This window comes from Drosophila albomicans, chromosome 2L, assembly GCF_009650485.2.
Source record: "Drosophila albomicans strain 15112-1751.03 chromosome 2L, ASM965048v2, whole genome shotgun sequence".
NCBI lineage: Eukaryota > Metazoa > Arthropoda > Insecta > Diptera > Drosophilidae > Drosophila > Drosophila albomicans.
The window spans coordinates 20,417,945-21,516,759 of NC_047628.2; the positions used below are offsets into that span (position 1 = coordinate 20,417,945).

General features: G+C 39.3%; 98 protein-coding genes and 2 long non-coding RNA genes across 187 annotated transcripts; 45 read left to right on the top strand and 55 right to left on the bottom strand.

Moving 5' to 3' along the window:
- Positions 1-800: 800 nt before the first annotated feature.
- On the top strand, positions 801-19,020 carry LOC117564532 (protein Wnt-10b). Its single transcript, XM_034243353.2, has 6 exons — positions 801-1,156; positions 9,835-9,982; positions 10,383-10,461; positions 15,703-16,085; positions 16,590-17,025; positions 18,532-19,020. Exons 1-6 carry the CDS (start codon positions 966-968, stop codon positions 18,717-18,719), a joined length of 1,425 nt encoding a protein of 474 aa, XP_034099244.1. The 5' UTR covers positions 801-965; the 3' UTR covers positions 18,720-19,020.
- Positions 19,021-19,231: 211 nt separating this feature from the next.
- Positions 19,232-26,637, top strand: LOC117563826 (neither inactivation nor afterpotential protein C). Its single transcript, XM_034242354.2, has 14 exons — positions 19,232-19,373; positions 20,206-20,536; positions 20,600-21,463; positions 21,720-22,657; positions 22,718-23,010; positions 23,167-23,438; positions 23,505-23,791; positions 23,860-24,009; positions 24,065-24,162; positions 24,241-24,300; positions 24,892-25,079; positions 25,143-25,558; positions 25,677-25,962; positions 26,024-26,637. Exons 2-14 carry the CDS (start codon positions 20,252-20,254, stop codon positions 26,405-26,407), a joined length of 4,521 nt encoding a protein of 1,506 aa, XP_034098245.2. The 5' UTR covers positions 19,232-19,373; positions 20,206-20,251; the 3' UTR covers positions 26,408-26,637.
- LOC117563827 (MTOR-associated protein MEAK7) lies at positions 25,964-30,669 on the bottom strand. The gene is made up of 8 exons (XM_034242355.2): positions 30,420-30,669; positions 29,256-29,480; positions 28,875-29,196; positions 28,420-28,793; positions 28,315-28,342; positions 28,176-28,254; positions 27,477-27,570; positions 25,964-27,198 (listed from the first exon to the last, which is right to left on the bottom strand). Exons 1-8 carry the CDS (start codon positions 30,546-30,548, stop codon positions 27,094-27,096), a joined length of 1,356 nt encoding a protein of 451 aa, XP_034098246.1. The 5' UTR covers positions 30,549-30,669; the 3' UTR covers positions 25,964-27,093.
- A 2,758-nt stretch (positions 30,670-33,427) lies between these two features.
- Positions 33,428-34,638, bottom strand: LOC117564359 (uncharacterized). Its single transcript, XM_034243073.2, has one exon. The coding sequence runs from the start codon at positions 34,547-34,549 to the stop codon at positions 33,554-33,556; it is 996 nt and encodes a 331-aa protein (XP_034098964.1). The 5' UTR covers positions 34,550-34,638; the 3' UTR covers positions 33,428-33,553.
- Positions 34,639-39,237: 4,599 nt separating this feature from the next.
- LOC117565460 (short-chain dehydrogenase/reductase family 16C member 6) lies at positions 39,238-43,061 on the top strand. Its single transcript, XM_034244563.2, has 6 exons — positions 39,238-39,330; positions 40,684-40,798; positions 41,149-41,302; positions 42,056-42,210; positions 42,278-42,638; positions 42,694-43,061. The coding sequence occupies exons 2-6, from the start codon at positions 40,776-40,778 to the stop codon at positions 42,955-42,957; spliced, it is 957 nt and encodes a 318-aa protein (XP_034100454.1). The 5' UTR covers positions 39,238-39,330; positions 40,684-40,775; the 3' UTR covers positions 42,958-43,061.
- Positions 43,062-43,170: 109 nt separating this feature from the next.
- LOC117563832 (rab3 GTPase-activating protein regulatory subunit) lies at positions 43,171-47,670 on the top strand. Its single transcript, XM_034242360.2, has 6 exons — positions 43,171-43,343; positions 43,406-43,712; positions 43,772-45,877; positions 45,936-47,079; positions 47,135-47,332; positions 47,432-47,670. The coding sequence occupies exons 1-6, from the start codon at positions 43,268-43,270 to the stop codon at positions 47,606-47,608; spliced, it is 4,008 nt and encodes a 1,335-aa protein (XP_034098251.1). The 5' UTR covers positions 43,171-43,267; the 3' UTR covers positions 47,609-47,670.
- LOC117563833 (WD repeat-containing protein on Y chromosome) lies at positions 47,595-51,783 on the bottom strand. Its single transcript, XM_034242361.2, has 6 exons — positions 51,111-51,783; positions 49,820-51,059; positions 49,299-49,741; positions 49,046-49,244; positions 48,381-48,581; positions 47,595-48,322 (listed from the first exon to the last, which is right to left on the bottom strand). The coding sequence occupies exons 1-6, from the start codon at positions 51,718-51,720 to the stop codon at positions 47,668-47,670; spliced, it is 3,348 nt and encodes a 1,115-aa protein (XP_034098252.1). The 5' UTR covers positions 51,721-51,783; the 3' UTR covers positions 47,595-47,667.
- Positions 51,737-52,818, bottom strand: LOC117563834 (60S ribosomal protein L7). Its single transcript, XM_034242363.2, has 3 exons — positions 52,702-52,818; positions 51,989-52,637; positions 51,737-51,926 (listed from the first exon to the last, which is right to left on the bottom strand). Exons 1-3 carry the CDS (start codon positions 52,710-52,712, stop codon positions 51,813-51,815), a joined length of 774 nt encoding a protein of 257 aa, XP_034098254.1. The 5' UTR covers positions 52,713-52,818; the 3' UTR covers positions 51,737-51,812.
- Positions 52,819-53,637: 819 nt separating this feature from the next.
- On the top strand, positions 53,638-58,540 carry LOC117564333 (large neutral amino acids transporter small subunit 1). Its single transcript, XM_034243039.2, has 8 exons — positions 53,638-53,804; positions 54,522-54,815; positions 55,451-55,646; positions 56,415-56,517; positions 56,580-56,847; positions 57,227-57,551; positions 57,611-57,735; positions 57,795-58,540. The coding sequence occupies exons 2-8, from the start codon at positions 54,604-54,606 to the stop codon at positions 58,066-58,068; spliced, it is 1,503 nt and encodes a 500-aa protein (XP_034098930.1). The 5' UTR covers positions 53,638-53,804; positions 54,522-54,603; the 3' UTR covers positions 58,069-58,540.
- Positions 58,022-61,213, bottom strand: LOC117564334 (PI-PLC X domain-containing protein 1). The gene is made up of 3 exons (XM_034243040.2): positions 59,240-61,213; positions 58,909-59,182; positions 58,022-58,854 (listed from the first exon to the last, which is right to left on the bottom strand). Exons 1-3 carry the CDS (start codon positions 60,195-60,197, stop codon positions 58,617-58,619), a joined length of 1,470 nt encoding a protein of 489 aa, XP_034098931.1. The 5' UTR covers positions 60,198-61,213; the 3' UTR covers positions 58,022-58,616.
- A 1,818-nt stretch (positions 61,214-63,031) lies between these two features.
- LOC117564951 (PI-PLC X domain-containing protein 3-like) lies at positions 63,032-64,609 on the top strand (the record flags this gene model as incomplete). The annotated part of the gene is made up of 3 exons (XM_034243905.2): positions 63,032-63,821; positions 63,880-64,138; positions 64,207-64,609. Coding segments are annotated over 3 exons (1,452 nt in total), but the record flags the coding sequence as incomplete, so codon positions are not given.
- A 90-nt stretch (positions 64,610-64,699) lies between these two features.
- Positions 64,700-67,881, bottom strand: LOC117565276 (uncharacterized). Its single transcript, XM_034244304.2, has 4 exons — positions 67,745-67,881; positions 67,577-67,668; positions 66,794-67,082; positions 64,700-66,428 (listed from the first exon to the last, which is right to left on the bottom strand). The coding sequence occupies exons 1-4, from the start codon at positions 67,750-67,752 to the stop codon at positions 64,751-64,753; spliced, it is 2,067 nt and encodes a 688-aa protein (XP_034100195.1). The 5' UTR covers positions 67,753-67,881; the 3' UTR covers positions 64,700-64,750.
- A 317-nt stretch (positions 67,882-68,198) lies between these two features.
- LOC117565484 (gastrula zinc finger protein xFG20-1) lies at positions 68,199-69,782 on the top strand. Its single transcript, XM_034244586.2, has 2 exons — positions 68,199-68,777; positions 68,844-69,782. The coding sequence occupies exons 1-2, from the start codon at positions 68,250-68,252 to the stop codon at positions 69,771-69,773; spliced, it is 1,458 nt and encodes a 485-aa protein (XP_034100477.1). The 5' UTR covers positions 68,199-68,249; the 3' UTR covers positions 69,774-69,782.
- A 24-nt stretch (positions 69,783-69,806) lies between these two features.
- On the top strand, positions 69,807-70,325 carry LOC117565485 (nuclear protein 1-like). Its single transcript, XM_034244587.2, has one exon. It carries the CDS (start codon positions 70,071-70,073, stop codon positions 70,290-70,292), a length of 222 nt encoding a protein of 73 aa, XP_034100478.1. The 5' UTR covers positions 69,807-70,070; the 3' UTR covers positions 70,293-70,325.
- A 964-nt stretch (positions 70,326-71,289) lies between these two features.
- LOC117564952 (uncharacterized) lies at positions 71,290-73,672 on the top strand. The gene is made up of 3 exons (XM_034243907.2): positions 71,290-72,518; positions 72,577-73,222; positions 73,288-73,672. The coding sequence occupies exons 1-3, from the start codon at positions 71,929-71,931 to the stop codon at positions 73,630-73,632; spliced, it is 1,581 nt and encodes a 526-aa protein (XP_034099798.1). The 5' UTR covers positions 71,290-71,928; the 3' UTR covers positions 73,633-73,672.
- A 21-nt stretch (positions 73,673-73,693) lies between these two features.
- On the bottom strand, positions 73,694-75,428 carry LOC117563638 (probable serine hydrolase). 3 transcript variants are annotated; one of them, XM_034242046.2, is made up of 4 exons: positions 75,248-75,428; positions 74,942-75,085; positions 74,824-74,859; positions 73,694-74,759 (listed from the first exon to the last, which is right to left on the bottom strand). In XM_034242046.2, exons 2-4 carry the CDS (start codon positions 74,945-74,947, stop codon positions 73,878-73,880), a joined length of 924 nt encoding a protein of 307 aa, XP_034097937.1. In that variant the 5' UTR covers positions 74,948-75,085; positions 75,248-75,428; the 3' UTR covers positions 73,694-73,877. The 3 variants fall into 3 exon arrangements, with proteins under 3 accessions (XP_034097937.1, XP_051858377.1, XP_034097935.1); XM_052002417.1 differs by having other exon boundaries at positions 74,942-75,017; positions 75,090-75,428; XM_034242044.2 differs by having other exon boundaries at positions 74,942-75,034; positions 75,090-75,428.
- A 71-nt stretch (positions 75,429-75,499) lies between these two features.
- Positions 75,500-77,360, top strand: LOC117563637 (endoplasmic reticulum lectin 1). The gene is made up of 4 exons (XM_034242043.2): positions 75,500-75,740; positions 75,803-75,917; positions 75,977-76,767; positions 76,832-77,360. Exons 1-4 carry the CDS (start codon positions 75,618-75,620, stop codon positions 77,309-77,311), a joined length of 1,509 nt encoding a protein of 502 aa, XP_034097934.1. The 5' UTR covers positions 75,500-75,617; the 3' UTR covers positions 77,312-77,360.
- A 204-nt stretch (positions 77,361-77,564) lies between these two features.
- Positions 77,565-80,054, bottom strand: LOC117563632 (UDP-glycosyltransferase UGT5). Its single transcript, XM_034242039.2, has 3 exons — positions 79,993-80,054; positions 78,619-79,533; positions 77,565-78,560 (listed from the first exon to the last, which is right to left on the bottom strand). Exons 2-3 carry the CDS (start codon positions 79,341-79,343, stop codon positions 77,636-77,638), a joined length of 1,650 nt encoding a protein of 549 aa, XP_034097930.1. The 5' UTR covers positions 79,344-79,533; positions 79,993-80,054; the 3' UTR covers positions 77,565-77,635.
- Positions 80,055-80,237: 183 nt separating this feature from the next.
- On the bottom strand, positions 80,238-82,313 carry LOC117563634 (UDP-glucosyltransferase 2-like). Its single transcript, XM_052002735.1, has 2 exons — positions 81,546-82,313; positions 80,238-81,505 (listed from the first exon to the last, which is right to left on the bottom strand). Exons 1-2 carry the CDS (start codon positions 82,247-82,249, stop codon positions 80,602-80,604), a joined length of 1,608 nt encoding a protein of 535 aa, XP_051858695.1. The 5' UTR covers positions 82,250-82,313; the 3' UTR covers positions 80,238-80,601.
- A 1,107-nt stretch (positions 82,314-83,420) lies between these two features.
- Positions 83,421-85,317, bottom strand: LOC117563636 (UDP-glycosyltransferase UGT5-like). Its single transcript, XM_034242042.2, has 2 exons — positions 84,540-85,317; positions 83,421-84,482 (listed from the first exon to the last, which is right to left on the bottom strand). The coding sequence occupies exons 1-2, from the start codon at positions 85,223-85,225 to the stop codon at positions 83,579-83,581; spliced, it is 1,590 nt and encodes a 529-aa protein (XP_034097933.1). The 5' UTR covers positions 85,226-85,317; the 3' UTR covers positions 83,421-83,578.
- Positions 85,318-86,157: 840 nt separating this feature from the next.
- Positions 86,158-87,957, bottom strand: LOC117563633 (UDP-glycosyltransferase UGT5). Its single transcript, XM_034242040.2, has 2 exons — positions 87,216-87,957; positions 86,158-87,149 (listed from the first exon to the last, which is right to left on the bottom strand). The coding sequence occupies exons 1-2, from the start codon at positions 87,902-87,904 to the stop codon at positions 86,240-86,242; spliced, it is 1,599 nt and encodes a 532-aa protein (XP_034097931.2). The 5' UTR covers positions 87,905-87,957; the 3' UTR covers positions 86,158-86,239.
- A 1,492-nt stretch (positions 87,958-89,449) lies between these two features.
- On the bottom strand, positions 89,450-91,337 carry LOC117565378 (UDP-glucosyltransferase 2). The gene has a single exon (XM_034244452.2). It carries the CDS (start codon positions 91,161-91,163, stop codon positions 89,580-89,582), a length of 1,584 nt encoding a protein of 527 aa, XP_034100343.1. The 5' UTR covers positions 91,164-91,337; the 3' UTR covers positions 89,450-89,579.
- Positions 91,338-91,810: 473 nt separating this feature from the next.
- On the bottom strand, positions 91,811-94,165 carry LOC117564447 (cytochrome b5-related protein). The gene is made up of 4 exons (XM_034243225.2): positions 93,649-94,165; positions 93,262-93,592; positions 92,455-92,837; positions 91,811-92,393 (listed from the first exon to the last, which is right to left on the bottom strand). The coding sequence occupies exons 1-4, from the start codon at positions 93,741-93,743 to the stop codon at positions 91,880-91,882; spliced, it is 1,323 nt and encodes a 440-aa protein (XP_034099116.1). The 5' UTR covers positions 93,744-94,165; the 3' UTR covers positions 91,811-91,879.
- Positions 94,166-95,289: 1,124 nt separating this feature from the next.
- LOC117564449 (cytochrome b5-related protein) lies at positions 95,290-96,930 on the top strand. Its single transcript, XM_034243226.2, has 3 exons — positions 95,290-95,781; positions 95,837-96,219; positions 96,301-96,930. The coding sequence occupies exons 1-3, from the start codon at positions 95,368-95,370 to the stop codon at positions 96,812-96,814; spliced, it is 1,311 nt and encodes a 436-aa protein (XP_034099117.1). The 5' UTR covers positions 95,290-95,367; the 3' UTR covers positions 96,815-96,930.
- A 613-nt stretch (positions 96,931-97,543) lies between these two features.
- On the bottom strand, positions 97,544-119,280 carry LOC117564445 (myosin heavy chain, muscle). Of its 33 annotated transcripts, none has more exons than XM_034243220.2 (19): positions 119,263-119,279; positions 118,223-118,521; positions 117,423-117,566; positions 116,204-116,584; positions 116,066-116,129; positions 115,898-115,996; positions 113,261-113,364; positions 111,543-111,950; positions 110,532-110,702; positions 108,929-109,518; positions 107,678-107,795; positions 105,237-105,500; positions 103,453-103,662; positions 102,299-103,185; positions 102,098-102,176; positions 100,081-101,256; positions 99,107-100,012; positions 98,215-98,279; positions 97,651-97,746 (listed from the first exon to the last, which is right to left on the bottom strand). In XM_034243220.2, the coding sequence occupies exons 2-18, from the start codon at positions 118,424-118,426 to the stop codon at positions 98,235-98,237; spliced, it is 5,850 nt and encodes a 1,949-aa protein (XP_034099111.1). In that variant the 5' UTR covers positions 118,427-118,521; positions 119,263-119,279; the 3' UTR covers positions 97,651-97,746; positions 98,215-98,234. The 33 variants fall into 33 exon arrangements, with proteins under 33 accessions (XP_034099108.1, XP_034099105.1, XP_034099103.1 ...); XM_034243222.2 differs by lacking the exons at positions 102,098-102,176; positions 107,678-107,795; positions 113,261-113,364 and adding exons at positions 101,587-101,665; positions 106,054-106,171; positions 115,533-115,636; XM_034243221.2 differs by lacking the exons at positions 102,098-102,176; positions 107,678-107,795; positions 113,261-113,364 and adding exons at positions 101,587-101,665; positions 106,781-106,898; positions 115,533-115,636.
- A 10,852-nt stretch (positions 119,281-130,132) lies between these two features.
- LOC117564450 (degenerin del-1) lies at positions 130,133-131,900 on the top strand. The gene is made up of 8 exons (XM_034243228.2): positions 130,133-130,366; positions 130,430-130,583; positions 130,644-130,847; positions 130,901-131,049; positions 131,100-131,230; positions 131,289-131,439; positions 131,507-131,620; positions 131,736-131,900. The coding sequence occupies exons 1-8, from the start codon at positions 130,133-130,135 to the stop codon at positions 131,898-131,900; spliced, it is 1,302 nt and encodes a 433-aa protein (XP_034099119.1).
- A 53-nt stretch (positions 131,901-131,953) lies between these two features.
- LOC117564451 (protein yellow) lies at positions 131,954-135,803 on the bottom strand. Of its 2 annotated transcripts, none has more exons than XM_034243230.2 (3): positions 135,710-135,803; positions 134,102-134,390; positions 131,954-133,424 (listed from the first exon to the last, which is right to left on the bottom strand). In XM_034243230.2, exons 2-3 carry the CDS (start codon positions 134,370-134,372, stop codon positions 132,325-132,327), a joined length of 1,371 nt encoding a protein of 456 aa, XP_034099121.1. In that variant the 5' UTR covers positions 134,373-134,390; positions 135,710-135,803; the 3' UTR covers positions 131,954-132,324. The 2 variants fall into 2 exon arrangements, with proteins under 2 accessions (XP_034099121.1, XP_051858862.1); XM_052002902.1 differs by having other exon boundaries at positions 134,102-134,386; positions 135,710-135,738.
- A 779-nt stretch (positions 135,804-136,582) lies between these two features.
- LOC117563343 (AF4/FMR2 family member lilli) lies at positions 136,583-147,303 on the bottom strand. Its single transcript, XM_034241620.2, has 7 exons — positions 147,133-147,303; positions 146,587-146,894; positions 146,256-146,529; positions 145,708-146,197; positions 144,363-144,734; positions 141,031-141,172; positions 136,583-140,971 (listed from the first exon to the last, which is right to left on the bottom strand). Exons 1-7 carry the CDS (start codon positions 147,171-147,173, stop codon positions 140,844-140,846), a joined length of 1,755 nt encoding a protein of 584 aa, XP_034097511.1. The 5' UTR covers positions 147,174-147,303; the 3' UTR covers positions 136,583-140,843.
- Positions 147,304-147,433: 130 nt separating this feature from the next.
- On the top strand, positions 147,434-148,039 carry LOC117563344 (U6 snRNA-associated Sm-like protein LSm7). The gene is made up of 2 exons (XM_034241622.2): positions 147,434-147,547; positions 147,607-148,039. Exons 1-2 carry the CDS (start codon positions 147,533-147,535, stop codon positions 147,925-147,927), a joined length of 336 nt encoding a protein of 111 aa, XP_034097513.1. The 5' UTR covers positions 147,434-147,532; the 3' UTR covers positions 147,928-148,039.
- Positions 147,971-150,888, bottom strand: LOC117564953 (chitin deacetylase 1). The gene is made up of 4 exons (XM_034243908.2): positions 150,514-150,888; positions 148,964-149,732; positions 148,382-148,904; positions 147,971-148,326 (listed from the first exon to the last, which is right to left on the bottom strand). The coding sequence occupies exons 1-4, from the start codon at positions 150,755-150,757 to the stop codon at positions 148,048-148,050; spliced, it is 1,815 nt and encodes a 604-aa protein (XP_034099799.1). The 5' UTR covers positions 150,758-150,888; the 3' UTR covers positions 147,971-148,047.
- Positions 150,889-151,681: 793 nt separating this feature from the next.
- Positions 151,682-156,337, top strand: LOC117563951 (structural maintenance of chromosomes protein 4). 2 transcript variants are annotated; one of them, XM_052002890.1, is made up of 5 exons: positions 151,682-153,084; positions 153,135-153,759; positions 153,817-154,127; positions 154,184-155,864; positions 155,922-156,337. In XM_052002890.1, the coding sequence occupies exons 1-5, from the start codon at positions 151,970-151,972 to the stop codon at positions 156,333-156,335; spliced, it is 4,146 nt and encodes a 1,381-aa protein (XP_051858850.1). In that variant the 5' UTR covers positions 151,682-151,969; the 3' UTR covers positions 156,336-156,337. The 2 variants fall into 2 exon arrangements, with proteins under 2 accessions (XP_051858850.1, XP_034098415.1); XM_034242524.2 differs by having other exon boundaries at positions 155,934-156,337.
- Positions 156,338-156,353: 16 nt separating this feature from the next.
- On the bottom strand, positions 156,354-157,458 carry LOC117563952 (cytosolic Fe-S cluster assembly factor NUBP1 homolog). Its single transcript, XM_034242525.2, has one exon. The coding sequence runs from the start codon at positions 157,353-157,355 to the stop codon at positions 156,423-156,425; it is 933 nt and encodes a 310-aa protein (XP_034098416.1). The 5' UTR covers positions 157,356-157,458; the 3' UTR covers positions 156,354-156,422.
- Positions 157,459-157,924: 466 nt separating this feature from the next.
- Positions 157,925-158,853, bottom strand: LOC117564003 (probable proteasome subunit beta type-2). The gene is made up of 3 exons (XM_034242593.2): positions 158,674-158,853; positions 158,377-158,602; positions 157,925-158,318 (listed from the first exon to the last, which is right to left on the bottom strand). The coding sequence occupies exons 1-3, from the start codon at positions 158,762-158,764 to the stop codon at positions 158,015-158,017; spliced, it is 621 nt and encodes a 206-aa protein (XP_034098484.1). The 5' UTR covers positions 158,765-158,853; the 3' UTR covers positions 157,925-158,014.
- Positions 158,854-159,370: 517 nt separating this feature from the next.
- LOC117564002 (serine/threonine-protein phosphatase PP2A) lies at positions 159,371-162,218 on the top strand. The gene is made up of 4 exons (XM_034242592.2): positions 159,371-159,719; positions 161,061-161,624; positions 161,687-161,877; positions 161,986-162,218. The coding sequence occupies exons 1-4, from the start codon at positions 159,618-159,620 to the stop codon at positions 162,056-162,058; spliced, it is 930 nt and encodes a 309-aa protein (XP_034098483.1). The 5' UTR covers positions 159,371-159,617; the 3' UTR covers positions 162,059-162,218.
- A 7,452-nt stretch (positions 162,219-169,670) lies between these two features.
- On the top strand, positions 169,671-170,854 carry LOC117564199 (uncharacterized). Its single transcript, XM_052002903.1, has one exon. It carries the CDS (start codon positions 169,750-169,752, stop codon positions 170,362-170,364), a length of 615 nt encoding a protein of 204 aa, XP_051858863.1. The 5' UTR covers positions 169,671-169,749; the 3' UTR covers positions 170,365-170,854.
- A 14,939-nt stretch (positions 170,855-185,793) lies between these two features.
- LOC117565093 (kinesin-like protein CG14535) lies at positions 185,794-194,906 on the bottom strand. Of its 4 annotated transcripts, none has more exons than XM_052002893.1 (7): positions 194,643-194,906; positions 192,900-193,352; positions 192,069-192,378; positions 191,421-191,702; positions 190,178-190,780; positions 188,159-189,254; positions 185,794-187,839 (listed from the first exon to the last, which is right to left on the bottom strand). In XM_052002893.1, exons 2-7 carry the CDS (start codon positions 193,299-193,301, stop codon positions 187,011-187,013), a joined length of 3,522 nt encoding a protein of 1,173 aa, XP_051858853.1. In that variant the 5' UTR covers positions 193,302-193,352; positions 194,643-194,906; the 3' UTR covers positions 185,794-187,010. The 4 variants fall into 4 exon arrangements, with proteins under 4 accessions (XP_051858853.1, XP_051858852.1, XP_051858851.1 ...); XM_052002892.1 differs by lacking the exon at positions 194,643-194,906 and adding an exon at positions 193,600-193,867 and having other exon boundaries at positions 188,159-189,218; XM_052002891.1 differs by lacking the exon at positions 194,643-194,906 and adding an exon at positions 193,600-193,865.
- A 1,060-nt stretch (positions 194,907-195,966) lies between these two features.
- Positions 195,967-199,145, bottom strand: LOC117565095 (uncharacterized). Its single transcript, XM_034244052.2, has 3 exons — positions 199,012-199,145; positions 198,700-198,920; positions 195,967-196,974 (listed from the first exon to the last, which is right to left on the bottom strand). The coding sequence occupies exons 1-3, from the start codon at positions 199,027-199,029 to the stop codon at positions 196,623-196,625; spliced, it is 591 nt and encodes a 196-aa protein (XP_034099943.1). The 5' UTR covers positions 199,030-199,145; the 3' UTR covers positions 195,967-196,622.
- Positions 199,146-204,257: 5,112 nt separating this feature from the next.
- LOC117565330 (uncharacterized) lies at positions 204,258-210,419 on the bottom strand. 2 transcript variants are annotated; one of them, XM_034244376.2, is made up of 3 exons: positions 210,195-210,419; positions 208,958-209,300; positions 204,258-204,498 (listed from the first exon to the last, which is right to left on the bottom strand). In XM_034244376.2, exons 2-3 carry the CDS (start codon positions 209,177-209,179, stop codon positions 204,292-204,294), a joined length of 429 nt encoding a protein of 142 aa, XP_034100267.1. In that variant the 5' UTR covers positions 209,180-209,300; positions 210,195-210,419; the 3' UTR covers positions 204,258-204,291. The 2 variants fall into 2 exon arrangements, with proteins under 2 accessions (XP_034100267.1, XP_034100268.1); XM_034244377.2 differs by having other exon boundaries at positions 210,191-210,419.
- A 1,541-nt stretch (positions 210,420-211,960) lies between these two features.
- Positions 211,961-213,937, bottom strand: LOC117564954 (signal transducer and transcription activator-like). Its single transcript, XM_034243909.2, has one exon. The coding sequence runs from the start codon at positions 213,870-213,872 to the stop codon at positions 212,115-212,117; it is 1,758 nt and encodes a 585-aa protein (XP_034099800.1). The 5' UTR covers positions 213,873-213,937; the 3' UTR covers positions 211,961-212,114.
- Positions 213,938-214,641: 704 nt separating this feature from the next.
- On the bottom strand, positions 214,642-221,427 carry LOC117565439 (protein spaetzle 3). Of its 2 annotated transcripts, XM_034244529.2 has the most exons (5): positions 219,698-221,413; positions 217,202-217,332; positions 216,515-216,639; positions 215,234-215,713; positions 214,642-215,174 (listed from the first exon to the last, which is right to left on the bottom strand). In XM_034244529.2, exons 1-5 carry the CDS (start codon positions 220,692-220,694, stop codon positions 215,018-215,020), a joined length of 1,890 nt encoding a protein of 629 aa, XP_034100420.1. In that variant the 5' UTR covers positions 220,695-221,413; the 3' UTR covers positions 214,642-215,017. The 2 variants fall into 2 exon arrangements, with proteins under 2 accessions (XP_034100420.1, XP_051858859.1); XM_052002899.1 differs by lacking the exons at positions 214,642-215,174; positions 216,515-216,639; positions 217,202-217,332 and having other exon boundaries at positions 215,607-215,713; positions 219,698-221,427.
- A 3,612-nt stretch (positions 221,428-225,039) lies between these two features.
- Positions 225,040-229,002, bottom strand: LOC117565272 (uncharacterized). 2 transcript variants are annotated; one of them, XM_034244300.2, is made up of 6 exons: positions 228,409-229,002; positions 228,097-228,265; positions 227,869-228,031; positions 226,187-226,320; positions 225,457-226,121; positions 225,040-225,393 (listed from the first exon to the last, which is right to left on the bottom strand). In XM_034244300.2, the coding sequence occupies exons 1-6, from the start codon at positions 228,570-228,572 to the stop codon at positions 225,123-225,125; spliced, it is 1,566 nt and encodes a 521-aa protein (XP_034100191.1). In that variant the 5' UTR covers positions 228,573-229,002; the 3' UTR covers positions 225,040-225,122. The 2 variants fall into 2 exon arrangements, with proteins under 2 accessions (XP_034100191.1, XP_051858860.1); XM_052002900.1 differs by lacking the exons at positions 226,187-226,320; positions 228,097-228,265; positions 228,409-229,002 and having other exon boundaries at positions 227,869-227,895.
- Positions 226,392-226,892, bottom strand: LOC117565273 (probable small nuclear ribonucleoprotein E). Its single transcript, XM_034244301.2, has one exon. It carries the CDS (start codon positions 226,778-226,780, stop codon positions 226,496-226,498), a length of 285 nt encoding a protein of 94 aa, XP_034100192.1. The 5' UTR covers positions 226,781-226,892; the 3' UTR covers positions 226,392-226,495.
- Positions 226,967-227,518, top strand: LOC117565274 (mitochondrial import inner membrane translocase subunit Tim13). The gene is made up of 2 exons (XM_034244302.2): positions 226,967-227,217; positions 227,292-227,518. The coding sequence occupies exons 1-2, from the start codon at positions 227,062-227,064 to the stop codon at positions 227,388-227,390; spliced, it is 255 nt and encodes an 84-aa protein (XP_034100193.1). The 5' UTR covers positions 226,967-227,061; the 3' UTR covers positions 227,391-227,518.
- A 2,910-nt stretch (positions 229,003-231,912) lies between the features above and the next one.
- On the bottom strand, positions 231,913-342,417 carry LOC117566053 (putative uncharacterized protein DDB_G0271606). The gene is made up of 2 exons (XM_034245508.2): positions 340,253-342,417; positions 231,913-237,407 (listed from the first exon to the last, which is right to left on the bottom strand). The coding sequence occupies exons 1-2, from the start codon at positions 341,207-341,209 to the stop codon at positions 234,318-234,320; spliced, it is 4,047 nt and encodes a 1,348-aa protein (XP_034101399.1). The 5' UTR covers positions 341,210-342,417; the 3' UTR covers positions 231,913-234,317.
- Positions 342,418-343,053: 636 nt separating this feature from the next.
- On the top strand, positions 343,054-344,110 carry LOC117564839 (NADH dehydrogenase [ubiquinone] 1 beta subcomplex subunit 10). Its single transcript, XM_034243765.2, has 4 exons — positions 343,054-343,154; positions 343,247-343,347; positions 343,539-343,814; positions 343,880-344,110. The coding sequence occupies exons 2-4, from the start codon at positions 343,266-343,268 to the stop codon at positions 344,005-344,007; spliced, it is 486 nt and encodes a 161-aa protein (XP_034099656.2). The 5' UTR covers positions 343,054-343,154; positions 343,247-343,265; the 3' UTR covers positions 344,008-344,110.
- Positions 344,111-344,205: 95 nt separating this feature from the next.
- Positions 344,206-346,887, bottom strand: LOC117564838 (ATP-dependent DNA helicase PIF1). Its single transcript, XM_034243763.2, has 2 exons — positions 345,829-346,887; positions 344,206-345,757 (listed from the first exon to the last, which is right to left on the bottom strand). The coding sequence occupies exons 1-2, from the start codon at positions 346,792-346,794 to the stop codon at positions 344,729-344,731; spliced, it is 1,995 nt and encodes a 664-aa protein (XP_034099654.1). The 5' UTR covers positions 346,795-346,887; the 3' UTR covers positions 344,206-344,728.
- Positions 346,888-348,238: 1,351 nt separating this feature from the next.
- Positions 348,239-354,853, bottom strand: LOC127565249 (uncharacterized). Its single transcript, XR_007954620.1, has 2 exons — positions 354,824-354,853; positions 348,239-348,619 (listed from the first exon to the last, which is right to left on the bottom strand). It is a non-coding gene; the product is annotated as an uncharacterized LOC127565249 (long non-coding RNA).
- Positions 352,148-353,208, top strand: LOC117564765 (eukaryotic translation initiation factor 4E-binding protein). The gene is made up of 2 exons (XM_034243663.2): positions 352,148-352,473; positions 352,687-353,208. The coding sequence occupies exons 1-2, from the start codon at positions 352,320-352,322 to the stop codon at positions 352,893-352,895; spliced, it is 363 nt and encodes a 120-aa protein (XP_034099554.1). The 5' UTR covers positions 352,148-352,319; the 3' UTR covers positions 352,896-353,208.
- LOC117564766 (eukaryotic translation initiation factor 4E-binding protein-like) lies at positions 354,398-355,402 on the top strand. The gene is made up of 2 exons (XM_034243664.2): positions 354,398-354,733; positions 354,929-355,402. Exons 1-2 carry the CDS (start codon positions 354,580-354,582, stop codon positions 355,135-355,137), a joined length of 363 nt encoding a protein of 120 aa, XP_034099555.1. The 5' UTR covers positions 354,398-354,579; the 3' UTR covers positions 355,138-355,402.
- A 2,407-nt stretch (positions 355,403-357,809) lies between these two features.
- LOC117564121 (phosphatidylinositol 3-kinase regulatory subunit gamma) lies at positions 357,810-366,510 on the bottom strand. Its single transcript, XM_034242778.2, has 4 exons — positions 365,998-366,510; positions 365,592-365,773; positions 364,302-365,044; positions 357,810-360,618 (listed from the first exon to the last, which is right to left on the bottom strand). Coding segments are annotated over exons 1-4 (1,626 nt in total). The 5' UTR covers positions 365,999-366,510; the 3' UTR covers positions 357,810-359,918.
- A 587-nt stretch (positions 366,511-367,097) lies between these two features.
- LOC117564123 (stress-induced-phosphoprotein 1) lies at positions 367,098-369,616 on the bottom strand. The gene is made up of 5 exons (XM_034242781.2): positions 369,316-369,616; positions 368,954-369,236; positions 367,967-368,844; positions 367,670-367,902; positions 367,098-367,609 (listed from the first exon to the last, which is right to left on the bottom strand). The coding sequence occupies exons 1-5, from the start codon at positions 369,322-369,324 to the stop codon at positions 367,537-367,539; spliced, it is 1,476 nt and encodes a 491-aa protein (XP_034098672.1). The 5' UTR covers positions 369,325-369,616; the 3' UTR covers positions 367,098-367,536.
- Positions 369,617-369,771: 155 nt separating this feature from the next.
- On the top strand, positions 369,772-371,166 carry LOC117564124 (splicing factor U2af 38 kDa subunit). Its single transcript, XM_034242782.2, has 2 exons — positions 369,772-369,999; positions 370,112-371,166. The coding sequence occupies exons 1-2, from the start codon at positions 369,956-369,958 to the stop codon at positions 370,911-370,913; spliced, it is 846 nt and encodes a 281-aa protein (XP_034098673.1). The 5' UTR covers positions 369,772-369,955; the 3' UTR covers positions 370,914-371,166.
- A 510-nt stretch (positions 371,167-371,676) lies between these two features.
- LOC117564128 (protein PET117 homolog, mitochondrial) lies at positions 371,677-372,312 on the bottom strand. The gene is made up of 3 exons (XM_034242789.2): positions 372,207-372,312; positions 371,945-372,060; positions 371,677-371,885 (listed from the first exon to the last, which is right to left on the bottom strand). Exons 2-3 carry the CDS (start codon positions 372,034-372,036, stop codon positions 371,699-371,701), a joined length of 279 nt encoding a protein of 92 aa, XP_034098680.1. The 5' UTR covers positions 372,037-372,060; positions 372,207-372,312; the 3' UTR covers positions 371,677-371,698.
- A 1,007-nt stretch (positions 372,313-373,319) lies between these two features.
- LOC117564125 (androgen-induced gene 1 protein) lies at positions 373,320-382,505 on the top strand. 4 transcript variants are annotated; one of them, XM_034242785.2, is made up of 4 exons: positions 373,320-373,445; positions 373,900-374,145; positions 381,650-381,870; positions 381,943-382,505. In XM_034242785.2, exons 2-4 carry the CDS (start codon positions 373,948-373,950, stop codon positions 382,265-382,267), a joined length of 744 nt encoding a protein of 247 aa, XP_034098676.1. In that variant the 5' UTR covers positions 373,320-373,445; positions 373,900-373,947; the 3' UTR covers positions 382,268-382,505. The 4 variants fall into 4 exon arrangements, with proteins under 4 accessions (XP_034098676.1, XP_034098677.1, XP_034098674.1 ...); XM_034242786.2 differs by having other exon boundaries at positions 373,320-373,421; XM_034242783.2 differs by lacking the exons at positions 373,320-373,445; positions 373,900-374,145 and adding an exon at positions 379,859-380,161.
- LOC117564122 (protein amnionless) lies at positions 377,305-378,979 on the top strand. Its single transcript, XM_034242780.2, has one exon. The coding sequence runs from the start codon at positions 377,349-377,351 to the stop codon at positions 378,924-378,926; it is 1,578 nt and encodes a 525-aa protein (XP_034098671.1). The 5' UTR covers positions 377,305-377,348; the 3' UTR covers positions 378,927-378,979.
- A 1,432-nt stretch (positions 382,506-383,937) lies between the features above and the next one.
- On the bottom strand, positions 383,938-388,277 carry LOC117564117 (protein smoothened). 2 transcript variants are annotated; one of them, XM_034242774.2, is made up of 6 exons: positions 387,928-388,277; positions 387,481-387,865; positions 386,938-387,419; positions 386,148-386,768; positions 385,915-386,085; positions 383,938-385,847 (listed from the first exon to the last, which is right to left on the bottom strand). In XM_034242774.2, the coding sequence occupies exons 1-6, from the start codon at positions 387,933-387,935 to the stop codon at positions 384,347-384,349; spliced, it is 3,168 nt and encodes a 1,055-aa protein (XP_034098665.2). In that variant the 5' UTR covers positions 387,936-388,277; the 3' UTR covers positions 383,938-384,346. The 2 variants fall into 2 exon arrangements, with proteins under 2 accessions (XP_034098665.2, XP_034098666.1); XM_034242775.2 differs by having other exon boundaries at positions 385,603-385,843.
- A 103-nt stretch (positions 388,278-388,380) lies between these two features.
- On the top strand, positions 388,381-390,837 carry LOC117564119 (uncharacterized). Its single transcript, XM_034242776.2, has 4 exons — positions 388,381-388,710; positions 388,808-388,984; positions 389,084-390,277; positions 390,351-390,837. The coding sequence occupies exons 1-4, from the start codon at positions 388,509-388,511 to the stop codon at positions 390,653-390,655; spliced, it is 1,878 nt and encodes a 625-aa protein (XP_034098667.1). The 5' UTR covers positions 388,381-388,508; the 3' UTR covers positions 390,656-390,837.
- On the bottom strand, positions 390,728-391,690 carry LOC117564126 (uncharacterized). The gene has a single exon (XM_034242787.2). It carries the CDS (start codon positions 391,398-391,400, stop codon positions 390,852-390,854), a length of 549 nt encoding a protein of 182 aa, XP_034098678.2. The 5' UTR covers positions 391,401-391,690; the 3' UTR covers positions 390,728-390,851.
- A 226-nt stretch (positions 391,691-391,916) lies between these two features.
- On the top strand, positions 391,917-394,079 carry LOC117564120 (protein mushroom body miniature). Its single transcript, XM_034242777.2, has 2 exons — positions 391,917-393,225; positions 393,285-394,079. The coding sequence occupies exons 1-2, from the start codon at positions 392,023-392,025 to the stop codon at positions 393,888-393,890; spliced, it is 1,809 nt and encodes a 602-aa protein (XP_034098668.1). The 5' UTR covers positions 391,917-392,022; the 3' UTR covers positions 393,891-394,079.
- A 323-nt stretch (positions 394,080-394,402) lies between these two features.
- Positions 394,403-425,702, top strand: LOC117563535 (tRNA-dihydrouridine(16/17) synthase [NAD(P)(+)]-like). 2 transcript variants are annotated; one of them, XM_052002901.1, is made up of 5 exons: positions 394,403-394,554; positions 423,873-424,299; positions 424,359-424,803; positions 424,863-425,040; positions 425,106-425,702. In XM_052002901.1, the coding sequence occupies exons 2-5, from the start codon at positions 423,885-423,887 to the stop codon at positions 425,589-425,591; spliced, it is 1,524 nt and encodes a 507-aa protein (XP_051858861.1). In that variant the 5' UTR covers positions 394,403-394,554; positions 423,873-423,884; the 3' UTR covers positions 425,592-425,702. The 2 variants fall into 2 exon arrangements, with proteins under 2 accessions (XP_051858861.1, XP_034097805.1); XM_034241914.2 differs by having other exon boundaries at positions 394,412-394,554; positions 423,876-424,299.
- On the bottom strand, positions 394,523-397,165 carry LOC117563533 (uncharacterized). Its single transcript, XM_034241913.2, has 3 exons — positions 396,858-397,165; positions 395,602-396,756; positions 394,523-395,349 (listed from the first exon to the last, which is right to left on the bottom strand). The coding sequence occupies exons 1-3, from the start codon at positions 397,053-397,055 to the stop codon at positions 394,687-394,689; spliced, it is 2,016 nt and encodes a 671-aa protein (XP_034097804.1). The 5' UTR covers positions 397,056-397,165; the 3' UTR covers positions 394,523-394,686.
- Positions 399,519-403,619, top strand: LOC117563532 (uncharacterized). The gene has a single exon (XM_034241912.2). The coding sequence runs from the start codon at positions 400,324-400,326 to the stop codon at positions 403,312-403,314; it is 2,991 nt and encodes a 996-aa protein (XP_034097803.1). The 5' UTR covers positions 399,519-400,323; the 3' UTR covers positions 403,315-403,619.
- A 199-nt stretch (positions 425,703-425,901) lies between the features above and the next one.
- On the top strand, positions 425,902-426,971 carry LOC127565248 (zinc finger protein 25-like). The gene is made up of 3 exons (XM_052002905.1): positions 425,902-426,365; positions 426,427-426,600; positions 426,666-426,971. The coding sequence occupies exons 1-3, from the start codon at positions 426,178-426,180 to the stop codon at positions 426,706-426,708; spliced, it is 405 nt and encodes a 134-aa protein (XP_051858865.1). The 5' UTR covers positions 425,902-426,177; the 3' UTR covers positions 426,709-426,971.
- Positions 426,972-427,054: 83 nt separating this feature from the next.
- LOC117563337 (ribonuclease P protein subunit p30) lies at positions 427,055-428,212 on the top strand. Its single transcript, XM_034241608.2, has 4 exons — positions 427,055-427,404; positions 427,461-427,529; positions 427,582-427,856; positions 427,912-428,212. Exons 1-4 carry the CDS (start codon positions 427,126-427,128, stop codon positions 428,201-428,203), a joined length of 915 nt encoding a protein of 304 aa, XP_034097499.1. The 5' UTR covers positions 427,055-427,125; the 3' UTR covers positions 428,204-428,212.
- A 613-nt stretch (positions 428,213-428,825) lies between these two features.
- Positions 428,826-474,360, top strand: LOC117563336 (serine-rich adhesin for platelets). 13 transcript variants are annotated; one of them, XM_052002868.1, is made up of 19 exons: positions 428,827-428,923; positions 437,664-438,412; positions 438,934-447,356; positions 447,415-447,592; positions 449,188-449,275; positions 449,480-449,633; positions 450,599-450,890; positions 451,045-451,134; positions 451,981-452,019; positions 452,675-452,881; positions 453,591-453,736; positions 454,535-454,707; positions 455,649-456,140; positions 465,250-467,614; positions 467,683-467,920; positions 468,000-468,198; positions 468,264-468,498; positions 468,606-469,275; positions 469,348-474,360. In XM_052002868.1, the coding sequence occupies exons 2-19, from the start codon at positions 438,369-438,371 to the stop codon at positions 472,157-472,159; spliced, it is 16,845 nt and encodes a 5,614-aa protein (XP_051858828.1). In that variant the 5' UTR covers positions 428,827-428,923; positions 437,664-438,368; the 3' UTR covers positions 472,160-474,360. The 13 variants fall into 13 exon arrangements, with proteins under 13 accessions (XP_051858821.1, XP_051858823.1, XP_051858822.1 ...); XM_052002869.1 differs by having other exon boundaries at positions 438,934-447,347; XM_052002861.1 differs by having other exon boundaries at positions 428,826-428,923; positions 453,591-454,707.
- LOC117563432 (uncharacterized) lies at positions 447,610-449,130 on the bottom strand. The gene is made up of 2 exons (XM_034241766.2): positions 448,448-449,130; positions 447,610-448,390 (listed from the first exon to the last, which is right to left on the bottom strand). The coding sequence occupies exons 1-2, from the start codon at positions 449,031-449,033 to the stop codon at positions 447,645-447,647; spliced, it is 1,332 nt and encodes a 443-aa protein (XP_034097657.1). The 5' UTR covers positions 449,034-449,130; the 3' UTR covers positions 447,610-447,644.
- Positions 474,361-475,701: 1,341 nt separating the features above from the next.
- On the bottom strand, positions 475,702-478,633 carry LOC117564752 (TBC1 domain family member 15). Its single transcript, XM_034243642.2, has 3 exons — positions 478,405-478,633; positions 477,395-478,295; positions 475,702-477,335 (listed from the first exon to the last, which is right to left on the bottom strand). Exons 1-3 carry the CDS (start codon positions 478,531-478,533, stop codon positions 476,212-476,214), a joined length of 2,154 nt encoding a protein of 717 aa, XP_034099533.1. The 5' UTR covers positions 478,534-478,633; the 3' UTR covers positions 475,702-476,211.
- Positions 478,634-479,491: 858 nt separating this feature from the next.
- LOC117565210 (homeobox protein Mohawk) lies at positions 479,492-482,054 on the top strand. Its single transcript, XM_034244217.2, has 4 exons — positions 479,492-479,602; positions 480,785-480,842; positions 480,924-481,631; positions 481,696-482,054. Exons 2-4 carry the CDS (start codon positions 480,799-480,801, stop codon positions 481,889-481,891), a joined length of 948 nt encoding a protein of 315 aa, XP_034100108.1. The 5' UTR covers positions 479,492-479,602; positions 480,785-480,798; the 3' UTR covers positions 481,892-482,054.
- On the bottom strand, positions 482,013-483,062 carry LOC117565211 (39S ribosomal protein L10, mitochondrial). Its single transcript, XM_034244218.2, has 2 exons — positions 482,892-483,062; positions 482,013-482,790 (listed from the first exon to the last, which is right to left on the bottom strand). Exons 1-2 carry the CDS (start codon positions 482,911-482,913, stop codon positions 482,069-482,071), a joined length of 744 nt encoding a protein of 247 aa, XP_034100109.1. The 5' UTR covers positions 482,914-483,062; the 3' UTR covers positions 482,013-482,068.
- Positions 483,063-483,647: 585 nt separating this feature from the next.
- Positions 483,648-561,056, bottom strand: LOC117563342 (protein split ends). 11 transcript variants are annotated; one of them, XM_052002875.1, is made up of 14 exons: positions 560,583-561,056; positions 560,149-560,340; positions 560,030-560,044; positions 555,339-555,874; positions 502,144-503,675; positions 501,049-502,080; positions 500,164-500,978; positions 487,615-499,993; positions 487,442-487,548; positions 487,237-487,317; positions 486,927-487,110; positions 486,522-486,860; positions 486,124-486,452; positions 483,648-486,052 (listed from the first exon to the last, which is right to left on the bottom strand). In XM_052002875.1, exons 4-14 carry the CDS (start codon positions 555,503-555,505, stop codon positions 485,765-485,767), a joined length of 17,253 nt encoding a protein of 5,750 aa, XP_051858835.1. In that variant the 5' UTR covers positions 555,506-555,874; positions 560,030-560,044; positions 560,149-560,340; positions 560,583-561,056; the 3' UTR covers positions 483,648-485,764. The 11 variants fall into 11 exon arrangements, with proteins under 11 accessions (XP_051858835.1, XP_051858834.1, XP_051858839.1 ...); XM_052002874.1 differs by having other exon boundaries at positions 560,537-561,056; XM_052002879.1 differs by lacking the exon at positions 560,583-561,056 and having other exon boundaries at positions 500,164-500,270; positions 500,328-500,978.
- Positions 561,057-561,686: 630 nt separating this feature from the next.
- LOC117564389 (uncharacterized) lies at positions 561,687-562,525 on the top strand. Its single transcript, XM_034243110.2, has 2 exons — positions 561,687-561,965; positions 562,029-562,525. Exons 1-2 carry the CDS (start codon positions 561,777-561,779, stop codon positions 562,455-562,457), a joined length of 618 nt encoding a protein of 205 aa, XP_034099001.1. The 5' UTR covers positions 561,687-561,776; the 3' UTR covers positions 562,458-562,525.
- Positions 562,526-563,029: 504 nt separating this feature from the next.
- On the bottom strand, positions 563,030-564,367 carry LOC117564388 (U5 small nuclear ribonucleoprotein 40 kDa protein). The gene is made up of 3 exons (XM_034243109.2): positions 564,154-564,367; positions 563,929-564,058; positions 563,030-563,875 (listed from the first exon to the last, which is right to left on the bottom strand). The coding sequence occupies exons 1-3, from the start codon at positions 564,259-564,261 to the stop codon at positions 563,070-563,072; spliced, it is 1,044 nt and encodes a 347-aa protein (XP_034099000.1). The 5' UTR covers positions 564,262-564,367; the 3' UTR covers positions 563,030-563,069.
- A 145-nt stretch (positions 564,368-564,512) lies between these two features.
- Positions 564,513-565,275, bottom strand: LOC117564390 (NADH dehydrogenase [ubiquinone] iron-sulfur protein 5). Its single transcript, XM_034243111.2, has 3 exons — positions 565,167-565,275; positions 564,753-564,979; positions 564,513-564,684 (listed from the first exon to the last, which is right to left on the bottom strand). The coding sequence occupies exons 2-3, from the start codon at positions 564,963-564,965 to the stop codon at positions 564,592-564,594; spliced, it is 306 nt and encodes a 101-aa protein (XP_034099002.1). The 5' UTR covers positions 564,966-564,979; positions 565,167-565,275; the 3' UTR covers positions 564,513-564,591.
- A 92-nt stretch (positions 565,276-565,367) lies between these two features.
- Positions 565,368-567,105, top strand: LOC117564387 (putative tRNA pseudouridine synthase Pus10). Its single transcript, XM_034243107.2, has 2 exons — positions 565,368-565,587; positions 565,648-567,105. Exons 1-2 carry the CDS (start codon positions 565,468-565,470, stop codon positions 567,019-567,021), a joined length of 1,494 nt encoding a protein of 497 aa, XP_034098998.1. The 5' UTR covers positions 565,368-565,467; the 3' UTR covers positions 567,022-567,105.
- A 306-nt stretch (positions 567,106-567,411) lies between these two features.
- On the top strand, positions 567,412-580,158 carry LOC117564101 (nicotinate phosphoribosyltransferase). 4 transcript variants are annotated; one of them, XM_034242747.2, is made up of 12 exons: positions 567,412-567,553; positions 568,758-569,131; positions 571,139-571,309; positions 571,388-571,514; positions 572,178-572,261; positions 572,352-572,479; positions 574,902-575,042; positions 575,097-575,268; positions 575,575-575,934; positions 577,553-577,818; positions 579,204-579,613; positions 579,677-580,158. In XM_034242747.2, the coding sequence occupies exons 2-12, from the start codon at positions 569,038-569,040 to the stop codon at positions 579,752-579,754; spliced, it is 2,031 nt and encodes a 676-aa protein (XP_034098638.1). In that variant the 5' UTR covers positions 567,412-567,553; positions 568,758-569,037; the 3' UTR covers positions 579,755-580,158. The 4 variants fall into 4 exon arrangements, with proteins under 4 accessions (XP_034098638.1, XP_051858858.1, XP_051858856.1 ...); XM_052002896.1 differs by lacking the exon at positions 567,412-567,553 and adding an exon at positions 568,329-568,453; XM_052002897.1 differs by lacking the exon at positions 567,412-567,553 and adding an exon at positions 568,614-568,700.
- A 139-nt stretch (positions 580,159-580,297) lies between these two features.
- Positions 580,298-582,943, top strand: LOC117564102 (zinc finger protein Xfin-like). Its single transcript, XM_034242749.2, has 2 exons — positions 580,298-582,495; positions 582,568-582,943. The coding sequence occupies exons 1-2, from the start codon at positions 580,997-580,999 to the stop codon at positions 582,698-582,700; spliced, it is 1,632 nt and encodes a 543-aa protein (XP_034098640.1). The 5' UTR covers positions 580,298-580,996; the 3' UTR covers positions 582,701-582,943.
- An 82-nt stretch (positions 582,944-583,025) lies between these two features.
- LOC117565224 (tubulin-specific chaperone C) lies at positions 583,026-584,703 on the top strand. The gene is made up of 2 exons (XM_034244231.2): positions 583,026-583,249; positions 583,328-584,703. The coding sequence occupies exon 2, from the start codon at positions 583,350-583,352 to the stop codon at positions 584,412-584,414; it is 1,065 nt and encodes a 354-aa protein (XP_034100122.1). The 5' UTR covers positions 583,026-583,249; positions 583,328-583,349; the 3' UTR covers positions 584,415-584,703.
- A 5,963-nt stretch (positions 584,704-590,666) lies between these two features.
- On the top strand, positions 590,667-675,801 carry LOC117565067 (uncharacterized). Of its 2 annotated transcripts, XR_004571809.2 has the most exons (6): positions 590,667-590,788; positions 628,819-628,856; positions 629,676-629,711; positions 655,728-655,760; positions 663,581-663,799; positions 675,729-675,801. It is a non-coding gene; the product is annotated as an uncharacterized LOC117565067 (long non-coding RNA). The 2 variants fall into 2 exon arrangements; XR_007954619.1 differs by lacking the exon at positions 655,728-655,760.
- LOC117565066 (odorant receptor 24a) lies at positions 609,072-611,336 on the top strand. Its single transcript, XM_034244014.2, has 5 exons — positions 609,072-609,592; positions 610,469-610,841; positions 610,897-610,995; positions 611,059-611,211; positions 611,278-611,336. Exons 1-5 carry the CDS (start codon positions 609,072-609,074, stop codon positions 611,326-611,328), a joined length of 1,197 nt encoding a protein of 398 aa, XP_034099905.1. The 3' UTR covers positions 611,329-611,336.
- LOC127565247 (uncharacterized) lies at positions 646,709-647,495 on the bottom strand. The gene is made up of 3 exons (XM_052002904.1): positions 647,250-647,495; positions 647,032-647,187; positions 646,709-646,970 (listed from the first exon to the last, which is right to left on the bottom strand). Exons 1-3 carry the CDS (start codon positions 647,361-647,363, stop codon positions 646,800-646,802), a joined length of 441 nt encoding a protein of 146 aa, XP_051858864.1. The 5' UTR covers positions 647,364-647,495; the 3' UTR covers positions 646,709-646,799.
- Positions 667,296-670,587, bottom strand: LOC117565065 (uncharacterized). Of its 2 annotated transcripts, XM_052002895.1 has the most exons (5): positions 670,322-670,587; positions 669,161-669,698; positions 668,589-669,099; positions 668,177-668,420; positions 667,296-667,833 (listed from the first exon to the last, which is right to left on the bottom strand). In XM_052002895.1, the coding sequence occupies exons 1-5, from the start codon at positions 670,563-670,565 to the stop codon at positions 667,460-667,462; spliced, it is 1,911 nt and encodes a 636-aa protein (XP_051858855.1). In that variant the 5' UTR covers positions 670,566-670,587; the 3' UTR covers positions 667,296-667,459. The 2 variants fall into 2 exon arrangements, with proteins under 2 accessions (XP_051858855.1, XP_034099903.1); XM_034244012.2 differs by having other exon boundaries at positions 668,177-669,099; positions 670,322-670,586.
- A 5,651-nt stretch (positions 675,802-681,452) lies between the features above and the next one.
- On the bottom strand, positions 681,453-789,379 carry LOC117565756 (cell adhesion molecule Dscam2). 2 transcript variants are annotated; one of them, XM_034245008.2, is made up of 9 exons: positions 787,995-789,379; positions 731,473-731,671; positions 726,513-726,773; positions 726,257-726,453; positions 701,518-703,716; positions 700,002-700,505; positions 691,151-691,519; positions 683,811-683,857; positions 683,308-683,391 (listed from the first exon to the last, which is right to left on the bottom strand). In XM_034245008.2, the coding sequence occupies exons 1-8, from the start codon at positions 788,149-788,151 to the stop codon at positions 683,829-683,831; spliced, it is 3,915 nt and encodes a 1,304-aa protein (XP_034100899.1). In that variant the 5' UTR covers positions 788,152-789,379; the 3' UTR covers positions 683,308-683,391; positions 683,811-683,828. The 2 variants fall into 2 exon arrangements, with proteins under 2 accessions (XP_034100898.1, XP_034100899.1); XM_034245007.2 differs by lacking the exon at positions 683,811-683,857 and having other exon boundaries at positions 681,453-683,391; positions 787,995-789,370.
- Positions 748,816-749,594, top strand: LOC117563433 (lysophospholipase-like protein 1). The gene has a single exon (XM_034241767.2). The coding sequence runs from the start codon at positions 748,910-748,912 to the stop codon at positions 749,552-749,554; it is 645 nt and encodes a 214-aa protein (XP_034097658.1). The 5' UTR covers positions 748,816-748,909; the 3' UTR covers positions 749,555-749,594.
- A 44,319-nt stretch (positions 789,380-833,698) lies between the features above and the next one.
- LOC117564586 (uncharacterized) lies at positions 833,699-834,248 on the bottom strand. The gene has a single exon (XM_034243431.2). It carries the CDS (start codon positions 834,189-834,191, stop codon positions 833,844-833,846), a length of 348 nt encoding a protein of 115 aa, XP_034099322.1. The 5' UTR covers positions 834,192-834,248; the 3' UTR covers positions 833,699-833,843.
- A 1,767-nt stretch (positions 834,249-836,015) lies between these two features.
- Positions 836,016-836,663, bottom strand: LOC117564570 (forkhead box protein G1). Its single transcript, XM_034243405.2, has one exon. The coding sequence runs from the start codon at positions 836,570-836,572 to the stop codon at positions 836,237-836,239; it is 336 nt and encodes a 111-aa protein (XP_034099296.1). The 5' UTR covers positions 836,573-836,663; the 3' UTR covers positions 836,016-836,236.
- Positions 836,664-837,747: 1,084 nt separating this feature from the next.
- LOC117564523 (uncharacterized) lies at positions 837,748-838,506 on the bottom strand. Its single transcript, XM_034243343.2, has 2 exons — positions 838,344-838,506; positions 837,748-838,241 (listed from the first exon to the last, which is right to left on the bottom strand). Exons 1-2 carry the CDS (start codon positions 838,402-838,404, stop codon positions 837,979-837,981), a joined length of 324 nt encoding a protein of 107 aa, XP_034099234.1. The 5' UTR covers positions 838,405-838,506; the 3' UTR covers positions 837,748-837,978.
- A 1,535-nt stretch (positions 838,507-840,041) lies between these two features.
- Positions 840,042-840,615, bottom strand: LOC117564547 (uncharacterized). The gene has a single exon (XM_034243370.2). The coding sequence runs from the start codon at positions 840,493-840,495 to the stop codon at positions 840,163-840,165; it is 333 nt and encodes a 110-aa protein (XP_034099261.1). The 5' UTR covers positions 840,496-840,615; the 3' UTR covers positions 840,042-840,162.
- Positions 840,616-856,076: 15,461 nt separating this feature from the next.
- LOC117566242 (hemicentin-1) lies at positions 856,077-987,733 on the top strand. Of its 3 annotated transcripts, none has more exons than XM_034245792.2 (9): positions 856,077-856,174; positions 858,028-858,699; positions 927,483-927,690; positions 949,355-949,615; positions 950,652-950,848; positions 965,357-967,591; positions 968,920-969,552; positions 977,092-977,526; positions 987,209-987,733. In XM_034245792.2, exons 2-9 carry the CDS (start codon positions 858,672-858,674, stop codon positions 987,235-987,237), a joined length of 4,026 nt encoding a protein of 1,341 aa, XP_034101683.1. In that variant the 5' UTR covers positions 856,077-856,174; positions 858,028-858,671; the 3' UTR covers positions 987,238-987,733. The 3 variants fall into 3 exon arrangements, with proteins under 3 accessions (XP_034101683.1, XP_051858223.1, XP_051858224.1); XM_052002263.1 differs by having other exon boundaries at positions 856,083-856,208; XM_052002264.1 differs by lacking the exons at positions 977,092-977,526; positions 987,209-987,733 and adding an exon at positions 971,118-971,231 and having other exon boundaries at positions 856,083-856,208.
- On the bottom strand, positions 890,522-892,508 carry LOC117563434 (uncharacterized). Its single transcript, XM_034241768.2, is given in 2 exon segments — positions 890,522-892,289; positions 892,361-892,508. Coding segments are annotated over 2 exon segments (1,695 nt in total). The 5' UTR covers positions 892,505-892,508; the 3' UTR covers positions 890,522-890,738.
- LOC117563435 (uncharacterized) lies at positions 895,411-900,201 on the bottom strand. Its single transcript, XM_034241769.2, has 6 exons — positions 900,035-900,201; positions 899,457-899,968; positions 898,449-899,396; positions 897,374-897,530; positions 896,790-897,301; positions 895,411-896,728 (listed from the first exon to the last, which is right to left on the bottom strand). Exons 1-6 carry the CDS (start codon positions 900,176-900,178, stop codon positions 895,777-895,779), a joined length of 3,225 nt encoding a protein of 1,074 aa, XP_034097660.1. The 5' UTR covers positions 900,179-900,201; the 3' UTR covers positions 895,411-895,776.
- On the bottom strand, positions 923,019-923,984 carry LOC127565115 (proteasome subunit beta type-6-like). Of its 2 annotated transcripts, XM_052002278.1 has the most exons (3): positions 923,871-923,984; positions 923,679-923,817; positions 923,019-923,612 (listed from the first exon to the last, which is right to left on the bottom strand). In XM_052002278.1, the coding sequence occupies exons 1-3, from the start codon at positions 923,907-923,909 to the stop codon at positions 923,176-923,178; spliced, it is 615 nt and encodes a 204-aa protein (XP_051858238.1). In that variant the 5' UTR covers positions 923,910-923,984; the 3' UTR covers positions 923,019-923,175. The 2 variants fall into 2 exon arrangements, with proteins under 2 accessions (XP_051858238.1, XP_051858237.1); XM_052002277.1 differs by having other exon boundaries at positions 923,019-923,817; positions 923,871-923,983.
- Positions 973,155-975,754, top strand: LOC117566243 (uncharacterized). The gene has a single exon (XM_034245794.2). The coding sequence runs from the start codon at positions 973,393-973,395 to the stop codon at positions 975,619-975,621; it is 2,229 nt and encodes a 742-aa protein (XP_034101685.1). The 5' UTR covers positions 973,155-973,392; the 3' UTR covers positions 975,622-975,754.
- Positions 987,734-992,055: 4,322 nt separating the features above from the next.
- Positions 992,056-1,033,300, top strand: LOC117565983 (protein cappuccino). Of its 8 annotated transcripts, none has more exons than XM_034245392.2 (10): positions 992,056-992,351; positions 1,007,129-1,007,510; positions 1,013,086-1,013,259; positions 1,014,034-1,014,612; positions 1,018,248-1,018,835; positions 1,026,004-1,026,176; positions 1,029,685-1,030,486; positions 1,031,159-1,032,211; positions 1,032,718-1,033,021; positions 1,033,090-1,033,300. In XM_034245392.2, the coding sequence occupies exons 1-10, from the start codon at positions 992,139-992,141 to the stop codon at positions 1,033,211-1,033,213; spliced, it is 4,392 nt and encodes a 1,463-aa protein (XP_034101283.1). In that variant the 5' UTR covers positions 992,056-992,138; the 3' UTR covers positions 1,033,214-1,033,300. The 8 variants fall into 8 exon arrangements, with proteins under 8 accessions (XP_034101283.1, XP_034101282.1, XP_034101285.1 ...); XM_034245391.2 differs by having other exon boundaries at positions 992,057-992,351; positions 1,018,245-1,018,835; XM_052002261.1 differs by lacking the exon at positions 992,056-992,351 and adding an exon at positions 1,002,682-1,003,263 and having other exon boundaries at positions 1,018,245-1,018,835.
- A 152-nt stretch (positions 1,033,301-1,033,452) lies between these two features.
- LOC117565987 (probable RNA-binding protein EIF1AD) lies at positions 1,033,453-1,034,129 on the top strand. The gene is made up of 2 exons (XM_034245400.2): positions 1,033,453-1,033,747; positions 1,033,805-1,034,129. Exons 1-2 carry the CDS (start codon positions 1,033,582-1,033,584, stop codon positions 1,034,116-1,034,118), a joined length of 480 nt encoding a protein of 159 aa, XP_034101291.1. The 5' UTR covers positions 1,033,453-1,033,581; the 3' UTR covers positions 1,034,119-1,034,129.
- On the bottom strand, positions 1,034,071-1,037,938 carry LOC117565985 (centrosomal protein of 97 kDa). Its single transcript, XM_034245397.2, has 8 exons — positions 1,037,780-1,037,938; positions 1,037,379-1,037,539; positions 1,036,855-1,037,312; positions 1,036,436-1,036,791; positions 1,036,100-1,036,375; positions 1,035,798-1,035,980; positions 1,035,289-1,035,724; positions 1,034,071-1,035,089 (listed from the first exon to the last, which is right to left on the bottom strand). Exons 1-8 carry the CDS (start codon positions 1,037,784-1,037,786, stop codon positions 1,034,429-1,034,431), a joined length of 2,538 nt encoding a protein of 845 aa, XP_034101288.1. The 5' UTR covers positions 1,037,787-1,037,938; the 3' UTR covers positions 1,034,071-1,034,428.
- A 104-nt stretch (positions 1,037,939-1,038,042) lies between these two features.
- Positions 1,038,043-1,039,741, bottom strand: LOC117565986 (uncharacterized). The gene is made up of 2 exons (XM_034245399.2): positions 1,039,570-1,039,741; positions 1,038,043-1,039,515 (listed from the first exon to the last, which is right to left on the bottom strand). The coding sequence occupies exons 1-2, from the start codon at positions 1,039,624-1,039,626 to the stop codon at positions 1,038,313-1,038,315; spliced, it is 1,260 nt and encodes a 419-aa protein (XP_034101290.1). The 5' UTR covers positions 1,039,627-1,039,741; the 3' UTR covers positions 1,038,043-1,038,312.
- Positions 1,039,742-1,041,072: 1,331 nt separating this feature from the next.
- Positions 1,041,073-1,050,723, bottom strand: LOC117566249 (protein chiffon). Of its 3 annotated transcripts, none has more exons than XM_034245800.2 (3): positions 1,049,950-1,050,723; positions 1,042,086-1,047,831; positions 1,041,073-1,041,325 (listed from the first exon to the last, which is right to left on the bottom strand). In XM_034245800.2, the coding sequence occupies exons 2-3, from the start codon at positions 1,047,810-1,047,812 to the stop codon at positions 1,041,218-1,041,220; spliced, it is 5,835 nt and encodes a 1,944-aa protein (XP_034101691.1). In that variant the 5' UTR covers positions 1,047,813-1,047,831; positions 1,049,950-1,050,723; the 3' UTR covers positions 1,041,073-1,041,217. The 3 variants fall into 3 exon arrangements, with proteins under 3 accessions (XP_034101691.1, XP_034101692.1, XP_051858219.1); XM_034245801.2 differs by lacking the exon at positions 1,049,950-1,050,723 and adding an exon at positions 1,047,944-1,048,028; XM_052002259.1 differs by lacking the exon at positions 1,041,073-1,041,325 and having other exon boundaries at positions 1,041,440-1,047,831.
- A 540-nt stretch (positions 1,050,724-1,051,263) lies between these two features.
- On the top strand, positions 1,051,264-1,052,665 carry LOC117564622 (uncharacterized). The gene is made up of 2 exons (XM_034243478.2): positions 1,051,264-1,051,420; positions 1,051,493-1,052,665. The coding sequence occupies exons 1-2, from the start codon at positions 1,051,372-1,051,374 to the stop codon at positions 1,051,831-1,051,833; spliced, it is 390 nt and encodes a 129-aa protein (XP_034099369.1). The 5' UTR covers positions 1,051,264-1,051,371; the 3' UTR covers positions 1,051,834-1,052,665.
- A 638-nt stretch (positions 1,052,666-1,053,303) lies between these two features.
- LOC117564621 (protein disulfide-isomerase A6 homolog) lies at positions 1,053,304-1,055,089 on the bottom strand. The gene is made up of 2 exons (XM_034243477.2): positions 1,054,922-1,055,089; positions 1,053,304-1,054,837 (listed from the first exon to the last, which is right to left on the bottom strand). Exons 1-2 carry the CDS (start codon positions 1,054,941-1,054,943, stop codon positions 1,053,540-1,053,542), a joined length of 1,320 nt encoding a protein of 439 aa, XP_034099368.1. The 5' UTR covers positions 1,054,944-1,055,089; the 3' UTR covers positions 1,053,304-1,053,539.
- Positions 1,055,090-1,062,964: 7,875 nt separating this feature from the next.
- Positions 1,062,965-1,064,637, top strand: LOC117564229 (juvenile hormone acid O-methyltransferase). Its single transcript, XM_034242921.2, has 2 exons — positions 1,062,965-1,063,619; positions 1,064,207-1,064,637. The coding sequence occupies exons 1-2, from the start codon at positions 1,062,965-1,062,967 to the stop codon at positions 1,064,452-1,064,454; spliced, it is 903 nt and encodes a 300-aa protein (XP_034098812.1). The 3' UTR covers positions 1,064,455-1,064,637.
- Positions 1,064,638-1,098,815: the final 34,178 nt, after the last annotated feature.

The window sequence follows — 1,098,815 nt, forward strand, 5'->3', positions numbered from 1 at the left end:
TAAAAAATATAAAATACTTCAAATATGTTAAATATATTAAAAAAATGTATGAAAATATATTAAAAAAACCCAGAAACCATTTGAAAAACTTAACCAAAGAAATTAAACAAAGTTAAGAATTGTTATAATTTCATACAAAATATAAAAATAGTTTAGAAAACATGCAAAAGTTAGAAACTTATCAAATCTCTGTTGGCAATAAATGTTCAATGTGAAATATAGTTATACAGCTACAATTTTCCATTCATCAAGAAAGTGACTACGAAGAATATAACAAAAGTCTACAGCGAGCAAGAAAAGCCACCCAGAAGTAAACGACTTATGCCATAAAAAAGTAAAGAAAATAAAAAAAAATTATATGAAAGAGAAAAACAAAAAAAAAGCAGCCAACTTGCCAACTGTGTGTGGACCAATCAGACCAGACTCTGGGCCAGCAATCGCAGTAAAACCGATTGTAAATAAAAAGCCCAACAACAAAAAGTAAACAAAAAGAAGGTAACAAACAAATATTACAAGAAGCAGGCACACACAAAACAAAAAAAGGGAGTTCCAGCCGGCCAGTAGCCAGAGAGCCAAAGCCCAAAGCTGAACGATCAATGTTTATTGGCGCTTTGGTCACGATCGAATCGCCAGTTGAGCTGAGAATGTAGCTCAGAGACATAGAAAGGCAAAAAAATAAAAACAGATCGACAATTGCAGCAAAGAAAATTGTGCAAAATGTGTGCAAAAATTTAGCAACCAAAAAAAAATTAACAAATTAAATAAATTCAGCTTAAATGAAAAAATGTAAAAATGTGCGAAAAGTGTTTTGCGAAAGTCTCTTCTCAATGTGTACTACAAAATGTTTGCTGTTGCTTGGCCTCAGCAAGCCAGCAACAACAAAAGAACTTGCCAACTAATTTGTAACAAGCAAAAAACAACCGACAACAGCAATGAGCAACAATTAAAAATTAGGCTTCAATTGTATGAAAATTTATGCAAATCAAAGACGAGCGATGGCTGCGTGGCAAGCAACAACAACAACATCACAGACGTGCAACAGCAGCACCAACAACAACAACAGTGGAGGAAACAACATTGTTGCCACACAACCACCGTCGCGTCATTGCCATTTGCATTTAATTGTTGTGATTATCTTGGCCTGCTGCACACGCTGGTAAGTGTTGTAGTCTTGTGTGTATCTTATAGATACATCCAATGTATCTACTACTACTACGAACCAGGTGTATCCATCAACACGCTCTCCGGCGTATGTAAAGCAAAATTCAAAAGGTGTAAATCGCCTGTCAACAAATTAACTCAAGCGTCGCCTTTTGTTGATGTGCTCGCTGTTGTTGCTGCTGTTGTCAGTGGCAAGTTAATTAATTAAACGACAAACTACAACAACAACAACAATCGTTGAGCAGCAGCAACACACGGCAGCAATAACAACGACAACAACAGCACTTCATGCTGTTGAGTCAACAGATTAATCAATTCCAAGACTTACACGTCGTCTCAACTCCGGAAAACTGTCAGCCAAAGGTGTTGGCATAATTAATATTGATCTAGCATTAAGATTGATCAGTTTTAACCTAGCGAACTTCTCAGTCTGCCTGTTCACCTCGCAATTTGTTGTGGTTTCGCTTTTAGAAAGTTCATTTAACAATTGTGTAAGATCGTTTTTAATTTGAGAATTTATTTAGAAAACAATAAATATAAAATGTGACTTAGTAATATATATTTCGGTTTTATACAGCTGAATTTGTCGATGAATTTCTAAATTCGAAAATTTTTTGGACCATTTATACTTATTAATATAAGTAAATAGATTTTCCATCTCTTTATGGACACAAATTTTTATAAAGAAGCGTATTTACTTTTCAATTGCATTATTTATTTAAAGTAAAATTAAAACAGTACTAAACAAGTAAGAAAGTTACAGTCGAGTGTACTCGACTGTGAGATACCCGCTACCCATTTTTAATAAAGGCAAAATATTGCGGTATCATTTTCAAAATATACCGAAAATACTAAAAAAATACTAAAAATATATCAAATGGTATATTTGGTATATCGATATAGTACACCATTCAAAATATACCATAAACGGCACAATGGGCCAGATTGTCGGCCAAAGCAACTCAGACCCCTAGTAAGTAGGCGTTTTTCCCATACAAAAGTATTTCCTAAATAACTTCGACAATTTTTATTTGATCGCAACCAAATTTTCAGAAGTCATAACTACTATAGTAATTATTGTATATACCAAAATTCGTAACTCTTGATTTGCGGGGGCGGAAGTGGGCGTGGCAAAAATTTGAAACAAACTTGATCTGCGTGCAAACATAACAAATGCTGTCGAAAAAAAATTATAGCTCTATCTCTTATAGTCTCCGAGATCTAGGTGTTCATACGGACGGACGGACGGACGGACAGACGGACAGACGGACATGGCTATATCGTCTCGGCTGTTGACGCTGATCAAGAATATATATACTTTATAGGGTCGGAGATGCCTCCTTCTACCTGTTACATACATTTCCTGCCGGCACAAAGTTATAATACCCTTCTACCCTATGGGTAGCGGGTATAAACATTATTGAAATATATGTATATTAATAATCACAATAATAAGGAAATACATTTCCATCATATAAACAAGTCAGAAAGCTAAGGTCGAGTGTGCTCGACTATGAGATACCCACCCTCAACAAAATCATATTCTACAAATATACTATAAAATATTACCACGGAAATACAAAAATATATCGAAAGCTTCATTTGGTATATTTATATAGTTCTATAATCAAAATATACCATAGAGTACTAAGCATTCCAGATTGTTAGTCAAAGCACAAAAGTATTTCTTAAATAACTTTTACAATTTTTATAATTTTAAAATTTTAATTTATTTTAAATAATTTGTTTTAAATAAAATAATAATCAATATACATTTTAATATTATTTTTATTTGTTTAAATTATTGTTTGTTATATTAATACTTTAAGTTATTATTGAATACCGAAACACAATTTTCATATTTTTATTTTTAAGCTCTCAACACTCATTTTATAGTCTGCTATTAAAATCATAAGCATGAACATCTATTGCCTGTCAATTGCCTTGATAGTTGACTTCAATCACCTGCATTTTTGAAATACATCAAAGTTCGCCAGCAATTTCTTAAAATAGTTTAGTTCAGTCAACAATGTACTACCAATTTCTATGCGTTTGCCAGCAACTATAAAAAAAATGGCAACTCAACTGGCTGGCTTTAGACCAAATTGCGAATTACCTGGCTGGCAAACAACAGACCAACAGACAACGCCATTTTGAACAGTTCATGGCCACATTGCTGAGCTGGTTGGAGTATCCAACCAGAGCTAACTTGCAACTGCCTGGCGACTGGCAAGTTGCAACAGCTTCGCTTGCATAGTTTGCCAGCTCCCTTTTGGCTGCTGTGTTGTTGTTCATTGGGCATATCCTCTGCATCTGCATCGCCATCGCCTTCGCCTTTGCCTCACTTTTGTGGCAAGTTGCAACTGCAGAGCAGCCTACACAATTGAGTTGATTTCAATTGCAGGGTGGTCCCTGGCACTGAGGCCTTATAATGCGCCTGGCGCTGTCAATCCGGCCTCCATCTCCGTCTCCGTCTCCAACTACAGCGTAGTCTGTGCGCAGTCAGGCGGACGAGAGTGCTGTCTGTCCAGGTCCAAGTTCCAGGTGCGGCTGACTGACTGCCTGACTGCCTGGTTGGTTGGTTCGTTGGTTCGTTGGTTGCTCGCTTTTGCCCTGCCTAGTAGTAGTTGCAGCTTGTTAATCTCGTTGCTGCTCTTGTCGTAGTTGTTGTTGTTGCTGTTGCTGTTGTCAACAAGCAAAAAAGTATGTTGACAACCCCAAGCTGCAACAACAAGGAGAGCGATGCAGTCAACTCGAGACTGCAGCAATGCAAGTTGAAGAGCAGCCTGCAATTCGTTGTCGTCGTTGTCTTCCTCGTTGTTGCAACGTCATAATTGCAGCGCATAATGAGGCAACTGCAACTGCAGCTTGCCACAATTTTTCGTTTGAAATGCAAATGAAGCACACACACACGCACACATGTGACACACCTGCCACGCCCCTCAAATGAGGCTGGTGTGGCAAGTGCAGAGCATAATGTGCAGCAGCCAAATCCTAATTGGGTGCAGCAACACACACAGTTGAAGTGTCGATTCGCCACTGCAACACATGGCGTATGCGCAACGACTTGACTTCACTTTGCTGCTGCTACTTTAGCTGCCTGCTTCAGCATCTCTTAAGCACACCATCGCAATATGCAGCCACATTTACCTCTGGCAGCTCATTTAATTACTTGTTAAATTTGTTGCATTTCCTTATCGCACGCCAGGCAACGGCAATAAACTCAACTCGATCGGCAATCAACGATCGACGATCCTCAATCGGCGAGAAAGTTGCCTCCTTGCCAAGCACTTTGATTCTTCGCTTAACAGCTGTAATATCTTAGATAAGCGTCGATAGAAGTGTAGATTAGCAATCAGGAGTTGGTAATAAATGCAATTTGAGTGGAAATTCCAGAGATATCCAGAATAATTTCAGATAATAATTGAGAAAGCATAATATGCGCTTTAATTGTTAATGAAAACCCGAATGACTTTAGAGGAAGTTTTAGCAGCCAAAAAAGCCAAATTTGTAAATAACTTACACATATTTTATCCGATCGCAATCCGAAAACCATAAATACTATAATTATTGTATTTATCAATATCTATAGATTAAAAGAAATTTCGTTCATTCAGAAAGAAAATTCCAAAACCATTTTTAGCTCTAATTAAAGTACTTATCTAGAGCTATAAAAATAATATTTTCTTATTTTCAAACGTAATTCAGTTTATATTATTTTCAATGCAAAGAGTCTCGCACGGGACAAATTCCGCCATGGAATTACCCATATCAAACTTTGTGCGCTTTACTATATAAGAAATTTATAAATTAAAATATAATTATTTGAGTTTATTCCTCCTAATGAACAATTGCAATGAAAAAAGATAAAATGCAAATTTTAGTAAATAATAAAGATCACGATCTTTCTTTTGAATTAATTTAAATTAAAATAGGTATTTTAACTAATTTAATACTCATTAAATATATTTAGTTTCACAAGCAAACACTAAATTTCTTTTGAAAACTCAACTTCGCAAAGTGGTTTCAATTCCCTTTGGCAATCGATATTACAAAGTCGCAGCTCTATCGCAAGCAACAAATCAAGCAAACAAAACTGCAATTTAAAGAGCCGCAAAACTTGTGAATTAAAAAAAAGGAAGAAAAAATCGAAAAGAGGGTAAAACAAACTTCTTGGCAAAATGCATTTTAATTGGTCGAAAGATATGCAATGCAGGGCATCGCATCGCATCGCATCGAGAGCCATCTGCCAGACGTCTTTCAGATAAAGAATTTAAACTGATGCACATTTTGTTAACAGCTTTATAAAGCGTATGGCTTTTAGTTGCCTTCTCGCTCGCTGTTATAGTTGTTGCTGTTTGCCAGTGAATTCAATAAAACTGATAAGGCAACAAAGTCAAGGAACCGACGACGATGACGGCGACGACGACGACGCTGAGTCATGCAGTAGAGCAACTTGAACATGAGATCAAGTCTTCGATCGGATCCTTGGATGCGATGTCGAAGCTGTGCGTATTTCACGCGATGCGATAGCAGACGCAATTGATTCGCTTATAAAATTTATCGATCTGTTAGCCATGGCTTAAAATGTGGCCAACACACCAAGGATGTTGGCTTATCAGCCACACAAAAGTGTTGCCACGATAAATGCAGAAATCAAAAGTATATACATATGTGCGATGTCTGCAAAAAAAATTTCAATTTAATTTTCATAATTTCAGTTTCTCACGCTCAGAGAGTTCTATTGAAATGCCATAAAAAGATTGAAATGTGTGGCAAAAAGGCTTTAGACTTTAGGCTTTAAGAGGCGCCGCCAAAAGTCGCTCTCAAGTCTGACTCCAATTCTGACTCTTTGGGGCTGTCAAACGGTAGCCCGTGCATAAATCAAGGATTTTTGTCGGTTTATGCCCCCGTCCAAGTCCACAAACTATATCAAATCAGTTAGCTATCTAAGCCAGTTAGGCATAAACATTGTTTCCCACACACACACACACATATGTACATGCACGCACATACACACACATACTCAGAGAGTCAGTTGGATAACTTTGGGCTACGGTCGACGAGACGAGACGAGATACATTCCATGCCAGGCTGGCCCGGAGCCACGGCAACAGCTAGGAATGCTTTTGATCTGTGGCGACCATTCAAAATATATATATGTAGATGTATACAGGGTGCCCACTGTATACTATTGTAGCATTCAATTTCCATAGCTCACTGTAATTAAATGAATTTATCACATTCTCTTTTTGCTGTTGCTGCTGCTTTTGACTTTTTGCGTACGCTTTAAATAATACTCGCAATAAAATGCGCAAATGTTGTGTTGTGATTCACATGGAAAGGAAATGCCTAAAACTTGGCCAAGCGCATTCAGCAAACAATTCAAGCGTTCAGCTTTAAGTTTCATCTTATGAGCATTTATCATTTAATTGCCACCACTACAACAACAACTATTCGTCTCTCATTTAATTGCTTTCACTTATCGCTTTACTGAAAATTCTGCCGAATTCGCAATTGTTTAAGCAAACATATAATATTAGAAAAATAAGTAAAGTAGCTAAATTAGTCATGAAGTTAGTGAGTTTATTTCGAAGTAAAAGCTTAGAATTTTAAAGGTCCTCAATTGATTTGATAAACTGAAGGCAATAAGTTCTCAATTAAAAGATCACGTATAGGAAGGATTCACTAAGATTCTATTAAAATTCAATATTACTCATTTATATATTATCTTCTAAAAGTTTTCTCTTATTTTAAATTCAAAAAATTTAAACTTGTTTCATAGTTCTATTGTACAAAACTAAATTAATTATTAAATTAAATATTAATATTGCAAACAAAAAGTAAATCAAAAACTCATTTAACAAGTAAGAAAGTTACAGTCGAGTGTGCTCGACTGTGAGATACCCGCTACCCATTTTAAATAAAGGCAAAATATTGCGGTATCATTTTCAAAATATACCGAAAATACTAAAAATATACCAAATGGTATATGTGGTATATCGATATAGTACCGATTTCAAAATATACCATACACGGCACAATGTACCAGATTGTCGGCCAAAGCAACTCAGACCCCTAGTAAGTAGGAGTTTTTGCCCATACAAAAGTATTTCTTTAATAACTTCCACAATTTTTATCTGATCGCAACCAAATTTTCAGGAATCATAACTATTACAGTAATTATTGCATATACCAAAATTCGCAACTCTAGCTTTAAAATTACGCTTGTTATTCGATTTTTTTGATTTGCGGGGGCGGAAGTGGGCGTGGCAAAAATTTGAAACAAACTTGATCTGCGTGCAAACATAACAAATGCTGTCGAAAAAAAATTATAGCTCTATCTCTTATAGTCTCTGAGATCCAGTGTTTCATACGGACGGACGGACAGACGGACAGACACACAGACGGACAGACGGACATGGCTATATCGACTCGGCTGTTGACGCTGATCAAGAATATATATACTTTATAGGGTCGGAGATGCCTCCTTCTACCTGTTACATACATTTCCTGCCGGCACAAAGTTATAATACCCTTCTACCCTATGGGTAGCGGGTATAAAAATCTGCAGTGAATTTACTAAATATTATATTATCTCCCATTGCTAAAGTTCGTTTTTTAATCGTATTTAGTAAATTAGACTTCGTTCATGTTTCCGAAGAATGTAAGTACTTTAAACTCACATTATTTGTTTGCATTTGTACTCGAAATTTCATTTAGCTACTTAGATCAAAAGATTTATGAAAGCCGTTAATATTGTCGGCATAAACTGGGCAAAAACTCAGTCGCAACTTGCACCTCATTAACATGGCTAAAGTGTGTCGCAACATCAGCAGCTCCATCAACAAACTGCAGCTGTTGTGATAGGAGTTTGGGAGCAGGTTGTGAGCTGAGTGATCAGTTGATCAGTTGTTCAGCGTGCAGCCATGGCAGGCTCTATGGAGTGAATGCTGCGTGAATGGCATACCAAATGATGGGCTGAAGCTACAGATACAGCTACAGCTACAACTACACAGCTGAAGATGTTGATGAGAGATCCTCAGATGTGTCTGTCGTTGGAGTTGCAGTTGAGGACGTGTGTGAAAATGGCACGTTTCTACATTTGAGTATTTTTTACATGCGCTACGTGCCCCAATTAACAACCCTCTCCTCTCCACACAACACTTCGCAACAGTCGACAAACACGCAACAGGGATTTAACATTAAGAAAGAATACATTGCAGACGCCATCGTGGAGCGCATCACGTATACGCGCGGTATGTCAGGCTGCGATCTGCGTGTCATAGATCAACGCGATGCGATGTGCGAAGCGATGCGATGCGATTGTAGATGTGCAAGTGTATGTGTGTGTGTGTGTGTGGATGAAGTTGTTCAACGTCAACGTCAACTGCCACTCGCAGCAACACTCTCAGCTCAACTCAACTCTGCTCGGTATCTGTATCTGTGGCGCAAGATCAGAACACCTCTACGCTGACCTTGACTGCGAGTGGTGCGCTCTAAATGAGTTCAATGAGAGCCACAATGAACCACACTGAACCACACTGAGCCACACTGAAATCATACTGAGCCACTCTGTGAGTTCTTTGACAGCAATCGTCGCTAGCTTGGCAAATTTGTTGTTCTCTTGTGAGTCATAGACCAAAGATTTGAGACGAGATTTATGACATTGCTGGAATTTAATTTAGCTACTGTCCGTCTGTCTATTTGTTTAGGAGCTTTGTCTTCGCGCTTGCTGATTAAATCAGCCGCAAAACTCAAATTAAATTTCACATAAACAAATAAAATGAAATTAAATTAAATTTGTTGCCAAGCATTTTGTTTTCTACTTTTTTTTAATTTAATTTTTGTTTTTTTTTTTTTGGTGTGTGTTATGTGTCTTGTCTGCGGTTATTTGGCGCTCAAGGTTAATGGCGAAGTTGTCATTGTTGTTGCTATTTCTGTTTGCTGTTCGCTGTTCGCTGTGTGTGGGGCAACTCGCTTGGATACAGTTTCGGAATTGAAATTGAAATTTGGAATTCGGTTTCGTATACATACGTATTCGAATTTAATTATTAACTGCGGTCACTGTAATCATAGCGCTAGCTGAAGAGCTGAGCTGCAGATTTAAAGCTTATATTTTGATAGTATCGAATGGAATTTTGCATATAAATTTTATTTTTTTTGGATGACTTAAATACAACATTATAAGACAATTCTTGTATAATATTTTTGTAGTTAATGAACAAAAACTTTATGAGCAGAGTCCTTTCCCATTACATAAATAGACTTAAGTTTTTATTATATATAGACATAAAAATATAACCCTAAAATCATGACAGCCCTTTGTTATCATACATTTATATTAGATCTGTTAATACACATTAAATGCGGAAAATTAATATGTATTTGTATATTAATATATAAATATCTCATTTTAGTAGTAAATTTTTCCATTCACATACTTTTTCTGCACAAAGCTGTAAAGAAGGAAAAATTGTATTAATTTCTTACAATATTTTCATCATCTTTTTTAATCAAATTTGTTTCCACATCTATTAAATATATTTTATATAGTGAGAATCAGCGAAGATAGAACATTAATATTACTTCCCTAATAACATTTAGAAAATGTTTTAAATATGTTAAAACCTCAATTACGTCTCTCGAATAAATGTCCATTCAATTTCACAGGTTGTATGGCTTGCCCGATGGACGTGCCACATGCCGCTCAGTGCCTGGTCTGACCAAGGATCAGGTGGAGCTGTGCTACAAGGCAAGTGATGTGACTGCCGCGGCACTGGAAGGTCTCGACATGGCTATCCGAGAATGCCAGATACAGGTATATATAAGCAAGCGAACGGTTGAGTCGATAAATTTCTATTGTTATCAATTGAGTGCATGTTTTATACCAATTTACATTCTACATTCTACTGCGAGTAGCATTACCAGATTTGCAACATTTGTTGCTGTTTTTATTTTTTTTACTTTTGTTAATTACTCTTCTAAGACTTTATCTGAAATGGCTTTTGTTTGTGCCATTAAGAAGCAAAACGATCTGAAATTGCCATCAAACAGTCGCCAAATTGATGCGATGTTGTTGTTGAGTGGCATTTCTGGTTCGTCAGTCAATGAAATAAGTGTAATTGTAGAATTTCAAGATTTGTTTTGCATCACTAACTAATCATTTCTTCTTCGCTTCTTTTACTATTTTCTGTTGACGTCTTTTTATGCTGATGTAGTTTCAGTGGCATCGCTGGAATTGCTCATCGCTGAGCACCAAGAGTCGCAATCCGCATGCATCGAATCTGCTCAAGAAAGGTGAGTTCCCCACATCAAGTTGCAAAGTTCCCAAGTAGCCTGGCCAAAAGCCATTAAGCTGACACTAAAATGTGCAGTAAGTGTGGCTCAGCTTTCACGCAAAACAAAATCGCTTTATGACCAACTAACGACAACAACAGCAACAAACTGTCAACGAGTTTGCGGTTATTCGTAGAGCAACGGCAAGCGGCCCACACGCAAACCGCTAGGCAAAAAGTAAAAACCTTAAAGATAAACGATCTAACGACTTGCCGCAGTTGAATTACTCTTTCCACATTACAAACTCAGGAGGTTCTCATCATGTTCTAGACATAACTGTTTGAGGAATCGGGTCAATCAGTACAATTGGGAAAGAAAGCAAAAAAGAATTTTGAGAATAAGATTTAAGAAGTATATGCAACTAAATAATTATTATATTAATAATTATTATATCATAAATAAATTACATATTTATTAAATCATAGTACATTCTTATAAGATCCTTTAATATTTTTCATATTTTAAAATACTTTTTTGAATATTTATATTTTACAAGATTTAAATATGACATTTTTTAAACAAATTAACAATAACACCAAAGAAAAACAATGGAAATAACATAATATCATAATGTTTGTGGTAAATATTTATTTAAAATCTAATTTTAAATAAATAATGTATGTTAATGTACTATTACAAAGGGACCTGCCTCTTTTTCTTGCGTACTTCATCGCATATTTGCTACACCCTTTGGCAAGGGTATTCAAAAAATATCTAATTAAAAGTGCGCAGTACATTGTATGCTCCCTCTCAACCCTATTTCCCTCTTCGATCTGCCGGACAGTGTCCGAAGCTATTAGCCGTCGCATTATTAGACACGCCATGGAAACAAAACCACAGCAGCGTCTCAATGGAGACGAAGCTGTGCTGCACCATGTACAATGTAGATGACTGACTCTCTAATGCCCCGGTCCAGTTGACGTGGTGGCTAGAGATCATGTTTCTAAGTCGTTGCAGCTAGTAAGAGTGTCGCTTTGGGGGACTTGTACTGAACGCACCTTTGTCACAGCCTAGTGCATCTCTAGTCCGTTCAGCAGTCCATCAGTCCAGCACAGTTCGTCAGTGCGGCAGCGCGAACTTTGACTTTGATATCTTAATCTGTTGTCGAGGCATTATATTACACACGACGATTCCCGACATCTAGGCGTGTGCCTTATGATGCTGTTCCAGCTGAGCGTCAACAAAGAGTTGCCGCTTTGTTAGCCGCTTTTGTTAGCCAGGTAGCAAGTAGCGGTAACTCAGTGATCACAGGCGCCGATCGTAGGACTAACAACTGTATCAAGCGACTACTGTTATGTAGCTCAGTTATAGTTCAAGTTATTGATATCTCGAATATATAATACAAGAGAGTAAGCCAAGACTTCTATATACCCGAAATTCCTGAAGGCACTTCAAAGCGATATTCCAGGTATTCATGCATTCAAAGTGAAGCAGGACAGCAGCGTCTTTAGCATATAACTAAAGCAATTGCTCAGGTGGCAATCAAGCGTTGCCTTTGGGGCTCAAGTCTGGCATGTTTGGGGCGCGTTCCCAAGCGCTTCATTAGTTAAATTATGCGTCATCCAATTGCTGTAAAAATGCCAAAACAATGGGGCGAATGGTCGACGACGACGACGACGACGAGTCAAAAGAGTCCAATGATCAAAATGGCGGCATGCAATGCAGATGCAAACGATATCTGCCCACAGTGGCAATGTTGAAAAGATTTCTCACAAATTTCAATGCGACTGCAATAACAAAGAGAGAGCTGAAGAGAGAGAAACGCAAAGAGACAGGCAAACAAGAGGAGAAGTCGATGATGATGAAGAAGAAGAAGAAGAGTTGCCTGGGAGACCGACGAGTAAAAGGGAAAGGCTAACCTCAAGTCAAGTCAAGTCCAAGTCAAGTTGACTCGAGTCCGGCGTAATTTATTTGCATTCATCGTATAAATTATATTGTAAGCAAACCACTTCATTCAATTTCAATTTAAAAAATTGTTATCTCTCTTGACGGATGCTGCCGCGGCCACTGACAACGTACTGCAAAACGACAGCGAGACATTTTCAAGAGACAAACAAAAACACAACCGAATCGCTTGAGAGCCGACATAGCTTCTCAGTGGCTGCAGCAGCCAAAGCTGAGTTGGACAAGGATGCGGACCAGTAGATATGCTGGGAAACCTTGCCCATAGCCAGCAATAATGCAACATAACAAAAACAGAATTAAATTGGCAACAACAGAAACAAGAGAGTGCATAGACGCAACACAGAGTAATAGATAATTGAAGCTCAAGATTATACTAATTCCTTAAAATGATGGGTGTTTTAATAGATTAGCCAAGTTTTTGGGAATAAACTTAAGATAAATTTAAAACTGAATTGCTATTAAACTTTATAAAGCCCGAGTTTCTAATAACGAGATTAGAAAAATACTAATTTAATAAAAAAAATATTTTGTGCGATGTATAAAGTAATCTGGTTTATCTATTATGAATTGAAGCTTTGATTGAGTTTTCTTTAGAAAGCAAGACTATCAGTATAAAATATCATTTAATAAGAAACATTTTTGCTATGCTAGAAAGTGACAAAACTAAATAAGATATAATTCTTTTAAAGCTATAAACAATATTATATAAATTAGATCATTTATTTGTCTGCTTTTTAAAATGTCTCACAGCTACGATATCCACATTCAACTTATGTGATTCTAGTATCTATAATATTTTGAAGCTTTGTCATCTATCATAACAGAAATTTAAGACACACTTAAGGGAACTTTAAAACTTCTCTATAGAGCATTCGTCGGTTTGTGGGAATGCATGCAAATGGCGAAAAAAAAATACAATGTCATTACAGCATATCTACACATAATTTGCATTTGGCCATAATCTTGTTGCTGCCATCAAGTGCGGAATAAACTTGATCGGTCCAAATGCGCGTACACAAAATGAGCCAGGTTAAAGTTAAAGCCACAGCTAAAGTTAACAACATTGGCCAATATAACAATGCCAAACCATAAATCTCCAAATGCATGCCACACCAGCAGCAGCAGCAGCAGCAACAGCAGCCGTAGCACTTCCAAGTAACTTCTCTCTTGCTGTCGTCGCTCGTCTCTCGACTCTTGGCTCTCAGGTCTCGACTAGCCTTCAGGCCTAACCAATATGGTAAACCCAAGCTTATGTCAGTGACATGTCTGCGGATCTGTCCGCCCGTCCGTTCGTCCGTCTGTCTGTCTGTCTGTTTTGTCAACCCGCCCGTTCGTGTGTCCATTAAATAAGGAAGGAAACAGCGAACTGAACTCTGCACATAACGAGAGTCAATATTGACAGGCAACAGGCAGCAGCGGCAGCAACGCGTGCAACGTTTTAGTCGACTTGGGGCGACATATAAGGGCAGAGGCAACCTGAGCAACCAACAGCAGCCCCCAAAAACGCAAACGAAGGGGGAGGAGGAGCGAGGGAGGAGGAGATCAATGATCGGCCAAGTGAAACGAAACAAATCAAGTCAGAGAGCAACAACTGACTGACAATCGAATCGGCGCACGGACAGGTCAACTATTTTGCATACATCTACTATAACTTATGGAACTGGTCGCAGATCTCTCCGAGATCGTCCGTTGATCGGTCTGGTGCGCCGCTCTCTTCTCGCTACTTCGCCATGCATTATTGTCAATCAACTGGGTCGATGGAAGCGGGCGATGGAAGAGTCAGGAGGCAGCCATGTACAAAAAGTAGTAAAAGGATTACGTACGATCGTCGTCAGCGATCGACCTTTATCTTAGTCTCGGTTCAAGCAAATGCATGTGACAACAAGCGAGCGACGTATGTCGCAAACAATTACTTGGGATTGCAACACACAAGACAGCAGACAGCAGGAAGAGGGATAGGGAGAGAGTCAGGGAATCGAAATGGGAATGGGGAATGGGAATGGGACAGAGGAAAACAGAGACAGGTCGTTGTTGTTATGTATTGTATGGGGCCAGTAGAGCGATCGCTTTGAGTCGATCGGTTGCCAATTTATGCGCAGTAAGAAGCACGTCACATGGCCCCAAGGCATTGTCAAATGTAACTCTCTGGCAATGATGTGATTTGGATTTGCAAATGGCCTGTGGGGGGAAACACAAAGCGTGCATAAATCAAGACTCCAATCGAACGATCACAGATCACAGAGATCTCGCCACAGATCGCGAATGCGAATGGCATGAGATTGCTGCAAGGCTGTGACTGTGACTGAGGCTGAGACTTGAAAATGCGACTCGAGACTGTGGAGAACACTGTAAAGGGGAGAGAGACCTGCGACTGGAGTGGAGTGGAGTGGAGCGTGGTGACTTGGCGTGGCATGGCATTGCTACTGTGCGCATTGATGCATTGATTGATGGCGTCTTAATCGTCAATCAAATGCGCGCTACACTTTTGCATTGCATCGCATCACATTGAAAACGATCGATTGGCTTTTGTAAGACGACAACGACAACTTGTCACAACATTGACATTTGCATTCGTGCGCATCCTGAGTGACAGACTACGAACGGGTTGACCATCTGACTGATTGTTTGACAGCTTCGCACACACAAACATCGACCAACAGCTACAGCTACAGCTACATCTCAACCCCATCGCCATCCAACGATCAACGATCCTCCTCCCGTGATGCAAACCTGTCACATTGACATATGTACTGTCGCCGCCGCATTGCATTTGCCTTGGCTATGCGATTTAGCTTCTCGTTTTTCCTTATTTGTTTTTTTTTTTTGCTTTTGTCTTATGCAAAGTGGCGCTGACAATTTGCATGTCAATCGATTGACAAATGTTGCCAACTTTGGCAACGCTCAATGACGTTCCATGTCGATCATGATTAACGTCAATTCTCTCGAATTTCTCTCGAATTTTGCATCATTAAAACTTGTCTGAACGTTCGATCAATTCAATCGATTCGATCGCTTGATATGTCGCTTGATCGTTTATCCACTGCTGCAAAAGCTGCTGAGTGCTCTGCCCACTTTTGGGGCTTGGCGGCTTGTCCAGGCTCATGTCAAAGCCGGCAGAATGTGCCGCACAATTCCCCAAGGGCAATTCGCTTGGGCATTCAGTGTTAAAAATAACGCCGCATAACTCTTGCCAATAGCCATAGAGCTTTACGTCTCCCTTGGGGTAACACAATCACACACACACATACACTATAGTATATAGTTTCACAACTCTAATTCCATTTTGTGCACCTTTAGGGTATCGAGAGAGCGCTTTTGCCTTTGCCATCTCGGCGGCTGGTGTGGCACACAGTGTTGCACGAGCCTGCAGTCAAGGACGCTTGATGTCCTGCGGTTGTGATCCCACAATTAATCGCAAAACGCTCAACAAAAACCTTCGCCAGTCGCTGGACAAGGAGAAGAAACAGTTTCTGCAATATCTAGAAACGAATCAGATTCTGACACCCGAGGAAGAAAAGAAATATGAACGCTCAAAGATCGCCAGTCGCTGGAAATGGGGCGGTTGCTCCCACAACATGGACTTTGGTGTCGAGTACTCGAAACTCTTTCTCGACTGCCGCGAAAAAGCTGGCGACATTCAATCGAAAATCAATCTACACAACAATCACGCCGGCAGAGTGGTGAGTAATTGGAAGGAATGTTGCTTAAATTATTATACGTAGAAAAATAAAAGTTTTTTAGCAGAAACTGTACTTTATGCACAAAAGAGAACATTCCCCTAAATATCATTTATGATAGTTAATCCACATAATTTAAATTTATTCAAGCGAATGTTTTAAAAGAGTTGTGTAAATAAATTTATAATTTAATAAAATAAAATGTTATGAAGCATTAAAAGGAATGAAAATTGATTGGTTTGATCACCTAAGAATTAACTTTGACAATTATTTACAAAATGGAGAAAGCTTAAGTGGATTTATTTATTCAAAAAAAGATTTTTGTTCAAAAAATAAAAGCAATTTTGAACTTAAATAGGATTTGTTGTTGTGTCCAAAAAATAAACTTAAAGATTTTAATATTTTTCTCATCGTAATTTTAATTAATTGCTTCTTTAAATTATACTCGCTTTATCGAATGATTGTCAATTACTTTTCCCTAATTGGCTTTCTATTTTTGCTTACCAGGCTGTCTCCAACAACATGGAGTTTCGTTGTAAATGCCACGGCATGTCTGGCAGTTGCCAGCTGAAGACCTGCTGGAAATCAGCACCAGATTTTCACATTGTCGGCAAAGTGCTGAAGCATCAGTTCCGCAAGGCCATTCTAGTGGATCAATCGAATCTTGGCAATGGCGAGCCAGTTGTGGTCTTGAAGCGATCACGCAATAAGAAATCAAATGGTGGCAATGGAGCTGGTGTCAGCTCGGATTTGGTGGCCGCCGATGCTTCGGGCATTCTGGAGGGTCGAGAGACGCAACGCGATCTGGATGCCGAGCGAGGCACGCGACAGACGAGCTCTGATAAGAATGCCGCCCGCATGGCACGAAAACTGGAGACGTCGCTCTTTTACTATCAGCGATCGCCGAACTTTTGCGAACGGGATCTTGGTGCCGATATACAGGGTAAGTTTAAGGTTTAATTAGATCATCGGAAAATGTAAGCAATTAGAAAATTATAATAATAGCAAGCGAACATGATCAAAATTCTGCCAACATATCACAATTAACAAAACTGTTTTGGTATTCTTATCAATGCCGTCAATATTTCAAAATAAGATATAAATCGAATTTATATTAATCAGAACTGCAAAAGGAAATACCACAAATAAATTGGCTAATTATGAAAAATTGCAAGAATTCGGTCACACTGTAACAAGACTCGAACTAATTAAAAATGATTTATTGGCATGGGGCTAAGCGATAAATTTGATTTGCCTCTAATAAATAAATCACAAATGCAAATTAACAGCAGCCAGGTAGCAACAAAAACAACCACAGCAACAATAACAACAAACGACGATTACAACAACAGCGATAACAGCAACAACAACTACAAAAACTGCAAAAAAAGCCATTTATTAACGGAGCTACCAAACATGCCACATAACTCAAAATGCGCGACGACAAATGTCGAGAGTTGCGCATGCGCACGGCACGTACTCAACAGCAACACACCAGCAACCAGAAACAACCACAACAACCAGCAGCCACAGCAACAACAACAATGTAGCAAACCGGCAACATGAACGTCTAACTGCCACTTGCAATTTTCGTTAGCCATTTTGTGGCGACTACTCGACGATGTTGTTGTTACTGCTGCTCGATGTTATGGTTGCTCGTTGTTGTCCGTTGCTGTTGTTGTTGTTGTTGTGGTTGCCGCTGTTGACACATTTGCAAATTATCAAAAGCCGCTGCGACTGCGGGCCAGTTTAAAGTGTTAATTACGACGCAAATTTATAATTAATCGTTGACGCGGGCTACCGGGCGGATGATTGTTGCTGCTGTTGTCGTTCGTTCGTTCCCTGCCCACAACCCCACACAGCACATCCACCTCTTTTTGCCGCCTTCCTCTAGACCGTGCCCCCATTCAACAGGGGCTTGATTCATGCGCCGTGTCTAGGCAAATGATGGCAATTAACGTTGGCAATTAACATCTAACAATTATGATACTTTGCTTATAGTTGCACTTAATTGTTTATTTATGGTTTTTTAATGGCCGCAACGTGAGTTCTCTCGCCTCGCTTCACGACGTGAGACCGCTTGCTATCGATAGTCAACACACAGACATTTTAATTTAATTAAGGAATATTTGAACTATCGATTGATTAATTGCTTGCTTCGGGCTATTATTCAATGTCAACGCTTCAATGCATTTGAATGAGACAAAAACTTTTAAAGCTAAGAAAAGAAGAGTGAGTTGTATAAACTTTTTGAAATATGATAATTTTTAAGATAGTGGGTAATAAATTGGTTGCTTAGGTGAACATAGAACTTCGAGATTCATCCGTTAATCTAATCAGTTTAATATTTAAAGTATGAAATTTTGCAATGACGCACAAATTTAATTTTGGCAACATTGCATCGCTTTAATGTGCAGCTAACCAACACTTTAAACATCTTTCATTGCAGGCACTGTGGGTCGGAAGTGCAATCGAAATACAACAACCAGCGATGGCTGCGCCTCATTATGCTGTGGGCGTGGTCACAGCCAAGTTAAGGAACGACGAGCGGAACGCTGTCGCTGTAAATTTCAATGGTGCTGTAGTGTGGAATGCGACGAATGCCATGTGGAGGAATGGATAAGTGTGTGCAATTGAGCAACTGAGAACTGGATAAAAGACTTCTTCTCTTCAAATTAACAACAGCGGCAGTTACAATTTAAAATTAAACAACAGTATTAAAATATAATTAATTAACAACAAAAACAAAAGAAATTATTTAGTTTAAACAAATATTTCATATTGAATAGGACTACAAATAACTTGTCAGCAGCTTATTGATCGATTGATTCATGATGTGTGAGTGTGTACATTATATATATGTTTAGTTTAGCAATCGATTCCCAATTTTCGAATACTTGTAAATACGAATAAATAAGAACAACAATTGGTCTGTCAATCAGCTGACTTTTATTTCATTTTTCCCTCATGATCCCCCAGTTTGTTTTGGACTCGCTGGGCACGTGAATGCCACTAATTCAATTAGCTAGGCTAAATAGTTACCCAAGGTGTCTATTTTAGCATACCCCTCTCTGGAGAGAAGGTCTAGACATGACTCGGCGACCTTGCGGGGCTTCTGCAGTCTAGTAAAAAGTCCACGAGCCCATATGCACAACTTTCAGTTGGCTTTCTGCAGCGATTCGTGCTGCAAGCGTGCGGTCGGTTCGGTATAACAACATTCAGGCAACGGAGAAGGGATTAAAAGGATAACCAAGAACTGTTTTGCGGATTTACAATTGTTACAGAGCAAAGGTCGGTACGAAAAGGATAATACTAAGTTGTTGCTGCAAAAAGCACTAATAAAATACCGAACTCTTCATAAACTCTTGCTATAGAGGGTGATGGATAATACCCTTGGTTGAGTGTAGTCAAGTTTAAAATCGTCAAATCAAAATAGAAATTATGAATCATTATAGTTGGATATCAAAAACGCAGAATCCAAATGTGTTACAATATTATTAAGGTAACGGATAATTTTTGTAATAAGGTTTGTTTAATACAACTATTAAAACAATGTTTGCACCCCAAAAAGTTTAAGATAATACTGATAATAGAGAAAAAGAAATACAAAAAAATTAAATCAAAAATATGGTAATCAAAAATAATTAATAACAAAATTTTTAAAGAGCAAAGAGTTGATAGGGTTCAAGCTTTCTTAAGCTAGGAAAACAAAATTTAATTTAAGATAGTTAAATCAATAATTGTTTTATAGTGTACACACAAGAATCTTGTTCACAATAAGTTTTTAGAAGCCAATTTCTTTATAAACTATACATTTTTCAAACTATAATCTATATACTACAAATTTAAGGGTCTATTTTTAGGTGTGAAATACTGACACATTAGTCTTCGGGTGGTATAAGAAGAGAACAAGAAAACTAAAGTCTTTCACGGTCCCATAATTTTAATATATTCACAAACCATTAGCCCCTCAACCTTCCTAGTGTTGAACCTAATTGGGTGAAGCCATTGCAAAGCACTTGACAGCTATGTTATGCAATTCTTGCTTTGCTAATGCGATTTGCAGCAATTACAGTGCAAAATAAAATAATTATATTACATTAAAAACAATAAAATACAATAGCTGATAGACTATAATATCCTGTGAGTGTCCTACGGAGTGAATCAATATGTATTTGCCGTACTCGCAATTGCCGGATCCGACGGATAAATTCGAGATCTACGAGGAGATTGCACAGGGTGTCAATGCCAAGGTCTTTCGGGCCAAAGAGCTGGACAATGATCGCATTGTAGCATTGAAGATACAGCATTACGATGAAGATCATCAGGTGTCCATCGAGGAGGAGTATCGCACGTTGCGCGACTATTGTGCACATCCCAATCTGCCCGAATTCTATGGCGTCTACAAGCTATCGAAGCCCAATGGACCCGACGAGATCTGGTTTGTCATGGAGGTCAGTAACCAAAGTCAACTGTCTATCAACTCTCTCAACTCCATATCTTGTATCTTTTTGCAGTACTGCTCTGGCGGCACTGCCGTGGACATGGTCAATCGACTGTTGAAGCTAGATCGGCGCATGCGAGAGGAGCACATCGCCTACATCATTCGCGAGATTTGTCGTGCAGCCATCGAGCTAAATCGCAATCATGTGCTGCATCGTGATATACGCGGTGATAACATACTGCTGACCAAGAATGGACGAGTCAAACTCTGCGACTTTGGACTCTCAAGGCAGGTGGACTCGACGCTGGGCAAGCGAGGCACCTGCATTGGTTCACCCTGTTGGATGGCACCCGAGGTGGTGGCCGCTATGGAGTCCCGTGAACCGGACATTACGGTGCGCGCCGATGTCTGGGCCTTAGGTATTACCACCATAGAATTGGCCGATGGCAAACCCCCGTTTGCGGACATGCATCCGACAAGAGCCATGTTCGCCATTGTGCGCAATCCGCCACCCACTTTGACACGACCCACAAACTGGTCGCAGCAGATCAATGACTTTATTTCCGAGTGCCTGGAGAAGAATGCCGAGAATCGTCCGATGATGGTGGAAATGGTGGAACATCCCTTCCTTACCGAACTCATTGAGAACGAAGACGAAATGCGTTCGGATTTGTCTGAAATGCTGGAGTTGGCTCGGGATGTGAAGACGCTGTACAAGGAGCCCGAATTGTTTGTGGATCGCGGCTACATTAAACGCTTCGAAGAAAAACCGGAACGCATGTATCCCGAGGATTTGGCAGCGCTGGAGAATCCAGTGGATGAGAGTGTGCTCGACTCGCTGCGCAATCGCATAGAGATGGGCGAATCGTATAGCTTTATTGGTGACATTTTGCTCTCACTCAACTCCAACGAGATCAAGGAGGAGTTTTCCTCTGAGGTGGGTAAAAGTAAAGGAGACCATGTTAAAACATTTTCCAGTTTAATATATGATCGATAACTAACTGCATCTTTATTATGCATTTATCTTTTCATTATACATTTATATTTGACTCCAACCTTCTAAGAATTTCTAGACAGCGCTTTATAGGCTCTACTTATCCCAAAAATATTCCTTTTTTCGTTCCAAAATTCTATCTCCTGCAAACACTCTAAATTATATTTTTGATCTAATGCAATCTGCTTTTACTTTACAGTTCCATGACAAGTACAGATTTAAGTCGCGTTCGGAGAATCAGCCGCACATTTTTTCAGTGGCAGACATCGCCTACCAGGACATGCTGCATCATCGCGAGCCACAGCATGTGGTCTTCTCCGGCGAGAGCTATGCCGGCAAATCGACTAATGCCCGACTGCTGATCAAGCATCTGTGCTATCTGGGCGATGGCAATCGTGGCGCCACCGGACGAGTCGAGAGCTCCATTAAGGCCATCCTGATGTTGGTAAACGCCGGCACACCAGTCAACAACGACTCCACACGCTGTGTGCTGCAGTATTGTCTGACCTTTGGCAAGACGGGCAAGATGAGCGGCGCCGTCTTCAATATGTACATGCTGGAAAAGCTGCGCGTGGCCACCACCGATGGAAGTCAGCATAATTTCCACATTTTTTACTACTTCTATGACTTCATCAATCAGCAGAATCAACTAAAGGAATACAATCTGAAGACGGATCGCAATTATCGCTATCTGCGTATTCCTCCAGATGTGCCACCATCCAAATTGAAGTATCGTCGCGATGATCCCGAAGGCAATGTGGAGCGTTTCAGGGAGTTTGAGAACATACTGCGCGATCTGGACTTTAATCACAAACAGTTAGAAACGGTGCGCAAAGTTCTCTCGGCCATTCTCAATATTGGCAACATTCGCTTCCGTCAATCAGGCAAATATGCCGAGGTCGAGAACACGGATATTGTGTCGCGTATTGCGGATTTGTTGCGCGTGGATGAAAAGAAATTCATGTGGTCACTGACCAACTTCATCATGGTCAAGGGCGGCATTGCCGAGCGACGTCAGTACACCACAGAGGAGGCTAGAGATGCTCGCGATGCGGTGGCGTCGACCATTTACTCGCGTCTCGTTGACTTTATCATCAATCGCATCAACATGAACATGTCCTTCCCACGCGCCGTCTTGTAAGTCCAACTCCTTTTAATACTATCTTTTAGAATTGCAAGCAATCTCTTTTTTTTTAGTGGCGACACCAATGCCATTATTGTCCACGACATGTATGGCTTCGAGTGCTTCCATCGTAATGGGCTCGAGCAGTTGATCATCAATACGCTGAATGAACAGATGCAGTATCATTATAATCAACGCATCTTCATCAGCGAAATGCTCGAAATGGAAGCAGAGGATATTGATACCATCAATCTCAATTTTTACGACAACAAGACGGCGCTCGACAATCTGCTGACCAAGCCCGATGGGCTCTTTTACATTATTGACGATGCGTCGCGTTCCTGCCAGGATCAGGACTTGATTATGGGTAAGTTTCTTCAAGGGTATTGTCCCAGATTGAAGTTTAGTCTAAGACAACAATTAAGATTAACAATTATCTAAATTTTTAAAATTATAAGGAATGGGGCTACTAAAGTTGGTCTTCTTCGATACACATTTAATACAATTTCTATTTCTTTTTTAGATCGCGTGTCGGAAAAGCACAGCCAGTTTGTGAAGAAGCACACTGCCACGGAGATATCGGTGGCCCATTATACGGGCCGCATCATCTATGATACGCGCGCCTTCACCGACATCAATCGCGACTTTGTGCCGCCCGAGATGATCGAAACGTTCCGCTCCTCGCTGGACGAGAGCATCATGCTCATGTTTACCAATCAACTGACCAAGGCTGGCAATCTAACCATGCCCTTCGAGGCCGTTCAACACAAGGACGAAACTGAACGCAAATCCTACGTGAGTTCCGCATTTCATTGACTCATTTATCTGGTTCTCCCTTAATTTTCTTTGACGCCATTACAGAACTTGAATACACTGAGTGCTGGCTGCATCTCGCAGGTGAATAATCTGCGCACCATGGCCGCCAATTTCCGTTACACCTGCCTTTCGCTGCTCAAAATGCTTAGCCAGAATGCAAATCTTGGTGTTCATTTTGTACGCTGCATTCGCGCTGATCTGGAGTACAAGCCGCGTGCCTTCCACTCCGATGTTGTGCAGCAGCAGATGAAAGCGCTGGGTGTGCTGGACACTGTAATCGCACGGCAACGTGGCTACTCTACACGGCTTCCCTTTGAGGAGTTCCTGAAGCGGTAAGCTTAATACCTTTCTCATTAAAGTATATCCGATTATTCCTTGAACCGATAAATTCCTCTTTTAGATATCAGTTCTTGGCCTTTGACTTCGATGAACCTGTCGAGATGAATAAGGACAATTGCCGATTGCTCTTCTTGCGCTTAAAAATGGAAGGTTGGGCGCTGGGCAAGAACAAGGTCTTTCTACGCTACTACAACGATGAATATCTAGCTAGGTAAGTTCAGAAGACTCCTCTTTAACCTTCGGTAAAACTTTACGTTTCCTTACAGGCAATATGAGCTACAGGTGAAGAAGGTCATCAAGGTGCAGTCCATGATGCGTGCGCTGCTCGCACGTAAACGCGTCAAGGGCGGCAAAGTGTTCAAACGTAAGTGGCATTACTTATCACCTAAGGACCACTAACCCAAACTAACCTTTGTCCTCTTTCTCTCTCTTTCTTTGTTAGTGGGCAAGAAAGGACAGGCAGCAGGACAACACGACGAGGCCGCTTGTAAAATACAAAAAGGTAAAAAAACTCAAGTCGATAGGCTTAGGGAATACGATGAGGAGCACATCGACATTAGTGAAACACCCTCGGAAGCGGATGAAATGTTTCTGGAGGCGCGCATGGACGAAGCACTTGCTGCGGTGCGCATCTCAAAAATCGAAGAGGCCTCCAATGATGAATAGTACCCTTTTAATAATCACTCTATATAGGGAGGCTTAGACAACGCCCCCTTAATACTACTACTACTAATACTACTACAACAACTATCAATAAAATATATCGCAAGTAACCGAGCCACAAGTCTACATTCATGTGGTTTAGGGTCTTCTTCTGTACAACTTAAGCCGCTTAAATAGGGCAACTACAACCCCCCTTGTCCACCCCCTTTTGCTGGAACCAATCAATCAGCTTAACAACACCTGAGACAATCGACTTGACAGAACCGCCTTCCCACTGTCGTCCCTCCCCCCTTCCACAGCGAGATGAATTATAAGTGCTGCATAGAAAATAAATGAAAATTTAATTAAATTAAGGTGACTCCTCCCCCGTCATACTGACCGCAATTCTAACCCGCTCCCTATCTCTTTCTCTATCTCTCTCCTTCTCTAGCTTTTCGTGGCTTCCGTGAACGCGTACGCTTGCCCCCTCTGGTGAATGAGAAATCCGGACAGCTGAACGAGAACACCGCGGACTTTATACGTCCCTTTGCCAAGAAGTGGCGTGAGAAGTCCATCTTCCAGGTGCTTCTGCACTATCGTGCCGCACGCTTTCAGGATTTTGTCAATCTCTCGCAACAGGTAAACGAATATTTATCAACTTCAACTCCAACTATAGGTAATTTCATTACTTTCTCTGGACAGGTTCACATCTACAATCAACGCATGGTCGCTGGCCTCAACAAGTGCACTCGGGCCGTGCCCTTTGAGCGCATCAATATGCGTGAGGTGAACTCCTCGCAGCTGGGACCGCTGCCCGTGCCCATCAAGAAGATGCCCTTCCGTCTGGATCAGATCCCCTTCTACGATACACAATATATGGTTGATCCAGCCAACTCTATATCGCGTCAAACATTCCCCAATCATTTGCTGCAGCAGCAATTCGAGGAGGACGAACCCTGGGACAGTCCGTTACAACGCAATCCCTCGATGACGTCGTGTCTGCTCACCTACAATGCGTATAAGAAGGAGCAGGCTTGCCAGACCAACTGGGATCGCATGGGTGAGAGCGATAACATCTACAATCAGAGCTTCTTTCGCGATCCACAGCAGCTGAGAAGGTGAGTTAGTTATAATGCACACATTTTTCACTTGGCAGTCACATCGAGAAAATGTCGCTTACCTTACTTAGCACCTACTTTCATCTATTTCTATTACTTTGCCTTCATTCTTCGACAGAAATCAAATGCAACGCAATATGAATGCGTACAACAATGCTTACAACAGCTACAACAGCAACTATCAGAGCAACAACAACAATTGGGGAGTCCATCGTTCCGGATCACGTCGCAACTCGCTTAAGGGCTACGCGGCGCCACCGCCGCCACCACCGCCAATGCCCTCATCGAACTATTACAATCGCAATAATCCCAGTCAGCAGCAGCGCAACTATCAACAACGCTCCTCGTATCCACCCAGCGATCCGGTGCGTGAACTGCAAAACATGGCGCGACATGAAGGCGATGTAAATGAGATCAATTTTATTCATTCAATCAATTTTCAAGTAATTCCCATTTCCTGAACAGAGTTCGGAGGATGCTCCATTCAATTTCAAGGCCATGCTGCGCAAGACAAACTATCCACGCGGCTCCGAGACGAGCACTTATGATTTCCACAATCGCCACGACGCGGACCACGATCAGCATCAGCACACATTCCAGGCGCCCAAGTTGCGTTCCACGGGGCGTCGCTTCGACGATGATGATCAGCATAATGGTGGCAGTGGTGGCAACTATGGTGTGGCACGCAACTTTGGCCAGCGGGCACCGCCACTGCATCAGATGCCGGCGAGCGTGGGACGCAGCTTTGAGGATAACAGCAATGCACGTTCCTTCGAGGAGGCTGGCTCCTATGTGGAGGAGGAAATTGCACCAGGCGTCACACTCTCCGGTTATGCTGTGGACATTTAATGTGCGACATCGATAAAGTCGAATTGTTATTTGTTGCGGATCCCACCACATCATTAAAGTGCCTTAAATACTAAGTAATTTAATCATACATAATCAATTAGCTTAACAATTGTAGCGTAATAAATTTGCGTTCAGCAATAAACAATAGATGCGATTTATTTAAGACGCGGAGAAAGTAAAGTGAAAATTTACGAGTAATACAGTTTACATTAAATTGCTTTTGGAAAAGATGTTCGGTTCACTTTTTGTTTGTAGTCCTAAAACGCAACAACAATACTCTCAGTATTACATAGACACTATGCATAATACTTATGGATCTATATACATATATACGATACGCCTCCATATATATATATATATGTATATACATATGTTATAATATGTATTTTTCTTTTTCGTTTGTATATGTAAAAACTTTAATAGCTACCCAAAAATTTGTAGGAATGGCATAGAGAAACACTGATGTGTTTCCTCACAGGACCTTTGTGTGTGTGTAATAATAGTAGAATAACATAATAATCATCATCATAGTTGCTTCGACAACGAACAAGAAGAAATAGGATTCTAAGGCTAAAGTAGATATATGTTGTAAAGGTTTCATTTAACATCACACCCAATAGAGACATAGTACTATAAATTCTTGAACATGGTAAAACCAAGCCCATCCACAACTTTAGCATCCGCCATCAATCATCCATTCCAGGCTCACGAAGTCCATCCGAGTGCATTTGCTTGCCAGCTATCTCGAGCATGGCACGATCTTCCAAATTCCCATCCAGCACAGAGCGTTTCTAAAGTTTTTGAAGTGAATACAATCAGTAGAGTAAACAAATAGTCCAAACAAGGCTGTCTAAGCTAACTATATAGTGAAATAAACAAATGCCAAAGTGTAATTTCAATGTGCAGATGAAAGTGTGAAAAAAAGAGTGAAGTGCGATTTGAACGTGCAGTGAAATAAAATTATAATTTGTAGAGCAAATAATAGAGTGCAGCTTAAAGTTTGCCTTTTAATTCCCGTCAGGTATTTGCAATGTGTCAAGTGTTGAAATGAAAAGCAAAGCGCACTCACCTGACCCTCACCACCACCTTCCTCATCGTCCTTGACTGGCAAATCGCCCACAGCCCAGACCTCCATGTTGCGTATTTTGAATTGTTTGCGTTTGCTATAAATATAAACAATGAGAAACTATATATTAGATGGAAGTTAATAAAATAAATACAAAATTCATATAATAGATTACATTTGAAGGGGTATTAATAGTACAATGGCGATAATTGCAAACGCCTGTCTGACGCAAGGAATGGTTCTAGGGTTTAATTCTATTTTAATATATAAAAGTCACAACGATTGTGCCATATATTTGACGAACTGATGAATACCGCAACTTTGTTGTGATTTTGTTAAGCTAACAAAAGGCACATTGCGACGCAATTTTAAATGTGCAACTATATACAATGCATTTAAGTTAATCCACTAAGAGCACATAAATTTCAATTTGTGATTGTCATACAATTTTATGCAATTATCTTGAAAGTCCAATGAAATTGTACTGTTAGTACTGCCAAACGTTGCTTTTTTCAATAGCAATTTCATTTAACAGAAACTTTTTCGGGCTCACACATTCATAGCGTAAATTAAATCATTTTCTAATTCAATGAATGTTGTAGTAAAGAAGTAGATTGTAATAGATTTCATTTTTAAATGAAATCCATTGCTTCTATCGACAGTTTGATAATTAAAAGGAAAACTTTCGCAGCTGTCACGCACCTTAACTGCACATAGTCGCCATATGTGGTACAGCTCTCGACGCTCTGTCCCTCGCCGAACATGCAGTCCAACCACAGACCTTTAATAAACGAAATACTTTGAGCAAATGCCATACTAAATGCTAAGCAATGTCACTTACCCCAATACTCAAATTGGCCGCCCATGCCCTGCAAATAGATTGGATAATTATAGCATTAATCAATACATATGTATATTGAGTATATGGTAAGTGGACAGTACTCACCAGGCCATTGGGCATGGTCTGTTGATTCAAATTCAGATACTGGTAATGATCGTTGTAACCCGTGGAACTAAAGCAGCGCATGGCTGGACTCAGTGTGTATAGCAATGAGCTATCATTGCCAGCAAATTGTGGACGCAATGCCCACGATTCAGGAGCATAGCCACCAAATATGTATTGATCCTCGTCCTCGATGAAGAAGAGCGTGGGACCCTTGTCCAACATTTTGCCCAGCATTGTGGAGAAGCTTTCGCCATGGATTTTCGATGAGAATAAGAAACGCCATTTGTGACGCATTTCACGCGGCAGCTGTGCATTGATATAGAGCACATGTGGCAGCTCAATGATGGGCCTATAGTGACTGTTCTGTGGTGCATCTACAAGATACGTAGCGTATGTTTGTTTAATAAATCGAGATTTACGATTGTTTTGGCTAAGAGATTAATAATCAAACATACCGCACAGCTGTGGCAGAATGCAAATCTCAATTTCCTTAACCAACGAACGCTTGCTGCTGCTGCCACCGTGACGTGTATAAAGCTGAACGAATACTTCGCGCCACAGCTGCAGAAATTGTGGGGTGACATGCAGCCAACGCTCGAGCGTCTCATTGGGCATGGTGTGCTCCAAATCTTTGCTCAAATTACGCATCAAACCCTTGGCAAAGGTGCAGGCCGAACGTTCTGTGGTTATAAAGCCCAGATCTTGCCACTCCTTAATGCTCGAACCCTTCGATGTGGTCTCCAGATGGACATAACTCTTAATAACCGAGTGTATATACTGCCAAAGTATACAATAAGAGTTAATGGAGTTAGCTAATCAGTTATTTGAAAACTTACCTGCTCCAGCTGCTTGATATTGAAATTGTCGCTGGCATTGCGATTCAGCGAGGAGAGCAGAAATTGCATTTTCGTTTCAATGCTGCCACGCTCCATGATATAGTAGGGTTCACCGAACTTCTTTAAGGGTATATTGATGCATTGCTGGCCCGGCTTCTGCGGTATAAACAGAAACTGAGCCGTGCTTTCCGCCAACGAGCGTTCGATGGTTTGCGACCATGATTCCTGTTAAAAACAAATCAAAACAAGTTAGAATGTCACATGCAAGCTTTGACTGTAATAGACCCTTCTTTTTATTGGTATACAATTTAAGCTTTATAGTTTATATCTTAATCTTCAATATCTTCAAAATTAAATTGAAATGCCACAATTTTATTGAATACTGCTAATATAAGATAATATCTTTCAAAATATGGGCTTCGGGTGTTACTATGAAATTTATAAATTAAAAACCACACAAATAATGTAAATATTCAGGTTTCTATAAATTCCGGTTTAGAGTTTCTGAAATAATTTAAAATATATTTGTATACTAGGTATATAAAAGTCTAAATACGTCGAAAATGTCTTTTGCGATTTCAACAAACCTAATAGACCCCTTTTCACAGAAGTTAAGGGTATTATAAAAGCACAGTGAAATAATTATGCGATCGTTTGCAAAAATTCTTCGTACTGACTTGTATTGTTTATTATCAATTCAATTCAATTTCAATTCATTTCGTTGCCATAATTATGAGCAAAGCCAAGCACCCTTGGAAATCACGACTAATTCGTTAGCAAGCAAATTAAAACGGAACCAAAAACAAACAAAACAACCAAACCAAACGCAAAACAGTCGCAAATGCGCAAAGCAAACAAATTAGACTGCGGCCACAGCACAATAACACATTCGTTGACAATCAATGCAAACTTTGGTTTTTCGTTTGTGATAATGCTGATAAGACATACTACAAATAGTATGACGATGACATGTCATGTGTAACTTTCACCTCAGGTATAGTTCGAGATAGTGCTCGAAATACATCAAGTCGCATGACACTGAAAACGTTTCACGCTGCTGCAGCCTTGAACTTGTGACCGGAAGGGAGTCGCAATGCAGTCTGCTGCATTGATTTTTGTTGTGTTGTGACAAGTGCATTGACCCAAGTAAAGCTTACTACGTACCACCAAACGATCCGAGGTTAATTTCTCCAATGCACCGCCGGAGGCATTGCGATATGCTGTCTCTAGAAAGCGCAACTCTTCCGATGTATACACATTGTCCGATTCCTTTTTGCCACTTGCATTGCCCATTCTACTTCACTGGCTTTTGGTATTTTTTGAATATATACAACGTGTAAACACACGTCTGACGCTTGTGATTTTTAAATTGAAAATAATGCAAACACAACAATAGAGACGCAAGCAAGCACACACAGCTGTTGTGCAGTGTGACCGCAATTCTCTAACAACGAATTACGTTGCGCATTCAATTCGCCGCAGAGCATCTTTGTAGCGTTGGTATTGTCTGCTCTGCTGGGTCAACAGATGGCGCCAGTGTAATATGTACGATGACCATTAGATGTCGCTAATAGTCGGCATTAAAAACAGTTTTTGCACTCCAAACTGCACTCTCAACCTTACGTTTGTTAAGTCACATTTTCAAAGTATTCGAATAGCAATAAAAAGATTTTTTAAAATTGTCATATAGAAAAATTCGTGTATCTAAAGCTATTAATAAATAATTGGTTTACCAAATCTCTGTCTCTAAGTCAAATCTCGCTAAGCAGTTTTCGAATTCGACTGCTTGCAAGCAGTATATATTTATAAGCGCTTGCCAACGGCGTCAACTTTTAATTGAAATCAATTCCGACGAACAATATTTATCAATGATTTTTTATTCAATCGAGTTTTTAATTAATATTAATATTCTAGTACTTGTATAGCTACTTACTTTGGTCATAGAGCACCATCTGTTCTATAGACAATTAAATAAACGCACAACTAAACACTTTACTTCACAAACACAGAACAAAAACAAAAAAAATGCATACGCTTGTATGCGTGAGCCTCCAAGTGTTGGAGCGCCACTTTCGCACCATTTCAATTCACTTACAAACACACACACACACACAAATGAAGTATGCACTCACGGTTAAAAGAACTTTACGCGCGCGCTTAGCGAATGAAAAAATAAATAGAAAGCATTGCACTTCAGTAATGCATGCAAATTGTTATTTATTGACGCTAGGACAACACGCCAATTGCATTTTTAATTACTCTCACACTTTTTTTTTAGCAATTAAAGTCCATTTTATTAAAATTTACACCGCGAAATGCAGAAATAAAAAATCACGCGCGCACGCTGCAAAACTCTGCACAATACTGAATAAATTCGCCGCGACAGGCGACAATCGAAATTAGATCAGGCGAAAATTTACACGCACAATCGACGAGCTTAATAACCGCAGCTGCGAATTCGCCACACGCAGTTGTGTTTATTTCTTTTAACGGCGCGATTAATATTGATTTTGAAATTTTCAAAGGAAATTAACGTTTATGCTGCTCTAAATAAATATTTATTTATATATTTAAAAAAAATTGTAATACTGGTAAGAAGAAGTACTCTAAATATATAAAATATTGTTCAAGTTAGCATAAAAACAAACAATAGACTAAGCAAGTCAGAATGTTTAGCATAATAATGCCACATTGGTTGCCTAAAATGGAAATTGGAAGTTCTGCTATGTAGCTAGTAAAATATATTCATAATGCTAATGTGCTCAACCGTGCGCAGTTGACATTATAATTAATGAACTTCTAGTCGAAGTGTAGCGGACCGATGAAAGCCCATCAAGGCAGAACAATGGGCATTTGAGCATTGCATTATATGTTTATATACTATAGTAGTTCTCATTCTGGTTCGATTTTCGGTACTCTACTAAAAGCAAAAGCAGTTTAGCTGCATAGCTTTAAGACTGTGCTTCTCAACTTTGCTGCTGCATATTAATATTAATGCTTTATTATTATGACCCGGTGCCTTTGTAGCTATTACCTGGACAATCTGCAGTTCGTATATAATACACATTCAGTAGTTGCTTTACTGCACTGATGCCTGGCGTGACGATTTCAATTCTTGAGTACCCTGTAATCATAAATTGTGAAGAGTAAACCATTTCAACTATTTTATCTTAAATGTTAAATATTCTGTTTCAAAGAAAGTACAAGAATATACAAAAAATATAAATATTAAAGTTTATATTTTTGAAAATTTATTTTTATATTTTTATTCTAGAGATATCTTTTAGTCGAACCTTTATCAACTACAGCTTACTTAGCTGTTTTATTATTATGTATATTGCGGCACACGACGCTGCAACAAATGACTCGTTAGCAGAGTGAAAAAAGGAGAAGTTAAGAGGGAAGTTGGTGGAGAAAGTTGGTGGAAACAACTGTCGATGCTTGAGGAATTGGAGAATATGTTGGTGGGCTAAAATTTGCATTACGAGTTGCTTGGCCAACTTGGTTTTTATGTTTGCCCTCGTAATTAGTCGCACGTCAGCGCCACCTGGCGACGAGTAGAGTTTAACGAACGGCATTGCTCGACATTCCTTGAAAGCAGACCCCTAACTTAATAATAACGGTAGTAAGAACCCCTTTACCCCAATTACAACTAACCACAATTTAGCCTCAGTCTTGGAGTTCACTTCACGGACGCGTGCAAAATTCCATTGAAAAACGGAGTTAAACTTTTTACTTTATCTGCACTCCAACTGCAATTTATTTAGTTAAAGTTTCCATTTTTTTTACCCAAACTCATATTGCATGCAAAACGTTTTGGTAATATATTTCATGTTGTATTTACATGTGTGTTTTGTATGCGGAAATAAAGTTGGACTTGTGTGCTGAAAAGTGACACGAAGTACTTACAGTTAAGGACTTGAAAGGTGTGTTTCCTTGATACTTATTAATGTATAATAAATAAAATGAAGAATATGAATTATTTGCCAATATTTGGAAATTAAAGTTTTGTTTTTGAAATAACCTTAATTGTAATCTTTCTTAAAATAGAAAGAATTCTTTTAAAATTAAATATTTATTCTTAAATTTGTATATGGAATAATTCAGAGTTAAATGGTTTTTAAAATTTTAACTGTAACTAACTTTTCAAAATAAATCACTGTTTTCTTGCATTTTATTCAATTGTTTAATCGTAGCTTTTTATTAATGCAAAAAATTAATTCAATTATTTCATTTTAGCATAGTTTATCAATATTTGAAATATATACAAAATATACACAAGCTTAGCTTGAAACTCTTCAGAAGATTGCTGAGCGACATCGACGCAATCCGACTTTATCCACCTCAGTGCGCTCCACGCCATAACCATGCCACAAAGTATCCGGGGGTTTATTCCACCTGACAAAGTAGGTTTTATGCACAGCCGCCAGTTGAGCTTTGGGTCTGCTGCAGGAACGTCGCCTGAAGGGCCAAAGGAACCAGTCCAAAGGTCCGCGACTTACTTGGAGAGCATCAGCAACAACAGGAAGAGGAGGTGGCGGTGATTGGAACGTATCCAGCTGTAGCTGCAAGGATGGGTCCGGAATTTGCCTCAAAGGTTGCGGCTGCTCCACGATCACAGACTCAGGCAAAGGTCTAGTTAATGGACTAGATATTGCCTGCAATTGCTGCTGATGCTGTGCGGAAATGATACGAGTTTGCGAGTCAAAGATCTCCACATCGTGATCGTCACTCGAGTGCCAAGTGCTGTTGGGTTGCTCCGCCTCCAGTTCCTCGAGTATGGGTGAAACACGACTGCCACGATTGCATTTGAAGCAACGCGGTAACTTGGCACCAAACTTGCTCTGCACATCGGGCGGCTTTGGAGGCGTTTTGGGCACCTGACTCTGCTGCTCCACGTGCGGCATCTTGACCAGTATGAAGTGATCGTTGAGCAGACACACATCCGACACCTTTTCGCACTTTTGTTCGGCGCCAAAGAAGGCGTCCAAATCGACACTTTGCGGATAGATGCGATATTCCTCGTTTGTCAAGGCAAACGGTTTTTGCCTTTGTTGCAACTGCAGGAAGCTGGGCGACTTTTGCAACGTCTGCAAGGTGCTGCTGCCACATTTCACAATACTGTTGGACGTAGCTGGACGCTCCACAATGGACGTGCTGTTGCCACAGATGCTGCGGTTTTTCATGAAACTCCAGTGACCATGACGCTGCTCAAAGATTCGGGCAAAGATTTTGGCTGTCTGGCGATTACATGGTTGACACTGTTGTGGTATCAATGCCGTTGACAACGACATACTGATGTGGCCAGTGAATCATAGAATCTGTTATTATTTGGGAAATATAAGTATAAGCCTTATTAACTGACAGTTTTTGCTTAGGCGAAGTGTTTTGGGAAGGGATGGAAATTCGTGATATATTTTACATATATATTTAAAATATTTTATTTAAATTTGATTATGTGTAATCATTATTGATTGTCGAAAACTGGTTTTAAATCACTAAGGATGTTAATGTGGTGCTGCCAATCTAATGACACAATGACATACAATTTAAATTTGAATCTTAAATATTCTTTAAATAATCTTTTATTTAGTTTTATTCTTGAATAATTTAATTTTAGTTTACGAACTTGATTGATTAAGTTTTAATAATTAAATGTCAGTGGCAAGACTGACAACTCGCTAACGAGGTGCTGCCAACTTAATGACACAATTGCACACAATTTATGGGCTGGCCCTAAAGGTTAAATGAAATCGAAACTGCTATTGAAAAACTGTTGCACATGTCTTAATTCGATTGTAAATTGTACGTGCGATTCGTTCGTGTACTGCATTCTCGCTCTGCTCCCCGCAAGGCAATTGAATTCGAATTCAATCAAATTGCTTGATGCAATTTTCGTGTCATAGAATGTCTGAATTGTGAACTTGACGCTGTTTCGACATTGCAACCGACTGACTACACACATTATTTTTACTATCCTCTGACTTTTGACACTGCACTTGGGCCGGAGGTTCGAGGCATGTGGCAACTGCAGACTGGCGCCAAAGGCAGCCAAGGCAAAGTAAGTTGATGTTCGGATGGGGAGGACAACGCTTCCGCATCAACCAATGCCACAACAACGGCAACAGCAACAGCAACAATAATAATAAATGTATTTGATGCGGCACTGGCAACACGAAAGTTTTATTTATTATTTTGACAGGTAAACAAATCACGAGCTCAACACAAACACAAAGGCCACACACACATACACACACACACACATTCGCACTCACGTTTTCATTTTTGACGTTCGAAATTCTTGTTTGCGCCACTTACAAAGTTCCTCGTCGCTCGACTCACCAATGACAACTGAAGCCGACTTTTAGGCTGCGCTCCTCACACAGCTCACAACTTACGTCAACGTAGCGGACAACGTAACGTAAGATAAAACGTAACGAGCACGTTTTGAATGCGGCGACTGCTTTTAGTACTGTTCTTGTTGTTGCTGCTGCTGATTTTGTGTTTTGTGTTTTGTGTTTTTATACCCGCTACCCATAGGGTAGAAGGGTATTATAACTTTGTGCCGGCAGGAAATGTATGTAACAGGTAGAAGGAGGCATCTCCGACCCTATAAAGTATATATATTCTTGATCAGCGTCAACAGCCGAGACGATATAGCCATGTCCGTCTGTCCGTCTGTCCGTCTGTGTGTCTGTCCGTCCGTCCGTATGAACACCTAGATCTCAGAGACTATAAGAGATAGAGCTATAATTTTTTTTCGACAACATTTGTTATGTTTGCACGCAGATCAAGTTTGTTTCAAATTTTTGCCACGCCCACTTCCGCCCCCGCAAAACAAAAAAATCGAATAACAAGCGTAATTTTAAAGCTAGAGTTCCGAATTTTGGTATATATAATAACTACTATAGTAGTTATGATTTCTGAAAATTTGGTTGCGATCAGATAAAAATTGTCGAAGTTATAAAAGAAATATTTTTGTATGGGCAAAAACGCCTACTTACTAGGGGTCTTAGTTGCTTTGGCTGACAATCTGGTATATTATGCCGTCTATGGTATATTTTGAATGCGGTACTATGTCGATATACCAAATATACCATTTGGTATATTTTTAGTATTTTTGCAGTATATTCGGTATATTTTGAGAAAATACCGCAAATTATATTTATTTTATTCAAAATGGGTAGCGGGTATCTCACAGTCGAGTACACTCGACTGTAGCTTTCTTACTTGTTTCATTTGCATTTTCATTATTGGTTGTTAGTTGTTGCTTGTTTGTTTGTTGCATGCCCCGCATTGCCGGCAGACGATTGACAATTAACATACATACATTTGCATACATTTTTTTAAATGTGAGTGTATGTGTGTGTCGAAATGTGTGTGTGTACATTAATAACGTAAAAGGACAGTTGACAGCATTTAGTCAGTGGAGTTGGAAATACTTAATGTGTTAATGCACATATGAAGTCAAGGTCAGCTAGAAAGCGTGCTAGCCAAATACTCTATACATGGAAAAAAAGAAATTAAATGTATTAATAAAGCTTAGATTATAATAATTAAAATTCCATAGTTAAGTGAAGTTGAAGTTAATAAATAAAAATACCAAACGAAAATACAAAAAAAAAACTATATTTATTCAACTTTTAATAAGGATTTTAAATATATTTTAAAAATATACTTTAATTCTTTGCATTAAGTAAATAAAAATACTATTATAACAGAGACCTTAATCATTTTATTTTATTTATTTCATTTTACAAAAAAAAGATGTTTATATATTGATTGTTATGATTTTCTTCATTAATAAATAATTTTTAGTATGTTCATCAAGAAATCATAATTTGTGACAAATAATAGTAAAAATCACAAAGATTATAAAAGATGTATTATTTCGGTTTATTTATAAAGTTGTGTTTATTATATTTATTTTAATATATATTTATAAATTGTACTTTATTGTGCTAGTTACAAATTCTATATTTATATGTCTATTAAAGTTATTATACCATTTTAATTATTTTTATTAAAGTATTCATACTCTCCCTTTAGATTCAATCCATTTCGGATCGAAGTGCTCGCATTATGTCTACTTATCAACCATCTCCAATGCTTATCAGCTCATTTTGTGCATGATAATTCCCGAAGTCAATCTACCCCCAAAATTCGTAACTCCATTGGAGCCCCAAACTCGCATTCATAATTGAGTTTGCTTTTGTCATTATTGATTGTTAATGCACGCAAATAATAGAGTCCTGTCACAGTCACAGGATATATATATGCATGTATATGGATGTACAACAGCGATAAGAACGGGGCGTGCTAGCAATAAAGACTGAGCATTAATTCAGCAGTTGCGTTATAAATCCCATTTGGGGAATACGAATGTTTCCATTACGTAGTCAAAGTCAGCGAGAAAGGGGAGATTTGTATTTCCGGTTCAGTTCTGATTGATTCAAGACAAATTAACCAAAAAGAGAAACAAACAATAGCAACAGACAGAGACAGAGAATGTTTGCTTTGATTTGTGACTAACAAAAACTGAAAGCAAAGTTGACTTGACAATTTACATAAATGCCATATTCTGATTTATATGAATAGATTTGTTATAATTGCTATACATGCTGAACTGTTGATTATTATTGTACTGATGGCAGATCTTAAAGCCATTGAAATAGAAAATCCATAATATATTTTTAGCTATATATCGTATATTAACAGCGATATAAAGTATATAAAGAGTAATACTATCACAACTTAGCTATTACTTCTTTATATTTTATTATGTTTAAATTTTGTGTATTATAGTTTTAAAAGGTGAGTGAAAGTAAAAATAAATGGACGAAGGAGTTATTGAATTTTGAATTTGCTTATCAAAATTTAAATATTTTTATTAGGTCTCTTTTTCAACGTCTTAACAAGTATCTACAGGGTATCAGCTCGTCTCTTTCGCTGTGTACTCTCACTTGAGTACTTGTGCACTTGCACTTATTACTTTTGTCACGTCACTTAATTAACAATCTGCAAAATTTGTGCCTCCAACAGCTGATGATCAGCTCGACAGCAACAGCAACAGCAATAGCAACGGCAACTGAAGCAGGCAAACATCATCCAAATTGACACCAATTATGTCGGCTGTGAACGGGTCGTCGATCGGGTATATGCACGTACTCAAAATTGGCGAACATTGACGATGGACGGCCCTTTACTGACCTTCTCCAACAGAGCGAACCGATAAAACATACTATAAACACTTGAAGTGGCTTTTGTTTTAGTCTTTTATGAGCGAAAGGCTGTGAAAGAGAGCGAGATAAAGTGAAGGACACATGCCACAGAACCAGAGCTGCAACTGAGAAACAACAAAGGGAATGCAGCTCATTGCAAGATGTTGATAAACAGTGAAGCCTGGCTAAAGTGAACTCAAAGATGCGAAATACTATTGAGATACAATAGCAATCAATAAATTGATAAATTTAAAATGAGAAACAGTGTTCAATCGTTGTAATCAATTTGATTTATTATTTTTAACTTTTCGCCCTGCTTTATAAGTTGACTGCAGAGTTGTTTGGCTGCTCATTATGTTTGTCATTTGCTGAACTTGAACTTGGACGCAAATCTGTTTGCTGAGTCACCGGCAATTGGTCCAAGCTTTGTCTTTGTAGACTGAAACGGTAAATCATGCAGTCACAAAAACAATAAGGTGCTAATGATGCGACGACAAGCTGTCTCTCTGTCTGTTGTTTTGTTTTTCTTCTCTTTTTCTTGTGTCGAACTTGAAGGTCGTTTTGCTGGTTTTGCATTTGTTTTGAACTCTGGCGTCCTTCACAAGGATCAAGCAACAAGCTTAAGCACTCACTCTGGCTCATTGTCTCTTTCATTTGCTCTTTTTATCACTCTCTCTCTCTCTATCTTTGCTGTTGCCTGCGCTTGGCACAGAGACTTCGTCGGTTTGCGGCGCACGCAGCTCAACTTAGTTGTTGGCGAGCAGCGAAGCGTTGCGGTTGCACAGCGTCTCCTAAATTTCGAAGTATATTCAGCTGAAAGCGCAGTGCAACAGCAGAGATTGCAACAACAAAAAGTAATTGTTTAGCCATCGTGTGGTATACTTAATAAACATACGCCGCGTGTGCTCAGCGAAAAGTATTGAAACGCACCTCGTTTTTACCAATTGGCTGCAAATATCTATTGCAACACAAGAGAATCGCCAAAGCCGAGCAGTGCAAACGCAAAGAGAGACGACAATGTCTGCTTGCAACATGCCACATGCCGCAGTCGTTTATGGGTCTTCCGACGTCTCGTCTGGCCTGGCTCATTGATTGTCTAACAGCAAAAAGACCCCACTGAGATTTGTAGAGTGTGTGTGTTTTTTTTTGGCATAGCGTAATAGTTGCCCCATTGTGTGTGTGTGTGTGCCACATTGAAGTGCAGCGAAAACGAAAGTGGAAATGTTGCATTTCAGCTGCGGCTGTCGTCACTCCCTCTCTCTCACTCTCTCTATGTTTTCTGCCGGTTGTAAAACCGAAAAGCGTTTGCAAACTACACTCGAAAAATTGGCTGAAAAGCAAAAGAAAATGCAAAGAAAACGACGCAAATACGGAAGAAAATATTGTTACTACAAAGTTACAGCACAAGCAGCTAATATTTTTATACCCGCTACCCATAGGGTAGAAGGGTATTATAACTTTGTGCCGGCAGGAAATGTATGTAACAGGTAGAAGGAGGCATCTCCGACCCTATAAAGTATATATATTCTTGATCAGCGTCAACAGCCGAGACGATATAGCCATGTCCGTCTGTCCGTCTGTGTGTCTGTGTGTCTGTCCGTCCGTCCGTATGAACACCTAGATCTCAGAGACTATAAGAGATAGAGCTATAATTTTTTTTCGACAGCATTTGTTATGTTTGCACGCAGATCAAGTTTGTTTCAAATTTTTGCCACGCCCACTTCCGCCCCCGCAAATCAAAAAAATCGAATAACAAGCGTAATTTTAAAGCTAGAGTTGGTATATATAATAACTACTATAGTAGTTATGATTCCTGAAAATTTGGTTGCGATCAGATAAAAATTGTGGAAGTTATTAAAAAAATACTTTTGTATGAGCAAAAACGCCTACTTACTAGGGGTCTTAGTTGCTTTGGCGGACAATCTGGTATATTATGCCGTCTATGGTATATTTTGAATGTGGTACTATATCGATATAACAAAAATACCATTTGGTATATTTTTAGTATTTTTGCATTTTTGGTATATTTTGAAAAAAATACCGCAATATTTTGCTTTTATTCAAAATGGGTAGCGGGTATCTCACAGTCGAGCACACTCAACTGTAACTTTCTTACTTGTTTGTATTTGTCGTGACAGCAAGCAAGACACTAAAAAACAATTTGATTACAATCAAAATAAAAGATTTTCCATTAAACACTTTTGCAGCGTGCCGACTTTGGTTGAACTTAAGGCCAAGTGGAGTCATTCGATTCTTTGAAGCACACAAACAAACGAGCCCCTTGCAAATTGTTGTCAACATGATTGAACGTGAAATTATACAGTAAGTATTCAATACTTGTAATAATACTTTATACGTGTTTAGATTAAAGACTACGAAGTGCTTCATTAGTCAAAGTTCTAGCAGCGACCCAAAACTGGGCCAAGAGTTATCGCCAAAGTCCGCAGCTTGGCGCTTGGAGATGTAGCTTGAGTTGCGTTGCATATGGATTGCATTATCATTAACATTGTTGTCATTGTCGTTATGCTCGATATGCTGATGCAAAGTCCGATGACCACTTGAACACTGCGCATACAAATAGATAAATTACACTTGTGCATTAACCATATTTGCTTGACTTTATTCAAGAGAATTGTTTTTGCTCATAAGTTATTCCATTTCGTTATTTTCAGTACCACAACTGCCTCCAAGCGCATCTTCGCTGTGGTCCAAGATCTTTTGCAATTCGTTGTGCTCTTTGCTCGTGTGCTGTTGGAGCTGATTTTGTTGCTGGCTCAAACGTTTTTGCCCAAAAAGCAAAAGGATATCAGCGGTGAGGTTGTACTGGTAAGTGACATTTGACACTACAGTGCACTCTCGATACGGTGAACCAAAAGTTTTGGATAAAATCTCATGTTCTGTAAGGTTATTAATATACAATAGAATGTTGTTAGTGTTCTAGTTTTAATAATTTTGAAGTTGTAGGACAGAATATCATGAAGACAGAAAAAGAAATCTTGAAAAAATACACTGAATGAAGCCCGAATCAGTGTTAATATATGTAAAATCCCGGAACTAAAATATTGTAATGTATTTCAAAAATTGAATTTTATTTTCTTTTTAATTTTACTGAATATGTGAAGTCTGCCCATTTTACTATTATTATTATTCAAGTAGCATGTGTTTTAATCAGTTAAATACTGCTTTATTAAATACACCTTATCACCGATTCGCGCAGCATTTCAGCCTCTAATCTCAGATCACATGAAAATTGATTTGAGACAGCTCTAATAAACCCGCTGTGAGCGAAAACACTGATCAATAGATTTTAATTGATGGAGAAGATTCGATTTAATAGACATTAAAGATCAGCTTGATGTAAGTTTAAACATCAGAAAGTTTTGTGTCCTTAGCTTTTCTAGTCGGGAAGTTCTATATGCTTAAATGGATTAAAAGATAGGCAATTAGTTGAAGAAGAGATGGAAAAACAAGCAAACAAACCAGAAGGCGTTTAATGAATTAGACAGACTATCAGTTGTCATAAGAACTTTCACTGTATTTCCCTTTTCTCTTTCCTCTCAAACTTATCTTTTCGCCCAGATAACTGGCACTGGTCATGGTATTGGCCGGGAGCTGGCCTTGCATTATGCCAGTTCTGGCTGCACAGTGGTCTGCGTGGATATCAACGAGCAGAACAATCTGGAAACTGTGCAGCAGATCAAGAATTTAAATCGTGGTGCAGTGCACAGTTTCAGGTAAGCCTTTAAGATTTAGTATGTTAATTCAATTACAAGCATACCTAATGAAAACTCTCGTTGACAGCTGCGATGTGTCGAAGCGAGAGCAGGTTTTGGCTCTAGCGGATCGCGTTCTGGCCGAGGTGGGTCCTGTGTCCGTGTTGGTCAACAATGTGGGCATTATGCCAACGCATCCGCTGCCTCAACAATCGGCTGAGGAAATCCAGCGTGTCTTTGATGTGAATGTCTTCTCGCAGTTCTGGACTATCCAGGCATTTCTGGGTCAGATGAAGGAGCTGGGACGTGGCCACATTGTTTGTCTGTCCTCCATTGCCGGACTGATTGGATTGTCCAATCTGGTGCCGTATTGTGCCACCAAATATGCAGTGCGTGGCTTGATGGAGGCGCTGCACGAGGAGATACGCGAGGGGCCATACAAGGATTTGGTAATAAATTTTGAATTCACCCGTCGAATGCGTATTTAACAATTTTCTTATGCAGATAAAAACAACCACAATTTTTCCCTACATGACAAACACGGGTCTCTGCAAGAATCCCAAAGTCAAGTTTCCATCGCTGTTGGGTCTTTTGGATCCCAAGGAAGTGGCCAAACAGATTGTGGCAGCGCATCGTGCCGATTGCCTGGAAGTAACCATTCCCAGCACGCTGCTATACATTAACAACTGGACTCGGCTGCTGCCTAGTAAATGTGGCATTATGCTTAAAGATTATATTGATAGCGGTGTGGAGTCCGATTTGATTTAATTTGTATATAGTATATTTCTATTCAATTTGTGAATGAATGTGTAAGTGTAAATTTGTATCGTAAATTATGGAATATTAAAGTTATTATTGGTCGCCAAAGGAGTTAATGAACACGCTGTGTCGTAATTTAAATTGATGCCATGTCCGCGCCCGTTAATTCAAATTCGGCGCACAGTTTTAAATTATCGAAAAAGCTTTCGATAAACTTGGGATAAAAGCTGGCCACACACTTGTTTACATGTTGCTCTAGCAACTTGCGACAGTCTGGCAACGCCGCAAGCTCACAGCTGTGTGATGACAACAAAGAAAAATGGCTTGCGAAGTGAAAAGTTTTGGAAATATTTTAGATTTTCGGAAGGTGCAAGAATACTTCGGACTTGGTCACGGTAAAATAGAGAAAATCAGTGTCCAATAAAGGTATTTCTTAAAGACTCCCATACCAATGCAGATGATAACTGGCTTAATGCCGTCAACTATGCAATGTCGCCCACTGGCGAAACAATTGCGCTGGCCCAGGGCGAAAAATTGGCTTTTCTCTCCACCTACTGGGACAGCAATGCCCAGGAGAACACATATGCGCTCACCTGGTGCGGCGAACTAGAGAACACGAATCAGATTGTGACCAGTTTACTGTGTTTGCCCATGACGCACTTGGTGCGCTCTACAGACGTGGATTGGACTTGTGTCGCCGTTGGACTTACCTCTGGAATGGTGCTCTTCTATACGGATACTGGCGTTAAGCTGTTCTCTCAATGGTAACATTAATTCTTAATCAAGTGAACTATTAAATTGTATACTTGTTCAATCCCGGCAGTTGTCAGGAGGACGCCGTGCTGGGCATCAAACTATTGTCGCCGCCACGTCACTCGGAGGCAGATGCTTTGCTCTACTTCATCTACAGCAGTTGTATGTGCTTCATCAATGGGCAGGACATATTGCCCATACTGGCCAATTGTCGCCACAATATGCAACGTGGCGCCTTAGAGCGTTCTGGAGTTCAAATTGCCGACGTTGTCGCATTCCACAAATACAAGTTTAAACGGCAGCGCGAGAGCATTATCAACGATGCTGCCATAGTGACAAATCAACGAATGCCCAGCTACGATTTCATTGTACAACAAAGCATCTCCCATGGATACTTTGCCAAGGTGCAATCGATACCAGTGCGCAGCTCCCAAGTGTTGGCAGCGGGCGCTGAACCTTACCTTGGTTTCTTTGAGGCCGAGGAGGGCTACAAGACGGTCTCTATTGGTGAAGTGGCCAAAGATGTGATAGGCATGGCCTACAAGAATCTGCTAGGCGGATTATTTCGACGCTCGCCGGAGGAAGCGCCATCGGAACAGCTGCCACCCATGCCCAGAAAGGAGGCGCCGATGCGCACCCGGTGTCGGCTCTACGATGGCAAACGTGATGGGCTCAGCATGATCATAGCACCAGGTGCCAAGCTGGCTGCTGTCACAGATAATCTGGATCGTGTAATGCTGGTGGACACTCAACAAGCGATTATATTGCGTGTATGGAAAGGCTATCGTGATGCACAGTGTGCCTTTGTGCCCATCAAAGAGCGTTCGGTGCGCGGCATAAAGTCGCATCATCGCAAGGCGCTATTTCTGGTCATCTATGCGCCGCGTCTCGGTTGCCTAGACATTTGGGCACTCCAGAATGGACCTAAAGTAGCTGCGTTTACTGTGTGCAAAAGTGGTCAGCTGATCTATAACAATCACAGTCCATTGGGCACGCCGGGTAACCAATCGCGCAAAGCGCCAGCTATTAATCATTGCCTATTTCTCGATCCCAGCAATGGAAGTCTTAAAGAAGTCATTATACCCTTTCATTATGCACTAAGTGAAACCAATTCACAGACATCGCGAGACATTGAAATGCTGCGACAGCTCCGCAACCAGTTGCGTGCTTTGGCGCATTCCGCAGGCGAGGATCGATTGCAGCAATTTGCTGCCATTGCTCGGCTGGCTGGCAAGCTGGAAACGTTGGAGGTGCGGCAGCAGTGCCTGGAGATGCTGCTGAAGAGTAAACGCCTGCAACCAGAGCTGTTCCAAAGTATTGTGAATGCCTTTGCTGAGAGCAAACCGGTTGATGAAGCATCGGAAGAGTTTCAGCATCAAATTGGCAACTACAAACGCTTGACCGATCTCTACCTGACACTGAGCAACTATCAGCAGCCAAGCAGTGATAACATCACGCCCTTTGAGCTCTTGGAGCTCTCTGATGCGGATCTGGTGACCATCAATCAGTTGGTCATCTTGCTGGACGCAGGCAGCGAGAAGCCAGCGCCGCCTCGCGAAGTCACCTTTAAGCTACAGGGGAGTCACAACATCGAAGAGTTTATCGCGTATTTGAGTATCTTTAACATCGATGCCCCAGATTGCGTCACATTATTAGCGGAGAAGCAGGACAAATATGGCTGCGTGAGCAACGATCTCTTTGGTAGATTCTTTGCGCATGGCATGTGTCTGGAGCAGTTCAAGCAGTGGGCCACAGATGCCTGCATTCCCAGCAAGGATTTGCTGACACTAGTCATCTACTTCTGGCTAGACAAGCCCTTTGAGTACACCAACTGTGATGAAGTTGTGGAGGATATGTCGCGCATTGCTGCTATGCTTCGCATTATTTGCGAACTGGCCGGCGAACACATCAATGACTATGCCTACAATGCTATTTCGCCCTGGTGGCAACAGGTGCGTGAGCTGCTGCTGGAGAGCAAACAATTTGCTGGGCTGCTAGTGGCAATTGTCTGCAAGATGGTTGCCATACAATTATGGCGCGGTCGCAGAGATGGCTCTTGCGAAGAGAGCGCAGCGGAGGACGAGGAACGCTGGGAAACCATATCACACGATGAGGCACAGTGGGGACTGCTCATCGGCAAGCTGGAAGATGTGTCTGTTTTGGGAGCCATATTATCGTAAGACATTCTATACCTTACTTTGTAGTTTGTTTATTTAAGAGCTGTTTATTTTCAGACAACCAAAGATTTGCCGCGCACCTGTGGGCGCAGAGTTGACTTACGAACCTCCCGATTGCAGCCTCAAGAACATACTCAGTGGTGGCAAAGGCATTGTGACGGAACTCACGGCCAAGTGGCTGAACTACAGTCGCATACACCCATCGCTTATTGTGGAGTTTACGCCGCCAGAGAATGAAACGGACGATGAGCAACCGGAGGGCGGCACAAAGCCGAAACCAAAATCAAAAGAAAAGGCCAAGAAAAAGGAACAGCTACCAGCAGAGGAGCCAGAGGAAAGCGAGGAAATCGAACCAGAACCAGGCAAACCTTGCGAGCCCCTCGAACCTGTCTTGGAACGCTTGGCACTGCTGCGTGCTCACTTTCCCTTCAGCCTGGAGTCGGGTGTACTCCTCAGCGTGATGGCCTGGCAGCACATGGTTCACTGGAGCAAACAGTTGGCCTCGCTGGAACGCATGCGTGTAGCTCTTCTCTGTCTAGCACAATTCCGGCAAGCGGATTGGGCTCTCAAACATGGCATCTGTTGCATGTTGTGGCAGGCAACTTTAAAGTATCCGCTACAAGCAGCAGCAAAGTTAATGCAAAAGGTGGGCCGACTACCGGTGGATAAAATGTGCCAGCAGGATCTGGACATGTCTGCGGGACTTGTGCCGGACTTTCTGGAGTTATGTCTGGAGTTCTTGCAACATTTTACCACCTCGTTGGAACATGGAAAGAGAGATCTGCGCTTCGAGCAGGCCCTAAGCGAGGGTCAGCTGCCAGTGCAGTTTCTGGCCCTGCAACAGCACAATGCGCTGCCCGAGCTGCTGCAGCTTCACACACAACTGTGCGGCGTGTTGCATTTCATAGCCACGTTTCAGCTGCGATTTCCGCGTCCAGTCACCACGTTGTTCGATGCACTGTCCAATCAGGCGATGCTTGCGGACATTAACAAAGAGCTGCCTTATGTGCTGCCGCCACCTGATTTGGTGTTGCAGGAGAAGCGCACGCAATTCTTGTGCAACACTGTGGCAGCCACAATGGATCTGATACGCGAAGATCTGGAACAATTGTACATACTCGATCATGTGTTTTACATGGCCAAGATATGCGAATTGGCAGACAGCTGGAAGCTGGACAAGCTGCCCATACTACGCAAACAGGTGAGTTAGAACTTTCAAGCTACATAAACAGATGGTCGATTGATAATCTTTTAAGGTGGTGGAGCTGTATGCCTTTGGTTACGATGCGGAGGCGCAAGTACTGCTCCATGATATCAGCGAGGATGAGGAGTTGGGCCGCCTCCTGCTGGAGATTGCCGGTCGACGTCTTAATCTGTTTGCCGATGGCTCGCAGACAGCATTCCTCAAGATTGCCTCGGTGGGTCACCAGCTGCTTGCCTATTTGGACAACCTGGTAAGTGCCTGCAGCGTTTACTATCCACAAAACTGATTCAACAGCACAACACAAACACATCATCATCATCAACCACATCATCATTTGTTGTAACTGCAGAAGGAGCCGTTGAAAGACGAGAGCATAGCTATCAATGCCAACAGCCCCGATGAAATTGATATCGCTGCACTGGACAAGCTGCTTGCCCATGCCTACAAATGCCTGTCGAAGCGTGAGAGCAGATTACTGATCACCGCCGCCCAGATGTACAATGCGGTGCGCATGCTGCACTCCTAGAAAGGATTCACTTTATAATTGCACGCGACACACAAAGAAATAATAAACAAGTTTTAGTATTAGGACGGTTTGGTTTTGGATTTGCGTGGCTTCTGCTGACTGGAGGAGGAGACAGCTCCACCTTTGTAGCGCACTTGTGGCTGCTGTGGCTGCAACGGTTGCGGTTCTCTTATATTAATCGCGGACGTATTGGGATCGACTTTTCCCTCAACGGGCATGTAATGTTTCAAATAATTCTCGGCCTTCACCTGCCCAATAATAGGCGGCGTGGGAAGATTATCCATCATCGTCGAGGGATGCACACGCAGATGCGTGTAGACTGGAATATAAAGCTGCGTTGTGTCCAGTTCGATGCGCTGCTCGATGGCACTGCGACCGGGCAGTGTAAAGTGATTGCCCAGAATGGGTTCTCTGAGCGGCTTGTCGAACATGCTCTTCAAATCGTTGGCCGTGCTCTCCTCCATCTCACGATCATCCTCTCGCTTCTCGCTGACTCGGGCGCGTTTGACCGGCGTGTGGTACTGTACGCCCGTAATGACCTTAAGCGTTGTGGAGCTGGCAACCTTCTTGATGTCTGGCGGCAGACGATAGGCGCGATTATCCTCACCGGCGCGCTCGAAGGGCGACAGCTTCGACCACGGCAGCACTGTGCCCAAGGTACCCAGGTAACGGCCGCCTTGGGTCCACAAGCGACACGAGTAGTCGTGACTGCCACTATGGAGAGGATTAAAAATTGAAAGAGAAACAAATTTATAGTGACAGCTTCACTTACGTGAATATTATCTTGGGCAAATTGATGAAACCAATGGAATTGATGGCCTTCAAATGTCCCTTATAGGAACTGACCAGCATCGGCTCCGGTTGATTTCTCACTATGCGCTTCGCTCTGGGCATAAAGACTTCCTTGCGCAGAAAAATGAACTCCAGTCGCAGTCTCGGCATGCACACGTGAATCTTCTCTGCCTCTGGTACACTGCAGAGAAGTCGCAGAATGATGTCTGAATGTCTGTCTTTATTAAGTCTCTCCTGCCTCAACTCAGTCTGCTTTGTGTTCTAGTTATGAGTTATTTATTATTATAGTTTTTGGCAAAGTTTGCTGAGCTCGGAAATTCGGCTAGACACGCAAAGTGCCTGTCGGCCTTAAGGGTTGTTGGTTTGTTGTGTAGGCGGATGGATGACACGTATACAAGCTAATATACACATGTATGATAATGAGTCGTGTCGTTAGAACCAATTTCTGTGGTTTCTTTATGCCTGCCATTGAAGCGTGTGACCTTACAGTGAACTACCGCTAACGAAGTTGCAGAAATTCTAGAGTAAGTTTACAAATTCCTTAAGATAGACAAATGAATAAGTTGACTTTTACTTCAGTCTGATATATGGCAAATGTATTATACCCTATAATGCCCTATATAATAATAATGCCTCGCTACTCACCAATAATTGACAATGTGCCAGACCTTGATGTATCCGAAGGCTGTACCAGTATATAAAAAACGATTCTTGCGATCCGTAGCCATGGTAAGCACGCAATCGCCCAACTTGTGCACTGCATAGAACTGACTGAGGATGCCGCCATGCTGATGATGCGAATATACCTGAATAATACCCGTATCTAACGAGATAAAGACACTCCCTGCAAACAGTTGAATAAATAAAGGAAACTAAAATGATAAAGAACCAGATCTACCGTGATCCTTGGTCATGGGACGCTTCTGCAGAAAGAGCACCGCCTGCACAGAGACAGGTATATTGGCGCCGTAATCTTTAATCTCATCGGGTTTGTTGAAGCTACCACCAACCGTCGGCATGCGCGACATACGCGCGATTGCCGACAACGAGGACATGCGTTTGCTGCGTCGCTCATGTTTTTCCTCATCCCGACTGAGTTTTAGCTCAATGAAGCGCTTGGGATCCATGACATTGTAGCGTCGATATGGCTGACCTGTCTCCAGTTTCCAGAAGATAATCTCACCCGAATAGGTGGCCGTAACAACGCCCTCGCCCAACTTAACATCGGCGCAAGTGATGTCGTCTGTGTGAAACTTGGACCACTTCTTGGGATCGCCATACTCACGACCCACAACATCATTGAACTCGGTAACCTGTCGATCCCAGCCCATCGCGAGTATGCTAGGGAAATGAGTACCAGTAAATAAGGAAAAAGATGCGTTTCTCTACTTTTACAAAGGTATTTTCAAGTTCACGCACCGATCTACAACCCAAATAACTGCTGTGACCTCCTGATCCGGCTGTATGCTCATGTTGCGTATCACCACTGAATTGTTGTAGTTCCAAATCTTAAGCGAACCATCCCGAGCACCCGTCAACAGAAACTGTTCCAGCGGATCAAAGCAGGCAGCCGTGATCTCAATATCAATGGTCTCACCGTAGATCATCTTCGTATGACAATTCTTCATGATGATCTTGCGCCTGCCACTCCACGGATCCCAGACTATAATATAGCTATCCAAACCACAAGTGACAATGTTTCGAAACAGACGATTATAAAGCACCACAGAGACGGGAGCAGCATGCGTATTGCCATCGGTGAGATCGACACGAACCCGCGGACAGCACTTGATCGAGATGAGCTTGCGACCCGCAACCATCAATTCCCGGAGATGCGAATGATAATAGTACTTGATGTCCATTTCGCTGTGGTGAATGATGCGCACCAGATCGCCATAGGTTTGAAGCAATGTGTGCTCTTGCAAATCCCACACCTTGATGATCTTGTGATAGTCAACACTGTATACTTTGTTCTCTTCCGGCTGCACAAAGACCGCTACGATGCCACCATTGTGGCCAGTGAGTATAGCCGATGGTTCCGATGAAACATAAACATCCCAGATGCGTACAAAAGTATCTGGGCCACCTGTGACTAAAATATTCTTAATTTCCGACACATAGAAGACGGTGACACCCAAAGGAATGCGAAAGTTGTTGCGATCATCGTTGCTGACCATGATGAGGCCAGGACAACGACCGCGATACTTCTTGGTGTTGCGATACTCCGCCGAGGCGAACAGCGTGTTCATGTGCAGCGAGTAGTAGACACATGAGATGAGCTCATTGTGCAGATTAATGTATTCCCGCGGCACCAACAACGGAATGCGACCACGTAACACATCTGCCCAGACGAGCTCGATCAAAGCAGCGCCCGGTTTGGCTTGGAATGGACCACGCAAATAAGGAGAATAGGACAAGATGCGCACATTGCCCGCATAATCACCCAGCACCAACTTGGAGTGCACTTTGCCATTGTTGTAGAAGGCATAGCTCATGCAGTAGACGGCATAGGGCAGACTACGAATGACCATGCGCAGCGTGAACGTGGAGGCAATTGTCTCATGGAACCTCAACTCACGCTCGGTGGACGAGGTGCAAACGATGCTGACGTCGGACAGCGCTTGAAGTGCCAATATCCAAGTAGGCATCTTCAAGTGAACTGCAACAGCAGGAGCTTAAGCGTTATAGTTATTCCTATTCATTTACTTACTGCTCTCGGAGACCGCACTGCGCAGCGGTTCCATGTGTGCGCTCCAGAAACGCAGCTGTCCCTCATGACTGGCCGTCACCCACATGCCCGAATTCTCAGGCGAATCTTCGCCACCAAACGAATAGTTCGTGGTCTCTGTAATCTCCTCAAGCGGCGTCTGATCGGACTTTACCTTGAGCAATGCCAGACAACAGACTGCGGATCTGTGTTCGGTTTTTCGTACCGATGGCGCCGTTGAAATCGGCATAATGAGTGCTTCCTTTTGACTGCTGGGATCCTCCTCTTGAAAACCAAAGATCAAATACGAAACAAACTCATTCCAATCGATCATGAAATCCCGATTCTGATTAATCTTAAGAAATAAACGATTATAGGTGTAATCACTAAACGTGACGTCCACATCCTCAAGCAATCTTCGCAATTCGGTGAAACCCACAACTTGATTTGGACTTGCATTAAAGGATTCGTGCAATTTCTCGAGTTGTGCCTTTGAAATCAAATCATGCAAACGCTCTGTTTGCTCAGGACTAATTTCGTTGGTAGCTGTGGAGATGGTTTGGTATTCGACGTTGGCATTGCTGTCGCCGCTGGCAAAATAGATGCCCGACATAATGATCAGTGATGTGTCTTTTTTTGAGTTTATACATACAACTATTTATTTAAGTTTTTTAGGAAAATTAAAGTCTACTAGGGTTGAAATTTTTACAGGCAACGCGCAATGACATCGTTGATGCCATTGCCACGATCTCCATATTCGCCGCCACGCTTAAAGGAGACGGAAACCTTTTTCTTCCAACCATCGCGAGGACTTGATAGCTATAAGCATAAAGTAGAAAATGAGTTATACATAATAAAAAATATGGCATTAGTTAACTTACAGAAAAGGCACACAGAAAATCATTGACTGCCGCGAAATTTGGCCCAACTGTGCAGATTTCATGTATGATATCTTCCAGGCAAATGATGCCCTTCTCGCCCAGTTGCTCCTCTACCATGGTGTTCGACTGTATGGCCGTCTTTTTGCCATCAATGCTAGCAAATCCCTTCTTAAATAGCAACTCTCGAATAGTGCTCAATGATGGATGACCGAAGACAACAAAAGGTTCGATGACGCGCAACAGCAGCTGATTCTCTTTGTTGTTCTCTAAGAAGACGGCGTTGTGACGCCTTGGCATACGCAAGGTGCGAAAGATGTTTGCGGTGGTTTTGTCGTAAATCATCTTGCCCGCATGACGCATAACCAACAGCAGTCTGGGATTTGTTTCCGCTGCCGCTTCGGCGCTCTGTTCGGTGACATTTGTGCGTAGAATTGTCCGCCGGATGCGATTGGATGTGCGCTCCGCTTTCAAGTAACCCATGACAAAGGATTCAGCGCGGCGAAACTTGTGGTGTGCCTTGGTTTTTACAATGCGTTTGATACGATCATTACGCTTTTGGTCTAGCACAGATTTGTCCTGTTGAATGCGACGCTTGCGGTGCTTGAGCACTGAGACTGTTTTTCCAGGCAATTTATTGGACACTGCATATCTGTACAGTAAAGCATTAAATTAGTAAGCTTTCTCTTGTGATTTAGTAGTTTTTGTGCACTTACTTGTCAGACATTGTGATTAAATTGTTGTTTTCTTCAAAATGAAAACGCGGAACACGTGCAAACACAATCAAAACAAAAACTAAAGGGCTGCTAACTCGCTTTCAACACCAACAGATGCGTCGCTGTTATCGACTAATCGAAAGTCAATAATAAATATCAAATTTTGCGGTTTATTCAATACTTTTATTTTGGTTTCTTACCGTTAATTTGCTTGTGGATTATAAAAATATGAAAAACTAATATCTATAGCACAAAATTTATTGGTCTACAACAAACTGGTAACATTTACGCGCCTTTTTGCAAGCGTTTTATAAACATATCAATATACCAAATTAAGTGTTACCAGATGATAATTCTTGGGATTTTTGCATTGTGGACCTCATATGTAGATTTAGAAAATTATTACTTCGGTCACACGCCACCCAACCTAGTAGAAAAGCTCTTTTTCAGAAGAAAGTAGGTGAATGTTGGAGTGAAAGAGGAAAGGAAGGAAGTAAAGCCAAATTGAATGACATGTTTATTTTTGCAATCAGGTGTCTGCACATTTTGTTTAAAATTAAATTGATCTCATCCAATGACCAAAAATAGTTTTGGCATTGATTTGAAATGCGGAACAATTTCCGGTTTTGCGCACTGGCAATTTGTCATTCACTCATTTTGATAAGGTAGTTCCCGCTCTCAGTGGAAGAGACACGCAGAAGTCTTATCAACGTGACACGAACGCAGTGCGTAAATTAATGCCATTAAATAATCAAGATTGATAACTTGTTGTCAGGCTTATCATTAATCAAGGTTGTCGTAAATTAGACAACAAGAATTACATTTATCGTTTTTTGCTACTATATTTTATAAAAATAATATTCAGCTGCGTTATGCTTCGTGAATGTTTTCGTGCTCGTGCTTCACGTTCGCCCATCACTACTACGACTCTCATAAAATAATTGTTGTGTGGGGGGATCTGGGGGTTGTTTGGCTTGCTTGGCAAAAACGCCGGTCGCGCTCTCTCTGCTGTGGCAACTTGTGGTGGTCTCCGCCGAAAACAGTCTCAACGCGTTCCTCGAGTCGGTTGTGTGTGTCGCGGAATCAACTTTCAATTTATGCTGGTAAACTAAATAAAACGAAAAATTACTATGAAATAGTGACGACATTGTAGGATACGCATAAAGAGAGTGAAAAAGGCGCGTGGAGGCAGTAATTTAATGTGAAAAATCTACATTTATCTAAAATTGTGTGCACATTGGCCTTAACAACTGGCATAAAAGCTAAAGTTCAACAATGTGCGAGCGTTGGCAAATAAACAGCAACTTACAACATAATAAACAATATTTTTTAGGGGCTAACCATAATATTGGTTGGCTACAGAAGTATAAATGTACAGTGCTTATGTGGATAAATAAATTACCAAGAAAAATAAAAGTGGCACGCGACACTTCTGACACAGGTTTCACATTGCATCAAAATTGCGCGATTATTTTACATGTGTTCCACACACACACACAAACACCAGTGCGGGAATTTATGAGTATGCATGTGTGTGTGTGTTTTTGAGTTAACCAAACTGATTTTAGCTTAAATTCTAGAAAATTGAAGTGCTACGTAGACAAGGCTAACTTCAATTTAACTTGCTGCTAGTTTTCTTAGCTTGTGTGCAGTTTTTCAATTAACTTCAACTACTTATCAGTTATACTTGGTTTCTGCTATCGCTCGACCTTCTTTAACGAGATGATAATGGGCTTGTCTGTCGAATCTTTTCTATATTGATAGTAAAAAAAGTACCTCTATATAAATTGTTTAATTTATGGATTTCCTCTTCTTTAAAGTGGCAATGTCAGCGTCGCATAATTAATTAAACCAACCAAGAAGTATTCGAAGAAGTCACAAATAAGATAATATCGCTTAACAATGCCCGATCGCTATGCTAATGGTGTGACCAACAGCTTGGTCGAGCCCCCTGTTGCCAATGGAGCTGATCGAGACGCTGTCGAGCAGGACGATAATGACAAGATTGTGCTAAAACGGAAGCTTACGCTTATCAATGGAGTTGCCATTATCGTTGGCACAATTATCGGATCGGGCATTTTTATAGCGCCCACCGGAGTTTTCTTCTATACCGAGTGAGTAAAGACATTTTTGGATGTCTCGAAACAGGTTTTTGAAACTGCATTCAAAACCAGTATTAATAATTTATCATCAATTGATTGTGAAACGTTTGAGATGACGATAAATTAACGAGTACGATATCATACTATATAGTTCTATATTCCTTTTGGTTCAATAAACAGAGCGGGTGACCCACCCACTGAATGGGTCAATATCACTATAATTAATAGTAAATTGAACAACACACTAATTGATGCGAATTGCGAAAAACAATCTTTCTCAACTTGTTCTGCCGGATGAGTAATAAGAAAATAAAGCCTGCTGCCAATTGGGCGCCCTTGATGATGATGATGATGATGATGATGATGTGAAGAAATTGCCGGCAATAATTGCATCAGCTTTTTAAGTCGCCAGATACAATTACAGCAGAAAACCATCCGAAAATAAACAATTCTCATCGATAGACACACACAAAATCACAATCATTCACACTATGGGAATGTCTCCACTTGAGCCACTTGGAGCCACAAAGTGACCGCTACTCTGCCCATTGTCCAACCACTTGCTTATTTAGTTGTACCGCATTCCCTAACACACATCGTCCGTCTCTTTTTGCCCCCCTCCTTCTGACACTCTTTCTTTTCTGTAGATCTGTCGGAAGTTCGCTCTTTGTTTGGTCGGCCTGCGGTATTCTTTCGACTATTGGCGCTCTCTGCTACGCTGAATTGGGCACAAGCATCACCAGATCCGGTGGCGATTATGCCTACTTGTTGGTGGCATTTGGGCCACTTGTTGGATTTTTACGCCTATGGATTGCATTGCTAATTATCAGACCCACTACTCAGGTGAGCCAACTATAGTTTATATCTATTAACCACGTGTTTTATTGTTTTATTGGTATAAACAACAAGCATATGCCTTTTATTGATTGTTTTAATGCTGCAAATCAATTGATTAAAGTGCTCTATTCTGTCAGAATTTAATTCAATTTGCTGAAAGTTAATGTATTTATGTCGCATAGAATATAGTTTTAGTGCTGTAAATCAATTGATGAAGTGCAAAACTTAAAGCAATTAAATTATGCTTTGAATTTCAATTGATTCAACTTTCTTTAAAGCATATATATCGACAATTTGAAGATTGCAAAACAATTGACTAAAGTGTAGTTTTCAATCACAATTTAATTCAATTTGTTGAGCATTTAAAGCAGCTCAACTTTCTCCATCGAAAGTAAAGTCAGATGCATTCAACTGGAATCCAGAATTCTAGTAATCAGCTAAGTTGCTAAGCAAGAAAGCAGTCGTGACGCATATTTATTGCTCTACCTGTTTGCTGTTGTGATATTAATTAGTTAAATTCTTTTTTAAATACTGTATCTTTCGTGAGAAAAGAGCAAAACACTCCATTTATATGTAAGTAAACTTACTCAAGCATACAAAATATGCGAGCTCTCAATTTAGCATTTGCAGCTCAAGTTTATTTCCGATAGCGATTTCATTCTCCCACAAATCAATGAAAACACATTTAATTGCTTGGAAATTTGTTTATTGAACAGACGTGCTCAAAATAGCATTCCAAAGTAAATATAAATATGAATTATTTTCCATTTCCAGACAATTGTGGCGCTAACCTTCGCACATTATGCGGCCAAGCCCTTCTTCGAGGATTGCGATCCGCCCCAGAATGCTGTAAAGTTGCTGGCAGCTGTTTGCCTCTGTAAGTAAACTAGTTTAAACTTATGGATAAACTAGTAACTCCTTTAATTTAATTTTTTATAGGTTTACTAACGGCAATTAATTGCTTGTCGGTCAAGGTGTCGATGAAGGTGCAGGATATTTTTACAGTGGGCAAACTGCTGGCCTTGGTCATGATAATACTCGCTGGCATCTACTATATGGCCACTGGCAAGCTGGACAACTTTTCCAATCCATGGGAGGGTAACTACAGTGCCCGCAATATTGGCTATGCTTTCTACTCTGGCCTATTTGCCTTTGGTGGATGGAATTACTTGAACTTTGTCACTGAAGAGCTTCAGGATCCCTACAAGTGAGCTTAATACAAAGTGGCATGAATCAGATTGAATGGGTGAATGCGTATATAGGGGAAAAGCGTATACAAAAAAGAAGCCTGTCAAGAAGACAAATAGCTGGTTGAAGTTTTGCTGAAAGCGTTTTGCGTCATGCGCAGGCGACAGCAACAAGTTGCGAGTCGCCCACTTGTTGAGCGTCCTTGAAGCGAGTGGGTGACTGGCCTGGTGTGACTGTGGAGGCGAATGCTGAGTTTGCTTTCGCCCCCTAATGAATTCAATTTACACATCAGATGCAGCAATCAATTTAAGTGCCGACGCTGCTTTAATTTCTATCCCAAAGCGTACGAAACGTGTCTAATGTTTTACATATTTTTTTCGCTTTCTTTTCCTGTCTAGAAATCTGCCACGCGCCATTTGGATTGCTATGCCCCTGGTTACGGGCATCTATGTGCTCGTCAATCTCGCCTATTTTGCTGTGGTCTCCAAGCCCGAGATGCTCAGTTCGTTGGCCGTCGCAGTTACCTTTGGCAATAAGGTATTTGGACCACTCGCTTTCATGGTGCCCATATTCGTAGCATTGAGCACCTTCGGCGGTGTCAACGGCGTGCTCTTCACTTCTGCTCGTCTTTTTGCTACTGGTGCTCAGGAGGGTCATTTGCCCAAGTTCTTCCAGTTGTTCCATGTCAAGCAACAGACGCCCATTCCATCACTTATATTTACAGTGAGTTGTCAGTCGAATTAATTGCTTAAATGCTTGCTAAAGTCAACTGTTTATTGCAGTGCCTGATGTCGTTATTCATGCTCTTGACGGATAATGTCTACGAGCTGATCAACTACTTTAGCTCGGTGCTCTGGCTATCGGTGGTCGCCAGCATAGCGGGCATGTTGTGGCTGCGACACAAGAAGTGAGTAGCACAGTTATACCCTTTTAAATTCGTAACTAAATTATGTAATTCTTTTGCAGACCAAATCTTCCACGACCCATCAAAGTGCATTTGGCATTGCCCATCATCTTTATGACCTGTTGCGTCACCTTGGTGCTCTTGCCCAATTTCGAGGAGCCCTTCAATCTGTTCGTTGGCATTGCCATCACACTCGCCGGCATTCCATTTTATTATGTGTGCATCGCCTGGAAGGATAAGCCTCGTTGCTATGGTCGCCTCTCGAATGGCATGGTGAATCTGTGTCGCGCCATCTTCAATACAACCATCATCGAGTCGAATGAATCGCTTAAGTAAATATAAATGCACGACTCGAAGCAGCAGCATTTAGTTGGTTGGATCACTCAAATTAGATATTCTTTGCCGAGCATGTTTTTGTATGATATTTTGCGATAAGACGATAGATAGCATTTCTCAAATCCACAGTGGAAACATAAGTATACAAGTAATTGTATATTAGCCATAGTTTATATTTTGTATTATCATGGTATTTATTGTAGCGATCGGCAGTCGCTGGCCTAGCTCTTAAGTTGTTGCTAATTTGATGGAGTTTTTTGAGTTTTTCATATACACAAAAAGTATATATGTATGCATCGACTTGCCTCAGTTGTGACACTTTTAGGGAAAATAAAGCATAAGCAAAACCTAGTTGTAAGCTACAAACGAAAGTATCTTTATCCAAGTTCTGATGAAAACAATCTACATATAAATGTTGTATGGAGCTTATTCAGATGAATTTATAAATGTTATTAAATGCAAAACCAATTTATGAATTGTGTGAGTCATAACTTCAACTTTCATTGATGTAAGCGTCCGATTGGCTTGTCAAAGAATCTGATTTGTCTCTAGTAGACAATCTTGCGTCTATTGACATCGATGGCAGTCTCCATCAGCGTTGTGCCGCGTATAAAGTCGGCTGCAACAATATTGGCATTGTTGCCCAGTTCATCACGATACAGCTGTGAAATGCGCCAGTTAACATTGTCGGACATCTTTCGCAGTCCTCCATGTTTGTCCAGGATAACACCCCAAGTCTCGGGCGTAAGCTCGGCCATATCAACTACAGGACGACTTGAAAAGCGTCTGCAAAAACGTATTATTGATTACTGGAGTATTTTTGTCTACTAATCTACTCACGATATGTCGTAGCTGTTGATGAAACGCAAATGGGTTTCGAGACTTGACCAGGTCTGGACATTACCCCAACGTTGTTCCACGCCGCCGAAAAGCAGCTGTGGAAATTCCTGCACCATTTGATCCTTCTCGTAGGCGAGTATAACATTCTGCTGCCGCCTCCAGATGTCGTTCAAGGTAGAGCGCCAGGTGAGAGATGGATGCACAACTACATCACCGAACTGATCCCTTAAGTAGCTGACCAGCAGCCGATGCACGCCCAGATTCTTGCCAAAGCCTGCAAACGCAACGGATTAGCCTGGGAATACAGCTTCAATGGCTTTCATCAACTTACCCACTGGAAACTCTTTGAGGCCAAAGATCACAATCTCATTGGTTTCCAGCACAAATTCCTTGACCTGTTGAATCACCTCCTGCAATGGTCGTTGTTTCGTTATACCATGGTAGATGAAAAACTTCTCCTCCGATGGACGATAGTAGCCCACGCGAATGTCCAGATAACGTGCTCCATGCATCAACTGGCCTCGTATATCATCGTCTTGGGTGAGCGCGTATTTTGTGACGATACTTTCGCGCAGCAACGGATCGAAATTGGGACGATAAGAGCCAGAGTCATGTGTGCCAGGTATGAATAGATCTCGCAGACGCAGCTCACCCAGCTTGTCGCGCATCTCAGTCATCCAGCGTGGATAGGCACGCACACATGTCTTGGCGAGAATCTTCCCAGAGGCATCGATATAACTAGCCCAGTAGCCATAACAAGAACTCTGAGCCGTCACATTGCAGGAGAGCACGTAATCGAAGGGCACTCCCGTGGTGAACCATTGCGCCGCCAGACTAGGCTTGATGGCAGCCACAATGGGCGTGTCGCCGCCATTGGCGACCCAGAAGACGTTGCTCTTACTAGGCTCTGGACTAGAAGAAGAGCTTGCAGGGGTTGTATAGCCATTGATGGGCACATAGGCCACATTCTGTTCTTCGTCAGAGCCGCTGCCTTCTTCGCTGTTGGTTTGAAACGAAGCCAAAGGTGTACCAAGTGTCGCAGCACGCTGTTCAAAGCTAAGTGGATCCTCTGCAGTCAAGAGGACATTGTCGCCTTCGCGTGATGGCGCATTTTTCCACGAGACCTCCAGAAAACGTTTGCGTGCGCTAATTGTGAGCCAGAGTTTGAGTTGTTGAGCATCTGTTGGAGGTTGTGATGAGCCTACAATATGCACTGCATCATCCGCCTCTGCCAGAGCATGGCCAGAGATGCTTAGTAGTGCCAGGAGGATGAAGGCGGATTGCAACATTTCAGACAAAATGTCTTTTTCGTTGAATTAATGCTAATTTGCTATGATTGCGTTTAAGGTTAATCAGCGCGTCGTCACTTTAACACTTGTTGAGACGAGACGACGAGCAATTGTGTGCAACACAACCCGGCAGCGCCTGACAACTGAGATCAACTGTTTGCCACAAGCTCTATGCTGCGATTACTTATTTCGAAAAGAGGCGACTTCTAAGTATCTAAGTATATGCATAAATACATATATGTATGTACATATGTATTTTAGTGTGCCTGCCACCTCCAAGTGCTGCCGATCATGTCGTATGCGTAACAATAGCTTCGTAAACAATAGAACAAATCAACTTTCCCGTCTCGATTTATGCTCAAGTTGAATGCCTCTTGTTACTCACACAAAACTAGAAATGCGTAATTCCTATTATGTTTAAATTTTGAATTTATTTATTCGTTATGTTTTAAATAAATACAGCGGAAGTTTAAACGCGTTGCAACGTTGCCAATACTCAATTAGTTCAAGCTCAGAAATAGCAACGGAATTGTAACAAGTTTTGTCGATTAGATGATATACTAGTTAGCACTACTACCGATGATAATGATGCTGATGTCGATGTTCATGCTGATATGGCATGAGAACAACACGAGCAGAACAAAGACAGACATCAAAGTCTCACACGAATTCCTATAATTTAGTTGTGTGTACGCAAACTAAATACAATCAGATAAACAACAAATTGACGTTGTAATTGTTTGATTGTTTTGCATTTGATCATAAATATTGATAGGCAATTGTGCCAATTCTTGTGAATTGTGCTAATTAAATTCTCCTATGTGCTAATTAAATAAGTGTATAACAAGTTCACTACGCAGTATTAATTCTCACTTTTTGATATATTTATCACTTTTGCAGCTTTTTTTGATATCTCTTTTTTGTATTGTTTAATATTTCTGATGACTAATAAGCGGGCAACTCGCGTGTCCAACGTTCAAGACCCGGCTTTGTTCTGCGACTGAATCAAAGTTTAGCTGAGCAATGGTTTCATGGCTTGGTGTGCGATGGGGCAATAACTTTCTGTTTGCTTTTAGCGTTGATATGTGAAATCAAGCTTGAAATGGTACAATGATGTAAATTATTGAAGTGTGTAATTTTTATTAGTTCTCATCTATTCATTTACCTTTTTGATGTGACATATGCTTGGAAATAAATTTGAAAAATAACGAATTTGAACGAACAAATTACTGTGACAGTTGGTAAAGCAAGCTTTGCGACAGTTGGCAATGCTAAAATGTTTTAGTTATGTGTGAATGACAAAAAAGCCTAGTCTTGGCGGGCGTTCAAATGAGTTTGATTTTATGAATAGCATGGGCTTAACATGTATTTATTTCAATGTATATAAGTATAAACTAAAATAAAAAATAAAAATGAAATAACAGGATTTCATGATTTCATAATTGAGTACTAGCCCAATTGTTGTTTTGGTTACGAAACTTAGATTACACTCTAAGATTCTACTTCATTTGCAGAATTACAAAATTAAACGATAAATGTAATTTACGCAGCTCTTGGTTTTTGCTATTGAACTTGAGCATAAATCGAGACCGGAAAGTTGAAGTGTTGTTCTGATTACGAAGCGCATGTTACGCATACGCCATGTGCGCAGACCACGCAAACAGTCGAACTCAGCTGCCAGACTTTGCGGGTTGTTTAGTCTCGCCACGTGCTACGTCGCGCTTAACAAACTTTATCTTCATCAGAGCAAATTAACCCAAAAAGACATTTTGTCAAAAATGTTGCAATTTGCCTTCATCCTCATGGCACTACGCAGCATCTTTGGCCATGCATAGGTTCAACATATATTTATTGTAATGTATGTAATATAAAGCATAAAAAAAAACAAGTAAGAAAAATATAGTAGAGTGTTTTCGACTGTGAGATACCCGTTACCCATTTTGAGTAAAAGCAAAGTATTGAGGTAATATTCTCAAAATATACTGAAATAGTATACCACAAACATACTTAACATATATACTATAGAGTGCTAAATATACCAGATTGTCAGCCAAAGCATATAAGTCCTCTAGTAAGGCGTTTTTGCCCATACAAAAGTAATTTGTAATGAAAATAAATTCGACAATTTTTATCTGATCGCAACCAAATTTTCAGAAATCTAGCTTTAAAATTACGCTTGTTATTCGATTTTTGTTGATTTGCGGGGTGGAAGTGGGCGTGGCAAAAATTTGAAACAAACTTGATCTGCGTGCAAACATAACAAATGCTGTCGAAAAAATTATAGCCCTATTTCTTATAGTCTTATAGGATGACGGACATGGCTATATCGCCTCGGCTGTTTACGCTGATCAAGAATACATATATAATATATACAAGTAAAATAGAGGATTTCATGAATTTCAAGTTCGTAATTCAGGGTTAGACCGATTGTTGTTTTGATTTCGAAGCTAAGCTTACTCGTCTAAGATTCTGCTTTATTTGTAGAAACACCAAATTGAAAGATAAATGTGAATTACGCAGTTCTTAGTTTGTGAAGTTGAGCAATAATCGAGACCGGAAAATTGATGTGTTGCTTTGATTACGAAGCGTTGGTTACGCATACGCCATGTACGGAGCCCATGACAAACAGTTGAGCTCAGCTACCAGACAGTGCGTGTTGTTTGCAAACAATTGTCGGAAAGATTTAACAACTCGTTACTCGCTTATTAAAGTTAAACTTTATTAGAGCAAATTAATCCAAAAGGACATTTTGTCAGAAATGTGGCATTTGGCCATCCGCTTCCTGGCACTTCTAAGCATCTCAGGCCATGCTCTGGCAAATGAGGATGTAGTGCATAATAGGGGCATCACAATCTCCACCAGATGCTCAACAACTCAAACTCTGGCTCACAATTAGCGCACGCAAACGTTTACTGGAAGTCTCATGGAAGAATGCGCCATTACGCGAAGGCGACATTATCCTCTTGACTGCAGAAGATCCACTTAGCTTTGAACAGCGTGCCAATCATAGCAGTTCTGACGATGGTTATACAACCTCTCCAAGCACTGTTTCTAGCTCAGAGTCTACTCTATTATGGGTAGCAAATGGCGGCGCCACGGGTATTAAGGGTCACATCAAGCCTAGAAAGAAGGCACAATGGTTTACCACGGGAGTGACCTTCAATTACACGCTCTCCCGCAATGCGACAACGCAGAGTTCTTGTTATGGCTACTGGGCCAGCTACATCGATGCCACGGGAAGAATTCTCGCCAAGACCTGTGTGCGTGCCTATCCCCGCTGGATGACTGAGATGCGCGACAAGCTGGGTGAGCTGCGTCTGCGAGATCTATTCATACCTGGCACACATGACTCTGGCTCTTATCGTCCCAATTTTGATCCGTTAAAGAACGAAAGTATCGTTACAAAATACACGCTCACCCAAGACGACGACATACATGGCCAGTTAGTGCATGGAGCACGTTATCTGGACATTCGCGTGGGCTATTTTCGTTCGTTGGAGAAAAAGTTTTTCATCTACCATGGAACAAAAGGACAACCTTTGCAAGAGGTCATTCAAATGGTCAAGGAATTTGTGAAGAAAACCAATGAGATTGTGATCTTTGGTCTCAAAGAGTTTCCAGTGGGTAAGTTGACAAAAGGAATTTGAAGCTGCATTCCCAGGTTAATCCGATGCGTTTGCAGGCTTTGGCGAGAATCTGGATGACCATAAGCTGTTGGTCGAGTATTTAAAGGAACACTTCGGTGATGTCATTGTGAAACATCCTCTCACCTGGAATTCTACGTTGAACGACATCTGGAAGCAGCACCAGAATGTTATACTCGCCTACGATAAGGACGAAATAGTGAAGAATTATACACAGTTCGTCTTCCAAGCCGTTGAGCAGAATTGGGGCAATGCACAGACCTGGGAAAAGTTGGAAGACTATTTGAATAGCACTTAGTGAGTGAGACAATATATATGAAATAGCTATAATAATATTTCAATAACTAATGCTTCTTATTTCGCAGTCGCATTTTAGAAGTTCCAGTGGCTGATATGGCCGAACTTACGCCTCGTGATCGCTCAACAATGTTTTTTGACACACTTGGAGGACTTCGTCAGATGGCCGACAATGTTAATTGCCGCATCTCGCAACTCTATCGAGGTGAATTGGGTGAAATTGCCAATATTGTGGCTGCGGATTATATACGCGGCACAACTCTAATGGACACAGCCATCGATATTAATCTACGTAAATGGAATTTCCTTCGGGAAAATCCGGGTTTAAAGTACGAACCAACAAGTCTATCCTTAAAAGATATATTACTAGCCAAGAAATTAGAAGAAATAGAAAAAAGAGTGAAAGAGATTCAAATGGAGGTGAAGAATATTAATATTACTTCACTTTTGTACCCATTACTTTTCAAATAGATTTTAAACCACTTTTAATATATTCTACGATTCTTATTGAGTGATTATTCTATAAACTAATTGGACTTTTCCCAACGCATATTGTTGAAATTTTTTATAAACTTTTATTGTGAACATATTATACAAATATACATAAATGGTTTATAGTGTTACTGTTTCCATGTAGCGTTCAAAGGATTGTGTGAGCAATGTGTGATCTGGAGCCAGATGCGTGTCTGCCATTACGGCCAGTCGATATTTGTCGCCAAAGCGATGCAGATTCAATGATAAGCAAGTCTTTGATTGCGGCGGTCTAAAGAGAAGCACATCCTGCACCTGTTGCCCCCAGGCAGCCTTAAACTGTGTGTCTGCCGCACCGTAAATCTCTGTGATGGTCACAGGGAAATTGTACGAGAAAAAGTTGATGAAAATCTTTGTGAGCACATGCGGCAAAAGCGCCGTCAGCAGACTGTACTTGGTCTGGCCAATGGAGGCCAAATAGATCATGATTTGTTGTCGCCTAATGCGCTCCACAATCTCATGCAGTTGATGCGCCTTCAGTGAGTCTGGTGCGCCGAGTGGGAGCTGCAGAAAGACGACGCCACCAATGTGATCCGATTTGTCGCCACTGCGATCCGTAAAGTAGCCCTTAGAGATGGTGCGACAAGTGGTATTCAATAGAGCTGGCACAGCAGCCGTTTCGGCGAATGTCTCGAAGTAATCGTGGACTGCACCCGCCAGACAGGCCAAGCTAAAGTCGGACTCACGCAGTTTTTGGCCAAACATATGCTGATGACGTTCGCGCAGCAAGGCCCCATCGATGGAGCGACTAAACGAGACAATCTTGCGTCCAGCATAGGACTTCTTGTGCAGAATATTTAGTTCCTTTGTGGGCTGCACAAAGAGCACCTCAAAGATATTGCGCGGCGCCTTGAACAGCTCATAGCAGATCTTGACCAGCTCAAGCTGAGCGTAGATCAAGAGCGGCACATAGAGATGCAATCGAGCACAGTAGGTGCTGCTGAATGAGGTCTGACCACGAAGCACAACATCGCGGAATGCCAGCAGCTCGCAATAGCAATTGTATGGCACAAGGATCACATGATGCAACAGCATTTGCCACACAAATCGTGTCCAGGCCTTTGCCATATTCATCGGTTGCAGACTATGTCCGAGAGCGGATCGTGCCACCGTCCAGTTGAGATTACGCTGCTCCAGTTCACGTAACAACAGCAGATATATTGTCTGTAGTTGTCCGACCTTATTTCGATATCCAGGCGAACGACGATTGAGCTTGCGACGCATGGAGCGAGTGCGCCAATAGTTTAAACTTACATTGACCAAGACGATGAGCGCCAGAGACAGCAGCTGACTGAGATTACGTGCATCTGGATGCGCCTTCACATCATCAGGTGTGTCCAGCGATTCGAATTCATAGATAAACTCCTGCCAGCGACAACTGATCAAGTGGAGCACATGTTGCAGCAGCTTACTGATGTGCTCTGGCTGGCGTACAAAGTGCGACAACTGATTGCTGGGCGTGGTTAGACCATCCTGTAGATTCAAGATGGACTTGCGTTCGGTGTCCTGCAGCAGCAGCATTTCGCTCACATGCAAGTCCTCCTCCTCGGCAATGATCAAATGATGCACCTTCACAAGTACATAGTAGGGTTGCGTGGCCTCCGAGTTGGGTATGACTGTCACCTGCCATTGGGGCAAATCCGAGGGAATATACTTGGCAGCCAGTTCGCTGACATACTCCTGGATGTTGGATTCGTGGACGGGGCGACCTCGATACTTGTCTGTGCCAAGCAGTACATGGTTATTGATGTTGAAGCCACTAAAATGGAGGAGTTGGACTGGTTAAATAAAGGAAATTACTTGGAAATTTTAAAATTTGTAAACTTTTTCTTTATGGTCTTGTTTTTAACGATTCTAATTAATTTCAAGTGGATTAATCAATTTCAGGCCATAATCATAATTTTTAGTCTACAAAAAAAACAATTATTTTTATTTTTGATTATGATATGAAAAAATGAGTAACAAAGACTCTAACCAAGACCCTACAAAATCATAATTTAATTAGAGAGTTAATTCAAATAAAAAAGCTTTTAGCATAATTCAAAGAAATAGTATAATCAGACTAATTCATATTATTATAATAAGAAGTATCTCTACCCTCCATGCTTGGCAACATTTACTCACCTGCTGTCATTGACCCAGGCATACTGACCCCAGCACGTGACCAGCTTCTGTCGCAGTTTCGGGAACTTCAGCATGCCCGTCTTATCCTTTAGATCAATTAACTGCTGAGCATAAGCACGCTTGATCCGTTCAAAGTCACAGCTTCCCTCCACCTGGAGCAGAAAGTGAAAAATGCCCGCATTCTTGGGGGTATCGATTAGGGTGCGAATCTTCTTTGACTTTGATATGGTTAGATTGGGATACTTGATACTAAGCACATAATTGGCCAGTTCGTTGGCAAAGTGTGCGCCTGCAACGAAAAAAGTCGAAAATGATGATGATACCACAACAAATACTGATACTGATAAGCACTTGACACTACGACAATTTCAATGGGCATTAATCGAAACCCACGGAGCGGCCTTATCAATGGCAACGTTTTTATGAGTAATTCACTTGGTCAAGGTTCAGTTTTCGTAGCTCGTCTGGGTCTGGGTTCCGCAAAGGTGCAACAGGTAATCAGTAAACGCATCATATAGTATTGTTATTATTTTCTTTTTATAAACAATGCTTATCAATGGACATAATTGTGTGTGCGTATGTGTGCACATAAAGCCTCTCAAGCAAATCGTATAATGAGTGCGAATGCATCCTTTGGCTTTGGCTGTGGCTGACTGCGCGGTTAGTCAACCCATGCCTCGTTTATTTATAGTCGGCCTCTTTGATCTGTATCATTTATTGACCTATCAATAGCATCGTATCTGGGATGGGATGGAATGGGATGGTAGGATCGATTTTACTTACACATAAATGACAGCAGCAACAATGGCAGCAGCATCAGTGCCACAACGAAGCACGCCAATGTCTTCAGGAATGATAAAAACTCTTGCCAAATACTGCAAAGTATTCACTATTAATATTTATATTATGTACGTATGTGCATTATTCCGGTTTGCTGGAGATCTTTGATACCTTTCCATGATTGATACTATATTTGCTGTTTATTATTATATGTTCTATATATGTATTTGCGTCTATAAGTTCACATTCGTATTTCACTTTTGTCTATCACTTGGCACGCCCGTTCGATTCTGTGTACTAAACACGACTGATCTTTCAGCTCGTCAAAGCTTTGATGAAGTTGCAAATTCTCTTATCAGCACTTTGATTATAGTGCTCCTGTCGCTAGGAAGATGAAAGAGCAGAAGAATGAAGAATTAAATTTTATAATTTAAATAATTATGTATATATTAAAAAAAAAAATTTCTTTAAATTTGATGTAATCTTTAACTACAATAAATTAAGACAAACGACTGAATCATTTACACTGTTTGAATGTCGCGCGCTTTAATAGCCGTTCACACGCGAATGGTAAATGCAAGCTGTGGCCACACTGTGTCAACAGCTGTTGTGTATACAAACAACTTGTCGGCTTCTTACAATTGTATCTATTGTTATTGTTGTTTATTAACGCGAAATGACTGCAATGCTGCAATCACCCATTGTGCAGCCCACGCTGCATCAACCACTTCACTCAAAAGTGTCAAATTATTTGAACAATCAACGTCGCACGGGACAATTTTGTGATCTTTTGCTCGAACTTGATTCGGATGATGCGAACTGCACTTGTAGTGTTCACTTTTGTGTTGTGGCTGCCCAAAGTCAGTTGATTGGACTGAAGCAGCAGAAGCAACAACAATTTTCGATACACAATCCATTAAAGGTTACCATACGGAACTTTAATTGCACCATTTGCTTGCACACCATCGTGGATTTCTTCTATGAAGACATCGTATCTGTGTCCAAGGAACATGAATCCCACTTTCGTGAGCTGGCCAAAATTCTTGAAGTGACGGAGCTGTTAAACTTGTATCAAATGGAAGAGTTTAGCGAAGTTAGTACTTGCATTGAGCCAAACACAGCTGGAGTTGGGGATGTCGAGAATAATGTGGAACCAGCTCAAAAGGCGGATGTTGTCTTTGAAAACCAACAGAGCTACTTCAAGGTAAGATACCTTTATTAACATGTATTTCATTCATTCATCTCATTAATTATTGACTCTTCCATGCAGTTGAAGAATCCACGTGCTGTTAAGTCCAGCAGTAAGATCAATTACTGCATTGGCTGCGATTTCAAATGCTATCAGGTGCAAAAGATGATCGATCACATGACCAGCTGCGAGCCATCGCATCTCACGTGCTCCCTCTGTGAAGTTGGATTCTTGGACTTTCGGGAATACGATGCACATTTGCGTCGACATGGCTCAGATCTGCGCAAACCTTTCTTCTGCCTGCAGTGCGATAATCGCTTCAGCACTCGAGCAGCTTTACTCATCCATCAGCCAAAACACTCGACGGAAACTCCTCATGCCTGCACACACTGTGGTAAGTCGTTCAAATGGAAGCAGGGCTTGAACAACCATATGTTGGTACACAATCCTGAGAAGCAGATGCTCTGCGACGTCTGTGGCTACAGCACCACACACATGAAGGCGCTCAAGAGTCACAAGCTGTTGCACACCGGAGAATTCTTTGTCTGCAGTGTGCCCGGCTGTAAGCATCAAGCAAATCGCAAGGAGAACATGAAGCTGCACATTGAAACGCACAAGCAAGGTCGCGATTTCATTTGTGAAATATGTGGCTGCAAATTCAGCCAGAGTAAGAATCTCAAGCGACATGCACTGAAGCACACGGAGGGCGGCTTAAATCGCTACAAGTGTCAGTTGTGTGGCTTCAGCAGCCATCGCTCAGACAAGATGAAGGAGCATGTGCAGCGCGTTCACACAGAGAAGGCTGTGCAATTGGAACTGTCGGAGACTGTAGACAGCTCATTTGAGAACAAAATGCCAGATGATTTTGATTTGCCACTGTTGGTGGATACGGCGAAAATTGTCAATGGCAAAGAGACGAAGAAAAGATCACGCAAAGTCGCAGCTGAAGTGAAGCCGGCATCGATTGTCAAACGCCTAAAGACACTGCTACCAAAGGAAACTGTTGACTAAGAAGGAAATCTGTTAGTTACCATTAAACATTTTCATGGACTTGATTATTTGACTAAGGATTGTCGAACTAATTAATGCTCTACTTGCAAATCGAAATAAAATTACGCAGCTGAGCACTTGTTTTTGAGAGTGCAGAGAAAAACTCAGCTACTTGATGAATGTGATTGCTGTAGGAGCTTTCCTCTCACACGCTGCAACGAAGTTACAGTCATTGTTGTGTCAGACATCGAGTCGTAGAGACGTAGAATTCACAAAGCTAAAGCATTTCTTGGGAACATCCGAAGAACTTTATCTACAATGTCTGAGGCGCATTTTGACGAATATGAACACTATAATTTCGATCATGACAAGCACATATTCTCGGGTCACAGCGGCAAGCAGCGATCGAAGAAAGAAGCCAGCATTCATACAAATCATTTTGATCCCTCGGGTCATTCTAGAAAGATTTTAACCAAGCTGATAAACACCAACAACAACAAAAAAGCTTCCAACAATTACATTTTGATGAATGAAAAGTGAAAAGTAACACTAGAAAGTAAATGTATTACTTTCAACAAATTTAGTAACTATTTGTAGATATTGTATTTAAAAATAAAAAGAAATTAAAAAACTAATTATAATGATTTGTATACCTCAAATATAGTGAAAAGAAAATATTTTGTTTTATAGCGGAGATAATAGATTTGGTTGCTTAATCCTCTATACATTAAGAAACTTACCTGTTAAACTACAATCTGCAGCAGTCTATAATTATAGAGTACTCTTTTGAATGTGTAGAATATTTAATAGAAAACAGGTTCACCCTAATACTTGTAGTCTTTTTTTCAATTGCTTTATATTATGTGGATGTTTATATTTGGTAAACAATGAATGAGCAGTTGATCAGGTGTTTTGTCTATGCATAAATAATTATTATTATTAACAACATTCTACATTTAATGTGATGCATTTCAGATGCCTAAATAAAAGTTGAAAGCTTTATGCCAATTTCACAATGCGAAATTCCGAACAGTTTACATATATTTATTTAGATTTATTATTTATCAATTTATTACTAACATTTCGCTAATACGAATTTATAGCTTTTATTTACACCTTCTTGTTAAACCTTACAACTTAATAGCTAATACGTTTTTAATGCTGCTACTGTGTTAATTGGTAGTAGGAATGAACGAATAGTAGTAGATTACCAAGTGTAAAATTTAGTATTATTTAAATGATCTATCATTTAAATATCTAAATAATTATAATTTCTCATTCATCTGTTTTCTACAATTCCAAGAAATTTCATATTCTCTAAGGCCGGGAAGAAACCTTTTATTACTTTCCCTTAGGTAAACAATTGATCGTTGTGGGTGGCTTTGGATCACTCGCAGCATTTTGTTGACACCAAAAGCTAACATCTTGATATTTCACTATTTTTATTGGTGGCAGATTTCTTTCTCCCGCCTTAATGAAATGCCCACGCTTCTAGTTTTTCTAGGCGTTGTATATAAATATAATATAACATGTATCGTGACAATGTGCATGGCACACGCCATGCCCCGAGATTAGGGTTGGGCTTGGCGCACGGCTAGGCTCATTGATATTAGGGCTTCCGCTAAATGCTCGGCAGATTGATATTAATATTCTATTTCTTTCCCTCTCTCTATCTCTTTCCCTCTCTGAAGGAGATCATGTTGCTCACTTTCACCGCGAAAAATAAAAAAGAATTTGAGATAAACAAGTGAAGGCACATGGTGAATTTTTGAGAAATGGAATGAATGGATCGATGCGAGTAAACGAGATGGAGATAGAGATGGATATACTTGTTAATTGGTAGTGCATTCGGTGTCGAATGAACCGTTAAATTGAAACTGGAGCAGTGGCCCAATATCGAAGTCTATGCGCTGTCCATAGATTAGCACCTTTTGGCGCTTGCTCGAGTCGAGACGTAGATGTTCTAGATACTGTATCTTTTGGCCCTGAGAAGATACATTTCTCTGGTGTTTAGCACCAATCAATCGATAGCATTTCAACTGACTTTTTCTGGACGATCACATGCGGTTCTATGCTCAGTTTGGAAGTGGATGCCCAGCCGAACGGCAGCTGTGCTCTTTGCGAAAAATAGGATAACAATACCGATAACGTGCAACTAAAAGGATACTCAGCAACCATGTTAGCATACTCCGATATGTCGACAAAACCGCAACGAAAGCGTCTAACTGGCATCTGGGCATTTGTTTTGGCCCTGCTGCTCTTCGCATTCACACTCGTTGGCGTTGCCATTCTGGAAGCTGGACGTACACATTCCCAGATGGAACATGAACCGAGTGTCGCGAATGTGTTTCTTGTAAGTCGCCTGTGGTCGCACTTTAGAACACCGGCCAATGAAACAGACGATGCGGTGACAGCCACAGTAGAGCGCATAGCGAGAGAAGCAACTAATGCCACACACAGCAATAACTACTACGAGGAGCAAAATGCTGTTGTGGTCAATTCAGAGAGTGCACAACCCATACTTGCCCAACGACAGGATGCATTTGGTCCGCCAGAAAGCAGATTGGATTCGTACGAGGCGGATCCGGTTTACAATACTGCTGAGGATTATGAACAGACGCCCGACGAGGGCAGAGCATCCCAGGCACGTCCCTATGACTCGTACTACGGCCAATGGGGCTACAACTCCAAGACACCAGCTCCAGCTACCGCAGCTGCAGCCTCAAGTGTCTACAATAATCGCAAGTTGCCGCCAACTTCCAATCGGTAAGAAATGATACGAAGAAAAAATATATAAAGACAACTAATAATTTCTTATGTACAGTTCTCCATATTCATCCTACGAAGACGATGTATATGACTATCCTATGGGCTACCAGCCTCGTCCGCTAGCTGAGGGCGCTGCGAAGCAAGTAGTCGCTTCGCAAAACACTGCAATGACCCAGGCACCAGTATCAACGGAATCAACGCTGGTGGTCTTCTTGAAGAGTTTAAAGCAAATCTGGGATCTGTATCAGGCATTGACGAGTGCTTGGGGTGCTGTATCGCAGCGTCATCAAGACAATAGCGAGAAGCTGAAGAAGGAGCGCTTGGAAAAGCAGCGACTGCGCCAACAGCAGCAACAAAAGTTGAAGGCCAACTCTAAGAAACCGGCTCGCAACGAGGGCGATAAGAACAAGAAGCCTAAGACAACTACATCTACGACAACAACCACAAGCACATCCACGACAACAGAGTCTGACGAATCCGAAGAGGAGGCAACAGCAGCACCTGCCAAGTCCGAGCCGGCAAAGGGTGCTAAGGGAGACGATGCCGCTGAGAATTCGGTGCGTGGATTGCGTCAGAAACGTGAAACGCAAGAGGAGAACACAGATGTGGGCGAGGGACGTTATATCAAGGGTGATCCGCTCAAGGGCTACTACGATTTCGTCATCACAGAGGGCTCCTATAAGTTCTGGGCCGTCTTCCAGGTAAACTAGGCTTATTTAGCTACGTTTTCTATTGATAATAACTGCATTATCGTCTTTCTTCTCAGGTTGGCACTGCGCTGTTGATCATCTACTCCACTTTCGCTGCCATCTACTACTCCAAGGTGAATCCATTGACCAGTGATTACGATTACCAAGATTACCTGGGCGCTGGACGTTCGATGACTGGCGGCGATGATGATTTTGTCGACGACAGTGATACTCCAGTCCAGGCAACTTCACCCACATCTCGTATCATGGACTGGATACCACGCACAGCGCATTCTCTGAAATTTATTTTAGATGCCATTGATAAAATACCATTAGATCATGACCAAAGAGCGGAGAAGGGTTGGTCAACGGGGAGCAGCGATGAGACTGTGTCGTCAGTAGAGTCAACAGGGGATAACTAATTTTAAATATTTATGAAAATAAAATCTCGTGAAACAAAATCCGATTGCTGCACTTTTTTATTATGAGGAAAATCTAAAAGTTTTATAAAAATAATCAAAGTATTAATATTTACGTTGGAAGAGTTAGAATAGCTACTAAATAGTCATAGTTTCATATGTTGAAATTAATATATGATTGATTCATTTAGTTAAATTTGTATTTACAATGGGAATCACACATTTGAATTAAGTTTTACGAGATATTTTTAGAGCTTACTATTAGTTGTATGACCAGGATCTTCCCATCTACTGGGTGGTCTACACTTGTTTATAAATGGTACTATCCAAGCAGCCAGCTGCTCTGGATACTCGATATGTGCATGATGTGATCCCTTGGCCAAATGGTATTCAAAGTTGGGATTATTAGCGCGCAAGATGTCAAGAACTTGAATGTTCTCGTGATTCAGCAAATTCGAGCCATCCGCCTTGATCACCAGGTAAGGAATATTCTTAATGCGTTTGTACAGATCTAAAGTAATATTATACTCAATTGTATAAGTAGTTATGTGTGAAGGTCGAAGATCTCTCGATAAGTAAAACTTGTTGGATTCTTGTGCAGCAGGCACCAGGCATCGATCAAGTAGATCTTGGGCATCCGCCTCACTGACCAAAGGAGCTGTTGGCCAGCGCATTTTTTGCAGTTGCTCTGCCGTAAACAATTGGACAGCTCGCGGTGGTCTTAACATGCTCTCCACTGACTTGACCAATACTTTGATATAATACTCATTTGACTTCAACCGTATGTTTAGCATATCAATCGAAATCAGCAAATCAACATGATCTCCTGGATGTAAGGCAGCATATAAATTACAGACGACGCCGCCTAATGAGTGACCCATTAGCGAAACACGCTTCCATTTAAAATGCAACACTACACGACGTATGACGCTGACCCAATCCTCAAGAGAATACTGCATGCCGTCCGGATAAGGTGAGGAACGTCCATGACCGGGCTGCTCAATGCAAAGCACGCCTAAGTGCTGGGGCAACAGAGGCAGGAGGCGGGCAAAGGTGCCCAGGTTATCCAGAAGTCCGTGAACGGCAAGCAGGGGCCGAACTTGACGATTGCCATACCAACGGCAAGATAGCTGCGGGTCATAAAAAACTCATGATGTTGGTTGACCAAAAGAGAATATTTGAGTTACAGCTTACTTGACCCCAAGGCACAGCTATCTCAATGTCTTCAAACTGTAAGTAGGAAATGTGATGGCATTACATTTACCATTACCAAATATTTTGTTAATTAAATTTATGAATTATGAATATTTACCTCCATATTGAAGACGCACGAGCTCTCGATTAGCTCAAAGTTTAATCTGAGCAATTTTTGATAGTGTTCTTAGACCCTTTATTTATGAAATAGCTGAATAAGAGTCTAGTATTAAATCAGCAACTATTGTAAATCGGTCGCTACCTACACGAATTGATTATAGAATTTTTATTTTGCCCTTCAATTCTATAATAGCAATAAGTTTCGTCTGTATTTTCCAACATATTAATTTAAATTTTAGAAGTAGATTGGATCTCGATATTTTCCAGACCAAAAATGATGGGTGTATTATAGTCAGAACTTAACTGTAGTTTTCTTATTTGTTTATTAATTAATAAATTTAGTTAGTTAGGCTTATTGCTTAACTTTATTTAGAACTTCGAGCTTAACAAATTCACGCAATATATTATTAATTTTCTTGTAAAGCAAATTATTGATAATAAATTAAAACATTAAAAAAATAACAAATAGAAATTTCAAACGAACTGAACTCAATGATTGCCATTCAGCATATAACGCGTGCATTAGTGACACTCACAGCAATTCAGCAGCTGATTTGACAGCTGTTTATTATTTTTTAGACGACGTGTATTTTGCATTTGTTATTAAAATAAATTAGTGAAAAATACTTCTACACGAATTTAACTGCAATTTCACTGCACAAATAACAAACAAAATGAGGTGCTTAATGCTGATATTTGGCTTAATGTTCGTGGCGACGGCGCACGAAGCCAAAGATTTTGATGATTCGGTGCTTTACAAAATTGATTTCGAAATACCCGATTTGTTGGGCCAACCGGTGAGTAAAGGCATTTACATTAGCTACTTTGTCTTAATTGCAATAATATATGCCTGCTGCAGGAGCTAAATAATCAGCTACGGTCGTTTTACACACTGGACAAAGAGAAGTATGAATGTTTGATTCCCACTTTGGAGACGCCCAAAGAGGAGGAGAAATCCAATCAGCCAGAGCTGTGTAAGTTTTTGCTGCACTATCATAACTGACGCTGCTAATAACTTTTCTATGTGCCACAGCACCAATTGGCATTCTACAGCCGATATTCTCGGGACCCACCTGCTCCTATCGCATCGAAGCCTATTGGTCATATGAGATATGCCATGGCCACCATGTGCGGCAGTATCATGAGGAACGTGAGGGTAAAAATGTGAAATTCCAAGAGTATTATTTGGGCAAATGGAGTGAGGAAAAGACTGAGCTGGCAAAAAAAGAATGGGAGGCCGAACGCAAGGCTGGCGGTGGCAAGCCCAAGTACAAGACGCTGAAAATTGACAATACTCGTTATCCGTATTTCGAAATGGAATTCAACGATGGCACCATGTGCGACATTATTGAGGCACCGCGCACAACAATGGTGCGTTATGTGTGCTACCCACATGGCAAGGATGATATTTATTCGTTTAAAGAGACTTCGTCATGCAATTATGAAGCCATCATTCTGACATCGTCGTTATGCAGTATTCCTGCCTTTCATGCCGAGGAAACTAAAGAGATTTCAATTAAATGTTTCAATTCACCAACGGAGACGCACAAACCTTTGAGTATGCTGCGTCAAGAGCTCAAGGAATGGACGGATAGTGAAAGTGATTTACTCATTTCAAAGGAGAACAAAATGCCATCCAAATTGTGGACAAAGTCGGATGTAGAGAATATTATCTTAGAGATGATGGCCAATGACGAAATTGATAGTCAAACCGCATATCAACAGCTTGTCTTATCTCGAAATACACAAGGAACAACACCAGCACCTTTAAATGATATGACACCGCTTATTGAATTCATATCCGGGAAAAACTGTCTAACTGGCGTAAGTAAATAATTATGTACTCTGTGTGGTACCTAACTAATTAATTATTAATTGTCGTTTGCAGGGCACTGGTTGGTGGAAATATGAATTCTGTTACGGTCGACATGTACGTCAATTCCATAAGGACAAAAACAGCGAAGTAGAACTGTTTCTGGGCTACTATTCAGAAGAACTGCATCGAGCTTGGTATGCTACCCAACCTGAGAAGGGGGCCCGACAAGCGGTCTCTTCGTCATTGTGGCATCACTACTCAAAGGGTACACACTGTGATCAGACTGGATTGCCGCGTGAAGTGAACGTTAAACTCACCTGCACTCCAGTTACGTCCAGCGGCACTGCAGTGTCTATGTATTTGATGGAGCCAAAGACATGCCATTATATTTTGGTAGTGGAATCGCCCATTATTTGTGGTCTTATGCAGTATGCAGATGAAAATGATCTAGTTAGTCTGGAACATTTACAAAAGATTTTGACTGTAGACAAATCAACGACACCACCCACAACAGCTCGGACTGCAGAATCCGAGGAGCAGATACGGTCTTAGATTCCATGGGGTAGTAAATTAATAAATAATATAAATACACATTAAATATGCTTTTGCTTGCATTCCTTTTTTTAAAAATATCTTTGTCTTATACAATTTTCTTTTCTAGTCTTTTGTTGAAACGTCGACGTTTTTGTGTTAATGGCAATAATAATAGCAGTTGCACAAACCACTTAGTACGGGCATGAACCTAGTGATGACTTTTGCTAACGGTTGCCAGGGCTGGCAAACATATAAAATAAGTATTCGATCCGTATACAAATTTATTTATTGACTAATTTTACATCGTCTTTATTGCTATTCGTAAAAATTTAACAACTAAATTTAATTCTTCTTGACTTTCGATTTTTGCGCATTCTTCTTAGCGCAGCGTTTACCAAAGCATTTACGACAAACGCACTTGAACAGAGCAATGTTTATGGCGATAACAATGCCAAGAGCCAACCCAAGTAGCACATAGAGATCCAAGTTGTTGCTTTCAATGGCGTTCATTCTGACCAGAGGACTCTGCATATGTGCGGCACCATGATGACGCAGCACGTAGTTTGTCCAGTAGATAACCGATTCCCGCGCAGTCATGGGACGGTCGCGATAGAGCTTGGAGAACTGCTGCAGTTTCTTAGCGAAGCTTGGATTTTGTAGCACCTCCTCGAGGGCGGCCTTAAACTCAGCTGGTTCGAGTGAAAGCAAATCCACACGAAGTCCGTAGCCCGACCGAACTAGCTTGTCAGCATTACCAGGCTGATCGGCAAACACGGGCAATGCCAGCATTGGTACTGCGTGATACTGTGCCTCGGCCACGCCTCCCTTGCCGGCGTGCGTAATGAAGAGCTTGATCTTTGGATGGGCAAGAATATCGTCTTGAGGCAGCCACTTTTTGTAGAGTATGTTGGCAGACTTGCCGGGCGTATTCTTCAAATCATCCCACTTCCAAATAACGTTCTGCTTCAGGCCCGACAACACCTTGAAGATCTTCTGAATGGTCGACTGCTTAATGTGATCGCCTTTAAGGTTGATGCCCAGACTGAAGAGTATTGCACCATGTTTGGAATTGTCAAGGAATTCCTTAATATCTTGTGGCAAAGCATCTGGCTTTTCCTTAATTTGAATTCCACCAATCTCTACAACGCCGGGCACATTTGGTCTAATAGGACCTTCGCTGATGCCATGACTATTGCAGAATATCAAAGACACATTCTTCCTGGCATCCGCATAGCTAGGCATCGTTGGATCGTTTCCGAATAGACGGCTGTAAAGTAAAGAATTCATTGTACCAAAAATGTTCACAACTTAACTTTGTAACTTACGTGTAGAATCCGGAATTTTTGTACTCGAGGAACGTTGCAAAGACACGGAAACCTAGTGTGGACAATAAGTTGGTCAAACGCTGTTTGAAGTTCATAGGCTGACCAGGCGTGACAACAACATTCATAGTGGGCACCGATGAAGTTAGAATTGGATTGCCAATCACATTATCAACTTGCTCCATTGGTGGTCCAGACCAGCTGACAATGAGGGGGCAGTTGAATTTGGCACCCAGACCAACCTGGTACATGTTGAAAAAGAAGCCCACAAAGACGGCATCGAATTTGTTGCCCTTATTTTTGTATAGCTCTGTGAAACGTTCATCTTCCAGGACATCAACCTGCTTATTGATAAGCAAACCAAGCGAACCGAACATTGTCTTCAAGGTGGTGAACATCGATGGTTTCTCCTTGGCCATAACGGCCATGCCATCATTAAGCGTCTTCTCCTCACTTTCGCTCAGAGGTATCAAAATGTGTTTGATGCTCTTGTGGGTGACCTTTGCTGGCATTGAAGATACCACCGTTACATTGTGTCCCTCCTCGGCCAGTGCCTTCATCACAGACATGTGAATAATAAGATGCGATGGACTGTGACTTGTAAACACGCCCAAGATGTTGGCACCATTCACTGTCGGTGCATGCAGCGTTGCCATCAACGCAACGAGCAGCACGCCGACAGCTGAGCAGGAAATGAGGGAGCGACCTTGTTTCATCATGTTAACCATGTTGCGTCGAGTGCAAAGTAAAACTGAGTTGTTTGCTGGTAGCCCAACAGTTTATATATATTTGTTGCAGTTATCAGTTGCCGGTTTCATCAGCAATGTCTGGTATGAAAGATAAGCCCTGATACGCAGTGATAAGAGGCGTCCAACCGAAGGCATACACGCGGATTGTCGATAGAACTGGTTGTACGCACTGCAAATGTTATTGATACTATTAATTTCATAGATAGTAGAGTAACAAACATTTTGGGTTGTTAGGCAAGTTGTATTTCGAAAGGAATGGATTAGTGCAGTCATTTGTGTTCAACATTATTGAATGTACTTAAAGTCTGGTGAAATTCTCTATGCCAATTGATCAAAGAAGAGGTGCTAGATATGCAAACACTTCGCACATAAGGTCGAAATGTCAACGAAATATTTACACGTAATGCAATGGACTTTGCCTGCAACTATTGAGTTGATCGTTTTTTAGAACAATTGCGATTACGATAGTTTGTATATTCGTATATTCAGCAGATACCCGATTAGCTCACCCGGCCATATATGTATTTCAATGTTTTTTTTTAGGGAACAACAACAATGGAGACATTAAGAATTCATATTAAATACTATGAAAGCACTTTGGAAAACAAAACAAAACTAAAAAACAAACCAGAACCAATTGGCGTTCGACACACGCAATTCCAAAGGCAGCGAGATACTGGGCTTTAAATATATTAGAGAATTGAACGACAAAAGATGCGAGCGTGACCACAATGAGAGAAGTACACTGAAAGAAATGCTGGTCAAAATACTAGCATGAGAATCTCATTCGTTGCCGTTATCAGACTGATGACCGATTACTCTGATATCTAAGGTAGGTCAAGTTAATTGGATGATGGGGTAGAGTAGTTAAATTACTAAATAAAAAATGTTCGTTCTTTAGTAATATATTGTTAAAAAACATGTTATAAATAATTACTACAGTTAGTTTTAAACATTTTTCTTTTTAAATTAATTTATAGATTACATCATTTTGGTTCAGTGTTGCACATTTCAGAGAGCGGAGGCAGAGAGTAACAATCAGCACAAACATTTTATTTATAGTCAGCGCGAGAATTGGAAACTTGTTGATGTTTTACATATATGTATGTATAATCGTCGTTGTATATATGTATGTGGGCTTGTTCAACTTGAATTTGTAATCATATAAATCGTTTAGTGTTTAATGACATTTACACTCCCCAACTCGTCGAATGCGTAACGCGTGCCAAATTGACAATTATTCTCTTTTGACCTTGAACTGCGTTTTCAATCGAATTTTTTTGATTAAAAGTCGTAGCAGAAATACGAAGAAGATCATCGAGCAGACGAGAATGAGCAGAAGAATGGCAAAAACATCGAGATTGTATCGTGCTACAAAGCCAAGTTTTACAATAGGACTTCGCAGATGGTAAGCTCCTTTATGACGCATCACATACTCCGTCCAGTAAATCACAGATTGGCGAGCTGTCAAAGGACGATCGCGATAAAGATCCGAGAATTTGCGGACATTATCCCGATACACGGGATTATTGAGCACCTCTTGAATGCCTTTCTCCAGACTCTCCTTGTTGAGCGTAAGCAGATCCATACTGATTCCAAAGCCTGATGCCATCATTAGCTGTGCGTTGCCAGGCTGATCAGCAAAGACCGACAAAGCCAGCATTGGTACTCCATGGTACTGGGCCTCAGCGACGCCTCCTTTGCCAGCGTGTGTGATGAAAAGCTTGGTATTTGGATGCGCTAGTATGTCATCCTGGGGCAGCCAGTTGTGGAAATATATGTTAGATGCGTTGCCTGGCTTGGGTTTCTGGTCATCCCACTTCCAGATGATTCTCAATGGCTGACGAGAGAGCACTTGGTAGATCGTTTCAATGAGTTGGGGTTCAAAGTACTTGAGCTTGACATTGGTGCCCAGACTGAAGAAGATGGCTCCATTAGTTGCGTTATTAAGGAATCCGGCAAGATCTACTGGCAAAGGAGTAGGCTTTTCCTGGATTTGTATTCCTCCAATCTCAATGGACTGCGGCACTGTGGGACGCACAGGACCTTCACTATGCGAATGATAATTGTAGAAGAGCAAGGAGACTCGCTGTTTCACCTCATCGTAACTGGGCATGTTGGAGTCATTCCCAAAGACCCGCCTGAAATTCAAGATGTGGAAATCAGATTAATGTTTAGAGATTTGATTTTACGTACTCATAGAAAGAATTCATTTTGTACTCCAATGCTAAGCCTAACGCTTTGAATACAAGCCATTTGCCAAAGTTACGTATACGCCAAGAGAAGCTGTGTGTTTGATTTTCTGGGTCGGCCGCCATTGTTATGCTTGGCACATAGGAAGGATCGTAGATATTGCCAACGCTGTCGTCAACAAATGTAATGGGACCTCCCGCCCAGATGAGGACTGCTGGCACATCCAATTTGGCAGCAATGCCCAACTGGAATTCATTTCCCAGATAACCTAGAACTAGCAGATCGTATTTAATCTGAGGATTTTCGTAGATGGCTTTTACTTTAGGATCTACCACAAAATCATATCCAATGCCTAGTATGGTGCCTGCATTTATCACGGAATTGTATATGTCTTTCATCATGTTAAGTTTCTCTCTTGATAATTTCTCCAGACCCTCGTTCATGGCCTTAAGACGATCGTCATTCGATGGAGCATGAATAAATGTCATATTCTCGTGCGGCGCTATTTTCAGTTTCAATGTTGTCACAATGGTTAAGTTGTGTCCTTGGTCTGCCAGCGTCTTAATCATTGACATGTGCACAATTAAATGCGAAGGGCTGAAGGTGCTGAATAATGCCAGAATATTGGCACTCCAAACCGGCGTCGCCATAAAGGCGAGCACAGACAGCAACGTTAGCGCTCTGTTCACCATTTCAATTACAATCGAATGTAGACGGCTACTTTCACGAGAATCGACTGAACTCCGATGCAATGCAAAAGATGTGAGCGCGACCACAATGAATGAGGCGAGCGTATTGTGAGTGAGTGGCACTCTCTCCGTTCCGATGATCGAAAGCACTCAGTGCATTTTCGCTCTCTTACAATGAGTTCTCTACCAAAACTCTCCACAGCAAAGCCGAGCACCTTAAGGGGAAGGACCAAAATGTTATGGCGCTGATAGATCCAAGCCCTTATTCCTCTTCATTTTTGAATAAAAACATACGCTAAGCCCTCTGAGGCCGTAGATAGTTTTGGGAAAAAGCGGCTGAGAGCACTGAGAGTGCCACTCAATAACAATGTACTCGCCTCACACAATATATTACCCTAATAATGCTATAGTTTATTTTATATATTTTTTAAGTTTAGATTCATTTATAGATTACGTCATTTTGGCTCCGTGTTGCACATTGCAGGGAGCGAAGACTGAGAGTAACAATCAGTACAAACTTTTTATTAATATTCAGCGCGAGAATTGAAAATGATTTTTAGCATATATGTATGTATAATCGTCGTTGTATATATGTATGTATAACGCGTATCAAAGTGACAATTAGTTAATTTTGGCCTTGGATTGCGTTTTCAATAGAATTGTGTTGACTAGAAATCGTAGCAGAAATATGAATATGATCATCGAACAGACGAAGATGAGCAGAAGAATGGCAAAAACATCGAGATTGTATCGTGCCACAAAACCAAGTTTTACAATAGGACTCCGCAGATGGTAAGCTCCTTTATGACGCATCACATACTCCGTCCAATAGATCTCAGATGATCGAAAGCACTCAGTGGATTTTCTTTCTCTTACAACGCGCTCTCTACGAAAACTCTCCACGGCAAAGCCGAGCGTCTTCAGGGGAAGGACAAAAATGTTATGGTGGCGCTGATAGATCCAAACCCTTATTCCTCTTCATTTTTGAATAAAAACATACTCTAAGCCCTCTGAGGCCGTAGATGGTTTTTGGCAAAAGCGGATGAAAGCACTGAAAGAGAGTGCCTATCAATAACAATGCACTCGCCTCACACAATATATTACCCTAATAATTGCTATAGTTTATTTTATATATTTATTCTGTTTAAATTCATTTATAGATTACGTCATTTTGGCTCAGTGCTGCACATTGCAGGGAGCGGAGACTGAAAGTAACAATCAGCACAAACTTTTTATTAATATTCAGCGCGAGAATTGAAAATGATGTTTAGCATATATGTATGTATAATAGTCGTTGTATATATGTATGTATAACGCGTATCAAAGTGACAATTAGTTAATTTTGGCCTTGGATTGCCTTTTCAATAGAATTGTGTTGACTAGAAATCGTAGCAGAAATACGAATATGATCATCGAACAGGCGAAGATGAGCAGAAGAATGGCATAAACATCGAGATTGTATCGTGCCAAAAAGCCCAGTTTTACAATAGGACTCCGCAGATGGTAAGCTCCTTTATGACGCATCACATACTCCGTCCAATAGATCACAGATTGGCGAGCTGTCAAAGGACGATCGCGATAGAGATCTGAGAACTTGCGGACATTATTGCGATATACGGGATTATTGAGCACTTCTTGAATGCCCTTCTCCAGACTCTCCTTGTTGAGCGTAAGCAGATCCATACTGATTCCAAAGCCTGATGCCATCATTAGCTGTGCGTTGCCAGGCTGATCAGCAAAGACCGGCAACGCCAGCATTGGTACTCCATGGTACTGGGCCTCAGCCACGCCTCCTTTGCCAGCGTGTGTGATAAAGAGCTTGGTGTTGGGATGAGCGAGAATGTCATCCTGGGGCAGCCAGTTGTGAAAGTATATGTTGGATGCGTTGCCTGGCTTAGGCACCTGGTCATCCCACTTCCAGATGACACGAAGTTGCTGGTGCGACAGCACTTGGTAGATGGTTTCTAGGAGTTGAGGTTCGAAGAATGTGAGCTTGATATTGGTGCCTAGGCTAAAGAAGATCGCTCCATCAGTAGCGTTGTCCAGAAAGTATGCAAGCTCTTGGGGCAAGGAATCAGGCTGTTCCTTGATCTGTATTCCTCCAATCTCAATGGACTGCGGCACTGTGGGACGCACAGGACCTTCGCTTTGCGAATGATAATTGTAGAAGAGCAGGGAGACTTTTTCCTTTGCCTCATCATAGCTAATCATACTTGAATCATTGCCAAAAGCGTGTCTAATATGAAAAATCAAAATTATAGATGAAATCATTTTGATAATTAATATTTCTTACTTGTACAAGAACGTCATAACAAAGTCGTTGCCAACGCTAAAAATCTTCAACATTATCCAGCTAAAAAGGTTGTGCATACGCCACCATAACCCTGTTGATTGCTTTGTTGTTTCTGTTACAAAGCTGACGATGGGTACATAGGAAGGATCGTAGACGTTGCCAACGGTATCGTCGACAAATGCAAGAGGTAAGCCAACCCAACTAAGGATTGCCGGTACTTGCAGCTTCGCAGCAATGCCCAATTGAAAGTCATTGAATAAATAGCCAAGCACCAAGAGATCATATTTAACATGGGGATTTTCATAAATATCTTTTACTTGAGGATGCAGCACAAAGTCATACTGTATGCCCAAGATACTGTAGATCAATGTTAATGTACTAAAGATGGCTTGGATGAAGTGTGGCTTCCTTTGCATTGAGTTCTCTACAAACTTATTCACTCCTTTCATGCGTTCTTCACTGGCTGGCGCTAAGATTAATGTAATGTTGTCATGTGGCGCTAATTTGGTTTTGCAATTTGTCACTATTGTTACATTATGTCCTTGATCTGCCAGTGATTTCATGATCGACATGTGTACTAGCAGATGCGATGGACTAAAGGTGCTGAATAATCCCAGAATATTGGCTCCCCAAACGGGAGACAAGAAGACGAACACAATAAGTGACAGCAGAAATTTATTCACCATTTCAAAAGTCGCGCAGTACTCAACTGAAATACAAATTCACATAGGCAAGCTCAATGAGTGGCGTCGAGAGCGAAAAGTTTAGTGCATTGGCCTCTCGTACTTATAAAATGTATTCAAATTACTTAATACAATTTTAAGTGACAACTTACGCATTTCAATTTCAATTATGATAGGCAGAGTTCAAAGTGGATTTTTAGTATGCACACGCATCAGTTTATGCTTCAATTTTTGTTAAACTTGTTAAGATCACAATGTCAATGATATTCTAATGCTTTTCAATGAATTCTATTCATATTTCATTGCTTATTGAGCGAGCTTGCGATTGAAAGATAATTACACTAACACAATATCCATGTAGCAAAACTGAAGCATACGCTTTTCGATCTGTAAATTACAAGACTTTGAAATGTACAAGTACATGTAAGCTCTCTTTGTATATTGGATAGCAGGCTTAACAAAGGCGAGACAATCTCATAACTAATAATATGGTATGTGTGTGATGTAGATCACAAGTATTATGAAAAATATCAAAGGTAATAATTACTATTAGAATCATGATAGGAAATGAAATTAACGGAACATGATTAAACCCCAGTCGTATTGTTCGTGTATTGGGGTAGGTTTAAAAAAACCTAAAAATACAGCTGTTGTTATAAGTTGTTATGATAATAATTTTATATATACTAGTATGCTTATGATACATTTGTATACGTGTTTATTATACTAATACCATCATATATTTATTTAAATTCTTTATGTTTTTTGTAGCCTCAATTGTTTACTATGGGTAGACAATAGATACTATACAGAGATAAGGCAGATAGAAAGAGTCAGTCGGTGTATTAAAAACTTGTTGATACATATACCTATATAAAATTTGTGTCTAGTCATCATTCTATATATATATATCTCGAATTGTAATCATTCAAATACTTGACTATACCTGTGCAATACCCAACGTATCGCATGCGTAATATTGCTTATAGCAATTGGATTACGTAATTACCTAACCATTTAATTTCGCTTGACCTTGGCTTTGGTTTGTTGTCGAGCTCGAAGAGTTTTGATCACCAATCGTAGAACTATTAGGAACATTATAAAAGTGCTCAACAAAATCAGTAGAATAATGGCATAAACATCGAGATTGTATCGTGCCACAAATCCAAGTTTTACAATAGGACTCCGCAGATGGTAAGCTCCTTTATGACGCATCACATACTCCGTCCAGTATATCACAGATTGGCGAGCTGTCAGCGGTCGATCGCGATAGAGATCCGAGAACTTGCGGACATTATTCCGATACACGGGATTTTTCAGGACTTCTTGGATGCCCTTCTCCAAGCTCTCCTCGGTGAGCGTGAGAAGATCCATGCTGATTCCAAAGCCTGACGTCACCATGAGCTGAGCGTTGCCGGGTTGATCTCCAAAGACAGGCAACGCCAGCATTGGCACAGCGTGGTACTGGGCCTCAGCGACGCCTCCTTTGCCAGCGTGTGTGATAAAAAGCTTGGTATTTGGATGCGCTAGTATGTCATCCTGGGGCAGCCAGTTGTGGAAGTATATGTTAGATGCGTTGCCTGGCTTGGGTTCCTGGTCATCCCACTTCCAGATGATACGCAATGGCTGACGAGAGAGCACTTGGTAGATCGTTTCAATGAGTTGGGGATCAAAGTACTTTAGCTTGACATTGGTGCCCAGGCTGAAGAAGATGGCTCCATCAGTTGCGTTGTTGAGGAACCCGGCAAGATCTAGTGGCAAGGGATCAGGCTTTTCCTTGATTTGTATTCCTCCAATCTCAATGGACTGCGGCACTGTGGGACGCACAGGACCTTCACTATGTGAATGGTAATTATAGAAGAGCAATGAGACTCGCTGTTTCACTTCATCGTAACTGGGCATGCTAGAGTCATTGCCAAAGGCCTGCCTGAAATTCAAGACAGGGAAATCAGATTAATTTGAAGAGATTTTATTTACTGTGTAAATTACGTACTCGTAGAAGGCATTCATTTTGTACTCCACTCCCAAGCCTAACGCTTTGAATACAAGCCAGCTGCCAAAGTTGCGTATACGCCATGAGAAGCTGTGTGTTGGATTTTCTGGGTCGGCCGCCATGGTTATGCTTGGCACATAGGAAGGATCGTAGATGTTTCCAACGCTGTCGTCGACAAATGTGAAGGGCACTCCAACCCAGCTTAAAATTGCTGGCACATCTAATTTGGCAGCAATGCCCAATTGGAATTCGTTCATCAGGTAGCCAAGAATTAGCAGATCATACTTGACCTGCGGATTCTCATAGATGGCTTTCACTTTAGGATCTACCACGAAGTCATATCCAATGCCTAACATGGAACCTGCATTTGTCAGAGAATTTATCATGGCTTGCACCATGTGGAGTTTCTCCTTTGATGATTTCTCCAGATACTCGTTCATGCCCTTAAGACGCTCTTCAGACGCTGGCGCATGAATAAAAGTCATATTCTCGTGCGGCGCTATTTTCGGTTTCAATGTTGTCACTATGGTTAAGTTGTGTCCTTGGTCTGCCAGCGTCTTCATCATTGACATGTGCACAATCAAATGCGAAGGGCTGAAGGTGCTGAATAATGCCAGAATATTGGCACTCCAAACCGGCGTCGCCGCAAAGGCGAGCACAAACAGCAACGTTAGCGATTTGTTCACCATTTCAATTACAATTGAATGTGAACGGTTAATTTCACGACAATCAACTGAGCTCCGATGCGATGGAGCAACTGAATTTATTGTCTCTGAGAGACCAGATATGAGTGCGATAGCCTCTCTGTATAAACAAAGTTGCTGCGGCGAGATGACGCCGCAATTTTGATCATACAACTGGTAGAACTTATAATTTCTTTGCCACGCGATTGATAAGCAATACTATGCCAAGATAACCCCTTGCTTTGAAATGATCGCCTTAAATATACCCAAGCACATGTTGGTAATTATTCATCCGAACCTATTAAACTTTACAGTTCAATAGTCACTTTGATGTTATCGCAATTATGTGTTGTAATACAAAACGAGTATATACTGTTGAAGTTTCTTAGTCTTAATATTAATGCCGTTCTTTCCATCTGTTTCAAGCACGGCAATATTGTCAATATACCCTGTTCAATCATTAACAAGCACTAAGCAAACTTAAAATAGGCCTTGTGATAAGCTGATAGCATTGGCTAGACGTGATTTGCAGAGGTCATTGAATACCTGCAATCATTAAGCTTCCTAATGTTGTGACGTATACTTGAAGATAAATGTAGTATTGAGAAATCTGCATCATAATGATTTACTGAAAATGAGAAGGAAACCTGATGAAATTGTGTTAGTAGTTTGATGCAATTTAAAGCGTATCACAAAAGCTTTATAGAGCAATGTCGTCGTTGCAACTCACCTGACCAATCATAGAATGCTAGACAGCCTGTCTCAATGAGGTCTCACAATGCCCCTCAGCATGAACGTGAAGATGACGAGACATCCAGCAACAAATGTCACCTCTTAATCAAAAAAGTGTCAAGAAATATTCATGATACTCCCTTGGAATTGCTACTCAAAGCACCTGAAATACCAGGCAATCATAATAAATTAGTAAGTGAATTCTCCCTGCAGTAATTTAGAACACTCTGATCTTTTCATATGGGAATATGAATATGTGCAATTGGCTTTTAGCATTATTGCTAGCTAATGATTTATGTTCTCCTGGTATTTTGCTTATTGATTTGACACTATTTATCTATCCGCGAAAAATTGTCCAAGAACAACTATCTAAGCAATGAGCTTCAATGTGAAACCTCTTTTTATATTATATTAAAAACGTACTTAATTCTCCACCGCAATATTCGATTGCATACTTTTAGGGGCATGCGTGCAAATTATAAAAACAAAATGAAAATCAGTCATAGTTGCCAATATCAATACCAACTCTATTGATTGACATCGAAAACACATCTTCTGGATCTAAGGGAAATATGGGAAATTTTCAAATTACAATATAACACGATAGTTACAAACACGATTTGAATGCTTTTGCATAAATATTATTAATTTTATGCTCACTCACCTTTTTCAATGAATATTTCTTTAGGTTGAGTAACAAAAATCTAACGCCAATTTCTTATTATATTGTTTTTTTATTTATTCAATAAATACTCCTTAAAGTGTGTTAGCCTAAAATTTAAGTACTGTATTCAAATTAGTTAATTAAATAAGTTGATTTTATTTTTTTTTTGTTTTCAATTTTTAGTAACAAGTTTAAAATGAACAACAATGAACTTATCTAAATTTGGCATTAAATAACATTACGAGTTGGCTTACAACTTAATTTCTTTTTTATAGATAAGCTTATCTATTGCTTCTTCACCTTCTTGCTCGATTTCTGCGATTTGCCAGCTAGCTTGCGGACGATAAAGCGAACAATGACGAAATTGAGAAGGAGAAGAAGAGTTAATACTGTCGCCACCAGAATATAAATATCTACATTTAAGTATTCCACCCAATTCAAGTGCACCGATGGACTCTGCAAGTGGGGAGCACCGTGATGTCTCAGCACATAGTTGGTCCAGTAGAGCACCGTCTGGCGGGCACTGAGTGGTCTGTCCCGATACAATTGCGAGAATCCTCCAATTGCCTTTTTGTACTTCTCATTGCCAAGCACTTCATTGATGCTTGCGCCGAAGTTCTCTTCGGTGAGTTGCAGCAGATCTTGGGCAATGCCATAGCCAGACTTTTGCATGTTATCCGCATTGGCTGGCTGATCCCCAAAGATGGGCAGCGCCACCATTGGCACGCCATGGTATTGCGCCTCAGTGATGCCTCCTTTGCCGGCGTGGGTGATAAACAGCTTTATCTTGGGATGGGCGAGAATATCGTCCTGTGGCAGCCACTTCTTGTAGAGAATATTTGCAGATTTGCCCGGTGTGTTGTCCAAATCCTCCCACTTCCAGACCACGCGTTGCTTCAACGAGGAAAGCACCTTGAACATGGATTGCACTAGCTCGGGTTTCACTGCCGAACTCTTGATGTTCGAGCCAAGAGAGAGTAAAACACCGCCATGCTCGGCACCATCCAGGAACTGAGCAATATCCTCGGGCAAGGGATCAGGCTTCTCCTTGATCTGAATGCCGCCAATTTCTGCATGTGCCGGCACAAGAGGACGGATTGGTCCTTCGCTGATCAGATGACAGTTGGTGAAGACCATCGAGATGTTGCGTCTTAATTGTTCAATGGACGGCAAGTTGGGTTCGTTGCCAAAGAGCTGCTTATAATGACGTTCAGCGCGTTGGTTGAAGATGACGCCAATAACACGGAAAAATATGTTCTTCACGAAATTCTCCAGACGTTTACCGAATGCTACCTTCTCGCCCCGTTTCATAACGGTGCCTAAAATGGGCACATATGAAATCTCACTGGGATTGCCGACATAATCATCGATGACAAACATGGGCGCCGACATCCAGGCAACAATTACTGGGACCTGTAGTTTATGGGCCACGCCCAGTTGGAAGTCGTTCATAAAGAATCCCATGAACATCAAATCGAATTTGGTTTCGTAAATGCGTTGGAAACGTGGATCCGTAATTAAATCCACCTGTGACTCAACCATTGCACTCATGCCGTTCAGCAGACGGATCATGGTGTCGTATATGGAGTTCTTTTGGTTAGCCATCTCAGTCATTTGATTCTCCATAATGGCCTCTTTTTCATCCGAAGGTGGCACCACAATCAAATGGATCGATTTGTGCATCACTTTGGGTTTCATCATCGACACGACGGTGATGTTGTGTCCCTGCTCGGCGAGTGCCTTCATCATGGACATGTGTAGTATCAAATGCGATTGACTGTGACTGCTAAACAGTCCCAGAATATTAGCACCGTAAGCGGCGGGTGCCACGGCCAACAGTAACACAAATAGAAACCGAAAGCCACCCATGTTGTTTGGCTAGTTAACGACTGTTTCACGCGACGTTTAATTGCCAACTGCTCGAACGTTTATGATCAATATGCGAAAGCAGCGAATCTATTTATATAACCGGTCTCTTATCGATCGTTATGGGCGCTCGCTTATCAGCCATATATCCGACTGTCTGCTACCGCGTAATCACGAAACTGTTATACAAGTGTCCAGATGTTAAAAATTTCTAGATAAGCACATTTTTAGTTGGTATGTCGCTGGGAGACTTGTGATGTCAACGCTGAACTGAAATCCGTTTTTGAGATTATAAAATTATTTTTATTGATTAGGTATGTTCAAATTCTAGGGTATATTGAATAACACACTAACAAGTACTCATTTGTGTAGCGTCACAATGATGCAGCACAAAACTTCATTCTCTCTCCGAAAGCAAGTTTCCTTAATTATGTTTTTTGTTGTTTAAGCTCTCTCTTTGGGAATCATTCGTCGGTTGTATGATGCAACAATTTAGTACATTTTGTTTGTTCAAATAACATGGGAAGAGAAGCTTCCAGAGCAGCGTAAACTGAGTGCAAAACTCGTGTCTCTTATCATTGGAACAAAGAGTAAGCATTTTTTTGTTGATAGCAAATAAAAGAGAGATTGTGTCGCATTAAACTGGTTATAAATTTATACACACACTCTGTATTTATAAACACTTAAGAGCCCAATGACCAATCATAAACCCTGTCTATTTAAAGAGTCTTGTTACTGCCTGGAGCAATGGGGTTTACTTCAGTGCGTAGCAACTGTTGATTTTGACCCTTGATGTGACCCCAGTGATTTATTTCCCTCAGCTCACACTTAAACTCCCTGAGGGTCTGTTGTAGCTCCGGATAGAGTTGCTTAAGCACGCCATGATCCAAAGTCGGGAACATATGATGCAGTGCATGCTCGCCAAAGTGTGTGAGCACCAAAAGATCTGACCACTTGATATCCCCGCGATCGATGATCGTGTCCAGCTGAAAGAGTCCCCAATCGCGATCACGACGAGTAGCGTCGCCATCATGGTAGATGCGTGGATCATGATGCGCCGCTGTTAGACCAATGAAGCCAAACAGGAAGCTGCACATGGCCACAATAGTGAGCCATCTGGTGAGCACAGCTCCCAGGCTCAAGTTGGTGGACAAAAAGAGGAAACTGGGCAAAACTAAAGCCAAGAGATCATGCCAGTACATCACATTGCGTTTGCACAGCGAGATGATCAAGCTGTGGTATGAAGAAATAGCAATTAGAATTGAGGATATACAAAATAACATAAACTACTAACCGCTGTATAATCTGCACGAAACACAGAGCCGTGTAAACAATGGGAGAGATCAGAATGGAGATGACGCGATGCAGTTTGCTGGCATATTCTTTGCTGGGCACAAAGCAAAGGAGGGGCTCAAAAAGCGACATCTCGAGATCATGCAGCGAATTGGGATAAACATGATGGGAGAGCGCATGTGAGACGCGCCAACCGTTGAAGTTCATCAACGAAAGATTAAAGAAATACATGCGCCAGTTGTCACGTTGATGGAAGTAATTGTGAGACGAGGTCGCCAGCCAGCAAAGCGATAATCCAGCAAAGGCGCTTAACACCAGCGAATCCAGTACTGCAGCCGCCCAGCTGAATAGGAAAACAGCGAACAAAATACCAGTGTGAAGCAGCTAGAAGAAAATATAATTCAATTTTTGCAATGTAAATTTAAATTTTGTTGTCGACTATAAAAATTTAGTAGTACAAGCTGAAGGTCTAAGTTGAGCTAGCATATATTATTGAACTATTGAATTGAAATCCAAGAGAGAACAAAGTTCGCAATTCTTACTGAATCGTCACTTCCTTATATCAAGTTTAAAATCTCAATTCTATGATTAACAGTGATAAGACTCAACCTTGGCCTTAAAAAAAGAGTAACAGTATATTTATCTTAGGCAATCTAATAATCTGTATTAAAAAAATTAGTACTTTTTCAATGCTAATCAAATGTATTAATAAAGTGAAACCTCAACTAGTTTAAAGAATTTAGCATAATACATTCGTCTATACATCTGCGTCACCTTAATCCATATCATCGCTAAAGTAAATACTTACATCGGTCTTCCGCGATGGTTGATAGTTGAGGGAGTGCAGCTTCTGCCTCACTCGCCGCTTCAACACTTTGTAGAAACCATCTTCGTGCAGCGTAAACTTGTAGTTCCTCGGCTTCGAAGCCGGACGCACCTCGAATTTGCTTAGCATGCGTGCGGCATGCTCCTCAATGTGATGCGACTCAAAGGGCTCGGTGATATCGGTGCCCTTGGTGGCTTCAATCCAAAAGGCGCCGCCCGGATGCCGTTTGGCAAAGTCCGACAAATCATAGAGTTTATCTTTGATGCGCCACAGTCCCTCGGCCTCATCGTCTTCATGTTTACCCTCCAGCCAGCTGAAAGCGTATACAAATGGGTAAAAATATTTGCGAGTTGGCTGCTCTTAACTGACCTCTCATTGCTAATGAGTATGCTCCGGCGATAGGTTGGATAAGTTCGCGATATGCCCGACACTCGCCACGCTTCCAACTCCACATTGGGTGCCATCGTTAATAAAATTGCTATCAATTAACCCTATTAATCGCTGAGCTTTAATTGCCCATAAGCTGTGTACATCCGAAGTCCAAAGCCAAATCCGAAAATAGACACTGTCGACCACTTGAGAGATATGTGGAGCCCAAATCCGTTGGCCCAGCTGCTTTGTTTACGTGTGGCGCACTAAAGTCACAACTGAAGCGACGCTTCGCTTGTGCATTGTTGTTATTAAATGCGATTAATTACGAGCGTGAAAGCTTTTCATGTTCGTATCAAAACACTGGAAGCTTTCGAGCTTTTCATTGTGATCGCATTTCAGTACTCAATCGTGCCTTTATCATGCCCCGACACCCCAAAACTGAAATGGGTCACAGTGAAACCACAGATGAAATGCACTTAAACACGAGACGAATCTTTTATGGATGCGTAAATAAAACAAACTAGTTTTCATCAGACAGGAAAAGCTTTCATTTTCTGACCTTAAAATCTGAACTTTTACTGCTCGTCTCTGCTTGTTACGCATTAAATAGACTTTAGAGCTCTATTAAAACTACAGCGTGGCAGGGGTCACAATTGCAATTCAAATGAGTCTTATCACATTCAAACTCATTGAAGAGAATTCACAAGCAAATGGGCGCCCAACAGTAGGACAGCTGTATCAAAATTGAGTAGGCAAATGGTCTTCAAATAACCTTCAGTAAATGGATCCCAATGCTGTTCTAAAGTCCCCTTATGTGGTCACACTTATAAACATAAATATGATAACAGTATATGCCACCATACAACATCGTCAGACAGCAAATGTTATCTTGTCAAGACAAGCTAATCTAACAAGCTCCTTAATACCCTTTCCAGTTCCTGATAATATGGTATAAAACATTAAAAAATGTTTTTTGAATATTTATATTACGAATTTACTTAATATTTTTATATTATTATGATGATTACATTTATTTGAAGATTTAATCATAATAATTATTTGGCATGACTCTTAAAAAGAAAAGTTCTTTTAGATTAACCCATTATAAATCGACCAACTAGTCGTATACATATTATTTGAATACCCTACCACTATTTGAATAAATCTAATGAGTGTTGATAATCCATAAACCAATTTCACTTGAGGTAATCACTTTTCATAATCATGAAATGAAATACTAAAATATAAATAGCTGCCTTCGCATCACTACCCTATATCATTGGTTTTTGTGACAAGTGTTCATTGTTGACCGCCAAGGTTTGACCCTCGGAAACTTTTTGGTAGCTGCTTATCAGCCACACACCCCCCTTGTAAGCACCATAGTGGGCGTCTCTGTTTCTGGTAGTCGAAGTGATACGATACCACGAGAACGCGAGACACGTGCGATAACATAACTTTGTCTGGGATCGATTCACTTTGCTGGGTTTCTGCCACTGGGACCAAGTGGACAGATGCGACTGGCTGGACAGACTGAGCTGATAGGGCGGCTCGTCTTTGTTATCAACGTGGAAATGTTTTTATTTATTTATGTGAATATTATGTGAGATTTCAGATTTATTAAAATAGTTGAGAATGCGCGATTTGCAGGTCAGTTCGACTCGGAGTTAGCTCCAGTTAGGATCGCCTAGTGTTTCTCTTGCTCTATAATTTGAAAGGATGGTGATTGAAAAGTGGAAGGAGTGTGGCATTGCCACCAAATTTCCCACTTACCGCAACTCGCCGCTGGTGACGGTGCACAGCTGGCAGAAGGGCAAGCGACAGGATGACGAGGCCGAAGGATTGTGGCGCATACACGATGGCATCTATGACTTTACGGAGTTTATTGATAAACATCCCGGTGGTCCCTTTTGGATACGTGAAACCAAGGGCACGGACATCACCGAGGCATTTGAGGCTCACCATTTGACCTCCACGCCAGAGAAGATGATTACCAAGTACAAGGTGCGGGATGCTGCAAAGCCAAGGATCTACACGCTAACGCTGCACGAGGATGGCTTCTACAAGACGCTGAAGGAACGTGTGAAGCAGCAGCTCAAGACCATTGACAAGCGCCCAAAGCGCAAGAGCGATGTGAGTAAAATACAAATAAAATCGAAACAGATTAACTGATAAACTGAATTGTTAGCTAATCCATCTGGGCATCTTGCTGTCCACTTACCTCTTCGCTGTGGCCAGCGTCAAGTACAACAGTCTGTTGGCTTTGGTTCTGGCTGGCGTGGCGCTCTGCTGGACGGTGATTGTGTCCCACAACTATTTCCATCGTCGCGACAACTGGCAGATGTACACCTTCAATTTGGGCCTGATGAACTTCTGCGCATGGCGTATCTCACATGCCATGTCACATCACATCTATCCCAATTCCTACTACGATCTGGAGCTGAGCATGTTTGAACCGTTGCTCTGCTGGGTGCCCAATCCACACATCAAGAGCAAAGCATTGCGCTATGTCTCGTGGATCACAGAGCCACTGGCCTATGCCATTGCCTTCTTCCTGCAAGTGCTCACGCGGTAAGTAGCTGAACAGCAGTCAAATAATCTTGATCAGTCAATCAAAACTCACACAATCAACACAAATATGTATTCGTTTAGCATCTACTACTCGTTGCGTCACACGAATATTATGTATTGGCACGATCTCTTGCCCCTCACAATACCGCTCGTCATGTATTTGGGATCGTCTGGATCGGCGGGCTTGTTGTTCTGTGTGCGCCAATGGCTGGCGATGACGTCGATTGCCAGCTTTTCGTTTTGTGTAATCGGCTTGAATGCCGCTCATCATGACCCAGAGATCTATCACGAGGGCGACAAGAACCGTGAGGATCGCGATTGGGGCTTGTTCCAGGTGGACACTATTATCGATCGCGGCGACTTGAAGTGGTCACAGTTCCTGGTGCTCACACACTTTGGTGATCATGTGCTGCATCATTTGTTCCCCACACTCGATCATGGCCTGCTCCCTGCTCTCTATCCGGTGCTCTACGAGACGCTGGATCAATTCAAGGGTGAGCTGCGCGAATGCAATCACATCGAACACATGATTGGCCAGCACAAGCAACTTCTGCGCATACATTCCAATCCTAGAGCTCCGGGTGAGGGCAAATAATTTAGCTTTAAAACTACAGCTCTATATTATAGCAAACTTTTGTATATAACAGAAATAAATATTTCATTTTTAGCAAAACATTATTTTAATAAAACACAATTTCTTTTTTAAATTGATTTACATTTATTTTGTTCCTTTTTTGTATACTTTTTTAATGTAGTTTTGATCTTTTCTTATAATGTGTTGATAAAATAAAAAATATTAACATAAGCATAAGCGCCATGTGATGCGAGTGTGTATGCTGTCTGTCTGTAGGTCTATATTCGATCTATTCGTACTGGTGTTCGGATATACAATAGTTTATATAAGACACACAATTCGATAACTAGATTATATTCAGGTGCGACATTTCCTCCCGGACACTTCACAGTGGACCTATTTGACGGGGCTCATATTTGTTGATGTTGTAATGCATGGTTTTTCATTGTTGAATGCGTTTTTTGTGTGTTTGTTTAGAAAGTTGTATAAAAATATATAAATACAATAACAGGACGTGAGAAGTGTCCCAAAGCAAATGTCGCGCTTACAAAGCTGCCACCAACTCCCTCACAAGAAACTTATGTATGTCGATCGTTGTAGTATTCTTGTCGATGTTTCTTGATCTTATTGCTATCGGGCATAACACCAACATTGTTTTGATTGGCTTCCGATAAAAAGAATTATCATACAAGTAGTAAGTATTTTTTCATGATGTTCTTTTTGCCTAAGTGCATAGTGCGTCTCCCGTCGTTTCGATATATATTTTGTTATAGTTTTATTATTTTGTTTAAATTAAGAAATTAATTTAAAATCATAAACATAATCATTATGAAATATCATTTAAAATAAATTAAAAAATGAAATGGCATTTAGAATTCGTTTTCAGGAGCAAGGTCGAATCTTGGTGGGAAAGCCAATCCGTCGAATTGTGGCCTAACGGATGTCGCACGGGGCTGTGGAAGAGAATAGAAAAGTTCCAGATAAGTAAATTGCATTAATCTTATTTAAAAAATGTGATTCTAAATGATCTATGTGATGATTGACGATGATAATGATTGACCATAACCATGCGTTGAGACGATGGACGATTGATTTTTTTTCTCAAGACAACAACTGAGAATGAGAGGGGAAAGAGCGAATATAGTCGCACGTTTTGTAGTGCACACATTGCCGGAGGGGAAATAATATACGAGTGAGCGAGAGCGCAACAAATGACGTAACGTAAGTGTTTGCTCACGAAGGGGAATGTATGAGAGAGCGACAAAAAAAAGAGAGAACGCAACTAGTTGAACGACTGTACGATTTGGGGAATGTCTGTGTATGTGTGACACAACAACACAACAAGACAACAAGACAACGGGAGCGTAAACGTAAACGAGAACGTTATCGATAACGATTACATCATGGTTATCGCCACTTACAAATGTTATCAAGAAAGTTTCTACTGCTCCAGCGCGCTCTTGCGGCCACCTCGCGACGCTGCAGGCTGCAGTACACATGTACAAATACATATATCAATAATATAGTGGAAGAATAGTTTTCTATATTGTATGCAGAATGGTTGTAGAGAAAGCAAAGTCGATTGATTTGATTTGATTGATCATTTTCTTTTTTTGATTGTGCTTACTGTTGTGATCTTCAAAAGTTATTACAAAATTGTAAAAATGAACGCATTTTTGGTTGGTACTTGATATCGCTGAACGATGATCGATGATTCTTTCTTCTTTCTTTCTTTCATTCTTTCTTCTTGAATTTCATATGATGTTTAATATTTTTTATTTTTAATCGGTTTACTTCGCCCATGTGCGTAAATGGGGATATGTTGTTGTTGTTGGGTCGCCTCTAATTACAATTCTCTGTTCTACCGAATGTCGTATGATGCATCTATATTATTATAATTGTATATTAATTCTTATAAGCTATAATTCTCTTTGCATGTTTTTGTTCTCTCATTATTATTACAAATATAATTGAAACCATTTTCAGATTTTTTCAGCTTTTTTTTTGTTTTTTTTTTTTTTGTTTTTGGTTTGATTCGGATGTGCCTCAACTTTTAGATTTAATTCTGTTGTTGTTTGTTGTTTTTGTAGAGATGATTTAATAGTGAAGAAGCAGAACGCGACCCGCAATATGAAAGGGAAGAATATATATATTTGTATATACATCTTAATTATTAAACTCTAATCTGGAGAGATATCGGAATACTAAATAATGGTAGCATTGTGTTTTACTGCTGCATGAGTAGTGCAGACGAGAGAGAGATATAGATGGGGCTAGGTATGGGATGGGAATAGAGGGAGTCTAGACACTTACCGCTGGGCTGGCACCACGACCGACAGAACCGGCACGTCCCTTGGCGCGGAATTTGCTAATGGCCTGTTCAGCCAGATCGGCACGCTCCTCAGCTTCCTCGAGCTCCTGCTGGGCCTTGCGGAATTTGGCCAAGTTGAGGGCAGCGATTTCCTCAGCCTCCTCAATCTGCCTCTTGTATGTCTTGATCTTCTGTTGCAGCTTGTCAACCAGATCCTGCATGCGCTCGTGGTTCTTGCGGTCCTCCTCAGACTGGAAGCTCAACTCCTTGATGCGACGCTCGGACTTGCGCAAGTTCTTCTGGGCATCGGCGTGTCTCCTCTGCTCACCATCCAGCTCGTTCTCGAGCTCGCGGACGCGCTGCTCCAACTTCTGGATAGCCTTCTTGCCACCCTTAAGAGCGTTGGCCTCAGCCTCATCCAGACGGACCTGCAGTTCCTTGATCTGCTGCTCAAGGGCCTTCCTCAATTTCTCCTGGGTCTGGGCATGATCCTGCTCAGCGCGGAGCTCATCAGCCAGGCGGGCGGCATCAACCATAGCCTTCTTGGCCTTCTCCTCGGAGTTCTTGGCTTCGTTGAGGAGCTCATCCAGGTCAGAGTGCAGAGTCTGGAGCTCAGACTCCAACTTCCTCTTGGCAGCGGAGATGGAAGCGTTCTGGGCGGAAACTTCGTTCAACTGTTCGTGGGCATCGGCCAGTTCCTGCTCGGCCTGGCGACGGCCGCGGTCGGCCTGCTCCAGCAGAGTGCGGGACTCCTCGAGTTCGTTCTGCAGAGCGTTGGCACGACGCTCAGAGATACCCAGCTGTTCACGGGCATCGTCACGGGCTCTCTGTTCTTCCTCAAGGGCGGTCTGGATGTCCTTGAGCTGCTGTTGGTAGCGCTTGATGTTCTTCTGGGCCTCGGCGTTAGCCTATTAGATAAATAAAAGAGTTTCAATTAGTTGCTGGCCATAATAGCAGTTTCAATAGGGTAGCCTACCTTGTTGGCATGATCCAGAGCAATCTCCAATTCGTTGATGTCGGCTTCCAACTTCTTCTTCATGCGGAGGGCCTCAGCCTTACCCTTGGCCTCAGCCTCAAGGGAGGCTTGCATGGAGTCGAGAGCGCGCTGGTGGTTCTTGCGGGTGTTCTCGAATTCCTCTTCCTTCTCCTGGATGCGGCGGTCGATTTCCTGGCGCACCTGGGACAGCTCCAGCTGGGCGCGGAGCACCTTGTTCTCCTCCTGTTCAAGAGCAGCCTCAGCTTCCTCAAGAGCAGCCTGGAGCTCGTCCTTTTCGGCTTCCAGGCGCTTGCGGGCCTTCTCGATCTCATGGATGTTGCGGCCACCCTCACCGATCTGGTCGAGCAGATCCTTGACTTCATCAGCCAAGTTCTTGTTCTCACGACGGACAGCCTCCAGCTGCTCCTGGCCTTCCTCGTAGGCGCCCTTAAGACGGAACAACTCGGTGGAGTAGTTGCGGCACTCCTTCTGGGAGGCATCGAGCTCAGCAGCCAAATCGTCGACCTTGAGCTTCCATTCGCCAATGATCTTGTCGAATGCCTTCTGCTTCTTCTCGGCGGCGTTGGCAATGGCGTTGGCACGGTCGACCTCCAGCTGCAAGTCCTCGACTTCGGTGGACAGACGCTGCTTGGTCTTCTCCAGGCCAATGCACTTCTGGTTGAGCGACTCAATGGTCTCCTCAGCCTCAGCAAGGCGGGCCTGCAGCTTCCTCTTGGCTTCCTCCAACTCCTCAGAGCGGGCAACACCATCGGATTCGTACTTGCTGCGCCAGACCTGAGCCTCGGCGTTGGCCTTGCTGAGTTGACGCTGCAAATCAGCCTTGCCCTCAGCCTCCTCCTCAACCTGCTCGCGCAAGTTGTCGAGGTCGTGCTCCAAGTTGCGGAACTTGCCCAAAAGGGTGGCACGCTCGCGCGACTCTTCGTCGGCCAGACGCTTGGTATCCTCCAGCTGGGTGGTCAAGGAGATCTTGATCTTGGACAGCTGAGACACCTGGGACTCGGCTTCCTCCAATTGGCGGAGCAGGTCGGAGTTCTCAATGGACAGCTTCTTCTTGCTGGCATCGAAATCGTTCAGAGTCCTGTTGGTCTCATCCAATTTCGATTGGACCTCGTTGAGGGTGTGCTGCAGCTGCTTGGCGATCTTCTCCTGGGCGGCCTGTTTTCATTAATAGAGGAAAACAGATTAGCAAACAAACACTCGACTGCATGATTATCTATTTTGGGTTGTGTGGCATTTTGTTTTGTGTAAAAGCTGTACAGAATTAGTAAATTGACAAGGAGTGGGCACATTAAAAGCATACTCAAAAATTGTGGGTCGTTTTAGCGGTGTGAATTTCTTATTCTTTTTTTTTTCGTTTTTACTACCAAAAGAGAATACTATATACAAACAAATCGGCGGAGATAATAATAAACGATTCAGCAAATATAATTTACAGCAGCAGATCGCAGATGAACGAAGTAGAAAATCATATATTGTATTGTATACCTTCTCGTTGGTAATGTGGTCAACGCCGGCGCGCAGATCGTTCAGCTGGCCGTAGTACTCGTTCTTCTCCTTCTCAGCCCTGGTTTAGATAGAGAGTAGAGTAGAGATACGTGTGTGGTTAGTTAAAGGGGGTTACAGTCTGTATGGGGAGAACAGCAATTGTGACTAGCTTTATTGGCAAAAAGGCGAGAAGCGAGAGCTGGGCGAGCGATCGAGTCCAAGTCCACAGATGTTTCCTCTTCTGCTAGAGATATTTCTATTCGAATATTATTTTAATATTGGGGTACCATCAGTAGAAAAAGACAGACACAGAGAGAGATAGAGTGAGACACGCACACAATTTGTACTCTTGTTGTGGTGTGTGTGACGTGTGAGCAAGAGTTTCAAGTGTGTGTGTGTTTGATTGTTGTAAGTTTTGTGGTACATGCGTTGTGAGGTGTCTATGTGTGACCCATATGTGCGACTAGTCGGGGATCCCAACTATACGCCGCATATGTGGCCGACATATTACCTTATCGCGTGCCAACTGATCGCAGGCGGTACGAGTTTGATTCAACTCGTTGTGGCAAGTCTGACGATCGTGCTCAGCCCTAGATGGCAAAAAATAAATTAAATATTATTTCGATTGACGCTCTTGATTGACGTGGCAAATTTGGCTCCTGTAAAAAGCTGGCAAAAAACTACGAAAATTCGATTAGACTGAGATACTTACTTGGCCTTCAGCTTGTTGAGCTGATCAACCTGCTCAGCCATCTCGGCGACGGCATCGTTGTGCTTCTTGCGCAGGTTAGCCAGGGTGGATTCGTGCTGGATGTTGGCCTCCTCAAGATCGCGACGCAGCTTGCTCAGCTCAGCCTCACGCTTCTTGTTGAGCTCAATCTGGGCAGAGGTGGCACCGCCAGCCTCTTCCAGACGCTCACCCAATTCCTCGAGCTCACGAGCCAAATCGGCGCGCTGCTTCTCGGCCTTGGCGCGGGCTTGACGCTCGGCCTCGACCTCCTCCTCGAGCTCCTCGATGCGGGCCTGCAGTTCCTTGATCTGGCGCTGGTGCTTGCCAACAACGACCTGCTCGTCTTCGAGCTTGGCGGTGATGGAGGACAGTTCCTTGTCCTTGCGCTGGATGGTCTGCTCCAACTCCTTCTTGTTGCGCTCCAGATCGGCAACAGCCTCCTGGGTCAGCTTGAGGTCACCCTCAACCTTGCGCTTGGACTTCTCAACATCACCGCGCACCTTCTTCTCACGCTCCAGAGAATCCTCGAGTTCGTCGAGGGTCTGCTCGAGCTTAGCCTTAACCTTGTTCAAGTGGTTAATCTTGTCCTCGGCGGCCTGCAGTTCCTCACCAGTCTTCTGGTTGCTCTCGCCCTGCATCTTCTTCTCCTTGTTCAACTTGTTGATGAGCTCATCCTGGTGGGCGATCTCGTCGTTCAAGTTGCGGATCTGGTGATCCTTGGTGGCCTTATCTTGCTCGGCCTTCTGGATGTTCAGCTCCAGATCCTCGATGTCCTTCTTCAGGCCAGAGATCTCCTGGTCGGCCTTCTTCTTCTGCTGGAACAGCTGGTTGCGGGCATCTTCCTCCTGAGTCAGGCGCTCTTGGATGTCCTACAAATGCAAAAGATGCAAACAAAATTCGATTGAATATAAAATATGGAATATATGCATATATATTTCGATGTTTCGATGAGCTCAAGTGGGTGTTGATCAATCATTCAGCTAATTTTAGCTAGGCACATCATTAGCTCGCGGATATTCTCGAAATAGCCGAGCAATTGATCCACTTGATTGCACATGATACATATTTTTTTCGCTGTGCGCTCAGATGAATAGTAGGTGATTTAATATGTATATATGTGTGTTGGGAATACTTACGCGCAGCTGGTTCTCGAGGTCGTTCTTCTGGGCCTGCAACTTGGCGTTGCGTTCCTGGAAGTCCTGCAGCTGACCCTTCTCGCCGGACAGAGAGTCCAACAGAGCGGTCTTCTCAGCCAACAACTTGGCGTTCAGAGCCTCCAATTCCTTGCGCACTTTCACTTCAGCGGCATGCAGTTCCTCAGCCTTCTTGGCCTTCTCTTCCAGACGCTGTAAGTCATTAGAAACATTCGTAGGATTACTAACTGCACTACCGCTCTCCACTGGCTGTGATTGCGGTGCTGCTGGTTCGACACTTGGTTCTGCTGCTGGAGCTTCTGCTGCTGCTGGTGGCTCTGCAGCCGGAGGAGCTGCCTCTTCAGCAGCAGCTGCTGGCTCACTGGGCGTTGTTGCCTCGGCAGCCTTTTTCGTTTTTTTGGCTTTCTTCTCGTCAGCCATTTTATTTAAATTCTAATCACAAAACTTGAACTCGAACTCGATTGAATTAATAATTGGATAAAATGCTTTTGCTTGCAGCAAGCAAAATAATTCGATTTGCAATTTGAATTGTGATTTCGATTGTTCGTATTATTCGTTAAGATTGGATAAACACGCGGCAGACCAGACGATTGGTCAAACACAACTGGAATGGCTGCTGCGAATGCACTGTGCACGATCGTTTGCCTTTTGGCTATGAAATTAGCAGCACACAGCACAACGCCCCAAAGTGGCAGGCAGCTGTTTGCTGCCCTGGCATATGTAATTGCTTCACATTCTTCGTGATTCGTTTTTTGGTTTTTTTTTTTTTTTTGCTTTGCCTTCATAATTCATAATGTGTAATTTAGAATTCGCATTGGTTGCTATCATTTCGCACTTGTGCGGTCAGCAGCAGGTGTATTCTATATTTGCGCTCTCGCTTGCACACGTCAAGCATTTCAATTAACACACACTCAAACAAATACACTCGATAATCTTTATGGATGTGGATGTGTTGCGTTAGCTGCTGGTTATTATTACTCATCATTCGAATTGAGCTGAACCAATGCGGCGTATGCGTATTAATCATACGCCCTGCTATACACCTCTCATTGCTTCACTCAAGGCGCCGCCTGCCTTTTTATTATTTAATTAGCAAAGCTAATTGGCAACTGCTCCACACACATACAGAGTGAGCGCAGCTACATTGTGCCGAGAATAGCCATCGAGATGGAGCTATAGATACAGTACCCAATATACATACGGCATACATGTAGTGTACGCACTTTTACAATATGTATTTATGGATACGTTTGAGATTTTTCTAGGCGCAAGTGCGCAATTGCCGAAGTGCTTATGTTTTCCAGTTAAATGCCTATGCTATGTATCTCCTTTTTTTTAGAGCGCAACCGACGAAATTCGATTAACACAGCATCTATTTTTGGTAGCTCGCAATTGCGATCAGGAATGATGATCATTAAGATCGATAGAGAAGAGAATGCGTAAGTGTTAAAGCATTCGTGCTGTAATCGTGGGCGTGGCTATTTTTGATCGCAATGATCAGCCAATGCGCTGAGGTATTAAGCATTTGGGGGGGCTTAATTAAGCCTAAAGAATTTTGTTGCTTGTCGCGTTAGTTGTACAAAATTATTGTCAAAATGCAGCAGCAGCTGCTTTCGCCTATCCAATTATGCACGTCTACGTCTACAATGGTGTGGTCCCAGGGCTACGCGTGATTTGCCAGCAACAACTGTTCTGTTCTTGTTTTGAGCATCGCCAAGTTCAAACATCAGACCAGCAGTTCGCATAAACAATGTATGTATACTCACGGCAATCTCATCCTCAATACGGCTGACGTTGAGCAGAGGCTTGATCTTCTGCCACAGTTTGTACCAGGGCCAGGTACGCAGCTGCAGGTATTTGCGCAGATTGCGCTGGACGACCTTGAGGGCGACACGCTGCTCCTGCAGCTTCTTGAAGCCCTTACGGGCCAGGTAACCACGAGCCCAGGCTTGCATCCAGGACATGATCTTGCCCAAACGCTCATCACGGAACTCTTCCATCTGACCCAGGACACCGGCACGGAAGAACACCTATTTATGCGGCAAGTGCAAAGTTGTGGGTAGGCAAATAGTTGGGGAAAAAATAGGTTAATTTTCGAGTCTCGTAAAAATATCGCGTGCAGCAAGCAATCGGATTTTGTCCAGTAAGACAATCCATTATATCATCTTTTTTATTATTTTTCTTTTTTGCTTAAGCAACAGCGATTCTTCAAAAACACTTTTCGACAGGTTGAACTGGGATAGAATAAAGGATGGATTTTGGTACAAACAAAAAGAAAAACATAAAAAAATCATTTAACGTAACAAGACAAACAACATATAGATGCATGATGGATTCGGTCAAAGATGAGACACATACTGATCTTATAACTAACATTGAGTGTGATGGGTGTAAGTGTGAGTGTGCGAGCTACCTTTTGTGGCAAGCCTCTGAACATCCAGTGATCCTGAGCCATGTACTAGTAGCTAAAGGTTCACTTGGATGTCAAAAGAGCTCGCCAGTTTAGGCAAAGTGCATTTGATGATTTTGGCATGCTTGAGATGTTGAATGGATAGCTAGTTAAGTATATTGTCTCTGATATACCTTTGTGTTACCCAAACGGTATTGATCTTCGGGCAGATCGATAAACTTAATGATAATTTCAGTGGCCTTTTTGTCTTTGTCAACGCCAACCAATAGCTTGGGGCACATGATTTTGTAGCTGTTTGGGTTTGAATGGTAGTTTGAATGGTTTTTGTATTAATTGTCAAGTGTTACAGAACTTGGTTGTTTTTTGGTTTAGTTTAGTGCATATCTAGATAACGATTAGTATTCAACTACGACTAGTAGGTAATGTAATATAGTATTATAGTTACGTCTATGTAAGTTAATACTACAAATCATAATAGTATACCAATCTCAGGGGGGAATTGTGGATTTATGGAGGGAGAGATGTGCGTGTGCTTGTGTTTGGTTGCTTCGACCTTTTCTGTAAAGGTTTCATAGCATGGTGCACCTCTTTTTTTATGGATATGTTGGTTGTGGTACGTATGTTTTACCAACTCCAAAAAAAAGAGAGAAAAAGAGTAGAGAAGTAGATTCAGTCATGCGCACGGAACACACAGATCATGAACCATGAGCTTTCTGCCCAGTTTTTTAAGGTCCCAGATCTGTTTTATGTTTCCTGTGTGTGTGTGTTGTGTGTGTTTTGTAAAAAAGTAATGTTTGTCTGGACATCTGTGTTGGAGCCATAGACGAGAGTGTTTTTGTTGAAGTTTTTGTAAAGAGAGCGTAAATGTATGTTGTATATAGGGAAAGAAATGTTTCGTGCCTTTGTGTTACCCAAACGGTACTGATCTTCATCTAACTCGGTCGATTCGATGAGGATTTTCGTGCATTTCTTGGGATCCTCAATACCCTTGATACCCTTAGGGTTCAGGATTTGGTAGCTATATGTTGTCGGTCACATTTAACATATATTGTGTATATATATTCAATAAAAGTAAATATGGAAAAAAACGTAACGATGTGTTTAACTACGATTTGCCAATATACGAGACAATATGTGATATATATAAAGTATGTATATTATGTTAGTATAACTAGCTTACATCTAGGGTTACATACAGTTGACCTTGAAATTCAAATACCAAAAATAACTACGATAAACTCGAACCCATGCTTAAGAATACGGGTTTATAGACTACCAGATAAATACGATCATTATTTATCTTTATTTACGGGGTTTCTTGTACGTGTGCATGTGTGGATGTGTGAGAGTGTGTGTGTGAGAGAGAGAGTGAGTGGTTGAGGGAAATTGCATCTCATATTGGAGTGAGGGGGGTTCGGGGGGAAACAATCAATTAATAATTGTGCTGAATAGCGCCCCTGACAAAGTTTTGTTTCTCTTTTTCTGAAGGGCGCCCGAAATAATGAACTTCTGCGTTCAGTTGGCAGAATTCTCAAAATGTATTGTATAAAAATATAATAAGAGAGATAGATAGAGAGAGAAATAGAAAGAGAAGAATATATACTGTATACGGATACGAGTTCTGTGTGGAATCCGTCAAGTGTACGGGAGATAGATATATAGAGAGAGAAAGAGTCGGCAAAATACTACTTGGAGGTGTAGAAAGAGGTACGCAAAATGCATAATTCAATAAATATTTGTTGGGAATGGAAAACTATGGAATATATAATATATTCGTTTTGTGGAACGCGACTATGCCTTAGTGTGTCCTATACGATACATATCGGGATCCAATGCGGTGGATTCCAATATGAGTGAGCCACACTTCTTGGGATCCTCAACGCCAACAATACCACCTGGGTTCAGAATTTGATAGCTGCAAATGTTCAAAATGTTCATTTACACATCGATCGATCATCAAAACTTTATAGTGTGTGTACACTTGCGACCACATTTCGATTTTGTTGAAAATCATATTTAGTTTTGTGTTGAATGTTTTGTTGTTCTTGTTTTGTGTGTATATTGGTTGTGTTTTGTGGGTGTGAAACTGAAGGTTGCCTTTCGCTTTGGCGTTTTTGTGGGCACCTCTCGTTTTGCGTATATGGATTATTGACTACACAGAAAAAATAAATCAAAATATAATTCTCATATGTATAAATTGAGCCATCCACTCAATAAAGAATTTCGAAATTGAAATAGCCGAATAAGCGAAATAAATTTTTGCATATGGAAGAATTAGAGAATTTAATCATGCCTTGGTATGACCCAGACGGTAGAGATCCTCATTCAATTCGGTTGTCTCAATCAGAATCTTGGATGCTTTCTTGGGATCATCAAGACCCTTAATGCCGCGAGGGTTCAGAATCTGGTACCTGTTACATAAGATGTAAAACACAAAAACATGTATTCCTGATGCATATTGCCACACATAATCAACATCATTATCATCATCATCATGCTACACTAAACACTGACATCTCTCTCGAGACAGCTGAAGACAGCACTGGTTCTGGTTCTGGTTCTGGAACTGGTTCAATGGAGTTGGAGAATACAAACAAGTGAGGAATGCGTACTGAATACAATAATACAACATTTGGAGTTTTTGGAAAGTGACTACACTAAAGATGAGTTGGAAGTATGCGTGCCTTGGTGTTACCAATGCGATACAAGTCTGCGTCCAGTCCAACGGCTTCCAAACATTTGGTGGCAGCGTTCTTTGGCAGTTTTTCGGCTGCCATGACAGCTGGTGCCAGAATCATATAACTAGAGTAGTATTAATTGCAATAGAATTGTTAATTATTGTTGTACTACAATAAAATATTCACTAAATAATTGAGTTATTGTTGCTTTCTCCATTTTGTGTATGTACAGACTTTTGTGCTATGCTAAGATCTAAAGAGTTTATAGTATAGTATAGTTATGTCTAAGTATATATAGTATCTATAGTATATATATGTGCTAGAGTTTGTAGTAAATTTGTACAAGTGTTGGCTCATGTTGTGTACTTACCGCATCTTGAAATCGGGGTAGACCATTCTGTTGGGGAAACCTTTACGGCAAATACGGATACCTTCAAGCACACCGTTACAAGTCAGCTGGTGCATGACCAAGTGGGCATCAACCACGCCAGGTTGTTTCATCTCGTTGGGAATGATGCAACGGACGAAGTGAGGCTGTGTCGAACGCAGAGTGGTCATCAAGCTGTTCAACTGCTCCTTGTAGGCCGACGAGACGGTAGCGAAGCCACCACCCTTCTTGCCACGACCGCCCTTAGCCTGTTCACCGCCACCGGACTGACCAGCATGATCAGCGAAGATTTCGATGAGCAGCTTGTTCTGCGACTTCTTGAACTGGTCGACAACAGTGTCGTTCAGAGGATCCTTGTTCTTCTCCAACCAACCGGTGATGTTATAGGCGACAACACCAGCATAATGGCCAATGGCAAAGTGAGCAGCCTGCTGGCCGGGCTTTGGTGGCTTGGGCTTCTGGAATGGAGCTGACTTGCCCAAATGGGTGTTGGTCAACTTCTCCGAGAAGGTCTGATCGGTGGCCTTGGGGAACATAGACTCTTCTTCCAGGATGGACAAGATACCCATAGGCTAGAATAACACAAATATCACAAGTTAGTATCGCTCGTCTTACATCGAGAGCTGCCAAGAAACAACGTGGTAGTAAAAAGCACGCATTAGACTGTAGAAGTAGTCGAGATAAGCGAAACATAACGCCATAATACTAAGACTAAACAAGCAAGAAAACATTACTAGACACATTAGTACTACGTATAACTTACCCGGCACGTTAGTTGATTTATGGCATTAGATCGATTAAAATATGCTGTTTTGTTGCTTTTAGAGAGGCGATCTTATGACTAGGTTAAAAGTGCAAAAAAATATAAGTATTTTATAGAATACTGATTTGTGAAGATCTATGCAGCAATTGTGTATTATAGTTATTATTATTGTATTGGCGGTCAGTTGGCTATCGTTCTCTGAGATAGTTGTGGCCCTGTACCTTTTCAATCAAATCAATACACAATTGCAGATCCATGCCGAAATCAATGAAGGTCCATTCGATGCCCTCGCGTTGATATTCTTCTTGTTCCAAAACAAACATGTGATGGTTGAAGAATTGTTGCAGTTTTTCGTTAGTGAAATTGATGCACAATTGTTCGAAACCGTTGTACTAGATTTTTTTTTTTTTTAGGAAACGGAACAATGTTTAACATAAAATAGATGGGTTAGTCAATAGATTTGGATGAGAATCAGATGTGTGTGTATATATGTTTTGTCGTGTTAGTTACCCCCTTTTGGACGTGTGCAATTTAACACGTTTTCTCAGGTGCTTGTCGACACATATAAATTGATTTTTTTTCTTTGTGGGTGTGGTGTATAGAAGGTGAGAGGTAGTTACGCTTCTGGGCGCACTTGACCTCGAGGAAAAGGCTGTAAAATATATATATTGTATATGATATAATAGTCTTAAGTATATGCACTCGAATGGTGTCATCAGTTCTAGATGAGTTACCAAAGGAGTCGGAACAACAACTTAAACATTTAAAGGAGCAATGTGCAAATAGACGTTGGAGCGTTGGATTGGAAAACCGTTGACGAACCTTTTCAATCAAATCAATACAGGCCAACAAGTCCATACCGAAATCGATGAAGGCCCACTCAATACCTTCCTTCTTGTATTCTTCTTGCTCCAAAACGAACATGTGATGGTTGAAGAATTGTTGCAACTTCTCGTTGGTGAAGTTAATACACAGTTGCTCGAAACCGTTGTACTAATCATTGTTCAAGTGAACGAGGGGAGGACGTGAAGGAGAGGTTAAACATTGTGCCACGTAACAAATACAAGTTGTGCAGTGATGGTGCTGGGGTCATTTTTGTACCTATTTCTCATGTACGCATATAGTACATACATATAGTGCATGGGGGTGCGGAAGGAATAAATTGTTACCTGTCACCTGGTTGACATTATATCCTATACTGTATATAGATCGGTGCTAGAAACACACACAACAAACAATCAAAATAGGTGCAGTTTTGTATATTGAACAAAGAGAGATTCACACAAAAAAAAATGGAAACGGCTTAAGCACCTTTTCAATCAGTTCGATACAGGCCAGCAAGTCCATACCGAAATCGATGAAGTCCCAATGAATACCCTCCCTGGTGTATTCTTCTTGTTCCAAGACGAACATGACATGGTTAAAGAATTGTTGCAATTTCTCATTGGTGAAGTTAATACACAATTGTTCGAAGCCGTTGTACTATAGATTTTTTTGGGGGGTGAAGTATTTACATATTATACAGAAGTTTCAATTTTATTTCGTGTGTGCGTGTGTGTGTGGAATGTGTGTGCGAAGAGTAAGTGCACGTAGAATGTATCTGAGAACACGGATATTCAAAGAAACCCAAGTTATCCCTTTTCCTAACTGTTGAGAGAGTTGTGTTAGCAAAGTCGACCACAATGCATCAGCCCAACCAGAAGCTAAACTTTGCATTGTTTGGCCACACCACTGCTCAACAACCAGGCAGCAAGAGGAGAAGAGATCACTCCTCACTCTTGATGCACAGCTGATGAGCCGGCCAAGTCCGTGTTCAGTTCGCGGCATACTCACGTCGAAGATTTCAAAACCAGCAATATCCAGCACACCAATGAAATGCTGACGCTTCTGCTTGGTATCCAGAGTCTCGTTACACTTCTTGACCAGCCATTTGAAGAGACGATCGAAGACACCCTTGCACAGAGCACCGATGGAGTTGGTGACCTGCTGGACGTTACGGCCCTGGGTGACGAACTCGTTACCGACCTTGATGCGGGGCTTGAGCAAGTTCTTGTACAGCTCAGCGGTGTCGCAGCCGAACAGCTTAGACACACGGCCACCCTCCTCTTCACCGTCCTGCTCAGCCTGCTCCTCGCGACCACGTTGCTTGAACTTCATGCCACCCATGTGCATGACAGCGGCGGTGATGCGGTACACATCCTCCTTCTCCTGCTTGGTGAAGCCCAAGATGTCGAAGGCTTGCTACAATTTGCGTGAATCGATTAAGAAAATGATGACAAATTAATATGTGTTGCATTTACTCGTTCTTTTTTTGTTGCGGTTAATGGAAGGTTCTTTTTTTGTAGCATTATTTTTGTGGGTATTACAGCGTTTTTTTACTTTCTAGTTTTGTTTGTTGAGTGTAGCTTAAAAGTCTAAGAATCATGCAGCATGCTGTGGTAACAAAAAATGCAACTAGTTTAAGTATATCCAAAAATATTACTTGCAGCATCAGTATAGAAGCGCTTAATTAGTAAACCTACAAGAATTTATCAAATATATAACATGATAATGAATCAGTTTTTTCGGAGGATTTTCGGTTGTCGGGTAGCTTAACTATTCCGGAATCGATAGACAGCGTTGACTTATATTTTAACAAGACCAGTAGATGGTGGGGTAAAAATAATGCGTGCTGTGGTTTCTTTTTTTATTGTTTTTGTGGGGGGATTTCTTAACCTGAACGGCATTCAAGTCGGTATGGGGCCGTTGATATAAATGTGCTGTACAAACTTATAGAAGAACTACATACAAAGGGAATAGAGAGAGAAAGAGTATATATGTATATCTCTAAAAAAAAAATAAAAAAAATTGTTTGAGCGATTTGTACACAAGTCTCACGTAATTGGCTTTCTGGTACAAATCGAGCTAAACCGGGAGAATTATAGCTAAACACACACAATTATCATATCGTAGTTACAACTAAGATATAAAGTATATAGACTAAATTGCATACACATTCCAGCAAGCTAAACACAATTCGATTAGATCAGTCCATTCGAAGAAAAATCCACAATATCGTGACGTCGTTTTAAAGTCGTCGACCGGCATTGCAGGCATTCGTATTAAATACAGTTACAGATAGGTATATAGATCTGCTACGTATAAAAGTACGACTAGTTTTTGGTTTTGTCTCACTTGATCGATGCTTTCAATGAAACAAAACCGGGATTCACACACATTTTGGGAAAATATCGTCATTCGTCATACATATCTTACGTTAAACTTTTGGGCATTCCATTAAAAAAAAAAAAAACAATTATTTATAAGAGAGACTAAGTACTGGCGATAAAGAAAGACGAAGTACTTGGTCTAGAACTTGGAACTGGAACTGGAAACTGGGTAACCAAAAACACATATATAAAATATAGTATCTGTGGGCGTGTTGGTGTGATTTAAAAGTAGAGCGGTGTTTGATACGGTTTCTTTTTTTGTTGTAATTGTCGTTCAGACAGGAACCGGAAACATAAATAACGTATACGTCGCCAACAGCAGCTAAGCTGTCTGTCACTTACATCTGCAAGCTGGAATTCCTCAGAGTCATCAATACTGGGCACAGTAACCTTGCCCTGGGATACGTTAAAGTAGTCGTAAATGTTATCAGAGAGGAAGCACATGTCTACATATAGTCGGAGAGAAGGTTTTTTTTTCGGTTTAGCGCAAAAAAATCACGAAACAAACTTATCGACTAAAGTCTGATGTGGTTTTGTGGACGGAGAGGGATACGATGTGTTTGTTCTTCTTCTTTTGCTTGTGTGTTTTTTGTTTTCATTTGTTCTGGGTGTGTGCGTGTGCCGTGTGCTGTGGTGTGCCATGTGAGTGCTCGGTATAGATTTGTGTGTGTGTGTATGTGTGTGAGTGTCTAATTGTCGATTTGTGCAATATACGAGAAAAGAGTATAGATAAAATTTGAATGTATTTGTTTTGGAGCCAGGAGCGGGCTTCTCTCAAGAACCTATGGCATTTCAATACTCAAAACATACTCGTGTTGCAACTACCCGGTGTCAAGTATGAATACGATTCGATAATTTCGGTAAGCTAGGTCTACAGAGACCTCCTGCTCCCAGCGGTTTGGGATTGTTGCAAGGTACGGTTAAGTTAACGAGGTGAAGGTGCAAAATTACAAAAGATCACAAAAGATTGAGAGAGAGAGAGAGAGAAATAGAATTACAAAAAGAGAAATTGAGAAACGCAAAGAGAGAGTGCGAAGTAGAAAGCGTAGAGTAACTCAAGATAATTCCGGAATAACACAGTTTGAAAATTAACACACTGTAATTACATATATACAATATTCAGATCTACGTTTACTTATTTTGGTGTTTTTTTTTTTTTTAATTCGGAAAGTCAGAGCGTGTTCGGATCAATAAACAACTTCAAATAATGGTGTACATAAAAAAAGTAGAATATATATAAAAAGATTTTCATAAATATTTTACAATAGTTGAGATATAGTTGGGGGGAATTTCGGTTTATTGTGAACAGATTTTGGATCACCTGCAGCACAACTTACATCGGTTAACTCAAATTCTTCACCATCGTTGACACCGGGTATCCGTGTTTTACCCTGACAAATGCCAGGATAATCACCAATATGTTGGGTAAGAAATACCATCTCTAGTTATTGATGGAGTTTTGCATTAAGTTATGTTCGTAATACTCCAATAATTCAATTGTTTTTGGGTAGAATGAGTAAGGACCTGCCTATAATCACTTGCTAACTAAATACATTTTATAAGTTTTTTAGTTGTTAATCCGGGTTAGGGTTAGGATTTTAATTTGCGATTAGCTTTTGATATTTGCTTTCGGCATTTTTGAAGCATTATGAATTTTGGGTAGAGAGAAAGACATATTTATTGATATAGATATTACGAGACGGACGTGACAAGTTAACACATTGATAGATCGAATGTATGTATGTTTGATAGAGGACGCGGAATAAAAGTATCTACACAATTGAAGACACGACACATTGAAATGACAGTTGAAGCAGTGTTTGCTTCGAAAGAGTTAACATTATTTAGATTGAGGTTAGGACACAGATGTTGTTGTTGCATGAGCACACATAGATAGATAAGTAACCATGTCTTGTATGGCCTTACATCCACGGCGACCCATTCTTCGGCATCATTAACACTTGGTATGGTCGTTTTGCCTTGTGATACAATGCGATAATCGTAAATGTTGTTCGATAGCAGACAGTAGTCTTTATATACGTATAGCAAGTACAAATATATATAGTGCATATCGATTAATCGAACAACAGTTGACGATTGTGGGGAGTACATATATTGAGAGGGTAGAGAATTTCAAAATTTAATATGGGTTGGCAATAGGTACATTTGTTAATTTGGAATGGTATGAGTTAAACAGGTACATGAGAAGGGAGTGGGGGAACTGACTAGGGGAAGGGGGGAATTATGAAAAGCCTTCGACAAATTCCAATAATCCGTATTTTGGGATGGTTTTGTTGGCAATTTGGAATGATTGTCAGCTACACAGCTAGCCATTGAAAGCAATTGTTGATTGATTGTGATATTGTGTGTATAGGCTGGCCTACGTAAACGCTACGATATACGTGTGAATAATTACGATAACGTTAACGATTACGATCAACGGCTACAGCTATACGGCAGCTATAAGCTAGCAAAAAAATAGAGTTAACCAACTATAATATATAAAATTACTCATTTTAAAATTTAGATATTACGAAAGTCTAGTGGTAAGTTCAACAAATACAATGAACAAGAAACACAGTTTTAGATCAAATAAGTGATAAGGGGAAATTACATCAGTGAGGATGAATTCCTCAGAATCGTCGATGCTGGGCACAGTAACCTTGCCCTGGGAGACAATGTGGTAATCGTAGATGTTATCGGTCAAACCACAGATTTCTAAACGGATTTGTTGAAAAAGTAAATTATATAGATATGAATACAATTTGTATTGTTAAGCCTTTTTTTCGAATGTGTCTATGTGTGTGTGTGAGTGAAAGTGTATGTGATTGAGTGTGAATTGAGTGTATTCAGATGTTGAACCTAAACCACTGCTAGAATAATATTTGTAGATCGAGACAAGTGTTGAAACTCGCTCGGGGAAAGAGAGAGAGAGAGAGGTGATCGATGAATTGGATGATAATGCTGGCGATCATATACCTTTAACACCAGCGACGGCACCAGACATGATCTGGTAGAAGATGTGGTAGGAGCGCTCCAGAGATTGCTGAGAGATGACACGAGCCTTCTCCAACAGATCTATTAGAAGAGAGCATTTCGTAAGTATCTAGCAAATGTTTCAAGTGTGGATGGGTTAGGGAAACTTACAGGTCTCAATATCAGCACCAGCCAGTTTACCAGTGGGGCCGAAGTGAATACGGATGAATTTACCCTATTCAGAGAGAGAATAAGAGAATTGCTTTAGTATCAAGAATTATAAAAAGAGAGCACAAGTGTAATACTTACGAAACGAGAGGAGTTATCGTTACGCACGGTCTTGGCGTTACCGAAGGCCTCAAGCACAGGGTTAGTTTGCACAACCTGATCCTCAAGGGAGCCCTTGTTCTTCTGGGACTCATCCTTCTTGGTCGAAGCGCCGACAGTGGCGAAGTACGCAATGACCTTCTTCGTGTTCTCAGTCTTACCAGCACCAGACTCACCGGTAATCAACATGGATTGATTCACGTGGTTGGTCAACATGTCGACGTAGGCACCGTCAGAGATGGCGAAAATATGGGGTGGCACCTCATTACGGCGCTTGCCACGGTACATCTTAGCGCAACGGTTGGTATAGACGGGGTAGCGCTTGTAAGGATTGATGGCAACGCAGAAAAGACCGGAGTAGGTCTGCCATGTTCAGCGTTGGGAGTAGAAGAAAATACAGTTGAAAAGTTAATAACATTTTTCCAGTTGGCGATTCGAATTTGTTAGTTCTACAATTAGTGGAGATTGTCTCTAAAACATTTGGTATTCAAATTTGTTGATCTTAACGCTGTTTACTTTGTCAGTAGTTTCAGCGAGTTGCATAGATCGTTGCTTTAGAGACATCACCATAAGACAGTTTAGTAACAGTTTTGTTTGTTTTTCTTGTCATTATTTCTTTTTTTTTTTGTTTTGTTTTTCTTGTGGGTCAACCAGTTTTTGGTGTTCGTTTCTGATGTGGGTAACAACTAACTACAATGTTTTTGTACTTGTTTCAAGTTGTATTTTGTTGCTGGAGAGGGGGAGATGATGATGATCTTTGTGGCATCCTTTGTGTGTGTGTTGTTGTGTGTGCGGTGTGTTTGCAATAAAAACCGTTTTCTTTCCAGTGTCACGTTCATCTGACTGGACGGCCAAAAGTTGTGTTTTCTTTTGTTCAGTAGAAGCTTGTTTTAGTGCGTACAAAATACAATTGATGTGTGTGTTAGCCATGGTTAAAAGTAAGAGCTGAATTTGTGTTTCTTTTTTGTGTAATTTGGATTTGTAGTTTCCAAAGTTTCATTATGATAAGTGTTAGCTGGACTACTCAAAAATAAATATGCATTAGATGTGTGTAAAGCCATTTTGTTTTTACTCGAATTTAATTTTGAAAATATTCTTAAAGTGTTTTTAGATGAGTTGGGGTAAGCGAGTTTTAGAAACATAGAACGTTGGTTGCAAAACGGGGGAATGCCATTGCCATACCGGTACGGCAATTACTTACATAGATGAGCTTGTTGTAGTATCTCTGCCTCAAGTTATGGAGCACAGAGGCATCGTTAAGGTATGTCAAGTTAGACATATCCTCAGCTTTTTCGTATTTCGGAGGGTTCACCTGCTGGAGCTGATCTTTCTTGAAGTCTTTGGTCTATTTGTTGTTTTTGTTGTGTGTCATTTTTCAGTTCGTTTTCAGTTGACCCATTTATCAATATCGTTTTTTTTGTATCGTAACCCATTTTGTCGTTTTTATTATTGTTGGTTAGACGTTAGAGTTTTTGATTTGTTTTTGAGAGAAAAGAGACCGAAAGAGAAGAGAACCCATACATTAGTGAGTTGTTGACTGAGTACACTTACATAGATGAGCTTAGCATAATAACGTTGGCGCAAATTGTGCAGCACGCAAGGTGTGTTCAGCACGGTCATGTCGGCCATATCTTCAATTTTTTCGAATTTTGGTGGATTCACTTTCTCCACCTTCTCGGATTTGAAATCTTTTACCTAGTCATATAGAGTATGTTTGTGAAGTTTGATCGTGTTCTTTTTTTTTTTTTTTGTTTTTTTCTTGAACTCTATAAAAGTGCGTCAACATTTCAAAGTTTCCCCCATTGGAATCTACAAAATGCAAACACCATCAACTATCGCATTGTTGATTGCAATTTGTAGTACCAAAAATTCATCAGCAAAGGGTAGCTAATGTTGATCATTTTATAGTTGCCATCACGGGTTTCGTTTTGAAATGTTGTAGCAAGGTATGAATATTCTGTGTTGACTTCAACGTTGTTGTGTTTGGCGACGTTGCATTACCTCTCCACCAGGCAGACCGACGGAGACGATATCACCCTTGGTAGCCTTGATGTCACCAAGGAGATAACCCTCCTTCTCGTCGGGCACCCAACAGTTCTTCTTCGAATCATAGGGTTTCGATTGATCGATACGTCTTTGTTCCAAAGACACGAACAGGTATGGGGTGGGATCCTCATCCTCCTGGCTAGCGGCTGGCTTCGGCATCTTGATTAAATTTCGCTTTTAAACTTAAAAACTCGAGAAATAAATTTGGGACTTTTAAAATTCTTTGTTAATCGCGTCGTGAGCCCAAAACTTCCCTGTAATTAAAGAAAAGAAATAATATTGATCAGTATATTGATTTCGTTGAGAAGAGGCCACTACAACTTTTGGATATTCTCATTTGCTTTCTTTTTATTTATTTTTGTTTTTAGATTTTATGATTTTGACCCATTTTCGAGATCAACAGCAACAGCAGCCACAGCAGAAGCATTCACATCATTGTATTTGTGTATGTGTGTGTGTGTGTTTTCATCTTTTTCCCGATTATTTGCTTTCCAAATATGAGCATAAATTGGAAATTCCATGTGAACTTCGAAAACACGTAACCGGATATTCCGAATTTCGAGCAGCTCCCCGATTCAGTTAATTAATTAGGCCTTGTTGTTGTGTTCCTATAAACACACAACAAGAACAAGAACAAGTGACTTGTGTGGGTTGTCGCCTAAATATAGATCAGTGCCATAGACTCGCATATATATCGCGCCTAACATATATAGATCTTGCGTGTCCGCGTCGCCTCTCGAATACATACATATATACGAACGTGTATGTGGGGCGTTGCTATTATTACGTAATTTAGATTTTTCCTCAGCTTTTCCTATTTTCTTTCGTATTTTATTTATTTGAAATACCAAGTGATATTTTTTGAAGAAGAAGGCAAGTTAATTGGATTACATAACGTACGAAAAACGGGAATAATGCCGCTATTTTAATTCCAATTTTTGAATTTTGAATGATTTTTGCACTCCCTCTATTATTTATGAATAAAAATCACTCACACAATCACTTCGGAAAGCGATTTCGATTTCGGTTTCGATTTCGTTCTGTCGGCTTGGAACTTCTTCCCACGCTTTCAAAACTTGAAGACGAGCGATCGATGTACCAAAAGACACGAGTTGCGAGATTGCAATGATCGCATTTGACACGATTCTAAAGGCGATGCGATATTTTTTGTGTCGACAATCGGCAAATGGAATCGGTCGGTCGAAAAAGAAAACAACGGACACTACACGATCTTTCGACGAATGCGTTATTTTTAAAATTCTCGAAATTATTTCGAATTTAAACACACGTCTGAAGATGTATATGTATGCATAGGAGGCAGATATCGTATATATGTTGTATATGTGTATTCGGTATTGGATTGTTGATGAGGAGCTTTTTCGTTTTCCTACATAATATATATACTGACTGCCGCATGCCGTTTCTAATACATTTTCATTTTCGTATTCTTCGTCTCTCTCCTTCTAATGGGTATGGGTTATTTTTAAAACATATTCGAAATATTTGGCTATATGTATCTGTAATCTGTGTAGAAATCGTTGCGACTTGTCTGTGCTCTTGGGCACACGCATATCTGAGGCACAGGTATTCATGTATGAAGTCATCTAAATAGTAATTCGAAATACCGTCTATGGAAATGCTAAAAGTTGATCAAGTAATTTGCCATGTTGTTATCTCTTTCTAGGAAATATATACAATACTGTGATAATAAATTTCACATATTTCATATTCGATTGATCGTAAAGATCTGTATATCAATAGTCAATTAAAGTTCTTATGTTTTCTACAAGTATTTTAGGAATTAATATTACTTAAATTTTCTTTTTACTTTATCCCTCTTTTAATAGTAACTTGGTTATGGTTCTTAATTGGGATCTATAAAGAAGGAATAACATATTATACAAGACGTGTATTATGCGTTTGCTCGATTCGAAACGATTTCTCATAGGTTAGATGAAGTAATGCAGAGGAATCTTTGGAGTTCGAGAGTTAAGAGTCGGCATAGGAATGAGTTAATTATAATCCAGTTGAAGGCGTTTCGTATCAGTTGTCATTAATCCAAAGTAGACAAGCGTATTATTATTTAGCAGTAGAATATCGCGATTCACTTTTCATTTATGCACTTTTTCCCGATTATAGTATTGCAATTGGGCTGAGATCCTTTGACAGGATAAGCCTCAAGACATATAGTAAATTCACACACACATACACATATATGATTTCTTATCGAGAACGATTTGAATTGGGTAATTGTTTCAAATGTTTCAGATATATATATAAATTATTTCTTTGCCTTTTGCTCGACAAAAAGGTCAAATAGTTGTACTGTCTCTTTTACACTGTTGCTAATGCTATTCGATGCTGAATCGATGTTGCTGCTGCTGTTCGCTGTTGCTGCTGATGCCGCTTGAGGAATATCCAAAAAATTAGATAGCACAGCAAAGGTGTTGCACTTACGCGCTCGAAAGCCGTTCTGAACCGTGCAACCGGTAAACTTGCCTTTTATACGTGGCAATTTGATACCCATAATCTGTGCCGCACGATCGTGAAAAAAGCTCTCAATTCCGATCGTCCGTCGTGTATGTGTGTGCGTATCATCGAATGTGTGTGAGTGTGTGTGCGTGAGGGGCTAGTGTTCGGCATGTGCTGGGCATCATCTATTGCTGTTTTTCGCTACGTCTCGGTTTTTCTTGCTCCCTTTTTCGGTCTATCAGACAGCGGTTGGGGTTGGTCCGTCGCAGCCTCCTCGTGTTTGTTGCTGTTGTTTCTTCTAGCAAGTGGGCAATACATGCCTTATGTCTGTGTGTGAATGAGTAAGCTATGATGCAATCGTGGCAGTAGCATTGCGACCAGGATCGCACATGAGCGATCAAGAGAGAGAGAGAGCGAAAGCTCTTTGCACGATGATTGCGTGAGCAATGCGCTCTCTCACCACAAACACACTCACACACAGCTGATCAGCGTCAGTTGCGTGTGTGTTTGTGTGTGAGTCAAATTCATTTCAATGACAAATTTTGCATTTGTGAAAATCCTTGTGTATATTTTATTGTGTAGTATTTCGACTACTTATCATTCTCTCCCTATCTGTGCTCTCTTTGCGCTTGTTCCCTTTCCCTGTCTCCTTTTTCATCGAGATCGAGCTTTCACCAATTCTTTTCTCTACACATGCGAGTCGCTATTTGTTTGTTCTTGTGTGTTCAGTGATCATTTTTCGCCTCTTTTGTTTTATTGTATTCTTTTCTGGTCACCTCAATGCCAATTTGATCTGCCACCGGTTTGGAGGTGTCTCTATCGAGAGCAGGGATCAGGTGTAGCATTGATCACACAGCTCTCGACGTAAATTGTTTCATAAATGATCAAAATTATCCAAAACATAAATAGTTGCAATAGGAATCTATTCTAGGATCATTTCAAATCAAGTTCATTTAATGAGAGAAATGAAAAAAATGTTGTTTGGCGTCAACTTTCTGCTGGCATTTTTACAAATCGCAAAAAAATAAAAGTCGAGAATCTTGTGAACTTCAAAAACATTGATCGCCCTGATAGACACACACACACACATACACACACACACACACACATGCAGCATAAATGGCCACAGACGCCACATCAATCGCAATCGCAAATGCTATCGCAGATACAGATACAGATGCAATTACTTATAGATACAATTGTCTACATGAACTAAGATACTGAGAAGAAGAGTCGAAATCAAATAAATGCTGTCGGCGTCCTTCAGAGCAATGCAATGCATTTTATTCAATGCTAAGCGAGAATCCACGAATATCTCATAGAATGCAGTATGTATTATAGTACTCGAAGAGCATTCGTCGTGTACTGCACTGCTCGACATTGTTCATAAGAATGCGAGTCCTTTCAACGCACCCACAATGTGTCAGATTCTTGAGTCGTTCACCAAAATGACTCAAAATACTTTTCATAAATGATTTGAATATTAAAATTAACAAAGAAAATGCAACAACAAAAAATCAACAAAAATAAAATTTTAGAAAATACAAAAACAAAACGAAAAGAAATCAACGACGAGAAAATTCTCAACAAAATCAAATGCCAAGACAAACAATTTTCAAATTTTCTAGCTTATTTATAGTTATAAATTTTGATTCGCTTTCGCCACAACGTGCCTAAAAGCCTTCTTTCATTATATTTGTGTTGGCTCATCATGCGTTGGAGAGAAAAAGGGGCTTCTATTACTCTCATATGGTACCCCAAAAAGATCATAGTAGAATGCCCCTTTATAGGACGCCACTGGTCCGCCACTGGTCCGCCACCGCCGCCAACGCTTCTTGGATGGAATCTTAAAAAAAATCTTTATAAACGAAAAACCAAACATATTCAAGAGGCCAGCGGATCGGCCATCCACATAATATGCTTTTGCGTGTGGTGTTTTTTTCGCACATCGCACATAAGATAAAATGATCATAATTTTTTTAATACACACGTACTCGTACACACATATGTATATAATAGATATTTATATTATATGTATATTTTTTTCGGTAATTTTTTTTGTATTTGTTTTCTTAGCATTTCTTGTTGTGTTTGTTGAAACACAATCTGCGACATTGTCAGAAATAATTTTACGCAATTTTCACAAAAACAAATCAAACAGCAAGAGACAAGAGCAAGAAAAATACAAAACAACAACAAAACGCTGAAGAAGAACGTCAACATCGACTATTGGGAACATCAACACAATTTCAAATAAAATTTGCAAAGATTTTCAAATCAGAACGATAATCTTTTTGCTACATAAAAAAAAGAAAAAACATTTTATGAGTTTTGACACACGATTTTATCCAAGTAGATATCTACAATAATAATAATAAATTTACGGGTACACATGCCGTATACACAATATTCATCTTAATAGCTATACAAATGAAAAACAAATTACGCATACCACCCGTGGACTGAACTATTCTAAAGCATATCATATATTAGCTGTAAATTGAAGTTGAATATTTACACAAATCAATTAAGCATAGATCAAAGCTGTCTGCCCTTGAATTTAGACCTTATTGTAATCGATTTATAAAGGAGAATAAATTAAGCACATAGTTGGGACAACTAAATTATGAGCATGGGAATTTGTTGTGTTGGTTAAACGCTATTTTAGCTGGGCTAGATAGGAAAGCAGATCCCACAAAAGCGAACAAATGGATTCGCCTGTCCCCAATTGTCTTGCTGCTTATTGTTATTGTTCTGTAAAAGAGAGAGAGACAACATTTGTGGTTTTGAGTCATTGACGCAAAGCAATTTTTGCATTTTAGTGTCAAGATATTTTGGCATGCGCATCACAAATGGGGCGGGACAGCCACAAAAGGGGAGCGGAGATGCAGGGACGGTGGCACATGCGAGGCAGCAACAATTATTGCAAGCAATGGGCTATTTCAGCGGCAGCGTCTAACAGCGAACTGAGTGATGCTGAGTGAACGGCCGTCCATCAAATGACCGCACCTGCATTGCACTGCCAACGAGAGAATAAAGAGAAATTGAAGAGAGAGATCAACAGAGAAAAGAGGGACGAAAGATGACTTTGAATGGAATGACAGATCAGATCGCGGTGTTGGGCTCAATCACAAGTAATGCTAGAGCTCTGGTTTTTAGCTTATTCTGCAGTTCAGCCAGCAATTGGTGCAGAAAATATTTGAGATGAACGGCAACCGTGACCAAAATACATACATATTCTATAGATAACTCTCGTCTAAATGCATTGGAACTTATCCAAATCGTCGATATAAAAATATCCATCGTCAGGCACGATGTTGTTGTCGCCATCGCCATCGTTGTCGTCGATGTCTTCGTTGTTGTTGTTGTTGTTGTCGTCGTTCGTTCACGTCGTGCACTCGGCCACATCTGCATCTCTCGTGCGCCTCCCGTGTGCATAGCCAGTGTTGTCCCTCCACCTCTCCTCTCAGCGCCATCCGCAACGCAAATTCCCCATCATCAAACTTTGTGCCTTAGCTTCGAGGCAGCTTCGTTACCAGGTAGCCGATGTCTTGCTCCTCGGCTCGCGTAAATACCTTTAAGTGTGACAAATGAATGAACACTTCCTGAATTACGGCATGGTATTATTATATAAGGTATTGTCAACATGACAGATACGACTGCGCGCATCTTTTAAATTCTTTGGGAGAATTCGCCTTGCAGTAATCCATCCAAATGGAGACCTCAAATTTGCACTTGCAACTGTCAATCAACCAGATGCATATCAATCACATTTGCTCTGACAATTTATGGCAATGATCCAGTTTCATAAATACAATGTTGTAGACCTTAGTGTATTATAGCATATATGTTACTAAGAATCCAAAGAACAATATTTCATTTCTTTGATTTTTGCACTCCAGGTGCTTTAAATCAACATTATTATACATTCTTGCAGAATAATGTAAACATAATAGCAACAAAATGGGCTACGAAGAATACAAAATTTAAAATCTTAAATAGTCACTTTAAAATTTACGATACAGGTATATTTTTTTAATATGTCAAAAATGTTTAGCGAAACAATTAAGAAAGCTACAGTCAAGCGGGCTCGACTGTGAGATACCCGCTACCCATTTTGAATAAAAGCATAATACTGCAATATTATTTTTAAAATATACAAAATGAATATACCGCAAAAAATATTTACAACTACAATACACTAAATTATATGTTTGGTATATCGTTGAAGTGTATTCTACATTAAAACAAGTAAGAAAGTTACAGTCGAGTGTGCTCGACTGTGAGATACCCGCTACCCATTTTTAATATAGGCAAAATATTGCGGTATCATTTTCAAAATATACCGAAAATACTAAAAAAAATACTAAAAATATACCAAATGATATGTTTGGCATATCGATATAGTACACCAATGTACCAGATTGTCGGCCAAAGCAACTCAGACCCATAATAAGTAGGCGTTTTTGCCCATACAAAAGTATTTCTTTAATAACTTCCACAATTTGTATCTGATCGCAACCAAATTTTCAGGAATCATAACTACTATAGTAATTATCGTATATACCAAAATTGGTAACTCTAGCTTTAAAATTGGGCTTGTTATGCGATTTTTTTGATTTGCGGGGGCGGAAGTGGGCGTGGCAAAAATTTGAAACAAACTTGATCTGCGTGCAAACATAACAAATGCTGTCGAAAAATTATAGCTCTATCTCTTATATTCATACGGACAGACGGACAGACACACAGACGGACAGACGGACATGGCTATATCGTCTCGTCTGTTGACGCTGATCAAGAATATATATACTTTACAGGGTCGGAGATGCCTCCTTCTACCTGTTACATACATTTCCTGCCGGCACAAAGTTATAATACCCTTCTACCCTATGGGTAGCGGGTATAAATATACCATATTATGCAAAATATGCCAGATTGTCAGACATAGCAACTAAGACCCGTAGTTAGTACCCGTTTTTCCCCATACAACATTTTTGTTATTCTTAAATAAATGCGAGCAAACATTACAATTGCTGCCAAAACGAATTATAGTTTTATCTCTTATAGTCTCTAAGATCTAGTTGTTCATACGGACAGACGGACATGCTGACATGGCTATATCGTTTTGGCTTTGACGCTGATCAATAATAAATATACTTTGTGGGGTCGCCCTTCTGCCCGTTACTTAGATTTCCTGCCGGCACCCAGTTATAAAAATTAATTTACCGTATTTAATATTTAATATTAAGTTTTTAAAAAAATAGCCAACAAAAATTTCTTTATCTGCAAGTTTAATTGTGAAATAAATTAAAAAATTTGTAATATTCATTCGAAATTTGGAATACAGTTAATACACTGTTGATAACAAAAACGTTAATTTACATTTTTTTTTTGTTTTTGCTTTTTAATATTTTCATCATAATAATCAGTTTCATGCCAAAAGTTTAATGTTTCCCTGTTGTTTGATAACTCCAGGATTATAAAGTTTATTTTCGTTTAAAACAAAAACAAATGACATATTTTCTCTCCAATAAAAGAAATTAATATAATTTCCTAGACTATGCTTCTAATTACTATATCCTCAATAGCTATTCAAAATGTAAAATAAAAGTAATAGTATATTTGAAAAAATGCTAATGTCTGCTTATAATTCATTTTCTACAAATGTAAATTTTAAAACAAAATGTATTGTTTTTATATATTTTGAACTCACATATTTATGTGTAGGAAAAATTCCCATAATAAAAAATTTAATTCCAATAAATTCAAATTCCAATAACTAATAAGCCTTTTTTAAATATCACAATTTGAAATTAAAAGAAATACAACTAACCCAATAAGCCTGACTTGAAATCGTGTCTGCAATGCCTTGCAAAATTGGGCTATCATTACACTACAAAAAAAAAGAAACTACTCATCAATTTTATTGATGTAAAATGTTACTCATAAGTAGCTATTACAATGGCATAAGGCGCTTATGCATTTGAATATGTATTGATTAATTGCCTTGGCTCAATTGGGAATCGCACACGCGTAATTCAAATATATTTCCATAGGCACATAGCTTCTTAATTAGCCAATAAAAGCGAATCATTTCGACTTAGTCATTGATGTGTAGAGCATTAACAATATTTTGGTAAGCATTTGTCACCCAATTAAATTGGCTGCACTCAGCCCAGTCAGCAGGCAACTCATCCACTAACACAAAATACAAACAGATGAAATATATGCAATGTAAATATGTAAAAACGCATAACTCAAGTGCATCCAAATGCAATAATCAATGTAGATTTGCGTATAGAAGTACTTTATTCAGACGCCCAGACTTTTATTAATGATGAGTGAAAATGCAAAATGGAAATGTTTCTCAACTTGCCACAGTTGCAGCCTCCTAATTGCCACCCCATTTGGCATCCTTATGCCACACAGCCCCCCCTTGGCGACGCCTCTGGGCGCAATTGATTAATCATATGCGAAATGCTATAGACAGCATTGAAATGACTCAGTACAGCGCACATAGACATAGAGCAACCATATGTGTGTGTGTGTGTGTGGGCTCAGTTGTACACGATGATGTACGTCTATATGCCTGAAAAATTGTAAAAATATTTTACCAAATTTATTAGTGACATGCTAAAAATATACGCAAAACATTTTTCAGACTCCAAACAGGTAAAAAGGCAGACCCGATACGGTCGGACATAGGCGAACATAATAGACACTATATGGGTCATATTTTTGGGAACTGAGCCGATTCAATTCAATTCGATTCGAATCGATTCGATTTAGTTCGCTTCGCTAACACCAGAAGCTGGCCATGTGTGAAACTGCCCCAGTCGAGGAATAATAAGCAACAACACAACATCGACAAGTACATAGACCATGAGATATATAGAAAAAGAGAGTGAGAGAAAGACAGAAAGATAGAGAGAGAGAGGGAGAGAGAGGGAAAGCGTGTGAGGCCATATACTTTGGCAATAATATATGCATACATAAGTATATGCAGGCTAGAGCTACTAAATCTAAAAAACATTCATATGCGTTTAATATAGCCGCTGCTTTGGTCTAAATTTAAAACAAAAGCTATTTAGTTGCGAAGAAGCGAAGAACTTCACACAAATGAAATTTTTCGCTGTGCAGCAGCCAAACGCCAAACGGACTGACGATGTTGTGGCCTGTGGCTATTTCAAAATACACTCGTCTATCTATACAGAAAGAAGAAAAAAACTAAATCTTAAATTTACTAGGCACACACACACAGAGTGACAGAGAGATAGGTAGACACACGAATTCGTTGGCTGTATCCTGAGCACAGCACGCATACGCCGTGTGGTACAACACAGCACAGCACAGCGACGAGGTCCGTCAATGTATCTCGCATGCTGCAGCTGTATGCGAAAAGTAAAGCAAACTCTTGCTCCCGCTCGCTTGTCGTAATAGTCAGCACATCAGCCACAACTACATCGACATCTATAGCATCAGCAGCTGAAGCAGAAGCTGAAGGCGAAGCAGAGGCAGAAGCAGCAGCATCCATGTCCACAGCCACGTCCACATCCTCGTCCCGTTAATGTTGTCTGTTGTTGGATTTTTCATCTCGAAAACGTTTCAATTTGTCTATTTTTAGTCGCAAGTTTCTTTTTGTTTATTAGTTTTGTGCCTTCTGGCTCTCTATCTATCTATGTGTGTGTGGACTGTATATAGACAATACTATATAGCGAAGTATTCATGTACATGTTTGTAAAATTTTTTTGTATAGCTAGTGGGTCGCAATCGAGTAGAGTCAAGTCGATCCGACTGATGTTTCTGCTCTCTACTTTTGCTCTACTCTGCTCTGCTCTGATTTAACGTCACAACTATGGAATGCCTTGGCCATAGGGCTTCTTCTTCGACTGGATATATCTGTGAATGCGCACGCATTGTTTGGCTTGTCTTTCATTTGTTTTTCCCACAAATTGTTATTGCTGCAAAGCTCAAGGTAGATACATACAGCAGTCGGCGGAGGTGAGTCCACCTCCACTTCCTCGTACTCTTCTACTCTAATACGTTCATATACATAACATGTGTGTATATAGCCGTATCTGTGGCATTTATCTAACATCTACTTAGCATTCAAACAGCTTAACAGATATAAGGTCAATACATCTATATCTATAGCCGTGTCATAACTTATTGACTGTGCGCCTTTACGTAAGCTAAGCAGCCATAGGTATTATATGAGTTTAAGCTATATGATTTTAGATAATTCCAAATTCTAAACGAATATTCTAGAATTGAAAAAAAATAAATATTTCAAATAGTATCTACAAGAAATAATTTGAATGGCTAGAAATATCATTTTTTTTCATTGAAGAATGTTTCGAAGAAAACAGTCCAGAATATAGCAGGAAGAACACAAAATAATTATGAACTATAAATACCATAAGCAAGATCAAAAAAATAAGAAAATCAAAAATTCACAACGATTACTAAGAATTTATAATTGTAGTTGAGCTAAAATACAAATGAATGAGAATAATTTTTACAAGTTAATATGACAACTTTGAAAGAAAGAAAATCTATGTCCCGAAATTTAAATAAGTTTTTGTATTTTAAGTAACTTACTGAAAACTAAAGTCAAACACTGTCAATTTATTTATTCGAACAGGTTAAATATAATTAAAATTAACATTATTACTAAAGCACTGGCTGCAAAGGCCTTCGGTTTATCATTGACTTTTATTTCGCAATGTGCAGGAATAATAAAAAATCCTACATTTACTCCAAATGGAAATATTTAAATATCTTCAATGACACAACGAAACTTTACCAAACTTTTTCGCGCATGCAGACGCTCAGTAAACACATAAAGCCATAAAATGTCTACTAAAATCGCAGATTTGAGATCTACAGGCTATAACGAGCTTGCAATCGAAAATCGGATATCAATTATACATACATATAAGCGTGTCCATAAACAATTATTAGTATGTATAAAAGTGTAGTGATAATTTAACGCTTCAATGTGTGGTAAACTCTGTTGGATAAACGGCTAAACGTATCGCAAACAAAGTCATAATTCAGAGAGCACCCATACACCTGTTTTGATACGGCGATTTGTACAGTTGCAGTTACACTCCATGAGTATGCTACGAGTATCTGGTTGTAAACAACTTGTATCTGTATCTGTAATTGTATCTATATCTGACTCGTTTACTCTCTCTGCTTTGATACCCGGAACTTTATCGAGTTTGTCGTTCTACTCGTAACACGGGACATAAATCAATATTAGCTTATCGTTAGCAAGTGTGGGAATTTGTGCAGACCCCAAAGATATTGCCATTGTGGGCAGAGGGTTTTGGCTAGTCCAAAAATGTCACTGACATTCATTTGGATATCACTTGTCAGCGATTAAAGATGGGCTATTGGGGGGAACTCAAATCCTGGGTCCTACGAGATCCTGCCAAATTAATACGCTACCTTGTGCTCTTTGTGTGCAGCATTGTGGTTATTGTGCAGCTCTACGAATGCTTCTCCAAGCTATCGGACCCACCCATATCAACGCATTCTTATTACAATGTAAATGAGACTATTGAAATGCCTGCGATTACGATCTGTCGTGAACCGCCCTATAAGGAGGACACTTTGACTGTGAGTTGTGTGTTTCAATGTGATTACTCAACTGTGATTTAAGTTATATGTGATTGTTTATAGAATTTGTCGAAAGGCGGCTGTCCACATCCTAAATATGCAACCTGCTGGATGAATTATCCATATGATGAGCTGCCGCTTGAAGAATTTTTCATGAACAGCACCTTCGAACAGGATCAAACCTTCTATTCATATGGACTTAACGGTGATCCGATTAGTAAGTCTAACTCCTGAAATTGACAGCAAGTGTATAAAAACTTTAATCCCTTAAACTTAGATGTGGATATCGATAGCAGCTTACACTTTTACATGGGCAGATGCTACACTTTGCGACCAAAGATAGCCATGAAAAGGGTCAGCAAGCAGGTGGGATACTCCATAGTGCTGGAGCACAATCTATTCCAATCGCTGAGTGACATAGATTTGATCTCCGGTGCAGGCTGGCACGTTTTTATACATGACAAACGAGAGAATTTTACGGGTGTGTAAAAAATTGCTAAGCTTAGTTCAATTATAAAGTATACACTTTCATAGAGATCAACATGAAGGGCTCGGGACGTGTGGAATACGTGTTTGTGAATATCAGAGAAGAGATCGAGGTCAAGCTGCAGAGTCAGATCTTCTCGAATGTGGAGAAACGCGATGAAGCCTGTTCAACGCAAGATGGTTACAGTGATCTTAAGGTAAGTATTCTTCAGTAGTGAAAGGATATGGTCAATAATTTTATCTACAGTGTGGCGAAATTTGCATTTGGAAAGATCTGACAGATGAGGTAAATTGCTCAGGTCCTTGGATGCATGATATAGATCAAGAACCTTGCAACAACAGCGATTCCATGCGCACTCTCATCTCGGATTACAGAGCGTAAAGACTTTTCAAATAATCTCGCCATCGTATATGCTATAATTACATCTTTTTACAGTGTCTATGAAGGCGACGACGACTACAACTGCAATTGTTTGCAGCCCTGCGAGTCTCGCATCTATACGACCTATATACAAAGTCGAAAGACGTTTGACCAACCTGAACCACGCACCCTTATCTACATTTACTATACAACCAAGTTGATATCGGTATGCCTATAGAGAGAGATGCTAAAAGGAGTTAACTGCTCAACTTTTTTCTTCACTGTTCTAGCAGATGATTGAAGAACGTCCCAGCTATGATACCACACAGTTTATAGCCGATGTTGGCGGTTCATTGGGCTTTCTTCTGGGACTCTCTGTGCTGGGATTAATTGGCATATTGGAGCATGTAAGTATAATGCGGGAAAGAGGCTAACTTATAGACTAATTATAATACAGTCAGAGATTTTGAGTACTCACACATCTGTTCCTCTTCTTCATTGCGTTTACTTTTATCTTTGCAGCTGACGCTGTTCTTCTGTGGCGACTGCATCAAGCGTCTGCAGCAGAAGAATGAGAAACGCGCCCAAGCTGAAAATTCTGAAGATGCGCATTCACAGTCCAGTGATGAGACGCTAGACGTGGATTCTGTGTACATTGTGGACAAGGAGACGCTGAACAAATATTGACAGCCAGCTGGCTTGGTTTGCCAATTAGTAATAGATTGAAATGCCGCACTGTGTCTAAATAAATTGCTTATATTTATTCAATATTACGCACTATGCAACTATAACTAATTATTTACGGGCACGAAATGAAAAGCACACAAAATAAAACCAATTTTCAACACAGCACGACACGAAACCGCCAAAACTGCGCATTAATTAAAGCTGCTGATTAAGTGTTGTAAAAATCTTCAATTAACTGTCGAAGCTGCTGATTGAGTGTTGTAAAATTCTTCAATCAATTATCGACAGCTCAAGATCGATCGGCGAAAATAAATCGATCGGCTATCGAACTTCAACCGCAACTTTTCAAAGTTCTTGCATTAATTGATTGTTGATCTTATGTAACTAATACTAAGTTAAATAATAGATGGAGTGGAGATGGATCTTAGAGCAGCCAGGATCGCAGGAGTAGACAGCAGGCGAGTAGCATGGCACCCAGACTGTACGTCGTGGCTCCCGCACTGCTTTTGGATGTCTTTAGCCCTGGCAATGGCTTGAGGATGTCGTCTATTCGGCTGATGATCTCTGGCAGTTTGCTGGCCACTACATTGCAGGATGTTCCAGTTATGGCATCCTTAACGCTGGCCGTCATGATGCGGAAGTTAATACTGCCGGGATACAACTCATCGTAGATGAAGACCTGCAGCTGATTGGACAAGACCCAGAGACGACGTTCATCGTCAATCTTGACATCGCTAGGGAAGACCAAGTCATTGCTGCTCGTATAAACGCGATCCTGGGACTTATAGCTGTTCGATGTTTGCCAACAGCCCACAGAATTTTGATTGGGCAGTGCATAGAATAAAACTCCCGTCTCTGCGTCCAAGCACTGAGCACCAGCCTGAGCATTGAGGCCACGCGAACCCAGCACCTTGAACTCACGATAAATGTCGGATGAAGTGGCCAACGTCTTGTTGCGCAGCACCGAGGTGCTGACAGAGAACTCCATCGTAGAGCTCAGCGGATGGAAGTAGAGAGTGGCAAAGCCATTAGACTGCGGCTTAGACAACGCGAGTCCGTACAAGCCATCGTCCCACTGGAACTCAATGCCTTGAATGCTAAAGTTGCCCGACATCGGATCCGGATGGAAGAAATGATGTTGCACACGCCAAGATTCGCGCTCTTTCCACGAATAGACCACTAGACCAGGAGCTCCCAGATCAGCCAAGTAGGCAAAGGTATTCTCACAATCACCATCATCCACAGCCAGATTGGCAAAGAACGAGCTCTGCTTGGTCTGGCCCTCAGGCAGGACATGACGACGCAGCAGATTATCATTGTGCAGATCGTAGACCGACAGCTGAGCCGGACCATAGAGTTTGGTCTTCTCCAGCACACCCGAAATACGTGAATCGAGCACCCAAAGGCGGCCACAGCGATCGGCACGCACTCGGAAGGGGGAGACGAGCTCGGGATCCGCTTCAGTCAGACTGTGGGCCACCCAGCTGGGGAATGGCGTTAACACGGGCATCGTTGTGGAGTTGTCTGTGGATTGAACGATAAAAGTGTAAACAATTTAATGACTATCAAGGTGAGTGCTCTGCTAAATCAAACGCTTAATTAGCTGATGCTAATTGGCAAAACGAATCTCAAACTTGGGTGCTTTGGGTGAATCATAGGACAAGTTTGACAAATTTGGAGTGCAATCAGCTTGCAACTTTATAGGTGTTGTAACCAGACGGCAGTCATTAAATGCAACGCCAGGTAAACATTTTTATTTTAATTACTTATTCAATTTAAAAACGTAGAAAATAAAAGTATACGGTATATTCTTAGAAATCTGTGCATATCTGCTAGACTTACTTAGTATCTTTCTCTATATATCTGTCGATAAATCTTTAACGTGTGTGTGAAATGTGCACAATTTGTTTATTATGTTGTTGTGGTTGGTTCTTTAGCTTGTTAATGACGCAAGCGAGCGGAAATATTGGCATTAATAGCGGCCAAGTGCGAACGAAACCAAACTGAATTGTTTGGATTTTAGATTCATATAGACAAAGCTATCAGATACCCCGCTAGCTAGCTGACTACGAAAATTCTACATAGACATATTCCACGTGCAAAACATGACAATGCAACTGTCGAGTTCGCAGCATAAACAAAACTGCAATTATATTCAAATTGCAATCGTGCCACCAAGGTTAACTGTGAATGCAACTTACCATTCAGATCAAAGTAGGCCAATGAGGCGGGAACACCTTCGCGCCATCTGGGCAGCGTTACGAACATTCGATTGCGATGAATCTCCAGGCCAAATGGCAGCACATTGGCCGGCTTAAAAGCACCTTTCTCAATGGCAGACCAGCGCTGTTCGGGACTATCGTATTTGAAATCCATTTCCCGCCATCCGTAGGCAACACGCAGATTATCTTTGCCGGCAACGAGGCCCACACAGAGCACAAGTGCTGCAGCCAAAGCCCAGCCAGCTGTCATTATAATTCTCTTGTCTAGCTGCAAATAAATGAGAAGATTAGTCTTGCAATAGCTGTGGGCTGTAAGCTGCTTCCGTTGAGCTGTGACCTTGACATGACCATAAACAAGCCAAGCTATAGATCAATCCTAAATACAAAATCTATTTTGATACTGAAGATTCAACTACAAAACCAAATCGAATTTAAACCGCGCCTCCATTTTGAAAGTTGTCTGGCTGCTGGCCAAATACAAAGCACTCGAAAAACATTTGTAGACAAGAGTGAGCAACTCATATAAATAGATTATTAATTGTAGACAAGAGTGAGCAACTCATATAAATAGATTATTAATTCACTGCATTGCGAATAGTGTGTGAGTTATTCAATAGCTTGTCAGCTTCAACAATTACCGGCCTTAAAACATTATAACATGCTTAAGTGTCTTTTATCATCATCATCATCGTCGCCACCATCACGATCTGTATCACAATTAGTTTAGCTATAGCTAAGCTATAGTGGACGTCTAAGGTCTTTTGCACGTAATGTAGGCTAAGTATAATATATAGACGTGTGTTTTTTGTTTTAGTTAGGTCACTCAAAAATCTCAACGCTTGTCTCACATCTCTTGCCAGGGCCATTGGCATCGAAATAAGTTAGATATATGTTATATAGTGTGTCTGACAGCGGGCACTTGAATTAACAACTCGACTCAACTCAAAATGAAGCCCGCACTTCAATTTGCTCGTCGTAATATTTCTTTTATTTATCGTCCGCACGTTCTGGACACATTTTTATTTCGTCTTTCACTTCAAATTTATTACAGGCCTGTTTTTGCGCTTGTTTTATGGTGTGTTTCGCCTTTTCAAGCCTTTTTTGTTTGTTTGGTAATGTATTCATTTATTACTGGGAACATTTCAAGTTTTTGCTTTTGGGCCTTTAGTTTTAATTAAGTTGATAGCCGCTTTTATACATTTGTAATGGGCCAAGTTCTTTTCGCTGTTGTCGCTGTGCGAATCCATTTTAGATTGTCTTTCAATTAGTCACAGGCAACTTTTTGGCCAATTACCTAACCTATTTCGTTGGCCTTATTGGCTGCTGCTGCTCAACGGCGCAAAACTGTTCATTGGCTAGTGACGGTGACAATTGAAAGTGAAGGCGTCGCAAGAGTTGCGGCACAGTTACAGTTATTTTGGGGCGTGGCAGAGTTCGAGTTCGAATGTTATGCAAACGTAGGCGAGTTTGTGTCTTAAGTCTTTTGTTTTGCTAGCAAATATTTTGCTATGAATTTGCTTCACTTCAAAAAATTGAACTGTTGCTTAACTCGTTTTCTTGGTCAGCACTTTTCAAGTCGATACGCACCTTTGAAACACGAATAAAATAACAAAACACAACCGTCGCCAGCGAGGCTCAAAACGAAACTAAAAGTCAACACAGCAAATTGCTCACCATTAAAAGCCGAACGTACCCGACACCGATCTTTGAATCTAGTTCCAGTGGCTCGAGCATGTCACTGAGCATTGAGCGGGGAGCGTGAGCGTTAGCGTTAGTGTTGTCTTTATAATTCCACTGAACTTGAATTAGTCAGTCCATCATAATTGCTGTAAAGCGTCCCCGCTCTCTTTTAACGCCGGGAATTACAGACCTGGTTTAGCGCATATTAAAATCGCAATTTGTAATAGTTCTCCCACGCCAACTCACAGTTTTTAAAGACTAATGGTAATAGTATCTGCGGTGGGTGGTTGAAAGCTGAAAGATATCGGCCCTGCAATCGACAAGCCCCTGAATTTAAACCCACACTCCACTCTGCAAAAAGGCCTATTGAAAAGACTCTCTGACGTAGCTGAAACTCACTCTTCGGACTTATCCATGCGTCATAAACAATCAAGTTTTGGGTTTTTTTTATTTTATTTCATTTATGAATTCCAGTCTGCCAGTCATTCTGAGCGTAAGATCTATTAAAAGAGAGCTTCGATGAATAGATATGATGCTAGATTGTTCCTTTAGAAATAAACTTAAACACGTTGACATTTCTATATAGTATATTTTATTTATTTAAATTCAATAAATTAATTTAAAATGAAGAGAACAATCAAAACATTAAACTAGAAATATTATCAGTATGTGATTTGGTTTTTTTTTTACGTTTAAAAGAATTTTAAACAATTGCTTATATAACTTGTTTGTCTGTAGTTTAGGTTTAAAATGTGTTGTGTGTGTGTTGTCTTGTGTATAATTTCCTTTGCTTTCAATTCTATATGTATATTTTTTTTTTTGGTTTTTCAGTAGAAACATTTCTTGTATAAACACTAATTGTAGTATTTTGGTTTTCATATACTTTACAACATTAAAAACTTTTAACATATGCATTTCTTAAAGTTTTGTTTTTGATTTTATGCATTTGCACTAAATATTAATTTGCATTAGCTAAGTATTTGTGTAATTAATTTTATTAGCAAAAAAGTAAGAAAGAAAAAAACAATTCGAAAAGTTCTTAGTTAGTAAATGCAACGCAAAAGAAATGGAGAAAAACTATCAAAGCAATTAAATTTATCTTAATTTCATTTCTTTTCTTTTTTGTATTATAATAAAGCGATTCCTTGAGTCCGACTGAAGAGAGTGTTCAATAATCATCTTTGGCAAAGGATAAACTAAACTTATTGATTTACTGAACACACCTCACTCTGTCGACTCTTAAAGCATTTATAATATATATATATTTTTCGAATATTATATGTGGGATAAAAAAATAAACAAATTCGAAAAATGTAATTTTTAATTCACAATTAACACTAAACACAACTCGAAGGGGAATTAATGAAAAAACAAACTTCTTGATTTTGGCGTCTTCGATGCTTAACTTTGTTGTGGGCGTGGTCGCCTTCTTCGAATCCTGCAGTGCGGCAACTATTAATGTAATGTGTTAATGGGTGTACATATGTGTGTGTGTGTGTGTGTGTATCAGACAGAAAGAGATAGACATGTGTGTGTGTGTGTATGTCGATATACGATACGAGTTAATTATTGTATTGGGCGCAAGACAAGGACCGAAAAGTCCAACAGTTGTTGTTGGCAACTGTGATGTGCTTATTGTTTTTTTTGTTGGCGTTCGCAGCGGGGGTTGGCCAGGGGTTGTGATGTCTTAAAGGGGGGTGGTTGGGGTAAGCACATCGCCTGCGTCGTAAGATGGGACAGGAAGAAACGGGAGGAGAGAAGGACATGCAAAGTAGAGTAAAATACACATCGATTCGATATTGGTGTATTAAGAGAGAAAGAGGGAGAGACAGGACGCAGGGAACTTTTCGCTCAGCAAAATTAATGTGACACGCTTTCGCCTGGACGAGACAGACATTTACGAATACAATGAATCTAATTGTGAGTATCAGTTGTGTGAGTGTGTGTGAGTGTCATATGAGTGTTCAAGATCCGCACATGATCCAGCTACTCGCGTGTCGCCCAGCGCAAGGACAGACTTTGATGGCTATTTGACAAGTCGACAGATATCAAAATAAAATAAATAAATGAAAGTACACCTATGGAAACCATTGAGGCTTTCGATACGTTACGTTCTGCAAAAACAACGCGTGCAACTTACTAATTAGTTATTGTATATTGTTAAGTATGGTACAATTTAACAGTTATAGATCAAAAATCAAATCATTACAGCATGAAGTGTGGACCTTCACCAAGAATAGTAGATCAAAGAACTTTGTGAGTGTGTGTATCGAAAGTCAATTAACTAAACATTTTTTGTATATTTAAACTACGAGTACTAAAAGAAGGCAAACCAAAATGGCGTCCATTTAAATGTAGAATATATTTACAGTTAGCTTTCAAAATTCGATTGTTAAAATCGCACTTAACAAGTAGAATTATGAGTACGTATTATATGCGTGTATAAATTGTTTATAGCCACCAAGAAAAACAAAAAATTGAGCGAAGTTCTGTCTGTCCTGCATTGAGGTACTCTCGTCTGAAGCACGCCGTTATAACATCCCATTACGCCCATCAGCCGAGCCGAGGGCGCAGACGAAGAACGGATGCGGCGAATATGCCAGACTCGAGAGTCCAACATCAATTTTGCGCTAAACCGAGCAGGAGATGCCGTTGAACTTTGGCTTCACACCTGGCACAGTTCTTTCACTTGTCATTGCTTGCGATTAATACTTTATATAATATACATGATAGGTATTAGGCATATAGATACGAGTAGATAGACAAATATATATATAAGACAATATATATGTATGTTAAGTATGTGATGTACATATGTATGTGTTTGGTTTCTTTGTTAGATTTGTTAATTGGGTCGGGGAATCGTTCGTTGGTTGCTTGGGTTGTGCTACAATTCGACTAGTCTATAGGCTACACTGGGTTTGTTCTCTTCAGACCCTCGCCAGGTTACAATACAAACAAAACTATGGTGTGAAACAACTTAAGCTACAGATTTTTAGGTATATATGTTCTATGTAAGTATGTAGGCTAGCTATTAGCCAATAACAAACAAAGCCTGAGCCTAATTGTGTTAGACTTTGTTTTTTTTTTCTATATTTTTGTTGCTAGGAAGCTGATTGTTTTGAGTATATTAACCAATGGAAGAGCGCTACATTAACAGAGGAATCAACTATATATGAATTTATATTTAAGTATCAATCAGAAGGAATTATGTACTTACTAACATGTGCTGTACTCTCAACTGAAAGCGTTCATTTATAAACGTCTATTATGTGTAACTAGTTTCTTTGTAGTTTAGTACAAAATACCATAACCAAATTGATCAAATTGATAGTTAACAGTAATAATAATAATAATAGTACATGTGATTTGTATAATAATAAAATAAAATGATGTAGATACCTGATACTGATACTGCGGGATGTTCGCATTGACAGATGCTGATCAAAATGATAATAAAACGTACACCAAAAGAATTGTATTTTATAAAATGTTGAGTTAACTTACGAGTGTGCTTTTTTGTCGGGCTGATAACGAACGAACGAGTAACGAGTAGCGATTAACGAGTAAGTGAAATATGACGCTTTTTTTTGTTTTTTTGATTCGTTTGAGGGAGAACATTGGGAGGACATAGATGCTGTTATATAGACTACATATATGCATATTGTATATTGTATAACAGTTTCAACAGTTTGTGGAGCATTGCAAAATGGACACAAAAGAAAGACTAAAAAGCTACGCACAGATAAAATACGAATTCATATAATAATACAATATATGTATGCTATATAGTTAATATATATTTATATGTGGTTGCCCGATTCTTACCCAAAGCGTATAGTAATCATTTCTTTCTGACACTGAAGACATGGTGAATTGGAGAAAGAGTAGAAAGGTATAGAGAGAGAGAATAGAACAACGTACGTACGTGTTGTTGTTTTGCTTTGCTTTGGTTAGAAAATGGACAGGGCGTACTTTAATGTGAGTGATTGGCCCCAGAGCTCTAAATAAAATTAAAAAAATAAAAAAAAAACATAATAAACAAAAAAATTGTAATGGAAAAAAGAATGTAAACAAAAATACAATATTATTTGCGGTATATATTAGTTAGTTATGAATTATTTTTACTAGTTTTGTACAATTACTGATATATATCTAGGAATATATTTATATATATGTATATAGTATTGAGATAGATAGAGAGAGTGAAAAATGAGAGATAAGACGCTACAGAGCAAAGAGAACGCCAGATGAGAAGCGATGCGAGGGGAATAGGGGAGACGCTTAGCAGCAATACATACAGGATGTACGTATGCTTTGTTATTGTAATGATTAGAGCAGTGTCTGTGTTATGCAAGAAGGCAGAGAATGCACAATACACACAAGTATAAAAAACAGAGTCGATTGAAGTTAGTCAAAACACATAAAAGACAAATAGATTTATAGAAAGCGCGAAGGGAAAGATGGGGGAGGAGAGTATAAAGAATTTGTCTGTCAAATAAAACCAAAAGCAAAGATTGGGTGCATATTGAAATGAACTTTAAATATACTCGATTAACATAACTACGCATCGCTGTTAGTGAGTGTGACCTGTGTATGTGTGTGTGTGATCGGTGAGTGTGGGTTGGTGTGTGTGTGTGTGTGTGTCTCAAAAACTGTTATACATTGAAAGAATAGCTTTTAGAGAATTGCGTAGCTTGAGTATGAAAACTTGCTTGCAGTTGTTGTTGTTGTGATTGCATTTTGCTTGCAACTGGATGCTGTTGTTCTTGTTGTTATAGTAGTTTCCTTTCTTATTTGGATTGGTGTTGATTTGTCGACGCTCATTGCAGCAGCCTGTGGTCTCTCTCTCTCTTTCTCTTCCTGTTTATCAATCGTGAAAGAGCAGCGGCAACGGCAGACCCACCAGCGAAGGCTGCGCCTGAGGATGCGGATGAGGCAGTGCCGTCAATGTGGCCCGCTGAAACGTGGCTCGTGGTTGCGGCTGTGGATGCGTCTGCTGCGGGGGCGCCTGCAATAGTCCCGGCGCGGCAGGCAGGCATCATCTGAAGCGCGGCTGCATCATCTGCAGCATATTCGGATGCCCAGGCAGCATCACACCCATCCCCGGCATTGGCATCGCTCCGGCATGCAATCCCGGCAGTCCAATCGCCTGCATGGGCAGCAAGCCTGTAAAATACCAGTTTATTATTACAAGTTTCCGTGCAACTCGAATTTGAAATACTCACCTGCCGGCATGCCGGGCAATGGGCCAGGACGCAACATGTTGCTGCCGATGAGGGCGCCATGTGGTCCAATGGCAACGGCGCCAGTTCGCAGCTGCATCGGTTGCATGGGTTGCATCAGCTGCATGGGCGTGGGCAGTGGCATCTGCATCGAGGATTGGCGTTCAGAAAGAAATGTAGAAGAGAGAGCATGGAAGAGAGCAAAGGATTAATCGTTTTAGTAGCACTTAGGGATGTCATATAAAATGTGTATATCGAAGCCATTGTACACAAAATTAGCTAATATGTTATTATGTTTATCTTTTTGTTTTTGGTTTTGGTTTTTCTTTGTTGGTATTAAGAATATTAATAATAAGTTGGTTTTGCGTACTTATTTCATTAAATGGATAAATTGATGTACTGTGTTCTTGTTGGTTGTGTCTGTTTTGTGTGTGTATGTGTTTGTGTTTTATTGTTGTCGAAACTTTTGCATCGCATTACAATGTTACAATGAGAGAGGTATATATATATATATATATATATATAGTATATATAGAGAGACATATAGTATAAAGAGAGCAACTTATCTCTTTTATTTTGTTTTTTGGTATTTAAATTACAAAACTATCATAAGAAATAAATAAATATAAATATTGTAAATAAATGTAGATATTATGTAGAGAAATTAAATTGTTGTTGGTTTAAAAAGAAACGTACTTACAATTCGAAAACTGAACTGACGACGGATGGGGGAGAGTTGCGGAGGAGATCGATAAAATATACACGATCTCGACCTCTAAAACACTATTTGCAAAAAAGTTCTTAAAGTGTTTTGTTTTGCATTTTGCGCATTTCTTTAAAGTCAACTTAAAACAAATTATTAATTAATGATAGATTGAAATTCAATACATACTTATTACTTGTCTTGAGATTGGCAAAAAATTCGGGGAAAAAAATGTGTTTACTAACCGGGCAGGCAAAGTTCCAATTATTCTTTCACAAAATTTCGAATCACTTAATTTTGGTTCATACTTAGCTATATTAAGATGGGCGTGGTCGCCAAGAGGCGTGAGTATATTAATCATAATTATAGATAGATATATTGCTGTGAGGTAATGTTAGTAGTGCTATTAGAATAGAGCTAAAAAAGACAATCGAAAACAATTGTATTTCAGCTCTATATTTATCGACAGTTAGAAAGAGGCGAACACGCTAAGAATGGAGCTAATAATTCCCAAATATATGTATGTATAGTAGACTAAAGCTCACGCCACCAAGTGGAATTTTAGTGTTTTTCATTGTTGCTTGGCAAATGATACCAGATCGATATTAAGTGTGAGTGTATGTATGTGTTTGTATGTGTTATATTCATAGAAAATAACTTAAGATGTTAGTCAAGACTTTCCATAGAGGTAGTAGAACACGTAAGTAGTTGTATTATATAGTTAGGTATGATATGGTATGTATAGCGAGAGAGGGATGCTCGAGCACAGAAACTTTGGATGAAACATATATATTGTATTTATAAAATGATAAGTTATGGTTGAGGTAATTTGTGGAATACGATGTACAATTTACAGATATAGTAGAGAACATTTAGATAAGATAGATTTGAGTTTGTGTATGTGTGTGTTGGTGTCTCTGTTGTATGTGTGTGAGTATGTGTGTGTGGGTTTTAAGAGATATTAATAGTCATACACAAATAGATATATATATATATAATTATATTATATATGTATGTAGTCAATGCTTTGTAGTGGTGTAGTTTTCGTGTGTGGATATGAATTAATCAATCAACCAACCAATCAATCAATCAATCAATCATTAACCAACCAACGCAGCAACCATTACGACAAGTTCAAAGTAATTTTAATAGAATTAATTATACAAAATGTACTTACATGGCTTGCATTAGTTAACAACTCTCGACATTACGTTACGTCAACGCGCTTACGTTTGACGTAAGCGTGAATGCGCTTGCAAGGCAAAGTACGTACTATGGCAACTGTTCTTTTTGTTTTTTTTTCTTATGTGTTGTTGCTTGCATTACCATTATCACTATTATTCATATATGGCATATATTCAATTATCGATCACAGCGATCAGAGGAATACGAAATACGGGATATGGGAAAAGTTGGGACTGGTGAATTATGGAATGAATTGGGTTAGTAAAATGTATTATAAGAATGCATGTTGTGGATGGTTTTTTGGTGGGTGGTGTTGTTGGTGGTTGGATTTTTTTTTTTGTTTTGTTTTGAGGAACTTGCTTAGACTACTACGAGTAATACTTGCATAGTAAGAAGAGTACAGTAAATTGTACGTAGTACGAGTACGATTACGATTACGAGTATTGTATACATATCAATATTATAATGAAATTTTGGCATTTACTTATCTTTCGTAATTTGCGCTTGCATATTTGGGCTACTTTTGGTTTTTTAGTTTTGTTGTTGTCTTTTTTTTATATAGATATATGGAAAGTGAAGTGTACAAAAATACATACTGTAGTATTTAACTGTTTTCTCGGCCCTGCAACTGGCAACTTGCTTATCAACACTCAACTGTACTGCACTGCAATTGTAATGTTAACTTTTAATTTTGTTACTGCAACATATTAGATTCAATTCAGTTTGGTTTCATTTTTTTGTTGTTTTGCTTAGAATATACATTAAATAGTAGATGGGACATTGTGCTAGAGCTGGTCTATATCTTTTATGGTGTATGAATAATAAGAAGTTAAAAACCTTAATGATGGCAAAAATAAAGAATAGCCCCAAGTACCTAAAATGGTTTGCATACGATAAAAAAAAAACAACTGACCGATAGCAGCTGCGAATATTGATCCCAAAATAGTTTATGAAAGTAAGATGGGAATTAAGATTAAACTATGGAGAGTGAATTAATGAATGATGCCCCCAAAAATATATCTACCCCCTATAATACATTTACAACTAGTTGTTGTTGTCGCTCAGCTGTTAAGTCGCGTTCATTGATGATAAAGAAGCTCTAAGCTAAGTTTAGATATCTACAAATGAATGACATTTTTTTGCTTATGATCATTGAATGAATTAAGACAGATGAGATCTACACTGGGATTATGGATATAAAAAGATAACTAATGTGGATGCTAGCCCCTAAAATTTAGCCCCAAAAACATTCTGAATGATTTGGTTTTTTGATAAAAAGAGTTGGGCACGTTATCACATTAACGTGTTGACACAACGATTTCGATAAATTCTGATTGAGATTCAGCATTGAGGAATTTTAGACAAATTGTCGTTGTCGTTGTTGTTGTAGTTGGGAGTTGTTGGCAGCGAACGCTGTGCAGCACTGTGGCCACTGTTAGACACTTACCATGCCCAGGCCAGCGGCAGCGGCAGCAGCCGCCGCTGCAGCTGCACCAGGATTGCCTGGCTGTCGCACCGCCTGAAGGCGTTGCAGCATCACGGCACGATTCAGCTCCTCCAGTTGCTTGGCTTGTTGCTGCTGCACTTGCTGCTGTTGTTGCTGCTGCACATGCTGTTGCTGTTGTTGCTGCTGGTGTTGTTGTTGCTGCTGGTGCTGTGCCGCCTGCACTTGTGCCTGCTGCTGCTGCTGGGCTGCAACAACTTGCGCCACCTGAGCCGCCTGCACTTGAGCCTGCATGTGTTGAGCATGCGCGGCTTGGACTTGAGCCACCTGTGCAGCCTGTGCGTGCGCCTGCGCCACGGCCACCAGAGCGGCGGTCTGTAAATAGATTGATTGTTTGGGATAGTGTTTTGTCTTTATAGCAAATATAAACAAAAGGTTCTCGAAGGAATGTGGAATGTCGACTGTGATTGCAGTCTCTCACTCTCTCTCTCATTTATTGTAGACCCTTCACTTTTAAACAAAAGTGAAACGGAGTCTATTCAGTTTGTAATATCTTTGCAAATTCGAAATGCGCACTCGCCGAAGCAACTGCAGCAAAGTGACCTTTTGTGTTTTTGCTGTTTGTTGAAAATCATAAATGACTCGTGAGAGTTTATGTTTTTGTGATAAATTGAAAGCCGTCGTTCAGTTTTTGTTGCCATTAATTTGTTTGTTTAATTAAAAAATTGTACAGACATATATCATACTATATGCTAAGGTTTATCTTTTTTTATGTTTTTGTTTTATATGTTTTTCATTATCTCTTTTTTTATTTTGTTTTGTTTTTTTTTTGTATAACTCCGTAATAATCCATTTTGTCGGCCGTTTTGTGGTCGCGTGCACGCATTCTTCGAAATTGCAAAAATAATTGAACCAAAAGTCTCTTCGGTACAAAATGTAATATTCAAAAATAAAAACTACAGTATGTCCAGCTTTTTTTTGATTGCGTGGATAAAAATGGAATTCATAAAAATGCGAAACAACAGTGCTTTGCAAACCACGACACAGTCTCTGTATAAAAAATTGGCAGATCTCTGAATCTGAATTGTTTTCATAATAAATTTGCAGTTGCAAGCAACTACTGCTCTTGCAACTGCAACAGCGTATTTGTTATTGTTGTTGTGTTTGTCTGTATTCTGATTAATAAGATTTATGTATGTGCAATTGAGTAAGGTTTTTTTTTTTTGTCTTTTTGTACAAGTCGAAAGTCAAAAGTCCAGTTGTCAGTTGCTGTGTCTGTGCGTTGGCGTCGTCATGTGTCTGCTCATTTATATTGACTATGGTTTCTATAACTATGATAAGAACTCACTTCCTGTGCCTTGGAGATCGCTGTGCTCACAGCGATTGCGTTCGCAGCGGCGGCCGCAGCGCTGCCTGTTGGCGAGACGCCCGACAACGACGGCGGCGGCGGTGTCGATGGCATCGATGAGGCAGCACTACCTCCTCCGCCTGATCCACCACCACCAGCATTATTATTTCCACCACCATTATTACTCCGCGGACTGTTCGTTTTGGGCCCTGCAGCGATGGTTGCCAATGCGATCGCTAGACGCGCTTGGTACTTGGGTTGACGGGCACGCAATTCCTCTAAACTTGCGTCCTCGGCCGGATGCATAATCTTTGTGCTAACGGCGGCCACTACGCCGCTGCCTCCAGCCGAATTCCCGCTCGCATTCGTCGTACTTGATAGCCGTCCCTGTTGATGAGGATCTGGTGCAGACAGCGGCGTCGCATTTGACGTTGAACCGCCGCCAACACCAGCATTATTGGTTGTGGGTGGAGCACTTATGGTGGCGTTGCTGCAATACAAACAATTTTAATTACAATCATTCATAGTCAAGTATATTATCTTCATACCTATAAGCCGGAAACGTGGGTTTCTGATGAGCCATGGCTGCGGCATGCTGCTGTTGTTGCTGATGTTGATGCACCGCGGCGGCAGCTGCGGCCGCTGATGTGGTGGCCATGGCTGGGAATATGGGACGCGGTGGCATCATGTGAGGCATCATTGGCATTGGGTATGGAGGTAAGGGCGGCATATGCTGCATCATGCCCATGCCATACTGACCCAGCATGTGTGGTGGCATCATGTTGGGAGGCATCATCATGGGCGGCGGCACTGACATGGGATCTGCATGGGAAACATTATAAGTAAGCTGCACTAATACTAGAGAAATTTGTTGCTCACATTCCACTTTCTTCTTCGCCGCTGGCTCATCGTCATCTGAATCGGACTTTCCGCCATTCTTTTGCCGCTCATGATCTCGCAAGTCCTCCGCTGGAATGCCATCCATGCCAAAGATTTCGATCTCAATGTTGGAGCGGTTGGGCAGCGAATTTGGCACCTTGTCCACCGTCTCTTTGTGCACCTGCATGCAATGAATAGAGAGTCCGGGTCCCGTGTACAGTTTCTTGTGGCATATATGACATTTGAAGTGTTTCGCCTTCTGATGTTGCACCAGAATTTTCTCATCATCGAACTCTCGATTGCAGTACCTAAATAGTTGCGTTTTGGGTTAAGGAAAGAACCAAAAGATGCGACAAATACACGCACACACACATAAACTCGACGTTATATAAATGTACAAATGTGTAGGTGTGTTTAGATGTGTGTGTGTGACTATGTGAACGTGAGTAGATACAAATTGTAATGAGTCTCGCACGCAAAGGTGACGGCGGCGGCGCTTGCAAAGAATTTTTTTTCTTTTTCATTTGTTTTGTTTAAAAAGGATACCAGCACCAGGGTTTCGATGCCTTCTTCTTTTTGCGACCCATTGTCTGAACTTTGTTTTAAGCACACGCACTTAGCGGGGCGTACAATATAAAACTATAAAAATACAACTTTTCTTTTGCAAAAAAAATAACACACAGTTCTCCAAGCGTCGTGTCGGTATCGTGAGAAAACAAAATGGAGTGTGCAGCGTGACCACAAGTCAAATTCCAAAAAAGATACCATAATTGCGACAAACGGGCACACTGAATGCGATTTATCATGTCATCGATAACCTATCGTTTTGGCAGCGAGCAGACGATACTACGAAGCGATACTATCTGCAAAGAGTTTCATGACTTATCGATAATCAAGCGTTGTGCAGTGTGTCGTTTTGTGAAACCGGCAAATCGCTATTGTGAAAATGGCTGATAAAAAGGTAAATTTAAGAATATTAAATTCATTTAAGCGCATGTTCACTTATAAAACGTCAACTAGACAGGTGGCAACAATGATGGAAACAAGGAGAAACGCCGCAAAGAGTCCATTCTGGATCTGTCCAAATATCTGGAAAAACAAATCCGCGTCAAATTCGCAGGCGGCCGCGAGGCATCTGGAATATTGAAAGGTTACGATGCGCTGCTTAATCTGGTGCTGGACAATACTGTGGAGTACTTGCGAGACTCTGACGAACCCTACAAGCTGACAGAAGACTCGACACGTAGTCTGGGACTTGTTGTTTGCCGCGGCACTGCCTTGGTTTTAATTTGTCCGCAGGACGGCGTCGAAAGCATTGCGAATCCGTTTATAACGCAATAGAGTCGGAAGTGGAGATGCCCCCGCCTAGGTTAAGGTACAAAGATTTCGAGAACTCGGTTTGCATATTAATTAAAATACAATACAATATATAAATAGAACTTACAAAACTAAACTATGTAGCTATTCTAGACCAAACTCATTGCGTATCCAAGGATACTGTGCCGGGCACTCCATACACGTGTAGAAATAGCGATCCTCCTGCAGCACACGACTGCGCACTTTGCACACATTGGGCATTTGACACACCTGTTCATGCGGCTCCAGTTGCTTGGGCAGACAACGCCACGGCTCAAATTGATGAAGCTGATTACTGGGTGTCGGTTGACGCATCCATTGAATAGCCTGCTGATTGGTCACAAAGTACACATCCGGCAACTTCTGCATGTCATCCAAGAAACGCTAAAGAAGCAGCATTTAATACACAAGCTCGGAAGAATTGTCGTTCCTTGCTCACCAGAAAGGCATTCAGATAGTCCGTCTTCTTGAACCACGTGGAGTGGAAATACAGTCCAAATGGTGCACGATTGCTCAGATAATGACGCTTGAAATTGTATGTCAGCATGCGATAGATGTCCTCGCCTGTTAAATGCGGTGGACAGCTGTCAACCATGTTGCAAGTGAATTCCCCAGCCTCCAATTGATTCATGACAAGCTCCCAGATGCCAGGATAACTGCGTGTTGGGCAATTTTGATTAGCACCCAGGCAACTGTGGGGCATCTTATAGTCGAGGGTGTATGGCCATAGCGGTGGATTCGAGTGTGGCGCCACCATGGAAGCATCGTAGACAAAACCAAACTCCTTCATCATCAGAAACTGACGATTCCAACCGACGCGCAGGAAGGGAACACGTATGCCACGTATCTCCTCCATGCGCACGCCTGCAAACTTGTTGATTATGTTCGCCTGGCCCACCATCTCATCAAACCAATCTTCAATGGTGGCATTCTTTGACCACCACAATTCCGGGCCGCGATGTCTAACAAAAAGAAGTCAAAAATTGTAATATACAATGAGAGTTGTGAGGGCAAAACCTACGTCACCGAGTGCACGGCAATCTCATGACCATCGTTCCATAATTTCTGCACATATTGATAGTTTGTGAATGGATGCGACACATAGAAGGTGCTCCTGATAGGACAACCATTGGGGTTACGACGATTTGGCGTGAAGAGCACCTTGGAAAACAGCTCCCAGTTGTCATGATTGATGGCATCATCGAACGTCAGAAGTATCATCTGCGGCACAGTGTGGGCCTGGAGATTGCCCGGTATCTGCGTGCCATCCTTGGAGCAGTGGCAATGCGGCAACTGGCACTTGCGTGGATCACACGAGCCCGCTGCATTGGGATCATGCTGCATATCACACCAGCCCTCATCGGAGCCATCAGGGCAATCCACAGAGCCATCGCAGAAGTAATCCTGTGGCAGACAAGTCCCATCGGCGCAACCCAGCTGCGTGTGATCCGCACAATCGGCCATTTCAAGCAACGGCTTGGGTGCTGGCGTCTCCGCTGTAATGTCACAATTGTCCACGTTGTTTTTGAAATCGCAAATCTGACGCACAACATCGAAGAGCAAACCCTCAGAGCACTTGAATTCAAAGACTTCGCCATCGAGGCAGAGGAAATACTTGGCACACTCGCTGTTTGTCCAAATCTTGTGCACCGGACGTTGAGCATTGCGATAGAAGCGGGCGTCTTGCATGCAATTCACCGACGTTGAGCTGGAGCGACGATGACGATGATGACTGTGTGTGTGATTGCTAGTTGTGATCGTCTCCAACTGTTGTTGCCTGGTGGCATTGTCTGCAATGCAGGTCGTGAGACAGTTTTGTTCATTTATTCATATGTCTGTAATTTGCTGGCAATACTAATTAATACGTTGACCCAAAAATGACGACGACGACTGCTCACGTTCAAGCACTGGACTGGTCTGAGCTAAGCTGACTTTTTGGGCTGCTTGATGTTGCAACACCTGCCTCGATCACGCAGTCCAAGTGGCAGTGGCGCCACGCCACGTCAAGAGGGAAGCTATTGACAGGCGCCCGCTATTAGTTTTTAAATATCATTTAAGCTGCTCCCAGAAAATGTTGTCTACGCCTCTGGGTGGCATGCCACTTTGGCTGGCAGACAAGTCAATTGCGTTTGCAACACGATTTCGCAGTAGCAAACTCTAGAGCAGATCAAACTCGTAACTCTCTGGATTGGGCAAGCGAATGCGTGTGTGTAAAATGCAAGATGCGATCGAGATCTCGAAGATTTTTCATTGCACTCGTCTGTGTTTTTGTTTGTTTGTTTGTGTGTGTATTTGGAGTGGCAGCTGCAGCGTTTAGAAAGTAACTTTGTGGCATGTTTTGGAGCTGTGTTGAAGGGAGGTCAGAAAAATTTCAGCAACTGTTGTTTGGGGTTCAATGCACAGTCGCTTGGCCCCTTGCTAGTTTTTTGGTATTATATAAGAAACAGATCAACAACTTTCACACCCAAAGCGCACACCAAAGACACGCATACACACACACACTTGATCGTAGCGAATCGAAAAAAGTCAGGTAGTAAAATTGGGTGTCAAACAAAAGCGAGGAGAAATTACCAATGCTTGTGGCATCCGACAGCGACGACGACATAATCACTAGCGTCGCCAACATGGCAACAACAACAAACAGGGCCAATGGGGGGCGTCTGCTACTAGCCTCTATTGCCTTTAGCCATGTGTGGCAGCTGCCTCTATAACGGTATTGTTTGTAATCCTCTGCAGCAACACTGGCAGCGGCGGAAGCGACGACCTTGACTGTGAAACAAGTTTGGCCATTTGAATTTTCCCTGCAGCCAAACATTTTCAACTGATTTCCAGTTTGCTTGTAAAAATAACCGGCGCGAGCACGATTTGTTACTTCTTTTTTTTTTTTGTTTTGTTGTGGCACTTTTGCAGTGATCGTTGCCGAAGACGGAGACAGACTAAAGTTGATGGAGCGCCCGACTTGGACATTTATACTGCAATATAAAGCGAATATCTTGTGCCCGGCAAGCGAGGGAGAAAGCTCTCTCAATGAGAGCAGACTAAACTGTTGCATTTATTGCTCTTTTTTTTTAATAGTTGCTTTCAATTAATAAACAAAAAAAAATAAATAAGCATTAAACGTGTTCTTATTTCTGATTATTGAGTAGATAATTAGATAAAAACTTTTGCATTTAGCTCAATGGCAATATTTGTATTTAAAATAAAACGTAAATTATTGCATTTAATAATACTATATTTGAAATATAAATGTTATATTTTCTAGTTGCGCTCAAATGAAAAATAAAACCCGTGATCTTAATTACATACATTTGCATTAAATTTACATAGTTAATTTGTATAAATATATTTATATATATGCTTTAAACGCATTGTTTACTATTCATGTAGCATAATAATATTGTAAATAAACGTGCTTACCTTAAGACATTTATCAATAACAAAAAACTTTAAAATTTCGTTAAATTTTAAAATTTCAAATGTTTTTTTAAATTTTAAATTTTTTACTATATAACTTGTATTTATTCTTAGTATTTTTTGAATTACATAAATATATTTATTAAATAAAAAAAATTATTCCGAACCATTCAAATATTTCAAAGTTTTTTACATATCCAAACTTTTAGATTGCCCCTCGCACCGACTCAAGCAATTAATATAGTATTTTCACAAAATAGGCAACGTAATCTCATATTTACGTTTAAAAACAAAGTTACCAGCAAACAACAAATAATATGTTTAGTATTATTTTTTGACGCGAAGGCAACCAGTTGAATTACTTCAATGCTCTGCTGTATATTTGAATTTAGCTTTTAAATTTGAGACCTGCAACGGTATTTCATAAAGTGGCGCTGCCAACTTGTTGAAAACTAGGTGAGTTTTAGTACCAACGCGCGTCGCCAGTGGCGCGTACCAGCGCATGCAACCGTGCACAAGCGTCATATTTTATTTTAGCGCCAGGAAACCAAGAGCTGTTTTAAGGATTTTAAATATACACTTGTGAAATAGCAGTTTCCATCTTGTTGTGGAGATGCGCCCCAGTCTGGGAACACCACAATCGCGTGGCGGTGCACGCAAAGTGCCCGGCGGTCAAATGACACAACTCCAGATGCAAAAGGCTCAACAAGAGGCCGCCGACGCCGCCGCCTTGGATGCCTTGGACGAGGCTCTGATTTTCGACGATGAAGAAGGCGGCACTCGCATTGGCGACATCTACATACCGCCCCCCGTGCCGCCGCACTGCTCCATGGAGAGCGTTGGTCCGCGTCTGATTATCAAACGTATAGTCAACTACAATTTCAAGAGCTATGCTGGCGAAGTGGATTTAGGTCCATTTCATCACTCGTTCACCGCCATCATTGGTCCCAATGGCAGCGGCAAGAGCAATGTCATCGACTCCATGATGTTCGTCTTTGGCTGTCGTGCGAATCGCATTCGTTGCAAGAAACTCTCGACGCTCATTCACAACTCCAAGAATCATCCCAATCTCAACAGCTGCTCGGTTGCTGTACACTTTGAGCTAGTCGAGGACAAGTCTGATGGCTCCGCCGTAGTTGTGCCCAACTCGCAGTTCATTGTGCAGCGCACAGCGATGTCGGATAACTCTTCATACTATCAGATTGACAAACAGCGGGCACAACTGAAAGATGTGGCCAAGTTGCTGAAGAAGCATCACATCGACCTCGAACACAATCGTTTCCTTATACTCCAAGGCGAGGTGGAGTCCATTGCCATGATGAAGCCCAAAGGACTGACTGAAAACGAAACTGGGATGCTCGAGTATCTGGAGGACATCATTGGCACACAACGCTACATTCGTCCGCTGCAGCAGATCAATCAGCGTGTGGATCAGTTGACCGATGATCGTACTGAGAAGCACAATCGTTGCAAGCTCGCCGAGCGGGAGATGAAGGATCTAGAGCAACCGTACAACGAAGCCGTAGAGTATTTGCGCAAGGAGAACGATTTGACGCGCACCAAGAACTGGGTGACCCAGAAGTACATTAGCATTAAGAAACAGAAGCTGGAGCAGTACACCAAGGAGCACGAGACCTGCTCCGAGGAGCTAAAAACGCACGATGAAGGCACCGAGGCTCTCAAAAAGGAACGTGGCGAGAAAGAGTTGATAATACGCAAGGAGATTGAGTAAGTAAGCAATAGATTATCCTTATGCTCTGGCTAACAATTTGTTTCAGAGCTTATGAAGCACTCGTGAAACAGCGTGAAGATATCAAGAAGCAACTGGTGGCCTCGGAGCGCAGCTACACCGAAGTCCAGAGCGCCATGGAGAATACGAACAAGCAGCGCAAAAAGGATAAAACACAAATCGAGAAGAATCAACAGGAGCTCGACGAGCTGCACAAATTGCCAGAGAAGAATCAGCAGGAGATCAAAGACTCGGAACGTAAAATGGAACGTTTGGATCAGGAGAAACAGAAGGTCAGCGAGCAGTTGGAGCAGAAGTTGGCCGAACTCAAAGAGCTCTCAGAGCCTTTAACAGAGCAGCGTCTGAAGTACAGCGATGAGCTGATTGGCCTTAAGGAGGCGGTCAATGTGGCCAAGGAGAAGTTGACGCTGCATGAATCGCAGCTTAAGATACTCAAGCAGGTGGAGACGACAGAGGCGCGTAAATTTGAGACTCTTAAGAGCTCATTTGAGGAATCTGAGAGAAATCTTGCGGATATGCGCGGCAAATTAGAAGAATTGCAAGTCAATATGCCGGAGATACAGCAGGAGATGGCGACTAAGGCGGGTGAGATCGATAAGCTCTGCAAAGAGGAGCGCAACATGGCGCTGCAATGCCGCAAACTACGTGATGAGGTAATCAACTTAACCCCCTAAAGAAACACATGTATTTATACTTAATTTCTGTGGTAGATCAATGAACGCTCCTCCAACATGCAAGCACAACGCTCCAATGATGCTGTGCTCAATTTTCTGATGCGTATGAAAGCAGAGGGCAAAATACCGGGTATCCTGGGACGCCTGGGTGACTTGGGTGGCATTGATGCTAAGTATGACATTGCCATTTCGACGGCATGTGGTCGTCTTGACAACATTGTGACCGACAACTACGATACGGCAACAGCAGCCATCAAAGCGCTGAAGCAGTACAATGTGGGACGCGCCAACTTTATACCTTTGAATCGCATGGAGCACTGGCGCAACAAGGCGTATCCCATACAAACGTAAGCAAGGATTACTTTTAAAAGTAATCAATTAATCAATTATGGTTCTCTTGCAGTCCGGGCAACGTGCCGCGTCTTTATGACTTGGTCCGCGTGGAGGATGAGCGCGTGAAGACCGCTTTCTATATGGCCTTACGCAACACGCTGGTTGCCGACGATCTGGAGCAGGGCACTCGTATTGCCTATGGCCGAGAACGTTTTCGTGTCGTGACGCTGCGTGGCGAAATCATTGAACAGACGGGCACAATGTCGGGCGGTGGCAATCGTCCGATACGCGGCAAAATGGGCACCGAAGTGCGCACCAAGACAGCTCAATCAGCAGACAATTCGCATTGCTCGCAAAAGGATCTGGAGGATATGCAACAGCAGGCGGAGGATCTGCAGTCGCGCATCAACTATTGCCAGGAGCAGCAGGGACGCTTAGAGCGTGAGCAGCAAATGCTGCAAAAGAATCTGGAACGTGGCGAGTCGGAACAAAAGCGTCTTGCTGTGAGCATCAAATCGCTAGAACAACAAATGGCCAGCAACGTAAAGCAAGTGGAGGCGCAGCGCAAGAAGATGCTGGCCACCACAACCGATGAAGCCGCTGTCAAGGAACACCAGTCCCACATTGAAGAGGCGAAGCAAGAGCTGACTGAATCCGAGAAGAAGGAGAAGGCGATGAGTGACAAGATTAAGAAAGTACAGGACGAATACGATGCGTTGCGTTCGGATAATGTGAAACCACTGGAGGCACAGCTCAAGAAGACAAAGAATCAGTATGAGAAGCTGGCAGCCAACATACGTACGCTAACTGTAGCCTTGACCACGGCTGAGCGGAGCATCGAGCGGCTGGAAAAGAACAATGGCAATCTGCAGGAGAATATCAAACAGGCCGAGGATAAGTTGCGTTCACTGAGCGAGGCGCGTACACAATGCCAGGAGCGCAAGGAGGAACTCGAGAAGCAGGTGACCGAAGCCGAGGAAGCTATTGGCAGTGCCAAGTCTCAATCGTCGGACATTAAAAAGGAGATTGATCAGTTGAACAAGCAGGAGAATCAACGCAACATGGAGCGCATCGAATTGGATACCAAAATGCAGGCAGCCGCAGCTAAAATGAACGAGGTCAAGTCCGATATACCGCGTTGGCAGCAGCAGCTTAAACCTCTCAAGCTCAACGAGATTCCAGGCGACACAGAACCGCCGGCACCGCTTAAAACACTGAGCGAGGAGGAGTTGGAGGCGGAGAGCTTGGAGGATATGCAGTATAAGCAAACTCTGCTCGAGGAGCAGCTGAAGAAGAAACCGAATTTGGGCTTTATCAAGGAGTTCACGGACAAGCGTCTGGTGTACTTGGATCGCGTGCGTGTCCTCGAGGACATCACATCGAAGCGTAACGAGATGCGTGACAAATATGAAGAGGTGCGCAAACGTCGCTACACTGAATTCATGGAGGGATTCAACATCATCACACGCAAACTGAAGGAAATGTATCGCATGATTACATTGGGCGGCGATGCGGATCTTGAGCTTGTGGACTCTATGGATCCCTTCACCGAGGGCGTGCAGTTCACAGTGCGTCCGCCGAAGAAGAGCTGGAAATACATCTCGAATTTGTCGGGCGGCGAGAAGACGCTTTCGTCGCTGGCTTTGGTCTTTGCCTTGCATTATTACAAGCCATCGCCTTTGTACTTTATGGATGAGATTGATGCGGCGCTGGACTTTAAGAACGTATCCATTGTCGGCCATTACATCAAGGTTAGAAACTTTATTCTCTTAAATTAATATAAACTAAAACATGCTTTAACCTTTGAGATGTCTTTGCAGGAACGCACAAAGAACGCTCAGTTTATTATTGTGTCGCTGCGCGTCAACATGTTTGAGTTATCCAACTATTTGGTGGGCATCTACAAGGTGGATGACTGCACGGATTCGGTTACCCTGAAGAATCGTCCACCCAAACCGCTGCCGCCAGCATCGCAGATGCTGTCTTCACAGCGTGAAGACACTATGCGCATTACCATCAACGGAGGAGAGAATCAAACGCAACAAGTGCGGCAGGAATTGCTCACAGAGATCTCGAGACTGTGCGGCAGAGAGACAACATTCGCCCCGCCACTCGAGAGCACGGTGTTCTCTCAAATTTTAAATGCAGCCGGCAACGATGCAACCAACAGAGCCAGCTTGCAGAGTCCGCCTCGCTCGCCAGCTATGAATGTCTCGTCTTAAAGCGACCCTCGATCATCATTAAAATACAAATTTACTTTTAATAGTACAAAATCATCCCATAATAAACGTTAACAATAATAATAAAACCTAAAAGCTAGACATGATTTTACTGCAAATGTTTGCCAATGCCTCCGTCGTCTCATTACGCATGGCCGTGATATCCTCGCCTGCGTCGCAAGCTCGCGTCACCATTGGATCTAGAGGCAATGAGCCCAGAAGTGGCACCTCCATCTCAGCGCACATCGCTGCAGCGCCTCCAGTTTTAGCCGGAAAGATGTCGGAGCTGTTGCCACAGTGGCCACAGCGAAAGCTAGCCATATTCTCGACCACACCCAGAATGGGAATACGTTGCTTCTTGCAGAAATTTATCTCTTTGCGCACATCCAACAATGCAACCTCTTGTGGCGTCGTTACAATGATGGCACTCAGCGATTCCGGAGCATCATCGTCTCGTAGATAGCTGACCACGGACAAATGCTCATCCGATGTACCTGGGGGAGTGTCCAGCAGCAGCAGATCCAAGTTACCCCAGTCCACCTCACTCAGGAATTGACGAATCATGCCATTCTTTTTGGGACCACGCCAAATGATGGCATCGTCCACAGAGCCAAGCAGAAAACCAATGGACATAAGGCAGACGTTGTCATCGATGCCCACCGGCGACCAACCGGAGCCCGACTGATGTACATTTTCGCCTAGTGCGCCTAGCAGACGTGGTTGCGATGGTCCACAAATATCAATGTCCAGCACACCGAAATTGTTGTCTGGACAACTACGGGCCAGGTAGCGTGTCAACAGCGTGGTCACTGTGCTCTTGCCTACACCTCCCTTGCCGGACAGTATGAGCAGCTTGTGCTTTACATCCTTCATGGCGGCTGCAACCAAAGCTTTGCCTGGATCCTCTAGTTTCTTGTTTGGATCACTGCATATACTCTGGTTGGGGCAGCCAGCGCAGGCGCTGACCCGACCGGCCTGTTCGCTCTCCACACCGGGACAGTGCTCTGGTGGTGGCGCTTCCATGTTTATTTTGTGTATTTTAAATTCACGTTGTGAAATCCAAAACAATAAGTGCAAATCAACAATTGCGCTGATAAGACGTCCGATATGCGTCAGAGTATTTAGTGAATGGCACTCGACTGGCATTCGGAGACATTGATCGATTATCTATCGCAAATATCGATTATGAAAATCATTTCAATTCAATTCCTTTAATGAACGTATTTGCAAAAATTTGTATGTGGCTCTACATTTATTACAAATAATAAAAAAAATTCGGGAGCGTCACATTTTGTAAAAAAAAAATATTTAACTGTTTAAAATTACGCGCATTTTCATAACCGTGTTCAATATATTCCAATCCAAAATGTGCCTAGGCGTTAAAATGTATTTTTTCAAAATTATGCTTACGGTCACATGCAAGACAAGTTTATTGCTAATATAAAATTCCTCATTAGGTTTAACAACTTATTCAATATTCTTCGCATTTGGCCTTAGAAACCTTATAATAGTCGATTGTTACTGCAATAATAGTTCTGGCCAAAATTAGTATTTTAAATACACCAGCATAATTTGAAATAATTATTTCAATATTTTGTTATACCAAAAATCCATATATTTAGTTTTATTTCATCGCAATGCTGCATTTAAAATGCTATAAAATTAGATCAATGGTTAAACTCTTAACTAGCGGCATTATAATCAGCCAAACTCTTGGCGCTGATTGGATCCAATTGGCGCACGCCGGAGCTATCGACGACCGCAACACTGAAGTTCTTCAAGTTTACAATCAAACGCTTCTGAATTTCCAAAACACACTTCTTCAGCACATCATATGCCTCCTCCTGTGAGATGTTAGGATGCCAATAGCGATCGAATATGCTGGAGCAGAACATGCTGCCGTAGCCATGACCGGCATAATTTAGGGACTGAGCAGACGCCAGATAATCAATGAAAGTCAGCTCGGGGCCTTCGACAGGGTCGTAACTAGAAGTGTATAAATCAAAACACTTGTATATTGCGAATTGTGGTTATAATTACTTACCCAGCGACAAACATAAACACTTGGTATCTTGTGCGACTGCGAAGACTTTCGGCCAAATTCTTGCGCGTAAAATGTGCCGCAGAACGAGGACTTAGGTCGTAACCATTGCGCATCTTGTACAGTGCAATGTTCTTGGCAATGAACTCGGTAAATTGTTCAGTGTCGCCAGATTCGCCAACTGTTGAAATCAACAAGTTATCCGCAACCTTATGGATCTTGTTCTCATCTAAAACAGTTAGAGGAAAAATGCTAAGTTACTTTGTTGAACCCGGTCTAAGTCAGATTCCACACATTTACCTTCTTTCATCACTATTACAGAATTTGCGTGAGTTGTGTCTGCTGCTAGCATAACAAAATCAGGTCCCTTAATACCAAGAAGAGTTTCCATTTTCAAACAGTGTTATTTATTTTACTTTTGCTGGTTGTTAGGATGACTTGATTAAATTTCTAGCTGTAGCTGTCTCACGGCTTACTGTGGCGGTCGGGCGATAGATTTTTGATAGCTTTTCGATTTTGCCTCAATTCAACCATGGGTAATATTGATAGTTGTTTAACGATGTATTGGGTAGGGTTGCCCCAATAAAAATATTGCCGCTATTTAAATATGCCTGCTCATTATGCTATTACAAATATTAACGCGATTATTTATTATTCATATTTTATATAATCAATACTGATTTGCTTAGGGAAAGAAACGGTGTGACCATTTCATGTTATTTCTATATTCGCGGAATGAAGTTAAGTGGCTTATTTTACAAATAGGAGGTTATTCCCTCCCATGATTAAAATTATTGTCTAAGGTGACTCAAATTAAAAACAAACAACACAAAATAAAAAGGCTTTGTATTTTGGAAAAATTCCTATTAGTAATAAAATGTGACCGGCCCAGTTATTTCGTATTTCTGCGGATATATATATTTCTGTAGTATATATCGTGTATTTTTTTATGTAGTGGTATATTTTAAAAATCGACTTACGGTCACACTGTACCCATCTCTACATTTTAGTCTTTCCTTCGTATTTTACTTCGTGTCGTCGTCGCTTTTGTGAACAAAAAAATACGAGAAAAGTTGTAAAAGCAACGAGATTTTGCTTCAGTATTTTGAGCAAAATTTCAAGAAAATAGTGCAACACATAGCTAGCAACTCACTGCAACTTATTTTTTTGTACCCCCGTCGTATACAAAAGCCGTCAAAATTGAGTCGACAAAGATTGACGAGACTTTTCCTTCCACAACTGCTATGGAGGATAAAGCAACAACAAAAGATCTAGATCAATGGATTGAGCAGTTGAACGAATGCAATCAATTGACAGAAACACAAGTTCGCACCCTCTGCGATAAGGTAAGGAGTCGCCAGCTTCGCCCTTATTCCCCATAAAATAAGATTTAAAAATAATTTCCATCATCATCGCGCTTGTGTGTGTCTCTCGGCTCTGCTTGGGCACTATAATTTTGCAAATGGTTGCGTGCTATATGCTCTCGCTCACTCTCATTAGGCCTCAGCTTTAGCTCATGAATCATGATGCGCTGCTTTTGCTTACTCGCAGTAGCGGCTATGGCGTCGCCATATTGGAATATTGGTAAATTCCAACAGCCAAGCGCCGCTATGCCCGCCGTCTGTGCAAGTGAGATGCCAATAAGCATTGCGTGAACGCGTGAATGAGACAACTACTGGATGCTTGCGCTCGATGCCTAGGCGAAAGATAATTTTCGTTTCGTTTTTTTGTGTGTAAATTTTATTTTCTATAGAGTTTTGTTTATTTATTGATAATGGCAAACGTGCATTGTCGTTCTCGTTGAAATCAAAATTGCAACAACCTTGCTATGTCTCGTCTGTCCCACCCTGCGTCATACGTCGTATTTTCTTTGCTAAGTAAATATTACTTAATGGTTTTGTGTGTTGGTGTGTGCTTAGAATATGTATCTATGTATGCACCGTGCCCAAATACACTTGTGCGTATGTGTTTGTGTGTGTATGTCGGAGAGGAGTGCATATGTATGTGTGTGCGTGTGTTTGTGTTTTTTCTTCTTTCCAACAATATTGAATTCAATTAAACAAATTAACGAAAAGCTCACGCGTATAGATATTTCACACCAAAGCGCATCGATATCAATTATTTTCAATTTGCTGATTTCGCCGTTATTGTCCGCTTTTTTGCTCATTGATTGCGGTGCCTATATAGAAGTGGGGTTATGTTTGCGTCACCCAAATATTTTGTTGTGCCCAATAAGTTCTATTCCGTCTGCCTTAATGAAACCCAAGGGTGACGGGAAACAAGGGAGAGAAATGTCTTCTTGATGCCAAAAACTATAGCTATATAGGATTGTCTGGCGGAAACGGCCGCAGACGCCATCGAGACAAGGTAAAAGTTGCAAAAAAAAAAAAATAAATTGGCTCATATAAATCGTTGTTGTCTTCAATCCGGACCCGGAAGTTTGTTTGTCCGCCTGTCATGTCGCCTTCATACAATTATGCTATAAATTGTGAATTAGTTTTCTAAATATGTATTTTGCAAAAACCAGAAAAAATCTCTCGTTTTAGTGCCGCCATCTATTGTGTTTTTTCTTTCTCGATACTTCGCTGCTTTAGGTTCGATAATTAGCATAATCGATTTATCGAGCAGAATTGTTTTGTTTACAAAATAAATTAATGCATATATTTCGTAAATTTTCTTCATTTTAGGCAAAGGAAATTCTCTCGAAGGAATCCAATGTGCAGGAGGTGAAATGCCCCGTCACAGTTTGCGGCGATGTGCACGGCCAGTTTCACGATTTGATGGAACTGTTCCGGATAGGCGGCAAGTCGCCCGATACAAATTATTTGTTCATGGGCGATTATGTTGATCGTGGCTACTATTCGGTGGAGACGGTCACGCTGCTAGTGTCGCTCAAAGTGCGCTATCGGGAGCGCATCACCATCCTGCGTGGCAATCACGAATCCCGTCAGATCACACAGGTCTATGGGTTCTATGATGAGTGCCTGCGAAAGTATGGCAACGCGAATGTGTGGAAGTATTTTACCGATTTGTTCGACTACTTGCCGTTAACGGCGCTGGTGGACGGCCAAATCTTTTGCCTACACGGAGGATTGAGTCCTTCGATTGATAGCTTGGATCATATACGTGCATTGGATCGCTTGCAGGAGGTGCCCCACGAGGGACCCATGTGCGATCTGCTGTGGTCCGATCCTGATGACAGGGGTGGCTGGGGCATTTCCCCACGCGGAGCTGGCTACACCTTTGGACAGGTAAGCTGTCATTTCGAATTTATAATGCCCAGTTCTAATATGTAATGTATTTTGTTTGACAGGATATATCAGAAACGTTTAACAACACAAACGGCTTGACTTTGGTCTCGCGTGCACATCAGCTGGTGATGGAAGGCTACAACTGGTGTCATGATCGCAATGTTGTCACAATATTCTCAGCGCCAAACTATTGCTACAGATGTGGTAATCAAGCGGCTCTCATGGAACTGGATGATTCACTTAAATTTTCATTGTAAGTATTCCATATGCAATGATTCACACTCATTGTATTTTATTGATAACACTACTAATCAATGCATTCTCTCTCTCTTGCACTTTTTGCTATCTGTGCCACTTGCAGCCTACAATTTGACCCAGCACCGCGACGCGGAGAGCCCCACGTAACGCGAAGAACACCAGATTATTTCCTTTAAGCTGTTTGCTCTCGGCACACGTGCAGCTTAAACATTTATACACACACATATTACATCGCATTATAACAACAACAGAAAAAATATAAACAAAACGCAAAACAGCAAAAAAATACATAAAAAAAAAAACAAAAAACAATAACCTGTAACAATTTCGATGCATTTTGTGTTGTACAATTGAGAAGCAGCTGCAGTTGCCACAAAGAAAAAAACAAAACTAAACAAAAAACAGAAACAGAAATATGAATGAAAAAAGATAACAAAATTCTTCTGCGCGAAAATTGTAAATGCATTGAATGTTGTTGAACGTGGGTCGAAAGACGCGCAACGGGGGGTGCCGAGTGTGAAGAGCAGAAGCGGGATTAGAAGGAGCAGCAGTAGCAGGCAGAAGCAGAAGAGCAGCAGCAGAGGGAGAAAGAGCGGGGCGGATAATACAATCCAATCAAACCTACCAACCAACCAACCAAGCAAGCAACAACAAAACACAACAACCAACAACAACTACAACTACTTAGCTAAATTTGTTAATTTATAAAATAACGAACTAAGCGTCGCGAGCAGCAAAAGCCAGAAATATGATGGATGGATATGGAAGGATGATGGAATAAATAGAATTGGAATGGAGTATAGAACGAAACACGGAACCCAACCGAATGAAGTCGAGTCCAGCAGCAGAGCCGAGCCAAGCCGGGATGTGGGTTGGGCACACGTTTTTTTGTCATTGACGTACAATGGACAGACAGAGGACTTTAGTAGGAGGACAAGAACATCAAAGCAAACATCGCGGGGGACAGAGCAGAACAGAAACAGAACGGAGAACAGAGAGAAGGAGATGATAGCGGGGACAGCTGGGCGGGTTCAGCGATTCAAATAAAATAAAAAAAATTATTAAGGAATACAAACAAAAAGAAATTTAATATTACTGATTACAATTAAAAAAAAGAAAAATTATTTAAAAAAAATTATACAAAAAAAAAGAGAACAAAACAAAAAAAAAGTAAATTCATTCAGAGAATGTTCCTGTCTTCACTTTTGCTTTCAAATCATCAAATTTCATATGAATGCTTTTTGCAAACGTAATTAAAAAAAAAAAACGATAAAAAGAAAACAACCATTTAATAAACCAAGTTCACATTTTTTAAATTTCGAGGTGAAAGTGAATACAGGCACAGACCTGATTATAAATTAAGTTCATATGTAACTTTAATAATAATAAAAAGGAAAAAAAAAACAAACACAAACAACGGTGAATGCGTGTAAACAGGAAGCTGCCAAATGACAAAAAGACAACGACAGCGACAGCAACAACAAACGATAAAAACTTGCAGACGAAGAGAACATGGCTTAAAGAGAGAGCGGCCCTTAAGAGAGCTTGCGATTGTTGCGCGCTCTCTGCGAAAGTGCTTCATATTAGATGTTGGCAATGCTGCGAGAGTTCAGAGAGCGCCTGAAGGGATTGCCAGTGAGTGGGCGAGCGTGAGAGCGCACACAGCTCAACCTGAAGAAGCTAAGGCGTCCTTAATTGAGACCTAGGACTTGCTCTAGCAGTAGAAGCCAAAAGTCAAAGCTGGCTAAAATAAATCTGAAATCTGAGTACAAGTATTTGTCAAAATTTTTGACACTTGAGCGCACACACACAGTTTGATACACCTAAGGACACACACACACATATGGGCACACACTTTTGAGGTATGTAGGTTGAAAATGTTTTTTTGTTGGGGAGCAAAATTCACATTTGAAAACATGTTGGGAGCCCTTTTCCCCCCGAAAAAACTTGAAAGCTACACCTACTGAGACTTGCCATCTATCATGGCCCCAAGCTTATGGACTCGGGGAGGTAATTGTCGCTGTCGGAGGGAGGTTGGGGGCTGCTGTGTTTTTGGGGGTACATGATTGAGGGGAGGGGGCAGGGAGGTATGTTGGGGAATCGTTGTCGTGTTGGCAGCGACGTCGTCGGCGACAGCAACTGCGATGCGATGTATGCGACATGGAAAATCCATTATCACGAAGTGAATTTTTACTGAAAAATTTACATACCCGCGAGCTCCCGCAACTGTTCCCCACCCCCTCGCCGCCCCCTCGACTCGGTTGCCTGCCGCCCGCATACATATAAATGTGAAAATAAATCCTGAGTGCGTGTTCGGATGTTCAGTGAAGGATGCTGAATAAATAGCAGCAGCAGTCACAACAATAATAATAACAACAAGATACGGGGCGAAAAAAAATTCAGAATTATTGGCTAGAAATAAGTAGAGCTCTATTTGATGGGCATTATTAAGTGCATATTCCAAGTTTGCTAGGTAGATTGTATTTAATTAAAGGCATAAATTCAAATGCTCCCTCCCTTCCATAGATGGGATGTGTTGGAGGAGCTGGGGGGAGCATAAAAAACAAAAAGTGAGAGACGACGATGTCGGTTCCGGAGCCGAAATATTAAAAATTTAAATGAACTGCTCACTTTTTACGATTTTGTCCTTAGTTTATGACTCTGGGATGTGGATGGATGTGATGGCATGGGATAGAGCTGAGCGAGGGGCGGGGCGGGGCGGAGCGGGGCGAGGCAACTGAGGGGGCAGTCATTGAGGCCTGCCTAAACAAACGTTTTGTATTTTTATCGTCTCGTTTTGCGGGGGTTTCGGGTTCCACACCGTATGATATGACAGCATTGGGGCAGGGATCGGGGGACAGCGCGGGGAAAGCAAGTAGTGCATGGGAGTGTGGGGAACGTATTTGGCCCGCCTGCAAGTATCTTTTACGATGCAAATTTGTTGCTATAAAATTGAAGAGTGTAGCCGCTGCTCTGCTCCTTGCCTAAATAAACTTTGCAGACTACAATGATGATGATGATGAGTTGCCTCGTCGCTTGTCTGCCAAACCAGAAGAGATTCAGCCTGATGATGATGCCTGCCTGGGAACACTGAACGCTGAACACTGAAAGCCAACGCCACGTGCCGCCTGTGCAAAAGGTTGAAAGGTCAGGCACGACACACAGCAAGCATCTTCCTTAGACGAATTGTGCTTTTTGGGTTTGGGTTTGGGTTTCGGTTTAAGCTTGGGCACAGAATTGGGTTTGAGCTGAGGACGGAGTACGGAGTATGGAGTTGGGCATGGATGCCAAATCAACAAAAATCGATTGACGCTAAATACCCAAGTTGCTCAGGAGTTAACTCAACTTGGCATCGTACAACGTGCATAAAGAAAGTTTTTTGGGCCTCTGCTTTTATTTATTTTTGTTTTTCTCCTCCTTCTCGTTCTCATTCTTTTTCTTCTACTTTATTTTTTATACTTATAAATCCCCAACGAATTGTGCACTGTCTCAGGGACTTTTTTTTTGTTGGCTCCTTCTACTCGTATCTTCGATATATTTAAATTCTTTTTCAGCCACATACCCTCCAGCTATGCTCTGCAAGCAGAGTAGCTAACGAGGCACATCAGCTGCCCGACTTTGTGTGTAACCACTGCGACGATGGCAGAGATTATTTGAACTCATTAAAACTCCTGTTAAATGTCTGAGGTATTTGGGAAGGTATTTTAATCAGGGCGCGAGATAGGAATGTCCCTTTAAAATTTTGGTCTGACGTTTATTTTTAAGAGAAGTTGACAAATTTAAATGAACACCACATGTCAATGTGATAAAAAGGAGTTACTTATTTTTGTTTGTAAAAGGGAAATATTAAAACTCTAGCCAATTATTAGAGAGTTAATTCTCAAAACAGTTGACATATTTAAAACGAAAACAATTTTCTAATTTTGGGGTTTGATTGCACAATATCTTGCCCATTATTTTACTACAGCAGATAAACCATTTTATCTTTTTGAGATACTGCAATGAATGTGCTAATTTGGATAGAATTGATAAGATTATGAGCAGCCGAAACCAATTGTAAGATAATATTATGTGGAGCTTTGAAGAAATTGCGAAATATCTTTAAGAATTTCCAACGCTTTGAGTTGACTTTTAAATGTATCATATTCATTTAGTTAATTCATTAGCTAACAACAAAGTTTGGCAACTTTAAGGCAACAATTTAAGTAGCTAATTCATTAATTAATTAGAGCTTATTAAGCACTTCAAAACAAGAGGGACTGCAAAGATAGCTTTCAGTTAAGAAGTGCAGTGTCTCAAAGATTGAGATAATGTAGTGCAAGGCTTTTCTTTTTCTTATCACAATGCTTTGCTCGTTTGTAGTTTGATTTCTTTTGATTTCATTTTTGTGTTTTCGTTTTGTTTTTTTCACCTGTTAAATTAGCTGAGATTTGGGGAGCAGGGCATTTGTAAATTCCCTCTCTCTCTCTCGCTCTCTGTCTGCCGCTGTCTCTATCTCTAGCCTCTATTGTTGGTAGTGCCAGGAAGAGCGACGAGCTTCGAGAGGCGAGTCGAGAATCGAGTCGAGAGTTTTGGGCTTGTTTTGTTTTTGTGTTTACTTTGTCGTTTGTTGTTGGCCTTTTTGCTGCGGGCATTGACTGACTTCCTTCCGCTGGATGGCAATGTGGATGTGGCAGTGGCAGTGGCACTGTCGCTGTCGCTGTGAATGTGCCACTGGATGTGGCATGTGGCATGTGGATGTGGCGCCTCCGTCGGAGCAGTTTTGTGCGTGCTTCGCTTTTGTACGTTTTCTATTGCCGCTTCCTTCCGATATTCTTTGTATTGTTGCTGCTGTTGCTGTTGCTGCTGTTGCTGTTGCTGTTGTTGCATGCCTCTCGCTTTTCCTTTACAACATTTTCTTTTTTTTTGGTTCACGTTTTTTGTTCCCATTCGTCCGTTTGTTCGTTGCTTTCGTTGTCGTTTTTCTTTATTTCGCAGTGAATTTGGTTGTCTCGCACGTGAGCAGCATAATGAAATTTGCTCTGACGGCCACTCCCAATTCTCTGTATGTGTGTGTGTGTGTGTGCCCAGCTGCTTAGCTTAATCTTATGTGTGGCCGCCTTAAAGAGATGATGATGCCCCGTGTCGATTTAATGTGCTGAGAAATCTCAGCTTCCGCCCTCTTCTCTTGTCTTGTCTTGTCTTGTCTTATTTGCATGTGCTGCGCCTAAAAGGTGACAACACAAAATGTTCAATGTGGCAACAGCACAAAGTTGAGACTTTTGGCTGCTCGCGTGGTCCATTGCCTCCAGCCCCGCCCCCTTTTTATTTGCCCAAACCAAATTGCAGCCAATGCTCGCTTCACACTTTTGGCTGAGGCTTGAGTTCAAGCTCTGGCCGCCTTCGCTTGTGTTTGTGTGCTGTCTGTGTGTGTGAGTGCTATGCACTGTGTATGTGTGTTGGGTGTTATTCGTGTGCCTCTGTGGCTGTGCTTTCAAGTGGAAAATTACTTTCGCAGCTTTATGATGCGGAAATTATATGAAAATCATGGCGAATTTGCCTCTCTTGCAAGCGAAGGAATGCCAGCCAGGACATGGACGAGGACAACGACAACGACAAGGAATAAGGATGGCGAGGTCCTTTCACACACAGAGTTGTACACTACATATCTGCATACTCGACTCTCGTGTATAACTGCGACTGCGACTTAAACTTATGCCAGGCTACAGGCTACGAGTATTTCGCTATCTATGCGGCCCGATCAAGGCGACACAGTCACAGTGCTGGGCGAGGATGCCACGCCCATGCCACATCGCCAAGTCGCAGCATATAATGAAACGAATGTTCGCACAGTTCGCACCCAGCTGCCAGCTTCACATTTCCCTCCTCCTCCTCCTCCTCCTCCTCCACAATGCTGAGACTACATCTCCATTTGCCTCGTTCTCTGATTCTGTGTCGCCTCTCCTTCCTCTTTACTTGCCTCGCCAGTGGCAGCTGCTGACTGGCTCCATTTCCATTTGAATTAGCATAAAACGAGGCGGCTTACGTCTGTCTATTGTGCGCGGGGGATTGAGCGTGGAGTCAACTGCCGCATTGCTTTGCCCAGATATCATCTGTTGCTGCTGCAGAGCTACAACTACAGTTTCTATTGCTACTGCTGCTGTGGCTGCTGCCGTGTGGCGACACCAACAACAGCAACAACAACAGCAACGACTTCGTTATCTTTTTAACTTGGCGCTGTCGTTTATTTAACTGATAATGATTTGATGGCAGCTGGCTAAGCTTTCGACAAAGCCCTCTTCCTTTTTGCTCATCTCTCGCTAACATCGACGCCATTTGCTGAGGTCAATTACACGCTTTCGATTAAATTTGCCATGGCTGTTTGTTGTTCTTCTTGGGTGTTGACAAGGAACAGCTGCCCGTAGCTGCTGCTGCTGCTGCGATGTCTGCTGACTTGCCACATCCCCTCCTTCCACACACACACACACATGCTTGCCTAGGTATGTGGCACAAATAAAGTTGAATTATTATTTTTCTTTATGCCCAGAGTGTGGGGTGGATGGAAGTGCGTGCTCGGCATGCTCAAGTGTTGCCATTGCCATTGCTTCAGAGCTTCAGCCACATCCATTGCATATCCGCATCGTTATCCATGGAAGCGCCATTCCACGCCAGCCACTGGAATGACACGAAAAGCTCTTTAGGAATCTAGGTTTTCGATTAAACGCACCCAACCTAAACCCCAATTCTGCCCAATTCAAAAAAAAAAAAGAAGCCTCCCCAACTCTGTTCACTAAATGCCAATACTATTTACAAAGGTGCTTCACCATTTTTTCTTTTATGAATTCCTTAATATTTACAGCAAAGCGGCAAGCAAAAAGTGAGAGTGAAGAGAAGTGTGTGTGTGTGTGTGTGTGTGTGCGGGTTATTCAAGGATTAGAAAAGGTTCACTTACTTTTATGTTTTTATTTAAAGCGAACACTGCAATTTCCAAGGAATTATTTAGGGAAAGCAAATACAAACAACGCATCTTTTTTTTTTTTTGCGTTGGCTTTGTTAAAGGGTTGAGCGGGTCTTAAGGGCTTTAACAGCTTATTAGTCTGGCGACCTTATAAAGGTGTTAAACTTTGGGATTTACTTTTCATTTTCAACTTTGTTGCTCAACAATTATTTCCACAATTTTTAAGCAGTGCCAATCTCTGAATTTCTTATGAGATTTATGAGATTCATAATTGTAGTGGGACGTGAAATTCTTTAACTGCTGTAATTTAATTTGACCCTTGTTTCTTTAATTTAATTTTAAGTTTCGTGTTCTTTCTTTTGCTGTGCACAATAATTTATTTTCTGAAATAATCAAGCAGGTTGTGAATACATTGCTGATGATATTCATTGATTCATTGATTATTATTATTATTTTATTGTAATAATGAATCAATTTACTTATAGCAATGAGTGACTAAGGTTTTCAGGCTCTTTCTGAGGATTTATTATCTGTGTTTTTTCCTTAAGATCAACAGTATTTATGAATGATTTAACGGCTATAAAAGTAGTCATTAAATATTTCAGACTAATTTTAAAGTTACTCATACTTTCTTTTATCCATTTAAAGTTATTTATACATTAGAACAAGTTTTTTAAATTTATCAATAACACTTCAGCTAAAACTAAACTTTAAATAACTCTAATTTACAAATGCAAAACGAATTGCAGTTTCACTCTAAAACTTTAGCTAATATGCATATAGTTTTTGCCTTGATTTATGAGTATTAATTAATGGCAAATATAGGAGAAAAGTTTAGCTCTATTTCAAATGCTTCGAATACTGTTAAATCTGACTTACTTTTAGAACTTAATCAATTCGAAAAGTCAAAATTCCTGAAGCGGCTTCGATATGAGCGAACCGCTGTCAAGCTCTGGACTTCGCATCATCTACAACAGTCTGCTGTTGGTCACCTCGGGATTGACGGCCAGAAAGCTGTCGATGCTTAAGCATCCCTTTGCCTTTGGCGCCTGTGTTGTGGGTGGAGCAGTCGCTGTGCTCGGCCTGCTGCGTGGCTTCTATGGCAACGATCGTGATCCGGAGCAGTTCCAAATGCTGCGCGACGTGAGTCACGGTGTTCTTGAGCTGGTGCCGCTGCCGTTGGTCAACATGGAGTTGTATACAATACGCCTCGGCGTGGGACCTATGGTCATCGGTCATGGCATCTTTGTGTTGCCGCTGCTGATCGATCTGCACTGCTCCGTGGTAAAGGAACGCAAGAATTGTTGGTTTGCCGAGACGCTACGTGATCTGCTGCTGTTGGGCAACATTGTGTCACTCGGCTATCTGGCTGTGAGAGAGTCGAGTTCGCTCTACATGCGCATGGCCTTCACCATGGTGGTGATCAAGTATACGCCAGTTGTGCTCGACAACATCCATGACAATACGGGCGAGGATATGCTGGTCTATGGCAGCGCATTGTTCTTCTATTTGCTTGGCCGTGCAGACGTCTTGACTGCCGATTAAATCGTGCTCATGTCTTGTGGTTAACCCGCCTCCTACTCCTACTCCTACTTCAAAAGGTGGCTTTAAGGCTTCGACCAGTCATTTCAATTCCCCGAACTCACCGGGTTCGTATTGGGTTTCAATAGACGCCTTGCAAGTCAATTGCTGTTCATGTTTTCGTAATTGCCAGCGCCACTAATCAGCTGCCAACTTCGCTCCGCTTCTCACTCTCCAGTCCTTGACCTGGTCCCTGGTTTCTGGTCCCCTTGCTGCACTTGTTTGGCTTTCTGGCTGGTGTGTCATTGTGATTACCATAGCAGAAAATTCAGCAGCAACTCCAGCTAATTTTGAAACAATTTGCGTGTTTTTTTTAGGGAGACAAATTCCAAATTATTTCCTAAATTCTTTTACTAATTAACAAGTCTTTATATTTATTTGGAAGCTACATTTATGGTTATAAATATAGAAATTATGATTCGAATTGAATAAAGAAGTGAAGCATTATTAATAAAAGATTTTAGATTTTATAGTTTTACATATTTGGAAGTTAAATTAAAGCACAAAAATATATAAATTATGATTCAAATTGTACAAGTGAAGCATTAAGAAAGATCGACTGTGAGATACCCGCTACGCATATTGAATAAAGGCAAAATAGTGCGGTATAATATTTAAAATATGCCACAAAAATACTGAAAATACACCAACGACTATTTTAGGTGTGTTAATATTGTATTAAAATATACTATAAAGTGCAAACTATACCAGATAGTCTTTTACTCAATGAGTTGGGAGTATAAAAACTCATTTCAGTAATATTATCAATTCTATGATAGAACTTCTATCCTTTAAATTTTGCGCATATTGAGAAACGTACTATAGGAAACATATACTGGATAGTTTATGTGATTTAGTTTTAAATAAGACCAAATTTAAAATATATTCTCTCGAAAGATTTATATTGTGTGTATTAAATTTATCTGAGGCAAATAAGTTGTGCTTAAAAAACAACTATGCTAAAGTAGAGGAAATTTATTTCGCTTTTCAGTTTAACAAACTGCACAACTTTTTGCTATTTATGTATTTTCAAAATCTACATAAAACCCGGGCAACTCTGAACTTCACTATAAATGGCTCAAGACCGTAAATGAAACTTGCAATGTTTAACTAATTATTGACAGTTTTGTATTTCTCTCCAGTGCATGCTCTGAGCAAACAAAATACGCTGGAATAAATGTCTATAAAGAGTGTACTTGCAATGTAAATAATGTATTCAGAGGGTTTTCTGGGTCTAGGGTATTTTAGAGTAAACAACATTTACATGTGAAACGACTGAAGTGGCAATTGGAGTCCGCAAAAGGATGCTGCCCAAAAGTGTCAATTTGTGTGTGGCACTAATTAAAGCAGCGTCTGGCTGGAAAAGGTATAGACAAATGTGAAGTAGACAAATACGAATATATATAGTTGTAGTTATATATCTCGGGAATGCGGGCTTGTTAACAATATATGTTTGAATTAACCGCCGCTGTCAAATGACAAACTCTAATTGCAAGTGGAACATATATTTTAATGAGTACACACATAGATACATACATATATGTATATAGATATGTGCTGCAACCTATATACATTTATGTATGTGCATATATAAAATATTTTGTGGCACGTTCCCGACTCTGCAGGGTGTCCCCCCTCTACCCCCTTCTCCCTTGTCGTTTGCTTTATTCAACTTGACAAGTGAAGTGAGTGTGAATATTTTTTTTTTTTTTAGGTCATGCCAAAGCTGGACGGTACCTGGTGAATGAAAATGGATAAAAAAAAACAACAAAAACAAACACAAATGGGGGAAAAAACGAAGAAAAAATGGGAAAATTAAGCGAGCGAGCGAGAAGTTGGGCGGGTGCAAAAGAAATATGGTTCGAATCCTTTTGCCATCCTGTTTTGAGGGAAATTGCAGTCAGCATTTATTTCCGCAACTTGATGAAAAATTCGAAAATAATTTGCGAGCCATAATTAAAAGGTGACAGTGCTGTCCTCGTGCCTCGAAACATTTATCCTTTCTAGCGTTATCCTTCTCCCAGTTATCCGAGCTGAGAAAGTAATGGGTAAGAAGAGGGAGGGGAGGGGAGGGGAGGGGCGGGAAAAGGGTCATAAACAATCCGCTTAGACGCGTTTTCGATTTTCGCCTCAATTGGCAACATATGGCGACGCTGTGTAACGGGTAACGAAGCTTGTTCGTTTTAGAAGCTGGTGTACTTGTAACGCTACGAAAGGTGTACGCGATCGCTACGGCTGTTGTCTGGTCGGATGGGAGTGGGCTAAAGAGAAAAAATCCTTTCCGCTACGTGCTTCCGTAGATTAATTATACTATTAGAAAATTCGCGTACTGAAGGAAGGGGGAAAATGGGGAAGAGACATACAAGGACAGTAAACAAAAGAGTTGAAAGTAAACTAGAAGAAAGACAAGTTAGGGATCTACCTTCGACTTGGAACACTTCTCCTTTACGGTGCACTCATTGGTGCAGACGCCCACCCTACCATGATCCTGCAAGGCCAATGTAAAAATCAATTTAGATGACAGGATCCCTTGGAGAAGCTCCTCGTTACTCAACCCTCCCCATACAAATGCTGCATGGTTCCAAATTTGCAAACTTACTCGCACATACTAAACATTATAACAAATTTATTTAAATTAAGAAACATAAAGAAAAGGCAAATAAACAAAAGATAACATGGACGGAATATGAAATAAAGACGTTGAAATATTAAAGCTAATTTAAATCTATTTCATAAATACTTAAAAACTAAATAAATACATAAATAGAAATAAATATGATTAATAGAAATGATTAGCCAATATTTCGTATTGCAATTTTTATATGGATCGCTAATAATAGATAGTTTTTATGCACTATAAAAACTATTTAATTAGTAATCCATATCATTATATGGCAATGGACCATCGGCAAAAGCCCAGCCCTAAGAAACTTAAGGTTTCTCAGGCGCAGCGAAACGAAGCTGCCAGCAAAACAAATGAAAATAAACTTCGTTTGGGCTATAAATTCTGCATTCAACAGATGCAATACAAAAAGCTCTAATGCGTACAATATTTCAATAAAAAGTTATGCATAAGAAAAAGCTCACTTACATCATTCTCCAGCGACGAAAGATCTTTCACAGCCGGTGATATGTGTGTGTGTGTTGTTATTGTTGTTGTTGTTTCAGCTGTGGAGCAAAAGTTTAAAGCCCTAACAAAAGCTTTATGCTAGCATGGTGATCTGAGCTTTTATGCCAGATGTTCCATTGTTTTGATAAACAAATATGACTTAATTTTTAAAAATTGCAAATCTTGACAGAGAACATAAATATTGACGGCCAAGATATATGTAGGACAACTTATTGTAACTCATGAAGTTTATTTACCTCTGATACATAGTATGTTATACCACGTAATCATAAGTAAATTTACAACACAGTTTGTTATTCAACATATATACATGTACGCAACCAATACATTAAATGAACAAAATATAATACAAAAAAAAAACGCACTAATTAAATGGCAGAAGGCCCAAAAGATATAACGTAGATATATATTAACTAACAAAGCAAAACATCTATAGGCGCGGACATCAGCTGCGCCAACTCTCTCTGGGTTGTGCTACGACACTTTCGCAGGTGGTCGCACGGTCACTAGCACCAATCCAGCATCTGTGGTGATGCTGGCGTCCTCCTTGCTAGTCCTCTCAGGGACAAATCTCAACGGAATTTCAGGTGGCGGCTGCGCAGTATCGCTGCAAAACGCTCCTCCTAATTCCTGCCAGACGCAGAGCTTGCCTTTCGCTGGTAGCTATCAGCTGATCCGCTGTAGCTTTCGAAGCGATCGTGCGAAAGCTTTCAAAGCTTTCGCCCAAACTTTTGGCTGCCGGGTGACGATGTGGCGTGGATGTAAATTGTTTGGGTGGCTTAAATTAACGCCTACACCAACAACATCCAAAAGAAAATTTTTACACTGCGTGCCGTCTGATTTTAAGAGAAAAATCAGAGCGTTAATATGATTTTTGTAAATGTTACATTTGCCGTCAGTAATATTTACCCTGCCTTATTGGACGGCACCATATAAAACTCCAAAAATTCTATCCGCCTGTCGCCGGTTGGCTGCTGGCCGAAATGGGGGGGGTGATTTCACAAATATGTATATATTATATTCTTTTTTTTACTTTTTCCCGCACTGTTCACTATTTATTTATGTATGTCACTTTTGTCTTATTTTTGGCGATATATGTGTATAATATATTTTTTTCTCTAGTTTCTGAGAACTGCCATAAAACAAATAAACAGGTGACTTGCGAGAGAATGACTAGCACGAATGAATCATCTAAGCCTTGTCAAACGGACATTAAACTTTGATGCATTCTTATCTCCCCGTTCTTTGCCATTCGCTGCCTTAAGATGCATCTATCGCGAAAATCTTTCAGCAATGTTGCTAAGCCCCACACACAGAGGGCGCTATTTAATATTTCCTAACAAAATACATATATCCTACAAGTTTATACTAACACTAAACAATTATTATACATCTAACATTTAACTAACAAAAATTGGATTATTAACATATATAAACATAACTTTAATAAATATATTACATTAACTACTATTTTCTACAACTAGTGCCGTGGCGCTGGCATGTTTTTTTTCTACTTGGCAAAAAAAACCTTTGCCTACTTTTAGGCCCAACCAATAAATGTTGGCGGTCCAAGCGACCACTACAATCCCCCCTGCCAAAATCACACTTTGGGGTCATCACTCCAAAGAGTGATACTCGCTTGGACGAATTTCCTGGCTACCCGATTTATTGTTTTATATCTTTAGCATGATATTTTCCAATGAATCGCCCTTGGGTATCTTCTAACTCGTAATAACTATTGCCAAGCTTACGCTTAATACGAGATTTTACAAAAGTTGGGGCCAGTTTTGCATTAAAGCCTTTTGCAAAATTACTTTGCTGAAAATTACGCCTATAAACTTCTTGACCAACTCTAAAATCTACTTCTCGACTTCTAAGATTGTACTGTTTTTCGTTTTGTTCGTGCTGCCGTTGTATACTCTGTTGTGCAGTTTTCCTTATTATATCAAAGGAATCTTCTCGATCAAAACTAACTGTACGGTCTTCTAGAAGTTCTAAATTTCGTAGAAGAGGATAGGTATTACCATTAACTATCATGTGTTGTCCAAAAGCAACACGATAGGGACTGTCATTGATTGCTGAATGTCTGCTGGACCGTAATGCGCAACTGATATGGCTAAGTTGCTCATCCCAATTTGTTTGATCGGGTCTAACGTAAGCCTTGATTGCAGCAATTACTGATCGATTTACGCGCTCTGACGCATTAGCTTGCGGAGCGTGTACAGCCGTATAAAAATGTTGCACATTGTATTTGGTGAGCAAAGCCTTGAACTTATGTGACTTAAATTGGACACCGTTATCTGATACAATGGTTTCAGGTACACCAAAACAATGAAATAAATCCTCTTCCATGAAGCGAATAATAGCATCAGTGGTGAATTTTTTTACAGGTTTTAAAAATGGGTATTTGGACAAATGATCTAACACTACGAATATACCAACATTTCCGGACTTACTTCGAGGATAGGGTCCCAAGAAATCAATAAAAATCTTTTGAAATATTCGCTGCGTTTCTTTTACTGGAGCTAATGGTGGGCGTAACGAACGATTGGGATGTTTGGTACATTTGCACACCACACAACCGTTTACAAATGACTTAACATCACACACTAAATTTGGCCAATAATAATATCGCCGAATTTTTTCCAACATTTTATTGATTCCACAATGAGACGCTAAAGGAGGCTCATGACTTTGTTTTAATACCTCTATCACAAGATCTTTTGGAACCCACAACTTCCAGTGCAAATCATCAGCGACTTGATCGCCGGACGCGTGCTCTGCACGACGATAAATATATTTATCGATGACTTTAACGTCAGGTAGCTGAGACGGGTTTGATTTTATTTTGTCCTTAAGCTCTTGGTACTCTTTTGACTCGAACTGCTCAGACTGTAAATCTATCAAGGTATCCACACCTAAGGATGACAAATCTTCAGTGTGCACACGTGATAAGGCGTCGGGAACAATGTTCTGGCTGCCTTTGCGATGAACGATCTTAAAAGCAAAACCTTGCAGCTTGAGTGCCCAGCGAGCCAATCTGGAGCTTAAGTCTGTTTGAGACATGAGCCACTTCAATGAAGCATGATCGGTATGAATGGCAAATTCATGCCCTTCAACATATGCTCGAAATTTTTTTACGCACATGATCGCTGCCAAACACTCCTTCTCAGTGACTGAATAATTTCTCTGACATCGATTCAATTTACGAGACATAAATGCGATTGGAACGTCATTACCATCCTTATCTTTCTGCATCAATACTCCACCAACACCTGAGTGACTGGCATCACAATGTATCTCAAATGGTGTAGCAAAATCAGGACTATGGAGTACAGGGGCCATACAAAGTTGCTCTTTCAAATTCTCAAAAGCCTTTTGCGCTTCGTCGGACCAAGTAAATGATTTTCGCTGCTTAAGGGTATCTGAAATTGGAGCAGCAATTTCTGCATAATTTTTTATGAACTTGTGGTACCACCCAGTGGTTCCTAAAAACCTTCGCACCTGCTTGCACGATCGCGGAACAGGAAACTCACGAATGGCTGCCACTTTATCGGGATCCGTTTGGATTGTACCATGACCAATAACATGTCCTAAATATTTAACCTCTTTCAGACAGAATTTGCTTTTCTCCACATTTATGGTGAGTCCGGCTTGAGTTAACCTATCGGCTAAAGCTCTCAACACTGAGACGTGTTTGTCAAATGACTCCGAAATTACCAGCAAATCGTCTAGATAAATGAATATTTCATTTCTCAGATCTGGTGGAATAACTTTGTCCATCAATTTTGACATCGTCTGTGGAGCATTGGATAGCCCAAATGGCATAACCGTAAAATGATACAGTGGTCTTCCCGGCACTGTAAATGCGGTTTTCTCGCGCGCTCTTGGAGTTAGCGGAATCTGCCAATACGCATCCTTCAAGTCGATACTTGAGATAAATTTCGCCTTTGGCAACCTACTCAAGATGCCGTCAATGAGAGGCATGGGATACGCATTTTTGACTGTTATGTCATTCACCTTGCGACTATCTAAACAAAGGCGAACCTTGCCTGGCTTGCGTACAATAACAACTGGAGAGGACCAAGGACTTTCGGATTCCTCAATCACACCAAGTGCTAACATTCTGTCAAGCTCATCATACATTAGTTTTTCGATGGCCGGTGACACTGCATAATGGCGTTGTTTAATTGGTTTCGACTCGGTCACCTCTATGTCGTGCATAAGCCAGTTCGTCTTGCCTAAACCTTTTTCAGCAAATGACGGAAATACCTTAATAGTGGATACTAATTCCTTTTGCTGCAAATCAGTCAAAGGTATTTGTAATGGGTCATCGAAATTTAACGCTGCTAACCTGTGTGCACTTGCTTTATTCATTAAAAACAATGGCAAGAGATTAAAACTTCGCCAAAAATCGATGCCTAAATATAACTCTTGAGTTAATGACGGTACGATATACACCCATATTCTCTTGGATTCACCACGAAAACAGATAGACGTGTTAATTCGACCTACTATATTTTGGCTTTGGCCATCTGCAGTTCGTACAGCTGCACGTATCGGTTTAAAACCAATGTGCGTTTCTGCCAATTCTTGCGCAAATCTGCCACCAATGCAGCTTATGGAGGCACCAGTGTCCATCAAACCACTCATGGTTCTGTCAAATATGATGACATCAGCATATGGCCGCAAATCCTTACAACTATTTACCACAGATGCCAATAGTGCTCTGCGAGTATCTTTATTTAACTTAATGAAGGTCTTTTTACGTTTTTGGTCGCGTGGCCGTGCTTTTACATGTTCGTGAACTTTCGACAAAGTCTGCTGCGCACGTTTGTGTAAGGGAATCGCTGGAATGTGGAGAAAGTCCGGGATATTTTCAGGAGTCGTTACACGATCAACTACTCCGTATTGGTCGCTTTCGATATTAGTTTGCGTGCACCTGTCAATGGTGCACGAGACCACCCGTTTTTTGACGCAGAACTTATACATTTTCTGCAAGATGGCCTGTACGTATCAGCATCACCACACCCATAGCAAAACACAGTGCGCTCGGCTTTGCAGTCTTGGTAGTGGTGACCTGGCTTTCGACAATTCCAGCAGGATATAATCACCGCCTCAACAGCAAATGATTCATCCTCTTCCCTGTCAGAGCCAGTAGCCAATTCCGCTTGCACTGAGACTTCATTAATCTGCGGGCGTGGACCAAAACGTCGTGTAGCTGGTATTGATCTAGTCGTACTTAGCAAAAATCTCTCTCGCTTCCGTACGAATTGCCGCAATTGCACTACATTATTGATTGGGACATACAATAACTCGTGCTGGACTTCGATTAAAAGATTGGCTCGCAGCACCTCTAACAATGACTGTTCAGACATGGGCTGTTCGAGCCTATCAGCCAGATTAACAATCGCCTCATAAAAATTGTCAAATGTTTCATTCGGCTTTTGTTTGCGATGTGAAATAGCAGTTCTAATTTCCAGGTCCGTTCGTCCGTCTGAAAACTGCGTTCTGAGCGCTATACTCAAATCAATCCACCGCACACGCGTTACACTACGGTGATACCTCCAAAACCACTCGCTTGCACTACCTTCAAAAAGATTGCTTGCATACCGAGCTAGCATTTCAAAATCACCACCTAGTGTCTGATTTGTTAGCGCTTCGACGCGATAAAGAAAATCCTCTACAGTCATGGACGAATGACCAGAAAAGCGTACCTTCCAGTTATAAATGGTCTGACTAATTCTATCAGGCCGTAAGTTGTGCATCTCTCGAAACTCTGCCTGCGGCGCCACCATCTCGGGCACTGGATTTCGTCTATCCACCCCATCTCTGTTAGAGATTCCAAACAGCTGCTCAAATGATTGATGCTGCTGTTGCCTGGCTGGAGACGATTGCCTAGGAGCAGAGTGAACTTGATCATTTCCACCTTGAGCCACTGAATTAAATGACATCCTGTGGAAGCCATCTTCGATCGCTTTCGACAACACATGCGTCTGCTGCGTCAGAGCGGCTGCCACCGCCTCAGCAATACTTTGCTGCAAGCTAAACATTGGTTGCACAACTGGTGCTGGCCCGGCAACCAATGCTGGATTATCATTACAACTCTGCTGTACTGGTTCTGGTATACCTGTCTGTATACTATTGCTAGAACCTGCGACTAACAGATCTTGCGCTACTGTCCTGCTCTTGGACTTTGATCGTGTTTGTATGCCTGAACTCTGAGCTGCACTTAGTTCTTCTGCCAGACTCAAAGTTGATTTGCTTAAAGCAGTCTTACAAATTGGACACACTTTACTATTTCCAGTCGCAGTACTGAAGCACACATGATGGAAATAGTGATTACATCCGGTTGCTAGCAGTTGAGCTGGATACTCTACTTCTTTTGAGCATACACAACAAAAAGTTTCTCCCGCCATTCTTTGATATAGCGGGTTAGACTTTTCACTAACGGGTCTGGCCATCTTGAATATTTATAAATTGCTTACAAAAAAAATAACTTATGAAACACAAAACAATATTAAATAAATAAACAGTACTTGAATTCAAACTCGAACAAAAAATATACCAATATAACATGAATAAATTTGGAACCATGCAACACTTATCGAAGGAAGAGTTGCTAACTAATAGTCGAAAGTAGATACTGAAAACAAAGAAAATAGGGAATCTGAAAAATTGCTCCAGATATAGCGGCAAGTTAAATAGTTCGAAACCACTTACTTGTTCCAAGCGAATATCTAGGAACAATATCCAAATACAGAAAGATTATGTGTTGTGATCAACACAAAATCGAAAAGCGGAAGAACTCCATTGTTTACTTTGCATTGATTGCTATGTTTCTGTCTATCGGCAAGTTGCATTTTTATCCGCAAGAAGACTTGGCTCCAGCTAAGACTCCACATAAGCACCAATACACTTTGGTTCGCTGACAATGTTTTCTCTCTTGTTTTCGCCATACAGCTCGTTTGAAGCTAGTATTTCTCTCGAAAGACAAGTTACACTGCAGCTTTCGTCATGAAAATTCTGCACACTTTGCCTAAAGTTTGATTGGAACCATCAGGCATCCAAGCTCAAGATATTCACAACAAGGAAAAGGAATAGGAATGAGTGAAAAAGGATAGATGGGAGGGTATTTCAAATATTACTTTTTTTTCGAAGACAGGCTAGCTACCATACAACAGTACAATAAAACAATTACGCTAACCTGGCCTCACGTTTGGGCGCCAAATAATATAATTAAACTGTAACGGGTAACGAAGCTTGTTCGTTTTAGAAGCTGGTGTACTTGTAACGCTACGAAAGGTGTACGCGATCGCTACGGCTGTTGTCTGGTCGGATGGGAGTGGGCTAAAGAGAAAAAATCCTTTCCGCTACGTGCTTCCGTAGATTAATTATACTATTAGAAAATTCGCGTACTGAAGGAAGGGGGAAAATGGGGAAGAGACATACAAGGACAGTAAACAAAAGAGTTGAAAGTAAACTAGAAGAAAGACAAGTTAGGGATCTACCTTCGACTTGGAACACTTCTCCTTTACGGTGCACTCATTGGTGCAGACGCCCACCCTACCATGATCCTGCAAGGCCAATGTAAAAATCAATTTAGATGACAGGATCCCTTGGAGAAGCTCCTCGTTACTCAACCCTCCCCATACAAATGCTGCATGGTTCCAAATTTGCAAACTTACTCGCACATACTAAACATTATAACAAATTTATTTAAATTAAGAAACATAAAGAAAAGGCAAATAAACAAAAGATAACATGGACGGAATATGAAATAAAGACGTTGAAATATTAAAGCTAATTTAAATCTATTTCATAAATACTTAAAAACTAAATAAATACATAAATAGAAATAAATATGATTAATAGAAATGATTAGCCAATATTTCGTATTGCAATTTTTATATGGATCGCTAATAATAGATAGTTTTTATGCACTATAAAAACTATTTAATTAGTAATCCATATCATTATATGGCAATGGACCATCGGCAAAAGCCCAGCCCTAAGAAACTTAAGGTTTCTCAGGCGCAGCGAAACGAAGCTGCCAGCAAAACAAATGAAAATAAACTTCGTTTGGGCTATAAATTCTGCATTCAACAGATGCAATACAAAAAGCTCTAATGCGTACAATATTTCAATAAAAAGTTATGCATAAGAAAAAGCTCACTTACATCATTCTCCAGCGACGAAAGATCTTTCACAGCCGGTGATATGTGTGTGTGTGTTGTTATTGTTGTTGTTGTTTCAGCTGTGGAGCAAAAGTTTAAAGCCCTAACAAAAGCTTTATGCTAGCATGGTGATCTGAGCTTTTATGCCAGATGTTCCATTGTTTTGATAAACAAATATGACTTAATTTTTAAAAATTGCAAATCTTGACAGAGAACATAAATATTGACGGCCAAGATATATGTAGGACAACTTATTGTAACTCATGAAGTTTATTTACCTCTGATACATAGTATGTTATACCACGTAATCATAAGTAAATTTACAACACAGTTTGTTATTCAACATATATACATGTACGCAACCAATACATTAAATGAACAAAATATAATACAAAAAAAAAAACGCACTAATTAAATGGCAGAAGGCCCAAAAGATATAACGTAGATATATATTAACTAACAAAGCAAAACATCTATAGGCGCGGACATCAGCTGCGCCAACTCTCTCTGGGTTGTGCTACGACACTTTCGCAGGTGGTCGCACGGTCACTAGCACCAATCCAGCATCTGTGGTGATGCTGGCGTCCTCCTTGCTAGTCCTCTCAGGGACAAATCTCAACGGAATTTCAGGTGGCGGCTGCGCAGTATCGCTGCAAAACGCTCCTCCTAATTCCTGCCAGACGCAGAGCTTGCCTTTCGCTGGTAGCTATCAGCTGATCCGCTGTAGCTTTCGAAGCGATCGTGCGAAAGCTTTCAAAGCTTTCGCCCAAACTTTTGGCTGCCGGGTGACGATGTGGCGTGGATGTAAATTGTTTGGGTGGCTTAAATTAACGCCTACACCAACAACATCCAAAAGAAAATTTTTACACTGCGTGCCGTCTGATTTTAAGAGAAAAATCAGAGCGTTAATATGATTTTTGTAAATGTTACATTTGCCGTCAGTAATATTTACCCTGCCTTATTGGACGGCACCATATAAAACTCCAAAAATTCTATCCGCCTGTCGCCGGTTGGCTGCTGGCCGAAATGGGGGGGTGATTTCACAAATATGTATATATTATATTCTTTTTTTTACTTTTTCCCGCACTGTTCACTATTTATTTATGTATGTCACTTTTGTCTTATTTTTGGCGATATATGTGTATAATATATTTTTTTCTCTAGTTTCTGAGAACTGCCATAAAACAAATAAACAGGTGACTTGCGAGAGAATGACTAGCACGAATGAATCATCTAAGCCTTGTCAAACGGACATTAAACTTTGATGCATTCTTATCTCCCCGTTCTTTGCCATTCGCTGCCTTAAGATGCATCTATCGCGAAAATCTTTCAGCAATGTTGCTAAGCCCCACACACAGAGGGCGCTATTTAATATTTCCTAACAAAATACATATATCCTACAAGTTTATACTAACACTAAACAATTATTATACATCTAACATTTAACTAACAAAAATTGGATTATTAACATATATAAACATAACTTTAATAAATATATTACATTAACTACTATTTTCTACAACTAGTGCCGTGGCGCTGGCATGTTTTTTTTCTACTTGGCAAAAAAAACCTTTGCCTACTTTTAGGCCCAACCAATAAATGTTGGCGGTCCAAGCGACCACTACAGCTGCCGTAGCTGAAGAAAATGAAGGCAAGAAGTCTTTACTTTGTCGTCGTCGACGTCGTCGTTTGGGGGCGTAGGGGCGAGGCAGCATTTGCATTTGTGACTGCCAACTGCCAACTGGCAACTGCGAATTGCGAAAATGCGAAAATTTAAAGTTTTCCTGATAAGAGGGTTGTAAAAGCACAAAAAGAAACGACAGCAACGACGACGGCGACGTTTTTCTTTTCACGTAGTACACGAAAAGGGCGGCAGACAAAAGACAAAGCCAGCAAACAAGAAAAATCGCTGCGGGGTGGCGAGCCTGGGCATGGAAGGGGTGTGTGCCTAGGAGGAGGGTGGAGGGTGGGAGTAAGCTCTACTTATACGAGTATTCGCATTGTACCATAGCGCGGCATTCGCCAGAAGGTGCCAACACATTTTATTGCTCCATACTCTCACCACGTGGCCAACACAACTATCGCATCGCGTTTGACTAGACGCAATTCCAATTGGAAGGGCGTTGCAATTGGATTAACTACTTAGCCATAAATTAAATGCTGACAATATTTATTGTTAGTGTTCATTACTAAATGAAAGCTGCTGCTGTTGCTGTTTTAAGTGACTTCCAATTACTCGAGCTGATTAAGCCAAAAATAACTATGAAAGCCAATCTGATTTTATTTAATTGCTGCGAAAATTTATGTTTACAATTAATTGCTACGAGTTATTTGTTTATATTGCAAATAATAAACAAGCAACAATTTTAAATGTGTTTTGTTTTCATTAGGCAATTATTTCTCTAGTTTTGTTGAAATGTACACAGAGAGAAAAAAAATATATTGAAAGGTAAAAAATCAATTTAATATCCTTTTCGATCTTTAAAAATACAATCTTAAAATAAGATTTTTATGTTATAGAAATCTTAAATCAAGTTGTTTCGAATTTTAAGATTCTAAAAATTTCATTTTAGGAATGAAATCTTGATTCAGGAATGTTTTATTCTAGATTAAAAAGTAGATTGCAAATCTCGATTTACGATGTTGGCACTCTTTAAAAATAAACAATCAATACAAATATTTATCTTTTTATTTTTCAGCATCGAATAAACCTTAAATCAAGATTTGAAATCAGACTTTTTACCATTTCGTCTAAAGAATTATTCAAATTTAGTTCAATATTATTTCTGTTTATGTGATTATTAGCAAAGTTGAGCATTAAAAAAGAAAATCTTTGTAGTTTCGTTATGTCCATTTCTATAAAAGAAAACTATTTATAAGTTTTGTTTGTTTGCTTTGAATACTTATCCTTTTTAAGTCGCATTGCAGTCATAAATGCAACTCACCTTCAAGTCATAAAATCAACTCGATTAAAACTTGGCTCTAGAGTATTCGGTTCTTCGATGTTTCGACGCAAAAAGAAGCTGGCAGTTTTTCTAGCCTGTTTTATTGTTGAACTTTCGTTTTCTCCTCCCACTGTTGTTCCACTTACGAGCAGTCCAGGGGGTTGTAGGCACTTTGAGATATATGTCCTGGCATCGCACATGTCTCTATCTATAAAACGTCAACTTTATTTGGCCAACTGATGCACACTCCTTACTCACACACGCACACACGCGCATATGTTTGTGTGATTCCCACACCTAGAGCACACAGACACACACACATACAGAGAATGTTGCAATAAAACCAGCTGTCAATTTGTTTATATTATAAAAAATAATTAGTCTGTATTTCAGCGTCGAAGTCGACGAATCATCATCATCATACACATATATGATATTGTATGTATGTATGTATATGAGTGTGTGTGTTGTTATGTTGTATCTTTGTTGTTGTTGAAAGAATTGAGGGCGTAAACGGGGGGCTGGGTGTAGAGAGGGGGTAGCGGGTAGCGGTTTGTGATTAAAGTATAGCCTTGGTGATTACTACGCTTGATAATTGGAATAATACGAAATACATAATAATGCAATACAATTAGTGTTGATTTTTCATTCTCATCTTTTTTTTTGCTTTCGCTTTTTCATTTCATTTTTTTTTTCATTTTCATTGTGGTTTAATTTAATATTCATTTATGTTTATGTTTTGTTTTCTTATGTGTGATGAATGCGACTAAAAAGGCAATGAAGGAATGTTTTATTATTATTATTATAAAATGAGAAAACAATTGAAAATGGCAATGATAATAATAATAATGATAACTCGCTGATTGATGCAAAAATTTAGCTATTATTGTATGAGAGAAACGCGCAAAAAACTGTTGCATACCTTGAGGCGTCTGTCGTCTGGCAATACGCGGCGTATGCATAATTTGTATTTGTATTTGCTGTATGTATGCATAATAATAAGAATACATAAGCGTATGTATTTAATGTATGTATATGTATATATATATATATAAGTACTCGTAATGCGTGTGTATTAGTTTATTCATTAGTTTAGTTTAGCTTCATAAAATTTGCATCTGCTCCTTAGACAATATCTCTCTCTGATAAATATACATATAATATATATATCGTTTTCTTGTTGTTTTTTTTTTGTATTTTTTTGTTGAATTTTTTACGTTTCGTTCGTTTGTTTTGGTAACATAGTTTTATTAGGCAAAAATGGCAACAAAATTGTATGTTTAACATTTGTCTACATCGAAAAAACCGTTTATAGTCAGTGGTTCTTGTTCTTCATGCTCTTCTTGCAGTTGTCCCTTCGTTTTTTGTGTTTGTGTGTGTGTATTTGTGTGTTTCTTTTAGTAGATGTATAACTTTAGCTAACTAACAATTAATTTAAACATTTTGTAACTTATAATTGGCAATAAAGTGTTTGAATAAGCAAACATTTAACATTTAGCATACAATTTTCCATCTTCTCCTATTCTCTTGATTTCGTTTTCGTTCTCGTTCTCGAATAACCCAAAATAAACAATAAATAGCTTCTTTTTTTGTTGTTGTTGTAATATTAATGTATATATATGCATGTATATATAGATGTATGTATGTATATATGATATATATATGTATATAATGCATCTCTTCTTCTTTTTAACTTCCATTTTGTTTATCATATTTTTTCGCTTGTAAAGACATAGTGATTGTGGCCTGATTAAGTTGGAATATGATTTAAATATTTATGTATATATATATAGATACAATGGGGGCACTCGTGTGCATCATTAAATTCTGCCGCTCTTAATTGTTACGAATTGATATCAGTATTAAAAACTTGAGTTCGTCACTGGAGTGCCCCCGTCATAAAATTGTATTTCTCATTATGCTAGCTGGCAACTTAAGATGCTTAAAGCCCCGTTTGAACTTATGCGTGTATTAGTGAGTGAATGAGTGAGTGATTGAGTGAATGAGTGTTGTGAATGGCGTCTCATTGATAGCATAGGTATATAAGGTATAATTAGGTAGTTGGGTTAGATTAGATTCGATTACCGATTCTTCGCCTTTTGCGAATCGATTTAAAATTGATTTTTGTTTTTGTGGCTGCCGGCGCCAAGTAAAAGTTAATCAGTCGCTGTCAATATATATGTATGTGTATAGTTGAGATCCACCAAAGCAAGTGTGTTCTCCATATGTGATCATGATGTGTGTGTGTGTTTGTAAATCTCTTTGGCCATTTGAATGCTGGACTAGCTCTAGTTACTCTTCCTATCTCTCTCTGTCTATCTTTTGGTGGGTGCGAACTTCGTCTTCTCGCTGCCAAACTTAGAAATCACTGATTTCGCCCTCAGTCTCGGGATAGGTGCAGGAGAAGGGATTGAGCAGCCAATTGCAGAGTCCTTTGTTGCCACCGCCGCTGCCATCGTGACGCGTTCGCTTCTTGCCCTGCCGCTGATAGTTGCCACCTTGGCTGCCACCCGATATGGTAATGCGATGTCGCTGATTCTTCGACATGCCCGAGGCAAAGCTGCTCTCATCCGAGTCGCGCACCGTCGCCACACTGTGATAACCGCTCTCCGCTCGCCTCGAGATCCCCGAATGCTTCGATGTACGTGGCGTCGAAGAATCGTGGCCACTGTCATAAGCCTCCGAGCTGGTGTTCAACGGCAGCAGCGGCAGTCGTGATTGCGCCGACAGTGGCAAGATGTTGGTGATCTCGTTGAGTTTGTGCTGTGCATCCTCGAGGGAGTTACGTCTACCGCCCGCCGTTGCCATCGACTTCTCCTCCAGCTCACTGATGTCATCGTGCTGCGGCGCAAAGCGTTTCTCGCTCTTGGGCAAACTGGGATCCGAGGCGCCGTCCGGTTGACGCAGCAGCGCATAGTCATCCATGCCCGCAATCTCCATGATGCCATTCAAGCTGGGCAGCGATCCCTGACTGGGACTGTGCGACGGCTGCTTGGGCGGACTGGGCGTGAGGCGATAGGCGGGCTCACTGCAGACGCTGCTCTGTCCGACGTTGAAGCGAAAGGCGGGCTCACTGAACACGCTCCCGACATCGGTGCGATAGAGTGCCGCCGAGGGCGTCACCTCGGCCATGGCCAGCTGGGAGGTGAAGATCTCGTGTAGACGCGCCAGCTGATCGAATTGATGTCTGCCAAAGGGAGGAGAGGAAAAACATATAGACAATGTTAGTTTGTAGAAGGAACAATTTTACTTAGGTTTAGATTTTTAGGTTTCTTTATCAAATTCTAGAAACAATATTTATATTGTTGTTATTTATGTTTATTTCTTTAAATTAAAATATACTATATGTAATATTCTACCTCATACATTTGACTCTTAGGCTATTAACAAAAGCACTGCATAGAAGTAAATAATATTAAATTAAGTGTGATTGGCTGAATTATTCCCTATGCCTATTGCTTTTCAATCAGTTCTGTTTTTATTTAGGCATTTATTTGGTTGCTTACCTCGCGCGTTCGCCACACTCGCTGAAGGACTCACAGGCCATGTTGAAGCTGGACACAAAGCTCAAGTTGTCGCAGTGACTCAAAGTCGCCAAGGGATGCGCTTGTTCCTTCTCCTTGTCCCGCTCCCTTTCCCTGGCCATGGTGCGAGCAATTTCCTCCTCCGTCACCTGCAGTCCACAGTCAATGCTGCGCTGCGACGGATGCTGCGAGCTGCTGCGACTTGCAGCCAACTCCGCCTCCTGCAGCTGTTCGCGCGACACATGACGCGAAAGCATGCGATGCAGACTGTCGTGGGAAATGTCCCTGGAGCCCACCAAGGGATCATCGAGCAGCGGCAACGCTGGCGGCACTTCTGACGGTCCGCTGTCCTGATCATCGCCATCCTGTGGTACATCCTGGCTGCCCATGAGCAGAGGCAGACTATCAAACTCCGCTTCCGCTTGAAAAGCAGTTCGCTCCGCTGGCAAATCGAGTGATTTTTGCTTTAGTTGCGATAGCTTCAAGTGCAGCGCCGTTGGCGAATTGCTGGCGGACGCTGTGTTCTGGAAGACTTGCGTGGTCTGATTCTCCACCCACTGACGTATCATGGTCTTCTTGTGCGCATCCATGAAGCCATAGCCCTGTGTCTGGTTGGCCGTCGGCAGATTGCCCGCAGTGAGTGAACGACACGATTGAGATGACTTCGGGCCATCTACCCAGGTCTCACACTGCTTCACGTGGTTCACCTCACGCATCAGATGCCTCGCTTCCGCCACTTTGGCGCGCGAGACACGCGGTCCATCGATCCACTGTTCCTCGGTAATCTTTCGCATACCCGCCTCGAGCTGTTCCAGTGCTGCACCTGGTGTCGGGCCGTGTGGACGCCTCAGTGGCGATCCCTTTGGCGTGGGCATATTGGATGCTTTGGAGCACATGTGACGTGGCAGAGGCGAACCTGGTGGCACCTGTTCATGTACCAAACTACTGTGTGCTGCCATGGCGGAGCTGGGTGCAGCATTGCCAGAATTATTATGGCGCTTTAGGCTGCCAGTGGAGTTCAGCGTGGGTTGCTGCTTTTTGGCTGGAGAGGAATGCGAAGGCAGGTAAGAGAATGTACCTATGATTGGGGTGAAATGTGGGTAGAAATATGTTTAGTTAGAAGGTTTTAGTCAGTTCGCTTAGTCAGCAATGTGAAAAATACACCCTTAGGAAGAAGGGTGAAAGTTCAGTCTAGGCGGAAGTCGATTATTATTGTATCGTTCTAAAAGGGTTTTATTAGTCTAGTTAGTCCTTAAAGGAGGCTGCAAAGGAAGCTGTACTTAATGTTATTATATTCCTCATTGAATAGAATAACTCATCAGTTAGTTTTGAAGCATATCTCACAAAAATACCCCTATAAAATATGAAAAATTTAGGCTGTGTGTCCTGCTACTCTATTATTACCATTTCCACAGCCTTGAACTTATCTTGATGAAATTTGTATAAATTATGTTCTTTTGATAAAGGCAATAAAAGTGTCAAAGCCAAACAAATTGGATAACTATTGCATACAACAATTTGTAAGAAAATTGAGATAGTTAAGAGAAGTGTAAATAATAGCTATGTCTTTGATAGTGTATTGTACTGCTCTGAAACCACGTTGCCTTTCACTCATTCAACAAAAAGCCTTTGCAACTTGGGTGTTCAAAAGACTAGTGAAGCGTAGACAATGTCTGGTTAAAGACAAGGCAAGCGAGCTGTGAAGCATATTCCTCAATGAATCGATCGCATTCGCATGTTGTTGTCCTTGTGCAGCTGGCAAGGACTGTGTGAAGAATACCCTGCGGTGCATAGACCTAATGAGTTCAGGAATTTCAATTAAAATCTCATAAGCAATTCCCATCAATCGCATGTTCTGCTTTTCATCTTCACTGTTTTCTGTCTTTTCCGTTGTCCTTTTCTTTTGTCTTTTGCGTTTTTTCCTCTGTTGTACTGTGTCTCGGGTTAATGAATTGGGGGGAGTGCGTTGATGATGATGTTGTTGTTGTTGGTTGTACTTACCCTTTTCGAGGGCGGCCTTCTTCATCAATGGACTGGCACAGTTGGATTTGGGTTGTGCTTGAACTGGTGGCTTCTCTGCCCCGCTGCCCTTGAGCGCCTTGCTCAGCAATCCGCGATTGTCGCCGGCACTCAACGATGGCAAATAGACAGGCGGATGTTCGCCGTCGGTGGCATCATCATGGGGTCCCATGTATATGACTGTGTCTGCTGAGATCTCCGAGCTTGATGGATCCGCCCCCGAACCAGCTGAAGAGCCACCCGCTCCAGGATTCATGCCCTGAGCGAGACCCACAGCAAGGGGCATGGGAACACGATGTTTGCGACGCCGTAGGCGATGGATGCGCGAAGCAATCTGGATGGTGGAGAGTGCATCCTGATAGCTTTGCGCGTGCAGCACATGTGCGACAATTGCCACATGGCAGGTAATGGGCGCCAGGCAATCCTTCAGCAGAGGCGTCAGCGGGTGGTCCTTGTGTGGGGGATGCCTCTGGCCACTCAATATGGCCAGCAGTATGTTGCCAATTCCCGAGAGCGGCAGACCCCCGTTGCGATTGGCACAGCCGCCCAAGTCGATGATATGTAAACGGCTGCGACCGCCAGCAACTATAAGAGTGTGTGAGTGGAGTGAGTGGAGAGTGAGTGTCGAGAGTGTCAAGAGTGTGTGAGGGGGAAGTAAAATGGGAGAAAGGGGAGAGAAATGCGACACTTTAATGGCCTGGCGTCTAGTGAAACATTTAGCGTGCCACTTGAGTGGCAACAACAATGTACAGAATTGCGACTATGATTACACTGAGAGAAAAGTTGGGAACAAAAATTAGAAGGGCTAAAAAGAAAACTAACAAACAAAACTAAATAAAAATAAATAGACGAATTTTGTGTTGCTTAAATTTCAAATGTAAATTTCAGATCGAATTTCTTTATCAATAATAGGATGGCATGAGATTGCGTCCGATACAATTTCATATATTTCATTTAAAAGAAAAACAAAATAATACAACAGCTATATCAATAGAAAAATAACCTTAAATGTGAGATACTTTATTTTAAGCATGACTAATTTATCTTCGTAGAAAATTTATTAAACACAAATTGGGGAAAAATATTAAAGTAAAATCTAAACAAAAAAAAATCATTAAATTGTATATGCCTTTTTCTCTCTGTGTGCAATTGACATTGTTAAAGGGAGTGAGACGTGATGTAGAATAGAGAGAAAGGAGCAGAAGTAAAGGAAGCTATGACTTACCACCCCCCTTGCGGGACAAGCTGTATTGGTAGACGTGCAGCGTAAAGATGAGGGCGGACTCCAGAGTCGTCGATGAGCTCGAGCTCGTTGCAGAGTTGGAATTGGTTGTGGAACTGGAGCTGGAGCTGGAGGCAGCGGCAGCGGAGTTGCCGGAACTTTTTAAGCGTCCGGCGAGGGCCGAGTCGAGGAAGAGGGCCGCACGCTCGGCGGTGGGTGCACGTAGTTCCGTTGGGCCGCCAAGGAAGTCGTCACGCAAATAAATCCCCGGGGAGTCGTCAGATTCTGTGTCGGCGTCATGGAGTGAATGAAAAGGGCATTAGGTTTTATGTGCGAATAAATGCCACTCTATGTAGTTAGCAGCCATTGGAGCAGGCAGCAAGCAGCAGGCAGCAGGCAACATTCAGCCTTGGAGCATGGAGCCAGCAGGTTAACTTTATTCAAATTGGGGGTCGCAGCCCCTGACTATCATCAGCCTCATCGCCATGCTCATCATCATCATCAACATCGCTGTGCAGCGCCATCATCAGCTGGCCCAGGGGCAACATTACACGGGACTCACGCCCACATTTTTATAACCCTGGCAACGCCCCCTCGCTCTACTTGCCCCTCAGGCAGCAAACAGGTGGCGCTTGCTTCCTTAATGCTTACCAGCGGCATGCGAGATGAGCAAATCCGTGGAGAGAGCATCCGGTTTGGTCGCGCTAACGCCAACGGCACTCACACGCACCGAGAACCGTGCTCCGCTCTTCTGTCGTCGCTCCTGGATGCCCTTGTACAGCCAGGCGATGGCACACGGCGCTGCCCCTAAAGCGCACATCCCCGAAGATGAAGATCCCAGATCGCCCAGCACCGTCTGCGGTTGCCCAGTCCCCGGGTAGCCCATGGCCAGCAGACAGCCATCGGAGCCCTCGAGTACCGCAGGTATAACCTCGCTCAAAGCTGCCGCACACACGTCCGACTGTAGGGGAAGAAATTGTATATACATTGGATATATAGTGCATAATAGAGGCTTAAGACATAACATAATAATAAATCAACAAATTATACGGGAAAAGCTTCATTTTCAAATCAAATGTAACTTATGATGTATTATATTCCTGTTTGGGTTCATTTTTTGTCGATCATATCAAGACGTCTAATTTGGAGAATGTTTTCTGAGCAACGGAGTTTTATCAAGAAATCTAACAATTGTATATCAATTATTTTCTTTATGATTTTTTACTATCCAATTTCATTAAATTGGAAAAAGTCTTAATAATCTGAACCACCTAATATTTCTATCCAATTTCTTATCTCGATTTACAATATTAATTTATTTTTTGGCTTTCATTGGAATCTACTAAATTGTATTGTTCCGTAATAGTGATTTCAACTACTCCATATTATGGTTAGGAATATTTTAAGTGCTTTACTGTTTTTTATTCCTATAAATATTTCCTATCTAACTCTCTTCTTTCTATGTTTGTAGCTTGCACTCACCTGTTTATCCTCTACACTGAACAAATTATCGAATGCAAACATCTTGGGTGCGGCAACCATGGGAGCCCTTTCCTGGGCTTGTGGAACGCAGATGTTCTTGGGATCTGTGAGGGTCACCTGACGCTTCTTCTTGTCCAGCGCCATAAAATGGGGCTCCCCCGAGTTCGTGATGGAGTTGGAAATGGAGGACGCCTTGTCCGCGACCCGTAGCATGACTTTCACTTTGCCCACGCCGTAGCATTCTCGACTGGCGAGACGTCGAGCCAGGCTAGGGGGCATTGGGGGAGGGGCACGCTGCAGTGCACCACAGAAGCCTCCATTGCGAGGTATGCTGTTGGTGGCGCCACTGCTGCTGATGTTGGTGTTCATGGCTGGATGTCGTCCGCGGTTATCGGTGTCCATGGTTATGGAGTTTGTTTCTATGATGGAAGCACTTTGGGTTCCTTTACTATCCTGGCGAGATGACAGAAGACAAAGACAGAGTGAGTATAAATCCTCAATCCTTATGAGAAGAACATAAACATCTTCTCCACTTTGTATGTTTTATGCTCGTTTGCCATGGATTTTATGGTCAGCATTCGCAGTGGCTGTCATAAATTGTGATTTTTGGCAAAAGGACGGCAAGGCAAAAGGATGCAAAAGGACGAAGCTGTTGGCAAGCCAGGGAGGGGCTATAACACTTTCTCTTTATGGTTATTACCATCTGTTTATTGGGCATATGCTTCAGCCATGCACTATTCACCATTCACTATCATCACACACTCATATGATTCACTGAGTCTGAGTACTTTTATTCACTTGTAGCATCGTCCATTAAATGCGGCAATTTGCTTTCAGTTCAGTTTTCTTCAGTTCGTGTTTCAATTTCGCATATTTGAGTTATTTTCGAGATGATTTTAAATTATTTTTCAGTTCTTTTTAAAAGGTTTATTTGCCAGTTAGTTTTAAGTGACAGTTGACAAATGTATTATTTATGTGGGAAAGAAATAAATACGAGTTTCAATTTCGCATTTTTGAGTTAGTTTCAACATATTTTTGAGTTTATTTGAAGATGGTTTTTTACCAATTAGTTTTAACTGAGAGATGATAAATTGATTAATTATGTTTGAATTTCAATTCAGCATATTGACATTATTTTTAAGTTGTTTGTTTAGTATATTTTGAGGATTATATTTTAATGCTTTATTTGCCAATTAGTTTTAAGTGAGAGATGAGAAATTTATTATTTATGTGGGGAATGGAGACCTTTCTTTCTTCTCGGTTCTTCTTGGGGGACCTTGCGACTTGATCATCATTCAAATGGGGGAACGTGACATTTTTTGCAACGTCTTTTCATTAATATTGTCCCTTTTTTTTGGTGGCACGTCTAGGACGACAACGACACTGCATGACTGGCAACTTCAGGCTTAAGTTGAACTTCATTTTTCAGACTGCGCGCACCTGCCACATGCCACATGCCACCAACTTCCTTGGCGTCCACCTTTTGAGCTTTGGCTTTTCACACAAATCGATTGGCAATGCCTTCTAATTGTACGCAACGGCAACAACAACGATGGCGAACTGAATGATGTGGTGTGTGCAAGGGTGGGGAAGGGAAAGGAAGAGGTGGTTGGGGGGAGAATGCCATGGCATTGTATGGGCAACAATATTAGCACAACACAAGAACGAACACACACACACACACACACACACACACACACACAGACACACACTTGTATAGAGAGCGTAAGACACACAACAAACCCTTTTTTTATGACTGGCAATTTCTGGTTGTTGTTGATTTCATCTTTGGCTGCGACGCTTTGGCTTCTTCTTCGATTTGCTTATTCATGATTTATATATTTCATTCAGTGTGCTCGATTCACGATTCTTCAAAATTCAGCCTGCGCTTGAACGACAAAAAACACACACAATTTCATTTTGTTCTCAAAGCACAACAACTCGCGACGCGAACGCCGAACGCCATTCGACGCGTGCCGTCAACGTTGGCATTACAATCGCAACTGAAACGCAGCGCGGCGCCCAACGCCAAACTTCCCATTCGAAAGAGAACGTTGAACTTTTGCTCTTTGCTGTCACACACGTCGCATGCGCAACTCAAAGTGAGAGAACGAAAGAGTGAGAGCGCCCACTTGCTTTAGTTTATGCTGGCAGTGCTGTGGCATTGTTGGGGTTGGACTTTCGCTTTTGGGCTGCTAAGAGAGCCGACGGAGCGAGCAAGTGCAAGCCAGAACAGAACGACTGACGACCGCTGTGCGCTCTCTTCCATACTGCCTAGTGCCGTTAGAAAGCGCAGGTAAACAAAATCAGCGAGGCTAAAACAAAAGGAACAACGCAAATGATGTTTATATTGTAGACATCAAAATGCTAAAAAAAAAACACACACACCGACTCACACATACATTGGGGAAAGAGGAGCAAAAAGCACGCACACAGACACTCACTGACGATAGTTGAGAAGCTGAAGCGTCACTTAAGTGCCGCATGGGCAACGGGTAGAGGAAGGCAGAGGCCCCAAAATGCAAACGACGTGTTTTAAGTTCGCTTACATTTGACAGCCGAGTAGAGTCCGTTGAGTGTGTGTATTTAAAAGCATCTATCTGCGAGTGGATAGAAAGGGGCGAAGGGGGAAGAAGGGACAGCGGGGATTTGGGTGGGCTTTGAACAGGAAGCAATAAGGGGAGTCCTAAAGCAGTTAAAAGTGTTGTTATTGCTGCCGACTCTGACAATATGTCTCAATTAAAGTTGCGCAACTGAAGCCTGCTCTTAACTGCACTTCAAAGTGTTTTTCCTAAATGTCCAAAACTCTGCAAAACACTTAAATGTCTGTGTCCTATAAACTGCTTTTAAATACATCATCATCATTACAATTTTATTATGCTTATATTTGATAATCTCACCACATCATCAAATATTTTATGATAGCTCCAAGAGTTCGTATTGCGTATTCCACAGTTTGGCAGGCACTGTTAACTGTGAGAAATTCCGTTATTTTTGTACACCGTATGGCAACGCTTTGAATTTTGAAAGTATTTGAGGTTATGTAAGGATAGTCAAACAGCTAATATTTATGTTAAGTTGTTAAACTTTTTATTTCACTTTTTCCATTCATTTTATACACATATACAATATATACTTGAGTATCATTCTTCTTTTTTGTTTCGTTTTGTAAATTTTTTTGTTCGTTTTTCGTGTGTTCGCATTATTTGCACACAATTATCCTCGTGCTCAACAACAACAAAAATGTACTGAAAGTAGTTCGTTAGGTATTTGCCTAGTTGAAATGCATTTGCGATGAATGTATCGTGTGTACGAGCATATATAGTATCATATATATATAGTATATATAGTCGAATATGTGAGATATATAGTCGATAAATCTTGGTATATAACGCATGTGCTTAAACAACTATGTACTTAAGATTACACAAACAAATTGAAACAAACAGCCTATTGGAGAATGTTTAGAGGTAAAAATTACATAAGAAACAACAACAATAATGAGGGGTGTATTGTGGGGAGTAATGTTTGAGGGATAATGTTCGTAGATCGTAAACTTTGTCACACGTTAAATCGTTTTTTTTTCTTTCTACTTCTTGAAATGAAACCAAAAACAAAAATAAAAGAGATGAACAAAAACCATGATGTGTAGCTTGTTTTTCAATGGGAATAACCATGATATATGGACTGGCTGAGGAGGATTCCACAAGTCCAACGCCCAACTTAGTGGGAAGGCGCACCATACGAGCTGCTGGGCGCCGAGGGAGCTGGCGGAGCGGCAGGAGCACCGTATTCCGAGGGAGGAGCAATGCTGTTGGGATATGGGCCAGTCTCCTCCTTCTGGGTCTTGTAGCGAATGAAGTAGACCTCCGGTTTGCTGGGCTGCGTGGGCGCTGGCGTTGGGATGACAATCTCGGGCTGCTCCTCTGGTTTCTTGACCAGCACATAGACCAAAGTCTTCTCCTCGTTCTGGGGGAACTGAGGAATTATGGGTGCAGTTGGTGCAGGTGGCGACGGCGCCTTGATGAACACAATCTTGTAATGCTTCTGTGGTGGCGGCACATACAGAGGTTTCCTATCATCATTGTGATCATCATAATTGGGAATAGAGAGAAAGGAGAAGGGTTTTATATAACATATGCAAATGTGAATACAACAAGAAAACAAAATGCTTATGGCCAAGACCAAAGGCCCGACCCATAGAAAACTTGTTTATCGGCTGGCTAATAACGACCTGTCACAATTACCGCCCACAGCGCTCTAACGATTACCACAAGCGCAAAAATCCCTCTAGACTCTTATATAAAGTGGTGTGTACTCTCTATGGTAATTGTGTGTTCCTGTCCCCGAAGCGGAGCGAAGCTAAAGTTAAAGCCGCCTGCACAGTGCACGAGTGCAATAATTAGCTTTGGAAATGCCTCGAATAAAGTAAAATAAAGTAAAGTAAACTTAGGTAACATTGTAGTCACGCTTTAGCTGTCTTCATCACCATATCTTTCCACCGGTAATTAAGATTACCCGACTCTCACTCACCCGACTCTCCCTGCTGAAGTAGAAGAAGAAGAAGAAGAAGAAAGACGAAGACGCTACACAAATGACAAAACTAAGCAAGTGACTACTATTAAATACTGCGCTCAACACGTGAGTGCAACAGAGACAACTGCGGGGTATTAAATAATTTACGAAGTGCCCGCATGACAAATACCGCACATTAAATTTGGAATCGAAATGGAAATTACATTTGTAATTGAAATTGAAATTCAAATAAAACCCCTTCACTGGAAGTTTGTCTGTCCGCAAATGATAATGCAAAAAACGCAATGTGGCAATCATCTGGTTGTGGATGGGGCCCTGAGCCAGATTAGATGATTAAAGTTGGGTGTTTTGCAACTGAGATATTAACAAAGTACTAACTACTTATGTATGTATTCAAACAAAAAAAAAAAAAAAAACAGAAAAAAACTCCATCTGTGTCACAGCAGCGAACCCCATGAATTGTGGGAGAATTTTCGCAACACGACAACTCATTTTGGAATAACATATAATGGTAAACCAAGCGAAATGAGTGGCATCGTTATTAAAGCGAAGTGGATTATTTGGATAACTAGTTATCTTGCAGATTATCATTATGCAGAAGCGGTACATCTATTATTAAAATGGCACAAACGTAATTAAAGACTTGCCAAAGGTGAGAAATTATAAACAAAAAACTCTTTTGATTCTATGGATGAATTGCATAAATTTAAGATTTAATAAATGCTATGGGGTAATATATAGGAAATTAAAAAAATAAATTGCAGATAATGAAGGATTATTGAAATTGATGAGGTAAATGATGTTATGAAGATGTTGCAAGATAAAATAAAAAATATTTTCATTGGAATTTGGAAAATTAGTTTGCCAAAAATATTCGCTCCTTTTAAAGAGGTTGGATTTAAAAATACTATGGAATGTTCCAAATATGGTTTAACTATAAGAGTCAAAGAATTTTAAAGACTTGCGAGTTTTTATGAAATAAATGAAAAAATATCCTTCGCTTCTTTTGAAAATGTTTTTAAAAATCAGGTTTAATAAATGATGTGGAATTACAACATTTTTGAAGTCGAATCTCCAAATGGGATATATACAATTTACTTTGCAAAATATTTTAAGTGAGAAATCTAAACTGTGTCTAAATGAGGATTATATAAATAATGGTTATAATTAAAAAAAACTCCCAAGAAGTTATATAATTGTGCAAAGATCGCTTCTACGATAGTTTCGAGCTATACTCGAGGTTAATTGGGATCGCTTGTCTCACCTGGGAGCCTGGTACTCTGGCTCTGGTGGTGGCACATGCACATAGACGTGCTTGTGCACCACTGGCGGCTGTTGAGGCGGTCCATATTGGGGTGCTGGGGCACCGTAGCCGCCGCTTGGTCCACTTGGCTGATAGCTGCTCGAGGGAGGAGCGCTGTAAGTGTCACGAGGAGGTTCGGGGCGAGCGGCAACCAACGCTGCGCTGGCCAAGACGAGCACGATCTGCATCAGAACAGAACAGAACAGATCAGAACAATATAACATCATATATCACAGAGTCACGAGGGAGAAGCACAAAACACACAGAACATACCACACAACTGGACTGCATAATGCTTAGTGATAGATCGAGTATAAGTATATATATCTATATATTGTATATCCGTTTAATGTTGGGAGTTCGTTCGTTCGACGCGGAACCTCTTACTCTTACTGCATGCCACAACGATTGTTGCAGTTTCTTTTATACGCGCCGCCGCTCTGTGGCGAGAAATAAAAATTAAGTAAAATTCAGCAGCGACGCCGGCGACAGCCGCAGAGCAAGCAGAAGACGAAGCAGCGCAGCAAGCAGTTGGTAAAGAGCGCATAACCATGAAGAAATTGAAATGTATAAAACGGCAGCAGCAATAACAACAAGCCCAACTCTGCAACAATAACAAAACAGCGTAAAACAACAAGAGCACAAGCAGTAACAGCAGCAGCAGCCGCGACAGCAGCAAACAACAACAAAACAGCAGCAACAGCAACCGCGACAGCAGCTCAGCCACCGCAACAATAACAATAACAAAAACACACGCAAAAGAGCAGCTGGCAAGTCATCTGGGTCTAGGGGGAAACTGAAGCTCAAGCCGAAGACGAAGCTGAAGACGAAGACGAAGACGAAGTCACAGCAAAAGCCGAAGCCGAAGCTGAAGCTGAAGATCACGTTGGCGCTGCTCCTAGCTGCGACTGCGACGCCAACAGCCGCAGCAGCAGCAGCAGTGACAGAGACAGAGACGTTGACTGCGACAGCAACATCAACTGACCGTTTCTTCTTCGTTTTGTTTTTTCCTTTTCAATTTTAACTGATTCGATACCCTTGCTCTACTCGTCATAGACTCAATTGTGATTAGAAAGAGGCATCTTCGATTTATATTAATTACACTTCAATATAAACTAAGCCTTGCTTTATGTGGGTCAATAGTTTAGTAGATCAATTTGTTAACTGCGATTTTTTATTGGCATGATTTCATATAATATTTTACTGAGTTACTGAGTAATGTAAAAAGAGTTGTTACAAGTGCAAGTATTTTTTACATTCACCAGGAAGTGTTCATCCCAAGTTGTCTTGCAAAATTCAAGAGTATCTTGAAAGCTGCTTGATGATTACACCATTTAGATGTACTTCTCGCTCTTTGGTTTCTGTCTTTGTTTTGATTTTATGTTACTTGTGGTATTGTATTTGTATTTGTTATATTATTACGAGCAAGTATTTTGATCATTTGGGTTTTTGGAGGATCGCATCATCGTCGGACTGACTGTTCGGATCGTGTGGCACGATTCACTTTCAATTTCAATGAATGTGGACGTCGGAGTCGTTTTGTATCTTTACTTGTCGATGTGGATGTGTTGGTGTTGCTCTTTATTGTGGATTCACACTCTGGAAAGGGGGGCAACTGGACTCGACTCTCGATTGTAACTGGACTGTTGTTGCTATTATTTCATTTCTTCATGCACTCCAATCTTTTGTTATTCCCTCTCTTTCTGTCACTCTCTCTCTCTTCCCCTGTCACTCTTTCTCTCGCTTTGGTTTGTGCAAGCTAGCTAATAATGAGCTTCACGGTCTTGTTGGGATACCATCGCCATCGCCATCGTCATCGTCATTTCCATCTTCATTTCCATTTTTTGACATAATGCAATAGTTGGCTATGAATTTCTTTAATTTAGTTTTGTATGCTCTTGCTGTTGTTGTTGTTGCTGTGTGGCTTATTCAATAATTTGGAGCCCGGCAATGACATTATTTCGACTCGTACTCCCTTCCTGCTTCCCCTCCTTTACAAAAATATGATTGGCTAAAAGTAACTTTTGTTTATTTGCTTTTTGTCGTTAAGTGGCTTTTCTTTCTCTCACTCATTTTTTTTGCTGTTGTTGTTAGTAGTTAGTTGTTGTATTTTTGTTTGCTGTCACGATCGGTCTATTGACTGCCTGGGAACTACCTTGGATTTTGGCAGACGTCTTTCGCCCCCAAGGCGTTATCCATTTCGATATGCACATAATCGATAAAATGCAATCGATCGATTTGGTAGCCACTCCTGAAAATGGGAGGGGGACAGAAGGAGGCGGTTGCCAGCCGGAATTTAATGAAATCAGCATTTTGCATTTCGGCTTGAGGCGGGAAACGAGGACGACACTGCAACTGGAACTTGCAACTTGCAACTGTGGTAACGTGCAGGTTGCCACATGCAACAGCAAGTGGCAACCGTCACTTTTCCTCGATGGCATCATTTATAATGCCGTTAGCCAAATGGCAAGTGTTTTGGCCATGTTTATTTCAGTTGTGATGTTGCTTGTTGATTTTGTTGTTCATCTGCGGCGCGCGCGCGTTTCGCATTTCCTCAATTTCCAACTCTCGAAATCCTCATCATCATCATCATCAGCAGCAGCAGCATCACCAACAGCCACAACATCAGCATATCGAATGAAGATGCTTTGGTTAGGTATAGGTATAAAATATGTTGATTGTTCCTAGGTCAGGCGGGGCAATTCCCCCTTTGCCATTGGCGTTTTCTTGAATACTCCCAAGCAGCTGCAGGCTCTGCTGCCACAAGCCGCAAGTGCCATAAACACGTTGCAAGCTGCAAGCTAACATAATTGATGAGACGGATATGGTTATTGAAATATTAGTACAAGCATCCGAACATGGTTAAACATTAATGGAGACACACAAGTATATTTTTAGATGTAGATAAAAATAAAGACATCATAATTACATGCATATCAAAAAAAATATAGTAAAAAGATAGTTCAATTATACACATTTATTTTCTAAATTAATAGAGACTTAAGTATATTTTTAAGCAAATATAATAGCAAATATAATAAAATGATTAAGAAACACAAATAAAATAAATAGATAGTTAAATTATACCTATTTTATTGACAATATTTTTAAATGCGCTATAAATAAAGTCATTACATATGAAAAATTAATAAATGGCTATTAAAAATATGTTTATTAATTGAGTGATAACTATAGTATTTTCATAATAACATAATCGATAATTAATTTATAACCACATATTCATTTTAATCATATCTTTAATCATATTTCATTTAAGTATTTAGCAATTATCTTTTGATTCACTCAAAGTAATCCTCAGCTTGCGTCGCGACGCGTTCCCGAAAACCATTTCTCATCTTTTTCATGGCGTTGAATCTTTCTGCTTTCTCCCATTGCAGAAGCAACATCATTTGGTTCGACACCTTGGCAAGCGCAGATACTAATTATTATTAAGTATCTTTCATGGGCTTTATGTAACAAACAGCAAAAGCAACACCAAAAGCAACCACAACAGAGCCGCGAAACCATTTAAATAATATCGTATTTACATAAAAAATAAAAAACAATTAAAATGCGTTTACACACAACAACAAAAAAAAAATAATGAAGAAGCGGCCGAAGGCAACGGAACTTTTGGAGTTTTGGGACCGTTGAAGAGAGTGGAAGGCACTTGTGTAAGTAAATTCAGATACAGTGACAGCCGAGCTGAGCTGCAGATACAGATACTGTATCTGTATCTGTATCTGTATCTGGATGCTAATGGGCTCGTCTCGTCTTGTCTCGTCTGATGTCGGTTGTGAGGTGGGTGCGTTGGCAATCGCCACTTGTTAGTTTTAATTTGTCAAGAGTTGCACTTGAAGACGTCGCCGTGTGGAGTAAAGAAAGTAAATTGAGTCTTGGGAAGCATTGTGACCTGTATCTGCTTCTACTCAGCATTGTAGCTGCGTATCTCACAGATACACATGCTCGCATTTATATCTCTCTATGTGTATGTGATGATGATGATGTAAAATGCCATTACATGTGTGCATTACATAAGACTTTTCCTCCCCGTTGCTTTTTGTAACTCCCCTCTCTCTCACTCTCTCTCTCTCTCTTTCTTTCAGGCGTATCAAGAGCCGAAGATCTAATTAACAAGAGGAGACCCGAAAAAAGCCAAAAAAATAAAAATAAAGATAAGTAGTATATACAATTGTTGGCATTGCATTGAAAATGATTTTTTATTGTTTTTGATCAGAAGTAATAACGATAAAGATAACGTAAGTTAACAACAATTAAATGTACATTTTGTAGTTGTATCGCGAATATAAACGGGGCTGCATCGTTATCCCAAAAATGTATATATCTCTCTATATATATCTGTAGGTATAATATACATATATATAGTATGTGTATATATATTTGTGTGTATATATCGTATATAGCTAAATGAAAAACAGACAAAACTTGCGCTGCGTGGAGGCCAAAACCAAATTATATTGTTCCACTGCTTCTTTCCTCCAGCCTCATGTTGTTGTTGCTGTTGTTGTGGTTGTAGTTTGTAGTTGTAGTTGTACTTGTTGTTGTTGTACTTGTAGCGGAAGAAGAAGAAGCAGCAGCAGAAGCGCCGCCGTCGGTCGGCATTTTAATTTGTGGTAGTTGGTGAGTAAGTAATATACTCGTAATTTATATTTATTTGCCCAGCCTTGGGGCCCATTAAAACTCCAGTTTTATGCTTTCAGGGACGGGGTTTACATATTTACAATTGACTTTTTGTTTTAAACCATGGCAACACAAGAAGCACGGCAGCCACAATACACAGAGACCATAACACGAAAGACTACCACATTTATATATATACTTCATATAGTACAACAAAGTGCAACAAAAAGATGACAACAACACAAGGGAAGTCAGAACATTGCAACCGAGTCTACGCGACCCTGTTTAACCCTGTACCCAAGTCCTTACAGTCCAAGTCCAAGTTCAATTTCAATTGTATTCCTAGATCTCCCTTTTCGTTTACTATACAAATATTTGCTTAACTTTTCATTTGTTTACTGTTCACATACTTATATTACTCACGTTAAATTTGGGTACAGGGTTTCAAAAAAAAAAAGGAAAAAAAATTTCGATTATCTTACATCGTTAATAGGAATAAACTGGGAGGTACATACATATATCATAATTTGATTCAATTTTTCGCATTTTCTTTTTGATTTTTTTGTTCGTTTTTTTTTCTACTTTTTGTTCGAATATAATCGTAAAAGTTAAAAATTATTGTTCTAATATAGGAACCGTTAAGTCCTTTAAGTTCAGTGTTGCAAAGCGCATTAAAAACCGTTGAGTTCTATATCGTTCTTGAAGAAATGCAAGCAAATCCATTAAAATTGAGGAATACTTTAAAGTTTAAAGTTAAAAGTTCGGATTAGTAAGCAACCCGAGTTTATGAATGAATGTGACTGCATATCGAAATGGTTCTGCAGCATTCCTGTCTTTGGCTTTCTTGAGGGGTCTTGGGGGGTCGTCACGTAGTTTGGGTTCCGTTTCGTTTGGTTCCGTTGTTGGGGGTCTTTAGTAGCGTCCGTAGGCACCCTCGGTATCTAGAGCGCCCATTGCCCCCAATTTCTGGAGCCAGGCGGCATTCGAGGCACGCTGCTGACCATTCAACGGATTGTTGGCCTCGTTGTGCAGACGCATTTGGTGTTGCTGTAGCGGTTGCTGCTGTTGCTGCTGCTGCTGTTGTTGGTTTTGTGGATCCTCATTGCTCAACTCCAAAATCTGCAAACAAACAACAAAAAACAAAAAAAAGAAGAGAGTTAAACTTGCAATTGTTATTGTTGTTATGGTTGTTATTATTATTATCATCGCAGCGTTATTATTGTTGTTTACATCAAGCGTAACGGATCTCTGAGATTGTGAGTTTGTTAGTTATTTAAAAAATCTGTTGAAATCTTGACTCGTATATTTATACAGCGCAACCAGACGCCCCCAACACCAGCAACCAACGCCAGCAACATTAACACCAACAGCAGCAGACGTGTGGGAAGTTTGGTCACAGCTTTTTTTTGGCGGATCATTAAATCGAATGAACTTTACTCTCAGAGCTCTCAGATCTGTAACGTTGTCTGAGGCTCAAGCTAAACCTCGACTTCGACTTCGTCTTGGAGTTGAAGTTGCTGTTGTTGGAGGCTGTCTTCATACATCGCATCGCATCGCATATGAAACTAGTTGCTGCTGTGAGCTGTGTGTTGATGATGACTGAAAATGTGTTAATGGGGGGTATTGTCGTGTAATTATCAGACGCTAGTCGCCTGTCCCCCACTCCCCTGTTGGTCTCCCACTCTATCTCTCCCTTTTGGGGAGGTCTACTCCCTCTCGGACTCTTTTGTTTTTTGGCGAACGATGTGTGAACGCAAGAAAAACCTAAAACAATTTCGCGCCAAGTAATTATATTATTGCTAATTTAAAAGATTGTTGCTTTGCCTTGCTTTGCTTTTCGTTTGCTTTGTTTATTTATCCAGCTATCCATCTCGCTTCAACTTGTTGTCATCTCCAGTTGTTTAGTTATTAATAACTTTTTTAGCTGAGACTGCAGATATTTTGGATTGCATTTAAACGTTCAGACACAAGGAAACAAACGATGCTGTTATCGCATGACATCTGGTTAGGAGGGCTAAATGTCTCCCTTCTTGCCACACTTCCCCCTCTGGCTGTTGCTGCCACTGCCATCCCGAGACAGCGATGTGGCAAGCGTCCTCACAAATTTGGACAGTTTAATTTGAGAGTTGGCGCTAAGTGCAAAGTTATGTGATTGTACAAGGAAGGGTCTTTTTATTATTTGTGTGAATTGTTTTGTGGATGGGCAACGGACGTTTGGGGGGTAGTGAATGATTTAACGAGGGTTGCTTGCCGCACTTGCCACACTTGCCACTTGCCACACGTCTGGCCATAAACACTCTCTCAACTATGTGCGCATAAACAATTACGTATCAATATTGTATAAGGGCATCATTGACTCCGGCTAATCGGCTGGGATGCCATCAATAATAATAATATTGTAATGCTAAGGTCAGACACCAATGAATATCGTTGAGTGTGTGTGTGTGTGTGTGTGCGAAATGCTTTATTCAATTTATTAATAAATTCACCGTGAAGCTGTATGAAATTCCATCGAATCATCGTGGCACAATTTGGGAAAATTAAGCGTATAGTAGTTTCATTTTTTTTTCTCATTTTTTTTGCTAACTGTCTGACCTCAGATTTGTATTACTTTTTGTCTGGCTTATGTTTGTAGAGCTTGAGGAGTTATTTTTAGCCATGTTAATTTGATTTTTGATTGCTACCATGAGCATTTTTGCCCAAATTATGATCATTGCAATTGGGCCTACATCAAATTTAGATGTGTTTATTTATTTTTTATCCGAATTATCAATTTTCATCTATAAACACTGACTTTGAATTAACAAATTCAATTTTGTATTATTCACAATTGATTGTTTTCTTGGAGAAACGCTTTGAATCGACGTATTCAATTTCGTATTAATTATAATATTCAAAAAAATTAATTTTTCTATGAATACTTTCTCAATTATTTATTTGTATTTTGCAAATATAAAATTGGTATTAAGAAATTATATTTTTTTGTAATTTTAATTTGTTTAATTGATTATTATTTTTGTCTTTTTCAAAAATTGACTTTGAAGTCAGAAATTAAAATTTTTTTTATTATTATCATTAGCAAATCCATTTATTTATTATTTATATTTATTTATTGTCTTCTGCACAAACTTTTCAATTAACTTATTAAATTTTGTATTTATAGAAACCTGTGACCTTACTAGAAAGTATTTCCCTGGCGGAAAGTTCTCATCCTACTTTGGCGCTGCGCTTCGTGACTGGCGCCGGGAAAATTGTTTTTCCCGTCACTAAGAGAAGTGAAGTGAAGTGAAGTCATGTGACATCCCCTGGCTAATTAACAATAAGCTGTGCTGTTTGCCGAGTCATGATCTCAGGTTCAATGCATTATTACTATCAAACTGACAAGTGGAATTTTCGTATTATTTTTCTGCGTGACGTCGCCAAGTCAAAGTCAACCTTCGTCAGCGGTCGACGTCGACGTCAGCATCAGCATCAGCAGCAACGCCAACGCCAACGTCGACGTCGAAGTCAACTTTGACGCGAACAACGTTCACCGCAGCAGCAGTAACAACAGCAGAAACAACAGCAGCAACTTCGCCGTCATCGTTTGCTATTTTGACATTTGATTTTCCCTCCCCCTATGCAGCACATTTGTTTGATATTGCTTTTCGTTTTTCTTTTCCTTTCTTTTTTCTCCGCTTCTTTTCTTTTCTTTTTCTGCCAATGCCACTGGCGTCGCTGTTGCCTGTGTTGTCTCTCTTTTGGCCAAAAGCATCTTTTGTGGACGTCGCAAGTCGCACGTCAGAGGTTTATCGATTTCCAAGTGCCATAACATGACTCAGATTCAAATTTAGACTTCAACTTGGACTCAAGCGAAGTGCGAGAGATGGCAAAAAATCAGAGGTTGAGATGCAGATAGTTATAAGTAAAGATTGAAGCAGAGATGAAGGTAAAAAAGTATATGTAAATGCAATTGTAAAATGTGTAGAGACAACAACAGAGTATGAGAAGCAAGAGACAAAGAGTCTGAACTAAAGGTTAAGGCAAAGGTCAGCGAATACATTAAATTATAAGCTGAAGAAGAGGTCGACTTAGATACGGTAATTAAACAATAAATTCAGGAGCATTTTAGTTTAAATTTTCTTCATTATTTGAGCCTTAAGAATACGTTCTACGATCGTGGAAAGAAGACCTAGAGCTGTCTCACAACATTTGAAATTGAGGTAGCCAACGACAAAGTGAAAGATACTCTGCAACTTGTCATAGAACTAGTTATAGACGCAGCGTAAGAACCAAGGACAAACTGAGTGTCCAACTCAAAAAGACAATCTCTCTGAAAGATTCATCGAACCAGAAGCAGACTTAACTGTTAGATGTAGACGTAGATTTGGATTTAGCAGACTTGGCAACAAATTAATGACAATATTTGTTTAGTTTTTGTAGTTGCCGATTCAGAGGCCAGAGACCAGAGACCATAAGAAGGCAAGAAGACAAGGCTTCAGACTGTGTGCAACTCATAACAGTGTGTAGCAAATGGTGGCAGTTGCAATTGCGATTACAGTTGCAGTTGCAGCTGTGTCTAAAATCGAGTGGCAAAATAATATGAAGCGCGGCACCATCGAAATATCCACATCCAACATCCACATTGAACATCCACATCCAACATCCATTAAATTGCCCCCTGGTTAAGCAGCATTTTTGTCTTTTGGTTGCGAAAAAGAACAGGAAACACCGCATAGTGCAACAAAAAAAAAAAAGAAGAGGGAAAAAAAAACATAATAATACATACCAAAAAAAGAAGTAAGTATAAGTATGAGCATAATAAAATTGTGCAAAGATGAGAGCTTGAAGCTTGGCAGCAGGTTGGTCATTGCAATGGATTGGATTGTAGCCGAGCAGGCTCTGAGCAGCAGCGTGGTTGCAGTTGCAGTTTACAGGTTGCAGGTTGCAAATTCCATGTTGTGCAGACCTCGGATGACGCCGATGCGACCGTTAAGACCGGCCAGAAAAGAAGGCAAAAGTGCAAGCAAAAAAAAAAACCAAAACTTGCGAAATATGTAAAATATTTTTGAAACGGTTGCAGACGCGCAACCTCAACAGCAACAAAGCAACAACAGCAACAATTGCAAGTAATGTGGTCAGAAGACTAAGGAAGACTTGTCTTGATATTGGTCAGGTATTGGAGTAAGTAACCCTATAGCCATATAGCCATAGCTATGCTCATTGGCCTGCCATTGATGGACCATGACGTAACTCTCTGCAAAACGTCGACAACAAAAACAACAACTGAGTGAGCAAAACAAAAACACGTTGAAAAATAAAACCTCAATAATTGGCGACATAATTGCAACTTAATACCACGCTTTGCCTCTTTTCATTTAGTTAATTATATCGCAAAAATAACGCACCAAAAACGTTGAGGGCACACACACATCGACATCTACAGACTTCGAGATATGATATGTGGGTAATGGTCTTTCAACAGGCTATCCACTTACTGAAGAACGTCGAGGGGAAGTCGTAAGGGGGAGAGAAGACCCCATTGACTTCGACTTCGACTTCATCTTCGACTACATCTTCGACTTCTTCTTCGACTTACCTGCAGCATGAGCTCACGCAACTTATCCAATTCATCGCCATGCGACCTTGTGGGCAGGTATCGACTCTCGCAAGGCTGCAGCGGCGTCGCCACCAGGAGCAGCACCATCAGCAGCAGCAACAGCATTGGCAGCGGCAACTGCAGCGTCTGGGGCAACTGCAACCTGTGTCTTGCCTGCGTCTCTGTGCTCTGAGCCAAACTCTGATTCCTGCTGCTTGTCATTCTGCCTTTAGTTGTTGATGTTGTTGTTGTTGTTTGCTGTTGTGGTTGCTGTGATGGTCGGTGTGATGATGCGCTGCTGCTGCTGCTTGGGTCACAGGTGCTGCTGGTGGCTTTTTATTGCCTGCAATCATATAAGAAAGTGTGTGAACTTTTAAATGACTTAAGAGAACTGCAAGTAAGCATCACGAGTGTATCGAGAAAAGTACAGTACTACCCGACTAAAAGGTATTGTTAAGAGTTCTTGTTATTAAACACGGTCAATTTAATATTTTGTGTTTGAAATATTATCTAAAAATTAAGTATCTATTTAAGCTATTTAAGTTCTTCTACAACTTCTGATATTATCATTATTACTATTTTTATTATCAGCTTTTACAATATATTGAAGAATTTTATTTCTACTTTTACTATATCTTTTTAATAGGAAAATTCTTTGTATGTACAAATTTATTATTTTGGTTAATTTTAAATAAAACTTGAAGATTTGAATAGAATTTATATAGTGCCTTATCTACCAAATAAACTTTATTATATCAACCAATAACAAATTAAATATTGTACTATTAATATATTGAATATGTTTAATAAATTTGAACTATAAAAGACATTAACAAATTTCAAGAAAAACTTCTTAAAATCACATTCTAAAATATATCACCATCACGTAACAAGCACTCCTCCCAAACATACTATCATCCCACTATCTAATATGAATCACAAATCTGCATAATATTAAACAATTTTCACCATAGCGCATATAGATTGTGATAGAAAGAGTTCTGCCTGAAGAGGTGGCTTAGCTTTAAAACTCGTAAATAGTTGAAAAAGGTAATTCAATTAATTAGTAATTTGCTAATGGCACATAAACAATATTAATGCAAAGTGGTTTTACAACTGAGGATTACGTGTTGACGCGACTTTTTTAAGGGGGGACAGAGGCGGGGGGTCAGTTTGCTGTGTGTTGGTGTTGCAATCCTGCCTCCAGCCTTTTTCACACGGATGCTGACTCACTCACTGGCAATAAAAACGGAGTGTACACGGAATTAGTTGTAGTCGCTGAATTGGGTTGGGTTTTAGCTTTTAACTGCGTCACGATTCTCTCCACTTATTATTATCTAATTTTTTTCGTTGTATTATTTTGCACTTTTTTCTTGCTTGCTGTTTTTATTTTATTTTTTTTTGTGCGCCGAGCTGAGCTGGTGCGATGTGCTGGACCAGGATAACAATGTAGCTTTAAGCAAAGCTGCGTGCAGACATTTGTATTTATAGCCAAAAAGCCAAAGCATCGGTCGAGATTTTAGTGGCACTTTGGCCGTGATGACACAGAACACAGAACACACAGCACAGAGCAAAGGATATATGTAGAGGAGAGATGAGAGGGCTGGCCATATGACGTCCAGCAGATGCGCTACATATAAGTCTTTACTCAGCCTTGAGGCTGGAGCAGTCGGCAATGCCCCAAAGAATTCCTTTACATTTCACATTATGCGCGCGCAGAGGCGACAACAGCAAAACCGAAAGCAACAGCAACAACAATAACCACAACAACTGCCATATCATTGTCATAATACTAACACACATTCTTCGAGTGTATAAAAGTGAGTATGTGAGTGTGTGTGTGTGTGTGTTGTCTGTGCTGTGGGCGTCATTCTGGCACGCCCCAATAGAATCTGGTGAAATGTTTTCGCTTAGCAAATTTCATGGTTAACTTTTAGTAGCTTGTTCATGTTCTTGTTGTTGTTGTTGGTAACACTCTCGTTCTCGTTGTCGTCATGGCTGCACAAGTTGTTGACATTGCCGGGCGTCAATAATGTATCTCTAGTTCCAGTTCACTAACTAACCAACTGGCCAACAAGCTGCTGGCTCTCATGTCTTTACGCTCTTCCCATGTTTGCTGCCTCCAAATGGAACCATTTGTATACCGCGCACGACCAAAAGCCCCCAAATTTTTGATATAGCGCACTTTTTGTGTGGCCATTGCTGTGATTGAATACGTGTCGTGCATAGCAACTCCAAGTCAAGGGCTTTTTTTATAACCATATACGACTGACAGTCGCACATCGAACCCAGAAACTGAAACATTGATACGAGATAGAGACTGCGACTGAGACTGATATAGAGACAGATACTGAGACAAGAGTCATAGTCAAAGTTGGAGTCGGAGAGCTGGAGATGTGTAAGCATCTGGGTTATGCGTACGAATGAATTCATTTCGAAGCGCAGTCGAATAAACGCTTTATGAAGCAGCTTCAAAACAAAGCCATAAACCTTCACAAGATATCATATAGTAAGATACAGAAATATTAAGTATGTCCTTGCGCTGCTTTATTCTTATTTTTCTGGAGTACATTCATTAGTTAGTCGATAGATATGGAAATAAAAAAATAGTTGTGTAACATATTATAATTATGTACGGATTAATTGTGTAATTAAAGAAAATTTAAATCAAACGCCTACTTCAAAAATTCATTAAATGCAGGTCTTAACCAAATTAAATTAACAATATTCTTGTCAAATTTTAAATCAAATACGAATGTTCAAAAGCAGTAACAATTATGCATACAAATTAAAATTAAAATTCACTTCAATTAAATTTCAAAAATACTTGATCGCAAGTTTTGAGCGTTTTCAATTAACTTAACTTTTTTGTTTATCAATTAACTTAACATTTTTCTTCCTTTGATATTTTTGTATGCATTAACATATTTATCCATACTTTTATCTTGTCATAAATCTTGTAACATATTTTTCAATTCAAATCTACTCAAAAAAAAATCTTAAACTGGGAAGTACCGAGTTATGTTTAAAAATAAAATTTCTTCCACTAGTTGAAAGTAACTTCACATTATTTATATATCTGAAACCATGTATTTAACGAGGTCTAAAGAACTTAATATTATTTCATTCATTGTTATTTGTAAATTAGTATTTTATATTAAGTGAAGTTCTCTGAGCTATCTAGATCTTCAGCAAATTCCATTCCCGTGATCGCATCGAACAGTTCCTGTTTGTCTGTTTTAGGAGGACGATTTTTAGTAGAGCGCAAGTTCCTATTGCCAGGCACGTCCACATGGATTGTGCTGGGCACATAACCGTTTGTGCGAGCTGATCTCAGAGCTGACTGCGAATAAAACTGACCAAAGGCATCATCACGATCCAAACTCTCTCCCTTGTTGTCGATCCGAAACAGGAAGCGCAGCATTGGCAGATCACGTATGCGATCGGCGAGTTTGATGATGCGCAAATCTTGGGCAGTCCATGGCGAGAGCATCGTTACGGATTGCTGCTCATTCACATAGGCAATGGAGATGCCACCTAATTTGCTCTCGGAGAAGCGCAACAGGAATGTTCCAGGTTCAGCGCAAAGTAACTCAAACTGAGTCCTGTGCTTGGTGATGAAGCCCGTGATAAGATTTGCCTTCCACAAGGGCATCAGATGGTCCTTGATCAGTTTCATGACGGAGTAGAACCACTCCCAGAAGGTGAATGTGCGTTCCGGCAACGGGTTTTTGCAGAAGTCATTCCATGTTATGTATGCGAAGCGTCTACCCATTAGTTTTTCATGTAGAAACGCCAAGTTGTCTGCGGTTAATTGACGCTGTAGGCAGGCTGTAAATTTTATGTTGAGCGCAGTAGATAACTCCAACCAGGTGGCATAGTGGCTGACCACAAAGGGATCGCGCAGAACATTCGCGAATGCATTGTCCCATATGATGGTAGCCCAAGATTTTGGCTCCTGACTGCTATGCACAATCACCACCACGGGCAGTGAGAATGTCCAGGTGCAAACATAGTTGCCATTCAATTTATACGTTGCATAGAAGAACAGCGTGAACTTTTCGTCCATAACACTGTTGGTGTTCTTCTTATCGGTCTTCGATCGCGTGATCTTCTTGAGCAGCATATTATTAAAGTTGGCGCAGAATATTTGCTTTGTCGGTTGATATTCCATGATGCTTGAACTGTTCTGCAGCTCTCCTGACCCCATTTGGCTTAAACGGCACTTGATCACATCCAAGTGGGGGTCTTGACAGTCCACAAAATGTTTTGCCTGCCACTCAGAAAAAATGTTACACACGATTGTGAGCGGATTCAAGCTATCGGCCGGTTGGGAACCCAGAAGCCATCGCACTGTGACTGCAAAGCGTGTATTTGTCATCATCACTTGTGGCGGCTGTTTAACCACAATCAATGCTGATCCTAGAAGATACTTTTGTGCCAGCTGCATTCGCTCGCGAAGTTCAGCGATTTCTTCATATTCTTTTGGAATGCCCTCGATAGCAGCCAGTAATTGATTGATAAAGTTTTCCAGCAACTCGAAGCAACGTTGTATCTCATCCAGATTATCTTCATTGAACTGTGCTCCATTTGCCGCCAGCGCCTGTTGACGACGCCAGTTCCTTAGCTCCGTGATGATCATCTCCTGCAGACGCTCATAGTACAAAAAGCTGCGCTCCACGAGGCACAACTTATTCGCCTTGTCTTCTATTAAAAGTGTGATGGCTGTGGTATCGTCGAGGGTTTCCTTTAGCTTTTGTTGTTGCTCGGTGATTGTGGTGGTAAAGTTCGAGAGGCTTTGCACAATCTGACGATGGATATCAGTAAGCTCTAACTTGTCCGACGGACCAGAAGCCGAATCAAAAAAATCACTTTCAGTCATGTGACTGGTATTAACACCTTCAGGATTATTCATTTTTTAATGGCAAACAAGTTTCTACGGGGATCCCAACTATTCCTGTTGCACGCTAAATGCGCAGTTCCGAAGAAAGCTCAAGAATTACAAGGAACTTATCGATACTTTCAGTTTAGATTACTAGCAGTAGATCACAATATCGATTGCTACTAAATCAGTGTACCTATTGCCCAAATTAATCTATCGAAACCTTTTGCAATACTGTGAATAAATAATATGAATACATTTTAAACTTTTTTTATTTTTCCCTCAGTGCAAAACCAACGAATTAGGATGCCACGCAGTCGGAGCGAGACAACTTCATCTCATTGCGCGCGAAAGCTTTCAGTTGAAGACGGAAGCTGTCTGTTTGCCCAACAAAAGCTCGTTGCTACAAAGGTTGGCTGAAGCTTGCTGAATCCAAGGTAAACGGTGAGTTTTGCATTGAAGCACTGCAGTGCTTGTTCGAGGTTCGTTTCCCGGATAAATTATAAATTGTACATCTCAATGGGATGTAAATTAAATCAGGTAAACAATTAATTGTATTAATTGATCTTACACTTGACTTTCATAAATACTATATAATTTAAAGAAGTTGCTTTCATTATTATTCGTCAAGCACAAAATTAGGTGCCATAAACAAAGTTATAGAATGTAGCTCTCATGGTGCTTGCCAAAATTTTGATGGCTTATGCAAGTTCATAATAAAGTTATGGGCGTGGCAATTAAGTCGTTAACTTAGCTTTAGCAATTAACCTTGACAAGTTATTATCGAAATGACTTTGTTTTGCACATTTTTATTATAATCTTTATTCAGTTGAATCGCTTTACAATTACAATTAAAATTACAAATACGAATACAATTACAATACAACAACAAATGAAGGTTGAAAATATAGCATACGATGTGGGTAGATGGGATATGGCTCGCATAAAAGTTACAACTTAAATTTGGGGCTTAACTAGAGCTGAGCTACGAGCTATGAGTAACTGTTAATGGTTATGTCTACCTTAAGAACAACTAAAATACATTCAGTGGCATTCAACGTACTTTTCGCTAGAAATCTTAATCGTTATCGTTATCGCTATCAATATCGTTTAATTCGAATTCTTTTTCTCCTCCCTTATGTTCGCATTCGCATTCGGGTCAATCATTGGCCAAATGCCTAGGGATTACATCTACAAACACAGCACGAAGGAAACAGGAACCAATCCATGAAAATGCCTTTGCAATCGTTATCGGGATCATAGGCGAGCAATCGATGCCATTTATACTTCTGTTCGCAGCCACATTCGCCCTCGCAGCGTGAAGTTTGAGTATTGCTAAAATGCGGAATTTACTCAATTATTATCTGACAATCAATTGGAGAAGATTTACTCACCTGCAAACCTCCTGATGAATTGCCTGCTCAAAGTGCTGCGTGTTGACAATCGCCCGGATCTTGCCAGCTGAATTCGATGCCCAGTAGGGAGTTACAATTTCGATTTTCGACTCACAAGCATCGAGTCGTCCTGTGCCAGAATTGGCATTCGCATTACCCGGCGGGGCATTATTGCTTGCTCTGCTTGTGCCGCCACCTCCGACGCTGCCCCTATTCCGATTGCTTGCCCCACCGGCGGCTGCTTGACGCTTCTTTCGCAGCTCCCCGAAGTAACTGTCCCCTGCTTCGCCCGCTGTGGCTGCATACGCTCCGGGTGGTATGAAGATGTCCGGTTCGTCAATAAAGCGACGCTTTCGCACCTTCGCCTGTCCGCCACCTCCTCCTCCTCCGCCACCGCCGCCTTCCATGTTCATCTCAAAGTCTCCATACATGCGTCGCATCAGCGCTTTGTTGTCGTCTATGAATCTTTCGATCTTGTCACTGTGAGTAGAAAATGAGATGTTCGTTATAAACATTTGTACACATGTAAGTAATACTCATAATTTTTTTATAAATTTAATTGGGTTTACCAAATCAGCATTTCAATTAAGTTTTTAAATCTTATAATATTTTTCAATATTTGATTTTAAAATTATTATATGAACACTTCTTTCTTAAATACACTTCTTTCCAAATACATAAATTAATTTTAAAAATCTTCAATTCTTATTTATTCATAAATTTATTTTAAATTTTGTTCTTCAGTTTAATTTATTATTATTATCCATTTTCAAATTTCTACAAATGTCAACTGCTATTCTTCAATTTTGTTTAAATTATTCATCAATGTAGATACACATTTAAATTGATTTATAATGACTAATAAACACATAATAGAATAGCACGTTTAAACTAGATAGAAAAATCTCAGATTTATCAATAACCAATATCAACTAATATAATTTGCATTCCAATATAATTATATGTATCATAAACTAGACAGAGTTTTTTGTTCTCTCTTTCAAAATATATATCTGACTAATGCTGCGGTTATCACTGAGGCAATCAGCTGTAAATTTATTATCGCGAATTAAGTTATTAAAACATTCCGCTCTAATTAAGAATAAGCAAGTCATTTTTTTCCAGTTGTGAAATTGCGAAACTCCACTTTGCCCACATATGAATCAGATTTCACCATAAAATGTTATGGCTTTTCAGAAATCCCACAAACTACCGCTTCTAAACATGAAGGACAGCTGGCCAACTAGCTAAGGGGATTCATAAAATGAATACGATACTCACATGGGATAACTATTGCCGGCCGTGGGGCAAAACAGCTGATGATATCGCTTGATGCAGGGCACGCCCTTGATCACATCGCCTCTCACGTCCAGGCCGAGAGCCACCGACAGCGCCGTCCACCAGATCTGGAGAAGTGAGATAGAGAGAGAGAGAAACAGGGAAAGAGATAGAGTGGGAGAGATAATTGGTATTAGCATTGGAATGGCGCCCATAACAATTTATAGCAGGGTGTGAAAATGACTCAAAGTAAGACATAAAATGGAGAAGAAGAAAAAACAAAAACAACTCGCAACGGAGCGACGACCAGCACACTGTTCTACACCTCCCTCCCCCTTAAGCTGGTTGGTATGCTTTGCGTTGTAGTCTCTTAGCAGCTGAGTATGATGATGATCATCATCACACCTCTTAACGAAACGAACTCGCACGACCTTCGTGAGCCAGCCAAAAAGTCAACAACAACAACAACAACCACAGCCGCAAGAAGAGAAACACACGCACAACACAAACACACACACACACACACAGACAGAAGAGATCGTCAAAGTTATTTCCGCAAATGAGCATACTCGATCGATCGATCGATCGATATACTCGATATACCCGTAATCGCTTATGACGTGAAGTGGAGGGGGGTGGTGGAGTTAAAGTAAACACACGCGTGCCCGAGTGAGTCGGGGGAGTACTTACCGGAATCTGCAAGAACGAGCCATTATTCGATTTTGGATAGGAAAACAAAGGCACCACCGGCACACTGCCGTTCTTCAGATAGATGGGACCCTGTATTGGAGTTACAGTGGGCATCGGACTCTTTGACTTGTCTGCAAAATTAAAAAAAAAAAAAACAGAAACAAGAAAGATAAGCAAAATATGCAAATTGAAAACTGGAGCTATGTATGTGAATGATTCATGGCGAGACAAGGACAGGATAACGTGCAGAGTCTGATTAGTGTGGGCATTAATCAACTGGGGTAAACCCAAGCAAACTCAAAAGAAATAAATAAAATGCAAAAATTGCAATTCTGCATACAAAATCGAAGTGCAGTTGACATATCAATTTCATGAAATGAAATGCATGCTTCGCATTTGTAATGCCCGGATCTGAACTTAACGGAACTGAACTGAACTGGATTTACATGTAAAGAGGTCTGAGATGATCTTGTCAACTTTCCCTTTCCCTTTTTTGTGGAATGCAATTGAAATGCGACAGGATTTGTCAATGGGAACAGTTGCATAGAATTTGTGAGAGTCCGTTAAGTTTTGTTTATTGAGTTACATCGTTCATTTAAGTTTCGTTAAGTTTGAGTCTGAGTTTGAGTTCGTGTCTGTCTTCTGTCTGTCCGCGTTGAACGAGACTGCGCACTTCGTAACTGTTTCAGTTACATTACATGATGGACTCGTTTTAAGCTCACGTCTTTACTTGCTGTTGTGCTCACACATGCACACAAAGGTGAAACCAAAAGACTTGAACAATGCGATCATATGTACTTGATCTTATATATGTATATTACTGTTCGTATGTGTGTGTGTGTGTGTGCGTGTGCTCTCAGTGTGGTGCACGTCTTCTTCTTCGACTTCGTCTGTGGCTGCGACTTCGGCGGCATTTAAACGTAAGTGGTTGAATGGGGCCCGACTTCTTGCATAATACTATATGTAGCTTACTAAATGTATATATAAACCCACACACAAACACACACACACACACCAACACAACACCTCCCCCTTGCTGTCCAAGTACTCCTCTAGTCCTACGCCCCTGCAATCGCCCCCAACCCCTTGTGCTAGCACTTGAGACTTGAAGTCGGACTTGGCAGGTTGCTACAATTGAGATGAGATGCGATGAGATGAGCGCCGCTGAGATGAGTTAAGATGAGTTGGAGATGAAGTGAAACAAAGAGGCGCCACGCGAAACGAACAAAGCCAAAGCCAAAGTCGAGTCACAGAGCCAAAAAGTGAATTATCAAATGCGCTGACAGTTTTGTGTCTTGGACGAGGGCAGGAACTGTCGCTATCGCTAACGTTTCGTGGCTTGTGTTACTTTTCGAGTTGGTATTGCTGTTGATGTTTTTGTTGCTGTTTATTAGAAGACGAGGAACGACAGCGACAACAACAACAACAACAACAACAGCAACAACTGATACATAAATCGTGTTGCGTGTTAGTCAGAGACAGCTATAAAAGTCAAACACTGGCCATTACTGTCTCTACTGGCCATAGGCGACCTTGTCGCCAGGTTTGTAGACCTTTGACCTTGCTCCGTCTCTACTTGTAGTATTTGTATTTATTTCTAAACTATCGCTCTCACTGTTGTTACCATTGTTGTTGCAGTTGTTGTTGTTGGCGCTAAACAGCAATGTGCAGAAGTTGCTCTCAATTGGAAAGATACACAGAAAACACGCAGTAAACAACATGCAAACAACACACAAGCAATAGCAAGAGGAAGGTGCCATAACAACGGCAACAACAACAACTACAACATCGACAACAATCAGTTATACCATGACTTTGGGATTTCAAATAGGAATTGATGATAGAGTATCGCAATATTGCGTATACGCAGAATACGTATACGTATTACAGTTGAGCTAATAAGCTAGATATCTTCTTGTTTTTTTCTCTACTATATATTCGTAGTTAATCTATCATTATTTATCATTAAGTCAGTGTTAAAGTATTTATTTCGAAATGTAGATATATATATATATAATATATATAGAAATATAAATTGTTTAACTGAAACATAATTTCCTCCAAGAGTATTTGAGCTTGAGCATGCTAAATACCATTAGCTTTTAATATAAATCTAATCTATTTATTTCTATATATGTAACTTTGTCAAAAATAATGATAATTTTTATATCTTTGTTATTATATTTTAAGCTGCATTCGAATTCGAAGTTCTCTAGAAATTTAACAAGTTTAAGCAATATTGCTAATTGTTTTATTTGAACCGAAAGTTACTCTGGGTATGTATTATAAATCAAGAGCTTCAAAGTTGTACTTTAAATTAGTTTGCTCATTAAATAAATACTATAAACATGAAATCAAAAGATAATCAAATATTTTATTGCCCTTTAAAAACAAGTTACTAATTTTTCTAACTCCTTTAAATACAGCTAATTAAAATCAACTTTTCAGTTTCGAATATTGTTCAGCACTTTGCCAAAATAAGTTATTCATGCATACCTTTATTGTGACCCTCGGCATCGTAGTACTCGCCGTCATCCTCTTCGTCCTCCTCTTCGCCCTCTTCCACATCGTAGTCGAGCACGGCGTGCACTTGAGTCCTGGAGCCTTGACCCGCCTGAACGCGGGTGAAGCCAGGAGCACGCTCTGGATAATTGTCGGGCGGAGCAACGCCATAAGTGGAGGCTGGCGTCTCCGTCTTACTTCCTGCTCCAGCTCCAGCTCCGCCTGCTTGCCTGCCACGTTGAGGTGGCAAAGGCGGCGGCTGCTGTTGCTGATGCGGTGGCTGCAACTGTGCTGGTTGCTGTTGTGAATGCGATGGCTGCTGCTGTCTGCTGCCATAGCCCGTAATACTAAAGCTGCCGCTGTTCTTGGTGAACGTTGTGGTTGCTGTGGCACTCGCCGTGCCGTGGGCATTGTAGTATTGCTTCTGTTGCTTTACCGGAAGCGCTGGCGCCTGGCCAGGATAGCGAGTGTAGGAGCCTTCGGCAGGACCCCGTCCAGCCGATTGTGTCAGCTGTAGCGTGCTCTGAGTCTGGCCAGAACTGCTGCTGGCACTGGAGCTGTGAAACGAAACCGTATTCTCGTTGGTCTCCACCTGCGTCTGTTGTGTGTGCTGCTGTTGGCTCTGCTGTGTCTGCTGCTGCTGAATGTGATACACGGAGTTGCGAGTGGCGCCACTTGGTGGCAAGTAAGCGTTGTTCTGCTTGCGTCTGCCATAAGGATAACCCTGCTGTGACTGTTGCTGTTGTTCCTGCTGCTGCTGTTGCTGCTGCTGCTGTTGCTGTTGATGCAGTGCTGGGGCAGCGTAGGGATTGTTCTTGTAGTAGTCGGGCGCCGCATCAGCGGGCGACTGCGGCTGCTGATGATCCGCGGGTGAGTAGAGCAAGTTATTCGTATTACTGGCCAGCTGATGGATCGGATGCAGCGGGGCCAGAGTGGCGCCCCATGGCTGGGCGAGGGCTCCAAACGGAAGCGAGAAGTTGGCCAAAGCCATGCCCGAATGTGTGAGCAGAAATGTGAGTCAAGTGACGAGATGAGTCGAGGTGAGACCAGAGTCGAGTTTGATTACGTAAAGTTAATTGAAGTATTTCGTCAGTGCATGATACAAAAGACTTAGGCAACAAACTTGCTGCATATCAATATCGAACAGCAATTTTTCGAAGCTGCCATAAATCGACAACAAATTAGAACAAGAACTTGAACTAGAACCAGAATTAGAACTAGAATTGGAATTGGTATTAGAACTAGAACCGGAGTCTGAGTCTGAGCTGATGAGTTTACGTGATTTTGAGGCGTTTTGTGGAGCGCGCGCGCTTAAAATGATTTATGCAAAAGCAAATTAGTAGCAACGACGACGACGACGACGGCGACGGCGACAATAGCACAATTTCAATCGCACACACTCGCACTCGCACACACACTTTAGCACACACACACACACGACACGAAATCAAATCGAACGTCTCTTGCGAGTTATGTAGTATACAATAAATATGTGCAAATGTTGTTGTTATTATAAAGTTATCTTCACTGCTGTTGTTGTTGTTGTTGTGGCAGTGGTTGTTGCTGCCTTTAGTCGTATGTAGTTGAGAGTGCCGTGTGCTGTATCGTGTTAATAACTTTGCACGGCAGTTGGCACAACTCGGACTCCGCGACTCTTGTGCTAAAAAACCATTCACGACAAGCTGACAATCGAGACTGAGCCGTTCTCGGCGTGCGCCTTTAAAAAACTTAATGGGAAAAATGTTTCAACAAGCCTCAATACTCAAAACTGACTTGAGTAAAAAAAAAACACATGCGAGTATATAAAACACAAAAAAAATAAAACAACAGTTGCTGTTGCTCCCAGCTGCTGCTGCTGACGCTCAAAGAGTGAGCGGCACTCAGTTAAGTTCAGTTCAGCGTAAGTTTTTTTGAATGGTAAATCGAAAAATAAAACAAAACCGGAAAAATATGCACATTAATCAATACGAACTTTGCATGCTCTTCCATTTAAAATGTTCTTAAAATCAATTAATTAAATTGAGTTCTTAAAGTTGTTATTCAACAACTGGAAATGATTCTATAGTTAGTAATACATTTCAATTAGAATTTATTCTCTTCAACTGAAGTCTGGACAAGTTTAAGGGCTACTCTTGCTGGGAGAGAGAGCATTTATGACCTAGGTCAATGGATGGGTGGACTCGACGCTGCAGTTTCTGTTCCATTTGGCGACTTGTTTTTTTTCATTTTCGAAAAGCGCATATTAATCACCAAACAAAATCGTCGTCGTCGTCTTGAAGGCAATGAAAAGCAAAAGTATTTTTAAAGTGGGCTTTAAAAACAGGTTGTGAAGAGCAGTCTGAGTTACACTTGCGATCCGCTTAAGAGACAAAACAGAGAGTAAGCGAGAGCGTTGTGTCAGGTATGCTCTTTTTTCCGTTGCTCTCTTTTGAGAACTTTAAAGTTGGGTGCTAGTCATTACACATTCTTCAGAGGGGTGCTGTGGAGGGGATGGTGCTGTGATTTCACAGTAATGTCGCTGTAATGCCGAGTGCATTTGGCGATGAGCTATTGTGTCGCTAATGATGATCGCTTCGCTGATAATAATGATGATGATCATCTCTAGATGAGGGCGTAGACTGATGCTGCGACTGCGCTACGATTGTGATTGCGTCGCTATCTACGTCACAAGCAGCTAAAAGCAGCTCGTTTTGGGTTCACTTTGCATATTAGCACCTCTTAACTGGATCATTGCTCCCCCTCCCCTGTTCCGTTACCCCTTCCCCTTTGCAGCTCTAGCTGTCGGGGCGAGCTCAACTTGTTGCGAATCGAGACAGTTTCGTGCGTATTCGCATTCACAGTCGCATTCGTATTCGATTTCAGTCGTTTACGGAAACGGATATTGCAACAGCTGACGACGTGCTTCTGATGGTGATTGAGATCTTTGCACATGAATGTGTCAGGGAAATACGCCCTATAGCTCCTGTTTTGTGATTCACTCGCCATGATTTATGCAAGTCGGAAAATCTGCTCATTTAATATGTGTTGATTGATTTCAACAATATGTACAACACAGTATTGGAATGTCAGTGCTTTCCGTTTAGAAAGGTCTCTGCATGCCACCTACAAGGGTATGCCAACTACTATATATACATATAGATATATGTAAATAACCTAAACTGTAGCAAATGGGTTGGCCAGCTGTCCAGTTGACCAGACCACGCCATGGCCATATCGCCACATCGATATATAGCGAGCAGGCTTTTGTTTTATGACAGACCGACAGACGGGCGGACGGACGGACGGACAACGCTGCTGACCAAGCCCAACAAATATCGCACATTTGTTGCAACCAGGGTTGGTTCATGATCCATTTCAATGGTCAGCAGTCGCCCGTCGCCAGCCATTTGCTGTGTGACTTATAACAATTAATTCAATTCATTTAATTCGCTTTGAAGCATCTTTTTATGATCGCATTCCGAACTTCAGCTTACTCATCATTCGTGAAGTACAAGTTGTCGTTTTTTTATTTCGCATTTTAGTTTTTTATAGTTTCATGGCTATTAAGGAGTCGGATGACTAAACTGCTGATTGTTTGTTATTCTGCAACCCTACAATACTTCTATGCAGCGTGTTGTACTTATGTTTTTATTTTTTGCATACAGTCGAATCACAAGAACTAGTTTAGCTGCGGCTACTCGAACACATAGTTTACCCCAACAACAACAACAACATCGAAATCTATATCCACGTCCACAGATCAAGATCAAGAGCGAGAACACAAAAGTGACAAAAGCAACAAGCGCCAATCAAGTGGTTGGTCTTTGGATTTTTTTTTATTTGCCTTTTACTTTTTATGAAACACTTCTTGGCAATTGTCTGAACTTATCTAATCCACTCGACAATTAACGAAATCAACGGACGAATATCACACACAAATAATCTTTAAATGACATTCTTCTAGCGCCTGCCGCGACTTGGGCGCCCTCAGGCCTTTGCAGCTTGCTCAACAAACAAACAAGCGATCGATCGATTGGACTGATCGACAGACTGGCAGATGGACGGACAGACGGACCGACAGTTCAACTGATCAACATTGGCAAAAACACAGAGGGAGAAAAAAAATGAAAAAACGTCGCCTGTCAAAAAATTTAAATACAAGTACAAAAACAATAAACACAACAAATAAATCTGCCTTATCGAAATGTGCTCTCAAGCATTGGCCTTAAGTCGTTAACAAAATTTAACTGCCAATCTTTTGTGCAGTCACAATAAAATATAAAATCAAATCAAATTAAATACGAGTAAAGTAAAACGCCAAACATCAAGTGTTTGTTGTTTGATGCCATTGTCTCTCTATACACAACATCACATAGCTCGGTTCGCATTTCAATTCCTTAACCAATTCAGATTCCTGAACTGAAATGACAATACTAAGTAGTGAAATAATAGTCTAATATACTTCAATACGATCAGCTCATGGATGCCATAGTCGTTGATCGATTCGATCAGCATAAGAAAAAAAATCGCTTTAATTAGAACCAATTTAGAGCGTGGACCAATTTATCAGAAGCATTTTGAAAAGTAGTTGAAAACCAGTTGAGATCAACTTCAGCGCCATGTGCACAAACAGACAGACGGATAGAGTATAGACGGGGGAGTCACAAGTGTTGAGAGAGGGGTGCGGTTGCTGCTCTGGCCTTTTTACTCCACTATAACTCAGCTATTGTCATTATTATTACGGACCTATTATTGCTGTTGTCGTTGTTGTTGTTGTTATTATTGTTGTTGCTGAACCGCGAACCGAACTCAATTCAAATTGCCTTTTACGCATTTGTTTTTCTTTGTCAATTGTCTGTGGTCCATTATACGAGGTGTGGAACCCAACACCCAGGTTCAAGTGCACACACCACTCGCATTGTTCCTTATTTACAATCACAACTACTATATAAGGCAGTTCAAGTGAGAATAGTTCAAAGAGAAGTTTAACAAAAAACTATTGAACTCTCAAGTATTTCCAAATAAATCTAAGATTTCGAATATCTTATGCTATGATGCGATCAATGAGGAATAAACTACAAAAATATTCATGATCTATATTTATATTCTACAAATAGTTTCCGATGTATGTCGAGCAACTATTGAAGCAACCCTGGGAAGTCACCGCCCAATACACTCTCGCAGCTTTACTAAGAAACATGGCAACGAGTTAATTATTTTGGTTCTTGCCAACCAAAATTTTCATTTCTATAGCGATCATTAATTACCTTTCCATTTCAGGTTGCGTTGTGTTACCTTGGTGTGAGATGTCGACGCTCAATTCCATTCGTGGCGTTCTAAGAACAGGGATTACAATGTGCGTTGTGTTTAAGGAAGTGATTTTAATTGGAATACGAGTGTGAGTATCTCTAAATGCTATCTTAGAAGTTTAACGGGTATCTTAGTATCTATCATACTTTGTCTTGCTGGGCACACCCGGCGGTTGTCCATTTCCATTTCCGGCCAGGCTTTGGCTTTGATTGTGACTGTGGGTGGCTGCCAGAGTGTACACCTCGTAATCACTGATCGTAAAGTTGTAATCGCCAAAGAGCGTCATATGTGCGGCACTGGGGCCATCGTAGGAGTGCGGCAAGTTCGAGTACGAGTCCGTGTTCACGTTACAGTTGCTCGATATCAGCAGATCGGCGCCAGCACCAAATATGGGACCGCAACTGTCGTTAGATATGCAAATTGTGATTAATATGGGCTTGGACAAACATTGTTTCTATACTTACTCTGGATGATAACAAATCGCATAAGGTTTCTTAACAATATCAAATTTGACCGGTTGCTCGCCATTTGGGGGATTCAGCATGAAGAGAAACGCACGTTCCGAGTGCAAATAGCCACCCTTGCGACTGGTCTTTGCCCAGGCCACATCTGTGTAGCCGCCGCTGATCTCGCCATGTGCTCCCACACCGATTACCATGCAGGGTGCCACACCATCGCAATAGCGATGAAATGAACTCGATCCATGGCCATGTGTTGAGGCTCGGTAGACGAGACGCCAGCTCTGCTTGGGCACACCAAACCAGCCATTGAGCACGCTTTGCAAAGCGAGTTTATCGTTGCGCAGGATTTGTGAGCCCGGAAACATATTGACGGTGAGTCTTGGTTGCAGTCGCTTGTCATTGTCCACCAGCTTATTGGGATGCAGAGCAGCATAGCGATAGCGCTCCAAGGATAGCTCCATGGGCACAGCCCCAGTTGGCTCTACCTCCTCGGCAAACACTTGGCTATCGATAAGCAGCAAGCGCACATGACCCATGACTCCACTTAAGTGCTGACAGACCCTTGCACGCTCCTCCTCCGTCCAGTGAGCGGTTGGCTGGGTGACTCCCGCCTGGTACTTGGCCCAGGCTAAAACACAACGCCAGACTTCTTCCTCCTCCAAGCAGAACTGAGTTGACAGAAAAGAAAGATTATAAGAAATACTATAGGGAAGTGCTGTTATGAATGCTTTACATAATCCGATGATATGATCTTAATCAATGCATCCTTGGTGAGCGTAAGAAACGAGTTGGTTTTAACACATTCCCCAGCATTCTCGCCAATATAGATGATGCAGCGTTCCATAAACGAAGCCGCGCACTTGGCACCTGCAATAAGAAGAAAGGTAATTTACCAAGAGTAAAAGCTGCATTTCACTGCGCCCATTGAAAGTCGACGGTTTCATATAAAATTTGTTGCATTTTATTGTGGATAAGCTTTCGGTACGATTTACAAGTAATCCCTTAATAATAACTAGAGGCAGTTTGATGTGGAGTGTAGTTTTTAATCCTTGGAGGGGCTGACATTCTGTATGAGTGTGATGTTGTCGCCCTTAAGCATGATGCGGCCAAGATTCTTGCGTTGACGCGTCTTCACATACACTTCCTCAGCATCATCCAGCACCAGGTTCATGTACTCGTCGAATCCCACAATGTGGCCCTCGATGCGTAGCGAGATGTTCTCGTATAGCCAGACTTGAACGCGGGAGCGACTTTGCAGGTAACGGAAGATCAGGTTGATGGGCTGTACCATCACCTTTTGCACCTTAGGGTTGCCCTTGAAAGACATTTTACTGGTCTTTTTTCAATTGAATTTTCCTTTCGTTGATTTTATTTTTAATTTGCGAAAACGTTTCTGTTTTTTTCTGACGCCGGCCGCCTTTAATGTGACCGCAGACTGGTTTTTAAAAATAAACTATTTTACATTGTAAAATATACTAAAACTAGTATGGTCACGCTGATAGCTAACAATGCTATCGATTATATTCGTCGTTATCGAAAGTTCACTACCGACCGGTTGCGTCAGAAGTACGACAATTTACATTTCCTTCTCAACATAAACAAATCATCATGTCGCACGGAACCGTTGATAAAGGTGAATTGATGGACCAGGTGAAGCAGCAGATTGCTGTTGCAAACGCCCAGGAATTGCTCACACAAATGACCACAAAATGTTTTAAAAAGTGTGTTGGCAAGCCCGGAACTTCACTGGATGCCTCCGAGCAGGTGAGCTTAATCAACAACTGTATAGTGCATTTCGGAAGTTTAATATATGATAAACACTTGCTTTTCGTGGATAGAAATGCGTATCCTTGTGTATGGATCGTTTTATGGATTCGTGGAATCTTATCTCCAGAACCTATGGCCAGAGGTTGCAACGCGAACAATCGAAAATGTGAGCTACATTCTACACTGCCGCTTGTGAATTAGGCTGAAAGTGGCGTGTTTTGACTAATCGTTGTAGTTAGTACTACTTAGTTCTACTTGTTAAAAAATAAATCATTTAAAACAAATTTTTCATACATAATTGTCGTTTTGCTTGACTAAAACGTGCAAAAACGATAAATAAAGTGCCGATAACATTGTTTTGCAGATTAAAATATACCAACACGATTTTGTGCAATGTGTAGTTAAAATACCAAAAATGGTACGTGATATTAAAAATCCCGAGTGGCAACTCTATCGATAGTTATAATATCGCACGCGTTGTCTCGCGAACAGCTGAATGGCAAAAGTATTGCCATAAATATATCGAAATGGCGCGAAATTTAAATCGATTGGTTAAAATTCACATAAATAAAGAATTCAATTTAACTTAATATTTCTTAATTTGTTTCAGTAAAACGAATACGTGCAATGTTTCTTGAATTAACTTACCAGCTTTCTCATGAATATCCATAACAGCAGTCAAAAATGTGCAAGCATTATCCACAGATAACGTGGAAATAACATGATCTTCACAAGCGGCGCGCAATTCAAAAACACCCATATCTTGAGCTAGTGTTAACATCTCGAAAACTCGAAAATCTTGCAACATCAGCTGTAAATGATGTTAAAATTAATGAATAACACTCTATAGGCAATTTATCAATGTTATTAACTTACTTTTGCGGTGTAGACATATAGTATGAATTGGCGAAATAGTTCAGCATTAACATGTGGCAAGCGAATCGCAGTAGGTGTCCCAGTTCCAGGTGCTGCAGGTGAAACTGTGCAGCCGGGAATGGGTATCCGACAGACTTCACCACGTTTAGCAGTCTTAAAGCTCTTGCAACTAGAATTAAATCAATCTCTAATTAAGTGCTCAATCGCAACAAATGAGCAGCACGTGCTGATGCCACAAATGCCAACGGCAGGTGCGAGTCGATACCATAAATGGACAAGAGGTCCAATCGGGTTTTGGGATAATTAACTTACCGTGCCATCAGGATGCTTCGGTGTGCGTAGATTTTCTCATCATCACGGCCACATATAAAAACGACATCGGCACTGTCCTGATCTTCGCACAATCGTTGCAGGTCCTCAATTAGTTGTGGAAGTCCAGCCAAAGCTGGATCACTGTGTGGTGCACGTGTACTCATTGTTGTTGTATCTTTTGCAGCTTCGTTTGGTTTTGTTTATTTTGTTTCAAGTGAATGTGTGCAAATATTTTTCTCTGTTTTGTTTATGTTTTCACTTCCACGTTCCGCTCAGATCGAATCGTTTCGTTTTGGGAGCGTGGCCAAAGAGCGCAGAACCGGTTTCTGCTGAAAATGCTGAGCCAACACACAAAAACCCACGCCACGAACTAAAAAAAAGAGTCTGGAAAATAATTACCTAGCACTTTGCAAAGATATCTTGGTTTTTTATTCAACCCAACCGATTTGTTCACTTAACAAAAAACATAGTTTAACTTCTAAATCATTCAAATTGAATCAAAATTCCACTTATTTGTTGCAATTAACTTGCAGCAGGTCGTTTTCATTGATGCGCACACGCCGCGACTCGATTATCTCGCACTCGTGTAGTCATCGAGACTGAAGAAGAAGCCTCTGCTGCAGAGTGAGTGTGCCAGGTAGCCTGGCCCTCGCCCTCTTTTACCGGATTCTGTTGTTGTGATTGCGTTCTCTTCGGCTTTTGCAAGAGCGGCAGAGAAATGGCCAACATCTGAGCAGCAAGCGAACCAACTCTTTTCGATATCGGTTACCTGAGAAATGGTTTTATTCGATTTTGCATTCCAACAATTTTTAAATAAATACATTATTGTGATAGCCGAAGACCTTAGTTGTCATGGCTCTTCTCCTAGTATAAATTTTTGTCTACTTTTATAAATAAAATACATAAATAAACCTTATTGTGATTCTATTCGGATAAATTTATAATTTAAAAATACAATTATTGTAATTCATTTTGTTTGAGTATTTAGCGATAATTTATAAACAATAACAAACAATAACAGCCAATATTCAGAACTAATAATAACAACAATTTACTGTGCATTTGTTATAAACAAATTAATTGAGTGCAATAATTGCAATATGTATGTCAAGTCATGATAAAACAGAGAAAAAAAAACTAAAGAATGTTAGAATAATAAAAGAAATTTAAAACCAATCAATCTAAAAGGCAGAAACCTTTTTGCTGTGGTAAGTATCAATGTCCTTATAAAGGTAAGTAAGGACGGTTTGTATTAATTAGAGTTATCCTTGTGTCAAAGGACATCACGCTCATCCTTAAAATGGTTGATTTTCGTTGATTTATTTAATTTTTTGTTTTATTTTTTATAGCATACTTTAAGGTCGCGCTAAGGATATTTCGTACGAAAACAAGCTTTATCTCGGGCATATCCTGCCGAATTTTCAAAGGACACATATTGCTAGAATCGCAAGCACCAGTTCTACCGATTGGCATCCGAAAAATATGGGGTCATCTAAGGATCCAACACTTGTAATTTTTTGGTCTGCGGCTCATGAGAATAACGAAAAAATTGCCAAGTGCAGGATATCTCGAGAACTACAAGGACGATTGGAATGTCCTTTGGTATGATGATAGCCCTCATCAATATTTCTCGTTTGACACAGGACTCGCAAGGATCAGACAGGATATGGCTGAGATATAAGCTATTTTCTGTTTTTAAAAATGTCCTTGTAACTTGGCTATTTGCAGGACATTCGTCCTTTTTAATATGTCAATCGGTTTGTAGTGATAAGAGCTATCTTTGTGCCAAAGGACATCACGATCGTCCTTGAAATGGCTGAAATACGGCGGAAATTTTGAAAATTGTGCATTTTTTCTATACCTACCCCTTGAAAAAATTTCGGTCAATTTTTTTGTAAAGTCATAAAGATCCTTGAATGCCAATCGATTGTACGTTTTGTTCTGATTACAAAACAGTATATCCTTACCAGATCCTTAAGGATTTGGTCGAGTAGTGTCTAAAAAACATATGTCCTTTTCTGAATATATGCTATATTTAGGACATTTTTTGCCGCATTTTCAAAGGACACATATTGCAGGGATCACAAGGATCAACTCTATCGATCGGCATCAAAACAATATGGGGTCATCTAAGGATCCAACACTTGTAATTTTTTGGCAGTCCCCAACATTTGATGAGGAAAAATTGACAGCCTAAAAGTATGCTGAGGAAATTTTTCATTTTTGTTCATGCAAAAGTCTGTGTCTCCGCTAAGTTTCCATTATTACATACGGCCTAAAAGTATGCCTTAGCCTGTGTTGGTATGAAACTCCAATTGAAAATTTACGCTGCCTAAAAGTACTCCATAGTTTTTGGCTATTACCGCAACCAAAAGTATGCACCTGAAAATATTCTGTATAATTGAATTGCAATTGCAAAAATGCAAAAACGTTGATGACTGAAATACTTAATATCCACACAAAATCAAAAATGAATTATTTTGAATTATTTTTTAAATATTTATTATGCATAATATTTACCGTTTGTTTTATTGTTTTTAATCTTGACTTTACATATGTAATAATTTTTCGTTTGTTGTTTTATTTTTTGTATAAGTTATGTTTTCTTTTATTTGTTTCTGCACTACTTAAATATGAAACGTTGAAGTCAAATTTGTTTGCTTTATCCATTAACTGTTTAATTTGATTAAACTTTTTATTCGCTTTGTGGGTGCATTTTACTTCCGTTTTTCCATTTTCTTCAACTACTTTACTCGTAATCTACCCAATTTGCTCCACAATTTGTACATTTTTTTGCATTCTGAATGTCACATAAATAAATAATAATAATCATAATAATATTTGACAAGACGCGGATTTGTTTTTGTATTGTTTTATGTTTTGTTAATTATGTATATGCATGCTTAGTTGTTAATAACTAATGCCTTTATTTTTTTGCTGCTTAGCCTTTGCACATTTAAATTTCAATAAATCGTAACAGTTTTAAGTCGTTTTTTAAGCAAATATCTCAATTGTATATATAGTTTAATATATATGTTGTTGGTTGTTTTATATTTTCTTAAACTGTGCATAGATCTTTGGGCAATTCTTGTAGGCGGTTTTTTTTTGTTGTTTTTGTTTTTTATAAAATTCGTTAATATATTTATTTGTTTAATAAAATGATTGTTTTATTTTAGATCTCTTTGGGTTATTAGCAAAAATGATACAAAAACTGCAAATTCTGTTCGTCGTTTGTCTCTGCTCTGATCTGATCAACTATTTTCATTTGTAAAATTTGGCCATTAATATAAAATTGCTGAAAACCGTTTTGATTAACCTTCATATTTTTGTTTTTTCTTTTTTTGTTTAATAAAAATGTATATTTCTTTTTTCAATATTTTCATTGTATAGATTTGTTCTCGTTCTTTTTCTGGTACTGTTTCTTTCTGGTTCTGGGGTTGGGAGAAATTCTCATAAATGAAACACAAAATCGACACAAAATGAATGTATAATACGAATTGTATATTGTTTTAAATATTTTTATTTTTATTTACTTTTGCATAGCAATTTGTAATTTACTCTTTTTTTTTGTTTGTTTGTTTGTTTGTTGTTGTTTTTTGTTTGCTGTTGCATATAATTTTTATAACTTTTTAAATTTGAATAACAATTGTTTATGTTTTTGTTTTTGTTTTACTTAATTTCTCACAATGTAACTCGTTTTATCTTTAAATGTATGTATACATATGCTTTAATATATTTAATTCATATTGGTTTTTTGTTTTTTAATTGGTAATTTATACAATTTTACACATTTTCCGCTGGCGACTCTTAGGGGCTAATTAAATTTTGGTTTGAAGTTGGGTTTTTAGTTGGGGGTGTTTGTTTTTGTTGTTTGCTAATTTCGAAAATCACGTAAGAGAATAAAGGAAATGGGATTTACATTTCCCTGTTTCTTTTAGAAAGTACAAAACACACAGGCATAAATAATTTATGAAATATGTTTAACAAAAGTTTATAGATTTTTGAAATCTGTGCGCGCTTTCGCTTGGCTCTTGGCTTGGGGGTTTTCTATCTATCGATCGATTCTTTCGTCATCTGCTCACCATATTCTCCATTCTTAGTTTATTTTGTATTCCTTTAGGTATACCAAAGAATATAATTCTATAATTCACAAAATGTTGGCAACGAAATGAAAAAGTACGTTACGATATACATATACCTAGATATACATATATAAATACGAGTATACGATATCGATAATTATCGACAGAAATGATATTTACAAAAATTCAATTACGAGTATTTGCCATTCATATAGTACAAAGACAAAGTTCTTATATTTGTTTTCTACAAGCTAGATCATCTTCTTCTTCATTCTTCCATTCCTTTTAATATTTGCAATTTCCATGACATTTGTTTTTGTTGTGTTGTTGTTTATAAACTATTTAACTAAATGCCTACAAAAAGCAAAGCTTACATGTGAAAACAGAAAACTACAGTTAATTAAATTGTTCAATTAGAAGCTACAATAAATATTAATGTATCGTTATATGTTTGTTTGTTTGTATTTATGTATGTACGTGTACATATGTAAATATGCTTAAAGACGAGCGCAGAATTCTTCAAAATCGCTCGTACGATTTGTATATATAGCAGATATATATATAAGTATAAATTTTGTTTTGTTTTTTGCTTTCTGTTTAGTTGTATTGTATAAATTTGTTCAATTTAACGCGGCAACTTTTCAGTGTTGTAAAATATTTATAGTACGTGTAAGTTTTCTTAGATTTGTTTTAGCAATTCGTTTTCTTATCGTTTATCTTGTTTATCTTGTTATTTACTCAGTGGTGGGTTCATTTTGTGTGTGTGTATTTTCCTCTCCTCTTCACTTCTTCGCTCTCGCTACGGTCTTTCTTTTACTTCTCTTTCTGTTTTAGCTTCCAACTTAGAGTTAGAATTAAACTAAAATAAAATAGCTACGATTACAAGTTAAGCATTAAACGTACTAATTAAATTTGAGGGGAAGTTTTTGGGAGTTGGGATCAATTGGGTCCGAAAAAAAAACCCTTAACCGCTGTGCGGACTTTTTCACGAATCAGACAGAAATTGAAATAAGTTTTCTTATGTTTTTTTTTTTTGTTGAATAATTTGCTAAAAATTTTGCAAGCCTCGCTTTGAGTTAGTATCTCTTTTAAATGTCTTCAAAGTTTCCGTTCCTTTTTTTGTTATCTTAAAATGTACACATAATCACTAATTAGAATTAGCCATTAGAATTAGCATTAGAATTAGCTTTAGAATTAGTTTAAGAATTAGAGTAAATTATAAAATAATAATTCAAACACACGCATAAATTGTGGTCTCTCAAATATACAAAATCAATTTGTTTATACTCCATTTGTTTTGTTTTTGTTTGTTTTTTTTTGTTTGTTTTTGTTTTTAAAGCTTTGGTTTCAATGTTGATAATTTCTGCAGCAAAGTTGAAGGATTACAGAAAATAAGTATAGATAAGAAATAGAAATAGAAATAGAACAGCGATTTGGAAGCCTAACAAATTTTGTGTTATACGTGAGATCAAAACAAGCTAAAATTGTTGGTAGAAAAGTTTCGAAAAGTATACCCCGTCATTGTACAGGGTATTTTCAATGTGCGTTAAGCGTTGAGCATACAATAGCTGTGGGAAGAGAGAGGGGACTTTGGGGGCAGGAGGCAGGAGGCAGGCAGGTCAGGGCCAGACTTAAAGCTAAGCAGCGAAACTTCTAGCAAGTTTCCTGCATGCGTATATACGTGTGTACGTGTGTGTAAAAGAGACGACTATACGATCTATTGGCTAACTGTTTGTTGATTGCAATGCGATCCAGGCTGCGTGAGAAGAGTGTGGACATGCTGGGGGAAGGGGTGAGAGAAGGGGTGTGTGGGCTGCTAGCTTGTGCTTAGACAATCTCCTTTTTGATTTGTAATTCGCAGTTCGTTGTTGTTGTTGGGCTTATTGCTGTTGCTGTTGTTGTTGGTAATAATGTTGTTGTTGCTGCGGTTGCTGTGGCTGTTGCTGTTACAGTTGTTGTCAGCATTGACGTCGGCGTTGGCGGCGTCTGCTTCTTGCTCGCCTTTGTCGCCATTAAAACTGGCGTCGGCAAATTCGGCGTCTCTGTCGGCGTCGCTGCTGTTGGCTCGCGTCGCGGCCGTCGCTGCTGCTGTTGTTGTTGTTGTTGCTGCAGCTGCTGCTGCTGTTGTCGCTGCTGCAGCGGCATCTCGTCATCGTCGGATTCATCGTCCGATTGCCGCTGCCTCTGTCGCTTCTTCTGCTGTTGCTGCTGCTGCTCTTCATCGTCCTCCTCCTCCACCTCTTCATCCTCCTCGCCCTCCGCTTCCGTCTCCTCACTGTTGTTGTTGTTGCTGCTGCTGGTGGCAATCTTGGCCAGTGCATGGCAGGCGGACATCTGCGCCTTCTTCATGGATGACGCATCGCTGCTGTTGCTGCTGTCAAACAACTGTCCGGCAGTTGCTGCCGAATCTGGCGAGATGGGCGTGGTCGCTGTGGGCGGCGTTCCCAGTGCTTGGCTATGCGGCGCCTGCGCTGATCGCTCTCCATGCTGCTCCTCCTCTGGCTCCTCCTCTGGCTCCTCCTCATCCATGTCCAACTCATCGTCCATCTCCTCCTCCTCTTCGTCCTCGCTTTGCTCCTCGGTGGAGCGACTGACGCCACTTGGACTCGGGCTCTTGGCGTGTCCATTCAACTGCTGCTGCTTCTCCTCCTCCGCTTCTTCGTCCTGTTGCAGCTTTAGACGCTTGCTTGCCGGTGGCTGTTGCTCCTGCTCCTGCTGCTGGTCCTCCTCCTCTTCCTCATCCTTGAGAGGCGTGGGACTGCGTCGCAAGCCATTTGGCTTGAGCTCGCCATTGTTGTTGTTGTTGTTGTTGTTATTATTATTGTTGATGTGGTTGTTGTGATTATTGTTGTTGTTGTTGGCCTGATCCTGCGTGAGCGTCTCATTGCTATCCGCTTCCGGCGAGCCAGCCAACATCATTTCCTCCTCCTCCTCTTCGTCCTCCTCATCTTCCTCCGCCTCCCCCTCCTCATCCATCTCCCGCCGCAGCACAGTCTGTGTCTGCTTCAATGGCACCACTCGCAGCTTGTCCATCGCCTCCAGCTGTCGCCGGCAACGTTGCAACTGATCGCGCAGCTCCACAATGTGCGCCTCCTGCTTGTGGAAGAGTTCGCGCAGCTGCACATTGTTGTAGCGATACTGTTGGTTCTCCTGCAGCAATCGCTGCAACAGATGCAGCACACGCTCCCGATCCTTGGGTCGAGTGTCGCGCAACGCCTCCACAGCCAACTCCCACGGCGGCAACATTGCGCTGCTGTCCGGCTCCCCATTGAGACTGTCGTCATCCGTGTCCGTGGACAACTCAAATTCGCTGCCCAGATGTGGTTTGCCATGCCCGTTGCCATTGGGTTGCTGCTGCAGTTGCAATGGCTGCTGTTGCAAGTGCAATGGTTGCTGTTGTTGCTTGGCGTGTGGTGAACTGACCACATTGGAGGAGTGCGTGCTCAGGTTGAGACCGGAAGACTGTGTGGGCGAGTAGCCAGCTGAGGACGAAGGCGTCTTGTAGTAGACGCCACTCTGAGGTGGCTGCAACACATCCCTAGTGGCTGCTGCTCCTGTTCCGGCGGCTGCTGCTGTTGCGGGCTGTTGACTCATCAGGTTCTTGTTGATGCGTATGCGACTCGGTTCGCTGTGATTGCTGTGGTGACTGCTGTGATGGTTGCTACTCGTCGGCAGCAGCTTGGCATGCTGATTGACGGTGGCAATGATGTGTGTGTTGCTGTTGCTGTGGTTGCTATGGTTGCTGTTGCTGTTGTTGTGCTGTGGCGGTGGTGTTGGTGGTGTCATCATTGTGGGCGTCGTTGTCGGCGTGGGCGTGGCACTTGGCGTCGGCGTCAACGTTGGCGTGGGCGTGGTTGTCGTCGTGGGCAACATTGGCACCGGCGATGTCGAGGAGGTAATCTCATTGCTGCCGCCCGCCGAGAACTCCTCGACGGAACTGGCGCGTGGCACGTGGCGCGCTCCATGTGGCGCTATTCCTGTTGTTATCTGGCTGCTGGGCGGGGCGGCGGCGGCGGTGACGACGGCGGGGGGTGGAGGAAGCGATGGCTTGTTGGGCATCGGCGAGCTGCTGTTCGAGCTGTGGCTGCTGTGGTTGCTGTGGTTGCTGCTGCTGCTGCCATTGCTCTGCGACTCCGCCGAGTTTGGCGGCGGCGTCGAAGCGCGCTCCTGTTTGATGTGCAGCTGCAGCTCGCCACGCTGCTGTTGCTCCTGTTGCTGCTGCTGTTGCTGCTCCTGCTGCCGCAGACGCTGCTGTCGCTCCAGTTCACGCTCCAGCTCCCGCTCCTTGTCGCGCTCCTTGCTCAGTATGCTCTTGCGCGGCGCCAGCGCCACATTCGGCTGATAGGTGCGCTCGAAACGCTCGCGATCCGTGCTGCGCACCACACGCTCCGGATTCTGCAGCTCCGGTGGCTCCTGGCAGGCGTAGGGCAACGTTGAGAGCGCATTGTATGCACTGTGCCACACCGCTGGCGTTGGCTTGCCACCTGATCTCCAGGGTTGGAACGCACTGCTGGCCACCACACGTTCTCGCTCCCGTTCCCGCTCGCGTTCTCGTTCGCGTTCTCGCTCCCGATCCCGCTCGCGTTCACGCTCCAGATGCTGCTGCTGTATGCAGTGATACATCAGGTGGTAGCCCTGGATGTCCAGCGGATGCAGTGCACTCAACGCAGCCGCCTTGTGCTTCTTGCTGGGATTCTCCAGCAGCTCAGCGGCAGCCACAACCGCAGCGGCAGCGCCTCGCTGATGGTGATGCTGATGCGCATGATGTGGATGCTGATGGGGATGATGCGGATGCTGGTGCTGATGCTGATGGTGTGCGTGATGCTTGAGGCTGGCGGGCAGCGTCTGATGCGATGGCGGCGGCGGCGCCACCAAACCCAGTGGCAGCAATACGTCCTCCATCATAATTTCCGCCTGCTGCAAGAAGAGACAGAGAGAAAGAGAAAGAGAGAGAGAGGGAGTTAGTGCGCTGTGTCTGTGGTTATTAGAAAATTGATCGGCCATAAAAATAGATGCTGCAAAACCAGTAGCCCCTGCCATTAATTTGAATTGCCAGCCTCGTCACCATCCCAGTTCCCATTCCCCCTACCCTCCCCTCCTCAGTCATTGCTTCGTGTCGCGTCGCCAGCGTCGTTTTCGAGTGGCTAATTATAAACAAACAAGTGCCCGGTAGGATCACATCGCATCGCAATGGATCGCTCGCATCTATGCCCCCTTTTTCCCCCACCCCCACCCCCCACACATCGACGAGCTGTTCCTTCGATTGCCACTTTGCAGGCTGCGATCCATTCGATTCCTCCGCAGTCAAAACGCCCCGCGGTTATGGCGCCAATTGTCATTGAGACAGCCAGCCAAGCAGCCACAACACTGAGCGAAAACTCGGGGTAGTTTTTACTTTGCAAGAATTTCGATTTTATTGTTAAGAGTTTATGTAGTTCAAAACGCAGAAATATAGACAAAAGTTGATTGATCTTTCATATTAATAAATACTTTTCAAAACTAGAAAAAAAAACAAATTTTTAGAAGACTTCGTTTAAGAGAGGGAACCGTATAAAAGAGCTCTTCATTATGCAAATTTTCACTATAATCTATTAATTACAGTTTTTATCTGACATCTATGCTTTACTTATATTCTAAGTAAGCCGATTATAATGTTTTCAAAGCCTTTGTTTAAGTTTAAGTCTATTTTTTTTTCTTGTATCTTTTACAACTTGAACAAAGCATACCCATATCTGATTCCTTGATTTTTTGATGGGTAATCAAAAGCTCTTTAGTTCTTTGTAAAAAAGTTTAATTGTTAAAATCTTCATAATTATTTCTTTTATAGAATTTGAATTCTACAGTTATTTTGTTTAACAAAATTAGTTTGGTTAATCTTCCTAATTTCATTTGAGTCATGACAAAATATCTATGTGTAAGAAGATTACTTTTCATTGATAATTGTGCTAATCAGGTGATATGATTAGAAAGATATTTGATCACACTTTAACAGAGTTATTTATTTATTTGTTGATCACAATTTTATAAAATTATTTATGTTTGGGTTATATTTAATTCCGCTTTTTCATTCAAACCTCAAAAGTAAACTCGTATTCAATTCATCTCTGAGTCAAGTTCAATTTTCTAACTATAATTTTTAAAAGTTGAAAATTTCCCCAAGTGTAGGCGACTGTCAGACAACTGGTAGCATCTTTGACTGCATATTTTGCATTATCATCAGCGACATAGCTGGAGACATGAAGCATGCACAGCAGAGGAGGGAGAAGAGCAGCAGAGAGGGGGAGAAAAAGGAGGCAGAAGCAGGCGTCGACTGGTTCTGGTTTTGACTGCGGCTTGGGCTTTTGAGTTTGGTTTTGGTTGAGGTTTTGGCTGCAGTTGCAGTTGTTGTAGTTGTGGCCATGGTTTGCTTTCCTTTCGGTGGCTTGTCTTTGGCTTCGACTTCGACTGCGACTGCGACTACGTCTTTGGCTTTGGGTTGCGTGTTTACCTAGCTGTTAAAATGATTGGCACCGCGGCCAATTATGGTCCCCGATGACTGCGCCATAAAGTGATTTTGAATGGAGGCGGCGCCACTGCCACTGCCAACTTGCAACTTGCACCTTGCAACTGCCACTGCAACAGCGAGTCGTCGCAGTGGCAGGTTGCCACTCGGTGAACCCCTCGTCGACTTGCGACTTGCGTCTTTATGATGATGCCCCATTGCTGAAGGTGTCACTGCGGCAGTTCAAGCAAATGGACATCGAACGATGCCAATAAGCACTCGCTGGAACTCTTTTTTCTTGCTTGTCTGTGTCTGTTGCTTGTTGAGGCCATCAAATCTACAAGGCAGCTAATCGCTGCTTAAGCTGATGAGATGCTATTAGCTGCAGCTCATTAGAATAGCCAAATAGTCGAAGAGCGAACGGAAAACGATTACAATCATTCGATATGAATGATGATTTGATTATCGAAGCGACGACCATGGCCCGCTTGATTATTTCGCTGACGAATATATCAAGTTGGCTAAACGTTAAGTAATTGAGAGATTAGTTGGATTAGCAGCGATAAGATCTTTTGCTAAATATGAGAACTCTTGTTGGGTGAGCAGCGATGATCTTGAGATGATCTTTAGCTAAACATTTCTCATATGTTTGCTGTCAACAATATTTGAAACTTTGATTCATTCATTTCCAGTATAATTATTGTTATAGAACATTGCAGAACTATATCATTAATTAGATAAGTACGAGCATAGAAATTAAGATTGAATAAGCTAATTGCTCTCATTTAGGCATTCAAATATTGCTTAAATCTCTGATTTTATTATTGTCAAATATATTGTCGAAGCTTAGCTGCCTTACTTTACTATCGATATTAGTATCGATTGATTTATTCAGCTCTTACCTTTGTATCGATAAATTTAGATACGTAAGAATTCTCAATTTATGTGCTTTCTATTCATTAAATACTATCTGTTTGCCACCTGAACTAGTTGCTTCGTTCGAAACTCGCCAACATGAATTGCTTTCGATAGTAAGCCATAAGCTGAACAGAGTAAACCATAAGCTAGATAGCCACAAAGTATGCAACATAAATTTGGTGATCAACAGCGCCAAAATAAAAGCAGAAAACAAGCGCGGAGGCAGTGAATCGAGAGGCGGAGAGACGGAAAGAGGTGAAGGCAACCGCGCACTAACAATGCAAACAACAAGAAGCAAACAAACAATGCAGTTAACTGAACGCTTGGTCGTAACTTGGCCAAAACGATGGGTAAACAAGTTGGCCAAAACGTTGTTGGCGACACGGCGGCGACTGGACTGCGTTATGCTCAAAAATGTTGAACAGAGATTAAGCCAGGCAGCTGCCGGATTGAGCACGAAGCGGAGGAGAAGGAGTAGATAGAGGGGGAGGAGAGAGGAGAGGAAAGGCGAAGCTTGGAGGCAGTAGACCAGAGCAACACACTTAAGCCAAGCTGGCGACGATGTTGGTAAACAAGGAGTCCAAAATGGGTGGGGATTGTGCCACGCTGAGGGGGTCATGGAAGACAAAAGCCAGAGATATAGACGCAGCGATAACAAAACTGGAAGCTAGTCACACACACACACACACATAGAGACTGAAAGAATATAGAGATGAAGAGAGAGAGAGGGAGAGCGGGAGAGCAGCACACAAATGAACCATTAAACAGCAAAATCATAAAAATCAAGAGCCATAAAGAAGTCGTCGAAGGAGCGCCAGTCTCGCATCCCAGTCTCTAAGCTTACACACAGTCTCCCAGCTCTAGAGCAGCTCTCCATCTGTAACTCCAATCCCCAATCCGCAATCCCCATTTCCCAGTTCATGGTGCACACAGTATTTTGCCAATCGCCATCGGCATGGCCATCGCAGCAGGAGCAGAAGACGCCGTCGGTTTTTAACTGTACGCAGATGGCAGCCAGCGATAGAGATAGATGTTGCAGCCAGTCGCCAGTCTGCCACAGCAACAGAGTGGGGGGGGGGGGGGGGGGGGGGGGGGGGGGGAGGAGGTAGGGAAGTGGGAGCAGGCAGAGCTACCGATAGCCTCGACTTCAGTTGAGTTGAGTTCGAGTCGCGTTTTCTTTGGCGTACGCCTCTCGTCGTCTCGCTGACGGCGCAGTGACAAATTGCCAAAGACTAAAGGCAGAGCAGCATGTGGCAGAGTTGCAACAGTCGGGGGCGGGGGCGGGGACGGATCTGGGTGCGGGTGCCGATCGGTGTACAGTCAGCGGTGTCTCTGCCTCAACTGCATCTGCTGTTGCTGCTTAAGTCCAAGGTCTTTTGCCATAACTCAACACCCAAAGATGATGTGCAGCAGACACTGCAGAGCCACATCGTGAGAGTCAAGCCACCAAACAGATCGAAGCTTGAATACTCTCGATAAGTCAAGGAAAGCTCAGCTTGCAGGTAGTTTAAAATGAGATGTGAGTATGTTAAAGTAATTATAATTTTGATAATATTGAACAGTTCTGATTAAGATTTAAATAGTTGAGCAAATTCAACTATTTAAAAAGTTGCAAAAGTTGTAAAAGATATGTGAGCATATAAATTGAATATAATTTTTTATAAAACTACTCATTCTTTTTAAGATTTATATAGTTGAGCAAATTCAAATATTTAAAAAGTTTTTCGTAATTGCTGAATGGATAACTCTGCTTGCATTGCTCATCTACAGATTATGTCAAATATAATATAATACATAAAGCAATTCCTCTACTACATATTGTATAAGCAAAGGCAAAACTTCTTTGAATAACTTTGTCATTCCTATGTAATGTTCAGTTTGCGCTAAATTAACAAAACAACAAAAAAACAAAAAAAAGATTTGATATTAGGAATTTTAAAAATATTTGTATAGAAAAATAGTTTCTCAGATTTTGCTATATTTTAAAGAACGGTACAGAATTTTAAAAGTATATATTTTATGAAAAAATATGGTAGTTTCTGAGATATAGTTTCTCAGTTCTATATTTTATAGTATGGTAAAAAATCACATATAATTTGAATATCTAGTATTATTCCTAAAACTTCAAACTCTAAAAAATAGTAAAAAGTAAACTAATCAAATATAAAAAAAATAATCAAATATTACATTTTATCATATATAATATTCATTTTATTATGAAAACAAATCAAAAATGTAATTGATATTATGAATTTTTTGAAATATTTCATAATTTACCTTGAAATATTTAATAGGGTGCTAAGTCTCAAGATATCGCACACCCAATAATTTTGCGATTACAATCTTTGGAATTGAGCTCAATCGTACAACCCAAAATGAGACTTATTTATGTAGTTGCTGTTCAAGTACGTATTTAAAGTTGAAGTCGCATAAGTTGGCCACACCTTAGCCTAGGTGATGAGCAAGTTGTGTTGTCCCCAATTGCAAGTGTAAAATAAAATAATTGCGCCCAAGTGGCGACTGCAACCAGATGAGAGACCCGAATGAAAACCAAGCAACCCAACAACCGAGAAGAAGCAACAACTAAGACGAAAATAAAAACAAAAACAAAAGCCTTGGCAGGCGACATGACTTTAGTTGACGATAAGATCATGGCAAATATTGGAGAGGAGAGGCGACAGAGTGGAGAGAGAGAGATGAAGTCAACGATGGCGTTGACAATGAAGCTTCACACACACACACACATGCATGGGTGTGTGTGTAAGCGGGGCTTGGCAACAAGCAAAACGAGAAGAAGAAATTGCCATTGATTTAGACTGGCAATTATGCAGGCAGGGATCGCGCTGCATCGATGCGGATGGGACAACTCTGGGATCGGGGATCGACATTGTCGCATGTTGTGTTGCTTGTTGGTTGTTGCTTGTCCCGCTCGCTTGCCAATTGATGAGGATGTGGCTCCAATGGAAATGGAGCAGCGACCCATATGCAACTTAGCAAGCAGCCAGACTTTGCGCACACACTGCGAAAGTCAGATTCAGATTCAGATTCAGCGTCAGAGTCGAAGAGTCGAAGAGTCAACTGCTGCTGTCAGCTTCATCTGCATTTCTTGGCGTCCGTTCACGTTCACCACTTTCCTGCTCTTCCCTCCCCCATCTATAGCCTTCTATATAGTATAGTATAGTATAGTAGTAGTCTGTGTCTGGCGCGGGCCGTAAACTTGTTTGCCAGTCGCTGCGACATTGCCATCCACAAGAAGTCGCGACATTTACAATTTTAATTCGTGTTGTTGTTGCTGATCTTGTCGCTGCAGGCAGCTAGAAAGAGTCAGCGAACGAAGGAGAGGGAGAGGCAGAGAGAAAGAGAGCGGGAGGGGAGGAAGCTCGTCAAAATGTAAAGACAGATCTAAAATAAAACTGCTGCTGTTGGCTGCTTGGCGGACAAAAGCTTTGACCATGACTGTTAAATACCGTGTAAAATGTTTGCAGTATGTATTTGCAAATAAATGCTGCATTAAATACGGAATGCTAATTAAGTGTTATTTATGTGGTATATTTTTTTAGAATATAGTATATATTATTTGTTTATGGTATATGTTTTGTATAATGCAAATAAATTCTGCGTTAAATACCGACTATGGTATATTTTTTATATTATGATGCATTAAATACGGAATGCTAATGGTGAGTTATTTGTAGATGTATGGTATATAGTTTTTATAAGATGGTATACATTACATTATATGGTATATATTTTATATAAAGCAAATAAATTCTGCATTAAATACCGAATTGTAATTAACACAATGGTATATTTTTTATATTATGATGCATTAAATACGGTATGCTAATTAAGAGTATAGTATATTTTATATATTATATTATGGCATATAGTATTTTATATTATGCAATTAAATTCCACATTAAATACGGAATGCTTATTGAGAGTTATTTATTCTATATATTTTATATTATAGGTACAAATTTATATCGTTATGAGGGAGCTTTCAGTTTTTATGCCGTATTAAAAGTTTAAAAGTTAATGTACATCTTTTATTATTCCTACCTTTAATTGTTATATTAATTTCAATGAAAAGTGTCTTTAAAACCTTTTCCCATTCTTTATAGTTTGTCTCCCAATTCTATTCAAGTCTTATAAACACATTTTCCCAGCTTAATTTGAGTTTTCTTTAACTAAGGCTACTGCAAATTGCCAAGCCATTTGCTCATTTGCTTTATGGCACCTTCGGAACATGTGAAATGTAAATAGAGGCCGCTGTTATTATTATTCATTCTCATTTGTAACATAAGTAGTAAATTTTTACGTAGTGCCTCAGTCATCCTTATCCGAATAGCTAGATTAATGACTGATTTAATTATAGAGGCGAGCGAAACGAGAGCGTAATAAAACTATAAAAAAAAGAAAAAAAAAACGGCGAGCGAAGAAACTAAACTCAATTAAACTAAAACTGTAAAGCAAAAGAAGACGCATAAAACGAAAAAAAAAAGAAAAGAAAAGAGGGAGGGAAAATGCATCGTCGGCGAACGCATTTAGAAAAATATTTAAATCAACTTTAATGAAGTTGAAAACAAATTCCATTGCCGTTCATTCTATGGCTCGCTGGCTGCATTTTTGTTTATGTTTTGGAGCCACTGCATAATTAATGAGCTGGCCAAGACGCTGACGACGATGTTGATGCAGTGGAGGGGGAAGCGGGGAGGAGAGAAGAGAAGAGGAAGTAAAGTGGGGGACAGCTGGTAAGCTGAAATTGAAACCGCGCGTAAAATAAATAAAAAGCTAATGTGTGTTGCGCACTAAATCATAGCTGCGGGATCCCCCCTCCACCCTCCTCACTCTCCCTTCCCCTCCCCGCTTGCCAGTTTTAGTGTCCAATTAGCGTGCGACGTTTTGAATGATGTCCGACAGTCAGACAATGCGCAGTCGCAACCGCGTTGCAACTTGCAAGGGTTGCATATGCGTCTAGCTACGGTTCTGAGTGCCCCTTCCCCCCTGCCTACTCCCCTCTCCAGCCTGCTCTCCCCCCTTTATGTTAATCTGTGCCGCGCTGCAACAAATTGTGGCCGCATTGCATTGGCCATTTTTTATGACAAGCTGCCGCGTAATATTTCTGAAATTTACGACTGTTCGCATTTATCCAGTGTCTTGACCTGCTCCTCTCTGCACCCCTCTGCTCCTATCTCCCCTCTCTTTGCTTTGCCTCCCATGATCTACCTTTTGTTGCAGCGGCAGCTGTGCTAATCAAGCGACTCCTTTGTCTGCTTTTCGCTTGGCTTTGCTAAAAATCAAAATTTATTGTCATTAATCATGGATTCAGCTTCGACTTCAGCTTCGACTTTGCAGTCTCAGCTTCAGATTCAGCTTCCACTTGGACATCGACATCGGCATCGAACGTCGACATCAAGCATTTTGCTGTTGGGCTCCAACAGAACTGCATTGTCATTATCATTGGTCATGGCTTTGATGGGCCAATGCCACTGCCACTGCCACTGCCACCGCTATTGGCTCAGTCACTGCCACTGCCACTGCCATTGAGATTGTGGCTTTTATTGATCGGCAACATGTTGCCGCAACATGGCAATTAAGGCTGGCTACCCAAGAAAAGCAACAGTAACAGCAACAACAACAGCGGCAGCCGCCTAGGCGATCAAGCTTCACAATTTATTTGTTGCAGTCGCAACATTGTAGTTAATCTACCCTAACATTAAAGGTATCATTACATTGTCGCAAACTCTGCTTACTTATGCCATTGTAAAATTGCTTCCAGCACATGCCTCAGTTTTAATTTCCTCTTTTTGCATTTTGCCATTTATAAGTTGGCAGAAATGCTTAAATATTACCTCAATAGGATTGTGTAAAGCAGACATCATTTAACGATTATGAAGAGAAGTTTCTGGCAAATTTCAATCTAAAATTCCTTAGCTTAATTATTTAGGATAAATCAATCAATTACCTTATCAAAAATTATAAATTTAAAATAATGTAATTGTTTAAGTTTTTTGTTCGACTATTTTGGATAAAATTATGTTAGGTATTTTGAGTTTTGTTTACAAGTTTCTATGCTTCTCAGTTTAAAATGCTATAGAATAAATATTTTTGATAAGTCTAGCAAAAAGTTTAATATACATTTTATAAAATTGTTTTAAATGTGCTTAAATATTTCCTGAAGAGGATTGTGCAAAACTGACATCATTTAGAGATTATTTAAGAGGATTACTAAGAGAAGTTTCTGGCATATTTATATGAAAAATTCATTTGTATAAAGGTTTTCATTAAACTACAACAAAATTTAATCAATAATTTGCTAAAATTGTGTTTAATATACTTAAGTATTACTTAAACACGATTGTGTAAGGCAGACTTTATTTAACGAATATTTGAGAAGACTTTTTGGCAACTTTCAATGAACAATTCTTTATTAATTATATTTTAAATGAAATTCTTCAAAATTGCTTTATGTGCAGAATATATATGAAATTTACTGTGCGTTAATATGGCATTTTATGTTAAATTAAATGAGAATAAATTTAAATCTCCAACATGTTTTATCACACATTTATCTAATAAATGTCTGACTAGAAACTGTTGTGCTATTAATTAGCTATTCAAACTTTTTAGCCTAGAGTAAAGTGCAAGTCCATCACTTCTTCGAAAGTCTTTAGAAGACACTGAGATTGCTCTACTCCTTTATTATTTATTTTTTTTAACATTCCCATTTTTTAGCCAGCTTTTTTGTTCTTGTTGTGGCACAACGTATATGGCCAAGATAAATGTTGACTTTTGTCAGTTTTGGCTTCGACTGCAGCAGAAGCAGCAGCAGCTTCATTATGGGCCATTTGTTTGCTGCATAATTGGCCCGACAATTGGGCTGGCAAAATTTATGATTTGCAGAGAAAAAGCGTTGAGTAGAGAATGGAGAGGGGCATGCAACTAGATGTGGTGGCGGTGGCAATTTGAAACGGTAAATGGCCAAGCAGCAGCAAAAGCAGCAGCAAGAAAAGCAGCAGCGAGTTAGCTTTGATAACTTCCACTTCGATACAGTTGTTGTTTTTTTGGCCTAATGAAAATCTTTGGGGCCTGGCATAGAGATCAGACTGGCATATCGTAGATGACGCCACGCCCACTGCCCATCAAATGTGGCAGGGGCGTCGCCAGCTGTGACTGCAGATGGAGACGGAGACTGAAAACTGTGTTCGTTGTTGCAGTTGTTGTTGTTGCCTCGACCATGTCATGTCATTTAAATTAAAAAGTTTAAGCACAGCACAAAATTAGAGAAAAAGCCTGGGAATGCAAGCGTATGCCACGCCCCCCTGTACAGTCGTGGCCAAAGGGGCGCAAATGGGCTGACAACGTCAGTTGTGTTCTGTTGCCTTGAGTGGCAAAGAAGAGAAGGGGGAAGAGAGGCAGTTGTGTAGTATAGTATATGCTATAGATTCTTGAGTTTCGACTAAGTCAAACTTGTCAGAACATATGAGATGCACTTGACAGACAGACAGAGAGAGAGAGTGAGTGATAGCGAGAGAGATAGAGATAGAGAGGGAGAGGGAGAGCGAGGCAGGAGGACAGCTCAAGAGCTCTTGCAGTGTTTGTCAAACTGTCAGGTTTTTGGCTTGGAAGCCTGCACTTGAAGGTGTTTGGCATTTAGCATCTCATTGTTCGACTCCAAAACGCACCGCAGTTGACCACTTGACCCGATACAGCAATCACCACAGCAGCAGCAACAGCAGCAGCAGCCACAGCAACAACAACAGCAGCACAGTTGTTTGTACAGTTAGAATGCTTGAATGGCTTTTGCTTTGGACAGCGGAACTTTGCACAAAAATGCCATAAAGCGAACGGTTTTTTGTTGCGGCGATTTATGAAAATATTCGAACCGCGCACCGTGTGTTGTCCTTCTTTAGAGAGAGAGAGATTTTCCAATGCGATTTATTTGCACAGCCAACCCAATGCCCGTAGATGGTCACAATAGATCGTTGCCGGCCTCTAAAACTTTATGATCAGTGCCGGATTTAGAGGCAAACAGCTGATTCACAATTGATCTGCAGATCCAAACATGTGGGCAAAGCAACATCCTCCACTTCGTGGCATCTTAATTGTGCACTCTCAGCTTAATTAGAAGAGGGGGCAGTCAGAGGTGGCATGCAACGGACAGCATAACTTCGACTTGACCAAAAACCATAAAGTCTCGCATTTAAATCTCACTCGAGTTGATGCTGCTGCGGGTTTCTTTCTTTGCATTTGGGGCGTGCCAAGCAGCAGCAACAGCAGCAGCAGCTGTTGTTGTTGTTGTTGTTGCGTCATTTTGCGGCAACTGGAATCTCATTTTATGGCTCGCTTCGACTGCAATGTCATTGAACCTGCTAGCAAGTGATGTCGCAATATAAAACCCTACAGGCCACAACTACGGAGTGCAGAACAGAAACCGAATAAAATGAAATAAAATAAGAAGAAAACCCAGGCAAATTCTGTTCCCTCTCTTTTCGCTAGCTATCTCTGTCTTTCGCTCGCAGCCACCAAAAACATTAATGCGAAATTTTTGTGCGCCAACCGCTGCGACACCCCATTCTTCTTCTTCTACTGAGCTACCCTACACTCTTGCTGTACAAGCAAGAGGTATAGCCGGAGGGCAAGTATGTGATGGCATTTCCATATCACTGGAAAATTGGGGGAAATTTCAAAATATATATTTAGCGCTGTAATGTGAGATTCAAGAAATTCTTAAAGGAAACTTTAGTATTTTTATATCTTAGACTTTAATTTAAGTTACCCTTAAGTTGAAGGTTAAATCGAAGGATTCAATATTGGGAAAGGTTTAAGCATTAATTGTGCTTTAACATTTAGCTGCTTAGAAATTTCTAATTTTCTATCCGTTTTTATAGTCATCAATCTTTTCATTAGCTAAGCACTAATTTATATATAATTATTATAAGAATCAATAGTCTGTTCTTCAATCTTTTTGCTAGCTTATATAATTATTATATCAAATTAAATCAACGATGTATTGCAGCATTCTTAAAAGACAAATTTACTTAGGTTTTTTAGTTAGGTTACTATAAAATAAATTATCAATAAGCGAGATATAGAAATAGGTTTATGCAAGTTAATATCTGTTACTTAATCTTCCTATAAAATAAAATATTAATAACCCAGATATAGAAATAGATCTTTCAATCTAATCTTTCCTACTTTAAATATCCGCTTAAAAGTTATCTAGGGTATCTCGAATGCAACTCTATTGTTCTTACGCTTTGCAGCGTCTTTTGTTGTTGCTGCGGCGAGCAACGAACCGAAAGTCAAGTTTAATTCATTAATAATGGGGCAACACACAATAAAAGGGAGTGTGGCAAGTCGAGTGGGGAGTGGGGAGAAATGGGCGACGCGCAGCAAGAGTTGATGTTCCTAAGCAGCGCGCCCAAAAGTATGCAATGCAATTAATATGCCCCTTGTTTGCTATGACTGGCCCCCTAAGCAGCAGTAGTAGAAGCAGCAGAAGCCGCGACGCTTTTCAGCACAAACAATGGCTCGGAAAACTCCACAATTTCCCACATTTCCGTCATGTTCATTCTTTTTGGCGGAGGAGCTTTTAGGGGGCGGTTTGGGTTACCCTTGAAACGAACGACATGCACAATGCGCACTTCACAATATCCTTCGGCTTTACTTGCTTCTTATCGCTGCCACATGCCATATGCCACATGCCTTATGCCACACCATAGCCATAGCGAGAAACCCTTCTTAAACCAAAACTCTCTCTTCTTTTCTCCCTCTCTCCCTCTCACTCATCTCCTAAGCCGCAACTTTTGCTGTTTTTCTGCTTCTGCTTCTGTGCTGCTGTTGTTTTTCCCTCATGATTTTTCTGCTCAGTTGTCTAATTAAATTTTTCCAGGCGCATGCAATTTGCTGGCATTTAAAGGCAACCCTATGCATAGCCACGCCCACGCCTCTTAACCAGCCCGCCCACCCTCGACAGCCCCCTCAACCCCTTCATGCTGCATCCCATCCACTTGAAACAGCATTGTGGCTTGCAAATATACGCGTATTAAAAAAATATGTGCTGCAATTCTTTTCATTCGTTATACCCTGTAAATAGGATAGGAACTGCCTATGGCTATTATCGAATTTAGTTTAGTTATAGTTTATAGTTTAAAGCAGAATTGCTGATGAAAACCTGCATTAACAAATTATGAAAATGAAAAAAATATATGACCAACCATATTCATTAGGAATAAAATAAATACATATATGAAAAACATAAAATATCATAATTGCAAAGAATTTTAATACTATTATCTATTATAACGGCAGAATTCAATTGAAAGATATTCAAATAAATATAGAATATATGAGGGATAAACTCTTTCCTATCTATCCTTGTTATATATAACAACACATTTACATATTTTCTACACTTCAGTTTACAGAGTAACTGCAAGTCGTTCATTAACAGCCACTACCTATTTCTGTTTGTTTATTTTCTCGTATTTTTTTTGTGTGTGTTGGAATGTATTTGCATTGCCTGCAATCCTTCACTTGGTTTTTGTTTTCTCTCTCCTGATTTTCTGCCGCATTTTGTACTGAATCCTTGCGGGATTTGAAATGAAAGTTTGCACTAGAGTGGAACAGCGTGAAGAAGAAGCAGCAGCATCAACAGCCAGAGATGAAGAAGAAGAGGCAACGCCAACAAAAACACACACACACACACATACACAAATATGTTGAGCCGAGAGTTGCAAAAATAAAAAATAAGAGAAAAAAAGTAATAAAGTCATTTAGATTTACCAGTGCTTGGGGTAGATACGGCAACAGCCCAGCAGCAACGTCAGCTCCCCTTTCCCTCTCCACCTCTTCCCTACACTCCCCTTACTCCATGCCTCGCCCCTTATTACTGTGGTAGTAAGTAGGCGCTCGGGGAGTTGCCACAGTTTGGCAGTCACTGGCACCTGGCAGCAGCGTTTTTAGCTTGATGTTAATGAACTCGGTCGCATTAAAAAAATATTATTTATTTTTTTTTTCCTGCTTGCACCACCCCCAAAACATTCACCGCCCACCGCACTCGAGTTGATTTTCCGTCTGTCGAGAGGTTTATGCAATTTCGCTTCACATTTCTGGCACTTCATTTGATGGTTGGAGTTGTTTGGAGTCCTGAGTCCTGAGCCCAGAGCCCTGAGACTCAGTCCTGGCTATCCTGAAGCGAAAGCCCAGCCTATCCTGCCTGGCACGCTCATTAGCACGGCTCAGTAGAGCAGCGAGCAGTAACAGTTCACCTCCTTTCATCTTCTCGCTTCGCTCCCTTATCAAATATGCCCCGCAGCAGCGCACAGTTTGCAGTTAGCGAGAAAAGGATTCGGTTTCAAGTTTTGCGCAATGATTTCACAATTTTCTGCTTTTATTTTTATTTTGTTTTTGTTTTTTAGATGCTTTTTTAATTGGGTTCCACTGTACGTTCGAGTGCGACTCTCTTGAGTGCCTCTTCCATGGAAATCAGTTGCGATTTTTTGCTCTTGTTCTTGTTGTTGTTTATTTTCGTATTGTGTGAGTTTAAATTAAGGCTCAGGGAAATTCAAGTGTTTGCTCTAATTGAAAGCCACGCTGATGATGATGACGATGACGATGATGATGATGATATGCTCACAGTATAATGAGCACACAGAATGCAACATAACATCGCATAACCCAACATATCTATGGATTCTATATCAAAACAGTTGCCAGCAGTTGGCAGAACTCTGGCACTGAGTTAATTTACTTAATTTAGTTAAGTAATTCCTCATTCGCTCAATTAAACTAGTGTGTGTGTGTGTTTTCTGCTCCATTAAATGCGCGCCAGCCAACAGAACTTTAAACAGCCGGCTGTCTTTGCTTTTACCCTGTACTTCTGAAGTAGTAGGGATTGATGAGGGTTTTAGAGTGCAGAGTAGTACTTTAGTTTTGAATGCAATATTTATTGGATGATCAGTGAATTCCTTAAGTATATTTGACTGTTTGATAAACTTTTGATCTGCATATTTATCAACTCTTCATTATCCATTTGATTATTCTCTTTGAACTTATGTGTGGCTAATGAACTGATTTTAATTATTATTTTACTTTAATAACTATATATATATTTTTGTTAAATTTATTCTCTGAAATCTTTATCTATTCTTTTCTATTATTTATATTTTTATTTCATTTATTCCCTGAATTCTTTATCTATTTTTTGATTGATAGATGTCGGAATTCAAATTTGAAGTAATATTGTAGGATTAAGTTTAGGTTTTATATCTTAATTTCGTATCTTTTTTCTATTTTAGTCTGTGTTTCATGTCTAAGAATTTGCAGTATAATTTCCAGCATATATCATATCACCGTAAAACCATCTCAAACCACAATTTTGTCATACAGGGCATCTCTATGTCGAGCAGTCTTCAACTGTGCGACTTGTCATCGTTTTAGGGTTCTATTTATTTAGAATGTTACATGGCTGAGGCACATCAGCATTTGATGTCAAGAGGAATGCTGTCTGCTCTTGTCAGTGTATGCATATAATATATAGGCATATATAGAAATGTGTGTTCAAGTGTGTGTGTGTGTGTGTGTTTGCGTTTGTATGTGCAGCAGCAACTTGCAACGTTGCAACACAAAGGCAAGTGTCTGTTAGGGGCGTTGCTTTGGGTGTTGTTGTTGCTGCTGAAGTTGTTTTGATGTTGTTGTTGTTGTTGCTGCTGCTATTCGCATACACAAATTAGTTTTAATTATAGCGCAAATGCGAATGTCTGAATGAGAGAAATTAATTTCTCAATTGCATTTTGCCACGCATTTTATTGTCGGCGTTGGAGGCGGCAACCAAAACGAACGCCAAGCAGAAGAAGAAGCAACGCTAACGCTAACGGGGGCGGGATGCAGGTACTTGAGACTTGCAACAGAAGAGGGGAAAACAGCATAAAGGGGGAGTTGCAGCATAATCTGTGGGTCTTTAGCAGCAACAGCAGCAAACTGTAGAGCGAAGCGTCGGCTTATTTGGTGTCTGTAATTTGAAACGCTTCTCTGACTCGGAAAAACTGTAGCAGCAAAAGCTGAGACAGAAGCAACAACAACACCAACATTTGGTTTCAAAGTTTTTCTCCTTTTGTTGTGTTGTTTTATTTTGCTACTAGCCAAAAGCGCCGCTAAATGTCTGCTGAATATTTCAAATCCACACGCAGCCAAAGCCAAAGCCAAAGTTGCAGTTGCAGTTCGACGCGTCGCTGCATTTCCGCTGCGCCGGCGGCAAAGCTGGAGAACAGCAGACGAGACTCCGACGACCATTATAAATGATGGTTATTTTATAATTGTGGAGTTGGCAGGCTGCAAGCTGTGAGCTGTGAGCGAGAGAGTTGCCAGTAGTTTGGCCAGCGCATCCGCCGCAGAGTCAAAAACGCATTTCGTGGCCATTTTTAATAGTCACAGGCAGCAACTTGCAACGACGGCAACGCATGCAGCGACTGCAACTGCAGCAGCAGCAACTGCGACGCTGAAGCCGTAAATCCATCAAAGAGTTAATTGCCACGTTTGCCGCGATTGCAACTTCAACTGACAACTGGCAGCAGCCGTAGTTGCAGCAGTAGCCAAAAGCCTGGCGGCAAAGATGCGCCACAGTCTGTGGCATGTAGCACAGTGCAGCGCTGAGTCTGCGTTGGCGGCACAGCGATGTCCGTTGATTGATTGTGGGAGGTGGGTTGACTGGGCCCACTCATCAGTCAGTCAATCCCAAATGCATCACAGTCTCTCTCTCTCTCTCTCTCTCTCTTTATGTTGAAAAATTGGACCCGAAAAAAAATTACATCGTTTAGTCGCAGCAAAGCAGAAAGTCAGGCAGAAGGCTGGACAGTTTAAGTGCTGCTGCAGCGTTTTGATTGAGCGATTGGCACGTGACAAATATCGTGACTAAACGGACGTTTTGTAGTCCATTTCACAGAAGACAAAAAAGAATGGAAAAAATCGTAAACAGAAAGTCAAAATGATCAAATGCTGCACATCAATCGCAACTAAACGTTCTTTAAAAATGACTTAAGTGAGAGATTATACAAATTGCTATGCATAAAACTAAAGTGCAAAGTTGATTAATAACTATTTGGAGAGCGATAAATAAGGCGGAATAATAAATGTTATAGTTAAACTATCTATTGGTTGTAAATTTAGATTGATTGCGAATTATTTACTTTATTTGAAGTTATTTGGAGTGTGTAGTTACTACTTTAATTTAGATTGATTGTGAATTATTTACTTTACAAGTACAATCGATATTTTAGAAGCATAACTTTCTCTACAATTGCAATTGCAATCATAATCAAATTGATTGCAGTTGCATTGTTATCAATATCTTGGCAGCTGCTCCATTATTTGTGCCTTTATATTTCACTTTCCCTGCAGGACAATTGCCATTTATATTCATTCTTTTCGTTTCTTTTCTCGGTCATCAACTGCAGCCCTTTCTCATATTTTCTTTCGATATCTTTCTTTCTGCTGCTGGTCTCTATTGATGGCACTGCCACTTGGCAATTGTATTTTTGTGGCGCTGCCCCGTCACACACTGCGTATGAGTTATGCGCCAAGCAGCGGCATTTCATGCGTCAAATGGGGCATGGCATAGAAAATGGTTCTTTGGCTCACATCGCATCGCATCGCAATGCATCGCAATGCCAATTTTGAATTTGCATTTTCGCATTTTGGACTTTGGGCCCATAAAAAGCACACTTACTGCTGCTTAGTCTATGATTCTGACCAGTGAGTAGGCGGAGGGGCGAGGGCGAGGGGAGTACGCATATTTGTGGCACCTTCGCTTTGCAATTATATTTAATGTTTATTGGCAACGCGAGTGGCGCCAAGTCGAAATGCTCAATCGACTGCCTGCAATGGACACAGTGCATAAACTGTTGCCCCCTCTCCGTATTTCCCCCCCCCCACTCTTTTGGAGAGGGGGCAGCACTTGCTTGCCTGCACCAGCTGTGCTTAGTCGAGGCTGTCGGCTTTTGTTATTTTGCTGAAGTAATTGAAACCTTTTTTGCCGCAAAAGAGTTTTCGGTGCCACTACAAAGGACTCTCTTAATGCCCCTCCATTCCCTCCAACCCCTTTCCCTTTCACTCGCCCATGCTCAAGTGGCCTTTTGTTACCACTGTTGCTGTTGTTGTTTTTGCCTAGAACGTAATTCAAGCCGTGGTCTTTACACTCCCGAGGGGAGGTCATTGACAGGCAGCGCCAACGCTTTGATGTGCTGCCTGTTTATAATTTAAATACTTTACTTGCAGAGCAGAAAAGCAGAGAAAAAAAAAACAGCGAAGCTGCAGAAAAACAAAAAGCCAGGAGAGGGAGCAAAGCGAACACAACAAACAAGTGAGGGGTAAATCAAACTAAATTATTTCACTTTTGTTGTTGACTTTTGCCTGTAATGTCATGCGGTGCGGCTTTTGCCTTTGAAGTGCGTGGTCAACAACGGCAAAGCAGGAGGCGGAGGAGGAGGTGGAGGGAGAGGGGGAATGATATTTGATATGTGTCCAGTGCAGGCTAAACCATGTGTGATTAACAACTGTTTGAGCCGTGACTGTTAAAAGGGTCAGCAGCCAGCAGAAGCAGCCAGCAGAAGGCATCGAACATCAGCGGTCACATCGCGAAAAGTTCAATAACTTGGCCAACAAAGCAGCAACGCGGCAGACAAATGCCCCAAACATGGGCAACAGGAGACAGGGCCACAAAACCAAAGCCAAAGCCAAACCCAAAGACAAACCGAAAGCCAAACTCAAAACGCAAACCGAAAACAAAAGCAAACCAAGCCAAATCAAACAAAAAGAAAAGAAAAGCAAAGCAAAGGCAATGCGAACCCAAAACTAGGTGTGTCTGGGCGCAAAGGCCACTCCATAACTGGAATGTGGCTCAGTTGTGGCTGCCACAGACGTGCGTTCCAAAAAGGGCGCAACAACGTGGAAGACGTGGACTTGGACGTCGACGTTTCCTTCCTTGTTGCTGAGTCAGACCTTGAAATGCCGCAGATGTCTGAAAGGCAGTGCCGACGCAGTCTCAGCCTCAGCTCCAGTCCCAGTCTCCGACTCGAGGTTTTACAGCTCCGGCACCGCCGTCTCCTCCAAGGCAAACCAGATTAAACAGCAAATCAGGTTTTCAGGCAACGTCCTCGAGAAAACCAAAGCGAAACCAAACAGAGAAAAAAAAAACCAAACGAATGTAAAATGGTCAAGACAAAGTCGTAAAGGCGCAGTCCAAAATGAACAAAAACAAAACAAAAAGAAAAGAAATCTCAAACATATATAACAAGTTGAAATGGCTTTGAGAAAAGCTGATCAACTTTTAGATGCCCTTTAATTCAAGTAAGTGGATGTGGGAATGTTGATGAATTAATTCATAGAAATTGAGATTAAAAATGTATACAAAAATTATTTAAGGAGACTGTAAATTTGTTGTTTTATTTTTAAGTTTAAAAGAATGACTTTAGTATATTATACTAAACTAAAATTTAAATTAGATAAAACTCTCGTAAATTTGAATTGATGAATATGTAATACCAAAAGATTCGTGCAGAATGTAAAACGAATTATATTTCGATCATATAGTAACATTTTAAAAGATTATCCTAAACAGGAAAGTTTTATTCCAAAATTAATTAAAGTGACTGTATATTTGGTATTTTATATATACCATAAGTAAACTCTTCTTCTTATATAAATCTCGTTATAAGCAAAATATATCAAAAATAAATAATTGAAGAGTCTTTTTGTATAGAACGTAAAACCATTTTTGTCTATGATCTTTTATATTATAAAAGTGGTTGATTGGTGCTATAACTATTATCGACACTCAGCAAAATAAATACATAAAACAGTTTAGTTTTAGAGTGCCAACTTTAGATACCATAAGCTTTCTCTGTTAAATTCTCGAATTTGATGAGAGAAATATAATTTCTTAATACTCAAAATGAAGTTTAGACCCAAAAGTTGTGTCAATAAAAAATCATATAAAAATAATAAATCCTATTTTAGCCATTGCCAACTGCAAATGGGGGGATACACTTTCAATTTTGGCGCATTGAGGGTATTAAAGATTGACCAAGAGGAGCCAAAGACAAAACGAGTTCTGCAGCAACAGCTCTTGGCCATGGCTTAAAGCTGCTTTGCGTGTCAGCAGAACTCGGATTCAGACAACGATGTCTGCGGAGTCTGCCCCATCTCCATCTCCTGTTGCAGCAACGCAGCTTAAGCATTTCCATTTCCAGCTGCAACTTGGTTGCTGTTGTTGTTGTTGTTGCTGTTGCTGTTGCTCCTCCATCGTCATCCACATTCACATCCACATCCACATCCAATGTTGGCCATGTCGAAATAATAAATGCATTTGGAATTAGAGACTCTTATGCCAATTACAACAAAATGGTTTCAGGCCGCATTATCCTCAAGTTATGACAGTCGACAACGGTGCCACACACTCACGCATACACACACACACACACACATATGTTTGTTGAAGTTTTTAGTGATTTTATGGCTAACTGTGACTGTCAAACTGTTGCTGAGGCGATGTTTGATATGCAGTTCGTTTGCTTGCATCTTCCCCCCCTAATTACGCTAAGTGCAAAATGCTTTAGGGGGGTTTAGCTACAACAACAGCAACGACAACTGCAATAGCAACCATAATAACAACAACAACAACAGCAGCAGCAGCAGCTAGAACAAGTGCAATGAGAGCTGTGGCAACAGAAATCTGCACGAGAGTTTTTCAAATGTCCCAGCAGTGCGTGAAAATGAAAAATTATGAAAAATCATATACACACAGCACACAACACACACACATATAGTATATATATATATATATTTATGTGTGGAGTGCGCTCTCTTTAGCTCTCACTCCAGTTTGGTTTACTCCACTCTCCACTCTCCACTCTACTCCAGGCGAGAGTTCAACGTTCTTTGCACAACATTGTGTTTTGTGCTTTCCGCTTATTTTGCTTTACCTCACTCTCTCACTCCCCCTCCCCCCTACTCGTCTTCTGCTGCCTTGTGCGTCGGCACACGCGCTGCACCTTTAAGTGTGTCTCCCCGCTCCGCCCTTGCCAGCGGCACAGTTACAGGGCCAGCGCAGGAAACCAACTGCAGCAGCAGCAAAACGGCAAACGGCAAAAACAACATAAAAGACAATTTTTTTTATTCACTTCACTTCTTTTCTCTTCTCTTCTGCCTTGCGCTTATTTATGTGGCATTGCATTTGTATCTGCCCATCGCTGTCTCCCTCTCTCTCTCACTCATCCTCTCTTTCGCAGTTTCTATTTGTCTGTTGCAGCTGCTTTGGCAGCAGCGCTGTCTGCGTTGGCGTCTCGTCGCTGCCCTTTAACTTTGACTCTTTTTTTCTCCTTCTTCTTCTTTTTTTGTTGTTCCCGTTAGCAGCCACACCTCGCACTTCGCATCTAAATCAGACCCCAATCGCAACAGCACCTGATGATGATGGTGATGCACACACACACACACACACACACACACACACACACACACACACACACACACACATACACCACTTGATGCGATCGAGCGCTGAAGCACATCGGGCATACATACATATACAAATATATGTATGTATGTATCTATCATTAGCACCTCTCCATAATAAGCATCATTGGATTTCTATTATGCATAAATTACGCTTTTATTATCGCCAGCTGCCTTTTGATAGCAATTGATATCAAAGTGCAAGATTCATCATAATTCGAAATAAGCAACTGTTTCCGTTTCGCAATTAAATATAAACATCAAGTTTGTGTTCTAAGCAATTGCAATTACTGTGATGTTCTTTATTAAATTTGCTTAAGTTTCCTTTCAATGAAATGCATCTAAATTTAATGAGATTCATTTACTTATTTTACAATTATATAAGATGTCACTTTTTCAAATTATTTGTTCTCCAAATTTAATGAGATTCATTCACTTATTTTATAATTATATTCGATTTCATTTTTTCAGATTATTTGTTCTCTAAATTTAATGAGATGTATATATAGTATTTACTTATTTTTCAATTATTTTACATTTAATTTCCTTTAATTCAATGTTCTCCAAACAACTTTTAATTGAATGTAATTATACAGTAGATGGATTTATTGTTAATCTCACGTTTCCCTTTCAAGCGCTTCGATCAATAAATCATGCTATAGATCGATTCGATCTGCGACCGATTATGAAAATTCGAGTCATAAACATTCATTAGCAGATTTGAAAGGCCATTAAAACGCGCATTTAACTAACGACATTAGCAATCTGAAAAGTGTTTAAAGGAACTTGGTAGCCAGAAATTAACTTAGATCAGATTGAAGTACGAGTTGGTACTTAATTTATGTATACACTGGACACTGAAAACATGACAAGCTTCTTAGCTGGTCATAAAGTCAGTTTATGGCTAAGAAACTTCATAAAGTTTATGGTCAGTTAACTCTTAACAGCTTTAAGGCTTGTCAAAGAATCTTAAAGAATGCCAGAATGGAATAATCTAAACACTAAATTAAATACTGTATGAAAATAATAATAATAATAATGAGAAAACGAGCTGTGGAATCAAGAGATTTGAAGCCGCTAATTCGGTTTTAATGAGATGCCAAGTTGTCACTACAAATTACGCGAGTCTATTAATAAAGAATAAATTCATTTGCCACAAAATGAAGACACACACACACACACACAAACAAACGCACACACGCTCGATCTCCAAATGGAGCACTAAACTCGAAATGATATTTTATTTTTGGGCAGACAAGTTTCAGCTTCTTTTTTTATGTTTCTTGTCTGGCCATGTGGGAGGCTGATTAGCATACATGTTGTCGAAGAAAAAAAAAACAAATCTGAAATCCAAAATCAGAAATCCAAAAAACGAGCACAAATCAAAATCTGTGGACACTTTGCAGAGGTGTTCCCCCGATTCCCGATTGAGAAGAATGGGCCCCGAGATCGGCGGCCTGCATTTTTGACACATATCATTTCTGATTTAACGATCGAAAATGAAATGCATATATCATGCAAGATCTAAATTTATACATTCAGTTTTCAGATTTCAAAAAAAAAACATTATTACCAAGTGACCCACACGATGATGAGCAACTACGACGACGACGTCGACGAGTTGACATTTGTAGGCATCGCATTTTCGACTCTATAATTTATGGGCAGTTTGGTAGGCGGCAGTGGGCCCTCTTGCGGCTTTAACGTTGGCACGTTTCTTGGAATGAATTGGGTCAGCTAGGCAGCCAGGCAGCCTCAGCAGTTCAGACCCCCGGCCACACATCAAAAGAGCCTCCTCCCAGGCAAAAACCCGGGCGACGACCTACTTCCGCGAAACTCTGGATCTAAGAAACCGCCTACAAATCTCAGCCCCAACCCTGCGAAAAAGAAGAAGCTGCTGCTGCTCTAACTACCCTTTGCCTTCGGCTTCAGCTTCAGCTTTTGCAGAGACAAATAAGACAACAAAAACCTGGCGCTGTAATTCAATCGACAACTGGCCTGGGCTATGAATGAATGGGCTGCCTCTGTCCTCGAATTCCAGGAAAACTCTCAAGTCTCATCTCTATCTCTTTTACTCTGAATCTCTGTCTCGTTTTGTGCGTAGCCTTGTTGTTGTTGTCGCTATTATTATTATTATTGTTATGATTGTTATTGCTGTTGTTGCTTTGTTTTTGCTGTGACAGCAGCAAGCGCGCCAAGAAATTCAATTCACAACGGCATCCAAGACGAAACACAATAAGCGAATACGACAAAATGCCGCGCTCCATCCAGACTATAGTACTCTTCTATATATATGTACATATATACAGACCTTAGACACCGAAAACAACAAAAGACGAAAACAATTCCCGGAATTTTTGCTCTCTGAACGAAGCAGCCCAAAGATGAAGCTCAAGTCACAGTCACAGACTTGAAGCCATCGAATAACCAAATTTGAAATCTCTCTCGCTAGCAAAAAACCCCAGACGCAGACGTTTCGAGTACTACGATTGTCATTAGAGACGTTCCCCTCCGTTTACCCCTCATTCAACACCTTTTCTCGTCTCCTTCAGTTTGGAATGCGGAGCAACGTTTTCGAAAATAGCAGCAGTCAACGGTCTAGGTTGCTCTAGCTATTTTTTCGGGTATTGCGAAACAGACAAAAGGTTCGGCTTTTCTGGGAAATTATAAGATTGGGGATGAATGAGAAGAGAAACTATAATAATTATTATCTTGCTTAGCAATACATGAAATTAGCAAATCAACATATAGTTGACTAAGCTAGAGGACCAAATGGAACAATTTAAATGCAATATTTCAATCTTTATCTTTAGAAGGTCTCAGGAAAGAAAACTTCTAATTGAATTTATCGTTATAAAAAGTGTTTCTCAAAATTTATATTATGTTAAAGATTTATTTTTAGTTTCATTAAGCTCAAAATTGTATGCATTATTTTCATTCTACAAATCTATAAGATTAGGTCCCGTACTTTCATTTTTTTAGTTTCATTAAGCACAAAATATACTTATATGTTCTGCATTTCTTTAATTTTATTAAACTGACAAAGTCAAATTACAAAAATGAAAAATTATCTTTAAAAATTTCTAATAAGAATCTTAACATATTCAAATACTAAATGCGGACTTTTATTCATTTATTCAAATTCGTTTCTGCTTCATTTCTCAAAAAGCGCATCAAATCGTCGCCTATAGCCAAAGTTAACACATCGCCTTGTTTATATGGCCAAAATATTCACACAGTTTTAATGACAGTTTCTGGCAATGTGTTAACGTTAGGCGGCTACCAACAAAAACCAAAAAAAAAAAAAAAACACGTTCGAGGAGGTCTCTGCTCTGTCCGTTGCAAGTGGAGCAACAGCAGTTGACCAGTCACGTGTGGCGTTCTTTTTGCTTTTGCATTTATTTTTGTAGCTTTTACATTCTTCATCACGATGCGACACATTCCACAGCACACAGCACAGAGCGAATGTGTCCAGTAAATTCCGCCTACTGTCAGTCGCTTCGTTGAGCTTTTCAAGCAAAGCTCATTTGCAAATTAAACGTGCGCCGTGAAAAATCGCCGCATGAGATGATTGCGACGGCGACGGCGACGACGACGATGGCGACGATGGTAACGATGACAAGCGGCGGCGACAAAGTCACACAAAGCTGACAACGGGACAGACAGAAGAGGGACAAACCGACAGGGGGACAGACAGACAGACAGGCAGGCTGACTGGACAGTCAACTTATTATGATCATCATAATGATAATGACGACGACGATGACGAGATGACGCTGTGCGTTGCCTGTCCGCTGTTTGGTTGCCGGCTTGTTGTTTTTCCCTCTATAGTGTGTTGTCTGTTTTCTGCCTGTCGCTGCTCATTCATCACGTCCGAGTCAAAGCGACATCTGCACTTGGACTTGGGCCTAGACCTGGCGATATAAACTATCTGACTGTGTGTGGTCTCCAGTGTCTTTGCTCTTCTTTTGCGACGCTTCTGGCCGGATAGATGGACGAGCAGACAGACAGACAGACGGACGCATAAAAAACGCAAACGTCGTCAACAACAACAACATCCACAACAGCAACAACAACATGGAAAAAAGTGTGAATTAGAAAAGGCACTCAAGCTTAAATGCCGAGCTGATAAAAAGCGCAGACCACACACAAAGCAGCAGCAGCAACAACAACAAAGCTTCTAGCGAATCAATTGCCATCGCCGTTTGTCATTGTCATTGCGCATATAAAGCAAGCGCAACAATGTTGCGGCAACATGCGTCACTAGCAACATGGAAATGAATTTACACTGTTGCTGCATCATTTCAACATTGTTGAGAAGCGTTCTCCATCTTGTTGTTGTTGTTGCTGGGTTTGTTTCTTTGCTACGCTTCATCAATAAAAATAGCTTTTAATGCGCCGACGCCACAGTCGTCGTCGTCACACCAGACAAACTGTCTGTGCCACACTCACTTACACACACACTCGCACACTCAATTTATATGTATGTGATTTGTGACTGCCGTCGGCATTTTTGTGTGGGCTGCTAATATATGTATGTGTGTGTGGACTGCTGCCTTCTGGCGTCTGTGTCTCAGTTTTGTGTCTTTGCCGACGAGGTCAAGATGAAGTCATGCTTCAAACACGCTCTGTTCATTCCCCGAATGGCCTAGCAACAATTAGCTGTGCGTGGCAAACACTTTTGTCAACACCCACCAATCGTTTTTAGTCTTTTTCTTCGTTGGCTGAGCGCCCATCAAAGGCAGCAGCAGCAACTGCTCCAATTACCACCCGAAAAAAGAAAAAAACAAGACCATAGCGAAAAGTTGAGCCAGGGCGTGGCATGTCAGTGGTCGGCGCTTGCCTTTGATGCTGATTGAAGTTGTCAGTTGGTGCCGCTGACGCTGCTGCCACACACTGCCACGCCCCCATACGGCGTCCCTCTTTCTCGGACTATCGAGCGACATGTAATATAAACAAATTGCAAAGCAAAAAAATACCACCCCACCAAAAAAAAGCGTATCGCTAAATGAAAGGAATACGAGTGCGCATAGATTGTTGTGGATGGGCAGAGGAAGGGGGAAGGAAGGGAAGGTGGAGAGCACAGCGGGGCAAACAAAGCCAAACACACAAAGGCATGCGAAATGGGCATGTCAGTCAGTCAGTTCAGCAGTCAGCCAGTCAGTCAGTCAGTCACTCAACTGAACTCAGATCAACTTCGTTTGAAGCGGCGGCCACTGCCCACTGACCAGGCGCAACGCCCCCGCGCCAATGTTTTGCAGCTCCATCGCCTTGCTCTGCCTCGCTTCCCCCTCTCCACCCTCCATCCTCTTCGCCTTCTTTGCTCAGCCTTTTCACAAGTATTTTGGCATGCACAAAGCGCAAAGCACAAACAAAAGAGAGATGTATGCATATGTGTGTGTATGAGTGTGAGTGTGTGAGTGTCGAGCGGTCACTGCTCGAGTGCTGTTGATGTTGTGGTTGCCGTTGCTCTTGCTGGCCTGGTAATTAAATATGCGGTCTTCATCTACAGATCAGCATTACTTTAATCACTTATGCAACTAAGTGCGTTCACACATTAAATCATCGCATACGCACAACTACTTTGAAGTCCCAACTTTTTGTTGAAGTAACTAAAGCTAATGAATATAATAAGTTAATCGCCTTAAATAATAAAAATTTAGTATTCAATTAACTCTTTGAAAGTTTGCTGGAGTAATAACAGCAAAAGAATTATTCAGCTATTCATTACTTCTAATAATAAGTAAAAAGAAAAACTGCTTAATTCCAGAATAAAATCTTGAATCAAGATTAACATATAATGTCAAAACTGACCCCTGAAGGTTTATTCTTAAATTCTACACTAGTGCTAGATTGTCCAATCTTAAAAATGCAAGGTTATAATCTTGTTTTAAGATTAGAGAAATCTCAAAATTGAACCAAGTAGGAAACATCTTAAATCAATATCAAATGTTCTAAAATTTAGATTATTTTAAGTAAATACAAGAATAAAATGGATTTATATGATTTTTTTTTTGTCTAGATCTTTTCTCTCTGTACACTTATTGATTCCATAAATACTTTTAATTTCTATTCGTTTACAGATTTCAATTCATATTCATTTGAACACATTACTTATTCTACATTCATTTTAACTACACTACATTTTAACTTCAAAATCAAAAGCATTAGATAAGTTTATTTGTTGTATAAATAATGTGCTTCATATCAGCAGAGCGGATTCTTAAAGTGTCATAGTGACTTTAAATTTATATAAATATATTTCAAGGTAAAACTTTCTTCTATTCTAAATCAATATATTCGAAACCAAAGTTATATTTTATTAAAAATAAATGAAAATGTTAAATAAATATTACATTACACCATAAATAAGTGTATTTCTTTAACATTTAATTATTTTTATTACTACAAAAGCATAAAAAAGTTATTTCCCTCCGCTTAAATTTTGTTGGCCTGCTGTTTGTGTTATCTCTTTGCAATTTGAAACAAAGTTTTGCCAAAAATAAATGTTTGTCAGTTGCAAGTTGCAACACACAGCACACAACAATGACAGCGACAACCAACAAACCATCCGCATGTCAAGAGCTGGCAAATTTGTTGCCAGCAACAATGTTGACAAGTGTCAGCAACAAAAGCAGCGGGCGTGACGACAGCAGCAGCAGACAAAATAATAACAATGCTAAAACTGCGCCAGACTTTTGTTGCACATTCTGTGATGCGTTTTTTGTTTAATTGACAGCGAAGTATTGCTGACGGAAAAGCGTTTAAAAATTTTCACCGAGCAAAACGTGACAACAACAACAAAAGTTTCAGCAAATGTTGACAGAGGATGTTGGCATCGTTAAAGCCAAGTCAGGCAACCAGCGAGGCAAATAGCTAGTCAAAGTTAAAGCCAACAAAGACATTAACATGAACAGCAACTACAAACAGTAATAGCAACTACAGCAGAAGCAGCAACAGCAACCACTACAACAACAACAGAAGCGGCAGCAACTGTTGCTGTTGCTGTCTGTTGTGAGCGCACTTGCCGTCAGTTGTTGCTGCTGCCTTATTTGGCAATCGCATTTGGCGGCTGAGCAATTAAAATTACATACATTTAAAGCTCGGCGTCTTTTGTCGGCCTCTTAAGAACAAGACGAACAAAAACAATAAGAGAAACAAAGAGACAGCGCACGATTTTCCATTTAATTAATTTATAGTTGGTTCAAAATATAATTGCCACTGGCACGATGTTGATGGAAATGCTTCAAGTTGTTTGCCAGACTGCACTTATTATTGTTGTTGTCACTGTGGTTGTTGCTTGCAATTGCTGCTGCTGCTGTGTGTGGGCTGTGGCCACTTTGCATGCAATGTCAACGACTCAACAGCAACAGCAACAACAACAACGAGTCGACGACGCGTGGGTCACACCCACATGATACCACACTGGAATCACGATAATTAGACTGATGTTTAACATGCAGATCCAGCAATGATCCACAAATCTCGCACCCTCACACATTTACCCCTTACATTTCTCCCCACTAATTCGCAGCTTACCCCGATTCCCTTCCCTCTTGACAGGTTGTATTTTTGGTTCACCTGCGACCTTCGTTTTGTGGCATGTTGCACAGTTTGAAAGGGCAACGGGTTGCGGCTTACCTGCAATGACAAAAGATTGAAGCAAATTATAGTTTAATTATAAATGTTGTTAACCATTTTGCATTGTGCATTAGTCAGACATTCAGACATTCAGCGTCATCGTCAGAGTCTGAGTGAGAAAAGCTGGCAAACAATACGAGTTGCAACAATCATGCAAATTGTTCACAAATCGAGAAACTAAAATACATAATTTGTGTGGCAACCAGCAAATAGCAACAATAAGAACAACAGCAACCATAACAAGCGAGAACCAATTAGTTGGCAATGTTATGTATATTGTTCGACGTATAAGATACCCTAGGAAAAGTTTGTAAAGCTCAAAATTAAATTCTAAAACCTTTTTACATAAAATGTATTGTATAATTTTAGACAAAAACAAAAGAAAACTTAAAATGATTTCAAATTTTAAAGAGTTTGCAAATACAGAAATCCTTTTTCTTTAAACTAAACATTTTTTTACAATCTTTTTTTTATGGGTTTGTTACAGTTGAATTTAATTCAAATATATAGAAATAACCTTATCACAAAATTGAAAAGAAAATACTATTAAAAGCTTTGTTAATTTTAGAATTTTAAAATATTTTGTTTTCAACCTTTTAATTTGTGGTTTTCCTAGAGTTAAACTTATAAAATGTTTATAGTACAATTTTTGAGAAAAAGCGCAATAGAAAAAATAAATTATTAAAGCTTAGAAGCAAAATAAAATGTAGTTTTAAAGTCTGCAAATACAGAAATGCTATTGTTAAAACAAATTTATTTTACTATCTTTTTGTAAGCATTTGCAACGCTAAAGATTTTAAGGTTTAAGCACTGCTTAATTTTCTTGTAATTTACCCACATCTAATTTGGAACTTATTTCGTAGTTAATTTTTAATTCTTTTGTAAAACTAAGGCGGAGTTCTTGATATAGTTCTTTTTCTCGTATTTCGAACTTCGTTCTACAATTGTGATTGTCGAGACCTCCAGAAAGACGCACGCCTCGAAAACAATCAGAACCAATTAACCGAAAATTGAACAATCGAGCAATGAGGCAAACGCTGAATTGGTTTGGGCCGCGAACTTTGTGCGGCTCGATACCCAGCTAATTGCCCCATCGACAACACAGCAACGAAAAGAACTGAAACTGAACAAAAATCGTTTGTAGACAGTTTGACGACGACTTCGACGTCGTAGACGATGCAGTTAGTCATTGGCTATGCAGAGCGAGCTGTTGTGTGTGTGTGCCTGGGACTGACCTCGGCATAACCCAGTTAAAGAGACAGACAGATAGATAGCCAGGAGGTAAACGGAGGGCGAGGTACAGAGAAACTGACACACATGCGAGTCCAATGCCAGGCCTTGCCATGGCGAAGACTAGTCCCTAGTCTCTGGTCTTTAGTAGACTGTGCAGTCTACACTCAGTCTTTGGCTCTTTTGTTAGTTTTTCATTGCATTTTCTTTTCTTAGTTTTTTTTCAGTTTTTCAGTTTTTTGGGGCCTGTGGCGCGCCCCCGTTGCGCTTGGGCGCATTTCTTGACTTTGAGTTTTGGAGCTTTCGGTTTCCTGCCTCCTCTGCGTGGGCGTCTGTCAAACATTTTTTGGGGCTTGGCTGCCCCCCAGTTGAAGTTGCAGTTGCAGTTGCACTGCGACGTCGTGCACTCTAACTGTTTCTGCTGTTGCTCGTGCCAAAAACAAAACAAAAACCAACCAAAAGAAGGCAGCTACAACTCGTAGACAATTATAATTTGACGTTTTGATTTGGCGGCGTGGTGCAGAGCACATGTGGCCATTGGATAGTCTCTCTGCCTGAGTCTAAGCTTTGACTTTGCATTTGGCTTTGGCTTTGAATTTCGATTTGGTTGCACTGTGTGGCTTCGAGTTTGGCTTGTGGCACGATTGCAATTGTTGTTGTTGTTGTTGGTTTTTTGCGGCTTGCAATTCATGTCATTGACAGCTGGGGCAGCAAGCAGCAGGCAACTTGCCAGTCAGTCGTCTGACTACAAAAATATTTGTTTGTTATTCTCCAATTGCACCGCAAGCTACAATATATATGAGGTTATTTTTGAGCATAGCCAAAATCATTTAAAACTCAAAACGGATAAACATTAAAAGCATAAGCAAATGATAAGCAAAGAAGTGCTTAAATAATTCCAAGTGTTCTGTCAATTTGTTTAAGAAGAAGTTTGCCACAGCATTCACTTTGCCTTAAAGATATTCATCTCAAAAATGCCAAAATTAATAATATGAAAACATTCATTCTGCCGCTGCTGCTGCTGTTTATTGGCCCTAGTCCAAATTGGCAACCGAACTGTGCTCGAGAATTGCCGTTGTCGTTGCTGCTGACAGTTGCAAATGTTGCACGAGATGCTGAATGCTGAATGCAGCAAGCAAATGTGCCCCAAAACAAAGCGCAACCAAACCAAACCACACACATAAGATATAATGTTAGAATACACTCACACACACACACACACACACACACACATTTATGGTATACACCCTCTCAGCACATCCTCAGTTGGTGCTGTTCTGTGTTTTTGTGTCTAAACTTCCGCATTTTGGGGGCGATGCAAAAGAAGAAGTGGAGGAAGTCAAAGCCGTTGCCATTTATGCTGCCTGCTTGGCTGGCCACAGATTTTTGCAAATGATATAACTTCAGCCAATATTTACATATGTTTGTATTAATATACATATACATAAGTACGTGACATGCACTGTGAGAAATTTCTGAAGAAAGAATTTCTTGAAGGGAAGAAAACATGAATTCATATTTCAACTTAAGACTTCAACTTTAGTTGCATCAACTGTTGATGAAGAAATGCTGTCTCATAAAATAAAATATCTAGATATATTGTAGCTCTAGATTATAAAAGATATTATTGATAAAGGAAAATATAAATTTATCTTTCAACTTAAGACTTCAACTTAAGTTGCATTAACTGTTGATGAGAAATGCTGTCTAATAAAATAAAATATCTAGATATATTTTAGCTCTAGATTATAAACGATTTTTTCACAATTCATCTAAATAAATTTATATAATGAAAGAAATAGATAAAGAATGCCCATAAATGCTTGATATTTATTTCTAAATATTAAACAAATTCATTCTATATTTTTATACCGGCTACCCAAATGAAAGTTTGGTTGCGAAAAGATAAAATTTTAAGAAATTGTTTTGTATAGAGAAAAACACTTTCTTACTATGGGTCTTATTAGCTTTGGCTGACAATCTGGTATATTTCGCTCTCTACTGTATAATTTAAATGTAGTATTATACCAATATCCCAAATATTTGGTATATTTTAGTATTTTCTTTGGTATATTAAGTTGGTATATTTTTAGAATAATACCGCACTGTTTTTCTTTTATTCAAAATGAGTAGCCAGTATCTCATAAATAATATTCCAGCTCTAATATTTGAAATACGTTTTCCAATCAATTTCACTTTAATTAGCATAAATAATAATATCCTTTTGAATTTTCTGCGAGTGCATAGAAAGCTCTGCATCAACTAAATGTTCCAATGTCTGTACTACAATTGCACAAGCGGTCCACACACACTCGCCACAACTGGGGGATTAGGACAACAGCAAAGAGATGGAGCGCAAGATGGGAGGGGAGGGGGGAGGGAGAGACACTTTATAAGCAAAAGCAAAAACAAGTCGTGTTGCAGCCACGACGAGTAAAATCCATTCCAAGAAATGAAAAATTACACTGGGGAGTTAATTTTTGTTCGAAATTAGCTGCCAGCGATGGCTGAGATCTGCATGCAGATGGAAGAGTTGCAGTTGCATGTGGCAATGGCTGTGGATGTGGATGTGGCATGTTGCGTAGTGGGTGCGAGTGGCGCGGGGACGGGGCAAAGGAATCGAACGAAAGGCGATCAAAATGACGGATACAAATGTGCGATTCAAATGAGAAACAACAGCGCATACACATCGCTGGCATTAGAGCCAAAAAGGGGGACACAATTCATGTGTCACACACACACACACACACAACGCTGGTGGCAAGTGCAACAGCAAAAGCAAACTACTGCCAACCCATTTCACTGTGCACTTCAGGTCATTTCAACGTACTGCTCTCCTCCCTCTCCCCCTCTCACACTCTCTTAGAATGATGACAAGTTTGTCGCGGTGATCAAATGTCGGTCAACTTCAAAGCCAAAGCGCCGAGCACTTGTCTTGACCACATGCAAATGAGTTGCCCACAAAGCTTATTAATAATTATGACAATGCAGCGTACTTTACATTGTTATACCCTCTACACATCTAGAATAGGGTGTGCTTAAAAAAATTACAGGAATTTAAGATACAATTTAATTGGAAATTTAGTGGCATTTCTTATAGAATTTTATTGAGAATTCAGTGAAAGTTTGAATCAAATTGTATTAGACAGAGTTCAATTCATATTAAAATTTGATTTAAAATGTAGTCGATAAATGAATGTTCTTAGAAATTTAGTGGAATCTATAATAAAGATAATAAGAAATGCGGTAAAATTTATAGTAAAAATTTAATTACAAATTTGTAATAAAATATGTTAAGCAATTTTTTGGAATTTGTAATAACAATTTAGTTAGAAAGTTGGTGTAATATATAATAAAACATTGTTAGAAATTAAGTAAAGTTTATAATAAACTGTTTGATGTTTCGAAATTGAGTGGAATGTATGATAATAAAAATTCAGAAGAATATTTAAGTGAACCTTTAGAAAGCTGTGAATATTCTAAGTAGCGAAGTATTGGTTAGACATATTTGTTGCCATTTGAGAAATGTTTCGTAGTTTAGAGTATATAGTAAAAATTGTATAACAATAAATACAACCCTTAAGAAAGGAAAGTGGATTAATTTAAACATGACAGTACTAATAATGAAATATAATAATTATACTTCTGTCTTTCTCAAAAAATTTACATGTTTAATAGTTATGTGCTTCAATAGTTGAATACATTACTCAACTGTAAAAAAAATTTCCTGATATATTCTAGTATTTATTTACAACTTTTCATATGGAATCCTTTACCGCATTAGAAATTTAATAAAAATATTTAATTAAAATTCTCTTTGCTGCCAGTTTTGCAGGATATTTGGCGAGTCAATCAACTGGCTGCCAAGTGTAATAATTTTCTATCGATGTTTGGCTTTGTTCTCAGGAATGTCAGGGCAGCCACAATGGCGACACTGTTCACTTTAAGCACTAAGCTGTTGTTGTTGTTGTCGTTGTTGTTGCTGCTGCCCACGATCTGTGCGAGAACTTGGGCCACGTTGTGACTGGCGATTGTCACACGACAATGTGCCACCATCGCCGTTGTTGCCACAAACTGTTGTTATTGCTGTGGTTGCTGTTGCTGCTGCTGTCTTTGTCGTTGTCTTGACCGCTTTTGATCGTGACCACCATTGTGGTTGCCGCCTCGTAAACACGCCAAGTTAGGTTTTCAGCTCACTTTGGCCAAGTTTATGCGATGTTGCATTTATAAAGTTTTCAGCTCTTATTTACGATCATTTCGGCGTCCCGGTCTCTTTCTCTCTCCCTCTCTCTCTATGGCACGTACACCGCAAGCTTGCATACAACTGTTTATGGGCGCCCCCGCATTGTTATCGATTGCAGATCTTTTTGTAGATCTAATGTTGTGCGGGTCGCTCGACCAAAACGCTACAGCTACAGCAACAGCTAGAGATAAAGATGAAGATGAAGATGAAGAGAACCGAGTTGGGTTCAAAGCGCAGCCAAGCGCTACTTCACCTGTCACTAGTTCTTGAAGGGTACTTCAATTTCGATTCGCACTAGCTAACTGATTATGGTAAGTATGCGGATTAGCATTGAATATGAATGACAGCTTAAGCAAAGAACTGAAACGTAACTGAAGAAGCAGTAAATATTTTCAGGGATTAGAAGCTTCGCTTTTGAAAAGTTCTTAATTTGAAGTGACGGATTTGTTTATTAATATATGTTATGTAAGCATGATCTTTTCATAACCTACCATAAGGTAGTTATATCAATATACCAAATGTATACATTGGTATATGCTTAGTATGTCTGTGGTCTATTACTTGGTATATTTTAAGAATTATACCATTACGTAGACATATTAATATACCAAATATATCCGTTGGTATATGCTTCGTATGTCTGTGGTATATTATTTGGTATATTTTAAGAATTATATCATTACGTAGATATATCAATATACCAAAAGTATGAGTCTGTCCGCTCTTCTTTGCTTTTATTCAAAATGGGTAGCGAGCTTCCCACAGTCGAGCACACTCGTCTGTAGCTTACTTACTTGTTTATAATATAAGAGATAAAATAAACCAAACTCAGTAAGAATAATTTGTGGCAATTTAGTCCTTAGAAAGTGTGAAACAGAGAAAGACAATTGAAGTAAAGAAAATACGAACCTAGATAAATAGATAAACACAAAAACTAATAACACTAGAAAATAAGATTTTTAAATGTGTTTTGCTAATGTGCTTTTTGCCGCGCAATGAGCTTAACCTCTTTGATGTACCCTATGCAGTAAAGGGTATTAAATTACATTTAATAGATGCACATTTGCCATCCATCCTTGCATGCCATTGTTAAAGCTGTTGGATTAGCTGCCAAAGACTTTACAAGTCATTTGGTTGTTAGGACAACGCCCAAATACCTTTTGTTGTGTGCTTATTATTATGCAGCTGTCAACGGTGGACTGACTGCTTGCTAAGCGGCTTAAAGCCGCTGCCCTCATTCACACATTTACATTCACTCTCGATCTAGCATAGACAATACATATAGTAGTTAGGGTGGGTCACATAGAGACTCTTGGCTTGGCCAAGAGCAGAACAATTGACTTCTAAGGCAACCATAAATGGCTAATTAAAATGTACAGTTGCACTGTGGGCGGCGGCGGGGGGCGCGGCCAAGCTCAGTGCCAACTGAACAACTTAATTAATGCTATTTATCGATGCGGAATATCTGCACTTGCCACTTGCCACTCCGACTCACTGTTGTTGCTGCCACTGCTGCGGAAATGCTAATTAAAGTAAATAATAAAGAACAGAACTGAAAACTGAGAGCGACTGCGAGTGCAACAAGGAGCGGCAGCAGGAAAAGTCAGTTGCATCTTCTTCTTTGGCTGCTGCTGCTGATGCACTTTTGCCTGCGGTGGCGGCGTCCTCTGTGATTAGCCAAGAGACGAGAGAGAGAGAAAGAGATCTTGGCAGGCGACTTGCAACTTGCAACTTGCAACTTGCAGCTCACCTGCCGCGTCACATACTCGTAGTCATCATTAGATGGCCTCACGGTGGGCGTGTCCTTTGTGCCTGCGGCGCTTGGCAGCGATTATGCATCGATTTTAATGAACGGCGTCGTGAACTTTACAACTTCTACTTGAGGAGATCTCTCTCGGATGCTTCTGTGGCCAGCAGCAAGATGTGTCTAGGCCATATGATTTGAATGCCGCCTTGGCGCCAGCTGCAAAGGATGCGCCAGCAGCGCAGCTGGCGCCAATCGTTGACTTGGCTAAGACCAAAGCTTGGAAGCCGCAGCAACAGGCGGAAATCGCCTGTCAAATGGGCCAAGTTAAGAGATCTCAGCACAATTGTTGGAATTGTCGCCGCACAAAACAGGAAGCGCCGCACATTGATCGGCTATCGAATTCCTAAAAAACATTGTCTCAAGCTGTTTACATTTTAATTGGCTCAGCTAGCCACAAGCGTGTGAAAAAAGCCAATTGGCGAAATGTACTAATTAAAATAATTGAGTTTTGGCTGCGGCAACAATTGTGCTTACAGCTGCCAATCAAGTGGCAGTGATGAACTGTAAGTAAGTAGAATCTGCCACGAGTTGCCAGTGATTGCTGTGGCAACCAACGAGCTGCAAGTGGCAGCTAAGCGCTGCTAAATGCCTGCCTCGAGCCTCGAGCCTGTTGTCTGTTGCCTGTTGCAAGAACAGTTCAACAGTTTGCTCCAGTTGGAACATTGTTATCATTATGCCAGATTATTATCAGTCTGCGAGTTTCAGCGAGTCTCGCTTTGGTGCCTGGCATAATTACTTTTTATTGCCGCGTCCAGCAAATACAAAACGAAGAAGAAGAGCAGCGCGGCGCGCGTTGCACAAATTAGCCCTTGCAGGCAACAAGGAGGAGCTGCTGCTGCTGCTGTTAGTTGGAGTTACAGTTGCAGTTGCAGTTCTCGCTGCTAATCCGCAGCAAGCACCTTGCTCTCGAACAAGGAAGTAAAATGGTCAAGTCGCAACTCGATCACCTTCTCCTCCTCCTCCTCCTCCTCCTTCGCCTTCTGCATCTTTCTCCTATTTTTGCTGCTGACTCTTCCTATTCTCCTGCCCATTTAATACTTGGCAATTTAATATGAAATTGTTGGCCAACTTTGGCCACTGCCACTGCCATTGCCACCATTGCTGCTGCTGCTGTTGTTGCTGCTGTTGCCACTGCAACTGTTGCTGCTGGGTGCTGATAGCCTTGTCTAAGTGCTGGCATCAGTGGGCCAGTCCATGCTGGTCATTTACTGGCTCTGCCTGCTGCCTGCTGCTTGCAACCTGCAACTGTGCCCACTCGATGTCGATGATGTTGTTGACGTTGCAACTGCAACTGCAACTGTTGCTGCTGCTGCTGCCGCAATGGCTGCCTACTTTAGCTGCTAGATAATTTCAATCATTAATTTTGATTATGAACAAGCGTGGAGCCACATGCCAGGCCAGGGGAGGCACTTTCATCCCATAGCATAGCAACCCATCCCAGCAACAGGCAGAGTCTTTGAGCCTGAGCCTCAGCCTCAGCCTTAGCTTGTGCCATGCCACACGATGCCACGCACGAGCTTTGCGGGTTGGTGTTGGTGTTGCAACTGTTTCTAATAGCAATCACAGTGGTTATGACATTGTTAAAATAGACTTGGACTGTCTGCTTTTATTACTCAGATGAACACATTCTTTTATAATGTTGTTGACATTAAATCAATTATTCTGGCATTCATATGATACTGAAAAAAATATACACTTTAATTTCACAATTATTACTTGTTAAAAGAAAATGAAATCAAAATTTAACATTTTAATCTTTATTAATACATTGATATGATTATCAAACCAATGGAAATTTCTAATGTCCAGAATTAAATTAAAAAGTTGTTGAAAAATACTGAAATCATAATTTAACATTACAATCTTTATAGATATTCTTTTCAAGCTTATCTATCTAACGATTATTCTTCACAACTAGTACAGCATTCTCTTCAATTTGCAATCTCGTTCTAATCATAGATTGCCATTCTTGCCCCACTGTGCACTGTGGTCCGAAATGAGTTCATGAGGAGGTTGCAGGCAGGCAGCAGGCGATATCGATGGCAAACTGGGCATCGCCTGCTGCTCGTTTGCAAAGTGAACGACACGTTGTTGCAACAGCAGCAACAGAGGCAGCAGCAGCAGCGAAATGTGTTGAAAGAACAGGCGACTAAGTAAGTGGGAAAGGTAGAAAGGCGAGGCGAAGGAGGCAGACAGCAGAGGCAGGCAGCTAGTTGGCCACTTGGAGAGATGCTGATAACCTGGCCGGTTTGTTAGCCACGACGAGAACAGGTGGCGTAGTCTCCACCTGCTGCTCTTTCAGCCCGTCTGCGAATGCCACATTTATTGCCATGGCAATGACTTGGCTGCAATACGCGTGACACGCACCGACAACGTGAGCAAGGGATGTTCTATGTTCTATCCGCAAATCCATTGCTAAGGGTAGCTGCCTCCATCACTTCTTCTCCTCTCTACTCGACAAACTCAAATCAAAGGTCGTTCTGTTTGCTTATCACAGTGAGAGCGAGAGAGAGAGAGCGACGGCCACTTGCCCAATGCGTTGATTGTTTTGTTTACAAGCCGCAGGCGAACCACGCAATACGCTTAGTTGTCCATGATAAGGCGCCAGCCTTCTCACCCCCCTCGTTGAGTGCGCGACTGCGGCGGCAACCTTTGCAACCTTATCACATAATACCCCACACAACGAACGTCAAATTTATTGATTAGCCAATGTATTTTGCCAATGTATTATTTGTTGCTAGTTTTTTTCTAAACACCAGTTGATTGTGCCAAGATTCTCCATGGTGAAATCAACTGCAGCAAAACAGCAATAGCAGCAACAACAACAACAACAACAACAACTCAGACAACATATTGTTATCTGTTTTGCAGTCTTCTTGGCCATGGCCAAGTAGCGGTTTTCTGGGACGCGACTCGAGGCTACGTTGGCGTCCATTTGCCAGAGATTTTGTCTGCTTTATTATAGAAATTTGTCGTAATTCACAGTGGCCACTTAAGATAAATCGAAAGGTAGGCGCACATCCAAAAGTGGGCGTGTCCATTGCCATGGTCAACATGAAAATGAAGAAGTTGCCGCAGAAGCAGCAGCTACTGAAGTAACCGCTACTGACATGATCAAGCCATGGAAAAAGTTTGGAGGGAAAATAAAAAGAGTGCTGGGAATACAAAAGTTCAAAAACTCTATCTCTCTCTCTCTCTCTCTCTCTCCCAGCACTTCTACTGATGATGCTGCAAATAATCTCGAGTGAAGTCAGGCCATAATGAATTTGCGTTTGGGGAATTATTCATGGCAACACTAGAAATTAAAAGCAGTCGAAAAGGATTCAACAACAACAACACAACGCCACAGTTTAAAAAAATAACACCCACACACAAAATACACCCTGCAAAAAGTGAGATGGAGATAGAGAATAAGAGAGAGCGAGAGATATTGCTTGGGACAGCAGCTTCCCAAGGGCCACCGCGACACTAAAAGCAACGCTGATTACCCAAAGGTAAAGTCTATAAGGATGGCAACGGCATGACAATAATGCAAACAACAATTTTGCAAAAATTAAAAGTGATATGGCTATAGCTCAACTGCTAAATACTCACGACATTAGAATGATTAATTTAGACATTTTTTGTAATTAGTAGTGGAATTGAAATTTAAAAAAATGATCAAAATTTAATTTAAAAACAAATAAATGTAAGAATAATACAAAATTAATTAGAAAATATAATCGAAATCCTTTTATCTCGTGAAATTTAATTACAAAAATAAATAAATATACAAATTATATACATTTTTTAATGAAAATTCAATTAAAATGTGAAAATAATGGAATTTTATTAAGAAAATGTAAAAATTATAAAAATTTTGATAAAAAAGTTTTTATCGAATTTCTTAAAATGGGAATTCTTAATAAGGAAATTAAGAATTATTGAGAATTAAGTATATATGTGAAATCATATTCATTAATTTGCATTTTTAATGTTATGACTGCAAACTCCTTATTGTCAACTAGCTGCAGGGTATCGGAACTAGCAGCGACAATGCGAAAGGAATAACGATGACTATGGCTATGACGATGACGCGAGGAGAACGACGTAGAGCAATGGCAGTAGACAAATAAAAATTCCACTCAAGTAGATGAAAATAGAACGGAAGTGGGTGGCGCTGGGAGGCGACGGCGACGACGACTGAGAAGGAAGCGAAAGCTGTGAAATGGGAACACGAGCATGAAAATGTAAAGTTGCCAGGCGGAATAATACGAGTGCAAGAACTGGCTGTAGAAATAGAAGTAGAGAGAAGAACCCGAGCAAGAGGAAGAATAGCACAAAACTGGCAACAGAAAGAGCCAACAAAAACATCGAAAACCAACCCAAAAAAAAAGCAGAACAAACTGAAAAGAAGCAGGCAAATAAAGCGGCCAAAGCGATAGACAGACAGACAGACAGACTGACAGAGGAACGGAGAGACAAACAGCGAGTGAGACAGACAAGAGACAGTCAGCAGAACAGTTAGAAACCGCGCTGAGAAGAAGAAGCTGAAGCTGAAGAAGAAGACAGCAGACATTGACGCAGACGTGGATATATTGCCACAGCAGCAGAGACCCCAAGCACAGGCCAGACTTCACAACTCACGCTCTTGCTCTTGCTTCCCCCTTTTCTCCACAACATCCTGACTGACAGACAGACTGTTAGACAGACAACGGGGCGTATGATGGTTGTTGGTTGGAAGGGGGTATTCATTGCAAGTCAGCTTCTTTCCAAGAATTTCAGCTTTTCCCTTCTGTCGCTGCTTATAAAACCATAGAAAATGCCAATGATTGTGGCAAGGCAGCAGCGGGAAGAGGGAGAAGGGAGGAGGGGCAGGGCAGCCAGCTATGGGCTGGGTGGCAAAGTGGAAACAAAGGGAAGCGAACTTTAAGCGAAGCGAAGGGAACGAGCGCGAAGGGCGTGTGGCATGGAATTTGAAAAGAGCCGAAGCCGCATGAAAAACTTTTTGCGCTTTTCGGTTTCAAGTTGCTCACAGAGAGAGACGACTTTTGGAATAGTGACAGGCTTGAGGGAGGCAAGCCCCAAGAGGGGGGTGACAGTACGCAATGTACACAACTTTTGGCTGCGGGGGGAAAGATTGGAAGAGACCGAAAAACTTTAATAGAGCAAAAGGGAAAAACGAATAGGAAAATGCGAATTGCGGCTCACAGCGGGATACCCTAAAGAGATTTTCCTTTACTTTTGTTAGAATTGTTGTTGTGACATTGCCATGAAAAGCAATTAGAGCTGACGACTGTCGAGGGTTCGCCCCAGTCACACACACACACACACACATATGCATATTCCAAGCTTATATTAAAGGCTAACTGCTCCATCAAACTCATTGCAATTGCGCGTAAAGTTTTCAATTCTCTTTCCTTTCCTAGATTTTTCTTTTTTTTTTTTAGGCACCAGAAATAAAATAAAATAAAAGAAAAGAAAAGAAAGAGTTAAGCAAAGTTTTCTAATTAATATCATATCCGTTTAAAGTTACCAAAAGTCTTCTCATTAACGATAGACTAACATTAACGCATTTACTTTTTGGCTAAAGTTTCGATTACTTTTCATGCACTCTCTCTCATAGTATTTGTTTTGCCTCGAATTAATCTCTTAGTTAATGGATCTTTTAGATACATTCGCTTTGTGTAGGAGTTGACATTAGAACAGTGTAGAACAATGTTAAATGTGAATCTTAAATACTAAATTGATTTAAACTTATTTCATAAGTCGATTTTATTTGCAATTGTTTAATTGCTTTCTTTTAAGTAAGGTTGATGTTGATACTTTTTGCCTTTGTTGCTCATAAATATCACTTATCTTTTATTGAACACAAGTGTCTGTCTCACGGTACATTTAAATTAAGAGAGAACAAGAAGAGAAGAGTGACCAGACCTAGCAATGCATCCGAGGCCAAACAAAGCGTCAGCTCTAAAACTGAGAACCAAAACTAGGATCTACGAACACAGCCGATAGTCACACCTTAATTCCGCATACCAAACATTCCACTGCATTTCATATTCCCTGACTTAAAATAAAATTTGTATATAAGAGATTTTCTCCTTTTTGAAATCTGACATTTGTTGTTAGTAAAGTTTATCAATAAACTATTCATGTTGACTATTGTTTTGCCTACAAACTTTAAATGCATTTCTTTATAGAAATCTGTTTAATATTTCACTTGATTTATGTAAAAGCTGCCTGCTTCATAAAAAATAAAAAAGATAACTTGAAAACATGTCCCTATTGTAGTCAGCATGTAAGACTGCAAACTGCACTGCTTAAAGCGAAGCAAAACAAAACGCTTTGTTTCGTCGCCAAGCTTGACATTAAAATGCTTCTTGAATGCAGTTGTGTTGTAGTTGCCATAAAATGCATTTGCCTTTAACCAGCAGACAGTATTCAGTACACAGTACTCAGTACTCAGTAAGCAGTATTCAGTAACGAGTCGCCAGTAAGCAGTAAAACAAACCAGTGTATGGCAACAGCAACAACCCAACGAACTGTGCGCAACGCAAGCAATGCCAGAAGCAGGACGAAGTCTATTTGGCGAAATTACTTTCATTGCACGGCACTTTCAAGTGGGTGTAACTACGTGTGTGTGCCGCTGTATGTGTGTGTGTGTGTGTTTGTATAGAAGGGCTGGCATAGTGAGGGGGAAGAACTCTGCTGCACTGGCAAGCTGAAGAGTCCTTGAGCGTCTGATTTTGTGTATAGACGCGGACGCTATTTGTTTTGCCGAGTGCCGTGTGACGACGACGCTGCAACACTCCCCCCTCCTCCCCCTTTCTGGGCGTGGCAAGCGGACAGTACACTCGCACATGTGTGTATGTGTGTGCAAGCAAAATAAATTACGCAAAAAGGAAACAAGACGAGGGGCCTCAGCACCTACAATCTCCAACCTTCCAAACACTTTTCCCTTGCCCAGGGAGCAAAAAGTAGGAAAAAAGAAAATGTGGTACAATTTTGTGCTTGCTTTTCACTCTTTTTTTTGCACTCACTATCTCTCTCTCTCTCTCTGTCTCTCTTCTTACAGCTGTTGCTATTTCAGTCTCTGGAGGGAAATGCAAAGCTTTAAGTATAAACACAAAAGCGCAAAAAAAAAAGTGAAAAACGTCATGAATGTTGCAGCAGGCCACAGAAGCGAAAAAACCTAGTGAAAATGAAGTAGGCATGGCCAGCATCAAGGATGTTGCAGCAGTAGCAGCAGACTGCCTGCTGCCTAATGAGCAGAATGGACCAGTCAGTCGTCTGATGAATCCTTCAGCAAATGCGCCTTGTCTCCCTCTCCCTCTCCTTGCGCTGTGTTGGATGATTAATGCAGTCACATGTCGAGCGATGGCGCGCTCTTGCCTGCCAGTGACATCAACTGAAGTGGAAGTCCGGCGATGACGAGCTTGATGTTGAAGTTGATGGGAATGGGAATGGCAATGGGAAATAGAGGTGGAAGTGACAGTGAAGTCGGAGACGTTGTTGGACTAACCTGAGTCCGAGTTCGAGTCAACTTCAGACGCCCGGTTTCATTTCCATGTCATTGTCATAACAAACGGCAACAGCAACAAGAACTACAACTACTCAAAATCAGAGCTGACTTTGTTGCCACCATTTGGGGCAGAGAGGGAGACAGAGCGGGACACTGGCAGTCGCATTCATTATTAGCCATTGCCAGCTGAGATTTCCCTTTGCTTGGCTCCTCCTGGTGTCAGTTGCTCTGTCTTCTCCGTTTTCGTATCTTTTTTTTTTGTGTAAGTCAAGCGAAATGAAATGTGAAAAACGTGCCCAGACCTTTAGCTGTGACATTTTCCCTTTTTCCGCCTCAAACCTTCTTCCCCGCTCACTTCACTTCTCGAATGAAACAGTTACTTCCTTTCTATTCCCTAGACTGGCATCATCAACTTTTTGCATACCGTCTAAGCTGCTTTACATGCTCTTGGGTATATCAGCAATAATTCTTGGAAAAATATTGCCAAAGCTACTGCTTTAAGTATTGTTGTATGATACTTTTTTGCAGAAAACTTTACTCACATTTGAGAAATTTTATTCAAATGGCTGTTTTAGGGATTTTTTTGTTCAAGTACTTTTTAAAAATATTCATGTGTTGCTAATATTTTATTTTAGTAGCTAAAAATAAACTTTGGCTGAAGTTCTTTGAACATTTGTTAAGCAAAAGGTATATTTAATGTCTATTAATACATTTGATGAGAGAATTTCGAAGTGTACAAAATGAAACAGTTTTACATTGAAGCAGCTTTGATTTAACTAAACAACATTTCAATCAATAATATTTCTAGAATATAGACAATTAATTTTTTATTTATGTAGACAATTCGAAAGAGATTTAATAAATGTAAAATCTATTTAAAGTGAGCTAAATATATTTTCTAAATTATTATACAACATCTTCTTCAAAACTTTCTTTTTATTTGCGCCTAAGCGTAAATATTTAATGCAATTGCGCAGTAACTCAAAGTCGTTCCATTCGCAAAAAAAATGCTAAATGCCACTTTTGCGGTTGTTGCCAAAGTAACTTGGCAATTCGCAAGCAACGTTAGCTATCGCTTTGGAGGGAGGGGAAAGAAGCATGGGAAGTAGGATAAGAGTAGGAAATATGTTCGCTGCTGACGCGGCGGTGGATTAGCTGAAAGTTGCTGCCTGTTCATGTTGTCAACTAGGCGCAGGATTTGCGCTTAAGTAGTTCTTCGGTAAAGGGAATGAGGAGTGTATATGCTTGTGTGTGTGTGCGTCTGACTTGGTCGACAACTTTAAGCAGCTGTCAGAAATATTGCGCATACGCCACGCTGAACATGCGATAAATATTTGTCTGCGTTGTCTACGATTCCAAAGCTGTGAACGCGACACGCAAACTCACACTCAAGCAAACACACACACACACATAAATACGTTGGCCAAATTGACCTTGAGGCGCACGCTACGTATACGTAACGCAACGCTCAACTCGTGTGATTTGAGCAATCAGACAGTGCGTCAGTCAGTCAGTCACTCAAGCAGTCAGTCAGTGTGTTTGCCTGTCAGTCATCCAGCTTTAAACAGCAACAACAATAAATTTGTGCGTTCGCCTTAAAGCCAGAAAAAGAAAAAAAACACAACGTGAAATCCCAGACAATTATAAACAAAATGGAAAGCAGCAGCGAGCAAGAGAGTGCGAGAGACAGAGAGCGTAATCAATAAATTATACACACATACACACACAGACACACAGAGTTGGCCAAATGGCAACCACGTGCTGGCATTTTGGTAGCCGAGCCTGCGGGAAGGACGAACAGAAGAGGCGACTTCGCATAGCCAAACAAATTTCATTTGCCGTCGCCGACGAAACAATTTTGCCACGTGCAAAGCACAGAACAAATACACACACAACCACACACATACACAGACAGAGAGGGGGAGGTAAGTTGGCTTAGTGAGAAGGAGAGGAAGGGCAAAGCAACTGAGGCAAATGGCAGACACGTTCCAAACTTATGTAACACGTGCGTGACGCTGGCGACGTCTGCCAAACCCAAAAGCCAAATGAGGCGCAAGATAAGAGTGCGAGACAAAGCCAGAGAGAGCGAAAGAGAAAGACGTAGCATGTGCGAAAGAGAAAGAGTCGAGGAGAGAAAGGAGGTAGCAGTAGACATCATCCTCATCGTCAAAGGCTCATTGAATATGCAAATTGTGCCGAAATAATCCACCAGGGGCGGCACTTGCGAAACTTAACTGAGCGAAGACGCCAGGCTGGAGAAGCAGACAAAAAGGGGGAAGGGGGAGCGAAGAAACAGCACATACAGGTGTCTATGTGTGTAAGCCCAAAGACAGACAACGCACAGTGGCAAGCAAACGGAAGAAAACTTCAAATCAATCGAAACCAAACAATTTGCAATGAAAGGAAAATTAATTGAAAATGAGAATCTGCTACGAAAACTTCAAAATACCGTTAACAATCACTTTCGAACCACTGTGCAAAGGGACTTAACTGTCTAACTGGCTGACAGACAAATGTCAGAGAGTCAAGGCGACAACGACGGCGACGGTTGATGATTAGTGCCGACGCAAAAGGATGCGTAGGGCTCAGCAGCAGCAGCAGGAAAAGGGAGAGACTTGAGACTGCAGACTTGAGCACAGCGGAAGCGACGGCTGTCAAGTCAAGAGGAACAACACAAGACGCTGGCAAATCGAAAGCCGGAGATGGCAACGGATATGCAGACGGAGACAGCGACAGACAACAGACAACAGAGCGATGGAGACAAGCGACAGACGACAAACGACAAGATACAAACGAATGACGTAAACCCCAAAAAGACGCCCAGGGCGGAGAGGAAAGCTGATTGAGGTGGAACAAAGAGTGTGTGTGTGTGTGCGGTGTTTGGCGACAAGCACCGCAAGCAAAGCGAACACCAAAAAGCGAAAGGGATACACACATTAATGTTTGCAGGCATAATCAACCAAAGCCCGCAAACGCAATTGCCTTCAGCTAAAAAGTGTGAGCAAGAGTGTGCGAGTGTGTGTGTGCATATGTGTGTATATGTGTGTCTGTGGCGTGAGCTTGTGGTTAGTTCACGAGTTAACTGCGCCTCGCACTCAGCGCGTGCGAAAGTTAAGCCAAACTTTTGACACTTGCCCACGTCGACAACGTCGCTTTTTGGGTTATTTTTTGCCTTTACCCGCAGGACATGGCGGCGGCTGCTGACGTGACAGGAAACCCTCGCAACTTCCCATATACCATCCTTTCACAACTTCAACTGCCTGCTATCCTGCATGGAAAAACACTCGAAGAAAATGCTTTCTAAGTAGGCCGCAAAAACCAAAGCGAACAACTTGGGCGTTAAGTGGAGTAAGACAACGCCCATAAGTAGGCTACACTTTAGGCTGCGATGCAAATGTTTGATGCGCAGAGCGAAACTCATTAAATAAATTGATGCAAAAGAGCATAGCTTGTGTTTGCTTATAGACAGGAATATACTTGTTATTGAAGATATCTGAATTTCTTTATAAGGTTTGCCCTCCTTCTTAAACTAATGGATTTTTCCTTTCTTCTTTGAAGCAGTAAGGTTTTCTACATAGTAAAAATCAATTTTTTCAATAGGTATAGTGTTTACAATAATGAAACTGCATTAAAATCACTTTTCACCAAATTATGTTACATGCATTTTCGGCACTTTTCGTGGTACGAAAACAACAGAAAAACAGAAGTGTGAAATAATAACTAATACGTAAATTGAATTATAAGAAAGTCTAGAGTATACTTTGGCAGACTTTACTTAAAGAACAGACCAAAATTTCATCACAATTAAATTGAATATATAAAACAGAATAAACTGCAAATTCATATTACATTTCGCAAAGCTTTAATACATTATATTCCCTTCATTTTGAAATAATTCCCTTATTACTATTATTATCATGCCCATTCTTAAGCAGAATCCCAAACAAATGTTGTTTTCCCCAGGCAAACACAATTCTTTACAGTCATCTTGCTAATTAGAAGTGACATTTCTGCACTTTTGTGCAAATATTTAACACTTATATTTATAGCATTGTAATAACCCTTAACTAGATATAGGCGAGATCTATTTCCATTGTCAATAGAATAATAAACATCATTGAGAGCGGGATAGGAGGCACTAATTCCAAATATAATTCAATTTTCAACTGGCACACGCACACGAACTGCTGCTAAGTGGCAAAGTAAAGTATCAAATGGCATTGCGCATACGACCTGTTAGCCAAACATTTCGAGTTCATTAGCTGTCGTCAGCTGAGAGTTGGGCAACAGTTGCTACTATGAATACCAAAATATTCCGAGTTAGTTAACATTGTTCTTGTTGTTGTTGAGAACTGTAAATTTAGTGAATTTTTTAGTAAATTTAGCGTTGCGTCACTTGAATGCGACCAGGCAAAACTTTATACATTTTTCAATATTTATTAAATTCCAGCAACGCAAAAAAATGTTAGTCGTCGCATAATTGTGTCTGTGTGTGTGTGTGTGTGCACAGCCCGAGGGAGCAAAGAGAGAGAGAGAGAGAAAGAGAGCTTAGTCAACATAGCAACGTAAAAATATGAAACGCACATGGCACATAAATTCCCAGCTTAGACGACGACATCGTCGACCGCCTCCCCCACTTGCCACCTTCGCCTTCTCCTTGTCGTTGTCGTCGTCGTCGTTGTCGTTGTTGTCCGCAACGTGCCAAAAAGGAAGCAAAAGCTGCAACACAAAACCAGTCAGAGGAAAATTTCAAGCGGAGCGAAGAGAAAAGAGCTGCTGGCATGTGGCAAGAATAAAAACCAAAGCAGACAAAAGCAACACAAAAAAACGCACCAAAAAAAAAAAGGAAAAACAAAAACAAACTTCTGGCCAAAACGAGCGCACGAGCCAAACACCAACACAGCTGAAACGATCAGGAGTAGGAGTAAAAACTGAAGGAGAAGCAGCGAGAGAGAGGAGAGGAGGTCAGGAAGCGGGCACAATGCGGGCCACGCTGTGTGAGCAAAAGTCCTCGTCTCCGTCTCCGACTCGTGACTGGCAACTTTATGCGCCAAAAGCAACACCAACAAAAAAATAAAAGAAAAAGAAAAACGAAAAGAGAAGGAAAAACCCAGCAAACAATTCACGAACCAAAAATCCACACGGACCAAAGCAGACAGCCGTCTGCTGCTGTCGCCGTCGCTGCCTCAGCTGCTCAGCACAGTAACGACAATAAAACGAAATGAATGGAAAAAGACTTGTATATATACAGCACACACACACAGCAGCAAAAGTATATACTATATAAGCACACAATGTCTATATACAAAAACACAGCGTGTATATAAAAGCGAAGGAAGGGAATATTTTTTGGGTACATAATCCGAAAAAAAAGAATAAAAGCGGGCGCGCCATCTGGCGGTGGCAAGCGGCACTCTAGACAGCTGTGAAAGCGAAAGAGAGAAAGAGCGAGAGAGAGGAGAGCGAGAAGAAAAGTGCAGAGCAGGAAAAAGAGAGAGAGAGTGAGAAGCGAAGAGAGTGCGCGCGCAAATGTTGGCAAAAAGAATAAAAATAAAAATAAAACTAAAAAAAATAAAAATAAAAATGACATAAAAACTGGTTCATGTCTAACCAAATTGTAGAGCGCGCTAGAGAGGGCAGTAAGAGGGGGAGGGGAGAGAGTTTCTAGCCAGTTGAGGATTGTTAGTTGTTGCGGGGTTTTGGGTTTATCGGTTGCGCTGTGGCTGCGGCTGCGGCGACTGTTTGCTGTTTATAACGAGCGACGACGACGACGACGACGATGATGTTGTTGTTGCTGCTGCTTTTCCTGTGCTCTGTCTGCCATTTTGTTGGCTGTGTGTGTGTGTGTATATATGTGTCTGCGAGTTAACGATGAGCCTGAGCCCAGCCAGCCAAAGCAGTAAACGTTTGTCGTTCTGACGTTTACGCCAGCGACCTAAAAATCAGTTACTCTTGTCGGGGAGTGAGCACACAAGTGTGCGTGTGCATGTGTGTGTGTGTGAGAGTGTGTGTGTTTGTACGGCAAAAAGGAGTGTCTGCTCTAGAGACGAGACAACAACAGCAGCAACGGCAACAGCAAAGGCAGCAAAGTAACAGCAGCAACAGCAGCTGCGCCAAAAAGTGTAGCATACATTTTAGGGCAAAGCATATACTACATGAAAATACATAGCATATAGACACGTGGATGTGTGAGTGGGATTGTGCTTTTCGGCATGTGTTGCAGAGTATGTGTACTATGTGCCATTTAATAGCCGGCAGACAGACAGCCACTGAGCCACATAGACAAACAGACCAGAGACAGTCGTAAAAGCAAAAAAGAAAACAAGAACACGAGTAGCAGAAGCAACATTTTAATGGCCAATCCCGAACTGAACTCAGCATCCATTACCTGTGAGAGGAGGAGGAGTGAAGACTACGACTGCGACGATATATAGCAGAAGTAAGGCAACACCCAAGGGCCGTAAGACAGCATTTAAAGGCAACGCCTTAAAGTCGCGCCAGCAATAAAACGAAAGAGGAAAAAAAGCATTGCCTACTTATGAGCGCACAAGATGCACTGCACCGCTAAAGTGCCCCCCCCCCTCAACGACAAATGTGTATGCGAGTGCCACCATTATATAGGTTATGTAAGTGGCATGCGGTTGTGCTAAAAGTGGAGCACTGAGCTGAGTAGTGAGTGTGCAACGGCAACGGCAACCAACCTACGACAATGCAGTGCGCATTTGGCCTGTTAATTGGGCGTGGATGTGACCGCAAAAGCGTGGGCTGTGGCGAGAAGGTGGAGGAGGAGGAGGAGGGGGCATGCAGCATGGCAGACATGCTGGCGGCCAATCAGCCAATCTTCCACATGATGACGACAATAATGATGATGATGACGATGATGATGATTGTTGCTGCTGTCGTCGTCTGATCGATGGCGTTGTGGTCACGCGAATGGCAACCGCAGCGACATCAACTGGGGGCGACCTACATTCAATTTGCTGGCGACCGCAAAACGCGTCTGACAGATGACGATTAACATTTATGTGTGTGTGTGCAGAATAATGATTACGTTGCTGATGACGTTTCAACTGCCGGACAACGAGACATAAAACCGGACAGCAACAACACCAACAACAAGAACTGCAGGGCATGGATGACATCTCGACGTACCCCAAGTGAACGACAACAACGGAAATATGATTTGACGGTGCATCTGCATCTGGGGTAGGTTCACAATGCTGCCCCATTGTTGGGGGCAGTGTCAGTGGGTCAGGTGGGGTCTATGTCGATGTCGTTGTTGCTGTCGCTTGGAAAATTGTCGTGGGTGCCGCTTTGTTGTTCAGTTCAGTTCAGTTCAGTTCTTTCACTCTTTATCTCTTGGCATTTGTTCCAGCTTTTTCCTCTATACGCTTAAAAGCAACGCAAACAAATGCGCCACAAAAGCTTTACAAAGTGAAATGACATTTTGCAAATACTTTTCACTATTTGCTTTAAATATAACCGATTTAACTGAGCAAACATTAATCGAAAATGGCGATTTATCAGTCTGAAATTTAAAGCCAGCTGCCAGACGCTTAATTATCGCTCGCTGCTTGTTAATTGTCCAGACGTGCTTGTGGATAATTTGGCCATCACATGTTCACATCTGATTGATACCAATTTGAAAGCAGTGCACAAACATCGCGTATACGCAATGTGGTCGCCTTTAGTTGCGTTTATAATGGGAGATGACAACAACGTGAGAAATGTGCACATCTTGTGAGCGAAGAATCCATGCTTTGATCTTCAGATGAGAGAACCGCAAAAGTTGTCAGAGCTTCGTCATTTGTCTGTCAGTCAGCAGCGTCCCATTTCAGTTTGTGCTTGACTCTGTCGACCAGTTTTATGTGGTTGTGTTCTGCATGTGTGTGTGTGGCAAATGTATTTGCTTTGCTTTTGCTTCAACTCAGTTTCTCGACCATACAAAGTTGTTAGTTACAATTCGGTTTTTAGCACGCCCCGTGCACCGCACACCGCACCGCATTGTACCACCGCCCCGCACCACACCGCACCACATCGCAGCACCCGCATGACCTGATTCAGCACTTCTTTTGCATTTGGTTTGGGGCAGAGAAGTGAACGCTGAAGGTCGCTGGCTTGTAATGAGAAACCAGCAGCCTGAAACCAACTTGCCTGGGCTTGGGCCCAAGAGTCCTAGTCCCACTTTGTAGCAACCACACACACACACACACACACACACACATATACACATTCACTCACACAGTTGCAGAGTGAACCACACTTGTACATCCGAGTATTCGAGGCTCTTTGCAGCCGCTGGCTAAATGGAGACCCAAGCACCACATTTTTGACGAGCACCACATAATGGAGAGCAATGCGCACACAACTACAACTACAGCTACATCTACAAATGCAAATACAAATACATTTGTATATACGTATGTGTGCTGAGTGCTCGACTATTTACAATGGAATTGCAGTCGCTTTTGTTGTGACATCAGCGCAAAATGCTTGCAACATCCTTCGCCTCCTACCTCCCTCCCTCTCACTTTCGTCCTGCTCCAGTCTTGTTCCAGTTTAATCTTTATCATCGATGACACAATGATTGCCAGCAGTCACTGTGTTTTTTTTCCTCTCCCTATCTTTATTTTTTTTTATGTGTGCACACACTTTTCAAAATGGCGACGCAGTCCATCGTCATAGCCATCATATCTCCTTCCCTCTGCTGTTCAGCTTCCTCTTCAATATTCCTCAATTTGGTTTTTTTTTTTGCAACTTTATTTGCGAGCCACCCGCTGGCTGTGTGTGTGTGTGTGTTCAACGCTCGCTTCGCTGGCCGCGTAATTCAAGCGGAACGCGTCGCTAGCAACCATAAAAGCCAAGTGCAGAGCAGAAACAACAGAACAGCATACAGACAACAACGCAACAAAATCTATATAGTTGAGTGTGATCGACTGCGAGATGTCTGCTAGTTATTAGTTTCTAAATAGTAATGAAATTTTTAGAACTTTTTCAATATGTTGTTACTATGCCAATCTCAGCTTAGTTTCTCTACCTTATAATAGAAAAAACTTGGCATTTATGTAAAGAAATTAAAGAATATTATAACTAAAGCTGATAGATTCAGCTTTCATCATCTCTGAAATAAGAATGCCTGATTAGAAATATTATATTTTTTATTTTAGGTACCAAATAGTAATACCAATTGTAATGCAATTTTAAAAACCTATTAAACATGTGATTATTATGCTGTGTTATAAATCCCTAACTCACAACAAAATAACCTTACAATATATAAAAAAAAAAGAATATTAAAGTCTGATAAGAAGCAAAAACAAAAATAATAGAATATTATACCAAAAGTTATCTGGTTAATCTTAGGACAACGATTCTAGTCTCTAGCCTTTAAGAAATTATTCAAAAATATGTAAGGAAAAAAAGAATATTATGCCGCAATTTAATGGTTTCAGTTCTTAGCATAAGAATATATAAAGTACTTGTCTATTAATTCTAAGTACCAAGAGCTTAGCTTCTAGTTTATATTAAATAGCTCAAAAAACTACATATATAAGGAAATCCAAAAGAATATTATCCTCAAATGTGTCGAAACTGGTTTTCCACATCTAATTTCAAACATCATTCCTTTCTTTTTCCATTCCCTTGTCACTAAATTATCATACCCGGCTGTCACTTGAGCGTAGCGGGTATCAGAAAAGAGAAAATGAGAATAGCGACAAGCGAAAAATAACAAGTAAGAAAGTTACAGTCGAGTGTGCTCGACTGTGAGATACCCGCTACCCATTTTTAATAAAGGCAAAATATTGCGGTATCATTTTCAAAATATACCGAAAATACTAAAAAATACTAAAAAATATACCAAATGGTATGTTTGGTATATCGATGTAGTACATCATTCAAAATATACCATAAACGGCACAATGTGCCAGATTGTCGGCCAAAGCAACTCAGACCCCTAGTAAGTAGGCGTTTTTGCCCATACAAAAGTATTTCTTTAATAACATCCACAATTTTTATCTGAACGCAACCAAATTTTCAGGAATCATAACTATTACAGTAATTATTATATATACCAAAATTCGTAGCTCTAGCTTTAAAATTACACTTGTTATTCGATTTTTTTGATTTGCGGGGGCGGAAGTGGGCGTGGCAAAAATTTGAAACAAACTTGATCTGCGTGCAAACATAACAAATGCTGTCGAAAAAAAATTATAGCTCTATCTCTTATAGTCTCTGAGATCTAAGTGTTCATACGGACGGACGGACGGACGGACAGACGGACAGACGGACAGACAGACAGACGGACATGGCTATATCGTCTCGGCTGTTGACGCTGATCAAGAATATATATACTTTATAGGGTCGGAGATGCCTCCTTCTACCTGTTACATACATTTCCTGCCGGCACAAAGTTATAATACCCTTCTACCCTATGGGTAGCGGGTATAAAAATGGTCCCAAATGGCGTCCGAGCAGCGACAACAGCAACAAGAACAACAACAACAACAAGGGCGAAAATTGCTGGCGCTTTTACATTTTGTTATTATTATTATTTTCTGTTGCTGTCCTTTCTTTTTGTCGTTGTTGTTGCTGCTGTTTGTTGTTGTTGTCCTTTCGTCCCGCCATGTCATAAAAACATGCCTCATCCACAGCACAGCCCCGCCCCGCCCAGTGCCCTTATGCTGCCCACATTCGGTAGCGAACTGCGTCGCGTCTGAGTTTTCATTTATTTTGCCGTCTTTTTCGTCTCTCTGCTTTGGCCGACATAATTTGCTAACTGAAATGGAAAACATTTTCGACAGACGCTCCCGGGCGTCGGTGTCGCGCAGGACGTGGCAGACACGCGCACCAATACACACACAAAACAGTAGCGCACACACACACACACACACACACAGACAAAGAGAAAGAGAGAGAGTATGACACACAGACAGGCTACAACAGCAAACAGGCTGGACACAGACAGGAAAAAGGATGTCGTCGCCGACATTGTGCTATATATGTATATATGTTTGCCTCTGTTTCTCCCTCTCTCTCTCTTCCTCTTTCTCTCTCTCTCTCTTTCTGCCCCTTAGCTGTTGCTGGGTCAGCCCATTGTCCATTGTGGCCCCAACTGTTTCGCTGCTTATCGATGTTGCCGGCACAGGACATAACCTGCTTCCCAGTCACACTTATGAAGTCCTGACCACCAGCTCAGTCCACAACTCATCCCAGTTTCCAGTCCTTTCACTGCTCGTTCTTACGTTCATTTTGCTTGTCTGTTTGTTAGTTTGATTCCTTTTATGCTATTAAAAGCAAATGCTTGTTGTTGTTGTCCTCCGTTCCTGCTGCTGTCGTTGCTGTTGCTGTTGTTGTTGCTGCTGTGTCCTTCACGACATGTCATAAAAGCGAACAACGACAACAAAACACGAAACTTGCATGCTCTCTTGGCATATTCAAGAAGAAATTCTCTAAGAATTCTTTAATAAAGAATATGTAGATGCTCAACAAGAAAAGCTAAAAAACAAATTCAACATTTTCTGCAAAATATTACAGATAAACAAAAAAATTATTTGAGAAGAAATTCTGTCAAGAAAAATCTATAAAAGACAAGGAACTTTTAGTTAAAAAGCAATCCATGTTAGTAAAGAAATATAATATGACCTCAAAAAATACAATCAAATTAAAGTCAATCAATTAAACACAACAAAGAAACGGAGATTAAAATAAATATTTGCTATAAGTGATAACTATTTAAGATTTGTTGAAATAGAAATAGATTTTAAAGATGATTGCTGCAATTAAATTGTGAAGCTTTTAAATCTGAATAATTATGATTAATTTCAAATATTTAATAACAAAAAATGTTAAGAAAATTAGATTTTGAATAATTTTGATTAACTTCAAATGTTTAATATAGAAATAGTATTTAGAAACTTTCCATTTCCAATGATTATGATTAACTTTAAATCTTTAATGTTGACAAATATTAATGAAATATTTATTTACTATGATTACTATAATTTAATCATTTAATAAAAATCCATCTCCTAACATAACCCATGGCAAAGTATATGTTGCCCTCAGTCAGCTTATACTCTATTATATTATAATACCAGCGAAAATGGCTGCGTGTGGAAATGGTTTATGGTCTGGGCCTGGGTCTAGGTCTGGGTCTGGGTCTGGTTCAGCGACTGAGACTGAGACTGAAAATGTTTCTGTGGAAATGGGAATGGAAATGGGTCTACTATGGCTGAGACTGGGATTGGGACTGGGTCTGAGAATGCGGTCTTGGGTTGGGCTCTGACGCCGAGTCTGAGTTCGTTGTTGTTATATTGGGGCTTGGGTTCTTGGGCTGTCTGGACGCCACATCCACCAAATGTAACGACAGTTTTTTTTGCTGTTGTGTTGTCCTTTGAATGGCGTGCCAGGCGAAAGAGGAGGCGGGCATTCATTGTGTCGCTGCCCCAATGCCCTTTCCTTTTGTAATTGTTGTACTACATATATTTTTAGGCGCAAATGAATGTCTAGCCAGGGACAAGCCAGGGACTAATTCAGTGGCGGAGTTAGGGGCAAATCTCATTACCAGCCATTGCGTAATCACATCCTTACGAATTCCCTCAACTGGACGACATTTTTTTATATTGCGCGTGCGACCCACAAAAAAAAAAACAACAGAAGAAGAAAGGAAAAAAACGTGAATAAAACAAAATGTGCCAAATTATTTGCGAGCAAATATTTCGTGTGAAATTAACGTCAAGTCGCTAATATTCCGCAATTTGGGATCTACAAAGCACCACAGCATGAAAAGCAACAAGAAAAACAATGCTAAACGGGCGGGGGCTCCTAACTAATTAAAACTCATTCGAGTCGGGTTGTTAATGAGGGCGCAAGGAAAAACATTGTGCACACGTGAGAAGTTCTCGCTCCCTCTCTCTCTACCTCTCTATTGCCAGCTCTTTCACTCCTGCCAAAGATAAAAGTAACGAGCATAATCCCCAGACAAACTATGGAAATAAGTTGCGAATGTTTTGTTTAAAGTTTTTGGTTTTCACTGTGCTTCAAATATTATGAAAATTAGCTAAACGGGTTTTCCATGCGAAAGCGGAAATTAGAATAGATTCAAAGAGTTGGTTGCATTGGCATGGAAAAATGCATATAGGAAAAGGACAGTTAAATTTGCTTGTCTGACTTATCTTCTTATTATAATATTCTACGAATGAAATGAAGACAAGTAACATACAATTATCTGCAATTCTTCTCGATAGAATTAATAGAATAAGGAAAACTGTCATAAACCAAATGATATTGATATTAAACATATCTTACTTCTTTCTCGAAGATTCTAATAATAATTATACAACCATTAAGGAAGTAGTTTGATAAATATACCTTTTAGTTATCCGTTAGTTTATTGCCATACTCAAATTAAAAACAACTAGGAAAGCTACAGAAGAGTGTACTCGACAGTGAGATGCCCACATATACCAAATACGGTCTTTGGTATATTTTAGTACTTTTGGTATATTTTAAGAATAATACCGGACTTGTTGCTTTTTGTACAAAATGGGTTGAAGTATTTTGAAGTATTGTACTAGAAATATACCATATGATAGAGGTAAAAATATACCAGATTTGTAAACATAGCAACTTTTTTCCGACACTAAGTTCTAATACCCTATATTTTGTTTATTTAATTTTCTAATAAGCTAAACCACTTTACGTAGAGTTTATACTAAAATTATATATTCATTTTTTACCATGATTATTATTTTATTATTTACACTTATCTTTATAGATAAAATATATTTTAGCTAGATATTATTCTTTTTTAATATTATAATAAATTCTTTAGAATTATAATTGTCTTCCATAATATACATTTTTATTTTATTATTATTCTAATATAATATTTTGTATATTACAGTTTCTAACGTTTTTCGTAACAATATTTTATTATTTTGTATTTCTCCGTTATTCTAATCGAGTTTGAAGCCCCATTCTATCATAACTCCGTTATTTCTTTTGTATTTCCTCCAGTTTTGTGGCACTCAAAACATAAATCTCTATGCTAACTAGTAAAAAACAGACAGACTTGAGCAGCATCTACTTGAGGAGCAAGAGCAACCTCTTTGCAGCTCTCTCATATGGCACTGACAAGGGCCCATAACTCTAACTCTAACAGAAATCAGCTTTTCATGGCCGCCAGGCTTGTGAGATGCGCCTGCAGACAAATGCGATAGATGCAACTGCAACTGCCACTGCCACTGCAACTGGCAACTTGCAACTTGTAGTTGGAAACAAGGTCTGAGCCGTCAACAGCGACCCAAAGGAAGTCGAGGTCTTCCACGTTGTTGTTGTTACTGTTGTTGTTGCTCTTCGGCTTTGGCTTTATCTTTGGCACAAGGTTTGCCTTGCAACTCTTGCAAAGCGATGGCAGTGGCCGCTGTTGCTGTTGCTGCTGCTGCTTTGGGTGTCTATTTGGCGCTGTGTGTTCAACTGTCGGCGTCGCCAGGTGATGAATGGTAATGAAAATGTTGCTGTGGCAGTTGTTGCAACGCCGCTTTGTCTGCCACGCCGTCAGCTCAGCCAACTGCCTCAATAAAAACTAATGCAGTGGCAGTTGTTGTTGTTGCTGTTGTTGCCCATGTTGTTGCTGTTGTCGGCCCGACCGATAATCATCTGCTGCGGTTGTGGCCATGGCTGCTTTTCGCCGCCGTTGTTGCTGCTGTTGTTGTTGTTGGCTTGGCCCACTTGTTGCCACCGTCAAGTAGCAGAAAAACATAAAATTTTATGCATTCGTATTTCTTGTGAAGCGCAGCGCGCACCCCTCACCTGCCCCTCGTTTCCCCTCCCGCTGTGGCTTCTCCAAACAATTGTCGGTTTTCTCTAACGTTTTTTTTTTATTTTTTGTAGTTGCTGTTGTTGTTGCTTGTTCGCTGCTTGGCTTCGTTCGTTTTGATTAATCTGACATTGTAATGCAAAAATCCATTTGGCAGCTACAAAACAAGTTATTACCAAACGCGTCGAGGGTGCGGAGGCGGAGGCGGAGGGGGCGGGCCACTGAAACACAACAAGGCTCGTGTTCAACCCAGTTAAAAGGCCAAACTTGACCTAGCCATGGAATTTAGACATCGCTCTTGCAGTTGGTTGCTGTTGTTGTTCGAATAACAAAAAATCACAGCTGCCTGGTCGAAAAAGAGTTATGGGCAAGTAGACGCCTTCGAATTTCTTTTGGCTGGCGACGCCCACGTTCCTCTCTCTGTGGCATGTGGCATGCTCCTTGGTGGCACGAGAGCGAAATAGGCAATAAAATTGCGGAAATGATTTCAACAAATTGATAGGAATCGCGCCAAAGCCTGACAAGCTAGCCAACTGCTGTTGCTGTTGTTGTTGTTGACCAACAACTGGCCAACTCAACTAAGTAATTGCTGGGCGCGTCCCCAAGAAAAAGAAAAACGTGCACAGAAATCGCACGAGAAACGCTAGAGAAACGCAAGCAAAACGCGCGCACACTTTGCAATGTGCGTGACCCGACCAAGGACACAAAAGCCAAATAAGTTGTTGTTGTTGTTATTATTGTGGTTGTTGTTGCTAATGCTGTCGCTGCTAGCAAATTGAGTTGACACCACCCGAGAACGACAAAAAGTCAGCTAATAATTTATGATTATGGCTGGCAAACTGGAGTGACATTTACTTCAAAAATAGTTTTACTCTTGTGTTCTTGTTATTATAATTATGGTGGGATGTCTTCATTGAAACGAAACGACGCCAAGAAGTTTTCGAAAAGTTAAAGAATAAATAATTGCTGGGTAGGGATATAGAAATATGCTCATAAGAAATGCAAAGCCAAATGGAATATGAATGGAGAATATAGTTAATGATTACATATAAACAGTAAAAGTTAAGCGGAACCAATAAGCATTTAAATTAAGTTTCCCAGAACAAATTAATATCATAACTATTAATATAACTATAGTAATTTAGGAAGAGTGGTCTTTAATCTTAATTATAAAACAAAAGAACTTCTAATAGATTTTACTATGTTAAAATTTGAGCAGAAAAACTAGGAAGCAACTATTCGTTAACTGAACGAAATATTTGCAATATACTTAAACTAAAGAGCAAGTAAAATATCGCTATATGAAGTTGGGTAAGTTCTTCACATTTCCGTCAAATTTCCTTATGAGGAAGTTCCACTGTACTTCCGCAAATTTGGCATCAAATTGACCCGAGTGCCTCAGCTGCCTATAAATGAGGCTGGAATACGTTTTAGCATTTTTGGGACAAGTGACAAAAGTCAGCCCCCGAAAACTAATGGGCGCCAAAGACATTAAAGTTCAGTGCACAAAACCAACCACAAACTACTTAGATAGACCCCAATTGAGCAAAACCCAGAAACCAAAAACCCACGCAGAAACACACACAAAAAAAAACCCTTATCTTAATTATGCTGTGAGAGTCGTGTGCTTAAAGCTGAGAGTGAAGCTTTAATGTGCTTGAACAAGAAACAACCCAAAAGGAAGACGAGGAAAAAGGGAACGTAAAGCATGTCTGCCAACGCCTACAGTGCCACGCCCAAAAGAAAGAAAGGCGACAACAACGAGGACTACGACGACATAAACTTGGAATGTTGAATGTGAATGTGCCTCAAACTTTTTGCTGACATGACTGTCACTAATGCCAAACACGCGCCAAAGTTTCAGACACAGACGCACACAAACACACACACACACACACACACACACACACACACACACACACACAGTGATATATAGCCATGCATACAAGCACAGAAAACGACCGACATTTGGCACAGAAAAGCACACAACAAAGTTTTAGATGAACACACACTCAAACACACACACACACACAAACTCAAGTCCGCACACAGACATAAAACTGTGTCGCAGAGCGTGCAAGACAGGGACAAAGCAAGAAAGAGAGAGTGTGGAAAAGAGACGCAAAGCGGGGCAGAGCAAGCGCGTCTAGTAATGCAGGCAAAGGCAGACAGCGTCAGACACACACAAACAGTTACTGAACACACGCACACTCAGCAAAGAAAAGCAACCCACCGACCGACCGAACGACACACTTACGAAGCCCAGCCGAACACTCAGCTTACGACTCGTCGTCCCCAAAAATACAAAAACAAAAAAAGAAGCAATTTCCCTTGGCTGTGTCGACGTCGTCGCCGTCGTTGTTGTTGTTGTCGTTGTCTCGGCAGACGCTGCCCAGCCACCCAATTAAGTAAGCCATGAGTTGACCCAGCCCACAGTACAACCTCCCACCTCCGTCTCTCTCTCTCACCCACCCACTCTCTGTACTTTCCCTGCCCGCCCTCTGTTGGCTGTCTGTAGCAACTCCATAGCCCAGCAACGCACACAACCTACAGCAACAAAATTTGTCTGAGGACGTGACGCTTTTGGCACACGCTATCTCCGTCTCTCTTGCACGCACACACAACCAGTGCTTGGCAGCGCAACCCACCCTGTGCACACGCAAACGGAACCAAACCGAACCCAACCCAAGCCACCCTGTGCCCCACCATACTCAACAACAGTCAGACGCCAGGGCAGACAAAATAAAGAAAGAATCGTTAAAAGTTCTGCGCTGTCTGTGTGTGTTCGCACACACAAATACTCACTCACGCTTGAAGTGCGTGCTGGCTGTCTGTGTGTGTATGAGTTTGTGTGTAAAAGTTTTTGCCTGCTTTTGCGTCTTTGCGACTTTCTCGCAATGACATTTTGTTGTCATATTTTGTTTATCAGCATCACAACGGGGAGTGCATGGGTTTTGTCTCAAGGGTGTTTGAATATTTGCTATAGTTACTGCTCTACGGTATACCCTGTAATCGATGTTGTTATACAACATTTTCCCTACGATTATTATTATTCAACTTGGTTTACAGGGTAATTCGTCGCATATCATTGTCCATAATTTTTGTTCGTAATTTGTTTGCTCCAGTGCCCAAAGCCCTGAAGCTGGGCTTCATCTACTCCAGTTGCCGCCTTCAATGTTTCCTGCGTTTCATATTAAATTTATCGATGGATGGCAAGGAGAGAGACGTGAAGAAAGAGAAGGCAAGTTTGCTGCTTTACATATTTGACTGCTGACCTGCTGGCAGAATTGTTGCCATCTCGCTCTCTCTTTCTCACCCTAGCTGCTGTCTCATGTTTCCAATGCTGAAATGGTGTCAGTATATTTTTTTTTTGCGCTAGCTTTTCAATTTGAAGACATTAAATGGATAGACTCAAGTTTAATAAGCCCACGTGCGTTGTTGTTGTTTTGTTGTTGCTTGTTGCTAGTTGTTGTTGTTGTTGTTGTCACTTTGGCAATTACAAATGTTGTCTGAGTGTCTATTTGCTTTTAAGTCTCCAGTCGACAACGACACGTGTTGCTGTCAACTCTTTTATTTTTTGCGGCGCAGCTTAATGATTTACGGTCACACACAAACACACTCACACACTCACACGCATGTAAACAGGTGCCAAAAGAGAGAAACAACAACAACGAGTCGAGTCGAAAACTAGTTGGCCAACAAAATAAACTGAATTCAATTCAAAACTTTGTACATTGTACATAAGCTGCTCTAATTGTTTATAATCTGACATAAAAAAGCGAAGAGAAAAAAAAGAGATACAAAATTTGAAATACATTTCGATTGGCGTTCCGGCTTGTTATAGGTATTATTTATGAATTGCGTTGTTATTGTTGTTGTCCGCTGATGTCTGTGGGCAACATCAATTTTTTTGGGCATATTACGCGATTGCGCAACATTTGTTTTCGAAGGCGGGGACGAATCCGTGTAAAGTCTATATAAAGATGCGATTCGTGTAATGGGGCTCTCGATCAATTTGCTATGCTATGGTATTTATCATTTAATAATATTTACAACAATGTTCAATGGAATTGCTATTTGTAGCCCAAGAATCCAAATAATTGTGATGTAATTGCAGCGAAAGAACGAATCAAAACAATAACAAGACATAATAATATTTGAAGTAGCATCTTTAAATAGAAAATACCTCAATAAATCCCAAATGTAAACAAAAGTGAATTATAGCATACCAAAAGTTAGGGTAACCCACAGTCGATCATAGACAATTGGCACATAGATTACAGTTGCTTTTAACGGTTCGCCACACAAATGAACTTGATTCAAACTCACCTGCAAAAGAGAAATAGATGAGGGAGAAATATAAGTAAAAAGCGAAACAAATTTTTAGCTACATACAATATATAAAAGAAAAGTTATAATGCCAGCAAACAAGAAATTTCATTTCAATACACAAAACACACATTACACACTTAAATTTTTGGTATTCTCTAATTTTGTTTTTGAGATATTTCTTATTGCGCCAAAAGCAATTTTAATTGCAGCATTGCCTGCAATTAATTTGTCAATAAAATTCATTTGGCTTTTAGTGAAAGAGAAGCTAAACACACGCAAAAATTGCATTAGCCTCTGTCCCAACAGAGGGAATGAATTGAAGTGCGGGAAAGTGGAAACAAGTGTTGGCAGAATGGGCAAAGAAAAAAATAACTAACGAAAAGGGACTGAGAGAGAAATGATCTTTGCATGCGCTTCGCTGGGCCGCGGCCCGCTTGACTTTAGTGCCAAGATTTATGTTGTACCGCATGCCAGCAACGTCAGCCAAAACGCCCCGCCCCGCTTCCCGCCCCTCTCTCTGCACTCCCGCTGCCAACAGATTGTTTGACTCGTGGCCTGGCAAATTATTTTACAATTTTTGTTGCAATTTCTGTATTATTTTCAGTTTTTTTTTTTTTTAGTTTTGCGAGCAGCTCTTTGACGTTGGGCGTTGATATTTCTAAAAGTGTTTCGGGCCAACTACCCCATCTATAATGTATCTCCATCTCTGTCTCACACACCTACACACACACACCTTTCTCTTTCATTCTTGAATTATTGCTTGTGCCTTTTTTGCCATAATGCAAAATGCAAATAAACAGTGTCGAAAAATGGGCGAAGAACATAATGCAAAGTCTCAACACACTTTATAGGGCAGCGAATAAGGAAATCATAATTTAAGCCACGAAACTATAAAAGAAAATATATATTTGTATACAAAGATATTTTATTTATTTAAAGCAGACTGTATAAAATGGTCAGCTGTATATAAAATACAATTTGTTCTTGCATTTATTATAAAGAGACGAATAAATATGGCACACAATTGACGAAAAAGAACAAATATTATGCCAGATGTGTCTAGCAGGTGCGAAACCAAATTTAAACAAGTCTTACAAAAATTATAAATTAAGACAAATAATAAAATGAAATGCCGAAGAATGAAAATAAAAAAAAGAAAATAAATAAATAAATAAAATAAAGAAAAAATCCTTGAACTTCTGAAATATTTTTTATGACAATCAAAATGTTGAAAGAACTTGTATAAATATCTTAAATTAGTTAAGTCAAGAAACAAATCCTTGAACTTCTAATGAATTATTATGATAAACAAATATTTAAAACAACTTGTATAAATATGACAATCTTAAATTAGTTAAGTAAAGAAGCCAATCCTTTATTATGAACAAAAAATATTTAAAAGAACTAGTTTAAATATGACAACATTATATTCGTTAAGCAAAGAGTATTCTCATAAACTTGTAAAGTATTCTTATTATAATAATTTGCCTCCACTTTGCACATTTTTAATTATTTGTATGTCATTTTGCACCAAAAAACATCCTTTGAAATTAAATATAGTTTGTTATTTCTGTAATTTCTAATTAAATTTCGTCACATTTTGTGCTGCACCTCAATTATTTGATGTTATAGCAGTCCATAATTAGCAGTCTAGTTAGTTAATTGGACGCCTCTAATATAGATTTAATGTCTACATTAAAGTTGTATTTTTGTTTAGAGCTCTAGGAGGGAGAAATTCGCATAGTTAGAGAAGGGGACACCACATAAATTATGGCTTGCAATAATATGCAAATTGCGTTGACTTCTTTGATGGGCAAAACGCAATAAATTAACACAATAAATTCATTGAAAAAAGAAAATAGTACAAAAATGTCAAACAAGCGCGGGGAGGGGGGAGGTGTTGAGAGAAGAGAGAGGGGGGATAGGCAATTGGCGTCAGTTTTGTTTGTGTCGCCAGTCGCTGGGCGAGACATTGTCATTGTTATTCGCGTTGCTGTTGCTGTTGTTGCTGTTGTTGTGATTGCTGTTGTTGTCGATTGTCCTTTGCGTGCGACGCGTCGACGTCGACGTCGGCGACAGCGTCAAAATGGCGTCGCCAATATGTCGCCCCGGCAATGGAATATGGCGACAGCGTCTATCCCAAACTCCGGACAAACTATTTTCCGCGCGCCTGCCTCACAACAGCCACGCCTTGTAGTTGCTGCTGCTGGCCCGAGTTGCTGGGCGCGTTAATTGCCCCCTTTGAGCTGACTGACAGCAACGATAAACGAGCAAACAGTTGGGAATGGTACATGGGGCATGCGGCATGTGGCATGCGGCATGTTGTAAGTTGTATGTCTGTCTGTCTGTGTGTGTGTGTGTTGGGGGAGCCTTTTGTGCGCCGCAACATACACACACTAATGCGTCTCTAATGTTGCTCAAATTTGTGGGCAACAACAACGCGATCATCATCATCAACATCATCGTGATCATTATCATCTTCAACCTCAGCAGCCTCGAGTTCGCTGCGTTCTTTTTTTTTTGCCATTTTTAATTTAGCAAATGTTGTAAATTTACGCTAATTTATTGCGTGTCGCCTGTGCCGCCAGTCGTGGCATCCACACAGCCGCCACACAGGGGCATTAGTCACTTGCTTGGTGGCCAGCTAATTGCCCCAAAAAGACAAAAAAAAAAAAAACAACAAGTGAATGTGAGAGAAAGACAACAAAGAAATGCAGAGACAGTCACGAGTGGCCAAGTAGACAGTGAGGCAGCCAGGACATCTTAATCGCCATTAAAAAATACAGTTTTGATTTACAGTTCAAAGGAGGCGAGTGTGAACATAATTTTACAATGTTGCAGGCTAGATAAATTATAAGCTCAACTCGGATTCGGGTTACAACTAAGAGAGAGAGAGAGAAAGGCAATCGAGGTAGCTGTGGCTAGTTGAAACAGTTGTCTCTGCATGATAACAATAAATCACGCGCTGCAGCAACCACAACAACAATTCTGCAACTGCGCGACAGGTGCAACTTTTCCCATCTCTCTCTCGCTCACTCTGTTTTCATCTTCCTTCTCTGTCGCTGCTCATCTTTACGGTCCATGCAAAGTGAGCTAATTATGAGCATGATGCAGTGACAAAAACAGCGCAGCAGTCAACAGCATCAACATCACCATCAACAACAGGAACTTTGGCCACAGGCCACAGCGCATGAAGTAAATTGAGGGAGTCTCTGCATCAAGAAATATATGTATTAAAGCGAGATGCCTAGCTAGATAGCGGATAGCGGGACAGCATTTAGTTGGATGAGCAGGCAACACAACAACAGCAACAGCAACAACAACAGCAGAGCAACAGAGTTGCCAGGCAAACATTCAGCGCAGACCACATCAAAGTAACTCTGCCACGAAAATGACTTCTAATTACAACTTGCGCTTGGCAGCATTTTCCCCCGGTGTTGTCAACAATGTCCGTGGTTCGTTGTAACCCCCTCACCCCCTTTTGCGAGTTGGTCTCTTGTCTTGCATAATTTATTGTAATGAGTTCGCGATGCCCGCGAGATACGCAATGTGGCCAAAAGACATTGGCCCCCGAGGGGGTCGACAAATGGGGCTACGGTGGGTGAACTGGTCAAAGCAACGTTTTGCTGTGACTGAAAATCGGTTTGATAAACTTCAAATTAATCGATGGCTCAATTTAAAACAAGTAAGAAAGTTACAGTCGAGTGTGCTCGACTGTGAGATACCCGCTACCCAAATTTAATAATGCCAAAATATTGCGGTATCGTTTTCAAAATATACCGAAAATACTAAAAAAAATACTAAAAATATACCGAATGATATGTTTGGTATATCGATATAGTACACCATTCAAAATATACCATAGACGGCACAATGTACCAGATTGTCGGATAAAGCAACTCAGACCCCCAGTAAGAAGGCGTTATTGCCCATACAAAAGTATTTATTTAATACCTGCCACAATTTTTATCTGATCGCAATCAAATTTTCAGGAATCATAACTACTATAGTTGTTATTGTATATACCAAAATTCGCAGCTCAAGCTTTAAAATAACGCTTGCCATTCGATTTTTTTGATTTGCGGGGGCGGAAGAGGGCGTGGCAAAAATTTGAAACAAACTTGATCTGCGTGCAAACATAACAAATGCTGTCAAAAAAAAGTTATAGCTCTATCTCTTATAGTATCTGAGATCTAGGTGTTCATACGGACAGAAGGACAGACACACAGACGGACAGACACACAGACGTCTCGGCTGTTGACGCTGATCAAGAATATATATACTTTATAGGGTCGGAGATACCTCCTTCTACCTGTTACATACATTTTCTGCCGGCACAAAGTTATAATACCCTTCTACCCTATGGGTAGCGGGTATAATTATAAAACTATAGCAAACTCTCATATACACTAAAAGTAGTAGATAATTTGGATAAAATTTAGATATAATTACAAAATTCAGAATGAATTACAAATTCAAAAGTCAGTGAAGTTAATTCTCAAATAAACTAAATGTTATAGTTAGTTATTTGACTATAATTGAGCATTAGTTACTAAGATCGATATATATCGATATAAATTTATATAGTAAACTTATTAAAAATAATCAGAATTATAAAAGTGAAGCAAATTCTCAAATTAATTAAATGTTTTGACTATCAATTGGTATTAGTTACTAAGATATACAATAAGTTTCAATTTATCGATATAAATTTAGATGGTAAATTAATTAAAAATAATCAGAATTATAAAACTCAAGCAAATTCTCAAATTAATTAAATGTTTTAGTTAGTTCGTTGACTATCAATTGACATTGTTTTTCAATATAAAATACAATATATTTATATACATCACTTTAAAAGAACTACCGATTAATCGATGTGCAATACTATCGATATAAAAATATATTAAAAACAATAAAGTTAAATTAAAATCAATCAATAAAAGAAATATGCAAATAATGTTGATCGATATTTAACACAAAAAAATGTAAACTTTCAAAGTAAAAATTCTCTACTTTCAGTTTTCAGTTTTTGCTACCCATTGCCCTTTGCTGTCGCCAACGCGTCGACAATTATAAATTTGCATTTTGACTTGACTTTTCATACGCAAATTTCGTGCATCCACAAGAGCTCTCCCCTCTGTTTCTCCCCATCGCAACTCCCACTACATTTTATCTGTCGCTTTTTACTCCCCTTTTCTTTTTTGTTGGGCACCATTGTAATTTATGATTGCGTTGTCCCATTTGAAAGTCTTCCTTGCCGCAGAATGCCCTTAAAATAAAGTCATGTGATTAATTTAAATTAATGCGTCTCGTTCGCGTTGCGCGATGGAAAAAACGCAGCACAACCTTTTTGCAATACAGCAAACAGCAAAAAAAAAAAAAAAAAAACGACGCATAAAATTTTTCATCAAGTGGCAAAAATCGTGAAAAACCCATGGCAACAAAAAAGAAGAAAAACAAATAAACGTCAAATAGGAAATGCACACACAAAAAAAGAAAAACAAACAACGAAAAGCGAAAAAAAAAAAAAATTGGAAAATGTGGCGCAGAAAATGTGCAATTATTGTGCGCCGCGAATTGCAATTGAAAAGCTCGCAAGGAAAAATTCTTAACGCTACTCAAAACAAACATCAAATGCAAAAGTCAGATCTCGCCCCCGCTCCCTTCCTCCCACCCTATTCAATCCCCTCTGCAGCCGCAGATTGTTTTGTTAGTTCAGCAACTGCACTGAAATATTAATTAGCGCCCAAGTCAAATAAAAAACGCAGCGCACTAAAAATAGCAAAAAAAAATCAACGCCAGCAAATTGCTTCTCTATATATTTTTTTTGGGGTGCATAAAAAAATGATGAGAAGGTCGCTGAGGGAGCAAGAAGAGACGGAGGCGGAATAAAACTATTCTATGGCAAATGCAATCAGGCTGAGTCCCCAAAAAAAAAGACATAACAAACGTTGGCATGTTGAGTTGAACAACGACAGCCGCAACAAAAGTTGCAACAACAACAACAACAACAGCAGCAAGGACATCGCAGCCCGCAGCAATTAAGGACATCGGCAAACTGGGAATGTGATGCAAAGCATGCGCCCAGCCTACATAGCTGGAAAATCTGTGAAAATCTGTGAGTGTGTGTGTGCCATAACAACAGCAGAAGCAGAAGCAGAAGCAAAACTTGGCCAGCAAAACCATCACCGTCATGTTCCAAATCCTGTGACTGGGCCAAGTATCCGAAGGGAGCGAAGGACGTGGATGTGGATGTGGCACTAGTGAATCGCCACAAACTGGGTCAAAATTATAAACACGTTATCATCATGCAAATGGCACAGGGACATGCTAGCAAAAAGTGGGCCACAACACAGCGGAGAAAGCAGAACAGAGAGAGAGAGAGAGAGAGAGATAGAGTTAGACAAAGCGAGAATAAACAGACAGCGGCTGGCATAGAAATTATCCTAGCCAGGCGTAGAACACATCACAAATGGTCGCTTGAGCTGCACCCATGTTGTCTGTGGCACTGAGTTATCTGTTTCATTCTCGTTGTAGTTGTTGCTGTTGTTGCTGCCAGGCCGCAGGACATGCCAAACTGTGGCATGTACCTCCTCACACACACACACACACACCCACACAGAGGCAAACATATCATCGTCTGCTCCCATTGACAATTCCCATGTGTGTCCAATTTGGCTTGACTTTCGTCGAGAGTCTACTCCAAATTTTTTTTTTTTTGGTAGAGGGAAAGCTCTTCAATAATTTTGCGATTTTAAGGATTTCAAGATTTTAAAGGAGACCTTTGTGCACTTTGCTGTATGATAAATATTTATGGAACTTTTTGCTGTTAATTAATTGCATTAAAAAATTGAATTTATGACTAAATTTATGTTCTAAACATTTATAAACATTATAAACATTTCATTATGCACAAAATAAATTTACTTTCGATTAGATACAAATTGTAGAAGTTAAGTAAGAAATTCTTGTCTTAGATTGCCAGCCAACTCTAGTGTATTTGGTACTATATAGTATATACTGTCTGTACGCTGACAATCTAGTATATTTTGTACTCTATAGTATATTTTGACTGTACGCTGACAATCTGGTATATTTTGTACTATATAGTAAATGATGTATAATATATCAATATACCAAATATGGCACTTGGTATGTTTTAGTATTTTTGCTGTATATTAATTTGGTATATTTTAAGAATGATACCGCACTATTTTCCATTAAATTCAAAATGGGTAGCGGGTATCTCACAGTCGAGCAGTCCATAAATTACAACAATTAATTAAAAATTGAGTATGAGTGATTAATATGCAACAGATAAAAGAATTTGATAGAATTTATAACTAACTCCTTTAAACTTTTCCGTAATTTTTTAGTTTTTATTCATAAAATTTTCGAAATTATTTAAAGTATCTGTAAGTCTCAAATAGTCCATTAAATAAAAAACAGATAACATACATAATTCAATTGAATTTAAAATTTAACTTATCTTTTTAATTTGTATTTACTATTTTCTTACAATTTTCGATTAAAGTTTGTTTCACTTTCTCGCAATAATATTAAATTTTTGGCAGCTCGTTAAACTTTCCCAATCATTGAGCAGACCTTGAAATCAGTTTTGTAGCTGCCAGACACAAATATATCAAGCACTGAATAAGGGGGCGTGGTCGCAACCAATGCGCTTCGCTGCCCAACAAAAGACAATAGCAACAACAACAACAACAACGAGAATGGCAAACGGACAAGAGAGCAATTTGATTGATGTAAATGGCCGCACAATTCGCACAATATAACAAGTTGTAATTGCAGCTTGCGGCAATTCAGATGCAAGATACATTTCTATCTCTATATCTGCATCTGTGTATCTAAGTATATCTATAGCTCTAGAGCTGTGGATTTACTGCTCTATGGCTCTGATTCAGACTGCAGATTGCGTGTGTGCCCAAGTCCAAGAGCAAGAGCAAGAGCTCGAGTCCAAGTGCAAGTTCGCGTTGCTGATACTGATGCCTCACTGTAATTATAAAACAACAAAAACAACAAAAACTACAAAAACAAAATTTACAAATTGCGTGAGCCAGAGGTTTCGGAAACTGAAACTGGCCACTCAGCTGCGGGATTAAGCATTTTTCCGTTGAACTAATTGCAAATGCAGACTTTAATTAAATGATTAAAATCGTTTTGGTCAGACGCAGCAAACGAATAGAAGAGAAAGAGAGAGAGAGAGAGAGAGAAATAGAGACAGAGACTGACCATCACGCAGTCAATCAGTCATTCATTTATGCACACACACACAAACAGTTCTTGGAAAATTCTCACACAATTTTCGCGCGCGCTTTTCACGTCAAAACGGAAATGGTAAACTGTACACAAATTGGCCACAGTAAACACAGGAGATGCAGTTGCAGTTGCAATGAGTCTGCTGCTGCTGTTGCAATTGATGCACATTCGTCACAGCAATGTCCAAGATTGTGGCACATTCTCATCAGCATGTAGGGAAAACGCTGCTGGAAAAGCTAATCAACCAAGTAGCCGCAAAAGCTTCTGCAGTGCATTCTGATGTCTGGACGAATATGGACCTGAGGTGGAAATTCAAATATTTGCGACATGCGATGTGGCATTGAGGATCGGTCATTGGGCATTCGTCGTCAATCGATTGCAATATCTTCAGTATGTTCTCTCTACAAATATATATTTATATATATAGGTATATCACGTAAACTGCTGCTCTCCTGTCGAGTTGTTTAATTGCCAGCTCACGTTTTGGCTTTGGCTTTTGACTTGATTGCTGCTCTGCTCTGCCTGTCGCATTGACATTTGCGCTCTGCATTCTGCCAGACAAATCGCTCAGACAGCAACAGCCGCAACAACAACAGCAACAACAACAACAACAATAGCCAAAAGAGCAACAACAACAGCAGAAGCAGCATCGACAGCACGAGCAACTGCAACAATGGCATTGAGTCAGATAATCAACAACGACGGGCAACTCCAAAGGTAATGCCAATGCAAATGCCATTGCGGCACACACACATACACTCACACACTCATACATGAAGACTTATGCTAAGTCTATGCCATAACTATGAAGAGGCCACTTAGAGATGACAGCGTGACTCACGCTAAACTCGACAGCAAAACTAAGAAAATATGCGGATAAAAAAACAACAAATGTATTAATCAAATTCAGATTTATAAAGTTCATAGTTAGGAGTTTAAAATGCGTGGCATTTATCGCTTAACTTAAAAAAAATAATTAGTTAAATAAATATCATTTTTCACACACCAAAAACTATGAACCCTTTGAATGTCGAATCAAATTGCAGTGACCTAAACAGTTTTTGGTGACGGATTAGACATAATATGACCGTAAATATAATAATAATAATATTATACGACTGGTCTAATGTCAAATACGGTCAAAAATAAACAACTAACTATACGATATAAAGAATACAAAATAGAAAAAGGATAAATTAATTTAAATATAAATATTTACAAACAAAAATTAAAAAAAAGCATTACAAAAATAAGAAAGAATATAATTAAATAAAGTTAAAATGTAATAACGAAAATCAATAAAAAAAAAGAAAGAATTGAATAACGAAAGGTAATAGAAAAAAAGAAATAAATAACACAAATTATTAAAAAAAAAATAATAAAATAAAAGAAATAAATAAAAAAAAAATAAAAAAAAAATTGAAAACAAAAAAAGATTAATAAAGTAAAAAGAAAAGAATGAAATATAAACAAATCAAAAAATAAAAATACAAAAAAAAGAAAACAATTAAATAACGAAAATAAAAAAGGAAATAAATAAAACAAATAATATAAAAAGGAAAGATAAATAAAGCAAAAAAAAAAAGAATTATATCATATATATAGTAATTGTGAACCTTTGTTAACTTTTGTATATAGCCAATTGGTCTCGCACAGGTTAAATAAAATAATCAGCAACAGCAACAAAGTGAAGTTAAATTAATCGATATATCGCCACGGCGATAGTAATGCCAATACGCCCATCTCTAGCGCTGGCATAGATGTTTTTGCTTGGCATCGATGCTTGCCGCCGCTTTGGGCTCTTTGGGGACGAGTTATGTATGCTCATGCTCAGTCTCATGCTCAGGCTCAAGCCCAAGCTCGAGTTCGAGTTTGAGTTTGAGCCACAGCACGTGTTGTTGGCCTTGGCTGTGGATGTGGCAATAGCGAAGACAACGACAACTATCGACGACTATCGCGACGCCTGCAGCTTGGTGGGTGGGCCAACGTCAAGCCTCGTCGTCGCCGTTGTCGTTGTCTTCGTTGCCGAAACGTGTTTAGTTTTTAATTGCAACTCAGCTAATAGCAAGTGCACAAGACTCCCAAGAAAGGAAAGGGGTGAAGACAGTCTAGGCGAGGGCATAACTGTGTAAAAGCCGCAAAACGCGCATTGCAACGCTCTCTGCAACATTGAAAGCAAAGTTCAAACAAAGCGAGCAGACACGCCCTTCTTTGCCTGCTCCTCCTCCTTTGGCACCCGCCGCCTCGGTTTATGCCTAACCACTGACTGACTGACTGACTGACTGAGTGAGTGAATGACTGACAGACGAGGCATGGCACATCAATTCCACATGAGTTGAGGCCGCGCCGCGTCCGCATTGCATGCCGCCTCCTCCGCTGCCTCCTTCGCCTCCTTCACCACAACCTGCTCCTCCTCCTCCGCCTTCTTGCAGGCGGTTGCCACAATTTTTTATGACCACCGTCGACGACTACGACGATGTCGTGGTCTCTGTTTGCATTTTTACATTGTTGCAGTTGCAACAGAAGTTGTTGTTGTTGCTGTTGCTGTTGTTGCTTTTTCCGTTGCCGTTGCCGCTTTAAATGTAGCGTGCAAAACTTCAGTTTTAATTGCCAACGCATGCATTGGACCGCCACCTGGCCAAGTTCTGAACTGTTGCTGCTGCTGCTGTTGCTTTGTATTTCGCTCTACCTCCCTCCCCCTCAATGTTTGTTCTTGTTGCTGCAGATTTTTTCCATAAATTTTGTCAAACACAAACACACACACACACGAATACATACGCAGACTGTCACCTGGTGCTGCGTGGGCGGAGACGCGTGTCGTTGTCACAGGTTTTCTGTGCAAGCAGCTGCAGGTGCCAACAAGGCCAAAAGCGTCCCACTATTTTCTTCTCTCTCGCTCTCTCTCTCTCTCTCTCTCTCTCTGTCTCCCTCTCTTACTCTCTGTCTAATGCCCATTATCACTGCATCGGTATAAAAATATATACATACATGTGTATATTTCGCATTTCATGCAGTTCCTTAAACAAAAATCATAAATTTTCGTTGACGTGCCGACAAAACAAAGCGTATACGTAATAAAAAAAAACCTGCACTAAAGCCATATCGCTGACAGTATAATAAATAAAAAACATAAAAGAAAATAAAATAAATAAAATATAACTAAAACGAAAATTTAAGAAATTGTAATCAAATAAATGCGAGGCAATAATACAAGTAAGTATACAAAAATACTAATAATAATAATAAACGAAAATCATAAATAAAAATTATACTAATAAAAATACTAAAAATTGAAATAATAAAAAATATAAAATTATATTAATAAAAAATTAAAAAATATATTATACTTCAAAAAATTACAACATTATTGGATAAACAAAAAACTGAAAATAAATTAACATTAATAAAAAAGTTATTGTCAGTATATTTATTTAGTATTAACAGTATTTCATTTAATATTCGAATAAAATAGAAAACAAAAACAGTATATCCTAAAATATACCAAATCAATATTCAGCAAAAATACTGAAACATACCAAAAAGGTTTTGTTTTTGACATGGTACCATTCAAAATATACATAGAGTGCAAAATATACATAGAATGTAAAATATACCATTTTCAGCCAAACCAACTAAAATCCTTAGTAAGTAGAAGTTTTTCCCCACACAAAAGTATTTCTTAAATAAATAAATAAGTGAAATAAAATTATTACAAAATAAACTACCAAAATACTATACAAACTGCATTTATTATTTGTCTAGACAAATTTATACTATATTATGGTATTTATTTAATTGCTCTTCACAGCGTGCACTATCTGCACTCATCTCTCCTTATTTATGTCTCTCCAAACAAAGTTTAGACAAGTTCTCAGCGATAGACACTCTTTCAAGAACCGCTTAGCTGAGTTTTTATCATTATTATGACTCGTAGGACAGACGCTCTTGAGTGCTCATTAGAGATTAGATGTGTCAACTCATGCTGCGCACATGTATTCAACTTCACATTCGCAATCGCAATCGCACTCATATACGTATTCGCGCATTCATAATAATGAGTATAAATACACAGATGATAAGCCCAATGATTACCCCTAACGACAATATTACTTATTATGGAGTTTTTGTGTTTGTTATGTGTTGTTTATAGACAGCACGATCCACAATTATATCAGCAATTATGCACAGGTGATGGCTTTGATGACTGCACAAAGTGACTGGCTGATTGCCTGATTGACTGACTGACTGACTGGCTGATTGACTGACTGACTTTTTGTTTGTTTGTTTTTCGTTGTTATACGCATTGTGTGCGTTTTTGTGTTTGGCTTACTTTGACTTTTTGTACCTTGGTTTACATTGGTTTGATTTGATTGCCTGCTTTGTTGGTCTGTTTGTCGCTTTGGCTTTGGCCTTTGACTTTACACCTGTTTGCACAGGTAACAAACACATTGCACACTGGACGCGGTATCCGCAAAAGCAAAAGGAAAAGCAAAACAAAGCAGCGCATTTGTTTGCTTCACTGACACCTTTACCTTTACGCCAAGTCGAAAGTTCTTTTTCGCCCACCAACTGCAGTTTTTTGCCTCAGCTCAAAGGCTCAAAGCAAGTGCCTGGCAGCTGTTGTTGTTTCACTGCTCTCTTTCAGTTTTTCCTTTAGCGATTTTCCTTTGACGATAAACTGCTTAAGCTTTTCCCTGGCGCCTTTGCGCTGCATTTTGTAAATTCCTTTATATTTATATGTATGTGTGTGTGTTTATAAATGTTTGTGGGGGAGATTGATCAATTGAAATAAACACAATAAACACACAAAAATTATATGACAAATTTATTTGCATAGAATATAATTAAATTTACAAATAGTTTGATACATTAATTTATTATCTACACATCAAAATTGAATGTATTTCATTTATTACAACATTTATTAAAGCAACATAAATCAATTCATGTAACCATTGTGTTTTTAAAGTGCGCTTCTAACACAAAGCTTATTCAACTTGACAAAGTCTTAAATAAATATTTTGAAAATGCATTTTGCCGTAACACTTTCGACTGCTTTTAAGTTCAGTTCAATGCTCAAATGGCTCAAGAGTTGTGTGGCTTATTACAATAACTATTACTCAATGTTCTTCTCGATGCTGACTCAGCGCCAGCAGCAACAACAAACACAGCAACAACAACAACAACAGCAATTGGTGAAAAGTTCGTTGTCAAACATTTGCATTTCGCTTGAATTTCTGATTGCAGCAAGCGACAAGAGTGGAGAGTGCATAGCGGAGAGCGAAGAGTGGAGAGTGGAGAGTTGAGAGCGCCAAGCAGCCAGCGAGTGAAGAGTGGAGAGTGAAGAACGAAGAGAAGAGAAGCGGGCGCCGCTGGCCACTGGCAAATTGCAGACGGCAAATTAATGCCAGCGCATTTATTTTTGTCACAAATGCAAACAACAGCAACGGCAACAGCAAGAACAACAACAACAACAACTGCAGCAGCAACAACAACAACAACTGCAGCAACAACAACGATGTTGGCGTCTGGCGCTGCCAAAAGCGAAAGCAGCGCCAAGAAATAAATAACGCAAATAAATAAGAAAAGTGCCCCAGGGCACAAATACACACACCAACACACACATAGAGCAAGAGTTAGAGACAGCGAGAGTGTGAAAGAGAGATAGCGCAAGCAAAGAGGCAATGAGCAACAGCGGGAGATGCGTCAATGTTGCAGCTGCCTGCCAGCATCCATCCCGTTGGCAACATGCAACATGCAGCAAAACGGCGGGCGCAAAGGGCCATCAAATGATGAAAAATGTTTACAAAAGATTTTTAGGCTTGCGTCACGCCCACAACGGAGGCGCGAATTGCGAAGTGCTTTGCTCGCTGCGCTGCACCAAATGACACTGCGATGCGATGCGATGCCAGGCAGCACATTTGCCAATTAATTTGAAGTTGTTGCAGCCCTCCCCCTCTCACTTCACCCCGCACTACGAGCAGCACAGTTACTGCTGCTGTCAGTTAATGCTCAACTCTTGCTGTTGCTGTTGCTGTTGTTGTTACTCTTGCTGCAGGGGCATGAAATGTTGAACAAATAAATAAAGCAACAGCTACAGCTACGGCAGCAGCAACAATAATAATATGTGACACTGTGGAAAGAGTTCGACGGAAGAGGAAAGAGGGATAGAGAGAGGGAGAGGGATCGGGGTGGCAGCTTTGACAAGCCAATGCCATGACAAAAAAACCCTCTGCAATGCTAAAAGCCACAGCAACAACCCCATTTAAAACACACACTGACACTGCCACTGCCACACTGCCCCTTGCCACCAACAAAATAAAAACACTCGCCGCAATCTGTAAATTGCAAAAGTTGCACGCGTTTCCCTTCATTTTGCATACGTTTCATATTCATGTCGTGGAGCCGCAGCAGCAGCAACAATATTGAGTTCGTTGGCCGCCCACTTGATGCCACGCCCCTTTGGTTTGCTGACAGTGTTAGCCCAGACATGGCGACGCTACCGACAACGACGCTGACGCTGACGAGTTGTGTGTGTTTACAGTTAGAACGAACGCCGGCAAATTGAATGTGCGTAAGTTGCACAAAAAGGGGGGCAACAACAAATTGCAATTTCAAATTGCACCAACAGCAGCAACAACAATAACTGTGTGGAGGCCATTGCAATTTTCAAATTAAACAAAAAAGAAAAACAACAACACTAACATCAAATGGTGAAACGACAACAATGGGAAATTGCTAAGTTTGCTGTCATATCAATTAGCATATTAAGCTGAGCAAGTCAAAACATTGTCTAGACAAAAGCGCCATCTAGCGCCCAGTTTGACCTGCTGCTCACTCTTTACATTTCGATCGTTTATCGATTAACCACTTGCACCCGTTCGCTTGACGTCACAGCCCCATTGTTATCGACGTGTGTTGATTGATTATCGCATTAGAAAAAAAAAGAAAAAAAGAAGAAGAAGTCATACGCACAGTGTGAAAGAATTGCAGATAAGTAATTAATTAGTTGCTAATTTTATTATTATGCAAATTGAAAACAATTTTATATTGATTGAAATTGTTCAGCTTAATAAACACATTTTGAATGCTCTAAATTTCATAAGCATTTATGGCAAGCTGTTATTAATATTAACGCTAAATTCGGAAAGTTCTCAGTTAGTATTCTACTAATTTCTTGTTCTTCTCTCACCTAAAAATACTAATTTATATTCTGATCGCCTTTGTCTGGCAAATTAACCTAGCTTCGAGCTGTGAAGCATGTCACATAATTGGAGTTTTGTCATTACCTCTCAGTTCCCTTTCGCAAAGTTTAATCTCTGTCTGACTTCCACCAGAGAAAAAAAAGAAACAAAACAAAACAAAAACATTCTGATTGTTGGCCACGCGCTTGTTGCATGTCTGCAACCATTTGAATTTTGGCTTTTTTGGATACATGTCACTCATTAGCGCTATTGTTAGCACCTGAGCCTGCGGCGCATTTTTTGGTCGGTGTTAATGGCGGAAAAGTACTCCGAAAAACTCAACTCGAAATGACAGACACAAAAATATAATAATAATAATAATAGAAAAATGGCAATAATTATGCGGACTGGTCTACTAGTGAGTGAGAATTGACCTTGAACGTTCAGCAGTCGCTCTATGCTTTTCGTTTATCGGTCAACGTGTCGTATGCGCTACGTATTTTGCACCGTACTCACATCTAATCTCAAGAAATTCAAAACAAAAAATGCAGTGAAAGTATGTACAATGTATATAAGTGAGCAGGACAACTATATTTGGTTTTTGTCAGTGTTGTGTAATGTCGTGTTGTGTTATCGTCGTTGTTGTTGTCCCTTTCGTTAGCTTTGTCTGCGCGCAGCGTTTTTGTGTGTTGTGTCTGTTCCTTGTCGCTGTCAGAGTTTTGCCTTTTTGTCGGTTGATGTTTATTTTAAAAGCTCTACATCATATTCGAAAATAAATTAGCAAAGCAAACAAGCAAAAATAAAACGTGAAACAAAAACACGTCGAAACACAAAATTGTCGAAAGGCAGCTCATTGTGTTACTCGGTCTGGTCTCTCTCTCTCTTTCGCTCTCTCTCTTACTCTCTCTCTCTCTCAGTTTTGTAGTCTTCTCCCGGTCGTCTCACACATTCTTTTGTTTATTTTTGCACTTTGATGGAAAACTGCGCGAAAAGAGGAGGCTACAAATCAAAAATTTCAGTCGAGTTGTCGATTGTCGATCTTGCGATCTGATCAGACAACGCGGCAGACAAACAGACAGATAGATAGACAGAAGCGAGATAGACAGAGGGAGAGACAGATGCTTTGATGTTTACATATCCGTCTGTTTGTCCAACTGTCTCTGCTTGTCTATCGAATTCAACTATCGAACACTCTGCTCAACTGTATCTGTTCGTATAATTTTTTTTTGTTTTATGTTTGTATCTGTGAGCATTACGCGCAATAGTTTAGCAAACATTTCTAGCGTCTGGGCAGCGGTTATTCAATGGCAAATTTATGGGCTAGACGTGCTGCTGAATTAGCTGACTGTCTGACTTTACGTACCTCTCTCTCTCTCTCTACAAAGCACTCCCCTTCTCCTCCCACACCTTTTGCTCATTTGACACTGCCTCCACTCCACTTTGCTTTATGCCCCCAAGCAGAATACTTGCACGCGCGCAATTTTTATGCCCTATCAATGGGAATTGCTCTGAGAGAGTTGCATAGACTATGATCATTTTTAAAAAATAAATCTTAAACTCATTCTAGTAAAGAATTTAATGCTTAACTGTGCTTTAAAACCAATAAGTTATCTCTTTAAACTATAAAATATATAAATAAATGTATATAAAGAGATCTTAAGATTAGTTCAACTTAAATTACTTATTTCATAAGTTTCATATTTTTATAGAAATGAATTTCTTATCTCGCCTCATTAATACCTCTTAAATATTTCACATTGTTCGCTAGTTTTCTTTCTGTATTTGTAATTCCATTAATGTCATTATATGGATATCTCGTTGTCTCCGCTTAATAGCCGCACATAAACTTGATTACTCTGAAGTTTATAGCATTAATTTCGCAGGTTGTCCAAAATAGTCACAGTGCCTATGTTTATCTCGTTATAAACTTCGGCACAAATATTCCCAAAAGTTTCAGTTGAATCGTAAAAGGTGAAAGTGTTGGCTTTTAACCATTTATAGTATTGTATTTTTCTAGTGTATCGCGTTTCGTATTTCCTAATTACTTTGTGTAGAGCATTGCTGTAGTCGTTGGTTTATTGTCTGGTCTTTTTATTTCATTACGGCGCTGTTACTTGTCACAGTTTGATTGATGATGAACTGAACTTGAAACTGTTATTGCAAAAATCAATGAATGCTTTGATTTTCACAGCAGCAGCAAGCGAAACTCAAACGAGTTCGAGTCCGAGACAAGTTGAGTTGCGGCGTCGCGTCGCTTCGAATTGAGTTGAGTTGAGTTTGCGTCTTAAGATCAGCAACGAGAATAGAACTGTATATTAGATGAATGTACTGTGAAGCTGTGGCAACGCTTTTGCCACAATGCGAAGGCCATATATCAAGCTGAAGTTGAATGAGAGATTGACTGACTGAAGCCAGACGAGAGGCAACAGCTGTCAGTCCGTCGGTCCGACTGATAATTGTAACGCTAATTTTGCGGCCAACCTAACAGACGTATCTATGAGTATCTCTGTATCTGCGTATCTGTGCGCTTCATATCTGTATCTATATCTGTATCTGAATCTGCATTTGTTGTGGCTGATTTTGATGAGTCTTTGCTTTTGCTTTGATTTGTTAATTGCATTCTGTGATACTTGTTTCTTTATTCACTTGTTTGTCCAAGTGCACAAGCTACAACTTGTGATTGACACTCTGAATTATAGTTGTAGTTGTTGTTAGTGTTATTGTTGCTGTGGTTGCTATTGCGAATGCAAATATTTTAATTAACTATATGCCATTTGCAATGTGCGGAAACTCAAATCAATGTCATGCCTGCAATTGCGAATTGCGTATTGTGCACACTAAAATGATATTTTGAACCTTAGATATGGTCCGCTTTTGGTTTTGGTTTGCTTGGTTTCTCTGCCACGTGACAGCCACACAATTTCGCATGCCACATGCGGCAAGCATAATAAATAAACAATGAAACACCGGCCAAGCGAAACAAGTCAACTTCCAAGTCAAGACAAGTCCAAATCAGAGTCCAACTCTAACTACAAATTCATCGTCAGTTTTGCTGTTTTTCTGTCGCGAATAACGTCGTCACCTTCTGTTGATGTGTGCAAAACTTTGTCGCTTCGCGCACCGCGGCCAATGACCAGACAATGACCCAACACAGCGAACGCCATTAGCATTATCATCGGGTCCGGGCCAGTCGACAGACAGACAAAGCCAGCTACAACCACAGCAACAACAACTACAACAACAATAACAAACGGCGTCGGCGACAACGGAGCGGCAATAAAAATTATTAACATTTAAACGCTGCTTTGAAAGAGCCACACGCAGCGACCGCCAAACGCCGCCGTCAATTGACCAAGCTCCACGGCACGCACAGTGGTTGAAACATGAGCGAAAATCAACCATTTAATTTGCAACATTTCTGTTTCCATGCAACAGACTAATTTCCGGTTCTAAAATTATAACTACAGACTATTTAAAGTGACCTCATTCAATACACAAAAAATAAATTACATTGATTGATCAGTTGCGGCTGCTTTTCAGTGTCTCATAAATAATAAATTGAAATCAATTGAGAATTAAACGTAAATACTTGCAATTCTTAATGTCTACATTACATACGACTTTATTAGGTTAGACAACAAGCTTAGCTTTTAATTAAAGGCGGCTTTGTGAAAGATAGATTAGAGAATGTCTATATTGAATCGAATAATAAATAAGAATTTCTTTGCAAACAAAAATTATATATATATTTAAAGTGATCATATTGAAATAAATTAATCTGAATAGATAATTTACATGATTAGATTTAAATATTAAATCTTAAAAATATGCAGTATTTAAAGAAACTCATATAAAAATAAATTAATTTGAATAGAGAATTAAAAAAAAATTGCATTAGATTTAAATATTGAATCTGATATTTAAATATTTTTCCTGAATTCATTTTAACTATTTTATTTATTGAAAATTAAATATTATTATTGATTATTAAATGGCTATAATGATAATTATAAAATTTAAGAAATTCAAAATATTTTGCTATTTTACAGCAACTATTTTTGAAGAATTTATTTATTTTTTATATTTGAGTTACTAACAAACTAAATGAAATATTTTCCAAGAATTAAGTTATCATATTTGACTTACTAATGCAATAAATAAATTTATGAGAACAGAGAAACTTATGTAATTTAACAAATTGACACTAACTTGTTATCATTTAAATTATTTTTAATATTTACATGTGTCGCAGTAAATATTCTCCTTATCAGAGAACACTATCTGCTTTTAATAAACTTGAACGATCAATCAATGACTTGTGCTCAATTATCAATAAATATCGCTAAATTTTAAGACACCTGTAGTTATTGTTTCGCTAATTAACACCACTGTGCCACGACACTGTCATCGTAATCATGATGTTGATGATCATCAGCAGAAACCATCAACGCTGAGGTACTTTAAGACACATGCGACTAGCCGCGGGCAAAGCTCAGTCGAAAGCAACAACAACATTTGGGTTACTAAAACAGCAAAACGACGCCGAAGAGTGAGAAAAAGAGTAGGAGAGAGAGAAAGAGAGAGAGAGGGAGAGACAAACTAAACCGAACCGAAGTGAACTGAAAACCGAATAGCCGAAAAACGAAAAAACGAAAACCGAAGCCAAAAAGCGGAACTTGTAATTTCAATTCGTGTATTTCACGTTTAGCGAGGTGTTGCTCTCGCTGTTGTTGCTCTAAGTGTTGCCATTGTTGTTGTTGTTGTTGCTGGCTTAATGAGCTAGCAGCTTTTTTTCTACTCTTTTCTGCTAGTCTCACGGCCCAATTGCAAACTAATTGCAAACGCAAAAGCTTCAGCTTCAGGAAGGGGTTAAGAGAAAGAGAGGGGAAGACAGGGGGGAGGGAGGGAGAGCAGATCTGAGCTGACAGCTGAGATGCACTTGAGCGCAAATAATGGCACACGACATGGCCCGGTGATTTGAAGATGTGGTTGCCCCGCCGTGTTTTTCGGCCTGTGGTCAAGTTGCAACAGCAACGACAACAGCAACAGCAGCAGCGGCAACAGCATCAGGCGCACATGTTGCCAATTTGAATTAGAATATTAAACGTCAAGCGTGTGTTTTGGGGCGTGGCAACAATGTGACAGCTTTTATCTTGTCTCACGTTCATTTTTAATGTCAACATAACAATTTCTGCTTATCTAATTGCAAACATTTTCAGGCAGCAACTTGCAGTTAGCTCCATCGCCGGCCAGCAAGGCAGATGAGCAGGTGTTTTGCACTAAGTGCCAGGCATGTCACAGACCAAAAAAGACACAAGACAGAAGACGACACAAGAAAAAAAGCAAACCATCGTTGAGGATGCAACGTCGTTGCAAACGTCGCCAGTCTAACGTCTTAGCTGGCGACTTTTATCTTTCACTTCGTCTTCGTCGTCGTCGTCGTCGGGCAGAAAACAAAGTTTGCCTTAATTTGACTAGACTTACGCATTTAGAACCGGAAATGTACGAGGCAACTGTCATTTTGTGCAAATGACACAAAAGACGACAGGCACAGGCACAACGGCGACATCGCGGACAGCAAGAGACCAAAAGAGAGCCAAAAGCAGTTCCTCCAACGACTGAGATTAATGGCTCTGCATGCAGCTGGCCACAAAGGGGAGAATCTACTCTACCTGGAACTTGAACTTGGACTCGTACTTCTTTTTGTATTCTTATACATACTTGTAACTGCTTTGGGATTAACTCTTGGACTGCGTTAAGCTGATTGCAACAATTGTCTACATACCTGCAATTGAAAAAGAAGACAAGAAGAATTAAGATTTAGTCGCTTGTTGTGAATACATTAATGTGTTAGGTACTACTTAGCGTATGCTTAATCAGATATTAAGTATACGAAGCAACATTGCTTAAGATGTATTCAAAATATGGAATAATTTATAAAAATTCGTATTGTATTTTAAAACTATGAAATGAAATAAATGCAATAATAGTATATCATATAAATATAACATTAAATTAAAAAGTAATATGGAATATACATAAAAAGTATGTAAATACATGTAGTAAGTATTATATGAAATAAAATATTTAATATTATAAAACATTGAACGAATTAATAAATTAAAATAATAAATAATAAATGGAATATTGAATAAAATATATCAAAATAGAGTATTAAATAAAATAATAGTATAATTATAAATTAGTACAGTATTATAAAATTATAACTAACATAAAATATAAAAAAAAAACAAAATTAAATGAAATAATAATAATAAAATATAAATAAAATAACTTAATATAAAATTCAAATAAAAAAAAATAATAAATGAAATATAATATTATATATGAAATAAAACATTCTATGTAATAAAATTGTATGTGAGATGAACTAATTTACATGAAATAAAATATATCATGAAATAAACTATTAATGGCATAAATAATAAATGAAACCGGATTCGCTTAAAATAACTTGATTCACTTATTTTATACAACATTTCGTAAAATTTCATTCATTACTTAAGCTTGCGATAATTCAACACTCATTCTGACTTTTCAACAAACGCGACGCAATTCAAAGTTTGACACGATAACAAAAATCAAAAAACTGCTTAAACATCACACTTCAGATGCAATTGGCAATTGTAAGGTGAAAGCTACTGGAAATGTCCATTGATAAGGCATTAAGTGATACTCTGCAGCACTTTATTCTTCCGCCCATTGATCTTTAATGCGCAGTTCCCCCCTTCCTGGAATTCCCCTAACTGCGACCCTTTCCCCTTGACACGCATAATTAGATTTTGACTGCGGCTGGCTGTCAGCGTGCCATGACAAAGATGCCAACAAAAGTCAAAAGAGGAGCCATGATGTTTATGTTAATGTTGATGTTGATGCTGATGATGATGCGGTCCATTTGGCAGCTCGGAGAGTGTCAACTGATGACATCTCCCGTTGACCTTCAAGCGAGCGGCATTTCTCAATGAAATGTGGATCATTAAGCTAGAAGCTTAACAAATTTGTTACGTCTGTCGTAAGTCTTGTGAGCAGCAGAAAACAACTCAAGTGAATCTTATCAACAGCAAAGAGCAACAGCAACAACAAATGAGCACATACTCAAAGATACGGCGTTCATATTTCTTATCAAGCGAAACAACACAAAATGACAAAATAAAAGCAAAGAAAATAATAATAAAACAAAAAAGAAACCAACAAAATATTAGACAAGAAACTTAGAAAATAAAACAAAATGTGGAAGAAGAAATTGGCGACGATGTCGCGACGACCAGACAAAAATAAAATTCAGCGATAAGCAAAACCAAATGAAATAAAACAGCCGCAAAAATACAACAACAAGAGTAGAATACAATAATAATAATAACAATAAGTAGACCCCAAACGGAACAGCAGCGCAAAGCAAATAGAAATGCTCTAATTGCGAGTCAAAGCGACTTGCAGATACTCTGCTTATTTAGCTGGAAATTAACTAATTAGCACAGTTTTAAAAGTACAAAATATAAGCTTGAATAATAAAGAAATTTACATAATTAAATTGAAATGATATTTAATATTATTTCTGAAGAAAAAAAGTGAATTATAATAAGTAATAATGCTCGACAAAAAGATAAAGAGCAAAAAGGCAACGACAGTAGCGCAGCAACAAAAAAAAATGTATAAAAATCATTGGCGCTTGGCCAATTGTCAGCAGCAACAACAACAACAACAACAGAACTGTCGACAGCAGAGTGGAAAAAAATAAATAAAATATATATCAATGTGTATAATATTCATAAATGTATATACTAACAAATAAGCAAGAGCGATTGTGTGTGTGCAAAATTCAAATAGAGCAAAGCAAATGAGACGCAAAAACGCCGCAGACAGAACAACGCAGCGTATCTTGCTCTCTCGCTCTCTCGTAGTGTTTTTTTTTGGAGGAAGGGGAACTGAAAAACCCAGCGAAATGTTTTAATTAAAATTGTCTTAATTTATAATTTATGTTGGCGGCATTAATTCGCAGGCAGTCCGATTGACGCGACGCCACTAATTCACAGCTGGCCCAAAGTATCTGACAGATACACAAGATAGAATTCAACTTAAACTATTCAAATTTACGCCGCACTCGAATTGAATTACTATCGATACTTGCACTATCATTACATGTAAGTTTTATTGAATTTTACACAGCTGCAATTCATCTAACTTAACTGAAGGATCATAAAAATTGATTAAAATTAAATTATGAATCATTTTATGAATTTTGTCGACCAACTTTGAATTAAGTTGCTGTGGACTCACAAGCATTCCATAAAAATGGAAAACACAGCTAGCAAAGATTAAGAACATGTTAGCTGAAAATATGCGATGATTGAAAAGCTCTTTGGGCAAAATTTTTGCCTCTATTAGCTGTTGACAGAAAAATCATAAGACAAAAACTTATCAATCTTTTAGTTTACGAGAAAGAGAGCAAAAAACACATTCACTTTAAAATCTTCCCGTTGCTCAGCATGAACTGAAAATTGGCTATAAATTGTTTGGAAAACTCAATTTTGCCGTCAACAAGAAGAAGAAGATGAAGTAGTGGAAGAAAATGCAATGAATGCATGATTTCTGTTCTGTCACGTGCCCATTCCTAATAATCTTTCGCAAAGTTGAAGTTGTAACTGGAGTTGCAGCTGAAGTTGAAATGGAATGTGCGCCCCTACGCAAAAGTGCCACCATCTAACCTTATACACTTCCATAGCAAAAAGAAAAGGATTTCAGTGCACGCTGGCGTCCCTAATGAAAACGAAGCCAGGACAGACAGAAAGACAGACAAGGGAAAGGAGAAGGAGAAAGAGCTAAAGGAACAGCAGAGCAGCATCGTTCGCTCGTTTGGTTGAGTACAACGCACTGACAATGAGAGGACGACATGTTGCCCCCCAATTTGGTGAGAAGAAGAGCGAGAACGCATTGTCATTGAAAGGAACTTGAGCGGCGAGTAGGAAGCAAAAACAACACAATGAAAAACTTGGCTGCTGAGCCATCTAACAAAAGGAAGAAGCAGCAGCAGTGACTGAAGGCGGCCAGGGGCAGCGACCGCAGCAGCAGGTTCGGTAAACGAGTTCAGCAAAAAGACGATGAGGAAAACAACGAACAAGGAAGGCGACAGCGACGACCACGGCGACGGCGACGTCATCGTGTCCTGTGCTTGGCTAAAGTCTTTAACCTTTCAAGGATTTTCTAGACATTGCCAAGTCGCATTTATTGAACATTGGTCTAACACACACAACTCTGGCACAAATGTTAGCTTGTTAGCAGCAGCCTGAGAAAAGGGGATCGTCGTTCCTTCGTTTTCTGTGTGCAGATCTCATATCTCTGGATAAATGCTGTGACGAGTGCAAAAATCTAATAAATTCAGACTTTGCCAAAGGGGATGATGCGAAAAACGAGAGAGAATACGCATAAGTGTCCCGCACAAAAGTTGATGAACTTTAAGCTAAACTGAGGGCAAACTGACAGCAAGAAAATGAGACACCAAAGACAGACAGTCATAGAGGGGAACGATTCCATGGAGATGGAGATAGAGAGATGGGCAACTGCGTAACGCACGAAAGGTAGTTTGAGCTACCTGAAAGACGTGGAAGAAGAAGAAGAGGGAACTCCTACCCTAACACACAAATGATAATAACAATGAGAATGCCCTAAGCCAAGTGCGAGTCTATAAAGAAATCATATAATATATAAATGGCAAAACTGTTCGCGAGGGAGGCACTTAAAGTCAACAATAAGTCGACAATTGCGTCTTTTAAAATATTCATAATCTTTGTCAAATGTAAACGAAAAGCGACATAAGATTATTATCTTTAATCTGAAGGAAATGATTTAAACATATCATTTAAGATTATTTTTAATCTTAGGGAACTAAACTTTTTAAGCTTCATATTATTTAAGAATATTATTTTTAATCATACGGAAACATTTAATACATTCTTTAGGATTATTATCGTTAATCTTTAGTTATTCTTATTCAGGATTATTATCTTCAATCTTACGAAAATAGTTAAAACTGTTGAAACTATATTTTATTTGCGATTATAATCTTAAATCTTATTGAAATAATTTAAAATGTTTCGGCTTTGTTTTTTTTTAAGATTATCCTAGATGATTAATTTCAACTGTCTAAACTACATACTATTAAAGATTGTTATCTTTAATTTTACATAACATTTAGAATTATTATATTCAATCTTTATTTACATAATAAAAAGTCAATTTAATATAAGAATTCAAAATATTAAACTACAATTATTTGATATGTATATATATATAATAAATAAATATTTTTAATTTTAAGGAAATAATTAAAACTCTTTATGAATATTATCATTAGTCTTGCGGAACTATTTAATACTCATTAACATACATTTATAATTATTATCATTAAACTTTATTAAAATAAACAATGAACTCACTAATATTGTGAGAATTCTGAATATTAAATTAGAAATATATTATATAAAAAATAAGTTAATGAATTGAAAGTTAATGTATAAACTTGCATCTCTCACTTCGACTAAAAGAATTTATTCCATTTTATACAACTTTTATACAACTTTAACAACTATTTTCTATCTAAGCACTATCTAAGCAATTAATGTTTAATCACTTCTCAAACAGCCCTCTCTCATTAATAGCAAAGCTATAGCGCATCCATATAGAACTACATATGTGCACACACTTATATATATACTATATATGGTATAGATAGATCCAAGCAACCCCCAGTATTCCAAGGTGTTGCTTTGTCCTGATGCTACGCATTTTGCCAAACTGAAAAGCAACGCAATTTACTTTTGTCTTTTGGGGTTGGCTTTTGTGGCTTTTGTGTGCAGCAGAAAAAAAATGAAAATAAAAAGGAGGAAAAGAAATGAGAAGAGGAGGGGAGGGAAGGGGAAAGGATACACGCACTCGTTATATTCGTATATTCCATCTCAAATGGTTCGCTTAGCTTGCCTTAGGTCAGGCGAAGTAGAGAGCGGAGAGTGGAGAATGGAGAGTGGGAAGACACGCACTTTCGTCAATATTTGCGATGCGTTTGCAATTAAAAATTTAAAAAGCTGCTAAGCAAAAAGCAGATAAAACCATCATTAAAAATTAGCATTGCCCCAGGGGAAGTGCATTGCAGAGGGTCGCAATGCATTGATGATGAACACAGAACAGAAGGAGCACAAACAGAAGAAGAAGAAGCAGAAGGAGAAGAAGTCGTATGGGTTAATTGCCTTTTTTGCCAAAGATTAATGCCCGACGATAGAGCGCTGCAAATTGCTGCAGATAAAGGATGAAAGATACGATACGGCAAATGCAGTACTGAATTTTGTCATAAAAGAAAAAAGGAGGGAAACGCTACAAAAAAGCAAGTGTAACTTGTAATATTACGTATACGTAATACAGTTATTAAAAGAACTTGTTACGTGCCGCTCTTTATTAGTATTCCATTCCACTTCTATACAGAGTAGATAGATAGATAGAATGTTTTGTATGTTTTGCTCTCACAGGCTTTTCAAATTTTTGTATTTTCGCCATTTTACACATAAATTTGATTTATTTGCTGCCTATTTTTAACGTCGTGCCAAAGGCGACGAAGACTTCGGCTAATTGTTGCTGACATGGCTAAGAAAAGCCAACACACAACCGAATGGGAAAAACAACGCCAACTGGACTGTACTTATAACTAAGAATAGAGATATTCCTACAAAAAAAAGAGGCGCGCAAAAAGCTCTCTAAAGGGTGAGAGCAAGACGTCTCTAATTATAGACTTCATTTTAATATTTTATTGACAGCGTTTTAACACTTTAAATAAATATGCTTTCAATAATTTTAATTATTTGCCTCTTACCAACCTTATCGAACTAATATGCCCCAAAATTTGTAGCGCAGCTTGAGAAATTCCCATAAATTTGAAATATTTTGCTTGTTTGCACTTTCGGCATATTTTTTCGAAAAAAAATTATTTCACTTTGTTGTTATATATTTTGTGCGAGCTCAAAATTGTTTGTCGTTTGTCGTCGACGTCGACGTGGACCACGCCCACATCAATTTCTCTGCTGTCTGTGAGTTCTTTTTTGTTGTTCGCTGTTTTTTTTTTTTGCCTCTTCTCATTGCAATTTTTGTACATACAATTTTTTTAATGAACAAAATATTTGCGCTCAAAAAGAGAAAAACCGCCATGCGGGAAAAATAATAATTTTTCAAACGAATTTCATGAGAATTTTTCTGCATAAGACATGAGGCATGAGGCATGAGTTGTTGTTGTTGGTATTGGTAATTTCTGTTGGCGACTTTAACAAACATCCCGGCAAAAGATTTTGGCAAGGTTGCCGCCTGCCTCGTTGAGTCATTCAATGAAATGAATGACAACAATGTGCTACAGCCGCCATAATTAAGTTGAGAAAACGCGGTAATCTCTGTGGCAGGAATGGAAAATTGCTTGCGCCTCGTTGTTTGTTTATTTGCTTGGCGTTTTAGTGGGTCAAATGCGTTGTGTTTCCAACCTTAGCTTACTGTCAATGGACAAAACCACTTAAAATGCTTCGACCAAAATAAAAACAACAACAACAGCAAAAACAAAAAGAATACTTGCACAAAAATTGCATAACTCGCGACAAACAAACAGCTGCAAGCCAAATGGCAGCAGTGTGCAACGTGGTGGCAGGCAAGTGGGGCAGCAAGTGGGGCAGCAGACAGACAGATTTCCATGTTGCCTTTTTAAGGTCATGGCGCAGCAAGCAGCAACTGCAATTGGCATAATTGAGCTTCGCAGCAAAGCAAGTAGGCGGCAACACATGGTTGAAATGGCAATGGCAACAAGTTGTTGCAAGCCAGCAAATGTTGCATGCAACATTTATTTATTTCAATTGTAATCAAATATTTATTAGAAATGTTTTCAACAAATAGTTAACGACAAAAAACATTTTGGCAACCGTTGATAAACCGGTTCAAAGCGGTTCAAATAAATTTGCCAACTGCGTTTCGGAAATCAAGTTCAAAACTGCAATTGATGACGACAACGAAGAAGATAATAACGATAACGATAATGATGATGATAATAATAATGTCGAGGACTTTTTCGTTGGAACAAAAATGCGATAGCAACAGTTGACGCATTGGTCGTTGGCTTGTCGCTTGCATAATGCCAACAACAAGGGCTCTCAGGGCAGACGTGTTGTTGGTTGCAGGCAATTAGACGACAACAACAACAACAACGACGACGGCAGACAACACATGGCCAACAACAACAGCAGCAATCTTGAGAGTTGCCTGTCACGTGTAAAAAGTCAATAGATTGCACAATGCGGCGTCAAGTGCGCGAGACAGAGAGAGAAAGAGAGACAGAGAGAGAGACAAGAGAAAGAGAAACAGGGGCCATAAAGAGGTCGCTCGCTTTTGCTTTACTTTGCTTTGCTTTGGCTGCGTCAATATTTCCGTAAACAACAGGCAGGCGAGCAGAAGAGAGTAAGCGAAAGAGAGAGAGACAGAGAGAGTAAGCGAGAGAGAGAGAGAGAGAAAGAAGTGAGACAAAGCGAGAAGGTGTGAGTCGAGACACTTGAGAGAGAGACAGACAAACATTTCATTAATTACAACAACAAAGAAATGTTAAATGCACGTTACATTATAATTACACAAAATACCCCCTAATGCCCACCTCGAAGCCCCCTCCCCCAAATCCCCTTTATCCCCCACAGTTTTCTGGGGTATCGTCTTCGTCGCGTTGTCAGCTTCTAATATTTCATTAGCCGGGTCGCGTGCCTCCTCCTGCCTGACTTGAAGCCGCGTCATCAACGTCACTGCGAAAGAGACACACAGAGAGAGCAAGAAAGAGAGAGGTGGAGGGTGGGAGAGGGGCTGGCTGCTCTAGGGTTTGGGGCCAGCCACGTTGAGGTTATGTGCGCGCAATTTGCGTGTGCCAATTAAAAAGAAAACTACAACAACAACAACAATAGCAATGCAGAGGTACGCGAGGCTTCTCGACATAACAAGAGGCAGGGAATTGATCAGAGAGTGGGCGGGAAGGTGTAGAGAAGGGGGTTGCTGACGGAGAGGAGGCGGAGGAGGAGGTCTAGTGCATTTGGAGGTTGGGCTGACAACAATGCAACTGGCCGCAGTGAGCGCATTTTATAGTTCAGTGCCTGCGACAACAACAGCCACAGTGGGTAAGGCAAAACCCTAAAAATCAGTTCAAACTAAACACGAATAGCAGATGCACTGCACTAAGTTCTAATCTATAGACTATAAAAATAATAATCGCTAATAGCACACATTACTTCATCACATTAGTAGGCGAAGTGCTGCATTAAGTATAATGTTTTATACTAATAATAACTGTTAAAAATCTTGCTAGATTTATGAACATAATGAAATGTTAGTTGCTAATATTATGAAGATAATGAAATGATTGTTACTAATATTAACAGTTAAATATTTTACTAAATTTAAGAACATAATGAAATATTTGTTACTAATATTAACAGTTAAAAATGTTCTTAAATTTATGAAGATAATGAAATGTTTGTTACTAACTACTAACGGCTAAATATTTTCCTAAATTTATGAACATAATGAAATGTTTTTTACAAATATTAACTGTAAAAAAGCTTGCTAAGTTTATGAACATAATGATATATTTCTTACTAATATTATTATTTAAAAATGTTCCTAAATTTATGAAGATAATGAAATATTTGTTAACTGTTAAAAATTCTCCAAAATTTATGAAGATAATGTTGCTATTATTAACTGTTGAAAATCTTTCTAATTTATGCATATTTTAAAAATACTTTTCCCTCTTAAAAATTGTATATTATGTACCCCACAGTAATTCTCATGTAATTGATCAGTTTAATATAAAACATGTTGTATTGTAAAAATTGTTTTTATATTATTCTAATGAAGAACTTTAATTGATTATCAGTTTATATCAGTTTACAGCGGCAACATTCACATTAACAGCTGCCATTTAACAGCTGTTAAACGTATGTTAAAAAAGCTTTACATATTTTAATATGCAATTTAAACTTTTAAGCTGCATAAAGATCATTAATAAAGAATGCCATAAGAAAGATTTAAACATAATTATGAAAGTTATCATTAATGTATCCTTTAATCGACACTTTTTATTAATAATAAGCGGAAAATATTATCATCATGGCAATAAAACGAAAATAATTATTATCTGTGCGTTCATTAATTTCATTGTCCAATTCAATTTATACCAACCGACATTTAATTAACAATATTAAGCATTGAATTATTGAAATTATACTCAATTTGTAAAGTCAAACCTTATGCTAATTATTTGTGCAATAAGTTAAAGCAGAGATTTAGTTTTCTAAAGCTTATTTGCTTGTTAGCACACATCTTGTGCAATTTCCGACCGAAATTAATCATTTCATTTTATGCCCAATTATTATTTTGCTTATATTTGTTGAATTGTTGCTGCTGCTGCTTTTGTTGTTGCTGCTGATTCAAACATGAATCGCATTCTTCAGCAAAGCCAAATCGAGGCGAACTGTCGCTATGCCCCAAATGTGTGTGCTTAAGTCGTTGCATTAACTAATGCAAATGTTTGTTAGTGTATCAAGCGGCAGCGTCATTGCTGTTGTCTTCGGGGCATTACATTTTGTGGCATCTACGGCGTCACCCGTAACAACAACAGCAACAAGAACAACAGCAACAGTAACATGACGGCACACTATGCAAATATGTGTACAACTGAGTGTGTGTGTTGCTGTGTGTGTTGGTGTGTGTGTGTGTTGATGTGACGACAATATCATTTACAACAGGCAAATGCCGTTGACGTGTTGCCTGAGAGGCGGCTGGCTGGCTGGCTGCGGGTGGTGTTGCAGCCGCTTTGGGGGCAGTTGTTGCTACTGCAAGCAGTGGTTGCTGTTGTTGTTGCTGCTGTTGTTGCTGCTGCTGTTGTTGCTGCTGTTGCATTTGCCGCCATGTCGCGCGAAATTTACAATTGACGTCGTTGTCGACGTTGCTGTTGTTGTTTTAGTTATTGTCTGTTTTTGTTTTGGTTTTACTTTTTGTTGTTGTTTTTGCTCTGCTCTCCCATAGCTAGACACACGGCTCAATGTTCACTCATGCGCAGTGACAGGCGGCTGCAGCAACAACAACAACAGCAACAAAAGTAACAACAACAATAGTTGCCACATTTGACGTGTAAAACGTCTAGAATTTCTCTTGACGGCTTTTGGTTCGATGCTCAACACGAGTAGCCGTTTGAAATTCAAAACACCCACCCAACAAAAAAAAACCTACCTACGACAGCAGCAACATCAACATTAACAATAGCAACACAGCTGCACACGCAAATCCGGCACAATTTTTTTTGGGAACAACAACATCGATTGTCACGTGTGAAAGTGCCTCAAGAGATTTTCAAAACACACGACATTATCAAGATTTGATTTGCCAAAAACAGTTTTGAAAAGAAAAGGCAGTTTCGAGGTGGTTTCGGGGTCAGATTGGTGCGTGAGCTTGGCTATCTCTAAATGGCCCATAAAATGCATGTGTCAGTTCTCGTCTTACAACTGCTGTCAATCAATTTGCAATTTGCCTCTTGACAAGTGCAACAGCAGTGTGTAACCAAACCCAATTGCAAACCGAAACCACACCACATACATACATATATACACACACTCACACACACACACACAACTGAGGCAATCGTTACACTTCTGACAAGGTTGCAGCTCTGTTGCTGCTGCAGACACAAATGCTTTGTGGCATTTTCCTCAAAAATTTGATCACTTATCTAGATATTATTGTCAAAAATAATGGCAGCAACAATTGAATCAAGCAATTTAACTATGATTTAAATTCAATTTATGCAAGTGTTTGGCAAAATTGTCTGGCTTTAAATGACAATAAAAAGTTGAACAGACAATTACAATTTCATTGGAAGAAATTTTATTATTTCAGTGTTGGCAATCAATCAGAAATTATTTTTCAATTCTAACAAACTTAGTGAAGCACTTGAAAACTTGAAAATAAATTAATAATGAGTTGAGGAAAAGGAAAGTTTATTTTCCTATAATGTAATAGAGCATAAAAAATATATTTATTTTGATTTGATAATATAACAAATAAATTCATAATCAGCATAAATTATTTTGAATTCTAAAAACTTGTTGAAACACTTGAAAACTTGAAAATAAATTAATAATGAGTAGAGGAAAAGGAATATTTATTTTCGTATAATGTACAAGTAGTAGAGCATAAATAATGTATTATTTTTTGTATAATTTCGTGTTTCCTTTTTCATTTGATATAATAAATAAATTCATATTCAACATAATTTAGTTTGAATTCTAAAAATTTATTATTACTTAAGAATCAAGTCAATTATTTTCAAGCTCTTGAAAACTGAATAGGAAATACAGTTAGAAGTTGTGTAAAAGGAATATTTAATTCCCTATTCTGTAGTATTTTAAGATGGATCTAATATATAATATAATATTTATAAATGGAAACAACAAAATTTCCAACGTATTTAAAAACAAAAATGATCAAACATTTTTATTCTTTAAGATAAATTCTATCTGCCATTTTTTTGCATTCGCGGATTTTTGAATTTGTAAGCATAAATCTTTTTATTTTGCGAAATAATTGCAAAAAGCATCTGAAAGATATTCGAGACTTATTGAAAACTTTGTAGAAATACTTTCATGTTTCTCTTCTGTCACTCTCAATTTCTTTCTCAGTCTCTTTCTCTCTGTTACAAGGTCATTAAATTATCAATGCTTTAATCAAAGTCGCCTCTCTCCTCATGCTTCACTCTTTTTTTGCAAACAAAAATGAAATAATCACAATAAAAATGTGGTTCCATTGTGGGCGCAATTCCGATTGTTGTTGCTGTTGTTGTTGTTGCTTCTTTTATTGCTACCACAACTCTTATCGAATAGAAAAGCAATTAGCGGCTGAATGAAATAAAAGAGGAGAAATATGTATGGTATGTAGGTAAGTATGCACATTTATTGTGCCCCCTTTGGTCTTTGGTTTATGTGATTGTATTCACTTCTTCTTCTTATTCTCCTTTTTTTGCCAATTGAAGAAAATTGAATGGGAAATCGAAATTCATATCATTTAATGGCAAATTATTAACAATTATCAAGTGTATTATTGTGTGTTGCATCTGTTGTGATTTCATGGACTTCATGGTCGATGCTCTTCTCAATTGCCTGCCCAATTAGCGATGATTGTCAAGAGGAGAGCTGCTTGATAAGCAATTTGATAAGTTTAAGACGACGTTGGAGGAGTCGTTGCACGTTGCACGTTGCACGTTGCGAGTGGCGAGTTTCCGCCTAGACGAACGAACGACCGTTAAGCAAATAGGAAGGAAATCAACAAGGTCCGAAAGCAGACAGAACTAGAACCTGAAGCCTGAAGAGCAAAAGGGAAGAGAGCGAAAGCTGGCTGAACCAGTGAAGCAAGTCGCCATCGTCATAGACCGTCACCTGTGCCAGGTGTAAGCTGTCAGATGTTGCACACCGAGGGGGCAGAGAGGCAGAGGCAGAGGCAGCAACAGCAGAAGGAATAACGTCTGACGGAAACGTTGGCCAGCGAGAAACATGGGAAATGACACTAGGAAATCGCTTGTAAACAACTCGCTCAATGTGTGTGACTCTGAGTGTAGAATGGCCAACATTATTATCATCATTATCATCGTCATCAACATCGTCATCATCATCGTGGGTTGCGTAGTGAAATGTTGCAGAGCTCAACTCTAGATTTGCGATGCTATCGCTTTAATCGTGTGGCATGCAAATTCAGTCACGTCTCTCGCGGAAGACGACGCTTAGACGTGGTGCTGTAGCTGAAGGTGCTGTCCGGATAGATATGGATAAATGTATATAAGTACTATATGTATACCGAAGCTGTGCTCTCGACAACATTCACATGCGATAAGAAACAATGTATTGATAAGAAAAAGAGAGAGAGCGAGAGAGAAGCATAAATAGAGGTAGGCAGCGATAAGAAGCGAATGCGCAAAGCGACCTCACAAGTAGTACTTTATTATATTATTATTATTATTATTCTAGCAGAAATCTTATATTGCGAGTTATATGAATTCGCCTTATCACCAACCAGCTTCAATTCAATTATCAATTATATATACTACACGATTTAGTTGAGACATTTGTAACACATTTTAAGTTTGCTGGCAACACGAAAAATCAACAACAGCAACAACAACAGCAACAACAATGAAAACAAGGTCATTGCCTATTAGCAAAATAAGTAAAAATAAATAAAAATTCCAAAGTACAATGTCAGCAGCAAAGACGAATACGCAATGCCCTACTTATCTTCAATATATTCTAAGCAAATGTATTTCAAGAATAAAGCAACAACAAAACGTTGTTTAGAACTTTTTGAAAGAGCAACAGAAATATGATTAAAGAGAAAATTTGTAGTAATGATAATACAATAATGTGAATATATAATATTTTTGAATGAAATAATAAAATAATTAATTATTAAATTCTTTTCTCTCGATTAAAGAGTAAATTTTTTCTAATCATAATACATTATGAATATATAATATTTTTAAATTAAATAATTAAGAAATTCTGTTCTCTTGATTAAAGAGAAAATTTGTGGTAATGATAATATATAATAATGTGAACATATATTATTTTTAAAAGAAATAGAAAAAGAATTCCAAAAGGGAAATAAAAGGAAAAACGATTTCTAAGCATTTTACAACAAAAATCAATTAAAATGATATATAACAGATATTATACATATTATACAGTAAGTTACCTCTCAATCAATCAATTTACTGACATAATGGCTTAATTAAGGCTTAGCTTTAAGCCAGCTATCAAGTGAGATTGTAATCAGTTAAGGGTAACTTGCTTGTTGATCAATTGTAAATCGAAAAATAAATCTCTCGACTCGACTAACGATACCAATAATAACTGCAACAATATTGATCGGAATCGTTGGCAAAATATTTACATAATAATTTTCACCTTTGCTCAACCAGAAACGACAACAACAACAACAAAATCATCAAATGTTGAAACACGTTTCGATTATTTAAATATTTTCACTAATTTGTGTGTGTGCTAAAAAAAACAAATAACATTTCTCAAGTCAATTGAACAACGAAACAACAACAACAACAAGAGCATGCCAATATCATTAGCAACAAAAGATCGAACGTTCAAGTTTAATCGTTGGGCTTAATTAAAATAAACATGAGAATGATTTTTAAACATTTGCTAAGTGGGCAGCAAAGGAGACGCAACTCAGGGCGTGGAGCGAGACTCTGAAAGACGGGTCTCAGAATCTGAGTCTGCGTCTGCGTCTCAGACTTAGTCTCAGACTGAGTCTGGATCCAGTCTCCCCAGAGGGGCCACCAATGAAACTGTGCAACAACAAGCAAACTATTTAGATTCGAGATCAGCGATAAACGACGCATAAAACTTGCTCGGCGACAGCGAAGCAAAAAAAAAAAGAAAAAAAGCTGAGGTTCAGCCACGTAGTACAACACACCTGTCTCAACAACAGCAACAGCAACAACAACAACAACAACGATAGCGAGTACTTTGAGAAGAACAACAACTTATGCAAAAAGTACTCGAAGAGTCGTAGCTAGACCTGGCCACACCTTGACAGACTTCGCCTTCGCCTAACTCTCCCTCTCTCTCTCTCTCTCTGTCTACGCTTAAGTATTTCGCATTAGCAAAAATAAAAACAAAAAACATATACATATATATAAAACTGCACGGTGAACATCATCACATGACATGATGATGCGGCGAGGAGGTTTCGGTCTCGAGACTTGCCAGCGGGCTTTTTAATAGATCAGCAGCAATAAGATTGTGGGATCAAGGGAAGCGAGTGCGGGGAGAGGGGCTGCTTGGCTAGCTAGCTGGCTGGCTGGCTGGCTGGCTTATCGCGCTTATCACATCGCCAACTGTCAGCTCTCCCAACAACAAGAGCTCAACGAAGCAAATCCCTGGGGTTAATAATCATCATATACATACACATACAATTTTCACATATACAATAACATACACACATATTTATATATATATAACTATATATTTAATTAGAACGGCAGTCATTGGACTTGGGAGCCAAAGTTCTGAGAAGGGGGATAACAAAAGATTAGATCTACTATGGGCAATTATTGCAATAGACAATTATAGAACCGCAAAAAATCCTATGCAAATCCGATAAATATTTCGAAACTAAACTACGTCACATATATTCGATTTTAATAATTATTATAATTGGAACTGAAATTTGAGTACACATAGATATATGGAAAGGTGATTAACCAAATTTGAAAATATTATATAAAAATATTAAAACTACGTCACCGAAATAATTATTTTTAAGAAAAGCTATAATCAGGACTTATTCGTGGATCGATTTCAATATAGTTTGAAAAATTTCGTTATTTGCCAACTTCAGCAATATTTTCTTAAAGTCCAAGGAAGTTGAAATTGGTGCTCATCATGACAGTCCAATTAGCTGATCACATTGCTGATCACTAATCAAATTATACGCCAAGCATTATATTATTAATGAGAGAGAAAGACCCAATGCTAAGAGAGGGACACGAGTTTGCTTTATAACGTGTTGTTTCCTCTGCTTCTTCTTCTTCTTGTTTTGTTGAATTGTAAGATTCTGTTGTTATCAGTTGAAGTCTTCATGGATTGTTCGATTAGAGTTTAGCCCTGACCAAATGAGGGGTTTTTTCTCATTTCTTTTGTTTTCTTAATTTTTTAATTTTTTGTTTTTTTATTTTTGGCAATTCACGAAACGTGGTCAAAGAAAACTTTGTGCCGACTTTATCAGGCTGAAACTGGGCAGATAAGATAAACAGCGAATGTCCAATGAATTACAACAACTCGCTAGCTTTTATGGGACGTGCTAAGCGTTAAATTTTTCGATTTGTAATTTCATGCATACAACCAGAAAAACACGATGACTGACAAACAAAAAGCAAGCAAAGCTGCGCGAAATCGAGACTTACTATATGTTGACTATATTCATACATATATACATAAATATATTTAAAACAGAGATATTTGCAAAAGATTATAGTCTTTTATGTAAATTTTCGTTAATTTTATGAGCGATAAGCACACGAAAAACTCGTTGATACAGTTTTGTTTCGTTTTCGTTTTCGAAAACAAAAACATGAAATTCCATAGGCAAAAAAACAAAACCAAAAACAAAAAGCAAAATCAAAAACAATAACAACAAAGACACTACGACTACGACATTTGCGATTCGAAATTATTCTACTTGCAGATCTCGAATGCGTTATGTAAGCAGCTGATACTGCTTTGCTGTGAGCGAGAGTGAGATGGCGGGATCATGCGCAGAGCAGACAGCGAAAGTCAACAGGCGAGGGCTGCCAACTTGATTAGTCACAAAATAGGCGCCGATCACCAAAGGCAAAAACAATAAAACCAAAATCAAAAAGCAAAATGTGCTCCGAGACAACTCTTCGAAGGGCAGGCAGAAAAATACACAATACACACACACACACACTCGCACACAAAAGGTCTGCCGACGATTGCTCAGTCAAAGTCTGCGCCTCGTGACAACGTCGTTGTTGTTTTTGTCGTCGTCGTCTATCACGTTCATTGGCATTTCAAAGCTTGTTTGTTTGCATGCTGCGCCTGTGTGTGGGGCTCTCTTTTTGAGCTTCGCCCCTCTCTCGCAAACTCTCTGTCTACTGCTATTTGCTATTGCTATTGCTGCTTCTGCCTTCGCGTCTGCTGCTGCTTGTTATTGTTATATCTATACGTACATACTCACATACATGCATATATACATTTTTATGTTTGATTGTGTACTCCTTGTTTTTTTTTTTTTTCACAAGCACCGCTGGCGTTTGCGACTGCGCGGCGCCCAAAGAGAGTGGAGAGAGAGAGAGCAAAGTACACAAGGCGCAGCAGCAGCGTCGTCAACCGGTTTTTGCGATTTATATTTGCCCTTGCTCCCTGATCAGCCACCTCTCCTCCCCTCTCTCCCCAACCAACCGCTGATCAACCATGCCCTCACGCCCTTTGCTGCTTATTATACTATAACATATTTGCTGAATATTTAACATTGAAGCTGGTGCGATTTTTTGTAGCAGCAAAAAATTGAAAGGCTGCTGTTGCTGCTGGCGCCGCAGCCAGCGTCGCTGCGACTGCGCAAGCAATACAAAATGACAGGCGAAAACAAGAGAAGATAAATTGGTGCGCAAAATGTTGAAAAGCTGTCGATGACATGTCGAATTCCGATAGCGATTTATAAATAACTACTACTACGATTTAGCGCTGTCGTAGAGTAAATTATCGATACTTTTAATCGATTTCAACTAATTAATGTGGATCACAAAAATGCTTAAAAATAATTAACGCCACGCTTCTTCTTCTTCTGCTTGCTAGTTTGCCAGCAAACAGACGTCAGCAGAGACAAGCTGTCGTCGCTGTCGCAGCGCCGCTTCTTTAGCCACGGCCACAGCAACAGCCACAGCAGACGCGCTGGCAGCGAATTGCACTGGCACGCACGCAACTAAAAAACAAAGTCTACAAAAAAATGCAGAACAAAAAACGCTTTGGGCCAAACACAAAAAAACGTTGGTTTTTATTGTAACCAACAAAAAAAAAAAAACAAAAATCGAGTGCGCTGTTTAAGCATAAAATTAAGTAGTTTAAATAAAAAAACAACAAACAGTTAAAAGAAAAACGCCAGTTGAGGGCGTGAAAGAGATGGCAAGCGCAATATTAAAAAAATATAAAATTTTAATCCATAGATATTATAATTTTAAATGCTTGTCTGCTGCGCATTTTTTATGACAGCGCTGCCTACTGCGACGCCGACACCGACGCTTTAGTCGCTGTCAATGGCGATGCCCCGCAAGTAATCTCACTCTATCTATCCATCTCACTCTGACAACCGCTATATGCGTATTTGACTTGCCTTTTTGTACTTTTATGAGATTTTAACGGGGCACAAAAAGCAAAGAGCAAAGCAAAGCGACGAAATGTCGTTAAAGAAGATCGAATTGAATGTGAATGCGAAATGCGCGAAATGTGAATGAGAATCCAGCAACAACAATAACACAAAAGTAATAACAACAACAGCAAAGACAACCAAATATGGCGCCGCCTCAGCTGCCGCTGTCGGCGTCTCTAGTGGGCGCTGCGCTGCTGCAGTAGCTTTAAGCTTAAGGTGTGAAGAAGCCGACGGCGCCATTTATTTCGTGTGATGTGTGTCAAAAAGCAATGAGGGGGGCAGAAGAGAACGTAAACTGGGAAGCAGCGGGATGCCAACTTGCCAAACGAAGCGAAATTTCTTACGCATTATTTCATTACCTATGCATATGTGTGTGTTGTTTTATGTATTTACTATATGCACATGTATGGTTAATAAGCGTATCGAACACATTTTAAAACGCAGTTAAATCTAAAAAAGTAATAAATTGCTTAAATTACATACACAAACATGCATAAGCTTATAAATATAAATTTCTTGTAACTTGTCAAATTCAACAACTTAATTAAAGGAAGTTGAAGAGGGAATTTGAAAACTTAGAATATGCTTGGCTGCATATGATGTCTGTTACGCATATTTAGAAGTAATAGTTTAAGAAGAATTAAATCATTCATTAGATTCTTTTCGTCAATACAATAATCAGAAGTTAATTAAATATTAAAATTAGTAGCTTCCAAGCTTAAGCTGTGATCATAATAAAATCGTTCATCAAATAGCTTGTCTTAAAATTTAAATAAAGAAGTCTTACCTTGCGTTTCTTGTGATCCAATTCACACTGCGCCTTGTGCATCTCCTTGAGCTCCACCTCCTTAAGCTGATCCAAGATGCGTTGATATTTCTCGCGATTCTCCACATCCAACGCCACATGCAGATAATCATGCCAATTGCGCGAATCGAAGCCCCAATGACAGGTGCGATTCTCCGACTTACGATGCACATGACCCACAAATTTCTGGGGTGAAAACCAACCATCACACTCCAGGCACTTGATGCACGTGGGCTTCTGATACGAATACATATCCGGCGTACAGATGCCCTCGCATTTGCCAAAGCACTTGTGATAGACCTGAAAGCTCAACGCACCCTTTGGCAAACACTCCACGGACACATAACTGTTGCGATCCGAATTCTGCAGCATGGCAGCACACAAACGTTCTGCATCTGTGCGTGTGATCAAGCCACTCGCCTTGACATCTGATGGCAGAATTTTGGCAGCCTTGAACTCGACAAGCTGATCAGGTGTGCATTGTGAACAATAGATGCCCAGCTCATCGAAGATCCGATTGATTTCCTCCAGTGTAAAATCGTTCAACACATTGTTGAGGAATTGCGGCAAACACAAACGCATCTCACCACCCAGTGAGAAGCAACCAATTGTTTTGCCCTCCAAGCGTGTCTCGTACAATTCGCCGCATCCCGAATCTGGTTGCGATAGTATCGGTTGCGATAGTTCAGGTGGCAGCGGCAGCGGCGCTGCATAGATTTGTGTGCGTTCGCTGCTGCCGTTGCCCACGCCTCCTGGTTGAGCACCGGCCCCTCGAATGACGGGCTGCTGATGATGATGACTGTGGAGTTCATGGGGCTCGGGGGAGCTGAGTATTTCCTTTTTGATTAGGGCCACCGCCGGTCCTTGCAAACTTTTCGTTGCGCTAGTTTGATACTTTTTCAGCACGCTGCTGATCATTGGCGTCACGTATTCGGTCATCGTATATCGGGTTATCGATAGACACTACTCTTTTGTTGTTGTTGTTATTGCAGTCACTCTTTTTTGCTTTTTGCTTTCTTTAATCTTTTAAGTTTCTATCAGTGTGATGTGGTTGTTGTTGTTGGCGACAACATGTTTGGGTTCTCAATTATGCTGCTTATTAAGAAGAATACATATTAACAATTTTTTGGCACTTTTGTCATCTTTGATTTTCGCACATTTGCCGACGGCGATGCGCTGGGGCTGCTGCTGCGCTCTTTCTCTCTTAAGCGTGAGAGCTTTTTATACTCGACTGTTAGGCGCGCGTGTTGCGCTCTGCCCGCGTCGGCGTTGGCGTCGACGTTGACGTTGCAACAGCAAAACGTATTTGTAAATTTGTCTTTCTTTCTATGCACTTATTAAAATGGTTGCCATAAATTAATTGCCACTTTTTGGTGCACAACAAATAGAATTTCCTCGCATTTGAATTTCTCGCAATTCGCAATTCTTAACGGTGCAAAAGCCAGCCACACGACGACGATGGCGACGGCGACGACGTCAGAGAGACGGCGGCAAACGAGACGAAACCGACGAGACGTCGCTGCGGCTGCGGCTGAAGACGAAGGCCGGCAGCAGACGCACACAAACACACACGCAGACAGACGCACACCGGCCGGACACCAACACACGCACACGTATACGCACAGTCAGTCGCACGCACACTAATGCAAGGCACGCCACGCACACACGAACACTTGCATTCACGCACACAGATACAGCATGGACTGAGTGAAGGAGGAAGGGAGACAGACACACGCAAGCAAAAAAAAACGCCGCCGCTGCCTGACAAATTCTTAATGCGGCTGCTGCTGCCGCCTTGTTTGTGCACTATTTATAAACTCTTTTTTTGTATTGCTTTTATTCTTATTTGCGCTTCTTTTAATAATATGCTTGTTGTGCTTGCAAATATTTTTGCATTCTTAACGATTTGTCGTTATTATTGAATATTTTTATTTCGTATTTCGCTCTTTATACTCTTTAAACACTCACACACACGATATACACGGCGTTTTGTTTCTGCTTTTTTCTTATTTTGAATGATTTTTGTTGTCGTTTTTGTTGTTTTGTGCTTCTGAATGGGAAGGCGAACTTTGACGTAGCGACGACGCGTTCGCACGTGCGAGCTTTCTGACGACCGCCACACAACTGTTCGAATAAAACGTCCGTTCGTAGCGGCAAATCAAAAGAGAATGACTTTGGGTTCTCTTTCAAAAATATAAACTTTCAGATACGGCGCGTTGTTCGTTCATACGGTACGAATGCGTATTCTCGCTCTATCTCGCTCTCCGCCATGCTCTCGCTGCCACAGACCAAAGCCAACCACCATTTGGCGCTCTGTGGCGCTTTATGGTGTCTCTCTTTCAGTGCTTTTTTGTTTTTGCACGAGAATCCTCACTGGATTAAAAGCATAAGTGGCGAGAGAAACATTGCCAAAAAGAAAAAAACAAAACTCGTTCTAGTTTTATTGCCGGAACGATATAGCGAGATCAGCGTGGAACATTAAGATATTTCAATAATTTAATGAAAAAATAATTGCAATAAGTAAGATTTAATCTCTAATATAACTAAATCCCTATTTTGTATTCACAAAAATTTAATGTGCAGTATATTGCATAAATTGAAGCAATTTTGGCGCTGACCCTCGCTATCTACATGTTGCTGCAACATGTAGCTATGCTGTCTTCGATTAGCGTAACTGTCGATATCGCTGTTTTTCAAATCGATAATTAAAATCGATGTTGTGCGCAACAATTCTCTCCCGCTAAGTTGGCTGCACGCAAAACGGAGCACAATGAGTTGCCACCTACTTGACATACTAAACGTTTCTGCTCTTTACACACTATATATTCCATCTCTTTTCACAGCCATCAGCTGTTTGTTGTTTTTAGCTGCTGGTTGAATTCGGGTAAAACACAAATTTTAATTTAAAATTGCATTTAAAATAGACAAAAGCAGTAATTCATATAATCCGGCTACTGTTCTTGTGTTCGTTTACAGTACGCAGTCAAGCTAAAAGATGCCGGAACCGCGCAGTCCAATGGCGAGCTTCGCACAATCTGTGCAAAATGCAATCGATGGTCCTGTCACTTGGTTCCGTGGTAAGCAGCGAATGCACTTTGATGGCGCAACCAAAGTCGAGATGGTTGAACACTGCTATGTCCCCAACAGCTAATACCAGCCTGTAATTGCAATTGTTGTCGGTGGCTTTGCAGTTAAAAACCAATTTGCAATTACATAATGACATAACCTCAAATTGGCTAAAGCGGTTGTTTGTGTTTTTTGTTTACAGAGACAATTGTCGAACCGAATCAACAGAAATACAATTGGTATCATCAGCGCTTCCGCCGCGTGCCCACCATTGATCAATGCTACACGGACGATGCCGTCTGCCGCTTTGAGGCCGATCAGCAATTCCGTCGGGATCGCATGGTGGACAACGAAGTTGTCAACATATTGAGACAACGCTTCGAGGATTGTATGTTGTACGAGGCACCCGATCACATGGCCAAATGCAGGCCACTGCTGGAGATCTACGAGAAGGCTGCCGAGAACTGGTTCATTAAGTGTAAGACCGCAAATCCGTTCAATTACTCCATTTTCATCGCTCTAACGCTCATCCTCTCATTTCAGATGGAGATCTCGGTGGTTATGCCAATGCCAAGACCGCGTACATGAAGCAAAAGCATCGTTTGATCTGGGAGCGTCGCCATGGCCCAGTGGGCAGTGGCAAGAAGGAGGATGAACATGCTGCTCATTAATCCCAGCTCTGCTACAATTCAAATTATTCACTATTGAAGGATTTACAAAATATATCTACACACAAGCTATAGAAACATTAAAGGATGTGCGTGTCGCCTAGTACATTGCGTCAGCTGGCGCCTTTTTTAATACATTATTAGTTTAGTTACATTCTTAAATCTAAAATAGAATAATTGTAAAGTCGACAAGGGTCTGAACTTTGAGTCTTCGTTTTTAAGCCTCAAAATACAAAGCCTTGTTATCAGTCGCTAAAGTCAAGAGCTGGTTCAAGGCAGCTCCATGAGAAAAGATTTCTATTGGAGAGCCTTGACAGCCTTTAGAAGAAACCTTCAGAGAGGGACAACTCCAAATAAAGAGCCTTGTGTTCAGTTGTTATAGAAGAGAGACATCTCAAGGCAATCTTCAAGTGGAGAGCCAAAAGGCAGCCTCAGAACTTAAGGAATAGAAACTTAAAAAAAGCAAGCATTACTTAAATAGTGGCTTGTTTTGTAAACTGTCCTTACACAAAATTTGTTTGTCGTCATTACATCGAAATATATAAAGTCCATATCAGGCTAGTTTTGTTAGCAGTCCTTACTGAACAAGTGGATAATATTGTCAGCAGTTCTAACTTAACATGTTAGTAGTCTAGTGGCTAGTATTGTTAGCTGTCCTTATATCTAAATTATTAGCAGTCCTTACATCGAAATAATTGTCTAAAGTTCAGGCTAAAATTCGTAACTAGCTTATAGAGACGAGCGGTTTGTTCATGAGACTTTTCTTGAGCTTGGCCAGCGCACTTGTGGCTGAGCCCTCGCCAGGTTTCTTGTCCTTGTTCCTCGGTCCCAACGGAATCATGTTGGTGTCAATGAGACGACGTCGGAAGTTCTTGTAGAATTGCAACACCTGAGGATTGGCCCACACCTGCTTGGCATCAAAGTCCAGAATGCGCACCGATTGCAGCGACTTGGCACGCGATAATGCCACATAAGCTTGCCCGGCTTCAAATACTTTCGATAGCGACATCTCCACGCAGTCCAATGTCAAGCCCTGACTCTTGTGTATGGAGAAGGCCCAGGCAAGTTTCAGAGGCACCTGGCGACGTGTCATGACGCCGCCGGTGGCCGTCTTAATGGTCCATTTCTCATGCTTGCAGGCATACTCCTGATTGTTCTTGAAACGGACCACCGGCAAACCCTTCTCGATGCGCACCACAACGCCACGGGCGCCGTTGACCAGCCCATTGGTTATGTTGATATTCTTGAGCAGCATCACCTGCGCATTGATCTTGAGAAATAGCTGCGATGGCGCTTGAATTTGCTGATCGAGAGTTTTGCTCATGCTGCCATCGGAATCTTCAGCACGAAACAAAACTTTGTCGCCTTGCAGATTTTCTAGTTTGGATTCGTTAATCGAGTTGGCATCGTTGGTGTGGGAACATAGCTGTGTGGCCAGAATGCCATTGCCCTCGATCTTCTGCTTTGAGGTGGACACCAGACGTGTCGAGATGTCCTCGTTGACGTGGCCAATGCGCAGATGGTTGAGTATTTTAACAAACTCTGGATCGGATTGACGATGCACCTGCTTCAGCTCAAAGACACACTGAATGCAGCTCTCCCAGGCGCTCGACTGAAAGCAGAAACGTTGTGCGCCCGACTCGCTGGCCTTAACGACCGGCGGCAGCTGCAGAAAGTCGCCGCAGAGTATCAATTGTATGCCTCCAAAGGGACGATCATTGCGTCGTATGTGACGCGCCACAGCCTCGATTTTCTGCAAATAATTAAAGAAGGAATGGGACATCAGATCACACAACCTTAAACCAATTGAACTGCCCGACTTACCTCAAAGAACTGCCCGTCCACCATGGAGATCTCATCGATGATCAAGCGTTTGCACTTGCGCCACGTTTGACCGCTCGCTGGGCGCGAGGCGAGCTCCAGGCAACGCTTCATGGTAGCATCGCCGCCTCCAATGCCCGCAAAGGCGTGCAGCGTGGTGCCACCAATCAGGCAAGCTGCCACGCCCGTGGAGGCGGTGGCCACGGTGCCATCGGGTGGCAGTGCTGAGATTATTTTGCGCAGCAAAAAACTTTTGCCCGTGCCCGCGGAGCCGGTGAAGAAAACATTTTTGCCAGCGGTGCAAGCGCGCAGCACTTCCATTTGCTCGGCGCTCAGACGCAGTGCATCCTCCGAGTCCGCAGTGGGAGCGGCAGCCAGTGGAGATTCCTGATACAGTTTTTTGGCAGCTGGCGGATTAACATCGCCACCTTTGAGCTCCTCGAAGCGACGCTTTTTAGCTGCTTGCGGCGATGGTGTTGTTGTTGTGCTACGCTGTATTAAACCCGCTTTTTTGCGCGCCAAAACCATTTCCGCCGTCGTCACGGGTGAGATCTCCTCAAAGCTGCTGGGTTTGCCCGACAGCAGATGTTCACGCAACTTCTTTTGCATTGCTGCCTCATCCTGTGAAGCGTTGCCCTCGTTGCCATTCATTTTGATAAAAAGCGTACGCAGAAAATACATCAAAGGTCCTGGCGGTGCATTGGACAAGTAGAGCGCACATTGCTCCGCTTTGAAGTTAAAGGTTGCCTTGCCCTCGGACATGAACTTCTTGTGCACCATAATGTCCTTTAACTTGAATTTGAGGGGTTTCAATTTTTCGGGCGTCACTTCCACAAACATTTCACGCAACTCGTTGCGCACCAAACGTAGCGTGGCCGTTTTGTATGCCAGCTTGCGTCCCGTAATCCCCACGCCATTGGTCCATTGTATGTTAACTGCGCACGTTAGCACAGCATCGTTGAGATCCATTTCCTTTTTAATTTATAATTAATTTATTTTTTTTTAAAACTTTCAATCCCTGGACTCGCGTAGTCTGAGTGTGTGCACACCTCCCGCCAAAAAAAAACTAGAATGACTGCTGCTCGATCGATAAACAACACGCCTCGGTCACACTAAACGTCTATCAACATTCTCGATAGGCAGCAACAGCAATAGTTAATAGTTTTGTGTGTCGGTAGATGGCGTCAGACTTACGCGCGCTTGATTCGTTCAAAATTATCTCACGCTGGCGCAAGAAATTCACATTGAATTCAAGTTTCTTTAACATTAAAATATCATTGCACCGTAAAAGAATTGTATTGTTTACTTCCTAGGTTTTTTTGTTATTAAAAATTATTAAACAATAATTGTTTGCGGTTAAAAAGTTGAGAAGCAGATTCAGCATGTGAATAGTGTTGCTTGCCGACAGATGGCGCTGGCTTATCGCGGGCATTGTTTATTTGAATTGAGCTCACGTTGCCGAGCCACTCATTTTTGTTTGACAGTTCTCGTTCGACTTTAAACCACTTCTATTGAATTGTCTATGTGTTATTAATAATTAAAACTTGCGTACATTGGCACTGACAGTTTAAACAAATTCTGATACGCTTTTGTTTTCTTAAAGTTTGCAGTTATTCTTATCACCAAACAATTAGAGTAATGTGAGATACAAGAAGAACTTTGCTTCACAAGAATTGTAAAGGTAACAAACCAGGAACCTTGTTAAGCAGAACTTATGTAAAGATGTCAAAACATGTGGGGGGAAACTACATATTACATGAGTGCAGTTCACTCTGCAATTAAATCCATAAATATCTGATGATAAGAATTGACCTTTTCCACAACATTTGTTTTGCCTTTTTTTTCCAGGAATTTGACGATCATCAAGATTAATTTAGGATAAGCTTGATCAATAACGGGGGGCTGGTGGAACTATTTGTTTGTTCAAGATATCGTCGTCATCGATTGTATTATTGCCATCAAAAAAAACAGACCAAGTTCATGAACCTCTCGCTCCCGCATTTCTCGTGTGGCTGAAAAAGTGGGAAGTTCATTGTTCGTCGTGAAGGTTTCAAGTTCGATTCAAGAAATTTCCATAGATTCTGTTTCAGTTTATTTGTTTGTTTGTGGCTTTCTTTGCATCATACTCCCCATGCATTATTGATGTGTCGCAATGCAAACATTAAAAAACGAAACTGAAAGCGAACAGATATGCTTAACTTTTTCTCATTTTTTTTTATCAAAACAATCGCATCGATTTGTGGTGTATATAAAAGAAATTGTGCACTTCCCTTATCAGTTTTGACTATTGAACTTTCGCGGATGTCTTTACTTTTATTTTAGTCTAGTCATTATGTAGATTGGAGGAATGACTTGCGTTTGCGACATGCAGTCTGGATGACATAAAAAGGGCGTCAGGATCGAGACTTTTAAAAGGTTGCAAATACTTTCCAAGTCCAAGATTGAGATCTGCATCTGCGATTACGACGAGCTGCTGACTTATGAAGGTCTATGAAATTGCGACTTTTGTTTACGTTAGATATATTCTATTTTGTTTATTTTTGCATCACGTTGGTTGTTTTTCATATTTTCAATAAACAAAGTCAACTGATTCGCTTATTTTTTCTTTTTGTGCCTTTTGGCTATGGCATTATTGCGGCGGCTTTCGGGGCCGGCGTCATCTTAAATCACATACAAACAAATAAATATATGTTTTTTTTTTTTGGGGGGTTCCAATACAGATTCACTTGAGTATGTATGTGGGTCATCGACGCGTCGACGAAGAAGTTCAACAAAATGTGTTGCTTATAATACCCTGTAATTATAAAATAGTCTACCATTGATAAGAAAGTCGCAACATCAAATTAAAATTATCTGTATGGACTAATAAACCGGTATAAACATAATCTCTTCCCAGAAAGATTTGGGTTTCTTTAGTACTTTATCATTTTTAGTTGTTTTTTTAAATAAAAAAAAAACATACAAATGCAATACAATGATTCAGTTAAAATTTGTATTTAAATATAGCAAAGAAAATAGCATATCAAATCTTGAATTTTTATTAAAATAAACTGTCGCATCATTATAAAGATATAGTATAATAGATATAGGCACATAGTATTCTGGCTGCATTGTTTATAAACAAATTATCAATCTGGCAAAAATTACAAATATGACAAATGTGAATGGAATGAATAGACGGAATTCGTCTGAATTGATAAGTGCCACAAATGCTGGGAAAAATGATAAACGTATCAATATAGCAAAAACAAAGACATTATTCAAAATCAAAACAAATAGATTGGGAATCACGACGATTCTAGGGTATTTCATAGATCGTTACTCAGTGACAACTTGTTGATTAGCTTGTTTTATTCTGGTTTTTGCCTGAGAGCTGAGAGCGCTCTGCGCTTCATTCATAACAAACTATCAACGCATTGAATAGAAACGACTAAAATTAAAGATGCTAATATTATAAAAACAGATAGACAGACATTTAAATATATATAGAGACGGATAGATAGTACTTTTTAGAGCTGCCGCAACTGAAATGTGCAATTTCATCAGCCATGCCGAATTCACGAAAAACACATTTCGATTCGAGTGTCTGGCATCTTAAGGGACAGGGGGGGGGGGTGGAGTGCGCGTGTTTTTTGTTTGAGGGACGCTGCAGACGAGACGACGTTACCTGTGTCCCCATTTTTAGAATCGTACAACAAGTATTTCCCAAGACGCATTTCCCTTTTTTTTACAGCCACTGCGCAAGTACAAACAAAAAAGCGAAATTAAATCCAAACTGGTTTACTCTCAATCTGTAGAGAGGGGTTGATAAGTCGCATAAGGAAATAGAACAACAGAGAAAGAGAAAGAGTGCGAGAGAGTGTGCGCGAGAGAGGGAAAATTAACGCATAGGCAACCTGCACCCGCATAGCACGTAGGGCTGTTTTATGCTGTGGGCTACGTGCTAGATGACACGGCAAAACAGTTGTTCGATGTTCTACGCCAACTATGCTCATGCTCTGCCTGTCTTTGGGCTTGTTTATCACCTGATTTTTCGGGGTCAGCACTTAAGCATACGCACATTTAGAGATATGGATATTCCCCGTGCTCGATTTACCAGAGAATTAGGTTAATTGCAGAGGTGTAAATGAAAAGCATATTATCTACAATTGTTTTTAATAAATCTTAAATTTATGAAAAGGAAACGATCTACTTATAATAAACATTGATTCGAATGTAATGTATTTAAAATCTTACATCTTTTATTTATGAATGAGAAGCGATAAATACTTTATTATAAATATAATAATAATGAGGAGGAAACGATGTACTTATTATAAATATATGTAATGTGTTTAAAATCTTAAGAGGAAACGATGTACTTATTATAAATATTGATTCGCATGTAATGTATTTAAAATCTTACATCTTACATCTATAATCTATGAAAAAGAAGCGATATATATGTACTTTATTATAAATATAATAGTAATGAGGAGGAAACGATGTACTTGTTATAATCATTGATTCAAAATGTAATGCGCTTAAAATCTTTATATACTTTATTATAAATAATATATATATTATTATATAATAATAATAAATATTGATTTATATACTCTATTTTAAATAGTGTTTTGAGTCCAAATACTAGCTTATGAAATCATATTGCTTGTGTTTTTTTTATTAATCTTATCCAGTAACGTGACAATTAATTGTTTACAAAATAAAAATAGTCATGAAAATTCATTTTCATATTGTGATTCACAGCATTATTCAAACGGAATCTTATCGATCAACTTTGAGAGATACTGAAATATTTGAAATGTAATTTTTAAGCCCAAAAAATGACTTTATTTATTTATTCAATTATGCTTACATTTAAAGTAATTTAAATATAAATAAAGAACTCAAAAAGTAATGGAATTCTCGAGTAATTTTTTCTATTTTATTTTTAGAAAAATTAGTAACATTCATAAGAAATTATAAAAATGATGAAAAATGCTGTTGTTATAGAAAAACAGCTAAGAAAACAAAAGCTTCCACGAATTGTTGCTGTCAAATAATTCATAGCAAACACGACTGCATGCCAATATTTTCTTTATGGATGGAAAACTTTAGTTCTTATATGTATAGTATAGTTCTATGCACTTAATTAGCTGTCCACGGAATCATCACGCATCCATTGAAATCAAGGCCATGCAAAAAGTGTCGATGCCACAGATCTGTCCGATGTTTATAATAAATTAAAGCACGTGGCATTAGTTTTGTCCTTGTTCCATAGATATTCTTAGCGTCAGTATCTGAGTTCGTGGGCGTTACGTGTGACATCTATTGTCCCACATCGACATCGACATCGACAAAGCTAGCTATAGATCTTTAAGGGGGTCTCACACGTGGCGCTATTACAGCAAAAAGATCCCATCAAGATCAACAAGATCAGCAATTAAAACACTATGGCCAATGGCCAAAAGCTGCAAACTACGTCGAATTTCGAATTCCCACGTAAATCGCAAACATTTTACATGCGTCTCTTCTCTACACTTCTCTACACTCGCAGCTTTGTAGAGAACGCCCCAAGTGTCGTCAATAGCGCCCCCGCACGTTGTGATCAATGTGGAGACTCGTGCCGTACAATTAATTGATATGCTCACTCCATACATACATACGTCAGCAGCAATTAGCCGGCGAGCAGCAGGCAACGTGTCTTTATGCTAATAAATCGTTTATTCGTCGTTCGCCGCATAATTTTTGCGAGCATGCAAATTTTTTATTGAGTCATCCATCCAATGTTCTGCTGCAGCAGGGCAGCAATCGATATCAGGCATTATCGATCGATAGACACATTTTATGGATCTTGTTGTTTGTCTCCCAAGTATTTCTAAATAACTCTTGTTTACCAATAAATACAACAGCGATAAAGGTAAACACAGTATTAGAACCGGTCAACAAAAACCCGCTCCCGCTACCGCCGCTCAAGGCTGATATCGTCTCATTTCCCCACAATAACATCAAATGACTCGAACAGTCTGGGGCTGCAACCGCGAATGATATAGAAAACAAACACAACAACAATAACAGCAAAGTATGTGGTGAAGAACAAGCACAGTTGTCGCTTTGTACTACGCAAAAATTCAGTAGAAAAACAAAACAAGCAAAAAAACAAAAACATCAGCCGACCGCTACCCCAACTAAATACAGAGAAAGAGAGAGAGAGCACAAAAGCGGAGAGAGCATTCGTACGTGCAGGTGTATGTGTGTGTTGTTGTTTTGCTTGCCCACACTGAGTGAGAGAAAAGAGGAAGAGCGCTCAGTATAAATAGAGCTGCTCATTGCCGTTGGGTGTCAATTGGACTCGCTAAGCGAAACCGAGAACGTGGTGGACAACACAAAAAAAAGCAAAACAGCTGATAAGCCAACAACGCAATTTAACTCGCGCAATCCAAACAAAAATCGTTCGATTTACAAGTGCAATAATTTTACAAAAGTAAAGCAAACAATTTTCATAAACCAAAATGTCTGCATCACCTACTGCTCGTCAAGCCCTCAATCATATGCTGCCCATGGCCATGACCAAGACCAAGAAGATTGTTATTACGGACCCCATTCAAATGCCCGAAGTCTACTCATCGACTCCCGGTGGCACTCTCTACTCCACGACACCTGGCGGTAAGTTCACGAAACACGCCTCTCACACATTGTGTGAATCAGTCAGCAAAATTTCCTATTGATAACAGTCAAGTCTAAGCGAGAGCGATCACATGTGAGTCACGCTGCCATGTGCTCGCTTATCACCTGGACTGTGATTGCGACTGCAATTGCGACTGATGCAACCCTCAATGACATTGACTAATAGTTGTATTTCATTTCTTTCACTTACAGGCACTAAACTTATCTATGAGCGCACTTTCATGAAGAATCTGCGTGGTTCACCCTTGAGCCAAACGCCACCCAACAATATCCCCAGCTGCCTGCTGCGTGGCACACCCCGAACACCCTTCAGGAAGTGTGTCCCCATGCCCACCGAATTGGTGAAGAAGACGCAATCGCTAAAGATTGAGGAACAGGAACAGTTCCAGCTTGAACTGTAACCGAGATAGCGAAAAGCATTTCCCAATTCCAAGCAGCAAACTGCCAAAACTCATTTGCGCCATACTGCAACATCACGTTATTTATCAGACACCATCAACCTAGTTGTATTATTAGTGATAATTCTCAATCCCTCACATTTTACCAATTTATCACTAAATTACTCATTTAACTATTAAGTTTATAGTTCTTCCCGTCGATAGAGGCGATTGTTTTAGTTTTTAGTCATATTGACTGGATGTGTTCTTTGTATTTTATATTATACTATTATAGTTCTTAAGAAAAACTCAAATAAACAATACTACTTAAATCAAATACACGTTTTGATTATATTCATTTTATATATTATCAGCTAATGAACCTTGAGACGTTCTCTAATAAGTTATCAAAAGAAACTGCTTAAATGATTGCCACTTTACCTTGGCTCAAATCTATATGAAAGCATATTTTTGGGGGTTTGTTGAACTTCTGGAAATACCGGCCGGTTTTGTCAATAGAGAGAGAGAGAGAGGGAGAGAGTAGAGAAAATAAAATGCGTTTTCAAAAAACTGCGCAATTTGCATTCTATTCTTTTCAATTTCAACGCCTTTCCCCTTTTCAATAAACTGGTTTATGGAATATTCTACTCCATAATTTGTAAGATTAAATGCAGATAAAAACAACGTAGTCTGAAATATTCAATTTAAGTAGTCTTAAATATTATTAAAAGAAAGAACAGGATCAGGTCCATATGCAGACATTAAAGTAAATGACCGATTATCAAAGAAATTGACGAAAACTTAAGAAATTATCTTTCAGGGACATACTATTAAGTGACATTAAAATATATGACCGTTTATCAAATCAATCGCAGAGAAAACTTAACCAATTATGCGGTTTATCTCTCAGGGTCGAGAGATTAAATGCGCAAGAATAGATTGCCTTGCCTTTCTCTCTTTCTATTGGCAAAACTTTCCTATCTTTCTTTAGAAATGTTCAAGAACAAACAATTATACTAGACGAAATAATAATGTTTTACAACATTCTCTTATTAAGGGCTTGGGTAATCAGTAAATAATGCAGACTAAACAAATTAATCACATTTCTGATGCACGAGAAATATTAGAAAATACGACAAACACGGAAAAACATTTAGAAGTTCAAGTAGTTGAGAATTTGTAACCCTAGATAGGAAGGGATTAAGCTAATAATATATATTCTAGTCGCGATCCAGATGTTGTTTACAATGATAAACACATCCATAAATACGTACTTATTATTGTCCCTTTGTAAATTGAGCTTATTGATAGTACAGGCGCACCAATCAATCGGCTCAGTGAGAGCGCGAGCGAAAGAGAGATAGATAGATAGAGAGAGATTCCAACGGTGAGAGCGCATTGCAGTTACGCCATCGTGACACACGTGTGCTTGTATATGTATGTGTGAGTGCCCCTTTTGTTTTGTTTACGCTTCGAACGTCAGCAAGAGGAAGAGCGCGCAGTATAAATAGAGCTGCTCATTGTCATTGACTATCATATTGGACTCGCCCAGCGAACCGAGAACGTGGTGAATAAACGCCAGAAACAGCTGATAAGCCAACAACGCAATTTAACTCGCGCAACCAAAACAAAAGTCGTTCGATTGCGTCTTACAAGTGCAATAATTTTACAAAGTAAAAAGTTATAAAACTCAAAAAATAAAGCAAAGATGTCTGCATCACCTACTGCTCGTCAAGCCCTCAATCACGTGCTGCCCATGGCCATGGCCAAGACCAAGAAGATTGTTGTAACGGACCCCATTCAAATGCCCGAGGTCTACTCATCGACTCCCGGTGGCACTCTCTACTCCACGACACCTGGCGGTAAGTAGCCGAAGTATTTTGGCACATTGTGAATCAGTCACAAAATGTGTGATAACTGACTGTCTAGCCGAGCATTGTTATGTGACTCACCTGCTTGCGCAACTGTCTTATCACCTGGACTGCGTCTTCGTCTGATGCAAGAATTTCATTCGGCTCTTTGACTAATAGTTTATTTTCGTCACTTTTGTTGTGCAGGCACTAAATTAATCTATGAACGCACCTTCATGAAGAATCTTCGGGGTTCTCCGATGAGTCAAACGCCACCCAACAATATCCCCAGCTGCCTGCTGCGTGGCACACCCCGCTCTCCCTTCAGGAAGTGTGTTCCCGTGCCCACCGAATTGGAGAAGAAGACGCAATCGCTTAAGATCGAAGAACAGGAACAGTTCCAGTTGGAACTGTAAATGTGCCAGCGAAAAGCTTCCAAATTCCAAGCAGCTACTGCCAAATCTTCTCATATACTTTAGTTGTAGACTGATCTTAGCCGTATAGTTCATCACATAGTCGTTAAGTTTTTAATTTTGTATATAGAGGCGATTACTGATTTAGTCCGTCTTCAGTCATATTGATTGTATCATGCTCTCATCAATTGTATTTTATACCGTAAATTTAGCACTTAAACAACACTGACAATAAACAGTAAATAATATTGATAATTATCGGAACTGATCAACTTTGCTTTGATTATTTTGCTTTATCAGCTCGAGATACTTTCTAACAAATCGAGTTATCACCAAAAAGAAAAAAGTGAAAAAAACATAAACAAAAAGCTTTCAAATCACCTTGGCAATGTGCTCCATTTGTGTATTTTTGGGGTTTGTTGAACTGCCTGGAATTACCGGCCGGCACATGTCTGCTTTGGCGCCTATTATTAAGCACAAAATAATAACGAATACAACAACTAACGCTAGTGAGGGGGAGGGGGGGAATTTGCAAATATGCGCGTGGCAGTTGCTTGGCTCATAACCCACATTCTACATACACTCATATTTATTTACATAAATATAAGAACACTTATACAGATTTATGCGAAACGTGCGAGTGTGTGCACACCCATTTATTTATATATGTATAATACATACAAACATACGAAAATACATACTCACAGTTAAGAAACCGGCAGCGTGAACACAAAAAATAGATTTTAAACAACTGCGCAGTTTGCGAGAATCGCCCCCTCAGCGAACGCGTTTCGCATCACGCATTTTCTCTTGCCGGCGCACATGGGACGCCCAAAACAAAGCAGAACCGAAGCCGAAGTCGTCTAATGCGCATAATGCAAAATCCCAACAATGTGTCAACTATTTGTCAACTTACACACGCCCGCATACTCAAATGTATTGTACAGTCAAACAATAATCAAAATTCTAAATTCTTACAGAAACTTGCTTGATGTATGTATTTCACTGATTACACTTTCTTCTTTAATTATATATTTCGAAATTGCGAATTCGAAAAATAAATAACGGCATTTCATTCAAGCTGTTGGCAGTTCGAAAAATACCGAAGAAGATCTTGGTGCTTTTAGTATTTTAATACCAAAACGTTTATTCGCTGCTTCTCTGACACTGTGCTATGATTTGTTAATTGAAAACTCATTTCATGTTAACGTTGCTGGTAATCTGCCTATATAACCGTTCCCAATCTTTAACGAAGTAAAATTTAAATGGTTTTTTCACTTCAAACATTTTATTGTTAACTTTGCTGCTACGAACTTTTAAAGCGACACGCACGCAAAAAAGTATTGCATACTTTTGAGCGACAGCTAAAATGGTAAAAAGTGTCATTTGCCCGCGAAAGTTTAAAAAATGAGACTATTAAAATGAATACGACACAAACTAAATTATACATATATCACTACCAAAGCAATAGGAGAAAATTGTTTTATAGTGGTAAATTGCGTTGTTTTGAGAGCGCCTAAATAAAACGAATTTACTTAAATAATATATTTTGTCGATTCCAATTTTAGATTTTAAAAATATTTCAGAATAGTTAATTTGCCCAGTAAGCAAAATAGAATCACGTGATAAGAACAGTTGGGGTATTGTTGTAAAATGTTTGATGAATAAACCAAAATTTGATAAATTAAAGCATACCTTGAAAATGATTGCAGACAACAGATTCTTCACACTGAAGATTCCTCCAATCTGAATATATTCCAACTAAAATTAATGAATTAAATTTAAAAGATGATTCAGCCATATGTATGCTATGGAATACACTAACATTTATGCTGGCATTCTTTTAGCTATGAGAATGATGATAATGATGGATTTGGATAGCATGAGCTGATCTCGTGTGCGATTCGGTTTAGAGTTTTTTAATGTTTTTGTTGTCATTCATTTGGGAACAGAGGGCGCGTGATATCCATTGGATTCACTGACTCGGATCGCGTTTCGTTGAGCTAAGCAGAAGCTCAAGCTCAGCTCATCGGACTGAAGTGCGACCGCTTGCTTCCATTGAAAGAAGAAACCCGCTAAAACGAAGTCCACATGGAAGAGTAGAAGAAGTGTATGGCGAATTCTGTTTATATGCTCTTTTATTTTTTCATTTCATTTTCTTTTTTTCATATATATTTTCTTTTCTTTTTTCTTTTAGTTGTTTCTGTTTCGTTTTCGTTTTCATATTCTTTTTCCATTTGTTATTTACGAACATTCGTTTGCTTGTTGTTTTTTGTTTTGCTTTTTTAGACACAAATACAAATAGATACATACATATTTAAATTGTTCTCTCTAAAATCTACTACAAAAAATTGTTGTTTCTTATTTCTTGTTTTGTTGAACCAATTTTTGTGGCAGGTTAGCTCTTAAGATACTAAAACATACGGCATATCTATCTATGAATATACGTACATATAATATATATATTTCATATAAAAAATACAACAAATTTGCAATTCGTTATCAATTTGTCGGCTTAGCACAGCGCCTATAATGTTTTTTTGCTTGCCCATTGGGATTATTTGTTTATCGTTCACATTATGTTCTTCTCCAACTTTCCATCTAACATTTAATTATGGCAAAAACGTCATCTCGTTTTTCTTCATCTTCAGTTTCACAAAATGTAAAATACAAAGTTCATTTTTTTGTTTGTTTTGTTTCGTTTTTTTTTGTTGCTTTTTTTTAGTTATTTGAAAACGCATTTTACATACTAAATGTTTAAAACTTATAAAATACTACAACGTACGAGATCCGACGAAATCTCATAGCATTAGAAATAAAAAAAAATTATTATTATAAACAGATGAAATTATGCATTACATGTTAAATAAATTAAATTACAGTATTACGAATACATATACATATTTAATATATAAAAAAAATAATAATAATATATTGTGAGTGTTGCTGTTGTTGTTTCTTGTTGTAGGTGTTGTTGGTTTTTGTTTTTTTCTGTTGTGTTGTGTATGTTGTTGTCGTGTGTATAAAACAAATTGCCTGATTCTGAAGAAAATGTTGTAACAGGAAACGTGCACCGCAAAAGTAAATTCATTTTCATTTACATTTTGCGCGCACACCGAAAACTGTTTGCCCTTTCCAAAATATATTCACACTCTTCTTTCCAACAATGACGGGATTTCACATTTCTATTACTTTCAACTGTTAAACAAACACAAATTGCACAAAACTTAATAGTTAATTGATTTTGGAAAGAGCATGTAAAAAACGCATAGCAGGTGGGTTAAATATGCATAAATATATTACAAACTGAAGCTTCTCTTTGTTTTTTGCATATTGCAGCAGATTTCGATTATGGTTTTTTTTAATTCTTTTTTTTTTTTTTTTGTCTTTTTGTGGAGCATTTTTTAATGACCATCTTGCATTTTTTGTATAAATAACAAATGTAAAAAGTTTGTTTTCTTTTTTTGCCGATTGCACTTTTGTAGCTGCACGTGTGTGTGTGTGTGTGTTAGTGTACGTGTTGGTGTTTGTGTGTCTGTATTTGAAGTTGTATTTAAGGTATGCTGTCGTAAATGTTACGTTTTTAAGTAATATAAAACACACAAAAGGCTATAGAACTATAAGAGATGGTTTACAAAAAGAACCACGCACAAAAAAAAAAAAAACTAAACAAAAAATGATTATGATTATGATAAAGTAGCAACAGACAACTAACTGATCACATCGAGTAAACGTACCATACGTATTTTGTAAATTGTACTTAAAAACTATTTCAAAATCATTTAGACTCCGTAATATAACAACAAATAATTTGGTGGTCGGATTGGATTATCAAAATCTGCAAATATCGGCTGACCGATCGACCGAATTTCAAAAAAAGTAAACCTATATTTATATAGATATAGATATATATATGTTTTGTATATATACATAAATAAATATATACATGCATATATATTTATTTACTATGAACACGACAAAGAGTTTTTCATCTTTTTGTTTTTGTTTCCAGTTTAAGTTTTTAGTATTTAGTTTTCTTTCATTTTTGTTATCAGATCCGTTTTTCTTTTCAATCGGCAGCTGTAAAGGACGCGCAGCGTGCAAAGCTTAACCGATTTGAATGGGGAATAATTAATGTTATTTTTTTAATATACGATTAGTTGCCTATTACGTGGACCGTGCCACTTAATTTACATTAGCAGTTGGCCTGACGTTATCACTTATCAAGCGAAATGCATTTGTTAATTGTTACCAACAAAAAAGAAAAATTGAAAAAAAAAACGGAAAAAACGGAAAACACGTACACATATACATTATGGAGATATATAGATAGAAACACACAGATATAGTATACAAATATATATATATATATGTATATATATGTGTGTTATAAACAACATCAACATGATCACCAAATTACTTGTTACTGTTTCGTTTTTTAACGGTATTTTGTTTTTTTTTATCGCACGGGTCGATGGGACAGTTGAACTGTTCGCCATATCAAATCCCGAGCTTGGCCACTGCCATCACACAAAGAATTGTTGCATTATACGATTAAGAGAGATACGACACATTATATAGAGGGACACTGTGTTGGGGGTTGTGTTTTGGGGGTGGGGGGAAGATAGTGGGAATCAGTTGCATCGCAGATGATGAATCCTACATATGAGAGAATATAATTAGCTGAGCCTGAGGTTTATGGCCATGGACTTGAAGCACAGGGAGATTTTGTTTTGCAGTTTTGCCTGCATGCACATGCATCAATCAATCAATGAATCAATCGCCTATTGCGATGTGCTAAAATTGGAAGGCGATGTGGACGCGGGCGGTGTTTCGGTTTCGCTGCTACCCAGCGATGCATCCACCGTGTCATGGCCGCTATGATGGTGATGATCGCGCACTCTTGTCATTGGTATGGGCGCACTACTTGGCATAGCCATCGCTGCCGCTTGCAACGATGTCACTGCTGGCGGCGGCATTAGCTCCGTGGATTCCTGTGCCAGCCGCTCCTGTTCCTGTTCCAGCTCCAGCTCCTCCTGCATCTGTGCGAGAATATGCTGTTTATTCTGCACCCAATACAAGACGGGTGTGCGCAGCACTGTGGTCAGTGTATCGTTGTGCTCCTCCAGCGAATTGCTCGCATAATGCTCGACGAGTTTCTTCAGCGATGAATAGATATTGTATGGCGCCGCAAAGCCAAAGCCCGTCTCCGTCTCATAGATGATGCAGTGATGAATGCCCGCCTTGCAGACAATCGAGAGCGCATAGTGTCCGGCATCGCGTGCTCGTATCAGGAATGTGCCAGTCGGTGCCTCCTTCAGCAGCTCCTCGGCATCGCGTCGCTTGGCATCCTTGAGGAACCAGAGCGCCTCGTTGCGATGCGGCTGATTGGAGGCCTTCTCAAAGTATTGCTTCCACTGATCGAAACCCATCTCTAGTATAACATTCAGATCGTCTTCCGTTAGACCAAAGCCTTTCAGGCGCCTGCAAAGACGAGCAAGTGCGAAATGATATTTTTAGTCAAAAGATATTATTGCAATCAAGCAAGCAACCAAAGTGTTACTGCTACTGCGATAGCTACGTGCTCTTTGTCGTCGTGCTGTCTACAAATAAAAATATATAACAAAAAAATAACAACAACTCGATTCCAGACTAAGCGGCTAGGCGACTCTAGACTAATAGGTAATTTCATCATCCCGCTGACGAAGGGAACCGAGGTGCTGATGGTGGTGTGAGTTTTGACTCAACCCCCCCCCCCCCCCATTTTTTGCCATTTGTTCACAAAAAAATGAAATAAATGCATATAGAAATATATATGTATATATACACAATGAATATCTTTCTATATGTATAACTTATAAAAAAAAAAATACTCTTATCAGCCTTTGTGATGTCATCACAGTCTTGCTGGCGATTTTGGATCAAGACAAGCGACTTTTTTTTTTGCAAAACTCAACCACCAATGGAATAGATAAAGCAATGCGCCATTGCTCAATCGACACCCCACATATGTCTTTATTCTCTATGAATATGTGCGCCAATAAAAGGGAAGGCATTATAATACTCTTCTACATCCATACATATGCATATATATATACCATATATATGTGCAATCTTATCGAACCACTCGAATCGAATGACTATAACATTCGATTGCAGACCACAAATGATGATGCACTTTAAAAAGAGGACGTTTGATAAAAAACTATAATAACTTCCTTTCAACCACAAATATAATATATATGTGTATATATGCAGTTCTCTACACATTAATCGAATGATTATAATTGCTGTCTGAATGTGATGGCAAGAAAGCTATTTTCAGCATTATTATATGCGCTCTTATCGTTTTTGATAATAATCAAACATTTATAACAGAATAAGTGTAGCTCAAGGCTGAATATATAAGACGACAAATAAATGTGCCAAGCCTAGAGGATGTTTAGTTCACAGATAAAACTATTTAACTACTATATTTTGCTAATGCAAAACTTTATCGTTTTTGGTTTCGGGAAGCCATTGAGCTTTTTGATAAGATTCTAATACTTTCTAATGGAATTACTGGGTGAAACAACATTAGTGTTTGCTCTATTTATGGGAATATAAATAAAAAGAAAAAAAAAACTGAAAGGCAATTACTTATTAGGTAAAACTCTTTCATGACAGTTCTTATAGGTATTTCTTAATGACATTTCAATTATTACTCAATGAATTCTTATCGATTACTATTTTTTTATAACTTTTCTAAGAAGTCAATAAGGTACAACTATAAATTGTATTTAGAAGAGTTGAAATCTATTTATTTGGAAGGGAGCTTCATTAATCAATTAGTTACTTTTACTAATTGATCAAAACTTCTGTAAGAATTAAGTTCATAATAAAACGAAACCTCAAAGCATACTTTGATAGTTTCTTGTTTTTTAAATAGAGGAATCAAAATTATATTTAAAAGAGTTGAAACGCAATTTATTTATAATATTTGTTTTCAACTTTCAAAGAGGTTCCCTGAGGAATTCTCAATCCAATTCCAATTTGCAATCCTTACTCAATAAAGTCTTATCGTTTCAAATATTTAAAGAATGTTTCTATTTAGAAATCTACTTAAATCTATAAATAAAAAAACTATACTGTACTATAGTTTCTTAAAGAAATTCCTTGACGAAAACTGATTAATCAATATATATTATATAAGTGTAAGTGTCGACAGCAAAACTGCATTTGATAATAGTTCTACTTAAAGATCTTTTTGGTGATACTAAAGCTGCTCAGTTAATTCTCCCACTTAATTGTGATTGAACCGAGAAGCGCACATGGGATTGCGATTCGCACATTTAACGACCTCTCCAATGTGTTATCTGTCGCGGCCAGCAAAACTATTGCATGATTTTAATCGCTTTCCACGGACGACCTAGGTCTCATATACCCAAACTGCTTATGACGCAGGAATTCATAGAGTACAAGAGAGAAAGAGAGTGAGAGAGAGAGGGAACGGGAATGGGAGAATGTCCAAACAGAAGAATGAGAAACCACATGCCGCGAATCATGTATGCCACCATAATTGAGATGGGCTCGCTTAATCTTAATTAAAATAAAGACATTAAAAGAGCACAACAAAAAATGAAAAAAAAAGAAACAAAAGGTTTGCGAATATAAAATAAAGAAATGTCAAGCAAAAGGAAAAAGCAACAACAAAAAGTAGAAAAAAATTATTTTTTTTTTAAATACTCGGCAAACAATAATGCCCGTCAGCCAGATAACGATAGTGCCTCCTTATCTGGAGCTCCCAACAGAGGTATACTACGCACAGTGCGGAACATGACAATAGAAACCCCCCAAAAAACCAAAAAAAAACTCAACTCAACTCGACTCGACTCGCAGAGCAGCTGCGTTTAATACAATCATCGATGACAAAACCTCTTTTAAAATACAATGTAGCAAAGTGTAAAGCAAATTTCTTGTTGCTAGGCAAAAAAAAAAAAAAAAAAATAAAACGTCGACGTATTAAATTGCAAAGATTCCCACAAAAGATAAGCGAAATGTGTAATAAGACTGATAAATGTAAAAACGAGGTTCGGGTTTTCCTAGAGCTTTACGACGCCCAGTAACTAATCATTTTGAAACAGATAAAATTGTAGATAGTGCAAAAAAAATCGCCATGCAAACACATACAATAAAAGATGCGTTCCTAATATGGTTCAAGGTTCGACTAATTACCATAATCTTCATCATCATTATCGATGACGAACGCTAATAAGAAAATGTCACTAGACTTGCATTTAGTATATAAATTTCAATTGATTCTCCGAGATTGTATAATAAGTGTCATTTATTTTTGAAATTCAGTTCAAGTATTTGAATTACAGTTTGAGAACCAAAATAAGGAAGAATTGTACATGCATAATTCTTATGCAATATGAAAATCGCTTCACCATAAGATTGAACATTTATTTTTAAAATTGTCAACTTCAAGTTCAAGTAATTGAATTACAATTTTAGAACCGAAGACCCGAAAAAAAAAATCAAAATAAGGAAGAATTTGGCCTGCATAATTCTTATGCAATACGCAAGTCGCAAGTTGGTACCCTGCCTCAATTCTATAAGCCATAAGTTGATCATCATCAATTGTCGGGCCAGTCAGAAGATTTGGTTTCACAAAAACACATTACATGACGGGCACGTAGGCCACAGTCAGCGTGGCGAATTGAAAGCCGAAGCCAGACGAGCGGTTCTAAAATGCGGCAAAAGGCATTATTTCTATTATATAGTACACTATATGTATATATTTAAGTATATACTTATATATATTATATATGAAGTTTTATCGGTCAAACGAAGTAGCACCAGCAGCTCATGAATGCAGCCGAACCGCGTGCAAAATGAGCCAGAACTCTGCGGGGCATTAAAATTCCTTGGCTGGCATAAAAATTGCATGAAGCAAATGAATGTTTGTCTAACTGACTAAATGACTGACTGACTGAGTGATCAACTGACTGACTCTTCAGCTTGGAGTGCTGCTCGTCTGCTGACTCGACGGTAATCAGTTTTGGCACTTCAAATACTATATACAATATAGTACATGTGCAATGTAAATGACGTCAGTTCGATATGGAACTACTTAACAAAAAAAAAAAAAAATTAAATTAAATTAAATAAGAAGAGACACTCACTCAATGTGCTTGTCCTTGCGCAATTGCAATTCCTGTAGCTCCGGCTTGGTCGCATTAATCTGTCGCTCCAGCAACTGTTCCTCCTCCTTACGCGTCTTAATGTACAAATTCAGAGTTTCCATTTTATTGTGCATGCCCTCGAGATGGCATTTCAGTTTCGCCAGATTATCCTGCATATGTTCGTGCTCCTCCTCCCACTTGGCGATGTTGCAGCCACCCACATTGTTGACACCACCACCACCCACAATACTGCCGGTGGTGCCACCAGTCGTTGAACCCGTCGTCGTTGTGCCACCGCCAATATTCACCGGCTTGATCATGAACGATTCAATCAATGCAATTTGACTGCGAAACATTTTCTCGGCATTGCAGAACACGCTCTGATGCAACTTCTTTTCGACCAGCTCTTCGCGTATCTCATTGAATGCGGTCTTCTTCTGGTCGAGCGCCTGTTCGCGTTGCAACAACAGTTGGGAACAGCGTATAAATTCATCGCTTAGCAAGCGTATATCACCCTGAGGCTGTGCTTCATCATCGTCATAGGGACAATAGATGGGATTGCTGAGCGTTATGTCCAGCGTTTTATTGTACATTTTCAGTGAGTTGACTGTGTAATAGTTGATCATTTCCACAACCGAATTGAATGGATATTTCTCCACGAAATAATAGTTGCCATTCATGTGGCATATTTTGATCAGTTTCTCGTTGCCATCCTTCATCAGGGTCAATGTGTATTCACCTTTCTGCAAGTGCAAGACAGACGGGAAAAATATATATGTAATTGTTAATCGTTATTTTTAGTTTTGTTGATTTTTATATTCGCTACAACCGCATATTGGATTGAATGGGTATTCCAAACTAAGATCCAATAGGAAAAGTATATAGTAATACCTATTTCTGACAGTATTTAAAGAAAGTATCAAATGTGTTTCAACAATTGTTCACCATTCTTAAGAAACAAAATCGAAAAGTAGACTGTTCAATTTCGGTCTACTGGTTAGTTAATAAATTTTTTCGGATAATTTCATTGTGATCGAATAATAAGCTTTAAAGTTATTGAAGTTAAATGCAGTATTAAAGTTAGAATGCAGTATTTATTGTAATGTAAATGATACAAGTGCTGTCAATTTTAGATCTTGGCAAATAGGAATAAAGGCGAATCTACAATGTTTAGCTAGGTAACTCGCAGTCGAGCATCCTTGACTACAGCTTTCTTACTGGCATTTAATTTTGTTGTTGTTTTCTGGCAATAAGTAAATAGAGCTGCTGTGTGTAGTTAATTTTAATTACCTTGGCTTGCGCATCGCGCACTAAAAAACTGCCGTCCGGCTTGCCGTCCAACACATTTTTGGCCGCTTCTCGAGTGATGTTGCCCCAGTACCACGGTGCCGTGCGTAACAAATCCTTTTTTGGATCATGCACTGGTGGTGCCAGCGGGCTCATCGTTGAATAGTGCAGCGGCGAAGGAAGCACTAAAGAGAGAGATAGCAACAACAAAAATCATATTTATACATTAGTTTTAGTGTTTGCTGCTTAACACACACACACACATGTAACGCATATACATATGCATGTATTAGTGTAGCGGCTTTTGCTTGTTGCCAAGCGCCCCCGAAACGCATTTCAAATACGAATACGATTGGAAGCAAAGTAGCGACAATTTTTTTCTCTTTTTTGATCATTTTGCCATACTCACTTTTGGATGTGCTTCAATTCCAAAGAAAATATTAGCTGAAGTATTTCCTTAACTCGCACCGAAATACAACAAAATATTGTTGAGGTATTTTATTTTATTTTTGTTGTTTTCTATATATTACTTATTTTCACGCTTACAATTTACCGAGCACCATCTTTCTATTCTCAATTTTGCGATTCAACTGAGAAACTCGGAGCACACACACACTTGTATCACACTTATATACTCGCATACAATACACCTATATAAATCATACACACACACACACAGTAGCATACATATAGAGTAACTATAGTTAAAACAATTAACAGCAGCGTGCTGGAATCTCTCGGTTATTTAGGGAAGCGTACACAAATGCTGTATTTTCGTTGCAATATACTTTTGAAATTAATCACTGCAATTGTTTTGTGGTTTACTAATGTAGTAGTTAATAAGCAAATCACACAATCAGCACACCATTTCTTTTTTATGTGGATGAAATCGTCCTCAACACTGCGCTAGCAACTGGCACTGAATAGCATGTTGCTGTAATTTCACGCTGCGCAACACTATCGCTGAAATTTACTAAAAAATGCCATAGCTTTGCAATGCCGCAAAACAGAGTTGCATTTTATAAGGTATTTTGAAGACTTGGTTTCCGCAATTTTTGTTAACGGTCGCATTTTCATCTAAATAAAAAATAATAAATATTTTAAACTAATTTAAAAAAAAAAAATAGACAATCAAAGCTACTATTGCATAGGATTTTATGCACCCAAAAATTCAAAAAATAATCTATTAGGTCAAGCAGATGCTGGCAATACTGTTGTACATACGAATTGCGCGACCTTGAGCATGCCAAAAATTTTATATTATTCAAGTCCACCAATAAAAAGATATACATACATATAAATAAGATCCAATTTGTTTCAATTTTAAAAAGTATTGTTTACTTTGGAACGTACCGTTATTAACATTATAATGAGGGTTTTAATGATCTAGTGCCGTTCTTGTAAAGCACATTGGAAATAAAAGTCAATAATAATGTATAATAAATGGGGAAGCGAGTTTGAGGTTGCTATTGGCAAAAATATAAAATCAAATATATATATTCTAATATACAATTACCGTTTTCAACTTGCATTTATTTTACATTTGAAAAACTTATTTATAGAGCTAAGCTACAGCGAATTATGTAGATTGAAAAATGTGGACCATAGCTTTATCTTTAAGAGCTGTGATCTCAACTTCATAAAAATATCTGCGTAAGTCAACTAGGCAGAAGAGTTGAATCGAGTTTCAATCTTGCGTTCTTTAGTGAGCTTGTAGTCGAGTTTTAGCGTTTAGCGTTTTGCAATATCCAATATATAGTTTCTTATTTTCTTTTGGAAATGTTAACGTTATCTCTTTTTGTTGCATAGTTTTTCTTTTGAGGCTGCGCAGCGCGGCTTAGTAGTTCAATTAGTTAATCTTATATGCATATATTGTTGGTTGTGTGTTTGTTTTGTCTCCTGAATGTTAATGGTGTGTTTTATAATGGATAAGGCTAGTGTGTTAGTTCTAATGTATCTGTATGATGCCCGATTCCAACAGCTTCATTATCTTATCGGCAATAGCTGGATTTTGTAAATGTCTGCAAAACAATTAAATTAATTAATAAAAAGAAAAATTATAGTAATTAAAATGAACTTACTCTTTGACAGCGTTTGGATCGTTTTGCATCTGCTCGAGAATCATACGCATGGCTGGGTCTTTAAGTATTTGCTGTATCTCTGGATCGGACATGGCATTCTTGAGCACCTCTTGTGGATTGCGTTGGAAGTTCATGGAGCATTGACGATAGCCATCAATTGCCTCGGCATTGTTAGGATCCAACTCAAGTGCTTTCTGATAAGCCGTAGAAGCCTTTGAGGTTTGTTGCATACCCTAAAATCAAACAGAAACAATAATTAATAGAATTCTCGTATAGTGCAAAACTTAAGGCACTTGCCTGCAGAATTTTGCCCTTTCGTATGTAACCCTTGATGAATTTCTCGTCCAGCTTGATGCAAGTCTCGCAATCCTTTAGACCGAGATCAAAGGCAGCTAATTTCGTGTAGCAGGCCGCACGATTGCTGTACAATTTAGGATCATCGGGATTGCGCTTAATGGCCTCCGTATAATGCTTCACAGCATTGCTATAATCGCCTTTCTTGAAATACTCATTACCCTTTTCCTTCTCTTCCTCGGCCTTGGCTGGATCAATGTAGGCGCGACGTTCCTCCTCCTTGATTTTCGCTTCCACTTCGCTCAACGAAGTCTTAATCTCAGGCGTACGATGCTCCGACATAGCCTTCTCGTAGTAGAACTTAGCCTGCTTATAATTCTCCAGTTTGCGATACGTATTACCAATGCGTGCCAACGATTTGGCAATCAATTTGAAGTCAGCACGATTCTCACGTCCGACTTCGATACCCTTTTCACACTGCTTAATACAAGCATCGTACTCCTTGCGCTCAAAATACACAGCTGCGATATTGTTGTGAAACGTAATGTCAGTCGGATCGTGTTCAATGGCAGCGTTATAATGTTTAAGGGCAGTTTCAAATTCCTTCTTTTTGTACGCGGCATTGCCCAGTTCCTTCTCCTGCTTGGCAAAGTACTTTTTGCGATCTTCCTCGTTCATTTCTTCGGGTTTGGGTTCAGCGGGCTTAGCGGGCTCAGCTGGTGCTGCTTTAGGAGTTGGTTTGGAAGCTGACTCAGCTGAACCGGGCTGTGGATCTACATCCATGGGAAATTCACCTTGTGATTGCATATAGTTCAGCACTGAGGCTGTGATCTCCTGACGTCCTTGCAACAGTATGGCATTCTGCGGATCGTACTTCAAACCTGTTAAAAAGATACATGAACATACACACAAACAAACACACGCACAAAGATACATGCATTAGTGAGGTTATGTCTGGCTGCAGTGGAGTTAAAGGCGCTTCATGCTTACCCTCATTGTACGCCTCAAAGGCCTTCATGTAATCACGCAGCCCAGCGGCTGCCGCTCCCTTGCGTGAATAACCTTTGGGCCAGCTGGGGTTCAGTGCAATGGTCTTCTCCGCATCCTCCAGAGCATCCTTGTACTTTCCGGCCTTGGCAAAGGCGGCAGACCGATTGCTATAGAGCACATGATTCTTGCCATCCAAGGCAATGGCTTCTGTGTAGGCGGCCACGGCCTCATCAAACTTTTCGGCATTCAGAGCTGTGTTGCCCCTTTCTTTCAGTTCGTTCACCTGCAACAAACACAGCGTGCAATACAATGCGTTTATATTTTCTTTATGCACTTATTTTTTAGTTACTTTTGTCACTCACCTTATCCATATTATTAGCGTTTCAATGTCTGATCTTTAACTAAATTAAATAAATGAATATTGCAATAAACACACGCCGCACGTTACTAAGCAAAGGTTTTCTTTCGGGAACCTAAAATTGCAATAATGCCGCTGTCGGACTTTTCTAGAAATACATGAGTTGTGTTCTCGCGTGTGCTCTCTTTCTCTCTCTCACGCTCTCTTGTCAAAATGACAAACTGCGCGCGTTGCCAGTACGATATTTTCTGTAATTAGCGTTGCCACACTGTTTTCACTGCTAAATAAATGTGCAAGACAACTCGTATTTAATTTGCTACAAATTGTAGTCTACAATTTGTTTACTAGCAAACATATAATGCAAAAGATAATAAATAAAAATTTGTAAAGACTAGACTTTGATATAACCGGCTTGCGGCATAAAACAAGTTGGCATCACCGACAAAAATTACATTTGATTATTCTCGCCTGGCAACGTCGTTTGCAAATACGACAGACGCTGCTTTTTGCGTGCGCCTGGTAGGAAAAATATATGTTTCAATTTTGTCAAAATATTGAGAAACGGCGTATAACCAATTTTGTGGCGCAACGGCTCGAATCACAGTTAATCCCAACACACAGCAGTTGATTGCAGCAGCAGCGTAATGGCCGAGTATTTGGCATCAATTTTTGGCACAGAAAAGGACAAGTAAGTACAACAAAAAAAAGACGAAAAAAAAAAACACATGCTATGACTACGATTAGACACTTCGGCACTTTTCCGTCTGAAAACATTGATTCGTTTTTGTGTTCTTTCACAGAGTCAACTGCTCGTTTTATTTTAAAATTGGCGCCTGCCGGCATGGCGATCGCTGCTCTCGCATACACAATAAGCCTACATTTTCGCAAACGGTGCTGCTGCAGAACCTCTACGTTAATCCCCAAAATTCAGCCAAATCGGCGGATGGCTCACATTTGGTTGCGAACGTCTCCGATGAGGAAATGCAGGAGCATTATGACAACTTCTTCGAGGACGTCTTCGTCGAGTGCGAGGACAAGTATGGCGAAATCGAAGAGATGAATGTCTGCGACAATTTAGGCGATCATTTAGTGGGCAATGTGTACATCAAATTCCGCAATGAAGCCGATGCCGACAAGGCGGCGAATGATTTAAACAATCGCTGGTTTGGCGGTCGCCCCGTCTACTCGGAACTGTCGCCAGTCACCGATTTCCGTGAGGCCTGCTGCAGACAATATGAGATGGGCGAATGCACACGCTCCGGCTTCTGCAATTTCATGCACCTTAAGCCCATTTCCCGGGAGTTGCGACGATACTTGTATTCGCGCCGGCGACGTAATCGCTCAAGGTCTCGTTCCGGTGGCCCAAGGCGTCGGTCGCGCAGCCGCTCGCGTTCGCCACGACGACGACGTGAGGATCGTGGCATTGGCGGCGGTACAGATCGTGGTGAGCGCGGCATTGTCGGTGGCACAGATCGTGGTGGGGAGCGTGGCATTGGCGGCGGCACGGATCGAGGCGATCGCAATAATGATCGTGATGGCAACGATCGGGATCGACGCAAAGGAGGTGGTGGTGGAGGCGGTGGCGGCGGCGGAAGATATTAAAGTGGCTATTCTGACTATTGGAATTGCATTCAATTTTGGATGGTTTTTCCAAGCGAGAGAAACGGACAAAACAAAATTGTGTGTGTACGCCAAGCAGCAAACGTGTATTTCTCACTCGCCTCATCTTTTGATTTTGTTTTTTATATATATATTAATATATTATATGATTTAGAGAAAGAAAGAAGGGGTGTCCTCCACACCACATCATATATTTGTATTGTACAAACCACCCGAAAAAATACACTATGTGAGTTACTTTATCGAGCGCCCATTAGAATTGTAATTACTTATACACACATTCGTAATAATAAAATTGAGTAATAATTATACAGATTTACACCTAAAAGATACATCTTCGAAAGCAATAGATACTCGATTGTAAGATACCTTAAAATTAAGTGTGACCGAACAGTCAAATGTTTTGCAACTGTAAAACTTTTGCTTTCTTTTGATTATTTAACTTATAACTTAATTTTTGTAGTGGACTATTTAACATCTGTGTATATACAGTTCAGTAAACTCACCTGCAACGAACATATTTAACCTTGCAAACTGTTGCATCTAAGTTAATCAAAAAGAAATTTGGCAGCGCTAGCTGAATTTAAAGGTAAATTTTTGCTTGATACTAAGGCATTAACTTTATATAAACAGTGCTCTCTTCTGTATCTTTAACAATCTTAAAAAAGGCAGTCATCAAATATGAAGTTTCTTTCAGTAATTGGCTTACACCTCTAATACTAAAATTTACATTCAACTACATATATGAAAGCTAAATAACTTTATTCTTATTCTGGGGGCTGTACAACAATCGAGTCCAGTTTTTCGGGTTTCTTGGGACCATCCTCTGTCTTGGATTCCATCGCTTTCAGCTGCTTTGTTATGTCAATCTGCTGTTGCAGTGTATATCTGTTTTCATGTTTGCGTCGTTGCTGCTGTTCCACATCGCGTATTACACCTTGATGTAGCTTTAGTCTGTCAAGAATTTACTTTAACTGAGTATTTTCATAGAAGACAAAGAGCAGAAATCTTACCGGTCTTCGGACTGTTTATAGTGGACATAACCTATAATGGCACTAGAAATACCAATTGCTACTCCCAATGTAATTTTAGCCGGCAACGACATGATTTGGATTTAGCTAAACATAAACTGCAAATTTTATTAGTTAATTTAATTTTATTGCATTTGGAATTTGATTTTAATCGCCGGCTGTTACGACACAGCAAACAAAACCAGTGAGAAATTGGAAACAAAACAAATAGCGAACAATTATTGTTGTGTCGATGTCAACGAACCTTTTGATAAGCCCTCTATGATGTGCTACGATTTGTAAGTCGTGCATATATGTAATATTGTTATTATTTCGTTAAGTTATTTCATAAAATTGTAAATTTAATATAAACAAAACAATAGAGATGGATAAAATTCCGTGGCGCTATCGATGATGCATCGATTTTAATTTTCTCATTTTTAAGATCGATTTTTATTGCAAAAAGCTATATGTTTTTTATAGTTATATAATTTATTTATTTATTTTGAAATAAATTATTCCTTAAGACAAATAAATAAGTCTTTGTTTTCACAAGTTTATAAAATATACTTTTCTACGCCGTGACTTGACTTTATGATTTATCGGTATATTTTCAAATCGCATATTAAATTAATTTGGAAAAAATATTCACGTAAAAAAGTAATATATTTTGCACTCTATATTACCATCTTCTACTGATGAGATTTCCGTTGCAATATAAATATTTTTCAAATATTTAAAGATGACGAGAAACTGTTTCTGTTACTTTTCCGTATTTTATACCAAGAAGTATTTTTTATGTCATTGAGTGTTGCTGCCAGGGTTGCGATACAACATAGTTCCTATTTGAGTGTTCGATTACTATTTCGCAATGTAGGCGCGCAACTTACCAATTCAAAAATGCATTTGTTTGTGCTCATTGTTATCTTTCTAATCTATCATTTTGACGCAGTGTATGTTGTTGGCGTTTTGTTTGTTTATCGCTATCCTTCATTCAGCCAGAATGACGCAGTTGCATAGTCGAATAGTAAAATCAGTTTATATCTTAATACTACACACTTAGCAGTTTCGGTTATCCAACAACAAGAAAAACGTTGACCTGCTGCCACAGTAACGTCTGGGCCCTAAAGGCCTCAAACCTCGGACCTGCCACACGCAAGTGAAATTCTGGACATGCGCATCAAGTTGCACGCAATGCGAAGAAGCAACAGCACAAGTACCACATACGAATGTACGGTTGTGTGTGAGCGTGTGTGTGTGTGTGTGTGTGTGTGTGGACGAAAGTAAAAGCGACAACCAGAGCAGCCAATGCGGCGTATGAGCAATATTATTTATCCAGTGCGACTCCAGTTTTCCATACGCCAAGTTGTGCGCGCCAGCAAACGGTGCTGACGGATCAAAAAAAAAAAAAAATAAAAAAAAAAGAAAAGAAAAATAACATTAACCAAAAAGGCACAACAAAAAATACAGAAAACTACTCGTAATATAAAGAAAAAATTTTTACGTGCGTTCTGTCTTGCGATTTGTTTAAAAATATACACAAAACAATCAACAATTGCGTCGACCCAGCGCAATAAAAACTATTAACATATTAACATATGTAAATTATAAACACGGACCCCAGGCGCCAGGCAAACTTCAATTTGTGGGCTTCCTTTCGTTTGCATTTCCATTGCCGATTTCCATTCATATTTCATTAGCTAGTTTATTTGAAATATTTATGTCAGTGGCGCAAATATTGATTTCAATTTTTATGAGCGCTTTTTATGTTCGCTCTCGCCCGTGGGAGTCTTTAAGTGGGTGCTAAGACCTTGCTAAGTCTACGACTTTCGTGACACCTTCACAACAACGAAAAGGTCGCTTTAGGCCTCTTGAGACTTATACCTTGCGATATATACATAGCAGATACCTTTCTTTCTTTCCTTGTTGCCACTACAAATTGAAAGTTTGCTTTGCAGTGTACTCGGACCAATAAAGAAAAGACTTTTTTACTGTGACCAAGCAAGATGACCAAAGTGGAGCTATATAAATCTCGTGTCTTTGTTACAATTATACATCTGTGTGCATTGGGACAATTTGCCTATGGCTTGTACTACAGCAGCTTTGAGGTACAGCGCAGCTATAAGCTCAAGACCAGCGTCAGTCGTCGCCTGGTTCCCGAAACATTTCCCCAGAAGCTGCGGCTCCTCAGCTATTGGTCGCTGGTAAGTGCAGAAAACGCAAAAAAGCAATCTACATATACAGAACATTAACGTAGCTCGTCGTATATCATGGTCATTATAATATGACGGAAATGCGGCCGCAGCCGCAATCGTTTCAAGTGTGTTCCAGTTCCATAAAAAACGTAAAGAGAAAATTAAACATTGGTTGGTTATTATTGTCTCCCATTTATGTGTGCCATATGTTTATGTATATACTTTTTTATCTTTTCGTTTTTTTGGCTGGGGGTCAACAACTGCCGCCTGCTGCATCCGCGTATCTTTTTGCAGATACATTTTTGAATTCCATTCCATTCAACCATTATCTCATTCATTTGTTGTCGTTGCAAAGTGTGCTGTGTGTGTGTGTGTGTGTTTGTTTGTGTTTGGCACGGAAAATAATTCGCCGTATTTATTTGCTCAGAGTGGTGAGAAAAACCTCTTTTGCTTTATTGAATTGTAAAGCTGTGCCACAAATCAAAAAAACACAAAAGGCCGAATTTTTATTGGTGCTGATAGATGCCAGATTATCTTATTGGCGTGAATGTAAATATGCCATACGGTGTGTGTGAGCAGAGGGAGAAGAATTTCAGGTCTAGCCTCCTCTGGAGGCAACACTTGTCTGTGGCATTGCTGGCAAACTCATTTACATGTCGTAAAATATTCTCAGAATTCGATCATCAATTATGGATTTTCACGCACAGTTGGCAACAGCAGCACATAAGACGCTTGTTCATCGCGGCTCATAAGAGAAGGCGTCTGCTGCCTTTTCTTTGGTATGCATAATTCATGTTAGGATTATTCCTTAATATTCTTCAAAACATACTCTCTTGATTAACTTGCTGGCTTGACAAAAGTTATCATCCTTGCATATGATGCATATTTGAGCGAGAGCATTTCTCTGTCCAAAGTGACATTGAGATTGATGCATTCGACAGTTTGATGTAGTATTGAATGCTAAAGACTATTTCAATTAGTGTAGAATATATGCATGATTTATTGGTAAACTGAAAGCCTGTCAATCTAAAACATTTATAGGGAAATTCTGTATATCGTTAGGAAATTATAGTAAATATAGTCAAACAACCACATTATTTCATTCCGTTAATTCTTGCATAAGTGAATTCTCATTAAACTTGGTGCTTAATCTACCATAATTATTATTAAAAAACTAGTAAAAAAAAAACTATGGTTCTGTGTTCTGTGAGAAACCTGTTACCCATTGCAGTATTGATTTTAAAATATACCAAATTAATATACATCAAAATACTACAAATATACCAAAGGTAGTGCTTGGTATATTGCTATAGTACACCTTCACAATATACCATAGAGAGGAAAATATACCAGATTGTGAACAACTAACCCCGTAGTAAGTAGCGTTTTTGTCCATACAAAAGTATTTCTTAAATACCTTGTAAAATTTTTATTTGATAATTAGGAATCTTAAATACTATAATTATTATTGTATGTACTGACTTCTGCCTACTACATACATTAAATGCAGCCAGAAAGTTAAAATACCCGATGGCTAGCAGATATAAAAATGGTTAAATATAAAAGTGCTCATATAAATTTCTTAACATGTTTACTGACTAGAAGAGTACTTTTTTAAACTTGAAATTCTGGGAAGAAATAAGTAAATAAACTAAATTCTATTTATAAGTGAAATAGATAAATATAAAATAAATAAGATTAAAAAACAGGAAATTGTAATAAATTAAAATTAGTTGTCTATGTTATATTAGCATCATAAATTATATATGCACCAATCATTTTTTACTTTAAACAATAGCTAGGGAAAACTACTTTAAATTCCGGCCTTTAGATGTGGAACAACACTCTCACTATTTATAGTTTATTTCCTCGAAAGAAAAACATTGTAAAGTACTTGGTACTTTTACTTGAATTCTATCTGCACATTTAGTTCAATTTGCAGGCAACTTTGATGACCTTGCGTGCCCTTGATTTATAATCTCGATACAATTAAATACTTTTGATCTTGGCGTAAAGTGCTTTATATCTTTCTTGCCTTTACTATATACATATATAGTATCTAAACGTGGGACATGAGTGCCGTTAATGCTGTAGATGCTAGATGCTATATGTTAGTTCTATAAGTTTTGTTTTTTAGCAAATATCTTTCATGTGGATTATCCATGGAATACCATGACCAGGTCATGCACACGCACCATTACCATCCGGTTGTGTTGTGTTTTTTTTCGGTTGTTTGGCATTCCAATGGCTTCCGTCAAATCCGCGCGCCTCCGTAACGCGAATTGTTTATGTATGAAAATGAAAATAAACGTTTTTCCCGTTTTTCGCCAAACAATTGCATTGTAATAGTACACAAGACTTGATTTGATTATTCAATGATCGGCATATGCTTCAATCGCCCCCTACAGATATATTCACTTATGTGTATTTCACGATTTGTCTGCTCTGGAATATGTATATATATAGTACTATATATGCTATATAGTATGTTGCGTTGGAGGCGCACGTTCGTCTTCCGTCGTTGATTTTGTGCAATTTATTACTTGCAAATTTATTAGCCAGATTTATGGAGCAGTTTGTACTGAAATCTTTTTTTCTTTCGCTAATCTGCCAACACCGAATACTTTCTTAGCTATCCGAAAGAAAAGTGTATATTTTTATTTACTCAACACTTCTCATTTCAATTCACACTATTTTTTGGCATAACATACAATTAATGTTGTGGTTACGCGTCAATCGCAGAAATTATTAAACATTTTTTAGCATTTAATAGGGATCACTTAATGCCTGATTCATTCTGATATACTTTCAATATTGTGATTAATGTTTGAGTGTCAATGAAAATTAGTTGATTTGAAAAACTAAAAATGGTCATAAATATAAATAAATTATGAATTTCCGTATTAACTAGAAATACAGAAATTTTATAATTATATTTTTCCTTCTTCTGGCAAATCGCACCACATATTGACTATACTCTACCTCAGGATTGTTTTTGCTGCTTGGCATTGAGCAACTCATTGGGCATTTGTTTAGTTCTGTCTCTGCCATTTGCTTAATTTATTTGCTTCTATATTTTTTTTAGCTTATTTTGTATTGCTTTCTCCTCGCCTCATTTGATAATTATCTGAAAACGCCCCCAAAAAAATTACAGATCAACTGAAAATTGTCGCTGTTGAATTCTTCAGTCTGTAAATTGCTGAGCTGTCATTATGTTGCAGCCGAAACACATCTCTAGTTTGTTGTTAATCTTGCTGCTGCTGCTGGAGGCGGATACAACCTCGATTAAATGGCACAGTGCTGGCGCTCCATTTGGCAATCCAGCTGCCTGGCTGGACAATTATTTGCCCTGTGTCCACGACTTGGTTGTGTTTCCGGGCAATTATCCGGCCGTGTTGCCGCTGCCGGCAGAGATCTCGGTGCAAGGATTTCAGCTGCCACGAGATGGAGCCATGTTCTTGGCATCAGATGCTACCATTAATCTGGTGACTCCCAAGGAAAGTGGCAGAGGTCTAAATCCAAACTGCGAAAGCAGTGAGAAACGCGCCTACTTAGGAGCACCGAAGACGAGCAAATGGTTTGATCCCAACAGCTGGAGCGTGAACTCAGTAGTAGGGAGCAACAGCGATAGTGGAAGTGCTCCTTATATCCCTGAGCTGGAGCGCGTACCCTGCGATGATGAGCTAGTGGTGATTCCCGCCAACAATGCTCCAATCTCTTTTGATCTGGAGCATGTTCACACGTTGCGTTTGGGGCAGCTGATAATGTCGGGATCATCGCTTTCTCGCACTTATCTGCAGGAGTTGATGAGTCGCGAAGTCGGTCAGCATTTGTTTCACAATGCTGAAGGCGTCCAAGTGGATTATTATCGCGGTGAAGTCTGCGGTTGCCATAACCAGCCCGATTTCCTAATTCAACCCGTCTGCGAGAATGTCGAGTGTCCGGTACCACATTGTGAGTCACCCATTCGACCCTTGGGCTCGTGTTGTTTGCTCTGCGGTGCCCAATTGATGGCACCCGTCGCCAATTGCTTGGAGGAGCAGCGCAAGCAAGTGTTCGACTACTTCAATGCCGCCATACTTAAGGAGGATCGTCAGGATGAACTGCAGCTGCATGTGAGCCATGTCAACAATCGTCTCCAGGTGATTCTCTTGGATCGGGACAGTTACAGTGAACGTAGCACAGCGCTAATGCATCGCCTGCAGCTGGAGTCCACCTCGAGTAGGGTGTGGAAAAAGATGCCGCAGGCCGAAGTGCGTTATGCGGGTCGTCCCTATAATCCCAATATTAGCTTCGGCTCCGTCCTGCTCATACTCTTCTGTGTAGTGCTGGTGGCCATTGTGACGGTCATTATCTTGGCCCACTTTATGCCCGAGAATCCGCATCTGCGACGTATTCCACAGTGGATCAATGATCCACGTCGCGGCAATTGGCTCTTAGCTTTGCGCAGGAATCTGATATTTAATCGATTTGATGAGGCAGTTGTTTCTGGCCCTGGCTCTGGTGTGGAGCGTTTGGCAGTGATTGGCTATGATGCCGAGAGTGGTGAGGTGCGGGAACGTTCCTTCAATAATCCCATGTTTGAGCAGGAAGAGGTGGAGGCGGAAGCAACGACTGCCGCAACAACTCCTGCTACAATCAAACCGGATATAGAAGGTGTGGGTGTCTTGTCGCCCAATGTGGAAACGGGCGAACTGGACAGCTGTAGCGTGGAGGAGCAGGAGCTTACAGAAATCCATTTGGAGTCCTCGGAAGCGGAAAGCGATGAGGAGGCGGAAACCAAAGAATAAATAAATCTAATGCATATTTCATATTTATATTTCCTTGCTTACGCACACAATAATAAAAGGTATCTATTGAAACTCGATTATACTATTCAACAAACAAACAGTGCAGCTCACTTAGCTATTTTCCCGCTAAATAAGGACAATCAAACCAGCATATGCTGATAATATATGTAAATGTTTTCTTACTGTTGACTCCATTTGAAAGAAATGATAGGGAAACCACAGATATATCGCAGTTTACTTCAATCCTTAAAATTATTTAGTTAGTTCTTTAAAAATTGGGCAAAAACATAAGATATTCCGAATATTCTAGCTTTTTCTAACATTTAGCTGGCAAAAATTGGCAGCACTACAAGGGAACGGTCCTTTTAATTTATGTATGTCAATAACAAATGGTATCGATTCCAATTTGAGTACAGTAGCCTACCAGCAAATATCACTTTCGATTCGTGGTGCACTTTAAAGCTTCGGCTTTTAATTATGCTGTTATCTCTATTGTGAAATGAGGATGTGAACATTATTTATATTTAGCGCTGCGTCAATGTGCAAGGCTATGGCCCTTGACCTTCGCAGCATTTGAAATTAAATCGATAGTTCGCATTAGTTGTGTGTGGTGAGCGACAAAGTCGATAGCTTTTGTGCTATTCATAGCATGTCCACCTGTCACCAAACACACGCACGCACAAACAGACACACATGCAATAACGGGTCAACGCTGCTGTTGTAATATTGGGTGAAAGTGTTTCAATTTTTAATGCACTCCTCAATGCTTTTGCCGGCTATATGCAGCATTTATATACTTACATATATATAATGTACGGTTGCATTATCAACACTCACCTAATCTCAAGCTCGAAGCGTCTTGTCACGGTGATAAGCAGTCTTTATCAGACGCGACCCAAGCAAAAACCGGTGTGGCTAGCCACAAACATTTAAACATGTATTAATGTATGTGTAATGCACATATAAACTACTATGTATGTATAAACTTAGATTGTGAGCAACCGCCTGTTAATCAGTACGAAGTGGACTTTTGTGCGTTAAACATGGCAAGATCGAAGTCGAAGAACAAGGGCTCCACATCGCCTGGTTTTAATCGTGCTGTGCAACTTTTGCTGCACATAACGGCAGTTATTCAGTTTAACTATGGCGTCGTCTACTTCCACAATTTGGAGATGCCATCATCAACTTTCCATCCGTTTGCTGGCAAATTTAAGTTTTTAACATTTTTGTGTGCGGTAAGTGAACCAATCGAAATTGTGCAGCCCTAGAAGATTATCGATAAGTGTTGCCTATCTATCGCTCTCGATTGGCGCACATTCACCAAATTTTTAAAAGTATGATAAGAAAAGCAGCATCAAAATGGTCGCTAAAGTTTGTTTTTAGAATTTAGAACGAACTCAGTAAGTTGAAAAAGTTCCTCTCGGATTTTAAATAAAGTTAGAGTATGCTAAATATGATCGGGATAGCTAATAAAGTTAAATGTATTTATTAATTATTTATAATAGCTTCAAAGTAAAATCTAGGGTAATACATAGTGTACACATGGCAAATTAATTTTTCAGTCTCAAAACTTAATATTTAAAAAGTTTTTCTGGTTGGAGCAATAATTTAAATTCGCGAAACAAAAATGCGTTAATGGCTCTATTTACACCTATCCATTTTTGGTTTTGTTTGTTCTTAACTTCCCGTACAGTGACTGTCAAAACTATGCTACCATATATGAGATAGTATGCCATATAAAGCCGGGTACGCAGGCGTCAAGCGACGCTGTTTGATTTCTACCACTCTAAAATCATCCCTTCTACCACAAGCAACAATATAAACTATGTTTTGTCAATAAGTCTTCTAGTATATTTAGTATTTTTAATTTGTTCACTTATGCATATATATTTATTTGATTTGTTGACTTCGCGATACTTTTGCACCCTCAATTTATTTATCAGTTGAAGTAGCCAATTGTGTTTTTAGTAATCAATCAACACCAGTGCGTTACTGCTGATGGGCTAATCGTGAATCACAGTCATTCTAACAAAATCATTTGTAATCATTTCACGCAAACAGCAATTTTGAATTCATGGCGTCGAAAGCTAATGTGGACAGTGTGCCCAAAACCTAAAAGCGGACAGGGTACAAAATCACCGCGACAGTCAACTATCGATAATTAATTGATTGAAGACCACGGTCACACTGCTTCCAAACCGTCTTCAGTTTCACTTTTATGCTGGCCGGCTGCTGCTGTTCTGTCGTTGCCGTGAAAAAATCAATTACCATACTATATTGAAAATGGCCACAGGCGCTGCAACGCACTCGCTATTGAACAGTGTCTTTGGCGCCCTACGGACGCTGCTTCACTTAACAGCGGCGGTTCAATTCACGTATGGCATCTATTATGATTACACATACGTTGAGTTTCCAAACTCTGATCCAAATTCGAAATTAATTCATCATCCGTTTGGGGGAAAATTCAAATATTTAACTTTCTTGGATGCGGTAAGCACTTGAAACGAACTTTTGGTAACTAGTCTGTTATACTTGGTAGTACTATCTTAATCGTTACAAGTACATCGTGATAACCGGTTTCAGCTTCAATGATTTAGCGGTTTGCAATCAATTCCACTTCAATTATCAAACACACTTCCACCCTCCCCAAATAATCTAACAACCCCTTGTTAAGCACACGCACACACGCAACTCTCTATTTAACCGCCATTTGCCTATTACAGATAATTCAGGCGCTCTATTACATTGTCTCCCTCGTCAATGATTTTGTGGGTACAAATGAATTGGTGCCAAAACGTCCACCAGCAATACGCAAGTTCAAGGACTGGCTGATGTCGACCCTTGCCTTCCCCGTGGCCATCAATGTAGGCGTCACCTTCTGGACTTTGTATGCCATCGATCGTGAACTTGTCTTTCCTAAAGTCTTAGACCCCGTCTTCCCCAGGTGAGTCTAATTTTGCTTGATTACCTTTTTGACATTAGAAATTACTAATGAAATTTCTCTTTTCTTTCGCAGTTGGCTGAATCATGTTCTGCATACAAATATTGTTGTCTTCATTGTGCTGGAAATGTTCACCTCATATCGTGCGTACCCCTCGCGAAGCAAGGGCTTGACTGGCTTGGGCATCTTTATGGTTAGCTATCTGGTTTGGATTCACATCATCAAGCACTATTCTAATGTCTGGGTCTATCCGGTGCTGGAAGTCCTGCAGCTGCCACAGCGTATTGTCTTCTTTGTCGCCGTGCTTGGATTCACCTTTGCCCTTTATTTGCTCGGCGAATTCTTGAACAATGTGGTGTGGGCCAAGGAGGTGAAGCTGTCGCAACGCAAGTCCAAGTAGGCTGTGTGAATGTCTTTTAAGTCTGTAGTCAATAGAATTGTCTGTGTGTGCTCGGTCTGTTTAACTAGCAACTACTTAAATCAGCAAAAGATGTCGCTTATAAATATATATTTTACACAACAATCTATTTAAATTATATAGTTGATCTAATCCTAAAAGAATGAAAATTAAAAACAACAAATTAATAATGAATAGTAATTGGCTTGAATAGCAATAAATATACAAAACTTTTGTAGCATTTCAATTAGATTGCACTTGCAATTTGTCGAACAACGTTTGGTTCTCAATTAGATGAGCATAATTAACGTTTCAAGTATTTCAATTGCATAATTCATATCAATCAAAGCACAGCAACAAACACCAACAAAAACCACTGTAATACCTGTACATTTCGATTTTAGAGTCATTGCAATTCTACAATTATTATTACAATTACAATAAAAATTAAAAGAAATCTAACTTATTAGAAACAATCGATTTTAACTTTTCAAAATGGCGCCAACGGTTATCACAATCTAAGCTAATCGATTAGCAATTCCAATTAGCAAAATCTTAAAGCAGCTGCATTTGCATATTGTGAGTGGGAGGCTGTGGTTGGTCTGCCACACCCATAGGTAACTTGTCTCGAAAGCTTCCAAAATGCAACTCTGCGTTGTCAATCAGCTGTTGGGCCATCTTGTTGTGATCTACGCGACCAAGCAAAGGGAGTGAGAAGAATATTTAATGATACTTGCTGTGAAGAAAGTGCGTATCAAAGGTAAACCAGCTGCCTCATTACCCCTCGTGCCTCTTCCGCACCGGACATTGTGTGTGTGTGTTTTGTCTTTAGCAGCCAAGTGTAACTTTTCAACTTCTGTGGAAAATGATCTAATGCTGGCGAGTTCAACGCATCTGCTGTTGATGCCCCTGTTGCTTACCTGCTGTTTTACCACCGAAACGCCCTCGTTCTGGGCTAAGGCGTTGTCATGCTACCTGCTCTATAAGTCCAGAGGTTATTTCCCAAACCTGTACTGACCTTTTTGGACTATCATCTTTCTTCATTGTTTTAATATGGTTTCGTTGAATTAAGCTATTTTCAGCTTAAACTGCAACTTTTGAATATTGTTTGTTGCTTTAGCGAATGCTTTACTACTCCACACTGTTCTATTTTTATACACCTATTCAGGGGATATTATAAAAAATGTATATAACTTGCAGTTTCATACGGGTTCACTTTGAGTTCTAGGGCAAACAAATACATACATACCATAAAGGGTGATACTTTTCCTAAAAATATAATTCTGCATAATTTTATAGTTTTTAATGAAGAAATTATTTGATAAACTTTTTCCTCTATAACATTTTGAGTCATCAGTTTATAAGTGGGATATTTAAAACCAGGTTAAGCACAACATATTTGGACAATAATTAATTTGTTTTGCTTGATCTTGAGAGTAATTGATGGTTTAATAGTTTGTTTTTGACAATAACAAACTTCATTGTATTTTATCACCAAGACATCATTTATAGTTGAGATGAAATTATATTTGTTTATTTTGCTTGTTAGACAAATGAAAATAAACGCAACGGAATTAGAACTTGTGCTGATTTGTGATGTATCTGTAATGTAAACATGTAGTTATAATTGAGATTTCCCTCTTGGTTCTAAAAATACAACATTGTAGTTGGGGATGTTTAAAATGGGATTTAAAATCGGTTTATTAGTTACAAAAATCTTAATTGTAATCATTTTTTAGGCACTTTTTTGTAACACAATTCGTTTCAGTTTTCGTTTTTTGTTTGTGTGAGTTTGCCCAATAGGGCAACTTATTTGTACATTTAAAACAACATACATAGATCCTAAAGATTCACTAGTCTAGACTGTCAATATAGCGACAATATATAGTATATATAAAATGGGTAACACACAGACAAAAGCTTAAAGATAGTAGTTTTCGTTTGAGATTTGTAAACACTTTTCAAAAACTTAATGGCTATGAGTATTCGTTAATTCGTAATTCGATGTTGTAGTGGAAGAGTAGAGTTTTTGAAACTTAAGTAAATGCATTTCGTTAAGTGGGATGCAAATTGTTGCTCTCTCTATTTAGAGGGCAGTAGCAGCATTTTAAGCTTGTCCGATTCGCTCATAATCGTTGGTTCCTTCTGATGCCGTGGTCCAAGCAGCGATTGCATTTCCGTAGCTTCCTCCGACAACAGTTCGTTGCGCTGACGACTTGCCGCATTGAGCAATCGCATCGCCTGCTGCAGTTCATCGTTTCCATAGCTGGGCAACGTGTGTGTGGCAATGTCGAAGGGATTGGCCTGTATGCCCACATCACAGCTAGTCTTGCTGTTGCGTGAATTTGGTTTGCCTGTTGAGAGTCGCGAGTACGAGCTGTGCAACATGATGTCGAGTGGAATATCGAGTTCAGCCGAGGAGCAGCTCAATGAGTCACCGTTGACATCAATTGCAGCAGCCAATTGTCGTGCATATTTGTGCTTGAAATCACTATTCGAATCCATATCGAGATCGAGATCCAACTCCAAGCCGCCGTGTTTGTGAGACTTGTTGGTAGATTCCTTATTGCGTGACTTGCGACTACGCTGCGAGTTGCGAGAATGACGATTGGATTCCCCAGACTTTTGCATGTGCTTCAGAAAATGTTCTAATGCCGCCGCCTTGTTGCCATTGTTGGGCAGCTCTTGGATTTTTGGCCCAGCATCGACATCATCATCATCGTCATCGTCGTCGCTTAACTCCTGCTTGACCACCACATTGAGATCTTGTATCTTGAACGAGGCACGCGAATTTTCTTCCTCGTCTGAGGACGTGGTCATGCCTTGATTCTGCAGAAAAGGCAATATAAACTGTCCATTCTTTTGTATGAATTCGTTGATGATTGTGGGGTCGAGGCCCCCATTGCGACGCCGACTGCTGTTGTGCTGCTTTTTGGTGCTCTGGGCAAACATGCCCACTTTGTGACTAGCATTTGGATACGTGGTCTTCTTCAGCGCAATCACTTGCGACTCCACCGAGGTGCTGCTCTCCCGACGTCCACGTCCACCGGCGCTGCTGTATTTGGTGCGTCCGCTGCTGGCCGCAATGAAATCGCGACGCCGTTGTGTGCGCTTATTGCTGCTCGAGGCGTAACCACCATGTTTTCCATGTTGTCGCGAACGTGAAGCAACTTTAGTTTTCATTTCAGCAATCTTCACTGAGACCTGCGAGTCGACTGAGTTGCGACGCGATTCCACAGACACGTGACGCACGCTCACACTAATCTCCGAGTCCAGCGAGTTTTTGCGTCCAGCCTGGCCTTGACTGGAGGAGTTTGTGTTGCCTGTTGTGACGCCAGTCAGGGCCATGCGACGTTTCACACATTGCGGCAAATAATGCACCCAAGTGGAGCTTATCTCGTTCGTTTCGGACGAGTTCAAATCGTTCACATCGAAATTTAAGCCCACTGGATCGGTGTGTGTATTGTAGAGGGTTATAGATAGTCGGCCCTTGTCCTCAAAGTCCTTGCGCTTGGCCCAAGTCTGTGCAATGACCTTGTGTTTGGGCATCTTGACTTCCTCGACGACCTCCTTGCCACACTTTCTAGAAAACAATCCATTTCAATGTTACAGAGCATACAACTGCCATCAGGGAAAGCATATGTACATACTTTTTGATGTAACGCTTCCAGGTCTCAATGGAGGACGGAGTCCAGCACCACGTGGACATTAAAATGCCCGAGCTGAATAGGCAAAGCAAGTGCAACTGAAGCACGCCGACGCTGGGACGATTCTCTATCTTACACACGCTGTTCTCATCAAACACCGAGGTGATGCGACAACTGCAAAGGGAAGAATGATTCATTAGAAGATTGCAAGTGGATTGTAGTTCGCTTTTACTTACATTATGTACTGCCTAAGGCTTTCGGCCCATTCGGTAGAGTGGCGAAACTCCGTCACATGACAGGCGATGGCAACGAGTATGAAAATTAATGTTAACAACGCACAGACGCCCATTCGCATAATAATCAAATGGATTTTATTACTAGCCGATGTCGATTTAATGTCGTTGGCAAAATGCTTTAGGCCAAACAGCATTATCATGCCACGCGTTATGAAATAGCCACCAATTAGAATGACGCCGCACAGAGGTCCAAGCAGCAAACCGGCACGCATCGAATGATTTGTGTAGCCAACAAAACAGATGCCCACAATGCCGCTGCCATCAACCTCACTCAACGCCATCGTTGTGATCGTTAGCACCAAGGGCAGCGACCAAGCCACCAGATGAAAGTATGAACCCTTCTTGTCGATGCGATCTTGCACATGGCCCATGGCCCGCCAATGCCACGCATAGGTGAGGAACACAAACCACACCATGCCGGCAGTCAAAAAGTAGTATACAAGCACAAATATCACAATACAGGAGAGATTCTCGCCGGCCGTGGGCTCCGAGTGACGCAGTGTGCCATCTTTGCGACAGACGATATCCTCGCGAGAACCCGACGTGAACTGCACAAGCCAACTGCAACGGCATAATAAATAGTTTATTAATGAAAGAGTGTTAGTAATCGAAAACATATAATAGAAATTACATGAATATGATTTTAATGTTTAAAGAAACAATGAATTATATTAAGCAATTAAAAAAGTTCAGTAATAGTTATATTGTAGTATTTTAATATTTAACTCACCCAAAACAGGAGATAAGAAAGCATAGATTGATGTAAAATACAATGACAGCTGGATATTTGTTGGCATTCTGCCAGTCAATGAGAAAAGTTGCGACCACAAACAGATTCGACAGCAGGCATAAAGTTCCACCATATCCAATGAGCTTGTGAATCTGTCTATGCTCATCGTCCGTGTACAACGGATCCTTGCATTGCACGCCGCAGCCCTCAATCCCGGGATAATAGCTCGCCGCGTTGTCGGCGGGCACCAAAGGTGCCAAACATTTGCCCGTTACATTGAATTTCATTTCGCGGGCATCATTACTGCACTTCATGGGAAACAAGGTTTCGTTGCAGCGCAGAAATTTTGGGAAAAATGTTGTGTTGTACAGCATGCGACAGGGTTCGAGGGTAATCTTGCACATTTCATACGAAGGCAGGTAGACCATGTCCTGACCATTGATTACCTCGCACTTGGGCTTGAAAACGGCGCATAAAAATGGCTGCCAAGGCAACACATCAGTTAGACAAACGGATAAATATGGTAATTGGTCGATTGCTTACCTGTATAACAGCCCAGCACTTGGGCACATGTCTTAGCGCATAGTAGACACTCAAGGCCTCATCCAACTCCTTCTCCTGGCGATAGTCCGTCAAGCCCAGACTGGTAAAGCCGTAGGGCAACTTGGAACCCAAGCAAGTGTTGTGTGTGGCATTGACTTCGAGGCATCGTGAACGACGCACACAGTGTATGTGCCGGCTGTCGAGATCAATCAGCCAAGGCTTATCGTCCTTGCCCTTTTTGCCATACAGTCGATAATTGGTTGTGCCATTGATTGCTTCTAGATCGCCTTGAGTTGAGCTCGCTGGCGTGGAGCTAGAGGCGGGCGTGGCAAAGAGGGCAGCGGGCAGAATGAAGAGCAACAGGCAGCTAGCAATGAAAGTGCTCCTAGCGAAAAACAAAAAGATATCAATTAACATTTAAATGAGTTACGTTTTTTGCATACTTACGGCATCATAATGTTGTTGTGAGGTGAATATGCCGCGATCGCTATTAATATATTATAGTTTTAAACGCAGGCTTTGTGAATATTAATGTCGAAGATGGGAAGACAGAGGCGCAATGCAAGCGCCTTCTTTGGTACCAAAAAAATCTCACAGTCAATGCATTTTGCTGTCGTTTTTGTGTATTGCTGCCTAATGCTGCTGTAGCAGCTTATGCAAATTTCAAATGTATTCGAAGCACTTAATTCACAAAAATTAAATAAAAATAAAAACTAAAAATGCAAAATGCAGAACCCGCGCACACAACGAACGAAAAAGCAATAGCAGCAACAAATGAGCGTTTTGTGATTGTTGTTTGCAGACCACCCACACAGCAGTTATCGTTAATCGTGTACATCGACCATCTATCGAAATGCAACCAGTCGCGGTTAATGGTTATCGATGTCTGGCGTTTCTTTACAACCCTGGCCGCAGTTTGGCTTGTGCAAATTTTTATGAAAAAGAAAAAGAAGAAGGGCTTGGGAATTTAAATTAAACTTGTGCGTCTATTTTGTACAAACAAAGCGGCCAAATTCTCAATTGAAGGCATGGATGCCACAGCTCCAGCCATAGCATCGCATGCTCCAAGCGAGACAAAGTTACAAATACTACAACAACCCCCGGCGACCGCGGCGGCCGCTGCGGCAAATGAAAATGGTGTACAAACAACAGCAGCAAAAAAATCGGAAACACAAACAGCAAATTTAGTTGGAAGTGGAACTGGAACTGCTGGGCCTGTGACTTCTTCTGGTAAGTATATACGAGATTAAGATAGAGGGAGCGGTATAAATGTTATTGTTTTGGGTTCCATTTACAACAACAATTTTTGTTTACTTGCCTCCCGCAGCAATGCATTCCAATGTTGAGGCTGGAGGAGAAAAAGCGCAAGAGGCGCAGAAAAATGCGAAACTAAAAACAGAGCTAGCGCCCACTGAAAAGGTATTGATTACCATATGTAGTGCGGACCGCAAGAATAAAAAGACCTTCATGTCCTTGCCCAGCCGCAAGGATGTGATTGAAAAAGGTAAGTAAAACAAAGTTTTGTTTTTAATGTCCAGTTAAACACAATTCACGTTATTCACTCTTAGATATGTGCTAATTTATGTTGCAACTTTTCTTACAGCACACAAATTTGGACTATCGGGCAGCACAATTGTGCTGGAGAGTAATGGCTGTGAGATCTGCGAGGATGAAGTGCTACTCTTTGCAGCCAAAGAAAAAATCTTGTTAATGCTGCTCGCCGAAAGCGACGAATATGTCATATTACCTCCACCCTCGCCATTGAATCGATCTGAACGCGCTGGCAGCTCCATTGATCCCAGCTTTGTTTCGAATGCCAACGATTCTACAGTGTCTAACGATGAGACACTGTCGCTTGCCAGCGTTACACCCAGCAACTCAAAGACATCGACAACGGCTCAATTCAAAGAGTTTGCGATACCTTGGACAAAGGTACCTAATGACATTATGAAGCTGTTGCGCGGTAAGACCAGTCTGGGCAAGCGTCTCAATACGCTGGCCAATCTGCTGGTAGATGCACTGAGAGAGCGTTCCGCTCACATACCTATACGCGTATTTCGTGAGGTTGCCCAGCAGGCGGCACAGAAGTACCCGGACTCGTTACTGGAAAAAGATCGTGAGGGTCAACAGATTGCAACTTCGCCACAAGCGCTCATCTCAAAGATGATCAATCGTAACAATGCGCTCAATCGTCCACAAAAGCGTGCGAGCTCTGGCAGCTCTGACATACACATCAGCAACAGCAGTAAGAAACGCAAATCTACCAATGCAGGAGGCGGAGGAAGTGGATTGGCGTCCAATGGCAATGCCAAGTCAGCTGCACTCAATCGTGACCTGGAGGAGAAAAAGGAATTACTCATTGCCAGCTATCGTGGCAGTTCCAAAGTGGAGTTGGCCACCATTGCCGAATATATGAAGGAATGTTTTCCATTGCAGCGTGCATTCTTCAACAATAGCGAAAAGATACCCGATATTACGGCTATCAAGGCCAACTGGCCGTATATTTTTAACAAAGAGCAATTGTATCAGCATTTTGAGTTGCTTATGTCAATTGATCCTCGTTTGTTGGAGCAACGTTTTGCGAGTGAACGGGAGCGCATCTTTAAATTTTTTAAGACGTCCAAAAATAAGAAAGTCAATGCACTGGAAGAGAATAATGCGAATCTAGTGCGTGGTTTGGCCTATCATTTCAATGAGGATCCCGATTACATATTCAAGCACTTCGAAAATGGACCCTTGCCCAAGGATGTGCTGCAGCACATCAATCCAACCAATGCACCCTGGGTGGCTCTAGTCAGTGAGTGATCGGAATGCTTTTACTTTATCACTCTTTATTCATATATTAATTTTGTGTTATCATCGTATTTTAGATACACCAGCTGCTGCTGGAGGCACTTCAGAGGCAACCTCAGAGGCAATGGTGTACATTGAGGGGCAAATAATGAGTACATTTGCTGCCACAGATGCCGATTTACCCGACATCATTGCGCAATTGCTCTGCTACTATTATACCTTCAACATGATGTACCCCAAGGAAGCCAATCAAACACTCGAATTTATTGTCGTCTATTTTGTGCAGCATGCGCCGGAACAGGCGCGTAACTCCAAAAAGAGCATCACATCCAACAGTAAATTCAATCAACTAATTGCCAAACTGGCCAATGCGAATGGTTGAGAGCAGACACCAGTCTAATTCTCATCTAACTGCATCGTATCGAATCAATCGTCGTCTCTAATAACAAAATACTGTTTTTAGTTTACAATATTTATTATTTTTGCAAAGAGAAAAACAATTTCACTTATACTCTCCCCCCTATGTCTAAGTTCTGATTTACATTAAAGTGTGTAGTACTTATATATGTATGTTATATTTAATTTCGAAACTTATTGTTTGGATTTATGGCATAGTTGTTCCTCAAATCGTTGATCATGAAGTCCATATCTTCTCCTTTATCATATGCACGATTCGCTACTCGTGTAAGCTTCCTGCGCATAACATTACGCTGTTTATCGTTTAGTTGCCGCTGATCTGTGATGTTTATCATAGACTTTTGTTTTTCAGAGACGTTGGGCGTCGTCTGCGCGAAAGGCTTCCCTTTGGCATAAGGCTTTCCGTGAGCGTTGAACTTCCCGTTTGCGTTCGGCTTTCCCTGAGCTTTGAACTTCCCTTTGGCATTAGTCTTTCCGTGAGCGTTGAACTTCCCGTTGACCTTCTGCTTCCGCTGAGCGTTGAGCTTCTCCTTGTTATTGGGATTTCCCTGAGCGTTGGATTCCGCTTTCGCCTTGGACGAGCCATCACCGTTGTCGTTATCATTGAAGCTTTCCCAAGTGGTTGTTTGATTACGCTGTGCTTCTATAACATTTCGCCTGTGATTCTTCTCGCGTTCTTTCAGGATATCCTTAGCCTGCTGACTGTCCATATTAAAGCGATCTGCACTGCGCGCTTCCTGTTCATCGCCTACAATGTCGTTCTTCACGTGCTGCCAGGGTTTCGCCTCCTCGGGCACTGGAGGTGGTGCTGCGCGCACATATGGCGTGGGCCTGAACTTTTGTTGGCCCCATGTTTTGGAGCGTTCTTTTATTTGATTTTTGTGTCTGTTAAAGTCACGCTGCGGATTGTAATTATTTTTTTCTATACGACATTTTCGCCGTTTATTTATTTACTTTGCCTGTCGATGTTTCGATAATTAAGCCTTTCGATAATGTGACATGCGCTATTTCAATACTTTTCGATAAATGCTGCTACATGAGAGGTAGTCCGTAAATAAAAATTTTTAAATTTGTTTTGTGAAACAAATGAAAGCTTTTCAAAGCGCAATATTAAAAAATACAAATTTAAAGATATATAGAATATCAATTATTTCAATAATGTTTTTTTTTTAATTTTTTCAAAATAATGTTTTTATTTTTAATTATGTGCAACCATTATCGGTGGATTTTTGATAGGCAATGTTAACCTGCCGCTTATATCGATATACATATTTGCTTGAAACACGTGCGAGCGGAATAAATAGTTGTTTTTTGACCCAAGGCGCTTAAGAAATGCAAGACGGCAGAGAAAGACGTTCCAGCGGCAATTGGCAGAATAATTCCGGCTCCCAAAGCTACCATTACTTAAATAATAGTGGTAGTGGCGAGCAGTTAAACAGAAGCTGGTCGGATGCGAATCGAGGCAATAATCAACGCGGTCAGCAGCAGCATCAACAGGGACCCAACTTTGGTCAAGCGAATCACGACTTTCCCAAATTTCGGGATCCCAGCCAGCAGAAACAACAGCACAATCGATTTACACAAAACCAGCAATCGGATCGAGGAGCCGGCGGTGGCGGTGGTAATAACAACAATGATGAACGCAAGCATCGTCGGGGTGGCAATCAAAAACGTGGTGGTCGCAATGGCGGGGCTGGTGATAACGGCGGTAATGGCGGCGGTGGCCGTCGCCGACGTAACGGCGGTGGTCGCGGTGGCGGTGGCCATAATAATCGATCTGGCGGCCGCGGCGATCGATCTGGTGGCGGTGGTCGCAACGATGGCGATCGACGCGATGGTGGCACTGCAAACGGACCTTGGTATGATGAGCCAATGGAAAGTGACATTTTTTATTTTACAAATGGCCATATAAATAATATGGACCAAATGGAGCCACTGCCATCAATATCCCCGGCACCTGCAGAAGCGGCACATGTGCCAACTGCAGAAGCAGCTGCAGCACCAAGTGTTGAAGCTCCCAGTGAATCGACGCCAGTCAATCCAGCAATACCACCCACCACCCTAATTAATGCGGCCAATATCAAGAAGGAGAAGAAAGATTCATTACCCAAGGCAACGGTCACAAAGCCAGCGGAAAGCAGCGAAGAGAGTTCATCAAGCAGCTCGGATGAAAGCACTGAAGATGGGGAAATTGTCACCAAACAGAAGGCAGCTGCAACTGTTTCAACGACTAAGAGCAAGCCTGCTTCATCGTCCTCTTCCTCCGAAGAAGATTCATCCGAGGAGGACACGCCGCCGCCGGTTAAAACCAAAACTGTTGCCAAGGAAGCGACAAAGTCGAGTAAAAAATTGAAAAAAGTCCTATCGGAAGAAGACGTTGTCTGCATTGGCAATCAGTCCAATAAATTCACAATATCAGATGAGGATAACGACGAGGAGGAGGCGGAGGACTCAGAAGCAAAGAGCGATGCAGAAGTCAAGAAGGATCCTGCGAATAGAAAGGGCGGCTTGATGTGCTTGCTCTGCGATAAAAAAGTAGGTACTTCTAAGAAGCGACTTTTTAATAATTGCTAATGGTCACAATATTATTACAGGGACACAGCTCGTTTGAGTGCCAAATGATTTGCAGGAATTGTTCGGGACCGTATCATAGTCTAAAGAATTGCCCACATCCGCCTAACCTCAACATTGCTGTGCAGGCATTTATGGAATTTACAATGCAGCAAATGGCCGCCCTTAACATGGACAAACGGTTTGCGTTTCCAGCTGGCGTTGTAGCTGCTGCAGCACCAGCCGTTGTGCCACCTGTGGCGGCTCCTACTCCAGTTAAGTCCAAGAAAGAAAAGGAGAAACGTGCTGCTGCAGTGGCTGCTGCTGCTAAAAAATTAAAGAAAACTCCAAAAAAGAAAATTAAAATGGAGGCTAAAGAAAGCGATGATGATGATGATGACGACGATGCAGATGATGCTTCAGAAGATGCAAGCAGCGATAACGCCACAAGCAGTGATTCCAGCAGTGAGCCACAGCAGCCGGCAGTAAAGGCGAAACGTAAGCGCAACACAGCGAAAGCAGTACCCACTATAAATCCAGCAGCGGCAGCCGCAGCCGCGGCAGCTTTTCCATTTCCCTTGCTGGCAGCTGGTGCACCATACAACTCCATGATGTATCCATATGCAGCGCCGTTCAATTTCCCTAAATAGATTTACGAATAAAATTTTTGTTTGTATATAAACAAAACAATTTCTAATATAAAACTAAGTGACGACTGCACTTGCAATTCATTAAAATCTGTAGAGATTTCTACAAACATTTTATTTTAAATGTTTATATCTTTTCATACATAAATATAGTTTTGTTTTGTATGTATTTAAGAAATAAGTCATATTAAAATTAGTGCGACAACTGGAGTTAAAATCATTGTATTATTTTGATGGTGAAATTGTTCATAATATGACCGTTAATTCAAAATTAAAGGTAATATTATATTATTTTCTTTATAAAAGTGTTGAAATGCGTAAAAATGCACTTATGCATATGTGAAAATAGGCAGATAATAATTTAAAGTTTACATTTTCTTTAGAATTGCCATCTAGTTTTTCTAATAATTCAAACTAACAATTTAAACGTTGGCGCTAATTTAAGAGTTACCAAGGTTTTAAATATGGCACATTTTGAGCAAATTGTGATTTTTGAAATACTGTATGTGGTCACACTGCAGACCAGCTGTTGCTCGTTCACCATGCTGCAGCAGTTCGCAGCTTGTTTTGTGTTTACAACGCTCTAAACGTGTGTTTCAAGTGAAAATTGATAATACAAAAACAAACGGTTAACATTCGTTCTAAATATTTATCGCACACTCATACAGTAAGTGGATACTACATATATATTTACTTACAATTTGTACTATAACACACACACTACAAAACCTGTGGATTCTGTATATGTTCCTCCTGATTGGGCGGGTAAAAATTGCGAATTGGGAGGGAATTTCACACTCTAATTTGAGCATAGGGAACGCCGTTCGCGATCACGGTCACTTCCGCAGCTAGTCGGATGCGACATGCCGCGTGGATCGATGCCAGGCTTGAGCAGCGACTGTTGCAGCTCCCAGATGATTTCGCTGGCCAGCACATTGACAGCCAGCATCAAAGCCGTCTCAAAGTTGAGAGGATTGACCGCAAAACTCAATATGCCAAAGGCAATTTGCTTGTAAAGGAAGTCTTTGTCCAGTTCGAGCAGCTCCTCACGTACCTCCATGATGCGATTCTCAAAGTGACACTGTATGGCGGCAAACACTTGTTTATCCAAGCCGACCAAAAGTTCGCGTTTAAACTTGACCAAATAGTGTTCAATGAACACCACTTGACTGCGATTCAGATGCGGCAAGTGAACTTTCTCCTGCACCACCTGGTCACCAATTTGGCTGACCACCAGCGAGGTAAGCGATCCCGCTGGCGTTGGACGGCGATCGGTGCAGGGACGCACATCAACAAACGGATGGATTTCGTAGCTACCCATGCCAATGGTGCAGGCAACTCCGCTGAATGAGACGTGCGAGACACGTGAATTATTCTTGGGTTGCATGGGAATCTTCACTGTAGTCGAGGGTATCTCCATGGCCTTGTTATCACGAGCAAAGCCAATGATTTGCACCGATTTCTGTGGGAGAAAGAAGTGAGATTTAATGTCAGTGCATAGTCAAGGGGATAAAGTGATTGCCAGAATTCTCAGGATTAAATTTGGAAAGATATTAGGGAACTTATTTGGTAAGAAACTCTGAATTCTCAAGAAAACTTTAAAGCGCATTAAATTATACGCGCTTTAGTATTTTTACCGCATTTGGGTATTTTCTAAGATTGCAATTGATTACTACTGTTATTATCTAAAAGTATTCATCAGAAGAGTACTTACATAATTCACATATTTCTTGGCATCGCACATAAAGTTCATGATGCGACTGATGAGCACAGACATCGCACACTCATCGTCACTCAAATCGATGTTAAAGTCCTGTAATATGTGATTGAGAATATATTGGGCAGCCTTATAGATGGGATCATTGGTAGCAAAGGTAACCGGAGCATGTCCATCCAAGGCAATGGCTGCGTTGAGGGCATAGCAAAGTTCGCTGTCCAGCAGACCATCAAAGGTGGCCTGGAACTCGTCGCAGAACGAAGGTTGTGTGCGCTTGGACACAGAGGGTTTCCTTGATTTCTTGCCCTTAGAACGCTTAGGTTTACGGGCTTTGGCCACCTGGCGTGAACGATCCTTAATGCTATTCTGAATGGCTTCCCATTTGGCGCGATATCGCTCCTTGTGGCTCTCAATGAAACTCTCGCGTTCCGTTTCCATTTCACTGAGCAACATATCGATACGTCGCTGATTCTCAATGCGTTCATTGAGACGCTTGTGCCAGGATTGTATTTGGCCTTCGGTGTGCTTCATCAGTCGCTGTTTGTGCAGATTGCGCATGTTCTTGTTATAGCGATCCTTCTTGAACTGAAACAGTTTCTTCAACTTGATCAAATGCTTGCGCTGCAAATCCTGATGCAGTCCAATGTGCGTCTGCACACGCATATTTGTGAGCATCTTGCGATGCTCCAGCAGCATCTGTTGCATGGCCGCCATATTCTCCAGCCGCTTGAACTTCTCCTCGGTGATGTTGTATAGTTGCACTTTGCGCATGTGTCGCTCCTCGTCCAGACGTTGCTTTCGCGCCAGGACCTCTTCCTTGGTGTGATGCCGTCCTGCCGGATTCAGATCGTCGCGTCGAGAAATGCTTTCAGCATTGGCAATCAGCAAACGATCATGACGCTCGGCTTCGCGTTGCCTGTATGCCTGCAGCACATAGTATAGCTGCGATTTGTGCAGATCCTCGCGATACTGATTGAAGTCCTTCAGGTTGCAAATGACCTCGTTCTCATCTGTGATCTCGCCATTCTCGCGCAGTCGCTTTAAATTACGTTCGTTCGAGTAAAAGGTCTTCAAATTCGAGTCATGCAATGGATTGTACTCTGGGATGTGCACTGTCATTGAAGAGTCAAACTCTTGCATGCTGCATTTGAACTAGAGGGGGTAGAGACCTTAATAATACTCAACAAACAGCAATATCATTATCATATTTGTACAATTTTGAATATATTTTTATAATGTTTTGTACCACTTACCGTATTGCCAATCTTATCCTTTGAGAATATCACCTGATTGCCGGGACATTTGAGCATGGGCAGCTTACAATTGAGCGGTATTAGCTCCCAGCCTGGCAAACTATTTATGGGTAATCCAGTCTTGTAACTAGGTTGCTTGGACGTCACTTGGCCAACAACCACTTTGTTGCGGCGCGGCAACGATAAAATATCAATCATTTTTCCGATATATGTATGTTTAATATTTCTGTTGATTTGAAATAGAAAAAAAGATTTTTTTATGTAAAATGCTTACATACTTATTATATTCGAAAACGACTAAATGTAATATTCTGAAATACTAAAACTCGTAAAGTTTGTCTCTTAGCCTACTGTGACAGCTTTTCAACTCTCTCTTACTCTCAGTTAAAGTTTTTTTGTAGTCGCAAAGCTTTTACTCTCTTCGAGTTGAAAACTCGACAGCTTCCGTTGTCCTTTTTACTTGTTACTTTTGCTCTTGTTTGTTTATTTTGTTGTTCTTTATGTGTCCGCTGCTTATCAAAGCTTTCCCTGTTGTCACTTCGTTTAGCTGTTGTCCTCTCTCTCTCTCTCCCTCTCCCTCTCTTTTGTGACTTGTCTTTGTTCTTGTTGTTATCGTTGCCAAGGGGCACATTGAACCGGAAACTACAGAAAATGCAATTTATTTCGAAGCATAATTCAATCTACATAGTATACAGGTAAACAGGACTTTCTAAGCCTTTTTTCAATTTACCGAATGCGATTTAATTTCTTGTTACATGACTTTTTCTTTTCATTTTGGAATTCTGAATTGAAGCGAAGTTATTTTTAGGTTTACTCTCATTATCTGCATCTAATTTATGACTTATGGGAACCTGATAAAACAATATTTATTGTGTCGTTATTCGTAATCGATAAAATTGTAATAAGGACTGGATGAAGGAATATTTGGTTTAAAAAGAACCAAAATGGTTTACAAAAATAAAATTAATTCAGCTGATATATTTCTGTTTATTTCTGAATGATTCATACAATTTTGCTTCGGTTGCGTTCCACTGTTTAAGATGGTCTCTCGCTCCTTAAGTTTATCTTATGCAAAATAAACAAACTTTGTCATTTTATTGATACATAATTTTTGTATGTTTGTTGTTGGAATTTGCGTTACGATTTTACGATGTGCTTCACCCGCAATCCGCCACCGCAGAACCTATTGGCAGAGTTATCTTCTGGCTCCTGGCTGCCATTAGACTCGCTTGATTTGATATTGGCAGAAAGATTCCAGCAGCAGCAGCAGCGAGTTGTGTAAGTCGTCGTCTTGGGGGCGTCCTCGTTGTTCTGCATTCGCCGTAGTTGCGGCATCATCAGAGTGTGTGGCATCAACATAAATATTTGCCAATGGGTCGGTCAGCAGTCGACTAAGTCGGCCAGTCTGGCGTCGTGAAGTCTATCGTCTGCGGCATTTCTGCTGCTCACGGGTGCCATGTAAATAAAATCACATCAAGTGCTGAAAGTACTTACTGCTCGCACGTGCTCCAAATACGCTCTCGAGTGTGCTTTCCATTTCAGCTAACATCCCAAACATGGATGGCCTCACCTCAAAGGCAATGCGATATAAATAAAAAATGATGCCTAGCATCCTGTACACAAAATCAAAAAAAAAAATAAAAGAATAAATGGAATGTGAAGCGAAAGGTGCGTGCCAATTTCTGGTGATAAGTTCTTACCTAGCCTGGACCATTTCCTCTTATATAATAGTTACTTCCTGTTGCCAGCTAGTTAATCAGCGATGACAGCGTGAGTCGTGTTAATGCGTCGTGAACTAATTGCTTATACGACAAGTTGGTCGCTGAACCAATGGTGCTAGTTCTTCTTGAATCGTTTTTGAGAAAATCCAAGAAAAAATACTGCTGCTCATAATCATTATTAAAATTGTTTGTAAAAACATTTCTTTTCAAATCTTTGACCTTGAGATTAAGTTGAGTTTATTTAAAAATGTTTTATGTTAAATACATAAGTTAATTTTATAGATTTAGAACCTTACAAAAATAATTCTTTCCCAAAAAGTATTTACATTGCTTTCTAAAAATAATTTTTAAGTCAAATTTCTACAATCTATTATATTATTTTTGAAATTATATATTCTAATCGAAAAATCTATGCTATGAAATCATAGCAAAACTTCAAAAGATTTTCAAATTATTTTCATTGCAATTCATCCAAGTTTTTCACTGTGTTTAGCAAAGTAAATCAGTGCATCTCTAAGTTGAGCGATTTTCACGCGTTCATCTCAAATTCATAGGTTATTTTTTCCCATTCCACAATTGACAGAGCAACTCCCACTCTAAACTCCAAAATCTACCCCAAAAAGCATGCCACACATTCACATATCAGGATAGTTAGTTTACACTGAGTAAATGAATGTGTGTGTGTGTGTGTGTGTGTGTTATGGCGCTCCAGACCGGTCTTTAAGCTTCAAACGTTTTACCGGCAACCAGACAGCTGTGACAAGTCGCTCTCTCACACTCGTACTCTCTTTCGCTCTGTTTCTCTTTCTTTCTGCACACTTCCCACTCTCCATTTGCTTTCAATTGTGAAAAGCTTTTCGCTTTCAACTTCAATCGCTTGAATCGCACTTGTGCTTTCAATTGCATCAGGCTGTCGTTTTGGCTTTGCCAGAGCTTTGCACACAGAGCATTACTCAGTTGCTTCGCGTCCGTCTGACGAGTTGGTTCGTTGTGTTTTTGGTGAAACGCCACTTGTGCGTTACGGTTTTGCTCCCCGCTCTATTTCTGTCTCGCTCGCTCGTTCGTTCTCTGACTGTATTTCTCGCTCTCGTTGTTGTGACTGTTGCCTGTGTGTTTCTGTGCGTGTGCGTACGTGTGTGTGTATATGTGGGGGAGCAAACAACAACAACCACAACGACAACAACAGCACGCAGAAGAGGAAGAAAAGCAAAAGCAGTTGGCAAAGGGAATCATAGAGCAAAGAATTCATATGAATTGGGGGTGGGCGGCGAACAAGCAAAACGACAACCCTGTAAGCACCACCACCCCCTCGGAACGTGCATAAAAGCGTGATTCTTAACTGCGCCATTCACACAAACACACATGCACACACGCATACTTACACACACACAGTTATAAGCGCGAGCATATTCACAAGTGACAACAAACAAACAAACAACCAACAATAACAAAAAAAAAAAAAGAAACAAGAAAAGGTGACAACAGACAACGACAACGAAGTGAACAACGCGCAGGATAATTGCACGCGGATTACATAAACAGCACTCGTCGCGCCTCGTTTCGCTTTGTGGGCGTGGCATTCAAAAGCAAGCAAACAAACCAAAAGCCACAAAAACAACAACAACAACTACAATTGGAATAACAATAGCAGCAACAAGAGCAGCTGTAATGTGCCATTGCCAGCAAACGAGATTAATTCACATCATTCACTCATCAATTTCATCATTATTATCATCATTAACACAATGCGCAACGCGTCCAGAGCGACGCCACTAGCAGCAGCAGCGACGCCGCATCAGCAGCAGAAGCAGCAGCAGCAGGAGCAGGATCACATCATCACCATCAGCACTGCCAGCTTAAGCGAGCAGTCACAGGAGGCGCCACTCAAACATTATCAAACACCAGCAACTGTAGAGGGCGCTGCAACTGCAACTGGAACGGGAGCAGGAACAATTATCGGAGCGACAAACGTACAGCAATCGATAACACAGGGATCACAACAACAATCGTCGGACTCCACATCGAAACGATCTGGTGGCGCCCTCTGTCGTGTCAGTCAGCTAGTCAGCTATCAGAATAACATTGCCGATGTGCAGCATCGACGGGGACGTCGTCTGCATGGACTGCAGTTGCCGCTGCATCCGTTGCAGCTTTTCGGCTGGCTTGTGCTGCTGCTCTTCGGTGTGGCCAGCTATTGGGTATTAATACCAGCATTTCATGCACCCATTCAAGGACCCCTCTATGGTCTAATCTCTGGCCTGTACGTCGTGCATATTGCCGCCCATTTGACCGCTCTGCTGACCGATCCCGCCGACAAAGAGTTGCGTCGCGTGCATCGCAACGATCGCATTGTGCCCGAATTCGATCGCAGCAAACACGGTCACGTCATCGAGAACGGACGGTGTCATTTGTGCAACATTCGCACCTCGACGCCGCGCACCAAACACTGCTCCGTGTGCAACAAGTGTGTGGGGAAGTTTGATCATCATTGCAAGTGGCTGAATCACTGCATCGGCTCGCGCAACTATGTCGCCTTCCTAATGTGCGTCGTCAGCGCTGTGGTGGCCACGCTGGTCATTGTGGCCGCCGTCATTGGCCAAATTGTGCTGTACTATGTGCAACCCGATTGGCTCAGCTTCTATTGGTGCAACAGTCGCTTGGAGTCGACGGAGTTGGAGTCCAGTGACTACATCAATCTCACGCTAAGTCTGAGCAATGGCACCATGATGCTCTTGGAGCAGGAGACGGAGGAGCAACAGCTCTATGTGGACACACAACTGGATAATCTAACGGTGTCCACGTTGCCCACGCTGTTGGACAACTTTACGGCCCTTCTGGAGCAGACAACGACAACACCGACGACGACAACGTCGCAGGTGAATCACACACAGGTGACACCGCTTGTCGCTGGCATCGGGGTCCATGAGACCATCTATCTGCTGCTCCTGGGCGTGCTAGGTTTGCTGGCCGCCATTAGTGCCGGACTGCTGCTGCATCTGTGCTTCTTTCACATCTACATCTCGTTCCTGGGACTCACGACGTACGAGTACATTCGCAATCATCGACAGGCGCAGGAGGCGAAAGCCAAACAGTTGCTCGAGCAGGGCAAAAATGGGGGCGTGCACTTCAATCCACAGTTGCCCACACTGCAACATCCGTCCAAGTTGCCTGCTGCAGGCACTCAGCTCTACTGCTGCTCCAGCGTGCCGCATCCCAATCAACAACAGCAGCAGCAGCCGTTGCCCGATGCAGGGGGAGCAGCAGGAGTAGCACATCAGCTGCATTGTTGTGCCAGCTCGAGGGAATTCCATCAGCAGGCACGCCAAGCGGTCTATGTGTGCTCGCTGCTACAGGAGCGACGCCACGATCATCTCCAGCAGCAACTGGATGCAGTGGATGCTGCGCATGAGGCGTCCTCGTTGCGTGCCTCGTTCCACTGCTGCTCGAGTTATGCGGCCAGCGCCATGCAGCGACGTGTGAGCACGGCGGCCAGCGCTAAGGCGGCGCTTGAGCCGCGACAGCGTGCCCCAAGGGGCGTGGCAGGCAGCGCCGCTGCCTATTTGCAGTACACGGAACAGTGCACGCTTTGCACGTTTCAGTTGCGGAGTCCGTTGCGCGGGGGTCGCGGAAGTGCAGCGGGCAGCAGCAGCACACGGACTCTAGCCAGCCAAACGGCCACGCCCTCGGCCTCGTCGTCGGCATCGGCCGCTGGGAATATATCGAAGCATCAGCGCTGGCGTCGAAAATGGAATTGTTGCGCCAATGTGCCCGACAGTCCGGATGTGCCCAACGATCTGCTCGCTGCGTTGTCGTATCGCGAGCACGCCGCCACCGTCAGTGGCAAGATCAATGCCAGCGAGCTGCCCGTGCAGTTCATACGCAGCCTCGAGGTGCCACATGGCGGCGGTGGCAACGAGTTGCCGCTGCCCCTGAAGACGCCGCGCAGCTCCCGCTTGCGGCACATGCTGCGACTGCTAGGACGCTATCGTCGGACACGTTGTCAACGGGGCGGAGCTCATGGGAATCACGGTGTGGCAGCGGCGGAGCAGCATGTGGCCGCCATCAAGCAGAATCAGATACGTCCGCTGCAGCTGGCGGGACGAGGCTACGATGCGGGCTACGATGCCTCGACGACGACGCCGCCACCGCAAAGTTCGCCGAGTCGCAACAGCAGCGACAGCATCAGCAACAGCAGCGAGCTGAGCACAGATCACGGCGGGAAGGAACTAATGCTACTGCCCACCAGCGTGATACGCGACGATTGTGTCACGACCAGCTATCAGTTGACGCTGCCACCCGCATTGCCGCCACCCACGCGTCGCAAGATGCCCAATGCCAGCGAACTGGCTGAGCTCGCCGAAACGTTGGGCTTTGTCACCTCGCATTCACCGTCATCGGCATCGTCGCATTCCTCGTCCAATTGCAGTCGCCAACTGCCGGGATTGGGCAACGTCTATCGACGTCAGCGGCGCAAGCATTTCCTGCGCACACGATCGCCCACATTGTCGCCCATCCATGAGTCGGGACTGTCGAATCCCACATCGCCGCAGCCGTTGCGTCACAGCCTCGTCAGCGGCAGCGGCAGCGCCAACAGTGTGGCCAAGTGTTCGCCGGATGTGGCACGTTCCTCGGCGTCTCTGGTGCAGAATCTCTGCGGTCTCGCCGGAGAAGCGTTGCGCAAGACCGCCTCGAATAGTTCGCTGCAGAGCATCAGCTCGAACTCGAGCAGCACTTAAGTAGAAGATGGTGGATTGTAGACAGTTCCTTGCATGGTTTCTGCTTAGTCCATAGGTTAGTCATTAAAAGATGCAAAAAGTGGAAACTCCGTTTAAATCCCAGTCCAGTTTCCAATTATGGGAATAATACGCATTCAATCCGTCGGTTACCAAATTCAAATTCAAAGTTTGAGGCTTTATTTCACTGTAAATGCCCCCAAATTGTCTAGGCGCTATAAGTACGATATTATTATATTATTATTAAATACGCAGTAAAAGCTAAAACTAGTTCTATTATTTAACTAATTCTTGTTGGACTTTGATGTCGATTTTTTGGGTATTGATTTTGATGTGGTTTCCTAATGAAATTCCAAATTAGTTCATTGAATTCTTGCTCATTTAGAAAATTATTTCTTAGCCAGAACTTTATAAAATTACTTACAGAGCGAAGGATTTATTTTTGTTGTTCGATTTTTAAATATCAGTAAAAGCCAAAATAATTCATAATATTTAATTTTTAACTAAAGTTAATTGAATTTCTTAAATTATAATTATTATACATTTATTTGGTGCAAAGTCATAGATATACCTGCAGAGCGAAAGATTTGATATGATGTATGCGGAAAAGGCAATTTCTATTCTTCTTTAACTTTGTCGTCGATTTTCTCTCATTGCTTTTGATGTGGTTTTCTGATGAAATTCAAATCATAAATGAAATTTGTTTCCTTACTACAAAGTCAAAAAATAACTCTTTGAATGTTGTTTAGAGCGAAGGATATAATATTACTTTCTATTATTAAAGTTAAACTTATTTCATCTTCTTAATCTTCGGCGCAGCATTTGCTATTTGATGTGGTTTTCTAATGAAAATGCCAAGTTATTGATTGAATGAATCTCTCTATTATTTAATCACTTAATATTTTAGGTTCAGTTATTTTCGTCTTAAAAATTCTACTTTTAAATTCTAAGTAAAATTTAAACGTATTTTGATTATTTAACAACTCCTGACTGCTTTGGATTTCCCACCGTTTTACTATTTATTTTTATTAAAGTTAATATCTTTATTTTTTCTCTTCTTGAAAAAAAACTGTGGAAATGTCTCAAATGTTAAAACACGCATAAGGAAATTCAATATTTTTGTTGGTTGAATAAACATGTTTCTTTTGAATCCTGAAAGTTTAGTTTAAACTCTTGCTTCTCTGCTTGTGTTAACATTCTTTTGGAGCAATCTATCAGAATGCAAACCTTGTATCTATTATGCAAAATGCTTAGTATAGCAATCTTATGCAAATTGCTATGAGTAATAACTTTGTCCGTCTATCCATCGACAATTCCAATCCAATTCCATTGCTGTTGATTTGTGTGCGATTCATATTTTTGTGGCATTAGTAGAGGGAGAGAAGACACTTGTTCGCACTCGTTCGCAATTGCTTTGAATGCGACGAAACGCATTCAACTGTATTGAAAAGGTTTCGCTGCCTTCTCCACGGCAAATTCCTCCGCTCACAAATGTGTGCTATACAATGCGCATATATTTTTAGTGATTTGCACCTGAATCTCGCCTCCCACATCACTCACCTCTCGTAGTAGAGAAGACAACACTTAACCGCACACAAATACAAACACAATCACAATACGCTTTTCAACTAAATATCGTGAGTTGTATCTGTTGGATGGCTTCGCTTCGCATTCGAATTCGCATTCGCGTTAAATATGCAACAGCCTGTCATGTACAATTGATTGCAAGGGGGAGGAGAAGTATGACTAGGGAGGAGGAAGTGGCATGCGGGGAATATGCAATTGTATTCACTCACTCTGCTAGTCGATATTGATTTTCATTTTGAAAACTGTTAGCTGGGGCGTCGCTGATTACGGTTACAAGTATCTCTCTAGCTCTAGTTTCCACACACAGCGCAAAATTATGAAGCAGTTACCGAATCTCATTTGATTTGGTTTATAGGGGGGAAAAATGGTATAATGAATAATGAAAGGGTTTTTTATTTAATATTTATATTTATTATTATTATTATTTAGAGGTTAGTTATAATTAAAATTAATACTAACACTATTGGTAAAGCATTATTTAGTATTTATATTTATTTAACTTCAATAATTATAAATATAATATTTCCACATTCCTTTTTTATCTTTTTTACAATTTAAATTTTATTTTAAATCTTGTTTAATTTTTTATTTTATTTTAATTTTGTAAATTTTTTTGGTAATTTACTAAAGATTGCTTTGACTGAGAATAATTACGAAAATAATATTTTTACATTTTAAATTCTTGTTACATTTTTTATTTTAGTTTTATTTTTCTACAGTTCTTTGTTAATTCACTAAAGTTTGACTGCAATTAAAATGAAATACAATAATTATTAAAATAATACTTTCACGTTTCTTATTTTTATTTATTTTTACTTAAATTTTATTTTAATTTCTTGTTACATTTATATTGATTTGAAATTAAATTAAAAATATATTTTGTTTTAGATGTTTTATGGTTATATTAATATTAAAATTATATGTTTTCATTTTTTTTTTTTATTTATTATTTATTTTATTTTATTATTATTTTCTTTTCTTTTTATATATATTTTCATTTCATATTATTTTTCATTCACTTCATTTTAGTTAATCATAATTTTTCATGTTTATTTTTCTTTTCTTTTTTATTACTTAATATTCTCTTTTAGTTTTATTTAATTCTTTTTGTTATTTTCAATTTTCTACGCAATCTAAACTTGAAAATGTAAAGTATTCAAAAATGCTTAAAGTGATTTTTGGTTGCTTGATTTAATTTCCCCATTTTACTCTCTGTGTAGCTGCCGATGTCGATGTCGATGTATCTGTATCTATGCGTCTATGTTGAAACAGAGCTCCATCTTGTTGTGACTTTGCAACATTTGCGCAAACAGAAGTCACATACACAGACACACACAAAGGCACCAAACACACACACCCACACATGTGCTGCAGTTGCAAAATGGTTACGCAAATGTTTTCATTCAAATTCAATTCAAATGCACTGGCAAAAGTTGGCAAAGCTCCCTCTAACAATGCCCCGAAATGTGTGGGCAGCCATTGCGTAATACCCACTGAGCATAAACATGTGTGTATGTTAAGAGTGAGAGAGAGAGAGAGATAGACAGTAGAAGAGAGAGTGGGAAAGACACTTTACAAACTTGACAAGGCTAATGAAAAAAGTTCAACTCCATAGTTCGGCATTTTCACATAGGACACAAAACAGGAATAGAACTCGTAATGGGAAAAAGAAGTAGGAAGGGGAAAAAGAGTGGGGAAGAGGCAATAGAGGAATAGGGAGCGGAAATGGGGGACAGGAAATAGGGAAATTCCTGGCTAACATTAAATATGCCTCAACATGAATTATTAATTCCGCAGCTGAAAATGGAAATGATGCGTCAAAAAATGTGATTGAGTCGGGACTGGCAACGCGACTGACACGTACGTCACACAGACAGACAGAGTGGAGAGAAGGAGGAGGGCGGGTACACGAAAAGAATGGATTGCTGCAGATACTCGTCAAGACAGTTAGAGAGACAGTCATAATGCACACAAGAGAAGAAGGCAGAAGAAGAAATTGTAGAGTGAGGCAGACAAACAACACTCCAATCTACTCTTAAAGTCGACAGCTCATGCCATTGAGACTGACAGCAGCAGCACTGCAAGATTAGTTGGCATACTCACTCGACCCCTCAGCAATTGTATCAACTTCGAAACTGATTTGCAACAGCAACAATTTGATGTATGTGCTTTGCAGTGCTCAGATTCTAATACACTAAAAGGGTATTAGCACCGAAAGCAACTCGAATTGTCGACAAATTAAGTTATCAAGGAACTTATTTCATTGTCTAGATATGATATATGGGTAATTCTTTCTTTTTTCTTCCTTTTCTAAAGTGAAAAAAAACATACACAAAAACATTTTTTTCTTTTTTGAGTAAAGATTAAACCTATAGCTCTTGATTAGAACTTTAAATAGATAGATGATTTTGGAACTATTTTTCTGTTAAAAGTTAATTGCGAAAATTAACGAAGAATAACTTTTCCTTATTATTAAAATCGTTTCAGTTCATGTTTTTTACTGTAAATAGTTGCGCTGGAATTTATTAAAAAAACACTAAGTTTATCATCACCTTAGCAACTTTACTCTTTAAATATTTTCAAGACATTTTATTTAAATACTTTGACTTTATTAAGTTGTTATACTTCATTTAAATTTTTATTTTAAATGCATAAATTCAAAAAAACGTTCGTAATTTTCAGATTCTAAAAAGGAATCATCACTTCAATTATTTGAAAGATAGCAAGTTTTCCGTTAAAGCATAGATAAGTAATTGTTGTCAAACAAAACTTTCAAATTTATCACTATCAAATTTATAGCTGAAAATTCCAAGAATTGTCTCTTATCATATTACGAATCTGTTGCAATCTCTTCGAGTGTCTGTCTCAATCAAACTATAATTATATCTCTTCACGCTGCCCTGTCTTTTCCCTGTCTCTGCCATCTGCTGTAGCAAAATAATGTCAGCAATTTATAGCAATTGTTTGTTCTATTACTCTGAATTTAGATGCCCAAATTGTAAACGTAATCACTTTGCGGCAGCTGGTCACATTGTACCCAATTGTGCCACAACTGACAGGTTAATTAAAGTTGCTAAGCTGGGTCACTTTACTCTAACACACACACACACACATGGCTATATGATTGCTATATATAGTTGCATTGTTGTTGTGTCAGCCATAAATGTTATTTTACCTCCTCCTCCTCTTGCTCTTTTCTCCGTGTGTGCTGCAAAAACATGTCGAGTCCTAGACTAAGTCGTGTCTCTCGCACTCTAATTTCGACTTCAGTGCAACAACTGACATGTATTTTCATTCTATCGTCTCGTGTGACATGAATAGAAAATTGCAAAAATGGGAAAAATGGGTAGAATATATGGGAAAAAGTCGACTCGCAACAATAATATTAAATGGAGTTTGAATTGAAGTTCTGTTGACTGCACTTCAACTGGCAAAACTCACAAATGTGTGTTGTCCGTGTCTGTGCAAAAAGTCGAGCAAATTTCCACTGCACTTGCTCATTTCCGGTTGGAGTATGAAAAAGAGAAACAAAAAGAGCACAACAAAAAAGTGTTGCATACTTTTTAGCGCACATCTTCCTACTTTCCCTGTGCTAAAATGCTTAATTTGATGGCTCTTGGCATTAACAATTTAGCGCTGCACCTGCTGCCACTCACAGTCACACACACTAACACAAACACCTTCACACACACACATATACACATTTTATGGTGTTGCTGCTTCATTATATTTAACTTGCTGTCAAGTTGTTTATACCTTCACATTTAGGGCCAAGCGAAGAGCTCATTAACTTGGCTTGTCGTTCGTTCGGTTTGGCAAACATTGTTGCAGCTTAAGCCAAATTGTTTATCGCCATTATAATTGCATTAAATCATCTGTAAAATTAACAACAAACAAGTCTAGAGAAGGATTTACAATGTTGCAAAGCTACTATTTTAGTTCTTAAATGAAGTATGAAGAATTAGTAAAGGAAAATCTGGTATAGAATTTATTCTAAACTAATATTCTTATAATAGGAATACTTTATTATATTTTCTTTAACTTAGAATCTCTTAATGCACAACAATTTTCTCATTAGTTGTATTTTTAAATTTAATCAATATTATTGCTGATTTAATAGTATTTTTGTAGAATGAGCCAGAGACTTAGGAAAAGCTTACATATATTCTGAAAAATTATTAATGTAAACTTTGTTGTTAACCACTTCTCTAAAGAGCTGACTATTTTGTTATTCTGATATATATATATTATAAAAATGTTTTTTTTTTATAAAGGTTTACTTTTAAAACACTTCTCTAAAGACCTGAAGAGGTTTTTATTGTGAGACCTTTTATGTATGTAGTTAAACTTAATTAGTTTTAATTCGAAGCCATTCCTTAAATATTTGAATGACAGAAGAATATTCATTTTATAGTTTAAGAAATTGATATTTCATTTTCTTTGTACCTTTAATAGTGTATTCTTCTTAAAGTTTTTCTTAAATTAATTTAAAGACCTTTACTTGGCATTTTCTTGTGCACTTATTTGAGGTGTTCTTCTATTTTCTATTGAAATTCTTTACCCAAAGTTTTTCGAGTACAGCAAAAAGTAAAACGTAGTATCATAGTTAAATAAATAGAAAGTTGTTCTTGTTGAGGACTCGCCCATTTCTGGCGTTCTAGCAATCCTCCAGAGTTATCATCATGCAATCGGCATTCAAGGCTGCTTAACGCTTGCTTTGTGTCTGTGAGTGTGTATGTATGTGTGTGGCACCTGCCACACTTTGCAGTCTAATGCTGCTGCAACCTGCGTCGCTTTTCAAGGCTGCGCTTTAAATATATCCTGTTAAATTTTTAACTGTCAAGTTTGTGTTGCTCCTCGCTTGACCTTAGTTTGCCTCAAAGTCTGACCGCTCACATGTGTGAAAAATGCACTGGGACGATTTGTGACTACACTTGACTGCCAAAGGGGCGTGGCTTTGGGAAGGGAAATGCCAAGGTTCTCTCTCACTCTCTCACCTGGGTTTGGCTTCTCACATTTCAGTTGTTGCTTTATTTTTTGTTTTTGTCTGCCGTGTGAATTGTGGCAAAAATTCCACTTTAATTACATGTCCATGTCCAAGCTGAAGTCGATGTCCATGTCATGTGTGTGCACGGCCATTAAACTCGCCGCGTATATTCCTCTCTTTTTTTTTGTCTTATTTTTTTGTGCTCCTGCCATTCTCGAGTTGAGCCTAGCCTAGCAACGCCCTCGAGTAACTCAAGTTGATTCGATGTCTTCTCGTTAAAGTTTGTTTATGGCTCCAAAGCGAGCGCCTCCCTCACTCCACCTCCCCCCCTTGACTGCCCCATGGCAACAGTTAGTTGTTGTCATGAGCAATTGTTGTCTGTATGTTTTGTGTTGCAGCCGCATCAATTATAAATTTAACGTTGCGCCTTCATTTGCAATGGACACGCAACAAGAGCACCCTCTTCCCCCTCCACCTTTTCTCAGACAAGAAATCTACATAAATCGCAGAGGGGCGTAACGAGGGGAGCATAACGATTGGGGCGTGTCAATCGCCTTGCAAAGCTTGCAAAGTCTCGAAAGTCTGCCCAAAAAAGATGAACTACCTGCTTGAGTGTTCGCTGTCTATCTATCAATAAACAGTGCGAGGGGAGGGGCAAGGAAGGCCTTTAGGTGCGCCACATAATACAATTTCCATTACCAGGTTACCAAGTGGAAGAGTGGAGGGTAAGAGGGGGCCTTGTGTGGAGTACTGCACCCATTTGACGGCGCTTGAATTATGATTGATTTCCCTGGAAATTGGGCGTCGCTGTCAACGGCCAGACAGACAAGACAGAGAGAGAGAGAGAGAGATACTGCCACGCCTCTGTCTACGCCTACTTGAAGCACAGACAACAGAGAAGAGGACAACTCACATGATAGCTCGGCTCCTGCTGTGGCATAAATAGGGAATCGAGACTGCAATTGTTTTTGCTCCCAACTCCTTTTAGTCCTGTTTAGTCCCTCCAACTCCTCCCTCCAGCTTCTAATTCAACTAAGGACCCCAACTCCAGGTTTAACTGGTTGTCATTAGCAATCGCCGTTTGGGCGTTTCTATTAGTTTGGCTAGCTAACCTGTAACAGGATACGTCAAAGGTCCTGCTTCAGCTCCGCTTTGTTTGCGGCTCGTTTTTGTATTTTTCTCTTTCGGAGGAAGAAAGGAAGGAAGGAAACATGCCACGACAATTTTTGCTTTGCTTTTTCTACGTTTCGTTCACCCATTTTTATTTCGGTTGGTTCAATGAACTCTTCAGTCTTTGCTCTTCAGCATTTAATATGATTTTTCAATTTAGTTAATGACTTTGCTTTGAAACTGGATTGGGTTTGATTTGTTCTATTTCGAAAACAAAACACCAAGTGAATGAGACTGCAAAATATGCAAGCGAGGCAAGAGTTTGAGAAACAATAAAAATAAATGAAAAAATTAAAAAGTAAATAAAGTGCAGCTAATTAAACATTAATTGTAATTAGAGTCAAGCAAACGTTAAACATATATTTTGGTAACGAAAAGTTAAGCTACATAAATTGCATATATTGTATTGTAAAATTAAAGCAGAAATAAACAAAATATATATATAAATAAATGTAAAACAATAGCCAAGCCAAGGCAATAACAATTTCAGTCCAAAAACTGTGCAAATTAAATAGAGATTATAGTATAGAAATATCCCTGCAGTTGTGTTGAAAACAAAAAATCTATAAAAATGTCGTCAATTTGGGTAAAATTTGATTGTTGAGCTGTTCCAACCAAAGAACGTCAGACTGCAGGGGTAAATACATAAATATATATATTTTTAGTATAAGCAGGCTAAAATTAGATTTGTAGTTGAAAGCAGAATTTGACTATTCATTTTTTGGTATATTACATGTGCTTTGATATTTTTGTCTGGTATTTTTAAGTAGAACGAATGAAATAAAAGCAAAACATAAAAAGTTTAGCCCACAAAACTGTGTCATAAAAACAATTATTGGCCACCAGGTGACGACACAATAAGTTCAGTTTGTGTCATGAAACTTGATTCTCGTGTGGCCTTTTTCCCCTTTCATTCTTTTTTTCAGTTGCATTTTAAATATTTAGTAAGCCAACTCAGTTGTTGTTGTTGTTGGTAGTTGACTCACGTTCACGTTCATATGTGTTGACACGACCATTGAAGGCAGAAAAAGAGAGTGACCCAACCCAGTAAAACTCAACTCAACTAAACTCGACCCGTTGTGGTCATCATGGTCAACATTAAGGGGCGTCATCATGTCGGTTGTCATTTGCGTTTAACTCAACTCAGTTTAGCTCATCGTCTCATCGTATATTCCTATGTGACTGTTTGGCCCTTGTGTGTTTGCACAAGGATTGTGGCCTCGATTAACGACTAAAACAGCAGCCAGCTTTTGATTGAACTTTATGCGCACTGTGGCAACTTTATAGCAGATAACAGAGTAGTGCTCAGTGCTCAGTGGTCAGTGTTGTTGCAATAGTAAACAAGGCGTGGCAAGTCAAACACCAAAGTTCAACGTAGCAGATAAAACATTGTTAAAGGTTTGGGTCTGAAAGATGGTATCTGAGCATCGAAATAGGTAGCGAAATCTGAAAGTGATCCAGGCAGCTCTAAAATGTAATTAACACACTCTTTAAAAGCATAACAAAAGTCCAACATTGCTTTGATTGACAATCTGGTATATTTCAATGTAGAAATATACCAAATATAGCATTCGGTACTATAGTTAATATTTAGTAAATTAATTTAGTAAACTTTTAGAATAGTTTAGACATGTTTAGCTTTGCTTTAAAAGAAGCTAGATCTATCTCTATAGTCTTAGATAATCTAACAATTTGATTTGCTGAAGCATAATACAAATTGAACGGCAGAAAATCGTTTATTATGCACAATTTTGTATTCCATATTAAATACCAAATATAGCTTTCAGTATTAAGTATTTTTGGGTTTTGCTTTTATTGAAAAGAGGTAACATCTATCTCACAATAGAGTACACTCCACTCTAGCTTTCTTACTTGTTTCTTGCTGTAATACAAGACAAATTTTATATCAGAAATTTGTTTAAGGTGATTCTTTTGCAGCAGGATCTGAAAGCTTAGAAGAAAGCTGGGATTGTAATAAGGGCAACTGATAAATAGAATTAACCAATCGGCTTTAAAATTACTTCTGCATTTAAAATGGTTTAAGTAATTTATTAAATAAATTAGATTACTACAACATTCTGTAACAATCTTACTATTTTGTTTGCTGAAATAGAAGAGAAATTCAAAGGCAAAAAATAGTTCATTGTTTATACTTTTTGTTAATTAAATTACTGCTCAAGCCATTGATGCTTTAGATTGGAATGTTGAGCAACTAAAAATAGTAAATAATCGAACATTAAATTAATTGCATTTCCCACATTAGTAAAAAGACAATTCTTCTCGACAATCGCTTGTCACAAAAATTGATTGCCTCCTTATTCAAAAGTACTATCTCTGTACATCTGATTAACGAGTTAGTTCAATCATGCAATCAGCAAGGACATTTCGTCAGTCAGTGAGTCATTGCGATTGTCCAGCTCAAGGCTTATAATTTCGATTAGTAATAATATATCATGGAAACTAATAAATAGCCAATCGATAAGTCGTTTGTCTCGCATATTTCGGAAACATTGAAGCAACATTAACGTCAGCTCTAATTCGATTTGAAATATTCATAAATATTGTTGCGTATACGCAGCGAATGCCGAATGAAAACAGCCGAAGCATACACAAGTAAATATCGATAAGGGAGGACGGGTGGAAGAGACGTCATCTGGAGGGAAACTTAACTCGCACTCGCATATGTATTATTTATGCAAATACATTGCGTAAATTAACAAAGTAAATTGTTGTTTGGCATTTTATATTTCCTGTTTGCCTTTCGTCGTTCGTCGTTTGGCATTTGAAGCGACGCGACGTCATGTGTTTGTCCCGGCCAAACAAATCACACAAATGTGACAGCACACACACACACATGCACTCGGACACACGCACACACACACACACATGTACACATTTGGAGCCTTAAGCCGAACACTCGGCAATAAAACGTCGGGGATTTATGGGTACGTGTCATTTGGCTTGTTTGTCCCTCGTTCCTTGTTCCTTCCCCCTAAGTATGCAACATTATATCAGCTACAGTACATATGTATTTGTATATTTTACACACACCTTTCGATTCACACACACACACACGTATCGAACACTCACACACATTTGCTGCTGCAAGGCAGCAAAATAACAAATAAACAAATCCAACAACTAAACTTCGTTTGCTCCTCACCTCCGTTTTTTTTTTTCCTTTTCTTTTTCTTGTCGTGCTCGCAACTCGCATTCATTCAGCATTCGCTTCAACAGGCTAACAAAGTAAACGACGCCTTTTGGCTAGGCAACGATTTCCACTTAAAGATACAGCACGATATAAGAAGTACATTAGCTTGCTGCCAAAGGAAGTCGCAAGCAGCGTCATAAATTCTTTATCTTTTCTTTAAAGGAAGTTCTTTAGCATGCTAATGGAACTCAATAAATTGACTAAATTTAGTCACTGTATACAGTAGATAAAACTTACAAGTATTAGAAATTAAATCAGATATAATGAAAAATTTAGTATATATTTATGAAATACCAAACCAATAAAAATATACTAAATTCTAGCTCAGAATTTAATATGTATATGAATGAGAGTTTAGCATTAATCAGGTTAAATTCTACTTATATTAAAGAATAAGGTATATATTCATGTTCTCAAAAAATTCATGAGTTTAGAAAAAAGGAAACAAATTTAATTAGGTAAGAATCAACCAGCCTGAAGATAATAAAACAAACTACCTAATACTTGAAGAATATTCAATACTTCATATATAAAAATGAAATACAAACATTTAGGGAATACTTTATTTGAAAAATATTTAGATTTAATAGATTAAAATAAATAATTAAAAAACCTAAAACAAATGATTTGTAGGGCTAAAAAAAATAATGAATATAGTAAAGCAATGAATATAGTAAATATATCTTAAATGTAGAAAGATAGATATTGTAGTATGTATAGCAAATACTTTTAAATGAAACTGCTAAACTAATATTGAATTTTGTGTTTAGTTACGTACAATTAACCTTTAATTGGCTCCTTTTCAGTTTTATAGAGTATTTCTCAGTCAGCTTCACTGCACATTACTTTTGGATTTCTTAAGCTGTCAACTCAAGAAGTGCAGCAATAAAATGCGCATTAAGAAGCTGCAACTTGAACACCTCGCAGCACTTGGCTCTCTCTTTCACTTCTCACTTGGCTCGAGCCTTTTTAGCACTGATTTATCCTTCATATCCCAAACTCTCCGCAATTCTCTATCCCTTGCTATGCCTCTGTGGGTGTTGCATGAAGTCAATCAGTGGATTTCACGTTCAATTTGCTTGTTGGCCGAATCTGGCGTCGTTCTCGTTGACGTTGACGTTGTCTGGGGCCTCATACGAGAAAGTACAAATATAATTAAGTGCCAGCCAGCCAGACACACTCACACACACTCGCAAACACTTAACTCACACACACACACACACACACAGCTTTGGTCACATGTGAGTGGTTGGAGATTGATGCTGGCCATGGCAGTTGCTTCATTATCGCCTCTCTTCTTCTTCTCCGTCTTCGTCCTCGGCTCAGTCTCAAGGCTCAAGTTTGCGCAATGCTTCATTTTATTTCCATTTTAATACCCGGCAGCAGAAAATTATGCAAGGGTATAATGAGCAGCGAGTGTTGCCTTCAGAATTACGTGTATTTCAGTAATATTTTATCTGTCTGGCTGTCTGTCCGTCACTTTGAACGCTTAAATCTCAGAGACTATAAAAGCTACATACACCAAAATTTGTCACAATACGCTAGGTATATCTTACGTAGTAAAGCATGTTTTACATTTTGCCACGCCCATTAACGCCCACAAAAAATCTATAATGTTGAATTGGAATAAATACAGCTAACGGGTATTTCTCAGTCGAATCCTCTCCTCTTTAGCTAACTCGATTTTTTTGTTATATATTTGTTTACTTGTGTTTTTTTTTTTCTGTGCTGATGATTTCGGCCTGCTAACTTTGAGCTGACAGCGCGGCTCGACCAACAAGCATCATTAGTCCTAATGAGCTGTGTAATAAAATTTCATCAGAAGTGTGCAAACAAAGTTGGGAACCACGCTTGAAGGGGAAGCAGTCGCGGCTGCTTCTGCAGATTCCCGAAAAGTCTTGGCGCCCAAAATAATTAATAAACCAATTTTAATTGCCCGCACTGAAGGTGGAAAGAGATAAAGAGAGAGAGAGAGTGAGGCTGAAGCAACTGTCACTTCAATCAATACACGTTGATTACGTGTTCACTCCCCCGACAAAAAATGCAGTTAGGCTGCTGTCTGCATTGCAAGAGTTGCCACGCCCCATAAAAAAATGACAAAAATAAGAAGAAAAGTCGCCAAATTGTCCCCCAGTTTTGCAAGTTCTTGTTGTCATTCGCCATTGTCCTTGAGCCCTGAGCACAATGCGGCCTTTTATTATGGTTTATTGCGTCAGCGGCGCTTGCAGGAATTACTTCTTCTTGCCACTCCCCACTTGCCACTTGCTTGCTTGCCACTTGGCAGTGCGCCCTGACTTTGACCTCGTTGCATAACACACACACATCGCACATCGCACAACACATAACATATAGAGACATATACATATAACAAAAGGCAAACGCGACCACGCCCAGCAAAATGCAGTGCACAAAATGCTTTAGCCCCTTTTTTGCTTCTTCTTCAACTTAACCTCATTAACTAAAGTTTCAAATTCCTTTCAGCGCATTCTAAGGCAGATTTTAGATAGTATACACTTGCCCCAAGGTGGCTTCAGCGTTGCATAAAGAACTCCTAGTTGCAACAAGAGAAGTTGCCTCTTAAAGGGAAACCCTTTGTAAAGTAGCTTAAAGGCAAAGTAAGTTGAATGCAATGAATGAGCATCTCAGATTACCAAGTTTCTATTTAATTATTTATTCCACTTCTTTGGGAGAAGAAAACTTTCTCATATTTCTATTTAATAATCATCATTCCAAATTATTACCTTTTTTATTTTTTTTTTTTATCGAAAGACTGTTCTTTGTTCTTTATTTTAAATATAACTATTTACAAGGATAATAAATCATTACTCTAAAGGAAATAAAAAGAAAAAGTCATTTATGACCAAATAAAAATTAATTTTTAAGAGAAAGGAAAGAAAATATTTATCGTCCAATTAAAATTTGATTGGGTTGAATGCAATAAAAGAGCATCTCAGATTACCAAGTTTCTATTTAATTATTTATTCCACTTCTTTAGGAATAGTCTGTAAAAAACTTTCAAGAATATTTCTATTTAATAATCATCATTCCAAATTATTACCTTTAATATTTTTTTTTTTGGATTTTATCGAAAAACTGTTCTTTATTTTAAATATAACTACATACTTGCTAGGATATTAAATCATTAATCTAAAGGAAATAAAAAGAAAAAGTCATTTATGACCAAATAAAAATTAATTTGTAAGAGAAAGGAAATAAAATATTTATCGTCCAACTAAAATTTAATAAGAAAGAAAACTGACAGATAGAAAATAAATTGAATGCAATTAAAGAGATTACTTAATTTCCAAGTTTATTTATCCCAATTTTTAAGGTCATAGTCTAATAAACATACTTTTTAAGTAATTGAATATAGGAATTAAATTCATCTTTAAATTATAGCTTTAATCAATGCGTTTACTTGCAAGCTGAATAACGACACTAAAAGTGCCTCAAAACGTTGCAATAAAACTGCCCCCTAAAGGTTCTCAGAATAAAGCAATTATTGTGTAATATAATGCTATGGTCAAGCTATTATCTCAATCAATAGTTGTGCAAAGCTGCAAAGATACGACGCAAATTGATAATCCTTTTGGAAAATGTTCAATTAGTGAATGTCCTTCGCTTCGCTTTGCATTCGTTGTTGCATTCGCATTCAGTGAACACAGCTTGTTTGCAACACGCGGCACAACAATAAAGCTCTGATTGGGTTGCAGACGACAAACAAGAGCAACAAAAATGTGGAAATTAAATGGAAATGAAAATGAAAATGGAATTTTCATAAGTATAAGTATCTTGTTGTGGTCGAATGGAGCAAGTTAAACTACTTTGGGGTAGAGCGCTCTCTTTTTTAATAGGTTAATCGCAATTTCCACCTTCGTGTAAGTGCAATACAATGAATTAATGGACATTTCTGGTTGCTGGTTGTTGGTTGCTGTTTGTGGTAGCACGCAAAGAGCTTTTTCTTTCGTTTTTCGCATTTTTCTGTTTTCTGTTTTTTTTTTTTGTGTTTTTTCTGGTGCCCTGTTTTTCCATTAACATTTGGTTGACTGGCCAAGCACGCCAACGCCTGGGGAATTGCAACGCGGCACTTGAAATGTCATTGCGTTTGCAGGCTGTAAAACAAGTAAAAGTTTTTACTACTATATATGTATATTTTTTGCATTTTGTTATTGCTTTTGTTGGTTACATTTCATTATTTGACTTCAGCCTTCAGCCTTCGGCCCACAGCGCGTATGCGTAATGCCTGACTTTATATACGTATTGTTTGTGTGCTTGCAAGCGTATGAGCGTATGTGTATGTGTGTTGGACTGAAATGAGGTCATATTTTGGCGCCGGCATCGCCATCTTTGGAATGTCTGACAGATCCACGCAGAAAAACAGATACGTATAAGCATAAAGCCAGAACCGACAATAAAACAGCAGCAGCTGAAGCAGCTGCGAGTCACAAATTGCGGGTAATTGTGGATAGCAATGTAGTGCGGAGGGAGGAGGAAAGAGGGAAGGGGAATCTTGGCTTAAGGATTGTAACAACGTCTCATTGGGAGCTCTCTTCTACCCTCGACGGTCCCATAAGTAAACCGCAAAAACATGTCAAAGTTGAAATGCCAAGCAGCCAGTGACTCTCGACTCTCGACTCACGACTTTCCATGACTCTGACTCTGCTTCTGCGTCTGTCTCTGCCTCCACGATTACGATTCCAACTCTGTGTCTTGGGCTTGGGCTTCGGCGTCGGCTGTGGCAAGTGCTCATGGTTGTGGCTTGAAAGGATTTAACGCCTCGTTGAATGCAATCCAGTTAATTCACATTTTCTGCGCATTGGCAATTCCTTTATATTTCTACTTATATTTCATTTTATTGAGCTTCAAAGTTTCTGCTAGTGTTTGGGCTTTAACATGCGGGGCGTGGCCGCAACAAACACATTTTGCTGACCGGGCAATACTTTCGCCTGCAGCAAATAGATATCAATACCCTCTGGGTTTAAAGTCGACGAGTATATAAAGTAAATGAAATTACAATTTTCACTTATTATTAATTGAATTTATACTTTTGATTTAATATTTCTTACCTAAACACCTTTTTTTTTAGCAAAAGAAATAACTATAAAAAAACTATAAATATACCATCTCAATTTTACTTTTAAAATTAAATTCAATTAATAGTTTTTTTACGTTAAAATATATTTAAAATATATTAAAAATACTATTTTGTATTAATATTTTAATTCACAATATTCACTATTTTACCATACATTTAAATTAATATCAGTTAGTCCAATTTAATTTCTAAATTATATTTTAAAAAATTAAAGTAATACAATTTATTAGTTTGTTTAATTTAAGAAAATTTGTATTTATTCATAAAAGAACTAAAGTTTTCTCACATCTGATAATTCTTGCAAAGCTTAATGAGTTTAGTTCATTCATTCGATCATAACTAGTTCTAAATATTAGTTCCTCTTCAAATTGCAGTTTAGTTCATTCATCCGATCATAACCAGTTCCGCGTAACTAGTTCATTCATTCGCTCATAACAAGTTCCACATTTAGTTCCTCCTCAAATTCCAGTTTAGTTTCTTCATTCGCTCATAACTGGTTCCACGTAATTCGCTCATAACTAGTTCCACATTTAGTTCCTCCTCAAATTGCAGTTTAGTTCATCCATTCGCTCATAACTAGTTCCACATTTAGTTCCTCCTCAAAGTGCAGTTTAGTTCCACTCAACTCCAGTGCATTTTGCAAGGGAACCGATTTGTCGGGTTTTCTTGCCAGCCCTGGTTTGTTGATTGTTCCCTTTGCGTTTTTCAATTTTTCCTTTTGCATTTTTTATGTGGCGACCAGCAGAGAGTGCTGGAAGGTGACCATTAAATAAACAGCATTGGACCGCTGCGATTAGCCAGTGAAACCATTTTGAAAATTGGAAAATGGACGCGTGCCGCAGCAATGGCAAAATGAAAATTGCTTGCAGCGTGGTCAAGCGCATGGCCAGGGAGGGGCAGAGAGGCAGAGGCCAGAGTTTGCAACTGCAACAACGCATGCAACAACGTGCTGCAAGGGAATTTGAAGTGTATTATCCATTGCAGCATGCTTGACTGCCCGACTGTGTAGTCCATTTGTTATCTATAGCTTTGGCGAGTGAAAGCCACACCAAAAGCGAAGAGCAAGCAAAATGTGGCAAACCTTGGCACGCTCTTGGCTCTTGGCTCTTGGCTGCTTGTACACTTGATATTGATTCGGCTTAATTAGTGCGGAAATTATTAATTATCTGTTTTTGCTGTTTCTGCCAGACATGCGAAACGAACAACGAAAACATTGCTTAAATCAGTTTTGTAGCCACAATTGCAAACAACTTCCTTTTTTGTTTTTTATACCCGCTACCCATAGGGTAGAAGGGTATTATAACTTTGTGCCGACAGGAAATGTATGTAACAGGTAGAAGGAGGCATCTCCGACCCTATAAAGTATATATATTCTTGATCAGCGTCAACAGCCGAGACGATCTAGCCATGTCCGTCTGTCCGTCTGTTTGTCTGTCCGCCTGACCGTATGAACACCTAGATCTCAGAGACTATAAGAGATAGAGCTCTAATTTTTTTTCGACAGCATTTGTTATGTTTGCACGCAGATCAAGTTTGTTTCAAATTTTTGCCACACCCACTTCCGCCCCTGCAAATCAAAAAAATCGAATAACAAGCGTAAAGCTATAGTTGCGAATTTTGGTATATACTATAATTATTATAGTAGTTATGATTCCTGAAAATTTGGTTGCGATCAGATAAAAATTGTCGAAGTTATTAAAGAAATATGGGCAAAAACGCCAACTTACTAGGGCTCTTAGTTGCTTTGGCTGACAATCTGGTATATTGTGCCGTCTATGGTATATTTTGAATGCGGTACTATATCGATATACCACATATGCTATTTGGTATATTTTTAGTATTTTTGCAGTATATTTGGTATATTTTGAGAAATATACCGCAAAATATATTGCTTTTATTCAAAATGGGTAGCGGGTATCTCACAGTCGAGTACACTCGACTGTAGCTTTCTTACTTGTTTTTTTTTTGTGCTTTGAGGAGGAGGAGGGTGAAGTTCAGAAAAGTTACTGCCATGATTTGGAGACATTATCTGCGGTCTTTCAATTACTCGAGAGTACTTTTGGCCACTTTGTGGTAAGTAGTTTTATACGCTACACTCTCAAGTGGATGTTGTACTTTTCAGATGCACAAAACGTTGAATTTATTAAAGAGAAAAGTAATTATTTTCATACATTTGCATGTTAGAAATAATCTACGGACATTCTGTTGAGAATAATTAATTTTGGAGTAAATTTAAAAGTCATTCTACGAAGTGCACATTAAATATTAATGTACTATGATGTTTACTTTATCAAAAAAATAAAAAAAAAAGGTAGAATGTAGTAGGAAAGTAAGTAATTGCTCCAATTATTATTTCCCAAAAAAAGCAATAACTGCGAATTATAAATAATTTTAACGAAATGATATTCCTGCAAATAAAATCTCATTTTACATAAAGTAAGTAAGTAAATTAAAGTAAAACTTTTCAATAAAATTTCTTGCTTCAAAATTCTGCTGTGTTTAAATATTGATGGTTACTTGAACTGCATTTTAATGCATGGAGAAGTCATTCATTAATAAATATACGCATATTAAATTCAATTTAGATCAAAGTTGACACACAAAATTTCGTCTATAAATATTTGATTTTAATTAAAGCTTGCTATGCGGTAGATAAATTACTCTCATGACTTTTACACTTTGAGGCAATTGACAAATAAACATAAACAAGAAATTGCCGAAATTTGCTACTGCAATTTGATTAAAACGCTTTGCTGCTCTAATTACTAATAAAAGGCGACAAGCAAATCTGCATATTTGAGAAACTGCAATTAAATGAAAGCTTTAAACACATTTGCTGAAATTTAAATAAAGCATTTTCTGTTTGGTGCCGAAAGAGCATTTGTATTAAATGCAGACTCGAAAAAGGGAATTTCTGCTGCTTTTACAACATTGTTTTACTTGCTGCCTCTGGTTGCAGTTGCTTGTTCGCTTTCTCGCTCCGACAACTGGCTTCTTTTTGCACAATTTGCAAAAGTTTTTAATTGCAAAATGCCCATTTCTCTGCGGCAGTAAAGTTGCCTTGTCTGGCCAGAGAGAGAAAGAGAGAGAGAGAGTTGTGTAGTTGTGTGCCTCCTCGGAAAGTTGCTTGTAATTTGGCCATAATTATGACACAGGCAACATCTGTCATGGCTGCGCCACGCCCCCTCCATGCTATTGTAATACGCCTTCATTTGATTCTTATGCAATTTACGTTCGCACAAAACTTTTCACTACATTTTCTTAACTTTAATTACTGGCAGACATTGGCAACCCAAATAAATACAAATAAAAATAAAATAAGAAAACTTTTGCACATCAGCAAAAGCAGCAAGAAGAAGATGAAGAAGAGGAACACGACTTCTTGCAATTACAACAATTGCACAAGAGAAAAGGGTGGAACGCCATTGATAAAAATTGCATGCCATTTCCGGTCAGTAAACTTTCAATGTAAAAAGTTTTCGTTTGTTTGTTTGTGTGCACGTCGCACGGCAAATCAGATTTACAATCGAGCCAAGTTATGCAAGTTCTTGTTGCACAGGTAAAACTTCTCCTTCTCCCTCTCTCTCTCTCACACACTCTTTCACTATTCCCATTTTTCATAAGTATTTTAAGCCGCTTTAACGAACTTTGCGCAGATTGAAAATCATATTGAAAATGCAATTAAGCTGCGTAACTTCCCAAGTAACTCAATTAGTCGAGTCATTGTTATAGCTGCCGCACTGTTGCAATTGGACTTTAAGCGCTTTTTTTACGCTGCTTTGCACGGAAAGCGAAACCCATCGCGTGGAAAGTGAAATGCAGTCATGTACTGTAAAGGCCTGTAATCCACACACTTACTCACACAACTTGTATATGTGTGCGTGTGTGTTTGCAGGCCGCCATAGATGCGTGTAATTGGAGCATGCTGAAAGTGAAACGCCCACAACTCACACACAACTCATTCTATATGCCTACTCGCATATAAATTTGTTTAGCTTTGAGCTGCCGCACGACTGCGCCCAGTTTTTTCTTCTTTTTTTTTGGTAAATGTGTCGCTAATTAGCTTACCACAGCAGGTGGTCCCTGCTGGTCAAGCTTAAACAAAAATGGCCCACAATTTGAAGCAACAATTTTTTGCATTAATCAAAATGGCGATGTGGACAGCAAACCGTTGCGAAGCAGTTGACAAAAAAGGATCGATGGCGATAATCGATTGTTACTGCTTGCGATAAAAATATCCAAAAAGAGTTGTAAATTACAAATGTGCTTACAAGTGGCAGATAATATATGTATTATTAATTTTTTAACTTTTATTAAAAAGCTAATTTGTCAAATATAACGACAAAAACACCACAAAGCAGTTGCAAAACTGTGAACAAGTAATGATCGTTGCCGATTGTCGATTACTACAACTGCTTCCGATAAAAGTTGAATATGTGGCAACGCTGGACTGATTATCTCAAATTTGTATACAGCTGTGAAATGAATTGCTATTAATTTTGTCTTTGCAGCAGCTACATGAAATGGTGAACGAACATCGCGAAGCTAACAACAAACTAGCTGGCTATGAGTTCTATCATCGCGTGCTCGGCTCACCGCGCTACATTGTCGCACCGATGGTGGATCAAAGTGAGCTGGCGTGGCGCATGCTCTGTCGCCGTTATGGTGCTCAGCTTTGCTACTCACCGATGTTTCATGCGAATCTGTTCGCAAACGACCTTAAGTACCGAAAGGATGCTCTGCAGACCTGCACCGAGGACAGGCCATTGATAATACAGTTCTGTGGTAATGATCCACAGCAGATATTGGAGGCAGCGCTGGCGGCACAGGATTACTGCGATGCAGTGGATATTAATCTGGGCTGTCCGCAAGCGATTGCCAAGCGTGGACATTACGGCTCCTTCTTGCAGGATGAGTGGGAGTTGCTGACACAGATTGGTAAGTCTTTCGCATTCCCAACCCAATGAATTTGGTATTAATCCCTGCCTGCATTTTAGTGCGCACGCTGCACGAGAAGCTATCGGTGCCGGTGACCTGCAAAATACGTCGATTCGAGGATCGCGAAAAGACAATTAACTATGCTAAAATGCTCGAGTCTGCAGGCTGTCAACTGCTGACGGTGCACGGCAGGACGCGGGAACAGAAGGGTCCCCTAACGGGCATTGCAGACTGGAGCTACATTAAGGATGTGCGGCAGCATGTCAAGATACCCATGTTTGCCAATGGTAACATTTTGGGGCTGGACGATGTGCATCGTTGTTTGGAAGAGACGGGTGTCGATGGCGTCATGACAGCCGAAGGGAATCTGCACAATCCCGCACTGTTCAAAGGCATCGCACCTCCTGTTTGGCAAATGGCCACCGAATACTTGGAATTTGTGCATCTGTATCCCTGTCCCACATCCTATATACGCGGCCACCTCTTCAAACTCTTTCATCATATGTAAGTTCGACAATTTATAAAGTAAATTGAGTTATTTTAAAGGATTGCTTTGTTGACAGCATGAATGTGAAACAAAATTCGGAATTGCGGGAGCAACTAGCGACGGCCAATCAGCTGGAACAATTCCAAAGTGTGGTGGCCAAAATCAGGGACAAATATGAACCGTATCAGTCGGGCAAAGTTACTTACGAACCGGAAGAAATGGAAATCAACATGAGCGCTGACGGCTCTGAGGAGGTGAGTTTTAATTATAAAATAAGAGCTATTTGCAGACTCTTAATGACGTGTTTCTTGTCTTTCAGCTGCCTGCGTTGCCTCCTTGGCTCTGCCAGCCGTATATACGCGCTTCGCCGGAATCGCATCGCCAGAAAATCGCCGAGAAGGAACGTGATGCCAGTGATCCGAATCGCGCTAAGCGACAGTATTTCGATAATGCCGGCAACGAAATCTCGCGAAAACGCATGAAGAAGCTGCGAAGACGCCAGCGGCGCCCGAACAAAACGGAGGCACAAATTCAGCTACGACATGAAAGACATTTGGAGTACTGCACACAATGCGCCAATCCGTTGGGTTCCAAATGCGAGTTTCGATTGTGTCGCATCTGCTGTCGCGATAAATGCTATGCTGAGGATTCCGATTGTCCAGGACATGGCATATTGATAAAGTCACGTCGTGCAAAGGCCAAGAAATTTGAGGAGCATTCCAAGCAACAAAATAATAATGGGACACCGACGGAGGAAACTTCGCTAAGCATTGAGAATGTAGCTTTAGGTGGAAATATTTCTTGATATTTTCATTTTGTACATTTGCGAAAATTTGTATCATCTACAAATATGGGAAAGTACTTTTTCTGTTGTTCCTATGCTCTTCTGTGCAAATAAACAAAAATCTTATTACAAAACTTTGAATTTAGCGCCAAAATTGAATTAACAGCGCTCTTTTAAGCAGAGTCATAACATTAACAGCTGATGCGCATAACAGCAATCATTGCTGAGCAACTGAACTGGTTTAAATGAGCAAATAGAACGTAGATGGCGGCAACTCTGTAAGCAGATATCAATGCGAACATTATCGTGTTATCGATATTTTTTGTGTTTGTTGATAGCAGTCGTCGATATTATCCCAGCACTAGTCTAGCAAGCAATAAACAAAATAGACCAATTTCGTCAATTATTTAGCAATATCACTGTTACAAGGCTTAAAAACCAATCTCAATGGCACAACGGCAGCTGAGTTCTGCCAAGTGACACAAAGATGCAGCCGTAATTGCTGTCAAGCAAACCACGCATCAAGAAGCATTGAACGTGCTGTCAGTGCGAAGAAATCTGTACTTGCCTTTGTTTTTGGCAGTCGAGTTTGTGAATTATTACCCATATGGATGAGAATAAGACTTTTAGATGCGACGTGGATGGATGCGGCAAAGCGTTCTGGTTCAAAGCCGCATTACAACGCCATCGGAAAACGCACATCGTTGAGCCACCCGATACCCCAGTTGTGACTTGGGGTTGCAGTGATTGTCCTAAATTCTTTTGCAATGTGGAATCGTTGCGACGACATTTCAAGTATAAACAGTAATCTTACAAGAGGCTTGCAAGTGGTAATTCATTTTTTATTCTATTGCAGAACAACACACGGCAATGTTGTCCTCTATCCTTGCGATTTCGAGGGATGCAATCAAATGTTTCAGCGCAAGGACAATCTAGTTCGACACGCAAGGTCGCACAAGGATGGCAAGAACTGTTGTGACATTTGCGGCAGATCCTTCGCTCGCAAGGATGCCCTAACAAGGCATAAGAAGTTAGTGTTGACATCAGATTGTTGTTAATCAGTGTATAAAAATAATTTTCTTTTCATTTATATAGAGTTCATACTAAAAAGAAAAATGTTAAAATCGAAAGAAACTGAAAGTTGTGGCACAACTGGATCTCCTGTTTCCGCTATTGAAATTAATGCAACTATTGCCATGCAACTATGGTCACTATGAATTTTTAATGCGTTTATGGACCAGCGCATTTAAGGGCTTTCACCACATGATGACAAGACCTTCGCGCAGTCAAGTACGTGAGAAATTATTACATCAAGAGTGTTTTAATATGTAAATTGTATAAAAACTAGAAAAAAAGAATCAATTAAGAATAAATTATTCGATTAGTACAATATAAACACAACGTGCAATTCAAAAGCTGCCGCTTACTACTTGTAAGTGTGACCAGTCTTCATATGGAATACTCAAAGTCGGATGGTATATTTTCGATTTGAACATGCGGTCTCATTGTCGCGCACGTTTTGTTGCCGCTTTGCAAGATAATAATAATAACAATAATGGAGGAAACCCAAGCTTTTTACGACTTTTGCATACCGCACAATAAAGATGACAAGATTATGCGAGCTACGTTAGCGGAATTAGTTGACCTTGGCTACAAGACAATAGCCATCGATCAAACCTTCGATCACAGTAAAAAGGAGGCGGCAAAACGTGGAACCGAAATATTTCCTGAACCGCAAAGCATTCAACATTTGCGAAAGGAATTCGACAGCAAATTAAAGATACTGCAACGGATAACGATCGTGTACTTGGATGTTAATGTCGCGCACGCAATGGTAATAATGTTGTTCTCAGTTGAAATTTAGTTAAATAACTATACTTCAATCTATAGAGCGTCTCGATGAATCTGCGCAAGTTTAATTTGATTGCTGGACAACCAAAGACAGATGCTGCCTTGACAGTGAGTTATTATGATAAATCATGTGGAACACCATTCAAATGTCTTCTTGCAGCATTGTTGCACCTCGTTTAATGGCGACATTATCACATTCGATTCGTTGGCCGGCTCTCGTTTGTTAGTCAATCGCAAAGCCTATCAAATTGCCATCAGACGTGGGATATTTTTCGAGCTCAAGTATTCGCCAGCCATCACAGACTCAAACTATCGAAAGGACATGATTAAGGTGGCTCAAAACTATTGCACCAAAGGAAAGTCGAAGAACATTATCTTCAGCAGCGGCGCAGCCAACGAATTCCAAGTCAGAAGTCCTTGCGATGTTGCCAATCTGTAAGTTGTGCTATCCCATCACTTTCCTTAATTTATATTGAGAACTCCATTGTAGTGCCTTTATTTTTGGTCTCTCGGAGGATCAAGGCAAGAATGCCGTCAATCGCTTTTGTCGTCAGCTTTTTTTACGAGCCGAATCGCGCCGTTTGGGCAAAACAATCATGTTTGTCAAAGGCAACGGACCAATTGTATTTTCGGATAGCTCTTCGGATGACAACGAAAGTGCTGCAGAGGATGATGAAATGGATAGCATGGAAACTGGGGATGCCGAAATTGAAGACTTGCAAAACGAAGAAGAAAGTGAAAACAGTCAAGATAGAGATAGAAAAAGAATAAAACTGGCGTAGCCAAGTCAAAATGCATTATTTTTTAAAGTCCTAACATTTGGTGTGGGATTACATATTTATTTTATTTAATGACGGTTTGGCTATAATCGGCGATATATGTTTGCAAATTCATTCGTTATTTAAAAAATTGTTTATTTCGAACATCTGTTTAGCAGTGTGACCGCAGCTATATTTTTAAAATGTACGACAAACTACCACCAGACTTAACTTTAATTAGTATATTGGTACATTTGTCCAACGCTCATTAAAAAATCAAAGTTGTTTTTCTGAAAATACAGAATTCGATAAAAAATATTTTTTCTTAAGTTTTAAGTGTGTTTCTCCCATTTCTTTGCAAAAATGTAGAATGTTTCGATGACTTAAGAAAATCAAGTAGTTGCGGTCACGCTGTTCTTCCGTTCATTTGCTAGATTGTTCGTCGGCGAAACCAGTTCTTCTTGCTCAGCAGATGTAAACAAAGTGTTTGCTGTGAGTAATTAGCGTTTGTTAAGTATTACGTACCACTAGTAATCTTAAATGAAAATCTATTTCATGAACAACTAAATTATTAGCTGGATTGTTCTTGTAACAATTAGATCTATCGTTCTAGTTGCGTTGTATCCGATATGCGGTTCCGGGCGATAACTCATTCGATAGGATAATTTTCGATAAGTCCGTTCAACTGAACTTGTTCTGAACGAAGCGAACACAACTCTAAACAAAATGGAGGTCTTTGATGTGGTGCGTACATGTCTGACAAAGTGCTGCTAAATAATTTGCGTAAAACGGTGAAAATAAATAGAATTATTAAACAAAAGTTGGAACAAAATGCCAATGAAGTTGCCGGCAACAATTTGCGCTAAAAATCCAACAAAAATTGAGCGTATTTCAAGTGTTATATGATTTTCCAAAAAACAAAAAAAAAACCAGACACTTGAGCGAAGAAAAAAATGTGAAAGAAGTAGAGAGCGAGAGTACAAGACGACGACGGCGGCGACAACGCAAACGACGAGAAAAACGGCAAAAGAAATATGTATTTCGCGACGACCGCAGCAGCAGTAGCGGCGGCAGCAGCCAATGTTCAATTGTTTTTTCCGAATTATGGCCAAGTGCATATGTGTATATATAATATGTGAATGTACGTGTGTGTGTGTGTATTAATTAATTGGCGTAGCTAGACAAACTGTATGATATAAATCGAAAAGTAAAACGAGAATTGTGATTTGAAATGTAAAGTCGCCTCTTACACATACAGATTTTTCGTTACCTTTACGTATAATTAAAAATGGACCTCGCGCTGTCTGTACATTTATAATTTATGCATTTCATTTGCTATCTGTGCTCGTGTTAGTGTGTGTGATGCTCGATTTTCGCTTGATAATGATGTTTGATTGTAATCATGATTGTTGTTGCTGCCTCCCTCTGTCTTTTTTTCTTGTCTGCTTTATGGTTGTTTTCGCTGACTAAATAATTATTGTGAGGGTGGCGGCGCTTAAGTAGAGTTTTTTCGGCTTTTATATGATAATTTTCAATTGTGGTAAATTCCTCAATATAAATAAATAAAATAGCAGCAGAGATGCAGAAAATGTGTGTGTCTGTGTGTGTATGTGAGTGCAATACAATGTCTTATATTTGTTGTTGTATATTGTAATTATATTCGCCGAGGCGAGTTCGCCATTTATATTTTCTTTTTCTTTGTGTCCGCCTGTTTCTTTTCGACATTTGCCGTGTGATGTTGTTGTTATTGTTGGTATCCGCTTTGATTTTGCAATGCTTCAAAAAAGAAAAGCAACAATAAAAAGAAAAAACATTTTTCGCAGGCCAGCATACAATTTTTTTTGTGTATGTATTGGTTGCGCTTGTTGGCAGCGTTGCGTTGTGTGCAGCGTTGCCACACAATCGTACAAATTCGCATGCAGATGCACTGCACACACCTGTGCAAAGCTCTCCAAAAACAAAAATGTTCGTTCAGTTTGCAGCGCGCCCCCGCAGTGTGACCATTTGTTCCTATTGCTGGTGCTGCTGCTGCTCTTCTTCGCCTCTATTCATAATGAGTGCGTATGTGTCTTTGCATTAGTGAGTGTATACATCTTCACTGATTTACGCGTTTAACGGTATCCATTTAACACATGCATACTTTTACAAATATACATTTCAGTGTGTGTTTAGTGCGATGCTGCTGCTGTTCCGGCAATGACAGTGCACAATTGTTGTTGTAGTTGTAGCGGATCCATTGCCTAGGAAAAGCGCATACATTGTCTTTAGCTCAGAGCCATTTGATTTGTCTCGTCTCTGTCGCAGTCGATGTCGCTGCCTGTCATCTGTCTGCCTCCTTTGCACACATTCATACTCACACATGCATAGACAGCAGCCACACGTTTTTCTAGCCGGGGCACTCGCTGCTGTCTCTCTCTCTCTCTCTCTGTCTTCCGTCTCGAACTACGCGCAATTGATGAGAGCGTAAATTTCATGCTGCTCTCGGCGCCATCAACGACGACGACAGCAGCGGCAGGCAGAGCAGAGACAGCAAAAGCAGCAGCAGTCGCAGTCTCGTCGTCTGCGGCGGCTGTAACATTTTTTTTATTTCATGACTTCTTTTTAGTTGCTTCTCTGCCTCATTCCACTGAGTGGCTGCCTGCCACACGGTTGCTGCTTTTCCTTTTCCAATTACACTACACACACACTTTAAACGTTTTCACGTCTTGCAGTGTCTACACTTTTTTTTTTAGCAATATCTATCGATTTCTTTGTTTGGGGACAGCCCTGGTTTACCTTCCCCCTTCTTCCAATCAACTCTAGGCATATATCATGTTTAATTGTAATTATCGCGTGTGAGTGAATGTGTATGTGAGAGTATCTTGTTTGTGCGAGTGTGAGTGTTTGAGCTATTCGCTCAAGTCACAGAGGAGAAAGAGCAGAAAGAAGAAGAAACAGATGAAGCAATGGGCAGCAGCCTCAGTCGTCAGTCATTGCGCTTTTATAGTTTTTGAGTGTGTGTGTTTTTTTTTCAGTGATGCAGTGTGGCATTCATTTGCCGTTTTTGCTACTTCTGGCGTTTCTGTTGTTGTTGCTGCAATTGTGCTACAATTATTATTTCGCATGTGTTGCGCCGTCGTGTATCTACTCAAATTAGCATTGTTGTTCTTATTGTCGTCGTTGCCATTCGCACTCGCATTCGCCGCCGCCGTCCGTCATTGTTCGTCATCATTCACAATTCAAAGTTGTCGCCGCTGCTGCGCTGCATGCATAAAAACTATCGATAGGTTCTGGTTCGCTTCGTTCAGTCAATCGGCAAATAAATAAAATGAAAACACAAGAAGCGACTGCATAATCACTAAAAAAAAAAATGTCTAAAATCTGTGTGCGTGTATGTGAGTGTGACTGTGGTTGCGCGAGTGTGAATGTGAGTGTGCAATAAAAAATAAACACTTAAAAAGTCAAACGGATTAGCAGCCCCCACCAACAGTAATGCGAGAGAAAGAGAGGTGAGTTCGAACAGCACATTAATTGTAATATATAGATATAGTAAATAGTGTGTACACACTGGACACGTAGTTGTTAATTAAGTGCGGTGCGCGGCAATGAAACTGTTAAAATGTGAATACGAATGCTATGCACAGACGAATCGTGAAATTGCGAGAAATTTACAACAATGGCAAGGCAGAAAATGCTTTTTAGAAATAATTATGTATCTTTAACCAAAAGCAGATACACACACACAGCCAGGCAAAGCACGCCAGCAGTCACTCAGCCAGCAAATAAAAATGAACGAGCACACACACGTACACGTTCAAACGAATTGAGCGAAAAACGAACTCACACACATACAGACAAACCCGAAATAATTTCAATCAACTCTTTGCTTGCTTGTACGAAATAAGAAAAAATGAAATAAACGTCACACGCGCCCCCAAACAACGTGTCCCCCTCTCCCCCACCACCACCAAAAACAACATCAACATACGAAGTCTGTGTCTAAATGAAAGAGAGAGAGAGCGAGCGAGAGTGTAAGTGAGAGAGACCGGGCGGAGGCCGGCCAAGCATTTGAGTTTTGGGCTTTTGTCTGTGTCTTTGGGTGTTGTTATTGGAGCTGCGGCGGAAAATTAAAGTAATAAAACTACAACGCGCTTTACGTGACGTGCAAATGAGACCGACGACAACAGTACACAATCGCATACAAACACACAAAACTGAAGCAAACAATTCATCGAAGCGAACACACATACACACAGATAGACACACTCGCACTCACACTTACACTCATGCATGACCGGTCGTCGTCGTTCCGCGAGAGCCAAAAACAGCGCAAATGGGGAGAGCGCGAATGCGACGGATGAAAAGCAACAGCAACAGAGCAGCAATCAGTAAGGAGAGAGGGAGAAACGGGCAACAGTGGCGGCGATCCAAAGCCAAAGCATATCATCCATCCAGAAACCGAATCAAAACCGACCAAACAACAAGCAAAAACATATGAACGACGACGACCCCAACGCACAAACACACACACACCAAATCACACGCATATATACGCGCATACTACGACAGGCAAATGCTCGCACACAAACACACACACGCGCGCGTAAATACAGCCCATGCCCAACGCACACATACACTTGCAGAAACGATATGCGAATGCGAATAAAATAGCAACAACAAAAGCAAACAACATACCAATGGCAGCCGCAGCAGGGCAACAACTATGCGGCGAATTTGCACGAATCATGCGAATCTCCAATACACACGCACACACACTGAAAAGCAAATACGCGCATACACATGCATACTTAATACATGTTTTGTACTTGTCGCCGTTGCCCGTCTTCGTCGTCATCATCATCATTGTCGTTGCTGGCCGGCCATTCTCGCCTTCATCATCATCATCGTCATCGCCATCATGGCTCTGCCTGCTATACGCGCTTTGATGTTGTTGTTGTATCTACGCGACGCTTTGTTGATGTTGTCGCTCGTTACATTTTAACTGTGTCTGTATGTGTGTTTGTGTTTCTGTGTGGCGCAAGACACTTTCAGATTTCGCTTTTCCCCATGGAGATAAGTACATATACTTTGCTCCCCCTACTTCCAACTGTCTTTAACTACTCTAATACTAATAAGCAGCGTCCGTAGCAGAAGCAGTCGCAACAACGACAACTTGAAAAAGTTATCATCATGTCTATTTTGCCATGCTTTTCGCTCAGTTCATTCGCTTTTTTGTTTTGACTGCTCTTGTCAATTGGTCGTCTCTTTTCGACGCTCTTTCTATACGAAAAGTCGCCGACGTCGCAGTTGCCGTCGCCTGTCTGACGTTCAGATGCCGTCGACGTCGCTGTCGCCGTCGCCTCCAACATTGTCGGCCATCTGTCTAACATGACGCTGCTGGCGTCGCTGCCTTGCCTCAGTTACAGTCTCTGCCGCCAAAGGCCGGCACACACACTGTTGTTGTTGCTCTGCTGCTCCCACTCCCACTTCGACCGCTCTCTCTCGTCTCTGGCCGCCCCCTTTGTCATGCCATCTCTGCGGGCAGCACGTGATATACTCGCTTTTGCTTTTGTCATTTTGCTTTTGGTTGGCTCTTTAGCGCACGCTACGCTTTCGACCGCACGTTTTTGTTGTTTTACGTTCTTTTTCGTTTCTTTTATTTTTTTTTCACTTGTTGGGCTGTTTTTTCTTTTTCTTCTTTGTGCTGTCTTCTTTTTACTCGCTATTGCGCTGTGCACTCTCTCTTGCAGCCGGCGCTGAACTCGCTCTCCCGCTCTCGTTTGTTAGCGGCTCTCGTTCTCTCTATGAGGTCGTAAAACGCTCTCTCGTTATCTTTCGCTCTCAGCTAAGCAGCGGCTGTTTGCAAGTTTGTTTCACCTCTGCGATATGTCTGTGTGTGTGTGCGATTGTTGTTGTTGTTGTTATTGCACACACAATGGCACTATCCGGTTTAGGTCCAGGTGCAAATTTTATACAACAGTTTAACTCGATAATCGGGTCAGGCTATGGCTTGCTATTTGTTCTACACGTTTTTTTTTTCTTTAAATTTTTCGGCAATTCTAGCGGGAAACATGGCGTCAGTTTTTGTCACTGTTGTCACATGTTCTTGTTTTCTTCTTCCTTTGGGCAGTAATTGCAACGTCAACAACAGCGGATTTCAGTGTTGCCAACCATTCAAAATGCTGAGACGTCTTGAAATTTATGTATTTGTTGCTCTTTGGCTTTTCCGAAAACTGAAGCTCTTACTTTACCTATTTTATTACCATTTTTATACTCCCAACACATTGCTTAGAAGGGTATATTAGTTGCACCAAATCTGCATGCATCGAAAAATAACTAATTGTGAGGTCATATTCTAAATGGGTGCTGATAAATATCGCATGATCAACTTATTCAAGAAACAGTTGAGCAATAAAAAAGGGCATGTGCACCAATTAGTTGCTGTTTAATGCTTAAATATAGAACTTTTCCAAGCACATTCCGAATGGTTGCTGATAATGATTTTATTTCGATCAGATAATAAATACACTTGGACAATCAACGTATTTTCTGTAGCTACAATTAAGTGCAGCTTGACTAATTTAGTTATTTTGGTCACACAAAGATTTGTTGATGTTGGTAAAAACAGTTAGCGGGTATCTCAGAGTCGGGCACATTCGACTGTAGCTTTCTCACTTATTTTTTTTTATGTGTGTGGTGCGCTCACAGCACCCATCAACATCATCTGCCGCTTTTGCCGTTTGTTGGTCGCTGTTGCTTTTCTTACAAAAACCAACTGTACCATCGCAGCCGACACACGACGGCCAAAAGCCACTTGACTACTTGACTTGATTGCCATTAGAGCGCAATGTGTACACACTGACAAACACATACAAATGTACAAACACATGTAACTCGCATTTCTTTCTATTCTTCTTGAGTGACACTCCGCACTACACACAACATTCCATTTCCACCATCTCCATTCCCAATTCCCGTTCCGTTTCTTTATTATTTATTGTGGGTCAAATGTTGGTTACATTTCACAACGAATTCCTCCAACCACAATCAAAAGCAAAGCTCAACTGCCGAAAAAAAAGACAAACGCTAAAGCAAAAGCAACTATTTTTTGTTTTTTATTTTGGGAAAAAAAGGTTAATGAACTTTTGTTGCTCTCGGCTCTCTCATTGTTATTACAGCCGTTGCAAAATGTTTAATCATATTCTGCTATTGTTAGTAGTTGATGTTGTATAGTTGAAGTTTGATGCGATTTTCTTTCATTTGGTTTTTCTTTTTGCTGTCTTCTTCTTAAGCGATGGAACTTTTGTAGTTGCTTAGCGCTTTGATCATATTATAGTTTTTGCTACAAATTCGCGATTACTTCTCACTTGTTTGACGTGTGTACTTTTGTTATCGATACTCCAAGAATATTTGCCTATCGTTCCTTGAGCACTTACAAAAACTGTGTGGGGCAACGACAACACTTGCTCTTTTTCTCGGCACGTCTCGCGACGGGCATCAACTGAATTTCATGGCCCATAAAATGTTGTCGCACAATAAGAAAAAATACATACACACATATATATTAAAAGAGACAAACCGAAACCTAATGCTGTTGCTGCTGCTGCTGTGTCTCGCGACATCGTCGTCGTCGGGTCACAGCGACGAGGGCGACGGCGGCAGTGGCAGCGACGTTGTCGTCACCAAGTTGGACACACAGAAATTTGCTTGTCTATTATCACCTTTAATCGATTTTTCGCTTATTTAAAACAAAAGTACAGTTGCGCCCATTGCCAATATACAAACGTATATATCTGAGTACATATAATTTCACAATTTTTCAGATGCTTGCGCCTTTGTTGTCGTAATTTTTGCTGTTGTTGTTGTTGCTTTACATATTACTCTGGGTATTGCTTTAAGTTTATTGTTTTTGCAATTACTTGGCTGCGACTGCGACGCCGCCAAATGAAGAAGAAAAACACAAAAAAAAAGAAATATAAACGTAAACTCAATGACATGAACCGGGCATATCTACATACAAACATACATACATACGTGCATATGTATGTACATAAACTCATACGAACAAAGCTAGATACAAACTTTGCCCACACACAGCACACAAACACACTCATACAGTTACAATTATAGCGCAAATACCTCGACTAATAATAATGGAAAAAAGCTGAAACTAAATAAATAAATAGCTGAAATTGCAAAAGCAAAATGTAATTGATTACAGACAACAACAACGAGACAATCGTAATAATAACAATAACAACGACAGCTACGACGACGACGACTAAATGATTGCCCAATGAGAGCGAGCGCGAGAGAAGTAGAAGACAGAAGAAGGTGGGGGACAGACTATGGGAGAGAGAGCGTATGGGGGATGGGGAGGGAGGTATTGCTCTAAGCTCGCTTAGCGCTCATGTCATGCACTCCACATAAGTTTTGGCTACATGTGTGTGTCTGTGTGTGTGTGTGTGTGTGTGGTTTAGTGTGCGGCTGTGGTTGGCTGACTGCCTGTCTGCCAGACGAAAGATGTTTGTGTGTGTGTGCGAGTGTGTGACTTACTAACTGCATATCTAACATTATCTCTATGTATGTATTTCGCTCACTGTCTCTGTATACTTGTCATACACTTTCCATTTGCGCGCACACACACATAAATACCTTGACTTCACTGGGCTGCTGTTTGCAACATTTGCATAGCTTTTTGCCCACCCGCATCATTTCAGTTATTTTTACCATTTACTTTGCCGCTACTTTAGATTTTTTGGACTAACGCGCAGCAGACAATGCGAAAAATCGATAGAGTTACCATTGTTTTTTTTTTGTGTGCAAAGATGTCGCCACCATCCACCAACACCCCCTTATCATTACCCATCACCGACATGAGCAAAGCCCTAAGAAATCCCAGACTGAATCTAAAAAAAAGGGGTTCGACTATATCTATACATACAAAAACAACAAGCAAGCAGGTTTAATCCACGGCTCATTAATTGGTTCCACTTTTCTTTAGACCTTTTCCTACACATTTTTCGCTCATTTTTATGGGGGATGGTATTATGCTTTAAGTACAGCCAAGTTCAAAAGCTTTCACACACAGCTATCAAAAGATACACTTGGAAACTACGCGCAAAGAAATGAAGCTTTATTTTAATGTAATTAAATAAAGTTGATGATGAAATCGGTTAGCCAACACTCAAATGTTTAAGGGGTCAAACTGTACGTTATATGTGTAAATACAGAAATTCATAAGCGTATAGCTTTTCCCCTTAAAAGTTGATGTGATTACACCAACCACTTGTGATTAATTCTTAACTATAATGTAGATTAATTTTGATATATGTATTATCAATTAAAAACTAATTCATATTTTTCTGTTTTTCTTTATCTTTACAGAATCGACACTTGAAATACGCTCAATACTTTTGATTAGTTTACCGTTGTGCACAAAAGCTTTAATGTGCTTTTTTGTGAACTTTAATGTGCTTAATGAAAATGTTTTCTCTTTTTGCAGCTGTAAGCAAATGTTTAACAGCGAATATGTCAAAGGTCGGCCATGAAGTGTGCAAAATCAACAACAAACAAACAACATCAACAAATGTGCAAACATTTTAAAAGAAAATAACGATAGAACGTTCCAATAATATTTAATTTGCACATGAGCTGTAATTAAGTTTAGTAGTTAGAACAAACAAAAACAAAATCACCAATCAAAATCAACAGAAATCAAATACATAAGATACTATACAACATCCAACAACAATTGCAAATTGACCAAAACGCAAAGAGCCGCGTTCATCGAATTTGACAGAGTTATTTTTGAGGGATTCGCGGACAGTGCGCGCATCCTTCCAGCACTGCGCCGTGGTTAAATGAGTCAACGTTGCGGCAGAACACAAGCTGCTGCGAATCGAAGACTGAGACCATAAACGACGAATCCCAACCAGTCGACTACAGCAGTCGTCAGTCGACAACGTCTCTCATCCCCCTGTGCAACACCTTTTTGCTGAGGCGCGCACAGTGCAACATAAGAGCCGCAGCAGCAGCATCAGGCGTTGTGGCAACAACACAAACAACAACAACAACAGCAATTTTGACAACGGCCACGCGCAGAGAGCAGCATCAAAATTAAGCCAATCGACGAGCTAACCTAAAACGCAGCGTCGCGTCCATCGACGCGGAACGGACATTTCTGTGTGCGCTGCGTTTCAAAAATCTGATGGATGGAAATGCACAAAATATGTTTCACGGAAATCATCAAGGGTGAGTTTAATATTATACCTCTTCGACTTTCTGCTCCTCGTTACATGGTTATTCTTTTTCCCTTTGCATTCGACTTGACTCTTGTCGGGGAAAATCCAATAAAATTATTACACGAAAAATCAACTTGGTTGGCAGAAGGTTATTACTGTAGCGCTTTATGTGGATATTTCCCATTTAATTGACTAAGGGATTTCTTAAGCGAAATACTCGTTTCTTTATCTTAAAAGCGTTTTTAATAGTTCCCAGAATATGCTGTGTTTGATAAGAAAAATTTTTATGTTTCGGCTTATTAAGTTTCCAGTTTAAGATATTAACAATTTCAAAATATAACATATAATGGAATAGTTTAACAGGAGCATGCAAAATATAAAAACTAAATTTATTGATTTGAGAAATAGAAATTACAGGTCAAGTTAAAAAAGAACCCCCGTATGTGGAATCTGATTATTATTCCTCAATGCATCTAATTTGCAATCATTTATTTAAAATACTGACACATTCTTTCTTGATTGTTCTTACAGAGATCCCTATTACCGTTATGATGCGGCCGCCGCAGCAGCAGCCGCCGCGGCGGCAAATCCTCGGGCCATGGGCCCACCCGGCGGCTATCCGCCGCGTCATCGAGCGCCGCATCCGCTACAGCAACAGCCACAATATCCATCGTACCAGCCAACGGCGGAGAACCTCTACGGTTTGGGCGCCACGGATCAGCATGCCGCCATGGGCGTCGGCATGGGTGATCTAAGTGGATGGGGTGCCGCACCCTCCGTGTCTGTGCCCGGCCAGGCGGCAGCCTACCCGGGCGCTGGGTTAGGCGCCTATGGACATCCGCAGGCGGCGCCGCCGACGCAGCAGCAGCGTCAGAGCAACGCCAGTGCCTATCGCCAGCATATGCCCGCCTATGGACAGCAGGAGCAACAGAAATTGGCGCCCTACGGCGCACAACAGAGCATGATGGGTGGCCTGGGTGCCAGTGGCTATGGCAGCCTGGCGCCCCAGCAGCAGCAACAGCAACAACAGCCACCCACGCCACAGCAACAGCAGCAGCAGCAACAACAACAGCAGCAGCAGAGCCAGCAGCAGGCTCGTCTGCCGCAGCACTATCCCCAGGCGCCCGGACAGCATCCGCTGTATCCGGGAGCGCCGGCGCAAGCTGGCCAGCCAGCAGCACCGCAAGCGTATGCGCACAGTCCCTACGGCAGCCCGATGCAACATCAACCGGGTCGCGGGGCACCGCAGCATGTGGGCTACGGCGTGGGCCATGCGGCGCTCGATCAGGCGAGCGCCTATGGGCAGCATGTGGTGCCCGGTGCGGCGCCACCGTCGCATCATCTGACCGCGCAGCAGCAGCAGGCTGCGCAGTTGGTGGGTGCACATCCCAGCGCACACATTGCCTCAGCCCAACAGCAGCAGCAGCAGTTGCAGTCGCAGCAGCAGGCTCAGCAGCAAGCCCAGCAGCAGCAACAACAGCAACAGCAGCAGCAACAACAACAGCAGCCCAATCATGTCAGCCTGATGCAGCAGCAGCAGCTGCCAGGCGCAGGATTGCCGCCGCCGCACATGGGCATGCCGCCTAGCTACGGCAGCCACCATCAGCAACAGGCACAGCAGCAAGTGCAGCAACAGCAGCAGCAAGTGCAGCAACAACAGCAAGCGCAACAGCAGCAGGCGCAGCAGCAACAACAGCAGAGTGCACCGCCCTATATGTCCAGCAGCAAGCATCAGGCGGCGGCACAACTGAACTCCTCACCACAGTATCGTGCACCATTCCCACAGCTCTCCCCGCAGATGTCGCCACGTCCGCCGACCATGTCGCCGCATCCACAGATGTCGCCACGGCCGGTCGGTGTCTCGCCAGCGAAGCCGCCCCAAACGGCGCAACAAGCGCAGCAGCAACAGGTGCAACAGCAGCAGCAGCAGGTGAACTCACCCAGCCAGCACAGCATACAGGGCATGGTGGGTCTGCCCTCGCCACGCCCTCCACCCACGAGTGCAACGTCCGGCTCCAAGGTTCCAGTGAGCGTGGCCCCTGGCGTTGGAGTTGGAGTGCCGCCTGTCGTGAATACGCTGCAAGCACTCGAACAAATGGTAATGCCGTCGCAAGCACACGGACTGCCGCCCATGGATTATCCTTCGTCGTATCGCAGCGCCGCTGTGATGGGACCGCGCATGCCCGCCTCACCCTCGCCCCAGCATCATCAGCAGTGGGGAGCGCCGCACATGGCCGCCATGCAGCAGCAGCAGGCGCCACAGCAGCCGCCACCACAACAGCAGCAACAACAACAGCAGCAACAGCAACAACAACAGCAGCAGCAACAGCAAGCGCAGCAACAACAGCAGCAAGCGCAAGCGAATGCGCTGCTACAACAGCAGCAACAGGCGGCAGCAGCGGCCGCGGCAGCTGCAGCAGCAGCACAACAACATCAACAGCATCAGCTGAGCATGTACGGCCAGAGCATGGGACAACAACAGGTGCCAGTGCCGGTGCCGGTGCCAGTTGCAGTGCCGCCGCAGCAACAACAACAGCAGCAACAGGCGCAAGTAGCAGCCACAGCGCAGCAGCCAGTGCAACAGCAGCCACCGACACCAGTTGCTGTGCCTGTGCAGCAGCAGCAGTTGCAATCACAGCAGCAGCAGCAACAATTAAATGAGCAACTGCAGCATTCCATCAATGATATTGTTGGAGGCAACAGTCAGCAGCAAGCGCAGATGTCTGCGCAAATGTCATCGTCGCCGTTGCATCAACAGAGTCTGCCAAGCATGCATCATCTAAGTGCAGCGCATCACCAGCAGCAACCCTCAATGGAGGCCAACACAGCGGTTGCAGTATCACAGCAGCAGCAACAGCCGACTCATCAGCAACTGCAGCAACATCAATCGCCCATACATCAACAACAATCGCCGTTGCAGCAGCAGCAGCAACATCAACAGCAGCAACAACAGTTGCCAAGCTATGCGCAGTCAAACAACCAACAACAACAACAGCAGCAGCAACAACAACATCAGCAATTCGATGCATTTGCCAATATACTCGGTGAGACGCAGCAACAACAACAGCAACCAGCTGCTGCAGCTGCAACTCAGCAAATCATGTCACCAGCGCATGTGAGTTCCCCAATACCGCAGCAAATGCAACAGCAACAACAGCTACAGCAGCAGCAACAGCAGGCAAGCGTGCAACAGCAACAACAGCAGCAACAAGCATCTGTGCAGCAGCAGCAACCACAATTGCAACAACCAGCGACGCCAACGCCGTCAACATCGTCGCATCATCTGAGCAGCATACTCAACGAGACGGCCAACTCGAATGATTCATCCACACTCGCGGTGGCTGCCAACGACAGCAACAACAGTAGCAGCAACAGCAGTACTAACAGCATCGTCAACAATCAGCCCACCTCAGTGCACGACAGCAACTCACAGAGCAGCATCAACAGCAATAATCAACAACCGTTGCTCTCTGGCATGGATGCGGTGGCCAGCAGCATGCTCAACAGCAATTCAGAGTCCGCACACACCACACATCATGTAAGTGGCGTCGATGTGGGACTCTTTGACAACAACTCGATGAGCTCGACGAGTGCAGCGGCTGTGCAGGCTGCCTCTAATGCCGCCTCAGCAGCAGCTGCTTTGCTCGACAGCAATTCGCAATCCTCGAATGCGGAGTTTGAGAAGAGTGTCTGCGAGCCGGAGGCACCAAACGCTGGCGAGCTGTGTGCGCAGCTGGCGCAGGATGAGAACAGCAGCGTATCCAAGACGCAGACGGAAACACTGAACGAATCGACGTTGCCAGTACATGAAGACAACGATTCCAGTCACAAGCAGCAGCAGCAACAACAACAGCAGCAGCTGAACACAGAGGAACTCTTGGAGCAGACGCAGCAAACGCTGAGTGAACTTTCTGCCGTCGCTGGCGAAGAGAACAAGTCCGTCGATGATATGTGCGTCGACGAGAAGGCAGCACAGCAGCAAACACAGTCGCAATCGCAGCAAATGGATCCATCGCTGACACAGCCAACGCAGCTAGGTCAACAGACGCCAGTTGGCATGGGCATGCAGCCGATGCCGCCTCATCCTATGGCCGGCTATGATGCCCAGCAAGCGGGAGGCGCCGCAGGACCTCAGGGACCAGCTTCGCATATGCCACCATCAATGATGCCACCCTATCCGGGAGCAGCTGGTGGCATGTATCCACCGTATCCGATGCTGCATCAACAGGAGATTGCAGCCCTGCAACAACAAATACAGGAATTGTACTGCATGCCGCCCGGTCATGAGCATCAGCACCAGGAGAAACTAATGCGACTGCAGGAGCGACTCAATCTGCTGCAGCAACACGAGCTGGCAGAACAGTGTGCCGGCGGTCCGCAGTGTTTGCTCTACCAGAACATGCCGCCAATGTATGGCAACAGTGCGATGCACAACCAGATGGTCGAGAGCCCGCAGGTCTCTAGCACAACGGGACGTGGTCGGGGCAAGGGCGCCAACAAGCCGCGCAAGCCACGCGCCAAGAAGGGCGACAAGTCGCAACAGCAGCAGCAACAACAGGAGCTGATGGATATCAGTGGCAATGTTGTTGTGGCAGCCGCAAGCGCCAGCAGCAGCAGCAGTGGCATACCCACCACTCAGTTGCCGGTGTCCGAGGATTGTGTGACTCAAGGTGCGGGAGATACGAGCGTGGTGGGTCTGCTGGAGTACAGCGAGGGTATGGGTGATTTGTCGCAGGATGTGCACTCGGCCAATGAGCTGGACACCTCCACCGATGGCAGCGGCAAAAAGAAGAAGCCGCGCAAGCCACGCACTCCGAAGGATCCCAACAAGCCACCTAGAGATCGCACGCCCAAGGTGAAGAAGCCACGTGATCCCAACGATCCCAATTCAACCGAGTCGCCAGCAGCTCGTAAGCGTCCCAGTACAAGCAAACGACGCAAGCAGTTTGGCGATGAGGCGTCGGAGCAAACCGGCGAGGGTAGCGAACAGGAGGACAACAAACCGCTGCTGCCCAAATCGGGTAGTGGTGGCGACGGCGAAGCTGAGACCAGCGGTGGTGCTGGTGCCGGTGTTGATGGTGAATCACCTGATTATGATGATATACCCGTCTCGAAGATACCCCGGGGTGCCAACGAGGATGACAAGGATGCCGAGGCCGGCGATGAGACCGTGGACTCGGTGCCCGACTCTGCTGGCGATGCGGCAAGCACACCCAGTCGTCGGGATCGCAAGCGTTCGACGGCACGCAGTCGTCGCAATGCCACCTCTGAGGAGGGCGGTAGTGCACGTCGCAATCGGGGATCGCTCAGCGCCAAGGCGTTGAAGAAACGACGCAACCGCGGACGTATTGTGCCCGAGTCAGATGGTGAGGATGATACCATGGATCGTACGCCACCGCCATCACCTCCACCCGACTCTGAACTTGACTCGAATAAGCGACGTTCCTCTCGGAATACGCAACGCAAGAAGTACATTGATGATGTGATGCTGCGCTTCTCTGACGATGAGAACTCGCTGCTAGTCGCCTCACCCGTGAAGAAGGAGAAGAAGTCGTCATCATCTGCGAATGCTGCCAACTCGAATGCCGGCAGTGATGTGGAGAAGGCTGAGCCACAATCTGGCGCAGAGGGCGAGGCTGGCAGCTCAGCTGGTGAGGAAAAACCCTCGCTGGCCAACGAAGACAACAACAGTCAGACTGAAGCCAGCTCTAGTACAGCAGCTGCAGAGAAGGCCGAACGCCAAAGCGCTGCCAACGAGGCAACCGCAGCAGCTGCAATGTCTTCGAAGCCCAACTATGTTTACATCAACACTGGCGACGAAGACAGCATGGTTGTGCAATTCGTTCTCGCTCTGCGCATGGGCAAACGCGAGTTAATACCAGAACAGCCAAAAGCAAAGACGCCTGAACCTAAGGCTGAAGGTGAAGAGCCTGAGGAAGAAGCAGAAAAGTCCGAAAAGGATGCTGCGGAGAAATCCGAAGAGAAGGAAAAATCTGATGCAGAGGATGTTATCAAATCAGATGAGGCCAAGGAGCCAACAGCTGAGGCCAAAACTGAAGAGAAGAAATCTGAAACCGAAGAGAAAATGGAAGTAGAGGAAAAACTCGAGGAGACAAAGCCGGAGGAGTCCGATAAAGCTCCAGAAGCCTCAGAAAAGGAAGATGAAACCAAAATGGATGTAGACGAAGCTGCCGTCGAGAAGGCGGAGAAACCTGAAGAAACTGAGACCGACAAGGTAGAGAAGTCGGAAACTGAGGAGGAACAAAAGGAGGCCAAGACTGATGAGGAAGAAACCCCAGCTGAGCCAAAGACCGAAGATGACACTAAAGAGGAAAACGATACTGAGAAAGAAAAAGAGATCGAGAAAGAAGAACAGCCCAAAGAAGCAGCTGCTGAGAAAATGGAAGTAGATGCCGAAGTCAAGGAGGGTGAAGATGAGGCAACTAAAGAAGAAAAGCCTAAAGAGGCCTCAGATTCGGAGACCACAGACGAAGCAAAGGCAGAGAAAGATGCTGAGACAGAGAAACCCGCCACAGAGGAAGCCGCCACCGAAGGAGATGATAAGGACAAAGCCAAGACTGAGTCCGATGAGCCTAAGGGAGATAAACCGGAGCCGGTGTTTATCGATGTGGAGGAGTACTTTGTCAAATATCGCAACTTCAGCTATCTGCATTGCGAGTGGCGCACTGAGGAAGAGCTGCTTAAGGGTGATCGTCGTGTGGCTGCTAAAATTCGACGCTTCCAGCAGAAGCAGGCACAGCAGATAAACATCTTCGAGAACATCGAAGAGGAGCCGTTCAACCCCGACTTTGTGGAGGTCGACCGTGTACTGGACATGTCTGTGCATACAGATGAGAACAGTGGTGAGACCACTAAGCACTATTTGGTCAAGTGGAAGTCCTTGCCGTACGAGGATTGCACCTGGGAGCTGGAGGAAGATGTCGATAACGACAAGATCGAACAGTATTTGCGCTTCAACAAAATACCGCTGCGTTGCGAGTGGAAGAGCCGCAAGCGTCCACACCCGGAGCAGTGGAAGAAACTCGAAAAGACGCCCATTTACAAGAGCGGCAACAGTTTGCGCCCATATCAGCTGGAGGGTCTCAATTGGTTGAAGTTCTCCTGGTACAATTCACATAATTGCATCTTGGCCGATGAAATGGGTCTGGGCAAGACCATACAGAGTTTAACGTTTGTGCACTCGGTGTACGAATATGGCATTCGAGGTCCCTTCCTGGTCATTGCCCCACTCTCCACCATACCCAATTGGCAGCGTGAGTTCGAGGGCTGGACTGACATGAATGTGGTTGTCTATCACGGTTCCGTGACCAGCAAACAGATGATACAAGACTATGAATTCTACTACAAAACAGACAGTGGCAAGGTGCTCAAGGAGCCCATCAAATTCAATGTGCTTATCACCACATTCGAAATGATTGTCACCGATTACATGGATCTGCGTACCTTCAACTGGCGACTTTGCGTAATTGATGAGGCGCATCGCCTCAAGAATCGCAACTGCAAACTGCTCGAGGGTCTTCGTCAACTGAATCTTGAGCATCGCGTGCTACTCTCGGGTACACCGCTGCAGAACAACATTAGTGAACTTTTTTCACTGCTAAATTTCTTGGAGCCCAGTCAGTTCTCTTCTCAGGAGGAGTTCATGTCTGAATTTGGTAGTCTGCGCACCGAGGAGGAAGTCAATAAACTGCAGGTGCTGCTCAAGCCCATGATGTTGCGTCGTCTCAAGGACGATGTGGAAAAGTCCCTCGCACCCAAAGAGGAAACTATTATTGAAGTGGAGCTGACAAACATTCAAAAGAAATACTATCGCGGCATTCTGGAACAGAATTTCAGTTTCCTCAAGAAGGGAACAACATCGGCGAATATTCCCAACTTGATGAACACCATGATGGAGTTGCGGAAGTGCTGCATTCATCCGTACCTCCTCAATGGAGCCGAAGAACAAATTCAATACGACTTTAAGGCACAACATGGCGAGGATCCCGAATCCTATTACAAGAATTTGATTCTGTCCGCTGGTAAAATGGTCTTGATTGACAAACTGCTGCCCAAGCTGAAGGCAAACGGACATCGTGTGCTTATCTTCAGTCAGATGGTGCGCTGCTTAGACATACTTGAGGATTATCTTGTGTATCGCAAGTATCCGTTTGAGCGCATCGATGGGCGCATTCGTGGTAATCTGCGACAGGAGGCCATCGATCGATACTCCAAGCCCGGCTCTGATCGTTTTGTGTTTCTGCTCTGCACAAAGGCTGGCGGATTGGGTATTAATTTAACCGCTGCTGATACGGTCATTATCTATGACTCCGATTGGAATCCACAGAACGATCTGCAGGCGCAGGCGCGTTGCCATCGTATTGGCCAACGCAAGATGGTCAAGATCTATCGTCTATTGTGCCGCAACACCTACGAACGCGAAATGTTTGACAAGGCATCGATGAAACTGGGTCTGGACAAAGCTGTGTTGCAGTCAATGAACACGCAGGGCTCCAAGGATGGCAATAACAAGCAGTTATCCAAGAAGGAAATCGAAGATTTGCTCAAAAAGGGCGCCTATGGCGCAGTCATGGACGATGACAATGCAGGCGATAAGTTCTGCGAGGAAGATATTGATTCGATTCTGAAGCGTCGCACCCAGGTTATTACCATGGAGTCGGAGAAGGGTTCCACTTTCTCGAAGGCCTCGTTTGCCGCCTCTGGCAATCGATCTGACATCACCATCGACGATCCCGATTTCTGGACCAAATGGGCTAAGCGTGTCGATATTGATCCTGATGCATGTGAACGCGATGAGACCGAAGATTTGGTGCTCTCTGAACCACGACGACGCACGCAGATTAAGCGCTACGGTCACGAGGATGTGATGGAGATAAATTCAGAGGATTCCTCGAATGAAAACAGTGACGAGGAAGGCGGTATAGGTAGGCTCTGTAAGAATTGTAAGCTCTCTGAAGAATTATTAATACTAATTATTGAATTTTGCTTTAGGTCTACGATCGCGTCGGCGCAAGGAGAAGCGCAATCGCAACCAAGAAAAGAAGGGACACGAAGAGTATATACCACGAGAGCGAGACGCTTTGGCTGCTTTGGGTCTGGAGGAGATTCAATACGGCAATTGGGCCAAATCAGAGTGCTTCAAGGTGGAGAAAGGTCTACTCTCTTACGGGTAAGTTTGCTTGCAACTTGAAACTGCAATTCAAATTTTAATTTAAAACCAATTATTCATCCCGATATCGGCATCGGCGCATCACATTGTTGAGCTTCATATTAAGGATGTAAATCTTGCGCTGCAACATCTTTTCCTCTTTCTCGAGATACAGTGCCTCTTCCTTTTTCTCAATATACTCGGTGACGCTCGGTGCCTCAAACTCGTCCAACTGGCCACGAAGCTCGGACAAAATAACGTTGTCCTTGTCATTGTTGGCCTGCACAATGGCAACCTCTTTCTCAAGCTTGGAGATCGTGCGTGTAATTTCTTCAGTACGATTGAGAACATTGCGCATTTCCGTTTCCAGATTCATCATGGCCTGCTTCTCCTCGGTCATTGCCAACGATGTTTTGCCAGTGATGCCTTTCAACCCCGCCATATGCGTGTTCTTCTCCTCGAGTTCGTTGATCAACTCGTTGCGTTTGATGATTAATTTCTCAAAGTCGACGGCTGTCAGGATACCACTAAGATCCGCCTTGGTGATTAGATCCGCACGATGCTGCTGACACGTCTCCTGCAGCGATACAATCGTCAGTCGCATTGTGCCAAGCAAAGCTCGAGCGTTTTTGAACCAATTGGCTGTAAACTTGCGCAGTTTGCGCTCTATTTGCCGCTCGGTGGCGCTCTCGAGAAACGCTTTGTCGTTATCGTCTCGCAGAAAGTGCAGCATGAAGTTCTTTTCGGTCTCAATCGTTTCCTCACTGCGATATCGCAATTCTTCGATCTTCGCACGCAACTGTTTTACCTCCACAGAAGCTGCAAGCAAAGGAGATCATTAAGTTTTGTACGATTAATCTGAACATCTGTGCTTACCGTTCCTTTCAATATCCGTGACTCGCTTCTCCACCTCGGAGGTTGCCTTCTCGGCCAGCTCGGCCTTGGCCTTGTAGTTGAGCTTGTACTCCATGGGTTTGCGTCGTTCACCCACGGTGCTGCTAGCCATGTGTATCGACATGGAAATGGAACGCTTAGAACTAGAATGACGACTCGAATGTTGTAGATTATCCTGAGGGATCTTGCTTTTGCTGTGCAACTTCTTTAGGATGGAAGTACGACGATGACGCAATCCCACCAACAATTTGGGGTCATTCTTCTCCAGAAAATCAACCATTATATGATTCTCAAGCTTATAAATGGCCAACTCCTTTTGCACCGTCTCAATGGTCTGCAACATTTCGAGGGCATCCAAACTGTGCAAGCGACTGCGACGTTCGTCATCCGGGAGGTGGGCAAATTCATCCAAGTAGAACTTGTAGGCAATGCTCATTATATCCAATTCTGGATATTGATCTTCATTTATCGTATGCACTGATCTCTTGGCATTCACATTTAATTGCGTATTTGTGGTTGACTTGATGTCGGAACGTGTAGAGAAAGCTGCTTCCGATGCGCTATGCATTTCTGGGCTGTAATTATGTATCCTTTGCTTCAGGTTAAAATAAGGAAAAAAGTGTATTAGAAATATATTATTTTGTAATTGTTTAATAACTTATGAATTATAATTGAAAGCCAACTAAGCTCATTTAATTTTTATTCACTCATATAAATTGCAGTTGGGGACGCTGGTCAGAATTGCTGGAGATGGGACAATTCAAGCGTGGCTGGCGTGACATTGACGTCGAGGACTGCGCACGCATCATTGTGAGTGAAGGAATCCATGATATACAAATTATATATTAGTTTTATACACTACTATGATGACCATCATGCTAATATTGAGAAAACTTTAGGTTTTCGCTGAGTAAAAACACAACTTCTCAACTTGCTGAGTTCCAAACTAAGACAAATCTAAATACTTAATGCTTAGAAGTGTTCGAAAATTAACGAATAATGTTCTCCTTACAGCTGCTGTACTGCCTGCAAGTGTACAAGGGTGACGAGAAGATCAAGACGTTCATTTGGGATTTGATTACGCCCACAGAGGATGGCGAGGTGCAGAAGATCAGCAGGGATCATAGTGGTCTACACAATTTGGTGCCGCGAGGTAGGAATGCCAAAGGTATGGTAAAAGATACATTCACGCACTCCAACTGCTGCACGGACGTAGAGAGTTATTTACAAGAAAACCAAATACAAAACGAGCTGCCTTGAACTAGAAATTACTATTTCGTATTGTACAAAGAACTTACTAGAACATATTCTGTCGGGGGTTGGACTACATATCTCAAATCTATTGACCTAAATCTATCTTCTAAAGATATATAATTATATCCATAATATAAATGTCATTCTACTCCTTGAGAGTAGACGATTCTCGCTCTGGCAGCTATTTAATGTAATATATTCGTTTGTTATGGGTTTCTCAATGGCCAATTATCAGTCTGTTCAAATGCGAAAAGTGTAACTACTCGAAAATAGAATTTTACTACCAATTACTGACTGACTCGAAGAGACTTGACTTGACTTGACTTAATTCGACTGACGTACGTCAGACGGAAACAAAACTGGTAAATAATGAAGAAAAGTGTGTGTATGTTTTGTTGCCATGCAATTGTATGCCTTTTACCTATAACCTTTTATAATTTATATAATCATAAAATATATATATTTATATATCATACCCATGTACATATGTTAACTAACATGTATCATAATCTAATCATAGCAAATTATCATTTATTAATGCAATATATTTTTCATTACTAAACAAATGTGGGCTTGCAAAAAAAAAAAGAATATGTGAAACAATTAAATTGTTGCATTAAGAATATATCATTGCAAGTCCATTTCTACTTCGTTCAATAATCCAACTTGTATATCATATAATAATAATTTGTACATCTATAATCTGTATATAATTAGAACATTGATTAGTTAACTCATAACCCTAGCTCAGCTCATTGTCATGCTTCCCAATCATTCCTGGCAGCTAAGCTCGTCCAACTTCGTTTGGCACGGCTCGCTGTTGGGTTGTAATAGAATTGTAGTTAAATTTGTTTTTCCTGGCTTGTAACACATTTACAGGACGCAATGGTGGCAAGTCCAACAAGGAGATGACTGGCAGCTCAACGCCAGCTCCTGGCACCGCCTCGGGCAGCAACAGTGGCAACACAACTCCGGCTCACAAGTCCAGTGCTCTCGAGGGTCCTGGCGATGGCAAGGAGGGCGGCATTAGCGCCAGTGCTGTGGCCGCTGCCGTTGTGACGGCACCGATAAGCATCCACGATCCGAATCATTGGAGCAAGAAGGAGAAGTACGATGCGGATGCGTATCTGGAGGGCGCCTACAAAAAGCATTTGGGCAGACACGCGAATAAGTGAGTCGTGTGGAATCGAATTTGTTTAAACTAACATTCGTCGTTTAAGCCAGGCTGACCATTGCTAACATCAAATTCTTCGTCTCTTTTCCTTCCTTTCCCCCTCTTCTCTTTTCTTTCAATTACATTTATTATTTTTATTGCGATTTCACAGGGTTCTGCTGCGTGTTCGGATGCTCTACTATATTCAGCACGAGGTCATTGGCGAGTTTGTGCAGCAGATCAAGGATAATACGCCCATCAGGTAGGCGTTTAATGTCCATATCTCATACATCATCATCGTCACGTCATCATTATGATTATGATTGTTGTCGTTGATTGATTGACTGATTGTTTGTTGTTGCTCTCGCTATTTATTCGGCGAGCGCTTTCGTTATTTATTATCATTATTCATGATAAATATTTATTTATTTTTTTTATTATCAATTTTTATTTATTGCTCTTATTTGGTTTGCCATGTTTTATAGTCGTTAATTAATTGTACCTACTACTAAAACAAAAATGCCAATTTGTTTGTATCTCTTGCTAATTAATAACAAAATAACTAAATATTTAAACTCACAATTTATAGATTTGCAATTGATAATGTACGTTTCCTGATCAGTTGCAGTTTTATCTGTTGTGTGATTAATTTCGCTTTGAGAGCTAGCGAGTTTGACTCGCTACTCGTTACTAACTTTGCTCCTATCTCTCTCGCTCCTAACTCCTTACTTTTTACTCGCTCAGTGTGCTTAGACGAATAGACTATTACTCTATCTCTCTACAAAAGTTTGTTTAATAACTGCAACTTTTTAACTACTTACGATTCACATTAACATTTACCCAAAGCATTTTCGTAATCCTCTATCAAAGTACAAGTACCACAATGTTCATCAATTTTCTCTCGCTGTGTTTTGTTTAATAATTTTTGACGAATATTCTAATTGCTAATTTGAATACGAATATATATGTATATGTACAATATATGCGAACATATATACCAATATATGTACAAACACATTCACTCACAACCTTTTTGGAAACTACAACAACAACTACAACTACTACAACAACAACCACCTACAACCAACAACATCAACAACAACTGCAGCAGTATGAAATCAAAGCAACTAGCACTCAATCTGGAAAGGTAATATCTATCCACACCCATCTCGCTCGCTACTTCGTTCGCTCGCTCGCACGCACGCCCCGCCACGCCACGCCCACCATAAAACAAACGCCCATCAGCAGCGAATAGGCGACTAGGGATATTGATTTGATAATCATGCCCTCAATTATCAATCATTCCATTCATCTTCGATCGATCCAAATTATAAACACAACACAAAAGAAAAAAAAAAACGAAATTACAAAAAACCAGCAGAAGAAAAACGATTTTCCAAATTCCAAATTCTCGATATCTCCGATTCTCGAGTTTAACCAAATATATATTTTCTTAACATAATATTTTTCAGTTGCATTCGTAGTTTTGTGTAATATCTGTAAACTGTAGCACAAATTGGCAATTAACAACAAAACCAACACAAAAACTTTACAAATTTTATGATTTGTTTATTATTATTTACAAATTTTCATTTATGCTTTTCTTTTAATTTTTTACATTTTTTTTATTTCAAACAAAAACAATGCATAGAATTTGTTGAAAGAACAAAACCAGCAAATAATTTTGTGTTCTTATTCGAAAAAAAAAATAAACTCATTCTCAATCTTCTTCCCTCTCTTTCATCCATATAATCTCTCTCTTTCTCTAAATAAATATATATCAATGTGTGTATATCATGTAGCGAGCTCCCCATTCGCCCGCCGCCAACGCCCGATCAAGTGCCATCCTCATGGTGGAATCCCATTTGTTGTGATAAGAGTCTATTGGTTGGAACCTACAAGCATGGCTGTGAAATGTATCGTCAAATGCGCGCCGATCCTAATCTGTGCTTTGTCACTCACGTGGGCGCCGGTGCCGGTGACGATTTGGCCGTCACGAATTTGCCGATGTAAGTTTGCCCCACCCATCATATGGAACAAAATTTAAACAAACGAACAAAAAAACTACCCACATTATTCCACATTCCCTCTCCCCGTCCCTCATCCATTTTAGCTATAGCCCCACTGTTTAGGTTAAACCATTTGCCATATCGTAATACCACATAAGCCACAAGTACTAACCATATATAACATAAATAGTCAAGTATTTAATGAGACCAGTCGCTGTCCACAAATGGTTAGGAGTGGCCAAGGTAGCACCAAGAATTGGGAATGTTCTTTTTTTGAGCATTCATTTTGCATATATAGCATTTATACTATTAACACCACATCTAGAGAAGTGCAGTGTGACCGTATACTGAAAAAGGATTAAGGAAAAAATGATCAGAATTTTTTATTACTGAAGGGAAAATTATACAGTCCGTCGTCCGATCCGAAAATAATACAAAAATTAATACTTAAAGTATTCGAAATTTGTACCACGGTCACACTGAACATACATTTGCTTGGATCCATTAGTTGCCTCCCATAAATATGTGTGAACGTGTACATCTTTTTTTTGCTCAGTGTAAACACAACATTGTTGCTGTTGTTGTTCCCGGCATGTGATGAGAGAAGCCCATTTGACCCCGTTGTCATTGTCAAGTTGCATTTTAAGCGCAGAAAAAGAACTAACGCATGCTGTTTTCTTTTCTCTCTCTTTGCTTGGTGGACTTGCAGAAATGAGGACGATGCAAATTCCAAGCACGATGACGGCGATGAGGTGGACGATGATGCCACCACCACGACAAAAGACTCGGATTCCACCAAGCTAACTGCGGGCGACAACAAGGACTCACTAGATCCAGAGCGTCCCAGTTCGTCGGGTAAGAGCGAAAAGAGCGAAATCAGCGGCGCCGCCAAAAATGGCAAAAATTCAAATTCAAATCAAAATCCAAATCAAAAAGCCAACGAGGAAGCCGTCACGGGCGAGGGCAATGGCAGCGCCGTCGAGGCGGACGTCCAAGCAGCGTCAGCTGGCAACGAAGCGCTAACCGAATCGGCACAAAATCCAGAAAAAGACAATGCTAAAATTGATCAAGAAAATGAAAATAAGGATCATAAAAATGATAAAGTGAAAGACGACGCACAACCGCCCGCCAACGAGGCATTAGCTGCTGCCGATGCCGATGCAGATGCCACCAAAGGCGCCAGCGATGCAAAAGCCGAAGCTGTCGTTGATGCCGACTCCTCGAGCACAACGCCAGGCGGAGGCACTGATGCTGATGCGTCGGCAACTGTTGAGGCGTCTGCGGCAGCTAATGTCGCGTCCGCGTCCGGGTCGCCGTCAACCACAACAAGCGCGGTGGACATTGAAATGGATGAGGCTAAGAGCAAAGCCCAAACGGCCAAGGCCGCTGCGCCAGCTGATGGCGATGCCGATGATGCCGCTGCCATTGCTCCGGTCGAGGCCGGGTCAGACTCATGCACTAACAACGCCACCACCACAAACATCAAACCAACCACCACCACCACCACTACTACTACTACTATTATTACCACCATTACCAATCCATCATCCACCACAACAACAACAACTTCGACTACTGCAACGACCCCTGCGGGGAGCGGGGAGTCGTCGACGGGTCAAAACTCCGAAAATGCTAACTCCAACTCAAATTTAGGCTTGGACGAGGAAGAGTCCGTTGCGGGCAGCTATCCACCCACTCTGGTGGCCGTCGAAGATGCCACTCTCTGGCCATCCATGCAGGATCTCAACACACGGCTGCGACGTGTCATCACCGCCTATCAGCGCAACTACAAGAAGGAGGAGCTCAAGCAACAGCAAAAGGCCAAGGTAAGTGTCAAAGTGCCATCAACTCAACTGCACCAATCTCCCATCCCATTCCATTCCATTCCATTCACAACAACATCCGATCACAACAGTTTATCTGTATAATACATACATCATTTTATCAGCATCGATTCTCGATAAGTTGTTCCGATTTTGGGTTAATTCGAACAGTGTGTGTGATCACTGAGACCTCAAATATAATCTGGAATTTAACTGTTATCGTTTCTTTTTGTATGTTATACCTTGCACACCACAAAATCCTAGCAAGAATGATGGAAATTGTTTCACATTTTACCATTTTAGTTGACAAATAAATCGTAAATCCATAGCCGATTTATTCAGGACTGTTTTTGCAACTATATATCAATAGTGTCTTTAATTATTTTAGTTATCGATCGCGTGATCGATAACCCTTTCATATGTGTTTTCCACCATTCTTGCAAGATCCACCAAATTTGTCGTTCCACACTTTGTTTTTGATTGTCCTTATTGTTTCGTATTTTGAACATAACACTAACTAAATTCACCAAAAGAATAAGGTGTTTAACCTTTCAAAATTTGTAGAGTATGTAGTTTTGTTGCTTAGCTGTTGGCCGTAGTTAACTACTTGGCTTAGATTGTACATGTAGTAAAAAAGTAGAAATGCGACCGAGGACAACTGACGATTGACTTTCAAGAACGAACGAACGAACTGAACCGAAGGACAAACCAACAGCTGATTAACAAAACTACCTGCGAAAGACTCAGGAAATACCCCCCCAAGCAAATGCCGAAGCAGTTGTCTGTCTATATATCCATCTATCCATATCTCTCACACACTCGATTTCTCTCTCTCACACTCTCACCCACTCAATCTGTCATGCTGTTTAAATGTGCTGTTCTAACCGAGTTCTTACCACAACAAAAACACCCAAAATCCTCCCACTCTCTCTGAATCCCAACAGCTACAGGCGCTGGTCTCATCGACACCGCCACTGTCGGTGCCCACCACACCGACCCTGCAATCGATGCAAATGCAGATGCAGAGCGCTGGCGGCAATGTTGGCAATGTCGGCGTCGGCAATGTGTCGGCCCAAGGCGGCAGCAGCGGCGGATCAGTTAGCCAACTGCAGCAGCAACTCGACTCGAGCAATCGCAGCCTGCAGGCGCTGATGCAATCGCAAGGTGCCAGCACCTCGGCAGCCGCCGCCGCAGCGGCCACGGGTGCCGCATCCTCGATGCAACACGGATTGAGCCAGCATCAACAGCAGCAGCAGCAACAACAACAGCAGCAACAACAGCAGCAGGTGGGAACTGTCAGTGGATCAACAGTGCCGGCAATGCCAACGGCTGCTGATATTAGCCTGATGCTGAGCATCCTCAACACCACCGACGTCAGTCAATTGGCCAATTTGGACATCAACAAACTGGCCATGTATTTGGTCAGCATGAACAATGTACGTGAATCGCCCAACAACAACAATCTGATGAGTACAAACTCTATCTCTATAATATGCATTTAAAAAAACGAAACTTTACAAAACACTATCCAAAAACATAACCCTCCTCCAACTACCCCTCAAACCCCCGATAAAACATAACCTAGCTATTCGGCAAAAACAATAAGCAGAACTTAACACACCCTCGAGTCGATGCCGGTGGCATCGTTAATAGACCATGACCACCCAACAAACCACTTAAACTCCCCCCAAAACATTGACAATAACTTACCACAAACACTTACCACACAAAAGTTGCGTTGAGAACTAACCCTCTATATAAAGTGTACAAATTGCATACTAACCTGCATGATTTTAAGTATTTTAAATCGAAATCTATATTTATTATGTTTATTTCAATATTTTCTATTATTTACAATATACAAATATTTATTATTTATCTTCAACTGTATACGAAATAATAGGCAATTGAGAGAAATTTGCTACATTTAATATTTATAGATTCCATAAATTTTTATTCTTACCAAATAACTACAGCTGGTTTGCGAAAAATCTCGAAATAATTTCTTTGACCAACTCTTTCGTTTCTTACCTCATTTCCCATAACTTTAGAATCCGTTATGTCACGCTTTTCATATGAGGGGGTGTGAGTTGATCATTCAGTAAGGGTGTCAAGGCTAAAGATCCGGAACCGGTTTTCGAATGTTCTGTCAATGCAACCCTTAAATTTTAAGTGCTAATTGAGTCAAATTCGACAAAGCAAACCGAGTTAATCTTGATATAATGCTTTTGGCTTATTTGCCCATTGTCTGATGTTGTCTCTTTCCCTTACACACTGTCTACTTGGCCATTTTCGATATGTATCGATAGACTCCCGACTCCTTTCGCTTTGTCGTGGAGTGTGCGAAAAGCTAAAAAGAGGGAATCTGGCAAATGAAAAAGAAAAAAGATAAATAAATAAAATAAGTTACACCCACCGTGTGAGGTGGCAATGGCGGTGGTGGATGTCGTTGTCTATGTGTGTGTGTGTGTGTGTGTGTGTGTATGTGTACTTCCGAATGTTCAGACAAAAGCAACGATGACAAAACGAGACGAACGACAAAACGAGGCGAGAGCGACGACAACGACACGGGGCAAAAATACAAATACAAATACACTTATGCTTAATTTATGCAAAATAAAAGAAATACACATAGAGTTGCTGTTGCTGCTGCTGCCGCTGACTCGTCGTGTTTGCCGAACTGACTTCGCCCCAAAAATGTGGTGCACACGAGATGCTCTTGCTATGCTCTGCTCTGGCCGCGAATGAGCAGCCAAAACGAGCCAACGAGAAAATGTCAAACCACTTTGCACACTCAGCAACAACAACAGCAGCATCAGCAGCCTCCCCAAAAAGGTTGTTTGTTGGTGTTGCCACCTATCCCCAGAAAACAAAAAGAAGAAAGAGGTGGAGGAGAAGAAGGCGCAAAACACAGTGAAGCCACCGCCATGTTGGCTATTTTATGCTCTTGGGTCAAATTATGAGATTCCGACTTGTCGAGATGTGGAAGTCAATTGTACAACCTGACGCGCATTTTACTGTAGCAGCAGCAGCATCAACAGCGACCATGTCGACGCCATTATCAAAAGGCAAAACGAACGCCAGCGCCATCAATCAAGCGAAAGCAGCAACAACAACCAGCAAAGAGCAGCGCAGTCGACGTCGAAACAGCAGCAGCAGCAGCAAGAAGAGCAGCAAAACAGTCACACAGGCAAAACGCAAAGCCAAAGCCGCATTATGGCAAATGTGCGCCATGTTGTTGTTGTTGCTGTCGTTGCTGCTGCTGTTGCTGTTGTATTGACGAAGTTCTTCTTTGGTGACGATGATTGTTGCCGCGACGGTGGCGACTGCGGCGTTGGCGTTGGTCTCTGACTCGACGCTGTGTGCTTGTTGTTGGGCATATTGGGTATCGGTAACGGGTGGTTGTTGTTGTTGTTATTATTATTGCTGGCTGTACTTGTGTGTGCGCCATGCTGTTGTGTGTATTAGTTTTCCATGAGTGTTGTGTATCTATGTATTTTGTATGCTGGTGTGTGTGTGTGTGTGTGTGTGTGTGAGTTTGTAATTTTACATTTTGCTGGATTTATCCAATGTTTAATTTTTTTGCTTCATGCGCCCACCCAAAAGCCAAGCAGCCGCTCTCAATGCGCTGTGTCTTTCTCGTTGCTTTTGTTGTAGCCTCGGCTCTCACGGGGCAAGCTCAGCTCGATGAGCGAGACGCGATGGCGATGGTGATGTCGAATCTATATGTGACTCCGCTGTGGTGACCTGTTCCGTTTCGTTCCCTTTCCTGTCGTTTCTTTTTCGCCCGCGGCACGTCAATAAAGCCAAAGCCTAATTGTGCTCATTTGAGCTCATCGTTATAGTTGTTCTTGTTGTAGTTGCTGCCTGCTCCTTTGCTTTTGCTCTACTGTTCGCTTTTCTCTACTTGCAGCAGCCTACAAGAATTTCGATACCCGCTAAGCATGAGGTTGAGGGGTATCTTCACTTAATAATAAGTAAGATGCAAAACATTCGTTACCATATGCATTTATTCTTAATTACTCTAGATTATATATTTGATGGTTAATTTTTTAATTTCGAAAGGAATTTGAACTCTAGTACTGACTTCATTAAGTATACTAATGTACCTTATGAGTTCACAGGTGTCTAGTGCATTCTATTTTCAATAAACCTAAAAGACCTAAACAGGTTTATGAAAGGATATTCAATAAATATTCAGTCTGTCCATTTTGAATGATTATGAAGAGGGTATCTCACAGCAGGGCTCATTCGCGCTTAGCTTTGTGACTTGCTTTTTATTCCCTTTTTGCATTTTTGCAACGTGAATTTAGAACACAGACGGGCATAGAGTTAGCTTACCCATACATATATATATATATGTGTGTATGTCGTTGTTCTCTATGTGTGCGTCTGTGTGTGTGAGTTTGGCATTCTTTTTGCGCCATCTTTGGGGTCTCGGCGATTTGCTTGGATGCTCACATGGCTGGCTGGCTGACCGCTATTCGATTTATTATTGTATTAGCATTCGGTTGTTCCCGTGTATTGCATTGCACAGTGATGCAATTACCATTTGTACGACGTGTTATGCAAAACATATCGTTTACTCGTTGTGAGCACTGTGCGCGTGCGATGCGGAGTCTCACGTGTTGCTGTGTAGCTGTTGCATTTTGTGGCAGCTGCCGCCGCGTCGGCGCATTCGTTTCACACCTGTCATCCATCCATAAACAATTCGTATCATTTACAAAACCTGCCCAGTGTGCAATGGTCACTTCATCGATATATATGAAGTGCATTCATACATATAGACAATGTATGAATGTATTAGTGGGGGCTACGTGTCTTAAATGAGTCGCTGCTTTTTCTTGTCTTGTTGTCTACCTGCCTTTTGATTTAGTTTTGCGTTACGCTTTAGTCAAATTTACGAGCATACATGCACACACATAGGAGAATCGTCACACATGTACACAGCATGTGAATGTGTGTGTATGGTAAATTTACGCATACTAGCGCAATCGTAACCTCTCACGTGCAGTTGCATTTACTTGAGCTCTCTTCCTCTCTCACCAACTGATCATGTGTGAGTGTGTTTGGTCATATGCATTTGCTGAAGATGTGTCGCTGTCGCCGTCGATTGGCAGCTTGCTTTTGTTGTGCTGAGAGGCTGCTGCTGTGTTTAATAGTGTTGGTATTGGTGGTGGGATTGTTCGTTCGATGCGAGTTGTATAGATGTATCTGTATCTGTATCTTACAGATTGATTAATAATCTCGTTTTTATACAGCGACGGTGCTACGTGCTTATCGCACTTTACTGCATTTTCTATCTTTCGCATTTACTTGCCCAACAATCTGCGCATTACGTACATACAAACATACAAATACACACATGTCTTTATGTAGATTATAGTTATAGTCAAAGGTCGCATTAATTAAACAATCAGTTGGTGTGCTCTAATAATAATGGTCAAGAACTTGTGCCCTGCTGAGCTTTTTTGCATTGTTCACACAATGCCCCCATTGTCCTTTCGCATAAAAGACAAATTCGCTTCGTCTCTCTAATATCCTCTGTATATGTGTATTTGTATGTATGTTCACATTTTATACCTGAATTTTAATCCATTTCTCAGGGCTCTAGCCTCTAAGCGCATGGCTGGCTATTATTTTATGTTATCCCTTTTACGCTATGTGTCGCAGTCGTTGCTCTGCTGCGGCTGCTGCTGCCGCTGTCGCTGCTGCTTATGCCGCCTTGTCGTCAACAGTTTTTGTGGTACATTTGTTTCATTGCTTGGCTTTTTTGCCGTGTATGTCATGTATAATCCCCCCTTTCGTTTCCCTGCCTCCCTCGCACTCACGTGTGCGAGTGAATATATGCGAACGAGTATGCGTACATCTATGTGTCAGTGTGCGGATGTGTGTGTGTAGAGCCTGATGCCTGCCTTTGCCTTTTGCTTACATTACACACAGTTGACACAATGTGCGCTGCCTCCTCATTCTCATTCTTCTTCTTCTTCAACTCGTCCATCCAGTGCACAGTACAACACTCCTCGCACACAGACACACACACTCAGACTCAGTCTCAATATAATATGTGTGCTCTCATTCGCTCTCGCTGGCTTCGCTCTCGCATCCATTGCGCTCTCATTTGCTTTCTCGCTCTCGCTCTCAGTTTTGGCTGCTTTGGCACTGCAAGTGACGCTTTGCTTGGCTTGGCTTGCCATGCCTTCTTTGCCGCTCATTCACCTCTGAGGACAGGCTGTGACTGCCTTTCTGCCTGCCTGCCTTGCTTTGCCTGCCTGCCTTGTTCGCTTGCTTACTTGCCTGTGTGCCCATCTCATTCATATTCACATTCACCCAAAACGGCGTTTGGCTTAATCTCACGATTGTTTGGTTTCGTTTGGTTTGGTTTTTCTGCTCTGCTCTGACTCTGACTCGACTCTGGCTACAGCCACAGCTATGGCTATAGCTATATTTTAGCTATGGCTATGGCTGTGGCTCTGCTTTGCTCCCTCGCTCAATAGTAGTTGCTTTTCTGACGACCGACCTCTCCCCCGTGTTCTGTGTGTTCGTCGCTGTCGCTGTGTTGCTGTTGCTGGCTGATTCGCATTCGATTTTAGCTGCTAGTGCCGCTCTGCCGCTGCCGCCGTCGCTGCTTCCGTGCGCGCGTATACGTCCCCGTTGTGGTCTCGACTGTGTTTCTCACTGTATACATGCATGAGTGTTTATCTGTATGTGTGTGTGTGAGGAGTGTTTCTTGTATTTAGTCCGCAATGCGCTCGCTCATTATTTGTTTGAGCGCCGCGGTGTAAAGTTGTAAAAAGTCCAAGTGCTTGAGCAGCAAACGCATCCATATCCAAACATCGTTGACGTCGACGTCGTTGTCGTCGTCGTCGTCGTTTCGTCGGGGTTTTCGTATCGGCATCGTCGGCATTGGTATCGGTATCGGTATCGGCGTGACCCGTCTCTTCTCTATGCATGTCGTCTCCCTCTATCACCCTCTGCATATGTAGTGTATGTTTGTTAGTGTTGGTGTGTGTGAGTGTGGAAGAAATAATAATAATCAAACGAATGGAAAAATGTAATTGCTGAGGCAAAAGTAGACGACGAGACGAGACGAGTGCGAGTTGCGAGTGTGGCGAGTGCAGACGTCGTTGACGAAACACAACGCGACAACATCAACAACAACAAGCAACGTGCAAATGGCAAAATGTGTCGCCGTCGTCGTCGCAATGAATGATAATTAGTGCTTAATTAAAATCAATAATGCGGCAATCGAAATCCAATTCAATAATATATATTTGTGATATCTACCAAGTGTTTGTGTATGTAATATATGCATTGTAAATTGCATATTATTGGTTCGATGTTAGTTTCGATTGTTTAGTGTTTGTGTGTGTGCCTATGATCTAGCAACAAAATGGAGGTTATTAAACCCATGGATTTTAGCAGTTTCTCTGCATTCTGCGAGCATCTCAATAAATCATCAACAGCCGCTGCTGCCGCAGCAGCCGCCGCATCAGTGGCGCCCACTTTAAACAATGGCATTTATTTGGAGGTAAAAACGATAGCAACAACAATCAGAACGATGACGATACCAATAATATCAACTAAACTAAACTCAACTGAACTGAAATGACAATGACAATTTAAATTGTATCGAGAATTTGCAAATCTTAATTAAAATGAAGGCAAATGCGAATGCGACAGACATCAACGAATGTGAATGCAAAAGAAGAAACACAAAACAGAACACAAGAAGTAGAAATAAAAGTAACATCTCTGCACACACAACTTCAAAGCAGTAACCACACGAGGTAGATAATGGCGAGAGGTGGAAGGGGGCAAAACAAGAGAGTGGCAACCAGTCGAGCTGCACAGTTAAAGCGAAATACAAAACAATAAATTTATGCCTATAGATTTCACATGTACTACGTACTGAACGTTGCCACTTACACGGCAAGAAGCAAGGCATGTGTAACTTATTCACTCACTCACTTTACTCGGCGACTCTCTCAGCAAAGCGACGCACTCACACATGCATGCAAACAAACAAATATACACGGTAACCAGTTGTCTCAGTTCGATGTGTTTGTGTGAGTGAGCGAGCGCTCATTTAAATTCGTTTTTCCGCCTGGTCTTCTACCCCATTTCCATGCCATACCATTCCATTTCTTTGGACAGTTGCCGCTCTGCCAGCGACTGCTTTGCTACTTACTAATAATCATAATCAATCGCTCGCACTTGTATCGTTGTTGTTGTTTGTATCGTGCAAAATGCACGAAGAGGGCGCTGCCTGCCTGCCAATGGCGAAGGCGTCGCGTGTCTTGTGCGCGAGAGAGAAAGATAGTAGCTGGAGTATGTCGAATGAGGGGGGATAGAGAGGTAAAGAGGAGGAAGTGTAAGAGGTCGTTCGTCGTTCATTCGTTGCTCGCTCTTTATCTTGCTCGCTTTGTCGTTTGTTTTTGTTTGCTGCTATACCCCCTCACCATCTTGGGTTTTTTTTTTTTTTTTTTTTTTTTTGATATCGTTTGCTTGTTTGAAATTTGTATATCAAAAGCCGTTAGTCTCACATACTAGAAAGAAGTACACGAGTACACAAGCTGCACCAGCGCTGCCAACCTGCGCCAATTGGCATCCTTGAGGGCAAAGCCGGAGACAGTGCTGCCAACTGCAAACTGAGAGCAGCAACAGCAGCCCCCAAAGGCAGCATTTGACTTGACTTGCATGTGCATAGTCATCATAGAGACAGTTATTTTTGTTGTTGTTTTGATTTGCATTCACATTCACAACCCGAATCATATACAAAATAGCAGCCAAGTATGTGTATGATTTTTGCAACCACCTGGCAACTCTCTATCTGACGAGTCGCCTACTGGTAGCCTAGCCACCCACCATTATTATTATTATTATTTTCATAACTAACTACCAAAGGGGAAGAGGGCGGTAAGTCAAAGCTCACCCATGAAGTGTGTGTTTGCTTTGAGTGTGTGTATGAAGAGAGCTTCTTGTTCTGTACCGTGCAATTGGTCTCGCAGGATTCATTTGTTTGACTCCGGCATTGGGACTGCCAATGGTGGGGTTGGGGCTGCCATTGCCTCCTCGGCTTGCGCTCATTGTCGCGGTGGCCTGGCCTGGCATTTGCCCTCTTTGATACTCTTCTGCTCGTCTCGTCACGTTATTAGGGGTGTAAAATGGATTTTTTACTTTTATTATTATGATTTTATTGTATTTCCAGTTTCACAGTTTTCAGGCTCTCGCTCGTATTTAGTCGTCGTCGCCATTGTCTCTCAGTTTTGCCCCTTTGCTTTGCGTTCGCCATTCGCATTTTGTACTTTTCGCAAAAATTGTAATTCAAAAAGCAGGCAGGCAGAGACAGAAAAGCAGGAGGAAAGGCGGGCAGACGGACTGAGACCACCAACTAACCCCCTACTAAAAGCAGCACCCACCCCTGCTATGCATCCCGTCCATGGTGTTGATATTAAGGGGCCGTTGCTTTTAATTTCTCTTCTCTTCACTCTCTCGAAACAAATTGTGCACATATTCGTAATGAATTTGCGTTGCGTTCCACATTTTTTTTCGATTTTTGGTAATCAAATTGAATGGCCATAAAACATAAGCATACATTTATTATATATTATGTATACTATATAATAAGATTCTTATGTACAGCTCTGTAACTTTTAAGTCGTGTTGAATTATTTATTTATTAGTTATTATAGGAGAAAGAGAGACGAAACCTTAGGTCTTATCTTATCGCCCCATGCGTTGGGTATATGTCATGAATGGGTAACGATTGTAAAGTAGCTAAGATTATACTTCAAGTCTGATGATGTCTCTTTAATCTATTAACAAGCCACTCACTACAAACAATCGATGTGAGTCACACTAAACCAAATGAGAAAAGAATTTATGAAAATAAAATGGAAAAATTAAATTTGATTAGCTGCGGTTATTACTACAACAGGGGTTGTAATAAAATTGTGCTAGATATGCAGTTGGTGAAATACGCCATTTATTAAATGCTAGCATATAATGTGATAAAAGCAGTTTGAAAAGTATTACGTGAGATACGAAGAGCAAATTAAGAAGGTTTAGTTTATGGCATAAAATGAAAATATTTCAGGTCGTTAGGGATATTAAACTTGGAAATGTAATTACTTATTTCGTATATTACAAATATTCATCCCAAATATATATTTAATTCTATCATTTAGTTTATTTAAATAAATTAAGAAATTAAAACAATATTTATTTTTAATTATGTTTATCATTTTAATACGTCTTAACAGAATTTTCTAACCTATCCTCGCTTACTATTGTGAAATACGCAATTTACTAGATACTAACATAAACACTGCGATAAGAAGCAATTATGAATCACATTACATGACTGAAAACCAATCATAACAAAATATCCCCAGTCTCAAATCTCAATTCCCTATACAGCACTTTGCATTTTATTTTACTTGACTGTATTTTATTTTAACAATGTTATCAGATGATTTATTTATTATTTAATGCTTCGTGATGCCCTACTTATGCAATGAATTTACTTTTCCCCTTTTACAGAAAATGGAACGCCAGGGCAAGATGGAACTGGCGGCCAAGGAGCGAGAGTCTCAACGCCTGCAGCTGATACCCAAAAAGTGGAATCGTCGCGAGGAATACGAATTCCTGCGTGTGCTCACTGGCTATGGCGTCGATATGCAACTTAGCACGCCTATGGGCTCCAACAATAACAACAGCAGTCAACAGACACCAGACTGGACCAAATTCAAGCAAATGGCACATCTGGAGCGCAAGAGCGACGAGACCCTCAGTGACTACTACAAGGTCTTTGTGGCCATGTGCCGACGACAGGCAGGCCTCAAGCTCGCTGAAAACGAGCGTGGCTTGGAGGGCATCATCGAGGAAGTGGAGAAGGAGCATGCCAAACTCATACTTGATCGTCTAGAGCTGCTGGCCAAGCTGCGTGAAGTAGCGCGCAATCCACAGCTCGAGGAGCGTCTAAAACTCTGTGGCATGAATGCAGATACACCTGACTGGTGGGAACCCGGACGCCATGACAAGGAATTGATTGCTGCCGTGCTGAAGCATGGCTTATATCGCTCGGAGACCTTTATTTTTAACGACCCGAACTTTAGTTTCTCCGAGTCAGAGAAGCGTTTCATACGCGAACTCGAGGCTCAACTACAGCGCACCATCAAACTAGAAGCATTCAATGCAGAGGCCGAAAAGGCGGCGGCAGCAGCTGCGGCTGCAGAGAAAGCAGCTGCAGCTGAAAAGGCCGAAAAAGCGGCTGCTGTGAAGCACGAGGTTATCGACCTGGATGATGAGCTGCTCACCAAGGAGAGCGTTATCAAGAAGGAGTCGCCTGTGAAGGCCGAAGTCAAGCCAGAAGAAAACGCTGAGAATACAAAGTCTGAGGCGGAAGACAGCAGCACCGAACAGGAGAAGAGCAAGGTGACTGAGAAAGTCGAGGAATCTGCAGAAGCTGTAACCGCTGAGAGCGCAGAAAAAGAAGCCTCCAGCGAAGACAAGCCGAGCAGTGAAGCTACTAAGGAATTACCCGCTGAAAAGGTCGACGATGAAGTCGAGGAAGTTAAGACGAAAGACAGCGAGGAGAAAATGGAAGTAGACGAACCCATTGCGGAGAATGGCAATGAGAAGGAAGCTGCAACAGAGGGAGAAACCCCAAGCTCAACCGAAAGCGACAAACCCGCAACTAAAACAGAGGCTGAAGAGGAGTCTGCAACGGAGGAGAAAAAATCCACCGAACAGGCGGAAGAAACCAAAATGGATACAGAGACTACCGTCGAGAAGTCAGCAGAGTCTGATGAGAAAGAAGCAGTCGAAGCGACCGCTGAAAAGGAAGAAGCAACTCCCGTTAAAGCTGAGGCAGCTGGTGAAGAAACCGCAGCAGTTGAGGCAGTCAAGGAAGCTGCTGCAGAGCCCGAGAAGGCAGCAACTCCCGCCCCTGAAGTCGTCGAGGCCAAGAAGACCGAAGTTGTCGACGAAGTCACAGATCTGACAGAAGATGACAAGCCGGCTCCCGAGGAGAAGCCCACTCTCAACGCAGAGAAGCAGCCTAGTGAGCAAGAGATACTCGATTTGGTTGCTGCACCCACCGATCCCGACGACGACGAGGTTATGAAGGAAAAAGAAAAAGCCGTCGAGGAAGAGTGCAAGAAGCAGGCAGCCGAACTAAAAGCTCGCTTCCCCGACCTTGAGGTCATACAGCCGGCAGCTATTAAACAACAGAAGCTCGAAAAGCCAAAGCTGGAGATGTGCATGATCCGTTGGTTCAAGGACTTTGCCCTCGAGCGTCGCATCGCACACATCGTCTGCTGCGTGGAGAGCAACAAGTGGCCGGTGGACAAGCACTATAGCGCTTTTGCCGGTTTAAAGGGTGCCACCGATCTCAACATTGCATTGCACGAATCGATACCACACCTGAACAGCATTGAGCGTCGCTCGACGACACCCGATGTCATCACCATCACCACTGATCAGGGTGTAACGAAACACCTGCAGGCCTCCCAAATGCAACAGGTGGCCAGCAATGCTGCCGTCGGATCGGCAAACAATGTTGTCTCGGCGAACGTGATGCCCACGGTCAAGACACCCACAGTGGTGCCGACAGCGACATCGTTGCCGGGTCTGGATGCCAACAGCATCAATGCAGCGGTTGCTGCTGCTGTGGCAGCTGCTGCCAGTGGCGGCAATGCCACCTCGTTGTCCGCTTTATTGCCGGGCATGTCGCTGAGTGCGGCAACCGGGGGCACTGGAGCAAGCGGTGTGAATGCCGCGGGATTGAATGTGCCCAGTGGTGTTGGAGGCGTCTCGACTGCAGGCAAAAAGCGCAAGCGACACATTGCCATCGATGTGGAGACGGAGCGTGCCAAATTGCACGCGTTGCTCAACAGCTCATCAAGTAAGCGCTTCAGAAAACAGTTTTCAATGTATTAAGATTACTAATTAATTTCCTTATTCACCTTGCAGTGGCTCCTAAAGACTGGGAAAGTGAGATTGCCAACATGGAGGCGTTGACTGGTTCCTCAGGACGTCGTGGTGGCTCAGCGGCAGCTTCGTCTGCAGCCCTGAGTGGCATGCAACCGCCACCAGCGCATCAGCATCCCTCACTCTCCCGGCAATCCTCCGGGCAGTTCAATAAACCCGCTGTGCCGGCACTTAAAACGCCGCCACCGTCAATGGGCGCTCCCATGGACCTGTCATCCAGGTGCGTAATTACAAGCAAAACATACAGTCTACCTAGTTGTGGACATAACTAATTCATGTTCTGGACTTTTTCACAGCAGCTTGCCTAAAATGAACATGACAGAGATGCTTAAAACGGCGTCCAGCGCCGGAGCTATCGATCTTAGTGAAGTGCAGGACTTCTCGATGCCCTCGAAGAAGTCGAGCGTGCATGCCGCGCTTAGCTCAGCCTTCCCCTCGATGGGCAGCAAGAGCAAGCTGGACGATACGCTCAACAAACTAATGAAAAAGAACAATTGCGTAAGTTTAAGAGAATCTCATTAACTAACAAGCAATAGTAACCAATATAATTCCCACCACAACAGACTATTGAGGAGCCTGTAATTGGCAAGGAGAAGAAGCGCAAGAAGCTGGACGAGATTGTGCTCGGTCTTTCGGCGGCCAAGGAGCAAAAGACCTTCCCGGATCCCTCGCTGCCATCCTCAAAAAAGCCACAAATCCCACCGAGTGTGTCGGTGACGCCGGCTAATCTGCAAGCGCCAAGCCAGCAGCAGTCGAACCAGAAACCCTTTACCATCACTGTTACGACAGTGCCCGGAAGTGAGTTTGAGTCTCTGCGCTTTCATTTCTAATCCCCCAAGCTGAAGCTATCCACAACACGCACTAAACGACGTTCTGTCTGTCTATATCTTCTCTCTTCCCTACAGAATCCAAGAGCGGCAACCAAGGCAGCGGAAGCGGCGCTGGTGCAAGCAGCAGCTCGACGGGCAGCGGCCTAAGCGCCCTGCAGAACATGACCATGGGCGGCTTGTCCAGCAAGGACAGTCTGAATGCCCTGTTGGCCCAGACTATGGCCAGCGATCCGCAATCGTTCCTCAAGCAACAGCAAAAGATGATGCAATATCTGCCGCCAGCGCAACGCAAGGCTTACGAAAACATGCTGGCCGAAATGGAGCAAGCCATGAAGCTGAGCTCCAAGTTCAACGCACCACACGACGTCAACAAGGTCAACAAATGGCTGTCGGACATGAGCAGCCCACTCGGCGATCAGCTCAGCATTGACTACGTTGGTGCAGCCGGCGGCAGCGCGAGCAGCAGCAACAGTCGACGAGGCAATCGACAACAGAGCAGCAGCTCCAGTGCCCAACAGCAGGCGGCAGCGCTGCAGAAACAACAGCAGCAGCAACAACAACAGCAGCAACAACAACAGCAGCAGCAACAACAACAGCAACAACAACAGCAGCAGCAACAACAGCAGCAATCAATGAGCGGACCCCTCGGCCTAACAGGCGAGGAGCCAGTTCCTGTGATCAACAAGCAGACAGGCAAGCGTCTGGGTGGCAACAAGGCGCCTCAACTTAAGCGTCTAATGACCTGGTAAGTGTCCCTGATTAGGGTTTATCCATGAAACTATACGTTACACACGAAACTAACCCCACCGCTTTGCAGGCTCACGGAGAACCCCAACTATGAAGTGGATCCCAAGTGGCTGGAGCAAATGCAGAACCCCATGTCGGCACCTTCGCCCAAGCCCAGCGTCAGCAACATGGATAACAGCGGCAGCTACGGCGCCAGCAAATCGCATGGCGGTCGTCCCTCCTCCAACTCCAGCAATGCCTCTTCCAGCAGTCACACCCAGCAACAGCAACAGCCGAGTGCAGTGCAGTCACCAGCTGGCGGTAATTCGAGTGGCTCGTCGAAGAAATCGTCGCGTCAATCGCAATCGGCTGCCGCTTTGGATCAGGCAGCGTTGCAGTTTGGTTCGCTGGCCGGTCTCAATCCTAGTTTGTTGGCCAATCTCCCAGGACTCGGAGCATTCGATCCGAAGAATCCGCTGGCCGCCTTCGATCCTAAGAATCCGTTGCTCTCAATGGCGCCATTTGGCGGCATGCCCGGCATGGGCAGTCTACCCGGTCTGGGCAATCTCAACAATATGAATCTGTTTGCCAGCCTGGCGGGCATGGGTGGACTGGGCAATCTGGCCGGCATGGATGCCCAGTCGCTGGCTGCGCTCATGGCTGCTGCGGGACCAACGCTCGGCGGCCTCACGGGCAGCACGGGCGCGGGCACCGGCAAGAGCCAATCGCAGTCCAGCGCTGGCAACTCCGCCTCCGCCTCATCTTCCTCCTCGGCCGCCAACAAGAAAAAGCAACAGCAGCAGAACGAGGCCGCTCAGTTGGCTGCAGCAGCAGCCGCCGCAGCGGTGGTGAACAGCGGTGCTGGTGGCAACTCGAGTGGTGGCAAGAATGCTGCCGCTAATGCTGCTTCTGCCGCACAACTGGCTGCCGGTTTTCCGTTCCTCTTCCCCAATCCGTCGATACTGTATCCGCCCATGAGTCTGGGCGGTCTCAACCCGTATTCCCTGGGCTCTAGCGGCTTGGGATCTGCGTACGATCAATTGGCACAGCAATATAATCTGCTCAATGGTGTGACCACATCATCGGCCGCACTCACCGGAACCACGCAGTCCTCCAAGTCGCATCAGTCGCAGTCCTCGAAGTCGAGCAGTTCGCGTGGCGCCGCCAATGCGGCTGCGAACTCGGCAGCCAATCTGATGAACGCTATGGCGAGCATGAGCGGCGGCACGGTGACGACACCCTCCACCAGCAGCAGCTCCAGTCGCAGTCGCGGCCAGAGCAACAGCCAACGCAATTCGTCCACCTCTGCGACGCCCAGTGCCGCCGACATGGCTCAGCTGTCCAGTCTGCTGATGCCCGGTGCTGATCCTCATCTGCTGGAATCGCTCAGTCGCATGAGCAGCATGGATCTGGCGCAGGCAACGCGACTAATGAGCTCCCTTGGTATGCCACCGTTGCCCACGCCTAGCAGTTCCAACAGCAATAGCAGCAGCAGCTCCAGCGCCGCCAGCAAACGTGCTGCGGCAGCCGCTGCTGCAAATGAAGCCTCTGCGAAGGAGCAACAAAAGTGGCTGGAGAGTCTGGCACGCAGCGCGTTGCCCACGGATCTGGCTGCGCTGCAGGCCTTCTCACAGGGCAAAATGCCGTCGACCAGCTCGGCCAGCGGCAGCTCGAATAGCGCCAGTTCCTCAGCGGCCAGCAAGAGCTCGAAAGCGATGGCAGCAGCGGCTGCTGCTGCGGCACAATTGCCGCAAATACCCGGCATGTCCAGTGACTTCTCGCAGGCGCTGCTCGCCGAGATGGCTGCCCAGGCGATGGCAGCCGCAGGCGGGTCGTTGCCGCTCAGTGGTCCCGGCTCACTGGCCAGCTTGGCTGGCTTGACAGGAGGCGCCTCCAGTTCAGCGGGTGGCAGCAGCAGCAGTGGCAGTAGCTCAGCGGCGAAGCGACAACGCGAACAGGATGCGTTCAAGCAGCAGATGGACTTCTACACCAAGTCGCTGGGACTGGGATCGGGCATCTCGCTGATACCTACATCTTCGGCCAGCAGTAGTCTTAATGCCGCAGCTGCCTACGCAGCAGCTCTCGATGCCGAGCAACTGCAGCAGCAGCAACAACAGCAGCAGCACAAATCGAAGCGAGCTCGCAGCGAAATGCATCCGACAAAGGATGAGTTGGCTGCTGCCGCCTTGGCTGCAGGATTGCCGTTGAATCTGGGCGCAAGCATGAGCACCATCGAGAAGAGTCTGCGTGGCGTCGGCTCCTCGAGCAGCTCCTCAACACCAGCGCCGACGCCAACGCCGGAGCAGGACAAGGTGACACTAACGCCACTCAACAGCGGGTCGAATGCCGCCTCCAATGCGGCAATCGCTGCTAATTTGCCCTCGCAGACAACCATCACGATTGCGCCGCCCATCAGCAGCGGAGCGAGCACCAGCAGTGAACGTTCCGAGCGCAGCGAGTCGCGCATATCGCTGACCATCACAAATGCTGCCGATGCCGCAAAGTTGCCGCCACCCTACGAGGAGGCCGACGAGCTGATCATTCAGCCCATACTGAAGAAGCCAACGGCGCCGAGCAGCAGCCATGGCGGCAGCGTTGAGGATCTCGATGCCAGCGGTGGCGGTAATGCAGTGGCCAACTTGAGTGGTTCCAGCAGCAGCAGCTCATCGGTTGCAGCAGCAGCTGCTGCAGCGGCGGCAGCAGCGGCAGCTGAAGAGAATCGTCGCTCATCGAATCGTTTGAAGCGCCCGCGTTCGGGCACCGAACATGGTGGCGCCTCAGCGGCTGAGCAACCGCCGGAAAAGCGCCGTGAGCTGCGCTCCACACGCCACACACGGCAATCGGCTGATGCGGCAACGCTTAATCTGTCAACGGGCAGCGAGTCAGAGGAGCGGAATGAATGAGTAAAACGATGCTCCTAGCCAGACGACAGCGCCCCAGCGGCGGGCGTTCGAACCAGACAAGGCCAGAACAACAACAATAAGAAGCATATGAAGATGATGACGAAGACGAAGACGAATATGAACCAAAAGCAGAAGCAAACGGCGGCCAATAACGCAAGCAGTAGGCACCGCACCAGAAACGCAAATCGTGGTGCAACCGCAACAGCATCCAAACTGAAATCAAGGCTAAATGTAACGAGTACGCGCACTAGAACGAGAGCGAGTGCCACAACGAGCACGAGCATGCTAACGAGAGCGAGTAAAGGTACTCGACGGAGAACAAGTTCTAGTAAACGAACGAGAACGAGTGCGAGAAGTACGCGAACTCGCGCTAGATTGAGTAGTAGATCCCTTAAGCTTAAAGTTGTGTAAAGTATAAGTAAATAACCCCATTACATATATAAATATTTATATATATAGTATATACTATATGCATCTATATATATATACACATTTATATATAGATACGTTTGTATGTAGCGAGTAGGAGGACTCAGATATTGCTGCTGTGCCAAGCTGCAGCTTCTGTTTGTGTGGTGGCGACTCGCTTCTCACTCTCTCACTTCGGGATCCTATTGTGCGTTCAACAACGAGCACTGCTGCAACTACGCTCGCTGCTGCAACGACACCGAGGAACATGGAGATCGAGAGAGAGTAGCGAGAGAAATCTTCAGCAGGAGCAGGCAACTGGCCAATGTATGTGATCCTCGGCTGAACGGAGAACCTAACACAGCGGGAAGCAGCATTAGACTGAAGCCCCGCAACTGCTGCAACTAATTGCGGGACATTCAGACTAATGATGCTGCCACACCACGGTTCCCTATATTATATATTAAAAAAGCGCTTATAATTTAATTGTAATTGCGAGGCAGCGAGAGAGGAGAGGCTGCTGTACTCGCTGCCCCGCAGAGAGGAAAAGGAAGAAGACGCAGAGTAATCGGTTTAAATTATTGCAAATTATTATTGTAATCGATAAGCAAAATGGCAAAAAAGCAGAATGTTTCAACAACAACAAACTAACTTACAACAGTTTCAAATGGACACACCATACACACATACATACACTCATATACACACACACCTATTATTATGTATACACATATATAGATATATAGAGGATTAATTGGGTTCAAAGCTGTCGTCCTTCACAAGAGTTAATCTTAATCATAAAACGAAATGAAAATGAAAACAAAAACAACCTGTACATATTTTAGTATCTTTAAAAGACTCGTGTCACTTAAACGTTCTCGTCGATCACATCAGATCGTGGATCGCATCATGAATTCTCTCTCCATCTGTTTTGAATACTTATCTATTATTTTTATTATGCATATATATATATATACATATATATATGATTGTGTGTGTATGTCTAACCCTCCTTCAACTACACAGCACCCGATCTTTAAATCATCTTCGTGTATCCTCCGCACCCTTTTGTCGTCCTGCCTATGTTATAATTGTGTACTCGCGCAAGTCCTATATCATATATATATATATACATATACATACATACATACCTTTATATATATATATATGTATACATATACAATATACTGACATTATCATTGTCAAGATCGCTTTTAATTTCTAATTTTAATTATGTAATTAGTGAACAATTTATATTATTGCATAAGTTTTAATTTGTATTTTGTATGTTTTTAACAATTGAAAATGATTTTTGTGTACTTGGAACATAAAACAAAACCAACCAACCAACAAACTAATCAGTAAACAAAATTATAACAACAAGCAACAAATCACACAAATGTTTATTGGAAGAGAAAGAAAATAGAATTTTTTTTAAAAATTAAATCAATAATTTTATGTATGTATATGCAATTGGCGCGATTATTAGACGGCAAAAACTGGCTCCCAAAAACAAAAGCATAAATATATAAATATATATATATTGAATAATACATAAACTATATAAATCAAAATGGAAATACTATTTTGTTTGCACTTTGATCCACTCAACAAAAAACAACAAACAAAAGAATAAAAACATTAACAGTTGCACCAACAGACAAGAGAAAATAACAATTTAAATTAGAGATGCTAAGTATAAATCTTAATTAAAGTATGATAATTACAACACAACTACAGCAACAACAACAAGATAAATATATGAAAAATAAATTTCCAAAATTACAACAAAACATTGCTTTTATTTCCATGATTTTTTTCAGCAAATCGAAAGGATTTGTGTTTTTAGAATGCAAATAAAAAATTTTGTCAAATGACATTCAAATATTTAAAGAAAATTATAAAAAAAAAATTAGAAAAATTTTTAAGGGGTAGGCATTAAAAATTTTTCATAAACTGCTGAAATCCTTATTATCTCGGCCATTTGAAGGACTATCGAAATGTCCTTTGGCGTAATGATAGGTCTGATCAATAGAAATAGAACGAACTAATAAAAAGGACGAATATCCTGTAAACAACGAAGTTACAAGGACTTTTTTGTATAGAGAAAATAGCTTATAACTCTCGCATGTCCTTTCGGATTCTTGCGAATCCTGTGTCAAAGAACGCTTCTTAGTGTGGACTATCATCCTACCAAAGGACATCCAAATTGTCCTTGTGGATCTCGAGTTATCCTGCAATTTGTGATTTCTTTTCGATTTCTTTGGCCCCCTGACTGAAAAATTACAAGTGTTGGATTCTTAGATGACCCCATGTTTTCTTGATGCCAATCGATAGAGTTGTTCCTCGCGATTATAACAATGTAAGTCCTTTGAAAATGTGGCAGGATATGGCCAAGATATAGCCTATTTTCGTAAAAGGATATTCGTTTCTTAGTCCTAACACTACTATGTCCTTAAGGATCCTGCAAGGATAAGTATTTTTGTAACCAAGACATCTAGTTCTATCGACTGGCATTCAAGGATTTTAAGGATATTAAAAAAAAATTAGCTTGAAAATTTTTCAAGGGGTAGGTATAGAAAAATTGGCAAAAAATCAGGAAACCCGCCGTATCTCGGCCATTTAAAGGACGAGCGTGATGTCCTTTGGCATAAGGATAATTGTAATCAGTAAAACCCGATTGGCAAAATCAAAAGGACGAATATCCTTAAAACAACCAAGTTATAAGGACTTTTTTGTTTATAAAAAATTGCGTATATTTCGGCCGTATCCTGTCAGATCCTTGCAAGTCCTGTGTCAAACAAAGTATCTTGGTAAGGGCTACCTTCCTACCAAAGGACATCCAAATTGTCCTCGTGGTTCTCGAGTTATCCTGCAATTTGTGATTTCGGCTCGATTCCTTTGGCCCCCGGACTGAAAAATTACAAGTGTTGGATTCTTAGATGACCCATGTTTTTTTGATGCCAATCGATAGAGTTGCTCCTCGCGATGTAAGTCCTTTGAAAATTAAGTCGGATTTACCCGAGCTATAGCTTATTTTTAAAAACCCAAAATCACTTGGTGGACTACCAGGCGAACATAAATCAGCGATAGAGAAAGTCACTTACGTGATTGTGCAATAAATATACGAAATATAAATTTATGTTTAGATTTATTCACAGTAATTGAGTTAAACTTAATTAGAGGCAACTGAAGCTGCTTTTAGCATTGTGATAACCCAAGTTTTTCGATAAAATTGACAATAAACAAAGTTAATTCTAATTGATACGTGCGCCTAATTTGCTTCGCTTTTGAAATATCGTTGAAAACGCAGTTTCTTATCAGATTTGTTTTTTGGGACCGACTGCTTAAGCCAATGGGGGTTGGAAGGGCAAGGTGCATGGTTCAATGGAAAATCGAACTTACAATAAATACAAAAAGTACAAATATGTATAATATACAATGTATAAATCTGTCTGTTATTAGCATTTAAAGCACTTCACCAGCAATGCCCCCCTGCCATGCGAAGAGGGACGTTGCCTTAACGCGATAGTAAACTTTGAGTCTTAATAGCTACAGCTAAATAATTTGCGCATGTTTTGCCGTAGGCTTCAGCTTCAATTCTAGTTGTTTTTTTGGCCTAGTTCCTGGCTGCCACTATTGAACTATATATAATTCATGAACATGGATCGCTCGAGTGCCTCCTCGAATAGTGCTTGATTGCGCAACTTTTCCTCCGGCGTCATATCACGCAGTTCGTCGAAACCATCATCCGAATAGGCAGGTTCCTCGCCCTCACCATCAGCAGGCGCCTCGCCAGCCGCAGGTGGCAGCAAAGGCTCGCCAATAATGTGACGGATGTCGTTGGGTAATGCCTCAGATGCCTTCAGCTGCAGGTAGATGGCCTCAGCCGTTTCCAGCGTACGCTTTAAATCGATGGTGCCGGTTAGTTCGTTGATATGCTTCAATATATCGGTGAATTCGTAATTGCGTTCGATAATCACACTAGTCTCCTGATCCAGTATAGCTACGGAGACGAGCAGATGAAAGTTGGCACAAGGCAATCGTGTCCACAAGCATTCCCATAGCTTGAGTACATCGTCGTTGTCGAATTCCCGCTTGTACCATACGAGCAGCCAGCGGAAGCAGAAGTACATGTTGTCCGAGTCGTGGCTGCACATGTAATTGAAAAGCGGCGCATTGGCCACCTCAAGAAGGCGTCGTAGCTGGGCAAACTGAGTCTTCATGCCAGCTTGATCCATGTCAAAGTTGGTTAAGACCATGTTCATGAAGCCAACAAAACACCAGAAGGCATCAACTTCATTCACCTGAATCTCCAGTATAGGCGCTAGTAAATCGGACATGCCTTGCACATAACCCAGATCAAAGTTATACATCACATAGGTCATTAGTATGCCTTGCAGCAGCGCCAGATTGGGATTATCCTCGCCGGCGAAAAACTGTTGTGTGCGATCGGTGCGCTTCACATCCTTCTCGATTTGGCACTTGCGATCACGATATCCGCCAAAGTTAGCCTCTTGCGATTGAGTCATTGCAAGCCACTGGGCCTTCATTTTGTAGTATTCCATGGATTTTTGTTTGCGTCGCTCGATGCGTTCCAGTTGTGTGTCAGACCATTGATAATAGTTCAGCAAATACTTCCAGACCTCGGCACGCAAGCTCGGCACAATGCCGCCACGGAAAATAAGCTCCTTGATGCGCTCACTGTCCAGAATGCGGCCATCGGGTGTTTGAAACTCCAGCCACTGTGTTTCATTTAGCGGAAGACCTAGAAATGGAAAATTCGAATGAGTCACGGCACCACATTAAAGTGTAATCTCTACTTACCGCGATAGACATTCTGTCGAGCTGGTAAATTGTTAACAATCTTTTCGTCCTGCGCATTCAAGTTTTCCAGTTCGCTATCCGCTGGCGATTTGTCAGCGCTTTCGCCGCGACTCTGACTGTTAGAGGAGCAAGCGCTATTTGTGCTGCCGCTCAGCTTGATGAACTGATAGTTGTCTGGCGACGTCTGACGATCGCCTTGTATCAATGTGCTGGGTCTGTTCTTTGGCGATCGTTGAAACGCCGATGGCTGCACATAGTCCGGTATGGTGCCCAGAAAGCCAGCCAGCTTGTTGGGCAACCAGCTTTCCCGGGGTAGCTGACTTGCCTTAATCTCGCCGATATCCAGTTCAGCAAATGTTTTTTTGAGCTTTTGATTTTCCGTATTCAATATGGCATACTCCTCGCCGCCGCCGCTGCGACTCGTCTCTGAACTCTCGATGAAATGCTGCTGCCGCATAGAGCGCACAAAGAGATCAGCATTGCCGTGCTGAAAGAAAAACTCACAATGCACGCCATTGTCTGATTTCCGCAGGAATCGTATTATCTGGCCTCGATGTCGCACTTCAACCGCTGCCAAATCATCTAAAAGAGCGCGCATAATTCGATTTCGTGAAATTCCAGAATTCCCATTGCTGCCCACTACATCCAAGGGCTTCGTATTGAAAGCATTGCATTCGGACGTGGTGCGAGTGCGTCCCGATATTCTATCGACCAACGCCCAGTCGCCCTGATCCTGACTATCGTCGGCAATCATTATGCTATCGTTTGGCTGCCATTCCAAGTACAGACGACGTCTGGGCAGATTGTACTCCACCAGGGACAAGGAGCCGCTGGTATTCATTTCGGCCATGTGCTCGGCATTTGCCTTCTTTAGCAGCACGCCATCGTGAGTGCACAAAATCTGTGGAAATAGTTGAAAATATAAGGAAGGGTACGTAAATATACAACATGAGTCAGTATGTACTATGAACAAAGAAATATTTTTACAGCGAGCAACATTTTTAACTTACGTTACCAGTTCCCTGGGGCAACTCAGACTCCGATCCACCGTTAATTGGCAAATCAACGCCCACTTGGGATTCAGTCAGCACGCCCAGCTGAATTTGCTGGCAGCGCTCATAGCGCACCGATTCGTTCATAGCAATCAGCCGTATTGTTTTTTCCGACGCAACAATAAAATTTTCAGCGAATTATTACGTTCTAGATATAAACAATTGAATTTTCTCCTCAATTAGGTGTGTACACACTTTCGATACGACGCTGCCAACTTGCGTCAAACAGAATATACCGATTAATGGCAACGAGTGCATTTCATAAACAAATAAATTGCAATTTTAAAACTTTAAGCAATTTCGAGTTTTGAAAACATTTATCACTTAATGTGCTGCGTTATAAATGTACAATTTACTATGTTGGCAATTTTTCAATCAATTTGAAAATGTAACGGACAAATTAGGAATTTTATTTTCATCTACTGCGCGTTTTTCAATTAAACTGTAGTTGCAATTTAACTATAGTTCATACAAAATTTATTAAAATTAGTACATTAAACGGTAGTCTCAAAAGGAACAATAATCAATTAATGCGCTATCCATTTGTCAACCAATTTGAAAATGTAACGCCCAAATTTAACGATTGATTTTCGTTTTCATTCGAAATGCACTTTCCAATTGGCTTATGTTCATGTAAAAATTCTGATACGACTTGCGACACAATTTAAATTTAATCGCATCATGGCCACCGACCGAGGAGCAAGCGACCAATTGATCGAGAGCGAAAGTATATGCACTCTTCTTACGTGGGCATATGACACTTAACCGTTAAAGATGGCTGCATTTAGGTAGTGTATGCCGGAACTGTCACGTTCGTTGATTATTTGAAAATAGGCAGCATTATATATATGTAGCATACATATTTTTTTTCTCGCATTTTGTAAATAGATTAAAAGTGCCCCATTCGTGTGATAAGTGCGAGTTTTCAATTCGTTTTCGTTTTTCCGATGTCGATGCCGAAGGAAAATCGGCACGACGAACGAACGATTCGAAAACATCTTTGTCAGATTTGAAAAATGGACGAGCATTCAGTTTGCAGTACGCGACTACGTCGATCGGAAACGTTTCGATTTGTCTCATTCGTGTTTTTTAAGTGTCTTGTGTGTGATAAAAAGAAAACATTTTTTCACTACAGGCTGAAACCGTATATTTACAGGTGGGTGAACAATTATCCATGGTGAGGAACTCACTTTGACCCACTGTGCCATTCAAATATTTGGCAAAAGTTCTTGTTTTTGAAATGCCATTGGAGTAGCGAAATCTCTCAATTGTGAGGAAAAGAAAAACACAGATGAATTAAATAACGATAAACAAGTCCATTGTTCTTGTGCTGTTATGTTCGGATTATATAATTTTAGATGTTTAGCGCAAAACACTAAAAATACTCTGTCAACAAGAAATGCATTAACTATTAAATATTTCTACTTTACTGCATTAAATATCAGCGCCAATTAAAAAAAAGGGTCAAACAGTGAATATCTGCTGTGTTCTTGATTTTGAAATTAGCTGAGCAGCGTAAACAGATTTTTAGGTATAAATAAATGTGTGTATATATAATATTCACACATCCATACATATTTGTATATTGGAAAAACATGGTCATTGTGTTTTATCAATGAAATGTCGGACAATGGGATAAATCCTATACGTGGATTTTTTAGGAGTTATTTAGAAATATATTTCTGAAAAACACAGCATTATAAATTGTTGAATTCTTTGTCTCTACTTAAAAAAAAAAGTGTCAGTTCTATTAAAAATTAAATTCGAAATTAATTTGTCCAATTAAAAATGTAATATTTCTATTATTCAGTTAAATTCTGATCCACTGTCTATCAATTTATATAAATATATATATGTATATATATTACCATGTTGACATTTCGACTTGATGCCCTTTACAATTCCATCTGATATACTGAACAAATTTACATTTGATCGTGTGATATCTAACGCCAGTTTCACCCCTCTCCTCACTCATACATCCACATAAGAGGCACCTCTCTCTCTCTCTATCACTATCCTCACTTCGCTCTCTTTCTGTGTGTGTGACACAGCCGAATTGTTTTTCATTTATCGGGTAAAAACAACGGCAACAGAGCAAAAAACATGAATATTTTTCGGCGTTCTCAGTTCGTGGACAAAAATAGCGCCACCCACGTATAAAAAGTTTTGAAACTGTATTTTGCCTTACAGCGCCTACGAATGAATGCGAGTATTTCTCGGCCGATTGGCTTAATTAGGATGAGCAATAACAGTCCGAGTGAGGGGCTGCTGCACACGATCTACTAAATTCCATTTAATGTGTGTATTTATTTATTTATTTTTACTTACCAACCAGTTCGTTGCTGCAGCATGGAGAAATCGTGTCGCCCCAAACGCAATCGTCGTCACAGCAGGTGAGTGCGACATCGAAGAGAATCACACACAATGCTCCGATTCTCTTCTAACCCAATTAATTATGATCTCTTCTTGTTTAGACGCGCATGGCCACCAGAAGATGATCTGCATCAGACGCGCGCCACGAAGCGACTGTTTACACCGGATATTAAGCGCATGCTCAAGGATTGGCTGATACGACGCCGTGAGAATCCTTATCCGAGCAGGGAGGAGAAGAAGCAGTTGGCTGGCGAGACGGGTTTAACGTATACACAGATTTGCAATTGGTTTGCCAACTGGCGACGCAAGTTGAAGAACTCGGAGCGTGAGAAGGCCAAAAAGTCATGGGGTCATCTGATCAAGAATTATAATCACAATGCCCGAGGGAATGTGGAGCAGTTTAGCATCTCGTCCGAGGATAGCATTTGGGAGGAAGACATGCGACCATGTGTTGCTGATGATGATGATGAGAATGAGTATGACGATGAGTTGTCCAGTCGCAGCACAGGCAGCGATGGCAATGGCAATAATGCCAACACGACAACGCCATACAAGCCCAATTTCTATGTGGAGTCTGCCATGGAATCGCACACAGATCAGAGTCATAATCAGAGCGTCGATCGGTTGCCCATGGCCAAGTACAAGCAGCAGATGATGGAGAAATATCTGCGTGACAGTGGCATGCAACAAAGTGGGACTGCTGGAGCTGATAGCAATGGTGGTGGTGCACAGCTGAACAAGTGGCTGGAGAGTGCGGCCAGGTTCACACCAGACAGGCACAACTATCACATTGAATGGAATATGAGCAGGTACTCTTTTCATGCAGCAACTATTCTATATATCCATTCTAACAACGTCTTGTTTGGTTTGCAGGCACAAATGTGGGGGGCAGGAGCGTCCTGTTCAGCACCAGCTGCTGTTCACCAACGATGCCACAGCTGCAGCGGCTCGTGGCGAGCGTTGGCTTCTGCATCACAAGGACGAACTGGATGCGGCTGAGGCACTGGCCAATTTGGCGTTTAACTGCAGACAACGCTGGCATCACATGGCAACCACGATCAGCTCCTAGACACGACTAAGGCAGGCGACTGGGCCACTGACGCCATCAGCATTCCAGCAGAAGATTCGGGCCGGTTGGAAAAGTGCAATCTAGTCATAGAAGCAGTTTAAGATTCTAATTTAGTATAAAAGACAAATATTATTTGCTGTTATTATTATTATTAAATAAAAAGAAAACAATTACAAGTTACGTCGCCTCCTCCGTCGAGGATGATTCGCCCTTGGCGTGCACGTCCAGCACTTTAACCAGATTGCATTGATGCGCCTGCAACTGTTGCACCACAGTACCGGCGGCTTGATTCAACGTCTGCACCAGCTGCGCTTGCGCCACCTGCAGACTGGGCATCTTTGCAAAGTCCATCAGCTCATTGCGACTGAGCAACTTGCTTTCCACAATGCCACCCAACAACACCATTTGCGGCACTTTGCGTGTGATGCGCAGCAGAGCACCAATCTGCTGCGGATTAGGCGAGAACACAATACAGTGATTCGAGTGAAACAGCGGCAGAATGGCCTCATACGCTGTGCCGGTGACAGCCTGTCCAATGATCTTACGACCGTAACTCTTCAAATGCATGTTCTGTTTATGCAACTGGACGCGAACACGAAATATCTCGTCAGCGTTGATGGAGTTCAAGTGAAAGACGGCCGCGAGTCGCGAGTGATTCAGCCAGTTGAGCACTTCACGGGCCACAATCGCATTGTAGGGGTTTTCCAGCTGTGTTCCTGTGCGTTGGGCTCGTGATTGAAAGCAGGTTATTGCCTTCGGAGGCTCCGGGTATTTAGGTTGTGTTACTGCAATAACTCGTGCACGTTCATAATGCGGCTCCTTGGGTCGCTGAATATTGATCTTGCCGCGATAGCGCAGAAACTGCAACAATGGCGAACGGGCCGATGTCAATGGCAAGCCTGTAAAGGCAAAGGCGTCGTTAGGTAAATAAATCAATTGTATAACCACAGAGCACAGCTGTTTTGCTGCTAAGGAAATCAGTTGTAGCACGTGCACTCACTTTGTTGTATAAGGTTGGACATTTCGACGGACAGTTGCGGTTTACTTGCTTCACTCTTAATTCACTAATGCTCTTGTTTTTGCAATTCTAATTTACTAATTTCATTCGTATAAATATTTGTTAAATTCCGACAGCCGGCCAGTGTGACTGCAATAGAATTTGTCAAATCTTAGAGGTGTGAGAACGGCGATGACACTATCGGTATATCAATGTTTTTACATTTTTATAAACATCGATATTTCATGACGACCATAGTATTTTCTCCTGGTATATTTTCTCTAGTATTTTTGTGCTTTTTAAGATGGCGGGCCAAAGTGTTAAGCGACGAGAAGACAACCGCAATTATAGTGGTTTTTATATTATGGCATATCTAAAAACGTATTTTAAGCAAAATAAAAAACAATGAACTTTATATATTTAGGTCAGGAAGCATTGCCATTAAAACAAGAGTTTAAAACATCCCACCACATTTATAAAACCTTTCTTTAGCCCGTTGTTGCTTGCTTGATTTGGAAATACAAAAACTTTCAGACATAATGCATAGGTATAGAATTTATTTAGTTACAGGTATAACATTAACATCTATATATATTTATATATATATATATTTATGTGTGTTTTGTGTGTGTTTATATATATAGGCTGTAATTAGCTAATAGGGGTTACCTGGGACTGTCTTTGATCAGTCAAGAACTATTGTGATTGAACTGAGAAAGGAAAGAAAATATTGGGTTCAGTGCGAAATGAAACAAATCGTTTAACAGAAAAAGTTTATTGAATTTGTTTATTAATTCACTTAGAAATAAGTGTAATTTAATCGGGTTCTTCATCAATTAATTAACTTAAAAATAACTAAAAATGTCTTAAAACAATAGTGTTTCATCTGTTCTTCATCTTCTTGTGTTACTGACAAAATGTTTGTTTTTGTTTTTTTTTTTTTAATTCAGAACTCTTCTCATATCATCATCATACTCGTTATCTTTATCGTGTTATATAATGTACAGTTTTAGTTTTAAAACATACAACTAAATACGCGCTAAACACTAATTAAACTGTATTTACATGTACATGAATTATCCGTTTCGACGCTAAATAATTTAAATATTTTACAGTTTCGTCACATCATTTACAAGTGGGGCGTGAAAACGTTTAAGTTTTTAAGTTTAAGGAGTGTACAGAGGGTTTTTCATTTCATTTCATTAATTCTTTTTATAATTTATATATATGTATAGGTATCGTATATTGAGTGTCTGTATATTGTGTATGTGTATGTGTCAGCATCAGGCTTAAAATATGTGTGTATAATTGTTTACATATATAAATACGCTCCCAAGCTATTCACAATTTACAAAGTTTCATTCTCGAAAAAAATTAAACAAGTTAAATAATAAGAACAGTGTTGCAAAACACCGTCTGCTTGAAATAGTTGCGTGTTCAGTGTTGTGGCAGTGGTGGTGTTGTTGTAGTTGTTGTTGTAGTTGTAGTTGTAGTTGTAGTCACTGTGATTGATGGTCAAGCAAACAGGTAAAAGAAAGAACAGAGAAACAACGCAAGAACAACAACAAGAGTGTAAAGACTTGTGTTGATTTGCGGAGGAGGAAAAAGTAACGAAAAACTTGTATCTAAGGATTACAAAATATTTGGCTTAACGTATTTGTTTATCATAATTAAATAGATGTTTAATATGTTATTTATATGTAGGTATGTATGCGTGTGTATGTATGTGTTTCTAATGTATGTATGTATTGTAATTGTAGAAAAAAAGCCTCTGGGCGCATCTTTAAACCTAATTGTGCTTCTTAATACACAGTAGTTGGCGACAGGTGGCGCTCATGGCGTTCTTCGGGTCAATGCAGCGACGATGGCGCGCCACATGGAGCCGAGGAACAAATTGAAAATAATAGCGAAAATTCTCTTTTTCTTTACTTAATTAGCGTTTCGAAACTTTGTAAACTGCGAGCAGTAATTTGCGTATACATGTGTATGTGTGTTGGTGTATGTGAGTGTGTTGGATTATTAACCAATCAAAAACTTAAACGTGTTTTGTTTGCTTTCTTCTTTAGGGGATAGTAGGTATATATGTATGTATGCTTGTATGTATGTATGGTAGTAGTAGTACAGTAAACAGTTAGGTTTTTAAGCTTTTCTTTCACATTTCCTTTTGTTTTTGTTTTCTTTCATTTTCGTTTTACATTAAGCAAAAATAAAAACTTTCTTGAGATCAAACTTAACGATACTTTGCAAGCTTTCAAAAAGTCGGGTAAATTATTATAATGTTAATTACAGAAACCAAATTTCGACAGATAATTTTCAGTTAGCATTTGCTTTTTTCTTTTTGTTTGTTTACGTTTTACATATGTATCTTAAAAGGGGAATAGGGGACTCTGTTTACGTGTGGTTTTTGTAGATTTTTAGAATTACGGATTTACATTGGATCGTGTGTGCTTTTGTTTGCCATTAATCATTTGATCTTTAACTGTATGAGCTTGGCCTCAAATGTTATCAATTTCTTAATCATTTCTTGCATTTATTTAATTCAATAAAGTTTGCATTTTCTTCTTCTCTTTAACTTCTTTACTTGTTTGCGTTTTTCTTTTGTTTTGCTTTTGTTTAAACTTTTTTTTTACTTTTACTTTCTTTCTTCGTTTAATCACTATTTAAAATTACTTAAAATACTAGAAGAGCGTAACTTGTTTTGCTTGTTGTTGTTGTGGTTGGTTGTTGTAGTTGGTAGTTGATGTATTATTGGTTGGTATTTTTGTTTACTTTACATGTGGTGTTGTCTCTCAGTTAGCACTGAAATTGTTATATCCAAAAATGTTAAGTGTCATATTCCTGGGGGTTGTGTAGAGCTAGTTGAAGCCTCCGCCTGGTTAAACGGTGGCAATGACAATCAATAGATGTGCCAATTCGGCAACACGATTCTTGAGATCGGGCGCAGCGCGTTCCAGATTCTCGTTGGCAAAGTCGCAGGCTGGGAAAATGTGGACCACATAGGCAGCTTGTTCGCTACCCGGCACTGGAATGTTCACAATGCCTGCGGCCATCTTTTGTTGCAAGTAGGTGATGAAGCCAGTTTGCAGATTACGCGAATGCTGCAACACATCCGCATGATCGCGACCACAAGGCAACGCTAGAAGCATACAGTGCTCCGATTCCACCTGTAAGTCGAAAATAGAGTTAATTATGAAACTCTTTGTAGTAATATAGTAAGCTTAGTATCTTTACATACCTGCATCTTCTTGGCAACACCCTCCAGTTGCGTCTGCTCCAGACGCATGCGCTGTGCAATGCGCAACAGGGGCGTTGTGCTCTCCGCCAAACTAGGCAACGAGGCCCGTGCCACATTGGGATTGCCATGCACAAAGTGCATTTGAACCGCCGCCTGATCCGTCTTCAGCGCCAACAGACCCTGCCACATTACCGGATAGCGTTGCAACAGCGTTACAAGTGAATCTCCTGGTGGTGGGCCAATGGCTGGTGGCTGCTGCTGGGCTGGCGGCATCTCCTGCATGCTGTCATGCATCACAGACGCAGACAAATGCTCCTGCTGTTGCTTGGCTGTTGTGTAGGATGGGCGAGAGTAAGTCATGGCAATTGCTTGCTGCTGCTGGTCAGTGGAGTACTCACCAACTGCTGCTGCAATGGTGAGCCGTTCGTTCTCACGCTCGCGCTGTTCACGCTCACGCTCCAGTTGCTTGGCCTGGCTGGCATGCAGACTGTGTGGTGGTCCCGGTTGCACCGATACCGACACCGAGGCGCCGCCACTGATGTAGGGACTCACACTCGGCACTGATGGCGGTGGCGGTGGCACCACAACGCTTATCGAGGCAGCTGCACGATGTGCTGGCGGTGGCTCCAGCTGGATGCCAGCGCTCTCGTAGTAGCCGCCACGTGTCGCCATATCGCTGAAGTGGGCGTGTGGAATGCGTGCGTTATGCACATAAACTTGCGCCATTTGCGGCGAGTCTACAATTGAGAAATTATACAATTTAGTAAGGATTGCGCTTTCGGAATATTCTCCACTGAACTTACCTGCTGCTGTGCGATCTTGTGGACTCTGCAGGCTGTGCGGCACGGCAATAGTGCGCGGTGGTCCGCTGCCAGGGCGACGCAACTCCAGCGGTGGACTGGCTTTGTCGTCGTAGTCGCTGCTGTTGCGTATCAAGTGGTGTTGATAGAACATGGCTGCTGCCACGCCACGATACGCTGTATCATTCTGCAAAGGGACAATTAAAGATCAATTAGTAATTTTGCAAAAAAATAGCGTTTTTTTAGTGTGTGAGTTGAGGGGCGACTTGGGTTACGCTACTTCAAAGTTCCGCATGTAAAACTTGTGCATTACCGGTGTTATGGGCGATGCCTGCTGATGCGCTGGCGGCGGACTCTGCGTACGTCGACCGCTGACATATGCGCCCAGATCATGCTGCGTCCATATTTTGAGGTGGGTGACAAGTTAGCAAGTTTAATGTTAGTACAAGTTGCGAGTTTAAGATGGTCATTAAATGTTAAAATGCTGCATGTAGAACTAGTTGAATGTGTAGACTTACCATGCTTGCGTCGAAGGGCGGCACGCCTTGCATGCCAGGTGGCAGCACCAGCGGCGAAACACGCGGCTGTCCCTGCGGACTGATGTTGGGTATCGCTGTGCGCAGCACTGGAAAGTTGAGAAAGTAATTAGTAAACATGAAGTCCCTGTGTGATTGTGTGCTGTTTATCTTACCTGCAGCTTGATTGGGCTGCGGCTGTCCGGGTTTCATGGGCGGTGGACTGCCTACGCTTCCGGGCAGCATTTGACCCGCTGCCTGTAGGTTGTGCACCACAGGATTGGGCTTGCCGGGTGGCGGCGATGGCGTCAACTGATGCTGCTGTGGCTGCAGATGTGCTGCTGGCTTCGGTTGCAACAACAGCGATGGATGCGACAAGAACAAACTATGCGGCGGCAACTGGACAGGTGGCGAAGTCTTCTGCTGCTGTTGCACAGGCTGTTTGTAGAGCTGCTGTGGCTGCGGTTGCGGCTGCTGTGGTGGCGGGGCATAGCCGAAGTTGGGCTTGCTCAGCTGCTGCTGCTGCTGTGTTGGCACTGGCTGTTGCTGCTGCTGTTGCGGTGGCAACACCGAGGCCTTCGAGCTCACCACATGCAGTATTTGCGTGTGGGGTGTTGGTGCAGCTGAAGATGTTGTTTGTTTGATGACCAGTGTCTGCTGTTGTTGTTGTTGCTGCTGCTGTTGCAGTGGCACTGCATTTGGCTGCTGCTGCTGTTGTTGTATTCTGGGCGAGTGCGGCGAATGCGCTGTTGGTGGTGGTATGTTGACCAGTAGATGCTGTTGTGGCTGCTGTTGTTGGCCCAACATGTGACGTGCAATAATGTTAGGCTGCAGCAGCTGCTGATTGCCGGCAGCATCCGTGAGTAACATATGCCCGGGATGCGGCTGCTGCTGCTTGCTGGGTGTCAGCGGTTGGTGCTGTTGCTGTTGTTGCTGCTGCTGGTGGAGATTCTTTTCGCGATTGAGCACATGGGCCTTCAGCGGTTGCGGCCCACGCACATTGCTGTGCTGAGCATGGTGCAACACGGTTGGCAGCGGATTCTGCTGCAATACCAATGGTTGCTTATTGGCCAGCACATGTTGCTGTTGCGGCATCTGTGGCTGCTGCTGCTGTTGCTGCTGAATGACCATTGCCGGTTGCGTCGGATTCACATTGCTCTTGACCAGCACACTGACTGGTTTATTAATCAGCGTGGCTGCCGCTTCCTGCACTTGCAACGGCACTGGCTTGCTCAGGGGTGTTATGGGCGTGGCAGGCGCTATAACTGTGGCGCTGATTTGTAGTTGATGCTGCTGCTGTTGTTGCTGCTGTTGCAACTGGTGTTGCTGTTGCTGATGCTGCTGTTGCAGCGGCGCCACATCGTTGCCACTGTTTGCAGGCGCTGCAGCATTGGCTGCTGGCAGATTGCCCTCCTTGCCCTGAGGCATGCCTGCTTGTATGACTCCAGTGACGGGATCGATCAATGCCTTGCTGACAGCATCTGCTGCACCGCCAGTGATCTTCTGTGTGGCCGCAGGAGCAGCTGTCTGATGCATGGGCGGCATGGATGAGTTGATGGCCTGATACGATTCGATCTCGGCGGCTGCAATTGCCTTCTTCTTGGGATGCTGCGGCGTTGGCTTGGAGACGACAACAGGCGGAGCTGGTGGAGGCGGTGTTGGTTCCACAGGTGCTGGTGCCGGTTGTGGAGCTGGTGCTGGCGCTGCTGCTTCCTTTACCTCCGACACGTGCGGCATCTGTTGTTGTGGCGGTTGCTGCGGCTGCTGTGATTGCTGCGGCAGTTGTTGTTGTGGCTGCTGCTGTTGAGGCTGCATCGATGGGGCCGGCGCCTCAACAACAATCGGCGTTGGCGCTGGAGCTGCTGCAGTTGTTGGAGGTGGCAGCAATACTGGTGTGACATCCTCTTGCATGCTCGCTGGTGGATCACAGATTGTTTTGCGGTCTTTAGAGCGCCTTGGTCGGCCCACAGCATTCGGTGCTTGGGCTGTGTCTGCTTTCTTGGCCTGCGCATTGCGACCAGAGCGACGTGGTGGTGTTTGTGCGCCCTTGGGCAATTGTTGTTGCTGCTGTTGCTGCAATTGCTGCTGCAACAGTTGTTGCTGCTGTGTGTTAGTGTTGCGCACCACATCCTCAATGATGTCATCCACAGTGCTTCGATCTTCCTTCTCCTGCAAACGTCGCGACTTGCGTGTATTCGTCGACTCTGAGCTGTCTGTGTTCGGTTCCAACTGAGGCTGTTGCGGCTGTGGTGGCTCTTGCTGTTGTTGTTGTTGCTGAGGCTGCTGCTGCTGTGGTTGCGGTTCCAGTTCGCTGCTATTCTTCACCTTGTTGATGGTGAGAATTAGACGCGGACGCGTATCGTCGGCAGCTGCTGCTGCTGTCACCGTAACCGGAGTCACCTTCACCTTGGGCTCTGCATCGTTGGCATCGTCGTGGAACTCATAAATGTCCTGACTGGAGCCACTTGCCTGGGTCAATGCCTGGTTGCGCGCCTTCTTCTCAGCCGCTGTGGGCACAGGCAGCACATTGGGTGTTGCTGGTGTGATCAGCTCCTTCTGCTGCTGTTGCTGAGCAAGTTGTTGTTGTTGTTGTTGCTGTTGGGCAATTTGCTGTTGCTGCAACTGTTGCTGCTGCAGCAAAAGATTACGTGGCGGACGTCCTTTGCGACCACGAGTAACGGGCACCGTTGCCGGCTTTCGCAGTCGCGTGTGCACTCCATTGTCACCAGGTGAAAGCAGCACACTTGGATCTGTTGCTTGTGGCAACGGCAAGCTAGCTACTTGCTTCTTGCCACCTCGTGGCTGTCGGCCACGTTTTGCGCCTGTTCCACGTGTGCTGGGCGGTCGACCAACCGTCCCCGTCGCCTTCACTGGCAACTGTCGCGTTTCGGTCTCATCCTCTGTATCATGATCATTGGCCAAGGCGGCTGCCGCGGCCGCTGCTGCTGCAGCTGACACTGCTGCTGTTGGGGATTCGCTGACTGCTGCTGATGCTGCTGGCATAACATTTGGTGTTGCCGCCTCAGGTGCTGATGTTGGCTGCACCTCAATCGCCGATACTGGCGGTTGTTGCTGTTGCACTGAGCCACGCTTGTCCTCCTTGGCAGCGGCTGCTGCAACTGGATCCAGCTTCTTGATGACACTGTCAATGTTCACCTCCTTGGCAGACCAATAATCGCTGTCTACCTCCTTCGAGTCCTGCTCGATGAGCTCATCCTGCTTCGGCTGCGATATCTTGATCACATTCTCCTCCGTCAGCAGCGATGTTGCAGCTGCTGCTGCTGCCGCTGCTCCAGCTGCCTTCGAGGCCTGCGGTGAGCTGGCCAAGCTGATGGTTGGCGTTGGCGTGCGTATCACAGATACGCTCTCTGAGGTCTTCACCGGCAACACGACGGGTGTCTCGACAACGTTTGTCGCCTCCTTGGGTGGTGGATAGTGAATGGCTGCCGTTGGTGCGGGAACAATTTGCTGCTGCACAATAATCTTTTGCGCTGGTGGCGCGCTCTGTATAACATTGAGCGATTGTTGGTGCTGCTGCTGCAAGTGTTGCTGTGGTTGCTGCTGTTGTGTGGAAGCACGCACCAATATGGTCGAGGGATGAGGCGGCTGTTGTTGTTGCTGCTGTGCCTGTGGACTGTGTGAACTGTGCGCTGGAACATTGCTGCCTGGCGAGCTCAGCTGCTGTTGCATGTTGCGTGGTAGCTGTTGATGTTGCTGCTGTTGTGGCTGCTGTTGCGCAAACATGGGAGGAGGTGGCGTGAGATGCGTCAGAGGCTGTTGTTGTTGTCGCTGTAGTTTCTGTATATGCAGTTGGTGTTGCTGCTGTTGGGCCTGCTGTTGTTGTAACTGCTGCATTTGCTGCTGCTGCTGTTGTTGCTGCATCAAGTGCTGCGTCTGCTGCTGCATTGGATGAGTCAGTCCACCCGGTGACAAAGGTGGATGCTGCATTTGCTGTGGTAAGTGCTGAGTATGTGGCATCTGCAGCTGCAACTGTTGCATGTTATGCTGCTGTTGCTGTTGCTGCTGCCGCTGTGCAGGTTTGCGATCTACAACCTGCTGATGCTGTATATACTTTTGCACTTGTGGCGCATGTTGCTGCTGCTGCTGTTGTTGCTGATGTGCTGTCATCTTCGGCATTATTTGCGGCGAATGCTGCTGCTGCTGTTGATGATGTTGTTGCTGCTGCGCATTCACATGCAGATTCTTGTGTGGCGGCAAACTACCCATTGGCGGCGAGCTGGCAACCTGCGATTGCGTCGCCTGCTGGGGCTGCACGGTGACCACTTTGCTGATGATGGTCGGATGATGCGACACCGGCAATGGCGGCATCTTCTGCAATGGCAGCGGCATCGGCAGCAATTGGGGTCCTTGTGGAGCAACTGAACTCGATTGCAGCTCAATGACAGACTTTGGCATGCTGTGTGAGGCTTGCTGCTGTTGTTGCTGTGGTGGTAGAGCAGCCCGAGGCATGTAGCTGTTGGGTGTTGGCAACTTTCCAGCTGTTGTGGGTGAGGTTGTTGTTGTCGATGCAACGCCGCGTGATGTGGGACTGGGCAATGGACTCATGTTGCCTGTGGGCGATGTCAACAACGGATGCTGTTGTTGCTGCAGCTGAGGTTGTTGCTGTGGTGGTACCACAGTTCTGACTGTTGGGCTGAGTTGGCGATTAGGCGTACCACGTCCCGGGGACAACAACGGACTATGCGGCGACGGCGCTCGCATACCCACCATAAAAGAGGCACCACCTGGAGCAACCTGTTGAGCTTGATGTTGCTGGTGTTGTTGTTGCTGCTGCTGTTGATGCGGCGATAATATCAAGTGTGGCACCACAAAGTGCGGCGTCTGCTCCGGTATCGATATGGTTGGCGGTTGCATGATCAACGACTGCGTGCGCTGTGGCGGCAACTGATGCAACGGTTGCTGTTGTGCTGGAGCCGGCGCTTGCTTGGGTGTCGATGCCTGAGGCATGATCTTCTGTGTGGTTGTCGGACTGCCAAACGATATCGAGGTAGAGCTGGTGTTGCTGGTTGCCGTCGAGCAGTTGGCCATCACATTCGACAGGTCCAAATTGATGACTGGCGTCGTCGGTCTGCCTGCAGTTGGCACCGCAGCAACGGCAGCAATTGTTGTCGTTGTTGTTGGTGTGCCAGGCACTGGGAGCACCGTCTGCACGGGCTGCACCAACGGCTGCTGCAGCTTGCTGATAGTTGGTGGCTCGATTTTCAGTGGTTGCTTTGCCGAGGTATTCAACACCGTTGGAGCAGGAGCTGTTGTTGCTGCTGCAATTGGCAACTTGGTAATGACCGAGGGTTGAGGCGATGCTGGTGTCTGTGCTGCGACTGAGTCAATGGACTTGTTGCTTGCCATTGGCGAAGATTTCTCCGAAGAGCCGCTGCTGTGCTGCGTGGCAGTTTCATCAATCTTGAGACTAGGTCCACTGCTATCGGCTTCGTCGGGATTTTCCTCAGTGTCCGTATCGATTTGCAGATCCCTTTCGGACTGCGGTGTATCCGCCTTGATGTCCATGTCTTCGTTGCGCAGACTTTGCACCGCCTTGTTCACTTCCTCAGCATCAAGTACCACGCCTACCGAGACCACAACTGGCTCTGGTTCGGGCTCAGGCTCAGGTTCGGGCTCGGGTTCGTTGACGACTTCTTCGACTGCCGATTCAATTGCTTTGGCTGCGAGTGCTGCTTCCTCATCGGGCTCGGCGACAACCACTTCCGTGACGGCTGCGGTCATATCATCCATGCCGTCAAGCGAGTAATCTGCCGTGGATGAGGTTCCAAAGCTTTCACCCAGCAATGCAGAGACGGCGCTCTCAGTCTCCTCCTGCGAGATGGTTACACGTGACTTGCTGTCCTCCATCTTGTCCATAGACTTGATGGCACCAGGTGGAGAGGCCACTGGAATCTTAGGCTCATCTGCCAGTGCATCCAAGAGCGCATTGTTGAACTCTGCCGAGATTGATTGCACGGCTGACTCACTGATCTTGTCATCGAGTTGACCATCAAATCCAGGTATGAAGATCTCCTTCTTTTTGTTCAATCCAGCACTGGTTGGTGAGGTGTTCTCCTGCGCAGCCTTTGCCTCGGCCGCTGCTGCAGATGTGGAGGATGTGGGCGTGGTTACCAGTGGAGCTACAGTACTGCTCACGGGGGTTTCTGCAGATTGTGTCGACAGCATGGAGCTGTTACCCTGGCCAATTGTTGGCGTCTTAGGTATAGGACTGATTAGACGTGGCTTCTCGCGAGTTGGCGACAGCGCATCCGACAAGCGATGCTTGTCTGACAGGCTGGAGCTAGCCGAGGGTTTAATCACAGGCACCAAGATGGGCTCCTCATCGTCATCGCCAAGCAGGCAAGGCAGGCTAGGCGATGGCTTACAAACCGGCGAGCTGCGTTTCGACTCCTTCTCGAGCTGTTCCCCAGCATGCTTGCTGGCTGCCTGCACGTTGATGGTTAGCGAAGTCACCGAAGACGCGGCGGCACCTGATGTGGATGATGTTGGACAGACAGACTCGCGGCGCAACTGCAATTGTTGCTGCTTGTCGAGTTTCTCCTGCTTTTCTTCCTTGGAGCGCTTCTTCTTTTTCTTCTTATCCCGACTCTTGTGCGCCACCGTAGATGTTGTCTCCTTGGACTCAAGCTTGTCGTTTGGCGGCAACGGTGGCTGATGTGGCTGCTGTTGTTGTTCAACGGAGTTATTATCCTCGTTGTCGGAGAAGCGGAACACGTCCGTCATGTCGCTGCGATATGTGGTTGCAGTTGAGGGCGTTGCATCCTCGGGCAGCTTCTGGGTGTCAAAGTCATCCATCAGCTGTGCCTCCAGTGCACGTCCTGCCTCATCCATATCGACACTGTTGTCGTCATCCAGCTTATTGGCAGCTTGTTGCTGCTGCTGCTGTTGTTGTTGCTGCTGTTGATGTTGCTGCTGCTGCTCGCGTGCAGATTTCTCACGTCGCTTCTTCTCGCGCTTCTCCTTGCGATGTCGCTCTCGCTCACTGCGCTCCAGCTCCAAGTCTTCTTGCTGCTGTTGTTGCTGCTGCTGTTGCTGGTGAGATTGCTGTTGCGATTGCAGCTGCTGCGCTGGCTCCTTGTTGCTGCTAAGCTGACTAAGCGGAGGTTCTTGCTTGTAGGTTTGCAGGGCAGCCGAGACCATAGGTCCTGTGGTGGACAGCTGTACTTTGGCCGCCGTGTCTTGCTGCTCGTCTGTCAGCTGAGACTCCTCCTCTTCCTCCTCCTCGTCAGAGATGATGCCAAAGATGTCCTCCATCTTATCCTCGCTGCTGCGCTTCGTTGGCTCCCGAGCGGGCGTGCTCAACGTGGGCGTTGGCGGTGAGGCATTCGATGTATTGGCATTGTACAGCCTTGATGAGGTGTCCAGGCTCTTGGATTTCTTCGACTTCTTCAGCCGATGACGCTCTTCCTTGGAGAGTTTTTCGCTCAGCTGCTCCACTGAGCCACTGGCATTGGTTTCGCTGAGATTGCGCAGCTTCTCCCGCTTCTTTTCTTTGCGCTCCTTGTGCTTGCGACGCTCGCTGGCAGCATTTGGTGTTGTCACTGCATCCAACGTGGCAGCCATCACAACATGTTGTTGCTGTTGCTGTGGCTGCTGCATCTGCTGTTGTGGTTGCTGCTGGTCTGTCTTGAGCTCATCGAAGCTATCGAATTTGTTGGGTTTACAGTCGGATACATCGAAGATGCTGCTGCTGCCGCCGGCACTGGATGCCGCCACAGTCGACACTGCATCGGTTGAGGTCTTGAGACGCTTCTTGCTCTTCTTATGCTTCTTGCGGGTCTCCGGTGAATACTCCTTGATTTTGGCAGCGGCATCGCTATCAACGTAGTTTGAGTAGCTGGCGTTGAAGTACTTGAATTCCTTCTTCAGCTCGGTTTTAATCTTGCGTTCCTCGTTGGAAGAGTGCGAATCGTGTCGTAGCTTGGCAAACTTGGGTAGCTCAGTGTCCGATAGTTGTTCCTGCTTGATTTCCGGCTCCTGCTTAATGCTGCTGCTGTTAGCATTGGCAATCATCTCGGGAGCTGGCAGCGATTGCGATTCTGAATCGGAAGCAATGCGAGTTGAGTGGCAATTCCTTTTGATGGAATGACTGAGGACATTGCGACGTATTTCATCCTCGGAGCTGTCGTCGCCATCACACAAATTTCTCAGGTGTTGCATCTGTTGACGCATGCGTTTCGCATTGAATGCTGCTGTCTTAGCATCCACTTCGGCATCCGAATCGGAGAAGATACGACTGTGCGACAACTTGCGGTAACCTTCGTCATCCTCGTTGCCATCGTCGCTGCTGCTTAGGCCGTGATTGCGCCCATGGAAGCTGCTGCTGCCGCTATTGCGATGATGATGACGATCCTCAAACTCGGTATCACTGTCACCGTCATAGCTAGTGGAACGCTTCTTCTTGGCGCGCGACTGCTTCAGTTGCGAGAATTTCGCCTTGATCTTCTTCTCTTCGGCCTGGCGTTGCATGTTTTTGCAGCTGCGAGCCTTCACTTTGTCGTACATGGACACGTTGGGACAGTCGTCGGGTATGTCAAAGATGGAATGCTTCTTGGAGGCATCATCGGTGTCATCCGAGTCCGCCGAGCTGAGCATCATTTTGCGTGGATGCGTGGAAGTCTCGTCAGATCCCCGAGAGGATTTGCGCTCAACGCTGCGACGATGATGGTGATGATGCTGTTGCGACTGCTGCTGCTGTTGTTGCTGATGATGATGTTGCAACTGCTTGCTGCTCGAGGTGTTGTTGGTATTCGTGGAGCTCAGCTCACCAGCAGAGCTGCCAGCTGCCGAAACGCGTCTGTGGGGATTGTGAGAGGACTCTTCATCTGTGTTTGTCGACTCGGCCACCGAGTGTCGTTTCTTCTCGCGATGATGATGATGATCCCGCTTGCTCTTATGACGCGACGACGAGGAACTGCCGTGATGATGATGCTCGCGTTGCTTGGGCAATGATTGTTGCTGCTGAGATGGCTGCTGTGATTGTTGCTGTTGTTCCTCTTCGCTCGTGTTCAGCGTGTGCAACTGTTGCTGCTGCTTGGATGCAGCTGCACTTGCAGCTGATGCGGATGTGTCTAACTCAGCATTGGCCAACTCACTACTCGAAGCTTTGCTGTGATGCTTCTCACGGCGATGATGCTTAGAGCTGCTGCTGCCATGCGACTTGGAGCTGCTGCTTTTCTCCTCCTTGCAACCGCCTCCGCTGCTGCTGCTGCTCTTGTGCTCCTTTGAGTCACGACGGTCGCCAAGACGCTGCTGATTGGCATTCTGATTGCTGTTCTCCATGCGTATACGCTTCACATAATCCTCATGATTCTGGCCCGTGCGATCGCTGCTGTGATTGCTGTCCTGTGAGCTGAGTCGTCGCTTGTGCAGCCGTGGAATTGGCACAGGAGAATTGCGCGACGACTTTCGAGAGCGCTCTTTATTGCTGCTGCCTTCGACACCAGCATTGGCGGCAGTTGCAGCCGTTGTTGGAGTCGTATCGCCAACAACGGTGGCGGCGTTCTCCTTGTTGTTCTGCCGTTCACAGTCGCTGGGAGTGCTGGCAGTATTGTGAGCATAGAAGCTGCTCGCTTCAGAGCTGGCATCGGACTTGTTTTTGTGATAAGCGGACATGTCACGCATGCGCGCCAGTCGAGCCTCCTGTTCACGTTGCTGCTCCTTTTCACGCTGTTCTCGCTCGCGTTCTTCTCGTTCCTTTTGCTCACGCTCTCGTTCGCGTTCTCGCTCTCGTTCCTCTTGCGCTTTTCGCTCGCGTTCACGCTGCTCTCGCTCTCGTTCGCGCTCTTTTTCCTTTTCCTCTTTGGCCTTGCGCTCTTCGCGTTCTCGCTCCTCCTGCACTTTGCGCTCCTTCTCCTCGCGCTCCTGTTGTTTTCGCTGTTCCTTTTCGCGCTTTTCACGCTCTTGTCTTTCCTTGTGTTGCGCCTTCTCCTTTTCCCGCTCCTGACGCTGCTGCTCCTTGTCGATTTTCTCAACTGGATCGTCCGACTCGCTGGAATCATCGTCCACTTTTGGCGTTGCCGACTTAGAGGACTGTGACGTGACGGAGTTTTTGCGTTTATCGGAGCTGGAACTTGAGGAGGAGGACGAGCACTTTTTGGAGGACTTTTTGTCGGCATCGGAGCGATTGTTGTGCTTGCTGCTGCTGCCATGCGTCTTGTCGCTGCTGCTCTTTTTCGATGAGGATGTGGAAGATGTCGAGTTGGTGGCACTTTTGCTGCCAGCTTTGGTCTCCATATCATCCATTGAGTTGTTTGGCGGTTGCTTTTGTACGTGTGTGGTTGTTGCTGAGGAACTGTTACCGTTAGAGGAGGTAGAGCTGCCACTGCTTGTAGTGTTGCTGCTGCCTGTGGTGCCCACGTTGGTGCTGCCAGGCACTGAGGCCGACTTCTGCAGCGTACGTGGCTCGATTGCAGCGCCAGCTGGCACGCTGAGGCTCTTATTAAGCTGCTGCTGCTGCTGATGTTGCTGCTGCGGATTGCCCGTTGACACTGGTGGCTTCGTCTTCTGCACCTCTGGGGGCGGTGGTGGTGCTGGCTGCACCGCTGGCGGCGGCGCTGCCGTGTTTGGCAATGGCGGGTGTGAGGGAAATGGATATTGCAGACCTTTGGTGGCTCCGGCACTGCTGACCGATGTGGCGGCAACTGTGGCTGCCGCCGTCGGTACTGCTGTTGTTGTCGCTGTAACGCTTGTACCAACACTTGACTTGGCCAGTTGGCCAAGATTGCTGGCCGCAGCGGCATTAACCACACTGGGCGAAGGCGACGGACTGTTGTAGGGCGACATCGATGCCTGAGGCGAGTTCATGGGCGACAAGCTACTCAGACGTTGCAATAGGCCGGTCGTCTTGCAGCTGCTGCTGCTGCCACTGCCACTTGCATTGCTACTGCTGCAGTTACCAATGATGGGCGTCGTCTTGGTTGCCGCCAAATTGGGCAATGCAGGCGAAGTGTTGCCACTGCAGAGACCATGTCGTGCACTGCCAGCGATGGTGGAACCACTGCCAAAGTCTGTCATTGCAGGCTCGTACCATTGATTCTTCTTCAGTCGCTGGAAGTCATCGTCGAACACGGATTTCTTGGCCAGCAGTGACTTGACAATGTCCGACGGCTGCAGCTCATCAATGTCGAGGAACTTGTGACGGGAATTGCTTGTCGAACTGGACACAGTGCCGCTGGAACTGTTGCTATTCCCTGAGCCCGTCTGATGCGCCGAGCTCAAGCCACTGAGGTTAGTCGTGTGCATCGAGAGCTGCCACGACGGCGTGTTCGATTGACTGCCGCTGCTGTGGCTGTGACCATGACTGTGACCGTGACCATGACTATGACTGTGGCCATGGCTGGGATTTGTGTTGTTGCTGCTGCTGCCACCGGACCAGCGCTCGTAGTTCTCCTCAAAGTTCCGCAGTCGCTCATCGAGCGACGGACTGCCTCCTGTCTGACCGCCAGGCACATCCGAGTCACTTGAGTTGGAGCTGAGGGAGCGTGGACGCGCAGGACTTTGCATGAGACCAACCGACAACGATTGCTGTTGTTGCTGCTGCTGAGGCTGGTGATGTTGTTGCTGCTGCTGTTGGTGGTGGTGGTGATGATGATGATTGGAGCGCCAGTAGCGAGAGGAGGGACTGGGCAGAAACGCCGAACTGGACGCAGTCGCTGAGCCGCTCATTGTAGCGGCGCCTGCACTTAGACTAGAGTTGTTATTGTTGTTGTTGCTGCTGCTGCTGTTGTTGTTGGTGTTTAGCAAATTGACCGTCGTCGTCATCTGTTGCAGATAACTACAGACGCCGCTAGTCATGCCGCTGCCAGCATTGCCCAAAGCATTCCGCTGTTGTTGAAAGAACAGCACACCAAATTTGGGCAACGGCAGCCACATGATGTCGCGCACTCGCTCTCGCGCCCGCTCCCTGGGAGGAGGCAGACGACGCGGCTCTGTGGGCAGCACCTCGGGTCGCTCATCGCACAGCGGCGTGCCAGGACGTGAACCGTCGGCGCTCTCGCCACCGCTGGCCTCGTGTGAGTGATGGGAATGTAGCTGATGGCCGCGTCCCCGCGACGCATGATGATGATAGTCATCGTTGGGCGTGGGTGCGGCCAGTGTGGGCGTCAGAGCACCACTGCTGCTGCTGTTCGAGGTGGCGGTGGCTGTGGAGTTCGATTGCGACAGCGGTTGCTGCAACTGTTGCAGCTGCTGCAGTGAGCCAGTGACACGACGTCGCTTCGCCGCCAGCGAGGCATTCATCAGATGCTGCTGATCCATACTGCTCGCTCCAACCAGACCGTGGCGAAATGCCGATGAATTGGACAGCGCTGACAAAGCGCCCACATCGATGGAGGGCCGGCGACAATTAATCATCATGTTGTGATGCTGTGTCGGCGGCGGCGCCACCGCTGCAAATTTGCCAGCCTCGGAGACGCGTCGGATTTCGCTTTTGCGATTCAATGGATCGTGTATGACATCACAGTTGGACAGCGGATTCGGCTTGTTGCTGTGGCCAGAGGACGATGAATCGTTGCTCGTATCCATCAGCTGCGACTGCAAACAAAAAAAATAATGGGGAAGCCATGAGTTGAGGTCAAGTTTATTAAGAGATCCGACAAGCAATAGGATTGATTTCCTTTATCGATTATCTTTTGAAAACAATATAAAAGAGAATTCAACTTTCTAACTTAATTTGCCCAATTAATAAAATTCGGTGCACTTACCGCACTAGCGTTGGAATGATGATGATGATGGTAATCCATTTTGATGCGTTTGCGCGGACTGACCACGCCCTCATCACCACTGGACGGGCATTCCTCGAGTTGTTGTTCTGGCAATTGGAAACGTTGATTGTGCACATGATGGCGCAAATCTACAGATGTCTTACCACAACGTCGCCGACTGTTGCTGCTGCTACCATTTCCGCTGTTGTTCAGCGTCACCTCGAGCGTTTCACTGTTGCTGTTGCTGCAATTAACGGCCGGTCCTAGACGTGCTATCACTGGTGAATCGGAACGCAACCCCATACTGCCAGCATCATCGTCCTGTGCCTGACTGTTGTTGCTATTGTTGCCACCACTGCTGCTGTTGTTGCCCGAGTACTCGTCAAAGTTGCGAAAACGTCGACCCACATCGTTAAAGTCAAAGTCGATGGTGTGTCGTGCATTGCGCGCCATACGCATCCTTGCCTGCACCATTGCAGCCGGCGACATAGGCATCGAACTCTGTCCCACCACCGATGGCAGCGTTGTCGACGTCGATCCACTGTTGCTCACAATTGCCGAGGCAATGCTTGGCGCGGGCATCGCGTTGCTGGACGAGCTGCTGCCGCTGCTGTTGTTGACGGGTGTGCCACTGTTGCCGTTGTTGTTGCCAGTAGTACTGCCAGCTCCGCTGCTACTCCCTGGTGTGCTGCTGCCGGGTGAGCAGCCATCATTGGAGTTCTGATGCCGGCTAAAGGAAGAGGCGCGCGAACGTGACTGTGACGATTCATAGCGATTAAAGCGTGACGCGGATGTTGATGACGTTGAGGAGTTGCCTGCAAAGAAACATAATTGATATGAATAAGACACTTTTCTCTTAGCAACTCAAGTAAGCTTTATACATACCCGCATTTGGTTGCTGCGCCGTCTGTGGTTGTTGTTGCTGTTGCGGCTGCTGTTGTTGGGGCTGTTGTTGCTGCTGCTGTTGTTGCTGCTGCTGCTGTTGCTTCTCCTGCTTGTCATAGAACGCATCCTGGCATTCGCGCGAGGCAAAGTCCACTTGCAGCTTGCGACCACGCATGATCGTGCCACGCATATCCTTGACCGCAGCCTGCGCATTCTGCACCTGATCGTACAACACCAGTGCCAACTGGCGACTACGATCGATGCTCACTTTGGTCACTGTGCCGAAGCGTGTGAACTGCGATTGCAGAAATGATTCGGATACCTTTTCGCCAACGCCATCAATCCAGACGCAATTCGTGGGCATTGATTTGCCAAAGCCAAGCTTAATCCGATTGCTGCCCAAATGTTCGCCATCCATTTTACGCATGGCCTTCACCACGGACACAATATCGGAATACTGACAAAAGGCATACGCGTTGAGTCCTTGCTTCTTGATGTCGATCTCAATGATCTCGCCAAAGCTCTCAAAGTGGACGCGCAGCTCACTGGCCGTAATGTCCTTCTCCAGGTTGCCAATGAAGAGCGTACGCGTCGATTTCGGATGGTATTCATCGAGCTCAGCTTCATATGGCCGAAACTCATTGTCCTCGACATCGTAGCCCTGATAGGGTTCCACTTCGATTTTACAGCCAAAGAAATGTTTGTCGTGTGAGACCTCGAGCGCTTTTTCCACATCGTCCGGTTTCTTAAAACAGACGAGCGCATAGCGTTCTGAGTTCTGACCCACGACCTTCACCCACGTGACCTTGCCGTGCTTTTTGTACTCGTGAAAGAGACCATCCTTAAGAGATGTGTCCGAGGAACGTGCGGGCAGGTTGCGTACTCGTATCGCCAGCGGTCGATTATCTTCGGAATGCACCACCGGATTAGCGGTCAAGCAGCCGCTGCTGCTACTGCTGCTCGAGCTACTACTGCTGCTGCTGCTCGAACCGCAGCCACCGCCGACATTGCCACTGGGATTTGAAGAGTTGCCTACGTAGAAGATGGGATTGTTAGTTGCCTTATGAGCGAGTAAATAGTTAAAGTGGTACTTACTGGTAACTGCTACGCAGGACTGCAGGCTGCGTGAGCTGCGCGATGAGGTGGATACACCACCGCCAGCGCCTCCACTGCTGCCTCCAGCACCAGCGACACCGCCGCCAACGACAACATCAGCACAATTGCCCGATATCGGGCTGGACGCGTGCGAATGCGACGATGAGTGCGACGACGCCGACGATGAGCTGTGCGAGCTGCTGTAACTGCTCGGTGAACGCGAATGCGAGCGACTCGACGATGTGGTGCTCCGGCCATGTAAATGATGACGCGGCGCTCGACCACCACCGCCGACCATTTGCGGCGTCGCATTCCCATTATCGACTGCTGCTGCCAAGGCGGCGGCCACATTTAAAATGTCGCCGCTTCCGCTAACTCCGCCACCACTTGCTCCTCCTACTCCGCTGTTGTTGCCACTTGAAGCTGTTGCTGCTGCTGTTGCAGCAATTGGCATCGTTGGAGTGGCCGTGTTTATTGTATTATTTAAACTATTACTACTAAAACTATTGTTTGTGATTGTACTTGTCGTCGTCGCTGCTGCTGCCGCCGCCGCTGCCTGTGCAACACTACTTCCGCCACCGCTTCCTGGGCCGCCACCCGGCGACTCGGAGCCACTGCGTCCTGTGGCCGACTTGAGCAGCTTATTCAGTTTACTGACGCCAGCAACGTTTCTACTACTGCTGCTGTTGCTGCTACTACTACTGTTGTTGTTATTGTTGTTGTGTTGCAGGTGGATTTTGCGTAACGATGTTTCATCCGTAGCACTGCCCGCATACGCAACACTGCGATGCATGGCGGTTGTTGTTGTGGTGGTGCTTGAGGATGCTGATGCCGCTGCTGCTGCCGCCGCAGCCGCTGCCACCGCCGCGATCGTGGTGTGCGTATGCGGCGATTGCGAGTGGGCGGGTGATGTTGCAACTGCTGCGGTTGCTGTTGTGTACGAGGCGGATGTGTTGTAGTGATGATGATGTGGATGCGAATGCGGATGATGATTGATCGGTGAGCTGCTCATTATTATGCCGCCAGCTGCTGAGACGCCGGCATTGCCACTGCCACCAGGACTTTTCAGATGCGCTGTCGTCGCAGCAGCAGAATCGTACCATGACTGCGGTACGCGTGTGTTTTGGTTAATGTTGTTGTTGTGCTGCTGCTGCTGCCCTGGAGAGGCTTGCTGCTGCTGCTGTGGCGTTGTTGTCGCTGCTGTTGACAGTGCACCGCCAGCTCCTGCTGCACCAGCTGCTGATGCTGTTGCCGCTGTCGTCGTCGTTGTCGTCGTGTTGCTGCTGTTGCTGCTTGTCGCTGACGCACCAACTGCTGCTGCTGCTGTTGTGGCTGCTGCTGCTGAACCATTCCTATACAAGCGATCTCGAGCGCGCGATCTTTCGCTGCTGTTGCTATTGTTGTTACTGCTGCTGGTGACAGTTGCTGCTGCTGCTGCGGCGACTGCGTTGCTGGTGGCTTGTTGGTAAACTAGACGGCTGCGATCGTAGTAGTTCCTTTCGAAGCTGTTTGTCGGTGGTTCTTCTGTAGACCTGCAATAGAATAAATACAATTCGATTTAGTACAACAAAAACCACAAAACAGTTGGCAGCACTTTGTGTTAGTTTTTGGTTATCGATATGCTGTGGATTACATGTATCGTTGGTTATATCATTATCGTTATTATTATTATTCTGATTATTGATTGGCCCCCACCCACCTCCGCATAATACGTTTGTTTTTACACAGAAGAAAACCTTGTCAATTTGCGGCTGCAACTGTTGTTGCTGCTGCTGTTGCTTCTACTTCGGCTACTGCTGCGGCTGCTAGTCGAGTTCGAGAAGGAATTCATCCGGTTGAGGATCGATTTTAGCCTCGCGCCAAATGGGCGCCTTTTGTTTTCTAACATGGAGGCAACGATCGTTGCTGCATCTGCCGACAGCCCATGGAATAATTATTTTTTTTTATTTATGGATTTTTTGAGCACACGAGAGCGAAAAATTTCACCGGCGAAAAAAATAAACGGCGCCAAATTCAACGTCTGCCGACGTCGTCGTCGTCTGTTTACGCGGCAGAACTTGGCGAGTGCTTTAACTTTTTTCTCTTTTTTTCAATTCGTTTTTTTTTTCTTTTTTTGCGGACACACTCAAACACACACGTACACACGCATACACATAAACATGAGCCGGTGCCGGGTACAACACAGAAGAGGAAGACTGCTGCTTCGGAGAGCGAAAGAAAAGAGACTGCTGATGCTAGGAAAGGCAAACCGGTTTCGTATTATTTATTTACACACACACACACTAGTTTTAAATTCGCTTTGCTTCAATAACTATTTTAGTTTTGCAACACATCAAAATATAATATGTTTGGTTTTCGTTTTTCTGATTTTCTACAGTTTTTCGTCAATCGTTTTGCCGCCGCTTCTACTTGGTGATCTGCTTTCATGCCGTGATCAGGGTGACCGCAAGTGCTCATTTCAAAATATACTATTTAAAGCCGCACAAATATACCGCTTCGGATAACCAACCACGAGCATCGGCGAGCAATGTTGCCAGACCGTCAAGGCATTGTCGCATGCTACTTAACAGCTCTGTAAACGTTGGTATATTTATGCTTACATTTGCTTGACATTTGCCACTCGTGAAGCATATAAATAAACTGCTGCTATTAAATACAAGTTTTATTGTACAAAAATCAACGTGAAGCAATAAAAATAACAAACACAACTAAACAAGAACCAATAACAGCACGCTGTTAATTCAACAGACTGTTAATGTTATTGCAGCGCTTATCTCACTGCTATTATTAGGGTGGACACAAAACGACTATTCACACACGCAGCCAAACACCAAAAAAAAGTAACGACGCATTTCCCAGGTAAAAATTGGATGTTGCGTCTACCTGAATGAAAATCAACCCTGTCATAAATTAACTTGCGACGCAAAAGAAGGAAGGCACCCAAATGACAGGCCTATATTTTCACACAAGGGAAAACGGGCGCGACCTTAACTAAAGTTGTCTCTATTGTTTCCCTTTGAAGGGAAAACGTTTTCTAACTACACCAGAAAAAAATAAAGCAGCAATAACAGTGGGTATTATTAAAAATGACACACACATTTACATAAGTACGTGTGTGAGTGTATCGAACCGCCCTTGTGACCTTAGCGATCGATTTGCAGCGAAAGCGTTCAATGGCATCACAGTCGGCTTATGACACAGTTCGATAATCTGCTGCGGCTGCATTTATTTATACCCAACTGGAAGACATCACTGCGATCACTTACAGTTCACACACACACACACATGCATATGCTACTGTGCATTTACATGGAAATCATGGCGTAATGTAATTAGAAATTTCCCATAGAATTGTCATTAAAACTGAAGGGCAACAACGCAACTGAGGCGACGTGTGAAAAATGCTGTCAACAAAATGAGCAATTTACTAAGGCTACTTCGCATACATTTAGCACGTCGAACAATAGTTTATCATCGTAAAGCAAAGTGCAATAGCAGAAAATATCATGCAATTATTTCTATTTAAAAATCGCATTTTTAGGAACAAATTTAGTATTGAACGCTAAAGGGTATAGAAATCTTTTGAAATTAATGACTAAATGGAAAGGAAAAGATCTTTCTGAAAAATAATATCGTTTAAGGCAAATTAAATATGTCTGTTCTAATGTCGATTTCACTAGAATATGTTCCAAATGTTATATAATAAATTAGTTTTATTTAAGATCTAAAAAAGGAGTGAAATGTTTAGAACTTATAAAAATATATGAGTTTTATCTACTATTCATATTTTCATAGAATTCATTTGATATACTGAAAAATATTAAAGATATTCAGCTTTATTTGAAATTGGTAAATATGGAACTGCTTTAAATTTCTTTAACTAGAATTTAATTGCAATTTATTTGAAACAAAACGCTTACTTCAATCGCAGCTGCAAAATTTCTGAGAATATACAGTTGTTTGATGAAAAGATTAAAGAGAATGCCATCATCTATAATAATCAAGGGATTAATATTTTATCCTTTTTAAAGTGATTATTTCTGGGTGAAATTGCTTTTGTCTTTCGTGTGGAGAATACAATTTGTTGTGTTAAAGTTAAGTAAATATCCTGGCTTACTGTTTCGCCAAATGCAATTTTGTATTTGTATTCCGCAAACACATACACACACATATGCACAGATAAGCACTCTCGCACACACACACACACACATACATTTGATGAATTGAAGCCCCATCCGAAAGATTTTTAAAGCCGCATTAAGCGCTTTAAGCGCGCCACGACTAACAAAATGGGAGCGAAGAGGGGGAGGTGCTTAAAACATGCCCATGTATAACATACACGGGATATAGTATTATATATATATATATGGTTTAAATGTATGTATGATAGATAAAGCTGCAGTTTCCAGTTTCAGAAACTGCTGGAAATCATCATATGAGTGTGTGTATGTGTGAGTGGGTGGGGAGAGTGTTTACTTGTGTGTGTGCGTGTGTTGCAGGCAACCTGAGAATAGTCAGGCGGTTGGGCAGCTATACATGGTAAATAGCCATTCACATATACACATGTATGTAGTTAGTTACAGACGTGAGTCCATATACTCAGCTATATGCTAGATATATATTCTATATACCAAAAGCAATTGCATTCACAGAGCTCAGGCTGTGGCTGTGGCAACTGCCGCTTGCCCCTTGCTGCTGCTGCTGCTGCCACTTGCCCGGCATGCGCAGTGAGGCGGGCGAAAAATCAATTCAGCTAAAAGTGCGCCCGGTTAGGGAAGTGCAGGGCCAGGCCAAAGCACAGTGTCGGAGGAGGCTAGGACAGCACCGCAGAGCAGAGCAGAAGAGCACAGAACAGAGCAGAGCAGAGCTGCGGCAGCTCTCCAACACAATGGCAACATTTGTTGCGCCGCAGCAGAAGCAGAGCAAAGTAATCCCCGAGTTCTAGAGACGAACTCCCGGCATCCTCCTGCTGTCCTGCTGTTGGGAATGAAGCTCAGGACATTGCCGTAAATTGCATTACTGCGACGCCCGACAGCGAGTGAGTGTGTGGGTTTTAAGGGGGGAGGGACACTCTTATGTAATACATAGAAAGAGAGAGAGAGAGAGAGAGAGCAAGGACAACATCACAGGACAAGGCTTGGTCCTGGGCTAAAAAGTTTTGCGGCTGCTGCTGCTGCCAACTCAGCGAACGTCCTTGTTTGAGGTTATTTCTGTGTATAACTGAGTATTGTCCATGTGTGTGTGTGTGTGTGTGTGTGTGTGTGTGTGTGTGTGTGTGTGTGTGTGTGTGTTTGGGTGTGTGTATATATGTGTACAACTTTTTTGCAACTTGAAATTCCTGAAATCCCTTTTAGCCTTTCATTCAATCATTGCTGAGGCTGACGGCAATGGCAACAACAACGACAACAACAACAGCAGCGACAGTAACAACGACAACAACGACAACGACGGCGGCCCCATTGGATATCAAATGCGGGAGCTTCGGACTGCAGCAGTCAAAGTAATTTGAGGACTCTGCCACAGCCCGTGGGGCGTGAAATTTATCAACATCAAGCAAAAAAAGGGAACACAACAGCAACAGCAGCTACATACAGCAAACGCTTCTGGCAAGTTGAAGGACACGGGAATGACAGCCGCCTTCAGGACATTGCAGGCAACGGCAACGAACGTAACGTAAACACGAAATACGAGACTTATAAATAAGCAGCGCTCAGGCTCAGCTCACATCCATTCACACCAATCAAACCCTCTTTGGCCAGAGATATTAGAGATATTTCAGTCTGTATCGCAGCACATCAATCATCTGCAATCGTGCTTAGAATCTTTTAATGATCTGATAAGGCATTGTTACAAGTATTTTCGCAAATTGTGTGAGATATTTTTAAGAAGCGGAAAGGGGAGGATTCTAGAAAATATTATTCTCTGAATATAATATAATAGAAATATCCAAATTCATGTGAAATCCATTTTCAGAAATATTCTTAAACATTTTGATATTAGCCAAGTTTCTTTCTTTTCATCGATTTTTTTTCAACTATTCTTCTTAGTTTCCCTGGTATTTCAATAATATACTTCCTTGATTATATTAAAAATATTGAAGACAATTTCCCTCAACTCTTTTTCAAATATTTGCTTAAACGTTTTGCTGACTTACTGTATTTAAAAAAGATGTTACTCTTATAATATTGAAAGCGTTCAGTTATTCTGTTTGATGTTTAGTTTTTCCAGTGTTTAATTAAGGGACAGTTTAAATATTATTTCAAATCTACAGCTATCTTCTTTTGTTTCATATATAACTCTTGCATAAACCGAAACATTTTACTAGCTGCAAATAACTTAATTAAATGTTGTTACACCATAGAAATCTCAATACGAGAAATTTACTAACTAAGATATTAGCTATTTACTCTTTATGGTATTTCCTTTTCTACTCTAATATTTATATTGATAAAGCATTCAAATGCAATCATGTGAAGTCAGAATGCATAGTAAACTGAAATAGAATATGGTTATACTTCAGACAAATATTGAAAATGTTTTCAATGCGAATCGTACCCAAAAACATAATATAAACTCTTTGCAAATAATAACTACTATTTCAGTTATGTTTCAGAAAATGTTCTCAATACTAATCATGCCCAATCATAATATCATTTCCTTGCAAATTTTAACCATAATTTCAGTTCTTCTTTCAACCTTTCACAGATTTTCCTGACTCAAATTACTTTGCTTTAAGCATAAACAAATTTACAGTTACAGTCGCAATGAATACTCACACTGATTTCGACAGCAACTGTCTGTCTATCTGTCTATCTGAATCTGTATTTGTATCTGTATCTGTGCTTGCTGCTGGTTTCGAGGCTTTTAGGCCAACTTCTGATATAAACAATAAAATTTCAGCCCAGCAAAGAACTGACAGCATTGAAATGAGTTTTACTTGAAATTTGCATTTTACATAATATTATGCGCATTTAAAGCAATGAAATTCGATGTAAAGCTCTGCTGCTGCTTCTTCTTCTTCTTCTTCTGCTGCTGCTGCTGTCGACGCTGGCAGCGGCTTTAAAAATTACATAAAACCTGCAACGACGACGATGTCGATGTCGAGTGGGTGGCTCAACGAGCCCTGGGCGGCGGCCTAAAGAATGCAACGCTGCAGCAACTAGGAACAACAGCAAAAAAAAAAAATAAAATGCAGCCAGCTTTTTGCAGCAGCTCTTTTGGGTCTTGTTGCTGCTCTCTTATTAACTTAAATGCTGGCGACCTCAATTAAAGCTGTGGAGATGTGCGTTGCGTATGCAGATGGGCCACAGCGGGGCTGCTATGGCCGCGGAGGAGGGGGAGGAATGACAAAGTCAGAGGGCAAAGTTGAATAAAAGTTGAAGCTACAACGACAACGACGACGACAACAAAAAATGACGCAGCGCTGCCTGGCGAAGAAGTGAAGGCAAGTGACGCAACCGGAAGCAGATGAGGCGTTCTCTGTATGTGTGTGTGTGTGTGTGTGTGACTAAGTGGGCTGTGACTGGGCGTAGCAGAAGGAGCTGCCTTTCATCCTGGGCCCGGCTTTGTCGCGCTATTGAATGAAACTTGTGTCTACGATGAGGCGACGAAATGGGCGGAGGGAGGCGGGGCAGGAACAGGCACATGGACAGGAAACAATTTTCTGTTGTTGTGACGCTGACAGCAGCTTCGCTGTCGACGTAGCAGTCGCAGCTGACGTCGCACGAAATAAAAAACAAGCGCATGCGCTGTAATATTATGTATACGCACACGAGACCATATACATACCATATAGGTATGTTGGTATATAGTTAGCTAAGTGGTTTGCTTGTATTTGTTGTATATAACATTTGCCACCCACAGCCGCGGGGCAACAACAGCAACAACAACAACAAGAACAACCACGATACCAATGACAACAATAACAATGAACGATGCTACATAAATTGCAGCGGGCAAAACGACGAAAATAGACGGCAGAAAATTACTAAAAATTTGTGCAGGCAACTAAGCAACAACAACAATGGCAACAACAACACTAGGGACAACAACATCGGCAACAACGACAACACTAGAGACAACGACAACGATGAGAACAATAACATTGCGGCCCATGAGAGAGGACAACATCAGGAACTGCCGCAGCAGCAGCTAAAATGAGGTCGTGGAAATGGAAAATGAAAGCAGTTCGAGCCAACGGCTAAAGGCAAGCATTTGCCTCCTCTGCTCCTCCCTCCACCTCCTGCTTCTGCTCCTCCTCCTCTCCTGCAGCTAATGCCGGCAAAATGAACTCCACGTAGTCACACAGGGCAGGCAAATGTTTGTTCTGTGCAAAATCTAATGAAGCTTTTGGGGGCGCTCTTGGCAACAACAACAACAACAACAACAAAAACAATAACACTGACATGTCTCTCATTGTTATTGTTGTTGTTGCTGCATTACATTTTATGTATCATATGCAACTTGGGAGTGGCTTTAAAATACACAGATGCACAGCGCATCACAGAGAGAGTGAGAGAGAGAGAGAGAGAGAGAAAAGTTCTGGATGGATGGACGAACAAGAGTCGAGGACAATGGCAAACATTTTCATTGCCTACTTTTCAGCGTGTGTTGGGCTAAATAAATATTAAGAGCAGCAACAACAACAACAACAACAACAACAACAGACACAAAGACCACTCCCAAATACGCACTTTATGTATGCATATATGTTTTATATATATTTCATACAAGCATATATACAAAAGTATATAAGTTAAAGAGCAGCATTTACATTTAATGGAAGGCCATTAACAATGGATTACAGACATTATGTGGTAGATTCCTCATTCGTATATCCTTCCTGTCTGCATTGCAATGGGCTAAAAAAATGTACTTCAACTTGCTGCAAATATCTGTGGCAGACAGATAAACGAAACTGCGAAGGTAGAAAGCACATTGCTTAATGAATAATGTTTATAATATTAAAGATATTCAAAGCAGAAAAGTTTAGCCTAACGAGTTTGTCATGAAAGAGAAAAATTAATTAATAAAGAACTTTGATCTCTTTAAATAGAAAAGTTGATTAGCATGGCTAATTGTGTAGAAATTCCAACTAATATTCTATAGACTGATTAACTTTGATATCACAGTAAAGCAACAATTAGATTGAAGCGAATAACGTTTCAGAAAAGCAAATTGATGAAACAGCTTTCATGAGCTTTAAAACAAAGTAAAGCTCTTAAATTAGCATATTAATTTCATAAGATTATTAGCTTTACGTATATAACACTTGAAATGTATTTATTTATTATTGTTTATAGCATTGAATTAAATTCTAGTGCAAAAACTGTAATGTCAATGCCTGAAATTAAGTATGTGGGATGAGCTTTTACGGCTTTCAGAAGCTTTAATGTGCTTTCAAGTATAATTTACATTGTACAACATTTAAGACAATTAAAATCCTTTCAAAGCGTAGAAAGCGCATTAAACTAATGCTTTGAATATTAAAATTAGTATGTATGTTTGTTGATAATAAATACAGTTCACTCTCTATTCAAATTACGATCTCAAGGAAAATCTGATGCTCAATAGATTGATTTAAGATAGTCAAAGTTCTTTCAGTTTACAGAAAAAAAATTCAATCGATGTCCCTATTTTATACCATTACTAATAAGTTCATCTCAGTCTCTATTACAAAGAAAAGATTAAGAGCAAAAACTGTGTTTAATAAAGTATAATTCGCTAAAGAATTCCACATTCGTTATGTAATATATTCCCTGCATAAACTGCTTCGCTTAAAGTTGTTATTCGTGCAAAAATGAATTAATTAAGAGTACAGCAAATGGGATTAGTTCGACCTAAACTAAGCTGGGCCCAGCTGACTAATTGGATATGCTGTAATGGACATGGCTAACAGCAAATGCTGAGGATGAGCTGCGAGGATATCAAAGGAGGGGACTTAACGTGAACCGATTATGAGCATTGAAAGCAATTCGCTCCAAATGCAAATGCAAATGTCAAATGCAAAATTGAATTTGCAGAACGCAACGTAACGCAATGAAATGATGGCCATGGCCGCGTGGCACGTTTAATCCTGCCAAAGGCAGGAAAAGCATTTAGTGATTTATTGCAGGCTGATTTTAGTAAGCAGGAGAGAGAGAGAGAGAGAGACAGAGTTTGTAAATTTTGTTAACCGCATTTAAAATGTGAAATTCAATTTGGCTGGCAAACTGTGCGTAACTCGATGCAAATCAAGTGGAGGACGGACAGAGAGACAGACAGACGGCAGGCAGGGAATGCAATTACAAGCAGATACATAGTCAGCGAAACAGAGAAATAGATAGAGATAGAAAGAGAGGCAAACACAGGTGCATAATCAGCTTTGGCACAGCGTTGTTGACAATTTAATTAGAATTGATTTTCCGTTCGATATTTTCCAGGGAAATGCACACAGCCACATGTGGGGAAGTGGGCGTGGATGAGGAGGCGGCGGCGGCAACTTTTATATAATAACACACACACACACAGCTCTACATATATGTATGCATTCATGTGTGTTTCTCATTTAATTGCATGGCAACAACATTTCACTTGCATTGCTCTGCTCTCCTTCTCCCCTCTTTCCCTCTCTCTCCTTCCCTCGTTTCTCCAATTTAATGAGCAATATTTTGAGCTGCAAGATTGCTCTGCCTCCCTCCTTCTCCTTCCATCTCTAGTTCATCCTTGCTTCCTTCCTTTGGGCAAAACCGCAGCGCAATGAAGCATTCCACATGAAGATTGATTATGGCCCAAGTTTTAATGCGTTTTGCCATTTATTTCAATGCAACGCAACGAAACGCAAAAGGATGCGCCACGCCACGCCCCTTTCTCCATGGACGCTGCAGATACTTTTCTCTCCGAAAGAGAGAAAGCAAGATAGAGCATGCGAGCGAACGAGAGCGAGATAGCCATGTGATATATGAGCATAGATAAACATCCATAAGCATCGATATGTTACACTGAAGACATTGATTACATTCTACGTGGAAGGGGTCGAGGCGAAAGGAACTTGAAAGGATATTGAGATTGGGATATTGCATTGAATGGGACACTTGCAATCCCAATTCATATCCACTTATGTGCACTCACATGTGCCTGTAATGGCAACAACGATAATAATAACATCAATTGTAATGAATAGAGCAGACGTAACACATTCCAAGAAGAACTTATTCAACAGCAGCAGAAATGTCTATATTTTTAGTTGCCCCTAAAGAAATAAAAGTCTTGAGGAAAGGAATAGAGAATTCTGTTTTGAAATTTTCAATTTAAATTTTAGCTTCAAACTTCAGAATTTCAAAGAACAGTTTTTGTTCTCAAAAAAAATGCAGCCCAAAAGAGCAAAAATTTCAATAAACGATAAAGTTCCATTTCTATTTCCAACTTTAAACTTTCAATTAAAATTTCAGCTTCACACAGAAATTTTTAATAAAAGTTCTATATCCCAAAAAAAAAAATGCAGCCCAAAAATTGAATGGGCAAGAGTTTCACATATGAAACACTTTCATTTCCAATTTTCATTTTACTACATTAAAAATAAAGTTTTATATATGTTATTTAAAAATTCCTCTTTCCAACTTCAATTTAGTTATTTTAAATAACAATTAACGCCTCCTTCTTAAATCCTTAATAAATTATCGAAGATCTTTTTAGCATAAATAAGTCATACATTCAATATTTATGTGGAAATCTTTCTTATGCTTTCATGTAAATATTGATATTGCAGCAATAGCAAAAGCAGGATACAAAGTAAACCACTTTTTGTTCTTTTCATTTCTGCTAACAAAGTAATAAAAGCAATTGCAAAACATTCTAGAGTTTATTTAATTTTGACAAGATTTCCCCTTTTGCAATTTTTCAATTTCCTTTTGAGAACTTTGTCTATTGTTTATTCAAAAAGTAAAGTGATTTCCTCCCCAAATGATTTATATGCAAGTTATTGAAATGAATTATTCCATGGGCAAAGAGTTGTAACCAAAAAGCAGAGGAGTATACAAAAATTCAAACATGAATATATACCCCACTAAAGATTGCACAAATTCCCAAAATAGGCGGGAGGCGAAGGCGGATTATAACCATAAAGCAGCCAGAGGGCAGTGGGTAATGGGCGATGGGCAATGGGCTAAAATGGGCGTCTGTTAACCACAACATTGTGGCCTACCCGCTGGCCCAGCTCTCAGAGAGAGCACACACAGAGGCTTGGCAGCTGCCAAAAAAATAAAAAAGAAAATAAATAAATAAATAAAAAGGCCAGGCGAAAAAAATACAGCAAACACGAAGAAATTTTGTTGGATATACACATACATATATATATTTTTTTGGGCATGTATTTATGGCCATTACTCAATGCCCCAGCAGTCATAAAAGTTTCAAATGCATTTTTACGACACCAGCACAAAACATGGCAAGTGCGCTCTCCCGCCAGCAACAACAACAACTGAAACAACAACGAAAACCGCAGGCTAAATGAAAATTGTCCCCTGCAGCAATTTCCCTTCCAAATTTGCCGAACACCATTTGCATTTGGTTGGGCGTGGCACTTGTGTCCGAAAGAAAAAACATGCATTTCATTTGTATTTTCTTATGGCTAATTGAATGTTGCAAATACAACACACGCGTCGTATGCGCAACTTTCAAACGAAATGTCACGCATACGGCATGTTGTCCCTTTTTTTTTTTTTTTTTTTGCGTGTTTCTGCTCCGCTATAAATAACTGAGCAGATCAACTGGCAACTGGCAACTGGCAGCTACATAGCAGCTGTCCATTCGCTTGTCCATTAGCCGCGCATCATTGAAATTGACATTTAGCCGCGCTGCAGTCGAATTTGCTTGCAATCTATTTCCACAGAGTGCCACATTTAGTCAAATCAATTTCCAATGCAGCGTGCACTGCAATAAAGCGAGCAACAAATAAACAACTGCGCTCTCTGCATAAGATGTGAAAAATTTATGATGGTTGTATTTTTAGTTTCTGCAAATCAAATTTGAATTCGTTTTAAACTTGTTTTTTTCTCACTTCAATACACAGTCAATTTTTATTAACTTTACTCAGTTTAGCTATTTGTAAATAAGTTGATGGAAATGTTATGAATTATCTACTAAATTGTCTATTTAGAATTTCTGTAGTTACATTAAAATGATTTTAGATTGCAAGCCGCATTTTGAAGACAATTATAATATTTTTATTTCTTTGTTTATTGGTGTCAGTTATTATTAACTTTACTCAGTTTACCTTTTTGTAGGCAACTTGAATGGAATGTTACTATATTATCTACTAAATTGTCTACTTAGCATTTCTTTCCTTAGTTTGTAAAGCTTAATTTTGAAGATAATCTTAGGATTTATTTGTTTTATAACAGTAAAAAGATCAAATAAATGAATTTAGCTATTTGTAAATTAGAATGCAATTTTGAAAAGTATATTTTCAATTTAAGAAATACTTTCCTAAATATTCTATATAGAATTTTATAATGTATTATAAATCTGAATTTAAGAAATATTCATCTAAATATTCTTTATAGAATTTAATTTTTTATTATAAGTTTGAATTTCAGAAACATACTTCCTATTATTGTATTCTACATAGAATTTCATTCCTTATTATAAGTTTCTTTTAGATGTTTCAATCTTTTGATCTAATTAACTTTATAGAATTTCATTCCATATTATAATTTTCTTTAAGATGTTTTTCACTCTTTTGAACTAATTAACTGCATGTCATCAAAACTCATTAGATATTCATTTATATTTCACAATTCTCTTGCTCATATATTATTTCCCTGATGCATTTTAGTTGCCAGTCTGTTTGCGCATAAATTTCTCTCAGTGTTTACACTTGACATTTTCAGGTTAATGCAATTTTCAAATGCAGCCACACACACACACACAACCACACTCAACACATTTCTTGTTTTGCTGTTAAATTGTTAATGCAACTGTTATTTGCAGCAGTTGTTTTAGTTGTTGTTGCTGAGCATTTTAATTAGGTTCAGAGTGAATAGCATATTACATAAGTCAGTCGCGGTGTTGTTGCCCCTGTTTCCTTGGCGTACCACACGTCGTATGTGTGTTACAGCTCCGGCAAAGAGAGAGACCTCAGCACTGAGCTCTCTGCCCACAGCTCCAGACGCAGTCAACGCCCACACATTTGTCTGCCACCAACACCAAGTTGAGTTGTCTTGAGTCTTTGACGTTGTCGAAGTCGAAGTCGATGTTGTGGCGCCCGCCTAGTGTGAACAAATAAATAGCAGCAATATTTATACCCGTTACCCATAGGGTAGAAGGGTATTATAACTTTGTGCCGACAGGAAATGCATGTAACAGGTAGAAGGAGGCATCTCCGACCCTATAAAGTATATATATTCTTGATCATCATCAACAGCCGAGAAGATCTAGCCATGTCCGTCTGTCCGTATGAAACACTGGATCTCAGAGACTATAAGAGATAGAGGTATAATTTTTTTTCGACAGCATTTGTTATGTTTGCACGCATATCAAGTTTGTTTCAAATTTTTGCTCACTTCCGACCCCGCAAATCAAAAAAATCGATTAACAAGCGTAATTTTAAAGCTAGAGTTGCGAATTTTGGTATATATAATAATAACTATAGTAGTTAGGATTTCTGAAAATTTGGTTGCGATCAGATGAAAATTGTGGAATTGTGGAACTAGGGATCTTTGTTGCTTTGGCTGACAATCTGGTATATTGTGCCGTCTATGGTATATTTTGAATGCGGTACTATATCGATATACCAAATATGCCATTTGGTATATTTGTAGTATTTTTGTAGTATATTCAGTATATTTTTCTCAAAAATACCGCAAAATATATGGTTTTTATTCAAAATGGGTAGCGGGTATCTCACAGTCGAGTACACTCGAATGTAGCTTTCTTGCTTGTTTTTTTTTGGCTTGCGCACTTGTCAATTATTCACATTCATTCAGTCACTCACTCATTCATTCATTCATTCATGCAGTTGTTGGCTGCTTGTTTTCCTTGCCTAGTTTCCTCATATGCTCAGTCAATAAACAGAGTCGAGGTTGCGCTGCTCGTCAAGGGAAGAGAGGAAAAAGAGACGACGCTGCAATTTGCATACGCACATTGCGTAAAGTCCGTTGATGTGACTGCACTTTAAACGTTTTGCCATTAAATGGGCCAAGAGAGTCGACAGCTGCCACCTGCCAGCAGCTGCCACTTGGCGCGCCACTTGTGTCGACCCCACAGCAACAACAGCAGTTGCAACTTTCCGTAACTTGCAACGTGGAAACATGGAAACCAAATCGAGTCTCACGCACTCCAACAGATGCGAGTTAGTGGGCGCATTTTGAATAAATTGAACGTACAAAATTCAATACGATTTGCTCAACACACACACCCACACACACACATACTCACAACAATTCATTCACACACTCGCAGTCATAACTCTTAAGTACACTAAACAAAATAAAAAAATTAAGAAGCTGTGCTTTAAGCTTGCCCTCAAGGCTTCAAAGCGAACGCAATCGCATTACAACAACTTGTCGTTTTATTGACAACAACTTTTTGTTAGCATATCAAAATATTATTATTATTTATTGAAAGAGCAGCCGATGATCAAGCCAGCTGCCTACGGCTGATGATTGGAAATAAACGTATTTATAGATCAACAAACGTTGTGACACTGAACTCAACACACAAATCTATTATTAAGCTCCATTTGATAACTGATTACGAATGCGAGAGAGCGTTAAGCTCCATTGAGGTTATTAGAAATAATAAATATTTTAATAATAGGAAATAATCGAGAGGGGTCAGCATGAGAGACAGAGATGGGTAGAAGAAATATAAACAGCAATAAAAAATATAAATAATTTCACTTCCTTGAAAAATTATCTTTGTATAGAACAAAAAATATGTAATAAAATCTAATCACAACGGAGAAATGTTGTAGCATAAAAGGTGCATAAGTATTTATAAAAGTATTTTAATCTAAGCATCTTCCATAACTTAAAATAATTTTCAAATCAGATCTTAGTTGCTTTGCCTGAAAATATATCTATGGTATATTTAGAATATAATACTACATCGATATACCAATTTGGTATATTTTGAACTCTATGGTATATTTAGAGGGTAGTAGTAAATCAATATACCACTTATAGATTTAGATATATTTTAGTATTTTTGTGGTATATTAATTTGGTATATTTCATGCATATTACTGTACTGGTTTGCTTTTATTCAAAATAGAAAGCGAGTATATCACAGTCGAGCACACTCAACTGTAGCTTTCTTACTTGCTTCGAATGAGATGCACTTTATACTTGACTGAAATTTGTTAAAGAAAACATTTTCCATTATTTTCGCATTTTATGCACTGATTTCATTTACTTCAAACACAAATAATTCATTAATTAAGTAGTCTCAACATAATGCAGACATTTTCAGCTCCCTTTGAAAAAAGTTGAAGGATATCTTTTGGTATTTTGCCATCTTGAAACTTTTGCCTTTGATGAACTGCAATAATTACGCATCTCTTCATTAGGAGGAAGAAACTCTAGTCGTATTCGTTTCATTTCGTTTTTTTTTTGTTTAAATTACTCGGCGCAATCCATCAGGCTCATTTCATTTATTTTGTCAAGAAGAACTGCAGCTGCAACTGAAAAACTTTTGCCGCAAATTCAACAGAAGACTAATGAGCTTGGCGAGGGAGAGAACGAGAGAGAGACAAAGAAGGGAAGACAAGTGAGGAGAGAGAGAGGTGCATGGCGTCTAATTAATGCGCTGATAATCATGAGGCCATATGCAATGTGTTGCATTGAAATACAAAGCGAACAATGAACGTAGAAAGAGACAGCGAGAAGAGAGAGAGAGAGAGGCAGACTATGAGGAGGCGCCTCCGGGTTTGTCTGGGCATGATTATCAATTGAGCAACACATTAAAAAAAGGGGCAAAATGTCAACTTGACAACTGACTGCGAAATTTCATAATGCAAATAAAGTTAATGATGATGCCAGTGATGTGGGAAATGCTCTCGTTGCTGTTGCTCCACCTCTCAGGGATCAGGCTATCGATTGAACACTAATAAGCTGGGCGTGGCAGCCGCCCATGGGACACAGACACAATTCCATGCGCTTCGTTAGCTGTCAGTTGGCAATTGGCAAAAAGGCAGAAACCAGAAACGAGAAAAGGGAGTGAAGTGGATTGATTGTGGCGAAACCCAAATGCCACGCAAATTGGCTTAGAGAGCCTCGACACACAGGATGAGCCCAAAAGGAAGTGCACTGATTGGCCTGCCTGTCCAATGCCTTGGGGGATGCACTTGCTGAGATTGCTCAGGTGATGCTCAACACACACACACACATACACACACGCACGCACGCAGACGGAAAACATGCTGACCAATGGTGCGTATGATTAATATCTTCCTGTCCAGCATTCAACAAAGCTCTGACTGTAAGCTATTCAAGCTGGGGTTGTCTATCTTTCAATAGTGTAAATTTAAATAATTCGATTGAAAAATTCGATATCTGGAGGTCTTTGTAACAGATCTCTAAAATATACTGAATTTGTTTGTATATATAATTTTGTCAATTAATCTTAGACTTCTGTCAAATGTTTTGACGTTTCCAAAACTTCAACAACCATTTTAATACAAGCAAAGAAAGGAATATTTTTCCATAAAACTTAATACTAATATTAGAGATTTCGAGGCTTTATTTTTAGCCCTAAAATCAGAATTTCTACATTTTCTCAACTGACAATTTCTCCCAAAGAAAATAAATATTTCTTCACAATTATTACACTCAATCCTTAACAGTGCCTGTTAGCAATTGCCGTCCAATCTTATAGACTACAATGGTAATTAAAAGAAAACATTTGGTTCTTCAAAACTTACATCACAAATATTCAATTCAAATTTCAATATTGCCTCAGTTTCTTTATCTTTTTACTTGTTTATGCTTTTTGTTATATTTTATGCTCTTGATGTCTATTGTTTTATCTCTTGGGCTTCTGCTTCTGCTGTTGCTGCTGCTTCTTCGTGAGTTTCTTTATTTGGTTTTCTTTTGTTTGTTTCAATTTGCAATCACTTTTGTATGTTTTGTTTTTTTTTTGTTTGCAATGTTTGTTTAACACTTGCCACACGTTTATTTCAATTTTCATTTATCTTTTGCATTATTTTTTGTTAATTAACTTGTTGTGTTGTTGTTTTAAACAATGTACAACGTTTTTTTCTTCGGTTTTCGCATTTGAATTCTTACGTCGCGGCTGCCTTAGCCGAGACAGAGATGCAGCGAAAGAGAGAGAAAGAGAGACAGCAATATTGCGATAACGATCGCGATAACGTGATATCGAACAACTGATAAAATACAATTCAATGCACGGTCATCGATATTGTTGTTGTTGTTGCACTTAATGTTGCTGTTGCAGTTGCACTTAATGTTGCTCTCGTTGCTGTTTCTGGTTGCTGCTGCTGCTGTCTGCAATTTGTTTGTTGTTGCTGTTGCTCTGGTCGCATTGCCTGGCTGCGATTGTTGTTGTTGTTGGTGTTGCTTTGTTCTTGTTGTTGCTCCATTTTAATAAAATTTTCTGTATGTGTTTTTATCACCTGCAAAAGATACACACAAAGATCTGTGAGTGAGGCACAATGCAGCGTGTGGAAGTGGAATTGAATTGGAGTGGAGTGTGTGGGGGAAGTAGAAGAAGGTTGAAGGTGAGATGTGTAAACTTTGAACCGGGATCTCTTTTTTTTTTTTTTTTTTTTAGAACAATAGCCACAGCGCAACCGTCAACAGAATAGAATATTGTCAAGTCTATTGACCCAACGAGCAGCAAATAAAAATGAAATAAAAGACAAACAGACAAGATGAAGAGCAAAGACCACAAACATAAAGATGGGCGCAGATCTTTTTATATAAATCAGTTGCGAGAAGACGCCTTGAAAACTAAACTCATTTGGCTAATTTATTGAATTATGCTAATTCAGTGCACACAAAGAGCCGGCAACTGAAATTGTTTGCACACTTTTATGACTGGGGCGTTGTTGACTTTTTAATTTTTTGATTTTTGTTATTTGTATTTGATTTCCTCATTATAACCAGTTTCAAGAATCGATCGATCGGTTTTTTCTGTGTCCAAAGTGGGTCACAGTTTTCGACACAACACCAACCGCAACCATTAACGATTAACGATCAACGATCAATGATCAACGATCAACAATCAAACGACGCTCAACTAACTAGCCATCAACTTTTGGCGCGCACTGTGCCCCGCGTCCACAGTTCAAAGGAGGCAACAAAACAGCTGATCGCTGTGGCAAGTGCAATAAAAGTCAATGAATTGAGCTCAATTGAAAGCAATTGAGGCACAAGAGAGCTGGAGCATAATCTGTGCGACGTTGCACATACGACACGTTGCACAGCCATGCACAATGATAACCAGCACTAGTCTTTACTGCTATCGTACTTTATTACTCTTCATCGCAATTGTAGCGTGCTTAATAAAGCCATAATGCACACCACCTCATTTCTTTCTTCACTTTAGACTAAATATAGTCAAGAGTTCGTGGTTCATTTATCTATTTGAACAAGAAAACTACGGTCGAGTGTGCTTGACAGTGTTAATTTTAAAATATACTAAATGAATATATCGCAAAAATTCTAAGTATATAGCAAAGACTATATTTGGTATATTAATATAGTACTATATTAAAAATATACAACAGAGTACACAATATTCCAGATTGACTGACATGGCTACAAAATATACTAAAATAATATATTGCAAAAATACTAAAAATACCGAATATTATATTTGGTATATTAATATAGTACTATATTAAAAATATACCATAGAGTGCATAATATTCCATATTGACTGACATGCCTATAAAATATACTAAAATAATATATTACAAAAATACTAAAAATATACCTTATGTTATATTTGGTATATTGATATAGTACTACATTAAAAAATATACCATTGGCTGATCAAGAATATATATAAATACTTCATAAGCTTAGGAGATGCATTCTTCGGCCTGTTGCACACATATCCTGCCGGCACAAAGCTATAATACCCTTCTACCCTATGGGTACCGGGTATAAAAATAATAAATATAAACATATAATAAGAATTACAAATACATTTAAGGCTAACTACACATAAGACTCTCGTCATTGCCCTTCGAAAAAGGAAATAATATTGTTCTGACTGCCAATTTTTAAAAATAAATTTCACAATTTAAACAAAATACAACATAATTAATATTCACATATTTTTTGAGACGTTGACACATTTGTATGTCAAAGGAAATTTCAGAAATTCGAGCAAACAATTTGTCACTTATGATTTGAAAAACTAATATGGGAAATCTTTTGAAGAAAATACAAACAAGAATAGGACAAGGTAAAATCACCAACCAAAATGTCACTTCTAAGGTAGGAATTGAAAATGTTTTGTACTCTTCGATTTGATGGGTTGAAGAGGGACTTTTTTTTATTAATAAACAATTTCTGTCGAAGGAAAAAACTGAGCTGAAGAATATTCGGAAAAAAATTAATTTAATTAGAAACTTAGCTCACATTTTAGAATCAAGGATTAAAGCATTAAAATAATGCTTTAAATCATCTTGCCCAAAAAAATAAATAAAATAAATATTTTGTATTGGCAAGCAATGATTAATTTGAAAATAATATAATTTATTAAAATAAAATCGCTAAATTGATCTCTTCTAGTTTCTGTATCTCTTCCAATATCGCACTTATCTACAATTCTTTATAGAGCATCTGCTTGTCGATCTGTGACAAATTGTCGCAGCTGTTGTTGTTCTCACATATAGAGATCAATTCATGCTATGGCGTGTAGCGGACTTTATCTCTGTTTTTGTGTTGATTATTCATGCCATGTGTGAATGTGAATATGAATATGTATCGTATATGGCACATATCGTATATAGATATTTGTAGTGTGCTTAGACGATATTTTATTTGATTTACTCATCGCTTGTCTAATTTGAAAAGTCAGCGAAGCAAGAGAGAACAAAAAAACAAAATGAAATAAAAACTTGTCGCAAAGGTCAACTTGATTAGCGTGTCTGCAGCAGTGTTTTGTGGCAACAACCGACGACGACGACGGCAATTGACAAATTTCATGGACGATCGATTCGTGGAGGAAGGGTGAAGGAACGGTGTGGATGGAAGAGGCAGGTGGGGAATGTGTGTTTGTAACTTAGTTAAACATGCAGACTTACACATGTACAGCGTAAATTATATAACTAACATATTAACTATATCTATTTTCATGTCTGCCTCAATAATCCAGGACTTGAGGCAGTCATAGGCGACCTTCGTTAGAATACACACCTGCAAGTAGAAAGAAGGAGAAAACAAAAGAATTAATATCACATTTGTCATTATAATTATGTATTATTTTATTTATATATATATATTTTTTTTTGGGGGTTACTTCTATGAATGTTTAATGAGCTGTGTTGACATTTGAATACCAAAAAAAAAGCACTCACAATCAGCAGCAAGTAGGAAGCTGTCTCACGCACGCACACTCCACTCACACACACACACACTCACACATAAACAATCGCACACACATACACACACTTTGGCAGTGCCCCACCCAAAAAGCGGCAACACCTTTTGTCTATTTGCAAAGTGCAAAAGTTCAAAATGTTAAAAACGCTACAAAGAAACGGCAAAGACAAGAGAAAAAAAAACAGAGAAGAAAACGCTCAAAAAACAGACAAAAATAAATTATATTCGCTTGTTTATTATGTGTAGGCAAAAAGAAAACCAAAGTGAGACAAAAATGAAGCAAAAAGCTGAAAATAATAATGAGTAGACACAGCAAAAATGAAACAAAATATTGAGAAAAAAGGAATTAAGAAAAATGTTTAAAAAGTTAAAAATAAATGGAAACCTTTCAAAGGAATACAAATTCTTAGTTTCTCAATGGTTTTAAAAGTAAGCCAAGCCTAAGATTTAAGCTTGTTTAAATTGTTAATTATCTCAGAGTTGTTAAACATAATTTAAGCTCATCTCGAAACTAATTTAGGCTCATTCAATTATGTCAAACAAATAAATATCTCAACTATTCCATCGCCACAATAAAATTTCAAGCCATAAACCTTATCCGAGTAATAAATCGCATACCAAAATAAAATGAAAATAAAAATAAAATGTAGTTCACGCTAAAGGAGTGTTGGTAAACAACATATGCGTAGTTTTGTTGTTGTTGTTGGGTTGGATATCATTCCGAGTCATGCATATCGATCAATATGCTCATCGTATTGAGCAAATAAATCGATAAACCTTTGTTGACGCTAAGCGGCGAAGAAGAAGAGGAGAACATCGAGAGCTAACGATAATATCGGCAGTGTAAACATCGTGAAAAAGTCATTATTGCTAGACAACAAGAAATGTAAATTGACAGACGAAAAAGCTTAGATGTTACAAAGGGGAAAACAGAAAAGAGATGGTAAAGAATTGCTGGTAAAAAATAAATAAAATAAAATCTCTGAGAGAGACCGGCAAAAGTTTAATGATGATGACGCAGATTTGACTGCCAAAAAAAAAAAAAAAAATAAATAAAAAATAAAATAAGTTAACACTCGCATACATAAGCAACTGTTTGTGTGTATTGGTGTGTTGTCTGTGATTATATAAATAAAATAAATAAAAAGCCGCATTGGAGACTCAGAGAGCGCGATATGTTTGCCATGACCAGACAACGAGACAACGTCGACGCTGACTTCCATGACAATCGGCCGGCATTCACTTGGCTGTCTCTCCCTCTCTATCACTCTTGCCATATGTTGCTGTCACTGTCTCACCACTTTATGGTTGGGCTGTAATCTTCTTTTTTTTTATATGCGCTTTACTTTGTTTTCTTTGCGATTCCATTTTCTTGTTGTTTGCCAAAAGTTTATTGATCTCTCTGCTCTGACATTGCGTGGCAGCCGCAGCAGCAGCAGCAGCGGTGCAGAGGGGGGCAAAGGAAGGGGGCTTCACTATGCTGTAGAACCCCGTCTGCGATTTCCCCCCTCCTCGCCCACAACACAACAACTTTCGCATTTTCTTTGTTAAATTTACGAGCAATACAAGAAATCATGTCAAATATTCCAAGGGCAATGCCAAAAATACGAATAACAAAAATAAAAAAAGCCAAGAGAATGAATAATAAAAAAAAAACGAGAATTTCACGCAATCGTTAATGGCAATCTGAGGAGAAAGAGGAGGAGGCGGGGTCAACAGGGGGGCCGGCCTGCCTGCCTGTGAAGCATTGCATATGGCACACAACAAAAACAACAAATCATAAATAGACAATTTAAGAACGGTCCGAAAATTTATGACAGCGTAAACAAAACAGAGAAAATATCTTGAAAAAAGCATAACCAACAGCTGTTGTTGTCCATAAAATAAATACAAATAAAAAAAAACACGAGGAAAAAAAACACATTTAAAAATAATATTACAAATAATGAAAGATCGACAATGGGATAAACGAGCTCGTTAGCCAGCGAGTTCTATAACAAAACACATCACATCACATACAATGACCCACTAATCAGCGCAGCATCCTTAAAAGCAACTTCCAGAGACCAAAAGCAACACAACATTTACAAAAATAACAAATAACAAAAAGCGACAAATATGCAAATGAAGTTCAGGTCGGGTCAGAGGAGAAATCATAAAAGAAATTCAAATAAAACAATTCGAAATGCTTGAGGCACTTTACATACGACTCAACAGCAGATGCCCTGTAATCAAGATAAGATATTTATGAAAGTTGTAGATGGTAACTATGAGATTTTATAAGACTCAAAACAAAAGAAGCGCTTCTTGAATAACTCGAATAATCTTTAAGAAACCTTTTTGAATATAAAGTCGGTAATCTATTCTTTTTCAATTAGTTAAGAAGATTCTTTGGGTGTTAAGTTTATTTTAATTTGGAATACAAAGAAAGAGAGTATGGAAAATTTTTAAATAATTGAATGGGAGATTATTAAATTGTTGTTTACCATAAAAATTATATATGAACGAAAAGCATATTTTTGGGAAGCTTTCCGATTCATAGATTTATATATTATTAATTATTATTTTCGAAAATAATTTTAGTAAGGGTTCGTCTATCAAGCAGCTTTCAGACTTCTTCTGTTAACAGGGTATGCAAATATACTAATGCAAACATGAAAAAATTAAATGCATGCGTCGCGGTCAGCAACGACGCTGACACTGACTCGACGTCTCTGTCGCCGTCAACCGCTGCATTAGTCAGCAAGAAATGAAAAAGAGAGCGGCCGGCCGCCCAAAAAGAAACTTGCAAGAGACCAAACCAAAAGTCATTGACACCAAAAGCACACACAACACACACACAAAAAAAAAACCAATAACAATAACAAAAGCAAAAGCAAAAAAAAAAAAAAATAAAACTTTAAAAGATGCAAATGATTTCAACTTTAATGTGAAAACTTAGCTAGCGCTCAACAAGCTGTCTCGCTCGCACTCACGCAGCGCAAACTATGCAAAAATGTGAGGAATAAAAGTTCAATTTCCGCATAGAAGGAGAGCGCTGTAATTAGAAAAGCGCCACCTGTCGGCCTCACGAAGTGTACCTCACGTCGTTAAAGCTGCTTTCTGTATTTGTTATTGTTGTTGCTGCAAAGTTCGTGACAAGCTTCAAAGCGAACAACTACAAAAACGAGGAGTGCAACGACGCTTCCCCTTCCCACCCATCGTTGCCCCATCTCTTTCACTCTCCTTTAACGCCTCCTTCGCTGCTGCTGTTGTTGTTGCTGCAAAACGCAAATTGAAAACTAGTTAAATGTTCACACACATCTTTTTATTTTTTCGTTGGAATCGTTGAACTTTTCGGCTAGTCAAATGCACCACGCCCACACTGCACACACACACAACTATAGTTGGTGATCTGGTCGACGCACTGCAAATTGCATATTCAATGACTTTACTGATGTTGTTGTTGTTGTTGTCAAATGCATTGGCATTTCTCAGTCGTTGTTGCTGTTGACAAAATTACCGCTTTTTGGCGCAATAAAGAAAGCAGCACGACAAACAACAATAATGACAACAATTCAGACTCTATAATTTGGCACAGCTCAACTTGGAATTAACTTGCAAAGGTGGAGAACCAAAGTTCCTTAGATGTGTATAACTATAAAGCGAATTATTTCTACACTATTATTAGGCATTATAATAAAAACAAATAATTAAACCTTTATCCTTCTTTGAACATTCCGAACTTGTTAAATAAACAAAAAATTCAAAGAAATATAAAAACATTAATTTTTTCAAATATTTTTTAATTGGGAAATTGATCGGTTTATAAAGAAATTTTTAAATAAATTCCTTAAAAAATTAAATGCAATTTTTAATAGAATTTATTTCCGAAATGTTAAAATTTCTAAATAATTAGGATATAAATAATTGGTATTAATTTTGGGAAAATTATGAGATATAATTTAGGGAAATGTTAGCATAAATTCTCGCCTGATTTAAAAGAGATGTACCAATATTTTATAATAAGAAAAAGAATTGGAATTTGAGAAAAACAGAAACTCTAAATTATAATTCGATATGTATTATACAAAATTTATTTATTTTCCTATATTAAATGTAGTATTAAATAATAAATTGATACTATTTGAGTATTTAATACTAGATTAAATATAGTAAAATACTCAATTGATATAAATTTAGTATCAAATACTCAATCTAGTATTAATCTAGTATTAAATACTGAATATTACTATACAGTAAAGTAAAGGTAGTACTGGTTGCTGGTTCCTTCGACTCGCATTTTAAAAATAAACTCGAATTGTTGTCTCAGAAAAGAGCATGAAAACTTCGTTGCATCTTCTTCAACTGTAGTTTAGATTTAATAAAAAATGTTCGTATTTATTTTTTTAGTTTGTTGCTTATGCAATTTCCAAGTGTATGTGGCATGCAGCGCCATGTCGCGTGCAGCCAACAACAGAAACAGCAACAGCGAGGCAAATACAAACACAACAACAGCAACTTCAACGTGAGTTTTAGGTGAAATTGGGTTTAGTGTTCAATTTAACACCCACGTTCTAGTTTGGGTTTGTTGGCCCCAGCAAAATTAAAAAAAAACTGAGAAACATTTGCAATTGTTGTTGTTTCGCGTTTTGTTGCAGCAATTGCTGTCGCAGCTGCAACAGCAACAGCAATAACAACAACAACAACATCAACAGCAGCCGTTGCTAACCGAATGCAATCTTGTTTAATTATGCATTCCACATTGGATTTGTTCTGTTCTCTGTTCACTGTGTTCTGTGTTCGTTTCGGTTCTCTTTTATCCGCTTAACTGTTATATGAAAACAGCAACAACAACTACGATAAAAAGCAGCTGACAACGCCCCCATGAAAACAGCAGCAACAGCAACAGCAACAACAACGAAAATTAACTGTCAGAAGCAGCAACAAACAAACTGACAACAGCTGACAATGAGCAGCAGCATTTCTTTATAGTTTCCCATTAATTGATATTGATAAACCAATTTTGGTCATAAGCCCCCCTAAGGGTCGGATCGATCCACTAAAAGTCTCCATCGTTCCATTTCCTTCATTGCTGCAGTCGCCCACTTCAGCAATCAACTCGAACTCGAAGAGAATGAGAAATCATTGAAGCATTTCATAGACAGACAGACAGACAGAGAGAGATATAGAGAGAGAGCCCACGTCTTGAAAATTAACATAAATACAAGTATGTTGCATAGATTGCTTTTTATAGATATATAATAGATTGTCAGCCAGACACGCATAATTAACAAAGCACACAACTTAGACCTCAGATACCAGGTGGGTTGGGTCTCTGTGTCTCTCTCCTTTTTTCTGTTTTTGTTTTTTGGGGGGCTGGTACCTCAACTTCAAAACTTTAAAATAAAAAAAAAAGTGTAGATGCCAAGACGCATTTGCTGCGTGGGCTTCAAGCCTCTATTCCAATATTGACTCTAGGGTCAGGTCAACGCCCTTCTTTTTATTTGCATATTATTATTACTCTCAACATTGTTTGTTGTTGCATTGCTTGGCTGCGTCGAGTCTTTTATGAAGCCTAATTAAAATTGTTTAAAAGCTTGTTAAATTTCGTCATAAAACACAACATTTTACAATAAATGCTTATCAGCATTCACTTTTTATATACATACAATAATATATTTAATTGTTTATATATATTTTTAGCTCAATTATTGTTATCAATCTATCTTGGGAATTTCTGAACGAACTTGATCATCAGATATGGGTGCTTCTAACGGAAATTGGGTTTGTTTTTCGATGAAATATTTATTTAATTGAATACGGTATTTCCCAAAAAAAAATAAATAAAACGGAATTTTTTTTTCATGTTATACAAATTTTAACCAATTTTGATTTACATTACTCAGACATATTACTAAAACATTAATCATAATTCCTTAATTTTTGTACATTTTGGGAAACTTTTCAAATTTCATTATTCAACATATGAAATGGATTTTTTTTTTTAAGTTTTAACAGGAATTTCTATGAAACATTAATGAGTTCATGTGAATAGAAATTTGTTATATTTTTTTCGATAAGAAATTGATTGGTTTTGTTTTATGCAAAATATTATTTTAATATTAGTGTTCGTTATTTCTCTAGAACTTATTTTTGTGTTTCTTAGAATGCCCCAAAAAAAAAAATAAAATTCAGTCAGCACAGTTATAGCAAGCGAATAACTTGTAGTTTCCTATAATAACCATTATTATATTTAAAAATCGAGTAGCCTCATTTTATTAAAAAAATGGATTTGTACTCATTATTGAAATGAAGTAAATAAAGAAATAGATAATTTAAAATTCCGTTTACAAAGTAAACTCTCATAAACTCAAAAATTTCGTTTATCTTGTCTCATCTGAGTTGTCGTTGTTTTTTTGTTTTGTTTTCAGCGTTTTTCTCTTTTATTTTTCGAATGCGGTGGCGGTGGCTGGTTTCTCGCTTCTCTGTTGAGCGCACAATTAGTTCAATGCTCATCATTGCCAACGCCAGCCGACATAACAATTTGCTTCGAAATGAACACAACAAATTATTATGGTTATTATTATTATTATTAGGATTTTTATTTTGCTGCTTGTTTTTATTTATTTATGTTTTTTTTTGTTTTCTGTTTTTTTTTTTCTCTTTTTCGATTGTAACTGCTTTTTGCTTGATGAATCATAATTATTATTATTGTTGTTTTAACTGCACAACAAAAGCAGCAACAACATTTGCGATCTGCAACTGAGTGCAACGCACTCAAGTGTCCAAGTCGATTTTATGTGTGTGGCACGCTTGTCTAGCGAGGGATAACAGCAGAGGGGGTGAGGAGGGGACTTGACGCAGCTTCTCATCGGGTGAAAGCTACGAAAACAAAACTACTACTACTATAGTAAACACTTTGATGGCAATTAAAGAGCTGCCACCAACTGCAATTTCATTTAGCTTTGATCACTGTGATCAACGTGTTGCAGCAGCAACAAATCGGGGCAGAGCCTGGGGGCATAATTGATTGGGTGGTGGGGGGCGGTGCTGTCAAGGCGTCTGTGATTAGCAGCAGAGTTGAGTTCATTGGGTCACTGTGCTGCCAAAACAACTGGCAAATGATAGTGAAATCCTGGCATTGAAATAATGCCCAGAAATTAGTTAAATTTTAGTATAGTTATAATAAAGAAAACGTAGGGAAACTCTAAAGGTAAGTAAATGCATCTTTTAGATACCAGCGAGCACGAAAATAATTAAAGAATTAAATGGTAATGTTTTTCACTCAGCAAGTTAAATAAATAATGGCATGAAATTACAGAAACAATACAATATGTTAATTAAAATGTTGGCAGTAGATTTTCAGTATTCCCACTATTTACTTTTTATATCCACTATCTATTGGGTAGAAGGGTATCATAACTTTGTGTCGAGAGAAAATGATTGTAACAGGCAGAAGAAGGAAAGTTTTTCTACAGCACTTATTATACTAATGCACCAAATATACCAAACATGCATTTAAGTATTTTTTCATTAGATAAAATTAGTATAAAATGTATATAATTTTGATCTCAAGAAATATAACTGGCATGTGAAAAATATACCAAGCATGAATTTAAGCATTTTTTTCAGTATATTAGTTTGGTAGTCTATGCCAAGTATACTTATACTTGTAATACCAATATACAAAATATACACATCATAAATAAAAGTATTTTTTCGGCATATTCATTTGGTATAAAGCATACATATGTAGTATATTTGGTATAAAATGTATATACTTTTGATATAAGTTATATTAACTGACCAATGAAAAATATACTAAACATGAATTCAAGTATTTTGTTGAGTATATTAATATGGTACTTTATACCAAGCATACCTTTACTTGTAATACGAATATACAAAATGTAGCGATCATACATAAAAGTATTTTTTTTTGTATATTCATTTGGTATAAATTTTACATAATTATATATTATTGATCTCAGAGGCTACAAGAGATTGAGCTATTATTTTTTTTAATGCACATTTTATATCAATGTAGCAAATATACCAAAACCTTATTTAAGTATTTTTTCGGTATATTAATTGGTATAAGGCATGCTATTGATATTAAAGGCTATAAAAGATAAAGCGATCATTTTTTCCACATCTTTTGTTATACCAATAAACCTAACAAACATTTGCTAATTTTTTTGGTATATTACTTTAGTATATCTACACGATAATACCCACTACCGTAGCTTTTTTACTTGTTTTGGCCATACTATTAATAAATCTTTGTCTATATAATAAATTTCACTAAAGACTTAAGTTTTCATATAGAGAAAAACAATAGAAATGTGTTAGACATAAACTATGCTTTTTGGGCATCAATCAAATAAATTGTACAATAAACTGAATACAGCACAAAATGACAATTGAAATTGAAACAAAAATGGAAAGCCAGGTAGGCAGTTAGACCAAAAATATCAACACTTGGCCAGGCCAACCTGATGACCGGCTAAAACAAATACGAGAAGTTGAACAACAACGATGAACAACAACAAAAAAAAGCGTCACAAGACTGAAATGGCAAATGGATGTTGGCCAAGTCTTCAAGCTGCAAGATTTATGTGGGAATGGAAATAATATTGGGGGAATGGGAATGGGCTGGGAATGGAGGAGCTGCTGTTGCTGTTGCTGCCATTGATTGCAGTTGGCCACCCTTTTTGGCCAGGCCAACAAACCAAACCAAAAAAAAAAAAAAAAAACAGCGAATCGCACAAATAAATTGAATAAGTCATAAGTTATTCTGTAGTTGTTTGTTTGTTTGTTTGTTGAGGTATTGTGTTGTGGTTGTTGTTTGCTGTTATTGCTCCTATTCGTAGTGGAACCGGTTCGACGCGTTGCAATCACTGCAGCAGGTGGCAAGTTGCCCCAACTTCAACTCCAACTCCAACTGCAAATGGCCAGTGGCCAATGGCCCCCGCTGCAATGGACAATGGAATGAATGTGAAGTGTTGCTGTTGTTGTTGCTGTTGCTGTTGTTGGTGGGATGTATTGGGGCATGACTTGATGAGTTGCCAACCGGTTATGCAAATTAGAAGCAGAACCAGCAACAACAATAATGACAACAACATTGTTGCATATCATGCATTTTAAATGCTCTGCAAAGTAGCAACGACACAATGAAGGGGCAAAAGCACACACACACACACACACACACACACACACACACAGTCTCAATTGAATGCTGCAATTTTTTATTTTTGGCAAGCGGAAATTGCCGGTGCACGAGGCGGATGGGGGGGAAGAAAGAGGGGGCATGCCACAACGACAACCAGAATCAACAACAATTAAATTTGATTAACGAAAAATAAAATTAAAGTGTTTTTGCCCTGCTTCAAACCGAAAAAAGGGGAAGAAAAAAGGGGCATAAATTATGCTGGTGGTGCCACTTAAGAGAGAGAGAGAGGCACAAATACAATTTGCTGCAAGTAGGTAGACAGAGCCTTGGGAACAAACTGAAGATGTTGACGTTGCTGTGGTTGTGGTTATTGTTGTTGTTGTGGTTACTCAAGTGGTTCCTCTCTGCTGCTACTCGAAGCGAAATTAAAGAAAATATCATAAAAAACAACAACGAAGGAGGGTTTCAAGGTTAAAAAAAATATTGCCTTAAAATCGGTAGGATCTCCAACAACAACAACAACAACAACAACAACAGCAACTACTCAGAAAACCTTGGAGAGGCTTCCTTGAAGTGTTGTGTGTTCGTATGTAAGATCGCTTGGTACAAATTTAATGAGCTCAACTCATGGAAATATAGAGACAACAACAAAGATAACAACAGTGTGCGGCAGAGAAGAAGCAAAAGGCAAGACAAAGGCATAAATGTCGCTTAAGCTGCAAACTGGTTTTTGGATACAACTACAATAACAACAAAAGCGACTCCCAGACTGCGCAGCGCAGGCTGCTGACTGCGCAGTCGACGCAGCTCTTGATGCTGTTCGTTCTTATTGTTGTTGTTGTTGCGTTGTTGTTGTTACTCAGCGACCGGTTTCTTTCAGAAGGCAACTCTTTATAACTTGAATAACATTTTCTGCCACTGCTGTGGCTGTGGCTGCTAAACAACGCACAACAGGTACATTTGTTGTAGTTGTAGGCAGACATATACTGTAAATACATAGCCATGATATGCATATACTTATGCATGTACCATCTACTACAACAACGACATGTAATTGTGTTTGTGTGTTGGTGTGGGGGTCTGCTGTTGTTATATGAGTGAGTTCCTCTTTCGTTGAGTCTATCGCACTCGCACTCACGTCTTCTTTGCGCCTGCTGCTGCTGCTTGCCTTTTGTGTTTCTGTCTGTCTGCTTTGGTCGTTTCTCGATGTCTCGGTTTCTTTTGTGTGCAAAGAACAACAACTACAACAACAAGAACAGCAAAAGAAGCAGCAGCAGCAGCAGCTCCTTTTGCATGTGTTGGTAGAAAGCCAAAAAGAATAACTCAGGCAAACAACATTTGAGAATTTGCTTTGTCATGTGTGCGCTGCCAGTGGCCCCTGTTTGTTCTCATCTATATATACTCACGCACACACAGTTATGTGTATTTATATACACACATGGGTATATAAGGCTGTTATGATGATGATGATGATGCGCATAATGCTTGTTTGTTATGCTGATTTGTGCCTTTTATGAACACGAGCAGCAAAGCAAAGTAAGCAGCACCACAAAAAGCTTGTTCTCATCAACTCAAAAGCAGCCATTGTTGAGGATACCCTGTAAACGTGTTGCAAGCGGTAATAAACGTGAACAGCACACACACATCAAATGACATTAACCATCATAAATGTCATATTTTTTTCGTTTGTTGTTTAATAGCAATGCTCATAAATGTTAACCACTTTGGGGCTTTTGGGATACTTCAAATGAGCTCAAGAGCTCATGGCAAATGGTCTTTTAATCGAGAGCAAAAGATTCTTTTTGGTTTTTTAATTGCTTTGTTTGACTTCTATAGAATTAGCATGTTTGCTTATAGCTAACAGTGCTATAACAGAGCAAGAAAAACACAGCAAGGTTAGCTGTTAAGCTTTACTGTTATCTAACAGCAGTATTAACAGAAAACATGAGGTATTCTAGAATGTTAATTTACATAAGTTAAATTGATGAAAATAACAGTATTATTTTTAATGTATTATATTTATTTTAGTATTATAATTAATTTTATAATTGTATTATATTTATTTGTACTTTATTTTTATTACTATCTGAAAAATCTATTATTCTCCGTAATTTAATTTGGTTTTGAAAAGGTTGTCTAAATAAATTTGGTATTCCAAGAAAAAACAAACTCAAACTGTGCAATGGAAAGAAATTGTTTTTATTATATTTCTAATTTCAAAAAAGTAATTTTCTTTTTTTTTTTTGGAACTTGATCAATTTCATTATAGACAAGCTTAATGGCAGGCATGTTATCTATCTCTCGGTATTTTCCAGGAAAGTGCCTAAGGTCACCGTGGGTCAAAGCTAGATGCTGATAGGGTCACATTAGCTAATTAATGCCGACTTTATAATAAATTACCATTAGTAACGCATCAAGTTCGCTTCAATTAGGGGAAATTCAAGTGTACTCGCAAATGTGTATCTTTAATTTAAGAAATAGAATCGAAATGGTGCTTGGCACCGTCAGTTACCAGTTTTGGTCTTAGCCACAGCAAAACAATAAGAGAGAAAAACAAACAAGGCACTACGAAAATAGAATGTACAACAAAAAAAAAGTTAAAAACAAAACGAAAAAAATAACTAAGCAAAAATTAATTGAGATAGAAGCTGAAAATGAACCCGAAGCCGACCTCAAGAAGGCGTCGCAATGCTTTCACTTGAACGAATTTGGGGATTGGATCGACAGTCAGTTAATAACTAGTTAAATAGCCAGTTACTTCTTGAGTTCAATGTTGTAGAAAGAGATGGAGGTTTATAATTTAAGGGGAATCAATTGAGCATGGTAATTAAGCGGCAGCATTAAAGGAAAGACAGAGACGAGAAATGTTTAAGAATTTTAAGAAATTACTTCACATTCACTTTTATGAATTCCTAAATATTAGAATGTTGAATAATTGCAATAAATAAAACCTGAAGAAAAGGGAATTTTTTCTTATTATTTTAAGAATACAATTCGTGTAAATGAATAACAATATTTTTTTATAAGGAATTTTATAAAAACAAATTGAGAATGATATATGAGCCCCATAAAAAACAATATGACAAACACAAAAAAATATTTAAGAATTTTAAGAAATTGATTCACATTCACTTGTATGAATAATTTTAATAAATAAAATCCAAAGAAAATGTTGAACTATTATTTTAAGAACACAATTTTTGTAAATGAATAATACTTTTATAAAGAATTTCATAATTGCTTTTGATTTATATTTGTTATCCTCATTTCCAGCTAAACTAAAAAGAAAACCCACATATGATATCATAATTGCAATTAATATAGGGGTAATACAAGCCCCTATGTATTGTAACAACTACAGAGTTGTAACTAAATGTGGAATAACAAGAGACTCAAAGATTACGCACTAGCAAGTGACCCCAACTGATGACTCAAAACCACAAGATGTCTATGTCTAACTATTATTATCTGGACAACACAAAAAAGCCTAGTAAAATTTGTCCCACATTCAATTCTGTAATCTCTACATCAAGAAATTTGCTCAACAAGAAGAGAACTGTCAGAGTGCTTATAAACTGAAACTGTCGAGAGGTCTGACTATATACGATTTCAGTTTTTTCATAGAGAGACAGAGTAGAGATATGCAAACATATGCCGCAGTAAATCCGCATAACGTTCAGAGAGCTCTCCCTTGACTCCCTCTCGGTTATCTAATCGCTGCTGGCATAACAAAAACGCATTTGGTAATCAAATATGTATGTGTGTGTGAGTGTGTGTGTGTGCACATTTTAACATTTTACCACCATAGACTAAGTCAATGTGTAATCAGAAAGTGGCAAGACGACACAAGGCGGGGGCGAAATCGGGCATATTGTGTATTGGATTAGAACGTAGCTCTTATCTAAGATAAGATAACCACAGTCGCAGTCACAATATGATACGACTAAAAAAAAACCAAAGACAGCAAACGTACTTCGCTTTCGGCTTGGACAGTCAAATCCATTCAAAGGTTGAAGGCTTTGCAATTATCGTTAAGGCCAACTGGCCCAGTAACAATTATGACTGTTGTTGAGAGTTGAGACTGCTCGACTGGGTTGTATGCTGCAAAAAAAAGGGATTTCAACTATTTATAGTTGTATTACTGCAATATTGGGTAAAATCCGAAGAAAATTATTTCAGGTTTCAACTATAAGTGATTTCAGATTTTAAGTGAATCGTTCTGAAATTTTTAGAATACAAATCTAACAGAAAATATCAGAGTTGTATTAACAAACCACATTGCTGTTCAATATATTTCTTTAACTATCCAAAGATGTTGTATTACTTCTTTATTTGGTCAAATCTGAAGAAAGTAAGTTCAGATTTCATAAATGAAATAGGAATGACCTTAATAAATTATATATTTATAAGTGAATCATTCTTAAATTTTCAGAATACCAAGAAATCAAACAGATTAAAAAACGAATTTTATTAATAAGCACCACATTGCTGTTCAATATATTTCTTGAATTATAACAAAATATGTATTAAAAGATCTGCTAATGTGATTTCAGTATATGGAAAATTATATGCTTTCAAAGAACATGCTGATTTTACAGCTGTTTTACGTTTTGCGTTATCGGGTACTCTAAAGCGACAAAGCGCATTTAGCAATCGATCCACTTAGTCATAATTCCCTCGAGTCGACTCGACTCGACTTGAATCCTTATCAAGAACACAACGTTGCGTTTGCATTTAATGTTGCTATTGTTTTATATATTTTATCAAAATGGCACACATATTGTGTACGTGTGGAACGATTTATGAGTCTGAATTCCAAACACCCAAACACCGAAAAAAAAAAAACAAAAAAAAGGCCCGGGTCCGCAATTAGACAACAACAAATACCGGACAGATAAAGCCTCATAAAGAAGAAAACAAGAAAAAACAACAAATGAAAACTGATAAGTGGCCACATGGCATGTGAAAGAGACAAGAAGAAGAGCACGAAGAGTATGTGAAATCACAGAACCCAAACCCAAACCACCCAACAAACTAAACCACCCTCCTCAATGGATCTGTGTTTAGGCCATATGCGAATGGAAAAAACAATCGTTGCCAATTGACGTCAAAGATCTGGGCAAACAGCAGCAGGCAACGCATGCACAGCGGGCAAATGAAAATTAACGCATATATGGCAAAATCTCACACACACAAACGAAGCCCCTATGCCCGCCCCCAACCACCCAGCAGAAAAAAAGAGGCCCCGAAATCAATAAAACACACGCTGAGATGCGCAGACAATGTGCGGGCCAACAACAACGTAATGGAACGAAATGGAATGGAACGGGAGGTACAAGTCAGCACTATACTCTATTATATAGTAGACTATATATGCATACATATTAGACAAACACATATACAATGCAACGATTTAGGTTAATGAGTATTTGCATTATTAAAGCTATTTCGCTACTTCGCAATGGGGAGAAACCTTATCGAGGGACACGTGCAAATGACACGAAGAACAAGCTGTATAGATATAGCGATGAGATAACTGAACAATCGTAATAACTGCAGTGCAATATGATATGCAAGAAATTACTAATCTAGAAATACTTTTGTAGCTTGCAATCAGAATATAAGGTTGATATATATTTCTATTATTTAAGAATTCCTGAACTCTAGAACTTTTAAATCGAAATCTATATATTATAAACGAAGACGTAGGTTGATATAAATTTATATTATTTAAGAATTCCTGAACTCTAGAATTTTTAAATCGAAATCTATACATTATTTACGTGGACACATATTTATATTATTTAAAAATCTCAGAATTCTTAAATTTTTGAAATTGAATTCCAAACCTACTATATAACAATGGGACACTCTAAAGTTTTCTTCTTTAATTTAAAACTCAGAAAAGTAACAAAGCTAAACAAAGCAAATAAATAAATTAGATAAACATGGAACTGCTATAAAAGTTATAGCTAAAAGAAGCCATAAAGTTTATATTCTATAATTCAAAATCAGACAAGTAATAAAGTTAATAAAGCAAATAAAAATAAAACTTCAGACCATAGTAACAAATAGCAAAAGTAAAAAAATTAAATATATTTAGAGCTAAGATTGATTTTAGGAACTTGTTTTGTCTTACGATAAAATATTATATATAAATTCTTTAATTTTTTGGTTTTGTGTACGAATTATCAGAACAGAAAACTAAACAGAAAGAAAATTCCAAAACCATTCTTAGCTCTAATTAAAGTACTTATCTAGATCTATAAAAACTTTTCTTATTTTTAAAATTGTTTCAGTTTATGTTATTTTCAATGTAAAGAGTCTCGCACGGGACAAATTCCGTCATGGAATTACCCATATTCGAATAAATATTTTTGCTGAAGTAAATCTGCAATTTGAAACACAAAATTGTAAAGCCAAAAATCTAGTTTCAGTTTCTTAGTTTCTTCAGATGCCTTCTTAAAACTTTGGCTCTTTAAAGTTGATTTTTGATGCCCATTCACCGAGTTTATGTGCAGCCTTTGAGCATTACAAATATGCATCGCATCCGCCGCTCATAAATTTCCAACTTTTTGGCAAACAGCAAATCATTTTCGACTTATTTTCCCGACACAAAACAAAATGCATCTCAAGGGGCGTAGCGGGGCGGGGCAAGGCAAGGCTGCCCCTTTGTATACGCAGAAAACATCTTTTTGTTTTTGGCAGCCAAAAATTATTGAAAAATATTGCAAAATTTGTTTGGCCCATTGCAAAAGCCATGAAATATTGCACACATGGCCAGCTTTCAGTTTCAGATCATTTTCAATTTACATATAAACAAAAACACATGAAGAATAATTCTCCTAGATATAGATATACACATCATTGATATATAGTCGTATTTACCCGCACCATATGAAATAGATTTTATTTCTTTGACCGCATTACGAAACACACACACATACCTGCAATGGAAAGAAAATGAAATAGATAGTTAGTGTTATGATCAATCATTGATATAAAGCGAATACAAAAAAAAACACGTGTCACATTAATTTGGTTTTTTTTTGGAATTTCATTAAAATTAAATGTAATTGCAGAATGGAAATTAAATTCCAAAAATGCTTTTATTATGAATTACTTTTTATTATAAAAAGTTTTGAAGTATACATCAAAATATTTGTGTTCGAAATATACTTACTGAAACTGTTCAGGTAATTTATTTAATTTGTTTGTTTAATTTCCATTATCAAAATGTTGTTGCAAAAATTTCTTTTGTTTATTTATTTAAAGTATACAAAAATCGAAATCTGTCTCAGATATTTCATTTCTCTGCGTTGTATAATTTCCTTTAGCAATTACTTGAATTACAATTTAAATAATTTATGATTCTTAAGTTTTCCAGCACTTCTAAGAACTGTTAAGATATTCCGGGCAAATTCCCAAGCCTCTTTTCACTTAAACTTTATTTTCTGCCTTCGCCTAAAATACTTTGTAAGGTCATTAGGGGAAGCGGCAACAAAGAACGCGGCTTGTTTCAATCATCGGTTACAAAAGAGTCAAGTCGCAAGTCGCTTTATCTTCACGCCACATTTGGCTAGAGTTCCCTCCCAAAAGAGGCGGCCAACTTCTTTGTGCCTACAACTATATCTCTATATCTTCTCTGGCTGCAAAATTAAAATGAATAAAGAAGAGGAGCAGCAGCAGCAGCCACTGAATGGCTGAGCATTGTCTTTGGCTGCTTTTCGCAAATGTTGTTTTATATAATGCGGAATATTGTGAGAGATACTTGTAGTTGTTTGTATAGTACTATATATGTACATATGTTATGGTAAATATGGTATATATATACGACGTTAAGGGCAAGCCTTTCAAGCGTCTCGCTTGTGGTTTGAAGACGATGACGGAGGCAACGACAACAGCAAAGGCAAACCACGAGGGACAAGGTTGCGAAAATATCAAATTACGTAGAATGAGACAAGGAGAGGATAGAGAGAAGGGTATGAAGACAGGCAGGCAGCAAGCGGGGTCATAAATGTCACAGGCTGCAGCCATAAGGGTTAAACTAGAAGTATATATTGCGCATACGCCACGTAGCACAGACGGCAAACAATTAAGCGACCTCATTTGCGGAGCACAAGCACATGCAACCGCAACGACAACAAACAGCAACAACAACAGTTTGGGGAGACATTTAGACGCTTTTGAGTGACAGCTGCACTTAAAGAGCAAAAAACAAAACAGATAAAAAAAAAATAAAGAGCAGCAATATAAAATAAGCAAAAGTATGCGACAGATGAGTAAGCTCAACAAAAATATACTTACATTGCAATGCATTGCAGTGTTCAGTATATTAAAATACTATAGAATAAATTGGTATTAAAAAATGGTATTAAAAACATACTAGTTATTAGTAAGCTCGACAAATTTCAGTATATTTATATACTGCAATAAAGAATTATGGTATCAAAAATATACTATAATTTACTTGTTGCAGTTTTTTAGTTTCAACAATAGAAGTAGTGATATTCCAAAGCAAAATTTTATTGGAGGACTTTCGAGCGTGAGGTTTAATTTTTCAGTATATTTTGTATACTATATCTTACAGTAATTATGTAGAAAGCTCAAAAAGTTCGGGATTTGTTTTAGGTTTTGAAATTAGAGAATTCGAATTAGAAATAGAGAAATTCTAGATCATGTGCAAGCAATCTTTGGTCAATAAGAATGTTGTCAGCCGCTTTCGAGAGTTTTTGAAGCATTCGTCTTACTTGTTACATACAATGAGAGTAAGTTATTGCACTCTTCTTAGTTAGCGAGTGCAACAAATATGCAATGAAGATGGAGGCAAAGCGTTGACGTTGACAGTTCACGAACTCGTCGAGCGTTCGCTGAGCTCATTCTTAAGCTACAGATACAAAGATACAGATACACGATACGTTTGGCCAGCTGCGCAGGCATATACTATATAGACAACAATGAAAACTAGTTGCAACTAGTGCAACGTGCAACAACGTTGCAGCATTGCGAAGCCAACTCGTTTTTCTTTTTCTTTTTGTTGTTGTATTCTTTTTTTGCGCGCGCTCTAGAGATGCAACACTCGATGGGGGCATGAAGCAGAAGGCGTTGCCCAAGACCAAAGCCACATTCTGTTGCAGTGGGTGTTTGTTGCCTATGCGTGTGTGTTAGTGTGTGTGTGTGTGGGTGAGAGCTGTGAGAAAGAATGCCACAAAAGCGGTCTTTAAGCCACAGCAGCAGAGACCAAGCGACCGCAGCAGCTGCAAAGTATCTGATAGATACTTTTTAAGGCCCGCATAAGACGCCTTCAGTGCTAAGCGCAAAGCTCATTAAATTGATTGACTGCTCGCTGCCATTGGCTCTCTATTCGCTCTGATTTCTGATTACATGTGATCTATATGCATCGCAGCAGTGGGAAAACATTTTCACTGGAAAATAAAACAGCATTTTCAACGTCCGTCACCTCTCGAAATGCGATCAGACCAAGTCGAATTAGCTGACGCAGATATCGATTTCAAAAGAACCTCAGCTGCTCTTCTCCTTATTTTTTTTTTTTTTTTTTGCCTTAAGTCTCGAATTCCATTTGTGTTTGCAGCAGTTGTAGAAAAACAAAAAGGAAATCCATATTGTGTCTAGCAGGCAGCTGCCTGATTGATTTCATTAGGTGGAAATAATGAGTAGTTTTTGATGTATTGTTTTTCATGCTAAATATTTGTATCTTTCATAATTAAAACGTTTTTATTTTAAGAAATTGCAGCAAAATAGTTTTTTTTTTATGAATAACTTAGATATACCTGCTGTCTATAGGGTAGAAGGGTATTATAACTTTGTGCCAGCAGGAAATGTATGTAATTGACAAAAGGAGACATCTCCTATCCTATAAAGCATATATATTCTTGATCAGAGTTGACAGACGAGACGATATAGCCATGGCTGCGTTCAGAAATACTTTTGTATGTGCAAGAACTCTATGGTATATTGAAAATGTAGTATTATATCGATATACCATAAATAGAATTTGGTATATTTTGGAATTGTTCGGTATATTTTAAAATAAATTAATTATTTACATAGCCATGCTAGCTAATCTTGTATATTTTGAATATAGTAATATATCGATATACCAAAAGTAGCCTTTGGTATATTTTAGAATTTTTCGGTATATTTGGTACAATTTAAAATTAATTAAATATTTAGTACTATATCAGTATACCAAATATACACGTTGGTATATTTTTAGTATTTGGCGATATATTAATTTAGTATATTTTAAAATTAATACCGCACCAGATATCTCACAGTCGAGCTCACTCGACTGCAGCTTTCCGACTTGTTTTTCAAATACCATTAAAAATAGATATTCATTAATAGTTTGAAGACCACGTCAATCTTTGCAAAAGTCGCAGCTAATTAAGCAAACTATTTTAAGGAAATTGCATACAACAAAATGGGCTTATTTTGTGGTCAAGAAATAAGCAGCCAAGTGAATGCAAATAAAAGCCATGGCCAACACAAAGCTGGTCGAGGGGGTCAAGTCTAGAGTCTAGACATATATCGAATCAGATTTGCAGTAACAATAACAGTATCTTTTTTGTGTGTGGGAGGTGCAGCTCAATAACTGTCTGATGGGGAGACAAATTTCCGCCACGTAGAAAGTTGGCAAACTACAAAGTGTGATTGCGATTCATGAGTCAGAGCTTTGCTCATTTAACGGCAATTAGTGCAAAGTACCAAAGGTGGCACAGCGACAAAAAAAAACAACAGCTGCTTGTTGTTGTGCGCGGAAACTCTCAAGTTCATTTGCATAACTTAACCTACGATTTATTTTGCATACGCGCTACGCACACACACAAGCAAACAAACGCAGCTATATAAATCAAAATGTAGTCAGAACAAGGAAGGTTAGACTGGAATTATGGCAGCCAACGAACGTTTCATTCATTGAATGCAAATGCAGCAAAATACATATGGAAATTGTACATAGGAATACCCCTTTTTTTTGTATACAACAAACTCTCTCTCGATGTGTGTGTGTTTGTGTCGACACAGCTGCCTCTTGTCTAGAAGTCTTCGCATTTTGCCCCCTCTATATTCGGCGAGTTGTGCGGATTTTCTTGGGCATGTCGCAGACAAAATAAATAGAAGGAAGAAAAAAAATGTTTATAAAAAAAAAAAAGGGGAGGAAACTCGCATTTGAATGTCAAGTTTTGTTTGTGTTGCGCTTAAAGATGCAAGACGCAGAAGCGTTGCTTTAAAAAGACGCGACGAGCCCACAAATTTGCCCACAGGATGCAAAACAAGAGAGCGAGAAGAGAGTGAAAGAGAGGCAGATGCAGCTCTCAAGGTCTAAAGCCAAGTCCAGCCATACATCATCATCGTGATTAGCATGCTCATTATGCTCATTGTCTGCACTGTGATTCATTGCGACACAACACACACACACATCGCAGGAAGCTCCTCATGTGTCTCTCTCCCTCTCTCTCTCTCTCTCTCGATATATATTTGTATCTTTAGCTGAGCTGGACAGCAGTTTTATTATAAGTAGCCGCTGGCTAGCTGGGCTGAGTTGGGCTGGCATTGTTCTGTCTCATGAAAGCGAAAGGCTTAATGAATAAGAAAGCAACTCAGTCTAGAACTGGACTATGGAACAAACAACCACATCGTCTATTCAAAGCGCGTCTGACAGCAAGGGGCAGATCACCACATCATCATCATTATCATCATCATCAGCGGCTCAAAGGGGAGTACTTTTTTCTTTCTTTGCAGGAAATGACCAGGCGACAGGCAGAGTCAATTGAATTGCTGACTCATCCGTCGTCACCTGACACTAGAGATGGCACTTGAGAGATGAGCAATAAAAGCTCTAAAAGGGCGCAGTTGAATTACGTATGAAAAATGTATATTGCAACATCTAGATGATGCAGTTATAAACTACTACATTTAGATAGATTTATTAGGATTTTCTAAATTTGCAGTGAACTTTGAAATAGCAGTGCGACAGAAACAAAACTTCATAAAGATGTTTTTTGCTTATTCCTTTCCGCAAATTGAAGATAGAGTTGTATATTATATAATTAAATTTAATTTAATAGGTTAAAACAATAAAATTTGCTCTCTTTTTTCTAAATTAACTCATGTTTTCTTGTAAAATTTGTTTTGCTTTTATTCTAATGCAGTTTGCTCGTTATCATCATCATTTAACAACATAAAATTAAAGTGTAAACCCAAATTTTAGATCACAGTTGCTGTCAACTATACATTAATTCTAAGACACAGATAATCTATATTAAAAATTTTTGCTCAATAAAAATAACATTTTTAAATTTCTTTACTAGATTTGCTGTTGTTACCTACTGTAAATTTAAGACACAAATATTATTTTTTATTAGAATTTATGCTCAATAAAAAACATTTTTATACAATCAAAAATTTCTATAGATTCCTATTTATATTTTTTTAAAAGAACTTTCCAGTTTTAAACCTTTTTTTTAATAAAGTACAACAAGCTAATAGATTTATATTTTTTTTCATTTCAAAAGTTCATAGTTGTTTTAATTTTTTTTTTAATCAAATTCAAGAAAACATTCATGAGTACTATTAATTTTTAGTTTTTAATTTACATTTGTATATATTCTTGCTCTCGTCTTCTTTTAAATGTGTTCAATTACAGGACAGAAAAAAAATTCTACAACTTTTGGCAACTTTTATAACTTATTTTAAATTTATGATCTAGCCGTTTTTTTGTTTGTCATCACTAGCAAAAGTCGTGAATTGCAATATTCGCCAATTTGACGCCATTCAAAAGCAGACAGCGCGCATCCTGTCCAGCCCAACAGCCCAACAGCTCAGCTAGACAGGCTTTGGCTTTGGCATGAAACAATTGGCCAACAGCAAGTGCAGCTCGTCAGCCACATTTGGCATTTTGTGGGTCTCTCTCTCTCTCTCAAAGGTTTTGCACAAGAGCGTGTGCCCAAAAAAAACAACAAAAAAAACGAAGCCAATGAGTGCAATGAACTCGAACATTGGCCAAGCCAAGTGACTGCATAAAAAAAGCTGAATGTAAAGCGAGCTAAAGATCGGGAGAAACATTATGCGGGTCGTCCGCCCTCAACTAATCAAAATCAATTAGCAATAGGGCGCGAATAGAGAGCTTAAGCAGACCAAACTAGTAAATCCAACATATATGCCATACTATATACTGAATATACTATATATTAGTATCTAAACAATGTATCTGAATTGCGCGCAATGATGAACAATGTTCACGTACAAAGTTGCAAAGGGCACGTGATGGGCCTGTCAATTAATTGACCAGCGATCTGATGTGGTGGGGAAACTTGTCATCGTGCTCGCTCGCTGTGTATGAAAATAATTTTCAGTTTTGATAATTGCGAGCGAGGGGGGTTTTTTCGTGGTTTTTAATTTTTTTATTTATTTCGACGTTTTTATTAATATTACAGTGACAGCGACAGAGGAAGATACAAATGTATCTATAAATAATTGCACGCTGATTGTATATCGAATTTTTGTTGTTGCCACAACGGAAGTCCGAAGGGTGTGCGTGTGTGTGTGTACATGAAATAAAAAAATCAAAGTAATTTTCAACAATAATTACTTAAATTATTGTCAATTATTGCAATTGCAGTTACGGGGGCGTCACACGAGTCGTATACGTGTTTTCTTTTTTGGGTTGCAATCAACAGCTACCCTGTTTTGAAGGTAATTGAAAAAGAGTTTCACTAAATTTCTATTAATTTTATATTTTTTTTAAATATAAATATTAGATCTACAACTATTAACTATTAAAATATGATACATTTCGTAATGAAAACTTTCTTTCGTTTCACATTTCTTTGTTAACAGGGTATCTGTTAGTTGGTCAGCTGCTTGTGGCATTTTTATTAACGTTGATTGTTGCAATTTCGTTGCTCATCGTATATATTTTATAATTGAACAAAATATAATAACAATATAAAGCGTGGCGTGTGTTTTACGCTTTACGTAACATTTTTCTGTCGTTTTTGTTTTTTTTTTATTATATTATTTGATTGTTCTTCTCAGTTCAGCGTGCACTTGTCAGCTGTTTTTTATTCCAGCTCTCTCACTCACACTCCCACTTCTCTCTCTCTCTCTCTTTCTGTCATTCCAAAAAAGGGGCCGCATATAAGATTAATTTTTAATTATTATTTTTAATTGCAACACTAATTGCAAATGGAAGGGAAAATAAAGGAAAAATGCGAATTGTAAATTGTTTGTTGAATATGAAACGAGGCAAATGCAATGAAATATGCAAATTGCTTGCACGCATCGCAAACAAAGAGTGCGAGTGAGAGATAGATGCAATGAGAGAAAGAGATGCAATATCTCACACATGTGTAAGGCACATGCGTTAGTTAGTTAGTTGGAAATGAAAATTGCCAGGGAAGTATCTTGCTGAGAAGTGTGTCAGTGTATTTCATATAGCACACACAATTATTAGAGTGGGAAGGGGAGGGAAATAGAAATGGAAATGGAAATAGAAAACCGTTGCAAAACGCATATATAATCGATTATCGATTTCCTAATGAGAATTGATTGTTTTCATTAGTTATTCCATACTTTCAATTGCACAAAGCGAATAGAGTAAGCACAAAACACGAGACAAAGAGAAAGGCAAAGGGAATTATTGAGTTGTAAACAACAAACTAACTATGTATATACAATTGGACTTTCGATTATTTAGTTTGAATTGTAGTTCTCTATTTGAATTGTATTTCTTGCAAATTAAATGCAACATTTTAGCTTATCGATAGTATGACAAAGCGATAATTTTGTATAGTCATCATGAATATAATAGTTTTAGACAGTTTTTTTTTGCAATAAATTGGTAATGTTCTTTATTTTATCGATAGTAATATGTTAATATACTTATTGATAGTAAATTAGTAATCGATTTTAATAACTAATATAATAATTTTGTATAGTCATCAGGAATATAACATTTTCAGGCAGTTTTTGCAACAATCGAACGTAAAGTTCTTTATATAATCGATAGTAACATGAATAGTTATTCCTAAGTTACTTATCGATAGTAAATAACTTATCGGTTTTAATAACTTTAGCTCACAATTTGAACTTTCCACTAAAATGTATGAGACTTTTGACAAAATGTTGAAAATACTTGCAACTCTTTGTCAAATAAAGACAGCATAATTTTTATCGAAATTATTAATCTAAATAGCTACCATTAAGAGGGTTTCTATGTGTGTGTATGATCAGAGTATTTTCCCTGCTGATTTTCTCTTTTTCACTTGAGTTATCTATGCCACACACAACTTGACATTTTGCGAATACTTGGCCCCGAAACAAATTCTGTTGCCTGGCTTTGATCTCTCCACTTGAACGCTTTTGTTTCGCATTGTCCAAAACAAAAACAACAGCAAAACAAAAAAAATGAATAACTGAAAATAGGGGGGAAGACAAAAAAAAAATAAAATAAAATAAAAACTCAATGGGGCTCTCTGGCTAATCTGGCTAAAAGCAGCAGCAGCAGCAGCAGACGCCATTGACGATGAGATTTACTTGTTCAGCTATTTATTTATTTATTTTGTTTATATTTATTACGAGGAGCCGCCATTAAGCGGCTGCTTCCTGCATCCACAATCCAAGACAGATCTCTGACGATGGATGGATAGTAGATAGAGAAAGAGGGATGGATGTGTATGCTATGCTCATAAAGCAAAAGTCCAATTGATTAAAGTAACAACACACAAATTGCTGCTGGCCATGCGGACTTTGAATTGTAGCTGTGTGCGTGCGTGTGTGTGCATGACTCATTTGCAATTAAACGACAAAGGCAGGCAGCGGCAGCAGCAGCAGCGACAGCAGCAGAAACACACAACTCTCTCACACACACACACACATACACATAAACCCTAGCACACAATCGTACACAAACACATGTGCAAAATTCAAGAGCCGCAAAAATGCCAGCATAAAAATAAAGTAAACGCTGCGCCAAAAGAAGAAAACCTACAAAAGCAGCCGCAGTCGCAGCAGCTGTTGGCAGCGACAGCGGCAGCGACCACAAAAGCAAAACTGCTACAGCGACAACGATGTGAGCGACAGAGCGCGAAAGAGAGACAGAGAGAGAGCGCTTGTCGTGTACGTCGTCGCTGCAAAATTCAAATTGGCTCAGACGAGCGGCGGCGGCGACGTCGACGTTAACAGCGACAGCGACTGATGTTTACACAACGTGCGGCGTATTCGCAAAGTTGCTCGCAAACAGCAAAAGCAACAACAACCACGACCGACGACGACGACAACGGCCGCTGCTTGTATTTTTCTTTTGCCGCTGCTGATATTTCTGCTTCTCTTCTTCTTCATCTTCTGCTTTTTTTTTGCTGCTTTTTGTAGTCGCCTCTAATTGAAAACAAGCAAAGACGGCCAAGTCTCTGCTTGTGTATGTGTGCGTGTTTGTGTTTGTGCAAAAGAAACAAGAAAAACAAGCAGCAATCGAGCGTCTACAGCTGGCGCTGTCGTCGTTGCTGCTGCTGCGGTTAGATGCGACGTCGTTGTTTTCCAGCGTTGCCAAACTTCACTTCAGTCAACGCATTTGTCGCTGTAGCTTTGCAGCAGCAACAGCAGCCGAGCAACATAGTAGTTGTTGTAGATCTCGCTCTTGCTATGTGAGTGTGTGTGTGTGTTTGTCTGATTGGTTGTGTGCTCGTATATATTTTTGTATCTTTGTAGCTTTGAAGCCATACATTGTGCATTCACATTTGCAGCAGGACACAAAGGCTAATTTATGCCTGCTCCAAAGAGCATTATTATGTATGCATCTTGTAGTTGGTGTGGTATGCGTGTGTGTGTGTGTGTGAGCACCTGATCGATACTTAATGATAGGCCCAAAGCATTAAACCGGTTCTTGAGTGCCTGGCAAACGTCACAAGCGACATAATCCCCCAACAAAACGAAGAAAAATAAAATACACAAATAGTAAATACAACAAGACAACAACATCAACTGGTTTCATTGGTAACAGGTAATAATACACATATACGACGGACTATTTGGTATAAAAATCGATTTGTGCCTTGGTCTTCATGATAATCTTTTTTTTTTTTTAGTCTCTCTTTCTCTGCATCGCCGCCTGCTGCTTCTTTAGCACCTTTTGTCAACGTGTATGAGAGTGTGAAATTCGGCAACGTCGCCTGACTACTGCCTGTGAAAGCCTTGCTTCCACCCTGCTTCCCTTTGCGACAGCTCAACTCAACTCAAGTGTGAAATTATTTCGGAATTTTCTAATTTCCCATACGAAATACAAAATTGAGTTATCGCATCGCCAGGCGGCAGACAAAACACAAAAAAAACAGCGACGCGTTGTCACGTTCCCTCTTCTTCTATCTCCAAAAAGCCCCACTCTATATGGCATATAGCATTACGAAACTACAGTGACAACAACAACAATGGCAAATGTGCAATGCAAGGCACAAAAATGTAAAACAATAACAATGCAAATAATAATCAAATAATTGCACGACTTGCAAAACAAAAAGCAGTTGTCGAACAAAAACAACAACGACAACAACATCTAAAACAACCGCTAGCTAGCAGCACTCGAGGCGTTCCTGAACGTACTCATAGATACCTTTTTGCACATGTGTGTGTGTGCAGATACAATAACTCATTCGCCCCACACAAAAGGCAACAACTCAATTTTAAAACTCGGAAATATTTTTCTGCTTTGCTTTTTTTTTTTTTGTATATAATATATATTAATTATTCTTATCAGCTGTGCACAAAAATTGACCGCGACAGGGAAAACAACAATAAGAAAAACAACACACATTCTGGCTGTAAATGGAAAAAAAGAAATTTTGTTGTTGTAGATATGAGTCAAGAGTTGTCGTCTCCCAAGGGAGAAATTAACAACAATAACAATGCCATGAGTAACTCCATGTGTGTGCTCTATTAGTAATTAACTACCACATTAAGTGCACAATGCATAGCTATAAATAACTTCCTTTTTTTATAATGAACTACTACACGTTGAGGTGTTAGATCACCAAAGTTTATATCTAGCAAAAACAAAAACAATTATAAGTGAATTTATTACGAGTCTATAAATAAGGGTTGAAATATTGCAACATACTCTATAAATATTAATGTAAAGTATTAAATATATAGTATATTAGGTAGTTAAGCAGTATATGTGATATACTTGTTTTTCTCCCATATTCTATAATCAAAATTAATAACTATATTTCAAAGTTTAAAGCAACGTTTTTCATTTTTTTTATCCTTATTATTTTAGCAACCAAATTTAAACATTATAAGTCACACAGTGCCCAAGATATTATGCCAAATTGACTAGCAGACACATAGTTTTTGTTAATTTATTGTATTTTTATCGCCAAGTGCCATAAAATGCTTTTTGCAGCTGACATACCAGATTTTTAACAACAAAAACCATAAAGTTTTCAATATGAGAGATTAAATAGAATTCTTTATTTTTTTTTTGGTAGCGTTTCAAAAACATAACCTATGACAATTTTGATTCCTGCTGAGTGATATATGCGCAAAGAATTTATGAGACTTCCAAGATTAAATAATATAATAATTTAAGTTTTCCATTTGTCAGTTGCACTTGTAGTTTTTACATAACTTGGGTAAGGACGGACAGGCAGGTGAAAAGATAACTAAAACGTTAGAATTTCTTCCCTGTCTGGCAATTTACACACACAAAAATAGCAACAAATTAAACGCGCACACACACACCGATACAGATACAACATTCACTCACGGATACAGATACAGATACATATGGCATAATAAAAATGGAATCTATCTTGCGTGTGAGCAATTACAATTTGTGGGGCGCATTGCTCTCTGTTCAGTTCAGTTCGGTTCTATTCTGCTTCTGTTTCTACATTTATTCCATTCCATTCTCTTCTCTACACAGTTCGCATTCACATTTTCTCTATCTCTTTCTGTTCTATTCTGCGCTGTTTCACACTCTATCTAATCTACTTTTTTGGCTTTGCCCCACAGAACTCGCGACGCTGTCAATGCCAAAAGAACATTGAAAAAAAAAAACAAAATAATACAAAAACACACAGAGCAGAGAAAAAAAGAAAAACAACAACTATGAGTAGACTCGATGTGTAGTATATGCATTAACAACAATAACAATAACAGCAACAATAAATGTAACATGACATTGAAACAAGTCAAATGCTTTTGCGCTGAAACAAAAATTTGATACCTCAATGCTGATATTCTTGTTGTTGCTGTTGTTGTAACTATTTTCAAGTTTTCTTTCTGGCATTTCGTGTGTTAAAAAGCGAAACACGAAATCAATTTGATTGAAATTGAAAACAAAATCCGCAAACGGGGAAGCACAAATCGACAATATCTCTTCTCTTTTTAGGCCTAAGAAAGAAACAAAACCAATCAAGCACAATGCCAAATCCATAAAAAGAACTGTTTAAATTCGTATATTTTGCCGTATTATAACGTAAGCAAAAATCAAACCAAAAAAAAGTGTGTTGAAAGATTTGACTGGTAAACACACATTGTACAAATCCACTTGAAAGCTGCCACAAATTCGAGAGGTGCCCCTGCAACACGACGTTGAGCAATTCTACAGCGGCAGAATTGAGTAAACTTAAAAAAAAAAAGGAAAGTTTGATTTTTGGGCGTTGTAAGTTTGTTATACTAAAAAAAAGTCTATAAATTGCAACTGAGTTTAGTTTACACAGGAATTTTTAAATGTCTAGCTAAACTAAATGTCTAAAAAACTATTAAGAAAGCGAGTGTGCTCGACTGAGAAATACCTACAGCAACAGATTGAAAATATACCAAATCAATACACCGGAAAAATATTGAAGTAAAGACAAAGTGCTATATTCGGTATATTTATATAGTATTGCATTTAAAATATATCATACTTCTTAAAATATTTCAAAATAATATACATAAAAACACCTTTAAAATACCAATGGTCTTATTTGGTATATTTAAATACCACTACCCTCAAAATAAACCATGGAGTGCAATATATTCTGAATTGTCATACGTTTTTTAAAAATACCAATGGTATATTTATATACCACTATCCTCAAAATGAACCATTGAGTGCAAAATATACCGAATTGTTAGACAAAGGAAACTAATACTCGTACAAAAGTATTTCATTAATTTCCTGGAATCATAAAAACTATAGTTTTTATTGTTTTTACCAATCATCGCGACATTATTTATAACTATCTATTTGAAAAACAGCAACAAAAATCAGAAATATATACATTTAAAAGATACTACATTTCTCTTGCTTTTGCATATCAAATCTAGTGCTTTCAACATCCTTTTGTTTTGATTTTCAACAACAGCGAAATGCCAAGTGTTCACGTCACTGATCTTTCACTTTGCTAATTTGTACAATCTTCATGGAATTCGCTTTATTCTATGCGGCGGTGGCGATAAAGCATTTTGGGCCACATGCGTCATCATCAACACTCACAGCTGGCTTTAATGGTTTATTCGGACGAAATGTATCCCGCAGATACAGAGTGAGTCTAGTGCGTAATTTATCTATGCACATTTTGGCCAGCCATCATTTGTTGTTGCTGTTGTTGTTGTTGCTCTCGCGTTCAATGCGCGGTTCATTGTCAATGTCAAAAAGCTGTTGACTGGTTTTTTATGTTGGCTTTTTTTCAAACATTTTTTTTTTTGAGCTGTGCTTTGACGATTGTCTTGTAATTAACCGAGACAAAACTACCAAAGAGAGTGGCGCAGTTGTTGTTTGCGGTTGTTTTGGGCTCTGGCTCTGGCTCTGCTGACATTGATGCGGGTTTAATGCACCTCAACGCAACTCCACTCAAGTCTCAAGTATCTTGTGCGCTCATGGGCCGCTTTAATGACTTGGCCAGAAAAGAAAAACATACACAACAAACATACATTTTGGCCACAATGTATAGGCCCGGCTAATGAAGCAATTAGGTGTCGACTTTTGCACCAAACCAAAAAAAAGAAAAAAAAAACAGAAAAAATACACTAAACAAGACAAGACATGAAGGAAAATAAATAAATAAATGTATAGAGCAGCGGCGATCAGCAAAACTTGTTTGGCCAAGAGAACAACAAATGAAAGGCAGACAGAGGCGTCTAAACAGACACACACACACACACACATACGATTCTTTGGGCCCAAAAACAACTACAACTACAACAACAGAAAAATATTGTACAAAATTACGTAATAACGCAAAATAGACGTCAACAACAGCGCCACATGTCCGTCGTCTAGGTCCGACACACAACGTTTGTGTCTCTCTTCGTTTTTGGGCTGAGGCTGATTTTTCTGTACACGTCGCCAGTTGGCTCACACACACAGGTAGAGAAGATGCGGTCCAAGCTACAACAAGATACAAGTCAAGGTAAAAACGTTACGCACAAGTATCTCACAGATGCAGACACACACACAGATGCTAAGCTGCATCTGCATCTACTTAAAATACTTTCCGTCTTTTTGGGAAGAAACCAACAGACGACGTGTCAGAGATCTATGACGGATAAAATTGAACGAACTGCGTGACTCGCCAGTGGGCGCAGAGAGCACTCTCCAGTCATACTCATAGTCATAGTCACTGACTGTCACACAAAGTCAACGTCAGACCCACGCTCTGCATCTTTCAGATACACATGGCTAGCTGACGTCTCTCAGAGCTTTGTGTCAACCGTTAGCTTGAATTTAGGGCCTACGCAGCTCTGCTCTTGCTGCAGCTGCCAGCAAACGCATTTGCATTTCTCAGATACATTTGGAAGCCAGCTATCTCTGACGGTTCCGCGTATGGAAAATTCCAGGTATCTGCAAGATACACGACCGCCAAGTAAATGGAGCTTTTCTAGGCGCTTCTTGTGGGCAATTTGAACTTCGGTCGAGAACTTGATTTTAGTTTTAATAGAATTAGTTAGAATAGAAGGGAAGGATGTTCATTCTATAATATCTATTAAAAATTTGAGAAATATGTCGGAAGCTTAATTAAGCAAACATTTCCGTTGACTTCCAATTGGAAACCGCGTAAATAAAATATGCAAAAAGGTGAATGGAATATTTTAGAAAAAGATAAAGGTACTGCACTTTGAAGTGTAGTATCGCAAAATACTTTCACAAGGAATTTACTCGAGCTTAATCAACTGTATGTATGACGAATTGTTTGAAATTTATTAAAACTTGAATGGAATATTTTTTTTAAAAATAGATAAAGAAACTACACTTCAGTGTCTAGTGTCATGCTTTTAATGAGTGAATTTATCTCAAAGTCCGAAATAAATTAGGAGTTTCAGGTTAAAGTATGATACAACTGAGATATTACTTAAACACTTCTATAAAAAGTTGAATTGTATTATTTAGATCCAGAATAGGAAACAACTGGAATAAATTCCTTGAAGTCTGGAAACAATAGAAGTTTCTTTTGTTCTCTCGGGTATCTGTAACTGGAACTTACCTTTTCAAAGTATCGCGTAGTAGTTTCTGGCTATGGTTATTGTTAGTGTTGCTGTTGTTATTGTTGTTGTTGCTGCTGCTACTATCCACGGCTATTTGTTGTTGTTGCTGCTGCGTAGTTTCGGCTAATTTTCCAAAACAAATGTTACGGCTGCTGTCGCGTACCATGTTTCGATAACTCACGATCTATTGAGCATTTCCCGTATGCCGTCGTTGTGGAGGCGCATAATTTTAAATGGGCGCGCTCCTCCCATTGATTGAATATCCCGCTTTCAAGATTTAACTCTCTCTCTCTTTTCTTTTTTCTCTTTCTCTCGGTTCACTCGCACATTTTTCGAGATACTTTCAATTTGCACTAGATCTCTTGATTTCTTAATTTTTCATTGCATTTTTGCTTGCTTTGCTTTTTTCTTTTTTTGCATTTACTTTTTGCTCACAGTGAAAACACACGACGATCGATTCAATCAATCGATTCGATACATCGATTCGAATTATTTTCTTTTTTTTTACTTTTTCATTTATTTTAGTATTGGGGGGCTGTAAATAGATTGAGGGGGAAGAACGTTTAGGGACATGAAGGGGAGTGATTGAAGATTAGCATATTATTAGATTAACATTTCTTTTTCTTCGAAGAGCAGACACAGCATTTTGCACTTTTCTTTTCTCATTTCTCATTCAACTTAACTTAATTTTGCCACACATATATCATCATCATTTACCATATTATTTCGCTGTTATTATTATTATCATTATTATTATTATTTATGTTATAATACATATTAGTTGCTTTCTTTGAATGCACCAAGAGGAGAAGGCGAACGACAAAGCTGATGCCAATTTATGTTAATTTAGCACTAAAAATATACACAACAAATGTTTTAATTTAATTCAACTAGAGAGCAATTTAAATTTATTGAAATTTCAATGGGACGCTCAACAACAATGTATGTGAATCTTTCGGTGTGTGTACGTGTGTGTGTGTATCTATGAGATACGCAAGATCTTTGCGCTCAATTTAAAAGGCAAGGCAAAGCAAGTCGCTGCTGCCTGGACAACAAGGGAAGAAGAAGGCATATTATTTTATATAGCAAGGGACTGCTGAGCGCATTTCCTCTACAACAACGAAGAACAGAAGGTGGAAATGCGAGCAGCGACGTCGACAGCACGTTATTATAATCCAGTCAACGTTACAAGCCAGGCAATGGCAACCAGGCAGCCGGACCGGGGCCGGGTCCAAGCAAGAACCAACAACATCGCCATCAATCCACAAAACCGGCCAACAACAACAATATACAAAAAAAAAAACATTTATATATATATATATATATATATACATATATATATATATATGTACATATAAGAAAAGCAGCCAGCCAAGCCAAGCGGGGCGCATGTTAAAAATTCCAAAAAGCAGCAACATGGAAATACAAGAACAACATTCATGCTTTGCTGCTGCTGCTGCTGGCTCGCTGCCTTTTGTTGATGGCGTGAAATTTGGCAACAGCGTACAGTGTTTGCTGACTCCCTCTGACTAATGCGCTTAATCGCACTCTCTCGCTCACACTCGCTATCCCCTGTCTGGTTCACACTGCGTAGCGTGAGAGAAGTTTGGCAACATTGCCTCGCTGCTGAGTATGTTTGCTTATAATTGACGTTTGCACTGAACTGCTGCGCTGCTGCCTGCCTTTGCTGCTGCTGCTGCCGCTGTCTGACGTGGTTGTTATAGCTACTCATACACACACATACAAACTCATATACACATTGAGTAAAGTGGGGTGCCTGTGGTGAGAGCGAGATAGAGCGACAGGTTTTAATGGCCCGTTGTTGCTGCTTCAGCGCACACACAGCATTAAAATACACGTTTAAGTATACATACATGGACATACATACATCCATATAGATGCCAGTAGTATGCTTGTGTGTGTACTATGTACTTTTATGTACATAAAGAATTTATAGCTGGTACTTTTTGAGTGCTGCTTGCTCTGCTGCTGCCTCTGCCTGGGCATGGCATGGAAAAACGAGTATCTTCTGTGAGTTTGTTTTTGCCGTTCGTCATTGTTGTTGTTCGCAGTCGCTGCCGTCGTTGCTGCTGCTGTTGTGTATTTATAAATGGTTATGTAGTCATGTGCATGTGTACTTATGTACGTATGCGTGTGTATGTGTCGTGAGACGAGAGGGGTGCTTCGGGAACTCGCGTTGTTATTTCACGTTTTTCAGCCATTTCGTCCCCCTTCCCAATTTGCCATGCCTGCTGCCAGCGATGACGACGTTGTGATATGGCCATACATAAAATGTAGTTTTGTCGCTCTGCCTAACCATTGTTGTTTTTGTTGCTGCCATTTGCTACGCTTATAGGGCCCTTTTGTGTGTTGTTGGGGCGCAGCAGGAAATCACAACTACACGCAAAATGGAGCCCATAAAAATACTCAAATACATACATATGTATGTACAACCCATATATGAGTGTCTGTGTTTGCTGCCTGTACAAAACGCGCAGTCGCTAGCGGGCGTTTGGACTGGCGCTCTCCTCTTTCTATCTCTTTTGCAAGCATATACACAACGCTATCTCTCTTTCATTCTCACACACACAGAGAGGCCCCCGAGTTGGAGAGCTTAAGCGGCAGGCAGCCATTGCTGCTGCTTCTGTCGCTGCTGCCGTCGTTTGGGGCTGCCAATCGATCGTGAAAGTTTTTGGTGCTGCCTGCCTGGCTGTACTTAAACATTGCTGCTGCGCATCAGTCGCTTTGTATGCCTGGTGGGGTGCGGTCCAATTCGCTTCATTATTTTTTTGTTGTTGCTGCTGCTTGCGTTTTTTCTTTTTTCGCCCCCTTTTTGTCGACGTGTGCAAAAAACAAACTAAAATCTCTACCTCATTTTGCTCAAAAAGTAAACTAAACTAAAACGAAAACAAAATACAGTATATTTTATACTGCTTGAAATTTGTGCGTTTTTTCTATCCTTTTCGTTGGTCTCTTCTACTTGTACATTGGAGGTGCTGGCGGCCATTTTGTTTTTTGTGGTGGTGGCCATTGGAAACGTATTTGGTTTAAATATTACAACAACTGCTACGACATTTATGGCTAAAAGCTATGACCATTTATAGAGATAGCGTTTATTTTTCCTTTTTTTTTGCAAAAAAATCCCATTAAAAGAGGCGGCTAGAATTCGAAATTCATTAATATGCTAGCGCAGCTGTCGCTTTAGCAGTAGAAGAAGCAGAAACCAAACCAGTTTTATGCTTCTTCTTCATTGTCGTTTTTGTAGTCAGCAAACTATGCAGTCATTTTTGTAGCGCTGCTACGTGACCACACACCAATATACTCGCACACATACACATTTACACATACAGCGACCGCATTTGCAATATACAGGAGTAGGGGGAATTGACGAAGTGGGGTGGTGGCGGATGCCACCACACGCCGCGTCGCTTCAACTTTGTAGTTTTTGTCGTACAACGACGTAGTTTCTAACAGCTCACACACACACATACATGCGCACGCACACGAAACGGGTTAAATAAAGTTTTTTTTACCGCATCGTGCTGCTCGCTTGCACACATACACAAACACGAAGACCATTATTATTTTGATATTGGCCTCTCGCTTGCACGCGCGCGTTCTCGTTTCGTGCAGCTGAATCGATTTTTCAACGACAAGCGACAAACGAGCGACGACGACGACAAACGACGAAGACGACGAAGATGACGACGCCGCTACAAAACGCGACACGACAATTTCTCTCCATGTTCAAGCAACGCCATCTCACTTACACACACGCGACAAGCTTCGAAGATTTCCTTTCTTGCTCACACTTTAGCTGATTTGCTTTATTTGCGTTGTTCGTTTTGTATGCGGCTGCTGCTGCTGCTACTGCTGTTGTTGTTGGAGCTCAAACTAATACACACACACATATATACAAATCATATACACTCATACACACTCAAGTGCACACAGGCCAGCGCCATGTTACTTTTCTTTGTTGTTTTTTTTTTTTTTGTTGAGGGGGAGCTGTCAGCCTGGATTTTTGCTACAACACATTTCAACGACGCCGCCGTTGCTCTGTCGCTGCGCTGCTTGTAGCCGCTGCTTGCGTCGCTGTCGTCGCTTGCCTCGTTATTATATTTTTTTCAGCCCGTTGCACGTCATCCGTTCGTCGCCTTGTGTGCTTTGAATTTCTGATGAAATTCTTTGCTTTCGAGTTAATTGCTGTTGTTGCTGCTGCTTCTGTGCGGTGGCAGCGACGCCAGCAGTGAGCTCCCCAGCTCAGTCTCCAAAACGTTGTGCCATTTTTCTTTGTGCTGCGCAGCTTTGTAGATCGGAGACTGCAAAATCAACGACACACACACACAACAACGAAGCGAGTCCTGGGCGTTTACACAAACACACACACACACATTCATACATACGAATTTTGTATTTGTATGTATTAAATTATGTACTTTAAATTTAGTTTGCTCTTTGTTTTTGTAGCTGCAAAATTGGCATCAACTTTGTGGGCCGCCTTTAAGCATTCATTGCAAACATTTTTCAACATTGATTTTGTTTTTATTTTAAACACTTTGCAACACTTTCTAATTTGCAGGGGCCAATTCACTATTTTTTGTTTTAATTTTATTTTTTTATATTTTCTTATTTATCATCACAATTTTATATTTTCTCATTCCAGTAGTTTTATTTTTTATTTCCTTACCAATTGCGTTGAGAGCTGCAAAGATATGAAATGAATTAGAAATGTATAGATAAATACTGCTATTAACGCTGTTTAATAATTAATACAAATATCGAATGTTATATATTTATACTACTTACACCATTGAAGCGAATGCTTCCATCTGCTGATCGTCGGTTAATTCCAATCCGTTTGATGCTTTATTCGAAATTTCAGCATATTTCTCCAAGAAAATTCCTTTTTGTTGTAGTTCGATTTGTTTTTCTTATTTTTCACGATCCGGGAGTCAAATATTTATTATATATATATTTTTTATAATTTAATTCACTTTGCTGCAAATTTTTTTTAGTGAATTTTATTCAACAACAAAAAACCATCACAAACTAAATTTTTTATGAATTTTCTTATTTCAAATTTTTCGCAAAAAACAATAAAAAATTTGCTTCTCAATTTGTATCATAATTAAAAATTTTGTATTTAGATTGCATTTGAAATACTTTTTTTTTGGCTTTGCGATTTTTTCCTTACGTATTGTTTTTGTTTGTATTTGATTGTATTTGTTATTTGTATTTACATTTCTTGTTGTTGCTGTATTTGCATTTGTATTTGTGTAATTAATGCGTTTTCCACATAAACACAATCGCCCACACACACAACATACACTCTCTCACACACGTCTACGCGTACACACACACAGCGACAACCGCGCGCGTACGCTTCGCTCTTCGCTCCGACGACGATAAACCGCCGCACACACACTCTCACATATGCATTTACACAATTTGCATAAATAGAAGAGACAGAGAAGCACGGCGATGCGGTGCGAGGGGAACTGCAGTGGGGGGTGTGTTTAATTTGCCGTTATTTAACTTTTAATCAAATTATATTTACGATTAACATATATATTTGTGTTTAGATATTTCTTGTTATACTTTTGCGTGTGTTCGGCGTCTTGAATATTATTATCAATTATACTTGTAATTTTGATTTCAGTTTAATTACATATTTGACGCGCGCGCAGCGACAAACGAACCAACCACGACAAAAATTCAACTGAAACTGAAAGAATTAGCGGGTTGCCAGATTTGAATCGCGATTGAAGCATTTCTCTGAAATATGGCAACTCCCGCACTTTATCAGGTCAAAAATTGTGTTATTTCGTTGGTGCCAACGTTGGCAGCACCACAATAGTGCTGTAAAATTCATGTAGCTACCAGAAGTCTGCTGATTGTGACGTCAGTATTGCTTTGTTTGAAAAAGTTAGCATTTAAATTTTGTTCAAATAAGTAAATACATTTATTTATATTATGTGACATAATAAGATATTTTACCATTTATTAACGAGTTGTTATTTATCTTATTGGATGTTTAATGAAGATCTATCTCATCAGTAAGCCAAAGGACATTAATTTGTATTTTGTTCAAGAATATCTACTACTAACCAGGTCTAATGATGCTTTTGGCTATTAATAAATCTTATTGATTGTTTAACAAATTATCCGACTCAATAAGTTTTTCAATTGCCATCAAATATATCTTGTTGCCATTTATAAATCTTACAATTGGAAATAAAAATTTCGAAGTGGGCGCCAGTACGCCAAACGAGCTGCCAACTCGGCCGTTTACAATATGCTGGTATTTAAATACTGACAAGGGCTAGGAGAGGTGCTGTCAACTGCTTCTCATTCATTCTTACATGTTGTCAGGTTGGCAGTAAACAAAAGAGAATTACGATTATTACAAATATTTATGCGGTGGCACAAAAACAATGAGCAATCTTAAGCAAGATCTCGATGAATATTTGCTGCTGCAAAGCGATCAGAAAAAGAATTTCAATGTGAAACTGCCACAGCTCAAAGTGCCGTCCGGCCTCTCACAAATCTTCTCGCGCTCCGATGAGACACCTGAAGCAAACAGTTGGCTCAAGGACACACAGGATTCCTGCTGTCCCAAGCTGGTAAATTTACAACAGCTCTTATTATATATTAATATATTCATTGCATTTTCCATTTATCAACAGTCACGACTGCAACGCATTGTGGGCTTTGTAGCCTGTCTCGGCATGGGCTGCCTTTGCATGACACTCTCCACACTTTACATACCCGTCCTGATGCTGAAACCCAAATTTGCGCTGCTTTTCACATTGGGCAGTCTCTTCTTCATCATTAGCTTTTGCTTTCTCGTCGGCTTTCAGACGTTCTTCAAGCAAATGTTCTCCAAACCGCGACTCCTCTCATCCATCTCCTACAGCGGTTGTCTGATAACAACGCTATACTTCGCCCTGGTGGCAAAAAGCACCGCGTTTACGGTGCTGTTTGCGGTGGCCCAGATTATCACGCTGCTCTTCATGCTGCTGGGAATGGTGCCCGGTGGAGCGACGGGTCTCAAGTTCTTTGGGCAGTTGTTCAAGAGCAGCGTCTCAGCGTCGTCCAGTGCGCTTCCCGTTTAACACCCACGAATCACTTGCAAATTATACAAATTATTTATTAAACGTTAATAAACAACTTTTATGTGATACTTGGCTGATCTTCAATTCAATCACTTTCAGTTACGACACAAGCCATAGCATGTAATTTAAATATTGCTTATCGCAGACATGAATCATTACTGACTTTTAATATTTTTCCTCAACGTAATAATTTTAAGTAATTTATTTTTGAGCAAAAAATAAATAGGAATCATTACGTCTTATGTATAAAAATTCTTTGTCATGATTGTATTTTAATTTTCAATATATTTGTAGACTAATAATTTGATTTGAGTAACAAAAATGCAACTAATATTTATCATAAATTAATGAGTCAACTGAAATATATTGGTGTAATGCAAAATCGAGTACCCTTATTTATTCCTCAATATTGTTTTCAGCGAAAATATAAAAATTATAATAATAAATGTTAAGAAAAATGAATTAATATAATTATAAATTTTAAATCAAAAAGCCTGATTTTGGTCTAGATAATATTGGTTGAAGACGGTTTCAAGTGTCTGATTTTTGTTATTTAATTAAAACAATTGTAATTATTATTTTCGATTCCCTATTTATTTGTGCCACACTCGGCTAATCTTCAATTTCACCCAGATACAGCGTCTTATCGCTAGAGGCGGACAATATTAAAGGCTCTCGAGGACTAAAATCGACGTCGTTCACGCTGCCATTGTGTCCTGGCAGCTTATAAAGAATACGCCTCGTATTCACATCCCAAACGTAGACATGACGATCCGCTGATCCAGCGCTGATTTTGTCGCCACCCGGTGACCAGGCGCAACGCAAAAGATTCTTCTCAAAGTTATGCTGATGTCCCTGGAAGACTTTGACGCAGCGTTCCCCTGGAGCATACGGACGCACATCCCACACACGCAACGTGTTGTCCATGGCATTGGTCAGCACAAAGTCGCCTTCGGGGGAAAGCGCCACACTTGTAATGGTGTCTGTGTGGCCACGCAGATGATGCAACACCTGATTTTTGCGTATATCCCAAATCTTGAGCTCATTATCAATGCCGCCACTGATCACTTGTTCGCTAGTGTCGCCGAAACAAACCGCTGTCAGCTGATAAGGTGACTCAAGAACATGGGCCGCCTGCTTTTTGCGGGCATCCCAAATGCGTATGGTTCGATCATCGCTGCCGGAGCACAGCAGTTGCTGACCACGTCGCGAACCCTGTACACTGTTCACAAAGTTTGTGTGTCCTTTGAGACGTCGCACACGTTGCCCGCTAACAATGTCCCAAATGGCGAGCGTTTTGTCTGTGGAGCAGGTGAAAATATGGGAACCATCGGGTGTAAAGTGCGCTTCCATCACAGCGCCACTGTGTCCCGACATGGCCATAATGTTCTCGCAGTCGCCATAAACCTGCCAGATGTCTAAAGAATATGTAAATCAAGCTGGTAATCAAAAGAAAACTGAAATCTCTTACAAAGTTGTCTATCGAAGCCCGAGGACAGCAGCATTTCGCCTTCAGGATGAAATTCTGTGGTAAATATTTCCCCCTCATGTCCCTCTAGTTGCATTATGGGCGCCTGCAGGTTGGAAGTACGTCGCACGCCCTAAAAATTATAAAATTTACATTTTATTAATAAAAATGCTCCACAATAATTTTGTTGCTGCTTCTTCTTCTTCTTGTTGTGCATTTTTTGCTTACCGACTCGAGCAGCGCCTTGTCCCGATTTGTGTAGGCCGCAATTTCGCTCTTGCTGCGCTTGGACTCCTGCGCCAGCACAACACTAGTATTGGGACGTTTTGTGCCCATTTTATTGATAAAATTATATTTATTTATTAAACGTACACCGGAGCAGCCAATTTTTCAGCCGCAAAAACAAAACGTTGGTGCTGCCAACTAGGTATGCAGATGTATGTTGCTAAACTGCATGTAAGTTGGACCATTGCCCAACACTGCGTGAACAAACGATTTTTTTGTAGCATTCGATGGCTGCGATAGCGCTACTCCGTCAATAATAGTGAATGTGTTATCGATGTTTCTCCACTTTTAAACAAGACCTCTTTTTAAATTGTACATAATTGTTTATTTTAACGACATTTCGGCTATACATATGCAATTTTTTCCCAATATGGTAGCTTCCTAGAAAGCATCCACCCGTGGCGCCTCAGCATACAAATTCTCCTTCTTGCGTTCACCAGTCAACCATTGCCTGAAGCGCTCGTTTCGCATGGCCTGCAAATGCAACAACATTTAACATTTAATAAAACGACCAATGAAGGACGCTGGATTTGTAAACTTACGTGGAAACGTTTCAGCTGCTTATCCATGCTCACGCACTCCTGGAAGTCGCCAATAAGATCGGCGCATTGCTTCTTGCCGCGTTCCAAGCCATAAGCCTCCAGGCAATCCATCATTTTCATTTCGAATTGGCCGCATTTGTCGTAGGTTTGATGGTTGATCAGACAACCGGTCAAATCGGTCAATGGCAGGCGCAGGAACGGCGACAATGACATTTTGTTGTTGTTAGCTGCAAAAATACAAATACAAAATATTTATATTATTCCAATTGGAATCGTGTAGTGTCTTCGCTGTGACGTAACAATAACAACGCTGTTATTTAAATTTTGTACCCTACAGCAAACAGCAGCTGTTGCTTAGAGTGCTCCTGTTGTCTAGTTATGCTCATATAATGAGTTTTAGGAGTTGTAATTTACCTTAAATTCCAATCCAAGTGAAAAATAAGAATCTTTGAGAATCTATATGAGCGACAGCTAGAGATGGGGAAAACACCGATGATGCTATCGATGTATCGATGTTTTATAGTTTTTCGAATAATCGAAAGCAAGAAATATCAATTGCTAGTATTTTAATACCAATGATTGTAGAAAACAGGCTAATCGATATTCGACTGCAAGTGTTGGCAAACTTTGTGTTGACTGCACGTTTTGTTTACAATTGCAGCGCATTCCACAACGTAGCTGCATTTAAATTAATTGAATTAATTTGTAAAAGAAAATGAAAAATCAAGAACTAATTGATTATCTAGAGAGCTGCGGCGTTTGTCGCGTGTGTCAGTTGCGCTACCTAAAGGCGCGCGGCACTGAATACCGCGACATGCAGAAAACCTTTCAGCGCGTGAGCAGAGAACATATTGAGACTTGCTTCCTGAGCGGCTATTCAACTATTTAATTACAGCTGGATGTAAAAGTGCCTGCAGATGGTATAAAGGATGAACCAGCCGATGAGCAGCCCACCAAGAAGCCACGTCTGGACATTTGCTCCACTTGCCTGGGACTTTTCTCCGAGGATTTCCAGCAACAATTAATCGATGGCATTTTGCACTCGGATTTTGCCAAATACGACAGCGCAGGAATCGTTTTAGCTTTCAGTTTGCCAATGGCGCTACAGCTGCGTCAGCTCTCCATGTGGTTTGCATTACAGCGCAAATTTGGCGCCGCGGTGGACAACAACTTTGCACCCGATGTACCCATCAAGGAGGCTGTAAAACTCATATTACATCCCATTGTTTGCACGCAGCTGAACAAGGAATACGATGCCAATGGGCTGATGATTAACATTGAGTTGCGGCATAGCACTGAGCAGGCGGATGTGGCCAAGCTGGTGGAGCTAAATAAGGCAGCATTTCCCGCAAAGGCGGCACATCAGAAACGCATCGAAATCTCGCGAGGTTTGCTTGAAAAACAGTATCAACCAGCACGTCTCAAAGCTGAACTGTTTGAGAAATTCCTGCCAATACCTCCGGCGCCTGTTACGGATCCTCTGGAACTACAGTCCATAGATCTATTGGGTCCTTTGGTTTGTGTGGCGGGACGTTATCGCAAGCTGAGCCGCGAACTTTCACATACGCCTTGGGTGCTGGATGGGAAACGCATCATGGAGGACAGCATTGAGGAGATTATCATACGCAATGTAGGAGGCCACTTTAGTGAGACGCCGGAGAAGATTACGTTCATGTCCAGCGGTCGTGAGGATGTCGATGTGCGTTGTTTGGGCAAAGGACGTCCATTTGTCTTGGAAATTCAAAATGCACGTTGTGGCAGCTTGACTCAAGCACAAGCATTGGCTATGGAGCAAGCTGTAGATGCCACGGGCACGGTGTCCATACACAATCTGCAGGTGGTGCCGCGTGAAGAATTGACACACATTAAGACGGGTGAGGAACAGAAGCGTAAATATTATCGTGCTCTCTGTGTGCTCGAGCAGCCGGCGACGTTGGACATACTACAGAAATTGCAAATCTCGGAGAGCTTTGACATACAACAAAAGACGCCCATACGTGTGTTGCATCGTCGACCCCTGCATACGCGTCCTCGAACTATATTCGAGGTAAAGGCACGCGTGCAGCGCGAGAATCCGCGTTTGTTGGTCATTGATGTTGTGAGTCAAGCGGGTACTTATATCAAGGAGCTGGTGCATGGTGAATTTGGACGCACGGCGCCTTCGATAGCTTCGATAATAGGCCAGCCCATTGACATCTTGGCACTGGATGTGGTGGGCATTGACTTGGATTGGCCGGCCGATGTAAATAATGCAGCTGCAGTTGAATAATCGTTACTTTTTTGAATTTTAAGTTTGTACAACACTGGCGATCAGCTATTAGAGGCATAGGACTCTACAATTCCAGACAATAGCGAATGTGGAATTGCTACATAGAATGTTATTTGCTTTACAATAAATATTTGTAAATACCATTTTATTACCATTTTATTACTTATTTAAATGCTGTAGGTAATGCAGCGGTAGGTTGAACAAAAGCTACTTATCAATATTACCGTTTTGCAACACTTCTGTAACAGATGGAGCAATATATTTGTTCAATAATATTGCAATTGTGACGTCATGCCCAGCGGGAGAGAGCAGAGCGCAAGAGCTGCGCACTCGCATATAACCTGTGGAGGCGAGCATTGCGAACAAGATGGCAGCACCGCGCTCTTATCAGCTGAGAGCGCTTTGCAAAGAGTCGCACACTGATATTATAGTTTAGTTGTGTTATTTAAAATTTGTTAAATAAAATTCTTAACGTGCGGCATATGCAACATATTCTAAAGCATATTACTAACTAAGTGCGGCTATTTAAAGTGTAAGCATGCAGCAGCATTTTGAATGTCGTCGGGTCTATGTTGTGAAATTAACGAGCGAACTATGTATGTAAACTGTGTAGTAGTAAAGAATTTTTGTGGATTTTATGAATTGAAACGTGTGCAAAAAGTGAAAGTGAAGTGCTGCAACAATAGCAGATTGCAACAGTAGGGCATTGTACAGGAAGTACACATTTTGTCCTGACATGTCTTGTCTTGTCTTGAGCGCAGCGTCGTTTCGCCTGCTTCGCCTCACTTTTTTTTTGGGGTGTCGACCGCCGACCTTCAGGCAACCTTCACTAATGCCTAATGCTGCGCTGTCGCTGCTCAGCGGGCGTCTGTGTGCAACATGTTGAGGCCAACGACGACATCGGCTCACGTGTGTAATCAATATAATCAGCAAAGCAGTAGCAACAGTAGCAGCAGCAGCCGAAATAAACAAAACCCAATGCATAGTCAAACTCAATGAAACACACACATACACACTATTCTGCACTAATGCACTCATACACTCACATATATGAGGGCTCTCTTTTGGCGCTCTTCGCCCATGCCCCCGCATTTGCAAATTTGCCCGCCAGCTGGCGCTGCTAAGTAACAACAATCAACAAATTCTCCCAGCAAACAAATTTCCTACAATCATCACAACGCATAAAACGCGCGCTGTTCTCTGTCGCTGCTCTGCTCCAATCGTGCCATCTCACTCGCACGCACTGACTCGCCTCGTTCAGTTGTCTCTGCTCGCGACTCAATTTCGAATTTCAATTTCCATTCAGTTCAGTTGAGCTTGAAACGCTTAGCGGAAAAGTTTTGCCAGCGCGCGCGATAAAAATCTCAAATATCAGCACAACAATAACAACTGCTCCAATATATATACACAACATATATATACAGCATTATCGGTAGCGTACTGACCCAGTGCCGCCTTCTAGCCAATAAGTGATAAACCCCATTGATGATAACTGACAAAACAAAAGGCATTCAAAGCACGTTGAAGACACAGAAAGAGAGACAGAAAGAGGGAGAAAAATTCAAGTGTTTATGTTGTATATTGCTTACTAGAAGTTTACTATAAAGATATGCAAAGAATTTGATTCAGGGTGTGATCTAAAAACGTTTTTTGCTTACGTCATACACCGTCAACAAATTGTAATGTTAATTAACAAAACAAAAAACAACACTAATTTAAACATTTGAATCTTACAGATACAAATACAAATACAAAGAGATACAGCTGAAAAACAAAAAAAAAAAAACATACACACACACATATGAATTAAAAAACAAACATATAATAAGAACAACAAGTTCAACGGCTTTTCGGATTCAATTGCTGCAATATAATAACTTAATTTATTTATTTGGCACGTTCTGTGTGTGAACGACCTACAAACGTGTCAATAAGAGACTCGCAACAACAACTAAGACAACAACAAATATTATTAATCGAGTAAGTAACAATAATAGCAACAACGAATTTGTGATCATGAATGACCGTGAAATGAGCTGCAATTCGGGTGGACAATTTATGGATCGCGGACGAATGAATCAGAATGGCGTTGTCCAGCCCCTGCTCACTGGTGAGTCCAATTTCGCTTTTATCATCATCACTGCAATTCATCATCATAAATCGGGTTATAAAAATATTATGTGACTTTGTGTGTGTGCATATAAATAGGCTAAAGTTAATCTTGAGGGCAGTGCAAAACAGAAGTCAGAAGCCAATTATAGTAAATGTAGTCAATTGATTAGCAAATATGGCTTGCTGGATGTAAACATAAATGAGAAATACTTCGGTTAAGAAATATAATATAATATATAATAGAGTAGGATATGTTTTGATATTCAGTTGGGTGTATAATCTAGAGTACACCAATATAAAAGTTACATTACTGTTGTAGATTTTTTATTTAAGACTAAATTCAAAATTGATGTTACATATGTTATATACATTTAATTATACTATTATAAATACTCTAATCTTAACTCATTTTTGTTTTATAAAAATACGTATACACATTTGTTATATGTTTTATTTCATTTAGTAAATTTTTATATCATTTATATATGAAATGAAATAATACAATAATTAAATTTATATGTATAAGTGTTTATAAAATAAAACAGTCAGTATTAACGCAGAATGTAATATAGTATTTTATAATAATTTTATTGAATTTATTTTTGGATATATTCTCTTCGATTATGAAAAAATACTTACTTTAATTTATTTTCTTTATGAATTTTTTTCAATTTTAATATGTTTACTAATAATAACATCGAAACAGATTACTGAAAAGCACAACATACATTATTATATTATATTAATATACTATTACAAATAAGAATGTTATATTTAGATTTATGAATTTCTTACATTCTCTTTGATATCATTACAAAAAAATACTTCTTTAATTTGTTTTTTCCATGACGTTTTTCCAAATTTTTATTTTTAAATTTAGATTAAGTTCTAAATAGTTCTTTTTTTATTTTTAACCACAAAAAAAATATTAAAAATAAGAATGTTATTATTAGATACATCTATTTTAATACATTTTGCCATACAGTTTTATTATAGTTTTATGCTCAATTTCGCAAATATTCTTTCTACAATATAACAATTCTATTATTGTCGCATCATTTCCTATAAGAAACTTAATTTCCTAACCAAATGTATTATCTTTTTATTATTACTGATAGATATGGGTTATATTTAATTTCGGGAAATTTCTTATATCTAATTAATAAACTTTTTTTTTTTGCGCACTCAACAATTTCATACAATTGTTCAATGTCAATTATGAAAGTCATTACTATAATATCTGCTCTGTTGATTAAAGTAGATTATGATTACGCAAGTTTCTGTGCTGAAAGTCGAGTAGTGTATAATTATCAAATAAAAACTATCAAAGGGTTTTCCACAATATTTTTGTAGTACTTAGTATAAAGTTTAATATTCAGTATGAAAAAGATACGATAAGAAAGTTTGCTGCGTTATAATTAAATTTAAATAAAATTTCAATAGCAAACAAAAATTTATACAAAGTAGGCCGTCATCATGATAGTGCGAAGTATAATAAACATAGATTTGTTTTTGTGTGAAGAACAAAATATTTGTACAACAATTATGTTATTATTTCTGTTTTTTTTTTAACTCTCAAATGAATTTGCTTTAGTTTCTTGCACAATTCTTTTCCATATGGCAGCGTCAGTCGGTCCAAAATAGTCGAAACTTTTTTGCATGACATTTACATTTTTAGTTGTCTCTATTTCTGTTTAACCGCACGAATGCAAATAGACGATCTCTGAGGCTTTAGTAATTACAAATTTAGATAAGAATTTTACAGCGTTGACTTTCTGCTGTTTGTTTTGCTAAATACAACGAGTGTGTGTGCAATTATGCACATGTCTGGGGAACTTTGACCATATCTTATCGGTCGGTCGGTCGTGTAGTCAATCTAAAAATGGATCTCTTCATTATCATCATATCACGAGCATTAATTATGGTGGCTAATCATGTCTATCACTCGTGCTTATCGTGTTTATCATTTGTTTTTTTTTTTCTGTATATATTTGATCAACCGCAGATTTATATCAAATTACAATGGCCTATGCCTACTGGAAGTCGGGCAAAACGGACGATCAGGCTGTATTCGATTTGTTCTTTCGCAACAATCCATTCCATGGTGAATTCACCATATTTGCTGGACTCGAGGAGTGCCTCAAGTTCCTCGACAGTTTTCATTACTCCCAAAGCGGTAACTATATTTATATTCACTGATAATGCAAATACAATTTATTTATTTATCTACTCAACTCTTTTATGATTATTGCAGATATTGACTATTTGAGGCAAACATTGCCCGAAGGCATCGAGAATGAGTTCTTTGAATATTTGGGCAATTTGACAGCGCATGATGTGACACTTTATGCTATCGACGAAGGCACAGTTGCGTTTCCACGGTAAGTTGACAGTTAACAGCAATGTTAACTAACTGTTAGTGAAGAGTTAACAGTTGAATGTTAGCTTAGCTAAGTTAACAGTTAACAGCAATGTCACCTAACTGTTGGTAAAGAGTTAACAGTTGAATGTTAACCTAGTTGAAAAGCAACTTACATTTCCACGATAAATTAACAGTTAACAGCAATGTTAACTAGCTGCTAATGGAAATTAACAGTTAAATGTTAATCTCAATGTTAACTAGCTATTCGTTAAGAGTTAACAGTTGAATGTTAATTTATCTTTTAGGTAAGTGAACAGCTAACAGCAATGTTAACTAGCTGCTAGTGGAAAATTAACAGTTGAATGTTAACATCCACGTTATCTATCTGTTGTTTAAGAGTTAAATGTTGAATGTTAACCTGTTGTTGTTAACCTAGCAACTTACGTTTCTACGATAAATTAACAGTTAACAGCAATGTTAACTAGCTGCTGTGGAAAATTAACAGTTAAATGTTAAAATCAGTAGTAACTATTCAGCTATTCATTAAGAGTTAACAGTTGAATGTTAATTTAGCTGTTTTCTAAGTTAACAGCTAACAGCAATGTTAACAAACTGTTAGCTAACACTTAACATTTAAATGGTAGCTACAACTTCGTTTAACGTTTTTATCATCCCCTAACAGCGTGCCCATCATCAAGATCGAGGGACCTTTAATTATCGTACAGCTGCTGGAAACGACGCTGTTGACGCTCGTGAACTATGCCAGGTGAGCGATAAAGCATTATGCCAATAACCCTAATAATAATGACCAATAAAATGCTAACGTATTCTCTTTTTCTTTGCTTGTTTTGCACAGTTTAATGGCGACGAATGCAGCGCGATATCGCATGGTAGCTGGGAAACATGTCAAACTCTTGGAGTTTGGACTGCGTCGAGCGCAGGGACCCGATGGCGGTTTATCCGCATCAAAGTATTCATACACAGGTACAGAATAACTAAAAAAAAATGTTCACACCAGATATAGAGAGAGAGAAGCGGAGTTGGAGGTGACAACTAAGGTCATACGTGTGCGATATTTCCTCGTTGCTTTAGCCAAATTGCATGCGCCTGGGCCATAATCAATTAAAAAACAAACCCGAAAACGCCGTGAAAATAGCGCCTACCAGAGAAACCTTAAAGGCATTGATCGATGCAGTTGGATTTTCAGCTGTTTTTTTTTCGGGGTAGTCATCAATTTCATATTGTTTGTCTGGTCTTTTATGATGTGCTTGCATGCAAAGCACGTGTCACTGTCACTCGATGTGGCTCCTACCTTGTTACGCCAAACTTCTTTTCTCCCCGAATTCTCTTGCCCATTTCTCCACTTCTCTGTAAAGTTCAAGAACTCTCCATGTTCATGTGTTAAAAGTGGGTGGCACACGCAATGTGAGTCTCCAAAATAAAAAAAAAAGAAATAAACACAAGTCAAACTTTTTTGCCGCCTGCTTCAGTTCCAATCCCAAGTTCCATGCTCCATGTGTGGGTCGGTATCGGTGCCAACCAGCGGCTGGCACCTTGTTTTCAATTGGCGCTCACACATCGTAACTTTTGTTACCTTTTCCGCTTCCTAGACAGCCAGCGAAACAAGGAGAAAGAGAAGGATAGAGAGGACGAGAGCGAGAGCTGCGCTTAAACTTTGTAATGCGTTTAATTATACATAGGATCAGGGCTTTTTTTTTTATTCACTCAATTCTCAATCGATTGGGTCGCGTGTGGCGTCGTGACTCACGCGCGCTTCCCTCTCAAGGTCCCTAAAGGCTTCCTTCCGCTTCTTCGACACAGCGGTGCAGCCATGACACAGTGGTGTCATCATCGACATCGTCAGTCCCCATGCCTCTCAATTTTAATTTGCCTAATGGCAACTGCAATGTTAATGGTTATTGCTAAATAGCAATCGCTGTTAAACATAATACACCAATTTAAATAATCACAGGAGTTGTAAAAAGCTGTAAAACTTGCATTAAATTGCATCAAAAAGAAGAAAAGTTAACATTTTTTTAAATGTAACAGCGTAATGTTAGTAGAGAAAGTAATAAATAACGTTAAATTTATATTGGATTTTGAATAAACCACTAGCTTAGAGTGTTCAAAATTTTTATTTTCGCCATGTTAAATTTTATATGAATGATTCTAAATTCAAGCAGTCACTTCAAATTATTATATATTAAAATTTTATTATATTTTAATCAACAATCTAATCCAAAATTTATGCAAATTTAATGTAATATAAAAGTAAAAGATCTTTAGATTGTTTGTTAAATATTTTTCAAATGCAAATGAAAATAGGAAAGCAATGTTAAACTATTTCCGAAGCTAAACAGATTTTAACATTAGTTTTTGTTATATTTGGAAATCTTTATTTTAATAATGATATATAGGTAATATATATATATAGTAAATAAACCCAACCAAACATTTTTATATTTTGAGTAAAGATGAATCTTCTAAATAGGAACAGAAAACGTTAAGAAAAGAAAAATATAGTGCTAATCGAGAGCTGTTAATAGTGTCGCGACAAATTCCGCCAGAGAATTACCCATTAAAGTTATTTTTGCAAACTTTTTCTACTGAAACAGGAACATAATGAGTGTTTGTTAACATATAAGTATTTACAGAAAACGTAATTTAACAGGGTTTTCCACTGTTCATTTAACAGCATTAACCTTACAAGACGGTTATTAATGTTTAACAGTCTGCTTACTAACAGCAACATAACAGAAAGGCATTTGAGACGACACATAACTAACAGTCTTGTAAAGTGACTGTTAAATTAGCAGTACAAATATCTGATAAGTAACAGCAACACATTAATAACAGTCTGTTAACGTATACTCAATATTGTGTGTCATTTTTATACCCGCTACCCATAGGGTAGAAGGGTATTATAACTTTGTGCCGGCAGGAAATGTATGTAACAGGTAGAAGGAGGCATCTCCGACCCTATAAAGTATATATATTCTTGATCAGCATCAACAGCCGAGACGATCTAGCCATGTCCGTGTGTCCGTCTGTCCGTATGAAACACTGGATCTCAGAGACTATACGAGATAGAGCTATAATTTTGTTTATTTGTTATGTTAACGTATACTCAATATTTAGTGTCATTTTTCTGTGCTGATTTCGATACAAATTACTACTTTTTAAACCAACTTATACGTAATAATTGGAACTCTATTTCTTTACACTTCTAAAGTGACTGTTCAATTAACAGTGAAAACATCTGCTAAATAACAGCAACACATTAATAGAAGTCTGTTAACGTATACTTAATATTTTGATTCATATTTCTGTGCTGATTGCGACACAAATTACTGTTTTTTTAACCAACTTATAAGTAATAATTGGAACTCTTTCTTTCCACTTCTAGGTGGCTTTGATGGCACCTCCAATGTGTTGGCTGGCAAGCTGTTCAACATCCCAGTGAAAGGCACGCATGCTCATGCGTACATCACCAGTTTCAGCAGCGTGGGCGAGTTGAAGACGCGTCTGCTCAAGCACAAGCAAACGGGTAAAACTATACATCATTAAAAGCAGTGATAAATATTAATACTTCACTTTGTAGGTGTAATGGAGGATCTGCTGGAGCATGCGATCAAGCATCGCCAGATGCTGTCGCATGTGCTGGACGTGTCCACGGAGGAGTCAAGCGAGGGCGAGCTGGCTGCGATGGTCTCCTATGCGATTGCATTCCCGGATGGATTTATGGCACTTGTCGACACGTACGATGTTAAGAGGTATTTCGCTTTTAGGCAGATTCTCTCGGAACGGTTTTGGTTATTCAAGTATTATTCAGTTGTGCGTTTCAATCGTTTGTTACTTTCGTTTCATTTCGTTACGTTTTGTTATTATTTTGTTACAATCTCTCTTATCAAAAAGTACAGCAGCAGCAGTGCACGAATTTCAGCAAATAATCGAGCTCAAGCTAGTCGTAAACATTGTGTGTGTCGTCTCCTTTCTTTTGCTCCCCCTCCGCCCCTCCGCTCTCTACTCCCGATCGATTTATGAGTTCGTCATGTAATAATTGAAAGTATTCCCAACAGCCGAGATACAGAACAGAACACACAAGTCCCCAATGATACCAAATCAAGAACTTCTAGTCAGCTAACGAATGGCGTTGCTCCTCTGACGCCCCCAACCACGCCCAGCAACGGCACAAATGGTCATCACCAAGAGAAACAACAACAACAGCAACAACAACAGCAACATTCGCCAACGTTAACCAAGCTCAATAATGGACACACAAATGGTCTAAGCAAAATTGTAGCGAAAACAGCTGAAAAAGAGCAACAACAACAAGCAACAAGTGTAAAAGATCTCTCAACAACTGCAACAACTACAGTGATAACCACAGTGAACAACACTTCAACGTACCTTCCAAAATATGTCGAGAAGTCATTCAGGTAAATGTCACGTACCAAAAGCAAATTTACAATGGGATAAACAAACTAAAACAACAACAAATTTCATTTGCCATTCGTCTTGGTTTCGTTGATATAATTTTATTTTTTTTTTACTATACTAATGCTCTCTAATATTTAAAATTCACTCCACATGTTTTTTTATTTTTATGATTTTTTTTGGGGGGCCAGCATGAGTGCCCCGCCTCCTTTTACTCCTCCTCTACCACACTCACGCATTTTCCGCATTTCGGGATCGTTTTCCGATCCACAATCATCATCGATCCAATATCATGCGCTATAACAAACGAAAAATACTTGCTGCTAAATTCAAAATTATTATTATGCATTCGACATGTGCATATACAACATTTATTTACTATATATGATATATGTTTGTATGTATGTGTATATGTGCTCTCTATTGGAACTAAAGTCCAGGCTAAACATAAAAAATAAACACTTAATAATCAATCAAGGTATTGTCAGCTCATTTAGGGAGACTCGAAACAAAACCAGGTGAAGTGCATTCCTATTTTATTTCTTTCTTTCTTAATTTCTTTCCCATTCGATTTATTTGCTGAATATTTTCCACGTCTTTTGCTCTCTCTTTGCTTTTCAATACTAACCAACTCGAAACTGGCTCATTTTTCATTTCAATACTTTAATTTCTCTCGTCTGGTCGTGAATTGTGTGACATTTTTAACGAATTAACCGAATATTGCAACATAAACATAAAGAAAAGAAAAACGAAAAAAGAAAAGAAATTATTCCATCTAACATAGTAAAAATGACTTCCCGGCACTATTTTGGCAGAGGTATGTAAAACACGTCTTCAAACTACAACAAACAAAACAGAAACATTTATACGAAAGTAAAGAAAACAGAGAAAAACATTTTCATATACCACCCACGTTTAACATATTTTAGGAATACGAGAGAAAGCAGTTGAATGAAATACTCAAAGTCTGAACACACACTGAATCTCCTCTCACCCTAATCTTTTATTATGTGTCTAGTGTGATTGTCATATCTTTTAATTTTTTTATTATTTATTGTCATTTTCGATTTCCCCACTCCAAAAAAAAGAGAAACTATTTCATTTGTGTGTGTGTTTAATTGTTAATTGATTTTTCGTGTGTTTCGTTTTGATTGTATTACGAATATTTAGTATCTACTATAATTACTCTTAATTAGTTTCAATTTTCCAAAGAAAAAAAAAACAAAAACAAAGCGTCCGAGAGAGCACACTGCATGGCTTTCAGTAACTGAAGCTTGAATTGTGATCTCCCAAAAAAAAAAGAAAAAGAAAATGCGAGCGCTGCCAGCAAAAAATAGAAATAAAGTCTTAGATTATAGTCAACACACAATAATGCATAAACAATAGAATTTAAGAATATTGATGGCACCTCAAAGCGCACTCTTTGCATTCTGCACTTTGACAAGCTTTGAACTTAGTTAGCAAACAAAACTTATTGAATTGAATTGAAAACCAAACCCAACAAAAAAAAAAAAATGCAGCACTTGAAGCTTTTTTAGTCACCTTGTTTTAATGCACGCTCACTTTGCTCTCTCTCTCTTTCTCTCTCCCTCTCTCCTTCCTTTCTCTGGATTTCTTTAGGAGTGGCTTGCTTAACTTTAGTGCTGTGGCTTTGGCCCTCAACGATCTGGGATATCATGCTCTGGGCATTCGCATCGATTCCGGAGATTTGGCTTATTTGTCTTGCCTCGCACGTGAAGCATTCGAAAAGGTTGCGGAACGCTTTAAGGTGCCGTGGTTCAATAAACTGACGATCGTCGCTTCGAATGACATCAACGAGGACACCATTCTTAGTCTGAACGAGCAGGGACACAAGATCGATTGCTTTGGCATTGGCACGCACTTGGGTAAGTTCGGAAATTTCCTAATAATATAATATGGGTAAGGTTCTATGCAAAATTCCTAGATCTCAGAAGAGTAAAACAAGCAAGAAAGCTACAATGGACTGTGAGATATCCTCTATCCATTTTCTATAAAATTCTATTCTATTCTAAAAATATACCAAATGAATATATCGAAAAAATACTACAATGTACCAATATAGACTTTGGCATATTTGAGTATATTTTGGTATATTTACATATTTGAATATACACATCTTTGAATATATTATAGATCAGTTCTAATTTAATTATAGAAAACCCCTTTCCAAATTTAATAAATTTATATGATAGATCAATTGTATGTATTCAAACTATAGTATATTTAATATACCCTAGAGGAATCTGCTTGTTACATACATTTCCTATGACACAATGTTATAATACCATTTTACCTTTTGTCTAGCGGGTATAAATATTGTTTAAAAATTTAACAGAATGTAATTCGATTTCTAGCTTAACCAAGTTTTTCGAATTTTTCAAAATTATAGATCAATTCAAATTCAATTTAAAAAACACCTTTCCAAATTTAATAAAAATAGATGTTAGATCAATAGCTTTAAATAAATTTAAAAATATTTATATAATATAATATATATATAATATATAAAAATTATATTATATTTCACATAAATGATCAAAAAAAGCTTTGACAAAAAAATCAGTTAAATTATTTCACTCTTACTCAAAGAAAATTTGAAATTCTTTATTCAATCTTCGCTTTTTATGGCTTAGTGATAGCTTTTGTAGCTATAATAATAGTATTATTTATAAGAATAAAGCATTTTGTCCAATACTATGCAGATTTCACATTTCAATAAATAAGCAAAAATTCTTATTTTATATATTGTATGATATATAATTTTTAACATAAAATAAGTATTTTATAATATGTTTAATTTAAATATTAATTTTAAATATTTTATAATAGTTTTAAAAATTCTTATATATATATATTTTTTTTATATAATGTATGGGATATAGTTTTTAACATAAAATAAATATTTTATAATAGTTAACTAATTAAAACAATTATAAAATATTTATTTTATTATAAAATTATATTTTATAATAGTTAAATAGTTAAAATAAATAAATACATATTTTATAATCGTTTTAACTATGTAACTATTATTTTATAATAGTTTTAACTATTCAACTATTATAAAATATTTTATATTTTTTAACTATTATAAAATATGTATTTTATGTTAATAAGAAAAAGATTTAATTTCAAATTCTGTTAGACGAAGTTTGCTTTAAAAGAGTTCATATTAAGTAAGAAGTACTCAATGAAGATAATACAAATTGATTCAAAATATCTCTTCCCTCCCCTCTCTCTCTCTCTGCAGTCACTTGCCAACGTCAGCCTGCCTTGGGCTGTGTCTACAAGCTGGTGGAGATCAATGGCCAGGCGCGCATTAAGCTCAGCCAAGATGTGGAGAAGGTAACGATGCCGGGAAATAAGAATGCATATCGATTGTACAGCGCCGATGGACACGCCTTGATCGATCTGCTGCAGAAGGATTCAGAGCTGCCGCCAGCTGTGGGTCAGAAGGTGTTGTGTCGCCATCCGTTCCAGGAGTCGAAGCGTGCCTATGTGATACCATCGCATGTGGAGTCGCTCTACAAAATCTACTGGCAATCGGGCAAGATATGCCAAATGTTGCCAACGCTGGAGCAAGTGCGTGAGAAGGTTCAAATCTCGTTGAAGACACTGCGAAATGATCACAAGCGAACGTTGAATCCCACGCCATATAAAGTAAGATTTATAAACTCATATTTTGTAGAAATATAATTAATTTCTTAACCCCCTTTTTTGCAGGTGGCTGTCAGCGATAATTTGTACAACTTTATACACGATCTGTGGCTGCAGAATGCGCCCATCGGGGAGCTCTCATGATCTATATAAGCAGCCAGTGTCGGGCGCTGCTTTCGAAAGTAATTCCGCAAAAAATTCTAGCCTCAAACCCCCCAGAAACATAATAAATTGGTTTTTTGCAAAATTTAGTCATTTGCTGGTCATATGAATTAAAGAATTAATTGGAAACCAGACAATTTGTTAATCTTCTTGTCAACAAAACAAATATTGTATGTGTATCGTATAATGTGCACAACTCAAATTAATCTACTTAAAAACAATGAACGAAAAAAATAGACAGCTTATATATACTTACATAGAAGAATATAAACCTAATATTCAATATTATTAAACATTATTAACGATTATTATGTACGCACATCATATTCAGGAATGTGTCATGTGCCTTACACAACAACAAAACAAAACAAAAAGAAAAGAAAAGAGGAAAACAAAAAGAAAAACCAATATCGAAAACTGTAACCAAATACTTAAGAGCGAAAGAGAGAGAGAGAGCGAGTGTGGTGAGAGACGAAAGCGAAATGTATTTAATATTTATAGTCATTAAGTGTTGTATGTTGCTAACCAAAATCAAGTAGAAAACATAAATGATACAAATCAATTGTAAACCAAAAAAACACAAAAACTTAAACTAAAACTAAAATACGATATACGAAAGAATCGAAACAGTTTGAAGTACAAATGATTGCTAATTAGGTAATTAGTAGAGTTTTGCATGTATAGTCGGCACACATCAATGCACACATATTTTACATACAATCCTAAATGCTTATATACTAGACTATATAAATAATAATCGAGTGTAAATATGTTCAATATTAATTTAAAACTGTAAGCAACAAAGCAATACACAAACACAAACACACACCAAACACTCACAAGTTTATTAAATGAGCGCTTCAACAAAAAACATAAATTGTGTGTTATTTAAAAAAAATTGAGTTAGATGCTTTGCAGCGGAACTAAATTGGCTATTTCAAATAAAAGAGTTTGGCGCGCAACTTATATTTATAATTACTGACGCCATCTATTGATTTCACTTGTTCATAAGCGCCATCTGTGGATTCGACCGGTTTGAATCGGTTATTAGTACTTGCGATGGTATTTTCTAGTACATCAGCAGATTTTGGTATTTTGTGCTGTTTGCCAACACTGCCGTGCAGACAGCTGTTCCTCTGCGTAAATTGTTTATGTTGGCTTTGAATTTTGGTGTATTTATGTTTTATGATAAAAACGCGTTATTTGTAAACAAACTGCACAGCCATGAGTGCAATATTGGATATAAGCTGCATAAAAGTAGAGCCGCGGCAAGAGGAGGAGACGGAACCAAGTTATGGCATAGAAATAGATATTGGACCAGTGAAAATTGAACCCGGGACGTCCAAAGAAGTCTTGAGCACTGCCAAAACGAAACCCAATCAGTGCCCTCATTGTCCACGATTTTTTGAGATGCGCGCCGAACTTGAGATACACCTGCAAATCCACACTAGCAATCTGCTATACAAATGCAGCTACTGTCCCAACAGTTTCTCCCACAAATCCGTCTACACGATGCATATGTTTGGACACACTGGCGAGTTTCCCTATCAGTGCACCCAGTGCGAAAGCGGATTTATTCGACAACAAGAATTCAAGAAGCATATGCAGATGCACAAGCGTAAATCCAGACTGCAGACACTACCAAGTCCCGTGAAGAAGGCTCCCCTCAAGCAAGTTCCCAGTACAAAGAAATTGAACTTTACGTTAAAGTGTCCGCATTGTCCACTATGTCTCAAGAATAACGAGGAGCTCGCAAAGCATTTGCAAACTCACGGCGATGGACGCACACGCAAGGAAAGCTATTCGTGGCGCAATTCCCTGCATTGTCCACACTGTCCACGCGACTGCATGAGCAGCCAGGAGCTGGCTCAGCATCTGCAAATTCACAGGCAAAGAGGACACAATAAGACGTTGCAGTGTCCGCGTTGTCCACGCAGTTTTAAGAGTCCCGATGAGTTGGCCATTCACCTGCAGATTCACAGTGATAGATTGTCGCACAAGTGTCCGTATTGTCCCAGCAGCTTCTCGCATAAAACGATTTATTTGGCACATCTTTGCGAACACACAGGCGCCTTTCCTTACAAGTGCTACAAGTGCACGCAGGGATTCATGAAGAAATACGAGCTAAAGAAGCACTTTATGAGTCATTATGAAGTAAATAGCAAAGAGAGGCAAATTATTGACAGTTGCATTAAAATGAGACAGAGAAACCAGGAGCTAGAGAAGCGTATGCTGGAGATGGAAGACCAGAAGAAGCGAAAGATGGAGAACCAAGAGTTGGGGCGAAAATCCAATAATCGCAGTAAATTGCTAAATAAAGCAGAGCTTATAGACTTGAGATGCATCAAAAAAGAGCAGATAGAGGAGGATACGCCTTTTAAAGCTGCCGAAAACACAGAAAAGCAAGCAGAAGCTATGGAGGAAGTAACAAAAGACAAGGTGCAAAGTGCTTTAAAGCATGATGAGACTAAAAAGCAGCTGGGCAATCAATCTGATGGAAATGAACAACTCACGGAGGATCCTCTAGAAGAGGAGTCTGACAAAGACGAACCTCTGAAGGAAGTACCTTGTAAAGCAGAACCGCTGGAACAAGATTCTCTATCTGAAGATCCTCTGAAAGAAGGAACTTGGCAAGAACTACCTCTAAACGAAGAACCTATAAAGCCACAACTTTTAAAACAAGAACCACTTGAACAGAAAGCTCCAGGAGAAAAACAAGAAAAGTGAGCCATTAATTCTCTTTCAACTGTTACCAAGACTTAATACGATCTTTGTCTGATTCTTTTTCTGCACAGGAGCAATTTACACTCTAGTCGTCAGATGCGTCGGCGTCCTTACAAATGCGAGCTCTGCTCTATGAGTTTCACCCAGCTCAACAATCTCAATGTGCATCGCTGCAAGCACTCAAAAAATAAAATACAAGTATAGCTTTCAATTGATGTGCTTCATTTTTGAATTTGGCGCCTATTCGTAGCTCGTTTTCCGTTCACCAAACTGTTTCAATCGAGTTGGCAGTCTGTGAATAGTGGGTACGACCGTTGCAATTCAAATAAACTTAATTAACTAACAACTGTCAGCGAAATAAAATGCAAATATAAATTTCATAAATACTTTAAGATAGTTTCAATGCTTCTAGTGTATTTAAATATGTCGCCCGTAGTTGATTTTCTTCTGGAGTTGAGCACAGCTGTTCCTGCTTCTTCTTCTCGTTACAGCCATTCACTTGTGTAATGTGAGCACACAGCTGTGTAGAGTATTTGCGCTGAGTTGGCAGCTTGACATTAACCAGTTGTTCGCAATAAATTGGTTTGTTTTGTTTCTTATAAGCTAAAGGAAATAAAAGTTTCTGCAGTTCATAGTGTTATTTTGGCTACTAACGAAGATACCCCATATAATTTAGCCAACACAGTCACATCTACAACAATTAGAGCTGCAGCTGCGCGCAGTTGGTGACGAGATTTCGCATTTGGAGCAACGGTTTGTCACACACACACATATAGACACTCCCCAAATACTAATACAAATATGAATTGATTTTTAACACATTTCTTGTAGTTGCTTTAAAAGTCACAACAAAATGGATAATCAAAGCGACAATAACGATGTGCTGGATGCGAGTGCACGCAAAGATTTCATGCTGGAGCGCCTGAACAAACGCAACAAGGATCGTCAAAACTATTTGGACGTGAAGTTGGAGCAGCGCAACAAGGAGACGCTGCACAACGAAGGAGTCGACTTCTTTGCCCAGACCTTTGGCGAACGCTCCTATGACATTGAACAGCGTATTCAGCGCCTGCAGCTGAAAAGCGGCGATGCACCGCCGCCTGATCTCGGCCAGCACTTTACTGAGATTACGATGCAAATTCAGGAGTTGCAACGCTATTTGACCACATCGACGATGTTCCTGTCGGATTTCAAGATCAAATCGTGTCAGCACATGCTGAATGCACTGACATCGGCCAGCGATGAGGCCCGACAGCGGCTGCTTCCCAAAAAGAAGTTTGGCTTCAGTGGAAAGAAGCTGGCAGTGAAACAACAACAGAAGCCACTGCAACCCAAAGTAGATGTAGTGGACAAGTCACCGGCAAAGTCATTCAACTGGACAATTGCCAACGAATCCAACGCACACATTGTACTCCATGGCGCTCAGGTCAATGGCCTCGATATAACCATTTCCAATGTGCACAAATGCTTCATTGAGCTGCAGGGACATCCCGGCTCCGTGCAGATCTCGAATGCTAGTCAATGTACGCTGTTGTGTGGTCCGGTGGCACGTTCGTTCTTTGCCGAGCAGCTCGAACGTTGCACGGTTGCCATCGCTTGCCAGCAGCTGCGTCTGCATTCATCGCATGCCACACGCATCTATTTGCATGTCACGTGTCGCGCCATCATCGAGGATTGCCGGCGCATCGACATCGATGTCTACAACTATGATTATCCCGAATTGGAGGCGGATTACGCTGCCTCTGGGTTGAATAAGTCGCAGAATAATTATACAGATGTGGCAGACTTTAATTGGCTGTCGCCGGATGTGGCGTCGCCCAATTGGACGCTGCTCAAAGATCATGCGGCGCCTAATTGGAGTGCGTTGCGTCGTGATTTTTTGAGCAGTGTGTCAAAGGATGATGCTGCATTGATATAGTGTCGGTTTGGGCAGAGGAGGAGAACGGGGACGAGGAGGAAGCGACGTCGATTTAGGCTGCTCCTGCTGTGCATGCTGCTCGCCTACGCTTTGCCCTTGGGTTGGCTGCTCCTGGAGCTGCTGTTGCCGCCGCTGCCCAACAAATTGATGTGCATATAAAATACTATATACAGCCTAATAATAATGATAATAACAACACTTTACATAAGCTCAATAAATAACCGCAGCTAATATAGCATATAAAAGGAAGTTAGATCACATATGTGTGTCAGCTTCAGCATAAATAGAATTGAGTTTTTAACAGCTTCAGAACCTATAGAAACTGTAAGCAGCGAACAGTAACAGAGACTGTAAACAACGAGCTGTAACAGAAACTGTAAACTGACATTGAACTCCTGTTCTTCATTAGTAGAGGCAGCTAAATAACAGCGCTGTTAAGTTTTGCATTGACTTAACATTAACTTCCATGTTTATTTTCCGATCCCCATCGCCAGCAAATTTGAGAAAACGATTCTTGAATAAAATGAAAAGTAGTTTTTAAATTGAGATTTCCCAGTCAATATATAGGCTTAGTTAAATTCAAACATCAACTTTAACTGCACAGCTCAAAAACAAGTCAACAAGCTTGGTGTCACTAGTGCTTATAATCTCTGAGATATATGTATGTTCTCATATTACAGGACAATCAGACGGACACATGTATCATAGATTGTGATTGCCGGCGGGTAATGGGAGAAGTTGAAGATGGGGAAATCGGCTCATCAGTCGAAAAGCTGACATGTCTATTTGGCTGGAACATAATCAGTGGCTTGCCAAAATTGCTCTGCGGCAACACACACACAAATTACAGCTGCAACTAAAGATGTGAGAGGAGACGCCTCCGTCTCAGAGTCTCCACCTTTTCCTTCGCCGCCAACTAATGTCTGATGTTCTTTGGCAGGCCTCATGCAAGTTTCATGTGACGCTACTTGCTACTCTTTCCAGCTTAGCGATACTTCCGACTGGTCAGCAATTTTGCTAGTTTCTTAACTAAATTATTTATGAGACTTCAACGCATGAAAACATTGAACTATCTGGGGAAAGTCAAGTTGCCCTTCCTTAACAGTGCAAAGCAGAATGAATAACAGATTGGCGTGCGTTTAACATGCTTATGTTAAGCCTAACATTGGTGTATTCTATAACATTTTATTTGTAGCACATTTTTTTTCAACTTTATATTTTTATTTAATATTTTTCCCATTTTTCATTCTTTTTTGCCTTATTATTTTGAATAAAGGGAATTGAAATTGATTTATGATAAACAGAGGCTAACTTCAAAATTAAATTCAGATTTATATTATTTAAGTTTAGCTAGGCCTTGTCTTTCACCTTAATTTTACACACCAAAAATAAGTACATGTTAATAAAATGTATATCTACTATTCATAAATATTTCTTATTTTTTCTTTACAACTTAAAATACTAAGAAAAAACAAGATAAAAATGTATTTTTTTGGTTAATGTAAAAAAAAGTGTCAATTCTTGCGAGTGTTCACCGTATGTTTTCAGTTTAATGGAAAGGGTATAGGGCAGGCGACATGCTGCGATAGACAAATTGACTGTTTGTGACTGTTGCTGTTGCTGTCATTGTCAACATGGTCGACTGTCAAAATAATTAACGAATTGAAGTAACATGCCAACTTGTGGAACAGAGAGGGGGCAAGGGATTGGGGAGGCGGGGTAACGGACACCGCTGAGACACTGTGGGCCATCGTATTAGCGAGGTAATTGAACTGCAAATTATACAACAACACAATATTGTGTAGTAACTGTTTGTACATGTATGTATGTGTGTCTGGTGTTTGTGTGGTTATGTAATGAGCTGTCAGTGTTACAACAGTTGTTCTCATTAGCTACACTCACTGACAAACATACTGTTAACTCTGCATACCAGTGATGCCAGAATCTCTAGAGCAAAAATTGCTGGATTTCAGAAAAAAAATTGCTATAAGTTGCTAAAATTATACAAAAAATAGCCAACAAAATTGCTAAATATTTTAAATGACATTATTCATCAAGTTTGTACATTTTTAATTCATTTAAGAATAAAATCTTGAAATTAAAAATAAAAAAACAAGATTTCGTATTTTTATAATTTTGTTAACACTTTGGGGGCAAATATTACTCTTGAAACGCAGTTAACTTTTCAAGTCAGTGAACTCAAGTAGCTCATATAATCGAACCACTTGGTTAAATACAAGCCCCGATTTCATTGCAAACTGTTAATCGCAATTTTTGCAGTGAATGACAAAAGGAATACATAATAAAAAGGACTTAAGTAAAATAGCTAAAATTGCCAACAGAGAAATAAAAAATTGCCAAATTTGTAGCTAATAGCATTTAAAAAAAAAAGTTACAAATTAACTAAAGCAACTAAATTGCTAAACTGGCGCACTGCTTCACAGTTTCACAATTTCACAATTTGTATTTAGCTAATGAGTGAACGAACTAAGTTCGCACATGAACTATAAACAGAATCGAACTATAATTTTATGAGTAAGCCTCAAAATACATCCTATCGGTAAAAGAGCTATCGGAACTTTTTAAAAAGTGCCAAAAGTAGCCGAAGCATTGAAAAAAATTGCTAGATTTCTAGCTAATAGCATTTCACAAAAGCTTATAGCTTTTGCAGTTTCAAAATAGCTAGATCTAGCAATAAATTAGCTAAAATGGCAACACTGCTGCATACACTATTGCCGTCTTTTTTCTGACTAACCAAAAACACCGATATGAAACAGAAGCAAAAGAAAGAAAGGTACGCGAGGAAAGGAATAAAAGCAAAACTGTGATACAGGTTTGGAAGGTGTTGAAACATGCTGTGGTTGCTGCGGTCAACAGCACAAGACAAAAGAGATAGATAACAAACACGATGAAAGAAACAGCAACTGTGATGTAAACATTTTGAAACCCTCAATTAAAGGGTATAAGGGCATGCACGTGGTTTTGAGACTTGGGCATGAATTGCATGCTACTCGAAGATTGCCGGTTAATGTTGCCTATTGCTGTCCTCTTCTTACCCACCCTACACTGCCAATTAAATGCAATGCAAGAAAACTACATAGAAGAAGAAGAAGAAGCAGTGTAAACTGCTGCTGTTATTGTTGCTGCCTGCTGTTGCTGTTTCGTGCCATGTGCTAATCAAAATTGTGGTTACAGCAGTTCTGGGATTACAACTCAACACAGTCGTGACTGACACAAAATTGTTGTCGCTTTAAGACACCAAAAATGTTCACAACTTCTTCAAATTTAAATGCACTTAATTGACTTGGTAGAGTTTTAGAGGTGTCTCAATAGAAGCAGTTCCTCTACAACTGTAAGTCAAAAGGAAGATTTGAAGTAACTTAATAACAGCAGTGTCATTGCAACTGTAGGCAAGCTTACAGCGATTTAAAAAAACAGTAGGCAGGTTTGCAGCGGCTTTGAGAGCACAATGTTTTCAAAACTATAGGTAGCTTATAGCTGCAGTATCATTGCAACTGTAGGAAACTGTTTACAGCAATTTAATAAAAGCAGTGCTACTACAACTGTAGGAAGGTTTAAAGCGATTTTATTGCAACTGTATGGTAGGTAAGTTTACAGCGACTTAATAACAGCAGACACTCTGTAAGTTTTAAAATATCCATGCCAAAAATGTAACGGTAAAACGAACTCTTTATGAAACCACTGAATAGTCGTCTTAATAATTAATGTGTGCAAATGAATATGTGGGATACAAACGCCAACAACAATTAGCTTTCAATGTGTGTGTGTTTTGCTTGCTATTGTATTTACTAGAGAAATTTGGCTTTGACTTTCAGGCATAGCTTTTGCTTGTAGTTGGCAACGTGTGTGCAATTTGCGGTTGCCTCCCCTCATTTCCCACCCGTGTCGCGCTGTCACAGCACGCAGCTCATCTCATGCTGACAGCCCAATTAAGTTGCATTTGCGACGTCGACTGCGTCAATTTTGTGCCTTACGTCGGGATCAAGTGCAGGCTGCGACATCAACATTAGTGTACTACGGTCGTTGGTCATTATCCAGTTTTCGACTCGTATTCCACCAATCCTCTCAATTCTCATTTCCATTAAGTATGCCGTTGCCTGAAACTGAGATGCATTCGTTTCGCGCACTGTGAATTATAGCATCGCGTTGCCAAGTGAAGTGGCTAAAGTAACAGAAGATGAACAATTATTAGCAGATGGGACTGCCAACTTGCTGCAGAGTGGCCGTCTAATTTCCGTTTATTTAAATTAGTTGCGATAAGCCATCAAATTTAATTGGCCTACCACTTAGCCAATGTCACACGCATACTCTCACCTGTTATGAGGTCGCACATTTGCATAGCTTACAATTAGGTTTCTCATTATCACAGATAATATTCGCCGCATTTGCGATAAGCATACACACAACACACGCATACATACATGCATGTCAACTTAGAGTACGTGGATGTGAGTAATTGGCATTCATCTTTTCACATACACACATATACAGCGTAAGCTCGCAAATTGCATTGAGCTAAGCTTTAACGGTTTCAATTACTGTCCAGCGAAATCAACCACTTTCCTCCCTCCCTTCTCTATCCATAATTTCGACAAATGCTTTTGTGCAGAGAACAATATAACCCACATAAATGACCTCGATGCATAAATGCAAGATTTGGTCACATTAGCTGCATTTAAGAGGTTCAATTAATTGGATAAGCTGCGGTTGCTTTGCAACTTTAGATGGCGTCTGGGTGCTTGAGCACTGTCAAGTCTACAAAAGAAAACAAGTGCGGGACCAAAAGCTGCTGCGTAGATCTCTCTCTCCAAAGAACTATTGTTGTTGCGCTTTTATGCATACGTAATACGAGAATGTCAAATGTGCTTGTCTAGTTTGCATTGGCAGCTCGTACGATCAACGCGTCTTTTTTCTGTGGCAAAAAGTTTACAAAAAAATGTTTTGATAACACGTTCGAAAGAAAAAACAACAACGAGAAGTGTTGATTAATTAATCGAATTACAATCACAATGCAGTGCAATTAAAACGTCAGCACTGCAGCGCAGCTGGCTTCATTTTTTTTGGTCATGAAACTTCATTTTGGAGTGAGTGAGACAGCGCAATCAATAGCACTCTGTGGGTGCCGTGCGTGTGTTTGTGTGTGTGTGCAGCTCAAATTGTAATTAATGATGCAAGACAGACGTCGAAGCCGGGGCTTTTAAACCGCAGTCGGAAGCGCCGCAGCAGCAGCAGCAGCTACCGAAATCTCAGTGCTGAGCTTCAGCAAAGCCTTACGTGCGAGAGTGCGAAGGAGAGAGTGAGTGAAGGTAGGCACTGACAGAGCGGTGTTGCTGTTTCAGTTTGTTTGCTTTAATCATCGACGCGTCGCGCGTTTAAAAGACAACACAAAAAAAAAGAAGTAAAAGCAAAAAAAACGCGTTGTTTGGGCTCTCGTGCGTTTCGCGTAAATAAATGAAAAGTTCGTTTAATTCTCGGCGATTCTTTATATTGCGTGCACACAAGAAGACGAAGGCTGAGGAGAGTGGTGGATTGGAGGGACGGTGCTGCGATGGGGTATCGTTTACTTTGGAAATGAAAAATTATGATTACATCAACAATAATCGAAATGCGCTTGTAAGCTTCGCATTCTGCTTCCTTGCTTCCTTCATTCCTTGTCCGTCGTCTGCTCGCTCTGTGTGTGTTCATGGTTATTCCGTTTTCTTTTTATACCCGTTACTAAGTGCCATGTAGCGCATTATAAGTTGGTGTCGATTCAAAATTTAAAAAGTTATTTATAATTGCCTTGCTGGGCTACCGGGTATTTAATAGTCAGACACAGTGGACTGCAGTTTTCTTACTTGTTCCGTTCTGTTTTTGGCTCTTCCGCTGCTATCTTTTGCTGTTGGTTGCTGCGCCGACGTCTCTGTCGGCGTCGTTTTTTGCTGTTCGCGTTTTTGGCAATTTTTCTTCGTTGCTTTCGTTGGGTTCGCGTTGCTGACTTGCAATGCTTCTCATGCGTGCAATGGCAGCTTGGCCTGGGTAGCACCTCTCTCCCTTTTTCTCACTCCCCACACTGTGGGCACAGTGTGCGGTTTTTGTGTGCAAATGTAAACAGAAATATATTATGTGACAACGAACTAGTTGTAATTCTGTTAGATTGTGTTAACAGAGATCAAAGCTGTAATAATGATATCTGTTAAATCGAAAATGCAAATAATTCGTTTGTAGTGTGTAAGTGAATAAATCGGTAATACGGTATAAATATATAATATAGCCTCCAACAATAAACAACGCTTAAAATGGTAACATAGTGCATAGTGTGATATATAAAAGAAGATAATCAAGATCAAAATTAAATTGGAAATTTATCTAAGGTGAGTTTTAAAAAGCATTTTTAAAAATGTATACTTTTTTATTTTGTTTCACTTTAATTATTTAATTTTCTTAAAATGCTCTTAAATTAATTGAACTTGACATATATAAATATTAGCATTGATCTCCATTTCATTTATTAATTAATGCCACATAAAGTCGTTATTTGATCCATAGTGCATATTAAAGGATGATTTTGATGGGTTGCAGGGGCAATAGGGGAAGTAGAGTAAACGTTCAATATTTGTGCTCAAAGTGAAAATACAATGCAAAGGCAGCGGTAGAGCCCAAGAAGCGTTCAGCCAAAAATATTTCAATGCAAAATCGAAAATATATAGTACACGAGACACAACACGTTTCCCCCACTCTCCCCCTTTGCACGGTTATTATCTCCATTGTCTCCCATGCCGCTGTTACTGCTTCGCCATGCATAAATCAGCGTCGTCTGGAGCGACAATTCCCAAGCAGCAGACGACGACGTCGACACAAAACACAACATTCTTTTTTCTCCATTTATTTTTTTTTTGGTTTTTTGGTTTTTTTACGCTGCGTCCGTAGACACTGCAGAACCTCCAACATCTGCTGCCCCCGCTCGCAGTTGGGGACACTTCCATCCTCATCCTCTTCGCCTACCTCCCCTTGCACACTCTTCTAGCCCTTCCAGTGCATTTGGCATTATGCTTTGCGTATTGTCGCTTTATGAAGTCATCTTGGCGGAACGCTCCAAAAATTTATGACCAACTACACTTTATTTCTGTCACTTTTTGGCCAACTCGAAGATATGCAGTGACAGTTTTTGGCATCTTCTGCTTATGCTACTCCTCCTACTTCTGCTGTTAACTGCCACAAAATGTTGTAAGCTGAAAATTTTATGCAGAACGCTAGATAAGCTGTAGCATAATCGCTTTACACAATTATCTGTCACTAAGTATTATACAGTATTAGGTTGCTTTATAAAAATTAAGTTTTGTATTTAAAGTGGCTACAAACTGGCAACTCTATTTGTAACAAAAAGATTATTTTAATATCGCAGATATAAAAATTTTGCAATTTTAAAATTCACTTGCTTTAATATTGCTTTGAAAAATATGCAGCTTTATTTTCAGTTGGAAGTCGAATTGCAATTTTATTTAAAGTTGATTTTTCCATTTGAAAATATAAATGTTTTCAATAAAATGCAAGATAAACTTAATATTATACAATGGAAATCATATATATGTATCTTTTAAAGCTATTCTTAAAGCAAATCCACTGAAGCATATTCATATTGTCTGTGGCCAGGTGGAGATTGAAATTATTTCAGGGTCGTTACATGGAGTCAGACTATAGAGAGGGTCTTTTGCTTGAGGTCCAACAATGCGTTGCAAATGTGGCGACCATTTTCATAGCATACTTTAGCGGGCAGCGAGGCATTTTGAAGCACTTGCAGCAATTGTCAGGCCAATTACGGGCCGCAATTATGTCATATGAGGACATAAAAGCGGATCGCATATACACGGAATGCCTTTTATGAGTGTTTGTTTGTGACTGCGTGTGCGACTGTATGTGTGTGTACAGCAAACGACCCTTTAACCATAAAACTCTTAGCTGGGGATTTAAGGCAGACCCTCGATTTCGTCAGGGGATTTCGTGGCCAAGATGCCTCTGTCTCGACCTGAGACACACGAGAGATGAGCTCGAGAGGATAGAGAGCTGCGACACGCGGGACGAATAGAGACCACCGAGTACAGAGAACTGGCCCGAAAGTTATCAGCCTGTTAATTGCTTAACTTTTTCACTTCAACTTTTTCGGGGGCAAGAAACAGAACCTGAAATGTGGGCGAGGAAATAAGAGTGAAGTTGGAGCCGAAAGCGGCCGAAAGATAAAAACCAAAAAGCGCAAAAACAAAAAAACAAGAGGAATAAAAACGTCGAAAGAGAAAACCATGCAAATATGCCTCACTGAGTTTCTGGCCGAGACAGAGGACAACGACAACCACGACGATGAAGCAGAAACAGAAGCAGAAGCTGAAGCTGAAGTTGTGGCTGAGGGGTCGAGGCCAATGGGTCGGTCATAAAGTGTTTGCAGTTTTATTTTTCTTCGTTTGGCCTTTCAAATTTAAATGACAAATGGAGGCGACAGCAGTCAGAAGGCGCAACTGCAAGTGTCCTCTGTTTGTCCTGCAACTCTTTGACCCTTTGCCCTGACATTTTGCTTATCTCGCGTACATGTCATAACAGAGTCAAGTCCAACAAAAACAAAAAACGAAACGAAAAAATGAACGAAAGAATGATAATGCTTATAAGGGAAGTTGCCAAACTTTGGCCTCTAATCTTGACAGGCACCTAAGTAGCCTCTGCTACTACTCTTTTCCCTTCCCCTTTCTCTTTCTCTTTCCCTCACCCCATTCCCATTTGCTCTGATCTGTATAATTACGGTTCTACGACAGCGACAGAAGCAGGCAAACTCTGCTCCCAAAAAAAATGGGAAAGAAAGTAAAAGGGAACTTAAAAAATCAATGCGGCACACTAAACTCTCATTACTCATATGGAACATACCGAATTGAGGTCGTGGTCCTGGTGTTCCTGCAGCTCCTGGCTCAGCTCAGCTGCGATAGGTCAGGTAAGGTGAGATGGCGGCCATAAAAACCACATTAAAAGCATTTAAAAGTTGGCTAATCGGTAGCGGGCCACCGGCAAAGTTGGCTTAATGTTTTATGGCCCTAACCGTTGCTTCGAGTTTTTTTTTATTGGCCCTTTGCAAATTGATTAAAAGATCAATGATTATATGCCTTTTAATGGCTCATTGCATTTAATTTAATTCTTTTTCTTTAGTTACCAAACTGCGATTTAACAGTTCGTAATATCGTACAGAGTTCAGTCGTTTTCACTTTATACTTATTTAATTGAGATTGCACAAAATTGTGTGAGAAATTCAAGTGGCAAATTACTTTAAGTTGACTTCTAAATGAACTCTCTGAAATTACTTGCAAACACATAATAATTAATGTTTTCTAGCTTCACTAAATGACAGCTTCAGTGACATTAAAAAATAAGAAAATACATAAAAATCTGCTGATTAATGAAAAGAGCAGAAGGGATGATTTCATTGAAGTGGCCCTGAATATTATTTCATGGCTGATAGGCAGTCTAAGCCGCATTCGCATTCGCATTCGCATTCACAACTCTGGCTACTGTCAAATGTCAAGTGTAGCAACTTCTTATGAATCAGCAGTCTATGCCGCAGTGAAGCAGATACACAGAGGCGTCAACCTCATACTCCATTAACATTATCCAGTCCTCGAGTTGAGTCGAGTTTGGGGTTAAGCAAGTTGGAAAAGTTTTAAGTCGAGTTTTTTTCTGCGCAGATTGATGCAGTGTATGGGAGTGTATTCATTTCATGGCAAAGCACTTGAGGCAATCTCAACCGCAATGGGGCATACTTCATTTATAAATTACGCAAGCATTAAATGCGCAGATAGAACCATTCAATGTGCGGCTGCAACATCCCCCCCTCCATCTCTCCTAGTCAGCAATTGATGCGCCACATAAATCTTCAAGTATGTGAGTGCCTGCCGACCTGTTCAGGACTGCTATTTATCATTTAAGGCCAGGACAGACAGCTCTCGTCAGATAGACAGACAGACAGTCAGACAGACGCATAGACTGTAGAGAGGCAGTCGAATAGACAGTTAGTCAGGCAGTCAGTCGGAGAGTCAATCATTCAGTCAGTTGAGCTATTGCAATTTTGTTACAATTTTTCTTCTTTGAGCGCCGCTGGGCACTTCAACGTTTTTTTTATGCGCGAGGGTCGTTTATACAATTGATTGTAGATAACAATAATAATTATGATTTGCCACTTAGCGAAGCTGTTTATTTTTTGTGCATTCCCTAGATTGTAATTGATGATTGTGATTGATTAACTACTAATGTGAAATGTATCTATAAAGCATAAGAGATTAAAACTGTTCACATTATAATAATTTTATTTAGTAGTCACAAGTGCTAAAATAACCTTTTAAATTTTTATATAATAGTCATGAATAACTTTTGCTTCGATTAAAATTAATGCAATAAGAACTTTAAAGTAATTATATTAATTCAAATTTATTGAATTGAACTAAGTGATTCTAAATTGTAAATGAAATATTATAAATTTATAATTGAATAATCTAGTTATTTGTCGATCGACCCGCGTGTCATGAATACTTTGGAAAAGGATTGCTCACAATGACGGCAGGTGTTCATTTTGAAGATGGTGCGAGTAAAGAGTCCAGTTGCATGAGGGGTGTTTTGTGATTTTAATGCCGATTGGCAGACAGGCGGCATAATGCCCAAGGAGCCTGGAGCCTGGAATCTGCACAGTTATCCCTCTCTGTGTGTGTGTTTGTGTGTGTGTCTGCGTTATCCTGGGCAGGACTCGTAATGGACTTGGCACTTTGCAACTTGGCCATTGAAAATGTGTGTGTAAGTAGTTTAAAGCGCATTCGCCACGACTGCGCTGCTGCACTAGGATGGGGACACAGTCACAGCCTGATGCTTACACTTGAATAAATACCAGTTGGATGAAGAAGAAGCAGCAGCAGCAGCAACAGAACCGGATGATGATGACGGCATCGCACACTTCGCACTCCTTCTCAGCGCTGTTGTTGTTGTCGTTGTCGTTGTCCTTGTAGTCGTCATCAATGCGATTGCAAATAAATAAGAATAAGAAAGCGCTGCAAGGATGATGCTGACAACGTGCAACGAGTACAACGAGTGTAGGAGAACAAAGTTGCCAGTAGCCAGGTGGAGGAGGTGGAGGAGGAGGGAACAACTCACTGAGGGATTGGGATACGAATGGTTTTTAAGTTTCTTGTTACAAAATTGCAGCAGCAAGCGAAAGCTGGAACTTTTGTGTGAAAAGTGCAAAAATGAAGTGCAGATGCTTATCAAGAACTATCCCACGGGGAAAGCGAATGCGGATTTCACAGAATCACCCGTTGTACTGTGATTGAAGCGACACCTGCTATCAACGGACAGGTGTCAAAAAGATAGAAAGGAAGCAAGCGAAAGAGACAGAGGGAGTGGGAGAGGGAGACAAATGCTCGCAGATTTACACACTGCATTGCGCTTCATTATTGCCTGCTTCTCATTCTCTTCCTCGGTCGTGTTTGCGATTATATTGCGTGTTACGTTACGTAACGCTTAACGTAAACGTAATCCACAGTCAGCGAGCAGAAGAAGAGTGAGACCCGGAAAAGACTCGCTCATAATCAAGTGTCTCGTCTAGTTGTGTGTGTGTGTGTTTTTCTGATGTATGACTGTCATTTTTACCTGTACCTGCGATAAGCTCGGCTAACAAGCGTTGCGTTTAACAAGCGTGTTACTTACATTTGGCATATTAAAACTCGTTAGCTCGCATCCTCAGCTAAATCTGTGTATACCCTAAAAAATGTGTGGATTGGCGAGCATTGAGCATGTTGTTGTATAGAACTAAATTTATTTCAATAATATTATTTTCAACACGCCGCTTGTAATCATTCATGCGTATTTTATTTCCTTATTTACTCGAAACTCGATATGCGACTGTGAGCCAATGAAAGCTCACAAATTCAACAATTTTTGGTTTAATTAAAATTGTTTTCTAGAAGATAATAAAAGGAAATGGGGAAAAAAATACACAAACAAACATTGTATTTGAATTGTTGCATTGTATGCCTTGAAAAAGCTGACTAGTTATTCTGCATGCCAGACTCTTTTATTTCCCGGATAAAAATGTATTTGATTTTTTTACGAAATTTTATTTGCTGGTATTTACAAAAGTAAATTACGTTTTATTGCACACAATTCCAAACAAAAACTAAATAAATGGAATATGAACAAGTGTGTGCTTCAAACATGAGGTGCTTCAATTGCAAAAATTGTGCATCAATCAAGGGGATAATCTATGGGCTTAATTTGAGCTAGAGAGATGAGAAGCTAAAAATACTGTTTATTAGAAAATCCATTCTTTTTAAGATTTTCAATTTAATTTTGTTTGTAAGTAGAGAATGTCGCAAGTCGATCAGTTATTATGGCTAAAATACTGTTTATTATTATTGAAAAACATTTTTATATCCGCTACCCATAGATATTATAACTTCCTATGGATGTTAGAGGCTTTGGCTGACAATCTGGTATATTTAGAATCTAGTACTGTATAAATATATCAAATATAACCTTTGGTTATATATTCTTTAGAAAGTAGTTTTGTAGTGTATTAATTTGGTTTTTTTTATAAATTAATATAGCACTGTGTTGCTTTGATTAAAAATGGGTAGCGGGTATTTCATAGTCGAGTACACTCAACTGTAGCTTTCTTTTTCATTTCATTTTATTTTTATTTTAATTTGTTTGTAGAGAATATCGCAAGTCGATCAGTTGTTTTGACGTTCAGTTAGCTGCGCAAAAGTTTTGCCAAAGCAAAAATGCTGCTAAATGGTTTATGCACACATGGAAAATTAAGAAAAAATGAGGAAAATAAATATGCAAAAAAAAAAAAAAAACAGAAACATTCATGGGTGGGAGAAAATTAATGTAACATGTAATGATTGCAAAAGTTACGAGTATAAAACGTAAATTAAGTTCAACGAATGAAGAGCTACGACTGAGCTAGCGAACAGTACACTACAGTAAAGTATAGTAAATAGAAAACGCGAATAATGTAATGAAAATGCTTGAATTTCCCATGTGCTGCTGTGGGCATTAAAACCCAGTCCACAGTTCCACAGTTCACAGTTCGTTCCATAGTGAGTGAGCGTTTCCCTGGGAAGCAGCTTCTCATGTTTGTTTGCAATGTTGTTTTGCAACTTTTATGCAGAAAGCAGCAGCAAAGCCATAAGAAGAGGCAAGGACGAGCCTGAAGGACGAGAAAGAAATGAAACAAGCAGCAACTGTTTGCAAAACTATGAAATTAACTGCTTATTAAGGCAAAGGGAGGGGTGGAGGGGTAGATGGGAACAGGAGCGGGTGCAGGGAGAACGGCGAAGGGAGATGGGGCAGTGGCAGAGGCAGGGGCAACTTGTGGTTGTACATCTGTGAGTTACGAGGTTGCGACTACTTCAAGTCGTCAAGTGAAAGTTTTACCAAATGGCATGGAAAATGTTTCGAGAGATATGAGAACCGGCATCATTAATTATTTTGCTCATTAGTGTTGCAATGTGCGTGCCTCAGTATGGGTGTAAGCGTACATGTGTATGCGTGTGCGTGTGTATTTATGCTTGTCAGCATCACAAAGAAAATGCCAAGGGGCAACAACAACAGTTTGGCTTCAAAATGATACTAATATGCATGCAACAGAAACTCGATATACCATAAATTGAAAGCCCTATAACCCAGACAACTTTATGCTTTACAATGTCGATAATGCATGTTCATCTCTTACAACATAAATCCAAAATGATCTGCAATGTGTAATTAAAATGAAAATTTGTTTTAGGTTTTTGTATGGCTTTAATTTGAAATTTAGATGTGGAAATTGCCAATCAGAAAAATGATACAAAAATAGTTTTGCTTTAGTTTTAAGCGTAAAGTTGTTTTTAATTAATAGTTGAAGTAAAGTTTTCATAAAAAGAATGAAATATCAATTTGAAAGGTGCAATTAAATGCAATACATGAAACAGTTAGAGAAAATTAACTCCAATTATATATAATTGTGTGCAATTAGCTTGCTTTTACAAATAAACAAAGACAATGCAATTATCGACATTATTCTTACATACAATTAACGTAGCATACCTCGAAGGTTATTATAAACTATATATATTCTTGACCAGCGTCAACAGCCAAGACGAAATCGTCATGTCTGTCTGCCCATCTGTCTGTCTGTATTGAACACTGGAGATAGAGCTATAATAATATTATTCCTGAGAATTTGATTGCAACCGGATAAAAATTAAAGAACTTATTTACGTCTACGGCAATCTGGTATATTTTGACGTCATGATATATTTTGAATGTAAAACTCCATAAATATACTAAATATGGCTTTGGAATGTTTAATTACATTTGCCGTATATTATTGGGTATATTTTAAGAATAATACCGTACTGTTTTGCTTTTTTCGAAAGCGATAGCGAGTATCTCATAGTCGAGCACATTCGATTGTAGCTTTCTTACTTGTTTTTACTGATTCACTTCTTCTTATAGTATTGCTCACTTATAATTTCTCCGCTTTATATGATATTTTTGTTTTGACCTACTTTATCAAACCTAAATAGACAAATTCTCTTTAATTTTGAAGTCTGCTCAGTAAAGTAACAAATTTTTAATATTCAACATCTTGATCGATGTGCATAAAGCACTTTCAATTTATGTGAATGTGCAATGGAAGTAATGCGTGTCAAATGCAGCAAAAGCGGCAAAAATTGCTAAGCGATTGAGAGATGGAAAATAAGGACACAGAAGAACGACATGTTGAAAGATATTGACATATTTGAGTTGAAACTAACTGCAACTTAAACTGCAGCTGCAACTGCTGCAACATGGCTTCAACCTCAGCTTCATCATCAACTTTTGCCTTCATCTTCATCGGCATTCTCCTGTGCATATACTTTTCTTCTACTTCTACTTCCACCGCATCTTCGTTTTCGTCTTCATCTGGCGTCTTCAGCGTCGTCACGTCGCATGGGGAAAAAATTGCGTTCAAAGTCAAATCTACACAATGGCTGGAAATGGGTTGAAATGTGTGCTTAAACATTTTATTTATCACGCAAAATGCTCGCAATGCTTGCCATCTATCTTATCCATACGTTCTCTGAGTGTGCTACAGCAAAGGGGTGTGTGTGTGTTTGTGTCATTCTTGTTGCTGCTCAGCAGCCAAAAAGCATGCAATCGTGTTTTTGATACCCTCTATGCATATGATATGTAAGCAAGGGGATTCAAAGATCCTTTGATAAAAATAATAAATTTATAGACAATTTGTAAATCAATTATTTTTCTACACAAAATAATTCTTGTCAATTTTGTAAATATTTTAAAATAATAAGTCGACTTTGTTATATATTTATCATATAAACTTCAATTTCAAGACTTAAGTAATAACATTAAAGCTAAATGAAAACTTTTCAAAGCTCTTACAAGAAAACTGATTTGTTCTATTTGTCTTCTAAGTTTAGTAAATTAAATTCAGTAATTTAACAAAATATGAATTGAATTAGAAACTATTATATTCACAGGGCATCTTCTAGTTACACTCGCTTCTCAATATTTGTCAGCATTCTCGTTGTTTTTCCCTTGCTGGTCGCAAAATATGTATGCAGACAGCGCGCATTGAAAGTTTTCAATGATTTTCGAGTCGCATTTATCGCAATTGTCTGCTTTTTTACACTCTACAAGATATGCACTGCAAATTGTTTGTTGTTGCCGTTGCAGTTGCATTTGCAGTTGTTGTGCCATTTGCTGTTGAAGGGCGTAATGGAAAGTACTCAAAAGTAAGGCAAGCTTTGAAGTGTGGCCAAAGATTTATCAGTTTACAGCAGATTTAAAGTTAAGGCAAAGTACTCAATGATACTTGGATATAATAGCTTTAAGTGCATTAAATCATTTGGTCGGCAAATTGATTTATTTTGCCCGATGCAAGGTCTAAGTCAATGTAACTGGGCCAAGCTTGCCACACACATACATACACACACACACTCACGCACAGTGAATGGCTGCAGGCCATTCTCAACACTTGCAACATGTTGTGCGTGCCTTTTTAATTAACATAAAAATCTAATTTGCAGCACTTTTGACTTGTGTATGTGTTGTGTGTGTATGTGTGTTGGGGGCGTGCGTGTGCACATGTGGGCGTGGTCGTCGTGTTATGAAAACAACTTAACCTTATGGCCAACGATGTGTGCCATAATATGCTACCTAGGTGCGTGTGTATGAGGTTGTGTGTGTGTGTGTGTGAGCCTCTGGCATTGGCTTTGGCAAGGACAACTGCTTCAAACACCTGGCCAGGATGGCCACATACGGTGACAGCATCATCGTCGTCGTCGTCGTCATCATCGTCCTCGACACATTAGCGACATTTACACGTCGCAGCAATTTCAAACAGCAGACGACATCGTTTCCCTTGATTTTTCCCCTCAGGCTTCGTCTCCTTTTGGCGCCATTAGACGCGTGGCACCCCTGACTGTTTTCCTGGCTGGCTGACTGGGAAGTCAGTCATAATCATTTTCATTGTCGACATTTTGCGACACATGACAAGCACACGAAAAATGTGAAAAACTCTTCACGTGTTCCCATTCCCTGCTCCCTCCCTCTCTTGTTTTTTGGCTGCTCAATTTGAGAGGCTTCTATGCGAAGCTCATTAGACGCAATTAGTAGCCGTGTCGCTGACGCTGTCTGCTGAAATGGGTAATGTTATTCCCAACTTGCGGCTACTCATTTAAATTGCTTATTTACAGCAATGCAAATTTGATTGCCTTTAAATTAAAAATGTTGAAACAACAACCAAAGCACTGACAACAAGTGTAACAGCAAAAGCAACACAAGCGGGCAAATAACAAACATTGGGGCAATGGGCAATGGGCACTTGTCGTTGGGCAAACATTTGCTAAATGGCCAACAGTCTGACAACAACAGCATAAAGCGCATAAAAGAAATTGAGTATCAAAAACGAAAAACAAAAATTTACAAATCGAGGACAACGAATGTGAAATGCGCTTGTGAAAGATTTTTTTTAGTATATACATATGTATGTATATTTTGTAAATAATGTAATAGGCTGACAGCTCTAGAAACATAATAAAATGCCAAGGCTAGCACTATTGTAATGAGAAGAATTAAGTACTATTAAGATATCTGTAGAACTATGCTGAAAGAAATATTAGTTAGTCTATGTATGTTTGGGGGTAAAAATGGGGACATGCGTACAATAAAAAACAAATGTTTTTTTTGGAAGTAATTTCAGAAACTATAAAACTATATGCTGTGTTTTTGGCATGTCAGCAAAATATGTTTTATTGTAAAAAGCCCAGGCTTTATTATTTAAAAAAATCATTGAAGAACTTGCTTTATAAATAGTGTAAGGACTTTGGCTATAATTAGATCTTCTCTCTTCCCTTTTAGTCTCAAATTTTGTAAATTTAGGTGCACTATTTGAAATAAATACAATTCCACAAAACTCTAATTCAGCTGTAGTCAGAAGTCAACTCAAATTATTTTACATTAATGTAAGTTTAGAAAATAAATGCGCTGACAGTTGTATTTATTTTCTAAACTTACATTAATGTAGAATATTTTGTTACATTTTACATTTTATGAAATCTTAGCTATGTATCTTGTTATATTTAAATATAATTATCAATACAATAATCAATTAAGAAAAAACTTTATATAATTATGTCATTGTTAGATGAAGGGGATCATTGTTTACTTTTGTAATCCCTAAACCACTTTTGTAAATGAATTAAGGAAGGAAATTAGGGAATTTATATACTTGGGTACAACTCATAAAACTCCTATTCACCGTTGAAGCTAATGAACTTCTTTGAACATAGTGCAAGCAGTTGGACATTGAGCTGAACTGGATGAGTTGCGACCGCATTTGCTGTTGTCCGCTGTTCAAATTTCATGCAAATTTAGTCATTTGCCGCAAAATGTACATTCACACAGTGCACACCCACACCTACACACACACACACAGATAGTCAAACATTGCGTGTGTGTGTGTGTTGCAGATACGCCTTCTCGTTGAGCTGTGTCGAGCTGAGTTCTGGTTGCCACTTCAACTTGCATTTGCATTTAAATCTCATTAGTTTTTAATGGTTTTAGGTTACAAATTTGGTTCAACCTATTTTTTTTTTTTTTTTGGTGTTATTTATTTATTTATTTTGTTGTTTTTCCCGCGTTTGGCTTCTATTGCAGGCGGCATGGCAAGTGACAACTTTGTGCGATTTCCGGCGGAAACAGCATGGTCGCTGTTTTCACACACACACACACACACGCACCAACACATAGAAAGGCACAAACCAAACGCGTAATTTGACAACCGCAAAATGCGTTTTAAATGTGTCACCACGCCCACCATTTCAACCCAGCGGCAGGGGCAGAGGCAGCGGGTAGAGGCAAGGACGCTGTCTAACAAGCTGGGCGCAATGTTTTCGCTTGCCATTTGCCATTTGCCGTTTGGCTGTGTTTATTTAATGAAATGCATATTAAACATATGTTTCGAGAAAAAATAGCACAAAATATGTTGCATACTTATTTGGAGGTTGTTGCTAGAATCAGTTGTTGTTGCTGCTCTTGGAATACCCTACAGAAAAACAAGGTTATGAATAGTTCATTGGATATAGTATTCTTTTTAGATCTAATTATTAAACATACAAAATGTAATAGTAAAAGAAAATACTACCACAACATCATAGTTTAAAATACATATTATTGATTCTTTCTCAACACCTCATTATAAGGAATTAGAAAATAATAAAAACTGGATTGAATTTTATTAGAATTGAACTCCATTTTATGCCAACAATTTTTTTTATTTTTGAATATGCCATATTTTTTTTATAAGTTTAGGTTATGAGGACATATTTTTTAGGGTTATTTGTAGTTTAATTTTGAATTTTTTGCTTTTATTTTTATTCACATTAAATGAAGTCTTTAATACTGAACTCAGTTTTAGTTAAATATTTATCGAATTATTTAAGAGAGATTACTTATAGAAAATATTAAGCTACATTATTACAATGTACATATTTGATACAGGGTATTTACATATCGATCACTGCAGGAATCTGTGGCAGTCCATGCATAATTGCTGCTGCTGCTGCTGTTGTTGTTGTTGTTTTGCTGTTTGCTGTTTTGCACTTGACGTCTAATGACGTTCTGTTCACATTTGCTTGTTGACCTGTTGTGCGTGTGTGTGTGAGTGCTTTTTGTGCCGCTGTTGTTGTTTTTGTTGTTGTTGTTATGGCAGCAATGTGATGTCTGGTTGTCTGGTTTGGCTGTCAGTTGTTGGTTGAATTTATTGTGCCGCTGTAGATGATGCCAAAAATGTGATATATTCATCTCATGTGGTCAAGTTAAAAGTGCCCACATAGCGTTTAAAAAAATTGCATGTTTTAGTATTTTTTGTTAGCCACTAAACAATATATTTGCAGTATATGTTTATTAAAAATAAAGTGGTTATGAGTCGAATGTGCATTAGATTGAATCCTTGTTTGTTTTCTCGCCACATATTTCAGGTGTATTCATGCGATATGCTTTAAGTGAATATGCAAAATTGTTTGTGAAACTTATTTGCAAGTGCCTCACTCTCTCTCTCTCTCTTTCTCTTTTTGTCTTCATTTATCTTACTCTATCTATCTGTCTGGGAATTGCCTCTTATTCGCTCTGGCGCTATCTGATGCACCTCACTTCACTCGCAACGGAACGAGGCCTATTATTAAGGCCAGCATATAGCGTTCATTAATGGCGGCTGTGAATGCGTCCGTTTAAATTTTCAATTCGCATGCAATGACTTAATTGTTCATAATTTTGTTATCTGATTAACACAAATTCCGCTTAACGATAATGACTTTATGCAGTTTATGGCCAGCGCGTGCCACGCGCTCCACAGCGCGAAACAAACCCAATCGCCAAAAGGACATGCGACAAACAAGGACAAACGAGACACGGGACACTGAGCACAGAACACTGGACAAATGCGACAAACGTTGATGATGACGACGAGGCAACGTTGCCACATGCAGCTCAGCTTAACCATTATCAACTGCATGTCACAGTAGATATATACGCTGCATATATAGTAAAATATATATATATATAAGTATATTTATACCCGCTAGCTAAAGGGCAGAAGGGTATTATAACTTTGCGTCTGTAGGAAATGTATGCAATAGGCAGAAGGAGGCATCTTCGACCCTATAAAGAGTGAACAGCCGAGACGCTATAGCCATGCCCGTCTGTCTGTCTGTCCATCCGTATGAACACCTAGATCTTAGAGACTATAGAGAGATATAGATATAATTTTTTATTATAGCATTTGTTACGCTCAAGCCCTCGCAAATCAAAGAAGTTTAATTTGGAGCTATAGTGAGTGATTTTTGGTGTGTACAATAATAATTACAGTATTTAAAATTTCTCAAAATTGCTTGCTCGCATAAAAATTGTCGAATTTCTGTACGAAATACTTTTGTATATCCACAAAAATGTTTACAATAATCCGATCTTAGTTGGTTTGGCTGACAATCTGGTATATTGTGTGCACTATGGTATATTTTATGCACTATGGTATATTTTGTACACTGTGGTATATTTTAAATGTAAAACTATATATTCTATTCGGTATATTATTTCGGTATATTTTTAAAATATAGTATTACTGATTGCAGATATCTCATAGTCGAGCACACTCGACTGTAGCTTTCTTACTTGTTTGTTTCATATATGCATCTTTGCATATTCAACATATATTCGCCCATTCATGTATAGTTTATTGTGCTTGTGGATTGCCGGGCGGCTCTCTCCAGAGGCCATTGCATTTTATCGCCGTCCTGCGCTGATTAAATATCAACGTAATTTATTATTCAAATTAAGTTTATCGGCGAACAAAGGCGTCCCACGTCCCTCACACCTTCACACACGGCAGCAGGTCAGCCGAATCGCTGTTTGTTTTTATTGTGAGTGATAGAAACAGAGAGAGAGAGAGAGAGAGAGAGAGAGGGAGAGAGAAGAGCATACAATAAATTTGATAGCCTATTCAGGCGTGTGTTTAGTTGTGCGTGACATATTACTAATACTGAAACATGCTGAAATTAGCCAAAACACACAACGAGAGCTGCGTGTTATCAAAAATGCATTTGGCATTATAAATGCAACCAATTTTGAGCTTGCGGCGCTCTTTAAAAAGCCTTCAAATCTATGCAAAATATTATAAATGGTTATGTTTATCGATCTAATGCAAAATTGACAAATGTGTGGTTTAATTGAACAATGGAATTAATGTTTTGCCTGACGGCGGTATATTTTTGAAAAGGTATGTTCATCTTGTTGAAATAGTTTGTTCACATTGATTTCAGCTACGTCTTTAAATTATTGGTTTATTGAATTAAAATTAATGTTAGTGAAACTAAATATCAATTCTGTAGTCTCATCGTATTTTAAAGCTCTTAAAATTAATTTTACTCTATATATAATATTTGATATAGTACATTAAAGTGAAAATGGTCTATGGCGATCACTCATTAATTTAGTTTCGTTTAAAATGTTTTACAAATAACTTTTATTTAAATATGGAAAATTATTTCAAAATATATTTATATTTTAAGTAAATCTAGATTTATTTCTATACGATTTCCATTAAATTAGTTCGTAATTAAAAAATACTGCTTTCATTTTTATTACATTTCAACTAAATAACACCAATTATAGTATGTATAATAGATGGTAAAAAGTACGAACAAGCTGAATACATTATCGAATTAAAATATCAAATTTGAAATCTAAACAATTTTTTAACAATCGTATAATAAAGTCCCCAGTTATGCACGCTACACGCAATCAGATCTGTTTACTATGATTATGTGTATACTTGTAACATGCGAGTGCAATTTAATGTTATCTTGTAAGAACGTTAAAGGATTTTATTATAGTGCAAATCGCAGTCAAAACTCGTATACAGTTGTTTTCGATTGGCGGCCTTGCTGAGAGCTGAGTCATTGAGTTGACAACTGGTTTAATATTCAATTATAAATTCATATGACCATCGATCGTTAAAGCTTAGCACACTTACCTGTGCCAGGCCACGCCTCCATGTATACTGCCGCCCCTTCTTGCCTCCCTCTCGCTTGGTCGGTCGTTGTGTTGCCATTTTGTTGTCGAGGCAGATTTGTGGCACGCTCGAATCGTGTTCAATAATTTTGTAAATAATTTTGTGTGGCACGACTTTGCATCGCGTTTGCCTCTCCCCCTGTCTAGTGTGTTGCATGCCACACACACAAAAAAGTAACGCCCATTGTTCCTTTTTTTTTTTGTGTTCGTCGCTCCTGGTTTTTTCCTTTATTATGTTTTTTTTTTTTAGTCATGTGGCCTACAAATCGAGTCATCAATGTGGTTGTCGCTGCCAGGCCATAAGTTTTGTTCAGGTCGAGTTTTTGCCATTTTTTTATTTCGCTCCTCTTTCAATTTTTGTTTTTCTTTTTTTTTTTGTGGTTGTCCTGTTTGTTGCCTCACACGGCTTGGGGCACATTAAACTCATTGTGTTTATGGCATAAATTTGCATGTTTTCCACGTAAATTTTTCAATTTGAATAGGCGACCGCGCGTATTCGTCGATTCTCCCCGCCCCCTCACCCACCGCTCAACTGTGTGTTGTTGTTCTTTGGGCTTTGTCGGACATAGCCTTTGTAGGGACTCTATATTTTGGTTGGTTCTTATGAATGCGGCATGTGGTTTGCTTCGGAGACTAAACTGTCATTTAGACTATCCGGAATTCTGTCAACTTTGATTATAATGCTGAACGGATTACCGAAAGCGAACATTGTCGGAGCCTCTTTTATTTACATATTTCTTTCAATGTTTATTAATTTGTTATAATTTATATAACTTTTCATTTAAATTTTATCTCATTCCACCACGTCCATCTTCCCTAAACGTATATATAATTTGTATAAAGATCATTCTCTTTTTGCCCTTCAAATTTGTCAACTCCGTAAAGTTATCTTCATGTGCAATGCATAGACTAATCTATAATATATGTAGCTTTATCGAATACCCGTCCCAAAATGATCTAATTTATAGTGTATGGCTGTGCTTATAGCCTCTGTTTATGTCGTCTATTCGTTTTTATTTATATTTATCGCTTTGGGTTCCCCAAGAACATCAAATGCCATACACAAAAATTTGCAGTTCTTTTTATTTGGTTAACAATGTTCCGTCCCCCATCTCTCTCTGTCACTCTCTCTCTGTCTCTTTACTTTTATTACTATATGAGTAGGTGTGTAAGTGGGTTCACATGCTCATGTGTGTGAGTGTGTGTATGTATAAGTGTCAAAGGCATGTGTTTAGCATGCCTCATTTGAGCACAAATACACCTGCAGCCATCAATTATGCAAAGAGCTGGTCCGTTCTGGGTTCTGGCAAGTTCGAGTTGGGTCAGAGATTGGGCCTAGTCCGGTCTGCTGCTCTGGCGCAAACACAGCAAACACAGCAGGCGCCGTCAACGCCATTTCCCGGCCACGCCCGCCTTTTCCGCCTTTCCCCAAAAGAGGCCTTTAGGCATGCAGAGCCAGGTCGACGTACGAGCGACGAACGAACGAACGAACGAACAGCTAAATTAATTTATTGGCCTCCTCGCATACACCAAATAACTGCAGTTTGCATAATCATGCCAGCGAACACACATATATACTTACCATATACAGTCACACACACACACTCGCAGTTGGATAGCTTATAAAATATTTATTCAAACTGCAAGTTTGGTTGGTAACACTTGCAACTGAGATGCAGCCAGTCGGAGCCAAAGCTAAAGCTAAAGCCATAGCCAGAGGCTCCAAAGCCTCGTGCCTACTCTCGAGTCAATTTGTTTAGCTGTCATCCATTTTACCCCATAATAAGCATATACAAAGAACATAGAGAACGGAGAACAGAGAGAGAGAGAGAGAAAGTGGCTGAGAGGAACTACAGTATTTGTGTGGTCTAGCCAAAGTTTTAGCTAGTTTAGTTAGTTAATTTAAGGAAAATTCAAATATATTTTAAGAAGACAAAGACACACCTTGCGTATACGCAATGCGCCGTGGAAGCTACCAGAATGCGTATACGTAATATGCATTAAGGTTTTGTTGGCCATTAAAATAGTAAGAGGGAGATACAAGAGAGATTAAAGAGAGAAAGATAATCCGAATAGCAAATCAATAGTATAAATTAGCTTCCACTATGATTTCTATTCACATAATGTTTAAAATAGTTAAAGAGAGATAGAAGACAGATTATAATCCGAATAGCAAATCAATAGTATAAATTAGCTTCCACTATGATTTATTGGCATATAATGTTTCTCGTTTAATACACAACTGAGCAACTACATACAAATTATTATTATTCTTGAGAACTTGCAGGCGTGTTTGACAAAACTTTAGTTTAATTATACATAATCACGAGCACAATGACGCCTACTGCTAAACGTTGCCTAATTGTGGGTTAAAGCTCAGGGCTCTTGATTCTTTTTGGTCGAGTGAAACTTATTGAACGACGCCCAGCTCATCAATTATGATTGTTGTACACTACACACATTGAAGGTATAAAAGCGAAGAACTTAAAATGCTGCCCAGAGTCAAAGACGGCAAGCAAGATGTGGCCACGGTTTCTGAGCAGCTCGTATCCAATGGAGCGACATTATTTTCTGTTGCCCAAGTTTGCGCTCAGCTTGATTGGCTTCTATCCGGAACAGAAGCGCACTTGGGCGCTCCGTGCCTGGAGTTTCTTTAACTTCTTCATACTCACCTACGGCTGTTATGCCGAAGCGCATTATGGTATTCATCAGATACCGATAAACATTGCCTTGGCTTTGGATGCACTTTGTCCGGTGGCTTCGAGCATTTTGTCCTTGCTCAAGATGGTGGCAATTTGGTGGTATCAGGATGAGTTCAAGTGGTTGATCCAAAGGATTCGTAAGCTCACAGAACAACAGAGATCAGAGCGTAAATTGAGCTACAAGCGACGCTTCTATACGCTGGCCACCAGGTTGACCACGCTGCTGCTCTGCTGTGGCTTCTGCACCAGCACTTCGTACTCGGTGCGGCATCTGTTGGATAATATGTTGAGGCGGGCGCATGGCAAGGATTGGATTTATGAGACGCCGTTTAAGATGATGTGAGTTGCAGTTGAACACAGAGAAAAAAAAATGAAGAAAATAGTAGAATAATCTTATTATGTTACGGATAAGAAACATTCTCAATTCAAGTATAGATTCATAATTCAAGAATGGAATGTCAAAATTAAATCCAGACAGGAAAACTCCTAAATTATGATCAAAAATTCTTAATTTGAGACTTTGATTTCCCAATAATTTTTGTATTTTCTTATATTTAGCTGCGATTAACATTGTTATATATATGCACATAGTAGTTTATTTTGTTTTTAATGTGACTTACTATTTTTATTCTTGGTTTCGCACTTTTATTTTGAAATCGTGCACCAAATTTGTTTTTTTACGGCTCACGTTTTGAAAATATGAGTCAAGTTTTTGACTTTGATAAATATTCAATCTTCTATCAAGAATTCGAATCTCAAAACGATGCTTAAAGATTGAAGTACTTTTTCCAGGATTTTGAAAGATTTTTTTAAGATCGAAAATTTTAGAAAGTATAGATATTCTTTATTGTTTTTAAAACATATTTATACCCAAAAGATAAATTCCTAAATCGAGACTATAATTCTAAAAAAAAAAATATTTAATTTTAAAGCAGGAAATTTAATTTTTGTTTTAATTTTTTATTTTTCGTTATACCACTTTTATTAATTGTATTTAGTTTTGTTCAAATAACGATTTTTTGTTTCAAGATTTTTGTTTTTTATGGCTTACTTTTAGAAAAGAAAAACCAAATTAATTAATTTCAAAGCGATAACTCAAGAATAGTCTCAAGAATTTCATTAATTTTCGAAAAGATTTCAAACTAAAGATTTGTTGTATAGTTATTAGACCATTTTTTCCTCTGTGTAGTATTGTTAATAATGCGTGGCTTGCAGCTTTCCAGATGCCTTGTTGCGCCTGCCTTTGTATCCGCTGATCTATATGCTTGTCCACTGGCATGGCTACATTACTGTGGTGTGCTTTGTCGGTGCCGATGGCTTCTTTTTGGGCTTCTGTTTGTATCTGACAGTGTTGTTGTACTCACTGCGCGACGATGTCTGCGATTTGTTGGCCCTAAAGGAGAATGCTCCGATGCCAACTCCCCAGCAGGAGCTGCGCATTGTGCGTCGCATGGAGCAGCTGGTGGATCGTCACAACGAGATTGCCGAGTTGACGGAGCGCTTGTCGGGCATCATGGTCGAGATTACGCTGGGACACTTTGTCACCTCCAGTCTGATTATTGGCACCAGCGTCGTGGACATGCTGCTGGTGGGCAAATTCAATCTTAACTTTCCGCTCTTTAACTTTCCCTTTCTCTTAGTAGTTCTCGGGCGTGGGCATCATTGTATATTTGGTCTACACGTGCGCTGTGGGCACTGAAATCTTTTTATACTGTCTGGGCGGAACCTACATTATGGAAGCGGTGCGTGCCTTTAACTCCTCCTCAATTGCATTGTTCGAAATCATCTCTCTCTTTGTTCTGTAGTGTTTGGAGCTATCGAGAAGCACTTTCAGCAGCCATTGGCATGGACACAGCGTGCGTGTGCAGAAGATGACGCTTCTCATGATTGCCAGAGCTCAGCGCGTGCTCATCATTAAGATACCTTTCTTTTCGCCATCCCTGGAAACACTCACTTCGGTAGGGCTTCCATTTTGCAGTTGCTTTCGCTTGCTGTTTGTATTATAGTATTTATTTATTTGACAGATTTTACGCTTTACGGGTTCACTCATTGCGTTGGCCAAGTCGGTGATTTAGAAACAGAGCCAAATTATTGTTATCATATTTTGTTGTGTTTAGAATGAAATTGATGAGCAGTGAAATAAAAAATACATATAAAATATATACGGCACTTAGGATTGTGTCCTTTAGTTTAGACTTTTTAGAGTCGCGAATTTTTTACACAATAATGTTAATAAATATACAAAAAATATATTGCAGCTGGTTGTTAAGACTCTATAGAGTCACGATTTTTTTACACAATAATACAAGTGTATTTGAGATAATATTTTAGCTTGAGATTTTCGGGTTTTGTTTTTTACCGTTTGAAGTAATTTATTTTGATTTAAAAGTTGAGTTTGGTGCCAGGTTTTAGTTGTTTTACTGCTAATGAAAATAAATTGAAGAAAATTACATTTTTTCTTTGTGTATTAGTTGTTTGTTGTTTTTCTACTTCGGAATCCTTAATTTTTTAATTTTTGAGTTTTTTAGAAACTTTAGAAAAAAATCGATTTAAAAAACAGTGCTTAAAATATACCAAATTTAAGGTACTCTAAATGTACAAAAATATACCAAATAAAAAAATATTTTTCGTTTGTGAGGTAAGCAAAACAATGTGGTATTATTCTGAAAATATACCAGATAATGTACCACAAAATACTATAATATACCATAAGCCATATTTGGTATATATACCAGATTGTCAGCAGTATTGTCAGCAGTATGCGTAATTTGCATATAAAGTTATTTTGAAATAACTTCTACAATTGTTATCCAATGGGTAGCGGGTAAAAAAAAATAAAATTAATATTATATGTCTAAGCTTTATTGCAGCAAAATAAATATATGTCTATATGTCATTATTGTGGCTAACATAAACATATAAAATAAGCTAAATTAAAATAAATATATTATACTTATACAAAACTTACCATTTGAAAAACTAGAAACGAATGTATCAAAAAGCAAACCGGTTTTAGTTTCCCTATTTCTTGTGATACCTTCTTTGCTGTATCTCGATCTCCGTCATTCTTTTACAATATGTTATTTCATATTTTTTCAGCACATATGTCTTTATAAATATTTTTCTGTTAATTTCCATGTTGCTTCGTTAATTGCACTTGTTCCTCTGCTGTTTGTCTTCTGCACTTTTGCCTCTTTCTTATTACTTTTGCTCTGTTGTTGTTCTCTTTTCCCATTGACCTTTCAGCTGCTGCTGCTGTTGCTGTTTCTGTTGCTGTTTGGATTAAAAGCCGTTCTGTTTAACAGCTCTGGCAAATTGGTTTCTTTTGCCGGAACTCATCATGTCTGACACTCGCATGCACCCATGAACTTACTGCGCTCCCCATTTCACCTCGTTCACCTCCTCTCTCACTCCCTTGCATATTTTCCATTCACTTTTGCCGCTGCAATGCATCGAACTGTGCATTTCTGTTGCCTACTTTTCAGCTGTTGCTGTTGCTGCTGCTCCAGCTGCAGTTCATTTTCATGCAAACACACACATACACTCGCACACCTTAATGACATCCGTTGTGCCCCTCTCGCTTGCCAGTTGCTCTTCATATCCGTCTGTTGCATTTGTTTGTTGCTGTTGCCCTCTCTCAAAGAGCAGCTCCACTTGAGTTGCTCGTGCGCTTTGCCTTTTGGCATTGTTCATGCACAAATTCTTTTGGTTCTCACTCGCTGTTGTTGTTGTTGTGGCTTATTGTTGTAGTCCTTGAAATCCTTTAGCCCACACGCACCATAAGCGCGCCTATCTGCCACGCAATCTCTGGTGTGCTCTTCGTCTATCCATCTTTCTCTCTCTCTCTCTCTGTCTCTATCGCTTTCTCTCTCTTGACTTGTGTCTGTCCGTCTTTGTTTCGTTTTGGCATTTGTTTGTTTATTTTCGCTGGCGCCTCCTTTTGTCAAAAGTGCTTTTGCTTGTAATGTGTTCGACGATGGACCGCAAAGCGGCTGCCATAAGGAGTTCCCCTCTTTCCCTTTTCCCCTCTCTCTCTCTGGACCCCTTGTATTGTCCATAGAGCTACGCCTTACTTTACTTGGCAGCCCTTTAGTGTGTTCGGTTTCTGAGCTTCTGTTTCAGTTCATTTTTCCCTTTCTTGTGTTTGTTGCTTGTTATTTTTATTTCGTTTCATTCAGCTGGCTCTTGGACTGCTTCTTCTTATTTTGCTTGTTGTTGGCATTCGTTTTCACATTTTTATGTGCATTTATTTTGCCATTTTGTATACTGTATGCATACGTGTGTGTGTATGTGTGTGTGTGTGTGTGGATGTAAACTCACTCCATACGCAATTTTTGCACTCAAGTTTACCTACTTTTTATGGTAAACATCCCAAGGTTGCTTGTTTATTCTAGCAAAAATGTATTTAGGTGCGCTTAACTACATGTCCGTCTGCACATGTGTGTGTGTATTTGTGTGTATGTGTGTGAGTGAGTGAGTATTATTGCGAGCGGGTCAAAGCGGTTAGGACCACGCTTTAACCCATTGACATTCGCAGAAGGAGCTACAAACACATTAATGTAACGACAAGTGCAAACCAAAAGTAAAAACGAAAGCACAAATAAGTTGTCAAAATACTTCGAACTGAGCTTCAAGCACAGACAATTTGTCGGTGGTTTCCTTCCAATTTTCGCTGTTACTCAATAAAATATTACATTTAATTAACTGCCAAATGAATTAAAACAAAAACACATAGAGCAACAACAAATAAAGCAAGACGAGGCCAAGTCATATGAACATATGTCAAACGAGGCGCATAAAACGTGCCACACAAACACACACACACACACACGCACTCATTTCCAGGTGCGCATAATTAAAGGCCAAATAAAAAAACAAAAACAAAAACAAAAACAAAAATAACGTCTGAGAAAAAATGTCATGTGGAATTATAAAATTTTTTTTGAAAAACTGAATTTTAAATACTCTTAAAAATTTGCGTTTTCTACCCTGAATCTTATTTTGTATTGTTTTTTTTTTTTATCAGACTTTTATTTAATTGATTGATTAAATACGGGTGATTTTTATGTGTGTTAGGAGGAGTTTATTTATATTTCTTTATTCTATTTCAATTACATAAAATACTCTAAATTTTTTAAGTTTGTTAAGATTTTCTCTAATGTTTTCTTGGGTCAGTTTTCTGATATCGATATGGCATCTTAATCTAGCTAAGGGTTCAAGGAATTTATATTTAGTATACTATTTTATATATTGTCTCAAAAGTCCTAAAATATTTCATGTTGTCATCTTCGTTTATTTTTGTTCCTAATTTGGGAGCAATAATTTCATTTAATAGTCGAAAGTTAAGGAGCATGACAAGCTCTTGCTTCGGTGCTACCAAAATAATTTCAAATGTCATTTTTACCTACACGACTAATTAAATTTCGCATTTTATGAGTTGGCAAAGAAAAGCTGCGGGAGGAGGAGAAAAAAACGGGAGAAGTGAAAAGTAAATAAAAACAGGAAGCGATGCTGAATTAACGAAAACAAACACGAGCAGCTGTAAAACTGCGGGCGAGTGAATCCAAGAGATGAGATGAGGCTAGAGGCGAGAATACGAGAGACGAGAGAGCAACGAACGAGATGAGACGAGACGAGACAGAAGCGACGAGTGAATGAATTGTCAAGTGAGCGTCATGCTTTAGCTGGCAGCGCTGTCGACGTCGACGTCGACGTTGTCGTCACATGAGCGAAATTTTAAGCAGGCGCCAAAGTCTTTGGCCAATTTTTCGAAACCATAGACACGTGCTCGTCGGCGGGGACAAACAAAAAAAAAAAACAAAAAAAAAACGGGGGAACGATCCATTAAAATTCCGTTGGGGCATTGCAAAATAAATCCACTTGCAAGTGGCGCAAGACACAAAAACAAAAACAACAAGAATCACCCAAAAAAAACGAAAAAAAAAAACAAAAAACTCGTCATCGTCAGCATTTTGGCGTCAAATGCCAATCGCATGTGATTCCTAGTTACCATCTTCCCCTACCTTCCACTGGCTACCCCTTCTCACAACGCTTTTGGCCTTGTGATATGTGAAATAGCAAACGAATGTATTTTCCTTTCTTTTTTTTTTTTGTTGTTGTGTGTGCGCTGTTTTTTGCCGCTTTCTTCACTCATCTCTCTGATGTTTACGGCCTAAAAGTATGCATTGAAATTCAACACGCAGCGTGGGAGATGTTGCGACTGTGTTTTTGGGATTGTCGACGGTTTGAGGGCGTCGTCCCTATAGCTGTAACGGTGAGAGTGTGCAGATAAATGCTGTGTGTGACTGTGTGTGTGAGGGGAAGTTAAGAGATGCTTAAAATTAGCGTAAGATCTGTGCTTGTTTAAAGTGACATGTGAACTGCGAATCAGAGACGAGATGAATTGCAAAATGCGAAAATAATTGGTATTTTACTGCAGCCAATTCTTGTCTAGGTGTGCGACTTGGAGATACTTTTATCTTTCAAATTATTTAATCTGATTGTGGGCAATAAAGCTTCAACAATTCGTTACAATCAAATTAAAATTGTAGGGAAACTTTACAAATATTTCAAATAATTGCTGTAAAAACATAATAAATTGATTGTAGTGAAACAAAGAAAGTTATTCTTTAATCGAATCTCTTACAATGTGAATAATATGAATTTGATTGAGTTTAATTTTATTTATTTTCTATTTATGTTTCACTGTTTATCATGGCTTTTACTAATTCCTTTGTAAAATAAGTTACACGAATAAATATAACTTATTTCATTTATTTCTGATTCTAGCGCTGAGTGCGAAAACTTATTTATTATAGCACGAACCTGCTTTTGCTATACTCATTAAATTAAATTGTATATTATTGTTATTTGATCATATATAATTTGATTCTAAAAGAGTTTTATTGAGAAAAAGTATATAACGTAGTTGCGTTCAGTTGCATGTTGTGTCGTGCGGATAACTTAAGAGAGACTTCAAAAAGGATTCTATCCAACTATCGATACTAATTGACAGTGTTGGGTTGCGAGATGAATAAAAACACTATCTTATAAAATATATAATATATAACTCTTATATTATATGTATATACAATATTTACGATCTCACATTTTCTTTCCATTTGCTTAAAAATACTTGTTTTATTTTAAATTAACATATTTCTCTTCGTTTCTTTTTGTAGGTAATCGTACAACTCTATCTCTAATTGAAACCTTTAGTGAAACATTCATTTGCACTATTTCTTTGAAAGTGAAATGCGTATGTATGCTAATACCTTGCACTAAATGCTAGTTAGTTAAATAGTTAGTTGGTGTAGCTATTGCTGTGCTGCTGATAGCTAGATCATTGCCTACGAGTTGCTGTACTTAAGTGTTGTTCAAGTCTTTATTACGTATACGCCGAGTGTAGAAGCTAACAGACTACGCGCAATTAGAGACAACAACAGCAGCAACAACAATTGCCTCTTCTTTTACTCCACTTTGTGTGTGTGCGTGTGTTGCCCGCTGGCACATAATCTGCATACAAATGCGTTGATTTGCCTAATCGACGCCTATTTGTACGGTCCAAAAAGCGTCGAGGAAACTTTTGCGCCATGTTTAGATGTGAAATTATCAAAACGAGAGCGCGCGCAACGGTTTATTGTATGGTTAGGAGCGGGGGGTTGGAAGAGGGAAGTAAGTGGTAGGCAGAAAACGAAACGGAAAATAAGCCGGCGTTTAATTTTTGGAAGCGAGCGTGCAACACGCATTAAAATTAAAAGCGAACAAACAGCGAAGACGCCACACACACAGAGAGAGAAAGAGAGAGAGCGAAACAGGGCCAAGAAGGCGTCGCTGGCAACGTAAAGCGTACGTGCTGCAGAGATCGTTACGGCCAGCAACAAAAGCTGCATGACAAAGGGGGACAGGAAGGGAAATGAAACTAGAAAGGAAAGAGAAAGCGACGCTAGTCTCGACAATGTTTTGCATTTGCATGAAAATGTTTTGCATGTCAGTCTTATTCTTTTTTCGTTTTTTCGTTTTCATTTGCGGGAGTTATGGTTAATTTCCCAGGCAATGTTTGACTGTTAAATACTCTGTAAAATGGCAAGGTAGATGAAGAATGTTTAGAAGAAATATAAAAAAAAATGGAGAAGGATATACTTAAGTTTTCCGACAAATTCTGGTATTACTCTTAATATTTGTAAATAGTATTTGAAAATGTAGTTTCTATAGCATATACCTTTTATGTGGCATATTGAATAACTGAGTATCTTCAGTCTTCAAGCAGCCAAAATCAATTGACAAACGTTGTCTGCCAACTCTCTGCCTGGCTTACCCCTGGCGCAAGGACATTGCCACACATATGGCATCTAATGATATAGATGCTCGCATTCTCATTGTCTTCGATATGTCTGCGGCACGTGCGACACAACGTTGCTCCAGCTGCTGCGGCTGTCTGCTCCGCCCATTTTGGGAAATGTGTTGTACAATTGAAGAAAAACGAATCCTTTCTGGAATCGCGTCTGTTTGAAATTCCTTCTTTTTTGTTTGCATGCTTTTGCTTTTGCTTTTGAGCTGTCGCATTGACGCTTCAACGCTGCAAAAGCCGAGTCGATTTCGTCGTCGTCGTCGTTTGAGAGATAAACGACGCTTGGGGAACCATTTTCATTTGCTGCCCCTAACATTTGCGCATTTCCGTTTCCGCTCCGCCTGCTCAGTCGCTGACTTCCGCTGCGATTTTGCCTTCGACGCTCTGCTCTGCTTTCAGTCGCTTTCTTTCCGCCGCTAATCGCCAGGCGACGATTCCCATTGTTATTGTTGTTGCCGGCGGAACGCAAATTACAGCTTCGAGTCAAGGCGGTAATTACTATTTTATGCGAGGAGAATTGATTTGTTGAAGAGTTAGTTGGAATATATACTAAGATTTATATATAATAAATAGTAAAAAAATATGAAATATTTTCGTAAAAGCGATGAGAAAATGAAATGTGACCTTCAGCATAGATAATGATTAGCATAAATAAGTTTTCTTCAACAATAACTTCATTGCATAACATTTACCTATACGACTTAGATAAATTATTTATTAATTAAATACTTACTTTTTTAAACATAAAAGCTGAGATTTAATACAAATATGATATCTAAAGGAACATAACTTAATTCTAAAGGAACTTTGGTATATTTTTGTATTTTTGGTACTCAACTCGATTTATATGCATCAATATACCAAGAATATCCTTCGGTATATTTTTGAATTTTTGGCATATAATCTAAAGAAACTCAACTCTATTTTTGATATATAATCTAAAGGAACTCAACTCCATTTTATACATCAAAATACCAAGTATATCCTTTGGTATATTTTTGGTATAAAAACTAAGGGAACTCAACTTGATTTTTATACATTAATATACTTAGTATATCCTTCGGTATATTTTCGTATTTTTGGTATATAATCGAAAGGAACTCAACTCTATTTTATACATCAATATACCAAGAATATCCTTTAGTATATATTTTTGTATTTTTTGGTATAAAAACTAAGGGAACTCATCTCGATTTTTATACATTAATATACCAAGAATATCCTTCGGTATATTTTTGTATCTTTGGCATATAATCTAAAGGAACTCAACTCTATTTTTATACATCAATATACAAAATACTACTATCTGTATATTTTAGTATTTTTGAGATATAAATTCGGTATATTATTGAAAAGGAATATCATGTAACTTTCTTCCTTGTTTATTATAATACATCCTACTATTATATTTATATTTTAATATACTTTTTTATCTATACAAATCATGAGATAGTACAAGAACAAAATTCAGTTAAAGTTCATAAAACTCACTTTGACTCTTAGAACTTTTGTAGCTACTCGTGCTGTTTAATTGTTTTCGCTTGCTGTCACAACGCAGCGCATAAATTGAAAGTTCTCTCTATCTCTCCACTTTGGCACATCTCTCATCACAATTCTCAAATGCATTAAGCGATAATCGAATTGGTGCTTGGCAACGCGAATTATGCGTGGCCAGTGTCGACCAGCGCGGACTATCTATTCTCTCCTCTCAGTCTGTAGCTCGTTCGTTCTTGCGTAATTTATTGGCTATCCGCGGCACTCTAACAGCAGCCTCTAAATATGGAAAATCAGAGGCGCAATTAAAAGCTGCACATGGCATAATTTAGCGACACCTCTGGCCAGAGTTCAGCGCACACATAAATCCAGTGCAGCGCTCACTATGAGCTGGAGCATGGCGATATATTTCTACTCAGCCCGAAATGGCTGAGGCGATAATTTGCAATTTGTGTGTGTATGGCAGCGAACACAAAAATGGTTTATATAAATTGCACTCGCGTTTAGCTGGAAGAGAAACAAGGAGGAACACAGGAAACTGAGCGCAACAGGATGCAGGATGCAGGCTGCAGGACTGCAATTGGGCAATTTTTGCTCGCCAGCTTGGCAGTCGCCATTATTCTATGGTTGACCGTTTTTTTGGAGTTCGTATCGCTTTGCGGCTTGTTGCAGCAACAAATCTGTTGGCCCTGTTGACTCCACTTGACTTGGCCTTGTCGCCTGGTTCTGGATCAGTTGTTGTTGTTGTTGCTTGGCCTGTCTTTAACCGGTTTTTGGCCGCCGCCACCGCCACCATTACGTTAAATATTTTATGAACCATTAAAAGTTTTGCAAATTTTATGGCCGCTTTGCATATAAACATACCCGAGCATAAAATGGAGCGCCAAGAGTGCGCGTCAAGCTGCCGGCATAGCTCACTTTCAATACACGACAGTTCTCTCTCTCTCTCTCTTTCTTTTTATATCCCTCTCTGTCTTTCTCTCTGTCACTGCCTGCAGGCTACAAGTTGGCTACAGGCTGTGCTCCAGTATGTCACGACTTGTGCAAATGACTGGGCCATCAGAGAGTGCCAAAGGAGCTCATAAAACATCCTTGGTAAATGTATGCACACATACACACACACACACACAGAGAGACTCATATATGTATGTACATATATATGCTTGAATATATATGTTGTAAGTATTTTTGACAACAAAGCGAAATGTCGAAAGTTTGCCCAAAAAGCAACGAATGAAAGTTGCAAAGAAAGAAACGGAAGCTGTCGATGGCATTGTAACGATGTCAAAGGCAATAAACGTTCACAATAACAGCCATCTACAACAGCAGCAACAACAACAACAACAGCAACAACAACACCAACAACAACATGAAGAGAAACAACAACACAAAGCAGATATCTGCGTTTATGCAAAAATCAACTCATGAAATTGGGTCAAAATAGCGTGAATACGAGTTATAACTATACGCAGATTGAACACAAATTCAGGCTTCATGATGCACCATGAATTGAAAAATATGTATGTACGTGTGTGTGCGCTTGTGGAGAAAATAGGAAAACACGAGATTGAGTAAAATTGAAAAGGAAAATCTGAAATGAAATAGCAAGTAATCTAGTCGGATTGACAACAATAGCAGCTTGCCATTTTTGAGTGGCAAACTTCTATTGTTAACATATTTTGTTTTAAAGAATGTATGTAAGAATAAATGAAGAAGAAGTTGGTTAGGAACTTCATTGACTTGTCAAACTTTTCATCAATTTAAATGCGTGCGAGTCTCTCAAGAAGCAAAACAACTTCAATTGACACATGTTGATAAATAGTTGCAATAACAAGTATTATATTATTTATGGTTGACAAAGGAATGCCTGCAATTTTAATATGACCCTTGGCCCATTTGATTTTGCCTTTGACTTCTCCACTATGAATGATCAACGGTTTGTCCTTTTCCTGCCGCAAACTTGCGGCTATGTAAACACTTGAAAATTTGCACAAAACATTTTACAGATTTGTGTATAGGCATAACAACAACAACAACGACAGCAACAAAAACTAGAGCGATAACAAGAGCAGCAACAAATATGAAGCATGCCTTGAGGCAAAAGTTTTATACTCGCCTTCGGGAAGTAAAAGTTGTGCTTTGCTTTTGGTTTGGGCAAACAAACCGAAAGTCGCCAGAGGCAAGAGGAGCGAGAGTAAAAGGGGTAAACTGAAAGGTGGACAGGTGAACAGGTAAACAGTTGAGCAGGTGACAGGCGACAGGTGTAAAACTAACTGAGTGACTGACTCGACTGACTCGACTGACTGACTGACTGACTCGACTGTGTGTCACACATGCAGATGCAATGCCAGAGAGTGTTACAAGGCCGCCGGCAGACAACAACACACAAAAAGTAGAATGAGATGGAGGCGGAGGAGGAGGAGACAGCTGGTTGGTAAAGTTTAAAGCCGTGAGAAAGTTTTAATTAACAAAATTAATGTTATGGCATCGTTGCAATACACACACACATACACCCACACACACACACACATACAGACAAATGCAATCAGGCAGCCGCCTCTGTTGGTAACTAAAATATGCCGCGCCTGAATGTTTATGCATGAGCATTGACGATGAGGCGCCGCATGAATTCTATCTTTCTATTTTGTTGAGCTCTTCGCTGTGCTTTACTCGGTGCTGTGCCTCTCATTAAAAACATTACAACAACGAGCAGAAACAACAACTACCCAAACTACAACAACAACTACAAACAACTGCAACTGAAACTGTAGCCCTGCAGTGTGCAACTAGCAACAGCTGCGCGTCTCACGCTGCGTATGCTTAATTTCTGTGCAATTTTTTAGCTGCAGGTGGCGTATGTGAAATGTGAGGAGGCGTGGCTCGTCTGATGTGGTGTGGTGTGCTGTGGTGGTGGAAAAAGAAAAGAAACCGTTCGTTGCCAGAAACGTGCGTAAGCCTTCAACAACGTCGACTATTGCTCATTTATTTTGTTTCAACATTCGCACTTGCAGCGTAAAAGTGGCAAGCGAAATACCTACATAAACAACTACAAGAACACTTGCGGACGCATGCTCGACTATTAGATACCCTCGCTGACTGCATAAATAAGCCACACATTTGCAATGTAAAGCCAGGGTATAAGAGAAAAGCGAATGCAAATTAATGTTGCCTACTTTTGTGCGCACATTTAATGAGCAGCAAGTGAAAGCTGCGTTTGCATCTTGCTTCAGTGTTCGTCGTCGGCCAAATTGATGACGCTATGCTTATGAATTTACCTTCAATGTCAGCTTTGAGATACTTGCACAGCTGCAACAGCAGCTAAAGTAAACGACAAATAAATGAAGGCAACTTCGAGTGAAAATGTTGGCAAATGTTTAACGAAATAATTGAAATATTCAAGGAATTCATATGCCAAATGAACAATGACTTAAACAGCAGTTTGCGTGCAGTTGTATTAACATGCCATTTATAATTGATATTATTGTTATTAATTAACAATAGAATTTAATTCAACTCAAGCTCGTTGTGAAACTACAACAGAGCTTTTGCTAAAATCAAGCACAAGTCTTTAACATAATTTGATGAATAGAAAATTCAGCACAATATCAAAATGATTGTTCAATTTTCACCTTACATTTGTGTAATGTATCATTAAGGGGTTAGTAATAAATAAGTCTGTAAGATGCTTGACTATATAAATTATGTTTAATGAGCGTTAAATTAGAGTTTTATCTTAACATCACAAGCCTGGCTTAAAATTCAAAATTTCTTAATAAGCTTAATAATCGAGCTCAAGTATCTAATATAAAACAATGAACAGAATTAAAATATCTAAAATGGGCTAGTTTATAGATTAAGCTAAATGTATACAATATAATATTATATATTGAAAGTGCGTAAAATTGGAGTCTTTATCAACAAATCGCAAGCATATTTCGAAATTATAAATTTCTTAGTGAAAATTGAGCTCAAGTCTCTAATATAAAACAATGAAGATAAAATGCAGCACAATATTAGCGTCAATAATGAATTTTCATGACAAAGGACATATATTAATAGATTAGTCTATAAGATATTGTATTTAATGTGCGTTAAATTAGAGTTTTATCTGAACATCACAAGCCTGGTTTCAAATTCAAAATTTCTTAATAAGCTGCTACTTAAATAAAGCTCAATTCTCAATGGAGCACAATATTAGCGTCAATAATACATTTTCATGTCAAATAAAGGGCTTAGATTAGGCCGAATAACGATGAACTATAAGGTATTGTATTTAATATGCGTAAAATTGGAAATTTGAAATTTCTTTGATGCTGCTAAAATCCAACTCCTGTCCTTAATTAGCTACAAAGAATACATTATGCAGTAAAATAATAGTGTGATTAAAATATCAAATAATAAGCTAGTTTGTTGACAATATATTCAATGTGCATAAAATTGGAGTTGTTATCAACATATCACAAGCATATTTCGAAATTATAAATTTCTTAGTGAAAATTGAGCTCAAGTCAATATAAAACAATGAAGATAAAATGCAGCACAATATTAGCGTCAATAATGAATTTTCATGACAAAGGACATATATTAATAGATTAGTCTATAAGATGTATTTAATGTGCGTTAAATTAGAGTTTTTACTGCACAGCTAAAGTTGCTTGATGAACTTCGATGGAAAATTGAAGCCGACAGACAATGCGAGTGAAATGAAAATGATAATTTGATTAAGCTGTAAGCTTGGGTTGCATCATTGGCTCTCGGTTTGCACATGAGAGGAGATCTTCTTCTGCTCACTTTTCTGCCAATTGCAATTCAACTTTACTTATACGCCTGGCCACGCCCACTTAATGCGTATCAGCATCATTCTCGTCGTCATCAGGATTCGTGTAACGTCATTGTAAATGTAAATGTACAACTCGACGCATTAATTATGCAACGAGTGCTTCAACATGCATATATGCAGATATGTGTGTGTGTGTGTATGTAAGTAGGATGGTTTTGGTATCCCACAGCTACAGCTTCAGATCTTTTCACAGAGCATTTATGTGTATTAAATACTTTTAAATGCATGTTTCCATGGCCCATGATTATAGCGCCCTGCTCAAGTGGATAACATTTTAATTAAATTGCAGGCTTTTCAAGTTTCCGCGAAACTTGAACTTTAAATGCGCTCGACACATCAAGTATACGCCAGTTTGTACGAGTCAAAGCGAACATCAGCGATAATTTAAAGTTTGACACTGTGCTCGTTGAAAGTTAGTTGAGTTTTCATAACCGCCACCCATAGGATAGAAGGGTATTATAACGTTGTGTCTGCATGAAATGTATGTAACAGGTAAAAGGAGGTGTTTTCGATATTCTTTATCAGCGAGACCATATAGCCATGTCCGTCTGTTCATTTTTATCTGCCCGTTTTTTTTTTCATGCCCCCGCAAACGTAAATTTGAACTTACAGTATAGAATAATAAATGCAGTCTATATAATTCCTGGAACAACAGGCGTATACTTGATGTTTTGCGATGCGATAAAAATTATATAATATAGTATTTGAAAAATTCTTTTACTTGGGAAAAAACGGGTCTTAGTTGCTTTAGCTGACAATCTGGTATGTTTTGTATTTTATGGTATAATGTTGTACTATATAAACATACCAAATACAGTATTTTGTGTATTGTATATTTTCAAAATTATACAGCACTGTTTTGCTTTAATTCAAAATGTGTAGCGGGTATCTCACAATCAAGAACTTTAGCTTTCTTACTCGTTGTCAAGTGTTACAGTATAAGTAAAGATTTAAAGAAAAATGGCAACGTTTAATTTTCAGACAGTTATTATTGCGTTTCCCTCTATAGGGTATCAGATCATCAAGCAGTCTTCCTTTTGAGTGCCTTGCGTACACATTGTTTATTGTATTTAAAGCCGAAGCAGCGATTGCTCTGTCTGCTTCAGCTGGAGTCTCTTACTTTGTGGCCCTCTTTCACTCTTGGTTTGGCTGGCCGCAGCAGCTGTCGCATTAACCAGCGGCCATTTTGCTGCTGCTGTTGCTGCCGGCCTGTCCGCCATTGTCTGTGGCAATGGCAATGGCAATGGCGTCCGTCTGCTTGTTATTAAAATACATAAATAATAAGCGGCATGTCAGCAGCGGCTTTTGTTGTTGCTTTCGATGTTGCTGTTGCTGTACAGGGCGAGTAGTTACTGCTTTTGGTTACTGCCACTGCTGCCAGTTGTTGCTCTTGTTGTATAGTATATTGTTATAGCCCCGTCAGGCACTTAAGCGGCCGCATACGCATCCACATCCACATCCACATCCACGTCGACATTCGCGTGGCCAACATCCGCAGGCCGCCGGCTTCGGTTTGGTTTGTTCTGACTCTCTTGAGCTGCTCCTTTTGAGTGGTCTGTTGGTCAGCAGCTTATTGCCAGCCTCATTTTAAAGACTGCCAAATTAGCTACAGATAATATTTACATACTTGCTCTTGCTCTATAAAAAGAGTAAGTACTTGAAATGTAAACGAAAGTATGTAAATTTCACTTATTGTTGTCTCTGGCAAGCTGATTGATCGCCTTAAGGTATTTGGCTTATTGGCATTAAAACAATTTATTCCTTGCATCTTAAATGGGACTTACGAAAAAATTGCCTTGCTATATTTAAACGTTAATCAATGACCGACTGGCCAATTGGCTTATTGACTGAGTCATTGCAATTTATGTAAAATAAGGAAAGCAATTAATTGATATTAATAATTTAAAATTCTTTTCTTGGCTTTATTCTTTGTATCTTAAGTAGGACTTAATATGAAATTTATAGTCTATTTATATTTTCAAGAAAGATTTGCTGAGCGACGAACTAATTGAATAAAGAAAGGGGACTTAAGGAACATAAACAAAACAGTTTATGAAATGTTAATTCATAAAATACTACTGAAATGAATTAATTGTTTCATCGATTCATATTCAAATTCTTTAGTGCATGAAAAAATCTCTTTATAAAATTTTGGTATACTGACAAAAATTAGTTCTAAGTTCAAGATTTTGGCTTTAGTACTAAGAATTTTGGCCTAAAAAGTGCGTCAAGAACATGCAAATCTTAATGTTAGAAAACACATTTAAAGAAATTTCTACGGATAACAGAAACTTAAATCTAGTATTTTTAGTCAAATTTTGAGAAATTTGCATTTTCAGACAATGTTCTTAGTTCTAAGAATTTGTTTTTATAGTGCTCTTATAGTGCTTTGAATGTTCTTGATTTAACAAATTGGTCTTTTTTCAGTGTAGATAAAATTCTATAAAATATTAAAAAGCAAATTTCATATTTTTCTCGATTTTTCTTTTCAAAATTATGGCAACCGTATTTTCTTAAATATTCTTTATTTGTAGTATGCAAATATTTATTGAAATTGTTTACATATTATTTGTTTTTATATTGCTGCAGTTTCGAATGCATTTTTACGATTGCTTAAACAAGAGCAACCAGCAGGCGTTAATCATATTCAAGTCTTTATAATGGCTTCTCGATTGTAAACAATGCCCATGCCAGATGCTCGTAAGCTGCAAGCAAGTATTATATCTATATATATGAATGTATATGATATGTATATATGTATGGTAAGTAGAATACAGCCCCTGGTGTGATAGTTGCCTTATTTCCATGGTCAATGTTTTAATGTCCGCCAGCAATAAAATATATTTGTTTTAATTTTCACATTCTCACTCGGTGCTCATCATTATAATCTGCATACGTTGAAAGGGTGTTTATGTTTATGCCTTAACTGGAATTCTTTTATTAGCTTCTCTAAAGTTTCTTTTCATTCTACAGGATATTCAGAAAGCCCATCAGCGGTTTGTACAATATGCTTTTGCAATCTTACTGGTTTTATTATAGTCATGGGCAATTTTTAATTTGTGCCTGAGTCGGGTTCAGCGTTTGCTGTTTTTCCATTTATTTGCCCAGGCTTTCTCTGCGCTTCGTTTCTCCCTGGAGAGATAGAGAGAAAGAGAGAGAGAGAGAGTGGTGTGTGTGTATGTGCAGTTTTATAACTAGCATATTAAGCCAGCGATTTCAGTGTGTAATGCTCGCTGAATATTCTGCAGCACATGCAACAATAAAACAACAACAAATTGTAAATATGCACGACAATCGCGTGCTCTATAATTGCAATTATATGGTATGCAATTCTAAAAATAATTTATAAATAATATTTACTTTATAATCTTTATATTTTCTAATTACATGACTTCAACAAATATTTTCGCATTGAGACTGCCCCAAGAGCTAATTGATTGTAGGGTATTAAAATATATATATTTTACTAAAGAGTAATGTACGGTTTTTTTATGGCTGCTGTTGCATTTAATTTTATTGCACTTGTTCTTGTTGTTGTTGTTGTTGCTGTTCGCAATGTTGTTGCTCTTGTTTTTATGGGCGAAGTGCAAAAATCAATTGAAAAGCTTTTTATTTTCGAAGTATTTCAAATGTAAAATGATTTAAATGAAAGCCGCGACCATTTTGCATATTTTGATGGCCTCATTTCTTTTTTTCGTTTCGTTTTTCGGAGGGTAGCAACAGATCTCGAGCAAGGTCGAGCGGGGAGTGTGTGTGAGTGTTAGAGGAGCTGGAGAACTTGCTGACAGGGTCGTTCTCGGCACATAATCGACATGTACATCAAATTTATGTGGCAGCAGTTGTAAGCGGCAGACATGACCATAAAATGGCTTACCAACTAGGAAACTAACTGTGAGTGGGCCTCCAGAAACAGAACAGAACAGAACTCTGAACTAGGTCCGATCCGGGGTCATAACATTTAAAGTCAAATTACGGCAAATGGTCGCAAAGTGTGTGATTTAAATGCACTTGGGCGACACTTTAAGACGCTCAATTGCTCGCTTTATTGTGCGGCCATAAAAAGGCAATGCCTGGAGTGTTTGGAGCACTGCTCCAAGAAGACAGAGGAGAGAGAGACAGAGGCTGGAGAGAGAATGAGTGCGTTGTGGCCCCCGAAAAGCCGAGCAATTGTCGCCTGAGTCACGTTTGTCACATAAACTCAACGCTCGACTGACGGCGGTCAACGGAACAAGTGAAAAACTATTATTATTTGGCTGCAGCACCCTCTACTCAGTAACCCCCCTTTCTCACTCTCTCTCTCTGCTCTCTCATCCTTCCAAACTCGCCCACTCAAACACTCAGCACCTCCTTGGCTAAAGTGAGTGTTTTGGCCCTCAGTTCGTAAATCCATCAGCTTTATGTTTTTTGTTCAAATTTTATGGGCGCCCGTTCAAGTTTCTCTTTTTTTTTCTTTTTTTGAGACAGCACCAAATGAGGAAGGCGGCTGGGCTTGTAGAGCGAGGGGAAGGCGGTGTAGCTTGAGGGGGCGAATTTCTTTGACGACGCTGCAGTTTTTTAGAACTTGAGTCAGTTGAGGCAACCGAGGCTGAGGTTGAGGCTGCGCTCTCAGCACAAAAATTAATTTGATATTCTCGCTGACAGACTGGCACATAATACAAAAAAAAAAAAAAAAAAAAAAAAATCCCACATTCGGGTTAGCCGAGCTCATCAGGCGCGGCGACATTTACTCAATTAAATTTCGATGCAGAGATGAGCGAACTCAATACTTTAAAACAAATTATAAATAAATTTGAATATTATAAGCTTATTCTATTTATAAGTGTCTCACAAATTTTTTCTGCATTCAAATTAATGTATATTAAAACATTTTTTTTTTTACAGAATACAAAAATGTGCTTTGATGGTTAAGTTAAAAAAAGGTGAGTTAATTTTATGATGAAATTTAATGATAAATTGCCGTATTTTAGGTGAGCGTGTTAAGGTGTCATATAATAATAACGAACATAGAATAAATACTGCAGTATTTATGATTTTTAAATATTTTGTTGCGATCGGATAAAAATTGTCGAAGCAAATTAAGAAATATTTTGAATGACTAAAAAAGGCCACTGTAATTGGATCTTATTTGCTTTGGCTGACAATCTAATCAATTTAGTATTCTATTTCATATTTTGAATGTAGAATTATATTGATATACCAAATAATCCATTCAGTATATTTTCGGTATATTTGTGGAATGTATTTTATATTTTTTAAGTGGAAACAATTGGGTATACCAAATATAGCTTTCGGCATATTTCAGTATATTGAGGTATATTTTCGGTATATTTTCAGAATATGGTTTTATTGAAAATGCGGTTTCTATTTTCTATTTCGACTATATCAGCATTCCAAACATAGCCTTCAGTATATTTTAGTATATTTTCGGTATAATTAAGGCAATTTGTGCGTACTTCACTGGAGCCCTCATATTGAATTTAAGGCACATGATTTGCATGCATTGCATTGAATTTAAGGCACATGATTTGCTAAGTAAATATGAATATTAAAAAATTTCTTTTATATTTATTATTCATCTAGCTGAACATCTATAATATTCAATTAGTTTGCGGAGTACTTATATATTTTAATGTATATTTATTGTGTTATTTTAACTAATATTCTTAACATACAATTTGCTGAGTAATACTTAAAATTAGTAAATTGAAATTTTAATTTAAAATTTTTTTTCTTTTTAGGAACTAAAAGAGTTAATAAGCTGGCTGTATGACGGGGTGAGTTGCTTTTGCTTTAAATTCTAAACACTCGTATTCAATTTTGTACAGTCAAACTGTAAAGGAACCGCATGACTATTAAATATAGTACTATAAATAGCTTCAGCTGCAGTTCTGCTTTCCTGTAAGTAACTTACAGGAACACATAAATGTGTCACAACTGAATTTTAAATGACTTTATGAAGAGCAGAGAATCTGTAGTATATTTTGTATTGAAAGGGGAGAGAGAGAGATAGAGAGAGAGCGTGAAATTTGCTTACACTTGTCGGGTAATTGCTGCCAAGTGGCAATGGCAAGTGGTTGACTGAGGTGGTAGAGCAGAGCAGAGTGGAAACGAAGAGTAGGAGGATAGATGAATGGATGGATGGATGGCACTGGGACTCGTTGTCGAGGCTGCTGCTGTTGCTGTTGCTGCAGCAGGCTGCTGTCAGGCCCAAGTCAAGCAATCTACGAGGCGAGGCATCACTGGAGACGCAACCGCATTCATTTGCCAAATTAATGGCATTTCATTTGGGCGCTTCATTCATGCAAGGATGTCGTCATCGTTCTTCACACTCGCTCCGTCGCAGTCGTCCTAGTGTTGTACTCCTCGTTCTCATTCCCGTTCTCGTTCTCATTCCCGTTCTCGTTCTCATTCTCATCGTCGTCGTCGTCGTCGGGATGTCTGCGTGCGCCCGCCAAATTTACGTGTCTGGCGGCCGCTTGAGGCGAGCAGAAATTTGCATGCAAGTGGAGTTAGAGCGAGAGGCGGCACTCTGTGGAACGGTGGGCGTTGCTTGCCACGCCCCCCAGCTCAGCTGCCAGCTGGCGCCGAGCCATGACACTCCAGCTTGGAGGAGCTGAAGCTAGAGATCTAGCGATTTGAGCTTGTCGAGCTACAGCAGGATGAGTTTGCAAAGGCGAATGCGAATGCGAGTACGAGAGCGAATAACGGATTGGTTGAATTTCCAGGCGAACGAGTTGGCTGCCAGTTGTTTGTCAACGGCGACGATTATTCAAAAGTGCAACATGCAAATTTATTTGGTGCATAAAATGTTATGAGCTCGCATGAAAATGTCTGACAACAATTGTAAATGGCAGTCCAAGTTCTTGCCAACCATCTAACACAGCACACAGGACACTGGGACACAGAGAGCTGTTGTTTTTTGGGTCATTGCAAGCATAGCTAGGCAGACAGCAAAGCACTCGAACACAATCCACAGACAGTGAAATTCCAAATCTATGAATTCTAACTGCTGCAGCAGAACAAGCTCTGAAGTTGGCAGCGTAGTCGAAAGAGTTAAGTGTGGAAAGAGCGTGAGCACTTCATAGGCAGTGGCAATAATAGTAAAAGTAACAGTTACAGCTGCTGTTAGCAGAATATAGTTAACAGAAAGGGAAATGATGCTTAAACGAATGACGAAACTGCATTCTAAAAATTAGCAGATAGAAATCCATATTGCGATCCAATTTTTGAGGAAAACATTCACCAAGAATTGAGAGTAAAGTGTATAAGAAAAGTAATAATAACATAACTGTAACAGCACATGTTAGGAAAATGTTACAGAATGTTAACAGATTATGTTAGCGAAATGTATAAATGTTTGACATTTAAATCAATATTATAATTCTGATTGTTAATCATTAAAGTAGAAAGAGTTATTATATTAAATAACATTCAAATAAAAGTTATAGCTGATGTTAGCAAAGTGTAGTTAAAAGAAGAAAAAACGAAGCTTAATCAAATGCAGAAATTTTATTCTAAATATCAATATCAGATCAGAAAGAGTTAAGAGTAAAATGCATTTGAAAAGAGATAATAACATAATTATATATTAGCAGAATGTTACAGAACAGACATTGTTAACAGAAATGATGCCTAAGAGAATTTAAAAATATTTAGCATTAAAATCAATATTGTAATTCAGAATGTTACAGAATGATAATAGATAATGTTATCAGAAATAGTTCCTAAAAGAAATTTAAAAGTGAGATGTTAGGCATAAAAAGTAATAACAAAATTTATATTTTAAATTGGGTATCTTTATATGCACTAGATTTTTATTCTGATGCTTTTTTGCTTTTATTACGACATAAAAAACACTCGACAATTTAATTCAAGTTATATAAAAGCCGTAAAAATGCAATGTAAAGTTCTGAAGTGTTATTTAGTAGACTGCATTTAATATGTGTCAGTCACATTTAAATTATGTAAAGCCACCATTCGAAACAAATAATGCAATTGAAGCTTATTGCATTTTAATAACTTCTATATAAGTATTATGGACTGGCATTTATTTGTGTCTGTCGCGCACAATACAGTCGGATAACGGTGATATTTGAATTAAAATTGATATTAAATGCACAGATCCTTTATGGATCAGGTAAAGCCTTTCTGGGTTAATTGGATGTTGTTCAGCAAACCGCCTTTTAATTATTGAATTTTTCCCTTTCATTTAAAAGTGCAAAAAACAAAAAAAAAAACGAGAGCAGCGTGGATGAGTGTGTGAAAGGGGAGGATGGAGAGTGGAAGAGGGATGAGTAAAAGCGACAAATGGGAAACCAGAAAAGCCGCCAGTGATTTGCACTTTTCCAGCTCATTAAAAGCGAATAATTTGTTAAATATTTACGGTGTTGTTAAATCTGGCGCCATCTACCGGCCTTGTGCGGCTTCATTTACCTAATAAAATTACTGTCAATTAACGCCTGGCTAAAAAGGCATCCTGGCATCGTGGCATCCCCACAAGCCACCTTCACCTTCGCCGCGCTCGCTCGCTTGGCACATTTATTTGGATTATTATTTATGTTACGGCTCAACGAGGAACCCCGGAAGTACAAACATGGCCAGGTGGAAGGTGATTTTTGGGCTGGTCGAAAGCGTTGCCAATAAATTATATAAACGGCTTAAGCCGCGAGCCATTCTCAAATGCTGTCGCATAAATCAGGGGCGTGACTTCATTTTTGGTTGTGAATTATGCGAGTGCATTAAACATCGCAATTAGATTGTAAAATTTGTTAATTATTTGCACTCTTCCCCCAAATGTGAGGATGACGATGACGATGATGATGATGCTACACGGCAGCGAATGTCCAGCCATCAATCAAGCAAGTCTAGGGTCAAGTGGCCGCCTGTGCAAGTGCTGCAATATTTCTGTCATATTGTTTAATTACCTGATTCCTGGGCAATGCATCAACATCATAACTTTTGCGTGCCGTTTTACATCAAAAATGTTTTGCCCCATGCCGCCTTCCACATGTGACGTAGCTAAAGAACTGTTTGTTACACTGTGGACATCGCGTGTTGGCTCAGCTGACGGCTGTCGGCTGTCGGCTGAGGGCTGTTGGCTTGGTCATAAATGAAATCTGCTGCCACTTTGTCGCCCATTGTTTAATAATGAAATTAAATCGTTTTGCTACTGACCGATCCCACACTGAACGAGGGGGGGAGAGTGTGTGGGTGACCATCGCCTTCAGTCAGTTGTCAACGCTCTTGTTGACTTTTGACAAATGGCACAGCCCAAGGCTGGCGCCACCTTCTTCAAGCTTTCGCCTGCTGCTGCCTTTGATTTACTGTGCCGGCAATGCAATGAGCCACATTTTGTTCTCTTTTTTTTAGTGTTTTCGTATATATTACCAGCCACTTACTTACGTACATATATTTGAACTAATTTCGTGTGAAATGAGTCAAGTGAAATGTGGAATTGCGATTGCGATTGTGAATGTGCTGAGGTTCGCTAAGCGAAATGTCAGTCAATCGTTCAACGTCGCTCTGACTGCAACAAAAATAAAAAAAACTTGATGCCATTTTTATGCAGTTGGTTGACGCGTCGTCTACGTGTTTTTTGTGTAGTTGATATGCAAGTGAATTGTACTTCATTCTAGAATTTTATGGAAAATTCATTATGCGATACTTTGCAGAGTTTATTTATTGATTATCCATATCAATAAATTCCACACTAATCATATTGAGAATCTCTTAATATCGACTAGTTTTGTTATTAGTTTGGAGTAGGTTGAAGCGTCGTATACGTGTTTTTTGTGTAGTTGATATGCAAGTGAATTGTATTTCAATCCAGAATTGTATGACAAATTGATGAAGGGAAACTTTGCTATATTTATTTGTTGCTATATTCTTAATGAATTTGTTATGCCTATAAAATCATATAAAGTCATATTAAATGTCGATTATTTTTATTAGTAGTTTGTAGTCAGTTGACGAGTCGTATACGTGTTTTTTGTGTAGTTGATATGTAAGAAATTTGTACATCATTCTAGAATTTCATGACAAATTTATGGAGAGAAACTTTGCAAAGTTTATTTGTTGATTAACCATATCTCAATTCCAAAGTATACTCGATGAATTTGTTATGCCTATAAAATCATATTGAAGACACATTTTTAATGTTGTATTTACGACTATTTTTATTATTATTTTGCATGGCTGTTGTGCTGTTGTTAATTTGCGGGCTTGTTGATTTGGCAGCTAATTGCATAGTTGCATTTTACATAAAACAATTTACGAGTTATTTGTGTTTAATTTAATGTGCAAATTTGTTCAACACCAATTGGCCGCAGGAGCTCCAGAAAAGTGCCGCTGGCCACAGGACCAAATGATTGTTGTTGTGTCAAGTGCTTAAAGTGTTACACCAACTCAATATTGTTGTTGTTGTTCATGCTCGTCGTTGTCGTTGTTGTTGCGGTGACATAAAATAACAATTACGCAATTAATTGCAGCATTTCAATAATATTTAATGAAGCGCAAACAAAATGAAATGACAGCAAAGGGCAGCCGGAGGGGCCGCAGCGACATGGAAAATAATTACAAATGGCCAACAAAAGTGGCAAAAACCCATTTCGATATGGGAATCAAAACTAGCCATGGCCAAGCCACTCGCACATATATCAAATGACAATGATAACTATTTTTGAAAGGGGAGATGATGAAGAGAAACGAGGCGAAGGACTAGCGAAAAGTTCAATTTATATGGCCCAACAAAAAAAAGTGGCAGCAAATGGAAATCCAAAACTGCTTTCAACTGCTGCTTGCTGCTTACTGCTGTTGTTTGTTGTTGTTTGCTGTTGTTGCTGTTGTTGCTGGTGGGTCAACATAAATCTTATCCACTTAATAGACGACTGCATAATTTAACAGATAAACAAACAAACGAGCCGAGCTGGAGCGATTGCACACAGAGAGAGAGAGAGAGAGAGAGGAGAAACGAAGAGAGAGAAAACTATGGAAAAAAGTGAACACTATGCAACACGGACGAGAGCATTGTGGACAAGTGGACTAGTGGCTAACTGGGCCGAAAGCAAAAGCTAATTGCCAAATACTAAATTACCCATTCAGCAGTAAAAACATTCCAAGAGCCTCACAACGTGCCAAGCTGTAAAGCAAACAGCCACCAGGACAACACTTGAGCGAAAGAGTGAGATGGTAGAGAGATGATAGAGTGAGAGAGTGCGAGCATGAGACTGTTGAAAGCCATATCCTTCTCCTTCTACTTGTGGTGTAAAGCGTGGCAGGCGGCAAATGCTGGGCAAATATATTTCGAATTTTGCTGTCAATGCGAAAAAATCGTGAATGCCGATGCCAGACATCGACTGGGCCAGAGGGGGGATACTATATGTGTATCAAAGGGGCACAGACTTGAAGGCAGAAAAGCAGCCAGCACTTGGTGCAAAGAGGGGAGATGGGAAAATGTTGTTGATAGCAAAAACGGATGGGCAGAAAGTAGCTGTATAAATGTGTGAAATGACTCTAAGGACACACACATAGCGAAAGGGAACGGTGGGGGAACAAAAGGGAGGAGCAAGCAGGATACCGACTAAAGGCAGCAAGTGAATTCAACAAGGAATCAATACAAAAAATATAAAAAATGGAAAAAATGAAACGAAACGGGAAAGAAAATTAACCATTTCCTTTGGTATGAGTAGCTTCAACTGATACGAATGATATTGAAGAACTAGCGCAAAGAAAAAATTGCCATTGAATGGGAACTTGTGAAGTTAATGTAAATAAAAGTGAAGGCAAAGTGCGCGGACAAATTTGATTAATGGAATGATCAAGGCTGCAAAGCAAATGTTTTTGTAGAGCTGGCTTTAAAGAGCTGAGAGAAAATAGTGTTGCTTTAAAGGTTATAAAGTTGCATAAAACTTTGTTTAAGATAGCTTTGAAAAATTGAGTATATGTCAGTAAAGATGTGTATTTTAAATTGAAGTAAAATTTAGACAGTTTCAAAAATGATTGCATAAGCTGCTTTAATTTAATTGCAAGTTAACTATAAATGAGTTAATATAAAATTTAGACAGTTTCAAAAATTAATAAATAATCTGCTTCAATTTAATTACAAGTTAACTTTCAAGTTAACTATCAATGAGAAAATATAATAAGGAATAGCTAAACTTAAAGTATATGATAAAATATAAATAATATAAATTATTTTATAAATACATATATCAATTTTAAATATAGTTTATATCTCACTTTAAATGAGAGGTTTTTCTTCAAATGTCTACAAAAATTCAAAATTTGTCTTTAAAGCTTAAAGCCAATGCAACTAATGATCCTGTTCGTTCTCATTGAATATTTTACTTAACTGCGTTAATTGGTGTACTATTATTATTATAATAATAATATTGAATATGAATATTCTTGACTTCCCAACCCTTTAATAATAATAATAATAGTAATAAATATAAATATAAATATTTTCATTGCGTTCACTGTTAATTGAAAATTTAATATTCATACACCAAATAGCAAATATTGTAAATAGTAAAAAATATATTTATTTTTTCTCTAAAGTTTGCCTGGCAAGTTGAACACGCTTTCAATGCATTTGAGAGAGTTGTTGTGTGTGGCTTAAACTTTTCCTCTTAGATGAAAAACAAGTACTTGTATCATCATAAGCGAGACGTTTTTGCAGTTTTTATCGCACTTTATTTTATCACTTTTGTGGCACCTCACAGTTTAGCTATAGGCTTCTTTTGAGCAGGAGCCAGAAGGATAACTCTAACCCGCTTGGCTGAAGGGTGCTTCACACGTTGCTTACATGGAAAATGGAAAAGTAGTTCCAAGTGCAGAAGTGTAGTCGTAGTAGTTGTATGTGTGTAGTGAAATACATGTTATAAGCAATGGAAATGGGAATGGGAATGGAGATGGGGAGGGGGATGGTGAGGATGGGCTGCCATTTCGGTCATTTCCGTGTGGCGTCTCTTGAGCGTGTGAGTGTGGAGTATGAGAGTGTATGTGTGTGTCTGTATGTGTGTTTAGTTGTTGGTTTCTTTCAGTTGCCATTGCCTGAACGGCTCGGCGCTTCCGTTTGTCAACGAGTTACGGAAATGATGATAAAAAATGACTGCCATAGCTGCAGCTGCTGTTGCTGCTGCTGTTATGTGCATGTGTGTACATGTGTGTATGTGTAAGTGTGTGCGTGTGTCTGTGTGCGAATTTGACTTAGTAGCTATGCTACTCGTTGAGCTCGACTACAGCTAAAATTTCATTGCACTCTACTGCAGCGACTACTTAGCACAAGTGGCCCCCAAAGGCAACAGAGCGTGTGGGCGCAAAAGTTGTGGGCGTGGCACTTACAAAGCTTAAGCCTGAATGGTCGTGTGTGAGAGGGAAAGAGCGGAGATGGGGGGCAGTCAGGGGAGCCGATGGAGAAGTCACAGCGCAAGACAGCTGCTCATTTCCGCACGGCACCGAAGCTGGCTGGCAATGACTTGACAGGAATTGCTTGTGGGCCAACGAAAGGCGAAAGAAGGCTAAGAGCGGACAGGGACAGGGACGGGGACGGGGACGAGGAAGGGTTGCTGCATAATAAGCAACTAAGACAGCTTAGAACTTGTGGCCATGTCGCCCAACTGTTTGCACAGTTAGCTTTGGGTTTCGCCAGCCATGACAGGCACTTTCGAATGCACTGTCCCTTCCTCTCCCCTCCGTCTAGTTGTTGCCCCTTGGCTGTGCCTTGAGCTTACCCCCTCAACACAAACACACACAGACGACTGCCACAATAAATGTAAAGTGCTGCCAAGTGTTGGCTACACTCTTACTCACACTCACACACTCACACAAAGTCAGCCATACATGCATAGATTATTACCTGCCACTTGCCACTTGGCACCTTTTTCTTCTTTTACCGCTTTCCCTGACTGCTCCTCTCGCTGCTGCTGCTTTCCTACAACTTTCGGACGAGTTTTTCACGATTTTTTCCTACTTGCTTTGCTCGTTTTTACTTCTTTTTGGTTTCGTCCAGCCGGGAGAGCTGCCAACACATGTTGAAAAGTTTTCGCTTCGTTTCTGTGACATGAAAATGCTTTGAATCCATTCAACAAGCCGAAGCAACTCGAGATGTTCGAGGGGCTGAAGAATAGCTTCAGTTTTCTCGGAAGTATTGAGGGGGCAGACTAAAGGTGTTGCACAAATTAAATTTGGCAGCTTGCTGCCATTTTGTTGTAACAGTCAACTAATTGACATGTTGCATGGTGGATGAGGCACGCGCCTAAACAAATCAACTCAACTCGAAAAAAATAGGAAAAACAGTCGAAAATTCTTAGGTGTTGAAATTGTAGCTGTTGAAAATGTTGAAGCATTCAAGACATTTTCAACACTCGACACTCTCCGAGATGCAGAAGGAAGCAAACCACATGTGGAAAATCTAACAGAGATTTGGCTTTGAATGCCATGTTAATTACACGCAGAGACATGAACATGCTCTTGGCTAAGGAGAGAGGAAAGGAGTGAAGTACAGCGGAGTAGGAGGCAGCTGGCACTAAGCTGCCGCATTAGTCGGCCACCATTCGAGTTCCATTGCATTCAGGCAACACTTAGAGCCCAGGGGTAACGGTTCCCCACTCCCTCTCTTCACTCTGCCAGATTCCCATTCACATTTGCTTCACCATTCAGTGAACAGCATCAGCTCAGAGAGCTCAGAGCTCAGAGTTGAGCTGAGAACAGAACAGTATAGAGCACACCCGCAATAATGTTTATACGTTTTAAAACCACTGCAGGATGCTTCTTGGAAAACCTCTGCTCTTATCACACAAGTAGGACACAAGGATGAGAGTGCGGAGAAAGTGGGAAAAGAGAGAAAGTACGAGTGAAAGACGACTTAACTGCCAGACAATGGCAAATTGCAGGCTGCTGTTTCGAATCCTTGTTCTAATCTCATAACTATAAAATGTTTATCCATGATTCGCAATGACTCTACAAGTATTTGTTTTTGTTCATCCCCAGCTTATAAATAAATTAATCTCTTCGCAATCTCTGCTTTATACTGTGAGTAATGTAAAAAGTCAGTTTGTCAGTTTGATTTTCTATTCGAGAAATAAATATTATGTGATGGCTTTTATTGTGTGTCTTTTTCTTTAAGCTTGCATTTAATGTTGGAATTCCAATGTTAGAATTATGGCTCAACGATATTTAATTTGCTCTAGCATCCAACCCTTTTCACAACCATGAAAATAATTTATTAAAGGTCAACTGAATGCGCTATAAAAGCCATTGTAAATTATTTCCATTGATATCGAATTTCCCACCGAAATAGTTATTTATCCTTTAATATTCATTTAAGCTTATTTCATTTAATGGCGTTTTGCAATGCTTCTATTTTATTATAATTATGGCATTCTCCAGCACTACATAAAATATATCCTAGAAATCTTCCCAAAACCGGACACCTGAGTTGAATCAAGCCTTAAAGCGCTAAAACTTTCAATTGCTATGCGAAAGTGTGTGTGTGTTTTATTTATGGGTCGTGCTTGACTTAATGATCCCCGCCACTGGGGCTAAACCCGTTCCACTCTCTCGTCCTCTCTGTTATTCGCTTTCGATAGTGCGGCAAAAGACAAAGCGAATTGTTAAGTCAAAGGCGTTGAGGGCACTTTATGAGCTGGTTGCCTTACTGGGTGTCTATCTGGATGGCTGAGTCGATGGTTGCTTGGTTGGCTGCTCGGTTGGTCAGCCTGGGCAATCACTGTGCAAATCCCGGCCATTGAAATCAATAAAAGTTAACGGCCTGTGCCGGGGCGAGACGTCCACGAATCGTCCCGAAGTCGTCCGGCAGTCCAGGATGTGGACGGGAGCACGATTGATGTGCCATAAAAGTCGCAATTGAAGCGCACGCCCCGCAGCGCCAATGTGCTTGGTTGACCAGAGGGACGAGCCTCTATTTGACAGACAGAGACAGAGACAGAATGAACAGAAGAGAGACAGATGTGGAGACAACGACTGCGACAGACACAAGTTGGGGTTTTTTTTTTTTTTTTAGGGGGGAAAGGGAGAGAATCAAAGTGCGGAAGTGCGTCATCATAAAAGCTTTCACGGTTGGACGTTGGCGCTGCTTATTGCTGCGCATAATTTATCATTTAACTGCTTAATAGTTCCGTTATATTGAAAATTGTACAAAAAGGTCAATAAATTGTAGACCAACTAATGGCCCAGACAGCAGCAAAGTCGTTTCCCAACCCAAAACCCACGTCCAACCCAATCCATTTCCCCTTGCTCGATTTCGATGGAAACCCTTGAGTGAAACCCGATGTCTGGCCTTGTTGTTTGCCTTGTTGCGGCGCCTCGTTCGTCACACTTTTGACTAATGGCCAGGCAACATCAGGACATGGATGTGGCCTGCGATGTGAACTTGGCTGCTGGACAGGCCGTGACAAATTCACCTGCCAAGGAGGAGGCAAAATCTTCACATCGCCTTGTCGATATTTATGATTTTGCCACTAGATGACTTGACTCTGAGTCGACTTGACTTGGCCCTTGGCTCACTTTTTTGAACGGACTTTGGCAGCCTGTCTGAAGCATCGATTTTCTTCTTCTTCTTGTTTTTTTTTTGTTGCTCCTGCTGTTCTTTATGCTGTTGGCTTCACACCTAACAGCAAGATCCTTCGTTTCATTTTGGCCCTCATCCAAAATGATATGTTGTGTAATCTATGGGCATGCGACAAGTCAATTTTTTCTTTCAGCTGCCAGTCAATGTACATATATAGGCATGTGTGTGGGCTTGTGTGTGTATGTGTGTGTACGTGTGTGTATTGCTTCGACTTGAAGTTTGTTATTATGGCGAGTTGACGAAATTTATGAACTACACATCCGTTTTGTCGTTTTCTGTTTACTTGGCTGCAGCATCCGGCTTTGACTTGGCACCGCCTTTGCTGCCACATGCCTCATGCCTCATGCCACATTTTGAGGTTAGGCTGCACGTGCTTCACATGCCAAACCAGCTTCAACTGGGAAGAGCGCCTGTTGACACCTGTCCTGCTAAGGTTGACTACACTACGTTTAGTTTATTGTTCCAAAAATGTTTGCACTTTAACCCTTAGAAGCCAAGACGAAAACCGCCTTTCTTAGCAAGCAACTCATCTAGTGTCTTATTTTTAGTATATAGTTATACTGAATCGACTTTGAGATATACAAATATATTATTAAAATTAGAATTTGCACCTTTGAAGCAGATCTACAATAATTTTTATTAATTATTATAATTTGTTATACCACTTAGTATTTTCTTTTTAGTATTTAGATATACTGAATATACTTTAAAGTTAAGAAGTATATTATTTTCATAAAAATAGTAGTTATTTTAATCATTAAAGAAGCAGATCTGCATGATGATTCTAAATGCCAATATTGAATTCATAATTTATGAATTTTTAATAAAGATATTTGGTGGGTGAGGGTAATATATGTGGTCAATTAATTATTAATGTAATCATAAATCATTTGACGCTGTTCTGCGTTAACTTTAAAATAAAACGGATTTACCATTTTGCATACTCTATCTTTCTCATTTTGAATATTCGTTTGCAATTCTCCATGTGTTTGCCTTTATTTATTGACTGTCCTAAATTATACTCCTATTAATTGCGTATGGGTTAAATGGCATTTCAGCCAGCCTCAGTTTTGTGAGCTAGTTGGCCAAATCACAGCCGAGCTGTGAGATACAATGAACTTGAGCCGCAGTCATGGCAACAATTTGTTCACAAAAGAATGAAGGCCTCAAGGACACGACACACAACACACGATGATGGCAGGCAGCTCCAGTCTTTTGGCTCCTGGTGGACCAGACAAAGCGACTGATGTTGGCCCTAGCTGACTTGTGTTGTGTGTGTGTTATGCTTGGGCCGTTCATTTTGCAGGCAGTGTAGTGTGTACGTGTGTCTGTGTGCGGGCATTTGATTGCAAAGATTTACGACATAACAATTTATGGAATGACGAAATGATTTCCTGTGTTTTTACGATACGACGAAAGCAACAACAGCAACAACAGCAACAGCAACAGCAATGACAGCGGAAAAGCCGATCGCCCACGCACGCTTTGGCCATTGCCAACACGCCTTTGCAATATCATTTCAATCAATTTCAAGTCAAGGATTTTTCGTAGTTCAGCTCTAGCTTCGAATAAAATTAAAACGTCAGCATGTGAGTGGCGCAGAAAGAAGAAGAGAGGATGGAGTGTGTGTGTTGGTGTGCGTGCTGTTGAGTTGCCATGCAGTTGATACATATGTATATGTATACACACAGAGTGTGTATGTGCGATATACAATAATGATATACACGCCACGTACATGCATCATCCGAAAGCCAAAGCCAAAGCCAAAGCTGTAGCCAAAGGCCCAATGGCCCAGAGACTCGTGCCTAGTCGACGGTCCAAAGGGCCGCAGTCCCGTTGCTGCAGTCTCGTTGCCAGCGGAAGTTCAATCGAATTTCAACGGAAATTTCCGGCATTTCATGAGGTGTGAAATGATTTTATTACATCATTACGTGCAGAGGCGCCAAAAAGACCAAACACACACACACTCACTCTCTCTTACTCACCCTGTTAACTACCTTCACTCACATCCAAAATCACAGCTGCTGCTGCTGTTGCTGTGTAGACCTGACTTTGCAACAGCGTTGCATGTCGACATTTAATTATGGCCACGTAACTGCCCAGGGATGGAGACAGAGGAGGAGGAGGAGGAGGACGAGACCATTGTAAGGGACAGCTTGATGCTGTTGACTACAGTGAATATTGGCTAATATTGATTTCACATGCGAAATGAATTCATTATTGGTCGACTATTGTTTTTAAATATAATATTAAATAGAGCTAATGAATACACACAGCAATTTGTTAATGAATTCATAGTGTTTTCATATCAATAGAGAACGCATCATAATTAATAAATGCTCAATAAATACGCGTGGATAAATTTGCTGTTCAATTTAAGAATGAATGAATTCAAATTTTCCATTTCAACGCTGTGTTCAATGCTTTTTGCTCTATTTAAGTGCCAACACAGACTTACTTACAACATCTATTTTTATTTTTAATTTTTTCGAAACATAAGAACTTTGTTGGACAGCGAGGAATGCGCAGTATGTTTTTTCGCAGTCGTAATAAATAAAACAAAACAAAAGATAGGAATGCTCACACGGTAGAGCAGATGAATAAATATTCGATTCTATTCATATTGAGACCCCCAAATGTTTTCCTTTTGATGTGAAAACAGTCAATGTACGTTTGTAAAATCCACAAAGGTTGCCGCTTTTCAATGTTGATGCAAGCTCTATTATTTTTAATATTTTTTTTGCTTAATTTTTTTTTTTTCTTTTTGTACTGTTGTTACTTATTTTTTTGCGTTTATTTTTTGTGTTCACATTTGCACATGGCGTGATATAGCACAATTTAATTGATTGGTTGAAAACTTTTCACGTGTATGTTCGTATGTGCAAATGAAACGATCAAATTTTATACAAATTGAAATGTGCAAAGCGAATGCTGACGGCAAGAAGAGTTGTCGTGTCGGCACGTTAAGTTTTATTGTAATAGCGAGACAATGATATTTTTAGTGCGCAATTGCAATGTTTTTTGGTGTTATTTTCATTTGTTTATTACATGCAAAGTTTTTGGGTGACATTGTTTTAGATGTTGATAGTTTTACAATGCTCAAGGATTCAACATATGTTTATGTTAATACTCGTAGATTTGAAGTAAGAAAGTAAAAAAATAAATTCTCGATACTCTTTACAAAATTCGCTTTACATTAATGCTCTAGGTTCAATATTATATTAATAGAATGATTCTAGCATTTCGCTGGTTGAGGTTTCAATTTAAGTTTGTGGAAAAATGTATTCCATTAGAATTGAAGAAAAAAAAAACCAATTCTATAAACCTAAAAAAAATCCGCTGTACATAAATAATTGAGGTTGATTCCCGATTTAAAGAATGATTGTTTCACTTTCAATTTTTAGAAAAGTTTCTATCATTTTTTTGATTTTTTTCTCAATACTCATAATAATTTCGATCTACATTAGTGTAGAAACCTTGACAGTTTCTCAGTTGCAATATTTTTGGATGATAAAAGCTATAAGCTGCTTTAATTTTTTAGAAAAATGTATTCCATAAAAGAATTTAAAGTTGGAAAAGCAAAGATAATATTGGATTTTTTCTTATTTATATTATTTTTACTTTTCTTATTAAATTAGTGGAACAGTTCATGACAAATAAAAATTCTGATTTCATGCTGCATTTTCTACGATTTTTCTTCTCCCTTCTTGTACCCCTTGCATTTTGACTCTAAATAAATGCAATTTTCAAATTCTTTGTTCGTTTTAGTAGAATTTTACTGTTTTTTTTTTGGTGCAGTAACAGTCGTGGACGTAATTTTTTGTTGTTTGTTTCCACGTATTTTTTTTTTTTTGGTTCACTCAATCAAGTTGATTGGTTGCTGCCAAATCAGAGAAAGAGAGAGAGAGTTGCTTTAGTGCTCGTTGTTGCAACGTGGTCGCTTGATGCAAGCAGAGCTGCCACTTATCGAAACGATGAGCGGGACTAGAGTAAACCTCATTTCTCATCAGCTGACATTATTTTGAAGTGTACGAACGTACGATGAGTGTAAGAGTGTGTGTGTATGAGTGTGTGTGGTTGTTGTTGATGTTGCAGCTGCTGACTGGCAAACCGCAGAACCTTTGGCAATTAGAGCGTAATTATTTAATAAACCAAATATGCAAAATGAGTATGTCTCTATGTGTGAGGATAACTTGATGTGTCGGTGTGTGTGTGTGTGTGCAGTATGTGTCGAAAAGTCAATGGGATGATTGAACGAGATGCCATCGAATAGGGCATGAAATTATTGAACAGCCATCGAACGAAACCAAATGACGAAGCACCTGCCTGTTGACTGAACTCAAAATGGCTGTCATTCCAATGCCACTGCATGCTCGTATGTGTGTGAGTGCGTGACTGTGCGTGTGTGTACTTGTTCATGCTTGTATGGGTTATTTAGTGAGCATCGCGCTGTTTGCCTAATTAAATTTTGTAAATGTTTAGCTGCTGGCCAAATGGCACCAAATATGCAGTCAGAGCTTTAGCGCAACGCTATAGTCATCATCATCATCATCATAAACATCATCATAATCATCATCGGCAGTGCAGTGTGGAATGATGAGAATGACATGGAGAACGCTTCGAGTGCTGCTGATTCAGTTATCGATAGATGCATGGACACAGGATATGCGTGTGCACACACTGCGAAATTGAAATGCGAAACTGTGCAAATATATCTTTATGTGCATACATTAGATGCAGCTAGCGACTGTTTGGTGTAGGTGTGTGTAGGTGCGCCTCTTTGCACTTTGCATTGAAATGCGTGAAGCATACTTTTAGGCGCATTCTTGACAGTGCAGGGATGCGGTTAGCAATATGTCAGACAAATAGACAAATGTGCTCAAATATGCGTTATATGTTTACGCTTTATGCAATAGAGCCACCGCCCTATGACCTTATCATTTTTATGGCCCATTTATGACTTAAGTAGTATACTGAAACATTCAAATCATGCTATAATTACATACAGTACCTTTAATATGAATTTATGGAATGAATATTGTTATCTTACATATCTTTAAACTATTTTTTACTAAACCCCTAAATTTTCATAAGTTGTTTTTTATTGTATGACAAACTTGTTTTTGGTTCACAGCTAACTTAATGACATTCTGAAAGTTATTTATATTATAACTTTGCAATCTTCTTCTCCAATCTTCTTTATCAGCGTCAACAGCCGAGATGATATAGCCCTCTGTCCGTCTGTCTGCTGTTCGTCCGAATAAACACCTAGAACTCAGAGACTAAAATAGATGAAGATATCATTTTTCTAAATTACTTGTTATTTTTGCACATAGATCAAGTTAGTTTTAGTTTGCCACGCCCACTTTCGCCCTTGCAAATCGATAAAATACGAATAAACAAGCTAGTTGTGAGATACCCGCTACCATTTTGAATAAAAGCAAAATATTGCGGTGTTATTTTAAAAATATACCGAAAATACTACACAAATACTAAAAATATACCAAATGGTATATTTTGTAAAGCAATATAGAACCACATTCAAAATATACCATAGACGGCACAATGTACCAGATTGTCGGCCAAAGCAACTAAGACCCCTAGTAAGTAGGCGTTTTTGGACATACAAAAGTATTTCTTTAATACCTTCCAGAATTTTTATCTGATCGCAATAAAATTTTCAGGAATCATAAATTCTATAGTTATTATTGTATACACCAGCTCTAGCTTTAAAATTACGCTTGGTATTCGATTTTTTTTAATTTGCGGGGGCGGAAGTGGGCGTGGAAAAAATTTGAAACAAACTTGATCTGCGTGCAAACATAACAAATGCTGTCGAAAACAATTATAGCTCTATCTCTTATAGTCTCTGAGATCTAGGTGTTCATACGAACGGACGGACAGACGGACATGGCAAGATCGTCTCGGCTGTTGACGCTGATCAAGAACATATATACTTTATAGGGTCGAAAATGCCGCCTTCCTACCTATTACATACATTTCCTTCTACCTTATGGGCAGCGGGTACAAAAACACGAAAATCGTTAGATTTTTGGTAAATATAATAATAACTATAGTCTTGATAACTGCTGAAAATTTGCGATCGGATACAAATTGTTGAATTTATTTATTATTTAAGAATATTTTTATTTTATTTAAGAAATACTTTTATATGGGATTTTATAGTTTTTGCGTTCTTGTTGTACTCGTATTACAAACCAGCTTGATTCCCAGCTATTATTTATTTAATTTTATTTTCTGCCACATACAATTAAACTCTAATTACCTCACCTATAATTTCGGTGCAAAAGATTGGATTGCGCACCATTTGATTTATATCAATAGCTTTTACCATGATTATCACCTTATGTCGTCCTTCAGGACCAATCATTGGTACCTTAAGCATCATATCTACTGTAAATGTTTCATAAATAAATTTTGTCTATAGAAATGGAAATTAACTTTAAATTCATTTAAATTAGGGTTTATTTATGAGAACTTACACCATTTAAAAGACATTTATCCTTCCTATACTTGGACCAAATCCTGTAAACTTCCTGTTTTTCATCATAAATGACATTACAGAAGTCTTTAAATACCATGCTTATCAAGGTATTCACCCATTCTCGACGATAAAAATACAACACCGTTACTGAAGCCTGTAAAGTATTGACAGAGTTTGCTTTACATCATAAGCAAAATAAAATTCATAATAAATTACTTCAAGATGATCGGTTGGATCATAATTCCATTTAGACGTAGCATTTCCTGATACTTGTACTTTATCACCAATCTCTTGTAGCGTTACTTGCGAAAAATCGAACAAGTCTGTCATATCCTTGAAGTTTGCTGATTGTTCTTTGCATGTGGTAAATATTTCTTCATTTTCGAGTTCTAGCCGATAGTTCCATCCACTTGCGACTCCTAGTAGCAGAATCAGTACTTTGGAAGACAAATAACACTTGTAGAACTTTGTATATTTATAACTGATTTCATCTTGGGATTGCTTACGATATTTATACAAAAATATTGCAGCTTATACAATATAAATGAGTGTGTTTAATTATATAGTATCTGGGATTCGATTTTTATCTTTTAGTGATTGTTACTTAAATTATTGTAGCGAACATCATTCAGTTACTCGATAATTAAATATACATATAAATAAAATGATTGCAATCGCGATAATGTAATGTTAATGTTGTACTGTGATCTATAGATCGAATTGTGTCGGACAGTCAGTTTCAAAATGTGTATATCTATATATAGTAGATAACTATACCCATCGAATAGCGCAGGTCAAGTTTGTCTTCTATTTTTTGCCTAACAGAATAAAATCTTAAGCAATAAAGTTATTTGACAAAATGTGAATAAAGTGTCGGGTCATTATTGTTTTCGCTGACAATTTGGTACATTTTGCATTCTGTGTGTGGTAGCGTATTTATATACTAAATATAGTTCTCAGTATTTTATACAAAATGGTTGGCAGGTATCCCACAGTCGAATGTAGCTCTCTTACTTGTTTAAATTGTTATTAACTTGTTATAAACTATTATTATTTTTATTTCTGTAACATTTTGCTGCAAATATTCCATTTCGATTTGTATATTTTAGTTCATAGTTCAATATGGTATATTTTTCACTCTATGATATATTTTGAATTTATATACATAATATAAATTATGTAGTCAGGTATAGTCGAGTGAAGTTTTCTTTCTTTTAATTAAATTTAACTTGCAATTTTTATTGTTTTTATCTGTAACAAACATTCTGATACATTTCGTCTTGCATATATGTTATAGTATAGTATAATTTTCATTAAATACCATATTTTTAATAAATTCATTTCGATTTAAATGCTTTGGCAATTTAAAGATTTTTATTAAGCATTATCATACTACTAAATTTGTTTAAAATGTTCTTTGCCTGACACAATCTACACTTAATGTGTTTTTCTTATTTTCGTTTCGATTTGTATGCGATGGCAATTTAAAGTTTTGCCTCTCTGTGATTTACCAAGTTTTCATATTAATTGTTGAAGGTCGCCTACTTTGTGGCACTTTTGGCGATGCTGATGAGACTCTCTCGCTTCCTCTCTCTCTCTTCCACTTGCTGTGGCTGCGGTTAGCGTGCAGCACTCAGTTATCAGACTGTCGTCGTTGGGCTCATGTACATAATTCAAGTTGTTGCACATGCCGCAAATGACACTTAAGCGGGTGGCTGTAGCAGGCAGCAGCAAGCAGTATGCGAGTTGTCCTGCCGAGAGCTTGGCGAGAGTGCTAAGTGTGTCCTTTGGCGAGTGCAGCGTGCAGCGTGTGCAGCATGCAACATGCAACATGAAAGCAAAAAAGACGACTGAAATTAAATTAAAACGAAATACATGCAAAGTGTCAGCCTGCTCTCTGGTTGCCATCTGAATACCCAAGAGTCGAGAGTCGGCAGTTCTTTCTGCTTTAACTGATAAAGTATGTGTGTGTGTGTGTATGTGTGTGGGTGGGAGATGGCAATCCATATGCATTGTAATTAAGCAATCAATGGCATATAATTATCGCCACATGAGAGTCACTCGATTTATTAACACGCCCAGAGCAATATAATGTGAACGTGTACAATTTCAGTAATTTAAATACGCAATAACAAAAGACCACAAAGTGTTCTGAGTGGAAGTGTGGGAGAAGAGGAGGCTGAGGTCAACAGCTGTCGCGTCACAAAGCGGCCAAAGGAATGCCAAAGGAGTTTTTTTCTTGCTGTGCAGACAAAGCCAAGTTTGAGGCGGCGAAAATGAACCCAGAATGTCAAGAATCGAAGTGAAGTCAAGTCAAATTTTAAGTAGATGCTCGACCGAGCTGAAACAGAAGCCAAACAAGTCAATTGCCAAAACGATTTGATTTCATTTGAATTGATTCGATTTGCATTGAATGAATAATTTGCATGAATGATGTGCTGAAATATGAGACTTTCTGCAAGTCAAATCATTTAATTTTTGGGCGAATGACCCCAGCGACTACCTCAAATGAATAGAATCAAATGAATTTCGAAGAAGAAAACAAATATTAAATCTTTAATTCATTTTATACAATTTAAGCAATTTACTTGCTTGTTTCATTGTTACAATTTTATAATTATCGATTATAATTTTTGCCACATTTTGCTGACGACACTTTTTTGCGGTGAGAAAGTGTTCGACTTTCTAAGAAGCAACCAATTTATTATCTGTGCTAATTATGAGAGCTCAGCAAAAATTTGACCCCATTCAGTTTGGTTGCTGACCCGACTGCGATTGATTTTCGTAAAAGGGGTTTTTACGGGGTGGCTTTAAAACGTTGTCGTTTGCAACCATTTGGATGCCATAAAAGACGGATAATAAAAAGAAAATGAGAGTCAGCCACGCGTTGCAGCTTAGCCAAAAAGACGAAGCATTCAATTTGATGACAATTCCGTAGATGATTTGCCGGTTGCCTCAGCGTTTGGCATTTTTTAATATCCTATGACTCGGGCATTTTTCTGGCCATACTTGGTACATCTTTTTCCGCTTTTCATTTTATTTGTGGTTCATTCGTTCGTTTTTTCTCTGTTGCGGGTTATACAACTCGTAAAACTGAAACTGTGGCAGCTGAGCTCATCGCTTTGATGTTGCCTCGAATGCCACCAGCAACAATAACAATTTGAGCATTTTCAACCCCATTCCCTTCGCATCACTTGAGTCGCAGTTGCTGTTGTTGCTGTTGCTGCTGTTGCTGGTCCCCTTGAGAATGCATTTTTCCCTCCTATTTGTGGCTTTTATTTTTATTCCTCGTAATCGCATAAATCGTCAAGAATGCGTAATAATCTAATCGTCATAATCGTTCTCAACGCAAATCTCCCACATGGAATACGGGAGTATTTCGCTAACTGTCTCTGACTTGATATCCGAGTTGCATTTCTAGAGCAACCCCAGCACAAGGGTAGATAAGGGATGGATTTGGGGCTGGGTGAGTGGGAGTGAGGTCTTAGCCTACTTATGACTTGGTTTGGAATAAAATTGAATTATGCGCCCATCTCGTGTTTGCAATTTTTAAATGCTTTTGATGACATTTTTATACTCGCACACTCGTATGCTCCTATGCTCTTGTACTACAAGTATACGAGTGTAGTCAGTGCGTTGTGTATTCCTGTATATTTATGTGCGGCTTTTGTGCCTCTTAAGACTTAAGCACCAACTGGGGAAATCACTCGAATTGCTCTACGAGGACTTTAAAAACTGTGATACACACAACACACAGTTTCACAGTCGCTGGCTTTGCGACAAATTTAATTGCAACGATGAAAATACGTTTATCTTTATGCATGACAAAATATTTACGAGTATCAGAGTCATCTAGAAACGATTACTTGGAAATCTAACAATCAACTGTTAAAATCAGTAGAAGAATTGTGCAAGATATGATTAATGGTAAAAGAGATTAAAATGCTCTTAAATAATTTAACTAAAATGCAGTGAAATCATAACAGATGCGGAAAATGATTGAAATATTTTATTGATTGAAAAGATGTGTTAACAAATTTAATTTGCTTGTGATTATTTTTATTTGCTTTTAATCTTTAAATGATAAATAAGGATGCTAGACTGGGAAATACTTACCACCCATATTGAATAAGAGTAAAACTGTGCTGTAATCTTAAAATGTACCAAATTAATAAGGTTATATTCGGTTTATTGATGTAGTACAACATTTAAAATATACCATGAATACTAAATATACCGAATTGCCAACCAAATCAGCTAACAGAGATTACTCTGCGTGTTGCATACATTTCCTGCAGGCCCCAGAAAATAGAATACCCTTTTAACCTCTAAGTAACGGGTATAAAAATACATGTTAGGTATTTATTTGCAATTAAGTAAATATTAAACTGATTGCAGAACTTTGTCTTCTACAATATTGAATTAAATATTAGTATTCTAAGTGTAAGTATAAGTATTTTCTATTTATTTAATAATTTTATGCCTGGGTCTACTTAGTTATTTATTATATTATTTGTTTATCTTTTCTATTTTATTATTTATTTCACTATTTCTTTATTTCTTAATTTTTTTGTTTGTTTATTTTCTTAATTTTTTTTATTTCCGTATTTCCTTACTTCCTTGCTTATTTATTTTTTCTATTTAATATTTTTTATTTATTTAGTAATGTTATTATTAATTTTTTATAGATGTTTTTGGGTTCTCAACTGTTTCTTCAAATATGCAGAACGTTCTCGATGGTTATCATTTAATATTCTATACGCTCATTTGATCTTTCGTACTCTCGCTTTACATTTTGGCTTCACTTACAGCCTTCATCAGTGTTATTTACTTATTTGACATGCAAAACATTTCTTGAGCGATTTATAATTAATTGCAACATTTTCGATTTGCACGCTAATTGCAATTGTCGGCAACGCTCCTGGGGCCAAAACGCGAATCATAGTATTATTGTTGTTGCGTTAGCTACACTCTAAGTTTATGCTTACAATGCAGTTGCATCTGCTGCCTCTTTCGATGGGGTGGGGAGGGGGAGGATAGTTACCTCCCCCCGTTGGTACCCTTGATGTAGCCCCTTTCGACGCATTTGAATTGTTTGAGTTGCATTGATTTGTTGACTTTACCGCTTGCAGCTAATCGAAAACAAATGTACAAAAAGCAGCACATATACAGTCACATACACACATACAGTCACACACACATTGACGCACTTTGGCTGGCAACAAAGGGACTTTTGCAGCGCGTTGATTTTGGCTCATAATTAACGCAAAACTTTGGCAAATTGGCAAACAGACGGCGGGACAAATTGACAAAATGTGAATGCGAGAGACAGAAGATACAACAACTGACAATTACCTTTGTGCTGTGCTGTGTGTGTGTGAGTGTGTTTATTTGTGTGCTTGCCACTGGCATTTGAACATGTTGAGCATGTTTGTTATGTGTGTGCGTCGCACGCGGGGGGAAATGTGAAAGACACGGAGAGAGAGAGAGAGAGTTGGGGGAAAGCGACTGGCAATTTGCCTGGCGGCTAACGCGAGTTCAGCAATGTCCTGTGCGGTTTTATTATTGCAATTGAGATGAAAAATAAATATTTCAATTACCGCGCAAACGCACACAGTAACGAAAGCAACGAAATGCGGGGGGGGGGGGGGGTAAGGGGGGGGGAGAAGAGGGGGCCTTAGATGCTGCCCAAATAGACAACACGACAAATACAAAAATTCAATTAATATGCTAAAAGTAAATTGATATTTGCATTCATTGCATTCACATTATTCGCTGTATTACATAATATTAGCGATATAATACAATGCGGCCACAAAGCCCATGAATAATATATTTAAAAGCGGCAAATAACAACAATAACTGATGTCCCAACAATAACAACAACGTGAACAACGACAACGACGACAACTCCTCATTTAACTGTTTGCGCTCGCAATTTAAATTTATATTTTCCAACACTTCTATGACCCGCAACAAGCACACACACACACACACACACACACACACACACACACACACACACACACACACACACACAGACACAGCGCATTTTAATCGAATTAAGCTAATTGCCATATCAAAAGCAGCTGTGCTCATTCCGCCAAAAAGCGAATGAATGCCTATCGAAAATCGGAGAGGAAAACTGATTGAAAACTGATGGAATTTGCAATGCTAATGTCGATGGGCAATCGCATGTGTGCTGCTGCGCTTACAATTATTACTATTAGATGTTCCACAAAGCGAAATTGCGCAGAGCAAATGTAATAACAAAATTGCTTTTATCGAAAAATTCGTTTCAAAAGTGTTAAAAAGGGATCAAAAATTTTCATTGCCTACTTTTGAGCGCAAGCATCAAAAAAAGAAACGTTAGGGAAACTGATAAATTAAAGAGTTGAACTTGAGTATAAATAAGTAACTCTAGAAACTGCTGAATTTTGAAATACTTGTGTAATATAAATAAGTAAAGAAGAACTTTAACTTTATCTCTGGAAAATGATGATTTATGGAGTTTCATTAAAGTACATCAAAATACAAAACTGCTGACTTTTGAAACATTTAGTAGTATACTTTAACTCATATTGAGATTTAAATATGAACTTTTATTATTTCGTTAAAATCACATTCAAAACTGATTCAAGTATTCAGCATAGCTACCAATCGTTGAAACTACAGCGAAAGTGTTTTAAGGAATAGCTTTGTGACTTAGTTGGCAAAAGCGGAGTTGATCTACTTAGGCTGAGTTGAGTTGAGTTCAGCTGAGCTTAGCTGAGCTATGCACAAACTATGCATAGTGAAGGAAGAAAGACCTTTCGGCTTTCTCTATTGAAAGTAAATATTTTTGCAAATTACATTTGATAGCTAGAGATAGAGGCCACTAGATGCTACTGCCTTCTGACTGCTTTGGACTTCTATGGAGTAGTTGTGAGTGCTGCTTTCCTTCCTCCTCCTTCCCTCCATCCCAATACGTAGTTGGAATCTACATGCTCGTATTTCTCACTGTCCATTGCCGAGCAATTTGTTTGATTAATTTGAGCAGCAGCTAAAATGGAGTGAGTGAGTTTAGAAGGCGACCTTCATTATGTAAATTGTATGCGAAATTTAAATAATCATCTGCAATTTAAATGCAGAGCAGCAACACTTTCGTGTTCGAGCCTCGGAAAAAGCCTCGACAATTAATCGACGTCGAAGCACGCGGCCTGGAAATATGCCAAATGGTGCGCCTGATGTTCATTTTCTATTTTAAGTCTGCAGGATAATAACATATAATATAATATCTCAGCTCGTCTCGAGCTGTTTCTGTTGTCTGCCTCGGCATTAACTGCCTACGCATTCTTCTATCTGTATTTGTATTTGTATTTGTTATGCGTGCAGCCGGCTGCCATAAATAATTATTCATATTTGGATAAAATACACACAGAATTTAATTAAAAATTGTTTCGCTCCGACTCGAGTTCAGACAGCAGCCAGAGATAACCAGAGAGACACTGAAATCGAGCTCAACTGCAAAACCCCTTGGAACTTCATCTACTCTGAATTGTTCTTGTTGTTATTGTTGTTGTTCTTGTTACCCTACTGTTGTATCTCTTTTCTCTCTCTCTTTGTGTGTGTAACAAACCCTCGCCCTCGACTGGTCCACTAGAGTCCTGGACTCGGTCTCCGTATCCGTCTCCGTCTCGGTCTTCATCTCTATCTCTGCCTTTGTGTCGGTCCTGAAGCAGTCTCCATGCCACTTTTGGCTCATAATAAAATTAAAACGAAATGAAACGAAATGAAAAAGTAATAAAGTCCTTATGGAAAACGCCAGCGTTGCAAGAGAAAGTGAGAAATCTACGACTACCGTCCAGCTCCATTTGACTGTCCCTCTGCATCCAGCTGCTCTTCACTCCCCTGAATCCCTTCAATCCTGCATTCAATTTCCCGAGTGGCAGCTCCAAGAGTGGATGGACAGTATGAGAATGAAAGACTGTTCCGCTTGTTGCTAACAACCCTTCAAAATTATTCTTCAGCTGCACACTGTATTCACTGAATGTCAACATTTCGGGTATATAGAATGTAGTAGTATTATGTGAGAAATGTATAAAGTTACCAGTTAGTATTGAATTAATTTAATTGGATTTGAAGTCAGGATATCTTTTACTTAAGAAAAATTCCTGTTTAAATTAAAATATGATATTGTATCACAATCTATAATTGAAATATATATTTTAATATATCATCTATAATTGAAATATATATTTTCATATATCTCCATAATAACTTCATCCATTATTATTTAGATGATAATTAGATGTTACAAACAAAGAGATTTTACTAACATTCTAGAATACTTATTATTCTCTTTTCCTTTTCCTTATTTACGAAATATGTGTAAAGTTAATTCATAGTATTTAATTAATTTAATGGAATTTATATTGAGAAAATCTTTTATTTACAAAAGTTTTCTGTATAAATATGTTAACGTTATGAAATATAATAATATACCACAATTCATGATTCAAATATTTAAAAATGTACTATATTCCTATTTTCTGGATTTATGCTTTTAAAATTGAATTTGCCTAAATAAATTTCTGCTTTCAACATAGTTTAGCTTCCTATTTATAACAATTCGATTCACTATTATGTTATTTAGATGATAAATAAAATTTCAAACATTCGATTATACTAATTAGTTTTTTCCCCTTTTTACAGATGCTTTAAATATCAACTAAATCTTCATCTAAGGTGTGTACTAAAAATCAGAATTTGTTTAAAATTCAATTCACAATTGTTTTATTTTTTTGTGTTTTATTTTTAAATTAGTATTTTGTAATCGTGAAAAATAGTATTTGACTTTTTTTATTTTATATTTAAATAAGAATGTTGCTGTCGAAAACAGCTTTTACATTATATTTTTAAATAAGTATTTCAAAGTCGTTCACATCCCAATTCGAGTCAGCTTAATTATGGCATTGTTATTGCTAGTTGATGCAAAGGCAGCTTTTGCTGTGCACAAATTTTTGAATGTTGAACACTTGTAAGTTGTGTATTTCTCTAGCCCTGGTGTGTGTGGGGGCGTGTCAGCACAGTAGGGCGGGGCACAGTCTGCTTGTCTGGCTGCGCATAATTAAGCGGCCTGTCGTCTCAACTATTGTTAGATATATGAAATGTATAAATTAAAGCATCTTTTTGCCTAAATCTATTGCATAGAGGGGAAAACTCGTCTCGAGTTGAATTTGGCAGACTGCATATATTAAATCATTAGCGAGTGTGCTGGCGAACTTCTGTGCTGCAGAACTACCTGGTGGAGAGAAAATCAAAGCCCAAACAAGTAAATCAACTGAAACCGAGAGCACGAGAGAGGCACAACAAAATTGTTGCAATTACCTACGCGCGCTAAGCAAAGGACAATGCCAAAGTCGGGCCTCGGATATTTCCATAAGCACAATGCCAAATGATGACAGGAGGAGTGAGGAGAGAGGATTGGGGGGGAAATTTACGGGGTAACAACTACGATGGCTGTCAAAGGCAGCAGCGACGTCGGCGTCGGCTGAAAAGTGCCCGCTGTCAGAGCTGCCACAGTTGCCAGTTGTCCCGGTAAACGAGTCATGCACAAGGGCGGGGGCAACAGAGTGGAAGGTGGGAGGTGGCAGGCAACAAAACGTCCAGAGGGGTGCATACATTTGTGAGATTTACGAGCTGTCGTCTCTCACATACACACGACATTGGAGGACGGCACAACAGAAGCTGCCGCAGGGCACGAGAGGTGTCCAACGGATGACGCACAATGGCAAAATGTTGTCAACGCAATCAGCGACAGTTCTTCTTTGCCTCCCGCTGCTGCTGCTGCTGCTGCTGATGTGACTGTGGCTGTGCTGTTGTTAGTGTAGTTGTTGTTGTTAGTGGCAACAGAAGTGGGCAATACAAGGCAGCTTTCTGAGAACTCTAAGAATGCCAGTCCGATGAATCAAAATGCGTCTGGCTCTGTGTGGGATGCTTGGAAGGTTGCTCGCGTTTGGGTTTTGAGTTTGGGTGGCTTGTGGTATGCTTCAAATTGAATTGTGCAGAACACGTGACCAGGCGTAGGCCAGAGACAGCCTTCTGCTTTGGTCTGCTGGATTGAGTTTCGGCCTTCAGTCGGCTGCCATGTCAATAAAGTCAAAATGAATGACAGGATTACAAACAGTCCACAAGTGGCATCATCTCGGCGACGTTGATGAATGCCATATTAAAAAGTGTAACAAAATGTGTGTGTTTTGAGGGGTTGACCAAAGACCAAATGCGACACAGCGTATAAAATGAAAATACGCAAAAAAATATGTACACAAAATGTAATTTGCGTAAAAGGCAGACGGAGTGTGGGTGTCTGTCTGTCTCTCTCTCTCTCTCTCTCTCTCTCCTCTCTGTGTGGGTGGGGTGTGCGCATACAATTGCACAACACTGTCTAGTGGCCTGTGCACAATCAATTCCCAAATCGCATTATGCTGTGTGAGCTTCTCTCGCTGGCAAATTGCTTGGCGGCAAGCTTCTCAGCTGATGCCACCTCCCCCCCTCCGGCACTTGCTTTCTACTGCCGCCTCGCTGCATTTCACATTTTATGTGCGTCAACATCAGCAAGTCACCAAGTGCATTGCGTGCCAAATGGTTTACGTGTCAGACGCCAACGATTGCCCCAGCTGCTCAGCTCCTCAGCTGTTCAGCTCTTTGGCGTCTAAGGTTGCTTTGCTCCATCGACTCCTTAGACGACGCCCCATCACTTCGGCATAGTCTACTTTATGGCGCTGACTGCGACACGAACCGCTTTTGTATTGTCCACACTTCACATCCAAAGTTTTGCTTAGCATGCCAAAAATTTCTCCCCGCTCTCTTTCTCTCTGCCTTCGGGCTGCCTGCAGGCGTTGACTTTGCTCGACATTGTCATCGAAATTTGATGCCAAACATTGTTGCAGTCAGTCAGTCAGTTAGTCAACAAAATAAATACAAGTTTCGCAACGCTTTGCTTTTGGTGTTATGATTTTGCCGTCGAAATCAGCAAATTGCCATCGAAGCCATACAATCCCCAAAACGAACATAGAATTAATATTTTGCACAAAAACCGCATTCGATAATCTATGAATTTTAGAACGAAAGTTGTTTGGCTTTTTTTTTGGCTTTTCAATTATAATAACAAAATACCATTTAAAACCCCTCATTTTATTTATTTTTAAATTTTCAATGCAGTTCTAAATCGTTTTTCTTTTCTTCGACTTTATTTTTATGCGGCTTCTTGTCGCTGGCATTGTTGGTACTTCAAATCGAAATCGAATGTGCAATTTATAATTCATATTTGCAGTTTAAATTTCTTTTGACAAATTTTATGACAATATATCGTGCATATTTCATGAGTCGTGGTTGTTATACCCTCTCTCTATAGGGTAGAAGAGTATCATAAATTTGTGCCTCCATGAAATGCATATAAGGCAGAAGGAGTGATCTCTCTTAACTGCTTTAGGTGACAATCTTGTATGTTTAATACTCTGTGGTATATTTTGAGTTAAGTATTATATTATATATTTCTATTAAAAATATAAACATCTCGTTATTATACTTGTTCCTTTTATATAGAGAAGAAAATAATGTGGATTATTGTAAAAAGAAAATGCAGGTAATTAACATATTTTTCGAATTTAACATCGCCTTGAAGTCAGAAGTGACAAACATTCTATAAAGTAAAGTATTATTATTATATATATATATATGTATTCGCTTAGTTTCTTTGTTGCATTATCTGACAATCTGGTATATTTTGCTCTCTATGGTATATTTTCAGAATAGTACTGCCTTAATATACCTAAATAGCTTATTTAGCATATTTTTAGTATATTCACGGTATATTTATTTGGTATATTTTAGAAATAATAGCGCACTATTTTGCTTTTACGGCAATGGGTATCTCATAGTCGAGAACACTCAACTGTAGCTTTCTTACTTTTTTCATTCTCAGTTCGTCAGCACAAAATGCATTCATAAATAATACAGACATTTGCATCTTGACGTGGCTTACTTCTAGATTAAATTTCATGCGCATCTTATATGAAATATGTTTATGTTATGTTCGATTGATTCCTAAAATCCAATAATGTATTAAACAAATATTTATTAAATTGAAATTTTACTAATTAAACAGTGATTCATTAGTATAAATTCTGAGCAGCATTTAATCAGAGCTTAAATATTGTATAATTTAATTTGAAATCCATTCACTTTATAATTCATTTCAGACATAAAACCAACCGAGTTTAATTAAGATAGAAAGTTGCAACAATAGCATATCTCTAATCTGAGGCATATTCCAATTACTCATCCTTTTTGCAGGACATTAAATGAGTTATAAATTGTACGTGATGGAATTTCTAGTTGAGCACAACTCCCAATCAGTTAAAGAGAGTTATATACAAAGTTGGTAGAGTCATGGTTGCCATGGGAGTGGAGAGGAGGGAGGAGGAGGCGCAGATTGTGGCAATCGGAGTTGCACAATCATTTTTAGTGAGTTTTCCCCGATAAGCGTTGCCAACTTTTGCCGCCCATTCAGCTCGGCATTGTCGTTGTAATTTCCACTGTTGGCTAAACACAAAGTTTGTCATGTGTTGCAATTTGCCAAAGGCTGCCTACAACCGTGTGCCAGAGTAGGAGCATGAGGTGGGAGGTAGGATGGAGGAGGGTTCGGGAAGTGGCATGTATAATGCATGTGGCCAAAAACCCGCAAATGCAGTGTGACGACTGCAAAGGACGACAATGAGAATGAGAACGAGGACGGAGTGAGGACGATGGCTGCTGTCAACGCAACTTCGATGCCGAGACAATGTAACTCAAAAGTAGATACATTGTAACTTTACCAACAACTACAGCAACAACGACAACAACTACAAGTTGTGCAACACTGCGGCATGCAGCGTTGAGTGGGGCAGGCACAAACTGCAATGACTGTGCGATTATGCCAATGGCAGCGACGTCTAAAACAAACGATTTGTCACAGCAACAGCAGCAGCAACAACAACAACATCAGCAACAGCAACTGTCTGAGTTTTATTGCCAGCGAAGGGTATTTGCCTCGAACCGCAAACATTTGCCCAAAATGCGGGTGAAGGGCAGAGTGAGGGCATTGGAAGGAGAAAGAGAAAAGGGAGTTAAGGCAGAAGGGCGTTTGCCACACGCTGAGTGGCCGACTCTGTAGCATGTAGCATGTAACTTGCCTTCGATTTCAACGCTTACTCCTTCCACTCCTTCTACTCCAATTGCAACTCCAACTACAACTTGAACTTCGTCGCAGCATAGAGAAAGAGAGAGAGAGAGCGAGCGAAAGCGAACATGACACCGTCCAACCAGAGGCAGAGAGACATTCGTCTCAGTCCCAGCGTCCGCCAGCTGCAAGTGACAGTAATTGTTTTATTGACATTGATTGACATGGCCAAGGCACTGCGACTGCGACTGCGAGACTTCGGCACGGGCATCATGTATTTTTGTGGGCGTGGCTGCCGCCTCGACAAGTCAACCCAAAGACAAACTGCAACTGCCACTCGACTGCTGCTGCCAATCCCAATACCCAATCTCAATCCATATCCGTATCCCACTGTTTTCTGCCAGCTCAAAAATGAGCAAAAGATTTCAATTTCATTTTGATAGATCGCATTTTCCTTTTGGTTATTGAAAGTTTCGCATAATGCACTTGCTTTTACCCTATAAAAAAAACTTAAAGGAGATAAAACAATGAAAAGGAGTTCCTGTGATAGTTTTTGTTTTTGCTGTGTTGAAATATATTTGCAAAAAGAAAATACAAAGTAGAATAGCAAGAATATTGAAATTCTAATTTATCACAGATGCAAGAAAGCATAAAATAGAAAAATAATAGAAATTCATGTTTTAAATGTTATAAATTATCATGGAATATTTAGTTAATTTAAAAAGTTTTATATATTATAATTAAAGTTTTGAATTAAATTGTAAAATAGCATGCAACAGAAGGTGTCTTTAGGCTGCTCTTCTATTTTATTATTATTATACTATTTACTATAAATAATACCGCATAAGGTATATTTTATCTTTTGACATTTCAAATAAATGAAGAAACACATTTATCTAAAATCCACATTAAACAATTAAAAAATACTTTGAGCTGGGAATATTAAATCATAGAAAGATCTCTTTGAAAGCTCTTGTAGCAGCTGAAAACAAAGTGAAGAGCTTAAAAGCAAACTGATTTGAGGATATTTGGTATTCGTGCAATGTGCATGACATTCTCCACAACGTATTTTTTTCACTTTCTGACTTTGGCTGTCCACTTGGCGCTCCCGTCTCCATTGTTTACCCTTGTAAGCTGCTGATTAAACCAAGCAAAGCTTCTGCTGGTACTGAATGCGACTGCAACTGCGGGAGCCAGAGTTGGTGCAGCAGGCGGAAGAAGTGGCAAGAGGCAGGCAGGCAGAAGGAAGAAGGAATACATCAATTGCTGGGTGTTCTCAGCACAATGAATGCTGTGTTCCATTGTACTAAAGACAATTGTTTGATTTTCGATATGTTTTCGTTGGTCGTTGGACTGCTAGATGATGGCAGATGACGACGACGACTACGACGAGGACGATGATGAAGCTGGGTGAAGAAGACAGAAGCAAGTCGAAGCATTTTTGCTGTCGTTGCACTTTTCATTCATTTCGCATTTCACATTTTGCTATTTGTGTTGCAGTCGAGAACAAGACAGCAAGAGAGAGTGGAGAAGATGTGGATGCGGAAGTGCGGATGAGGAATTGGATGCGGATGTGGATTAGTGCTTATGTAATGCACACATCAATCCAAGACAGCAGCTGCCATGTTCAATTTTTAGATATTTCTTTTTCGCTTCGATATCCATTACGACGAGCTCTCAGCTTGCTTATTTTTGGGTTCGTTCAGTTCTAGTTGTTGGTGTTGTTGTTCTTGCCCTTTGTAATTGGTTCATATTAATTATGAAACCGCATTGGCAACAGAAATTTATTTGGCTTATATTTCGATTTCACTTCCTACATACAATATTCTTCTACTTCGGTCTGGTATTTTCATTTGTTCCGACTCCTGATTCCTTCGTCTATTTCCAACCCGTCTGACTCCCCAGAGCAACCGAATTGGAAATGAAATGCGATGCTTAATTAGTTTTTCGCTGCTGACCAATCCCAATCATTATAATGATGACGCAGACAACGAGTATGACTTTTGCTTAGCCCACGCCCTCATACAATTAGGACTTATCGGCACAAGACTAATTCTCGGAGAATAAAACAGAGACAACTTAGCGGGCGAGGAAAAGAAGTATGCTCATGCTTGTGTGTGTGGTTTTTTTGTTTTTAATAAGCGGGCTCTTATCGAAAGGGTTTCGGCTTTCATCCAAAAATAGTATGTCTGGGAGAATTTCATCTTATTTTTACTATATCTAAAATTTTATACTTTAACATTATATGATATGAAGAGATTAAAAATAATTTGAATTACAATTCATTGGAAAAACACTGCATCCCTACTTACTGACTTATTATTAACAACACCAAAAATTGGGTTCTAACTTTTAGAGAAGGAAATTCCAACATTTAAAAAAAAAAGAACAAAATTATTTTTCTTTTAAGATCGAAAAGCTCTTATATCAAGATTTGCAAACTGATTTTCAATGTAGAATAAAACATTCTTAAAGCAAGTTTTCAATCTTTAAATGCAAATTTCAACCTAAAAATCTTATTTCAAGATTTTTTTTTCAAGATCGAAAAAAATCCTACATCAAGATTTGCAATCTATGTACTATTCAATCAAGATTTGTTTGCTTCTCTCTCCATTATAAATATGCTAATTACAAATATTATTAAGCAATGGTACTCCATGAAAATAATAATTTATTTAGAGCATGTATTTCAAATTTTAAAACTCTAATCTTTCTTTGCACTTAAATTTAGCATAGTGAGTAACTTTGACTTATCGGCAAAGTTTCCCAAATACTTGCCAAAATATATAAACAAATAAGAAATGTAAAGAAGAATAGGAATAACAGCAAAGTGCGGGAATAAAACAGCAGAAGCGTCGACAACAACATGAAATTGTTGTGCTGATAACGTGCAACTGCAACAGGAAGTGTCCGGAATGGAGCAACAAAAACAGTAGCAAGAAGCGGAGAACTGCAGACAAGTGTGTAGAGAGAATAGGGGCCTACACTGCTCGTTCAACACTGTCCTACACTCTGGTCACTTCTGGCCACAAACACAGCAACAGCAACAGTAACAGCAACGGCAACAAAAACAAACAAATAAAGTTGCCTTCTGTGACGCCATAACTCGGGTGCATAAATCTTGAACGAGGCTTTCGGTTAGGCATGCGACTCGTATTGCAGCCAGGTGACATCTTTGGTGAGTGGCCCAATGCAGAAGCAAGAGCAGGAGTAGCCAAAGTCCAGACATCCCTCGACAGGCACTGCAGCAGTGCCAGTGCATAATAAATTGCAGCCATGGCATTATAAATATTCCAGCTCTCCTCAACTTCCATTCTCCAACTCTCTCTCTCTCTGTCTTTTTCAGACTTGCTTGGCGTCTGCTGATAAGCATCTCGGCAACAATTTCGCACATGACCAATGCATGGTGATTGCAACAGCTAACTGAAATGCTGCTGACATAGATAAAAAAAAGCAACGCAACACAGTAACAACAAGTATTTTTTGTTTGTTATATCAATGAAGAATTATTATGGCATAGTCGACGATAGCGTTGCCCTTCGGCATTATTCGTCTCTTATCTGGGGTAAGTTGTATAATTGTTATTAATACCATATAGTATTATTTTTATTTGCTCGTATTTTTAAATTGATAAATATTCAGTCTTAATTCTGGGAATTCTGGCATGGAAAAATTTAATTTACATAAAAATAAATTCGATATTTTTATTTCATTTTGAGTAATGCAAATGATTGAAATTGCATAAAATTTAATTATATCTCCAAAGTTGGGACTTCACGTAATTAAATAAAAATATTAAATCTATTTAACTAAGAATGATTTAAATTCTCATATTAGGGAAGGTATTTTTCAATGTAAAGTTTATGCGATAGTTGGTCACACATCTTAAATCTACATTTAATATTTTTCAAATTAAATATAAGTTAAGTTGACAGTTCTGCAGTTACGAAAGCATACATTAAGAAGACATTATTTTTGTTGCCCTATTAAGTGTAACATTAAAAATGTTAACTGAGATGATCCGCTTAAGATCTGTACGATCTGATTAACTTTTTATACACTTCATCGTCAGCTGATCACAAAACTTCGCCATCCTCTTAAACACAACACAAACTTTGCTGCCAAGTTTCGGAACTCGCCACACGGGGGATTCGGTGGTGCAAGTTGTGCATAGCTTTTGCAAGTTTTTCTCTCGCCTGCTGCGTTGCGGTTTTCCCTGTGACATGTTGCACACTACATATGTATGTATATAGTGTGGCATACATGCATAACATATATGTATGTTCATATAGTATGTGGCATGTGGGTAGCTTGCATACTTTCAGGTGGCCAACTAAAAAGTGTTAAATGAAAAACAATAATAACATGGTTGGGCAATGGCTTTGGGCGGTTATTGTGCCACACACACACACTAGCACACGTACAGGGGAGGGACAAGCCCATTAAATTGTAACTGGTTACAGTGAAGCCCCGGCTCAGTGGACAAAATATGCGACGAGGACAATAAATTAATGCGATTTATTGCAGCGATAAGGGCGCGACTGTTACTGTAACTCGAATTTGGATTGTTTGAATTGTGTGTGTGTGTGTGTGTTTGTGAGTGTGTGGTTATGGTTGTGGCTGGGGCAGGAATGTTGCCCCAAGGGGCTGTGCTGCATGGGGCGCGTCTTCTAGTGTGGGCTTGCCCCGAAGAAGATAACGCGCAATACGTTTGCTGCGGGTGGCATGCAAAAATGTGTTGGGTTGTGGGCTCCACAACATGCGTGTCTTTCGTCAAGCAGCTTGAAAATTTACGATGCCACACCCCCCACATGGAAATCCCTCCCTGTCTCTGAGCACTGCCAACCCGATAAGCAGCCGTACTTCACATTTAATTAGGGCTCAATGCGCATTAGCAAAATGCCCCAAAAGCGTCTCGAGGCACGCCCCTTTTTGTCTACTCAACTGCCCCATCTCCGCTGTCTGCGTTGTTGTTGTCGCCATCGTCTAAATATTTCCCGTCTTTGCATCCGCATCAAAATGCCATTTTAATTAAAAAAATTTTCGTCAAATGATGTGTGAGAAGTCGATAGAGCAACGGGCGCTAAATCACAAAGGCAAACAGGATAAACATAGCACCCAAGGGGGGAAGGGGTAGGTAGGTTAGAAGTAAGGGTAGTGAAACCAACCGGGGGGAAACGGTTCGTTGTTAAAGGAGCTGCTAACTCTGACAAGGGTGTGCAGCTCTCATACCAACCAAATGTAAAAAAACCAAAAGCGCAAAGTAAAGAAAAAGAAAAAAACAATATTCTAAAATCCGCGCAATTGGGCAAACGCTTTTCCGAACGCTGTGAAAATCTTGTGAAAATTTGTTGAGCGTGCAAATGTTGCGATGCTGCCGCTGCCACTGCTGCTGCCACTGCTGCTGGTGGTTGCGCTCGGATTGTGGCTGGAGTTGGAGATTTCCACTGACTGTCTGTTGCCGTTGCCCAGCAATAATTGCATGAAATGCCCAAAAATTGTGCTGAGTGCTGCACAAAACGGTTTTACGTTGCAGAGGCAAGCGGGGTGGCAGGCAGCAAGCGACCATTTTTGAGGGGGGTGAGCTGGTCTGGCCAGACGTTAAGCCGACGTCGTCGTCGTCGCCGTCGTTGGGCAGCCACTAAATCACAACCAAAAGCCGCTGTTAAAACATGAGCCTGGCCTCGTAATGGGTGGTTGAGGCAGCAGCAACATCGCAAGACGGGGCAAGTGGGCGTCTGGTGGTTGCAGCCGCAGCATAACCAGCAACAACGGGCCACGTGCAACAGCAGCAACAACAGCAGCAGCGACAGCAGGGTGTTGCCCAAGGCAATGCAAACTGATATCCCAGAAATTGCATTAAGAAATCTAGCGAGTCTTGCTCGTTAACCATGCACTACTTCATCCATTATTCGAACCCTAATCGATCTAGACATCTATGGGAAAAACTTATCTGATTTCCCTTTTGTAACAAGTAAGGAAATTTACTGCTTCGCTGGTTATATGATCTAATGATAAAGGTCTTCATAAGATTATGTTGTAGCTATTTGTGAAACCCTTTCAAGATTGCTTCGAATATCAACACTGCAGCTTAGTGATCCATTATTTTGATACCCGCTATCCATAGGTTAGAAGGGCATTATAACTTCGAGCCTCTAGGAAATGTAACGGGTAGAAGGAGGCATTTCCGATCCTATAAAGTATATACAGTCCTAAGAAGCAGAGTCAACAGCCGAGACGATATAGCCATGTACGACTATTTGTCTGTTCGTCCGTCGTTTTAAAAGGAGAAAGAACGTCTACTAACTATGGATCTTAGCTGTTTTGGCTGACAAAAAGTAGTACTAAATAAATATGCCAAATATAACCATTTGTATATTTTAGTATTTTTATGTGGTATATTTCAAGAATAATACTGCACTATTTAAACCCGCTACCCATAGGGTAGAAGGGTATTATAACTTTGTGCCGACAGGAAATGTATGTAACAGGTAGAACGAGGCATCTCCGACCCTATAAAGTATATATATTCTTGATCAGCGTCAACAGCCGAGACGATATAGCCATGCCCGTCTGTCCGTCTGTGTGTCTGTCCGTCTGTCCGTATGAAACACTGGATCTCAGAGACTATAAGAGATAGAGCTATAATTTTTTTTCGACAGCATTTGTTATGTTTGCACGCAGATTAAGTTTCATTCAAAATTTTGCCACGCCCACTTCCGCATCCGCAAATCAAAAAAATCGAATAACAAGCGTAATTTTAAAGCTAGAGTTGCGAATTTTGGTATATACTATAATTACTATAATAGTTATGATTCCTGAAATTTGGTTGCGATCAGATAAAAATTGTGTGTTATTAAAGAAATACTTTAGTATGGGCAAAAACGTCTACTTACTAGGGCTCTTTGTTGCTTTGGCCGACAATCTGGTACATTGTGCCGTCTATGGTATATTTTAAATGGTGTGCTGTATCGATATACAAAATATACCATTTGGTATATTTTTAGTATTTTTTAAGTATTTTCGGTATATTTTGAAAATAATACCGCAATATTTTGCCCTTATTAAAAATGGGTAGCGGGTATCTCACAGTCGAGCACACTCGACTGTAACTTTCTTACTTGTTTTATTTAAACAGATGCTTTATTTGTATTCATTTATAGTACATTTAACAAGTATGACGAGTTTTAAATTTATACAATTAATTGAGTTAGAGTAACTTGAGTTAGAGCCGCGTCACATCCCGTATATCCACGCCCATTTCCTCAAACTGCACATCGTCATCATAGCCATCATCATCCTCGTCGTCACAGAGCGGAGCATTCGCTTCACTTCTCCCCAAGCGTTTTCCACCCGCCAGCGCGGCGTTTTTTAGCTTGGTCGCCAGGGTCTTTTGAAAACTGACAGCCTTCTCGATGGTACCGCCGTTGGGTCGTCGCCAGCGATAAAGAACGCTTGCCAAAACAATGATCAGTATGATGGTCAGAAGTGAGTACCACATAAAGCGCCCGTAACCCGAGGAACTCTGCCTGTCGCTTTCTCCTTCGAGATCCTTCGAGCTCACTGGCCAGCTGTATTTACCATGTTGACGGCTGGGTGCTAAAAAGAGAGGATACAAAGTTATAACATATAAATGAATATTGCGTTGTCATTAAACTCGATTTGTGCCTTATTAAATTGATAGAATTTCTATATAAAGATTTTATATTTTACCAGATAGCATTAATGTTGTGAAAGGTTTTCCTTTTCGATAGAATAGATCATGTAATTCGTTAAAGAATTTTGTATTTGAAGAAGTTTTTAAGACTAAAGTTTTTTAAAAACGTTAATATTAAATAAATATAGATCATTAGAGCTTTGGGGTTTATCATTTCCCATTTGCTAAAGAATTGTTCAAAATAATTCGGAAATATAATTATTAAATACGTTGACGAACAGTTACCTTGCGTTGTCTTTGTTGGAATTGCTTTTGTCGACTTGGCTTGACTTGTTGCAGTTGTTGTGTTAGTTGTGACTGGTGTCGCTCTTGTTGTTGTTGTTGTTGGAGTTGTAGTTGATGGTGTTGTTGGTGGCGTTGGCTTTGGCGTTATTTTGGTGGTAGTCGTGGGAGTAGTCTTGGGAGTAGCCTTTGGAGTAGGCTTGGGAGTAGCCTTTGGAGTAGTCTTGGGAGTAGCCTTTGGAGTAGTCTTAGAAAGAGGATCGGGAGTAGTCTTTGGATTAGTCTTAGGAGTGGGCTTGGGGGTGATCTTGGGAGTTGGCTTAGGAGTCGGTTTGGGAGTGGGTTTGGGAGTGGGCTTCGGAGTGGGCTTGGGGGTAGTCTTAAGACTAGGCTTCGGTGTTGTTTTGGGAGTTACCTTTGGCGTAGTCTTTGGTGTTGCCTTGACAGTTGTTGTCGTTGGTGTTGTCGTCGTTGTTGGTGTTGTTGTTGGCTTTGGCGTTGTAGTTGTTGTTGTCGTTGTCGTTGTGGTTGTCGTCTCCTCAAAAGGAAATACGCAGACTGCAAAGTAATCGGGACAGCAGTTGCCATTATCAATACACCGCTCATCGCATCCGCAACCCAGAATCAAATATAAAGTCCGAATTTCATCTGGTATATGCGAGGCATTACAACGAGATTCGCAACTTTGAAAGTCAAAAACAAGGTCAGTCTCCGTAACAGGTTCCTCCGTGGTGGTCGTAATACTGCCCATGCCGCATTCTTTTCCCGTAATGAGACTAACATCATCGATGGCAATGTCTCCCAAACGCGAGTTGGCATTCGTGACCGTGAAGACCACCTGAAAGTCCTGGGTCATTTCATCGATACGAATCGTATGCTCCCGCCATTCATTGGCCAGATTGCCAGTGACGTTAAACTTTTGATACCTAAAGGGAAGCAAAAGAGAATATTAGCTTATCCGATATCCGGTTTCCGAGCTAAACATACCGTGCATTATATTCCCACATTTCATCCAGTCTCATCTGGGAGGGTTTAACGGATACCACCAGACTGCCAACACCGGAGCCATACATAAAGTAATGGAAACGGAAGCAGCAGGCTGTCTTCAGACTGAGCTCACGGGGATAAATGGGCGAGACGAAGTGACGGGCGCCATAGGCATACGCATTGGTCTCCATCAGCATGTAGTGTCCGCCATAGGCGTGCTGCAGTGTGTGATCGTGTCGCGGACCCGTGCGATGCATATGGAAATCGCCAACGGTGGCGACACGTCGCCAAGGCTGAATTAGACCCAGTTCAGTGGTCCAGCCGCATAGATCTTCGGTCTCAAAGTCGCATGCGTGGCCCTGCGTGTGATTGCGATGCCGGCAAATGCCCAGATGGCGATCCCAGTTAATGCCATTGCAGTGGGCCAGAGCATTGCCAGCGACCACAAAGTCCTCTTTGCATATGACCACAGCACTCAGGCCACGCTGTATTTCAATTTCACCATTCTCCGGATGCGACGGGTTGACACAGCCCGCCCCTGGTTGTGTTGAGATAATAATGAAAAACAAGCAACATGAGTCACGAGCACCCAGAGAGAAGAATGAAGTTTTATATGCAACCATAAAATTCTTCAACATAAGTAACTTTACGCGGTAACTTTATTTATTTTTTTTAGTCTTCATTCCTAAACGATCTTTTCTAAACTCAAAAAAGTAGTATTATCTTGAAAATTTTGAATTTGCAAGGAACATTTAAAAGTTATCAATTTACCGAACTTTTGTTGAGACCTTCATTATTCTTTAAATACGTGTTTTTTGTGTGCTTACATAAAAAAATATATAAATTGAAGAAAATATTTCCAAATAAGAACGTTAACTAACTGTTGATAAGTATTGCTCATTGTGGTATATTTTATATATTTATATTTTTTAAGTATAAGTAAGATTTTAAAGTTTGTTGTTTTGATTCAGTAATGAATCGTTTTTAAATTTAAATTGCTGTATTTCAATTTTTGTGCAAAGAACTTTTGCTGTCGTTTTCATTTTAACTCTCGACTGAAGATTTTATGCTTGCATTTATAAATGATTGCTCCCTCAGAAAGTTCGGCACTATCTCTCTCTAAAATTTCTTTATCCAATTTATAACTCTTCCGATACTTACTGGCACAGAAAGGGACTTCGCCTGTCAAACGTCCATCCGAGGTACAGCTGACGATTGATCGTCCTATGAGAGTATAGCGAGTGTCACATCGGAAGCGCACCATGGTGCGTCTCATTATTGTGTTGCCATTGACCAGATCATCGGGTCTGCTGCAGCGTGCTTCAACGATCTGCAGCAACGACTGTTGCAATAACAGAGCAAGCAGCAGTTGCAATGCGATGTATCCTCGACAGTTGTGGAACATTCTAAACACGAACTAAGACTGAAGCAATGCGACAACGCGGCATGCTTCGCGCTTTCTTCTTGCGGCACTGTTGATAAGTCGCTTTACGATAAATCTGTACATAAGCATTATTATTTACATATATACTCGTATTTTAAGTCATTCATTCTTGTTTTTGCACAAAGTCTCTCTAGTTCGAAGTGCTGATAATGAGTGTTTACATATATGCAAGTTGTTTATTGTTAAGGCGCATGGTATGACTGGCAAATACCCTTTGATAAATACCAAGTAGTTGCTGTACTGAGGATCATAAGATTATTTTAGAATGGAAAATACCATTGAACAAAATGTTAGAGGGTAACAAGAATACGAGATTTAATGAAAGAACGAGCACGATGAGTCAACGAATAAATTGTACGTTATTACTTTTAATACATTACATTGTTTAAATTATTCTTATGCAAGACACGATAACTTAAGAATTTAAAAGCAAAAGATCAAAGAAATGTTAATTGCGAAAAATGTATTACAATAAAATATATGTGAACAAATTAGATGATAGAGTTTTAGATAAATAATATATGTGATTTCATAAATTTAAACACAAAAATTATAATGTAGACTAACATTAATAGTGAAAGAGTGTAGGAAACTGCTAAGGGCAGAGAAAAATAATAAAGAAAGGGAGAGACAAAGGCGGTTTGATTGATGACCCAATACATCACTCCTCAAATAAGTTATCGCTAACTAATTACACCAAAAAATATGTCATTCAAATGAAATAGTTGCAACCCTCATCAGCGTTTAGATGTTATATCTTACTACCAACCAAATGATGTTGTGAGAGGCTGGAGAGTGGTGAGTGTGTGTGTGTGTGTGTGTGTGTGATATCAAGATGCAATTATGCGCATCTCCTGCAAGTGCAACTAAATAGCAGCAGCTTCTTCCTGTCAACTGCCGCCCATCGTCTGTCTGCTTTAAATTATTGCCATCTCCTGCTAAATAATTGCATTGCCCGGGCTTACTTTCCCTCCCTTCCCTCTCTCTTCACCCATTTCGTTTATCCCCTCCCGCTATTACTTACTATCTTTGCTGTGATTTATGTTTACTTCCGTTCAAGTCTGCAACTACTCGCAATCATGATTCGCTGCCTTCCAAGCAACGCCCCGCTCCTCCCCGGACTTACTGCCTGCCTGCTTTCGTCCCGTGTTGAGATAATCAGTCAATATTGACAACTACTTATTGGCACTTCCGAGCCGCCATTCGCTGGCAATGAGGACACGTGACCAGGCAGGCGCAGCTCCTTTTGCTCCATGTCTCCCGGCTTCCGTCTCCTGTCTCCTGACTCCCCATCGCAGTTCCGGGGCACGTGCAGCAACAGCAGCAGCTTGAAATTTCGCTTTCATTTGCTGCCACGCTTGCAATTCAAATTTCATTCATAATTACAATCACGATACCGAGGGTTGCTTAACCATAAAAGCGCTTTCCCCATTTGCAATTGCCATTGACTCTCGTGTATTGCCTTTGCCTCTGGGTCTCGCGCTCTCGCTCTCGCTCTTGCTCTTGCTCTTGCTCTTATCGCCAGCGCTTCGTCTTTCCGGCGCCGCAAAAATTTATGCAACTCTCGATGTGACTTATAATCCCCCGCCGGCCGTGACCATCGTCGTGCTCTCGGCGTGGGCATTGTTTAAACATTTGCTCATTATGATTATAACATTTATTAGCGCTTCTGGTTTTAAACTTCAATATTTGCGCTCAAATTACGCCGCTGGGAATAGATCTTTCAATAGCCCCCGATAACGCCACAGTGCAAAGCCGGCAAACGCGTGCGAGCAACCCTCCTCACCCTCTCACATCGCACATCTAATGCTGTCTGCCCTCTTATCCTCTGTGGTTGCAGTCGCACAGTGTGGTTGCCAGACAACCGAACCTCACCGTACCAAACCCTGTAAGTCCAATCAGTAGCTGGGATTAGCCTGCTCCACAATAAGCAGCTGCTACTGCTACTATTACTCTGCTGTTGCCAGCAAAGACAGAAGCAGAAGCAGAAACAGAAACAGCAGCAGGCCAACTCGAGGTCACCTCTTGGCCTAATTGGCCGCTCTGTTTCTATGCCAGCCAGCCAGCATTCAACATCACATTCCTAGTGACAAACAGCAACAATATGGCACAATTCCGAGGCCACACTGTTTTCCAAGTAATCTGATTCTATTCGTCGGTTCTTTCTCCCCTGTGACTTCATTTTTTGTGCTTGTGACTATTCATATTACTTTCGAGATTAACTAACTTATTTTAGCATTTATGATTAATGCATGCAATCTCGAGTTCTAAATTTTCTATATATAAATTTAAAGTTTTTATACAAACAGACAGATTTTTTTCACTGAAAAGATGGTCACAAGCGACATCCGTCAGAGAATTACCCATATGCATATCTCACTCGGCATATTATGGTATTTTGTTGGTATAACTTTTTCTTTTATTTTAAGAATATAATATTAAAGTTTTAAAATATATTAAAGTTTATAAATATGCATATATAAAGCCTCTGGTGTATTTCAATATTTTTGTGACATATTCATTTATTATATTTGAAGAATGTAATAATAAAGAATTAAATACCCCAATGTTTATAAATTTATATAAATACTATCTTATACCTTTGGTATATTAAAATAATTTTTGAAATATTCATTTATTATATATATTTAAAAAAAAAAATTGATATAAATTTTGTGGAATTTATTAAATTTGAGCAAAAAACTAGACATAATATTTTTACTAACCGTCAGCATGAACATAATCAAATTACATAAAAAATATGTCCAACTTTTTGCGCATGTTCATAAATAAAATAAAATCAAAGATGTGAATTACTACTTTCAGCTTTTGATTGATATGCAAATGTGCGGCAATTGATGAACACATTTTTTTTAACGATTTGCTTGGGTCACGCAATAGTCGAATTTCCGGAGACCCGTGCATAAAATGCGATTAATTTAAAAATGAAATTGTGAATTAGCAAAAAAATGATTATTATACAATGTGCATTTTTTTTTTTGGTTGTCTGAAATGAACTGTTATGCATGGTTGCCATTTATTTATTTAGCTGTCTGCATGTTGATATTCAGTTCGAATATTACGAGTATGTATTTGTGTGTGAATCAAATGTCCTGGGGGCTTGGCAAAAGTTTCTCCAACTTTGTGCTTGGCATTTAATACACAGACAGACACACGTACTTGGCTGATGCGATTAATGAATGGAGCTCAGTAGGAGGGGCAAGCCTCCAGCGAACCAAAACCACACACAAAAGCAGCTCAAACAGTGCCTCACACACACATGCACATTTACACCTCCACACTTGCAGGCAGACAGACAGACAGCCATTGGCAGTTGGGCGGACAAGAGGCAACTTCAAAGATTACGCAGATAATTAATAAAATTAAACACAAAAGCACTCAACACTGCCTCAACCGCGAGCCCCGCAAGTCGCAGCAGGAGTCAAAGTCGCAGACACAGTCGCAGTCACAGCGAAGCTGTCACTGTGACTGGAGTGAAGACAATGCGTCGTGTTGCTTGCGGCAGTCTCGTTGCCACATTTGGCGACCGCTGGACGAAGTCAAGGCTACCTTTTGGTCGAGCTTCAGTCGCATTAATTACAAACCAATGACCGCAAAAATTCGCACAAAAGGTCGACTACAATTCTTGGTTCTAGCTACACGTGTGTGTGTGCGTAGGTGTGTATTTGTGTGTGCTTAGGTGTTCTTTTTGGGTGTGTGTGGGTGTAATGTAATGGCCGACTAGTGGCGTCCAGAAGAAAAATCTTCGAATAGGTAAATTACTTGCTCGTATCTTTAATTTGTGTTAATTTATGAAACTCATTATGTGGCACAAAGTTGTTGTTGCTGTTGCTGTTGTTGCCTCAACTCAGTTTGGCCAAGTTGCAAGTGCGTGCCTGCCGCAACCGCAATAGAAATGCCATTTCCCTGTCGAAAGCCAACTTCACTCCACACAATTATTCCCCGCCACCATGCCTCCCTCCACCTCCACCTCCACTCATTGTGGCCTGGCTGATCTCTTCAAAAAGTTGGTATTGCTTGGTCCGAAAGTTTTGCGCGTAATTTCATTTAAAGTCCTCGAAAGTTGCTCGCAACGGCAACAACTTGCAATTGTTGGCCGGGTTTTTCGAGTCGCGTCGAGTTTGCGGTTGCCACAGCTTCGCTCGTTCGCAACACGCTGCCACGTTGCCACACCATACCGCCCCGTTGCTTGCCGTTGCCTCATTATCCCACTGATTTTTAGCACGAGCCTCGCTCGCTGCGCCGCAATTCCACGAATTTGCACCTACACATAAATGTGGCATAAATCCAATTAGGCGGCACCGGCAGCGCTTTAATTGACGTTGCTACCGCACCGCACCGCCTTCTTTCTCCTTCCTACTTTCCAGCTGGCAACGTGCCTCGCATGGGCGTGCCCCCAAAACACACGCCTCCATAGACGTAGAAGAGTGGGCGTGCACTGAATGGCAGTAAATGAATTGCATATGCCGCTTTTGTTTGACTCGCTGACATATGAATGAATGCGGCGCTGGGTCGCCAGGTCGTCAGGTCGACAGGTCAGCAGTTTTGCTAGCTTCGAGTTTGTGTGTGCGCCACAATATAAACAGGCTTGCCTACAGGGCTTTTTGGCCTAGATATGTGACATGTGGAAAGCCCATACTCATATTCCTACTCGCATCGCGTATGCTGCATCTGTTTGCACCGCCCTATGAACTTGCCACTCGTTTGTCATTTGACATTTACCATTTGACAACTCCTCTTTTTTTCTGTGCCAAATATCAAAATTCGAGGTCCACTTTTATGCTGCTTGGTTTTGGGCACCTGAATGGATTTTAAATTTATATTTATGCATGGAATTGAGGCGGTTGCAATTAAACTACGTTTTGATTTTCTTTTAAATATTTGTATTTCCCATGTTGCTCGGACTATTGAAGATAAATAAAATAATGTACAATAATAAACTCCATATAAATTACTGATTATTATTATTATTTGTATTGATTTAAGTTGAAATAAAAAATGTAAATTGTACTATATGATTTAGACTGCATTTGTACTTTTTCACTTTCTGAATTTATTTGTTAATGCATTGAATAACTTCTTATTAATATTTCTTTACTCTAGCTTCTACCATGAAGGAGGTGCGCTAATTGCCTTTGTTAGGAATGGAAATATCTTCGAATAATTTGGATTTTAGTGAGTTATGGAAAAACGAGTTTATACGTATTTTAAATTTGTTGTCTAAAACATTCGCTCTTCGAGTAAATATCTTTGTTAAATTGTTTCAATTTGATGTAAATAAAACCAACTCAATTTATAAATAAATAATAATGGAACCCTAAGAATTGTGACTTTAAATCTTAAACAGGACAGCACATAACATGTAATCAAATCTAATTGTACCAATTAAGAATATGAAAAACGTAATAGCTTGTTTTTAATAAAGATCTTTGGTTCACACTTAAAGTATGCTTTAAAAATAAATTTAAAAAAAAAAACAGAAATCCGTTAAAATTAAAAAATAATTTCTTTATTATTATTTTTTTGTGCCAAATCTCTGAAAACTTCTTTAAGAGGTGGCAAGTACTTATCGTTTTGTAATCAAGCTAACTAGGACTATCGATTGGTATTCAAATTTTTCGAGGATCTTTAAAAAACAATACTTTCAATTTTTTAAAGGGGTTATCATAGTAAATTCGGCAAAAATTCGGAATATCTGCCGTATCTCAGCCATTTGAAGGATGATCGGAATGTCCCTTGGCACATGGATTATTCTTATCAAAATACAAGCTGATTGGTATACCAAAAAGAACGAACAGCCAAGATGCAAGGACTTTTTTGAATACAAAAAATAAGGTATTATGAGCCGCGGACCAAAATATTTGAAGTGTTGGATCCTTAGATGACCCCATATATTTTTGATGCCAATCGATAGAATTTGTCCTTGTGATCCTAGCAATACATGTCCTTTGAAAATACGGCGGTATATGGCTGAAATATAGCTTGTTTTCGAAAAATTGTCCTCGACGAACCCTAAAAGTATGCTACACAAATTCAATTTTTTCAACGCCAATTTCAAATTTAAAAATAACCGACAGAACAGAAAAATATCAGTTAAAATTTAAAATGGCCAAGTTATGACTGGTTTTATTTAGCTTAAATGCTTGCATGCGTGCCCCTAAAAGTATGCAATGTAAGCGAAAAATGGTTAATCAATATGCGATTGTTACCTATAACTCTGCCAAATCCTTAAGGATCTGACAAGGATATGCCTTTTTGTAATCAGGGTAAACAGTACTGTTGATTGACATTCAAGGATTTCAAGGATATTGAAAAAAGAGGAACTTCCAATTTTTCAAGGGGTAGGGCATAGAAAATTTGGAAAAAATCGGGATATCCGCGGTATCTCGGCCATTTGAAGGACGATCGGGATGTCCTTTGGCACAAGGATAGTTCCAGTCAATACAAACTCGTTGGCATAACAAAAAGGACGAATGTCCTGCGAACAACCGAGCTGGAAGGACTTTTGTAAATAGAGATAATAGCGTATATCTCAGCCGTATCCTGTGTGATACTTGCGAGTCCTGTGTCAATCTAAATATATTGATGAGGCCCATCATCCTGCCAAAGGACATTCAAATCGTCCTTGTAGTTCCCGAGTTATCGAGCACTTAGCCAATTTTACCATTTCCTCATGAGCCTCAGACCAAAAAATTACAAGTACTGGATAATTAGATGACACTGCAGTTTTTTAATGTCAATCGATAGAGTTGGTCCTTGTGATCCTAGCAATATGTAGCAGGATATAGCCGAGATATAGCTCGTTTTCGAAAAATTATTGCAGGCGGATCCTAAAAGTATGCTATAAAAATTAAATTTTTGTAGCGCCAAATTTAAATTTGAATGTAACCAACGAAAAAAAAAACGTCGGTTAAAATTCAAACTGGCTAAAATATGACTGGTTTTCATTTAACTTGAGTGCCCCTAAAAGTATGCAATGTTAACGAACAATGCTTGGACAATATTTGTTTTTTTGCCATAACTCCACCAACTCTTTAAGGATCTGACAAGGATGTAGCTTTTTGTAATCAGAGTAATCAGTACTATCAATTGGCATTCAAGGATTTCAAAGAAATTTAGAAAAAGAGGAACTTCAATTTTTTCAAGGGGTAACCATAGAAAATTTGGAAAAAAGCGGGAAATCCGCGGTATCTTAGCCATTTAAAGGACGATCGGGATGTCCTTTGGCACAAGGATAGCTCAAGTCAACACAAACTCATTGACATACCAAAAAGGACGAATGTCCTGCGAACAACCTAGCTACAATGACTTTTTAAAATAGAGATAATAGCATATATCTCGGACGTATCGTGTTTGATCCTTGCAAGTCCTGTGTCAATCTAGATATTTTCATGAAGGCCATTATCCTGCCAAAGGACATTCGAATCGTCCTTGTAGTTCTTGAGATATCCTGCAATTTGAGAAACTTTCATTTTACCCATGAGCCGCAGACCAAAAAATGACAAGTACTGGATCCTTAGATGACAACCCATTTTTTTAAAGTCAATCGGTAGAGTTGGTCCTTCTGATCCTAACAACATGTGTCCTTTGAAAATGTGGCAGAATATAGCCGAGATATAGCTTGTTTTCGAAAAATGATCCCAGGCGGATCCTAAAAGTATGCTATAAAAATTAAATTTTTGTAGCGCCAAATTTAAATTTGAATGTAACCAACGAAAAAAAAAACGTCGGTTAAAATTCAAACTGGCTAAAATATGACTGGTTTTCATTTAACTTGAGTGCCCCTAAAAGTATGCAATGCTAACGAAAAATGCTTGGACAATATTTGTTTTTTTAGCCATAACTCCACAAACTCTTTGAGGATTTGACAAGGATGTAGCTTTTTGTAATCAGAGTAATCAGTACTATCATTATCATTTGGCATTCAAGGATTTCAAGGATATTACAAAAAACAGGACCTCACATTTTTTCAAGGGGTAGGCATAGAAAATTTGGAAAAAAACGGGAAATCCGTGGTATCTCGGCCATTTGAAGGTCGATCGGGATGTCCTTTGGCACAAGAATAGCTCCAGTCAATACAAACTCACTGGAATACCAAAAAGGACGAATGTCCTGCGAACAACCGAGCTGGAAGGACTTTTGTAAATAGAGATAATAGCGTATATCTCAGCCGTATCCTGTGTGATACTTGCGAGTCCTGTGTCAATCTAAATATATTGATGAGGCCCATCATCCTGCCAAAGGACATTCCAATCGTCCTTGTAGTTCCCGAGTTATCGTGCACTTAGCCAATTTTACCATTTCCCCATGAGCCGCAGACCAAAAAATTACAAGTATTGGATCCTTAGATGACACTGCATTTTTTTAATGTCATTCGGTAGAGTTGGTCCTTGTGATCCTAACAATATGTGTCCTTTGAAAATGTGGCAGGATATAGCCGGGATATAGCTTGTTTTCGAAAAATGATCCATGGCGGGTCCTAAAAGTATGCTATAAAAATTAAATTTTTGTTGGGCCAAATTTAAATTTGAATGTAACCAACGAAAAAAAAAATCGTCGGTTAAAATTCAAACTGGCTAAAATATGACTGGTTTTCATTTAACTTGAGTGCCCCTAAAAGTATGCAATGCTAACGAACAAGGCTTGAACAATATTGGTTTTTTTGCCATAACTCCACCAACTCTTTAAGGATCTGACAAGGATATAGCTTTTTGTGATCAGAGTAATCAGTACAATTGGCATTCAAGGATTTCAAGGATATTACAAAAAAAGGACCTCACATTTTTCCAAGGGGTAGGCATAGAAAATTTTCAAAAAAAATGGGAAATCCGCGGTATCTCGGCCATTTGAAGGACGATCGGGATGTCCTTTGGCACAAGGATAGCTCCAGTTAATATAAACTCATTGACATACCAAAAAGGACGAATGTCCTGCGAACAACCGAGCTGGAAGGACTTTTGTAAATAGAGATAATAGCGTATATCTCAGCCGTATCCTGTGTGATACTTGCGAGTCCTGTGTCAATCTAAATATATTGATGAGGCCCATCATCGTGCCAAAGGACATTCGAATCGTCCTTGTAGTTCCCGAGTTATCGTGAACTTTGCCAATTTTACCTTTTCCTCATGAGCCTCGGAACAAAAAATTGCAAGTGTTGGATCCTTAGATGACCCATTGTTTTTTTGATGCCAATCGGTAGATTTGGTCCTTCTGATCGTAGCAAAACATGTCCTTTGAAAATGCGGTAGGATATGGCCGAGATATAGTTTGTTTAACAAAAATGATTCTGAGTGGATCCTAGAAGTATGCTATAAAAATTTCAAATGTGAAATTTTAAAATTGCCGACAAGAAAAAACGAAACTGTTCAAATAAAATGTATTATTATTATGTTTCTTTTTTTTCTATATTTCTGTCAAATGTTTAAGGATGTTGCTTACTATTCTATAAAATTAGGATAACCAAGACTCCGTATTTATTTACATCATTTAAAGTGCTTACGCAATATATGCTGATACATTGTTTTTACTAAGCAGGTATTAAGGTGAACATTTAAACAGAGTGGAAGTTGATGATAAGTATACAACATAGAAATCTGATATTGTTATTATGCGTGCAGAGCCTCAATGGTATTATTGTGCCAGTTTATTGAAGTGAAACCTCAATTGGGGCATCATTTACTAATGAAAGAGCAAATTCTAGTTGAAATACATATTTTGACAACACAATACAGCAGTTGAGAGAGAATTGCATTTCACATTTTGCAAAATAGGTCTCTTCATTTGTAATTAATTTTCTCGAAAATGTGGCACTTATCTCAAATAGCTGCATAATGCGTAATTTCAATAATCGATTTCAGGGACTGACACACGCACTGATGCTGCAAATAGTTAGAGATGGACACTTGCCCACTTGCACTTACCGACTTACCCCCAAGGACGCCTTTTGTTCGACTATCAACTCTGCTTGCAGCTGCTTAAACTGCAAGATGCAAGCTGCAAGCTGCAACTGCTGTTGTAACTGCAGCGTTGTCAGCGACGTCTGTGCACGGCATTAAATTAAAATGTCAAGTGTCGTGTTACTTCCGGCGCCAGAGTTGCCAACGTTGCCTCTGCTTGGCATTGTTGTTGTTGTTGTTGCGGCTGTTGCTGCTTGCCACTTTGAGTCAAATTGCATGCTATACTATAAATTTTGTGCCAATCAAATTGTTGTTCTTCGTGTTGCCGTCACTCGCTTTATTAATGTCGAAATGCCGGCTCAAAAAACATGGCATTTAATTTAAATTCCTTGGTTTTGTTTCATTTTAGTTATGGCCGCAAATCATTTTGCTAATATCATTATTTATTTTATGTCTGTCGGTGGGTGTCTGTGAGTAAATATTTGAGCTAATTTCGCAACACAAAACGAAAGCAAAAATATTCAAATGAAAATCACAAATGCATAAAATAGTTTACAAACTGTTTCTATGAACTGTTGAGACCCCCCAAGGGCAAATGTGGATTTTCTTGTTATTGTTGTTGTTGTTATGTCAACCGCAGTTGAACTTTGAAATGAAAAGAATTTGTAATTTTTTTTGTTTTTTGGAAATATATTTTTAATGGATTTTGTTTCGTTTTGGAAATTAAAATATCTGTTTTCCTTATTTACAAATAATAAGTAGATGTAGATGTATGTATATATGTTATATGCAAGTGTATATATATATATATCGTATGTATATCGTCGCTTTAAAGTGTATAATTTATATAATAAAGATTCATTTTGCAGTTTTATTCATATGATGATTAGTTTTTGTTCTTTAACGAGATTTTCACTTGTGATGCAGTTGATTTGTAGTTGATTTTTATAATTTTTCTTTATTCGTAGTTTTGTTGTGGCATTTGCTTTTAAACATGGTTCGCTTAATTATTTAGCTTACTAGGTAAATTCATTTTGAAATTGTTTAAAATTAACTACAATTTAAATATATATGTATGTATATTTAAGTTTGCCGCATTCTCTGCCTTATTTACTTTGTATATCAAGTAAATATATACAAATTACACATGTATTTACAATTAAATCTTAGCTACAAAAAATCGCCTCCCATATATTTTCAAAAACACAAATTTCACAATTTCTGTGCCGTCGTCAAAAAGTTGCAAAAAACACATTAAAAACAATGCAGAGAACAAAGGGTTACGAACAATAATATACGATATGCGATAAAACAAATAGGCATAAAATTTAAAATGTAATCAGTAAATATTACATATATAAAAATACATATAAAAATAACTTATTTTTGTGTTTTTTTTTTTCTTTTTTTTTTTTGTTTAACTTTACAAATTATATAAAAAATTTTAAATTTCAACAGAAAGCTCACAGAACACAAATTAAAGAGTTTCGTTTTTGTAATTTTTTAAATTAGTTTTAAAGTTTCCGTAGTTTTTTGTTTATCATGCTGCACAGTTGGAGTTGTTGTTGCTGTTATTTTTATGGTTTTCTATATAGTTTTTGAATTATTTTTAATAATTTTTGTAAAGTTTCATTTCCTTTTCTTTTGTTTCTTTATAACTTACTTAAAGCAACATTTTGTTGTATTTTTTCTTTTTTGTTTTTCAGATTTATTTAAAAATTTAAATTATTTTAAAGTAAATTATTTTATTCTTTTTTTTTGTTTTGTGGCAGGTCGTACTGTTATTTTTTTTTTTTATAAATATAATTAATTTAATTAACTAAACTGTGTAGCAAACGACGACAAAGTGCCGAATGCGTGGCCACAACTCTTTTACGATCTTAATTCTTAACGGCTATGTGAACGGTTGCTTCTGCCTTACGGAAAACACGTGTGAGATATATCTATTTATATAATGTATATATATATATAATTCTTGTTTTTTTTCTCTTTTTTTTTGTTTTGTTTTAGTTTTTGAAATTTTGCTCATTTCAACATTTGATGCCTTACAGTTAGGTTTCGATCTTCTTGCGAATGCATGCGACTGGGACCTCATAGCATAAGTAAGTATTTACCGTATGTTAGAACTTAGCTGCCCTATATATTATACATATATATATATATGCTATATAGAGAGGGAGAGTGAGTAGCTCGTATTTAACATTTAGTGCATGTGTATCTGTGTGTGTGTGTGGGACAACAAAGTGTGATGTCACGGCCTTAACTAGAGCTTGGTTTTGATAATGTGAGAGGAGAACTCGATGCTTAATTATCGTTATCGTATATCAATTCGTTGCCAATAAAACTCAACACACGTACCCTCAACTAAACTAGCTATCGCTATCGTTATCGTTTATCGATATCATACTCGTACTTATAACAACAAATATTTTATGTTAAAAAAAAACACATATTCAAAAATGGCCACTTCTCAAATTGAGTAAAAAATATGTAAGAATTGAGATTTTACTTGCAGCTTCCGCTGATGTGATGATGATAATAATGATTGAATGAAGTGTTTGTGTGTGTGTGTGGGTATGTGTGTGTGTGTGTAATGTGAGATATAATAAGATGGAGTGCCTGTTCTTCTGCCTCTTTTTCATTTTGTTTGTTGTCGTTGTTGCTGAGTGTGTGTTTGGGAATACGTCCTTAGACAATAATTTCGCGTATGACACGACGATTTCGGGCATTCGGCGTTGTGGAATATTCGCCCTCGAAACTGTCATCATAGCTGAGGGACATGTGCTGTTGGGGGGGCAGCACCTCGTCCTGTTCCATGTGCTCCATGTTGTATGGGTTCGGCAGGCCGCTTACGTCGTGATATGGTGAATCTGCAACGAAATTGTTTAAATTAGTTTTCAAGCAATATAAACTCTGGCACAAAACTTGAGACTCATGCGCAAACAATTAAAAACAAACCGAAAAGCAAAAAAATACAAAAAAAAATAAACGGAAGAAAAAAAAAACGAAATGCTAATCAAAAACTGTTTTTCTCTTTTGTGTCGTAAACAAACACACAATGCTCTGATGTTTTTTAAGGGGGCGTGTCTGTATGTGTGTGTGAAAGTGTGTGTGTATGTGTGTGTGTGCGGAGGGAGTTAAGCAAAAACTTCAACGGGCGTAATCTGAGCAAAAGGAGTCAAAACGAATACAACAAATGAGAAAATGAAAAGTAGGCTATATAGAAAAGTGAAACTGAAAATTGTGAACATCATCATTGGCATCATTATGCAAGCATTTCTTAACTTACTTCAGCCTGCGCGCTCCGTTAGAGCGTAACATCCTGAATGATGTCCGCTGTGATATTATTTGTAAATGTGTTTAGTTGATTTTGTATGCGATTTGTTTTTATTGTGAGTCGAAAGAGAGAGTGAGAAGAGAAAGCCAAAATGGTTAGCGTTCGATCGTTTTGATTTGCATAGCTTAAGACTAACATAGCTAAAAGCCAGCTGTGATTTGTGATTAGTTAATCAACTACAATTAATTGGCCTAAAATGAGTTTGCACAGCCACACAGACACATTTGCACTTTAGACAAACATGACGTATACTTAATGTTGACATACTTAATTGAAGGCTATTGAAATAATAGTTTCTTCATAGAATTGATACTAAACAAATTTGAATATTGATGTTTACATAGGTTCGTTAATTAAATTGATAGATTGTTTTTACTATAGAGAATGTTCCTCAGTATTTTTTTATTCTATCTATGTTCTTATATTCTCATTTCACTAGTTGCATATTCAAGTTTCCCTTTTCCCTTTCGATTCAAGATTTGTAATATTTCCTTACATTTTTCGCATTGTTTCTGCAAAGACTTTTCCCTTTAGTCCATCAATCAGTAGAACAGTCAATCCTTTTACTGATTGAACTGTGTGTTGCAGTTGCTACAATTGCAGTCAAAGGAATGCTGTCAACGCATTTATGCTTCAGTGCCAATAAAAGTCTGGCATAACTGCTAATCCTTTAGATGGACTTTAAAAGGGTATTTGTTGGCTTGCCCGAAGCAGAGAAAAGCAGAGTGCAGAGGAGTGAAGCGAGAGTAGAGGCTTTGCATAAGCAGCTTTTACTTTTGCCATTTTAAATTGCAGCTTAAAATTGCCAGTTTTTTGCCTTTTATTTATTATTGTGGCATGTTGTTGTTGTTATTGTTACTGTAACATTGTTGCAGCATGCTTCATGCTGCATATCGGGTTGACTAGGTCGGGACAATTCTTTTAATTTGCCAGTTGGCTGAGTCCTTGATGTTGGCTTTGGGTTTTGGTTTGGTTCGGTCTGGTTTGGTTTGGCGGCTGCTAACGAGCAGCGGCTGTTAAAAAATTAATTACAATTCACAGTAGTTTTTCCCCTTGCTGTTGCTACGGCAACTGCAATTGTTGCCGTCGTTGTTGTTGTTGCTGTGGCAATTGGAAATGAATGTCAACATCATCCATCGCTAGCAACCAGCAGCCAACAACTCGAAATTAAATTCGTTGTTCTGGTCTACCAGCCGCAGGCTGTTGACCAATTTCCAACTCACAACTCACACAGAGATCCAAGGATCTCTCTCTCTCTCTCTCTGGGCGAAATCTGGCCACGGCACATGTGTAAACAGCGCATTAATTTTGAATCACAGAACATCTTTGTCAACAAATTGTTGCATATATTTAAGTCGAAGCTCGCCCTTTACTATACACAGAATACTCTATCGCATGCCATTCCCAATTCCAAATCCATTCGCATAACTCCCCCCTCTCTCAGCTGTGCTATGCAAATCCTGCCAAAAAGGATGCCTTTTGCATCGCTTCGCTTCGCATCGCATCGCATCTCATCGCAAACGAATCGCTTTGCATTGTCTGCCAAATCGTTGGAAAATTTATTGGAATTTGAATTTCAAAATCGAAATCGCCGCATTCAAAATGTGTTTTTTTCTTTCCGCCCCGCTTCCACCCCTTCTTTGTTAACACCTCTGTTCTAACTTTACTACGCTCTCTTTCTTTTATACTCTCGCCTTGGCCACATACCAATGTGTCCTCGCTCTGTTCGCCTCCTTCCTCCTCACTTCGCATTGAATATCCACTCACATGGCGCATACAAATATAAAACGGTAAATCCTTTTTAACAACTGCTCTTTAACATGCCTTCCCCCCTCTCTCTCTCTCTTCGTTTCCTTTTTTTGGCTGTGGCGTGCGAAAATTTCTAAGCGCGTTTGTCGCCCCTATTCTCCATTTTCCTTTGGCATCTGCATAAACTTGACCCAAAAAAAAAGAGTGAAGCAACAACAACAACAGCAACAAACATCAGCTAGAATGAAGGCAAAAAGCCAGCCAAAGGAATAAGCGAATCCTCTTTTCAATGTTGTTGTTTTGCCTCCTTTTTTGGCCCACCTCGCTTTTTGTCTAGTTTGTGTTTTTTTTTTTGCTCTTGGCTCTTGGTTTTTCTCTGCTCGTTTTTTGACTATTTTCTTTAGATTTTCAACTCTTTAGATCGCATCCCGCTCCACACACTTCGTTGCTGGCTCGTACGTATTTTATGGCCAATACGTGAGCTGTGCGTATTATGCGCATAACTTTATGCATGCCACGCCCCCTACGAATACGCCCTCATCATGGGAAGGTGCACGGTTTTGTTTTTTGGGGTCCACTACATTTGCTGTTTTTCAATTTCCCCAGTTTGCAGCTTGGCCCAAAACATTTTTTTTTGTCGGAGTGGGACTCGAATCAAGTTGGAACAACTTAATCGTTTTTGCGTTAAGCATACGCACTGGTGAACCGTTTGTCTACTCCATTGCCCTCTAAACATTGCGTACATTGTAGAGGGCATGACAAACTTGTTTGCTTAGTCGAAATATCTTCATCGAATTGTTCGAGAAGAACTAGAATTGTTCCCTATTTGAACTTATATTTCAAATTTACAGGGTATCCTTTTTTCGATACTTTCTTGCTTGCCTTTACCATTTTTCCATGGAAATTTGTTGCCCTTAGCAAGGACTACGTCCACAGTTCTAAGCTCGTAATAACCCATTTTTTGTTGGTATATTTACCCAAAAATGTCGAAAGTAAACAAATTGCAGTCGAGCTTATCCACACACAAGCTCACACACACACTCACACATACAGACACACACATGCTGCCACCTAAGCAGTTGAGAGTCGCTTATCATTGTTGCCTTTTGGCCAAGTTAGCCCTTAACATCCTACACTTTTTCTCTCTACTTATTTCACAGGCTCACAAATCCACTTAGTGTGTGTTTAGTGCTCTGCAGCTGTAGCAGCAGCCGTTGCTTCCGAGTCCTTTACTCAGTCTTTCGGCGACTCATGATTTATGCGTCTTGCCGCAGCGAAAGATACAGACACAGAGAGAGATGGAAAAGAGAGGAGAGTAGGAGGAAGAGGATGTTGCCTGTGCCATAGCCATGTGATTTTATGGCGCATTGAATAAGTTGTGCGTCATTGGAAGCCGCATTTATTGGCTGCACTATTTTTATGGCCTCAAGTTGTTGCACCGCCAAAATGAATGCGATTTCTTGCTCCTATAAAAAAAAGAGTTATTTTCGTTTTGATTGAATCGATGAAGCGCACTGAGCGAGTTGATTTGTTTTTCGTAAATTGTCGGCAGCTTTTTACTCTTTGCTCTGTTTGCTGCAATTAAATTTTGTACGTTGTTTGCTTGAGGGCAATTCAGGCAGCTTCTTTCTTTTTTTGGTATTTCGACTGCTGTAAAATTTCCCATTTTATCTTCATTTCGTAGTCAGTTTTCCGCATTTTTTGCAAATTTTTGAAAATCTGATGATGGGTGAATTTTTAATGCTTTGCAAGTTATGTTTTGCACTCTCAGTTTACATTCTAATTACTGAAAGTTGTTGTTCGAGTTGACTTTTGGCTTTAAGCAGATTAAACACTCTCGTCTGACACACAAAAATATCCTTTATACTTTGGAGTGCGAGAGTTCGTCATCAACTTCTTCCTCTCTTTTCATTTTTCTCGCGTGCTCTGTTGGTTTAATGATGAATTAAGCTTCATGTGCGAAAATGCGCCAGCAAAACTGACAGCAAAGTCTGCATAATCAATCAGTCACACAGTCATCCCACCACAGCAGAACCTCCGCTTCCCTCCTCCTTTCTCTCTCTATCTCTCGTTCTCTTTTTGATACCCTTTTCAGATACCAAAAATATTTTTTGCTTACGCAGCTTTTGCCGCCTTTCGCTGCCGCAGACTTGCTTCCTTCCGGCGCCGTCGCTTGCAACCCTTTGCCACTCTCTCTGCCTCTGTTTCTGGTTCAGCTGTTGTTGCAGCGCCACAAAAGTCAGCTCAACTCAGCTGCAGCAGCAACAGCAGCAGCAGCATCAGCAGCTTCAGTTGCGGCAAATGTAAAAGCTTTTAAACATGTTGCCACACACACACTCTGCTGCCACACTCTGCCGCACTCACTTGCAGCTGTGCATAAGCTGACACATCAATGTAATGAAGATGTATTTGCATATTGTAGCACTGTCAATGCCCCCTCTTCTTCCTCTCTTCAATATCCTCTCTCACTGTTTGCCCTTCGCTTTTCTAACAATCTGCCTTGCAGTTTCAGTTTTTAGTTGCTTTTGCTTTTGATGGCACTCGTGGGGCAAGTTGTTGCTATTGTTGCTGGTTGCATTTTATTGACATGCATATATCAGTGTGTGTGTTTATGTATATGTATATGTTTGCGTGAGTGTGTGTGTGTTGTACACGCCATGGACAGCTGGGACGCTTATATGGCTGTTTGGCATTTGTCAGTTGCCGTTGTTGTTGTTATTGTTATTGTTGTTTTTGCTGCTATTTGAAGCATTTCTTAGTTTTGGCGCCATGAACGCAAAAATTTTTGCGTTTAACCACAGCAAGGGCGTTGAGGGCGTGGCCAGCTGATGCTGCTGCTGTATTTTGTTATACAGCTGACGAAGCCGCAGAGTTTACGTATTTGTGTTTCGCTTTTGCATTTCATACAAAACGCACAAGCTTCTGTTCATGCTGAGCTGATGCTTCACACACGCATCACAAACAACAACAAAATTTCAAGCGTGGACGACACAAGACACAACAAGAACAATAACCACATCCTGTTTTGAGTCCTGCCGCAACGTCGTCTGGCAATAAAAACCCGCAACATAACACAGAGCAAAGGCAACCAACGAACAACGAGCCAGAGCAACAAAAACAACAACAACAAGAACATCGACAGCAATAGCAGCAGCAGAAAAAATAAAAACCAAACCGAAGCCAAAAAGAAAAGCAGGCGAAAAAATGTTTTTCTTTTATTTTTTCGGGAGCGCTCGCTCATAAACCGTAAAGATAACACAAATACGGCACACACGCGGCTTACACACACACACACACTTTGGTATGTGCGCTTGTGTGTGTAATAACATACACATAAGCCGCATAGTTGTAACCAACAACAACAACAACAACAAGAAGAGCGGGAGAGCAACATAACGGAGAGTAGAAGAAGAGCAGCAACATCATCACGCATACGCCCTGTGGCCGTCTGATTGCAGTCAGCTCTCTCTCTGTTCGTTGTATTTATACTCAGCATATGAAAATGATAAAGGGTATAACATATGACTAACTTATGATAAGTATAAGCGAATGTGTAATTTTATTTTAGTTATTATCATTATTACAGCTTGTAGTTTTCTGTATAACACAATAGAAAACTGATCACAAGCTATGCATATTCGCATATTGATCTATTCACCGCTTTTTTTAACAGCATGTATAGTAAATTAAATGAATATGCTGAGTCTTTTCTTCTTTATACATTCCTTAAAGCCTAAACTTGACTCGCTTTACTTTTCGTCTCTATTCTTTTAAATTCATATATGATTTTTATATTTTTTTTTCTAAATTCTTTGAAGTCTTAACTTGAATTGCTTTCTTTATTCCTAAACAACTTCCCTTATTGATCTATTCACAAGAAAATTCATAAATTTTTTAGCTTTAAATTTTCTTGATCTTTTCTTCTTTCTAAATTCCTTAAAGTCTAAATTTGACTTGCTTCCTTTATTCCCTCCGTTCACAGGGTATCGAACTAGACATTCTTTGCATTACGCAGCTGCTTTATTTGTTGTTGTTGTGCGAGTATTTTGGTTGTTCGCCTTGTTTTTTATTATTTAATATTTTAAAGCACTTGCGGTGTTATTGGCATTACAACAAAAAAAAAGAACACACACATACAAGCTGTGGCACACACACCACAACAACAACAACACAACATCATATACAAGGATGCCAAAGCAAAAGATGCCAAAGGGGCATCCAATTTGTTGCTGTAGTTATGGCTTGTTGTTGTTATCCTCCTTGTTCTTGTTGTTGTTGTTGTTGTGTTTGCTTCGTTAAACTTTAAGCAAAAGTTGGGCAAAGACTTTAAGCCAAGACCTTCAGTTGTTGCAGGCAGCAGTAAACGCGCACTTGTGACATGTTTTGGGCTCTCTTCTTTATTTTTTGTGAAGAGAGAGAGGAGCGTGGTTCATACTGAGAGACACACACAGACACACACTCATACATACATAATTAGCATGAGCCAGTGAACGGAACGCAATGGGTCGATGTCAGCGATATCCAAGTGCTTAACTTGTCATAACCAAAAGTCCGAGTGCCAACAGAACATAACACACAGAGAGAGAACACAAGAACAACAGCCCACAGAACAGTTGCTAAGTTTGACAAGCTAGCTCAGTCTCGACCCTTGGCACCCTTTCCCGTCCCCTCTCCTCCATGTACCCTCTTTATAACTTTCGAACTTTGGAAAACAATCGGGTAGATAGCTGAACCAAAAGAGACGACCCACGACCCACGTGCTTAATGTGTCATAAGTAGAGGCCTGAGCGAGCGATGAAAGTTGTCAGATTTCAGATTTTCGCTTCCTGTTCCTGTCTCATCAGTCGCCCTTTTACTTTTCTGAGTTTTTCTTTTTTTTTTAAGCATACTTTATCGGACAGTTTGCGCTTTCTATAATGGGCTTTTACTGTCCTTTTATTCTAATTTGGTAGACTCTTAATAGTCACTTAATCTAAGCTCTGTTCCATTTCTACAAATTGGGGAGTGAGGCATAAATTGTAACTGCTTACTTAGAAACTACACTTGATGTGGGTTTCATTTAGCTAAATTATGCAATTTCATATTCCATTACTTAGGAATGATTTTCAATTCAGTTAAATTTCGAAACAAAAGTTAAAGTAATCTGTGATGCTTTTAGATTTGTCAATATCAATTCAATGAAATTTGGGAAAAAGTAAGTTAAAGTGTTTTTATGATCTGTCAAATTTTAGTTTTCTGCTAATTGAAATTGTCTACATTGATTTTTAAATTAGTTCTCTCAAAGTTGTTAATAATTTTTGGTCTCTTGATTAATCTTTTCTAATAAAAGGACATCCTTCAACTCCGTTTAAGTATCGTCAACATTATTCATTCACATTCTTTCACTCATTTCTCTAATCAGTCTTAAACACTTCTCAATTTGAAATTGTCATCAATTCATTCAGACTATTTTCCTCATTTAAAGTATGTCACTTTCTCCCATTCATTTCACCCTCAAGTTAATTCATTTTTCAGTAAATTATATTCCTTTAAATAGTACTCACCTAAATGCTGATCGACACGCTTCTTGGGCTTCTGTACTGATGCATAGGGATCACTGCAGTAATCCTGCCGGGACGGATTTTGGCTGTTGCGCAAATTGTGATACTCGTCGCCCACCTGGCTGGGCGTGGCTGTCAAATGTGGATAGGGGGCGTAGTCGTCGACAGCACCGTAGCCGCCATGCGTGAGCGGATCGTAGCCGTAGGTGGGTTGCTGCTCCACATATTGATTGTGTGGCGCCTGGACGAGAGTTTGCTGATTACCGACAGCCGCTGCTGACATTTTCACCTGCCAGAGCGAGTCCTGCGAGTTGACGCTGCCGCCATTGTTCGAATTCGAATAATTGTTCTCCATGTAGCCCATGTTGACCCCTGCAAATGTGTACAAAAGAACGAAATGGAAATGAGAATTGGAATGTCAATGGCGAATGGGGTTCAAATGGGGGGAAAATGCGCAAAATGTTAAAGCCAAACTCGATCGAACAAGTGCCGTATAAATCCGCCACACAGTCGCATAATTCACTTGGGGATATGCTGACAGATTTCTGGCGCCCGGCCAACTGTAACTCTCAATAAATAATATTAAAAACAAAAGTAAAGCAAAAAATTTCAATCAGAGCAACGCAAAAAATGTTTGTTTCATTGTTTTCTGCAGTTTCGTTATTTTTTTTTTGGTTGTCTTTTGTTTTATGACTTTTCATTGATTAGCACATAAAAACGAGAGACAGCACATAACGAATATAAATTTATTAACGAACGCGAATCAACAAGGCGTAATTAATAGTTGCAACATATTGCGTATACGCTGCGTGCGCCACTTAAAACCTACGCCAAAACATCGTAAACTCTCTGAAATCAATGCGGCTGGCAGACAGGCGGACAGCAACAACTTTGCCTCGGTCGTATACCAAAAACTTGCTTAACTTCCTTAACTGAGTTGCCTTTTGTAGTTGAGTGAAAGTTTGTTGACAAATTTTTTACGAGCTACGCGAGAAACAATCGAAGAAGGGCAGACTGAAGGAGCAGGGGAGCTGAGGGGGCTGTGCATTGTCCTAGTGGTGCTTGTTACGCGCCAGAACAAAGGCGTTGACATGGAGTGCGCCTTGTTACGAGGCCTGACAGTCTCTGCCTTTTGGGTTTCTTTCATCCAAAAAGCCTTGTTACTTGCTACTTGTCTCGCTTCCCTCATTCTCTCTCTCCCTCTCTCTCTCTCTCTCTGCTTGTGCGTGCTTCTTTGTTGGTCGCATTTATTATTATTTTTATATCGTGATAAATCACTCATAAATATTAAACGCACGCTTGCCAAAAAAAAAAGTGGAGTAAACTTTTTGAATTTTTAGTTGGGTAGCAGTAGAAATGTTTAAAACACGTTAAGAAATCAATTTCACCTGCATTTCGCAAAAGGAATTAAAGAGGAAACACTTTTCATTTGTTCATTTTAAGATTTTAAGCAATTGACACGTGAAACGTATTTCAGCTAAAATTTCATTTCCGCCAACATTTCTCTCAAAATTCGATTATGCTATTGTCCACTAACTTTCGTTTTATGTGGTTGGCTATAAATTTTATTTGCTGCCTCTTTTATGAACTGCACTGTGAATTGGCGAATTTGAAACGAAATCAATTTGCGGCACAGCTGAGTTGACAAAAGGTTTCGTTCTTTTTCTCTTTTTTTTTTGTTGGGGTTCTCGAGAGTTTTATGACAACTCACACACGTAGAAAACACAGTTGCGAGACAACACAAAATATGGCCACGCAATATGTGTGGAGTGTTTCATTGCCATTGCGTTCCTCCCCCGTTTTCACCGTTCCCCCTTTCTTTTATATACATAGTAGGAGAATAAACATTGCGTGCGCTATTTGCCGCTTTTATGCGACATGGTGGGCGTGATAATTTTTATGATTAGCCATAAAACTAAAAACAGTAATAATATTAACTTCATTTTCATTTCCATTCTCATACTCATTCCTATTCCGTTTCTCATTCTCATTCCCATTCCCATTTTCATTTACATTTTCCATCTCTTGGTCTCAACGTCGTTTGCATATTTTATGCGATATTTTGTTCTTTGAAATGAGGCATAAAAACCAAAGAAAAATACAAGACAGAGAGGCTAAGACAGAAAGCGAGACAGAGAGGGAAAAAATTAAATAAACTTTTCAATTTGATAAGCATCAAATCAGTTGGCACAACTTTTGATTGCGCAAGTTTTCCTCGAAATGGGCGGGCAAAATATTTTTGACCGAAATAACAATAACAATAACAAATACAACTAGCAGCTAGCAGCTAGCAGCAACCGAAATACAAATACAAAATTCTCAATTCAAATATAAATAGAGAAGCACAAGAATTTTAATGCATTTCCATTGTCGTTAGCTGGCTGAGGCAATTTGTGTTTTGGCTGTTTTGCTGCTGCTGTTTTTTGGTTTTTTGGGGTTAGCCCGCGCAATTCGCGTATTTCGCGACTCGCAATTAAAGTTTGTCAAAAACTTTTCATATTGATTTGTGCAAATAACTGTTTGTGGCATAGTTTTCATCTGCCAACCTCACTCCGCCTTCAATACCGCCTGGCAGCTTATTAATGCGGCATTGCAGCTGACGTGCAAAGCAACAAAATAAAAAAAAGAAACGCTGTTTCAAGTGTCTTGGGCTACAACTGTATTCCATTTTCATGTTAACAACTCTCGGCCAAGTGGCAAAGTTGCAAGCTGCCTGACTGCCTGCCTCCTTCCATTGCTCCTAATTCACTTGAGGCAAAGTTTTCAACCGGAAGCGCTTATAATTATGCAACATTTTTGTGCAGCAGCCGCACAATAAAAACAGTTTCAAATGCCATTAACGGTTAACTAAACGGCTGCATAGGAAACAAGTAAAATGAGCTAGAAGGCAGAGGAGGTCGAAGGAGGCAAAGAAGTGGCTGGCAAAAGTTGCTGGCTGCAGAGTTTAGTTATTCAAGTTGCAGCCGCACACGACGGCACCTCAAGCGCACACGGTGTTAATGGGCTTGCCACCTGCCACCTGCCTGCCTCCTTGCTTGCTTGCCACTTGCCACGCTCGATGTCGTGGGCCACCCGGGGGGCGACCTTTGTTGCTTCTTGTTGCACTTTTAATTAGCGTCGCGGCGGCTCAGCCAGCCAACCAGGCAACCAGCTCGACGCTCAGCGCTCGGCATTTTGCCCCAAATGCGCTTAAATGCCAAAAGTGGCAACGGGGTGACGTCGTGTTGCACCAACAACAGCAGTAACTGGCTGCAGCTAGAGCTACTGCTTTGGAGTTTAGAGTTGCAGCAGCATTTACTTGTCGAGAGGCTGTGCCCGCTTCCCCTCCCCTCCCCCTTCTTGCTGTCACCCGCATCCTTGGCAGAATGCGAGTTCCGAGTTCCTGTGCTTGCCATGTTGCAGTTTTTCCTGCTGGCGGCCTTTTTAGTTGGCCGAAAAAAAGCGAAAAATGAAATGAAAGAAAGCAGCCAAGGCAGCATAAAGTTTTAGCCCCCTTTCGCTACCCTTCACTCTCCCTCCTTCCCTCTCTTTCACTCCTCTCTTCGGTATGTGTGTTGAGAGTTTTACAACTTTCGCTTTGCTGACGCTGCAAGTCGACTTAAAGGTATAAAATACACATAAATATGCTTTCAGATTTCCATAACGAGGTCAAGTTGAGCCCAAAGTTTTCTATACAATCCGCAAGTTTCGGCGTTCTCATAATAAAAGATAATCAAATGTACTTATAATAAAGTTTTGCCGCTTTGCATTAAGCTTGGAATCTCGGCAAGAAATTGCTCTAAACTATGCGCGTAATCTCTTGGAAATAATGCGAATCTAAATACTTGACAATGTGGGCATTGAGACGAATCGACGATAAACAAGGTTAAGAAGCAGTTCTCTAGTTCTTGCAATTAATTAAGCAATACTTTGAACTTTCCTTTTCACTGCAACATGTTCTTGCTGCATTCCTTCTGCATAATAAATGAATCTGCCTTCAATTTACACTTTTCACTTGATCAATTTTGGGTTAAGGCTGTCATATTGTGCGGTCAGATCGGGTCGAGTTTGGTTCGTGACGTGACGTGGCTCTCGATGAGTTGAGTTGCAATAACAATCTGTGCCATGTCAGCAACTAAATGTGTTTAGATTTTAAAGCCAATTAGTTTGGTTAGCAAAACAAAACCAAACCAAACCGAGCCAAACGCAAAACGAACCCAACCGAAACGAAGCGAAGCCGGCGAATGTAGCTCATAGATTCTGTCATTGAATTGTGCGGTCAGCTGGCCAAGGCCCAAACACAACACAACTAAAACAACAATTTACAAGACAAACATGTTTCGGCTGCTGAGGGTAAAAGGCAACAACAAAAAAAGGGCAACGCGAACTACGCGCCTAAAAGGCTGCAACACAAAATGTTGTTCGAATCGGTTGCTGCGGTTGCGGGGCAAAACTATTCTGCGGCTGTTTGCTTTGCGGCCCACAGCTGCATTTTCAACCAGACCAGAGCGAACAGTCCGCTTTCTCCCCTTTTCCTCATTCTTTTTTTTTTCCTACATCTACTGTTGCTGCTTCTGCAGGCTGCCAGACAACATTTGCTGCGTCGAGTTCATGGCTTTATTTATTTAGCGCATAAATTTTCAGCGCACGAGAGATTTTTCTATCTTTCCCCATTCTGGCATTCTTTTTTTTTTGGATCTGCGTTGGTTTTGTTCGGCTGGCTAAACCAGAACGACAACGACAACGACATTTGTTTGCATTTATTTGGTTTTTGGAGAACATGTCCTCTAGACATTGTCATTGTCCTCAGCTCTCTTTCGTCTAGCCGTAGGCGTAACATTACCCATTCCACACTCTTGCGCTCAAGTCAACACAGACAGAGACAGAATTTAATTCTTACGGCAAAAACAAAAAAAAATACAAAATAAAATCGAAAAATTAAATCAACTTTCACTTGGATAGTTCAGAGTTTGCTTTAAGCAAACACAATTTAAAGGCTTGTGTGTGGGCGGTTCAATTCAGATTAGTATGCTAAACCTGAGCAACAAGGTAGAGCTAATAGTTGGCAAATAAAACAACAACAAAAGAGAACATTGACAGCAATATAATTAAATATACCAGAGAGAGAAACTAGCATTGCAATAAATCGATTGATAATTGCAGTTAAGAGTGACGATGTTGTAACTTAAATCTGCTTACTGATTGTCTTAACGCATAAAACACATTAATTGCCAATATTACTCTCTATTACAATTTATTCATTTTGCGATAATTCCCTTTACAATTGCAGCAGCAGCACTTACGAGATTAAACAACACTTGAAAGTGCAAATTACTTGCCGAAACAAATTCCATATCTCGTTATTATTTTCAACTCGTAATTGTAAATTAATTCGTTAAAAGTTGCCAACCAACAATTATTGCTATCAAGAGAACTATTTGCTGCTAGCTCAGTGAAAATTCCTGTCTCACTCACTCTCACTCTTCACTTTCCACACACACACACACACACACACACGCGTTTTCCAACATTACATTGCTGCACTCTCATTGCCCATTGTTTTTATTGTCGACGTCGTTGTCGGTTAACATGCAAAGTTCATTAGGTTTTTGGCCTATGCAACGATTGCGGCAATTTCGGGTGAGCTTTTAACGAGTCCAAAGTGCAGCAGCAACGACAACCAACAACAACCACGATATCCATGCCAATGGCTGTAGAGTGAGACGGCACATGTGTGTGTGTGTGTGCAAGTGAGATAGAGATAGAGAGCATACAACAAGCCAAAGGCAGAGGCAAAGGACATTTAGCAGCAAGCTCGGAGCTCCTTAAGCTGCAATTAGCGCTTACAATGAACTGCAGCAAGCTGCGTTACCTGTGCTTGCTTCTCCCCTCCCCTCCCCACTCCTTCTCATGCTGCTTGCTTCCGCCTGTCTGCGTCCTTTATTATTCATGCCACTTTCACTTGCCAAATTAGCCGCTCGCGCATTTCTTTTAAAATGCAATTAAGTGCCAATGTTTGCCAGCAGGCAAAAAACACATACACTCTCCCCTCCTCTCTCTCTCTGTCCCTCCCTCAGTCACCCCTCCTCTCGCTCATTCACTTGTCTTGCTTGCTCCCTTGCTCTGCCACTTCTTGGAATCGGCACTTGAAAATTTTAATTGGCATTCGGCGAGCACTTGAAACTCTGCAACTTTTGTTTGGCTGCCGCTCTCATTGGATTGCTCCCATCTCCTTCTATTTTCCCCCTCTAGACGTCCCGCTGCCATGGGCAGCTGCAACTGCTCAAAGTCCTTCGGCAAACAAGAAAATATTGCAATTAAATTTTTGTCCAGCAGCTTAAAATTCTATTGCCGTTTAGTAAAGCTCACAACAAGAGCAACAAAAAAAAAGGTGCTCTCACACACATTCGCAGAACAATTTTCACACACACACGCACACAAAATTGGAATTTTTAATTTGCACGTCATTACGAAAAACCCACCGAAAAAAAGTGAAATTTTCAACAAAACAGTTGCCTTGACAGCACTGTGAATACTCTAACAAAGAAAGAGCTTTGGTTGAAATTGGGGAAAGATCATTATGGTGAAAGAGGAATAATGTGGTTTAAGAGATATTAGATTGAGGTATAAGGAGCACTCTCTTTATCGAAATACTTCGGAAATGTGTGTCTTCATCGACAACTGAATTTAATTCATTTTTCTATTTAAGGAAATGTCTATACCTATGATAAATTTTCGAAAGCTCAATCTACTAATGAACCACTTTTTTAACACTGCTTTCTGCCACACAAAATGCCACAAAGATAATACCCTGCGTTGCAAGGGCATAAAAAAGAGAACATCGCCAATTTGAGCGCTCAGAATGCTAAAGGTTAATACCTCTTATGGGGGCACATCAAGCAGGGGCCAAGTGCCCCAAGACCAAAAAGGGGGGCAGAGTAGCAGACAACATACCCAACACACAGCTAAAGCCATGTGACGACAACAGCGCAAAGACAGAGACAGACAGAGTGAGTGAGGGGGGAAGAGAACGTGTGAGAGCGAACCAAAAAAAAAAAAAAGTAAACCAGAACAACAATTAATAATGAATTGTATTGCGTATTGTGTAAAACCGCAAAGGGCCTGCAACCCAAGGAGGGTGAAGGGGAGAAGGGGGAGAGAGAGCACAGAGGACAGAGGGTCCAGTGTACGCATTCATTTTGTGCGCAATTTTCATTTCGAGAGCCCGAGGAGAGGGGACAGTATGAGGGAGACGCCGAACAGCGACACTTGAAAGGACGACAAGGACGCAGCTAGGATGAATGGACGTGAGCGTCAAACAACAACAACAACAACAATAACAATAAGAGCAACAGCGGGAGCTGCAACCACAGGAGGAGGAGCAGCAAAAAATGGAAAGTATATTACAAAATGCTTCAACGAGGAACCGTAAAACGTTTAGGAAAAAAATTGCTGTTTCAACAAATTTACAACGGAAGTTAAAGTGTTTGTATGTCTGTGTGTGTGTGTGTAAGGGGCAGGTGTTGTCCCCTTTCCTCTCCATTCAGCAATTGTGCGGGTGTGCGTCTGTATGTGTGTGTGTATTGGCCGTTGAGGCGCGTGATGAATGCGCACGGCCATCGATTTGCACTCAACTCCATTTTGCACTTTCACATTTCATGGGCTACATAATTTGTGAGCAGCACCGCACCAACCACCGCATCACACACACACACGCACACACACATATACATAGCAATACAGAACACAACCCAATACTAGGACGCGTCAGCACGGATTTCATTTTGTTTTGTGATGTGTTTGCGGTGGACAATGAAAAATCACCCGAAACATTTTGCCAACAACGACAACGTTCAACGAGTTTGACGCTGACTGAGAGGGCAAGGGGCAGATTGAGGGGCTGCGGGGCAGGCAACGGGGACCACGGTCCGACACGGTCCGCAGGAAGTATTTCGCACTTCAAGTGGTTTACTACACCCCCACGTTGCCCCCTCTCGCTCTTACGTCCACGTCGAGCACTTTTAGTCGTTATCCTATTTTTCACTTTTTGCTTAGAATGTACGTTAACTTTGCAAAAGCGGGTATCAGGAATTTGTCAACAGCTTGGACAGCTGCAAACGGAATTAATTGTGGGTTAGATTAACTATGCAATTGCCAGTTGAAATGGCTATTAAGTGCAAATTTAGTAGAAGACTGCATACTTAATTAATCGAATGTGCTACAGATGCTCTTTGTCTCAGAAAATAGTTAATAGCAGTTTAGTTACTCGAATCTGTGAGAATTTTAAATTGAAGTCATGAACAGAAAATTGAATAAGTACTTTAAATAGTTTTCAATAGAAATAATCACCAATTTTTTAAAAGCTATTTCCAATTCTACTCCATTTTAAGGTAATCGGATAAGAAGAATGGAAGATTAATCAGAATGGAATGTAATCAGAATGGAAGATATTAAAAGCTTATACGAATTTCTGGTTAATCTTTACTTCAAAACCTCAGAGTTTTCTAAGTTATTTACCTCAACTTAACATTAAGATATTTATATTATTTTGCTTCGTTGATTTGAAATATTTAAGGGATTTTTTTTAAAAGAATTCTTTAAAATTAATAAGACTTTCTTAAAATTTCTGTTATGGTAGTCATAATTTCATTTAAAGATTTTTAAATCAGTTTTCAAGAACACTCTTGAAAGTTGTCTTTAAGTTATTAATGATCTGAGCTATCTGAACCACTCGTCGATTCGCCACGATGGTCATCTATCTCTCTAGCCCGCTAGAGCAAACGGTCCTTTGGCTATTCATCAGGAACATTTGCAGAGCCCTCTCAGTCCCCAAGTTCATATAGCTGTAACAGTAACTGTGTGTGTGTGTACTTACATTCATTTCCTGGCAACGTGTGTCCTGTCAAACCGGGTATGCCTGTGACACCAACAACGCCGCCGCTGCCGATGGTGCCAACACCGCTGCCAACACCGCCGACACCAACAACACCGCCAGAGCCAAGGGTGCCTCCGAGGCCAACGCCAACAACACCGCTGCCCGGATGATAGCTATAGCCATTTTGTGTGGCATAGAGTGCTGTCTTTTGGTCCTCCATGCTGAGGGCCAGATCCATTGAGTGCTCGAGGGCCTTGTTGTCCAGCCCGCTCGCCGGGTAATACGGTGGAGGTGCCTGATTCTGTTGGGCGGCCACAATCGATGGCCGCACCGAGTCCATCTCGTAGTCCTTGGCGGCGGCGCTCTTCTTCGACTGATTGCGCTTGCAGCGGCAGAACATGAGCAGCAAACCGGCGAATAGTGCGAACACAATGCACGACACGATTATCGCAATCAGTGTGGGCGTGGCCAGGGCGTTTGCCTCTGCGATGTAGGGCCGTCCAACTGCAAGGAGCGAGAGAAGAGAAAAGGACATGAGAAGAGAGTTGAGATGAATGAAATGAAGCCATGAAAAATGCAACGCCACTCAACTGAATGGCAGCCTGGCTGGCTGGATGGATAGATGGATGCTTGGATGGATGTAGCTGGCTGACTGGCTGGCTGGCTGCATGGATGGATGGATGGATGGATTGATGGTTGTGTTTGGCTTGCCAGGTTGCCTCGCGATGGATGAGTGATTGATTGATTGTCCGGCTATTCAAGGGGCGCAATTGCTCGTAATGGCTTTGCATATAATGGAAATCAGCGAACTCGCTTCGCCGTCACCATCGCCATAAGAATCATTATTCTCGTGATCGTGAATTGCCCCAATGAACTGTGCCAAATGAAATGCCACTGAATGTCGCCCCATTCCCCCACATAGTTCTAATAGGCCCATTGATGGACTCTCCTCGGTCAAATGAAATACTCGCGCTTCATTGAAATGATTGACGCACATTATTCATGCAGTCATTATTCAAATGTTTGCCAATTGAACTGCGATTTGTTGACTTTTAGTATGTTGTGTATTCTAATAGCAGTTTAATATTTTTGTTTGGGGAATCTCCTGGGAAGAGCAGTTTAAGCTGACAGTTACCCTGACAACTAAATTTGCTTAACCAAAAGCATTATTTTGGGCATAATTCAGACAATTTTCCCCTTAACCGTTGTTCTAGGAATAAAGACTACCGTTTTTCTCCTTTATTCCGATTGATTTATAAGTTAATCTGTAGTTAAATTTAGATTTCAATTGAATTGTTATTACTCAAAAAATTCACCGTACTTATTTAACAGATTCTAGCCTCACTTCATGAATTGTTCCCTTTCCTATTCAGCTAGGAATTTCATTGCTACATCTTCCCTAAGTGCATTTCTAATAAAACTGAAGTTCTCAGAGTCCCATCAAACAATCTAACACTCATTTCCAGCCAGCCATGTACCTTTTAATCCATTCCCAACTGTCTCCCCGCATACTTACTCTCAGCATCCGTGTAGTCGCTGCAATGCTTGTGATTGTTGCGCAGACACAGCTTCACTCGCACTGTGGGCATGTTGTCATCCTGCTCCAAGACAATATTATTGAGATTTGCATCCTCGTCTTCTTCCTCATTGATGGTGTGACCCAAAGCCCGTCCGCCGCCACTACGACGTGGCGTCATCGCACGTTCAATGACCTTCTCCTTGTGCGTGGGACCATTGCCCGAGAGCTGCAGATTATCCAGTGTTTCAACCACCTCCCAGGCTGTGGTCATGGGCGTATCTCCATGATGGACAGTCTCGACAACTGCCACCAGATTGAGGCAAGTGGCGCCCACATCGATGCCCAGGGTGCGTGTGCTTGGCTCGTAGGTGACTTGCAGCGGAGGTGGAATGCGGCTGACCTTTGTGGCCACGGTGATCTCATTGGAGTAGGGGGAAGCGTTCTTGATGTTCAGCGCCTTCACCTTGAAGGCATAGTTCTGATGCTGTTCCAGGGATGTCACCTTGCAGGGAATATCCCGCTGGCAATCGACCTCAACCCAATCGGAATTGGCATTCGCAAAGTTGGCACAATCGGGAATCAGTTGCTCCTCTCGCTGCATGGCCACGCGACGATAGCTCAGGAAGAATTTGGTCTTGCTCAGTCCACCATCGAATCCAGGATCCCAGCTGAGTGTCACATAGTTGTGGCCCACATCCACTTCACGCAGATTCGTTGGCTTCTCGGGCGGACCCTTTTGCTGTAGGCGTATCGGTGCTCGAATCGTATTCAGGGAGTTGACCACACGACACGTGTATTCACCGTAATCGGAGTGTGTCAGTGAATTGATGCGCAGTACCGAGGTGTAGATGTCATTGTTGTCTGTCGTCGTGCTAATCTCGTAGTGACCATCAGAGGACATGGTCAAGGGCGAGGGATTATTACCAAACTGCCATTGGAACTCGGGCTTGGGATAAGCTTGCACCTTGCACACAACCTCAGCGGTTTCACGTATGTCAAAGGCCACCTTGTTGTACTGATGGAGCACAATGGGTTCGTGCTCAATGCGCAGCTGCATCGAAGAGTTTGCAGAGTTCACTTCGTTCTGATAGAGACACGTGTAGAGTCCTCGATCGCCAGGCACCAGTTGATTGCCCGATGGACGTGCATTGCCGTGGAACTTCAGCATGCTCTGTACCGTGACCACGCCATTGGGTCCCTGATCGGGATTCGTCTTCACCTCGTACAGATTCAGTTCGGGCAATATTTCAACGCCATCCTTCAGCCACTTGATGCTGGGTGCTGGCTTGCCCTTAGCACTGCAGGTTACCGCATATTCAACATCCTTCACGCGTCGGGTCATGTGCTGCTGCAACTTGGCGAGGAATTGCGGTGGCTGATGTATCTCCAGCACAATTGTGGCCATCTTGCCAATGCCTAGCTCATTGACGGCATGGCAATGATACTTGCCCTCGTTGCCCAGATGCGCCTTCGGTATGGAGTACTGTGGTCCCTGAGCAAGTATCTTCTGGCTAGTTGAGAACTCTCCTTCCATGTCGCGGAACCAGCGATACTGAGGCACTGGCCAGCCAGGAGGATTCGCCGAGCAGGTGAGCGTCACACCGTTGCCCACGTGCACCACCGGCTTGTTGGGTGTGATGTATGCCTGACCGGGACGATGACGCACGAGCAGAGCGACTGTGGAGTTGCCGACACGTTCGCTGCGCTCCTGGCCCTGGCTCTGCATAATGTTGACGGCGCGACAGATGTAATTGCCGGCGTGTTCGGCGCGTACCGAGGGCAGATTGAGCACATCGCCGTTGTAGCGAAAATCGGGAGCGCCTTCGCGCAGCCATTCGATGGTGACGGGCGCCGGATTGGCGGTGACATTGCAGCGTATGTTGACGGTCTCGCCTTCCTCGGCCTCGCGCGTCTTTGACTCAATGACCACGGTGGGCGGATAGAGTATGTCCAGTATGAGTTCCTGTTCTCCGGCCTTGCCCAGTCCGTTGTCGGCGCTGCACGTATATTTTCCGGCATCCTGCACGCTCACCCGATGGATGGTGTGCACCAGCGAGGAGCTAATGAAGCTGCCGTTGCGTGTCCAGCGGACATTCGGCACCTTTGGTTTCGCATCGACGTTACACTCCAATTTGGCAGTGCGGTCACGTTCCACGCGCAGTGGATTCTCAGGTCCCACCTCAACGCGAGCATAGTCTGTAAGGAAAAAATAGGAGCACAGGACGTTCAATTAGTAGGGATATACAACAGAGCATGCTCATTTAGCATTTAGTATACACCGAGTACGTTGGCTATTGTTGAGGACATAAATCAAAGCAATGCGGTCGAAATGATGAAAATTAATAAACACAAAGCATTTTCGGCAGCTTAATCAGCGGCCTTCCAACTTGTAATTGAATTAGATGGCCAGCTCAGCAAAACATGAAGATAGAGAGAGAGAGAGAGAAAGAGGGAGAGGAGGCAGCATCTTCGCCTCTGATTAGACACAGAATTTGTCAATTATTAATTAAGCTAATCAAGTGTCTGGCAGCTAATGCTGCTTGGCTTAGGATCATTAGCGCAACTCGCAACTCGAGAGTGCAATTGATGAGCCTGATGAGTCTGGACTTTGAACCCAGCGTGAACACCCACTGAGGTTAATTGCTCAGCTCAGCGAACAATGCTGAGCTCATTGGTGGATCATGGGTCAGGGGTTTGCTTAAAGAGTTATGCATAAATAGAGCAGAGTATAATTAGAACTGGCGCGGCATTTTAATAACTTTGCATTTATTAAACACGCTGGTCGTACTCAACTGCTCAGTTCACAAGCCCTGAGTTCTTTAAAAGTAGTCAGAAATAAACGTTGTTTGCTTATAATTATCTGGACTTAACTTTTGTGAAACACAATGCATTTCCATTAGTTTACTTTATACTCAATGTCAACTAATGTTGATTTATTAGATGACTTTCTATCGTGCTCCCTAAAGTTACTTTTATAATGAACTCATTATAAGTTGTGCTCTCGTGATGCAACACTTTGATGTGCATTAAATCGCTTTCGCACTTCTATAAACTTGACAGTTTACCAGATTCCAACCAACTCAAAGCATTTGTCGCTACCTTTAATCTCTGTCCTGCTTAGTACAATTAGCTGGCTGCATGCTCGACAAGCTCTTGCAACCACAAATGGCATTAAATGATGTGGCATGCGGCATGCCTCAAAACACCAGACCCACAGTCCCAGATCAGAGCAGCTCAAGGGAGTTGAGTTTACTTTTGCCGCTGCGCTTTGTAATTAACTGAGCCGGCTAAGTGTCGCTGCCGGCTGCCTAATGACTGTCCATAAAGTCGCCAACTCGTCGTCGTCATAGTCGTCGTCGCATTGACAGTCGACTCGATTCGACTTGAGTCGCAACTTTGTGCCGCAATCTCAAGAAAGTAGAGCAAATGCTCAGCAACTACCTTTGCCACCTCCTCGCTGCTGCTGTCAGCTCCAGGCACTGCAAAATTATAGTAAATTGCGTGATTCTCGGCTACCTTTTTGTGTGGATTGAGAGAAGGAGGGAGGGAGGGTTTCAGGTTCAGGTGTTTCTCAAACTCTTCAAGACTCTTTGCGTGTTTATGTGCGTGTAATTACATTTGATTGTCTGCCATGCCCCGAGAACAATGAACCGAACCATTAAGAAATTGTTATTGTTGTTGTTGTTGCTGCTGTTAGAAATTGACGCGTTTGCTTCGGTTCTTTCGGTTCTTTTCAACCGCGACTCTAGCTCTGACTTGGTAAATGGCATCAAATTGGCTTAATTGTCACTTTTGTGAACATGTTTTACACATTTGGGCCACTGCATTCCGCGCTCGCATTTCATAATGTTGCTCATGTTGTGCAAACATTACCGACAAACGACAGAACCTGACCTAAAATTCTGTGTTGCTAGAACCTATTTTATTTTTTTTTTTCACCTTCTCTTTTCGTTGTTGATGTCCCGTTTCCTTCCTTGACATCAACTGTGTTGATTACTTTAAAATGGGCAGCAGGCTCCTTCAATTATTTGCTAGCCACTTCGTGTTCATAAATAATGAACACAAAAGCACAACGACAAGCGAAAAGTAAAAAAGCAAGTGCGCGAACGCGAGAGGCAAAAACAATTTTATGCGTGTTTTGCATATAAATTTCTTGCTCAATGAAATGGTCGAAGAACCTTAAATTATGTGCGCAAATAATTGAATTAGTTTACATACAGCCGCCCGTACGCCCCTCTGCCCTAGCCACGCCTATCGACATTTTACAGTCTAAGCAGCAATTCGTGTTAACAAATATTTTTCCAATCAATTGCCAAATTGTTTGGGCCCACGCCAACGGCCCACAAAGAGCGCTGACTCGCGCTATTATATGTTTCCGCTCGAAAGTATGCTTTAAAAAAATTGTAGTCTACACGTTTTGCCCACAGTTCTGCAGCTAGTGGGCGATAGATGGCGCTTTAGCCATTGCGCGTGCATTATAAACAGTTTATGGGCTAATCCCGAACAAAAAATAGAACAAACGAAAGAATGGAAGATGATGGCAAATGAAATTTTCAATTTTCGCCCAGTGTCTTAACTCAATTTTCTACTCAGTTCTGGGCACTTAATGCTAACACAATTTACAGACTGATGCTGTATCTACTTCTTTTGCTGTTGCTGCTGCTTAGCAACAATTAGTTATTAGGCAGTTGCCGCTGCTGCTTGGCTTGGCTTCTGGCTTCTCGTTTCTCCTATCCTTTTGTTGCCTTTTTTGGCTAATTTCGTTATGGCCACGCGCACACAATGTGTCTGGGATAAAGGCGAGAAGAAGGATGCTCCCATAAGCTGCTTCTAACACCATCAGCTTTACAAGCAGCTTCACTTGATTTCTGCCAATTAATTTGACACAGCAGGTTGACTAAATTCCCAACACACAGAGCAAGCCCCAAAAATGACTCCGAAAACACGCAAAAAAAAAGTGTAAAGAGAGCAAACTATGAAAAGTGCAATAAAATTAGCAGGAAAAGCAACGCGCCAAAATTAATTTTAATTTTAATTAGAAAAACGAGCGAAAAGTGCATTAAAAATAATCGTTGGGCAAAAACCTTTGGAGCGCGAGAGAGCGCGCTAAAACGAACGAGAGCTTAACTTGGCTTACAGATGCGAGCCAAATCCAATTTTAATGTGTGGCCAAAACCGTTGGGAACGGAGTGGAACGTGTGGCATGCGCCCAGCCACAAAGGCCACAAATGCCAAAACAAAACCAAAGCCAAGTTGAAAGCGAATTGATATGACCAAAAAGAGAAGAAGCGGGAGCAGAAACTCGACCAGAAACTTAAACCAGCCAAGATAAATGATAAGGCCAATGAGTTGGCAAGATAAGACAGCCAGGGATGGTAGAGAGAGAGAGAGAGAGAGAGAGAGAGCGTTCAGCTGCTATCCTTTTTGGCCAAGCAATTCGCTCGCTTCAGTTCTAACTAATGAATGCGAAATTAAAAAGTACTGAGAGCCAGGAAGAGAGAGCGAGAGAGAGGGGGCGGTGGTTGAGGCGTGTGTTTTGCCGGAAACGTAACGGAAATAAAATAAATTATAGAACCACAATCCAATATAGCCACAATCATTCGCAAGAAGTTAGTTTGTTTTGCCTGCAAGACACAGAACACTCAACTACTTTGCTATACACACTACACTACACACATCCAACACACACACACTCTAGCAATTAATGCTTTAATTCGATTGCCTGGCAGATGCGTTCGCTTTGAACATGTTATTGACCTGGCAAAGCAGCCTCAAGATGTGTTTGCTGCCTGTCCCCTCTGTCTGTCTGTCTCGACTTTGGCTTGAGTTGGGTTCGCCTTGGCTTCAGAGCTCTGCCTGGCTTGTTTGGGTTGGTGTTTTGAGCCTTATCGGAGCTGTGACCATCTTCATCTCCATCTCCATCACCAACGCCATCGGCATCGGGAGTCGTCTGGTGGTCGTCATCACATCTCGTTTTTAGCTCTCGTTTAGCCACTCGTAGTTTATGTTGCCATGATTTTCATCATCTACTAAATGTTTTTCTTGGCTTTCAAGTTCTTCTTGTTCTTGCCACTGCCATACATATGTGTGTGTCTCTCGCTCGCTCGCTCACTCGCTCTGTCTCTTTCGTTTGGCCAGCTGGTTTTGCCATTTTGTCAGTCAAGTCTGTCTCTCTCTTTATACAACATACACAAGTATATCCACTGCTGCTGCTCTTTGTCTTTTGTAACTTGTTAGTTTTCTTTAGTGCCCTCCACAAGTTCTGTTTGACTCTCCTCCACCCGCTCCTCGCCCCTCCTCGCGCTCTACATCTTTCTTTGCTTGTCGCACCGTTGGTCGCTTCATGTTCCTGTCTTGTTTTCCTATTAAGTCAAGAATTTTTATAGCATTTAGTTGGAAAAGCTCAACATATTTTTACCCCTCCTCCACTCTGTCTCTCCCACCTCACTCATCTCTTCCTCCATTCCATGCTAGAGATATGTACGTACGCATAACTCGTGCCTGCTGTCAGCGCATTTGAGCTATGAGCTCTTGTGGTTTTTGCTTTGGCTTTTTATTAGTTTCTTGTTTGGTTTTGTTCTTTCTATACCGTCTCTTCACTCCACTCCACTCTACTTCACATCAGTTCTGTGTGTCGAAAGTGGTTTAGGGTCCCCTCCCTTCACCCTTGGTCAGTTTGGTGACCATGCAAAAGGCCGAGCCCCATTTCAGCCTAACTAGTTACTAAATTGAGCGCATAAACTAAAACAACTACAACATACAAAAAAATACATATATATCGTATATTGTATATGGCTAGCAGATGAAAAAGGAAACTAGCAGCTCATAAATTACAGGAAGAGTAGAGAAGCTCAAGCACAAATAAACAACAGTTGTGTGTGAGTGTGTTTGTGTAATTGTGATTGTGTTTAGCAAGCACATTAACAAAGTCTATTAAACAATTGAAGACATCGAGTGGCAACAACTTCAAATGAATTGCCCGCCGATAAGCAGCAGCAGCTGAGCTAAGCATAGTTTACACATAAATAAATAATACCAGTTAAACGGACAAACAATAATAAACATCGAATATGCGATTAATACAGGAAGCAAACAATTATATTCAAAGAATGCAGAGGAGCAAAATGTGGCTATTAAAAGTATAGATTAAAGGTTGACCACACAAAATGACTAACCTAATTTAATACTTAATCGATATTGTTGTTCCGTTTTAAATGGCTTTTGATGATTATCAAATAGATCACTTAACTTTGAATTGAACTATCTACAGCAAAAAATCTCAATAAAAAGCGTTTAAGTATCTACTTTAGTGCGCACTTCTATGCCAGACAAAAAACACATATTTAAAAAAATAGAAAAAATCGAAATAAAAATCAAAAGAGTTTTCAATTTGCAGCGCACAACAAAAGATAAAATAGTACGAAGCCAAATAAACATTTGCACGTACAACGAGAAAGAGCGAGAGAGAGAGTGAGGAAAGAGAGGAGTGAGATGGCAAGCTAAAGCTAAAAAGATTTTCTATCTAAAGTAAATTTTTTGATTTCGATACATTTAAAGTGCTTTTATGGGATCACTTTGTGTGCTGCTGTTTTTCTGAATTTCTCAATTTCGATTGTTTTTTTTTCCATCTGATTTTTTTTTTTTTGGCTCATATGTAAATGAAATGTGGCCAGGCTTTTACTGATAAACGCTGAAAATGTTTATTATACTCGAAATTTTTATTAGCTGCAGATATGCCAGATACAAATAGAGACAACAACACACAGCAATAGATTCGAATCAAGATACATAGATACACTTTTCGGGAGCTGTGTTCGACAATGGTTTTTGTGGCCAAATAAAATGAAATCAGAGCATTTTGTGCCGGCCACAGCAAATATTTGGCCCCAAAAATGATTTATGAAATGTTGTGCACGTTTTATGTTTTTTGTTTTGTGTTTTTGCTTTCCAGCCCACAAAAACATATGTGAAACACGAGTTGGAGTCCATCGAGTGTAAACAAAAGTGCAAAATTCTCTCCCTCTCAACGATGTGGCACAATTGGGTTGCAAGTTTATTTTTATGCCACAATTTGTGGCAAATCAATGAAAAGTTTTCGACAAACTAATTTTATGCGCTCCACTGCAGGCTCTTTTGCTTTTTTCTGTTTTCTGTTGTCTGTTCTCAGTTCTGTTCTGTTTCTCGACCATGTTTAAAGCATAAACAATTTGCCAGCAACAGGAGGCGGGGCAGCAAGGAGGGGCGGGCGTTGCAATCAAAGCTGCCCCAAATTAATTTAAAAAGGCAGCACAACAGATACAGATACAAAGAGAGAGGGAGAGAGAGAGAAAAAAGAAATGTATAAAACTTCTTGGCGCGCTATTTAAACAACACAAATTTCTGTAAATTGTCTGGCTGGAATTTTAATGGTAAACAAAACGAATGAAATGAACTGGGCGAGGAGGGGGCGTGCCGGGATAGAGGCTGGGCCATCAACAACTTCCACCATTTGGCAGAGGCTGCTTTAAATAGGCAGCCAAATTATTGACAAACTTTTTTCCCCCCAATTTTTTTTTTGTATACTTTACTCTCTATTCCACACATGGAAGCCTGACGAGGTGAAGAAGGAGAGGAGGGGGCGGAGGAGTGTGCAAGGAAGTTGTGGAGCCTGGGCACATGCAGGCCACAAACGATGTCATTAGTGTTGGCATTTGCTTTGTTGTTGCTGCTACTATTTGCACAGCAAACCTAACGCGAAGAGCGAGGGGCAGAGGCGGGGTCGAGGGCGGGGGCAGGGGCAAAAAAGTAACAGCCGTGCCGGGCAAAACTTTTGCTTTTATTTATTTACTTGCCCGCGCGGCGTTCAGGCTCAGGCCAACAAGAACAAAATAAAAAAAAAATAGCTAAATGAAAGCACAATTAACAACAAAACCGAAGCTGCTAATACACTAACAAGACTAACAAGAAGTTTTATCAAACTAAATAATAAATGTAGAAGTCAATGTTTGAAATTAACTGCCAAGAAACAGCACAAAATGCAGTTTAAGATCTTCTAAAGGTTGTTGTCTCTTGTTAACTACAAATCACATTTAATATGCCGTTGACTCCTTTGGCAAAGTGTATGATAAAAATGGGCCAAACGACTTTGCAGAGTCTGAACTAGATGGCGAAAAAAAGAGAGGAGCAAAAAAAAATTGCGAAATAGGAAAACAGAATGAAAACTCGGGCAACACGTAAAGCAAATTTTTGAATGGCGTAATTTTCCAACGAAACGAGACGTGTAGATTTGCCAGCAGAGAGCGAGACAGCATGTGTCGACAGACAGAGAGCGAGAGAGATAGAGAGAGGAGGCTGTGAGTTGAGTTGCAGATGGAAGCAATCGCTGAAACGGTTGAAACAGTTGAGCAATTGCAGCTACAGCCAGCAAATTTTGATGCTTTGTTTAACTTTCATTGGGATGCATGAAAGTCAAAAAGAGACAGAGAGAGAGAGAGAGCGAGAGGGAGATGGCTATAAACTGTAGCAGGGCATTAGGCGCAAAACGGAATTACTTGCAGAAAATAAAACAAATAAAACAAGTAAAAGTTTTCGACGTGCCCCCAGAGAGAGAGAGAGAGACAGACCGAGAGTCCTGATAAGAGAAAGCAACCATTGCCACTTTTGCTGCTTCACTTCCCTTCGTTCTGCTTGCTCCTGCTGTGTGAATTGCTTTCCCTATGTCTATAATAAACTCAATTCGCTTTTCAATTTTTCGGAGCCCACCAAATGCGAGAGAAGAAGACGACGTCGCTGCTTTTTAGCCTGGCCAAAAGCAAGGCACAGCAGTAAGTGGCATTGTCTTGGCAACTGGCGCGACAGCGTCTTTTGACCTAAATAATTAAATTCCGTTGAAGAGCACATGGTCGACTAAAACAGAGACTGAGACTGAGGATAGAGTACAGAAGACAGACGGAGGCTGGTTGGCTTGGCTTGGCAAAGGGAAACTTTGCTTTTAGCGACAAGAAGTTGTCCCGGGTCGCTAGTCCCACGAGTCCTTGAGTCAAAGTTGTCCCCAAGTGCAGCTGCTGCTCTTTTTCCTGCTGCAGCAACAACAACAACATCAAGAAGAAGAAGGAGAAGAAGAAGAAGAGCAACAGCAGGAGTGCATTTCATTAAATTTCATGTTAAATTAATTTGCCCCATTGCAATCGCAAGCGAAACAACCGACGAAGACGAAGCAAAGCACTTTATGCAGATTTCATAGCCTTTGTAAATATTTAGTTAATTTTAAGAGATTTTACCCCTGCTTTTTGCGACATAGAAGAAGCACTCACTTCAATTGCTTCACAAGTGCATATAGCGATTGTCAGTCAGTCAGTCAGTCAGTCAGTCAATAAGTTAGTCATTCAGTTCAGTTCAGTTGTTCAAGTTGAGTCAAACTTTGCATAAGAACAACACAAGCGTTAGGATGCTCGAGAATGTGTGTGTTGAGAGTTTGTGTGACCTCAGGTGACAGCTTGATTACTCTCAGCACTTAGAGAACACCTGCTAACTGCTTAAATCTTAACTGGTTACGCTCTACGCACTTGCTTGCTGCTTTCACTTCATCACGAACTGAAGAGCACAAAAAATATAGAATTTGACAGGCTCTCAACAATTTAACTAATCTGTGAAAAGTTATGTTTAATTTATTGAACTGTTTTACAATGAAATTAGAGAAGGATTTTTAACAAAAATATTGAATTTATGAGAACCGCAAAAGTGATATTTATTGAGTATTGAAAAAATTTCTACCAAATAAACAAGAGAGCTACTCATTTTTAATGAAAGCAAAGAAGTGCGGTATCTTACCTAAAATATACCGTAAAAAATACTAAACTGTTTCAAACACAATATATCAGTTAGACAGTGCGGTGTTATATTTCTAAAATATACCACAAAAATACTAAAATATACCAAAGTGTATATATGGTATATTGATAAAGACAAAGAGTAAAAATATACCAAATATTAAAATATAACGCAGACAATATTTGGTATATTGAATAGTACTACATTCAAAGTACAAAATATACCAAATTGACAGCCAAAGCTACTGAAACTCGCAAAAATTAAGTTTTTTTCCATTTTAAATAACTTATACTATTTGTATCTGATAGCTGTAGATTCCTAAATAAATTATGCCAATTTTGTTTCGTATTTCTTTCCACATTCACTGACTAACTTTCTATATCACGTTTTTGTTTTAATTTGAAAGTTTTCTATATTTCATCTTTAACGTTTTATAATTGATATGCATTGCACTTTCTAAACAGATTTTACGAAATTTATTTTTTGGAATTTCTTTTGCTATTCTGAAAGCTAACTATAAACCATTCTCCGTATCACATTCTTCTTGATTTAATTTGAAAGTTTTGTAATTGAATTTGAAATGAAACACACAACATCTGTGGCTTAACTATTCAAATCTGAACCAAACATTTCAATTCTTGTGCCGTATTGTATATTTTTCAAAGTTTCATTTGCATTTGTTTTCGGTTTTTGGTTTGACAATGTTGCAACTAGCTGATGCTACTGCTACTTCTACTGATGGTGTGCTGCATAACTCAGGGCACTTGCAACCAGTCGATGATGAACTCAATCATCATCATCTGAGTCAGCGTCATGTGTGGCAGCCAGAGGCCAACCTGAAGCATCATCATCATCAGCAGCAGCAGCAGCAGTGGCAGTAGCATCAGCAACATCAGCCAGTGCCAACAATAAAAACACATCACTGACTGTTCGCCCCGTTGGCTGATGTTTTTGTTATGGCAGCAGCAGCAACAGCAACAGCAGAGGCAGCAGCAACAGCAACAGCAGCAGCTGCCCCCTAGCGGCACTCAAGCAAGAGCCGCCGCCACCCAATGCTCAAACCCTGCCCCAAGCGGCGTCAGCTGCTGTTTTATAGTCACCACACCGCCCCGCTCCGCCCTCGCTTGGCCCAGCTTGTTATTGTAGTAGTCGTAGTTGTTGTTGTTGTTGTAAGTCAAGTTGAAGCTGCAGTAAATGTAAACAATGCAAACAGCAATGGCAACAACAACAACAGAAGCAACAGCAACAGCAGCAGCGAGCATCAAAAGCCGCTCGCCAGTAGGCAAAATGTAAATACAATTTTTTTTAAATTAACTCGCAGCCACGTGGCAAGCAGCAAGCACACCCAGCTGCCCCTTTGCCCCAGCCCCCACCCCGCCCGCTTTTCCCTTTCCTGTGCTGCGCTGCAGCTGCAGGAAATGTATCTACATATGTAACGTACAATATTCAAGATTGTTGTTCATATTGCTGCCAGGGACGAGTTCTCTTTGGTTTTTATTGTTGTTGTTGTTGTTGTTGCAGTTACTGCTGTCGGGTTGCCATTTTAGCTTTTGTAACTTGTTCCATTTGTTCAGCACTTTTGCTGTAGTTTTCACTGCCTGCACAACACCAACAGCAACAGCATCATCATTCGCAATGCATTTTCTTTTTGGCTTTTCCTTTTCGCCAACATCGCATCCACACGAGAGCAGAGAAAACTCTCGGTACAGCATCCTTCTTCTTCGCTGGTTTTGCTAGTTGCAGCAGCAGGTTTCGTTCTGCCACATTTGCCGCTTTTTATTTACTCGATGTGAGCACCACTCGCATCAGTTGAGCACTATAGTTGGCTCTATAGTCGCTATATAGCCAGTACTTATGTCCAATGCAAGCGAATAGCATCGCGAAGGCCAAACACGAGTCTGAAACTGCAACTGCAACTGCTGACAATTGATGAAGCAGCAGCCAAAGAGTTGAATGTGCTGTTGCATGCAACTTGCCAGCAGAGATGGCAGAGAAATTAAAGAGCAACACGAGATGAGCAAAGAACTGTTTCATAAATTTTGCGAAATATGATACAACAATGTGCTACATTCTTTAAATATTTTCCATTCTTTTTCTTATATTTGAACACGAATTTAAATAACAACTTCTTAGCAAATCAAGGAACCAGTCAAATTGTATTGTCATTATTGTTATGAACAATTTCAAAACATTTCTCAAATGTCTGTTAAATCTCATCTTCTTTTTCTACACCAATTTAAGCAGCAAATTCTATTCAAATCAAGCAGCCAAATAATGCAACATTAAGATATAAATATATTCATTAAATCTCTCCTCTAAACTGATTCAGAAGCAGATAACTTTTTAATAAATTTTTTTTAATATCATACAGGCATTTTCATCATATTTGAACACTGATTTAATTAACAATTTCTTAGCAAAGCAAGTGTTGATAAAGCGTGTTATCAATACTGTAAACAATTAAAAAAAAAAACTCCTTAAATGTCTCCCATATCTCATCTGGCTTTATTCCCTTTTCGATACTAATTGAAACAGCAACTTCTAAGCAAACATATTTATTAAATCTCTTCTATAGCTCTCCATCTTTTATCCCATTACTAAACTAATTCAGACAATAACTTCTTTACAAAAAAGGCAGCTGCATAAAGCGTATTGCCAATTCGTTGCAATCCCTCAACTTGTATCTCATTTTATGCGATTTTCTATTGCAGCAGAAGCATCTCCGGCTGTTACACTGAGCGGGGCACAGCGCACAGTTCAGTTGCCACAAGCAACATGTGTGCCGTTAAATTTTACAACGCCAACTTGCCTCACAAATATGTTCTCCCCCTCTTTAAGCCGTTTTTCCGTTGCTGTCCCACGGTTAATGCAATTCTTTACAAGCATAACAAATTTATGTGTAGACATTGATGCGCTGCACTTTTACCACTCCCCCTGCACATATTTATTTTATATTATTCTTATATGGATGTATGGAAAATATATTTATAATGTGCATTCGATATTTACGCAAATAATAAAGTTGAAAATGAGTTTATATATAAGTTTTAATTAGGCGGCAATTGCTGGGGCCACAGCAACAAATTCAAATGCAATTATAATTAAGCAATTTACAAACTGAATATGCAAATGAAAACAGGAAACAAATTGTGGATGCCAACCAACCGATAATTGAATGCGAAACTATACCCTGTAAACGGCAAATCAAAGTGATTTGACTAAATAAGAATGTGATAGTAATAACTGTAAATTGCAATACTAATGAGAATAATCTTACTTGATGAAATTTCTTATTTCTTATTTATATTCCCAACTAAATCTTTATTCTAATCTCAACTTTAACTTGACTTTCTAAATACCCGATTTGAAGAATGTGTTTTGCAAACGCAACTGACATAAAAATAAGTCAACCATATATTATAAATATTTAATGAAGAATGTTTTACATGAACTTTCCAAATTCATTTAACATTTATCGCTGGATGCGTTAAGCCAATGTCAGACACACTCCACACTCAAGAGCAACAACAACAACAGCAACGAGCAAGAAAAATAATAGAAAAGCGCATTCAATTGATAGAATAAACTTTGCTTGGCAAAACTAAACACAAAATTCATTGAAAACAAACACAAAACAAGCTCCAAATGAACAATAACAACAAGAACAACAACAACAACAATTGCAGTAAATAAATATAAAATTTTGAACAATTGATGTCGAGTTGAGTTCAGTTCAGCTTGCAACAAACACACATTTATCGACGACTGTTTACACATTTTTCCACTTCAGAAGTGTGAAAAGTTTTGTGAAATGGACTTATTATAACATTATTATAAAGATTATTGCAGGCAAACAGACTCGTCGCCTGGGTTATTGATCCTCTGTGACCTGTGACCCCACACGGCGGCCTGTCTAGGGAATTCATTAATCTTTCATTCAACTGCAAAGTATTGAAAGTTGCTTCTTTTTTTGAGAGAAAATAAAGAAAAAGTAAATACAATTTGTAAAGTTTCAAATTTAATAATTCACATAAAGGTTAATGACCTGCGAGTTATTCTAAAGAATTTAATACCGTCAAGTGAATTCAATTTGCAACAAGTAAGAAAGCTAAGGTCGAGTGTGCTCGACTGTGAGATACTCGCTACGTATTGGGGATAGAACTCAAAACAGTGCGGTATTTAAATTATTTTAAAATATACCAAACTAATAGACCGCAATAGTACTTAAAAATATATCAAATGATATATTTGGTATATTAATATAGTACTACAAAATATAGCCTAGGGTGCACAATATACCAGATTGTTTATAAAATACCAGTTATTAAAAGTCGTAGTAAGTTCGGGTACAAAAGTACTTCTTAAATAACTTCTATTTCTACCATATTTATATCGGGTATAAAAATGTAAACATAGCATACTTTTAAGCACATTTGCGTTTAAAATTGTAGCATGAAAAGCATTTTGATTTTGAATTTATTTTTCAATAAATAATATGGCATTGAATTTAAATAGAAATCTTTCTGAGTATTTGCGTATTTTAGATACTCAAATAAAGATTTTTAAAAAAATCAAAGATATATTTTCCAGCTAATATTTCAATCATTTGTGTACGTTTCATTTAAACACAGTTCTCGTTGAATTCAAGCCTTTTTGCGGCATGTTTCACAGCTCAATTCACAAGTAAACATTGACAGCACCGATGGAAAACCAAAAGAAGAGCTGTGTTAGGGTCAGTTTTACATAAAGGGGATCAGTTTTATAGAGGGGCGAACTATGCAATATTCGTATGCGTGCTTGTTTAGTACACTTTAGCAGTGTGTTTTTTTTGCACATGCCGTCAAGCTGCGCAATTTGTTAGTCGAATCTGTGGCAAGTCCCACAGCTCTTGACTCCGTTTCATTAGTCAACTGGCAAATTGGCGAGTCAGTCACAAAAATTTCGCAAAAACCCAAACGCAACGCTACCAAAAAAAAGGAAATATACAAAACTTGTGTGTGTAATTCTATGTTGCCGAAATTTGAATGAGGATAGAGGGAGGAGAAAGAGAAGTTTCAGCGTTATAAGCGCATATTTGCTATATTCAGAGTCAAATGTGGCAACAAATTTCTGTAAATAAAAATGTGCATGCGGCTTGTGCAAATTTGTGCACATTGCGCAAATTGCATTGCGTCGCCGTAGAGAATCCTTGCAACAGGATGAGGCACAGTTGCAGCAGCAACATAGAGCACACAAACGTGCTTCTCTATACTCTTCTCCTCTGCTTGTCGTCTGTGCTCTCGCTCTCGCTCTCTCTATGCCAAAGTCAAACAAATGTGCTAAAATTAGCATTTTGACATTTCAATTCTGAATATTATTGACATGTTTATGTGGCAGGGATGAGAGAGAAGAGAAGAGAAGAGAAGAGGCGGAGGGCAGCTCCAAAATATTTGGTTATTTGTTCAATTTGCATGGCACCGAGAACCGGTTTCATTGATTCACAAAATTTACTTTAATTAGCAGTCGAAATGATGCCCAGCACAGCACAGAGACGCGTGCTGTGGTAGTTGGAGCGAGGGTGTAGGCGTGGCAGCTGGCAGTTTGTTTAGTTTATTGAAACAATGCTGAATCATTGTGAGCACGTCGCATGCAACAGCAACAGCAGCAATTGTGAGGCAGGCAACGAACGCGTGCGCTCTGTGTTTGCACTCTGTTGACATCGACATCATAATCAATAGCAGCAGCAATAACAACAACTTCATCATCACCATCATCATTATCTCAACAAACTCATCATTATACTTAGTCAGGCAACAACAACAACATGACAAACAACGGACAAACAAAAACAACAATAGAGCCCGAAACGGGGGCCATGACTAACAATGCAAAGTTTGTCATTGGCTTGATGCATTAATTTATGCCAATGTATGAGTGCGCATATGTGTGTATGTGTGGGAGTGTGTGTGAACTGTCAGTGAACAGTAGCTCACTCTTATTATAGACATTCTTCCCACTCTCTTGCTGCCTTTTCTTAGCTTGTTTTTTGCATTTCTCACATTGTTAAGATCGTCAGTCATACTTATTCATCTTTGTTAAATATTTTTTTATTTCTTGGAAAGTTTTGCCTTTTTGTGTATAGTCGCTGAATCATCAAATACTTTGACTTCTCTTTAAATAATTATATAAAGTTTGTACTCTTTAAATTTCATTGTTCATTCATTCCTTTACTCCATTTATTGATTTAACATTTTCGCTATCTCGCAATTCTCTGTTTTTGTAATACTATCATTCAAATATTTGTATTTAGGCTTGCCTACTTTAAGCACATTTTGATGTAAAACAGTTCTCTCTTCCTTTCTAACCTTAGTTCATCCCACTTCACTTCGCCTCGCTTCATTTGCTCCCATTTCATGGGCACTTAAAGTAGCCTTGACTTGTGCCCGTTGCCCGTTGAATTCCTTGAGGCGTCAATTAAGCCAAAGTCTTTCTCTAATCGCACTCAGCTGCCTTGAGACCAGGTATAATCGCAAATTAGTTCCAGCACCCTCCTACACTTCACTCTTGACTCGAAGCGAGCATCGCTAATGTGCATAATTATTGTATTTCAATTAATTTGCTTATCACAAAAGGCGAATGCTTAATGCCTAATGCGAGAGAGAGCTTTCTCAGTGTTTCAGTTGTGAATGCGGAATGCGTGTGTTGAGCTGTTGTTATCGACGTTTCCATTTCCATTTCCATTTTCGTGAATGTGGATATGTGTGTGTGCTTTATTTCCTGACTGTAGACTGAATGGCTAATGACGAATGTCCTGGGCAACATGCGACATGCGTACCGCAAATTCGACCCTCGAACTGACCTCAGCACGCAATGCGCGCCTCTTGAAGCGTTAAAGTGAGGGCGTATCTTCATTTTCTTTTCTTTTCTTATTTTTTTGCTCCTTTGATTCCTGCTGTTTGAATCTTTAGAATGTGCCAAACGGAATGCGGAACCCAAAATCCACCCAGATATCATTTGCCTTGTTGCCCCGAGGCCAATGCACGATTATGCGTTGTGTGTGGGAACGAACCGAATGTTGTCGGGAAAGCATCCTTTTGTCTCGCAACTTCGACGCAGGACTTAAGCTTCGGCTCTGGTTCTGGCTGAGCTGCCATAATGTGGCCAAATGTGTAGCCAAACAATAAATGAAAATTGTGTGCAATTGTCGTGCCTTTCAAACCCAAAACTTCCTCTGCTCCCTTCTCCCTATCATATGTATATATTTAAGTCGAAAGTATAGAGGAGAGAGAGAAAGTACTATAGACACGTTGCAAGTTTGTTGTCATTGTCGGTTCGTCGGTTGCTGCTCATTTTGTTTGGTACTTATTGTTTTGTTTACCCTGTAAGCTTTAGTAAAGTGTGAGTAGCATGTGCTAATAGTACTTTTTGTGCAAAGATACTTTGCTATCTCTTTTACAGCGTATCTTATGGCTGTCCCCCAACATTCGATATTGCTCCGCAGCATCTGCTCGAAACTTGTTGTTATTGTTGTTGAGCAACTTCCATTTTGAGTTGCTTGCGTGTCTCGTTATCCTTTTTATTTGAAGTTTGCTTAATGCCAAGTAAATAGTAGCCACACACACACACGCAAATACTCCCTTATAGAGGAAGAGAGTCTGGTATGAAGATTGGCTTTGGGTTAGAGGGTTTTTCCGGCCATTGTTTCACTTTTGTCTTGCCACAAATGGCAGACACTATGCGACGTGGCGCGTGCAGATGGATAATGGTCTAGAGGGGTGAGGAGGGGTGAAAGGGTGGCAGCATGGTTGCAGGAGAGAGCCTTCTTGGCTCATTTCATGGCTTGTTGCCGGCTATTTTGCCGTATTATTGGCGTTAAGTTGCCTGTTACCTATGAACCCTGCCCGGATCTCTAGCCAACAACTTGCTACAAGAGTTCTACTCTGACTTCGAGTTCGACTCTGGCTCGTCGCTGGACTCTTATCCTGGTCGCATTATCATCATCATCTTCAATTTAATGCGTGGCAGACGACTACGACGGCGACGACCGAGGACACTCGACAATTTCTGTTGCTCCTCCTGCTGTTGCTTTTTTTTCTAGTCGTTTGTATTGTTGTTGCGCTTTGTTTTTGCGGCTTGCTCTTCCTTTGCACTCACTTCCTGCCATTTGCCAGTGGCTCTCTTATTTTTTTTTGTTCGTTCTTCTTTTACTCTGCTGCTATTGCTCCTCTCGTTGTAGTTAGTGTTGTTGTTGTTGTCTGTACTCCATGTAATGCCACTTTATATGCCGCAGTTGATGCCTTTAGAGGCTTTTGTGTTTACGCCATGTTAAGCCTTGGAATCCCTAATTCCAGAGGACATCGCCAATCTCTTTCCTCTCTTACGTCTCCTCACTCTCCTCCCTCCGATTGGCACATGTGTATTGGCATTTGCTTCGTTGATTTTACCCACAACATGTGCTCTGCCTATTTGCCTAGTTGGCCTGTTGTCTCCCACTCTCCCTCTCCAGCACTCTCCTGCTGCCTATGTTTGTGCTGGTGTTAAGGTTCAAACATGGCGCAAGGTCGTTTCAACCAACCGAAGCGGACAACATTTACATTTACATTTCCATCTGCATCTCCATCTCTATCTCCATCTCACTTCTCACATCGCACCACATCGCATATCGCCCTTTCCATTTACATCTCCATCTCCATGCGGAACGTGCCCGGGCTGCCTTTTTATGCATGATCTCATCGGTGACTGGCATCAGAGGGCACTTGCGACAGAGCTTCGACATTTTCCCCTCCCTCTTTCCCTCCGTTCCGTTGCCTCGGGCTTATCCCTGCTATCTGAGTTGAGCTCGCCTTTTGAGGCAGGCCAGGCAAAAGTTAATTGCCTGACATTAAACTATGAAAATGATAGGCGCCACAGCACACACACACTCTACATGCCACATCGCTGTTCCCTGCGGAGCACATGTCCTGCGGGCTGTGCATTCCCAATATTGTTGTCTCACTGTAAAATTTTCTTGCTAAGCTTCGCGTCGCTTAAGCGCCTTTAAATCGTACAACACCAAAGAAAAGAAAAACATTTGACAGCAATGACAACAACAAGCAGCTAGCAGCTAGTAGCAGAGCATTGCCAGTATGTCGGCTTAGAATCAAATCTTAAGTCAGGCAGGCAAAAACCCCATTTTGGCCCGCATCCGCAACCTGCAGCAATCCAACACAATTCGGCTATATGGCAATCCTTGCCAGCAGCTGTCTGTTGCTTGCCCGCTTTACCTTGCTACCTTGGCTTCGACTTCGCTCCAGCGCCAGGTGAGATCCGATTAGGCTCATCAACAGCAAGCCAAGCCACGTTGAAAAACACGCGATTTGCCGCAACACAAAAATCCTCAACATAGCGCGCGCGAGGGCAGCCCAATAAATTAGCGACCTTCCCCAATCCCCATTCCATTCCGGGCGTATTCTACGTCCTTTGGCCCTGGGGCACAATCGAAAAAGACAGCCGAATAGATGAGGGAGCGTGTGGTAGTAGACTAGGGATTGCCCTCGAAGCAATTGAGGTTGTGCTTGGGTATAATATAAATATCTACAACTAAATAAAGCAAAGCCCAGAGCTGATACTCGGCGGCAAGTAATTGTATAGCAAATATACAACTGAATAAATAGCTGGCATTATTGTCAAGCAACTTCAGCTGATTTCAGATCAATTTCAATTGACAGCCAGCCAGCAAAACCTTTAAGCATAAGGGATAAAAGAGAAATGCAATAGCAAAAACTGCATTAATTTAATTGAAAACTAAATTATGTGCCAGCAAAACGTTTACGAATGCAGCTCAAAGTAGAACAGACAAAAGCTACATTGTAAGTCAGTAAAACGTTTACGAATAAAGTGCAAAACAGAATACACAAAATAACACTCCATTAACACTGTAAATTGAATTGTCATTCTTCCTATATCTGGCCCTCAGAAAACGTAACTGTAAATGTACGAATGCAGCACAAAGCAGAATAGGTAAGAGCGCGTTATGTCACCACTTTGAAATAAATTGACATTCTCCCCATTCGACTTTCTCGATAACTTAACTATAAATTAAATTATCAGTCAGTAAAACGTTTACGAATAGAGCACAAAGCAGAATATGTAAACTCGCGCTCTGTCAACACTTTGAAACTTTAATAAGATAAACATACGATTACCACAAAGTCACTTCACATCCTCCCATTTCTTTCCCTCCTCAAAATTCAAACCCTTCACCAATTTCTCAAAACTTCACCCTATTCTTCTCGTTCGCTACCAAAACTTATTCCTTATCATTTTGTGGTTATTAACAGACGATTATTAAGATTTTCCAATGTTGCTGGCAATTTACAGCGCCTCCTTTTTTGGCATGACTTATTAGAAGTGATTTAGAAGGAAGACAAAGTGAAGAAGACGACGAAAGGGAAGAGGGCAGGTGAAGGCAACGCGTTGCCATCAGACTGTCAGCGAATGACGGAGTTGATGGAGGTAACAGGCAAAAAGAGGCATCGTGTCGAGCGCTGATTAATTTGTAGGTGTCAATTGGGCAGGGCCTAAGTGAATTTTTATTGCGGCCCGTAAATCAGGCTAGCGAAAAAGGCAACAACTGTTAAATTGATGAAAAGCTGTGGACAGGAAATGAGGTAAAACGATAACGCTTAACGGGTGGTAAATGTTTTCTGATTTTCTGTTGAACTTAACAATTAAATTGTTTTTGATTTAATTTGCCAGGCAAATGCTGGCCAAATGCTGTTGACTATGCAAACAAAACTCCACTAGACGACCGACATGGGGTCGAAGAGCATTGACGTTGATATAGTGTAGATGTGTGTGTGTGTGTGTTGGTGTGCAAAAGGAGTGTGTGTTGGTGTGTGCGTTGGCCCGCACAAGAGACAACCACAAATGCTGCATGTCCTGCTGGACTCTGTGAACTGTGGCCAGGATTTTGCTTTTGATCAACTCCCGAGGCTTGCTTAAAAACGCATTACGTTCGGCTCCAAGCAGCAAGCTCTGACTTGACCGCAAGTGGAAAATCCTTTGGCTCACAAACACACTCACACACATACATATACGTATTGAATTTAGCTCTTGTGCAACCCTTTAATAGTGGGATCTATTTGCCCAGAGCTCTTCCTTCCTCGCTGCTACCCCCTTCTCAGCAATTACTTGCAAAGCGACTCTGCGGTTGCCTTTGTCATCGTCTTTGCATCTTTTGCAGCATTCCGCTTTTGTGCTTGAGCCAAATGCAAATTTGTTATTTATCTGTCAGTAATCCCCTTTTGGTTTGCCACCCTCTATGTGATTTTTCTTTCAGTTTTCTATGCCACACCCGCTGGGCAATTAATAAGCATTACAATTACAAATCACCGCGTTTACATTGCGGTTGCAGTCCAAGCAAAATATTTCTAATTAAACAAACTAAACCCATAGCAACAACGAATTAAATTTGTATATACATATAAGAGAACAACAAAAAATAATGTATTACATTTAATGCGGTCAATAAATGCAAATGAGCGTGGGCGTGGCAAAGGTTTTGTTTTAATTAAACCGCCACCGTCGAATCATTATGAATTACCTTCATTCATTCAGTCATACATCCACACATTCATTCATTTATACTCATATCTGCTTCAATTAGTTCAATCTAATGTGTGGGCGCGCTGAGGGGGCGTGGCAGATGCTCTAAAAGAGTTATGCACGAAGCGGCGGCTAATTAGCGACATTTATGCGACAGGTCAGATATTTGTCGTTACGCTGTGTTACGCTTTGGCTTATATGGCCATTGCGCATACGACACGTGGGACGACTGCGTGTTGGCGTTGGCTCTTGAAGTTAACGTGGCTTAATTACAACAACGCATTTCAGCTAACATCTTGAAGTAAATTAATAATTTGAATGCCCGAGGAAATGGTTCAAAGTGGATTACAGACAAGCATTTAAGCTGAAAAAGTTTCTTTTCTTGTTCGGCACCCACACATTCGAAAAACAAAAGAAGCTGCTGTTCAGTTCTTAAGAAAGGTCAATGACAAGTTTGACTTCAAAGCACACACAACTTGAATGTTTAGATAAGCAAAGTATTGCAATTAAAAACTCGTATTAAAAGCTGTTGTAATACTCAAGTTGAACCCTCAATTTATGGCAGCTAATGATTGGTTTCGCGCTCTGCTCGTGCAGTCAATCAATCAATGCGCTCATTTCTGCATTGCATGCAAACGCAATTAGTGTGGACATGAACCCAACGTTGGGTTCTAGTACCGATTGCCCGTTGCCTGCTAATTACCATATATGTAGGTACTATATATATGCATATATGCGATGTTCTTGCGGTTTTGTGTTTGAATTAATTACGCATCTGCTGGCTGACCTCAGTTTTTGTTGTCGTTGTTGTTGTTACTATTGTGCCTCAGCTGTGTAGTTGGCTTGTTGCAATTGCCAGCTTTTGGATTTTATTTGGATTTTGATTAGCTCTAATAGCGCCACGCAAATGGCAGCCAGAGGCTTCGTACACGCAGCGTTTAGCTGCCACTTGTTGCAACAACAACAGTTCTATCAACCACACAGACATGTTGGGAGTGTGGCACATAAATTTCTATTCTAATTACTTGCGTTCAGTCAGCAGGTCAACAACGTCAGCAGCTTCGGTTAATTTATGTGAACGTTTGGCTTTACGAAAAGATATAAATGATTACCCACACACACAAACACATGGATCTATATCCAACACACACACACTATATTTCTGTAGTTACTTGGGGAGCCAACTAAATGGCCGCCGTTGTTGCCCTGTGACATTGGCAGTAATTTTAACAACATTTGAACAAATGTGTTTGCATTTCTCGCCACGACTCGTTGCAAGCATGACGAATGCGAATGCGAATACAAATGGGCTGTGGCGGGGTCTTGTCTAGCCACTTGATTATGCAGCTATCTAGTTTTGTTTGGCCATTGTAATTTTTAGTGCCACGCTAATTACACGTTCCCCCACACTAAGCACGGAGGTCAACTACGAGAGCTAACTGCCAACGCCTTTTTTTCCACTAGCAAAAACTCTAATGAATAGCGGCGACAATTGCAAAAGAGGGAAAGATGCTGTTGCAGTGGACAATTAGTTCAAGTTTTCTATATTTAGCTGAAATTGCAAGCAGAAATTCGCGGGCAAATGTCAAAGGAGTTGAGTGCGACGCTGACGCAAATTAATGAAGCAAAGCAAGGAAAGGAAATTTATGCCAAATGAACCAAAGAGAAAACTATTAAAGTGGTAAGGAAACAATTAAGAAAGCGTAAGTCGAGTGTGCTCGACTGTTAGATACCAGTTACCCATTTTAAATTGAGGCAAAGCAGTGCGGTATTATTCCTAAAATATACCAAATGAATACTAGAATATACCAAAGGCTCTAATTGGTATATTAATATAGTAATACAATCAAAATGTACTACAGAGTATACTTTTTTTTTTTTGCTTAAAGGACTGGAAAAATGTAAATCTGCTGCAAGATTGTATGAATTTTCAAGTTGCAGTAACACCAAAATTATATGGCAAATTGTCCTAAGAGAAAAATTCTTAAGTTGCACAGAAATAGAGAAATTGAAGTGAGAGGTTTGAATAGTAACTGATGCAAAATTAATCAAATTTTCAAGTTTAAGAAATAAGTAAAGAAACCTCAAATTATTTAAGGATATTCCTTAAAGTTGTCTACTATTTAAGGTCAGCATTTCAAGTAAAAAAGAGACATTTTATACTGGAAGACTGATAAAGTTTTTCTTTTAAAGAAATAATGAAATCTAATATAGGTAGTAAGGTAAGCTAAGTGCTAAGTTTGTAGAAAATTTTCAAGGATATTCTCCAAAAAGTTGTCTCCTATTTCATGCATTTCTAGTTTTATATAGTTTGATTTATGTCCCCGCACTTTAAATAATAGTAAATTCAAGCGCTACTCACAGTTGACATTCAAGGTGGCTGTCGCCTCCAGGCGTTTGCCCTCGTTCATGGCTCGATTGCGCACCACACACTTGTATTTGGCGCCATCGTCCTCGCGACGCGGTGTAATCAAGAGTGTGGCATTTGTGGGCTGATCCTTGGTGCCACCGCGCAACACTGTCGCTGGCAGCGGCGCATTTGAACCCTCGCGATACCAGCTAAATATATATTTATGTTACTCATACTGAATGTGAAAATAAAGTGAAGACAAACTTACGTTATGGTGGGATCTGGTGAACCGCCAATGCTGCTGCAGGTCAACTCCATGGGTTTATCCTCGGTGGCGACGGCAATGCTGCCGGGTGAGATGACCGGCGGATGCGGGGGTGTGAGGACGGTGAGATTATGGAACTCCTGATGCACATCGGCACCGGTGCCTTTGGCCTTGATGCGGCACTCGAAGCGTCCGTTGTCCCGATTGTAGGACACATTCTTGATCTGCAGATCGTAAATGCCACGCTCCGGTTGAAAGTCGAGTCTGTGAAACAAAAACGCAAAGCAATTAAGAAAATTCAATAAATGTAATTTCATAAGAGTTTCACATATCAATTTATGCAAGGCAATTGAATATTGAAATTCAATTTGCGATTTATTTTATTTAAAAACTTGGGAGCCGATGTCGCCTGCTGCCCCCTTTGATAACCCATCACTAATTGTGCTAATATTGAGTCTTCAGTTCAGCATCCAGCAGCGAGAAGAGTGTGAGTTTTCACATCCTTGCCCTGCAGGTGGTTCAACTTTAAATGTTTCGCAATATAAATAAATACAAAATGTTAATATTTGTCCAGCATGAGAGGGCGACAACACGGAGAAAAACGAGACGAGGCGTGGGTCGTGTCACAGCAACATAAATAAAATCAACGTTCAATAAATGTTTGCATATTTTCCTAGACGATGACTTCGATTGACGATAACGATGACAACCAGCCAGCTTGCTGTAAAGCCAGGAGAAGGAGAAGAAATCGAAGGGGAGCCTTGTGTATTGCCAGACGTTAGCAACCGAATGGCAAATAAAATGTCAACATTTTTGTGCAAATTCTTATTGGCTTGAAGAGCTTTTTTCCAATTTAATTGCCAAACCCACAAAAATTTAACTTCATCGCAACAATTTTAATTGTAAATTTTTGCAATTTTTGTTAATTGAATTTCTATATTTGCTAAACGCTTCAAAAATACAACATTTTCTTGTGGCTCACAATCAATACGAAATTGAATTAAATACAATTACACACACAGCACAGAGCAAAACGTATTTGATGTATTTCTTTGGTTTTCTTGGCGTTGAGCAGCCACTTCCGCTTACACACCCACACACACAAAGAGCCTATTATAATATTCTGTGGAAAATTAGGAAAATATTTCACGCCTGCTCTCTCGCTTTGCATTTGCAGGCGTCAGCAGTAATGTGTTGAATAATCAAATGGAATTGCGTAATTTAAGCGCCATAAAGTAGGCAACATATTGCACATGTCTCGCTGGCAGCTTCCGATTCCGATTGAATAGAAACAGAAGAAGCTCAGAATCGAGAGAGCATTTTACTTATACTTCATTTATTTAAAAGTAATATTTGTGAAGCGGAAATGGTTATTATGCTTTGGTTATTTCTGTGGCCTTGATATGAATTGAATAAAGTAAATTGAACAACGAATACTCTACGAATTTGTTTGACATTCATTCAAAAGTAAATCTTACACTTTGTTAAAATATCATATCATATTTAATTTTAGTCTCTCTTTGTATTACATTATTTCTTATATACTTCAAAGAGTATTCCATCTTCGGCATATCAGAGTCAAGTGTCTTGTTGTCCTGCTGATTGCTTGCTAACATTTTTGGAGTATTTTGCTAGGACACTGATTATTTTGTCGTTGTCCTGGACAACTACTGAAAATTGATGCGTCTCTCTCTCTGAAGCTGTTATACACTTCGCTGACTGCTCAAATGGTCAAATGTCGATAGCCCATGGACAGCAACGGCGACTTTGACAAAGACTACGCAGCAGTTTATTAAATTGGTAAACAAGATGTTGCGTCTCCCCCTCTTCTCCCAGTCTCTAAGTCTATTTTGAGCACATTGAAGTTCATTTGTCAAGCATCGTTAGAACATTTCGAAATGAAGCACACCGAACAGATGGCAATGAGAAGGACACTAAAGGACACACTCTCTCTCTCTCTCACTCATAATATTTCATCTCATTTGGCGTCTAGACGCATTTATGGATTTAATTGACAATTCATTCAGCTGCGGCCAGCTGGTTTTCCCTGTGGCTGCGGCGAGTCCTTCAGCCCTTTTGCTAATTGCTATAAACCGCTAAAAACACGCGTCAGCGGCAAAAGTATTTAATTAAGCAACAGCAGCAGAGAGAATAATCGTAGCTAAACACAACTATGGCTGTAGTTTTTCTCTGAATGAAATTCACGAAAATGAAATGCAGAAACCAAAGCACAGACAGCGACAATGACCCAAAAAAAAGAAGAGAATAGAAAAAGCGGAAACCAGGAAAATAAAAAAAGCGAAATAATAGTAACCGAGCAAATTGACTGAATTCTCTGCAGACTCTGCGTTCTTTTTCGTCCTGCGTCTACTAGTTGAATTTTTTATTATTATTTTTCTATTTGCAGCAGCAGCAGGACTCGCTGCTCTCGCTTTCGGGCTCGAGTTCAGTTCAGGCTTCAGCGGCTCGGCCGGAGCTGCTCATTTGCAGCCTGAGCTTGGGGACCCGGACATTCAACGCGTTGTGTGTTGTCCTTTTTATAAACCTACCTAGTACATACTCTACTCTATATATATAAGCGGAAAGACGGAAAAAAAGTGCAAATTATAAAAACTGCTGGCAAAGCGCAGTTCTCCACTCATCGCCTGCCACTTGGGAACGCGAATCTTTCGACGGCGGCGACGGCAGCGAATGCAGAAGCTCCCAAATACCGAAATGAAAAAAAAGAAGGCAGAGAGAATGCTTTAAGCATTAAAAAGGCGCGCGTGTCGCACGTCCTTGAGCGCCAAAGGCTCCTGCGGGATTTGTAGTTGTTCGTGATTCTTCCCCACACTCTCTCTCTCTCTCTGTCTCTTTTTCTTTCTCTTATTACTGCATACCTTTCTCTCTTGCTGTTGCTGTAATTTTCAAGTATGCCACATTGCTGGCGGCTCGGTTGCCTGTCTGCGATTTGGATTTTTGTCGTTGTCCTTGTTTTTGTTGGGACACGGATTCGTTTACGGGATTCCAATGCATCCCATATTCCCCATTTGCCGCTCCTCTCTCCTTCGACTCCCTCGCAGACTAAATGGTAATGCGGCCATTGCCGCAGCCAATTATTTGCTATTGGGGCATTCCGGCACATGTAAACGCCGCTATTTTTGTCTACTTTTATACTTTAAAATTCATGTTCTTCCCGCCAGCAAAATCTTTGTTGATAACAGACTTTTTTGTTAGATTTCTCATCGATATCTTTGCCAATTTGTGTACCCGCTACCCATAGGGTAGAAATGTATGTGACAGGCTGAAGGATGGTTTGGCTGACAATCTGATATATTTTTAAAATATACCGAACTATTATTCATCAAAAATACTAAAAATATACCAAAGGGTACATTTGATATATTGATATAATATTACATTCAAAATGTACCGAACTATTATTCCACAAAAATACTAAAAATATACCAAAGGGTGTATTTGATATATTGATATAGTACTACATTCGAAATATACCGTTTTAAATATATATAAAGATACTAAAAATATACCAAATGTTATATTTGGTATATTGATAAAATACTAAAGTACTACATTAATATACCAAATATAGTCTTCGGTATACATTTTATGTAGAATTTTTGCGGTATGTTAATTTGGTATATTCTAAAATGAATACCGCACTGTTTTGGTCTTATTCAAAAATTGTCCAGTGGTATCTTAAAGTCAAGTACTCTCCACTTCTTACTTGTTCTTGTGGCTGTTAGTGCCGCGTTTTCGTTGGTCGGAATTGTCCTTGGCAACATGACTTGCATTCTTAAATGCTCTGGCAGCAGTCTGCGGCGTATCGCGCTGTCTGTGTCTGCCTCGTTAAATGAAATGTTTAACGATATATTAGCTGCAGGCTCTGCGCTTCTCTCTTCTTTTGGACATCTTCTGGTTCTTAATTTTGTTATGCCATTTCGGCATTTCGATGACCCCGTCGACGAACGAACGAACAACAACAAATTTTGCAGTATTTTCACTTTTGCAGCGACAGCACAGATACAACTTTTGTTGTAGCTTGTTAGCTTTCGACGGCAATTGCAGTAAAAAAATGTATTTTACAATTTGCCTGGGAACTGTGCCGCGACGTCTAGCGATTTTGCTTTGCGCTTTTTATTTCTATTTGTTGTTTGTTGATTTGCTTTTATTGTTCCACACACATAGAATCACACAATAGTCACGGTGGCATTTCATTTGGCAAGCAAGCAAACGTTCGCTGCATTTTGTGGCCTCGACTGGGCACTTAAAATTTATGCCTTGCCACATAAAGAAGCAGCTGAGCTGTGTCCTGACGAGCAAGGAGTGTGATTGCCACAGTGGAGAGTGCAGACTGCTCGGAGTTCCGAGTGAATGGAAAGAGAGCGAGCGCAACATTAAAAACAGGCCGCCACATTGGGCCGCGCCGGAAGCGGAAGTCGAGGCACGAAGCAAATAAAAATACAATTGCAAATGGCGCGCGCGAGCGAGTAATGAAAATGAAACATAAACAACCACAACACACAAGCACACACATATGTTATGTATGTGTGAAAGTAAGTGTGTACCTCATAATTGTGTGAATGTTTAACACGCGTCGGCATTGACATTAAGGATTAAGCATATGAAACATATGAGCACAGAGCTCCGTTCTCTCTGGGCTTGACCAACACAGCGACTCGTTTAAATTGCCAAGAACTTGATTTTAATTAAGTTGCCAGTTGGCAGTCGACAGTCGGTGAGCACACATAAATCCCATTATCCCCATGTGTGTGTGTGAGACATTTAATTAACTTAACAAATGGCATCGCAACACTTGCATAACACAGGTTGAGCGTTAAAAGGCAACGAGATGGCAAAAGATACAGCAAGCAATTGCCCAGATTTCCGCTTTCAACTTTTATGGTATCATCTATGTATATGCTGTATATAGTTTATAGTTAACTGTAGTTTGTTGACTTACCTATAGCCGGAACTCAACTGCACTTCACCGATGGCCACATTGTCAAATTGCGCCGGATTCGATATCGAACGCGTCCAGAAGAATGAGAAATCATTTGCCTCATATTTCTCTGTGAAACGACACTTCAACACAAGATCTGCATTCTCACGTGTGTCAATGGACTCGTCGCCCAGACAGCTGCTGCTCAGCGTTACCAGGACTGCAAAAGAGGAAGAAAAAAAAATGGAAAAATTAGAAATGTAATTACAACTTTTTGCATAGAGGAAAGAAAGAAGCCGACAAAAATGTTTCTGAAATATGAAACTAGTTACAAATTCGTTTGTTATTTACAAATAAATAAAACTCGTTGAGTAAAGGTAGCTAAAGAACATTTTTGCAAATATGTATATATATAAAAAGAGAAAAATATATTTTGTAATCATGTAATAAATCCTCAATTTAACTATTTAAATTGTATGCTTTTTAGCCAACTCACAAATTTATATTATGCACAGTTTTGGGGGGGAAACTTTTTGATGTCCGCCACACAAAAGATGGACAACTTTTCATTTTTATGCAGCAAACATAAGAAGCTTTTCCCCCCATCCAAAATAATTTTGTTGTCACCGAAATATTTATTTAATTTTTAATAAACCAATATAGGTAAGCTTCGAAACTTGTCAATGCCATAAAGGTAGAGAAGAGACGACAGACAAGTCGTGAGTGTGACGATAAAAATAAAGAAATAAATAAACAATTTTCTGGCGAAAAACTTTTTCATATGCTTAGCCATCTTTTTCTACCATAGACGCGTTAGTCCTTCACATTAAATGCAAAAAAAAAAAACAGAAAGCAAAGAAAAGCGAAGGAAGGAAATACGAAATCAAACGACAAACTTCTGAGTACCAAACACTCGACATAGGTGCGTCGTTTTACGTCTGGCTTCCTTTTTTTGTCAGATGGCAATGCGAAGGAAAAGGCATTACTTTTACTTTGCTGCGTAAATTTCAAGTTGAATTTATGGCCGCTTTATATTTGGCATCAAATATGCATGAGCCAGCGTTTAAGCCAGTTCCCTTACCAATTTTCGCAGTAACAGTAACAGTAACAAAACGAACGAACGAACGAAAGGCGGCAGCGGCTGGGGTAATAAATTTGTGCATTTGCCGGCTGGCTGTCTCCGCCATGTGCTAAATTTAAAGATTGTTTCAATTGGGTGGCAAAACAGAAAGAGATAGAGAGAGATACATAGAGCGTGCCTGCTTGAGGGTTTTTCCTCTTTTGCATTCAAAGTCGCATTCACATTCGCATTAGTCCCAATAATCGTTAAAATCCAAAAGTTATGCGACGACGCGAGCCCATGAAAAGCGCATTAAAATTAATTTGACAGTCGTCTGGCAGCGTCTTAGCGAATTGTATCTAAGTAACAAGCGAGCCAAAGAAAAAGGTGGCATCTCTGACAACGACAACAACAAGTGAAAGAGATATCTCTTCTCTTCTCTTCCCTCTCCATCTTGGTTTTGCTTTAGCATCACTTCTCATTGCTGCCCTACGAATTTATGTCAAAAGTTTTGTGTGCCACATAAAATTGTGCGCTCTGCCACTTTTTTGGCCCATTCATTTATTCTCTGCTGGCTGCCATTAAAGTTACTTTTTGGCGCTGACGCTGGCGTCGACGTTGACGCTGGCCTCGTTGACGCTGAACTGAACTCAACTGAGCTGCGTTCACGTTGCGTTTGTTCGTTTTCACGTCGTCTGTCAACGCATTTCGCTGCTCATTTCGCTTGACTGCCCCGGCCTCTCTGTCCTGGGCGCCTCACTTTATGTCCTGCACTGTCCTCCATTTCGCAGTTGCGTTTCTAATTAAAACTTTGAAGTCAGTTTCTTCGTTGTCGTCGTTGTCGTCGTCGTCCAGGCGTCCATTCGGTTGCACTTAGGCAAATTGCCAGAATTACAACTTGGAAGAAGCTTCTGCATTCGCATATCAACGCTTGTTCTCGTTGCTTTGGCACTCGCCATGTCACCTTTCTCTTCTTCTCTCTCTCTCGAGATTTATTGCGAATGCAGATAATGGACATTCGTGATTCAATACTCGTTGCTCTTTGGCAGCTATTGAAATCACTTGTTGATTTCTTAATTTATCGAGCGTTAACCAAGTAAATTTTTCTATTTTGCTCGTTATTGAACACTCGCTGCATCAGTTCGTACTCGTTACTTATCAATCTTTATTTGTTATTACTCGTTTACTGTTATTAATATTTAATACTTTTTAAAACTGTTTGTACTCGTTATTGGACACTCGCTGTGTTAGTTCTTACTCGTTGATTAGTACTCGCTGCATCCGTTTGTGCTCGTTGCTTATCGTTATTCATTACAACTCGTTTCTCATTACCCAAATTTAAGACATTTCTGAAACCTTTTTGAGTCGTTTTTAAACACTCGCTGTAGCACTTCAAACTCGTCATTTATCCTACTGTTAATCGTTGACATGACAGGCTTTTTAGCTCTCATCTTCTCGCTGCTTGTTAAACGACAATATTTTCTCCGTTCCAAGCCTTGTTTGTCTTGTTTTTCCCGCCTCTCTCTCTCTCTCTTACAACCCTAATGTAATTCATTATTCAATTGACTGATTACGTATACGCCACGATTATCCGTGCACAAATATTTACATGGATAAAAACAATAGGACAAACATTACATTACGCCGCAGTCGCAGTCACATTCGTAGCAGGAGCAGCAACGTTTGCGCATACATTTCGCGGCTGACTGCAGTTTGGCATGTCAATATTGGCATATGCAAAAATGCTGGCTGGCAATGCGCCTCAAACGATATCAATTTCCCATTAATTGACATGTACACAACATAAAGCGATACCGAATGCCAGACAGTCAGTCAAAGCTGACAGCACAAGCTGAACTCCGTTTTAAAACGATACAATTCCCCAGGCTCAAGCGCGAGATGGACTCAGTTGTAAAGGAGCCAGCGAAAAGGACCCACGGAGTGTCATTAAAAATTCACGAAAAGTCGCCGGGCGACTGTTAAGTGCAGTTAATGAGCTGGCAATGGTTAAAAGCCATCCACTTGCAACTAATTAAATTATCATTATGAAATGAAGTTGAAGAAAAATTTCTTATAATTGCCATGGCACGCAGCAGCAAGAAAGAAAACAAAGAGCAAGAGAAGAAAAAATTAAAAATAATATGCAGAATTGCTAGCAAAGATGGCGGACAAATGGCTTCGCAGGATGCGCAAATGAAAAATTCAATTTCCGGTGCAAAATGCTGATAGAACTGTAGAACCCTAATGCCAAAGACGACGATGCGCCCCTTTGTACTTAATAAACAACATTTTGGGAAAGGTTTTCGCTCCGTATTAAACGGATATCATCAGTCAGCATTCATAACTGTCTTTGTGACTTTAAATAGCAATTTCATTTGGAGAGTGATGCGAATGTTATTTTTACCAAAGATGGAGCTTAGCTTGGATAAAAATAAGCGTTAAGCGTAGGCGAAGACTCATTTCAATTGATTGGCTAAAGCATTGAAATGTTAAAGTTTGTTAAAAGGAATTTTATTAGTTACTTTACACAAGAAACTTAAAAAAGTGTAGCATACTTATAGGCGCATTAAGATCAGATAAGCTTTAAAGGAATTCAAGTTATTTTGAGCTTAATGTGATTATTAAGCATTGCTTTATTTAAAATAAGTTTATTCTTTGTAATATCATTAAATCAGCAATTAGATATAAAATAGTTAGTGCTCAATTGGAAGCACTTGAGATAACATTTTCTTAGTGAAATCTCTGAGCGTTATAAATCACACAATGCGCTTTATCAGTTTCAATCTATTTACAGGGTAACTGCTATTCTTGTCCTTGGCTTAGACCACAAGCAATTGAATGCAATTGTAAGCTCACACACACTGGGGAGCTTCATTTTGTGTTCAATAGCATGGAAATTGCCATGCAGAACATTTCGAACGACTTTGCTCGCAGTAGTTGATGCACCACTGCGGACATTGTGTTCAGGAAGATTGTGGCAACGAGTAGACAAAGAGAGAGCTAGCGACAGAGAGAGAGAGAGAGAGAGAGGACAGTGTCTTGCTTTCACACGTCTTCTTTTGTTGGCATAGTTTGACACTGCTCAAACGCAATTATTACGTGAGAATTATATTAAAATGGAAACAATGGCGAGCTGGAGCGGGGAGCCAAGTAAATTGCAGCTGCCAAGACTGCCAGCAACAGCAGCAGCAGCTAAAAGTGGGCGTCTCTACGTTCTCTACAACAGTGTGGGTGTATAAGTGAGTGTGTGTTACTGTATGTGTGTGTGTGGCTGTCTGCAGGGCAAATAGCAGAAGGCAACTCGATGCCCTGGCTAGCAAAGGCAGCCAAAGAGCGGGACGTAGAGTATAAGTTGTAGCTACAGGCAGTCAACACACACTAACGTACCCACACACACACGCATACTCACACATACAATCAAAGCGAGTGAGTGAAAGAGAGAGAAGAGCGAAGGAGTCGAGTGAATTTGCTCTTGTTAATTGCATGTTCTGCATATCACTTATAAATGCACCCACACACACACACACACATATCCATACACATACACACACACACACACACTCGCTCACTGGCAGCCACACACATGTTCAGGAGGTAACACACTCGCACACACACTTTGAAAAAGTTTTGCCATAATTGGATTTTCAAAGTTAATTACCAGCATTGAATTTGGCCGTAAAACGTAAGAACAAGCTACTCTACGTATGTGTGTGCGTGTGTGTGTTTGCTTGCATGTCTATGTATGTGTTGTTTGTTTGAGCTCTGCTCGATTACAATGTAATTTGGCATAGATTTTTGCAAAGCCAGCGACCCGCTTCAATGCGCTTTGATCAAAAAGTGCCAAAAGAAGACTCGACTCAAATCGCAAATCGAGAGGCCATTGAAAGCCACTACAACTCTTCCTCTTTCTATAGAGAAGAAAAGCACTACAACTCTTTCTCGTTCTCTAGTTGGACGCCTTGCTGGCTGACTGCATGCAAAGTTATCCTTGCAGACAAGGACTAAGCAAATGGAATTATGTCTTATTATTTAGCCAAAAGGCAACAAATCTCTCGCTTGCAAACTTGCAGCTGGCACTACACCAAAACAGCCAACAACTGTTTGTGTGTTTCTCTCTCTCTCTCTCTATCGCTTTGGGTGTCTTTAATGTCTTTATATATGCAGAGCGTATAAGCCATTTTGCAGCTGCCTTTCGGGCCAGGCCAAGCCAGGACAGAGGCAAATGGCGACTCGATAAAAACTCCACTGCAATGGCGCGCTCACATAAAATGCAACATAATTTTCTTATGAGTCACACAGACAAAACGAAGCTGGAAAGGTAACTGGGAAAGGAGCGCTTTGTGCGCGGGTGTTATAACAATGAATGTTATCTGTTTAAGCTGCCACCCGTTTATCCTGGCAACAGCAGCATTCGCAGCAGCAGCAGTTGCAGCAGAGAAGCTTCTGCTGTCTGCCGAGGCAGCAAAAGTCAACCAAACGGAAGAAGATTGCAATTTAAAGGCAACGCAAGGCAACAGAGATTGAGACACTTGGGGGCAGCTCTCTCTCTCTCTCTCTGGTTGCGGCACACAAAACGGGTTTTTTGTGTCTGCAGCAAAAATATTGATGGCCATGGCTGCAAGTTCTCGAAAGGAAAGCCAAGAAGCTGTGCAAAGGTGCGACCAACTTGTAATCGAGGTGAAGTTGGGGGAAAGCGCAGACAACGTCAGAGATAGCAAAAAAGAGATAGAGACACAGACAGAGAGAAAGAGAGAACACACAACTCGCAGCAGCGTTTAAAAGAAGATGCATTTTAACCCATTAGCTGACACTGTCAAGAGAGATATGAGAAGCTGTTTTTGTTTCAGACAAATTTCAGCTAGCTACTCGCTTTTGACATTTATGAATGTCATATAATATGCTTAGATAAAACCCACTAAATGATGAGCAAATTAAAGAACAAGTGCAGCTGCATTTTTCGAAATATATAAGCTAATGTTTAATTAGAAATGTCTTAAGTCTAACAATACTATATTTATTTTCTACATACACCAAATTGCCTCTATTTTATGTACAAATAAATTTTGTTTAATTTATAACCTAGTTAAGACTAGGGTAAATAAATTTCTAATTCAAATACAGTTTGCCTGCAGCAATTGAATACTAAATTCTTATATTTATTGCGATTGCATGTTTTAAGAAATATTTTCGGAACTTTAATTAATTTGCAAGTTAAAGAACTGCGACACAGAAAAAACTTTGGGTTAGAGTTTTTGATTTGGATTTTCAGCTGACAAGAACAGCAAGATCATTGTTGTTGATGTTGTTGTTATGTGAACTATTCCGCAAGTGTAAACAAACGAAAAAGTTTTTTGCATCTGAGCGTAATCTCAATGGGTTAAATGCAGAGAAATCTGTTCAGATTGTGGGGCACACACAAAGACAGAGAGTGAGAGAGAGATCTTTGGATGGGATTCGTCGGCTGAAGTTGTGGGTGTATGTGTGAGGCTGGTTAGGTACCGTTATTTCATTACCACTTTTGCATGACAATGCAGAAAAAGGCATGGCGAGAGAGGAAATGGAGGGGGGAGCGAGTTTAACATCGTCGAACTGCGCAATGATGTGCAATGCCCCACAGAATCGAGCACCCAAGTGTCGTGTCGAGAGTCGAGTGTTCAGAGTCAAGAGTCGCAGCAGCAACGCGACTCGAGTCGAGTCGAGTTCGAGTCTTGAAAACTTTGCAACATTGCAGGCAGCGCAGTTTTTATGCAGCGAACGGCCCAAATTGCTTTGGCAAAAGTGGAAAAACCGGTCCAAAGTTGCACCAAAGATACACACATGATTTTCCAACTAACTCTAACTTCTCCTCTCCTCTCTGTGTCTCTCTCTCTCTTTGCTATCGTCATCGCTGTTGTTGATAGTGTGAATGTGTGCGGTTAACATGGCTTAAGAAACTTTTTGTGGCACCCTCTCCTCATCGCCCCTCTCTGCACCTCTTGCAACACAATGTCTCTGTGAAAAAATAAAGTTTTTTTTTTTGGTGTTGAGCGCACAGGCAACAACAGATAAGTTGCAACTTTCAAAACTTGCCCCCAAAATGTTTTCTGTTTTCTTTACATTTGCGAATTGTTTTCTGCGTTGTTTTCCCCCCACCATCTCTTCTCTCCGTCCCACATTTCTTTTCGTATTTGTGTCATGTTTACAAGACGCCCTCAAACAACATCAACAACAAAAGAGTGAATGCAATTTTTGCATTCAGCAGCAAAAAGGTAAAAACAAAAAAAAATCACCTCCAATGCCACCATCGCCAACACTTGTTGCACGTGTAAAAAATAATTGCGTTCGAGTTTTCATAAATTAACGTCAAGTTTTTCTGCATCTTTGCCAAGGCAATTTAAAATCATTTCCACCCCGTAGTTAGTATATCAAATACCCTGTAAACTGTCAAGATATAGAGTGTAGAACTATGAAAAAGAAGACTACTTTAAATTTCTGTAACTATTTCCAGCATATCTTTTAGTCGTGCAAACTCGTTCGCTGCGCTCTTTGCGAGTCGTTTTTCATTTATGCCACGTGCATTTTTGCCAGGAATTTTACTTCGCTGCCGCCTCTGCACATGCATGCTTATGCGTATAACCACAGCAACAGCCACGCCCCCACCTCCCCACTCTCGCACACCCTTCCGCTCTGCTACGCATAGCAAACTGCTCCCTGAAGTCCAAAGTTTTGCACTCGTCGTAAAAAAAAGCGGCAGCGAAATAGAGCTAAAAGAACTTTTCAAACGTTTTCGCTGTTGACTTTCCTTCTGTTTTTTTTTTTTTTTTTTTTTGTGGGTTTTTGTTGGTCAAAAGGAAGCGTCAGTCTTGTGCTCATATGCCACACCCCTCATGCCCCTTTGCGCCCTCGTCCAACTGCATCACTTTATCAACAGTGCAAAAATTCAATTTCACTTTTGGCACGCGAAAAACTTTTGACTTTTTGGCGTTTTTCGCCGGGCGCGCGCTCGTATCCACTTATCATATTCCAATTGCCACGCCCCCTCAGCCCCTTCGATGAACTCCCCCCTCCCATCGTGTCACTTGTCTATTGAGAGAAGGAAGATGGCGCGAAACTTTTTGCTGAAAATTAACTTTCGAATTTAAGACTTCTTTTGCCGTGTGAGAGAAAATTTTGGATGAAAAAAAAGGGAAAAAAATTGCATTCAGTCACTTGACAAAATTAAGAAAGGGGGGAGTCTTAGCTTAGAGGTTAGGCAAGAGCCTTAAAGTTGAATACAATGTGTGTGTGTGTGTGGGTGTGTGTTTGGCAAATCCCCAGTTGCATGTGAGAAGAGCAGAGACAAATTTACTCAGCGAGAGGAAGGCACCCAAAGGCAATCTACAAGATACAAAAGTATCTTTCACCAGCTGCGGCGACGCATTGGTAGCTGAGCAGCAAAAGTAATGACCAAAGCACGAGCTAAAAAACTAGTTGTTGTTCTTGTCGCTGTTGTTGTTGTTGGTGTTGTTGTTGTTGTCAATGCTACTATTGCTTTTTACGCCCGCTGGCCACTTGAGAGGAAATATCTGAGCATTTGAACATTTACGCTTCATCGATTGCAGTCCGAAGTTGGAAAGCAAGGAGGAAAGAATAAAAAGAAACGGATAGCTGGAGAGAGAGACTAAACGAAGTAAAGTATCTGCCAGATAGAAACAAGGTAGCAAAGTTTGCTGGCCAAACAAATAAACCACAGAGCTGGCTGGCTAGCAATTCCGATTGCCCCTCCTTACAGCTCTTAGCCAGCTGTCGTCGTGGCTAAAACTTTTGTTTGGCCAAGTGCAGCGGCAAAGCGATAAAAAGCCACAGCACGAAACGTTCCTGCTGCTGCTGAGCCATTCTGAAGAAGCTCGTCGTTGACCAGGCCAAGTTTACGAACACACACACACCTACACAAAGCAATTGAATGGGGAGATTTGTTGACAGTTGGCTAAGGGAGCGTGGAAATCTCTGGTAGGAAACGTGGTTGCAACAATTTCCTCATTAGCGTGGCAAATACGCAACTCAAATAGACTTGCAACTTGACACGTCAACCAGCGATGCCAAGTGGCTAATTAAAAGACCAGTATAAGCCACATAAATAAAACTCTTAGAGATGCTGCCAACAACAGCAGCAGCAGCAACAGTTCGCAACTAGCTTGTAACTTCATTTTTCATATGCTCAATGGGGCATGCAGCTTAACTGAGAGCTCAGCTCAGCAGTTGAAAGCCAGCAAATGAAGCAAACAGCGAGCGACGCTTCTGCTTAATGAGCAAAAGCGTCAAAGCAAATGACATTTATAATATTAAGTAGCAAAAATTGTTCAAGACACTTCACTGAAAAACTGTTCAAATGAAGCAGAGATTATCCTTGATTGAATTACATGTTTTTGTGGGTTAACTGAAGCATATTAAAGATTGCCATCATCTGGTTCATTGATTAACAAGGATAAAGTATTTGCAACATTCATTTAAATTTAAACTTATTTCTATCAGCTGTGTGATTAAATTCAAATTTATTTCTTTATCTTAAAAAGTTGAAAGTTTTCTTGAAATCTGTTTTTCGCACGAATCATTTGTAATAACTCGAAATATGAATTAAGTAGTTTACGTTATTCATTAACAATGTTCTTTAAATTATTTAGTAGACAATTTCATTTCTAATTTTTAAATACATCTAAAGTATTTCCACACCAGATGACATCCTCTCTAAGTACTTTATAATTTTTAAGTAACTTTTGTAATTAGTTTAAAAAATCTGTCTGTAAATGTGTTTTTCTAGTGAATCATTTGTAATAACTAGGATTTTGTATTATGTATTTTACATCATTCATGAACAAAGCTTTTTAACTAGCTTCCAATTGGTCTCCTCAATTTACTGTTTATATAAATTGCAGTTCATTTATTAATATCCAATTAGCGTGCGTAACAAATGTGTTAAAAAAAATACACATAAAGAATTAAACAAATTGAAATCAGCAAAAAAATATTATGTAAAAAATTGCGTAAGTCGAGGTAATTTTATTTGAACTATAGAAATTTAATACTCATTTGATAAATCAACAACAACGTGTGCTCGACTGCGAGATATCCATTTTGAAACATTATTCTTAAAATATACCATATTTACATATCACAAAACTAAGAAAAATATACCAATTGCTATACTTAGTATATGGATATAAATTATACCAGAATGTCATACAAACTATAGTTATTATAGTACCAAAAATCTTCAACTTAATTTTGTTTGTACTATTACAATTTTTTAATCATTTGATAATTGATATTTCATGAGAAATAACAGATAACAGTGTATACAAAAAGAATGACCGAATATATGTTTGTGGAAACAGTCTGAACTTAATTCCATTATCGTTTCTGTTTTCGCTGTAAATGTTTTTTGCCCCCTTCAATTGCACACAATCTGATCTCGAAGTTTATCGCACTTATTCATAAACGACAACAATGGCAATAAAACAATAATAAAACCAGCCAAAAAAAGCAACCAAAAAAAATGCTGAAGAAGTGTGTAATTATATATGCATCGCGCAATAACATTTTGCTTTGTTTGCATTGCTCGACTCTTTGGTTTGGTTTGGTTTTCACATCTGTTTTCGGGACGCATAAATTTGGAAAATGTTGTGCAAATAAATTATCAGCATATTTTTGTTTAGTCGCGTATAATTTATGTAACTCGATTTTCTTTGTCGTTGTGTTTCTCGCTTTATTTATATTTTTGTGTTTTTTTTTGTAATAATTAAAATGTTTACCGCACCCGCACAAAACAAAATAAAAATTTGCATCTGTTCATATTTATATTTCGGCACATAAATGCATATAAATATATGAGTCGAGAGCATTTAGATATTTTATTTTTGTATAATTTTACTGGCTTGATGTTTGTTTTTTTTTATTTTTGGCATATTTTCGTAACATTTTGCAAAGACATCAAAATCAACAACAAAAGCCTCCCGACAGATGGACAAATGGAAAAACCAGCTTATAAAACGCGTGTCTCATGAGGTTTTACTGCAGAATTTTCCCCTCATATACTTCTTCCGCTGATGCCTGATGCTGTTGATATTGCGGCTGCTTTTCAGCTGTTTAGCTGTTGGTTTTTTCTTCAAGCTTTTCTTTTTATGCTTTGACGGCCACAAAGGACACAGTGCAAAAAAAAAGAAAAAAAGAAAAGGAGAGAGAAAACATCGTGTCTAAGCACAGTACAGTACAGGAAACAGGAAAAATCACTGGCAATTTGCATAAGATACAATTGAGTGAGTGTCGTCGACAAGGACAACGACGACGACGACGTTTCTTTATTTTCCTGCGCATTATTTTCCCTTTGTACGCTCGTGTAATGAATTATCATATTTCATGTGGCTTCCACTCAAGCACACACACAAACACACACACGCATACACGCACAGGCACGCACACACAACACTCAAAATGTTTGCATTCAAATTTGTGACCCATCCACAAAAGAAAAAGCAAAAAAAAAAGTGCCGAGCAGAAAAGGAAAAATATTTACTGGGCCGCCAAAGTTAAGTTAAGGAGAGAATGTGGACGGAGGCAACACAACATTGCGACAAGCCGCAAAAAAATGAGTTACACAAACGAAATGCCGCAAAGTATGCAATAAAAAACAACAAGCAACCAGTCGCAAAAATAGTAGAAACCACAGAGCAAGCATACCCTGTAAATGCAAGAATAGTTTGGAATAGTTGCGAGTTTTCTTTATGGTTTAAAATCGCAGCTCTTTATCTGCATCTTTAACGTGCTTAAGTTTTTTCATGCTTCCATATGGAAACCCAAAAAAATCACGTAAAGTTGCTAAATTTCAAGAAATTTATCTGGAGTTCTTTTGTATATATCCTGTAATCAGGTAATGAATAATGAAGCCAACTTTAACTTGCGATTAGCGATTAGAATTCATTTTAATTTTTAGTTGATAATGAGTAACATTATCAACATAATACTTTATACAACAACTCACAACATTATCAACATAATGTTACTCATTATCAACTAAAAATTAAAATGAATTCTAATCGCTAATCGCAAGTTAAAGTTGGCTTCATTATTCATTACCTGATTACAGGATATATACAAAAAAACACAGCTGGAAGCTGTTTGCTAAACAGATGGAGGCAAATATAATTCATGAAAATAAACGTACAATATATCTTAAAAGTAAAGCACAAAGTCGAGAGTTCAGATTCGGCTGCAAAAGCAGTTGTGAGTGTGAGGCTGAAATCAAAATCGGAGTCGGAGCGTCCTTGACTTGGATTGTGTTTCCTCTTTTTGCTGTTGTTGCCGTTGATTTGGGTCGTGGCAAGGACTTAGCAGCTTAGTCTCCACAGAGAAGCTGTGCTGTCTATGTTATTATTGTTGACCAGCTGCTGCTGCTCAGCAGAAAAAATGACAGTAAAAATATGTCAGGGCAGCATCCTTTCGGCCATTGTACGAGTAAATTTCAGCCCACAATCCGAGTCGTCGTCGTCGTTTCTCTGACTGTGTTGTGTCCATCTGTTGGTCGCTCTAACTGTCTCCGTCTCAGTCTCTGTCTCAATGTCCGTCTCTTTCTCTTGTCTCTTGTCTGTTCTCTTTTGAAATATGCTTTGCTGCAGCTTTTATAAACTGTGTGTCCACTGTTAGTCCTTCCTCCCCTTCTTTGTTGTTATTTTGTTGTTGTAAGCGCTTGTCGCTGAACATTTCATTCATTTAGTTTGCGGTTTTGTTGAGCTTACAAACTGCACTTTTCCTTTAGCACTTCTTGTTGTTTCTTTCATTCTTTGGCTTTGACAACGCGACAACGACAACGACAACAGCAACGACGTGTTGCGAGACGCGAATTTCATTTCAGCCAACAACCACGGACGGACCACGCCCATGTAACTAAATGTTTTGTTAACATTTTCATACATTTTCACAGCTTCAATTCATAAGAGAGACAGAGAGGAAAAGTCCTGGGCAGCACCTCTGGAACTGAGGCCACTTGGCATCTGGCGAGCGTAGCCACAAAGCGAACGCTTGGATTACTCACATGTCATGAGCTGACTCGCCCCAGTCCCCCTTTGACTCTTCCCCTCTTCTGATGCTGGCAGCTGGCTTGGAATTACACGCTTGTTACTCATGCAATATTCGCAGTTTGCTCGCGTTCAACTCGCGAACTGAAAACCTGGCCAAACATAACACAATTGCATAGTCTCGAAAATAAAACCCCATTCTCGTTGAGCTGACAAGGAACAGAGCAGCAGCCTTTCAATGCAATGTTGCAGTTGGGGTTTAGATCCAACACAGACAGAGCAGGGGCAGCCACAGCATTCGCTTGCCTTTGCTGCCTTTCGATTTGCAAATTGCATAACAATTGCGCGCCGGGTGCTGGCAAAAAAAAAACAATAAGGAAAAACCTGAAGTCGACGTCGACTCAATGTGGTGCCGAAATGTGTAACACAAAAGTCGAAGCTTAAAGTTGAAAACCTCAAAGTTAAAGTGAGAAATGCTTCACTTAAAGTTGTGAACATTTTGATTAGCTGCAAATCTAAAATAAAATGTTTTCTCTTTGGAAAATTCTTTGAATTCGAATTGTTGATTATTTTGGTGGCCAAACGCAAAACCGGTTCGCAAACCAATTCGTTTTTCGTATTTCAAAGCGCTTTCAGCTTAGCTGCGAGTTGAAATGATTTGTCTGTCTCTCTGACTGTCTGTCGTGTATCGCATTTGTCGTATATTGCGTATACGCAACGTTGCCCACTATGTGGCACGCTTTTCATCATTCAACGGTAAACTTCTATGCGCTTGCTGTTCCATATATATTTTGCATAGCTGCTGCGTTCTTTTCATGATGATTTTTCGTATTATTGCATTGCAATTTTAAATGGCAAACATTTTGCAGCTGTCCGCATTCTCTCTTGGTCTATCTATCTCTTTGCCCACTCTCTCTCGCTTTGCCTTTGCCTAGCTGACTTTTATAAGTATAAGTATGTATATTTTAATGCAAAATGCAAAAAATTACTTTCATTTTCCTCGGAATTGGTTTTACAAGCAGCAGCAGCAGCAAAAGGCAAGTTAAAAAAAACTTGAGCCAAAACAAGCAAACGGCGAAAACAGCGCGCAAAACTTTTTTTTTTCTCTTTCGCTACCAAGTGAAAAGTGTAACAGTACACCGAATACATTCCCCCCGCGTTCCCTCCCCCTCTATGTCTTTCCCTGTTGCATTACAAGCGCTCAGCTGGGAACTGTGCTTCACTCTCAGCACGCGGCTCACAGCTCATGGCTCATGGCTCTTGGCTCTGTGTTGTTGATCCTCTAGTGCAATATATGCAATGCAAAAGTTTTTAATTTAGCGCCAACTTAGCGCTGAGACTTACAACTGGAAGAGAAATGGCAGAGGGTTCTTTTGCGAAAAGAAGGAAAGAAAATTGCTATGGAATGCTAGTCAGCGAAATATGCTTTAAAACATAATCAACTCTCGCTCAGATTGTTGAAATGTCCGCATCTCCATCTCCACCACCATCCAACTAATTCCCCAGCTGCAATTCTAGTCGTGGACTCCACTGATGGATGCAGCCAAGCGCATTTCATGCGTAAATCTGCCCGCCCAGAAATGGACAACGGCAAAACGGCTTAAGCCTTAACATCAGTAGCGCCTCCTCGCAGCAGCTCCCTCGGCTCTGACTGACAGCCAGCCAGCCAGGCAGCCAGACGGTAGCAGCCATCAAGAGCTTAGGATACAGCAAAAGGCGAATGCCAAGTGCCAGCAACTTGGGGCAGCAGCAACAGCTTCAGAACTCACTCAAGCATCCACGTATTGGCTTTTGCTCACAAGAGCAAGCCCAAGCCAAAGCTGAAGCTGAAGGTGTGGCTATTACGTGCAGACACGTCAGCTTCAACTATTACTGATCCTTAAGCTCGCAGTGCCAGCAACACAGATTCAAAATAGCCGACGGCTGAAAATTCAATGTGCACATATTTTAGCCAGGATTAGCTTTAATTGTTTTGGGCGGCGGAAACAAATTTAATTACATTCACATTTAATGAATTACATCATTTTACAATTTTAAATATTTAAGGCTTTGGCATAATTCATAAATTACGTCGCATAATCGGATAAAAATTTTAGGTCTTTAACATATTTAAGAAATACTTTTGTATGAGCAAAAAAAACGACAATCTGGTATATTTTGAACGATAATCTAGTATATTTTGAACGATAATCTAGTATATTTTGGCATCAATGAAGTATATTTTGGCATCATGAAGTATTTGAACTATATACCAAATATGTGCGTTGGCATATCTTAGTATTTTTATGGTATATTATCTGGTATATTTAACTTACTTGAGAAATACTTTTGTATGAGCAAAAACGACAATCTGGTATATTTTGAACGACAATCTAGTATATTTTAAACGACAATCTAGTATATTTTGACTTCCATGGTATATTTCGCATGAAGTATTTGAACTATATACCAAATACACCTGTTGGTATATCTTAGTATTTTTGTGGTATATTATTCGGTATATTTTCATATTAATACCGCTTTGTTTTGCTGCTATTCAGAATGGATAGTCGAACACACTCGAGTTTAGCTTTCCTACATGTTAGAATCTAATTACGATGCTTTACAAATTTCCCAAATAATTGAAAACTGCGCAGTCAACAGTAAGTTTGCGACTGCTGTCCATCTGCGACACTCAATACTCAATGCAAAATCAATCTTTGGGATTATCTTGTGAAATTGATCATGCTGCGAGTTGTAGCGTAAGCTCAATGGGCTTACACTGTCCAACATAATCCCGGTTCGTCGGAGTTGCTTTCATTCAACTAACACAAATCGCTCAACTCAACTCAACTCAATTCAAGTTGAGCCGAGTTTCGACTACAGTTTTCGGGCTGCACCTTTTAAACTTTAACTAGTTTGCGACGATGCGAGGCGAGGCGAGTCTCCGGAAAAGTGAAGGCAGGAGAGGAGGTAGGTCAAATGAAATGTGTGTCTATGGGTGGGCGTGGGTCAGTCAGTTGGTCAGACGGGTGTCGAGCGGAGGTTAAAAAATGCAACTTTTATTTTGTTACATTTCCGAGCGAGAAGCGATTCCCGTGTTCTTGTTGTTCCTCTCTTGTTGTTGGTCATGTTTTTCCTGCGAGCGCTTTTTGTTATTGTTGTTTAACCCTTGTCAAGTCTCACAGTAGCAGCATGGAAAAAAAGTGGGTCACTTGACGCACAGCAACAACAAAAACGGGAGCTGGAAAATTTATTGTGCGTCGTTGTCGCCGCCAGTTTTTAGTTTTTGGTCAGTGCTTTCGGCTGCCAAAAAGCGGCACCAAGGCAACAACAACAACAACAAGAACAACAACAACAAAAATGATGTTGATGTTGTCATGCATTTGCTCCAGTTTGCCGCAAAACTTCCCTCACACACATTCTCTCCGCTCCTCCTTTTCACTTTCCCTGCGCCTTAGTCTCTATCTCTATCTCTGTCTCTATCTCTTCATTGAGTGTCCGAATTTAAGGGCAAGTTGAGGGAGGGGGGCTGAAGTGTGACACTTTTCGGGTATCCCATTGCAGACTGGCTTCTATTTTGTTTTAATTTATTGAAGCGCTTTTCAAAAGCGCGACATTGTTGTCCGGCTATATAGATAATATTAATAGCTCGCAAGTGGTCGAATGGAGTTTGCCCCCCAAATAGGTGAATGCCTCTAATGGCCACCCAAAACACAAAACACAGGCGTGGCCTAGAAGTAGCTGCATGGTTAGGGAATATGGTCAAATGATAGCGCCCCAAAAAACACATTTGCGTGAAAGATGTCACGCCATAAAGTTTGTTTATTGAACCATTAGCCAGGCGATAGGCCAACTCACAATCTCACAAATCTGACACGACTCCAAGAAAAAAAAAACCGCAGCGTTTGCTTTTCTGATTCTTGGCAGACTAAGGATCTTAAATTTGTGTCGAATAGATTAAAGATTGTACTCATTATGAAGAATGATTTACTATTAGTGTAAAAGCTTTTAAATTATTTAGAAGAAGGTTTCAATTTTTGGGTAACGAACTACGAAAATAAGTCTCAAATTTTCGTTGGGATTAACTAACTTTATTAGAAGCTCAAAAGTTAAAGAGATTTAATTTGTAGAAAATTGGCTTTTTATGGACAATTATCTAGTATTCGATAGGACAGATAAAGACAAGGGTATAGATAGCTCAGTGCGAAATTACGAATCCGATCCTGAGATTTTCTTTCTTTTTATATTATTTCCTCACCTAATAAACTTATCGAGCTGAAGTTTTATATTTAAGGTTCCTACACTAAATACAATATTATTTCAAAGTCACTTTAGCAATTAGTATCATATTTCAAGATTTGTAAAATTACTTTTGTGTTTAATTTCCCAAATGCTGCGCAAACGAACTGCAAGTGTAATCATCTTTCATGGCTCTGGCGACACAGGCGCTGGCATTAAGAATTGGGTTCGCAGTTTACTTGGCAGAGATTTCAAAGGTTCCCACATCAGATACGTTTACCCCACGGCGCCGTGGCAAAGTTACACGCCCTACGATGGTGAAGAGGCGAACGTGTGGTTCGATCGCAAAAAAATACACATCGCAGCGGATGAGGAGAGCGACAACATGTCAGGGGCATACGATATAGCTAATGATCTAATACAACAGCAGCTGGACTCGGGTATTCCCCAGCATCGCATTATAGTCGGTGGCTTCTCGATGGGCGGCGCTTTAGCTCTGCACACTGGATACCATCTCAACACGAACTTGGCTGGTGTCTTCGCTCACTCTGCTTTCCTCAATCGCAAATCGATTGTATATGAATCATTGCAGAATGAAACGGAGACTCCTGAGTTGAACATGTTTCATGGCACCGACGATGATGTTGTGGACTTTGCTTGGGGTCAAGAGACCTACAATGCTCTAATCGATTTGGGTGTAAGGGGTTCATTTACTCGACTGCCAAATGCAGAGCACGAGCTGATGGAGAGCTCGTTGCTCGACGTGGAGCAATGGATACTGCAAAAGTTATCCTAGAGAATACATATTTATTGTTAATAAAGTGTTTAATGCAAGATGGCAATCTTTGTTTGGAGTTTAACTTAATTTGCGTGCACATGAAATGAAAATTAAGTGACTTCGGTCTCTACATCTTCTTCTTTGGCTGCATTTGAACACTCGGCGACGAAGCAGCTGTGCAAATAGCCAAGTTTTGTTGCACAGCTAATTAAGTCAAGTTTATGCAAAGGGTTTTCCACTCGTTTCGTTTTCGCACGTTCACACCTGGCGTCCCCCCCTTTCCCTCTCTCCATCTGCTCCACTTCTAATGCCTTTTGTTTTCCCACACACACACACACACTTGCACCCAGAAGCCATCATAGAAGCTGTTAATGTTCAGTTCACTTGCAGCAGCCATCTCTCAACTGTCCTCACCGCCCTCCCTTCAGTCTTAGCCTAACCCATTGTAATGTGCAAATGAGCAAGTTCTGATGAGCTGAATTGAGTTGGCACTTCGAGTAGTGAAACCTGGCAATTGACTGCAACTTGTGGAGGCTTCCCCCTCTCCCCCCTTGAGCTTGGCCGCAATGACACTGATGGATTTGCTGTTAATCAATATTAAATGAGCAGAGAGAGAAGCAACAACAGGGACAGCAACAGTTGCAACTAAACCTCAACTTCTATCTCTCTCCTCACTTTGCTCCTGTTCTCCTCTCTGTAAATGATGGTAAACGCTGCTGTTGTTTTTTATTCCCACTTTTTTACAACTGTGCTTAACTTTTGTTTTATGAGAAAATATTGTACAAGTTTTTTAATTGCTTTTACGCTTAAAAAACACGCAAATTGTGCCAGATACATGTGTTTCCTGTGTATGTGCTGGATAACAACTTTATTTCCATTTGCAGCCCAAAGAGCTGGCTCTATAAAAACTATGCAGCAAAGTTAACACACAAAAATACTGCAAAATAGTAAAGCAATTGCCAAGTAAACTTTACACTCTGTATATCTCTGGTTCGCTCTCTAGAGAGAGAGAGAGAGAGTTACTCCTTCTACTCGTTAGCTGGGTGATTTATGATTACAAATAGAATTCATAAACGACGAGTCCATTGGAAACGACAAATCATAAATATTTATAAATATGCTCGACGAGCATACAAAACCGAAACAATTAAGTTAATCGATTTGTGGGCGAAGAGAGTAGGCGGTGAAACGACAGTCGATTGATTACTTAAGAATTATGTGTGAAACCTTAAATAAAACCAACAACAACAACAACAGCAACAACAATAGCAACAGCAGCAAATGTTTGTGAACTTTTCGCTGAAAACTTTTCAAATTAATTCGTGTCTTTAGGCAACCGCAGCCGAAACTTTGGAATTTAGCAAACGCTTGAGAATTCTACACAACAAAAAAAGCCCATAAATATATTCTAAACAAATGAAGAACTGTTAAGACAAAAACTGGGCAACTGATAGATACGCTGTAAAGATTGCATTAGAATAAGCAAATATTCAAATTTATTATAATAATTTTGATTAAAAGCAAAACAGTGAGGTATAACTTTTAAAATATACCAAATAAATATACCACAAAAATACTGAAAATATACGAAATGATATTTTTGTATGTTTATCATTTTTATTTTACATTCATCATTTGTCATAAGCGATTAAATATACCAAATTAATATACCACAAAAATACCGAAAATATACGAAATGATATTTTTATATGCTTATACAGTATTGCATTCATCATATGTCATAAGCGGCTAAATATGCCAAATTAATATACTGTAAATATACTGAAAATATACCAAATGCTACGTTTGGTATATTTTAACAGTACATTCAAAATAGAGCGTAAAATATACAAAATTGTCAGACCCCTAGGAGGAATTTTTGTCCATACAAAAAGAAGTTCTGAATTCAGTATTTTATATTACAATTCTTCGGCAATCAGTTGACTATCTTTACTTTGCCATCTCTAATCAACACTTTATCTTCCGCTGAGCTGTCAATCCACTCTTGAATTTACTGCATACAGGGTATAATAAATTCAAAATACACAAACGCAAGTCGGTCTCTGCAAGGCAATTAGCATATGTCTGTCAGATACTTTTGTATCTGTATCTGTCTCTCTGTCCGTGTGTCTAACTGTGTGCAAGTGTGTTTAATTTTAATTGAAATTCATTTACATTTAAAGCCAACAATTATGCGCATTTTCCCAGGCTCCAAACACAAAACAGAGTGAAACAGTCGAAACGATTTGTAAATGATGATGCTGCACACGAGATACATAAAACCGAAAAACGAACGTTTCCAAATTTGCATAAATTAAAATAACAAAAAGCCAACTGAGAAACAAAAGAGTGGGGGAAATAGTTTGGGAATTGCTTCTATTCCCAGCTTGCTTAATTTATCCTTCGACTTGCTCAATTATGCATTATGAGAGCAGAATTTCTTCCTTTTTGCTGTTGTTATTGTTGTTTGCACAGTTTTTGGGCTCTCATCGGTTAAATGTTTTGTGCATGTAATCTTGTAATCGATGCAATTTATATCAAAATACTAAACAAATTGCATAAGATACACACACAGAGATTCAAGCTCCCTCTCCATATCTTTGTAATACAATCAAAAACTTTGTTAAGCGCATTATGCATGAGTTTGGAGAGCAGACAAGATTGCCTGACCAATGGCAATGGCCTTTTGTGTTACGAGACTGTTGAAGCTGCTCATTGTGCATGAAGTTTACATGATATTGCCACAATTCGTTTGCCCCGCTTATTATTGCCACACACCACATACACAAACTGTAACGAATGTTTGACGAAAGTGTGGAGAAGGCGTGGCACAATCTCACTTTTTCTCTGAGATGATTACATCAAGTTGAACTGTGTTAACAATGGGTGCCATCAAAGATGGCCAAGAAATCCGTGCATCATTTCAACATTACACGACGTTCAATTGAGCATGTGTTTGTTGTCGAAAGAAAGTTTGCAGCCAAAATATTTGTGTGCAAATTGTTAAAGTTGTAACAAAATTTGCATGCGAAAGTGTTGCGGATAACCTCGAAAAACAAGAAATGTGCGACACACGTCAATTTATGCAACAAACTCACAAACTATGCGAAAAATTTGTGCAAAACTGAGATATTAATAAACAAGTAAGAAAGTTACAGGTGTGCTGGACAGTGAGATAAGCAAAACAGTGCAGTATTAATTTAAAATATACCTTAAAACATTTTAAAATATATCAAATTAATATACCACAAACATACTAAAAATATATACCGAGTAATATATTTGGTATATTGATATGGTACCATATTAAAAAAAAGGGAAAAAGTTATAATACCCTTTTACTCTATGGATACCGGGTTTTAAAGTATACCGAATTAATATACCAGAAAAATACTAAAAATATACCAAGTGCTATATTGTGTATATTTATATACATAGTACTACATTAAGACATACCACAGAGTGCAAAATATACCAGATTGTCAGCGAAAGTAACTAAAACCGCAAAATACCGAAATTATACCAAAGACTATATTTGGTATATTTATATTCTACGCTATGGCATCATATTAATTTGTATAGACAAAAGTAACTCTAATTTAATCAATCACTAAACTTGTTGTGCTTCAAAATTGTTGCAAAAATTTGCATGAATTAGTCAAAATTTTGAAAAAACAACTGAAGCGCAAATTAAAGTTGAATAATGTGTGTTTGTGCAAATACTTACAATGCAAGCAGCACTTTCAAAAGTTTTGCCAACCAACTCATATCAACTCAAGCATTCATTTCCACTGTGAATTAACTTTGTTTTTCCACAGCTTTTTTTTCTTGCTTCTCTTTCGAACCCCTTGGGGGGAGGAAGAAGCTGGCTCACATTTAATTGTGCGTGCACAATTTGCTCTCTCACACACACACAAAGTCAATTTAGTGTAAAATTTGAAATGATTTTTTGTTGTTTTTTTTGTCAAGGATCAGGCCAAGGACAAAGAACAAGGATAATGTGTGTGCAACTGGCTGGTGGGAGAGAGAGAACTTAAAACATGTGTTTGTCAACTTCAAAATGAGTCGACAAATGTGCATATGACACATAAAACTGGTTGTAATTTATAAGAAGCGAAACAAAAAAAGAGAAAAACAAGAAGAAATTGCAAAGTCAAAGTGAACTTGCAAAAAGAGCACACACAGGGAAAAACCGCAAAAAGCAGAAGCCCACGAAAACAAATGGGAAATACGGTAAAAAAAAATGCCAAAAACAAAGTGTAAATAAACAATGGGAAATACAGAAAATGCGTGATAAGAAATACGAAAAATTTATATGAAGAATGTAAACAACGTCGAATTAAAGTCGGTTCGAAAAATTGTTCAACAAGAAAAAAACGAATGCTCAAAACAAAACAAAAAAATAAATAAAAAGTTTCATGCATGTAAAAAAGAAATAAAAGAAAATCGCCCATTTTTTGTTGTGCAATTAAAAAGACAAGCTGTAAGCTATTTTTTCATGAGCCAAGCGAAGGGCATTTCGTTTTTTGTATGCACTAGGTCAGTGTTGGTAAACGTGCTGTGCATGTGGAGTGTGGGAGGAAGGGGGCGTGACCAGCTGCACACATGCAACAAATTGCAGGCAGGCACGTTGGCAAAAATGATAAACAGAATCTATTGCATACTTTGTGGTGCAGAGGGGAAAGGGTTGCTGATAAGGCAGCGCCGGAAACACAGGCAAAGTTGTAGGTGATACGAACAAAGAGAGAGAGAGAGAGAGAGAGAGAGGGAGAGTGCTGCCAGGGTTGTCATCATCAACAAAGTAATCATGCGTCCCGTCGACGCTTGGGCAAAAAAAACTTTATTGCCCATCTGCCACAAGTTGTGCTACAGCTTCCACTTCGTCTGCTTCTTCTTCTACTTGTTGTTGCTTGTTACTTATTTCTTATTTTACGTTTTGCAAGCAAAATTTTATTATTAAAATGCAAAATTGAAAATGGCAGCGACGTGCCAACAACCCAGAGACGGGAGGGGGGCGTGACAAAGCGCATGCATATGAGTGATGCGTGACAAGAGCAAAAATAAGAGAGAGAGAGAGAGAGAGATGGAGCGAGGGAGATGGCAATGGCGAGAGGGAGATTCACTCAAAAAGAGCTGTTTTATTATTAAACGGTAAAGACTGACTAGAAAACGCAGCTGATGCGGCGGAGGCAACGGCGACGGTGGCAACCCTAGCACACACATACAAGCAAACGCACGTTCTTGTTCAGTGCACGCGTCTGCCTTTGATTCAATTTAAAGTTTTTGCCGCACACACAACTCAAAACCAATATCAAAATTTATTTTGCCTAAGCACACACTTACCCAGCAGACACACACACACACACTCGTGCAGACTTGTGCTTACATAAAAAGTTTTCTAGTGTCAGCGATCTTGAAGCGAACTCTGAGGATAACGAGAGGATAACCATAAACGTTGCTTACCTGCAAAAGACAAAGACAAAGAGAAAATAATGTGAGTAATTGAGATGGCAAATGTAAACGAGAGAACAACACAAATTCTCTATATATATTATAGTGATGAACTTATATAATACCCTGCACTAAAAAAAAACAAAAATGTATTTATAATTATTCTTAATTACAAGCTAACTTAAGTGTTGTTATATTAACATTTATTTTTTCCCAGATTTGATAACTATTTTGAATGATGACATATTTATAAATAAAAACTATTTTAAATGTTTTTTCATTTAAATATATTTTTATCTTAGTCTAATTAAATGTTTATCATATTTCATAAACTTAATTTCTTTATAACCATTCGATACTTCAGTCTAGCAGTCTAGTTTCTCTCTCTGCAAATTTACAGGGTATAACAGTTTTCTTCGTGCACTCTTAACGATTTGGGCATTTAAATTTGCATTTCATTAAAAGATTAGCAGCCGAATTATATAATTCATATGACCCACAAAATAGCTGAGAAATTGACAGCGAAAACAACATGAAACGAAATGGGAATGAAACGCGAAACGAAGAAAACAAAAAAAAACATTTCTGCTGCGACTTGCAAGGAAAGTGTAAAATTTCATTTAATTACATAAATTACCCAGAGTGCTTAGCGGCTAATGGGAGGATGAGCTGAAAGGGAGGAAGATGAGACGGGAACAAGCTCCTAATGTATGCAAGTGTGAGTATGAGTGTGTGTAAATGAGTGTGAGCTGCTGCTGCTGACATTGAACAGGAAGCTCAGATTTCACATTTCACATTCAGCGCAGCGAGACGCACACACAGACACACAAAAACAACTTCAATGCGCAAAAATGTAATGGGAGACAGCATATACTATACATATACGTGAGGGAGGGGGAAAGGGAGAGAGGACACCACACATAGCGGCTAATAATGACGTTTACATGAGAGACAAACAGCAGCAAACAACAGAAACAGAAGCTGAAGCAGAAAACGGCAGCAAAAAGCGCAAGGGAAATATGAATATGCAAAGAGGGGGGGCCAGGCAACATGTGGGAGGGGAAAACTGGCGGCTGTAACCCAAGGCATATAAAAAGAGACGAAAAAAGAAGAGAAAAAAAAATACATACTCATATATAGCAGTACATATATATGTAGTATAAAGTATAATAAAGACAACTCCAATGCAAGGCTGAAGCGAAAGACAAAGGAGACGCATGCAAAACACTTCACACTCAGTGTAAGACAAGCGGGTGAAGAGAGAGGCAGAGACAGAGAGACAGAAGCGAATAAACCACCTGAGGTTATGGACATTTTGCAGCTGTATCGACGAGCAGCGGCTGACTTCAAGGCGGCATTGTTGTCATAACCGAAGAGCAACAGAGAGAGAGAGAGTGAGATGGCAGCTGACTACGGGCGCACTTGTCAAAGTGAAGAGTTTGAAACAAGTGCAAGAGCGAGAGGGCAACAATTGCCTAGCGGCTGATTTGCATTGGGACAACGGCTGTCGTTGATGACAAAATGATAAGGTAAAACATAAGACAGAGCGGGAGAGAGCGAGTGACAAGAGAGAAGTAAATGTGCGGCGTGCCAAAAGCAAAGCAAAACACACACACATGAGGCAGAGAGAAACCGCAGATTGGCGATTACGGTAGAAGAAGAGGCAGCAACAACGGCAGCTGCAATGCAAATAAAATGAAGATGAAAGAGACCAGATATCAGCAGCACATTCTTATCTCGATAATGTTGCATAAATATTGATGCAACAAATGCGTCACAATTTCCGGTGGCCATTAGTGAAAATCTCTCTTCATTTCTCTCTCTATAATAATAAGCAGTGCTACTTTGAAGCTCAGATACGCAGAAAATTGAAGTGGAAGTACCAAAGAATAAATCAAAATCAAATTAAAAGCGAAATTAAATGCAAAGCAAATAGCCAAGCGAACGAAAAACTTTTGTTGCCAACAGAACATCGAACAGCAGCAACAACAACAATAAAAGAACAACGACAACGGCAAATCGATGAAGATAACAAGAACAAACAAAGCAGCAGCAACCTTTTAGGGTCTTGTGTCCCTAACACAAAATCTTACATAGAGGGAGAAGAGAAGGTGGTTGCAAAGGGGAAGGTCAGTAAGTACACATTACATTATCCTTATGGCTGTGCTGGGAAATAAAAGGCGAATCGAATACACTCCGAAAAATGAGCAATACACTGACGTTATACAAAATACCAAAAATATAGTACTTTAAAAATACCATTAGAAAAAAAAACAAGTAAGAAAGCTACAGTCTTGTGTACTTGACTGTGAGATACCCGCTACCCATTTTGAATAAAAGAAATATATTTTGCGGTATTTTGCTCAAAATATACTGAATATACTGCAAAAATACTAAAAATATACCAAATGGTATATTTGGTATATCGATATAGTACCGCATTCAAAATATACCATAGACGGCACATAATACCCCGCTACCCTTTAATATAAACAACATAATATTAAAGCACAGAAATGATTTTGACTTTTATCTATATGAAAAATAAATAAAATTTATTCTCTCACTCTTTGAGAATTTCTTAATATGTCAAAGCCGAGCCAAATTAATAGAGTTATTAAAATTTTGAAAATTTTGCATGCCAAAAAGCCAGATTTCAGATTATTTAAAGTGTTTAGCAAAAAACGAAACCTAAGGAATTTAAAAATCCATATTTGTTATGCTGAAATTCTATAAATACATTTCTTAGAGAAGAAAAAAAGAAAGCCAATGGAATTATGAAGACGATAAAAGATTTCCAAAAAATTGGAGAATCATCAAGCTTAATTAGCATAAAAGCTCTTTTGCATAAGCTTTTGCCATCGATAGGGTTCAAGAGATATGAAAAAGGGATACACAACACAAGGCACAAAGTTTGATGCATGCGGCAAATATTTTGCGGCATTGACGAGTTCCGCGAAGGGCGTGCCGCGAAATAAATATAAAAGCAACGGCCGAACCACTTAAAGCTGTGGCAGCCACAGCAACACACAACACAACAAAAAAAGCCAATGATATAGAAGTGGCAACAAGAAAAAGGAAGCAGCAGAGAGCGAAAAAAAAAAACGGCAGATGTTTTGCGCAAAACTTAATTACACTCGGATCTGTGTTCGGCGGGCGCTGAGATTGAAGGCCGAGATGGAGACGGAGCTGGAAATGGAAATGGAGGCAATGAGGAAGCCAAGACAACGTTGAGAAAGAAGCAGCATAAGTATTAAAGGAGTAGCAAAGGAAACAACAACGAAAAAAATGCGACGCTTTAAATGTCTTGTGTGGCAGCTGCTAAGGGGCAGAGACAGGTAAATGCAACTGCAACTGCAACTGCCTCTAAAACAACAATTTATAGCATCTGCTGGCATTTTGTTAGCTCAGCTACCGCTGCTGATGCTGCTTCTTCTTCTTCTTATTTTTTTGTTAGCGGCTGTTGAACGTTTTTTAGGTCAACGAAATGCCAACAGAGAAGATGATGCGAGCAAACATAAATAAGGAGAATGCTGCGGGAGAGGGGGAAGAAGACAGGTAAACAAAAGCCAAAAGCGACAGCCATTTTGTTGTTGCTGTTATTGCCCATCGTCTATAAATCTGTTAGATAGAGAAAACTTGGGAAGAGCGAAAAGAGAGAGGAAGGGGAAGAGCGATAAAGTCATTTGCATAGTTCTTTTGATAGCCACAAACAACACTGAGAACAAAAAAGAAGAGCAAACAGCATCACACCTACAACAAACAAGAAAAAGAGAGAGAGAAAGAGAAACAAATAGAGAGAGAGGGAGACAGAGAGAGGGATAAATTGGGGAACTGCGATAACCTTTCGAAATCAAATTAGAAATGTAAAGAAACAAAAAGAAATTTCATACGAAAGAAAACATACACAAAAAAAAAAGGAGGAAAAAGAACAATGAAAAAACGGCAGCCAAAAAAAAAAAAAAAACAACAACAACAATGCAAATAGACTCTACACTTTTTGGAGCCTACAACGGGGAATATACCAAATGAATTTAGATGATGAAATTGGGGATCAAAGTGGAGCACAGAGCAACAAAGGCAACTTTATACACGATATGTTTCTGCAACAAAAAACTTGGGTAAAATGGGAAAACTAAAACTAATTGCAAAGTCAGCAAATGTGGATAGAAAAAGTGTAGCACAAATGAATTTCGAGCAACATGCGATCATTAAGAAAATTTCATCATATCAAGATTCGAAATACAAATTGAAAATTCTTCGAGTTAATCATTTCCTTAGGCTTCTCAACTTTAACTTTAAGCGCTTGACTTATGATGAAGGTAGCTCTGGCGTCTGTGTCGGTTATCTTAACTACTCCAATTTTCCTAATTGATCAACGTTTTTCCACAACATTTTGTCGAGTTTTTCTTTTATTAACACAATTTTTGGTCGATTCCCCTTGTCAAAATATTTTCTATACTCAATTTGATGGCTGTTGTAGACAGCATACAAAAAAAAAGTGAACGAAAAAAACAAAATGTTGAATGTTGTTTTGGGATGCCCAAACATCGAGCGAGCTCACCATCAACCTGTCAGAGAGAGAAGTCTACCCCTTTTCTCCATCTCTTTCTCCCTGTCTATCTCTCCTTGTCTGTCTTTGGCTATCCATCGAATTTATTGCATGTGCTCGTTGTCTTGTCTTGTAACAATTTTTACGACGTTTCATGTTACGCAGCGAAGAGACAGACAGACAGACAGACAGACAAATGGAACCAATAAGATGCGATACGATTCGATATGACATATAGAAATATGTATGCAGCATTCATATGGAGATGCTATTGTTGTTGCCTCAGGCAACACACCGGTTTCTTTATTTTCTTTGTGTTATTTTTTACTTCTTTATTTTTTGTATTTTTTTTTTTAAGTGATTATGAAATCGTATACAATGCGCGGCATTGGCGCATCATAAAGTTTGAAAAAAAACTCGTCGTCGAAGCTCATAAGTTTATGCAAGAGGCATAAGAATCATCGTAGCCGAAGAGCAGGTGTTATTATTATTATTATTGAAGACCGAGAGACCTGAGTCTCTCATCATTATTAAAATCCATCGAATTTTGAGCTAAAAAGCTGCTTAAAGTTAATTAGTCATATTTTGGGTATTTGTTATTTCTGTGTTTTGTTTTTTTTTTTTTTTGGTTTTCGTTTCGTTTTCCAAGTTTGCTCTAATGGGATTTTTATAGAATTATGTAAATGCTGATAGGCATTTGATAGGCTCTAGCTCATTTCTCTCTCTGGCCGAAAGCTCAAGAACTGTCCTCAGCTCAGCTTCGGTGAAAAAGTTATGCTAATTACACACACAAGCAGAAGCAGCAGCAACAAAAATGTTTATAATTTATTCGCCCTGGGAGGAGATATCAAATCAGCCTATTGCCCGGCTGAATATTAACTTCATTCTACCTGTTTCCCAGGCAGCTCTCTTCTTCACTTCTCCCCCACTCTCTCTGTCTCTTTAAGATATTGATTACAAATGGAAAAACAATGAGGCATGTTTTCTATTTCGTTTTTTTTTTTGTTTTTGCTGTTCAGTCTTACATTTCACATTTTTTGTCCCCTCCTAAGAAAGTTGCTCAAGTGTCGCGTAAGTCAAGTGTTTATCTAGCAATTCCACACCCAAGAAATTCCCTCTCTCTCTCTCTCTCTTCTCTCCCTTCCCTTCGCTTCCCTTCTCTTCTCTTGTCTGTGTGGAAATCCTTGCGCTTCATTTGCGTTGATTTTGTCGCCTGGCTTGAAATTTTCCCATCGCCACATTTCGCTTTGCATTTGCGCTCTAAATATTTCCTGGTTAGTCCTTGGCAAACAAGCCAGCGGCATCCAGGACGCTTCCACCTACCCCTTACCTATGTGTGTGTGTGTGTGTGTTTGTGTGTGTCTTTAGTCCTCTACCTATCCTTGCACCTGCGAAGCGTTGCTCTAATTTTGCGCTTCCTTTGCAGCCAGCGCCAGGACGCAAAAGCAGCCGCAGGCTATCCGCAATTTCCACGCGTGGCGTCCGCTTCCTGCCTGCCACATCCTTTGCCTGTGAGTCGAGTCGAGTTGAGTCTAGTCTAGAGTTGAGTCGACTCGACTCGAGTCGAGGCGTTTACATTTAATAATTAAAACGCCACCACAGCGTACAAATTATTAAAGTGTCAACGCAGTCGCCTCCAAAGTGAGGAATATCCACATCCTTTCCACTCTCTCTCTCTCTCTTCCCTTCATTCTCCTATCTCCCCTTGAGACTCTTCTCTGCCATTTAGATAGCTCACTGTCTTCTCCCCTATTTGGGGTTGTCCTTTGCTTAGCCACAATTTGTGCCGCCTTTTAATTATTTTTTGTTGCAATCTTCTCTTCCATTTACAAATGAAAATGCCGAAAATCCTTTTTGGCTTTCCCCTCTCTACTTTCCACTTTCCACTTGCCACTTTCCACTTGCCACTTGACACCTCCCGCGGTGTGCATTGTCCAACAACAACTGGCAACTGTTGCCTCTCGACTGTCCAGCTGTCATCAGCTGCAAACGCAACTTCAGCCCAGTTAATTTCACTTTGTGTGTGGGCGTCTGCCACGCCCCCCACCCCCACTTCTACTTCCATTGCCGCGTCCATCTTCAGCAATCTTTTCTCTTCGTAGCCAGCAGCAAGTGAAGTTTGCTTGTGCAAATTGCAGTTGACACTTTCATTTCAGCTCGTTGCGCATTTGAATACCCTGTAAAACTGTGTGAAGTTTTGTGGAATTTTAAAAGAAAATGTTTGACTACACAAGAGAGTTTCATTCTCATCCTAACTCACTTCAAAAATGACAAACTGAATGATTTTTTCCCTTAAATTAAAATGGGATTTTCTATTTGGAAGGAGATTGAAAAAGAAATTGAAATATTTATGTCCAAGGAAGTATTTAATAAAGTTAATAGTGAAGAAAGAAACAACTTTAAGAAATTTTAGTATTTTGTAAAATCTAATTCTTATAAAATATACCAAGAAATACTATAAGAAGAAATACTATAGAATAGTAATTTACTCGTATTCATAAGTCATATTTTGTAATATGTGATTGCATACTATTTCTTACAAAAAATATACCAAGAAATAATAGAATTATTGTATGTATGCTAACCAATAATAATATACTAGTATTTAAATTGTAAAGCTAGTTTCATTTATTATTTAACTACAAAAGTCTTGGGAAATAAAAGAATTAATACTCAAAAAGTAGTTTAGCTCAATTCCTACAAATTATTTCATAAAGCATACTCGTATGTTATCTATAAAGAAAAAGTCACATATTTCCCCAACTATTGAAACAGTTATTTCCATTAAAGTCGTATCTCTTAGTATGTCACTATCTGCTTTTAGTTTGAAACTGCCGTTTTTCTGGGCGCATCGGATGCACCTCTTGCAACACATCTTTGCCTCCTGCCTATTTTGTGTGTTTTCTTTTTTTTAATATTTTTATGCACTTTGCGCAACACACGGTGAACGTTGAAGCTTTTGTAACTATCTGAAACACACGCTCCCGTTTCCCGTTTTCAGTTCTCACTTCTTCAGTTTGCAGTTCCCAGTTCTGAGTTCTGAGTTGTGAGTTCTCAGTACCCGGTTCCCAGTTCCCAGTTTTCCGTTCTCGGTGCCCATTTCCAGTTGCCGTTTCTTTTTATGCATGAGGCAAAAGTTTTCTTTTGCTTTTGTCAGCACTCGACTCTCCGGCTGCCACGCCCATCGGTCGCCCACATTGCGAAATTTCTTGTGACTTGACATGGTTTCCTTTCGGGCCGACTCTCTTTGTCATCATCATCGTCATCATCATCGTCAGAGCGTCATCATTGTCATTATCAAACTTCATCACGTGACAACAGGTAGTATAACTTTTTTTGTACAGAAATTATAGAAGTTGTATCTCGAAGGCAGCTGCTGCATTTCATACTAAATTTCAGATGCCAATTTGAGTTGTTTTTTTTTCATGTTGTTTAATTAAAAAAGTAGAAAAAGCGGAACAATGAGCGAAAAGAACAAACAAGAAGAAGACGACGACGAACTCTTCTTTTTCCGCATTTCTTCAGATCTCACAGGTGAGTCATCAAAACATTCAACTTGACGTTAAACTTTACAGAGCGCTGTTAAAGTTTTGTTTCTTTTCGCCACATTTCGCATTTCGTAACAAAACGTAGTACAATATTTATGTGATTCATCAAAAGACGGAAATGTTTGTGGCCCGCATTATTATGATTATTGTTATTTATTTTTTTACGTCTTTGCCATATAAACACACACACACACTCTGACTAAGCTGGAAGCTGCGCTGCACTAAAAGGAGGTCAACAAATTTGTCACAACTTTCCACATGTGTGAGTCCCGTTCAAATAACTCAAGCATTTAAGAGCCAGTGTCAAGCAAGAATGATGAAAATCGAAAGAATTTTGAGGCATTGAAGCGAAGCATTTATGCAATTTACCAAAAAACATCTTTTGCTCTACAATAAATTACTTTTGCTGATCTTCAAAGGGCAAACAGACCATGCTTAAGTATTTAATCTTTTGTTGATGTAAAGTTTTAAGCGAAATCAAAGCGAAGTAACGCTAAAATTTCAACATGCAAATCTATTGAAAAAAGTTTATTTATACCCATTGGGTAAAAGGGTAGTTCAAATGTATGTAACAGGCAGAAGAAGGCATCTCCGATCCTTTAAAGTATATATATATTCTTGATCAGCCTCAATAGTTTTTATGATTCCTGAAAATTTGTTTGCTATCGGATAAAAATTGTAGAAAAAAGAAATATTTTTTAATGGGTCTAGTATATTTTGGACTCTATATGGTATGTAGGACAATATCATTATACTAAATATAACCTTTGGTATAATTTTGGTATTTTGCAGAATATTAATTCGGTTGTAAATATAGTATATTTTGGACTCTATGGTATGTTGTATGGTATATAGGACAATAAAAAATATACTAAATATAACCTTTGGTATATTTTTGGTATTTTGCAGAATATTAATTTAGTTGTAAATCTAGTATATTTTGGACTCTATATGTTTTGTGGTATATGGGACCATACCAATATACTAAATATAACGTTCGGTATATTTTTGGTATTTTTGTAGTATTATTTTGTATTTATTTGGTATATTTTAAGATGAAAATCGCACAAAGCCGGGTATCTCACCGTCGAGCAGACTCGGTTGTAGCTTTCTTACTTGTTTTTAGCTTCCTCTAAGTTCCTTATTTCCCCTGAAGTATTTGCTATACAAATTGCACTTAATGCGAAGTCAATTTGGCAATTTTTAAAACATAAAAATAGCAGTTGTTGTGACTTGCACAAAGTTATTGTGTCGTTGTTGTGGTTGCTGTAGTTGTTGTTGTTGTTGTTAAATGTTGTAGATGTAGTTGTTACTGTTGCTGTTATTGCAGTTATTAGAATTGTTGGCAGCGCATGTTGCAAGTTGCAACTCAAAAACTCAATTTTCGCACAGCTCTCGAAATGCTTCTAAACGCTTTTCCTCTTGTTGCAGCACAGTTGCAGTTGCAGTTGTAGTTGCAACTATTATTATTCTCGTAGTTGTAGTTGTTGTTGTTATTGCTGTTATCATTGTAATTGTGTTTGTGTGTCAAACTGTTGGCAGTTTGGTGCGACAGACGGAGATAGAGAAGCCGAGTGCTCAATTCACATAATGCAGTTGCCAGTTGGCCAGAGGAAATTTTCGGTTTGAGATTTGGCAGAAGAAATACAAGTCGAAGCTGAAGCAGAAGCTGAAGGAGACGAGTTGAAGGAGGCAAGGAGGAGGAGGAAGGAGTTGCTGCTGCTTGTTGTCGCTCGTCTGCTTTGTGCCTAATGACATTTGTACACACAAGAAGAGGAAGCATTAACAGCATGTGAGACGACCAACACACAACGACAACAACAACCAGCAACCAACAACAACTGCCAGCAGCAACAACAGTCAACAGATTTCAATTTTCGGTGTGTGAGAAAATTGAAGCAGGGAAAACATTTTAAAAGCATTTTCTAATGTTAATCCATGACTGCAACAGCAACCAGCAACCAACAACCAGGGCAACAACAAAATTTGCATATGCATTAAACGAAACGAAACGATGCAAACACTCTTCAACTCTCTTCTCTAGACAAGAAAAAATAAACAAACTTTATTCAAGCCAAAAAAAAACATAAATTAAAATGCATTGGCTAAAATGCAATGGTCAGAGAGGGGAGGGAGATGCTAAGAGGCGGGGAGCAAGGTCTCACAGTTATGTGCGTGCACTTTTGGCCAAAATAAAAAGAAGAGCAACACACACAATTTTTGGGGGCGTTTTGAGCACATACAAAAAGTGTAAATTATCGAGTTTATGTGGCATAAATGACAAGCAAATGTTGCATGCCCCCTTTCCAACAGACAGTTATGGTGCAGAAAAATATGTGCAAAAGGACATCAGTTGGGCATCCTACACCATTTCTGTCTCTGCCTCTGACATTTGTTTGTCGCGGCAGCAGCAACAACAAATATTTGCAGGCAAATTGGCAGGCGCCCATTTGAGGGGCAGCGCGGAGCGAGATTGGAAAACGCGGCACGCATTCCAAAAATGCATTTATGAGGCAGAGGAAGCCAGAGGAGAGGAGAGCGAAGGGCGCGTATCTGCTGCACTGTGCAATTTTGTATGAAATTGTGGTTTTTGTATGCGGCCAACAGCAGAACGAGAGAGGCAACAGCAGAGAGGGGAGTGGCAGGTTCTGGGCGCCATTTTGTGCCACGGCGAAAATGGCCGCAAATTTGCAGCAACAACAAGTATGAAAATTGCACATGTGTGTGTGTTTGTGTGTGTGTGTGTGTGTTGACAAGGACGATTTTTCCATAATTATTATGATGATGCTTGGCATTTGGCAAACATGCAACAGACGGACAGACAGACAGCATGGCGATGGCCAACAGATGAGCCATTTTATTGCCTCTGCATTTGTGGCCAGTCATGGTTTGACAAGAGAGGGGGCGGAATCAAGGGGGGGACATTACATGCTGCTGTTGCTGCTGCTGTTGTTGAGAGGCGGAACATGCCACCGGGCAATTGTTTATGCGCGCAGCAAAGCAGCTTCGTAATGCATTGCATTGCATTGCCAGCGATAAAAGCAGCGATAAATGGAACCAGTTCCGAGCGTGTGTGTGTTTTGTGTTTTGCACAAATCAATGAACTAGTTTGGCTATGCAGCTGAAAAGTCATTCAGAAATAACTTGTTTACATGTTTAATGACTACAGCAGAAATAACAGATGAGCTCACAACTTTAGAATTTGTTCAGCAGTAGCTGCATTTTTAGTTTGAAATGGGAAACTTGAAAATAGCATAATTATTGCATTCATTTTGATTTATAAATTAGATAATGAAAATTAGAGATTTTACGATTTGTGTTGATAGTAAAAAAATACTTGCTTGCATATGATATGATTGATATGAAATAACAAAAGAACTTTTCCGACATATTAGTGAATAAATTTGGAACTAGTTGTTTGGCAAAGTTGTTTAGGCATTGAATAATTATATCAATATATTATTTGTGTACTCTCTTATACATAGTATACATGGTATATTATACATACCATATTTACATACTATGTATACTAAATATATACTAGATCAAGTAAACCAAATATTTTTAGTATAGTATACTACTATAAATACCATATATGCTATAGTATATAGTATACTGTATATGCTAAATATATACCTAATTTAATACCATATTCCATACTAAAAATATTTGACCTTTACTTGATATTATACTGAAAATAACCTAAATTATAGAGAAGTTGTTTAAAATTAGTCGAATTTTTAGATTAAAAAGAAGGAGCATGAAATTTGAAATGAACTAAAGTTGAGTAAAAAAGTTGATTAGAATTAGACGAATTTTTATATAAAAAATACGAAACTTTGAAATAATCTAGTATATAATTCATATTATCCATAGTATACTATACTTTACATGATCTTTAATTGATGTTAAATTACAATAAAAGAGAAGTTGTTTAGAAATAGACGAATTTTTAGATTGAAAAGATGAAATTTTAAAATAACAAATAGTACAAGTTTTAATTTGAGTTTTCACTTCACATAATTATATCAAAACATGCCATAAACTGATACCATTATTTGTATAGAATTAGTTAAATTAGTGGTAAAAATGCAGTACATTTTTCAGAGCTTCTACTTGGCAATCGTCTCTCATTAAGACTGTCTCTTCTAAGGCATACTTTGTTGACTTTGTTCTCAAACATCTGCTGCTATTTAAAATGCCTGAAAGAACTAGTTCCAATGCCGCTTGTGATAATCGCAGAACTTGTTGGCACATCTATGTATATCATCGTCATCGCCAAGTGTGCATAGATTGCGTGCTGTGCTGGACGCAACATGAAAATTGAATATTCCTGACTGACCGGCAATATTCCCGTTTATATTGGAGCGAACAGAGACAGAGACAGAGAGAGGAAGGGAGATAGAGAGAGGGGGGAAGTAGTTGGTTTTGGTGTCTGCGGAACTGGAGCACTTAATGGCAAGAGTTCAGAGCGCGCGGCTGCTTTTGCAATCGGAATGCTGCTGGCAAATGGTTATTGCAGAGGGGTGAAGAGCGGAGAAATGAGGAAACGAGATGCCGCGGGATGGGCGTCTGGTTTTGATTTGAAAGACGTCAAAGTGCGGAATGCAGAGCAAGAGCGGCAAGTGAGACAACATGGCCATAGAACATGGAGAACTGCAAACTGCGTTCTAGGATCTGGGCAAAACGTTGCGCTAATTATTGCGCATCATTGATTTTAGTTGTTCAAGAGACAGAGAGAGAGAGAGAGAGAGAGAAAGACTCGCTATCAATGACACACAGTGTGTTGTGCAACTGGCTGTGTGTTGCAATTTCGCATTTCGATGGCTGTCAAGGCAAGGCGAACGTTGGGGCAAAGCGCGTTGCAAGTGGCAGCTGGACAAAGTCAGCCGATCATGAATGAAATGAGCTTTTCTCATACGTTTCGAACACCCCTCGGCGCACGCTCTCAGCCACCTGCTACAGTTGATTAGGTTTTTTTTTTGCCAATTACAATTACAATTACATTTGGAGCAGCTGCTTTTCACTTTCACATTATTTATTTTTGTAATATTATATTTCTTCTTTTGGTTTTATTTCATTTTTTTGTCGTCTCCTTTTCTGTCTGCTGTAATTACCAGAGTTTGTTTAGTTGTTACTTTTAGCTGGTTTTTAGTTGGCCTTTTACTGTTGTCGTGCACTTTCTTTTTTCATTTATTTTTTACTTTCCAGCAGAGACAGACAGACAGAGAGAGGTAAATAGAGAGCAGTTCAAAAATATATCTGGGAAAAATTGTCACATCACATTATTAATGTGATTTTATAAGCCTGCAGCTTAGTTCATTTCTCCCATTTTAAAACTTACTTAAAAAAGCTTCACTTAATTTCTGGGAAGCGGAGAGTTCACAGTGAAAGGTCGTTTGGGACTTACCTAAAATGAGAGAAAGAAATGTGAAAGATATGTTTAGTAATTAATTGATAAATTTCGTTTGTAGTAGAAATATGAAATCATTAACTAATGAGCAACGGGAAGTAATTAATTAATGTGTGTTGCGGAAATGATATTTAAATCAATCAATTGAGTAATCGATCAAATTGTTTGTTCAGGCTCGAAACTATGCACAAATGGAATTTTAAATATGTTAAGGCCACTTGAAATTAATGCTGAAATGATTTTTATTGTTTTCAGATGCGAAATATTTGTTGTTCGCTTCATCAGCCAGCATTGAGTTTGTTTAATAGAGTTGATGCTGGCTTTAGTCACTCTTCGATTTTTCTACTTTAAAATTCCTTTCCACACTTTTTTCTCCCCCATATTTCACGCTCCTCCCGTTGCTCTCTCTATTCTCACTTTGGCTATACACAAGAAAGCAATTTAGCAGCAATTTTACCCAATCAAAAAACGTGGAGGCAGCCAAACAGGGGAGCTTATAAATAGCCTGTGACTGGCGGCAACTTGAGGCTGCAACAATGCAACCAATGCAACTATCAGCGCTCCTCCCTCCTCTCCTGCTTATTCCCATGCAACTGCCACCCGCTTTGCGGCACATTCTTCAATCAATTTTGCTGCTGCTGCTGTTGCTGTTTCTTCTTATTTACTTTGCATTAATTAAACATGCTGCCACCTACTACGACTGCAGCTTCTCTCCCATCTCCCTCTATTTTGCTGCCATCTCTCTCTCGTGTAGATTTTTCATTGAACCACGGGCCACAGTTACAACTGTGCAACATCTGCAACAATCTTCGGTTTATATTTAAATGTCTGTCGGCTGACGCACGTGCAGCAGAAGCAGCAGCATCACCCCAACTTTGCTGCTGCCACTGCCTTGGCTCATCCGCATTCGTCTCTGTCAAGTGGCAGTGCATCAGTTGCAGCCGCATGACCCGCTTCTCCGCCTCCACTTACCCCCTCCCCCGTCACCATCATCTCTCTTTAAAACAGTTTGTCATTGTAGCAATTTCAATGTTGCGCTTGTCAATTTCGCTTGCTGCAAGCTAATACAAAGAATGCACAGTGAAGAAAAGTTACAGGGAGAGAGAGAAGCCAGAGGAAGTTGCAGGGACAGAGGAAGACAGCAGACGCACGACGTCATCTCCAACGACCAACGACAGCCTCCGCTTCCTTTGGTAGGCAGCAATTCTCTCGACACTCTCTTCTCAGCTCATTTATTCATTTCAGTCATTTTTGTTTTCCACATTTTCTGAGGAACATTGTTGGTGCTTCTTCCTCCATCAGCTTTGACTTCGACGAAGATGAAAACATCTTTGTCATTGACATTTTTATGCTTAAGGTAGATAAATGTTGTAATCTTCTACGAAAAAAATTGATTTCCACAGATAGTTTCAAATAGTTTTTTGAGCTAGGTAAAAAGTTGAAGCTTTAATATATGAAATACTAAAAGTGGAGTTTATTTTGTACTTTTGTTACAAAAATAAACTTGAAACATGTAAAAAATCTACAAAAATCTGCTCGACTGTGCGGTATTCTTCCTAAAATATACCAAATTAATATACCACAAAAATACTGTAATATACCATATATGTTCTGTTCATGGTACATTTATATAGTACCATTCAAAACAATATATATATATTGTGGTATATTTTGAATGACATAATACTATATTGATATTCCAAATAAACCCTTTGGTATATTTTGTCAGACCCTTCGTAAGTAGGCGTTTTTGGCCATACAAAAGTTTTTATTAAATAACTTATGCAATTTTTATCTGATCGGATTTTCAGGAATCACATTGTATTGTATCTATACATAACAAATTCTATAATATTTTGTTTGTCTTTACTTTTAATTTCAGTTTATTTAAGTAAAAAACAAACCCATTATTTTTGTTGTATAAATATTTTTCAAAATAATCCGTATATTTTTTCGAGTTAAAAAAATGTTCCTTTTATTGTAAACTAATAATTCTATTCCTGATTAAATGTAAATGAAATATTAAAAGAATTGTCAAATATTTTAAAAGTAAAACAAATTCTTTTTATGCAATCATAATCCCATTTTTTTCCCTTTCTTCTACCTGTTATTTTTACCACATAGTTTAAATGTCAATATCTTTGAAATTTATTTCCTGTTGATCTTTTCAGATTTTCCATTCACCATTTTTTTGTGTTTGTAGCATTTGCACATTTCTTTGCAGTTTCTGCTGAGGCGCATGATGTTGCTGCAACATTTTCTTCTTCTTTGGTGTAGCGTGGCAATCATTAAATGTCGCGGCGGCAGCGGCGGCGTCGGCTGAGTCGAGTGGAACGTGACTTGCGCTTGATTTATAACTGTGCAAAGAATGTCATAAATAAATAAATAATAAAAGAAGAACGCGCATAAACTGTTTGCCAGTTTATCGCACAGCAGAAACTCAAACAAAGCCAGGCAGCATGAATAAGTGTGATAGGCTTAAGCGCGACGCTTCAATGTGCCACATATTGTGTGTTGTTGTGCTCTCTCTGCCAGGCAAGGCAGCTGACACTTAAAAACTCATTAGCAACAGAGCCAGCCTGCTGCCTCCCACTTCACCTCTCCCACAACAGAACGGAGTGGCACAATCGGTTGACAAGTTGCAACTTGTTGCGTCCATTTGACACGCCTGCGACAACTTGCACGCCCACGCCCTACGGCCACGCCTTATGGAGTGTTGTCCAAAAAGACGAAACACACACGCAAAACCGCAAACACAGCTGCCCAGCAGTTGGGCAACTGTTCAGCATGCCATTCCCCCCTTCCCTGTTGTCTTGTCTCTGTCTCCGAACCCAAATCCAGTTGTCAAATGCACGCAGCGAGAGAATCGCCAGCGAAGCGTTGATGGAGACGCCGCCGCCGACGCCGATGTTGCCTCAGCGCCACCTCGACTTATGAGTGTCACAACAAAACTATTTATTTTGCTCGGCTTTAGAGTGTCGCCCCCTCGCTCAACCCCCCTTTCTTTTCCTGCTCAACAGCCCTGACAAGATGTTGTTGCCACTTAAGTTGCCTCATTTCTTTAAACTGTGTGCGGCCGACATTGAAATTAAATTGTCTGTGGCGTTCAGCAGCGTTGGAAAATGGGGAAAAATAAAGAACGCACATTGACAGCAGCCACGCGAAAACGTAAAGAAAAATTGCAAAAGAAAAACTGTGTGTGCGGCGGCGGCACTTGTAATGTTGATTGCCACAATTAATGGCGGCAGCGTGAAGTTCGGCAGATTTAAGTGCTGCCGAATCAATGATTAAGTGTTAAACAATCAATGAATGCCAACGCCAACGCTCCGGGAAGTTGAAAGATTTTTATAGTATTTCTTTTAAAAAAAACTCTGATAAAGTTGACAACATATTTACGAACTTTAAAAATAACAGCAATTTATATTTTGTTGCTTTCGTTGATAATTTGGTATATTTTGAACTTTGTGGTATATTTTGAATGATATAATACTATATCGATATTCCAAACAAAGCTTTTGGCATATTTTTGTATTTCCGATATATTTTTTTAAAAGACTGAAAATGTTGACAACATATTTACAAACTTGAAAATAGCAAGAACTTGGATTTGTTGCTTAAGTCTGGTATATCGTGTACTTCATGGTATATTTAGAACGTAGTAATATATTTTTATACCAAACATAACATTTAATATATTTTTAGCATATTCGTATATCGATATACCAAATACAGCAGTTGGTATATTTTGAAAATAATAGTATATTATTATGTCAAATATAGCCATTGTTATATTTTGAGGGTATTAGTATATTTTAAAAAAAATATAATATTTCCTTTGATATATTTTGAATATGGTATTATGTTTTTTTATTACAAATATTTTTTTTTTGTATATTTGGAATGTAGTAGTATATTCTCATACCAAATATAGCATTTAGTATATTTTAGTATATTTTAAGTATAATACCGGACTACCTTGCTTTTATTAGAGGGTCTCTCTCACAGTCGCACCTATGAACAGTTTTTTTAGAACAAAACTTTCGTATTCCAAATTGTAATTGAATGTAAAGACTCTTACTAATAAAAAAAACTAATTAAAACAAATGACACAGCGAAAATAAGTACAACCATCTGAACTTTACAACACAATAAAATCAGCTCGATTCGTGTAATAATTACAATCAAGATCTATTAGCGTTTGTCAGATAAAAATCACAGATGGTAAAACTAAAAATCCATTTAGGCTTGCCCAGCAGATTACAGGTTCTAAAAATAGCCAACAAATAATTCAAATGGATTTGTATATTCCCCCACTATAAACAAAAACAAAGAAGAAAGAAATGTTTTCTCCAATTTGAGTTAGCAGGTGATAAAAATGTTGTTGCTGCAGTGCAACAAACGCGTCGTTGTTTGCACCTTTTGCCTATGACAGCTGCAACAACTGAGTGTAGATTTTGTGGCAATAAACCCAATTTCGTAGTGTGTGGATACAACATTTGAGAATGGTCTTGTTTATTGTTCCTCGGTGTGTGTCTGTGTCTGTGTGTGTGCTATGTGGCTTTCTCCGTCGACTTCCAGCTGACTCTTTGCATTGGGCGCGAGTTCATTTGAAATTTTTTGTAACTAGCAAATGAAGCGCAACAAAAACAACTTAAGTGGAGCACCTCACAATAATTAAGAAACAGGTGCGGCACTTGGCATTAGAGCAAGATGGCAAACACAAAGTAGAATAAGAATAAAGAGTGAAGAGCGAAGAAGACAGCGTGCTGAAAGCCATCACTCTTCAGCTTGGCACACGCCCGACTTCCCCCTCCCAACTCTTCTACTCGCCGCTCCCTTTTGCCCCGCTGCGTTGATGAAATATTTACATAAAAAATATTTCAATTTCAATTGCCACAAAAGGAAGAAAAAAAACGCTGAAGCAGCAGTGAAAAAAAAAGAAATATTTTTAGTGAAGCTATAAACAATAATACTGAAAATACTACTATACAGTTTTTTTTTTTTTTTGATGTTTTTTCATTGTTTGCTTTTCTTTTTATATATGTTTATTATTGCCGCCGCAGTGCTAAGTGCGTGCACAAATTCACACTGCAAATTGCGAGCTGAGAAATGAAAAAGAAATAGTTAAAATTACGAGCGAAAAAATATTTCAACGATGAATTAATTAGCAATGCATTGCGGCAACTTTACGAGCCAACACAACAAAAATGCCATGAATCTTCAAGTTTATCTATAAAGTGGGGAGTAAAAACCAGAAAATGATTCCCAAAGGAAGCTAACTACAGAGATTTACCAAATAAGATTTTTGCGCTGTTATTTCTCGAATAATATGTTAACCATAAACCGTAGAAATCTGCGTTTTATTAAGTGAGCAACTGTCGGAAAAATATGATATCAAGTATACGCATAAAATAACTTGTCAAGTAAAGTAAGCAAACAACTTGTGACACATGTGTGCATAAGAAACAATTGTATATAATTAAGTTAATGACTTAACCACTGAATGAAAAAGAGACTGTTACATTCACATCACAAAGACAGAGAGAGAGGCAAATGAATCAAATGAGTGACGGAGTAAAGTCAGCAACTAAAGTAATTTATGCAAAGTCAGCAATATCCTTGGGCTATCAGACACATACCTTACGTATTAGTATGCTCAATACTTGGGCGCCATCATTCAATGTAATTTTCAACAGCTGCCTCATCGAGAGAAATGTGAATTAAATGTGACTTGTTGGAAGAAATGACAACTGCTAAATGCGGAAAAGCCTTTGCCCAACACACACACACACACAAATCGCATACATAATAAATTCTAAATAAATGATAAACGATTTTCAGTTTAGAGAACTAAGGCATTTTTTGCACTTTTTGTTTATGTCATAAATAAATACATAAATTAATATGTTTATTGTTGGCATTTAAAAGCAAAATAACAGAAAGACAGCTAACGATTGAAATTTATATGCTCTATCAAATATGCATGTAAACATGACAAACAAAAGTGCACAGCAGCAACAACAACCGACAACAATTCGCACTGAACTGGTGTAAAATTAATTAAAATGCATTTCATTTATGAAATTTAAAATGTCATTGTTGTGCTCAGCAACTGTTACACAAGACTGAAAGTGTATAATGTGCTAGGATTGTGAATGAAATGTCATTTTGAGCTTGATCTCTATCTATTTCAAATGCATGTCACTTTATTCATTTCATACTTTAAACTAAGCAAACTATAAAATATGTTTTTATTGTTTTTTTTTAATGCAGGAGTCTTGTTAGTCGTGTCAACTCTCTTTCTGATCAAAGGACAATTGTGGAGCAAACTAAATGAGCAGCGTGGCACATTGCACGCAAATAGCAATATAATTGAAATTAATTAATATTAAATATGCTGTATCGAATAGTTGGCGGCATTCATTCCAGATACTTTTTTACGCATAGCTTTTTGTGCAAAAAGGTGCTTAATTAATTTGCCATTTAGTATGTGCAAAATTAATGAAATGATTTGTCACACGACAGCCGTAAACTGACACACACACAAAATCCAATTCACAATGTGTTAATCAAGTTCTTCTTCAGCCCAAGGATATCGGCGTTATATTTCCACCCCTCGAATGAAACTATTTCTTTTTTTTTTATTTTTGGTTTGGGTGGGCAATCAAGCGTGGAAAAAACGCTAAAATACATTGATTTTGTGGCACTATTAAGCGCATTTGGAATGCCTAACAAGCACGCCACCATCAGGCGCATTATGTGAAGCAGGTCCTTGCCTCGTCTGTCCTTGACACATGAGAGAGAGAGCGAAGAGCAGACAAAGCGCGGGGATTATTCTGGTTAGTAGAGAGCAAGGCAAGCGAGATAATGACTATAGATAGATAGATGGATGGTTGCTTAGATAGATACCAAGTCAAGCCAACACATAAACACACACAGAGTGCGGAGGGAGGAAAAAGCGAAAAGTCAAAGCCAAAACGAGGACAGATTGAAATCAAGGAGCAAAGGCAGAGGGCATATCGATGACTGCTTGTTACCTTCTCTCTCTCTCTCTTCCTCTCTTTAATGCCAATTGACATAATTACGTAAAGTAGTTGCCGAGACACGGCTGAAAAGGTATCGGATCTATATATACATTCTGTAGATATATATATTCGCATTCGCATATCGACTCATCATCCAAAAGAAAAGTCGCAAGCGCGAGCGAAAAGTTTTTAAACTTATTACCGCAAACGCCTTACAGTTAATACACTTAAGAGAGGAGACTGGAGAGTGAAGGGAAGACAGTCAAGACTTTAAGCAGCCGCTGGCAATGACTTTAAAATTTATTGCTGGCCACATTTAAGGAAAATGGCAAGGATATTGAGGATATAAACCAACAGCAACGAGGGTCGATCTAAAAATTACAAGGTCAACTATAAATTGTGCTCAACAGAATATCGATAAACACAAGTATGAAAGCTGCAGTCGAGAGTGCTCGACTGTGAAATACCTGCCACCGATTTTGTGGTATTCATTTTAAAATATACACAAAAAATACTAAAAATATACGGAAGGCTATTTTTATAATATTGATATACATACTACATTCAATATATATCATAGATTACAAAATATACCGGATTGTGTGGTATGCATTTTTAAAACTACCGAATTAATATACCGCAAAAATACTAAAATAATACCAAAGGCTGTATTAATGATATTGATAGAGTACTACATACAAAATATACCATAGATTGTAAAACATACCGGAATTTGTGCTATTAATTAAAAAAATACCGAATTAATATACCGCAAAAATACTTAAAAATACCGAATTAATATAACGAAAAATACTAAAAAACATACCAAAGGCTGTATTAATGATATTGATATATCAGATTGTGTAGTATAAATTTTAAAATATACCAAATAATTATACCGCAAAAATACTAAAAATATACCAAATGCTGTTTTAAGGAGGCACAAAGTTATAATACCCTTCTTGCCTTTGGGTAACGGGTATAAAAAATAGTTTACAGCTTTCTTCAACTTAAATTTTTCCATTTGCAAATTTAAAGTCAGTGCAAAATTGTGCAAATTTGAAGGAAACCCTCGCTGGCAGTCGAAGGCGCGTGTTAGTCACAACAAATAGAGAATTTACAGCCGTGGGGATATTTGCTTAGGAGCGGGGTAAAGAGCAAAACGGGAAGGAAGAATAGGGTCTGGGATTTTAGGGAAAACTTGGGCTAGGATGACAGTGTGTAATGAAAATTACATGCGCCGTAGGCCGTAGGCTGGGGAAAAACTTCTAAGCAGTTAGCTAGCACAGTTTTCCGGGGCCAAATGTTTGCCGGGCTTCAAGCAATAGAGAAAGAACAATAACAACAAGCGACCACACAACACCAAACAGCCGAACAACGAACAAAAGCGAAAACCTCACGACTGTTTGACTTGTGTTTGTTTGTCCTTGAATTTTGCTTTTGAAAAGCAGACGCCACAGCAACCACTTTTCCACCCAACCACCCAGCAAGAAGCCACCCCAAAATTTCCTCCTCAACTCATCCTCGCTCTTCATTTCAGTTATTATTACAAGCACATTTTCATTGCCCTTCTTTTGTGGGGGGTAAGACGAGAGAGCGGGGACAGTTTTAGGCCAAGAAGAAGCTGCTTCAGCTTCAGCTTCAGTTTCTGACTTGGCTTTGACTTGACTTGTCTTTGGCGCCAACGCTGGAATTTCTTTGTATATATGTATTTCTTAGGCAGCCAAATTGATTTTCCCTCTCAGCTGCGTCGTTTGCGTTTTCCTTCTGTTTATTTATATTTCTCCTCTTTTTGTTGTTGTTGCTTTGGCGTTTGCCTTCAACTTTGCCACACGATGCGGCTCAGTTGTCAATTGAATGATTGCGTTTTATTTGCTTTACTCTTACAGCTTGCAATCATCCCACCCAAAAAAAAAAAAAAAATCGAAGCCACACCCCTTAGACGACGGCATCATTTGTCAGCGTGTTCAAGATTTGACAGGTGATTAGCGAGACAAACATTTTAAGGCAGCGTGGAGCGAGTGAAATTTATTAAAAACCGAGAAAAAGTGCCCAAAGTAACGAAGCGTCTGTCGACTTTTTTTGAGTCGAGCACAAAAAAAGAGAGAAAATTTAATGCAGAATTATTACACGTTACCAGATTTAATACACAGCAAATTGAAATTTAATTTTTAGCTTATTAAATAGAAATCATTTTGCATAAAAGATAATAATCAAATTTTATCAGCAACAGCTTAAATTCAATGCATATTAATTAAGTTTCTGCATATTTGACAATTCCAAATTTATAGTTTTTAATTAAAATAATTTATTTAAATTTTCCCAGCTGCATTATCCGAATTTCATATACCCAAATTTGTTATGCAATTAATAACATTTGCGTCGTCAACCCTCGCAGTATAAATTTTCCCCTTAAATCCAAAAACAAAATGAGCATTTAGCATTTAGAATTTGTTTGGCTGAAAGACGTGAAGAAGTGAAAAAGAGCAAAACTGTCAGTGGGTAACTTGGATCAACAACGAAATGCAGCCCTTGGCAGACAAGAGAGCAGACACAACCCTTGCAGCAGTTGTTGTTGTTGGTAAAGAAATCACTGCAACCTCAACTCTCCCCACTTCAACGCCAACCCCAACCCTCCCCGCTTAACCCTTCGGGCGAATGCAATCCGCAATTTCGTCGTCTCGTTACTTTTGCTTGGTTTCTCAAGCATATCAATTCACTTTTGCACCCCTCGAGGGTTGCATCAGCTGCCAGCTCGGAGACAGAGAACTGAGTCTAGGATTTGGGCGAGGGGGGTGAGGGTAACTGGTGCGCATTTAGCTGCTTGTTCTCCATCTTCTGTCTATCTCTTGTCACTGAGAAAATGAAATGTAAAGCAACATTGTAAAAATACAAAAGAGGGAAAATATACAAAATGAACTGTAAACCTTTTTGGCACGCATTGTTTTTGTGTCTGCAGTGTGTTAAATCAAAAAACAACAAAAACGAGGGTTGAAAAATCAGCACCCCCAGGTGGTATCCTCTCCCCCTCGTCCCCCTCCTCCTTCACGCTTAAAGTGATACGCCCATGAAAAAAGTAGAAATAAAATTTTACGCTATGCAAAACATTTTTCTAATCAAACATTCCATTTCATTTGTTGAGGGTTGGGGGAGGGACTTTGGGGGTTGGCTTTAAATGGGAAAAGAAAAAAAGAACGAAGAACGTTTGAATTTGTTCTCAAGTGTAAAATTCATTTGCATTCACAATCGTCACTTGGATTGTCGCACACCTCCAACCCTCCACCTCCCTCCCCTCATAATATCCTTCACCCTTAAGCATCCCCTGCAGTTTATGGTTTGATAATACGCATTTAGTCGGAATCAATTGATGAGAAATACTTTAATAAATCACTGAAAAGCAGAAATACAAATAAAAAAACTACCCCTTCCCCTTTCCTTTCCCCTTGCCCACCACAACTAAATAATCCCCACGCAAGTGGTTTATTAATTTCGTTTGGCAAAGTGCACTCGAAACATTTTTTGGTGTAATTGATTTCACTACAGCAGAAATAATTTTTTAATGTTCAAATTTATGGAGGAGAGAGAAAAAAAATTGGCAACAACGCAACAAAGAGCAAAAGTTAAATTTCAAATAAAAATTTGTCTGCTTCTTTTTCGATATTTTTAATCATTTTTGCGGCATTGCCTCGCACCGTTCATTCATTTTTTTTTTGTTTTTTACTTACTATCGATGAGCATTGTTTCGCCTGTTTGTTTTATTATATAATTTTTTTATTCCGCCTTTTAGCTGTTGTTGTCGTTATTGTTGTTGTTGTTGTTGTGTTTCCTCGTGCAACGAACAAATTTTCATTTTATTGAGTTTCATTGAAGCGCAAAAAATTGCAATAAAAGTCTATTCATGGGATAATGCGAGAGAGTCTGCATCGAATAATTTCATACTCATCTCTTTCCACTTCGAATCGAACTCTCTTCCCTCTCGAATACTCATATAGACCACCTCTGAACACCCCCAAAAGCGTCAGTTGAACTCCAAATTGTACAATAATTTGAATTATGAATGAAAATTAAAGTGCAATATGCGTTTAATTAAAACTTTAACGTAGACGAAAGTGCGGATAAAAAGGGGAGACGACGACGACGATGTCGATGTCGATGTGGTAATCCAATTTGAAAATTTCTGCTCAATACTGAAAGTTCAAGTTGAGGGTTAAATTGTTAAATTGAAGTCGATTCATTAACATGTCGAAAAATTCCTCAAAGATATTATTTATGAAATATGAAATATGCTTCTTCTGAGGGGGGAGAATGAAAATGGTTTAATTGCTGGTTATTTCTTTAATCATTCGCTTGCCAGATGAAGCTCTCTGGAACTATGCGTAATATATTATTATACTCTTGGGATATATTCGAAATGATTAACATTTTGGCATCGCTTCAATCTTCAGCGCTGTCTTAAAGTGTTTCCCTTCATAAACATCAACAGAAACGCTGTCTCAACTGAAGCATATCGAAATCTCCCGGACAGGACATGATAGAGAGAGAGAGAGATTCCCACACATAATTGACAGGGAAAAGTGCTTCAAGCACTGCAGAGACGAAGGCAACTAAAGCGTCCACAAAGCGCTGACTAGCTGGACATTTGGACTAGTCGGAAGGATTGGCCTAGATCTCAACACACACACACACACACAAACACAAACACAAACATAGAGAGCGCGCCCTTGACAGAAAACAAGTCGAATGCTGGTCATAAATATCTGTGGATGCCACCGAAACGTGCAGCTGCCAAAAACGCTGTAGCAAAAGGCACGTGGGGCTACTTTATGGGGCGAGACAGAGATAGCAAAGCCGGGAGAGTGAGATAGAGAGTCTGAGACTGTGCGGCTCAGAGATACATGAAAAGCAATCAGTGTATTGACCACAACAATTTTGACATGTTGCGCATACAAATTAGAGCGACCAACCAACCAAGAGCGGAGGGGTTAAGGGGAACCAACTGAGTGAGTGAAGTAGCCCCCAAAGACAGGCCGAAAGACAATCCCGGGGCGAAGCCAAAGAGAAGCAGCTGCAAAAACGGGGCAACAAACGGAAGCCGCAAAAGCGACAAGCGATGAGCACCAGCAATGAGGATGGAGTGGGAGCAGTGCGAAAAAAGGGGCAAGGCAAAAAAGAATTGAAAAGAAACGTGCAACACACGAAAAAGAGAATCGAAGAGAAAAAGCAAAGGCAAAAAGTAACAGCAGAAAGTGTTAACCAGAAATAAAAAGGGGGTAACCGAGGAATCGAAAAGAAGAACCGAACCGAAGCGAAGAAGAATCAGCAACCGAAAACCAAATCGAGCAAAACGAAAAGCTTGATACACTTTAATTAAAACCATTTGACTAACTTACGAAGCAAAGCGAATACCAGATGCTCTAACTTACATATAAGATAAATATATTTATTATTTAATATAATATAAAATAGAGAAAAAAAGATCGAAATATTATATTCCAGTTGCTCTAACTAGAAGATAAATTTATGGAAATGTTTCGAAAGAGCAGAGGAAGCTAGTAAATAGAATATTGTTAAATACAAAATAGAGAAAATAATCGCAATTCTGATAAACATATTTTTTACTTTACAAGATATCAGATATCATAAGAAATCGAGCTAAGAAAACCACACTTTTATATACAATCTAAAGAAATAGATTGAAATTCTGATATACATATTATGTATTTTATAAGAACTCAAAATAACAAACCTAGAACAGTTGTAATACTATTATTTTCAAAATTCACTAGATAACTTGAAGAAGAATCAAGATAACTCTGACTAAAATTTTACAAAATTATAGAGCAAAAGAGGCTAGTTAATAGAATAGAGCAAAGATCGAAATATTAAATGCGGATACCAGATGCTCTAACTAAAAGACCCTAGCTAATATTACAGCTAATAGAGAAAAGATCGAAATTCTGATTCTAATTCTGTATTTTAAGTCATAAGAAATCAAAATAATAATAAACCTTGTAATACTATTCTTCTCAAAATTCAATAGATTACTTGAAAAAAAATCAAGATAACTTTGACTAAAAGTTTAACAAAAATGAAATAACAAAAGAAGCTACTTGATATACAAATTTATGATCAAAATATTAAACCTTTTGCTCAATCATTGACAAAGACATCAGATGTAATGCCATTCTTCTGAAAATTTCAAAAGATCAGTTAAGGAAGAATGTGGCTTATAGCTATTGTGACCAAAGTTGTCCAATAGCTTAACAAAGTCTTAATGCTTTAAGCCGCACTTAAGCAGCTGCTTGTTGGGGACAATTTCGACTCTGTAAATGGATGTTGATGATGATGATGATGACGATGTTGATGACGATAATGATAATGACTTTTCGGGGAAGTCAGAACAGCGAAACATTGTCAAAGTATATATCACAATTGTAACACAAATCTTTTCTAACAACAGACCTGCTGCTCTCCCCCCTCTCCAAGCGAAATGCTAATGAATCAAGGTGGCAAAACAGTAGCCAAATGGGAGCGCAGTAAAAACCCCAATCCAAAAGCAAGACACAAATTCAATCAAAATGTACAACGAGTCGAGTCAGCAAAACTTGAGGTGTGACCAACAAGCAGTGGACAGAGGGGGAGAGGGAGTAGCGAGGGGCTAAGAGAAAGATATATATTTGTCCATAGTACTAACAACAACTGCTGCTGCTGTTGCTGTTGCTGTGGTCAAGTCAAATGCCTGCACGTTTCGCCAACGTTTTGCGGGCGTTTTTTAAAACTCGCGTCACGACGCAGGCGATAAAAAATAAGCAGCAACGGAAGCCGCACAACAAAAAACTTGGTATGAAAGAAATCAAGAATATTGTATTGTTGTTGTTTGTGCTAGATACACACACATATACAATTAAAAGATATGCACACATTACGTTGAAATATGTCCAAAAGTGAATTATGCACGAAATGAGTCAGAGTTGGGCAAACAAATTGAAAACTAGCTGAGAGAAGAACGTGCCGAAAACATGCGAGAGCAAAAGTTTGAAAAATATTACAAAAATATTGAAAACTTGCAAATGTTGCTCTGCAGAGGTTATAAACACACAGTATTTTTAATAATTGTAATGAATGCAAAAACCAGAAACCGAAAAGAAACGAATGCCGAGGTCATCGGTTGACCAAATTTAATTGTCAGCAAATGTTATTGAATTTTTATGTTGCAACAACAAACAAACAAGACTTTGGCTTCACTTCAATATGCAAAAAAAAGAAGTTGGCAATTATTCTAGTTGTTGTTGCTGTTTGTTCTTATTGCACGTTGCGTGTCGAGTGAGTTTTATGTGTGTATGTGTGTGTGTGTGCTTCGTTTGTTTAAACAGCTGCCAGAGAGTTGAAAGCAACGAGGAGAAGCAAGCAGCAAACGAACTCCCCCAACAAAAGAAACGGGTGTCGCATGCATAAACATAGTAGATACAAATAACGGGATACAAATGTATCTCTCTCTGTCTGTGTGTGTGTGTGGGAGAGAGAGGGAGGCACATAAATTCCATATGCCAAGCGCCAAAAACTAAACCGAGTTGGGGACTTGGGCCAGACAACTGGCTCAAAGTATTATCAGTCGAAAAAACTTTTTGCGCAAAATGCAATAAAAACCACAAACGCAACTCGCAGGAGAGATTACTTAGCTGCCAGTGAGAGAGAAAGAGAGAGAGAGAGAGAGAGCGGAAGAGTGTTAAGCAAACAAATAGAACACACACACACACACAAAGAGAACTTCAAAAAGCTCTCATTGAGACGCCATCTGGCGTTGAGAGCCGAAAAACAAAGTTTGATTGACAAACGCAAAACTCGCAAAATATTGCATATAAATTGACCTTAACTTTTCGTAATATGTTTATATTTGACATGGATATTATACACAGAAATGGAATCCTTTTTCTTTTTTTAACCACAGAGAACTTTAACTTTGCTTATAAAGAAGTTGAACTAGGCAATTTATGAGTAACAAAGAATTCAATATGGGTAAAGAAAACTTTTCAGAGAACTAGAATTGAAATATAAATAGAATGTTCCATTAAGATATACTTGAATATAATATTGGAGAACTAAAATTGAAATATAAATAGAGTTTTGTATTTGACAATTGAAAGCAAGTAAATCAAAGATTAAGAATTAAGATTAAAAATTAGAATTGTTTTAATTTCCAGTTTATAGTTCTCAAATAAGAGCAATATTATAAATTACCTTTTGTATTCCATATTTTACGAACTTTCGTTTGCGACCCGGGGAAATTCCCTAAACAATATTGTAGAATATCTCCATATAATCAATTCCCTTATTTAAAAGTGGGGAGTAGGCAATCCTGATTAAAATCTCAAGATTGTTAACAACTATATTAAATATAATCTTTGTTTACTACATTTTCTTTAAATTACATTCACGACCCGAGGAAATGCACTTTACAACATTGTAAAGAAATTGTATAATTTCTGTGTTATAGACAACCCAAGTCTGATTAAGGTTGCAAAATTGTTGAATTCGCAGTTCACAGTTCTCAAATAACAACCATTTTATACGCAACATTCTTTCATATCAGCTTTTTCCGGAAGTGCAAATACATATATGTATATTTTTATATATTAACCTAACCCAAGTAAATCAAAGGTTTAACAATAATAAGTAGAATTGTTGAATTTGCATTTCTTAGTTCCAAATAGTATATATAACAACCCGAGGAAATGCCCCGTTGCAACATTGTAAAGTATTTTTGTATTCTCAAACAGGAAATCAAATACATTATAGAGCACCCAAGTCTGATTATAATCGAAGAATAACAAAAAGTAGTAAAGGCAACATTGTAGAAAAGTTGCAAAGAACTTATGATGCAATATAGAGAAGCAATCCTAATTCTGATGTCAAAATTATTGAATTTGCAGTTCATAATCTCAAAGAAGAACTTTATTATAAATAACTTTAGTTTCCTATCTTTTTTACTTTAAATGTGCAAGCATAAGTTCGCGAAATTCCCAAAGCAACGTTGTAAAGTATTTTCATAGTTCAAAAAGACTGTTATAATCGCATAACTATATTATAGGCAACATCGTAGAATAATTGTCACTATAGAGTAGACAAGTCTGAATAAGATTATATAACTATACTTCCTTTCAAATCTTAGTTTAATATTCTAGATAAGATTTGGCTCTAGTTGACATTGCATTTCATTTGCGTGTTTCATTAACACTCGAAAGTTTCAAATCTAATTTTAAAGACTCTCTTCCCCAGGCTTTGCTATATACACCCCTCCACTCCACTCTTCCTCTTTCCTCTCACTGTGTGCACGCTGCGTGTGCAAATATATATTTTATATTTGATATTTACCTAACCCAATTTTGATTTAGTATTTCAAATGCAAATTGTCAGAGAACTGAACATTTTCAACTAAATCCAGAGAACGCAGCCACACGTTATGGCAACCAGGATGTATAGAGGGGCATGGGGCGTCTGGCATGAACCTAGGGAAGGGGCATTGATGCTGTCGCAGCTGTTGGCAATGCATTGTTGTTGTTGTTTTTTTGGGGGAAATTTGCTCGTTTTTCGTGGCATTTCCGCAATGGAAACGCTGGCAACGTTTGCACGTAAATTTCAAACAAACAAAATATTTGTTTAATTTATTTTAATTTCGAAGTTGCAGCAGTTGCTGTTTTTCCAGTTTTCAGTTTTCAGTTCAGTTTTTCGTGCAACGAGCAAAAACGTGAGCCGCAGGCTCAGAGCGCGTGTGTATCTAAAGGATGCGCCAGGACAACAACAACAACAACAACGAGAGCTAAAACTGTTTTTTTGAAAAACGAGCCACAATCATAATTCACGCGCATTTCAGAGTGCTAAGCGGAGGGGAGAGAGAAAAACAGGAGATGGAAGACAGAAGCCTGAGTTGAGCCCAGGAAATGAAATGAATGTGGGAAAACTCAAAGGAAAAACGCAGCAGGCAGGTAGAAGAGAGAGAGAGAGAGAGGGAGAGAAAGAGAGTGAGACACAAAACGAGGCATAAATAAAACAAAGCGCAACCGACAAACGAAATAAAAATAAAAAGCAACAGCAAAGGCACGAAAATAAACATAAAAACGAAAAGCGAAGAAAAAAGAAGACAGTGAGAGAGAGAGGGAGAGGGAAGGAGAGGGAGACAGCTAACGACGAGCGACGCATCTTAAGTATCCTGTGTTCTTGCTGTGAAAGAACTGTCGAAACCCAAATTCAAAGACACTTCAGGCAACGCCAAGGATACAACGACAACGACTCAGATACAGATACAGATAAACTGAACGATGTAGATACTTTTCATTAGAGCTGAACACAAATTGAAATTGATATTTATAGGCAGTTAATAGCATTAATTATGTATGAATCATGGCCAGAACAATGGCCAAAACCATTTTGCCATTTGCCACGCCCACCGCCTGCTCCTCTTTAAAAAGGTGGAGGGGGCCTCACCTTTAATGGCTTTTTAATTATTTGCGCAAAAGTATCTTTTGCTGTCTTTTGCCGTTGCCCTTTATGATATCATTATTGTTATTATTGTTGTCGTCGTTATTATTATTGTTCTTTCAACGGCTGTGCTCTCTTCCTCTTCCTCAACTGCTGCTGCTTCTTCTTCTTTTGCCATTGCTGCTGCTTCTTTTTCTTTCGCTTCACGTCAGCCTAATAATGCCCCCAGAGATCGTTTACCGCTAAAGCTCCGCAGAGAGTTCATTGATTTTTGACTCTCTCTGTGTGTTGACAAGTTGACAAAGCGACCAAAGGGGGAGGTGAAGTTGAGGGTGAGGTGTGCGTGTGTGTGTAGAAGTGTGTGGTGCGTCGCAGCTCCAATTAAAATGTCAAATCAAGTCGTTTTATTTATTAAATGATTACACACTACAAAACATAAACATAAACACACACACACACACAAACACAAACAAAGCGGGAAATAGAGAAAAACGACGCTATAAACTTACGCAAGTCAAGGGGTGGCAAAGAGGGAGCACAGAGGGGAGGGGAGGGAGGGGCGCTAATGGCCGCATAGTTTGTTGAGTGTCAAAAGATTTTTGAACATTTGGGGAATTGCTTGTTAATCGCACACAAATTGGAAAAGTGTTGACTGAGTGAAAGATTGACTGATTGACCGCCTGATTGACTCACTGATTGACCGCCTGATTGACTGACTGATTAAGTTTCGTTTAGCAGGGGTCGGTGTAGCAAACTTTTTGTGCCAAATAAAAGTTGAGCAAGAGCTGTCAAACGATCAAAGTGCGAAAGAATGAGAGAGCGAGAGAGAGAGAGAGAGAGGCAAGTGAACCAACCCAAGAAGTCAACGAATAAAACTAACGGTAAAAACTGTCAACGACTGGGCAGCAAAAACTTAACGTCAAAGCGCCAGCTAAAAACTTGACTTAACGTAACGTGACGGCAAAGCAGAAGGAAAAAAAAAGAGTTGAAAGCAACAACAGGTGCAGCAATAACAAATAAGAGAGGGAAAAAGGGAGGAGAAGATGAAACTTGTCGATGAAGCTGTCATAAACAAAACTTGTGTGTGTGTGTGTGTGAGAACAACAAGAAAAACAACTAGAAAATGCAGCAAATGCAAAAAGGAAACGCAAAATTGAAAAGTAGCCGAGACAATTTACTGAATGGAAACTGACTAAAGAGAAATACAGACACAGATAGATAGAGAAAGACAAAGGAAGTTGGGTAATTTGGATTTAAGAACTAGAAAACACACATTTCATTCATTTCGATGGCATCGATAAGCCAATAGCCAACTTTAGAGTCTGAGAATCCCATTCTCAGAAAAGCAAAGGAAATCATAAGCCATAATAAAGACACGCACAAAAGCAATAGCAAAAAGCCATTGCAGCTTTTCTTTTTTGGTAAAAGAAAAGTGTTTTCTAAGCTCCTTGAATACAAATAGTTCAATTTCCAGATTCTCAGATATGCTTTTGCTTGCCAAACGAAAATTGATATAAAATACAGCAAATGGAATGAAAGAAACTGTTTTCGGAAACTATTCAAAGATGAATAAAAGTTCTTGAGCCAAAGCCAAGTTTAAAAATGGATTTCTAAAACTCTAGAGTCACTTCAGACTTGTTATTTTAAATCACAAGCAAAGTAATTAATTAATTAGGAATGCTAAAACATCTAAGAAATATGTATATCTATATATAGATCAGGTGACATTAACAGATCATACAACCTCCAATTGCATGTAATCAAGATCTTTTAGTTATTTCCTGCTTAACAATTCCCATGAGATATTTGATCTCTTGCTTGCAATTTTATCCCATGCGAGACGAAGCAGCGTGCGAAGAGTATATAATATTTTCTTATCCGACGTTTACACCTGTTTCTTATCTCGCTATTTACTTCTCCTATTATATCTCATATCCCATTTGCATATCGTAGTTGTGGTTGTGCTTTTTTTTTTTGTCTTGTGTAAACTTACCGATTAAAAATAATTTGCCAAAGCTTTGTCTTCTTGTAATGCAGCTGCTGCTTCTGTTGTTGTTGTTGTTGTTATTGCTGCTGTAGCTGTTGTTGTTGCTTGCGCTTTTTGCTGTTGTCGCGCTCCTCGCACTTCTGTTTACTGGTGTTGCTCTCATTTTGTCGCAGTTTTGGGTAATCGTTGTTCTTGTTGTCGTTATTGTTATTAGTATTATTATCGCAGCAAAAGTTTTGCCAGTGTGTTACTATCTCGCTCACTCTTTCTATCACTTGCACTTGCACTTGCTGCAGCGCCCTCTGCTAGTTTTAGCAGCAGCGCCACATTGCGGCCGAAAAATCCAAACACGAAACTGTTATTGTTGTATTCGAAACGTAACGAACGTTAGGCGAAAGAGTAATCAAAATAACAACAACAACAACAAACACTTAACACAAAAACTTCAAAATTCAAGATGGCGGCGCGTCTGCTTGGTTTGTTGGCCCTTCTGTTGGCCAGGTCTTAAACCTCAAGCATTTTCTTTGCTGTGTTGCTCTTGCACTTTAAACACACACACACATGCATGCAGGCATACGCACATACGCATACACGCACACACACCTATTCACTGTTATAATCGGTCGTTTGCTTTGCTCTTGCGTTTGCTGCTTGTTGTTGTTAATCAGAAATCACTCGAGTTGTTGTTGTTGTTGTTGTAGTTGTATGCAGGCGACGACAACGACGCTTGAAAGGTTTCCAAGAAACTCACAGACACACACATACACGCATACACTCGCAGTAGTCGCGACACACGTAAAAACCTTTTTTAAGCGACGCGCGCTGCTCCTGCTTCTTCTTCTTCTGCTTCTTTTTCTACTTGTTGTTGTGTGAGCTCACAAAACCGGTTTGACAGGTAAGAAGAGAGCGCCAAGCTGCTGCTGCTCCCGCTGCTGCAGTCGCGTAGTCCGAGATCAAGTAAAACTAATGATGCCAAAGCCGGCGTCGACGTTGATGACGCAGCTGCTGCGCTGCTTTTGTTTTTGCTTTTGCTTTAACTGCTTGGGTTTGCTTTGCTTCGTCGCTTGTTGTTGTTGCCTTTGTTGTTTCTTGTTGTTTAATAGTTTTACTCACACACACTTGCACTAAACACACTCACTTTGCCAATTGTAGTTGTTGTTGTTGTTGTTGTTAGTAATGCAATTTGCAAAATACTTTTCGTTATGGCTTTTTCTTTCAATAATTATGAACAACACTTTTTAAATTTGTAACGGGTTGTAAACAAATACGAGAGAACAGCTCGCCAGAAAACGCGACGCAAATATTTTCGATTGTTTGCTGCGCCGAGCGACAGCGCGACACGTCCGTTCGAAGCGGCAAATGAAAAGAGAATGAAGAATGCATACGAAATCAACGAAACACCAACGAAGTCCAAAGAGAGCGCGCGCACACTGTAAACGAAGGTACGGAAATTTCTCTTGCTTTTCGCTTAAGCAACCACCACGCTCTCTCTGTTGTGCGCTCTCTGTGCTACCTTCGTCGCTTAAGCAATAAGCATTGTCTTGGGACCAGCAGCGCAACAGGCCTTGGCCAGGTGTTGCGATCCAATTAAGAGAACGCGATCACTCCAGCTCAACGAATATATTTAAATTGTATTATTTTTATTAAATATATTTTTTTACTACTTCAGGCAACGGCTATGAATTAATACAAATTTGGGGTGAATACTTTTTCAAAACTGAATTTAAATTCTTAAAATCCCAGGTCTTATATATCTAACCATAGTTTATTATCTCAAGCCCTAGGAGCCCTTTTCAACTTTGTATAAAGGTATCGCAGCACATGTCCCCTTTACCCTCTATTGGGGTGTCAAGTACATCTTTGAGTATTTGTCACATTTATTTAGTCTTTGTTTAACTCGGTGCTGTCTGACGTCTTCATGCTTATTCCTAAACATGCTTCATTAATAATCGCTTGCTTAAACAGCGAGCGATGTCGCATGCGTTTTCACCCGTCTGCTGTTGCATGCCATTTATGCACAGCTTCGTTTATTCAAAACGATGCAAAGAGAGCGGCTTGCAAAGAGCACTGGCTGTTAACAGCGCGCCAACTTAACGAAGCACAACTGAACGAAGCGCACTCTCATTGCGCATTTAACAGCGCCTAAGAGAGCGATGTCTCAGTAGCGCTTAACAGACTGTTAACAGACATAGCAACACGTAGCGATTTGTGCGCGACTTGCGCAGCAAATGCACGCGTTTTGCTAGCGATTTTTCGTAAACTTGTTTTTTGCTGTTGCGCGTTGTTGGCCAACAAGTTTTGGAAAATCGCCTGACGTTGTAGAGGAAAAACCAGTTGGTTGACTTGGCCAGCAGCAGCAACAGCAGCAGTAGCAGCGACAACAGCAACCGCAACCAACACACATTAACGACTTACGATCAAGTCAAGCAGTTTCAACAACAACAGCAACAGCAACAAAAACAAAACTGCGCAGGGGCAACGTCTTGTCTTGGTTTGAAAGAGATGGCAATAGGTGTGATTGCTTTTGGCGACTACGGCTTGGAGAGCTTCGTTCAGTTTAACCGCTTGTTCGCTTGCTCGCTCTCGCACACTCTGGACTTGAGATCTACTTTTAACCAGTTTGGCGTGCGAGTTTTTGTTGCTTTTGTTGCCTTTGCTTTTTCTTCTTTGCGCTTTTAACGTTCTTTTGCTGTCGCCAGAGTTCATGTTTGCTTTGGCTGCCGTTGAAGGCGGCCTCAGCTCCCCCTTCCCCTCCTCCTCCTCGCCCCTTCTTCTCCATCACTTGACAACCAGTTTGAAACCTTGTTCTTGCTAGTGTTGCATGACAAAAGCTGATTACTGTGTAACTCGCTGTGAAGCACGCGCTTTGCATGACAAATTCAGTAGAAAATAAGAAAAATCAAAATGTAAATATGTTTTTTTTTGTTTTCTTTTTTTTTACACATTTTCAATGTTTATTGAATATTTGATTTAAAAGTGCCGACGGCGGCCAGCGACGTGGACAACAACAGTGGCTACTGAGTATCCCTCTCTCTTTCTCCCTCTCCCTCTCTTTCTGTCTTTCTCTTTGTCGCCATCTCCTGCTTGTCTTTGACTCCTGCGGATGCGACAGGCGACGCATACAAATTGCTTAGGAGATTAGCAGAAGACAGTTGTAGAAAGGGGGTGGTGGAGAGCGGTGGGGGAGGGGAAAGTGGAGACTAGTGGCAACTCTGGCTAATGGCGACCAGAGCAGTGAAGAGATTTGTGCCTTCAGGTGCCGCACTCTAAATGCCACGCCCTCTGTTGCAAATCAGACGCCTCAAACACGCAAATCTCTTGTAATTATCTTTAGGCCAAACATCTTCCCTCTCTCTCTCTCTCTTTACTATTTGTTGTTGTGGCTGCTGCTGTAATTGCTTTAATTTTACAGTTTGACGCATAAATTTTCCTCCGCATTTCCATGAATATTAATAACAAAAATGCTGCCTTTGCTGCTGGGAAATTCCTCGAGTCGTATTCAATAAGTACAGCGTACAGAGAAGAGAGACACAACTGGAGACAGACACGAAATCCCGAATTATGCATTCAAAATTAATGCTCATAATACGTGGGGAGGTTGTCCCCTCTCCCTCTCCCTCTCCCTCTCCCTCCCATTAATTACCTAACTACTATTAAACTCTGTTTCTCCCTCTTCTACTTATACCTGCTATTGATTTGGCCATGGCCAAGTCTCAACATTGGCTAATTGAGTTGAGATTGTCCCTCTTGAGATTGAAGAGACCTTGGCTTTGATCTAATGTTGAGATTACTTTTGGCAGTCTTATTGTGATTCTCAGAAGAGAAGGCAAGAGTGAGTTACAAAGAATGAGAATAATAGCTTAATTAGAAAAACACAATCCACTCAAAATTTAAGTATTGTCATTGCAAATTAAAATGAAAAATTTGGCGTAATAAAGAAACATATACTTAAGAACCTAATTAGTGAGATATGTTGAAGAAGATAGAGGAACAATTACAAATATATAGAATTAAATTGTTATTAGAGATAATAAATTAGAAATATGAATTGATTAGCGAGATAAATTGAAGAAGATTGAGAAACAATTGGAAATATATAGAATTAGAGATAATAAATTAGAAATATAGCGAGATAAATTGAAGAAGATTGAGATACAATTGGAAATATATAGAATTAAAGTTATTTAATTATAAATATGAGTTGACTTAGAGCCAAAAAACATATAAAAAATAAATCAATATAAGCATAACTATATCTAATAAGAAATTCAAATACATTATGATTATAACTAAAAGTTTGCTTAAGATATTCTATTTATTCATGCAATCAGATTCCCCATTAAATATAAAATAGATTTCTCTTAAAAAAAACCAATTCTATGAAATTTAGATATTCATCTTACATCTCTAAGAATTTTAAATCAAAAACTTAACTGCAATGTTAATTAAACTTTAAGAATGTCGTTGATTATTAACTTTATTAAAACCGTTTCAGAATATTGTACAATAGTAAAATATGTAGAATAAAATAGAATTAAAGATGCAATTTGAAATGGATATGAAGTTATAACTAAATTAAACTTCTAGAGCTACAAGTTAAGATTGAAATAATTCTAGAGATAGGATCTAGAATAGTTATGCACATTACATGAAAAGTCACCTTTAGAAAACTTAAGATATTTTATATATATAAAGTGTTTCCCCTAGGCACCTTGAAATTACATTAATCTATATAGGACTTATACGAAAAACTCAACATATCTTATCTTGCATTAAACATCACCTGAGTTATATAAGAATTTTCCATTAGTAGCAAAAACTTTAAATCCCCAAACATTGCGTGACATCAAAGACATCATAATCCTGACTGATGGGTTCTGAAATTTGAAAGTTAAATCCCTGCTAAGCTGGTTCGCTTAGATTGTATTTGTTTACCCAATCAAGGTTGCAACGCAATTGAAGCTCTCAACGAAACGATCGAAAGAGATCAACAAATGCGATCAAGTGAAAAGTGTGGAAAGCCAAAGGCCAAAAAGTCAGTTGAGCTCGCTTTAAACGAGGGAGATCGAATTTCCCTCTTCTTCTGCTTCTCCCTACCTCCTCCCCTTGAATTGGGAAGAACGTTCTTCGATCGATTGGCGATCGCTGAGGCAAATGAGTTTCTGATGCTCAAAGCAAAACAAACGAAACGAAAACAAAATTAAGCCACAATAGAGAACAAGAGAGGGAAAAAGAAGCAGGGGAATATAAAGAAGAAGCAGTAGAAGAAATTAAAGTACGATCCGTGATCGCATGATCCATGATCTTGTGCATTTCTTGGACTCTCGGGGGCTTGAATTACAAACAGATTAAGAAGCCAACGGGCTGCGAGGGCAGCATAACAATGAGTTATCAAGAGAGTGGTAGAGAGAGGGAGCGGGGGAAGGGGGCAGGAAAAGCGTGGTAGCCGAGGGACAAGGAGGGAAACGCGACTCTATGCTGAACACAGGTAGAAGAACAATGAGAAATGAAGAAATGAAGTGGAACGTTAAGGTCGCCACAGTCTAGAGACAAGGGAGGGAATCAAACAGAGAGAGAGAGATGGTCTGGAGAGGGGGGAGCAGCAACTTAAGCAGGGGCAGCGGCAAGAGGAAATCCACTGAAGCAAAAAAAAAAAAAACTAAAAGCAAATGCAAACGCAAAAAAAGAAAGAAGAGCAGAAAAACCGAGACGAGAGTCAAAGAGTTGCGAGTTGTCAGGTGAGTGGGGGATGAGAAGGGAAGGGGGGATAGGGGAAGGAGGACAGGAGCAGGTAGGAGACATCAACATCACATTGCGGGCTGTCAGTCAACTGGCAACTACTCCGCATCGCCAACATATGGCCAGCGACAAACGATGACCAACCAACAACCAACAACCAACAACAACAGCAACCAACAACCAACGACAATGGTCGTGTTGCTGGCCAAAAAGCAACCACAAGACAACTCCAAGTCCAAGTCGAAGATGTAGTCCGATTGTTACACTAAACAACAAGCTACAAAACTAAGATAATAACTAAACAAGTAAGAAAGCTACAGTCGAGTGTGCTCGACTGTGAGATCCGTTTTGAATAAAAGTAATATATTGCGGTATCGGGTCGGAGATGCCTCCTTCTACCTTAAAGTGCGATGATAAATAATTATTATAATAAGCAACAGCTCCAGATATTAGGACTAAAAGTTATATAGTTATGTAAGTTTTAAGTTTTTTAAAATAACTTTAACATTATAGTTAAACACCTAAAAAGATAATAAACATATTTTTATAAATGGAATTCAACGAGGAAAATAATAATCAGATAGATTGTCATATAAAAATGAAATAAATTACTAAATGAATAAATTATTTTATTACTAGATAATTTGCAACATTTTACTGTTTGTTAACTTTATAGATTTAATATACAAATTATAACTTACATATATTAAAATAATATGTTTAATACAAATTATAAGGTTGTTTGCTAATATAACATATTAATAGAGAATATAATATAATAATAATAATAAGGATAATAAGGATTTTTAAGTATAAAATAACATGATACTAAAATCTAAGCAAAAAAAAACTAGAAATACAAAGTTAAATACGTATGAAAAGCCAAAAGAATATAATTTACCAAAGATATAAATTTGTCGTTTTTAGAGATCTTTCTTATAAAAGAAAAAAAAGTCTGTAAAATTTTTCCAGCATTTCTGGCATTTTTTTGCTGCAATAAATGAATCCCAAATTACGAGATTAATAATAAAATAATATTACAAATTTTAATAATATACATTTATAGTATGTTATAGTAAAGAGCACTAAAAATATAATCAATTTGTATAAAAATATATAATTTCCAACAAAAGAAAACGATTGAATATCTTTTTTTCTTTTTTAAACTATTCTTTCTTTTTCATTCGGGGAAATTTTATATTTTGATACATCTACAATAATTAGAAATATTTGCAAGTAGTTGGAATATCTTCAGAAAGAAACTAGAAAACAAGTAAGAAAGCTACAGTCGAGTGTTACAATTACTATAGTTATAGTTGTGTATACCAAAATTCGCGACTCTAGCTTTAAAATTACGCTTGTTTTTCAATTTTTGTTAATTTGCGGAGTCGGAAGTGGGCGTGGCAAAAATTTGAAACAAACTTGATCTGCGTGCAAATATAACAAATGCTGTCGAAAAAAATTATAGATCTATCTCTAATAGTCTCTGAGATCTAGGTGTTTATACGGACAGACGGACAGACAGACAGACGGTATAAATATTCAAATATTTGTGAGTAAGCAAGTATTTTAAATAGTGCTCTTATGTTGTTGAGTGTCTCATGTGGCAAGTGCTTTAACTGGCCAATGTCTGCCAGGTTTTCTTGCCTCGACTATGTGCGTTGCATGTGTGTGTGTGTGCGTGCGCGTGTGTGTTGCATGTTGCCTGCTGCCTGTTGAATGTTGTTGTTCGTTGCCTGTTGCCAGTTGCCTGTTGGTCTTGTCGTCTGCCTGGCTGAGTTAATTATAGGTTGAGGTTTACGAACCCAAAAGAGAGACGCCGCAGCTGCAGCAGACTTGAGGAGATTCTCGTCTAGCGACTCAAGACGCAACTCGGAAGAGTTGAACACCAAAAAAAAAGAAGTAAAGCCAAAGGATGCAATTGCAAATTGCAGGCTCTATGAAAATTGGAACATCCTGCGGTTGAATCTTAAAACGAAACGCAAGTCAGCCATTTGCCACATGTTGTTGTAATTTGATTAAAAGAAAACGAAACAACACACACAAAAAATACAAAAGGAAAATCTCGAAAAATTCATGCAACACTTGAGGGCTGCTGCATCTTAATATCGAGAGAGAAGAATCAAAGTCGGAATCAGAGTCGAAGCACATATGAGCCATTAGCCAGCGCCACGATTACGACGTCATTTTCTTTGATTTTCCCCCTGGCTGAGAGAGAGATGGGGGAGAGAGAGGGGTGAGGGAAAAGGCAATTGCTCCATAAGGAACTCAATGGGAATTAAAATGTTTGTTTGTGCCCATTGAAAGCGGAACAACAACAATGCCAAACACAACAAAAAATAATCGTAATACTCTCTCCTCCATTTCTCTCCTCCATCTCTCTCGGCCAACACTTGGGACCGCCCATTGAGTACGATAAGGGGAAAGGAGGGAGGGGGGGAGGAGAGCTACCCGAAATTCTTTTTGTGCGTTTCTGGTCTCTAATTTAATTTCCAATTGAACATAATCCGTTTTGCGTTCTCCTCGAGTATTTGTCATAAAAAAATTTGATGCGTAAATAAAAAGCAACAAATAAAAACGACTCGAAATAACTGCAAACGCAACTTGATGTTACCCTGTAGTTTAATTATTATCTGATATGCGTCTATCAATTTGGGAAACCAATTTTAATTACTCCAACTTTAATGGGCACAGAGTTCGCTGAGAACAGAGGAAAATATCGTGAGGGTGTTTTTACATTTGTCGAGATAATTGTTGAATTTATGACTCGATTGCTGGGAAATTTGAATGAAACATGCACAGGAAAAATATTTAATTGCGTGTATAATTTACTAACGATATTCTGAACAATTTGGCTTTAATTAAAAATCTTAAAATTTTAATTTTTTTAATAATAAACTCAGTTTTTGCTGATAATAAGATAGATAGTATTAAAAAGCAACTGCATACCAAATTTGAGAACTCCAAGTTTGATAACTTCCGAGTTACTTGAGAACAGAGTATATGTAGAAAATTGTTAAAACTTATATTGATCAGTGTTAAATTTAAAGTTTGTTCTTAATTCGATCAATAGCGTTAATAAGTACCTACAGAACAAATTTCACAGCTCACTGTTTAATACATGCTGAGTTACTTGAAAACAGCTCATATTTAATAAAATGTTTCAATAGTGTATTTAAGTTAGTATTAAATTAAGATTATGTTCATTATATGCTTGATTATGTTTATAAGCAACTACAGAACCAACTTCAAAACTTGAAGTGTAACGTATGCTGAGTTCCTTGAGAATCAAAATATATTATATTATACAAATTATGGAAGTGTACTTTCATTAGTATTCAAATTAAATATATAAATACCGAAGAAATTTCAGAACTCACAGTTTAATAATAGCCGAGTTACTTGAGATCAGATTATATTCAAACAATTTGTAGTTTAGTATTATATAAAACTATTATGCAAATTATGAAAGTGTATTTTGGTTAGTATTCAACGAAATTTTTGTTCATAATAATACTTAAGAAAAATTCAGAACTCACAGTTTCTTGAGAACAAAATGTATTCCACAAATTATTAAGGTGAGTATTCAACTAAATTGTTGTTTTTATTAATACATCACATAACTGTTGGTTTATTAACTGCTGAGTTCCTTGAGAACAAGATATATTCTACAAATTATTAAGATGTATTTTAGGTAGTATTCAACCAAATTTCATAACTGTTGATTTATTAATTGCTGAGTTCCTTGAGAACAAAATATATTCTACAAATTATTAAGGTGAATATTCAACTGAATTGTTGTTTATATTAATACAGCACAAATTTCATAACTGTTGGTTTACTAACTGCTGAGTTTCTTAAGAACAAAATGTATTCTACAAATTAGTAAGATGTACAAAATATATTTCTATATAAAAATCTTTGCATTTTTTTGAATACCTCTTTGAATTTCATGAAGATTGTAGGGTATGCGAAATAAAATGAAATGAAATAAATCGTTGGGCAGCTTTGTAATTGCCTGAGGGCTTAAGGAACTGTACGCGACACCTTCGTCTTTGCCACATTTCATGTTCCATTCTACGCGGTTGACCATAACAAGCTCGAGCATGAACAAATGTTGCAATATAATGAAATGTTTGTCAACAACAGACATAGACACAGTTAACAGTTATCCGTAAGCGATCATTTGAATGGTCTGCGGTTTTATAATGCTCCAGGAAACAAATTTCTACAGGTTTCTAAAGCTTTTCACCGAAACGCTCAACGTAAATAATGGCAACATTTTCAACAATTTCTTTGCAGGACATTTTGAAATGTGGTTTGACACAGTCACAGTTTGTTTGGCTTCTCCTACCACAAAATAATTAAAAGGAAAACTCCACAATTTGTGGATAAAAATGTGTGATTAAATAATTGAAGGAAATTGACTATAAGAAGTAAATATTAAGTATACAAAATACTTTAAAATTTAAAAAAACAAATACATTTCTGCAGTTTATCGTAAAATACTTAACATACATTTAAAAAGTGATGACTTTGAGTTCTAATATGAAATCTAAAGTTTAAAAGTCATTTAATATTATGTTTTAAATAATAAGAAAACCATTTTTTTTTAATTTATGCAAAATTTCTCTCTGCTTTTATTTAGAAATTCTTTTAAAATGAATTTTATAATAAAAAGTAATTTCAAGGAGAATAAAAACGGAAATGATTTCATCTTATAATTTGATATTCTTTTAAACATTTTTTTTTCACCAGCAAAGTCTTTTTAATTTGTAGAAGATTTCTCTCGCCTTTTATTATATCTTTTAATACTAAAATTACATTTAGTAACAGCTTATTTAAAAATAAATGTTTAAGTAAAAAAACATAATTTGAATATTTTAAAGATATAATTTGATTTTATTTTCTTTTTAAATATTTAAGAAAAAAAACACAATTCTAATATTTTAAAGATATAATTTTATTCTTTTTAATTTATGGAGTACTTTTCACTAAATTTGTTAATATTAAAAATAAAAGTTCAATATAGTTTCATAAAAAATATTATTTATTAATTTCAATAAATTTGTATTCATTTCTTTTTCTTATTACTTCCCGCTTCTCTTCAAAATCTAAATGAGGAAATCATTTTATAGCTTATCAAAAGAAAATAAATTTTACTTATATTTAAAATTGTAAATTTTTCTACTTTTGCAGCTATAAATAAAGCACTCTTCAGGATATTAACTCGTTGTAAAAGTCGCTATTACTTTGTTCTTGATTCGATTACACAAATTTGCGCTATAAACTATGCATTTATAATGGCAATCCTTGATCCTTTTAGCTTTGGTAGCATCAGCAGCAGCAGCAGCAGCTAAAAAGCAGCTTTCATAACAATTTGTTGCATTATATCATAACATCTTTCGCTTGTAATTCGATTAAAAAATTGTTTATTCAAAGAGTTTGCCAACTTACATTAGAGTCTGCTGGCAAAAGCAGCAGCAGCAGCAACTGGTCAACTTCCAGGACCATCCAACATCTCCATCTCTCTTTCTCTCTCTCTCTCTCTCTGTCTTTCCGCTTGCTTCGCCCCCTTGTGATACGTCGACATGAAACATTCCAAGTTAATCCATTAGATGCATTGCATTTTTAATTTGACATTTACAATATAAATTTGCGCTTGCTGCAACACTCGAGATTTGTTGTTGTTGTTGTTGTTGTTGTTGTATCAATGATGACCAGAAAACTGACCACTTGGCAGCAGGCGATTGTCGTTGGGGGCTTTCCGACCCGGATTCCCACAGCCCGCAAAATAGTTTAAATATTAAATTAACGAATTCGCCGGATTTTCACCGTCGCATCGTATCGCGAACATACGAGCGACAAATCCCTCGGGCCATAGGCGATTTTGCACACTCTGACCGCTAGATGGCGCATTTGCATCCACAATTGTCATTTACCGACACGATTTGAATTGCATGGGGAGAGGGGAAAAGTGTGGTTGGTGGAGGTTGAGGGGAAACCAAAACAATCTATTGAATTATTCATGCGACACATGAGGTTGCAATTGAAGCTATTGCCAAATTGATTGAGTCCCAAAATTTCGAAGAGTACTAAACGTTAAGAGGGGGAATGTTAAAGCATCCTTAAATTTGCGGATTAGTGCTAAATAAAATACTGGATTATCAAGAAAGTCAGAATGGTAACAATGGAGTATATGTTCTTAGTACTAACTATTTAATTCCCTTTATGGTTTGTTCTAAAATAATAAAGTTTATATAAAAAAGTATAAAAAATAATAATTTTAAAGAAGGGTAATTGTTTAGAAATTTAACAAATTTGTTAGAAAAAAGAATTGCTTTTTCTACACTTATATGATATGTTTAGAATATTACAAATGCTCGAAAATTTTCGATTCTTTATATATAAGGAAATACATTTATTAAATTTCTGATTAATTTATTTACATATACTATAAAAAATTGTATTTTTTTATGTATAAAGATATAAAGTATATAAAGTATTTTTGCAGTATATTAAAGAGGTATATTTTATGATCTTACTTTTATTAAAAATGGATTTCTTGATAATTTTTATGTATTTTTTTAATCTTTCTTGTAAGTATGTATGTATGTAAGTCCATTTTGTATAAGTAATGGTGAAACCTTTTTAAAATAAAAGCACCATTGATTTGATTTTTATTTAATATAACAAAAATAAATACTTAACAAAATAAATATCCCATAGATACATATACCAAACGATATATTTGGATTAGTGATATAGTACAACATATAAAATATACCACAGATACATATATACTAAAAATATATCAAACAAATATACATAGATACTAAAAATATACCAAACGATATATTTGGTATCCTAATATAGTACAGCATACAAAATATACATATATACTAAAAATATACCAAACGATATATTTGGTATACTGATATAGTACATCATAAAAAATATACCATAGATGCATAGATACTAAAAATATACGAAACGATATATTTGGTATACTGATATAGTACATCATACAAAATATACCATAGATACATAGATACTAAAAATATACCAATCGATATATTTGGTATACTGCTATAGTATAACATACAAAATATACCATAGATATATAGATACTTAAAATATACCAAACGATATATTTGGTATACTGATACAGTACAACATACAAAATATACCATAGATACATAGATACTAAAAATATACCAAACGATATATTTGGTATACTGATATAGTACATCATACAAAATATACCATAGATAAATAGATATTAAAAATATACCAAACGATATATTTGGTATACTGATATAGTACAACATACAAAATATACCATATATATACCATATATATATACCATAGATACATAGATACTAAAAATATACCAAACGATATATTTGGTATACTGATATAGTACAACATACAAAATATACCATAGATACATATAATATATTTCCTGGAGGCAAATGCTTATAATACTAGACGGTTAGCGGCAATCAATAAAATCAAACGATTTTTCTATATATAAAGTAGTAAGTGCAAAATATTCTACTACTATATCTTCCCTAACCATAAAGCAATTTAATTAGTAGCCTTATAATAAAGCAAACTCCAAGAATTATACCCCAAAAAGTATGAGAAAAGTCTTTAGCCCTGTTCTATTTCTCTTAGCAGGAAAAGCCTTTGCTCATCACCTTGGACAGGAATGCATATTTATTTTATGTTCGCTGCCACGCCCATTTTAGCGGAGTAAGACATGACGTGTGAAAAGCAGAATAAGCAAGACGAAGAGCGAAGAGCGTCTGCAAAGTTTTGTCAAAGTTGTGGGAACAACGAGGGCCCAGGAAATGCATAGAGATAACTGCTTATTAGACACTTCCAGGTAGCTCAAGGTGTCAGGCAAGATATGGAGCGAGAGAGAGAGAGAGAGACCAGGGAGGGAAAGCCAACAGGGCTGCAGGCCAAACACACACATAAAGCTGTCCGAAACTTCTGCGCTGTATTATGATATGCAATGTTTAGTAGAGTGGCGAAAAGTGGGGGGAAACTCTAAAGAGGTTTTCGCGGAAAACGTTTTAGTTAAACGCGGCAGCTCATATGGAAATTGCACAAGACCATTTTGTGGGTGTGGTGGCAATTGTTGTTGTTGTTGGCCTTGTGTAAATTGGCCAGCAGTGTTTGCTAATTGTGGCCCCGCTAAGGAAACCTAAAAGCCAAAGCCAAACCGACAACACACACTGAGAGAGAGAGAGAGAATGTTGAACGTTCACAATTAGCCAAATGTGAGACTGGAAAAAATCTTTTGGTATAAGCTGAAATTCGGAGCAGCAATTTCGGCGATTCCTTTTGGCCTCAAAAAATCGGCGGCTTGCTATCAACAATTATGGCCAACAAGCACATTTTGCTAATTGCCAGCGGAGTGAACGGAATCGGATGCGGGGGTAAGAGGAGGGGGGCAACAATGGGTTAACATGGCAGAAATTAATATTTTCGGTGGTTTAATTTGCACAATTTACGTGTGCGAAATAACAAACAAATAAACGAAGAGCGAGAAAAGCGAGAAGCAAACTGCGAACTGCGAGCTGAAAGTCGAAACCAAATGAAATGGAAATGTGAAAATGGGGGAAAATGCGAAATTGTGCCGAGCTGTGCATTTTGCTCTCGCTCTCTCTCTCTCTCTCACTGTGTCGGAAATTGAGGAAATGCCAATGCGAAGCAGTCGAACTATGCACATGGACTGCATAATTGGATCTCGAGCCAGTTTTTTTTTTTTTTTTGGGTTGGGAAACTGAAATTGCAGGTTGGCGCTCAATTAGAGCGAGTGCCAAACAGATTCAATCGCCACAATCTACTGTTCGAGTTTTGTGCCTTATATCAACACACAAGTAGTATCCATCGCTCTATCTATCTATCTATCTCTGGCTGCTGCTGCAACACATTAGTCAAAGTTCTCGACCAAAAGCGTCTAATTTTTGTGCAAACTTTTGCAGCAGCAGCTTCTTTGTGCCCCAATGAATTCTAGCACCACAACAACACAATCACACACACACACACACACACTTCTCAGTTAACTCGCTTTTCTTAGTTCTCATTTCTGTGCTCTGCTCTTCAGTCTCAGTTCTCATTTGGCAACAGCTTCCATCTCATTTTGTTTGCTTGCCTATTTTTCGACCAAAATTCTTGTGTGCCAAATCGCATTTTGAGCTGAGGCCACACACACACACATACACACACGCACACACACATTTTGGGGCCCACAGCAAAGCGGGAATATTGCGTTTCTTGTCTCTCGATATGAGTATCGACAACTGGCCTGCTCAGCTTAAGCTCAACTTACATTGTGTCACACGATTGCTGAAGTCCCTGTAATCGACAGCTTTAAGATTCTATTAGTTGGGTTCATTGCTTAAAATAGGTGTGCCAAAGTATCGAGAAAAACATATTCAATTCATCAAACTAAACGATTATCTTTTGCTTATCATTTACTGCATTTGCCTAAGTTTAGTTTAAGTATTCATACTGAATGTCACATTATTCTGAATTATTCATCAATATCAATAAAAATTAAAAGATGCGAATTCATAATGTGTTAAATATATATTTTAAAATTATTTAAACTAAATTATTATTTCAATCTTTCAATAATTTAATTTAGAACCAACTCTAAACCATTTAAACATCTACTATCGCTACAATCATTATTTTTCAAAAATACTCTGATGTTTTTTTATCTCAGAAACTTTTCTATAATAATTATTAAAAAGATTCCTATATTTTTAATCATTTATTTCAATACAAACGGTAGACTCTAAATATTTTGGTATATTTAAGTATTTGGTATTTTTAAGTATGTTGTAGGTATATTAATTTGGTATGTATATTCTATGAACAATATGAGTATCTGACAGTCCCGCACATCGGCTGTTTTTTTGTGTAATTTTGGTATATTTCAGTATTTTGTCGGTATATTAATTTGGTATATTCTATGAATAAAATGAGTATCTCACATTCGAGCACATCGACTGTTTTTTTTTTGTGTAATTTTGGTATATTTCAGTATTTTGTCGGTATATTAATTTGGTATATTCTATGAATTATATGAGTATCTCACAGTCGAGCACATCGACTGTTTTTTGTGTAATTTTGGTATATTTCAATATTTTGTCGGTATATTAATTTGGTATATTTTATGAATAATGCTGTATTGTTTTGCTTTTGTTGAGTAGGGGTAGCGAGTATCTCACAGTCGAGCATATCGACAGTTTTTTCGTATATTTTTTATATTAATACTCGTTGATTTCTTTTGAATAATACAAATTCGAATGCTATTAACGACTGTTGATATCTTTTAAGCTGTCAACGCAGTTTAAAGACAAACTCCCTCTCGAATTTAGCAGGCTTGATAATGAAAAATTTACAGGGTATCTTGGCATCGTCAATTGCCTATTTATGGGCAAAATGGGCTTCGTCTTGTTCACATTTGTCTGTGGTCAATACAATTTTTGGCACGCCTAAGCCAAATTAATTAACTGCTGTCCAGGCGTGGAGGGAAGGGGGTCGCAAAGGGGTGTGCAACAAGCAGCAATTGGCAATGAGCAGATACCGTTATAAGCCGCCTCAACATGCAGCAGCACAAAACGAGCCAAAGCGGCAGCTGACAACTTCGCAACCAGACTCGGAATGTTCCCCTTCACACTTTCCTCTGCTCAGCATGCGAAGTACCAGTTTTTGTTTTTTTTTTTTGGAGCCAGACTAAGATGAAGCCGGCAATATCGCAATGGCGTGTGCTGAGCGAGGACTTGTTTTTGGCCTGTGGCCGTTGAAGTTGCAGTTGCAGCTTTTTGGCTGCCTCAAAAGTGCCGTTATGTGACCTCATATGTGGCCAAAACACTAACAAGCTGACCAGCGACAGAAAGAAGAGGAGAAGAGGGGAAAGGGGAGCATCTGTTATTGATACCTCAAGTTGGCGCACAGCGCTGCCAAATTGCCCCAGAGACGCGATACGATCGCGCCAATTGAGCAACTTTTTCGGCGTAGCCGTGAAAGTGGACAAACCGGAGCAATCCACAATGAGATGGAGACACAGATGGGGGAAAGAGAGAAAGGGAGAAAAAGAGCAGAGCTGGGAAGAAGTGATGCCGGCAACCAGTGGCTGCTACTGTGGCCAACAGCAGCAACAGCAGCTGCAACTGCAACAGCCACCGATTGATAATCGATTGCACCGTGAAAAAATCATGCAAGAGACCTCAATTAAACCAAAGGGCAAAAGGAGAAAATGCGGCAGAAAATTGTACTAGACTATTCAGTAGTTCAAATAGGAGTAGTATAAATAATCGGACAAATCTAGTGATAAAAATGAATGAAATGTCTAGTGGAATTATTGGTAGTGAATTGAAGTTGAAGAAATAATTATTTAAAACTAAAAATTTAAAAGTCTTCTTTGTGCTTTAAACATTCTGGTCAACAATATATGTGAAAAACATCAATCAAAGCAAAGGGCAGAAAGGAGAAAATGCAGCAGAAAATTTTAGTAAACCTTACGGTAGTTAAAATAGGAGTAATATAAATAATCGGATAGAAAAGTGATTGAAATCGTAGTGAGCAATCAACAACATCAGTGCTAAGAAATAGGTTACTGTAGTAGTATTATTAGTAGAAAAATTTATGCTAAAGAATTAATAATTCAATACTGGAAATAATAATTCTTCCTTATGTCTTAAACCTTCTATTCAATAAGATATAAGCATTAGACCTTAATCAAAGCAAAAGACAAAAAGAAGAAAATGTAACATAAAATTGTAGTAGAATTGTCAGTAGCTAAAACAAGTAAGAAAGCTAAAGTCGAGTGTGCTCGACTGTGAGATACCCGCTACCCATTTTGAATAAAAGCAAAATATTGCGGTATTTTTCAAAATATATCAAAAAAGCTAAATGTGCCAAATTGTATATTTGGTATATAGTACACCATTCAAAATATACCATAGACGGCACAATGTACCAGATTGTCGGCCCAAGCAACTCAGACCCCTAGTAAGTAGGCGTTTTTGCCCATATTTCCTTAATAACTTTCATAATTTTTATCTGATAGCAACCAAATTTTCAGGAATCACAATTACTATAAAATTACTATAAAATTATATCTCTATATCTTATAGTCTCTGAGATCTAGTGTTTCATACGGACAGACGGACAGACACACAGACAGACAGACGGACAGACGGACATGGCTAGATCGTCTTGGCTATTGATGCTGATCAAAAATATATATAAATAATCGGAGATTTCTATTGTCCACAAAAATAAATTTCAATATTACAGAATAGATAATATACAAGAAACTAGATTCACAACAAAATTAGTGCTATGAAAAAGGTCATACAACAATAAAATACTTTTAGTTTTAAACATTCTCTTCATTAGTATCTGAAAAATACCTCAATCAAAGCAAAGGATAGAAAGGAAATCCTGTAATACATTGTACTACAATTTTCAGTATTTAAAGCAGTAGTAGTACAAATAATTGAACATAATATTTCCCATGAATAAAATTGCTTGTGGTAGACAAATAAGCTGAAGAATTTCCATCATAAAATTCAATAAATACGCAGAAAAATTCAATCGAAGCAAAGGGCAAAAAGAAGAAAATGCAGCGGTAGAATTATTATAAATTAAAACAGTATTAGTGCAATAATTTTATAAGTATTCTGCAATAATAGAATGATATGCAGCAAGCAAATGCGAAAAGAAAGTTATGAATGAGTGAAAATAGTAGTAGTAAAAATAATTGTTTGCTTTTGAATATAATTGGTCCCCTTTGTGTTATTCTGTTCAGTTGGAATAAAAGTGCATGTAGTACACAAATAGCTAAGGAATTTTCATAATAAATAAGCAAGAAGCCTGATAAATATCAAAAGGCATAAAGAAAGAAAATACAGCAATAAAAAATAGTAGAAGTTTGTAGTTGTTATATCTAAGCTAATGAAAAAACAAGTAAGAAAGCTACAGTCGAGTGTGTTCGACTGTGAGATACCCGCTACCCATTTTGAATAAGAGCAAAAAATTGTGGTATTTTTTCAAAATATACCAAAAATACTAAAAATATACAAATTGATATATTTGGTATATCGATATAGTACCACATTCAAAATATATACCAAAAATACTACAAAAATACTAAAATTATACAAAATGGTATATTTGGTATATCGATATAGTACCGTATACAAAATATATCATAGACCGCACACTATACCAAAAAAATTATAGCTCTATCTTTTATAGTCTCTGAGATCCGTTGTTTCATACGGACAGGCGGACAGACAGACAGACGGACCGACGAACATGGCTAGATCGTCTTTGCTATTGATGCTGATCAAGAATATATATACTTTATAGGGTCGGAGATGCCTCCTTCTACCTGTTACATACATTACAAGTTATAATACCCTTCTTCCCTATGGGTAGCGGTATAATAATCAAATAAAAATAATATGCATACAAGAATATCAACAAAATAAGAAATTTCCTACTGCTGAAATCTTTAAGGAACTTTAATGAGTTCCTTGATAAGGTTACTAATATAAATGACAGATAAACTGTTTGCAGCGCTTTTAATGAAAATGTTAATTGCTCAATTGCAATGCGCTTCTTTGGGCAAAGGTGTCACCTTTCTTTTCGAGTGGAACTTATTAAGGGTTTCCCTTTCTAAAAGGTTTATGGATCAAATAGAACATTTAATAAATCCCTTGACGGTGTTAACCAAAAAGAGTTTCAACTCCCAGACTCAAGTTACGAGCAGATGCCTAAGAATACCTTGACGCATTTTTAATGTAAGTCCCACAGACTCGACTAATGACTGAGTGACTGAGTGACTGACAGTCTTACTTATTCTCATTACAAATGATCAGAATCAACGATTGAGAGGATTCTCCACTAGCAGACAGGTATCATCTTACCCTTGGGAGCTGCTCGAAACTTTAGAGTTACTCTAGAGGTTTGCTCCCAAGATGAAACCTCTCAACTTCATCGAGACTTAGGCTGCAATTAATTGGGGAGTACCCCAATTGGGACCACACACAACGCTACTCCCCCGCAATCCTCAAAAAGCTCCCCCTCTTATTATTTGTTTGTTATTCTTGACTTGTTTATACACCTGATGATGACCCTTTTTTTGTGCTTATTGAAATTTGATTTTTGTTTATTGTTTCAGCTCGAATCTCGGCTTGCTTCAATTGGGGGTTGTCACCCCCCCTCTGGAATTTCACCCCTCCCCTCGAAGTCAACCTGTTTGTCTGTTGTATTTTGTTAACAGGTTGTTTTCTGTTGCTGGCTGTGACTCAATGATGATGAGCACAATTGTTAAGCACGACTATAAGTCATATAGCTGGCACCCCTGTGTGACCCCTCACCTCTCACCCTCACGCCCTGTCACCCCTCATGGCTGGCCAAGAAGTCAGCGAAGCAGCACGACGATACGATGAAGACAAAGTCGAAGTCGAAGTCGAAGACGACGTCACCTTAGTCCAGCTCAACAAGTTCCTGGGCACAAATTGCTTCGAGGCCCTAGTGCCCAGTGCTTATACAGCTGTTGCTACTATTGTTTTATCAAGGAGTCGCAAAGCAAGGGGAAAACAGAGAGGGGGAAGTCAGGGCTTGCCATGTGTGGCAAAGTGGAGGGTTGAACGCTCGACTCGAGTCGAGTCGAGTTGACTGTGGGAATTTCTCAATTGCTGCATGGTTAATAATTGCTATTGTTGGCTTCTTCACCTACGACGCTGGACACGACAGGGGAAAGAAGAGGGAGAGAGGGAGAGGGAGAGGGAAGGGGGAAAGGTTGCGGGTGTCTGCGCAATTGTGCGTAACTCGTAATGATGTGCGAGCGATGCGTGTGCTTGTGTGTGTGCGACTTCATTTGCGGTTATATTGTAAATAAGCTGACAACAGGCAGCAACAGCTTCAGCTTCAGCGCCAGCTTCATCGCCAGCTCCATCTCCAGCAGCTTTAGCAACAGCATGTGGCATGTGGCAAGTGGTGAGTGGCAAAGTGCATTTGAAATTTTGCCCAAACGCCTTGGCTGTGAAATTGTCTTGCCCTTAAGACAATGCTGCACCTGATTCTACTTGCATCTTACCTTGCCACCAATACTCTCTAGTCTCTCCTCCCCACTCTTCCCCCAACTCTGCACTGTTTGATTAATTGCTGTCTGTGGTTGCATAGCACGAATCCATCCACACACAATACGCACAACAAATTCAAATTCAAATTCATTACAGCAGCTGCTGCTGAGTTGACCTCAATAGAAAAGCTACACTTGCCACTGGGCAGAAGGGGGCGTGGCGTCCAGCGTTGCAAGCTGGCGCCAAAGTTGCAGCCAAACTCCGACAGAGGTGTAAAACAGGTTCACTTGGGTCACTTGAGATCGCTTCGTGGGTCACACGCAACGATCCGTCGATCGATTAAGCCACTCGATAAAGCAAATCCTTAATTACAAACGCCTAGAAAAGATTAAGTTACAATTAAAAATGCATTTGGCTCGCATTAGATATACATCTTTCTCAATTTCAACGTTTTTTCGGAGGGGGAAAATTATCAAATTAAGGCGGAGTTGGTTCAAATTTAAGATATTATTAATAAATGCACAAAAATGAATTTCGTATTGGTAGAAAGGGAGTATAAACATTATATTTGAAAATCAAATAATGCTGTAATGGAAATTTATTTATTAAATAAAATTAAAATGATATTCCTAGATGTGAATACATTACAATACAAGTTTATTTATAAATACATATGTAATTGTGTTCCTCTATAAATTGTATATATTATACATTTACATTGTTTTTATCACTTACATTTTCTAAAAAAGTGTTCATTCAATAAAAAAAGAATAAACAATGTTGAAATTTGAAATATTTGTTAAAGTTGATAACTACATTGTTAAAGATAAAGATGTGCAGATTAATTTAATAAGACAAAGAAAAGACATTTGTTTACAATAAGGATAGTTTTTAATTATTATACATTTCATCAAAGTATTAGGGAAAAATTATGAATTGGATTTACTCTTCAAACCCATATTCTACAATTATACCAAAAATATAGCACAAAAATACATTATACCAAAGGCTAAATTTGGTATATCGATATAGTACAACATTGGAAATATACCATGGTCAAAATATATCAGATTGTCATCCAAAGCAGCTAAACCCCGATTGTAATATGCGTTCTTTGCCATACAAAAGTATTTTTATACCCGCTACCCATAGGGTAGAAGGGTATTATAACTTTGTGCCGGCAGGAAATGTATGTAACAGGTAGAAGGAGGCATCTCCGACCCTATAAAGTATATATATTCTTGATCAGCGTCAACAGCCGAGACGATATAGCCATGTCCGTCTGTGTGTCTGTCCGTCTGTCCGTCTGTGCGTATGAACACCTATATCTCAGAGACTATAAAAGATAGAGCTATAATTTAAAAAATATTGCGGTATTATTTTTTAAATATGCCGAAAATACTACAAAAAATACTAAAAATATACCGAGCGGTATATTTGGTATATCGATATGGTACCACATTCAAAATATACTATAGACGGCATATCGAAATTGGTAGCGGGTATCTCACAGTCGAGCACACTCGACGGTAACTTTCTTACTTGTTTTTTAAATAACTTCTACAATTTGTATAATATCGGAAGCAAATTTTCAAGAATCATTAATACTATTAATACTATATTATTGTATTATCCAAAAATTGCTAGAAAATAGCTTAATGATGAATTGTATTTACTTTTCATATAAACAATTTAATTCATCATTAAGATATTTTTTAGAATACTAATTGTCTTTGATATTAATAGATATACAACAATTAATTGCCAAGTAATAATAATAAGAATAGTTTTTAACTAAGTTGAATTTAATATTATATTTAACTGAATTCATGAAAATGAAAGAATTGAATTTTAATGGTAAGTAGAAATATTAATTAATAGTTATCAATGATATTAAACTGAAATCTAACTAAGACTAAGTTCACTTTTTATTTCAATCAACTAAATTTTTTTAAATTCATAATAAATACCTCAAAATTCATGCAATTGCTGAGAGAAAACAAAACAAAAATAACAATTCGAAAAAAGTGTAATAATGCAACAAAGGAAAATCAATGATAATTATTTAAATAACCATCAAAATAATGTGAGAGAAGCGAAAGGCAGCGATCAACTTGTGTGTGTTGCACTGTTGCGTGTCTGGCGGAAAAGTCAAGGAAAATCGTCGATCTTGAGATATGAAAATTGGTTATTTCGGCCCATTAAAATACAATCAAATGTCGCGCGCAAGTAGCCAGCGAGCAAAGTGGATTTTCCAAACAAAGCCAAAACAAAAGAGACAAGAGATCGCAGTGCATACACGCAAATGCCATTAGATACAAGAGATGCCACAAACAAAGTGGCATCTGTTCAAGTTGCCCCCAACTCCGTTGCGGTCTCTGTGGAGAGAGAGATGGCATCATCTCATCTTCCACTTACAGCAAACGACAAACTTCCTTCAGCTCGTAATTATCAGCATGATAGCAAAATTTGTAGACCAATAATTATTTTCCCACTATTTCAGTGGCATGGGGCAGGGGGCATGTGGCAGCAGGAACTCGATGCCACATACAATATAATTAATAACATGAAAAATACATAATGAAATTATTATCTTGCTGTAATGTGAAATGATTATCTGCCATCTCAGCAAGAGTGTAACTAAGAGAGTGTGTGAGGAGTGTGCGTGTGTGTGTGTGTGTGTGTGTGAAAAGTATCTGTATGTGTGTGTGTGCAAGACAATGGCAGCGACTTGAACTCGAGCGAGTTTAACGCGCATTGAAATGCCATAGCGAGGGTTGCAGTCCATAGCGGAAAAGCGTTGCTTTGAGGGGCCTTGATAGGAATGAGAATTACTTTGGGATAGGTCAGTGTATCTCTAGACTCGAGTCGAGTCTCTCTTTTATGCAAAGTGTTGCCTGTCTGCATCTGAAGCGTAACGATGCGACTTTGAAACGGTTTCCAGTTGCCAGTTGTCGGTCGGTCGGTGGTTGCAATAACTCTAACTTTAACTTCAACTTCAACATCAATTTGAAACTCCCTCCTCTATCTAAGTTACGTCCACAGGTGGGCAGTTTCAATTTCTGATGACTGTCTGAGCGCCTCGCAGTTATGTCAGAGGTTGGCCCTTGGGATGGAGAATGGAGAATGAAGGCGCATCGCGCGTCAGCCAAGCGGAAGTTGATTTATTTGTCTCTACGCTTTGGTGAGAGAATTCTTCTTCTGCATTGTTTCCAACCACCTACGACAAGCCGAAAAGGAGAAAAACCTTAACCAGTTGATAGCGCTGCTTTTCTTTTCCAACTTCATTTTTTATTTTTTACCATAATTTGAGACCTTTGCCTTGTCAAGAAAATTGTTCAAGCAGAACTTTTCATTTTTTTGTTTTCTTTGCTTTGGGTCATTCTCTCTCTCTCTCTCTGTCTTGCTGCTCATAAAATTAAGAAATATTTGTAATAATTAGCGCAAGGTTTTTTACATTTTCTTGATGAAAACAAGGAAAGGAAACTAAAATAATTCCTGGTTGGCTTTTGTCATACAACAAATTGTAAATTTGCATGTTGTTGTTGTTGTTGGTGGTGAATGGAAATTGGCAACAGCAGCTGTAAGTTCAGTTTTGCAATTGGCCAAATGTTTGATTGGCCCTAAGGAAAGGTAAGTCGACTTCCCTCTCTCTCTCTCCTTCTTCTTCCCCTCGCTCTAACTCCTCTCAAGAGTTCCATTGCATTTTACTTGGCATTCGGAAATTCATTTAGCTTTTGTTGCTGCTTCTCTCCCGCTCACAGCTTTTCTTCCCTCTCGCACATTCGCTCTTCACATTGCTCCATTATACTTTGGCATTTTCCTTTTCTATTTTTTATAAGCATTTTTCAATCGCATTTCGATGCGCATTTTCATTTGGGGTCAAGAAAAATCCATTAGCAGTCAGTGGAAGTTAAATAGAATCCATTAGCTGTTACCGGCTGTTGTTGCCTTTCTCTATGTTGTTGTTGCTGCTGCTGTTGCTGCTGCTTTTGTTGCCACTCGTCGTGCTGCTATTGTCGTTGTTCTTGCTGTTGTTGTTGTTGTTGTGTAGGTGGCGTTGTTGCTATTCCAGCAAATTGTAATAAAGATTGTGCTAGGCTTGTGGCCCTGGTCTCAGTAAAAGGCACTGAACGGTGCCAGGCGCAGGCTACCAACAAACAAAAAAAAACAGCAAAAAATAAAAATAAAAGTGAAAGAGCTGCGTTCACAGCTCACGCAACAACCCCTTCTCCTCCCCTGAATCGAGCCCCAGCCTTGAAGTGTGTTTGGCAATTAAATTCGGCAGATTTTTTGCCAAGCCATTTTAAGGCGGTTTGTTGTCTTTTTATGCCCTTTGAGACGGCGCCAGAAAAAATTAATTTCCCTCTTAGCTAAAGTCAACTAAAATTTGTAGCAGTTATTTCAAAATTCTTTGAACTAAATTCTTTGCGCTTTAAATTTTTGACACCCCCTAAAAGTACGCAACATAATTTTTTATGTGGAACCTATTTAAATGCCACTTAAAGTACTTGCAGTTTAAATCCATGCACCAGGCTTATCAAAGCTATGCTAAAGTGAACTTTATCAATGTTCTAGGCCCTGCCGGAAGCGAGTGTCTAGCGTTTTGGTCGTTAGACGTGTAAGACTCGAGGCGGCATTGTCCTGTCCCGAGCACACAGTGGAGAACGAGACGGGGAGAGAAGCAGCCAACAGTTTGCCTTGTGCTTTACGTTTTGTGCCCTGACATCATGACATGCAGTTTGCAAGTGCTTTTGCTAAGGAAAATCTATTAACCTCCAGTGACATGTGGCTATACACGCACCCACACATACCCGCATACTAACACACGCACACACCTAATGTGACACAATGCATATTTATGGGCTGTCGATGTCGTTGTCGATGCGCTAGTCGTGGCTGGGTTTGTGTCTTCGCTGCGCGTATATATTCAAATCGCTGCAGCAGCTAAAAGTATGCAATGCTTTTAATACACCATTTTGCGGCTCGCGTCTTGGATATATTTGCGGCATAAATCAAAATGTGCTGCATACTTATGAGCGCAATGATTAATTCTTTTTCACTGGTTTTTTTCTTTCGCCGTGTTTAAGACTGCGCGGAATTAGCCGTTTAAGAAAGTCTCGCGAGTGTGTTTGCTGTACATAAATCAAAATTCAATTGTGAAGTTCATAAGGCTGAGCAGGCGTTTTTCTTCTTTCCTTTCCTTGTTTTTTTTTGTTTGTTTCTTTATCGCAAATCGCAGAATAGGCGCCAAATTATTGTGTGGAACAATGAGAAAACGTGCAGCGCAAAAAGTCCTTTAATGGAGTTTCGTTCGCAGTGTGTGTGTGTGAGTGTGACTGTTGGCCCCTTGTAGTGCTGGCAATTGAAGCAGGCTTACAAAGCAGGGAGCAGCAGGGAGAGAGAGGACCCTCAAATATGCGAACTCACTGCCCAGCTGTCAGAGACTCACAAGCTGCACAAGTTTGGATTGCAGGAGGAGTAGGGAAGGGAAGGGGAGGGCCACTGAGTGCCTCACTCCTGGGGAGGATGTGTGAGCGCATTTAACGCATTGTCCTTTTAGCCATATTGATGATGATGCCAAATGACACCAAATGGCAATGGCAACACCGTGGCTGGCAGCATGGATTTCGCTATCACTTGCATGGCTCCAGCAACAGCTACAGCTACAGCTATAGCTACATCTCTTGCTATAGCTTCTCTGTGTGTGTTGTTGTCACAGTTGTTTCATGTTATGTTGCCATTATTTCGTGGATTTTTGGCTGCTTTAGCATTTCACTTTGATAGTCTGCGAGCAGCAACAGCAGCAGCAGCAGTAGAAAAAAAATGCCACAGCATCATCATGCTGTCGTCCTTTCATGTCGTCCTCCTTCTCCATCTCCTCCTCCTTCTACTTCTCACTCTTCACTTTACTTTGCTACCTCCTTCGGTTCGTTTCGCTTTGGTGGCTGGTAGCTTTTGCTTTATCTGCTGACAGTCATAAGTTTTGCTTTGCTTTCCATTTTTATTTCATTTATAAGCGCCCCGCCTTCGCTCGCTCACGTTATCCTTGCGCTTCCTCGCTGACTCCGCCTCCGCCTCCTCCCCCACCTCTCTGGCTCGTAACTCATCAACGCGCATATGTTCGCTGGTTGTGCCTTGGCTTTACCTCCTCGCCCCCTCCCTCTACTACGGTCTTTTCCTATGTGTTTGCTTGAAGTTTGCCGGCAAAATTTATTTTTATTTGCTACATTTTGCTACGCTTTCTTCTCAGCTCAGCTCCTCTCTCTCTCTCTCTGTACTCTCCCTTTCTCTTTGCTCCTCTCTGGCATCGCATGCTGGGCATTTATTGTTGCTTTCCTGTTGCTGTTTCCGTTTGTTGTAAATTTTAGTGGATTATCCTGCTGCCTTCTTCTTCTTCTCGTGTTCTCGACGTAGTTGCTTGGCCGTTTGAGTGAATTTATTCAAACTTCACTAAACACAATCAATTTACGAATTATTATTATCCTCCCTCTCCCTCTCTCTCTGGCTCTATGGCTATGTGCTTCATCTCGTCGAGTTGTCGTCGCCATTTGTTGCCTACTTTTGTGCGTCGTCCTTTTCTTCGCATTTATTGCATTTGTTACGCTTGAGCCAACTGTCCAGAGACGGAACCGGAGCACTTTACTTGCTTATGATCTGCCTATCCTCCAACTCTTCCATCCTTCTCATCCTCCTACTTCTTCATCTTCGTCTTTGCCTTTATGGTTCGGGCTCATTTGCCAGGCCGCTTTTAGCTCTTCATGTTTATGATTTCCATTTGCTTTTCTTTTTCTTCTACTTTTTTTTTTGGTTGGTGGGGTGTTTGTTCGTTCGTCATATGTGCGGGGCGTGGCCGAAAGCGGCTCAGTGTAATTACCACTTAAATCGTGTCCCGCCCACACAACAACGCACACACACAAAAACAATGCCAAAGTGTAATCATAATAAATAATAAATAAATTTTATTGTTTAATGGATTCCAGTTACACTTTCTGAAATGTTGTCGTCGTCGTCGCCCTCATCGTTATTCCTTGTCGTTATTATTGTCGTTCTCATTGCTGTACTTGCTTTAGCTATTGTTGTTGTTGTTGATGTTGTTGCTGGCGTCGCCACTGGCATTAGTCACACTTTATTTATGAATTATGATACTCTTTCTCTGCCTTTGATAAACGCTTCAATGGGTTACTCGGCTACATCTGCTACAAGACGAAGCGAGCAACAGGCAACAAATGAAAGAAGGAGTATCTTATCCATTATTAAATATCTTTGGAACAGCATATTGAGGAGCTTTTTTTTCTTTTTTTTCATTTTTCTTTCATTTTCCACTTTCCAAACAATTTAACTAAATTATATTGCACAGTATAGTATAGAAATAAGAGGAGAAATCGATCTTCTTTGAGTATAACCTAAACAAAAAGTGTTATACTTCTAATGCATAAACCAAAAGCAATATTTAAAAATTTCGCCTTTGCAGTTTATGGCCTAAAATGTTGAAAACTTTTTCTGCTACTACAAAATGTTGAAAAAATCAAATCGAGTAAAATGTAAATGCGTTGAAACATCTTTCTTTATATTTCAAATATTCTTTCAAATCAAGCTGTCCCTAATTTTATTATTTATTTATTTAAAAAGGTTATAAAAAATTGAAATGAACACGTATTTCTAAAGCCCTGGCTTCTAATTTTATTGTAGTGTTCTTGAAAAGAAAAACATACAGATTAATTTAATTTGTCGTCTGCTTTGCGATGATTACAATATCTGTTAAGGTCAGTTACACTTCAGCTTTATTCAATTTATCCAAGGGTCATTTCATTAGTATTGTTTAAGGTAGTCTGCACTTTTATTTTAATAATCTTTTGTATATTTGTCCTTCCCAAATTTTTTTTTAATATATAGAATAGGTTAAATCCAATTTATTTGTATCTATTTGTCATTAATATTGGCACCTTTTCTTAATCTTTTTGTATGGTATACTATTGGTATTAGCCAGAAAATATTTTCATATTTAGATTAAGCTGTCAACTTGAATTTTACTTATTTTGTTATATTTGAAAAGAAGTCCATTTTAAAAATATTTCTATAGAATAATTGAATTTATCATCATCAACTTTGGGCAGACTAAAACATCAGTTGAATTCACTTATACTTTAGCTTAATTCGATTTTTCCCAAGACATTTCATTTGTTATTCTTTGTCATTAATACTGGCACTTTTTTGTAAAGCAGTCTGAATTTTAATTTAAGTATTATATGTCGTTGTCTTCACCAATACATTTTCATATTTGGATAAATAAATCCAAAGGATTTTTACTTCTTATTGGTCATTGATATTAGAAAACTTTTTCAAAGTAGTATGCGTTTATTTGTATTTTTATTTGACATAATTTGTTCTGCACTTTATTTTTCTTTCCCTATTTCTTGTCCACTTTATAGTGTATTTCACTTGTCGACCACACAACTATTTGCTTCGTTCCACATATTAATGAATTTATTTCTATGCACGTGTCTCTGTGTGTGTGTGTGTGTGAGTTGGTTTTATTGTCGAGCACACTCAAATTTGAGTAATAATGATTTATTGTCTATTAGCAGTTAATTAGACTTAAAAGGCGGTCATCAAAAGGCTTAGCCCGTGGCTAATGAAAAACTAAGCGAGTCATCTACTACGACAAGTATGAATATTCCTCTCCCTTTCTCCTCTGCCACCCTCCTCTGCATCATCAGAGAAACCAAAGCCAAAACGACGTGCCGCATCGAGAATTGCTTTGAACTCGTTTCGTGCCATTAGGAAAGCGAAAGCTCCTCAAGCGAAAAGTGCAATTAGGCCAAGGAGCAGCAGCAGCAGCAAGAACAGCAGTAAGGCGCATCGTCAGCATTGGCATCGAAGAGGCATCATTCAAGTTGGCCAATTTTACAAAAGCCTTGCCCAATTAAACTAATGCCAGGGCCAAAATGTGCAGGCAAATTTGCCCAATCGCAATCGCATCGCATCGCATCGAGCGAAATTAATACATCATCAAATAGAAGTAAGCCCCAAAGTTCCAGCCGGTCACATAAATAAATAATGCCTATTTATGTTTATTACAGCCATAGCTATGGGCCAGACTACGACTAGGATAACGCAATGGCGACTGTGACTGCGACTGCGACGAGACTTCGTGACTAAGAAAGCCTTTTTCCTACACTGCGAAAAATCTATTATATTGTAGTTAAGTGAGAGCACGTGATTATGAGTGTTGAATAGGAATCAAATTGAGTTGAAGAATAAATTCAAATTCTTCACAAACAGTGAGGTTTAACCCAAAATACAATTTGTTCTAAATCTCAGAAAAAAATAGTGAAAACTAAAAGTATTATTAAATTCAATGGTTTATTTTAAAGATGAAAGTAACAATTTGTATGTTTTAATCCAAATCTGAAGCCTGCTATTTTTAGTCTAAGCATGTAAGAAAGCTACAGTCGAGTTTGATCGACTGTGATATACGCGCTACCCTTTTTAAATAAAAGGAAAACCAAAAATATACCGAATTAATATACCTGCAAAATACTAAAAATATACCGAAGGATACATTGGGTATATTTATACAGTACTACATTCAAAATATACCATAGAATACAAAATATACCATAGTGTAAAATATACCACGGTGAAAAATATACCAGATTGTCAGCCAAAGCAATTAAGACTCGATTGCAGTAGGTATTTTTCCCCATACAAAAATATTTCTTTAATAACTTCCGACAATTTTCAGTAATCTGAGCCAGTAGGCTTCAAAATTAGGCTTGTTATTCTATTTTTGTCTTACTTAGTATTATTTAGACCAAAAATATACTGAAATTTATAGTATTTAATTTATTTTTTTAAAAAACTCCGAATAGCTGATCGAAGATATCCCAGATATTTAATGTATAACGTTAAATGTGCAGTTAAATTAAGTATTAGGTTGATTAGAAATATACCAACATTGTTAGTATTTAATTTTTTTTTTTAAAAGCTTCAATATAGTCGTTCTTAAATGTTATAACCTTTCTTTCCATACATATTGTACAATTAATAATAAGTCAATAATATTTGCTATGCATTCCTGCCATTTTCTCTCAGTGTATTTTTATTCATATGCTTATTCAGATACAGCTTGCTGCTGCTCTGCAAATGTGGAAATGGTTAGACCTAAAATTGGATTAGCATTTCGCAGCCAACAAGAGGGAGAGTAGAAGGAGGAACAGGATAAAGAGATAGAAAGAGAGAGAGAGAGAGATAGCATGTGAGAAAGGAAGGCTAGTCAATGCAGGCAGCAGTCGCTTTGTCATTGTTTTTTATGCTCTACATAAAGGGGTCGACTCCACTCTCACTTACTCTTACAAGTGCGTCATCTCTCTCTCACATACACTGCGAAGTGATGGGAAAGGATGGTGCAGGGGAAGGGTGGCAGAGAAGTGTCATGTTGGCTAAATGTTTTGGCAAATCCTTGTCGCGTCACAGGCAGTTGAAGTTTACGATAAATGCCTGCAGCTCAATGGTAGTTTAAGGGCCCATAATGCGCTCTAAATATTTCAGACTTCAGCTTCAGCTTCAGCTCGAGCTCAGCTCTTGGGGAGCCGTTGAGATTTGTCGCTTGGCACGCCAAAACTTGCCGTTTAAAACGTAAACTTATGAGGGTTTACCTGATCCAAACACACACACACACACACACACACACATGCGAGACAAGATTGGCATTAAAAGGATAACAGCGGGTGCCAGTTGCTGCTTTTCCACCTGCCAGTCTTCCTGCTTTGCTGCAGCCCCAGCTTCGGTGGAGGCATGTTTCAATTCAGCCAAATTGACAAACAAGACCCAACTCTGCTCCCCCCTTTCTCTCTCTTTCTCTCCCTCTCTCTTGGTGCTGTCGTCTCCTCGACAACCGAAAATGAAGCTCATCAGCGGCGGGGCTCATGTGAAAAGCCGGCGTTTGGAAAAGCGTTTTAATGCGCGCTCGCCGAGGCGTCCAAATGCCAAAGCCAAACACAATTTCATTGAGCCGCCTCCAGCTCAACTCTCCTCACTTCTCCTCCGTTCCCAATTCCCCATTCTCTGCATTGCATTTCATCTCCCGCTGTTGTAACGGGACTCTCCTCGCTGTGTTAGGGACACCTGAACTGAAACCGAACCAAAAACTGAACTGAACTGAACTCAACTCAACTGAATGCCAGCCAAAGCCATTGGCGCGGTGTTCTAATTGACTTTACTCGCATAATGCCTTTTTGGCCATGCTTAAGCGTCATCATATTACTTAACTGGCTAACACACACACACACGCATACACCGATGCAACACCTACGCATGTAATTGGACTCACTCTCCCTTCCTGTCTCTCTCACTCTCTCTGTCCAATTGCCAAAAACTTTTAACTACTCTTGCCCACAGTGAGTTAGTACGAATTTGCAAGTTGTTCAAGGTAATACCGAAATGCAAATGCAGAGCCAAGCGGAAAAATCAATGTAAGTAAGGTAAAATGAATAAAGTTTTAATATATGAACTGCAGACCGCATTTGTAACCAATCATATCTCTGAATATTTGTTCCAAAAGATAACAATCTGATATAGAAATTGGCTATCTGATAGAAAGGCTCATTGTCTTAAAGACTTTGTTGTTACTACTGATAAAGCTATTGCGACTTTGAAAGATAGGTAAACTATTATTAAAGTGTACATATCTTGAAATAATTTTATATAATTTATATTCAATTATTTCTATGCAAAATTATTTCTTTGAGCAATGTGTAGCATAACAATATTTATAATTTTGATTTTTGATTGAAGGTCATTAATAGTAAATGTTTAATTTTCCATACTTTTGACTTACTTATACTATCTAAGTTTCCTAATTTATATTAAGCCTTGATTTTATTCGTATTTTGAAGCTTAGAGTTGCGAGTTTTGCTAAAGTATTTTACTATAGTATTTATGATTTCTGAATTTGGTTGCGGTCGGATAAAAATTGTATAAGTTATTTAAGAAATACTCTTGTTTGGCAAAGAACGCCTTCTACAATCCGATATTATCTGCATTGGCTGACCATCTTTCATTGGTTTATTTGTCCTCTATGGTATATTTTGAATGTAGTACTTATCGATATACCAAATATTTCCTTCGGTATATTTTAACATTTCTGCGGTATATTTATTTGCTTTATTTTGAGAATAATTCTGTACTGTTTTGCTTTTATTCAAAACTAGTCGACCCGGCGAACTTTGCTCCGCCCTTATGAAGTTGTTTTTTTTTTTGTATTTCATTCATTATTAATGCTGATTTTTGAATTTTTTTAATTTTCAAAAATTTAGCAGTTTTTACATTTTTTTAAACTTTATAGATGGGTAGTGGGTATCTCACAGTCGAGCACACTCAAATGTAGCTTTTGTACGTTTTTTTTTTATTTTCTTCTTATAAAAATGAAATATTTTAATTTCTTTGTATATACATAAATATCGCCAAAACAACTGCAGAATTTATATAAGTACTCCGAAAGTAAAAGCTTTTAATAGAAATTAATCTCTATCTTCAATTGCTGTTTAGTTTTGTTATTATAAAAGATAATTGTAAGCTACAAATAAACCTTAATAAATTTTCTTTACTTCCCACATTCAAGCTTTTGGCACATTCAACTTTTGGCTACGAATTTCTAATACATGATATTATATAAATGTAATTTTTTTCCATTCTGTAGATTATCAATATTTAAACTTCTATCAATATTATCTATATACTTCTTTTCCAACTACTCAACAACTTTTTTTTCTTAAAAGTTACCTACTAAATCTTTCACTCGACTTTGTCAATAACAAACGTTTATACTTTTTAGTACTTACAGTTTAATTTAATAGAGTTGCAAATAAAATATTTCTCGAGCTGTGTTTATGGCTCTTTTAATGGGTTAGAGCATTTGAGTTGGCACTTGGAAGTGCTGCTAAGTTCTGTTTAGTTTTTCAATTCAATTAAATGCGTTCCACATTTTGGGCTCAATTGTTGTTTACACACTTAACTGCACACACGGATAGTATACACACACTCACACATTGATGCAGAGTCAGAAAGACAGACAGACAGACAGAGAGAGAGAGAGCGATGCGTATTTTTATAGCATACACTTTTGGCCTGGTTGGCAGTTAAGTAGCCAACGGGCTGCATGCTCAACTTGTTGGCGTTGTTGTTGTTATTGTTGTTGTTACGAATTGTTGTTGTTGCAAGTTGTTGTTGTTGTTGTGGAACTGGCTTTGGTTGCTGTTGCGAAACTTTGCAAACTGGCGACCGCCGACGCGCCACTCGACTCAACTCAATTCAACTCGACTCGACTCGACTCCCTTCTCGGGTTGACAATATTTGCGATGCAGTTTGTTGTTGTTGTTGTTGTTGCAAGTAGTAATTGTTATTGTTGTTGCTGTTGTTGCTGCCGCTGCAATTGAATTTAAGTGGCTGCAACAGCAACAAAGTCAATGACACGGATTCACATTCGTTTTGGCCACTTTGTGGCAACTACCAAATATGTTGCATAGTTTTCATTATTTCCTCTCTCTTTCTCTCTTACTTTTTTGGTTTTCCTTCCTTTTTTTGTGTTAGTTGTTGTTGTGAGCTTTGCTTTTTGGTTTTAGCGGCAGCTTCATGAAGCATCATCATCAATTTTCATTGTAACGCGATTAGCCCCGGAACTTTAGCGAGGGGTCAGAGAGGGAGAGAGAGAGAGAGAGAGGCAAACCGGATTCGTGCCTAACATCATTTGACCTCCCTCTCGCTTTGTCTCCTATCAGTGTGCTCCCTCTCTAACCCCTCTCAACCTGCCTTCCTCTCACAAATCCAAATCCCGCGAGCATTTATAAATGATGAGAGCGCGCGTTTTGCGACCAATCTCCGAGCTCTTCCTCTCTCTCCCCCCTCCTTCTCAGCATCTGTTTTATGTTGTCGGCGTATCATTTTTCTATGGCCATGTGTAATTTATGCTCCATTTGCTCATGTTGTTGCTTTCATATTTTTCTATATGCATTGCATATTTATTGTGCGGCCATTTTCTATATAATCTTTTCGGCCAGCTCCATTGTTTGGCCATTTTTGGTAGCTACATTTCTGATAGACAGACACATGCTTCTTTGATTTATGAATGCAAAACGAGCCAACAAGAAGAAAAACTAAACAATAACAACATCTAAACAACAACATTGAGAATATGTTTAGTCAGCGTCGAGCATTGAGCTTTTCCTGTTTTGTTTTGTTTTCCTTTGCCCCATGCTGTGATTTTCCTTTTTGCTTCCCTCTCTCTCTCTTCTCTTCTTCTTGTTGTTATTATTTGTGGCAATTAGCCTAAAAGTTGTCTACCTTAAATTTCATTAGCTGAACAATGAAAATGATATAGGGCCAATCTTTTGTATGGCCTTTAATGTGTTCGTCTTGTGTTTCGCATTCGCTGCGGAAGGTTTTAGTATTAAAGTCTCTAAAGAAACTGTTGCTTAGAATTGGAATTGTATTGAAAATTGTTTCATGGATGATGGATTGATTCGCTTAGATATTTTACCTGGCTTTAAGAGAAATTTCTATTTTAGTTCTGTACAATAATTTAATGGAAACAATTCAAATAAATTCTTATATTTGTTGAATTGCAAACTCAGCTATTTCGTATGATCATTTTATAATTTATATTGATCATGATCAATATTTATATTGCTCACTATTACTATTTATATTATATTATATTTACTGCAAACTATAGCTTAAAATAGAAATTCTAATGAAAATTGTTTAATGGATTTCTTTTAAAGAAATTATTCGGTTAGAATTTAATTTTTAATACATTTTTTTTTCTTTAAGATATTTTACCTGTCACTGAAATCTAATTTTTACAAAACATATTTCAATTGTTAGTAATTTGTTTTCCAATAACATATTATTTTAGAATATTTATATTTCTGTCCATTGTGAAAGTAATGTTTAAAGCCTAATGAAAGTATTGCTTAAAATATAAATTGTACCGAATATTGTTTAATGGATGAAGAATCATTTCACATAAATATTTTATTTTACTTTTAAAGAAATTTATATTCGGTTAGAATTTATTTTTTAATGTATTTTTTTTCTTTTTGATATTTTACCTGCCTCTGAAATCACATTTTTTATATAACATTTTTCAATTGTTTATAATTTGTTTTACAATTTAGACTAAACATATTAATTTAGAATATTTATATCTCTTTTACATTTGTACATTGTGAACGTAATGTTAAGGTGTTGCTATAAATGGAAATTGTATTGAAAATTGTTTCATTGCGAGATAATAGCGGGATTGATTTTAATTATATATATAATTAATTTCGCGACAATCGTGATAAAATCGCGGTAGGCCAGAATCGCAACAATCGTAAATGTTGTTCTAATTCTATAAATAATTCAGTGGAGTCTAATAAATTTTTATCTTTGTTTATACTTTCTATTAGAATTATTTTAAATTATAGCTGGATTATCTATATCTCAGAATATTCAACAATTTCATGGCAAAATGTTAAACCTACTTAGACATTTGACACTCACTTATTAATAATGATAAATTCAAATATGAAATGAAGCTTACCGAATATGTTGAACACAAGTTCCTTTGATTTTCCTTGTTTTACTGCAAGTGACACAAAATATACAAATTTCTTAGTAAGAATTTATTATGTTGAAGTGAAGTTTCATAGTATAAATTTCGAATGTTAAAGTGAATCAAAATATACAAATTTCCAAGTAAGAATTTCTAGTACTATGTTAATACAAATTATTGTAATCATAATACTGCAGAGCATAAAGCTCCATAATATGCCTCAAATGCCACAAATGAATGCTTGACAAGTGGAGCTTAAACCTTGCCCCGAAGCGATCTAGTTGCTACTCTTTGGCCTGCTGCTCATTCACAGCATTAATTGAGGCATTTAATTGTGATGGAGACGACATTGCGCCACACACAAGCAGCAGGCAGCAGGCCGCATGCAGCGAGGTAAATGTATCGATGTGGAATTTGTGGCACATGCAACTCAATGGGAAATTAATCGCAGCATCTAGGACTTTAACGCCTTTGCCTAGCCGCATCTCTAATGAAGCAATTTTCACTAAAAGCAGTTACCACAGCAGCAGCCTTTCCTCCCTTCCTCCATCTAATCCAGACTTGCAGCTGCAACTACAACTGATGCTGCTGCCTCAATCTGTGGCGCGTGTTTGTTTCAAAGCTCAAATTGCAAGTGCCAGGCAGAGTAGAAGGGAGAAGAGAAGAGAAGAGAAGAGAAGCAAGCAGCGTTCAGCTTGACTCTTGCAATTATCCACAAAAATATCCACATCAGCTATTGCTTAGCTCTTTCCTCTTTCTCTCTGACTGTTTGTCTTCTTCTCTCTCTGTCTCTCTCTCTTGGTTGTCGCTGCACAATGCTTTCAGCACTTGGCAGCTACGTGCGAATTTATTGATAGCGATATTTTTGGACTGAGCTTAGTTTGAGGGCCAAAAGCATTGCAATGCGAAGCTGCTAAGTGCATTTTACATTTCCGGTCAGTGGCGCTAACCTCACGACTCAACTGCTTAACCCTCAATCCCTCACCTCCCTCTTATCTCCCCCCTCTCATTCCCCTTCAAGCTCAACAACATTTCTTATTATGTTCGCTTTTGGTTTTCATTTGCTTTTCATTTGCCATTACTTGTTAGCAATTTGCGTCACGCTCTCTCACTCACTCTGTTTCTTTCTCTCTCTGTCTCTTTCGCTGACTCTTTCTTCTTTGTCGTGGCCATTGAAACCTTTACATTGGCATTATAGCCTGCTCCTTATAGCCTGACTTCAGAGTACGTGTCGCGGCGCCTGGTTTAAGGGTTAGCTTTTCTTTTTTTCTTTTTTTTTTTTGTTTTTTTTGTCGACACTTTTCGCAACTTTGCTCTTGTAATTTTTATTGGCGCTGAAGTTCTTCTCTCAATTTTCTCTCATTTGTAAATGGCGCACATAAATTTATTTGTTTGTTTCAACAATGGCAATGCCTCCCTCTTCACCCCTTCCATCCCTCTTCACTTTCCATTTGATGCGTGTCTCGTTTCACATATTTTGACAATTTCATTGTCTTTTGTTTTATTTTTATTCGCATTTTTTTTGGCCTTTCTTTGTTTTTTTTTTTGGTTTTTGTTTCAAATGATAATTTTTCGTTGCAAAGGGGGGTGAACACAAGGGGAAGGGAACAGATGAGGGTACTACTCATATAAAGAGTGTCACGTTCTTTGAGCTCCATGCATGCTCTGCTCTGGAGGAGTCAGATTGTTCCTTTTTCGTTTTTTTCGTTTTTTTGTGTTTTGGCCAAATGCTTTTATGCTCAAATAACAAGCCATAAACATTTTGTTTGCCGCTGTCATGTGAGCGTCGCTTTCGCTTACCCATTTTCGCGCTGTTTGCACGCGTTTTAAAACGCGACCAGCTCAGTCAAGTGAGAGAAAGAGAGAGAGAGAGAGAGCGAGTGAAACGGAAAAACAAACAAATAAAAAATGATAAAAATTTTATTGCGCACGCAAAACAAATGAACTAAATGGCTTTCCCGCATTACATATGGCTGTATATATTGCAGTTTCGTTTTCTCGAGAGAGGAAGGAGGCGTGGCAATCAGCCTCCCTCCGCCCTGCCATCATCTAATACACAAATTGCTTGGCACTTTTTGTTATTTTGATTGTTCGTCGCTCTCAACTCAATTCAACTCTTTATGCGTTTTTGCCCCTTTTGTTTTCTGGGCTTTATTGTTTAACATTTGATTAGTTGACACTCGCTTTTTCATATACATATGTATGCCAAGTGATTTTTGCCTCTTAAACTCCTCTTTCACTTCTGCCACACTCTATTAAAATAGATGGTACAATAAATTGGCTTGCAAACAACAACAAAAATTTCTGATTTGAGTAGAGCAAAAGCTACAATCAAATTCTTATTTTACCTGTCACGAAACTTCAACTCTGCTTCTTATTTGTGCCTTTGCCTCTGATTTTGGTGCCCAATTTCTATAAGGTTTTTTCTTTCTTCTAATTGCACAAGAAACATACAAATGCTGCACTATTATTTTAACCCTTTGTTGCCATTCGATGTTTGATTTTGTATTTTATTAAGCTTGCATTTTAAACATACATTTTTGCTGTAGCTTAAAAGTGATTTGAATAAAATTTAGGATTAAAATACATCAAACAGATTCACAAATAGTTAAAACAATAATTTAACCTGTTAAATCTGTTAAAAGTATTTAAACTAAACTAAAGTTGTGTTGGTTTTTTTTAATTTGAAGTTATTTTTAATAAGCAAAAGTGAACTGAAATCATTTTTTTTTTTAAGCGCTATTCCCAGATGAGCGAAATTTAAGTTGCATTATTATGTTTATTGTTAGGTTATTGTCGCCAGAAATAGGCAATGAATTCATATTTTTTTTTAATAATTGCATTTATTTAATAGGTAAATGTTTAAATGTATAAGTAATAACTATAAATTTTTATGGTATTTTAAGCATTTCCGAGTCAAATTTAAGATCATATAGATCATATTAATAGCTTATGTTTAAGATTCATCTTTACTAAAAATATAAAAAAAAAATGATTTGATTTTTTTTCCACTTCAGATATTTTTGCCAGAGAATTCCCCATATAGTATTCTTCTCCAGTTAAATGTTTTATGATCATTGAAATTAAAATGAATACATATACAAATCAAAATATATTTTTCAATTGTGTTCTCTTTAGAGACAATAGTTTTCTTTTCATTCTTTTTCAATTCTGATTACGAAGGAAATAAATAAATTCACATTTCAACATTTCAGCTGTTCAGGTTCCCACAAGCTTTTTAAGAACTTACACTTCCATTGCTTATTTTGTATCATAATAATTCTCTTTTAGCAACTTTCATTCCGACAGGCTTTCAACATTTCTGTGGAATTGAATGAAAAGTCCTACATGGAACTCCTGGGAGTGTTAAGTAATTGCATGGGAATTCTTTTGAAATGCGAAATTTAATGTGTAACACTTTTTCATGAGAACTTGCACAGTTTCCAGGAATATTTCATAAATCCAAGCTTCAGTTGGCAATCATTAAATAAGGGGTTAAGTTTGGCTCGATTCACCATTTGACCAGTCAGCATGGCCTTTATCCATGCTCTTACCATAAATTAAACATATATGAGCAAGTAAGAGATGCCCACACACACACACACACACCCTCACAAATACACAGATTGCCACACACACACATACTCGTATGTTGAATCTAACGCCCATTTTGTATACGAAATTTGTAAATGGAATTTAATTTCCGGATTAGAATAGACATTTCATGCATTTTGAGGCTAGGCTAAACTTTTGGTAGTCCGACTCTGTGTCTGGGTCTGAGTCTCCAGTTCGGTCTCAGCCGTTGCTCTCTATATGCCTCAATGGACAATTACAACAGCGCCAACAACAACAACAAGAGGAGCTGAAGCAAGCGGTGCAAGCGGCACGGTAAGAGCATTGAGCTTTGGTTTGAGGCGTGGCTCAGGACCAGGTCCAAAAATTGTTCAACATTTGCGGTTTTTTGCTGGCGGCTTTTGTCGTTCTTTGATAAACTATAAAAGGGTATGTGAATTTTATAATTAAATAAGTAACAAACTAAGAATAAAAAGGATAGAAAATAAACAACAAACATCTTCTCTTTTATGTGGTCACAAGTGTTAGAAAATATGTTCAATCGATTCTTTTGTTTTATAGATGCGAAATATAAAAACATATTCAATCAATCCTTTAACTTTTTAGACATACAAATAATATGAAATATAAAATCTAAAAGGACCATCAACTTATTATAACATTAACTAAACTTGAACTTTTTCAAAATAATATGAAATTTAAAATCTAAACTAACCTTCATAACTACAACTAAACTTTTATTTTTGTTGACATCAAAATAATGTGAAATATAAAATAAAACAAAAAAAAAAAATCTTAAATGATTATTTTAACTTATAATACTGCATTTTTAAAATTTTTGTTTATACGAGTATTTGAACTTGAACTTTTAGATAGAATCTTAACAACACAAATCTTTTATTTTTTGTAGTGGCAAGTGTTGGAAAATATATTCAATCAATCCTTTTATTTTATAGACATAAAAATAATAGAAAATATAAAATTTAAATCAGCCAAAAATTTGTAGTTTTCACCAAATTCTTTTTATTTTTATTTTTTTGTTGACCTTTTTTTAAAAGGTCTTAAAGACTCAGTTGTTATGAGAATTTAAAATCTAATATTTAGTCAAGCAAGTTAAAAAATATGTTTCTTTGCAGTGCATCTGTACTTCGACATTATTTAAACAAAATAAAAACGTTCACTTGTTTAAAAATTTGCCAGTTTGCCAATTTTCATTTTGTTGTAAATTTTGGTAAAGGCAAAATGCAAACACAACTTGAGGCAGTATGAGCGAAAGAGAAGGAGCCTTAGAGTGCAGGCGAAAGAGCGATAGAGAGAGAGAGAGAGAGAGACTAGAGGCCTGTGAAAAGCTTTGATTGAGACATGACAGTCTTTCCCTTCTCTCCCCTCTTAGTGTGCAGGAGGAAACTGGCTCAGATTTATGTTGTTCGTATCGAGTTATTAATGTAATTTGGTCTGCCAACAGAGCAGACAATGCCAATCACAACGTTGACTATGGCGATGATGACTATGATGAAGATAAAGCTGTGTGTGTGTGTGTGCATTGAATGAATTTGGGCTTTTGATATGCTTGTAGAATGATAAGTTGACAATGATGTTGAGCCCCACCTCGTTTAGCTCAAACTAAATTTTTTAATGGAGTGAAAATTACCGGAAACACAATTCAAAACTGCTTCGGCTTGAAGGCAACAAACAAAAAGAAAAACAAAAACAAGTCGGAGCCAAAATAATATCATAAAACCCCATAGAATTCCTACATAGACTTTAGACAATAGCTGCTGAAAGCAGAGGTAAAGAAAAAAGGTAAAAAGTAGAGAAGAAAAAAAAGAGTGAAAAACAAAAGAAATCTTCAAGCTAAATGGCAGCAACGGGTTCTCTAATCATCCAGAAAATGGAGCAACCTCAGGGAATGAGCACACTTGTTGGGGCAAGGTGCAGGCGTATGTGTTTGTGTGTGTGTATGTGTGTGTGGCATGCAACACCCTTGACGCCGGAAACACCTTGTTTTCGGCGACCTACCCCAAAAGCGTCTACAACATATTCCGTTTATGGTGTTTTCTTGTGCAATACACATAATATGCTCATTGTTTTTAAAACAACAACAGGTAAAAGCAGGTCGTCTGATGAGGTGAGAGACTTTGGCGTGAAACGAGCCGGGAAAATGCGAAAAGCAAAAGGCTCAAACCATAAAGCATTATGGGCAGATTGAATAGTTAAGAGGAGCACACTTTGCAAAGTTAAAAGGAATTCTATTGAATGATATTTCAGGATTAATTGGTATGCAAAATGAAGGAAATCTTTATTGATTTCTTATTATTATTGATTGCTAGAAATGCAATATTATAGTGGGTTGTAGAAAGCGTTTGAATTGTGTATTATTAAATAATGTTTGGCAGCTAGAAATGCAATAGAATAAGATTGAATTTTAGACTTTGCTTTCTTCTTTTCAATTTAAAAGTATGAAAAAGACGAAGACGACGTATCTTAAATTGATTTCATTTTAATACAACTTTTAACAAAAATACTGAAATAATATATTAATACTTACAACCATTCCTGTGAGAAGAATTTAATGTTTAAAGGTATATGTTGATTATAGATAAATTGTTGCCACTATTGTTTTTGAATTCGCATCAATTGTGGATCACATTTAAAAGAAGACTATGTAAATCTAAAACAGCATTTTAAATTAATTACATATTTAATAAAATTTGTAAAGGCTGCAATGTTATTCTAACACTTAGGATAATTCTAGTGACAAAAATATAAAATAATCTTAAATGCTGAATAACTAACTGAACTATTTTAATAGATTACTGTATTTTGTAATCTCATATTTTTTATTTAATGTTCTTGGTTTGACGAATTTGTTTTTAAAGTGGTCTTATTTTGAGAACACAATTTTATAGATAAATGTTCTTGATTTTAGAAACTGATCTTTTTCTCAGGGTAGAAAATGGATTTGCCTTAACTTAAAGAAAGATTGTACAAAGTTTTAACTTTTTTAAAATTGAATTGAATTGTTTATGTTAAGTAAAGTAATTAGAATATAGAGCTAAGCAAAGTGGGCTCTTAATATATGCAAATGAATACCATAATGAATACCTTAAGTAAAGAAAGAAAGCAAGCCAATATTACAGCGAAGTCTTGAAGCTGCCCTCGCAACAGTTTAAGCAAAGCCTAGCCTAGCCGACAGCTTCAGCTCCAGCTCCAGCTTTTCGCATTCAACTTCGGAGTTAAACCATCTTTTTAGCCCTTGGTTGGTTGGCACGTTAGCCGGATAAGTTTGTGTCTGCGTGTTTTGTGCTCTTGCTTTGTTTAATAATGAATGAATGAATGAATGAATGACCAACTGAATGAGTGAATGAAACATACTCGTACATACCTAAACACGGTCGCGTCTCGCATGGTGGAAAAGGGGAAACTTTAACATGAATTATTATGTGCGGAAAAGTTTCATGAAGCTCAGGCCCAAGTCGAGAGCCAGGACCAGGCTGAGTCTAGGCTGGCCAGCTAACTGCAAGAGGGGAACACACACACACACACACATACACATACTGATGCAAACAGTCCGTACCCGTTCTGGTTGGCTTGTCTTGGAACTGAAACTGAAACTGGGACTGAGAGTTTTTTGTTGTTGCTGCTGTTTTTTTTCTTGTATCTGTTACATACAATTTGTTTTAATTGCGCAAAGTAGTTGGCAACACTATTAGTGTAGCCAATTAATTTTCATTTAACAAGCAGCCCACAGGATTCACGCTTCTCCTTGTTCGTGTTTTTTCCCCCTTTATTCTTCTTATTCCCATTGTTGTTGTTGTTGCTATTATTATTGTTGTCTGCGCTTTACTGAGACATTTAAAACACTGTATCTCTTTCCATCCCTTTCGCTCTCTCTCTCCCTCTTTGTCTTTTACAGTCCGGCTTGTCATTTATCAATGATTAAACAGTTTTATTTCTGTTGATTATAAACTAAAAGCCAGCCCATAATTCACAAAAGAAATGCAGCTTAACAGTTTTTTGGGTTGACACAATGAAATTGATTATCACTGCACATTTTCAAAAGCTTTCAAAATATGATTGTTTTAAATTCATTTGTTTTTATTGACATTCAATTATCAATGAGCTTATGTTATGGTATTTCAATTCTATTATAGTAATTGAAAGGATGATAGAGAAAATATAATTTGTAATGCAATTTCTCATAATCTGCATTCCAATTTTTGACTAATAGTTTATCATATTGAACTGTTGTTAATTTAAAAAGGTTCTTGGAATCCATAAGTTTGCTTTAAGCTTAAATACGAATTGTACTCGCTACTCATGCGGTAGTATAATGTATTTTGGCTCAGAGAATAATAACTGTAATATTTATTCTAGAAATTGTTTAAGAAATAATTTTTTTTTTTAGCAAATGACGTCTTCTGCAATTGGATCTTAGTTGCTTTGCCTGACTTCTATAGAGTTACCAAATATAGTCTTTGGTATATTTTAAAAATAATATAATAATAATGTGTAGAGGGTATCTCGCAGTCGAACGCAATTGACTGTAGCTTTCTTACTTCTTATTTATCTACTTTAAGATTGAAGCCTTTACAATGAGAATATTTCTTAATTATGAAAAACAACTGGGTTAAGAATTGATTACTTTGTATTCTTATAATTGATTATACAACTTTAAAATGTCTTTTATTCTAAATTAAAGATCAGGTCAAGAGAGAATCTTTAAGTAGTTTAAGATATTTGAATAGTAGCTATTGCTACAAAATGTCTTTATATACTTGCAATTCCTAATGTACTTTGCTAGTCTATACTTTTCACTTGAAAGTTGTATTGAGAGCGGCAAAACATTCCCATTTTGTTTTTTATACCCGCTACCCATAGGGTAGAAGGGTATTATAACTTTGTGCCGGCAGGAAATGTATGTAACAGGCAGAACGAGGCATCTCCGACCCTATAAAGTATATATATTCTTGATCAGCGTCAACAGCCGAGACGATATAGCCATGTCCGTCTGTCCGTCTGTGTGTCTGTCCGTCTGTGTGTCTGTCCGTCTGTCCGTATGAACACCTAGATCTCAGAGACTATAAGAGATAGAGCTATAATTTTTTTTCGACAGCATTTGTTATGTTTGCACGCAGATCAAGTTTGTTTCAAATTTTTGCCACACCCACTTCCGCCCCCGCAAATCAAAAAAATCGAGTAACAAGCGTAATTTTAAAGCTAAAGTTGCGAATTTTGGTATATACTATAATTATTATAGTAGTTATGATTCCTGAAAATTTGGTTGCGATCAGATAAAAATTGTGGAAGTTATTAAAGAAATACTTTTGTATGGGCAAAAACGCCTACTTACTAGGGGTCTGAGTTGCTTTGGCCGACAATCTGGCACATTGTGCCGTCTATGGTATATTTTGAATGGTGTACTATATCGATATACCAAACATACCATTTGGTATATTTTTAGTATTTTTTTAGTATTTTCGGTATATTTTGAAAATGATACCGCAATATTTTGCCCTTATTAAAAATGGGTAGCGGGTATCTCACAGTCGAGCACACTCGACTGTACCTTTTTTTCTTGTTTTTTAAATAAACTTGTACTTCAATATTTGACCATCTAATTTAAAGCCCTTTTCAATCTTTTTAAAACAACACTTAATTTCATTTCTTAAACTACTTATAACATAGCAAACTTGCAAAATTCATTTACAAGAAAACACTTTTTGTTTATTTCTTAATAATATGAAAATATTTTTGATACATGCTTCTCAAACACTTTAAACATCCAAATCGAAATCCAAATCCAAGTCCGAGTAATTACTTGACTGGAACGAGTTCATATCTGGGCGGATCTGTGGCAGGATATGCCTGTTGTGATGGCATCTGAACGTTGGCTGCTGTTTGCACTGGGACGGCAATTACTTGAGGTTGAGGTTGAGGCAGAGTTTGGGTGGTTGTTGTTACCACACATGGCGAGCGCCATGCAGGGGCAGGGGCAACGGCAACGGCAGCTCCTGAGGTGGGCACCACAATCACATTGCGTTCCATCATGCGTCTGCAGCGACGGCAAGGGCGACCCAAGGCCCAGGGTGCTGTCAGCATACGGATGATTCCAAAGCGATGATGGCATTCGCATTGGATGCTCACTTGTTGCACTTCGGCCATTTCGATTATTGAGGATTGTATTCCGTGTTTGTCGAGGTTCGTTTCGTTACTGAATGCCAGGGTAATCGATGCATTATATTTATAAAGCGAAATGTTTGCGCCACTCGCTCTTATCAGTTATCATAATCCTCGACATTCAGTATCTTATCAGACAATGAAGTAACTTAATGATAGATACACACATTTGCCTTGTCGTGATTCATTTACTGCCATTGTCAAGGCGTCGATTGCTGTTCACTGCTTCATAGGGGTCGCAAGTGTTAAGCTCTGTTTGGCAGTGCATGACTCACGAGTATCTTGAGGTCGGGCAATCCCAAAGTTGATGGAGCTAAGTTGAGTCAGGGCTTCTTAATCGTCGTCTTAAATTGCGTGGCTGCCACAACCAAAGTGACTCTCAGGTAGGTTTACTGTCACTTCAATTATTGGCTTCTTATTCGTCCTCCAATTGAGCGCTTTATCATGCTAATAACTTTTATTGATATAATTTCTAAGGACAACTGCACTTTAAATGTCTTTATTTATTATTATTTTTATTGCTGCGTAAAAGTAAATTTATTTGGCAATGAAATTCTGTTGCCATTTGAGAGACAGACGTCCTTCAAGTTATTTGACTAGATTTATAGTTGTTTTTTATATTTTTTATATCTACGCAACATCTGCTGAAAGCTTATTATCATAAATATCTTAAGTAGCAATTAACATATTGGCATGTTTTGATTATATGCGAAAGTAAGAAAGACACAGCTATATTTGGAATATTGATTTACTACTACATTCCAAATATACAATTTATTTGAATTATTGATTTACTATTACATTTCAAATATACCAGCAGCCTGTTTTTCAATATAAAATTCTTTCTTTAATAACTTCTAAGATTATTATCACACCGCAAAACAGATTTTGTTAGTTGGTAACATTAGAGATTTAAAAAGTTGTATACTAAAATAACATATAGAAAAAATATCGAACTCTATATTAGGTATATCAATATACAACAACATTAAAAATATACCAGCAGCCTATTTTTCAATATAAAAATATTTCTTGAATAACTTTGACGATTTATTTCTGTTTGATGCTAATTTTTGAAAAAATAATTAAATTAATATACCAAAAAATTATTAAAACATACCGAAGGTTTTATGTACGTATTATGTATATCAATATACTACTATTTTCAAAATATACCAGCAGCCTTGTTTGCAATAGACAATTATTTCTTGAATAACTACGAAGATTTATTTCTGTTAGATACTAATTTTTGAAGAGATTTAGTTGTATACTGAATTAATATACCAAAAAAAATACTAAAACATACCGATCGTTTTATCAATATACTACTATATTCAAAATATACCATAGAGAATAATATATACCAGCAAAATAGACAAATAAGTATCAAATAATTGAAATCATTTTGAATATTTTTCCTTCCAAATTGCAATTATCTATATCAATAAGCATTCGCTATCAATCAGTTTTGTTTACAAATTAATATTATTCCATTATAAGTATTATGAGTAGTGCAAATGACTAAGCTAAATATAATAAACGCAACCATCCATATACATACATGTTAGTGGTACTTTAGTTCCAACATTACGTATACGTAATGTGTAATTTTGTAGCAATATGGCCTAATACTCGCGCATCGTGGAGTGCATTGATTACATTGAGTAAAATGGATTTAAATGACCAATTGAATAGTCAATGGCTCTTTAATGAAATCGACTGAACAAACAGGATTACGAATGCCCATCAAATGGACAGCACCCAATCCGAGAGAGAGAGAGAGAGACCCATTCAAAAATAGTTGACAACTTTTTAAAAGAGGTTTTAATTTCATATTTATGCCAATGGCATAACAAATAAATATTTAATGTTTTTTTTTTCTTCATTTTTGTGTTTTTTTGTTTCTACTGGTCACATGATAATGTAATTTCAATTATAAATAAATACTTTTGTTGTTGTTGTTGGACATTTAAACTTATAGCTGAAGCATTTGAAATGAATTTTCAATTATATATCGAACTGGTCACTGGTTACCATCTGGGCTGCTGCTGGACGATGACGACCTCCTCACGTGGTGGCGGACGACGTCCGCCAATGTTGAACTCGATGAGTGGTCGATTGGGTCGCATCACTTCCACCTCGACAATGGGGCGTGGCGGCGGTGGCGGTTGGTAGACAGCCGCTGGTGTCACCACCTCGACCACTTCCGGCCGATAGGATGGGGGTGGGGGATAGCGGGAGCCAATATCGATTTCAACGACGGGACGCGGAATCCTTGGTGGCACAATGTCCACTTCGACAATGGGACGTCCCCCGTGGTGATGATGATGATGATGATGGCGGCGCTCGTCGTCGTAGTATGACATGTTGCTTCCTTTTTTGTTTTTTTGAGGTCTCGATGTAGCGCTCTTCGAACTTGCTTCGATTACTTCTGCCGGGCGTTGACTGAACTATTTTCGCAATTGCTTAACATATTTAAGCGAGGACAGTTCGCTGGTCGGTGATTTTTTTTTTTGTGTTCAATGGCTTAGTCCATTATCTTGTCAGGTGGTCTTACTGTCTTCCGATAAATTATTGATAAACAATTTCCAATCAGGAGGCGACCCGACCCAAGGGGAATTCAACGAAATGAGTTGTCAAAAATGTTTAATTTGCACTTGAATTTCATAAATTTCACAAAGTGAATCATAAAAGAAATAAATATTCTCTCTTTTTCAAGGAAAAAAAAACTATTTGCTTTTGTCTTATTTCTTGCAAGAAGCAACTGAAAGTAACGAAAATCCCCACGCTTCCTTCCAGTCGAATATTTCATTGTTATCGACTTTATTTTGTTAGCTGCAACTTACGTTGTCTTTTAAAAATAAATAAACAATTTCCATTGGAAGCGAATGGAATTTGGACATGAAAAATAGCTTGTACACATGAATAATTATTTATAGTATATGAAATGGCGACGTAGAGCGCAAATTGAAAATTTATTTCAATAAAATGATTCGCATACGAGGGAAATATTTAATTGGGAATGTAGAGAACTAAGAAAGATTTTTATTGAATTTAAATTTGAATTACAATCATATTCAAATTATTTTTATGTTTGCACTTGATTATAAATTTCTTTCAATTTATTTTTGTAGCAGCATTCGTGCTTTTATTAAACGAAACTTAATCTAAGAAATATGTTTAGCCGTCTACAAATTATGAAGATAATCATCTTGCTCAATTAGTTTTAATAATGTCTGGGGCCTCTAGAAATACTTGAAAATAAATATGAAAATAAAATCGATACTCAATTTAAATAATTTCTTTAAATTCAATAAACATGCAAATCAAAAAGAAAATATAATTGCGTAGAGAAAGTAGCAAAGATTTCAATCTTATCTTTATTGGGAACCATAAAAAATGAGTGGGTTAAACAGATTGAAATGCATTTACCATTTAAAAAATTTGCTTTTGGATGTTAAAAATTTGTGTATGTTTTACAAGTAAAGCAATTTAAATTTCCTTAACAAAACAAAAAGTCAGTCACATTAATTGTAAAGTTTGTGTGTAAGTTATCTGTTATATTTATACATAGTAAACATTTTTAACTATCAATACATATGTATATTAAACACTTTTTTATACGTATTTCTTGAGGTATTGTTGGCTTGCAACTTGTAGATTATTTTGTTTGCTTGTCGTATTAGCCGAGAAACATTTCCTATTGATTTCATTAAGTGATAGACACTCGTTCGCCTGATTTCGTCATTTGCTTTAGTTCGTTGTCTGCGTTTTACCAGCGCGGATAGGGGGGATTGTTGTATTGATACTGATAGCCCTGTTGCTGTTGATAGTAGCTCGCTGAGCCCATAGCTGCCATGTTGCCCATGGTGCCCATGGCACCATATGGCTGTGGCTGTGGCTGTGGCATCATCATTTGTCCACCCGGTAGTGGCATATAGTTGACTGCCGGATTCACGACGACGACTTCGGGCCGAGCAACCGGCGGCGGATAATATGCCCCACCGTAGCCGGAGAAAACATCAATTTCGATATCTGAAGGACAGGTATGATATTATTAGAGCTATTGTACCCTCATTAATGTGCGTGATGATGTGGCGCATCAATCATACGCTCCGTGGTACCTCAGTTGCTTACTTGGACGATGATGGTGATGATGATGACCATAGCGATATGAATCTTCATAGTATACACGCATGGCTCCCGCTTACCAATGTGCTTTCTCAAGCACACCACTTCGAATACTGCGCAATGTCGAATTGCCAAAACATTATTCGGCCTAACAAAAACATGGCTACGACAACAGCAACAGCAACTGACTTCCATCGACATCGCTATCGACGACATTGACAATGCCATCAATCAGTTGGTGGGGCTTAATGGAATTTCCATTCCATTCGCCATTCCATTCACTATTCCAGTGTTTGTGAGATAAGCGACAACCAACACAGGTGGTTAGTCATCTGAACTGTCAATTATCAACTGATATCGATAAGCGAACACTGCGAGGGTAGCACGATAAGCAGTGGCCCACATTTGATTATCACTTGATTATTATTTTTGTAGAGTTTAAAAATAACTTTTGGGATTTGTGCATAATAAATTAAATGTTCTTGAAGGTACAACTTAGTACTTAATTTAAAAGATGATTAAATTACTTTGAAGGATTTTCTAAATATTATTATGAATATTAAAATAATATAATTGAGCATATATTAAAATCTTAAGCAATAAGTAAAACTCGTTATTTGAAAAATCTTAAAAAATAATTTTAAATTTTAAATAATTTTAATATTTAATAAATTGAAAATTCTGATATAGGGAATTAATTACAAAAATATATTTTTGTATATATTTAGAGTACTCACTTTGTACACATTTTAGAAATTGATTTATTATGTATGATCATTATCATTATTATGTGTGATTATGTGTGAAGATCACCCGAAACAAGTAAGAAAGCTAAAGTCGAGTGTGCTCGACCCGTCACGCATTTTAAATAAAAGCCAAACAGTGCGGTATCATATTTAAATTACACCAAATTAATATACTACAAAATACTAAAATATACCAAAACATGTATTTGGTATTTTAAAATACCATAAAGTATAAATATGTCAGATAATATTATTCTTAAAATATACCGAAAAATACTAAAATGTGCAGTTTCGGTATATTGGTATTGTATTATGTACATTCAAAATATACAAATTTCCACAAAATATACCAGATAGTACAAAATATACCAGCTTGTATTCTTCTTAAAATATACCGAAAATACTTAAATGTACATATTCGATATATTGGTATTGTACTATGTACATTCGAAATATACCAACGACTAAAAAATATACTAGCTAGTTCAAAATATACCAGCTAGTATTATTCTTAAAATAAACCGAAAAAATACTAAAATATACATTTTCGATATATTGGTATTGTACTATGTGCATTCAAAATATACCAATGAGTACAAAATATACTAGATTGTCAGCCAAAGCTACTAAAACCCGTAGTATGATTTAAAATTCTTAAGCACTTAAATCATTCCTCACATACTTATCAAATCACCCTCGCTTTTGCTTAGCTTCTTCTGCTTTGAATGCCATAAAACAAAGCAGCTGTGCTTTCATATTTGTGTTCCATTGTTGTTGTTACATGCGAAAGGGTTAGCCTGAATGCCTCAATAATTATTGATTGCAATCAGAGCGTAAACTATGCCACAGCTGGCAATCGTCTACCCACTTTAAATACGTAGATGATTCCACTGATTAACGCCTTATCAGTGCGATAAGCAAAACAAATCTAATCGAAACGAAATGAAACGAACAAGTGTACAGTAACTATAAAGTATATTTATTTCATGCGATATTTTTTGTTGTGTGCTTCTATGTCTAAGGGAAATGCGTAAATTCATCAAAAGCTGCCGAGCTCTTGGGGTTAGCTGCAGCTCTGCTTAATAGCCTGGTGGATTGTGATAGTGGTCATTTGATGATGGTGGATAGTACGGAGGCGGTGGTGGCTGCTGCACTACAACAACTTGTGCTGGCCGAGGCGGTGGCGGTGGCTGCTGTTGGACAACAACAACTTGTGCGGGGCGAGGCGGTGGCGGTGGCTGTTGCACTACGACAACCGGGGCGGGGCGAGGCGGCGTCTGAACAACGACAACGGGAGCATGATGACGTCTGGGCCAGCGTGGTGCAATCTGGACATTAATGATGGGTCCACGACGCCCACCTGGCGGAGGTGGTGGCGGCCCTCCGCAACGATCTTTGGGTGGCGGTGGCATTTTCTCAACTTCTTTCTGCTAGTTATTTGACTGGAAAATTGTATCTGGATAGCTTTTTCTCTCTCTCTTTGGGGGACACGTCCAAACGCGTTAGTTGCTCGCACGAAACTGAAGCGTACCGAAACGGTAATCGAATTCGAAATCAAAAATGACACAAAAGCTTTGGCAAAAGCCTTTTACGCATTACTCATACGCAGTGTGGGGTGTGCATGAAATTTATTGCTGCTCGATTAGAAGTACACGAGTTTTATCAGTCTCAATTTTGGCAATCTAATCAGTTCGATATCAGGTTGCAAAATTCACATAACTTGCTATAATTTCTTTGATCAACTTTGCTAACTTAGTTTTTCAGATTCGAATTGATTTTCATTTAGTCATAAATGGGCTTCCCTGCACTTGAATGAGTCATTAGTACGGGTCTAGCTGACTAATAGGTGATTACAATCAGCCATCGATTATGAAAAGGCTTAAGAAAAGTACATTCGCACTTTGCGAACTCAAATCATTAAATAAAAGTTAAAGCTGTTCAAAATGTAAAATATTAATCAAAAGTGTAAAACCAATTAAATTTAATGCAATTTCTGAATAATTTTCGTCAATTTAAATCATTAAATAAAAGTTTTTTGTAAATTAAAAGTAAGAGCGAAATATTAGATCAATTAATTTTTATTCCACAATTTCTTAACTCGAAACATTAAATAAAACTGAATTTATTTACGAAAATTAAGAATTAAATCAAAAGCGTTAAATTGTTTAAATTTGATGCAACAATTTCTCAGTTAAGCAACGCCTTAACATTGCCTCTTAATTTATATAACTTAACTCCTGACGAGTGTCAAATATTTGCACATCAATTAGAGCACAGTGTGTGAATTGGGATATTCAAAGTGACGAGGAGTTGAATGAAAAGAGTTGGAGCTTATGAAAATTGTAGGTCAATTGGCTGGAGACATTAGAGTTAAATCTGAGAAGTGCTTCAATTAGGTTTTTTTTTCCAACTGGGATATTTTTTTATTGCGTGCTGAGTTATATTTTTGGGCGTGCTAATTGAGTTGTTGTTTCAGTTTGTAGGCTGTCAAGTGTGCGGCTTTTGCAAGTGAACACGAAGACGAAGTGGCAGAAGTGGCAGAGGTGGAGCGAGGCAAACGTTGCATTTGTGAATTTGCTGGCAGGCACTTGAGTGTCACTTTGATCAAAGCCGAAGGGGGCCAAGGGGGATAACACAACAACACCAAGGAATAACAGCAGTTTCGTGGTGAAGGGGGTAAGCGGGAGGGACGGGAGCAATAAAGAGAAATACTTTCACAACGTCCTGACAGGCAAAAGTTAAACATGCACAAAGCAGCGAACGACTTGGAAAACTTTTTAACTGGTTGAAAGAAGGAAATGAGTGCGAGAATCGGAGGCTTATGCCGCATAACTCGTACATATTGCAAATGTGTTGGATGTGGCAAGCTGAGACGCAGAGTAGCAGAAAGGGGGAGAGAGGGGAAAGAGACAGGCAGCCAGGCTGGCAGTCAGGCAGCTTGACAGCGCGTAGCCAATGTAATGATGCCGCTTGGCTTCCCTATCCAACTGATGCCTGCTACTGCTTCCCTCTTCACTTGGGTTTTTTCGCATGCATATTTTAGGAAATGAATTGCAAGTCTCGGCAAGATAAAACGCCAGCGTCTCAGAGTCGTGTGGAGCACACAGCGAATCGATAACTGTCAAAAAATAAGCCGGCAAGCAACACGCAAAGGCAGCAAAAGGCGGCAAGCGGGAAAGGAGGAAGGGGGAAGGGGGATGGAGTAAGAAGGAATCAGAAGTCGCGAGGCGGCACACAATTTAAATATTTATGGAGCTGCGCATGAGGCGCCACACAGAGCACACGGCATAACCAAAAAACCGTAACCGTAAACCCAGCCTCGAAAACCGAGTAACTGCAGCAGAAGCAGCAGCCAAACTGAAGAAGCTATGTTACACAGAGTCAGTCGATGCAGTCGATGGCGGAAAGCAGAGCGTTTGGCAGCGCCAGAGAACGCATTTCCTGCACATGTCACGAGTTGAAGGCGTCGTCTAGCATGCGCAACGTGTGCGGGGGAGTTGGAGTAACGTATAATGTATAGTTTTTGGCTGAGATGAAGCGCATTGCTTTTGTCGCACACACTTTGAAGGGAAGCGAGTAGAAGCGCGGAGGGAAGCGTGGAGGAGAGGGCAACTTTGAGGGAAGCCACAGCAAACTGTGCAGTCCTGTGAAATGGTTTTCTATTTTCATCAATTTCGGATACATTTTTAAAAACATTCAAACAGTTTGGTTGGCAATTGTGTTTTACGCATGACAAGCACTGCGTACAGTTTGAGAGTCACTGTGCAACGCATATTGAAGCAGTTTAATAATAAATTCTGTTTCGTTAGCCTCAAAAAATCATTCGGTTTTACCTATTTTATGTAAATCTAAATCTGCTTTACGTATGATAAGCACTACATACAGTTTTAGAGTCACTGATGTGCGCATATTGTATCAGTTAATAATTAACCCAATTGAACTGTGTTCAAAAATATAATGTAAGGAAAAGCATATTTTATTTTTGTTGATAACAAATTCCAAATTCTTAAAAAAATTTATATTTTTTTTAGTTTTAGCTTTGTAAAAGTTTTGCTTGCATTTTACGTTTATAGGAAATCGAAATTGTAAAGAAGAAAAATGAAGAATAAAATTGAAACAAATTCTATAAGCCGAAAAATATAATATTGATCAATTTTATTGCTTTGACTTCGGACTTCTCCAAGAGGAGTAGAAAACGCAAGCAAAAGTTCAGTTTATTTTCTATTTAATATTAGAGAATTTGACTGCTATATACTGATAGTTATTTCTTTTTTAATATTTTCTTTGTAAATCAAGGTGTTAGCTTGAATGAATATTAAAAGATTTATTCGGTTTTTGTGATTTTATTTATTTAAAATGTTCAACAATTTCAAAGTTGTATTTTGCTTAGCCATTTAAGATTCTAAACTTGTAATCGACTTGCTTGTTGTAGCAATATTTTCACTTTATTTCTCAACTTCCTTTCAAAATTATAACGTCCGCTAGGCAATTAACTTTTGATTGAGCTGTTGAAACAATCAATCATAATAAACTAGATGACTTCATGTGAAGTTTTTGTTGAATTCGATGTAAGAAGTTTGTTGTACTCGATTTTTTGGGTTTCTATCGTTTTCTCGTCTTTCTCTTTGGATTTGTGGCAATTTCCGGCTTTTCGCACTTTTGTGTCGCTTTATAATTGGTTTTCGTTTTATATTTGTGACAAACACACGAGTTGAGCGGAATTTAATAAAAGCATTTTCACAGGCACATGTCAAGCCTGAAAAACTTTTGTGCCCCTTGTGTTGTGTTTCGGGCTAATGAAGCACAGGCCTACGAATTGAATTGAGGACTCTGGTCGAAAATGAAGTTGTTGATTTGCAGGGCGAGCGGGGAGCGAGAATCGGGAAACGAGGAGTAATGTCAAAACGTCAGCAAATATTTTGTAGTTGTGTTGCGTAACACGAAGCCCTCTTCTCTGTGTGTTTGTGTGTGGCCCGCGGCCCCCGTTCAGTCGACTGTGAAAGTGCCTCAAGCGGTGTGCACAGCTTTGAAATGGGGCAGCAGCTAGTGGAGAAGAAGAAGAAGGGCAGCAAAACGTCGTCCACTCGAGTGTGCAATTAGGTGAAAATAAATGGTTTAACAAACGCCTCGAAGTATGCAATCATTTAAATTTCACTTCATTTGTCCTTTTCATGATTTCATTCTCTCCTCTGCTGCTGCGTTCGTTCCCTCACATTTCCACATTCCTTGTCACCAAATTACAGAACCAAACAAAATTATTTTGATTTATATGCAAGACGAGGCGACAGTCGCCTTTAGTCCTTATTCCTTAGTCCTTAGTCTCTGCACCTGCCTTAGCTTCCGACTGTGTTGTTGTTTCTTTTATTTTATTTTTTGCTGCTTCGGCTGCTTCCACAGTTTGCTCTCACCAACGACTGTCAATAGATTTTTGGGGTGGCCAACTAAATGCTTTGATTCAGCCTGAACACGCTTCTGCGCTTCCCTTCCCCCTTCTCCCTTCTCCCTTCTTCCCTTTCCCTTTCTATGTGCAATGCTCGGCCATCGGGCTGTCAACAAAACGCGCCGAAAACGAATTTGAAATGCAAATTTAATTTGAGACGCGACGGTGGCTTGCTACTTGCGATTGCTCCTGCTACTGCTACTGCTCCTGCTTCAGCTGCTGCTGACCCAAACTGGCTCTAGCTAAAACTTGGCTCGGCTCCTCACATTAATTGCCCACATTCCAAGGCAACCAACAAGGCAGCTGAAGGTCCTGCCTCAGCGTTCGCGTCTTGCCTGTTAATTTTACGCCAAATCAGCAACAACTTTGGATTTGGATTTGGAATTTGAATTTGGATTTCCATTTCGATTTGTGCCATGTGCATAAAATTTTACGCTGACTCCAAAGAGTAAACGCGAATAGCGAGGAAATTCAGGGGAGGGTGGAAAGGGGGGCGAGTGCTGAGTGTTTGGCCTGATTGAAATGTTGGCAACTATTGCGAAAACTACTCGCAAGTTTATTGGCAAATTGATGAAGTGCTTGTGCCTCGCATTCGCTTCGCTTTCTCTCTCTCTCGCTCTTACTCTTGCGTTGCATGTGTTCGCCGTCGCCGCCAAAGGCTGAAAACAATTTCTAGCAAAGTTGCCTACACTTCAGTTAGAGCCTGCCCCACAACCGCATCGCTCTTTCTCTCTCTCACTCTCTCTCTGTCTTTCTCCCTCTCTCAAACCATTTGCGTTATATGCGTTGCATGCCGCCTGCAATTTGGCGGCGCTGATATGCAAATTAAGTTGTTGCGCTAAACGACGTGCCGGGAAACAGGTTCTGGGTTGTTCATTCCCCTCCGCTTCCCTGCCTCTCCTGACTCCCTCCCTCACACCCCTTGCCAGCTCTTTTCTTCGCTGTGGAGACAGCCCGAGCAATTGCCTTTGCCTTTGCCTTTACCTAGCTTCAGCTCATTTGTATTACAATTCGTCACAAACTATGAGTTTACATATGTGTACACACATTCATATCGCTGCGACTGTGTGTGTGTGTGTGAGCTTTCAAAACTTTATGCGCTCTCGAAAATGCACTTCATTTTCATATACGGGGTGTGCTTTAGTTGTTAATGGCAATTAACTATGAAATGTTGTGGGGAATATTTCATAAATTGAATTAAGTAAATCAATTGCTTAAATACTATTACAATACTATTTGCAATTTAAGTGCTTGTTTGAGCTTCATAATGAAATTACGAAAGACAACAATTTAACAGATTTTCTATACAAAAATAAACTTTAAATATGTTTAAAGTAAAAATATGGCATAAGCAATAAATGCAATTTTCAATTTATTTTCACTAAATTAATTGCAGTATTTCAACTAGATTTAATTCTAGAATTTATAAAAAGTACTTCAACAATTTATCAGAACTACTTCAATGGAATTATCAATTTATTTTCACTACATTTGAACCAAAATTTTTGATGGTATTTATTGAAAATATTTCCACAACTTCTTCAAGGAAACAGTCAATAAATTTAGCATTATGTATGCTTTTAATTAAAACTAAAGAAGTTGGTTATTTAAAGAGAAAATATTATATATTATATAACTGATATCTCAGTGAACAGCCAAAACGTTGTGCACTTGGTTAAACACATTAAAATAATAGAAAACAAGCGAAAATCTAAATGGGTGCAATCGATTTTGTTTCTGTCACATTGCCATTTTAAAATTCCCAGCTGCATATCCACAATTCCATTAACATTAAAATTTTTGATTTTCATTAAAATATGTTTTTGCTTGAAGAACTTGTAAGGATATTGCTTGAAAAAATTGTATAAAATAATAATTTTCCTTAACAAATCATTTTTCTCATTTAATCTTTTTACAGTTGTAACAGTTAATCAAACTTTCGTTGCCACCCACTTTTCCTTTAACATATTATTTTTCTCATTTAATCTTTTTACAGTTGTAACAGTTGAGCAAACTTTCATTGCCACCCTCGCTTGATGATTTGTTGCATGTGGCTGTGCGATTCGTGGTAAGATTTATGGCGCAGGAAAGTCGCGCGCCTGCATAAATTGGCTCGTAATCTGAGACCGGGCTTTTGCCTGACGAGTCTGAAGTGCCTGAAGAGAAGAGGAAGCAGCAAACCTAAAAGCGCGCACTTCATTAGCTCAATAATTTCACAATATATTATGCAAAACGATTGACAAAAAGCACAAAACTGAAATCAAGTTGTGTTTTCCCCACTCGATTCTCATTTTCTCATTTCTCATTGCAGCACATATTCTCATTTCTCAATTTTCTTTTTTTTTTGATTTTTGATTTTTCATTTTGTATTTTGGCATTTTCCATTTTGCATTTTGGGGGCTATGTGTTTGTTTTGTTTTTGTTTTCTTATGCACTGATGTAGAACGTGCGGAAATGCCGCGAAATGTTTGACAAGCTCGTCTGCTTTTCTCTCTCTCTCTCTCTCTGCTGATTTTGCTTGCTTGATAGATTGAAAGATAGATGGGATAGACGAATGTATGTACATACTATTCTATATTTATCGTAGTTTGGATGGATGGCACGCTGTCAACGGGGGACGTATACGTAATGTTGAAAATCACAAAGCACAAATCGAAATCACCAAAAATCGCAAATCAAAATCGAAATTGCAAATCACAAATAGCAATTGCCAAAATCGAAATGCATAACAAAATTATAAGCCAAACTGAAAGGCCCAAAATAGTGGCTGGAGGGGGATGAACAGGCGGAGGCGGAGGTTGAGGGGTCGCCAAATCTATTATATTCGCGAATGCGACCTTGTCAAATTATATGCTGAGCGGCGCTTATCGGCAACGGAAATGCGCATTATCAGATTTGGGCTTTGTCCGAACCCAAAATTCAACCCGATTTTCCTCATTTCCCCCGCATTTCCCATCCCATTTATAAGGCAGAAAAGCTGGACTCAGACAAGGATATTTCATGGGAAACGGACAGCAAATTTTAGTTAAAAGCTGCATTCCCATTTTGATGTATCATTTATTAGAGAGAGAGAAAGGCACAGAGAGTGAGGGAGAGAGAGCTAGAGCGAGAGAGAAATCGGAACAATTGTCGTGAACCCATTTGGTCTGCGTGTGGCTGCAATTTTAATTAAAATTTATTGATTTACAGCTGAATAAATGCACATTGCAATTGCAATTGCATCAATGTCGTGCAGTTTGTCGTTCGTATTTTGGCCTTTCTCTCGCTCTCTCTTTCTCTGTTCACCATTCGCATTTCTCTAGTCCTGATACCTGTGAATCCAGTTTAAAGCATGTGGCCATGGAGCTTGGGCTTGATAATCGATAGAACAAAATTGCTTTAGAATAATTTAGTGTATATATTCCTGGGAATCATTTTCAATTAATCATATGCAAATTGTTACTAATCAAACTGATTTGGTGTCATTAAAGGTGTTCCAGAAACATTATTATTCTATGAATTGCAAATTTCTTGATTTATAACTAACGCAAATATCTATATATTTTTTTTAAGCTGCAGCTTACTTGTTTGTTTATCTAATTAATTAATTAAATGTTTGGTTATTTAACAATCGAAAAAAAAAGAAACGTGCTTGTTGGCTTTTATTATTTTGCATTTATTTAGAATGCAATTATAAATTTAATACGTTGTTTTTCTTTCGTTTTTCGGTTGCATTTAATCGCTACGATTAAGCTCAAATAATCTTGTTTTGTATTTGTTTTTAATTATAAATTTGTATTTTATTATAATCTCCCATCTAACATGTTGGCATGTGACTTACTTTTGTGTTTTTTTTTGCTGTATTTTTCGGGATTTTTTTGTCGTTGTGGTTAACAAAAGCAGTTGCATGACAAATTGTATTTTGTGTGTTTCAATCAGACTCGCGGAAATTTATTTCTATTTTACAACTTTTTAATTGTTGTCAAACTTTCATTTTTTGTTTTATTAAGTAGTCTATTAAAATGGTGTTTAATAGTTTTGCTACTTGTAATAAACCTGTTATCTACTGCATTAAACTATTGATGTGGCCAAAGAATTTATAGCTTTTGGGTTTTCACCATCAAAATTTTGACATGTTTATGTGTAAATTTACAACTATCACTCACAAAATTGAGAGAGTTCATTATATACTATTAAAAGTTTTCAATTAAGTTTTTCGGTTTCAATTATTGCATAGAAAACAAAACAAGTTTTAAGCTTGGTTGAGGCTTTCAAAAACTATTCATTTTATAAATAGTAAAACACTTTGAATGGTAAATAGTGGATTTATAAGTTGATGTATTCGATTGTTTATTCATACTGCAATTGAATTACTTTAATATAGTTTGAATTGTGTGTGATGGTATTTAATTCAGTTAAGAGAAAATGCAATTTACTTTTCAACAATATTTCCTTTATTTTGAAATTAAATTATAAGCCGAATTTACCAAAAATAATTCAAACAAGGAAGAAAGCTGCAGTCGAGTGTGCTCGAATAAATGCAAAATAGAGAGGAATTTATTTTAAAATTTACTAAATTTACATACCGCAAAAATACTAAAAAACATATCAAAGGTTATATTCGGAATATTGATATAGTACTGCATTCAAAATATACCACAGAAGTCAAATAAGAAGGAGAGTGAAATACCCGCTACACATTTTGAGAAAAAGCAAACATATTAATATACCGCAAAAATACTAAAATAAACTAAATGGTATATTTGGTATATGTCGTAAAAATACCAAAATATGTCAACGGATATATTTGTTATATTAATATTATATTACATTAAAAATATACCATATAGTGCAAAATATACCAGATTGTCAGCGTATGCAACTAAGACCCCTATTAAGGAAGTATTTTTTCCCATACAGAAGTGTTTCTTAAATACTTTCTTAAATTTGTTTTTATTTTACTACTTTTCTACTCTTTGCATAGCGTATATAGAAATGCAAAAAAATAAACATTAGTAAATAATTTAAATGAATTTATCGCACTTTCTATACACTACAATCACGTTTAGAGCATTAGAGTTTCGCATTTAAGCAAATGTCTTTGCCATTGTCTCAGTTGCGCAGTTCTTCAGTCTCAATCTCAGCTTTTGGTTTCAATAATGCATTTCCGCTTTTAATTAAAGTTTTAGTTGTAAAACATTTTTCAAAAGTTGCTGCAAAAGTTACTTTTGGTTGCTGCTGTTTTGTTTAGTTTCTCATTTCGTCCCCGAGAACCTGATGCCGTCTCTTCGCCCCTTCTCCTGCTGCCCCGCCCCGCGCTCTTCAATGTCATTAACAGGTGAAAGTTTTCAGCAGCCACACAAATACAAACACACACACACACACACACAGGTACATATCATTAAGGTAGCTTAGCAACAAGCGGATGAACAATTGCAATTGTGGTTTATTTGACAGTTTTCATTACGGTCTTCGTTTTTTTTTTTATTTTTGGCTTTCCTTATTTTCGGTAAGGTTGTTGCATCATTGTCTTGTGCGGCTGCTGACAGGAAGAGGAAATGGCAACAGCTGCTGCTGCTGTTGCAGCTGCATTATTAACGGCAACATAGTGTTAAGAAGTGCAGTAAGCCAAATGTTAACTGTCTCGGCCAGAGCAAAAGTTAGAGCTACAAAACTTGCGGGTCGGCGGCTATAAATCAGCGCGCAACGAAACAAAGGAACATTTTCTGTTGCCTACCTCCAAGCGCAGTTCGAATGATGTGTTTGTGTGTGTGGGTGTGCAGTTTTTAACAACATCTGGCGCTGATTTTAAGGCCGCGCTTGGGGAGAGATTCGTGGCTTAATTACAATAAAATATTTAAACCGCTCGCTCGGCTTGGCTTTCTGACTCTTTTCCGGTCTTAAGTTGCGCGCGCGTTTTTGCCAGGTGTTTATGGGTCGAACATTGCTTTTTACGACCTGCCACACATGTCGAAACGTAATTTGATAGTTATGGCCGTTCCCCTACCCCCTCCTCTCCACCCCAATGGGAGGCAGCAATATGTGCCAAGAGAGGCAAACAGAAGCTGGTGTTGTCAAAACTTTTAAGCAAGTCGCATGAATATTTAGTTGCGTAATGTTGCCCAGAGAGAGAGAGAGAGAAAGAGAGAAAAAACCTGTCCCACTCACGCGCTTTATCTTTAATTTGCGCGACAAGCCAAACAAAACAAAAGGAAAACACAAAGAGCAAGAAAAGAAAATGCTAATTTTATTGACACCCCTCAACGCCCACAATAACAGCAACAACAACAACAACAACAACAACAACTTCTTGCAGCAGGCACACAACGCGGAAATTGAAGAAAGGTAAGCGGTTGCGGGTTGCGAGTTGTGCTGTGAGTGGGCGGAGGGGGAAGGGGGAGGGGCAGTCATTCAGTAGCTGTGGCATGGCCTCGGCACTGGCAAGTCATTAACACATTTGAGCCTCACCCCCTCCGTAAGTGTATAAACTACAGCCACGCCTCCCCGATTGTTCCATCCCCCACTCACATCCTGTGCCTAATTAACACGTTTTGAATTGTGAATTTTGAAATGCGGCAATCGCAAACACAACAACAGCAACAACAACAACAAGAATGCCAGTCGACAACAATTTATGCAAAACGGATTTAGTGTTAAGTAAAACAACTGGGGAATTTGCATTAATCATTGCTACGAATTTTAAATACACTTTTGTATTTAGGAGAAAAATTCTAAATTAACACAAAAGGCTGATGCTAAATATCAGACAATTAAGAAGTATTTCAATATATAAACATTTACAATATAACATAAAATATTACTATTATTTAAGTGTCAATATCCGTTTCCACAAAAAAATATACAATATCGATTTAGTTTTAAATATGTGTATTGAATTTTGATTTTCGATACCACACCGAATATAGACAAAAAATTCCTAAGATCAAGTGTGATCAGACTCTAAGTAAAGGATATTTAAAACCTAATACGATCAAGTTTGTTATGCTGATTGTGATATACATACATATGTGTATAATATGGACACATTTACAACAGTTATAATAGAAGAATTTTATAAAATTAACTGAGAATGTCTTACCCATACTTATATATGATTTTTCCTAAAAAGAAGGAAGAAATGTGTTATTAAAACTATTCTTTTTTAAATAAATAAATACCATATTCAGCTTTGAAAATAACAACGATTTCAAAAATTCGTACATATTTAAGTTGTCAAGAAAAATATAATTTAAAATGCGGTAGCTTTCTAAATTTATTAAAAAAAATATTAAGTATACGCAAAGTTTTGTTAATATTTAAGTTGCCACCCAAATGTTTTAAACTGGAAAATAAAAATTGAAAATGCGACCGCTTTCGAGAATTAAAAAAATCTCAGCAAAATAATATAAATGAATAATGTTGTATACATTTCAGTATGCCGGAAAAACGTCGTAAGAAGCCTAAAAAAATATAATAATAATGTCCTTGGGTTTATTTTTAAAAAAGGGATCTCTCAATTTAGGGACAACGCTATACATAATTCAATAACATTCTCAGCGCTATGTAAATAACCCAAACCCGCACCCGATGAGAGTCTGCTAATATCCTTTGGCATAAGTGTAGAACAATCTGGTGGCATATTGATTCCTGGTTCTTGCCCTCAACAGGCAAGCCTGCGGCACACTTTGAACCTTTTTTTAGTCGGCGAAATGGAAATGGTGAAAATGGGAGAAGGGGAATCGGAATTGGCCTAAAGAGGCGTCGCAACCTTGAAGGTGTCAAAATAACATATTTCAAGGGGCGTTTGGGCGTGGCATTTGTTAGGCACAAAATGAAATTAAAACGCGCATAAATTATATGATGAAGAAGCCCAAAACTGACGACAACGACGTCGTTGTCGAAAATCGTTGAATATATTAAGACATTTTGGCGGCTGTTAATTTCTGGCATAAAGTTTTGCATACTTTTGTGTGAGAGGGAGTTAAAGAGAGAGAGAGAGAGAGAGAGAGAGAGAGAGAGAGAGAGAGAGAGAGAGAGAGAGAGAGAGTGGGAAAGGGGAATGCATAATTGCTCAATAGTGCGCAGCATTTTGTTTAAGCAATTACGTCGATGAAGGAGACCTAAAGAAACTGAGGATGAGAAGTGGGTTGCTTGTGATTTATGTATGTGGCTGCCACGCCCAACCAGATTGTGTGTCAGTTCCACAACGTAAATGCGAGTGTGTGAGTGTGAGTTGCATGTCATTTGATTAACTGAAGTTGTTGTTGTTGCTGTTGCTACTGCTGCTGCAGTAAGCCCCAAGAATTTCACTACAATTTTAATTTTATCCCTTCATTCACTTGTCCCTGTCACTTCTCCTCTCTACGATGCAGCCAATGCACAACTCATTTACGTGCGTTTTATGCCAAGCAGCTGCTGTCAAGCTGCATTGTCCTTGTGCAAATTAATTAAAAACTGTTTAAACCGTCGTCGCTTTCATTGAACAGTCTTCCCCACCTCCCCCGCTCCAACGCATTAAGTCGCTTCCATTTCCCAAAAAAAAAAAAAAAACAAAAACAAATAACAACCAACGAGTCGAAAATGTTAAAAATCGCAGCAGCAAAATACATATATTCACATCTTTTGCGTTGACAGGCCAAGCGAATATTACGAGTCGTATACGTAATCGCACTCGTATCCTGTATTGCTTTGCATATTCATCTTGCTGTGAGAAAGTTAAGGCATGGTCCACAAAAGTGTGTTGGACAGGTTGTATTTCTTGTTGTTTCTCTTTTATTTTACAGCTCTCAGTCATCAAAGTTCAAACTGCCTGCCGTTATATTTGTCCTTCTTCCACCTCCGTCGCCTTTTCGCTCTACCCTTTTATTTAAATCGAAAAAAGTTTGCACTCGGCTTTTAGCTTCACTCTGTATTTTATGACTAGTTGTAATGCCAACTGTCTCCACGGCTGCGATGAAAGTATCTCAGCCTCAAGTGGCCAGAAGTCGTGAGTTAGAGCTTTCTCCACTGTGTGACTGCTTCTGCTTCTTCTTCTACCTCCCTTTTTTGTTACAGGCAAATAAAAAATGCTTAAGCTAAAGCCAAGTCCGAGTCCAAGTCTATATCCAACTACAGTGAAAATATACAACAAATAACTGCATTGTACTGCGCTGCTCTATCTGGAATTCTATGGAATTTTCAAATTAAAATTCATTCCAACCTTCAGCTCTCAGCAGGTGAACAATAAGAAAGCTACGTAAGTGGGGTCTTAAATGCATAATATCTCACAATGTTTACCCTAGCATCGTTTTTGTCATAACTGCACAGATATTTGCATTGCATAGTTCGAAGTGTTAATGTGTTAACGAGTTGACAAAGGTACATTAAGGAAAACAAACCTTGATATAGAAGCTAATTACATTGAACTTAATTTTGAAATATATTTGTAAATGCTTATAAATTCGAACAGTTCGATATATTATAAAGTTTAGAGTTCAGTTCAATTTTAAATTCTATTTCTACTTCTTAAGAAAAGAACCGATTTTTACCCTGTTAATTTTTCTTGTAAGGTTCCTTACGTTGGCTATTTAAGTGGAAAATATATACGTTTATTTTTTAATGTTATTTCTTTTTTATTATGAAATGTTCATATTTTTTCAATGTTTTAAATATTGTAAAGTCTCAAATTTAGTTCAGAATATTCTATTTCTAACTGAAATATGTGATTGTTCCTCCTGATAATCTTTCTTATAAGGTTACCATATCTGTTAGTGGAGAAAATGTACGTTTATTTTTGAAATTAATTTCTTTTGAATTTGTGAAATGTTCATATTTTTTATAGTCTCAAATTCAATTCGATTTCGAACTATATTTCTACTCATCCTATTTATATATATATATAGTATTTTTTGTTTGTTATATATTCATATTTTTTATGTAAAGTGTTCTAATAATAACTATATTTTTTCTTTTGTTGATGGATCATTTTATTAAATTAGTTCAAGAATAATTAGTAACTTGAAGCAATCAAGAAAGACACCGTAAATTTGAAGTTAGTCGTCTCTTTGTATTGTTCATGTGCTCACCTTCGCGTGTGTTCACTGTACCTCACACATACTACTAAACTTGGCTGGCATTTTTTATGACAACTCAATTTCGAAATACACTTTAGTTTGTCAGCAGCAATCGCTCCGCTTTACCCCCTCTCCGCAACCCAAACACCATTCGCATTGCCACGAACCACGAATGCAACTCACACCTTGAACCAACAACAAGTCACCCGCACCTAGAGCAATCCATGACCTGATCTATAACCGGGTTGATTTGCTGTTGTTGCCTCTGCTGTTGTTGTTGTTGTGGCACACAAAACGCATAAATTTATGTCAAAGACTCGAGTGCCAACATCAGCTAGGCGACAGCCACCCAGCCAAACGACAAAAACAAATTTATTTGGACTTTTTAACAACTTTTGTGAATGTGCATTTGTGTATCTGTATCTGTATTTGTATCTGTATCTGTATTTGTATCTGTATCGGTATCTGTGCCACATGTATCTATGGCTGAGGTGTTGCTACTGCAAAAGTTGCCATACAGTTTGCAAAATATTTTTTATGTGCATATTCTAAAAGGGGTCGGAGCTCTGATGTGTTTAGTTCTGTTGTGTGTTGAGCACATGTTCCTCAAACGACTTCACACACACTGTGATGAGTTAACCCTTTTGGCCTTCCGCAATTTGGTTGTGTGTAGGGGGATTCACTTTGAGCCGAGTCTTTTTTGGCCACTTTTGCTGATTGCGCTAGAGTAGTTTTGCGAGCCAAAAACATTAAAATCTAGAGCTCATCTAGAGCCCAAGTCGAGTGGCTGCTTAAACACCTGGCCTGCCACGCAGCCAGCTGCATGGCTACAATTTAGCACTACGCTCCCCGAAAAAGTGAAAAAAAAGTTGACAACAACAATTTCGAGTGTGGCATTTTAGTTAAGTGGCAATTGCTGTAAGTGCGGATGGGTTTTTAAATTCAGTCAGTTAGTCGCTCAGACAGCACCCACAGACAGCTGGGCACAACTGTTGCGCCTTTTTGGTTTGGCAACATGTTGCCAGGAGAGAGCGGAACGAAATGGCAATGAAACATGCGTGCTCTTAAATACCTTACTCGGCTGTCACGAAGTGTCAACGAATCGAAATCGTGTCTGTTTGACCCAGAAACGAAGTCAGCCTAAAAGTAGGCAATGCTTTTTTCAAGGTGATTTATTGAAGTTTGCAGTAAGCGAAGTTTGAGCTTATATTTAATATGGAATTCTTTACATATTATAATTCATTTATATTCATTATATATTTGTTTTCTTATGCCATTTGTTCCACACTAACCTAGCACAATGCAGCCGAGTCCTTTTGGCAACACATGTTGCTAAACATTTCGCTCTCTTTGCCTATCGATTGCGCCTGCGTCAAAGGCAATCGCGTTCACTCGGCAGCTGGATTCGTGTCGAGTTCGCGGTTAGCCGAGCTATCAGGCTGCCTCGTGTGTGGCTGTTTTGTGTTGCTGCCGCTCGTTTTAAGCTATAATAAAACACAAATTGTGTTAGTTGGTAAGAAGCATTCGGTGGCAACGGGCGGCAAAAGCGGACGCAGCCGAAGTTCATTTACAACATTCAGAAACATCAGAAACGAAATTCCTCAGAAAATCGCGCGGAGTGTAAGTTACGTCTGCGGCGAGAAGTGAATGTCGAGTGAGTGTGCTGGTGTGTGTGAGTGTGTTCTTAGAGCTAATGTAGAGCACAGAGCCTAGACGCCTCTCGTTGTGCGTTTGTAATTATGCAAATGGCCCTCGACGGTCGACGGTCGACAGCAGCAGCTCAGCTCAGTGACAAATGGACAGTGCTTGTTGTGTGGTGGCATAGAATGTGGCAGTTGCAAGGCTGCAACACTCAAGTGCAACTGTTGCCAGAAACTGTCGACCTTGCTGTCGACATGCCGCATGCATATTCATGCCGGCTCCAAACACACACACACACAATCAAAAGAACTATGCAACATGAACAAAAAAGTGGGCCAACTGCAGCAGCAACGGCAACGGCAACAAATTTCAGCTCAATTTAAACCAAAACTTGTGCTCCACTTTTTACCTGGGCGCTGTGCCAGCTCAACGCTCGCGTTTTTTCCCCTCTTTTGTGGCAAATCCCAGCATCCTCTCAATCTCAGTCTCTTTCTCTGTCTCCAGCGCACTTTCGGCTCATCTGTCAAATTCTTATAATTTCTAAGGAATTTTCCTTTATGTTGTGTTCTCGTTTGCTATTTTTATGTTTGCTGTTGTCCACTTTTATTTTTCGTACAACTTGTTGTCCTTGGCAGTCGCCAAAAAAAAAAAAACGCAAATAAATTTTGTTTTTATTATTCAACTGTGACAGCTGATTGTACGTTTCTACTTCTTCTGCTTGCCACATAATGTGGCAATAACATCACAGCTTTGTGTCTGCCTTCTAGCATCCTGACATTCCGTTTTTTTGGCGCGCAGACTTTGCGAACATTTTGTGCAAAAGTTTAGCTTCAGCTTTAGTTTTAGTGTAATTGCATTTTGTGCGCCAAAAATTCACAGAAATTGTCAAATTATGAAAGTTGAAAGTTTCTGTTTCAACTTTGCTGAATTGCAGAGCAAAAAAAAAATTAATACAAGTTTCTCATGCGTGTCTGAAAAATAATAAGGAATTAAAAATTTGTGAAAAACTCATTTAGCAAATTCTATCCAAAAATCAACTTATTTGCCATTAAAGTTACATTTAAAGTTGCTTTCATCGTGCGACAATTCATTATTATATTTGTGAACGCATTAAAAACTGTTGTGAAATTTATGTGTTTTCGAATTTACACTCGGTGTAAAAATCTCATTAAATTTGCAAAAGTTTTTAATGTGATTTTTTAATAGCAATAAAATGTCAGAGTACAGAGTTTCTTTTTTAACCCCGACGATTTATAGAATACCAAGTGCTATTTAGATTATAAAGGCTGTGTTGTTTTTTTTTTTTTTTTGGCATTGTAGTCGAGAAATGCCGTTCTAATTGTTTGGGGTTTGGCTTTCAGCTCTCTCTTGGCAGTGGCTAATAAGTTAACAGCACGCAAACAATTTTAGAGTCATCGCAAACATGAAGAGGGCAAAGATGGCAGCAGGTGTAATACGTATGTGTGTGCACACACACATACAGAGGGGAGGCTACAAGCCTGTAAACATGAATAAGACATTAGGTATCCAGTTTACATGTGTTGAATCTGCCAGGCAGCAAGTCAGCCACAGTTTTGAGTCGAGGCACGAGGCATGCTCGGAGTATATAGAGACAAATTATGATTATTAGCAAAATATGTTAATTTAATGTCTAGGCGTATCTTCAACTCTATTTAAGTACTGTCTACTCCCTAGAAATTGAAATGTCTATGGCTTTAAATATTCATTGGCTTAAAATAGGCGCTGCATCGAGAAGTGTGTTGCATACTTTTGTATATGTATGTGTGTGTAGTGGCATTTTCAATCAATTTAATTGAAATATTCCATTACAGAGTCCTGAATGAAAGCGGCTTAAAGTGCCACACACACACACACAGCAGTTGAAGCACAATTAAAGAGTCGATACAACAATTTTTTGAAAGAATGTTCGAAATGTTTAACAAATTAAATTGTAATGTGCCATGTGGCTGCCATAAGTAGGCAACAACAATAATAACAAAAACAACAATAATATTACGCGGGTGAATTGGTTAAAACAAATAAAGCCACAAAATGGCAACAAACGGTAAAGCGACAACAACAAATATTCAACGTATTCAACGAATGTGGCAGCATCATCTTGTGTTGTTGTTGTTGTGGCAGTGAGCATAAAATTGCATTCGTTGTTAACATTAAAATGCCATTTGAGTTGGCGGCGTTTCAGTGAGTTTCAGTGACCAGTGCTTCTCAAACTGTGCAGCGAGTCGGATTAATATGTATGCTGCGTAAACAGCAATTGAAAAAGTGCAGCAGCTGCCACGCTGAGCCATTAAAAACACCAACAACAACAACAACTACTTCGACAAAAACAACAACAAGAATAATAAAAAAAACCACAAACGAGCTGCGAACAAACAAACCACGCTCCATCAGCAACAACAACAACAATAGGCATTAAGAAAAATAAATAACCGAAGAAGCGACAACAACAGCGAATATGACGACCATTAAGCTGCTTATTATCGGTAAGTTTTATCTCACAATTAAACAGCAGCAGCAGCAGCTGCAATTTCAATTACAACAACAATAGCAAATGCTATTTTCCTTTTTTTTGTTGCATCCCAAAACTTTTACCTTAATCTCTGCTACATGAAACGATATGAGTATCAGATGTGATATTCAACAGGGAATTTGCGCTCAATGAACTCGTTGCAAACTCTGCTTAGAAATTAAAAGAGAATTAAAAAGTTGATAATAGCTACTTTGCTGCAGTTGAAGCATTAAAACTGCATCAAAAGAAATTCACACTGAAATCTGTAGTTGTTAATAGCAAAGTTCATTCGAGTTGCGCAGAATTAATGAACTGCAACTGAATTTATTGGCCACTCAATAACATTATTAGTAGTACTCAAAGTACATAAATCAAAATAATTATTTATTTTCAAGGCATATTAGATCAATACAAAAAAAAATAATTTCAATAATAGGCTTTTTCTCTAAAAAAAAACAAGATGATTTATTGAAATTTGTTGAACATTATTTCCATTTATTTATTTATTTAACACTTGCAACGCTCTCCACACTAAAAAAAATAAAAAAGTTTCTAAAATCAAGAACATTCGACTTAAAAATTGTGTTCTTTAAGAACCACTTTTTCAAACTAAAAACCTTAGTCTGAAAATGCCAAATTCTGAAAATAAGACCAAAAATAGATTTAGGTTACAAAATTCTGTAATCCATCGAAATTATAGTTTTTTACACAGTTTTGAGTGTTTTCGTTCACTTGGTCTTAAAAGTGTACGATTTTTTTCTTCTTATTAATAAGAACTTGGATCTTATATCAAGTACTCTTGAATTTTAATATTAAGATTTCCATGTTCGTGACGCACTTTTTAAACCAAAATTCTTAGTACTAAGTTTAAAATCTTGATTTTAGAACTTGCAGATATAAATCGAGCCTCAATTCTTTTTATAATATTTATTTATATTTAAAAATTTCACTTATAATACATTTTTATTTAAATAACTTCAGTCTTATCTTTTAATTAATTATAAAACGAGCCTCAATTTTTTTTTATAATATTTGCTCATATTGAAATTTCACTTATTTTTATTTAAATAACATCAGTCTTATTTTTTATTATTCAATTAACATTATTATAAAAGACTCGAACTCAAAGCAGCTTCTGGGAAAATAAAATGCCGCCAGGTTTTTCTCATTTCATAAAACAGAAAGAAATCAACTGTTTGAGTTTGTTAGACCATAATCATAAATGAAACGTAGTTTGTAAAATAAAAAGAAAAAGTGAGAAGTAGATTAACATAATTTTGCTGCGCAATATGTAAATGAAATAAGCAGCTTTAGGCTCAAGCATATGAATGATGAATGAGTCCACAATTTTTATTTTTGGTCTGTTTTTATGCTACAATTTTGTGTTTATAGCTTCCAAACGATTATAAAGTATAAACCTCTTTCTATTTTTGTGAAGTGTTTAAAGCTGTTGTTACTGCTTAATGTCAAGGATTGCAGTTGTCTGTTGCTTTTTTTTTTTCGTTGTTTTCCATTTTGTGTGGAGGAGTTTTCGTTTTATGCGCGCTTTGGGAAATTTCAGCATGCCACAAGATGTGGGAGGTGGGTGGTAGAGAGGGGGCGTGGTCTACTCCCAGTCCACAATCGGCAGCTTATGCGTGTGTTGTGGCTGCGTTTGGGGCATGACCATAAACAAGATATGTCGTCCACTCAACACAACAACAACGACCAAGCCACTCATCATGACCCAGAGATGGGCACACATACAAACACACACAAGCACACACACACATACAGTCCATTCGCTGCGGTATATATATGCGCATCATCTTTAAGCATTGGCTACAGCGTATCCACTTCAACGCACAAAACTCAACGCCGCAAAATTTGTTAACAATTCATTTCCGCGCTTTGGGCTTCATAAATTGCTTTTATTAGCAGGCACAGCAACAACAACAACAACAGCGACGACAATAACCAAAAACCGGAATATAAAGCAACTTTTCTCCTGTTGTTGCTCCTCTTTTCCTCTCTTTGTTGGTAATAATACACTTGAACTTTTGCATAGCAAATAAAAAGCGTTAAAATGCGTGAGGTGGCGAGTGAGAGAGCCGGGGAGAACGGTGAAGAGGGGGTTGGGGAAAACTGTCTGAAAATCAAATTAAAAGAGACGCCAGTCGGTGGTCGGTGGTGACGCCCTTTGCCCTCGAGGCAGTGACAAGTTGTGAAGCGGAATTGGACGTGAATTTTGGACGTGCGGGAGAGTGCGGGATGTGGAAATGGATGTGGGCATGGATGTGGACATGGGATGTGGATGTGGATGTGGATGTGGATGTGGATGTGGATGTAGATGTGAATGCGAATGCGATGTGGACAGGACTCTGCAAGTTGTTGACAGGCACGCAGGCAATAAAATTCAATATTTCATTAAAACGCACGTTACGCATACGCAGCGTGTGCCCGGTCCAACAAGCAACGAACCAACACACACACACACACACACACAGCAACGTAACGTAGCGCAAACCGCAACTGCGTGTTGTTGTTTTTATCACACGCAGCGTCAACTGGCCCAACGCTCAAATCCGATTTCATGTTATTAGCGCTGACCTCTCAACTCCTCTCCTTTCTCTGCTTTCTCCTTTGCTCCCCCGCCCATCAAAACACACACGCCATGGCCCTGAAACGAATTCCGAGTCGCGAGTCCAAAACTCCAGGCTAAAGTCCAGCCTGAGGGAGACAGAGAGAGAGAGAGAGTCCTCATCGAAATTGAGTCGTTTGGCGTGCCCAAAAACCCGGACTGGTTAGTTAACCTGGTTATCCGGGGGCCGAGGCCGAGGCCCCGGTTTTCGGTAGACTTGTTAGGCGGCTGCGACGCTGACAGATTATTCGCTTTATTATTCATAAGGACTTCGCCCCGCCTTCGGACTAGAAGCTCTCGGACTGGCAGCAGCAGCAGTTATTCATTACATTCAGGGCGTCGCGCGGTCGCATTTGAAAAACAGATTGAAAAAGGTACATCGAGCCAATGGAAAGGTTTGTGACATGTTTAACGCGTGCTCCCAACTCAATTAGGGGCGAAACTGACAGACATTGCCATTTGGGCCAACGACAACGTAAATAGATTAAATGTTTCCAAATGCTCAAGTATGCAGCATAATAAGTTTTTGATTTATTTTTTGTCCAAAGGGTTATACATTTTTTAATGGGTTTGAGGTACGTTTTGAAAAGCTTTCAAAAAAAAAAAAATGGTTTATGTGGGGAGGTTGAATTAAAAAAGTTATATTTAGCATTTCAAATAAACTGAAAGTTACTTTAAAAGTGAATCGATTTTCACTGGAAAAAAGTTCCACGAATGTTTACAATTAAGGCAAAGATTTTTACACTTTTAACGTTGTTATTAAGTGAGTTATTGAAAGTATTAACTAATATTATTATATTATATTTTAACTGAGAAAAAGGTTTCCAAAAAGGTTTAACTAAAGTGTATAGTTTAAGACGAGATTTTGATTGGTTTTTTTTTTAATACACACTTTGAACGTTGCTATTAAGTCAGTTATTGATAATATTATTTTCAGAAGTACAAACTGAAATATATTTTAAAAGCGAATCAGATTTGACTGGAAGAATTCCGTGAAGGGTCAGGGCTTAATTTAGGAAATGATTTCAAATGCGATTCAATTTCTGTATTCGCATTTTGAACCTTTTTATTTAGTCAGTTATTAAAAATATTACATTAAGCATTTTAAACTAAAATATATTTTAAGAGCAGATTACTTGAAATTCAAAAAAAGTTCCAAAAAAGTTGTTACTAAGGCGTAAAGTTAGGGTAAACATTTCTAATGAAACTAATCTGGATTTTTAACGATTTGTATACAATAGTTTGATAATATTCAGCATATCAAACTAAAAAAAGGATTCCAAAAAAGTTGCGCTATAGTGCATAGTTAAAGCAAACTTTTTATTTACACTTTGAACACCAGTTTTTGGAAATATTGAAAACTTAGTGTAAAGTTAAAGTAAAGATTTATAGCTTTCGATCTCAAAATGTATACTTTGAAATTAGTTATTATTAATATATTTAGCATTTCAAACCGAAAAATATATTTATAAAGCCAATCAGTGTTGGTAAAAGGCTTCACTATAGTGCACCATATAGTTAAAGCAAAGATTTGTCATGAAATTTGATATGGAAATTGTGATTAATTCATTCGCAAGCGTCGTCAATTGCTTCGATCCGAATTGAGGTTAATAATTATAGAGCTAATTATACATTTCGTTTAACCAGCTGTGAGGACAACACTTCCGCCATTTACAATTATCATCATCAGCTTGCAATTGGGGGCGTATACGTTATATATGTATATTTCGCCCACTCAAGTATGTTTTTGGGCTGTCGGCGACGCGTAGGGCACTCGAAAGGTCTGAAGTGCTTGACGCTAATGTCGCTCGGTCGCTGCTCATTTGGATTTATTAATTGCGCTCTGGCATTGTGCCGTAGCAAGTAAATTAATTAGCAAATACTTGCCTTAATAATCATTTTAATGGAATTTGTAATTTAATGCGCCTAACGAGAGTTTTATGTGTGATTACGGGAAACTGCTCAGCGGCAAGTCGCCAACTCCTCTCTTACTCCCCCACCCCCCGCTTGTACTCTTTGAGTTAACCAATGGCTACCCCTATTGATTTTCTGAAATGCTTCGTTCTGCTGTCTGCACAAGCGAAACAGAAAACACAGTAACACAAACACACAGAGAGAGAAAGAGGGAGTCAGAAGGAGAAGCAGAAGAAGAACAAGAACCAGAACGACAACCAGAAGCAAAACCGCAATTTGTTTAAGCGGCTTTAAATATTTCAACGACGGCAACTTGGCAGACTTGAAACGTCGATGGGGTTTCGTCGTTAACGGATCTCTCAGTTTCGGTCAGTTGGGTCAATCAACTCTCTCTCTTTCCATCTCCCCTCAGTCTCTCTCATTCCCTTTCGCCTTTCGCTGACTCTGACTCTGACCGGACAGTCAATCACTTAATAAAACTTTTATGGCATGCCATTAATTGATGGCGCTAAATTCGCAGTGCAATAAAACACAAAGCAATTCAACTGCGGCGAGCACAATGTAAGGGAAGAGCGGACTGGAAAAGCTTCAAATAATTGGAATAATTCAGCTGCGTGAGGTGCTTTTTTTTGTGTGTGTGTTTTATATATTTTTACGATTTCACTTCCACCTCACATTTACTTAGCTCGTCTCTGACTCTGTCTCTGTCTGCCTTGAGCTTGCATCTCGCTTTTTGCTGATATGCTAAATAGCCAGCAAAGTTGGCCATAAATTTTAAAGCTTTCAATTATAGGGCGATAAGTTGAACGTTGCACAAATCGAGCAACTGAATCTCATATCTCCAATCGGCAAACACAAACATGAACCGACACACACACCCACACGCACACACCCACGCACACACACCCACGCAAACACACACACGCACATGTTATGAAGAGAAAAGTTTTCACAGCTCAAGTAGTGAAATATTTTCCAGTAGCTTGCACAACCCAAAAAAGCAACTCTGCATTTGTGTGTGTGTGCGGATGTGTTTGTGTGTGTGTGTGGAGCTTAGCAGCTGCAAAACTAAACACACGTAAAATTTGCTTTAACTTAAATGCATAAATTGCACAAGAGCAACACAAAAACGCAGCGAATCGAAACGGAATCATGTGATATGGATACACAAGCACTTTCGGGTATTCATCCTGTGAGGCCAAAAACCCGGATGAATGCAAGTGTTTTAAACACGAATCTTGACATGCGCATATATGTATATGAATATATATGTATCTAAATTCTAGTCATATCTGCATGAGTATGTGTTATCTTTTAATTAAACATGAAAGTGAGTTCGCCTTGCAAATTTGCCAACTTCAAGAGCGCAAAATTCCAGACCAACAAAATGTTTTGTCAGCCTAAACAGAAATCGATGCACACAAACTCCCCTCTCACTCCCATCCCTCTTTCCTTAAGCCTTTGCAGCACAGGCGAAAATTCACTTAAATATGAAATGAGATTTTGTTGTATGCAAAAGTTGATCGACTGCTTAATAGCAACTAATATTGAAGCTCAAAATTATATTTGCATAGAGAGCACATGACGAATGCATAAGATATGGGCTGTCTGCTTTAAGCGCTTCGAGAGTGTCAAGTTGATGGATAGAAATGAATAGTTGCTCTAATGAGAAGAAAGCCAATGCTTAATGTGTGAGATGATGACTGAAATGCATATTTACTAATATATTTATTTATATATTTGCTATGGTTTTCATTCCTAATGCAATTATAATAAGCAATTCATTAAATGAAAGTGTGAATTGAAACAAATTCTGAACAGAAAAATACATATAATTAAAGGATTAGATGTATTAAATTTTGATAAAATAATGCTAAATTTCAAATATATTTGCAGAAACTGTTAACTTAAATTCTTGACTACTTTTTGATATTGTACTGATATAATATTTCTGAATATTATAAATTACAGTTCTCGATCTATTTTAACCCAAGCCATATACAACATTAGAGTCAGCTGCATAATTATTTTATTTATTTTCCCCTTCATAAAAAATAATGAATTTAAGATAAAATATAGATAAATATAATAATGGTGAATTTCGAATATGTTAATAAAACTGTTTAACTTATATTCTACACTCTTTTTATGCGTCTTGAATAATTATAATGAGTTCATGATAAAACAAATACTATTTTCATTATTATATAGTATGTATTCTTCTGCCTGTCATATACACTTCTTAGAGGCACAAAGCTATAATACACTTTTACGTATATATAAATATGTTGATGTTACTTATGCTAAATATTGCTGAATTTGAAATATATTTACACAACTTGTTAACAGGAACTCTCGACCAGTTTAATGCGCTCTAAACAAAATAATATTCTTTCAGCAGCTCCCCAATTTTGGAAGCAAAACAAGCTGTGAACAACTGTAGTGAATAGAATTATATTCTTCGAATTTTCATACCAAAATTCCGACTTAAGGATTGCAAATGTTGTCTGCATTTAAGCATCAGACTCTGCCATATTTCCTTGCTCTTCAGCTCTTATGTTTTTGATATGCACTTGGACAGGTAAAGTTTGGCCAAAAACTTGTTTCTCCATGTGTGTGTATGTGTATGCGTTATGCCATACACTTAAATCAAATAGCAGACGTCGACGCATGTGACATTCATACCAAAAACCAGAGACAATGACATCAGCTTAGTCCGACCCACCTTTGAATGGCTTTTGCGCTCCATCCATCTACAAGTCTCCAACCCGAAAAGTTCCTTATGTGTAGCTACAATTCTCTCTCTTGGCTGACACTGGACGTGGCTTGAAAAATATGAAAGTTGCTGCAAAATTTATAAGACTACCGACCTGACGCTGCTCGCTTGGCCCTGACAACAACATCAGCTTCAGGTTTCAGGTTCAGTTTCAGTTTCGGTTTCAGTTTCAGCTTGAGTATCAGCATCAGTTTCAGTTGCTGCCAAGGTTCAGTGCCAGAGAGTTTCACTCAGTTGCATATACAGAGCACGTCGCCCATTTTTGGGGCAATAAAAACGTGGCTAAGAAAAAAAATGTTAGGAAACGAGAAAAAAAAGCGAAGCGAAACTAAAGAAAAACAAACTTCATACGCATATTTAATTGAAGTTGAATCTGCGCGAGGCAACAAACCGCAAAATCCTAAGATAACAATAACTAAGCTGCTTTAAAGTGCTTTTGCGTTGCGTATACGAAGTGGGTGACACTCTAAGAATAGTTGTTATTAATTTCAAGAGAGCCATTCATATTAATATATTATTATTTTTGCTAAAAATAAATTAAATAAATTTTAAATCGTCTAAGAATATTTTTGCGTTATGCTAAAAATAATAATATGCAAAAATAAATAACTTTGAGGCACCCAGCTATTTTGAACAATTGTTTTTGATATGGTAGTTTAAAATACATTTAATCGGTAGGCGGAGAATTGCACCGCAGGGAGATCCAGTGACAGTTTACAGCATCGCTTGAGCAAACTTACGAGCATGACGTTGAGATTCGAAGAAAACGAGCAAAGATTTGCAGAGAAAACAAATCAAAATGAAAATAAGCAAAGAAGGAAAAGCCAAAAACCGCACACAATCACACAAAAATGTCCTTTGGGTGCAAAATCGATTAAAGGCATTGAAAACGAGGAAAAACGGAAGTCAATCAGCAGGCGAGACGCGACAGGGGATGAGACACACAACTGCTTCAGCTGCTGCTGCTGCTGCTATGAAGAGATGAAGAGTGGAGGAGCTCAAGCTACAGCAAAAGAATATATGAATGAAGGGAGAGCAAATGGGATGAATGGGAAGACGAGACGCTGTCTCACCTGATGCTGACATGGGAATTAGTGCTTAGAGCACTTGGATTGCTTACACATAACGAGCAGAACATCCTGAGCCTGACTGCCAGCCATCATCCTTGGTGAGTGGCTGCTGTGAGAGCGAGAGCGAGAGTGAGAGCTGCCTAATAAGCCGTCTAAAGCGTTGATGCCATTGCCATTGCTGATGCCGCATATCACCAATTTGCGCCCACTGTGCGTCGCATTAATGCCAACGAATGTGTTTCGCATTAGCAAAAGAATTTCACCAGTGTTTGCTCTCGGGAGCAAGCAGAGTGTGTAAAGAGAAGAGAGAAGAGCGGAGAGTAGATGGGGGGGGGAGTATCTACTGTAATTGCACGCCAATGTACGCACGTAACTGCATATTTACATATCACTCGTCGACAACAACAGCAGCAGCAGCAACATCAGAAACAGCAGCGGCATCCACAGCGAGTGTGGGAAAGTGAATTAAAATAAATTAAAGCATGCTTTCAGGCGCGCCATGTAAATAATGCAGCGCCATTTTTCTCACAGCGTCAAGTGACAGTACGCAGCGCAGCAGCCACAGCAGCAGCAGCAGAAGCAGCAGTAGAAGCAACTCGAAGTAGGCGTGGCAAAAAACGCCTCACACTGATTGATATGTCTGACGACAAAGAGTGTGAGTGAGTGAAGCAAGGGACTCCTTGAACGACGTTCGCTCGTTGGATCTTATCAGCTCCATTGCTGCCGCTTTTTGTTGCCTCCTCCCACTCCGGTAGGTGTTGAATCATTTACAACAAACGATGCTTCTCGCTCAACTTCTTATGCTACTGATGCTGCTGCTGCTGCTGCTTCGTTTGTCATCAAGGTTCATTCGTCTGTCTCATTGTCGCTTCGCTGATTGCGTCAAGTGGGACAGGGAATAACATTAACATCAACACCAAAAGCAATGCCAACAGCAACAGCAACATCAACATCAACAAGAACAATCGATGCTGCCACTCGCTACTTATTATTATTATTATTTACTGCTGCTGCTTGTGGCTATCAAGCTACCAAAGTTGACCAGCTCCTTGAAAAGCCATATCAATTAGATGCATCGCGTTCGTCTTTGTCTCTGTCGTCTCTCTGTGTTTACCTTTTTGTCTTGTCTCAGCTTTTAGTTTCTTTACATTTCTGTCTCTCTCTCTGTTTATGTTTTACAGCTGCTCCACATTTCGGTCAACTTTAAGATGATTTAACTGAAACACGAGCTGTTTTTTTATCGAACGACAATTGCTTCAAGGCATTTTCTGAGAATTGTCGTTTGATAGAAGTCAAACGTATATTAGAGCAGTCGGTAATTAAATATTAAAGGCTACACTTTAATAATTGGACAAAATTCCTTAGCAATTGAATATGATATTTTGATTCGTCTCCGCCAATTATTTATTATTAAACGCCTAAAGAGTATTTAATGAAATGTCATATTACAATTTCTCTTCTTTTAATTTATGGCAAGTATTGATTACACTTGCAATGGTCATAATAACCTTTTTTTGTTGTTAATAAAATACCTAATTATATGTATTATATACGACGATGAAAAGGCAAAGCATTTACATAAATTCGTTTAAGAAAACATTTCCGAGTTGCATATTAATTGGACATAATTAAATGGATTATTCAGAGCTCTTTTTCTCTCTCTCTTTTCATTTCATCATCACCATCATTGAATCAGTAAGCAGAAGAAATGTAGCTGCGCTTATATTTGCCACTGCCTTTGCCTTGGTTACCTTTGTCCAACGATGACGAGTTCTGCTTGGCAAAACCATAGATGGAGATGCCACACTGTGTGGCAACCCCTTGAAAATGTCACATGAGCTTGGCACACATCTACTACTAGAGCATATATGTATATATGTATATGTGTATCGTATATATTTGTATATTTATATACTATGTATGCAGCACACTTGGTAGTTGCGATGGCATTTGCTTGTTTATCCGCATATACAAATATTTCTCATACGCTCCGTGTACGAGAGGTAAGCTCTTTGATAAACTAGGTGAGTTTTGTTGCTGTCTGCTGCGTTGTTGTTGTTGCTATTTCGCATAGTTGTTCTGTTTTATTAACCCAATAACTAAGCAGCCCGCGGCTACTTTTGTCGTTGTTGTTGTTGCTGTTGCTGCTGCCTGAGAGCGCAGCTTTAAGTCAAAATGCCAGCAATGCGGGTCGCTTGTCTCTTGTCTTTGCTTTTGTGTGCCCCACTTGGCAGTGACAACAGCAGCAACGACAACAGCAACAGCAAGTCAGCAGTCAGCAGTCAGCACCCAACGACTGCTGTCAACTGCAGCAAATCTGACTGCACTCGTCTGCTCTCGCCTCGTCTCCCTTTCACTCGCCCCGCAGCCACTTATCTAACACCTTTGACTTCATTGCAGCAACAGCAGCTGGCGCTTATCTGTCATGGTTACGAGTTAGGATTTTAATTAGCGCCTAGCCCAGTGTAAAACCCAAGCATAACATAGAGCAACTCACTCATGTCCAGCACACGCTGCGCTTCCTACTATGGCTCAGCTTGCAACCTGCCGTCGTCGTCGTCGCCGTCGTTGCATGCCCCGTTTTTTTTTTTTTTTGCCTTTGCATGGCATTTGCCTGCTCGTTCGTTTGTTAAAACGTTTCCCAGCTCTTTTCTCATTTTTTTTCTGGCTGCTTTTTGGTTGTCCTGGCGACGACGTTGACACGCGCTGTTCGCTCATTATCCTTTATGAATTTTTCATAACTGCAACACACAGTGGCAGCAATTGAAATTTTGACCTTTTTTTGACAAGGCACCGGGGGAGAAAGTGATAATTTTTTGAGCGCGTGCTCGGCAAGCTAATGCCACAAAGTAAAGTTGGCTGCAAATTAGATTTAACCCGGTATAAGAAACTCCATTGAAGTGCGGCGTGCTTAAGCTTAACCCAAGTTTAACCTTCGCACTCTTTTTCCCTTCTTCTTCAGCATTCAAGATGTCTTCAAGTTGCCTGCAGCTTGCTTGCTTTCGCTTCGCTTCGCTTTTCATCGTCCTGCTGAGAGAGCGCTCCTTAAACGCCACGTGGTGTTGCATTTTTTATTAGCATTTCGCACGTTCTGAGTAGCTTTTCGTTCGTCACCTTTCTGCCAACGAAGGTGTTGTGCTTTTGCCTTTGCCTTTACCTTAGCTTTTGCTTTTGATGCTCGGCTGTCGCAATCATTGTCGTCTTTTGTTCCCGCCCACAAGCTAAAGGGTATACATTGGGTATGCCATCAGCTTGATGACGTTTAACAACGGCTGACGTTTAATGCGGAAATTACAATGTAATCAAAGCAAATTTAAGTTGGCTAAAAATCAAACTGAGTGTATGGTACAATTTAGGAATAAAAGTCGCATGGATAGGAAACGAATTTTCTTAATTGTAAATGGTGCTAATAGAATTTTAGTATTATTAAACAAGTAAGAAACCCGCTAACCGCATTTTAAAAAGTTAGTGCGGTAATATAGTTAAAATATACCAAATAAATATTTTGAGGAAATATTAAAAAAAAAACGAAAATACAGCGTTAGCTTTAATTAGTATCCATTCTCAAAAAAACAAACCAGTGCGGTATTATTCTTAAAAATATACCAGATTATTATACTGAAAAATACCAAAGGACACTAAAATACAATAAAATCTTTATTTAGTACTCATTTTCAATAAAAGACAAAAAGTGCGGTAATATTCTTAAAATATACCGAATAAATATACTGAAAAAATACCACAATCATAATCAAGAAATTTAACATTGAACTGGAACTATTTGTTAGCTCTGCTAGAAATATTTAATGAGGTCTCTAATTATTCAAGCTCTATAAGTGAATTATAATATTTAATTTTTAATCGTTATAATTTATTAATAGAACAAAGTCTATAAATTGACCAACAAATATAGTAAATGGAACCCATATTTCTTATCTAATATTCATTAACATTTAAGCAACACATACTTTACAGTTTGAGCGTCACTTCAAATTTACGATTTACGTTATCACTATCGTTATCACTTTCTAAGTATATTATTTACCATTAGTTCTCGGGGTTGGTAACCCTTAATCTATTTCGTTATCTACTCAACTCTGTTGTGGTTTAGCTTTTAACCAGTGTTTAGGGCATCTTGTTGAGCCATCAACACAGTTGCAAAGCAACTTAATTTTAGCTTTTGCCACTTTCCTTTAGCACATTTTTCATTTTGCACACCATTTTCCAACTGTCTCGGTTCCGTCTCCATCTCCGTCTCCGTCGCTTTTTCTTTTTATCTCAGTGTGTGTGCATAATTTCTAGCTGTGCAAATTGCGTCGCTTAGTTTTTGTTGCCAGCTTTCAATTAGACCGAGGGACGAAGACGAGGACGAGGTCGTTTGCCGCATAGTGTTGCAACAGCAAAGCAGCACGGCAACGAGTCGCCTTAGGCAGTTTGTGCTGTTGTTACACTGCTGTTGCAGTTTGATGCTCATCTCGCTTGTCTTTTGTTCTAGAATTGTTGCTAAATCTGCAGCTATTGTGGTGCTCTTGCCTTGGTTGTGGCTGTGTGGCTGCAACTGTGGTTCTTACTTGCGACTGTGGCTGTCTCTCTCTCTCTCTCTCTCTCTCTCTCTCTCTCTCTATACGTGTGTGTGTGTGGCAACTTCTTGGACCTGGCTGCACTTTTCTTTCGACTCGCTGAGCCGTGTCCTTAGCATGCCTGCAGGCTGCCATCGTCCCAGACGTTGCTCTTTCCAGAACTAAAACGAGACACTTGGCTTCTGTTGTTGTTGTTGTTGTTGTTCGTGTTGCTGTTGTCGTCAACTCGAGTGGCACTTTTGCATTGCATACGCTGCGCTCAGATGCCGCCGTTCTCAGTTGCTGTTGTTCTCGAAGCGTCAGTTGCATTGTCAGCTTTGCACCTTCGTCGCAGCGGTTGCTGGCTGCCACAGCGGTTGGCTTGGCTTTCGCTTCTTAGAAATTCATTTCGCCTGCTGCATTGTCGCGCAAAAGTTTAATTACAAAAGACAAAATGCACTGGTTACCCCGGCCTCGTCTCCGTCCCCTGCCCAGGCCTTCCGGCCATGGCGAATCCTCTTCGCGGCGTTCGCGCATCGCCATTGCACTTTCACCTGGCCTTTGTGTTGCACCCTAACTACCTCTGTGCAACGTCGCTTCCTCTTTTAATTTCTTGCCGCCGCTCGCAATTTCGCTTCACAAGTTTTGCTCATCATAAAATCGTATGGCAAAATCCTCTTTGACAGTTTTAGAAGTCTCCTGTCCTCTCCTTCCTAGAGTTCTGAGTCGTCCTCTTCGTCGTCGTCATCGCTTTTTTAATCAGTTGCATGAGTCTTGTGCCTCGCTGCTTTTCACAACAATCTTTTTACCCCTCCGTACCTAAATTGTGTGTTTGTGCATCAAGTTTTTACTATCTTCGTTTATCTTATGCCCCTTCTTGGTTTTCATTATTTGCGGCTTAATTGTTTGAAACAACACCACCAAATGCAACTTAGGGAGCTCTCTCTGCACTCGATTCATTGCGGGAGTCTTTATTTTAGTTTAAACATAATCTTCAAAACTGTTTGAGAAAAGTTTTTGGTGGTTTCTTAATTGTTTTAATTGTGCCAGTGATTGACTGGTGACTCATTTTTGGGCAGTGCATTTATCTGAAGTCTATATAAATATTTCCAAGTTATGTACTTCTATAAAAGCAATTACTTATATTAATAGATAGCTAAGTTCCAAAGCTATTGTACAACACATACTAAGTCTTTCAATTACAAAATGACATAAAAGATAGCTAAGTTCCAAAGCTATTGTACAACACATACTAAGTCTTTCAATTACAAAATGACAAAATGACATAAAAGATAGCTAAATTCCAAAGCTATTGTACAACACATACTAAATCTTTCAATTACAAAATGACATTTTATCTATGCATTACAGAGGCCTCAAGCTGGTTTAGCTTCATGTGAATAAAATGACTTATTAAATTCAAATAATAGTTGTCAATTTGAAATACAAAATGTAGCTTCAGCATATCCTTTTGTTTCTTTGGCAATAGACTGGAATTAATCTAGTACACATCTAATAATAGTTTTGCTTGCTTGCTTGATAAAGTTTCGATAATTTATGGAAATTTCAAATTTTAATTAGCAATTGTATTATGCAAATTTAGGGCCAAAGTTAAATTTGCATAATACAATATTTAGGCAAAACTCTCTTGGGAGATCAACAATTTGAGCTTAATGAATGGAAATATTGTTGCCTGTGTTCTTACTTAAACTAAACTATTAAAAACTGGCTTGAGTTAAAAATGACTTAATAAACAAAATATTGTAGTTTACGCTTTTGTTACACTTCTAATTGCTTGAGCACTTTGTAATAGACTTGTTCAACACTTGCTGTGGTATAAGCTGAACCTTTTAATATTCAATACTTTTGCATTAATTATTGAAAATGCAAATGTTTGCCGAGCACACACACGCACACACACACTTGACATGCCAAAGCAGAGCCAGGAGCTGAAATAGAAACATTTGCCAACAAGCAATCCAAAAAGAGAGGGAAGAGTGAAATTGATGAGCTTAAGTATGTCAACATAAATTGCAATCACATAATATTCTATTTTGCGAGCCATTCATTACGATGGCATTGTTGTTGCTGGTCGTTTTTAATAAATTTTAAATAAACAAACCGAGACAGTCGGACAGACAGACGGAGGGACAAACAAACTGAAGGACTGACAGACGGACATCGATAGATAGATAGACTGACAGCCAGGACACGATAGGAGGAAGAGAAGGAGGAGGAGGAGGAAAGTATCGCGCACTGTAGACAAATATTTGCATTAGATGCGATACTTTTATACTCGCGCGCGTATATCTGTGTATATATATCTTTATATATACTTACATATATATGTAGCTATAGAATAAATGTCTCCCTGTGCGTCGAAGGCCGCGTCAGCAGCCCTCGTCACGGAGTTTGGACTTGTTTACAGCATTTATGCTCAGGCAGCAGCAACAGCAACACCAACAGCAGCAGCAGTTTTGTTTGTTTTATAAATTATTGACACTTTATTGACAGGCAACAGCAACGACAACAATAACAACAACAACTTTTACAACAACAACTGTAACAAGGACAAGAACAACTGCGCAGACGGGGCCGCAACAATGAGCCGGAAAACAATGGCGCATAAAGTTCATTATGTGTTCTGTGCTCAGTGCTGTGCACAGTGGAACAAAAGCGTCACAGCATTGCAAATGTAAAGCTGATGATGTTATTGTTGCACGAACTGTGCGTATCATTGGCTTAATATGCCATATGAGTAGATTTAATTGGCACCTATCCTCTCTCCACAGGCAAATAAACCTTGCTCTTGCCTATCCCGCTATTTGCTTTCCATTATATAATAATAAATCCAAATGAAAAATGTTGCAAAATAAAAAAAAAAAAGTGGAGTAAATATGAAAGGCAACTAATAAATAATAAATGTTAAAAAATAATAATAAGTCTATTTGACACCTTTGTTGTTGCTTTCGTTGGCTTTAAATTGATTTTTTTATTGCCATTTTGTTTGCACAGTGCATCTGTTAACAATTGGTAAAGAGGGTATACTCCATTTTTACAATTCTTAAATAAGTGTTTATTCATTTTAAGAAATATTGATAAATATTTGGAAATTTCAAATTTTAATTAGCAATTGTATTATGCAAATTTAGAGCCAAAGTTAAATAATACAATATTTGGTCAAAACTCCCTTAGGAGGTCAACAATTTGATTAAGAACAAGTTAAAGGAGATTTTTCAATAGAACTGAAATAATTCCGCGATTTATTTTTAAATTTCTTTAAACCTTTTTTTGCGCATATTATAAATATACAAAAAATATTCAACTACCAAAATATTTCAAATATACCATTATTATCACATACATATGTGTAAACACTTCGTTTTCGTGAGCAACAGCACAGCTATTATTTTATAAAGTGTGGTTTACAGTCAAAGCCAATCCTTGAAACCACCTCTCTCTCGACATTTGCTATCACACAGAGGAGGTGCTATAACATAGTGCCTGTAGAAAATGTATGTAACAGGCAAAAGAAGGTATCTCCGATCTTTTTAAGAATATATAGTCTTGATCAGTATAGTTTTGTATGTTTGATTGAGCTGACAATTTGATATATTTTATTTGATTAGTATTTTTGCGGTATATTTTAAGAAAAATATCACACTGTTTTGCTTTTATTCAATGAATGTAATACTATATCAATAAAACCAAATATAACCTTTGGTATATTTTAGTATTTTTGCGGTATATTTTAAGAATATTACCGCACTGTTTTGCTTTTAATCAAAATGGGTACCGGGTATCTTACAGTCTAGCATCCACGACTGTAGCTTTTTCACTGTTTTTTGTGTATGCTTTTGATATATTTCCATTGCACAACGTGCACAAATGCTGACTACAAATGTGAAATGCAAAGTTATTTATTGACATAAATAATTAAATAATTTGTTTGAGTGTTGTGCAAAAAAGAGTACAGTTAATGGCCAAGTGTCTAACAAATTAATTGGCCTCCATCAGTTGCATAAGCATACTCGTATATATGGTTATCAGTCGCAATTGAAATCGGCTTAACATTTAAAGAGCAATCTACTCAAAATTTCATTTATGTAATACCACAAAAACAAAATTAAATATCAACAAAGAACGAAAATTGCTGGTAAATTTATTAGAAAATTTAAGCATAAAAAAAGCATAAATATTTCTCGGCACTTTTTTTTTAATATAATTTGAATCGGATAATATTCAAAACAATAATTTGGAAAAGTATTTGTAAGTAGTAAGTTTGTAATACATTTTATACAAGATCGATGGAGTTAAGTTCTTATGATATAAAAATAGGATCAATTCAAAATGTATTCCAAACGAATTTAAATCCGTCTTCTTCTCTTTTATCATTTCATTTACTTATGTGGGTTTTGTTCGTAGATTTCCTCGCTCCACAGTTTAATGCCATTTAATTTTTATTTGCTTACACACACGCTCAGCATATTCGTTGTCTTTGTCTGTGATTTTTGCCCAGCAACCAAACTCACACTGCCGTCTGCGGCTTTTGCTCGTTTGTTTGACTGTTCCGCAGTTTGTTTTGTTTGCATTTCATCCGTGCGTCGTCGATTGATTTATATCAATATCCGTCAACCATTTCATTATGTAATATTGCACCAGACGATCGGAAGTGCAAATAAAACACAGAAAAGCAGAAAAAAACAACAATCGGGAGAGGAAAAAAGCGAGTTAAATCTGTTTGCATTAATTAAAATCACAAACAATCACACGCATCGAGTTGGGGATCTGCGCTCCAAGTGACAAACTGCATTTGTGGTAATAGCTTTGGCTTGTTTATCACGCAATTTATGAAATATTTTTACAATGAATCATTGAAATACAATCGAGAGGCTGCTCGACTAGAAGTACCCTATATAAAGAATAATTAATTATGAAAGCTTGAAAATGTAAAATTTACAATTAAAGCACTTCAAAAATATAACAAAAATTTATTAATTATTTGTAAATTATTTCTTGTTAAAGCCTAAGCTACCCTTTTGACACTCTAACTCATTTATGTGATATCGAAAAGGTATCAAAAAAATGGAATTAAATTGTCATTAAGTGAGTGCTGGCAAAGTGAAGGCTATTAATAAATCTGATTGCTCTGAAAGTCGTGGAAGTACTTAGTATATATACATACATATGTATGTATACATATACAATTGGGCATAATCTCAATTTCTCTACAACTAGCACACATACAGTCGTAATTCATACTCAACACACACACATTTTAAGCTGAGGGTCCGCATGTCAATAATGCGAAAATAAAACACAATTTGTCTCAATAAATTTTCAATTAACGTTAAAAAATTTGCTACCCAAAAAGCCACATTGACAGCGAACAACAACAAGAAGAACAAACGGCGACAACAATGGGGCAATTCTTATGGGCGTGGCATGCCAGTATGTCTAACTGATTGACAAGAAACAAATCAAAATTGAAATGTAAATGGAGCACAATTCGTTGAACAAAACAGCAAACAGAAAAGGGGAGTAAAATATAGTCGTAACAGCAGCAGGAACAGCAACAACAGAAGCGCGACAAAAGCGCCAACCAAAGACCAACAAAAGGGATATTTTGTGGGGGGAGTGCAACTGTAAGGAGGCGTGGCGCAAAAATATAAATTCTGTGCGTAGAGCGAGTGAATTTGAAAAAGCAAAGTTATATCCAGGCAGAAAAAACACTATTTTGAAAATCCTCTTACGGAAATCCATTTGAAAAGAATAGAAATAAAATAAAGTTGGGCCAGATAGGTATATAGAAGGTAGAGATTACTTTACTTAAGATTATTAAATTCCAGATTTCATTTGATTAAAACTGATTGATCATCCTTTATTTCAAATATCGTTAATTTCAATTCGTTCACTCTAAAATTAAATTATATGAGTTGCATTGAATTATAGACTTTGTTTGCAATAGAATATCATCATTAATTTCTAAAAAATCTTTGGAACAGTCGAAATATTTGGAGTTTCTCTGTTTAATATCTTTCTTTTTCCTTTCACCTTTACTAGTACTTTTACAGCTTTTGAATTAAAGCTAATTTTAAGCAAACTTTATAACATTTTCTCTTTTAAGTCTTATGTTTAGATCTAAGCTCATTACTTTCATTATCCGAAATTTGTATCTTTAAGGTGGTTGAGATATACAAGTTGCATTGAAGTCAATTTTCTTTAGAAATTTCTCCCTTTTTTCTACTCATACTTTATTTCTCAAATCATTTAATAAACTCCCCAAAAATTTGTGGATCTTTAAGCAAATGAAGCAGCTTCCCCTAAACATTGTCGGAAATACAGTCGAGTGATTATGCACAGAGACTGTGAAAAGAATCAAAGGATCCACTCAAATTGCTATTAAAAGTGCTCTTCTAAATGGGGCAGAAGGGAGGACAACCCTGCAATTGAGTGTTGCCAAAACAAAGCAAAAATAATGTATAGTTTATGGCTGCCATCAGTTTAGTCAGTTTGCATTCTTCACTCTACGCTCTTCTCCTCTCCCTTCTCTCTATGGTTGCTTCCTGTTCCTCTTCTTGCATGTCTGCATGCAATTGACGCATTGCTCTGTGTCCCTGCCCCGTCCCGTTGCATACTCTTGTTTCCGCCCTCGGGGGCGGAATGAGGATAAGGATGACTTTCCACTTAGTGGGCGGCATCAGTTGACAGATCAACAGGATATAATGAACATTATGAAATGGCGATGGCTCCGCAGAAGCGTGCGCTAACTGGAATGGATAAAAGCACAAATCGTTCCCTTTCCCTTTTTCGGATTTTCTCCTACTCTTACTCGAGTACTTCCCGTTAGCGAGTCAGTATAGCCAGTAATTGTTTGTGCGCGTTTTGCGTCCCTTTGCCATTCAGTCATTCAGTTAAGCAAACAATAAGCAGCAGCGATGGGTCCACAGGAACTGCGCTGCAATCAACATAATCGCTGTGCAGGAAAAAGGACTCTCGACTCTCCGACTCTCGCTCTCTCACACTCTCACTCACTGACTCTCCTCAGACCAAGCCCAAGAGGCACAGGAGCCAAAAGGCAGCCAGAGCGAGAAAAGCCAACAGCGGGCATGACAATTTCAAATGAATGTTAAATACCAAAAAGCGAATGTTGACTGGCAAAGGCAACAAACGCGGAGGCGGAGGCGGAGGCAGAGTCGCTGCTGCTGTTGTTGCTGCTGCTGATGATGACGACAAACAACAACAATATAAAAACACATTTTGCTAGAGGCAAACAACAACCACAAAAGCGCTGCCACATGCTGCGAGAAGCCTCAACATAATAACATAAGTATATATGCAACAGAGGCAACAACAACAACAACAATAACAACAATAAGTTGCATAAATGCGCAAAAGGCAAACGCACAAAAGGACAACGACAGCAGCTGGCGGGAGGCAACAAAGAGTGGGCAGAGGGACAGAGGGACAGGCAATGTTCGCTGCTGACGTCATCAGCTGTAGAAGCTGCAACAGCACTATTGTTTGCCTCATGTTGCACCAGCAAGCAGCAGCGGCAATTGCAACAAGATTTAATTGCCTCACGTTGCCGGCTCTGCTCCTGCAGGATATCAACCTGAAGCTGCAGCTGCAGCTGCACAAAATGCCCGAAATACAAAAAATAAAAAAGGGAAAGAGAAAGAGAGAAGAAAAACTGGTCCAAAAGCTAATTAAGCTAAAAGTCAACGGGCGCGCAACGTGCAGCTGGACATCGCCTGTTTCTGCTGACGCCCCCTACTGTCCAATACCCCCTTTTAACCCCACACAACACCTCTGTACCCCACCGATCCCCACGCCCCGTGGCATTCACATTGAATGGAGGCGCCCAATGCTGCATTGAAAAGCCGGAAACTGCTTGGGAAAAAGTTTGCGACGCGCCAACGAACGACATTCATTTAAAATTAATTAAAAGAAAATTCGCTCGACTGTGAAACACAAAGACAAAAGAACAAGAACCAAAAATATATAAATTAAGTGGCGTCACTTTTTCGCCTCTTTGTAAACGATAATTAAATGCTCTTCACCAGGCATTATTATCGATGGCAAATTATCAATCGGGATTGCGATAATTAAACGCATATCGTTCTCAATGAATTTTATATAAAAAAAAGTCCGATTTCACTTTGCATGCGAATAATTTCACAGATATTTCACGTTCTCTCTAAATAAAGCGTGTTATTTAATCGTTTTTTAATTGGATTAATCTTACTTTCTGTGTTTTTTTGCAAGTGCTTTTTTGAAGTTTTAGTTTAAATAAAAATAACTATTCGGTGACTACTTACATTGTTGATAGATATTGAGCAAATCTTTACAAATAAATCTGAAAGATCAAAAATAATTCATTGGTTGGTTAGTAGAGTCATTTTTAGAATTTAGAAAATAATAATAATTAGTTAAGAAGAGTAAAAGTAAAAATAATATATAAATTACATTTATTTATTTAAATTGGAGAAAAATAACATTTAAATTTAAAAGTTATTATAGTTGTTTTTAGAACTTTAAGAATTATAACATAAGTTAGGATTAGTTAAAATAAATGAATAAAAATTAGGAGTATTAGCAGGATTCTCAAATTTATTTATTTAAATTAAAGAAAAATTAGCTAAGAACTCTAGAGAATCTTTTATCTAAGAACTATATATAGACTTTCAAAAATATAATATAAAAATATAAAAATTCAAATTTAATTATATTATATAATAATTAAACAATTTTCTTAAGAGATAAACAATATATAATTTCCCAAACCATTTGTGCCAAAAGCGTTTTCAAAAACGATTAACTCGTTATGAAAAGGGCAATGAAAATGCGAAGTAGGCAAATAAAATCGGAATATGCGAATGGTGAAGTCAACAGGGCGGCAATATTTGCTTCTTCAGCTTTGGCTCCTGTTGCTCCGGTTTGCTCCTGCTGAAGACGTGGCCATAAAAATGTTGTACAATTAATGTTTATTAACGTTCGGCATTTCGACATTTCGGCCTGGCTACTGGCCAATTGCTTACGTTGCACGTAAAGTGTCTGCTCTGCTGTCTCCTTGTCTCACTTCTTCTTCTTCTCCAGCAACCACCGGATGCTGTTAAGTGGCTGTAAGTGCGTCTCAACTGAGAGTGGTTTGGTTCAGTTTGGTTGACATTGTCGTCGTCGTCGTTGTTGTCGTTGGCATTGCCGAAAAGTGAACACATTACATTTAAATTTCCATTCGTGGCGTCTCGACGGAAGTCTAGACGCTGAGCCGGCAACGTGACTCAGACAGAGACAAAAAGGGGCGGCTGAGCAAAAAGTTGGAGATTCTGTCCCTTTTGCTACTTATTGTTGTCATTCAATTTGCAATTTGTGCAGCGGCTCAACTCCATAAATCTTGTCGAATTTCTTTCGAATTGTTTTGCTTGAATTTCCGGCATTTTGTCATCTTCCACAATGCGAACATAAAATATTCAGGTCTGAGGTTCTGCCACCAATTTCTCTCTTCTTTTTTCCATTTTGTCTTTTTTTTCTATTTATATTTTGCCAGCCAGTAGTTAATAATAATTATTCAATGTAATCAAGCTTTGGGCTACAGATTGATGTTTGCTTTCAATTTATTTTCAAATTGTTTTTTTGGCTTTGTGCATGTGAAAAATTCATATATATTGAGTTAGTTTTTTTTTCGCCAAGCCGCAGGCGCAACTCACACAGCAGACGCAACGTGAGGCTTAAATTGGGTTTAAAATTACAACAAAAATTGCAACGAATGTTTTCATATGTAGAGTAACTGCAACTATCGAATTTTTCATTGAAAACTTTGCACACAAGTTGCCATAATTTTGTAGCTACTGTGAAAAGTAACCAAAAACGAGAATAAAGATTGTTGAATTTTGTTAACATTTTGTCGCCGACACCAAAAAGGCTTCATTACCATCATCTTCTTCGTGGTTACACTTTACTTGTTACTCTTCATCATTATTAGCATTGGGAGCATCAAAATGTTGCGCTGCTTTTCAGCATTTTTATACCGACTTTCTAAAGGTAGAAGGGTATTTTGGTACATACAATAATAACTACAGTATGCAAATTGTAAAAGCTATTTAAGAAACACTTTTGTATGGGAAAAAGAGTTTACTTACTTTTAGTAGCTTTGACTGACACTTTAGTATATTTGGTATTTTATGTATATTACATGCCTTGGTATGTTTTTAGTATTTTCACGGTATATTAATTCGGTATATTTTGAGAATAATAACTCTCTGGTTTGCTTATACTCAAAATCGGTAACGGGTATCTCAAATGTGGTATATATCTGGTATATTTGGTATTTTATGTATATTTCTAAAGGTAGTACTATGTTAATATACCAAATACATGCCTTTGCATGTTTCTAGTATTTTCGCGGTATATTAATTTGGTATATTTTGAGAGTAATAACTCTCTGGTTTCTCTGGAGTATAAGCAATACTCAAAATTGGTAGCGGGTATCTCAAAATCCAGCACACTCGACCTTACTTTTCTTACTTGTTCTTATGAAAATTGAAAATGATCCTTTGCAAATATTTGCACTCGACTGCGCTGACCAAAACGCTGTTGTTGCGTTGCCATATGCTAAGTTAAAAGTGTCTGGCAGCGACAGAAATAATTAAATCAGGCACACACCCATACACACACACCCGTATACACACATTTTCATACACTTGAAGCAAAGAGTCAACAAACAGCAGCTTGAGCACAGCAAAAAAGCTGTAGCCACTTTTAAGATACTCGTTCTACTTTGGCAATATAAAAGATACAGCATATGTGTGTAGCTTTAACTCTTGGATGAGCTGCAGCTTCAGCTATAGAATTAATGCACTTGTTTTTATTGTGCAAATCGTGTTTTTGTGTGTTTGCTTATCTGAGCGAATGATTTCTGAGCGAACAGCTGGCTGAATTTATTTTAATACAATCAAAATAAATCAGTTTTATTTGCGGCATCAAAAAATATACCGAATTTATTTACTCAAAATATTTAACGCAAATTTTAAAGTGAGCATTTCATTTTCATTTATTTAAATTAATATTAGGTATTGTATAATGCGAAAAATGGATATAAAAGTTGGCTTAATAACTGAAAGAAAAAAGTGATTGCAAATTTTAACAATCAGAATTGGCACCGGAATTTTGCAATTATACGAACAACAAGGCAATTGTGTTCAATAAATTATCATAATGCACTCCCCATATACACAGCCGGAATCGATGAGGTCACGAGAGCTGAAGCTCGATCTCTCGCTCATCTGCCAAAATGCATAACCCAATTTCGCTGAAATTTCATTAAAAAAGAAAACACACACACACATACACACTCACAGAGTTTCAGCATTCTGAAGCATTCTGAAACACACATGAGAGTTTTGGCCAGCAATCGGCCGTCTTTTTAACTGACAGCTGCAGTCAGTGGCAGTCGGACATGCGGAGAGACGGAGAGAGGGAGCAAGACAAGTAAAAGCACAGACCAGCAGACAAATAGCCAAAATGGATAAACAGACAGATGGAGGGACAGCTGCGCAGAGTGAAGGCAACACCTACAGATTGCATACAATTAGCAGCGACAGCAGCAACCCTCTGCATTTTTATTCCTATCTATATGTATGTTTTTGTATCTGTATCTGTATCTGTAACTTTGGCTTCGTTTGCACTTGTATCTGTGGGCGTTTCTATGTCTATGCATTTTTTTCTACCCGCTGCCCATAGTGGGTAGGGTAGTTCCACTTTGTGACTAGAGGAAATGGATGAAACAGATAGAAGAAGGCATCTCCGGCCCTAGTTAAAGTTAATATTCTTGATCGGAGTCAACAGACAGAACGATATAACCAGCAATCGGATTTTAGTTGCTGATAAAGTGGAATATTTTACACTCTGTGCTATATTTTGAATATAGCTCTGATTAAATATACCAAATATTTAATTTGGTATATTTTTCATACTTTTGTGTAATATACCAGATATGTCATTTGGTATATATTTTTTGTATTTGTGTGGTATATTCATTTGGTATATTTAACAATTAATACCACACTATTTTGGTGTAAAGTGGTATATTTTGCACTATATGGTAAATTTTGAAAGTAGTTCTAAAAAAATATACCAAATGTATAATTTGGTATATTTGTGATACTTTTGTGTAATATACCAGAGATGTCATTTGGTATATATAATATATTTTTGTATTTTTGTATTATATTCATTTGGTATATTTTATAATTAGTACCACATTATTTTGGTGTAAACTGGTATATTTCACACTATGTGGTATATTTTGAACGAAGTTCTGAATAAATATATCAAATATAGCATTTGGTATACTTTTACTTTTTTATACTTTTGTGTAGTATACCAGAGATGTCATTTGGTATATATTTTTCGTATTTGTGTGGTATATGCATTTGGTATATTTTAATTAATACCACAAAAATGGGCAGCGGGTATCTTACAGTCGATCACACTGTATTCTAGCTTTCTTTCTTTTTTTTTTAATGTCTGTCAGCCATTCTAATTTGCATTTCTCGACGCTTTTGCCTACTACAAGTTGCAATTGAATTTTGACACGGACTCTCGGCTATCTTTGGACAGCTACCAATGCCCATTATCTGTACTTTTTATGCGCCGAGACAGGTGAGCGCGGGCCACAAGGGGGGCAGGATGGTTGCTGTTGCATATTTTATGTATGCACAATGTAAGCCAAAAAGCGCGAGCTCCGATTGCGCCTCAAACTATGCAACAAAACGCCACACACGAGGCAGCTGCAGCAGCAAACACAACACAAAAAAAAAAGGTTGATGATGATGAAGCTGTGCTGCAGCTTGGTGGCAAGCAAGGCGCAAGTTGTATGCAACAACATGCAGCCTGAAAAAGTATCTGAAAACTTGAACTTTTGTGCGCTTCTCAACTTAACGACTGGCGAGAAGAGTGGTGAGGAATGGAGGAAGAGCGAAGGTTTCGCTTGTCTCTCTCTCGGGTGCCCGTATTTCTAGCTGCTGTTTATTTTATTTTCTGTAAGCAAACGCCCTCCTCTCCCTCCTTTGCCTGCCACATGCTGCTTGCCACATTCCACAGCAATGCGCCCCTGTTCCTTGTTCCCATGCAACACATGGAGCGCGCGCTATCTGTCGTCGCCTCGCAGTGCGAAGCAGTTTTTCATTTCTATTTTCATTTCTTTCTTTTTTGACTCGTTTTGCAACGCGTTGAAAATGCGATTTTCTTGTAGAATCGTACAATCCTTATCCTTACCACTTTCCACACACACAGACACACATCCATATGCAGTGTGTGGCTGGATTACCCTCTTATAGACACACGCATGCAGATTTTTTGGAAGCCAACATGCCACGCGCATTTTGCTTACAGCTTTACTATCAGCTGCAACTTGCCCCTCGCCTCTATTATTGTATGTAGCTGCTGCCTGGTTTTACTATCTCATCTCATTGCAGACATTTTGGTTTGTTTTCCACGTCAAATACCCTAGAGTCATAAACCTGTATGAGACGAGTTATATTAAACATATTTACATATTAACTTTATTTATAAATGAACTATTTAAAACTCATTTCAAACATTAAACTATGCACTTTGCTTTACATTTTCGTAACAATTATTTCTCCCTTTACATCAACTATAGCGTATGTTGTCAGTCTATCATTTTACAAACTAGTTGCCTGGCACTTTTTTGTAGCTTGATTCGTGCAGCGCATTAAGCAAATTTCTTGCTTTTTGCACTTTCTCTGCACTTTTATCCCAGCTTGTTTTGTGGCCAATTATGTTTTTTGTACATTGTTCGTTGTGGTTGCCTTCGTTTGGCTCTTTTCTTTCCCCCCGTACCCCTTTCCCATTCTCGATTCTCGTTTTCATTTAGGTTTTCGTTTTCCTCGTTCTCTTTGATTGACATTTGACGTTTAAATGCCAAATTAGCTCTCTGCTTTGCTTCGGCTTTAGGTTGCAATTTTTTTTCACTGACTTCTTTTTCTTCTACTGCCTTCCTAGACATGTTCTTGGCCTTAAGTTTCAGGCTAAGCAAAAGCTACTTTAAAAAGTTGTTGCAACTACAACAGCTGCAACGTGCAACGAGCAACGACTGTTAAGTGCAAAGCGTAATGAGTGGAAAAGTTTTGTTCTCAGCAAGCTTAATGATGTCAACCCAAATAGATTCGATAGATGAACCAGTTAACAAATACGTTGAATTTTGTGGCAGAATCACGTTGAATCTGTTCGATTGGGTTACAGTTGCAGTGGGTTGCATTACGTAAATCAAACAAAGACACAGTATTGACATCGTGTTCATTTAATATGTCAATAATATAACAGGGATAAGAGAAATCGATTTTATGAACAGAGGCTTGCTGTAATTACGAAAATGTATAACTATAATTTTGATCTAAATAAAGCAAATTAGCAAATTGAAGAAAGTTTTAAAGTTTTCTTTCATTTATTACAGTAATCAATTTTATGTGTATCTGCATTTATTGCTGACAATTTTATAATCAATAGAATGCTGCCATTGCTTTTGAAGAAATGAAAAGTGTCTTGAAATTGCTTTTGACAAATGCCAAGTTTATCACAAAAACATATTTCAAATTTACTACATACTTCAGAGTTCATTTTTGCAGCCAACCGCACACACACGTTCATTTGCCAAGCTACTGTTTTTTCTTCAAATAAATGAGTACAAATTTATGCGCGCACAATAAAAAATGTTTAAATATCAATAAAAGCAAGTTTCTGCTTTTAAAGCCAGTGTTGTTGTGCGTGTGTGTGGAGCTAACGAAACAGAAAATGAAGCAAAGGCTGCCAGATGCTGGTGGCATGAGGCAGCCTTAAACTAGTAATGGCAACTCGGCAGCGGTGCATACAACAAGTATAAGAATGAGTATTCGTATGTGCTCAATAGCGGTGGCGGTGGCGGTGGCTTTGGCTGTGGCGTTGGCGGTGGCGACGGCGTCAGCGGAAAGTTCAACTACATAAACAAGTCACGTGTGCAACGTGCGAAGCGCAACGAATCGCAACGAATGAAACAAGAGCGAAAAGTGGTGAAACAGGTGGAAAACTTTGGTCACAGCACCTTCAGACGGTTATGTAGCGCGCGCTTTTGTTTCACATGCTTCGTCGTCATCGACGTCGCTGCATATTTCACACCATGTGGCAACGCTGGCAAGAAGTTTTCATACGCCCCGTGCGCCCGCTGTTTGCCCCACGCAACAACGACTGAAATAACCGCAATGGAAAAACACAAAAAGATTTACTACTTTGCAAAGGTGCCACTCCTCTACTTTCATAGACGCCCACTTATACACACACACACACACACACACAGTCAGGCAACACAACACTCCCAGCACATTCCCAGCTGGCAGTAAAATAGTAACTGACGGCATGCAAATTTGTTTGCATTCAGAGCGCAACAGCAACAGCGCCATCTGTCGGCAAATATGATTATTAACTATGCGATACCCTCCACTCCACAAAAGAATTATTCATACGACTAGTGCAACGAAGGCAAAGTGCAGCAAATGTAGTAAAAGTATTTCCTATGTAAGGAATTTTCTTAGTTTCAATAAGTTATGAGATGCAATATGATTATTTCTTAAGTGAATAAACTGAATCTAATTTTTTTTATTTTCTTTTATTTTCTATACAAAATCTAGTATTAAATACTGCATTCAATTTACATAAAACGACGAATATAATTACTTATTATGCGACTCTTAACAATTTGATTGTTTTGTTATCCATAACAATATATGCAAAGATTGTTAGGACAAATAAAAATCCATTTTAAATTAAAGTTACATTTATAAATATAGTTTGATATTGTATCGATTTAAACCAATTTATAATAGATTCTAAAATTAGAGACAATGAATTGAGAATTAAATTAAATTTTAATTTTCAGAAATCCTATATTTAAAAAAGATTCTAGAAAGCAAATTCTTTTAGCTATTATACTATGAATACCTCTAAACACCTTATATTTAGTTATTAATTAAATTTTAAAAATTCTCTTACATCGTTCTCCTTTTCAATTTCGTTTATAATATTTTGGTCATATATAGATTAACTTTATCTAGTTGTCACAGCAATTTAATATGCTATATAGCACCGAATTTGGTTACAGGATATTAACAACAAGAGCTACAACAATTTTAACAGCAAAAGTAACTGCAGAAAATGGCAATGGCAATGGCAAAATGGCAAGTTGCAACATGCTGCCATGCTGCCATGCTGCAAGGCTGCATGCTATTCGCTATAGCTACCTGACTGCCTTTTATTATTATGGCTCGACGTTCTTTTGCTCCATGTTGTTGTCGCATAAATTTTGCGGCTTCTTAAGTCGCAAGCAATAAAATAATATTAGCTGCATAGTCTACAGACATGCTGAGAGAAGAGAGAGAGAGAGAGAGAGAAAGGGGGAGAGACACAGCGTATGGTGCATGGTAATGGCGATGCCGGCGCCGAAAAGTATGCAACACGACAATGCAACGTTGGCAATGATTGCAGCAGGCAGGTTGAGGCAACAATTCGGAAATGGCGCCGCCCCAAGACAAACGCATTTGTCGTATAATTTATGACATGGCCTTAGGTGACTTTTCTGCTATGGGTGGAGGGGAAACGTGGGGGGTAGGGGGCACACAAAACACCATCACCAGCTGGTGCTATGTGTGATTTGGTCGTTACCTTTTTGATTTTTTTCTTCTTTTTTGTTTTCTGAAGTGTTGCATGTTATTTATGAGACCGAGGGTAATCAAACTGCATGTCAAAGCCATAAACGGCTCAAACAACCCTCTGCACTGGCCATCAAACAGTGTGGTTAAGTGTGCGAAATGTGTGTGGCTCGTAATCAAAGCAAACACTATAAATCTTTATAGACCTTGTGCATGGGTTGAGGTAAGTGCGGCTCTCAAACGTCAAGTTTATTAGCCAGTGGTGATTGTTAAACTGCATATAAATGGCATTTACTTGAATTAATTGAACTTATGGCCATGGATTAACTAAGACATGCGATTAAGATGCGCTTGTTAAAATAAGTATGCATTAAACTATGGATCTTCATCATCAAGCAACTAAATCTTACTTTGAAAGTTTTAGAGTAACTGTAATGCATGCCCTTAAACTGTAAATTCTAGGCATAAAATCTGTTCTTATTATAAATGGAACAATTTTCTGAAGAGCCATAAAATATGTAATAGATACGAAGTGTTAGTGACTCAAACTAATATTTTCATTTCCTCCTTCCTGAGTGCATGCCAAACTGATAGAAATTGCTGTCAAACTTTCATGTAGGTTAATTAATGCAGGCATCTGAATAAAGAGCCAACTCTTTCTATTCACACACGTTGCTCACTTGCGTCCCGCACTTCCGTCCATTCTCCTCGCCCACCGAATGCCTGCAATTTCTCTCTGTCCCTTGCCGTATCTTCGACTCTGTCAAGTGTCACAGCTGCTCAGCTCTTTTCCCAAACTGTCATTATGGGCTTGAAGATAAACGACTCTGAGAGTCTGTGAATTTTGTTCCATTTTGTTTCCGTTTTTGTTATTTTTGTTCCCCCATCACCCATCATTTGGCTTGGATTGCAGCTGCAACACCAACAGCAACTGCAAGTGTCTGCAGTTGAAGAGGAGAAGCAACCCGCGCTGACTTTTCATATGGCTGCCGCTTCGTAACAATTTAAACTTTTGACTATTAGTGAGTGAGAGGTGCCCGCCGGGTTTTGCTACTTGCTTCTCGTCATCGTCGTCGTCGACGTCAGCGTCGTCCTTGCGTCCGAGCTGTAAAAATAGTTGCAAGTTTGTGACATCAGGCAAAAGTTTTGGCCAGCTGAGTTTTTGGATTGCCGCCCCACTCACTCGTTAAACCAACAACAACCAGCGAGCAAGCGAGCCCATCGATTGACATGCGCTGGCCTGTCCGGTACTCAGCTATCCCTCCTCACCCTCCTTTATCCTGTTTGTCCCCCTGTCCCCCCTTTTCTCTAGGCAAGCCCATTGTCATCAATCTGCGCAAAGTTTGTCTCAGTTTTATGAGCGGTTTTTGCTTCTTTTCTCGCTTCCGTTCCAACGCAAAAATGTTTGTTTATGGCATGTCAACGCCTAATGACGCGCCCATTTTTCATTCAACTCAAATGGCCATATGGGCTCTATTCGTGTTCCCCTTAGAGTAAGCTACTACCGCTCAATGGCAACTTTATTTAACAGTTTAATGCGAATGGACGTTATCACTAACGCATGTTTGAAAGTTCCATGCGATGACCTATAATGGGTATTGTAATTATAGATTAACTGCTATTTTAGGAATTCTGGTGATGAATATAAAAAAGTTTCAAATATTTGATTGTCGAATTTATACAATTTCAACATAATGAAATTCAGTTTAAAATAATGCAATTAATACGCTCAGTTTTTCCTTAGCAACTCCAAGCAATATGCCTTTGTGGCCCGACAATCCGTTTTTCCATTGCTAGTTTTCTTCAGAGTGTCAAATAATAATAATCATCCTTAATGTGCTTTGTAACATAGTTCATCACATATTGAGGCTCCAGTTGGGGTCCAACTTTCCTGACAATAGCAGCAGCTGCTTTTTTATCACCTTTATGATTTAAAATACCAAAACACAAACTTTGGAGACCTCATTCTAACGTTGATTGTTGAATATTTTTGAGTTTCATTCTATATTTATACACTGCAGACAATTATCAAATTAGAGTAATATGCGATAATTGGATTTTTATTAGGAGGTAAAAATCCCAAAACTTTTATAACTTTAAATAATGCCAATTATATTACATTATAAATACATAAAATTTTATATTTTGCAGGAGACTTTTAAATGATAACCTCTTATATGCTAAAGACAAAGTTTTAGCAAAATTGGATATGCTTGTAAAATGAAATTAATTTCCTAGCGTCTCTAATGAAAATACATAAGAGAAGGAGGATATGCATTTCCACTTGAAAAGAAAATCAATTGATCCCACTTGTCGAAAAGTTAATCGATTAGACTATGGAATAATAAATTGGCATACACTGCCTGTTTATTTAAGAAGCTGATTCCGACATTAATTTTTCGACCTGGCCCAAGCAATATGCTTTTGTTGCCCGACGATCCGTTTTACCATTGCTAAGACGTTTTAGATTATCAACTATGAAAACGCCTCCATGAAGTTGTAAGTAATCAGCGTGAATGCGCTTTGCAACATAGTTAACCATGTCCTGGGGTTCTAATTGGGCTTCGACTTTTTTAACAACTGCTGCAGCTGCTTCGTCATCATTTAAGTCATTTAATACACCAAAGATACAAACTTCGGAGACCTCTGGCATTTCGGAAATAATCTTTTCGATTTCATTAGGATAATACATGATATTCTGATATTTTAACATGTCCTTTTTACGATCAACTATAAACAAGAAGCCATCGTCATCAATGTAACCCAAATCTCCCGTATGATACCATAAGTTACTATCTCGAAATTTTCGACTTTCCTCAGGATTTCCGTAATAACCAGCCCAATATCTTTCGCTGTATATGCAAAGCTCACCCACTACATTAGGATCTTGAGGTTCATTCTGTTCGTTAATGATCTTTAACTTGACGTCATCAATTGGGCGACCTACGGAGCCGGGCTTTTGATCAAAATGATAGTTTGAAATAATTCCTGCACGAAACTCCGTGAAACCATATCCAAAAATTAGCCTACATTTAGGAGAAAGTGTGCCACGGAATCTATTTTGAACCTCTAAGGAACAACCAGAACCTCCGTAAAAATAATAGAGTACACTATCCAGGTAATCCTCTTTAAACTCGGGACAGTTCACCATCTGCGCCATTTGTGGAGGAGGCTGCATTATCAACGTCACTTTATGCTTCTTAATCAGTCGCAAAACATGAGAAGCATTGAATGGCTTGTCAGTTATTATGCGAAGAGCACTTTGAACTCCGGATGTTAAAGTTATAAGGAATCCAGATACCCAATCCAAAGCGCTTGTCGTAAACAAAACATCAGAAGTGTTTACGTAATTACAGGAAAAACATAAATTTATAAAACCCAAATCATCGAATTGGTGTCATTTCACTTACTCAAGAACATTTTTAATTGCCTCCTCATTGGGAATTGTAACAGCCTTTGGTGTTCCCGTTGTCCCTGAGGAGCAAAGAATAGCCAAAGTTTGATTCATTCCCTGTTCGAGACGTGCTGGTTCAAAGAATGGATCAACTGGAGTGGCAAGCACCTCGTCAATGCTAATAGAACCGTCTTTGTGATTCCTCATTGTCACAATCTTCAGATTCAAATGTTTTGTCGCTTCTTTCACCTTCTCGTATTCATCGCCATCGCAAAAGATGATCTTTGGTTTGGTGATATCATATAGCTTTATAATCTTATCTTGCTCGTAGTTTACGTTGGCTGAATGGAAAGCCATGCCATTAAAAAAACAGGCATAGGCAACCGCAAATAAATGAGTAGTATTCCGAGCTATAATTCCAATTATATCCGATTGTTCAAGACCTAAATTCCTTAGGTAACTGGCTACACGCATCGAGTTTAAGAGGAGTTCCTCTCTTGTCAGCACTGTATTCTCCGTAACAGATATCTTTGAGTAAAAAAAATAGTTGCGCTGATCACTGATGCCCTAATATATAATTAGTATAATTTCTAACGAACCTGTGCTATGAGTTTCGGATGGCGTTTCATTTCATGGAAAATAACCTGACCAACTGATAAATCCGGAGAGAAATATGCTGGTGGCTTTTTCCCAATCCAAACCTTCTCGTCAGAGTTGTAGGAGATTTCTGGTGTGTAGTTCATTCTAACGTCGTTTGTTGAACACTTCTGAATAAACTTTTTGGTGATGCATGCTTTTAATACACCACTCATAATAATACAATTGCCGTGTTAACTTTTGCTATCAAGTCAGAAATCTCATATGAAAATGAGATTTTAAAAACGAAATATCTCGCAAATCTTCTATAACACCACATATGTTAGTAAGAAAGATAAGTATGCTTATCTCTCGACATTAATACTAGGAAGTTAATAAAATCATAAAAAAATAAAAATTGTTTAAGATAGACTTATGGTACTGTTACAATAAAGGGGATAATTCGTATAAGTCATATGATGTCAATATTGAAGAAACATTTATCGTCAAAATTGTAATAAAATTTTGTTATAGTAATGAATAATTATAACTACCTTATGTATAATTCTTCGTCTTTATCTCTAGACAACAAGCTTTTGTTGTCCGGCGATCTTTTTTACCATTGGAAATATATTTTAGACTATCAATTATAAAGACGCCTCCATTGAGTTCATATGTCTTGGCTGCAAATGCTTTGCCACAAAATTAATAACATCCTGAGCATCTAACTGAACTCCAGTTTTCCTAACAATCACTGCAGCTGCTTCTTCTCCATAGAGAGTATTCGGTTTGCCAAAGACACAGACTTCTGAGACTTCCGGCATTTGACTAATTACCTTCATCCTAACGTTGTTTCTTGATTAACCTCGCTTTTTATATGCTACAAACAGTTGGACGATGGCTGGCAAGTCAGGGTTATACAGCGAAATGTCGATCATTATTGGGAGGTAAATATCTCGGTGAATTGGGTTTACAAGGCACGCTAAACTCTAGTGATTGCCAAATACTCTCAGCGACTTCAAACAATACGTTATCTAAATAAAGCTATAATCTATTAGACTTTCAACCAAGTCAGTCGAGTCAACTTAATCGTTAACAAAGTTGTGGTCTACCATCTTATCAAAATTACTTAAACAAAAACGTGACGAATATATCTGGCGACCTTCTTCAATTGATTATTATGCGTAAAAATATTTCATCACTGATAAAAGAATCTAAATTAACCTTTGTCAAAAAATTCTTAAAAAATATTAGCCTAATAATAGTTAAGGGACCATTTTGTTATAATATATTCCAAATGTATATACATATGAATTCTAAAAGCTCAAAGTTTATAACTAACAAATAAAAGTAATGGATCTCAAATTTTATAAACTATGCCATACATACTTTTTTTTTTTCTTATAAGAACTAGAAGTTCATATGAACCTATCACCTTATCGGTTTAGTGGTTGATAATGACTAGGGGAATTACTTCATTATGGGTTTGATTGTAAATTTAAGACCACAAAGTTATCTCCTTTGTTGATACCCTTATTTATATACTGATTGTCAAATTCATTTTGAAAATATATTAACGATTTACTATCTTCATGATATTATGTAAGTGATATTAATTTTATTATAATCACAATCAGATTTTTACTACCTTGTCGAGACAGTATGTTTTTGTTGCACGTCGATCTGTTTTGCCATTGTTAGTCCGCTTCAGATCGTCAAGCACAAAAACACCGCCATTCAAATGCTTATGCTTAGCCTTCACATTCTTCGCTACAAAATCAATAACATCCTGTGGCTCCAATTGAGTTCCAATTTTTGGTACAACTGATGCAGCAGCGGCGTCTTCATTATTAATCACAACACCGAAAACACAAACTTCCGAAACTTCTGGCATTTGGCTGATTACGTTTTCAATCTCATGAGGACAATAGATAAAGCCCGAATACTTTAGCATATCCTTTTTGCGATCCACAATAAAGAGGAATCCATCGACATCAACGTAACCCAAATCGCCTGTGTGATACCACAAGTTACTGTCTCGTAACTTTCGACTTTCCTCAGGATTTCCGTAATAACCAGCCCAATATCTGTTGCTGTATACGCAAAGCTCACCCACTATATTGTGCCCTTGAGGTTCATTCTGTTCGTTAATGATCTTTAACTTGACGTCATCAATTGGGCGACCTACGGAGCCGGGCTTTTGATCAAAATGATAGTTTGAAATAATTGCTGCACGAAACTCTGTGAAACCATATACAAACATTAAAATACACTTAGGAGAAAGTGTCCGACGAAATCTGTTTTGAACCTCTAAGGAACAGCCAGAACCTCCGTACAAATAATAGAGTACACTATCCAGGTAATCCTCTTTAAACTCGGGACAGTTCACCATCTGCGCCATTTGTGGAGGAGGCTGTACTAACAGCGTCACTTTATACTTCTTAATCATCCGCAATAAATCAGAAGCATTGAACGGCTGCTCAGTTATTATACGAAGAGCACTTTGAACTCCACATGTAAGAGGTATTGCGAGTCCACTCCCCCAGTCTAAGCCACTGCTAGTAAACAGAACATCTGAAGTGTTAACAAAACTACAAAAAAAATGATTAGCGTCCATAAAACTCAGAAGATGTAATATTACTTACGAAAATACAATGTTAATCACCTGATCGTTGGGAATTGTAACAGCCTTTGGTGTTCCCGTTGAGCCTGAGGAGCAAAGTATAGCCAAAGTCTGATTCATTCCCTGTTCGAGACGTGCTGGTTGAAATAATGGGTCAACTGGAGTGGCAGGCACTTCATCAATGCTAATGGAACCGTCTTTATGATTCCTCATTGTCACAATCTTCAGGTTCAAATGTTTTGTGGCTTCTTTCACCTTCTCATATTCATCGCCATCGCAAAAAAATGATTCTAAAAATGATTCATTCTAACGTCGTTTGTTGAATACTTTTGAGCTAATTTCTTGGTCGATTCACTCTATTTATACACCACTGACAATTACATAATTGCTATCAAGTGATAATTTTTATTAGGAGGTGAAAATCACAAAACTTTTTCAATATGCATAGCCCCATGTTAATGGGTTAGATAATTTCAATTATATTACATTGTAAATACATAAAATGATCAATTTTCAAGAGAGTGTTAAGTGATAAGGTCTATCAAATAGTCTCGTGCTGATAAATGAATCTCATATGCTCAAAACAAATTCTTAGTAATAACATATTCTCTTGAAAAGACAATTATTTAATCCGATTGGTCGAAAAGTTAACCGATTAGACTATGGAATAATTAATATGTTTACATTGTCTGTTTATTTAAAAAGCTGATTCCGACATTAATTTTACGAATTGCCGCAACATATTTTTCGTAACTCTGCTATAAATTTATTAAGAACATAATGAATAATTATAGCTACGATTATTATGATTATTTTTCATCTCTGGCCCAAGCAATATGCTTTTGTTGCCCGGCGATCTGTTTTACCATTGGAAGTATATTTCAGACTATCAATTATAAAGACGCCACCATTGAGCTGCATATGTTTCGGTTGCAAATGTTTCGCCACAAAGTTAATAACATCCTGAGGATCTAACTGAACTCCAGTTTTTCTAACAATCGCTGCAGCTGCTTCATCTCCATAAAGAGTATTTGGTTTACCAAAAACGCAGACTTCCGACACCTCTGGCATTTGACTAATTACTTTCTCAATTTCATGTGGATAATACATAATGACATTATATTTGAGCATGTCCTTTTTACGATCAACGATAAATAAGAATCCATCGTCATCGACATAACCCAAATCTCCAGTGTGATACCACAAGTTTCTATCTCGTAATTTGCGAGTTTCCTCAGGATTGCCATAATATCCTGCCCAGAATCTTCCGGTGTATAAGCAGATCTCACCAACCTCATGCGGACCTAAGGGTTCATTTTGTTCGTTGAGAATCTTCATCTTGACGCCGTCCAATAAACGTCCAACTGAACCTGTCTTTTGATCAAAGTGAAAATTCCCAGTTCCTCCACCACACAACTCTGTAAAAGCATATCCAAAAGCAAATACACAATTTGGCGGCAGACATCGACGAATGCGCTCTTGAACCTCAAGAGAACATCCGGTCCCTCCATAGAAATAAAACTTTAGACTACTTAAATAGTCGCTGTCAAATTCTGGGGAGTTAATCATCTGTGCCATATGCGGAGGAACTTGACCTAAAAACGTAACTTTATACTTCTTAATCAGTCGCAATATATCGGAGGGATTAAAAGGCTCATCCGATATTATGCGTAGACAACTTTGAACTCCAGTCGTAATTGCTGCGAAAAGACCTGTCATCCAATCCAAAGTACTGTGTACATACAAAACATCGGAAATAGTCACGAGGCTAAATAAAATGTCGATGATAAAAAATTAAAAATCCTACAGATTGATGCCATGTCACTTACGGTAGAATATTTTTCACGACATTTGCGTTAGGAACTGTGACGGCTTTGGGTGTACCAGTAGTTCCTGAGGAACAGAGAACAGCCAAGGTTTGATTAACTCCCTGCTCGAGACTTGCTGGTAGGAAGAATGGATCAACTGGTGTGGCAAGCACTTCATCAATGCTAATGGAACCGTCTTTGTGATTCCTCATTGTAACAATCTTTAGATTCAAATGTTTTGTGGCTTCTTTCACCTTCTCGTATTCATCACCATCGCAAAAAATGATCTTTGGTTTGGTGATATCAAACAGTTTTTCTATCGTTTCCTGCTCATAAATGATGTTGAGCGAATGGAAAGCCATGCCGTTGAAAAAACAGCCGTAGGCAACAGCGAATATATGCGTTGTGTTTCTTGCTATGATTCCAACTATGTCCGATTGTTCAAGGTCTAAATTCCTTAAGTAGATAGCTACACGCTTTGAGTTCAAGAGGAGTTCCTCTCTTGTCAGCACCGTATTTTCCGTATCAGAAATCTTTGAGTAAAAATGTGCCATGTCCTGATTAATAAAGGCCTACTTTATATTTAAGTATAACTTCCAACTAACCTGAGCTACAAGTTTCGGATGGCGTTGCATTTCATGGAAAATAACTTGGCCAACTGATAAATCGGCTGAGAAATATGCAGGTTGCTCCTTTCCACTCCATATTTTTTCATCGGCATTGTAGCTGATTTCCGGCAAGTACTTCATCCTAACGTTGTTTCTAGATTACCTTTGAACTAATACTAAAATTTCTTAGTCGAAGCTCGCTTTTTATACACTGCAAACAGTTCAAGAATTGCTGGCAAGTCAGGGTTATAAAGCGAAATTCCGATCATTATTGGGAGGTAAATATCTCAGTGAATTGGGTTTACAACGCTCCCTAGACTCTAGTGATTGTCGTCTACTCTCAACGACGCCAAACAACATGTTATAAAAAAAAGCGATAGACGATTAGACTTTCAACCCAGTCAGTCGAGTCAACTTAATCATTAACAACGTTGTGGTCTACCACCTTATCGAAATGACTTGAACAAAAACGTGACGAATATGATATATCTGGCGACCTTCTTCAATTGATTTATTAGTCGTAATAATATTTCAGCACTGATAAAAAATCTAAATTTACGTTTTCCGAAAAAGTCTTTAAAAAATAATCAGGTAATAATTCAGAAAGGACCATATATTTGTAAATTCTTAAAGCTAAAATTTTATAGCTAACGAATAAAATTTGAGAATCTCAAATTTGTTAAACAATAGCACTTGATTGATAAAATCCATTTAGTCATTTGCTTATCTCGCAACAAATGTATTTAATTATTTTCTAGACAGTAAAATTGATTCATTACTTTACGGTCTAATAAGGTGGCGCGAAGATAACAATACATATGGTTTTTAGTTTGTAAGAGCTAAGAGTTCATTTGAACGTAGAACACCTTATCAGTGTAGTGTCTGATGATGACTAAGGGAATTACTTCTTTCTGGGTTTCATTTTAAATAGAAGACTATAAAGTTATCTCCTTTGTTGATACTCTTATTTACATATTGATTGTCAAATTTATTTTTAAAATATATTATCGATTTATTAACCTAATGATACGAGTATTAAGTAATATATTGATATAATTACAATCAGACTTACACTACCTTATCTAGGCAGTATGTTTTTGTTGCACGTCGATCTGTTTTGCCATTGTTTGTCCGCTTCAGATCGTCAAGCACAAAGACACCGCCATTCAAATGCTTATGCTTAGCCTGCACATTCTTCGCCACAAAATCAATAACATCCTGAGGCTCCAATTGGGTTCCAATTTTCCTTACAACTGCTGCAGCAGCGGCGTCTTCATTATTAATCACGACACCGAAAACACAAACTTCCGAAACTTCTGGCATTTGGCTAATAACGTTTTCAATCTCATGGGGATAATACATTAGGCCTGAATACTTTAGCATATCCTTTTTGCGATCCACAATATAGAGGAATCCATCGTCATCAACATAGCCCAAATCGCCTGTGTGATACCACAAGTTGCTGTCTCGCAACTTTCGACTTTCCTCAGGATTGCCATAGTATCCGGCCCAATATTTGCCAGAGTGCAAGCAAATCTCACCAACTTGATTTGGTCCCAAAGTTTCACGCTGATCGTTTAGAATTTTCAACTTGTAACCACCCGCTAAGCGACCTACTGACCCAGGCTTCTGGTCAAAGTGCAAATTAATTGATCCCACGCCACAGAACTCTGTAAAGCTATAGCTAAAAACGAATAAACTTTGAGGTGAAAGCCGCTGGCGAAATTTTTGTTGCACTTCCAAAGAACAACCGGCTCCTGTGTATATACAATAAAGTATACTGCTCAGATAATCCTCATTGAATTCCGGACAGTTGATCATAAGCGCCATATGTGGGGGAGCTTGCATTAAAAATGTGACCTTGTATTTCTTAATGAGTCGCAATAAATCACTTGGATTGAATGGTTTATCTGAAATTATACGAGTTGCGCTTCGAATTCCAGATGTAATGGTAACAAGTAATCCTGTCACCCAATCTAAAGTACTCGGTGAGTACAGAACATCCACGGTGGTTACAAAACTAAAAGAAAACAAAATAAATAGAAGATTGCACTAAACGAAAATAAACCTTTTGACTCACGGAAAAATTTTGGTGTCAGCAGGATTGTTAGGCATAGTCACAGCCTTAGGATTTCCCGTTGTACCCGACGAGCAGAGAATTACCAAATTCTGCTTGCTTCCCAATTCTGGGCGTGCAGGTTGAAAGAATTGATCAACGGGTGTCTTAAGAACTTCCTCAATGCCGATGGAACCATCCTTGTGATTCCTCATTGTCACAATTGGCACATTCAGTTCCTTTGTGGCAGCCTTTACCTTTTCGTATTCATCGCCATCGCAGAATATAATCTTCGGCTTGGTCATGTTGAAGAGATGTTCAATCTTCTCCTGCTCGAAATTTATGTTGAGCGAATGAAAAGCCATGGCATTAAAGAAACAGCCATAGGCAACAGCTGTTATATGCGTAGTATTCCTGGCAATAAGTCCAATGACATCCGATTGTTCAAGTTTCATATTCCTCAAGTAATTGGCCACTCGCATCGAATTCAAGAGGAGTTCTTCCCTTGTCAGCACCGTATTCTCCGAAGCGGATATCTTTGGATTTCAATATTACAAGCGTTAATTATTGAAATACTACACATACATTTATTTGTAACTAACCTGCGCAATGAGTTTTAGATGGCGTTGCATTTCATGGAAAATGACTTCTCCGACAGAAAGATCTTTTGCGAAATATGCGGGTGGCTCTTGGCCACTCCACACTTTATCATCGGCATTGTAATTGATCTCTGGTATGTACTTCATAATGATGTTTGCTCTTCAATGCTTGTTGGTTGAATGTTTGAGCTAATGAACAATTGTTAGCTTTTTATATTGAAGCTAAAAGCTTTCAATAGACTTACACAGATCCAAGTCCAATGCATGCTCTTGCAAGTCATAATTATGCAGCGCAATATCGATTCAAGTATATAACAACTTTTGCAAGTCAGCATTACTCAGCACAATTTCGATCAAAGTAAATAACAATTTCTGCAAGTCATTATTCAGCAAAATTTCGACCAGCCGATAATTAGCTCGTAGTCAGTCTTCTAAGACTTTACTAATACTAGGACTTTAGACCATGTTAATAGTGTCAGTTTAATCAAGATTTATACATACGATACGTGATATCGTGATACGTGATTATCGTAATGCCATGCACAAATAATTACTAACCTCTAGCAAAGAGTCGAAAGTTTATTTATATCGCGCGATGTTTACTAATCAAAGGTTGTCGACAGCATGATAATTTTTGGTTTATCATTTGATAATAAATACATAAATCTATAACGTATCTGTCTTTAATATGCTTATAAAAAATGCAATAAATCAGCTGCAAAAATCTTAGTAAAAATCGTAAGTTTTCTTGCTGAATAGACGTTAGTTTCGCAGTCTCTTTTTCGGACTTGTATGTAAAATGTTTCGTTGTTGTCGTAGGAAATAGAAATGGGGGCAACAAGCAGAGGAGGTGAGTGGCGTATGTGGCGAGTTGGAACATGCAGGAAGCATTTAGAGCTCCGCGCTAGTTGCAATTGCAAGATAAATGGCAGACGGCTGACGGCAGCAGGAGATGGAGTCAGAGACGGAGATGGAGATGGAGTCGTGTATGTAGGCGTTTCTGGCTAAACTGATTTCATGCAATTTGGCTGCACAGTTGGCCGAAAGTTGTGCTGAACTGAGGGGGAAACCGTAAATTTAGCAGCCAGCTACATTTGTACTTCCTGGCACAGTTTCAGCTGATAGCCAAGGCCAGGCACAGGCATTTGTCTGTATATGCATGTATGAGTGTGTGTGTGTGGGTGTGTGTGTGGGAATGTATGTATGTATTGTGGGGCCAAAAATCAGAGCATAAGTGAAAACTTTGGCCAATTAATGGCATCATTGAATTTCCACTTGACTTTTTCAGCTGCCAAACTGGCCGATGACTGGCCAAAGGGCGTTCAATTTTATATCCTCACTCAACTACCTCCCCGCTTCCTTTGCCCCACTTCCTGTGCACGAGTGTGTGTGTGTGTGTGTTTTGTGGAAAAGTTTTTCAGTGAAAAATGGCCCTTCGCATAGATCTTAGGGGAGAACCAGCTAGCGAGCGAGTCAGAGATGGTCGCTATGCTTTTGAGCTTGAGTTTGAGCTGGGATAAAAGTGATAAATGAATTTTCACAAAAGTAATTAAAAGTAAAGTAACTAGCGTCGTGTGATGTCTGCGGTAGATAGAGGGACGGGCAACATAGAATGGAGGCCAGCAGCGAGTGTTGCCAATGGCAACAGCAGCCAAAACTTTGGCATAAAAGCAATCTAATAAGACTTTTTAATAGTTGGCGTGAAGCTAATTTTTAGCTGGGCAGCGCATACAAAACCAAAACAAATGGCTTAAAATTGATGGCAAAACAGTTATCTCCTATCGCCCACCGCCTTTTTCTATTTCTTTCATATACTTTTTATTGACTTATTTCTTTTAGGTCGTTAGCTAGCTTATCTATTGCACACGACTTTGTTAGGCCACCATGCTGGCAAATCTAATCAGATTTTTGTTGAGTGAATGCGAAAGTTGATAATTATAAACAAATAGTAAAATTATCAAATGAGTGAACGATTTTATAATCTTATTCCGAACTATTTCCAATGGCCTACAAACTGTTACTGTTCTTTAGTACAGTGCAGTAAAGTTTTATTTATATACAAATATTAAATAATTTACAGTATTACATCCAAACTATTTACAATGACTTTAAAACTGCTTATGTTCTTCAAAAATCTTTTGTGTTCTTTTTTTGTAAAATTATCAAATAATTTAAAGTATTGCTTCAACTATAACGTCTTCCATTTCATTCCAAACACTTCCCAGTAGCTCTCAAACTGTTGCTGTTCTTCCAGGAACTTGTCTATTTCATCCATGTTTAGAGTGTAACATTTCTTGCAATGTTGATTAATTGTGTAAAATCTTACACTTACACATACACACACACACTCACACATAACATGTTGAGTCTCTATTTCAATTTCCCTTCTCAATTGTCTATCAACTGTTCATCTTTTGACTTGGATTTGAATTGATGTTGATTGATGATGTTTCTGTCGCAGTCACTTTAGCGTGAACGCATACACACACACACACACACACATATATATATATATATAGTCGACACATATTTCTACAAAATATATTGTTCATTGCAGCAGTGTTAAAAAGTGTTGCCTAGTCAGAAAATGAAAATCATTTGCTTATTAAATCCTTTAAGCAAACATTAATTTGCAGCCACAAAAACAAAAGGCGTTCAACTAACCGAAAAACAAGCTAGCAACAAATAAACAAACAAGCAAACAAAAGCAGCAACAACAAAAACAACGGCAACAATAAATAAACTAAGCAAAATGGTTAGCAAAGTGCTTTTGGGTCAGAATCTGTTGACCATACCACGTGGAGTGTTGTGCGTGGCTCTCAAAAAGCTTTTTCGAGTCCCTCCTCCCAATGCTTTTGCTCTTCTATGCTAGTCTCTCGTCCCCTTTTAAGGCCACCTAAACGAATTGAACCGAACTAAATCGTTGCAGACAAAAGCGCAAATTAACAGTTTGATTTTCACGCTAAACAAAACGCAACGAAAAATCAACAAACGACGCGAAATCGATTTGAGCCTGAGTTTCAGCTAGATGCTGACCAAAAGCTGGGGCTATAGTAAGTGTGGAGTCGACGGAGGAAGGGGAGGAGGGCAGAAAAGTGTGGACAAGGAGTTAGTGGCAGTGGAAAACACTTTGTGAAAATAAACGAAACAAAATCAAAGCGCTATTGAATTTTCTAAATGGCATTTTGAAAGCGGCAGCGGCTAACAAAACACAAACACGACACAAGCAACTACACCTCAACATCAGCAGCAGCGGCAGCAACAAACACTGAAGGGCAAAAGATAGAGCGGGGGGGAAGAGAGAAAGAGAGAATTTTCTGAGGGTTTCGTTGTGTAGAGTCCTAGAAAAAGGTGAAAGAGGTGTTACGAAATGCCAACGAGTTCAAAATGCTTTGACATGTGCTAAAAGGGTACAAACAGCAATGGCAAAATGAGAAAACAAAACAATGAAATAGTTGACATTAGTAGAAAGAACTTGAAATACCCTAGAAATTACTAACGAATTTACACTAAGGTGTATATAATTTAATACACAATTTAGGTATATTTATATTCAATTAACATTATATTATAGTTAGTAACAAAACGTCAAGATCTGTTTATTAATATTCACAAAAAAATCTTTAATACAAATTTGATACATTTTTATGATAGAATCATGAGATTAACAAAAAAAGCTTTAATTTCAACAAAAGATGAATATTAAATAGTTTTAATATTAAAATTGGTAATGTCTTAAATTCAAAATGGAAATTCAATACACCCTGTTTTTCGAGTATATAAACAATGCAGCCCAAAAATATGCTACAATATTTTTGCGATGTTTTCAGGGGGCAACATGTTGACCACAAATACATAGACTAACAGTGAACAAGTGTGAGGGAGATGGGAAAATGAAAATGAACGAGGGGCACACACTTCAGTTGAAGGTGTCATGTGTCAGCGGCATAATCACACCCTTTGCACGGAGTGCCAACCTTTGGCAGGTAAACGAGGTCTCGACCTTTGTCAACGTATTTGGAGAACGAAACACGTTTAGTTATGGCTTATCTATGACCATAGAAAAACGTGAGGGGGGCAAGGTGGAATACTTTTGGCATGGAAAAACTGCGACCACTGAACGAACACTAATAATGGAATATTTTTTTTACAACTATTGTCAGCTGTGTTGATTTAAATCAGAATAAATACGCACTTGATTAAAGTGTGAACTACGAAAATTAAAGATATTTTTTCAATTGTACACTCGATATTTAAAATATTGTTTATTTAATAAAAAAAATTGAATTTTAATTTAACTATCAGATTTTTCTCAGCATTTATTTCTTTATTTTTTTGGCAATTTTGGCAATGTTTACGCACCAAAGTTCGGGCAATTCGAGTTTTCAATTGGGGGTTTTTTAACGGAAACGGAAACGTTATATGTGTTATATATGTGAATATTCACATACAGACGCATACGTAAGTGTAAATATTCGAATGGCATATAAAGTATACATATAAAATAACATTTTCTTTGCTCTCTCCCAGAAAAAAAAACAGGCCACGTTTCCTACAAAATTTGTTTGCGTGCCAATTTTCCCGCCCGTTACATAAGAGCCCGCCAGAGAAGAGAAGAAAAACTGTGCCAGTCATTACATTTATTGCGAGCACATTCAATATTGAATGAATGGCCCGCAAGGATTTTCTATTTGAAATTAACAATTCAATTTCATTTGCATTTCAATGGCAAAATGTGCCAGGCTCGACAAGTTCGCTTACAGAGTGCAAGTTTAGTCGCCGTCCCACGTTCCCCGTCCCCTCATTCTACATATTTTTTGCCGGCTAGTGAAATTGAATTTTCCTTTTGATACCAACAACTTATTTAGTACTAAAGCTCGCTCGACGTTTTGTGAAATGTAATCGAGCAACTCGTATACGATTGCCAAATGTAGTTGTTTTCTGGTATTGCTTTAATATTGCAATATAAATGTCATTCAACTATTCCTTATGTGCATAGTATATAAAAAAGATATTCTAGTTTATTTTGGAAAACAACATTTAATTATATTAAGTATACATGAATCAAAGTCACCTAGAGTTTTAACAAAATAGTTGAAAGCTTATAAGTTCTCGATTATCAAATCAAAAATGTAAATTTTAATAAAGCTAATAACTTAAATTGATTCAATTCAATTCAACTTGAATCAGTTGCTGCCGATTAGGACTAAAGAACAAATAACAACCAAAACCAATACATATTTTCATTTAGACCAATAAAAATATTAAATTTCATAGCTTTTAATGTAAACGGCAAATATGGAAATACGTGTTAAGAGCCCATCTAAATTCCCTAAATATTAAAGTACACTAAAATATATTTAATTAAAGTGCAAATTGATGCATACAATAAAATCAACACAATTTCCATTATCTATCTGAGGTTAGTCTAAATTTAAACATGCCCTCCATATGAAATTCAAATAAATCTAAATTTAAATTTTGAGTATATGTAATTTATCAAATGAAAGCCACATGTTTGCTTTAAAATTCAACAAAACTCGGTATCGCATACATTCGGTAGGTGAGCAAATAAAATATGCATATGAAATACACACCGAATTCGTTTATTAATAGATGGCTCTTTTGATGGGTTATCGATGTACGTCGTTGTTATACAATAATCGAAACGTTGAACATTGCATTTTATATGCGCAAATGGACAATTGCCAGGTGTTTATGTCCGAAGCCTGTTAGCCGTGGCTTTATTTGAGCCGCCCTCTATTTTTTCCTCCCAATTTCCCTTCTCTCTCTTTGTCTCTCCATTGGTCCACCGCTGAGTTGAGTGGCTGGCAGGCAGCTCATTAGTCGCATTGAAAATTACACAAAACATTGTAACAACAATTGAAAATTTTAGGCATAATTTATGTAGTGCGTACAGTTTTACAGTCACTGGTCGGCAAACGTCGTAAATAATTAAGCCAAACAAGGCAGCTAATTCCCAGCACTTATTCTGTTTCCCACTTCTCACATGTATCCAGTGAATGTGAGAGAATGTTTGTGTGAGCCACATTCAATTATTCAACGAGCAAATGAAGCATACATGAATCTGTGCTCTGAGCAGGCGTGAAGCTGTAAACCTCATTCGTTAAACTTCACTTGAAAAGCGAACGAACCAAATATAAAAACTTTCAGCACGTACATAGTATATGGAAACAATAAGAAAAAACAATAATCACAAATGCTCGACTAGAAGTTGTGCTATAAAGACAGTCTGTAATGTATCATTCCTTACTTCCTACTTCAATTGCTTTACTCTGGCATACCCCACTCGCAGTGCATCATTTGGTGTAGGCAAAGCAAGCATCCTCAAATGAGAGGAAGTCGATGCTTCGCTTCAACTGTGGACTGAGGTAGTTAACAGACTTCAAAAACCCGACTCATTTATAAATTTTCATCATTTTCATTTCATATTTTCCCTTCCTTTCCTTTTCGCTGTGTTCGTTCGTTTTCCTTCTCTGTCTGACTTGTGATGAAACTTTTTCAATATTTTATGTGCTATTTGTATTGCGTTTTGCCTACTGTTTCTCCACTCAACCTGCTGTTGTTAATTGTTGCAACAACAACAACAACAACGAGAGGGGGACAACAACAAATGTTGGCAAGTGGCAACTTCAACTTTGGAGCTACACTGCATTTGCCGAGTAATTTTATGAAGCGCATAATTACGCAAATTAGCATAAATGAGTGCCAGGCTATCAGTCTATCGCACTCACGCCTTACAAAACGACAATACCCTTCTCTCGCTCTCCCTCTCACTTTTCCTTGCTGATTAAAAAAAGAAACGAAAAATATGAACGAGAGAAGAGAAAAAAGAAAGAAAAAGATGTTGTGTAAATGTTTAAAAAGCTTTCTTTTTTTAATTTTTGGTCGGTATAAATTATTTTTGCAAATTTTATTTAATGCCAAACGCAAAGAAATTAAAACAAGCGCTCGAGAGTTGGAGAGTGATGAAGAGAATTGAGAGAAGAAGAGGCAAGGGAATACTTGTATATTTGCCGAGCCAAAACATTAAAATAACTCAACGCACGAAAAATTTGCTGGCAAACCGAAGCAAAAAGTCATTTCAAATGTTAATGAGCTCGTGTAAATAGACAAACAATGGCCGAAAACGAAAACGGGTTGGCTGCAAGGAGTATCAAAATGCCCCAAGCGAAGCAAAGCGACAAGAAGCCCAGAAAGAGATGCAAAGTGCTGGGTAAAAAGGAGAGTGGGAAAGAGCCACAAAAAAGGAGAGAAAGGTTGCGAGAGCACTGACTTTTTGCTTCAAGTGCCATGCAAAAAAGTTGTGTCGGCTTTCTCCCCACTCCCATACAAAAAAAAATAGTAGTTAAAATTTACCAAGTGAAATTTGAAAATGAAAATGTTGCCGGCTCGCATTTTATAGTTGAACTGCCATCAAATTTGCATGTTAAGTAAGCGCACTGAATGGGCAACTAGAGAGAGAGAGAGCACAGCAGCAAAACTCTGCTCAGCTCTAGAGAACTCTAGAGAATACTGCGAGAGAAAGCGCGTCAGCCAAGTGCGCTTGAAGAAAGCGTCATGAGAACGAGAGCGAACAAGTCTAGCAAACTGTTGAGCTGATTATTAAATAAGAACAAAAGAAAAACCGATAAACTTTTAACAAGTGAGAAAGCTAGTCGAGTAGAGTTAGCTCGACTGTGAGATACCCGTTGCCATAACCGCTACTCATTTTTATTGCAAGGAAAACAGTGCGGTATTAATTTTAAAATATACCGAATAGTAAAAATACTAAAATTATATCTGCGACCTATTTTTATTGCAGACAAAGTGTGATATATTTTTAAAATATACCAAATTAATATACCACAAAAATACTAAAAGTATACCTACCTATACTACACATTTTTATTGATAGCAAAACTTTTAAAATATATAAATATATAATTAATATACCGCAAAAATACTAAATTCATACCGAATGCTATATATGGTATATTGTCATAGTTCTACATTCAAAATATACCAAATAGTGAAAAATATACCATATTGTCAGCCAAAGAAACTAAGGCTCATACTAAATTGGAATAATAAAAACTATAATCATTATTTTTGAGATCCAGTGCTTCATACAGACAGTCGGACATGGCTATATCGTCTGAGTTGTTGACTCTGATCAAGAATATATATACTTTACAGAGTCGAAGATGTCTTCTTTTGCCTGTAACATACATTTTATGAATCCACAATGTTATAATACCCTTCTATCCTAGGGGTAGTGGGTATAAAAAGAATATTAAGCATATATAGAACTTCAAACTCTCGGCGATCTTTAAGCTTAAAGTGTAATTATCGTGTGGTACTATTACGTTTCCATGTATTTAAGCAAATCCGTGTAAATATGTACGTTTGCATAGCCGCTGAAATCAATTGTTTTGCAACAATTATGACCACAACCGAAGCGGCAACGACATCTAATTCCCGATTGTAAGCTGAGAGTCCCCGAGACCGAGCGGACTACAGCATAAACCTCTCAGGCAGCTCATCATTCAGTTCCGCTGAGCATAATTAACTCACCCACAATAGGCGCACCTCACACACACTCACCCGCACACACACACATGCGCTCGTACACACACTTGCACATAAATCATTAAAGCAGCGTTAATTGTTTGGTCAATGCTTCTTAGACTTGGCTGTCAAATGAGCTTTATTGATGGGCCGCTGGCAGCATAAATGATTTGATTTGCTTTTGCTTTGGCTTTGGATTTGCTTAGTCTTAGTTTTGCCTTCGATGCCTCCCGTGACCACCTGACAGCCGCTGGGCACTCGCTGCGTATACGCGATGCGGTCGCAAAGGTTACTTTGCTTTGATTTTTGGCAGCAAATGAAGCAAACTTGGGGGGGCCGACAACAATTTGCCAAACCCGAAGTCAACAAATCATGTGGCGCAAATGTTGCAATGTTAACATCAACAACAACAACAACAACAAGAACATGGTCAATAACAACAACAACTATAATTTACAAGAACGCCTTATATCGGGAGTAGCTGGAAACATAAACACAAGCTTCGAAATTCAGCTCGAAATGTCGTCGTAATAATTCAATTTGGTGTCATTGCTGGGCTGGGTTACTTGTCTAATTAAATTGACACATTGACAACTTCGTGCTCATTAGCTCTGGTAACAACAACAGTCTGTGGGGCAGTTGCAACATGGCCAGAGAGAGAGAGAGAGAGAGAGGAGAATCATGTGTTTATTCGTGCGAGTTAAATGTCGCTTTCAGCTTGTTGTGTACGAGTATGTATAAATAACACATGTGTTTAGTTTTGTTTAGTTTATAGATTTGCGTTTATTTATGATAGCAAATACTCCCCAAGGGTGAAACCTCCCTAAATTCCCTCTCTCCCACATACTTTCTACATATATTTATAGTCTCTTTCGCACACGCAAGCGTACACACACACACACACACACTCACATCATAAGGCAGACGTTAATAGGCAACACATAATAAATCATCAGAAGCGCCGCCACACGTTGGTCACTCGCTCAGGTCAGCTAGTTTCTATGTGTATGTGTGTGTGTGTGTGTGTGTGTGTGTGGTTGGGTGTGCGTGCCTGTGTTCGTATGTCTTTTTATGGTCATATCAATGTATAGTTTTATGTACGTGCACACAGCGAAAAAATCATTGGCAATTAATCATATTTACATTAAAAAAAATTTATTTATTGCTTTAATTTCTTTGACATTAAACAATTTGTAAATTAATTGTACATTTCATGATTGCCATAATAAATGATTGCAACGCTAGATTATTTAATTGATTTAAATAATATAAATTTTTAATGATTATCAAATGTCTTCTTGTTTCCACAAAATATCCATTGAATTGTTTATTATATTTATTTATATACCTATAACATTGTCTTAATAAATGATTGCAAATCTAGATTATTTAATTGATCAAAATAATATATTATACATTATTAAAGCAAGTCAATATAAGGAAACTCAATTTTCAACTTGTTGAATTGGTTCTTCTTAAACAAAACTCTCAAAGAATTTTACTTGCTATAAATTTTCTTTCTATATTATTTCTACCAAATGTCCAGTGAACTGCAAAAAACAACAGATTGTTATGGAACCTCTATCTTTAAAACAACACAAGCTTGAGTAAATAAAAACCTTTTGTGGCAAAAAGATAATAAAAAAAATGACATATTTCAATTGTGTATCAAAAATAAATGAATGATTTATTTCTCTCAGTGTATGCACAGTAAAACTAACAAGCAACCACGAAGAACAACAAAAATGACCAAGTTGGTCAGCGGCTGCCCAAAAAGCAAATTATTTATATATAAAAAATGGGACAAAGCATTTTGTGGCATAGCTAAAGATGGCGGAGAACGTCGAAGGCGTCGGGGGAGGGGCGGAAATGAAGGACAGTGGGTACAACAAACGCGTGATTTATTTACTAAACGTGCAAAAACCTCAGCAAAAATTACAAGTGTCAGGCGGAGCAATAGGAGCCAGAGCAGAAGTATTAACAAGAGAGAGAGAGAGAGAGAGATAGAGAGAGTAAGGCAGAGTATGAAGCGAGTTTCATTGTCTGTGTGCGTTGCCTTGTTCATAAATAATAATTCTAAGCCGCCAACATGCACAGAAACATATGTTATGAGATTCCATGTGTGTGTGCAGTGTGTGTAAGTGTGTGTGTGAGTATGTGTGGGGGTATAAACCGGCAAACGCATTTGTCACAGTTGAACGCCGTTAACAATGTTGCCGTTGCTCATACGCCCTGTAAGCCCCTGTGAACCAGTCAGCCAGTCGCACCTTAATCAGCAGTAGGTGGACAAAGCCAAAGGGGGAACGTGAAATATGAGGGGAGGGGAGGGGAAGGGGATTGTTATTGGCGGATAGAGGAAGGGGCAATCGCTTCAAGCATCAGCTGTACAACTTTTGCCAAGCACTTTACACTGTTCGCTGTGGCTCGACATTTGCTGCGGGGCTGCGATTTCTGATTGTTTGTCTTTGGCTGATTGAGCGAACTGCGGATTTTGCTGGTCGCGTCTAATGCGCATAAATATATAGGCCACTAAACAAAAACTTACGCTTCAGTGCATAACCTAAGGACTAGATAATTTGCCTAATCAGCAACAGCGACACAGCAATCGAGATTGAAAGTTGCTGAAGTTTAGCTGATTGTGAAAGAAACTGTTTTTATAAAGTATAAACAATGTTATAAATTTTATTGATTTGACAGCTTAATCAATATCGCTTGGCGAATTAACTTCGTTTAATGTGATTAAAGATTCATTTTATGGGGTTGGATATAATTTTTTACGGTATGGTACAAAACCGAAGTTTTATCTTATCTCATTTTTTGTATTATAATAATTTAGAGTAGCTAACACATGAATTTGATGATCAGTTTCAGTTCAATTTCGGTTCTATTTAGTTCAGTTCAGTTTGGTTTAGTTTCAGTTCGGATTCAGTTAAATTAAGTTTCGGTTCAGCTTCAGTTCAGTTTCAGTTCCAATTCTGTTATAATTCAGTTTCAGTTCAATTCAGTTTCAGTTCAACTTCATTACAGTTTCAGTTCAGTTTCAGTTCAGTTTCAATTCAGTTTCAGTTCAGTTTCAGTTCAGTTTCAGTTCAGTTCAGTTCAGTTCAGTTTCAGTTCAGTTTCAGTTCAGTTTCAGTTCAGTTTCAGTTCAGTTCAGTTCAGTTTCAGTTTCAGTTCAGTTCAGTTTCAGTTCAGTTTCAGTTCAGTTCCAGTTCAGTTTCATTTCAGTTCAGTTTCAGTTCAGTTTCAGTTTCAGTTCAGTTCAGTTTTAGTTCAGTTTCAGTTCAGTTTCAGTTCAGTTCCAGTTCAGTTTCATTTCAGTTCAGTTTCAGTTCAGTTTCAGTTCAGTTTCAGTTCAGTTCAGTTTCAGTTCAGTTTCAGTTCAGTTCAGTTTCAGTTCAGTTTCAGTTCAGTTTCAGTTCAGTTTCAGTTCAGTTTCAGTTCAGTTTCAGTTCAGTTTCAGTTCAGTTTCAGTTCAGTTCAGTTTCAGTTCAGTTTCAGTTCAGTTTCAGTTTAGTTTCACTTCAGTTCAGTTTCAGTTCAGTTCCAGTTCTGTTATAATTCAGTTTCAGTTCAAATCAGTGTCAGTTCTGTTTCAGTTAAGTTTCAGTTTCAACTCATTTCAATTTTAAAGTTGCTTAGGCATTACACCATTAAGTTCCAAGTCCTAACAACGCAAATTGAAACATCTTGTCCCAGTTGTTGCTGCACTTCCCACATTATCCTTATCTAATTGAGTCACAGTGCCTATCTATCATTCTCCTCATACTCTCGCGGTCGTGTGTGTGTTGTATTCGTGTTCGGGTTATGCTCCTACGCATTTCTCCAGCTAAAGCGTTGAGTAATATCCAGCGAGTAACCCAAGGCAATGCCAAAGCTCTCAATCATGTGAGCTCTTCAATCGCATCGGCTTTTTGCCTCCACACACACATACACACGAGACGAGAACAATCCAAGTAATTCCCCCCCCGCAGTTGCTTTCAAATGGCGCTGGCACTTCTCATCAGTGCAGGCCATTATTTATCTTTTACTCCTTTGAAGCAGCAGCCAGAACCAGTTACCAATTCGAATACAAGTTCCAGCTGGTTCCCATACGTTTGTTGTTCTTAATATTATTGTTGTTGTTGTTTGTTGTCGTTGCTGGTGTATTTTTTTCATGTTCTGTTCTGTTCTGTTCTGTTGTTGGTATTGTGCTTATTTCAAAAAAACATTGCGTAGGTTTTTGGCGGCTGTTTCCTATGGCGAATTTTTATGACAGCTTGCTAGAATTTTTGCCCCCAATGCTATTCGCTTGGTCTTTTGCCAGGAAAAACACGCGCGACCCGGAAAAACAACAGCAACAACACACAAGCACACACCGACATACATATATACAGGAAAAGGGCAGAAGGAAAATAAGAAAAATATCATTGAGCTCGCTCGTGCACACAGCTTGAAACAACATTTTGTTCCTAGCCATTAGTTTAGCTCTGCGCTCCATTCTCAGCTCGCAGTTCAGTTCAGTTCAGTTCGGTTCGGTTCAACTCAGTTCAGTTTCCTGCTGTGCGTTGTCCCCTCTCCCCTCTCTTCACGTTTCCCGCTCTCTACACACTCTCACACACACCTTCAAGTTATGGTTTGTCCCTAGATTGAAGTACAACATTTGTGAGCCATTTTCCGCACGATTTTCCGCGTTAAACCCTTTTCAAAAATTGACAAATCTATTGAGCAACGAGTTGGGTCTCAGCGCTGTTTGTTTTTGGTTGGGTTTTACTGGTAATAGCTCTAGTCTAATTATGAGAACCTCTGAGTTATATATAGCCTATGGCTCGATTGCTTTTCATTCGCTTCGTTTGCTGCCTTGCAATTTCGCTTGTTGTTTGTTGTTTGCTGTTTGCACGTGTATTGGTGCTTTTGGGCCAAATATTTAGGCCGTCGCCGTTGCCGCCGCTGCCGCTGGCTAGCTGCCTCGCTGCCTGGCCATGTGTCATTTTGGTCGTTTGTTTTGGACAAACCCCCAGCGAACTGACCTCTACACACAAACAGTCCATTCGCATTTCTCTCTCTCTGTTTCTCTAGTGAAAGCAAAATGCATTCAATCGTAAACGAGCTGCATTGGCCGCAAAACAAAAGCAGCAACAAAATGTACAACAAAAAAAAAAAAAATAGAAAAAAAACAATAAAAACACTAGTATAAAGTTTAAAAACCTAAAACACAAAAATTGCGGCCAGGCCGCCATCAACAACAGCAACAAAAACAACAACGACGACAACAACAAATAGCTCCACTCGAGCTGTGAGCTGTGTGCTAAACTTCAGCGACAGTAAACCCCTAGAAGTACCCCCTTTTAACACTCCCCTCCTCCTCCGTTCTACACTGCAACTCAGTGCTGCCTAAGCCTCTGCTTGTGCGCTCTGCAAATATGTTGAACATGGCCGCAGCTTGGTCCTATCCCATTGTCCTCCTGATCCTGATCACTGCGCTGTGCATTTTAACGCAGAGTTGTTTTTCACAGTTTTTTTCTTGCACTCCTCACTCGCTACCACTTTGTCAATAGTTTCGATATTGTTTCCTCTCATACCCTGTAATTTATGTGAAATAAGAAAATCTATTTTTAATGAATATAAAGTAAATTTGCTAATACAAAATTTACATATTTCTATGAATATTATTATTATATTAATACATACATTTATGAATATTATGAATTCGTCATACAATTTAATTTCTCTTTTATCGAGCTATTCAAACTACAAATAAACCCAGGATATCTTCCACTTCGATTACGGTTAGTTTTGCAGTTGCACTTTCCGCTGGCATTTTTTGTCGTATTTTTGTTGCTTTTGTTTTGTTGTGCGCTTTGTTTTACTTGCGCTTTAACTTTAAATGAATTTCTATTATTTTTGTGTTTATTTGAGCTTTGCAGTCTGCTCTGCTTGGCTCTTCACTTCACCCCCATCACATTCATCTCTCTCTCTCGCATTCTCGAGTTGTGTGCCAAAAACCTTGCCATTCTCAACCTTATCGTTGTTTGTCGTCTGTTGCTGTTTTATTCCGGCACTCATTGCTTCTTAACCATTGTTGTTGTTTATGTTGTCGTTGCTGCTTTTGCTGCTTCTACACTGTGTTTGAACAAAACTAAATTGGTATATCCGTTTTTATTAAGCAACATTTCCGGTTACTCTCGAGTGTTTGCAGCAATGGCGATGGCCAAGATGGCCATAGATGCCTCATGGCAATAGATGCCCATTGCCAATTCTCCTTCCACACTCTGCACTCTCTCTCTCCCCCTTCCTCTCGCTTCCTTTCTTCCTGCTCTTAACTCTCGGGCAGTGACAATTTTTCATGCTGTTGTCAGTTTTTGCTGGTCGACGCTCGACTTGCTCCACTTGCCAGTCAGCTCGTTAGTTTTGTCTGCGTGTTTTGCTCTATTTCGCTGCCTTTAATTTTGTTTCCTATTTTTTTCCTGCTGTTTATTTGGTGAAGATGAAAGCCAGTGCTTGGGGGGGAATGACGTACGCGTCTTAAAGCAAAAAGCTCATTACGTATACGCAGCGTGGTGCACGTAGTTAACGCTTGACTGAGCAGTGGCAATTGATTTGTTGGCACGCCAAACGACGAACAAAAATAAAAAAACAACAACAAACATAGGTTGACGTACAGGGCTTGTCAAACGGTAAGCGTAGGCTGACACACAGTGCTTGTCAAACTGTAAGCGTGAGGCGTTTACTTTGAAATTAAATTTGTTGTCAATAAAAATGCAAAAATTTAAACAACCAGCAACAACAACACAAACGAAGGCAACAACAAAAAAAAGGGTTTCAACTCTGTGGCCGTTGGGCAATCGCTTGTTGCCTAAATGCCAGCGCTTATCTCAATGAAAATCCACAAGGACCTCATAAATATGTATGTTGTGTTTGGGTCGATGCTTTGCAAAAACCTTTTGCTGTGGTCAGAAATATTTAACTCGGCTCAAACAGCATGCCAAGCTTATTCTATCCCACACACACACACATCTTCTCTCTCTCTCTCTCTATCTATGTGTCTGTCTTGCTGTCTGTGTGGCACTCGGACTGCGTCAAGGCGCCAGATAGTTTCAAAAGTGATTTGGGTACACTTTTGGGATTTGGTTTCTCCTCATGCTGCTCTCTCCCTCTTTCTCTCTGTTCTATCGTCTGCTCAACGGCATATTAAATTAAAGTGTTCAGGGTATCACCTCTTGCTCTCTCCTCTCTCTCTCTCTCTCTCTCCGTCTCTCTCTCCTTCACACTGGCAAAAGTGTCAGTTGCAAGTGTCAAAGGTGCCTGTTTTTAAATTATTCGCACAAAAACAACAACAACAATAATAACAACGACAAAAACATGACAAAAATTTGTTAGAATATGCGTTTAGCCACAAAATTCGAGATAAGCGTCGTCCTTGTGTTTTCTCCTCCCCTCCCCTCTACCCAACCACACAGCAGCTTCTATTTCTTTCAACTGTAGCTGTGGATGGAAGAGTTTTGACCATGAAGCAGCCAAATTATGCAGAAAACCAAATATGACAGCAAAATGCAAAAACTAAAAAATAAAATCACTCAAATACAACAGCAAAAAATAAAAAAAGATAACTAAAAATAAAAGAAAATCTGAATAAATGAAATCTTTGTTGGCTTTATTCTTATGAAACACGCATATGTAAGTAGTCTACTTTTTGCTCTAATACTGTTGACTTGGACACTCACCAACTTTACTTACGAATTAAATCAATATTTTGCAGGTTTCTTTTTGTCAGCATGTAATATTTAGCAACAGACTTACCTTGAAATATTAAAAAAAAAAAATTAAAGAAGAAAACGAAAAATGAAACTTAATATTGATTACGTTTTTAATATACAAATATTTCGACTTTATTGACTATTGACTTTTAATTATGAAAAACAAAAATGTAACTAACTAAATGCAATTTTCTCAATTCGTATTTTCATTGAGATACAAAATTTGGAAATATAATTGCATTTATTAGAGCATTGAACGGCTTTTCAACACATTTGAAAACCTGAGTGATTGCATCTAGAAAATTGTATTAAAATGTCATATAGAACTAATGAATAGCAAAAATTGTGCACATTTTTCGAGGTAATTTTTGCTGCACTTTGGTAATTAAACAAAGGCGAGCACTTAATTAAATTTTATGCCATCAAAGTACAAGCTGCAAAAATCTGTGCAGCAAATGAAGAGGCGAACATGAAGGCCTAATTAAAAGCATAATTTAATTAAGAGGCGGCAGCTGTTCGACTGTAAAGTACAACAAGAATAAATACAGCAACAACAATAACAAGTGACTACAAAAACAGCAGTATGTGAGGCAAGTTATGTGTGAGTGTGTGTGCCTGTGTGTGTGTGTGTGTGCTATATGCCACAAAACAAGAACACACACATATACGACAAAATGGTCAAGCTGAGTGCATGTGTGAGTGTGTTGTACGTGTATTAATGCAGTCATAAATTGTGTGGCAAGTGCGGCAAGTGCTGCTGCAGTCATTTCTGTTGTTGTGTTGTTGTTGCTGCTGCTGCTGTCGCATGTTGTTGCATGTTTCGTAAAGTGTCGCACAAAAGTATGCAACCAAATGTACAAAGTGAGCAAACAAACAAATAGTTGGCATTATTTAATTTACAACAAATTACGTTTCATGTTTAACCACATGATTTATGCACTCTCCGGACACGCCTCTTTTCAATTGCCGCACAAATTATGACAAATTAAATGCACATCAATTGCTGGGCGTGATTCAAACAGATGCACACACAAAGCGTCAAGTCAACAGACTTTGGTCAACCGCATTATGCAAAGACATAGCTACAAATTATCTAGCAAACCAAAAATACACCTTCAAGGCAAATTCGAAAATAATTGCAATATTTCTAAGCAGGGGCAAATCACACTGTTTTTCATTACCATTTGAACTAAATTTCCTCCATTAACCAGTTTCTAATAACACATCAGTTTGTATTGACGAAAAATAAACATGTCATCTCTGATTTAGACACAAGCATAACAACATTATGGCAATAGAAATTGGCCAGGGTAAGAGAAGTCGTAATCTGCGGTTAGTAGGCTTTGGTTTTCGCTTTGCCTTTTGGTTTTGATTTTGGCCTTTCTCTATTTCTATCTCTATCTCAATGGCTTCGCTGTCAATTGTCTCTGTCTCAGCGTGCGTGCCTTATTGGCTTGGCTTTTGGCTGAGCAAACAGAGCCACAAAGTCAATTGTTCGAGTCTCTGGCAGCGGAAATGAACGAGTCCTGGACACGTGGACAATCAACCAACCAACAAACCCAGAGGGAGACACATTTTTGTTCCTGTGGAGCTCATAGGAGACCCCAAAGCGATGGCAGTTCATACTACTGTGAGCTATAGGACGTTGATTTTTCATTTCAATGAGGCAACGCTGATGCACTTCTTTTTGGTTAGCCTTCTCTCTGTGTGCGTGTGTGTGTGTGTCCTCGCACAACTCCAACTCCAAGCTCAGACATGCACTATTTGTTCATTTGTCTTGCTCTAGCAGTCTTTATCTATCTATCCATTCATTCATTGCTGCTGCATCTCTGTCGCTCCTCTTTAACTTTGTGTCCTTGTCCGATGCTCATGTTTGCCCTGATGCTGGCCGCATATAAATCCAACTGCGTGTTAGTCTGTCATGGAATCCAGTGTGCCAGCAATCGAGGGAGAGGAAGAGGGAGAATAAGAATCTTTGCTAGGTAAGCACAGCAGCAGCCACGAGCAACGAGCAACGGCAGCCCAATCCAATCCAATCCCAACGCAACGCAAAACACAAACCAATTCCAAATCCCGCACTTTTGTCCTCCTGCTCACCCCTGCCTCGCGCTGTGTGCCGAGTTTAAGTTTCCTCAGTGTGCACTAACTGTTGTTGATACGGTTTCCGTTTGTCTAAAGCTCCATGCGGCACTTAAGTGAACTTTAAACACTTTTATTAATGGCATATTATGTAATATACGTGCTCCCTTTCATACTGATCACAGAGTGTGTGAATGTGTGTGTGTGTGTGTGCTTGCGCGTGTGTATTTGTGTGTATTTGATGATGATGTTTGGAAATGGGGATGGTGAGAGGGGAAGGGGAGGGACGAAAACTTGGCAAAGGGTTTATGTAATGGGTAACTCGGCTCGCCAACTTTGCAACATTACTAGCTGCAAATGGGAAAAGGCACTGCGAATGTTTTAATTAAAGTGAAATTGGGTATTCTGAGTGGCAATCCCCAATCCACAATCTCAGCTACCAACAGTCAACAGCCAACAGCTCGCAGCTCGCAGCTCACAGTCAACAGCCAACAACTGCCAACAAGCAACTGTGCCAACGTGGCTTTAGCCTTAGCCAGATGTTACGCATACGCAGCGTAAAACTTTGCCCATGCCTCTTGGATACAAACACACATACTTACGGAATATATGAGCGAACTTAACTCTAAGTCCAACAACTATGTGAGCAATTATGCAACAGTTTAGGGAAATCAAATAAACATAATTATATAAAGAGTGCTTTCAAATTCCCAAGACACTTGGGCGTACAAATAATCATCACAAAATGAAAATTCTTGTCTGCGTGATTCGAATTGGATATCCAGACAAATTATAAGTAGAACTATATAAATGTTTGTATATAATGATATAGAAAAATATATTTAATGCGATTAATGAATGAATGGACTTACCAGGGATTAAAATGCATTTAATGAGCTCACTTTTAAGATTTTTAATTGACATAGTAAAATAGTTTTCCAGTGCATTCCAAAGTCGTTGGTTACGCAAATTTAATCCCACCCTTCGGCGGCTATAATTGCCAGCTTAGTCGTCATTCTCATCAGCCACTTTCCCTACCTCCAGCTTTTTCATCCCACTCCACCTTCGTTGTCCGCTTTACTTATTCCCCTCACCAGTGTCGCCAGCTGGCGGCAAGCATGTGACGGGGGGCCAGGAAGGTCTAAGCAAATACTTTGTTCTATCTCTCATATTACGCATACGCAACGTTTGCAGTTAATTTGCAAAATGTTTCACATGCTGGCATTTTAATGAGTTGTCCCGGCACTTTAAGGACTAGCATGGCTCAGCGCATCGCTTACCGTTCCTCATTCGCTTGGAATTGTGCCAGCGACAGGTTGCAATGAACTCTTGAGTTCGCTTCTTGAAAGCGTTTAACAGTTCTTTGGTTCATCATCGATAGTCGTGCGCAGTTGTTGCCATTTGCTTTGTCGAGTATCATCGTCGTAAATATCTCTCTCAGAGCGTATTGCTTATTATGCTTTATATCATGCAAATATTTGTCACACAGCAAGCTTGATGACTTCGCAGCCGGTGTTCGGTAAGCGCATTGAGTGCTTCTGTTGCTTCAACTTGGCAACTGTCATTGCAATTGCATCTGGTTAAGCGTTTCAACTGCAGCCATATGTTGGCCACACACACACGCAGAGAAAAAGAAAGAGAGAGGGGAAAGAGACAGCCCCCATTATGCTGCATGACCAAAAATAAAACACAAAAGCCTTAGACTCAGAGTGAAGTTGCTTTGTGCCTGAGAGTACTAAAGGCTTATGACATTTGGCCATAACATCAACAACAATTCAAGCAACTCAAGCAACAACAGCAAGAACAATAGCAGGCATGTCAGTAGCACATTACACGGCCTCCTTAGTAGTTGATTTTTGCCCAGCAATTGCTGTTGTTGTAATTGTTATGAGCTGAAATTACAACCAAGGGGGGTGGGACGGGAACGGGGCAAGACGAGCGGCTAAAAAGTAATATATTTTACAATAGCTGCAAAGGGCGAGACTGCATATTATATTTATGCCGTTACGCCACACACAACAACATCAACAACAACAACAACAGCCACAGCAAGTGCAATAGCTGTTGTTAAAAGCAGAAATTTCGCATTAAGCTGAAAGAAAAGCAAAAGCTTGTGGATTCCGGGGAATGAGAGAAGGTTGAACGGGTTTGCTCAGACAAGTTCAGGCCACAAGTAAACGAGCCAAGCAGCTTGTTTTAAGTCGACACAACAACACACACACACACACTAGAGTGTGTTTGTTTGTGTGCGGAGTGCAACTTACATTAGTTGTATTCGTTTCTTTGGCAGGAGGCGACGGCTGGCAAACATCTTCCTGTTGTTGTCCTGTTCCATGTTGGCCTCGGCGCTGTAGCATGAAATCTTACAAAAAAAAAAACTGCATACACGCACACATGCCTAGCATACTCCCACACACGCACACAAATAACAACTGGCAGTATTGCCATAATTCTTGTCTACGCACAAAAGTATGCTACACTTTATACGAGTATGAAATAAATAATTACAAACAAGTCAAGCAAGTAACCGCAATGTTATATGATGTAGAGAACATGGGAATGGAGAACAGAACGGAACAGAAGCAGGGATAGAGAGAGCGAATACGATGCACTATAATGCAGTCGGGTGCTGATTCAGTTGCAGGAAACATACGTCGACGCCGGCAATGCTAAAAGTGCATTACACTGCGGCAAGTATCCTGTGTGTGAAGAGCACATATATGCGAACTGATGTTATATTATGTTTGCTTTGCGGTTCATAATAATCCCATTGCTCGAGATGAGCCAAATAAACAGTGCAAAGTCATATCAAGCAGAAAGCTGTAATAAGACAATTTACAGCTTCAGAAGAGTTCAAGAATTCATTGATAACGGAAAAGAATTGAATAATTTTGGAATTTGAATATAGAATTTAAACTATTTTTAAGATAAAATAATTATGTAATTATAAAGTGAAATCAGTTATTGCGAAATTTGTAAATTTATCTAAATGTTTCATCATTGAAATAATTCTAATGGAAATTTAAAAGCTTGCCCTTCGAAGCAGAGTAAAAACCAAATCTTTAGCTTTAGCTAAATTATCATGAAGTTTTTAAGTGCTGCCTAAAAGCATGCTACAACATTTTGTATTTAAAATGTAACTTGAAAAACAATGCATTCGGTTGAAAGAAACATTTTTGGGGTTTTAACAAAAATTGTGCTTAATTTTGTTTATAGCAAACTAACAAATACAGTGGAAACCGGCAAAGACTAACGTTGCATTAGAATACATTGGAATACTTTCTCACAGTGCATTTCCTGTTGGGCTACGATTTTATTTACATTTCTATTTTGATTTCTTTTGGTTTATGGAGACATCACCGCCCCATTGCCCCCTCGAAAGACTCGAAGAAACCTCAGGCAAAACAGAAAAATTGAGTAATAAAAAAATGCATTGCAAAAGTTTGTCTTAATGCCGTTGTTATGGTTGTGCGTGTGTGTGTATGAACATGAAGATTTTTTTTTTGTGTTTGTTTCGGTTGCAGACTTTTGAGTTGTGTTCGCAGGCAAATGAACCAGCAGGACGACAACCTCAAACTCAAAAGTCAAACGACACACTACTACACCACTATACACACACACACACACTCCCTCAAATATGGCATCAGAGTGAAAACACCCCCAACGGAGGAGGCAAGTGCTAGTGAGCTGTGTGCACTTGCATTTATGAATGTTTAAGCACTCGAATCTACAAGCAAGTTTCACCGAAGCAGCAGCACAATTGAAAAATTCATAAAGCCACCAGAGAAATACATAAATGAGTGAGACGAGAGACGGGATATGGAGGAGAGCAGAAAAGCAAAAAAGCGAAAGACGAAACTTTGTTTTCAGTTTCTTTTGCTATGTGGATGTGGATGTGGATGTGTATGTGTGTGTGTGTGCATGTGTGGGTGTGCGGAAACTCTAATGATGGTTAATTATTATAAGTCATACGCATACACACAAAAATCCCTGAGAACTCGACATGTTACAGTTTGGCAAGCACTGAACTGAACTGAACTTTTCTGATGTTCGACAGTTGAATAGGTAAAGTTAATTAACATTTTCAAATCCATGAAGTTGAACGCATATGTAAAGTTGTTAAACGTGTTTGCTATCGACGAATTATTCCCAGATTGGAACAGTTGGTAACTGTTAAAAATTAAACATTATTCCAGTGAACTCATTTTTGGAAGTCTCTTTGTCAGTTTTCACTGCACTCTCCGAAATTTGGAAGACTGAGCAACTATGCTGAAATTTTCATTATGGAAAGACGGCTTCAGCAAACTTCTTGAAAAGTTAAAATAGGCTAGTTAATAAGCTGTGAATTTCATATGCAAAAATCAGCTTGAAGTGAGAAAGCTACACATTTTGAATAAAAGCAAAATATTGCGGTATTATTCTCAAAATTATACCAAAAATACTAAAAACTATACAAATGGTATATTTGGTATATCGATATTCATTCAAAATATACCATAGACGGCACAGCACAATATACCAGATTGTCAGCCAAATAACTTAGACAATTTTTATCTGATCGCAACAAAATATTAAGGAATCACAACTACTATGGGTAGTGGGTATAAAAAGCTAAACCGTGTGGTATTATTCTACAAATATACCGAATAGTAAAAATACTAAAATATACCGGAGGCTATCATTGATATAATAATACAGTACTACATTTAAAATATACCATCGGGTAAGGACTTCTTTAAGCAAAAGATTCTATGATTCTTATTTGCATGCATCGAACTCCAAATTCCACAACATGTTGCTGGACAGCTGGAACATTGTGTCACTGATTGGTATGGTACGGCGCATTACCAAGCCATCCTTATTGATAACTGCAATCTTAACGTGACCCCCCGAAAATGGATCAAACGAAATGGCAACTTCTGTGCAAATCTTTACCAATTCCATAGCCTCATTCAAAGGCATATTTTTGGTATGCCTAGACATTAGTAATCCTCGAATTGAGTTCGCACCGGAGCCAGAAGCTGCGGCTCGTTGTCGCAACATAAGACCCGCCGATGTTATATTATAGACCTGCCCACCGTGCTCCTTATCCCAACCGGCAACAATGACACCGACCTGATTAATCTGACGTTTCTCATAGATTTTATTGGCGAACATCGTGGCCACCATATGGACAGTCATTGAGTCGGGATATGCTAGATTATGAAAATTCACATTGTCAGTGACAAATTCGAGTAATTGCTCAGATTGCGATGCCGAACCGCAGCGACCACTGTAAATTCTATCGGTGATCCGGGATAATTTATCCGTATTCGAATTGACCACATTGCGACCAGTTGTAGTCCTCGAGTCGGCGGCAAGCACAACTCCGCCATCATATTCAACGGCCATTATGGTAGTCTAAGCAATACATTTTTAGGAGTTGTATTAACAATTAGTTTTATGAAACTTACGCCACACCTAATGCCCTCGAAACCTTCGCTATTATTCATTTTGATAAAAGGAAAATTTTTTCGTTGAAAAATTATTGTTTTTCCACGGATTTCATTAAGATTGTTGTCGAAACAATCTAAGTTTATTAGCATCTATATATTGATTCTAAGTTTTCAGTACCTACTTGGTTGTCAGGTGAAAAATTTTATTTCACTATGACTAGGTTGCGAGCTTACTGACTACGTTCTTGAACATGAAACAGTTGCCATCGGCAAAGGCTTATTGAGCAGCAGAGTTGTGTTGCTTCATCAGCGATTTGTGCTCACAAATTAAAGCTAAGCTCTCATAAAATATTGTACTCGACTCCATGACCTGCCATTTTCCCACATACTCATTCACACTGAGCTCCGTATGTATGAAATTTTGCGTGAGCATCTGCCATGATGGCTTAATCACACGGTGTCAAAGTACACGGATTGAATTAATGCGTCAATCAGCACTAAACTGAACTTAACTTTTCTCATTTGGACAGTTCAGTGTTCAACGTTAAACTGCATTTTAAAAACTATTTTGATGTGAAATTATGTTAAATGCATTTCTGTTTGCAGTTAAGCGGAAAAAAGAATGCAAAAACCTAACCAATCAGAAAATGTTATTTTTCTCTTTATTGAGTACGACTTCATTAATGGTACCCTGTATAAACAACCGATGGGATTTCATTAAATCACCCACACACACGTTTAATATTTGCTTTCATTAACTCTTAATTATGGAACACTTTTACCTCCAACAACTAAATTAATATGCCAATGATATGATAGCTCAAAATTAACTAAAAAAGATCTCCAACTCTTGCATTGCAATGTTTTTTCTTCATTGCTTTTATATTTTAATTTTGTGGAATCGTACTTAAATAAAGCAAATGTGAAAATGCATATGTAGTTTACATAAGTATAAATATGCGGCACGTAGATGGGCGTGGCAGTGGCAATGAGTGGGTGGTGGGTGGTGAGTGGTTGGTCGGCAGCAAACGTTTATAATTATTTGCATAAAAATATGCAAATCGTTTGGCCAAGGTAGCCAACAGCAGCAGCAAGGTACGAGTGTTATTCACAGTTTCCCATTTGCTTTGCTTTGAGCAACTCCTCCCCACCTTCTCGGAGGAGAGCTCTTCACTTCCTTCATTCGCCATCCATTTAAATATAAATAAAAATAAATACATTACGTAAACCGTTTGGTAGAAATTTTAATGAATCCACGAGGAATTAAATTTATGCACTTAAAAACTTAAATATTTACCGAGTTTCTGCTCATTAACTTTTAAGAGAGAGAAAAAATATGTTCTTAAATTGTATCCAAGTTAATAGAACTGCAAGCATAATGAATTCCTCAGCAGAATGAAGAGATAGGATTCAAAAGAGTTGTAAATATACGAGTATTTGTCAGCATTTAGGCAAACAAATGCCGCAATCTTTTTTTTAACATTTTTTAAAAATTGTTCTTTGTTTTTTCCCAGGCATTTGTTTTCCGTCTCTACATCTTTTTTTTTAAACCCCCAACAGCAACAATTGCAATGTTAATTACAATAACTCAGAGCGAAGAGTTAACAAAAAGTTGAAACGCAAAAAACGAAAAACTTCTCTTTCGTTCCCCCTTTTTCGCCACGCCCTCCATCCGTTAAAATAAAGGGAATGAAAATATAAACAAAAAAACAAGAAAAAAGTACAGCGTACATTTGCGGGCGGCAATTGAAAATACAGTTGCCGACCAGAGCACATTGAGCTGTTTGTTTTATGCGGCAGAGTGAAAAATCTCAACACAATATCAAATGCATGTGTACACACAGCGCGTTTAGTCCTTTTTGTATATACTACACATACATACATATTCCGGTATTTTTTTTTTTCTATTTTCTGTTCTGTATTTTTTCTGCATTTTCCCTTTTCCGATGTCTGCAAAAAACTGGACGAACAATGAAGAGCAAGTAAACAACAAAAATTACAAAAAATATATATAAATGTATGTGTGCACAAAATATTCACACACACACACACGCATATAATATAGTATGTGCTGCATAGTAAAAATAGATTTGCACAAACAAAATGCTAGAGTAGAAGGGAAAGGGGAAGGGGGCAATTCGGTGGTTTGCTATGTTGTGCGGTGGGTTAAAAACTAACAGGCAGACAAATTAAAACTAAGCGCTGCATGTACAAACAACTCTCCCAAGGGGTTGTACTCGACCCAATGGCAGCTACTCGACCATTTGGTCCATTTAGTTGCAGACACACACACGTACACACACACACACACACACGCTCGCTGTGTGCTTAGTTTCATTTGAACAGTGCTGCTCAAACTGTAAACCATCCAAGCAGCAAATGCAATAAATTTAAACATTTCATTTTGCAAAATCCATTTTGGATTGCGTTACCAAAATCGATTTCTCGTCTCTTTCGACAATTATAATTTTCTTCAAATGGTTTCGAAACACAGCAACTCAAGTGTTAAAGGGGTTTCAAATGGTAATTCACCTTAAATTAATAAAGAAGCACAGTAGACGGAAAAAATACTCTACAAAACGATAAGAAATTGAAGAAGCTACTGTTAACTATTGACTAATATACTATTAACTAATAAATATACTATATACTAATAGTATAGTATAGTATATACTAATAGTATATAGTATATGTATTAGTTAACAGTATATTAGTAACAGTATATAGTATATAGTAACTAATAAATATACTATACACTAATAATATACTAATAGTATATAGTATATTTATTAGTTAACAGTATATTAGTCAATATTTAACAGTATATTAGTCAATAGCTTCTCTTCTTGGTGCTCAATTCTAGTTAGCTAAAATTCTCTTAGGCATTTCACACCCGTTGAGACATCAATTCGCCTTAAAGGGTATAAAGCAATGTGCCATGCACATTATCTAAGCAAGCAAGTTTGCCTTAAGTTGATTTGATTGCAACCCTCATAAATATGTCATGTTAAATTTTAATGTAATTGAGTCGAAATCCATTTGGGGAACACTTTGCGGCACTTTCTCAAACTACTGTTCGCAGTTATATTTCAAAGCTATAGATCTATGTATCTATCGTTCATTCTCTCTCTAAACCAGTTGCTTGCTTGCTGTGTTGCGTGTGTTGCGTGTGTTTGTGTGTGTGCATTATTCATTTTGTGGCGTAGATTTACAATTCGAACAATTTTGCAATATTTTTGTATTGATTGCTGGCTGCCGCCCGCGACTGTTGCTTCTGATAATAAAAATAAATCAAATCAGTTGGGCAAAAACTCGCTTGCGGATACATTTTTGTAACATGCGAGTGGGATGTTTTCTCTTTTTCGTTTCGTTCAACTCTGTTACTATCCTTGCCTCATGTGTGTGTGTATTTGTTTTTCAGTTATTTCTATTTGCCGCGTATGTGTTGGGTCTTTTGTTTGTTGTTGTGTAGGGTTTAACCGTATACGGCGTACTCTTAATTAAATGTACGCTGCAAATTTGCACAACCAAATTGCATTGCCATGTAATACCCATTTCGCCCTGGCTATTCTCTTTCTTCTCTCTCACTCACTCACTCACTCACGCTATCTTTCTCGCTCTGTGTTACAGGTTGCTTGTGGCTTTTGATGGCGCCGAGGGATGGCGGGGCAGATGAATCGCTGGACACACGCGAAGGCGTCGATCTGGTGCTCAAGTGCCGTTTCACCGAGCATTATGATTCAACTGACTTCACCTTCTACTGGGCCCGATGGACCTGCTGCCCCACATTGTTCGAGAACGTGGCCATTGGCGATGTGCAGCTCAACTCGAATTATCGGTAAGTGTGTATACGCAATGTCCTTTTGTCCCGAGCGACCGTTCGTGTGTTTGTGCGTGTGTCGGTATGTTTGTGCTGTGTGCAATGGTCTGATAAATCACAGGCGGCCTCATAAATTCAACATTGATGGCCTGTCAATAAGCAGGCGAAAAGTTAAAGGCAGTCTCAAGAGAAGAGACGCGGGCGACGAAGGCAGCAGCCGCATCGACTGCACATTTATTTAATTGCCTGCCTGACATCAACATCGACATCGACAACGACATCGACACTCAATGCCCAAGGATCGAGAATTACACTCAGATGACGCAACACATCCTTCCACTCACACACACACTCACACTCACACTCTATATCGCATGTTTATTGATAAAAGATGAAAGATGCGAAAGTTTCGCGATGCGTTCAGCTGTTAAATTTATTAAAATTGCCGATGGCAGCTATAAGGACAATAAGGACATCGATGTCATCGTTGGCATTTCTTTCTCTCTCTGTCTCTGTCTCTCTTTCTCTCTGTCTCTTGTACTCTTGTGTTGTGTACATCATTAAATGTTCATCTGGCAGCCGATAATTCATAGCTTGCCACGCCTAGAAACACGTCGTCGCCCCTCGCATGCACTGTAAACAAGACGATGGCCATTGCAAATACTCCAAGGGAAACGCTGAAATAAAGTGTAGGGACAGGACAAGTGCTCGACGAGCACAAAACGTGGCGGCCATCAGACACAGCTGTGCTCGGTGTCGAAGGCAAAGGCAAAATTATTGTAACAACGTTCGCTCAAAAACAATGGGCAACAAAACAAAGACCAACAACTGGAAGCTGTTATCCTAAATTGCCCCCGAAAAGGAAAAATAGAAAACGCAATTGCACAATAAACTATCTAAAGTAAATAAAGAACGACCGAATGCATTTAAATAAAGAAAATGAATACAAATAATGTTAAACGTTTGGTAATCGCATTAAATTTCATATTTTTTGCGATTATATTTTCATCGTGTCTCCATTTCTGGTAACAAAACCAACAACTTTGTACCACTGTGTATAATTGGCAACACATTGCGTATACGCAACTTGATTAAAGCGTGGAAAAGCTCGTCAAGCGCTATGCGCCTTTAAATGGCTGTTTGGAAAATGTGGTGAATGTTCGCCGTTGCTCGATGCTCGCTTATTGCTCCATCGCCTCATCGCCTCATTGCCCCGCTTGCCATTTCCCATTTCCCATCATCTCTTCCCGCCTGCCTATTTATTTATTAATCATAATAATCATTTTGCAGCGCATTTTAAGCGTGAAAAACATTCAATGCGGCGTATGCTGCAAATCGCTTGGAAAATTTTCAACAGTCCACGCCCACGAAAAAAAAAGAGGAGACAATCAGACAAAGGAGAACGACAGAGAGAGAGAGAGAGAGAGAGAGAAAGAAAGAGAGACATATATGTATGAGTATATAGGCCAGATGATGTATAATATATGGCCAAGTATGGCAGCCGCAGAACATGCAAAAACACCAAACAGATCGGGCAAACAAAAGAAAATTATTGTAAATTTTTGCTAATCGCGCGTTAAACAATTTGCTTGATTTATGTGGGCTAAGAGACACGGCTAATGGCATTGGCAGAACATATACCATATAGCATACCAGCTGGATTAGACAGACCAAAGAATACTCTCAAACTCCTTTTGTGTGGTGTTCAAAAACAAAAATGATTGTAGCTTGAATTCAATAACGTTTTGGCAACCAAATTTTGGTCAAAAACATAAACGAGTTCAAATTTTGCACAAAATTTGACCATAAATACTGCCAGCAAATGTCATGCTTTAAAACTGACCAAACTTGTTTCGAGTTCGTATCATTAGCTGGAAAGTTTAATAAAAGTATGATATTTGCGCTGTGCTTTCTCTGTGAATGGAACTAATTAAATTGGAGCATTATCACCTGACAGCTGGTCAGCTCATGGAATTTTTTAATGACTTCGAATGGAGCAGCATTCAATCAACGCAGTCTCGTTAACTGTTTGTGGATGATGGATGTCAGTTCGGTCGTTGGGTCTTTGGCTCTGATAACTGACCCAAATACACCCACATGGACATACACATAGAAAAAAACAGAGGGAGTTATACCACACACACACACACATACACACACACCCCAATCACCCTATTCAGTGTGTCCATTTGCACTTTGTCCTTTTCAAAATTGTCATCCAGATGACATGAAATTTGCTTTAGCAACGCATTCACCATACACAAGAGCATCCAGCTGTTCCACCTCTCATCTCAGTCATACTTTCTGTTTTTTTATTCTTTTTATTACTCGTATCACTCTTGGGTGCGAGAAGGCTCTCTTTGGTGTGCCATGATATTGGAATTTTGTGTTCAAGTGCCGCTAACATTTCGGAAACAATCAGAACACATTTTTTCACTTTTTGTTGTTGTTCTTGTTGTTGCTCTTTTCTTAGCACAGATGAGAATTCCAGCCTAAAGAGACCGACAACAAAGTCTTGTGCCTTTTCAATTGTGTGTTATAAAGAAATTTAATATGAAGACCTTCGTGTTGTCGGGAAAATATCGATTTTTTTTAATTTTGATTTTGAGGCCTCGGCCAATTTGTAAAGCAACCAACCGCCAGAGGGCGCTTTTCCCGTCTTTGTTGTGGTTATCCGTGCAATTTTAACATTTCACTTTTTATGTATTTCTTCTTTTTTTTTTGTTTAACTGAAATAAAACCAAACTGAATTTGCGCTGCTGCCGAGAAAAACAGACAACACACACACAAGAAAAAAAAAAGATCATACAGCATGCGTCAGTCAGAAAATTGCTCAATAGGCATTGAAGTTTTTTTTCTTCCTACTGTATGCACAACAAATGACGTCGATTTAATACACTAACCAACTTTTGCCCAAGCTTCGAATATTTTCACTTTCTGTGTACGCTTGAAACTTTTCAGCTTTGTAGAGTAGGTTGTGCTCTTTTCTAAAGAAGAGAATTTAAACTTCGTTATGGTTTTCGAAATTGAATTTTGAGCAATTTCTTGTTTAGATTTTTTTTTTGTATCTTCTGTTCTTCTATTCCTTGTTATTGTTGTTGTTGTTGGATGCCAGGGCAAGCTGACACATTTCTCATTTTGTGATGGATGTGCGCAATAATTTTTGCTATTTATGCAAAAGTCGGTTGTTATCAATAGCATCCTCCTCGAAGCAATGAAAGGAAAGGGGCGCGAGCCGCGGTGACACACAAAGGCCCATCCATATCTCACTTTCCAAATCTCCTTTATGCGAATGCGGGTCAACATTTAACCTTTACCTTGTACGCACAGAAGCGAAGAGACAAATGCATAGATCAGAATGCGTGTGTGTGTCTGTGTGTGTGGCAACACGTGTTGGTTCCGATTCGTTTGACTTTTGCGCCACACCCCCAATCAGAGAGAGAGAGACGAGCACACATGTCGCGACGTGGGCGTTACATCTATCAGCGACAGGAGAATATATATGTATATATATGATATATGGTATATGATATGTATGAGCGTGTGTGTCTGTCTGTCTGTGTATTTGGCAATGGCAAAACTTATGCAAATTGAAATGCAAATAAGCCTGAAAACCGAGCGAGTCTGTCTCGGTGGCTCGGTGTCAGGTTTTTAGACGCTGGATTCTCCACAATTTCACCGCAACTCAGACAGACCCCTACATGAATTCGGATTCTTTGTTGGTTCTCACGCTTTATTGAATTCATTTAAAAAACAATTTTTCATTTTGGCTGCCGTCGCAACAACAGCAAGAACAACAAGAACAACTGGAGCAGCAACGGAAGCATTTCTCTTGCTTAAAATGCGCCCTTTTGTTTTTTAGTGCCCCGACTTCAAGGATGCTATATAAAAAAAAATGTGACTGCTTCTAACATTCCAATTAGCCTTTTGTTTGGTGTCAATGCAGCCTACAACCTAAAGGAACATCCACAAATAAAAATGAAAAACAGCTAGCAACCAAAAACGAAAGACCAAAAAAAAAAGCAAAAATGGAAACAATCGAGTAAACTGGGCTTCATCTACAGGTCCTTCGGGCAGCTATTAAAAGCATTGAAAAGCTGTCTGCAGCTTTGTTTGCCTTTTGGCCTGAGAATCAAGCAACCAAGGCAAAGCAAGCCAGGCAGCCAGCAGGCAGCAGGCAATGAAACCAAACCAAACCAAACCGAAGCCAGACAGACAGAGAGACAGACAGACCCTGGGCCAACAACTAGGGACACGCCCCGTTGCTCACAGTTGCCTTTTGTTTGGCGCTGTCAACGCCTAAATGTATGCTCTCCCAAAATGTGCACGATGTGCCGCCTACCCCCAAAGACAATTAAACTCTTGTTAATGGCGAGTAGCAATAAAAAAAGGACAATAGATAAATTGGTCCCATTCAGAACAATGTTCAACAGGCAAAAAGTACACAGCTGCCATAACACAAACAGTTTATATATGCTTTGACTCACATCAAATGAAAAATGCTAGCAAATTGTTATACTTGTTTTTTTTGGCAAGTGCTTAAAGCACATTGCATTGAAAAGACTATCCGCTATTGTGCAAAATAATTGCTTAAATTTTAACTTATATGGCAAGTTAACTTTACTTTAAAGCATACCCCATACACAAAAGAATATCAAAATAAAATGAGGAATCTTGATTAATTTGCAAAATATATAAAATTAAATTTGTAAGCATCTAATTCATTTAAGATTCGTTGTTCCTAAATCATCACCTTAATGTCTGTAAATTCCGGTGAAAATGAGTTAAATTTCCCACCCGAAATAAATGGAAAATTTTGTACTTTTACTGCTGTCAAATACGCTTCGAGCCAAGCCTTAAATGCTGTCGACTGCAGTGACTTTAATGACTTTTTGCGCTGCAAAGTGAGAGTCGGAGTTAAGGTTGAGAATAAGACCAAGTTCAGGTTTGGAAGCTCAGTGATTTTACGAACGGATTTGAAAACTCCGACAAAACTCAGAGGCTGTAACTTGTACAGTTTGCAGTGTTTCGCCATGTGGTGTTTATTGTTTCTGGTGGTGTTCAGCTGCAGGCCGACGTGTAAATTAATTTCAACCGCTAAGCTTAATTTAAAGTTGGCTTAAGCTCACACACACGCACAACAATAATAACACAACCGACGGCTGGCTTCGCTGCCTTGCACACTGACCCCTCTATGCAAATACGCCTTCAGCAACAAATAATAATAATAACAAGAGCAGCAGCAGCAAGAACAGTAGCAACAAGAACCGCAAAACTGGCAGCCCACCCGCCGTCATGTGAAGTTCATAAAGTTTCGCTCCGTTCTCCGGACAACCGCAAAAGGCAGGAACATGGCAACGGCAACAGCAACGGCAACAGCAACGGCGAAGGCAACGTTGTCGCCGGAAGTTGTCCACTGTACGAAGTGCGACTTGTCAACGTGTACTTCCGGCCACCATCCTACACCACAACAGCCACAGCCGCAGAGCAGGAGAGCGACTCTCGGGCTTCAGTCCCAGCCCACCCAGGAAGCAGTCGCTTCGGTCTCGGTCTTGGTCTCGTTATAGGCCTCAAGCTCGCTCTCCTCGTCCACGCTCTCACGTCCTTGTCCTTAAACCTCAGACTCTGGCCCCCTCCATATTCACACCCCTTTGTCGTTATCAACTTTATGAATAATTCAGTTAAATTTTCCCCTATTGCGCACCCAGTTGTGGATATGTTGTGTTGTTATGAGCTTCAACCATTGTCAGCAGTTTTAAGCTCAAAAATGTATGCATAATTAGACTTGTGACGAAGGAGGGGGGAAATTAGGTTCATTTTTAATAATAAAAGATTGATTATTGGTTATTCTGTCAGCAAATTATATTATTCAGTTAGTGTCCATCAAAAATAGAGTATTTCGTAGTCTATCGATTTACGACTTCAAATTAAATATTTTAATTATTCAAATTGATTCAAGAATTTTGTTATTTAATGCAAAAATAATTTATTGCAATTTATGAAATCATTTTAAAAGATTTATCTTCGCTTCTGCTTCTTCTTTCTCTCTCTCTCACTCTCTCTCTTGATTTGATCGTTATTGCAGCATAATAATCAAATTTGCATGCACAAAATGATTATCTAATAATATTCTCCGCTTAAACAAACATAAATAATCTTGCAGTGCATATTGCGTATACGCCACGTGCTGCTGCAAAAATTTAAATATCAGCTAAATTTGTTTATTCGCCCGTTGTTGTTTGTTATTGTGGTTGCGCTTGTTGTTGTTGCTTTTGTTGTTGCTGTTGTCATTGTCGTTGTCCTTGTTACAGCCGGGAGCAGCCTTGACAACTTCTGCTCTTGCTGCCTCTGATCCCAAGTCCTGATGCTGCTGCTGTGTCTTTTGTTGTTGTTATGTTTTAGCGTAAGTGATTTTGAAACACCTGCTTAACATGTTGCAAGGCAACCAAAGCAACACCACCTGCACCACCAGCAGCAAGCATCACCTGCTCCCCATTGCTGGCTCCTCTTTTTGTGTCGACATTTATTAAGCATGCTGTTGCTGTTGCTGTTGCTCTTGCTGCTGCTGTTGCTGCTGCTGTTTGCGGTTGCCGTAACGCAGTTTAGCTAACTTACCAAGAGGCAGGAGTAGCAACAGCAAAAGGACGACAAGACGCTGCCTGCCAAGGAAGCCATTAACAGCCTTTGGGGGCTTCTGCTGCCGCTCTTCTTTGCTGCTCATTTTCTCTGGCTCCTCTGGTTGCTCCTTGACAAGTTCCCATCCTTACCACCCACCCTTCTCTCTCATTCTCTCTCTCTCTCTCTCTCTCTTTCGCTCTCTCTCCCTATCTCGACTGTCACCATAAACTTTGTCGTTGTCGCACATGCAACTAACATAAATTTTATGTAATAATTTTTCTAATCAGAAAATGAATACACGTCGCGTTGTCTTCCGTGCTTTTCCTCCACACTCATCTTTCTTCTCTTTCTTTCGCATTTTTCACATAGTCTGCTGTTGTCCTGTTTTCACCTGCTGTCTCTGTGTGTGTTTTTAAATACATTTTTAAATGCTGCAAACAACGTAGCGCGTGCTGCTTTGTTGTAGTTGTTGCTTAAGTTATTGTTGCTGTTGTTGTTGCTGTTGCTTGTCATTCGCCGTTAAAATCAATTTACGGCAAAATAAACACACGCACTGCGAACGTTGCCACGCCCCCGAAACTCCCACCGCCCAGCGAGTGCTGCTCGCATTGCTGAATGTTTGCACTGCTGCGTTGTTTGTTTGTTTCCTGTGTCGCCATCCTCGTCCTCAACCTCATCCTCATCGTCATCCTGAGTGAATGCCATGCCATGTCAATGGCAGCGGCAGCAACAGACGCCGGAGCTGAGGCTGAGATTGAGGCTCAGGCACGGACAAGGACCAGCAGACGATGTCAACGTCTGCCGCTGTCACCTTTAATGTAGAAACATTCTCTTCGCTGTTTTTTTTTTTTTTTTATACATATTTTGATATATTTTTTGTGCCCGGCATTGACAGACAATGAGTAGGGAGCGAGCATGTGGGGATCCCTCATCCCTCGCTTATCAAAATTGGCTTACGAACAAACGTGCGACCTGCCCAGAATTTAATGTGTCTCGTTTTAAATGCGTGTTAAAGGTACTTTTCGTATGGCAGGAGCAGACAAAAGCTATGGAAACTAGTTTATAGCCAGATTTATGGGGTAGCTCATTAAGTTTAAATGCTAAACTAAACTCAGCTAAACTAAAAGGGATGCAACAGCAACAGCCAGGATACTGGATACTGTATTCTGTCACGACACGGACAGGAAGTCCTTGGCATGGGGATGCTCATTAAAATGCAGCACGCAAAATTTGATAACAACAAACAGGGATGGCAGCAAGTCACATTATTAACGTAGAGCACTAAACCAATATGATAATAAGGAAAATTAATTGTAGTGGAGCGCTTTATTGCAAAGTTTGCAATTAAAACCCCGAGATAAAACTATTAAAACGGTTCTTAAATTTGTGAATATTTATTTCAAATTTCTTTGGAATTATATTTGTGTTTATTCTATTCTGATGAAACAACATTTTATAATAATTGAATAAAACATTTCAAATAGGTAAAGCGAATTAAATTTGAGCTACTTAACTTATCAGACGGGAAAGGAAAGAAATTAACAACTAAATTAACATTTAAAATCTTCTTAATACTTAAAGTCAACTACTATTTAAATATTTCACAGCTGCAGTGTTGCAGCCCTGCGCAAAGCTGTCAGAAATCAACAGGGAACACCCAAGCTCAAGCATTAAGAAGGAGCTGCCATAAACCTGAGAGTAATTAAAAATTCAACGCAAAATCAACAGCAAAAATCTGTTAACTGTTAGCTGTAACCTGTTACCAATCAGTGAGGGGTTTCTAAGAGCTGCGAAACGAACTCAGCCCGTTGTGAGTCTGTGGGGAAGTCTGTGACTCCGGGAATGAAAACGCCGCAGGTGCAAATACAAAAAGCGGAACGGGAAAGAAGATGCAAGATGGAATGGGGTCTGACTGTCTGGTTGAATTACTTGAAGCAGGTTTTGTGGGGCCGAGCAATAACAAAACAACAACAATAAGAAATAACTACGAGCTGTGTGTGGCACAAATAACATTGAGAGGGGTTGCTCTTTCTCTGAACTGGTAGCAGCTGCTGCTGTTGCCGTTGCTGTTGCTGTCAGCCAATGAGGGGCGCAGAGTGTCAGACATTATTGCTCCCGCGAGCATTGTGAAAGGCAAATAGTTTGGCGGCGCCAAGCAGCGACAACACACTAACAACAACAAACGATCGCCCAGAGGCGTCACAAGAGCAACGAGAGTGAGGAGACGCGGGGTGGGAGTGGGGACTAAGGGTTAAGGGTCCCGATGACAACCGACGCGCTGCCAATGATGATGATGGCGACGATGATTAGAACTGGCAAAGGCCTCCAAGGAGCAACACCAGCCGGTTCTGTCCATTGCCTTAATTACGTGCAGATAAGAAACGCAAATATGAATACAGTAAAACCGCCTCCTGCCAACAACAGCAACAGCAACAGCAGCAGCAGAAGCAGCAGCAGCCTACTAACCTACTGCTTTCCTCCCCCATGACTTGCCCCAAGTATCGGGTGGGGCTGGAGTAGACAAGTGATGTCCATAGCGCAACAGCTGCGTCACTAAACGCCCGGGACATAAACATAAAAAGTCTATGAAACTGTCATAAAGCAGGCAATAGAACTGAACGACCAACTCGTAGCTTTAGCTACGTACCACCCACCCTTCGCTGTCCCTTCTCGCTTGTCAGCTCCCTGCAGCTCCTCCCCAGGGAGTCACGGCATTGGCCTTGTTCCGTACCCGGGACAGAGAAACTCATTTGTAAGACGAGTGTCATAAAAAAATTGCCAAAAGAAATTAGACGAGTCCTCTCCAACTGCTGCCGGTTCTATCTAAAATGTGCGTCAATGTCCAATGTGCACCTAAAAGCGCGATTTAAAATCGTTCAAGTGACCCACAGCCTTAAAAGCTTGGCAAAGGAAGGAACTGACACCGTGTGACTAGAATAGACCCAACTTTAGCTCGTTTAGCACACACACACACACACACACAAACAGTCGATCCTTCTTCACGTAAATCTCATTAGACATTAGCAAAACGAAATTTTCCTTTATTATTCTTTTTAGATAGTATTATAATCCCACTGTAATGAAATTATCTATACTTCTGTCAAACACTGGGAGATATTTTGAAAATTTCTTCAATCAATGGTTTCATTTTCGAAATCAATTATGGCATAAACAAAAAATATTAAAGTATAAATATATATTAGCAAGCACAATGCTACTTATGATCGTGACTTCTCATACAACGTATTTATGCAGGGATTATTTAGCAAATTATCACAGATAAACATCACGCACATTCCTATGCTTTCATAAAGATTCACTTTATTTAAGCTCCACTGTAATTCGGAAGCCAAGCGAAAAATTATCCAACAACATGGCATAGTACTAGGAGAGTAAGAGTAAAAGACGCGGGAGGCAGATACTGTGGCATGAGACATGGCCAGCTTAGGAGTAGGACTTAGGGGGTCTTAGCCATTTCATTTTTAGCCTTGTTGCCTCGGCTGTTTATGTGTGTGTGTGTGTTGGTCTATGTGTTGTGCTGCGTGTATTCGTGTGTTTTGTAAAGATTATGCGCTTATAATGGGCCGCAAGTTTCCTCGACGGCCATGGGCCGTTTCCAAATCTCTACAAAATTGGCTTTTGAGCGCACATAAAATGTGTAAAGCGGGGAACCGAGTGTTACAACTGTTAAGCAAAGGCGCATAACAGCCAAAAAGTAGATAACAACAAGAATAACAGCAGCAACAACATTTAGAACATGCCATAAATTAGAACAGAAACGAAGTGAGTGCAATGTGTATCCGCATCCGCATCCACATCCTCATCCGCATTCCGCACTTATATGACCCAACCATGTGTGCGCCCAGCCATACAGTCAGTCAGTCAGTCAGTCGGTCCGTCTGTCGGTCCCTCTTACCGTCGCCCCATATCGCATCGCTCACAGTTCCCAGCTTACAGATCCCGCATGAGTCGTAAAACGCAACATAATGAAACATTATAAAAATCATAAAAATCAACATCATATTTATGCACAAGGTCCGGAAACGCAGAGAAAGAGACAACGGCCAATAGCAAGAAAGAGAAAGGAAATCTGCTGAAAACAGCAAAATATGCAAAGTGACTGTCGAAACATAACGCAAGAACACAAAAGCAAACGAAATTGTTATGATTCTACTTGTAAATATCGAACTTGTTGTACTCTCCATTAAGAGTTTCCAATGAAACGTACACTGCGTTGGTAACATGCTAATAAATAAAGGAAAATAATCTTTGTATAATATAGTATATTCTCTATATTATATTACAAAAATTCAATTTGAATTCCACACAAAACTTTAAAATACAAAAGAGTACTTCATTTAAAATCTTGGTAATTTTCGTACAATCAACCAACAGCATTAATATTTATTGTGCAGATTATGTTCAGCCAATATTGGGTAGAAATATAAATTATAAATTGAAAAATGCTGTGAAAAATAAATCATTCATCGACTGCAATTTCAATATGGCCAATAATGTAAGATGACATTTCATTTTGAAGATGACATTTCACTTTTAAATAATTCATATAACTTAAATCGATTCTGCAACTTTCGTCAAACCAAAATAATAAAAATTACGACTTACCTTACCATATACGACTATTGGCAATTCCATTCCACGAAAACTAGAAAAAAAAATACCAAACAAAATACACACTATTACTTAAATGTTTAGAGTGGTATATATATAGCAAAAAATTTCAAACTAAACAGAAAATACAAACATCTTAGCAAATTTATAATAATGTATGTATGTTGCTACTGGAATAATACAAAGTGTCCTCAACACACACGCTCCCACGCTCTCGAGTACACACACGGACTCGTAAATATACCAAAAATATTGAGTGCGTGTGAGTGAGATCTTAAAAGGAGGGGGACAAGAAGCAGGCGGCAGTCAAGAGCGCAGAATGCTCGTAAATTTCGGTACTGCTGCAATTTCTTCGCACAATTTATAACTTATGAGACGTGGCGGCCGGCAGCCGAGGACACACAAAGAAAGAGTGTGGAGAGAGAGAGAGAGAGCCTCTGACGGAGTGCAAGAGAGTGTAAGAAGCCCGCACCCGCTCTGTCTGTTTGTTGTTTTTATTATGAATATTACACCAAATAAGCGCGATGCTGTCAAATATGTGTGTAGAGAATGTGAGTGGGAAAGGAGAGATAGCAAATGCTAGCTGAGCTTGGCTTTGTGGAGTTTTGTTAGGGTAACCGTTTGTCGATCTAACACAAGTTTTATGACAGCCAGCAAGAGTTATGTTTGTGTGTGTTTGTGTTGGTAGTCTTATCACAGACCACATGATGTTCTACTCTCCGTCTTTGCATATTAACATTTATTTTTCACAGTCATTTTAACTGCGGCGACAACACAGCAGAAAATTTTTACTGCTACTACGCTACTGCTGAGCAAATAAAAACTGACAGTACACAAAAAGTGTTGCATAAAACGCAAAGCTGCTGCTGGTTGCCGCTGCCCCAAACCGCAAGCGCAGCTGTCTCGCTCTATCGACGCAAACACACACACTCATGCATGCACACACAACTGTCGGATGGTTTGTCTGACTTTTGCTTAACGCTATGGCGATATGATTTATGCATATTTCCCTGTGAAATCTATTGAGAAATCAGTGACAAGCAAAATATGCATGAACTCCTGCACACACACACAACGCTCAGCACACAGCTGCATATTTACTATATGTGCATACATGTGTACTTACATAAGACGCTTAGCAAATGGACAAGTTCATGCATGTGGAATCCCTTGAAACTTCTGCTCACACAAAAGCACTAATATTATCGATATGAAAAGTCATTGTTGATTTTTATGCGTGACTTTGAAGCACCTTTTGAACCGCTTGAAAAAACACTCAGCTTTTGTCAGCGATTGACAACACAAACACAAAACAAAAACCAAAAAAACTAAAACACACAACAGCAAAAACGATAAACTGCAGGCGAGTACCGTTTCAATGGTCCGCCATCTTTTTTTCACTTGGAAACAAAAAAAATCACTTTTGCAATATGCTTTAAACACAAACACGCACTTAGATTACCTAAGCTTTATGCAATATGCGCATATTTAATGTGATTAGATTGCATAATTGATTATAGATTAATTATATATGCACTTTTTCCAATGCGAATTATACCACAAAATTAAAGCACAAGCATATTTCACTCACTGATTTTCACTCACACCGACGATTGAATGCATTTTTTTGTTGTCACTTTTGCGATTTACTTTTTGCGCGCACTTCACGTTCCTTAAAATAGAACCGAACTTTTCGATCGACCGGCGACAACTAACTGAGCGAACTCCTTTTACTTTTTTGTTAAGCATTGCAAAGTGTCTGATCTGTTGTTGCTTTTAAATGCGTCAATTCCTCTATGGAAATTAGACGAGAGAGCCTTGCACTACGAACTTTTAGAAAGAGTGAGTATGTGTTAACGACTTGCGGCTGATCGGCTCATTTGCGAGAGTAACAAGGATAACTATATCTGTATGTTGTTATTCGTGAAGGTATTCTATGAAGAATTAGGCATAGAAATCGGCAATGCCTACATCACAACTTCGGGCAATTATGACGTCACGCTGGAGGTGTAATATGCGAAGCTTTGATAGCGTTTGAGTAACAAGGATAGCTATAGGAGCAGATTGTTGCTTTTACGTTCACTACAATTTGCAATTGAGCATCAAGGATAGCTGAAAGTGCAGACTGCTGCTTTTACATTCACTATACTTTGCACCTGCAGCCAAAGAGAATGCATTTTAGAAGGTACGCCATGCAAAATTGCTCTGCTTCGTCCAAGTCTTTGCTAGCTCCATTGTGACGTCAAGCAGGTCCTTCCATCTGCGAATCTGCATTAAAGCGTTGACCCTGCAAAGCAATAGAGAATAAACAGATTGATTAGCAACGTCGGGTGGGAAGTGCTTAAACACATTTGATTAGCAAATGTTGCGAGTGTCAGCAACAGCTTTAACCTTTGACATTGCTTTGCTTTCTAGATAGCGATGACGCCTTATTATGAACACCTGCTGACACTGACACTAAAACCTTTGGCAAGGATGATACCATGTTGTTGTTGCTATTGCCTTGGCCTGTCATATTGCTGTCATTTGCACACATTTACCGTTAAAGAGCGCACACAAAACTGTTGCAAAGGCCGCGCACATCAAGAGTATCTGCCCACACTGCTGACACCCAAAACACACACAAGTATACACACACTCATACGTAAATAGTTTAGCCAGCAAGGCCAAACATGCACACACATTAACAACATGAGGACATTGCATTGAATTTGAATGGCACAAAGGCGACAGCGCCCAGAGGAGAAGCTATCAGGTGGTAGGCAGGAGGTGGGGAGGCAGCTATGTGCTACAGGTCCAGATAAAGTCAACACAGCATCAAATTGCCAATAGAACTGACAAGGGCGGCCGCCAGAGGGCGCAAGAGAGCGGCCAGAGAGTGGGCAGAGAGCAAGGCAAAGGCATTTATAGAAATTTTGCAGAAGCGCAAAGCAAACAAACCGAATGGATGAAAGTGCGCGCTAGAGCGGGACAGACAGACAGACACAACGACAGAATTGGGGGATGGGGCGATATAGCAATAAGCATGATGGATACAGAGACATGTGACTGCTGTCTCCCTTCCACCTCTCCGCACACATCACATTTAGCATGAATGTCGCCTTTGCATAACAAATGTTAGCAACATGTTTCAATAATGAGCAGTCGTATCGCCGCCTATTCTCCTCCCCTCTCTCCACCCTCTCCACTTGGTCCCATTCACATTGCCATAGCCATTACCATGACCATTACCCGGCGACTGGGCACGATTGAGCAATACGCTGGACATCTCCGCTGGCGCTGCCTCCACACTTCGCCTTCCTCGCGCCCGTTGATACTTTGGGCACACTCCCAGACCATCAAACATTTGAACTACAGGGTTAGCCCTTTATAATGGCGTCTCGAACGAGTCCAACTCCCTCTCTCTCTTTCTCTCTCTTTGTGGCTGGCGACTGTGTCACAGCACCAAATTAATCGTTTCCACTGTGCGGTCGACATTGAGTTCCCCCTACAGCTTCTCACCATCCCGCCGCCCCCGCAGTCAGTGTGCGCCTCATTTGTTATGGCCATTTGCATAAATAAGTCACTGGCAGCGGCATTTTGGACCAGTCCAACACTGGACGACAATCTGGACAACCGGACAGACAGACAGAGAGACAGAGCATCAGGACATCGCAACGACTGGGACTGAAGTTGGCGGAAATTGTGTGAATAACTTGATGAATGTTGTTGTGAGGCCCGGGTCTCGAGTTAGTTGTTGCCTGATTTGCTTCTCTGCCTGGTTTCATTTTTATACCCGCTACCCATAGGGTAGAAGGGTATTATAACTTTGTGCCGACAGGAAATGTATGTAACAGGTAGAAGGAGGCATCTCCGACCCTATAAAGTATATATATTCTTGATCAGCGTCAACAGCCGAGACGATATAGCCATGTCCGTCTGTCCGTCTGTGTGTCTGTCCGTCTGTCCGTCTGTCCGTCTGTCCGTATGAAACACTGGATCTCAGAGACTATAAGAGATAGAGCTATAATTTTTTTCGACAGCATTTGTTATGTTTGCACGCAGATCAAGTTTGTTTCAAATTTTTGCCACGCCCACTTCCGCCCCCGCAAATCAAAAAAATTGAATAACAAGCGTAATTTTCAAGCTAGAGTTACGAATTTTGGTATATACAATAATAACTATAGTATTTATGATTTCTGAAAATTTGGTTGCGATCAGATAAAAATTGTGGATGTTATTAAAGAAATACTTTTGTATGGGCAAAAACGCCTACTTACTAGGGGTCTTAGTTGCTTTGGCTGACAATCTGGTATATTGTGCCGTCTATGGTATATTTTGAATACGGTACTATGTCGATATACCAAATATACCATTCGGTATATTTTTAGTATTTTTGCAGTATATTTGGTATATTTTGAGAAAATACCGCAAAATATATTTCTTTTATTCAAAATGGGTAGCGGGTATCTCACAGTCGAGTACACTCGACTGTAGCTTTCTTACTTGTCTGTTGCTGTTTGGCTTTCGATTTTGGGGTTTTAGGGCCTCGCTTTTGTTTCGCCTTCCAACATTTGCCATCGATTGTTCGGAGGTCAGACGGAACTATCCATCTAATGCTGATTGCATCACAGCGGGTTGCTTGCTTTAAATATTTACTTGTCAACTGATTCGATTGATTATGCCTGTAAACATAGTTAAGCCTCACCTAACTTGACCACTGATTTGGGCAGTTTGTGGGAATTCTTAAGCTTGCTCAAATTCTAGGAAGTTTGCTAAAGGATTTCCCAAAGCCTGCACGAATATATTCCTCTAGGTTTCGAAGGGATCTTAGGACGATGATATTAAGATCTTTACCTCAAATGAATATTATATATACATTCATAATTTATTAGATTAAGTATCCATTACGTTTCTTGCTCAGCTCTGTGTATTTTCTTAGTTCCTGAATCCTTTTCCCATACTGACTTTTAAAGTGATTTCCTTATATCACAGATTCTTCTATAGTATTTTTAAAATGTAATTTTCTACTCTCAACTAGTTTTCTTTTTTCTACTCTCAACTAGTTTTGTCTCCAACTCTTTTCGTTTCTAATCTTATCCGTTCCTCTATCCTTTCCATTTTCCTTAGCCAAGTCAATTAACTAGTTTGTCCTTTTGCTATCTCCATACTCCAATCCTAAGTAAATTTCCATTTTAATGTTCTCTTTGTTTAATCTACTTTCAAATTTGCTGCCAATTTTTGAGGCATCTTTGCCACTTTCCAACTTTACACCTACATACTTGCCCCTCACTCTCTATCTCTCTTTTTATAGCTTTCTCTCTCTCGCTCTTTCGCTCACTCGCATATCATGGCATTCACTTTTATTTAAGGCAAGAGGCAACAACAATGTTAAACATTTAATGGCGACAACAACAACAACAACAGAAAGAAGAAGTAGAACAACAACAGCAGTAACAACGACAAGCAACGGCAGTCATTTTGTAACAGAGCCTAAAGAGTCCTTGCTCCCCATTTGTCCTTGACGCGTCCACCCTCCGTCTCCTCCTGCTCCACAGTAGCTGCGCCTTCGCAGCGAGTCCTGCTGCAAGGATGCGTGACAATATGCCGTTTAATTATACGCCGCGACCCTTTTTCCAGCTCCTTCTCTCAGCTCGCTGATGTCCTTGTTGCTGTTGTTGTTTCTGTTGCTGTTGTTGTGATATCGCACACACATTTTAAAAGTCAATTATCCGCACATAACGCACATCGTTGACAGTGGCATGAGGCATGAGATGAGTCGACTTAAAGGGCGTGAGAACAGAAAGTAAGAGGACAAGGGCAGGGCAGAGCAGAGCAATGCCCAAGAAGCCGTAACATTGCCAGAGCGAGTCCTTTCTCTTTCTCTTCACATCCTTGCCACGCGTCAAATTTGGCGCGCGCTTTTTAAACTTTCTCCTCTCGCCAAAAGTGATGGCAGCTACAAAAAGTTTATTATTTTTATGAGACGACACCACAGCGTCCTCCGACGTCTCCTCCCTTCACTCTTCATGCTTCACTCAACCATTGAATAACGCATAAAAGAAAGAAAGGCAACGGCACTCGCAACAATAAGGAGTCACCCTTAGACCCCCGATAAGTCGATACTCGATACTAAAAACCGATAATAACATAATCTGACAACGAGCGTTGAAGTAGTTTCGCTCGCCTTCTCGCACTAACGAGCTGGCGCGTGCTTTAGTTACAGTTAACAAGCTCGTGGCATGCCTCAGGTTAGCACTTGCCGGCAACGGGCCATAAAGCAGGGGCAGCCACACAGTGAACACGAGCCGATTATACGAAGGCAACACTGTGCCACAGGCTTGAGTTTAGAGTTTAAGAAGGGATTGAAAGAGTTGATCGCATGTCAGTTAAGAACTAGCAAAAATTGGAAGATTTCTTTTCAAGCAATTAACTTGATTAAAATGTACAAAATAAATCGAAATATTTAAACATAATATACTCATTTAATACAGAAAATTGCATTGAATAAGAAGAAATTATTTTGAAATTATTTAAATCTAGAAAAATCCACTTGAATAAAAAGAAATTCTTTTAAAAATAGGAATAAAATGATCGACTTTTAAAAATTACAATTTTCAAAGAAATTTATTTATTTAAAATGCATAAGTAGAAATTATTTAAAAAATCAGAACATGATTACATTAAAAATTTCATAACTATAAAAAATTACCAAGAAAATAATTTATTTAAAATAGTTTAAAAGACAATATAAAACATTTGTCAAATTTACAAATAAAAGAACTTTTTTTTGTTCAAATCTATACTCAAACCAAAAATAAATATTTAAAGACATAAATTTAAATATATTTATAAATTTTCCACACATTATTTTGGACATATTTTTGTGCAATCCTGAATTATATATTTCATCAATTTAATTGTCTTTACATAATCACAAGTTTGTTCAGTAAATTCTTTAATTTCTATCCCTTTATTTTTCTTTAAAATCTCACAATCTTATTTAATCTTATTATAAAGAGAGAGAAAATTGTATATCAAAATAACATAATAACAAAATAAGAATATTTCTAATATATATTTTTTTCCATGTTTTTTGCAAGCTTAAATAATAATAATAATACTAATATTTCCTTAACTAATTTGCTTTTACCTTATCTCGCTATATACTCCACTCTAATTAACAAGAAATAGAAAATATTATATATCAAGTCTTTAAGTCAACACATATTTATAAAATTCAAGTCGTATTTTCTTCACTCACTAAATAAACTCTTTTATTCTGTCTACCTTTAGCTGCATTATTAAGTCCCCTACTTGCAGCCAAAGTATTATATTACAAGTTATTAAATAGAATTAAGTGTTCCCCTAATTGCAATTCACTCTTAACCATTTCGCTGCTGATTCCCCTCATTTATTTTCTTACAATTTGTTGCAATTTAATTGCTTTGCTTTAATCTGGGCTGAGCTGCAAGTTATAGTTGAAAGTAATATACTATTATGATATGAGCATATGTTGTCATGGAACTTTTTTGCTGTACTTTCTAAATTTAAAAACTACTTAATAAATCGAAAATAAAAAAAAGAATATATACTACAATCAGCATTCGTTGTCAATGCACTCATATGAGTTTCTCAAATAAAAGTACAATTCAAAACGTAGCTTTCCACTTCTACTTTATTCCTTTATTTTCTACTCAAATATGGAGTAGCAATCTTGACTTGTTCTTCACAAATACTCGAAATCACTTCCTTCCCATGCATTTTACTCTGTTTCTTTTTGCAGTTAATAAGATATGTAAGAACTCGTTGAGACTTTGCAGCGAAATCAATCAGAGCCGCAAAATGTGTGCAGTGCAGTGTTGTTGGCAACTTTGGCTGTCATATATGAAACCAGATAGTGAAGAGAGTAAGGAGACGGAGGAGGAGGAGGAGAAGAAGAAGAGCGAGGCAGGCATTTGCCATGTAATTGGCTGCAATTTGCATAACAATTCTGCGACTGTTTTGCATAAGTCCTGCGACGATGCAACATAATAACGGAGGCAGCACTTATTTTCACATTAGAAATTCCTTTTTGGGCCCCCGCCTGGTCCAAGGACATAAGGACATGCTGAAGCAGCAAGCAGGCAGCTGGCTGCATGCAGCAGGCAGAGGCAATTATGTGCTTCGCTTGAGCTGCAGCTGCAGCACTCGAAACACACACACAGAGAAAGAGAGCAAGAGCAAGAGCGAGAGCGGGAGAGTGAAATGAAACTCAAGATGCAGCCGTCGTGAAAGTCAGAGCCGGAAATGCAGCGCACAAAAATCTCTGGCAACGGTAAAAATGCAGCCATTTCCTTGGGCACGGCCAAAAAACACAGAGAAACACACAGAACAGCAGCGGCAGCAGCAAACTGAAACTGAAAACAGAAACCCAAAATGCTATTTGAGCTAGCTGAACGGAAGTGTGCCGCATTTGGGTCTACAACATGGCGAACACACACACACATGTGCCTTACTTTACCAACTCCTTACCCCTCTCCTCACCCCCCTTCGCCATTCGACGACTGCCAGACATAGTTGCCATTGCCATAAAAGTTATCAAAATTGAAATTTTATTTAAAAAGTTTCTCGCTTTTGGCTCCCATTCCACATCTCACAACCAACTTGCATATGCACTCAAGAAGTTTATAAGATCTACTTTAATAATGTCGAGTGCATGATTTATGCTCTATCCACACACACAAACACACACACACACATTGAAAACCCAACATCCATACGCCATGTGGGCTAAAAAAAAATCTCATCATGAGAAATTAAAACTTAAACACAAAGCGTTCCGGCGGCTGGGCTAAATAAATGACGATGACGTTGATGAAGAAAAAGTCAAGAAAGCAATGCCAGTCAAAGCGGGGGCAGAGGCGGAGGCAGGGGGCGTGGTAGCTTGTGGACTTGTAGGTCTGCATATGCAGGTAACTAAAAGCATTTCCTTTTTGCCTCAAAGTATACGCAGTGCTCGAACAGTTTCAGAGCTATTACGCTTGATTGGGTTTTACCTAAGAAAATACGCTTCTCTTATTACCACTCCTTCCCCTTCCACTAGTCAGGTGGGTAGTCCAGGTAGCCAGTGCAAAAGAGAAGAAAAAAATATAACGAAAAGATGTTAAATTAATCAAAATGTAATGCCTGGCCCCATGGCAACATCAAGACAAGAAGGCCGCCACACAAAAATTAAGCTAATAAATTCACAAAAATGAGTTCGACGCTTAATTTGCCATGAGCATTTTTCATTTTATTTCGCGGCGAGGCGAGGCGAGCGAAAAAACAGAAACACCAAATCTAAATGGTCCAATGCTAAGCCAAGGCAACAAAATAAAAGGAAAAAGAAAGAAAAACCAAAGCAAAGAGAAAGAAAAGCAACAAGAAATGAGCTACCACAAGCTGACGGTATTCATTGCAAACAAGCAGAGCAAACAGAAAGAACTCTAATGAGGTGGACTAGGGAATGCTCTACGCCTCTCTCGACTTGGAACAGCAATTGGGATTGGGCATACATGGCTAATGGATGCTAAAAGCTTTTTATGAAACACCTACATACAAGATATAAATAAAATAAAGTATGTGTAAGGGAAAAGAATTAAGCTACTCATACGCTCTACTCATATTATTTTCAATTTGTGATGTAAGATATAATAAATTCATAAAGAAACACCTCACGAAATATAAATAAAATAAAGTATGGGTTATATCGAAAAGAAAAAGGATTTAAGCTGCTTACAGCATTATTAAATAATCAATTAAAATAGAACATTTTAGGTTAATAATATTAAAAGGGAAAGGAACTAATCTTCACAATATAACAATTTATAATTAAAGAATATTTTCAACATAACATATATTTTAAATGATCATTAAAAACCAGTTATGACTTTGATATGTTCTAAAAAATGTTATGCCAAAGTAAAATGAAAATATCTGTTGGAATGTCCCTATTCAAAAAATCAAGAATACTTTTTTATATATCTTTAAAATTTTAACATAAGTCATATTCAAATGATCTGGCCACACTAGGACTTCCACTTTCCTTGTTGATGTTGTTTTCAAGGTGAATATTAATAATAAACAATACTTATAATAACAAATATTATGACTTCTTCGACAAGCTCTCTAACTAAGTGAATATACCCTACTGCAAAGCACAGTCTATCATTAATACAAGAGAAATATATCCATGAACTGCATGGTTTGAGAGTGCGCCTATAATAAATAGGTGCTCACTTAGCTTTGGCTATGTAAATTAACAAAATATGGCCGCAGTTAATTTGCATAAAGTACAAGAAAAACAAAACATTGCTATCACTTCTTTTATTTTTATGGCCCCCCAACTCCCAACTAATAATATAAATTCTGCTCACACCACGGTTAATCTTAATTTCTCACTGTTTTTTTTTGCTTCTTTTGCTTTTTATAGACTTGACTTTCGGCCTGGTCGCGGCGTTTACGATCTGCAAATTAAGAACACCTCGTACAATCGAGACAATGGACGATTCGAGTGTCGCATCAAGGCCAAAGGCACCGGCGCCGATGTGCATCAGGAGTTTTACAATGTGACCGTGCTAACGGCACCACATCCGCCGATGGTAACACCCGGCAACATTGCGGTCGCCACCGAGGAGAAACCACTTGAGCTCACCTGCAGCAGCATTGGCGGCTCACCGGATCCTATGATAACGTAAGTTCCCATTGTTAATGATGGACTTCTCTTTTGAAGCAGTCACTTGCCTTTCAGTGGAGCATTTCGAATTTGGCAAATAGAATGTAACACATTATTTATGATAAATAATTTCATAGTTTATTAATTTTAAATCAATCGAAATAATTTCTTCTTTTTAATATCCCATTTGAGTTGAAAATTTAATTGGGATCAGATAAAAACTTTAGAAGTTATTCAAGAGAGAATTATATATGGCTGTAAATCTTTTTTATTTTGTCATCATTGCTACATTTTGAATGTAGCAGTATGTTAATATACCGAACAAACATTTTGATACTTATATATTTTTAATGGTATATTAATTTAGTATGTTTAATAAAACCTCAATGTTTTATATTCATTCAATACTGGTATTTGTGGAGCATACTCTTTGCTACATTTGGAATGTATTAGTATATTAACATACTGATGATACTTTTCGGTATTTTTCTATATTTTGTTGGTATGTGAATTTGGTGCAGCTTAAAAATACAATCACACTTTTTAGCTTTTGTTAAAAACAGGTTTTTATAGAGCACCCTCCTTGGTACATTTGGAATGTAGTAGTATATTAATATACCAAATATATATAGTAATTTAGTATGTTTGAAAGATATTACTGTTTTGGTTTTACTGAACACACTCAACTATAGCTTTCTAACTTGTTTTTCAAAATCTCTCCGTCAGAGTATGCAAACTTCAGCTAGCCAGCAAAAACAAAAGTTATTTTCTCTAGAGTCTTTTTTTTACTCTGTAACATTTTTGGGGTCAGCTGTCGTCGGCGCTGTGGTCAGCGACAGTTAAAGCACATCCGGCAGCAAGTAAATCACTTAACTGGTCGCCTTCATTAATAATCCCAGCCGGCACAGAGTTTTTTTTGCACTTGTTAATTTTTTTTTATTTATTTGACGGCACTAAATCGCTGTCTCGCACTCTTTTGCCCACACTATTTATATACTTATTCCTGTCTCTCTCTCTCTCTTACTGACTCTTACACTACATTTTGGATTTGCAGCTGGTATCGTGAGGGCAGCAATGTGCCGTTGCAATCATATGCACTAAAGGGCGGCTCAAAGAACCACTACACGAATGCCACACTGCAGATACTGCCCAGAAGGGCCGATGATGGTGCCAAGTATAAATGCGTCGTTTGGAATCGAGCCATGCCCGAGGGCCATTCACTGGAGACCAGCGTGGCTCTCAACGTCAACTGTGAGTATAAAATTCTGTGGACCACGGGAGGGATTGAACCCAACCAAAAAAACACAAAAAAAGAATGTTATGGAATAATGCCAAAAAAAAAAAAAAGAAAACAGAAAACAAAGCCGAGAATATAAAAGAAAACGACTGAAGAGACTGAAACACTTGCTATAGACCCGAGATTTATGACTTGACCCACGATTTAATTCGAGAGGCTTTTTTCCTTTTGCGCCTCATGTGTGTGCCAAAACAATTTTGCATTTCGTATTTATTGATTTGTTGTGAAGCTAACAATAATAGTTGTTTCTACAACTCGTTGATAAATTCTCAAAGTTTTGTCTCACTTTATTTGCCAAATTTTAAAAGAATTATTTTTGTTTTGATAACCTACAAAATAGGCTAAAGAAAAACATTTTGAAATAGTGATTATTCCATCAAATGCTGTTTAAAGCGAAAACAAGGTCAGCACAAAATCAACAAAGCAATTAATTCACTTTTCATTTTATCTGAAGTGGTAAATCATAATAATTATTATTCCCTAGCATAGCTATAAATTAAAACTAAATAGAATGCATTTGTTTATTTTTTCTCCTCTATTTTCATTTGGTTTTTAAATTCTCATTTTTAAATTTCTCCCACATTTTCCTGTCTCACATAACGTGTCAACTTTATATCGCTTTGGCGTATTTTCTTGCACGTCTGAAAGAGCATTTGAAGTGCGTTTTATTGCAGATGGTTTTGCGAGGACGTTTTCCTTTTGGTTTGGTTTTTCTTTGCGCTTCTCCTTTTGTCAGTTTTTGTAATTAAATGCAGCAGTTTGTTGAACAAATGTTGCTGTCCAGTTGTCACATGATCAACGTGACCCAGAAGTCGTGCACATAGCAGACCCATAAAGTGTCTGCTTTGCCACACACAAACACAAGCACACACTGACACCCACACAAACACACACATAAAGTTGACTACTTGATTGTTAGTTATTGGTTTTCAGAGCGCAAAAGGAGCGTCGCTAAAGTTGGGAGCATGAAGCCTCTTCTCTTTCAAGACTCAAGCTGTCATATTAGCTGACAAGTCGTTAGGGAGGCACAGCGGGACGGGGGCGGGCAAGAAAAAGGAAGGAGAAGGCGAAAAGGCTGTGCACATGGCAACCATTGGAAGCATTTTTCTCGCATTTTTGCCAATATTAAATTTCATTTGAATGGGCCACGCTGCGTATGCGCAATAAACTTGTCACGTTAGTTGCATTTAATAATAAAAATCACTAAAAACGACATCATATGAAATCTGCATAAAATTTATGCAATCAAATAGAGTTACAGTTAGCTACAGACTTCTATTCTCGTTGTTGTTGTTGTCGTTGTTGTGGTGCGAAAAAAGGTAGCGCAAAAAGAACTGACAAGTAACACGATTCAACGGAGGAGAAAGAGAGAGAGAATGAGTGTGGAAAGGGAATCGCGCAAATATATTCATAGGAAAACATAAATTGCACTCATTTTTATACACGCCGGAATTGTAGCCGCAAAAGTAGACAAACAACAACAACATGGAGGCTACATACATGTGTACATATGGTATGTGCGTGTGTGTCACATGCAGTGGTCTCGTAACGTCAGCGTAACAAATATTTATAGTCTTTGCTATTTGGCACAGCAAACGAAACGAAAAGCCAGACAACACACCAAGAAAAAGTCTAACAACAGCCAAAAACTTTAAGGGCCTACGAATGAAGCAAAAGCTAAATACTCTATCAAAGAAAGGATTATATTCAGAAAAAATATATACATTTTATTAGAAATTCATAAATTTTTTTCAAAGATTTCAAAATATTTGACTTTAGTTAAGATTAATAAAAATAGATTTTAAAATAAAGTGGAAATCTTAACAAACAACTATTACTTAAATAACTAAAGAACTCTACCAAATGAAAATTTATGAAAATTAAGTTTAACAAATATTATTAAATTGACTTACTGCCTAAATACATTTTAACATATCTACAAATTTACTAAGACAAAGTTATGACCATGTTTCATTAATAATTATGACAAAAATCATTCTGGATTTCCCGAAGCAACAACCAAGTGAAGTTTACCAAGAAAAATCCCCAAACGTAAATCAGCTTGGAAAAGAAAAGTTAAGATTGCAGAAGTTGATATAGGAATGAAGTTTCAAAAGAATTATGCAAATTAAACATGCTTAGAAAATAATCCTTTGCAGCGTTACAAACTTAATGACAAATTTTAATGCCCACTTAAGCGGCATAAAAAGGTATTACAGCAAGCTGGTTAAAGGCTCTACACACACAACAGCGAGCAAGAAAGAGAGAGAGAGAGAGTCACATATATTCGTGTAAAACGAAATGAAATGAAGAAGACACAAACAGACAGAGAACAACACAACCGAGAATAAATGACAAGAGGCAAGTTGGAATATGAAGAAACGAAATGCAGAGCAAAGTTAAGCCGAAGGCCAAGTTACTAGGAGAACTCGACTTGCCGGGTTGAGACTCCTTTCTAGCTACAAGCTTTAGCTCCAATTCCTCGAGCATTGTGTGAGCCAAAGAAGAGGAGAAGGGGGAGGCGGCAGCAATTTTGGGTTTAGTATTTATGATGCTCATTTAAAATCCATTAGCAGCATAGTCAGCATAGGCCACAACGGCAAATAAAAGAGGCAGTAAGAACATACTACTCCAAGGAACGTGGCCTCATAATGTGAATGTTTGTGAGTGTGTGGATGTGTGTGTGTGTATGTGCCTGGGCTATGAGCCAAAGTCAAAAGTGCCTCTGAGGTGCATTTAGCTGGAAGCCAAAATGTGGCCCATTCTGGCCACAAGGGCCAACTGGGAACTCACAACCTGTCCGAGACGTTTAACAACAATTGAATTTAGAGCGCAGCTCTTTGGCCCAACCACATCACAGTTTGAGAGTCATTGCATAAACAATAGGCTATGGGAAAAGAAAGTTGTTTCGAGATGAAATCTATGCTTCGATCTAGCAACTATAAACATTGATAATACATAATTTCAAATGAAATCAAATAAATTGTCAAATTAACGGTTGCGAAAATGGGAGTTAATTTAAACATAAAATAAAGCAAAAATACAATGAAATGTAAGACAAATAATCAGCAATGTTTTGAAGTAATGTTAAATATGTTGTCATCGAAAAAAGACTTTATATGAAATATTGGCATGATATTTTACTGATTAGTAACTCAAACAACAAACTAATTTATCAACAATTTCAATTTAAAATTGTAAACATAATTAATATACAACAAGTTAGAAAGCTACAGTCGAGTGTGCTCGAGCCGCTACACATTTTGAATAAAAGCAAAATATTGCGGTATTATTTTCAAAATATACCGAAAATACTATAAAATACTAAAAATATACCAAACGGTATATTTGGTATATCAATATAGTATCACATTCAAAATATACCATAGACGGCACAATGTACCAGATTGTCGCCCAAAGCAACTATTTCATTAATAACTTCCACAATATTTATATGATCGCAATCAAATTTTCAGCTCTAGCTTTAAAATTACGCTTGTTATTCGATTTTTTGGATTTTCGGGGGCGGAAGGGCGCAAAAATTTGAAACAAACTTGATCTGCGTGCAAACATAACAAATGCTGTCGAAAATTATAGCTCTATCTCTTATAGTCTCTGAGATCTAGGTGTTCATATGGACGGACGGACAACCGGACATGACTAGATCGTCTCGGCTGTTGATGCTGATCAAGAATATATATACTTTATATGGTCGGAGATGCCTCCTTCTACCTGTTACATACATTTCCTGTCGGCACAAAGTTATAATACCCTTCTACCCTATGGGTAGCGGGTAGAAAAATGGCATTAAAAGTGCATAAATACTCAACTCAAGTTTAAGCCTTTCACGAATGTATTTATTATACACGGTTCCCAAAGGGTAGAAGAATAATATCGGATAAAAGTTGTGGAAGAAATTTATGAAATATTTTTGTATGGTAAGAACGCCTAATTATACGGATCTTAGTTACTTTGACTGACAATTTAGTATATTTTGTACTATATGGTATTTTTAGAATGTAAGAGATATATCAAAAATAGCTTTAGATATATTTTAGTAATTTTCGGTAATTTAATATGATATATTTTTGTATAATTAAGTATATTTTCTATATATTATTATATTGTAGTATTTTTGTGTTATATTATTTATTTTTAGAAAAATACCGCAGTAATTTGCTTTTAATCAAATTGGGTAGCGGGTATCTCACAGTCGAGCACACTATAGCTTTCTTACTTATTTTCTTACTTTAATTTTACTTTAATTATACTTAATTAAATTAAATTGTTACCATAGACACATCGACATTCAAATATTTTATATTAGTATTAATTTAATGTGACATTCTCTATAAGCAGCCTTATTTATTTGTACTAAACAAGCATAATACATCTTTGTGCTCAATATCAAATTAAAATGGCAAGCTCTGCTTGACAGACAGGCTGCTGGCAGCGTGCAGTTGGACAAGCATTGGGATTGAGCGACAGATATGAATGCGAATGGAAGCCAAAGGCGACGTTGTCCTGCAGTCTTAATGCTTGACTCTGATTGTGATGGATAAGCAATTGGCAACATTAGACAGCAGTAGCAGATAGGCACATGCCATCTCACTCGCACTCACACGCAGCAAGACAGATAGTTGTGGCATAGAGAAAGAGAGATAGAGATAGATAGAGAGAGAGAGAGAGAGAGAGAGAGAGAGAGAGAGAGAGATAGAAAGAGTGAGCGGCAACCTGACAAATGGCAGAGCAATTTTTAATTGAAAATGTTTGCATGGATTCTTGCCAATGTGATTCCTTGCATGTGAAACGGAGTATCCTTCCTCCCCTCCTCCTTCCCCGTTGCCCCACAAACTCGACGTGCCACGTCGCTGTTGATGTTGCTTCTTATGTATGTGTGTATGTGTGCGTTGCGTGTTGCGCCTGCATTTGATTGATTTATGCCTCAACGCGAGGCGAGTTGAAGCGGCACCAACTGCGTTGCCAAAAAAAAAACCGAGGGGAAAATGGCAAAAGTAAAAGAAGATGCACACAAAAAAAGCAGCAAAAAATATACGCTGCCATTTCAAAAAATAAACTCCCAAAGCGTCATGTCGTCAATGTCAGGCGTCGACATCATCGAGTGCTGAGTGTTTTATAACGTGCGAAAATAGCAAATGAAATTATTACAAATTTTTGTGGCATCTCTTTTGGAGTTATCGAGTACACACATCGTTTCTGTGTGGTGGAATGCTAATATGATGAGCAAAAGTGAAATTAGAGACGTCACGCTGAAAGCTATGCCTGCAAATTGCGCATACGCCACGTGGCCGCCCATAACAAAACAACATGCTAAATGCGACACGCGGCGCTGTCAACTTGGCACAGTTTTTGGAGGCAGCCGCGAGATGCACACACACACAACGCACCCACACACAATACACGTGTGAGGCACGTTTTGCTCATATTTTCAGTCGACCAACATACCGCGAATTGCATTCGTTTTGGGCACTCCAACTGTGTGTATGTGTATGTGTGTGTGTGGGTGGCACGTGACTTTTGTGCAGTTGCATGCAACTCACGTAATAAACCTCGCCTTCATTTGCCAAAAAAAAGGAAAAGGAAAAGGAAAAGAGTCCTTGGCCAGAAAGTCGCTGGCGACGAAGACAAACAGGACTCATGTGTCGTGGCCTGCTGAAGTGGAAAGCAAAGCCGTTGAAAAGACATTTCAATTTGAATAAGGCAAAAAAAAATGCGAAAGAGATATTGTAGGGAAGCAGAAGAAGTGTGTGTGTGCAACATCACCTACTACTCAGGTGGCATGCAAATGCATTCTGCGTGCGGCATCAGCAACGTCGTCGTCGTCGTCGTCGACTCTGACAATAATGCGCATTAGCGTGAAATTCCTTGGCACAAAACCAAAATCGACAGCGCTCCTTTTGCGTGCCAAAGCGAATGCAAATGCAAATCCTTAAGGCGCATCCTTTATTCGCCAAATATTTGCTAAGAATACTTTGATTCGATTACTTGCATACGCAGCGATAATTGCTCAATTATCAATAGTTCAATGATTTTTGATTTCACTTAGTTTAAACAAGCTTTTTGTGTGTGTGTTTGTCGAATAAGTTTTTTATGCGCTAACTAGCTAAGCTAAGCTAACTAGCTAAGCAGAAAAAGTGCTATTAAGATGTTTTTAAATGTATAATAGATAGATTTGTACCATTAAACTATAATTCATGAATATTAAGTATACGCCTAATGTATCAAACAATTAGAAGTATTTCGAAATGAATGAAATTAAATGAACGTGTTTCTGTTTTCCAGAATATCTTACGAGCAATTTATATAACAAGCATCGTTCAAAAGATTTATATGTCAACTCTTCATTTACACTTATTATTTGACATATTGTTATTAATGAATATTATTCATTTGTCATTTTAGTCCAGCTCATTTAACTTTGAATAAATATTACAATCATATCAAATAAAGATTTAAATATTATCTATTCATTTCTCACTCTAATCATGCATTTTAAAACATATTATCATAAAGAAAATATTCCAAATATTAATTTTTTCTGCAATGAACATCAAAGTAGAATGCAAATGTGCTGCAATGATTTTTCTTTCCTCTTCTTGATGCTTAGCGCTATGCATTAACTGCAAGACACCTTGACAAACGAAATTGTTGGCTTACATCCCCAAGGTAGAAAAACAGCAATTGCAACAAGAACAAGAACAACAATAATAACAACAGCTAAAGCGAGAAGAACAAGCAGCGATTCTCGGTTTTACCGTCTCGGTTGTTATTGCTTGCCAATATCGGAGTCGTTTTTAGGGAGGGCCTAGAGCGTGAGTCTGCGGCTTGTCATTTTTGATTATGCCGTTGCCAAGAGGCAAAAGGCAAAGTGCCAAAAAAGCAAAAAGGACGAATTGTCTGTGCTCTGTTCTGAGTTCTGAGTTCTCACACGAAAAGCTTTTTCCACAGCAGGCAACGAAGGCAACGGCAGATGGCATTTGCAGGACACAGACACAGGATACAGGACCAAGGACACAGACGGTGAGATGGAGAGTCGGAGCATTTGCCGCTGGGAGCGATACAGACACGTGCTAATGCCCGCACACAATTGCAATTAGTGTCAGTGTGTTGGCATCGCCAGCCTTGGACAGAATCCTGTCCAGAGCACATTTGCATAGCCATGGAAAATGACGACGGGAAAACTGAACCACAAAAGAAAATGCCGTTGCCAAAAGTTGCACAACATTTCAGGCGTGTACAACACAGCTTCAAGTTGCCTTCTGCCTCAAAGTTCTGGCCGTATCCTGTGTCGATTGTTATGCTTTAAGATTTAGCTTTAGCCTTAGCTCAGTTTTCTTTAAGCTGATTTCAAGTTTTGGATTTTATGCCGACAGCAGAAGAAGGTTTAATGTATGCAGGGAAAAAAAAGGTAAAGGACATTCGTTGGCTACCTGAATCGTAGTGCACTTTAAGCTGCAGCCAAAACGTAAATTATCTGCATAAAAGATGTTGAAATGTTTTTCTTTCGCCAGTGTGCTGATGACAAGCGAGCTGCTGCGTGTTTGGGTAGCGCAACTTAACAGCTTTTGTGACAAAGCAAATTAATTGCTACCCACTTTCAATTAACTTGCAGCGTCAATCGCTCGCCCACCCAACCGACTTCATCATCCAGCATCATTTGTGTGTGTGTGTGCAACCGCAAGTGCACTGCAAAAGTTTTGTTTCAACCTCCAGCAGCAGTCCTCGTTATGCACGTTGTTGTTGTTGTTGCTGTAGCTTCGACTGTTACAACGCGCAGCCAATTCAATTAATTTCAATGGCCATACATATGACACCTATGGACCAATGCACACAAAAGCCTTCCACCCCAAACCCAAACCCAAGCCCAATTCCATTCTCATTCCCAATCCCAATCGAGCTCTGTCCGAAAAAAATGTGGGCAACACACACTCACTTTTTTATAAGCATTTGCAAACGAACGATAAACATTCCAACAGCACCGTTGGGTCAGTGTTGTGAGAAGGGGAAGAAGAGGAAGAGTGAATGTATTTGAGGGGGAAAAAAGTTTTTGCGAACTGTCTCTGGATTCTGAGGCCTGTCAACAGAAGCCGGCCACAAGCTTGTCAACAATTGTGCAATAAAAATATTCTGACATCCATTGAAAACTCTGTGTGCTCATATGCGTCAAGTTGTCTATTTTTAATGTTTACTTATTTTCGTGTCTCAATGCAAAGTTATTAAAGTTCTGTTCCTGCAGAAAAAAATGCAACTCTTTAATGAGGGCTTAACCGTAATTTTATCATTAAGCTGTCAATCAATCGAAAAGACTGAAAAGTTTTAAGAAATAAAGCCGAAAATAACGATGTTTCAAATGTTTGACAAAAAACAAAGCCTATCACTAAAGATGGAAATAATTTTCTGCTTTTCAATCGAAAAATCTGAATCGTTTTAAAAAATACAGCCGAAATTAACGTTGTTTGAAATATTTGAGAATAAACAAATATTCTGCTTATTTAAATGTGCATAAAATAAAATAAATTAGTAAAGTATTTCAATACATGATATTATTATATTTTTTAATATATGCATAAAATAAAATAAATTAGTAAAGTATTTCAATACATGATATTATTATATTTTTTAATATATTCTTTCATTCCAAAAATCATATATTAAATTACATTGTGTTATTTTTAATTGACATGTTTAGGTTGGTAGAAATAAATTATCGTATTTTCCCTGAAACTGGAGTCGTGAATTTTGACACAAATAATAAAACCCTAGAGTAGAGTTTTTTAACAAATATATTTGTTCTATAGAACTATAGTTCTGTATGGCAAATAAGGCCTACTGCAAACGAGTCAAAGCATCTGCTTTGGATGACAATCTAGTATATTTTGGGAATATTTCCAATGTTGAAATATTTACAGGTATATCATTTGGTATATTTTAAGAATAATACTGTATTGTTTTGCTTTTATTCAAAGTGGATAGCGGGTATCTCAAAGTCGAGCACACTCGACCTCAGATTTCTTACATGTGTTTAATAAGAAAAGTGTTTTTTATATTTTCTTGCACTTATTTTGTAGTTTAACTATTAAAAGTTCTTACTTTCCACCTTTCAAATAAATTACAAAAGACCAGAAAAAACCTTATAATATTTTTGCTTAATTCTTTTGAGGTTTCTGTAAATACACGTTCTCGAAAACATCTGTTTTTCTATAAATTTCAGATACCATCACTTATAAAACTTCATAAACTTTATAAAACTATCATTTTGTTTAATTTTCTTGGCCATATTTTCTAGTTTATCTCTTCAATTTAATAACTTTATATTGCACTTTTTAAACAAAGACGCTTTTAATCAGAAATTTCTAAATCTTGGCCGTCAACTCTAATCCTCTCAGCAACTCCGCATCATCGTTGCAAATTAAAATGCGCATAAATTAAATCCCCGAAAAGTCAAAAGATAGATATTTCATTTAGCTTTATCACTGCATTTATTATATTTTAATTTTTACGCTTCAGTGCAGCAAAAAAAACCGCAAAAAAATAAAACCTTATAAAAATCATTTTATGCTTTACTGCAGCTTCTCTTAAGCTTATTATGCGATATCTTCCAGCCCATTGCGGATTAATTGAGAGCAATTTATTGATTTATTGCCAATTGGGTGGCTTGTTAATTGGTATTTAGTAAATAAATAAATATTGAATATTGTTTACAATGTGCGGCAGCTGCAATTGGAAACGTATTTCCAAATGCAGTTTCGATATTTATTTTGTCACAACACGAGTCGTGTGGGAAAGTCATTGAACATGTGTTCGTAGGAGTGTGTGTTTGTGTGGGTGTGTGTGTAGGTGTTGCAGTCACGCGCATCGGAAGTCACGTGACGTGTTGTGTGACACGTACGCGACAGCAGCTGCTCCTGTTCCTGCTTACGCTGCTGCTGCTCTTCGCTTGTCAGTTGTCGCTGAATCTGTTTGTTGTTGCTGCACCAACAGCAACTTTTCAATTTGGCCAAGACAGGGTACAGGGACAGGGTACAGCAGGTACATAATTCCATAGAGCAGAGGAGTTCGCTGCAGCTTTAAGCAAATGCAAACTTGACTCATTAAAATAACTCCGAGCAGTTGTGTGTGATACATCCTGCAGGCAGCAACCGCAACAGCAGAAGCAGCAGCAGCAGCAGTAACAACGACAACGACAACAACAACCAGTGCAGCATTAATAACGAGGGGCTCGGCCCAGTTCCGGGTTAAATAATTTAATTTCGCTGGCAAAATGGCCAACGGGCATAAGTAACGACCACGCGGCGTATGAGCAACGCTCAGTTTTATTTAACGCTGCCTAGCCGGAAGCCAGAGCCTCGTTTGGGTCGTGTAACGAGGTTTACACACACACACTCACAAACACAGTAGAAGGGATGGTGGCATGGTGCAAATTGAGTGAGGCAGCAGAGTGAGAGAAGTGTGGGGAGGGGAGGGGAGAGCCGCTTGGTGGCAGCTTGGTGGCTTGTTGCAGGTGCAGGCGACGCATATTTCATGGCACTAATGTAGCCAGTCATAAAATCACAATGTGCTGCGTTCCAAGTGGGCGTTTGTGGCCGGGCGTGGCAACATGCATGTGAACATTCAGCGGCCAAGCAGCCAGCAGACCTGCTAACTTCTTTTTTAAAAATATGCTAAAATAAAAAACTGTTGTTGGCTCTGTGGTCGACACTCAGATGCCCTGCGGCCAGTTGAGTAATATTTTATTACAATTATTCAACAAAATATCTTGGAGTAGTTTCTTATACAAAGTGCTATCATTATTTTTCATTATTGTTATAGAGAATTTAGCCTTTGAACGTACAGATTTTTGTAAAAGGAAACTATAAAATTTTGTGAAAAACTAAATTTTAAAAATGTATTAAAATAAGAGAAATAATGTTTCTAATTCATAATAAGATTTTGTAATGAACTAATACAAGATATTAGAATAACATTATTATATTTGAATAAATAATTTCAAAATAACATCTAATATTTGAAAAATACTCGCAAAAAAAACGTTATAGCCAAATTATAATAATTCTTAATTTGATGATTATTATTATTATTATAATTATATATTTAAATAAACTTTTTGTAATGCAGTCCAGCTATTTCCAAGTATTTCTTTAAAAGACTCATTTAAAAAATCTAAGCCGATAAACAATTTTGGAAACCCATCAAGTATATTTAAAAATATTCAAAGAATCATAATTCTAAAACAAGCTTTTTTACGCTTTAATGGAATTTTACGTTCCTTAACATAACATACAACTAATAATTCAGTACACCTTTTTTCAATTATTTCGTGTATTTTTGAAACCCATCAAAATTAATTCAAAAATCTTCAAAGAATCTAAAATTTAGAAATCTACGTTTCTTAAAATAATATTCCATACTCATATTCAATTATTTCATTTAAATAACTTTTAGCAACCCATAAACATATACTCAAAAGTCTACAAGGAATCTAAAATCTAAAACAATATTTTGTGCACCTAAATAAATTTCATTACCATATTTCAGAAAGCAGCCAAAACACGTTTAAAGTTCTGATAGCCAAATCCCCAAATGTCAAACGATAAGTATTGCACATGATGGCCAAGTCTGTCGTTTTTTATTCGGGAAAATTATTAAAGACTAGCGACGAGAACAGCATCTGGTAACAACTTTTTAAGCAGTTATTAAAACCTGATAAGCTGCCAGCTGTCTGCTGCACACAACTTCACGAACAAGGTGTCAAAATCATGATACCTGCAGCAGCACGAGCTCGCATAACACCCATGGCAAGGAATTTAAAAAGTAGAAAAAATCTAAAAAAAAAAAAAAAAAAAAACGATGTTTTAAATTGAAAAAAATAAAGAAACGGGAAAAAATCGCATAGCCAACTTCATGGCAAATGTCAGCAAGTTTTGTGGCAAGGGACTGCGACGATGTGCTTGGACTGGGGCTAGATGGGCGTGACAGCAACACCCGTCAGCGTGAAACTGCATGGCTGGCTGGGCATGAAAATGCCAAGAGGGGGGAGAACAGCAAGAGAGCGGGAGAGGCAGAGGGAGAGGTGGTTGAGGTGTATGGTATGCAGGCAGCATGTGTTGAAATGTAAACTGAGCTTGTTTTTTTTTTCCAACGCGCTGCTGACAAGCGTTGCTCATTAAATTTTATTTTATAATTACACACACCAACACACAACACTCACACATACACACACACACACACACACACACACACACGGATACGTACACGGACATAGGCTTTAATGTGTTGGTTTGCTTCGTAATTGGGTCTCGAGCAACATTGCAGCTGGTTGGGTTCCCTTTTTTTGGCCCCGATTCTTGGCCGTTTAGAATATTTTCAGTTCAGGAATTTGTCGCTCTAAAAACACACAACAGCAACACAATAACAACAACGTTAACTGCAAAAATAAAAGCCATGAGCAATAGCAACAAAGTCAACCGAGTTTAACAATAGGCATTTGGTCATTTGCTCAGTCACTTGGTGATTAAACTAAAGTATTTGAAAGTTAATTGGCACTGAAACGGTAACAACAACAATTACAACAACAGCAACATCAACTCGACCATAACAATGACAAGAAGTAACAACAACAACAACAACTATAGTTAGACGCTGTTATGCCTTACGCTTGACTAGCCAGCCAAGTGGCAGGAGGACCCACAAAAACCGATTTTAACCGAACAAAAACTAACGCTACATGGCTAGCCAGTTAAACAAAATGACCCATTGCACAGTGGAACATGTTTTTGGAATTTTTTAAAAAACTATTAAGCCCAGACATTATTTCATAAAAATGAAAAAAGCCGTATTATACAATTTGAGTGAGCTGCATTTAGAAGTTTCATTTAAAATATTTTATTTTAGATATTTTAGATTACCTCTTTAATTCTTGGTCATCATTTTGCATCATTTTGTTGGCAAACGTTTTCATTAACAAGCTGTCAAAATTAATACCTAATACACAGAAAAAAATTGCTAAAGTCCATAATAAAATCATGAATCAAGATTAATTGATGTCAAAATTTAACCAAGAATGTTTATTCTGAAATCACGATCCAAACTCAACAAAAATTCAAGATTTTCCAATCTTGAAATTCAAGATTATAATCTTATTATAGATATCTTGGTATATATTTTCTTGGTATATATTTCAAAATTAATATTGTAATGATGAATATTTATTTATGTATTTATTAATAAAAAAAATTTGCAAACAATAATTAATTTAAATCTATACATGTATTTATTTTTTTGTTTAGAAAACTTATTTTCAAATTATTTCACTAGAGCAATAATAATAGTAACCTTTTTTGTCAGTTCTAAAATAAAAAGAAAATATATAGATGTAAAGTAACTATTTATAAAACTAACACAAAAAACTATCTAAAGAAATAATATAATAGATTTTTACAAAAAAATCATGAATAAATTACAATTTACTAAATATTTAAATAGAGGTTCATACATATATTTCCGAATATTAAATTATATTTAATTTAACTTCACCTGTATTACATTTAATTTGAACCACTGTGCATAGAGCTGAGCACAATGCACTTGTTATTATGGCCAAGAGCCTTGGCCATTTGCTAGTTGCTGCGGCCGTTTCACCTCAAATGGGCATTATTTAAAAATGTCGATGGGTCACGCTGCTCGTCAATGTGCTCAGCCTGCCAGAATGTCCTGCCAAAGGCAATCGATGGTGGGGGAGGAGAGGGGGTTAGCGAAGAAACAGGACCACTCGTTGTACGTGTAATTGAAAATGGTTATTGGCAAGTTAATGGGCCATTTTGAAGCAACGAACCGACGCAGCAAAGTTGCGCCTTAATTGACTATTTGTATGCGAAAGTCGCACACACAAGTAGTCTTGACCGACCGCTGCTCCCCCGCTCCCCGGTTAACCCCATGTTGCGCAGCGTGCCCTGTTGCGCTGCCTCTTTAAACCCTTGTTGTCCTCACTTATAACCCCAATACGTTACTTGACTTTTTAGCCTCCCGATGTGCATCTATTTTAAACCCCATTTTCTCTTGACTCTCTAGCACTTTGTTGTCCCTCACATTTAATTCTCTCTTAACCCCCTGCTACCACACACTTGTACCCCCCTCTTACTACCATCTTTAATTCATTTTTACCCCCACTGTTAACGGCCTATCTTAAAGCCCTTGGTATCTCTCAATATTACCTTCCTACTCCCATCTTTAAAATCCGTACTTTAAACCTACATCTTACTCCCACTTTGAACCCCTTGCGCCCCCCTTACTTTTAACTCCCCCTGACCTACACTCTTAACTCCCATTTACTCCTCAATTTTATCGCCTTATCGCTCCCCCACTTTTAACGTCTCGCTACCTCTATTAACCCCTTGTTAGCCCTCAATTTTAACCCCTGCTCTCTACCGCTCTTGCACTTGCAGATTATCCCCGCGTCGAGGTGGGACCACAGAACCCACTGCGCATCGAACGCGATCACATTGCCAAGCTGGATTGCCGCATCGATGCGAAGCCAATGGTGTCGAATGTCCGCTGGTCACGCAACGGCCAATATGTGAGTGCCACCCCCAGTCATACGATCTATCGTGTGAGTCGCCATCATGCCGGCAAATACACCTGCAGTGCGGACAATGGACTCGGCAAAACGGGCGAGAAGGATATAATACTCGATGTGCTTTACCCACCCATCGTTACCATCGAGTCGAAAACCCACGAGGCCGAGGAAGGTGAGACGGTGTTGGTGCGTTGCAATGTCACCGCCAATCCGCCGCCCATCAACATCGAGTGGCTGAAGGAAGGTGCTCCCGATTTCCGTTACACCGGCGAGCTGCTCTCTCTGGTCTCGGTGCGTGCCGAGCACGCTGGCAACTACATCTGTCGCTCGGTGAATGTGATGCAACCCTACAACTCCAAGCGCATCGAGGGTGTGGGCAACTCCACGGTGGCCCTACTAGTGCGACATCGTCCAGGCCAGGCGTACATCTCCCCAAACAAACCGGTTGTACACGTAGGCAATGGGGTAACGCTCAGCTGTTCGGCCAATCCACCGGGCTGGCCAGTGCCGCAGTATCGCTGGTTTCGCGACATGGACGGCGAGATGAGCAACACGCAAAAGATACTGGCACAGGGGCCGCAATACTCCATACCCAAGGCGCATTTGGGCAGCGAGGGTCGCTATCATTGTCACGCGGTCAATGAGCTGGGCATTGGCAAAATGGCCACCATAGTGCTGGAGGTGCATCAGCCTCCGCAGTTCATCGCCAAGCTGCAGCAGCATGTGACGCGACGCGTTGGCGATGTGGACTATGCGGTCACGTGCAGCGCCAAGGCGAAGCCAACGCCACAGATACGTTGGATTAAAGATGGCACCGAAATACTGCCCACACGCAAGCTATACGAGATTAGGACAACGCCTAGTGAGGCAGCTGGCGGTGTTGTTACGGTGCAAAGTATTTTACGTTTTCGCGGCAAGGCACGACCCAACGGCAATCAACTGTTGCCGGGAGATCGAGGCCTCTTCACTTGTCTTTACGAGAACGATGTAAACTCGGCAAACTCATCGATGCATCTGCGCATCGAGCATGAACCCATTGTCCTGCATCAGTACAATAAGGTGGCCTACGATGTGCGTGAATCCGCTGAGGTGGTATGCAAGGTGCAAGCCTATCCCAAGCCGGAATTTCAATGGCAATTCGGCAACAATCCCTCGCCGCTCACAATGTCCTCTGATGGACACTATGAGATTAGCACACGCATGGACAATAATGACATTTATATCTCCATATTAAGAATAGCACACTTGCAGCACTCAGACTACGGGGAGTACACGTGTCGTGCCGTCAATCCACTCGACACCATACGCACTCAGATACGTCTGCAGCCGAAGGGACCGCCAGAGAAACCCACCGGATTGAAAGTCATCGAAGTGGCTCACAATTATGCTGTACTTAGCTGGCAACCGGGTTTCAACGGCGGTCTAATGAGCACCAAATATTCGGTGAGCTATCGACGGGTGGCCACGCCCAGGGAACAATTGCTCTCGGATTGCTCGGGACATGCCTTTGCTCCTAGCTATCAGGTGGTTAGTAGCTCATCGCAGGTGGGCGCCCATGAATGGATCGAATTCAATTGTTTCCGCGAGAATCCCTGCAAGCTGGCGCCATTGGATCAACATCAGAGCTATATGTTCCGAGTATATGCATTGAACTCGAAAGGCAATTCGGGTTATTCCAATGAGATTTTGGCCACCACAAAAGTAAGCAAAATACCACCACCTTTGCATGTGAGCTACGATCCCAATTCCCATGTGCTGGGCATCAATGTCGCGGCCACTTGTCTCTCGCTGATTGCTGTTGTCGAATCGTTGGTTGCTCGCGATGCCACCGTGCCAATGTGGGAGATTGTCGAGACACTGACGCTGCTGCCCTCGGGCAGTGAGGCCACCTTCAAGGAGGCTGTCATCAATCAGATGGCACGCACCGCTCACTATACGACCGCCAGCAGTTCGGGACGCAACTTAAACCCATCCACGCATGGACAACTGGGTGAGGATCGCACCATGGCACTGGCAGAAACTGCAGGACCGGGGCCAGTTGTGCGTGTGAAACTGTGTTTGCTGGCCAATCATGAACACTGCGGCGCCTACGCGAATGCTGAAAGTAAGTGTGACTCTCAATTAAAAAATAAAATTAAATATATTACAAATTAGCAGTGAATTTCAACTAGTTCAATGCCAAAATTTAAAGCAATTTCAATATTTGTTTAAAGCCTTTTCATACAAAAGTTTCTAACTAAAACTATTTAGAAGTAAAGATATCTAGTTGAATATATAAGAAAATTGCAGTGAATTTTAGCAAGTTCAATGCCAAAATTTAACGCAGTTTCAATAGTTTTTTAAAGCCTTTTCATACCAAACCTAATAAGTGAGAGCTAGGGAGTTTCTAACTAAAACTATTTAGAAGTAAAGATATCTAGTTGCATATAAATATAAGAAATTTCCATCAATTTTCATACCAAACTTAATAAGTGAGAGCTAGGGAGTTTCTAACTAAAACTATTTAGAAGTAAAGATATATAACAACTTTACAAATTTATGATAATTTTCTTGAGTGATTTAAAGAAGCTAAAAACGAAGTTAACAAATTTCAAACTTCTAGATCGCAGCGAGCGTACATCTCAATAATTTAAGTTAAAGCAACCCATTTTCAATATAACCATATTCTAAATATGTATCAAATTAAAATACCGGAAAAATACTAAAATTTACCAAACTTTATATTTGATATTTACATGAGAAATTGAATAAAATTTGTAATATAAATTCATAGTGTTATTTTAACTGGAATTATTAAAGCGTAAGAAAAAGCAATTCAAACATTAAACACAGTACATATTCCTAAAAATAATAAAAAATATTAGGATTTTAGTACTCATATTTTTGACCCCATGCATAAACATTTCTAAGTAATATATGAAAAGTAAACAAATAAGCTTTTGATGGAAAACTACACACCTGAAATTGAAACTTACAATTTCAAAAAAATTTAATAAAAAAATTTTAATAAAAGCTGTGAAAAGGAAATCTAATACCGTTGAACTAAACTGGTTTTTAGTCGCAAAAAGTTTCAATTAATTTTGTGTTTTGACATGACACATTTCAATATCATAAATTTAGAATTTCGCAATATTTTTCGTGATAAAATGAGGAATAGAAATTTTCATTCATCACCATATTTACAATAAATAAAAAATATTATTTGAGTATTTAAGCAAAGTTTAAACTCAAAGCCAAAGTTTTATTGCATATTCATACAGAAATATAACTTTTCCATATTACCTATTAATTTAAATTTAAATAATTTTGGCAATGAACTAATTGCATTTATTATTTAGCTTAGCAAATCCTTCTTTTACTGTTTGCATTTATATGATATTCACTACCAATTTCTGCCTCTGCTTATTTCTCTGTGATGTGTGTGTTTTATAGTTGGCAAATCGTACATGAAACACAGCTCGGGGATAGCCACATCGGCCGTGGTTGCCATCATCATAGCGGGCATCTCGTTTGTGCTACTGCTGCTGCTGCTCTACGCATTCTGTCGCTGCCGGCGCACGCATGCGGCCAAGAAGCAAGCAGCAGCGGCTGCCACAAACACAACAAGCAATGCCAATGGCAATGGCAACAGCAACAGCAACAGTAGTAGCAAGGAGTACGATGTGGATGCCTCCTTGGTGGGCACAACAACAGTAACATCGGCAACGGCAGCGGGAACGGGAATGGGAACGACAACGACGGATAACAACGCATCATCGACACTTGCCCCACCGCCGCCACCGCCATACTATCCCACGGGTAGTTTGGATAGCAAACAGTTGGATGGGGGCATGGAATTAACACTGACAGCGTTGCACGATCCCGACGAGCAACTAAACATGCAACAAGGCGAATTGCTGCACACGTATCCAAAGCAGACGACGCAACCCGGCGGCGGCAGCAGCCTCTATGGTGGTCACCACCAATCGCATTCGAATGGCTACGGATACCATGTGACAAGTGGCATTGGCATCGATAGCGACAGCTATCAAGTGCTGCCCTCCAGTGCCGGACATCATGGCGAGTGTAAGTAGACAACACTAGAAAGAGAGAGAGAGAGAGACAGAGAGAGGAGATAGAGATACGAAAAAGAGCTTCGGTTTCTTCATTAAGCAGCGTCGCAGATTTATGGCGGCCATTTTGACGCCTTCGCTTTTGGCCGTAATTGCATTTCATGTCAATCTAGACTCAGCTCTCAACTCTCAGTTTCCCTTTCCTTTCCTCGCTCCTCCACGCTCCATGCATAAGCAGCTACAGCTTTGTGCCTTTGGTTACCAAAATGACATCGGCCAGCGAATCGAGTTCTGAGTGGATCTCTCAGCTGAAGCTGCTTCTACTTCTGCATTTCCAGCGTAATTCCAATTAAGTGCGAATTAAGCCGTGACTCGTGTTCTTTTGTACTTCGCGCTGCACAATTTTTAATTGGCTTTAAGCCCAACGGGCGCCCATCAAAAGTCATAAAAACCGTTGCCAAAAAAAAAATACACAGGAAACTTTTTCGCTTTCTGGCCTTCAAGTGGTCCGCTACACTTCAGACTGACGACAAACAAAGACAATTAAGAATAGAAACTAAACTAAACTAGAAAACAGCTAAATTGATTAAATTCCTACTAAAAAAAGATTAAGGATTAGACGACAACCTCTCGTAGAGCTCAGCTCAGCTGAACCTTTCCACAAGCCAAACAAAATAGCTCTTAATATATAAAACTCGTCTGGGATTAAGCACTAATGATATAGTAAGAGAACGATTGTAAATTAAATTTAGTAACAAAGCAGCAATCAATGAAGTATCTCATAGAAGCTCGAAATAATCTTCAAATACTTGGAAAACATTTTTAGAGAAAAATAGCAATTTTTTTAGCATTTGAATAAAGTGCCATAAAATGCAAAATTAGCAGCAAATGAAAATTAATGGTTCTATGCTAACTAAGCGTGCATTTAATATTCATAGAATATAGTGATTATTGTTTTCATAGTCAGACGCATTTTCATGGCCGAAACTTTCAAGTATGCAGAAAGGAATAAACGAAAAAGTTAAATCGACTAGATAACAAGCTTTTTTGACAGCAAACGCTTTTAAAATGATTATTTATAGTTTTCGACAATAGTTTTTAGACAACTACATTCACGGTTAAATTCCTCGAATTGACTCATTAAATGTGCCAACAAAAATTACGTTAATTCTCTGCCAAAACTATACCAAAACTTGGCATTAATTTAAATGATAATCTTGTGTTCCCCGCCGCTTTTCCTATGTCCACTAAAACCTAACCCAAAAATATGTGCCACAAAATGCATTTTAATTGTGTGTGTGTGTCTCTTTGGCAATGCGAGTCTCTTTTGCTATTTCCGTGGTTGTTGTTCTACTCCCACTTCCACTTCTACTTTTATTTCTCATTTTTTGACTGTGCACTTAAATGTGCGCGATGCCAATGCCAAACTTAATTACAATTTCTCTACCCTTCACCTTTCTGCGCACCAAACTGGAAACTGGCGACACATATATCGTGTGTTTCTCTCTGTGTGTATGTGTGTGTGTCTCTTTTTGTATGTGTGTGTGTGTGTGGTTCATGCGGTTGCAACCAAAGCAGGACCACTTGAGTCGACTCCAGTGCCAACAGGCAACAGCAGCCAGCTCCAACAGCTGCAAGCAGCACGCGCCGCCAAACTAACGAAGCAGCCCACCATCAACAACACCAACAACTCTCACACCACCAACAACTCTCAAACCATGCACAACAACACCGCCACCGCCACCGGCAACAGCAGCAGCAACATCCTGAGCAACAGCCTGAGCAACAACTCCACCTTGAAGCGTGGAGGAGGAAGCAGCAACCTTGGTCAGTTGCAGCGTGAGAAGCGCGCTTTGCAGGAGCAATTACAGGGACTGGGACTGGGCCAGAGACAGGGGCAGGAGCAGGGACAGCGGCAGCTGGTGACCGCAGCCACGGCTGGCACCACAACGGCGCTGGCAACGACAATTACAACAACTTCACGTAATGCCAAAACCGCAACAACAACAACAACGCTCGCCATCACAGGTAACACTCGCAATCGCACTCACACACACACACATTTGGCACACACTCTATGGCACTCACTCGCACACACACTTGTGCACACTTGAGCAAAGGAAATGTTGTGGGATTACTGCAAAAGTGGATGCCACACCACCACCACCACCGAACAGACACTTGAACTTTGCACCACAAAATGCACACACGACGCCAATAATTAAATAGTTGAAAATATATCTATGTATGTATGCACCATGCACCCATGCCACGCTGCTACTTTGCTACTTACTTGCAACATGTCACTTGCCACACACACACACTCGCAGCACTTGCAGCACTCGAACTACATTGCACCAGCACAATTTTTATTCCAAATCTCTTGTTGTTCGCCATCATCTTCTCTTACATCGCAATTCATTTTAAACTGCTATCAAATATTCATTAATTTTATGCACTGCGTTTTGAAGGCAATTGAATAAGGAAGAGACTGCTGGATAGTAAGAGAGTGAAAGATAATAATAAAATAAATATGTATAATAAAACATATTCATTAAACAGATATATAAATCACGTAAATACCTGCCAAGACTGCAAGAGATAAAAAATAATATAAGAAAGATTGAGATAAATATGTGATATCAAATCAAGAGATGAATAAGCAAATATGAAAAGAAAGACAATGATGAGGAAACATTAATAAGGTATAATAAAGAAAAAACAAGTAAGAAAGCTACAGTCGAGTGTGCTCGACTGTGAGATACCCGCTACCCATTTTGAATAAAAGCAATGTAATTTGCGGTATTATTCTCAAAATATACCAAATATATACTGCAAAAATACTGCAAATATACCAACTGGTATATTTGGTATATCGACATAGTACCGCATTCAAAATATACCATAGACGGCACAATGTACCAGATTGTCAGCTAAAGCAAATTTGACCCCTAGAAAGTAGGCGTTTTTGCCCATACAAAAGTATTTCTTTAATTACTTCCACACTTTAATTACTTTTTTCTGATCGCAACCAAACTTTCAGGGATCATAACTACTATAGTATTTATTGTATATACCAAAATTCGCAACTCTAGCTTTAAAATTACGCTTGTTATTCGATTTTTTTGATTTTCGGGGGCGGAAGTGGGCGTGGCAAAAATTTGAAACAAACTTGATCTGCGTGCAAACATAACAAATGCTGTCGAAAAAAAATTATAGCTCTATCTCATATAGTCTCTGAGATCTAGGTGTTCATACGGACAGACGGACAGACGGACATGGCTATATCGTCTCGGCTGTTGACGCTGATCAAGAATATATATACTTTATATGGTCGGAGATGCCTCCTTCTACCTGTTACATACATTTCCTGCCGGCACAAAGTTATAATACCCTTCTACCCTATGGGTAGCGGGTATAATTACGATAATATAACCCGAAAAGATGAAAAACGCAAATAAGCTTCAAAATTTATCAAACACTATCTACAAAGAGTTGAATGTGAAAAAAAACTGCCAAGTGTGAGACCCTATAAAATACAGTATTAATTTTAATGATATTTATTTTTCGCTTTCAATGAAAATTCAATTCACATTCATATCAGAGCATTTTTAAGAGCTAATCATTCATTGGCTTTTCGTTATGTGTCGTGTCGCTTGGCAGCTCAAAAATTAAACAAATGAAAACGTAAAAAAGTAAAAAATAAACGTTAAACGTTAGGTAAAACAGAAAACAGAAGAAGACAGCATTCCAAAATACAAAGTTCAGACAACAAAAAAAAAAAGACAACGCCGAAATTTCATCAGAATCCAAAATCTTTACTTTAACGCCAATTTCGGAGAGAGTGTAAGAAATGTATAGAATATGTCGACATGTTGCATTACCACGCACTTTAACGCTGCAGTGCAGCAATAACTTCTTCAAGATGAGCTTCAAATCGCCAACAGTGCCATCGTCAGTGTCGCCAGCTGCGACGCCGACAGCTCAGTCCTCGACACAACAACAGCAGAGACAACGCAAGAAATCGTTTGAATCAAAGCCAATGCCGCTAACAATCGACGAGGCTGCCGTTGGCAACAAGGAGCAGGCCAAAGCGATGCGCCCAGTAGTGACTACTGTGCCACAGATCAACATCAAGGATCAGCGTGACAAGTGGCTGGCCAAAGTATCACCCGGCGGCATGCAACGCAAGGCAAAAGCACGCCCCGCACCAGAAACCGAAACCAAAACGAAGCCGTCGCCCATGGCGAGTTTTGTGGGCGCAAATAATGCAACAAACTTTGGCAAATCAAGTAATGCGATACCTGAAAAGCAGCAGCAGCCAGATGATGAGCAGCAGCTAAAGGACGCCGGCAGCGTAGCGGAGCGCAAATCCTGGATGCATCGCATGCATGGTGCTCAGCAGCAAAAGCAGGCGCAATGGCTCAAAGATATGCAAGCCAAACAACAAGCGGGACGCGACATTCAACAACAGAAGATGCAACAGCTGAAGCCGCAAGCGGAGATAACTAAAGCAACAGCTAACCCCAAAACTGCGGTCAAGTCCGCCCCTGAACCCGAACCCGAACCCGAACCTGAGCCCAAGTCACCCGAACGTCTTGCTTATTTGGACACCATTCGTCAGCTGAATGCGTATCAGGCACATGAACCGACCGCTGGCCGGGCAAAGACCAAAACAAAGACCGATAAGAGTGAGCCGAATATTGAGCACACTTTACAGTGTTTGAGGGAAACGGGTTATGAGCAATCGGAACTGGAAAGTATTCCAGTAATTCAGGTGGCTGGCACCAAAGGACGCGGCTCCACTTGTCTGCTTGTTGAGGCCATTCTCCTTTCGCATGGCGTCAAGACGGGCGTGCTCTGTGCTCCACATCTGTTTGTGACCAACGAACGCATACGCATCGATGGCGAAGCTATTTCCGATGCGCAATTCACCGAACTCTTTCAGCAGCTGCAAACGCAACTGGCGCAAATGCAGCCACCGCCTAGTTATCAGAAGTTGCTCATGATCATGGCATGTCATGCGTTTCGCAATGCCAAGGTTGATGTGGCCATCATTGAGGTGGGCAGCGCTTGTGCCAGCGATTGCACGAATATCATGTCGCATACGAAAACAATTGGCATCAGCACTTTGGGTTGGGAGCAGAGCTTCAGTCTGAGCAATTCACTTCGGGACATTGCCTGGGCCAAGGCGGCTATTATGAAACCAGAAGCGAGTATTTATACGAGTGCCACGCAACCGGAATGCTTTGAGGTGTTGAGTCAAAGGGCCAAACAGTTGGGTCTCCAATTGCATCGAGTGCCCAGCTATTCTGCGTATGCGGAGACAAATTTCTCCGATAAAAAGTTGCTGAACAGCGCAAACTTTGCGGTGAAATTGAATGGTTCGCTGGCCATACAGTTGGCCTATGATTATTTGCGTCGTCATCGACCCGAGTATGTCACCGGTTTGGAGCACAATGCCACACAGTTGACGCCAGGCGCCACGCGTGGCCTCGAAACTTATGTGCAGCGAGGCCAATTCGAAGTGATGAAGCATGATATGTTCAATGTGTACATGGATAGCGCCGATACCCTGGAGAGCATGATGATGTGCCGTGAGTGGTTCTATACACGCACACGCAGCAGTCGGGCGCCCAAAGTGCTGCTTTTTAGCAAAGTGAATGAGTTCAATTCGAAGGATTTGCTCACCATATTGCGACATAATGTACGCTTTGAGGAGGCCGGCTTTGTGCCCAGTCCCAGTTTGTTTGAGGGCGAGCCATTCGATGTGGCTACAAAGGAACAGGATAAGGCCACAAAGGATGCCATTACGTGGCACAGCATGGAGGAGCTGCAGCGTGCCCGACGCAATGCCAGCAACTGGCGTTCGCTGTGCGAAGAGGATGGCACACGGGACACCGCTCAGCTCTCAATTTCTATTGAGTCGTTCTTCGATTACCTGAAGGAGAAGCATGGCAATCAGCGGTATGGCATGCGTAAGGAATTAGATGTCCTGGTCACCGGATCGCGTGAACTTGTTGCTGGCACCATCACATGGCTGCAGAAGATGAAGGATGCCCAGTTCAAACAGTGGCATTAGCCTGAAAGTAATGTGGATTTATTAGAGTCAAAAATATGTGCTTGTTATTTAAATGCCTACGACAAATGTTTATATTACTTTTGTCCGTTTTACTTGGTATCACAAATAAACTAAAAAATACTAGTTTCGATAATAGATGAAATTTTAATTTATATTTCGACGTTCATTAACATCAAATGTTCTCGACGATGAGAAACCCAACATTCATTTTTATACAGTGCGGTATTCCTCAAATATAGCAAATTAATATACCGAAAAATATTAAAGTATACAAGTATTTTAATTTTTTTAGTACATGTATTGATATACAATAGAATATTTCAAATTAAAATACCGAAAAATATTAAAATATACCGAAAACTACATTTAGTATATCGATATACATTTAAATATACCAAATTAATATACCGGAAAATATTCAAATATACCGCAGTGTACATTTAGTATAACGATATACATTCAAAATATACCAAAATATTCACCGAACCTGAAAGTTTTGGTGCTAACATTGATTTCAGCTTTAATATTCTTATCGAAAATGTGTTTAGATTAATGGGAACTTCAAAGAAACAATATCTATCTATCCTGATATTCATTTAATAGAATTATCTTATAGTAACGTTTTGTAACGTTTTGATATCGTCAAGTTAACGTTTCTTGAATCTTATAATGAATAATGAAAGTTTTAAAGAAATGTTTTTCTTTTTACGGTTTGCTAATGGAAATAGTAAACTGAATGAATAAATTAATAACTAATAAAGTATAGCTAACTTTTCTTATCTTTTAACCAGTATTATAACAAAAATATTTAAGAACTAGTTATTTTTCGCGAATAATTTCATGCCTTCTCATTTAGATAAATGTGAAATAGTAGACTCAGTATATTTTGAAATCTTTGATATATATTTTTCAGTCTCACACAATAATTGCTTCTCCTATTTACCCTTTTATAACATATATAGTATATCCTTTTCTCACTTCTTACTGAAATGCACTTAAGGGAATTTAATTATCACAAAAATGTTCGCAAAAATCTTTTGCTTTTAATTTGCTGCCTTCGCTGTCGAAAAATGCATTAAATGCATTAAAAGAATTTTGAGTGAAACTGATGTGAAATGTAAATGTAATTCAAATGCTGCCAAAATGGGAAACACAAGAGGCAGCAGAAAAGTGGCAGCCATCAGCTGCAGAGAGAGAGAATGAATTTGTAAATGCAGGTGAAAGCAACGCATAAGACGAAAACGAAGGCGTTGGTCCATCTCTTTTGGCTTGGACAGTTGCCTGTGCTGATGAGCATGACCGGGCATCTTTTGTGTTTCCCAATTAGCCAGTGTGACTTTCATGTTTCCACAAAAGCACCTTTACCTTTTCAAGCAAAATGTGTCGTCTCGCACCTTGGATTTTGTTAATTTAAGTACTCTACTTATATGTATGTGTGTGTGTGCGTGTTTGCGTAATTTATTTTTGCAGGGTCGAACAATGGGCAGGAAAATAACTATAGCAATGCACGCGATCTGTCACAGGAGGCGCTCTGGCGTCTGCAGCAGTTGCAACACCAACAGCAGCAAATCTATGTGGAACAGCGACCGCCATCCGCATTCAGTGGCCTGGTGGATTACGCCGGTTATCCCATGGCTGCTGCTGCTGTGCCACCCACGCACATAACCACAGTGACCAGTTCGCTGAGTCAACAGAGCTTTGGACAACAACAACAACAGCAAAGAGAGTTGACAGCATCACAGCAGCAACAGCAACCGTTGGCGCCGCATGAGATGCTGCAGGCAGCGCAACGCTATGGAACATTGAGAAAGTCGAAGCAACCACCGCTGCCACCACAACGCAAGGATCAACAGCAACAGCAGCAACAGCAACAACAGCAACATCAACAACATCAACAGCAGCTGGGTAAGTGTTGACCGTTTGTCTTAGATAAAATGAAGCAAAAGACCAGACCCAAAGGGGGAAAAGGAGTGGGGAACTTAGAATGAATGGCTCGGAAATCAGTTTGATTGATAATGCAACTAAGTGTTGCGCAAGCTGAGCGGAAGCTGCCACTCAAACACATATACACACACTTAGACACTGATAAATAAAATAGAATTGCTGAGCTTGGCTTGGAAGGATGCAATCCAGCTGGCCAGGATGTGTACAATTTGCATCTGTATCCTTTTATGCATGAGCAGCCGGAACCAGACACAGCAAACAAACACACACACAGACATTCTCTCTCTCTCTCTCCTCTGACACAATAAATCGCTAGCAGCGACAACTATCACAACTACATCAAGCCATTCCACCTTTCCTACACTTGCCACTCTAATAGAAAATGACTTCGAAACAACAACAAAAAAAATGCACAAGCACAAAATATTTTACAAAATCAAAATCAAACAACGCTGCCAGCTATAAGTGAAGTGAATCACTGAACAGAATGCAACGCCACTTGCCCCATCAACAGAAAGCAACGCACAACAAATGCAAAAAGCAGAGCAGCAAAAAAAGTACAAAAATAAAACAAAAAACATACCAAAATATTCACAACACAAAATATACGTTTTTTGTTTTGTTTTGTTTTGGGTAGAAGAGGTTGCAGTTTTATAGCTGCCACAGCAACCATGGTAGATGATTGAGCGAGAAGCATCTAAAATCAGTTAGTTGCGTTCTCACAGGATTACGAACACTTTTTCCCAAGACGATTTATGCTGATGATTTGCTTAGTTAATGTCTGGCGTTATTCACTTTTTGTTGGCATAAAATATAGAGAACTTTATCTGAAATATTATTTCTTTAAGTGCAAAAAAAAAGATTGCTTTACGTATTTAAAAATTACTAAAAGTAAATTTGTGCTGAAATTTTATTTGGTATTAAGTGAGCTTTTCGAAATTTACTTTTTTGATTTAAAATCTGCAACACAAATATTAATATTTAATGAAAGTACAGCGCAATATATAAATTAACACACATAAAGATTAATTTAACAAATACAACAAAATATAAACTAAACTATAAGAACATTTTATTTAACATATACATAAATAATAGTTCTTGTAGTACAAAAAAAAAAACATAGTCCATAAGTTATATAAAGCAAATATTATATTTCTGTTTATATTTGGTTGTATATTTCGTTATTTCTTAATGTAATCAAATTTAATTGCAATGTTATGTTTTAACAGTGAAATTTGGAAATAAATAAAGGTAGATTTTTTTAATTTTTCACCCGTATATACAACTTTAAATGCAATACTTCAAATGCACAAATTTAAATGCAAAATTGTATATGCTTAAACTTAAATGCAATACTTCAATGCAGATTTAATGAAAATGCAATGATTGCACAATACACTGCAGTTGATCTGCTAAATAGACGGACAATTATCCTAACTAACCACAAAAGCTTACAAAATAGTTGCTCAACTTTCTCAAGTAGATCAAAAAGTGGCGCAATCATTTCGTGTTTTTACCACTGAAACAAGCCGCAAAACTGTTCAGAACCATGAAAAAGCGTGCGTTGTGCGAAAAAAGCATTGTGATTGAGCTGCTTATGTATGCACACCAATACAAAGACATTTCGAGTGTGAGCACGGAGCGTATACGTAATACGTATACCCTGCAAGAGTGTGAAACATTTACATTTTTAAATTGTAAAATATGGCAAAAATTGTATATTATTTCTGCATAAGATCCATTGAAAACTACTTAAAATTAACTTTACTTTAAAAGTTTAAACAATATATATTACTTCATCATTTAATTCATTAGTTTTTTTGGCACTTGAAACTGCCTTCAATTAGATAGAGAGAGAATAGTTGAGGCTGCGACTCAATTGTTTTTGCTGATTATTCATATTTACCACACTCGTTCGTACATTATGAACTGATTCTAATCCGCTTAGCAGCTTCGCAAAGCCAGACAAAAAAATGCAATTAAAACAAAGCACTCAAAGTCCAACAGCAGCTGCCGAAGAGAGAGATAGAGCCGCATTTGTTGACCACACAAGAGCAGAAAAACTTCAATTGCAAACTGTAAAAAGGAGAAAAGGTTGTAAAGGCTGACGATAACAAACTCATGTCTGTTGTTGGCTTTATAACTGTCATAAGAAGACCAAAGCAAAACATTGCCCACAGTCAAAAGCATTATAAGAAAGTCACAATGATTGGCCAAAGACATCTGCGGATGAACAGGCGGCAAGCACAACTGGGAATGTAATTCTTTTTTGTAGCGCTTTTTATGGCCAGCTTGGCTTAGAGGAGAATAGTGAAGGTTAGTTAGTGAGTGTATCTTGCTTTTATTTGCAAATTTAATTGGTCATTATGTAGGGAATAAAATATAAATGAACAGAGAAAGCATAAAAGTAAGGCTAATATTATATATCTAAATTAATTTTTAGTGTAGAAATATTATTCAATGTATTTTGGTTTTCCCATATTTGGAGATAAAACCATTTTGTAGTTGGTGATTATAAATAAAAATATAACAAATTTTTATTTTTTTAAAAACTAAAATAGCCACATTCAAACTTTTTCTTATTTCCTTAGTGAAGCTGTTAAAAATGAATATATAAATTTAGATTATATTCATATATATTTATATTTAACAACTTAAATGCGGTAATAAGAAAAACTTTGATATGACAATTTTATTTCAAAGAAGATTAAGCTATCTAATTTTTTATTTACAATTATCTTTTTTAGTATAAAATTACTACTTTTAATGTTTTCTTATTCTGTTTATTTCTGTGTCATATCTCTTAACCACATATCTCTCAGACCAAGTCACATCTCAGCACTCAACTCGCATTCTCAGAATAAAATGCACATTTTCCTCAGTTATGCCATTGACTTTCATTGGTTTTCTCACATATTTTTTTGTGATTTAGAAAAGGTAACTGAGTGTCGTATAGTGCCCTCTGCAGTTATTCAAGTTATGCAGTTTACTTTGACTCTGTTCAGTGCTTTTCTGTATTTCTCCCTTCCTTGTTGTGCTTATGCTTTTAGCATTCCAATGGCCACATGGCAACAACACTCGAATACTAACAACAACAATGAATGAACAGAGAGAGAGAGAGAATAGCGAACAGGGGCAGGGTACAACAATAAAAGTAAACTTGAATTTCTAGAGGGAACTCAAATGTCTAGTTTAAAGTATAAAACTTGTTAGTCGCTGCGCATCTTTTGACGTTTGCCGGAGAAAGGGGAGAGGAAACGAGGAAATATTTCGCCATTGTTTGGCGTATTTGGCGCTGCAAAGTATGCAATGCTTTTGAGCTCTCGATCTGTGCAATTCAATTGCCGCATTTGTGGCCGCTTTTCAATGAGTAAGAACGAGAGAGAGAGAGAGAGAGAGACAGTGCTCTATCCTTTTAACGCGATAGCACTGTGCAATGCCAAATATTTAGCATTTACCCAGTACTCTCTGTCTCTCTCACTCTCAATAAATTGCGCTGTTTCTATTGGCAGTTTGGTTAGGTGCATTCCTCAAATCGCTTACCGCTTCAAAACGCCATTGTTTCAGCGATAAAAGCAGCACAAAAAAAATGCACTGCTACATTGAACTGATTTTGGCATTGATGTACATCTAAATGCATTCAATTGAAACTCTGAGCGGCTTTGAACTGAAGCGCAATATAGTCAATATATGAATAGAATAGATAGAGATACATATGTGTAGCAGCAGAGAATTAAAGAGACTTTTTCTAAGCAGTTTTTATACCCTGTCACAAATTGAGTTTCTAGGCACCAGAGAAGAGAAATACGCTAAAAAGGAAATAAAACGATTACTGTTACAGCCAATACATGAATGAGTATAACAACTAACATATTAGTTATGAATTTAAAGAAGAATAGAAAAATAGTCTAACTTACCATTAAAACAAGTAAGAAGGCAACAGTCGTGTGTGCTCGACTGTGGGATACCCGCTACCCAATTTGAATAAAAGCAAAACAGTGCGGTATTTACCAAATTAATATATCACAAAAATACTTAACTATACCAAAAACTATATTTGGTATATTGATATAGTACTACATTCAAGATATACCATAGAGTACAATATATACCAGATTTTCAGCCAAAGCTACTAAGACCCGTGGTAAAAAATTTGAGATTTAAATGTTAAATTACCATTTACATATTTTAATCGCTTTATTGTCTAAATTTTCTTAGCTGGTATAAACGCAAAAGCATAGGAAAATACATACAAGCCCTAAATTATATAATTTCTTAATTTTAAATTTTAATTGAAATGTTAATAATATTTTAGTTTGATGAATTAGTTTATTCTTAATTTACTTCTTCTAATTTAAATATATTTTATATTATATATTTTTATTTGATATTAATAGCCTGAAGACTTTATCCGTTCTTACTCATCTCATTGCAATAATGAATTTTATTTGTTATTACAATAAAATAATAATAATATTTTTGCTCAATTTGAGTACTTAAATATCATGTAATCATTAGATAATATCCTTTTACTTTTAATTACACCAAATTCACAGAAAGTGTAAAAACTCTGTACGCAACGCCGATTACCGGGTATTACAATTTCATTAACTTGCTTGACAAAGAGAAAATTAACAATTAGAAGCTTATTAACCACATCAATTTACGAGTCAACAAAGTAGACTCTGCTCTGTGCACGACACAGAGGACAGATCATTAAGCATACAGCGCGCATAAAATACAGAAACAAACAACATACACACACACACACAGGCACACACACACACGCATACTCTGAGACATAAGATATGTGCATATAAACTGGTGTACAGAGGAGGTCGCCATTATTTATGCCTGGGGCCAACAACTTTTGACAAATTTTTTGGCAAAACATTTTGCGTAATAAATTTATTTTAATTACAACGCCAAAACTGGGCGCATTTGCTTGCTTGCTTGCTATATAGTGTGGGCGTGGCATAGTCGATGTGGCTGCCTGGCTAGGTGGGTGAGTGTCTGGGTGGGCATACTTGCTGTGGTTCGTAATGAATGCGCTTCAATTAAATGAAATATTCATAGGCATAAATACGGGAGAAAGAGAGAGGCAGCTTTGAGCGTCGCCAGGCTGCCCAAGGCAGCAACAGCAGCAGGTAACAGGCAGCAGCCCGAAGCCGTGGAATACCTGCGGCCAAGCATGTTTTATGAGACAGCAGCCAGCAGCCAGACGACGAGAGCTAGCTGCGATGCGGACCGGACCGACAAGGCATAACGATAGAGACCACGACCAGCACACGGAACAGAACAGAACAGAACGAACACAATAACCAGCAATACACACTGCATAACAAAAATAGTTTACAAAACAAGCACAACAAATAGATACACTTTATTGGAGTTAAGCAGGAATTTCATAAATTAGTTAATTCATAATTGCATATTTTTTTTAAATAATGAAAAAAGTTTGATCAATATTTTAAAAAGTTTTTATTTTCCACAGCATAAAAGTTCACTACTAGTAAATTGATTTTGTAATTATGAATTCTCACATTAAAGCAAATCTTATTTGGCCTTATATTGAGTTGATCATTTTTATCATTTAATAAGTTCGTTTTTATTGCAATTTTGTTTGTTTTTTCCTAAGGAATAAATAAAAAAAAAAACTGAAAACTAATTTTATACAAAATATAAATGAAAAACTATTCAAGAAATAATGGCTGCCATTTTTTGTCTATCAAAATAAGAGGTCGAATTAATTTCAGTAGTAAATAATGAAATAAAGACTAAATATAAAATGTATGCAAATTATCAAAGAAAAAACTAATGAATACAAAAATAATCTCACTTAAAATCTAGCCAAATACCACGATAAATAGATCCTTAAATAATTGTAATTTTAACTTTTATTTAATAAGATAGTTTTGCTGAATTCCAAAATGTTATATACATTATCTCTGTATTTTCCTACGGCAAAATTTCACTGAAATTCAATCGATTGATTCTCTTTCTTTCATTTTAAAGAATCTGCTGAGATTTGCACTTTTTCTCTGTATAAATTTCGCTGAAATTGTGTCGCTTTTCTGTCTCTTTTTTTAAAGAATCTATTAAGAATTGTTTGTGTTTATTGTACATCCTAAGCTTCGCTGAAATTTGATAGGTTTTCCAATGTATTTAAGCTCTAAACAAAACTTCACTAAAATTCGAATGATGATCTTTCTTAACATTGATTTAATTAACCAGCAATTATTATTGATATCGCAAGTAAGCTTATCAACTTTGGTTAAATACACCGAATGAAAAGTTTACTTATGACCACGCACACACCCACACACACAGCTACCACTGACCCCAATCATCAGTTGTGATTGTCAACAGAGAGCAATAGCGGCTATGCCCCAAGGGCATGGGCAGAGTGTGGCACATAAACCCAAATGGCGAGCCATCATCGGCGCATTGGAGCCTGCTTTTGGAGCTTGTTAATTATGGCATAGCTAACTGTGTGAGTTTCGCGGAGGGAGGTGAAGAGGGAAACTGCCAAACCGAGGAAGCTGTTGCCAGTAACTGTGTTGTGTTGTGTTCTCTCTGTACTCACTCTCTGGTCAAACTGGCCATGCATCTTTCAAACAATTTACCAATTTGGCGTTGTCTATGCATCGGGGTGTGTGTGTGTGTGTGTGTGTGTGTTGACTGACCACAACTCGGATCGCTCATAAAATGTTTATTAGGTAATGAAACAGCCTAACAACGAGGCAAAGGCAATAACAACACATAAATTTTGCAACGAGCTTCTGCCCCTTTGTGCCCCATTTCGTAGCTTTTACGCATTGTTTGTGCTGCGTTTCAACGCGAATAAAGAAATTGCAATTGTTAATTGAGTTTTTCAACCGGAAACCAGGTTTTCCAACGAAGACCTCAATACAGCAACTACAACTACAAAGCCGAAGAAGATAAACGTAAACGCATTTGGCCAAACTGAATTCGCGAAGCGTTGATAAATTTTCAATGCGTGCGCATAAAAGTATGCAAAAGTATTTCATATTGTGCGAGACACAACCGCAAGGCAACAACAACAACAACGATTTGCACCTTCCACTTGACTTGAAGTGCACAGATAGAGAAAGGGAGAGAAAGCGGAAGAGAGGAAATAGAAAAGCAGCTGAGCTGTGGTAGAATGTGAAGTGTGCGTGGCAAATGCAGAAAATGTATTTATGCAAAAGTTGCAATTGTCAACGTTGACGCAAAGTGCAGAAAGTGTTGCGCGAAATCAACGGCACATAGTCACGCACACACTACTATGTTACACACCCACCCACACACATAGATAGATACTCGGCACATCAAACACCTACAAGACAAGTTTATGCAATGGAGTTTTGCAGAAAAGGGACAAAGCTCTAAATACACTACGCTCTGAGTTGAGGGATTTAAAAGTGAGAAAAATTGCTAAGCACATTTCAGAGTTTTAGAATCTATTTACAAAAAGTTAGCAACATAGAATTTTTAATTAACAAAATTATCGTAATTTATTTTAAAATTTATTTATGTACAAGTTTGCAAGTAGAATTTAAATGCTTCCTTTAAAAATATAACCAACTAAGAATTTTATTGTTATTGTCCTAAAAGTTTTTTAATATACTTGCAAAACGCTGGCATAGAATAAATATAAAATGATTTTGATTTCAAAACAAGCTATAAAAGTATGACAGCCGAAATTATTTTGCAACATTAAATAATACAAAATTACTATAATGAATTTTTAATCAATCTCTAAAAATTCAAACTCTTCCAATTAAAAGCAGAACTGCTATGCATTGATAAACTTTTTTGCTTAACAATCAATCAATATTTGATCGACAAGCAATATTCTAAATCCCATCAAATCTATGAAATGAGAACAGTTTTCAGTGCGATTTTTACTAAAAAATATAATAGAATTTGAAATGAAACTCGCAACACGCATACAAAATAAAAAATAAACAAAATCTGAAAACATTTCTATACACTTTCCACATTCATTCTGCTTTCTACATGTGTACATGATTTGTTGGGAAAATGAGTTTGGTGCTATAAATCCGAACTGCCAGACTACATTTTAAGCCACAAAATCTATTCCGCAGAGAACTTGATTAGGTTAAGGATTACATGACGCAATCGAAGCCAGAGTGAAAACGTGCTAACGCCCACTGTTGTGAGAGAAGAGTACAAAACTTGACAAGAGTTGACTTTTCAAATACCCAACACACACACACCCAAAACACACACACAATCATCGCATGGTTAGATCTGAAGATAGAAGAGCTCAGAACTCAGAACTCACCTGAGTGTTTGAGTGTTTTGGCATTTGAATTGAGTTTTGCATTCCAGAACTGTCGCTGAGTGTTGATTATGTTTCGCTGCTTTTGTCACATAATACACATAGATAGATAGATATATTCGGTTTTTGATATATTTCAATGCAATATACATTCATAACATAGTACTGCAGCAACCCAGGTGCAACCCTTTTACATTCTGTCTGTATTCATTGCTGCATCCCCCAAATACGTTTGTTGATTGAAAGCAAATGCATTTGGAGCGGCAATGCATTCAAATTGTATAAAATATTTACAAATATATATTTACATATATGCATATATATTTATTATTTCTGTATTTACAGCATAAATAAATATATAAGTATTTATATGCAAATCGCGTGCTTAGAGACGCATTCACAAATTCGCTGACCTATTTGCATATAGAGTAGGGTTAAACATATAGACACAGCATCATAATTATACCCTGGAAAAAGAAACTAAAAACTATGTCTATGACATCATTTAAATTGATTCAATCGCTCGATTAATTTGTGCTTCTTTTTGCGAAAATTTAAATTGATAAAATTCTAGATGATTATCGAATTATATTCATTCAATTTCCTCAATTTGTACTAGAAAGTTTTCTAAAAAGAATATTTGCCTGTCGCTGTTGTCCTTGACATAATTTAAATTGAATAAATTGTTCATCACGCTTCAAAAATATAATCTTTTTACGTTAATACAGATTCTTACAACTTTATTTTCGAAATGTATTTATAAAGAATATTTGCCTAATCTATGACATGATTTCAATTGATTTAATAGTTCTTTGAGTACTCAAAATATAATCTATTTATTCTTACATTTTTATTTAGAAATGTATTTAAAAAGAATATTTCTGTTGTCTTGGAGAAAATTGAAATTGATTCAATTGTTTATTTTGGTTCTAAGTTTTTATGAAGAAAATGTTAGTTAAAGAATATTTACTAACAATATCTGTTGTCCATGAAATTATTTAAATTGATTAAATGAATCTCATCTTTAACGTTTTAAGGTCAATCTTAACAATTAAATAATACTATTAATCAATCAACATCTCTAGAAACAGAACTTTAGGGTATTTAATGAGGTCGAACATATTGAAATATTTAAATATAGCAAATTAATACCGTCATGAACATGTTTCAATGCAAATTGAACGTATAGTTTAATGGAGTTTTTAATTATTTTAAATTATGCAATTCACATATTATTTATTAGTGAGCTTAACTTGTACAAAACAAAATCGATTAATATATTCCCTCCATTTCTCTTTCTCCCTTTCTGTTTCTTTATGTCTCTCATTACAGCGGACATAATACAGGATTTAGCAAATTAAACTAATTGCCAGTGAAGAGACATTACAACAACAGCAACAAAACAACAAAATGAACAACACAAAAACGTTTAACAAACACGTTTTGACATTAGCATTAAGTAAGTAAATTGAGCCGAAAACACACACACACAGAGATGAATTGCAGCAATTAAAATGCAATTAATGTGTCATAAAAATGTACTAGAAATCGCAAATACAGCAAATTCTATTAGGTGTCTTCTAACTAACAGAAAAGAGTGTTCGATTTACGTGTAGAATTATTGCAAATTTCGACCAAAAACCCAATTAAGCAAAATCCAAATCTTTAGATTTACTCGTAGAACACTAAGCACTGCAGTCAAAACAGGCATTTAATGTATAAATTATGCAAAAAATATTCTACGAAAAAAGACAAAAAACGAAAACTAAAAACCACAGCGAAAAACCAAAGATAAAAACGCACTTTAATTAAGAAATTAATTGTAAAATATACAGAGTGAGTTGAGCTAAGATCATTTAAATGAAAATGTTTTTTATTTTGACAACAACTATTTCTGAACCCATAAATTATATTTCGTTCTTCAACTACTGCTTTAAAAATACAATTTAGAAAAGTTTATTTAATGTAAAACCTTAAATCCTAAACTGAATTCTAAATGTATTTCAATAGAGCTTATTTAAACTTCATTTCACCCTTAATATAATTCCTTATAATCATTGTCGAAAATGTAATTATTAATTCTATATATTATGTGGCCAAAATGAGGTTGCCTATTTCGTTGATGCCCGCATTGAATGGCGACAAAAGCAAATAATCGTAGCATGAAATTCTGTCTGCAATTGTTGTAAAGCCAAAAGCCAAACACAAAAGCCACCTTTGAGGTTATGTTTGCCCAAAAATCAAAACAAAAATCCTGCGGCTAATATGGAAAATTTACTAAAATCAAATAAACAGTTATTGTATCCTAACTCAATACACATACACACACACACAGACATACTCAGATTGCCGTGAAATGGCATTTTAATTGCATTGACAACAAAAAACTAACGAAAAGCTGGGAAACCAAAGTTAAAATACTCTTATTTGCAGTTTAACTGATTTCGCAGTTTAAAAATGTGCCAAATGCAGTATATAAATTTCAATGTTTATACTTTTTTTTGTTTCAGAAATTTTAAATAATTATAAATTGTATTTTTTTCGTAAAAGAAGTTTTAAATTTCCTATTTTACAAAAGAAATTCAGAAATAAAAATTTGTAAATATCCTTTTTAAAAAACGGTTCAGAGATATATCTTTTAAATTTCCTTTTTATCAAAATGAATTCAAAAATGTAAATTTTAAATTTCCTTCTTAACAAAATGGGTTCAGAAAAGTATACTTTAAATTTCCTTTCTTACAAAATGGGTTCCAAAATACTTATATGTATTATAAATTCCGTTTTTTACAAAATGAATTCAGAAATGTACATTTTAAATTTCTTTTTTTACAAATTAATTTTCAGAAATACAAATTTTAAATTTTCTTTCTTTTAAAATGAATTCTCACAAATATAAATTTTGAAATTTCCTTTTTACAAAATAGGTTTACATTTTAAGTTTCACTTCTCACAAAATGAATTCTGCAATGTAAATTTTAAATTTTCTTTTATCAAAAATGTGAATTTGAAATTTCCCTTATACAAAATGAGTTTAGAAATATATATTTTAAAATTTCCTTTTATTCAAAACGTATCCTCAGAAAGGTAAATTTTAAATTTCCTTTTCACAGAAGTGTAAATCGAGTGGCAAATTCGTAAAGCCCAGTTAAAGGGTATTAATACGCTGAAATTGTCGAAAAGAGCAAACAAGGCTCATTAGCCTTTATTTTTGTGCTGGCATATTGAATCACATCGCAGGGTTAAGAGCTGTGGGGGCTGAAGAGACTGCGTGGACTGCGGGGAAAAGCAGAGGGCATTTATCGGCAAGAACAATGCTGCAGCAAGATGAACAACTAATTGCGCAGCTAATTTCGATTGTTGCATTGTCGTCGTTTATAATCACGAAAATTGTAATTACAAATTACAATTGGGTCGCGTTATTGCAAATTAGATTGTGTAAATGTTGTAAATTAATTTTTGCCAATGCCACAGAAAACGAAAAACACACACACACACACACGCATAAATACTCATTGACAGCATCAGCAAATGAAAAGCACAACAGTTTTCAATTTATTTTTGGCTTAATTGCCAATTGGTCAAAAAGATTTATTAAATTTGCAATTTCTCGTCAAACACAGTAAATGCAATTTAAAGGCATATCTCAAGCAATGAAGAAGAAGAAACTGGCAACTGGAAAATAAACGAAAACAAATGCTGAAAACAGCAATTTTTTTTTTGGGAAACGCAAACAAACCGCAAATATGAAAATTAAAATAATAAAATCTTTTGACAACCCCTAAAAAACTGATTTTTGGCCAATAGCAAAAATTGCAATTTAAATGTTAAACTTCATCAAAATGCCGGACAAACTACATAGCAAAAACTACTAAGTGCAAAACTATTACAATAAAAACAATAAACCGAGCAATAACAAAAACTACAAAACTGTCTGACAACAGCCAAGATAACCAAACTAATGAAATTAAAGCAAATAAACTCTCAGCAGCAAATGCGTTAAATTCCGTTAAATTGCTAACAATAGAAAACATTTATTTTGCTAGCAACATAAATTTATCTTAATTGAGTCTCAAATCAGAGCAGAAGTTATAAATGATTTATGCATATTTATGTCTTGACTATCTTGATGGATTGCCACTGAGTTCGTTTAATTCTCAATTGAAATTAATGCTTTTATTAAAACTTAATATTATCACAGGTCTATTCAATTGCAAATTCATAAGTTTAAATTCAAGTTTTGTAGATACAAAACAAATGCAAATACATATATTTATATATATATATATATTTAATTTCTAGAATTAGTAAATAATATGAGCCGAATTAGAGTTCAAACGAAAGTCAAAGCTATATTTTATCTCGTTTCAATAAATTCAATATGTTCACAAAATTTAAATACAGTATTCACAAGGCAAACTCTAACCTTTAATAAAATTAAAATGCTGCCAACAAACGATGTCGACATGATTGATTCATATGCAAGTTTAGACAATATTTAACAAGTATTTATTTGATTTGGGATTACTGTAATTCCATAACCATTTGCCAATAGTTTTTTACTGCTGGAATTTGCACAGCTCGTTGCCTCGATGCATCTGAAAGCCCTCCCGATTTTTGCTATCCTACCATGTTTGTAATACCCACCTCTGGCCTGTGCAATCTAATCCCGTGCACATCTAATAGACGCAGTTATAATAAACTTTTTTTAAGGCATTTTCCTATTCACTCAGGCAAAACGGAAAAACAATTTTGATTTCGTGTTCATGCCAACAAAATGGTTTGTAAAATTCGAAATATAACGTTGTTTGTTTTTCTTTTGCTTCTAAATTCTATATCGTTTTTAATCTCCCTCTGAATATGAATATACAGCAAATAAAAAAGAGAGAGGAATACGTATTAAGAATCACGTTCAAATCTCGTGTATAAAAAACACTTTCAACTCCACCAATACGAATTAAATTGAAGCATTTATTTTGATGTCTAACTAAGGGTTAATTAGGCAACAGGAAGAATATGCTGTGCTCATCGCTCTGTTCACGAAACTTTCTGAATTTATAATGCATAAGAAGAAGATATACAAGATAATACATACAGGGTCAGCTTTTGATGACTGCCTGTAAGTACGTACAACATATTATATGTAGGCTATAAGCTAGTTCTATGTGCAGTGAATTTGTATGCTGAGCTCTTTGCCTCATCAACAATTCAAGCAAATAACGAATGAATATCACGATAAATAATTTAGCAGTATTTTAAAATATTTATGCAAAGTATGCATGCAAAATTAAACAAATTAAATTACTAACAACAACAAAAAAAGAAATGAATAATGAAAATACAACAAAAAAAAATCCATTGAATCCATTGAAAAGTTTATAAATAAATTGTAAGTGCATTGTATATAATACAAAATGGATAAATATTAATATTGATAACCAAACGTATCGTAGCATATGCAAACTAATTGTTTAATTGAATTTAATTATGTAAATACACGCAATTACTAGCATTAAAATGAATTGCAAGTAGACACAAGAGAGTGGAAAGCATTTTGGAATTTACCAAATAGTTCGATTCCGTTTCTTATTTATAGACATTTTCGAAAACAAGCTAACCTTAAAATTGTTTTCTGTGTTTATTTAAGTAGCTTTTAAAGTATGTAATAATTGTAAGTGAAGACACATTGAAAACTTGAAATCAAAATAGTCCAAGAAGAGGCGCAGTTGTAAGTAGTTGAATAAGTTACGATATACGATACGATATATGATATTAAACGATATTATTAGCATACGATACGATGCGATTTGATGTGTCCAATTGAAATCGTCTGTTATTTCTTTTACATTCTAGATATATAACTTTATCGCTCTCTATCTCTCTGTAAACTAACTAATATTTAATCGACTTATATAGTAAACATATAATGACAAAAAAAGAAAATATATATGTGCATATAATTGCATGATATATGTTTAGATGTGAACGAAGTTGGTCGCATGGCGATGGCAAACTAAACATTTTAACTGTAAACTTAGCGAGTAACGAGCATACTTCTAATAACGATATTATGATATGGATACGATAATGATAACGATACCGATAACGATAATACGCATATTGAATAAATCGAAATGTAAAACTCTATAGCCGTGTTTCAATTATCAAAATCGCATAAATATTTCAGGCACTTTCAACATGTAATAAAAAAAAAATAACTGCCAAATAGATTTGAATACTTTTTGTAACCATCGTGGAAAAAGAAATGGCAAATCATAAATACAGTTTGATTGTGGAAATGATCAGCATTTGGCTGCTGATCGTTGTGCTCCTCATGCTGAGTTATTTGTATAACAAATTATTTGGCGTCACGAAAAAAAAACCAACATTGTCAGAAACAACAGCAACAACATTGACAACAACAACAACAATAGCTACGAGCAAGAAGAGAAGAAAATCCGATGTGACCGCTGTGCAGGTAAATTGAAAATTGAAAATTGTTGCAATTGTTTTTTGTTCATTGGCGGCAGAGATGCCACAATTAAAAAATGTCTGCCTTTTTTTTTGCCTGTGCTTTTTTACGAGTGCACGGCAACACTGGCAATTGTGTGAGTGTGTGTACTGTATGTGTGTGTGTGTTGGCAAACCGCAAATGGTGACATTGCGCAAATAAAAAACAATTTACGATAAACATCAAATTTCCACAAATTACCTTATATTTTACGTGAGTTGCGAAACAGATTGTAAACCACAGGCAGACATACTCACACACACACACACACACATCTACACATACACAAGCGAGCAACGAAAAAAATGGCGAACGGGGGGCGCAGAAAAAAAAACCGCGACGCGCTGATTTTACAGCACGTTGAGCATACGCCTCGTTGGCCATTGTTTGTGCAATGGCAGCACAGCAGGGAGGCTTCTAGGTGTTTGTCAGAGCGACAGGGGAAGGGAATGAGAGGCGAGAGGAGAGCCCTCTACCCTGCTGTGTGTGTGTCTGTGTTGTCTGTTTGCTACGTACTTTAAACGTAGCACACGCCTACACTTAAATTTCGAAATTTGCAATTATTTTTATTGCTCGCCATTTTCGCTGGCTGTTTACGCTGTGGCTTTGCCTTTTGCCAACACTCACGACACACAAAAATGGCAACAATGGCTGAGGGAGCTTCACAGCGCATATCAGCAATAGCAACAGCAATAGCAACGGCAACAGCAGAGTCGCCTATCATAAATTTACACGGCACAGCAGCCGAAATAAAAGATAATACATATACATATATCTGTATATATCTAGAAATAAATATAAATGCCTGTTAAGCGTATGTCGCTGGCCTCTCTGCGCCGTGCCGAGCCACCTTTTAACAGTCATCACAGCACAGCACGGCACCATTTAAGAGGGCCACAACCTGTGACCTTCTACTACACAAAAAACAAACACAAACATCCTTAGTTACAGCACAGCAAGTAAATGCGGGCAAGAATTTTAATCTCTTCCGTTTATGTTTGTCATTTGATTTGCATTCATTTTTCTTTTGTCTTTGGCAGATAAAAAATGTCTTTACATATTTTGAATATGCAAAGCATTTTTTCTGCCGACAATTTTCTTTGGCTTTCCAGCAATTTGTTAATAGTTTTGTATTTCAATTGTAAGCTAATAACTACCAAGTGCTTGGAATATTTATACTTTATTTAATAGTCCTGAACTTATCTTGAATCTCTAAAAGTATTTCACAACTTTCTGATAGATGTAGAAATCTTAATCTCTTCTGTTCAAGTATTTTATTTGACTTGCATTCTATTTGTAAAGATTTTAAATATGCAAATTTTTTTTATACTATCCCTTTTCTTCGGTATTGCAGCAAGTCGTTAATAGTTTTCTATTCATTTGTGAACGAAAAACTTATTGCTAAATATCTTCACATTCTGCTTGAAATAGTATTTGATATATTTGGTATATTTATATACTTTTAGTATATATCTAAAATGAATATTTTGCATTTCTATTCATTTATAAACGAAAAATCCATTTTCTAAATATCTTCACGTTCTGCCTGAAATAGTTTTTGATATATTTGGTATATTTGTATACTTTTAGTATATATCTAAAATTAATATTTTGCATTCTTTTAATTTCCAACACTTTACGTCAAAAGCTTTCTGATTTGTGTACGTATTCACCTTCTGTTCGGAATAGTTTTTTTGTTTTATATTTTATATTTCTAAAAGGAATATTTTGCATTCTTATAAATTCCAACACTTTACCTCAAATGCCTTTTAAAGTTTGATAAATCAACTTATGATTGCAATAGTTTTTACATATTTGGTATATTTATATGCTCATAGTATATTTCGAAAAGGATTATTTTATAAATTCGAAACCTTGACCTCAAACGCTTTCTAATTTCTTTTATTTAATGTAATTTCTTCACTATGCTAACTAAAGAGACCCATCAGAAACATGTGCATTTTAACTATAATTCAGTTTACAATTCCTTCTATGAAAACTATGATTCGCAATCAACTATTGCCATAAAAAATAAATTTACCATTTCCTGTAACACATTATATCCTTCTTATATTTGCTAGACTTGAGCAACATCTCAAAATGGCCTTTAAATTAGGAATATGAATACAACACACTCTTCATATGTGACTTGTGTCACTTTAAAGTCCCGTAGGACACTCGCATCACAAGAAATTCTAGGAAACTCAATCTCTGGCCAAACTCTGTGTTGTTATTGTAGCTGTGTGAACGTATTAGCCTAGTAGTTGTTGTATTTGTCATTGTTAAGAGCAGTTCAATGATCTCTCAGTGTCAATGCTCATGACCAACAGGACAGTAATTAGGTGCCTCTTTGGCTTATTCCAAGTGAGGAGACGTGCCCGTTGGTTCAGTTTAAAGGAAAAAAAAAACGAAAACGAAATGTTAAGTAGCCGTAAAGTGGCCGACTGGTAGCTGTGTTGGCTCTGCTGGCTGTGCCAATGTAATTAGAGAGCATTAGGATTAGGCTTACAAATTCCGAGCAAGAACAACACACAAAACTTGATGCCAACTAGCCAGAGGCAAGACTTTCCGACTCAGACTCTCGCTCTCATTCTCGTTCTCGATTTCTCTTCTAACTGGCATTATTGTTTTGTATTTTTTTTGGTGCTGGCTCTTCTATGGTTCTTCTCGCTTCAAGAAATGAAAACTTTTCTTTTACCTCACATTATTTTTTTGCATTCGACGCAACACAGAAATAAATCAATTTCATGGCGCGTTGCAGAGCTTGGACCAAGTCCATAACGACAACATTTAGATATGAGCAACATGGGGCAAGGCAAGGAAATAGGAAAAAACAATGTCAAAGCCTCGCGGCTAGGTTAAATTGTGTACAGGTACCTAAAATGTCTGCCCGAATATTTTAAAATATATGTGTGACAGATACGAGTAGGACAACGAGTGCGAGCGTATATGCGATTTGTTTGCCTTTTCCTTATACACTTCTTGAAAGGGTATAACGATTATTGTAAGGAGTTAAACTAAGCTGAAGTTAGCTTAGTTGACTGACTGCATGACTGTTTTATCATTTCATTTGCCTTGTTAAACTAAAATGTATGGCAATATATTATTAAATAGTTGTACATAAAAAGCAAAGTATACATATATAATATGATTTCTACGAAATTGTTGAAGTTATTCAATAAATTCTTTTGCATGCGAAAAGAAGGCGACTAACTACGTGTCTTAGGTGCTTTGGCGTCAATCTGGTATATTTTGTACTATATAGTATATTTTAATAATACTGCATTTTCATTTCATTTTATGTGCTCTAGAAACAAAGAGACTACATCATTCATCTATTACATTCAACTTTTCCCTACCATTTTTTTTTTTTTGCGGGTTCTACTTTTTGATTGTGTTCAGCTTTTGTTGTTATGCTTGTTGTTAAGCTTGTTGTTATTGTTGTTTGTGTTGTTGTGGTACTCGAGGCAGTAGCAAAATGTTAGCAAAACAAGATAAAATAATCAACGAATCGCCGTGTCCTTTAAATACAGCGTCAAATCTAGGCAAAAGTGTTTAGGAGAGCATATAAATAATAAATAAATTGCAAATTTAATCAAATGATAACATTAAAAGGGGAAAAATGCGCTATGAAAAATGTGAGAGAAATGCAAAAGGAAAGGAATAAAATAAATAATTAAGACCAATAAGATTTGGGCATGTCCCATATAAACTATAATATTTATGGAAAATATTTTGCTATATTAAACAATTTAAATTTTTTAATGGCCAGTAGCTTATTCTAACCCCGAATATAATCTGTTCATCTGCTTTCAACACTCTTCGTTTGCTGCATTCTTGTTTCTATTAGTTTCTTTACCTCGTTTTCGCAATTGACAACTTTAATTGATGAGCGTCAGCGTCAGATGCTATTTTCCATACAGTTTTCCGAATACACACAAACACATACAGAAATTTTCACTCCTTTCTCTCTCTGGTCAGGTTTCAAGATCTATGCCATCAACGAATTGGCAATTGGCAAACGGCGACGCGACAAAACCGCAGAATCTAATTTGTCCCAAACCACCAAAGCAATTAAAGTTGCAGCGCTGCTGCTGCTGTTGCTGACAATAGCCAGTGTGAAGGACGCAAATCGAGTGTGTCCTGCGTGCTACATCCTGCCACATCCTGAGAGCGAGAGCGAGAGCGAAAGAGAGCGTCCCCAATATTGCGACAGTAAATACTCTTGAACAATTTCCATTGATTTGTTTTAATTAATTTGCAACAAAATTTCATTTTCCTACTCCTTATTGTTGGACCAGCAGCGAGCAGCAGCGAGCAGTCAAAAATGATGCCAACAATTTCTGAAACATGTATTCAAATTACAATGCATGTGAGCAGATAATTTGGTTGCACCACCTATAACCCTTTCCCCTCTCTTCCCTCTCTACATACCACTTTTGCTGCTGTTGCTGGCATATTGGGGCTAACATGTGGCAATAACGCTAGAGAAAACCCAACCACAGCCATAATTTAAAACAATTTCAACATTTCCAGTCGCGCGCCAGTTGCATTTCGTTACATATTTTCATTTTCCCCTCTCATTTCCCCCTTTTTCCTGGTTCACTTTTTCAGCATTTTGGTTTTTGTTCTCTTTTTTTGTTTTTGTGACTTTTGAGCTTGTTGAGCGATTCCAAACATGCTACACAAATGTTACCTTTCAATCCTGTGATACACTAACTAAAAGTGCAACAATTATGCATTTGTTATTTAGTTATCCAGCGTGATGATGGATTGGAATGGTAATGAGTTTGTTTGCCATGACTTTGCTTAGTTATAAGCAATAAAAATCTACAAATATATGTACAAGATATCATCACACAATTTTAAGATACTTTAAAGATATTTTGAAAAAGAAAATATGTTATTAGAACTATTTATAAGTGAATAAAACTAATTTTATTTTCTATTTTTATTATAAACTACATATTTTTCAATTTTTGTTCTCTTTTCGATATTGTATACATTGAAAAGTCATTTCAATATAATTATTTAGTTACTTAAACAAAAAAACAACTTATATATAGATTCCTGAACTCTATAAAACTATGAAAAACAGTATTGTTAATTTTATGTTAACAAATTAAAACAATAAACATTTAGCTGTTTTTTTAATGCAATACCTCTTGTACTTTCTATCGTAATGTCATAATACTTTATGTAAACACAGAGAAAAAAAAATATAGATCGAAAAGTAGATTGCAAATCTTGATTTCATATTTTTTCCACCTTTAAAAAGATAATAAATATATAAGAAAAAAGATTTCTACGTTGAATTTTCAGATTAAAAACCTTCTATTTTAAGATTAAAATTTTGATTCAAGAATGTTTTATTCCTGATTGAAAAGAAGAAAAACATTCTTCAAACAAGATTAGTAGGTTGAATATTCGAACTTCTAAGAAATCACAATGATTTATCTAAATTGGAGCCATTTCTGGGTTAGTAAAAGGATATATTGAGTTTTTTGTTAGCTCAAATATCTTTTCTGCAAGAGCATGCGGGTTTCGTTTAGAGACAACTACAAGTTGTTGGTCAATACTTTTTGGTTGTCGTTGCACGCCATTGCAACAGGCAAAGGGGCAACTTTGTAAGGTGCGGACACGCCCACTTTTAAATGCTCTAAGCATCGTCGCGTTGCAGTCGCTGTCGCCATAGATGTCGCTGCTGCTGCAAGTCGCAAAGTCTCTGGAGCGCGCTCAGCTCGTATCAACTGGCCCGTTGTTTTTTTTAACGATATTAACCGCGCGGATAGTCAGTCATTGGTCACGCCCATAACGCCCAATGCAATAAAGCGACAGCGTTGCTTTGTTGGCGCCGACAGCGTGACACGATAAGTACAATTTTTTGTATAATAGAATTTATATGTATCGCCACATGAATAAATAAATATCTTATTAAATCCGAATAGAGGTAAATAAAATGAAGATTTCATAAAACTTTTTTTTTTGTAGCATTTAAATATAATGCAAAAGTGAAGAGTAATTAGTTTAAGGAAAAATTTCATTCCGATGAAAGTCTTGATTATATCTTTTAGAATTTCCTGCAATATGGTATTATAATTTAAGATCCAAAAGCATAACTTATTTAAAAGAGGTAATAAAAAAGTATTTTAATATGTATCCCCTTGGATACAATATTTTATATGTTTAATTTTGTTAGATATGCATGTGGCAACCCTAATCTGGACACACTGTCAATAGGCTTCGATAGTTCGATACAAGTCTCTTTGAAGTTACAGTCTCTCTAAACTGATTGTAATTACTTTATATACTTTTAACCAAAATACATCAAATTTGTATTATCTTGTATTATTTCCACTTTTCTTTCATTCATGCTTATGCGATAGTTCATCGCTCACGATGTCATCGCAAGATTGCACAGTTTCGCCGTTGGCCAACGCAAGCGCCATCTGTTGGCTGTTGGCTGCGAAGCTTTGCTACTGTTGTTGTTTTTGTTGCTGTTGTCGTTGCTTTTGCTCTTGCTCTTTCTGCTGCTGTCGTCATTGTCGCTTTGCACATTGCATTTTATTGACCATAACTGACTTTGTCATTGTATATCGCAAACGCGGCGGGGGGCATAGAACAAGTAGGCGAAGGAACGTGAGGAAGCAGCAGCAGCAGCAGGAGCAGGAAGTGAAGGAGACGATTGCGTGGGACAGTGGCAAACAGCTACCCTGAAGCACAGCAGCTGTTTGCTGTGCTGTTGTTGTTGTTGTTGCTGTAGTTTACGCTGTCGCAGCAGCGCCTCGTTGCTCATACGCCGCGTTGGCAGTCAATGGCAACGTTTTCGCGTTGTCATCAACAGCAGCAGCAGGAGCAAGAACAGCTTGTGGAGCCCGCAAGGAGTTGCACAACTTGCTTGCAACATTGTTGTTTGTTTGTGTTGCTTATGCTGCACCTGCGTGTGCGTGTGTGTATGTGTGTGTGGACTATGCTTAGCAGCTTTAGTTGCCCGTTGGCATTAAACTTTGTTCGCGTATGTGTGTGTGTGTGTGTTGGTTGTGCTCTTCTTACTCACGCTGCAAGTTTAGCTTTGATGATTTTGTTAACCTAGCTGGCAGTTTATGGTTCTTGCCACCTCGCGTCTTGCAATTTGTCAAACAATGTGACAAAATGCTCTCGCTCTCTCCACCCTCTTCACCCTCTCGACCCCAAGCAGCCCATCCGGAGTGCCTTTGAGTTTGCCTCTAAATTAATTAAATGACTTTCGCAATGTTCCAACTTCTGTCGGTTGTGCATGCATTTTGCATTAGTCAAATTAAAATCGCAGTCTCCACACAGCTCTAGCTCTAGCTCTAACTCTAGCAAGCTGACTGGCTTGCTAATTAGAACACTTGCCATGGCTGTGGCACATGCCTCATGCCACATGCCACTTGCCGCATGCCACATAGTCGCATTTTGATGCCTACCATTCTAATGAGACACGCACGCATCACAAGCCCAAACGCAATATAGCTACGTGCAACACATCGCGTTCTCTCTGTGAGTGTGTGTGTGTGTATGTGTGGAGTGGCAAACCCCAAGTAAACCCATCAAAATCCCACAAAAACCGACTCTCGGTTGCCTTATCAAATTGACGGCTGCTCAGCTTATCAACGGGGCAGCAGCAACAGCAACAACAGCGAGAACAGCGACAGCAACAACTACAATGAATATTTCAACGTTCAATTGACACACTCGTGACACACAAATAAACACAATGAATAATGTGCGAAAAAGAAAAACAAATCAAAGAGCCCAAAAATTAACGCCTGCAGAAAAGTGGATTATTGCAATACAAACTATTTAAATACCCTTCCTCAAAAGTTGATATTGCAATATAAATCTGAGCTTCCCAAAACTCTCTTCTTAGATTTAATAGTTATTGTCATTTTTTTGAATATTTAAAATGGTGAAAATAATTCAAATTTTTAACACTTATTTAAATCCAACTTCTAACTACTTTTCCCCATTTGTTTTAACTTTTTTCAAAATTCACTCTTCAAACATAATACAAATTCATATATCTAGATTATTTATTATAATATAATATTAAGATAAAATGTCATCTATCTAGTCACTTTAATATCTTAATTTCTAAAAGAAAAAGGAGTAAATTTCAAAGACAAAGACTATTAAATCTAAGAAAAGAGTTTTGGGAAGAGAAGAAAGTTTGGGAAGCTATTGCAATGGAAATAGTTAATAGATTGACAGGACGTTCGACTCTAAATAATATATTTAATATGACGATGGATATAGATTATAATTAATCACGATTTGATTTTGCACATATATAAAAATCAATACAATAAGATGTTAGATCTCAGAATTTAATTAGAGAAATTTAAGTCTGAAGACTTTAAACTTATAGCCCCAGATTAACCAGAACAGAATGATATATGAGCTATCAAACACTACATAAAATAATAATAAGTTTTAAGTGAAAACATTGCTATTTATAGCGCACAAACAAGCGCATACAAAGTTCGGTTATGCGATAACTTTTTGTATTTTTCAGTTCTTTTTTTATCAATTGCACAAGCATAAAAAAGTCACATAAAGCTTGACCACTGAAAATACTGAAAACAGAAACAATGAGCTCAAAGAGTGAATGCAAAAGTCCAGAATTGACGGACTGACTGAAAGAGAGAGACAGAGGCAAACAGAGAGAGAGAGAGACTCTGTAAAAGATAAAGGGAAAGCGCTAAACATTTTATCGCCACTTAAGCAATGAGTAAATGAAATTTTATTTTTATATTATGTACACTTTGAACCTATTTGCATCTGAAATGCTATGTGTTAGGTTATTTTCGTCTTGTTCGTGTGAGAGTGCAGTCGTTGCTATCAAGTCAACTGATAAGCAGAGCTGAGTCGCAGGCTGAATGAGAACGGGGATCAACCGACAGTTATCAGTGTTTAAGTCTCAGGAAAGCCCATAAAATAAAAAAGCAACGGCGAACGAGAAACGGCAATTGCAATTGCTTTATGCTTGTGTTTGTGACTCGCCAATGACTCATTTCCAAGCAAACAATGTTTAACCCTAATATAAAGCCCCAAAGCTCTAAATGCTAATGAGCTGTGAGAGGCGGCTGCATTGACAGCGAAGTGTGCTACGATTTTAGGAGATGATCTTATACTATCGACCTTTTATTTCAAAATATATATCTGGCATAAAATAATGTATTATAACTCATATATACATAATATATGTTAATAATATTCTAAAAATATTATATGTAATTTAAGTTAAATATGTATGTATTTCAAGTAAATTTAAGTTATTAATTTTTTATATTCTTTAACTTTAGAAATATTATATGAATAGATTTATTGGCTATATAAAAATATTCTATGTTCTGTATAAATCAAGTTAAATAGTTATTTTTAAGTAAATGGAAGTTTTATAAATTTTAATTCGTAGACTTTCCAAATTATATTTGATATTATTATAATTATTGATTTAAATATTCTCTTTAATCTCTAACATACTTAAATTTGTATACTTTTTAAATGTAATGCTCTAAGTGATGGGAGTCTCTAACTAATTATTTATTTTAGTTTTACAATCTCTTTTATAATTATATTATTATTTTTATTGCTTCAGAATTTTATAATAATTTTAAAATAATAATAATAATAATAATAATAATAATAATAATAATAATAATAATAATAATAATAATAATAATAATAATAATAATAATAATAATAATAATAATAATAATAATAATAATAATAATAATAATAATAATAATAATAATAATAAATAATAATAATAATAATAATAATAATAATAATAATAATAATAATAATAATAATAATAATAATAATAATAATAATAATAATATTGCTTCACAACTTTACGACATTATTATTTTCAATGCTTTACATTCCTAAATTTATTATTCAAAGACAATTGCAGCGCACTCCGCAAGCATAACGACCACAATGTTAACGAACCGCAATAAACGCTCAGCTGTTATCGAAGCGCGCTCTCTCTTACTCTCACCACTGACGCTCTCCCACTCGCAGTTTGACAGCACGTGCTCTCTCTCTCTCTCACTCTCTAGCACATTGTTTCGCCCATGTTTTTGCTTGACTGCCAGTGTGCCATCGATTTTTCCAGCTGCCGCTACGGCAAATTCGCAACGCCTCGTAACGTTCGCTGTTCGCTGTTGTCCTAGGACCGAAAGGAAAGAGAGGGTGAGAGAGGGAGCGTAAAACAGCTGATTTGCGGCGAAAGCTTAACTTCGGCTCGGTTCGATTCGGTTCCGGTTCGGTTCGGTTCGAGTTCGGGACTTTCGGTGTGTTACGCGGCGTGCTCTCGTGTTGTTTACGTGATGCACATTTGAGAGTCGGGTGCACAAGTTTCTGACAGCTGCAGTTTGCAGTTAGTGTTTAATCATTTCAATAGTTGCACAATATCAATACTCGCAGTGGTTGAATTTAAAACAATCAAATTGTTTGGCCATGCGAAAACGCAAGCGTAAAGGAAATTGTCACTCATTATGCTTAATGTGGAACGCGTGTGGACAATATTGATAGTCAAAAAAACGTTCAATGCAATTCCGTGCGCGAAAGTGAGTGTGTGAGAGAGCGAGAAAGAGAAAGAGAAAGAGAGCAAGCCGACGCGTCGGCGACAAAGTGTGAGCAAGAGCGGAAATTGAGGCTGTCACGAACTTGCCGCATTAGCACAAAACAAACGCAACAACAACTAAAGCAACAACAACTATAACAACAATAAGAACAACAAGTCGTATACGTATTATTAAGGCACAACGGAGAAAGAGAAACACACAGAAATTCGTCTTGCGGCACTGAGAAACAGATTTGTATAAATTGCACCGGAAGTGCGACTCAGGTCCGTAACAGTTTGTGAGTGTATGAGTGTGTCTATGTGTGTGTGTGCCTGTGTGTAATATAGAAATGTGTGTGTGTGTTGTGCGCTTTTTGCTTTCACTCTCATTTCATGAAATTGCACAAAATTGCGCTTTTGACACAATTAAGCCAAAGTGTTTACGTCATTACAACGCTCCACCACTCCCAGCTAAGTCTCTAAATCTTCACTGCTCCCCCTTCCTACGCTTCCCTTTGGCCAGCAGCTGTAATAATTGAAAACTGATTTGTACAAAGGACAGCAAATAAAACATAAAATATTCTTCTCATTATGCAGCGCACGGCTCTCGAAAGCGTGAGTCACGTGGGCGGCGGCTCATTTCGTGTCCAGGACAACGTCCAACGCAACAACAACAAATTTATTGCTACCAATTAATTTGAGCCTAAAATATTTCAACACACCGCACCCTGACCTCTAGTTCCACTTTCTCTTGTTCCACCCCCCTTCTCCTCCTCCTACTTCCTCACTTTACATCATCTTGGCTGCTGTGCAGAGCATGTTCCCAAGTATTTCAATTAGCCAACGGCGGCTGCATAATAAAAACAACGCGAACCTTATAAAAAATAAAAGAAATTGTTGCTAATTTGTTTTTATTGTGATTTATGTGGACGCCGTGAGCGCCATCATAGAGTATGAGAGCGCGAAGCTCGAAGCTGGACCAAAGAGAGCGTCCACCAAATGTGATCCAATTAAACATTGAATTTAATTGCCAAATATTTAGCCAGAATTTTAATTATACCCTGCGTTTTTCAAGGGCTGCCAATTGGGTAGCTTGACAGAAACTAAATAAATGTTAACGTTTCTCTAAAACTGCATAAAATGTTAATCAATCAAGCAACTTTTTAATCTGGAGCTAATTTCATAATAGACTTCAAATATATTACATTTTTCGAGTTCAGTCTATTGAACCTCTTTTCTTTCTTAATATAGTTTTGTCACAGATAGCTCATAATATAGAAAATAAATTTGAAAATTTGCTAAGTTACATCTACATATCAAACAAGTAAGAAAGCTACAGTCGAGTGTACTCGACTGTGAGATACCCGCTACCCATTTTGAATAAAAGAAATATATTTTGCGGTATTTTCTCAAAATATACCAAATATACTGCAAAATACTAAAAAATATACCGAATGGTATATTTGGTATATCGACATAGTACCGTATTCAAAATATACCATAGACGGCACAATATACCAGATTGTCGGCCAAAGCAACTCAGACCCCTAGTAAGTAGGCGTTTTTGCCCATACAAAAGTATTTCTTTAATAACTTCCACAATTTTTATCTGATCGCAACCAAATTTTCAGGAATCATAACTACTATAGTAGTTATTATATATACCAAAATTCGAAACTTTAGCTTTAAAATTACGCTTGTTATTCGATTTTTTTGATTTGCGGGGGCGGAAGTGGGCGTGGCAAAAATTTGAAACAAACTTGATCTGCGTGCAAACATAACAAATGCTGTCGAAAAAAAATTATAGCTCTATCTCTTATAGTCTCTGAGATCTAGGTGTTCATACGGACAGACGGACGGACACACAGACGGACAGACGGACAGACACACAGACGGACAGACGGACATGGCTATATCGTCTCGGCTGTTGACGCTGATCAAGAATATATATACTTTATAGGGTCGGAGATGCCTCCTTCTACCTGTTACATACATTTCCTGCCGGCACAAAGTTATAATACCCTTCTACCCTATGGGTAGCGGGTATAAAAATGATCGCAATATCCAGATTCCCCCAAGACGTTGCTCGCAACGGACTTCGCAACGGACTTCATACCACCTAAGCAACAAAATATTAGGTCGTAATGAAATATAATAGTTTGATTTTTGAATAGCATTATAAATTTAACACTGTTATTTCATTGAACCTCATATGGCATTCATTTTCTTACCCAAAATGAAAAAAACTTTTTAAATATTTAAAAATAAATTCATTAATCTATTATAACTAAACTTTCTACTTCAAGTTATATTTATAATAGTATTTTTATATTTTAATATTATAGGTCGTAGGCACTGCTATTTTAAAGAACACAGATGTAAATTTCTTCCATCTTTTGAATACTTTGTCATCTTTCATTTAATTCAATTATAGAACACGAACTTATTATTTTCACATATAAACAATACATTTGTTAGAGATACCTCGGAAAATGTAATATAAAGTTGAATAGCTACAAAGCACCATGATTCAAAAAATCTCTAATAAATATTATCAAAAAATTTCTTATTAACTTTCCTAGCTTATTCGATTTCTATAAATATATAATTTCTATTGCTTCAATCAGTTCAAATACTAGAAAATATTACAAGGTATTTTACAGTCTAATACATCTTCTCATTAAAATTTGTTACAATTTACATTACATTTGGTAGAGGTACCTCGGAAAATCGAATATATCTTTGAATAGTTACAAAATGTCAAGCTTCAAGAAATCTATAATAGGTAAAATTTTTTTATTTTCTATAAATATATCTCATCTTTTAAATTTATTAGATTTATTTTTATTGAATCAATTCATATATTATAAAATGTTATAAGGTATTTTGTAGTATAGAACACATCATTATTATTTTTACATATTTACAATACAATTGTTAGAGATAAGCGCTTGAACTTCAAACCAATTCAATGTTGTATTGCAAAGCAAACACAAACGGAAGCTTAATCGACTTTATCAATTAGCGATAAACTGTGCAAACTTCCACGTATAAGGTTTATGAACTGACTGACCAGGTGTCATTGTCATGACTCTCGACTCTCGAATTCAATAAACATTGCTCAACTATTTATCATAATGACGAAACCTTGAACATTGATAAAAAGTTCGGCGGCTTTTGATCGGTTTTGTGGAATACATTAATTTTAATTTATGATCTCAATTTATTTTGTGATAGAATAGAAATCAAAAATTGATTGTACATTTCGTTTTCCCCATGCATCTAATCTTATCTACAATTTGACAAACTGCACCCAAACGTATTATTGACTTTTGGCAACTTTTTTGATTAATATCTGCGGCATTTGTCACAAATGAAATATTAATCATAACTCAATACAAAATTCATTGACATTCAATATGAAATGTAAATAAATGAAGAAATGCATAATTTAGTGCAAAGCAATTCGTATGGAAATAAGTTTTGCTAGAATTTTGTATGTAGTAGAAATTGTGCAAAACTGCAAAATCACAAATCGATGACAATTAAATGTGCTCAAAGTGCACAATTTGCAAATGTTGCTATCAATCCATTTAATGTTCATTATTGAAATGTAGTAAAATGAAAGTTCATTTTGCAGCAAGTTGTCGTTGCACATACATACAGAGAATACATCTCGCATCTCTCATTCAAGTTGCAAGTTGCGGTGGCCTCCAGCAAAATGCTATTGACACAACTACACACACACACACACACATACACATACACAATAGCAATTCCTCTTGCTGGTCGAGAAGAATGAAAATCGTAGTACAGAGAGTTCCATAGAAATCAAACAAGCAAAGCAGCAACTTTTGTCAACCCTGTTTTCCTGCAAGCAACCAACCAACCAACCATCCAAGCAACCAACCTGCTTGTTCCTTATTCCTCTTCCTCTTCCTCTACCTGGCGACTAATTCATTTCATATTTCTGCAACATTTTGGTCAAAAAGTTTTGCAACCAAAAAAATACGAAAAAAAAGTAGAAAATCAACCCCAAACAATGCGACTGATTGAAAACTTTTTTAATTGATTTTTGTAAACTTCTGCTGCTTACTCTCTGCTTTCTATTTGTTCTCATACTTTTCTTCTTTTCGTTTTTTTTTTGCAGATAGTAACTCCAACGCAACTGCAGAGCTGCTTACCAATGGGCAATACCCAAAACCAGAATCGTTCGGCCCTAACGTCGTCGGCCCTTGAAAAGTCGCCAGCCACAAGCGGTAGCCTGGTGAGATTGCCTCTGGTCACAGAATTGAGGGAGAACCACGGAGGGGACGGGGGGAACAACAGCGGGAGCAGACGCAGCAGCCGGACGCGAGTTTTGAGCCGTTTGGTAAGCCAGAAGCGAGTTCGGGATGCGTTCCTTCAGGCGGCAACCACGCCCAGCTCGACCAACGGCACTCGCTCGACGCCCACATCACCGTTGGCCGAGTGGAGCACACCGGAAGTGGAGCATGGACAATTGAATGCCAACACAGAACAAATGGATTTTCGTAAGTCAATTTCGAGTTCAGCTCAATTTTAGCTCGCTTTTTTTTCTCTTTTTCTTCTCGTTTTTCTTTTTTATCTTCTTATTGTTTTTGTTTTCATGATTGTTGTTTCTACTCTTGTTCTTGTTGTTCTTCTTCTTTTTGTTGTTGTTATTTTGGTGCATCAAATTCAGTTTGTCAGTAATTTCTTCGGTCGTTGTTAGTTTTTTTTTCGTATAAATCGCCATACTTCAACTCGAAACCAAGCATCACAAACTAACATTCTTATACCCTAACTTCAATAACTTTTCTAGTGTGGAGAGTTTTAGATCGCAATACAGTTGATATTGATTTTGATGTGGAAATCACAGCAGGGTTGAAAATGAGAATGAGAAAAAAACAACTACGAAGTTTTCACTTAAATATAGAAATGAGAATGTATTCGGCTTTTTGGATTTGGTATTGGTATTTGGTATTTTTTAATGAGACTGAAGAAACTACGAAAGTATTTAGTAATATGAAAGAACTCCACTTTTTCATATATGTATATGTATATGTATATAATAATTTTCTGGATTTTCTATAACTTTTACGAGTCTGACTAATCGACTCAATAATAATATTTCAACATTTCTGTTACAATTTTACTGATAAGCTTAACTACTTTATTCAAGTACAGGTATAACTTAGTCGAGTTCTCTCGCAACATTTTTACTTTGTGCATTATGGCAACTTTTTACACATTGTTCTATTCAATTTTTAATTTTTTTTTTTTTTTAGTTTACTTTTGTTTTATTGTGGAACTCTGGCAACCCTGCAACTAGCTCCCTCTGTCGACTTATTGCAATTTAAGCGTAGTTTAAATAAGAATTTTTTGGCAAGTTTTTCCAAAACACAAAAAAAAACAAGTTTTCACTAAAGTTTTATGAAATTTTCTGGACTCCGTTTGATTCTCTCTCTCTCTCTCTCTCTCTCTCGCTCTTTCACTCCCACGTGTTTCACTCTTTCTCTATTGTCTGCCTTTGTTGTTTGCCTGCGCTTGACTTTTAACATTTTTGAGCTTTACTTTTCCGCTCACAGTGTATGTTGCAGTTGTTGTTGTTGTTGTTGTTGTTTGGGCCATGGCTTATACATATGCCTTCAACACTCTACCTTCCCTCCCACTCTCTCTCTCTCATCTGGCTGGTGGAACTTTCGAGTTCTGTGCTTGGTAACTTATTGGCAGTTTGGCTGGCAAAATAATATCTTTACTTAGTTGGCGCTACGTTGCGCTTCGCATTGGCAAAGTGAAATCAAAAATTTATAGATTTTAGTTATTCATGTGAAATCTTTAAGAGATGCTGCTTTAAAATAAATACAAAAAATATATATATATGTATATAAAAAACAAAAAAAAAAACAAATAACGAATAATAAAAACAAAATATGACTGCTTGCAGTTCAAAGCGAGCACGTTCCCAGCTCATAACTCACACAGATACACACACACACACACACAGCTTCAGACTGTGGAAACCCACTTCAAAAACTCAACTCTGTCTATTAAAAAATGCGTTGACTTGAAAATAAAAATGTATAAGAAATCTGCAGGCTGCTGACTTGAACCCAGCTGCTTTACCCCAGTTGCAAACAAATTGAAATACAACCAAAAACAAACGCATTGGCTTTTAAGAGTCACAAGTCGAAGAATTTGTACTCTAGTTATAAAACACTAATAACGAAAATTACAAAAAAACTAGAAATGAGTATCATTAAAAATTCGAGTAGATTTATTTTAGAGGATTCAAATATTCAAATAAAAAGTGCAATTTTAACTATTTCAAAGAAATTTTCAATTGGTGCGGTATTTTTTTTAAATATACCTAATTAAAATACAGAAAATCACGATTTTAATATGGTATATTTATATACTACTGCATTCAAAATATACAAAAGAGTTCAAAAATATATCAAATTCTACATTTAGTATATTTAAATACTATTACATTCAAAATATACCCAAGAGTTCAAATTATACCGAATGTTATATTTGGTATATTTAAATACTACTACTTTCAACATATACTATACTGTTCAAAATATACCTGATTGTCAAACAAAACAATTGTGAATTGAAATATCGAAAAAATTAAAAAATATACCTAATCACTATTTGAATATAGTATATTTATATACTAATACATTCAAAATATACAAAAGAGTTCCAAATATATCAAATTCTATATTTAGTATATTTAAATACTACTACATTCAAAATATATCGAGTGTTATATTTGGTTTATTTAAATACTACTACATTCAACATATACCATACTATTCAAAATATACCTGATTGTCAAACAAAACAATTGTGATCCAAACGCAGCCAACATTTTTCACATATCACATTTTTTCTTGAATAACTTTTAGGAAAAAACAAATAGAACTAAAATTGAGCAATGCATTGCAATCGACTAAATTGTTAAGCCTAAACGGAAAGCGTATTCAAATTGACGCCGAAATAACTCAGCGAGCATTTTGTGCTGCTGCTTTTCCTCTTTACAAAGACGCCATCCAATTCGAAAAGAAAGAGCATGGAAGAGAAAAGGGGGCTGAGTGGAGAACAAGTGTAGTGTGTAGGCAAAAGGATAGCAGGGGAGGCAAGTAGTGAGTCTGCTATATCAAAAAGCAATTCAAAGGCGGCTTCGCTGCCATTGCATGGCTGCCATTGCAGCGGGCAAAGTCCAAAATCAAATCAACGAAAAATCCTAAACGTGCCAAGGCGCGAGCTGGTCTCTCGGAGTGGTCGGGAGTGGAGGCTCCTATCAAAAATTCCCTTTTAGCGCGCGCGAGATGGCAGCGCACCAAGCCAGACCACGCCCCTCCAAGCGCCCCCAATTCAAACTCGTTTGCACACACACACACACACATAGTACAAGTTGAGAGACACGGATACACAACAAGTTTTTGAGCCTCTTTCAATGCATAAATTCATAATTCATGTGGAGACCATAAGCAAAACTCAGCGGCCTCCATTTGCGAATATAAAAAGGAGCCATGGAAATTTGCGTTCATGTCCGCGTTAACGGCAAATGATGAACGCAGCACAGAGGGAAGAGGAAGGGGAAGGGGGGGAAGTTTAGGCCATGGGGTATCCGCTGTCTGTTGCTAACTGATGCTCGCTGTTGTTCAGTTTCGGTTTAGTTTCTGCAACGCGCAACCGACCAACAACAACCGACAACGTGCTCAATTAAGCACCCCCTCCCCTGAACCCCTAGCACACACCCACACACACCCACACAACCACGCACACACACACACATACTCTCCTACTCGGTTTTTTAGAGCAAAAAAAAGTTGAGCATGGCACGTGGCGGGCCGCTAATATTTATGGCAATTAGTTTTAATAGTTTTGCTTGTACAAATTTTGTATAAAGTTGTAAACTTCCTAACACTCTCCACTCAATTGCCATCTCGCTCGCACTCTCATTGCATAGTTTTGACAACTGTTTAAGGTTGTTTACAATTTGTTTAATATTACATTAATTGTTTTGTTCGCCTCGCATTCAATTTGGCCCCTTGTTGTTTCGCAAATGAGTTTTTTTTCGCTAAACGAAATGTTGCACATATTAAATGGGATTATAATTGCAGTAGCTGGGAAAATGAACAAAATAAACTTTACAAAAAAAAATTGATAATAAATGTCAAATTTAACCTTGCAAATATTTATGTAGGATCTCTTTCAAATACATATAATTTAATTGACAGCCTAAAGATAATATTCCCATAAAATTTATGAACATTACCATCGAATTATGAATATAAAACATTCAAACACTGTGTGCAAACAAAATACTGCTATGAAAACTAATCGCAAAGATAAATTGTGTGCTTAACGCTTAATCACAACTTATAATTTGCAAACACCACATAAACATTTTCATTTAAATGCTGCCGACGATTTTAATGGCCGCCTGAAAGTATGCAACGCATATTTGCAAAACGCTTTGAACTGAAAAGAGCTTTTTTTGTAGTTTTTTATATACGCACTCTTCAGCCCAAAAGCATTCAACATTTATAATTAAATGTATTACAAGGTCTGTAATTTGTCTCCCATGAATGCAAGCACATTTTTCTTTCATTAAACTACTAAAACACGCATTGCGTTGTACTTGAAATATATGTCTATAGTGAATTTTACTTACATTTTGAATGCTCATTCTATTCACACATTTCGCTGGTCATTTTAAACAAGAAATCCCATTGCGGCTTCAAGCCGCCAACAACAAAGCAGCTCTGGGCGCTCTTTTTCCACTAACAACGCGTTCACGTTCTCTCTCTCTCTTTTGACTTCCAGTCGTGAGAGCGTGGCTTCGCTCTCTCGCTCTCTCTCTCTTTTGCTCTTTTGCGGTACCATAAACCAGTTGCTCTTGTTGTTGTTAGTAACGCTTCGTACTCGCTTCCGCGCAGATCGCTCGAGTTGCAGTCGCATTCGCAGACGCAGTTTAAAGCCATTCTTGTCGCATTTGGCTAATTGGAAAATCTGTGTGTGTGTGTGAAAAGTGAAAAGTTGTGTGTTAGAATTACTACGAAAACGAAACGAGAAGAATACGAAAGAAAAGAAAATACATATGTGAACATTGGAATATCAACACAGAATTACAGGTGCATAGTCAAAAGTTGTTGTACTTCGACTTCGACTTGAACTTCATCTTCTTCTCTCTTAACTGCAGCTTATCTTTTATTTGCTGCTTCTCCTCTCCCGCGGCTTAGTGTTTCATCATTTGTTTTGTTTTCAATTTGCTTTAATTGCCAAACACACAAAATTAAACAATTTGTTTGCGTGTTGCAGAACTACAAACACAAAAAACAAACAAAGAATAAGAAAAAAAAGTGACGACGCCAAAGTGTTCCCGTTCCCGCTCCCATTCCCGAATCTCGCCAGTGAATTTCCCCCCCCCTCGTAACCCGCCAGACCCATAACCAAACCAGTTTCAAGTTATTTCTTGTGTGTTGGCCTTTCGCTTGCTTTTGTTTGGTTTTTGTTGTTGTTTTGTTTTTTCGGTTTTTCTTTTGCCGCTTTTCACTTCGCGTCATTTGTCATTATGTTGTTGAGGCTTTTGCTTTTGAGTTCATTTTCCATATGGATTTTCATAATTTTGCGTTATGGTTTTCGGTTTCAGTTTTCAGTTTACTTTTTGTTTGGCCATTTCCAATGCCAGAACGAGAGCGAGCATGTGTTCGTTCGCTCTCTGTTCGGTTCGCTCTCTTGACAGTTCAGTCTGCTCTTTGTGTCGCTCTCCCACTCATTTTCTCTCTCTCTGAGTCTTGTTCGCCGCCTTCCAGTGATGCTTTGTTTTTATTTACTTTTATTTAATTATTATATTTTACACATGTCGCGTTTCCTCAATGAGCCGCAAATGCCAGCGACGATAAATCAATGAGCTCAAATTTTTCTTTCTTTTTTCTTTCATTATTTTCAATTATTATTCTGCTTTTGGCATTTTTAAGCACATAGCTCATCTTGCGCCACTTCAATTGTCTGTTTCTCTCTCTCTCTCTCTCTCTTCCACTCTTATATCTCTTTCTCTGTCTTTGCTTTGCTTCGCTGCCCCAGCAGATGACGTCGTCAGCCTGGACTACAACAGCGACTCCGTCGAGTTTCGCAATTGCAGCAGCGACGATTGTTATGCATCGAACTCCACATTGACGAAGCACCGCCGACGTCTGCACTCCCTATCGATCTCTTCTTCTTCTTCCTCCAGCAACGATACCGATTCCGATTCCCTATTCGGTAACTAAGCAATATGTCGACACTTTATAGACACTCGAAATACGATCAGAAATTACTATAATTAGAGTTGAAAACGAATTTGAGTATATAGAGTATTTTTAATAGACACCGAAGATGTTAACAATAAAATTATGAATTATTTTTAAATAATTTTTAGCTCTTCTCATATGATCTCATAGTGCCATTCATTCTTAGGAAGAAGGTTATGCCAATTTTCAGCAAATGCATAAAATTTCAGCTACGAGTATTAAAAATAATTTTCATTTACTTAAAAAACGAAGAATACGAAGAAAAAGAAGAAAAAAATCACACCTTCAATCAATTTATTTTTAAACGCGATTAAAATTGTTTAAAACATTTGTTGAATCTTCAGGAAATTTACTATTCCCATAACTTCGCACAGTAAAGGATTATTATTAACGTCGTTTTTGATATTTAGGCGCAATTTTGAAAAAATGTGTATAGATAATACAGCATGGACTTTTACTAAATAAATTTGCAAACTAATGTTTGTATTTATATTTCCAAGAGATATAAATTACGCTGAAGCTTGATAATGAAAGATAGATCACATGTTTACCTTAATGATCTTCCGATATTGTATAAATTGATATTACGACGTACAACAACTTATATAAATTGGACTAGAAATAAAGGAATTCCACTTAAAAAATCCCATTAACCCATTAGCTTCATAAATCAATCGAAATTCCTTTTATATACAATAAATTATCCAGGTAAACATAAAAACTAACCCAATTCTTTCGTTGACAGATTCAAACAACAAGGACTTGTTGGAACTGCAGCGACGTTGTCGTGCAGATAAGATTGCCTGTCTGAGCCTGAGTCGAATCACGTACCTGAACATTGCCAATGAGCAGACAGAGCAGGAGACGGACACAGAGCTGCTCAAGGACTCGTTGATAACGCCGGAGAGCTCGCCGGACGAGCGAATGGCGTTGCAGCTGGGCAAGAAGCTGGCCCAAGTGCTGGGCAATACGAGTACGCCCCAAATGGAAACGGCTCTCACATTGAACTCAGCACCAACAGCCACAACGCCAACGATGGGTGGAGGATCGACTGGAGTGGGAGTAGGAGCAGGAACTGGAGGTGGAGGAGGAGGTGGAGCAGTGGCTGTTGCGGTGGCAACACCGCGTGTTGACTCACCCTTGGGCAATGGCGAGCTGTTCAACATTTCGAAGGCCAAGAAGGTGGAGTTGCAGAATCTGTCGTCGCGTTTCAGTGCCGCCGTCAACCAAACAACATCCGCAACTCCAACTCCAACGCCATCCCCATCTCAGTCGCAGTCTGCATCCACATTCGCATCCGGATCCGCACCTGAGGCATCAGCAGGTGAGTTACCCAAATGTCCTTTTGGACAGCAGGTCGTCGACGCATTTATTTGCTCATTTCGCATTCCAGGCGAGCTTGAAGCGTTTAAAGTCACGTGGGGGTCGCCATTGCCATTACAAACGCATTAGGAGGCGGTTCACTGCTGCCCCTTGGCTATAAGCTCAGGGCGGTAAGAGGGAGTGGCACTCAGTGTGTGGGTGTGTGTGTGTTGTGTGTGCCTTTTGCCAAAATTCGGGAATTATTCAAATTCCCACTTGGCCGGCGCAAATAAACGAAACGCGCTGCGCGGAACAAACCCAATCTTCTGGTCCACGACCTTCTGAGTTCTTGTTGTTGTCGTTGCTGTTGTTCCACAGCACACTTGAAGCGATGTGTATGCTCAAGTGTGTGGCACTTGTGTCCAAAGAAAAAAAAAAGATACGGAACTAAAAGCCTTGTCCTTTTTTTTTTTGCTTCCTTAGCTGTTTGGTGCTCTGCGCCAATTTCAAAGGTAAACACATGAATCGAAGACAAGTGCTTGCCAAACTGTAAGGTTTGAGTGTTCAATCCCCAAAAGGATGACGGCAGATAATTGAACTTTTCAGCATCTCTGTCAAGGACAGCGATAACAAAAATATCACTCACTATTTATAGCAAACAGACGGGCAAAAAAGTTTTTCGGGTTTTCAGCACAAGCCGGAAAAAGTTTGATTGAGAATTCCTAATTTCATTTCAACGGGGTTTAGACAAATTTTACAAAGTTACCTTAAAGGCGAAGCGATTATATAATTTCGAACGCAATTTTCTAGTATAATTTCACAACGATATTTGATGGAAATTTTTCGACAGAAAACATATTCATAACATTCACAAATTCTCAGCCAATTTATTCTGTATACAAATAATTATATTGACACAAAGCTAGAGCAATAAATTTTCGTTTCGGTTCTCTTTCCTTATTAATTTCCTTATAGCTAATTTAATTTTGTATTGCTTCCGTTAAAAATATATATTTGCAAAGTTCTTTGTCTCATTTATATTTGAATTGTATCTCAATTTATCGAATTGAATTCGCGTTCTATTAATTTTAATTACAATTTCTATTGAAATTTTGTTGTGTACATGTTTTCGTTTTTTTGGGCTACGTGAGTAAAACCCCAAAACCCGCTCTTTTAATTTCTTATTTTGCAACTCATAATGTAGTCAACCCATTTCTTAAGGGTATCCGAAAAATGTGCTCCAAGTTTTTTAATTAACTCGTGTCGCTGCTTCCCTTTTTCATTTCGCCTACTTTCCCGACCCTTTCTCGGGGCTTTCTTTATTGTTTTCTTGCAACTGATCCGATCAGTGTTCCTTTAAACAACGCAACACAAAAGTGTGTGAAAGTAGAAATTTATGCAGAATGTGGCTCGAATGGTAGATACCCTGCAACTAATATTATCCTAAGATTTCATTTATCTTACATATTTAAATTGCTATGAAATGATTTTCATTCCCATTAAATATCAAATATATTTATCATTAATCAATCTCTAACCTATTTTCTGGCACACCTTTTGCATTTCTTTGCCAGGGTATAACGCCAAAAAAAAAAAAAAAAATTAAGTCAAACAGTCAGCCCAAAAGTAATTATTGGCACATTTATGCAAAGGCTCGCGCTCGCTTCACATGATATTTTAAATATATAATTGCCAGCTAAAATATATATTACAAAACAGAGAGAAACAAAAAATACACCACACCCCCTCGGCGTTTGGGGGGCACTCTTCATTGAAATTGCTCCCCAATTCCCGTCTAATTGCGCGTCCGTCGCTTGTCGCCTCATGGCTAACAAAACAAAAGCGAGCATGGCTCGATGGGTTTTGGGCTTAAGGTTCAGTTTCTGTTTCAGGTTGAAGCTTGTTGTGTTTTGTTGCGTTGCGTTTGCGTTGTGTTTGGAGCACTTTTTGGCCTGCACGGCGAAAACATTTGTAAAAAACTTAAAAATTGCAAACACGTCTTCATTGTTTACAAAATGTCGGCCGGAAACTCCGGCGCCCGACCAATTCCGTCCCCTTCAGGCTCTTTCATGCCCAAGCCGTGTTTGATTCCCCATTGTTGCTTTCCTGCCTCCCCTCCTTAAACATTGGCTAAAATAAAATACAACAGGAAAAAAAGCAAATTTTAAATTTTAATTAAATCATGTTGTATAGAATGATGCACGTGGGAACACAGAGCAGAGCACAGAGGAACCCAGGCACCGAGCCAAGTGGAACAAGCGGGGGCGTAAGCATGGTCGCCTGGGCCCAAAGTCAATGATGATGGCCGCGATAAGCGCTCCACTGGGTATGCTCAGGCGCCACTAGGCACCGCTCAAAAATTGGCTACAAAAGTGAAGCAAATGCTACTGCCATTGTTGATGTTGATGTTGTTGCTACTGCTGGACGACGACGCCTTCAAGTATGCGGAGCACAACGAAATAATGGGGCCAACTCAATTGACTAAGGACCAAAACGAAGCCGTTATGCTCTCTTGCCCAAAAGCGTTTAATAACGCATTTCTATGAAGTGATGGGCCAACTCAAAATGTACTTAGACAATTTGCCCAACACATTTGTTCATTGGACTCCAGCAAATTGGCTTCCTGTAAAGTGTTGATTGAATAGATCGCGCAAGAAGAAGTTTTTCCGCCATTTCCTATTTAGTTCAACCTACGCAGTTTTCTTTTTTCTTCTCGTGTTTGCACTTTAAGCACGAATATGTATTTTTTTGACATTTATATATTTTAATCGAGAGTCATTCAGTTGAAAAACGCAACGAAGATTGGCTTTTGACAGTTTTGTTTGAATTCTTGTCGAACTGAGCTTCTTTCTTAGACATTTCATATAAAATGCGGATTAAGTTCAATCGTATATAAGTTAAAAGTGTAGGTTTGCTATCGATTCCTTGAATTGCGTAATTTTATTTTAACTTTACACTTAACTTTTTCAACTTGACCAAACTTTACACGTCTGTGGTATTGTTTCAAGTGTTCAAAAGAGTTCCCTCTCTAAGGCTAACGAATTTCCAGAAAAATCAATCAAATAAAAATAAAACTGATAAATTAGCCATTTACATTTAAGGCGGGTGCTCAGCTTACTATTATAATATTAAGTATTTAGTATACTCCAATATTCAAGATTTAGAGCTCGGTTCGTTTTCTAAAATATTGCTTAACTTTTGACTAACAAGATTTTCAACTGATTTTCTGATAGGTTACTCTCTTGGATTGCTATTTTAATACGATTTGAAAGTGATAAAGAATTTGTTAAATAAAAATAATATTAGTATGACCACAACATCGTCAAATTAACCATTTCCATTGAAGGCGAGTTCAGAGCTTACTTATGTCATATTAAGTATACGCTTATATTAAGTATACTCCAGTATTCAAGATTCATAGCTCGGTTTTAAAGCGGTGCTTAACTTTTGACTCATTTTGTGATAAGTTACTCTTTCAGATAGATATTTGAATAAGATTTCAAAATGATAAAGAACTTAGTAGCTCTTTAACCCCGCGTCACAAAAGCGATGGTAAAACTCACATCATCCAAGCTTCAATCTGCAATCGCTCTACAAATTTGCTCTACTAATGCGGCCTCGTCATCCATTTGGTTTCATCTCGTTTCATTTCAGTAGCAACGCCAGTTCTCTCAACCCCAACTTCAACTCCAGCTACAGCTATAGCTTCGACTTCTGCTGCGACTCCGTCGACGCCGCTGGAAACGCAATCAACTGTTATAATTTCGTTTAAATCATCTCAAACACCTGTGCAGTCTCAAGCGGCATCGACTGACAATGCTGCCAATAAAGAGGAGCAGCAGCAACAGCAGTTGTTGGAGCAGCAGCAGCAGCCAGCTGAGGATGGTGAGGAGGCACTAGAGGAGGAGACAGAACCGTTGCCACCGCCACCTGGTTACGGTACGCCCACCAATCTGCTGTTGTCGAGCAATGTGCTCAAAAAGGTGGCCAGCTTTTCGGTCGAGAGATCGTCAACGGGCAACAGCAACAGCAGCGCCAGTGCTCAGTCACTGGCAACGGGCAACGAGGATAAGGATAAAGAGAAGGAGAAGGAGCGAGAGAGGGACAAGGAGACAACGCTGCTGGCGACGTCAACGTCAGCGCTGTTGGAGAAGCAGCAGCAGGCCGCTGTTGGCGCTGGTTCGCGACGAGGCTCATCTTTTGTACCGGAAAAGTTAAGCTTCGCTGCATATGAAAAGTTCGAAGGTAAGTCTCACGAAATATTTTTTAGTCTCTGTCTCTTTTCGTTCGTTTTGAATCGTCTCTTCGCCCATCTTGACTCAAGTCAAGCGCAGCCAAAAGTGCTGGGGCGGGGGGGCGAGGGGATTGACAGGGTGGCAAAGTTACCTGGCTTAAATACAAGTTTAACCAACGATTTTTGCGCATTTCTGTTTGCCTTTTTCGTTAAACTCGGCAAATTGGCGCCACGTTTGATTGCGTTTGTTGTTTGCCCAAAGTTAACAATTAGTTTTCCCCTTCACGCAATTCGCTTCTTTTTCCCTTTTTCCCACTTTTCATACAATTTCCGCCTTGCGGGCAACTCTCGAAATCAGTTAACCAATCAAAAGACAATGCCAACTTGAGTGAATCATTAGACAAACGGTGAGTTACTTTTGTTGTTTGTAACAAACCGTGGAAGAAAAATAAAGTAACGTTTGGCAGCGCCACCTGGCGGTGAGAGTTGCCAAAGTTTTGTGTTTAATCTGGGAATATGTCGAGCATTTAATTAGGAAACTAAAATACATAACTAATTGTATTTATATTAGACAGTTATTTCATGAAACTAGATCAGACAGATTACATCATTGAATAATTGGCAATTAAATGAAATTAGTGTGTGAACTAGACAGTGATCAATGAATTGAAAGTATACTTTATTTGTTTTATGGAAATTCAGTTTGTTCCTCTACTTACATTTTTTAACAAGTTCTGCAATTCAGCTAAACTAAATCACTCTAAGCTAATCAATATGATAATCTAAATAATATTTTTAAGTATGTTCGTAATTTGAAATGATAGAGGAATTACTTTAATTTCTATAAAGTAGATCAGAGCACACTTCAACTAAATTTGTTGCAAACGTTTATCATTTAATAATTTTTTTACAAAATTCTTGGTGCTTAGATTTTCTGTTTGACTTAATGGCTTCATTTATTTCTGGTATTTCGAAAATTTTAGCAGTCAGGCAGTTGCCTTAGCCTCAACTCGAAGTCGAGTCGTGTCGAGTATTTGTATTAAGTATTCATTTTTCCCTGCAGTTGACAGGATTCATAAGTTACGGCTATGCAAATTCACAAATTCTTTTACTCCCCAGGGGCAAAAGACTCCCCCAACCATCTCCTTCCCCTGTCAGTGCTCTTCCTTGGTCTTTCTTAACCCAACTCGAACCCCTCTCAAGTTGACTGCTACTCATTCCAATCAGTAAACTGCCTGCGAGTCGTCGTCGTCTTCTGATTAGATTAAAGTTTCGTTTTGTGCGGCATACTTGCGGGCGCTGTCTTTAAGTCGATGCGTCGCGTCTTACGCGCTCCTACAAACATGCCACAAAAATGCGCATGCCACACACACAAACACACACACACACACACCAACAGAGCCAATGAAAACTTTCGGCATTTTTGTGCTTAAAATTCCGTATGAAAATTATTTGGTGCCTGAAACTATTTTTGCCCAAGTAAAAGTTTTACGCCTAAACGCCGTCAATTTTGTGGCCAGTTAGGCCGCGCCTCTAGTGCCACGCCCACACAGCTCAGATAGCTCACACACTAATTGGTAAGCGTTCACTCTCTTTCGCTGCGGTTGCTGTCAGACATTGTTGCCAGGCATCTGCATCTGCATGTTGCATCATCGAGAGTCGCATCAACGTCTGCTGCAAATTAATGCAAACAAACATTTTAACGCCTCGCTAACCAAGCAGCAGTAACAAAAGCAACAACAGTAAGTGCAACAATGGCAGTAGCTGCTGCTGCATTGAAATCCAAAACCGCACGGACACGCAATTTGCTGGCTTGCCATCTTTCAGCCTCATCCACATCCCCATCCTCATCCTCTTGCTCATCCTTTTGGTCTGGCGCTGTTGTCACTGTCTGAAGTGGCCATCAATTCTTCGTGGCTTTCGGCAGCAGACGCAGCAGAAGCTGAAGCTGAAGCTTTTTGTCGCGACTTTTCATCAGAGCGAGCAGCAGCAGCAGCGGACTCTGGCCAAAATCTGATTTATATGCCCCAACAACGTCACGTCCGCTGTGGCACCAAAGTAGCGAGAAGCGGGGTAGGAGGAGGAGGAGGGAAAGACAAGCCAAAAAGTACCATCAAAGAGCAACAACTATGATGGTGTGCAACCGCAGCCAGCGAACGTTGTTTGTGCAACGCGTAATGAAACAATATTTTGGTAGACGAAGCAGCAGAAGGAGCTATTGCAGCAGCCACTAGAGAGATCTGCCTCTGTTTGTTGTCCTTGTTGCTGTTGTTGTTGTTGTGCTTTGTGGTCTTCTGTGCAACGTTTCATTTTCATCGTTTTGTTGTCTGTTGTTGGTTGGCGAAAGTGTTGGACTGCCAGCATCGACGACGACGTCAGCTTCTGCTTCAGCATCAGCATCAGCGTCAGCGTCATTTCTGCCGTTGATGAATGCAACGCATGCATGCGTACAGCGATACACCCTTCTTATCCCGCTCCCTTTCCCCCTAACCTCCCACAGTCCATATGCTACCCACTCGTCAGCAAACGAAGCAGTTATGCAAATTTGTTGGCCGTCATTCGCGCCGAGTTTCATCAAAAGTTGCCAAACGATGGCAGCTAAGTTGCCATCCCAATTCCCTATTGCATCCCCCCCTCTTCTACCTTCATCCCCTTTGTTGTCCCATATATATGCTGGTCTACCTATACGCTCATCAGTAACGTTGCCTCGTCGTCACATTGGCCTATCACTGGTCGACCCTCTTATCAGCTTTGATTACACGCAGCTAATGATCGTTGCTCGCCTTTGAGTTCGCATTCGAACTTTAGTTTTTGAACTTAAGCTGCTTTAGTTGCAATGTAAACTAACACATACAGAAATAAATAGAATTGATATTTCAACAAAAAAAACTTTTTTCGTTTATGGTAGAAGAAGAATTAAGAATTAAAACCAATAAGAAACCCGCAACATATTCTCAATTAAAGCTCAACAAACCGATCATTATTATTTAGATATACCAAATGAATTCGTCAAAATATACTGAAATCTATATTCAGTATATTGATATACCGAGTATAGAAATTTATTTGTTACTGAAAAGTATATTCGGTATATTTGTATAGCGAATATAAAAATATACTGTTATTTAAATATACCAACAAATACTGATATATACCGAAATGTATATTTAGTATATTGATACAAAGAATATTAATATATTAATATACAAATTAATAATTTAAAAATACTGATATATAGTGAAAAGTATATTTGGTATATTTGTAGCTAATAGAAAAATACAATATACTGTTATTTAAATATACCGAATTAATATGGCAACAAATAATGACATAAACCGAAATGTATATTTGGTATATTGATATACCGAGTATAAAAATATATTAATATACATATTAATAATTTAAAAATACTGATATATTCTGAAAAGTATATTTGGTATATTTGTATAGCGAATATAAAAAACATTATACTGTTATTTAAATATACCAAATTAATATACCAAAATCATTAATATATAATATATATAACGAGTATAAAAATACATTGTTCTGTCAGACATTTAATGGCAATTTGAAGATTTCTTAGGATCCATTTACCATACAAAAAGGCTAAAAGATAAACAATATGTATCTCAATTGTATCTCAAAACAATTCCATATTATACACTGTATAATATACAGTCAGTTAGTTGTCCAACCAATCTATTTTTGTCGTTTATCTCTTCCAATTATAAAACTGATTGGGACTCCCTTTGTTAAGCGGATAATCTAATCAAGTACCTCTCAAATTAAGCACTTCATTGTACAACGTATTTATTCTGGTATTATGCCTAATTTTTCCCTTAGATTGAAACGCTTATCGTTCAACTATCAATCACTTATGCATTGTGTTAACTTTTGCTTATCAGTTAAACTGACCAACTTTTAAAAGCTTTACAAATGACAATGACTAACACTTGAAAATGACATGAAATTAAACAGTTTCGATTAAGGCAAAGTCAACAAATAACGTAAACCATTTTAATTGATCTACAGCGCAGGTGTGAAGTGGCGTGAACTATAAAGTACACTGAGAAAAATTGATTTGAAAATGGAAATTATGTTTTAAGAAACCACTTCTAATATTTGTAATTTTCAATCAGATAATTGATAAGCAAAGTATTGTTTGTCGCAGTGAAATTAAACTTTAATAATTTCAAGAGAGTCAACGATATGACTACGCAAAAACAATAATTGTGATTATCTTTATTTGTGAATGAATGAGTCATTAGTGTGATTGAATTGTGACGCACTTTTGATCCGAATCTATGATTCGGGGGAAAAATCAGAGTCTAGCTGCGGGTGTTACTCATAAGTTTATGATTCAGTAGAAAGAGAGAAAGGGGAAAAAGTTGCAGTAGAAATCCCTCAACTTGAATATGTTATCAAGACCATGACACTGATAACCACCGACCTTGCCAGAGCGTTAGCACAAGGCAACAAGGTAAAGAGAGGGAGAGCGAGCTTGTTTGGCGATAGGCAATGCACTTTGAAGAGGGGGAGCGTGTTCACTTATCAACAACAAACTAAACCAAAAGCAACAACTAGCTCAACTCGCAGGCGCAAGTACAAGTGTTGATAATTTTGATAAGACTTGCGACACATTCAATTTCGCCAAATGACAGCACAGTGAGCAGACAGTCAACAACGCGCTTCGTTTTAGTTCAAATCGGTGGAAAAATATCATGTCCGTCACCCAGCCACAGCTGAGCAACGTTTGGTGTTCGCTGCTGGCGAAGCACGCGCTTCCAACGGAGCAGCAACAGCAGTCGGAGCATCGACCGGAGCATCACGTGCCAATTAGTCTGCCGGATCGCAGCATTATGTGGCGCCAGCCGGAAGCGTGGCTGGAACAGCAACAGCAACAGCCCAGCGTGGCATCACACTCAGCGCATTATCGCCAGCTACAGCTAATGCCCCATCCAAAGCCACAGAAGCCACCTGATGTCGCCCTCGTCGACTGGGCAGCATCCGTTACAACCTCTGTCCTGCTGCCCTACTATACCTATGACTACAACTCCCCCGACAACTCTGTGCCAACTTCCAGTCTGGCCCTCAGCATTAGCGTGCACATTGTCAGCCTTCGGTTTGACCCACACGCGCCTGACCCACAGCTGGCAATGACCAACGCTTCTATAGCATCGTTGCCCCCGCCTTTGCCCGCTCCAGCTGTACGCGCTGACAGCCAGCGTAAGTTTTATTTGATTTGCCCTATGTAAGTGGTAGGGTATTAACAACTAATTTCTAACTATGACAAACTAAGGGGAGGACAACATTTTCAAGTAGTCTCTAAAGTAAAGACGAAATATCAATTGTCATTCTTATGTTGTATAAGAATTCATAGTAAGCACTTTATGTATTATATTAGCTATTCTTATTAGTAGATATAGGTTCATATTTACATTGCTAATCTAACTGATTAGCTACAAATTATATATCAGCTCGTTATGACGAAATATAGAATCTTATATAGTATGAAACTATATATAATATAGTAGTTTTATAGATTAGTAGATTATTAAACTAAGTTCATATTTACATTGCTAAGCTACAGATTATATATCCGCTTAATATTGACTTCTGCTTTTTCGTTATGACGAAATATAGAATCTTATATAGTATGAATAAATATAATATATGTGTTTCATAGATTATTATTAGTAGATTATCAATCTGAGTTCATATTTACATTGCTAATCCAACTAATAAGCTACAGATTATCTACTCGCTCAACGAAATATAGAACTTTATAGAAATTAGTTCATTATTAAACATATATAGTTTGAGAATATCTATTATATGTGTGTAATAGATACCATATAAGTGTATGTAGATTATTGACCTGAGTTCATATTTACATTGCTGATCAAACTGATTAGTTATCAAACTATAACTGAATTTTGTCCTCTGTCTACCATCACGCCAAATTGTCTGATTTGAAATCAGCAATGGGGTTTTTCCTATCAATTTCACTATTAATGATGAGATATTCCAACAAATAAAATACAAAAAAAAAACCATTGCGAACAACGTTATAAAAATCTAATTGGTTGTTGACACATTAAAACAAGTTTATCCTAACAACCAATAATTCGATTTTTATTGTAGAATTAAACTAAATCAAAGGCAATGAAAACGTATGATGAATTGAATTGATTTGAATGTACATTAAAACGAATAATCGATACAAAGATCTTTGATACACAATCAAAGAGAATAAAGATAGCTACAATTATAAATTTATAGTGGCAATGACCAATAAAATAAAGATATCTACAACTATAAATTTATAAGTTCAATGGCACAAAGGATCAACGACCAATAAGCCATAGAATGAGCGCACATTTTAGTGCAATATTTCTTTACAATTATGAATTACAATCCCGTAAATAACTTGTTGTTTATGATTTAGTAAAAGCTAAACAGTGCATTCAGAATGACTCGCAAAACTTGCATTTAATATATATTTGTCGTCATAGAGCAACTATTGCGTCAGTAAAACTATAACCAACTGAATATTTACTCAGCTGTTCAAGAATAAGTTTATAAACTTGACCATATGAAGAAACCGTTTCCAATTGCTTTGATTTGGCCACAAGTCAAGTGCCAATCAATAGCATCAAAAATACGAGTGCTATCTATAAATAAAAACGATGTGAATTGGCTTTTGCGCTTAAGCCATCGCTCACGAAGAGTATCTTATCTTCGTTGTCAAATTGACGCGTTACTTTCGTCTTCTTTTTTTTTTTGTTGTGCCTTTTTTTTGTCGTTTTCCTGTTTGTTTTCTGACTTCTTTGGACAACAGTTAAATTTATTTATGCCTAATGTTTTTGGTAGCCAACACGTCGACCAGAAGGCAACCTTCCAGAGAGAGAGAGAGAGAGAGAGAGAGAGAGAGTGAGAAGGCTCTTCTCTCTGTCTCCCTGCCGAAACTTCACTAAATTTCTTTAGACTTTTTCTCAATGCGTTGCACACACATTCACATAAATCATTGTGTCTGCCTGTATTTGGGTTCCAAGTTTTGTGTATCGGAGCCGCAGCTGTGGGCAAAGTTTATAGAGCGAGCCCCAACCACAAACAATTCTTGCCCCCCTCTCTCTTTTACTCAGTGTAACTAACAGCGTCTCTTTCTGTTTGCAGGTCAAATGCTGATCAAATGGTTAATCTCTACGCTGCAAAGCAACAATGCTACAGGACAAGATGTTTTGAATGCAATGGCATTGCAGTTCTGCAATAATCTCAAATATGTTGGAGTACTCAAGCAGATCTCCAATGAGCAGCAGCAGCAGCAGGAAACCATGTCCGGATTTAGCGTAAGTTCAACGAACTCTCCAGCAAGCACTACTACCGTATATAGTGTAGTTAAAGTCCCGCCAGGGCCACGGGAAATTGGTCATCGAGCGGAAGTTGTCACGGCGCTGACGGAAATAGATCCCAGTGCACGTAACTTAGTTTAAGAGTACTTCGGTTGGACCAAGTCATTAGCTATTGATAAGAACTGACTATGCATCCGCTCTATCTCTGTCTCTCTCTCTGTCCCCTACTCCCTCATCACTCTCTCTCTCTCCCTGTGCATATCATGAGCGTATTCTTTGACTTTAAGTTGGCTACAAAAATGAGCCGCAAAGTTGTGCCGGAAATTAGCAATTCCATTGCCAGGCAAATCGCAATGCACTTTCATTTAGCCAAGCTGCTGCTTCTGTCAGTTGCATAAGCCATCCCCTCCCCCTTTACCGCCCTCAGCACTCCAGCAGCCGCCAGCTGACGAGACCTGCAAGTGTCAGAACTTGTTAAAACTTTGCCGTCAACTCACTCTCAGCTGGCCATTGAAGTTGGCCATGCTGCACAAAATGTCCTCTGCTCTTCGTTCTCATTTTTTGCCATTTTCAACTGCATGCTAAATTATGAAACCAGAGAGTTGACTTGCAGGGTGAAATAGAGGGGGAAATGGTGAGGTCAAGGAGTGCGGGTTGTTTGCTTTTACCCGCCTCTCGAACTAATGGACTGTGTAATAGTTTACTTTGGGGACAGGCTCGAAAATGTTACCGCTGACTAACTAAACAAATCACGAGACTTTGACCAATTTTTATGTTGCTTTAATTAAGGGTTAACCTGTTCTCCCCCTTTCCATTTCCCTATCCCTTCCCCTTCCACACTCAGTGCGCTACCTCTTCAGCTTTTAGCTAAAGTTAATGTTAAGTGTTATTGGCCTGAGGACATTACAACGGCCAAAAACACACTAACAAATAATCAAGCACTCGTTCTATGGTCCAAATTAGTTTAGGCCAAAAGTTTTAGCCACAGCAGCTTAACCTCAAATCCCTACACAGAATCAGAGAGTAACAGCGAAACAGAGCGAGAGAGAGAGAAAGAGAGAGAGAGAGGGTAGGGAGCAAAGGGCGAGCCAAGTGAGTGAGCGGACAACACTGTTAAGTGATTTTCTATGTGATGATACTTGAGCTCTTCAGATTATGATATCACAAATTTCTCCGTCTCATCCTTGGGCCGCCGCCCATCTTTCCCCCTCTCCCGTCTTCTAACCTCCTGTTCAGTGAGTCCCATGTCTTTTTGTAGCTGTGTCCCCTGTCCCATGTCCCATGTCCGATGTCAATGTGCGCGTCATCAAGTTTTTGGGCAACAGGCCAGAAACAGCTTCTAAAGCTTAAGCTTTGCCTGCTCTCCTCTCCTCTCCTATTTCTTGCTATCTCTTTCTATCTTTATCTTGGTCTCTTTCTGCTCTGCTCTGCTTCTTGTTGTTGCAGCTCATTGAAAGTTTGTGCGTTTTTATTACTTTGTGGCAAGTTCGGCGTTTATTATTATTCTTTTGTGTGCGCCACGCGACAAGCGGTAGTTGAGTCAACTTTTGTCAGTTGCAGCTCAACGCAATCAATTTAAATTACAGGGTATTAACATAGTCAAACTCACAATAAGAGTTTAGTAAGCCACTTGAAAACTAGTTGTTGCGAAATTCAATTCAAGTACCATCACATAATAAATGAAATTGCCAATTAACAATGGAAACAAACAACAAATAAAGAAAACAAAGTAATTCAAGAATGCAGTAAAATAAAGTATTTGATAATGCATTAACATTAAAATGAAGTAATAACAAAAAATGCACAAATAAAAACTGAAATAAAAAGCATCAATATGATAGCTATTACAAACAAAAGAATATAGGAGGAATTCTGAGAGGTAAATATTAGTTAAAAACAAACATTTTTAAATAGAAAATTCAGTATAACACAAAAGCTAAACCGATTTGAATAATTCTTCTGAAGAATATGTTCTTTCCTCCTATTTTTCTTACATTCAATACTAGCTTGTATTCGAAAAATGTTTCATTTCCATTCTCCCGCAATTCGTTTATTATTTAAGAGTTCGTTAGGAAAGCTAATTGACACCTGAGATAGATCTGTTTCTCTTTTACACAAAATAAACCTAGATAATTGCCATAAATCATCATTACTATGCATGGATACTTTGGTAGCAAGTATCTTTTTGTGTTCTTCCTTCAAATTAAAAATTGAAATTCAATTATTCGACGGCACTTTCACACCTTCAATACACTCCGCTGACTCTGCTAATCTGTGGAAAATCAACTAAGAATGATACTGAATCAAAAGATAGTTGTGCTTAGGTGAGCGACAGTCAACAGACTGTGTGGGAGTGTGGTTTGGGGGCGTGGCTTCGTTTTCTCTCTGCACGCCATTTGGCTCAAGTGTTTGCACTTTGGCGTTGCTAGCAATTTGCATCTTGTTGTCACATTTGCGAAACCACACACGCCCCTGCCACGCCCCTCCTACTGTCAATCCTTGGGCGAGGCGAGCATTCTAATCCCAGCCTGAATCCAACGCATGACATCTCACAAATAGGTAAGCAGCAAAAAAGTGCAACAGTGGCACTAGCAAAGTTTAAAAAAAAACACATTCAAATACTGTCAGCAAAGCCGCACAAAAAATGCTCTACACTATATTCAAATCTATTCCGACTATTCGATTCGATCGAAAAATAACAAAAAAACAAAATTCCAAATTTGAATTTCTACAAAATTTCAATGTTTTTCCGACACATTTTCAAAATGCATATTTGCGAAGGCAACAAATTTTATGACGACCTCTTAAATTATACCTGCGAGGTTAGTATGAAAAACAAAAAGCTTCGCAAAGATTTGAAGATTTTTTACATATTTTTAATAGGATTTTTTTATTTTTCTTAATCTCAAGGATCACTAGAAAGTTTTATGTTTGTGAAACTAAATGTCAAAGTTCTTAGCGGGAATTAAAATTTAGATTATAATACAATATTTATTGTGACATATATTGTTATTAAAGAAAAAACCAAAAAAATACTAAAATTTTAGAGGAAAGCAAAGCCATTTCCACTAGCAACTCAAATTAAGCGAGAAATTTGATAAGGAAAACATAAAATCTTCTTTCTCTTAAATCAAATTTCATTGTCTAATAATTCAAAGAGAGAGAGTGCACTCAGACAACTTTTGAAATAAAAGAGTATTTGAAACTGTCGTCGAATTCCCGCTGCGGGACACCACGACAACAACAATGACATATGCAGAGCTCACGTTGAGAGTGCAGACGTCGCTTAGGGGGAGGAGGAAGAGTCGAGGAGATACGAGACACACACGGAGTGAGGAAGTGAGGAAGCAAAAAAGCGGATGGCTTTTAAGCTTTGTCGCTTGGTCCACTTGAGACCCGAGTACTGAGCACTGAAAGAGATGCACTTCAGCTGCAATTAGAAGTCAATGGGCTAATACAAGTTTATCTCAATTCCATTCTATTCTCTCTTTTTGTGATTCTTTAGCCCTATGAAATGTACCAATGGACGCATACGGAGCAGCCCACAACATCGCTCCCTCTGACACCCGGCAAACTGGATAAGGTGGCTGCCTGGCCCTTCTCTAGCACGCCGGCGGGATTGAAGCAACATCAGCTGCTGGAAAGCAGCAACAGCACACAACAACTCGATGGCCAGAAGATGTTGCAGCAAGTACTCCGCAAGCGGCTGCTCAACTGCGCGACTCTCGCCGAGGTGCATGCGGTGGTCAATGAGCTGCTCAGCAGCGTCGATGAACCGCCGCGGCGTCCCTCTAAACGGTGCATCAACTTCAATGAGCTGATCAATGCCAGCGAAACAACCATCTACGAGTGCAATAAGCCAGTGGAGAGCAAAAGCTATGCGGATGCGGGCACACAAACCGAGGAGCAAGAGGATCAGGATAAGACTTGTGCGGGCACTTGTACGTGTGGAGCAGCCAAGGGTCTGGCGACGACGGAGCCAGTGCAGCCAGATGTTGCAGCAACAGCCACAGGCACAACAACAGCAGCACCGCCTCCGCCACCACCTCCTCCACCACCGCCGCCGCCACCGCCACCCGCACCTCCCATGCCCGGCCAGGCAGCTGCACCACCACCACCGCCTCCTCCACCGCCACCCATTGCAGGTGCAGGTGCAGGAGGCGCACCGTTGCCACCCCCAGAACCCGCCAGTGCAGCAGGCCCAGTGCCACCGCCACCGCCTCTAAGTACCTCCAAGTCCGGCGCAAATCTCTCGCCAGCGCCCTTGCCCGATCCCGCTGAAGGCAATTGGTTCCTACGCACAAGCAGTAAGTGATATAACAATTTACTTTTTTTAACTCTTTGTATCTAACAAAGATACTCTAAGAAATGCAGCAGAAAATAAAAAAATAAAGCTGATGATTATGAGAAAAGGACAAACTACTGCAGGCAAAACAAAGCTTATGTTTATCCTAAGCCTTGCTTTACATACTTTAGTTTACAATTACAATTACGACAAAGACGAACGTAATTTTCATTGGTTAGAATACCATATTTCCCAATGGTTGGTCAAGACTGCAGTAAAGTCAGTTTAATATAGAAATGTTATTACTAATCTTGCTTTTAAGTTAGAACGAGCTAATTAGCTAACTCATGTCATCTTAACATAGGAAACCGTCTCAAAATTATCGATAGCAAAGCAACGAACTATCAAACTGTTATATTTAAGGAGAATTCCCACTTAAGGAAAGCATAAACTGTTGTTGTAAACGATTTTGTTAATGATTAGTATACAAAAGTTCTTATTCTTCTTGCTGCTTAGTTTGAGACCTTTAGAAATTCAAATTGTAGTATACTAAAGTTCTTATTCTTCTTGCTTTAGAAATCCAAATTGTTTTAATATGAACTATAAATGCATACCACCCATAACTATTATTAAAACTCGAACACGAAAATCTGATATAAATTCGAAATTCACCTGCTGCTTGCTTTTTCCATAGTACAACGCAAGAGCGCCGTTAATCCGCCGAAGCCCATGCGACCGCTGTACTGGACGCGCATTGTGACAAATGTGCCGCCAGTGCCGCGTCCGCCATCGGTGGCCAACTCCACGGACAGCACAGATAACAGCGGCAGTTCGCCGGAGGAGACGCCAAGCACAGCCACAACGCCAGCAGCCACAGCTACAGCATCATCAGCAGCAGCAGCAGTTGCGGCAACACCGGCGGCAGCTGCGCCATCCAAAGAGATTTGGACGGAGATCGATGAGACGCCGCTGGATAATATCGACGAATTTACAGAGCTTTTCTCCCGCCAAGCAATTGCGCCCGTTAGCAAACCCAAGGAACTGAAGCCCAAGCGGGACAAGTCGATTAAAGTGCTCGACCCAAAGCGTTCACGCAATGTGGGCATCTTTGCCAGAAGTTTGCATATGCCGTCCATAGAGATTGAGCATGCCATTTACCAGGTGGACACCTCAGTCATTAGCCTGGAGACGCTGCAACAAATCAGTCATATACGTGCAACCGAGGAGGAGCTGCAACGCATCAAGGATGCCGATGGCGGCGACATTCCACTCGATTATCCCGAACAATTTCTCCGCGACATTTCCCTCATCTCGATGGCCAGTGAACGCATCTCCTGCATTGTCTTTCAAGCCGAATTCGAAGAGTCTGTGACGCTGTTGGTGCGCAAACTAGAGACGGTTTCGCAGCTATCACGACAACTTATAGAGAGTGAAGATTTAAAGCTCGTTTTCTCCATCATATTAACGCTGGGCAACTATATGAATGGCGGCAATCGACAGCGTGGCCAAGCAGATGGCTTCAACCTCGATATACTCGGCAAACTGAAGGATGTCAAGTCCAAGGAGTCGCATACCACGCTGTTGCACTTCATTGTGCGCACGTACATTGCGCAGCGACGCAAAGAGGTGCTCAGTCTGTTCAATATGAAGTTGCCTATACCGGAGCCGCCGGATGTGGAGCGTGCAGCGCAACTGGACTTTGATGAGGTGCAGCTGCAGATCAAGGAACTGCACAAGAAGCTAACAGGTAAGAGAGAGAGAGAGAGAGAGAAGGGGGATTTAAGTAAAATTGAAATTGCTATTTAGTGGATATAAGCCAAGTTTGTCTCTATCCCTCCTTAAAAACGCCTCAATTTCAAAGACCTACATTTTTGTTGTGAATAACACTTAATTTAAAAATTGCTTAAAATCGAAAAATAATCATAGACAATTTCATTCTCAAGTCGCTTATCTGAATAACATAAAATAGTTTTTTTTTTTAATTTCTAAAAGTTAACATTGGGTATTTCATAGCGGACACTCTAACAATTTAGCTTGCTCAACCAGTTGCAGCGTTGCCCTAATTTTAATAGCGCTGTTATTCAGCTTTCGAGGTTGCTGTTAACAGTCTATGCGAATAGTACCAGTTCTGTTAAGTTACATGAAGCTGTTTTTAGTACAGTTTTGGTTGCTCTGAACATGTTAAGCATTTCAAACTGTAATTGTCTGCAGCTATCACATTTATTAATGGGATCCCAATATTTTCACTTACAGCTTGCAAACAGACCACAGCACAGGTGCTCAACGCATCCAGCGGCAGCATTCAGGAGCCCTTCAAATCCAAAATGCAGGAATTTACAGCGAACGCCGATAAATCGGTGGCCAAGCTGCATCAGCTCCTAGACGAATGCCGCGATCTCTTTCAGGAGACAATGCGTTTCTATCACTTCTCACCCAAAGGTTGCACTTTAACCCTGGCACAGTGTACGCCCGATCAGTTTTTCGGTTACTGGACGAATTTCACCAACGACTTCAAAGACATTTGGAAGAAGGAGTTGGCAATATTGGAGAACGAATTGTATGTCCAGCACCTTAGAGCAGCATTCTGAAATATCCATTAATTTGATTTCCCTCTTTTCGTTGCAGTAAATTGAAAAACATGAAAAAACATACACAGGCTGAAAATCGTCGCAATAGCTGCGCTACCACGGCGCAGCCAAAAAGGCTTTTGTACAAGGAGCGCATGGTGCTGCGACGCAGCCAAAACTAGTTGTTAGTCCAAATTAGCTTTAGTTCTTTCCGTTTTTTAAGCTTAATAAAAATTTACGAAAATCCTCGCACTCGCGCACTGTTCGAACTTTTATACGTTTCTTTTTTTCCACCGCCGAATTGGAAAATTGGCTCCAAAATTTTTATAACCGTTATGTACAACACTACAAAAAAATTAATCGGCCAACTACCACAAAGATGTTATCGAACATGCCTTTTTGAGTATACACATGCTGCAGAGTGTTACCAAACTGTTTTTTTAGTATATTTGAAAATTCGCTATGCGGTCACACACGCTTGATTGTTTGGCAAACTGGCGGGCCACACCACAACAATAATAATAATAAACAAAACGTTGAAATTATTAAAATGTCACATCCGAATACAACGCGACGCAAGCATGTGCTCAAGGAGATGATGGAGGACGACTACTCGCTGCCCACAGAGCAGCAGCAAATTGTGCGAGTCATCAGCAGTCGCGGCAACAATTTACACGAGGTCGAGGCGCCTTCACCGGACGCCGAAAACTTTCTGGGTTAGTACGAATCTTGTTATCATTGATTACTTAATAAAGATTTTTATATATCTGTAGTTTCCATGCCCAACAAGTTTCGCAAGAATGTGTGGGTCAAGCGCGGCGATTACATTCTCGTGGAGCCCATCGAGGAGGGCGACAAAGTCAAGGCAGAGATCTGCAAGATTCTCACTCCCGAGCACATTAAAGAGTACACAAAAGCGGGCATTTGGCCAGAGCGATTTACTAAGAAATCAGCCGGATTACCCGTAAGCAATGCTTCAGATAGCGATTCAGATGACTCCTTGCCGCCCAACACAAATCGTCCTGCCCACCAACAAGAAGACGAAGAAACTGAGTCGGATTCGGACTCTGAAGATTCAAGCGATTGAAGACTAGTAGTGCAACATTTTGAATTTTTGTGCATTACAAAAGTTTAGCTATGTATATTTTTTTTAACCGCAAACTGTTGTTTTTTCCTCTCAAATTTGTTGTAACAAAAAGAATTGGTGTCTTTACTACATACATAATAATAATTAAAATATAGAACCAAAAAATACAACTACATTAATAATTGTTTTTTTTTTGCGGCTGCTGTTTGTAACTAAAATTCGCTTGCAAAAGCTACCAAAGCCTAAGAATATTTTTTGTTTATGCGCGCTTGAGATCTGTGCTTATAAAGCGTCCATTTTTAGTGAGGATTCAATTTAACTGAACTTCTTCCTGTTCAATGTTCTCCTTCGATTCGTCAGCATCTTCTGCAGTTGCTGTTGCTGCTGCCTCGCCTGCAATTTTGGCAGTCTCCAGCAAGGCATCATGCTTCGATTCCAGTGCCAATGTCGATGGTCTTGGCTTCGTAAAGGGGAAATTACTTAAATCTTCCAGCTGAGGCGTGTGCACAGCAATCAAATCCGTTTGCGTTGAGCTGCTGTCGCGCAATTCCACGCCTGACGATTGCTGATCGGTGGCCTCGTCGCATTCCGAGGAGCTGTTGATTTGTTTGCGCAACGCATCCTGTGGCAGATTGCACACCATGGTCAGGCAGTTGACAATGGTGCCAATGGAGCTCTGCAGCTGTTGCACCTGGTCAGTTAGGATAGTGCAACGTTTGGCCAAATCGTTGACAACAGCTGCCGAGTTCTGATCAAGACACAATTGTCCTTGACTGCCTTGGCTGCCATCTGTTGTTGTTGCTGTTGGTGTCTCCTCTGACAGTTGCTGCTGCTCACTGCCTGCTTTGGCATCCACTTGCATTGTGGAGACTTTTTTCCAGAGCGCATTGATGGCCTGCATCTGCAGCTGTTGGATTTTGCGTTCGTTCTGCAGTTGCGCCTTGGTCAGCTGCATATCCTTATTAAGTTTGCTAAAACGAAAGTGAATTAGAATGGGAGTTTCATTTGTCAACAAACAAGGTATCAATTAAGAATGACTCAAGAACATAGCTTGAGTTAAGTCTCAAACCAGAGTATACATTTCAAACCGAGCTTAAGGAAGATACTATGGTTCATAGTTCATATTTGATAATGCAAGAAGTTCTTTCAAGAAGCCAACTTTAAACTTACTCAATGTATTCGTGTGTGCGCTGTTTGTGCAGCTTCTCGGCAATATCTTTGGTTTTCTTGCGTGTATGATAACCTCGCCACATCTTCTGTATGGTCACCGCCGACGACTCCGTCACATGCTCTATCAGCCGATCCGCACAGTTCAGATTATTGTTCTCCAGCAACTGCTGCTGTTGATGCTGTTGTTGTTGCTGTGTACGTTGTGCTGCCATTTTACGAATCGTGCGCAACTTTTCAATGTTGATCTGCTCGCCATCATCATCGGTGCTAAAGCCACTGGCATCTGTGGCATTGCCCTGCAACATTGTGGCAACCGCTTGCATAGGTTGAGGTTGCTGCAGCTGCGAGCTACGATCGGTTTTGCGTGGACTGCTCGTGGGACTTTGCATGCGACGTAGTTGAGGACTGCGCACACGTGGCAAGTTCAATTTGTTGTCTATCGTTGATGGGTATGGGGAGTATGGAAAACATTAGAATTTTGTTTCGATTAACTGCTTAGTCTAGGCTACCTTTGTTTTTGTTGCCTTTGGTTTTGTGCAGCTGCTGCGCGGCTGCTGCTGATGTGACCATCACACGCTGGGCAACGGCGGCGGGACAAACGTCAGGACTCATCAGAGTCTCGGGCACCGGCACCATTTTCGAGGCGGCAGCCAAAGGACCGCCCAAAGGTGCTTGACCAATGAAAGTTTGCTCTGCAAAAGCAAGATGAACATTAATGAAGTGAGTAAGCAACTGAAATAGGCACTGCACTGGACCACTTCAAGTTACTTTTAAAGTGAAGAGTCCGCAATCTGTAAAACAATTATCTTACCATTATAAGGATTAGGAGTTATGTTGCGCGGCGTCGACTCCGTGGAGTTGTAGGTCTTCGTATTAACGCTGCTCGACATGCCAGACATGCTGCTAGCCAGCGAGAAGTTATCGCCATCGCCATTCTTAATATTCTCAATCAACGATGTGCTCATCTGCAAGCCATGATGATTAACGATGCCATTATCAGTGCTACTCAAACTGTTGTTGCTGCTATTGCCATGATAGCTGTTCACCATAGACTCCGGCGAACCCTGACGTCCGCTCAAACGTGAAACTAGAATGAAATGATTTACAATTTAATACGTATTCTAATAAATAAGGTGTTGTTGCTTACAGCGTGGCGATTGGATGCGACTTGTGGGCTTCTTGCGATGCGCCGATGGCGATGTGCTTGCCGAGCTCGCATTGTCCATGATCTCCTCCTGCAGCTGACGCTGATGATGCTGCGCCTTGCTCAGTATCAAACGCAGCTTGCGATCGTGCTCATTCTCCAACGCTTTGCCAAACAGTGGACACACTGAACTCAAGTATTTGGCCAAAGCGGCCTGTTCGCCCACACGAAACTGTCGTCCGCGTCCTTGACTATATAACCATTCGGCTTTCAAGCTCTCAATGGGATCCACAACGTAGCCATCGATGAACTTTAAGCTCATGCACCAGTTTAACACAAAAGGACGATGGTCAAAGCCACTAAATGGGACAAATTAGGAAAGTTAAAAAGATTTTCCATAACAATATAAACTCAGCACTTACTCTACGCTATTTGCCATTGTGACACAGGGATTGTCAGTGATGGAAAAGCTGAGCAACTTGCTCAGATGCGACAACGTACAAATCTCATTCAGATCATTGATGCTATTCTTGGCCAGTGTCAAGGTCTCCAGCGAAGCGGGCAAATATTTGTCACACTGACGCAAATGCGTCAAACGATTGCCATGCAAATTGAGTTCGCGCAGCGATCGCAAGTAGGACATATCCGAGATGCTGCCAATGCTATTGTCCGCCAGATTAAGGGACTCTAGCAGCACATTCGTATTGAGATGTTCGATGGTCTTGATGTTGTTGCCCTCTAGATTTAGTTCACGCAAATGCACGCATTCCTTTAGACCCTCAATGGAGAGTATGCCATTGAAGGAGAGATTCAATTCACGCAAGCAATGCAAACGACAGACGCCAAACATGCGCAGCAATTGATTGCGGCTCAAGGATAACTAAGGGAAAAAGGACAAACGCAGTTATGTAAAGTCGTTAAGTGTGTTAAATAATTCATATGTCACCGTTTCGATTTTCAAATACGAATCAATGTTGTCAATCTTCTGCAGCTCATTGTCGTCCAGTATAAGTTTGCGTATATTCTGGGCATCGTCCTGCTTTGGCACCTTCTTCAGTTGCTGCTTGCAAAGATTTAGCGTCTGCTTTTCGTTGCAGCTCTCGTCGCCTGCCAAAGAGAAAGGAGGGTAGTGAGCGAGAGTGAGAGGGCAATGTAAACACTGAATGAAGTCATCGTCTGTGTAATGGCAGGTGTAGGAAGAAGCGAGACGGGGGCGACTGGCAGCCACCCTCAAAAGTAGGCTGCAAAATTGCAATGCACACGCCATGCACAAAAAGCTCGACGCCAAAAAAAGACGCCAGGAAGCAGTATTTCCTATTTATAAAAAGCCACAATTTAATTGCTTACCGCTCATTTTGATAGTCCACACGTAATTGCTGCAGTTTGTTAACTAATACGAGCGTCAGCTTAGCCAATTGACAGCTTGCGACATTGGCGTCCAGCGAAACGAAGAAAAATCAATGTTTGGGAATGCGAGCGCCCCCCTCCTTTGAAACCAGGGATGCAGCGATAACATTTGCGTAGGACTGCTAACAACATCATGCTATTACGCTAAGCAAATTAAAAATACTGCTGATAGTGAAAACAATTATAAATTATTATTAAAGGCAATTTATTTTTTAGAACTACATGAAAATTTAATAGAAACGAATAAAATGCAGCGCAATCGCTGAAATAATAACTATTGAAATCGTAACTGGTCCCACACTATTAAATGTAGCAGGTACTTGTGGTATATTTTGTGGATACAATTCAATTCAATTTGGCTGGTCACACACTCTGCACATAACGGCTATTTTCAAAATTTGTACTATTTTGTAAGTAATTTTTTGTGGGTTGTTTATATATAAAAAATATTTAAATCAATAACTGTTTTTGTCCTAACTGTTCTTTTTTCCATCTCCCACACCTTCTTCATTAGTCGTGTGATTCAAATTGTTGCACTTGACTGGCAATTGCTCCAGATCTTCCATTAGACTCATTTGCTCATTAAGTGTTTTCAAGTACATACGCTCCACCTTGCGTACCAAAGGCGAAACCATATCAACGCTAATTCCTCCTAAACTGTTTCCACCATTTATGATTTTCTGCTCAGTTGGCTTTGGGGGTGTTTCCTTAATAGAAATATGCTGCAAATCTTCCGATAAATCCGATCGCTCTAAAGACTGCAGTTTTTTATCTCGTTGCTCCTTTGCTTTATTCAATTTGCGAGTTGTCTCATCGATAATCTCTTGTATCTTAATCTGCGAACATACCATAGTGCGCAAATGGTCGGCACTCTTACCACTAATTGTCGTCTTTTGCGATTCGCAATCTGAACTTAAAAGATCATCATCCAAACATTTGTTCTTAAAGCGTTCCTCCATCATCTTGCAATGCTCTCGCGCTGACTTCACCAATGGACTGGAATCTTTGTCTTCTAGGTGCATATTAAGCTGAGGCGTCTTTTCAGATTTCTTTCGAAATTTGTCAGTTTTCATAGTGATGTCACTGTCGCTGTCAGCACTGCATTCTAGACCAAAACAAGAATTCTTGTACAGCATCCGATCAACATCAGCTTCATCAGCGACTTTAATCGGTTTGTTATCCTTCTTTTTATTATAGATCGGCCGAGTTTTCGGCGTATTAGTTTTTTGCGAAGCCCAAGGACTTAGCAGCTCCAACGATAGACTTGGGCAGTGATCGGGGGATTGATGCTTCTCCTTAACCACTCGAAGACAAGGTTGGGGTTTTGTTTTGAAGTCTGCAGCTCTGACTGCGTGGCCTCCTCTCTCACGCTCCTTGTCCTTCTTCTCGACCAAAGGCGGCAGTTGATGCGCATGACGTGGCTTCGGTGTATAACAAGAGACAGAGGAACAAGGACTACGCGCATCCTGCGAAGAACCAGAACACTTCGCTTCCGTAATTCTAGCCGAATACTCGAAATTCTCTGCCTTCCCATTCGTTGATCGATGACAAGGAGGCTTCTGTGACTCAGGCCGCTCCTTGTGACATATGCATATTGGATCCTTTTTGTAAGGAGTCGCCGGTATTGGTGGTGGTCTCATCTTTGACTCGTTTCTATTTTCACTACGATGCTCTTTCTACAAGCAATTTCAAGTATAATGCAAAAGATACTCTTCAATAGCCGCACTTACCTCGTGACTATGACTATGTTTTTGGTGATGTTCAAGGTAATGCTTGCACTTCTCCATTGTTAAGAATAAATGTCCTCTCTCACTCTTTCTGTGTTTCTCAATTCAATATTAAATATTATAGCATACTAAAATCAGTTTAGTTAGTGTCAAAACAACATAGATTAAATTCTCCATGTTTTAGTAATTTTATTTATATTATATATTTAAAAAAAAGTTATCAAAAAATAAAATTGAGGTCCTGAAAAGAATCGATAATGATAAGGATAAGGATTTAAGCACGTTCATCAGAAAAATATCTCGCCAGCTCGATATCTTACGACATAATCGAGACTCGATTGTCATCTATAGCGTAAGTGTCTTCTAGGAATGTAGGAATGACGACCTACTTCTTGGTTGCCATAAGCCAACACGTTCCTTTAGGTTCAGAATTGATGCATCCACCATTTGCTGAGTTGGAGGTTATAATGGTGGAAGTGCCGGGTTGTTCACCTGCGATTCTGATACAGGTGCTACTTTTATGGCAGCCACGTATTCCTTAAACTATTCTGTTCTTATATGTACTACTTAATATTAATATAATTTATTGGAAATTTAAGGACGTCTCTATGATTGAACAGTTCAAAGTAAAATCAAAATTAAATATTGCATATTTAACTAAGCCAACTGTAAGATAAATTATGCTTTATCTGAGCTTACAGCCATTCCAGAGAATGGTCGCAGGTCCTATGAGGAGCTTTTCCGATTCTAGTCATGCTATTTTATCCGCTGCATTATTTTCTACAATATTGTTATACCCTGTAACCCACCTCAGACTGAGCTATGTGTGTGACTTTATGATTTTATAGCTACATACTTATATTCGCTAGCTATATTCGATTTAAAATCTTTTCGCAGATAGTCTAAAAACAATACAACAAAATAATAACACAAATAAAAAGAAAACATTAAACATTTCAAAAGTTGTGCAAATAACAATAAAGTTATTCTTGTTTATTACAAAACCGTATTTTATTTGATCATTCTTTTTTATATTCGATTGAATTCAGAAAGTTGTCAGCAGTGTACACATATCATTTATATCCATAGTCGCCATGTCACTTGGTATCCTTTAGCTTATGTCTGTTGCCTGGATTGCTGCCAGGAATCTGCTGACGAAAATGAGCCCATTCATTCTGATAGTAATGATATAAGGCCACCGGATCGCTCTGTGGATTCCTTGCCTTATGCTTGGACTGGGCACGAACTAAAAATTCAATAAGAAAACATAAGCAACGAATAACAATTAAGAATTTATTTCTTATACCCAAAGCTGTAGAGCGGCCAGTGCTGCGAGTACGCGAAGATTTGCGTAACTTGGAACGACTTTTTGTGGCATTTGTTCGATCCTGTTTGGGATCGGATTCATCACTGGATGCAGCTCTATTAATTTCCCTCGGATGCTTGCGAGTCTTACTGCGACTGCGACGTTTACAATCCAAAGCAGTTGCTCCAGGCTTCTTTGCGGTGTCGAGCGATAGTTTCTGCTGCAAAACGGACGCCAAGTTCAAGGCATCCTCTGTGCCCTTTTTTCTGCCACCAGATAGACGTTCCAAGTCCTGACCAACGGCAGCGGCAACAGCAGCATTCTCCTTGTCCCGACTGTCGCCGCCTAGTTTAGCGCGTGAGCTGACGGTGTCCCGTTTATGCAGACTGCTGAAATGGTCTTCCTTCGAGTTCGTCGCCAAGCGTTCATCATGTTTGATAAGCTTTCGGAGGTCTGCAGCAAACAAAGCGATATTCACATTAATACACATCATTTTAAATGGATTGTACATAGAAAAACGTTTCAACTGATGTGTGAAATGAAAAGCAATATATACCACATAGAATATATAGTTTAATTGCATGTTTAATGTTTTCTCTTTGTTTTTAGTTTTTTTTTCTTTACAATTGCTTTTGGTTTTATGTTTTCGTAGTTTTCTCATTTTTATTTTACAATAGCTTGAGCATCAATGTTGATATATTTATATAGAATTTATTTCTCGAATCAAATTTGTTGGTAAACTAAAGGTAATGTCGTTATTATAATGGTAAGATTTTAGTTGTGTTTTTGTTTTGGGGATACTCAACTAAGTGGCGAATTAAAGGGTATGGAATTTGTCCTAAACTAAAATTATACTATGCTTATTTTACGTATGTAGTGTAGTTTAGTTTTTTCTTTTTTTCATGTTTTGCATTTCAATTTGATGCTAATTATGTGTGTGTACAACAACAAATGAGAGAGAATGTGCCATTTACAGAGGTGCCACAATTGTGCGATAGATGATGAATGAATATGCTGATGTATATTTTGATCCTCGTGTTGAACGGCTTTACAATAGTGTGTGTGTGTGTGACATATTAAAACTAAACACATTGGCTTATTAATGATAATAATGGCTGCTGCTAGCAACAATGAGTGACGATGATGAAGATGATCAGCGACGATATCGAAAGCGACGAAATGGCGCACGCAATCGCCGGCAAGTGACACGCACCTCCTTTTTCAGGAACTGCGATATGGCCAGCGATTTAACCGCTGCCGTCGCCGCCTCCGCTGCACAACTGCTCGCCGCCTTGCCATTGTTGGGCGGCGCATATTTGCTAATGTCGAACTTGTGCTTGGTGGGCGTCAAATGCTGATGCTGACAATGCTCCAGTGAATCGCCCGCCTGGGTATTGCTCAGATCCATATCGGTCTCTAGGCCATCCGACGACACCGTAAAGATGTCCGAATTATCGCCCAGTTTCTCACTGGGCGATATGCAACTCCCTAGACTGCCGTTCAACTGGGGCGTTCGATGACGCGGCTGTCGAGTGCTCGGCGTGGATGTGGTCACATTCAGGCAGAAGCCATTGCTCGTTTGTAGGGTCAACAGCGGTTGCTCCTCCTTCGCCGGGCTCTGCTCTGCAGTCTTGGCAAGCGAATCACGTTTTGTGGTCGGCGATTTCGATTTGAGGCGCGACTTGTTGAGATTTTGTAGTGTCAACTGCTGTTCGTGAGTGGTTGTTGTCGTTGACACTTCCTCATCACCATAGGCATCTTCATAAACATCTTCCTCTTCCTCCTCCTCCTCGTCATCCTGCTCTTCCTCCGGTTCGTCCTCCTGCTCATCCTGCTCTTCATCTTCCTCTTCGTCTTCATCCTCCTCGACATCGGCATCGGTGGCTTCAATTTCCGCCTCATCATTTTGCTGTTCCTCCACTGAATCGGCCATTGTCTCATCATCATCCTCGTCGCTGGCTGCTGCGGCCTCCTCCTCTTCCGCCTCTACTTCCTCGTCGTCGTCGTCGTTACCCAGCTGTTCATCCACATCGGTGGCCGGTGGCGTCATTACCACATCCTCGCGTGCACTCTGCCCTCCATCATCATCATCGCCATCAGCTTTGCCATGGGCAGCACTCTCATCATTGTCGTCATCGTCTTGCTCCTTGTTGATCTCCTTTTCAGCCACTTTTGTCGTCGTCGTCGTTGTTGTCGTCGCCGTGGTTGTTGTCTGCTCCTCTTCCATTTCAAGCGGCTCCTGCTTGACACGTTGCTGCTGCTGCTTTGTATCATCAAACACTCCCAACTCGTGAAAATTGATCGGCGCATCATCATTGTGGGGCAGTGATCTTGCAGCACGACGTCGCTGGACACGCGGCCAACCTGTGCGATTCGATTTGAGGCACTTGCGCTTCCGCTGATAGCTGCTAAACAAGTTCAGTCGACTATTGCGCCGGCAACCCGTGCGCACAGCAAACTCATCGTCATCGCCGCTGCCTCCGCTGCCAGCGAGCAGATCGCACAAATCGAATTCGCTGGTGAAACAATCTGTTGGTGGCGGCGTCTGCACAACATCATCACGCAACTCCACATTGGATTCCGGTTGCTGTTGTTGCTGCAGCTGTTGCACCTCATCGTCCAGATGCAGATCGTAGTCACGGCCAGATAGTTCGAGATATTTGTCAATTTGCCAGGCAATCAACATGGGACTCACATACTGCATGCTGGCATCCAAAGCCTTCAACGCGCTGCCCTCCATCTCGTACTCGAGCAATCCCTTCTTGCTCGGCAACTTGCGTATGCCCGGCAGCAACTGTTGATGCGACTGCTGCTGCTGCTGTTGTCCCGACGTTGTCCCCCTTCCGCCCGTCGTCTTCATGCCCAGCTGGCGTCGCTTTCGCTTGCCCAACAACGTTGAGGTTGTCGTCGTCGTCGCCGTTGTTGTGCGTCGCGAATAACTCAGAGTGTTGGCCATATTCACCTCATTGTTATTGTTGCTGTTGTTATTGTTCGCCGGACGACGACAACGCGCTGGCGTCGACCGTTCCGCTGCTGGAGTTGTTGGCGTTGGCACGCTGTCGTATTTGTTTTGGCCGCGACGCATGCGCTTCACAGTCTCACTGATCTCGGTGGCAAAGCGCAGCTCCTCCACAGGCGTCGCTGCCTGCGAGCGCGTCTTGTGCGGCGTCACAGCTTCAACCAATTCCTGCTTAATCGGCTTCTTTACCGCAACTGGCGGCGGTGGCGCCGTCGTCGTCGTCGCCGGTGGTGGTTCCTCTGCCTCCGAGTTGGTTTTACTCTGTGAATCCTGCCGCTGGCGAATGATGCAACTGACCAAGGCCAGCGTCGAGGCGTGTTCTCGCGGCGATTTGCGTGGCGGCAGATCAACAACTCGCGCCAACTGTTTGTTGATGCTGCTGCTCTTTTGGCTGCAGCTGGTGCTGCTCGTGCTGCTCTGCGTGGAGGCGGCACGCACACGCTCCACCAGCTGACCGCGTTCGCTCAACGGAGCAAAGTCACGCTCCAGCAGCTCGGGGGTGCTCGCCTTGCTATCACATTTGGCTATCGGCACGGCAATGTTGTTGAGTTGTGTCTGCTGTTGCTGTTGCTCCTGTTGCTGTTGATACCGCTGCAGCAGATGCAGCTTCTTGTGCTTGTACATCGATGATGTTGTCGTCGTCGTTGTCGTTGCCGCCGTCTGATTGCTGTCCGTCTCGGCATCACGCTCCAGCTTAATCGGTTGCAACAACGCTTGTGGCTTGCATTCAACCTGCTGCTGCTGCTGTTGTTGCTGCTGCTGACAGATGCTGCAACTGTGTGGCTTGGTGCGCTCCATGGGTATGGGACCCATTTCGTAGGGCAACTTGCGATAACGCGTCGAACCGTAGTAACTATAATAGTGCTCCTCGCCGGCATCTTGGCGCTGAAACACATGATGCCACAACTCCGCACTCGGCGACGTCTCGAATGCATAGCGCATTCGCTGCAGACGCACGCTCTTGCTGCAGTCAAACATCTGTTCGCTGCTGGGCGATGCCGCTGCTGCTGCAGCTGCAGCTGTTTTCTTGGCTGGACTTGTTGCTGCTGTTGGAGTTGCTGGCGTTGTCGTTGTGGTTGCTGCTGCTGTCGTTATTAGTTGTGGTTTATTGAGTTTGCTATTTTTGACTGCATTCAGCTTTTGTTTGCCACGTCTGCCACATTTCAGTGGCATCGCTCGTTGCAACTCGTTGCGACTCGTGCTTAGCGTGAGCCTCGAAAGACGTCGAGCAGCGCGTTCTTCTCGTGTGTCCGCAGCACGTTGACTTGTTGCTGGCAGTGATTTGTGCAACTTGCTGCTGGCCACATAATCCTCATCGCTTCCTGACGAACAGCTCGACTCATCATGCGACATCATCATCTCCTCCACATCTTCCTCTATTTCCACTTCCATTTGCTCCTCCTCCTCTTGTTGTTGCTGTGCTATCAGCTTTTTGTGATTTGTTGTAGTCTGTTCTTGTTGTGGTTGTTGTTGTTGTGGTTGCTGTTGTTCCCCCATCCGATCCTCCAGTTTGTTGCCACCGCGCTGGCGACGCAACTGCAGTTGACTGCTCGTCGTCGCCGCCGTCACAATGGCCGTGGCCATGCGACTGCTCTTCCTTGTGGCCGCCGCTGCTTGACGCGGCTGCTTTAACGGTTGCATTTCCGGCTGGATGGGGGCGTTTGGAAAGCGCTGCTGTTGGTGCTGGTTGTTGCTGCCATTGCTGCTACTTGTGCTGCCAGTCGATAGCTGTCGCAGCAGCTGCTGTGCCGCAGCAACACCTTTGCGTCTTCTTCCCACAACAGCAGCGCGTCCTTGCACCAATGCTGGCGTTGTTGCCGCACCCGCTCCCGCTGCCAATGCAGCATCCAGCTGCTCCTCGCTGGTGCTATCGTTGGTGCTGTTCGTCGACGACGAAACGCTGTGTTGCCCGCCACGCACAACATCCGACGTTGTCTGGCGATCCACATCCGTCAGGAGCTCGCTGCTGCTTCGCGTTGTCGCTGTGTTGCTTCTGGGGAACATAAAGTTCTCGGCCTCGCCATTCAGTCGTTGCAGCTCCGATTGTCGCACCTTCTGGAACTTGACAATCAGCGAGGGTGAATCCAGATTCGTCGTTGCATTGTTAACGCCACCACGACGGACGCGCGGTGGCGTTGCTGTTGCATCGCTGGCCTCCACAACTTTGTACAGCGATGACGGCGGCAACATGGCGCGTATTGGTGGCGACAACACCGAATTGTTAGTTTTGCGACGCGTGGGATTTGTGGGCGTGGCAGCGGTGGTTGTCGCATTGCTGGCGTGCAACTCGAGCAGATTACAAGAAGTTGTCGTCGTCCCTTTCTTTGTGGGCGAAACAGTCGTTGCAGCTGGCGTTGGATTGCTTGTTGTTGCTGCTGCTGTTGGAGAATTATTGGGCGTTGTTGCTTGGAACTTTTCAGAGGAATGCTTGCCCTTGGTGATGCGCTTCGATTTCTCGCGCAGCACTGGAGATGGTCGTTGCCTGTTGCTGTTATTATTGTTGCCACTGCTGAGAGTTTGCTGCAGTGCATCGGCGTCTGTTTGATTGATTGCCGCCTTCAAGCTGAGAGCAAGTGCGCTATCGCTAAGCAGCTCATCCACTTCCATATCGGTGAAAATCTTCTGCTGTTGCTGCTGTTCTCGCTCCTTTTGCTCTTGTTCCGCTTCGCGTTGCAGAAAACCTTTTACGCTGGCCGACACCTCAATGAGCGTATCCAAAGCCACAAAATTGCCCGAGTTCTTGGCAAACAACTCGTGATCCTTGCTCTGCAAATGAATGCTCAACGTATCGTATTCAATTTTACAAATCTCACAAACGCCACACTGTTTATCACTCGACTCTTTTAGTTCGCGACAATGTGAGCGATCTGGACTCTCGGTTTGCTTTTTGCACGCTTGCAACGCGCTGTGTTGCAATACCACCAATTGTGGCTGCTGTGGCAGTGAGACTGTTTGTTGCTCCTTATGCTTTTCCTGTTGGCGTTGCGATGTCCGTGAGCCGAGCGACTTGCGTGTCATGCTCTGCTCCAGCAGCTTCGCTTTTGCCTGCAAACGAAATGCGCCGTCGTCGCTGCTCAGATCAATTTTAGGCCACTCCTCGGGCTGCTTCAGCAAATGATAATACGGTCGATGGTTGCGTTTAATGCTCTCGATCTTAATGTAATTGCCCTTCAGCAGTATGTTCGCTGTGCCCGCTGCTGTTGTTGTTGTCACAGCACCTTCCTGCAGATATTGTCGCAACTCGGTCTGAATGCGCCGAAAGAAGCGTAATGCGTATTCCGTTTGCCACACAACGTAAGACAGTGATTTGCCCGGCGGCTGTTGGTGCGTCAATTCAATTGCACCTCGCAATGGACTCTGCTGACTTTGCTGTTGTGCTTCGCGCACCCGACTTAGAATTGCGTCGGCGCGCGTTTGGCGAACTTTGCGTGGATAAGAAGTGCTACAGCAGCCATCCTCATTGCCGATCGTTGCTGATGCTTGCGATTGCGGTGTATTTGGTGTGGCCGGTGTTAAAGGTGTTGCAGGTCGTTGTTGATGTTGACTGTGACTGCGGCTATTTGGGGCAACTACAGCGGCAACTGCTGATGATGTTGTGCTTCGCTCTTTGTCGGTTATGAAGTGTGTAATACTGTCGTTGAGAAAGAACTCGAGGTTGCCGCCAAGCGCTTTTATTTCGCTCTCTATGCGCTTGGTTAACTGATGATCGCGTATGTCCAAATAGAACTTGAAATGGCAGAGTGGACGCTTGCTCTTGATCACCTTTACTTTAGAGCGCTGCGGTGGCTGTGAGTGAGGCTGTGGCTCTGGTTGTGGCTGCTGTTGATGCTGTTGTTCAGGAGTTTCCCTTCTTGTTGTTGTGGCTGCTGTTGTTGAAAGTTTGCTGTTGATAGCACTTTGCTTATCCAAATGCGGTTGCATACCTTTAGGCGCAAATAAGCTGATGCATTTGGGAGAATGAGAGAGAGAGAGAGAGATATAAGCAAATTGAGATAGAGAGTTAGTTTAAATTGTTTTTATTGCACTTAGTCTACGGACAGCAGCCAACAAACCAAAAGCTTCACACAGCATCCATTTAACATATTTCCATTTGTTTTCTTGATTATTCACGTGCATTCATTTGTTTTTCTTCTTCATATTTAATAACCAACATAACATAAAATTGATGTGCTTTAATTAATTAAAAACTACACAACACATAAATAATAAACGAAAACCGGCGTCGCAGGCAACACATATTTAATAAAAGCGTTGCCACACTTTATAAATTAGAAACAAATACATACATGGTGTGCTATCGAATGGAACTATCGATTTCTACACACTCAAAACAACTACAAGGCAAAGAGAAAGGATGAGGATAGAAATAACAAATTCGAGACCGGCAGTGTTGCTGGCAAGTTATATCGATTACAAAATCGATAACTGCTGCCGCGCCAACAATAACAACAGCTGTGTAGTCAACAACGAATTGGAACCGGATAAATTAAAATACAAAAATAAGTTGAAGAAAACTGACAAACCAACAGAAAATAAAAAAACAAAACGAGTTCACATTGCACACTCGTGTGTAATACATTCATACATTGTTATGTTGTCCGTTACGAGCGCACCACACACACTGCATGCGCAGCACACACACATGCGCTCCACACACATACATATAAGCGTACATACAAATGTGTGTACAGGGTTGAATAGCAGGCAGCCATGTCAACAGCAGCAAAGCAATAACAACCACGAGTCGAGAGTCGAGTCGTCGACCGTTTGGTTAACAAAATGAGCCGCCACGTTTATTTTACCTACATATGTACACATATGTACTTATATACAAACACATATGCTTGCACGTCTGTCTTGTAGATTATTGGCAGCTGGCTCGCAATGTAAAGATGTTGCCTCATTTGCAACAACAACACTAAACTACGTGATATTGTAGTATGGTTTTTTGTTGCTTAAAATTCACCACAGCAGACCAAGTAAAGCAACCGCCACCGTCAGAGAGTGGAGTGGGAAAAAAATGGATAACAAATAAGAGACGACAACATGAACGTCGAGAGCAAAGCAAAAACAAAAAACACGAAACGCACAATTTCAAAGCGCGCACACACACAGATGCAAACGTGTATGACCGTGTAATGTACTGTTATATGTGTGCTCGTGAGAGCTAGGGATGCTACTATCGAAGCTTTTCTTGTTTAATTTTTTTAAATATGCTTATTGGTAATACTTATACGAGGTTATTCCAATAAATACGTTTGTTTTGCTCAATTTGAATTTATATCAGCATATATCGACTGAATCATCGTTATTTTTACATCACTAGCATGAAGTTTTAGATGGCGCTGCCAGACTGTCAAACACAATAAGCGCTGTATGAACTAGACGGGGGCCCATGCACATTTTACGAGTTTCGGCATTTATACATACATATGTATACGCGTCCATATGTGTGCCTATGCCATGGAGAACCCGAAACATGACCACACTTATATACACACACATTACTCGCACGCACACACACAAGAGCAGAAAGTGCCGTGAGGCCCATCGGGCAACACAGTGTGTTGTTGTTGTATTTGGCGTTGCTTTGCTCTAAAACGCCTGCAATTGAATGTGTATATAACACAAAGCACACTCACACTCGCACTCTCAGCTGTGTATGTGTGTGTAACCTCAAGTACACAACAAAGCGCTGTGGCAAATTTTGTTCGTTATTTCTTTCTGCTGCTGCTGCTATTTACAATTTGCGAGTAATACTCGTTTTTCTCATTCGTCGTCGACGCCGTTGTGCTTTTCTCGTACTTAAAAGCGAACAAAAAATGGTGACGAATCGTTTCGTAAAATTTGTGCGAAAATAGAAATAAACTTGCATGTAAAACAAATCAACAAATCTTTCAAATGCTTATTGCACACAACACACATACATACATATGCCCATATACTTTGTATGTATAGGTCTGTATATGTGTATATGCAATGGCGGGAACTGCTTTGCTGCCTTTGGTTGTTGGATAGTTTCAAAAAGGGGAATAGAGCTGAGGTCGGGGAGTCTTACCTTTTAGAAATTCACGTAGTTGTTCGGCGGATATATTTCTATAACCCAATTCATTTAGGTGCTGGAGTATGGCCCTTGCATCCAATGGCAAATGTGACATTTTTTCAGCACAAGCATTTACTGTATTGTATTTTTGTTTTTCTTTTTTTGTTGTTTCGACTCTTGTTTGTATTTATATTTGAGCGCACACACACACACCAATACCACTACAATTTGAATTCCGTTTCTCCTTGTTTTTGTTGTTGCTCTGTTTCTTTGCTGTTCACTTTCTGCTGCTGCTTCTTCTTCTTCTTATTGTTGTACCCGCTTTGTGGTGCTGTTTTGCTTGCTGCTGCTGCCGACAATCGACGAAAAATTTTCACTGTACCTTTTTTTGATTGGGAATTTGTCGCATACACTGCACGAGTGGTTGTACGTTTTTCACGACGTCTTTGCAATTGTTAAATTGTAGTTTTTCGTAATGTATTCAATGTGTCGCTGCTGCCAGTGACAAGTTAAGAAAAGAACGTTAAAAAAAACGAGCGTCGTCGTCGTCGTTGTGAGAAATCGAGTCGTCGTCGCGTCACCTTTTCGTTGTTTGTTATTGCTGCAATTCGATTTTTTCACCTAACTGCGTTGCCGTGCAGTTTTTGCATTGTTCACGGACAGTTTTCATGCGAAAATGAGTTAACATTTTCTGCTTATTTCACATAATTTATCAATGGTTTTATAATATTCTCAAAATAATAATATGCACCAACGAAACGTTCAGCTCGCACAACACAATTAGAGATGGAGAAACATCGTTGGCAATTTGGTCGTATCGATGTTTTTTACCTTTCTTTATAGTCGATTTTTACATAGCAAACATCGATGATTTGTATCTAAATAACATAATTAATGCGAACAAATTAATCGAAATAAATTAGTTCAATAGCTCAGATTTTTTTTATATTATAATAAGAGTTCTTTTAAAATGTTATATTTTCGAAAATTTTCCAATTTAAAGGAACGCCAATAATCGATATCTGCTTACACCTTATATAGTATATTGGTACACATTGAAATGCATAAGGAAAGGCGCGTTATTGAAGCAGCTTGCTACATTTGCGTTTTTATACAAATCTAGAAACCCAACAACTTTTCTATAGCTTTATTATAAATTTACTCTCTCCACTAATTAGACTCACAGTAATAAAGTATTTTTTTGGCGCGATGAGATATTTAATATTAATGGTAATGTGGTCACAAAATATACCATCATAAATATACCTACTCTTGTATTTTTCGCCAGGGCTGAAAAATATTATCGATGTCGCAGCTTATCGATAACCATAATTACTAGACAAGATACTTTTCATTCGCTTTGTGTGGTGCGCCTGCGTCTTGCGTTTGTTCTAGTTTTTTTTCGAGTACTTGTTACTTTTAATCACTGCATTTAACATGTTGCGCCAATGTAATTCGTACGTGCTGTGCACACTGCTTGTTATTGGTTAGTGTAAATATAATAAAGTGTATCTGATTAACATTTAATTGATGATTTCTTTGTGTTTTTCACATGCAGCCTTGAGTTGTCTAATTTCTACGACGCATGGTTATCGTTATGGCTATAATAGGCAGCCAACAACTACAACATCGACGATAGCGCCACCCCAGACGCCCAAGGAGTATTTGGATAGCAAATCGAGTTTTTCGACATTTGGCATTATTGCCATCATCTTTACGATTATTGTGCTCTCATTGGTGTTCTACTATGGCATTATGTGTTATCCGTTTTTGTGTCGCGACGAAAAGAAATATCGTTTCATGGACGTGTCGTCAACAATTACATCGGCAACGTCGCGATCCATTCAATCGATTGAGAATTATCCGGTGGATCAAAAGCATCATCATCAACTTGCCTGAGTAATTGCTTCACTCACTCACACAGACGCATACATAACTTGAGTACTTAAAGGATAAACATCGCTAGGATTAATATATCAACATACACACACATACGTACACATACATATATATTGTAAGTGTATAAGTAGCAATAACCAGTTCAGCTTTTGTCTGCAAATTGGTATTTTATTCATATTAAGTCTTTTAGTTATTCGCTTATTTACATTTTGCTTTTTCTTCATATTTTTACTGAGGCAAACTCCATTTTTAAGCGTTCTCTTTTTCTTTCTTTCTTCTTCGGACTGCGCATGCGTACATGAGTCAATATGCACACACACAACGACGCGTCGTTGCTTACCTTCGTGTAGGTGTGTATACGTGTAGTGTAAATGTGTATTGGTGTGTGTACATTCAACATGTGCTGAGATCTTCTGAAGTTTTTGTTGTTCTCAATAAACGCAGGTAGTTTTCATTTTTAAACGTTTCTATCGAATTTGAGATTTTGATTTTAGCCACAGAAATTCCTTCTCTCGTTTTCCAAGCATTATTTGCTCAATGGTTGTTTTTATGCCAACATCATGTACTTAATTTATTCGATATCGATGCGCAAATCTCGCCGTACCATATACAATATATATATTTTTATATAAATTTTACATTTATCTGTAGTGTAAGCTTCCCTATTCGAATTTACAATGCTACTTCGGCACACCGAAGATTGAATATCCTGACTTTATTATTCAAATAAAAATGCCATTTTATACTTTATACAATTTTATATAAATGCAATGCAAGATTAATTGCATAAGACTGAACTGCTTCAAATTGAATATTATAATATATTATTATTGGGGTTGAATGTCGCAATTAGTACTTACTTACGAATGTTTCGATTAGAATTTGATTTATAACGAATACTTTTTATACTTTGCTTTCTAGATTATAATAAACAATTTGCCAACATCTCCAAATTCAGATGTTTATTGCATTTATCAGATATCTATGATTCATTTTTGTGTTTTGTGTTGTTTTGGGGAAAAACTTAGTAGCTTGGTTTAAAAAAAAAGTGCTAATATTTTTCATTTAGAGTGTACGCTGGTAATTGGGTCAGTTCCTAAGGTAATCAACATAAAGATTTGTATCTAAAAGTATCTTAATTGTTGGCAGCTGTATTTTAAAAATATTTTAGACCATCAGTGAGTAAGACTTGGCTATATATATATATTGGACTCTTCTCTTTTTTTCCACCTGTACTATGCTTAGATTGATTACTCAATCAGTCATCGCAAGCATTTTGTTGAAAAAATATTTCCCATGTTATAAATCGGGACTATATATTTAATCTTAAATACTATTCTCTCTATAATATTAAGCCAGTGTATATAAAACCATCATAGTTTTTCATTCTCCAGCACTTTGAGTGTGGCTTGATCAAATACTTGGTCATCACTAAAAAATTCTGCACAAAAAGATACATTGAAAGATATATTTTTAGTTAGTAGTAATTAGTTTATTTGCATGCTTTTTATTGATCGCAATTGGATAGTAGAAAAATGTGAATACTCAGTTCTCGTATTCGGAGTCGCAATCACACTCGCGACAATTTGGTGGAATATTCATTGAGCGGATCGTTTTTTGTTTTGTTTAGTGGAAAATGTAGCCTGAACACTGCAGTCTTTGTGGAATAAGTTTTGTCCGTTACAGCTCGGTTGAGCTCAACAGCTCTACAGCTCATCCTTGACATCATCGTCCATGTTGAAGTCACTCAGATCGATGTCCTCCTCGGTGGGCAGCTGTCCATCCTTGCCATCCCAGGCATCGACGCTGACAATCGCTGGCTTCTTGGCGCCACGCACTGGTGCCGTGTGTCCACGTCCATATGAGATGTCGCGCAGGAACTCATTGATGCCATCGGCGGAGAATGAACCCTTGAGCACCGAGAATTTCATCTTCTTAAAGTTGACCACAGCCATCGCGGGATAACCGAAACCGCCCACTTCCAACGATTCCTCCAATGCGGGCTGTTGACCACCTTCGGCCCAGGCCCAGCCCCATTGCTTCTGCTTGAACTTGTCGCCCAGCGAACGCAGTGTGTCGAGGAACTTGTTGCGGCACTTGGCATTGCAGTCGAGGATGTGCGGCAACACGGAGACCACACACAATGGCTTGCCCTCGCAGGCGCTGTCGAAGCTCGATTCGTCGGTGATCTCTAGCAGCTCTGGTGGCGGCACATTGGCCACATGCTTGTCGCTGGCCCAGCTAATGATGTCGGAGGCAGTGCGTCCGCCGTCGTATTCCTGTGCATCGCTAGCACGCTTTGAGCCGGCGGCGAAGAACTTGATGGTAGGATAACCACGCACATTATATTCAGCAGCCTTGCCCTGATGAGCTGTGGCATCGAGAGCACCCAGCTTGACCTTGCCCTTCAGCTCCTTGGCTGCCTTGGCCCATTCAGGTTCGAGGTTCTTGCAGTGACCGCACCATGGAGCAAAGAACTCCACCAACCAAATATCATCGGAGTTGAGCACCAGTTTGTCAAAGTTATCTTCGGTTAGTTCGATGACATCACCCTTTGAGCCAGACGAGCTTCCGCCTCCGCCTCCGCTTCCACCTCCAAATGCGGCGTTCACCTTCTTCTTGGCCTCGGCGAGAGCCGCCTCCGCAATTGCGCTGGCAGTGCGTTGTCCGTTGTAATCACTTGGGGATCGCTTGTTAGCGCCAAAGATTTTGATGGTGGGGAAGCCACGTACACCAAATTGGCCACCCAGCTCTTTGTGGTCATCGGCATTGACGGAACCCACTTTAATCACACCCTTTAGCGCCTTGGCCAGCTTCTTGTACTCGGGCACCAGAGACTGGCAGTGACCACACCACGGAGCAAAGAACTCCACAACCCAGATGGCATCGTCCTGTGTGACTAGGCGATCGAAATTTGTGGGCGTCAATTCAACGACGCCATCGCTGGATGAGTAAAATGCATTGACGCAGCTGACGGAAAACAGCGTCAGCATCAAGATGCTTGCTGCAAAATCGTGATTAGATGAATATCGACATGAAGATAATGTATCCATATAAAAGATGTGTATCTAAGTAGGTATTCACTTACATGCACTTGGAAATTGCATCATGGTGGCTTTGGTAAATCTCTCTCGATCTCTTTTGATGAAATGGCAACTATCTGCCGCACTTACGTGTCGGTTTAAAATGTGTATCAACAATGTGAGCCGTAAAGAATTTATATTGTGCGAAATGCCGACTTTACACGTCACTTCAATGTTGTCAGCTATCGATGCATCGATATTTTGAAACATCGATTATTTACGGTAAACATCAGTGACTTATCTTGTAGTCAAATATAAATTATTGATGTAGTAATAATTATATAATTATGTTTTATTGGAGAAATTAAATTTAAAAAGAAGACTTCTTTGTTGCTTTAAAAAAAAATCAAAATTATCAAGCATATCAAATTTGAAAATTAGCGTTAAATAACATTTAAAAAAGTGGTCACTCTAATATTCAAACTGGCCACTTTGTGGATTGCATTGTGTAATCTGTTTTTCACACATTCTGCTGGCTATATTGCTTTACGTTTTATACAATAAACAAGTTATCAAAAAATAGCTGATAACCTTATCAGCAAATTTTATATTATATTAACAATTAATTTAAGAAACACCTTCCACAACTGGACAGTAAAACAGTTACCACATTTGCTGAATGAAAACATCTTTTTACCGCGATCTGGCAGCCTTGGAAAGCATCCAAATATGGCGCGCATTTTCAATTACTGTTTTGCTGGTTCGGTTACAAGTTGATTTCAATCTTTTTTCCGGTAAGCAAGTAACTAATTTGATGTGTCCAGTAGCAGCTTTTATATAATTTACTCTCAGATTGCTTTATGCTGCGTCTGTCGCACCAATTAAGTGCCTAACAATTCAGCATCCTTTGCCACCACCACTACCTCCCTTTTCTCTCTGTCGTCCAGCAGCCCGTTGTCGTGTTGTGTTGTTGTCTGACATTGGTCTGCGTGGGCGTATGAGATAAAATATGTGGTCAATTTCACTTAATAGCGACTTAGTAATAGTGTTTGTAAGATTTATGTGACGTTAATATTGCGTGCGTCGTAGCCAACTTCTTCTACGTTATTGCCTGCGACTGTGATTCCATAGTCAGCGAGAGCGAAAGAGTGCGCATGTGAGAGTGAGAGCGAGAGAGATAGAGTACATTTTGCTACACTTTTTGCCCCTTTAGTCTTTAGTTTGGCTTCTTTGTGCGAAGGGTTAATTGTGAGTCGTTTGTTGTGTTTGCTGTTTGTTGCTTATTTTATGATTATTGAATTTTAATGCACATCGAATGGCCCACTGTCTTTTCGAATAAAGATTCAATGTCAAAAACTCATAAATTGCAAGACAATGATGGAGAAGTAACCCACCCCCCATTCCCCATACAAAAAAAAACCCTTTAGGCTGCTCAGCCAGCCACACAAATGTAATCTTTATGCCACATTTGCGTTGCACTTTCTTTTTGACTCTTTCTTGCCACTCGTAACATAAAAAACACGAAAGGTATATCTACAACTTTGCTAGACCGAATATTAAATGCCCTTATTAAGGCATACTGCTATGTATATTACAATAATTGAAAAAGTATACAAAAATATATATTCCTATAGGATATTAGAGTTTAGGTTTTGTAATTCTGTATTTTCTGCTAAATTAAAGCAACCAAAACAAGTTAAAATACACTCGACTGTTAAGATACCTACTTTCCATATTCAGGAAAACAAAATATACCAAATTATTATACTACAAAATACTAAAATACAAAGAAGGCTATATTTCATATATCAATTACATTCTAAATACATCTAAAAAATACTACAAATATACCAAATGCTATATTCGGTATATCGAAATACTTTTATGAAAATTAAATAAAGAAATTATACGAATCTATTACAAATTTAATTAAAATTGCTGCTAAACTGAGGGACACATTTGCATAAAATGAAAAACCGCTTAAAAAAAAATTGTTCCCCTTATGCAAGTTTAAATATTATAAAATGCGTATCTTTCTAAAGAAGGAATGGCGATTTGGTTAACTTGACTGATTCACTTAATTTTATTTTTATCAATACATATCTTTTATTTGACTATAATTTTGCCTTGACAACAGAACTTAATCTGCAGTATAGGCATTATTGTAATTAATTTTGTTTACATATATTCACATACATATTTATGAAGTCTGAATTTCCTTCAATTTCCACACCTCCTTCAAAGCGTTGCAAACTTCAACACAAAACTGTAATAACTTTTAGAAGGGTATAAAACCGAAAAACGCAAAATTTGTATATGGAACGACGAGTGGGAATCGGGAATCGGGCATCGAGAATTGAGAATCCGTTCCCCATAATCAACAAGCTCTCTTCAGCCAATACGACGTATGTATGCCCAGCGGAACAATCTTTTTATTGATACGCATTTGTTGTTGTTATTTTTTTACGGTATGGGGACGATGACGATGACGATGACTTCTACGACTTCAAGAGGGTGAAATGTATCGAGAGGGTGGCAGACCCAAGATTAACCCCTTACAGACGACTTGTCACAACACCTTTCAACCGGATACGAGAAGACCGGGATATGTGAATGTCACTGACATGATGCTGTCAATAGGCGGGTTACATTTTTTTTTCGTTGGTTCGTTCTTTATTTTTATCGCCAAATGCCATTTTGCGATGTGTCATATTTACTTTGCGGATTTGCCCATTATTCACTTGACGACGCATCGTTTCGAGTGCTTTTGCGGCTTAGTTTAAAGCTGACTTTCTTGACACGCTTCTAATATTTTTGCAATTTGATTATGCCCAGTTGAAGGATGAAGAAGAGTAGATCGTTACTTAATATTATTCATATTTTTTAAAGCTACATTCTATATATTTTTTTGTTCTCAGCTTCAGTATATAATTATTTATTTTTCTAATAACTTTTTGGGGTATTACAGGGTATCCATAAGTTGATACCCTGACTTATTGATGTCCTTTTGCAAATGTTGCGTTATCTATTTTTCTTTTTATATCATTGAGCTGTTTTTTATGGGATTTGCTTGGTATGTTGCTGCTGGTCTAAAGTGGAGAGGTTTCACTATCATCAATGTCTCTGGGGCCGGAACATAAGGCAGACGTGAGAATGGATTAGGAAACGCTTGTAGTTGCTGATAAGATTTTATTTCAGGACAGCAAACATTTTCATCGACTCGTCCTCTTATCTTCAAGTTTTATTGCAGACTGACCTTATGGAAAAAATCAAAATTGAATAGATTTTCTTGCTAGCAAAAGTGCCAGTTTACATTCCATTTATATGTATAAATATTCATCAAACAAAGCCGAAATGCAAAACGTGATCAAACATAATTTTAAGGAGAAAAAGGTGCATCGAGTAGTAAAAGCTGTGAGTGTGAGTGTGGGAGAAACTATCTTCGCCTTTCCAAAAAACTTGTAATTTTCTTATGAAATAAAGTGCAAATAAAGTGAATTTTATGCAAAATATGTTTAATAAACACAATCAAGTTTGTCAAGACACACATAAGGGTGACAAGAGCGACAGCAAATAACCGAAAAAGGACGCAATGGCATCAACGCCTGCAAGCTTTTTAATTGCCTTGGATAATGTGGTGTATACTTTTGGGCGCCGTCCCTCATATGAGTGTGAGTGTGTGTGTGTGTGCGGACTTGAGATGCCAGCGCAGATAATAAGATTGTAAACTAAGTATGAAACGACTCCAGTGGCGAAAGGAAGGATGAAGTGGTGTTTTGGCGGCTTGGGTTTATCGCATATTTCATTTGGGTAAGAGAATGTGTGTCGTGTCCACGCTACTTTCCTGTGGGACCTCGACGCCCACAGTGCTCGCTGCACAGTGGTACAAATGATCAGTAAATATTGTAAATTAATTCAAGAATAATCAGATATTTATTTAATGTTCTTGTTGACATTAGTTTCACATATTTACAAAGTTCTAATGTGTGTTAATTTTCATCACATCTTAATACTGCGACCCACTGTGCATTGTCTTGACTTTTGAGTGTTGTCTTTATAATGTCAATATTGTAATTTAGTTAAAGAATAATCAGAAATAATTTGATGTTCTTGCTAAGATTAGTTTCTCATATTTACAATGTTCTAACTTAAGTCTATTCCATCAGATTTTAATACTTCGTCCCACTGTGCATTGCCTTTAGTTTTGAGTGTTGTCTTTTTAATGTCATTTCAGCTACTTTACAACCAACAAGCTGTTCTTAGGCCAAAGGCAGCCCGAGTCTTGTGTGTCTACGACAATTTCTGAAAATGCCAACTCATTACAATTTGAATTGGGTAACTTTCTTGTCTTGAAGATCCTTTGCAAGGACTTCCACGATGTCATTTCAACGTAGATATGTATGAAGTTTATAGATTTCTATGTACTATGCATGTGTATGTATATGAAATTACCTTTGGCAGTCGCCTTCTTCTTTCTTGGGCTTTTTTCTGCTGACGTTAACTTGAAAATAATTTTATACTTTCAATTAAAGTTTTCAAATGGGGTTGTAGTTTGATACTCGACACTCCGACGAGACTTATGAGCTCAACCAGCCAGACAATAATTGCATTGAAATTGACTTTTAATAGCTGCTTCGACTGAAGAGAGAAAGGTGTAAAATGTCGTCGACACTGCGAAAGTGAATTTCTGAAGATATTCTTGTGATTTTTATCAAAGTTAATCAAGATATTGCTGTATTTCTCAAACAAACCACAAAAATTCATCACGGAATACGCAGTGTTGTCAATTTTAATTTACAACCAATGCCAAAGAGCTGCAAAGTTCCCATTCTCCATATTTTTTTTGCACCCGTGTCCAAAGAGGAGGGCTAAAAATAATTTGCAGCAAACAAAAAAGAATAAAAATTTGATTATTTTATAAAAATATTTTGTTATGTTAAAGAACATTTTCCAATTTTATCCACCTCTCTTTCTCTCTCTCACTTTCTCTCTGTTCATTGCATTCAGAGGGTTTCCACAGCGTTTTTCCTTTACTTCTTCGCTTTTGTTGGTGTTTCGTCGATATTAAATAAAAACAAAAAGCGACAAAAAATGGCAGCTTCGTTGTTCATTTTTTGTTTTTTTGCCTCTGCTTTTTATACCCTGTATATACCTGTGTGTGTGTCTGTGTGTGTGTGTGTGTGTGCGTGGCAAGTGGTGAGATAATTTTGTTGCTTTTTCCTTTTGTCATGTGGCACGCGGTAGGTCGACAATTTTTTTTTTCGCTTTTATTTTTTGTTGTTTTTTTTTTTGTTGCTGTTAAATATTTTCCATCGCAAAATCAGCTTAGGGGCTCGTTATCCTCCAACGTTTCATTTATGTAATTTTTAATTAATTTTTCAGCAGCAGCAGCAGCAGCAGCAGCAAATCGAAACAAAAGGAAAACAAATTAATATAAGAAAAATTGTGTAAGTATATGGAAACTGGAGATGGAGATGGAGACGTAGACGGAGTTGGAGCTGGAGAGACTGCCAGCAACATTCGCACGCTTTTGGCTATTTGTGGGTAACGTTCTTCGCCCATTTCCCATTTTCCCATTTCCAATTTCCCGCCTCGTACCCTTTCAACTTTAATGAGCAGCCAAAAAAGTTTCCTTCTCCCTCGGCCAAAGGGTTTTTTTTCACTATTTAATTATTTTTCGCCTTGTGAAGGCTTCTTAGACGTGTATATACTATATACACATATTAAAATAATATAAAAAGCATAAGCAAAAATGAAAAAAAATCCAACGACCACCAGCAAAGCGCACAAAGCGATAATTGATTCTGTTTTATTTTATTTTTTACTTTTTTTTGCGTGTTGTTTCCTCGCTTAAGCTTTTCGGAGGGGGGAAGCAACCCTTAGACGTTTGCCTGATACAGTTCTGCAGCATAAAAGTCTCTCCTTTTATGCTTAATTAAATATTCATCAAACACACAATGGAAAACTTTTAAATACTCATCAAGTTGTGGCTGCGTCTTAAGATACACACGAGCAGTTTTTGCCGTCTCTGATCCAATGTTTGTCTGGCTTTGCCCTTTTCGGTCTTCTCTCCTCTCCTCTCGCTTTGGCAACGTCCGCTTTAATCAATAACAACAAATCACCGTTTACTTTGGATTTTAAATCCTAAAACTTGCCCTACACTCATATGGCTGTGTGCAATTCCCTTATGGGACATTAAAATCTCGTTTACTTCTGGCTAACTAAAATACTGAGACCAAACCAAACCGGCAGCTGAACCCTTTTCTTGAATGTATTTTGTTTGCTCTGTCGATGAAAACAATGAATTTAATAAGCGCAACTACTTCCTGTAAGACAACTGTAGTTTTGTTTGCCAGTCTATTAGACTTTAAGAGTTGCGTGAACTTTTGTTTTAAAATTGATATTCTCGAAAATGAAGTTTAGCTTCAAATTGATATTGTCTCAAATTAGATTAGATTAGAGATTGCTCTCGAACCAAAAACTCTTTCTGCATTATATATTCCCCATTAAGCTGTGGCACATTAATTGATTTTTGTTCTTAACAGCTCGCTCTAATTGTGTTTTGGGCGAAAAGCCTTTAGGACAATGCGTAGCCTGCAAATGCAATTAACCAGCCATAACGCCCACACAAATTTGAAGCAAACGCTGCCTTTTTGATGTCACTTCGGCAAATCAAAACATAAAACACAGACGACATGCATGAGGACATCAAACGTTGTTCCTCTGTTGTGTCTCTGCTGTCTGTCATACGTGGAAATATTTGAAATATGATAAGCATATCACAAGTTATCTCTGAAGGGAAGGTTTGACAGCAATTACAGAAATGGAATGTTTTAATGAATTTATATTTCAATGTTGAGTGCCAAAAAGGGTCGAAAGGGAGAGAGATTGAATTAATTTCTTAATTTTTTTTGGGAAGATGACAACTAAAATAGAACTTTGTTAGTTTCACTATTTTTATCTTAAGGTAGGTCGTTGAACTGAATGCATTTCATTCCATTTCATTTTTTGGGGACTGATGACAGATCAATGCACTTTTGGTTAAAGCACTTCGTGGTGCTCTTGGGTCAAATATAAATATTTATTTTTATGCTGCCGAAAATCTTTACCATACACTGCACGAAATAAATTATAGAAAAAGTTGTATTTCATTTAGCATTTGAATAAGCTTGTTACGTAGGAAGGAAGTCTAAGCACAAATGACCTAGAACTTGAACTGTTTTGTGCGTTGATCGAGATAAGAAAAACCAGCGAGGTGGCAGCTATTGTTCATCTGAAGGTCGGCACTGCATATGTTTTTGCAAATTTGAATTATTCCAAGTATTTGCTGGCTTTGGAAATACTTGAAGTATATGAAAAACCCAGTATCACCACAATTAAAACATGTAAGCAAGCTATAGTTGAGTGTGCTCGACTGTGAGATACCTGCAGTATTATTCTTAAAATATACCAAATTAAATTACCATAAAAATACTAAAATATAAAAGCGGTTATAATTGGTATATTTATATAGAACTACATTCAAAATATAATATGAAGTACAGAATATAACAAATTTACCAATATACTAAAAATACGAAAATATATCAATTATATATTTGGTATATTGGTATGTTACTACATTCAAAATATACCATAGAGTAGAAGTTATACCAAACTGACAGCCAAAGTAAACAAGTAGGCGTATACCAAACAATGGGGTATTTAATATAAAATATACCAATGAGGTATTAATTGTAAAATATACCAAATTAATATACTAAAAATACGAAAATATACCAAAGGTTATACTTGGCATATTGATATGGTACTACATTCAAAATATACCATAGAGTAGAAAATATACCAAATTATTGGCCAAGGCAATTAAGACCCATAGTTGGTAGGCGTTTTTCCCATGGAAAAGAATTTCTACTTAAATTTAAAACAAAGTTGATCTGCGTGCAAACATAACAAGTGCATGCAACATTTGTCAGTGTAGCGCGAGCGAGAGTGAGTAATTTTGAAGATCACTGTCAGCCTTATAAATAAATCTACATACGCGTTATTGTTGCCCGCGTTCGCTATATAAGCTGGGCACTTTGTGCTCGACATTATCAGTGGCCACAATGAACCAGGCCTCACTCTATCAGCGCGCCAACCAAGTGCAGCGTCACGATGCCAAGCTCATCTTGGATGAGTATTCCTCTCGGCTCCAATGGCGCTCCGATGGCCAGGACTCGCTGCTGGACGTGGGCTCAGGTTCAGGCAACGTGCTGATGGACTTTGTGTATCCGCTGCTGCCCAAGAGCTATGAGCAGCTGGTGGGCACCGATATCTCCAGTAAGATGGTTGGCTATGCCAACAATTGCTATCGACGCTATGAACGCACGCAGTTCCAGGTGCTCGACATTGGCTGCGATCGTTTGCCGGAACAGTTGAAAGGACGTTTCGATCATGTCACATCCTTTTATTGCCTGCATTGGGTGCAGAATCTGCGCGTGGCTTTGAATAATATTTACGATCTGTTGCGCAACGAAGGAGGCGACTGTTTGCTCGTGTTTCTCGCCTCCAATCCCGTTTACGAGGTCTACAAAGTGTTGCACACAAACGCTAAGTGGGCTGCCTATATGCAGGATGTGGAACAGTTTATATCCCCGCTGCACACAAGTTCAAAGCCCGCGGAACAATTCAAGCAGCTACTGAACGAAGCTGGCTTCCACTACAAGAACGTTGAGGTACGCAGCGAGGTTTTCGTCTACGAGGGAGTGCGCACTTTGAAAGGTGAGTTATGAGACCATGTGGAGGACCTTAGTTAAGTCGGTATAAGGTATCTTCGTTTAGAGAAGCCGCTTGCAACATCCTCGGTGATAACATCCGAAGTCGGTATAACATTGGACATACACAGAGGAGATTCTCAAGTGTTTCCTTAACTCCTGACTTGTTCCATTTCCTGTTCGTAATGCCCAGCTTTACCTTATGGTTAGAGCGAATATTTCGAGCTACTTCTGCAGCCTTTCTACCCATAGAAGGCATAGGGTAGAAGGGCATTAAAATTTAGTGCCGGCAGGAAATTTATGTAACAGGTAGAAGGAGGCATATCTGAATATATATTCTTGATCAGCGTCAACAGCCGAAACAATCTAGCCAAGTCCGTCTGTCCATCTGTGTGTCTGTCCGTCTGTCCGTAGAAAACACTGGATCTCAGAGACTATAAGAGGTAGAGCTATAATTTTCTATTGTTTAACTGTATTTACTATGTTTCCATGCAGATCAAGTTTGCTTCAAATTTTTGCCACGCGCACTTCGAGTACACTCGACTGTAGCATTCTTTCTTATTTATTTATTGTATTTCCTTTCTCTATTTGTAGATAATGTCAAGGCAATTTGCCCTTTTCTGGAGCGCATGCCAGCTGACTTGCATGAAGAGTTCCTAGATGATTTCGTTGATGTTGTTGTCTCAATGAATCTAAAGCAACAAACAGACGGCGATCAGCAGCAACAACGCTTTGCATCGCCCTATAAACTGGTTGTGGCCTATGCTCGTAAGTCTTCCACTTTGTTGGGCAATGTGCTTAGTGAAATGTCGAGCACAAAGAGCCTAAAAGGTGTTAGCTAAGCTGGAGAAAACCTAATTTTATATAGTTAAATATATCATAGTAATAGAGCCTAATAATCGCAGACATGGTAAACAAATAGTTCCTAATTATCCAAGTGATGGCTTGCAAATGATTTCAAAGTAAAGAAATTCATATTTTTATATCATAGTAATTATAGAAACAATTTTAATAGTACCTAATAATCGCAGTTCCTAATTATCATGGCTTGCAAATGATTTGAAAGATAAAGAAATGCATATTTTTAACACTGTGTTGAAATCTGGCGTTTTGCTGCGATTGACAGTCTCTGGACCTGCGTTTGACAGAAATAATTATTGGGAAGAACTTTAGCCACACCAGAAAACCGAGAAGGAAATAACATAAGAGTGAGCCCTGAAAGTATGCAAAGGGTTGAAATCCTGTTACATTTCGGGATATTATATAATATTGGATTTAGCAGTTATAATTATGCCGACGTCGACGACGACGACGACGCTACCTGACGCTCAGCTCGACAACAATTTTAATTGTTTTTTGGGGCCAAAAATGTACATACGTCGGTCGCGTTCTTCTCTTCACGGAATTTTCGAATGAGTTATTAACGCGACGACGCGACGTTGAGCGTTGATCCACCAAATGCGCATCATGTCATTTATCATGGCTGGGAAGGCGTGAGTGGAGGCGAAAACCCAAAAAACAACATTCAGTTAAAGAGTGAGAGAGTTGCACAGCGCTTAGAGGAGATTTATTCAACCCTGGCATCAAGATGTTGACTGGGGTGGTGGATGTGAGAAGGAATCGTAGTTGTAGTAAATGTTTGTCTTAATCTTTGATTTTTGGCGTTGCGTTTCTCTGGCTGGCAAATGTAAACGACAGGAATTAATTTAGACAAATGATTTCTCAAGTGGAGAGTGCTTCAGTTTCAGTTTACAGTTGCCAGTTGCCAAAGATTTTCCAACGATTTGCCGGCTGTCAGTCAGTCAAGCCCCCCCACATCGCACTTGGGCGTGGCAAGCGATTGGCGTTGGGCGATGGGCGATGAGCTCCCCCGGAATCACACTCAAAAATTGTTTTCGCAAACACAAAATGTTCGTATTGAAATTTGATTTATTTGTTAATTTGTTTGTAATGAATTTTCCGTTTACTTCGCTGCGTGTGCAAATGCTCAGGCTGAAGAGCCTCAGGGATTTGCTAGAGAGCGAGCTAGAGAGTTGTGGAGTGAGAATAGCGCTTAGCTGGGAGTCCTTTAATTGCCCAACCAAACTCTGAGATTGAGATAGAGCTGGAGACGGGGACGGAGACGGATACTGTGCCTGGCATTTGGTTTTTCTTGCATCATTTGCTCGGCTAATTTCTTAGACTTGCAAGATGAATTGCTGTGTCTCCCCCCGGCAGAAAAACGACATTTTTGTGCTTTGATTTGGAAACAACAATTGAAAAGTTGATTTTCATTTAACCCCAAGAGCTCTTCATGCTTAAACTTGCTATTGATTAAATGCTCTCTATAGATATTTTTACAAAACATTTTTCAAATGAACAGACAGCGTATGATATTATTATTCTTTTTGCTGGAATTGCTGAGGCGTAGCCATAAGCAAACACAACACAACATTGGATGACGGATCCAACAATGTGGGTGCCACTGTGTGCATATCTGAGTACTGTATGTGAATGTGTTTGCATTTGAATTTTGGGGGCGTGTTCCTATGTCAAAGTACAAACAATTATACGAAGAACCAAGTTGTGATATAAGCAACGTTAACGTTAACGTTTCCTGACCAGGCGACGCCTTGGTCACTTTTCCGCCCACTTTTCCGGCTGTTTTGTTTTGTTTTGTGTGTGTTTGCCAGCCTGACGTTTGACGTTTTTTCTTGTTGACCTGCTGGTGTTTATTTTGACATTTTGATTGCGTTTCATATGCAAATGGCTATTGACCACAGACCGTCAAAGCCACAATCAAAAAGCCACAGCCCAGGTTTAGTCAGTTGTATCTATTAAACGGCCACAAAATGGTTGCGCAATCAAAGCCTCTCGCATGCTATTAATAAATTCGCATGATATTCTTAGCATGCACATTTTTTTTGGTTTTAATATTTACTAAAGTATCCTTTACACAACTTGCACTCGAAATAAGAATTTTAATAAATTATATTATAAAATGACAAAATGCTAGGCAGCGAGGGATGATAATTTTCAAGGGGTTTTTTCCTCATGAATTTTTCAACACATTTTGGCAAAAAAATGTGTGTTCGGGCACAGCTAATTATGCGCAACGTTCTCGTTCTCGTTCTCAACCCTCCCCCAAGGGGGAATAGCCAAGTTAATCCTTTTTTCGTTTTTGGCCACTTCATTACGTTTGCTCCGCTTGGTTTTGCTTTATTTTAATTTCATTTTCTGATTTAACTTTACACCTGCTTTCCCAAGGAAGCGCACTAAAAATGGGGGATGGGGGAGTAGAAAGTCGCAATGAAAACAATACCGACAAAGGACGAGGACGAGGACGAGGACGAGAACAAGGACTCTGCGATCACCACTGCACTTCAATTAAAAATCCCGAATACTAGCCGGAGCAGGCACTTAAGTGCTTTGCTACTCCTTTTTTCTGTGTGTTCGTTGGTGCTCAGGTGTGAGAATATTTCTTTAGCCTCGCAAATAATTTGAAACATTTTTGATGACGTCAACGAGGACCATTGAAGTAGAGATGTGAGATGGGACCAAAGGGACAAAGAGAGTGTAATACGAGTGCATAAAGTCGTCTTTTGCGGCACGAGAAGCATGCTGGGTCAACGGGTTACATTGGGTTTCGGCTATTTGCCCATTCTCATTGCTCATTCTTTGGCCCAAAACTCTCTGGGTAACACTTTGCAGCGAAAATCTTCGTGTAATCGGATAAGGTAATTGGAGGCTTTGTCTAGACATTAAGTGTACATAGTAAATTTGTTTTTCAAGTTGTGCTCAACTGAGGAACGGGGCATTTTGATGCTTGCGACAACTGTGCACAGTGGAAAGGGTTTGATTCAATTGATAAGCACATTAACTTTGATTTGTCATCGCAAATTTTACAACTAATGCATTTTTAACTAAATTATTTAGCAAAGAGCCAACTCTACATAACTAGCTTTTCTTGCAATCTGCGCTAATCACTTTAACAATATTTAAAAGCCACAGTGCCAGAATAACAACAACTAGTCCAGCAGTCACATGCATGTCTTCATCAAGAACCTTTTTGGGGCTATTGCAGCTGAAAAGTTTTGGCAACATATGTTATTGTGTGTGCCCGTATATGTGTGTGTGCGTGTGTGTGCGTGTGCAGGTGCAGAGACCCTTTTCGCTAGAGCAGCACAAGGACAACAACAACTGTGGCTTTTAATAAATCGATTTAAATTTCTGATCATATTTTCATCCCTAGAGAAATTTAATAGTTTTTTGCAATAACATTTTATGCGAACTTGCGCCCGTCCACTTGCTCGAGCGTCTGTCGAAAACTGTGCAGAGCACAGCCAACTAAAATAATAATAGCAACAAACTTGCTTCACCAGCATCGTTGGTACGAGTAGAAGTCCAAACAAAGAAATTGTAAAGTTTACGGGTCACACGGTGCATGCTCCCAGGACTCTTCACTGCCAACGAAGAGCAGCAACAGCAGCAGCATAGCGATGACTCCAATGACGTTGGAGCTCGTTGCTCTTCGGTCGTCGGTTGTCGGTCTATGCAGCTTCCTCTGCATGGCAATAAAATTGCTTTAGCCCATAAGTATGCTACAATTTTCGTAGCAGCAGCAACGGCAGCAAATAGTTTAACCACGCCCCTCAACCCACGGCAAGCTCGTATCATAATTAATGCAAAGCTAGCAAATGTATGCAACACCTGCGGTTTGTTTAAAACGACCACATAGTCCAGCTCTAAGTTTGTGCTGTGCTTATTGAAATTATTTGCCAAGTCGCTGACATTTTATGTTTATTTAATTGCAGCCTAAAAGCATGCAATACATTTTCTCAAAATTGACCTGCGGCATAAATCGACTGTGTCCGCCGTCTGGTTTTATGACCAGACTCTAATCACATTTCAATTTTATATCAATTTGGCATTCAATACGCTTCACTTTTCGATTTCAATGTCTTGCCGCTGGCAACGACAATTTTCTGTGGCATATTATTGTGGTCAACTGCACAAACTGCGCATATGGCTCGACATCAGTTGCTGATGACACCGTTTGTGCTGCTTTGTCTCATCAGCATGCGGTTGTGGTTAGCAGTCGTTTTTTGTTTTATTTCTGCAATTACCCAGTTAGTACTCTTATTGTGAATGTCAATTGTTTTTACGAGACACTTTGAAGCTGCAATCAGCTACTTAATTAATGGTTTCTCTCTCTCTCATCTGTATAGTTTGCAAATGAGTTTGCTTATTCTACAAAAGTTGACTTGTCAGCAAAAGCCCACACAGCATTGAGTTGTTAACTTCTACATGATAATTACATGTGAAACAGCTGACACATATACATATGTCTTATATCCTATGTGCGAGGGCACTTTGATAAGTCAGTTTTAATAGTAGCTTTGAAGCCCGTCAATCCTCTCAGCCTTAACATCTAAATGTGTGCAAACAAAAAACCGAGTTCTAAATGGGGTAGAATGATGACTTGGTTAAAAAATACTTCGATGAAATGGGGTGAAATTAAAGTTGCCATCCATGCAGGAATTTGGTTAATTAAAACGTAGTTCGCTTGGCAAGAAAAATACGAACTGAATTCATTGCGATTGCTCAAGGTTAAACCGTGAAGTAACTTTCACTGGCTGGCTGCTAGTTACTCGATAAACTCAATTAGATTCAGAGCGCGCAAATTGCGCAAGTGTCCAATCTAACTTTGACCATCAGTGGACTGTCCTTTGTAAGTGTCAAACATCGTTGTCGTTAGCTCGGGAAAGGTCAGCAGAAATAATAAATGTTGGCCACATTAAATAAATGATTATTACTTCTCTCTCTCGCACTTTCTTTCGTCTCTTGGAAATAAAAGTACAGCAGAAATTTATTTTATTTGCAGAGGACAGTGCTAATAAGAAGTATGTAGACCAGTCGAGTTATCATCAGCACCAGCACAGGATTCGCTGACGGTAAACGGCGAAATTGCAAATAAAAATTATCAACGTGTTCTTCACTCTTGTAGTCACAGTCATATTATGAATGTGTAAAAGTTATGATTGGCGTTGAGCCATAAAAACAGATTGGACCAGTTGATTAGGTTATTTTCAGTGCATGACTTTCGATTTTTATTATGCGAGCGACAGTCAGTCGCATATCGCATAAATACGGATATAAATACGAAGACGTTATTTATTTGTTGAGCGATTTATGATCTATGTGTTACACTCGATATGGCCATAAATACGCGTATTTGGGGAAATTTTATTGCGCAACCCTCGTTTCATTTCGTTTGCTTTGCCTTTGCCTTTGCCTTGCGCCTTGTGCCTCGCCAAACCATAATTAAAATAATAATTTTCACGAAAAACTTAAGACCTTGTAATTATAATTGTCAGTTTTTGTTGCCCAGCCGCGCGCTCGCTATTCCAACCCCAAGCCCAAGAGAGAAGGGTAGTCAATGGGATGGCCAGGGGAAGTGAGAGGCATCTGCGCGGGGGGGAGTCGCTCTCATTAAACATAATTTTTGTGTAAACAAAAGCAGCGCGTAACATGAGAACAAAATCGATGCGACGTCTGCCAAAGGATGGTGAGAGGAAATAATTATGTGGAGCGTTTGCTATTACGCCTTCAAATGGCTCCAATAATAAGGCCAACTTCCAGTATCTAAGCCTCAGCACAGCTTCTTTTGCCTTCTCATTTGGTTGGCATTATGAAATATAGTTTTCGGCATAAATCTTAAGGTTTATTATGCGCTTGTTGTAACACTATTTAAGTAAGTATTGTATATTAGGAATTGCAAGGGAGTGGGAGATGTATTGAAAAGCAGGCTAATTTTCACTTAAGAAGGAAAGAAATATTCATACAAAATATAAAACAAATATTCCCCCAAAATCCTAATGAAAAATATTTGAGCTTCTGCAGGAATGCGATCAATGGAAATATTGATAAACAACAAAAAAAAAAAAAATGCTATTAGCTTAGACTGCAAAACGAAAAAAAGAAATATTTCCGAATCATTGATTGCCATTTTTCTTGGGGCTCTTACGTTTGCATATCCTTGTACAAAAAGTGGACAGCAAAATATTTAAGCGGTCTGTGCGTATGTGTGAGTGTGTGTGTGTGGGAGCTTGGCAAGCGACGCACTCATCTCGTAGTCTATGAAATAATGAACGCATGAATGATTGCCGCACAAAAGCATTGCATACTCACTGGCACTTTTTTCTTCTCTCTATACCCGATGCTGTATACTCTTCTTTTGTAAAGAAGCTAATGCTAATAATGGTGAAGGCAAAGGGAAGTAGAACTTTAAGATACATACGAGTATCTATGGATAATTCTCTGGGAGAATTTAAAAAATAAGTAAAGGTATTAAAATTAAATTTAGAACGAACTTTAAGATAAGATATATATAATATTTCGTTCATTTTTTGATTTGCGTACGATTTTTGCTATTATGTTCAAACATAAAAATAATTCTAAAATTAAAATTAAAGTGCTAATTATAAGTTTTGATACATTTTCTTCATTTTAGAAATGTTAAGTAATACATTTTATATGTAATGCATTCTACGCTAAACTTAGAGTATCTAATTGTCGTTCGTTTTGAATTCATTCAGCATTCGCACTTGTTTTTTGTCAGTGCGATACATGCTACCGCTTGTGTTGTTGTTCTTTTATGAAAAAATACCAAAATCGGTTAATGTTTATTGAAAAAGCATAAAATTCGTTCTACCAGAATGGAAAATATGCTTTTGATACAATTATTGTGCCTATCTGCAGCCGCCGGCAAACTGAACCTTGGAGCATAGCTTGAACCCTCCCTGAACCACAGAAAGAAAAAAAAATGAATATGAAACTCACCCCCAGCATCGTTTTCTAGTACCCTCTTCCTTTGCATGGGATTGGCTTTTTTTTTAAATTTTTGTTTTCTTTTGCTTTGAGTTCATTTTGAGTGTGTTCCTCTGCAAATTTTTGTATGTTACCCTGTAAAACAGGAATAAGGAGTATAGATTAGAGGTGGAGAACAATCGATGATGCTATCGATGGCTTAAAATCGACTATTGTTGAGTATCGATAGCATATTCTCTCGATAGTTCTCCACCTCATGTATAGATATGATGGGGATGTTGATATGTAACTCTTTCTTTTAGAGAAAATATACATTTCATATTTCATTTAATAATGTTAAAGTTGAGGTATCTGCCAGTCGAGTATTCTCACTTGACTTCTCATTCCTCTAGAAAAAAAACAGTTATATGGGTCGCTGGCTGCTTGATAACAATTCGTGTAACGCAGCATTGAAATCGAGTATCAGGCGGAAATCAATTTCAATGGGGTGGAACCATATAGAAAAATGATAGTTTAGTTTTTATTACTGTGACTTATGTGACTTGGTCTAGGATTTAATATACCGACTGAGTTTAAAGTGCCGCCACGACAAATCAATTAAAACTAATACAATGGACATTGGGAAATTGTAATTGAACCCTTGGAGAAAAGTTTGGGTAGTAACAGAATCAAAATGAGTCTCCACAGGTGTTGTTGCTGAACAAAACTTTTGGCCTTTTGTGCTGTAAAATAAAAGCTCCCAAGATGTTTCAGTACTTTCCAAAGTATTACCCCAAAACAAACATTAGATTTTTTGTTTTCGGTGCTGTTGTTGTAAAAATTACGCGAGTTTCAAATAAAACGCACCTGCGGGGCCTGGAAGATGCCGCAGAAATCAAGAAAAACACGCAAAACAATTATTCTTAAGATATCTCTGCGGCAACATTAAAAGCCAATTTCAGTTGATGACAATAGAAACAAAGCGCAACAGCATCGCGACGGCATCACCTGCCCTTGGGGCACAAATCGTACTAGCTACTCTTCGCTTCGTTGACATAAAAAACATAAAAAATGCAAAAGAATCAGCAAGACAAACAAAACGCTGCGAGAACACCAGAAAACCACCAAAAAACTCCGCCAGACATTTGACCTTTTTAGGCATCGACATGAAAAATAATGTCACCCTCCTCCCCCTCCCCACAAAAAAACAAAACCCCAAGCTGTTGTTCTCGACGACGTCCCGCGACTTTTTGAAAACGCGTCTTATGCTTTTTAACGAATTTTTTGTCAGCGCCGTGTTTTTGGTTTTCTAGCAAGTCGACGAACGTGTTGCAAATGCTGCTTCTTGAAGGGTATTGTGACTATAACGTCAAGTTTGGGGTGTTAAGAAAGGAAATTTAGTGAAAGCCTTAGAATCTCATTCATTCAAAAAACAAGCGAAACTGAAATTATTTTATTATTTATTTCTTAATTTATAGATTTTCTTCTATAACTTTTCTTTTTACAATTTTGTGAATGTTTTAAATATTTTCACTGAAAAAAGATCAGTTTTTAAAATCATGAACATGCTATATGTCTTTTACATTGTGATCTTAAAGTAAGATCACTTTAAGAACAAACTCCCAAAACTAAGAACATTAGTCTAAAAAATGTTAAATAAATTGCTAAATAATTAAAACAATAAGAATGATAAAGTGTAATATTATTTTGTTCTTATAATAAGATTTTTGGTCTTAAAACTATACTATTTTTTCGTCTTATATCAAATGTTCTTGAAATCAAGACGTGTTTTTAACTTAAGATTTTGTAATTCCTAACGCACTTTTTAGATAAAAATTCTTAGTATCTAATTTGATAACCACTGTATTGTTTAAGTTAAAAAAATAAATTAAAAGAAAAGGATTTTGATATTCATTTTTTAATCTAGTTTATTTATTTGCCGCTGCAAATATATGACATAAAAACCATTTCTTTAATTCATATATTTAATAACAGTGTTATATCTATAATTTAAAAACAGACGAAAGTAAAAAGATTCTCAATTGGTTTTTTAATAGAAATATAATACTTTCACATTGCCACATCAATATTTCATAATTTTCTATAATATGACACATTTTTAGGGCATTCAAGTGTCGTTAATTTTTTTATTTGACTTATTTGTTTCTATTTTTAGTAACTAGCTGTACCCGAAAAGCTCGAAAGCCCCAGAACTAATGGGTGGGCTTGCACACCAGCAATGGCCTGAGGGCAGTACGCTGAAGACCCCGTCTCCCAATTTGCGTATACGTATAATTGTCACCATGGGTGTTGCTGATTCTCATGCTGATGCTGATGCGGATGCTGATGTCCGCTGCAGGCCATGTTGAATTGCCAAATCGTTTAAGCTCAAATTGCGTCAATTAATAATGAGCAAATCGACGATGTTGCGTTCTGCAATTGCTTTTTAAAACAGATGCCAACAACACGATTAGCAGTTGGCACGACCAACAAAAAACGAACCGTGAGTACGAGGAGTACAAATATTCCCCAAATATGAAAAGAAAAACTCAAAAATATACCAAACACGAACCCGAAAACCAATTTATATGCAAATAATGCTCAGTCGATGGCGATGGCGACTTGTGACAGCGACTGCGACTGCGATGCCGGTAGCGTAGTTGGCTCTGAAGATGTTGACGTCGACGTCAATTGATGAATTTCATTGCATTTATTTGGTCATGAAACCATGAAATATGCTATCTCGATTCACACTCTCTCTCTTCACCTTCCCGCGTTAACCCGCTTTAACCCTTAGGTGACCAAAAGTGCCTAATGGTGAGCTGTACTTTTGAATTATGCATAAAATGTGAAAATTAGTTGCGCAAGCTGCAAAATAAAACTTTTAAGCGGAATTCGTTGAATTTGAATATCAAAGCCATCTTTTCATCCAGGTTTCCGCATGTAAAGAGTTCAAATTTATTTCACAACACAACGCAGAGAAAGTGTTGGACATTGCAGCGGGTTTGGGTAATTATAGATAACAATTTCAAATTGAGATTAAGTTCATTTGAATGATTAAAATTGTTATTGAAAACAAAGAGATGAAATATTATATTCTTGGTATTTTCAACATTTATTTTGCAACAACAATTTTACATTTGTGTGGTAAAAGATTAAATATTATTTTCTTGATATTTTCAACATTTAGTTTACAATTACAATTTTCCATCTCTGCTGTAATCGAATCCCAACGGAGTAAATTTACTTGTGACGAAAATAAACGCCTCAGTTTTTCTATGAATAAATATATCCACACCCTCGCTTCCCACCCCTAAATCTCCATATAAAGGGTTATTATTTGTGTTTCCACGCATGTGTGAATGGGCGTATGTGAGTTATACAATATTATGTTAAGGTTAAGTTCTGTTGGGTAATAATAATAATAAGCATAAATACGTTCGTTTGCCCATTTGGACTGAATAAATCAGAAATTTGATGAATACTAAATAAAAGTTGTGCGTTAAGGACAGAGGATTTTGTGTGCGTTACAATCCTTTGGCCTTGGCAATAAAAACGGAAATCTTCTCAACACAAAACCCAACAACAAAAACAACAACAACAACTGAATAACCCGACAAACCGGTTTTTCATTAAGATTAAATGAGCGAAGCGCACACGCATGGATTTTAATTTAAATGAGCTGAATTTTCGGCCCAGCAAGGAGCCAGTCACCATTTTATGTGGTTCATTCATTATTTTTTCAGAAATGTGTTAAATTTTTAATTCATAATTAAATCGATAATAATGTGTGTAGATTTGTTATTTAAATTTGTTAAGGCAAAGAATATTTTCGGTATATTTTCAGCGTTACAAAAATGTTTGCTTCGTATGAGTAATTTTTAACATATATGATTCAGATTTTTAATCAAGCAAAGTGAAGTCGAAGCTTCATTATCTTATTGCGCTGCTAAAACCATTTCAACATCAAAGAGCAATAATTTGCATTTAACAGCAGTGCTTGACAATGCTAATCGCCAAGCTTTTTAACATCCTTCCTTCACTCTCTCCTTGGTTGTGTGTGTGTGTCTTTCAGTCATAGGCTGATTTTCAAATAGTAGTATTTTGGGTAAATATTTATACTTCTTTTGTCAGCAGTTTTTTCAATAACGTTTAATACCTACGCACATATATCACGACGACAACAACAATGGGCTCCTTGCAATGCAACCAAATTGCCATATTGCGAGTATTTGATGCGAGGGTGTGTGTGAGCGGGTGTGCTCAGATTATAGGCAAAAATTGTATAAAAAAATGCGAGATACTTCAACAAACACACACACACACATACGCACACAGTCATATCATATTATGTTATGTTATATACGGTATAACCGCCCTTGTCGATCCCAGAAGCTGTAATGAATAGCCTTGGCTTGGGCAATGAGACCGCACTTATCTGCGATTATGACTTTTTAAAATTACACTTTTCAGCCCACAAACTGCACACAGATAGAACTGAATGGAATTCTCTCAGCCGAAAGACAAGGCAAATTTATTGACAAAAAAAACGAAGCAAAGAATTTGCCATATCCCACATCCACAGATCCCAACCTCCCAACTTCCCACATCCTCATATCCATATCGGCATATTCACACATGTCATATGGATGCTACCTCAATTTAAAACAGGAAATGCCTCTTGAAGTGATGCGCTTATTGGTTTGGGGGTTGACTTTGATTTACTTTTATTGACAGATTAAGTACGTCAAAAGGTAACGCTTACCCACACGATTACACATAGAGCAACCCTCTATGCGATGAGTGTTTTGAATTATTGAAAATTTTTAACTGAAAAGCGACGACAAGAACTCCCAAAACTGGGAGTTACCTTATATCATATTGCAAGCGAAGAATCTCTGGTTAGTGTTCCATTGTTGTAACTACCCTTTAGTCATAATTACCGATACAGGGTATCAAATTCATGTGTGGACACATTTCAGTCTGTGAAGCATATTCTATCAATTTTTATGGCACAGTCAAAAAGTCACATTTGATATTTATCTCTTGGTTATAAAACTGTGCATTGGGTTGTTAAAATTTATTCACAAATACAGTAACAGACGGGAGTACCTCTTATAATGTGTGCGTGAGCGTAAAGATTAATGCCATACATATGCTCTCAGGGATTAATAATAGTATTAAGGAATATGTATATATTTTTGGTCACCTGAGAGGCCATCACATTTATGATCCTTAAGAGGCTAATGTGTCATAACTCTTGACTAAATCAAGAGATCTTAATATCCTGTAATCACTAGTAAATTATGATGACAATTTTTACCTTCTTCTGTACTTTAAATGTTCTCTATGAGTGGTTTTATGTTGGTAGGGAGCATGCACCAACTAATCAGTAAGATATGGCTCACGGAGAGCATGCCCGAAGATTGGAACCTCAGCATGATCTGTCCCATCCTGAAGAAGGGTGATGCCACGGTGCGCACCAACTACCGCGGAATTAGTCTTCTTGCAGTTGCATACAAGGTCCTTACGAGCGTATTGTGTGAAATACTGAAACCCCATGCTGAAGCACTGATTGGACCTTATCAGTGCGGGTCAGGCCTGGCAAGTCCACTGTTGATCAGATTTTCACCTTGCGCCAAATCCTGGAGAAGTCTTACGAAAACCAGATCGACACGTACCATCTCTTCGTCGACTACAAAGTCGCATTTGATAGCCCCCGACGAAATCGCCTATATGCCGCCATGTCTGAGCTTGGTATACCAGCAAAGCTGACTTGACTTTGCAGAATGACATTGAGCAACACCATCAGCTCTGTCAAGGTAGGAAGTGGCCAATCCGAAACCTTTACTGCCAAGTGTGGCCTCAGACAAGGTGACTCGCTGTCTTGTATACTCTTCAATATTTTAATGGAGAGTATTATAAGAAAGGCTGGTGTGCATCGGACGGGCATGATATTAACCAACAGATGTGTCGAGCTCCTTGGTTACGCTGATGATATTGATATCATTGGCCTCACGAAGCGTGATGTCACAGGAGCCTTCGGGGCTATTGAAAAGGAATCAGCAAAAGTAGGACTAGCATTGAATATGGAGAAAACAAAGTTTATGGTGTGCAGTAGCAGAGAATCGCGGCGTCTTGATTCTCAGCTGACAGCAGAGAACTATAGCTTTGGGTCCGTCAAGGAGTTTATCTATCTAGGCACTGCTATAACAAGCGCAAATGATGTCAGTCTGGAGATTAAGCGGAGAATAACACTTGCCAACAGGTGTTACTTTGGGCTCAGTAGGCAGTTTAATAGTAGAGCTCTCTCTCGACGCACAAAAACCACACTCTACAAGACGCTCATTCTTCCAGTACTCTTATATGGTGCGGAGTGCTGGACTGTGACGCAGTCAGATGCAGCTGCTCTTGGAGTGTTCGAAAGAAAAATTCTTCGCCAAATCTTTGGTCCAATCTGCGTGGACGATGTTTATCGCATCAGATACAACCACGAGCTGTATGAGCTGTACGGTGATGTTGACGTAGCCAGTCGAGTGAAATCTCAAAGACTTCGCTGTCTGGGTCACATTGCCCGTATGGATGAAGACGCTCCGGCTCGTAAGGTGTTTGATGCGGTGATTGTTGGGACACGAAGGAGAAGACGACCCCGAACGCGTTGGCAAGACCAGGTGATGGAAACCCTGTCCACACTTGGTGTTACCAACTGGCGAAGGCGCGCTCAGGACAGAGACGCGTGGAGGCACATTGCGCTTCAGGCCGAGACCCGATAAAAGGCTTGTCATGGCCATATAATAATAATGAGTGGTTTTTATACCCGCTACCCATAGAGTAAAAGGGTATTATACCTTTGTGTCATAAGTATATATATATTCTTCATCAGCGTGGACAGCTGAGACGATAAAGCCATGTTCGTCTGTCTGTCTGTCCATAATTTTCACTATGGGTATTGGTTGCTTTGGCTGACGATCTGGTATATTTTGTACTTTATGATATATTTTAAATACAGTACTATACCAATATACAAAATATTCGGTCTATTTTTTATCTTTGATGCAAAATTGTAGTATTTTTGTGAAACATGGTTTATTGGGTAAAGGCACCGGGCTTCTCACAGTCGAGCATCCTCGATTGTAGCTTTCTTACTTGGTATTTTTAATTCCTATACTTTTCAAAAGACATATGTAATGGCAAATAAAATTTAATTATATATAAAGATAGGCTTGTGGAACAGCGGAATGTATTTTCTAGGCATTGTTACTTGTTTTTAATTAATTTCTGCCCCATATAATTCACACAATAACAACACACACAGAACACAGAAAAATATTCGGCATGGAAAACTTTTGTGGGGCTTAGCGCTCGGCAGGAAAATAAAAATCACAAATGCAATAAATTTTCCGAGCGAAATATAATTACTTCATGGCAATGGCATTGTCTTTATTGTTTCGTTGTGCGTACGATTTGGTGGATTGGTGACAGTGCTCTTGTAATTGCCCCATTTTGGCACCTTGGGCGCGCATCTTCACCGGCTTCTTGGGTGAGAAAAGTCTCATAAATAAAAATTAATTTTTAGCAGTAACAGCAACAATAACTAGACAATTACACACCACATACAAAATAAGCTGGAGCTGGAGTTGGAGCTGAAGCTGAAACTGAAGCGTAGACAGCAATCCTCTCCCCTCCTTGTTGTACCTGCCATGCTCGGAGGACTAACAAGGACACCACCACACCCGACAAATTGAGGGCCGTCGTTTGTCAAGTAGAAAATTGAAATTAAACCAAAACAAGTGGGAACGTTGCAGTCGATGTTGTAGGACTACGCGATACTCTGCATGATACTCTAAATCATATCCAACTTGCAATTAAGAACAACCCAAAATGTGTTTCACGGCACAGGGTATCACCAAAAAAATAACGCCTAAAATGTTAACAAACTCTTGTGTCGTCTCTGGTGCAGGGTGAATGGAAGTTTTGGGGTCGGAGTGAGAGGGAGAGGGAGAGACGTCGCTTTGGGAAATTGTCGCGTTTTTCGCTATAAATCACGCAGGTGTCGTCGTCGTGAACATTTTGTTCTTTTTCGCTGTTTTTCTTCTTGGCTGCGGTCGTATTTAAAATGCAGCAAGTTTCTAACCTATTACCTGTTAGCAAAACAACCTACAACCTTCAGCGTTTACCACCTCAGTAACTCAACAGCTCAGCGGTATTTCAATATTTAATGTGCAAAAGCGAAAGTAATTAAATTTAAGAGAAGGTAACATATCCACTGTGTAAAAATGCCATAATTATATGCGACTATAGCTACATCTTCTTAGCGTTCTCTAGCCCCTTTCCCCTTTCTCCACTCTCTTGACTACCTGTGGTGCGCACACACGCCAACCATCATAACCTTTTACAGCCAGCAACATCGTTGTTGTCATCGTCGTCGTCTTCGTCGTCGTCGTCTTACAATCACCATATTTTTGCCTGTCAGTTTCTTTGGCTGTTTTTTAACTCCAGAAATAATGATGGGTATCTGCGACGCTTGGAAATAAAATATGAATATAATTGGAGTAACACAATAGAAATAATTGTATGTTATTCAAATATATAGTTCAACAATTCATAATATCAACATCTTATTCAAATATGTATTTTATCAAAACAGAATTTTCTTTATCTTCACATTGCCTTATCTTTCAAAAATCTTTAATAATACAAAATACTTGCACTTTATTTGAAGTCTACATTATGCTGGGTATATGAGCAACATAAATTCAAGAAATTCATTGCTTGACTACAATTACGTGGGGCTTTTCATGTCTGCGAGACCAAAAGCCCAACCACCCGTTCAGCAAAGAAGGGTAAGAGTGCTGTGGAAATTCTGCCGTATGCGGGCGTCTTAATCCTTTTTCCATTATTATTTTCATAATTCTTATTTACATGACGCCAGGCATCTTCGTCTCCGTCTCAGTCTCAGTCTCAGACTCTTTCTCCAACTTCGTCATCGTCGTCGTCGTCGTTCGCAGCTCCGCTGTGATTTTTGTCTATTATTGTTGCGGCTCTAAACTACCACCATGGGGAGCGGCTGTCTCTTTCGCTTTGCTCTTTTTTAATGTTTGGTGAAAAATTATTTTCTTATAACTCAGTTATGCACTGATTACGTGCCGTTGCCAGCACATTTTTGGCTGTAGCGGTTCTCTTTGCATACCCCTTTTTCTTTGGGGTACTTATAAATTTATTACTCATACGCCGCGTAACTTTGGCTATCGACAATTTCACGTGTTGCAGACTACAAGAGGAGAGTGTGCTTGCAATAATTTATGCATTTTGTGAGTTCATTCAAAAGTTATTTTGTTTGCTGCTTTCAAAAAGAATACATTTCGCTAGCAATTTATAATTAATGTTTTCTAAAATGTTGCAATTTTGTTGCACACGAAAGTAGCGACGTCTTAAAACTTAAACAAGTTCACTTCAAAGTGCCCACTTTGAACATGAAAAGCGGCAGCTGGAGTGAGAGTCAACCTCACTGCTCACTGCTCACTGCTATCACTGCAGAGTGCGCTCAATATTATGCTTTCATTTCTGTTTGCCAAGTGTTTGCATAAAGCGCGTGGTCGCTGACCAACAACAGACTTCATGTGGACATCACTCTGTGTACTGTGTGTACTGTGGACTGCGGAATTGCAGCCGCCACCTCTCTGAATAGGAGCGCTTGCATCGATAATGTGGCCTGTCGCATGTTTAACCGTCCCTTCCGCAGTCCGCAGTCCGCTGTCCGCAGTTGCCATCGTCGTGTCGTGTTGGCATTGCCTTCGATGCTGATGATGACACTCATAACAATTGCCCCGGCCATTGCGGGGCGGCATTTTAACTGAACAAACTTTGATACATACTCGATTCGCAGAGTGGAGTGTGGAGAGTGGAGAGGGGACTTAGGATACTCGTACATATGCACGACAACGAGCCGAAGGCAAATGGCGCAAGCCAAACGAAACGAAACCAAACCAAAACCAAAATCAAGCCAAACCAAACGCAAAGTCAAATGAAAGCAACCATGTCAGCGGCAGTTCCAACAATGCAATGCAACAACAATGCAGCGGATGTTGGCACAACAAGAGCGAACGGGCAAGCAAGTGGGGGAATGGGGAGTGAGAGGGTGAGCGAACAAGAGTGTGAGCGAGTGAGCTGCAGCATGTGAGAGAGATACCATAAATGGGGAAATAGAACTGTGGGGAACGTTTGGCCATTTGGCAGTTGGCACTCGAATGCAATTTCAGTAATTAAAATAAACATTGTGACCGAGCCAGTGCACTGGTCAATGGTCTATGAAGGAGTCATCATATCCAGCTGTAACACTGTCATAATTATCATAGCTCTCATCATTTCATTATCACTCCCTCACCCGTTTGCCAAGCAATGCATTTGCATGCAATTCGCCGGTGGAGTCGCAACGTCAACTTTGTTTTGTCAAAGTCAACAAGATACCATAAATGAAATCAACACACCGAAGTGTTCTTACACTGACATTGGTTGAAAATGCAATTTACTTACAAAGTTGTTCATTCAATTGTTGCCATATACTTACTTACTTACTTACTTATATTCGTTCTCATGATATGAATTTAAGGTTTGGCTTGAATGAGTTTCTTATGTGATTTTGTTATGGTACTATATTGATTATGGTACTATAAAAGAGTAGAAAATATTTTACTTTATTTAAATTTTTCATTAAATCTAAAAAAATATACATATACTTAAATTACAATTTTCTTTAGATGTAGGCTACTTTTCAGCTCTTTAAAGTGCAACCTTAAACTTTGCTTATCATATGATAAAACTGATAGAAGAATAGTCTTAGACTAAGAGAATAAATTAAGTATGTGCACTTAGAGCCTTCTAATTGATTCTCATATGTTAAAACTGATAAAAGACTTGCCTTAAACATTGGTCAAACTAAAAGGAAAATTAATGATGGACAATCGCAGCCCTTCGCTACGATTCTCATACGTTAAAACTGGCAGAAGACTTGCCTTAAACATCGTCCGTCCTAAAAATGAAATTAACTATGTGCATTTGCAGTCATTCAAAATGAGTTTCATCAACTGAACTTCGTAGTCGATTTACCTTACCCACATAGAGGCATTTAGCCGTAACCAAAATTCCCCCAAATCCCAAAAGTATGCAATGGCTTTTGCAACGTATGTAACAAGGGCTGTACGAGAATTGATTTAATTAAATGCAATTTTAAATGCGTTTCGGTCATTTGAGTACGCAATTTTCTGTGTTTGTGGTTGTTTTGGTTCTCCTTGCAAGTTTGAGGACATTGCCACTCGGTTGTTTTTATGTTTGTTTTATTGTCGATGCGTCGCGTTATGCTTATTTATGATTTAATTAAGTGTAGAATGGCCACAAAATGAACATGCAACAGTGACTTCATCGATGGAGCGATGGAGACTGAGACTCCAGCTGGAGTTCAACTGAAAATTGTGCACACTGACCATAGCATCTGATAATAAGTGTTTGTTTTGATTTCGAGACGTGCCTTGTGGTGCTTATGAAAACAAGGGGTCTTCATAATGAACCGCATTCTGCAAAGGTGAGTATATAGAGCTCTTTTTTACTTGATTAATTAATTATAATTTCTCGATAAGTATGAACAGTTGATATATGTACTTGAATATTAAACTGTTGTGTTATTTCAATTCAATTATTATTCGTATAATTCGTGTGCAGAATTTCCAAATTTAAATTCTATAATTCAATTAAATGGAAACTCATTACACTGACTATTATTTGGTTCACCACAAACACATTTATACTTCATGCTAAACGATGTAACAGAGCATATGTTGTTGACCAAAACAGTTCCCTAGAAATTGAGGGAATCCAATCACCAAGCTCAACCCTCGATTCTACCTTGACGTTGTTTTCGTCTATTGAATAATTGAATTCTTCTGCTTGATGAAACACAAAACGCAAGTACACAACCGAATGAGTTGATTAATCAATTTGCGTTTCATACACGTGTGTGTGTGTTGCACGATATGAAGAAGATATTAGGATAACAGAAACTGATTTTCGTAGTCATACATTTATACTAAAAGGTTTTTATATTTTCTAAATTACGAAATATTCTAAATTTAGCGGAATTCATTTTCTATTCGTTTTCTTTCACCTGCTTATTTCGGTTCACTGCTGAGCCACTTTATGTATAATTCACAAATGCTACTTCAACAAGAATCTAGTTATCCATTAAGCCAGTCTCGACATCAATTCGGTGTCGCAGTTGTGCTTTTGGCACTTAATTCATTTGTGAGAATGCGACAAGCGGCTCAAACGATGCTAAGCCCCGGAGCTTATGGGGAGAAACGAGCTGAGACCAAAAGCGAGACGATGCCTTCTGTAATGAGAATTGGAGAAAGTCTGTACTGTCGCACTTGGAGTTGACAACATCGCTGTCAACGTTCAACTTTATGTTGATTACCTTTTTTGATTATGTTGCACTGTGTGTGTGGAGAGCGCACTCGGCACTTGGCACACGGCACACGGCAAAAAGCTGGCAAAAACAATAAACATAAACCAGAAGTGCGACAGACGAGTGCGAGGACGACGGCGACGCTGAAGCGTATGAAATATGATTGAAGTCGAAATAAAAGTGAGCAACACAGAACAGAAAGCAAAGCAACAGCGACTGAGTAACAACCACTTCACGGGGCCCCATGTGTAAGAGTTCTTGATGTTATGATGGAGGCAGCTGGCAGTGTAGGCCACTGGGGACACAATTCTAGTCGAGTTGAAAAGGTGCAACTCACACAGGACATAATCACTTTTGCCAGCAATGAAATTAAATCCAAGGAATATGCTGAGACACACGAAACGCGCAACACGAAACCGTGAGCAACCAGAGCAACCAACGACAACAGTCTTTTTGTATGCGAAAAATATTCTAATTGCAATAAAATGCGACATTCACTGAAAGTGGAAAGCGGAAAGTCAAGTCAAAGTAGCAAGGGATCCATCCACAACACTGTAAAATTGGTATCCCAGTTGCGACGACTCGCTAATAATCATCGAATAAATTATGCAAAAATCATTACCATTGTTGTAAGTGGCTTGTCGACAATGGCATGTGTCTTTATTCTCACTCCAATCTGCAGCCGGATCGCATTACATTGGCCCTTTTTGTTGGCTTGACAAAGAACGCAACATAAAATTGGCAACACTTAAATTTTTAATAACTTTTGAGTTCCTTTTGAGCATTTCCTAGTGGCGTGGCAACTGCTGCCGCTGAGTGGATAAATATTTATAAATTAGGTAGCTGCAAAGCTAAACTAATAATCAACAGAGAGAATCGTTTGGAAGAGTTCTTTGTCGTATACGCAATATTTAAGTTTTTATTTGAAATACTCCATCTACAACCACTTACAACGTTTTGCATTTTAAAAAGCTTATAAAGTTAACTTGACATCAATTTGACTTAAAAATCGTTGGGCAATCAAATTAAAATTGCATATAATTGTTCCCAAAAGCGGCATATGGAGGGGTCGTCTATGTTTTCTGTATTGGGGATGCTCTAATCTCCACCAACAACTGTTGTACACCAATTTTATTAACTGCAAACCTTATTTGCATGTTCATTTTGCATAATGTGCCAAAAAAATAAGAATGAAAAACGAATCGCATCAAGTAGAAATGAGACAGAAGCTAAGCGTTCACCACCCCAAAAGAGCAGAGTTCATCTTTATTTTTTAGCGCTCGTTCCGCTTTCTTTTGTTCAAATATTTTCTTATGACTTTGCAGCTGAAATTCGATTTGAATGTATGTCAAGCATAGAGAGGAAAACCTCTCCCACTCAAGTGTAGAAAACAAATTTCACGCTTAACAACGCGGTTTTGTCCCCCGTTCCCCGTTCCCCTTTTCACCGCTTCGTCGATTTGTGTCGATTTGCATACGAAATTTTCAACTGTCGCAGCGGGAAAAACAAAGTGCGAGTATCGTGTTCTTGCTGTGGGGGTTGTTGCAACAATTACAGATGGCAGCCTAAGCGTTTTTTATGCATTTTCCACGTGTCAAATCGCGCGTCAATCAATCGATGTTTATGTAGAAGAGACCTCCGCCCCCTTCTACTCCCAGCGGTATGTTTAATTTGAAAATTCATATTTCGTCGCCCATAAGTTGCCAAAACATTGACTGACTTTTCACGGTGCGTCGCTGACGCTCACTTCATTTTTATTTGGTTTTTATTATTATGCCCTGGCACACGCACCCAGAGCTCTCTGTCTGTGGGTGAAACCCACCCAACAGAATATTCTCTCTCTCTTTCTCTGAATGACACCGCTCTGATCCCTGTTTACGTTTTTGCATGTCCGTGTTGTGCTGGTTTCAATTTTACGCTGATTGGTTTTCAGCAATCGCCTGTGCAAATAAGCTGGGCAAGCGATAAGCCACAGTTCATGGACTCGACTCCACTCGACTCGACTCGACTCGTTTTGTGTTATCATGGACCATATCACCCATATTGCCCAAGTACGAATTTAAATAAATACACAAGTAAAGTGCAAAATAAAATGCTCGATAATGCCCAATGTTCAATGCATCTCTTGTGTCCTGTCACAGGCTTCGAAGCACAAAATCCCAACTAAATATAGTTCGGAGTTAGCTTAGAAAGCCAAGATTGTAATTCTAAAGGTTAGCTGTAACCGAGAGATACCCTGTACTCTATGACTCTGTAAATTGCTAAACTCAATCATGTGTGCAATCGACGATAAAGCAGATGGAATTGACTTGTATAAGACTCTCAGACAAAGGCTGCCAAATTCAATAGATTATTGCTTGCTAAGCCAATAATGAGCTTAAACGTAAAGAGCTTTTGCTATAGAGGAATATCTGAGATTTTATATTGGAATGAAATGTACATACCGTATTCAATATAAAATTGTGATTATAAGCGGGCTAATAAAATGAATAATAAATATATAACATAAATAATAATATATATATATTTATATATATATAATAATATTGTAATAAAAAATACTTTTATTATAGTTCAAGTAAAAAACAGACGTGAAAGGTTGAAATAGGGGCTTTAAATTCTTTCCTTTTATTTACAAGTTCTTTTTAATATGATATATCTTCAACAAATTTTTGAAATATCAATTTTTTTTTTTTGAAACACAATAAATAGTGTGGAGAGATACGAGGGTTGCTATTTAAGTTTCTGGCCTAGGTCACTTTTAGCCATATTAGGACCAATTGGCTATTTCCCAAAAAAAGTTTGGACTTTTATCGATAAAAGCTCCATACAACTTTTTCATGTGCGACCACGTTTGATATCGATAAATGATTAATCAAAAACTTACCTCGGCAGAAAAATCGAATTAACTCGTGAACACTTTCGAGCAATAATTTTTCACAACTTTCGACTTGGATTATTACGACAAGAGTGCACCGATGAACTTAAATCTTTATAAGGCGATGAAGTGCCATCCTATAGCCCTGTGAAATACTGGTTTAATGGATTCTATCGTGGCCGATGCTCGCTGGAAGACGAAGGTTGTGAAGGTCGTCCAAAAACAGACGTTGTGCCAGAAAACATTAATGCCGTGCGTGAACTGATAATGCTAGATCGTCATGTGACATATCGTGAGATAGAGGCATCCTTTGACATTTCTTCCACCAGAATACATTCGATATTGCATAAACACCTGGTCGTAAAAAAGGATTGTTCTCGTTGGATCCCGCACAATTTGACAATTGCTCAAAAAAAGGCTTGTGTGGATTAGTTCAAAGAAATTTTGAAAAAATACATTCCCTGTGCTTCAAAAGACATTTATAAGATCGTCTCAGGTGACGAATCATGGATATATGGTTATGAGCCCAAAACAAAACAGCAATCGACCGTGTGGGTCTTTGAAGACGAGCCAAATCCAACGAACCTTGTTCGTGGAGGAAGCACTATTCAGCAAATGGTCGCCTGTTTCTTCGGTAAAACTGGTCATGTGGCGACTGTTTCGCTTGAGCAATGTAGGACGGTCAATTCTGAGTGGTACACCATAATTTGTAAGCCTGAAGTCCTTGTAGAATTTCTAAAAACGAACAAGAAAAGATGGATCATTCTGCACCATGACAACACAAACTCTCACACACCAGCTCAAATCCGCGCCTTTTTTTGCGGTCAAAACGTGAAATTCATGGGTCATCCACCGTACAGCCCTGACTTGACACCCAATGACTTCTTTTTATATCCGCACATCATCGAAAAAAGGCGTGGTCATCGATTTTCGATGTCAGAAGATGCTGTTAAAGCGTTCAAAAACCATGTTTTGGAGGTGCCTCAATCAGAGTGGAAAAAGTGCTTCGACAATTGATTTGAGGGCATTCAAAAGTATATAAATCTTGCTGGAGAATACTGTGACAAACAATAAATCCATTTTTTTTTATAAATATTCGCGTTTTCATTATTAGGCCAGAAATATAAATAGCAACCCTCGTAAATGGTTTACTCATTTATTGCTTAGATCATAGTATCCTAATCGAATTTTCTTGAGCCTTATAAAGAAATATTAAAACTCACGAAATACTAACTTTTTATGTAAATTCCAAATATTTTAAATTTGCAAATTTGTAATTTTCAACATATGTATTGATTGCTTTGGTTGCGCCATCGTTTCATCGTTCTGCCGGATTACTTATAAATTTGTATAAAAAGTTCATAAAACAAGGCTAAAGCATAATAAATTATGAGTACAACAAAGCCATTGCTCGAACAGCTGCGTCCATGAAATCAACATAAAAAGTCATTTATATATTTTTTCCTGATGTTGTTTTTTTTTGACGTTGCCGCTGATGTGGTTTTCCTTTCTGCTTCACGCCTGTTACTCCAATTCGAGCTACCGAGAAGGTATGTAAAGTATGTCTGAGTCGCAAATATGATACAAGGCTGTGTTCCTGTTGTATTCATTCATTTATCTAAGCGCTCGTGTCTTTGGCTTATTTCTTTGTTGTTCCGCTTATTAAGCTTATTTTTTATATTCCCCGTCTTGTGATTTCTGGCTGGTGGGGAGCTGATGCTAAAAAGCAAAGGAAAAAGTGAAGGAAAGTATATGAAAAATATGAGTTGAAGGGTGGGTGGCATTTTGACATTAAGTATTGTTGCTTTTTTTATTAAAAAACATAATTTCACCATTTTATCTATCATTTATTATCATTATTTGTGACAATGGAATGATGTTCTCTTACAAGGAAAAAAAGTATTTTAGTTTGACTGCAAAACAAACTTCGTCTGCAAATTGAACAATTGAAAATAGACGATTTTCCGACACAGAAAAAACCAACAAATCAGGCAGATTAAGTCGAGTCGAGTTGAGTTGAGTTCAGACTCCTGGCCGTCGATAGAAGGCATAGACGTAATAGACACTTGGTTGGCTTCATAGCAAGAGCAACATCCAGGAAGAACACAACCCTTTTTTGCCAGCGACATGATAAATGACCGGTGTTATTCAAATTAATTGATCAAATCCGAATGTCAGACTGAAATCTGCGAGAAATTGCCAAATTACGGCATCAAATGAATTAAGTGGCGCACAGCGGCAACGCGTTTCACATAACACACAGGATGCGGATGTGGATTGGAGATGGAGTTGAAGCTGGAGCTGGAGCTGGAGCTGCGTGTGGTGATTTCCAGCTGTGGAGGGGATGCGAAGCAGCTGGAAATTTGCATGTGTCATGAAAGTGTCCGAGTGCGGGTGTTTCATGTGACACCAGGCGGAGTGGAGCTGAACGCACACACACACACACTGTGAGAGGGTCAGGAAATGGGGAACCATGTGAGGTATATGTGTGTCAAACGGTATAGCTTCCGGTTGAATGATTGGACAAATGAATGGCTTCGAAACGGACAACCGGACGGACAGCCGGACGGTGGAAGGGCAGCAGGAAACCACTTGCATACGTACACATGACTGCCGGCTATACTGACCAAACACGTCGACTGTTTGCGGTTTGGCAAACCTCAAAATCCCAAACTCCACAAAACTCCGCAACCAGTTGGATGCCAATGAAGTCGACAAATGCCCGCTGGCATATTTTTCGGTGCAAAAATGTTTGTTGAAATTGAAATCGGAATTGCAAATTAACAGCAGAGCAATAACAACATCGAATGAGAGAGACCAGCGATTTATTGCTTACTCGGCATTTGGATTGAGTAAGCCCTTCAGTCAGAGTCAAGTCCACAGTCAATTAAGATAGATTAATTGCAAGCGGCAATGTTTGGGAGGAAAACTGATTAATTTTATGTGATTTCACACTAACTCGACTTTGATTTGCAAAAAGCAATTTCCAAGTTCAACTGACTGCAAATTGATGAAGTACAACGATTGCTTTTTGCTTCTGCTTCACTTTGCACTGCAATATAGTATTTGGCATTTTGTGGCATTGCTGTGCAATTGTAGCAGTGGAATTTTCCCACACTTAAAAGGAAGACTAACTGGCAAGTGACAGAGCCACTTAACACCCACTCATGTCACACACACAATCCGCTTAGTTTAAATACCCGAAAGGCTAAAAAAGAGAAGAAAAAAAATATACGGGTATGGTAGTAAAACCACCATACAAACAAAATCCATGTGGAAGAAGGTCAAAGGGGCGATGAGGACGAGGACGAGGACTTTCTGCAAAATTTAACAAAAACAATAAGGGTGACACACCCTGCTACGGTTTTTTTCCGACACTAAACGTCCCTTTTTAAGCGACGTTTTTCCTTTAGACAGCTCTGAATAAGCCTCAATCTGTATGCTAGATGTTGTTGAGCTGAACAACCACCAAAGAAAATAAAAAAAACAAAAAAACTACAGGGCAAACGCAGTGGTAAAGTTTCAAGAAAAGCCATCTGTCTATTGAAATAGGCGAGCAACAAGTGCAGAAATAAAAGCCGAATTTCAATTGCCGAAAACAGAAAGAAAGAAAATCCCTCTAAAGGAGTGAAAGTCAAGGTGTTAGGTTGTTAGTGGGATAAATAAAACCGGAGCAACAAGTCACTACAGCAATGTCGATGCGTCTACCTCTAAGTAGCTGTCTTCGAGTGTCTCGATATCTGCACTTGAAAGCGGTCTTAGAGTAAAAGCTGCTGACCAGGCTGAAACGCAAAATTAGCCAGTCAAGATGTCAACACAATTGCCCGGCTGAAAGTGGGGTTTAAACGAATAAAAAACAAACGCTGTTTGAGTTTTTCTCACTGTTTACTTTAGCATCAATTTCAATTTGCATGTGCATGCATTAAAAAAAACAAGGCAGAGTGCTTGCGTCGAGTGTGCTTCACACCATGATACCCTGTAGCAGTAGAAATGGCAGCTTTTTATATATGCTATTCCAAAAAGATCTGAAAAAAAAGGAATTCACAGTTAACAAACCTCGTTGTAAACACATTTACTGAGTGCACCACATACAAATGTGTACAAAAAATATACGGAAAACAAAACGAAATTCAAATTTAAAAGTGTTTATGACAGCGAAATGTAAATTAGTATTTACTCAAGTCAACGAGTCCGCCAAATGTCCGTGAATGTACGAATATAAAAAGGGCGTGCCAAAAGCGAAACCTTTTTCGATGCAAATCACCCTCTCTGTGAGTCCAGCTGGGGTTGCGACTCCTGAGTTTGATTTACTAGTGCCACAAATGCATATTCTTTGCTCTTTAGTTGACCAACAATCATTGTTACCATCAGCCCCAAATGGTTTTGGATATAATTAAACCTCAGTCTCCGATTACATTTCTACAATTTCCTAGATTTTTCTTATACTCCTCTGCCTGTTAAATGCATTTTCCATATTCATAAACTGATAGAACCCTTGTGTCGATGTGTAAAAATTGCACGTGGATTGAGGCGAGTTGTTGTAATTTAATATTGTGTTGCATACTTGCAGGCGCAGTGAAAACGCATCCTTGCCTTTTGTCTGCAGCTGTTGGCACTCTCTTTTTTGGGGTTGGGGCTGGGGCTGGGAATGGCTGAAAACGTTTTGCCGCATTTAATTAATTGTTCAATAAAATTATAAACATTTGTGGGCATTGCGAAAAGCCAACGTTCATTGTGTGTGTGTGTTGCCTCGGACGTTGCTGTTGCCGTTGCCATCGTTGTTGCTGCTCTTTGATTCGCCCTTTTTTCCTGACTGGCTGATATTCATGGCAATTTTTGGTCGTTGCAATGACATTGCAATATGTGAAATGCCTGTGACGCTATTTTGACTGCAATGCACTCTGTGCAATGTTTGCACAAGCCTCCAGAGCTGAAGGGGGGAGAGAGAAGCGGGAAGCTTCGCCTCGAGCGAGGAGAGGACATGTGAAAAAGTCGTTTGGAGTAAAAACATTTTGTAAATTGCTTCATAAATAACAATTTGTTAAATAATAATTGCTCGAGCCGCCTGTGTTTGGTTTGAGTTTTCCAGCTGGCATATGTGTGTCTGCTCCATCTACAGCTCCTCCCGCTCTATATAGATATATGAGAGAGACTGCACCTCGATTGACAGCTAAATACAAACGGGACTCGAATGGCGAGTGCAACGTGTTCTCCAATGCCTGATGATATTGTTGTACAACTACGACTACGATTACAGCACAACACTCTCTGTCTCTCTCTCTTTCTCTCTTCAGTGCTGTCGACAACATTTTCATTGCTGTTGACAAAAAGCGTCTTTTTATGTTTGGTCAACATTGTGGAACGTGGTACCTGAAATAGCCCAGCCATATAGCGGATACACACTGCTTCAGTGCTTTCTGTTCTGTTCATGTCCTGGGCACGTCATCAACACTGGGCAAGTGACTCATAAAAGTTTGCTGCGGACAGTAATAGAGTTTAGTCCTTGCTGTCTGATTAAAGCTGCTGTTGTACTAGCTGGCCATAACTAGCCAATGTGGCGGCGTCCCTTGGCAAACCGTGTAAATGTGACACCTTTTCCACGAAGAGTACAAAAACGCTTCAAAAGGTTTTTGGCCCCTCGGCACTTTTGACGCTTGTCTGACACAATCTCCACGTACGGTTACGTATTTCAATTTCAATTTATGTTTCATTTCATTTAGAGCTGTGTGTTTGTCTGCCTAACGCGAAAAGTGCTGCTTAAATGTGCATGAACAATTTGGTTTGTAAAATTTCATTTTCATTTTATTTTTTTTTTGCTTCTCTCTTCTTTTTTTCCATGTGCTACCATTTCATAATTCTCATTATATTTTACGCATTCGAAATGTGGAAATTCTCTGCTGTCCTCCGAGCAAAATTGAAAAGTTCAAATTGAATTTAAATTCAATTTGGTTGCCAGTGCACTTGAACTTCGAGGTCGAGCGGACAGACAAAGAAAAATCGAGTTAAGTGCGTATGTAATGGGACTTTACATGCAGCAGATACAGCTTCTGTTATGTTTTAGAAGGGGGATTGGATGAGGGAATCGCTTTGGACTCAAATGTGTAAAGAGAGAGAGAGAGAGAAGGGAAGTGACTGCTGGCTACTTTTGCATTGCTGGCTCAAATTTATGTTAGGAATCAAACAAATGGGCATTTCTCTAGGGATATTTTTTTTCGCAAGGTTTATTTCAACTTCATATTTTGAGAGTTTATTGAATCGTTGTCTTTGAACTGAAAAATTGAAATGGAAAAATCGATTCTCTCTTCATTTAGTTTTATTTTTTAGATTTTTCATTTAACGTTTTTCAAGGCATTTTTCAACATCACAAATTGCATATTTTTAAGATTTTTCAATCATTATTTTCCAAGGCATTTTTGATATTACATTACAAATGAAAAATCTATTCTTTCTATATTTAATTCATTTTCAAGAATTTTAATTTTTATATCCTGTGCAACCTTTCATAAATTTCATTAAAAATGCATTCACGTTAATTCAAAACTTTTCCATAAAATTCCACTTACCCAGCTGCGATTCGACCAATTTTAACTTCAACTTTATCTCCAGTTATTGGGGCTTAATATTCATGGTAATTGCACCTTGGGCTCAGCTGCTGGACGCATATTTAAGTAATATCAAAAAACAGCGATGCCACTCACCCCTGAAAATCAACAGCATAAAAGGTAAAAGCAAAAAGAATATTTACCTTTTTCTTTTGACATCTCATGTACAATTTCGTTGCATTTTCGTAGCAACTGCAAAGTCCATCTAACGAGCTGTTCTTTTTTCTTGTTGTTTTTTTGTTGCCCCAGACAAACTTGCAAAGCCAACGAAATGGCGAAAAAGGAAGAGGGAATGGGGGGACGACAGAGTGTAACAAATCGAAAAAATGAGGATAGGCAAAACTTGACAAGACCTGCCGTGGACACAAATTAGTCGCACCCCGTCGCGGCAAATGTCTTGAGTTACATTTTGATGACTTCTTTGCTTTTTTGGGTGGGTCGTCGCCCCTAATCCCATTATGCTCAGCAATAGCAGCTTTTAAATGTTAAAAATGTTCTTCTTTTATGACTGTCCCAAAGTGTGAGGATTTTTATACTCGCTACTCATAGGGTAAAAGAGTGTTATAACTTTGTGCCTCCACGAAATTCTTGTAACAAGCAGAAGGTGACATCTCTGACCCTGTAAAGTATATATATTCTTGATCAGCGTTTAAGTTATTAAATAAATAATTAATTATGAGAAAAAACGCCTTCTTATTAACGGTCGTAGTTTATTTGGCTGACAATCTTGTATATTTAGCACATTAATATACGAAAAATAGTCTGTGGTATATTTTTTGTATGTTTACGGTATATTAATTTAGTATATTTTAAAATGAATATCACACTATTTTGATCTTATTCACAATGGTTCTTGTATATTTGGCACATCAATATACAAAATATAGTTTTTGGTATATTTTTTGTATGTTTGTGGTATATTAATATAGTATATTTTAAAATTAATACCACACTATTTTGCTATTAGTCACAATGGTTCGCAGGTATCTTATAGTCGAGCACACTCGACTGTAGATTTCTGACTTGTTTTTCTTTCGGTTTTTGCGTGGGCCTTTTTTCTCCTTACCTTTATTATTACGCGTGGACTCAGCATTTTCCAAAAATATTTTGCATAAAAATGCTATAACAATTTTAAGCAGACTTTGTTTTTTGGGTGCTTTGTGTGTTTCAGAAATATTCAGCTCTAAGTTATTTTGAAGTAATAAAATATTTGAACAATAGTGTTGGCAATCGCACTTTGATATTAAAAACCGCTTAAAAGCAAATTACTCAAACTACCAACAACAACAAAATATCAACAAAGGACACAAAATGGCTGTGCAGGACATGTGGCGTTACCTGTTACAATACACATTTTTTGGGGTCCCAGCATATATAATAAATAGTGTCGAATAGAAAAACTAAACTCTCTCTCTCTCTCTCTCTCTCTCTCTCTCTCTCTGAAAGGCATGCCAAACCCACACACTGTCCGGCCATGGGACAGGTGTGCACCTTTTTCAAAGGGATGCTCAATTTTGGTCAAACAAACAAAAATGTTAAACTACAGAGAAAAACAATTTTTGGGAATTTTTGAAAACAAAACTATTTGAGGACAACCTCTACACAGACATCGACTTAGAGCACAGGATAGAAATTAAAGCTGTGTCTCTTAGAACTCTCTATTTTTATTAAAAATCAAAGAGTGTCGCAGCACCAGCCAGCGACCAAGCACAATTTTATTAGAATATACTTGTATTTTATAATTAAAAACTGTATATCATTGCCAGAGCTTTTGGAGCCACACAGCCGCCGCAGCCGCAGCCGCAGCCACAGAATGATAAAAGTGGGCGGCGACAAGAAGAGAAAAATATGTATGAAAATATTTTGTAAGCAGATTTATAGCTTGGAAAAATAATAATTATTTACACATGGCCAGGGGAAGGCACAGGCACAGGCACAAGGCTGACACTGAATCTCCACTCCATCTCCCTTCGAGTCTAATAACTCTAACTCTATCAGTTTGTGCCTCAGTTTGTTCCGTTGTCCTTGTTGGTGCTTATTTAAGGCCTTAGATTAGTTTATCATTTAATTATTTTTTGCATTTGATTTGAGTACACAATCAGCATTCAGGGTTTGACTACGAAATACCCTAGATCATATTATCCTGAAGACGAACAGCGAACAGCTCTGGGCTACTTACCAGAAATTTATATACCTCAGAGGTTTGGAGTTCAGTCTGTTAAATACATTATTGTACCCAGTTTTACTAGAATTTATGTGGGCATCGTTAGTGTTGATATAGCGCACTTTTAATTTGATTAGATTCATTTGCCGAAAAGGATTCAATTTGTTGCCCTGAGAAAATGTTGCCAAGGGTCTGACAAATTGCACAGATAGTCCCTGTGGATATTCTTTTATTTGGTTATCCCCCCGAAATAAGCTGACAGCAGAGTGTGATAGGCAGACAGTAAGAGTATTAAAGAGGTGAGTGAGCAGGCAAGTTTGTGTAATATTTATAGACTGATTCAATAAACACGTTCATCTATCTACAAAGTGTCGACACTCTGATGGAAATAGCAGTTGATCATTAGGTGTTCATCTTTCTTAAAGTGTGTGGAATACAATTTATTTACGCTTGATGGCAACACACTCTTTCATTAACCCTTATTCGCATTCATACGCTTTGATTTTGATTACCTCTTTGCACATCACAAAAGGTGTTGTGGCGTTGGTCTGTCAGTGAAGGCGGTCTCCAGTCTCACTGGTCATCTGGTCAGCAGTTTGAACTGTCTAATTGTTTGAGGCTGCTTTGTAACCTTTTTTTGGAGGTGTCAAACGCATTTGCCGCCCAGACACGTGCGTCGCTTTGATGCCGCCAAAGTAACCATTTTATATACTTGAATATTTGCTGGCACTGACCAACAGAGCTTTCTCACTCATATACCATTAGGGGCTGGTCAACAGAAATTTCAACGTGGCCTTTGTCAACATCTGACTTTTAATTTCGTTTCATTTATATAACAAAAAAGAGTCGCGAACACACACGCATTCAGTATTTTCTCTCATCTAATTGCTGTTGAAAAATTTGTTTGTTAAGTGTTTGGCCACCGCCCACTGTTTGAAGAGAGGGAGAGTGTGACATGTGCATTGAGCGTCTCGGCAGCAGTCATTAATTCTCTTCCCACAACCACCAACACATTCTATCAAATGTAGCATAACATCGTTTTTGTTGCCAGAAATATTCCCATAATACGGGAATAAAAATAAAGTATTTGCAGTCAGTGTCTATTCGTAATGGCATTTATTAATCCAATTGCATGGCTCGGTTTGTGTTCGGCGGGCCAAGGGCAAGGACTTAATAACATTAATGACCGCCAGAACCGCTGCCCTCAAAACAGTTTGCAAATCTAATGAGCCTCGACGGCATAAAAAAAGAGAGACAAAATTAAAAAAATAAAATAAGATGAACAATGGTAGCACATTCGATAAACTGACTTCTCTGTACTCTGCTGATATTTTAGCAAAGGTTATTAATATGAATTTATTTATTTTTTTTATTTAACAAGTTGACTTCCTTTACAGATGTCTGAAATGAACAAATTTATTATATAGTTTCCACTGCTTTTTCCTTATAAATTTGTGGCATGTTTTAAGCTAAATCCTTAAGACTCTGAGAAAGAGCATTAAAAGTACGAAGGAAAAGCGACAAACATTTGGCGTGCATCAAAGCATAAAGCACAGAAATTGACAGCGCGTGGGTCGCAAACTGTGAACTGGAAATGGGATTGGGATTGGGATTGGAGTCCGAGACGGAGACGGAGACGGTGAAGGAAGGTTCATGGCTGGGTCAGCTCTCAGTGGGGTGCGAAATCAAGAATTAAAACGTCTTAATGGCTGCGTCTTTATGGCCTGTTTGTTTGTCTGCCTTATACCAGAGGGTGGCTTCATTCCTTCATCCTTCGACATCTTCACAGCTTTTCGACATCAAATCCAAGACTTTTAGTTTTTCTTTCCGAGATTTCCGCTATTCTATTCTAGTTAATTTACATGTAAATTAGGGAAAACAATGTCGCTTCATTTTTATTACTCTAATGTTTCAATTAACGCACTTAATTTTTATTTGAATTGACTCTAGTTATTTGGTTCTGCCTTTAAAATTAACATAAACTTTGCGAAAACAGATGTTAATTTCCATTGAAAATTGCCAACAACTTATCAACCATTTTGACAGAGATTAAGCAATAATAAAATAGCAAAATATCATTATTCAATGCTTGGATTCAGGGCTTGAATAACAAGTTTTGTTTTTGGTTTTGGTTGGTAACAAACAGAAGTCAAATGCAGTCTTATTATTATACCCGTTAAAAATTGGGTAGAAGGGTATTATAAGCGTAATTTTCAAGCTAGAGTTGTGGAGCTCGAATTTTGGTACATGCAATAATAACTTTAGTTCTTATGATACCTGAAAATATGGTTTTGCAATCATATAATAATTGTAGAAATTACTTTTGTATGTAATCTGGTATATTTTCACCTCTATGGTATATTTTGAATTATGGTATATTTAGTATATTTATATGATTCTTTGGTATATTGATATGATACTCAATATACCAAATATAACATTTAGTATATTTAATAATTTTGTAGTATATTAAATTGGTATATTTTAAAATTAATACCGCTTTTTTGCTTTTATCCACAATGGGTAGCGGGTATCCCATAGTAGAGCACACTCCACTGTAGCTAACGTACTTGTTTTTTCTGGGAGTGATCAGACGGTGGCTATTTCAGCTACTACTCCACCCACTCACTTAAAGCCTGTTTCAATTTCAGTTATCTTGAATCAAATTTTGGGATTGGCAGCTGCTAACGGCATGTTTGATTTTTTTGAGGGGCTGTTGAACAGTCGTCATTAGTTGGCGAAAAGGGCGTTATTTATTTGCCAATACGAGTTCATTTAAATTGTGTGCACAATATTTTTTTTTATAATATGAACAACTGAACTAATTGTTTATTAATCGACTAATTAATTGTATGTACCTACATATATATGTGTGTGTGGAATGTTTTTCTTTTATTTGTTGTTTATATTTCTATGCTTTTGTTGATTTGTACGCTTTGCCACGGCTCGATAAATTTAATTAAATTTCTGTCAAGTATTTTTCGATGGAATTTTTGATTAGTTTTGACATGTTCGTTATATTTGCACCAACAATCAACGAACTAATTAAATGCATTCAAGCATTTTTAATTGCTTATGCTAATTTGATGCTTAGGTGATGGTTTGCTTTGCTTTTGGGTGATTTCAATGGCGATTTGGTCACATAAATCCTGCATATTTCATGTGTTTTCGATGTTAGTTGTTGATTGGCTTGTGCTATGGCCTGAAGTCTATTCGAAAGTCAGTATAGAAGGGAAACTTTATGAATTTACTACTGCAAAGAAGATAAATGAATATTTATTAATGCACTTTCGACAAATGTTGTTATTATTACA

Excerpts from the sequence above, each read along its gene's own strand:
- LOC117564532 (XM_034243353.2), top strand. The coding sequence starts at position 966 with ATGAAAATTTATGCAAATCAAAGACGAGCGATGGCTGCGTGGCAAGCA. Across the intron at positions 1,157-9,834 it reads TTGGCCTGCTGCACACGCTG|GTTGTATGGCTTGCCCGATG; the intron begins GTAAGTGTTGTA and ends TCAATTTCACAG. Across the intron at positions 9,983-10,382 it reads TCCGAGAATGCCAGATACAG|TTTCAGTGGCATCGCTGGAA; the intron begins GTATATATAAGC and ends ATGCTGATGTAG.
- LOC117563826 (XM_034242354.2), top strand. The coding sequence starts at position 20,252 with ATGTATTTGCCGTACTCGCAATTGCCGGATCCGACGGATAAATTCGAG. Across the intron at positions 21,464-21,719 it reads AGGAGGAGTTTTCCTCTGAG|TTCCATGACAAGTACAGATT; the intron begins GTGGGTAAAAGT and ends TTTACTTTACAG. Across the intron at positions 24,010-24,064 it reads AACGATGAATATCTAGCTAG|GCAATATGAGCTACAGGTGA; the intron begins GTAAGTTCAGAA and ends GTTTCCTTACAG.
- LOC117563827 (XM_034242355.2), bottom strand. The coding sequence starts at position 30,548 with ATGGGCAATGCAAGTGGCAAAAAGGAATCGGACAATGTGTATACATCG. Across the intron at positions 27,571-28,175 it reads GGCGACTATGTGCAGTTAAG|CAAACGCAAACAATTCAAAA; the intron begins GTGCGTGACAGC and ends TTATATTTATAG. Across the intron at positions 27,199-27,476 it reads AAGGTGGTGGTGAGGGTCAG|AAACGCTCTGTGCTGGATGG; the intron begins GTGAGTGCGCTT and ends CAAAAACTTTAG.
- LOC117564359 (XM_034243073.2), bottom strand. The coding sequence starts at position 34,549 with ATGTCGTTGTCAACGGCATTGATACCACAACAGTGTCAACCATGTAAT.
- LOC117565460 (XM_034244563.2), top strand. The coding sequence starts at position 40,776 with ATGATTGAACGTGAAATTATACA. Across the intron at positions 40,799-41,148 it reads ATTGAACGTGAAATTATACA|TACCACAACTGCCTCCAAGC; the intron begins GTAAGTATTCAA and ends CGTTATTTTCAG. Across the intron at positions 41,303-42,055 it reads TCAGCGGTGAGGTTGTACTG|ATAACTGGCACTGGTCATGG; the intron begins GTAAGTGACATT and ends CTTTTCGCCCAG.
- LOC117563832 (XM_034242360.2), top strand. The coding sequence starts at position 43,268 with ATGGCTTGCGAAGTGAAAAGTTTTGGAAATATTTTAGATTTTCGGAAG. Across the intron at positions 43,713-43,771 it reads GTTAAGCTGTTCTCTCAATG|TTGTCAGGAGGACGCCGTGC; the intron begins GTAACATTAATT and ends CAATCCCGGCAG. Across the intron at positions 47,333-47,431 it reads TTGCCTATTTGGACAACCTG|AAGGAGCCGTTGAAAGACGA; the intron begins GTAAGTGCCTGC and ends TTGTAACTGCAG.
- LOC117563833 (XM_034242361.2), bottom strand. The coding sequence starts at position 51,720 with ATGTCGGGCATCTATTTTGCCAGCGGCGACAGCAATGCCAACGTCGAA. Across the intron at positions 49,245-49,298 it reads TCCCATGACCAAGGATCACG|GGAGTGTCTTTATCTCGTTA; the intron begins GTAGATCTGGTT and ends AACTGTTTGCAG. Across the intron at positions 48,323-48,380 it reads TTGCCCAAGATAATATTCAC|TGGCAGTCACGACTACTCGT; the intron begins GTAAGTGAAGCT and ends TCCTCTCCATAG.
- LOC117563834 (XM_034242363.2), bottom strand. Across the intron at positions 51,927-51,988 it reads ATTTTCTGTGTGCCTTTTCT|CTATCAAGTCCTCGCGATGG; the intron begins GTAAGTTAACTA and ends TTATGCTTATAG.
- LOC117564333 (XM_034243039.2), top strand. The coding sequence starts at position 54,604 with ATGCCCGATCGCTATGCTAATGGTGTGACCAACAGCTTGGTCGAGCCC. Across the intron at positions 56,518-56,579 it reads GCTGGCAGCTGTTTGCCTCT|GTTTACTAACGGCAATTAAT; the intron begins GTAAGTAAACTA and ends AATTTTTTATAG. Across the intron at positions 57,552-57,610 it reads TTCCATCACTTATATTTACA|TGCCTGATGTCGTTATTCAT; the intron begins GTGAGTTGTCAG and ends TGTTTATTGCAG.
- LOC117564334 (XM_034243040.2), bottom strand. The coding sequence starts at position 60,197 with ATGTTGCAATCCGCCTTCATCCTCCTGGCACTACTAAGCATCTCTGGC. Across the intron at positions 59,183-59,239 it reads CCTCAAAGAGTTTCCAGTGG|GCTTTGGCAAGAATCTGGGC; the intron begins GTAAGTTGATGA and ends TTGCGTTTGCAG. Across the intron at positions 58,855-58,908 it reads ATCAACAGCTACGACATATC|ACGCTTTTCAAGTCGTCCTG; the intron begins GTGAGTAGATTA and ends ACGTTTTTGCAG.
- LOC117565276 (XM_034244304.2), bottom strand. Across the intron at positions 67,083-67,576 it reads GTTGCTGCTGTCATTTATGT|GCGCACACTTTGCCAACGAA; the intron begins GTAAGTAAAATC and ends TTTTCGTTGCAG. Across the intron at positions 66,429-66,793 it reads GCCTGGGTCAATGACAGCAG|TGGCTTCAACATCAATAACC; the intron begins GTGAGTAAATGT and ends CCTCCATTTTAG.
- LOC117565484 (XM_034244586.2), top strand. The coding sequence starts at position 68,250 with ATGACTGCAATGCTGCAATCACCCATTGTGCAGCCCACGCTGCATCAA. Across the intron at positions 68,778-68,843 it reads ACCAACAGAGCTACTTCAAG|TTGAAGAATCCACGTGCTGT; the intron begins GTAAGATACCTT and ends TCTTCCATGCAG.
- LOC117565485 (XM_034244587.2), top strand. The coding sequence starts at position 70,071 with ATGTCTGAGGCGCATTTTGACGAATATGAACACTATAATTTCGATCAT.
- LOC117564952 (XM_034243907.2), top strand. The coding sequence starts at position 71,929 with ATGTTAGCATACTCCGATATGTCGACAAAACCGCAACGAAAGCGTCTA. Across the intron at positions 72,519-72,576 it reads TTGCCGCCAACTTCCAATCG|TTCTCCATATTCATCCTACG; the intron begins GTAAGAAATGAT and ends TCTTATGTACAG. Across the intron at positions 73,223-73,287 it reads AGTTCTGGGCCGTCTTCCAG|GTTGGCACTGCGCTGTTGAT; the intron begins GTAAACTAGGCT and ends CTTTCTTCTCAG.
- LOC117563638 (XM_034242046.2), bottom strand. Across the intron at positions 74,760-74,823 it reads TAGCTGTGCCTTGGGGTCAA|CTATCTTGCCGTTGGTATGG; the intron begins GTAAGCTGTAAC and ends TATGACCCGCAG.
- LOC117563637 (XM_034242043.2), top strand. The coding sequence starts at position 75,618 with ATGAGGTGCTTAATGCTGATATTTGGCTTAATGTTCGTGGCGACGGCG. Across the intron at positions 75,741-75,802 it reads CCGATTTGTTGGGCCAACCG|GAGCTAAATAATCAGCTACG; the intron begins GTGAGTAAAGGC and ends TGCCTGCTGCAG. Across the intron at positions 75,918-75,976 it reads ATCCAATCAGCCAGAGCTGT|CACCAATTGGCATTCTACAG; the intron begins GTAAGTTTTTGC and ends TATGTGCCACAG.
- LOC117563632 (XM_034242039.2), bottom strand. The coding sequence starts at position 79,343 with ATGGTTAACATGATGAAACAAGGTCGCTCCCTCATTTCCTGCTCAGCT. Across the intron at positions 78,561-78,618 it reads AAAAATTCCGGATTCTACAC|CCGTCTATTCGGAAACGATC; the intron begins GTAAGTTACAAA and ends TTTACTTTACAG.
- LOC117563634 (XM_052002735.1), bottom strand. The coding sequence starts at position 82,249 with ATGGTGAACAGAGCGCTAACGTTGCTGTCTGTGCTCGCCTTTATGGCG. Across the intron at positions 81,506-81,545 it reads TATGAGTACGTAAAATCAAA|GCGGGTCTTTGGGAATGACT; the intron begins TCTCTAAACATT and ends CTTGAATTTCAG.
- LOC117563636 (XM_034242042.2), bottom strand. The coding sequence starts at position 85,225 with ATGGTGAATAAATTTCTGCTGTCACTTATTGTGTTCGTCTTCTTGTCT. Across the intron at positions 84,483-84,539 it reads GTTATGACGTTCTTGTACAA|ACACGCTTTTGGCAATGATT; the intron begins GTAAGAAATATT and ends TTTTCATATTAG.
- LOC117563633 (XM_034242040.2), bottom strand. The coding sequence starts at position 87,904 with ATGGTGAACAAATCGCTAACGTTGCTGTTTGTGCTCGCCTTTGCGGCG. Across the intron at positions 87,150-87,215 it reads AAAATGAATGCCTTCTACGA|GCAGGCCTTTGGCAATGACT; the intron begins GTACGTAATTTA and ends CTTGAATTTCAG.
- LOC117565378 (XM_034244452.2), bottom strand. The coding sequence starts at position 91,163 with ATGGGTGGCTTTCGGTTTCTATTTGTGTTACTGTTGGCCGTGGCACCC.
- LOC117564447 (XM_034243225.2), bottom strand. The coding sequence starts at position 93,743 with ATGGCACCCAATGTGGAGTTGGAAGCGTGGCGAGTGTCGGGCATATCG. Across the intron at positions 92,838-93,261 it reads AACCATCGCGGAAGACCGAT|CTGCTTCACACTGGTATTTT; the intron begins GTAAGTATTTAC and ends ATTTTCTTCTAG. Across the intron at positions 92,394-92,454 it reads TTCGTGCAGATTATACAGCG|CTTGATCATCTCGCTGTGCA; the intron begins GTTAGTAGTTTA and ends TTCATACCACAG.
- LOC117564449 (XM_034243226.2), top strand. The coding sequence starts at position 95,368 with ATGGTGATTGAAAAGTGGAAGGAGTGTGGCATTGCCACCAAATTTCCC. Across the intron at positions 95,782-95,836 it reads GCCCAAAGCGCAAGAGCGAT|CTAATCCATCTGGGCATCTT; the intron begins GTGAGTAAAATA and ends CTGAATTGTTAG. Across the intron at positions 96,220-96,300 it reads TTCCTGCAAGTGCTCACGCG|CATCTACTACTCGTTGCGTC; the intron begins GTAAGTAGCTGA and ends GTATTCGTTTAG.
- LOC117564445 (XM_034243217.2), bottom strand. The coding sequence starts at position 118,426 with ATGCCGAAGCCAGCCGCTAGCCAGGAGGATGAGGATCCCACCCCATAC. Across the intron at positions 117,917-118,222 it reads TCGGTCTGCCTGGTGGAGAG|GTAAAAGATTTCAAATCCGA; the intron begins GTAATGCAACGT and ends CTATATGACTAG. Across the intron at positions 101,257-101,586 it reads ACCACATTACCAACGAGAAG|GCCGCCCAGGAGAAGATCGC; the intron begins GTATACAATACA and ends TAATGAAAACAG.
- LOC117564450 (XM_034243228.2), top strand. The coding sequence starts at position 130,133 with ATGGGCTATTGGGGGGAACTCAAATCCTGGGTCCTACGAGATCCTGCC. Across the intron at positions 131,050-131,099 it reads ATGGTTACAGTGATCTTAAG|TGTGGCGAAATTTGCATTTG; the intron begins GTAAGTATTCTT and ends TTTTATCTACAG. Across the intron at positions 131,621-131,735 it reads TAATTGGCATATTGGAGCAT|CTGACGCTGTTCTTCTGTGG; the intron begins GTAAGTATAATG and ends TTATCTTTGCAG.
- LOC117564451 (XM_034243230.2), bottom strand. The coding sequence starts at position 134,372 with ATGACAGCTGGCTGGGCTTTGGCTGCAGCACTTGTGCTCTGTGTGGGC. Across the intron at positions 133,425-134,101 it reads GGCCTACTTTGATCTGAATG|ACAACTCCACAACGATGCCC; the intron begins GTAAGTTGCATT and ends TTCAATCCACAG.
- LOC117563343 (XM_034241620.2), bottom strand. The coding sequence starts at position 147,173 with ATGGGTCGCAAAAAGAAGAAGGCATCGAAACCCTGGTGCTG. Across the intron at positions 146,198-146,255 it reads CCCACGTTTCCGGCTTATAG|CAACGCCACCATAAGTGCTC; the intron begins GTATGAAGATAA and ends TTTGTATTGCAG. Across the intron at positions 144,735-145,707 it reads CGATCTCCAAGGCACAGGAA|ACCGCCGCTCTGGTGGCCGT; the intron begins GTGAGTTCTTAT and ends ATCTATTTACAG.
- LOC117564953 (XM_034243908.2), bottom strand. The coding sequence starts at position 150,757 with ATGTTTGGCTGCAGGGAAAATTCAAATGGCCAAACTTGTTTCACAGTC. Across the intron at positions 148,905-148,963 it reads ATTGCCGTGCACTCGGTGAC|ACATCGCGGCCCGGAATTGT; the intron begins GTAGGTTTTGCC and ends TCTTTTTGTTAG. Across the intron at positions 148,327-148,381 it reads ACTATCTGAATGCCTTTCTG|CGTTTCTTGGATGACATGCA; the intron begins GTGAGCAAGGAA and ends CTGCTTCTTTAG.
- LOC117563951 (XM_052002890.1), top strand. The coding sequence starts at position 151,970 with ATGCGCCCCAGTCTGGGAACACCACAATCGCGTGGCGGTGCACGCAAA. Across the intron at positions 153,085-153,134 it reads ATAATACGCAAGGAGATTGA|AGCTTATGAAGCACTCGTGA; the intron begins GTAAGTAAGCAA and ends AATTTGTTTCAG. Across the intron at positions 155,865-155,921 it reads TTGTCGGCCATTACATCAAG|ATGTCTTTGCAGGAACGCAC; the intron begins GTTAGAAACTTT and ends TTAACCTTTGAG.
- LOC117563952 (XM_034242525.2), bottom strand. The coding sequence starts at position 157,355 with ATGGAAGCGCCACCACCAGAGCACTGTCCCGGTGTGGAGAGCGAACAG.
- LOC117564003 (XM_034242593.2), bottom strand. The coding sequence starts at position 158,764 with ATGGAAACTCTTCTTGGTATTAAGGGACCTGATTTTGTTATGCTAGCA. Across the intron at positions 158,603-158,673 it reads TGTAATAGTGATGAAAGAAG|ATGAGAACAAGATCCATAAG; the intron begins GTAAATGTGTGG and ends TAACTGTTTTAG. Across the intron at positions 158,319-158,376 it reads GTGTTTATGTTTGTCGCTGG|TTACGACCCTGTCGAAGGCC; the intron begins GTAAGTAATTAT and ends ATACACTTCTAG.
- LOC117564002 (XM_034242592.2), top strand. The coding sequence starts at position 159,618 with ATGGAGGATAAAGCAACAACAAAAGATCTAGATCAATGGATTGAGCAG. Across the intron at positions 159,720-161,060 it reads TTCGCACCCTCTGCGATAAG|GCAAAGGAAATTCTCTCGAA; the intron begins GTAAGGAGTCGC and ends TCTTCATTTTAG. Across the intron at positions 161,625-161,686 it reads CTGGCTACACCTTTGGACAG|GATATATCAGAAACGTTTAA; the intron begins GTAAGCTGTCAT and ends TTTGTTTGACAG.
- LOC117564199 (XM_052002903.1), top strand. The coding sequence starts at position 169,750 with ATGAGCGAACCGCTGTCAAGCTCTGGACTTCGCATCATCTACAACAGT.
- LOC117565093 (XM_052002891.1), bottom strand. The coding sequence starts at position 193,644 with ATGGTGAATAGTGCATGGCTGAAGCATATGCCCAATAAACAGATG. Across the intron at positions 193,353-193,599 it reads ATATGCCCAATAAACAGATG|GATAGTAAAGGAACCCAAAG; the intron begins GTAATAACCATA and ends TCATCTCGCCAG. Across the intron at positions 191,703-192,068 it reads GCTCATCTCGCATGCCGCTG|AATCTGACGACTCCCCGGGG; the intron begins GTAAGCATTAAG and ends ACGCCGACACAG.
- LOC117565095 (XM_034244052.2), bottom strand. Across the intron at positions 196,975-198,699 it reads CCAGAGTACCAGGCTCCCAG|GAAACCTCTGTATGTGCCGC; the intron begins GTGAGACAAGCG and ends CAATGATGATAG.
- LOC117565330 (XM_034244376.2), bottom strand. The coding sequence starts at position 209,179 with ATGACAAGCAGCAGGAATCAGAGTTTGGCTCAGAGCACAGAGACGCAG. Across the intron at positions 204,499-208,957 it reads TGCGTGAGCTCATGCTGCAG|ATTTTGGAGTTGAGCAATGA; the intron begins GTAAGTCGAAGA and ends GTTTGTTTGCAG.
- LOC117564954 (XM_034243909.2), bottom strand. The coding sequence starts at position 213,872 with ATGAATAATCCTGAAGGTGTTAATACCAGTCACATGACTGAAAGTGAT.
- LOC117565439 (XM_034244529.2), bottom strand. The coding sequence starts at position 220,694 with ATGGCTTTGGCCAACTTCTCGCTTCCGTTTGGAGCCCTCGCCCAGCCA. Across the intron at positions 217,333-219,697 it reads TGCCGAGGGTCACAATAAAG|ACAAGTCAAAGAGTCCGATG; the intron begins GTATGCATGAAT and ends TTAATTTTGCAG. Across the intron at positions 216,640-217,201 it reads GCTCGTTCTTGCAGATTCCG|ATCTGGTGGACGGCGCTGTC; the intron begins GTAAGTACTCCC and ends TCACTTCTCCAG.
- LOC117565273 (XM_034244301.2), bottom strand. The coding sequence starts at position 226,780 with ATGTCTTTCAAGGGCAACCCTAAGGTGCAAAAGGTGATGGTACAGCCC.
- LOC117565274 (XM_034244302.2), top strand. The coding sequence starts at position 227,062 with ATGTCGCACGGAACCGTTGATAAAGGTGAATTGATGGACCAGGTGAAG. Across the intron at positions 227,218-227,291 it reads CACTGGATGCCTCCGAGCAG|AAATGCGTATCCTTGTGTAT; the intron begins GTGAGCTTAATC and ends TTTCGTGGATAG.
- LOC117565272 (XM_034244300.2), bottom strand. The coding sequence starts at position 228,572 with ATGAGTACACGTGCACCACACAGTGATCCAGCTTTGGCTGGACTTCCA. Across the intron at positions 228,266-228,408 it reads CGAAGCATCCTGATGGCACG|TTGCAAGAGCTTTAAGACTG; the intron begins GTAAGTTAATTA and ends ATTTAATTCTAG. Across the intron at positions 226,321-227,868 it reads GGATATTCATGAGAAAGCTG|GTGCCAAGTGCGCGGCTTCG; the intron begins GTAAGTTAATTC and ends TTCTTATTGCAG.
- LOC117566053 (XM_034245508.2), bottom strand. The coding sequence starts at position 341,209 with ATGACCGAATACGTGACGCCAATGATCAGCAGCGTGCTGAAAAAGTAT. Across the intron at positions 237,408-340,252 it reads TGGATCACAAGAAACGCAAG|CAGGCGGAAATTATGATGGA; the intron begins GTAAGACTTCTT and ends CTCTTCTTGCAG.
- LOC117564839 (XM_034243765.2), top strand. The coding sequence starts at position 343,266 with ATGCCGGAACCGCGCAGTCCAATGGCGAGCTTCGCACAATCTGTGCAA. Across the intron at positions 343,348-343,538 it reads TCCTGTCACTTGGTTCCGTG|AGACAATTGTCGAACCGAAT; the intron begins GTAAGCAGCGAA and ends TTTTGTTTACAG. Across the intron at positions 343,815-343,879 it reads CGAGAACTGGTTCATTAAGT|ATGGAGATCTCGGTGGTTAT; the intron begins GTAAGACCGCAA and ends CTCTCATTTCAG.
- LOC117564838 (XM_034243763.2), bottom strand. The coding sequence starts at position 346,794 with ATGGATCTCAACGATGCTGTGCTAACGTGCGCAGTTAACATACAATGG. Across the intron at positions 345,758-345,828 it reads TGGACGGGCAGTTCTTTGAG|AAAATCGAGGCTGTGGCGCG; the intron begins GTAAGTCGGGCA and ends AATTATTTGCAG.
- LOC117564765 (XM_034243663.2), top strand. The coding sequence starts at position 352,320 with ATGTCTGCATCACCTACTGCTCGTCAAGCCCTCAATCATATGCTGCCC. Across the intron at positions 352,474-352,686 it reads CTACTCCACGACACCTGGCG|GCACTAAACTTATCTATGAG; the intron begins GTAAGTTCACGA and ends TTTCACTTACAG.
- LOC117564766 (XM_034243664.2), top strand. The coding sequence starts at position 354,580 with ATGTCTGCATCACCTACTGCTCGTCAAGCCCTCAATCACGTGCTGCCC. Across the intron at positions 354,734-354,928 it reads CTACTCCACGACACCTGGCG|GCACTAAATTAATCTATGAA; the intron begins GTAAGTAGCCGA and ends TTTGTTGTGCAG.
- LOC117564121 (XM_034242778.2), bottom strand. Across the intron at positions 365,045-365,591 it reads TGCGCGATGCGCAAGCCAAG|AAAGGTGAATACACATTGAC; the intron begins GTAATTAAAATT and ends TTGCACTTGCAG. Across the intron at positions 360,619-364,301 it reads CGCAAGGACAAGCACATTGA|GCGCCTGAAAGGCTTTGGTC; the intron begins GTGAGTGTCTCT and ends TCGTCTTTGCAG.
- LOC117564123 (XM_034242781.2), bottom strand. Across the intron at positions 367,903-367,966 it reads GAAAGGGCAAAATTCTGCAG|GGTATGCAACAAACCTCAAA; the intron begins GCAAGTGCCTTA and ends GTTTGATTTTAG. Across the intron at positions 367,610-367,669 it reads GATCCAAACGCTGTCAAAGA|ACATTTACAAAATCCAGCTA; the intron begins GTAAGTTCATTT and ends ATTGTTTTGCAG.
- LOC117564124 (XM_034242782.2), top strand. The coding sequence starts at position 369,956 with ATGGCCGAGTATTTGGCATCAATTTTTGGCACAGAAAAGGACAA. Across the intron at positions 370,000-370,111 it reads TTTGGCACAGAAAAGGACAA|AGTCAACTGCTCGTTTTATT; the intron begins GTAAGTACAACA and ends GTTCTTTCACAG.
- LOC117564128 (XM_034242789.2), bottom strand. The coding sequence starts at position 372,036 with ATGTCGTTGCCGGCTAAAATTACATTGGGAGTAGCAATTGGTATTTCT. Across the intron at positions 371,886-371,944 it reads TATAAACAGTCCGAAGACCG|ACTAAAGCTACATCAAGGTG; the intron begins GTAAGATTTCTG and ends AATTCTTGACAG.
- LOC117564122 (XM_034242780.2), top strand. The coding sequence starts at position 377,349 with ATGTTGCAGCCGAAACACATCTCTAGTTTGTTGTTAATCTTGCTGCTG.
- LOC117564125 (XM_034242783.2), top strand. The coding sequence starts at position 379,874 with ATGTGTAATGCACATATAAACTACTATGTATGTATAAACTTAGATTGT. Across the intron at positions 380,162-381,649 it reads TTTTAACATTTTTGTGTGCG|ATAATTCAGGCGCTCTATTA; the intron begins GTAAGTGAACCA and ends TGCCTATTACAG. Across the intron at positions 381,871-381,942 it reads TTAGACCCCGTCTTCCCCAG|TTGGCTGAATCATGTTCTGC; the intron begins GTGAGTCTAATT and ends TTTCTTTCGCAG.
- LOC117564117 (XM_034242774.2), bottom strand. Across the intron at positions 387,420-387,480 it reads AGTGCTGGGCTGTTATACAG|CCATTTTTATGCGCCGTTTT; the intron begins GTAAGCAATCGA and ends TTGCCTTGGCAG. Across the intron at positions 385,848-385,914 it reads TGGAAGCGTTACATCAAAAA|AAAGTGTGGCAAGGAGGTCG; the intron begins GTATGTACATAT and ends ATTGTTTTCTAG.
- LOC117564119 (XM_034242776.2), top strand. The coding sequence starts at position 388,509 with ATGGATGCCACAGCTCCAGCCATAGCATCGCATGCTCCAAGCGAGACA. Across the intron at positions 388,711-388,807 it reads TGGGCCTGTGACTTCTTCTG|CAATGCATTCCAATGTTGAG; the intron begins GTAAGTATATAC and ends TGCCTCCCGCAG. Across the intron at positions 390,278-390,350 it reads ACCCTGGGTGGCTCTAGTCA|ATACACCAGCTGCTGCTGGA; the intron begins GTGAGTGATCGG and ends ATCGTATTTTAG.
- LOC117564126 (XM_034242787.2), bottom strand. The coding sequence starts at position 391,400 with ATGGACAGTCAGCAGGCTAAGGATATCCTGAAAGAACGCGAGAAGAAT.
- LOC117564120 (XM_034242777.2), top strand. The coding sequence starts at position 392,023 with ATGCAAGACGGCAGAGAAAGACGTTCCAGCGGCAATTGGCAGAATAAT. Across the intron at positions 393,226-393,284 it reads GCTTGCTCTGCGATAAAAAA|GGACACAGCTCGTTTGAGTG; the intron begins GTAGGTACTTCT and ends ATATTATTACAG.
- LOC117563533 (XM_034241913.2), bottom strand. The coding sequence starts at position 397,055 with ATGATTGATATTTTATCGTTGCCGCGCCGCAACAAAGTGGTTGTTGGC. Across the intron at positions 396,757-396,857 it reads AGGATAAGATTGGCAATACG|TTCAAATGCAGCATGCAAGA; the intron begins GTAAGTGGTACA and ends TACCCCCTCTAG. Across the intron at positions 395,350-395,601 it reads CCAAGAAATATGTGAATTAT|AAATCGGTGCAAATCATTGG; the intron begins GTAAGTACTCTT and ends TTTCTCCCACAG.
- LOC117563532 (XM_034241912.2), top strand. The coding sequence starts at position 400,324 with ATGCGCAACGCGTCCAGAGCGACGCCACTAGCAGCAGCAGCGACGCCG.
- LOC117563535 (XM_052002901.1), top strand. The coding sequence starts at position 423,885 with ATGGTGAACGAACATCGCGAAGCTAACAACAAACTAGCTGGCTATGAG. Across the intron at positions 424,300-424,358 it reads GGAGTTGCTGACACAGATTG|TGCGCACGCTGCACGAGAAG; the intron begins GTAAGTCTTTCG and ends CCTGCATTTTAG. Across the intron at positions 424,804-424,862 it reads TTCAAACTCTTTCATCATAT|CATGAATGTGAAACAAAATT; the intron begins GTAAGTTCGACA and ends CTTTGTTGACAG.
- LOC127565248 (XM_052002905.1), top strand. The coding sequence starts at position 426,178 with ATGGATGAGAATAAGACTTTTAGATGCGACGTGGATGGATGCGGCAAA. Across the intron at positions 426,366-426,426 it reads TCGTTGCGACGACATTTCAA|AACAACACACGGCAATGTTG; the intron begins GTATAAACAGTA and ends ATTCTATTGCAG. Across the intron at positions 426,601-426,665 it reads GCCCTAACAAGGCATAAGAA|AGTTCATACTAAAAAGAAAA; the intron begins GTTAGTGTTGAC and ends TCATTTATATAG.
- LOC117563337 (XM_034241608.2), top strand. The coding sequence starts at position 427,126 with ATGGAGGAAACCCAAGCTTTTTACGACTTTTGCATACCGCACAATAAA. Across the intron at positions 427,530-427,581 it reads AGACAGATGCTGCCTTGACA|CATTGTTGCACCTCGTTTAA; the intron begins GTGAGTTATTAT and ends GTCTTCTTGCAG. Across the intron at positions 427,857-427,911 it reads CCTTGCGATGTTGCCAATCT|TGCCTTTATTTTTGGTCTCT; the intron begins GTAAGTTGTGCT and ends ACTCCATTGTAG.
- LOC117563336 (XM_052002861.1), top strand. The coding sequence starts at position 438,369 with ATGGATGGAAATGCACAAAATATGTTTCACGGAAATCATCAAGG. Across the intron at positions 447,357-447,414 it reads AGGCGGTATAGGTAGGCTCT|GTCTACGATCGCGTCGGCGC; the intron begins GTAAGAATTGTA and ends ATTTTGCTTTAG. Across the intron at positions 469,276-469,347 it reads CTTAAGCGTCTAATGACCTG|GCTCACGGAGAACCCCAACT; the intron begins GTAAGTGTCCCT and ends ACCGCTTTGCAG.
- LOC117563432 (XM_034241766.2), bottom strand. The coding sequence starts at position 449,033 with ATGCATAGCGCATCGGAAGCAGCTTTCTCTACACGTTCCGACATCAAG. Across the intron at positions 448,391-448,447 it reads CACGGATATTGAAAGGAACG|CTTCTGTGGAGGTAAAACAG; the intron begins GTAAGCACAGAT and ends CTTTGCTTGCAG.
- LOC117564752 (XM_034243642.2), bottom strand. The coding sequence starts at position 478,533 with ATGAACGAATCGGTGCGCTATGAGCGCTGCCAGCAAATTCAGCTGGGC. Across the intron at positions 478,296-478,404 it reads TGCCCCAGGGAACTGGTAAC|ATTTTGTGCACTCACGATGG; the intron begins GTAAGTTAAAAA and ends CTATTTCCACAG. Across the intron at positions 477,336-477,394 it reads TCGACAGAATGTCTATCGCG|GTCTTCCGCTAAATGAAACA; the intron begins GTAAGTAGAGAT and ends TTCCATTTCTAG.
- LOC117565210 (XM_034244217.2), top strand. The coding sequence starts at position 480,799 with ATGGAGAAATCGTGTCGCCCCAAACGCAATCGTCGTCACAGCAG. Across the intron at positions 480,843-480,923 it reads CGCAATCGTCGTCACAGCAG|ACGCGCATGGCCACCAGAAG; the intron begins GTGAGTGCGACA and ends CTTCTTGTTTAG. Across the intron at positions 481,632-481,695 it reads ATTGAATGGAATATGAGCAG|GCACAAATGTGGGGGGCAGG; the intron begins GTACTCTTTTCA and ends TTTGGTTTGCAG.
- LOC117565211 (XM_034244218.2), bottom strand. The coding sequence starts at position 482,913 with ATGTCCAACCTTATACAACAAA. Across the intron at positions 482,791-482,891 it reads GTCCAACCTTATACAACAAA|GCTTGCCATTGACATCGGCC; the intron begins GTGAGTGCACGT and ends TTGCCTTTACAG.
- LOC117563342 (XM_052002875.1), bottom strand. The coding sequence starts at position 555,505 with ATGGTACGCGACAGCAGCCGTAACATTTGTTTTGGAAAATTAGCCGAA. Across the intron at positions 499,994-500,163 it reads ATCATTCCAACGCTAGTGCG|TCGCAGCTGATGGATACGAG; the intron begins GTAAGTGCACCG and ends TTTTGTTTGCAG. Across the intron at positions 486,053-486,123 it reads GTGTTGCCAAGAAGATGCAG|GTGGAATCGGAGCACTGTAT; the intron begins GTATGTAAAGAT and ends TTCGACTTACAG.
- LOC117564389 (XM_034243110.2), top strand. The coding sequence starts at position 561,777 with ATGAGCAATCTTAAGCAAGATCTCGATGAATATTTGCTGCTGCAAAGC. Across the intron at positions 561,966-562,028 it reads ATTCCTGCTGTCCCAAGCTG|TCACGACTGCAACGCATTGT; the intron begins GTAAATTTACAA and ends ATTTATCAACAG.
- LOC117564388 (XM_034243109.2), bottom strand. The coding sequence starts at position 564,261 with ATGGGCACAAAACGTCCCAATACTAGTGTTGTGCTGGCGCAGGAGTCC. Across the intron at positions 564,059-564,153 it reads ACAAGGCGCTGCTCGAGTCG|GGCGTGCGACGTACTTCCAA; the intron begins GTAAGCAAAAAA and ends TATAATTTTTAG. Across the intron at positions 563,876-563,928 it reads GGGCTTCGATAGACAACTTT|ACATCTGGCAGGTTTATGGC; the intron begins GTAAGAGATTTC and ends CATATTCTTTAG.
- LOC117564390 (XM_034243111.2), bottom strand. The coding sequence starts at position 564,965 with ATGTCATTGTCGCCGTTCCTGCGCCTGCCATTGACCGATTTGACCGGT. Across the intron at positions 564,685-564,752 it reads AGCAGCTGAAACGTTTCCAC|GCCATGCGAAACGAGCGCTT; the intron begins GTAAGTTTACAA and ends TTGCATTTGCAG.
- LOC117564387 (XM_034243107.2), top strand. The coding sequence starts at position 565,468 with ATGAAAAATCAAGAACTAATTGATTATCTAGAGAGCTGCGGCGTTTGT. Across the intron at positions 565,588-565,647 it reads TGCAGAAAACCTTTCAGCGC|CTGGATGTAAAAGTGCCTGC; the intron begins GTGAGCAGAGAA and ends ATTTAATTACAG.
- LOC117564101 (XM_034242747.2), top strand. The coding sequence starts at position 569,038 with ATGAATGACCGTGAAATGAGCTGCAATTCGGGTGGACAATTTATGGAT. Across the intron at positions 569,132-571,138 it reads TGTCCAGCCCCTGCTCACTG|ATTTATATCAAATTACAATG; the intron begins GTGAGTCCAATT and ends GATCAACCGCAG. Across the intron at positions 577,819-579,203 it reads TGGCATTGGCACGCACTTGG|TCACTTGCCAACGTCAGCCT; the intron begins GTAAGTTCGGAA and ends CTCTCTCTGCAG.
- LOC117564102 (XM_034242749.2), top strand. The coding sequence starts at position 580,997 with ATGAGTGCAATATTGGATATAAGCTGCATAAAAGTAGAGCCGCGGCAA. Across the intron at positions 582,496-582,567 it reads CCAGGAGAAAAACAAGAAAA|GAGCAATTTACACTCTAGTC; the intron begins GTGAGCCATTAA and ends TTTTCTGCACAG.
- LOC117565224 (XM_034244231.2), top strand. The coding sequence starts at position 583,350 with ATGGATAATCAAAGCGACAATAACGATGTGCTGGATGCGAGTGCACGC.
- LOC117565066 (XM_034244014.2), top strand. The coding sequence starts at position 609,072 with ATGTGGCCACGGTTTCTGAGCAGCTCGTATCCAATGGAGCGACATTAT. Across the intron at positions 609,593-610,468 it reads GAGACGCCGTTTAAGATGAT|CTTTCCAGATGCCTTGTTGC; the intron begins GTGAGTTGCAGT and ends CGTGGCTTGCAG. Across the intron at positions 610,842-610,896 it reads GCGTCGTGGACATGCTGCTG|TTCTCGGGCGTGGGCATCAT; the intron begins GTGGGCAAATTC and ends TTCTCTTAGTAG.
- LOC127565247 (XM_052002904.1), bottom strand. The coding sequence starts at position 647,363 with ATGACAGACTTGTTCGATTTTTCGCAAGTAACGCTACAAGAGATTGGT. Across the intron at positions 647,188-647,249 it reads ATCCAACCGATCATCTTGAA|GCTTCAGTAACGGTGTTGTA; the intron begins GTAATTTATTAT and ends AATACTTTACAG. Across the intron at positions 646,971-647,031 it reads ATAAATGTCTTTTAAATGGT|ACAAAATTTATTTATGAAAC; the intron begins GTAAGTTCTCAT and ends CCATTTCTATAG.
- LOC117565065 (XM_034244012.2), bottom strand. The coding sequence starts at position 670,565 with ATGTTCCACAACTGTCGAGGATACATCGCATTGCAACTGCTGCTTGCT. Across the intron at positions 669,100-669,160 it reads ATGTGGGAATATAATGCACG|GTATCAAAAGTTTAACGTCA; the intron begins GTATGTTTAGCT and ends GCTTCCCTTTAG. Across the intron at positions 667,834-668,176 it reads TCCAACAAAGACAACGCAAG|CACCCAGCCGTCAACATGGT; the intron begins GTAACTGTTCGT and ends CTCTCTTTTTAG.
- LOC117563433 (XM_034241767.2), top strand. The coding sequence starts at position 748,910 with ATGCTGCGCAAACGAACTGCAAGTGTAATCATCTTTCATGGCTCTGGC.
- LOC117565756 (XM_034245007.2), bottom strand. The coding sequence starts at position 788,151 with ATGAGAGCAACACCAGTAAACAGAAGTGCGAGGAGCGCGACAACAGCA. Across the intron at positions 691,520-700,001 it reads CACGTTGCCAGGAAATGAAT|GGGTCAACATGGGCTACATG; the intron begins GTAAGTACACAC and ends ACACATTTGCAG. Across the intron at positions 683,392-691,150 it reads GCGTGTCGATCAGCATTTAG|ATTCACCATATCACGACGTA; the intron begins GTGAGTACTATT and ends ATTTCGTTGCAG.
- LOC117564586 (XM_034243431.2), bottom strand. The coding sequence starts at position 834,191 with ATGGCCGAAGTGCAACAAGTGAGCATCCAATGCGAATGCCATCATCGC.
- LOC117564570 (XM_034243405.2), bottom strand. The coding sequence starts at position 836,572 with ATGTCATACTACGACGACGAGCGCCGCCATCATCATCATCATCATCAC.
- LOC117564523 (XM_034243343.2), bottom strand. The coding sequence starts at position 838,404 with ATGCGTGTATACTATGAAGATTCATATCGCTATGGTCATCATCATCAC. Across the intron at positions 838,242-838,343 it reads TCATCACCATCATCGTCCAA|ATATCGAAATTGATGTTTTC; the intron begins GTAAGCAACTGA and ends CCTGTCCTTCAG.
- LOC117564547 (XM_034243370.2), bottom strand. The coding sequence starts at position 840,495 with ATGCCACCGCCACCCAAAGATCGTTGCGGAGGGCCGCCACCACCTCCG.
- LOC117566242 (XM_034245792.2), top strand. The coding sequence starts at position 858,672 with ATGACGACCATTAAGCTGCTTATTATCG. Across the intron at positions 927,691-949,354 it reads CAGCTCAACTCGAATTATCG|ACTTGACTTTCGGCCTGGTC; the intron begins GTAAGTGTGTAT and ends TGCTTTTTATAG. Across the intron at positions 969,553-977,091 it reads TGCCGGACATCATGGCGAGT|GGTCGAACAATGGGCAGGAA; the intron begins GTAAGTAGACAA and ends TTATTTTTGCAG.
- LOC117563435 (XM_034241769.2), bottom strand. The coding sequence starts at position 900,178 with ATGAAGTACATACCAGAGATCAATTACAATGCCGATGATAAAGTGTGG. Across the intron at positions 899,397-899,456 it reads GCTGACACCAAAATTTTTCC|TTTTGTAACCACCGTGGATG; the intron begins GTGAGTCAAAAG and ends GTTTTCTTTTAG. Across the intron at positions 896,729-896,789 it reads GTCGTGAAAAATATTCTACC|CCTCGTGACTATTTCCGATG; the intron begins GTAAGTGACATG and ends CATTTTATTTAG.
- LOC127565115 (XM_052002277.1), bottom strand. The coding sequence starts at position 923,909 with ATGAATAATAGCGAAGGTTTCGAGGGCATTAGGTGTGGC. Across the intron at positions 923,818-923,870 it reads TCGAGGGCATTAGGTGTGGC|ACTACCATAATGGCCGTTGA; the intron begins GTAAGTTTCATA and ends TGTATTGCTTAG.
- LOC117566243 (XM_034245794.2), top strand. The coding sequence starts at position 973,393 with ATGTATAGAATATGTCGACATGTTGCATTACCACGCACTTTAACGCTG.
- LOC117565983 (XM_034245391.2), top strand. The coding sequence starts at position 992,139 with ATGGCAAATCATAAATACAGTTTGATTGTGGAAATGATCAGCATTTGG. Across the intron at positions 1,007,511-1,013,085 it reads CACAGAACAAATGGATTTTC|ATGACGTCGTCAGCCTGGAC; the intron begins GTAAGTCAATTT and ends CTGCCCCAGCAG. Across the intron at positions 1,014,613-1,018,244 it reads CGCACCTGAGGCATCAGCAG|TAGCAACGCCAGTTCTCTCA; the intron begins GTGAGTTACCCA and ends GTTTCATTTCAG.
- LOC117565987 (XM_034245400.2), top strand. The coding sequence starts at position 1,033,582 with ATGTCACATCCGAATACAACGCGACGCAAGCATGTGCTCAAGGAGATG. Across the intron at positions 1,033,748-1,033,804 it reads GGACGCCGAAAACTTTCTGG|TTTCCATGCCCAACAAGTTT; the intron begins GTTAGTACGAAT and ends ATATATCTGTAG.
- LOC117565985 (XM_034245397.2), bottom strand. Across the intron at positions 1,037,313-1,037,378 it reads CGTATTTGAAAATCGAAACG|TTATCCTTGAGCCGCAATCA; the intron begins GTGACATATGAA and ends TTTTTCCCTTAG. Across the intron at positions 1,036,792-1,036,854 it reads ACAATGGCAAATAGCGTAGA|TGGCTTTGACCATCGTCCTT; the intron begins GTAAGTGCTGAG and ends TGTCCCATTTAG.
- LOC117565986 (XM_034245399.2), bottom strand. The coding sequence starts at position 1,039,626 with ATGGAGAAGTGCAAGCATTACCTTGAACATCACCAAAAACATAGTCAT. Across the intron at positions 1,039,516-1,039,569 it reads AACATAGTCATAGTCACGAG|AAAGAGCATCGTAGTGAAAA; the intron begins GTAAGTGCGGCT and ends AATTGCTTGTAG.
- LOC117566249 (XM_034245800.2), bottom strand. The coding sequence starts at position 1,047,812 with ATGCAACCGCATTTGGATAAGCAAAGTGCTATCAACAGCAAACTTTCA. Across the intron at positions 1,041,326-1,042,085 it reads CGCAGTTCCTGAAAAAGGAG|ACCTCCGAAAGCTTATCAAA; the intron begins GTGCGTGTCACT and ends TGTTTGCTGCAG.
- LOC117564622 (XM_034243478.2), top strand. The coding sequence starts at position 1,051,372 with ATGTTGCGCCAATGTAATTCGTACGTGCTGTGCACACTGCTTGTTATT. Across the intron at positions 1,051,421-1,051,492 it reads GTGCACACTGCTTGTTATTG|CCTTGAGTTGTCTAATTTCT; the intron begins GTTAGTGTAAAT and ends TTTCACATGCAG.
- LOC117564621 (XM_034243477.2), bottom strand. The coding sequence starts at position 1,054,943 with ATGATGCAATTTCCAAGTGCAT. Across the intron at positions 1,054,838-1,054,921 it reads GATGCAATTTCCAAGTGCAT|CAAGCATCTTGATGCTGACG; the intron begins GTAAGTGAATAC and ends ACGATTTTGCAG.
- LOC117564229 (XM_034242921.2), top strand. The coding sequence starts at position 1,062,965 with ATGAACCAGGCCTCACTCTATCAGCGCGCCAACCAAGTGCAGCGTCAC. Across the intron at positions 1,063,620-1,064,206 it reads GGGAGTGCGCACTTTGAAAG|ATAATGTCAAGGCAATTTGC; the intron begins GTGAGTTATGAG and ends CTCTATTTGTAG.